This window comes from Lissotriton vulgaris, chromosome 2_1, assembly GCF_964263255.1.
Source record: "Lissotriton vulgaris chromosome 2_1, aLisVul1.2, whole genome shotgun sequence".
Taxonomy (NCBI): Eukaryota; Metazoa; Chordata; class Amphibia; order Caudata; family Salamandridae; genus Lissotriton; species Lissotriton vulgaris.
Genome location: NC_141687.1, coordinates 1,000,400,020 through 1,001,553,452, shown reverse-complemented (window position 1 = coordinate 1,001,553,452; position 1,153,433 = coordinate 1,000,400,020). Strand labels below are relative to the sequence as shown.

The 1,153,433-nt window shown below is 43.8% G+C and overlaps 2 protein-coding genes across 2 annotated transcripts; both read right to left on the bottom strand.

Moving 5' to 3' along the window:
• Positions 1–146,543: 146,543 nt before the first annotated feature.
• Positions 146,544–150,344, bottom strand: LOC147731530 (uncharacterized). The gene is made up of 2 exons (XM_086958762.1): positions 150,101–150,344; positions 146,544–147,514 (listed from the first exon to the last, which is right to left on the bottom strand). The coding sequence occupies exons 1-2, from the start codon at positions 150,342–150,344 to the stop codon at positions 146,544–146,546; spliced, it is 1,215 nt and encodes a 404-aa protein (XP_086814888.1).
• A 106,502-nt stretch (positions 150,345–256,846) lies between these two features.
• LOC147731529 (sodium channel protein type 2 subunit alpha-like) lies at positions 256,847–1,117,282 on the bottom strand. Its single transcript, XM_086956593.1, has 27 exons — positions 1,117,077–1,117,282; positions 959,031–959,348; positions 912,985–913,103; positions 895,928–896,017; positions 865,607–865,735; positions 861,758–861,849; positions 860,312–860,584; positions 835,233–835,296; positions 834,624–834,765; positions 831,107–831,313; positions 827,016–827,294; positions 821,925–822,305; positions 818,575–818,704; positions 788,847–789,085; positions 714,918–715,091; positions 709,005–709,361; positions 650,688–651,173; positions 541,862–541,985; positions 518,779–518,933; positions 517,005–517,178; positions 492,616–492,738; positions 478,825–479,106; positions 381,202–381,255; positions 379,101–379,238; positions 358,795–358,899; positions 260,854–261,124; positions 256,847–260,160 (listed from the first exon to the last, which is right to left on the bottom strand). The coding sequence occupies exons 2-27, from the start codon at positions 959,298–959,300 to the stop codon at positions 258,962–258,964; spliced, it is 6,057 nt and encodes a 2,018-aa protein (XP_086812719.1). The 5' UTR covers positions 959,301–959,348; positions 1,117,077–1,117,282; the 3' UTR covers positions 256,847–258,961.
• Positions 1,117,283–1,153,433: the final 36,151 nt, after the last annotated feature.

Here is a 1,153,433-nt window from a genome sequence, read left to right as displayed (position 1 = left end):
TAAAGGCTCTTTGATATTTGATTGAGTGCTCGGAGGAACACAGTAACTGTTTGGACCATTGGTTTGTCTTGGAGGCTGTGGTAACCAGTCCCCCACCTCTTCCTGAGCACCGCTTTCACATATTGTTGGATTACTTATACCTGGACTCTGTGCTGTGCGCTCTTATAAGCCGTTACCATTTGTTTGCTGCATAATTACAGTAACTTTGAATGTTAAACATGATGGAAGGCACATATGTAACCTTTGCTCAGATATGTGATTAACTTAAATGCTGTACCAATTTAAGACAATTTATTGACTGACCCAAATCTTGCAGGCAACGATGATAAAACTTAATGAAATGTTACATCATTTATTTAGCCACCCATGAAGAATGTCTCCTATTTCATGTAACGTGGGTACAGTGAGCAATAACTGCTTATCTATTGCAAAAATCTGCAGTATCTTAAAAAAATATAATGCCTCACTTAAAAAGACTGTTCTGTATGCCACAGTTCACTCACTTTTAGTTTGCAAGAGCAGTGTCCATTACTGATGACTTTAAATGCCATCTCGTGATCAAATGCACTGATAAAGTCAGCCATGGGAATCCAAACAAGTTACAACCATGGTAAAAAGACAATGTTTTTTTTAGGAAATAAACAAAAATATTTTTGACAACTCAAACACTCAAAAAGTATTACCACCCAATCGTGTTGTCATTTTTCAAATCTGCAAGAAATTCCAATTCTGGAAATAAATTTCACATCTCTAATTAATAACTAAATAAGTGATGGCTAAGAAGAAAATCAAACCATTGTGACTTGTACAGGTCCCTTCTACAACAACTATACCTATTTTCCTCCCGCCTTGTTAGAGCACAAGCCACAGAAATAAAAGTTCAGAAGAAAGACTACTTACAGCATGTCTGTTGCCAGCATCCAAGCGTCGCTCAGTGTCTCTCGACCGTTTTCCAGACCTCTCTAAACTTACTAACTTGAAAAGTGAGTTACTACTAGGAATCCATCTGCCAGCATAAATTTTGGTTATCCTTGACCTAGGATTTAAATTTCTAGGTGCATTCCTCTTCACAAACTTAAGATTAGGTACACAACAGAAGTTGTGAACCTGTCACTTGTGGCATTTTCTGTTACGATTTACTGGAAGAAGGCATCTCAGTCAAATTGCTTTAATGGAAGGACACAGACTTCAACTCCCACAGGGCAGTAGGCCGTGAAATAAAAGGGGTTGGAACATGGTCTCCTTTCAATACAGCCCGAGGTGGTAACTTCAGCCACGTCGATTTCTAATGAGCTTTGAAACATGAATTTGTGCTATTTTTCTTTATTAGAATGACAGTGGGGAGAAGTTCCATCCTTTGATCCTGTCAACAAATGCTCATGAAGAATAGCATTAAATTATTGACGCTTATAATTCTCTCTTTCCTATAACCGCGATGGGAGGAAGGTGGTGGGAAAGACGGGTCAAGCAACCAAGGTATGCTTGTGGGGTGGGAGGCACATCCTTAGGCTTTCCTGTTTTCAGTTTCTATTTTTGGTCAATTCTGGTGGGGGACTTTCAGTGTTGTCAAGTGATTTCAGTACCTCCAAAAAACAGTGGTTATCAGTAGTTACATATTTTTGCGCCATTAAAAACAACAGAAACAGTGTTTTTCCAGTGTTTATGGAACATTTTGCTTTTATTATTGCTTGCTTTCTGCACTGATGGTATGCTTGGTATATAGACAGTGTACAAATAGTGCATATGAGGTCCAAATACATTTTTACAAATCAACCTTATTGTAGAACACCATACAATACTTCTTCAGTGAGTCCTTGGTCATGCGTGCTCACTCATTCCTTCCCATGTAAACTTTTATCTGGGAGAAGGCCCTCTCAAACTTGGCACTTGAGACGGGCAACACCAAAACAGCCAGTACACAATTTGCTTACTCTGGCCACTGACATAGCTTTCCATGCCAATACTGGTGCACCTGAAGATTGTGATTCTCTCGGACAGGTTCTGCAACAAATGCTATGAACTAGGCGCATATGCCCTCAGAGTTATTGAAGCGGTCCGAAATGAAAGAGCACTTTTGAAAGTCTGGAAAATAATTCCCCTTTACAGAAGGGATCTAGAACTTGTGCCGAGTACCACAGTGAGGCTTCATTGACTGCCAATGACATGGTTGGTGAAGGGACAATTCTATGCATCATTGCAAGCCATTTCTCATACATTGCAAAATAAAATTTCCTGAGTTGCTTCTTTGCTTACCAAGTGGCAAGCACTTTAACATGGAACATGTTGCAGTGCCAAAGCCACTAAAAGTGTCTTCAAGCCTACTCTCAAAGAGATGTTTCACATCTACATAAATTATACTGAACACTGGATTGTCCACTACAACAGTCATGTTTTCCTGTAAAAATGAAAGAATGCAGTAGAGTGTACTTTTTTCACATGACTGTCAATATGCGACCGAAGATCTTCACATTTCTTGTCTTTTGCATTATTGCTCAGCAGAAATTCTGTAAATGGTTGCCACATGGATAATATAGCATTCACTGCCTCTAGGTCTGAAAACCACTAGCTAAATGACACAGTTGGGGTTACTCTTTTTTTGATGCCACACAAAGCACAAAATGAGAAATATTAGCATTTTAGTTCCTGCGCATAACAAAACAGTGCACCAGAATGGACTACAAAATCAATAGCATTCTTCATTAACTCTGAAGATTGTAAAGATGCTTTCAGCATACAATCTAGCACGTGGCAAGGATCTCTTACAGGGAAGCATTTCAGCTCAGGTGTGAATTGGGACGTCCTCACACAACTTTTTCATATACCTAACTAAATCACTTCAAATTCAAACAATATCACACCAATCTTTGTTGAACTTGGTAAGAACTTTTTTCAACATCATTCCAAGTGACACTGTGTTTCATGTTTTCCAAAAGTCTGGTGTCATGTTTTCACCACTATCCCAGATGCTTGGTGACAGCACTCTTTTTACATGCACCTGTCACTACACGTTGATTTGAATGTTTAAAGCCTGGGGTGTTTGGTAATTCACCTACTATCAATACTGACTCGCTAGAAAAGGGGGCTGATGTATCAAGGCTTTATTTAGCACTAAAGTCATATCCCACTGCATGAGTATTGATTCTGCCAACTCTTTGCTAATGTCATCCAGAGATGGCAGGACAAACTAGTTATGAAATGGACACTGTGACCTAGAAGGTCCTTGAGAAACATACGGTATTGTGACCAAGCTAATATTTTTTTCTGTTAAGAACACCAAGAGTGTCAATAAGGATAAAAAACATCCTGACCTTACTTGACTGTGTGAACAGTGGAATAGGCAAGGGGAAACATCCACTTTGAAGAAGATGGCCCCGGAATTCAAATTGAGGTCTATCTAACGGGAGTTAGGAAAACATACTTCTATATGTCATAAGGTTTTGGTTTCAAAGACAAATAGCACTATATCAGTGTGTGATCAAGAGTAAATCCACATTCTGCACATCATTAATGATGCACAGAATTACAAAAAGAAAACCCTGATAACTGCAGACTGACATCCTAAACCCCCCTCCCCCCACATCCCCTAGGCCGCACATGCCACTACTCACCATGGCGCCGGTTGTTTCTATGGTTAGTTAGGAGGAGGTCTACACAATTCCAATCAGTGCTGTGAAACAAGGGAAATGGCTAATCAGCATAGAGATGAGGGATAGCAATGCAAACAACAGAGCACCATTCATGAGACCTGCAGAACAACTCCCTCCCTCTAAACTATTATCTATCAACAAAGCTACACTACAGGAAATCAGATTTGATGGGAATTATAGGAAGAGCAAATGCAGATTTGTGTGAGGTAGGATTGTGTGTTGAACCTACAGATCTTCCTGACACTATTGTTCCATAACTGATTCAATGCGTGCAAAAAAATATTACGAAAGCTTAGGATATTCAGTGACGAGCAGTTAGAAAAAATTGTTTTGGAGTGTGATGACAAGTGGTCTGATGTCGAAGCAAAATGGAGCGTTTCGGAACATAGTGCCTGTGTGAGATCTCTTTTCTAAAATACTAGTACATAACGTATGAGAAACTGAGCTTTTGCTAACCTAGGACAACTTTGTTTTTCATCCATCTTACATGTGACGTCGTAGCATATCATGTGATCCTTTCTGCTGTTATTAGTTTGTCATAATGAAAGATTGCACACTTTGCAAAATAAAGGACCAAGGGGCATATTAGCAAGGCGGGCGATATGAAATTATCGCCGCTTTTGAAGCCATTTTCGTCCGAGAAGCGGCGATAATTTAATCGCCCTATTAGCAAGCTGTCGCTGACAGCCGTTAGCGACAGTTTGTAGGCGATAGCAAGCAGTTTGGGGCTCGCTTTGCATATCAGCGATATTTATCACTAATGACATGCAAAGTGGGCGTACCCAACCTGTTAGCGACTGAAAGCAGTCGCTAACATCGCTATCGCCTATTATCAACGCAGGCGTAGCGATTAAAAAAATCGCGCTAAGTGTGAATATTGCTGAAAACTAACGCCTGCTCAGACCACTTCTTAACCTGTATATCCAATGGGAGGTGGATATTCAGGTTAAGACCCTATTGGCGTTAATGCCTGAATATCGCTGGATTTCCAGCGATATTCACGCATTAAGCCGCTATCGCCGGATATTTTATCTCATTTGAGATAAACGTTGCTAATAGCGCGTTATCTCTGCAATAAAATCCGGCAATGCACGGCGATAGAAAAAAATTCGCTAAGCTTGTTTAGCGATAAATATCGCTAGTTGTTGATAATATGTCCCCAAGACTTTCCCAACCAAATTGAACATGGTGTACCTATCCAAGGAAAACCTGGCTGTCTCAGGTGAGTAACGCACTATGTAACAAGTCATGACACGTGTATTGTCTCTGGGACGTCCAAGTCTAATGTGGAATAATGGTGAGAGAATCTACAAATTTATTCTGTAGTGAAATATTTCTTTTTGCTTGTTCCCTATTGGTGAAAATCCTATGAACCATGCACTTGTGTCGTGAATACATGAAATACTTTGTCTAAAGTCTTATGAAAGGATGTGAACTCTTTATGCTGGAGAGACACCTTTTCTTCTTTGTATTCCTTATGATTTGCAACCTTAGTCCTTGTCTTCTATTTTCATCAGAACTGTTTTTACTCTAATATTTAATGTTTAAGATTAAACTAAAAGGAGTGACAGGTCCAGCCGGGAGCACCAAAGTCCTATAGGGACAACACTACTCCCGGTCTAAGAGGTTGGCATTTACTGAATGATCAGGTGTTCCACTCACCTAGAGGAGGGGCGCCCTTAGTCGCGCCAGGAAACCAAGCTTAGTGGAGGGGCTGGTTGAGACCACCGACCTTTTTTCAATGACGTAGGAGCTACGTTTGAAAACCGAAACTTAACATTAATCGGTTATATGAGGCGGGGCCCCAGGGGTCTCCTCCTCTTTGTCTCCTGGGACCACGGGGAAGCCACAAGAACGTTTGAAGCACCGAGGTGTGTGGCAAGGTGGGTCTAGGAGGCCTGGCGTAGCTTCACAAGAAACTTGGAGCGCAGTTCAGCGAGCATTGGACTTTAGTGCTCTGTGGCGATATATGGTGTGGTTCGATCCTCCCATCTTTTTCCCCAAAAAAAGTAATACATATATATATATATGTACTCAACAAGGTAGAATTCTTTAGGGATAAGGGATTAACAGAGTGGTGTTCCACAAGATGGGGGCGTGGCTAGAGCGCGTGCTCCATAGTCACTTCTGTGTATTTTATACCTTATTTTTAATTAAGACTTGTGAATGTGCGCTGATTGTGGCATCGCGGCTAGGTTTGGCACGTCGGTGGTATTAAACAGGGTTCGATCCCTTTTGCTGATCGATGTTATAAAAAAAAATGTTTTAATGAATTAGGGGGAGTTGATGCTGAGGTCTGTGTAGTGTTGGTGTGTTTAGTGCCGTATGAAGGCCTTGCTCCCGCCCAGTCGCGTGCGCAGGGGCAGGACGCGCAGCAACAGCGACTGAGGCTCACACACCATGACTGTCGGAAGTGCCGTGCACGAGCACACGCCCGCCTTTTATTTAGCCCCGCAGGCCACGCCTGGCCTGCGGATGTGGGGGTGCGTGTACGTGCATAGTCTAGAACGTCAACAGCATTACAGTCTGTATCGCAACGTCTTTGAGATTGGATGAGCACGATGTGCTGCATGCCGCTATTCGTTGTGCCGCATGGTGCTGAGGGCCACTGGTTAGTGTGGGGTGACAGGCTCGTGCAGGAGGGACAGGTACCGCGATTTGAGGTGCTTTAAGGCCGCTGTGGGCATTTTGATTGGCCGCATGGCCAGCGTCCTGTGGCGGCCGCAGTGTGGCAAGATGAGCAGGGCTGGCAGCTGGCTTCAGCAGTAAATTATGCTCGTTTTGTACGCCCCTAGTCGAAAGGTGAGACCTCTTGCCTTTGCTATTGTGTGTTTGCAGGACGCGCAGCAACAGCGACTGAGGCTCACACCCCGTGACTGTCGGAAGTGCCGTGCACGAGCGCACGCCCCCCTTTTATTTAGCCCCGCAGGCCACGCCTGGCCTGCGGATGTGGGGGTGCGTGTACGTGCATAGTCTAGAACGTCAACAGCATTACATCCCTATCCAACTATATAAAATTTTCACAGTGTCCAAACATTGGGTACAAAAGATTTAAAAGTTTTTGGACATGGTGCCTTGTACTCGTGTGTCCCTTGGTGGCAATTTCAGGGTCTCAGCTGACAGGCATAGTCCTTTCATTTCTGACTTGGGGGGAGATTGGGTCGCAGGTTGTATCTCGGGATGTTACCTCTGCCTCGTTCTATGATGCAGGGTGTGTCTCTTACTGGGGTTGACGTGGCTGGAGATTCGTACCCTGGCTCAAGCATCGCCTCCCGGGTTCCTGCTGATGTGTTGCCTTCATCCTCGTGGGTCGTGGCTCTAGGTGATCCATTGTTTCCGTCCGTGGTTTCTGGATGTGATCTCGGCCCAGGGGATATCACCTTAAACCAGGAGGTGTTCCTCAATACTTCCTCTCCCTCCTTTCTGGCGGTCACCATGGTACCTTTTGTGGCTGTTAAGGTCCATGGGCCAGGTTCGTAGGGAGTCTGGAATTTTCCTCCGGGGCATCTATTTCGTATGACTACTTGAGCTCCCTGGCACAGTCACCTTGGTGTGGCTCTCCGGCGCCGGCTCGCTCGCTGATTTTTTTGTCGTCTCCGTTCTTGGGTATCTTCCGTGTGGTTCAGGCCCGGCACCGCCCCCGGTGCGACGGGAAGGAGTTCTCTGCGTTGGCCTTGGAACATGAGGGTCCAAGGGCTCTTCTGAGTGGTACAATGAGGGGTTCCCCTATACTCTCGTAAGAAGTCATGCAGTCTCTGTTCGGGGTCGGCTTGCTCTACCACCGCTATCCTGAACATCTTGTTGAGGGTCCGCATAAATCTTTCTGCCTCCCCGTTATCTTGGGGCCACTGAGGTGTGATGCGTTGGTGCGTGATGCCCCGGGTCTTCAGGAATGTGGCGAACTCCGCTCCTTGGAATGGTGGTTCGTTGTCGCTCCGTATTTCCTCAGGGTATCCGAACATGGAGAACATCTTTTCCAGTGCCGGCCCCACGTGCGTGAAGGCCGTGGAGTTGACTCTTTCGACTAACGGGTACTTTGAGTATGAATCGATTGCTACCAAAGTGTGTCCTTCTCCCGGGAGGGTCCCGAAGTCTAGGCTGACCTTAGCCCATGGGGTCGTGCATGCTTCTTCCGTGATTATCGGAGCCGGTCTCTCGGGATCACTTGTCAACTGGCAGGACATGCAGCTCTTCACATAGTCCTTTACCATGGTTTCCAGTTCCGGGAACCACACCGTCTCCCGCATGTGCGCCTTCATTTTCGTGGTGCCCTGGTGGCCACCATGAGCAAGTTGCGTGGCACGGTACCTAAGGCTCTGCGGTATCACCAATCGTGATCCCCTTAATAGCACACCTTCTTCCGTGGCGCTGAGTTCATGTCTAACATGCCAGATCTTCGTGAGGGCCTCTTTATCGGCTGCGGTCCAAGTTTTGGGAGGATGTAAGTAATTGGCCCAGGACCCATCCTGAACGGCTTGTCGTGATCTCATGTAAATGTTGTCCTCAGCGGCTGCTTCCTTGATTTCGGCGATCGTCATGCATTGGGGACACGAGGTGACGGCTATCCATTGGGCATACTCCTCGCAGTCGTCATCTGTAGACACCGCTTCTTGTGGTAACGGGTGGCGCGACAGGTAATCAGCAGGATTTTTGGCCCCTGGTCTATAGACTACCTCCATTCCATACGAGTGAAGCTGAATCACCCATCTTTCAATACGTGGTGGTGGGTGCGGAGCGGTTCCTTTGAAGAGAGGCACTAGAGGCTGGTTGTCTGTGACCATGACAAACGAGTGGCCTTGTAGGTATAGGTGGAAGTGACTGCAGGCCCACTTGATTGCAAGAGCCTCTCGCTCAATTTGGGCATACCTGGTCTCGGTTGGGGTCAAAGCCTTACTGGCAAAGGCTAGTGCTGTCCATTGTCCGGGCTCATGTTCCTGGGTCAGGACTGCTCCCAGGCCCACCGGACTGGTGTCAACAATCACCTTGCTACGTTTGGCAGGATCGAAATAGGATAACGTTGCATTCTCCAGGAGAGCATCCTTAATTCCTTGAAATGCTTCGTTCTCTTTTGGGCCCCACTGCCACGTGGCATTCGTTTTGGTTAGCGCTCGTAGGGGTTCGCTTCGGGTGACTAAGCCCGGTATGAACCGGCCACAGTAAGTGGCCATCCCAAGGAAGCTTCTCACCTCTGTTGGTGATTTTGGCGCGGGGGCATCTTTGATGGACTTGGACTTCCTCGGGTCAATCTGAATTCCTTCCTGGTTAAAGACGTAGCTGAAGAATTCAATCGAGGATTGAAAGAATTGACATTTGTCTTTGTGGAGTGTCGCTCCATACGTGCTCAGCCTCTTCAGGACATCTCGAAGGTGTTTGTAGTGTTCGGACGCGGTAGCAGAGTGGATCAAAATGTCGTCACTGACATTGATTACCCCCGGCAATCCAGATAGGAGTTCTCTGATTGTATTTTGGAACACCTCAGCCGCTGAGGATATACCAAAGTTGAGGCGTTTGTAGCGCCGGAGGCCAAGGTGAGTACTGAATGTTGTGATGAACCAGCTCTCCTCAGCATGGGGTAATTGGTGATATCCGGCATTGAGATCGATTTTCGAGAACCATTTCGATCCGTTTACATCAGCCACTATGTCGTCCATTGTGGGCGTTAGATGTCTTTCCCTCCGGATGGCTGTGTTTGGCAAACGCATGCCGATACACAGGCGAATTTCGCCCGGCTGCTTGGGCTTCTCTGCAATGACCATGGGCGAGACCCACGGGGTGGGTCCCGTTACCTTTTCGATGACGCCAAGGTTCTCAAGTTTTTCAAGTTCTTTCTCCACCAGCGGGCGGAGGTGGAACGGTATCCGGCGGTGGCGCAGTGCTGTTGGGGAGACAGATTTATCAATATGGAGTTTAATGGGTTCGCATTTGATGCAACCTAATCCGCTGAATAGTTCAGGAAAACGTGCCAGCAGTTCATCCACTTGGTGGGCTCAGATGCAGTTGGCAAATGCTATTAATTTTAAGTCCTCTGCAGTGTGGCTGCTTAGCAGGGTGTCTGCTTCCCGGTCAATTATGTGGACTGTGGCCATGATTTCTGACTCATCCGCCCGGATGGGTATTATGATTTTTCCCTTGAGGGGGAGTGGTGTGTCCGCTCCATAGGCAAAAATTCTTGTTTTGGATCGTAGAACCTCGGGCCGTGGGCGTAGTTTGTTGAACTGTTGCAGGCCCATGACATTAACGGTGGCACCCGTGTCAATGATGGCCTTCACCTCGTTTTGTCCCATTTGTACCACGCATGTCGGTTGTGGCCGTCGTCTTTGCTTAATATCCCGGGCGAAAGAGATGACGTAGGCCTCCTCATCCTCCGAGTCTGAGTCATCATATATCGTGGGTAGGTGTTTCTCTGTCTTTTCCCGGGGTGACTCGGTTAGCGACAACTGGCGGACAGCTTTTGTGAGCGTCCATGACTTCTTGGGATTCTTAGACTGGGTTTTCCTTCGGCAGACTGACGCAAAGTGGTTTGGGATTCCACAGTTCGCACATGTTTGTCCCTGGGCCGGGCAGTCTTTGGCTGCATGAGGTTCATGGCCGCAGTATCCACAACAAGCTTAAGGTGAGTTTCTCTGGTATCCTTTCTGTGCCTGCCCGCGTGGTCGGGGTCTCACGGCGTCTGCGCGTTCCACTTTGATGGTTTCTGTCTTGGCGGGAGCTTTGTGTAGGGCCTGTTCCATGGCCGTCGCTCTGACGTCTGAGAGCTCGTGGGATCTAGCCAGGATAAGGATGTCTTCTAGAGAAATCCCAGGTTTGCGTAGGATTTGACCTCTCAGCGTCTTGTCCCGACACCCTTGAATAAGTTGTCTCCTTATGGCCCTTGGTTGATCCTCATCGGTGGAGCTGGCTAGCTCCCTGACGCGAGTGTGGAACTGGTCCATTGACTCTCCGCCTCGTTGGCGTGCTTGCCCCAACTTGAATACCTCAAAGTCCACGTTCAACGGGGGATCAAAATGGCCGTTGAGGGCGGCAACAGCGGCAACGTAGCTGTCGGCTGCGCCCGTGTTAGGGAGGTGTTTGAAAAGTCTAAAGATTTCATCCCCTGCGTAGTGAAGTAACAATGATCTTTTCACAGCTTCATCCGTCTCCCTCGTAACCACGAAGTAGTTTTGTAATCTTTCAAGCCAGATTTTCCATCGTGGTGAGGCCGTGGACGGGTCTATCGCCTCGCTGAATGGTGGCAGTACCCCGGCAGCAGCATGCTGGAAGGGAATGTTGATGACGGGCGCTGGTGCATCGCCGTCCCCCATGGCGGAGAACCCACTATGAGTGTTGAGAGTGTCTCTCTGGTTCGGATTGCCACCTCACCAACTGCGGCCGCGCGTGTATCTTTTGTTGGGCTTCACCCTTCCTTCTCCTCCTTTTGTGGCTCCCTCGTGGCAGCAGCGCGGCGTCCTCCACCTGCACCACGTACCCCGCGGCCAGTAGGGGGCGGGGAAAACCAGTGGCCCCTCCGGGAACTCCCGCCAAGTCACCGGTGCTTCAGCAGCAGCTCAGGGTTCTCCAGGCCTCAGCAGGCCGAAAATGCGTTGCACGCGAGATGCGTGGGAGTTGGCAGGGCGTTTTTCCCGCCGCACCCGCGAGATGCGTGAGGAATGGAGGGGTGCGGCCGAACCGCGGACCACGCGAGATGCGTGGTAAACGGCAACCTGTCGTCGTTATAGATGCAGCGGGTGCTTTGGCGGTCAGCGGCGGTGCGTGCTCCTCCCGCAGGCAGCGGGGAGGAGGATCAGGCTCCAGCAGGTGGGGAGACAAGGAAGAGGAGCGCGCAGGCTCCCAGGATGCCGATGCAGCAGCCAGGGCACACGCGGTAGGCACAGCGGACAGGAGCAGGCAGCTCCGTCGAGGCTCAGGTGTGCGGGCGAGGGTTGGGCCCCCTCCGCTCGTCGCCAATGTAGTGTTGGTGTGTTTAGGGCCGTATGAAGGCCTTCATCCCTCCCAGTCGCGTGCGCAGGGGCAGGACGCGCAGCAACAGCGACTGAGGCTCACACACCGTGACTGTCGGAAGTGCCGTGCACGAGCGCAAGCCCCCCTTTTATTTAGCCCCGCAGGCCACGCCTGGCCTGCGGATGTGGGGGTGCGTGTACGTGCATAGTCTAGAACGTCAACAGCATTACAGTCTCTATCGCAACGTCTTTGAGATTGGATGAGCACGATGTGCTGCATGCCGCTATCCGTTGTGCCGCATGGTGCTGAGGGCCACTGGTTAGTGTGGGGTGACAGGCTCGTGCAGGAGGGACAGGTACCGCGATTTGAGGTGCTTTAAGGCCGCTGTGGGCATTTTGATTGGCCGCATGGCCAGCGTCCTGTAGCAGCCGCAGCGTGGCAAGATGAGCAGGGCTGGCAGCTGGCTTCAGCAGAAAATTATGCTCGTTTTGTACGCCCCTAGTCGAAAGGTGAGACCTCTTGCCTTTGCTATTGTGTGTTTGCCAAATGTAAACATTGTAAGTATGACCAGTGTGCTGAGACGTGGGTTCCGTGCTCACTGTGACATGTTAAGGGTGCTATTTGATGACTTCATATTAGTCAAGACACTTGCGTCATTTTGTTAAAAACTGCCATTGTAATGTTAAACATTGCTTGCTGAGGTAGCAAATACAGTTTGTGTGCTATGCAGGTTATTTATTGTATTTTCATCAGCCATCTTTTAAACAAGTCATTAGAATTTGAGCGCATTTAAGTTTCAGCAAGCACACATTGTTGATGTACACTATCCCGAGGCGGCCACATCGTGGCAAGATGGGCGGGGCTTCAGTTGCGTTTTTGGTTTCCTGGCACCATTATTTCTGCGAGTATATTGCCTCTTTCAATACCTTTCGGGGGCAATTAAAGTTAGCGGTTTGGGCGGTAATCGGTCTAGTAACATGATGTTTGATGGTATGAGGCACTACTAATGTTCTAGGTGCTCCTTGCATAGGTTGCCGAAAACTTCACTATCTTAAACAAGCCTTGGCCTTTACCATCTACTTGGGTTGAAGACCCCCCTATGAAGCACTTCAGGGTATTGCATTTATAACGCGCGGTCCCTACCACATAATAAATAAATGAAGGGCTTTTGAGAAAACAAACATTTAAAAATAAATAAATAAAAAAAATATATATGAATAATAATTGTATATATATCTAGAAGACAAATATTTATCTGCACAGTAGTGGAAAGCACAACGTGTATTTCTTCAACCATTTTTCTGTGATGTAGGATATGTTGTTTCTTTCTTATTAGTAGGTTCAAGCATGGCGCGAAGCGCGCTTGCGCAAATGCAGGAAAACCTGCATCACAGGAGGATTTCCTTGCCCTGAGTGAACTTTGGAAGGCAGCAAAGCGGCACGGCATGGAGGTCGAGCTGGAAAAGTTGGCTGGGGAACCAGACGATCGGTCACAAGAGGGATTACCCAAGCGGCAGAGGAAGGTCCCAGCTCGTTTTAGAGAGGGGCAACAGGCCGATACCGGCACGCGGCCTGCGGCAACAGCCACCGTAAGAGGTGAGTCAATTCCCCAAAGAATGGCTGCTCCCAGTTTGGATCAGGCCGCAGAGGGGCCTGTAATGAACATGAATGTGGGTGCGGTGGGGCACAGTATATTGACTATTTCCACGACAGTAGCGGCGAAGGCATCACTGCTGGAGGGCGGGGCGCCAGTAGTAATGCAAGTGTCAGGGAGCACCCCCATTCATCAGCCTCCGCAGGTGCCAGGCCTATCCGCAGGGTCGCAAGGGGGTTACAAGTGGCAGGAAGTGTGCCGACACTCCAGGCTCCAGGCTCCAGTATTGCCAGGGGGGGTCACCAGTGTCATCACCACCGGGGCAGGTATCACTCCCGGAAGCTCTCGGGATGGTGGCAGCGCAGGTGTGGGCACAGCCCAAGGGGATTCCAGTGACGGGAGTCACGGGCGCGACGCAGCCTCCCTCCACCCTAGCAACATCAGGGGCAGGTGGAGTCCAATCGCCCCCGTAGTGTCCCCTTTGATATTTGGATCATCGTCTCTGGTGTTGTCCCCTTCTTCAGCGATTTCATGGCATGTTCCAGCGGAGACGCCTGAGAAAATGGGTAGAGTGGTCCCTGCGAAACTAGGCGACGGGGTTTGCCATTTATGCAGCCATCCTTACGGAAAAACTCCCTCACTGGCCCCACAATTATTTGGGTACATGTCTCTCATACATGGGGCGGCCTCTGAGTTTACAGGTTCAGCCTGGATGCAGTACGACACTAAGTTTCGTCAGATGAAAGCGGTTAAGCCGGAGATAGCTTGGGACCAGAGAGAGATCAATATTTAGGCAAAACCTTAGGAGACAAAAAACTGGCCTGCTGGCACTACAACAGGAAAGAGTGTAGCAAAGGGGCAGCATGTAGGTTTAAGCACCTTTGCGCCTTCTGTGAAGTGCAAGGACACCCAGAGTTCAAATGTTTCAAAAAGATTGGCAAGCGTGGGGAACAAACAACCCCCAAAGGGCGACTGCCACCCAACTAATGGTGTGACGCTCCCAACGCCAATTCGCCTGCATATTCTCACTCATATCCTCAGCCATTATGCAAACAGCAGGGATGCTCATATGTTGTACTATGGTTTCAGGGATGGCTTTCGCATTCCTTCATACACCCCCCCACATCAGTCCATCCAAAAAATCAGTTGTCAGTTTTACGGCATCAGGAGTTGGTTCTATAAACATCATGAAGGAGGTGCATGCCGGGAGGGTGGCGGGTCCTTTTAGTTCACCGCCATGGGCTTCCCTGGTATGTTCACCAATGGGTTTGGTGCCTAAGAAAGATCCATGCAAGTTCCGATTGATTCACAACCTTATCCTGATGGCTTGTCTGTCAATGATGGTTTGGACCCAGTTCTGTGTGCAGTCCAATACACTGCCTTCGATGACACTGTGGCAAAACTACAGAGATTAGGCAGGGGGGCCTTGATGGCAAAGTCTGACATGCAGTCAGCCTTCCGCCTCTTGCCCGTTCACCCAGAGGACACTCATTTGCTTGGTTTCACTTTTGAGGGTAAATACTTCGTGGATTGATGCATGCCCATGGGGTGTTCCATAGCGTGCTCAGTGTTTGAGACGTTCAGCAGATTTTTAGAGTGGTGCTGTGAGGGACTTGATGTCATCGGATGATGTGGTGCATTACCTTGATGATTTTTTGTTCATGGGTCCCCCTGGTGAACAGGCGTGTGGAAGGGCCTTGCAAGGTTTCCAACAGTTTGCTGGGGCATTGGGGGTCCCCTTAGCTGAAGACAAGACTGAGGGCCCCACCACCTGTTTATGCTTCCTAGGCATTGAGATTGATTCCATGGCTGGCCAGTGCAGGCTGTCGCAGGCAAAGGTGCGGGCATCCAGGGAGGCGATAACTGCCTGTTTAACAGCCAGAAAGGTTAAACTTCATCAACTGCAAGTGTTGGTGGGGCAATTGAATTTTGCTTTAAGAGTGATTCCGATGGGGAGAGTCTTTTAAAAAAACATAGCACGAGCAATGTCAGGACTATGGGCGAAGCACACCATACCAAATTGCCCGAGGAGGTCAGAGAGGATTTGAGAACATGGCTGGACTTTTTGGAAAATTTCAGTGGAACACTATTATGGCAGCGACCAGCTCGAAGCAATAAAGAGATAGCCCTTTACACAGATGTGACAGATGGTATTGGGTTTGGAGCAGTTTTGGGCTCTCGGGTGGTGCATGCAACAATGGCCTGGGGACTGGATTGCGTCTGGGCTCACACACAACATTACCTTTCTAGAATTGTTTCCCATTATTGTTGCCCTGCACATCTGGGGGGCATCAATTGCTAACGCTAGAATTATTTTTTGGTCAGATAGTATGTCTGCGGTGATGGCCATAAATAATCAAAGCGCCAAATGTCGTTGGGTGCTGCGGTTGCTAAAGTATCTCATTCACATATGTCTGTTGCATAATGTGCATTTTTCTGCAAAACATGTACCGGGGTGGATAATGCAGTGGCTGATGCTTTGTCTTAACCTAAGTTAGCAGAGTTCAGGGCACGGTGGCTGCAGGCGGACGAAGTGATGGCGGATTTTCCAGAGGAGTTGCGGAGGCTTGGTGCCCCATTGCAACAGACCTAATTGCAGCATCACTGGCACCCAAGACTAACCGTATGTATGAAAAAGCTTGGGGGTGTACTCCGCATCATTCAGCTCAGACATGGACATAGACAGATTTTCCTCGGAGGGGGTGCTGGGTTTTCTGGTGTGGCAGAAGGAAGCGGGGAAGTCGTTGTCATTAGTGTGCCGGCAATTGTCTGCCATTGCTTTCTTTGCTGGGCTGCGGGGAGTTAGAGATCCCACTAAAGACTTTAGGGTAAGGAAGGCCATCAGTGGTTGGGAGCGTATGGCACAGAGTCCTCCAGACAGTAGGCGTCCCATAAACATGGAGAGGCTGGAAAGGCTTTTAGGGGATTTACACCACGTGCTGGCTTTCTTTGGGGCTCTTCGCATTTCTGAGTTAGTGTCACAGTCAGCAATGAGTGAAGGGGGGCTCAGTGTAACAGATGTCAGCTTTGAAGTAGAGGCGCTCTATATCAGGATTAGTAGGTCTAAAACCAATCAGTTGAGGGAAAGGCATTTGGGTTAAATTGCTTGCAGCGCATAATAATGCGGTATTTCCTGTGGCACTGGCACAAAATTATTTCAAAGGACGGCCAATGGTTGCCTTGGCCAGGTTCCTGGTACACCAGGATGGGACACCAATGACGAGATATCAGTTCACTAAAGTGTGCAGGGGGGTATTAGCCTGCCTGGTGGAGGATGCTTCCCAGTTTTCTTCCCATTCCTTTCAGATAGGGGCGGCCACCACAGTGGCGGCAATCGGTCTAACGTCAGAAGCAATTAAAAGGGTGGGTCGATGGCAATCAGCATGTTTTCAGTGGTACGTGAGGCCGGACCTCGTGTAGTGAGAGCGAGACGTCCAGAGGGCGGAACAATTGGTGGGTAACAGCAATTCTCTCTTTCTTTCAGTTGATGCCAGTAGCCTGGTGCACATATGTAGGTGTTGGCATTCCTTGATTTGCAGAGTGGAGCAGCAATTCCGTGGGTCCAGTCTGGAGGAATCACAAAAGGCTGCAGGGTTTACGCACCATTGGTTGGGGGTGGGGGGTCTAAAATTGCAGGAGGTGTTTGGCCATTTTGATCAGGCATTGCGATCTGGAACATTTCCCCAAACGGACTTAGTAGTCATACACGCGGGCGGGGAGGATATGGTGTCGATAGGAAGGCGCAGGGTGTGCAAGGCCTTGATTTCGGTCATGGCTAAATTTCGACACTGCATACCAAAGGCAACAATATTGTGGCCGTAAGTGATTCCGCGAACAACCTGGGCAGGTGGGGTTTCGGTGAAAGCCAAGAACGAATCGGCGAAGAAGCTGAACCAGTCCATTAATAGCATTTTGGCAAAGTCATCCATGGGCACTATTAGGCATAAATTGCTACATCCTGGGATGAGAGAGTTGTTCCACGAGGATGGGGTGCATCTGTCTGCCAAAGGAATGGCGTTCTTTAGCCAACCTGTACTGGGAGCTATTGCCGATCATAGTCAGCCCCAGGTTGAGGGGGGGAGGGCGAGTGCGCCAGGGACCTTCTCACCCTGTGGCGGAGCGCTGACAGTTAACACAAAGGATGCATGCTTAGCAATGGCGCTTCAGCGACTGGAGGGACCCCAAGAGGGGGTACGATGGAACTGTATATTGGATTGGTGGGGAGGGGACTGACCTGCTGGTGGTCCTAGACTCTACTGCCAAGGATAGGCGCAGGAATAGGACTGACCTGCCGGTAGTCATGATTCTACTGCCTTATCCCGCAACATGTGGACTCTGTGGACTATTTGGGAGGAGGCCTTTGGTCAGGTACCTCGGTGGGCCGGTGAGCTATGCGGTGCCCTGTATTCAAGTAATGCAATGTTGGCTGTAGCGCGTTGTGGCCTGCCGGCACAGGGTGCGCAGCAAGTTCAAGTTCAAGTTCAGGAATTTATATAGCGCACTACTCACCCAGAGGGTCTCAAGGCGCTTGGGGAGGGGGTTCATTATTTATCGAATAGCCAGGTTTTAAGTTCTTTTCTGAAGGAGATGTGGTTCTGTGTAAGGCGGAGGTGAGTGGGGAGTGAGTTCCAGGTCTTGGCCGCCAAGTAGGAGAAGGATCTTCCTCCCATGGTGGATCTTAGGATGCGCGGAACTGCGGCGAGGGCTTGATTGGAGGATCTTAGTTGGCGAGTGGGTGTGTAGAAGGACAGTCGAGTGTTGAGGCATTTGGGTCCTAGTTTGTAGAGGGCCTTGTGTGCGTGGGTGAGGAGACGGAACGTTATTCTCTTGTTGACGGGAAGCCAGTGGAGGTCTTTCAGGTGACCGGTAATGTGATCTTGGCGAGGGATGTCCAAAATGAGTCTCGCTGATGCGTTTTGGATGCGTTGGAGTTTTTTCTGTAATTTGGCTGTGATTCCGGCGTAGAGGGTGTTTCCATAGTCCAGTCGACTCGTGACCAGTGCGTGGGTGACAGTCTTTCTTGTCTTGGAGGGGATCCAACGGAAGATTTTTTTGAGCATACGAAGTACGTTGAAGCAGGAGGATGAGACGGCATTGACTTGTCTGGTCATCGAGAGTGAGGAGTCTAGGATGAAGCCAAGGTTACGTGCGTGGTCTGTGGGTATGGGTGCTGTGCCCAAAGCCGAAGGCCACCATGAGTCGTCCCAGGCAGAGGAGGATGATCCTAGGATGAGGACCTCCGTTTTGTCTGAGTTAAGTTTTAGGCGGCTGTTTTTTATCCATTCGGCTACTTCTTTCATGCCTTCGTGAAGATTGGTTTTGGCGGTGTTAGGGTCTTTGGTGAGGGAAAGGATCAGCTGGGTGTCGTCAGCGTAGGAGATGATGTTAAGGTTGTGTTGACGCGCGATGGATGCGAGTGGACTCATGTAAACGTTGAAGAGGGTGGGACTGAGTGAGGATCCTTGCGGTACTCCGCAGATGACTTTGGTGGCCTCTGATTTGAATGGGGGAAGTCGGACTCTCTGAGTTCTCCCAGCGAGGAACGAGATGATCCAGTCCAAGGCTTTTCCTTGTATGCCGATGTTGCTGAGGCGTTGTATGAGGGTGTTGTGACAGACTGTGTCGAAGGCGGCGGAGAGGTTGAGTAGGATGAGGGCCACTGTTTCTCCGTTGTCCAGTAGTGTTCGGATGTCGTCTGTCGCTGCAATGAGGGCGGATTCGGTGCTGTGTTTGGCTCGAAAGCCGGACTGTGAGGGGTCGAGGGAGTTGTTGGATTCAAGGAAGGCGGCAAGCTGGCTGTTGACCGCTTTCTCAATGACTTTGGCAGGGAATGGGAGGAGGGATATGGGGCGGTAGTTTTTAAGTTCAGAGGGGTCTGCTGTGGGTTTCTTCAGGAGGGCGCTGAGTTCGGAGTGTTTCCAGCTTTCTGGGAAGGTAGCAGAGTTGAAGGAGCAGTTGATGACATCACGGAGATGGGGTGCGATGATGGAGTCTGCTTTGTTGAAGATGTGGTGGGGACAGGGGTCGGTTGGCGAGCCACAATGGATGGAGTTCATTAGGCGGATGGTGTCTTCAGTGGTGATTGGGTTCCAGGCGCTGAGGTTGTTAGAGGGCGGTTTAGGTTCAGAGGTGGGTGGAGAGGGTTGTTCGTTGGAAATGTTCTCGCAGCTGTTATTTATGTCGGCAATTTTGTTGTAGAAGAAGGAGGATAACGAATCGCAGAGGTCTTGGGAGGGGGTAATGTCGTTTGAGGCTGCGTTGGGGTTGGTGAATTCTTTGACGATGTTGAATAGTTCCTTGCTGTTATGGGCGTTGTTGTCGAGTCGATCCTTGAATGTTGATTTCTTGGTGGATCGGATCAGTTGGTGGTGTTTGCGGGTGGCTGCCTTGAAGGTGGTCATGTTGTCGGTGGTTGGGTTTTTTCTCCATGTTTTCTCGAGAGTACGGCATAGCTTCTTGGATTTCTTAAGGTCATCGTTGAACCAGGGGGCCTTTTTGCTGTCCTGTTTGGTATGATGGTTTTTCAAGGGTGCTAATTCGTCAGCGCTGTGAGTGATCCATTGTTTGAGTTTGGTGGCAGCTTGGTTTGGGTCCGATGAGAGGGCGGGAGGGTTTTGGTTGAGCGATGTGAGAAGTTGGTCGGTGGTGATTTTGTTCCAGTTTCTTCGAGGAATAGGTTGTGGGGGGTTGTGGGTCGAGGTAGTTTTGTAGCTGAAGTGAACACAACTGTGGTCCGTCCAATGGAGAGCTGTGGTGCGAACGAAGGAGATGTATTTGCTGGAGGTGAAGATTGGGTCGAGCGTATGTCCGGCTACATGGGTGGGGGTGTCAACAAGTTGTTTGAGTCTGAGATTGGCCAGGTTGTCTAGAAGGGTGGTAGTGTTGCTGTCGTTTTTCTTTTCCAGGTGGAAGTTGAGGTCTCCTAGTAGAATGTAGTTCTCGGAGGCGAGGGCATGTGGGCTGATGAAGTCAGTGATGTCTTCGCTGAATTGATTACGGGTTCCTGGAGGCCTGTAGATGAGGGTGCCTCTAAGTGTGGTCCTGGGGTCGGTGTGTATCTGGAAGTGGAGGTGTTCGGCGGTTGCAAGGTTCTCGTCGAAGCTGGTCGTGATTCTGATGGAGTTCTTATGGACGATGGCGATGCCTCCTCCTGTTTGATTGGCGCGGTCTTTTCGGATGATCTTGTAAGTGTCCGGGATGGCTATGGCGATGTCGGGGGCTGATGATGCGTTCATCCAGGTTTCTGTAAGGAAGGCGACGTCCGGTGAAGCAGTGTCGAATAGGTCCCAGAGTTCAGTGGCGTGTCTGTGGACCGAGCGGGTGTTCAGCAGGATGAACTTCAGGTGGTTAGAGTCGGAGCTGTGTTTGGGGTTAGTGGATATGGTATGGGTCTTGATGCTGGTAAATTTGCAGGAGTGGCAGGCGAAGGGACCGTGGGTACGTCCCGGGGCAGCTTCGTAGCATTGTGGTGTGCGTCCGGGGTTAAGGGCTAGGAGGATCGAGGCGTCGTACGTTAAGCCGGAGGAGTGGGGATTGCGGGGGCCAGGGGGTCTGGCGCTGGGCGCGGACGGGCGTTGACGGGCCTACCTTTGGCGCACCTTCGGCGCGCATGGGGCGCGACAGCTGCGCGTGAACGCTGCGCGCAAAAGCATCTGTCATAAGTGGATAGTGGAGGGGGAGGGGCGAGGGAGGGTCAGCTGGGAGGCGGGGCGGGCTGCAGAGGACGGGCTCCGAGGCACAATAACAACTAAAATGGCAGCGAAAACGAAACTAGAGATAGACTGGGGCACAGAGACTAATTAATGACTCAGACAATGTGTTTTTTAAAGCGCGACAATTATCGAGTGAAAAGTAAAACAGGCAATGCAAATTCCAATTAAGCAACACAAATAGCGCTACGGCTGGGAAAGCGCAAATCAAAGTACAGTGATAAAATCTCTTTAAAGCGCTACAAATGTTTCTATTATTACCCAATGCTAATCGCGTTACAGCACTATGCTCTATGGGCGCCTGCAGATTTGAGAGCAGCAGATAAGTAAAGAGCGTAGCAAACAATACCAGGTGAGAGCTGGGAGCGTGGGGGAGCGACCGCTTCTGAGAGCGTCAGGACGGTCACAGTGCTTACGGGTGTGGGAGCTGGCTATGCAGTCCGTGGGAGGGAGGGTCAGCTGGGAGGCGGGGCGGGCTGCAGAGGACGGGCTCCGAGGCACAACAACAACTAAAATGGCAGCGAAAACGAAACTAGAGATAGGCTGGGGCACAGAGACTAATTAATGACTCAGACAATGTGTTTTTTAAAGCGCGGCAATGATCGAGTGAAAAGTAAAACAGGCAATGCAAATTCCAATTAAGCAACAAAAATAGCGCTACGGCTGGGAAAGCGCGAATCAAAGTACAGTGATAAAATCTCTTTAAAGCGCTACAAATGTTTCTATTATTCCCCAATGCTAATCGCGTTACAGCGCTATGCTCTATGGGCACCTGCAGATTTGAGAGCAGCAGATAAGTAAAGAGCGTAGCAAAAGATACCAGGTGAGAGCTGGGAGCGTGGGGGAGCGACCGCTTCTGAGAGCGTCAGGACAGTCACAGCGCTTACGGGTGTGGGAGCTGGCTATGCAGTCCGTGGGAGGGAGGGTCAGCTGGGAGGCGGGGCGGGCTGCAGAGGACAGACTCTGAGGCACAACAACAACTAAAATGGCAGCGAAAACGAAACTAGAGATAGGCTGGGGCACAGAGACTAATTAATGACTCAGACAATGTGTTTTTTAAAGCGCGACAATGATCGAGTGAAAAGTAAAACAGGCAATGCAAATTCCAATTAAGCAACACAAATAGCGCTACGGCTGGGAAAGCGCGAATCAAAGTACAGTGATAAAATCTCTTTAAAGCTCTACAAATGTTTCTATTATTCCCCAATGTTAATCGCGTTACAGCGCTATGCTCTATGGGCGCCTGCAAATTTGAGAGCAGCAGATAAGTAAAGAGCGTAGCAAACGATACCAGGTGAGAGCTGGGAGCGTGGGGGAGCGACCGCTTCTGATAACGTCAGGACGGTCGCAGAGAGGATCGGCCGAGTCGCCAACAAATTTAAGTACATGTGCATGGCTAAGCTGAAATCAATTACAATGATTGATTTCCTTAATTCATTTGACATATGGAGGTTGAAAAGTATGTTGCTGCAAATTTGATATTTATCCAAATAATGCTTTACTCGTTTTCTTCCGTAGTGGTTGTGTAGATTTATATGGTTGATGTGAATAAAAGTCTACGCCTTTGACAATATAACCGATTCTGGATATTCTTGGGCTCAGCATGCGCTGGGAAGTGTAAGAAGGGTGAGAGAACGAGTGTTTCATAGTGCGCGTACTATGATCAGGCGCTCCCCTCACCTAGAGGAGGGGCGCCCTTAGTCGTGCCAGGAAACCGAGCTTAGTGGAGGGGCTGGTTGAGACTACCGACCTTTTTTCAATGACGTAGGAGCTACGTTTGAAAACCGAAACTTGACATTAACATTAACATTAACTTAAAATTAATCAGTTATATAAGGTGGTCTCCTCCTCTTTGTCTCCTGGGACCTCGGGGAAGCCGCAAGAACGTTTGAAGCCACCGCAGAAGAGCTCAGCGGAGCGCTGACAGTTAACACAAAGGGGGCATGCGCAGCAATGGAAGTTCAGACCCAGGAGGAAAGCCCAAGAGTGGGTACGATGGAACTGTACATTGGATAGGCGGGGAGGGGACTAACCTGCTGGTGGTCCTGGACTCTACTGCCAAGGATAGGCGCAGGAATAGGACTGACCTGCCGGTGGTCCTGCTTCTACTGCCTTATCCCGCAACATATGTACTGTGTTGAATATTTGGGAGGAGGCCTGTGGTCAGGTACCTCGGTGGGCCGGTGAGCTATGTGGTGCCCTGTATTCAAGTAATGCAATGTTGGCTGTAGCACGTTGGGGCCTACCGGCACAAGGCGCGCAGTGGAGTGGATCGGCCGAGTCGGCCAACAAATTTAAGTACATGTGCATGGCTAAGCTGAAATCAATTACAATGATGTGTCTAATTTTCTTACTTCATTTGACATATGGAGATTGCAAAGTCTGTTGCTGCAAATTTTATATTTATCCAAATAATGCTTTACTCATTTTCTCCCGTAGTGGTTGTGTAGATTTATATGGTTGATGTGAATAAAAGTCTACGCCTTTGACAACATAACCGTTTCTGGATAATCTTGGGCTCAGCGTGTGCTGGGAAGTGTAAGAAGGGTGAGAGAACAAGTGTTTCAATGTGCACTTACGAAGCACATAAGATACATGGTAGTGCGCAGGCACTTGAACCAAAATCCCAATCATTGCACCTACGTTTGCAGTGCAGTCCCCTTGGACGTATGTAAATATCAGAGTTAACAGGCTTCTTTTTGCAGGTAGAGGGAATTCGAAATGACTAATTAGAAAAGGCTTCTAGTGTTTACAATTGATAGCCTGTATTCGGTGCTGATTTCTTCTGAACAGTTGACTAGAAGATTATGGCTGAACTCCGCTCACAGTTGGAACAGGTTACTGATGTCTTGTGGTGTCTACTACATTCAAATGAAATATTTTAGGTTATACCAGTAATATTTCGCTTTTGCACGCCCTAACACATATACTCCTTTGGTCGAAAGCGGCACCAGGTCCGTAAGAACTGTAGTCAACGTGTTAGCTTCATGTAACCCCAGCATCCTTGTTTTATTGAAGTCTGAGGTTGGAAAAAAATATTGTTCGCAATGTTTCATGTCATTGAAACATAACATTTCTTTAAGTCAAGGGACATGTAAATATGAGAACGTATAAAATCCCCATGGATTTTTCACAAACACACTTTTAGCTCGAGCTTGATTCTCGTCCCAATGAACGTCAATGGGACCAAAAATACAAAAGCTTTTCGTTGAATTCATTATATGTAAATGCTTCTTATAAATAAACATTGTATAGATCTCGAATACCTGAGTATACTAATTTGCAAGCAGCAAAAGCACATTTTTATTTTTTTATTTTCTTTTTTAAACAAAGATATTGGTTTAATATCTTGAAGAAACACTAGGCCCTACATTCCGAACACCAGGCCATGTTTGAAGAGCGTTTTATAGTAACTGAAAGGCACCCTCTGAATGTATTGATATTTCTTTGTCCTCCTGTTCGAAGTAATCCATCATCATTGATTGACTGGTGATTGATCCACTACAGCTGGCACCTGGGAGAGGGCGGGATGTTAATCAGCCTGGCTTCCTGAAGGGTTATGTCCCCTCGGGGCAATTGGCTGGGAGAAACAGCTGCGTCAGGGCATTCTCGACCCACGTGACTCGGTGTGAAAGTGTTACTTGCCAGTCTGGAGCACGTGCACTCTGCACTGCACAGTCTGCGCTGTGCTGGGGGGCTGCTTCAGAAGAGTGGCCTGCCTTTACGTACCATTTTATCCATCAGACTGCACCGCCATTTTGAGGGAGAATATTCATGAGGTGAGCAAGAAAGCAGTCTCGCCGAGCTGGCAGACAGAAAATAACGTACTGCATAATTGATTGAATAAAACAAACCGTCATGAAAATAATAGTTATGAAGAAATGTGATATTTAATTTGACAGGTGAACGTATATCAAGATCGAGAGCTAAATGGCCACATTTGGAGCTGAAATCTTCACGATGGCGAGATCCACATATCAATTTCAGGATAATTAATCACGACTATGTGGATTATTTTAATTGATTTCATTTTCCATTTATTATGTGGATATACAGAAAATCTGGCCTAAATATGATCTGCCGTTGGATCCCCCTGATGACTAGTAACACTAATAAACAACAGCACACACATGTATGTAAACATATTTGCCCCTATTCGCAGATATCCGGTCATGCACATATTCACATCCAAACAGAGTATTTGCCTAAAATATGCATTTATTCGGGTAGCCACTGACATGAAAGCTTGTATACACATTTATTTTTGTGTCGTGATTTTTTATTGAGGTAAACGTTTACAGCAAGGTAGCAATGCAATAAAGGCTGTATGTAGTAAGCAACACTGTTTGTATACACATTTAAACAAACTCTCCCATAAATCCACGTGATTTTAAACGCTGTTGTACAGACCTTTAACGACAGCTTACGAATTTCTAAAATGATTACTTTGCACATTTGTTATGGCTTGATATGCTATGGGATGTCATCGGGATGCCAGAGTGAAGGCAATGTAATGGAGCATTGTGCAAAGACTGGCAGAAATCCTGAATCACCTATGTCCGGGGAGCGCGTTCCTCTGCACAGCTTTACTAATGGTTGCAAATGCAGAGAAGGGGGACCGCAAAGGTCAGCAGACGTCCCTCTCAGCTTTCACTCTCAGCGTGAAAGGGTCATGATGCCAAACAAGTGCCTAATCATGAAAGGAGCTTTGGGGGGCATGCAGCAGTTAATGGACTGCTGTCTGGTCTCCCTGTTGGCCGCAGCTGTCATTCGAAAAGCAGGAGTCGTCCCCCTGGACAGCTTCCAATTTCTAAATGGCTTCTGATTGACAAAGGCATTCGTGAAGCATGCGATGCTGTAATCGCAGGTGAGGTCAGACGGAAGTGAGTGACAGGCAGCACTGTGAGTTCCAAGGAAGGAGAATGCCTCTTTGCCTCCTCTCTTTAGCCTTGTGACGAGTCACAAGGACTGACTGTGTTTTTTTTACGAGTCGCAATGACAACTGTGACCTGCAGTGCACCACAGAGCATTGCATTTTCATGTTTGGTCTAGTTTTGCAGCAGACTTGTTGTAGGAAATGGGACCCCCGGCCGGCCAGGGCTTGCGCCACAGCCAGTCAGAGACCGCCACTCCTATGTAAAGTCGACCCCTTCTCACCCTCTAGGTAACGCGGCGTGGGCAGTCAGGCCTATCTCGGAGGACATGTGTGAAGCATTTGCGCACGCACCCACCAACAACAACATCCCGGGCCTCCCACAAAAGGACTCCACACCAAGTATATATGAAAATAGTCTTTGTATTAAGAAGGACACATAGGAACACACATTGTACAAGGGGCCCGAGGCACAGGCAGGAGTTACAAGGAAGAAGGTACATGGCAGGGCCAAGGGGCCCCTGCCAGGGGTATGCACGTGATGGATCACATATCCACTGGGAGCTTCCTAGAACTAGCAGTAAAACTCACTCTGACCAGGGATCACATACATGGGACATCGGGTAGTCAGGAGGGAAGGGACAAGGTACATAACACAACAGAGGCCCCCATCAGCAGGGCAACACATAATAATTCTCAGCATCACATTGATATTAGTCAGTAGGACCCATAGGCCAGATGGCCTTCCTGGGGCAAGGGTGCCTTAGAGTCTCGATGTTCAGGGTGGGCTGCAAGGGGCCCGGGGCAAACCTAAACGTGGCAGCGGCCCACGAAGTGCTGGGCCGCTGAGGGGCTTTGATGTAGCCCTGCAGGCTCGGGGGAGGATGACGCCATGAGGGAGCCTCCAGGGCTCCAGACCAAAGATGCTGGGCGGAGCCTCGCCGGCTCGAGGGAACAGGGGGGCAATGGTGGAGCCTCTCAGACTCGGCAGGGCCAGGGACACGTGGTGGAGCCTCTCGGGGCTCAAGGGTACAGGGACGCGTTGGAGCCTTCCCGGCTCGGGAAGCATGAGGCGGACTGGGAGCCTCGCAGGCTCGGTGGGGCAAAGTCCGAAGGTGGAGCCTCTCCGGGCTCAGGAAGAAAGGGTGTGGGCAGGCGGGCCCCCCCTCGGGGGAACCGGCATCACTGGGGGCCCCCAAGGGGCCACGGAGCACAACAGGGGATTCACTGGTGAGAAGGGGCGGGCACCGGCAATGTGCCCCGACGCCCCTCCTCTTTGCTGCACTCACCGGTCGGTGGACGCGCCGGTCTCTCCTCGCTCTCCGGGGCTCCCACTCGCTCCTGGGGGCCCCGGGGGGGAATCGGCAGTTCGCCTGGGCAAGGGAGGAGCGCGGAGTCGGCTCCCGCTGCTCCTCCGTTGTCGCACTCCATCGGCCGGCCTCTGTCCTCCTCTCGGGCCAGCAGCCAATCACGGCGCGGCCTGGAGGATGACGCTACGGTGGGATCCCGGGCCGGCGACCAATACCAGCGCGGCCCGGGGACGGCGTCACGAGGGTCCCGGGCGGCGGCGGTGAACTCGGGGGGAAATGACGAGGAGTGGGCTCCCTCGAAGAACACGGCAATACGGGGGGATAAGCGAGGTAGGCACTCGCTAGGGGTGTAAAACCTCTGTGGAACGGGGCAGACGCCGGGTGGACACCGGCTTGGGGAATACAGCGCTCCCAGCGCTATTACACGAATGAAGCGCCCCAAAGCGCTAGAGGGCAGGGATCAGCGCTTCCAGGCGCTGGGCAGAAGGGACAGCGCTCCCCCAGCGCTAGCTGCAGAAATACAAAGTCCATAGGGAGTCCAGGACCTCAGGTGGGGCCCAGCAGCGCCAAGAAGGGGAAAGGGCCATCCTTAGTCCAGGAGTAGGGCAGGGCCCAGGGAGGCAAGCCAGCCCTGAGCCCAAGCAGCAGCAGCCCCTGGTAGATTCAAGTTAAGAACAAGAACAAGTCCAGAGTGTCACAGCACCCTTTTTATACACACATTCTTGGTCTGAAGGGGCAGGCAGGAAGAGAACCAGCTGGAACTGGTTATGGGGGGATTCTTTACACTGGCCAGGCTAGGAACATCAGCCACACCCCAGGGGGTGGAGCCAGCATTGTCTGGGGAAAACCCAGCCTCATTCATGACACTCAAACCAGACAGTCAATCCACAAGCAGACCCAGGCTCACTCCTCCCCTCACATCAGCATGCTAAACCCTCCATTCACCACCGGGGCAGACCCTCCCAGATTCTGGGAGCCAGGCTCACCAGCCAGCCTCAGCCAATCATACGCCAGGCACACATTCCACAAATATGCCAACTTCTAAAAGGGGGACTTCTACACTCAACACACTCATGCCACATATACCGTTGCGCAGCACTCAATCTCACGAGTTCATACATACCAGACTTGACCCTGCACACCCTACGCATCGGGAACTACCGAGGACTCATCCATTCCCCATGTATTCCTATGGAAGGGTAGATCGCTCTCTCTTCACACGCACTCAGAGGGGGAATCACCATCCCCAGGTTACATATACCATAAAAACTTCAGGGGCGGACCTGCCAGATGGGCCAAGTCCAACACATGCCCCTCCCAGCCCAAACGCAGGGTAGACCAATCACTACCGTGATGGACTTCCCTGCTGCAGGGCGATAAAACATGGACGCGGCCCGCACTGCCGGACATCCTCCAGTTCTACGCCACATGGACCGATAGACATACACAGACTAAAAATAATAAAAATATATATATATTTTTTTTAAATGAAGACATAGGCCCAACCAGGCTACCCACCTGGTACTCCTTAGTTGTCCCTGACTAGGACCAGGCCCTAAGCCATCCAGATACCACTGGTCCCTGCTAATCCAAAGTGGGGGGCGGTAACCCCTGGCCCACAATAGCCATTCTCCACTCCCTTTCTCAGTGTAGCCATGACTACCACTGTTCCTTCCACCTAGGGTCCTTACCTTCAGGCTTGCCAGAGGTCACGGGCAAGAATGCCCCACCCTACCTCTACTTCTGAGGTTCCGCGTTCTCCCAGGAGAAACACCCTCAGAACACACTTTCCTACCAGTCTTGGAACTTCCTCCCTCCACTGGTCTTCTACCTGGGAACTAAGCGTTCAGCTCTCCCCAAGGCAAGCCGCGGCCGAGCCAGCAGGTCTTCCTTGTCCAGGATACAACTTAACATAAATTCAACTAAATGAGCCGCGGCAGCGCCAGCAGGTCTTCCTTGTCCGGGATACAACTTAACAAAATTTCAACAAGATGAGCCGCGGCAGCGCCAGCAGGTCTCAAGGTTCAGCTCTCCCCAAGGCAAGCCGCGGCAGCGCCAGCAGGTCTTCCTTGTCCGGGATAAAACCTAACCTAAATTCAACAAGATGAGCCGCGGCAGCGCCAGCAGGTCTCAGTGTTCAGCTCTCCCCAAGGCAAGCCGCGGCAGCGCCAGCAGGTCTTCCTTGTCCGGGATACAACTTAACATAAATTCAGCCAGGGCGACACCTGACGCCTCAAACACATTCAGCGGTGTACGGAACACATGATGCATCCAACACATTCAGCGGGGTAAGGAAGGACAGGATTATCGTTGATTCAGCAAGCTCCCCATCCCAGAGAACTTACACTCCATTACTCAGCACACCTCAACATTCATCCACACACCGTCCCCTAGACTGATAAGACAGTTTTCCACCGCCCCTGATTCCTCAACCTGACCCTTGTGGCACAGGTACCATTATTCTAGGGAAGGGACAAGGACCATACACATTTGAATACAATTACGCTGCCACCACTGGATCCCACCCTTCTGGTGAATCCAGAAAACACATTGTACTAGGGAGTTGATCTACCCTCCCGGGCTAGGGCCACCTAACCAGAACACATTTTTCACAGAACGGACATTCAAGTAACCTCCTAAAAACAATAATCTCCTTTTTTTGCGACCATTTACAATACATAGTTTTGTAGGGAGGCCAGTTATCGTTGTGGTACTGCGCAAACACAAGTCCGGATCCCACCGCTAGCCACCAGTGTAGGAAATGGGACCCCCGGCCGGCCAGGGCTTGCGCCACAGCCAGTCAGAGACCGCCACTCCTATGTAAAGTCGACCCCTGCTCACCCTCTAGGTAACGCGGCGTGGGCAGTCAGGACTATCTCGGAGGACATGTGTGAAGCATTTGTGCACGCACCCACCAACAACAACATCCCGGGCCTCCCACAAAAGGACTCCACACCAAGTATATATGAAAATAGTCTTTGTATTAAGAAGGACACATAGGAACACACATTGTACAAGGGGCCCGAGGCACAGGCAGGAGTTACAAGGAAAGAAGGTACAGGGCAGGGCCAAGGGGCCCCTGCCAGGGGTATGCACGTGATGGATCACATATCCACTGGGAGCTTCCTAGAACTAGCAGTAGAACTCACTCTGACCAGGGATCACATACATGGGACATCGGGTAGTCAGGAGGGAAGGGACAAGGTACATAACACAACAGAGGCCCCCATCAGCAGTGCAAAACATAATAATTCTCAGCATCACATTGATATTAGTCAGTAGGACCCCATAGGCCAGATGGCCTTCCTGGGGCAAGGGTGCCTTAGAGTCTCGATGTTCAGGGTGGGCTGCAAGGGGCCCGGGGCAAACCTAAACGTGGCAGCGGCCCACGAAGTGCTGGGCCGCTGAGGGGCTTTGATGTAGCCCTGCAGGCTCGGGGGAAGATGACGCCATGAGGGAGCCTCCAGGACTCCAGACCAAAGATGCTGGGCGGAGCCTCACCGGCTCGAGGGAACAGGGGGGCAATGGTGGAGCCTCTCAGACTCGGCAGGGCCAGGGACACGTGGTGGAGCCTCTCGGGGCTCAAGGGTACAGGGACGCGTTGGAGCCTTCCCGGCTCGGGAAGCATGAGGCGGACTGGGAGCCTCGCAGGCTCGGTGGGGCAAAGTCCGAAGGTGGAGCCTCTCCGGGCTCAGGAAGAAAGGGTGTGGGCAGGCGGGGCCCCCCTCGGGGGACCCAGCATCACTGGGGGCCCCCAAGGGGCCACGGAGCACAACAGGGGATTCACTGGTGAGAAGGGGCGGGCACCGGCAATGTGCCCCGACGCCCCTCCTCTTTGCTGCACTCACCGGTCGGTGGACGCGCCTGTCTCTCCTCGCTCTCCAGGGCTCCCACTCGCTCCTTGGGGCCCCGGGGGGAAGCGGCAGTTCTCCTGGGCAAGGGAGGAGCGCGGAGTCGGCTCCCACTGCTCCTCCGTCGTCGCACTCCATCGGCCGGCCTCTCTCCTCCTCTCGGGCCGGCAGCCAATCACGGCGCGGCCTGGAGGATGACGCTACGGTGGGATCCCGGGCCGGTGACCAATACCAGCGCGGCCCGGGGACGGCGTCACGAGGGTCCCGGGCGGCGGCGGCGAACTCGGGGGGAAATGACAAGGAGTGGGCTCCCTCGAAGAACCCGGCAATACGGGGGGATAAGCGAGGTAGGCACTCGCTAGGGGTGTAAAACCTCCGTGGAACGGGGTGGACGCCGGGTGGACACCGGCTTGGGGAATACAGCGCTCTCAGCGCTATTACACGAATGAAGCGCCCCAAAGCGCTAGAGGGCAGGGATCAGCGCTTCCAGGCGCTGGGCAGAAGGGACAGCGCTCCCCCAGCGCTAGCTGCAGAAATACAAAGTCCATAGGGAGTCCAGGACCTCAGGTGGGGCCCAGCAGCGCCAAGAAGGGGAAAGGGCCATCCTTAGTCCAGGAGTAGGGCAGGACCCAGGGAGGCAAGCCAACCCTGAGCCCAAGCAGCAGCAGCCGCTGGTAGATTCAAGTTAAGAACAAGAACAAGTCCAGAGTGTCACAGCACCCTTTTTATACACACATTCTTGGTCTGAAGGGGCAGGCAGGGAGAGAACCAGCTGGAACTGGTTATGGGGGGATTCTTTACACTGGCCAGGCTAGGAACATCAGCCGCACCCCAGGGGGTGGAGCCAGCATTGTCTGGGGAAAACCCAGCCTCATTCATGACACTCAAACCAGACAGTCAATCCACAAGCAGACCCAGGCTCACTCCTCCCCTCACATCAGCATGCTAAACCCTCCATTCACCACTGGGGCAGACCCTCCCAGATTCTGGGAGCCAGACTCACCAGCCAGCCTCAGCCAATCATACGCCAGGCACACATTCCACAAATATGCCAACTTCTAAAAGGGGGACTTCTACACTCGACACACTCATGCCACATATACCGTTGCGCAGCACTCAATCTCACGAGTTCATACATACCAGACTTGACCCTGCACACCCTACGCATCGGGAACTACCGAGGACTCATCCATTCCCCATGTATTCCTATGGAAGGGTAGGTCGCTCTCTCTTCACACGCACTCAGAGGGGGAATCACCATCCCCAGGTTACATATACCATAAAAACTTCAGGGGCGGACCTGCCAGACGGGCCAAGTCCAACACTTGTCAAACCGACCTATTGTTTCAAATTACACAAAGTGGCCTTGGGGTCTTCCTTTATCACCCATTTGTTTTGTAGACCAGCTGCTTTCAGCCACATGCTTGAGTGCTTGCATTAAACTGTATAAGGGCCATTTTTACATCCATAGGTCATTCTTTACATATACAAGCCTCTCTATTGACTCTCTCATACTCTGTTCCTGCCCCCTCTTCTACCCCATCCTGTGTCTGCTCCTGCTGATTCCCTCAAGACCTCTCTCTATCCTGTGTGTCTGACTCAACTGTCTCTTCTGCCCACCACTACCTCTTGCATCTCCCTGCCACCTATCTCTCTTTTCCCTGTGTGCTCCTGTTAGATCCTGTCTGGGGAGGCACAGGACAAGCAAGGTTTTCTGAACTTCATCCCTGGGGGGTTTGCCTCCGAATTCCCGGGCTCCATCCTACTATGGCGCTACATATTGGGCAAGGGACAACCTTTTCAATTCTGACTCTCAGTTGTGGCTATGTTCACGAGTCACAGGGAGGTTGTGTTGGAGTGCGTGAGCTGAGAGCTCAACAACTAATCAACAATTAAATAAGCAAATGTCTAATCCAGTGCTTATTGTTCAGAGAAAGAACAGCACTCTATTACACAACAGTATGCAATACTGTACACTAGTAACAGCAACAAAAATTTAGTGATTCTGGACACTATTGGGCAGTGCTGTGCCTGATCCTCTCCCTCACTGTCTCCCACATGCTCCTAGGCTCTCTTCTCAATTCTTGATGCCCCCCTTCTTTTTGGGGCTACCAGTAGTAGCGTGAATATAGCTCAGGTGCAGATTGAATCACCCCCTAATAGCACGTCCGCTGTGCCACAGTTATTCTGTTACCACTCTCGAGTGGATCAGTCCTCACAGGTCAGCCTCACCTGCACAGGCCTTCAGGCATTCATGCACCCTTCAATTGAGTGGCAGTGCGGCCACGTGCAGTCCCTCGTGTTTCTGTGGTTGTGCACAGTGGAGTATCAACTCCATCAGCAAAAGGCTTGCTGCACTAAATTCACCCTCTACCCAGCTTTCAGAAACATTCAGGGGGAAAAAAAATCCCCACAATTTTCGAAATTTTGGAAGTGGCAGTGAATTTTTTCCGTTTTTGCGGTTTATGCCTGCTTGCAAATAGTGAGAAAAAGAGGCAAGAAACCTGTGGGTAAACCCAGAAAGATATACATTTCTGAAAACAAAACTAGACAGAAAAGTCCAAATTCTACAAGGGTTGATTCATGTAGCTCTGAAGGTTTACCTACAAAATCTAATTATGGAAATAAATATCTCCAGAGGCACACAAGGCCTCCGAAGCAACTCCCCATTCAAAACATCCCAATGCCAACACCAATCATTCTCAGTTGCTGCCACCACATTATAAAAATTTCTTGAAAGGGACATGAGAGTGAACCTAAACTTGCTGTCTCTTCATCAACTATTAAAGATTCATCTGTTTAGGTTTCATCTCAGTACTATGCAAACCACTATAGATTCCATTTATATATGCCTGGGCAGTGAACTCCGCTCCGTTCGTGTTTTTTCAAGTTTTATACAGAAGGCTGTCGATTATTTGGATGTTCCTTGTAACACTTTGCTCAAAAGTACATAGCTCACATGCACCAGAGTAACAGACCCTTCAGATTACTTCCAAATTACTAAATAAATAAGATTTTCAGTTGTAAGTTTCTGCTCTGATGCCGATCATCTATTAATAGACGTTTACGTCCATCAGACTCTTCCAGAGGTATAGATATATAGGGGCTTATTGTGAGCCCGGCAGTCGACCGCCAGACTCACGGGGGCGCAGCGGTGGCCGTCTTGTGACTACCCTATTATGACCAGGGTGGTTGAGCAGCCTTGGGAGGACCGCAACGACCAGGGATCAGAGATCCCCGGCAGGTGTGTGGCAGTCTTGAGGTGGCAATATGTTTGGTGGGGCTGCTGCAGCCCCACCACCAATCATATTACTAGTTTCCTCAGCCCCACCAAGCATATTACTAGTTTCCTCACTGCCACAGAGGGCCATACATGGTGCCTCCGCACCATGGGGTGCATGCAGGGGGGCACATGGTATGCCCCCCTATCTGCATGCACTCCCCTCTTCCTGCACGGAATGAAATGCACAACAGTTTGCATTTCGGTCTGTGCAGGAACATGCTTAGACGTTCCCATTGCTGTGCCTATTTTTAAGGCACCGCTTTGGGAACGCCTAAGAACTGCCTGCCAGCGACTTAAAAAGTTGTAATCTGGCAGGCGGTCTGTTTTGGCTTTGGCAGTGTTGGAGAGGGGCGACAGCGTGGCGGCCCCGCTCCCACACTGCCAAAGTCATAATACGGTCCATTGTTTTTATTGGGTGTCCAAAATACTGCAAGATCCAGAGCCATCATCTGAGCTGCAGATTGTAATGATTTTTAGGTCGAGACCTACTAGACAGCGGACCTGTCTGGTTTGCTAATGACATCGAGGGGGCATTTGGAAAGATTCCCTAGGAATGCATTTCACCCATTGCTTACTATTGGCTTAGTAGTTTGTAACACATATTTGCTCATTTTCTATTTGCTGGAATATTTGATTTAGGCTGTTCAGCATGAGTTCGCCCCTTCCCTTGCCCAAACCTTATTTACTGTATTCTTCCACAAGTTCTGGATTTCTGTAAATACGCCTTTAAATCTTCTTCTTATCTTATCAAATTTGCAGTGCATTCAAAGACTGAGGTCAAATGTTAGGCTCTGTCTTCCACTCCACAAAGCAACACTGCAGTCTATTCAGAGCCAAATGCACTCTACACCACTTTACTCATAACCAATGCACTCTGCACCACTGCACTCTACACCACTCTAATCTGCACCACTGTTCTTTAGGCCACTTCACTCTAGGCCACTCTACTCCTCTGTATGGCACAACACTACACTCTACAATATTCCACTCTATGATGATCTACTCCATTAAAATGTACTCCACTCTGACCTCAGCTTCATTCTATGCCACTCCACTCTACAATACTCTACTCCAATCTATGCCACTTTACAACACTCCACGACACTCTATGCAACTGCCTTTATACCACCCCATGCCACTTTACTCCACTCTATTCTAGAACACACTACTCCACTCCTCGTCACTCCTCACAACTCCGTTTTATGAACCCAATCACAATGGCGGTCAGACGAGCGGCCAACCACCAAGTAGTCGGCTGTCCCACCTGCCAAATTATGATGCCACCGCCGTGTAGGTGGTCAGAATCATAGCTTTTTCCATTGCAGTTTGTGCTGCAGCGCAAAAAAGAGCCGCAGCACGAGCTGCAATGAAAAAAAGGATGTTTTTATACATCCATACACTGTGTGCCAGTCACCATGTGATGCTTGGCACACGGGATATGGATGTTTGTAGGGTGCCACAGGTGCCCCCAGGCCACATCGCAGAGGGCTGCAGGCGAAGGGGGCCCTGATAGGGGCTCCATGGTGGTGACTTAGCAGGATTCGCTCCATTGTAGGTAATACGATCTGGCTGACAGGCTCCTTGAGCCCATCAGAAGTGTTGGTGGTCACTCTGATCAATGCAGTCCGACTTACTGCATCATAATGCAGCGGTCAGACCACTCTACTGGATGTCAGTTGGACCGCCATCGATGGCCTGTCGGTGGCGGCTGGACCGTCATCCTAATGAGACGCTATGACTCTCCACTCTGATAGTCTATACCACTCAACTCTACATCACTCAACAGTACACCACTCTATACCATTCCACAGTCCTATACTACCCCACTCTATGACACTCCACTGTATGGCAATCTACTCCGCTCTACTCCACTTTACTCTACAACACTCTTACTCCACTTTGTGCAACACCCTCTATGCCACTCCACTCTACTCTGATCTACATCACTCCATGACACTCTATGCCACTCTACTCTATGCCATTCAACTCTATTCCATTCTATGTCCTTCCACTCTACGACACTCTACTCCCGCCATAAAACTCCACAACACTCCACGCCACTGCATGACACTCGACTTCCCTCCGCTCCTTGACACGCAACTCTAGTCTACACCACTCTACGCTACTCCATAACACTCCAGTCTACTCCACTTTATGTGACTCCATGCCACTCTCCTTCACCCCACTAACTTCTAGCCATGGTGAACAGCAGCCATGCTGGTGTACAATTAGGCTAAAACATATTGGCAAAGAAGGTAGCTCTTGCATAGGTGAGACCCATTGGCTTTGCCAATGCTTGTTCATCATGCACCTCAAATTTTCACTTTACAAGGACAAAACCTAACACATAAATAAAGAAATGTATGCATTTTTTAAATGTACCCAAGAATTTGAGTTTAGGGATAGCAGTTATGTGTAACAATCTGATATTTGGATTAGCCAAGTGAATGTGAGGGATTTTTTTAAAAAATTGGGTACTTACAAATATGCTATTCAACTGACAATAAGATATGACCTGCCATCATGCAATACCATATTTCTACTGATAAACATAGTTATCCCCCATTCTCCCATATATGTGGGTGGGCCTATCACACAGGACAGGAAAGTCCCCAAAACATAACCATGTGAAAAGAGGAATTGATGTTGGACTTTGGGGGTGAAATTTGCCTGCCATATTTTAGCCTTTTGTCTGCCAGCACCAAAATAACCCTACTAATTCCAGAAATTTCTGAAAACTGTGACGATGTGACTTACCTGCCAGAGCTGCTGACTTTGGAACTGGGGAACAAGGTTCGAGTCCTTGCTTTGGCTCAATATCCTGTGATTCTGGGCAAATCACTTAATCTCACTTTGAGCAATGTATATGTAATCTTGTACTCATTTAAAGTGCTCTAATGCCTTTGTGTCACGTTCACGATATATAAAACTTCAAAAAATGTAACAAAAAACAGCTGGGGGGGACAAGAGAGATGTAGCTTGCATGGATCCCTCTTCGTTCAATTAAATATCAAATTGTATTGTTTTATGTAAACAGTGCACGCACAGAGTGGTTCACAATAAAGTCATCTAAACTTACACCAGCGACATACATTCGAATTTTAATATCCAGTGTCATCTGGCCCAGGCCATAATATTCCCACCATTTCTCCCAGATTTTCAATGCTTCTGGGGACACCCTAAGCCACGAATATAGGCTCCTCTTGCTTCGTGCACCAGTCGATTCCAGAAAGCCATGCATCTACGAGGAAAAGACCCATGGAGTTACAATATTTAGCAGTGTCTCTTTTTGCAATCACAATTCCAATCCTCACTGAGGTGCAATCTCCAAGGGAGTCCACCAGATCATACAGGATTCTTAGCAGGTGAGACATGGTGAAGGCTATATTTGACTGCCAAGAACTCTCGACAGAGTGGCGAAGACTCCTTCCCAGTACATTAATGTAACTGGGAAGCCCACCATCAAATGTAGACTGTGCACATTTACCGAAAGCTATGTGTTGGACTGTGCTTGACCACAAAAATTAGAGTATTTTTGCTGTCAGTTTCTGGAACCGACTCTGTGGGATAAGCAAGGGGACATTTTGAAGCATCTATAGCATACGTGATGGTATCATCATTTTTGAACAGTGTGAGCCTGCCTAGAACGTTAAGTGGCAGTTTGGAGCGTTTGCCTAGATTGTTCAACGTTTTGAGCAGTGTAGGACGTAATTTCAGTTTCTAGGTCAGATGTGACTTAGGGGGCATATCGGCAGACACGACTGCCAAGTTACGTCACTAGTGTCACCTCAAAGGGAACCAGAAGGGATTTGGCTCAGTTGATGGAAGATCAGATGCTGCTCCATAAGCCTCAACTATATGGACCAGTCAAGGATCTGTAATCAATGGATGAGTCAGGAACTAAAGTAAATCATGTGCATAGAGAATATTTGTGTCCTCCATCACCACCCATTAGTTGAAGCCTCAAACCTGGCATTACACTGCACCCATACCACCAATGGTTCGATGGCCAGTGCAATGAAGATAGGTTAAGGGGGACAACCTTGTCTAGTGCCTGCGGATCGGAAACCTAGGGGAGAGGGCCCCATTTACTTGGACCGGAGCTTGAGGCTGTGCATATAATACTCAGACATATGACAGAAACCTGGGCCCAAGCACCAGTTTCTGCAGCAACCCTTCAAGAAATGTCCAATCGAGAGAGTCGAACCCTTTTTCGAAGTAAATATGCTTTAGGGCACTGGGTCACCACAAGGATTGATACAGTGCAGGGGCTTATGAACTCTGCGTATCTTATGTCTCGTACAGTGTGAAATAAAGCTGCATTATTCTGCATGGATCAAATATTTGTAACCCAAAATGCCCTGAAAATATCAAACTTTAGTTTTACTCGCATAATTTTATCGCATTATTTGAGGAAAGTTCTATAATCTGTGGTGAAGGATTTTTTTCTGATTAAAAACAGTATGCCACTTGTACTTACAAACCTATTACCCAAGACAGGAAATGTCATGATTTTTATTTGAATTACATCAATCCTTCGCATATGGGTAGCAGCGGTATTTGCAAGACATTATGCCTATACCACCTTAAGAAATGCCCAGGGTTGGTATGGTTATGTGTGCGCAGTCAGACTACAGGCCTAATTACTCCAGCTCCCCTCTAGGGAAAGTGAGAGGAACATTTAGACATTTTAGACATAGTTTTGACGTTTGCAGGGCATTTTATGTAAGTAAATGTGCAGTGATCCATACACATCACATAGACCTTGATTCCCCAGAGTATCTGGTTTCTAGAGTATCTAGTAATCAGAAATGTCCATAGACGTTAGGTTTATCTTTGGGCCAGCCAACTAAAGGCTTGAATACTGCAGCCAGTTACCATGAAGAGGTTTTGCCAGGCAGTGATGGAATAAAAAAGAACATCAGACTGTGTGCTCTAAATATAGCAGGCAGTGTGATGCACTTATTCCTACAGACCCTTTTCTATCAGGCTGTAAGAGTAAGTTTTCTGGCGGTAGAGCCAGCAGGGCCACTGCCATCAGAAAACTGAGGGTCTGCTTGACTCATAATTGAGTGGGCGAACCCAGAGTCTGACCGGTAAAGTACTCACTATTTGTCCACTTAAATCGGGCCCACAGTTTTGAATAGGTGCTGGGATCCATTCAAGCCAAACGACCATGGACGCCCTGAGGTGTCGGATCTTCTGAAACACAAAGGTTTGAAGCGTTTCCCAGGTGAGGGCTGACACAGAGCCCAAATGCTGGAGGCACCCTCAAGGGACTGAGCGAGGAAAATTGACTTTTCTGGGCATTTCTTTGATGTTTTCATGGCATTCTGAGGAGAAAAATATGCAATGATTCACACAAGCCACATCACCTTTGATTCCCCTGGCTCTCATGACTTCAAAAATGCCCAAGGATCGTAACGTTCACTCGGTGCTGCCTGACATAGGCCCATTCACTGCAGTGGTCACCATGGAAAGTGAGAGGATTGTGGGCTTTTTAGGCATATTTTTGATGTTTTTAGAGCATTCTCCTGATCTGCTGATCTGTGATGGGATGGGAAATGCAGTTCGAATATAGAGAGGGCTACCCGCTACCCTATTCGTTAGTAATAATCTCTGATGTATAGCAAACTTTTCCCCCACACCCCTCCCATAGGTCCAGAGTGAGGGGATACCACCAATCTCGAGCCCAGCAGGGCAGACAGACTATATGACACCTTTTGGCATTGGCGTGGCAGAATGCCAAGACTGGCGACCCCAACAAACCCATTCTAATCAAAATTACTCCTTGGTATCTAGGGGGGATTTCAACCGCTCTAGAGTGAGCAAAGTGGGAGTAAGGCCCCAAAGTGGGAGTAAGGCCCCAATTCCGGCCCATTGGGTGTAGAAAGGCTGTGCTTGTGCCTTGGATAGTAGTTACAGACCAATGCCAGGATGGGCTGATCCTCCATCCAATCAATATAACATAAATAGCATTCCTGGTGTCCAAGTGGACCTTCTGCCTCCGTGGAGTTGGCAGATTTGGGGTGAACATCTCGATCTGTCTTCTGTGACCTCACATGGTGGGGGTACCAGCCTGATGGCATTACAGACTGGCTACTTGACCATAAAAAATTAAACAAATACTCCCTGGCACAAAGAGGGCTTTCTGGCATCCTCGATTTACCAGATTTGGGGGAAATTCCCTAATTCAGCCCTTCTATGGGGCAGAAGAGCTGTATTGCTCATCGGTGGGACCAACAATAGGCCATGTTAAGTCCCTAAATTACCCTGGTGGTCTAATGGTGTTGATCCCTACTCGGGGTTCACTCTCCTTTGGCAGTCCCTGTGCAGCGATCATCTAGGATGATGTATCACCTGAAAAGAGTCTCAGCTTTCCAATGGTACCTCTCTCTTGGTAATTGATGATCAGGACACTAAGTTGTTCCCCTGAGCACTGCACAGAGTGAACGTGGATGGAGCCTACTCTCATTACTTTCACTTACAATAATATTGATGTCCGCACACACTGCATGCTGATCGTCATTCACAAAAAAACTTGAAGCTGCTAGGAATGTTATTCCCAAACATCTCAAGATAGAGGCTTGTAAAAAGAAGCCCTCTGACATCAGCACCAGAGGGTTTCCCTACGTTGGACGTGGCTTCCGCACAGTAAAAGTAGTGGAGAGGACGTTCAGGTCATGTCGTCTCAGAGGGTTAATAAGTATGGTACACAGACTTATGATGACACTGGAGTTGCATTATTTAACCATGGCCACTCATGACGTGAGTTTTCACCTTTATTTTTTTTTCCAATGGAGAGCAGCATTTGCCCTCCTCTCGCCCCTGTTCTCCAAGATGGACCAATTTTGCCTTTTCTAGGCCGCTCGACCAACAAAGGATAACTCCTTGACTAAGTTGTTTTCATATTTGAACCATTCAGGTCTCTATACCACCAGGTGTCAAGCAGGAGACAGGATGGGAAGAATAACAGGCAGCTTTTTGGTCAATTATACAAGGAAAATGTCACCATGCTACATAAATCCCAGTAGTTCATGCTGGGGGGAGGGGGGGTCATGACCGTCTAGCAGTCACCCCGACGTCAGGATTACAATGTTGCAGCCCTGTTGATGGTGGGCCGGATACTGTGTTTCCAGGGTCACGTGATCACTTTTGCAGGTAGAAGTAATGGAAAACGAGTGTGCTTTATGAAGCACAATATTGCCATTTCCGCCATCTGCAAGCGCAATACCATTGGCATTCTTTTCACATACTGTAACACGCTGAGCTAAAGAAATGCTTACGTCGCATAAAAAGAAAGCCGCATCACTCCTTCGAGATGAGAACGGTTTGCCTCAATGTTTCTTCATGCGCCACCAGCACCATTACAGCCGACTGTGCATATGAAGTCCCAGCTCGACATTACAAACGCGTGGCCTCATTCTTACAGAATTTACATTTCAAGACGGTGTAAGTTGAGTTATATACGTCAACTTGAAATTCCTCCTTTGAAATCAATAGCAGATTATCGAAATGCATCGTTTTGTATTTATGTCTGCAATCGAATTAGAACAAACCATGGGGCGAATTGAATACACACATTCGTTTCAGTACTGAGAGCCAGGGTTGTTTAGCTGAACGTTGCTATTTTCAATGCCACCTCATGAATTGTTCAAGAGATGTCTTTTCTCGTTACTTCACAGACTGAATGAATTCTAGCACGTGATTTTCCCTCTCTCTGCCTCTCTACTTTTTTTTTTGCACTTTTTCCTATCTCTCTCCCGTCTACCTGTCCCTTCAATGTCTCCCTTCCCGCCCCCTTCACTCTTCCTCTCTCTCCCTCCCACTCTCTCCTCCCCTCCCCCTTCCCTCTTGAGAGAACCCATAAAATGCCGCAGTTTACTTTGTCTGGGTTACTGCAGTGCAATGTCTTTTCTTTGCCTATCATTTCTCCGGCGCCCCTGCAGTGGTCGATTGCAAACTGATAGATAAAGGCACATCTAAATGTCTGCGGGGGAGGGTTTTCCCTAAAAGAGGATAGAATAAACCCGGAGTGTGCACCATGATTAGTGAAAGCACCGAACGGATCGTTGAGCACTAGCCCAGCCCCCTCTGAAACACACTAGCAGCTCCGAAGCTTGCAAGCCATTATGCATTCCTCCTCTGCAGGCTGCGTGTCAGGAGACTCGCCCTGGCGCGCGCACAAGATAAAAGAAAATAGATTCTAGTTGCATCCACTTTGTGATGCTAGTAAATAATTTTTTAGATCTTCTTGCCAGATAGGCTTGAGCATGACGTTCTTCAAAATCTCAGAAAAGCTAGTGGTGCTCTGGTAAACAGCTTTAAGTTCATATCTTCTATATATATATATATAAAAACAAATGTATGTCTGTCTGTTTATCCTTTATGCAATACTACACCATTCATCCAATCGGCATGAAACTTTGGGAAGTTGTTGAGTACACTCCCGCGAAGGTTTCTGGCACAAAAAAAAAAAAAAATGTTAAAAGTTGTTGAGTACACTCCGCGAAGGTTTCTGGCAAAAAAAAAAAAATTTGAAAAGAAAAATGTGTTAAATATCGGCCGCCCGGCACCCCAGGGCCCTCACAATCTTTCCAATACTAAACATTTACAGTTTCCAGTGCGACTCGCTTTTGCAATGACCATCAACAAAGACCAAAGACAATCGCTACAAGTGTGTGGACTAGATTCGGAGAATCCGTGCTTCTCACATGGACAACTGTATGTGGCCAGCTCACGCGTCGGCAAACCTTCTGATTTATTCGTGTACGCACCAGACGGAAAAAAAAAAATACTGTGTATCCACAAGCACTCGAATAAATACACAGAATTAAAACAACACTTTAAAATGTTTTCCATATTAAAATGAATAAGTTTCAATAAAAATGACACAATGTAAATTGAATGTTATCATAACAAGATTCCTTAAATTTCCTTTCTTCAGAGATCGCAGCAACGCGCAACGGGTAAGCTAGTGGTTTATATAGGAGGGTCTCCTTTGCTTCGTTTCTTGTGTGTGTGTGTTTTTTTGGTGGGGGTTTATTTTGTTTTGCTGATAGTTGCTTTGAGTTAATTGTATTCTACACATAACATGAGAATGTTTCAAATACTTAGTGAAAAAATATATCAAGTGGTGGGGGTAGGGTGTACAGATTTTGAGAAGCAAAAACCGGGACAGGCCAGACATAAAAGTAGGACTAAAGCCATGAGTCTTGCCTCTATATCTAGCTTGACCCGTGTTTGCAGAGTCTTATAAATATGTAAACATATTATATAAACATGTATAATAATTATGTTTTTAAAAATATAGATATTTGTTGCTGGTGCTTAAAAAATGTACATACTACTTATAGATATATTATTCTATGTTCTAACATGTATATACGTGACTGCATAAATAAGTAAATCTTTTACCATAACTATCTACAATTGCTTCACCATTGGATTAGAAAAAAAACCTAAAACATTAATTAAAAGTGCAACAATACTTGAAAGCTAGAGTTTTAGTAAATACAACTTTATTATTCACATATTACCTTCCTTATGCATACATGTTTCTTCCATGTACTTTTGTCTTGATATATTTATTACTTTGCTTCTAATTCATCATATCCAATGCACTACCCTCTATATCTCACCCTATATCTATTGCAATATATCCACTACCTCCACTCTGGCTCATCTCAAACCTCATTCTACTATGCTCTCCAATGCACTTTCCTATTTTTCACCCTATACCACTTTCAATATATTCTCTACCTCAACTCTCTGACTCATCTCAAACATCATTCTACAACTCTTTTCAATGCACTACCCTATTTCTCACTCTATACCTCTTTCAATACACCCTCTACCTTCACTGTCTCATTCATCCCAATACCCATACCACTGCTATGATTCCCCCAAATAACCCTTTCTAGACTCCTCCCTCCTCTACCCCTCCTTGATTCATCTCATACCTCTTTTACTATTCAGATCTCCCAAACAAGCCTTTATAAACCCTTCCATCTGACTCTTTCCACTTCACCTCCCCTTTACTCATCTAAACCCCAACCTACTCCTATGAACTCCACAAAAGAAGAAAAAAGGGTCTTCCCTCCCACTTCTATCCCTCCACTATTCCTATTCAATCCACATAACAGACTAACATGTCCACCACTCAAATTAATTTTTTATTTCCCTATACTAATTCCCTACTATACCTATTTGGGTTCCAGAGTAGCATCCTACTCGCAAAAAAGCACTTCAACACCTCATCATGGGTAGCAAGCGCTGTATAAGTGCAAACCTTTTCCTCATCTATCCCTCCACTATCCTTCTCAAATCAAAATACCTAGGGCCAGATGTAGGTAGCCCAATACCGGTCGGTAACGGCCAGTATTTGGCATCTGATATGTATGGGCCATATTTAAGGATTCGGTAATTTAATGAATCAGTAATTTAAGGAATCGGTAAATTACCGAATTCTTAAAATACCGATTCGGTAAATTACTGAATCCCTAATATAGGGAACACTCAAGTGAGTGCATTTGTCATTTAATGATTTGTTATTTACCACCAACTACAAGTTGGTGGTAAATACCGAATACATTTAAAAAAGCAATTATTTGCTTTTTTTAAAGTGCCATGTGGCAGACATACATGCCCTTAGGGCATGTATGTGTGCCACATGTGCACCCATGCACTATTCAGGGGTGCAACAGGGTGTCAATGTGATACCCTGCCACCCTTGTAAATGGTCCCCCTATTACCGATTCGGTAAATACCGAATCAGTATTTACTGATTCGGTATTTACTGAATCGGTAATTCCCCTTCATTCCTATGGGCCTCCAGGCCCATAGGAATGAATGGGAATTTTATTGAAATACCGAATATTACTGATTCGGTAAAATGTACCGAATCTTTATCTACATCCCATTTACCGATTCTGAAATACCAAATCCGTAAAATTCGGTATTTTAGAATCAGTAAATGGGAAATACCTACATCTGGCCCCTAGTCTTCTTTATCAGAGTTGTCTACTCTCTCTCTGGACATTCAAGAATAGTGGGTGACCGGACTATGTCACTCTTGCTTTCTCTTTTATTGCTCTCTCCCCCTCCGCTGCACTGCATATTTATTTCCCTTGCTGTATTTTTTTTTCCTGTGGTATGCTTCCTTACTGCCGGCCTACTATGTAATTTAATATCCTTCTGCTGTTTACTGTGTGTATGTAAAGCGCTCTGATAATTACCGGTCAAGCTAGCGCTATATAAAACTTTTAAAATACAAATAACAGACTAACGTATCCACCGCACAAATTACTTCCATAGTTCAGTATACTAATTTACCACTAATCCTTTATGGGTTCTGGAGTAGCATGCAACTCGCTAAAAAAAACACTTTGACGCCTCATCAGGGGTAGTAGACAAAAGACACACAATGATGGACGGAACGCAGAACAAATAAAAACATTCTCCCTCAGTCAATAGATCTGCGATAAATCCATCATTCTTTTGCTCACCCTGCCACCCTAGTTTAGACCTGGTCATATGCAAATCAGTCTTGACCATATGCCTCATGGGAACAGTCCAGCCCGAACTGCCAAGCCAGTTCCTCCCTGTACCGGAAACAAGCATCCTAGGACTGGTTTTGTGGTTTCACTTCTCTTCAGGCAGAAGAGCTTGAATCCAGTGGAATAGTGAGCCTGGGACCTACGTCTAGGCATACCCAGCACACTTAGGGCAAGAAAGCAAAAGACACACAATTGATGGACGGAATGCAGAACAAATCAAAACATTCTCCCCCAGTCAAGAGATCTGGGTTAAATCCATCATTATTTTGCTCACCATGCCACCCCAGTTTAGACCTGGCCATATGCAAATCAGTCTTGACCCTGTGCCTCATGGGAAAGGTCCAGCCCAAACTGCCAAGCTATGCAAATCAGTCTTGACCCTGTGCCTCATGGGAACAGTCCAGCCTGAACACCAATTGTTTTTTTTACAATCATCAGGTGTAGTAAGCGCTATGTAAATGCAATTACAATACAATACAATACATACACACACACAATAGGTGTGCAAATATATGTGTGTGCTTGTATGTGTGTAAATATATATATGTGTCATGTGATGAAGACTGTGTGTCTTATGGTCAAAATGCATCATAGCAGTCACTGTTCTTTGCAACACAATGTGATGTGCTGTGAATTCAATAAAGCACTGCTTTTGAATTGAAAACCGGAGCGTAGTGTGGTCCGTACCTTGTATGCACTGCTGGTTTCATGGTGGGCTAAGGATTGCCTCTTTACTAGGCTTGTAACTCTGTGTGTATGTGCGTGTGTATAAATAGCGGTGCTTCTTAAGTTACAAGCTATGAAGTAGTGGGAAGCCAAGGACTGTTTTTATGCTGTTTGATGTGTGTTTTACACTTTTATGCTGCATTTTTAAAAACTATCACTGTACTGAAGGGAGTTGAATTATAGCTCCGGGGGGCTGCTAAGGGACGGGAGACACAGGTTAGCGCTCTAGATCCTGGACGCTGGCGCACACGCTCGGCCTCAAAAGGGGCGATGACGCGTCTGTGCAGCGGACGCGCACATTAGGCGCGCCGCTGGAGCACCAAAGGGGCACCTAAAGCAAGCCAGGCCGTGCCCGATGCCTGACAGTATTATCAGGCACTACCTCTTCTGTCCTTTTAAATTTTGCCCTGCTCTCAAAACCCCTGGAGCTATTCCTATTAGGAAGGATCTCAAAATGTTTTTACTCAATTGCCGATCAATTCCCAAGCACTCAATAGAAATCCACCTATTATTGGAAAAAGAGAGCCCCGATGTGCTATTCCTAACAGAAACGTGGCTAAATAGAGAAGCTGACCCTGCCACTGTTCAAGCTCTACCCCCTGGTTATGCGATTCAAAGGCTTGATCGGGACTCAGGTAAAGGAGGTGGAATAGCTAATATTTCTAAAAAGGAATTTAATTGTCGCACCACCATAAACCCTCTACCGTCTGCAAAAGTATCTACTTTGCCATCAGTATATCACGTCTACTCTTTCTCAGGCATCCTAGTATATCGCCCCCAAGGCCCCCTTGGCCAATTCTGTAAGGATCTTCCTGACATTGCAGCTAATTTTGCTAGTACCCTCCCCCATTTTACCTTACTTGGGGATTTCAACCGTCATTTCGAAGATACCTCACTCTCAACTATGCTGGAACTAGTAGATGGGTTGGGGGTGTTTCAACTCACTCAAAAAGGTGGCGGTCCCACCCACTCCAAAGGTCACCTGCTTCATCCCGTTTTTTGAAACATTCAAAATCTTACGGTCAGGGATCCTATACCAGTGCCCTGGTCAGACCGTTTCCTAATTCTGTTTACGTGGGTATTGCAGGATGATATTATTCCGGCTGCGAAATCTAGCAGACAGGTCCGCACTTGGTCAAAACTCTCAACTGAGTCCTGGGTGACACTTCTTGAGGACATCACCCAACCCCTGACTTAAATCCTGTCATTGCAAATGATAAATTTAATAAATGGCTAGAGTTGTCACTTGACACTGTTCTCCCAAAAAAATTAACTCACAAAAAAGTAGGAGTCAAGTAATATGCTTGGTATTCGCCCAAACTTCGGGAAATCAAACAATCCTGTAAAAAGTTGGAAAGAAGCTGGAGAAAGGATTTCTCAGCAAGTAACAAAGTTAAATACAGAGAGGCAATAAAAATCTTTAAAACTGAAAAAATCTGCTAAAGCTCTCTATGACGAAGAAAGAATTACATCAGCTGCAAACTCCCCACGCGAAATATTTAGGATTGCAAAATCACTTCTTAAAACCTCCCACCCCCCTCACTGCCTCTGACGATGTTACTTTACGCTTTGATCAAATAGCAGACTTTTTCTTTGATAAAATACAAAGTATCTATATGTTCTTTCCTCAGGTTATAGCACCACAAACGACACCATCTATGAACTATATAACCGAAAATAGAGAATGTTTACTGGAGACTATTCCCCCCAAATCTGATCTCCCTTCGAGGGATTCTCAGTCAGTCAAAATCTGGATCACCCACAGATTCTACCCCCCACCATTTTAAATCTAATTACTGAGACTGTATCCCCAGTGATCTTGGATGTGATCAATGCCTCGCTCCCGACGGGACTAGTGACCCTTCTCTGTATACAGACAATGGTCAGAGCACTCCTGAAAAAACCTAATCTAATCCCTGATGTGTTGGCAAATTACCGCTCCATTTCTTTACTATCCAGATTTAGTAAATTAGCTGAGATGCACGTAAATTATGCCCTCTCAACTTTTGTTAATGTATGTTAATATTCACGGAAATTTTTCATGTTCTTCCGTGAAACACGTAAAATATTCTACTAAAGAGTATACGTGTATAAGTGCACCACTTCATGATAAGCAACCCCACTACTACCCTAAACAACCATTTACAATGCAATAGGTCTCGCAGCATTAAAGTTTGAGTTACTGGCATTGTAAATGACAATGCTTTGCATGAATTTTTTTTTTAATTTGCAATTATGCAAGATTAAATATAAGGGCCATGCTCAAAGCGTGGGGTTAAGAGGAGGGTTAGGTTTTTCACGTTATTTCGAAGAAACAATGTTGATTGATAAAACTGAAGTATTTTCGTGGGTATGACCGAATACAAGCTTTCAAAGAAATGTTTCAACCCCACCTTTCACGGAATCGTCCATTTCAATGTAATGTAAAGCAAATCGCACTTCAGGTTGTGTTCAATGCAAACATTTTACTAGCACTGTAGTCGTCATACATGCACCGAGAAGAAACAGATCTAACAATTCACAGTCCTTAAAACACAAAAAATAAATGTGTGGACAATGGCGCGCTTTGTAATGGGACGCTAATCACAAAATACTAGTCAGCGCCTCACTATGCTAAGCACAGACTTTTAGCTCAAGTGTTTTTAAGCCACGCCTTTAATTACATCGGCCACGCCCCTTGCCCCATTCTAATGAGGAAGGCTGCCAGGGCCCGACAGACACACTAATGTGGAAAAATTTTAAACTAACCGTCGAACCTTCTCACTGCCAGCACCAAACCCACTATTGCTCCAAAAGTATTATCCCTTATGTACTTGCCAGGGTCCGTGTGCACACCGAATCGCACCTATCGTCACAGTGCTTGTTCCCTCAGGAACTCAACAATTTGAACCAACAGCACAGGTGCACCACACACCAATAGATCAATAGGAACAATTATAAAGTCCATATCCAATAAACAACGAGAGAAGGATTCCTCAGTTTTTTTCTCTTTATTTCCATGTTAGGTAAAAAAAAAACACAGTGGAACTGGAATAAAGAGAAAAAACTGAGGAATCCTTCTCTCCTTGTCTATTGGATATGGACTTTATAATTGTTACTATTGATCTATTGTTGTTGTGTGGTGCACCTGTGCTTTTGGTTCAAAGAGACACTAATGTGCTGGGCAATTCCTGACATGTGAGTAGCTGCACCAATCCGATGAGCCTTTCAAGGGCCCCCCCATATGCCAGTTATGATATCTCCAACGACTTCAGTAGTGTCAGAGATCTGAAGTTTCCCAGCTCCATAAGCGGGCAGCTAGTCAATGTATGACTTGAATTCCTTAATTTAAAATTACACGAGCAGGACCGCAAGTCCCAGAAAAGAGAATTGGACAGAAGGTGCAACTCGTTCACGAGCCTAGTAAACTACGGAGCTCGCTAACCAAGTCCGCCTCTGACACATAAAATGTATGTGAAATAGGTTCAAAGGTAATCTTTAGTTACAAGTCACCAAGGAATAGACGTGGCCAAACTTCATCGACGTGGTTGCACGCCCGCCTCCTCGTGGCCAGCAGCTGCTCAATATCTTTCGCCGTTGGGGGCGAGCCTTCCTCGGACCTCCTAAGGGGCCACGGCACCCCTTCATCTTCCATGCCACCGAAAGGGTGTGTCCGCGGTCACTCACAGTCACTCACTGACTGCCACGCCTTGGAGCATGTCTCCATGCCAAGGGCCTGCCAGCGTTCCCAAATGCCAGTTGTATTTCTGGAGACACGCGACAGCAGGTGCCCGCGAGAGTCACACCGCACTTTGCAATTTAATCAACGTGAAGTTACGGAAATCAGTTTTACCTCAGCCTGCCCGCTCGTCAGCATATCGCTATTAGCTGGACTTTCACATGGTGATAATGCTGGCCGATGACTGTGCTGTTTACTCTTGAGACAGCTGATGGGCACGGCGCGAAACATTGCAGTGCTGTGCGCAACTTGCAGGTCACCTTTTAGAGATCCCTGATGTGGCGTAATGGCCAGAGCTGGGAAACTGGGTTCCAGTTTTGGCGTCGGCTCAACATCCTGTGATTCTGAGCTATCTCCCTGAGTCTACAAAAAAGTTTAATGTGTCCTTGTTTAATGTGACTAGTGCTCCTGTAAAGCCTTCCAATGCCCTGGGGTCGAGTTCGCGCTATATAAAACTGCCAAACAAACACAGCATTTCAATGTTTCACACGTGATTCAAATGACATATTTCTCTATACTATTGTAAGAAATGATGGCCCTTGATGATGACGTCCTCTATCATACCCCAAACAAACTTGAATATGTTAAAATAGGCAATTATGTCTCAGAAGTCACACTTACACACTAACGCCTTTCAGAGTGGGTCATTGCTCCAAGCCTTGCGCAAATGAAGGTATGGGGTCCTACTCCTAATCAGCCTGGACCTCAATAATCGAAAAACAGAACAAACTGGCTGATCAGGATTGTTTAAAGCAAATTAGTAGACCACACAGCCAGACCGTATTGCGTAGCCAATGGTTGTATATTTCCAAACAAACTTATTATATTTTAGGAATGAATTTGCATTATTTCATCAGAACACATGACATCAAAGAAACATTCTATCAAAACAGTTAGTGAAAAAACATGGAAGAATATGTACAATATATACAAGAATACTAACAATTAAGGAAAACATTCAGAATTACAGAGACACCAACTACTATGCTTCAAACAAATTACATAACACAATAGTTGCAATATATACAGTTTTTCACAATTAATGCGTGAAGAAAGCCAGTCCTTTAACTAGAAAACCAGAAAACAGGCGGATCTGGAATGGATTTGCCTGCCTGTCTCACAACACCTGTGGGTAGAGCTTTATAGAATTGACAGAAAGGGCCCGCATGAGTGGTCTGAATTAGTCCCTGACTGCACCCTTTGTTCTTGACACAGGCTGGGAGTCAACGCGTTTCGAACCTTGATGAGTCTAGGTTCTCCTCAGGACGGGGACTGGGTGTAAGTGTGCCTAAAAGGAAAATTGCGAGTGGTGTCAGAAACTGTGTATATAGTGCTTTTACAGAAATTACTCTCTGTTTCTCTACCCATAAGTGAAAAGATTTACCTTCTCAGCCGACACAGGAATTGCGTGGGGAGAAGTGGATATAGCCTCAGGTAAGTGTTCTGCAAAAGCAAGGGTGAAGGCAATCAGTACTGATGGTGTATAAGGTCGAGGCTGGCACAGGAGGGGGATAGCATGGAGTAAGCCAAATACCTGTATACGGTATCAAAGATACCAGGATCCGAAGCGCCCAGGGCGAAGTGTGTAGTTCATAGAAGACTCACATCGTCGTTTTCTATAATTGAAGAAGGCCGGGAGGCAAAGCAAACAAATGTTGTATACCGCTTTGCACGAAGGGGGCAGTGTGACAAATAAGTATATCAAAAGCAGGACGTCTCCTACCTGCACCGAAACTTTGCTCGTATGGAGAATGCCAGGCCGCGGAGAATTCCGGGCGGTGGAGCGGGAATCAAGCTGCCGCGAACAGCTGTAAATAAGCGGAAACCGACAGGTAATGGTTTAAGGCGCATTTCCCATATTGCGCCGGGGAATTAAAACAGCCTGGGAGCTACTTACTTAAAGCCTTCGGGAAACGGAGTCTGGAGTTGTTCGTGACTGGAAATCAATTCGCTGAGTAAATATCACCCTCGTAAAGAAGGGAGTTACTGCACAGGGGGCGTGGCAATGCACAACGGACTGGGAATCAGTCCCGAGGATCTTGGTATTCGTAGTTCTGGGGGAGGAGGAGCGCAGGAGCGCAACTTTTTCCATATGATTGTGTCACTTCTTAATCGGTACATCAGTGATAAACAGTAGACCACGGCATCACAGTACATTGAACATCTTAGCAAAACTTAACATTTATAGCGTAAACTTCAAGTTACTCGCAAAGCATGAATCGTGGTGGAACTTCTTAATCAGAATGAGTACAACGAAAATCAACTTTTGCCCACAGCATCAAAAAACATAAACATATTTGTAGATCTCGAACAATTATAACATGGAACCCCAATTACTCACAAAGCATGGATGCCAATTAGACGCCTACAACATTGTATGGCATAATGTCCTTATTTTCGATCGCTCATTTCGTAATGGTCCCTGCCAAAGTTGTTAATAAGAGCTGAATTTAGGCCCTTCATAGGTGTCCTGTATTGAACGCTGTATCCCTACTTCACAGAGACTGTGTTGCCAAAAACCGATTATTGGGATTGCTCAAAGCAATGCGCACGTCTGATGCCTTCATTGGTTGCAGAATAGAGATGACAGTTAAGCATGGGCGAATTTTGCGAATCTGGCGTTCGCGAATTTTGCGAATTTGCGAACTCGCAATCCGCAAAATCCACGAATTCTCGCGAATTTGCGGATTTTTTTTTGTGTTCGCAAGGTTTCTGCCAGTTCGCGAGCATTTTGTACCAGTTCGCGATTGCGAACTTACTTGTCGGCATGCAACGGTCGTGACTATGTTGTTTCTACGTCTGGTTCATCATCACAGGTTCACAGCACCCTCTGTTTCAACACTGCCACCCTCTGTTTCACCCATGCCACCCTCTGGTACATCAATGCCACCCTCTGGTTCATCATCATCACTTTAGATTATGGGGGAAAAAAGCAAGCACACCTGCCCTGCTTCAACTGACATGAATTAATTTGGGGTTGATTTATTAATGTGTCACTGTTTTAAAATTCCAGTCTGGCACCTGCTTCCTTATCTGTCATTTGCTTTCTGTTGCAGTGCAATTTTTTTTCCAGGACCTTTGCGGCCTACTTGTAGCTATTCTATGATCCGGCTGTGAGGGTCAGAGCAGGGTCATACAATTGTTGCAACTAGCAACTGAACTCTGGAGGGGCCCCGGTCAGGAAGCACTACAGGGAATGGTTACTAATGATGAATTTGAACTTTTGCACCTGCTGCTGAGTGCTTTTAGTTTAGCAAAACTTGTTTTTCTGCAGAACAGCAAATGTAATTCCCCAAACAAACTTACTTGTGAAAGTTTATTTCTAATCCAAAAGTGATCCAAAGAAAGTCAAAAGGCCTCAAATCCAAAAAAGGGCAGGCAAATGTCAACCTGAGGAGTTATTCTGATAAAAATCATCATTTTCAGAAGGTCTATGCTGCTTGCTAGTGGATTTCTTGTGCAGAATTGCAAATTTTGTAATTTCGCGAGTGCGAGATTGTTGCTGCCCGCCGCACCTACATGTTCGCAATTGCGAACTTATACCGCACGCCGCAAAATTGTATCACCAAGAAAAAAAAATCAGCTGCGTGCGAATTTGCGGATTTTCTGTAAATTTGCGAGCGTTCGCGGATCGCGAATTTACCGAAAATCCGCAAAATCCACGAGCGTAACGGATTTTCCGCCCACCCTTAATGACAGTAATGAAAGCAGGAAAAATATAACAAAGAGTTTGCAGCAGCATAGGAAAGATTAGGATTTGGTGCAAGACAAGATTGCACCAAGGGCAGCAGCAGCAGCAACACGGCTCAAACCAGAAATCACCAGGACATGCTGGAGAAAGAGCTTACAGGGGGGAACTAAAATCCCAAGTTCGAAAGTTCAGACATTTCGTTCAGGCCAGTGTTTGATGTGTCAAATTTTAAGATAAGATACGCTTCCAGCCTGGCAGTTGGCCTCTATACTTTTAATATTTGTTTTGAAACAATATGAAAAATATTACGAGCTGGAAGTATCATTCTACCAATATGGTTATGGTTCTCCACCGTATATTAAAAGCACTGGGGTACAGAAGGGCCTATGCTAGAAAATACCCGCCTTCACTTACCAGCAAAGGTGGAAGGTGTGTCCGCAGTGAATCGCCGCAACCTCACTCACGTTATCGAAGTAATCCGAGCAGATGGTGCACAAGGCACGGATCGGCATTTTAAACATGGAGAGCAGGTCTGAGAGAAAACGAAACCTATCGTGGTACCTCGAAGATCAGAATTATTATGGGATAATAAACAATGCCTATTAAAATGCAATCTATGCAAATAAGGCATAACATGTGGGCCTGCTGCTTTCCGCAATCAAAACCCGCGTGAACTGGTATTCACCGGCACCTTTTCCCTATTAAAGTTCAGCAGGTTTCTATTAATGGGGGTGGGGGGTGTTTGAAAGAGCAGCCTGTATTGCACCTGGTAATTACCTGCTGCGGTAAACTTCGCACAACATGTAACTGGCTCCTTGAACAAACAGGCGAAATCGAAACTTTCCGTGGGGCGGGACTTCCGGCTTCGGAAGCCCGCACACGCGCCCACGGAGAGAAGCCGCGCCCACGGAGAGAAGCAGTGCTGGTGACGTGGGGCTCCCATGCCCTAGAGAGAGCCCCGCGGTGGCGGCTGAAGTCCGGAGTGGCGGTAACTGGGTGGGCGCTCGGTGCACGTGTGTGTGTGTGTGTGTGTGTGTGTGTGCGCGTGTGTGTGTGTGTATGCGACGGCGGGTTCTCTGTATGTGTGGGTGCGTGCGTGCATGGGCGCTCGTGTGTGTGTGTCTCTGTTTCTGCGCATGCGTGTGTGGTGTTGGTGCTTCCCAGGAGACAGCAGCTGAGCGCGTTCGCGAGCGCGTGGCCCGCTGAAATCGCCTCCTTGAAGAGGCAATGCGCGCGGCCAGGTGCTGTCTCCTGGGAAGCACACTCAGTAACAAAAGATCTCCTGGCGGACACAGCGCTCACGCGCTGTTACGCCACGAGACCTAAAAATGAGACAAAATGACAAATGTAAAGCATATATAAGATTGGTAATAACTACATGGCCCCGAATGCATTGCTATGCAAACGTAATGAGAGAGAGTATAAAATGTGGAAATTGAAAAGGGACTAATGTAGAACACTGCCGTGATCAAGAACGTTTGTTCGAAACGCGTAGGAGTTTTGCGATAGACCTGAAATAAACTAAAATAACTGCTGCCAAGAAGTGTGCCGCGTGGTTTCTTGTTTCCGAATTCATTGGAGACACGCTCCCGGTCTCGAACGCGGGCACCAACAGGAAATGTTCCCTCTGCGACAGGAATATTTGTGAGGAATATAAGATATACAGAGGAGAACCCGGCTATTACCTTCAAGATTCCACAAAAAACTCTGGGATCAAGCACGAAGCCTGAGACATCCAAATTGAACACAGGATTTTGCGGGAAGGAGCGATCCTGAAAAGAACAACTCACGGACACCCTGGTCGAGTGTCGACGTGCTCAGTCGGAGGACGCGAACACGTTCGGGAGTCTCCCGGGTAAGTGACTGTGTGTAAACATCGATATACAAGTAAAGCCGTGTGGGGTTGAATGTATGAATAAACGGCTAAGAGAGCCTGACAAAAGAAGTTAATAAAGTAAACGAACTGCTTTACACAACCCTTCTTGGCAAACTATCAGGTCGCGCAAACGGGTGACTGAATATCCGTATCCACAACACTTTAAAGGAACAGTGTTCTTAATATTACATTCCATGAAATAACCAAACAGAGAGAGAAATAAAGTGCTGCAATCGCGCTGTGAGTGCCGCTCCGCCCGAACGGTACACACAAAATAAAAACACCAAAATGGAAGAACGAACGACGCGGAGATTAGCGAAAGCGGAAACAATGTTTCAAAGAAGTAACACTAAACAAACAACAGGCGCAGACGGAGGTGAAAAGACAGCGCCACAAAATATCACTACACTGAAGCAGCTATTCTCAAAATTGGAAAAACTAATGAGAAAAGAAATATCACGAGGATGGGAGATAATCACGTTAGAAAAATATCTGGAATGCAATATGGTACCCAGAGGTCTCCGTATATTTACTCTGCCTAATCAATTCAATTCTTAGCTTTATTCGATTTTAATTTAAAAATCATAAAAGCGTACCGTTGAAAACAATCATAAAAAAAAAAACATACATACATTAAAAACATTTGTCAAACTGTGGGAGTAAGTTCCCTAGTTCCATATGAGAATTCAAAATTTTCCATGTTTGTGGCCAAAGTCCATTGTTACGGGATGACTGAAAACGGAAAGGCCACAGCCACTCAATGCGCCAATGCCTCTACCCCTCATGTAAATTGTCTCTGCCGTTAGTCTTTGTTGAGGGTTGACTGCCATGCTTGGATAAAAATCGTGTAGGTCCCAGATGGATATAGGGCCGTCACCTTCATGGGGATGCAAAGTTTGGAGGTAGGGTACAATTAGTCTGCTTCTAAATCTTATTAGAAGCAGGTCGCCGGCAATGTCTTTTTCTAGGGGACCTAACCAGCCTACCCTTCTAACAGCCATGATTGTACCATCAAGGTCTGGAGGCAAGGGCCTATTTTTAGTTAGCCAATATGTGACTTTATTTAGTAGGTCTTGTTCCCATTCGGTTTTTCCATGTTTAAGTGGTGGGACTCCAGCGAGGACACATACGAAAGAAGCAGCCTCCGGAGGTAACTGAATATGAGTTGTTTTATAAGGCTTTACTCTAGTGGCAGTGTTTTGTGGTAAACCAGGTTTGGAGTAGACTTTGGGGGCAGTTGGGAGTAGTAAGTTAGTGAGTAGAGGATTTGTTTGATCATTACTATTTATTACAAGTGGCGTTGGGACTTCGGTTGTACCAAGTGAGTGGGAACAATTAGGTGTTTCAATTTTTTCAGTGGGGGATAAGTTAGCCTTGATACTTTTCTCAATTACCAGCAGCCTGTCCTCTAGAGTGGTAATTTTCTCCAACAACGGAGAAATGATTGATCTAACCAGTTGTTCGATCTGGGACAGAAAAATCGAGTTGAAAGGAGGTACTGGTTGGTCTAATCTTTCCTCCGAATTTGGGGGGGTTAGCCACGGTCGATGCAGGGCTAGGGCACATTGTTTGTAGTTTGGGTTCGTTCCCTATGGGATTTACCCCATCCCACTTCCTTTTACTGGGTAAGAGCTGGGGATGTACAAAATTTTGCGTATGTGCATTTTTGGGTAATGAAAGGTGTTCCAGTGGGCTGTCGATTGGGGTTGATATAGTGGTACTTTTAGCGGGGCAAGGTAGGGGGCTTTTAAACCCATTTCTATCTTCTACGGTAGCATACCTAGTTTTGCAAAGGGAATTTAGCTCGTCCAGTAGCGAAAGGTTTTGCGCTGTAGTAATCGTTTGTTCGGGAGAATGCTTGGTAATGTAATCTAATGTAAAAAACACTTCTATAGCGCTTCTTTAACTCCAAGGAGTATCTTGGCGCTCACCCAACCTAGATGAAGGGGTTGGAGTTGGTGGGTGTGCTATCTGTGATCTGACAAGATACATTCGTGTTGGCAGTGGACAGAGATAACATTCCATGAACTTGTGACCCAGGGCGTGAGCCTCTTTGGCTAATAGGGTTCTTGGTAGCCCCCTTGCGAATCATGATGGAGTTTGCTAGAGTAGGATTATTACTACAAGACAACAAAACAATCAGGTGGTATTTGGAGATTTTCGGCTAGTGTCCAGTGGGGATATCCCTTAACTAGTGGTTAAAAAGGGGTCAAAAAGTCAATACCTCAGGGATGTGACAAGGTCAAGGGGGGCGGCCCGTACCGTCCTCCTCTGGCCTCTGAGGGCCGTAGAGGGCCTGCCCTTTGCCCGGGCTTCACCTGGCGTACCGTCCTCCTCTGGCCTCTGAGGGCCGTAGAGGGCCTGCCCTTTGCCCGGGCTTCACCTGGCGCGCACCGCGCGCATCCTTGCGGGACCTGTCCAGTCTTTATGCACCTCCTTGCGCACTTCTGCTCACGTCGTCGTCGCGCCCCTAAGGATGCTGGGGGATGTAGTGTGAAGCTATACCAGCAGAGCCAAGCCCGGCCAGTCGTCCGGTGTGCGGGAGGGGCAGAGCCAAGCCCGGCCTTGGAGAAAGGTCCCTGGGAGCACCGGTGGGGGAGAGCAGCCCAAACGAGAAGAAATCAGCCATCAGGACACCAGAGTCAAAGTCAGAAGTGTTGCTGAAAGGGCAACGTGAACAAATGCAGAAATTCCGAAATATTGCTGAAATAACCGTGCCAAATTCGATTTCCTCACCCAGCCAGCAGCCAGCAACCAGCAGTACGCAAGAGAGCCTCGGCACCTGTAGTACAGCCAAGGAGCAAAACACACAGCACACAGCGCACAGCGCGTGCCGCACAGAAGCACCAAACTGCTGTAGCCGCCGTGGCCGCTCTCGTCTGCCTCTCCTCAACTCCACAGGGAGAACTGCCGTCCCGAAGAAGCACCGCACAAATGTTCAAACGACAGAAAAAGCACTGCGAGAAACAGATATGCTCCCCTGCATCAATTCCTGGGTCAGGTTCATCCGCAATGCACGCTGACAACTCAACCACGGAAGGCCAGAGAAGAGAACGCCAGCTTCCCGCACACACCAGGTACAATCGCCATTACTGGGGGACGGGACCACGGTGTCACTCGGTTTCCCTCTGCGAACATCATTCGCCTAATCACCCTGATACCAAGCCTGTAATGTTGGAGGAGTGGGGCAATAATAATATGGACTGCTCAAAACGCATGATGCAAATAATCATAAAATATGCAAGAAAGGAAGTGGAAGAACTACTTCAAAAAATAACTGAAACAGAATCGGAAATAACAGCATTAAAAGAAGATAATGCAACATTAAAGAAACATAGAATGGAGTTGGATTAAAATTTGGACAAACATGATGACGAGGTTAAAAAAAGAAAGGAACGAAAGTTTCATAGAGATGAGGATGATTATAAAATTGGAACAATATTGACCTTTGCACGCAAATTTGATTCAGTGAAAAAACAATGGGATACCACTGCGAAAAGAGGCACAAACCAGCAAACCAGTGGATCAGAGTTTGATTTCAGCGAAGGTGAACAAAAAGCGGCTGGTATACGTAGGTTTTCTTTTTTAGAGGAAATGGAGCTGCTCTATCACGAGCAGCAGACACCACGCTACAATCCAGGAGGACGGGGATATCGGAGACAAAGAGCAAGAGGAAGGGGCTCTCAGTAGTCAGGAAAACAAAACGCAAAACAAGACAAGGGAACCGACAAAGGAGGGTGATAAAATCTGAGATCCAGACCAGGGAAAAGCTAATCACAAAGCAAAAAGGAACACCAAACCTGGTGATAAACTTGTCAAGATATAATCTCTCCAAGGAAGAAATCAAATTACTAAATAAAGGTCTCTCCTTCTGTCCGGAAATCCACCATGAAGAAGTTGATACAAAAATAGACCTCTATAAATATATAAGGAAACTTAAGTTAAAAAAGTTCTTTGCCAAGAAAACTTCAAACTCAGAACTAATTGAAAGTCGAGAAAAATCTCGAGAAAATCAAATGAATTCTGGTGCAGAAGAGATGGAACAACCAATATCACAACCGATCCAAAATCAAGCCACTACATCAGGATGTGATATATACAATATTGAAGACCTACTACACATACGCATCGCCTATGAGCTCGCAAATGAAGTGACAGGGTCCCAATTAACAGACACCCAAATTTTGGACCAAATGGAAATTACAACTGACAAAAATATGAAAAACACTTTTAAGGCAAAGTCGAAATTCTATCCAATCCTCCATCCAGGCAACAGAATCGACCTATTTTATGATTTGGTAATGAGTGACATAGAGGAAATGAAAAACAACACTCACTCAAATGCGAAAGAGAACCTAACAAAAAAAGAACGAGCAGCCATTCAATCGTTAAAAAACAACACCATGATTGAAATTAAACCTGCGGATAAGGGTGGAAACATCATCATAATGGACAAACAGCATTATATTGATGAAGCCCTTCGCCAACTAAATGAAAAAAAGAACTATGAACCACTAACAAAGAATCCCATTCCAGAACTCACAACAGAGCTTGAAATACAACTGAACTATTGGCTACACAAAGGTTTAATCACGGAAAATGAAAAGAAATATCTCATGGTGGAAAATCCAGTCACACTGACCATGTACTTTTTACCAAAAGTGCACAAAACACCTAATAGACCTCCCGGAAGGCCTATAATTTCAAGTTGTGACGGATTATACGAAAACATTGCAAATTATGTAGACCATTTTATTGCTCCCATAGTACCAACATTAACTTCCTACATAAAGGACACAGGGGACTTTTTGAAATTGTTAATGAACACAGATTGGCATCCATCTTATATTTTAGTAACAATAGATGTGGTGTCTCTCTATACCTCCATAAGCCATGAAAAGGGAATCAGTGCCATCAAATTCTTCTTAAAACAAAGGCCAATCACAGAAAGAGAACATTCAAAAATGATAATTGACATGATCAGGATGTGTTTGTACATTAATGTATTTCTTTTCAACCAAAAAATGTACCAGCAAAAGTGTGGAACTGCAATGGGAGTTTCCTTCTCTCCAAGCTATGCGAATCTCATGATGGGGTGGTGGGAGAGGAGCATAGCTTGGAGAGAAGAAAACGACCAACACATGGCCAAAGTAGCGCTATGGGTGCGCTTCATAGACAATTTATTTCTTCTATGGAAAGGAACATCAACAGAATTTGAGACCTTCTTTAACATCCTTAACAACAATGGAGAAGGATTAAAATTTACATACAACATCAGTCCCAAAGAAATCGAGTTTTTGGACATAAAGGTCTTTATACAAAACAACAAAATAGAAACGACCACACATAGAAAACAGACTGCAACAAACAGCATCCTCCATGGATCAAGTTTTCACCCCCAGAAACTGAAAAAGAGCATACCGTACGGAGAATTTCTCCGTATGAGAAGGAATTGCTCGACAAATGAGAAAATGGAAAAGAAATTCAGAGATACGAAAGATCGTTTTATAGAACGTGGATATAAACACATTGACATCATTCAGGGGGAACAAAAAGCAAGATTGAAATCAAGAATAGAAACACTGAATAAAGAAATTCAAGATGACGGAACAACAAGTAATGAAAAGCACATGCAGACTGAACATGGAAAAGAAGAACAACCACGAATGATTGCAACCTACACAAAGAAAGTTACAAAGTTCAGAAAATTCTATCAAAATATTGGCATGTACTTATGAAAGACCCAGACATAGGAACTAAAACTGGAACCGGGCCGCTAATCTCATATCGAAGAGCGCCAAATCTCTCAGACCATTTGGTGCAAAGTCATTTCTCAACAAAAAAATCTGCAGATTGGCTCCAAAAAAGAAGCATTGGATTCATAAAATGCATGACATGCAAAGCATGTAAAATTGGACAAAACACAACAACTCTAAAAGATCCCTCAGGTAAAGATTTTGTTATCAAGACCAAAATAACCTGTGAAACAACATTCGTAGTCTACATGTTGAAATGTTACTGTGGGAAAGAATACATAGGCAGTACAAAGTGTCCATTAAAAAAGAGGATACTAGAACATATCGGGCAATTCAAAATCTTGACAATGCATACGCCATGGCAAAACATATTAGAACTCATGCTGGACAGACGTGGCAAGACATAAGGTATCTAGGCCTGGCAACGATCCCGAAACAAGAACGAGGGGGAGATAGACTACTAAAATTAAGAAGACTAGAATCTAAATTGATAATTAAGTTTAAAACAAAAAATCCTTTGGGACTGAATGCAGATGAGGAGATGCATGTTCATCTGTAGATATGACAATGGAAAAACTTTGATAACAATGTGATATGTACAGTTTGGTTTGGGCGGAAACTCTTGCAAAGATTGCAGCATAATGTAGAATATGATACAATGGCCTATTACAAGTGACAGCTTAAGGGAAACAAGTGGGGTAAAGGGCACTCAGCCCGAGGAACGAAGGCGATATCATTCAGTGAAAGGCACTAGTATGTTAATATTCACGGAAATTCTTCATGTTCTTCCGTGAAACACGTAAAATATTCTACTAAAGAGTATACTTGTATAAGTGCACCACTTCATGATAAGCAACCCCACTACTACCCTGAAAAATGAGACAAAATGACAAATGTAAAGCATATATAAGATTGATAATAACTACATGGCCCAGAATGCATTGCTCTGCAAACGTAATGAGAGAGAGTATAAAATGTGGAAATTGAAAAGGGACTAATTTAGAACACTGCCGTGATCAAGAATGTTTGTTCGAAATGCGTAGGAGTTTTGCGATAGACCTGAAATAAACGAAAATAACTGCTGCCAAGAAGTGTGCCGCGTGGTTTCTTGTTTCCGAATATATATATATATATATATATATATATATATATATATATATATATATATATATATATATATATATATATATATATATATATATATATATCCAACATAATCTTTCTCTTGAACAGAAAAAGCTATTGAACCATGATTCCGTGGAGTTTCCAGTGCTTTATTAAACAAAGTTCATCAGTTGCTTGCAATTGTTTTCGGTCCCAACGCGTTTCAACTCCATTCTTGAGTGTTGTTCACAGGAAAATAATCACATCACTTGCTTTTCTGAAATGACCATGTTTTATAGACCCCCTGATTAGATAATTCACGCAGCCTGAATGTCATTTACTTTCAGCATGCGCAATGAATACAAACCGGCATTTAGTATTTTCATGCAGTGTTTTAGGCATCTTGCACACACACCAGAGTGTCATTTTAAAAGCCAATTCAGTGTGCAAAATAAAACAACAATTCATCAGATTTGCAGGCACACATAGCATGATAATCCATATTGCATCTTACTTCACTTGGAATCCGTGAGTTAGAAGGGTATTTCTCCTCACTGCATGAAAATACTAAGTGCCGGTTTGTATTCATTGCGCATGCTGAAAGTAAATGACATTAAGGCTCCATGAATTATCTAATCAGGGGGTCTATAAAACATGGTCATTTCAGAAAAGCAAGTGATGTGATTATTTTCCCGTGAACAAGACTCAAGAATGGAGTTGAAACGCGTTGGGACAGAAAACAATTGCGAGCAACTGATGATCTTTGTTTAATATAGCACTGGAAACTCCACGGAATCATGGCACAATGGCTTTTTCTGTTCAAGAGAAAGATTGTGTTGGATTTTACGAGCAGGAAGCTCTGTGCCTGCTACATTAAAGCCGCCTTATTAAGTATGTGGCCTCTTTCAGGGAACATTTATATATATATAAATATGTTGACTTTTATCTGCAAGACTTTGTCACGGCCTTACCTACTTATCTTCAAGATTAAAGAGACTTTTTGAACAAACTAAAAAGTGTGCATTGGTCTAATAATTTGGTATTTTTAACACTGGACATAACAGCGTTATATACATGCATCAGGCATGAAGACGGATTAAGAGCAGTTGAGTACTATCTTGATCAGAGAGAGATAGGAATGTATCAACATAACAAAATGATAAATGATGTATTTCTGTTTGACTCTAAAATTTACAGACAGAAGAGAGGTGTCGCTAGGGGGGCATGCTTCTGCCCCAGCTATGCATGTTTACATGTTGGCTGGTGGGAGGAGCATGTCCTCAGAAGGCAGCACAAGGCTGTATTTGATGCGCATATTGCCTATATGTGGAGATATATAGACGATGTCTTTATTATATGGAGAGGTGATATAGATCAGGCAAATGCATTTGTCTTAGATATTAACAAAAATGATCTTAATTTAACCTTTACCAGCAGCATCAGTAGTACAGTCACTAACTTTGTAGACATTGAAGCCTCAATTCATGATGGGGTCATTGAGACTAGCCTGTATCAAAATCCCACGCAGGCAATACGCTGTTGCATGCGTTCAGTTTTCATCCAAGACATACCATAGAAAGTCTCCCATATGGAGAACTTTTGAGAATTAGAAGGGCATGTAGTACAGAGAAGGCCTGGAAAGACTCACAGGAAATAGCTAAAGCCAGATTGCTAGCGCAAGGTTATGGGGCCCATAAGATCAAATTGGCTTTACAAAAGGTAAATTTACAAGATAGGGCGACCCTATTAAAACCGGGGCTTACCTTGCAAAATGGTAATGAGGATTCAATGTCATTTCCCATCGAAGATGCCAGTAGTGACAAAAGCAATTCCCAGTGCAGGTTTATCACAACATACAGCAAGCAATCTCATGCCATCAAAAAGATTATCAATGCTCAATGGCCCATTGTGTTAACAGATGGGGTTCTCAAAGGTATTTTGCCCGTTAAACCCAATATCACTTATCGAAAGGCATATTCAATGAGATCAGATCTGGTCAGAAATAGCCCAGAACTACTAAATAAAGATATATGGTTCTCCACTAAGAAGGGCTTCTTCAAATGTAGCAGTTGCAGAGCATGCAAGTTTGGAGTAAATACTAAATCCTACAAGAATGCATTCTCCGAAGAGCTAATAGAGATCAAGGGCAATTTTAACTGCAAAACTGAGTATGCAGTTTATGTGTTGAATTGTGTTTGTGGTCTTCGTTATGTAGGAAGCACAAAACTTGCAGTACAAGCTTGCATATTACAGCATTTGCGAGCCACTGTCAATTCAGATCAAACATATCCCGTTGCAAGACAGGTAAAGTCTGAACATGGGAATAACCTTAATGTTTTATCTTATTTTGTCATTGACAGTGTCCCCATAAACAGAAGAGGAGGGAACAGGGACAAAGCTCTGCGACAATTGGAAACAAAATACATTTTAGAATTAGATACGAAGAGCCCACAAGGTCTTAATATGTGTGAGGACATGTATCATTATCTATAAATGAATATGAAATCATAATTAAGTGAGTATTTGGATATATGGACATTTTTAGTGGTCTTAATGAATTTTGTATAGCACATTTTGGGTTTTAAGATTGTGTACATAGGATTATATTTATATCTTCAATGGTGTGCCGGTTAATGCATATATTATCATGAATTTAATTATTTATGGTTTTTGTACTTTTTATTGGCGCTCGATTGTATGGATGTAGATTGTACTTTGTATTTTGCATATATCAATACCCAGCTACTATGCACTTGGCCACTTTATTCTCGTATTATCTGCTTTGGTACGTTTTCTTAAATAAGTTGCAGATCTTTCATTACCATCATTGCTGATTTACCTGCTGTGTGGGGTTCCCGGCTGGGATTTCCCATGGATTATATTAATATTTTGCACTTTATTCACTTGTTTGCACTTTTTCCTGCACAATAGCACTTTAATGAATTTAGACAGCATCTTATAGATTCACTATTGTACACATGACCGAATACTTTATTGATCATATACTCAGAATTGAGGACAGATCAATTAGGATGTAATTATACTGTATTAAGCAGATATAAGTAGAAATGATTTCATTGCTAGTTATTGTTATGATTTTAATAATGATTCTAATATTTATTGTTTTAACCCTTTCGATGCTGATGACGAGCTGAGCTCGTCATCACCCACGGGTGTCGTGTGCTGATGACGAGCTCAGCTCGTCATAGTGCCACTAAAATGGCATTTTCCAGCACAGGAGGGGGAAAACGCCCAGCAGCCATGTGGTTAAATATGAATAGTGCAATGAAATCACGATGTGGAATTTGTCGTTATAAAACAGTTTATGTGTACTTTGTATGTATTTATACAGATATCAACTCAATTGCGATAGCTAGTACTTAGAAACAGACGAAAAGTGAGTCTGTCTTCTATTGCTATGCAGTGATGACTAATGGTCATGTGACCTATGATAGAAAGTGCTCTAATTGGTGTTTCACTATTTTAAATACTTTGCAATCACCAACGCTTGTATCTGGTGAGCAAGGCGACAGGTTCGCCAAAAAGCGTCGGATCGCGGCACCTTTGACACTATGCAAAAGAAAAAAGAAAAAAACTCTGCTGCATCTACCACTGAACTCGGTTTCCGTTTTTCTCCTGGGGAGTGCTGACTTGTGCGGTGCGCTATATATACATATATATATATATATATATATATATATATATAGATATATATATAGATATATATATATATATATATATATATATATATATATATATATATATATATATATATATATATATATATATATATATATTTCTGCTCCCAAAGCACCAAGTAGCGAGTCACTCTCCAGGCGGGTGCCGTCACGCGTTGGTGCAAACGCGTAATATTGCAGCTTCAAGGGATTCTCCTCGTTACAAGGAAAAAGACAGCACTCACAGGATATTTTCAGCAAAGCAGTGTTCTTTATTTCACTGACAAAACAGACGCGTTTCGGTAATTCCCTTCTTCTGTGTCTACCCGTGCTATGCATTGGAGCGCCATTTGTAACCTGGGTGATGGTCATAAACAAAGGACTGTCGGCGACCCACACTATTGTGGGCGCCATCTTGGAAATTGTTTTTATCGTTCTTTTACATATTTGTAACTTGCTTCATATGGCTAACAATTTTCATTGAAAAACAAATGCCATTACATTAATTGAAATTATTTCGATGTTGCCTGTTTGGACAGATCTAATCTCGCCGTGGATCGGCTATGGCAACCAACTGGTTGCCTTGATGTCCTATTGTTCTAACCAAATAGTCCAGTTTTATATATTGTTCTATACATTGTAGCTACCCATATTTACATTAAATCATTTAATTCAATTTCTCTCCATTAACTACAACACAGAAAGCACTACAGCGCGCCCGGGAAATCAATACACAAATTAACAAATATCTCAAAATTTCAAAGTTTCAAAGTCTGTACTCCTGAGAAAACATCATATCATTATACATCCTTCTCATGATTTTTACACACCCAAATGTACTGACAGTTCTCCCCCCCCCCATTATATATATATATATATATATATATATATATATATATATATATATATATATATATATATATATATATATATCCTACTGGCGCTTGCCAGTAGGTAGTTATAGTTAGGACCAAGTTTCCATAGGAAGAGCATTTTTTTGTTTTGCTTATAACTTTGGCGTCGTTTGATGATTCTTCATGAAATTCTCAAAAATTCTTTGTTCATATTAGCTCCTATGTTGAAAGTATAGGGGTGATTCGTCAAGGGGGGGCCGAGATAAAAGGGGGATCCCAAAACATGTTTTCTCAATGCAAATTTCCATATGAAACTTTAGGCAAAGCTACACGTCGAACGGGTGAACGGAATTAAGCCAAATTTGGCAGGGAGAAGGGTCTTCATCAAGAAAGCACACTTTTGTTTATTTGGTGTTAATCCATTTAGTAGTTTTTGAGAAATATTGAACTTTACAGATATCGATATTTGGGAATTCTGCCATCTGATTGGCCGAGGCGTTACAAGCACAAGCTTGCTGCTTATTTGCTGCGAGCGGTTGCAACTAGGAAGTGTTGGCCACAATTTTGTGATGCTGTTGAAGCGAGTAAGGGGAAAAGAGGGCGAAAAGAGTAGGCAAGAGGAGGGTAGGATCGCTGTGAGCTCTGTAGGGTGGTTAGGGTGTGCTATAGAGGGACTGTGAAGCAAAGTATTTACCATTACCGGTGTGAAAGTGCTGTTTTGCCCAGAGTGAGATGATGGTGAGGTGCTGATAAACTCGGGGATGAAAGTGTGCGCCTAAACCGTGAGTTGAGTGTTGTAAACTGATGTGCTGCGAGCGCTGTAGCATACTGGCCGAAGTGCAGTATTTACCCCTACCGGTGTGAAATTGCTGTTTTGCCTAGAGTGAGATGGTGCTGAGGTGAGGTATTGGTAAACTCGGGGATGAAACTGTGTGCTTAAACTGTGAGCTGAGTGCTGTAAACTAATGTGCTGTGGGTGCTGTTGCATACTGGCCGAAGCAAAGTATTTACCCCTACCGGTGTGAAAGTGCTGTTTTGCCCACTGTAAGATGGTGCTGATGTGAGGTGCTGGTACACTCGGCGATGAAAGTGTGTGCCTAAACTGTGAGCTGAGTGCTGTAAACTGATGTGCTCTGGGTGCTATAGCATACTGGCCGAAGCAAAGTATTTACCCCTACGGTGTGAAAGTGCTGTTTTGCCCACTGTGAGATGGTGCTGAAGTGAGGTGCCGTTACACTCGGGGATGAAAGTGTGTGCCTAAACTGTGAGCTGAGTGCTGTAAACTGATGTGCTGTGGGTGATGTAGCATACAGGCCGAAGCGAAGTATTTACCCTTACCAGTGTGAAAGTGCTGTTTTGCCTAGAGTGAGATGGTGCTGAGGTGAGGTACCAGTAAACCTAGGGATGAAACCGTGCACCTAAACTGTGAGGTGAGTGCTGTAAACTGATGTGCTGTGGGCGCTGTCGCATGGTGGCCGCTGTAGCATAGCTGTGCAGGTGGTGTTAGCATGCGTTTAGAGTATAGTGGGAGTGGGAAGCAAACTACTCACTGGTACCGGTCTGAAGACTTGGGGATGAAACTGTGCGTCTAAGTCGTGAGCTGATTGCTGTAAAGTGATGTGCTGAGGGCGCTATAGGATACTGGCCGCTGTAGCATACCTGTGTAAGTAGTGTTAGAATGTCTTTATACTATACAGGAAGTGGGAAGCGAACTACTCATCCCTACGGGGTGAAGACTCGAATGCAGTGTTTTAGCAAGCAGGAATAAAGAAATAATCATGAATTGGCAGGCAATCTGCGATGTTGTGAAAGGTCGCACGTTACAGGAGATCTTTCACAGCTGCCCAGAAATCCCATTCCACCACAATACCTTTTTGCATTGCATTCGCCATTCTCCACTGCCAGAACAATCACGTTCATGGTTTTCAAGATACGGCATTACCTGCTGAATATCGGGAGCGATTGTTGGGATGTTGGCAGGGCATAGATACATTCTCCAGTCGAATGGACAAGTTTTGCAATCAAAAGATGGTTGTATGCAGATTGCATATGTGTAAATAAATGTTATGTTGTAGCTGGCTCCCATAATAGATAGAGGCAGGTAGCCGAAAAGTTTTTTCATTTTTTTACAGTATTGATGTAGCTTGGCGTAGAGGCGTATTCTGTCAGACATAGTTGTTACCACAGAGAGCATAGCCATTTTTATCAAGCAGAATTAGTAGTAGGATGGCCGCAAAGAGAGCAAGAACTATGGGCACTGTTCCTGTTATTCCAGAGTGATCGAATGAACGAAGCCTGGTATTAAAAGAAAAACAGCTTGAAAGCGTGTTAGAAAGCCGTAGAAGACCGAGTTAAAAAAGTGTGCCAGACCTTGAGTGTGAGATGTGTAACAATTCACAAAGTGTAATTGGAGGTTCGTATTTAAAAGGGAGTGTATTTTACTTGAAGTTCGTGGTATCTGCATTCCATTAATTTCTTTTGCAGAAGTGAGGGAGACTTTGGTTGTGAACAAAAGCGCTTTCAGTTTGGTTTGTTTAATGAAATCTGTTTTCAAAGTAGGGATTGAAGGCAAAGTTGAAGTTTTGGAGTTAGTTTGTGTGGGTGGGAAAAGACATTGCCACAGAAAGTTACTAGGTTAGAAACAATAAGGACAAGCGATATGCCAGCTCACTTTCTGTAGGAGTGCATGTTATTGAGAAGCAGATAACTGGTGTTAGAAAGCTGTGTGAATGTTGGTCTGATTGCGGGAGTTGGAGTGCTTTTAAAAAAGCACGTAAGTTTGGGGGCTGTAAGCTTAGAAGCGCCTTGTAGTTGGACATTCTTGGATAGTAATGAATGACTGCCATTGTGGTTGCACTTTTCACCTGTGAGAAAAACTTCTGTATGCTCTTTAAGACAGCGATATGTAAATGGGAGAATCCACTGCTCGTGAATAAACGCGCTACCTTATATAATCACATACAACATGACAAACCTCATATACACCTAGCAGACAGAGCGACACTACGTACTGTGGAAACCGTGGCTAGCCATGTACACAAGGCAAACATTGCATGGCACCTCTGCCACACAATGCAGAATGCGGGGAGAGATGGGAGCAAAGTATGTGCGAAGGTGGTAAGTGATTCTCGATTTTAAAAGTATACAATGCAAAGTGTTGAGGGAATGTGCCGGACAGACTTGAGTATTTAGAGCACAGACATGTACATGTCAACATACACTGATGGTCTATTGAGTGAAGTAGACAGTGGACGCAACCATAATAGTACAGTCAGTAGGGAATATTACGGAAAGGTGCCTCCTCCCCCCCCCCGAATGTTTAGCGTAGTGGGCTGGCTCCGCGTATGCAAGGGTAGCGTAGGGGTATGAAGAAGAGGCACATTTTTCTGGGTGTGGTTTTGTTCCAGAATGGCAAACATGTCTGCCAGGTCTGCAAAGCTTACATTGCCACAAGGTTGATGTCGTGAGTGAAGGTGCTGTGTGAATGATGCTTTCAGTGTGCTGGTATCCAGAAACCGTCATGGCCGCTGTGACACATATATGCCCCACAGTTCACCTTTTGACACTGCCGTATGTGAAAAAGGGCCCATCACAGGCCGGCTGAAGCTCCTGTGCTGAGGTCTGCGAGCTCGGAAGGCTCCTGAGATTAACGCTGGCTACCGCGACACATGCACGCATCGCCTAGCCTGAGGCCCAGCAGCGTGGAGTGCTCTGTATACTACTAACACAGTAGTCCAACAGGTACCAACGGTGTTTTGATACCATAGTGGACGATGCTAGAACTGTATCTGAGAGTGGAGATGAAGGTACTCCCTTCGACCAGGTGCAACCAACTCTAGGTCCCAACAGTGGAACATATCCAATGTTACCTGTTGCTTGGTTTTCACGAAACTGCCTCAGCTGAGGTGCATCAGACTCTGTGCTTGTGTAGCTAACTGTTGCACATGATTATTGTGCTTGGTTGACACCAGTTGATGTAGTACACCGCGGTACAGCAGGTCCAAAAAGTGAAACGGGGTCTTGATTCTATATTTGAGGATGTCAGAAGTTAAAGTCTGTGTTGACTTCAGTGTACCCCCTCCGATCAGGTGCAACCAGCTCTAGGTCCCAACAGTGGAACGTGTTTTGATCCCACAATGGACGATGTTCGATTTTATCTGCAGCTTGGTTTTGATAGAACACCCTCCATTGAGGTGGATCATACTCTGTGATTCCATATCTAACTGCTGCACATGGTTATTGGGCTTGATTGAGTGTAGTCTCTGGACTACACCGCGGTACAACAGATCCGAGCAGTGAAACGGGTTCTTGATTCTATGATTGAGGATGTCAGAAGTTAAAGTCTGTGATGATTTCTGTGTACCCCCCCCCCCTGATCAGGTGCAACCAACTCTAGGTCCCAACAGTGGAACGGTGTCTTGATCCCAAAATGGACGATTTTAGAACTGCATCTGAGAGTGGAGATGAAGGTACTCCCTTCGAGCAGGTGCAACCAACTCTAGGTCCCAACAGTGGAAGGGTTTCTTGATCCCACAATGGACAATGTGAGAACTGCATCTGAGAGTGGAGATGAAGGTACTTCCTTCGACCAGGTGCAACCAACTCTAGGTCCGAACAGTGAAACGGTATCTTGATTCCACAATGGACAATGTTAGAACTGCATCTGAGAGTGGATATGAAGGTACTCCCTTCGACCAGGTGCAACCAACTCTAGGTCCCAACAGTGGAAGGGTGTCTTGATCCCACAATGGAAGATGTCTGATATTATCTTCTACTTGGTTTTCACAGAACTCCCTCCATTGAGGTGCATCAGACTCTGTGCTTGCGTAGCTAACTGCTGCACATGATTATTGTGCTTGGTTGACACCAGTCGGTGGAGTACACTGTGGTACAGCAGGTCCAAACAGTGAAACGGGGTCTTGATTCTATGATTGAGGATGTCATAAGTTAAAGTCTGTGTTGATTTCTGAGTACCTCCTCCGATCAGGTGCAACCAACTCCGTGCTTTCGAATCCAACGGTGCGTGGCTGTGAGGCGTTAATGACCACTGCCTCTGGCCTACACTTCAGTTAGCAGGGTTTCCAATTTAGATCGAGTGGTGATTGTTTAATTACAGAATCCAGTTGTCAAATAACTACAACGTCTATTGAAATATACACAATATTGTTTTAGTATACTTGCTTGGAGTACTTTTTTTAGATGAGTTATAGGTTCAGTAAAGTGACCAAATTCATCTTGCAAGTCAACAGTAGCAGTGAATAGTGTAGACTGTGGACAGATAAAATCGCAATTCGAATTGTTTTGATTTATTTATTGCAGAGTTTTCTGTCATTTATGTTGTTGAATTTTGTGAAGAGGCAGTAAGTAAGTATTCATGGTTGTGTGTGTGAGTCCTGCCTTCAATTAACATTGCAGATAGCAGTGTTCACAATTCAGATCGAGTCGCTATTGTAGATGACGTAGTTCTGTAGGAAAAGACATTGCTCTGGTGCGCTCTGTCTGCAAATTCATACGCATCATTGCAGGGTCCGCACACGGTATTTGTGGCTTCGTGGATTGAAAAGTGTGGAGCTCAAGTCAATGCCACGTGGCTGTGTGGCCCTTGCTGAACGTTCTCTCTGGCCAACACTGCAGACAGCAGTGATCACATTTGAGATTGAGTGGGTATTGTAGATGACGCAGTCCTGTAGGAAAAGACATTGCTCCAGTGCGCTCTGTCCCCACCACGCATATGCATCATTGCAGGCTCCGCACATGCTTTGTTTTTGCTTTGTGTATGACAAACTGGGCAGCTCAAGTCAATGCCACGTGGCTGTGGGCCCTTGCTGAACGCTCTCTCTGGCCTACACTGCAGACAGCAGTGTTCACATTTGAGATTGAGTCGGTATTGTAGATGATCCAGTCCTGTAGGAAAAGACATTGCTCCAGTGCGCTCTGTATACACCACTCATATGCATCATTGCAGGCTCTGGACATGCTTTTTTGTTGCTTTGCGTATTGTAAACTATGGGGCTCAAATCAATGCGATGTGGCTGTGGGCGTTTGCTGACCGCTCTGTCTGGCTTACACTGCAGACAGCAGTGTTCACAATTCAGATCGAGTTGCTATTGCAGGAGATGCAGTGTTGAAACAGATATTGCTCCTAGTATGGCCAGCCCGCAGCACGCATCATCGCTGGCTGTGCACATGCTGAATGCTTTTGATGTGGCTATGTGAGAGTACTAGCACTGATGGAGCGTTTAAGATATAATATTTTTGTGTATTATTTCAGACCTATCGATTGTGTCTTAGTATACCACAAGTTGTGGTTCTTTTATGATAGAATTTTTTTCCTTATTATTTCACATCTACTGTCCCTACCTTAGTGCAGCACAAATTATCGATTCTTTTAATTTTGAATCTCTGTGTGCGATCCAATAACTACTGTTATAGTTGATGCTAGCAGCAAACATTCCCTGAGGGCTGCTTTACACTCACCCCACACGCATCCAGCACAGACGTCACTGGATATGTGACCCTGGTAATAAAAAGGTGTCCAGCGCACGTGCCCGTACCCACTTTCACTATCTATCTATGTCATTGTGTTTATTATCTATTCATGATACTGCCCCTGGGCCGAACCACATTACATTATGCTGTGGACAGCGTATGCAACCATGTTACCATGCTAGTGGAGAAAACTTTGGTTATGTAACTTTTAGGTGTATGGCTATCACAGGTGGAAGGCTACTTTACAGAGTATGAATATTGATGAAGATGATGGTTGCATGTTGTGTGTAGTGTAAGATATGTGTACGTAGCAAAATGTTTAGAAAAAAGCTCTCTAAGCAGAAGAGGTGTGTCTCATCAAATGCAGTACAGAGATTGACTAAAATGGGTGGCGTTTTCCATCAGTTACGATGGGAAATGTTATGAACTAATGAAATGCTTTTTTTTATGGTCACATGGCAATCGCACACCCAGTGCGTAAGGAGACCACACCTGACGTGATTTTGAGAAAATATATTTACTATATTATAAGTTTATTACCGTTAGAAATATATAAATGTTTAAAATATTTTTTATTATCGCTTGTTCTCATATACACTTTAAAGTTATTTGGATATAGTTTTGAGACAAAAAAAATGAGGGAATGGCATACGCTGCGCAACACCGTACGTCTATGACGTAACACAGGGTGTGGCAGCATGCACTCGTCGCATACGCAACGCGCAGTGGCGAGACCCTATACGTACATGACGTTACACGTGGCTTGGTACTGCATACCCGCTGTATACCGAAGTAGCAGCTGGCGCGACCTCATATGTATATGTTATGTAGGATACGAAATGCGCATCATTTAAATGTGGTGGGTTGGATTCGTGTGCTGATCAAGCTTTTTACACTACCGGTACGGAACTGTAGTTTTCTAAAAAGGAAAAAAAAATGGTATACATATTTTTGGGGGAAGATATAAAACATTACATACTTTTTAAAGTTAAAAAAAAGATAATAGAGTTGCAAAATATTTTTAAAAAATTAGAAAAAATATAGATTTAATAAATATTAAAATATGAAATTAACAATTAAAAAAACTTTGAAATTCATTGACAAAACCATAGGTTTTACAGACGTTATAGTTAGGAATTAGCATTTAAAAAAACTTTAGAAATTCACTGAAAAAACCATAGGTTTCGGGGACGGTATAGATAGTTGGACATTTGACTCTTATAAAACCAGAGAAATTCGCCAGTTGAGCTAACTATAACTCTTGTGCCCGCAATGCACTGCTGATGACATCACATATTACATCACTCATGACATGGTCAGTGACATCACTGATGACATCACTGATGATATCTCAAATTACATCATAGATGACATCACTGATGACATCATCCACGTGATAATCTGATGCACATACTGATGCTCTAATATAAACTTTGATACACCCACTCTAAAATACAGACTACCATTTTTGAAACCGTACACACAACAAGGCCAGATACTACATATCACTGACTATTTCCTAGGTCTATACACACATCCAGTGTCTTATACATACAGTTACTCATCAATACAGTACTATAATATGTACTGATACACCTATACATATAGTCACACTCTACCACTTATCCATAGAGTTACTCACACACCTAGTCAGTCATGCAAAGAATGAATTTCATACTCATTTACTCATGTATACAGTTATATACACCAACTGAGTTATTTATACACACATCACATCACTTATTTATGCAGATACTAAGACATACTTAGTGTCTTATACAATCACTGATACAAGCAGACAGTGATTTATACACCCACTCTTTAAATAGCTTACTCTCATGTATACTCATTTATATACTTCAACACTGACTCACTTATAGTTAGTCACGCACCTACTAAAAAATCCATTCAGACACTTGTAAATCCACTCATTCTTCAATACACCTTGGCATAGATATATATAAAAAATATTTAAACTTTACAGAAACACACATTCACTGGATGATATCATCAGTCATGCCATCAGTGATATCATTTGAGATGTCATCAGTGATGCCATCAGTGATGTCACTGACTATGTCATCAGTGATGTAATATGTGATGTCATCAGCATTACATTGCGGGCGCACGAGTTATGGTTAGCTCAACTAACTATAAGTGGCGAATTTCTCTGGTTTTATATGAGTCAAATGTCCAACTAAATATAACGTCCCTGAAACCTATGTTTTTTCAGTGCATATTTTTGTATATATATATATATATATATATATATATATATATATATATATATATACATACATACATACATACATACATACATATATATATATATATATATATATATATATATATATATATATATATATATATATATATTCACTGAAAAAACCATAGGTTATAGACCATATATAGTTAGGAATTCGCATTTACAAAACCTTATTTTACTCACACAAAACCATTGAAATTCCATATATAGTTAGTTGCACTAACTATATATCGCGCACCCGCAATCCACTGCTGATGATATCACATATTACATCATTCATGACATGGTCAGTGACATCACTGATGACATCACTGATGACATCACTGATGACATCTCAAATGACATCACTGATGACATCTCAAATGACATCACTGATGACATCACTGATGACATCTCATTTGACATTACTGATCACATCACTGATGATATCATTCATGTGATATTACGATGAACCTCTTCAGACTCTAATATAACCTCAGATACAATCAGTGTAAACAGACACTCACAGACTGTCACTCATCCATGGAGTTACTCACACACCTAGTCAGTCATGCAAAGAATCAATCACACCTCCATTTCCTCAACTATACAGTTATACAAACTTTACTTATTCAAACATATACTAACACATATTTACTCTCTTATACAATCCCTGATACAAGTTCACAATGATCCATACAGCCACTCACACATTCACTGGCTCTTATGCACAGTTATTTATATATGTCAACTCTCACATGTACTGTGTTTTACATTTGTACTTACTTTGACATGTAGCACTGAGATATCCATTCACTCACCAATACACTCATGCACACAGTCAACCGCCCATACAGCTGTTTCCACATGCACTTTTGAAACCATACATCTAGTGAATCAACTGCTCACACATCTATGCACAGAGTCATACACCTCCCAGCCACCCACACACACACTCAGTCTCCCATACAAATACTTGGGCAACCAATCAATAACCCATATAGTTACTCATATAGCTACTTATCAACACATGCAACAGTTTACAGAACAACAGACATAATGATGCACAAATTAAGACAGTTTAGTCACTAACCCATGCACTCAGTGAGACACATTTAATCACTCACTCATACAGTCAGTCATGCACCTACTAAATCCTTCATCCAGACACTTATACATCCACTCATTCTTCAATATGTAAGACATATTTTAACTTTACAGAAACATACAGTCACTGGATGTTGTCATCAGTGATGTCATCAGTGATGTCACTGACCATGTCATGAATGATGTAATATGTGACATCATCAGCAGTGGATTGCGGGTGCGCGATATATAGTTAGTGCAACTAACTATATATGGAATTTCAATGGTTTTGTGTGAGTAAAATAAGGTTTTGTAAATGCGAATTCCTAACTATATATGGTCTATAACCTATGGTTTTTTCAGTGAATTTTCAAGGTTTTGTAAATGCTAATTCCTAACTATATATGGTCTATAACCTATGGTTTTCTCAGTGAATTTTCAAGGTTTTGTAAATGCTAATTCCTAACTATATATGGTCTATAGCCTATGGTTTTTTCAGTGAATATATATATATACATACATATATAAACATATATCATCTGTATATCTATATAAATACAAACATAAATGCATGCATACATATACTTATATGCATACAGATGCATGTTATTTACATGAAAGTTGAAAAAACACTAATAAAAGCAAAGCTAAAAAGCCACCTCATTACAAACAGAATGGCTTTAACTTAAACGAGGGCGAGATCTATTGCATTTTCAATGCTTGTTTACTTTGGTTCCATCAAGAAGGCATTCAGATGTGTAACACATTTGCCATAAATTCTGAATGTTAGCACTCTAGTTGCACATTAGATCACTGTAGTAAAGCTACTGCTCACCAGGGACGTCTGCTGCTGGTATTCAAAGTGCATGTTTCAGTCTGCATGTCAGAATATTTTTAATGAAATAGAAGAGGATTTGAGAAGTCACTCAAAATGATCCCTAATTTTTCTTTCTGAAGCACTAATCATACTTTCTATGGCAAAATTAACCCCCTCATGTTGTTCCTTTTTAAATTGAGTGTTTTCAGACTTACCACTTCATTCCAATCAAGATGGCTTCTGGTGTGCCATACTTTTGTCATAAGTAAGACTGTTAGCGCTCTAGTTGTTCTTTAGAACACTCTGGGGCATTCTGTCATTGGGCTATACTTGGGGTACATCTGGGTGATATTTGGGCTACATTTAGGCTCTTTTGTCTCTGGTGGCCATCTTGGGAGACTGTATGTCAGAATTGTTTAATGAAATTGAAGAGGGTTTGAGAAGTCACTCAAAATGTGCCCTAATTTTTCTTTCTGCAGCACTAATCATAATTCATATGGCAAAATATACCCCCTCATTTTGTTCCTTTTTAAATTAAATGTTTTAAGAGTTACCACTTTATTCCAATCAAGATGGCTTCAGGTGTGCCATACCTTTGTAATAAGTAGGACTGTTAGCGCTCTAGTTGTTCTTTAGAACACTCTGGGACATTCTGTCATTGGGCTATACTTGGGCTACATCTTGGTGATATTTGGGCTACATTTGGGCTCTTTTGTCTCTGGTGGCCATTTTGGGAGACTGCATGTCAGAATTTTTTAATGAAATAGAAGAGGATTTGAAAAGTCACTCAAAATGTGCCCTAATTTTTCTTTCTGCAGCACTAATAATACCTTCTATTGCATAATATACCCCCTCATTTTGTTCCTTTTTAAATTAAATGTTTTAAGAGTTACCACTTTATTCCCATCACGATGGCTCCAGGTGTGCTATACCTTTGTAATAAGTAGGACTGTTAGCGCTCTAGTTGTTCTTTAGAACACCCTGGGACATTCTGTCATTGGGCTATACTTGGGCTACATCTGGGTGATATTTGGGCTACATTTGGTTTTTTTTGTCTCTGGTGGCCATTTTGGGAGACTGCATGTCAGAATGTTTTAATGAAATAGAAAAGGATTTGAGAAGTCACTCAAAATGTGCCCTAATTTTTCATTCTGCAGCACTAATCATACTTTCTATGGCAAAATATACCCCCTCATGTTGTTTCTTTTTAAATTAAATGTTTTAAGAGTTACCACTTTATTCCAATCAAGATGGCTTCAGGTGTGCCTTACCTTTGTAATAAGTAGGACTGTTAGCGCTCTAGTTGTTCTTTAGAACACTCTGGGACATTCTGTCATTGGGCTATACTTGGGCTACATCTGGGTGATATTTGGGCTACATTTGGGCTCTTTTGTCTCTGGTGGCCATTTTGGGAGACTGCATGTCAGAATGTTTTAATGAAATAGAAAAGGATTTGAGAAGTCACTCAAAATGTGCCCTAATTTTTCATTCTGCAGCATTAATCATACTTTCTATGGCAAAATATACCCCCTCATGTTGTTTCTTTTTAAATTAAATGTTTTAAGAGTTACCACTTTATTCCAATCAAGATGGCTTCAGGTGTGCCATACCTTTGTAATAATAGGACTGTTAGCGCTCTAGTTGTTCTTTAGAACACTCTAGGAGGCTGCAGTAGAACACAAAGGAATCAACTGACAGTCTCTGTCCTTGTTGGATGTACATGTTTTACTGAGAATGTCAGACTTCATTTTCACATGACTGAGAAAGATAATGTGAATTTACAGAAAATATGCTTTCAGTTTAGCTTATAGATCCCCTTCCAAACCACTGTGGGAAAATCATGAGATATTAGTTTTCTTTCAAACAATATTCATGATATCACAGCAGAAGGTTTTTTCACATGGTAAAATCACCTTAGAACCCACCACAATTCCTAAAACGAGTATGGTACCATCAACAAATGATTTATAATGTAACTAAAGTCCTAAAACCCTCTATTAACTACAATGCTTTTTAATGAGGTGCTATCATGTATATTGGTCCCAAGATGGCTGCCAACACTTCTTGGATGAAGTGCTGACAGCCAATCAGATCAGATGTGTGGTTAGGCTCCGCCCAGATATATATCTTTTTTTGAACCTAAATTACTCAAAATCCACTGGAGCACATATATTGAGACCTAGCAAAGGCACATCGGTCTAACAGTCCCTACAATTTTGCCAAGTTTCGTGCAAATCCATTCAGCCGTTCGAGCTAAAAGTGAGGCTAACCGCCCTATGGAAATTAACATGGGAAAAACGCGTTTTGGGACCCCCCTTTTTTCTCAGCCCCCCCTTGATGAAACCCCCCCAAATTGTCAGGGGCTGCTCAGTAACAAAATGTTCCATTTTCCTGAAAATTTCAGCCAATTCCGTCCGCAAACGCCAAAGTTATTAGACATAGAATTTTCAAAAATCCCATAGAGAAAAAACCCTAACTATATATACCTACTGGCGACCGCCAGTAGGTAATATATATATATATATATATATTTATATTGCATAAACTGGGATAAGGGGTCCAGTTGGATGTACCCTGACCCCAAGGGTGGGATATAGGGGTGTTTCTGGGATATAGTTTAGCAGAAAAAGTTGAAGAAAATGTTTTCTGCACCAGGCGAGATATTCTTGAATTCACCAGGATGTTCATGGCACTCGGTAACTTTGCAATGAATTTTCAAATAAAGGTGGAGAAATTAAAAAATATATAGATTCCCACACCCATCCTAAGTCTCAGTTAGACATTCACACACCCACTCATACACCTAGTCAGACACTCATGCACCCACTCAGTGACCCACTCAAAGACTAATGTAGCCACCTACAGACCCACTCAGAATCACATGCACCCACTCACAGGTGCACTCAGTCATTTACGCATCCACTGACAGACCCATTGAGACTCTTATGTACCCACCCACAGACCCACTCAGAGACTAATACGCTAACTCACAGACCACCCAGTCACGGACTCACTCAGACACTTATGCACCCATTCACACACCCACTGAGACATTCATGCACACATACATAGATGCACTCAGAGACTAAAGCACACACCCACTCAGCCAGGCATATAGCCACTCACAGACCCACTCAGATACTCATACACCCACTCACACAGCCACACCGAGACTTACATCCACTCACAGACCCACTCAGAGGCTCACATAATCATTCACAGACCCACCAGTCACAGACTCACTCAGACACTCATGTACCCATTCACACACCCACTGAGACATTCATGCACACATGTATAGTTGCACTCAAAGACGTTAGCACCCACTTAAACCCCACTCAGGCACTCATGTACTCACTTACAGACCTACTCAGTCTCATGCACCCACTCCAGACCCACTGAGAGATTCATGAATCTACTACAAGATCCACTCAGAGGCTCATAAACACACTCACAGACCCACTCACACACTCATGCGCCCATTCACACATCCACTGAGACATGCATGCACACACTCATAGATGTACTCAGAGACTCAAGCACCCACTCACACAACCACATGAGATTGATATCCACTTGGAGACCCAGTAGGAGAATCATGCACCCGCTCACACACCCACTCAGAGACTCATGTACCAGCTCACAGACCCACTCAGACACTCACAGACACACTCATAGATCCACTCAAACACACACACCCAGAGACAGAGCTTCCCAGACAGTTATGCACTCGCGATCAGACCCACTTAAACTTTTATAAACACACTCAGAGACACAGTCAGAGACTCATACCACTTGCAGATTCACTCAGAGACACATGTACCCTTTCACAGACCCACTCAAAGACTCATGTACACACTCACAGACCCACTCAGACACTCATGCACCCACCCACAGATTCATTCAGAGACTTATGCACCCACTCATAGACCCACTCAGACACTCTGACACCCACTCACAAACCCACTCCCGACACTCTTAAACCCACTTGCAGACTTTCTTAGACACTCAAAAACTCACAGACTCTCCGACAGACCTACTACAACACGTATGTACCCACTGAAAGACCCACTTAAACATTGATAGACCCACTCACAAATGCCCCTAAGAGACTCATACATGCACTTATAGAGTAATTTAGATACTGATGTACCCAGTGTGATGGGCATATTCGCTTATATAGTTATGAATTTTGAATGTGCTGGTGTCTATTGAATGTCTGCTTTAGTTTTGAGTATTCATGACATGTTCATGAAATTTGGATAAAAAAAAGCTACTTTGTAAGAAAATTGACAATATTTTGGGGAATTGGCGTGGCTCTGATAAGAGCCCTTGTGTTGATTGCGTGTAAATGACAGCTACACATAAGACAGGATGCACAGCTTCAGGTTGCTGAGAAACATCCTGTTGCCTTCGTCTGTGAAGTGCACTCCATCACTGCTCTAGATTTCATGCATGTCAAAATGCTAGTTGTTGTCATAGAAAGAGCTCATGTTATAGTCTCTAAGGAATGCAGAAACAGTTTAATAACACGTTTCCTGGCTTTGTCAATCTGTGGCCAAAATTGATTTGAACTTTTCCATTTCTGCCTTTGGCATATGTTGGAGAATACCACAGCATTGTAAGGGAAAAGTGTCATTAATTGTACAAAGGTATCCTTCATTAGAATCTCCAGTTGTACCACAGTCAGTGTGCCTAAGTCATTGTCATCACAGTGCACAATCATGAGGTCAGGGGGTCAGCAATCCACAATGCTTTCAACCAAAGGCAGCAATTGATGCCACTTTAACTCTCTCTGGCCTCCCCAAGTAATGTCCACATTAGACAAATCCAAGACCCTGTCAATACCTTCTCTTTCTAGCAGACTCTTTAGACCAAACGATATAGCTATGGCCCACACTCCACACTCTAACCATTTTGAAGTGAAGCAGCAGTATTAGAGGGGAGAAGGCTGGAGCTGAATGAGACAGATTTTAAAATGAAAGGCAATTAAAGTGGAGGTGTGCTCCTGGTTTGAAAACAAAAACATACTTGATTGGTTGCTGTGAATATGCAGGTGAAAAAAATTAGGTAGTGCCTTGAAAGGATAAGTAGCTAGATCTCTGATTGGCTGTGGTAAAAATAAAAAATTGTAATGCAGACTTGGCTACGCTTTTAATTCTGTACTGGAAACCACACCTGCTGCAGCTCATTGTGTAACAGGTATGGTCCTTCTAGAATGTGCGGTGAACATGTGACTTACTGATTCTAGTGGGTTGCTGTGGCGATTCTGCTAAAAGAGTGTTTTAGGGGAAGGAGCTTTGTCTGTTTTTTGAAAATTAGAAGTGAGTAGATTCATTTTTGAAGAACAAAAGTTTGTTTCTGACTGAAGGCTTTCTTATAGTGTAGTGTAGTTTTATATTCATAAAGCTATCTTGTATCTACCTCAACGCTAGATCTTTTCCCAAACACTCCCCTGAATTATGGGACCTCCTCAATGAAAGAAATCCCGATCTTGTTTTCATCACTGAAACCAGGATGGATGACAATAATTCCCCAGATATTGCCAACACATTACCAGCTAACTACAAAATTGTCAAACAAGACAGGCATGGCCGCAGGGGTGGAGGGGTAGCAATCATGTTCAAAGATCATCTGACCTGCCAACATGTTCAAGTGGCACCACAGAATAAACACGAAATACTCCCCTTCCAAATACTTAACAAAGGCCATATCATTCTGGCAGGACCAGTGATCTATAACCCCCCATGTCACCAAGCTGACTTAAGTACCAGGTTACTCACCCAACTCCTCCCGGTCTGCCTGAAATACAAGAACTACTTAGTGATAGGGGACTATAACGTACATTACGAAAATAAAGACAGCCCGGTCGTCTCTCAACTGGAGAGTGACATGCAGATACTTCAACTCAAACAGTGGACCGAGGGACCCACCCACATAGCTGACCACACACTTGACCTTCTTTTTTCTAATATCGAAGCCACTTCTATCCATGAGATCAAGCCTCGACTTTGGAAAGACCACTCACTCATAGCCTTTACACTGGGTCTACCAGTCAAAGCAATTAAGCTCTGCAAAACTCATCAGACATCGAATCGTGCCTCGAGGCTTGTTACTGAATCATCATTTCTAGCACACTTCACATGCTCCAATGTACAGACCTTAGGGGATCTACCAACATGTACAGGAGCTGCTAAACTTGAGTCAGAGATCTGTACAACACTGGACAAACTGGCCCCATTACAGAAACATAAGCAACCTCAAAGACCACACACAGAAAAATGGTACACCCCACAACTAAAAAAACTCGAGGAAATGCCAAAACCTCGAACATCTATGGAGATTCTCAAAAAATGAATCAGACAAACTGAGGTACAATTCCGAATTTAAATCCTACACCACGCTATAAAAGTGCAAAAAAATCCTACTGTGCCCTCAGAAATATTGAGAATTGTAACTCCGCTATACAACGGTATAGAATAGTCAGAGAGCTCAGTAAACCAGTCAGCATGTCCCAAACTCTACCTCCTTCAGTCGACGCATGCGAAAGAATAAGTGACTTCTTTTCGGATAAGATAAAGAAAATCTATTCCACCTGTGATACTCCCACAAAAGCTGATATAACGAATAGGGACCTCTTGATTCCCCATCCAGATGCCACATCAAGTATGTGTAATTTCACTCACCTTCAGAAAATGAGGTCCTAAAGGCCATGGGTGAAGTAAATTCTGGATCCCCGTTAGACCTTTGTCCTCACTTAATTTTTGCTCAGATGGCCTCCATTCTGTGTCCATACATCACCCAACTCTTTAACAACTCCCTCAGTACCGCCACCTTTCCCGATAAATGGAAACACGCCTCAGTAATCCCTCTGTTAAAAAAAGCCGGAATCGATGTTCTCAATCCTGAAAACTACCACCCTATATCCCAACTCCCCTACCTCTCCAAAGTCCTGGAAAGATTGGTGAATAGGCAATTATCCAACTTCCTAGAAACTAATAGTCTTCTAGCCCCATCACAGACAGTATTTAGGACAAAAAATAGCACAGAGGCAACACTGTTGGCTGTATCAGACAATATTATATCTTGTACTGACCAAGGAGGGGCAGTCGCGCTGATATTGCTGGACCTGTCGGCGGCGTTCGACACGGTCTCACATAACAGTCCGCTAGAAACCCTCTACGAAAAAGGAATTTATTCCAAAGCATTGAGCTGGATCAGCTCCTTCCTAAGCCACTGAACTCAATCAATTCACCTCGGCCAATATCAATCCAAATCAAGCCTCATCAGCTGTGGTGTCCTGCAGGGAGCATCATTGAGCCTCACCTTATTTAATGCCCATGTCTCCTCACTGGCCAAAATCAGCAGGAAGTGGGGCATTGGTATATGCTCCTATGCTGATGACACACAGCTAATGGTGGCTATGGATGAAAAGCCTGAGGTCACTAAATCAAAGTTACATAACTGCCTCACGGAAATGGCTCATTGGATGCATGAGCACTGCTTAAAGTTGAACGCAGGGAAATCTGAGATCCTACTCTTTGGAGGTGCTAAATTAGTCTGGGATGCCACATGGTGGCCACTATCACTTGGCGCTGCCCCAACTCCAAAAAACTGCGCAAAAAACTTGGGCATCACCATTGATGACACTTTGTCCATGAAGGACCATGTGCGGGCCCTCTGCGGCAAAGGCTTTGCTACCCTGAAACTCCTGGCTAGGCTATTTCCCTGGATACCTCAGGACTGCAGAAGATCTGTCACACAAGCCTTGCTGGTCAGTCAAATGGATTATGGGAATGCACTATTTGTAGGCATGAATGAGCATCTGTTCATAAGACTCCCGGTGCTTCAGAACGCTGCCGCCAAACTTGTCTGCAACAAAGGCAGGCTAAGCTCGGCCTCTATGTGAATGAAGATCTTGCACTGGCTACCCATGTGACAAAGAGCAGCATTCAAGCTGCTCAGTCACGCACATACGGCCCTGTATCGAACTCTCCCATTAATTCTCCAGGAGAAAATAGAGTTCTATGTCCCCACTAGGAGCCTTCGCTCACTACATCTAGCTCTGGCCAGAACCAAACGCCTCAGGAAAGTGAGAACCGGAGGGCGATCATTTTCTTATTTGGCAGCTAAGAAGTGGAACGAGCTACCTCCAGACATACGGCTTACTCCCAACTACATACTGTTTCGGAAAAAACTAAAAACGCATCTGTTCCCCAAGTATTAAGTCCCATTTCCGCCGCTGTACCAGGATATCCGATACCAGCGCCTTGATATCCCTCAGGATGAATGCAGCGCTTAACAAATAAATAAATAAATAAATAAATAAAACCACCAAGCTAAAATGGTTTTGGACTCTTCCATATTGGGCTTCTTTATAAAAGTGCTTGAAAGTGTTAACACACTAACCATTCAGAAACAGACTTACAAAAGTAAAATATTATCAGAGAGCCTTTGAGTACCCCATGGTTCTGCCTATCGCCTCCCAAATATATTCCTGCAATTTTTGTAAGGGACGACCCTTTGGCCATGGATATTAACCACTTGGGCTGCCACACTTTTATTGCAGGAGTAGTTCTTTAAAGCTGGCGGCCTTAACCACCTGGGAAAAGTTCTTTGCTGGATGTTGCAGCAGCATGAGAGCTCGCAGTTACAGGAGGACTCGCAAATACCTCCTGAATCAGTTCATCAACTTATTGCTACAGTGGCATGGGCACTTGCAGTGACAGGAGTACTCGCAAATACTTCCTGGATCAGTTAATCTACCTAGTGCTGCAGTGGAACACTTTTTACTGCACAGAGTTGTTTAGACTAATCAGTCCTTGATGAATGTTCTTACACCCTTTATTTTTATTTAATTTTGTAAATGAGCTATTACCCCTGGTGGTAATGTGTGAAATATTCCCTAGCTGAATTATCTCCTTCTGAAAGTATTCTATCCAAAGAATCTTGTAATTCTATGCTGTTCAACTCTCGCATCATTTGATATTCTAGCAGGTCAAATATTTCCTGAAGTTGAGTAACTGTGTCTTCATTGTTAACCTCACTGGTATTCTCGAAGTCAAGGATGGGTGTCAAAATATCTGTTAGGACAATATCTAGCAGTAATACTCCATCTATTTCCTGCAGGAGATCAGTTACCGGAGTTACTGACATTGCATCTCATTCTTCTTTGTGGACCTGAAGTTGTATCTTTTTTCTTCTTTGATCAGTTCTGATGTTGGCATGAGCTGCTTACTTGGGTCTTTGCTGGATGCCATCTCAGGTGGTGCCCTTTTGATATGGCTGGTGTGAATCCAGGTTTTGTTGTTGGTGCACTTTACCGCTGTCTGTATCGCGAGCAGGACTTTCTCCGGACCCTTCCAGCGAGCTTGAAGACAGTTAGACCTCTGGAATGACTTGATCAGCACCCAATCTCCTGGCTTATAATTGTGCCCCTCGACCTGCAATGGTTCTAGAAGGGTCCCCTTCACCTGCTGGTTGATAAAAGCAAGAGTATGTGTAAGTGACATGCAGTAATCATTCAGTAATTCATTGGTTATCATAGGCAGAACATTTTCGTCTGACACTCCCCATGCAACCATTGGCAGCCCAGTGACTATTTCATGTGCACGAGTTTGGTCTTGGCATCTGGTGTGCTCCTCATGCTCATTAGGGCAATTGGTAAGGCATCCATCAATGTCAATTATGTGTCAGTACACACCTTTGATATTGTATTGTTCAGTATTCCGATTTTCTGTTCCACTGCACCAGCAGCCTCCGGATGATAGGCACACTGCTGTTTCAGCTATATTCCCGGAGCTTTGCATGTCCACTATTTTATTTTGTTGCAGAAGTGGCCATGAGGCACATGGTCAAGGCTGATTTGCATATGGCCATGTCTGAACAGGGGTGGTGTGGAGTGCAAAAAACGATGGATTTAGGCCCAGATCTCTGTACTGGGGTGAATGTATGACATTGTTCTGCATTCTGTCCATCAACTGTTGTTTTCGCATTTGTCACCCCGAATGGGATGGGTATGCTCAGACCTGAGTCCCCTGCTCTCCACACCACTGGAGTCAAGCTATCCTGGCTGAAGACAGCTGATAGACAGAAACCGGTCGTAGGATGCTTGATTCCGGTCCAGGAAAGACATGGCTTGGCAGTTCGGGCTGGACTGTACCCATGAGGCACAGGGTCAAGGCTGATTTGCATATGGCCATGTCTGAACTGGGGTGGTGTGGAGTGCAAAAAAACGATGGATTTAGGCCCAGATCTCTGTACTCGGGTGAATGTATGACATTGTTCTGCATTCTGTCCATCAACTGTTGTTTTCGCATTTGTCACCCCGAGTGGGATGGGTATGCTCAGACCTGAGTCCCCTGCTCTCCACACCACTGGAGCCAAGCTATCCTGGCTGAAGACAGCTGATAGACAGAAACCGGTCCTAGGATGCTTGATTCCGGTCCAGGAAAGACATGGCTTGGCAGTTCGGGCTGGACTGTACCCATGAGGCACAGGGTCAAGGCTGATTTGCATATGGCCATGTCTGAACTGGGGTGGTGTGGAGTGCAAAAAAACGATGGATTTAGGCCCAGATCTCTGTACTGGGGTGAATGTATGACATTGTTCTGCATTCTGTCCATCAACTGTTGTTTTTGCATTTGCAGAAGTGGCTGCCATCGTCTGACCATATTGTTTTTGGGACCCCAAAATGTGGAATCAGCTCTTTTATTAGCCACTTGGCTGTTGAGATGGCATCATTTGTTTTTACTGGATATGCCTATATCCATTTTGAGTAAATACACACCACCACCAGGATATACCCATACTTGTTGGTAGGTGGCATTTCTACATAGCCAATTTGAAGAGTTTCAAATGGATTTGCTGGCTTCCAAAAAATGGCCCTTGGGTGCTGGAGCAGTCTTACTTACCCACATTGTGCTGTGCACATACCATACATGTTTGACATATTTCCTGTGCTATTTTTCTTATGTTCTTATTCACCCAGAATTTGTTCATGCAGATCACTATGGCATCCCTGCATATGTGGGCCAGACACATGGGGTAAACCATTCTATCTGGTAACAGGTATTTCTCTTTTGTTTCATTCATCCAGCAGCCTTGAAAAAATGACCCATTCTTGGACCCGCTCATCTGTTCTTCCAATGTTGCCTCTTGCTGCATTAGCCTCACACCTTCAGTTGTTAGATCTAGTAAATTCCCATGTTTAGGCAGCTCTTGGGCTGTTAATGTTAGTGCTGAATGACTTTGTGCTGTCTGTTTTGCTGCTGCGTCCGCAAATGCATTTAACTGGCCTACTCTGTCTGTCACCTTTTTGTGAGCCCTGCATTTAACTATGGTCAATTTTGTTGGGAGTGCAAAAGAGTTCAGTAATTTGGTGATAAGTACACCATGCTGTATTTTTGTTCCTTTTGAGGTAATAAAACATCTTTCCTTCCAGAGCCTCCCAAAGGAATGTGCCACGTTGAATGCATATTGGCTATCTGTAAATATGTTATCACACTTTCCTACAGATAATACACAAGCTTGTGTCAATGCCACAAGTTCCGCTGCTTGTATAGACAACTCAGGTATTTTACAGGGCTCTACTACAGTTTTATTTGTTACAATTGCATAGGCTGCTGATGTGTAATGATCCTCTTGGTATCAGGCAGGAGCTATCCGCCCACAATTCTCCTTCAGCATAGAGTGTATCAGTCATATCAATTCTACCTTTCGTTTGCTCCTCAAGTTGACAAAATACAATCATGGTCTTCATTCACTAATTCATCAGTGGGAACAGGGAGGCAGGGTTCAAAACAGTATATTTGTGAAGTGTATCATGTGCTGCATACACAAAGATCTCATAATGCGTGCGCCTGGCATTTGTGAGGTGCTGAGTAGGTGTTTTGTTCAATATTAACTCCACAGCATGTGGAACATACATGTCAACTTCATGATTATGCTTTCTGCCCATTGTAGTGATAAAGCAGTTGCTTCAACCGGATGTTAACAGGAAGGTGCAGCCTTGGCTACAGTATCCAAGCAGGAAGAGAAATATGAGCATGGTCTTTTGTGGTCACTGTACTGTTGGCAGAGGACCGCAAGAGCAGACCCGTCAGATTCATGAACTTAGAATAGTTTGGCAGCCCCAAAGCAGGAGCAGAGCAGAGAACTTGCCTAGTGGCTAGAAAGCTATGTTTATGTTCTGGCAACGAACTCCTAAACTAAGAACACTCGCACTCCAATGGTAATCCGTAGGTGAACAAAGTAGGTTGGGGTGCTATTTGGTGGTTCCTCCTGAGTAAGAGGAAAATAAATTCAGTTCTGTAGCGTTATTCCTAAGGTGAACAACGTACCCAAATGCACACATAGCTATAATGTTTTTGAAAACAGTTGGTAGACAGTATTGTTAAAGATTTCTTAAATAAAGTTTTATTTTAATTTCCTTTGATTTTACAATTGTTCTTTGATTTTTGCATGATGTTATTTTCACATCAGTAGTTATCCTTTTACACATATATATCCCTTGCCCAATGCATTTCGGGCATTTAGCCCTTCATCAGCGGATTCATTATCTGTTAGGAAGAATGTACACAACATGATAATAAAAATGGTGATGAACATATCATTTCACATAGAGCAAACTTTTAAACTTATGAGTGTATAACATTAGGATGACCTTATATCCCAACTTTTAATCATCGTCAAATGAAATATGAAACCTAATCCAAATTTTGGGTGCTATGTTCCTGAAAGAAAGGTGTAAAGGTTCTGTGGTGTGCAGGGTGCAAGGAAATGAATCGGTGAAAAAGGAGAAACCATAACTCCATTCAGTTTAACCTGAGTACTTTGGAGATACTGCGGTGAAGTGAAACATGCAAACAACGTAGTGTTTTTTTTTGACGATATGAAGAACAATGCTTCATACCTTAAGTATATCGTGTGGTATGTGTAAGATCTTCTCACGTTGTCTGAACTAAAATAAAGGCATTATATCTGAAAAGATGCAAAAACGAACACATTTTAATGACGAACTGTTTCTGAAAACCGTTGCTGGGTTATATACGTAATAAATCACGCCAAGAGTGACTTGCAATCATTAGTCGTGTTCCGCCGAAGCTCTCAAAGGGGTTTCTTTAGTCTATAAAAAACGTGAAACTTACATCAGAAGATAAATGCACACATAAGTGTGCCCGTTTACTGCTAAAATAAATAACAGATGGATCACACGTCTTACCGCATACACGGCGGAGGTACACCAGTGTCAGTGCTCGCGTCGCTATTCAAGTGGATCCCGGAAGTGAAAACACGTATTGCTGAGATAGTGCGTATGCGTCAATACGCATAAAAAAACGTGAAAAATAGCGAGGGTTCCAAAAGACTCACATGATTAATGACGTTTCATAGCAAAAAATGCTCGAAAAGGCGCGTGAAGGTTTGAGAGCAATGAAAAAAATACTGAAACTGGGTGAAGAAAGATTCCCATTTTATAAGGAACCAGAAATAAAAAAAGGTGCTGAAATTTTTTTATAAGAATGTCAAAAAAAAGTGCAAATGATAAAACAAATGAAGATTGTATTTTGTGTCGAGAAAAAAAATTAAGAGGCCATCCTGTGAATCTAAAATAAATAACACAACCACGATTTATGTCAAGAAAAGAGAGAACACATCTGCATTCCAGAGTAACTTATATTGCAACGATGTGTTCACCAAAATACAATTCCTCGAACACTGTTAAGTGATGACTAATATGGTAATGATTTCATATTGCACAGAGTGTCTGATTCATATTTCAGAGTACAAATTTAATGATTATGATTTACAAGAAGCAATTAAAATTGACACGATCATTAAGTCCTTTCGAGTGAACAGTATTCAGAAAATGTATCCAGAATATTTCACGGCGTAGTAGATGCTGTGTATTGCCTCTTCCGGGAAGAATTTGATGTTGTTCTAGTACTAGAAATCGTAATTGACTGGGAGTATGATTGTTGGTGTCTTGGAATTTCGGTCCAGATGTTACTTTTATGTTCCGTTATTCTCGTTTTGATTTTATCTTCCGTCTTTCCCACGTAGGCCATGCCACAAGATCATTTGATCATGTAAATTAAATTACGGCTGTCACATGTCGCCGTGACTCTTAATTTAATGGTAGTTCATCTGTTAGGGTGCTGAAATTCCTTGCCTTTTATAATGGTGTTACAATTTGCACAGTTGTGACAAGGTAAAGTGCCTTTGTGTGTAAGCTGTTTTTAATCCTCCTTTTGATTCAATAACCCCTTAATGTTCTTAGTGTGTTGATATGCGAACCTGGGTACCATGGAATAGATTCCATTGAAATCATCCTCTAGAGTTAATAAAGGCCAGTGTTTTAAAATTATTCTTTTAATTTGTTGACTCTGTGTGGAATATTTCGAAATGAAGACCATTCTGTGTTCATCCTTAGGCTTAGTTTGAGTTTAATTTCTGTACTTTGGATGCTGCTTCCTCTAGGATGCCTGTTGGATTTCCTCGCTCTTTGAATTTAGTTAAAGTGATTTTTGCATGCTTTCATTAAATGATTTCTCTGTGGAAGATATTCTTTTCAATGGGTATGGGAGGTGTTTCTTAAGCAAATATTGGTGGAAACTTTGAAAATGTAGCAAATTATTTCTGTTGGTGCTTTTGGTGTATACCATTGTCTTCACTTTGCCATTGGTATTTTGTATCATGACATCTAGAAGTGATATTTGATCTTTATGTATGGTGTGTGTGAATCCGATCCTGTCATTTATCAGATTTAGTATGGCTTGGGTTAACTCATGTTCAGATCCCTTCCATAAAATGAATATATCGTCAATGTACCGTTTATATAAAAGAAGATTATCCGACCATTCCTGATTATGCAAGATGTTATCTGATTCAAATTGGTACTTGAAAATATTCGAATACGCAGTTGCCCATCGAATTTTCGGAAGATTGCATTAAGAATTCTCCGTTCCTAGTGAAATAACTGTGGTAAAGCGTAAACTGAAGTAAATTCATCAGAAATGTTTTTAAGCCTGCTTCCATGTCTGTCCTTATTAAGCAAGATGCCACTGCTTCCAATCCAAGATTGTGTGGGATTGAAGTGTATAAAGAATTTACATCAATATGTTCTGGCAACCACAGAAAGGGTTCTGACATGTCCCTGTGATTCAAGGCCAATAAAGGTTGTAAAGCAAAGAGAAGTTAGCTATCCAGTGTCAGCAATAGCTAGCCGTGCCTAGGAAGGCTCGCACCTGTTTTTGGGTGTGTGGCAATGGTATCTGTAGAATCAATTTAATGCACTTATTATCCAATCTTCTCTGCCCTTTTGATGAGCTGTGTCCCAAATAGGACACTTCCTGTTGAACAAAATGTATTTTCTCTGGGGAAACCTTGTAACCAAGTGCAGCTAGGGAATTCAACAAATTTACAGTGTCAGTGGTACACTGTTCCTCAGAGGTGCTGGCAATTCACAAATAATCAATTTATTGAATTAACACAGAATTGGGTGAAAAATTGAATGCATCTAGTTCTCTTTTCAGGGCCTGATTGTCAATACGAGGGCTCTCTGTGAATCCTTGAGGAAAACATGTAAAACAATAAGTCAATTCATTTATGGAGAAGGAGAACAGATACATGCTACCCTCATCTACTGGAATTGAGAAGAAGGCATTCTTCAAATCGACCACTGAAAAGTATGCCATTTCTGGTGACAATGTAGACAATATTGATCGTACATCTGGAACCACCGGGAACTGTGGCACTACAATCTTGTTTTATCAACTATAAATCTATAACTCTTTTCATTAGTATTCTCATCTCCTCTTTTCAAGACTGGTAAAATCGGACTGTTGCAAGGACTGCCTGTTATTTCTTTCACAATCCCTTCCTTTAGTAAGTCTATTACTATGTCCTGCAACCCCTTTAGACCTTCTGGAGCTATCTTGTACTGTGGTATCCTTGGTAGTTTCACATTCTGTCTGACTGTAATTGTTACAGGTGTGATGATCATTCTCCTAGTGTCATTCTCATGTTGTGCCCAAACCCTTGAATCTATTTAGTCCATAGTTTGTTCTGCAATGTTCCCAATTCCTATTGACACAAAAGGTTTCCCATTTCCTTTATGAATTGCCCATCTACTACCTGGAAAACTCCATCTGCACTACACTTAATTGTTGCATTCATCTTCTTTAACAAGTCCACATCCAACAAATTAAATGCACATTTGTCTGACATTAGAAACAAATGGGTGTCCTGTATTGGGCCTACAGTGTATTTCGATGGTGCAGATATTGGGCGTGTTACAGGTATGTTAGTGAATTCCACTGACTTATTTATTTTTCCCAAGAGAGGAACATCTGGAACTTTTTTCTTTGTCAAGGAGGAATTTGTGGCCCCTGTGTCTATTAACAATTCCACAGGGGTACCTTCAACCTCACCCTTTACATATTGTTCAGTGGGATCTACAGGGACTAACATCCACTGTATTAACTCTCTCAGGCCTCCCTATTGGCCATAATAATCCTATTCCCCTTAAGGCCCTTCCCGATATATGAAAAAATAACAGTAGAACCCTACAGCGACTATCACTGGCCCTTATCAAATATTCCATTATAGAGATGGTGCACCTGCATTTTTGGCATTTTCGCATTATCAAAGATGTTTGTCTGGGGGGAATATTGAGTTGGGCCATGGAGTGAGTCACATCCTTGTTGATATCCAGCTCTTCCCATACTTCTTCTACGGCCTCTTGATCTCCCCGATCCCACCCCCTCTTTGTGGCTGTGTTAGAAATGGGATTTCTGATTGGCTAAGTTTGGCAACAAGGCCAGGCAGAAACCACCACTCTAGTCAGGATTTTTTTTTTTTTTAACTCTTTATTCGTGACTGTCACAGGATACCATACATTTCTGTACATTTTCTTATCTCAGCGTACATCAGTCTTTTCCGTTTTCATAACCATTAGTTTGTGGGAGCAGTACATTACAGATATAAGTTGCTTGTCAGAGAGCTCCCCGGATACATCCCATATATACTCTGTAAACTCCAGAATCGTGTCTTGTATAAGTGTCACACCCCAACTGTCCCTCCCTTCCCACCCGTCCACCCACCCGCTGTCTCCTGGTCGTTCTCCCTCGTGCATCCCCTATCCAGGGTCATAATGGCTCTGTCCATTTGTGATGGGTAAAAGCCCTAGGTCTGATCTAGCCCTTGTGAGTCGGAATGGTGCTCGTGGTTCCCGTCCCCCTCCCATTGTCCATGTGAGGTCACTCCGCCGGGCTTCCCGGACTATCTGGTTCTGCCTCTTCCAGCTCCAGCAGCATTACGTCCCACTCCTGAGCTATGGGATATTTGCGCAGGCCCTTGCTTTCCTCTTCTCGCAGCGCCGCGGATTCTGCTTTGCCCCATTTCAGTAAGTCGCTGCGCCATATTGCTATTTGTGGGGCCCTGGGCGACTTCCATCGCATGGTAAGCACCCTGATCGCCAGCACTAGTGCCAGGTCTATAAGTTTCAGCTGTGCCTTACATGTCTTGGGCCGTTTCCTGTTCCCGAGTAGGCATGGTGACGCTCCCTCAGGGATCTGAAGTGTTGTTATGGAGTGTAACGTATGTTTGAATGTTCCCCAATAAGCGTGCAACTTTGGGCATGACCACAGCATGTGGAGAATATGTGCTTCGTCGTGGTAACATCTGGGGCAGCAGTGTGCGGTGGCAGGGAACATCCGGTGCAACCTCTGGGGTGTAAGGTAAGCCCTGTGGAGAACCATGGCCTGTATGAACTGAAACTTAACGTTCCTGGATACCCGTCTATGATGGCCTAGGATAATTTTCCACTCCCCGTCCGTTATGTTTTCGCCCGTGTCTGTAGCCCAGGCCTCCCTGAGTGTAGCAATCGGCGATGGCACATGTTCTCTAATGCCAACATATAGCCATTTCACTAAGTGTCCCCCCGTGCCCATGTAGTATAGGAGATGTACTAATTTGTGTTGCTCCGGTTTTGCACGTTGTGGGGCCCAAGCCCGTCGCACGTAGTATGTCACCGAGGCGTGTAGTAGGTATGAGCGTGCGGGTGCTCCCGTGGCGTGTACAAACGAGGTGTGGTCCAGCATGGTGTCATCGCCGAACAGGTCTCCCACCCTGTCCACCCCAGACTCCGTCCAGGGTCATAATCTGCGCAGTGTCAGGGCCCCCTGTGGTGTCGGGAGTCCCAGTAGTGGTATATTGTCCGCATATGGGGAGGTCCCAGCCGAGTATGATAGTGCTTTCTTCCAACAGGTCAAGGCCACGTGTAGGAGGGGGTGACAGTCCCCAGGGATCCTAGCATTGGGCACGAGGAGGGAGTGCAGGTCTCCACGCGCTAATTTATCCGCCGTGTAAGCTATTTCATGCAGGTCCCTGCCCGCCACCCACCGGGTCAGCCATTGGAGTTGGCTGGCATAGTAGTAACTACGCAGGTCTGGCACACCCAGGCCGCCCTGTCTGGTGTTCAGTTGCAGTTTTTTAAGGCTGATCCGTCTTCTCCCCGAGCCCCATATGAGGTTAACCAGTAATGTATTTAGCGTGGTAAAGATCTGGCGCGGGAGCATAACCGGCAGGTTCATGAAATAATACAGTATGCGGGGAAGCAGGACCATCTTCGAGACCGCCACTCGTCCCATCACCGATAGGGGTAAGGACGTCCAGAAGCCTATGCTACCTCGCAGGCCAGTAATGGCCTTACGGATATTACCGTCAATCTGGGCCTCCGGGTCCCGGTAGACCTGTATTCCGAGATATTTAAACGTGGTCGGCGCCACCTGGATTTCGTAGGCCCCGAACTGTATGAGGGGGGCTGTTGGCCATCCCGAAAGAAGAAGCCCAGGGACTTCCCTGGATTTATAGCCAGCCCAGATATGACCTCAAACCGTCTAAAGATAGTCGCCAGGACCGAGTGGTCCCCCCGCAGGTTCCGGAGGAAAACCAAGATGTCGTCGGCATATATTGAGATCATGTGGTCTGTGCCCTCCACCGGTATGCCATCCTCCGCAGCTCTATTGCGAAGCGCAATAGCCAGGGGTTCCAGCGTCAGCACAAACAGTAGTGGCGACAGTGGGCAACCCTGTCGGGTGCCCCTATGGACTTCATAGCTGTCCGATGTGTGTCTCCCCGTGCGTGCCCTAGCCATCGGGCCCGTGTATAATAGGCGGATCCATTTGATAAGGCCGTCCGGGAAGCCAAAGCGATGCAGGACTTCGAACATGAAGTCCCACGTCAGGGAATCAAACGCCTGACGGAGGTCTAGTGCTATGCAGCCGGCGTGTGGTAGGTTGTGGGGCGTAGTTGTCATAAGGGCATGGAGTCGCCTCGAGTTCTGGGAGGTACTCCTCTCTGGGAGGAAGCCGCATTGGTCAGTATGGATCAGGCCAGGGAGGTGGTGCTGGATCCTCATGGCAATAGCTTTACTGAGGATCTTATACTCCGTGGAGAGCATGGAGAGGGGCCTGTAATTACCTACATCCTGGGTGTCCCTGCCGGGTTTCGGGATCGAGATCACCAGGGCCTGCATGGTGGTAGCCGGGAGATGGCCAGCCTCGTACGCCGTGATATATATTTTCTCCAGGACAGGGGCCAGCACATCAGCATATGTTTGATAAAACTCCCCTGACAGGCCATCCATGCCCGGGGTTTTGCCCCGGTTAAGCGAGTGGATTGCCACCTTTATTTCCTGCAGTGTTATAGGCCCGGCTAGAGCCGCCTGGATTCCAGGGGCCAACACTGGGAGCGTCAGTTCGTCCAGAAAGTCCGTCAGTTCGTCCCCATCCACTACAGGGGGGGGAGCATAGAGGGTCTCCAGGTGAGTCTTAAAGACATTGTTGATCCCCAACTGAGTGTGTATCAAGTCACCCGTCGCGTTCCGGATAGACGTTATTGTAGGGCTCTCAGGGGCATCTCGGACCAGCCGGGCAAGTAGAGCACCGGACCTGTCCGCCTCCGACTGTTGTCGTTTCAAGTAGGCCCCGTAGTCCATCACTCTCAGGGTCTCTAACAGTTCAGCGTGTTCGATATTGCACTGCTGCAGATCAGCCTGCCGGACAGGGTCCAGCCCTACCGCCTGTTCAAGGTCACGCAAGCGCTGCTCTACCTCACACAGCCCATTGTGGATCTCCTGTCTGGCTCCCACTAGGCGGCCTATAGCAGCCCCCCGTATCACAGTTTTCATTGCGTCCCACACCACTAGGTTCGAGGACGCAGAGTCCCAGTTTGTGTCGAAGTAGCCAGTTAAAGCTTCAGCTATGTGTGCCCGAAACGGGCCATCCTCGAGTAACTTAGGGTGAAGCCTCCAGGTAGGGACAGGTGAGGGCACTCTACCCCAGTGTAGGTCCAGCGTTAGCGGCCGGTGGTCTGAGAACGTTTTAGCAAGGTAATCTGACGAGTCGCATCTAGTCGCGACTGTGGTGGAGCATACAAATCTATCTAGTCTGGTATGTAGGTTGTGTACAGGGGAGTAGTATGAGTATTCCTTATGTGTTGGGTGCAGTGTGCGCCATATGTCAGCCAGCCCCCAGCCCCGAAGCCACGTCCCAAACAGTTCAGACAGTTTATGTATTCCCGCCGCCTGAAGGGGGGGGTGCGATCTATCAAGGGCCACATCTAAGATCAAGTTCCAGTCACCTCCCAAGATCCAGGGGACGTCCACCCAGTCCGTCAATGCCCGTCCCACTGCAGCTAGGAACTTATCCTGGTCGAAATTCGGGGCATAGATGCTGCCCAACACTACCACCTCCCCGTCTAGGGTGCCCCTCACCAGTACATAGCGCCCCTGTTCGTCTGTTCGTCTCTCCAGTTCTACAAATGGAGTGCCGTGGCGTATCCATATCGTGGCCCCTCTGGAGAAGGCAGAGTATGTGGTAGAGAAGATAGTACCTCGCCATTTCTTCCGTAGCAGGAGTGCTTCGGAGTGTGTCATGTGCGACTCCTGTAGGAACACTATCTGTGCCTTTTGTCGTAGCAGGAAGGCATGCACCCTGTGTCTCTTCTGCACTGCCCCCAGCCCTCTCACATTCCAGGTGACCAGCCTATACTTGCCTTGTGTTTCAGCCATAACCCCATGTAGGTGTCGCAAGGAGTATTCCCATATGTCTTAGTGAGTGATTCGCCCGTGTCAACCAGGAGACAGTACCCTCCCTATCCCAAACCCCAACTGTGGAGGCGCAGCCTCTGAACTCTGCTGTGCCGAACCATAAACATTGTAACGTGATTAAACAGGTAACGTTGCATACGCTAGTGGGGGGTGGGCCAAGCTCTGGCCGTGTCCATAGTGCCATGCCTGGTCAAGTCGCCGGCTCAACGGCGCCGCCGGGAGAGTTCTTTCGGGATTGTTCATTATATGTGCCCACGCCTCGTGGGAGGGAGGGGGGGAGAGGAAGGGGCAGGGGAGGGGAGAGGAAACAAGGCCAGTCTCACACTGTTACAGTTAGCAGCCAGCGGCCAAATGCCTTAGGACCTCAGGAGATGCAGGAATCTCGTCTCGCAGTCCCCGCATCTAAGTTTCTTTCCCCACCCATGGGTAGGCCACGTAATGGTCGCCAACAAAAAGGGGCCAAACACATTTACGGAGCAAGCCCCCCCATGCCCCCCCCCTTTGTAGTCCACACACACAATACAAAAGGATATCGTAGTGTAGTCAATCTTCAGGTCTGGTCCATAGGAGGTCTTACTCTTGGGCATTGTCTAGGAGTTCGTCCGCGGCTCTAGGTGTCACCGTCAGGAACAGGACTATACTGTTGTCAGAGTCCGAGTGGACGGTGCTTTCCTCAGTGTCAGTGTTGATTGTCTCTCGGTCGTCTCTGAAGGAGCCCACTGTTGCCACTGCCTCCACCTGACCCTGCTTCTGCTGATGGGCAGTCGGTTTACGCTGTCTTGGATGATTGCGTCGGGCGCCGCTCCCGTCCTCCTCCTGAGGCTGGCTGTCCTTGGACCTGCTGTCCTCGGAGGTCTGTGTCGGGTCCAGTCTTTCCTCAATGTCCATCACCTCCATCCATTCTTCCACATCTGTGGGGCTTTCAAAAAAGTGGGTCTTCTTGTCATGGATTACCTTCAGGCGCGCAGGGAACAGTAAGGCATAGCGTAATTTCGCCTTTTGGAGTTTCTGTTTCACCTCATAATACGACGATCGTTGTTTTTGCACTTGAGTGGTGTAATCCGGATACAGCGATATTCTTTTATTCTCCCACGGTATGACCGATTTTATTCTGGCCTGATTTAACAGCATGTCTCTGTCCCGGTAATTTAGGATCCGGACAATGAGGGGCCGTGGCGTCCGTCCCGGCTTGGGCTGGCCAGTTGGGATCCTATGGGCCCTCTCCACACAAAAGAACGGCGATAGACCTTCAGGGGCAACATTATCTCGGAACCACTGTTCCATGAACTCTGCCGGGCGTGATCCCTCGCTTCTTTCCGGTAGGCCAATAACGCGAATGTTATTGCGTCGATTGCGCCCTTCTGCATCCTCCACGCGTTCCATCAGGGTTTTGACTTGACGCTGAATCAGCTGGATGGAGTCCGTGTGTTCCGCCACTGCCGGGCCAACTTCAGCCAGCGAGAGACCTTGGTCCTTAACTTTGTCCGCTAGCTTCTCGTGGTCCGCCTTAAGCAGGGAGAGGTTAGTGGTGAGGGTGCCCATCTGCGCCTCCATTACAGCTCTGGAGTCTCTGATCTCCTTAAGAATAAGGTCCAGCTTATCACCTTGCTGACTCCCCGAGAGAGTGGAAGCTAACGTCAGCGGCGCAGAGCCCCCGGGGTCCGCATCCCGAGTAGGGCCCGTGACTGGTCCTTCCTTGCCCTCCGTGTTCCTCACGCCTTTGCGCCCCATTGTAAGCGCCAGGAGTCCAGGCGGCGGCAGGGGCGCAAACCCCAGCCGTTCAGGGCGGGACTATTGTGCTAGTAGCCCCCTCGTTGGCCTCTCTCAGCACTCACGTCCCGGGGTATCTGTTGCAGGATGCCGTGGCTCCGTTCAGCGTATAAGGGCGTTGGGGCCCTCCGCAGCGCCAATCACCTCGCCTCGAGGCGCGATGTCGTACCCCCTACCCAGCGTTCTGCAGGGGCCAAAAGCGGTAACAGGAGCAAGTGGGTGCCTCCTTGCCTAAGTCTCCAGCACTGTATGGGCGAAACGTAGCCGGGGCCGTGCCGATAATGGAGCAGGTTAGGTGCCCCGGGGGTTCCACCAGCCCCGGTCCAGGCCCCTCCGGCGCTCCGACCTCTAGTATGTCTCGTGGGGCAGGCTCACACCCCTTCAGTCCCACGGTGTCACAGCCGGGCAGGCAGGACGTCCCAGCCGGTCCCGGCTCCTACCCCAGGGGTCTCCGTCCTTCTCAGTCTGCCCCCTGCAGGCAATGGGGCCGTAGTGCTGTCCCAATCCTCGGATCTCCGCTCCGTTCAGGGCTTCCAGGGGTCTCTCCCTTCTCCCACGGACCTCTCACCAGCAACCTTCGCAGGCAGGGGGCAGATCAGGCGGTGGGGCACCGCATCCAATGGCGCCGCCGGCGACGGGAAGATCCGGGCCACAGCGTCCGCGCTCCGGCGCCCCCGTCTGCAGCTCCCGACCCCCACTCAGCTCTCAGGGTCCCAGGGCATCGTCCGTTCCTCTCAACCGCCGCGGGGTCAGGGGTCTGCGGCCCAGGGGTCCACTTCCGGTCTCGGGGCCTCCGGCGCGCCGCCCCCTCTTGGCCCACGTCCACCGGGTGCTGCTATCACCCGAGGTCCCGGTCTGCAGCGCGGCACCAGGTCCCACCGTCAATCACGGCGCAGCTCCGAGGTCCCTGCCGCCAGGGCTTCAGGAGTTTCAGCGGGGCAGGCGGGGGTCAGGAGCTTCGGTATGCAGCCGATTTTTAGTGTGAGCGGCCCCTCGGCGTGGGCTACAGGATCGGACCTCCCCCAGCGGCACCGGAGCACTAGCAAACTCCGTCCGCCATGCTGGCCTGCTAGCCACGCCCCCCCACTCTAGTCAGGATAAGGGAGTTACACTTCTAAAATAACTCACACTAGTTTAGAAAAATATCCAATAGTTTTATATACTTAAAACAAGACCTAATACGCTAAAAGTCCACAATACTGCACTTTAAAAATAGTTAATTCACCAGATGTCTTTAAATGGCAGAAAATACGTTGAAAACACAGTTCGTACGAGTCAGTAGCTCGATCAGAGCCTACCGCGATGCTGTAAACAACAGAGTCTTGCAGTTCCAGCTGACTGTGTCGGTACGGGCCAGCACCAGGGTGAACAGACTCATTAACAGTACCTTTCTTTGTGCGGCTCACACGGAGGTGCGAGTCGGTCTTGGCATCCGTTGCGGTTGCGATGCAAAGTGGAAGCTGTGCACGGTGCGGTGTCCCTCGATGCGGTGCGAGCAGCAGCTCGGTGACGATCATCCAGACGGCATTGGTGAGACCAGGGCTGGTGGTGCAGGGCGAGACGGTGCTCGATGTGGTGCTGGCAGGTTACTGTACACATGATAGAGCAGGTTGTGGCGTCCGTCGCGGTTACGGTGCAAAGTGGAAGCGGTACAGGGCGCGGTGTCCTCTTGATGCGGTGCAGGCAGCGGCTTGGTGACGATCGTGCAGACAGCGTCATTGAGACCAAGGCGTGCGTTGCAGAGCGAGAGGGTGCTCGATGCGGTGCTGGAAGGTTTTGATGCAAGCGACACAGCTGGTTGGCGGGAATTGGTGCTGGCCGAGCCGGACAGCTGTGCGTGACAAGGCGGTCACAGTTGTCGAGCCAACGGCGATTGTGTCAGTGAGACCAGGCCAGTGAAGTGAAGCGAGGCAGTGTGAGTTGCAGTGCCACTCGATGTGGTGCAGGCAGCGGCTCGGTGACGATCATGCAGACGGCATCGGTGAGACCAAGGAGTGCAGTGCAGGGCGAGACGGTGTGGCCTGCAGTGCCTTTAGGACACAAGGCCAGTGACGGATTCGGGTGACAGAGTCGGTGGAGGTTCCCTCTTCTCTGTGGCAACTGAAACAGCGGTTCCAGGAGCGGTACCTAGAGGTTGGTGAAGTCTTTGAAGTCCCTGAGACTTCTTAACAGGAGGCCAGCTTAGTTTCAGGCCCTTGGAGATACTCAGCACAAGTAAAGAAAGTTCAGTCCAGTCCTTTCACTGCCCAAGGCAGAAGCAGCAGCTGCAGGCCAACCCAACAAAGCAACAACACAGCAAAGGGACAGTACTCCTCCTGGAAGCTCTTCCAGCTCTTCTTCTTGACAGGTTCCTTGATTCCAGCGAGTTCTAAAGTCTTGGGGCCTGGGCCCCAATATTTTTACCAGCAATTTCTTTGTCCTCTGAAGGCAGAGGGGCCTGTACCTAGTTCAAACCAGTTCTGGGTGCATTCTGCCAGTGTGCACCTTCTTCCTTTGTCAGTGTAGGCCAGGGGCATCAGACGCACCACAGGAGGTGGAGCCAGCATTGTGGCAGGTAGGCACAGACCTATTCAGACCCAGTTGCGACTCCTCCCACCCATCTATGTGCAGATAGGTCTATTCAGCCCTGTGCTGACTCACCCTGTATTCTGGAGTCTCCCCCAGCCCCTGTCACTCACAAACCAGACAGACAATACACAACCTCGCAGAGGCAGGCTGGATGGTTGGGCAAGAAAATACCTACTTTCTAAAAGTGGTATTTTCAAACATAGAATGTTAAAACCAACTTCGCTAAAATATGTATTTTATCATTCTGAGTTCAGGCATACTAAACTCAAATTGCTACCATGTTCCCTGAGTCAGTTAGGATTAAAGGATGTTGTAATCAAAATGCCCACTCTGGCCTATGGGAAACAGGTAGCCTTGCAATAGTGAAAAACGAAGTAGGCTGTAATTCACTATTAGGACATGCCACACACACCAGGGCATGTCCTACCTTTCACATACAATGCACCCTGCCCATGGGGGTACCTTGGGCCTACCTTAGGGTTGACTCACATGTAGAAAAGGGAAGGTTTAGGTACTGTCAAGTGTCTGCACTGGCCAAGTCAACATGGCAGCCCCAGGCTGCACACAGGCTCTGCAATGGCAGGTCAGAGTTATACTTTTTGGGCTGTTTGGGTGGGTGGCACAAAGCAATGCTGCAGGTATGAATCAAACCGGATTTCGTAAGGGGTTCAGTACAGCAACTAACATACTTGCTTTGTCCATAATTGCAGAAAGGTGCAAACATTTGAATTTAAAATTACACCTCTGCTTTATCGACTTTAAAGCAGCTTTTGATAGCATAGAACGAGGACTATTGTGGTGTAAATTGAAGAAAATGGGTCTCCCGGAGCTCCTGCTGCATGCCATTATTCAATTGTATACAAGAAAATGGATACGAATAAAAATTGCAAATGGTACGAGAATTTCAAGGAAAATCTACACTGAAATAGGGCTAAAGCAAAACTGTGTATTAGCCCCCCATTTATTTAATTTTTTATGGCGGATCTTTCAATAAAATTAAATGAGATAAATGCTTATCCGACCCCCTCGTCTAGGTCCACTGCAGATAACACATCTTTGTTATGCTGATGACATAGTCGTACTCAGCCAGACACGAGTTGGTTTACAAAGAACACTAAACGAGCTAGCGTCATTCGCGAAGGTCAACGCCTTGGAAATCAATATAAAGAAAACAAAGTCGCAAAATGATTATAGCAAAACGGGCAGGACAAAAATTCCCTGTCAGGCTGGGAGAAATAACATTAGGGGTAGTTAATAACTACAAATATTTAGGTCTGGACATTGATGATCGTTTACATTTCAAAAAACATAAACAGTATTTGGAAGCAAAAGGAAATGGCCTAATTTACGCATTTTGTGCCCTTTCAAAAAAGTTACTAGATGTAATGGCCACCTGCAGTTAATTTATGATGCAGCGATGTCTCAATTTTACCATTCTTTGTAATTCCGGGTGAAATGTAAAAAAGTGCAAATATACGAGATAAGCACAAGCGAGTGGCAATTATAAATTATAAACTAGAAGTATATGTGGCTTACAATGTTGCAACGGAGTTTGTCAATAAGAATTATGAACCGGCAATAAACAATGAATTGTGGTACTATTAGTTCCGATTGACAAATCGTCACGGAAAGTTTAGCGATTTAAGGTGTTTAATTTATAATTAACATCGGAATGCGAACGTGTGAATTGAAAAGTATATACTATGATACATCAAATGAATAGTATCGTTTATTATGAAGAAGTGTTGAAACTTTGAGAGTCTGATTTCACTTGTTATTTTAGTCACATGACAATGTTTCTTTTCCTTTCTGTATTTAACTTTATTGTTTAACACCAATCTTCACTCGTGAACAAGCGGCTGCGGCTGTGAAACGCGTTGGGTGTGAGCGCCATATAAATTTCACTTAAAATGCGGTTTGGGCCTCGACTTGTTGTCTTTTAAAACTCATTTGAGACAACTACTTGTTGGATTGCTTGGGGTAAGACGAAACCCCGTCGAGGCCCGCCATCAGAAGAAGGTGCGGGCTTATTTTCGTCAATGTGATGGTATTTATATATATATATATATATATATATATATATCATTCGAAATGCCCTGAGCTTAAGGACGCCACTCCTAGGGAAACAGTTCACAGAACTTTATTTTGCCAAACCTTCTGACACCTCGAGTCAATTTCTTCTTTTCCCTGACGCGTTTCGCGGCTCCTGCCGCTTTTTCATAGGGAGTTTCTGCCACTTCTCGAAATGCGCCACACCTTCTTTTTACCCAGCATGCTGCTTTTATTCCATTTCAGCTCAGTGGGTTCACGCATGCTGGGAAATGTAGTGCCTTTCAATTCTTTCCCTCCAGTGGGATGCGAGTTATGGCTCAATGTCACTGATATTTAAAAGTCTTTTCAACCCTCCAGTGGGTCCCGAGGTGGCAGGCAGTTTAATTAATGCAGTTCCCCATGCTGCAGTCTCCGCTCCGATTATCTGAGCTTCGCAGACCCACACTTCCTTTACGTGGGCGGTGCAATCCTCCACGGTTAAGGCTCCCGTGTAGAATATCATTCGAAATGCCCTGAGCTTAAGGACGCCACTCCTAGGGAAACAGTTCACAGAACTTTATTTTGCCAAACCTTCTGACACCTCGAGTCAATTTCTTCTTTTCCCTGACGCGTTTCGCGGCTCCTGCCGCTTTTTCATAGGGAGTTTCTGCCACTTCTCGAAATGCGCCACACCTTCTTTTTACCCAGCATGCTGCTTTTATTCCATTTCAGCTCAGTGGGTTGACGCATGCTGGGAAATGTAGTGCCTTTCAATTCTTTCCCTCCAGTGGGATGCGAGTTATGGCTCAATGTCACTGATATTTAAAAGTCTTTTCAACCCTCCAGTGGGTCCCGAGGTGGCAGGCAGTTTAATTAATGCAGTTCCCCATGCTGCAGTCTCCGCTCCGATTATCTGAGCTTCGCAGACCCACACTTCCTTTACGTGGGCGGTGCAATCCTCCACGGTTAAGGCTCCCGTGTAGAATATCATTCGAAATGCCCTGAGCTTAAGGACGCCACTCCTAGGGAAACAGTTCACAGAACTTTATTTTGCCAAACCTTCTGACACCTCGAGTCAATTTCTTCTTTTCCCTGACGCGTTTCGCGGCTCCTGCCGCTTTTTCATAGGGAGTTTCTGCCACTTCTCGAAATGCGCCACACCTTCTTTTTACCCAGCATGCTGCTTTTATTCCATTTCAGCTCAGTGGGTTCACGCATGCTGGGAAATGTAGTGCCTTTCAATTCTTTCCCTCCAGTGGGATGCGAGTTATGGCTCAATGTCACTGATATTTAAAAGTCTTTTCAACCCTCCAGTGGGTCCCGAGGTGGCAGGCAGTTTAATTAATGCAGTTCCCCATGCTGCAGTCTCCGCTCCGATTATCTGAGCTTCGCAGACCCACACTTCCTTTACGTGGGCGGTGCAATCCTCCACGGTTAAGGCTTCCGTGTAGAATATCATTCGAAATGCCCTGAGCTTAAGGACGCCACTCCTAGGGAAACAGTTCACAGAACTTTATTTTGCCAAACCTTCTGACACCTCGAGTCAATTTCTTCTTTTCCCTGACGCGTTTCGCGGCTCCTGCCGCTTTTTCATAGGGAGTTTCTGCCACTTCTCGAAATGCGCCACACCTTCTTTTTACCCAGCATGCTGCTTTTATTCCATTTCAGCTCAGTGGGTTTACGCATGCTGGGAAATGTAGTGCCTTTCAATTCTTTCCCTCCAGTGGGATGCGAGTTATGGCTCAATGTCACTGATATTTAAAAGTCTTTTCAACCCTCCAGTGGGTCCCGAGGTGGCAGGCAGTTTAATTAATGCAGTTCCCCATGCTGCAGTCTCCGCTCTGATTATCTGAGCTTCGCAGACCCACACTTCCTTTACGTGGGCGGTGCAATCCTCCACGGTTAAGGCTCCCGTGTAGAATATCATTCGAAATGCCCTGAGCTTAAGGACGCCACTCCTAGGGAAACAGTTCACAGAACTTTATTTTGCCAAACCTTCTGACACCTCGAGTCAATTTCTTCTTTTCCCTGACGCGTTTCGCGGCTCCTGCCGCTTTTTCATAGGGAGTTTCTGCCACTTCTCGAAATGCGCCACACCTTCTTTTTACCCAGCATGCTGCTTTTATTCCATTTCAGCTCAGTGGGTTCACGCATGCTGGGAAATGTAGTGCCTTTCAATTCTTTCCCTCCAGTGGGATGCGAGTTATGGCTCAATGTCACTGATATTTAAAAGTCTTTTCAACCCTCCAGTGGGTCCCAAGGTGGCGGGCAGTTTAATTAATGCAGTTCCCCATGCTGCAGTCTCCGCTCCGATTATCTGAGCTTCGCAGACCCACACTTCCTTTACGTGGGCGGTACAATCCTCCACGGTTAAGGCTCCCGTGTAGAATATCATTCGAAATGCCCTGAGCTTAAGGACGCCACTCCTAGGGAAACAGTTCACAGAACTTTATTTTGCCAAACCTTCTGACACCTCGAGTCAATTTCTTCTTTTCCCTGACACGTTTCGCGGCTCCTGCCGCTTTTTCATAGGGAGTTTCTGCCACTTCTCGAAATGCGGCACACCTTCTTTTTACCCAGCATGCTGCTTTTATTCCATTTCAGCTCAGTGGGTTCACGCATGCTGGGAAATTTAGTGCCTTTCAATTCTTTCCCTCCAGTGGGATGCGAGTTATGGCTCAATGTCACTGATATTTAAAAGTCTTTTCAACCCTCCAGTGGGTCCCGAGGTGGCAGGCAGTTTAATTAATGCAGTTCCCCATGCTGCAGTCTCCGCTCCGATTATCTGAGCTTCGCAGACCCACACTTCCTTTACGTGGGCGGTGCAATCCTCCACGGTTAAGGCTCCCGTGTAGAATATCATTCGAAATGCCCTGAGCTTAAGGACGCCACTCCTAGGGAAACAGTTCACAGAACTTTATTTTGCCAAACCTTCTGACACCTCGAGTCAATTTCTTCTTTTCCCTGACGCGTTTCGCGGCTCCTGCCGCTTTTTCATAGGGAGTTTCTGCCACTTCTCGAAATGCGCCACACCTTCTTTTTACCCAGCATGCTGCTTTTATTCCATTTCAGCTCAGTGGGTTCACGCATGCTGGGAAATGTAGTGCCTTTCAATTCTTTCCCTCCAGTGGGATGCGAGTTATGGCTCAATGTCACTGATATTTAAAAGTCTTTTCAACCCTCCAGTGGGTCCCGAGGTGGCAGGCAGTTTAATTAATGCAGTTCCCCATGCTGCAGTCTCCGCTCCGATTATCTGAGCTTCGCAGACCCACACTTCCTTTACGTGGGCGGTGCAATCCTCCACGGTTAAGGCTCCCGTGTAGAATATCATTCGAAATGCCCTGAGCTTAAGGACGCCACTCCTAGGGAAACAGTTCACAGAACTTTATTTTGCCAAACCTTCTGACACCTCGAGTCAATTTCTTCTTTTCCCTGACGCGTTTCGCGGCTCCTGCCGCTTTTTCATTGGGAGTTTCTGCCACTTCTCGAAATGCGCCACACCTTCTTTTTACCCAGCATGCTGCTTTTATTCCATTTCAGCTCAGTGGGTTCACGCATGCTGGGAAATGTAGTGCCTTTCAATTCTTTCCCTCCAGTGGGATGCGAGTTATGGCTCAATGTCACTGATATTTAAAAGTCTTTTCAACCCTCCAGTGGGTCCCGAGGTGGCAGGCAGTTTAATTAATGCAGTTCCCCATGCTGCAGTCTCCGCTCCGATTATCTGAGCTTCGCAGACCCACACTTCCTTTACGTGGGCGGTGCAATCCTCCACGGTTAAGGCTCCCGTGTAGAATATCATTCGAAATGCCCTGAGCTTAAGGACGCCACTCCTAGGGAAACAGTTCACAGAACTTTATTTTGCCAAACCTTCTGACACCTCGAGTCAATTTCTTCTTTTCCCTGACGCGTTTCGCGGCTCCTGCCGCTTTTTCATAGGGAGTTTCTGCCACTTCTCTAAATGCGCCACACCTTCTTTTTACCCAGCATGCTGCTTTTATTCCATTTCAGCTCAGTGGGTTCACGCATGCTGGGAAATGTAGTGCCTTTCAATTCTTTCCCTCCAGTGGGATGCGAGTTATGGCTCAATGTCACTGATATTTAAAAGTCTTTTCAACCCTCCAGTGGGTCCCGAGGTGGCAGGCAGTTTAATTAATGCAGTTCCCCATGCTGCAGTCTCCGCTCCGATTATCTGAGCTTCGCAGACCCACACTTCCTTTACGTGGGCGGTGCAATCCTCCACGGTTAAGGCTCCCGTGTAGAATATCATTCGAAATGCCCTGAGCTTAAGGACGCCACTCCTAGGGAAACAGTTCACAGAACTTTATTTTGCCAAACCTTCTGACACCTCGAGTCAATTTCTTCTTTTCCCTGACGCGTTTCGCGGCTCCTGCCGCTTTTTCATAGGGAGTTTCTGCCACTTCTCGAAATGCGCCACACCTTCTTTTTACCCAGCATGCTGCTTTTATTCCATTTCAGCTCAGTGGGTTCACGCATGCTGGGAAATGTAGTGCCTTTCAATTCTTTCCCTCCAGTGGGATGCGAGTTATGGCTCAATGCCACTGATATTTAAAAGTCTTTTCAACCCTCCAGTGGGTCCCGAGGTGGCAGGCAGTTTAATTAATGCAGTTCCCCATGCTGCAGTCTCCGCTCCGATTATCTGAGCTTCGCAGACCCACACTTCCTTTACGTGGGCGGTGCAATCCTCCACGGTTAAGGCTCCCGTGTAGAATATCATTCGAAATGCCCTGAGCTTAAGGACGCCACTCCTAGGGAAACAGTTCACAGAACTTTATTTTGCCAAACCTTCTGACACCTCGAGTCAATTTCTTCTTTTCCCTGACGCGTTTCGCGGCTCCTGCCGCTTTTTCATAGGGAGTTTCTGCCACTTCTCGAAATGCGCCACACCTTCTTTTTACCCAGCATGCTGCTTTTATTCCATTTCAGCTCAGTGGGTTCACGCATGCTGGGAAATGTAGTGCCTTTCAATTCTTTCCCTCCAGTGGGATGCGAGTTATGGCTCAATGCCACTGATATTTAAAAGTCTTTTCAACCCTCCAGTGGGTCCCGAGGTGGCAGGCAGTTTAATTAATGCAGTTCCCCATGCTGCAGTCTCCGCTCCGATTATCTGAGCTTCGCAGACCCACACTTCCTTTACGTGGGCGGTGCAATCCTCCACGGTTAAGGCTCCCGTGTAGAATATCATTCGAAATGCCCTGAGCTTAAGGACGCCACTCCTAGGGAAACAGTTCACAGAACTTTATTTTGCCAAACCTTCTGACACCTCGAGTCATTTTCTTCTTTTCCCTGCCGCGTTCCGCGGCTCCTGCCGCTTTTTCATAGGGAGTTTCTGCCACTTCTCGAAATGCGCCACACCTTCTTTTTACCCAGCATGCTGCTTTTATTCCATTTCAGCTCAGTGGGTTCACGCATGCTGGGAAATGTAGTGCCTTTCAATTCTTTCCCTCCAGTGGGATGCGAGTTATGGCTCAATGTCACTGATATTTAAAAGTCTTTTCAACCCTCCAGTGGGTCCCGAGGTGGCAGGCAGTTTAATTAATGCAGTTCCCCATGCTGCAGTCTCCGCTCCGATTATCTGAGCTTCGCAGACCCACACTTCCTTTACGTGGGCGGTGCAATCCTCCACGGTTAAGGCTCCCGTGTAGAATATCATTCGAAATGCCCTGAGCTTAAGGACGCCACTCCTAGGGAAACAGTTCACAGAACTTTATTTTGCCAAACCTTCTGACACCTCGAGTCAATTTCTTCTTTTCCCTGACGCGTTTCGCGGCTCCTGCCGCTTTTTCATTGGGAGTTTCTGCCACTTCTCGAAATGCGCCACACCTTCTTTTTACCCAGCATGCTGCTTTTATTCCATTTCAGCTCAGTGGGTTCACGCATGCTGGGAAATGTAGTGCCTTTCAATTCTTTCCCTCCAGTGGGATGCGAGTTATGGCTCAATGTCACTGATATTTAAAAGTCTTTTCAACCCTCCAGTGGGTCCCGAGGTGGCAGGCAGTTTAATTAATGCAGTTCCCCATGCTGCAGTCTCCGCTCCGATTATCTGAGCTTCGCAGACCCACACTTCCTTTACGTGGGCGGTGCAATCCTCCACGGTTAAGGCTCCCGTGTAGAATATCATTCGAAATGCCCTGAGCTTAAGGACGCCACTCCTAGGGAAACAGTTCACAGAACTTTATTTTGCCAAACCTTCTGACACCTCGAGTCAATTTCTTCTTTTCCCTGACGCGTTTCGCGGCTCCTGCCGCTTTTTCATAGGGAGTTTCTGCCACTTCTCTAAATGCGCCACACCTTCTTTTTACCCAGCATGCTGCTTTTATTCCATTTCAGCTCAGTGGGTTCACGCATGCTGGGAAATGTAGTGCCTTTCAATTCTTTCCCTCCAGTGGGATGCGAGTTATGGCTCAATGTCACTGATATTTAAAAGTCTTTTCAACCCTCCAGTGGGTCCCGAGGTGGCAGGCAGTTTAATTAATGCAGTTCCCCATGCTGCAGTCTCCGCTCTGATTATCTGAGCTTCGCAGACCCACACTTCCTTTACGTGGGCGGTGCAATCCTCCACGGTTAAGGCTCCCGTGTAGAATATCATTCGAAATGCCCTGAGCTTAAGGACGCCACTCCTAGGGAAACAGTTCACAGAACTTTATTTTGCCAAACCTTCTGACACCTCGAGTCAATTTCTTCTTTTCCCTGACGCGTTTCGCGGCTCCTGCCGCTTTTTCATAGGGAGTTTCTGCCACTTCTCGAAATGCGCCACACCTTCTTTTTACCCAGCATGCTGCTTTTATTCCATTTCAGCTCAGTGGGTTCACGCATGCTGGGAAATGTAGTGCCTTTCAATTCTTTCCCTCCAGTGGGATGCGAGTTATGGCTCAATGTCACTGATATTTAAAAGTCTTTTCAACCCTCCAGTGGGTCCCAAGGTGGCGGGCAGTTTAATTAATGCAGTTCCCCATGCTGCAGTCTCCGCTCCGATTATCTGAGCTTCGCAGACCCACACTTCCTTTACGTGGGCGGTACAATCCTCCACGGTTAAGGCTCCCGTGTAGAATATCATTCGAAATGCCCTGAGCTTAAGGACGCCACTCCTAGGGAAACAGTTCACAGAACTTTATTTTGCCAAACCTTCTGACACCTCGAGTCAATTTCTTCTTTTCCCTGACACGTTTCGCGGCTCCTGCCGCTTTTTCATAGGGAGTTTCTGCCACTTCTCGAAATGCGCCACACCTTCTTTTTACCCAGCATGCTGCTTTTATTCCATTTCAGCTCAGTGGGTTCACGCATGCTGGGAAATTTAGTGCCTTTCAATTCTTTCCCTCCAGTGGGATGCGAGTTATGGCTCAATGTCACTGATATTTAAAAGTCTTTTCAACCCTCCAGTGGGTCCCGAGGTGGCAGGCAGTTTAATTAATGCAGTTCCCCATGCTGCAGTCTCCGCTCCGATTATCTGAGCTTCGCAGACCCACACTTCCTTTACGTGGGCGGTGCAATCCTCCACGGTTAAGGCTCCCGTGTAGAATATCATTCGAAATGCCCTGAGCTTAAGGACGCCACTCCTAGGGAAACAGTTCACAGAACTTTATTTTGCCAAACCTTCTGACACCTCGAGTCAATTTCTTCTTTTCCCTGACGCGTTTCGCGGCTCCTGCCGCTTTTTCATAGGGAGTTTCTGCCACTTCTCGAAATGCGCCACACCTTCTTTTTACCCAGCATGCTGCTTTTATTCCATTTCAGCTCAGTGGGTTCACGCATGCTGGGAAATGTAGTGCCTTTCAATTCTTTCCCTCCAGTGGGATGCGAGTTATGGCTCAATGTCACTGATATTTAAAAGTCTTTTCAACCCTCCAGTGGGTCCCGAGGTGGCAGGCAGTTTAATTAATGCAGTTCCCCATGCTGCAGTCTCCGCTCCGATTATCTGAGCTTCGCAGACCCACACTTCCTTTACGTGGGCGGTGCAATCCTCCACGGTTAAGGCTCCCGTGTAGAATATCATTCGAAATGCCCTGAGCTTAAGGACGCCACTCCTAGGGAAACAGTTCACAGAACTTTATTTTGCCAAACCTTCTGACACCTCGAGTCAATTTCTTCTTTTCCCTGACGCGTTTCGCGGCTCCTGCCGCTTTTTCATTGGGAGTTTCTGCCACTTCTCGAAATGCGCCACACCTTCTTTTTACCCAGCATGCTGCTTTTATTCCATTTCAGCTCAGTGGGTTCACGCATGCTGGGAAATGTAGTGCCTTTCAATTCTTTCCCTCCAGTGGGATGCGAGTTATGGCTCAATGTCACTGATATTTAAAAGTCTTTTCAACCCTCCAGTGGGTCCCGAGGTGGCAGGCAGTTTAATTAATGCAGTTCCCCATGCTGCAGTCTCCGCTCCGATTATCTGAGCTTCGCAGACCCACACTTCCTTTACGTGGGCGGTGCAATCCTCCACGGTTAAGGCTCCCGTGTAGAATATCATTCGAAATGCCCTGAGCTTAAGGACGCCACTCCTAGGGAAACAGTTCACAGAACTTTATTTTGCCAAACCTTCTGACACCTCGAGTCAATTTCTTCTTTTCCCTGACGCGTTTCGCGGCTCCTGCCGCTTTTTCATAGGGAGTTTCTGCCACTTCTCTAAATGCGCCACACCTTCTTTTTACCCAGCATGCTGCTTTTATTCCATTTCAGCTCAGTGGGTTCACGCATGCTGGGAAATGTAGTGCCTTTCAATTCTTTCCCTCCAGTGGGATGCGAGTTATGGCTCAATGTCACTGATATTTAAAAGTCTTTTCAACCCTCCAGTGGGTCCCGAGGTGGCAGGCAGTTTAATTAATGCAGTTCCCCATGCTGCAGTCTCCGCTCCGATTATCTGAGCTTCGCAGACCCACACTTCCTTTACGTGGGCGGTGCAATCCTCCACGGTTAAGGCTCCCGTGTAGAATATCATTCGAAATGCCCTGAGCTTAAGGACGCCACTCCTAGGGAAACAGTTCACAGAACTTTATTTTGCCAAACCTTCTGACACCTCGAGTCAATTTCTTCTTTTCCCTGACGCGTTTCGCGGCTCCTGCCGCTTTTTCATAGGGAGTTTCTGCCACTTCTCGAAATGCGCCACACCTTCTTTTTACCCAGCATGCTGCTTTTATTCCATTTCAGCTCAGTGGGTTCACGCATGCTGGGAAATGTAGTGCCTTTCAATTCTTTCCCTCCAGTGGGATGCGAGTTATGGCTCAATGCCACTGATATTTAAAAGTCTTTTCAACCCTCCAGTGGGTCCCGAGGTGGCAGGCAGTTTAACTAATGCAGTTCCCCATGCTGCAGTCTCCGCTCCGATTATCTGAGCTTCGCAGACCCACACTTCCTTTACGTGGGCGGTGCAATCCTCCACGGTTAAGGCTCCCGTGTAGAATATCATTCGAAATGCCCTGAGCTTAAGGACGCCACTCCTAGGGAAACAGTTCACAGAACTTTATTTTGCCAAACCTTCTGACACCTCGAGTCAATTTCTTCTTTTCCCTGACGCGTTCCGCGGCTCCTGCCGCTTTTTCATAGGGAGTTTCTGCCACTTCTCGAAATGCGCCACACCTTCTTTTTACCCAGCATGCTGCTTTTATTCCATTTCAGCTCAGTGGGTTCACGCATGCTGGGAAATGTAGTGCCTTTCAATTCTTTCCCTCCAGTGGGATGCGAGTTATGGCTCAATGTCACTGATATTTAAAAGTCTTTTCAACCCTCCAGTGGGTCCCGAGGTGGCAGGCAGTTTAATTAATGCAGTTCCCCATGCTGCAGTCTCCGCTCCGATTATCTGAGCTTCGCAGACCCACACTTCCTTTACGTGGGCGGTGCAATCCTCCACGGTTAAGGCTCCCGTGTAGAATATCATTCGAAATGCCCTGAGCTTAAGGACGCCACTCCTAGGGAAACAGTTCACAGAACTTTATTTTGCCAAACCTTCTGACACCTCGAGTCAATTTCTTCTTTTCCCTGACGCGTTTCGCGGCTCCTGCCGCTTTCTCATAGGGAGTTTCGGCCACTTCTCGAAATGCGCCACACCTTCTTTTTACCCAGCATGCTGCTTTTATTCCATTTCAGCTCAGTGGGTTCACGCATGCTGGGAAATGTAGTGCCTTTCAATTCTTTCCCTCCAGTGGGATGCGAGTTATGGCTTAATGTCACTGATATTTAAAAGTCTTTTCAACCCTCCAGTGGGTCCCGAGGTGGCAGGCAGTTTAATTAATGCAGTTCCCCATGCTGCAGTCTCCGCTCCGATTATCTGAGCTTCGCAGACCCACACTTCCTTTACGTGGGCGGTGCAATCCTCCACGGTTAAGGCTCCCGTGTAGAATATCATTCGAAATGCCCTGAGCTTAAGGACGCCACTCCCAGGGAAACAGTTCACAGAACTTTATTTTGCCAAACCTTCTGACACCTCGAGTCAATTTCTTCTTTTCCCTGACGCGTTTCGCGGCTCCTGCCGCTTTTTCATAGGGAGTTTCTGCCACTTCTCGAAATGCGCCACACCTTCTTTTTACCCAGCATGCTGCTTTTATTCCATTTCAGCTCAGTGGGTTCACGCATGCTGGGAAATGTAGTGCCTTTCAATTCTTTCCCTCCAGTGGGATGCGAGTTATGGCTCAATGTCACTGATATTTAAAAGTCTTTTCAACCCTCCAGTGGGTCCCGAGGTGGCAGGCAGTTTAATTAATGCAGTTCCCCATGCTGCAGTCTCCGCTCCGATTATCTGAGCTTCGCAGACCCACACTTCCTTTACGTGGGCGGTGCAATCCTCCACGGTTAAGGCTCCCGTGTAGAATATCATTCGAAATGCCCTGAGCTTAAGGACGCCACTCCTAGGGAAACAGTTCACAGAACTTTATTTTGCCAAACCTTCTGACACCTCGAGTCAATTTCTTCTTTTCCCTGACGCGTTTCGCGGCTCCTGCCGCTTTTTCATAGGGAGTTTCTGCCACTTCTCGAAATGCGCCACACCTTCTTTTTACCCAGCATGCTGCTTTTATTCCATTTCAGCTCAGTGGGTTCACGCATGCTGGGAAATGTAGTGCCTTTCAATTCTTTCCCTCCAGTGGGATGCGAGTTATGGCTCAATGTCACCGATATTTAAAAGTCTTTTCAACCCTCCAGTGGGTCCCGAGGTGGCAGGCAGTTTAATTAATGCAGTTCCCCATGCTGCAGTCTCCGCTCCGATTATCTGAGCTTCGCAGACCCACACTTCCTTTACGTGGGAGGTGCAATCCTCCACGGTTAAGGCTCCCGTGTAGAATATCATTCGAAATGCCCTGAGCTTAAGGACGCCACTCCTAGGGAAACAGTTCACAGTACTTTATTTTGCCAAACCTTCTGACACCTCGAGTCAATTTCTTCTTTTCCCTGACGCGTTTCGCGGCTCCTGCCGCTTTTTCATAGGGAGTTTCTGCCACTTCTCGAAATGCGCCACACCTTCTTTTTACCCAGCATGCTGCTTTTATTCCATTTCAGCTCAGTGGGTTCACGCATGCTGGGAAATGTAGTGCCTTTCAATTCTTTCCCTCCAGTGGGATGCAAGTTATGGCTCAATGTCACTGATATTTAAAAGTCTTTTCAACCCTCCAGTGGGTCCCGAGGTGGCAGGCAGTTTAATTAATGCAGTTCCCCATGCTGCAGTCTCCGCTCCGATTATCTGAGCTTCGCAGACCCACACTTCCTTTACGTGGGCGGTGCAATCCTCCACGGTTAAGGCTCCCGTGTAGAATATCATTCGAAATGCCCTGAGCTTAAGGACGCCACTCCTAGGGAAACAGTTCACAGAACTTTATTTTGCCAAACCTTCTGACACCTCGAGTCAATTTCTTCTTTTCCCTGACGCGTTTCGCGGCTCCTGCCGCTTTTTCATAGGGAGTTTCTGCCACTTCTCGAAATGCGCCACACCTTCTTTTTACCCAGCATGCTGCTTTTATTCCATTTCAGCTCAGTGGGTTCACGCATGCTGGGAAATGTAGTGCCTTTCAATTCTTTCCCTCCAGTGGGATGCGAGTTATGGCTCAATGTCACTGATATTTAAAAGTCTTTTCAACCCTCCAGTGGGTCCCGAGGTGGCAGGCAGTTTAATTAATGCAGTTCCCCATGCTGCAGTCTCCGCTCCGATTATCTGAGCTTCGCAGACCCACACTTCCTTTATGTGGGCGGTGCAATCCTCCACGGTTAAGGCTCCCGTGTAGAATATCATTCGAAATGCCCTGAGCTTAAGGACGCTACTCCTAGGGAAACAGTTCACAGAACTTTATTTTGCCAAACCTTCTGACACCTCGAGTCAATTTCTTCTTTTCCCTGACGCGTTTCGCGGCTCCTGGCTCCTGCCGCTTTTTCATAGGGAGTTTCTGCCACTTCTCGAAATGCGCCACACCTTCTTTTTACCCAGCATGCTGCTTTTATTCCATTTCAGCTCAGTGGGTTCACGCATGCTGGGAAATGTAGTGCCTTTCAATTCTTTCCCTCCAGTGGGATGCGAGTTATGGCTCAATGTCACTGATATTTAAAAGTCTTTTCAACCCTCCAGTGGGTCCCGAGGTGGCAGGCAGTTTAATTAATGCAGTTCCCCATGCTGCAGTCTCCGCTCCGATTATCTGAGCTTCGCAGACCCACACTTCCTTTACGTGGGCGGTGCAATCCTCCACGGTTAAGGCTCCCGTGTAGAATATCATTCGAAATGCCCTGAGCTTAAGGACGCCACTCCTAGGGAAACAGTTCACAGAACTTTATTTTGCCAAACCTTCTGACACCTCGAGTCAATTTCTTCTTTTCCCTGACGCGTTTCGCGGCTCCTGCCGCTTTTTCATAGGGAGTTTCTGCCACTTCTCGAAATGCGCCAGACCTTCTTTTTACCCAGCATGCTGCTTTTATTCCATTTCAGCTCAGTGGGTTCACACATGCTGGGAAATGTAGTGCCTTTCAATTCTTTCCCTCCAGTGGGATGCGAGTTATGGCTCAATGTCACTGATATTTAAAAGTCTTTTCAACCCTCTAGTGGGTCCCGAGGTGGCAGGCATTTTAATTAATGCAGTTCCCCATGCTGCAGTCTCCGCTCCGATTATCTGAGCTTCGCAGACCCACACTTCCTTTACGTGGGCTGTGCAATCCTCCACGGTTAAGGCTCCCGTGTAGAATATCATTCGAAATGCCCTGAGCTTAAGGACGCCACTCCTAGGGAAACAGTTCACAGAACTTTATTTTGCCAAACCTTCTGACACCTCGAGTCAATTTCTTCTTTTCCCTGACGCGTTTCGCGGCTCCTGCATTAATTAAACTGCCTGCCACCTCGGGACCCACTGGAGGGTTGAAAAGACTTTTAAATATCAGTGACATTGAGCCATAACTCGCATCCCACTGGAGGGAAAGAATTGAAAGGCACTACATTTCCCAGCATGCGTGAACCCACTGAGCTGAAATGGAATAAAAGCAGCATGCTGGGTAAAAAGAAGGTGTGGCGCATTTCGAGAAGTGGCAGAAACTCCCTATGAAAAAGCGGCAGGAGCCGCGAAACGCGTCAGGGAAAAGAAGAAATTGACTCCAGGTGTCAGAAGGTTTGGCAAAATAAAGTTCTGTGAACTGTTTCCCTAGGAGTGGCGTCCTTAAGCTCAGGGCATTTCGAATGATATTCTACACGGGAGCCTTAACCGTGGAGGATTGCACCGCCCACGTAAAGGAAGTGTGGGTCTGCGAAGCTCAGATAATCGGAGCGGAGACTGCAGCATGGGGAACTGCATTAATTAAACTGCCTGCCACCTCGGGACCCACTGGAGGGTTGATAAGACTTTTAAATATCAGTGACATTGAGCCATAACTCGCATCCCACTGGAGGGAAAGAATTGAAAGGCACTACATTTCCCAGCATGCGTGAACCCACTGAGCTGAAATGGAATAAAAGCAGCATGCTGGGTAAAAAGAAGGTGTGGCGCATTTCGAGAAGTGGCAGAAACTCCCTATGAAAAAGCGGCAGGAGCCGCGAAACGCGTCAGGGAAAAGAAGAAATTGACTCGAGGTGTCAGAAGGTTTGGCAAAATAAAGTTCTGTGAACTGTTTCCCTAGGAGTGGCGTCCTTAAGCTCAGGGCATTTCGAATGATATTCTACACGGGAGCCTTAACCGTGGAGGATTGCACCGCCCACGTAAAGGAAGTGTGGGTCTGCGAAGCTCAGATAATCGGAGCGGAGACTGCAGCATGGGGAACTGCATTAATTAAACTCCCTGCCACCTCGGGACCCACTGGAGGGTTGAAAAGACTTTTAAATATCAGTGACATTGAGCCATAACTCGCATCCCACTGGAGGGAAAGAATTGAAAGGCACTACATTTCCCAGCATGCGTGAACCCACTGAGCTGAAATGGAATAAAAGCAGCATGCTGGGTAAAAAGAAGGTGTGGCGCATTTCGAGAAGTGGCAGAAACTCCCTATGAAAAAGCGGCAGGAGCCGCGAAACGCGTCAGGGAAAAGAAGAAATTGACTCGAGCTGTCAGAAGGTTTGGCAAAATAAAGTTCTGTGAACTGTTTCCCTAGGAGTGGCGTCCTTAAGCTCAGGGCATTTCGAATGATATTCTACACGGGAGCCTTAACCGTGGAGGATTGCACCGCCCACGTAAAGGAAGTGTGGGTCTGCGAAGCTCAGATAATCGGAGCGGAGACTGCAGCATGGGGAACTGCATTAATTAAACTGCCTGCCACCTCGGGACCCACTGGAGGGTTGAAAAGACTTTTAAATATCAGTGACATTGAGCCATAACTCGCATCCCACTGGAGGGAAAGAATTGAAAGGCACTACATTTCCCAGCATGTGTGAACCCACTGAGCTGAAATGGAATAAAAGCAGCATGCTGGGTAAAAAGAAGGTGTGGCGCATTTCGAGAAGTGGCAGAAACTCCCTATGAAAAAGCGGCAGGAGCCGCGAAACGCGTCAGGGAAAAGAAGAAATTGACTCGAGGTGTCAGAAGGTTTGGCAAAATAAAGTTCTGTGAACTGTTTCCCTAGGAGTGGCGTCCTTAAGCTCAGGGCATTTCGAATGATATTCTACACGGGAGCCTTAACCGTGGAGGATTGCACCGCCCACGTAAAGGAAGTGTGGGTCTGCGAAGCTCAGATAATCAGAGCGGAGACTGCAGCATGGGGAACTGCATTAATTAAACTGCCTGCCACCTCGGGACCCACTGGAGGGTTGAAAAGACTTTTAAATATCAGTGACATTGAGCCATAACTCGCATCCCACTGGAGGGAAAGAAATGAAAGGCACTACATTTCCCAGCATGCGTGAACCCACTGAGCTGAAATGGAATAAAAGCAGCATGCTGGGTAAAAAGAAGGTGTGGCGCATTTCGAGAAGTGGCAGAAACTCCTTATGAAAAAGCGGCAGGAGCCGCGAAACGCGTCAGGGAAAAGAAGAAATTGACTCGAGGTGTCAGAAGGTTTGGCAAAATAAAGTTCTGTGAACTGTTTCCCTAGGAGTGGCGTCCTTAAGCTCAGGGCATTTCGAATGATATTCTACACGGGAGCCTTAACCGTGGAGGATTGCACCGCCCACGTAAAGGAAGTGTGGGTCTGCGAAGCTCAGATAATTGGAGCGGAGTCTGCAGCATGGGGAACTGCATTAATTAAACTGCCTGCCACCTCGGGACCCACTGGAGGGTTGAAAAGACTTTTAAATATCAGTGACATTGAGCCATAACTCGCATCCCACTGGAGGGAAAGAATTGAAAGGCACTACATTTCCCAGCATGCGTGAACCCACTGAGCTGAAATGGAATAAAAGCAGCATGCTGGGTAAAAAGAAGGTGTGGCGCATTTCGAGAAGTGGCAGAAACTCCCTATGAAAAAGCGGCAGGAGCCGCGAAACGCGTCAGGGAAAAGAAGAAATTGACTCGAGGTGTCAGAAGGTTTGGCAAAATAAAGTTCTGTGAACTGTTTCCCTAGGAGTGGCGTCCTTAAGCTCAGGGCATTTCGAATGATATTCTACACGGGAGCCTTAACCGTGGAGGATTGCACCGCCCACGTAAAGGAAGTGTGGGTCTGCGAAGCTCAGATCATCGGAGCGGAGACTGCAGCATGGGGAACTGCATTAATTAAACTGCCTGCCACCTCGGGACCCACTGGAGGGTTGAAAAGACTTTTAAATATCAGTGACATTGAGCCATAACTCGCATCCCACTGGAGGGAAAGAATTGAAAGGCACTACATTTCCCAGCATGCGTGAACCCACTGAGCTGAAATGGAATAAAAGCAGCATGCTGGGTAAAAAGAAGGTGTGGCGCATTTCGAGAAGTGGCAGAAACTCCCTATGAAAAAGCGGCAGGAGCCGCGAAACGCGTCAGGGAAAAGAAGAAATTGACTCGAGGTGTCAGAAGGTTTGGCAAAATAAATTTCTGTGAACTGTTTCCCTAGGAGTGGCGTCCTTAAGCTCAGGGCATTTCGAATGATATTCTACACGGGAGCCTTAACCGTGGAGGATTGCACCGCCCACGTAAAGGAAGTGTGGGTCTGCGAAGCTCAGATAATCGGAGCGGAGACTGCAGCATGGGGAACTGCATTAATTAAACTGCCTGCCACCTCGGGACCCACTGGAGGGTTGAAAAGACTTTTAAATATCAGTGACATTGAGCCATAACTCGCATCCCACTGGAGGGAAAGAATTGAAAGGCACTACATTTCCCAGCATGCGTGAACCCACTGAGCTGAAATGGAATAAAAGCAGCATGCTGGGTAAAAAGAAGGTGTGGCGCATTTCGAGAAGTGGCAGAAACTCCCTATGAAAAAGCGACAGGAGCCGCGAAACGCGTCAGGGAAAAGAAGAAATTGACTCGAGGTGTCAGAAGGTTTGGCAAAATAAAGTTCTGTGAACTGTTTCCCTAGGAGTGGCGTCCTTAAGCTCAGGGCATTTCGAATGATATTCTACACGGGAGCCTTAACCGTGGAGGATTGCACCGCCCACGTAAAGGAAGTGTGGGTCTGCGAAGCTCAGATAATCGGAGCGGAGACTGCAGCATAGGGAACTGCATTAATTAAACTGCCTGCCACCTCGGGACCCACTGGAGGGTTGAAAAGACTTTTAAATATCAGTGACATTGAGCCATAACTCGCATCCCACTGGAGGGAAAGAATTGAAAGGCACTACATTTCCCAGCATGCGTGAACCCACTGAGCTGAAATGGAATAAAAGCAGCATGCTGGGTAAAAAGAAGGTGTGGCGCATTTCGAGAAGTGGCAGAAACTCCCTATGAAAAAGCGGCAGGAGCCGCGAAACGCGTCAGGGAAAAGAAGAAATTGACTCGAGGTGTCAGAAGGTTTGGCAAAATAAAGTTCTGTGAACTGTTTCCCTAGGAGTGGCGTCCTTAAGCTCAGGGCATTTCGAATGATATTCTACACGGGAGCCTTAACCGTGGAGGATTGCACCGCCCACGTAAAGGAAGTGTGGGTCTGCGAAGCTCAGATAATCGGAGCGGAGACTGCAGCATGGGAAACTGCATTAATTAAACTGCCTGCCACCTCGGGACCCACTGGAGGGTTGAAAAGACTTTTAAATATCAGTGACATTGAGCCATAACTCGCATCCCACTGGAGGGAAAGAATTGAAAGGCACTACATTTCCCAGCATGCATGAACCCACTGAGCTGAAATGGAATAAAAGCAGCATGCTGGGTAAAAAGAAGGTGTGGCGCATTTCGAGAAGTGGCAGAAACTCCCTATGAAAAAGCGGCAGGAGCCGCGAAACGCGTCAGGGAAAAGAAGAAATTGACTCGAGGTGTCAGAAGGTTTGGCAAAATAAAGTTCTGTGAACTGTTTCCCTAGGAGTGGGGTCCTTAAGCTCAGGGCATTTCGAATGATATTCTACACGGGAGCCTTAACCGTGGAGGATTGCACCGCCCACGTAAAGGAAGTGTGGGTCTGCGAAGCTCAGATAATCGGAGCGGAGACTGCAGCATGGGGAACTGCATTAATTAAACTGCCTGCCACCTCGGGACCCACTGGAGGGTTGAAAAGACTTTTAAATATCAGTGACATTGAGCCATAACTCGCATCCCACTGGAGGGAAAGAATTGAAAGGCACTACATTTCCCAGCATGCGTGAACCCACTGAGCTGAAATGGAATAAAAGCAGCATGCTGGGTAAAAAGAAGGTGTGGCGCATTTCGAGAAGTGGCAGAAACTCCCTATGAAAAAGCGGCAGGAGCCGCGAAACGCGTCAGGGAAAAGAAGAAATTGACTCGAGGTGTCAGAAGGTTTGGCAAAATAAAGTTCTGTGAACTGTTTCCCTAGGAGTGGCGTCCTTAAGCTCAGGGCATTTCGAATGATATTCTACACGGGAGCCTTAACCGTGGAGGATTGCACCGCCCACGTAAAGGAAGTGTGGGTCTGTGAAGCTCAGATAATCGGAGCGGAGACTGCAGCATGGGGAACTGCATTAATTAAACTGCCTGCCACCTCGGGACCCACTGGAGGGTTGAAAAGACTTTTAAATATCAGTGACATTGAGCCATAACTCGCATCCCACTGGAGGGAAAGAATTGAAAGGCACTACATTTCCCAGCATGCGTGAACCCACTGAGCTGAAATGGAATAAAAGCAGCATGCTGGGTAAAAAGAAGGTGTGGCGCATTTCGAGAAGTGGCAGAAACTCCCTATGAAAAAGCGGCAGGAGCCGCGAAACGCGTCAGGGAAAAGAAGAATTTGACTCGAGGTGTCAGAAGGTTTGGCAAAATAAAGTTCTGTGAACTGTTTCCCTAGGAGTGGCGTCCTTAAGCTTAGGGCATTTCGAATGATATATATATATATATATATATATATATATATATATATATATATATATATATATATATATATATATATATATATATATATATATATATATATATATATATATATATATATATATATATATATATATATATGAAGAAAGCAGTCCTTGTTCCGTCTATGAATGGCTGAACTTAATAGGTCTGGACCTTCGAAGCCTCTCACAGTACAGCGAAATACAACCAAGAAGCAATCACTCCTCAAGTGAGTTTGCAGGAAGACGGTTTATTCTCAGATTCTCAGACGGGTGGTGTGAGTCACCGCGGAATGCCGCGTTTGAGGGTCTACCTGGGCCATCATGATTGTGTACCCGTGGTGGAACAAGCTGAACCCTCAAATTTGATTGCAGCATATTGACCCCTATGATTGTGACAATTGAAACTACCTTGCCCAGGATGCATTGCAGCGATGACGCACATTTTCTTTGCATTCTTTCAGATCACCTGTGGGAGTGAGGAGTTCCTGTATTTGTCAATCCTGTGATCAAGACGAACTGTCGAAACGCGTTGGGAAGATGAAGGGAGTGCTGCTGCTGCAATGATTAAAGGATACAGTTTCAGCTTGGGTGTACATTACTGCTTTCCGGGGTCTTCGTGGGAGCAATTGTAAAGACATATTTCGCGGCAAAGCCCAGTGCCGGTAGAAGTGGGTGTCACCTCCAAAATGACATCATATCGCCCGCAGATTCTCAGACGGGTGGTGTGAGTCACCGCAGAATGCCGCGTTTGAGGGTCTACCTAGGCCATCATGATTGTGGGCCCGTGGTGGAACAAGCCGAACCCTCAAATTTGATTGCAGCATATTGACCCCTATGATTGTGACAGTTGAAACTACCTTGCCCAGGATGCATTGCAGCGATGACGCACATTTTCTTTGCATTCTTTCAGATCACCTGTGGGAGTGAGGAGTTCCTGTATTTGTCAATCCAGTGATTAAGACGAACTGTCGAAACGCTTTGGGAAGATGAAGGGAGTGCTGCTGCTGCAATGATTAAAGGATACAGTTATAGCTTGGGTGTGCCACTTACTGCTTTCCGGGGTCTTCGTGGGAGCAATTGTAAAGACACATATATATATATATATATATATATATATATATATATATATATATATATATATATATATATATATATATATATATATATATATATATATATATATATATATATATATATATATATATATATATATATATATATATATATATATATGTATATATATATATATAAATTCACTGAAAAAAACATAGGTTTCACACCAGTTATAGTTAGGAATTAGCATTTAAAAAACCTATTAAATTCACTAAAAAAAACATAGGTTTCACACCAGTTATAGTTACCTGGAAATTTTACTGACATAAGACCATTGAAATTCCCACTTTATAGTTAGTTGGACTCACTATAACTTGCGCGCCTGCAATGCACTGCTGATGATGTCACATATTACATCACTCATGACATGGTCAGTGACATCACTCATGACATCACTGATGACACCATCCAGTGAATGTGTGTCTTTCTGAAAAATAAATATGTTTTATATATGCATTTGTAAAGGTGGATGGAAGAATAAATGTTTAAATAAGTGTCTAAATGGATATTTTTTTTAAACAAATTGATTGATTAACTGGCTTATTAAGTGTATCTTAGTGAATACATATATTAGCGAGTAATGTTTAAATATTTAAATGTTTGTATCAGTGTTTCACTTTGTGTATAAGTGGCTGCATGGGTTGGTGAGTAGCTACATGTGTGTGTATATGGGTTATTAGATGTTTTTTTAGCATCTGTATGAGTGTCTGTATGGTTTGGTGGGGGTATTACTTAGCACATAGATGCATCAATGACTGACTCACTGTATGTGTTTTGAAGACAGCTTATGTGCAGGACTGTATGGGTGGATGAGTGTGTATATGTGTGTTAGTGAGTGAATGACTGTCTCACTAGTGTCTTTATCAGTAACTACATATGTTTTAATCTAGTATATGTGAGTATTGATGTATATAAGTGAGTAAATGTGAGAGTGAGAGATTGTAAGAGTTCCTGATTAAATAAGAATGTGTTTCTATAAGGGATTGTTTAAGAGAGTAAGTATGTGTAAGTTTCCTTAGAAGTAAGGTGGTAGTGTGTGTATAGCTGTGTATGCAAATAAATGGATGTTTAATAGTTTATTTGCATGTGTGAGTATGTGTGTGAGTAACTTTTGGATGACTGTCGGTGTGTAACAGGATGTATAGGTGTATCACTACATATGATGAGTGTGTATATGTGTGAGTGACTATATAGAACTGTTGGTGAATGAGTGGATGTGTATATAGATGGCGGAATTACTGAATTGGTTGTTGTAACTGGTATGGTATCTCCATGTTTTTGAAAATGTTAGTTTCTATTTTTGAATATGTGTTTCAAGGGTTACATTACACCGAAAGGAGGTCTGTCACTCTGTTACAAGGATGGTGTCATCAGTGATGTCATGAGTGATGTCACTGACCATGTCATGAGTGATGTAATATGTGACATCATCAGCAGTGAATTGCAGGCGCGCAAGTTATAGTGAGTCCAACTAACTATAACGTGGGAATTTCAATGGTTTTATGTCAGTAAAATTTCCAGGTAACTATAACTGGTATGAAACTTATGGTTTTTTCAGTGAATTTAATAGGTTTTTTAAATGCTAATTCCTAACTATAACTGGTGGGAAACCTATGGTTTTTTCAGTGAATTTCATAGGTTTTTTAAATGCTAATTCCTTTCTATATCGAGTTTGTAACCTACGATTTTTTTTAATTTGCTGTTTTGGGTGAGTATTAATTAGTATTATTTTTTTATAATAATATATATATATTTTTTTTAATAATTTTTTCTTGGGGCGCTCTGGGTCCGCGCACCCGTAATCTCTCCGGAAAGCGCACCCAGAGCGCTGCTTGCGTTCGTGTAAAAAAATATGAATGAAAAGTAAATAATAACGCAAGACATTTAGTACCATACATATAAAAGCAGTTTTTTTGAATAAGGAAATGAAAATAATTTTGCATTTCCGTGAAACTATCAAAACGTCACTTCGGGGTGCCGCGTAAGCGCCCCCGGAAGCGCCTACGTTCGCGCCGCGTATGCTCCCCCGGAAGAGCCTACGTTCGTGCCGCGTATGCGCCCCCGGAAGCGCTCCGGTGCGCGCAGCGTCAGCGCGTCAAGTCATGTGACCTTAAAATAACACTTTTCATTGGTTGCTAACAGTTTTTTTTACAAAGAATGAAATCCCCACCCATTTCCTTCACTTCTTCTTTCACGTTTGTGACTGAAAGACCTGCCTTTTTGCTCTTGGATCTTTCTTGGATAATCATGGCTGCCAGACCATCCAGCAGTGAAGATGAGCCTGAATTCATTGATGAAGAGCCTCCTCAGCCGAAGGTCAAAGAGCATTTCATCTGGAAATTTTTTTTAATACCAGATGACCAGAAGAAGGTCAATGCTCCAAAAGTGGAGTGCAGGATCTGCCATACAGTCCTGTCACAGGGTGACCCCACTGAGAAATATTCTTTTGGGAACTCCACAATGCTTCGCCATGTGGAGAGGAAGCACCCCCAGAATTTTGCCCGGGAAAGTGTCAGGGCTCTGGCACAAGAGGTTCCCAGTGATTGGGCCTCTACATCCACCGGAGGAGCAACTACTTCAGTGAGGGGGGCGATCGCAAGAGCTAGTTCCAAACCTTCAGCCTGCATTCAACAAAGGCGTCCTGAAATGCAGATACTGCGATCAGCTACTTACCTTTGGGGAGCAAAGTGTTCTGCTCATGGTTCGAGCATTGGAGAACCATAGCTGCCGTTCCCAGCCCTAAATTTTTTTGTTTTTTTTGCTCCTGTTTTGCAGTTTCCATTCCCTGTTTTTGTTTTTGTTCTAAAAAAAGAAAAAAGAAGAAAAAAAAGTTATTTTCAGAACTACCTCCAATTCTCATCAAAGAGCTATATTCTAAAAAAAATTAAAAAGAGTAAGTGAAGTGGAATGCATTGATAATGGAAAGTAAAATGAGTAAGAAAGAACAGAAAGGTATGAGAGGAGAAAGGAAGTGAAGTAGGGGGACTGAAAGAAGGTGAGTGTTGGGAAGGAAAGTAAGGATAAGGAGAGTGAACATGGGGAATGTGGATATTCAAAGAAAATGTTGAAAAGGAACGGGGGTGTGGACGGGTAAGAAAAGATGCATTGCTGGAGTTGCATCATTTTTGTGACACACTCCAGCAATGCATCACTTTTGCGCTTACAGATACGTCTGAAATACTGACGTATCTGTAAGTACTTCCGACATAATACATCATATATTTAATATGACGCATGACTAGAAGACTGAAGGCCTCATTTATGAGGCCATGCGTCACTTTAACGCCACCGGTGCGTCACTTTTTGTGACGCACCGGTGCTGTAAAAAATGCACCTTATTCAGTCATATTTACAAAGTGACGCATTTAGGTAGATGCATCACTTTGTAAGCCCCTGCGCCACATTATACCTACGTCAGGTGTAATGTATGCAAAAGGGGCGTATTGACGCAAAAAAAGGGTCGTAGAGGTGACGCAATGAAATCTATGAGATATCACTGCGTCACTTTTATGACGCTGTTGGGTCCAAATCTTGTGCCTGTATCACAGCAGGCGTCAGACTGATGCAGGCCCTTTCACATGGGGCCTGGCCCCATGTGAAAGGATGCATTGCTGGAGTTGCATCATTTTTGTGACACACTCCAGCAATGCATCACTTTTGCGCTTACAGATACGTCTGAAATACTGACGTATCTGTAAGTACTTGCGACATAATACGTCATATATTTAATATGACGCATGAGTAGAAGACTGAAGGCCTCATTTATAAGGCCATGCGTCACTTTTACGCCACCGGTACGTCACTTTTTGTGACGCATCAGCAGCATAAAACATGCACCTTATTGAGTTATATTTACAAAGTGACATATCTAGGTAGATGCTTCACTTTGTAAACCCCTTCGCCACATTATACCTACGTCAGGTGTAATGTATGCAAAATGGGCGTATTGACGCAAGAAAGGGTCGTAGAGATGACGCAGTGAATAAACTGGGTTTTCCCCATGCTAGGCTTCTCGGTCCGCTCCCCGGTGCGCGTACCGGGCGCTCCCCCCGCGCAAATCGAAAAAAAGTTTTTTTTTTTGCCCCGCGGGGCCCTTTTATAGCCCCCACATCAAACCTAGGGGGTCAGGGGGGGTCTACTCATCCCCCTTATGGTCATTTCCCCCTTTGTTTTTGCCACCTCTTGTGTCTTGATCCTACCGAGACACAAGATGGCGGCCGCTCCGGACTGTTTCGAATGTTTACAGACACCCGAGAGCCAATCAGCTTTCCGTGCGCAAGTCGCGTAGCATGCCCGGTGCGCTCCCCGGTGCGCGTACCGGGGCGCGCCTATAGATATATATATATTTTTAAACTAAATTACTCAAAATCCACTGGAGCACATATCTTGAGACATAGCAAAGGCACATCGGCCTACCAGTCCCTACAATTTTGCCAAGTTTGGTGGAAATCCATCCAGCCGTTCGGGCTAAAAGAGAGTTCGACCGCCCTATGGAAATTAACATGGAGAAAACACGTTTTGGGACCCCCCTTTTATCTTGGCCCCCGCTTGACGAATCCCACCCACATTTTCAGGGAAGGAGCAGAGCGGGCCACTTACTTTGAGAAATTCGCAAAGATTTGTCCACCGGCGCCAAAGTTATTCCCAATAGAATGTTGCGGATTTCCTATGGAAAGTAGATCCTAACTATAACTACCTACTGTCGACCGCCAGTAGGTAATATATGTATATATATATGTATATATACATATTATATAATATATATATATATATATATATATATATATATATATATTCACTGAAAAAAACATAGGTTATAGACCATATATAGTTAGGAATTCGCATTTACAAAACCTTATTTTACTCACACAAAACCATTGAAATTCCATATATAGTTAGTTGCACTAACTATATATCACGCACCCGCAATCCACTGCTGATGATGTCACATATTACATCATTCATGACATGGTCAGTGACATCACTGATGACATCTCAAATGACATCACTGATGACATCTCAAATGACATCACTGATGACATCACTGATGACATCTCATTTGACATTACTGATCACATCACTGATGATATCATTCATGTGATAATACGATGAACCTCTTCAGACTCTAATATAACCTTAGATACAATCAGTGTAAACAGACACTCACAGACTGTCACTCATCCATGGAGTTACTCACACACCTAGTCAGTCATGCAAAGAATCAATCACACCTCCATTTCCTCAACTATACAGTTATACAAACTTTACTTATTCAAACATATGCTAACACATATTTACTCTCTTATACAATCCCTGATACAAGTTCACAATGATCCATACAGCCACTCACACATTCACTGGCTCTTATGCACAGTTATTTATATATGTCAACTCTCACATGTACTGTGTTTTACATATGTACTTACTTTGACATGTAGCACTGAGATATCCATTCACTCACCAATACACTCATGCACACAGTCAACCGCCCATACAGCTGTTTCCACATACACTTTAGAAACCATACATCTAGTGAATCAACTGCTCACACATCTATGCACAGAGTCATACACCTCCAAGCCAGCCACACACACACTCAGTCTCCCATACAAATACTTGGGCAACCAATCAATAACCCTTATAGTTACTCATATAGCTACTTATCAACACATGCAACAGTTTACAGAACAACAGACATAATGATGCACAAATTAAGACAGTTTAGTCACTAACCCATGCACTCAGTGAGACACATTTAATCACTCACTCATACAGTCAGTCATGCACCTACTAAATCCTTCATCCAGACACTTATACATCCACTCATTCTTCAATATGTAAGACATATTTTAACTTTACAGAAACATACAGTCACTGGATGTTGTCATCAGTGATGTCATCAGTGATGTCATTTGAGATGTCATCAGTGATGTCATCAGTGATGTCACTGACCATGTCATGAATGATGTAATATGTGACATCATCAGCAGTGGATTGCGGGTGCGCGATATATAGTTAGTGCAACTAACTATATATGGAATTTCAATGGTTTTGTGTGAGTAAAATAAGGTTTTGTAAATGCGAATTCCTAACTATATATGGTCTATAACCTATGTTTTTTTCAGTGAATTTTCAAGGTTTTGTAAATGCTAATTCCTAACTATATATGGTCTATAACCTATGGTTTTTTCAGTGAATTTTCAAGGTTTTGTAAATGCTAATTCCTAACTATATATGGTCTATAGCCTATGGTTTTTTCAGTGAATATATATATATACATACATATATAAACATATATCATCTGTATATCTATATAAATACAAACATAAATGCATGCATACATATACTTATATGCATACAGATGCATGTTATTTACATGAAAGTTGAAAAAACACTAATAAAAGCAAAGCTAAAAAGCCACCTCATTACAAACAGAATGGCTTTAACTTAAACGAGGGCGAGATCTATTGCATTTTCAATGCTTGTTTACTTTGCTTCCATCAAGAAGGCATTCAGATGTGTCACACATTTGCCATAAATTCTGAATGTTAGCACTCTAGTTGCACATTAGATCACTGTAGTAAAGCTACTGCTCACCAGGGACGTCTGCTGCTGGTATTCAAAGTGCATGTTTCAGTCTGCATGTCAGAATTTTTTTAATGAAATAGAAGAGGATTTGAGAAGTCACTCAAAATGATCCCTAATTTTTCTTTCTGAAGCACTAATCATACTTTCTATGGCAAAATTAACCCCCTCATGTTGTTCCTTTTTAAATTGAGTGTTATCAGACTTACTACTTCATTCCAATCAAGATGGCTTCTGGTGTGCCATACTTTTGTCATAAGTAAGACTGTTAGCGCTCTAGTTGTTCTTTAGAACACTCTGGGACATTCTGTCATTGGGCTATACTTGGGGTACATCTGGGTGATATTTGGGCTACATTTAGGCTCTTTTGTCTCTGGTGGCCATCTTGGGAGACTGTATGTCAGAATTTTTTAATGAAATTGAAGAGGGTTTGAGAAGTCACTCAAAATGTGCCCTAATTTTTCTTTCTGCAGCACTAATCATAATTCATATGGCAAAATATACCCCCTCATTTTGTTCCTTTTTAAATTAAATGTTTTAAGAGTTACCACTTTATTCCAATCAAGATGGCTTCAGGTGTGCCATACCTTTGTAATAAGTAGGACTGTTAGCGCTCTAGTTGTTCTTTAGAACACTCTGGGACATTCTGTCATTGGGCTATACTTGGGCTACATCTGGGTGATATTTGGGCTACATTTGGGCTCTTTTGTCTCTGGTGGCCATTTTGGGAGACTGCATGTCAGAATTTTTTCATGAAATAGAAGAGGATTTTAAGTCACTCAAAATGTGCCCTAATTTTTCTTTCTGCAGCACTAATAATACCTTCTATTGCATAATATACTCCCTCATTTTGTTCCTTTTTAAATTAAATGTTTTAAGAGTTACCACTTTATTCCCATCACGATGGCTCCAGGTGTGCTATACCTTTGTAATAAGTAGGACTGTTAGCGCTCTAGTTGTTCTTTAGAACACTCTGGGACATTCTGTCATTGGGCTATACTTGGGCTACATCTGGGTGATATTTGGGCTACATTTGGGCTCTTTTGTCTCTGGTGGCCATTTTGGGAGACTGCATGTCAGAATGTTTTAATGAAATAGAAAAGGATTTGAGAAGTCACTCAAAATGTGCCCTAATTTTTCATTCTGCAGCACTAATCATACTTTCTATGGCAAAATATACCCCCTCATGTTGTTTCTTTTTAAATTAAATGTTTTAAGAGTTACCACTTTATTCCAATCAAGATGGCTTCAGGTGTGCCATACCTTTGTAATAAGTAGGACTGTTAGCGCTCTAGTTGTTCTTTAGAACACTCTAGGAGGCTGCAGTAGAACACAAAGGAATCAACTGACAGTCTCTGTCCTTGTTGGATGTACATGTTTTACTGAGAATGTCAGACTTCATTTTCACATGACTGAGAAAGATAATGTGAATTTACAGAAAATATGCTTTCAGTTTAGCTTATAGATCCCCTTCCAAACCACTGTGGGAAAATCATGAGATATTAGTTTTCTTTCAAACAATATTCATGATATCACAGCAGAATGTTTTTTCACATGGTAAAATCACCTTAGAACCCACCACAATTCCTAAAACGAGTATGGTACCATCAACAAATGATTTATAATGTAACTAAAGTCCTAAAACCCTCTATTAACTACAATGCTTTTTAATGAGATGCTATCATGTATATTGGTCCCAAGATGGCTGCCAACACTTCTTGGATGAAGTGCTGACAGCCAATCAGATCAGATGTGTGGTTAGGCTCCGCCCAGATATATATCTTTTTTTGAACCTAAATTACTCAAAATCCACTGGAGCACATATATTAGCACCTAGCAAAGGCACATTGGGCTAACAGTCCCTACAATTTTGCCAAGTTTCGTGCAAATCCATTCAGCCGTTCGAGCTAAAAGTGAGGCCAACCGCCCTATAGAAATTAACATGGGAAAAACGTGTTTTGGGACCCCCCTTTTTTCTCGGCCCCCCCTTGATGAAACCCCCCCAAATTGTCAGGGGCTGCTCAGAAACAAAATGTTCCATTTTCCTGAAAATTTCAGCCAATTCCGTCCACAAACGCCAAAGTTATTAGACATAGAATTTTCAAAAATCCCATAGAGAAAAAATCCTAACTATATATACCTACTGGCGACCGCCAGTAGGTAATATATATATATATATATATATATATATATATATATATATATATATATATATATATATATATATATATATATATATATATATATATATATATATATATATATATATATATATATATATATATATATATATATATATATATATATATATATATTCACTGAAAAAACCATAGGTTATAGACCATATATAGTTAGGAATTTGCATTTACAAAACCTTGAAAATTCACTGAAAAAACCATTGGTTATAGACCATATATAGTTAGGGATTAGCATTTTCAAAACCTTAATTTACTCGCACAAAACCATAGAAATTTGCATATATAGTTAGTTGCAATAACTATATATCGCGCACCCGCAATCCACTGCTGATGATGTCACATATTACATCATTCATGACATGGTCAGTGACATCACTGATGACATCTCAAATTACATCACTGATGACATCTCAAATGACATCACTGATGACATCACTGATGACATCACTGATGACATCTCAAATGACATCACTGATAACATCTCATTTGACATTACTGATCACATCACTGATGATATCATTCATGTGATAATACGATGAACCTCTTCAGACTCTAATATAACCTTAGTTACAATCAGTGTAAACAGACACTCACAGACTGTCACTCATCCATGGAGTTACTCACACACCTAGTCAGTCATGCAAAGAATCAATCACACCTCCATTTCCTCAACTATACAGTTATACACACCTTACTTAATCAAACATATACTAACACATATTTACTCTCTTATACAATCACTGATACAAGTTCACAATGATCCATACAGCCACTCACACATTCACTGGTTCTTATGCACAGTTATTTATATATGTCAACTCTTACATGTACTGTGTTTTACATATGTACTTACTTTGACATGTAGCACTGAGAAATCCAATCACTCACCAATACACTCATGCAGACAGTCAACCGCCCATACAGCTGTTTCCACATGCACTTTTGAACCCATACATCTAGTGAATCAACTGCTCACACATCTATGCACAGAGTCACACACCTCCCAGCCACCCCCCCACACACACTCACTCTCCCATACAAATACTTGGGCAACCAATCAATAACCCATATAGTTACTCATGTAGCTACTGATCAACACATGCAGCAGTTTACAGAACAACAGATATAATGATGCACAAATTAAGACAGTTTAGTCACTAACCCATGCACTCAGTGAGACACATTTAATCATTCTCTCATGTAGTCAGTCATGCACCTACTAAATCCTTCATCCAGACACTTATACATCCACTCATTCTTCAATATGTAAGACATATTTTAACTTTACAGAAACATACAGTCACTGGATGTTGTCATCAGTGATGTCATCAGTGATGTCATTTGAGATGTCATCAGTGATGTCATTTGAGATGTCATCAGTGATGTCATCAGTGATGTCACTGACCATGTCATGAATGATGTAATATGTGACATCATCAGCAGTGGATTGCGGGTGCGCGATATATAGTTATTGCAACTAACTATATATGCAAATTTCTATGGTTTTGTGCGAGTAAATTAAGGTTTTAAAAATGCTAATCCCTAACTATATATGGTCTATAACCAGTGGTTTTTTCAGTGAATTTTCAAGGTTTTGTAAATGCAAATTCCTAACTATATATGATCTATAACCTATGGTTTTTTCAGTGAATTTCATTGGTTTTTTAAAAGCTAATATCTATAGCTGTAAAATATATTCTTTATTACGTGACGTATCACGTAGCCACGTGAGACGCCTTATGACGCGTCACATAAACGTGACGTATCGTCTCTGCAGCGCAAACAAAACCCATAACGTAAGCGCGCCAGAGCACGCTTACAGATATATATATATTTTTTTTAACCTTAATTAGACAAAATCCACACGTGCACATATCTTGAGGCCTTGCAAAGGCACATCAAACAAACAGTCCCTACAATTTTGCCAAGTTTGTTGGAAATCTATTCCTTTAAATTTTATTTTAATGTTTCTCTTGGTTTTCCCCTTGTTACACTTACCGGAACGCTACCCGGTACGCAAACCGGACGCTCCAAAAACACAAGATGTCGGACTCCCGTTACGCTACCGTTTAGCTGCCCGGTTGGCGTACCGGGAAGCGCCTCTACCGCGAAAAATCGCAATTTTTTTTTCTTTTTTCCTTTTCCCACTCCAGTGAGTGCAACAGTAGGGAAAGTGTTGGATAGTGAAGGGGGACAAATTACTATTCCTATTCCAATTACTGAAACATTAAGGAATGTGTTGGATAGCGAAGGGGGTACAAATTACTATTCCCGCTCCAGTGAGTGCAACAGTAGAGAAAATGTTGGATAGCGTACGGTAAAAATTACTATTCCCAATCCAGTGAATGCAACAGTAGGGAAAGTGTTGGATAGCTGAGGAGAAAAATTACTATACCCACTCCAGTGAATGCAATAGTAGGGAAAGTGTTGGATAGCGGAGGGGAAACATGTACTATTCCCACTCCAGTGAGTGCAACAGTAGGGAAAATGTTGGATAGCGGAGGGGTACAAATGACTATTCCCACTCCAGTGAGTGCGACAATAGGGAAAGTGTTGGATAGCGGAGGGGTACAAATTACTATTCCCACTCCAGTGAGTGCAACAGTGGGAACATTAATTTAATCACCAAAATTTAACCCTATAAAACCAAAATCCATGCACAAAATAAAAGTTAACAATTACCATAAACATTTCTCAATGAAGGAATGAATAATAATGAGCAACTAATCATTAATTAATTACTATTCCCAATCCAGTGAATGCAACAGTAGGGAAAGTGTTGGATAGCTGAGGAGAAAAATTACTATACCCACTCCAGTGAATGCAATAGTAGGGAAAGTGTTGGATAGCGGAGGGGAAACATGTACTATTCCCACTCCAGTGAGTGCAACAGTAGGGAAAATGTTGGATAGCGTAGGGGTACAAATGACTATTCCCACTCCAGTGAGTGCGACAATAGGGAAAGTGTTGGATAACGGAGGGGTACAAATTACTATTCCCACTCCAGTGAGTGCAACAGTAGGCAAATTGTTGGATAGCGGAGGGGTACAAATTACTATTCCCACTCCAGTGAGTGCAACAGTGGGAACATTAATTTAATCACCAAAATGTAACCCTATAAAACCAAAATCCATGCACAAAATAAAAGTTAACAATTACCATAAACATTTATCAATGAAGGAAAGAATAATAATGAGCAACTAATCATTAATTAATAAAACCTAAAATACTTTCCATCCTCTGCCCCAAGAAATACCACATGCAAAAACCACAGGTGATGGACAGAAAGCAGAACAATGACACACATACACCCCAGTACAGAGATCTGGGCCCAAATCCATCGTTTTTTTTGCACTCCACACCACCCCAGTTCAAACATGGCCATATGCCTCATGGGAACAGTCCAGCCCGAACTGCCAAGCCATGGCTTCCCTGGACCGGAAACAAGCTTCCGAGGACCGGTTTCTGGCATTCCAGCCTTCTTCAGCCCGGCTTGCTTGAATCCAGTGGTGTGGAGTGCATGGGACTCACGTCTAAGCATACCCATCCCACTCGAGGTGACAAATGCAAAAACTACAGGTGATGGACAGAATGCAGAACAATGTCATACATTCACCCCAGTACTGAGATCTTGGCCCAAATCCATCGTTTTTTTGCACTCCACACCACCCCAGTTCAGATATGGCCATATGCAAATCAGTCTGACCCTGTGCCTCATGGGAACAGTCCAGCCCGAACTGCCAAGCCATACCTTCCCTGGACCGGAAACAAGCTTCCGAGAACCGGTTTCTGGCATTCCAGCCTTCTTCAGCCCGGCTTGCTTGAATCCAAGAAATACCACAGCACACACCTAAAAATCATTACACAATTTCCATAACTAATTTTACATTATTAAATTGGGGTTGCCGTGACTTTAAAGGCGGTGAGAGGGTAAAGGCAGCATGGCATGGCTTACGAGATGTATCCTGTTGTATGAGCCTTGCTGGGGAGACTGCAGGGCTGCCCCGGGCCCATGAAGGGTGCCCTCCTAGGAGGGCACCCCCCCTTAGTGCCACAGGATGGCACACAAGTCAGACTCCTAGTGTTGGGGACCGTCAAGGGTCTCCCATTCCCACATCTCTTCTGGGCAAGAGGGGGCAGGGGAGAGGTACTTAAACCTCTCCCGCCTAGGGTGACCAACCGTCCCTAAATTTCACGAACCGTCCGTAATTGGGACCTCAGGTCCGTTGTCCGTGAGGATCCCTTTTACAGACGCCTTTTGTCCGTAATTTGGGCTTCACAGGGAGCAGCACTGCTCCCTGTGAGAGGCCTCACCCCCCTTGATGGGGCGCCTCGCACTCCTCCTGGAGCACAAGAGCAATCCCACCCGCCCATTGTCATTCTGTATACCGGCTGATTGCCACATACAGAATGACAATGTGGCAGTCTGGGGGTGCTAAAGCATGTGGCGGCCTCCTCCTACCTTAGTGTACAGCAGGGCAATCTGTTAAAAATAAGGTAAAATGCCCATGCTGCAACGTGAGAAAACTGTTTATTTAAAGAGGCCTAAAAAACAAGTTAAAAAGAAGGGGTTATCGTTCTTTTACTGTCCCATCATTTTAGAGTGATGTATTTTCAATATTATATTCAACAAAGCCCTGGTTACTGCTTTTTTATTATAAGCAACTAACACCCATTGACAAAGCCAATAGTCCTGGCTACTTGTTGGTGTAATGGTACTTGCTGTATTATACATCTTGATGCAATGACAGAAACAACATAATACCAGTCGGGCGGAAGACCATGCTAAGCACAGATTTTTTGCCTAGGTGTTTTAAACCACGCCCTTAATTACATCGAACATACTCTTTGAAGAGACCCCCATGTTTTTTACACCACTTAAAGCCTTGGAAACAACACCATGTCACAGTCACCTCACATCCTGGCACTGTGCATCATGCATGACTCATGACTTCTACGTTTTCAGATTGCCTATGTGCAGGGGCATAGTAAACCCTCCCCACCCCTTGCTTTAGGAACTACAGCAAGGTGAAGTTCTTGATGGGCCTCTTCTGTCTGCGACTCTGCAGAGAAAGGCTCAGCTCATAATGTGAAAAGGTGGGAAAGTAAATAAGTAAAGGAATGTGCGAATGGCTGGATGGATTACTGAAATGGGTGGAAGGGTAGATGATGGGCAAGTGAATGGGTGTATGGATGAGTAAGTGAATGGATAGCTGGATGGGTGAAATGGTAAATGGCTGGATGGGTGAGTGAATAGACGGATGGGTGGAAGAGTGGATGGATGACTGTATGGATGGATGGGGTGAAAGGGTGGGTAGATGAATGATGGAAGAGTGAAAGGGTGGATGAAGGGTTGGATGAGTGAAATGATGGATGGAAGGATATATATATGGTGGATAGGTTTGAAAATGGTTAAATATGTTGGGTCAGAACTGGTCGCTCCACTCGCAGCTCGCCCCAGCCATCTGTGCCAGCGACCTGCACTCTGCCCTGCTATCTGTGCCAGCGACCTGCTATCTGTGCCAGCGACCTGCATTCTGCCCTGCTATCTGTGCCAGCGACCTGCATTGTGCCTGGTATCGTTGCCTGCATTGATTTCAATTGTGCCAGCTATTTGTACCTGCGACTGCATTCTGTGCCATTGATTATGCCAGTGATTGTTTTTTCGTGCCCATGACCTCCTTTGTGCCAGTGATCTTGCCCAGCATTGTTGTTGTGCCCTTAACCCATCCACGCCGCTGCTCCCCCGCGGCCCCACCCCCGCTCCCTCCAGCTCCTACTGACCCTACCCACTCGCCACCCCGCTCGCCACCTCCCAGCTGCTCCTCCCTCGCTCCGCCCCCTCCACTATCCACTTATGTCAGAGCAACATACGCACAGCGTCCACGCGCAGCGGACGCGCCCTATGCGCGCCGAAGGCGCGCCAAAGGTAAGCCCGTCTACGCCCGTCCGCGCCTGGACTGTGCTCAGCGCCAGACCCCCTGCCCCCCGCACAATCCACTCCACCCGCCTAACGTACGATGCCGCAACCTTCTCTGCACTCAACACCGGCCGTCTCCCCGACTGTCACCAAGCCGCCCCAGGACGCACCCATGTACCCTTCACCTGCCAATCCTGCAAGTTCGATTGCTTCAAGACCCACACTATATCCACAAATGCCAAACAGAGCTCCGACAACAACCACCTGAAGTGCATCCTGCTCAACACCCTTTCGATCCACAGACACGCCATTGAACCATGGAACCTACTAGACAACACCACGCCGGACATCGCCTTTCTTACAGAAACTTGGATGAACGCCTCATCAGCGCCCGACATCGCCATAGCCATCCCGGACGGTTACAAGAGTATCCGAAAGGACCGCATCAACCTGACAGGAGGAGGCATCGCCATCGTCCACCAGAAAACCATCCGCATCACGACCAGCTCCAACGACACCCTCCCAGCCGCCGAACACCTCCACTTCCAGATACACACCGACCCCAAAACCACACTTAGAGGCACCCTCATCTACAGACCACCAGGACCCCACACACAATTCTGCGAAGACATCACTGACTTCATCAGCCCACACGCCCTCCCCTCCGAGGACTACATTCTCCTAGGGGACCTCAACTTCCACCTGGAAAAGAACAACAACAACAATACCATCACCCTTCTGGACAACCTCTCCAATCTCTGACTCAAACAACTGGTGAATACCCCCACCCACTACGCCGGACACACGCTCGACCCGATCTTCTCCTCCAGCAAGCACGTCTCCTTCAATCACGCCGCAGGACTCCACTGGACGGACAACAGCTGCGTACATTTCGACTTCAGAAAGACCACGACCCACCACCACCCACAAGTCCCCCGCAGAAACTGGAACAAACTCACCACCGACCAGCTCACCACATCGCTAAACCAAAACCCTCTCGCCAAATCATCGGACCCAAATCAAGCAGCCATCAATCTCGCACAATGGATCACCCACTGCACCGACGAATTAGCTCCCCTGAAAAAGCAACACAACAAGCCAGGTAGCAAAAAAGCCTCTTGGTTCAATGACGACCTCAAGAACTCCAAAAAGAACTGCCGCACCTTCGAGAAAGCCTGGCGAAGAAACCCAACCACAGACAACATGACCGCCTTCAAGGAGGCCACCCGCAAACACCACCAGCTGATCCGATCTACCAAGAAATCAGCATTCAAGGAGCAACTCGATAACAACGCCCACAACAGCAAGGAACTCTTCAACATCGTCAAAGAGCTTACCAATCCCAGCGCCGACACCAACGACATCACTCCCTCTCAAGGCCTCTGCGAATCTCTAGCCTCATTCTTCCACAGTAAAATCGCTGACATACATAACAGCTTCGGCAACCAGTCCACCCCCCTTACCACCGAACTGAAGCCCCCCACCACCACCCTTGACGCCTGGAATCCGATCAGCACCGAAGACACCATCCGCTTGATGAACTCCATTCACTCCGGATCACCAACCGACCCATGCCCCCACCACATCTTCAACAAGGCCGACTTCATCATCGCACCCCCTTTCCGGAATATCATCAACTGCTCCCTCAACAACGCTACCTTCCCGGAAAGCTGGAAACATGCCGAACTCAGTGCCCTCCTGAAGAAACCTACAGCAGACCCCACTGAACTTAAGAACTACCGCCCCATCTCGCTCCTCCCTTTCCCTGCCAAAGTCATAGAGAAGGCCGTCAACAATCAGCTCGCCGCCTTCCTCGAGTCTAACGGCTCCCTCGACCTCTCACAGTCCGGTTTCCGAGCCAAACACAGCACCGAGACTGCCCTCATCGCAGCCACAGACGACATCCGATCACTACTCGACAACGGGGCAACAGTTGCCCTCATCCTCCTGGACCTCTCCGCACCGTTTGACACGGTCTGTCATAGCACCCTTGTACAACGCCTCAACAACATCGGAATACAAGGAAAAGCATTGGATTGGATCAAAACCCTCTCGCCAAATCATCGGACCCAAATCAAGCAGCCATCAATCTCGCACAATGGATCACCCACTGCACCGACGAATTAGCTCCCCTGAAAAAGCAACACAACAAGCCAGGTAGCAAAAAAGCCTCTTGGTTCAATGACGACCTCAAGAACTCCAAAAAGAAATGCCGCACCTTCGAGAAAGCCTGGCGAAGAAACCCAACCACAGACAACATGACCGCCTTCAAGGAGGCCACCCGCAAACACCACCACTTTCCGTCTTCTCACCCACGCACACAAAGCCCTCTACGACCTAGGACCCAAATACCTCAACATGCGCCTGACCTTTTACACCCCCACCGCCAACTACGATCGTCCAATCAAGCCTCGCCACGATTCCACGTATCCGTAAAACCACCATGGGAGGAAGATCTTTCTCCTACCAGGCGGCCAAAACCTGGAACTCTCTCCCCACCCACCTCCGCCTTACACAGAACTACCTCTCCTTCAGAAAACAACTAAAAACGTGGCTATTTGATAAGTAACAACCCCCCCCCCCTCATGCGCCTTGAGACCCTCCGGGTGAGTAGTGCGCTATACAAATTTTAACTTGACTTGACTTGGGCACACAGATGGAAGGACAGAATGAATGGTGAAAGACTGAATGATGGATGAAAGAATGATTATACCTTGCAGCACCCATTATCTTAAGTAACATATCCTATACAATGACTTTCATGTTAATATGAGTCATTGTCTCTATATAATGTGTGTGTGATGTAACGTACACCGACACCCTGCCCTACATACTTGGGATGAGTAATACTATAAAAGAAATGTAATACACACGAGAGGTGATCTAAGTGAAGATGAGGGGCACGAATGGAGGGTGGAAGCAAGGCTGGACCGGGCATTGGGTGTTTCACTGGGAGGCGGAAAGGGGGGTAGGGCCGTTTTGTTACTGGGGGCTGGCACTGCAAAGCTCCTTGTATATCCAGTAGTTTTCAATCAACAATAAAAGCAGCCTCACTTATATTCAGGTGTTGTTCACCATTGTCTGGGGAATTAAGTACCTGCTGGAGCGAGATGCAAATTTGGAATCGTCTAAGGTAGCAAGCTGCAGCCATACTAAAAAAATGTGACCTGCACGGTTGTCTCAACCTAATGTAAACCTATTTTGATTTGCACTTAGGTGGTTGTCTATTTACTTACTTATATACTATTGCGCTACCACCTCTGACGTGTCTGTAGAATGTAACTTTTGTCCCGAAGTTTTGTCCTGAATTTTGACCCTTTGTCCTGAATTTTTGTCCTGAATTTTGTCCCTTTGTCCTGAATTTTTACACTCACCGTCCTGAATTTGCACCTATGCCAGTTGGTCACCCTACTCCCGCCCACTGTTTGTTTGTCCTCTTTTCATGCTGCATTGATGCCGTTTGGATCCTCCAGTAGTGGCGAGCCCCAATAAGCTGCGTTGCGGTGCGTGCGACCTACCCCCACCCTCTCCCTCCCAGCAGGCACTCATAGGTGTCGAGTACTTGGCACCGCTACATGGTGACAGTCTGCCATGTGGGGGGTGGGGGGGTGGGGTTAGACAGCTCCCAGGGGGATGGGCCCTTGGCTTCCTCTGCATTTTGCATGCCCGGCATTTGGTGGGTAATTGCTGGAGGTGGTTGTGCTCCTTCGCTGTGCCCGATCCTCCCTAGCTGGGGAGGGGGCTTTCAACGCATGCCGGGTGCAGGCGGACGAGCTACTACTCCAGGCTGCACCCGTAGTAAGTGGGTGTGATCCAGTGACTAGCGCTCGCCAGGACAGGTAGCAAGCCCTAAGCCTGCGGGTCATGGGGAGGGGTGGGGGTGGGGGTGGGGGGGTGGAGGGCCTCATGGGTCTCTCCGTTATGGTGGTTTGCACAGGGGATGCGTCCCCTGGCCGCGGGTTGCTGCTGGGGGGGGTCAGCAGTATGGCTGTTGTTCCGGGCAGCGAGAGCGTGACTTCCCCCGTGGCAATGCCGTCGCGATTTACGGCTCCATTCCAGCAATCATAGGGGGTGACCAGCGGTACCACCCGACTACCTCCACCTAATTCCGACTGGTGTATTCGGGCAATCGGGGAGAAGGTGGCGAGCGAGGGGCTCACCCTCACCGTGCGCCGAGCATGGTGCAGTGCCGTCGGGTGGTGGCCTTCGTGGCGCTGCTGTGTCGCAGTGAGCCGGGTAGCCCTCAGTGGCTCGTGCCCCCCTGCTTTAGGGGATGGGGAGCAGTTCCCCCCTGTGGTCTCCAGCTGGGCCTTAGACCCAGGCGTGGGCATGGGGAAGGGGGCAGCGAACAACAAGTGTGGCATGATGATCACGTGAGGAATAGCGAGCATGCAAAGCTCCCCCTCCCCGCGGTGGCCAGGCAGTTTATGTTGGCACCACAGCACAAGGGTTCAGGGATCCACGTGAGCGGGGTGGGCAGCGAGCGTTCTCAGTCCCACCTCCATCACCCCCCTTCAGGTGTTGGGTTCCAGGGTTGCTGGGCAACTGAGAGTCAGAGAAAGGTTCAGGCAGCGAAACCGGGAGCATTATCGGGGCCAGGACCCACTGGGGCGATAATGGAACAATGCAGCCCTGCCCCATGCAGTGCCTAACTGGGCTTCGCATGGTCGTCCGGTCCACCGGTGTGGAGGTGCAAGGCACGGCAGTGGGGGGTGTGGAGCTTCTGGGGTGGGCAGTTTGCGCCGAGGGCCTGCTCCCGCAGGAAGAATAGGGTCTAGTCCTTGTTTGAGCCTACACGCGCTGATGTTCGCAGTGTGCCCACTCAGCCGATTGGCAGGGCTCTACACCACACATTGGGGCCCATCGGGAGACGGGGAGGGGAAGAAACCGACCGGACACAGATGTAGGTGTGATAAAGGCCGCTTTATTGGGAAACAGGTGCATCCTGAAAACATACCCCAACCTTGGCCTTTGCCGTACAAAACTAGGCCTAACTAATTATACATGTACCTGACCAGAAACCCCCACCCCCTCCCCTAAACAGTTCCCCGCCAACAACATAACATCATTATCAATAAACCAAACTTTTATCACTGTTTGAACATCAGCCCTCTGTACACTCCCTCTCCTCAGCCAGTAAAACTCCTTCCTCCTATCCTACCCCCCCCGTTTGACTAGGAAAAGCGCCAACAGAAATAATCATTGCAGCACCTGCCCCCAGCGACAACACAACCCGAAGCCCTAACACAGAAAGCACCTGCTTCACAACATCCCCCGAGCATCCCGCCAAGCCTAAAATCCCAGGACAGACAAACCCCCCACATCCCCAGAAACCTGATCTAAGGGTGGGAGGGTGGGACAACGCTACACTATGCCCACCGGCTGCTGGGTCACTATCTCCGAAATGGTGCCCAGAGGTCCTAAAATGGCCGGTTTTAACACCAATAGCCCAAAAGCAGCCCAATCCTACTAGCTAGCCCAAAACCCCATATCCCTTCCTGTGTCCCTGTCTAAATCTTCCCCCCTCCCCTTCCTCCCGGAGCCCCAAACTTCCCCGGGGGGGAGAGCCTCCCTCCGGTCGGCCACCCCCCGCAAAGCCCATTGGGGCCCATCGGGAGACGGGGAGGGGAAGAAACCGACTGGACACAGATGTAGGTGTGATAAAGGCCGCTTTATTGGGAAACAGGTGCATCCTGAAAACATACCCCAACCTTGGCCTTTGCCGTACAAAACTAGGCCTAACTAATTATACATGTACCTGACCAGAAACCCCCACCCCCTCCCCTAAACAGTTCCCCGCCAACAACATAACATCATTATCAATAAACCAAACTTTTATCACTGTTTGAACATCAGCCCTCTGTACACTCCCTCTCCTCAGCCAGTAAAACTCCTTCCTCCTATCCTACCCCCCCCGTTTGACTAGGAAAAGCGCCACTCGAAAGCCCCCTTAAGGCTTTCGACCCCCCCCTTAGGGCCCCTGCACCTTAGGATACCTGCGCACCCCTATTGCCCGGTCTAACGCCTCCTTCAGTTGCACGACATATAGCTCCATCCCATATCTTGACAAGTGAACCCCATCCTCAAGAAAAAAGTAAACCGCCCCATATTTCAGTTCTGGGTGTTCCATCCTTCCCACCCCTTCCTTGTCACAAAAGGCCCGCATCTCTCTGTTTATCTTCCTCCTAGTCCTATCTATAGCCCCCGGTCTCTCAGCTCCCCTCCAACACCTCCTGGGTATGAACTCGGACCATATGACATAGCACCCTGCCCACTGCCTCTTGATCTCCAGCAAGTCCCTCCTCATTTGTTTTACTAGCGCCAGTCCCTTGCACTGCACCAAGTCGTTCTCCCCCAGGTGAATAACCACTACATCTGGGCAGATACCCCCTCGCACAACATTGTTCAACACCGGCACCAACTCGTGCCAACGCATGCCCCCCGTGCCCCTCCAATGACACCTGAACAAATTCTCATCCAGCTCCAGATTGAGATTCCTGCATTTTTCCCACTCAGCCCTCTCCGCTCCTTTGACAAACGAATGGCCCACCACATATATGGACACTGCTGCCGCCGTAGGCCCCGCCACCGCACCTGTAAAGAGACATATGTAAGCAGCGAGCCCAGCATCCATTCTTAATCCAACGCTACCCCTCGCAACCTAACATACGACTTATAGCAATCTGATTTCCAGCGCCCCAGCCGTTTGATCTCCTCCTTCCCCCAGCCTTTCCTCGCCGCCTCTGTCGCTGCCCCGATGCGAAATGAATGTGTTCCAAACTCCCCCGGGTCCTCACCCATAGACCGTAGGGCGTGCCGCAGGACCCACAACAACTGCGCCGCCGTCACACGACCCCCTTCGCTCCTGCCAAAAACGTCTGCCACATCCTGTCTCCCTTCCTCCACCAGCTGTCTCCCCCACTCCGCCGGGCACACCGACTCGGTCCCCCCGGGACCCAACAAGACCCACGTACCCTTCCCCCGCTGATCAGTCTTGGACCGCCGAAGCCGCACCGCTACCTCCCGTCCTTCGATCTCCACATCCCCCCACTTCAAACCTGCATCGCCCCTCAAACCTACCAACTCCGACACCCGAAAGGCTCCAAAGTACAGCCACGACATCAACGTGGAAAACCGCACCGTCTCCGCCCGATCCCTGCACACCCGCGGTAAATGGCCCAGCAAGCCAGCCAACATGTCCTCCGTAATCGGCCGCCTCTTCCGCGCTCGAGCTCCTCTCTCCCTCTCCCAACCCTCCAGAAGTCTCCCCCCCAATTCTCCCGCCGAGGGTGCATACCCCCACCACAGCTTGCCCATGAAGGCCACACCTGCCAGTTTACCCGCGATAGTCACTCTCGCCAAACCTTTGTCCATCAATCCCAGCATGAATCGCACCACCTGCTCCTCCCGACACCACTTGCCCCGCTGCCTTACCGCTCCAAAGCGCAGAAATTCCGTCCAAGCCTGCTCGTAACTCCTCCATGTTGACAGTGCCAGGGATGACCTCACCAACTGAACGACCCGCGCTCTCCCACCAACCACATCTCCTTCGGCACCTCCGTCTTGACCGCCGCTGCCTCCGTGGCTAGCCCATGGAACCTCCGCCACTGGGAACGAGACAAAGCATCAGCAATGTCATTGTCCACTCTCGGCACATGCCTAGCCTGAAACAAGATATCGTGTTCCAAGCACCTCAAGACAAAAACACGCATCAGCTTCAGCACCTGGGGTTCCCTTGCAGACTGCCGATTAACTACCTGCACCACCGACATATTGTCCACCTTGAACAACACCCGCCTGTGCGCCAACTCCTGTGCCCACACTGTCACAGCCACCACCAGCGGGAACAGCTCCAAGAAAGCAATGCTCCTACCCCCTGCCTGCCAATGCTCCGGCCATTGTTCCGCGCACCATCTGCCTGCCCAGTAGATTCCAAAACCTCCAACTCCCGCCGCATCCGATGACATCGTCACGTCCCACTCCCAATCCTCCGGGGGTGCCATGGGCACGCCATTGAAACGCTCCAAAAAGGCCAACCACATGTTCAGATCCTCCTTCGCGCCTGCCGAGATCCGCACATGATGATGCGGCCGTGTCAGACCGGACAATGCCAAACCCAGCCGCCGACAGAAAGTCCGCCCCGCGCGCACCACGCGACAAGCGAAATTCAAATGCCCCAGCAACACTTGAACTTCACGCACCAACACTTTCGGCCTGGCCAACATGCTCTTCACCAACTCCACCATCACCGCTCGCTTCTCCTCCGGCAGGCGTGCTTCCATGGCCGCTGAATCGAGCTCTATCCCGAGGAACGACAGCACCGTGCTGGGCCCTTGCGTCTTCTCTGGTGCCAAAGGAACCCCCAGGTGACCCATCAGGTCCGTAAAACTGTCCAGACTCTGCCGGCAGTCCGTCGAACCGGGCCGACCCACCAGGAAGAAGTCGTCCAGGTAATGCGTAATCGCCTCAGAGCCTGTGCGCCAGGAAAAAGCCCACTGCAAAAAGGAGCTGAATCGTTCAAACAAGGCGCACGACACGGAACATCCCATAGGAAGCGCTCTGTCCACAAAAATTTGCCCATCAAGCTGAATTCCCAGCAACTGATGGTCCGCCGGGTGAACCGGCAGCAACCGAAAAGCCGATTTCACATCGCATTTCGCCATGAGCGCCCCCGTGCCCGCCGTCGTCACCAAACGCCTTGCGACGTCCACGGACGAGTACGACACGGACGCCAACTCTGCCGAGATAAAGTCGTTCACTGATGCGCCCTCCGGCCATGAGAGATGTTGAATCAGTCGGAATTGGCCCTGTTCTTTTTTCGAGACCACTCCAATGGGAGAGATGATCAAGTCAGGCAACGGTGCCTCTGCAAAAGGCCCCGCCATCCTCCCCTCCCTCACTTCCTTAAAGAGCTTCTCCCGGACGATACCTTTGTGTGCGTTCACGGACTTCAGGTTCTCCGCCCACCGAGCGATCCGCGGACCCTCGTACCCCAACCGGAAACCCTCCCTGAAACCCCGACGCAGCACGGACGCATCATCCGCCCGCGGATACGCCTCCAACAACGGTTCTAGCCGATCCAGCCTAACCGGAGTACGAGCCTTTCCCCATGGTACCTGCCCCCCCTCTACCTCCACCCCTCCCTCTGCTGGGTCCGGGCGCCGGGTATTGAGACTGCGCTGGGCCTCCCCAAGGCCCCCAGCATCGCGCCTCTGGATGTCGTCTTCCACATGCGGAGCACTCGTGCCGAAAACGGCACGCCTGCCGGAGACAGGAACCCCTGTTGAAATCCCAACAGGTTCCGACACCCTGACTACCTCCGGCACCGCCCGACCCCACCCCTCCACGGGTGGGGCGGGCCAAAAAGGGGGGCGGCGCCAGTGGCAAACCACTGGCCGTGAAGATGTTGCGGCCAAACTTAGCCCCACTCATCGTCTGCTGATAGAGGTCGGAGTCCAGCTCCCCCCAATTTGTCTCCGGGTCCGACGCCATGCGCGCCCGAAACTCCTCATCATAATGCGACCAAGCATTACCTCCGTAGGTCACCTGAGCCCGCCGCACTATATCCATATACTTGAACAGTGCGACCGCCCTATCCGGGTACTTCTGACAGTACACGCTGGCATAGATCAGAAAAGCCGCCGACCAATTCTCAATGGTGACAGGCACCTTCGGACGCCTCGCTAATTCGTGTTCCTCCTCTTTCGACCCTTCCTTGGCCATCAACTCCCTGTGGAGCAACCTCAAAATCTCCACGTATTCCCCCTTCCATATCTTTTCTTTAGTTGCCAGCGACAAGTGCGCCCCCAGTGGCTTCGCTACCCCCATGTATGGCAGCTTTTTCACCGGCACGTCACAACTCTCCTTCGCCCCCGCGCTAGACGCCCCCGACCCACCGTCCTTCGCCGCGTCGCCCGACGCCGTGCTCCCTGCCGCCGCACCCCCCACCGATTCCATGCCCGACCCACCGGCCTTCGCCGCGTCCCCCGGCGCCGTACTCCCTGCCGCTGCGCCCCCTACCCCCTCTGTACCCACCCCTGCATCCGCCACGTATCTGCCCTTCACCAATCGAACCTCGTCACCACCGCCAGCATCTGTCCCCACGGACCTCTGGCATCCATCATCCGCACTCCCACCCTCCTGACCTCCATGAGGCCTGCCCAAGCCACACCCCGACCCCGTACTGGTCTTACCTGGCGTCAAGGCTAGCGTCCTCACCGGATCCCGCCGCCTAACCAGGTCTGCTGGGGGGGCCGTCACTCGCGGCACCACTTGCCGGGGGCATATCTGCAAAACACTGCCAACAACATTACCAGTTTCCCCCCCGTCCTCCCGCAGTTCCCCTTCCTCCTCCGACTCCATCTCACGCTCTCCACCTCCCATAACCGCTCCCGTTGACATCCTGCTCAAACCTGCCTTGTCTCTACACGCTGTCATCAACATTCCTAAATCTACACTCTCCCTACTCCTGTCCACATTTTGGTAATCAGTATTTCTTGCCACATTGCTGCTCCATCCCCGTCCCCCGGCGGCCGGAGCGACCCATCGGGAGGGGGGCGTTGGAGACCTATAACCTTGCCATCCGCTGCCCGCACGCACATGGTCCCTCGTTGGAGCGCGACCGCCCGTACTAGGCAGAGCCGGCCCATCCTCTCGGCGGGTTGGAGCCGCATGCTGCTCACCCGAGCCCCTTACCAGCTGCTCCTGCCAAGAGAAAAACGGGGAAGTCCAGCATGCCGGGGCAAAAACACCGTCGCCACCCCACCCCCCTCTCCCCCCTACCGCCGAATGTCCTCCTCGCCGCGCCGGAAGCCCCCCTTCCCAACCCCCTTCCCCCCACCCCCAAGCTCCTGTCTCGCCCCATCCCCCCCATCCGCCCCCCCTCGCACCCCAGTAATCTCCGCCTCCCCTCGGCCCCCCACCTCGACCTCCCATGTCCCCCCCGAAACCGTACTCTCCATCGCCGTACCCCCCCCTCCCCCATCCCCCTCCTCCCTCCTCCCATGACCCCCGAGGCATCCCCCCCGCCCCGCTACCCCCTTCGCCGCTCCCCCTCGCCCGCCCTCTCTGCCCGAAGCCCCACCCCCGACCCCGCGGTGAAACCGGTTTACTGGGAGGCACCACATCCTCATCTGCTGAAGACCCCAATTCTACGTCCACCGCTCCCCCTTCCCCGTCCTCCACCTCCTCCTCAGATTCCTCAATGAGCAATGGTGATCCCCCCCCTGACTCCCCCTGTCCCCCTGCCTCCCCCTCCACCACCATGGGCTCGCCCCCTTGATCCTGCCTCCCACCCTCCCCACCCCCTCGCCCCCCCACCGGCTCTTCCCCCACCCCTTGCACCCCTCCTTCTTGGACTCCCCCCACCCCCCCCCCCAGCCTGGAATTCGTCCTGCGGGCCTGCACGCTCCCTCGGCCCCTGACAGAGCCTGCCCCTCCCCCCGCGCCTCCCAACACCTCCTCACGTATGCTCCCGCTCCCCCCAGCCCCCCCCGGGCCTTCCGCCCCCTTCGTAAACTTCAGCGGCGCCTTCTTCCGACTGCCGCGCCCCCTCGCCGCACCTCCTCCTCTCTTTTGTGCCCCAGCCGCCTTCGGCCCGCCGCCTCGCGCCGCTCCACCCCTTGCTCCCGCCCCCTCCCCTGTTCTCGCGCGCGACCGCGGAGGCTCGCACGCCATCACCGCCGCCACGGCGCCATCAGCAGCGCGCCGTGGTGGCCTTACCCTCACGTCGTCGCGCAGGAGGTCCGTCCTGCCAGCCTCCCCCAGGAGCCTCAACGCTTCCCGCACTCTAGGATCCGCCATGTTCTCCGCCGCCATACCGACAGGTACGCTCTCCTCAGCTCCGCCGCCTCGCGCAAAGCACCCTGCTCTCCCGCCTGGCACACTCCCTTCCTCCCTGTCGCTATCCGCCCTCCGCTGTCACCACCAAGCTAATACCACCACCGTCGACAATGTAAACCTAAGGCCTACCACTACCACAAGACAACGCTACACCTTGCCCACCGGCTGCTGGGTCACTATCTCCGAAATGGTGCCCAGAGTCCTAAAATGGCCGGTTTTAACACCAATAGCCCAAAAGCAGCCCAATCCTACTAGCTAGCCCAAAACCCCATATCCCTTCCTGTGTCCCTGTCTAAATCTTCCCCCCTCCCCTTCCTCCCGGAGCCCCAAACTTCCCCGGGGGGGAGAGCCTCCCTCCGGTCGGCCACCCCCCCGCAAACCCCATTAGGAGGCCAATTCCCTCGCGCATGCCGTGTCCTCTTTCTTCGTGACAGATACGTTAGGGCCCTCTGTCACAATTTCCGACTCAGGAATTGCTCACAATTAGGGATGATCTACGGGGATTTTGAACTTCCAGTATTTGCTAAGGCAGTCATTGCTGCCCCACGACAGTGAGCTGGCAGAGGGGAGGAATTCTATGGAGTCATGGGCATATTTCTCTAGGTCATATAGTGAAGGGGTTGACACTGGAGATCCTTGGGGGCTGTGCCTAGTACTGACTGACGCTGATGTCAGACAGCCTGTTGTTCTTTGGTACGAGTCGGTTCGAGTCCCATTGCTGCCAGTTATTTTCCTGGAGTTTTCGGGTGGGACATATGGTGTACGCCAATTTAGGTTTAGATATGTTGAATGTAAATATATATTTGTCACATCAAATAGGGCAAGTTGTGATAGACTGTTGGTCAACTTGTGGGGTTTCCTAAAATGCAGAGCGTCTCACTCGTGGTCGTGGATGTCCATATAAAGGTGTGTCGTGAAGGAAAACCAGAAGGAGACCCTAACGTCCATAGGAATAGAAAGGTTAAAGCGCAACCCCAAGCAGCTGCCATCTAGCTCTGTTTTACATTAACAGTACACAGCAAGTTTTGCACTTATGTTTTAGTGGTTGGCACGGGTTAGTGAGCACTCGGGGTATTCTGCTGTTGGTAATTTTATATGGCACAACATACTGTTAATGGACGTGCTGTGCTCTCTAGCAGTGATAAATCGGTGATGTTTCATTTGCAATGTGGACCAACCCGTGGGAGGACACCTCAGCAGGTTGCCGAGGATCAAGAACTACCATTACACACATGCTAATTTTACTTGGCTCTGGAGTTCGACTCGTAGAGCAAGGCTTAATTGGCCCACAGGTTGATTTGACTTTTTGCAGGCTTTGCCGGTGTACTCTGTGTTCGCAGGCAGAGCGGTAAATTGGCACTTGCCTCTCCACCTTTGGAGCACTGAAAACAGGCGATATCATGGCTAGCCCATAAGGCGCTACAGGGGGAGCAATTTGAGCAGCAGGGGCCTTATTTATGAAGGCCTTGCGTCAGTTTTGCGCCGCCGGTGCGTCACTTTTTGTGACGCACCAACGGTGTAAAAAATGCGCCTTGTTGCGCCATATTTAAAAAGTGACGCATCGAGGTAGATACGTCACTTTTTAAACCCCTGCGCCACATTATACCTGCGTCAGGTATAATGTATGCAGAGGGGGCGTTCCCCCGCAAAAAGCCTCGTAATAGTGACGCAGTGAAATCTATGAGATTTCACTGCATCACTTTTAGGACGCTGTTGCGTCAAAATCTTGCGCCTGCCTCACAGCAGGCGTAAGACTGATGCAAGCCCTTTCACATGGGGCTTTCCCCATGTGAAAGGACGCATTGCTGGAGTTGCGTCACTTTTGTGACACACTCCAGCAATGCGTCACTTTTGCGCTTACAGATACGTCAGAAATACTGACGTATCTGTAACTCCTTGTGACATGATGCGTCATACATTAAATATGACGCATCAGGAATGTCGCAAGGAGTGCGCAGTGAAAAGTGACGCATCGCTGTTTTCACGCAGCGATGCGTCACTTTTCATAAATGAGGCCCCAGGTTTGCTGGTGTAGGCGTGGTTCTGGGTGCTTGGCACCATCACTTATTTATCGATGCCGGCAATGGTGACAGCTCGCCACTCGTGGCGCGGTCTCTCTAATTTAGAGAGATGACCCCAACAACGGGCAATTATTAATTCAATATGCATTATATTTCCATTGCCTGCTGCCTACGCCTTTCTCATAGCACTGGGGGCATGAGGTAGTCTGAATTGTCACACTTGCACAATCGCTTGGCAAGTAGTTGTGCTTGTTTTGGTACTAGGATTTGCAGCAGGGCAGGAGCAATGTTTGGCGCAAACTGAAGTGGCTTCCGATGCGTGGAGGGCCAACTTGTGTGGTGGGGGTGGTTTTGCAGACATTCAGCCTTGGTGTCGCCTGACTAAGGGGACAACGCAGTAGGAATAGAGTTTGCATTTATTGCATTGGGCGGATCTTCGCGGCTCCGTCAACAAGGTCCTGGGGCCACCGGGAGTGAGGCATATTGCCCTCTCTCGGTATTGAAGGGATGCTGCTACTACTGACAGGTGTAAAATGGGTCGGATGGCTGGGCCCGGTGAGTAGGGGTTCATCTTTCTCACCTCTGGGTTGAGGCCTGTGGTCAGGAAATGTGAATTGGTGGTTGGCACCTATATTTTAAGTGCACGTAACATCATTGTTTGTCCAGGGTGTCATGAGTGCAGTTAGTCTAAGAACCCTTTGCCTCACCCTGTACTACCTCTACAATCTGCCAATACACATATTCTGATTCAGTGACCTGGTGTGTTTGCTGCCAACGTCTTTGGGCTGGCTACGGGCTTAGGAGCAATGCTTAGGGTACAACATTCTTTTCAACTTGACCACTGACAGACTAGTAGACACGGGCGGGAACTGGCTAGCCACTGATACCACTAGGGAACATGACTGACTATTGTGGGCTGCTGTTGAATGTAAGGGACACCCAATTTCACAGTAATGTGAGCTCACCTAGGGAATGATTTGGTTGGTCATTTTATGTCAGCTTCTAGCAAGTTTATAGGCCACAGATTCAATGGGGCGTTGCGCACACCTTTCGTCTTCTAAATAGGTAAACCTTCATTGGCAGGACCCACTGCTCTAATCAGCATGTGAATTATAGGCAGGTTTAGTAAAAATTAAACACTACCTGGACCTGCAACATCAGCCCAACCTCTAGCCTTGCTGTAGGGGAAAGGCTAGTGGTGGATGATATTCATGAAGGCGCTGACAGAAGAGGATGAACTGAGCAGCACCCACTTCACGGGGTGGCTCAACTTTTCATGCTCTCCTGTTTTGGTTACTGACTTTGGGTTAGCAGGAACCTGGGAACCTGTATCTGGCATCTTAGTACACACAGGCCCTATGGGGGGGGCTGCACAGACATGGAGTTTCTCAGGGGAATGGGTTCTCCCCAAGTCAGGAGCTGGAAGCAACGCGGGGGGACATAGCCCACAGGGTGACAGAGAACTTACTTTCAGGTACCTCGGCTAGACTCCCCTCCCCCTCCAACTCGGCCAGCAGCAGTATGTCCGTTTTGGGGCTCGGATATTGACTCTCAGGCAGGCTGCTAAGCTAGCTGGACCAAGTACCCAGATCACGCGCATTAGGCTTAGGTGTCCAGTGGAATCACATAAGGGGGGACCGCACCGGGATATGAACTGCAGGTTAGCTGCCAACATAATATTGCTGCACCTGATATAGTGTACTGCGACGGGCATTTCCCTAAGGCCTCTTGTTTAGACGCACCAGTAGCTGGGCAGGCACACACTTTGGGGAGGATGGTCACAAAGGGATATCAACCTGGGGCGGCCAAGCTAGCAAGATATTTTCACAGTGGGTGGTGCTTGCTGTTTGGTGCAGAGGACAGGCGGTTCAAATTTTTTCCGGTGTCCCCTGGGCTTAGCTAAAAGATTTATGCACAGGAGGATGGAGGGGATTACAATGGCCGCGCTGTTGGCATGATTGAATAACTACAAGGTACTACAGATAGGGAGCATATCAGTTACTCAGCGGATTTGTATCTCAAAAGGATCTGATACACGAGAGTGCAAGGCCTTGGTGACGCTTGGCATAACAGTCCAGTGCACTGCACAGGGGGTGAAGAATAGGCCAAGTCCTGTGTCATTTATGTTTCTTTTTGTTCCTTTTGAAGAAGATGGGTTCCACCTCTAAAAGTGGGCATGCACTTGTTTGCTGGACTGGGGAGAGGCCCTGGTATCAGCTGGATGTAGGTAAAGCTGCCTACCCTTGTCCAGAGTGGGCATGGATGGACCTGGGGGCGGTCCTGAAATCAGCAAGCTGTAGGTAAAGATGCTCACATGCAAACTGAGTAGTGTATAAAAAGGTGTGCAGTGCTCAATAAAGGGTGTTAGCAACCCAGCATTTCTTTATTTTGTCAGGATCAATGGTCTGGGTATATGGCCTTTCGTGCGTCTTGAGGGTGGCACGAGGGGCGAAATGCAGGAAATGGAGGCATGGGTTGTTTCCACCACTGAGTTACTTCGGTTGGGGGTGCCAAGGCTTGTCCTGGAACAGCTTGCTGAAGATAGCTGCGGCACAGAACGAGGGGGTGTCTCCCCTCCGACAGTGGGACATACACTGGGGAGGCTATGAGTGACTTTCCTGGGTAGGAAGGCACTGTTATAAGAATTGAAGGCCTCCATGCCTAAGATGAGCAGCTAATTGGGGGGCATGTGAGTTATAGGGGTTAGGGATAACCCCTTGTTTAGTATGGCAAGGAGTCCGGTCAGGGGAGGCCGGGAATCCTCGCGCAGGAGAGTTAACTGTGCCATGCGTAATTTCACTGAACAGAGGGGGTTTCACTTTATCAGGCATGGGTTTTAGCCAAGTAATGGGTGTTCAGTCTTCAATAAAATGAGCTTGCAAACCTTCACCTCTTTATTTACCAGGAACAAAGGTCTGGGTGATTGGCCGTTCAGGCATCCTGAGGGTGTCACAGTGGGCTGAAATGGAGGCATGGCCTCACTGCCACAAAGATTATTTGGCTGGGATTCCTAGACATGCTTGGAATCTCTTGATGAAGAAACTCCAACAGAGACTAGGGGGGACTCTCCGCTCAATGTGTTGGTGATTCACCTGGGAGGGAATGATCTGGGTTCCCTGGGTAGAAGGGCTCTGCTTTAAGAAATGAGGGCCACAATGTGTGAGTTGAGCAACAAACTGGGGTCCTGTGAATTATGGTGGTCTGAAATAACCCAGCCGGAAGGTGTGGCAGGGGGGCGCGTTCAGGGTAAGAGATGGAGACCTCGCACAGGAGGCTTAACAGCACCATGTGTAAATTCACAGAGCAAAGGGGTTTTACTTTCATCCAGCATGGTTTACTGCATGCCAAGTCCACAGGGTGTTTTGATAAAGATGGGATACACCCGTTCAAAGTGGGAATGGACCTGTTCTTGCTTGATCTGGGGGAGGCCTTATAATCAGCAGAGTGTAGGTAACTAGGCCTATAGTGGTGGGGGGCCCTGGGGTGTCGGTGGCCACACCCAGTGGTGTGGCGGAGTAACATTGCGATCCAGGGGTTGTAAGGTACAGAAGGGTACAGGAGCACAGTAAGGATGCTAAAGCCAAATATACCCAGGGAGGTCCTCGCGTTCGACCCTGGAGGAGTGACAGCGCTCCGTTAGTCCTACTGGCGGTTCTGGACCTGGGCAACCAGGGGTTGCCTGCAATGCTCTGCCCCCCTTAGCAGGGGGGGCATGAGTAAGGGTGTGGACTGGCAGTCCACCGGTGGGAGGGGCTGTCCCCTCCCCCAAATCTAACAAATACCGGTTGGCTAGGGCCACCATGTAATTTGGCTCATCAGGCAGGTAGGCGGTGAGGGGCTGCCTGCCCTGGGATCGCCCGTAAGATAACCCACCATGTTGGCATATTTGTTATGCAAAAAAACCTGCAACAATTTTGTCCACTAATAATGTGTTTTGTCTGATTATTTCTCCAAATTATTGCTGTGGTAGGGATGGGGAGTGTTGCTGATATTGGCACTATGCTGGGCTGCTCCTGGCCCACGAAGGCGGCCCTCCTAAGAGGGCGCCCCCCCATAGTGCCACAGGATGGTACACAAGTCAGCCTCTCAATGTTGGGTACCCTTGAGGGTCCCTCATGCCAGCGTCACTTCCGGGCAGGAGGGGGCGGGCGAAGAGGTACTTAAACCTCTCCCACCCACTGTTTGCACTCTTTTCATGCTGCCTTGACACTGTTTCCCTCCCCACCGCTTACTCACCAAACAGGCATTGGGGTGTATTTATCTAACTTATTATTTTGTGTTGCAGGCGGAGTTACAGGGCGATCCAGAGGCTGCAAGGTACAGAATGGTACCCTCTGCAGGAGCACAGTAAGGGTGATAAATCCAAATATCCCCAAGGAGGTCCACGTGTTGGACGTGGGAGGAGCAACAGTGGCCCATTAGTCCTACGGGCAGTTGTGGCGTGAGTAAGGGGGTGGACTGGCGGTCCACCGATGGGAGGGGCTATCCCCTCCCCCAAATCTAACAAACACTGGTTGCCTTGGGCCACGGTGTAATTTGGCTCATCAGGCGGGCAGGCGGCGAGGGCTGCCTGCCTGCCCTGGGATCTCCCATAAGATAACCCACCACGTTGACATATTTGTTATGCAAATCTGCAGCAATTTTCTCCACTTAGAATGTGTCTTGTCTGATTACTTCTCCAAATAATTGCTGTGGGAGGGATGGGGAGTGTTCCCAATATTGGCACTATGGGATCCTCCCTCCCAGTGTCAGTTCTTTGTTCCACGTCCGCTTCGGGTTTCACTCGCCTGAGTGAATTCTCAATAATGTCGTTGTGACCTAATACTGAAAAGGACACTGTATTGAGGATTGTATTGTTCCTTGCCAGATCCAGTAGAATTATGCCGCAGAGGTGACCCGTATTATGTGGCTGGGTTGGCAAAATTTTGCAGCAAGTAGAGGCAAATTATGTTACACAATCTATAACTGTACTATTTTGTTATCTTTTCTTTTCAATAACTACACTCTGGGCAAAGCTCCACCTCTATGTTAACATATTAACACTTGACCACAGCAATCAGAAATTGAAAGATTATCCATTAGCCCCTGAAAAGAGTCTGCCTCTGTGTGGAGCCATATTTTGCACTATCCCTATAATTATGTATTTTAACAGTTAAATACACCATTACAGCATGGTCAATAAAGCTGAAACTAGCAAAGATGTAAAGAGTTCATATTTATTAATAACACATATAGGGCCCGATGTAGGTAATTCCTATTTACCTACTCTTAAATACCGAATCATACCGATTCGGTATTTAAGAGTAGGTAAATAGGAAGAGGGCAGATGTAGGTAATTCTAATTTTAGAAAAACCGAATCGGTATGATTCGGTATTTACCGATTCAGTAAATACCGAATTGGTATTGGCCATTGATTCCTATGGGCCTTGAAGCCCATAGGAATCAATGGGAAATACCGATTCGGTATTAACCGAATCGGTAAATACCGAATCCTGCAAGGGTGCAGGGCGTGTCACTTTGACACCCTCTAGCACCCCAAGTACAGGCTTGTGTGACATGTGGCACACATACATGCCCTAAGGGCATGTCTGTGTGACACATGGCACAGGTGTACATGCACAGATGTGCATGTACACCTGAATTCGGTATTTTACCACCCAATTGTATTGGGTGGTAAAATACCGAAATCTGAAGGCCTGTAGCACTGTAAACAGTGCTACCCACATCTGGGATTTACCGAATCGGTAAATTTACCGATTCTGTAAAATAAGGGTCCCTACATCTCAAAAACCAATTACCGGTCTGTAAAGGCCGAAATTGGCCGTTACCGACCAGTAATTGGGGACCTACATCTGGCCCCAAATCTCTTAATAAATTCCTCTAACATGCAAAACAGTCAATCTGTGGAGCACAAGTAACTCTGTTAAAACAATATAAAACAATGCCCACCCTGGAACTTTCAATACAGAAGATACAGGTTTTGTGAATTACAGGGGACAATAAACAGCATAATATATTAGTTGTCTGTGTTGTAACAGTGCCTCCATGGTATTCATACTTTTTATACATCTAGTCACAACTTGCAGATGTACTCCTTTTAACCAGAATGAAATTGTTTATCAGCATCTGTGAATATTGAATTGGTTAAAAAGGTCAAACAACCATTTACGAGGCCAGTGTTGGGAATGCTGCCATTGTATAATATGCAAACAAGTGCTTCTGATATATGATCGCAGATTCTACAGTTTATTAGACATGGCCCATTATGGCAGGAGGTCTCATATTCGAAAGATCCCAAATCTCAGATGCATTAGTTTTGTTTGTAATATGCAGGATATGTATCTGTAAGATATATTTGCACATTTCTAAGTAGCTATTGATCTGTTTGATATAGAGAAAGAGTTTTAGAGAATCTGCTAATTATGCCGCACATGGTGGATTTTGTGGGAAATATGGGAAATCTATAATGATGCGTAGAACAGCACAGCTGCACAATTGGATAATTTCAGTGGATTGTCTCCTTGAAGACCTGTATATTACAAAAGTATAGCTGAATCCCACATATATTTGCAGCTGGGAACTGCCAGTAAAAGATTGCAAGCTAAGGTTATGTGTACTAAGAAAGCAGCAATGGAGGGGCGCTAGAGTGCCCGGCTTCAAGGTGGCTGCACCAATGTGAAGCTCCTTGCTTTGGGCTCAACAATTCTGAAATACACATAGGAACAGCAGATCCGGGCTGCAAGGTGGCTCACCGAAGTGGCTGTTGATACCCCCTAGGCCGTCAGAGGGTATTGGGGTCCTTCTGGCTCCCTAGAAAAAAGTTAGTCCTTTACTGCAGTAGTGCCATACTGTGCCACCGTTTGGCACTGAGGAGGGCACAGCGGCCTGAGGGTGAACGGAGGATGAGAAAGGCTGGGGGCAGCTTGTGGGAGTATCTGCAATACTCCCTGGACCAACAAGGGGCCTTGGGGTCTGCAGGGCTCCCTCAGAGGACAGAGGATCCTGCAGACGTGACTTCTGGCCCGCTTGCAGGGTCCCGACTGTCTGCCTGGTGGTGCAATGCACTTGGTCTGTCTGGGACAAGGTGGTGTTGCACAGACTTGTGACTGTGGCTGGAACCTCACAGAAGACGGTGAGCTTCCAGGTACATGGAAGTTGTGGCAGGCTGCAGGAGGACCAGAAAGTGACTGATCCTAAAAAAAAATATGGGTAATCTATAATTATGCATAGAACGGCACAGCTGCACAATTGGATAATTTTAGTGGATCGTCTGCTTGCAGACCTACGTATTACAAAAGTATAGCGGAATCCCACATATAGTTGTAGCTCGGAACTGCCAGTAAAATATTGCTAGCTAAGCTTATGTGGGCTAAGAGAGCAGCAATAGAGGTGAGCCTGGTTACAAGATGGCTGCACCGATGTGAAGCTCCTTGCATTGGGCTCAACAATTCTGAAATACCCATAGGGGGAGCGGAGGCCGGACTGCAGAGGGGCTCAACAAAGTGGCTGTTGATACCCCCGAGGCCGGCAGAGGGTATCAGGATCCTACCGGCTCCCTAGAAAACAGTTAGTCCTATAGTGCGGTGGTGCCATACAGGGCCCCAGTTTGGCACTGACAAGGGCACAGCGGCCTGCGGGTTGAGCGGAGGCCCAGTCGGGCTGCGGATGGCTTTTGGGAGCTGCTGCGATACTTCCTGGATGAGGGAGGGGCCGTGGGCTCCGGAGGGCTCCCTCAGGGGACAGAGGGGCCTGCAGACGTGACTTCTGGCCCGTCTGCTAGGTTCTGACTGTCTGCCCAGTGGTGAGCTGCACTTGGTCTGTCTGGGCCAAGGTGGTGTTGCACAGACTTGTGACTGTGGCTGGAACCCCACAGAAGACTGTGAGCTTCCAGGTACCTGTAAGTTGTGGCGGACTTCAGGGGGACCAGTAAGTGACTGATCCTAGTAGTTGCAGTGTGCCAACTTGGACAATAGACTCACCGGAAGGGTGGGACCACAACTAGAAGCATTATTAGCTATCTGTACAATGCTACATGGATATTGGACCCCTTGGCTGGCATAGCGGTCACCCTACCCCTCTTACTGGTGCATACTGAACAGACATCAAATTGACTTTCCTGATGTTGGCCTTCTGCTGACCCGATTCAGCCTGAAGAAAGTGGCTACTGGCTTAATCTGTGACTTCTGGTGGTGAGGTATGAGGCCTGAGGTACTTGTAGCTGCACAGGGGCTTTGGATTCACTGGAACTGTTGAGAACTTCAATATAAATGACTGACTGTTGCATGGGACTGCTAAGCAATGCTGCTTCATTAATCTCAGTCCCCATTGGGGCCCTTAGGGTGCGTGTCAGCATTAGCGTTGCAGAGTGACCGCCTATCCTGCCTCTGATGGTGGTGTTGATGGCAACTCTATCCATATTGGCAGCCAGTGCTGCACTGACTGTCATCCAATATGGGAATAGCTGAGCATAAGTGCTTTGAAGTCAACAATTAATTGATCAGGCATAGGCGACTCCTGAGATTGACAGGCCAGGCATTAAGTTTCTCCTGCTCCAGATGCAATAGAGCTTAGCCTCCATTAACAATAAAATCTACTCCTTGACGCAGCTGGTCGTGATGATGGCTTCTGCGATTGCCAGGTAGGATAAGTGCATCTCTGTTGCAGAATCTCGCATTTCTGAAGTTGAGACAACGTGAATAGTGCCACAGAACTCTACTCAACATGCAAAAAGTCCTCAAGGTTATCCAAGCGAAAAAAGAGGATCTTGAGGCCTCATCTTGGCATACTAATTTGAGGTTGGTGGGCCTCCCACCGTTCCTGACGATGGCAATATGGCTGACTTCATCGAAAACCTCCTCAAAAAACTATTAGGCCTAGATGTTTTCTCTCCTTTTCTTGCTGTGGAGCAAGATCACCATTCTCAGGGGCTGTGGTGCCTCGTGTATGCCTTGTGTATGCCTCCTAGGCCTGTTATTGTTCACTTACCGGGTTCGTGATACAGTGCTGTGCTTCACTCGGCACTTATATGATATTGCCAACCTTTATGCAGATTTTACTTAGAAAGTGCAAGAGACCAGATGAGTCTACATCCCGATTAAACGAAAACTACAGCAGGAAGGCATTCAATATGTAATGATGTACCCGGCGAACCTCTAGGTTACCTCCAGCAATATACCATATATGTTTTACGATCCGCAATCTGCTTCATGCTTTCTCAGCAAAGTAAACAAGGGGAGACCATTCCTATATGCCAGTTGCATTTTGGGCCACAGAAAATGCCCATGGTTGCAACACACTGGTGTTGCTGCAGGTCCTCCTCCTGCTAATCTTCATATGCCATGGGACCAGCTGTTCAAGTCCACCAAGAGCTACCGTTTACTATCACTGCTGAAAAAACTGATCTGCATGGGAGATTCAGTGGCCTACAGGCTTACGTAGCCACAAAATACATAACAATTGTGAACACATATGGGCCCAATACTGATGATCCCGTATTTGTTTGGCAGGGATGGTAACTCTGTGGCTCACTATCTCCTGCGGGGGGGTTAAATTTATTATTTGGACAGAAACTTAGATAGTTCCCACCCACAAACCCACCCTCACCATACTATTGCTAGGGCACTTTTGGACCTTATAAATACTTAAGATATTGTGTACCTTTGGCGTGAGGCATTCCCGGCAACAGTGTACACATGTCTCAATGGCCCATGGCACCTGGGCTCTGATGACTATTGACTGGGTACTCGTGACATCAGGGGCTGGGTCACACTTGTTGAACATCTCCCACAAACTTATTCTCATCATTCACCTGTTCTACTTACCATCAAGATACCAGACTCCAGGTATGTAACCTTCCTCTTGTGCCTCTCTCCCATAGCACTTACTGACACTGCATTTGGAGAAAAAATCAGAGATGAGGCCCTAGCTTTTTTATGCTTAACAAAGGCTCTGTTGCATCACCCGATCTGTAATGGGAAGCATTAAGTCCTACATTGGGGGATATGTATTGCTAAACAGCACATAGTGCACATGTTAGAGACGGAGTTACATGCCCTAGAACACCAATACAGTCACAACCCTTTGGAAGATGTACTAGTAGATATCCAGGCCAAGCTTGATGAGTTTAAAGAGAAGTTAAACACCTGCATTGTTTGCTATTGCCTGAGCATATGGTGAGGCTGACCTATCAGGTAGAACTCTCGTTAAATTGGTGCAGCAGAAAAGAGGATCTCCTATTATGGGTCAGTTGCAGGGTGATGATGGTGTGGTGAGAAATGAGTCTGAGGATATTTTACAGGTGTTTGTTTATTATTACTCCAATTTATATGCAATACATTACTCTCCCACTGCAGCAGACTACGCTACTTACTTAGATAGAGTGGCACTGGCCTGGTTAGAGGGGACTCACCATATTTTCTTAGAAGAAGCAATTGCCCTTAGCGAAATTTCGGAGGCCATCTCTGGCCTACATAATGGTCGATCACTGGGAAGTGATGGGTTTATAGCTGAGTTTTATAAAATTTGCTAATATTATGGAACCCAGGCTCCAGCTTCTATATGTAGAGGCATAGTAGAATGGCTTTCTCCCCTTCCTATGAGGATGCCATTATCATTGCCTTGCTAAAACCTGGAAAACACCCCCAGTACCCAGATTCTTACCATCCACTGTCATTTATAAATACTGACCCAAAGATTTCCACCAAAATCCTCACCACCAAACTCCTGCTCTTGCTCCTCAACATGGCCCTTGTAGAGCAGGTGGGGGTTGCAGTTGGTAGGTCTACTTCACATATCATTTGTACCTTATTCGCATTACTGCATCAAATTGACCCCCTCCAGTATGCAACAGCAGAACTGTTAGACGCCACCAGAGTGTTTGATTCTGTTGAATAGGGGTATCTCTTTGCTCTACTGAGTCCTATGAGATTGCCTACATATTTCATATGATTAAACCAACTGCTCTATGCCACCCCTAAGGCCAGGGTGCATATGAATTACTTGATCTCGGATCCATTTGCGATTAAGCTGGGCACACGGCAAGGATGCCCCCTGTCTCCTCTGCTCTTCACCTTGGCGACAGAGCAGTTGGCCTATGCTATTAGGTAGCAACATGGAAACAGAGGAATTGCGTTTGCACCACGTAATTTAATTACATTTCCTATACGCAGATGACATTACACTTTGCAATTGCAATCCAGGCCTGAACCGTACCCCTGTAATTCAAGAATTCACTATATTCTGTATATTGTCCGGTATTGCGATGAATTGGACTACATGTGCTATCTTCCCCCTAACCGCAGCACTGAAGAAGGAATGACAGCTCGACTGTCCTATTCCTTGGTGCAGTGCATCTCTCAAGTACCTCGGCATTTGGGGAACTTGAGAAAGTAATCACGTACAATTACAGCACTACTATATAAAAAATGGAGGAGCATGTGACTAGCTGGATTAGACTCCCCCTGTACCTGCATGGTAGAATTGCCCTAATACAAATAGTTTTCCTCCCAAAATGTCGGTACTTACTCAATAACATACTGATTCTTCTAACAAGAAAATTCTTTACTACTCTTCTTAAATCCTTCATGGACAGCTAAACGGCCTTTGATCAAATGGGATATTCTTGCTTTACCATATGAACCGGGCAGTCTGGCAGCATCTGACTTTGGACTGTACTATCTCTGCACCCAATATGCATACTATTGGGAAACCCTCTACCGCACATGGCACGCATAGCTATAACAGGATATCGCAGTCCTGGCCTGCTAATCACACTTATAGGACAGTTGCTGAGGCGTAAATGTGCTGAAATTCACACAGTGGCACACGCAAGGTTGGCTAGGAAGGGGATATGCAACCGGTATGGGAAGGATAGCTTATGAAATACTAAACAGGGGGAGGTAGAGGGAAAGATCAACCAGGTTCGCCCTCCACGACAATACTTATTCAAAAAGATCTGAAAACTTCAGATCAGAGAACCTGGCTAACTTATGGAACATGACATCTTATGGTCTGTTTCAGAAACAGGGAAAGAAAACTTTTTCTTTATAGTCCCCTCACTCACCGGAGTTTCCTCACGGTGACATGCTTCATCATTGGGGCTTCTCAACCCAGCTGCGGGTTGAGGCGTGCTGCGACTATCGCGATTGCGAAGGAGCACTTTTATCTGAAGACTATGTGTCGTGTAGTGTGAGAGAAAGGGGAAAATTAAGTGGAGTGAAAGAATTAAAAATATCCTGCTAGTGGGCTAAACTAACTTTATTCCGGCCCCTAGTGGATATATTAAAAATGGGGTGGTTTACTAGAAAAACTGGCTCTATTATGGAACACAGTGTCTAGTAAGCGTGTCAACTAGTTTCGAGCTGTACCCCACAGCTCTTCTTCAGGACTACTACAGGGTCCAGCCCTGTGAGTGGCACTCCAAAACAAAAACAAAAAGTGAAAGGTATGCCTATATTAATATTAGAATATACATACTCTTATCTTTGCAATTCTTTGGTAAATCTGTGGAGAAAAATACTTCCAATGTTAGTGGTACAATATCCATTTATCCAATGATGTTATCATATCAAGAATAACATTTTTCATTAAATTGGTGTCTCAATAAATTGCTTTGTGATAGTATATGTACACCTTCACCCATTCCACACACATTTTTCAAAACCGAGTGGTCCCCATATCTGAAGGAGCACCCTACGTGCATTATCTGTGGCTATGTTTTAAAATAACCAACACACTTGTGGCATGGTCTGTGGGTCCAACACATAACAAAACGGACAAAACAAAACATATAGAGGAAGAATTCATACTTTTTAAAGGGTTGCACTGAACCTCATGGTCAATCGCGGGAAGAACATATATCCCCGTAATCACCTAGTAGTAGAATAATCAGAAGCTGTTATAGGTTCCAAACTGTATCACTAATAAAGCCACACGCGCTTCGAAAAACGCGTTGTGAATGTCACTTTTCTATTCAAAGTGCTAGGGTAGATCTTACTTGTTACGAGGTATTATCTCGGCGGTAAACCTACTCGGCTCCCCTTCGAGACCGGCGATCGCTTTCTCACGCCGGGAGAAGTGAGTATTATACTTCCCCGGTGTTCGTCCTGCTTCCGGGTTTGAAGCTAGACCGCGCGTGTAATTCGAAGAAGGCCACTCGCATTGGGAACAGACGGTGGCCATCTTTGAATTATCGGGCTGAACATCCGATCGTTTTAGTTATTTGGAGATTAATCTTATATACACATAGGGGTTATGAAACTGATTTATCTACGTAGGTACACTTCCTGAGATAATGACATAATTTAGGTGGCAAAAACAGGTATTATCATGATTGCCAACTTGTCCAGGTCACCATTAACTAAAGTAGGAGCATCACTAACCATAGTGTGTTAAACGGATTTATGTATAGTAATGCTAGACTTATTGTTCTTTTTTATGCAGTAAGACCTACTCATTTCTAGGAGTGAGGTGATGTTAGTTTTTAGGGTTTTGTGTTGATTACTCAACAAGTTGATACTGTGCTACCAGATTCTTTTAAAAAACATAGGGGGTTCAGAGATCAGATTGATACTGTGCTACCAGATTCTTTTAAGAACATAGGGGGTCCAGAGATCAGGGTGAAAAAGATCTAAAAAGACCTATCCCAAAATATTACTTTTTGCAAAGGGGTTAATCATTGTAAATAAAAGAAACTTACGGATTAATCAGAAGCTCTTTGTTGTTAACACATGCAGGTATTGGTCTCTCTTCCATGGGTATTTTACAGGATGGATACTACTAATAGTATTTAAGTTTTTTACCCTTATCTTGCCAGTAGGCCCCATGGGATGCTATCATTTAGGCCTTGGGTGTCTGTTTTGAGCTTGTACACCCAGCGTTGTTCTTTATTTAGGAGGCGCTGTTCCAAATTGTCCTGTCCGTACAGTCTTTCAAGAATTACCCATTTCATATCGTTGGGCGTATGATTACATTCAATGAAGTGGGATATCATTTTTGTTGTGATTCTCTTCCGTCTGATATTGCTTCTGTGTTCAACTATCCTAGTGCTTGCCTTTCTTGTTGTTATTCCTATGTAGTGCAGTTGGCAATTGCAGGTTATCATATATACTACTCCAGAAGTATTACAATTAGTGAAGTCCTTCAGTTCCCAAGTCATATTGTTATTGAATGTTATTCTTTTTGTGGCTTTTGTCAAATGACAGACGCTACAGTCGCCACAAGGGTAATGTCCTGTAGGTACTGTGCTGATAGTTCTTTGTTTAGGGTTTTTGTTTTCTTCTTGTGGACGGGTGTGGACTAGATGGTCTTTCAGATTTTTACTTCTTTTATGGCTGAACATTGGTTTTGGTATGTCCAGACTCCCACAGTTCAGAGTGCGCCAGTGTTTTCTGACAATATTTGTTACCATGTTAGAGGCAATGTTGTAAGTAGTAATACAGATAGGTCTCTTTTCACAGTTCTCTTTGGCGATCTTTGGCTCCAATAGTGCTTCCCTATTGTTATTAGCAGCACGTTTTTTTGCTTTTTTCACCAAATGTGCTGGGTAATGTCTATCCAGTAGTTTTTTCGTCAGGTCACTCGCTTGTTGGTTGAAATCCTCTTTAGCTTATGCTCATGCCATCAGGCCCTTACACACCTTCCCCTATTGCTAAGCACATTCAGCTTGAACATATTGGCCCGATTAGCCTTCTGGGGTGTGAAAACTATGGGGGATTTATTCCCAATTCAGGAGTTTATACCAGCTTCAGATGTGTTGGATGTGGTGGGTGCTACTGCCATGGATTTAGTTCTATATATCCAGATTCTCGCAAAATACAAAGAACACCACCCTGACTTTCCATGTGCACCCCCTGAATGTCAAGGTTTGACAGTCCTGCTAACTATAGGATCATGCTGACACCAGGTTACTCACTTATATACAACAATACAGGCTATGGCAGCGGTTGTCACACTGGAGCTAAAGGAAGCCTGGTAGGGGGGGTTTAGGAGACACAGTGACCCCCAAGGAATGGGCCTTCTGCGGCACACAGTTTGGAGCTCTTGCCCCTAATGGCCGTTTTCGCCTAATCAATTTTATGTTTCCAAGTATACTGCACCCTACTCCAAAAAGTGCCTGGGGACTACTCTCAGAATCAAGATGTGCCCAGTGCGGCATCTCTGAGCCAGATTGTATACATTAGGCTTGGCTATGCCCCCCTATAGCTAAATATTGGGCCCAAATATTTCAAGCTCTATCTGACATGATTGATGTTGTGCTATCACTCTCACCTAAACTGGCTCTGCTGGGATGCACTCTAAATATAGAACAAGAGGGGCGCCGATATGTTTCCATTGCACTAATGTTGACAAAGAGACAGATAGCTTGCCATTAAGGAAGACTTATCCGGCCTTTTGTAGCAGAGTGGTGGCCTGACTTAACACATTGTCAAGAACAGCTGGACGTGTATTATCTTTTGATTCTGCCTATGTTATGTTATGTTATTGGGACTTTGTATAGCGCGTGAATCACCCAGGGGAATCCCAGCGCTTGTACCTGGGGCAGGACCTCTAGAGGGATGGAAAAGTAAGTTCTCTGAAGAAATGTGACATTAGAACAAGAAGGTTTTCAGTAGTTTCCGGAAGGATTGCAGAGAAGTTGATTTCCGTAGCACCTCCGGTAACGAGTTCCAATATTTAGGGGTGACATATGAAAAGGCCCTACCTCCTGTACGGCTCAGGCGAATACGAGGGACCCTAAGGAGGGCCTGGGAGTTTGATCTGAGGTTACATTCAGATGTATACTTATGTAGCTTCTCTTGTAGGTAATGAGGACCATCCCCTTTGAGAGCCTTGAAGGAGAGACAACATGTCTTAAAAAAACTCTCCTTTTCACTGGGAGCTAGTGAAGTTCTCTAAGCAAGGGAAGGGATGGAGATCCTGGGGGGCGATTCAGGACCATCCTGGCTGCAGTATTTTGGATCACCTGCAATTTGGCTAATGCTGTATCTCCTACTTCGGCCAGTAATGCATTCCCGTAGTCAAGTTTGCTCATAACCAAAGCCTGAACTACGGTTCTGCGATGTTCTAATGGTAAATAAGGGAGAGTTTTGCGTTACAGCCAGAGGTTGTAGTAGCATGACCCTGCTATGGATTTGATGTTATCTTTCATGGAGAGTTTGTGATCTAGTTGGATACCCAAGGTTTTGACTGAAAAGGAGGGGGCGGGGGCCTCGCCCAACTCTACTGGCCACCAGTCGACTGATCAGTAGTCGGCGGCTTTATTCAGGAGCACCAGCTCCATTTTTCCAGGGTTAAGCTGGAGACATCTTTCCCTCATCCACTCAGAGATAGCCAGCATTCCTCTTGAGAACCGAGATTTCTCATCCATATGGTTTGAGCCGATCGAGAATAACAATTGAATATCGTCGGCATATGATACAATCTCGAAGCCAAAAGGCTGCACACTTTTTGCCAGGGGGACCATATAAACATCAAAGAGCGTAGGGCTCAGACACAAGCCCTGAGGAACGCCCTTATCTAGCAGGATTTTTTGAGATGAAAAAAGGCCCAAAGAGGTGGTTTGACATCTATCCATAAGGAAGTTCCTTAGCCATTTCAGGGCCATACTTCCGATGCCACAATCCTGTAGTCTCTCTGACGGCAATTGATGAGATATAGTATCAAAAGCCGCAGCGAGATCTAATAGAATCAGAATCATAGAGCCTCCGGCGTCAAGAGTAAGTCGTAATGAATCAGTAACAGCCAAAATGGCTGTTTCTGTATTGTAGCCGGGGCGAAAGCCAAACAGGGACGGATCCAGGAAATTGTTCTGTTCCTGGTACTGGCTAAGTTGTTTATTTATTGATGATTCTAATGTTTTTCCGACTAGTGGCAGCAAGGATATGGGTCTGTAATCCCCTAACACCTGGGGGTCTGCTGATGTTTTCTTCAGTACGGGACGCACAAGTGCTTCCTTCCAGGTGGGAGGGATACAGCCCGTACGGATGGGAGAATTAAACATTTTTGGTATTTAAGGTGGCACATATGAGGGAGAGCAGGGCCATTGTGCTTGGGGGCAGAGATCTGCTGGGGAACCTGATTTCGCAACCCAAAGTAGGTTTTTAGTCTCCTCGATCGAAATGTCAGCAAACTGATAGAAACGGCCCGTGATAGATGTCAGACGGTTGTCTTCAGGACCGAATGAGGTCCGAGATGGTTAGGCTCACAGTCGAGAATTTGGAATAGATTGTGGCTATTTTATAATGAAAAAAGTTTGCTATCGAGTCACACAATATTTGAGATTGAGGTGGTGACTGTTTACATACAGGGGGGGGAGGAAAAATCCTTGACTATATTGAAAAGGGTTTGGCCGAGTTTTCCGCTTGTTCTATTTGATTGCGGAGATTAGAGCATCTAGCTACTTTAATTAATTTGTGATAGTGCGATAGGGAGGATTTGTAGGCTTGTTTATCCAAAATGTTATTTGTCCTCCTCCAGCGTCGTTCTAACACTTCACAGCGAGACTTTTCGGTTTTCAGGTCTCCTGATTACCAAGGGGCAGAGGGCCGCTGAGCGGCCACAATGGTGTTTTTCACTGGTATAATCACATCAAATGTTTTTTCCAAAATGGTGTTAAACGTTTCTAGCAACTCCGTGGGATCCTGCTGGGATTTGCCTGGATCTACCCATAGTTGGTTAAAAGTAGTGTTAAAAGATTCCAAAGTGAGATTTTTCCAGGGCCTAATTTTCCTCTGATTCGATGGATTCTGAGGGGACCGGAGGGCCACTTTGGCCGGGATCTGGAAGGAGAATTGGATCATAGAATGGTCTGTCCAGACCAAAGGGAGCGGGGGAGATACTCTTACTCCTTCAGAGTTAGAAAAGATAAGATCTAATGAGTGGCCCGCATTATGGGTTGGACCGCTTACCCTTTGTAATAGACCGATGTCACTCAAGGTGGAAGTGAGTTGCAGGACATCCGGGTTTGGTGCGTTTTCCCCATGAAAATTTAATTCCCCATATAGAGTGAAATTACTAGAGACCAACGCATGGGTAGCAATATGTTCCATCAAATAGTTGATGAAATTTGTTTTTGGGCCCGGGGGCAGGTATAATAGTGCCCCGTCCCAGGATGTGGAAGGAGAGAGGTTAACTCTAAAGATGCCCAATTCCATAATGGTGTCACTCAGCGTTGACAGCCATTGCACTTTCAAATGACTCTTAAAGGCAATCCCTATGCCACCTCCTGCTTTCCTAGTTCTATTTAGGTAGATACATTTGTAGTCCCCGGGAATGGCTAATGTAATAGCGGGAAGATTCGTAGGAGTTAGCCACATTTCAGTGATGAAACATAAGTCAGGAGAGTGCGTGGAAATGAGGTCCCAGATCTCAAAAGGATGTTTTGCCAACGATCTGACATTACATAGGACGTATTTTAGTATGTTATACTTTTGGGTGTAATCTTTTAGGGGGTTAAGGACCGAGTGGGTAGGCAAAAGGCATTGAAATTTACATTTAATACAGCCACAGGACCCTCTAAAATAACGGGAAATAATAGGCCACAGCAATTCCCCTACTTGTTAGGGGCAGTAGATCTTATTCCTTGTAACGTGCTTGCCGAGTAGATGAGGCAGCTGGAGGATGCGGCGTCAGTAGTGGTTTTAGCAGCATCTCCCGCCTCTCGGCTTGGTCTGGCGCAGACGGGCTATGAGCAGACAGAAAGACACTTGGGATCCACTGCATATCTATCTACTGCGATTGATCCAGGTGGACACCAAGGCTGACAGAAGTGACAAGGCCTTTCTGCCCGCTGACAGCTGCACCTGTGCCAATGATGATAGCTTGTCCCTCTGGGTACGGCCTGGTCATGGGCGGACATTAATATGGGATATGTGACCGACATATCTATCTCTGTATATGGCTTCTTGTTTGAGGTATTAGCCTGCAGAGACATAGCCCTCTTGGATTTTCAACATCCATTTCTACTCAACCTGGTTCATTTTTTTATGTCAAAGCTGTATTCAATATTGTGCTGTAAGGCAAATGCATTTCCCTGGGGAATATTTATGGCAATGCTGTTCCTAATGCTTTGTTATTCTAGGATGTTGCTATTACACAATGAAACGTAATAGACAAAAACATTTCTTTTTAAAAGAGAGTAGCAGTGAACCATCATTTTTTATTGTATCGCTATTTGAATAGCCATCAATCAAACTAATGTCATGAAAGTCGCTTGAGGCTAGCAGCCAGATTCATCAATGTCAAATTCTGCTATTTCTAAATTGCGAGAAACAGCGAATCGCAATTTGGAAATCGCAGAACGGCATTCATGAACATTTGCGATAAAAAAATGCGAATCGCAACCGGCCGCAATCGCCGATTGCGAGCCCCCAGAATTCGGTAAATAAACGCAGAATCCGCCGGAACCCATGTTGAAATTGCTATATCGCAATTACCGAAATCTCAAATAGCGATCTCGCTAAATGCGAGATCGCAAAAACGGGAAGTCGCATCCTGAGCACAGTGATGACATCACAACCAGGAAGTAGGCAGGTTCCACCCTCATTTAGCAGTGAGAGGCTAAAGTACAGGCAGCAGTGTCAGAGCTCCCCTCCAGTGTTCCTACATGAGTACAGCAGGAGACACCACAGTGGCAAGCATGTCACAGGATGCAGCAGGAGGTTCTACCAGTGGGAGAAAGCGCAAAATCAAGTTTTCAGAGCAGGAGCTCGAACACCTCATAGAAGGAGTTTCAAAGGACCACAACCGGCTATTTGGCAAAGACTCCCAAAGGGTGCCAGAGGCCGACAAAAGGCGCATATGGCTGCGCATCCGCGCCAAAGTGAACTCCGTGGGGGTGACCCAGCGCTCGGTGGACGAGCTGAAAAAGTGCTGGTATGACTTAAGAGGGCGGGCAAAGGAAAAGATTGCTGAGAGGCTGGGGGAGCAAGTGGCGACAGGTGGAGGGGAGCCCACTGTCCCACCGAACACACCACTGGAGGACCGAGTGGAGGGGACCATCAATCCACAGGCCTGCGTGGGTGTGACCCAGCTTGACTCCTCCCGACCCACCCATGACACACCAGGTAAGTGCCATGCGACTGCGACCCCCTGTCCCCTAACAATGTCCATGACTCCAGTTCATCCCATATCAAACCCCAATCATGCAGCCAAAGCACACCACTATAGTGCTATTGCATTGTGGGACATGTAGTCTGCCCACAATTACCATCCTGTACCATTAAGCCTGATATGTCCAGTGAGAGTCAATCCTACAGCGAGTCAGGGAATGGTAGTCTGCATGCATGTAGCAAGCCTAACTGTGTACGGAAAATGTCACTAATCAACGTCCACTTTACATCACAGGTGGCGCTGATGTCCCCAGCACAGACAGCGAGGCCCTGGTGATTGAGGACAACACGGAGGACACGGAGGGAGACACACATCATACCTCACAGCCCGGACCATCAGGGAAAGCTGCCGCAACAGCGGTCATCCCACCACCCGCCCCTGTGGCCCATGCCACCCCTGTGACAACAGGCGCTGCTGTACCACCACGCAGCACACAGCCACCAGTGGGGCCTGCAACACCAGCAGCAGGTCGCCAACCAACCCGCCACCCTGCGGCTGTGAGGAGCCAGGCAAGCGGACTGGTCAGGGAGTGGCGCACCAACACATCCCGCGCTGGCAGGGGCGGAAACGTGCGTGCAGGTGGGCTCTCCATTGAGCGCAGGATGCTACGTGTGCACCAGACCCAGTCTCGACATCTAGCCGCCATCCACCTCCAACTGGACAAGACCGCACGTAATGTGGCACATATGTCTGACCGTATGGACAGGATGACAGCAGCTCTGGAGGCCAACACACAGGCAATGTCCAGCCAGCGGGATCTCAATCTCCGCAGACACCGCCAACTGTTGACCCGCCTGTCGGCGTACACGCGGTCCAACCATATAATTGGGAACGCCACCTCCCAGTTCTCGCGACGCTCCCTGGCCATGCAGGTCCAAATGGTCCAGTGCTGCCAGGACGTCGCGAGAGCCCTGGAGAACATTTCAACAGCCATGCAGGGCATGCAGGCTACCGGCCATGGCCAGGCGGGGGGGGGGGCAGACGACACCAGTGAGGCTACATCAAGCCATAGCAGCCAGTCCCTTCCACCGGTCGTAGCACCCCGCCGCAGCAGCAGGCCCTCTGCTGCCTCACGGCAGAATCAGGAGGAGGACGTTGAGAGGAGGTCAGGGGCAACTACCCGGAGGTGCCACTGAACTGTTGTACATTACCATGAGGGTACATGCTGACGCTACAAGCATGCCCTACAGACTAAAAGAGACATATGACGCAATATGTCATTCATTTCCCAGTTATCAGAATGCCCAGTTTATTGTGCAGTAACAATTACTAAAATTTTGAATACCTTAACCTGACTCATGTCATTATTTATGTTGTCATGCATGAGTTGAGTAATGGGTGTGGGGAGTGGGTGCATTAGAAATAGTTCATGCAGATTTGGTTGCGGCGCCTGTGTCCTTCTGCAGGATTCTCGCCGTGTGCGTGGCGCACATGTGTAGGTGGTCGATTGTCCCCTTCTGACTCACTGCCAGAGATGTCTACAGGTATCCTGCGCTTGGTAGCAATGTTGTGGAGGATAGCACACACGGCCACGATGCGGCAGCAGACCTCAGGCTCGTATTTGATGGCCCCACCAGTCTTGTGCAGTATGCGGAATCTGCTCTTAAAAAGGCCAAATGTCCTCTCAATGCAATTTCTTGTGCGTATGTGTGCTGCTTTGTAACGCCGTTGCTGTGGTGTTGCAGGGTTGAGGTATGGGGTGAGGAGGTACTCACGGAGAGCGTAGCCACTGTCACCTGAATGATAGGAGCAGAGGGTGAGTGCCTGTGCCGCGCAGCATCATTATCACATTGTACTGTTGTGTGGCATGTGTGCTTACCCAGTAGGTGTCCTTCACCAAAGTCTCCCCTGGCCAGTCGTGTGTGGATGCCACTGTGCCGGAATATGAAGGAGTCATGTGTGCTCCCCGGGTACTGTGCCACTATGTCCGTGACAATTGTCTTTGCATTGCATACCATCTGAATATTGAGGGAATGGTAGGACTTGCGGTTACGATACATGTATTCCGTTTGTGCTGGTGGGCAGATGTGGATGTGGGTACAGTCAATGCATCCTATGATGTGTGGGAATTGTGCTACATTGTAAAATTGCAGCTTGGTGTCATTCAAGTCCTGTTGGCTGGTGGGGAATGATATGTAGTGGTGTAGGCGGGTCAGCATGGCCTCCAGGAAACTCCTTAGGCAGCGGGACATGGTGGGCTGGGATATTCCCCCTGCAACACCGACTATATCCTGGAAGCTTCCGGAGGCCAGTAGGTGCAGGCTGCACAATACCTGCACATGGGTGGGAACGGCATTGGTCCTCCTTGTTGGGTGCTGCAGGAGGGGGTCTAGGTCCCGGATCAGCTTGATGATCATTGCCCCATTTAGCCGGTACTTGGCATAGATTTGCTCCCTGGTTTGGCCCAGTAGGGTGACCCGCTGACGGAATATCCTCTCCTGTAAGCATGGGCGAATTTTGAGAATCTCGCGTTCGCGAATTTTGCGGATTTGCGAACTCGCAATCCGCAAAATCCCCGAATTCTCGCGAATTTGCGGATTTTTTTTTGTGTTTTCGCGCGGGTTTCTGCCAGTTCGCAAGGGTTTTTGTACAATTTCGCAAACGCGAACTTACCTGTCGGGTCGCAAGTTTTGCGAACTTGTTGTTTCTACGTGTCCAGCCTGTTTGGGACACTCTTCTTCAGCACTGCCACCCTCTGTCACCACTGCCACTCTCTGACTACTCATGCCACCCTCTGGCCCACCCATGCCACCCTCTGTTTCATCACAGCACCCTCTGGTTGTCCAGTGTACATTATTGTGGCAAAGCAAAGCACACCTTCCCTGCCTCAAGTGACCTGAATTAATTTGGGGCTGATTAATGTGTCACAGAATATTTTTTTAGCTGGCACCTGCTTCCTTAGTGCTTCCTGATTAGTGATCTTTTGCACTTGCTAAGTGCTTTCATTGTTGCAAAATTAGTTACAACACCTGCCCAGCCCCAACTGACAATAATGAATTAGGGGCTGATTAATGTGTCACTGGATTTGAACTTCCAGCCTGGATCCTGCTTGTCTCCCTTAGCTGTAATTCAGGACCTTTGTGGCATATGTGTAACTATTCTGAGGGTCAGAGCAGGGTCACATAATAGTTGCAAGTAGGCAACTGAACTCTGGAGGGGCCCCTCAGGAAGCACTACAGGAAATGGCTACTAATGATGAGCTTGAACTTTTGAACCTGGTAAGTAGTTTCAGATTTGCTAAGATCGTATTTCTGCAATTTAGCGCTTATTCGCGGGGCGCGAAGTTGAACTGGGAAGCCGCGAACTCATGCGAACATTGCGAGCAAACCATAAAATCCGCTGCTCGCGGATTTGCGGATTTGCGGTTTTTGCGGGAAATTTGCGAATCTCGCGGATTGCGAATTTACCGAAAATCCGCAAAATCCACGAGCGGAACGGATTTTCCGCCCATACTTACTCTCCTGGATACGTCGTCTGTTCCGTGCTGCTCGCTGTAGCCTTCGCCGCCTGACCACCATGTAGAGTCCTGGCATTGTGTGAGTCCTCAGGCTCCAGCTGCATGTCCTTAAGTTTGTTTGGTCAAGCCTGCATCTGTTGGTAGTTTGCTAGAGTTTATTTCAGAAGTGATTTTTTTTTTTTACTGGTTACCACCTGGTTTGGGTTCTCCTTAATTTGTGCGTCGCAAAATGCGATTTTGTTTTTTTTCGCTATTTGCGAATTTTCATGAATTGCGATTGCGATTTATTTGAGATATCGCAGTTTTATTCGCAGAATCCATGGTTTCTTGCAATTACAGAATCGCTAATGGACTTCTTCCTGGATTCTGTGAATTTAATTGAGATATCGCCCCAAAAAATTGCGATTTCGCTATTTTTGGATTTAAACTTTCTTGAATTCCTTTTCATCAAATTGCGATCACAATTGCTTTTTCGCAGCTATTACGATCGCAATTTGGCTTCATGAATCTAGCTGAGGTCTTTTTTTAGATAATAGCACCAAATAAGTCGGGACCTGCCATTTTATTTCCCCATTATACGTATGTATTTCTAAAGCATAATTCATTGTTCTCAGGATCAGCCACTGCGGGGAATCCCGATAGCAGATTTTTTTGCAAGGTGGCAATGTAAAATATTTAAGATAGTCACAGAATTTAGTAAAATGCATTAAAGAAATCTTCGAAAAGCTGCAGTTGGTTAGACACACTGCAGATGGTTTATAAAGAGGCAAGCATCTTCATTGGACTGCACTGGACCCTCATCGCTGAAAGAGATGGAAGCCAACAATGCAAATGTAAAAACATTTTATGAATAGCTACTTTTCAAAATAATTCACTCCAGGGATTACTGATCTTCCTTCTTAGTTTGTCAAAAAAGAGCCACCCCCTATTACTACTCAGACTCACTCCAGTAGGTGAATGACCTCCCACAACTCCGAATGTACAGTAGAACCTAGCTCAGCCAAGAAAACCCACCTTGACTGCTCACGGCAAGTGATACCTTCAGACCTTGTTTCCTTTCACCCTACAATAGCCACAAAATTCAAAATGTCAAGCCCCGACCCACTTGAGCATTGAGCAAACAGACAATACAACCCCGGACCGGGAGCACTATACTTTTAGGGTCATATTATCAAGAAAGGGCGCTACATTATCACCGTTTTTATCGGCAGGAAACTGCCGCTAAAGCGGCGATAATGGGCTTGATAATATGCCCTTGTGAATTCCCATAGAAGCCCAGGTTAACACCAGAACCTGGGCTTCTATGGGAATTCACAAGGGCATATTATCAAGCCCATTATCGCCGCTTTAGCAGCAGTTTCATGCCGATAAAGCGGCGATAATGAAGCGCCCTTTCTTGATAATATGGCCCTCAATGTTTATTTCTAAAGTGTACTTCCTCAGATTGCTGGCTATTCCAGAAAGTCTTCTTCAGCTACAATCCTACAGCCCTGCATAAAAATCGGCCCTTTACTTACTTCCGATTGAATCCTGTTCTTTCTTTCTTCAGAGTGACCCTCCCATTCCCTTAAATCCTATGCATGCTACCATTTCCCAGTGCAGCCTCCTCTCAGTCTCATTATTGTCTGCCTTAATCCCACTTATTGTAATCCTGAAAATTACTCACACCTCATGTCATGCATCACACTTCTCCTTCTTTAAAACCCTTTCCCTGCAACCTAACAATACCTAAACTCCGCCAGCCTATTAATGAATCTCACCAACCATTTTCTTGAAATCACAAAGCCCGCATTAATAATCACACATAACTGGAAAGTCTTTTTCTTCAGAGCACATGACTAATTCCAATAATGAACACTATCATGGGTTAAGCACTCGCCTTGGGTTTCGGAGTAGCATACTACTCTCCATAAATAGATTCAACACCTCAATAGGGGAGGGAAGCACTAGATAAGTGCTATTACAATTCAGTATAATTGTGTAATGCCAAAAAGCAGAAATAACCATACACATTGAGAAATAGCCTTGTCCTTCCTGCACATACCTGTGATCAAGCAAAAGACCTAATCAGGAGCAGGTAGTAGCGTTTCCCTGCTGTCTGGTTCATTACACTTTTCCAACCAGTCCAGTGCATGTATGTTCCTAGAATCCTCCCCTTTGTTCCAACTCATGTCCACAGTGTGGACAGAAGTAAGTAGGCATCTTCTTTTTGCTACCTGTTCATGCATCAACATGCATGATCTGGCTGCAAAAGCATACTATATAACGAGCTCTCTAAACCAAGCTAACATATGTTGCCCCTCTTCAAGTCTGTTGATGTCCCCAGTGGGACAAAAAATAAGCAACAGTACTTACGTGGCTCCCGCTTCATTGCTGATACCCCCACCACCCAGCATATGCTGCCCCCCTTCACTTCTCCAGGTTACAATGTGAAGTGTTGTGTGAGATAGCAATGAAAGAACCATTTTGGCTCCTGAATGACTCAGTAGAACTGTCGCCTAAGTGTTAGAAGTGAATGAAGGTTTCAAATGTTGAGTTTGAGGTTACCCACAGAACTGTAATTCTAAGCTTTCTGTGTGGCGTAATCTTTGGTAGGTACCAACGGGCGTGGGGATGCTGCAACTGGTGACGAGATAGGGGATAATTAACCCGGTGATCGACAGGGCTCTCCCGGAGAGTTTGCTGTGGTCTAGTAAACTGTTTGTGCGTGCCTTAGTCAAAGTGCAGAATCAACGTTTGCCTTATAGGGAGTTAAAGCACAACTCCAGCCAGTGTGGAGCATTTGAAGAAAAGTAGAACTTCATCGAGAAGTCTACACATCGTTTGCCAAGAACCTGCTTGTAAAGCTGTAAAGAGAGGTGTGAGGGCTACTACGTAACCTAAAGCTAGACATCATAAAGAGTAATAACGTTAAAGGTGAATAGAACCAGGTTTTGAATGAGCATCAATTAGCGACAGCAAATTGTAAGATGACTCTGTGATCACAATCGCTGCGATGCAGAGATCAATCAGGTGTCAAACAGTACAAAGAGACACCTAAAAACAAAGCAATTACAATACAAGAAATAGTCATCTGCTTAGCAGAACTGAGTAAAGAGAGTCATCATATTACAGCGTTGAGTGGTCTCAGAGGAAAAGTCCAGGGTTATTCTTATGAAGCCCTCAGTTAGAAATGGGGGTCTCTGGTTGGCAATGGTTTGCACCTTTGTCCAAATAAATACCCTTCTTCTCAATCAGTGTAAGTGGTATACACTTCCAAAATAAACTCTGCTCACCCCCTTGGTAGCTTGGCGCCATCAGACAGGCTTATCTCAGAAGCAGTGTGTAAAGCACTTGTGTATACATACTACAATATAGTGAAAACCTTACAAATGGACCCTACACCAATTTTGAAAAATAAGTAATCTTTATCTACACCAGACAAGAACAAAACAACAAAAAATCCACAATACAGTAATCAAAATATTACATTAAAAGGTAGAAATAGTTCTGTTCACAGAAAATAGTGGCTGTGACACTTTCAACACAAAGTACCTTGGATGTGTCAAAAACACAAGCAAATAGGGTCCCGGGAAGGTGATTCATCAGTTCCTTACACCAATGGAAGGTGATGGATCGGCTCCTTGCTCCGGGGAAGGTGATGCATCTGTTCTTTACTGCTGCGCAGGGGTGGTGAACCATCTGTTCCTTACCAGAGAGGAAGTGATTTGTCGGTTTCTTACTGCATGGGGAGGTGATGCGTTAGTTTCTTACTGGATCCTGAGCGGGTGCCTCGATGTGATGGGTAATGATCTGGGACGATGTGATGTGTGAAGATCTGGGATGCACTGCGACGATTCCAGCCGCGTCCCCTCAATGCGTTGGTTCTTATACAACAGGGCCTGTGTCAGAGTTGGTGCTGTGATCTTGGACATCGGAGATCAGTGCATAGGACTCGTCGTATGGCAGACACTTCAGCTGCGGGCAGGTGCTGCATCGATGCTGCGACAAATGCAGCAGAAATTCTTCTTGCACTGCTGCGATGAGTCGGAATCAGGCGATGCGTCAATTTTCACAGTTCTTTAGTCTGTTGCAGCTTCCAACCCCAGAAATAACCTCTAGAGGCCCAGAACACTGTCAGACAGTTCTTGGCAGCTCAGAACTCCCAGCAAACGAGTTCAAGGTGGACTGGGAGTGAGGTCTTTGTGTCCCTGAGACTTCAGAACAGGAGGCAAGCTCTATCTCAAGACCTTGTCGATCTTTCTCAAGCAGGGGACACAGCACACAGCAAAGTCCTTGTCCTTTACTTGGCAGAAACAGCCACTGCTGACAGACCCCAGACAGCACACAGCAAAGGGGCACTACTTCTCATGTTCTCTGGCTCAAAGGTTCGTCTTGAATCCCAGAAGTAATCTAAAAGTCTGGACCCCACTTTTTATAGCACAAACTCCTCTGTTCTCTGTACTGGGGTGAATGTATGACATTGTTCTGCATTCTGTCCATCAATTGTTCTTTTTGCAATTGTCACCCCGAGTGGGACTTCTATGCTCAGACTTGAGTCCCGTGCTCTCCATGCCACTGGAATCAAGCTATCCTGGCTGATGATGGCTGAAAACCCGAAACCGGTCCTAGGATGCTTGTTCCCAGTCCAGGGAGGCCCTGGCCTGGTAGTTCGGGCTGGACTGTTCCCATTGGGTGCAGAGTCAAGACTGATTTGCATATGGCTGGGTTCAAACTGGAATGGCATGGTGAGCAAAAAACGATGGATTTAGGCCCAGATCTCTGTACTGGGGTGAATGTATGACATTGTTCTGCATTCTGTCCATCAATTGTTCTTTTTGCATTAGTCAGAGCTGAAGAGCATGCTGATCGACAAACTGTTGACTTGGAGGCCAGAGGTGAACAGAGTGAGTCAAGAACATGAAAAGTAAGCCAAAGCACAAGGCCGAAGATCACAGAGTGATGTCTCCACAGAAAAAGAAGCTGTGCTTAAGGTGTGGCTCACACAGATAAATGTCCCACCATTGGACAGATTTGCAAAGGCTGTGGGAAAAAGAACCCTTTGTAATGGTTTGCAAGTCAGAGGATAAAGTAAGTGTGCAAGGCGTGAAGACAAAATGGTCGCCCGAACATTCCAGAAGTGAAGTTCAAGGCACGGCCACAAGGCTAAGCAACCACACAAGTTGACGCAAGTCGATGCCAAATGAAGCCGATCGTCATCTAAGTCATCATCACACAGTTCTTCAGTATCAATGTCAAGAGAAAGTGAAGAAGATGGCTGTGAAAAACGTGTGCCTGTTGGACTGGCCGCATGTGTAGAAAAATAAAGGTCAAAGAAAAGTCAACATGAAATAGCACCAAGGTCATTCAAACATTGTCTGCAAATTGCACTAAAAGTAAACAGTGCTCAAAAACATTATGCCTGAGAAGAAATACAGTGAACTATCTCCACTGCCACGACTTACACTATCGAAAATCAAAGTGCATACATGGGCTGCATCAATGCTATTCATAAGTCAAGGTTCATCTGTAGCAACAATGAAACCTACGCAAACAAAAGTGCAAGCACCCATTTGTGTACTGCAAGGTATGGCATCAAGTACCTGCTTACTCAGTTGCTGATATAGAACTGATATCAGTGAACTATAATATGAATGCTAATCACAAAATAGTATGTAAGCTCCCTTCTTTGTTTCATAGATTAGGAAAACTCAAAACTATGACAGTACAATTACACATTAAAGAGGATGCCCATCCTATTGCTCAAAGACCCAGGCGAGTTGAATTTCATCTACTAGAGGCTGCTTAAAAAGAACCTGAATCCTTACTCAAGCATGATATCATTGAGCGCTTCACTGGTCCTACACCATGGGTTTCTCCCATAGTAGTGACACCCAAAAAGGAAAGTGAAGGAGCTGTACACATCTGTGTTCAGTTCAGTTCAATTTGCTTTATTAGATTTTGGTTTAAAATCATAAAAGCGTACAGTTAAAAACAGTCATAAAAACATACATGCAATAGCACAAAGTTATCTACAAGTTAAAAACTTAGGCCCAGCCTGTGGGAATAATTTCCTTATTGATTACGTGCTTTTCACAGGATTAGCATTCACAGTTCTATCATTACATCAGATTGTCCCTTACTAGAGGCAAATTAATAGAACTTTTCATGCTTATGGCTAATGTACATTGGTTCGAGTCGATTAGAAGCGGAAAAGCTACTACCACTCAATACACCGATGCTTCTACCCATCGAATAATTATACCGTGCCTTTGGTCTTGATAGAGGGGTGTATGACGCACTGGGGTAAAAGTCATGTAAATCCCAGGTGGATATAGGGCCGTCTCCTTCTTGGTGCTGCCAGGTTTGCAGGTACGGGACAATATGTCTGTTCCTGAATTTAACTAGCACTAGATCTCCGGGAATGTCTTTTGGGAGAGAACCTAACCAGCCCACCCTTCTGACACTCACTATTCTTCCATTAAGGTCGGTTGGCAGGGGTCTATTTTTTGTTAACCAAAACATAACCTTGTTTAGTAGGTCTTCTTGTCTTTCGACTTTTCCATATGTGAGTGCTGGTACTCCCGAAAGGACACACACAAATGGGGCGGCCTCTGGTGGTAGGTGTATATAAGGTGCTTTATTAAGCTCTGCTCTAGGAGCAGTATACTGTGCTAATACAGGTTTAGAAGGGACCTTAGGAGCATTTGGGGCCGATGTATTAGGGGCTAGTGGCTGAATTTGGACATTAATGTTTTGTGTAGTTAACGTAGGCACTTCGGAGGTAGCAGATGGCTGAGAGCGGTTAGATGTTACAAAGTTTTTAGTGGGTGGCAAGTTGGCCTTGATCATTTCTTCTAATCGCGTCAGCCTAACCCCTAGAGTGTTTAATTTTTCCACCAACGGCGATGTGATAGATCTCACCAGTAGTTCAATCTGGGACAGTAAAGGCAACTGGGAGGGAGGTACTAGATGGTCTAATTCTTCTGCAGCCTCTGAGGTTGAGGGGGAATTAGTGGTGGACAATGAGGGGCTTACGCACAGTTTTTGTAGCTTTGGGTGATTCCCATGGTGTTTATCCCCTTCGTGCTTCTTTTTAACGGATGAGACCTGAGGGAGTGCTATGTTTTGGTTGTTAACTTTTTTAGGTAATAGGGGGGGTTCCAGCTATTTTGTTCGATTCTCGGTTCCACTAGAACATACCTAGTTTTACACAGAATATTTAGTTCCTCTTCCAGTGAGAGGCTATGCGCAATACCGGCTGTTAGTGAAGGAGAATCTTGGCTGAGTATGCTATCTACGGACTGGCGAGAATCATTTTCATCTGTTTCTCTAAGAATGAGCAGTATAACCCCATTTGGGTGGTGGACTTGTGTCCCATGGCACGAACCCCTCTGAGGGATGGCTTTTCTGTTATACCCCTTACGAGTCATAATGTGGCTTGGTTATGGCTTAGATGTATATGGGTAATACCAAGTAGCAACACAGTTAGGAAATTTTAGTGTACGAAAGTTAAGTCCATTAATAAAGTCAAATATTAGGTAGACAACAAAATATGGAGTCCAAGTCTCTTTACCTCCTCTTGTGGAAAAGCCATGGGGGTGGTCCGTCCCGTCCTCCTCAGGCCTCAGAGGGCCATAGAGGGCCCGCCCTTTGCCCGGGCTTAGCCTGGCTGGTCCCGTGCGCGTCCCGTGACGCGGAGGAAGCAACTCCAGTTAAGTAGCGCCTCCGGGCGCGATGTGGGCTGGAAACAGGAAGTCCTCGCTGAGCTCGCTGGGAGTTGTAGTCCCCGGCCGCGGTGATCTGGAATGCGGCGGCAGGGTGACCTGCAGCATTAGCCCTCCAGGAGCGTCCAGTCACGTCAGCGGGGCAGAGAGTGAGTGTCCGCACCTTGGGCTGTGTGAAAATGCCCCCCACATCTGTTTTGATTTGCGTCAAGCAACAAGACAATTGAAAGAGAATGACATCCAGGTCTGCACATTGCCGACATGATAACACAACTGAATGAGGCAAAGGTCTCCTCTCTGCTCAATTTGAATAAAGGATGTCATCAGTTGAAGCTCTAGGAGAATTGAAGGTACATTACAACCGTTTATACACATATTGGTGTGTTCCGTTATAAAAGACTATTGGAAAGGGGCGACCAACTCGGTCCCCCCGAACTTATGGCAGAGTGCCTCGATCCCCCCGGGAAGCCATTTTTGGGCGGGGGGCGCGTCTCGGCTGGTATGCCCGAAGCGGCGTAGCTGGGGCGCGCCCGTTCCCGCCCTAGAGTGGGCTGGCCTAGACACTGACGCAGCCAGCCACGCCCTCGGGGCAGGCAGGGGCGGGTATACGCCCGCCCTGAAGACGGATAAAGAGGGACGAAAGACCAGAAGACATCCTCTTGTTCTTGTGCCCTGAAGCTGCACCTCCTCGCTGCACGTGAGCTCGGGACAGAACGAAGAGCCAATTTTGAGCGTTTTAATCCTTCTTTTTGTCTTCTAGATACTTCGTTTGAAAGATGCCCAAGAAAGGCACGAAGAGAATGACGACTGACCAGATGGTTCGGGTCCTCATGAAGGAGATGTCCGAAATAAAGAAGCGGTTGGCGGAGCGAGACGGGGAGGAGGGATCGGGGCGTCCACCGGCTGGAGGGAAGCCAAAGAGGCCGAGAAGGGGGCCAGCCGGGGGAGACGTCCCGGTCCCCAGTTCCCCGCTCGAGGCGCCAGCCCCGGTACCGGCCCCGGTACCGAAGGAAGGGGATCCGATTCCCGTCGTAGTCACCCCGACATCCACTGAGGATATGCCTCCTGAGTTGGCGGCACAGTTAGCAGCGTGGTTGGGGGACAGTAGCGAGGGCGCCACGGCTGCCGAAGCGCAAGCACTGATGAAACAGTTGCGCGAGAAACGTGATACAGCCAAGGTACCCGCGCCGGCTGTGGTGATAGACAAGCCACGAGTGGCGGAAGCAGCGTTCGGTGCAGGTAAGCGGCCATTGCCGATCGCGAGGGATGAGTCAGCACCCTCTCGTAGAGAAAAATTGGGGCAACATGTTCCTTTGGCAATAAAGGAGAAGATTTGGGCGGGGGAATATGTAAACATTTTCTCCTTGCTTGTTGATCATTATGAGGTTGAAACTGTTAAGAGTCAAAAGGATCTGATGCATCCAAGTGTTTGGCGCGCAAAAATGGCCGCCTTTAAAGTAAATGAGAATATTGGCAACTGGGGCAATGCATGGGGAATTTTTACGTCAATTTTGGGGGAACGTAGGCCTGAATTGCTCCCTGAGTTTCCAGTATATCAGTCACGAATTATGGGGTACTCGACATCGCACCAAGGTAACCAATGGTTCTGTTATGACAACCTTTTCAGGAAAGCGATGGAGCATAACAAAAGTTTAACCTGGGACTGTTATGATTCTTTGACATGGGATAAAATGAAAGAGTCAGGGATGTTGAAAATGCCGTTGGTGGGGAGTACTGTTGGTGAATCCTCCCGCCAATATGGGGGGACGCCCTTTCGGTCGGGTACGGGTACCGACGATTATCCGAGACCCGCCGGCAATGCAGGGAAGAAGGGTTTCTGTTTCAATTTCAACAAAGGTAAATGTACTAGGCCCCCGGGATCGTGTAAGTTCAAGCACAAATGTAGTGGTTGCGGGGCACCCCATCCTGAGTCATCGTGCAGAGCCAGAACGGGTGAGAATGGGGGTAGAGGAGGCGCCAAACAGGTCTAATGTAGTCCGAGGGGCGCCTTTACCAACCCCGATTGATACCTTGGCGATGATTCCCTGGCTCAGCGAATACCCAGATCGTACTTCTGCTGGGGTGCTGCGGAACGGTTTTTCATATGGTTTCCGCATCCCGGTGGGGGACTTTCAGGGTGTCGGGACGTGCAAAAATCAACTTTCCGTCTTGCAGCATACGACTGTAGTGCAGGATAAGATCCGGAAAGAGGTTATCCGAGGTCGGGTTGCCGGCCCGTTTAGTGTTCCCCCGGTACAGAATTTTGTCTGTTCTCCTTTAGGGGTGGTCCCCAAGAAGGACCCAGGTGAGTTTAGATTGATCCACAATTTATCAGCTCCTCATGGCCTTTCTGTGAACGATGCAATTGATCCAGAGGTATGTTCGGTGCGGTACGCATCATTCGATGAGGCCGTAGCCATTTTAAATCGCTTGGGGCCCGGGACGCTGATGGCGAAATCAGATATCGAGTCAGCGTTCCGTTTGCTCCCGGTACACCCGGACGACCAACGTCTTCTGGGATTCATGTTTCAAGGTTCGTATTACATGGATAGGTGTATGCCGATGGGGTGCTCTATATCTTGTGCATATTTCGAGAAATTCAGTAGTTTTCTACAATGGGTTTACACGAAGGAAACGGGTTTTCGAAATGTGATGCATTACCTTGATGACTTTCTGTTCCTTGGGGCCGCTGGGGATGACGAATGTGCCCGGGCCTTGACTGAATTTTGTGTATTAATGGATCGATTTGGCGTGCCATTGGCACCAGGTAAAACTGTGGGTCCCTCGACTTGCCTCGAGTTTCTGGGGATCGAGTTGGACTCTAGTGAGGGTTGTTTTCGTTTACCAGCTGCCAAAGTGTCGAAATTCAGGGCAGCCCTGCAAATGTGTATAAATGCATCTAAAGTTACGCTGCATCAATTGCAGCAATTAGTGGGGAAGTTGAATTTTGCCCTGAGGGTGATCCCAATGGCCCGCCCCTTTTCCCGTTCAATTGCCCAGGCGATGGTCGGCCTAAACGAGGGTCATCATCGCACGAGACTATCGGCTGAGGTCCGCCAAGACATGCGTATTTGGTTAGCATTTTTGGCGGATTTCAATGGTCGAGTCGTCTGGAACAAACCAGCCTTGTCCTCTGAAGAGCTTGGTCTATGGACGGATTCAGCGGGAAGCATGGGCTTTGGCGCCATCTTCGGCACAAAATGGTCGGCACAAAGGTGGCCAACATGGTGGCATGAAGAGGGGCTGACGGGTAATATTGCTTTCCTTGAACTGTTTCCCATTTTGGTGGCCCTCAGAACCTGGCCCGATGGATTCAAAAATCACTCTGTCATATTTTGGTCTGACAATATGACCGTTGTAGAATGCATCAATAGTCAGGCAGCACGTTGTAAAATGATTTTAAGGCTGCTTAAAGAAATTGTCTTACTGTGTATGCAACTGAACGTGGTATTCAGAGCGAAGCATGTCCCAGGGGTGATGAATCAGGCAGCTGATGCACTGTCTCGTTTTCAAATGCAGGCTTTCTCGGGTTTCCTTCCCTCAGCGGACCCAGAGCCGGCACCCTTTCCCGAAGCTCTCTGGTCTCTCGGTGCCCCGAACTTCGTTACCTCGTGGGAGAGAGTCTAGCACCAAGGACGAGGAAGGCATACGAAGGGGCGTTTCGGGCCTATTTAGCCTTTTTGGGGACTGAGAGAGGGGGGCTTTGGGGGCATGAGGATTGGGTAGTGCATTTTCTGATGTCCTTGCGTAGGGCTGGGAAGTCGGTGGCTACAGCCCAGAGGCATCGTGCTGCCATTTCCTTTGTGGCCAGGGCTCATAATATCCAGGACCCGACAGCGTCGTTTGTGGTACAGAAAGCGCTGCGTGGGTGGCAACGCCTTGAGGGTCGCAGAGTAGATGAGAGGCGCCCGATAGGTCTGGATAGGTTGTCCCAGTTGCTGGCCACACTCCCCGCCACATGCTCGTCTCAGTTCGAGGCCTGTTTGTTCCGAGCTGCTTTTACGCTTGCATTTCACGGGGCGATGAGGATAAGTGAGCTGGTGGCAAGGAACAAACAGGATGTGGTGGGGGGTTTGTGCCGGGAACACGTTCAGATCTGGGGTGAGACGATGACTGTATCCTTTGTCAAGTCCAAAACCGATCAAGGTGGGGTAGGGGACTGCATAGTCATTCGCAGGATTCCAGGGTCCTCCATGTGTCCGGTAAAGTGTTTAGAAGACTACCTAGCACGAAGGGTGGCATCATGGGGAGGGACATTGTTGAGACACGCGGACGCCACCCCACTGACGAAATTTCAGTTTCAGCGGGTGCTCGCGATGTCAATCACCGCAGCGGGCTTGGACCCGGGCGAGTTTGGGACCCATTCCTTTCGGATAGGGGCTGCCACTGAAGCTACAGCCAGGGGTCTCAATGTGGAACAAGTGAAACGTGTGGGGCGCTGGTCCTCCAATTGTTATAAGAGGTATGTGCGGTTGCACATGTTGTGAAGCTATGATAATGTACTCACGCTTCTTGTCTTTTGTTTGGTTTTCAGTTGCGCAAGCCTTCGAGGCGGGGCGGACTATGCAGTCGACCCAACACCAGGCCAGCGGTCAGACATCACCGGCTGTGAGGAAAGAGGTGTGGGTCGTGGGCCACTCATACGTGAGGCGTGCCGCTGACGTATTCAAAGCAGGTGACATGATTCACGTAGCTGGGGAATACGGGTACAGGGTGTCCTTCTACGGAAGGGGCGGTCTCTGTATTGACCAGTTTCAGGCATTCTTTGAGGGTTTGTTAGGGCGGACGAGGTCACCGCCGTCTATAGTCATAGTACATTTAGGGGGCAATGATTTGGTCACCACCGGTAGACGACTTCTCCTAGAGGCAATGCTTTCCACTGTAAGTTGGTTGGCGAGGAAAGTTCCGGGGTGCATAATTGCGTGGTCTCATATGATCCCACGAAAAGTGTGGCGGGGGGCTGTTTCGATTCCTGCTTTGAACCATTCTGTTAGAAAACTTAATAACAAAGTGAGTAGGTTGTTCCGTTCCAGGACATTGCATTCTATCTCGCATGGTTGTATTAATGATGACAGTATGTATCTGGGGGATGGTGTGCATTTGTCTCGGGTGGGAAATGAGTTACTCATAGGAGACTTCTTAGCATGGTTAAAAAACGTTGAAACATGACCTTTAGGTAGGAGTTTTGTGGGGGTCCGGATAGCCGGTCAACTATCCGGCCTGTGGCGGTAAGGTCATGATCGGTGAGCACTAATTGGTAGATCCCTATGAGTGGGCGTCACCCAACACGGATGGGAGCGCTCGGGAGAGGTGGCCATTGGCCCCTCAATGGGGAGGCGGTCCCTTCTAAGGATGGGTCGCCGGAAGTAGAGGAAAAGGCGGTCAAGGCCCCTTCCTTTGTAGGAGGGGTTACAGCCCCCTCCTGGGGAATTTCCCGGGGCCAGTGACATCTGCGACGGCAGATGCGGTAAGTTGTGTGGGGTTGGGATAAGGTCTACGATACCTTCTAGATACCTCACACGAGTATTCGAACGACCTTTAACTGGCGTCGAGTCTTTAGGTGCCCCCGTCAAGTCAAGGGAAATTGGTAGTAGTTGCACTTGAGGTACGCCTCCGTGCTGTCGCCCCTCCCAAGTGGGAGGGGTAAGTCGGGTTAGGGATCTTGACACCGGTTATGACCTTGCCGTTGGCCCTTAAACGTTAGGATGTACAATTTCAATATGTCAAGAAAATGTTTGTAGGATGCTAGTTCGGCTAGGAGAACCTCTGTATTAGAGAATCTGTTAAGGATAGCCAAACATCGTAATGTGGTAATGAAATTGTACATAACATGAAACGTTTAATGTTTTAATTTTGTTTTAATAAATACGGCCGGGATGGTCACTCCATCCCACTTCCAAAAACTTCAAGAACTGTTTCCGGTTTCCCTCCTTTTGGGGATTGTGTTGAGAGGGGGTGGCGGGTATCTCGGCCATATGGAAAGGGGCGACCAACTCGGTCCCCCCGAACTTATGGCAGAGTGCCTCGATCCCCCCGGGAAGCCATTTTTGGGCGGGGGGCGCGTCTCGGCTGGTATGCCCGAAGCGGCGTAGCTGGGGCGCGCCTGTTCCCGCCCTAGAGTGGGCTGGCCTAGACACTGACGCAGCCAGCCACGCCCTCGGGGCAGGCAGGGGCGGGTATACGCCCGCCCTGAAGACGGATAAAGAGGGACGCAAGACCAGAAGACATCCTCTTGTTCTTGTGCCCTGAAGCTGCACCTCCTCGCTGCACGTGAGCTCGGGACAGAACGAAGAGCCAATTTTGACCCACCCACCAGCCCCTGAAGACAGCCAGTTGTTTGTAATAAAGTTGGTTAATTTTGCTCCCATTTCGTTTAACAGGTTGTGGAGTCATGTTGATGTTGAGTATAATAAAGAATGATCGGTTTGAGTATGTTTTGCCATTAAAGAGATTCAGATATAGTGTTGAATTTTAAGCATGCTCTTTCGGTCATAGTGGCCAATGTATTCTTAGGTTTTGTTAGCATTGTCTTTGTTAGCACTGTCGTATTTATTTTGGTAGGCGGTAAGGTCATGATCGGTGAGCACTAATTGGTAGATCCCTATGAGTGGGCGTCACCCAACACGGATGGGAGCGCTCGGGAGAGGTGGCCATTGGCCCCTCAATGGGGAGGCGGTCCCTTCTAAGGATGGGTCGCCGGAAGTAGAGGAAAAGGCGGTCAAGGCCCCTTCCTTTGTAGGAGGGGTTACAGCCCCCTCCTGGGGAATTTCCCGGGGCCAGTGACATCTGCGACGGCAGATGCGGTAAGTTGTGTGGGGTTGGGATAAGGTCTACGATACCTTCTAGATACCTCACACGAGTATTCGAACGACCTTTAACTGGCGTCGAGTCTTTAGGTGCCCCCGTCAAGTCAAGGGAAATTGGTAGTAGTTGCACTTGAGGTACCCCTCCGTGCTGTCGCCCCTCCCAAGTGGGAGGGGTAAGTCGGGTTAGGGATCTTGACACCGGTTATGACCTTGCCGTTGGCCCTTAAACGTTAGGATGTACAATTTCAATATGTCAAGAAAATGTTTGTAGGATGCTAGTTCGGCTAGGAGAACCTCTGTATTAGAGAATCTGTTAAGGATAGCCAAACATCGTAATGTGGTAATGAAATTGTACATAACATGAAACGTTTAATGTTTTAATTTTGTTTTAATAAATACGGCCGGGATGGTCACTCCATCCCACTTCCAAAAACTTCAAGAACTGTTTCCGGTTTCCCTCCTTTTGGGGATTGTGTTGAGAGGGGGTGGCGGGTATCTCGGCCATAGGGGCATATTACCAACCCTTAGCGATATTTATCGCTAAATAGACTTAGCGGCGATTTTTTTATCGCTGCCTATCGCTGGATAAGTTAGCGGAGAAAACATGCTATTAGCAATGTTTATCTCCATTGTGCTAAAATATCCAGCGATAGAGGCGAAATGCGTGAATATCGCTGAGAATACAGCGATATTCACGCATTAGCGACAAAATGCTCTTAGCCATGTTATCCACCTTCCATTGGATAACATGGCTAAGAACTGGTCTGGGCAGGTGTTAGTATTTGGAGATATTCGCGCTTAGCACAAATATTTCCAACACTACGCCTGCCTTGCTAATAGGCGATAGCGACGTTAGTGACTGCTTTCAGTCGCTAACTGGTTGGGTACGCCCACTTTGCATGTCATTAGCGATAAACATCGCTGATATGCAAAGCGGGCCCCAAACCGCTCGCTATTGCCTAAAAGCTGTCGCTAACATCAGTTAGCGACAGCTTGCTAATAGGGCGATAGAATTATCGCTGCTTAGCGGCCGAAAACGGCCGCTTAATCAGCGATAATTGCCTATCACCCCCCCTTGATAATATGCCCCTATGTTTCAGTGGGTCATAAGCTGCAGAGGATTTTCAAGATGTCATTCGACGTATCAAATAGCCTCAAAAAACAAAGGGTTCCACCCTTATGGGAAAGTATAGAAGTGTCCCTCCAGATTACCTGTGTTTCCTACAGTTTTGGAAAGCACACAGCTTTGTTTAAATGTCCCTCACCCACCAAAAGGACCCTTGGTGGCATGCTTCATAGTTGGGGTCTACCCGCCCCGCTGCATGACTGGCCGTGCTATGACCTACGACTACGTGGGAGCACTGGTTATGAAAAACAATACTATGGGGCCGGTGATACAATTCTCCCCACTTTAGCGTCTGTTTTTCAGGCGCAAAACAGCAATAATTATATAGCATTATTTACAAGGACACGCTAGCGTGTATTTCCTTGACTTAGCTCACGTTTTTCACACGCTTTGCCTCACATCGATAATGAGATGCAAAGTAGGCGTGGCTGTGAAAACAACATGGGAAAATATCACGAAGGCAGCTTCATGATATTAACAACGAGGTGTAGCGATAATTTAAATCGAGCTAACTTTGCCTTAACTCAGGAATTTAACGTCCGTTAAATTCCTGACTAAAGCATACCTAACATGGGAAGTGGATTGTGGGGCTAAGGCCACAGGGCCTATCATCAAGCTTATCGCCGTTTTCCATGGAACATCGCTAGAAAACCAGCGATGTTCCATGGAACCCTGGCTATCGCTGGAATATTTATCGCCATAGCGCTACTTGTTGATGATACAGCGCTAGCTTAGTGATATATTCCAGCGATAGCAGGTGATAATTAAAAGCGCGCTAAGCGCTCTCAACGCGCTCAGCAATAATTATCGCTGGGGCTTGATAATATGCCCCCACGTGTGGTGTAGTGTGAGTGTGAGTAGAAGGGTCTGAAGTGAGTGAATGGTAAAAAATTAAAAAATACCTCGCTCAGTGGAAAAAATAAATGTTAATGTTCTTTTGAGCTGGTATCGTTGGGGAATGAGACGGAGACACTATGCTTTAATGAGCAGTGTCTCCTGTGTCAACATGTTTCAAAGCCCTCCCCTGGCTTCTCATCAGGACCTAGAAGAGATCCCTTCTACACTCAAATCAAAACAACTGTGTATTTATATATAATACTTACTAAGTGCTGCACATAAATGTAACATGCACAGTGTACTAGGTATATTGCTGAATGGGTTCTGGATGAATAAAAACACATCCAAACTTCACCATGTGTGGTGTTGACCTGTAAAGAAAAGTGATATATTATTGTGATATATTTTTCTTATCTTTATCCATTATAATTGGTAATCAGTGCTGTGTTATGCCGCCGAGATGGGACAATACAAAAACATACATTCTATATCTAAGGACCGCGTGATGCGCATATCCATATGTTAAGTATAACTGAGAGTACCTGTTAAATATATCTCTCCTTCAAAAAACAGTTTAGTGACAGCCTCCAAAGTTTAGGCTGTTTATGTACCCTTTTATCGCCCAGATAATGCCACATGAGCCTTCAAAACGGGAGGGAAGGGGTACCTTAAGTCACACACTGTTAAAAGAAATTGAAAAAGAAAAAGAAAAACTGTTGGTTTTGAAATCCTTCCTAATTGAGCAGCATTTCACTGTTGCAAATCGGCTGTGCCGTACTTACAATATCAAGGTTACCTCCTCACCAGGACACTGCCTCGCCGCGGCTCCGTGGAACATTGAGCGAGTGTGGGCAGTGTCCTTAAACACAGAGCATAATTGGTAGTTTTGCCGCCAAAAAACTGCACTAATTGGTACAAAGACTAGACCGTCAGAAGATCCAAGATGGTGACCTAGAATGGCACCTCCAGCTGAATGTGTTTGTTCCTCACTTCCTGTTGCTCAAGGGTGCCTGTTGTATAGCCCTAGGAGCAAAAAAAGACTAGTGTGCAAACTAAAAGGACACTACCTCTTCCTAACTCATTAAACTATCTGAGCATAAAATGTGGACCAGACGGATAATGAAAAAATAATTATAATTAAAAAATTATGTAAACCAGGTCTGGGCAAGTATTTACTAAAGGTGCATGTAATCGCGTTTATGGTAAACATTGTACCAAGCGAGTGTGCAGCCAGACATGCGGATTACTCCGTAATATTTTTTTCATGTTTCATAATATGCACAACAAAAAGTTGCTTCAAAAGAATTTTATGTACAAAACATATAGTGGTAATGACACCTCTCTACAAAAGGGTGAGCAGTAGATGGCAAAAGTGAATAGGAGTGGAAAAATGTGAGGAGGAACATTAAATTCCACAGGGTAATGTACAGGCCACATTATTTAAGTTTTTTTTGCTGGATGCAAGTGTTTCATAGAAGATTGGCTAACATACAGGTTCTGCCTAGCTGTTTCAAGAGCTTCTATGCAGTGTATTTGCAGTAGTTTTCTCTTCCCAGAGATAGTGACAAAAGTCACAGGGAGATACGAATCAGCTACTATGTCCCCAGGGGATGTCATTGTTCAGACCGGTAATGTGCATCCTCAAGCAGAACACCCACCACTGTTCCTTCTCAAGAAGACCTAGTTCACTGTTCAGTTGTTTGATAATGATCCACTGTTGGGCTTCCATTGTGTGTTGGGTTGTTAAGTAGTGGGTAGCCATTTTCATAGTGTTTCTTTTACACCATACGTTGCTCCTGTGCTCTCCTATGCGTGTCTTGACAGGTTTAGTTGTCATTCCGACATATTCCATTCCGCATGGGCAAGTGATGATATAAACCACATTCTTGCTGTTGCAGTTCGTAAATCTCCTCTGCTCCCATTCTGTACCATTCCTGAATTTTATACTTTTGCTTTTCTTCGTCAGGTGGTAAGTGCTGCAATTACCACATGGATCATGGCCCTTCACTGGGGGTAGGAGGGTATTTTCTACCTCAATTGCTAAGGTGTGTGATGTAAACAAAGATAGATGGTAATGGAAACCAAATGAATTATAAAGATGATTTAATGAAAGTAACAGAGTACAAGCTGGTGATCCCATCCAAGGCTGAGGAGCAACTGGCAGACTCAGAATACCAGAGCACCAAGTTGCATCGTGACATCAGCAAAGTTAGAATGTTCTATTTAAAGAGAAAAGCAAGCTATAAAAGAATAAGAGAATACAACATATCCTCAGTCCTTCCAACCTAAAATGGAAGCAAAGCAAAAGTAGAGAGAAACAAAAACAATAAACTACAAAGAACATATGCTCACACTTTCCAAACACAGACTTAATGGCACACAAAATCTTGAAGATAACTAGGTTTCCTTCTGATCCTTTGCGGCAAAACAAGGGCGTCACCACCCAAGGTATCTTCACTTTCCTTTTTTTTTGCTTGAAACCAAATCAGCCTGTAGACCACCACAATTGTCACTTTTTGCTTTTTTGTAGAGAGCAACTCTCCTCAAATTCCAGTGTTCTCCATTATAAAGCGTCACAAATTTGTCATGAACTGATTTGATTTTGAATGGGCCTCTAAACTTGGAGAGACCCAAAACAACATGACCCGGTTTAACCTTTACCCAATCATTCGCTGCCAATCTCTTCACATTCAACCTATCACAAACTTTAGATGCACCATCACCCAAATCCGCCAAACCAATACATTCTTTCATCCATGCTGGAACAAGTTTGGTGCCAGCCAATCGTCCCCTCATCATGTTGAACGGAACTTTACCGGTAACACTGTTCACTGTTGTCCTGTACGCCCAAACTAAGTCATAAACCATGTCTCTTACACACCCACCAGAACTCACAGCCATCTGAATGGCACCTTTCACCATCCTATTAGCCCTTTCAACAATACCATTCCCTTGAGGTTTGTACAATGAAGTCCTGGTGTGAACAATACCACACGCATCCAAAAATTTCACCATATCTTCTGAAACTAATTGTGTTCCATTGTCTGTTATCAGTCTCACGGGGTAACCCTCGTCCCTAAAAATTTCGGTCAACAGGTTAATTGTCGATTTTGTCGTTATCTCTCTCTCGTAAATTTCACCACCAACCACTTTGAAGTTACATCAACCAAGACAAACCCGAATCTCATATCCTGACTCAAAGAGTGAAACGGACCAATAAAATCAATGCAAACAGTGTGCCAGGCCAAATTTGGATCATCAATTTTCCCAACATCACTCTGACACCCAACTTTCAACCTTTTCTCACTCTCAAAGCACTCTGAACACCTCTCAAACCACTCTGAGACTTGCTGGTCCATACGTACATATGTTCTATTTAAAGAGAAAAGCAAGCTATAAAAGAATAAGAGAATACAACAGTGTGTTGTAGTCTTGTTTGGACCAGCATGTCCCTCAGGCTCCTTCTCCTTTTGTGTGCAAACATCGGTTTGGGAAGGTTGAGGTTTCCACATGCCAGGAGTCTCCAATGTTTGTTTCCAATTTTTGTCACTTGATTGGAGTTGGTATTGTAAGTAGTGACACATATTGGTCTCTCTTCTGGGTCCTTAGGTACTCTCGGTTCCAGCAGTGCTTCCCTATTGTTACGTGCCCTCTTCATGGCTCTGTCAATGATTCGTGTAGGGTAGTTGCATTTCTTTAGGTTCTCTTGTAGATCAGTAGCCTCCCTCTTGAAGTCTTTAATCTCCGTACAGTTCCTCCGCATGCAGAGCAACTGTCCATATGGGAGATTGTCCCGAAGGTGGGGGGGATATAAGCTGTTATATAACAGCAGGCAGTTCTTTGCTGTAACTTTAAAGTGAGTGGTAGTCTTTGAAGTGCCCTCATTTCGGTAGATATTCACATCCAGGAAGACCAAGTTGGTCAGTGAGGGTGTGCTGGTGAATTTCAAACAGATGTTTTGTTGGTTAGGCCAGGTTATAAAGTTTTCAGTTGATGTAATGTCTCCTTCCCATATAACCAACACATTGTCTATGTAACATTTCCATATTTTTATGTTGTTGACAAATGGGTTACTGGGGTGTAGGATCTTCTACACTTCTAGTGGGTAGACGTACAGCCCTGCTATACTGGGAGAAAATGTGCTCCCCATGCTGGTCCCGTGCTTCTGTAGGTAGATGGTATCCTCGTAAACAAAGAAGTTTTTTGTAAGTGCCAGGAACACACAATCCAAAACCACATTACGTGGTGTGTGGTATCCCCAATTGGTGGTGAAGAGTACCTCTTCATGATAGTTAGTGTTTCATCATGTGGGAGACTGGTATACAGGCCCTCCACGTCCAGTCCCATCAGGAATTGTCTGTTGGGGTCAACGTCTATTCCTTGGAGTAGCTTTAGGACTTCCTTTGTATCCTTCAGGTATGTATCAGTTTTTTGGACCAGTGGGCGAAGGAAAGCATCCGCAAACTTTGATAGTGGTTCTAGAATGGAATGAATGACCGATACTATGGGGTGGCCAGGAGGTTGCGCAAAGTCTTTGTGGATCTTGGGAATGGTGTAGAAGTAAAGGGTCCTTTTGGTGGGTGATGGGTATTTAAACAAAGCTATGTGCTTTCCACCATTGTAGGAGACACATGTAGTCTCCCATAAGGGTGGATCCCTATGTTTCTTGACAATATAACTTGAGGAGGACGTATCCACCTCGTCTGCTCTTTTGAGAATTACCTCTTCATTCCCTTCTTGTGTTACTTTGGTATCATATAGCCTGTCATGAATGCTTTCAATTATAGTGATGACATATTGGTTTTGGGAGCTACACAGAAGGAGCACGATGAAGCTTTCACGCAAGTGCGTCATTTGCTCCCTGATGTAGTTTTAATTTTGAATGCTAAGAAATGATAGCTGTATAAGACAAAGTTAAAATTCTTTGACCATATTTTTTCTGATGGGGGTATGACACCTGATCCAGCTAAAGTGCAGGAGTTGTCAACCACCAGTCCGCCACAAGATGTTTCCATGTTGTTTTCATTCCCTGGCATTGCCAGCAGCACACTTAAGCCCCAACTTAATTTGCTGCCCAATGAAGATGAACCGCTTGCTCTTATTTTATATCCAGAATACACATCAAGAGGCTGAGTTGACATTCTAAATAAAGAAAATCTGTTACTATTGTTCTCAACACTGCCAGGCCAGGAGAGAATTTCCACAGCAGACATAGAATCAGTGGCAGTTTGACCAGACAAAAACCAAGAAGTGAGCAAACAAAAATTATGTCACATAGAGCTACCTTAGAGGTTTGGTGCATCCGAGTATTTGATCCTCCATCCACTAGATACCCAAAGGTGTTCTCGCAAATGGGTCAAAGAAATCAGGGAAATATCCAGCAATGTAACGTGTGTCTGAGAAACGATCTGTTCTTAAAAACATCAGAGGAGCAAAGCTTATAGGATATCCCTACCAAGAGAATTTGATATCTAGAAGCATCACTAATGAAATCATGCAAGTCTGACCAGAAGTGGGAAGAAGCAATTATAAAGGGATTCCCCAAATGGACAGCAGCCAGCATACCAAATATAAATCTTTCTGGCCAGCCCCGTTTGTCGAAGCTCAAGCAAGCCACAGGCCTTACAGTGTGCCCCTGGAATATCAGAGGGCTTAATAATGTGATCACAAGACCAGAAGTAATGCAGGCCTTGCATCAAAATGACATAGCTCGTCTACAAGAGACCTGGCTAACACCCAGCAGCTGTTGGCAAGATTTCAATGAAACATTTGCTCCCGCCCAGCCTTCACCCGAGGCCATCCCTCGGGTAAAGTGGCTACACACAAACGTAAATGCTTAGGGGCCAATATAGCCCCTCTCCATACAGGCACTAGCAATTTTGTATTAGTCAAACTGGATTTGAAACCATCTGTAACATAAGCCATGTTAAAAGGGATTATTGATAAAGTTTATGTTAATCCACTATTGGCAAAGAAGAAATCACAACTTAAAATCCCAGCTGCAATAGTGAGAGAAGAGTGGATGAACCACCTAGATACTATGTGGATATTGATGGGCAACTTAAACTCAAACTTACTGGACCTGGAAAGAACACCAATTTGGCAACAAATAGATGATGCTGAATGGGGAATCCCACCACTAAAAAAGGATATTGGCACATTTTATAAGGCTGGTGCAATAGCTGCAACTGTTATGCATGACTTAGGCCTTCGTAGTATCAATGGAAGAATCCCATCAGATCAACCAGCCTCAATTACACTTATTTCAAAAAAACACATATTAACCCTGGATTATATTTGGGTATCAGGGCAGAATTTCTAAAAAAAAAAGTCAAAACTTTCACTGTACTCATCATGGGGGACAGTATTCACACAATTTTTAAAGTGCCAGCTTCAATATAGAAGTCGCCACAAAGAGCCATTAAGTCTATTAGGATTCCAGGAGGAAGTAACACCAGATGAAATTTACAGCACCAGAATGAGGAATGCGAAAAAACTTAACAAGTGTCTTCGGATGATCTTGACTCATTTCATTGGCATGGTTTACAACTGGCACATAGCCATCAGGATTATCCAGCACAACCTCTAGTTTTCGAGAGCCAGCCCAAATATAAAATTGTCTTTCCACAATAACCTCCAAATAAGGTAAGAAATCAAACAGCTGAAAAACCTAAACTCTACCACAAGATATTTATTTGACTCCAGATGGCTCTAACGAACAAGCTTGAACCATCCAGTTTCAAAATTGGAAACAGTAAAGGTAAAAGCTTTGGGAATTGAAACATAATTGTCAGGAGAAACAATGGCTAAAATAGTTTCAGGCATCAAATCTTCAAACCTGCGCACATTTTGGTTCCTTGTCCATCGATTACTGAGTCCAAAAAACCCTCCAGCGCATAGCAATATCACAGTAGCATAGTGGCATAGATATATTGCCACTTTATATGCAGTAGACAATGTAGCAGTTCCAGGAGAGCGTCCATGAAAAGAAGTAGAGGGCAGCCGATCCACTGAGCATGAAGTATCTAGCCTGAACTATGATACAGCGCAAACAGAAATCAAGTCAATGCCCACCTCAGGTGCACCAGATCCGAATGGGTTGCAGGGTAATATATTCAAAACAGTTAGTCGTAAATGGGCAGATTTGATGTTCCCACTATTCAAGAACTGCTTGCTCTTCAACATCATTCCAGACAGTTGAAAAGGCTTCATTCTAAAACCCATTCAGAAGAAGGGCCCAGAGACAGACCTGAAAATCAGAAGCGCATAGTCTTGTTGGATGTGGATGGCAAAGCATTCGCGAAAGCACTTTTTAAAGAGCTGGAGTGATTGGCAACGGACAAAAATCTAATTTTAAGCACCCAGATAACTTCTCAAAAAGGGTGTTAGACCAAGGACAACATGATAACAGTGGCGGCACTGTCGGAAGCAGCAATGGAAAAAGCACTCTGTCCCTGTTCACAGAATAAATAGACTTTTCCACTGCCTTTGATTGCGTGAACAGAGGTCTACTCTGGCTAAAGCTCCAAAATTGGGGACTGTCGACTTCATTACTAAATTCTATCATAAGTCTCTACTCACAAACATGAGTGCAAATAAGAATAACGCCCAACTTGGTTATGACAACCAATATTGAAACATCAAGGGGGTAAAGTAAGGTTGTATCCCTGCTTCCCTACTATTTAATCTGTATTTGGCCGACATCAATGACCACGTAGCAAAAGCAAGAGTGTTTCCACTGAGAATGGAAGGCTTGAAAATCTAACTTCTTCAATACGCTAATGATGTCTTCATCTTTGAGCATAGACAGATAGGTCTCCAGCATTCTCTGACTGGTCTGGAAGTTGATAGCAAGTCAGATACCATTCAAATCAACAGCTCCAAAAGTAAGATCCAAATAATAAACCAGAAATTTTATAGCAAAGGGGCATGGTATTTGTCTAATAGGAAACTTGAGAGAGCAAAAACCATCAAGTTCCTGGGTGTTTCCTTCAACGAACGAGGTAGCTATTCGGCCTAACTATTCTCTCAGGAAGGCATCCGATCTGTATCGATTTCACCTTTCTGCAAGATTCTTAAAAAAAAATGGCCCCAACTTGTCTGTGATCTGTAAGGTCATTAATAGCAAGCCAATGCCAACTCTGATGTATGGAGCATTTACGTTCAGAAACCGCCTTGAGACATGGCTTGATCAGGCTAAAAATAAATGTTACCACTCAGTACACAGCAGTGTAGCAACAAAGACAGCCCCTGACAGCAGGCCTCCCCTCAAATGCGGAGTCATGATCCTCCTTCGTAAATCTCTGCCTATTATCGTAACAAAGACATGGTCCGTCCCGATGACAGATATGCATTTGCCAAACTACGCCTCTGAGACATGTAAGTGTGGGGTCTGTTTAAGCACCGACTGGGGTGAAACAGTCGTTCTTCGTTTATTTGAATAGTGTATTAGTGGAGATAGGAGCCTCACAATATATTGTTAGTGGTGACTGTAACGTTGCACAAGACCCAGTCCTGGACAGAATGGGACCTCTAAAGAGAGGCAATGATGCATATAGGGCCCTGATGAGCAACATGATCTCGGCCAATGGACGGGTAGATCACTGGCACCTTAACCACCCAACAGACACAGAGTAAACTTTCACTTCCCCGGTCCACGGCATGCTCACCAGACTAGACTATTTTCTCATCCCTCAGAAAACAGTCTCGCTAGTCCGGGAGTCTCAAATATTAGAGGCGGCACTATCCGATCACTCCTGGAGGTGGAGCTAGACTTCCAAGGATGGCACCACATACCTCAGGACAAATCCAGACTGAAAACCCACCTCTCTACGTATCTCTCAGACAATAGTAACTCAGTAGCTTTCCACAAAGGGCTTTGGGCTGCTACAAAAGCCACCATTAGAGGTCAACGCATGAGAGACACCACAGTGTCCAACAAACAGGTGGCTACTGGATCTGGAGAGGGATATTTCATCTTATAGCCAGCTCTATCCCACCCACCCCACCTTGCATCACCGCAGACTCCTAGAACAAGCCTGGTTGGCCCTTAACAGTCTTTCCACTTCTAAGACCAAGTACCTTCTGCAACAACTGAAGAGGCAACATTATGAACATGGAGAAAAGCCATGGTGTCTACTTGCGGCCCAACTATGTCAACAGGAGGCCGCCATGGCCATCCCTGCCATAAACTCAGCAGGGGGTAAGGTCCTTACCCGCACCCAAGATATTGTGAACAAGTCTGCCTGATTTTACACGAAGCTTTACGCTCTGGGGAAATCAGCTTACGCAGATGGAGTAAAGACCTTCTTGAGTGGGGAGACCTCCCCCGTCTCTCAGACAGGGTAAATCAGCAAGGAAGAGATAGCCTTCAGTATATCCAAATTAGGAGTCCTCCCTGGGTCCCCTATCTAATAAGGCAGTGACTGCTCTCTCACCGAAACCTGGCAGAGACCCTCTACTATGTGGCAGTCACAGGCCAATTTCCCTACTGAACTGCGACATTAAAACCCTGGCCAGTGTTTTACTAGCCCGTCTGAGTGATGTCCTCCCCTCTCTAATCCACCACACGCAGGTAGGCTTCGTACCAGGACACTCCTTCAAAATTCATGTCCATACCTTAAGACATACCCTTTGGACAGCCAAAGACATCCCAACCAATGAGCTGGCTCTCTCCCTTAAGGCAGAAAAAGCGTTTGACCGCTTTGAATGTGACTACCTATTTGCTACAATGGAACACTTTGCCTGAGAGACCAATACCTCACCTATGTGTGGTTGCTGTATTACTGCCCCACTGCTCAGGTTAACTGTGGGGGATTCCTGTCTGATCCTTTTCCGATGCAGAGTGGCACACATCAAGGGTGCCCCCTGTCACCACTCTTCTTCCTCTTGGCCATTGAAGCCCTGGCCTCTACCATCTGCAATTCTGCCAACATAGTGGGCATCCCACTCCCAATAGGACACTCCCAGCTATTTCTCTATGCAGATGATGTCCTACTCAATCTGACTGATGTTCAATGATCCCTCCCGGCCTTGCTGGGTGTCATCGATGACTTTTCAAACCTCTCTGGCTCTAAAGTAAACAAGAGCGACGCCCTCCCAATTTCGGTCAGCACAACTAAATCGGCTATACGTGGCTACCCCTTACACTGGGAGCCCTCCCCCTCAAATACCTGGGGATACTGGTGAACAGGGGCACAGAGGAGTTGGTCTCGGACATCATGGACCCAATAATAACCTGGGATCCTCCATGTGGTGTAGAGAGTAAACAGTATGGATGGTGACATTGCCATACTTCACATATTTGCTTTGGAAGTTCCCCATCTAGGTGCTTCTCTCTATACTAAGCCTGATTGATTCCCAAATTCGGTCTTTCGTATAGGGATCTTCAAATCCCAGACTAGCCACAATCAAACTGATGGCACACAGTTCATGCGGTGACCTAGGTCTCCCGTCATTGGAACATTATGCCCTTGCTCCACAGCTTTCCCAAATGGCATAGATGCTGCCTGGTGTTAATCCTGGCGTAATTCGTGTAGTAGCGCTATGCTTGGTTACGCGAAGTGCACTTCGCACTACGCAAGCTAAGCGTAGCTACGTGAACTGCGTAGTGCACTGTGCAAAATGCTGGTCGCACTGATTGCACAGTGCTGGATGCTTGTCCGCACTGTGCAATCAGTGCAAACCGCATCTTGCAGAGTGCAAGTGGTCGTTTTCTTCCCGTCGAGTAGATTTCTGCTCGAGCGCAGCTTTCTCAACGCGGACTGGTAGTATCTCATCATGAGCGGTCGCGGGCATTGAGAAACCTGACCTCCCCGCGTTGAGAATCTTGCCGGGAGGTTTATTTACCATGCTCGAGATCGGCAACTTGATGTTGTTGATCGGGAACAAGGAAAAAGTCTAACTGGGATGTCATTTTGCTTGCTCGCAGTCGCCAACTTGATGTTGAGGAGCGCGAGCAAGCAAAAAATGACTGCTTCGCTGCGCTACGTGTGTTTGCACTGTGCTACGTGCAATTCGCATAGTGAGAAGTAGCGCAACCTTCGTAAACTAAGCGAGCGTAGCGTAGTACTTTGCCCAGGGTTACCTGGTGTCCCAGATCCACCGCAATGGGTCCACATTGAAAGGGAAAAACTCTCTGCTCGCAAGGCACTTTCTATTCTATACAGGGATAGCACCCGTCAACTCGGCCCTACACACCCTGTGCAGTACGGTATGAATAAGGCCTGGCTGCATGCACACCACCTACTTGTGATAGACCCACGACTACATGATGGACAGACTCTGTCTTGAACTCTAAGGAGGGAAGCGGGCATCCACACCTTAGACCAGCTCCTACTTAATGGAGACCACAAACCATTTGATGAGGAATTTGCCCTATTGGTTGGCAATTCTGTTCCTTCCAGCAGTGCAACCCCCAATGTCATAGGTAACGATGAAGGTAAGAAACTCTTAGAACTAAAAAAGAAACAAATCCGAATGGAGGCTCATGGTGAGTTTATGTTATCATACTTGAAAACTAGCATCATCCCTAATGGGCTTCGAGTTCGGAATGTACCTGGTCTCTTTGTACATCATAGACCATTTTTAGAAAAATGGAGCCACATAGCGAATAGATGTTCACGTGATCTAATGATCTTAATTGTAGGAACATCAAAAGAACTAGCTGCAGCAATTAAGATTGAAATTGATGAACTGGAAGAAAAGTTAAAACAACTAAATGGGTTGGAAGATGCAATGAAAAGAATAGAAGAATATAACAAAGATCTAGAGTCTTTTGCTAGTTATCTTAATAAAAGGAAAACTGATAAACTCCACAAAGATAAAAGATTTTACACTGAGGAAACAGCATACCCTTATTTGAGCAAGGATTTCTACCAACAAAACCATTTTGTAGATGAAACTAGAAATGTCCAGCAAAGAGTTAATAATTTCACTGATAGTTCGGATTCAGAGGGTGAAGGCCCTAACACTAACTACTATGAACCAGAAGGAGGTTTTAATTCTTATGCAGGTTCTAGACCCCAACGTCGTCCTTTTTTATCCAACTGAGGGCCTCGTCGGGGTCGCCCCAGAGTAAGGTTCCAGGGAATAGGACAGACCAGGGGGAATTTTCATGCGAATCAACATCAGCTACAACATCAGCAGCAGCAGCATCAACAGCAGCAGCATCACCCCCAGGAACCTCAATTTATAAGGGAGACCCGCAACAGGCAGTACTGGGGCCTAGGAATGTAATTCCTATTTTCAATTTATCGTCTACTGCATTAGATAAACATAGTGAATTACTGTTGTCGAAAGGTTTGTCTTTCGTACCACATACCTATGTCAATATCTTTGAATTGTATAAGGATATCATTTCTTTCTTCAGAAAGATCAGGCTTAAAACATTTTTTGATAGTATGGAAGATTCCAGAGATGACCTAGAAGAGCATAGAAATCTTATGTTACCCTCTACATTCTGCCCCGGTCTGGACCAAGTAGGCCCAGAGGTAACAGCCTTTGAATTAGTTGTCCTCCAGAAATTAGATAGATCATTGCAGTATGTGCCTAAACCTTTATACAATCTCAGTAAGGAAGAATCTATATCATTGAAAGAACTTTCATCCAATTAAAACCTAACGATCAAAGGATGTGATAAGGGAGGAGGAATTGTAGTTCTTGATTCTGACAAATATGAGGAAAGTGTGAAGATAGTTCTACCTACTTAAAAATCAATTCCAATCCTATAAATACTATCAAAAAGAAAATCCAATATCTTACAAATGAGGCTCTGATTAATGGAGATATCAATACTAAAGAACACGACTTTTTAAATGCCAATAAAAGCAAGACAGCATGTATCTATGGACTCCCAAAGATACATAAAAATGTACAAAATCCTCCCTTCCGGCCCATTGTGTCCACGATTGGTACTCCAACTGAGCCCCTATCTAAGTTTGTAGATCACTGCCTTAGACCTCACATACCTAAGATCAAATCATATGTCAAAGACACGGGACATATGATTAATTTAGTTGAAGGCCTTGAATTTCTACCTACTAGAGACATCCTAGTTACAATGGATATTGTATCCTTGTATAGTAATATTCCCCTCAATGAGGCAATTAGGGCAACAGACTGGTTCATTGATAGACACAATATAGCATGTCCGAAGAAATTTCTAATTGAATGTCTTCTCATTGTGTTAACTGAGAATATATTTGAATTTGGACAGACCCTGTACCGGCAGGTTAGGGGTGTAAGTATGGGTGCCTCTGTTGCCCTGTCCATAGCAAACATCTATATGTCATTCTTCAAAGACAAATTCATTGACAATGAGGTAGCACCTTTTTTCGAATCTATTTCCCATTGGTCCAGATATATAGACGATATCTTTTTTGTCTGGACCAATGGGAAAGATTCCCTTTTGGAATTTCTAGAATGGATCAATTTGGTTGATACCAACCTTAAGTTCACAGCCCAATACAGCACAGATCAAGTAGAATTTTTAGATCTACTTATTAGACAAAATAATAACAAGCTGGAAGTTGACTTATTTGTCAAGCCGACGGCTTGTAATACTCTACTACATTTCAGTAGCTTTCACCCCAAGAGCCAACGCAAGAGTATCCCCTTTTCCCAGTTCCTGCGAGTCCGCAGAAACTGCACTAACCTTACGGACTATGATAAACAGGCGGCCGTTATGAGGCCGAAATTTTTGGATCGAGGCTACCCACATAGACTAGTTAGGAACTCATACAAAAGAGCCCGGTTCTATGATCGTGACTCCCTTTTGAAACCCAAAGAAGCACCTAAAAAAGACCAACTTGTATGTGTTACCACACACTCCACACTTAATGAACGTGTGAGACAGATTATCAATGCCAATTGGCATATATTAAACTGTAATCCTACCTCCAAGAATAAGCTCATGAAACCATTGTTCGCACATAGAAGGAACAAAAATTTGAAAGACAGAATTGTCCACTCTAGATACAATAGGACCGATATAACAACTAATCATACACAGCGATCTATTGTAAACAATCGTCCCGTTCGAGGAACAGTCAAATGTTCCTCTTGCAAATCATGCAACAATATCATTGACGGAGAAGAATTCCTTCACAATGGCTTTCTCTCCAAAGCGAGAGATATGTGGAACTGCAAAACCACCAATGTGGTTTATTTCATTAAATGCGCCTGCGGATTGGGATACGTAGGGGAAACCAGCAGGGCCATTCAGACACGGCTGACAGAACATAGATCAGCTATTAGGACAGGGAAACTAACAGCCCCATTAGTGAAGCATTTTATGGATAAGAATCATGGCCCAGATGATTTTCACTGGCGTATTCTAGAAAAAATACACATCCCAGATAGCAAAGGTGGTTGCGCAACCAGGAAGAAGAAGGAGGTCTTTTGGATTTTCGTATTTAATACCTTTAAACAGGGATTAAATAGCGAAATCCCTTGGGAGAATGCGATAGTATAGATCTGCTATTTATAATAAGCTCAGTCTGGTCACCACCTCTACGGTGGCATGAAAATTGTGAATTGCATCAAAGGCCTACATGATACTGTGTTGCTCTGGTTGAGTACAGGTGGCCTTTTTGAGTAAAATAATCTGGATCCAATTTTCACTTATACCGGGGTGTTTTAATTTAGATGGCATAATTTGTCCAATATGAGCTAACTATAAACTGGTGGTTTGAATATCATGTATATAAAGTCTTTTTCCATCTCTGTCTGTTCACTGATAATAGTAAAATATTAAGTCCTTCTCCATCTCTGACTGTCCATTGATAATAATAAAATAATGTGTCAAATCATTTTACAGTTAACAAGTTAACTGTGTGACAGTATGACGAATATACAGTGATCCTTATAATTGTTGCGAGCATTACTTATGTGAGCTTGATTTCGGTGCTGAATGCTCGCCGGTAACTTAAAATGTGGAAGATTCGGTCAGGGTTTCCGCTGTGTTGCTGCCCATGTGCGTGCAGGAGAAATGTATCGGAGGTTCGTCGCATTCCAGGACCACAGTTTACGGAGACGCCTCCTGTCATTGGATGGTTTGTCCCACGTGGTTTTTTATATTTAAATAGAGAGGAAAGACAATACAGGTGATACATCCTTCCTAAGGGCCCGGAGACGCCAGCAGTGACTGACACCAGCACTCGCCGCATACAAGTAAGATTAGTTGGAATAGCCTTCTTAGAAATATGTCGCTCTTCATTAGACCCTATTACATTTTGGGTTTTCCTTTTAGGCTAAGAACAAGGGGAATATCTTTATGCCACTATCGTTCTGAAATACAGTGATAAAACGGCTCCCCGGTACCGGCTTGTAAACTTATTTAGGTAAGGAGTCATTTTCTTTACGTACACGCCGAATTCGATTTGGTCTAAAAAGAATACATAAATATCTATGTTCATATACCTTTCAGAAAACGTTTCTTGGTGAGGGTGAAAGCGTTCACGTTCATATACCGGTTTTATCGTGAGGCTGTGCCATAGCACAAAAGGAATATACTTTGCTTCTTCCCATGACTCTATGAGCATGTAAGTTCTAAATCTTTTCAGGCACTATATTGATCTTTAACTTTAATAGGACAATGGTTTATTAATTTCCATTTTTCGTGTGAACTTATATATCCATCTGCAGTTTTAACCTGGACAACATTTGATACATCCTTTTCGTATAATGGATTAAGCATCTATTTCTCAGCCAAGCTACCATTGTATCTGTTTTGGTAAGCAACTTTGTTAGAAAGACACAAGTATTATTTATTAACGTAGCGTAAAAATCACGAATAGGGGCAATGATTTTTCATGATATTTCTCAATGAGTGCAACTTCAAACATGCGCGGATCGGTTAATTGAATAAAACTTTATCTATGTAATCGAATAATCCTTTATACTTGTATCTGAACCACCATAACGACTTTTAGCTAAAAGGATGATAAGGATATTTCAGTACTAGACTAAGGTGAAAAATGTAATTAAAAGACCGTTACGATTAGTCTCTCCTAGTTACAATGTATTTTCATCATATGGAGTTAATACGTATTTACTTATTGTGTTAGGTCTGTTTGTGGATGGGTACTTACCATTGATAATCGCCAGTTCTTTACCCATATCTTTTCCTGTTACCCCCTATTTAGAATTATTTTTTAAATCATCCTACAGTCATGCTTGAATCAATGATTGAAGCATCATCAGAAATTGGAAGATCATCTAACACAGTAAGAATCAAAGCGTTTAGCTATTAGTACGTGTTGTTTTGGTATACCATATTCAATCCATCTTATAGTATCACAAGAATCTTTTTATTTCCATGCTAATTTGCAATACTGAATCAGATATATGTGAATACACTTTGTATGTATTTTTTCTCCCTCTATCCTGTTTGCACTATAACTGCTAAATAAATAGGAAGTTTATCGTATTACAACTGCTCATATGGTATTTTAGATTTGTGACTCGTTTAGCAATACAATTATTGCTGATACATGTTAGGAGTGTTTCGTTACATGAGGAATTCTTTGTGTATTTTAAATACAATTACTATAGGGCTTTGTACAGGAGATATAGGTGTTACTATTGCTATGCAATGCACTGAATAAATGCACTATAAATGTATTCTGAAGTCCTGCATTTATGTTTTACAGGTATAGATTGTGGCTCCTGAAGAAGGCGTATGTCAGTATGCCGAAACGCGCGTCGAAACTATTGATTTGCCACGTTTTTTGCTAAATTTTAGATGTCTGTGTTGAACATTAATGCTCATGTTTTTTTAGGTATTGTTTTATTGTAAAATTTTGATGTTGTTTTATATTAATTTCTGATTGAATATTATTGTATTGTCAAATCTGTTTTTATATTTGAATAACTATTAAAATGATATATGAACCTTTTTTAATTTTCTTGTTAAGAATTCCTTTATTGTAACTACACCTATTTTAAATGGTTTAATGTTATGCACATATAGACCACAAACCATTTGATCAGCTGAGAGAGGAATTCAGCCTGCACCTAAGACAAACCTGGTGCTACATACAATTACAGCACTGCCTGAAGATTTGCTTGAGCCCTCATCCCTGGTCCCTAAAGTCCTCACCTGTAGTATCTTATCTAGATGTGTGGGGACGTCACAAAGGAGTGATGCCAGGACTATAGGGCATGCTCGCATCCCACCTCGTCTCGCAGCCCCTTTTCTAGAGCTCTTTGTGTCAAGTGGCATGCCCGCTTGCAGGCCACATATGAAGACGATGAATGGGCAGACATCCTAGAAGCTCTAGATAGGGGCACGTGGGAGGCTCGCCTGAAGTTCTGCATTTCCAAGATGCTACCCAACTGGCATAGGACCCAGGCAAAATTTAACAGAGCAGGTCTTCACCCCATGTGAATTGTTGGAGATTGACAAATACCCACTGTGATATCACACATATCATCTGTGAATGCCCTGCGATCCAACCCTTCTGGTCACACATTGGATCAACCTTGAGTGCCTCCGTGCCTCTACACTTACCTCTTCAGCTACCCTCCTCCACGACGTATGAAATTCACCAGAACTCTCTCGCTCACAACACCGCATTCCCAATAGAGCATTGGCCACAGCCAAGATATATATTCTCTGCCTATGGAGATCGCCCGTACCCCCAAAACAGGAGGCCTGGCTGGTGGCCATGATCCAAACAGCCTCACACAAATGCGTCATTTACAACCTTCAGAGCCAGACTGAATTAGTCCTACAGACATGGGTACCTTTCCTCCACAACAAGACCAATGACAGGCATCCTGCCCCAAACCCTTCACCCCTTGAATCACATTAGACTACACTGACCTGTACAACTGACTACTGATGTAACATGGAATGCCCATTTCCCTCTCCCCACTCCACCCTTGTTACCTGTGTAATGTCGCTCTCTGTACCCTTTCCTCACCTTCTCCACCCCTACCCCACCGAGCCTCCCTCTTAAATTCCCCATACCTCTCCCCCATTCCCACCCCCTCCATCTCCCACTTTATGCCCTTAGGAACCCTACACCACACCCCATTCCTCCTAGTCCCCCTCTCCTGCCCTTCACCCTCCAGCTCCAACACCCTTATCTTCGCCTTTTTATCTCTTCCTTCTATCTCCTCTAAACCCCCCTCATATAATCCCTTCTCTGCACCCAAGGTCCCCCCGGTCACGCACACCAATTAAACCAAAAAAATAAAAAATAAATAAGAGTCTCATTAATGTGAATGTGGGAAGGGACTTTTGGGATAAACTTCAGGTTTGTGAGCAGCATTACCGTTTCATCTCTGAATTGAAGTAATGGCTCTTGAATAGTGATGGCCTGGATTCCTCTGACCTGCCTCGCAGAAGTCAGGGCTACAAGGAGAGCAACTTTCCAGGACCGGTACTTTAAGCTTGCTCTGTGAATGGGCTCAATCGGGTGTTTCATGAGCTGAGAGAGCACTGTGTTCAGATGCCAGGATGGAGGAGGAGGTCTTACAGGAGGGAAAAAATCTAAATAAGCCTTTGAGGTACTGCTTGATTATCTTGGAAGACTATAATAATGAATGCAAATTGGGTGATCATTGGAATCGAGATATAGCCCACCAAGTGAATTCTGATGGACGCTTGAGATAACCCTGAGGAAGCCAAACAGAGTAGGTAATCAAGACTTGTTCAGGTGAAGAATGGTGGGGTTGTATCTGCTCCTGTCGACACCTTAAACAAAATAGCTTCAACTTGTGAGAATAGGTTTTGTTTGTACTTTCTGCCCTGGCTCTGGAAACGATATCCCTACATTCAGGAGGGATATTCAGATGTCCGAATTTATTGCATTCAGGAGCCAGGCTGATAGATGGAGAGTCTGAGGATCTAGGTGTAGGAACTGACCTTCTTTCATTGTCAGAGATAAGGCGAGACTTTGAGTCTGATGTGAAGTTTCTCCGAGAGCAGAAGGAGTTCTGTAAACCAGTGTTTGCAAGGCCACATTGGGACTATCAATATTATCCTGCAACATTATATTTTGATCTTTTTGAGAACCTTTGGAAACAATGGGATGGGTGGAAAGGCATGGGCAAAATATGCCGGACCATGTCACCGAAAATGCATTCCCCCAAGATCCCTGATGGTGATGCCAACTGCGTTGTACCGGCATTTGCGGTTCTGTGGGGTTGCAAATACATTGAGATTTGACTTGTCCCACTGGGACAACATTTAATCAAGGGTTGTCTGGTCGAGTTCCCACTCTTGACAAGATGCCTTTAACCAGCTGAGAGTGTCCGTTATGGCATTTTGTTTTCCTGGGACATGTTCCACTTGACGATGCATTCTGTAATACACAAACTATTCCCAGAAGGCTTGATCCTCTCACGAAAGGGGAAGAGATTTGGTATCCCCTTGCTTCTTTATGCAGTGCATTATTTTTGTATTGTCCATACGAATCAGAACTGTGGAACTCCATTTTTGGAAGAAATGCCAGTTAGGCCAAATTTCCTGCCTTGACCACAAGGAGATTGATGATTTGACGCTGATGAGGTTTTTGCCACTTACTTGTAGGTCTTGAACGTACACTTCCCATCCCTCTAAGGAAGCATCGGTGGAGATCATCAAAGGAGATGGTAGACTGAGGAATGAAATACCTAGTGAAAGGTTTGCTGGTAGTGTCTTCCAGGTTAGACCCTTGATCATGGCTGGAGAGACTTTCATGATGTCATCGAAAGAGCTAGCGGTTTTAACCCACTAAGAGAATGGAACTAAAGGGATTCATGATGATATCATCCTTAATAACAACTTGTAAAGGTGCACTGGAAGAGGCTCTTTTCTTTGTATCAGTTTTGCTAATTATATTACCCGTAGCTGCCTCTCTGCTGTGGATATGCTTTGTTGAGAGTAGTGTCCATCTTAACTCCTAAGAATACTTTTCTTCTTGCTGGCTGAAGGACTAATTTCTTTTATTTCAGGGTGAGTCCTAGTTCACTGAATAGATTGATGCAGGCCATTGTTGATTTGTGCGATGCTTGACTGGACTGAGCTTTGACAAGCCATTCGTTCAAGTATGGGAACACCTGATGTTTTTGTTTCCTTAAAAAGCTGCTACTGGACCTAGACATTTTGTAAATATCTGGGGAGCTGACTTTAGGCCAAAAGGAAGAACTCGAAACTGAAAATAAGTGCCAGCTACTGAGAACCGTAAGTATTTTCTGCGGAGGAATGGATAGAGATGTGCAAATACACATCCTGAAGGTCAAGGGTTGAGAGATAATCACTGTGATTCAAAAGCAAAAGAAACATCCTACAGCGAAGTACTACGCTACGCTCACATAGTTTGCGAAGTTTGCACTACTTCGCACTACGTGAATTGCACATAGCAAACCGGCGAGATTCTCAACGCGGAGAGGTCAGGTTTCTCATTGCGAGTGGTCACGTATTCTCGCGATCGCTCGCTATGAGAAACTAAAAGTCCGCGTTGAGAAAGCTGCCGCTCAAGTAGAAATCTACTCCAGCAGCAGAAATCGACTGTTTGTACTGTGCAAGATGCAGTTTGCACTGATTACACAGTGCGGACAAGCATCCGGCACTGTGCAATCAGTGCGAACAGCATTTTGCATAGTGCACTGCGCAGTTCGCCTAGCTGCACATAGCTCGCGTAGTGCGAAGTGCACTTTGCGTAGGTACGCGTAGCGCTACTACGCGAACTACGCCCAGGGTTAGTTACCATGCAGAGCAATTGCTTTTTGTGATACTTGTTTAGATCTCTGAGATCGAGGATTGGCTGCCACTCCTTCCAGTTCTTACGATCCAAAAAGAAGTGGGAGTAGAATCCTTTTCCTTGTTGGGAAAAAGGTACTCTTTCTATTGCCCCTTTGTTGAGCATTGACTTTATTTCTAATTTGAACAGTCGTCAGTGTTTCAGCATGGAGGGGTAAGGAAGTTTTGACAGTGGTGTTTGTAAAGATTTTAGGGTGTGTCCGAATTGTACAAATTTAAGATTTAAGCATTAGGATTTCTCATGACCTTGAGACATTCCTGCCAGATGTAATTGACAGTGGGCATGGACCTTACACTTTTTTGATATGGCGCCTTAAAAGTATAGAGGAAGCAGTCCATATGTTTAGTAGGCATTGCAAGTGCAAATCTTTTTGCTGCTTCTTGTTCTAGCAGGTTGTGAAAGCACCTGACATCTTCAGGTGCAATCGGTTGGAGTTGGATATGGAGACAATGGCGGAGGTATGAGAAAATCCTCCCATTCAGGATTCTTTCTCAAGCTCCCCCTCCTCTTTGTCATCATCAGAGACTTGCAAGTCCTAAAGAAGACCTGTATAGGAGGTACACTTGCTGATGTAGGGAATGCTATTGGTCTTGGTCGAGGAGTAGAAGGCTGGATAGTTGGTATTGGATGCCCTTTTGAAGGTGCAGAGGTTTCTGGTACTGTAACAGGATTAGGAGGGAAGCGTCTTCTGTAGTCGCCAAGCATGAATTGTAAATCTGACACCAGAGAACTAGGTAAGCAGAGTACTTCTTCCAGGTAGGCTTGTTGGTACTGGTGTTGAGTAGTATAATCGTCCTCTTCAGGATATTCCTCGAATATTCTGCATCTTTTTGGCACTTAACTCATACCTGGGACTGACTGCTAGCCATCCCAAAAGGTCTGTCATCCTCAGAGTCCCCTTTTCCAACAGATGGGCTGGGAACAATGGAGAAACATTAGTGGGAAAGTGCTATCAGGTGTCAAAACCTTGTTTTTATCATATTTCCCAGATGTTTTATTTGTCAGCAGTGTCATTGACGAGAGCGTTGTGGTGGTTTCTGGACTTGACATTGAGATAAACGAGTACGTCGCCGACGTAGAAATCAACGTTGGTCACATCATCGTCGTTGATGAGGGAATGGATGTCGATGGAAGGGTTGTCGTAGACGGCAGTGACATCATAGTCATTTTTATTGCTGAGGGTCCAGAATCAGAAGCCATCGATGGGGATGTCATCATCGATGAGTAGGAAGTACTGGAAAGAACTGAAATAGATCCCGTCACCGAAGTCCTCGACGCTGCACTATATGTTTTTGTTGTCAACTGCGCCACTGACGAGGTTCTCGTTGATGGCAGGACGCTCACCGACGCTCTGTCAGAAGATGTTTTTTTGAGAGAAAGTCCAATCTGAGGAGGTTCTGTAGACTGTACAGATAATGTCTTTTTTTACTTATCTGAGGAGAAAAATGAACCCTTTTTCTTCTTTTGCTTGGAAAAAGTGTTAGACTCCATAGAAGATGTTTAAGGACTATGGCATTTGTAACACCAATGAATGGTCTTTTTTTGGCTTTTTTGGATGCTAGAGAGTAATGAAAACGGAAGACATCTCACTTTTATGTGACCATCTTGTGGATGAAAAGGATTCCTCACTGTCAAGTCAGATATTGTCTCATTATTAGAATCGAATTTCTAGAGCAATATCAGCAGCCTTCCTTCTCTGTCCTTTAAAGTCGTCAAGGAGAAGGTGCAACATACCTTACAATCATTAGTTGAATGGTTCAGATAAAGGCAATAGATGCAGTCTTGATGGGAGCCTTTAGAATAAAGCCGCTTTTTTACCACAGGTAGTGCAAACCCTGAAGAGACTTTTCTACTCATTATCTGACATGGTGTAATCAGATAGGTAGGAATGTGAATTTTCCAAAGAGAAAGCACTGCAAAAATCTGTAGAAGTGTATCAGATTAGATATAGCTGAGCAGAGCTCAGTGTAGACTCCCAAGCACGATGTGCTGTTGAAAATCAGAGGAACTGGAACTCTCTCAGGAGTGTGCCAGCGGGCAGGGAAGCCTGATTGGTTCATGTATAAGTTTGGTATCTTTTTTAAATGTACTAAGATAGGGTGCAAAATAGAAGGGCCTTGGGCCTTTATGCTCTCTCTTTAATATTATATTACCATTAAATAGTACCGGGGCCTACCATCTCGGTGAATGCCACGCTAGCCTAAAATCCATAGAGTACAACTATTTTACATGCATAACTGGATTTATCTGTAGTTTTGTGATGCACTGTCACTTTGTCATTTGTAATTATCGTAATGTAAGTAATCACATGTATTGCAATGGATATCACCTATGCAATCGTGCATCGAACTGTGGAAGTCTTATGCACTGCAATTTTTTTATCTTGAAGGAGGAGGCGGAGCCTGGGAAATAGTGGGTCCTCTGTAGAGTATACCAGTCTAAAAACGAACTCTTCCATACCTTTTGGTTTGTACGCACAGTCATTTTATCCCCTTGTTCTATGGTTATGTAAGCAACTACCTGTGGTGTAATCTATACACCTTAAAGAAGTTTGTTTCATATACTCATGATGTAGGCCAATGTACAAATTGATATTTAACTTATCAAATGTTTTAATTAGGGTAGACATTTTATTTAAATGATTGTTTTCAATTTCTTTTTGTTATGGTTTTTAAAAACTATACAATAGATATACTTTCAAAATCCTTATAGACGTTTTCCTCTTTCCAATTGTGCTGTAGAATGCAGCACAATTGGAAAGAGAAAACAAAGAGGAGTTATAAAGGTATTTATTCTTGTTATGTATCCCCAGGGAAGGCATTTTGATGCATAAACAAGTTTGCCAGTCTGGGAATGCACCAAAATCCATGGGTGGGTACGTGAGAACACTCACGCTCTATCCATGGAATGCCTTCCCAGGTCAGAGTAATGAAATGTAGTGACTTGTGCTGCCTTGCATTACTCCAGATTTACCAAGCAATGCAGGGCCTTGCCAGATGGCCTTGTCTTGCTAGCTAAATCTGACTTAAGTATTGCGTTGCCCTTGCGACACCATGCATGACACAAGGGCAACGCAATTCAATTATAAATCTGCACCCCAGTATTAGAGCTGCAGCCAAATGTACATGTGTCCCTGAGTGCTAGGCCGAACTCCCCACTTTTCAATGCCTCCTTGGTATACAGGCTCTTTTCACAGGCCTGTGGAGCCATGCTGTACTGCACCTCCATCAACCAGATGCCTGGCGCATTCCTGCTTGCAGTTATCAGTTTTTCTCCTCGTCACAGTGAGTGGTCCACTGTGTTTATCTGTTGACTGTTCGCAGACGTACATTCTTTTTTGTACCAATTCTTTCCTGGGCAACAACCTTTGAATCCTTGCACCACTATAGCTACCGAAGAACTGTAAATATCGGGTGACCAACGCCGACCCAGGGCAAACAGAGGAGAAGCGCTACATCGCGGGCGGGACTGCGAGGACCATCCTGCACAGCGCCACCACCATTGCTGCAGCTGGGGCCTCTTCCCGCCCTCCTCCTCCCAGCAGCTGATAATGGCTCGCGGCCCCCACTCCGCAGGAGCCGCACCCAGCTGTCTTCAAAGACGTACCTTCTTTTTTGGACCAATTCTTTCCTGGGCAACAACCTTTGGATCCTTGCACCACTATAGCTACTGAGGAACTGTGAATATCGGGTGACCAACGCCGACCCAGGGCAAACAGAGGAGCAGCGCTACATCGCGGGCGGGACTGCGAGGACCAGCCTGCACAGCGCCACCACCATTGCTGCAGCTGGGGCCTCTTCCCGCCCCCTCCTCCCAGCAGCTGATAACGGCTCGCGGCCCCCGCTCCGCGGGAGCCGCTTGCAGCCGTCTTCAAAGACGTACCTTCTTTTTTGGACCAATTCTTTCCTGGGCAACAACCTTTGGATCCTTGCACCACTATAGCTACTGAGGAACTGTGAATATCAGGTGACCAACGCCGACCCAGGGCAAACAGAGGAGCAGCGCTACATCGCGGGCGGGACTGCGAGGACCAGCCTGCACAGCGCCACCACCATCGCTGAAGCTGGGGCCTCTTCCCGGCCCCCTCCTCCCAGCAGCTGATAACGGCTCGTGCCCCCGCTCTGCGGGAGCCGCTCGCAGCTGTCTTCAAAGACGTACCTTCTTTTTTGGACCAATTCTTTCCTGGGCAACAACCTTTGGATCCTTGCACCACAATAGCTACCGAGGAACTGTGAATATCGAGTGACCAACGCCGACCCTGGGCAAACAGAGGAGCAGTACTACATCGCGGGCGGGACTGCGGGGACCAGCCTGCACAGCGCCACCACCATCGCTGCAGCTGGGGCCTCTTCCCGCCCCCCTCCTCCCAGCAGCTGATAACGGCTCACGGCCCCCGCTCCGCGGGAGCCGCTCGCAGCCGTTTTCAAAGACGTACCTTCTTTTTTGGACCAATTCTTTCCTGGGCAACAACCTTTGGATCCTTGCACCACTATAGCTACTGAGGAACTGTGAATATCGGGTGACCAACGCCGACCCAGGGCAAACAGAGGAGCAGCGCTACATCGCGGGCGGGACTGCGAGGACCAGCCTGCACAGCGCCACCACCATTGCTGCAGCTGGGGCCTCTTCCCACCCCCCTCCTCCCTGTATATAACCTCAGTAACATCTGCGTGTCGCGGGACTAGCCGGGCTAATCCCGGGCAAAGGGCGGGCCGTCTTTGGCCGTCCGTGGACGGACAAGGCAGGGCTGGGCCCACTCTCTTTCTCTTGTATTAACGGACACAATTTATGGTCTACATATTGAGGTCCATTTTTATATTGTTTATATTTAGTATTATGGTCCTCCATTCAGGGAAGGGGAGAAAGGTAACCCTTTCTTCTGCTGGGGGGGTTGTCACTGGGACCATGGACCAATTCTGAAAAGGGCTACGGTAATACTAGAGAAAGAAATAGCTCTGACAGACAAAAGACTGTCCCTAGACCTAGTGACAGGTACGCGTTCATCACTGGGTCCTATCGGGGTAGCTGCTTCCCCTGATCAAGGATTACTAGATTTAACAGCTGCCCAACGTGTTACATCTAATTCTACGAAGGTAGAGTTAGACTCCGTAGAGGCTACCCCAAATTCTACTATTACCAGTTTAGATCTTGACGGACCCATAGAGTCTCCCTCACTACTAAGTACCTCTACTACTTTCCCCCCATCATCTAGCCCATCTGTTAAAACCTTGAGCCGGGTATCAAGGGAAACCAACAAGCCCAATCCTAAAAGGACTAATAATAATCGTAAAAGGAAAAGAGGGGGTGGATCCCAGCAAGGGAGTTTGGCCAAAATCCCAAAAATAATCCACTGAATGCTGAGCCCCCTGCCTTCTAGTCCACCTACTGGGCCTCTTGTTCATAACGATTTAGTCCCCGAACATATGGTAAATGATGAGCTTTTGGGCAAAATAGAAATCTTATTGAAATCATTAATGTTACCTCTACTAGAACGAACACGATTGATCGATAACAAACTTGATCAGTTAGCAAAGATGGTGATTGCCAGCACCTGTACATTGGATAAGTTAGCTAAAACCAGGGAGTCTACAAAGGGAACTGAGACTGCCAGCCAGACTCCAGGACCAAGTAGGGCTACACGGGTAGCTCCGCCTGTCATCACCAATAAGCCTGCAAGTAAAATCCCAGTAATTACCAATTCTGCTCCCCAGCATTGTCATGGTACAACTACCGGGCCCACTGTGGTAGACCAGGTTACATCTAAGAAGCTAGATGTCCAGCTTAAAGATAAGGGAATAGCAGCCAATAGTAGGAAGGGGAGTATATTAACACCTGACCTGCCTCCAGAAGCTAATCCCTTAATAGTCATTTTAGCGGGTGTGCCTACTCTGGGAGAGCATGTGAAGGAAAATTTTGTCTCACTTAAAAATAAGGTAGCCAATTGGCTTAATTTGAACAGGCCGCTGCCACCCCACATTGTGTGTGAGATTGTAATGGTTAGGAGGATCCCATGGATAGGTAGAACAGCTAAAAGTATAGAAGGGGATTGTATAGTGGTCACCTTTAGAGACCCCAGAACTGTCTCTCACATATGTGCATGGCTAAATCAAGGGACGGATGGAACCATCCAGACACTACCACTAACCTTTTTTTATCCTCCATACTGTGCAGAGACAGATAAGGGAAATCCTTACCAATGGACAAGAGTAGCAAGGAGGGGTATGAATAGGGGGATGTGGGGCCTACTGTATCCTATGTATACCCCAGAAATCCTCCCAGTTATAACCATTTTAGCTGCCTAGAGGCAGTAGATTGACCATTCTATTCAACCCAGGAAACAGGGAACCCTCCGGACCAGAAAGGGGGCGCCGGTTTACATTTAGTATTGCTGGACCGGGTGAACAGAGAGCAATCGATCATTTTAGAGGACTGTGATCCCGCTGGTATCAAAGCCATAGGGATGTTAGGCATTGTGGACCAGGGTGATATAAATTGTGCGGGTACCCCGCCTAAATCAGGTAGTGGTACCCTGTTATGGCTGTCTTTTTGCTAGCTCTTTGGAGAAGGAGAATGATGGAGAGTGACTCCAGCCTATTACCCCCATAGCATAGGGATTAGGCCGATAGACAGGGACCCTGTCTTACATATATTAGGGCATTTTCGTACCATTTTCCTTAGAGTAAGGCTTATGAATTTAAGTTAGGGGATAGATATATAAGTATTAGTCATGATTTGCTCATTTGCTAACATGCTAGGCTATTTTTCATGGAGCTATGCATATTATGGGCTCCGTAGGCCTTAAACGAGACAGACTCCATTTTGCTTTCTGCCCAGTAGCTCGAGAAGGCTTTCTAGGTGAAGAGTAATGTTTTAGTTTCAAGCTGTTGTTCGCTTGGAGAGAACCGGTTCAGGCTGACCCTTATCGAAGGAATGTATTTTTCTCCACTCCGAAGACACAACTTCAGGCCGGCCGGCTGGGAAAGTGTCCTTGGTACGGGGAGGTACAAGAATTTGGTGGGCGGCAGGTTACTGGCCGTAACTTTCCATGAAGGAACGGGCTTTGATATTAGCGAAGGTGTTAGTCAGTTTGTCAGTTAGTCCGTAGGCGGCATCTAGCCGTTAGCATCTCTGCCATTATTCATTTTCATGGTGGACAAGTCGCCATCTTTGAAGTCGGAGAAAGATTTAAGACCGAAACTCTCTGAGAAAGACTGAACGAGAAGTAGCGCGGAGCACACTGATACAGAGAGAGAGAGAGACGGTAGCTAATAATCAGCAAGGTTCCGGTGTCCTGAGGGGAAGCAGACGAGGTTGAGCCTAGCGGTGCAGACGTGTACTTGTGACGGCTGAGGGTGACTGCGAGGCGTGCCAGGATACAGAGACGAGAAGGGAACCTAGATGACTGCCGAGTCCAGACTTCCCACTAACAAGGTGACCTCTGCCTAACTCTAATAGAATGTGCACTCTAATCTTTACCTTTTCTCTGCCGAATTTATGTTGCATAGTAATGTGATTTGTGTCTATTGTTAATAAATATCCTAATTCTTATAGAATTACTGTGTATCTGGTGTTCATGTTCAATCTGGGTAAACTGCATTTCTAGTCGCAAGCCATTTAGGTGAACGGATGAGAAATCCCGATCAGGTAAATGGTGATCGAATAAAGAGGGAGTGAGTGGACCTTTGATGCCAAGAGCAGGGAGTACACTATATAATTTGGAACTATATTCAAAGTTATTATTGTAGCTTTATCCCAAGTAGATAACTAAGATATTATCCCGATAACTGTTCATAGGAATGTGGTCGTCGTTGATATGCGGCGTTAATGAGAGCACTGGGGGGGATTACCAGTGTGTATACCCACTGGATTGTGGCTTGAGTAAATGAGAGCACTAGGTGGTTGAACTAGTGTGTAGTTTCGCAGGATCGCGAACGCTTGTGGAAAAGAGAGCATTGGGTTCTGCAGGCCCGTGTGTAGACGCACCGGATTGTGTGTCATATCTGCCCTAGGGTAGAACGGTCTGGGTCAGGGTGGCCGCGAGACCAACTGATGTGAATAAGATATTGTAGAAAATCCATACATGTATATTGTCATTCCCCATCCTTAGGTGCAATCTGTATATATATCTGTATAGCTCTCCATTGTGGATGCGATCTGAGGAGGGAAGGTGAGTACGTTTTGGCTGGGTCATAGGGGCCCCTGGGGGCTGATCCCATCTACTCAGAAAAATCCGGCCATTACATCTGGCGTCACGAACTGTTTACGAAGCCTGTGTGCAGTGTGTTGTTTTAATCTTATTGGTTTGCGCTCGGCTTGTACGTATAAAATGTTGTTTATAATTGTGTATATAATTTTTTTTTTTTGTGTATCATTATGTTTGCGAAAAAATCATCGTCGGTTTTCAAATTACCGATTCAGATTCCCGGCTGGGAGTCTACGCCTTACGAGGCATTGGCCCGTGAGTGGGCTGATTCTTCTGGTTTGAGTGAAAACTGGTCTTCATGCTTGGAGCAGGCGGAGCCTGCCGATGTGGTATCGTGCCTACAGAAAGCGCCAGTAGTGAAGGGTGATGAGCTTCCTATTTTAGGACGCAGAGGGTGGATTGTTCTTAATGCATACAGAATATTACATGAGAGGTTTGTTCAACTACAGAAACAGTTTAAAGATACGGAAGGACAGTGTGTTGAGTTGCAAAATGCGCATACTTTGTTGCGTTGTCAAAACAAACTGCTTGCCGACAAACTTGAAACATATCAGACCATTGCCGAAAGAGCTGCGGTCCGTATTGCACGATATAAATATAAACATCGTCGTGGGCGTGTGTCTTCCCGCAAAGTGCGTATGGTTGTAGCGAAAGCTGGAATGGATTGGAACCCCGATGAGTGGGACGGTAATATCTGGGATTCTCATACTTCTGACTCCTCGGCAGAGGAGGGTGGTAAGCGCGAGTCCTCTCGCTCCGGACGTGATTGTAAATCTGCTTCATGTATCGATTTAAGTCCTGATTGTGACCGTGCTCGTTCTTCCCGTGTGGATGACGTAGCTTGCCCTGATTGTGCTTTTAAATCTAAAATGCGGGCTTCCTCGGAAGCTCTTCCTGCAGTTTCTGCTCACCCGATTTTTCGACGAAAATTACAGCAGGCCCCTGGTAATCCGGGTGGTATTGCTCTTGATTGTATTGAAGACTTTACTCAGCAGGAGATTAGTGACATTCTGCAACGATTTCGACAACGGCCTGGTGAGGCCTTGCTTACCTGGATGGTGCGTCTTTATGAGCTTGGCGCTGCCGGTATTACGCTCGATGCTGTTGATTGCTTACGATTTTGTTCTTTGAGTTCTGATTCTACGATTCAGGATCATTTTCGGAATTATAATGGTGCTGGTCAAATTTCTTTGCTCCAGCTTGCGTCTGACGGCTGTAATCATAAATATCCAACTGAATCTGATTGGCCCACTGATGAGAAACCGTGGTACACTCTGCGCGATGCGTCACAACGTTTAAAAGAGGAAGTCATGAAGACGGCTATCTTCCTTAGTACTGCTGACAAGTTATTGGATGGTCTTTTAACATCTTCTGTGCGTAATCGCATTATCCGTTCTTCTCCTGTTGCTTACAAGCAGGTCATGATGACATTATTGATTAACCAAACTGGCAATCCTTTGTCTGTTGTGCTTGAGTCTGTTCGTCAGCTTGGTGAGCTGGGTGAATGGTTTAAACCTGAAAGACAATCTCGATCTGAGGGTCGCACTGGTGGGGACTATAAGTTCTCTAGACGTGACATGTTTCTTGCTCTCGTTGCTGATGGTGTCAAAAGGGAAGACATTGATGGTGAGCCTAATAATATCCTGTGGGATATGTTTCGTAAGCGTGGTTTGTTTCGGAAGGAGGGTGCCCGTCGTGTGCGAAAGAATGAGTATGACTGTGGTTCGGATGACAGTGGTGATGAGAGGCGACGTGTGAATTTTGATCGCCGTGATGATCGGCGCTATGAACGTGATGGATCCCCTCGTCGTAATGAAGAGAGGGGGAGAGTGGATGATCGTGAGAGGGGAAGAGATGATCGTGTTTCTAACAGACGACGAGATGCAAGGAGTTATTCCCCTGATGTACGACAGAGGGAGGATCGTAATAGACTCTCTGACCGCAATTCACAACTTTTTGAACATGATACTAATCCGTTTCGTACTGGAGACGGATATGAACAAGACATTTTAATACCAAAGAAAACTGAGAGCATTTACCCTGATTTGTCTTGGTTGTCAGACCGCAGGAAAAATGACTAGGAAATAGGTCAAGCTCCGGTACACAAGTGGGCCCACAGAGATTACAGACCCTATGTAGATATTGAGATTTTTTGCAAACATCGTAATATCCAAAGGGCCCGAGCGTTAGTTGATACTGGGGCGGAGGCCACTTTAATTCATGGTAAATCGAGAAAGTATCATGGACAGTCCTTTACGATTACTGGTCTGGGTGGTAAAGAAACACCCGCGGTTCAGACTGCACTCGAAATTAAAATTGGTAGAATCCCTCGTAGAGAATACTCTGTGTTGGTTGTGCCACTTTTGGAATACATTATTGGAATTGACATTTTGAAAGGTATGACTTTACATTTGGATGATGGATACTATCAATTTGGTACACGACAGTACATTTCGACCAGACCTGTACGGGTTGGCCGTTTACGCATGCCACCTATTAAAATACCTTTGGCAACAAAAGTGATTTCTCAAAAGCAATATCGCATCCCAGGTGGTCATGAAGAAATTACCGCTACGATTCAGGATTTGGTTGACGCAGGAGTCATTACTCCGGTCACATCTGCTTGGAATAATCCCGTTTGGCCCGTGCGCAAAAGTGACAACTCTTGGCGCATGACTGTTGATTATCGAGAATTGAATAAAAATACGCCTAAATTGACTGTTGCAGTGCCTGACATCGTCACACTGATTGAGAGGATTCAAAAGCATCCAGGTACGTGGTATGCTTCCATTGATATTGCTAATGCATTCTTTTCAATTCCGATTGCCTCTGAATGTCAGGAACAATTCAGTTTTACATGGAATGGACGTCAAATGACGTTCCGGAGTCTTCCTCAAGGCTATGTACATAGTCCTACGATCTGTCACCGGCTGGTGGCTGAACATTTGTCTGAAGTGCCCACGAATCCACAAGTTCAGGTTTGTCATTATATTGACGACATTTTGATTCAAGGTGAAACACAAGATCAGGTGCAGTCCCATTTAGATCAGATCATTGACTGTTTGCGAGCGAAAGGCTGGGAAATTAATCCTGACAAATTACAAACTCCATCCCAAGCTGTGAAATTTTTAGGAATTAATTGGCATGAGGGTCACAGAGAAGTGATTCCACAGGTTAAACGAAAAATACTTGATTTTGCTGTTCCCAGAAACAGGAAAGAAGCTCAATGCTTTATTGGTTTATTTGGATTTTGGCGTCAGCATATTCCCCATTTGAGTCAAATCTTAGCTCCACTGTATCGAGTCACTCGTAAAAAGAATGCGTTTGAATGGGGTGAACCCCAACAGACTGCTTTTAATTTGGCTAAAGAAGCTATTCAGTATGCTTTGGATTTGTGGCCTGTGAGTGAAGGTGATGTGGATTTAAATGTGTCCGTGGAAGGCCTGTATGCCAATTGGAGTTTGTGGCAAAAGCAGGGCAGACAAAAAGTGCCATTAGGTTTTTGGACCAAAAAGTTACCCGAGGCTGGTGAGCGTTATTCACCTTTTGAGAAACAGTTGCTTGCTTGTTATTGGGCTCTGGTGGATACCGAGCAATTGACCCTAGGCCATGCTGTGATTTTGCGGCCCGAAATTCCCATTATGCAGTGGGTTTTGAGTTCACCTAAATCCCATCGAATTGGACATGCTCAGGAGGCTAGTGTGATTAAATGGAAATGGTACATTCAGGACAGGGCACGTGTGGGTCCGAAAGGTGTGGCGGTTTTACATGAGCGAGTGGCGCAGGCGCCCTCCAATGAGGCGGAAAGTGAATGTTCGGTTCCCGTAGTGCAGGAGTCTCCCGTGCAGTGGGGTAAATCATTTGATGATCTGTCCGCGGAGGATAGAAAACATGTGTGGTTTACGGATGGTTCTGCGAAGTTCATTGGTGACAAAAGACATTGGAAAGCTGTCTCTTTTAACCCGATTACAAAGAAATTGTTATGCACAACTGGAGACGGTAAGAGTAGTCAATATGCTGAACTCTATGCAGTTTACCAAGTTTTGAAACAGGAACTACCAGGCACATGTCATATTTTCACTGATTCTTGGTCCACTGCAAATGGACTAGCGGTGTGGTTACCAACATGGCATTCTCATAATTGGGAATTGCATTCCAAAGAATTATGGGGCAAAGAACTGTGGCAAGAAATTTGGGAATTGCTCCCGCAGAGTACTGTAACAATCTTTCACGTGGATGCTCATACTCCAATTGACTCCCTTGACAAATTTTTTCATAATATTGCAGATGAACAGTCTAAAATTTCTGAGGCAGTGGTTGACATGCAAGATTCTGATTTGGCGGGATTGGCGAAGTGGGCCCATCAGAAAGCAGGACATTTTGGAGAGAGAGCCACTAGCAGGTGGGCTGCCGATAGAGGAATTCATATTCCCTTTTCTTTAATAAAAGATGTCATTCTACATTGTCCCATTTGCCAGCATTCTAGGAAAAAAGAGGTGCCTCAGATTGTTCGAGGTCGCTTACATCGAGGTAAATTGCCCGCCCAAATTTGGCAGATTGATTATATTGGTCCGCTCCCTATGAGCAGAAATTGTCAATATATTTGCACAGTGGTTGATACTTATAGTGGCCTTTTGGTCGCTTTCCCTTGCAAAAACGCTACCCAAGTGAATACAATTAAAACCCTGGAGCTAATTATTCTGTACTATGGTGTCCCATTTCAGATTCAATCAGACAATGCATCCCACTTTCGTGGAAGATTGGTGCAGGAATTCTGTACGGAAAATAATATTGATTGGGTGTTTCATATTCCATATTACCCACAAGCTTCAGGATTGATTGAGAGAATGAATGGCTTGTTGAAAGAACAGTTGCGCAAGTTGACTGATGACCGTTACAGCCAGTGGAGAGATGTTCTACTTCAAGCTTTGTTAATTTTAAATAATCGTCCTTTGTTACATGCTGAATCTCCTTTGATGCGTTTGTTTCCTCCACATGTTGATGCAAAACCTAATTCTATATCACACACTGTAATATATTGGGAAATTACCCCCGGTGCTTTGGCTCCATGTAGAGCAACCCCAGGTTCCGCAGGCCTCGACCTGCATGCTTTAAATGATGCACAATTTCCAGGAAAAGATCGAATCATTGTTGAAACTGGCATTGGTGTCTGTATACCTGCCGGTAGCTTTGGATTAATTGCCCCTAGATCTGGCCTGGCCCTGAAAGGTGTACAAGTGCTCGGAGGAGTAATTGACAGTGATTATCAGGGAGAGATTAAGGTTCTCCTGCTTAATAGCAGTGAGACGGATTTGTTCATCAAAAAGTCTGACCGTGTTGCTCAGTTATTAATTATGCCTGTCTTCAGTGGTGAGATCAAAAAAGGCTCTGCCCCAACGTTGCTAACTGTGCGAGGACAAAAAGGCTTCGGATCGTCTGATCTTCCTGGAGCTAAAATATGGGTGCAATCGCCTAAAAATCCTCCTGAACAGGCTGATATTATTGCGACCGGTCATGACAACACCGTTTTGGTGATGAAGCCAGGGAAAGATGGCTGGGAAGCTGTCCCAGCCGATAAATGTTATTTACGAGAATGATTAAGGCCTGTGTTTGTATTGTTACAGATCATTCTTTGGATTGCTGCTGCAGGATGTGTCGGCGCTGGACTCCTTTTGGCTTGCTACGCCGGGAGAGGGAAGGATCCACCGACGCCGGTTGATGGGATAATTCGAGCCCCGCGATCTGCGTGGGATCAGTCTTCTAATTTCTGGATCACACTCGCAAGGCGGGTGACGAACTCTCCGCATTTTTGCCTTACACCCATGAAGAGCGTTACTGACATTTTAGCGACCTGTTTGGTAGCTGTCCCTGCATCCACTAAGACTCTTCGCCATGTCTTTAATGTATCTAATGCCCGACCTAATGTTATTCTGGGTGATTTCGCGGCCCACGAGTTTTGTCCCTCATGTACTACTATTCCAGACCTCGATGTCCCTATTCATTCCCGAATCACTACTTTTAATATTACTCCTGGTGACCTTTGCTTCATTATGACCTGTGACCCTAAAGCTATTACCGAGTGTTTGCGGTTGAAGCTCCAAGCCGCTACTACTTTTTCATTTCATCAACGTTTGTTATGTTCAAAGAGACTTCCTAATTCATGTCTTTCAGTTAAGAATAATATGACCTGTAAACGTTTAGTAGTAGCCACTAGTCATTATCGTTCAATGCTATTGCCAGCTGGATGGCTCTTTTCTTGTGGGAATTCATCTTGGCCCTATATTCCTGCGAATATTTCTGGTGGTCCATGTGCCATCACTAGATTAAGTTTGCTAATGTTTTCCTCACATCCTTCTTCACATTCCCGTATGGTCCGAGATTCAATGTCATTACATGAAGACTGTGATTCCTCTGTTCATCTTTTTTCCAAATCAGAATATCTGGGTTTAGCTTTTTCTATTATTGGAGTGCCAGCATTGGCCGTTTATAATGCCAAAACAATCGGCAAAATGGCCTGCTGGATGGTCAAGTCCATTAACCAAACATCTACTGTTTTATCTGATTTATTATTAGATTCCCAAGGTGAACGTAGAGCTATTTTACAGAATCGCGCCGCTATCGATTACTTACTGTTGAAACATGGACATGATTGTTCTGATTTTGAAGGTCTATGCTGTTTTAATTTGTCTGACCATTCTACAGCTATCCAATCTCACATTAACAAACTCCACGACTTGACTGCAGAAATTAGAGAACATATAGATCAAGGCTTCTTTGACTGGCTTTTTAACTGGCTCCCCGACATGCATTCCCTACGACAAATCTTAGGGGGGGTTATTGTCGCTATTTGTGTCCTGATAGCCGTTTGTTGCTTTATTCAATGCATCCCTTCCCTGCTCCAATTTTTTAGACTTAGTAAGAGTCGTAGATCTGTTAGTTTTGTTTCATATTATTCGTCTACTGACGTTAGCTCCATTTAATTTGTGGTTAATAGACTGGAGTCAAGGGGTGTAATGTTATGGCTGTCTTTTTGCTAGCTCTTTGGAGAAGGAGAATGATGGAGAGTGACTCCAGCCTATTACCCCCATAGCATAGGGATTAGGCCGATAGACAGGGACCCTGTCTTACATATATTAGGGCATTTTCGTACCATTTTCCTTAGAGTAAGGCTTATGAATTTAAGTTAGGGGATAGATATATAAGTATTAGTCATGATTTGCTCATTTGCTAACATGCTAGGCTATTTTTCATGGAGCTATGCATATTATGGGCTCCGTAGGCCTTAAACGAGACAGACTCCATTTTGCTTTCTGCCCAGTAGCTCGAGAAGGCTTTCTAGGTGAAGAGTAATGTTTTAGTTTCAAGCTGTTGTTCGCTTGGAGAGAACCGGTTCAGGCTGACCCTTATCGAAGGAATGTATTTTTCTCCACTCCGAAGACACAACTTCAGGCCGGCTGGCTGGGAAAGTGTCCTTGGTACGGGGAGGTACAAGAATTTGGTGGGCGGCAGGTTACTGGCCGTAACTTTCCATGAAGGAACGGGCTTTGATATTAGCGAAGGTGTTAGTCAGTTTGTCAGTTAGTCCGTAGGCGGCATCTAGCCGTTAGCATCTCTGCCATTATTCATTTTCATGGTGGACAAGTCGCCATCTTTGAAGTCGGAGAAAGATTTAAGACCGAAACTCTCTGAGAAAGACTGAACGAGAAGTAGCGCGGAGCACACTGATACAGAGAGAGAGAGAGACGGTAGCTAATAATCAGCAAGGTTCCGGTGTCCTGAGGGGAAGCAGACGAGGTTGAGCCTAGCGGTGCAGACGTGTACTTGTGACGGCTGAGGGTGACTGCGAGGCGTGCCAGGATACAGAGACGAGAAGGGAACCTAGATGACTGCCGAGTCCAGACTTCCCACTAACAAGGTGACCTCTGCCTAACTCTAATAGAATGTGCACTCTAATCTTTACCTTTTCTCTGCCGAATTTATGTTGCATAGTAATGTGATTTGTGTCTATTGTTAATAAATATCCTAATTCTTATAGAATTACTGTGTATCTGGTGTTCATGTTCAATCTGGGTAAACTGCATTTCTAGTCGCAAGCCATTTAGGTGAACGGATGAGAAATCCCGATCAGGTAAATGGTGATCGAATAAAGAGGGAGTGAGTGGACCTTTGATGCCAAGAGCAGGGAGTACACTATATAATTTGGAACTATATTCAAAGTTATTATTGTAGCTTTATCCCAAGTAGATAACTGAGATATTATCCCGATAACTGTTCATAGGAATGTGGTCGTCGTTGATATGCGGCGTTAATGAGAGCACTGGGGGGGATTACCAGTGTGTATACCCACTGGATTGTGGCTTGAGTAAATGAGAGCACTAGGTGGTTGAACTAGTGTGTAGTTTCGCAGGATCGCGAACGCTTGTGGAAAAGAGAGCATTGGGTTCTGCAGGCCCGTGTGTAGACGCACCGGATTGTGTGTCATATCTGCCCTAGGGTAGAACGGTCTGGGTCAGGGTGGCCGCGAGACCAACTGATGTGAATAAGATATTGTAGAAAATCCATACATGTATATTGTCATTCCCCATCCTTAGGTGCAATCTGTATATATATCTGTATAGCTCTCCATTGTGGATGCGATCTGAGGAGGGAAGGTGAGTACGTTTTGGCTGGGTCATAGGGGCCCCTGGGGGCTGATCCCATCTACTCAGAAAAATCCGGCCATTACATACCCCCACCCCGAACCTAACACAAACAGGGGCTATAGTTGCTGTACCTAGGGAAACGGCTGGCTCCCCAGAGTCAGGGATAGTAACTGGTGGGAGTGGGTACAATCTAGCTAGTTGGAATATTGCCGGCTGGAGTAGCAAATTGGGTTCCCTGGGATGGAGAGATATTTTGGATAAATATGACACTCTATGTCTTCAAGAGACATGGAGTGTGGAAGACATTAGCTACGAGGGATATGCCTCCTTTAACCTACCACACAGGGTTCGAACATGGGTAGAGCAAAAGGCGGCCTTCTTATCCTGCTTTCTGTCAATCTCCCAGTGCAAGTTATTACACAAGAAAAGGTTGGTTGTCACTTCTAATTGCTATGGCTGCGTCATAAGAACGGCCGTAACGTTTTGTTGATCAACCACTATAATAACTACCCTGATCCCCTACGTTCATCTGTAGTCCATGATTTGGAGATGGCCCTTGATAAAATCTGCCGGGTCAATCGTGTTAATTTTGTCTACATCGGGGGGGGGGGGGGAATTTAATATTCCAATTTGCCCTTTATCATTAACCAAGACATGTGGGTTCAATGACGATAGAGGGGATGGTTGCATCCACTTTATGCATAGCCCTTACGGAGAATCATTGAACTTCGTCCTGGCAAAATACAATCTAGTTATGTTGTAGACAGCAAAGGACCGAGAGGGAAATCCCGTCCCTACTTTTACCGGGAGGAATGCCTCTTCGGTTATTGATCATCTGTTAATTTCGGATGATACCAGTATGTATTGTGATTCCCCGGTCGTACTGGATCTTGCGATCAGCGACCATAACTGTATCACGTTATCACTATTTATTTGGGGTAACAAAGTACAAGTAGCTAAAACTGTTGTCACTGATATTGTCCCTTGTAGACCGAATGGCCATAGGATTAAATGGAGGGGAGACAATTCTGAAAAACTGTTGACTAAAATCGTGGCAGCTTACTTGCCAAACTTCTACTATTGTTTGGATCAGAATACAGATCCCAGGGGATTTTGACAAACTTTAATAAGATTAACGCTCTAATTGTCAATATCATGACCATCTCCAAACATAGCAGCAAAAAACCCAGAATGGGATGGTTTGACTCCGCTTGTGCGGAGTCATTGCAGAAGTTAAATAAGGCACTATCTAGTAGACAGTAAGCTCTTTTGGGATATGGTCAACTGCCCTTTACTTAAGAGTGATAATTCCCCTGTTCTTACTGCCCAAGTAAGCGAGGAACGTTGGGTCTCACATTTTTCGAGTATTTTTGACCCGGATGGGGTGGTTGATTCAGCGACTGGGGAGGTTGATCTATGGCCAGCCATTCCCCTAAGCATTACTGTCCGGGAGGTAGAACACGCTATTAAGCGTAGCAAGGGAGGGAAAGAACCTGGCCCTGATGGGGTGCCTATCGACCTATACAAGGCCGATATGACTTTGTGGTGCCCTGTCTTGACCAAAGTGTTTAATGCGGCAGTTATAGAAAGCACCCAGCATACCTGGGGTGAATCTGTAATTATACCAATACTAGCAGCCCGTCCCGACGTTGTCTGGGAGCAAAAGGCTGCTTCCGGGCCCCCGCCCGCCCCGCAGAAGAGTTGTCTGTGCAAGTCCTGGCCCTGTTAAACTGATTTGGCCCTCTTGTGTTATTTTTTTAAATCGTATGTATTGTTTTCCGCGTTTTTCCAAGATGTGAGGAAAGTGTTGTGTCACCTGTTTAATGTTTTTTTTTCTTTCAAAGGCTCTTTCCGTGTGTTCGTTTTTGTATCGGCAGTGCTCGAGTGATTATGGGCAGTTGTGTTATTTTCGTTATTCGTATGTCTTATTGTAAGCGTTTTATCTTGTCCGCAAGATGTGAGGAAAGTCTTGTGAATACGCAGTCGATTGCGTTTCTCCGTTAAGAAATGTCAGCTTTTTTTGTTCGTGTTTACCCCCCTGTGACGTCGTTGGTCAATGGCCAATGGTTAAAGACTTTTTTTTGGTATGCCGAAGTCGTGTGTGTGTTTTCTTTAGTACATTGTGATTGGTGTAGTATGCGATTAATCCTGCCCCCTGTGTGGCGTCATTTGACACTCCTCGTCAATGGAAGGCCTGCACGGTTTTTAATGCGAAGGCGTTAACGTTGTCTGGGTAACTGCAACGAATGTGTTTATATTTCTTATAGCGCGCACCTCTGCTGTTTTTGTATATTGGTGTTACCGCGCTGTATGTCTGAATTTAAATTCATTGAAAGCGCATTTCCGCTGTATGTGTTGGGATTTGCAAATGTTTGTTAGAAATTCATTGAAAGCGCATTTCCGCTCTATGTCTGCATATTGTGCGTTCTAAATTCCGTGAAAGCGCATTTACGCTCTATGTGTGCATATGTAAGTGTGTTGTGAAATCGCTTGGCCTATGTTTGTTATTTGCACTTGGCACGGCCCTGTAAACGCCCACATTTGTTGTTTGAGATGCCCACGGCCACGACCACGCCCCCAAGGGACTACTTTACTACTTTTGGCGTTTTTGCTTTTTTAATGTATATGGTGTACATATCTATAGCCTATGTCCTTCTGCCACATCTCCCCTTTCAAATGGTGTATTGGGTGTAGTGATTGGTGCATTACTTTTGTAGTTTACCTGGCTCAAAGGTTTGTGTTCTCTCTTTATAATAGTAGTATAGATATAAAAAGGGAGATAGGTCGGATGCGAAAAACTACCGCCCTATCTCCCTTTTAGATTCATCACTAAAAATAATGAGTCGAGTGCTGCTGGCCAGGTTAGAGGAATGGGTGGAGGATAGAGGAATTCTTGCACTGTCCCAATTTGAATTTAGAAAGGGGTTGGGAACCATTGAACAATATGCGGTCCGGAGGGGAACGAGTAGGTAACACAGTGCGGTTTCGCCGATAAGGAACAATGTTTCCATGAGGTGATCCTGCCCCCACCAGAGACCATGAAGTGCTATTAAGCACCAATACATAAACAACGAGAAAGTACAATTGTATGTATAACACGCATGTTTAAAAGTTAACAGCGTTAGAAGTAGTATGGTAATTTTACTCATCCTATTCATTTGAATATAGGAGTGGTATATACGGGGCTGGTCCCTGTATGGTCCTGACGAAAAGCCTGGGGAGGTTGAAACATGTTGACCACACACTGATTTAGCCCTATTAAAGGCTAAATAGCAGTGTCACCCCCATTTTAATATACCAAACTTGGAGCTAAATAAAATTTGTTGAGGCCCACTAGCACGGTATTTTTAATTCACTTACACCCACTCCACCACCACATCACTTTACACCACACATAGTCTTTTCACAACAATAGTGCTCCTGCGTAGTCCGCTAGTCGCAGCACGCCCCTTTTCGTAGAGAACTGGGATGGCCCCAATGATGAAGCATGTCACCATGGGGAAACCCCGGTAAGTGAGGGGACTCTAGAAAGAAACTTCTGGTCTGTACTGACATATTTTGAGCAGTGACCATAACACACAAACTAGGTCTCTGAATCCAGTACTTTGGATTCCTACTTTTTTTGCTAAATCTAGACCTCATCATAGGGAAGTATACGCGTGCAAAGCAGGTTTAACTTTTTCTCTGCTTTGCAGACTTAAGTAGCGCGTTTGATCTAGTCGACCATGCCCTGTTATGGTCAACCCTGTTAGATCAAGGTGCTCCTGCAGGGATTATTTATTTCCTGGCTAGATTATATTCCCAATTGTCTGCTCGTATAAGATATGGCCAAGGGGGTGAATGTACTGATAGACTTAGAGTAAACTTAGGAATTAGACAAGGATGTGTCCTTGCGCCCCTCCTTTTCTCCCTTTTTATTAACGCAATCGAAGCTGAGCTTAAGCAGGTTAAATATGATGCCCCACAAGTAGATGGTCAGGCTATCCCTGTCTTGCTTTATGCTGATGATTCTGTGCTCCTATCGAGATCTCCTCGTGATCGGCAAAGATTAATGGATACATTTTTGGGATTTATAAAGGGAAGGAAGTTAAAAATTAATAGTTCTAAAACCTTTATTATGTCATGTGGAAAGAAATTGAGGAAGTTGCAACCTTTTTATCCACTTCGGCGCTGATGACGAGCTCAGCTCGTCATGAGGTTTACCTGTCGTGCGTTCATGACGAGCTGAGCTCGTCATGAACCGAGGGATTTCAAATTTTTCAGTGCACAGCAGGAAAATACGCCGCAGCGATGCGGTTATATAGAGGACCAAAAAATAGAAATTGTAAAAAAATTCTGCTATTTCGGCATAACGTTTAGCAGTAATGGTATGTGGTCTCAGGAGATAACGAATGTAAAAGCCAAGATGTGTAAAAATGCATACGAAGTATTTACATTTTCGATCAAGCTTGGGGACCGTCGTATACATTATATGCTGCACATATACCGCTGTAGATGTGCTTCAATTGCATTGTACGGATCGGGTGTTTGGGGGTACTGCCGCCATGTGGATTTTCAAGTGGAAGAAAATTGCTTTATAAAAAAATTGCTATGTCTACCTCCACTGAGATAACACATCAGGAATTAGGGTTGGAGTATTTGTCCGACCTAATTAGCCTAAGACCATTGATGGTGTGGAGAGCAATTTGGCGGAAGGATGAAACTAGTTTCAGGTGGAGTATTATTAGGGATTGCATCCGCCTCGATAAATGCACACTGATCCCATGGATTAATTATGTCATGATTACTGCCAGGGAACTATTTAATTTAAATGTCTTGGCTGACCCTGATAGTTTATCTGACATACCAAAAAAAGAGCTTAAGTGCCTCTACCTGAGTAAGAAAGCCCAAGCACGCACACAAGTGGGGAAGTGTGGCTCACTAGTTAGAGCAGGCAGACCCTGAAGCAGAGGTCAGACCCGGGACCAGGGTTCAATTCCCGACGCGGCAGGGTCTTGAGCTCAAAATGTCCACGGACTCGATAATTCTCGCTTCGGTGCCTGACCTAATCATGGGTTCACACTCTGCAACTCTGGGCATTAAGCTTGCTTAATCTCCACAACGGCCCCCGCGGCGGGATGCCTGGCTTTCACCTTGGGGATCCCCTGTAGGGGCTATCTCACAGGGAAAAGCCAGGACGGGTTCCCAAGGCAAGCGCTTAGGGACCCCTGGGTGATAAGCGCTATATAAATCCAATATACAATACAAGCTAGTATGCTGTTAACAATCCCACAGTATTATTACTCCAACAGGACTACATCTGGCTTCCCGAACTATTTGAAGGTAGTCTCGAGACCGTCTCACCGGTTTGTCCTAACCAGATCGAGATTCGGAATTGTTCACCATTTGGTGGCGTTCCCTCTTATGAAAAATCATCCTTCCACGCTGTGCTCCTGTGATGGGGTTACTAAACAGAGTACTATACACTTCCTATTTATCTTTGACCTTTACTTGCACCTTCGGACTGATTATTTAAAACCTTTACCTCCTACGCTGAAGACACCCAGCTGATCCTCTCCCTGACCAACGACCCGCCGCCGCCAGAGCCAACCTTCACGAAGGGATGAAAGACGTAGCCGAGTGGATGACGACCAGCCGCCTGAAACTGAACTCAGACAAGACGGAAGTCCTCATCCTGGGTTCCTCGCCCTCCGCCTGGGACGACTCCTAGTGACCCCCCGCCCTGGGCAGCGCACCCAAACCGACAGACCACTTACGCAACCTGGGCTTCATCTTGGACTCCTCCCTCACCATGACCAGACAAGTCAACGCCGTCTCCTCGTCATGCTTCAACATCCTGCGCATGCTACGGAAGATCTTCCGGTGGATCCCCACCGAGACCAGGAAGACAGTCACCCAGGCCCTCGTCACCAGCTGACTGGACTACGGCAACGCCCTCTACGCCGGAACCACCGCCAAACTCCAGAAGAGACTCCAGCGGATCCAGAACGCCTCAGCCAGACTCATCCTCGACATCCCACGACACAGCCACATCCCTGGACATCTGAGAGACCTGCATTGGATCCCCGTCAACAAAAGAATCACCTTCCGCCTCCTCACCCACGCACACAAAGCCCTACACGATCAAGGCCCGAGCTACCTCAACAACCGCATCAACTTCTACGCTCCGATCAGCCAGCCACGCCCTCGCCGCCGTCCCCCGCATCCGAAGAACGACAACAGGAGGAAGGTCCTTCTCCTACCTGGCCGCCAAGACCTGGAACTCCCTCCCGACTGACCTGCGCCTGACCCAAGACCACCTCTCCTTCAGGAAGAAGCTCAAGACCTGGCTATTCGAGCAGTAGCAGTACTCCCCCCCCCCTCCCCCAGCGCCTTGAGACCCTCCGGGTAAGTAGTGCGCTATATAAATGTCTGTGATTGATTGATTGATTGATTTATTTAAAAAAGAGGGAGTAACGACGGTAAAATCTGCGATGAAGTTACTGTTCTCCCTAGATGACGTAGATATCTGCCTTTTCACAGCTACGTATATTTTTATGTCTGTTAGGAAAAGCATGATTTTCTAATTAACTCTGCTGATTTTTAGATGTTATGAGCGGCACTATCTCAATGTCCATGTTCTGCATTTTTTAACGTTTTTAAATTGTTCTTTCTTTTTTTACAGTTTGTGATATCGGATGTATACTGTATATTTTCTGTACGCTTTTATGATTGTTCTTAAAAATAATCGAATAAAGCTTTTGAATTTAAAAATTTTACTGTTTCTCATTTCGGAACTGAGCTGCCCCATGGTGACGGTGCTCAAAAGATGAAGAGGAAAGAGATAGTGGCCGAACATGGCAGGTATACCTGTAGCCATGTTGTAGTAGTTGCAGCAGATTTCAATGGCAGATTTTGGCCATTTTGGATATTTCAAAGGGGAGTGAGGAGTGAGCTGGTTCAAGGCAAGTGATGGAGTGCGGGCAACTTCATTGTGGCAAGTGAAGCATCACCTTTGTTTTAGTTTTTTTGTTTTTTACCATAAAGCTGGTTGTGATTGTAGTGAATAATGACAAATTGTAAACATCGGTCTGTATTTGGTCTGTGCATGACCTGTGTCGATGACACAATCAATTTTTGTGGACTGCAGATAATTTAGTTTATAGAGGCTGTGAAATAAACTTTAAATAATTGCAAAAAGACCCTGGATGGGAAATACATATTGATCTCATTGATCTCTAAGAAATAGCAGATGATGCTGACCAGAGACTGGTAATCAGTGAACCAGTGGAAATACTTATGATTTCTGGATAATTGTTGGGAAGTAGAATCTTTTGATCTTAAAGACCTGATAAGAGGGTGCATCTTTAAAATGTGTGTAACTTTACACAAGTCATGCATCGCGTTGCTTTAACAGACTTTTACAACTCCTAGGTGTTAACATTGAGAGTCTCAAAAATAAAATTAAAAGTATTGGTAGCAGTGGAGTGATAAGAAAATAAAGTGAATAAAGATTTGTAAGAGTCAGTGGATACATAAGAGGGGTTAAGTGCAACTTTAATAAAAGGTTACCTTTTATGTAGAGTAACTGAAAGCGACATTAGAAGAGTGCACAAATTAAATGTTTGCAGCAGAAATGGTGAAATCCAAGGCACCAAAAGTGTAACTGTAAAGAGATGAAGACAGAGCACTGCAATCACAAATAGAATCATAAATCAATGAGTATGGGATTAGAACTCTAAGGAATGCAACAATAAAAAGAGATGTTTTAAAATTTGATATAAAAAATCCTTATATACAAGGATGGAATCAAAAGAACAAACGTCCAGGATTAAATAAGATTGCTGAAATAGTAAACAGTCAATAGGGCACGAATATTATATAAGAAGGAAAGTCCCACCTATAAGGAAATTATTTAAAATGTAAAAATCAAGGAGAAAAAAATGGTGATACATGCAAAAAAAATCAAATAATTCATAAAGACAGCAATGACCACAAAATGAATTTAGAGACATTGGAAAAGATTAATTCAAAAAGTTTTGGATTATAAAAGCATAAAAGAGAAAAAGTAGGATCCTGGAAATAAAAATAATATTAATACTCTAACACTAACAGTATGAATATGAAATAGACTTTTTCACCAAAATCAAAATCAATGAGAAAACGATTATTAACGATTGTGGGGTCTTTCCAAATCAAAATTCCAAAAATAATACTTAGCGTGGCTTACGCTGCCTTGTGAATAAGGTCCCCTTTCATGCTAAACTTAGCGTGAAAGAGGTGTGCCATTATCCTTGCAGTGGGCATTCTGCTGCAACACCCATTGATTTTGAGGCTATCCCATTTTTAAAATGGTGGAGTAAATATGGGGTGGTACCAAAATTAAGACCAGGGAAAACCTGGTCTGAACATGGTGAAACGAGGAGAAATGCTTTATTTTGCGTTTTTGCTGTTTCTATGTGTGCTGCATTTTGCAGCACACATAGTAGTGACAAAACACCATTACTGATTGTTAATGTGCAGGAAGGGACACCTTCCTGCAAATAAACCATTTTTCCCTCCAACGCAGGCACCCTGACATGACGGTGCAAGAGTGTTTGTGTTGGTGCTAGGTGCCTATATTTACCACCAACGCTAAGGGAAAGGCAGGGGTGCACCGTATTCTTTTAAGTACGGTGCATCCCTGTGTTTGGAAACTGTTGGAGCGCAGCATTAGCCTTCTTGGCTTAACGCCGCACTCCAACAGTTTCCTAGTAAATATTCCCCTATAGTGTTTTCGACCACTGACTCTTTGTGAAATTGCTCTCCCACCCTCTTAGCTCCACCATTGAGCGAGGCCTCCCCCAGCCCCTGCACTCTCTAGTGTAAGTGTCCGAGGCCCTCCTCCACCTGCAGGTTCACCAGCGCCTCATTCCTGGTGGTCCAGTGGACCTCTGTCTCCCGCTTTCCACTCTGTTTTTCCACTTGTTTCACTCGTTTTTTCACCCTCTTTTCTAAAACTATGTTTCTGCTTTTTTTTTGCTTTCTGCACTTTCCTGTCCTCTGCTTGGCTTCTATTTTTTCCCACTCTCCTCCTTTCCCACCCGTTTTTCCCACGCCACTGCTGCCCCTGCTGTCCCTCCTCCCAGAATGACCAGCGCGACCAATCCTGCTCCCCTTCCTGCTCCCGCCTCCCACTGTCCAGCTTGCCCCGACCCCTACCTAATGGCGGCCACTACGCGGATAGGCGAGCAAGACCACTGACTCTTTGTCAGTGAAATTGCCCTCCCACCCTTGCAGCTCCACCACTAAGTGAGGCCTCCTCCAGGCCCTGCACTCTAAAGTGTGAGTGTTCTAATCCCCCCTCCACACACAGGCTCACCTGCGCCTCATCCCTGGTGGTCCAGTGGACCTCTGTCTCCTGCTTTCCGCTCTGTTTTTCCACTCGTTTTCACTCATTTTACACTCCCTTTTCAAAATCTATATTTCTGCTCTTTCTCTGCTTTCTGCACTTTCTTGTGCTCTGCTTGTCTTCTCCTTTCCCCCTTTTCCCCTCTCCTCCTTTCCCATTTTGTTTTTCCCCCTCCCTGCTGCCCCCACTGCCCCTCCCCCCAGCGCGACCAAGTCAACTCCCCTCCCTGCTCCCGCCTCCCAGCTGTCCAGCCCTCCCTGATCCCTACTTAATGGCAGCCACTGCCTGGACATGCCGCTGGCGCACCAAAGGCAAGCTGTCTGCGCCTGTCCGCAACCCGACCAGCACCAGAAACCCTGGACCTCAGCCCCGCCAATGCTACGACCCAGCAGCACTCCACACACTCAACCCAGGCTGGAACAATAACTGCAAGCAAGCATCACCAGCCGACGACCACGGACCCTTCAGCTGTCACTGCTGCAGGTACACCAACAGCACCGCAAGAACACGGATCCAGCACAACCCGCCCACAAGAACACAACCGAACCGAAGACCGTGCAATGCATCCTCCTCAATGTCCGATCACTCCGCAAACATACCACTGAAATCTGGGACCTCCTCAACAGCACCACCCCGGACGCAGCATTCTTCACTGAAACCTGGACCAACACAACCTTTGGACCGGACATCGCCATAGCCATCCCCCTAGGATACAAGATCTCCAGGAAGGACCGCCCCACCCGCCTGGGAGGAGGAATCATCATCATCCACAAATCCACCCTATGCCTGGGCACACTCCCCGACGAGCACACAGACCTGATAGAACACCTTCACTTCAAGATACTGACCAGCTCCACTGCCACCCTCCGGGGAACCCTCATCTACTGACCCCCTGGACCCTGCGGACCCTTTGCCAACTCCATGACAGACATCATCTCCCCGCAGGCCATCGCATCCACCAACTACACCCAGCTGGGAGACCTCAACTTCCACCTTGACAACCAACTGGACCCCAACACTGCATCCCTCCTGGACAACCTCCACAACATTGGACTTCGCCAGATCGTGACTGAGCCTACGCACTCAGCAGGACATACCCTTAGCCCTCTCTTAACTATAGGAAACTCCTTCACCTTCAGCCACACCACACCAAACTCCCATGGACAGACCATCGTTGAGTCCACTTCACCTTCAGAATACCCACCATCCACAGACACCAACACCTGCTCCCACGAAGAAACTGGACAAAAATCACAGACGACCAGCTCACCTCCTCACTCAACAACTCCACCCCAACCATCATGGAAAACGACAACCCCAACACCGCAGCCGGAACCCTCCACAGATGGATCTCAGACAGCGGCAACGCCATAGCACCCTCAAGAACAACAACAATACCCACGCCAAGAAAGACAGATGGTTTACCACCTAGCTTCGAGAGTCCAGACGAACTTGCGGCCGCCTTGGAAAGGCCTGGAGGAACACCAAATCCACAGAAACCCACAACTTCAGAACCACCACCAAGGCTCACCACCAACTCATCAGAGAAACGAGGAAAAAAGCGATTGAAGACAGCAAGGAACTCTTTCACCTCATCAAGAAATTCGCCCAACCCACCAGCGAGTCCACTGACATCCCTCCCTCACAAGACCTTGGTGACAAACTTAGCAACTTTTTCCACCACAAAATCAAGAGCATCTACAACAATTTTGACAAAGACAACCACACACTGAAACCTCCCCACCCACCCCCAACATCCGGGCACCAGCGATTGACAACTGGACAGCCCATACCACCGAAGACACAATGAAGACAATGAAGTAAATCCACTCAGGGGCACCCACAGACCCTTGCATCCACCACACCTTCAACAGAGCCGCCGACACCATCGCACCTCTGCTCCGCCACACCATCAACCACCCCCTGGCGACTGCCTTGTTCCTCGACAACTGGAAAGATGCTGAGGTCAACCCCCTGCTGAAGAAACCCTCAGCGGGCCCCACCGACCTCAAAAACTACAGACCCATCTCCCTGCTCCCGTTCCCAGCCAGAGTCCTCTAGAAAGCCATCAACAGCCAACTCGCCACATTCATCGAAGAGCACAATATTCTCGACTCCTCCGAATCCGGCTTCAGAAAAAAACACGGTACAGAAACTGCCCTCCTCGCCGCAACAGACGACATCCCCACCCTACTGGACAAAGGAGAAACAGTAGCCCTCATCCTCCTCGACCTCTCAGCGGCCTTCGACACAGTCTCTTACTGCACCCTAACACGCAGACTCCACAACGCAGGAATGAGCCGCACCTTCCTCTCCGGCAGAATGCAGCTGGTCAGACTACCCCCTTTCCTCTCTGACCCTTCACCTACCACCTGCGGAGTCCCCCAGGGCTCCTCCCTCAGCCTGACACTCTTAAACCTCTACATGGCTCCGCTCGCACCCATTGTCAGAACCAACGGACTCAACATTGAGTTGTAGGCAGACGACACCCAACTCATCCTCTTCAATGAACCCAACACAGCCAGACACAACTTTAGAGAAGGCATGGAAGCCATTGCCAAATGGACGAAAAAAAGCAACCTACAACTAAACAACAGCATAACAGAAGTACTCATCATGGGCCCAAACCCCGATGCCTGAAGCGACACCTGGTGGCCCCCGCCCTCGGAAACCCGCCAACCCTCACGTACCACATATGCTATGCAACATGGGAATCATCCTGGAATTCGAGCTCAAAATGGACCGCCAGATCAACTCCGTCACATCTTCCTGCTTTCACACCCTCCGCCTCCTTCTTAAGACCTTCAAATGGATCTCCCTCGAACATAGAAAGACCGCCACTCCACTCACGCCCTGGTCACCAGCAGACTCGACTACGGCAATGCACTCTACGCCAGAATAAACTAAAACCTCCCCACAAGCTACAGAACATCCTAAACGCCGCCACAAGACTGATCCTCAACCTGCCAAAGCACTGCGACATCTCCAAGCACCTGCGCACACTCCACTGGCTCCCCGTCGAGGCGAGAATCACCTTTAAGATACTCACCCACACGCACAAGGCCCTCCACAGCACCGGACCATCATACCTGAACAGCTGACTCAAATTCCACGCACCTCAAAGAACCCTATGATCATCCCAGCTCTCCTACGCCATGGTCCCCTGCACCAGAAAGACCAGATCGGGAGGCTGTTCCTTCTCTTTCCTCTCTGCCAAAGCCTGGAACACCCCCTCTGCTCCACCTCAGACAGACAACATTGCTCCCCATCTGCGCTAGAAACCTCAAAACATGGCTCTTCGACAGACCCCCTCCTTGATGGAATGGATCCTGCACCCACCCCTAGCACCTTGAGATCCTTACAGGTGAGTAGTTGCGCTTAACAAACTTCTGAATGATTGATTGACTCAATGATAAAGTAATTGGAAAACTTTGCAAAAGATTCAGATCATAAATTTGATTTGCTCATCATAATCTTGACTGCATTAAGCATAAAGGAACCAGGTAAAGACAATATAATGCTTCAAATTGGCTGTAAGATTTGTGGTATAGAGAAGAACTAGGTGGAAAATTATATTAGTGATGAAATAGATGATCCAAAAAGAAAAAAAAACAAAGAATACTTCTGATGTCAAGTTGAAATAAATGGAATCCCATGAATTCAAGCATGCTGGAATGAAAATGTTAACGGCGAAATAGAGCAGGAAGAAAAAACAAATTAGCACAACGTATTGCCAATGTTTAAGGGAAAGGAGGAGGTTCAATTAAATAACAAAAGAAGAAGAAGAAATAAACATAATATGCAAAAGACCAAGCAGAGGAGAAGAATGACAACTTAAAAACAAACTGTAAAGCCAGGTATCCAATCGGCTCTAAAATTATGTGTGAAAATAAAAAAACGTAACAGTCAAGTATTTAATCCTCTGACAAATTCTTTCTGTTTAATGGAGACATTTCTGGAGATGGAAGGTACGGGAAAAAGTAATGACAACTAAGCAATCAGTTCCACGAGGCAGTTCCATGATGCTGGATACCCCTTTGGCGAAGGACCGTTGAACAGGATTTGCTGCTATGGCGAAGACTGTAGTTGGACAACCCGCAAATTCAATCCGATGCACCTTGAGCTGCTAGGTGAGCTTGTTGGTCCTGGTCTCTTCCTGGTTCTCAGAGCAGTTTTGAGCCAAAACTCCTCCATTTTGGGATTTGCCCATCTGGGCATTTTTAGCACCACAACCAAGGGTCCGGGACTTGTGTGTACACTTGGGAATTCAGAACTCGTTCACACTGGGTCCAGCTGCGAGTACTATATGGTGTGTGCCTTCTGTGTCCCTGTGGCTCTGAACAGGAAGCCAGCAAACTAGCCCTTGGAGTCACTCTGGTAGTCCTGGTGTATGGTGAAGGCCTCAACAGCAGACCTGGCCTATGAGGGTTCAAGGCAGGCCCCAGGCAGCAAAGCAGTCCTTCCAGATACAGCAAAGCAATCTTGCAGAATGCACAGGAAGTCACAGCAGCAGGCCGCCCTCTGTGAGCCCTTCTAGGGGTCCATGAGTGAACTTAATAGTTGGTGGCTGAGGTTCTGTTCTTATTTTCTGGTGTCCTTATTCTAGGAGGTGGGAGAAGCTTCTAGACAGTGTCTTTGATGTGCATGGAATTTTCTGACTCCCCTGCCCTGGCTCCAAGCTGGCTCAAGTAACAAAGTCGCCCAGAAATCATAATACAGCCGAAAATGTACTACATCACACCTATCTTTCTGGAACTGGCCAATCTTTCTTTGTGCATTGCAGTGTCTCCAGTGTCATGGAAACATGGTAAGGTTATTCCCCTCTTACAAAAGTCTTCACTAGATGCTGCCCAGCCAGAAAACTACAGCCCGATCTCCCTATTACATTTTTTAATCTAAGGTTTTGGAGAAACATGTGAGCAATCTCCTGGCTAATGTTTTAGAGCAAAATCAAATACCAGACTACTCACAGAATAGGTTTAGGCCATCACTCAGCACAGAAACTGCTCTATCGATTTTAACTGAGACATTTTGCGGTACTGCAGAAATGGGAAAATCCCAGTAACTGATTCCCTGGTACTTAAGTGCTGCTTTTGATTCAGTCTCCCATGTGGTCCTGTTACGTCGTCTGTGTAAATTGGGGGTGTGGGGCAAAGCCTTGACTTGATTTACCTCCTTTTTAGTGGACTGCCCTTTTAAAGTAATATGTCACCCTTTCACATCATCCCATAGAGCGCTGGTACATACATCTTTCCAGAGCTCAGTGCTTAGCCCTACTCTTTTTAATATCTACATCAAACCTTTGGTCGAAATCCTTTGGAATCTCATTGGTGTCCTGAACTGACGACACTCGGTTATTCATTAACCCGTGTATGGAGTCAGCCGATGACCGTGCCAATTAAAAAAAACTGTCTAACAGCAGTCTCCAGCTGGATGCACAATATTTGCCTAAATCTCAATGCTATTAAAACTGAGATCCTTCTGTTAGGCAGCCACGCCCACCTCTGGGGAGACCAATGGTGGCCAGAAGTGCTAGGGCCTTCTCCCGAACCCACGTCGGTGGTAAAAATCCTCAGTGTATGGATGGGTGGATAACTCTGAATCCCTGGTCAAAAATGTAGCAGGCTACATCTTTGGCATCTTGAGAAGTCTGAAATCGATCATGGGATTCTTTACTCTACCAGTTCGCCAACTGATTGTACAATCCTTTGTTATCACACGCCTGGACTACTGCAACATTCTTTATTTGGGTGCCAAAAGATTGGTCTTGAGCCGACTACAGTTCATCCAAAATGCTGCAGCTCAGCTTCTTTTTGCTCTCCCACAATTCTGCTTGGTCACTCAGCTCTTCGGTAAGCTCCACTGGCTGCCTATTGAGAAGTTTACAAAGTTTAAAGCTGTATTCATTTCTCACAAGATCCTTTATAAGCAAGGAGCACCTATTATTGCTGCCTTGATGCAATCATGTTCTCCTACAGGAGCCCTTACACTCAGCAAATTTGAATCGGCCCTTCACACCCTTCCCCGTACGAGCCAGAATGTGGTAACGTGCACAGAGACCTAAGGCCAACAAAAATAAGTTAATTAAAATGGAGGAGGAGAGGCAAACAGTTTGGGGGAAGACCACTCTAAAGCTGACAGATTTAACACATATGAAATAGAAATAGGAGAGAACATGATTGATATAGAGTTAAGCAACGCTGGCCAAAAATAAATAAAAGAGAAAATAAGAAAGGATTTATTGAAAGCAGATTTAACTCAAATTTATGAAGAGCAAGATAGATTCTTAATAATAAAAGTATTGAATATCGCAAGAGATGTCAAGGAAAAAGGAGGTGAAGAGGAGGATATTCTGATAATTATAAACATTTGTATTCCTCCGGACAAACAGTACGATGAATATCTAAATGATTTTAATGTAAATGAAATCGAACTAAAATACCCAGAGATTACAGTTCTTACAGGAGGCTCTAACACTACAGTTCACGAACACAAAAGAGAAAAGGTTGAAGCAATCGAAGAGTTGATGGCAATACCAAACCAGCATTTATTGACCCCAGACATGAACATCAGCACTATTGCCTGGGAACACATCCCAATACATGCTCCTTTTACAAAGAATTGTACTCACTTACAGACTCAAGAGAACCTCTGTTTAGATATGTTGGTGGTCCAAAAGGCAAACGTCAATCAGTAGAAGGAGCAATCTATAAGAAATGGATTGCTTTGTACCAAAGTTCCAAAACCTATGTCTTAAGACTAGAATTGGATTCAGAAAATATAATCTTTAAAATATATAAGAGAATCCTAAATTACAGGTATGGCCTTAAGACTTCCCCCTCTGGTTCTTTTAGGTCTTGTGTGGACATACAGGGTTCACCAAGGATTTAAATTGGAACAAGCACATATCTAAGATAAATACAAAACTGAACTCATCGGACATAATAAGAATAAAAGGAAAGTAGGAATTTATTGAAATAGGCTTTAAAATGTATAACTAAGCTATCCAAGTAAGTATGCTATAATTTTGACCAAACACTGCGTAAAAAGAATATCTTCATGCTCATGTGACAAGCCCTGTGGGAAAAGGCCTACCTTGAGGTCATTTAAGAAAACCTTCAATCAAAGGAAGTGAAAAAAATGCATACTAAAAATGAGAACTTCAAAGAGACTGAAATGAAAGTAATTGAATCACTTGACGGCTGTGTGAGCAGGATCAAGTATCTCTACAGGACCTTATCTTTTTTTGCACTATTCTGCATCTGAAAACTTAAGCTAATACCTATGATGAAAAGACAGAACGTTCGTCATATATTATCCATGTCTGAATGTGTTACAAAATACAAGAAGATAACATGATGTATTAAACTTGGAGTGTTTTTTCTGTTATATTTATGAAACTAAAAGAAATGTTACGTAGTGTTTAAGAAGTTGAACATTTGTTATAACAAAGCACATCTTTTTTTAGAGGCTTATTATTAAAATGGATGTCAAGATGAGACGTGGGATAAAAGTACTACATAAATATGTTTTAAATATTTACTATATTAGAAATAATTTGAAAATATGTAGAATGGATGTAAAAAGTGTAATTTTAATGGTTTGTTGTTTTTCTATTATTTAATCTGATTTTAATTAAGGACAGGAAACTATTACTTTTTCAATTACTTGATCACTGCATGTTTCATTGAATATGTAGCAACATTGGTGTGTTTGTACCTATAGTACAACTGCATTTAATGGTGCTCGAAGTAATATTCTTAGCTATCTGGCTATGTGTGGCAGCATGCTATTTTTTACTGTCTCTTTCTTGCAGTAACATAGTTTCCAGATATACAATTTTAATTGTAACTAAAGAAAATTACTCATGTCTTACCTAGTATATGGTACAAAAGTATACACAGAGCATGTAAGTTAAATATCACAAGTGGACTGCAATACCCATTGTGCACTCTACTACAGTGACAGTGTAAAGATGACTGCAGGCCTACCATTTGTAGCCTAACTGTGCAGTTTTAATTTGTACATTTTATCTGTCAAAATATCTCACTTTGACGGGCCTAAACCTCCCTTTTATATACTGTTTAAGTCACCCCCTAAGTTAGCTTTGCTGCCCAAAAGGCAGGAAGCACAGTATTTAAAGTAGGACATGTAAACGTTTATTTTTGTATATGTCTTTACAGTGAAAAGTCAACAAAAGCTATTTTTACAGTAGCAGGGTTGGCTGTTTCAAAGGAAAGCATTGGAATAATATACTACATATAATAGTGTTATCTCGAGCTAGGAAGCAGCTACAAAATTTAATTCTTGGACTTTCGGAAATATTTATGGAACCCCCAATTCACTGATGAAGTTGGATTTATAATAAATATTTTGGAAAAAGGTACTTTTAGAAAGTTAACTTTTCCCTCACTAAACCTTTGGAGGCCCATGTGCATGAGTTCCAACTGTCACTGGCAGCAGAATGGTCTCCTTGATCAGGTGTGAAAAACTGCTCCCAAAGCAGGACAAAGGCTTTGTTGTGTGAAGTGATCTATTCCTCTTACAGGATGACCTGTGCACAGGTACTTGATTAAAGAGGCCTACCCTAACACAGGAAAATATTAGCTGACACCTGGGCAGGGCTCTTCATTATTCCCCCATCAGACACCAATCCCAGTGGGTGTAAAGCTGACTCCAGAATTCATTTAGCTTGACCACAGCGGAGGGCTTGGTCATTTCCATGTCTAGAACTCCTGAGTGGGCATGTTTTTTTGCAGTAGTGCACACAGGAAGTTCTGCCAAAGTGGGTAGGGCTGCCCCATGGAACTTTTACACTATTGGTGTTATGGCTTTTATGACCTTGTGAGGCTGAAATAAAGTACCTCTTGGCTTGACCTATTGGTTAGGAATGGGAAAGAGTTTCATCTACAGGCTGATGCAAGTCATAAATGTGGTACCAACAGTGCTCTCCTTGTGACACTTTCTGGATGTCTGGAATTACAGCAAATGACTGGATCTACTGTCTCATGCCTAAGAAGACCCCTGAAGACTGGACCTGGTCTCACTCTTGTACCCAGGATGAATAATTAAACTCCAAGGGTCATAAGGGTGACGTCCTGTTCAGTTACTGGAACACCAAAAACTACAAGAGGCCTATCCTGAAGATTGCAATCTGACCAGTTCCAAATGGACCTGACCTGGACCCTGCAGCTGGCCTCTGTTGGTGTGAGTCTTGACCCTCAAGTGCTGTTACAAGGGTCCTGGACCCTTGCCTATAGTCAAAGTGTACTTCTAACACGTCTTAAAACCTGAGACTTAGAAATGTTTTGCCCTTCAAGGCCACCAGAGGACTGGGACAAACATGCCAAGGACGACATATGAAGGTGTGTTACTCCTGGGCCAAAGATTCAGATTTCTCCCACTTGGAGGTTTTCCGCACCAGCAGTTTCAAATCAGCAGGACCACATGGAGAAAGTATGTTAAGTACGGAGGCCTCTTCGGCTACAGCCTGCAGGTTTGGCGGATGGAAACATTTGAGCTCTGAAAAGTGACTATGTCCAAAGATAGAAATCTTCACTGAGCAACTGCACCAAAGGTATCCAGCCCATAAGGAACTTTTTCTGAGTGCAAAATTCAAATTTCCTCTGCTCTAAGCTTTCTGGACAAATGCGAACAACTTCAGCTAGAGTTTGTCCACAGGTTAAGCAACAGCATGGTGCCCTCTTTGGCCACAGCCTGCTGCCTCACCCCACTGCTAAATTTTGACTTCTATTTCTAAGACTAAATTAAAAGATTACACTTCTGACTGGACGAATCTGGTTTCTGTACTCATTGCGGTCGGTGCTAATTTGTGCGTTAAGTACCGGCCAAGTTCAACCAGATGACTGCGGTTGGCACGTAACCCTTTTTGCCACTTTATTGAACTTTAAAAATGTTTAATTCATATCTATGGTTTCCCTTATTGGATTTGTTGTTTGGTGTTGTTTTTATTTATTAATATGTACTATATTTTTCTAAATTGGTTTGGCATTTTTCTTGTTGTGTTTTGACTTTATTATTGATTTGGTACTGCATATGTACTTTACACATTGCATCGAAGTTAAGCCTGCCTGCTCTGCATCATAGGTCCCAGGGGTTTGAGCTCAGGTTTATTTAATAAAGTTAGTGGCTCACGCTGACAAGTGTTGTAGTCATTACTTGAGGTGGGTATTCATCCCCTTAGCTAATACTCCAATTTCTTAAAGCAGGAGTTAGCTTTAGCCTTAGATTTAAGTATAAGATAAGTAGAAGATTAGTATTTCCACTGGTTTTGGTATGAGATAGGTTTAGCCTTAGTTTTAGTAAGAAGCTTAGAATAAGATGGTAGGTTTGGCTAAGTGTGAACACTACTGTATGGGAAAATGTAACGTTTAAGTTTAGGTTTAAATTTAGGGGTAGATTAAGGTAAAGTTTCAGATTTTAGTGTTACTATTTAGGTTTTTGTTTTACTGTATAAGTTTGGGTTTAAGTTTAGCGCACTTATGTTTGTACTTAGCTTATAAAACACAATGATATTCTTAGGAGTGGTATTCTCAGTAGAGGTATTCTCTGCAGCTGTAATTTCAGCATAGTGGATTCTTAGTGGTGGTTGGTAAAACTGTTGCCATGACGTAGATGAAACTAGATTAAACGGCTACCCTCTACACTTCGCCTCAAATCATTGTGTAAAATTCAGGAAAACTTTTCGCTTTGAAGAAAATTTAATAAAAGGGCACCTTTCGGTTTTGGATGAATTTAGTGGAAAATGTCTGTTGTCTGCTTTATTTGTTTGCTTCTTTATGTGACACAAAAATGTTGCATGCATTTTGCACCGGCAGACGATTTTATAGGCTCCCACATGTTATCACCGTTTGCTTGCTGCTGCCATCTGCTGCTGCTACCTGCTTTCACCTTGTACCACTGTCACCCGCCATCTTCAATTGGTCTGCCATCTTCTAAATTGCTCATATATTGGACATCATAGATTTTTTGGAGGTATAATTAGAAATCTGTCACACTCTAAAATAAGTTGCTTTTATTGGAATTTGCTGAATATAAAACACAGAAATAATTCTCAGCACTAAAAGCCCCATTACTCCTCCCAATCACTGGAGAAAAAAAGGATGTCTTTCTCTAAAGGAAATGCATTATAACAGGTACTCAGGAGATTATTGGCTAAAAGAAGAAAGGCAACACAAAGCCCAAGGGGCAGATTTACAAGAACTTGGGCATCCCTGCTGCACATTAGCAGGAATGCGCCAGTTATAATGCAACACGTAAAAAAACCCTTGTGCCAACATGGATGTGCAGCGTGTACAATGCGGTGCACCGTGGCACAAGGACAGACAGATGCGTGACGCATCTGTTGGCGTAAAGGTGACGCAGTGCTGGAGTCGTGTCACAAGCGTGACGCAACTCCAGCACTGCTCAGGGGTGGCCTAAACTTGCTGTTCTGCGTCACTCTTTACGACTGCTTCAAACAGGCGTAAGTTTTTGTCCCAGAGGTGTTGTAAAAGGGGCTCAGTGAAATTTTGTAGATTTCACTGCATCACTTTTACGAGGCTTCCTTGCGACAGAAAGCCCACCCTGCATACATTATACCTGACACAGGTATAATGTAGCATTGGGCTTTACAACGTGACGCATCTCCCTAAATGCATCACATTGTAAATTTGTTGCAACGCGGCGCATTGTTTGCGACGCCATTGTGTAACAGAAGTGACGCAACGGCAGCTTGTAAATCTGCCTGCAAATTTATATAGAAGTGCATGCCTGCGTATTTAGGAAATCGAAAAATAAATTGCAAAACCACTTACAAAATGCAACTACAAACTGCATTCAAAGAAGGATCCAGGGAGTGGACAGTCAAAGCCACTGTACTACTCTGCTCCAGCCACGGCCGACAGTGGGAGTACCTGCAGGGCGGTGACGTAGGGAGGGGGAGGGGCAGAGAGGGGGGGTAGAAATGTATGGATTACGGAATTTTACATGTAAGTAAACATTTAAATAAATAAAATGAATTTCGTTGCGCGCACTGCATCGCATTTGGGGATGCAGTGCACTCAACGAAGTTCGTTTTTATTATTTAAATGTTTACTTACCTGGGAAGCTCCGTAATCCATACATTACTACCCCCCACCCTGCCCCTTCCCCACGTCACCGCCCTGCAGGTACTCCCACTGCCGGCCGCGGCTGCTCTGCTCCAAACCGAATCTTGTTGCCTTTAACTTGAAAACAAATGAATGGAAGCAATTTTACAAAAACATTCGAATCTAGTACCACATCAAAAAGAATCTCAGAAACACCCATAAAAATATTTCTTTGTAGGCTTCAATTTAGTTTCCCTCAAAAGTCTTGAAATGAATTGCCAAACTTTAACTCGTTTCCTATCAATACACTTAACTATGAAGCCCTTATCCCACAAAAAAGTCAAAGCAAAACTCTTTCTTCCACCCGTATGCAGCTTAAATTCCATCACAACAGAAGCTCAGCACACCAGGAGGCTCAAATACTGCAGGTTAGATAATGGTATCTGCTATTGCTCTTTCTGCTTCCTTTCGCTCTCCCATCCTTCCTCCTCTCTTTCTTTTTCTGACCAATTCCCTTTCTAGAAACTATACCCTACCTGAACTCTAATACCCTCTGCTCCTTCTCGCCATTGCTGAACAGAAAGCTCTTCCTGTGCCCATGCTAATCCATCCACCTGACCGTCGTTTTCCCCTATGTAACAATCATTCTCCTAACTATTATGAAAATGCCCTTGGACTAAATCTGTCATTCTACGTGAAGTCCCTTAAGCAGAATAGCAAATAAAGAGAGGAAACAACCACTAACAGCATCTGAGAAGAAACACAAAACATATGAATCTCCTCCACATTTTCCAGCAAAGAAAAAGACCCAATAGGAAGTACAGTCTATTTATACTCCTGCAAGACATCTAGGCAGTCATGGGTGTTACAGAAACAATCAATGTAAATGTTAAACAATCAAGAAAGACCAGCACGGTATGACAATCAATATTAGTGTTGCGAGACACCTAATCTCAGATCAAGAGTAATAAAAGAAGACACACAACTTTTGATTGCATTGTTCCAGTGAATGGCAGAGCCACTTCTAAACTAGAAAAACACTCTTTATAAAGCAATCTGGGTATTATCGATGTTTCGAAAGGGGCTAACTAAGACGAATGTGATAAATATATATTGAAACTCATCCCTGAAATCCTCCATCTAATATGTGTCCAACCTTTTGAAGTGGATATATCCATTTGACAAGGGAGTAGCCAGAAAATAAAAATCACCCGCACTTTGAGCCATACCTCCAATCACACTGAGCCTGCAAAGCCAGCGAACCCGACCCTCCGTGGAAGAGTTTCATTCAAACTTTCTTTCTTCTTTCAACCATCTTACCTATCCATCCTCTCACCTTTCCATCTATTCATTCATCATCCTGCTCTTCCTTTCATTTTTCTATCCACTCACACGTTCAACTAAACTTACTTCAATCCCTCTATCCTTTCACTGTTTCATGTATAAATTCAATCTTGCACCTATCACTGTATCTCTGTATCTATAAATCTTTCTACCCATCAATCCTATGTCTCTACCTTTCTCATCACACACCTGTTCATTCTACCATTCAATCAGACTGCTACTAAGCCATCCTTTCACTCTTCAGTCCATGCTTTCACCTTTCTGATATTAGTCTTTTACACCTTCTATTTATCATTTTATCCTTGCATTTTGTACATTGTTTCACCCTCCTATCTGTCATTCACCCTGCCTTTCGTTAACCTATTCACCCTACCTTTCACATTTCCTTGGTTCTTCCCTTTCATGTTATCTTCCTTTCGGTCACCCTTCTCTTTCTTTATTTTCCATTTGCATCTACTCCTCTTTCTTCTCCCCTTCTACTTTTACATTTTGTTTTTATCTCTATCACTTACACTTTCCATTTTTCTATATCTGTGGTTCCCTATTTTCATAATTTCCTTTTCTGCTTTCTTCACTGTGCCGGTCAGCCGAATTACGCAGGACCCTGACATAACATTTCCTAAGGGTGATATTTATGACCGTTTACCGGTAAACATGCAGACACAAGTGGCACATAAATAATTAACACCATCGATGCTAGTGTTATTTTCCTCCTGTGCTGGCTCCTCTTCATTCCCATTGTTCATGACGAGCTCAGCTCGTCATGAGTGTATGGAGGTGGAGTTATATTTTAAAGGGAGTGAGTTCAGCAGCCCATGGGGCCCAGTGACACCCCGCTTAAGCTGCTAAAAGCAGTGGTTCGCTGAGCCACTGCCATTTGAAATCTGTCAAAACCACTCACCAGTGCAACAAAGCCTATCTACAATATCTTCAAAATACTAGGATACTAGTAGCAGTCCATAAAAAAACTCGGAAATTAAACTGACCTCAGAAAAATCAGATGTACCTTTGGACATCATGCACTCTAGTGAACTCTCCGCCACCCACCAATACAAGTATGTTCGGCTTTCTGTATGACGTGCCTTCTACATGTAGAGAGAAGCCACAAATCTCACACATATATTGCAAACAACTTCATTATGTACTTATGGTAATTGCTACATTCTACAACAATCTAGCTATTACCTCGCGTTTGAGAACATTTACCTTAAGAAATTATGGGCCTCATTTACAATATTTTGACGCACGTCAGCGCAGCAAGCCTTCCTGCTGCGCTGCTGTGCGTCAAAGTAAAAGGGCAGAAATGCTACAAGATACGGTGCATTCCTGTCCTTCTTCCCTGCGCCCGTGCACAAACAGCAGCCCCGGGCCAGCACAGATACCCATGTGATTGTTTTTGTGGAGAAAGGTACACCTTCCTGCACAAAAACGATTATTAAAGGCATTTTCCTCTTTCTATGAGTGGTGCAGAATGCAGTACACATAGAAGAGGAAAAAATGAGTAGAAATTAAAATATTTCTACTTGTTACACCTCCATACGCCTCCCCTTAGTCGGAGTAGGATTCTAACGCATTCCCAGATTAACAAAATGTTGTAAATCTGGGAATGAGTCACTTTGTATGGATGTTGCGAGCAACACCCATAGGACGCCCCTTTCATGTAGAGTAATGCGTCAAATGAAAAAATATATACAAGGCATTGAAAAGTCACGCAGGGGGACTTTAAATGGCCTTTCTAAATATGGGGAAGCTCATTGTGCTGCCAGTGCGTCAATAAAAGTGACGCACCAGTGGCGCAATGGGCTTGTAACTAAGCCCCTATATTCACATTATACATACTTCTGTGTCTAAAGCACTCACAGTAATCCACCTTCCAGAACATTGCAGCACACTTCCTGCTGGTCTTCTGATATGAATTATAGTAATGTTGCTGAAAGGTCTGAAGAAACCTTACTCACTTTGACTTGTTACCTGATTTACTCCCTGTTAACAAACATTGGGGCATATTAGCAAGAACCTCTTTAAAATGATCATCCTGCCACTAAAATGGCGATAATGTGCTTGCTAATATGCATTATAGAATTCCAATAGAAGCCCAGGTTAGATGTGCAGGACATCTAACCTGGGCTTCTATTGGAATTCTATAACGCATATTAGCAACCCCATTGTCGCTGCTAAAACTGCGATAATTTTAACGAGATTCTTGCTAATATGCCTCATATTTCTTTCAATAGTGCAGTAATATAGAAGAAAGTACTTAAACTACTGACTTTCACTATTTTTTAACTAATTGTACTTGTTTTCCGAGTTTCCCAATTATTTACATTACTGTTTCTCTTGCTCAATATCATGATTTAAGAAAGGAAACTTGTTTTTTAGAGACAATGTCTGCATCTAAAAGTATAACCTCCGTTTTTTTGTTCCTTACTATGACCATTTAGAAAAGAAAGTTTGTGATTTCTTTTATGGCAAGTCTTGTAAAAATAAAGTCATTTGTATTGTTCCTGCCAAGTTGTGAGAATTTCCAACGTTACAGTGAACCAAATGTTTTGTATGGCATATCTTATCTATTCCCTACATTTTGATGCAACCTATTCATGAAAACCCATAGAAAAAAACACTGATGAGATCAAATTAATTCAATAAAAAAATTTATTCTTTATTCTTTTGGTTTGTTTGTAATGTTATTTACTGTTATTTCGGGTAATAGTAGCATTTTCCTGCATGCAATTCACTAACACACTACAAGTCAATAGTTGTCATAAAAGGAGTCTAAGTTTAATGTTCATTGTGTAAGAAACAGAACATGACCCAACATGGTTGTTTATGTGAATTCACGCCTGTTCTCCTGGAAAAACTTTGTAGACCCCACATTCCCTTCGAACAGTTCCGGTGCAGCATGAATCATCAAGAGTAGAAATAACTCAGGCAAACAAACCCTGACAGATTACTGATTTTATAAATAAAAAAAATATTTGAAATGTCTGATGCAGGCATAGCTAAAAAATGAAATAAAATAAAACTTTGCCTTTCTTCGGTAATAAAGAATATTCCAAAATAAGTGTCTTGTGGCCACCATTTTGCATACATCTTTTAGCAACAAATCTGTCCAACTATTTTGTAAAGTCTAAAACCCTCCATTCACTGTGCTCTGTAACCCTTTATCTTCTCATACTCTGTGAAGTTCGTCAATGTAAAGTAACAAAAGTGACAGTGACATCAGCCTGAAGTTAATTTTAATTTCCTATCTTATGTACAAAATGCAGAAAAGTAAAATAAAATGAATATTTACAGTATTTATATTTTCTTAGAAAAATCTAACCATATCTTTTCGAGCAGTGTCAAAAATGTCCATTGAAGCCTGGCAGTACTGCCAAATGATGCAACATATCAAATAAAAATAAAACTTGAAAGTAAAGTAGCAGCAATCTATTGCTTAATGACATGAAGAAATTAGATTGTGTTGACCAATTTGTCTTACTTTACCACTGACGTATGGCTTCCCATATCAAAGATTTCTCAACAGTGGAAGAAACAGAACACAGCAGCACAGGCAATATAAACATGCATTTGTGACAGCGTCCAAACTATTTATATTGTTACAGAATATATAGTATTGTTGAAAGCTTGCAAACTACACTTATTGTGGTACATATTTGATGCAACATGTACTGTGCTCAGGCCATTATCTTTTTATCAAACATCCACCACAGAGTAAAACAACTATTTACACAATGTGAATTAGATTTTCTGAGCGTGGCAGTCAAATATTAGCTTTGCTGACAGCTATTGATGGCTAAACAATACTGCAGGATGATGTAGAACGTTTTTAGAGGGGTTTGTTTTGGTCAATTGATTAAAAGGAAGGTTAATGAAGTATTTTCTTTTCTACAGAAGAGCACTTGAGAAAGTTCCTAATGTTTGCTTCAAGAACCTGGAATGAAGTTTTTCGCTCGTTGGGGGTTTTCCTAAGTGGCTTAAAAATCAGTCTGTTTCCTGCACACGGTCTGTGTGGGCATTGCAGGCACATTGAGAATCATGTGGATGCGACAACATTACAAGTTAAGCACCTCAACAATTTAGTGTCACCCCTGAAACACTGACGAAGTTACAAACCTGTTGTTTTTTGTGATTTTGTGGTTTTTCATGCATGACCTATGAGTCCAGCATGCTTTCATGCAAATCAGCTTTTCTATAAGTCTTTTAGAGAAAGATATCACAGAACACCTGGTCCTCTTACCTTTTATGTAGTAGGCAACCCCGCCCCTTCCCGAACATAAAACCCATTTACAAAAATAGTCACATATAATAAACAACCTATGAATTAAAAAAATGATGGATCCGATCAACATAGATTTTGTAAACGTATGGCAAATATGGCAGTTGAAATGCAAACAGTGGATACATTTGATACAGATATTGTACTAAAGTGTTTCAACACACAAAAAAGTATAGTTTTGTATCCCTTTAACTGGTCCCCACAGTTTGAGTAGTCATTCCGACTCTCCTTTTCAGCAGTGTCAGCTGGAAGGGCAAACAGTACTCTCCAGGCAAGTGTATCACCCTTTTTTTCTTTGAGTAATTCCCCGACGAGAGGTCACTGTCTTATTATAGGCACTGACTATAAGTACATATTTATAATAACTGTCAGTTTGGCATAGCTCTCCTAAAGGAGTCCTGTTGACACACATTTGTCACTCACACAGGCTGTAAACAATTTGTCACACAAACTGATTTTTTGTTTACATGCTATTTTCTGTTATGTCTAACATCTTTGCCTTTGTCTTCCCTTTCTGATTTGTCTTTTTCGTGCTTCTCTTTGTCTGGCTTTGTTACACTGTCATAGGAAGGAGGAGAGGCAGTGGAAGGAGTCATGTCCATTTTCTCTGTTGTAGAGTTTCCATTTAGCCTGTCACTAAGAAGATCCTTTTTTGTAATTGAGCTGTCCCCACCTTTGCTTTTATCCTTGCTGTGCATAAACGAAGCTCGCTTGACTGTTTTCCTCAAAAGGTAGCGTCGGTAACAGCGCTGAATAACAATAGCAGATAGCTCCTCTTGTTTCCGTCGTAGAGTTGATGTAATTGGTTCATAGGAGACTTTTGAAGGATTGGATGCCATAAATCGTTCTTCCATTGGCTGACGTAAAGCATCCATTTCATCGCCTTCACCCAAAACACGCTTTGTAAAAGCAAATAGGATGTCAAGGCAATGAATTCTGTCACCACTTACCATGGGTAAGTCCATTGCTATGAGCTGCACTTTGTTTGGCTTTGCTATGCGGAGAGGAGGATCCAATGCATCTGCAAAATTAGTCAAATTACTAAATTCTATAAACTGGCTTGCGCTTGGATCAAACTTTTCCCAGACCTCGTAGAACATCTCAAAATCATCCTCACCCAAGGGTTCAGCACTTTCTTCGGTAGCAACACTGAAGTTCTCCAATATAACAGCAATGTACATGTTAACAACAACTAAAAATGATATGATGATGTAACTGACAAAGAAGAAAATCCCAACGGAAGGATTTCCACAGTCTCCTTTTACAGTGCTACTTCCGGGGTGAGCCACTGTTGGGTCACAATCTGGTGGCCCACTGTTGAGAATTGGGTTCAACAAGCCATCCCAGCCAGCAGATGTGGTGATCATAAACAGGCAGATCATACTATTGCCAAAAGTTTCAAAGTTATACATGTCATCGATTCCTGATTCTCTCTTTACATAGGCAAAGTTGGACATTCCAAATATCGCATAGATGAACATCACCAGGAAAAGCAATAGGCCAATGTTAAACAATGCAGGAAGTGACATCATCAAAGCAAAGAGAAGTGTGCGTATTCCCTTGGCACCTTTAATGAGTCGCAAAATTCGACCAATCCTGGCAAGTCGTATCACTCTGAACAAGGTTGGTGAAACAAAGTATTTTTCAATAATTTCAGATAGAAACATACCTAGAAAGACAGAAAGAAAGAAAGACTGTGAAAAAGGTTGCATTGGTATAAAGTATTCAATGTGTTTGCAGTACGTTTGCCTCTGTGAGCTTTTAATCTCACAATAATTACAAAACGCTGCATTATTCAAATATCTAGCAATTGTGTATCAATCATGGAAGTAAAAAGTAGAAGGTGATATCTTTCAAGATAGAAATGGTGCTGCCTGCTTGAAATATCTATCTACATGCATGACATGATAACTCTTTTTAAAGTAGTACTTGCCACACTTTTATAATTACTCTGATGTTTTCACCTCTAGAAATGTTTAGAAAATAATCTTTTAATAGATTCAAAGCATTAATCACATTCCTTTTTAAGGAGACATGATATAGTTCACAGCAACAATTTACTTTTTGTGAACAATGACACATATTTGGTATTTCAGAGCATTCCACAGCAACATGCATTCTGAGGGCACTTGAAAATGTGAAATAAAGCATAAAACTAACTATTACAAATATATCGATTGTACTTTTGACAGTGTGATAGTACTCTGAAAAAAGATTGTCTAAGGCAATGGAATATTGAACATGGACGTTATCACATTGTAATTAAATATTTACAATGGATTACTGATGTAAAGTTAAATATGTTTGCCATATAAGATTTGAAAAATGCAATGGATGTCTATTTGAATATTTTTTAACTTACCTACGATGGAAAGAATCACAACCACAAAATCAAAAACATTCCAACCAATGGTGAAGTAATAATGGCGTAGTGAGATCAACTTGAGCACGCATTCTCCAGTGAAAAGGATAATGAAGACCATGTTAATATTGTATAAATTGTTCTCCATATCTTTACTCTGGTCATCCGTTTCAATCATCATCGTTACCATGTTAAGGCAAATAAGAACCATGATGGTGATGTCAAATGCTTGCTGTGTCGCAAAATCAAAGACAGCACCTTGGAATTTATTCTGAAAAATACAACAAAAAGTTATTTATTTTTCTACATGCACATTTTACAGACAATTTATTTTTCTTGTTCTGAAATAGGGGTTGAGTATCTATTGGTCTTTTATTTTGAAAACAAAACTGTATGCAAGGTCAAATGTATTGCAAGTAGACAAAGGGCCTGATTACGATATTGTAGGATTGGTTACTACGTCACATTAGTGAGGGATATCCCGTCTGCTGAAATACAAATCCAATTATATCTTATGGGATTTATATTTTGTCAGACAGGATATCCGCCACTGTTATGATGGAGTAACCCATCCGCCAAGATTGTGATCAGGCCGAAAGTTCTTAAGTCATAAAATATATGTGGTCTCATTTCTAGCTTTAGTCCAAAATAACGTTAGTTAAAAAAAGAGGAAACATTCCAATGCAATAAGCATTCGTTGCACCCTTATTGTAATCATGTCTAACAATTTATCAGAGCAAAGCCTCACAGGTGAACTAAAGGTCTTAGGTCTGCTTAAGCATGGTGGGCCTGTAGTGTTCCTCTGGATCATTCATTTACATTTTAGCATGTTTTCAGCTAGTATTTGCATTTATTCCATGTTGCAAGAAATTGCATTTACTTTCAAAAGAATATTAACATTAAACATATTGTTTTTGCTTTACTTTTTAGAACCTTCATGAATTGTTGCGAAGAAGAAATATATGTTTAGGGAGATTTTTTCTAAATGTGAACGTCCTGTCTAAAAACATTTTTTTTCACTTTTGCACCTTTTCCACATTTTGCCTGTAGTCTTGGTCTGATAAGAATTTAAAATGTCCGGAATGGTGACTTTATGATTTATTTCTAGGTTTTGCTGATATTAGCTTGATACTTTTAGACCATTTCTATTGCAGTCTGCTTTCATTGCAAATATTAATGTTACTGTGTGTTTTTAAACTCATTTAGCACCTGTGGATTTGTTGTGAGCATTTGGAATACAACTGGCTAAATGTTAAATCACTAATACCATTTTAGTGGCCTTCACAAATAGGCGTATTATGAACACTGTTATGCAATGCCATTACGTGCTGTGCCACACTTTTGGAATTGCAGGCGGGGTGTTGCTACTTGTGTAACACTATCTATTTGCAACTAGAATAAATTACATTTAGTACAAATAAATTATATATGTCTGACATGCAAATGCAATTTAGGAAACAACAGTGAAAGGAATTTACTCAGCTATTTGCATTGCTACGTTGGTTTTAGTATTATGGATGATATAGTTAATATCATCCATAATACTAAAAACCAAGGGGCATATTAGCAAGAACCTTGTTAAAATTATCGCAGTTTTAGCGGCAGGAAACTACTGCTAAAACGGCGATTCAAATATCGTCAGTTGTCTTCTTAGTTTGCGGCCAACTCACAGGAGATAGGGGTGTGTGGGACTAGATTTGCAACTAGAATAAATTACATTTAGTACAAATAAATTATATATGTCTGACATGCAAATGCAATTTAGGAAACAACAGTGAAAGGAATTTACTCAGCTATTTGCATTGCTACGTTGGTTTTAGTATTATGGATGATATAGTTAATATCATCCATAATACTAAAAACCAAGGGGCATATTAGCAAGAACCTTGTTAAAATTATCGCAGTTTTAGCGGCAGGAAACTACTGCTAAAACGGCGATAATGGGCTTGCTAATATGCGTTATGGAGTTCCAATAGAAGCCCAGGTTAGATGTCCTGCACATCTAACCTGGGCTTCTATTGGAATTCTATAACACATATTAACAAGCCCAATATCGCCATTTTAGCAGCAGTTTCCTGCCGCTAAAACAGCGATAATTTTAACGAGGTTCTTGCTAATATGCCCTCAAATGAGAGATGGCATGTAAGTCTAGTTTCATGGAAACACTGGATTGTTTTAACAAAACGAAAATATCAAAACAGATTTTAAAAGGGGAGAAGAAAATAATGCTGATTGATGATTAAAACAATTTACAACACATAAATTATACATGCTTGTTTTATTCTGCATGTATTTATAAACATTACAAAATAGGCAAACACTGTCTTTATATATAAATATTTTTAGAGCTGCTTTACTGGCTTAACACAAATACAAGACAAACGCTTGCTGTGTTGTGTATACATCATATGAGATGTGTATGAGGCATTTCCAGCCTTTCTGAGCACCATGGTGTCTACGGTAAATTCAATAGGACTTTCATTGAAAAACATTAAAACCTTTTTACAAAAACTCACTGTCATTAAACAATCAAAAAGAACATTTGGGAAAAGTGCAACACTGCAAACTAATTCATTTTCAAAATATTTGACTCTCAACCGGAATACTCAAATTATTACTAAATAATAAATACATCGGCTCATATCCACCCATTCCTATAGATACCAAGGTGATCATGCACATTAAATTCATGATATGTTGTCTCTCAAGGTATCCATTTAAGTCTCCCAGAATTTCAGATCAACATTCTTTAGGACAAGGGTTAACAATGGTGGGGATACTGTAAATTGACCTGAGTTCATCACATTTGGGGGCATATTTATGAGAGGACCGTGTCATGCTAGCGCTATGCAACATGGTACATACACAACACAAACCTCAACAACAGATTTATGCAGTCATGCAAAGCCACTTTGCGTGGCTCTGATTGGCTTCATAAATCTGGAGTAAAGCAACACAGGGCATTTCTCTTGGATTTTGACATATTTCCATATTTACAAGCACCAGGTGAGGTGTAACAAGGAGTAATATATTTATTTCTCCTTATTTTTCCTCTTTCTATGTGTGCTGCATTTTGCAGCACACATAGCTGCTGTTAAGGGCTAAAGGGCATGTGCTCTCTATGGTAAACTTGGTAAGATTGGTCTACACCTGTTTGACATATTTAATTTACCTATCAGTCCCTTGTACAGTGGTATCTCATATACCCAGGGTCAGTAAATTAAATGCTACTGGTGGGCATGCAGCACTGCTTGCGACACCCACTAAAGTGGCCTTTCAAACCTGTCTCAGGACTCTGCCATTGTAGGGCCTGCGCGCGCAGTTTACTGCTTCTGTGACATGGCACATAAATTTGTTGCCTCATCCGTGACTCTTTTTACTACATATTGTTCACCCCTAAGGTAACCTTCAAATTTACCACCCAGAGCCACGTATTCCATCCACTGAGAGAGATGTAGGTTCGCCTATGACCTATTTAAACACACAAGTAAAACATAACTGTGTTTCAATGAGCAATGCCTGGAACATAAATAGCACTCACTAGTGGTCTCCATAGATGGGACGTAACAATATGTTTATTCATTGGTAAAAAAAAGCCTGCTATGCCATGCAGAAGTGATCAATAGAATGACGATTCACTACACAAAATGTTGCCACATGACGGAGTTGTTCATCTTCTTTCTGTCTAATTACTAGGGACCAAAAGATTAACCCGTAATCTTTGGTAATATGCGGCAATAGGTGGGCTCCGATAAGTTTTGCTATGATGACATATGTTGATTAAAAACAAGGTCCGAGCATACAGGTCGGGCAGAGATTGAATTTTTTCCGAAGACTACATCTCCCATGAGCCCTTTAACCAGGAAATCACTACGTTAACCACCAGAAGCCGCGTAGGCGTCCGTAGAAACACTACCGAGGGAGACGCGGTTGGAACCGGCTGGTTCAAAGAAGCGGTGCGTGTAACAAGATGGAGAGAGAGGACTAGTTAGCTAGTCCGAGTCCCCGAGGGTTTATATGTGACATGTTTCAGCCCGTGCCTTAGAGTATTCTGGCTTTCCTCAGGACCGTTTTTTAAAAAGGTGTGGTGTGATAAAACAGACTTAGTGTTGTGGTACAGACTAAGTGATACACTCACTAAGGCGTTTTTCTATATGTGAGAGGGGGATTCCCTTCTCATGCATACCTGTACAAACAAACATTAAGAACAAGGACAAAACATTTACAGAGAGAGTCAGTAGTCAATTTAGACATATGGTCAACAATGCTTAGGTGGCGGGATCTATAGTGCAAGGTAAGAGGACTATAGTCGGCTAGGTGTGTTGGTACTGGTGGTGCCATCAGAGTGAAAATATGCGACTAATTAGGAGCGTGGTGTGGCTAAAACACGGAAATCACACTGAAAGGAGTTGACTTAGTGTGGCAGAGCGCAAGAAAATTGTTCTTACGCTTTGGGTTATTAGCCAAGGTTTCCTGGAAAGAAGCGGTAAGGGGATGACCCTATGGGAGAAAAAGAGATAGGCTGTAGGGGTTAGGGACCTGTGAGGAAAGAAGCGCTTACCCAGTTTGTTGTTTGGAGGCTTGTCAGGTTTTTCATACTCACAGTCTTTCTGGTCAGTGCCTGCCTTGTACCTGTTGTCCCGCCGTCGTCCTCCGGTAAAATGAGCCTGTCGGCGTGTGGGCTTTTTATACTATGGTTAACGAGGTAATGATGAGCACCTGTGGGAATAGTAAGGGTGGAAAGACTATCCCTTTGTGTTGTTGCTGCTCATGCTCGTGGTTTGCACACTAGTCTCTCGTGCATGCTCAGTATATCAGCGCGATTGCTATGTTGTTGCTCATGCTCATAATTTGCACACTAGTTTCTAGCACATGCTCAGTATGAATGTGTGATTAAAATGCAGGTGATTTGTACTCTAGTCTTTTGCATATGCTCAGTATGATAGTGCGATTGTATTGAGGTACATGTAGCAACAAAAATGTGCCGCCGTTGGCACGGGGGAAAGGGGCAACACCCGTGTTAGGTGTGGCGTGGTCTTATCTGCGCAGGCGCGAAGGGATCAGCGTTGGCTATGTATGCGCTAATATTGGGGAAACATGCCTGTGGGACGTGCCGCCTCCCAGAGTGGTTCGGCCCGTTAATCATTTGCTTAATGCGCATACGCTACTAGGCGCTGCGTGCTAAAGTTGACATGGCAGTATTAGGGAGGGGGTTGAAGTATGTGCCCATGATTATGGCAGCCTAGTGGTACACACAAGGGGGAGCATGATCTATGTCTATGTACAGAGGGACTATGGCACGGGGGACTGACCACTGTACACCGGCAAGGTAATAGTGTAGGTCTAGGGTGTGACTGAATTCCACGGTATGGCGTCGTTGACACCATTGGTTTGGGTGGATAGGCGATATATCCAACGTTGTTCCTTGCTGAGTAATTTCTTCTCATTATCCACTGCCAGTTCCGGTAGCTGTTCGATGATTGTCCAGGTCAGGTCATTGGAAGTGTGCCCCTGGGTGATGAAATGACTGGTCAGTTTACTAATGTTCTTCTTGCACCTGATTGTGCTCCTGTGTTCTGTGACTTTAGTTCTTATTTTGCGGGCGGTCATACCGATGTATCGGAGGCCGCAGCTGCAGGTAAGTAAGTAGATCACGTTACGTGAATTACAGTTTGTGTGGCTGCGTTGGGTCCACACTTTGTCTGGTTCTAGTATCAATGTTTTCGTATGGCTGGTGAGATGGCACACGCTACAGTCATTGCATGGATAATGTCCAGAGATTTTAGGCAGGCCCCACGCATTCAGGATAGTGTTGGGTTCTCTATTGGTCAGGGGTCTGGGGCGGGTGCTCACGAGTTGGTCTTTCAGGTTGTTGCACCTTTTGTAGGCAAACCTAGGGGTTTCCCATTGTCGTTGTCCAGAGTTTAGGATTTTCCAGTTTCTACGTATGAGCTTCGCCACCTCATTGGAGGCTGTGTTGAATGTGGTGACACACGTGATGGGTTGGTCACTCTTGTCCTTGGGTACAGTTTCCAGAAGGGCCTCCCTATTTTGGTTCCTGGCTCTTTTCTTGGTTTTGTTAATGATGGCCCGGGGGTAGCCTCGTTCCTCCAGTTTCTTAGACAGGTCTGCCGACTGATTTTTGTAGTCGGTTACTTGAGTGCAGTTTCTGCGTATACGCAGAAATTGCCCAAAAGGTAGGCCTGGGCCCAGATCGCCTGGCAGTGCACCAGGGACTGGATGATACTAATTATAAAAACTGCCAAACGCCTTTCAGAAGCCATCGTAATTGAAATCCAATTATCAGAAAGCCACTTCAAAACAACCCTGACAGCCTACAAAAAGAAATTAGACGACCAAAATAAAGACATTAACGAATACAAGGAGTACCTGACCCAAGCTAAAATAAAGAAATTTGAGAAAGACCTCAAAAAATTTAGCTATGCCAAAGTCTTTCCATACTCTGAAGAAGACTTTACCCCACCAGCCAATAACTCAAATGCCTCTGACTCCTCAGCAGATGACAGTTCCGCATCCAGTGACTCTAGCAATAGCTCACACAAACGGGGTGGCAGAGGCCGCCGCGGACAACGCTGGCCAAACACCTGGCAGGGAGGACAACCTGGACATTACTTCGGGCCTCCAACGAACTTTGGCCCAATGCCAAACCCCTACTTCGGATACCAGCAAATGTATACACCTGGCCCCATGCCCCTATTCCCAGGAAACCATGGACCCCACATGCCTCCTTTTTTAGGACAGGGCAGAAGAACATGCAGAAGGAGAAGACACAACCCGCAACCACAAGTACACTGGGCTGAAGACGGAAACCCAGTGAGCGCGAACACTCGCCAGAAGGCACCCAGCCAACCGGGAACCAGCAAACCATAAACCAAGCACCCCATGAGTCCATGGTGTTTAACCTTTCTAACATTTCACTGACACCCAAACAGGTCTCAGTACTAAAAAAGGGACTATTCTTCGTGCCAACGACTAGGTTGGACAAATTTAAACTGCACGTGGAACTGGCGGAGTTCATGAGGAAACTAAAACTCAAGGCCTTCTTCGAGAAACCCTCGAGGGACGACTCAACTGCCACTAAAAACCCTAACATCACAGGCCTGAGGACCAAATCCACCTTCACCCCGCCACCCTCCACAGTGCCCCCAGAGATCACCACTTTTGAATTGGCTGTTTAGAATGATGTCGAGAACCTAGAACCAACCAACCACTTCAACAACCTGTCGAAGGAAGACAGAGAAACCATCCAGGAACTCAAAAACAATCCCTCTATCATAATAAAACCTGCCGACAAGGGAGGAGGCATTGTGCTCTTAGATAAACAGGACTATGACACTGAATGTCGCCGACTACTAAGCGACCAAAGAAACTATAAGAAACTGGAACATGATCCAACCAACTCACTACAAAGCACTATTCAGGCACTAGTGAAGACCGCCCTTCAGGCAGAACACATCTCCAAACAAGAAGCAGAGTACCTCTGCCCCCAAAAGATAAAAGTACCATACTTTTACACAGTACCTAAAATACATAAAGGTATTCTCCCCTCCCCCGGGCAGACCTATAGTGTCTGGCATCAACTCCCTTCTGGAACCCCTCTCTCGCTATTGCGATTTCTTTCTTAACCCACTGGTCCAGCAAACACCCAGTTACATCAAGGACACCAAACACTTACTACAAGTCATCAACAACACTGAATTCAACCCAGAAACCCAACTCCTGGTGGGCCTGGATATTGAAAGCCTTTACACCAGTATCCCCCAGGACGCAACCATCCAAGTCCTGAGACAGGTACTCATGGAGTCCCCATGGCCGCACCGCACACCCAGAGACTTCATCCTCCAATGTGCCACAATAGCACTAAAGGAAAACTATTTCGAGTATGAGGGAAGCCTGTACCTCCAAACAAACAGAACTTCAATGGGCAGCGTCTTCGCCCCCAGCATGGCAGGACTCTATGTCCACCTCTTTGAGCAGACCCACATCACCCACAACACCAATCCCTATACCAGGAAAATTCTTATATGACGTCGATATATAGACAACATCCTTATGATCTGGCAGGGATCAGAAATAACTCTACAACTCTTCCTCACTTGGCTCAATGAAAGAGACCCATACCTGAAATTCACAAGCACCTCGAGTGCAAGCCACTTGGCATTCCTTGACCTGAACATATGGGCCAAAGATGGCCAACGGATCACTACCACCTATTACAAGCCTACCTCAAGGAACTCACTCCTCCACTACACAAGTTTCCATCCCCGCCCTTTAAGGGAAAACTTACCTTTTGGGCAATTTCTGCGTATACGCAGAAACTGCACTCAAGTAACCGACTACAAAAATCAGTCGGCAGACCTGTCTAAGAAACTGGAGGAACGAGGCTACCCCCGGGCCATCATTAACAAAACCAAGAAAAGAGCCAGGAACCAAAATAGGGAGGCCCTTCTGGAAACTGTACCCAAGGATAAGAGTGACCAACCCATCACGTGTGTCACCACATTCAACACAGCCTCCAATGAGGTGGCGAAGCTCATACGCAGAAACTGGAAAATCCTAAACTCTGGACAACGACAATGGGAAACCCCTAGGTTTGCCTACAAAAGGTGCAACATCCTGAAAGACCAACTCGTGAGCACCCACCCCAGACCCCTGACCAATAGAGAACCCAACACTATCCTGAACGCGTGGGGCCTGCCTAAAATCTCTGGCCATTATCCATGCAATGACTGAGCGTGTGCCATCTCACCAGCCATACGAAAACATTGATACTAGAACCAGACAAAGTGTGGACGCAACGCAGCCACACAAACTGTAATTCACGTAACGTGATCTACTTACTTACCTGCAGCTGCGGCCTCTGATACATCGGTATGACCGCCCGCAAAATAAGAACTAGAGTCACAGAACACAGGAGCACAATCAGGTGCAAGAAGAACATTAGTAAACTGACCAGTCATTTCATCACCCAGGGGCACACTCCCAATGACCTGACCTGGACCATCATCGAACAGCTACCGGAACTGGCAGTGGATAATGAGAAGAAATTACTCAGCAAGGAACAACGTTAGATATATCGCCTATCCACCCAAACCAATGGCCTCAACGACGCCATACTGTGGAATTCAGTCACACCCTAGACCTACACTATTACCTTGCCAGTATACAGTGGTCAGTCCCCCGTGCCATAGTCCCTCTGTACATAGACATAGATCATGCTCCCCCTTGTGTGTACCACTAGGCTGCCATAATCATGGGCAAATGCTTCAACCCCCCCCCTAATACTGCCATGTCAACTTTAGCGCGCAGCGCCTAGTAGCGCATGCCCATTAAGCAAATGATTAACAGGCCGAACCACTCTGGGAGGCGGCACGTCCCACAGGCATGTTTCCCCAATATTAGCGCATACATAGCTAACGCTGATCCCTTCGCGCCTGCGCAGATAAGACCACGCCACACCTAACACGGGTGTTGCCCCTTTTCCCCGTGCCAACGGCGGCACATTTTTGTTGCTACATGTACCTCAATACAATCGCACTATCATACTGAGCATATGCAAAAGACTAGAGTACAAATCACCTGCATTTTAATCACGCATTCGTACTGAGCATGTGCGAGAAACTAGTGTGCAAATTATGAGCATGAGCAACAACATAGCAATCGTGCTGATATACTACAGGTGCTCATCATTACCTCGTTAACCATAGTATAAAAAGCCCACACGCCGACAGGCTCATTCTACCGGAGGACGACGGCGGGACAACAGGTACAAGGCAGGCACTGACCAGAAAGACTGTGAGTATGAAAAACCTGACAAGCCTCCAAACAACAAACTGGGTAAGCGCTTCTTTCCCCACAGGTCCCTAACCCCTACAGCCTATCTCTTTTTCTCCCATAGGGTCATCCCCTTACCGCTTCCCTCCAGGAAGCCTTGGCTAATAACCCAAAGCGTAAGAACAATTTTCTTGCGCTCTTCCACACTAAGTCAACTCCTTTCAGTGTGATTTCCGTGTTTTAGCCACACCACGCTCCTAATTAGTCGCGTATTTTCACTCTGATGGCACCACCAGTACCATCACACCTAGCCGACTATAGTCCTCTCACCTTGCACTATAGATCCGGCCACCTAAGCATTGTTGACCATATGTCTAAATTGACTACTGACTCTCTCTCTGTAAATGTTTTGTCCTTGTTCTTAATGTTTGTTTGTACAGGTATGCATGAGAAGAGAATCCCCCTCTCACATATAGAAAAACGCCTTAGTGAGTGTATCACATAGTCTGTTCCACAACACTAAGTCTGTTTTATCACACCACACCTTTTTAAAAAACGGTCCTGAGGAAAGCCAGAATACTCTAAGGCACTGGCTGAAACATGTCGACCATCTGAAGGACGCAGGGGGCAGTAACTCGCCACCCTCACGTGTCCTGTAGCCTTACTTTTAACCGCTGGTGACGGCCCAGTTATTAAAATTTAATTTACCCTCGGGTACTGGGACCACCACCAAGCCGTTTTAAATCACAAATCACCCAACCTCACTGCACTCTCAGCAGTATACCAGCTCCGCTGTAATCAGGCGTCGTAGCACACCCGCGACATACTAGGTGTCACTGGGTGGGCCAGATGATGAAGCATGCCACCAACTAGGTTGGAGGGTGAGGGCTTCATGAATACACCAACAAGGTGCCGGTGACAGAACTAATTTGAGTACTGTAACACTTTGGTCAACTTAAGCTAGTCCTCTTAGTTTAATCTCAAAGAAGCGGTGCTCAGAGGTAGGAGAGCGGCGATCCTGCCGGCTCGTAATTACTAAGTAATTGTGGCGGCTCACGCAATATCCTAAAAAGCTGCTATTTGATTTCAGATTTGCCCCGAGTGCCTTCTCATTTATTGCAAAAACGGCATACGGAAAATAGAAACAAGTAAGTCTGTTATTAACTCAAAGCTTGCTCTAAGCCTGGAATGCCACAAATACGGATGGACACCCTAATAAAAGATTGCGTATTTGCTCCCTAGGCTTCCTACATCATTTGGAGAATTTTGAGGAACGTGTATGGGTGTGGTTTGAAGTAAGTGAAGGATTTCTATCAGGTATGATGGTGATGTAACCTGCAATGAGAGGTTTTCAACTAGTGATTTCTCTTCAACCGTTTATTTATTTACAGTGTTCAACGTCGGGTTTATAAAGACAGGTTCTCATTATAAGAGGTAAGAGGCAGTTAAGACAGTTAAAAGTGGAGAGCGTATATAAGTTATGGCAAGGAGCTCCAGGCTAAAAAAGTTTTTTGTTCTCTTCCACAGCCTTTGGGTCCTGATGAGAACTCCACAGCAGGTAGGAGTTCGAAACGCGAAGACTATTTTGTGTTTAACCATAAGAACGTGAAATTCTAAAAATATTGCTCCAAATTATGAAAATTGAGAATATAATTGTTTAAGCAATTGTTATGGTTTTGTAAAAAAATTGTGATAAGTGAAACCATTATTGATTTGTAAATAACTTTTTGATGCTTTGATTGTATGAGTGATGTGGTTGAATGTTTGACTAGGGTGAATGACAGTGTGAATCGATTGATTATGAATATGTAAGTTGATTTTTTTTTTAAATGTGGGAATTTTTTACATTTTTGATGTAGATGTTAAAAATGTAAATGTGGTCAAATTAAATTGAAGTAATGTATTGAGAATTAGAAATAAAACAAAACGATTAACTCAGACTGAACTATAAGTCTTGGACCCATATTGTGTTGAATTCCAATACGCTGGTGTGAATATACAAGTATATGATGTAACAGTATTGGCAGTTGTTTCGTTTTATATCATAGAGGGAGAGGCGGGCCACGAAGGGCGGCCAGTCTCACGGAAGAGACCAACGAAGAGTAAAGGTACGTGTTGGGGGGGGAGGTACCTCTGGTGGGGATTCGAATTTCCCGGATGGCGGCTGCCCTTTGCGTAAGGTGCAGATGCGGGGCACTCCGTGAGGTCTTCCCGCAAACTGAGGCATTTTTATTTTAAGGACGCTTCCCTGAGTGAGGCTGTCGCTACCTACATGGTGGCCTGGTCTAAGCACAGAAGTGCAGTGGCCCAAGCCCCAAGTGTGTTTGGGGTGCTTGCTTAGTGGCACTGCAACTTATGTGCTGGTGATCCGCATAGTTCAGGGCCGCTGGCGACTCAGGGCTCTACCCTACAGTTTTGCCCTGAAGTAAAGATATATGTGGTGTTCTTCCCCAGTGATGATGTTGTGTATGCATATTCTACTGTGTTGCTTACGCCCATGAGGGGCCTGATGTACTTATGGTATTCCAAGATATGTGCACGGCTGCAAGTGTTTCCTATCGTGCACTGCTGATGAGGTGGTGTGCTCAGTGTACTCTTAACAGTAGTTACTGGTGGTTCTGACTAACTATGATATATGTAATGATTATGACAGTGGCCCGACTGGCCTAGTGATTTATGTACTACATGTAAATGGTGGCACATTGTATATATGTGATATGTTCTAATGTGTTTTTATGCATAATACAAAGGCTATTTTTATATAACCTTTTGTGGAGTTTCTTTTGTGGTGTGCCTAGTGTGTCGCTGCAGTGTGAGTGTGTTGCGCAAACGCTTTACACATGCCTCTGGGATAGGCCTGACTACTCTACCAAGCTACCAAGGGTATGAGCAGGGGTTATCTGCAGTGTGTAACTCCTTGACCTGACTAGAGTGGTGGTTTTTGCCTGGCTTAGGCGCATGCCTGAGCCAACCAGAAATCCCATTTCTAACAAACACACATTACAAAGCACATTCTGCTCCATTATTATTTACCTAATTTTGAAATTTTCAGATATATTCTTCTTGAACGGATCCTAATACCACATACTACTACAGGAAGTGCCTAAGAATGAAAAGTATGTATGATTCAAAATGTAGCAACAATGAATGCCTTCTTCTTACAGAGAAGCATGTGGACACACTTTTTTGCAGTCTCTCTTAAAACAACTTAAGGTGTGTCTGTTGCTGACGTCAATGTGTACAGTATTGCTTAGAGTAAGCATTAGATAAGCCCATTGCTCATGACTGGATGGCTTTCCTCTCTGTCTCAGCACCCTGTTCTTTATTGAATGTCTTTCTTCCCTATTCTGTGTCAGGAGCATACCTAGTTTACGCTTGCTTTTTATTGGATAAAGTGGATCCCTCCACTGCTGATGTAATGGATCTACTTTTCCTTTTTCCTTTCCCCATTTCAATTCTTATTTAGCACTGCTTCATTTGCTTTAATGCTTGAGAGTGTGTTCATGTTCACACTCTTTTCCTGCTCCCCAAACTTCTCTCACTCCAGTCTTCTACATCCTCCATGCCCCCCACTAATCTTCTATGGCACACCAGGGGCCATATTACACAAAGTCCCCTAGGTGCTCAATGGGCGTTGGCGCCTGCTTTGCGCACTCCCGGGGCACTTTAGTATTATAGAAGGGCCCGCAGATGCTTGTACAACCCATTCTGTGATACTGAAAGTGCTGATCACATACACCATCAGCGCTTTCTCAAGAGAGCATGCCCTCATTTGCATAAGGACATGGCCCCATGCAAATGAGGGAATCCCTTTGCCTCTGCACACGCTCCGTATTATAGACGCCGGCACAGAGGCAAATAAGCTGTTAGGGAGCGCCCCTGATGGCAGCCCTCTAGAGGGGTGATGAGGGGTCCTATGAACCCCCTAGGCATGCCTTTGCATGCGGGTGCAGTCACACACTGCACCTCCCTGCAAGGGGATCTTTAATCCCCCTTAAAAGTGCAGGCGGATTACCGCCTGCACAGTGAAACACAGAACAGCTGTTTCAAAGGTCCTTCATTTTTCACTTGAATGCGCTGCCCCAGGGCAGAGCAAGTTCATGGCTGCTCTCTGGGCACCACATTCCATGTAATAGAACGCACTTTCCCTGTTTGCGCCTAGTGCACCTGTTTTAAGGTGCGCCGAGCTCAAACAGGGACAGTACGCCCTATCCATAGGGCTCCAGGTGACAGATGGCATGCTTGGTGATGCCCTGGATGTTGTCCCACCACCCTGTCTCTCATTTATTACTGCTTTACTACAGGGCCATGCCTTGGATACCCTGGATGCTTTCCTGCAGCACTTTACTGTGCCCTTTGATGCCCCTATCCCCATCTTCACTCCTTCCTCTTTACACCTCTCCCATTCCCTAGTGGCCTCTGTCAACGCCGAATGCTTTTAAAATGAGTTGCCATTTTCAAAGTCAATAACTATGATACGGGATCTTAAAACTGTATCTGTACATTTAAGATGGTTGACACATTGCAGGATGCAACAAGATGGCACAACTCAAAGGTCACCTTGTAAGTATAGAATAGTCTTTCATAATACCCACTGCATTTCTTGTCCCAGTGCTTCACACAATGTAGTAGCCATCTTGAAAATTTTGAAAACAATGTTTCTAAAACATTTAAGGTGGGTACATTATTATGTCAGCACATTGCGTGTAATACAACATGGTAGCCATCTTAAGAGTATGAAAACATTGCATTACTTTCAAACTTTTAAGATGGCCTTGTCAATGCATCTTCGTTTGATTCATGCAAGGTGGAGACCATCTAGGGAGTAAAAAAATGAATTATTTCTATTGTTTTGAGCTGGCCAGTCACCAATCCTGGCTTTGGCAATACGGTTGCACTTTAAAAGCATCTGGCTTTGTCAAAGCCAATACTGGTGGCCGAGCAAGAGTGCCAAAGTGAGACAGGTTGGTTTTACCAGTGCTTGTTTCCAGTGGCTTCTAACTCCCAAAATAAAGTTATTTCCAAATAACAATAGTTCAGTACATCGACAACAAACTTGTATGTTTACAAATTCTTGCAATGAAAGGCCTCTTGTATCAGTGCATCCCGCATATATTTTAATACTAATTTTGCGTGTTTATTCTGAGTCTTTGAATAGACCTCTTTCCGTCAAGAAACAGGCCCAAAGAACAGTGCTGTACAATACATATTGCACCCTGTATTTGTCTCACTAGGAGGTGCTGCAAAATTCAAGATTTCAGCACTTACAAAGAAAAGCACAGGTTTGGAATGTGTATCCAGGGTGAATTACTGTTGAAAGGACTGCTGCTTGGAACAGACTATAGAGTAGCACAGATTTGCGTGAACAATAAAAGAAAATATTCGTGTGAAACAGAGGCGATCTTTAGTTTCACTCTTTTTGAATTACAATAAATAAAATGAAATGGGTTTTTATATTGCAAACAAGTTCCCTTCGTCAACCCTCCAGTTTGGGCACTCCTACAACCAGGGCAACATTTTCACCCCTGAAGTACCCGTTTACACAAACGGATGATTGTTACTGCCTATCTATCACTAGCATAGTATTAACACTGCGGTGGATCACCTATGCCATGCTAACTTTTGAGCCATTTGTGCTAGAAACAATTCTTTTTTGTGGGAATAAGCAAACTTGGAGCAGTTTCTCAATTATCCCTGCAGAAAATCTATAGCTATGCAAAAGATGTGCAGCTGCAGGGTCGAATAATTCACCCTTGTATAGCTTTTGCCTTTACACTAGCGATCAATTATTTCCTTCTCAGTTTTTGTTCCATGAGATATCTCCATCATATTGCGACATGAAGAAGGGGTGCAACAGAGGCCCCTGCCGGTAAGAGGGGTAGGGAGGTGGGGTTGGGCGGGAGGTAGGGAGGTGGAGCCGGGTGGGAGGGGATTTTCGACCGACGAAGAGGAAGGAAAATTAATTATTTATTTAATTTTTCCCTCATTGTCGTCGGAAGAAATCCCCCCCCCCCCCTAACTCGTCCCACCGCCCGCCACTCTTACCTGCACGGGCCGCTGCTGAAATGTTAGCGGTTACAATATCAAACAGCTACAGAAGCACACTTATCCGATGCACAGAGTCTCATGTTTTAAGGCATCCACAAAAGCGGAGTTCCTTGGGTTCATAACTTATTGAAACATAAAAAAAAGTAGAAATGGCAATGTTACCTAGCAACAGCTCTCACTGCAGTGCAGTCAATGCCAGACATACACTCAATGGCTTATACTGTACAATATAGAAATACAACTGGGCACACAATCAGATTCGCTAGGCAGACTTTCTTATTTCATGGAACAAATGAATGCATTGTAGACCGCAGAGCTCAGTAACACAGATATATTTAAATACCAAATGTTTTAAAGTGGTGGCATAAGAATCATGTCAGTGTCTCAATAAGTGCACACAGCCATCTCTTGGTGGACTGGCACAATTCATGAAAAGACACAAGAGATGTGCCAGGCACGTTCACTGCTTCCTGGTGTATTAGCACCTGAAATGGCAGCTACCCGTTGATAAGGCTGGACAAACAAAAGGAAACCCAATTGATGGGATACCTTGCCTCAAGTTAGACGCCAGTTGGTGTTTCTCCTGGCATGCAGCAGATTAATCAACCTTTTACTAGCCAATGAAGAGAAATATCTAGTCCACTCCGCTCCCCATTCCCCACCTGTTTTTATCTTTTAGTACAATCAGGGAATATTCCATCACCACTCCGTCTCTTGGCACTTACTGCATGCGTCCGCCCTGGCCTCCTTACCCAACGGACAATTACGAAAACAAATTGAAAGCTCCAAACTGTTCACTTATTTGCTGTACCCCAAGTGATTTTAGTTCATCCTCACAAATGTCCCAGTATCTATAACCTCAATATGACACCCAAACACCATTGAAGCTCCACATTGCTCTAAGAATGCATGAGCTCAACCATTGGTGGCCCTCAACATTTTCAACACCAAGATTGGCATTTCACAGCTCCTAGTGGGTGCACATTGAGAACCTCTTCCACGAGGTTGCTACTTGTGTGACTATATACAACATCGTTTTTTTGTTGTTGTTGCATATTTATATAGTGCGAACTCGACTCGAAAGTATTGGAACGCTGTACATGAGCCTCGTATTTAAATTACACATTCAGGCACGGAGATTAAGTGATTTGCCCAGACTCACACGATGTGGACGCGAGCCCGAGGCTCGAACCCTGATTTCCAGCAGCAAAGTCGGCGTCTAGCCGACGGACCACATTCTCTCTTCAGACTTATTGGCCTGCGGCCGAGCTACTCCAAATAACAATGACGTATGATTTAATGGTTAGTTCTCACTATGTGGAAAACCTGGGACTTTCAAGATGTTGACGTGGAATATCACCCAAGTGAGAATGGGGTCAGAAATTGCATGTTACCTCACTCATCAGCAAACCTTCCACTCAATTAAGCACCCCCTCCCCCCCCACCAGAAATCTGTCCATAAACTGCATGTCACTCATGCTATAACTGTGCATGTTTTTGTGATCGATGGAAGGTTGCACTAGTGTGCTGTGCTGGATCTGTTCTGCTGGGAATGAAAGATTGCAGTTGCTGGCGTCTGTGGATGGGACAGCTGCCATCCTATTTACTTTCAGTGAGGAAGCAAATCTTGCTGCTGTCTGATTGGTCTGCATTCTCTGACGGGGAAAGCCTGCACTACAGTGCTCTACCTATATTGGTCCTCTGTAGGAGGGAAGCTTTCGCTATTTCTGCCCAAGGTCAACCTGTTCTACGAAGGGTGCTTCCACTGCTAAATGAAAGTGTTTCCACTACTTATGAAGAAAAAAAGGGATTTACAGTATACACTTGCATTATTATGTTTCTTATTTAGCGCCAGAATCGACCCCCGAAGGGGTATCTCCACGCTTGCCTTGGGAACCCGTCCTGGCTTTTCCCTGTGAGATAGCCCCTACAGGGCATCCCCAAGGTGAAAGCCAGGCATCCCGCCGCAGGGGGCCATTGTGGAGCTTAAGCAAGCTTAATGCCCAGAGTTGCAGAGTGTGAACCCATGATTAGGTCAGGCACCGAAGCGAGAATTATCGAGTCCATGGACAATATTTGAGCTCAAGACCCTGCCGCGTCGGGAATTGAACCCTGGTCCCGGGTCTGACCTCTGCTTCAGGGTCTGCCTGCTCTAACCAGTGAGCCACACTTTTCCACATAGCATGCCCTATGCACAAAAAGTTTCCATAATATTTGATGCGCGATGCCTGCAGTCCAGATGATATTTCTGTCCCCAAAGGGACAATATTCATGTGTCAAAACATGTTGATGGGATAATAAAGCAAGCTCTGTTCTCCCACCCTATTCTTGTAATCTTGTGGCAGGAAGGCAGCAGTAACATTTTTTAGCTCACCCATACACAATTTTAATATAGATCTGTGAGTTTAATAAAGGTAGAACATAAATGTAAACATAAGGGACACACCCTTACCAAAAATAGGAAATGCATAACTAAGAGAGTACAATCTGTGAACTGTGTATTTGTAAATGTTTACAGTGTTAGATGTAGAACGCACTGATGAACCATAGGTAAGTGGGTTCGATGTTCCCTAAATTAATTAATGAATGTATGGTATTACAATTAGAGGTTTGGCTTTTTCTTCCAGGTGTGATGAGCTTCTTGTATGTTTATGTATGTTTGTGGAGAGGGTACAGCAATCCTTTAACATGCCTCACTCCCTCTTTAGTGTGTTAGCTGCCTGTGTTATATCTGTCCTTTATGAGTAACAGAAGCATGTAATGAACCTTTATGATTGACAGAAGCATGTAATGAACCTTTATGATTGACAGAAGCGTGTAATGATCCTCCAGCTACTGTCACCTGCCCTTTAATTAATATTTGAGTTAGGGAAAGCTTTGCTGCTACTATCCATTTTTTACTTTTGCTGTGCTGTGAAGCTTGGTATAAAACTTTCCACTACTATATGACAAAACAATTCGTAGTGGCAATGCATGATGTGAATTAAAAATGGAACCCTCACAAAATATGCGAGCAGAATTTACTTTTTATTTTATGTGTGCAACAACCAAAATCTGAATTGGACACGATGACTTAGTGACATTCTAAAACATGCTTGACAAGTGTCTAACACCTTCGGCCAGTTCTGGCATTTTAGCCAGCATTACTCTCTGTTCAGGGACTTTAAACCCATAAACAAAGTGTAATGGTAAAAAACAAAGCCTGCAATGCAATATGCTGTTATCTGAAAAGTGAGTGGGGGATGAATTATCACAGTGCACTTGACAGACTTGGGATATGAAAAATAACACTGTCAACATTCCTTTTAACCTTATTGCTTAAGGGTAAAGCTGTCCTGCTGGTGAGAGGGCAGGGATAGCCATTCAAATGCAAATAGGAAGATCCCACTGCTTATGGGCTAACACTGACACTCCTTGAGGATAAAAAAGGCATTGTTTGCAAGAACAATGCAAGCAGCAAACACACTGTGAAAGGAAAAACAATGTGGTGGCACCACTACTCCGAGCACATGCTTGTGAATCTGCCCTGAAATAGTAAAGCATGTGCTGCAAGCTCTGCCCTGCGAGGGACGCCAGTGATTTCAAGATTGGTTGTGAGCTATGAACTGCCTTCAAGAACTGTAATATCGTATTGATAAAACCCCTGATTGCATCTGTGGGGATTTTTTTTTTAAACTCTCTTTGGTTCCTCCTAAGTTTTCACATAGCAGGTTGACCCAGTTCAGCGCGGAGTCCTCCTCGATATTATTCTAGGAATAAGCTGTACATGCTGCTTGTTTTTGCTACCCATGTCTGCACATCTGATACAAGGTTAGTTCGTTGTTTGGTGGTGTTCGTTTAGAAGCAAGCTTCTAATACACAGACATGTCATGGCCGCACAGCTGAGTTTTCAGCACAGTGGATTTGTACTACAAAACATGCTTTGTGCCCTTGGAGGTCAGAGAGGAGCACCCCGGCCGTGATGGTTGTCCTGGAAAGAACGCATTGTTTGAATTGCAGCTCTGTGGATGCTAAGCTTACACCCCACAGAGAGTGGCTGCAGATTTCCAGCAGGCCAGCTGCCTGGTCCCAGGGGCGGCTCTAGGCTCATGGGGGCCCTGGGCATGGAGCGTAGGTAGGGGGCCCCGGAAGAGGGGGTCCGGGCGGGGTGGAGCTCGGAGGCCAGTGAAGAGGTGGGGGGGTCAGGGTGTTTGGAAGTGGAACAGAGCCGGAGGCCGCCAAATCCCTGCCAGGGGCCGCCACGCAAATATGTATCTATCCTCAGAGGATTATTATATTAAGGATATATATATTGGCGTGGTGGCCCCTGGGGTTTGGTGGCCCTCTGCAGGTGCATAGCTTGCACATGCCTAAGGCCGCCCCTGAGAGGCCCAGAATCCAGGCATGGGGTCTGAGGGCGAACTCAGAGATCGTCTATAATATTCCCCGAATTGCTATGTTCTCAGTGTAGGGTAGAGATAGACTGAGAACAAATTACCATGGTTAGGATATATATTCTGTTTACGTTATTCATAATGATGTTTATACTGTTCTGCTTCATTTGCCTAATTATCGCAGCCCTTGTGCTCTATATGCAAGATTACTATAGTTTTCAATAAATGCATTGTAAACTTCCCTCATGTTTTTCTTGTCGCAACCATCGTAATGAGTGAGGGTCCGATTCACAGAATTAACTTAAGACAAATCCTAAACTTACTACTTATGGTATTCACAGAATGCACTTACTACTTTTGGTATTCACAGAATGGATTTATGACTACTAACTTTACGTCCGCACTCGGGCCGGAGATTCCGGCATGGAGGCGGAGCTTCCAGCCCGGAGGCGGAGCTTCCGGCCGGTGGTGGAGATTTAGCCATAGCCAGAATCTCCACCTCAGGGATGGAAGCTCCGCCTCTGAGCCAGAAGCTCCGCCTCTGAGCCAGAAGCTCCACCTCCGAGCTGGTAGCTCCGCCTCTGGGCCGGAATCTCCGGCCCGAGTGCAGATGTAAAGTTAGTAGTCATAAATCCATTCTGTGAATACCAAACGTAGTAAGTGCATTCTGTGAATACCAAAAGTAGTAAGTGCATTTTGTGAATACCAAAAGTAGTAAGTTTAGGATTTTGTCTTAAGTTAGTTATGTGAATCGGGCCCTGAGTGAGCAAATGAAAGGGGTAAAATCATTTTTCCATGATTCCCTTGGGGATCTGAATTTCATGGGCCTCATTTATGAGGCTGTGCGTCACTTTCACGCCGCACCAGTGGCGTAAAAAATGGGCCTTGTTGCGCCATATTTACAAAGTGACACATCCAGGTAGATGCGTCACTTTGGAAACCCCTGCGCCACATTATACCTGCGCCAGGTATAATGTATGCAAGGGGGGCGTATTGACGCTAGGAAGGGTCGTAGAAGTGACGCAGTGAAATCTATCAGATTTCACTGCGTCACTTTTAGGACGCCGTTGCGTCAAAATCTTGCGCCTGCCTCACAGCAGGCGTAAGACTAATGCAGGCCCTTTCACATAGGGCTTGCCCCATGTGAAATGACGCATTGCTGGAGTTGCATCACTTTTGTGACACACTCTAGCAATGCGTCACTTTTGCGCTTACAGATACGTCAGAAATACTGCGTCACTTTTGCGCTTACAGATACGTCAGAAATACTGATGTATCTGTAATTCCTTGCGACATGATGCGTTATACATGAAATGTGATGCATCAGGAATGTCGCAAGGAGTGCGCACTGAGAAGTGACGCATCGCTGCTTTCACGCAGCGATGCGTCATTTCTCATAAATGAGGCCCCATGTTTTTTGGTTGCCTGAATCACTTGTTCATCTGGCCAGTTTAGGAGATTAGGTGAGGCACTATGAGCTTGTCAGGAAAAGAAAGAAATGTTCTGACGGGGTAGACGGATTCAGTCCCTACCTTAGGTCGTCCTTTGTTCCAAATACGCATTTCTACATGTCCTAATATGATGCGCATAACACACCCACTGCAAATGAATGCTGCACCTACATACACATACACACACAAATCAATACAAGAATTTGGAAGTCAATTAGAGTTTTGTGGATGCAGAGCATCTGTCAAAAACTGGGGACCCCCCTTTCGCCAATGCAAGGCCTGCATTCCAGGATATGGGTGTCAATTATTGGCTCCATTGCACAGGGAGAAGTTGCCTATGTGTCAGGTCCACTAAGTTTTTTATTTTTCATTATCAAAGTCCAGCTTTAAGATTTTTTTCTCGAGAAACATGAATTATTGAGTGAGAGTAACAAACATGGGGCCCGCTTAGCAAAGTTCTCTGCCTGTAGTGCAGCTGTACACCAGAGGCTGACACGGAGTATTTAGAAATCCCCATCACACAGGTAGAGAGCTCTAATTGGAGTTGGTGGTCCTCTGCAAGTGGAGCAGAGGCCATAGACTCCACTGACATGGGGGACGGTGGTTCAGTTTTTTCCTAAACCATTCTAGTGAGGTCAGTGTTTGTTTTTTCTGTACACCCAGGTTCGCTCATAGAGTGCAGGGCAGACCTTTTTCGTTAGGTTGCTGCTGTCACAAGCTTTTAGTCTTTACTTTACTTTACTTCACATTATTTTAATGGATAAAAAGTACAAATATAGATACCAGTTAAAACGTTACATCCAATGAAAGCATCTAAGCCCATATATCATATAACATCATTTCCATAACTTCACCATTTCTTAATTGTTAAATAGTTACAGTCCATTAAAACATCTGTAAAGATAAAAGTCTAAGTCTAAGTCTAAGTCTAAGTCCACATCTCCTGTCCTAACATGCATTTATGGTAACGTGCGCTCCCTCCCAAAGCACGCCATACAAATCTGGGCAGTGCTCGATCAAGAGGCTCCCGATCTGTTCTTCATGACAGAGACATGGATTCAAGACCACTCCACCCCAGATATAGCTATAGCCTTACCTGAGGGCTATAAGATCATTAGATTGGATAGGAAATCCAAAAGAGGAGGTGGCACTGCCATCATATTTAAAGAGCACATAAAAATCACTATCATAGAGACTCATTTGGCGCCTTGGGGGGAATTTTTATTTTTTTCTCTGCTACTTAATAACGTGGAATCCTGGAAGGGGGCCTTGGTCTATAGACCTCCCACCACGAAAGCGAATTTCGCCACCCAAATGTTAGACATTCTCACACCCCACGTCCTTGCATGTAAAAATTTCCTGTTATTAGGAGACATAAACTACCACTTAGAATGTCAAACGGATCACCACACTGCTGAATTGTGCAACAGTATACATGCATTAGACCTGAGAATACTAGAGACAGGCCCGACGCATATTGCGGGACACTGCCTCGATATTGTCTGCTCCAACTCGCAACAACTATCCATCAATGATCTCATCCCTGTACTATGGACCGATCACTCACTTATAAAATTTTCTATTAAGCTAAATTCACAGAACCTCAGACCCCCTAAACAATCGAGTCTGTCCAGATGATGGTCAAAAATACAGACAGATACTTTCCAGAGGCATTTTATTCCTCCCCCTGCCTCCCAATCGGCGACTCAGATGGCAGTGGACTTAGACAAAGCCATTGTAAAAACCCTCGACATAATAGCCCCTAAACGCCCTACCAAACGCCCCATAAAAAGCAGTCCCTGGTTCACCCCAGAACTGAAGAGATTAAAAGTAGCCACAAGAGCTCTGGAAAGGCGTTGGAGAAAAACCAAAGACACAGACGACAAAGCCAAATATAAAACTTCCCATCATGAATATATGGCGCATATTGCAACAGCAAAAAAAAACTATATTGCCGACAAAATAGATCAAGCAGGGAGCTGCCAAAAAACACTATATAAAATAGTGAAAGACTTTACGAATCCCTTACCTTGCCAAGCAAACGCACTGGAATCCCAGGAATGGGCAAACCAGCTATCAGTATATTTCAAGGATAAAATAAATAACATATACATGACCTTCCCTAATCCCCCCCCCCAACACTGACGTTCCACATTCCCTGCACCCTTCAAATATGGAGAACACGACACACACCATGCAACTATTAGAATTCAGCCCCTTTACCACAGACATGGTAATAAAGAACCTAGGGAAGATTAAATCAGGATCCCCAAACGACTCAGCATCTTCACAAATTCTAGCCAAAATAGGACCAGCTATAGCAACTGAACTTACCAATATTTTTAATACGTCCCTTGCACAAAGCACTTTCCCAAGCAGCTGGAAGGAAGCAACGATCAGGCCTATCATCAAAAAAACAAATGCTGACCACACAACTCCTTCAAATTATCGCCCAATAGCCCTCCTCCCCCTGTTTGGCAAAATGATGGAGGCTACTATAAACTCCCAACTAATGAAACATCTAGAAGATAACAAGATACTAGACGCCACCCAATCAGGATTTAGAGCCCACCACAGTACGGAAACGGCTCTACTCGAAATAGTGGATAATATCCGCCTTGCCATTGATTCAAAGAAATCAGCAATCCTGATTCTGTTGGATCTCTCTGCAGCGTTCGACACCATCTCCCACACAGTTCTAATAGAGAGACTGGTGGGGGTTGGTGTCGGGGGCAAGGCGCAGGGCTGGCTGCAAAGCTACCTGACAGACAGGAAATCTAGAGTCAAAACCGGTCCCTTCCTGTCTGATACTACAGATAACAATATCGGCGTCCCCCAGGGCTCAATTTTAAGCCCAACGTTGTTCAACGTTTATATGTCCCCCCTGGCCAAAATAATCAGAGATCATGGCTTCCAAACAGTCTCATACGCTGACGACACACAGATCCTGGTCACCATGGGTCCTGACCCAGGCGACACCAAAATTAGATTTCAATCCTGCATGGTGGCCATCAAAAAATGGATGACTGAGAACTTTTTGATGCTTAATGCAGAAAAGTCCGAAATAATGCTGTTCGGAAAGGCACATCAAATATGGGAACAGGACTGGTGGCCCATTGAACTTGGTCAATGCCCCCCACCCAAAAATACAGTCCGAAATTTAGGAATTTTAATGGATGACCAACTCACAATGCAACCACACGTTAACAAAGTGGTACATACCTGTATAGGCCTTATGAAAAGCCTTAGAAAAATATTCAAATGGCTTCCTTTAACCAGCAGAAGACCACTAATCCAAAGCTTAATAACCAGCCGGCTGGATTATGGCAATGCATTGTTCGCAGACATAAATGCCTCTAATATAGCCAAACTACAGACCATCCAGAACAGTGCGGCCAGGCTAGCATTGGATCTTCCACCAAGAACCCCGTCTGCCCCCTGTCTGAATCAATTACACTGGCTACCAGTCAACAGACGCATAAAATTCAAGGTCTGCTGTCTAGTCCACAAATCCTTAAACGGACATGGACCAGCATATATCAGAGACAAACTGCACCGATACAGCCCAATGAGAAATCTTCGCTCCTCCAACCAACTACTGCTAAAGACGCCTAGAGTCCGCACAGTGAGGAACGGGGACAGATGCTTCTCAAAAATCGGTCCCTCTTTCTGGAACTCACTTCCCTTAGATCTGAGAGCAGAACCTAACCTGATCATTTTTCGTAAGAACCTAAAAACCCTGCTCTTCAAACCTTAGTCATCCACTTCCCATACATACTGGTTCTGTTTTGTCTTTATCCATCTGTCAGCGCTACGAGACCTAATGGGTGAACTATGCGCGATATAAAAACAAATACAAATACAAAATACAAATACGTCTGGCCACTGCCCATAGATAAGAGGTGAGAGTATAACACACATAAGGGTCTGGGAGCTGTTGAATAAAGTGCAGTGCAGGGATACATTGGACAAGATTATATTTCAGTAACACCAGAACTAAAAAAGCTTTCCTTAGGGGTCCATAAAATGTACAGAAAAATAGAATATGTAATGTTGTTTGAGTTGCTCTCCCATTACAGGGGCACAATGATAAATTGTTCACCGAGTGAGTGTTAGCCAGGAAACCAAACATTACAGGGATATAATTCAGCCTAAATCTAATCAAGATGTATCTATGCTGAAGGTTCAGTACAAATGAAAGGTATGATATGTAATATATCTTTAGGAGGGGGGAGGAAACTGTATGCATTATCATTGTTTTTACTTTATTCCTTTCCCACCTATCATTTGCAGTTTTTTCTAGGATAATCTTTTTTAATTTCGCCTTTGAGATTGAGACACCACGCAATGGTGACTGAAATAAGTCTTGGAGCCCTATCTCAGTCAAGGTTTTCTCTAAATATTTTAACCAGGGGATCCTATGGGCATAGCCCAGTTTTAAGCAGTCCCTCAGGATCACCTGGTTTAGTTGTGCACATCATCTTTTCCAAATGGAAAGCCATAGTAACTGTGAGGCCAATCAAATTACGTCCTTAAGGTATGGTAAATCCAATTCTAATTGTGGTAGATAATTTGCACATGAACGGGGGAGCGAGAGCAATTTCTTACAAAAATCATCCTTCACACGTTGCAATGGAGCAGGGTCTCGTTCCCCAAATTGCTGGCCAGATGTGGCACTAGTCAGTGTTTTTAGTTGTTATATATTTAACATTTCTGGTATAAGTTTTGATAGAATGTCCTCTTATTCTAAAATTTGTAGGGCTGCATCATAATCACAGATAGTCAGCACCTGCATATCTGAAGGAATGTATTAACGTGGGGTCATTAGAAATGTAGTACTAAGGCAGCATATATTAGTGCGAATACAAATGTAACTATGTCATTTATGAAGATCAATGTAGTGTTTAATTGAATATGTATTTTAGATGATGTATAATGAATCCGCTCACGTATAAAGGGATGCATTAGGGTAAAAGTGCACCATATTAAAGCCTGCACGAGTAGTTTTGCTTATTCATGTACGAATAGTAATGAAATCAATGCTGTGCTGTGACTTTGGAAGAGTATGTTTAAACGTATAAAGGCCTAGATGATTTTCTACGTTTTGCTATGAGAGGCCTGTTCATGATTTCTTATGTTAGCTGAATATTGCAGAGCCGGAATGTATTTTTCCTTGGGAAGGTTCTCAGTCGAATGTAGTCAGCAGATTTTGTGTGCGTGCAAGGCTGCTTTGCTCACATGCTTTCCGTTGCAGGTGCAAGGACACACATCTTGATAGGCAGAATAACCCTTTGTTTTAGGAATTAGGATGTTAGGAGAAGCCGCCATGGGAGTGTACAGGAATGCAGATATGATACTTTCAGCGGAGAAGGTGCCTGGGACCCAAGGACACATCAACAGTCTCTGGATGAAGTCAGAGTTTCAATGGAAAAGTACAGAAAAGGAGTCCTGTCTGAAGAGGCGGTTAAAGGGCGTGTTTTACTGTTTTGTGATTTTGTATTAGGGTTAGTGCCCCAGAGGGTGGAGCAGTTGAGGATTAGAGTGGAAGCTAGAAGGAGCATCTTAGAACGAGCTCTGTAGTCTTGGCTACTTACTTATGCAAAGTGAGTGTACTTCTAATGAAGTCTTCACTTCTGACAACCTTTTTCTCTCTTGCCTGGGGATGATGCTAAGTAGGGATGTCACTTCAGCAACAGTGTAGATACAGATTAAATTGCTTTTCTTTTCTAGATTAATGAAGACTAAAATAGAGATTGGAGCAGTCATTGCATGTTTGATGCTTTTAGAATTAACTATTATTCTTATTCTGAATCGGATGAGACTCCTGCGTAGGATTATGTTTGTACTAGTGACCATCTATTTTCCTAACCTCTTGTTGAGGTGTCTGTATGTTCAGTTATTTTTGGCTTTGTAATAAATCCCTTAACATTTGATCTCGTAGTCAGTGGTCCTTTTGAATTTGAACCGTTCTAGTCATTTGAAAAATTACAAATGGAATGGTTTTTCCCCTTTACACTTCTTAGCATATAATAATGATTCAGTCGACCGAGGATACTTAAAATTTGTAAGATAAGATAAAGATAAGATAAGAACCCAGCATTATTAGATGGTAGCAGAGTAGGATGGTTATCTCTAGAGTAAGGTGAAGTGGAGTCATTGAGTCCTCATAGCTCATAGTCTTAGAGCCCAGGTGATGGTTGTCTGGCGGATCGTCAGCAGAGGACGACAGTGTTTGATGGAAACTGACGGAGGGTGACGAAGCAGCAAAAGCAGCAGTTTGTGGGAGAGTAAGTATGAACAAGGTTATGTGTTGTTAGATTGCAGTGTTGATTTGATGGTGTGATGTCTTGCGGAGTTGGAGTGAGTGTTGAGTGATTGTGAGATCAGGCTGTGTGTGTGCGCAGCCCGGGAGATCTTAGGCTTGACGAGTAGCCTGAGAGATTGTGGTGAAGAAGACACCCAGAGAGTAATTGTTGACCATTGTCTGGGAAGTCTTGAGACATCATCAATTACCCCACCCGAGATAGGGAGCGAGAAATTGAGTGTCTGAGTTTCTAACGCAGGTCGTAGGTCACTGTGCATGTATAATCGAGCCATTGAATCCTATCAATGATTAGTGCAGCTGTCCGATTGTTTCGTGGACAGGCAGTTGCGCCACATTGAGGTAGATAATTACATGAGACTGTGGACGGATAGTCAGAGAAGTGACTGTTTGGTCGTTTCGCGGACAAACGGTTATTTCAGAAAATGAAAGGGACGTGTGAGCGAGTGAGAGACAGATTGTAAAGGAGGATAACTGCTGCAAGTGGAGGAAAAGTGATGTCAGAGGATACTGAGCTGCAATAGGCCGGTTGGTGTGAAGCCGTGCTGGTATTGGTGGATTGTCATCAGGAAGTAAAAGTGTGCTGCGAAAGGAGGAAAGTTGATTTCATCGTGAAGTGTTTTACAGTTTTACGAGATATGTGTAGAGGAGATAAAAGGGTCGTTACTAAAGAGGAGAAGAAACTCCGCCCGAGGATACCCCAGCTCATTACATGGCTTCGAATGTGGGATTGCATAACATACTTTGGCTCGAGAATCGGCATAAGATGACTGAAGGAAATGAAGAATTGACTTTCCCCCGTTATGGGACTTTTAGATTGGAAGTGTTGTATCAGTTGCGACCTTTAACTAGACTAACACAGTTTGAAGCACTACATGCATGGATTAGGGCAGCCCCTGACAGAAAGAGAGATCAGAGTCAGGAAAGAGTGAAAAAGTCGATTAGGGCATTTCAAGGTGTGAGATGGGATGCATTAGAGAAAAGGTGAAAAGTAGAAACCATTGAAGGGGATAGGCGGCTCCCGTTGATGGTCAAGGTAGGGAACACCCAAAAGAATAGTGTCAAGGAAGATGATAGTGACACATATGACAGCTTGATAAAAAGGTTGCTATCAGAGAGACCGCCTCCATATAAACTAGACTCAGAAGAGGGAACGTCAGCACTGACAGAGGGAATTGGTGAATCACAGGTTCCATCTAGTACAGGAATAGTTGGGAAACTCTCAACCGGAGGGATGGGAATGCAGACCCCAGTGAGCACGGAAGTTAAGGGAGTTACAGATTTTAGGGGGTTGCCGGACGCTATTACGGTGCGGGTTACCATTGGTCCCATAGTGTCAGTGTACGATCCAGATCAGGCGAGAAATTGGAGTTCATCACAGTAAGTAGTAGAACAGAGAACTAGCTCTGGAGGGAATGGCACAGTGAGCAGAATAGCTGATTTACCGAGGCCCACAGAATTGAGCACGCCATTGCCAGCCACTAAAGACTCGTCAAGGGGACAGATGGAGATAAGAACGACGAGGCCGAGATCCCATGCCGATTTGAGATCAGACCTGCGAATGTGGGAGCCAACTGTGAGGAATCAGATTGACAGAATGACAGGAAGTTGGGACCATGGAAGCGAAGGAAACAGATCAGTCCTTAGGGATACAGCCGAAGGGAATAGATGTAGAGAACAAAGCAGTGGAAGTGAAGAATCGAGTAGTGCGACAGGTCGAGGGACTCTGAAAGTGGACATAAGGGCAAAGATGTTGGCTGTAGTGAGACTGAAAGCAGAAGTAGATGAGATAATCGAAGGAAACCTGCCTCTGGAAAGAGTGGAACGTTACGAACCAGACAAGTTACTATTTGTAGCAAAGGATGTGACTCGTAAGGCAAGGTCCGCACATGAGAAATTGACTGACTTGACAAAAAGATGCGAGGTGGATTTGTCCAAAACATAGATGTTACAGGGGGTCACAGGTTGCAGTTCAGTGATCAGGAACTGGAAGAGAAGAGGGTCATTGGGTTGAAGACTCACATTCGAGAATTGATCGTAGGGATACGCGCATCGAGTATGCTCGATAAGTGGGAAGAAAGATGGTCCAAAAAGAAGAGTACCAAAAAGGGTGTAGGAGACACCGCCTCCAGGAGGGGGGATGCTAGGAGTTGAGAATTACCCTTTGGGAGAGGTAGCTAGTGGAGGGTATGTGCATTTTCCTTGGAGTACAGATGATTTGGCAGCATTCACAAATGACTTCCCTAAGCTGAGGGACAAGCCAGTTGAATGGTACAAACAGGCTTTGTTAAGATCTCAAATGTGTTGTGGATTGATTTGAATACATTGTTTGACATTGTAGTTTCCGAGCGATTTGTGGGCAACTTGTAAAGTTCCAGTTGATTGGCCTATTTCTAAACCAGATAGGGATCCTGTTACGAATGGTCCTTTGCCTATTGTCATGAAGAAGTTTGAACAAGTGATCACATGGCCGAAGTCCAATATAGCGCCACAAGATATTGATTGGGTCAAGCTAGATCGAGCAGTTCAGGAACTGAAAGAGCAAGGACATGAGTACTATGACAGGCTCTTGCAAGTCTTTAAACAGTACAGTGGGCTAGAGACCTTAGACCCCAAAGATATGGGGCAGTTTGTTTCAAAGTTCATCTTGGGTAAACCAGAGATTAGCCTCATGATTCAACAGCATTTGATCTGCTGGCAGAACAAGCCAGTGGACGAAATACTGCAATATGCTAGGTATTGCAGTGATGAGGTGGACTCAAAACATAGGAAGCTTAAAGATAAGCCGATGCTAGTCCAGATGCAAACTGCTGACAAGGGACTCCAGATGCAGCCAAGTGGAGGGATGTTAGGGAGAAGACAGGGACACAATCAGGCAGGAACACAGAATGGTCAGGGTCAGGGAATGGGTAAACCGGTAGACCCCAAAACGGGAATGTGTGTCATGACACTGAAAAAACCACTGCGTGTCATCTTTGTTACCAGATCGGGCATTGGAAACACGAGTGTCCCTTGAACCCAGCAAATCAGCTGCGGCAGGAGGTAGGGACAGTGCAGGTGCCTGAAATAGTTAATACTGTGGCGAGGCCAAGAGCGATGGAAGGGGGACCCTGGTTCCACAAGCACAGGTTCCCCAGCGAGGACATATCAGCAGATGCCTATCTTTGATGGATTTGACAAGTACAGCCCAGATCAATTGGCATGCGGTGCCTGAGGGGGGAGGAAGACTGCACTCTTGAGGCAGTCTTGGAGGTAGACCAGAGGGGATCATTTGTAGAAGCTGATGTTGACGATCATCCTACCACCTTTTTGGTTGACACTGGTGCTACCCGTTATACTGTAAGATCTGCAGTAATTCCTAACATACCCCTCTCGGGACAATTAATCCAAGTAGTAGGAGTAGTGAACAAGAAAATGACAAATCCATTGACTGAGCCGATTCCTTTGAAAATAGGAACTTTCCGAGATAGACATCAGTTCGTGGTGTGCGACTTTGGGCAGAATTTGTCATCTGATTTTGCACCGATTAACATTTCCTACATTTGGCTATGAAGCTGCATTGCACAAAGTGATTGTTCTTCGTCTTGAACTTTTGCAGCATGTTCTAGAGATAATTGGAGCTAATCTTATTTTGGACTAAAAGTGAATTTTGTTGTAACTAGGTTAAAAGAAGATATTCTAGGCCAGAGGGGAAGAAGAAATGTAGGGACTCTCCGTAAAGGAAGGAGGAGGGCTAAGGAAGTCTTTTTCAGACTATGTCATTAAGGAACTGAAATCGTAAGGGGGACTTCCAGCTTTTCAGAGTGTTGTTTGAACTGGTTCGCAAGCAACTGAAGGAGGAGAAAAGAGACTCTTGAGTATTCATTGCTGGAACTGGCTACTTTGAAAACTTTTCAGAGATCATGGAGACTGGAAATCTGGATCATTGGTCCAAATGTATAATAGGTACAGTTGTAGGTAGAGTGATAGTTTTCCTAATCCTAGTAGTTGTAGTTTTATATTTAGTTCCATATGAGCAGGCAGTGGAGGTTCAGGAAACACCTACACCTACCACTTCTAGCTAAAAAGAGGTCATCGTAGGAGCTGAAAGAGCTTTGCTACTCAAAGAGAGTCGTAGATTTCATGTAGATCTTTCTAGAGGCGATTTCAAGCTTAATGCTTTTGCTAAGCTGCTATATGAATGCATACATGTCATGGATGCAAAGGATTGTTAAATGTGTATGCAGTTACCTGCTTCAGTGGACGAGGGTATTTGATATCACCACCTTCTACTGACGAATGGTATTTGATGTAGTTTGTTGCTTAGTATATTTTACGGAAGAGGTCAGTTTGAATATTTCTTTTCCAATTATGATGCAGTGCTTCCTGAAGTACCAGCTTATAAGCATTTGAATAAGTATGAATATTACAAACAAGAGGATAGGCTTAGGAAGTATTTTATACTGTCATTAGAATTTGATACAGCATATGCCCATAGACACAATATGACCTGTTCATTAACAGACGTAGAGAAAAAGTTTGTAGATCAGGTAGAAGATAGATACAGAAAATTAACATAGATACGAGGTACAGGACATAGTCCGGTAGATTGGACTAAGGAAAAGAGATTGCACGAATCAAAAGGGAGTTATGGTCCTATAGCGCTAGATAAGGAGCAGAGAGGGAAGTTGTGTATAAGACGTAAAAAGACTTATTATGAGAATGTTCTAGTGGGACAGACTACATGTGATCATGCTTTCACCTTAGAAAAATGCGCAAAGGACTTTTTGCAAGGTTCTGTGCAAGTGATACCAACTATGTATTATGTGTGTGGAACGAATTCTTTTGTAAGATTGCCTGTGAAATGGTATGGTACGTGTTATTTGGCGATTATTTTCCCAAAGATCTACCATGCAGAGGATTTGGCACTTCTAGAAGGAGGGAAGCATTCGAGAGTGAAAAGAAGTGAAAGTGTGGGAGCAGTGGTTGGTGATATTTTTGGAGCAAAGATACCAGGATTGGGAGTGATCTTGAATGATGTGAAAATCAGGAGATTGGTGACTGTGGTTAATGAGTTGTCGATGAACACAACAAAGTCGCTGTTGCTGGTGGAAGGAGAGATGTTGTCGATAAGGACTATGGTTTTGCAGAATTGTCTTGCTTTAGATGTTCTTTTAGCAAAAGAGGGCGGAGTCTGTAAATTATTGAAAGTTTATGAGTGCTGTACTTATATGCTAGACAATAGCAAAGATCTGGACAAATATATGAGTAACATCACTACGATACATCATAAAATTGAGGATCTGACTGAAGAAGGAGTTTGCGAGAAAGTTGGCAAAGGATTTATTCAAGTGGGAAGTTGGTTTGCAAATTTGGGAAAGGGTTTTCTTGGTTATGTTTTGAAACCTCTCATTATAGTTGTGGTTTGTGTGGTCTGTTTGTGGAGTTTTGTCAGAACTTACAAGTGGTATAAGACCAACAGAATTGAGAGATCACTTAGAGCACAAGAGAGAAGGGTGGAAAGACTGCTGGACAGTCACTATCAGAATCTTAAGAATATGGAGAGCTGAAACGAGAAAGGATGGCAACAAGTTCTGTTTAGGATGATTCTTTCTCTAAGGAAGTTGTGTGAGGGTGATGACACTAGTCATCAAAGGGGGAACTGATAGAGCGTCATGTTATTCTAAAATTTGTAGGGGTGCATCATAATCACAGATAATCAACACCAACATGGCTAAGGAAATGTATTAACGTGTGGTCATTAGAAATGTAGTACTAAGGCAGCATACATTAGTGTGAATAGAAATGTAACTATGTCATTTATGAAGATCAATGTATTGTTTAATCGAAAATGTATTTTAGATGATGTATAATGAATCAGCTCACATATAAAGTGATGCATTAGGGTAAACGTGCACCATATAAAAGTCTGCACGTGTAGTTTTGCTTATTCATGTATGAAGAGTAATAAAATCAATGCTGTAAGGTGTCTTTGGAGGAGTATGTTTAAACGTGTAAAGGCCTAGATGATTTTCTCCGTTTTGCTACGAGAGGCCTGTTCATGATTTCTTATGTTAGCTGAATATTGCTGAATGTATTTTTCCTTGGGAAGGCTCTCCGTCGAATGTACTCAGCAGATTTTGTTTGAGTGCAAGGTTGCTACGCTCACATGCTTTCCATTGCAGGTGCAAGGACACACATCTAGTTAGGCAAAATAACCCTTTGTTTTAGGGGTTAGGATGGTAGGAGAAGCCGCCATGGGAGTGTACAGGAATGCAGATATGATACTTTCAGCAGAGAAGGTGCCTGGGACCCAAAGACACATGAACAGTTTCTGGATGAGGTCAGAGTTTTATTGGTAAAGTACAGAAAAGGAGTCCTGTCCGAAGAGGCCAGTAAAGGACCTGTTTTACTGTTTTGTGATTTAGAGTTAGTGCCCCAGTGGGTGGAGAAGTTGAGGGGAAGAGGCATCTTAGAAAAAGCTCTGTAGCCTTGGCTACTTACTTATGCAAAGTGAGTGTACTTCTAAGGAAGTCTTCACTACTGACACCTTTTTCTCTCTTGCCTGGGGATGATGCTAAGTAGGGATGTCACTTCAGCGACAGTGTAGGGACAGATTAAATTGCTTTTCTTTTCTAGGTTAAGGAAGATTAAAATAGAGATTGGAGCAGTCATTGCATATTTGATACTTTTAGAATTAACTATTCTTCTTATTCTGAATCAGATGAGACTCCTGCGTAGGATTATGTCTGTACTAGTACCCATCTGTTTTCTTAACCTCTTGCTAAGGTGTCTGTATCTTCAGTTATTTTTGGCTTTGTAATAAATCCCTTAACATTTGATTTCGTAGATAGTGGTCCTTTTGAATTCAAACCGTTCTAGTCATTTGAAAAATTATGAATAGAATGGTTTTTCCCCTTCACACTTCTTAGCAGATAATAAAGATCCAGTCGACCGTAGATTCTTAAAATTGGTAAGATAAGATAAAGATAAGAATCCGGCGTTATGAGTTTCGAACCCAATTTTGTAGAAGATTTGCAAGTGCCCTTATCCCATTTTCGAAAAAGGGCCTTTCTACTTAGCACCATATTTTTCCAAGAAAGCTTTTTGTCAAATAATACACCCAGATAGGTAAACAAATCAACCGCTTCTAATTTTCTCTCCTCTACATGGAAATTAAAAGATTTGTTAGAGCATACTCCTGCAATTCAAACAAAGAATTCTAAAACGTTTAGACGCAGCTCTAACCTAGCTGTATAACTAGTGTACTCCAGTACAAGTTTCTGCAGTGCCATAGGAGTTCTGGCCAAGGAGCACCGCATCATCCGCTTAGAGGAGTATACTTGAGGGGGATGACTCCATGTAGGGGACATCTTTTGCCGTTCACCCAAAGATTGCCTCTAGCCGATTGGTGTACAAAGACAATAAAAATGGGGTGAGTACACAACCCTGTCTTACCCCTCTCTCGATATTAAATGGCCATGTACGTTCTGCGTTCCTTCCATACTGAACAGAATCTGTTGCTCCTGTATACAGCTGCCTAATAATAGTGATGATAGGGGGATCCACTCCAATTTCTTACATTATTGCCCCTAACTTGCTATGCGATACGAAATTAAAGGTGGCTGTTACGTCCATAAATGCCATATATAAACCTGGCCTCCTTGGCTAGAGTATATTTCAAGATAATCATAGTCGGGTTTAGGCACTGGTCAATTGTGCCCTTTCCTTTTATAAAGCCATACTTGGTCTCTGCTAAAATGCATTTCTCTTGAGCCCATCCTCTATCCTATTTAAAAGCACACTCCGCATTAATTCAGTTAATGAGATCGGTCTACAGTTTTTCAGTTCTGCCCTATCTCCATTTTTATAGATTGGGACAGTTACCAACTGCTTCCAAGAGCTTGGGGGACCTCTTTTGGATGTAACAATGAAGACATTAGTCAAAGTCGGTGTCCATAGTGCTTTAGTTCCCAAAAATATATCTGCCGGGACCCCTTCCGTAGCAGGTGCCTTCAATAAGTTGGTCTGGGCCAGTGCACAATCGATTTCTTCTACCTCAAATATTAGAAAGGGTGGTCGGTGATCCTCTATGCTAGAGTCCTTATTTATAATTACAGCTGGGATTTTAAATATGTTTTGAAAGTGGAATACCCATCCTTCTTCCTCAGTGTGTGTCTCTAAGTTTGGATCCCCCTCTTCATTTAGGAGGTACGCCTTTAGCACCCTCCGAAGTTCCCAGGAGTCCTTTTTATGGAGTGCCAATCTCAAATCTTCCCATGCTTTGAGTTTTAGCTCCCTTAATATCGCCACTCTTGCTTTTCTATAACTTGCTCGTAGCGCTCGTATACAGCCGCGTTCCCGTGGGCTTGCTCATAAAGCAATATGTCATTTAGAGGCAGTTTTTGTGCAGTTGTGACCAAACAATGAATCTTGGGTCATATCTATATTTTTATTTTTGTTTCATTATTAGGCGACCTGCTTCTCCCTGCTCTTGCTCTCCCGCCCGTCCCCGAATGGCCACCTTTAATCATTTGTCTATGAACGCCCAAGATGACAGGGAATGTACTGAAATAAATTAAGACAGTTGCTTCTGCAGTTCTTTTCATAATTTAGGTGTCCACTTTGGTGATCCATGATTAGTACCTCCTCCAAACCAAGAGAAAACTGAGGGATGCACCTTCTTTTTGAATCTCTTGGTAGACAAATTTCTTTCTACATCTTGAAGCATAACTTGCATTTTTTCTCTGAACTGATCCTCATCACTCTCTCTGCTTGCTGCTTGTTGTCTGTCAGTCTATTCTCTTCTCTACTGCTCTCCATCCTCTTTGGATAGTATAATGCTCACTCTCTCTGACCTTTTAGTAATTTCATCACAACCTTTTTGTACAGCTGCCTAATGTTCTTCTTGGCTCCACTACCTTCCTCTTTCTTCTTTTTATCCTTTTCTCAAATTCCTTCATCTCAATTAAACTTCATCTTATCTGTCCAAAATTTCTTTCTCTCACTGTAACACTTGCCTAGTATGAGGCCTTCTCTGCCCAGCGTATTCCTCCTGCCAGCCGTAGGGCTGTTCATTGCATCAATTAGCAGTGTGAGTAACATTTAAGCGGGGAAGGGAGGTAGGGGGCTCAAAGAAAAGGCAAATTCCATTTGGAAACAAGAAAGTTAGATTTTCTAGTGTGGATCAGGAGGTATGGTATAATTTGAGAAATTAAAAAGAGGGATCTGTGTCTCTTTTAAAGAAATAAAGACATACATGCCACCACTTGAGCACTGCATTGTAGCTGGAAGCATGTTTAAATCTAGTATGGGTGTAAGTGATACAGCCTTATCATTATTGGTCATTGATAGCTTGAGCAGCCAAGCATCCCTGTGACTTGCGTGGGCTTGTGAATACGGCAGCGTCTAGGAAAAACCTAACTCTCTTTTAGTTCCCAATACAGTGCTTACTTTGAGCTGGTGGTTGCAAGTTAGAATAAGGGGTGCACCGTCACTTATTTTGGCAGACCAGCACCTTTTTTTCCCCAACAGATATTTACTGAGCACAAGAGAGGGAGAAATAAGCAAATCAGAAAGACGGAGCAAGACAAAGACGGAAAATACTGTCACAAAAAGAGAAAGCTAGATCCTGCAAGAGGAAGATAAAGGGGCAGGGTATGTCTGGTAGTGGGCTAATGAAGCAAGAAGAGGATTTAAGGGTTTCAGCCGTGGTAGACCCAGCGCTGATGTGTATTTACGTTGAGCCCGATTCACAGAACTAACTTAAAACAAAATCCTAAACTTACTACCATTTTGGTATTCACAGAAGGCACTTACTCATTTTGGTATTCACAGAAGGCACTTACTCATTTTGGTATTCACAGAAGGCACTTACTCATTGATGAGTAAGTGCCTTCTGTGAATACCAAAATGAGTAAATGGTAGTAAGTTTAGGATTTTGTCTTTTGTTAGTTCTGTGAATCAGGCCCATCGGCTGTGGGCTTCTCGGCAGAGCTATGGGCACCAGCACTCTATCTAAACATGTACGCATTGCTATATTTAACAGCATCCTTACAACGACCTTCCTTCATACAATTAAACCATATTTGGAATAACTATGCATCACCTACATCCAGAAAAGGGTTGTTTGAATCCTCAGAAAACCAAGAAGTAGAAAAGGCGATTGATGCTTTAAAAACTATCTAGGCCTTAATGGTGGGTTGTCTTTGGGCCATTGATGGTTTGTGTGATATTGGTCATACCAAAGTCTATACAGCATCTAGTAATCAAGGACTGTATGGGACATAAGAAAAAATGTACGTAGTCACTCCTACATACATCAGAAGTTGACTTTGTGAAAAGTGCAATAGCAAATTATGTAAATTGTAAGGGTAAGCCTGTTTCGGGGGTAGCCATGAGGTCTACTCTGAATCCCAAAATAGTTCCTCAAACCTCCTGAACTATAAGAAAGTGATTATAAGCTTCTCTTTTGGCAGAGGTTTTACATGATTGGTTATCTAATATGCAGATGATTCCAGCCATGTATTTTCGTTTTGGTATTATTTGCCCATTGTTAATAGTGCAGTAACTAAAATGATACATTTCCTATGCATCTTTTTTGTCCTTGCCTACAGCCTATACCATATCCAAGCAACCCATTACAAAGTTAACAAGCATTGAAATGTAATGTCTTGCATTTGCTTGAGTTAGAGCTATTGGCGTTGAAAACGGGAATGTACTTTCCCCATGTGTTATGGAGTGTATGTATGTAGTGTGTAGTGGAATTATGCGGGTTGGATTGGAATTGTTAGTATATGGATTTTCAGACAGTTCTCTCATGCATGTAATTATACGGGTTGGATTGGAAATGTTAGTAGGCGAATTTTTAGAAAATTCTTTCATGCGAGCGATTCAAAAGGCCGCTTTAGGTAAAGAAGCCAGGGAATCTCAACCAATATTGTTAAGCTTAGACAATCAGATATGCATGCACGCACCAAAGAAGCCTTAATATAAACCATACCTTAATCCATAGCAATAAAGGAGAGAGAATTATAGAATCCCTCAACTATGGTATAATATGTTGCCGTACCTTGGGAAACCTGTAACAATCTACTCAAAAAGGAGCTTTCCACTTTTTGTAAAAATTCTACATTGGTATGTCCCCATAGGCTGGAATCCTGCTGAAACCCATTACATTTTATAGAGATGGATTATATCTTTAACATGTTTTTGTTCTAATTTCTGTGTGAAGTTGTTGAGTGGTATGTAGTGGAGTTTAATTATGTGGTGTGCAGTCGAATTTTGTGGCATGATGTAAAATTCTGTGGTGTGGATTGGATGTGTGTATTGTGTTGTGTAATTATGTTGTTGAGTTGAATTATGTGGTTGGGTGACGAATTATGTGGTATGGATTGGAAATGTGTAGAGCTGAATTATGTGGCCTGGAACTCTGTGGATAATGAACACTAACTTGTCAAAGCAGCACTCCACAGAAGCAACCACGTTCAACAATCACGCTAGTTGACCTACGCCAAACAGCAAGTATTGAAGACCACACACAGGAAAGCACACATACAATAGATACAACTACACTACCATAACCCTAGCACACTGATTCTCACATTATTGGTGTGTGCACACCAGAACCATGCAGAAACCCTGGCAGCACAGAGTACTGTTACAAAACACATTGCAGATAGCTCAGAGCCATGCAGCACACACTGTTCAAAAAACAAAAGCACAAAAGGAACAGTAACAAAACATAATCCAATGCATTTCATTCTGAAGATGAATCCTGTCGCTGTTACCGGTGCTTGAACTGGAAATATAGAAGTGCAGATACTCACTATTTAGAGTACCTGTACACCCCTGAGAAGTACCATTAAATGTATTGCAGCAGTACTAAGAAGTGCCAGTACTCTTCCTCTCAAATTAAAGAAGTGCAGGTACTCAGTACCAGACAGTACATGCACACTTAAAACGCTGCCTGTTTCTGACCCAGTTCCTCGTTGCAGTTTCAAATGCTAGTATTTGTATGGAACAACACCCAATGGATCAACCTGGAGCTGGTTTCAGCTGATAACATGACCAAAGTCAAATTGCAACAAAACTTTGGATAAGGTTTTCTAGATGAATTACCCAAAAATACATTTTGAAACTGTAAGCCTGGATTCTGCTTTCTGTTTTGCCAAAGCTAGCCATACTTTAGATAACGTGTCGATAATGTTTTGACTTCTCTTGCGTCCCTTCCTTCAAAGAGCAGCAGAGCCACATTTAAATCTTTCTTCCATTAGCGCTTGGCAGCCATTTCAGAGGACTGAGAATGTGACACTGCAACAAATAGTGAAGCGATAGAAGAGAAAGGCATATAGAAAAGAGAGACAGGTATAGAAGGAGAGGCAGTGGCAAGAGGTGCAAGAGATACATTGAGAGAGAGACCAATAGAGAGAGTGGAAGGCAGGCACACAAAAGAGGAATGACAGGTACAATGACACACAAACAAGAAATGAATGTGTATTTTTATTTAATCATGTGCTAGTAATAAAGCATGTGGCATGATACTGTTAGCAAATGTGTACAGGAAACTGTGCTTAGAAAAAAAGAGTAGGCCATATATTTCTGTTAAAGAGAGAAACTTTTATCACTGCTTCCCTTTATACACTGGTAGTTAACCATAATTCTAAATACACTTATTCAGAAAATCTTTCCCTTTTAAGAGAATGCATTTCCAGTCTTTTACCCATGGCATCTCAAGAATTTAGTCGGATTATATGATACAGAGTGAAATGTAAATGCATTCTGTAGATCTTAACTTTTCTCTTTGAAAAGAAGTGGATCAAATTCAGCTAACTACAGGTTTTCCTTCTCACCAATTATATTTGCTTTATGTGGAATGCCTGCTTTCAGAACAGAATACATTTGAAAAAGGCTCAGCTTTTTAAAGCCTCCCTTTTATGTAGATCAGTGATGCTGTGACCCAGTGTATTGTATTTATACAATGCTTTCTACCCTTGAAAAGGCATTGAAGGTAAAGTGTTGATATCAGTGAAATCTATTTGTGCCACTGTGACCCCTGCTTTGTACCAGAAAAGACTTTGAACCAACTCTTGCTAACTTCAATCACTTGCATTGGGCTGATAAACTGATGTGGCACTAAGAGTAACAGGTTTGTTGTTTATCGTTTGTGCGTGAATTCAACAAAGCATTGTATACGTGTTGGCATCATACTCTTTACAAATTATATTCCTTTTCATCTTTACAAATTCACAGTAGAATTACTTTCCATCCCTCTTCTGTCATAATATACGTGATACCAGTCTTTAGTTCAAGTTATTCAGGGGCACTAAAGTTTGAAAGAAAGTGGCGCTATTTTTCGGAATGGGAACATAAAAATGCCCGTATAAAAGTCCTACTGTTCCAATGGAAGAAAAACTCCAACTGGTAGAACTAGCAGGGGTGTCCTAACGACATGAAGCAAACTAGCAACCGCAGCAGGCAGTCGTAATGACAAACTAAACCTGGGGCGAAAGACATGACTTCATAAAAGACTTAAAATAGAAAGGAAGGCCGGGACAAAGAGCATGCAACTTAATTGATGGGGGTGGGCTGCATGGACAGGCTCAAACCAGTTCACCGAGGCAAGGCAAGGCCTGGCAAGTGGCAGCAACATTAACAAACACACAGAGAAAGCACCTACACACTTTGCGCCCACAAGGACAATATGATACCAGCTATGAAGGAAATATATCAAGGTGTGTTGTACAGAAGGTCCATGGGCTGGCTCTGATGCCCAGCATGTTCCCAACATCCTGTTGTTCTGGGCAAATCACTCAATCTCCCCGTGCCTAAAAATATATAACATGACCTTGGTTACAGTAACTGATCCTCAAGTAATGTGCATCGCTCCAATACCTTGACCCAAATGGCATCTTTATGGAAGGTGGCCTCCTTTGCTTAGTATCGACCCGATCTACCTGGCTGACGTTAAGGAGATGGCTCATGAATTTGCGTTTTATCTCTATGAAAAAAAGGTTAACACAAGCCCAATCCCCCTTAAAAGGAACCCGTAAACCAATATCTAATCAAAAGAAGCCCAACTGGTGGTTGACATTAAAAATTGTTAAAAAAAAAGAAAGCTAAAAAAATACAAGCAACAGAGTGGGAAGCACATGGAAGGAGGCCCCCCACTGTATAGTATTGCCCTGATCTACCTGGCTGCAATTACATTGATGGAGCGTAAATTCAAGTTTTGCCACAGTGAAACATGGCTAACAACACAGCCCAATCCCCCTTGAAAGGAAGCCCAAAACCAAACTAATATGTTACCAAAAACCACCCAACTGCCAGTTGTCATCTAAAACTGCAAAAAGGATAAAAAAAAAATACAAGCAAGAAGTGGGAGGCACGGCATGGGAGGCAGCACTAACACAGCTGTGGCATTAAGAGGAGGTGGAAGGGAGGAGTGCTATATTAAAGATGCTTTGGCGCCGATGCTGAACAGCGGTAAACAGTAACGGAGCAGTAAACCAAGAAAAAAATAGCCCACAAGGAACAGACGAAGAACCATAGCATAATGAGACCGTACTTAGTCCCTGCTCTGTGGGAGGAGCAGAAAGAAAAAGTTGGGACAAAGAGGCAGAACTGACCGCTAGCAAGCAAGGATTTTTAAAGGACACTGACATAGACTAATGAAAAGCAATAGCAAGCAATGGGCGGATTTGAACCCCACAAATCATATACAACAGGTTGCGAAAGGCCGGTCTAGGCTGGACCTAAAAAAGAACTATCCTTATTTGTTAAAAACAAATTTTTTATGTAAGTGCATGATTTTTTTTAAACATCTTAAAAAGCATTTTTCTCATTCACATAGATATCATAACAAGAGTTGTACAAACAGTGTCCTTAAATCAGAGCATACTTTGATAATACACGATACAGCAATCTTGTACCCATGTCATGTTTTCACCCAGTCAGTATTTCATACTTTGAGTACATTACTCAATCTTTGGACTCCTTGTGTTTCCTCTTTTCGTTTGCTATTCCTATGATTTTAATTCATGTCAATGTTATCCCTCAACTCCCCCCACCCCCCTTTGTGGATATCTGTTCCGCATCTCTGTGTCCTCGACATGTCAGCGCTTGTCAGCCAGGGGATAAGCAATGGTCTTTTGCTTTTTCTCATATTCACCTAGTCTTGTTTCTGTTAACCTTTACTTCCCTTCATGAGCGGGGCTTTAAGTCGGTAATCATTGCCGTCCAGGTCCTAATGTCAACTTCTACTTTGATATCTTTGAGGACCTGTTTTATTCGAACTTTCTCTGCAGTTGTCCATTTGCATATGTCCTTTAACCACATTTCACATTTCGGAGGTGTTCGATTTAGCCATGCAATTGCAAGCCATCTTTTTGCTAAAATGAATCCTAGTAATACAAATTTACTACTCAGCTTCTTTTTCTTGGGCTTGGGCAGGAGACCGAATAATATCATCCGTATCTCCCTGGGGATTTCCCATCCTGTGGCCGCCCTGAGTTTCTGTAGAACTTCTGACCAGAATTGGACTACTAGGTGGCACATCCATACCATGTGTAGAAAGTCAGCCTCCACTTCCCCACATCGCGGGCAAACACTAGACCTGTCTGGGTATATTTTACTCAGTACTTTAGGGGTTAGGTAAGCCTGCTGTACGAAGTTATATTGAATTAATTTGAATTGAGTGTTAGCGCTCACTAATTTAACCCCTTCATGTATCATGATCCATTCCTGTGCTGCCATAGGATTTCTCTCCACTTCATCCCATCTCGCCTCTATGGGTAGTACTTTCCTTGACAGATCATCTCGTAGCTCTTGATATATATGAGTAATCAGATGTCAATCCTGAACCATATCTAGCATTACTTGCAGTGTTTTTGTTATGGGGGCTCCTCAGGGAAGGACTGCCAAAGCTCTCTAGCACCTGAGAGATTTTTGCGTATTGCAAAAATTGTCCGCTGCCCAAATTAAAGGACGCATCCGCACCCTCCCTCATAACAAATTGACCATTAATATATAAAAAACGTGGCGTTAGGCATCCCCCGTCCCACCATTTTCATATTGACATGGAATGAGGAATGTTGGGGAACTTCGGTATCACCCATTTAGGCAATCCGGGGTGTACGGTGCATGTCTTACCACTTTTCTCACTGTAGAAGCCCAGATCTCTGCAACATGATGGATAATGTAAGGGCAATCCCCAAGGACACCTTTGCTGCGCATCAATAATTCCGGCAAGGAGGATCCCACGTGCGTCCCGCCCACAGTTGTTTTTCCCCAATCATCCTGATCCTCTAACCAGTGAACAGCAGGTTGTAGTTGTGTAGCCATATAATAACATTCTATACATGGGACTCCTACCTCTGTCCAATGTTTTGAAGTAACGCACCCGAATTTTGTATAATTAATTTTGTAAAGCATAAATGCATCTTGGCAAAATTATTATCTTGGTGATTGCAACCCTGCGCATCAGGGATAAGGGCAAATCCAATCCCCAATCGCTTAGTCGATCTTTAAGTGCCGCAGCCAGTGGCTCCAATGCCATTGCAAATATGAGGGGTGATGGGGGCAACCCCTCTGATTCTCAGCCTCCTACTTGTCCCTGGCAGGGAGATTCGCATATAGTACTTGAGTCCATTTAAGGAATGTCTGTCCTACCCCCAATCATTGTAATAACACCAATATATAATGCCAGGCCACTGAATCAAATGCTTGCTCTATATCCAGGAGGTTTAAAGCGTAGTCCTCCTCCGCTAGACCAGGGGCATGCCAAACATAGGCCAATCGCTTTAGGTTATACATAATGCTGCGTTGTGGTATGAAGCCGGCCTGGTCCTGATTGATCAGATGGGACATATGCGGGAGAAGCCTTATCGCCAGGATGCCACTTAATATGTTCACATCTACATTTAAAAGTGATATGGGCCTATATGAGTTTGGTAGCTTAGGGGCCCTGTCTTGCTTTGGGATCTTTATTACCATAGCTTCTCACATGGAAGCCAGTAAGGTATGTGCATGTAATGCTTCATTAGAAACCTCTAGCAGCTTATTTATTGGTGGAATTAGTGCTTCTAGAGGCTTCCATCTAGTGATTGCGTGTTGGTTTAACAGTGCCTCAGAGGTTGAACTTTGACCATAGCCTCTTGGGGCTGAGCCTTCCCATGGCCTTATGATCAACAACTCCACCGGAATTCAAATCAACAAAAAAATATTTTCTTTTGCATACCACTGCAAGCTTAGAGATTTGCAACACAATGATGCACAACGTCTGAAAAGCACTCTCAGAGCATCAAGCACAATGGGAAAACTCTACATTTAAGTTGACACAGCCATGCAATGCAATATTGGGTCCTAATCTGGTGCCCACCTGTGTGATCACATCATGATCACACAAACCACTTAATATGACCATATGACCAGATATTTTATCTTTCATCAGTTATTACATATCTATTTTTCAAAATTTCCAAAATAGAGCATCAATTTGTCACAAACATTGCACAACTTAGAACCACAACAACATCATTACATTAAATGACATTTTTAAAGACGAAACAAAACATTCGACAATAAATCAATATGTAAAATGTAATACAGAGAGCATAGTAGCAATTATTAAAATGTATTGCAGAACCAGAGCTATTAATATCTCTGTATTAGGTGTTAAACATTGATGTACTGTCAAATGTTTTGTTTTGTTTTTAAAAATTTCATTTAATGTAATAATGTTGTTGTGTCTCCATGTTGTGCAATGTTTGTGACAAATTGATGCTCTAATGGATGAATAATATATTTTGGCCATTTTGAAAAATAGATATGAAATAACAGATGAAAAATAAAGTATATGGTCATATTAAGTGGTTTGTGTGATCATGATGTGTATGGTGTACTGGTATCAGTACAGGCACCTGTGATGTTTGATTTTTAAGTCGGCCTAGACATTCTGATTATGGGCGGAACCCTTTCTAGTTGCACCATTTTATCAGCACATCTTTAATCTGGTCAATGTCTAACAACACACACTTTGTTCAAATTGTGCTGCATACAGTACCAAGACGATTAAGCATCAGACTCTGTCATTCAGTGGTGTTCCGCTCCACTGTGTAACACATGGCCAATGTTTGGACTCTAACCTCCAAGAAGCATGGTCCACAATGAGGTGCAACCTGGGGGCAGCTGCAGGTATGTGTAAGCAGCACATAGGCACACATGAAACTCTGGATGCCTCGCAGGCCAGTGTGAGGGGGTAAATTGCCTGGCTAGCGCTGTCTCCCTTCAGGGGGTGGCTCTGGCTTGCAACTGACTGGTATGACAATTCCTCTCTGTTGGAAATTTTTCCTTTTCTGCAGGATCGCACCAGATTATTGCCTTCACTACCCTATTTTTTGTAGAGCCCCATTTTGTTGGCATTCAGACTCTGTGCACTTTACCCCTACTAACCAGTGGTAAAATGCTTGTGCTCTTCCTTTTAAAACACAGATATATCAGCATATATCTAATTGTCACATTTAATGTACTAATAGATCCCTAGCACGTGGTACCACATGTCCGATAAATTAAATACTACTAGTGTGCTGCAGCACTCATTGAGACACTCACTAAAGTAGCACATTAAATCATGGCTCAGGTCATCTTTTAGCAGGCTGAGATATTTCCAGCAGCATTACATATATTAATGTGGTATTATGCTTTTTAACCTGGAAAGGTAGATGCAAGTACCCTGACAGCAAGTGGTGTGACAACCTTAACCCACAACTATATTTGATATATGGGAGAAGCTGATCTTTTCAAGACACCGCTACAGGTATGCCTTCCTAAGTTAGATATTGCCCCAGATAGGTGGCTAGGAAGAAGGATCCATTAAGTTTTATAAGTTTTATGATTAATAGCTCTACGTCTCTCCTTTCCCCCACTAGGTCATCTGGTCTTTGAATTTTCATAGACACATTTTGAAATATCCACTGGAAGGAATACTGGTTTTAACTTATAAGAGTGCAATTAATACTGGGTTGCAGATTTAAACAGGAAGGCTCCTAGTTTTATAATCTAGATATACGATATGACACAACGTAGAGAGCTACCTTTCTGATTGGCGCACAATTTATATTTGGGAAGCAGAACTAGCCGCTCAGTGATTTACGATTTTGACCAGACCACTGGATCAGTACACATGCAGACTTTGATATCTAGGACCTTTGCTGCCTAGAAATAAGGGTAAGAATTATCCTCTATGAGATCCCCCTAGACCTAGCACTTGGTTATATATGGAATGTGAGGAAACAATTATCTCTCGTGTTTGGTAAATCCAGCTTTGTATTGAGATCATGAATACAGATATCAACTTTTTAAAGTCGGGGCTTATCATTAGAACTCCCCTTCAATGGTTACCACACAGCAACTCCGGTGCACACTTTGATAATTTATTGTCACCGAGCCGGAACAGCTGCCAACAGTATATTTTATTGTTTCTCTCCTTAAATGTATGAAGTTAGTAAACTACATGTATATAATTCAAGCAATGGAGTAGAGGGGAAATGCAACAGTTTGTGATCCCAAGAAACATGACGCTATTGAGAAAATTGTTTTGTCTTTAGAGTTATACTGGCCCTATAATGGGTCTAGCATTATGAGATTGTGTTGACATGGGTCTAACTTAAAGTATCCATAATAGACCACATATATTGTTCTAACTGTGTGTATATATTTATTATAGGGAGATCTTACTGACCCCTGTATGGTGACAGATAAACAACAAGTCTTGATAAAGGTGGTTATTATCATTAGAACCCACCGAAACGCGTCGACGCCTTTTCTGGTACAATTCAAGACTCTGACATCGATGTTGACGTACAGATGTTGCAGTAGCAAAATATCGATTGAAAACATAACGGTGTCCATATGTACAACCTGTATTTAACAATTTTCATGTTTTACTCCTTCTGTCCTTAGCTTCAATTGTGCAGGTCATAATTGATTGTCTTGTTTTGTTTTATGTATTTTAGATTAGGGCATTAGATTAGTTAGCCCAATCATATTGTTTTTATTTACAATGTATTCATAATAAATTATTTTTTATCTGATATATTCTTGGTGGTATATATGATTGTATTGTTTGCATTTGAAGGTATGTTTATGTGCACCTGTTCTTTATTTGACTCAAGGGAATCTTTGAAACTTCAGGTCATCTACCGCCTGTAGTTCGGTTTTAAAATGCCATTTTGACAAATAAACCTTTTAAAAGGCCTACGCCTTATTTTTTCATTCTTATAAGTCCCCCCCTAAAGTATGATCTAAAGGTTCATAGGGGAGGATGCATAGTTGTTAAAAAGCAGGATATGGATATCTAGAGACTGACCCAGATTTCAGCTGATGGGTTACTCTGGCACAATGGTGACGGATGTCCCATCCGCCGAAATATAAATCAAACTCTGTCCTATAGGATTAATATTTCGGCGGTCGGGATATCTGTCTCCGTTATGACGGAGTACTCATCCGCTGACATCTAATTCAGGCCTAATGTGTAACATGCCCTGGCATTGAAACTGCCCCCAAAGTCTGTTTGGCAAGGCTGGCCTCCTAAAGTCTAAATTAGTTTAACTTATTACACTTTATAACAGTTAAATTCAGTTTGAGAACAAATAGGAAATACTTCTTCCACTAATTTTAATAGTAATTTTAAATAATTGTTTGTGGTAAAGTAAGGTTTTGGGTTATTATTTAGTAAGTAACACTTTTATAAAGGTAGTATTTTCTGCCTAAGCCAATTGTGCCTTTCTGCCACTGTCCAGGGCTCCCGACTGCGGATGGTTCCCCCACTGGGAAATTAATTTTGGAGCCATATGATGATCAAAGGGCCTGGGTGTAGAGAAGAGTGGGTCTTCCCAACAGGACGGCTGGGGAGGAGCTGGGCCCCTGCCCTGATTACATTTCAAAGAGTAGTCTTGGGCTGTACCCTTTGTGACTTTAGAAGAAGCCAACCTTGACACTGGGAGATACAGCTCACTGCTGGGCCTCCCTGCTCTTTGTTTAATGAGCTTGGCTGGAGCATAAACCAAGGGAAAATGGAACACTTTGACCAGAACTAGTTTTAACTAGTTAGACAAAGGAGTTGTCCTCCACCCACAGCCGTACACTTGGCAAAAACATGGAATTCCCAGAACCTGAAATCTGAATACTCCTGGACCTGTGAATACTGAGAAGAAGGACTGTCCTGCTGTCTGAAGCCTAAAGGAAGACTAGGCCTGCTTGCCTTAGACCCTGTCCTTCTGTTTACACTAAGATAGTTTTTCTTAAGGAATGGAGATAGTTTTTCCTAAAGAAAAATAAAAAGAAATCTCCAATCAAACTACATTTTATTGCTCTGATAGCAACTGCGGCTGTTCTTATTAATTTACTGTGTGTTGAAGGCACCTGCGGCTGATATATTTCCAGCGGATTATATTAAACTCGTACTTCATTACGATCGAGTCTTATTTACTTTGGAAATATTCAATGTACCCTAACGGCCACTCTTGAATCTTTAGCTGAGGATTTCGGAGTTTGGTGTTGCGTTCTTCTTGCAGATTCATACCACAAAGGACTGTGGGTTTTCGGAAACAGAATGCATTCTGGGATCTGACTTCATACGCACTGCACTGTGCACGTTGTCGGCCATTTTGAATCGGCAGACTTACAACTTGGTCCGTGTATTTTTTTTAAACGCAATTTTCTCCTCAATTATCGTGCGGATTACAGCGATACACATGCCTTCTTTCAAGCAAATTAAATTTTAAACTCTTCAATACAGTAATTTTTTTGTTTTTGTTTGTTTTCAACATTCTTTTGAAAAATGTCAATACTGCTTAGGTAGAGAGTGTATTAGTTCTAGTGGGAATTCTAGTGTTTAATTCCAGTGTGTTACTTGGAGCTAACATACAAATACAGCTACTAACAGTAAAGCCTATGCACACCAGAACAGAAATATTTTTCCTTTGAGGGTCATTGAAGTTTTCAGTAAGGCGATCAGAGTAGAAGGTGGCAAAGTATGGAATCTTAGACAAGTTTCTATGTATAGATCTGATAGGTTGACAAATGATTCACAACTGTTGTTGAAATCTCAGTCAGTTGGTGAAGAGAATGCTCAAAATTGTAAGGATCATTTTTTTAATTTTGAAAGCACACAGGATATTGTGAAAAATACAGAAGTTGTTAGTAATAACACAGAAGTGGTAAATAATCCCATTGTAAATGAATATGTTGTTCCTATAGGATGTACACCTACGTTCAATGAACGAGAAACTGTGTTAAGAGGAAGTTCTGCATCCAATGAACAAGAAATTGTTGTAAGAAGTTCTTGTATCAAATGTGTACCTGTTAAAATGAAAGATTTTGTTAGATTTTAGTTTACTATATTCTGTTGTGTTTCTTTTGTTATCATAGGGGTTCTTATTATGTATTTCTTTTTGTTTTGTTTTCAAAGGGGGGAGGTGTGTGGTATATTGATTATGGTATCACGTCAGTCTTAAGAATGTATTGAGAGTATTCTTAGATTCTCTGTTAGGTATGTTGGTTAAGGGTTCTATGGGGATGAGTTGGAGGCTGACTTGGGAGCAGTACAGACTTGTGGATGTTAAAGCTGTTACTCATTCTATGGAATAAATCTACATCAAGAACCTTCTTCCAAGTATAGTGTGATTCTTCACATCAATCTCTTAACCATAACATTTTCTGTGGGCAAATCAGGGGTTCTTGACTTACCCAGGGGTACAATGAATCACCTTTTATAACCGTAGCTATCTAAGCTACCAAAAGAGTGTTTGGTTTAAGCAGGATTGTAAAAAAGGGCTTCAGAGACAAGCAAGTGCAAGTGGTTGTCTCATAATTGCAGCTTCCTAATCTGGCCCAGCTCTCTCATAGAAAAGAGCTCTCTCAAAGAAGCGAAGACAAAATTATCCATGTTGCAAGCACTCTCAAACTTGTCTTCTCCTTTTTCTCTATTGCCCAACAGTTTTGCTTTTCATGTGCCACTTGCCAAACCCACAATATTGAGAAATGTATTAAAACCAACTCCCATATACATGCATCTCCATTAAGTCATTTTCATAGAAATGGCTCAACGTTGCTTTTATATGTATGTTATACTGTCAGTGTACATGTTCTCTAGAAGGATTGAGGTTTACCCAAGTGCCCCATCTGTTGCTATCTCTGTTGCCAAGCAATTATCAAAAGATGTGGTGCTTGATTTACAGATCAGAGCATGATTTTTTCCTCTGTCAGGGCAACTGAGTAAAGTGCCCTGTCCACCTGATAGGGTACCTGTTCTCCAAATTTAGAGATGTACACTGACCTGACAGATATCTCAATCTCTTTGACAGGAATGGCCGTTACAGTGGTTCCAGTCAAAGAATTTAAAGTTTGACAGCGGTTACCATCAAAATGACAGTTAAGTCTGTAAAACCTTTACCTTGCTTTTGTTTTTTCAAAAACAAAATGCCAACAAAGTATTTTGTTCTTTGAATAGACAAAAACGAATGAACCCACACCATGGAAATGTTTTGAGGATAAAAACTGGCCATTCGCCCATCTACTCTAAAATGGGCAGGCTGTCCAATGACCAAACCTCAGTGGGCCCTCACTCCATTTGACCAGTGAAGAAATATGACAGTGATGGAGACAGAGTAGTCTCTGTTGCTGACATAATTAAGGTCCACCAAGTATAAATCAGGAGAGTGGACCTTCAGTTTGGCAGAGAGGCTAGTCTGTTATCTTTGCTCTGGCGTACTCTCTCCACCAAACTCTAAACAAGTACATTAATTTCCTGGTCAGGATTCCCCTTCAGATAGAGATTGAGAAGGATACTCAATCTGAGTAATTGGTTCTGCAAAAATTGGGTAGATGGTTATGAGTCAAGCAATCCGTTCACTGTACTTACCACCCCAAGTCCTCTTGGAGAATGTGAAGGTTAAACAGTACTTTAAACAGGGCTTAGGTGGCACAATGTTCTTCCTTATAAATACTTCTAATCAAAAAACTAATCTAAGTTTCTTTAAGAATGATGCTTCTATCTGATGTCTCCTGCAGTTGAATGATGATATGAGTCTATAACATCTGAAGCAACTGATTTGTTGTCTCAACAGCTTCCATTCTCAGTCATGCATTGTACTGATGACCTGTCCAATGGTACTCAATATTGTGCTGGTTGCCAAAGTTGGAGTCTTTCCAATTGTAAATTCTGAATGTATACCTAGTTTCTCTTTAGGCACACATGACTAGATTACTCAAATATGTAAAGGCATTAAGGAATTGCATACAACTGATGGCCAGGCTGACTTCAATGGGGGTAGTATATGGATCTGGTTAAAGGATATATATAAAGTCTGTGGAATGAAGATTTTTGAAATTGTACGGTTCATCCTTGTCATTCACAATTCTGTGATTCTCAGATATAGATTTTCCTTTTGTTAATAAACATTTTAGATTTTAAGTATTCCGAGCACAGAGCTTCTTTGACGCAACACACTCCATTACTATATAACCTCAGATTACTGCCGGGTAGCATTGAAAAATGATAAAAGCATTAAAAAAATATATCCTATAAAAAAGCAATGCTTTTTTGTATATCAATTTATCAGATGCTTTTGTAGGGTTTATTCCCCAATGCTCCTGGGAAAACAAACATTGGCAAAGCCAGCATATTTGATATTTGTACAGCTTGGAGATACAATGCCGAAAATATAGTCTTTGCCAGGGCATGGTTTCTCTTTTTTCCCTAGGAAGTTGTTAACTCACAGGATTTAATTAGGGTCTCACTTACCATAAGAGTTTCAACTTTATACTTGCACTGAAAGATTGATTGTTAGCAACGTAATATTGCATATTGCTTGAGTGGAAATTACTGTAGCGGTGAACTGTGCAGTATGCTGTGGTCAGCTTGCAGTGTTTATAGTGTGTGGTGCCCAACAGGTGTCATCACTGAGGTACAGCGGTTGTTGTTGGGGTCTCAGGGTGTTGGGGCATTCAGAACAGTAGCAGAAGATGGCTATTGGCTTCATGGGGAGGTTTTTCTTTCAAGGGACCTTTGCAAGTTATCCTGTGTACCATGGTGAGATAAGCATACATCAATGGAAAGTCCTCTGAATCCATTGTAGCTTACCAATTATCTTCCAGGTACTAACTTCTTTCCATTTACAGGAGCATTTGAACCACTTCAGAGTTCTGGAGAAATATAAACCACTCTTCCCTTGTGCTGCTTTAAGCCAACAAGTTGTACATTCCTGATTTTGGTCCTTATTTGTATCACGCAGCTTAGCTACAGTCCTTGCAACATTAAGGGCCTGATTTAGATGTTGGCAAATGGGTTAGTCCGTAACACCGGTGACAGATATCCCATTGGCCGAAATCTAAATACCATTATGTCCTATGGGGTTAAGATTTCGGTGGACGGGATATCCGTAACCGTTGTGACCGAGTAACCTGTCTGCCAACATCGAAATCAGGCCCTAAGTTTGCCAGTATCGCTTTCTCTACTCTCACTCTAGTAGTAAGACAAAAAGTAAAATTTTGCCTAAGCTTATACTATTTACGTAGTTTATGAATGAAGAGCCTGACCTAGTCTTCATACTCTGGGCCATTCAAGATGCATTTGCAGAAACTAGAAAAATATGTTTTTTCAAACAATTGTATGACTTTTTTTTATATATTTATTGAAAATTCAGGAGTACATAACAATAATGCAGAACAGCACACGGCGAGGCGAATATAACGATTTGATGCAAAACAAAAACCCAAAAAAACAATCATACATCATAAAACAGCACAAAAATACATATGTATACATATGAGGTCAGGGGAATTCACGCATCCACTTCCAAGTGAGACATAACTGCCCCCTAGATTTGCTCCCCTATTTTCCTTTTCCGCCTGCCTTTCAGGGAATATAGACTGTGTTCAATATTAAACATGACAAAGAACCTCGCCCGCCAGGCATCAAATGATGGAGAATCTTTTTGCAGCCAACAGGAGGCTATGCAAAGCCTAAGCACGGCTGTGGCTACAAAAACCAAATATACAATATTGCTGGGCTCAGAGCCCGACCCTGCACCCATTTCTAACCCCAATACAATCTGCATAGGTGACAGTTGGACAGGTATTCCCACAATCACAGATAGAAACTTGCCCACTTGGTAAAACAAGCTCCTCAACTCTGCATATGTGCAAAAAATGTGAACCACATCAGCCGCAGATGCACCACACCGGAAACATTTTCCGTTCTGGGTGCCACCCCATTTTGAAATTTTGTCCTCCGTGTGGTACAGATAAAAATTGTTTTATAGTGTTGAGAGGCTAAGTTAGCAAACATGAATAGTCATCCACTAATTCAATTGAGGTCTCAAGTGAGATCCCTTGACATCCTAGTCTATTCTCCCATTTATTAGTATGGATTTCTAAATCATTGGGCATTGCAACTTTTATAAGATTATAGAGTATACCTATCCGTGCTGCTTTCCTATTGGCTTCGATAAGGGGGTTAAGTTGTATATTCAATCGGGCTTTTAGCAAATGATCGCGGATTTGTAAGTATTTAAAAAAGTGTGAGCGCGGAATCTGGTGCTGCTCCCTAAGCTGCTCAAACAATTTTAGCCCACCTTCTGTGAATAAATCGCCAACCCAATTTATACCTTTAGCTCTCCAGCTATGCACAACCTGATCCCAAAAAGCACTGGGAAAGAAAATCGGAGCTCTCAGTGGTGTATACCAGGATATTTTTTCTACCTTGTATATTTTTTTAATAGCTTTCCAAACTTTATACGCAGCTATTAATACCTTAAATCTTGTGCGCTTATAGTAGCTTCAATCCAAATTCAGAAAAAGGCGATTTTTTTATTGCAGTGCCTAGCAGCATACTGTATATAGAGGGTTGTTCCGCTGGATCTGCCGGTGCTAATCCCAGTCAACAGTATGTTCATGTGTTGGAGCATACAAGCATAGTAATATAACACAAAGTCGGGTACAGCTCACCCTCCTACGGCCTTAGGTAAGACCATGTACTTCTTTGCACGCTGAGCTTTGCCCCGTGCCCATATGAATCTCATGCACATGGATTGGAGTTGCATAAGAATAGCCTGGGATATCTCCAATGGTACGCACCTGAAAAAGTACAGAATTTTTGGTAGAACTATCATTTTTAAAATATTACATCTGCCTATCAGCGATAAGTGCTGGCATTCACATTGATCTAATTGCTTTCGAATCCCAGTCATTAACCTCTCCCAGTTAAATTCTACCAGGGCAGCGGCAGAGGCCCTTATCCGTACCCCCAGATACGTCACCTCTTGTAATACCCTAGGGTCTATGTAGGTTCCAGTATTAACACATACATTTTGAGTTTTGGCGGTGTTTAATTTATAACCAGAAACTGCTCTATATACCGCCGCTAGGTGCGCTATTTGCTGCATTGCTATTGCTGGTTTTGGAGAAACAACAGCCAAGTCATCTGCATATGCGAAGACACGATATTATTGTTGGTGTATTATTACTGGAGGTATCCGAGAGTTGTTCTTGATCATCTTTAAAAACTGATCAATATATAGAGAAAATAAAAGTAGGGAGCAAGGGCAGCCTTGTCTTGTTCCCCTTCGTATAAACACAGCTGCCGATTGTAGCCCCATAGTACAGATCCTGGCTATTGGTTAATGATATAGCGTCTGTAAGGCTGTTATGAACTGTGGCCCAAACCCGCGGCTTCTCATCACAGACCATAAAAAACCCCTGGAAACTTGGTCAAAAGCCTTCTCAGCGTCTAGTAATATGAGACTTAGGGCCTTACCAGTGCCATTAGCGTGGTTTATTAAGGCTATCACCCGATTAACGTGGTCTGTTGTTCCACGTTTAGGAATGAACCTGTGCTGCCGTATTGACACCGTGGAGTAATCACTGCTGCCAACCTTGACGCCAATATTTTTTAATACATTTTGCTATCTGTGTTTAACAATGATATAGGGCGATATGAGGCTGCCCGATCTGCAGGTTTTTCGTTTTTTCTAAAAACCACTATACTGGTCTCATCCCATGACTTAGGATATACACCAGTCTGAGCCCGCCTGAAAATAATTAGCATATCGTCCTTTAGAACTTGCCAACAACTTTTATAAATCTCCAGCGGGAGTTTGTCAGGCCCCGCCGCCTTACCTGCGGGTAACCCCTTGATAGCCTGTACAAGTTCAAGAAGCGTAATAGGGGCCTCTAAGTTCGCTGCTGCCTCTGCACCCAGATCTTGTTTACAGTACTGCTGTACTAATATTGTAGCTTTTTGACTGCCATAATCTTCACTTGAGTATAATGTTTCATAGAACTGCTGGAATACTTCCAGTATTTCAGTCTCGCGTTCTACCAATCGTCCAGTGGAGTCAACAAGGGAGTTAATTCTTTGCACAGCTTCCTTAGATCTCATTTTTTGGGCCAAGCACCTGCAACTTGCCTCCCCATACTCATAGTTCAACTGTCGCTTGACAGTATATGTTTTGGCCGCATCTTGACTCTACTGGAGATTTATTTTTGCCTTGCACGAGCTACTTCCACAATCTTGAATATCGCTACCTGTGTGTATATCTTGCATGAGTTGCTCAGCGGCCGTTCTGAGTCCTTGGTACAGCTCCTGTAGTTTTAACCGCAGTTGTTTCTGCGCATGTAAACCAAAACTAAGAACCTCCCCCCTAAAAGCGGCTTTGAACGCGTCCCAGACATAGCCCATTTTAGTACTCTCTCTATTGTTCTTGAAAAATTCTGTAATCCACCCCATCATATAATCATGGAACTTCATGTCCAACAGCAATTTACGATCAAAGGAAAAGTCCCTGGGCTTACTAGCTACACCTATAGTATTTAGAGTCAAAACCACCGGACCATGGTCAGATGTAACCCTTGGGTAGACCTGGATACACGCATCAGTTAACAGAGATTGTTCAATGAACAATAATCTAACCTCACCAGCTTCTGATGGGGTGAAGAAAAAAAAGTGTATCCCGGATCACTACCCCTAAGATAAGACCATGAATCCACCAACCCATGTGCTGTTAAAAGTGATTGTAGTGACTTAAACACTTTTGATTTCCTGCCGGTATACTTGTAGTTAACATTGCCCAGTAAACGTGGTTGTAAATTTATGTTTAGATCCCCGCATACAATTGCAGGAGTAGGCCAGGCCGCTAGCTCCACATTAAGAAAATCTAAAATGCTGGACTCGTCCAAATTAGAACCGTATATGGAGCATAGCGTGAATTTTAATGATCCAGCAACACATTCAGATATTGTCCATCTACCAAGACCATCCGCTAAAATCCGGCCTGTGCCTACAATATGTTTTTTAGCCAGAATTGCAATGCCTCGGGAAGTGCAAGCTTGCTTAGTGCATACTAATACTTTGTAACCCAATACAGTTAAAAATTTCTGTTTAGCCCATACAACGTGCGTCTCCTGGAGACAAATAATATCGCTACAGAGTACCTGAAGCTTCCTAGCTACCCGCTGTCTTTAATTAACAGAGTTCAAACCCCTGACGTTCAATGTACTCAGTCTGATACCTTCAACTGCCATTAAGTTCTTTCTTGTAGACAACTCCAACATAAAGCCTCTGCCTGGCAAACCTAAATTTCAAGTAGAAAAAAAATGTACTCGAGTATTGATTTTGTATTTAACCCCACCCCTTAGCTCCCTCCAACCCTCAGTCGCCCACCCAACCAACCCTCCCTCCCCCACCACCCACACCAGGGCTTAAGGACCATGTCCTCAGTGATGAGAGTGAATGTGCACTACCCTCCCCCAGGGCCCTCAGCCAGGCCGTCACCCAATATTACTGATATCTCAAATTGATGCTGAAAATGTTTCTGCCATAAATGCAGAAATATATATATATATTGCAATTTACATTTTAATCTCAAAGACCGGCCAGGCTAATTAAATCATTAGCCGCTTGGTCCAATAGGAAAGAGCATATGATGAGTAGAAATTCAGAAGAGAGAAAAAAAAGGAAAAACAAGTAAGAGATAAGAAGAGGAAAAACAGGCCAGAGCAACAGACATCCAGTTTAACTGTTACAGAAAAATAAGCGGATGTACGGTATATTATTAACTGCCCAATGTCTTCAAAAAGTCTTGCGCTAGATTTTCAGATGTAAAATATCGTGTTTGTTCTTAATATATCACCTTTAATTTGGCTGGATATAAAAGAAATGTCTGTCCGCCATTGGCTTGGAACAACGAGGTCAGCTGTCGCAATTGCCATCTTTGTTGGACAGTAGAGGGGAAAAATCAGGGCGTACAAAATATTCACACCCTTTACCAGAGCGACGCCTATCTGGGCGCGCTAAATCATAAATTGCCTCGCGCAATATATAATTGTTGAGACATATTAAAATTGCTCTGGGCTGTACGTTTGCCGATCCCACCCCCCTAGAATCACCATTGCGCCTACGTTGTACGAAAGGGAATCTACGTGCCCTGACAACTTCGATTTCCCATTGCCAGTCTTTTAACTCAGGGAAGGCCTCTGTAAAAACTTGAACGATAAACATGCGCACATCTTTCCCTTCCTTAGCCTCAGGTATGCCCAAAACACGCAGATTATTGCGTCTTGTGCGATTTTCCAGGTCTGTGAGTTTCAACTCAACGTCTGCTTTTGTCTTCTACAATCTCGATAGCCGCTTGTTGCTTGATCAGGGAATCCTCTGTACTGGCAATACGCTCTTCGGTTTCAGCTACTCTCATGGTTAGTTAGGCATAAGATTTCGCCATCCGACGGGTCGTATTTTGGAGCTTCCGCACCACTCCCTGCGTACGGATACTCTCTGCCTTAGTCTCTGAACGGTGAGCCATTATACTCTTGTAAATAATACTCAGCGTAACCACCTCCTCTTCAGAATTACCCAGGCTGAGTACTTGTGCCTGATCACACACATCTGGAGATGTACCGTCCCATCTAGGTTGTACAAGAGGGGACATAAGAGGGGAGCTTTTATCCAGTTCTTGCATTCTTCTTACAGTATCTTGATCGAGAGACTGCCCTACAGACTGGGCGAGAGACTGCCCTAGTTCATCATCTTCCAGCATCTCAGCTTCATCACCTTCATCCCCCAGTCACCAGCTATACTAGTATTATCATCACCAGAGGCAGTTGATAAGTCTGACATTGAGTAGAACTTGGCTTCTGAGGTGGCCGACTCGGAATCGTTACCATCCGTATTTATCTTATTCGCAGCGGAGGGGATCATATCTTTATCCTTGCTGGTAGTTACAGCCACAGCGATAGTGACTGGAGAGCCGTCAAATTATCAGCATGTCTACTGACAGCAGAGTCCATAGCATTGCTTTTATCCACTGCCATACCAACTCTTATATTGCCCCCATCTTGCGGTCTTATAAGTGTGGAGGCTTGTGCACCCACCCCCGCCAACACTCCAGTTTTTACTTTAGCATTAGGCTTTTTAAAGAAGATTGCAGAAACCATAAGGTTTTTGGCAGAGGAATCAGGCTGTGTATCAGCTTGCTCACCTAAAGCCGAAGCTGATGCTGGAATCAGAGCCGAAAAGTTGTGTGCAGGCTCAGCTTGCTGTTGTTTGAACCCGCCATTACTTCTGCCTCGCGGAACTGGCAGTCCATTGCCCGGTTCAGAAACGTCTGCGCCGGATACCGCGTCCACGCTGAGAGCTTTGTTCACCCCTGCCGCATCTGCTCCAGCGGCTGCCACACCATTTGAATTTGAATTTGCCGTGGTGGCGGTGCCTCGAGTTCTGGCTCCTCTCCCTTTCGGAGCCATGGGTCAGTTTCAGTTTCTGCCGCGGCTGCTAGCCAAATTACACTCTGCCTCTAAACACACACGGAGCCAGCTGCACCTGAGGCCGCCGTAAGCCCTAACTCTAAGTGCTGGATCCAACCTCCACACTGACTGCGAACAAGACCGCGGTTGCACACCGAGCCGAAACCGGGCCGCTTCTGTTACCGGCAAAGAGCTACAGCATGCCGCGCCCACTCCGAGGAATATCGGGGAAACAGCGTAATCTCAAGCATTAAGCGGGTGAGTAGCTACAGGCGAGGACTGCTGAGAAGGAGGTAGCGCACTGGTCACTCACACTGCCACTGCTGCGGCCACCATCTTGCCCCCTGTATGACTTATTTTCTATGGTGCGTATTGACAAAATATTCTGGGTATCAAATCTCTATAATCAGTTTTACGACTGGGGCTGATTGTGTAGATTCTGGAAAGAGTAGCCATTTTCTAATTAAGATTGCAATGTTAAAAAGTCAGTGGTCCCTGATCAGTTTGAAGCATTGTGGTCTACAGCAGCACAGCAGAAGATTTATTTTATTGATCTGTTCATGTTAATTTGTGTCTATAAATCACACACAATAGTTTTTCTATGTTTCAAAAAACAGGAGACACAGCTGGAGGGATTATAATCGAATGGAGCATAAGAAGTCCATTGGCAATTGTCAAGGGGGCTGCATTTTGTTTAGCATTGAGGGTCATTTGATGAGCCTCGACTAATGGATTGCTCAGCAAAGGCTTGATGTGCAACCTTACTTTGCATTTCTACATATGGAGGTTTGTCCAGTTGAAACAATAGGTTTTTAGTTTTGTCAATGAGGATAGCAGGGGAAGGGTTCCCTTGCGGTATTCGTACAAGCGCCGGGAAACCCACTGCGGGTAGCTGTGCGCTATACAAGTACAAAAACATTTACATTACATTGTAGACCCAACTGTGCTTAATTTGTATACAACATAGTGCTGGTGCCCAAAGCTCTGTTCTGAAACATTCAGCTGGTGCAATTAAATGTGTGCACATGGAATTCCAAAGTGGCGTCATCCTAAATCCATTTCATTCACCTTTAATTTGCTAGCAGACACCACATTAGCATTTATCTCACATCTGCAGGTTCCTGCTTTCTCCCTTTTTGATGTTTTTTTATGTCTTTATCGCCCTCATCATTCTACTTTTGTTATGTTTTCATATCTTGGTCTCAGTAAAAGTCTAATGCAAATAAATAAGAGCCAGTCCCCAAAGATAAGTGCCAGTGCCACCCCCCCCCCCCACAGTAACCACTGGCTCAAATTAAGCACCGGACCCAACTAGGCTTTTATAGCTGAAACATAGTATTTAGATATTGATTTTAAGGTGGACTGGTAGCCACTGCAGTTATCTGTGGTACAGTGAGACTGATTGGTGTTTTTTGAACCTAAAGATGATGTGTAGAGCTGAGTTTAGAACTTTTTCAGTCGTCATATTTGGTATATGGGTAGGCCTTAAATAGGTTTCAATAACATTCCTTCCGACAGTACAATGGCACCTACAACCATGGTGTGGTGTTCTGTGGGAAGGGGATGAAGTGCAGGTTTTTATCGAGTAGTCTGAGCTGGTGGAAGGTAAATGTTGGATTTGGCCCTCTCTGCAGGGTAACACCCCAAACCTTTTTCCTTTACACTACTTATTTTTAAATTAATTTATGTTGGCTGTAGGATCTGTGCACTTTACCGCTGCTAACTAGTGCTGAGGTGCTTGTGCTCTCTTCTTTAAACATGAAAAGATTGGCTTAAACCAGTTTGGCACATTTAATTTACTTCTAAGTTCCATGTATAGTGGTACACCAAATATCCAGGGCCTGTACATTTAAATGCTATTAGTAGCCATTTGAAACACGCCCCAGGTCTGCAACTGCAGCCCCAATTTGACTTGGCAATATAACCCTATTGCCAAGCCTCAAATGTCCCTTTTATTACATATATGTAACCCCTATGGTAGGTCCTTGGCAGGGTGCATTGTCATTAAATGGCTGCACATGTACTTTTAAGTTTCACATGTCCTGGTAGTAAAAATCCCCTAAATTTGATTTTTACTATTGTGAGGCCTACCTCTCCCATAGGATAATATTAGGTAGAGACTTATTACATTGAATAGGTGCTATCCTATGATTAGGTACAGGTACACATTTCATGTTTGATGTCGGAAAAATTAAAATTAAAAATCATCTTTAAAGGGAGGGTTTTAAGTTACAATTTTGAAAATGCCAATTTTAGAAAGTTGTCATTTTTCTGCCCTAACCATTTGGTGTCTGTAGCCAGTTCCTGGGCACATGACTGGATGCAGTTGGCCGTTGGATTTTTTACTCCTCCTTAGACAGCCACACAATGCCTCGATGGGCTATGAACTGGCAGGATGGAGAGGCAGGGCTGGACACAGCCCCACTTGCAACTGAATAGGTTGTATTCTGCATTTTACACCATAGACTTGTCACCACTACATTGTCAAGCAGCCAGCTTGGAGTTAGGGCAGGGGAAGCAGGAATATTCAGGCATGGAACTTAATAAAAACATCTTCTACTTCAAAGATGGCACCATGTATAAAAATAGGACCATCAAACCCACTCTTCAGTTCAATTTCTGGACCTGTGGAAGGACTCTAAGAGGACAGCTTTGCTGCAACTGGAAGAACTGCTTTGCTGCCTAAAGACTGCCTTGAACCCTCAGAGGGCTGCCTTCCGTATGAGGGCTGCTTTTGCTGTTGAATCCAGGACTGGAAGAGTGACTCCAAGGGCTAGTTGGATGTCCACATGATCAAAGCCTCAGGACAGAAAAGGCTCCAATCATCTTGAACCCTCTCCTAGACCCAGCCTGAGTGAGTTCTAACCCCTAAGTGGTTCCCCTCCAGCCCCGGACAATTGGTGGTGGGATAAATATGCCAAGACCAATACGGTCGACCAAGCCTTTTATCTTCAACTTCTAAGGTGGAAAGAGGTGGACCTAAGTGGGGTTAAACTCTATGCCACGTTTGTAGATCTCAAAGCAGCATTCAACATGGTCCCAAGAGACATATTGTGGTGTAAGTATAGAGTCCTGGGGCTGCCTGATCAGGGCTGGCTTTAGGGCAGTGCAACAGGTGCGGCCACACTGGGTGCTGATTTGGAGGGGTTGTGCTGACCCCAGTTGGTGGTGCTCTGTTTAGCAATAACTTAAGATTTAAAAGCAGCTGATGCAGTGTCCCTTGTGTGTCCAGATTTCAGGCAGCAATAAAAATGTCAAGATAACTCTTGTGATCAATGTCCTGCTGTAGAGAGAGATCTGGGTTTGGTCTGGTAGCAGTTTTGACTCACCATAAAGGAGCGCAGAGGGTTTATATGCCTGCTGCAAAGTACAGACCTGTATTTAAAGTAAATAGCTGAGTGGATTCGTAAAGCCAGCCTTTACCAGAGCTTTAAAACAATTGAAATGTATGCAAGAGAGGGGCTATGGAGAGACGAGGGGCCCTTTTGCCAGGTGGTAGTGAGGTAATGTGAGGCGGAGGTCATGGACAAAAAGATTGTCGCACTGGGCACCACCAGTGCTAAAGCCAGCGCTGTGCCTGACCCCTTCCTTCCATCATTGTTAGGCTACATAATGGAAATTTTGCTCAAGTTTGTTGGGGTCTAAATGGGGAATCTACTGCTTCATTTGGGATAGACAGGGGTGTGCAACAAGGCTGCTTCTTTGCCCCCACACTGTTCCTGTTGTTTCTTAATGGTATATCGATTATCTTATGTCCTGTGATGGAACGGGATTTTTGTAAATAAAATCTTCTTGATTAATTCCACTCAAATGCATGATTTTAATAAATGTGGGTGAATTACTAAAATATAATATAAGAGTGTACAACACGTAAAATGTGCACAAGGCACGAAAGTAGATTTTTTCGTTGGACATGATGAGAATAATGCTAACTGAATGTTATTCTGCCTTCCTAACTGCAGAAAAATAAATAAGAATTTGCTTTTATTCTTCGTGAAAGTAGTTTAGGTTTTAGAAATTATTACCTGTTTTTGCTAAAATAATGTAGGCCTCAGAATTGTTAGAGAATGTGCTTCCATACTCCTGACCTCTAAATGTTATCAACGCTTCCTCAGAGTGTAGATTTTTGGCCAGTTTGTGAAAGTCTTTCTAGGTTTCTTTCCTGTCTAGGCGAGGGATGTAGATGATGAATGTAACTGTTATAATTTACTAGATACATTTGTAACCAGGATTATTTCCTCTTCCTCTCTTGGAAGTTGTACAATATTTAGTCAAAGAGTGTTTAGAAAATAGTAGTAAAGTCACTGTCAGAAGATGGTCGGACTTTTGAGGAAGCAGGACGCAGGTAAATTGATGACATGAAGTATTTATTTCAGTATACAGGAACAGACCCCTGGGACACAGCTGCTCTTTCCTCCAACTGCCTAAGCTCTGTTTTCAAGATCACACATGAGCATCAAAACAGACAGGTTGCTAGGAAGCATAAGTGTTCCAGAGCAGTGCATAAATATACAAAGATAAATGAACCTCAGAGAAGAATGTAACACGTCTTCCTTCTTTAAAAAAACGTATTATCATAAACAATAGCTTTAAGAACATATGTAATCATCATATTTTTTTGGCATTACACGTAAACGTCCAGAACTAAATCTGGTAGGAGATATTGACTTGTTGCTTGTACCTGGAATGATTTTACTCGCACAAACTTCCTGCTGAGATTTAGAAAATGCAGCGAGCTCAGTATTCGAGCATGGTGAAACTTTTCTAGTATTCCACCAATTACCATACTCAAGTTTCACACTGTTACCTCTAACAAAAACAACCTCTTTAGGAGAAGACCATTTCGAGCAAGCCTTCCTGGATTTATCTCCCACAAACACTCTCACAAACATCCCTTGCGAGAACATACGTTTAGGTTTCACAATGTTCTTATTATGGCGATGGCAATAAGCCTTTTGGTACTTTTCCACTCTGTCTTGTACTCCATCCAGGTTCACATCATGCTTCCCAGCTCTGATCATCCATGCTGGTACCGCAACACAGAGCACAGTATTCTCCCCTTGAGTAAAGAAAATTATGTTTCTTTTGTTACCGAATGAGGAGTGGTACGATAAGACCATAACATGTCCTTGACATGCTGCTTCCAGGACTCGCCATTCATACACAGCAATTGGACACACTCAACCAACACCCTGTTAAAGCGTTCAACAAGTCCATTGCCCCTTGGATGATAAACAGGTGTTGTGGTGTGTTTGATGCCCCACTTAACAAGGAAAGTCTTAAACTCTTCAGAGATAAATTGGGGCCCATTATCCGTGACTATCTCCGCTGGACACTCCTCCCTTCTGAAAATATCTTCGCAGAAAAAGATAACACTTCCCGACTTAACTTCTCTAACAAAAGCAACTTCCGGCCATTTAGAGAAATAATCAACCACAACAATGGCAAATTTCTCAGAAACATTCAAAATGTCAAAAGGTCCACAAATGTCTATGGCCAGTTTATCCCAGGGACCCTTAGGCATGGGTGAAGCAACAATGGTGGTCTCCGGGGTAGAATGGTTGTTGTCACTACAAGCACATGCAATGCAATCACGAACAAAACGCTCAATTTGAATGTCCATGCCAGGCCACCAAAAATTCTTTTCATGGCAGACATTCCTCCAAGTCCTTCATGCATGATGTTCAGCACTCTTTCTCTAAGACTCTCGGGCACAACCAACCAGCTCCCTCTTCTGAGAAGATCATCCATAACATTCAATTCAGACCAAATCAATTTGAAAGACATCAGATCCTTAAGAGAACACCACCCATGCTCATCACTCAAACCACCCATCACCTTGTTTAAAGTCTCATTCTCAACAAGAGCTTTTTTCCAATCTTCCTGGCTAATGGGAGAGAGTCTGCTGCTGTTTGCCTCCCTCTGCTGCTGTTTGCCTCCCTCCAGTGTGCCAGCTCATCAATCTCTCCCTCGCTTCAGGTGCCGTCCCCATTAAGTGAAAACAGGCTGTTGTGACACCCATACTCAAAAAGGCTACCATGGACCCCCTTAAACTTGAGAGCTATTGCCCTATTTCTCTCCTTCCCTGGGGCGCTAAAATTGCGGAAGCCCACGTGAATGGGGTGTTGACCGAACATCTTGCGAGGGAATGTATTCTGGATCCTTCTCAGAATGGATTCCGTGCTGGCCACAGCACGGAAACAGCCTTGCTCTCTATGACGGAACATCTTCGTTCTCTGCTCGACTCTGGTCAGACTGCGGCACTAGTACTCCTTGACCTTAGTGCCGCGTTTGACACGGTCTCGCACAGAATCCTACTCCAACGTCTCCGAGAGGCGGGTGTTGAGGGCACTGCACTCGATTAGTACCGTTCCTTCCTTGCTGATCAGACCTTCAAGGTTGCCACCCCACCATTTGAGTCCAAATTCTATCCCCTGGAGCTGGGTGTGCCCCAGGGTTCGTCGTTGAGCCCCACATTATTCAATCTTTATGTGAGGCCGCTGGCTGCTGTCGTCAAGCATTGGGGTTTGACCATGGTCTCCTATGCTGACGACATGCAGCTGGCGGTCGCCTTGAGTGGGGACTCCGACCTTGACGCCCCCAGATTTCGGGATGGACTCTTGGCAGTAGCCAGCTGGATGAATACCAACTGTCTCCAGCTTAATGCTAAAAACAACGGAGGTCATGATAGTGGGCAAGCAAACGGATCTTGGGGTGATACGTGGTGGCCCCCTGAGCTGGGTGTAACCCCTACTCCAGTCACAGAGGTAAAGAATTTGGGGGTCTGGCTAGATCCTGCCCTCAGTTTCTGTGGCCACACGAAAAAAGTAGCGGCTACCTGTTTTGGCATCTTACGAGGGCTGAGACCTATTCTGAGGTTCTTTGATGCCTCAACTAGGCAGCTGGTCATACAAGCATCCATACTATTGTGGCTTGATTACGCCAGTTCTCTATTGTTGGGGGCAAACCAGGCTGAAATCGCCCGGATGCAACGTATCCAGAATGCTGCAGCCAGAGCCCTGGTGGGGTTACCGAGGTTCTGCTCTGCAGAGAGTACCATCCGCTCTCTACACTGGCTGCCTATGGCACAGAGGATCCACTTTAAGACCCTGTGCCTTTCCTTAAAGATCCTCAAGTTGGCCTCCCCCCAGATTCTTGATAATCTTCTGAAACCTTACGTGCCCTCGCGCTCTTTGAGATCCCTGGGCCAAAACTTGGTTGTGGTCCCACGGTTTAGACTGTGTAGGGCGGGAGGTCGCTCCTTCCGGGTTTTGGCATCAAAACTGTGGAATTCTCTTCCGTCCCACATCTGCAAAATAGACGAGCTGCTGAAATTCAGGAGAGCCATCAAAACGCATCTGTTCACTCATTGCTCTTAGGATCTTGATCTGTGTATTTCCGCTCTCGTACTGCTATGTTGTGTCTGGGTACCCTTCCGGAAGCGCCGGGACGCCCCTTGGCTGGGGCAGCTGTGCGCTATAGATGTGCTATTAACATAACATAACATAACACATTAACATAACAATGGCACTGCACACATCCTTGACTTCAGCCACCATCCATTCATCATCCTCATCTTCCTGAATATGATCCAAAGGCAGTCTTGAAACGCCATCAGCATTATCATTCTTAGCACCTGGAATATACTTTATCTCAAAAATATATTCCTGAAGGCGATACAACCACTTAGCAATTCTTGGAGTGGCTTTACTCGCACCCTTCGTTGAAAAAATATCCACCAAAGGTTTATGGTCTGTACGTAATTGGAAAGGGGTTCCCCACACAAATGATCAAAAATATTGCACACCCCACCAGCATGCCAAGGCTTCTTTCTCGATGGTGGAATACGTATGCTCTGCCCCTTTTAGAGTGCGGGAAGCAGAAGCAACCACCCTTTCGACCCCCTTGTGAACTTGGATGAGGACAGCACCCAAACCCTAATTACTGGCATCAGTGGAAATAGCAGTCTGATCAAAAGGATCAAAGGGTTTCAAGGTGACGGCATTGGGATGTATGACGTTACAACACATACTTTTACCACGCATACCATTACAACGCGGTATTTACAACGCATACCGTTACAACGCATAGCGCTTAGAGGTGCTGGATAGTGGTAAGTATAATTTTATATTCCAACTCCAGTCCCCGTGGACACTAGGGAAGGTGTTGGATATAAGATTATACTTATTCCCTATCCTAGAGCGCCCCCAGCGCAATGCGTTGTAATGGTATGCGTGGTAATGCCTGCGTTGTAATGGTAGTGCGTGGTAAAAAATTTGTTGTAACAGTTGTATACCACGGCATTGGCAATGCAACTTCTGATGGAATCAAAATTCTGTTGACAAGATTCAGACCACTCAAACTTGGCACCCTTTTTCATAAGTCTCCTTAACTCATGTACCCTGTCAGAGAAATGGTGCACAAATTTCGAATAATACTCTGCGAGCCAAGAAATTATCTTAATTGGTCTCTATCCCTTGGAGTCGGTGCTTTCTCAATAGCATCCACCAGATTCCATGTAGGTTTAACACCCTCACACGATAACGTGTGACCTAAATATTCGACCTCACTCACACCAAATTTAAATTTCTCCAATGCAATAGTGAGACCCGCTTCAGACATTTTCTTGAGTACATTTTCTAAATTGTCATCATGTTTGGATTTATCACAACTCCAAACTACAACATCGTCCTGAAACACTACCACATTCCCCAGACCAGCCAAAACAGACTGCATCACCCTTTGGAATACAGCCGAAGCTTACGCCAAACCGAAAGGCATACATACAAATTGGAAAGCACCCTCTCGAGTAATGAAAGATGTGATGTGCTTAGAATCCTCATGTAACAAAATTTGGTGGTATGCATTGGCTAAATCCAAAGTGGTAAAATGTGTACCTCCCTTTACAGAAGCTAACATCTCACTGATGTGAGGAAGAGGATGGCGATCTATCCAAATGTCATTAACGTCCCTCAGGTCAATACACATCCTAATATTTCCATTGGATTTTCTGGCCAAAACAATTGGAGTTAACCATTCTGATGGCTCAATAGGCTCTATCACTCCTTGATTTGATTTGATTTGATTTGGTACTTATATAGCGCAAACTGTCACCCTACAGGTATCCTTGCACTTCTTTAAGGCTCTTTCGGAATTCTAACAGGATGTCTTCCTGTCTCAGATTCAGGGGAAGTTAATTCCAGAGGCGGGAGCCCAACCACGTTGGATGCCCTCCCTCCTGCCCTGGCCCGTTTGGACCAGGAGACCGACAGAAGCCCGGCAATAGAGGAGCAGAGGTGCCTCTTGGGTTGGTACCACGTGATCTTTTCCTGCAAGGGGATTGGTCCTAGCTTATGCGCTGCTCTGAAGGTCAGACATAGAGATTTAAACTGGACCCTTTCCTTGATAGGCAACCAATGCAGCTATCTCAGAGCCATGGTAGAGGATGAACTTCGTGGCCTATTGAGTGCTAATTTCGCCGCTGCAAACTGTACTCTATGCAGTCCCTGGATGATGTATTGTGGGGCACCCGAAAACAGAGAATTGCAGTAATCAAGCCTGCTTAGCACAGTGCTTCTTACCACAAGTGAACGTGACTCAGTGGGTATTAGCGGAAGTATTTTTCGTAGCAACCAAATTAAGGAGAGACATACGTTTGCGGTCTTATTTGCATGGGACTCCATCTGGAGGTTGTCATCGATTAGAACCCCCAGGTTGCGTACCTTCTTGACCGGCGCTATTGACTCCTCCTCAGGAGTGAATTTAAGAGCATAGGTTAGAGGTTTAGGTATCCTTGCAGAGGAGCAATACAGCACCTCGGTCTTTCCGCTATTGAATTGAAGGGAGTTTCTCCTGAGCCAGCCAGCCGTGCATTGCATTCACTTTTGGAAAGTATCCAAGGAGATCGCATGTTCACCTTCTAGAGAGAACGCCAGCTGAGTGTCATCAGCATAATTAACTAAGTTGACTCCAAGAGATTTATTAATAGGAAGCAGGGGCTGCAGGAATATATTAAAGAGAATAGGACTAATCGCAGAACTCTGCGGCACTCCGTATATTACCGGTGATTTGCTAGAAGAAAATAGTGCTAAGGACACAACCTGTTGTCTCCCCATCAAATAGGACTGGTGCCATTGCAATGCTCGTCCCTTCACCCTCAGCCTCCTAGGTCTCTCCACTAGGATGGAATGATTTACCGTGTCGAATGCTGCGGACATATCGAGAAGCACCAAAACAGTGGCATTCCTGTTGTCGGCTCGCATGAGCAGGTTGTCCATCATGGTGACAAGTGCCGTCTCAGTCCCATGGCCTGGTCGAAATCCAAATTGGTCTCTATCAAGCAGGTTACTCTCCAGAAAGCACGACAGTGTCCGGGTGACTGCTTTTTCCAGAATTGTGACCGGATAGGGCAGGAGAGAGATAGGCCTGAAGTTGGCTGGGATTGATGGATCAAGGGTAGGTTTTTTGATCAGCGGGGTCACCACCGCCTGTTTCCAGCTGTACGGGACAATTCCTTCCACCAATGATTGATTGCAGATCTCTCTCAACCATTGGAAGGTGTCTTTACCGAAAGTCTTCCAGACTTTAGGAGGGAGGGGATCAAAAGTGGACCCCGACATGACACTGTGCACCAAGCTATTAAAGACGTCATCAGTGAGGACCGGAAAATTATCCAAGACCATTGGCTGAGGAGGGACATCAACCACCGGTTATTATAAATCATTTTGGCATTCATTGTTGGGATTAAATGTTAATGAGAAATGTAATCGCATAGTTTTTGTGATGCTGCTACCTTGTTGTTTAAACATGTAGGAGAAGATAGGCCCTTGATGGTTTTAAAAAGGGCTTTTGCTCCATTCGGCGCTTGTATTATGGAGGTAGCATAAAATTTGGCCTTTGTTTTGAGAATGAGTTCTTTATATTTCAATCGTATTGTTCTCAATTATTTTTTGCCTTCCTCAGTGTATCCCCTTCTCCATTTCCTTTCCGCATTCCTGTGGTGTGTACGCAGCTGTTTCAGGTCTTCATTGTACCAGGGGGCCATGATTTTGTTCCTATTTTTTATCCTCTTTATAGGGATTATCTGATCTAGAGTATCAGTCATATATCTGGTGTACTTTTTGTAGTTCTCTTCAACAGTCACCAATGATGAAAAATAATTAGGAGAGGACCAGACTTATCTAATTTTGCCCAAACCCCACCGCTTCTGTAGGAATTCTGCTGGCTGGTTTTGACCTTTGAGTGGGGCTGCCTAATCTCAAACTGAATAAAATAGTGGTCGGTCCAAGACGGGGGTAATATATTTAGTATCTTGGAGGTATCCTGATTGGAAAACAGTAAATCAAGAGTGTGACCCACTTGATGCGTGGGCTGTTCCACTAACTGAACGAGATTCAGGTTAGCACATGTATGTTTTAGATCTCTCAGGTGGCTGCTGCAGTTCTCATCCTCCCTAAGGTTGAAATCTCCCAATACGATCATTCTAGTATGTGTCAGGGTTAGATTGGTGATAATATCTAGGAGATTTTGATATTGCGTGGTACTACCAGGAGGTCTGTAGCATAGCAGTCCTGTAAATACACTACCCCTGAATGTCTGCAACGTAAAGCCCATAGTTTCTATCCCCTCTACTTCGTCTATCGATAGGGACGTAAAGTTCAACTCCTCCTTAAAAAATAATTCCCACTCCTCCCCCTCTGCCTCTAATTCTTGGCTTGTGAATAATTTTGTAACAGTTAGGGCAAGCGAGCCCTATTTCCACCATCGACTCGGCAGTGATCCATGTCTCTGTCAAAAACAGAGCATCTAAACTCATGTCTTCAATTAAACCTAAGACATCAACATGATGCTTGACAAGTGACCGACTGTTAATCAGTCCACATATAAGAATCTTTCCCACCGTTGGCTCATGGGCTATTATAAGGTGTGTCACCTTGCTATTTATCCTACTGAAATGTATAAGTTTGGCACGTCCTGGGCGCGGACGGGCACATACGGGCTTGCCTCTGGCGCACTTGCATTTCCGGGATTTTATGCTGCCAGAGAGCCCTGCCCAGCACCTAGAGCGCCTCGCAAGATGGCGCCGGCGAAGGCAGCAGGACGGTTTCTCCCTCACCTAAGATGACGCAGCTGTTATGGCCTAGGTCCGACTTCGTAACTGGTTTCTGCCCCGCTCAAGCAGCGGGTGAGTGTATCAATCTTTTATTGTGCAAGTATGTGGCTCAGTAGTGATTTTCAGAATATCCAACTTAAAGTTATTAAAATGAGGAGCTGACGGTTTGTGGCGATTATTTAAAATAGAATCCCAATTACAGCGATTCTCTACCTCCTACTGCAGCGCTATGTCATTCCGACATTCCTTCCTTGCAAAGCCTGTGTAACTCTTCTTTAAGTTTATCCCTCAATATGATAGGAACATTCCTCACCTTATGCACTTTGGGAATGGCACCAACCTTTAAAATTATTCTATGTTTAAATTTTCTAAGGCAACCGAACTTTTTAGAGAACAACTCGGGAAACTTATTGCACTATTTTGAAGAGTTACTAGGCGACGTTAATAATACTTGTTGAGGATGGTTCGGGTTTATTACTAGCTCCTTCCAGCCCAAAAGAGATCTGCCCTTATGCACTACATACAACTTTGCTATAGTTTTTCCAATTCAAGAAAAACATTTCTGTTTCATTAGACCCAATAACAGGTAATTTTCACCGCAATAACCTTCAGTGGGTTGTAACTCCTCCAATCTACCACCCAAACCTTCCCAGATGAATTAATCAATGATGGTAAACGGAGAACAGGAATCTGCCCAAACTTGTACTTCTTTGTCTCTAATCTTGATAGCACATTTGAGAGGGCGATACCCAACTTGTTTATCCTCACCACATTTGAGTACTTGTTTGGATTCAATAACCATAACTTTCACACCATCATATTCACAATAACTATCACCTGACAAATCATCTCTTTGAAAAGAATTGATTTGATCAACTAAGTTCACTGCTCGGGAAAAAACAACTGATCCAGAGCTTTTGCACCATCTTGCAAAATGCCCCAGTTTTTTACATTTGTGACATCTGCTTTTGATAGCTGGACAGAAATTAGCATCAGCAGTATGCTTTGGACTACCACACCTGAAGCAAAACTTGGGTTTTAATTTAAAATGATCTTGTTTGTTATCAGGAAAAGATGTATCTGTTCCTTTTTTTAAACTCTTTTTTAAAATGTGCACTGTTTCATCGTCATGTACAACATTATTTGAAGCAGTATTGAGTTATTTGACATATCTAGAAGTGTTTTCCAATCTTTTAGCAACTGACAACGTTTTATCCAAAGTAGGATCCTTTACACCAAGAAGTTTTTCCTGAATCTTAAGATTAGACATCCTATTAATGAATTAATCTCTAATTAAATTGTCTCTCATATCATTAAATTTGCAAATAACAGCTAACATTCCTAAATTCGCCACATACTGTTCAATGGTTTCCCCCGTTGTTTGTGCACTTGAAAAAAACTTGTGTCCCTACGACACTTACTTTCTTTCCAAAATTTTCTTCCAAGCTTTTAAGGCTATTTTATATAAATCAACATTAGCATCCACGCAGATTTACTGTTTGTGTTGGTCTCAGAACAAATAGTTTCCATAAGAGGTAAAGTCTTTAACACATTCCTTCCTTCCAAACCCAGAAATTGTTTCAAAATGGCCAACTTCCTTTAGAAATATAATCATCACCCCCAATAGCTTCCAGATAAGTTTTGAATGTCTCCTTCCAGTGCTCCCACAACATACATGGCTGACCCGGACTTGGTAGAAAAAATGGTGGTGCAGAAATACTCTGGGATGACACTCCTTATAATACAACTGACAAGGAAATATTGTTTAATATCAAAAAGGATGTCTCTCCTTTATAATAGAAACTGCAACTGGCAGAAGACAAATCAAATGAAAACAAAGGAATGTAAACAAAATTTGCAGTAGAGACTCACTTTTAAGCTTGTATCGGTGTGCGGGTCACCGTTGATGCAGAAAGGTTTGCAAAGACACGCTAAAATAGGTGTGCGTATCACCGTTGAAATGATGCAAGTAGTATTAAAAATGTTGTTCGGAATGACGATGAACACAAACAGAATGGATACGCTATTAATGCAATTCCTTTAAAAAGAAACTAGACCTGTGCAGACGCGCAATGGAGATGTGCGCATCATCGAAACGCTGATGAGCAAAGAGAAAAAAAACAATACCCCCAAAATGGCAGCACACACGCAACGAGCGTGGCGTAAGCGTCGTGACGTTCAAACAACGCGCACTTAACTGCAGTCTGGCTCCAGTCAACAATGTGAGGATTCCTTCGAGCACCGGCCATGGACAGCGTCTTCCAAAGTTGAAGGTAAACAAAGACACGTCGGTTGCAGTTAACGCTAATATTAACTGCCGACAACAAATAATGAGGAAAATGAAAACCCCTATGTCTTGCAGGACATGCCCACTGTTCTCGCAGTCACGAAGACCAAAAAAAAAACAATCAGGGGAGCACAACTGGTGAGGGCAAAATTGCAAATATCACTTCCTTGAATTTCCCAAATATGAACAGCCCACAACTAGCTCCTCAGATGCCATTGCTTACTTGCTGTACATCAGTATGTAGAAATACATTAGGGAAAACCAACATCAATAACGGAACCATGAAATTTTGTTCTTAGTAACAGGAAAAGAGTACTTTGTAACAGTCTGTGAATATAGAAGAAGACTGAAACGGTTGTGTCACTAAAACAGTCCAAAATTTATCCAGGGGTCACTTACTGTCCAAACTTGTTCCAGTGCTTGTCAAAGAGAAAACAAATAATACATAAGTTCAAAACATAGATGACCTTCTTTAAATAGGGCATCCCATCCTCGTCGCCAGTTTTGAAGAAGCAGGATGCAGGTAGATTGATGAAATGAAGTATTTATTTCAGTATACAGGAACAGACCACTGGGACACATCTGCTCTTTCCTCCAACTGCCTTATCTCTGTTCTCAAGATCACACATGAGCATCAGAACAGACAGGTTGCTAGGAAGCATAAGTGTTCCAGAGAATTACATAAATATACATGGATAAATGAACCTCAGAAAACAATGTAACACGGACCATCCTGAATAACCAATGGAAAGGCTTGCTGATGAGAGAGAGTGCAACATTTTATCGAAAGAAAGTAGTGTACTATAAAGATTCATGTGGGAAAGTTTTCCTCAGCTAGTTCACAAGATTGGTGACCTGTCCTGCATTTGTGATTTGCTGAATGCTATGCTGATTCCTGATTCTCATGCTATCAATACCTGCATATCCTGAGAGACTTTCCTAGAGACTTTGCACATCATCGGCTGGTGATGCTGCTCTTGTTATACCCTACCGGCCGCAGGGTTATCTTTTCAGACTAATGGCACACTGTCTCTCTTTCCTCTACACCTGTTGTTTTGATGTTTCATGAGTAAACTGTTATGATTATTGTGATTCTATTCTGTATTTTATGAACCAAACAATGACATTCTAGTTTGTATTTTGTGCTTTACCATTCATTTAATGAAATACCAAGAAAATGAATAGAAAAGAATAGTGTTTGACTTTGGTACAGAGTTACTGAGTTATTTGGATATGGTTTATAATGAGGTTTTTAGCATATTTCTTCATTGCAGGTCCTTGTGGGGAAATAGCATTCAGTCTTTCATTATTTTGTCCCTTTTAGTTCTACCAAAGATTCATCTGAGGACTTTTGATACAGATAACAGAGTAATATTGACTTATAGGCCCATCATTAGAGTTACGCTTCCAATTATTGTATAGTGGTTGGTGTGGATAGATAAGCTGACAAAAAATCCTCCAACGCTTCTGCTGGATCACTGCAACAATGATTCCCCAGTTCTTCGAGAATTTAAAATACCAGCATTGTTGTTTGCAGATGACTCATTGTTAATTTTCAAAACTCCTAAAGGTCTTAAGACACTTTTGCTAAAATGTTGTTTATTTTGTAAGGATCATGGCCTTAAGATTAATGAAAGCAAAACTAAAATTATGGCTATCTACCCTTACAAGGGTTTTAGAGGGACTATATCCCTAGTAGGAGAACAGTTTGAAAGAATCTATGAGTTTGATTATCTTGGTATCCGATTGACTAACACCGATTTCTGGGAAACTCAAGTCACAAAAAGCACCCTAATTTTGAAACAATGAGCAGCAGCTCTGTTAGAATTTGCCAACAAATCATCCCTTTACCCAATTTGCCATCTACATGAGGTTTTGAGGACTCAAGCTGTGACGCTGCTACTCATGGTGCAGAATTGTGGGGCAAGAGCAATTTGGATGACCTGGAAGTGGTAGAAAATTGCTTTCTAAAGGGAATGCTTAGAATTCCCCAAAGACCACCCCTGGTTTTTAAATATGACCTAGGGATTCAGACTATAGCCCAATTGATTAGGCAGAGACCAATATTGTACAGGTTACGAGTCTAGTTAACCCCAGAGACAGCTAGTTACAGAGAGGGATTAAAAGATGTTTTGGCTAGGGTCCAGAGAGGGAACGAAGATACCATGGTTGAACTTTGTGAAGCAGACTTGTTTTTTGTTAGGTCTACAAGAGGTCTGGCAGGACCCACACACTATTTCCCCAATTACCAAGAAAAAGCTAAAGCAATCTTCAGGGAGCAGAAGAAACTCGCACTGTTGCATCTGTAGATTTAGGAAAGCTAACAGAACTCTTTCTTGAATTCAAACGATTCCCTGCCTTTGAGAAATATTTAGATGAAATTGCTCCACCTTTGCCAAAGCACTAGGGGCCATATGTAGGTAATTTCTATTTACCGATTCCTAAATACCAAATTTTACCGATTCAGTATTTAAAAATCGGTAAATAGTATGTAGGTAAAAAAATAGGTAATTTTTACCGATTCGGTAATATTCGCTATTACCGATTCAGTATTTACCGAATCAGTAATAAGGAATAACTTCCCATTAATTCCTATGGGCCTGGAGGCCCATAGGAACGAATGGGAAGCCATTCACTATTACTCATTCGGTAAATACAAAATCGGTAATAGGGGGAGCATATTCAAGGGTGGCAGGGCATCACATTGACACCCTGTTGCACCCCTGAATCGGGCATGTATGTCTGCCACATGGCACTTTTACAAAAGCACAACGTTGCTTTTTGAAAGGTATTCGATATTTACCACCAACTTGTCGTTGGTGGTAAATAACGAATCCTTAAATAAAAAATGCACTCACTTGAGTGCTCCCTACATAGGATTTAAGGATTCTGTAATTTACCGATTCAGTATTTTAAGGATTCGGTAATTTACCGATTCGTTAAAATACCAAATCGGTAATTTACAGTGTCCTTAAATCCAGCCACCTACATTAGAAAAAGCAAAAGCTAAATACCGGTCGGCAAAGGGAAATTTACCGATTTTCGCCCACTACCAACCGGTATTAAGCTACCTACATATGGCCCTATATATTAAATTTAGGCTGGGGATCCTGCCATTAGCCACAATCACAGCAAAATGGAAAGGTAAAGACAGGGTTAACAAATCATGCCCTGCATCCAGAACTGCAGATGAAACAATTGACCATCTGCTATTTTTCTGTTTAAATATGATAAATAGAGTTGTTCTTAGATTCTGTATGTTGCTCTCCAGGCATTCAACACTATAGAGTAGTGCTGGGAATATGTAGTTATGATAAGCATTCTGTTGTAGTGTTTTCAGTTACTAAATACCTTGAGAGCATTAAGCGCATCTAGCGTAAAAGTTTATCTTGTTCCGTTCCAAACTTGAATGCTGGCTTGCTCTCAGACTGTGGTTATTTAATTCCATCTTTGTTAGGAAATAGGATTGTACGTTCTCATTTTTTATTGTATTGTTTTGAAATGTATAAGTTGTTATTGAATATTTATATGAATTGTTTTTGATACTTTTATGGCCTACAACTCAAAAAGAAATTTGAATGGCAAATGGCCTGAGAACTGAGAGAAGACCGGGACCAACCTGCTTATCTTTCCACCCAATGTGCATTGACAGTTGGCCTGACTTTGTGGCAGCACCCCCTACATTCTTCTCCACAGCAGCAAATCATGTTCAGTTGTCCTTCTGCAAAGGGGCATCTGGCTTTCTGGAACTCGTGTTAGCTACAGCCTACAGCTTCATCCCAGTGGAAAATTTCACCTTCCAAAAAAGTGACTATGGGCGAACTAAGAAATCTTCACTGCAACTTTATTCAGAAGCTCCCTTCTCCAACAATCCCTATAGTCTTGCCCGCTGAACTTTATCTTCACAGAACCTTTTCTCCAAATTTCCTCTATGTCCAAAGGTGAGCGTCAACCGGGCCCAATCCATTCCATGTATCCAAACCCGCGCTCCATCATGATCTGCCATATTTTTAAACTTTGTCCATGTCTCACACAACTAGATGTCCGCAGTCAGTGCTTTGATTATTTTATTACTGTTAGTGTACTTTACACATTTCCTCTAAGGTTAGCCTGACTGCTTTTGTGCCAAGTGACCAGAGGGTTAAGCACAGGTTAATTTAGTGACTTTTGTCGTTCACCCTGACGTGTGACTGTGGCTGTTGCTTGAACAGGCTTCACATATCATTCAAACATCAGCCAATTTCTCACAGTGAACTTGAGTGCTATCTTTATTTTGGAATTAAGGCTCCTTTCAGCCACATGTGAGATATTTGGATTTTGGCTTTTTATGGACACCATCTCTCTGAAGAAATGGGGAGTTGAGCTCTGCAGACAGTGGTCAGTTATTTAAAGAAACAAAAGAGGTCGCTGTACTGTTCCTATGGGAAATGGGGGAAGTGTTTAGCTGGCATGACCACAGATGTTAGAGTAACATCCTGGGGCATCCATTTTGTTGGATATAATGGCCTCACACACCCCGAAGGATGTCATGCTTCATCATCGGCAGTTGCTCCTCGTCGGGGAGGCGGTGCAATCCCCGACGGGCTCACCTCGAAGAGGGGCTCTTTGGCGGAGATCTTTTTCCAACTGCCTTATGGTGAGGTGGGGGTGTGTGGACCGGGCTAGGTGTGGTGATGTGTGGGGTATTAAAATGTAGCAAGGGGTACCGGAATTCAATTTATTCTGGGGGTCCCCTGGCTGCAGTTAAAAAGAGGGGTTAGGCTCACTACGAGTCAACAAGTTAGGTCAGGTGACCCTAGATGAGGCTAAAAGTGATGAAGGTCGACATGTTTCACGCTATGGGTCTAGTCACCCGCGATTCATCAGGACCGTGTAAATGTGCAGTGTCAAACATGCTAGTGTCATGTATGTCTTATGTTTACCTCTGTGGGTACTCCTATGCCTGGACATAAGGGAGAGAAAACAGGAAAAACATTAAATGCTGCTATGCATGTCAGTAATTCCAGTCAATGCCAGCGTGTTTATATAGTAAGGCATGCCTATAAAGTTGAGAAAGCATGCCTTGCAACAAAGTCTGTGTGCAAAGTGCCCAGTGAGAAGCACACACAACTGTTGAGCTTGTGAGGAGGTTGGTGATGAAATGTGGTCTAAAAACAAACAATTAAAACCAGTTTTTTAGAAGGAACTTAAAATTGATTAATGAACCGCAGTTTCTGAGGATTTGGCTACTCCTGTTTTGTAAAACACAAGCAAGTATGTTTTTTTGCGACACCACTTATCAGTACATGCATCTAAAACACACCAAACACACACTGTGTCCCAAACGTGTAAATTAATGGGATAATACCTTTGTCCCACTCACCTAAAGGTTGAGGACTACATGCCACATGAGGGGTCGGCGGGATTAGACTTCAGGGAGAGCCCAAGGTTTAAGCTGGGGATATAAAGTAACATAGCGCCAGGGATTGGAGATTGATTTGAGCTTAGAAAATGCGTCACCAAGCAGCGTAGGGCTTCCTCAGTGTCTACCTTTGCAGGAACCCTGTCTAGTGAGACTCACCTCGTTCCTCCTGTGTCCGCGCTGATCGACCTACCCTTCACCGCCGAGCTCGAGTAGATGTCTGAGCTCGGCGGCCGGGGAAATTTAAAGCGCGTTTGACAAGTCGGCGTGTTCCGACGCGTCTCCGCCTTCTTACACCTACTCGAGCTCGGCGGTGAAGGGTAGGTCGATCAGCGCGGACACAGGAGGAACAAGGTGAGTCTCACTAGACAGGGTTCCTGCAAAGGTAGACACTGAGGAAGCCCTACGCTGCTTGGTGACGCATTTTCTAAGCTCAAATCAATCTCCAATCCCTGGCGCTATGTTACTTTATATCCCCAGCTTAAACCTTGGGCTCTCCCTGAAGTCTAATCCCGCCGACCCCTCATGTGGCATGTAGTCCTCAACCTTTAGGTGAGTGGGACAAAGGTATTATCCCATTAATTTACACGTTTGGGACACAGTGTGTGTTTGGTGTGTTTTAGATGCATGTACTGATAAGTGGTGTCGCAAAAAAACATACTTGCTTGTGTTTTACAAAACAGGAGTAGCCAAATCCTCAGAAACTGCGGTTTCAATTTTAAGTTCCTTCTAAAAAACTGGTTTTAATTGTTTGTTTTTAGACCACATTTCATCACCAACCTCCTCACAAGCTCAACAGTTGTGTGTGCTTCTCACTGGGCACTTTGCACACAGACTTTGTTGCAAGGCATGCTTTCTCAACTTTATAGGCATGCCTTACTATATAAACACGCTGGCATTGACTGGAATTACTGACATGCATAGCAGCATTTAATGTTTTTCCTGTTTTCTCTCCCTTATGTCCAGGCATAGGAGTACCCACAGAGGTAAACATAAGACATACATGACACTAGCATGTTTGACACTGCACATTTACACGGTCCTGATGAATCGCGGGTGACTAGACCCATAGCGTGAAACATGTCGACCTTCATCACTTTTAGCCTCATCTAGGGTCACCTGACCTAACTTGTTGACTCGTAGTGAGCCTAACCCCTCTTTTTAACTGCAGCCAGGGGACCCCCAGAATAAATTGAATTCCGGTACCCCTTGCTACATTTTAATACCCCACACATCACCACACCTAGCCCGGTCCACACACCCCCACCTCACCATAAGGCAGTTGGAAAAAGATCTCCGCCAAAGAGCCCCTCTTCGAGGTGAGCCCGTCGGGGATTGCACCGCCTCCCCGACGAGGAGCAACTGCCGATGATGAAGCATGACATCCTTCGGGGTGTGTGAGGCCATTATATCCAACAAAATGGATGCCCCAGGATGTTACTCTAACATCTGTGGTCATGCCAGCTAAACACTTCCCCCATTTCCCATAGGAACAGTACAGCGACCTCTTTTGTTTCCTTAGTGCAAAACACGGACACAAGCTGCAACTGGACCTTCCACCCACCCCCTTGGGTGGTTAACCGTGTCCGTTGATCGATTGATCTCCTTCTCTAATCTCCCTACTTTTGATACAGTTATTTAAAGAGGCAGGGCAATCCTAGCATGAATATTTCAGTTCTGGGCCATGATGTTATAAGTCTATCCAATAATCAATTCCTTTGAGGCATCTAAAAGCTTTGATAAACCATTCATTGTTCCCTGTGTACTACATTTGCGTGTTGTCCGCATTTGAGTATAAGGACAAGAAATGGGAGCTGAGGACATCCTCTCAAGAAGCGTGGATGGAGGCACTGATTACCACTTAATATTGGACAGGAGCAGGTGAGCGATAATTCAAACATCAGCACATCTTATTTCTTACAGGAAAGGGAAGGCTGGCGGTCTAAGCACAGCTGTCTGGACTTAGTTTTTGCATGCACAAAAAACGCACTATACTGCAGCATCCAGACAATGAACTACAATTACCTGCCATCCATTAACTCCTGCTGGATACGCAGATCTCGGCTTTCCTTTTCAAAGACAGATTTGTTTTCCTATGATGTATTAAAGGACAGTAGGAATGCAAGGAAAGTATTTCAGAAGTGTTGTTGATGGAACAAACTTTACCGATTTTTGTAAGTTATTCTGAACTCTTCTAAGACTTGTGTTTAGTAATATTTAGAAAGGTTTATCCCAGGATAGAAAGGAATGATTCTTTGCCTGGACTTTATTGATCATGCTATGTATGAATGTAAAAATACCAGGTATTAGTGTCATATTATGTACATATTAATCGCTAAGAATAAGGACTAGCAGAATATTAACATTGTTGGTTATTTCATAATTGTGCAAGACTCAAGTGAAAACTATAAGTCATCTTTAACAGTGAGTGCATATTCACAAAGTATGATGTAGGTATTCAGCTTCCCTTGTGGGGTGCCCCAGGGCTCGTACCTTAGTACAACTCTTTTTTGTGTGCTGCCCCACTTGCTGAACCAGTTCGTTTTTTTGGTTTTCAAGTTTCATCCTATGCAGATGACAACCCAAATTATTCTGCCTATCTCTGACAATCTAACTTTCGTGGCAGAGAAATTCATCCAGTGCATGTCCAGCGTTAGTAGGTGGATGAGAGATAACTTTCAAAAATGTAATGAAGACAAAACTGAGGAGTTATTTTTCGGGACTCAGGATTCTATCTGGTCCGACATCTGGTGACCGCTGTCCTGTACAAAGATAAACCTCTTAGTGTTATCTTCTATACCACTCTTAGTTTTGATGCACAGGTCAGTCGTACAATCAGTACATATATCTCTATCATTAGGACTCTAAGCAAATTTTCCCTTTCCATCTCCTGGAAATGTGGCAATAAATTATCACTGCTCTTGTCACCTCACGTATGAAGTATTGTAACAAATTATATCGCAACATGAACAGCTCTTCCTTGAATAAACGTCAAGTGGCATAGACTGCGTCTGCCCACCTCATTCTTAACATTGCCAAGCATCTCTCAGTCAGAGGCAGGATTTGTTCCCTTCACTTGCTCACAGTCAGAAAACGGATTATGTTCAAGGTTCTCTGCATGGTCTTTCTACCATTGCACCACAAAGGTCCCAGGCAACTCAACTCTATTTTTCATTGGTACTTTCCATGCAGACCTCTTAGATCTTCCTTCTGTAAGATGCGAATGATTCCCACGTTTTGGAAAGCCAGATTGGTTGCCGCTATCAAACTCTGAGATATGCTTCCAGCTCACATCTTGGAAGTATATTCCTTCACAACATCTAAAAAACATTTTAAAACTTGACTTTTTTCCTTTAGGATTCTATCACTTGCTGCTGCTCTGCTTCAGGTTGGAGAAAGTTCTTTTTGGCCCAGAACTTTTGACACTTTCAGTTTAGTTTTCTCAATAAATTCTATTTTCAATTCATTTTAAATCATAGTGATGAGTGTTACTGAACATATATTTGAGGTACACATTCTCTGCATGTTTAGTTTTCCTGGAATTAGAAGCTCCCTATCAAAATAATAAAAGCTGGTTATACACAGATAATGCTAAGGTACATCTATTCACAAGTGCACACAAGCACTGAACCTTATATGACAAGTTACTTAAAATATCTCTTTCTTGGCATTTAGATATATACTTCATTGTGCAGAGCCACCATTTCTAAGTATGATTTTATTGTGGTGCCAAGCATTATATAAATCGGGAAAATGGTGCATCTGCCATGAAACACAGGATGCACGCTTCCACAAACTCCTAGTTCTCTTATCCCATTCAGACATTAGGAAGACCTCGGTTGCTTCACTGTCAGAAAACATTGAACATTCACCAGAGAACCTCCAATTCACAGTGGCGATCACTCCTATCAATTTATGTTTCTTTACCTGATCGGGAGTGCCATTTTAAACAAAGCATTTGCAGGTATGGTAAATACACAATGGCACTCACAAAAGGGAGAAATCGCCTTGCATGTCTTGTCAATTGCCATTTTCTTCTGCAAGAACAAATTCCTGCTTTGAGTTCTTGCAGAACAAACAATCTGCTGAGCAGGCTTATCAACTATGGGAAATTACTGCTTGGAAGAACATGACTGTAGGAGAGTAGGGTCTGCTATCCTATGGTCACCCCAAATTTTTTGCTTTTTGCTTCACTGGTTTATGACTTGATGTGGCTGTGGGCCTGCTAATCAGACCCACAGCCTGCTGTTCTCTCTCTAAATTACTGCCAATGCACTCTAGGTGCATTACGAATTGGAACTGGTTCACCTTATTAGCCCCTGTAACAGTGTACCCTAGGTACCCAGGGCATAGGTGCATCCAAGGCCTACCAGGGGCTGCAGCATGTATTGTGCCACCCTTGGCCTGGCCTCCATATTTGACACAACTGGCTGATCACTCAGCTGGGGTAAGTTGGTGTAATCACCTCTTACTTAGGTATAGTATCCCTATATCTAACCTTAAACTGGACACATATGTTCCTATCAGCCGCTCCTATGGAAGGCCTCATCAATCCTGGTGGCAGAGTGCTTGGAAATATGTGAGATGGTGCTCTAGCATGAGCTGAGCCTGTCTGCAGCTGCCGGGAACCACTCCCTTAGCTGTTCCAGGATATTGCCATACCATATACTCTTAAGTGCATTATAATCCTCATGGTTATATGCTAACTTTGGTTTGGCTTTATCAAAACATGTCGAGTAAGGTGTCATACGATTTGGAATACTATCCCCTCGACAGTTCTGTCGACGGGGATAGCATTCCACCCTTCTAGAGGGACAAGACATGTGTGTAGCCTTAACCCCGGTTAAAGTTAACCAGAGCCTCAGCATCACAAAATGGATGCTGCCACCACAGACACAAGTCTGACCTCCTGCTGCTGGGAGTCCTTCCAGCGAGGGAGGCTTGGACAAAGGGTTTCCTGCTTTGGGAGGTGCGAGCTCCACCCCAGACAGGATTTTGTGTATTGGGTAGAACAGGGCTGAATAGATTGAGACATGCCCGGGGCACACAAGGTGTCCCCGTGCATAAGCCAGTCCAAACAGGTCCTGGGACATTCCAGACCCAGGCCTGGCGAGGAGCTGGACAAAGGAAATGGGGTGTAACCGCCCCCCTTCCTGGTCCCACCCAGAAGAGGGACTTAGCAGGTGATCCACCTACTTTGCCGCCGCCTCCCACCGGAGCCCAAGCCCAGAGCCTGACAAGACCCAAACTCCCAGATTTCTCACAACCCGATCCACAGTCCCTGCAAAGAAGGGACCCGTGGAGGCACCGAGAGACGTGGGACCGGACATCTTGGAAGACACCCGAAGAGCTGAGTGTGCAGCATCAGAGGCACCCTCAACGTTGTGCTTTGGGGACTGAGAACCCCCACCACCGAGCAGCCCTTGCACCAAAGATCAGCCCCCCAGCATCTCCACGATCCACGTGGGGCCCTTTTGCATTGTGCCACTCGACGCGCCATCCCGGCCACTAGCCACGTGGTCAGCGGCCATCTTGGCGACGAAACCGAAGAACTACACTGCGGGTCTGATTGCTCCAGACTTGTCTCGCTCCTGTAAAAAGGATCACCCGCTCTGACCTTGCTGGTCCGAGTAACAAGCCTTTTTCGACTCCTGCGTGGCTTGAATTAGCCAAGGACTGTTTGCTTTAATCAAGTTGCAGACACCGCCAACAGCGAGAAGCCTGCGTGGGACAGCTCGTGATTGACTCCTGGACGTCCTCAACCCCGGTGTCCACGTGGCTGCAGAGAGAAGCTACACCTCAATGCCTGTTTGCACCCGACATCACCTGGTTCCAATCTGGTTCCACGGTAGTCACTGGCTAGTGACTTTGAACATTGTCCCCTCTGCTTTCAGGTCTTCACATCTTCAGATCCACCCTTGGATCCACCAGAACTCTTCACATCGAGCAGCCTGCAGCATCTTCAGCTCCAAGCACCATCGACCAGCATGACGAAACCCGACACTACTTCAACCCTATGCACTCGCTTCCTGTGGGTGAGGTAACTCAGCAACACCGGTGTTCCCACACTGGTACACACCTCTAGGGCCTGTGTCTCAAGTTTCAGCTTTCTAGGTCACTCGGAAGGTTCCTAACATAACTTTCTAACTTTTACGCACCATAGACTTTGCATTGGTGAGTGCGTGCACTTTAAACACTGCACAGAGCCCCGCGGGCCTTTCCCGACTTAGTCACTGCTAGTCCTGATCAGCTCCAGCGATTCCCAAGGCCCTAGGCCTGTTTCCCTATCGATTGGTATCTCTTATACCACTTTCTTAGTATATGGTTTAGGTGGCCCCTAGGGCTCATCCATATTGTGCAACTTTTGTGTATTTTAACTGTGTTTTGTTTTAACGCTTGTGCTTCTGTGCTCAAAAAGAGTTCAGGGGATATTGGTAGTTAATAAATATATATATATTTTCAATATATATCTGTGTGGTGTCCTTTCATCTGGTATTCAAGGGGGTTGTGTATGGTAATACAGCTGGCTTCACATGCCTTTCAGAGTTTAGCCTAAGACTGCTTTGTCCACGTTACCACTAGGATAGCTGGTCTATAAGGTTGACTTGCAACCGATCATCATATGGGTTGCTTGGCATGGTGCAAAGTGATCACTAGAACTAGTGAGCATAATATACCAGGCCAACTTCTCACAATAACTTCAACAGAGGCTTCCACAGCTGCAACTCCTTTGAAGGCACATAAATCACTGCCAGGCAGATAGGGATTTCGAAATAGGCCAGGTGTCCCTCTCCCAGGCGCACTGAGACCCTGTCAGACATCTCAATTGTAGCCTAGGAAGACTTTTGCAAATTGATGATTTTATTTCATAGAATTGTAACTCTGACATGGTCAACTCCATTTGGATGTGTTTTTTCCTAAGAATATTTGCAAGTGGCCCAGCTTATGATGGCTAGTGGGTCCATGTTTCAACAGAGCCAGCAGAATAGATCACAGATTACAACCAAACTGCTTCTTACATTCAGGTTTCCTTTTACAGTATCATATCATTCTCTGAACAGGAGTGGCAAGATTATTTATATTTCCCATTTTAAAATACCAAATTAAACCATAAATTTCTAATGTGTCTAATAGAAAGATTATGTCATAAGTTGACACTAAATTTTTTTTAATATTGTTTCAATATACCAATGTAGGGTTCTGTTCTGTCTTGCTTGCTTTTTTGACAGCTGCATTTCTATATTTGTAGGCAAGTTTCTATTATATGCATCTCTTTTGCCTCATTTCCCTGTCACCTTATTTGAGCCTCTTCTTTTCCTGTTCCTCTCTTTGATTTTTTCTACCCCCACTTCTTGCATACTTTGAGTCACCTGTTGCTTGTATATGTATAAGTCGTGTGCTGTGTAAAACATGTTTTGCAGAGGATGGGTCCCAATACATGACAGCGTGGGAATCAGTGAACAGAAGTATGACTTGATGATCTTCCTGGACTTTTATCAACCCTACATTATGGTTGTCTGGAATCCATTTTGTAAACATCTTTGACAGGTTAAAATCCAGTCTTAACAGGATGGCAATAGGTGAGGTGATGAGTCAGTAGAGTGTTTTGTGACAAGAATTTGAGGACACCCATGCTCCAGTGGAGTGGCCTATCTATGAGCTCTTATAGATTGTCCCATGTGACTATTTTTGATGAGTTACCTACAGTTATGAATCATGCTGAGTGAGGCTTGCTTTGACAAGCTGATGCAGTTATGTCTTTCTGTGGCTTACAGGAGAAAGGTCTTTGCCAACTTCGTGCATTGTTATTACAGATGATTAAAAAAAGCAAACAAAACAGTACTGATCCCATCAGTGGTTCCCAACCTGTGCGCCCTGGCTCCCTGGGGAGCCATGAAATCTAGCCAGGGGAGACACTCACAAAGCACTTTAGTGCATTTAATGTAGTAGGGTCTGTTGGCTTCAGTTAAACTAATTAGACTTAAATGCACCATGTTGATGAATTGTAAGTGACATGCCTAAAGATGTCAATGTAGTGCTTAATTAATGGCTTGTCGAGGGAGATGACCTCCATATTTCACAAGATCCCCACGCTCCAACACTTCCAAAGTAAGCAGAAGATACCTGATTTATTTTGTTACACTTGTTAATAGTTTAGTTTTTTTCCAAATGCTTTTTACCCCAATGCAAGTTATCAGTAAAGTACAGTTGTCCTGTCTATTAAACCCACTAAGTATTATTAAGTATTTACCTTTTTACTTGAATCACAGGTACTTCCAGTACACATTCCTTTCAGTACACACACATTTCCAGACAAGCCTGCCCTCTCCTTAAGCACATGGAAGTAAAACACCATATATGGCATAATGTCAACATTTGGAAGCAGGAAAGAGGGACGTTAAAAAGAAAATCTGAGGAAATTATTTTGCATGCATTGATTTGAAGGCAATGTTAGGGAAGAGACAGGAAAAAAAGCTGTATTTGTTCAAAAAATCGTGAGTCACCCTGCTGAAACAGGTGTGTTGGCACGTATGACGGGTAGAAATGGAAGTGCATGCAAATATTCTTCAAGCGCACAAACACTTTGCCAATGGGGCCTACATGCATAGGGGTGCTATCTAGCACTGTAAGTGGGATAAAACATTTGAGAGGGTGCTCTAAAAAAGGCATGAGCAAAGAAGTGTAACTAGGAATATTTTATTAGAGGCGCCGCCTTATTAATACAAAACACCCTGCGTATATGATCATAATACCCTCATCAGCTTCATCCCATTTATTTTCAGGTAGAAAAATGAAAGTACTCCCGAGGCTGGGCTTATATCCACCACACCCTTAAAAAAAAAACAACAGTGGGGAGCCAAGGACAATAACCAATACGTCAAGGGAGCCCCAGGTCGAAAAAGTCTGGCCTTTCGAATACCTTTCTTCTCAAAATCTATTTAACATATTTTAATCAACTGCCTCATCATTTTTCCAGAAGGAAACATCCTTCTCAATCTCTTCCAAAAAGATCACCCCTACATGGAAACTACGCAATATGATGTGACTAACTTCCTTACCACTGTCAACTACAGCCACCTCTCTGCAATTCCATTTCACATGAAATCTTTTTACTACTGACAATCACTGAATATTGCTATCATTTCCTATAAGTCAGACTATACATTATCTACAAAATGGGATTCACGACTCTCTCTGCCAAATTCCTCTCCCCTTAGTGACCTTCAATGTTCAGTTTTGGCCGCACGTCTTTTCTTTCATGTACCACCTCGCTTGGTTTCATTGTCTCCTATTTTGAGTTCCACCACCATTTCCAGCTTTCACCCCTAATCTCCTTTCGCAGAGCTCTCAGTGCATCACCAAAATCCTTCACTGGTTGGCTTACTGCTCTCTTGTAGTGAACTCATTTAAAATACCGAATTGCTTGCCATCTCTACTTCTATCCCTATTGACATCTCATTTCCCAAGGAACTTGACACCATTGCCCTCAATCAGAAACACTGGTATACTTTTAACCTCATTGGGTTTGGGAATCACTCATAACTGGGACAAAAGCCAGGAAGAGCGGAGAACTCTGTGCATAAAAAGATCGGACAGGCCTAGACTTCTTTGTGCGGAGTTCTCCGTCCCAAATGTAGAGTTTCTGCACACATAAACTTACTATTAACTTGCTTTTTGTGAATACTGAAAAAGTGTAACCTTACACAAATGTGTAAGTTTACCTTTGTGAATCAAGCTCTGAGTGTTTAAAGCTATGAATGACACCTGTGCCAACTGACTCATTCAAACCTGCATCCATTGCATTCCCTATTGCAACCTGAATGTGGCCAGGCAAAACATCTTTGGGGCATATTATCAAGAACGGCGTTAAAATTATCGCTGCTTTAGTGGCAGGAAACTGCCACAAAAGTGGCGATAATGGGCTTGATAATATGCCTTTGTGAATTCCCATAGAAGCCCAGGTTCACACCATTCAAAATCACACACGTTGCAAAAGGAAACAATACTGCAATGCATAACAATATTCTCTTATACTGTGCAACAGAGAAACAATGCCATACGTAGCGCCACAGTCATGTACTTTGCAATTGAAGGAATAAAGCAATGGGCATCACCACCAGCATGCCCTGTACCAGGAAGAAACAAAGCAATGCATCACGCTACAATCCTGTACGGTGCAATGAAGAAATAATACACTGTGCCACGTTATACACTGATACTGTGCACTGAAGAAATAATGCAATGCGCCACTTTACAATCAGGTAATATGCAAGGGAGAAATAACGCAGTGCGTAGCGCATCAAGCAAAACGTTTGTCGGGCACAAATGAGATCAGGCGTCGTACGACAGTTCGATAGTTCGTTAGCAGCAATAATGCAAAGTGTAATACAACAGTTTTACGTGCTCCATTAACAGTGCCCCCATTATGGATCAAATGATGACACAAAAAGTATGCTTCCCACTTCGGCCCCAGTACTGCCCCGTCTTGGGTCAGCACGGGCCAGGATCTGAGCCGAAGCAACGGCTCGCGTAGCTGACTGAAGCGGGAGGCCGAGAGAGTGTCCCTACAGGCCCGCACCCCACCCCATGTGTTGATCCACGTTACCTGGTGGGCACGATCCCACTCTCCTCCCCGACATCAGCGACTTGGGCCTTGATACAGAACTCTGTCACAGGCTGCGGCGGACTCGGGTCGGCAGCTCAGTTTTTCTGTGGCTGCCGGTCCGGGCTGCTGCTGATTGACTCCGAGGGCCCCACTGACTTGGCTCTCACTCCAGAGGTCTCAGTCTACACTAGACCCACCTTGAGGACTGTGGAGACTTTACTTCAATTTGGTGCGCACCCTAACCCAGCACTCCTCACCAGCACCTCAGGTTGCACTTCGACACGCACACCGCGTGTCCGAGACTCGCCTCTTCTCTGGTGCTCATGACGATCCGGCGCTCTTCACCAATGCTCTGTTTGCACCTCAACACGCGCCCTGTGCATTCGAGCCTCTCCTCTTTTCCCGGTGCACACGATGTCCAGGCGCTCTTCACCAATACCCTGGCTGCACCCCAACACGCACACCTGCGCGTCCGAGTATCACCTCTTCTCCCAGTGCACACGATGTCCAGGCGCACTTCCCTAAAGCCCTGGCTGCACCACGACACGCACTCTTGTGCATCAGAGACTCACTTCTTCTTTTGGTGCACACGAGGCCCAGGTGCTTTTCACCATGTTTTGCTTCTGCAGTTGCTGCCTGAGAGCTGCCTGGACGGGACATAATAAATGGTGTACTTCTTTTCAAAGATTAAGCCACACACAGCTCCCCTAGTATTTACACACAACCTTTGTCTCTCAGATGTATACATCCAACTCCACAGTTACTCCAAGAGTTACACCTGGACCACGTCACAAACGGTAATACACTTACGCCCTCTCATGGCAGACATGTTCATGTATTCCAAACCCTCCCTCTTCCGCACCATTATCACATCAGATGCATGGTTGTGAGGTAAAGAAAAGTTCACAGAACTTCCTGCTGGGCTTCCGGAGATGTCAGCGCTGAAAAATGTTGATTTATAAATCCGTAGGTGCAGAGAGGAAGCTCTTCAATACCGCTAAAGAAAGATGCCCTCGTCCGCCATTAGAATTGCTGCCGGGTGCATACTATTACATCCAGCACACTTGTTGCTCTTACTAATTCATTCTGATATTGTGCTTATTAACATTGATTATTAAGTTGATTTTGCATCGGTAGCACTTTAAAATAGGTATCTGGGAGACTAGTAACATGGTTTTATTTGAGTTCACTGCGTTCTGACCCTTTAAAACTCCCCGGCCAGCATCACCATTGCAATAAACCCTTTAGAAAGTTTGTTTGATTGATGCTGCGATCAGTCAAAAGTTGTTCTTGATTTGATTGTTGTTCCGGATTTTATGAAATAAAGATCATCCAGTTTGCTGAATATAGGAAATTATTAGAAAGGGAAGTGTTGGGCAGTGTATGCCAGCGGCAGCAACCTCAATTTTTGGAGCAGCTTTCATTTGTAGTTATTGTAATGTGTTAGAGAGGCCTGTTCCACTGTATCTGAGTGATTAGTCTATGCTGACGATATTGGGGAAATCTCACAGGGGTGCACCATGACACGAACACTGCATGTCCGAGTCTTGCTTCTTCCTTTAGTGCCCACAAGGCCCAGGTGCTTTTCACCAACACCCGGGCTGCACCACGACACGGACCCAGCGCATCTGAGTTTCACTTGGCACTTACAGTGCCCAAGATCACAGGGCACAACTTGTGAAGGTGTCAGGCTAGACAGAGCACACGCACCCACAGCGTTTCTGAGAGTCTTCTCTGGAAACTTTATGTTCCTGTGTTTCCAAAACAGGGAGCCAACTCACCTCGGGCCCTTGGGGTTTCAAGACACAGCACAAAGCACAGTCTTCTTCAAGCAGGGGGACCCAGCGCCTCCAAGCACAGTCCCAACAGCCTCTTCCTTAGTTAGAACAGCAAACTGCAGACCAGCCCCAGATCACAAAGCAAGGATTGGTCTATCCACAGTAGTCTCTTCAGTTGATCCTTCTTTAGCAGAGGTTCCTCTTGACCACAGAATGGGTCCTAGCCTTTTCAGTCTTAATCCATATCTGTTTCATTCCCACTTTCAAGGGGTTACAGACCTCATAGTTATACCCCTTAATGTCTTTGAAGTTGGTATGTGCTCAGGGGTCCCTGACCCCTTCCTAAATCAGTTCCGGGGGTCTCCCTCCCAGTGTCACCTCTCTCCCTTACTGGAGGTCTAAATCCTTAATCACTCAGCAGGAGAATTGTTTTATAGCACCAGCCCAGGCCATTTCACCTCCCGGCCTTGTCCTCTCCCTACTCTCCAAATGCAGGGCAGCCAGGGGCCATCTCAACCCCTCCCTGGGTCAAGACCTCTCCCAGGCCTTTTCACCTCCAGGCCTTGTCCTCTCCCTACTCTCCAGATGTAGGGCAGCCTGGGGCCATCTCAACCCCTCCCTGGGTCAAGACCTCACCCAGCTCCTCTCACCTTTCAGTTCCAGACAGACAATCCACATTTCACAGACACACAGAAATGGTCATAGCACAAAACTCAGCCACTTTCTAAAAGAGAGGTTTATAGACACACATTGACAAAAACCACCTTTGCAGAAAGATGCCTAATGACACTGTGAGTCCATGCATACTAAACTTCCAGGAGCAGTTTCTATTAAAGGGAATATGGGCTACGCCCCCATATTTCTTGGTGCTTTTATTTTTTTTTATATCATGAATCCTACTACAGTAAGTGTTTTTTGCTCAGTAATCAGCATAGCTCATGATGACCCTCACTCTGCGCGAGGGTCAGGGAGTCAAAGTCCAGACAGGCTCATGCACTTACTGCAGGATTTTCATGCCTAGTCTTATTTAAGCCCTTGTTTCTGCAGCTTGCCAGCACATAAGGCCACTCCTCTTCCTTGATGAACCCCACCCGCTCTGACTGATTGCACTTGGGTGCCTCAGCCTGCAGCCTGGGCTTCCCAAAGGAGAGTGTCACTCAGGGACTGTTAGGATTGGAAGTAGTGCATGTGCAGGCGTCCTCACTGACGCCAGGTCCCCAGGTCACAGGCTGTAAACAGATACAGTGCGCATGTTTCAGTTTTATAGAAACATGCATGTTGTAGATTTCATAAAGTACTGCCTGTGAGATTTCCCCAATATCGCCAGCATAGACTAATCACTCAGATACAGTGGAACAGGCCTCTCTAACACATTACAGTAACTACAAATGAAAGCTGCTCCAAAAATTGAGGTTGCTGCCGCTGGCATACACTGCCCAACACTTCCCTTTCTAATAATTTCCTATATTCAGCAAACTGGATGATCTTTATTTCATAAAACCCGGTACAACAACAATCAAATCAAGAACAACTTTTGACTGATCGCAGCATCAATCAAACAAACTTTATAAAGGGTTTATTGCAATGGTGACGCTGGCCGGGGAGTTTTAAAGGGTCAGAACGCAGTGAACTCAAATAAAACCATGTCTCCCAGATACCTATTTTAAAGTGCTACCGATGCAAAATCAACTTAATAATCAACGGTAACAAGCACAATATCAGAATAAATTATTAAGAGCAACAAGTGTGCTGGATGTAATAGAATGCACCCGGCAGCAATTCTAATGGTGGACGAGGGCATCTTTCTTTAGGGGTATTGAAGAGCTTCCTCTCTGCACCTACGGATTTATAAATCAACATTTTTCAGCACTGACATCTCCGGAAGCCCAGCAGGAAGTACTGTGAACTTTTCTTTACTTCACAACCATGCATCTGATGTGATAATGGTGCGGAAGAGGGAGGGTTTGGAATACATGAACATGTCTGCCATAAGAGGGCGTAAGTGTATTACCGTTTCTGACGTGGTCCAGGTGTAACTCTTGGAGTAACTGTGGAGTTGGATGTGTGCATCTGAGAGACAAAGGTTGCGTGTAAATACTAGGAGAGCTGTGTGTGGCTTAATCTTTGAAAAGAAGTACACCATTTATTATGTCCCGTCCAGGCAGCTCTCGGGCAGAAACTGCAGAAGCAAAACATTCCATGTTCCACGCAGGGAACAGTGCCACAAGAGAATTCTATGAGGGAGAACATGATACAGATCCCAACCCACCTCCTGTATAATTGTGAGGGGGCTGCTGATGTGTTTGCTATGACACAAGGCAGGTATGTTTGTGAGAGTGCTGGCTTAAGTGAGTGGGGACACTTCACCCATAGTGTGATTGTGAAGGACAGCATGTCCCTGTGCTTGTTTCCCATGTGTAGTTGTATGGAGGCATGGCTTTGTTTAATATGTGCATAGGGAGGTGTTATGTTTAATAGATCTATGGTTAGTGTGCTTTTGTGAGTTTTTATGCGGTTCTGTTGATATTTTTTATGTGTCCGTCATCCCCCTCCCCTGCCCTTCAGCTCTACCACTTTGAAACGTCACCAGCCGCCACTGTAAACTTCACCTCTCCATTATAAACTGACAGGAATCTAGGCTAACAAACCCAACACCCAGCCTCCCCCATTCTGTCCTATGGGCAGAATGGCCTTTCAACAGTGAAAATCGAAATGGAGAGTTTTTCACTGTCAGAATATAACACACCTCAGCTTATGTTCTGCCTTTTACCTATACTGCACCCTGCCCTGGGGATACGTGGTACCTACCACAAGAGTGCCCCATGTGTATGTAAAAGGGAAAGTCAGGCCTGACAAGTGGTTGCACTTGTCAGGACTACATGCTAACTTAGCATTCTGTGCGCAGGCCCTACACTGAAGGCCTGATTTCCCTTCTATGTGTGCCCTTGCATTACTAGCCCTTGCACACCCTGTGCACATCACTAGGGGCCTTTACTAGTAAGGCAACATACCAATCATGGCCAACCAATCACTGTTACATTTTACAGAGGGAACTCCTGTACTTTGGCACTGATCAGCAGTGGCAAAGTACCCAAAGCATCTCAATTGGCATCTCTAGTTCAGGAAAGCGGTCTAGGGGGAAAGCAAAATGGGTAGGGAACTTTAACCAAAAAGGCCAAGTCCTACAAATTCCATCTAAAATTTCTCTGGAATTACCATTTTGGGAGCCTCCCCTGTTTTTTCGACCTCGCTTGATGGATTGCCATGAAAACTTTTCAGGAAGGAGCTGAGGTGGATAAACTTTTTGGGAAAGTTTTGTGAAGATTCATCAAATGACGCCAAAGTTATTAGCAATCCAAAAAGTCCAAGTCCATCTCCTATGGTAACCAGGTCCTAACTATAATTACACAGTGGTGACCGGCACTGTGTAGTATATAGATGTATATATTTCTTATGGATTACATAGTACAGCCTTGTGCGCTTCACTTTGAGTATTCATTTTACGTCTACTCATAAGATAACGTGAGTTTGTAAAGCACATGTTCATCTGTGGGCATCTTTGCGTTGAATAACACATGTTTACTGTTAACCAACTCAATGGTACTATTTTTATAGACCTCAGAGGGATGAAAGGCTGAGTGGACCCCTGGGATTTGAACCTGTGACTATGAGGTCGAACACAGGCCCCTAAAGTGGACGGATTGGTCCACTAAGCCATCATACTATTCTTGACTTCTTGTAAGTGTAAAATATTTTTTTTGTATTTTTTCTTTACACTATTCTTCATATATACGCATGGTTGTGTTTTTTCACAGATTACTCCTTTAACAGGATACGTGTTTAGCACTGTAACCTGGGTGAGTGCACACTTCCCTACCTAGCTATCTTTAATCTGTTCAATCATGCCTTTTGGGACTTGGTGGTACTGATTAATTTCACTTGCTGCCTATGTTTCATTAACCCATTTGTATTTCCTTGGGCATGTGGGCTACATTTAGTTCACTCTTTTAATTTTACTTAGCTCTCGATTTTAGATTGACCATATCCCGACTTTGGGTGCTTTTGGAATACACTAGGGCGCATATTTTCTATGGACTTTCAACGTAACTTTTAGTGACGTTCTGGTGGCGTAAAGTCCTTCACCTTATTCACAGGGTGGCTTTTAGCCACTTAATGTGGCTTAACGCCGCCTTGTAAATAATGCCCCTATTCATGCAGCACTTAGCATGGAATAGGTGTTGCAGTGGGTGTTCTGCCACAAAACTCATTGCTTTTTGCAGCTTCCACATATTTACAAGGTATGGGGCATCGCCAAAAATAAAACTGGGAAATACCTAGTTTTAAACAGGTGATACGAGGAGATATGTTTCATTTCTCAGCGGATTTTGCACTTCCCATGTGTGCTACATTCTTTAGCACACATCGAAACAGCAAATCGCCTATTAACATTGTTTATGTGCAGGAAGGTATCCCTTCCTGCACATAAACAATCCCCCCTGCAGTGCAGGCACCTTTGCAACATGGCGTAAGGGTGCTTGCACTGTGCTAGGCTGCTTCTTTAGTGCCGGAGATCCAGCACCAGCGCTAGGGGAAAGGCAGGGGTGCGCCACATTTTTTATGTATGGCACATCCCTGTGTTCTGAAATGGACAGAGCACAGCTTTACTAATTTTGCCAGAACACCGCGGTCATGTCAGTGTCTAGTAAATTTGCCCCTAGGTTTGAACTTTAAATATGACATGTTACATAGTAGAAATGATCATTTTTCACTTTGAATAGTAACTGATTCATTTGTGTTCAATATATAAATACTTCAATTTGTAATGGATCCATAATGTTTTTCCATTTGTTATATTTGGAGACATTGTATTCCATGTCTTTTGGGCTGATCTTTATACTTTATTTTCTACTATTGTGGAATAGTGTTATTTCTTTTGCAAGAGTTAAATGGTGAACATGTTGGGTGCAGCATTCCACTAAAATGTGATGAATATGTCTTTCTAGCCCTGCAGAAGGTGTGTGGTCACACACCCATATGAAAGATTCTGCTGGTTAGAAGCTTTTTTTGGCTGGAAGGTTTACATGAAGAAGAGTATACAGATTGAATCACCAACTCTGATCTACCAGATGGCCAAGGACACATATATTTAATACTTAGGATGGGTGCACAAGCATATATTTGTCTAGGTCTTGGAGTCTTGTGTGCTCAATTCTGGGAACCATTGGAATGGCTCTTCCACCCTTTTTGTTTTGCAACCATATGCTGAATAGGCTCGTACTCACTTTGGAAACCTTGTAACTATTTTAAAGAGGCATGCTGTATGCCATTGTAACTTCTGCTACTCAGCCTTGTACACTGATTCAGAATTAATTTGAGTGAGAATTTAGATATTGTGCAGATAGTCAGAGGGCCAGTAGACTATCCCAGGAAATATCAACTTTAAACCTTAGGAAACTCTCAAAAAAGCTGTTACAAGCAGTAGTGTCTACATACCGTCACAGCAATGTAACAAAAAAACTAAAATCAATGGAGCACTATAAAGTAAAAAAGGTATCTTCTGAACACCACTGGAAAATTACATGCCAACTCATTTTATTTTACAATCATTACATTATTTGAAATACAATCAGATTAAGATAATTTCTCCTGCTACATGTAAACACCTGAGGGAAACCTGATCAAGGCTTTGGGTGTGAGGGGGATAGCACATTCTTTAATACCTGCCTGTCAGTGTCTACCATTTCGATATGGGTAATCTAGAACTTAACAAAACAACTGCCACTGTAACAAAACCTCCTTGAGTAATGTTTGAGCTCCAGAAGAGCAGAAAGAGAAAAGGTCAGGCTCTCTTTGTGCTAAATCTTGGCATGATTATGTGGTGCTCAGAAATGACACAGTCTCCTCTTTGTCTAGACCTTCTGATGTGTCACCAGTCTCCTGATACAATATGCATATCTATCACTGACTGCATCCAAAATAAAACCTGTTTTACCTGTGGCCTTGGGACTGGTTTTTGTGGCTTCTTGGATCCCAATTTTTTCATTGCGTTATAATACTTTTTTTGTTCCTCTGTCATGAAGATGTCTTGACCTCCAAAGTATAGGGAAAAAAACAAAGCATGTTATAAGAATGAGCACAGAAGAAAGTTTGCAGTAGACTTTTTAACCCACAAATAATTTACTTTTTTAGTCGATTGGAGGCCCATCGCCATAAGCAATACCCTTTGTGCCTTTACCGGCATAATTGGATGTTCACAGGTTCAATATATGCATGACATAATATGGCAGAAGTAATTCTCGATATTTATGCTGGAGTATGTATATGTTTTCTGTTTTAGTTTACATGGCGCACACTTCAGAGATATGGTATCCAGGCCATGGTGGTGCAAATAAACAGCAGTTGCTACACAAGAAGAACAATTATTCTGCACAAAGAGAAACAGACCAGGCATTCGTAATTGCAACAATACACAAATTACAGATCCAGCAATAGCCTGTATTCCAAAACAGGAATGTATGGCCAATGGGATTCTGCCACTGGGGGATTGGAAGTATGGCAACGACATACCAACCATCTGTGATTCTGAGTTACTGCTGACCATTTCTGATCCAGCTATGTGGGATCTCAAACGATGACGTTCTCCAGAGTAATTCCATTTCCTGCACTACTGAGCTGCATCTATTACACTGTACAAAATCTTAATGAAACACCATCATGTCGGTCTGTATAAATGTAAATACATCCAGGACATATGGGATGCCTTTTAACCCCAAAGCACCAGCCTGCAACAGGTGCAGCGTTTATGTTTTGGCATTTTACCATTTTGTAGAACCTTTATTGACTTACAGAAGAACAGGTTGAAATATCACCACACCAGAAAGAGTTATTGTTGTAGGTGATAAAAAGATGTGCTGGAACTTTATGTTATGCTGTGTGTTGCACATCATACTGTAATAAAAAATAATGAAGGCAATATGCAAATATAACAAATGTATTTAAAATAGAAATATGTTTGTTCAACGCTTATTCAGCTCATTTCCCAATTTCAGGTGATGGTCAATCGCCTCCCCGGAAAGTGGACAGTGTTTCATAAGAGCCTACCACGAGTCAAATAAAATTGGTTACTGCTCCAAGTCAGTTCTCAACTAAATACTATGGGTCCGATTACGATGCTGGTTGGACGAGCATCCGACAGGCATCGTTGAGGTAAAAGGACTGGCCGACAGGTAGTCAGAGATCCCGGCTGACAAATTTGGATCCGACCGCAAGGAGGTGGTTGGAAACATACCTCTTTGCATTGAGGCTTGTGCTGCGACCCAGAAAAGGCATGTTTTTGAACATACATGCGCCATGTGCCAGGCCATGGAGGGACATGGGCCTTGCTAGTGTCCCCCAAAGTCCCTTTCCGTTTGCCTTTCTATGGTGGTCGGACCGCCATAGAAAGGCAGAAGGAAAGAGCCATCATTATCCCTATGGTGGTGCCATCCGCTGGGCCGACGGGCTCTTTGAGCCCTTCAGAGCCATAGCAGTTGGTCCCTCAACATATGCGGTCGGACCAACCACATCTTAATGTGGCAGTCTGACTGCTGGGACCAGCACCAACGAACAGTCCCACCGACATAATAATGAGGCCCTGACTACCTAACAAAATAATCATAATGCAGTGGAAATTTAGTGTGGTGATTGTTAGGCAATTATATTATGTGGCTTACATTGAAAGGAAAAAAATGTGTTGTAATGGTACGAAGTGGTCCGAAGTAAGTATGCATTAACATTTATTGTCAATATCGTGCTAGAATAATCAAGTACCAGTAATATGTAGTAGTACCAGTAGTATCAGTGATATGGACCATGTCAAAGAAATGTTGGCTTGGCTATGAAAATAGTTTGGAGTGAGGTCTAAGGATGTTTTACAGTTTATGAAGTATGTCTATTTGTTACTTGAATATTATTAGGTATTTGTTTGGTTTTAAATGTCACTGTGTTTTTAAAATGTATGCATGAGATGATATGAATGGGTTGTGTGGTTACAATTGGAAACAAATTTCTCTTGTGCGCATTGAATGTTGTCCTGACATGCACAGGTACAGCAAAGACTGGATGGCCACCCTGATGAAGCCATTTACCAAAATATTATTGGGCCTATTCATAAAAGCATTTATGAGTATGGGATATAGTACTACAGAAATCTCTTTATGTACTGTCACATGCTTTTGTGTATTCGTCCGGAACCATCCAACTACCTTTTAGTAAAAGAACAGAAATGCCAGATTATTTCAATTTATGCTAATTGTATATGAATATTTCAATTATGTCCATGTTAATCACATTTTAGGTTTGATGAGGCTAAATCATAATGGTATTTAGGAGTACATAGAAGAGTACTACAGGAGTATTCGTTTACGCACTCTTTCATGCCTTTGTGAATCAGCCCACAATTTTGTCAGACTAAATGTGCATGCTAAAGACTAGTTAATACATGTACCCCCAAATCGCTACCAAAAGTCACCTGTGTAAGTCCTAAGTTACAAGAGGTTTTTATGTCCTACAATGGAATAGTGTAATTTTTGTAATTTCATGTTATTTTGTGAACATATATTTACACACCATTCTGGGTAAACATTCACACCAAATTTGACTTACACACGGCAACAAAGCAAATGACAGTACACAGGCAGATGTAGTTTGTGGTGCTTATGCTTTTTTGGCATATTTTGTTAAGTGTGAAATGCATTTTCACATCCAAAATGGACATGAAGATGCACTTCACACAAAAATACAACGCCACATGGCAGTTTTGATATGGTATATTTACTCATAATTTTGCATACCTTACTGAAATTTTGCATGATTACACAAAAGATAAATTTGCTAATTTTGCATACCCCTAAGTAAAAATGTCCTCCTGTCTCTCTTTTGTATTGCTAATGACATCAGAATGATGATGTGGGTGAATATCCACTACTTGTTTTAAACCTTAGGAACTTGATATGGTATATTTACGCATAATTTTGCATACCTTACTGCAATTTTGCATGATTACACAAAAGATAAATTTGCTAATTTTGCATACCCCTAAGTAAAAATGTCCTCCTGTCTCTCTTTTGTATTGCTAATGACATCAGAATGATGATGTGGGTGAATCTCCACTACTTGTTTTAAACCTTAGGAACTTAATTTCATCACTGTACCTACCTCTTCCACCACTGCATTAATATGTTGTGCTCTTAAATCATATAGTGGTTGCTTCCTGACGGCATATGATGTGATTCATTACGGTTACATAGTTAGTGATCAGGGGAGAAGTGATGGTAACCAAGTTATCCAGAGAGTGTTTCATATGTCAGCAATTATCACAGCTTTGTCAAAGTTAACCCAGCAGTGTATGGTATGCCAGTATGCTATCACCAATGTGCAATGCTGGCCTTGCTCTAATTTGGCAATACAACATTGAAGTAGGTAAATGTTTGGCCTCTGTTGTCTAGATGAATGATTAGGCAATGGATCAATTTTAATGTTGACTGGTGACTGTATCTGAATGACAGGACACTCTCTGATTGGTTGGTTTGTATTGAGAAAAGAAATTGTGAGCGTGGATGAAAGCGGTTTTTGCAGCAGCTTGACTCCTGCTTTGAAATGATGGTGATGGACATAATGGTGTGTCAATTGTTTCAACTTCTGTATTTTTTCTTCTGTGGCACTTTACTTGGATTTGCGCAAAACTGTGGACCACTGCCCTCCCATTAGTTTTAGGAGTCAGGTACTTTGAAATGGATCAATGTCCTTTATCTTTGATGTACAATTTAATTTCCGAAGTGACATTTCTGCCTTCCTTCCAACCCAGTCCCTATTGGCAAGTGTCACTGCAGAGATGGTGCCAGTTTAAGTTCCCTTGGAAAAGCATCCCTAGCATCTTCTGCATGACAGAGTATGCCAATTTGTCTGTGATTCATTTATTTATTTATTTATTTATTTAGAAGTTTTCTATAGCGCTAACAAGACCCGAAGGTAGCAGAGCGCTTTACAGTAGAGGCATGAAAAGGTGGACAAAAAGACAAGTAACAAATAAAGGTGATCATCAAATGACAGTTAGGGGAGAGGAGAAGTTCGTACAGTAGGACTTCTTGGCAATAGGATACAGAGTTCTCACATAGTTCTGGGGATGGATGTTGATCCTAGTTACCCAGGACCTAGGGAACGGATGAGGAACAAGGATTTGAGTTGGCTCTTGAATTCCGCATAGGACGGTATGGTTCTGATATGCGGGGGGATAGAGTTCCATATTTTGGGGGCATTTCCTGAGAAGGAGCAGTCCGCAGTTTTCTTCTTTCTGGTTTTTGGTAGGATGAGCAGCAGGGAGTTAGAGCTTCTCAAGATTCTACTTTGGCCAGCTTTTGTGAGTTTGTTTGCCAGGTATTCTGGTTTTCCGGTGTGGAGGGCCTTGTGGGTTAGACAGGCCGTTCTGAAGGTGCTACGCATATCCACCGGGAGCCATTCAAGTTCTTTGAGTGCAGGGGAGATGTGGTCGGATTTTTTGCATCCTGTGATCATTCTTGCTGCCGCATGCAATGTTGTTTTTAATGGGGCCAGGTGTGATTTGGGGATGCCTGTTAGGATTGAGTTCCCATAGTCCAGTCTAGATAAAACTAGAGATTGCGTGGCTAGTTTGAGGTCCTTGTTGGGAATGAAAGGTTTGATTTTGTTCAGCAGTCTGAGGTTAAAGAATGCGCTTTTTGCCGAGTTCTTAATGTGGTTTGTCAAGGTTAGTTTGGGGTCTAAGGTGAAGCCCAGAGATTTTACGGAATCAGCTAGCGTGAGAGAACCTTTAAGAGCATCGATCGACTTCAGCCACTCGATGATTTGAGGGTTGTCTTCTTTGTTTGAGATGAGAAGAGTTTCGGTCTTGTCGGGATTGAGTTTCAGGTGATTCTTTGTCAGCCAATCTTGAACATCATTTAAGACGGCATTTACTCGGTGGATGTCGTTAATTGAAGAGGTTTCCAGGTAGATCTGTGTGTCATCCGCGTAGAGGTGGAAGTGGATATTGGCATTCCTGAGTAGTTTGGCGAGCGGTTCCATATAGATGTTGAAGAGCTGAGGAGAAAGTACTGATCCTTGGGGGACACCCCTGTTGACTATTTATGTCAACTTTAGCTCTTCATCATCCTTCTGGATGTTGCTTAGCCCACTGGTCTAGAGCCCAGTATTGTTCCGCAGTGCACTCGTAGTTTGATTTCTGTCTGGACTGGCACCGTGTTGTCTGAAGCATTTCATAGAGTGGTACACCAATCTCACTTAAGGTGTTTGCAGATTTGAGGCATCAGGTGTACAGTCCTTACCTGTGTAGGGTAATTTCTGTTTCGCAACCAAGTTGTGTAATGCCTCTATTTAGGTCGAGCTTGATAGCTCATGTGCTGTCTCTTCCAGACCTGCTGTGATCAGTCTGTGTGTTTCAGGTGCATCCCCTTTGCGTGCTTTTTATTTGTCTATGTAAGTGTCCTTTTAAAATCCTTGCTTGTTAGTGGCTAGTCCTGCCTCTTTGTCCCTCCTTTCACTCTTCTGTTCCTCCCATAGAGCAGGAACTTAGTACTATCACTTTCCGCTATGGTTCTTTACCGGTTCTATGGACGAATATTATTTGTTGGTTTCCTACTCGGTTACTGTTTGTCTGTGTTTAGCTTTGGCTCCCCAGCTGCTTTCATTCAAATATAAATTGTTTTCGCCCAACCCTCTTAATGCCACAGTTGTGTTACTGCTACCTTTTTTTTACTGCTCTCTCCCCCACAGTGGCTCTCCTACCATTGCTTGTATGTTTTAATTAGGCTTTTTCCACTTTTTGATCTCCACTGTCAGTTTGGCTTTTTCTAGTAGCATATTTGCTTAGTTTGGGCTTCCTTTTAACCGCATCGCTGCGGCGGTTATTTTTCCGCTACGCGGCTTTTTTCTAAAAGCCGCGTTAGATGACGAGCTCAGCTCGTCATCTGCACATGACCACCGTGGCTGATGACGAGCTCAGCTCGTCATCAGCATCGAAGGGGTTAAGGGAAATTGGACTTGTTTTAGGTATGGCCTGCAAAGGGTTTACATCACTCCTCCACTCTTTTCTGGCTTTTTATTGGTTCCTGTGTGGCCCACTTACTTTTCCTTCAGTTCCATTGGCTATAGCATATTTTCTTGCATTGGCCAATGGTTTTTTACAGTGGCTTATAACTCTATTCGAGGACTTTCCGTGAGGCCACCTAAACTATTTGGTTACATTTAGCAGTCACCGCTAAAACTGTTAGTATACATCTGGCACAGCAAATCAAGTAATTAGGCCAGATTCGGATGTTGAGTTAACCTGGAGACTCGAACGCTGCTCCTCAGCTCCAAAGCTGGCAGCTCTAGCTGTTACCCAATACGGTCTTCCATTCTTGTGGTGCTGCTTTTAGCATATGTAGGCATTTTAAGTTTGGGATTTGAATGATGGCCTTCAGTAATTGCCTTTTTTAAAACAAGAATCACAGGATGGTAAGCTGCTCCAAGACTCGAACTAGAATTGCCCTTCTCCAGAGTTGGCAGCTCTGGCCATGATGCCACTGGACTGGAGGATGCACCATAAACATTTTCAAAATGGCGGTAATCAAACCACTGTTTCAGGCAGTGGAACAAGTGTTTTGGACATATGCATTGCTAATTTTCCAGGTTGACCTGAGAGACTTCTACTAATGTATTAGGAGTCCAGGGGCACACTATAAGATAAAGCGTCTATTCTTCACAGGTATATCTATGTCTACGAGCTAAGCAAGTTCAAGTAAAAGTCAGTCCTGCTATGCGATAGTCAGACTTACATATGTGTTAAAGTGTTGCCTTCTCAACCTCACACAGAGAAAGGTACAGCAGTTCCACTCCACAACACGCTCATGCCCTGTATTATGACAGGCACTGTGACTGTCACCAAGCGGTCAAGTATAATGGATGCTGCTGTATATAACAACAGACTTAGTGTATTACAGTTGGTGTCAAACAGCCCCACCCCCTCCCCAAGTTTCACTCCCAGAATTGTTGGAGGCTTTTAAAAAGGTGGTGCTCTCACCGACGTCTTCGACTTTACTGCACGTCAGAAGAATCAACATCACATGCAGTCCTAGTACCCAGAGCCACACAAGAGGAGACATCAGAAATTGTAGAGCATTTAGAGTAAGCTTTAGCAAAGGCCCCTTCACTCTCACCACCAAAAGGTCTTCAGCAGGGCTCACGCCCATTTGTTCGCTAGAAGAAAATTGCACCTTCTGACTGAGGATGGCGGAGAATGTGGTGGAGCAGGGTCCTCCGTCCGCCAAGAGGCCCAAGCTCAACTCTCCCACCCTGGCTGGTTCCAATAGCAATGGAACAGGTGAGGGAAAATAAATACCTATTGCTTATCAGTACAGATCAAATTATTAATAATTTGCCATTAAATCTTGCTCTTTTAACTCAGTGGGTGCTAAAATTAGTTGTTAGCTGTGCGACATATATACCAATCAGTAGCTGTCACTTTACTGCCCAAAGCAGGAACCTCGCCGCTCTCTTAGCCGGCCAGCTTCAGCTACAGGGGAGGGGGGCATCAGATGATGTGTTGGTACCCACCTATTTATAATACCAACCACAAGCTTTTAATATACCTCATATGTTCCTTGCCTTAACCAGTAGTTAATCTGAGGAGGTACAATACACATTCATCACCTATACTGACTAATATCTAGTCTGCACTACTATCCACCCAATCAAGCAAAATCTTTCCAGATCCTTTATATTCATTGGTTTGAGTCTGTATCCAACTACTTAGCTCATCCAATCTCACCAAGAGAGCTGCAGAACATGATGTTTGCGGGAAGATTATATGTAATATTTTATAGCACCCAGTCATATGCCCATTCCATTTATAACCATACTCTCCTTTCCTGCTCAAGTGGCAAGGGGGGGTATGTCAACAACCAGTGTTTGATAATAATCAAGTACCCACCTATAACAAATCCACCTATTCTTTATAAAAAGCGATTGGGGGTGGTGGCATGTGTATAAATACCCAGTGCTTACTAATGATCAGTATCCTGTTATTTTGCAGCTTTTATCCGCTGTTGCGATGTGATGGAAGGGCATATTATTACTAAGCCTGGGTGAAATTCGCAGAGTTCTTCTACGCGGAACTCCATGAAGTGCAAAAATACTCTGCAGCGCTACGTGAAGCTCCGCAAGCGGCAGAGTGCACTGGATAAATGCTGCTCACAGTGATTTTCAATGCCAGGTGCTTGCCTGCACTGTGCAATCTTCACAAACTGCATCATGCAGAGCGCAAGCGGGCACTGCTTCCTTTCTGCCGCTCAAGTAGATTTTTACTCGAGCGGCAGCTTTCTCAACACGAACGGACAGTTTCTCAACGTGAGAGGTCGCAAGCATACATGACCACTTGCAATGAGAATTCTGACCGCCTGCGTTGAGTAATCTCACCAGGAGGTTGATTTTCCAGGCTCTCGATCATCAATATCAAGTGACATTGACAAACCCGAGCAAGGAAAAAACTCCGCTCCGCGTTTTCAGAACTACGCGACCTCATAGTAAAGAAGAGTGTGGAAATCTCTGCAAACTCCATGAGCGGAGGAGAGTTCACCACCCAGACTTAATTATTACCCTTTCATTGTGATTGAGCAATATCTGCCAATACCCTGACCCCACCCTTCTGACTGGTGCCAACAGGTGAGAATATGTCAACAGCATCATTTAGTAATGATGCTCCCCACACAACCATATCTGTATGCCAGGTGTTAGCATCAAATTCCCATCACTCTCATTTAACAGTTGTTCAATTTATATTCGTATTGCTGTTGGGATACAGCTTCCTGTTGTCAGATACGAGGTGGCTTTGAAGACACTCATTCAGATCTCTAAAAAGTGCTCACCAGTGTAGGTAAATAACCCAGTCCGCTCACCTGTAATATTAGCATTGATGAATGAGTTCCTTAACTGACTGAAGCCGATTCCAGTGCTCCGGGTTTTGCGAGTTGCCTGGTGTGAGCGCTGGAGCAGAAGAGCAGGAGAGCAGCGGGAGAGCAGCAAGCTGGAGCGTACGCAGCGGAGCCAGCTGAGCTGCGGGTCAAAGAACCAGGAAAATTGTGCTCCTGTGAAACGTTGGTTAAAGAATTGTGCTCCCGTGAACTGGGAGCCAAGATAGAGCAGCAAAACAAGGCACGCTTCTGAAATAAAAACGGAGCTGTGAGGATTGTTGAGCGGCTGCCACGGGGAACGGAGGGCTTGGAAGTAATCGGAGCAGCTGAGCCATGGCACGGATTTAGAGGCTGAGCCAGCTCCCCCCAGTTAGGGCGGGGGCATCACCGAGCCCATGCACCGCGATTGTGACAGCACCTAAACGGTAGGTGCAGGAGTAGGGGTAATGCGGCAGGAGTGTACAACGCAATAGCTCTACAGGTAAAGCCGCTGTTAAAAACCTTAATGACTCCGAAGAATAAAATAGAAGTTGATAAGTCGGTAAAGTGCATTTCCTGTCTCTCATTTAACTTAAGTGGGATTAGCACCGCGGAGGCTCTAGTGGATGTGGCGACAGCTGGTGTAGGGAGTAACTTTGTCAGACACATGTACCCTCACCAACCTTAGCCTGAGTTATTTGTTGTTATAATATATATGAGTGGTCAGATGGAGGGATAAAGATTGAGTGGGGGTTATCCTTCAGAGAGTGATCACGGCGAGTTTCCTGTTACCTTAATACCTCAAGTACCTGGACTTGCACCATTTAGAGCTTGGAATTTCATTGGGCCCTTGTAAACTTGAGAAAATACAAGTGGCACTTGTGGACTCTGAAGGAAGTGGTTGCAGAGCATAGAGGGATAAAGGAAAATGCCCCCCGAAAGGGAAGCAACGCGGATCAAAAAGACCTTGAAAGAGGTGGTACCAAGAAAAGGAAAGAAAAAGTGTCAGCAACAAAAGTCATTGACATTGGAGAGAATCAGCATAGATTCCGTGGAGGAAACAATGTCACCAAATAAACATGACCACCCGCCAACCCCAGTAGAAGAAGTGAGTGGGCAATCTATAAAGAAATTTGTGGGGAAGTACTTTAAAAAGAAGCCGGAAGTATGTGAATACTCCCCGCAATTGAAAGGAACTCTCGATAGGGACAGCATGAGCCGCCGAAGGACTGGAACTGGACTAGGAGTAATAATGGATGTAACAAATTACTCCCTCCAGCCAATATTTTTGGACCAAGGGGGGATAAATGAAGGGGAAATGTCTGAACTGGAGCCCAGATTGTCATCATCACCCCGTCTATCTTGTAATGGAAGGGAAGGGGAGAGCCCTAGTGTACATAAAGTACCACAATGGGAACCTAATTGTCAGGAGAAGTGGGGAACGGCAACTCCCAAGCAGAGCTTTAACTCCCCAGATACCTCAGAATCATCCATGACACTTGACATGATTTCGTACTCAGAATCATCTCTATTTGAGGTGATGTTCTTAATGCAAAAAACCCTCCAAGCAATACTAAATGTAAATGTTGTATACTTGTAAAGCGCACAGCTGCCCACACTGCGGGCATCCCGGCGCTGTATACCGCTGGGGAATCCGTCCTGGCTTTCCCTGTGAGATGGTCCCTTCTGGGCACCCCCAAGGTGAGACCAGGAATCCCCGGCATTGAAGGGGCCATTGTGAAGATTAAGCAAGCTATTGCCCAGAGTTGCAGAGTGGGACCCAAGGTTATAGTAGGCGCCGAGGCGAGAATTATCTGACCCGCGGACATTTTTTGACACAAGACCTTGCCGCGTTGGGAATCAAACCCTGGTCCGGGCCGATCTCAGCTTCCGGGTCTGCCGCCTCTAACCATTGAGCCACACTTCTACTACTAGAAGCTTTAGTTGAGAACAATGGGCAAGGGAAATCCCACAAAACCCAACTACAATTGATTGCAGAGGAGTTAAAACAAATTAATAACTGTATGCCAAATATAGTGCGCCCAGTTGCGGAGAAAAGGGAGCAGGAGGTAAATGTATCCCTATATAACATCGAGAATAAAGCCACACAGGTGAATGAAGTTGTTCAGATTGAAAACCCCCCGACAGTATACATCTCAAAGTGCCCTATGCGGGTAATAAAGAGGAGTGCATATACAAGATCTAAAAGGGATAGGATTATAAGGAAGAGAGGAAGGTTCAGAAATAAGTTAGAGAAGATGTTGGGAAAGACAATGGAGGTATACCAAAGCCAGGATATAAAAAAGGGTGTCGTAATTTCAGGAAGTGAAGGACCACTGACATGACTTTATAAACAAAAAGGACCAAGGGAAGACTCAGAATAGGAAAGTGATAAGTACATCAAAGAAGATGAACACCCTGTGCCCTGTATCACAGGAAAAAACAGAAAGATTGGGGAACAGGGTGGAGCGTGTACCAGCGGGTTCAAGAATGAAGGGTGAGTCCCTCTTAGATAGAACAGGATTGAGAAGAGTGCCCGCTCCTTTAATTAGGAGAAACATGAGGATGTACAATAATATTGAGGACATATCTGTCTTTATGGAACCATGGGGTCAAAGGGTGGAGAAAAAGCGACAAAGGAAAATAAAACCGCTAAATCGTGCAAATTTATTGCAAACCCTGGTTAAATGCCCAACACTGGGAGAGGTTACATCTGAAGATATAAGACAAATAGGTTTTGTAACAAGTTTAGAAGGAAATGAGGTAACTAAGGTGCTTTTTTATTCTGAGTTTGTAAAACATGCGGTGGTAAATGCAGAGAGAGACCTGGAAAAGAAGGGTAAAAGATTTGTGCAGGGTAAGGAAATTTAGAGAGAAGGGAATAAGCCCGGGAACTCTGTGGTGCTCCATCACCATGCAGGACTTCGTCCGGAGCAAGTACAGTATGAACCACTAGGCGTCCACTATAGGATAATCTGTGCAGATAAAGATCAAGGAGGGTTAAAAGTAACAATACCGAATACCACATACGAGCCAATGTTGAGTAACCGATATGACCTCCTAAACGATTATTCAAATAGTTTGGAGGAAAATCTGTCTGGTGTGTTACGTGAAGTGGACTAGGACTCAGGGTACTCACACAGCCTACGGACTCTGTCCTGGGATATTGGGGGCTACAAGAGACAGCTAGCACAAGACACCTTTAGAGAAATGTTAGGTGTCTACGACATATTGTGTCTGCAGGAGTCCTGGTTGTGTGAGGTACCCAATCCAATAGATGTTTTTTTATAGTAACCAAGGAGGCAGTACAAATGAATTTGGGCCGACCCTCGGGGGGGCTTGATTACTCTGGTATCAGTAAAAAAAAGCTAACAAAATAATTAAACAAAAAATTTGTAGGTGGCTACTGGCATGTCAGGTAGAACTCTACAGTGGTACTGGGATAAAAAGACAAATTATTGTGATAAATGTATACATTCAACCGGGAGTAATAACAGATTATGAAATCCAATTGTGCATGCTGGAGAAAGATTTGGAATCTATATGTATGACGAAAGCAGCAAAAATGATAATCATTTTAGGAGATTTTAATCACAAATTAGAACCATCCCTTAGTGATAAATTGTTTAAGGAAATGTTAGCTACCTCACAAATTCCTCATGCTAATTTTGGTGGTGTAGTTGGCACCGTACGAGATAAATATTTGGTTCAATTCCTCGGATCAATAGGACTATTCTGTACTAATGGACAGACGTTTTTGGATTGCCCGGCAAAGAAGACTTTCCGTTCAGGGAATCAGAACTGCCCAATCGACTATGCTTTTATTGATGCATGGCACTTTAGGGATGTGGAACAATTTGAGGTATTGCAGAGTGATGGTAGTGATCACTGGCCTTTAGAATTGATAATTAAGATGGAAAAGGAACCAAAGAGAGAAAGAGTGATCCCCTTGCAGATCGAATACCCCAGACGCATAACCACCCGTATAACTGAGGAAAGCCTGCAATTGGTCAATAATTTGTTTATAGATTATACTGCTGTTGGTAACGTACCACAAAAAGGAAAAACTTTCACATGGTACAAGCGGACCATCGTGCAGTGCAATTGCCTAAAAATAACAGTTAAAAAATAACAGTTAAAAAAGGGCCCGCCCATAATAAAAACGGAAGGATAAAAAACTGGTTTAATAACGAGTGTAGAAACTTGAAACTTAGGGTAAGGAAATCGGAAAGGCAGTTAAAGAAAAAACCAGACAAGGAGATAATGGAGAGCCTTCGAGTGGCAAAATTGGAATATAAAAATAAAATGAGAGAAAGGAAACTAGAATATAAATCCAAATATTGGCAAACAATGTTAGAAGTGATAAATACAAATAATATAAGGTCGTTTTGGCAATTGGTAGAAGAGGGCAAGGTGCAAGGGGAAATGCGATGCTTGGTGGGTAAAGATGTTTAGGTAACTCATCGGAGCAACCTATATAGGGGTAAATATTTGAGGAACACCTTGAAAGTAAAACCTGAGGAGCTAGAACAACTAAAGCATCACTTTTCTTTTCAAAATATAAAAAAAACAATTCAATCTTTAAAGTTAACAGAAGCTGCAGGGCCAGACAATCTTCTGGCTATTATTTTGAAAAATAACACAGATTGGTGGTCCAGCTTCTTAAAAACAACTTTCTAACAAATTCTTGCCTTGGGATCTTTCCCGGAAAGTTGGAAGGGAGCAATCATGAGACCAATCTACAAAAAGGAAGATGCTTTGTTGCCCCAGAACTATCGCCTCATAAGTTTACTGGATGTGGGGGAGAAGGTCTTCTCCAAAATATTGCTAGGGGTACTGAAAGCCTGGGCAGAACAGCATGACCTGATACCCATAGAACAAGGGGCATTTAAAGAAGAGCACTCAACCGTTGACCACTGCTTTAGTTTATGGGCAATAGCAAGAAAGGCAATAGAAGTGTGTTGGAGCTTGTTCTGCTGCTTTGTTGATTTCTGTGCCGCATTTGATTTAGTAGATCGTAAAATATTGTGGAGTATGTTGATAAAGCTCGGAATCAACAAAGCAGATCTTTCATTGTTATTTTCCCTGTTTTTAACTGACCTACCAACCACATTGAGTAAAGCTGGAGATTTAAGCCCTAAAATGGGGTAACCCATATTTCATGCCTGCTATACGCGGATGATTTTGTGATAACAGACATGACTGAGTTAGGCTTACAAAAGAAATTGGATACCTTTTTACAATACTGCAACAAGAAAAGCCTCATGGTTAATCTAGAAAATACCAAAATAATGGTATTTGGTAAAATAAACAGTTCCTTCTACTGGAGACTGGGGGAGGTCATAATTGGAATAGTAGATAAATGTAAATATTTGGGCATGCGGTTTGATAGTAGATTAATTTGGAAAGACCACATACAGTCCTTAAAAGCGAGGTCCCTTACCAAGGTCTGGGGCCTCAAACAATTTAAACAGAAGTATGGAGGCCCTTCGCTGCGACCAATACTCTCAGATTTTACTACATTGGTCCAACCACAATTTTTATATGGGGTTGAGGTTTTATTCATGGGGGGTAAATCAGATTGGAATCAAGAAGAGGGAAAATGTGTGAAGCAACTTCTTGCCCTCCCATCTTCAACTATGTTACAGGCGGTGCGAGTAGAATGTCATCTCACAGCCTGGAACTATCAGGGCATGCAAACGACATTTAATTTTTGGAATAGAATGAAGGGAGAAATCCCCCACAAAATAGCATATCTTTGCAAGAAAGAAATAGAGACCAGTGACTTTACCTGGGCGGCTCAAGCAAGGAATAAACTAGATAAGTTATGTGTTAAACTTACTCTAGAGCAAGACCATTGGAAATCAATGCAGCCGATCTCTAAGCGGGAGTTACGGGCCATAGTTGAAGTGAAATCACGAGAAAAAAGACCCATGCTACTTGAAGAGTAAATCTTCAGTGCGGTTTCTAATAAATGGATGGGTCATTGACAATATTTTACCCTATATAGAAGCTATACCTAATCCAAAGCTTAGAAATGCAATATTGAAATTTAGAGTCGGTCTGAACCCAAGTAACATTAATGGGAAAATAAAAGCACTTATGTCAAACGATCAAGGACTGTGCTCTTGTGGCCTATAAGTAAAATGCAGTAGCAAACATATTTTGCTGGATTGTTTGCGCTTTTTAAAAGAACGGAAAACATTTTTAAAACCTATTTTTATTGTTTATAAAAGTTTTAGTAGAGACCAAGCACCTAGTTTAATGACAAATATGAGATTTTTAGATGTGGCATGTGCATTAGGAAGATTTTTAATTGCTATACAGGAATCAATGAATGAAATGGCATAAGTTGAAAAGAACATATGGTGAAAATTCAATCTTACCTATGATCAGGGGACTATGCAAGATTTTGTACAAATGTATAGCTAAGGTATAACGCAAACCCTTGCTGCTTTGGTTATGATTTAAGAGCCCTCATAAAGGAGCCTTTTACGACATATCTTAGTAGGCCTTCATCGTGTAGTATACTGTTTTATGGGAAAAATGTCAGGTTAAAGCATGTTTTAAATGTTTGTAAAGTGCAAATTTTTATGGTTAAATATGCCAAATAAAAATATTCAAATGGTGGTGGCATTTATGGATTCCATGTGTATGTCAACCGTCTAATTGTATACTTATTTATCAAGCACAAAACTCTGTACAAGAGACGAGGGACATTGATTAACCCCTTCCATGCTCATGACGAGTTCAGCTCGTCATGAGGCACACTGGAGCTGTGCTCATCACAAGGTGAGCTTGTCATGAAATAATGCCTTTCAAGCTTTTCCAGCACAGGACGGGAAAAGCCATAGCAGCCAAGGTGTTAATCAGAAGATGGCAAGTATACTTTGCCCATTGCCCCCTTATGCAGTTTGCATGCCGAGAGAGCCCCTAACCCCCAGTTGTCCATGTCCAACCTCAAAAAATATATTGAGCACATAACCACACTTAACCATAAATAGTTCTTCGCTCTGCTTGTCCAACAAATATAGCTCTGGCTAAACACATATAAAGTTAGATATGTTGGCATTTAAAATTACAATGTTTTTTACTTTTGCTTTTTTATACCAAGTGCAATAAGGCTGTGCAAATATAACTACTCCACTGAAAATAAAAGAACTAAAGTAAAAACAAATTCTCAACAGCTCTAACTTCTACAATTGCAAGTCCTATTGCATTGCAAATGCTTGTTACATCTGTAACTGTCCCTTTGTCATGCTGAGATCTTCAGAACATCACTTTTGTGTGTGTAATCCAACATTAATCGTCCACCAATTGTCATACCTAATTCCTTCTGCTGCTATTTACTTCCTTAGTTAACTCCCTCAGTTTAAGGGGGTGTACTGAAAGCTATCATGTTTCCTAGATGGTATGTAGAAAAAGAAACAATTAATATGGTCTAAAAAAAGTATCAAATGCAGTGACTAAAGGTCTAAAATGTTGATGCCTTAAAACAAAAAACAAAAGAGTATGTACATTTTGGACCCTATTGAGATGTTGGTCGGAGTTGCCCAAACCTACACTGTCTTGGTGTGGGAACCGACCGAACAAAGGTCAGAGGTTCCGAACACCGTATTGCGACGCAATCGCACATGGTGCATTTGCAGACTACCATTTCTCTATGGGAGCTTGTTGTGCAGGCGAAAAACGCAGCACCAGCTCCCATGGAGAGATTGAGTTGGTGTAAATTCATGCACCATGTAGCAGACACCTTACCGTGCCTCCATACAGTGCAGGGAATTTCAGGTGCCCCCCCAGGCGCACAACCATAGGTCGCGGAGGGAAGGGGGCACTGCTAGGGGCCCCCACAGTTGCTTTACAATATACTTTTCATGTCAGAAACTCCAACATGGAAAGCCTGTTGGAAGTCGACATCATAATCCCAATGGTGGAAGCGCCGTCTGTTAGGGATTATGTGAAGCTTCCGACTGGCCGACAAGCTCCTTGGGCCCATTGGAAGCCAGTCAGTTTGACTGACTGGTTTAAACTCCGACCACCAACATTATAATATGGCAGTCAGACTGTAAACCTATGATGTCGGTCGACTGACATCGTGATGGAGCCCTTTATATCTTGTAACAGCTCCATTGAGTTTCTATTAAGGGAAATATTTGGTATGAGTCTATTTTTCTAGCACAAAAAAGAGTTCTTTCCTATTCTTCCACTAATGACAGATGTGCTACGTGTGTTTCTTTTGGTCTGGGCATGGTTACACTGAGTGCCTGGTTACACTGCAACAAATATTCTATCAATATGAGTCATATCTTTCGTCAGCAGAAGTGAATTTGGAAACTCCAGCCACCTTTGGCATTTTAAAGGTGGCATGCCTTATGATAGGTCTAATGATTTTTAAAATAACTCATGTACTGTGCAACATCTTCAGGCTAAGCACTTATGATTGGATTCTGTACAATGGTATTCAAGCCATGCTACACTCTGCATAATGCAGTCTTAGTACCTAATGTGTTTCTTCCAAAGAGGGACAACAACAGTATACTTAGAAAATGCAGGTACATGAATTTGCCCCTGACAATGGGCATTTGTCATTTAAAGAGGGCTTTGACTTTACAAGCAATCAAAGTAATCATCCTTATATTTGTAGTTGCATGAAACTGATGTTCATCCTTCATCCCACTTCAGAACATGCCAGCTTCTAGTTCATACCACTAACATAGGCAAGTACACTCTGTGCAATCCAAAATACTATATGATAAAACCTCAGCAGTGCATTCTGCACACCAATCCTTCAACTTTATAATGTCTTGTTCCTTTTGCACCTTGGGTTTGCAATCTCATAGGTGTGGTCACAAGACTATTTACATTCTAAATTATAACTGAATATAGATTTCTTTGGTATCGCATGTAGTGGTGCATTGAGTTATAAAAGGGTTCTCTGAACTCATTGTTGGCAGAGAGGTTCTACAGTTATGTGTGTGATCCTTGAATGTTGGAGCTGGGATAGTGTCAATTTGATTATAGCTCATTATTATGTGTTTATTTTGCAACCATCCCTGACTGGGTTTGGTTGGTAAATACAGACATGAATCAAGCAGAGGCATTTCCTCCTGAATATTATCCCTGTGGAGAAGGAAATTCTACTGAAGGATTCTCAAGATGTTTGATTACCACTCTAAAACTGGCCTATATCGGTCTTGAGACAAAACTGCTTCTTCAAAAGATCAACATTGTAATCAACACTGTATTCAAATATGTGGAGATATATGCTCAGCCTATAGTACTATACATGAACTCTCAGTGGTCTTTAATCAATAAAGTGAAAGAAGCACACTTAGATGCCTACAACAATACCTAGCCTCAGTCCTAAACACAGACTTTTTTTTCAGAAAATGAGTTATCTAACACAATTCTCAGTTGTCAGTGAATACTTGTCTGCTCGTGCACACATTAAAACAAGCTACATTTCTCCAGTTTTGATTTCAAGATCAGGAAGTGGAAGTATGCTGAATGGATGCTCTCTCCTTCTTCTGTCCAGGGATTTATTGCCCACCCTTTCCTTCCTCCAACAAGTATATTGTCATTGCAGGAATAGGGTAAGGGTTCAGGTTGTGAAGGTGATATCAATTCTCATCCATGATGCAGTGGGTCTCTCACCTTACAGTTTTGCTGCAGTGTTTCCCTTAGTTTGAAAGACAATAGGGTATGGCTGATTTATAATGATTTTCCCAGGATTTTATTGGCAGTGCTGTGCATTCTCCCATCGAAACTCACATATTTGGCTTTGAATTGTTCCTCATTTCAGTGCAGCTTTTTTTGGATATGGGGAGGTTGTGTGTCTATCTTACCTTTATTTGAAGGATGAATTTGAAAATTGATCAAAAACAGGAATCAATTCAAGAAAATGGCATACTTTGGGAGTTGGTATCCCAGATTAATGTGTTGGCGAATCATCTTACAAAGGCATACTATCCAGCCAATTATCTCTGTTTGTCTCCTCTACCTTTAGTTTCCCTGGTGTTAATTTCAGATAAAGTAATTATTTAGTTGCCGCTGTATTAGCAAATAGGGCCCGATTTAGATCTCGGCAGACAGGTTACTCTATCACAAACGTGACGGATATCCTGTTCGCCAAAATATAAATCCAATAGGATATAATGGGATTTAGGCTTCGGCGAGTGGGATATCCATCACCCTTTTGACGGAGTAACCCCTCCGCCAAGATCTAAATCAGGCCTGTAGATTGAGGAATTGACCCTTTGCTGGGCCACTTTAAAATAAATCAGGAAATTATTCTACTCACTGTTTAATTAACTCTATTCTTCCAAATATGAATTTGCTCAATTTCTGTATGTTTGTGAGCAGTCCAGATTCACCATGACTGTGCAGCATCTTTTTATCAATCTGATGAACAGTTTGCGATTCTTAGGTAAACCCACGGATGTTTGTAATCCTCATCTCTGAATTATGACAGATATTTGATAGGTTCTTTGGAAAGATGAAAAACTACAATCAGTTAAGCAGCTGTTTTATCCTCAAAATATTTTGTTTACCCTGATGTTCTCCTGCAGTTTACTGTACCTCTAATGCCAATTGTATCTTGTGCTTCCAATAAATATCTATGCCGTACTCAAACACTGGTGATGCATATTTGTCTCACCCCACTCTATGGAGGGGTGCAGTAGCTGCATCCAGTGGTGAGGCCTTCAAACCTTCCATTCAAAATAAAGTTAAGTGATCTGCAGCACGTCAGAGCTCTTCATTATTATTTGATAAAGTAATGCAGGTCTTATGAAGATTATGTGCTTGGGTTTTGCCAGCAGGACTGCAAACATTATTATGAGTGTAGAGTGAATATTGATCATATTCACCTTTGGTGCACTAGTCATTATTACAGAACAAAAACGTACAACTCTGATTTGACAACATTTTACTTTGTTTGTAGGATACTTTTCGGGAGAAGAAGCATGAGTATTTGATTGAAATGTCACCCTCCTTAGGACCTGCTGGAGTGGTACAGGGTTTCTATACAGGAAAACGCCTTTTGACTCTACTACCGGCATCACTGGAGTGCAACTTTATTTCTGTTATCGTACCTTTGGCTACTCAATATTGAAGAATTGTTTTAAGAAAAACTGGAACTAAATGTAAAGAAGTCTATCACGACCTTGATTCTATCATAAACATTGTTTTATGAATATGTAGTTCAGCCAATCATGTCATAAAAGTGAAATGATACTAAAACAAGGTTGTAATTTGAATTAATTGTACTTAACAATAATGAAATTGAATATCAGAAGATACACAACACAAAATATCTGCAGGTAGTTCACCTAATTGTTGCATATAAAATACTTATCTTCTTTTTCTGCTGGTTGAAGTTATCAATGATGACACCAATGAAGAGATTGAGGGTGAAAAAGGATCCAAAGATGATGAAGATGACAAAGTACAAATACATGTAGAGATTGTCTTCATATTTTGGCTGTTCCTCTACCTGCAAAGAGTAATGAATGTTTAGGTTTAGATTAAAGTATGCATTTCTCAAAATATTCTGATTTTATGTTTGTCTCTTCCTTGCCAACTACTTGGGATTCTGCATTGAAGTGTTAAGTCATACCCAATTCACTAAGGTTCCACAAAGCAAAAACAACAATCAATATTTTTTAATATTAGTAACATTACAGGAAAGACACTAAAAAGCACATTTTCTTCAAACCTATTACAAGCACCATATAAATAATAATACAATATGCTGCTCATCTGACACATAAGTATCACAAGAGCTTAGGATTTTGACTTCAGCAAAATATTGATTCCTGGAAATTGCACAAACTTTGATTCACCAAAATACCAGGGGTGGCAGATTGGACAAAATGTATCCATTGACATCTGCAAAACTTGACATCGGGTGACATCAAAACATTAGCCCTTTTCTGACCCTTAAGCCTTCAACTGTCTGCTATTTGTTGCATAGGGAGTAGGTAAGGAGTCAAAACTACAGAAAGTAAACAGGGCTTAAGGAATTCTGATTACTTTCTATTCCAGCCACTGACTTGGTGACCCTTAAAATCTTTACTATCGAGGCCAGTGACTAGTGTACAGGAGAGCAAGCCAGGAGTAGCAGCTGCTCTCCCTAGCTTCCCATATTTGGTGCCCAAGAAGCCAAAGATTCCTCACAGGGTTACAGTGCGAGTGGGGGAGGCCAAACAATGAACAAAATAAGACTAGCCATTTTTTTACCCCAAATTTGAGCTGTGCTTGTTAGAGTTATAGGGGTCCAAGGGAATGCCACACACTGGCACCTCAACACTGGGAGCTGCAATTCAAACGGTGGACCAGTGCTGATCAAATTGAAAATTTTAGTTCTTATGCAATAATAGTGTATATGTGAAACAAATAACAAGTCAAAAATTCAAATGACAATCAAAATATAATATTTACAGGCATTCACTTTGTCTAAAATATATAGGCTACAGGTAATCATGTGATTCATTGAGTAGAATTTTAAGCAGATGTCTAGAAACTGCTACTGATATGGCCGCTATCTAGAGCCTCTATCATCCAATCCCACCCACACACAATTTCCCAGCGCCAAGATGCTCCTTCCGGAGCGATAGGCTGCGCTCAATAAATACTCACAAATACAAATAGAAACTGAAATGAAATATTTTCAAAGATATGACGTTTACACTTTTGCCGCATGAGCCGACTTTTAAATGTTTTGAAAGTAGCAGAATCATACTCTCACACTAATATAATAGGGAAGCCGGTAGCTCTTCTTAGAGAATAGCCACAATAATTAAATGATGAGGTGCTTCTGATCTAAAAAGTACTTCAAAAAGTTCTGAAGTGTTTTAGTATTGTACTATAGTTTTAGAGGTAATGCCGTTAAAGTATAAGAGGAGAGTGTTCCAGGAATGAGGGCTCATTGTAGCAAGATTATAAGTCCAAATTTTACTCAGAGGTATGGCTGGGGGTGGAGTCTGCAAAATTTCACAATTCCACCCATACTTGCCTCGCTTCACCCAGTGTGTGTTCAAATAGGATTTTTTCATACTTAACGGAGTGGTGGTATTGCAAACTTGCAATCTGGAATCTAATCATTTTACATCTTGAGGCTCATGGATGCCTCTTAATAAACCCACTGCTGTAATGTGCATTCCAAGGGTAGAAAGGGTCCAAAGTGAAAATCAGCACTACTTAGTGTTTTGGGTGAAGGAATAGGCCAAATATGAAGCATGCCAAAAATTGAGGGCGAGGGCTGTTTTTCCTTAATGAGGGATATCTTTAATCCTGGTAGGACTACACCTCATGTATTATTAATTTCCTGTGCTCACTAACCATTGTGTGTATTATATATTGTACCACAGAGGAAGGATTATTGACCTCTATTACCACTCTCCTCTCTTGATATAGATATGTATTATTATTACCATAACATTATGCCAAGCACTTACCTTCCGTGAATCAACTGCTGCATACATAATGTCCATCCATCCTTTAAAAGTGGCCTGCAAACAAGAAATCACATTTTGAAGGAAGACAAAAAAATCCGAGTGATGATAATCAAAAACATGTCGTTTCACCTCTCTTTTCATTAATCAGAGATTGACTGAAATCAAATATCATAAACATTTTGACAGAAGTATCCGAACTCCGTCTTCATGGATGACAATTGTATTAAAACATCCCAGCCTTTACCATTACAAGCAAGCAAGTTGTTTCCTTTCGAGATTGAGCAGTCTTTGTCAGTTACTCCAACGTTCTTCTTTATGATCGCCATGGATCTAATTTTTCTTGCATACCACCTCACGCCTGTCAAACTTTTTCATACACATGGTGAATATTTGTAAGCTTTTCAATCATTTTTTCGACAAGCGATCTCAAGGAGACACTCCCATTGTGTGCATAGGGACTGCACAAATGTGCAAACAACCATGTCCATGTGTCTGTACCCCATAACTGAAAATGGTGCAGAAGCAAACAGGCAATGGGTAGGTGCACTAACTGTGTGCAAACTAAGTGGAACCACTGCCATGTGTTGGTGGAGACGGCAGGTGTCCCACAGACCACCTATAAACCGCTGAAGGCTGGTTTAGTCACATACTGAACCCACCATAATGGGATGCCTGGAAATTATAGCATTTGAAGTCCTGTCTTTCTAGTTTATATGGAAGACATTCATGGGCATATGAGTAAAACCTGTGGACTTATGAGGATATGGTGATGCAGAGATAATGAGTAAAAGGAAGAAGCAATAAGATTGGTTACAATTTTCATTTCAGATTTGTTAGTTTATTGTTGGGCTTAGTCCTTTCTGCATGGTCAGCCCAAAGTGTTTTGCCTTTACCCTCCTATTTTTTCTGAATTCATTTTTTGATAACTTAGGTCACTTTACCGCTGCTAACCAGGGCTAAAGTGTTTGTGCTCACACCCTAAAACATGGCAAGATTGGCTTACACCTAATTGGTATATTTTAATTTACTAAACGTCCCTAATAATTTGTACACCACATACACAGGGCCTATAAATGTAATGCTACTAGTGGGCCTGCAGCACATTTTGCGCCACCTACTTAAGTAGCCTTTTTAAACATGTCCCAGTTCTGCCATTGCAGCCTCAATTCGACTTGGAAAAATAATCCCCTTGCCAAGTCTTAAACTTCTCTTTTATTGCATATAGGGACCTATAAAGCCAATAGAGCAGGCCACATTGTAATTAACATGTTGGCCATGTAATTTAAATGTTAATATGTCCTGGTAGTGAAAAATTCACAAATTCATTTTTATCTATTGTGAGTCTACACCTCTCTCACAGTACAATACTGGATTGTCTTATTATATTTAATAAGTGCTAACGTTTGAATGGGATCAGTTAGGGAATTCAGAGTGGTGTCTGAAAAGTAGCAATTGAAACCCCTCTTTAATGATAAACTGGGATTTTAAGTTACAATGTTGAAAATGCCACTTTAAGAAAATTAGAATGTTCTGCCCTAACCATGTTGTGCCTGTAAATTGTTCACATGACTGGGTGTAGTTGCCATTTGAACTTCGTATGTTCCTCCCAGACAGCCACACAATAGAAGGATTAGGTGTGCCTCGATGGGCCATCAATGGCAGGATGAGAGGCAGAGGCAGGATGAGAGGCAGAGCTGGGTGTAGCCCCACTTCAAAATCAATAGGCTGTGCCAAAGAAATTCACACTAGAACATTGTGCCTGCAGCCAGGCTGGGAGGCAGGAAATTCCAAATACTTCAAGGGAATGTGTCAGAGCCTCATGGATGGAAAAGGTTCCAACCATCTTGAACTGACACCTGAACCTGTCATCAATGAGTCCTGACCATCCAAGTGGTGCCTATCCCTATCCAGTCCTGAACCCTTGAAAGTGGTGCTAAAGGTGCAAAGATAGCCAAAGTCCTAAACCTGAGACTTACCAAATTCTTGACTAAAAACTGCTCTGAGAGCCAAAATGAGACTGATATATATCTGCTTGTCGTCCATCCACGGTGCATCGCCAGTCAGCCTGATTTCGCGGCAGCTCCTGCTACCTTCTTTTCCAAAGCAGCAAATCCTATTCACCAGTCCTTCACAGAAGGGGTATCTGGCCTCATGCAGCCATTGTTGGATATAGCTTGCAGCTTCACCCTGCTAGAGGTTTGGAAAAGACTAAGCCTAAACGTAGAAATCTTCACCGCAACTTCATCCAGCAGCTCTCCAATTAAGGTTAAGCACCGACCGGGCCAAATCCACTCCTTTTGTTTTACCCACACTCCATGACAGTCAGCCAATTTTTTTAATTTTGACTCAGACTTGCATGACTAGATATCTGCGGTTGGCACTTTGATCTTTTAGGAGCTAGTGTTTACCCTAAACTTAAAACAATCATAACTGCAGTTCTACACTGGAATGTTTGTCATTTTGGGGTCAAATAATTGTTCACATTTATTTTGTTGTGTTTTCACTTTATAACTTTTTGTGTGCTTCATAAATACCTTACACATTGCCTCTAATTTAAGACTGACTGCTTTTGTGGTAAGCTTATAGAGGGTTAAGTAATGTGTTAATTTATTGACTTTAGTGGTTCACCCTGGCAGGAATTCTGGTGGTTGCTTGAGCAGGGTATCCACCCCACTCAATCAACAACCCGATTTCTTACAGTTATAATTGCAATAAACGACTCAAATGTCTTACCTTCCCTAAAATACATATATATTTGTAAGTGAGCTAATGTGTGGCATTTATGGGTTAGTCTAGCTTTGTTATGCCTTTCTGCCCCAAAGCTACCTTGGGGCCCAGCACCGAACCTTGATGGCTCTGGATGAGTCAGCATGAAAGGTTCCCAAAATGTTGATATGATTTGGGCTCAGCATGGTAAGTTTCAGGCACTTCTGTCAAGTGGGGACAAAAACAGTGGGGAGTCAAGTGAAATGTTCAATTTCAACTCCCACAGGATTGTTCCCCAATTCAGAAGAAACACTCGAACAGATTTGCCTCAGACTTGGCATGCAAGTAGAACATTACTCAAAAAAGTGTCTTTGCTTGGTTTGGGTTTAATCTGTTCAGGAGTATTCAAGAAACTGGCATTATGAAAGTGGTTTTGTAGGCTTCAAATTGAGTTGGTCTTTTGATATCTCATATACAAAATAGAAACCCAGTAATGTTACACTCAGTGACTCTCCACAAAACAAACACCCTCACCCACCAAGGTTACCCCTTGGTGGCATGCTTCACCATGGGTTCCATCCCCTCCCGCTGCAGATTGAGGCATGCTGCAACCTACGGAATACATGGGAGCACTTATTGACCTTTTAAAATTATAAGGAAGATGTTATGAGGAGGGGACTGGGGGACAGTATAGTGCTAGGGTGTATTTAAAAAATACTTAGCTAGTAAGTATATATAATTTTTTATTTGAATCAAAAATAAAAAATGAACTGAAAAATCAAACATTAAAAATAAGTTTTGATTATATTTGGTTATAACTCATTAACATATGTTTTTACCAACTCAAACATTCACTTAAAATACCAAAGTTAAGTGAAGTTATCGTTATTAATTAAAACTGGCAAAAATGGAATTTGAATTTTTAAATTATGGTAATACCACAATCAAAAAGCCTCACAATAGCCTTGCTAGGCATAACCTGAAAAACAAATTTAATGCTTATAACCTCATAATGTTTATACAAATATAGCACAACAGCTAAAAGCACAATGTAGTTCAATGAAATTCAATAATACCACATACTCAAACCATTAAATAATACTATATTCATAGCCATTGCTTTCATTGTATTAAGGGCAACATGACATGCACTCTTATCATTTGCAAATGCATTTCTTGCATCAAGGATGAGGTCATATGCATTGCATTTGTTGTGTGCATTTTGTTTTGCAGAACTGTTGCGCAAGTTATTGATTAAGGTCTTAAGCACAAATTGTGTCCATTTTAATTTATAACATTACCTACAATTTAAATGTACTTTTGCCAGAATAACCAAAGATAACCATAAATAAATGTTAATCTAGTTTTTTCTTTGAATTTACACTTTTCTAATTATATACCACAAGCCAACCAAAAGTTTCTGTGCACACACTAGCAAACACTGCACTGTACTGCATCGCTCATAACCTGCTCTATGACACTATTAATGACATCACTGATGCCATCTGAAATGACATCATTGTTAACATCACTGATGACATCATCCAATGAGTGTGCTAGTATGTTTTATAGTTTACATAGTGTTGGGTAACTACCTGTTAGAAATGGGCCGTCTTGTTGGCTGAGGTATGCACCTTGACCAGGGGGAACCCACCACACTAGTCAGGGTAAGCTAGATACACGACTGCGATAACCTGTCCTCACCCTCTGGTAGCTTGGCACAGAGCAGGCAGGCTTGTTTAAAAAGGCAATGTGTAAAGTATCTGTGCAACACACACACACACACACACACACACAGTAACACAATAAAAATGCCACAAAAAGTTTCCACACAGGTTTCATAAAAACTGCTTAGTATATTATGACCGATACAAAAGGGGATGATGGACGGAGCGAAGGGGGTGAGTGTTTGAGCAAATCAAACACTCACCCCCAGTCAACTGATCTGGGTTTAATCCATCACCATTCTTTAGCTCACTCAGCCACCCCAGTTCAGACATGGCCAGGTCCCAGGATGCTTGTTTCCGGTCCAGGAAAGACATGGCTTGGCAGTTCGGGCTGGACTGTTCTCATGAGGCACAGGGTCAGACTGGTTTGCATACGGCCATGTCTGAACTGGGGTGGCAGAGTGAGCTACAGAATGGTGATGGATTAAACCCAGATCAGTTGACTGGGAGTGAGTGTTTGATTTGCTCAAACGCTCCGTCCATCATCCCCTTTTGTATTGCTTTGTTCGCCCTAAATTGGCAGGGTATGCTCAGACGTGAGTCCCTTGCTCACTTTGCCACTGGATTCAAGATAGCCTGGCTGATGAGGATTATGATTCCGAAACCGGTCCCAGGATGCTTGTTTCCGGTCCAGGGAAGACATGGCTTGGCAGTTCGGGCTGGACTGTTCTCATGAGGCACAGGGTCAGACTGATTTGCATATGGCCATGTCTGAACTGGGGTGGCAGAGTGAGCTAAAGAATGGTGATGGATTAAACCTAGATCAGTTGACTGGGAGTGAGTGTTTGATTTTCTCAAACGCTCCGTCCATCATCCCCCTTTTGTATCGCTTAGTATATTATGACCAACATAAGACCAAAAACAATAAAGATTTCATAATGCTTTACGAGTTATATACATTGTATTGTGTTGCATTAGAACGCATGCGTGGTTACCATGAAAGCCTTTACCATGCATACCTTTACTACGAGATACGTAGTAAAGGAATGTGTGGCAAAGGCAAAAAATGGGGCTTGGGGGGTCTCCCCCCCAAAAAAGTGTGAGAATAAAAAGAAAATGAAGTGATGAAGCGAAGTAGAGGCAATCAGCGTCGTTAGAGAGGAAACAAAATAAACTTCTGCTTCCTCTTTCCGATGTAGGACGTCATCAAGCAAGATGAAGGAGAAGAGACGACAACATGAAGAGGTAAGGGAAATTTTAATTAAAAAAAAAGAAATTGAGGGTTAAGGGCAGGGGTAATTAGACAAAGGTTTGGGGGCTAGTGGTACACGTAAGGGTACAGGGGAGGGGTATAACCTTTCCCAAGAGTATGCCCTTACCATGGATAAATTTACAATGAAAATCGTTGTAAATCTATGGGTGGTAAAGGAATATTAGTGGAAAAGGTTATGCGTGAAAAAAGCATTCCGTAGTAACGCATGCGTGGGAAAGTCATGGGTTGCAACGGAATGCGTTGTAACGACATACAACCGTGGAAATGCAGAACTGAGTAGATTCAGTTCAATGAACTCTTTATAGTAAATTGAGTGCAGTTGTAAAGATCCCAGTCAGGGATCGACAAATGGAGGTGCTGAATTTTGGAGCGCCCCAAAGAGGGCTCCAAACATTTTTTCAGAGTAACTCTCCAGTCGATAACTCGAGACTGATGTGCTGTATGCAAACACAGCCACCTGCGATAACGCATCCCTTGGAGGCGGAGACATCACGAGTTTTGAGAGGCATAGTACCTTGGTGTATGGTGAGGTGACAGCCACGCTGAGCCATTCTTGGTGCGCCGCTGACGGCAGCGAGCAGCTGCAGTGGCTCCCCTCTGATGGGACTCCTCAGTAGTTTGGCAAATTAAATGCAGTCCTTTAGTGAAACAAGAATGGGGCACTTTATCTGATTGGGATTAAAGTGATGATTCTCGCAACGGAGGTCTTTTCTGGTGCAAAGCGCTGGACATTCACAGCACATGGACCCTTATCTTGTGCACAGCAACGCGTTGATTCTGACAGAACGGCTCTCACAGCAGCGTAGTGACAATAAACTTGAAGTCTTGGATGGCCCTGAGACTTCGAGAACAGGGTGCAAGCCAAAAAGCCCTTGGAGAATGCTCAGAGTTTAACACAGCAAAAGGTAGCAGGCCAGCACAAGCAGGCAGGTAGCATAGAGGCAACACAGCAGAACAGTTAGAGATTTGGCAGTCCCTCCTGGCAGCACAGTAGTCTTTCCGGCAGTGTGCAGATGTAGAGCCAGCAGTATCTGGTTACAGGTCCAAAGAGTGCCTAGTTTGAAGAAGTCCCATTACTTATACCCAAAAGTGCCATTGGTGTGGGAAATAACTTCAAAAGAGCCTTCTGAAGTGCACAGGTCCCTTTTTTCATCACAGTCCTGTATGTCAGCCTAGCTGGGAAGGGAGATGAATCAGCCCTTTGTGTGGGGACAGGACATTACCTATTCAAGTGGAGTGTGAGCCCCTCCCATCCCTCAGGCGCAGAAAGGCTCATCAGTATGCAGATGAATGCCGTTGAGTGTCCTGACTTGTGACTGTCTAGAGGGAATGCACACATGTAGCTGTCACCCAAACCAGGTGTGTATTGGAGACAGGCTGTCAGGTCCACAGAGCAGTAAGTGCAGTGAAATGTCCACTTTCTAAAAGTGGTGTTTCTAGAACATTAAGGTTAAATCCAACTTCACCAGTAAAAAGGATTTATCATTACCAATCCAAAGATATAAAACATGAGAAAGCTACTCCTCTCTGATCAGGAATTGCCACCTAAACAGGTATAAGGGTATTCCTAATGTTAACCTATGAGAGGGTTAGGCCTCACAGTAGTGAAAAACGGTTTTAGCTGCTTGTCACCACTAGGACATTCAAAACAAAACAGTACATGTCCTAGCTTTTACTTACATAGCACCCTGCCCGTAGCGGCACCAAGGGGTGCTTACATTAACCCCTTCGATGCTCATGACAAGCTCAGCTCGTCATGAGGCACGTTTGAGCTGTGCTCATGAACAATGGTAAATCAGGGAATGCAGCACAGGAGTAAAATACCTTTAGCATTGAAGGTTTTAAATAAAAGGGGAGTGTAAGGCTTGGCAAGTACTTTTAAATGCCACATCAAAGTGGCAGTAGAACTGCACACATAGACACTGCAGTGGCAGGCCAGAGAGAGGTTTGAAAGGCTACTTCTGTGGGTGGCTCAATCAGTGCTGCACCCCACTAGTAGCATTTAACACACCAGCCCTGGTTATGTCGTTTACCTCCTTACAAGGGACTTAGAAGTAAAATAAATATGTCAACCTGGCATACCTCAATTACACACATTTAAAGAAGAATCACATCCCCTTAGCACTAATTAGCAGTGGTAAAGTGCTCAGAGCCCTAAGGTCAACAAAACGATACAGCAAAATGTAGAGGTAAAAAGCAAAAAGATTGTGGAAGACCACGCAAAGGATGCCAGTTCTAACATTACCATATTACTTCCCTACCTAATTTAGTACAACCTGTGTTCAGCTAATGGGTGTAAGTGTTTACATGGCACATGTGCTCCTAATGCATCATATATGTGTAGAGATACTGAACACGTTATAAATATTTGTTTTCAGGAGTAACTCTGTGTGAAAGTGTCAGTTAATGACTTCATTCCAGTATGTTTCAGACTTGTTTATTGGTTCTGCAGAAAAAGTTTCCAACAGGGCAATGATTCTACATAGTAGATACTAAGGGGCCTAATATGATCGCAGGCGGATCACCACTGCCCGACTGGCGGTGGCGATCCGCCAGCCAGAAATCCCCAGCCGACGGCCATTTACCCCCGCCACATTAGCATGGCTGGGAATACCACGGCGGACGGAAAGACCGTCCGCCGCTTTTCCGCTGACTGCTGGGCGGAAAAGGCCCACAATATGGTGGCAGTGCCTTGCAGGCATCGCCATCCATATTAGGATGGGGGCGTGGAGCATGTCTTTCCATGGTGAAGACTCTGCCATGGAAAGGCATGCAGAGAATACCTTTTCGGGCCTGTTGTGGGCCCCTTGGGTGGTGGGGGATGGATGCCTGCACTTGGGGGGGTACCCATGGTACTCCTCTTTATTGGCATTCACGATGCACAGTGCCTGTCACATTGTGCATGCCAATGCACAACATGCATACTTTGCATTACAGCGGGTGCTGCTGACAACACCGCCCGCTGCAATGCAAAATGTGCAGGATGAGACCGCCAGGGTGGTGGGCACATCCTAATTGGCATCCTGGGACCGTCGAACCTCTGGCGGTCGGTCCCATTTACCTTTACGGTGGTGGGCGGACATAGTCCGCCAGCCATTATAATAGACCCCTAAGTACTGTAAACATCCTTGAATATTTTAAGGAAAACATATCTGCATGATAATTTTTCTATAGGACAAATGTGTGCAATAGGCACTTATCTGTGTACATGTGCTTGATAGGCTACTGAAACTGATGTATCTAAAATGTTTTCAGTAGAGTATAAAGAGCTGGGAAGTATGTTCTTTAGCACCTTCTTGTCATGGATCTTTATAGTGAGTACTTGGGGAAAGATTTGCATAAAATGAATACTGTTCTTAGTAGATACTATTTAATAATCTGAGCTATATTCCTTATGAGAATTTAGCTGTCTGCAAACAGTATGTTACAGGGTAACCTCTTTGTATAGGGTACTCACTGCTTATAGTACCCACTTTTCTACTTATGTCCACTTAATTTCTCACACAAGGTTCGCTAACTGTGAATGGTTTGATACATTCTAAAGGCTCTCTATAGAAGGGCATTAGCTGTGTAACAGGGCTTAAGAGTTTGCAGGAAGTTGGTTTTCTTCAACCACTTATCACACTTATAAAGCATTAAACACCCTGTGCAGTAGGGGATACCCATGTATATATGGTTGATTGCCACCTTGAGCTCGCTTAGCAATGAAGTGTGTCATATAGTGTCAATGTTGCACATAATGGAAGGTGCATCACCCAAGGGGGCTGTATATGTAATGACATTAATGATGCTTCCTATTATTGTGAGCTATTTTGAACTTACTTTCATACTTCTAATGCCATACTCCTTTATAGAATAATGTGTGCAGAAGTAGCTTGGATGATGTCCTTAGTGATATCATCAGCAATGTCATCAATGATTTCATTTGAGATGTCATCAGTGATGTCATCGAACATGTCATGAGTAATTTAATATGTGAGGTCATAAGCAGTGCATGGCAGGGGCGTAGTTTATAATTATAACTGGTGAATTTCTGTGTTTGTTTTTACTACAAAACGTTATGTTCGCACTGACTAACTTCAATGTCACTTAAACCTTTGTTTTTTCAGTAAATTTGTAAGGATTTATTTAAAAGATATAACATCTAAAACACTTACTAATTTCTCCCTAACTATAACTTTTCTTTAACCTTCAGGTTTTTTCAGTGAATTTCGAAGAAATGTTTTGCAATAAGCTAGCTATACACTACTAAGAATTAATATTATTTTCATTTGAGTGTGGGGTTTCGTGCATATGTGTGTGTGTGATTGTGTACTTGTGTGTGTGAGTGTTTGAGATTGTATAATTGTGTGGAGATATATACAGGTGTGGGGGTATTGGGTGTGTTTGTATGTTTGTCACTGTGCGCATTATATGTGTGGTTGTGTGGCATTGTGTGGATGTATGGGTGACTATGTGTGTGTGAGGCTGTGTACATGTCCCCTTGTATGTGTGAGTAGGTGTGGTTCTGTAGGTGTGTGTGTGACTATGTACACGTGAGATTTAGAGCTTGTGTATATCACTGGCTGTGTGTTTTGTGAGAGTGGTTATGTCTGTGTGTGGGGATGGATGAGTGTATCGGATTATGGCAGTGTCGAGCATATATAGGGTTGTGTGGGGATTTGTCTGTGAATGTGTGGTGGTGTTCAGTTGTGTGCCTGTGTGGCATTGTAGCATTAGGCAGGTGACTATGTGTGTATGAGACACTGTGTACATGTCTCTGTGTATGAGTGAGTTTGTGTGGTTCTGTGGTTGTGTCTATCACTGTGTATGTATGTGTTCTGAGGGTGGGTGTGACTGGGTCTGTGGGGGTGGATATGTGCATGAGTGTTAGGCAGATGTTTTGTGGTTGTATGGGGTTGTTTATATGAGTGTTTGGAAGTGCTTCTGTGGCATTGTGTGAGTGATTATGTGTGTCTGAGGTTGCCTACATGTCTGTATGTCACTGTGACAGTGCGTATTAGTGTGGCATGTGTATGTGATTATAAGTAAGAGATTGAGATAGTGTGTGTGTCTCTGTGTGGGGGGTTTCGACTGTAAGCATGTGTGTGTTTTTGAGTGTTACATTGTTTTGGGGTATGTGAATATATGATTGGTTATGTGGGTTAGTATGTCTGCGTGGGCTTGTGGAAATATATACATATTTGTGTTACTGTGTCTTTATAGGTTTGTGTGGATGTATAAGTGTTTGTGTGTGTGTGTTTTTCTTTTTTAAACAGTTGCACGAATGAATCGCAAAGTTTCATGGTGCACGCTTAGGACTGTAACGGCTCAGGGAATCCTCTGCACAATCAAAAAAGAAAGATTCTTTAACAGCTTCAAGCACAGCTTCAGGTACAAAGGGGGTCCCTGTTCAGCCCACCACAAGCGATCCAGGTGGTCAGCGAACCTCTACCTTGCCCCATCTAAAATCTTCAATAAACTATAATAAGAACATGGGGACTGAGTACCCGAGTTCTAAGATGGCAGCCACAACTTGCTGTTCAAGTTGTGGCCAGCCAATCGCAGGTGTGACCTGCAATTTTGCAGATCCATTGCAAAGGTTACAAGAAGGATCTTCGGTATGAAATATACAATATACAATGTTTTTGAGTATTAAGTGCTCAAAGACTACTGAACAGATTTACACTAATTCACAAAAGCACTCTTTCTGGACCAAGATCTAGCTTTCTGCCAAATTTGGTGTAAATTTGCTCAATGGTTTGGGTGTAGCCGTATCTAGAGTTCCTATGAAATAATTAATGGGTAAAATGTGCTTGACCAGGGCCGGCTCTAGGCATGTGCAAGCTGTGCACCTGCACAGGGCCACCAAACCCCAGGGGCTACCACGCCAATATATATCCTTAATATATTAATCCTCTGAGGATGGATACATATTTGCGTGGTGGCCCCTGGCAGGGATTTGGCGGCCTCTGGCTCTGTTCCACTTTTAAACTCCCTCACCCCCTCCCCTCTTTACTGGCCTGCGCGCTCCGCCCCGCCCGGACCATCTCATCCGGGCCCCCTACCTACGCTCCCTGCCCAGGGCCACCATGAGCCTAGAGTCAGCCCTGGCTTGACAGATCCCTCCAAAGTTTTCTAGGAAGGAGCTGAGGTGAAAATGTTATGGGGAAAACGTTCGTGAAGGTTCATCAAATGGCGCCAAACATCTAAGCAAACCATAAAATTCAGTTAGGATCATAGAAACATGATCCTAACTGTAACTACCCAGTGGCAAGAACCACTGTGTAGTTACACACCACTCTTTACTTTGTAATCTCAGAGATAGGCATTACTCTGCTTTTTTGCTAATAACTTTGACACAGTTTAACAAATCTTCACAAAATTTTGCAGACTTAATACATTTTCTACATTGGCAGACGATGCAAAGTTTTGTGGTGATTCCTTAAGGAGGTGCAAAGAAAAAAGGCGTGTACGAAAACACATTTTTCCCCAATGCATTTTCCATAGACTTTTTAAACAGGTTCTATTTTTTAACATAAAATAGGGTGCATACCATATGTAGGTACCAAGTGCGTGCCCTGAAATGTGCCCTTTCCACAGAGCTAGGCTGATAACAAAAAAAAAGCGCCTGGAAGGCGCCGTCACACTGGGTGCTGTCCATGTATAAAAAAATAGCACTCATGTAATTCAAATATTTAAAGAAAATAAACCAAAATTGAAGACATGAAGAGATACGAAAAATTAAAACGACAATTGCCAGGTATTCTGTGGTCATGTGAGACCATGGTTCCCAACAGTGCTCATATTAGAGCATCGCTTGGGCTTTGAGTTAAAGGGTGACACAGAATCCAGGTGCTTTGGGATAGACAGGGCTGTAAACACATGCATGGTTCAGAAATATCCCTGTATTAGGGAATGTGCTGCTCTGAAATCGGAGCAAACATCGATTTCATATATATATCCTGATAATGTCATGTGCACACTTCGAGTTGTCTGATGCGCAGACATGAATATTCGGTTATTTTTTAGATGTGCAGAATTTTATATAGCGCGAACGTGACCCGCAACCGAATCGGGTATCAGAGCGCTTTATATAGCACCCCCCTGATTCTCTGTATGCCCCCCTATGTTCAAATTTTTAGCGTTTTACCTGTTTTTTGTGTGCTATGACCCTGTATTACTCTATTGTATCTGTAAAGCGCTCTGATACCCTCACGGGTCATGTTCGCGCTCTATAAAACGTTAAAATAAATTAAAAAAATAAGCATGAGGACACACATTCATTTTTGTTAGGCACAGGGAGATTAAGTGATTTGCCCGGAATCACAGGATGCTCAGCATCTTTACTGAGATTCAAACCCAGCTCCCCAGGTCTGAGGTCGAACGCCCTACCTGTTAGGCCAACTGTTGTGTTCCTGTGCTACCACTGCAATATTTACTGATTTCAAACTCACAACAACTGCCCCACGAGGGAACTAAATGTGTACACCTGGAGTGGGGCAAGGAAAACAGTGAGCAGTTTTATTTCTAGATTTGTCACAAATGTAAACCTTGCTACATTTGAAGTCCCCGCTTGGTGAGGGGGAACGAGCGTGCATTTACCGGCCTCTACTGACCCCTGCAGGACATCAGATACCTCCAGGTTTTCCTATAACAGAGCCTGCTAAGAACTGAATTCACCAGCTAGTGTGCGCGATGCAGGAGCAGGTGGTATATTTGTAGAGCAATCAGACCCTGAACAGGTGTTCTGCATATTCAGCGAATTCTGTTCCTCCAAAGGGGTAAAGTCACCCCTGGAGCGCACAGTAAACGGGAGTCGGGGGTTGGATTCCTCAGTGGCTAAACAGATTCGCAGTGTGATCTGCGGCACAAAATAGCATCATTGGCGTTGCGGCTGCTCTTGGCTGGTGCAGTCCGAGCTACCATCTTCACGGCCTGCCAAGCTTACGACACTTACAAGAGCTGGGCAGCGGCAACATTACATTTCGCACTGGCTGGTCACTGCCATTGTTAGCGCAAAGGTCGGTGCAAAACTGTATTAACACACATGCGGTCAGTGCAATTTTTAAATATCTGTCGAACATTCATCTGTGTGATGCACAAGTATACGTGCAAAATTACTCCTGTGCATTCATAGCACCCCCCAAATTGTTGTTCTAAACTTCCCCCATGCACTTTATCTACTCAGGAAACATTGGTTGACTGTTGCACTGGTGCAAAGGATGTAGTACAGAAGTGTCAGTGTGAAAATGCCTTACTGCCAATATAGCCTCAAGAAATGACACGGTAGTGGCGCACACACCTGACTGCCTTTCCTCATCCGGCTGTCAAGGGTAATTTGGGGGGGCAGCCGACCGCAGGAAGGTCTCCCCCCCCCCCAGGGCAGTTTGGGAGGGGCGGGGGGGAAGGGGTTTGCAGCAGGCAAGGCCTGCTTTTTACATTTTGGGCTTGTATTTTATAGCCCAAAAGGAGCCCAAGCATAAATGCTTTGGGCTCCTTCTCCCAGCCACCATTTTAGGTTTGGTGACCTGATTACTGGGAGTAGTTTAGGTTTGTTCTTTTTTGTCAGGTGTTGAGGTGTTTTAGTGCAGGGACTATAATGGCAGCAGAGGATTTTCGTGTGCTGGAAGCCCTTCGGCTTCTCAGCGAAGCTGGAAGAATGGACTTGGTGCTGGGGGGCACGGGGGGCGTCGCGCCCCGCGCGGCAGACCTCCGCCAGTGTGGCAGCCATCGTAGCGTCGTGTATGTCCCTGAAAAGACCTAGGCTGGAGGCGGTAAGTGAAAGGGGCCATCCGCGCGGCAAAAAGGCGGCTCGGTAGAGAATGTGGGAGGTAGGTCAGGGTTGGTGGGCCGTCCCTAGCGGGAGGGCGGGTCGGGCCCCGGAGGGGGGGGGGCATAGGGCCCGCTGACCCACCGGAGCTGCTTGTTGCTCCGGCGGTTAAAGAGAGAGCGCAGTTGGCCCCCGTGCTGGTTGGGAAGCGTGGGGTGGCTGGGGTTCAAAGAGGTGCTTGGCCTCAGTTTCCACGGCCCCGATTATCAAGGGGACAGCGGCTGACGGCTGGGTGAGGGAGCAGGAGGTGTGTGAGGCAGCCAGGGGCCCTGGTAATAATGTGAGGCGGGGGGGGAGCAACAGGTCACGGCGGCGCTTCGCTTGAGTTTAGAGGCACAGGGTGGCAGATCCACACAGTTTGGGAGGGGGGATGGTTTTAGCTCCCCGGCTGGGGAACATGCTGATGCTAGCCCCTCTAGGTTGTCGAGCAGGGGCAGCAATGAGGCCAGCAGGGCAGTGTTGGAGGCAGGGGGTGGCAGGGACATTACCAGCCCCCTCCTTTTCTCACCTCCTTCTTCTTCTAGGATGGAGGCAGCATCAGTGATTGGCAGCTCGTTGGGGGAGAGGGAATGGGCACAGGTGGGAGGGTGGGGTACTTTTAACACTCAGTTGGGCAGTCCGGTTTCCATGACTTTGCCTTCAACTCCCTTGTGGGGTCATATGAGGCCAGTTTACGGGGATGGAGGTAACATGGGGGGACTGGTTGAGGTGGGTGCAGGTGAGAGTTTACAGGCTGGGGGGTGTGTATCCTGGGAGGGTCTGGACATTTTTCCTGCGTGGTAAGAAGGGGCAAGGGCGCGGGGGATGATACTATATCCCTGGTTTCTCCCCAGCACATTTTATCGGGGGATACTTTTGGTAGGCACTGTGGGGGGGGGACTGGTCAGGGATAAGTTCTCAGGTACAGGTGGTAGGGGGAGTGGGTGCCAGGTGCATGGGCCGGCAATGGAAGGATGGTGGGAGAAGCATAGCCTTTTTGGAATTTTTTCCGGTGTTGGTGGCCTTGACATTGTGGGGGCAAGATTCGGCACTTAAGAAGGTTCTGTTTGGGATTGACAATATGGCAGTGGTGGACATTCTCAATAGACAGTCGGCGAGAGATGAACAGATTTTGAAACTGCTGCGAGTTTTTGTGTTAGGTTGCCTCAGGTATGATATCGCTTTCAGGGCACTACACATCCCTGGTGTGGACAATGACATTGCGGATGCTTTGTCTCGTTCACAGTGGGAGAGATTCCATGGGCTGGCCAAGGAGGCGGACAGGACACCGACCCCTATGCCGGATCACTTGTGGTATGTAGGCAACGCAGGGTCATACAATTGGTGGTAGGTTCATGCATCGACCCGGGCAGCATATGCGCTTGATTTGAAAGAATTTTTGGCGTCGGGAGCTTGTAAGCGGGAGGTAGGATGGCGTCAGGCTAAAGATGTGATACAGTTTATCTTTGACTTAATGGACAAAGGCCTGTCTAGGGTTACCTTAGCGGCGAAATTGGCAGGTATTTCATTCTTGGGGAAACTCCGTTGGGGCTACTCTCTGTCTGCAGGGGAGGTTGGAAGGAGAATGTTGGAAGGTTGGGCTAGGGAGCGGGGAGCAGGGCGGTCTGTTCGGAACCCCTTTTCATGGCAGAATTTATCCCGGTTGTTAGAAGTTGTACCGTTTGTTTGTAGGGATGGTTTTGAGCCTTGTCTGTTTTCCACGCTCATGGTGCGGATGTTTTTGGGGGCGTTTAGAGTTTCGGAGCTGTTGGGTTATAAGTGCAAAAGGGGCATAGGGTGGCAGGATATAGGTTGGTCAGAGACAGGAGTCCATATTTGGCTGCCTAACTCAAAAACAGACCAGAGGAGCCGGGGAAAAGGGGTCTGGTTGGAAGCTTCCTCCCCGGTTGTGATATGTTTTTTGCAGTGGGCCCAGTGATTGAGGGATCGATCTTGTGGGAAAGCTGGGGAGGTGGTTTTTCAACATGCTGATGGGAGCCGGGTTTCTGAATACCAGTTGCGCATGGTGCTTCATAAAGCTTTGCGGGCCATCGGGTTGGATAGGACACAATATGGGACTCATTCTTTCAGGATCGGGGCAGCAACAGAGGCTCACAATAGGGGTTGGTCTAGGGAGGACATTATGCGCTTGGGGCGCTGGTGTTTGAACTGCTTTCAGCGCTACGTGAGAAACAATGTGGGGGAGGCGCATGCGTTATCCTCTTTGCCATGAGTCTGATATTGCTTTTCTTGTTACAGGTTCAGTGGCTGGCCCCCGCTCTACGGAATTGACTATCTGGATTGTGGGGCATTCTTTCGTTAAATGGGCTCATGTTCAAGCATGTCGTAGTTACTTTGGGTAATTGTTGGGTTTTAAAGAGCTTTTTTTCAGAGTGGTCTGGAAAGGAAAAGGGGGGATGCTTTGGAGGGAGTTGATTCCTGCGCTGAATTCGTGATTGTTCGGGGGCCAGTGCCCGGAGGTGCTTTTAATTCATTTGGGGGGAAACGATTTGTTTGGGGTCAAGTGAGTGATTTTGCTGAGGGAAATTAAAAGGGATTTAGCACTTCTAAAGGAGCTGTGGACAGGTTGCCATGTCTTATGGACGGAATTGATGCCCCGCAGGATTTGGAGGGGTGCAAACAAGCCTAGGGCGATTGATAGGGTGCGCAAAAAGGTAAACCTGGAGATTTCAAGGTTTTGCAGGAGTTTAGGTTTTGGGAGAGTGACGCACGGAGATATTAATTTTGATATGGTTGAGTTTTTTAGGAGTGACGGAGTATACTTGTCCAGGTTGGGAATGGATCTGTATCTTTTGGAGCTGAGAGAGGTGTTGTCTAGGTGTTTGAAAGTTCAGGAATATGCCAGATAGGCCATACACTTTACAGGATAAGAAATGTTTTTGCTGCTAAGTTGGAGGGCAGAAAGTGGGGGTAGTTTTTCCCCCCCGCCACCGGCTTTCTGGGTGGCGGGGGCTAGTGGTGTTTTGCCAGGATTTGCAGAATTGTGGTTGTTCATTTGAGTAGTTGGGTCATCAACAGGATAAGTTGGGCAGGCTAATTGCTGGGGTGGTTCCACAGGTTGGCGGATCAAAAGTTGTTAAGGGGCAGGCAGGGAAGTTTGTGTATCGGATTGTTTGAATTTTTAGGTTAGACGTTTATGCAGGGATTTGCATTGTTTGTATTTTATAATATTGTAATGTATGGGTGGGGGGCGGGGTCAAAGAAATTTTAGGGGCGGGCGGTGATTTGGGGTTAAGGAAGTTTGATATTTAGTGAGGTCTAGTTTTGTAAGGCGTTGACGGAGATTTTATAGTTAATGTGCACCAGTTTCAATAAAGCAGCCTTTTTCACACAAAAGCTGGTTTGTGGTCGGCTACCCCCCCACCCCTCCTTCCCAAGGAGGGCTTGGAGGGCAGCCGACCGCGGGGAGGTCTCCCCCCCCGGGCAGTTTGGGAGGGGCAGGGGGGAGGGGCTTGCAGCAGGCAAGGCGGGCTTTTTATATTTTGGGCTTGTTTTTTATAGCCCAAAAGGAGCCCAAGCATAAATGCCTAGGGCTCCTTCTCCCAGCCACCATTTTAGGTTCGGTGACCTGGTGGCTGGGAGTAGTTTAGGCGAGTTATTTTTTGTTCCTTCCTCCATCCCACTTTTTTGTAGGTTTTTCTTTAAGTATTTTTCTCATGGTTGGGTCTAGTTTGGTTTCCTTCACGGTTGTTTTTGTTGGAACAGGTTGACAGGGGTTTTTATTTTGTACTGTCGCTTGGAACAGGTGCTGTGTGGGGGTTAGTGATGTTTTGCCAGGATTTGCAGAATTGTGGTTGTTCATTTGAGTAGTTGGGTCATCGACAGGATAAATGGGCAGGCTAAATAAATGGGGTGGGTTCACAGGTTGGGGGATCAAAAGTTGTTAAGGGGCAGGCAGTGGAGTTTGTGTATTGGATTGTTTCAATTGTTAGGTGTAGACGTTTATGCAGGGATTTGCATTGTTTGTATTTTATAACACTGTAATGTATGGGTGGGGGGGTCAAAAACTTTTAGGGGGCGGGGTGGTGATTTGAGGTTAAGGAAGTTTGTTATTTACTGAGGTGTAGTTTTGTAAGGTGTTGGCCGAGGTTTTATAATTGTTAATGTGCACCTGTTTCAATAAAGCGGACTTTTTCACACAAAAGCTGGTTTGTGGTCTACTCCCCCCCACCCCTCCTTCCCAATAGGCAAGCCCTTCCGAGACCAGCGTATTTTTTACAACAAAAATTACCGCCCGTGATGGGATTGGGATTGGGATGCATGCTTTCCGGGGATCGGGGGAGGTGCAGAGTCTTCAACAGCAGGCTTGCTCTGCTACCAGCAGCAAGAGCAGGGAGGGGTCAGAGACTGCCCACACAGCACTGTTATAGCGCAATTAAGTGGAAAATGGACTTCCAGGCTCCTTTGTACTGAGGTGAAGGTACAGCCCTCCCCTCCACAGCGTTAAACAAACTCAATCAACTTATGGACACTGGTCTTTTACCCCAAAACGGAGATGGGGGAGGGGCGGGAGGTCAAAAAGCAGGACTTACCCTCCCCCACCCCCAACACTGGTGCTTTCTCCATCTCATATCAGCCCCATCCGGGTCCCCGCACTGGCCTCTCACACCAGCCCCCTCCGGACCAGCCCCGCAGCACTGGCCTCTCCTGCTAGCCCCTTTGGACCGGGCCCCCAACACTGGCCTTTAACACCAGACCCCCCGGACTGGGCCCCAGCACTGGACTCTCACACCAGCCCCCCCCGACCAGGTCCGCAGCACTGGCCTCTTAAAGCAGCCCCTCTACCCCCAGACTGGGCTCCCAGCTCTGGCCTCAGACACCAGCCCCCTCCGGGCCAGCCCCCCAGCACTGGCCTCTCTCACTTGCCCCTTTGGTCAGGGCCCCCAGCACTGGCCTCTTATAACAAACCCCCCCCCCTTACCGGGCCCCAGCACTGGCCCCTCACTTCATTCCCCTCCGTTCTGATCTCCCAGCACTCACTTCTCACACCAGTCTCTCCGGACCTGGCCCCCAGCAAAGACCTCTTTCACCAGATCCCCCCGGACTGAGCCCCCAGCACTGGTCTCTTATACCAGCCCCCCCACCCCTGGACTGGGCCCCCAGCACTGACCTCTCACACAAGCCCCTTCTGGACCTGGCCCCCAGCACTGATCTCTTACACCAGACCCCCTCCACCGGCCACCAGCACTGACCTCTCACACCAGCCCCCTACAGACCCACAGCACAGGCCTCTTACACAAGCCCCCTCCAGACCCCCAGCACTGGCCTCTCACACCAGCCCCCTCCGGACCCCCAGCATTTCCCTCTTACACGAGCCCCCTCCGGACCACCAGCACTGGCCCCTTATACCAGCCCCCCTGCCTCCACAGGGGGGGGCTCCTCTGATGCGATCCGTGCATCAAGTACCACAAACAGGCTTCTGGGTGGGGCGGCAGCGCCCCAAGGTTGTTTGTTTGTTTTTCATTTTTCTTTCTTTTAGTTTTTTTGCTCTGTGAATAGTCGTCCGGGGCTTACTGGGGAGTTAAGAGGGAAAGCATGACTACAAGTGCTTCCCGGATCGTTTGAAGGAGTTGTGTGACGACAACAAACCACCTCACACCCTGCCCCAGTCCTCGACACTGCATTAAAGGCAGGGCTTCGTTCTGCACTCAGGGCTGTGGCGGGAGGCCTTGTGGGTAACAGCAGGCCCTCCTGGGCCTGTGTGTACCGCAGTATCATAACCGTGGTGGTACATATCAACACACACACACTGTGCCAGCATTCTGCTTCAGACTGATGTGTGTAGCACAAAAGCGTGTTGTTTCTGCACCCCAGTATACAGACCAGGGCTGCCCAGCCCATTGCCTCGACAGTGGTGCATTGAGGATCTGGGGGGAAGCCCCAAAGTTGGAGGAGTGTGGGGGGGCGGTGGGGGCGCACACAACCAGGGCTTCAGAGACACATGAATGCATCATCTAAACACATTCCTGTTCCATATTGTCTCCGCCGTAGGTTTAGCGGACCGCACCTCTAGACAAATTACAAAAAATATTTCATAAAGTAAATCTATTGCCCCAAGACAGTGTCTAATAATAAAAGCCGCGGTGTCTGTAGACACTGCAGTACATTCAGAATAAATGCGTATTATAAAGAAATGGAAGTCTGTCCTTCCTACAAATGAAACATCTCCGTCCCCCACCGCTCTGACCATCCCGTTTGTTTACGTGCTCTAGAAAAAAGAGGCCGAAGACGCTGTGCAGGCAACGATGCACGCCTACATGTCGTCGATGCGTGTATATCACCCCCTGTTAGTAGCACTTTCCGTGTCTAGGCGCTGCACGCATAAATGAGAGCACACGATGAGAGTGGAAGATGCGCATACGTAGGGTGGCTGCGCACAATGGCTGCAGAAGGCTGCCCCGGGAAACGCATATGTCCATGTGGGCAATTAAAATGTGAAAATGTGTGGTGAGCATTAGTAGAAGTGAACGGTGGGCCAGCAATACATGTTTAATCACATGCGAGGGATTCTATACAACAGCAGTTTTTTTTCTTCTGCGGGGGGATGCACGGATCCTAAGCGATTTAAAAAAAATATATATATCTTTTTTTTGGCCTTGGAGGTCCTTGTGGGACCCCCTGAGCAGGCCTAGGGGGTCAGAGTGTGTCTACCCTGCCCCCTTTGCGTGTTTTTCACATTTGTTTTATAGGTTTCTCAAGATGGCTGCCAACACTTCTTGATTTGGAGTGTTGACAGCCAATTAGAATACAGCTCGTGCACGGCAGGGTGCGCTTAGGATGCGCAGATCCTGCGTGGACATAGATATATAATAACTTATAAATGTGACTTTTCAGGAACTACTGAACAGATTTACACCATTTAAGCAAAAGGCATGAGTCTGAACGGAGGACTACCTTTTTGCCAAATTTGGTGAAAATCCGTTCAGCAGTTCGGCTGTAGCTGCGTCAAAAGGTCCTTTGGAAAATTGCATGGGGAAAACATGTTTTGGGACCCCCCCTTTTCTCTCGGGCCCCCGCTACAGGAATTATCCCGAGACTTTCAGGATAGGAGCGGACCAGAGCTGATAATTAGTTAGATAAAATGTTGCGAAGATTCATCAACCGGCGCCAAAGTTATTCCAAATAGAATGGTGCGGAAGTCCTAACTATAACTACCTACTGGTGACCGCCAGTAGGTAATAAATTTATATATATATATATATATATATATATATATATATATATATATATATATATATATATATATATATATATATATATATTACCTACTGGCTATCGCCAGTAGGTATATATAGTTAGGATTTTTTCCCTATGGGATTTTTGAAAATTCTATGTCTAATAACTTTGGCGTTTGTGGACGGAATCGGCTGAAATTTTCAGGAAAATGGCACATTTTGTTTCTGAGCAGCCCTTGAAAATTTGGGGGGGTTTTGTCGAGGGGGGGCCGAGAAAAAAGGGGGGTCCCAAAACGCGTTTTTCCCATGTTAATTTCCATAGGGCGGTTGGACTCACTTTTAGCTCGAACGGCTGAATGGATTTGCACGAAACTTGGCAAAATTGTAGGGACTGTTAGCCCGATGTGCCTTTGCTAGGTCTCAATATATGTGCTCCAGTAGTTTTTGAGAAATTAACGTTCAAAACAAGATATATATCTGTAACAGCGCTCCGGGCTGCGCTCCGGTTCGCTTACTTTTCGCGAAACGGAACTTTGCGCGCAGAAAGCTGATTGGCTCTCCGGTGTCTGTCAACATTCTAAACAGTCCGGAGCGGCCGCCATCTTATCTCTCGGTAGGATCGAGAGAGAAGAAGAGGTGAAAAACGAAGGGGGAATTTAATGAAAGGGGGCAAGGTATACCCCTCTTGACCCCCTAGGAATGTTGTTGGGGTTATTAAAGGGTCCCGTGGGGAAAATAAAAAAAAATGATTTTTCACGGTAGAAGCGCTTCGCGGGCCGCGAACTGGGCCGCAAACTGGTAGCGAAACGGGAATTCGCCATTTTGTGCTTCGTTTTAATTAAATTACTAGGTATAAGGGGGTGCGGGAGACGTATCCTAATCCCCTATGTTTCCTGAGGGTGGCTGAGGAGGCTCATATATGTTGATACATCTCTTCCAGCGGCTGTGCGTGAGCTTTTTTTTTTTTTTGCTGCGTGACGTCTGTTAACGTTCGATTCGATGGAAATCAGGAAGTGTTGACCGCCAATTTGTCAGTGCGATAAAATATTTTGTTATAAATGAATCCTTATTGATAAAAATTGTCTGCGCCATCTTGCCTTTTTTCCAATGCCACAATTTTGTCGTGCACGGCAGCCATTTTAGATGCCAGGCCGGTCCCAGGCTATCACCTAGCCCTGCGGATGTAGTTTATGGCCCCAGCTGTAGAGAATCGAGACATGCCAACCCTCCCGATTCAGGCGTGAGACTACTGATTTCAGTGCTAGTCTACCGCCTCCCGATTTCTGCAAGCAAAAACCCGGGGGCATATTACCAACAACTAGCGATAATTTTTGTCTCTAACTTGTTTAGAGACAAAAATTATCGCCGCACATCGGCGATTTTTATCGCAGATAAACCTTGCTATTAGCAAGGTTTATCGCAAATGCGATAAAAAACGGCCGCAATGCATGAATATCGCTGAAAAGTCAGCAATATTCATGCATTATCGAGCAAATGCTCTTAGCCATGTTATCCACCTCCCATTGGATAACATGGCTAAGAACTGCTCAGGGCAGGTGTTAGCTTTTTGAGATATTCGTGCTTAGCGCGAATATCTTCAAAAGTTGGTAATAGGAGATAGCGATGTTAGGGACTGTTTCCAGTCGCTAACATCTTGGCACGCCCACTTTGCATGTCATTAGTGATAAATATCACTGACATGCAAAGCGGGGCCCAAGATGGTCGCTATCTCCTTTTAGCTGTCACTAACTGGTGTTAGCGACAGCTTGGTAAGCATATTACCAACAACTAGCGATAATTTTTGTCTCTAACTTGTTTAGAGACAAAAATTATCGCCGCACATCGGCGATTTTTATCGCAGATAAACCTTGCTATTAGCAAGGTTTATCGCAAATGCGATAAAAAATGGCCGCAATGCATGAATATCGCTGAAAAGTCAGCGATATTCATGCATTATCGAGCAAATGCTCTTAGCCATGTTATCCACCTCCCATTGGATAACATGGCTAAGAACTGCTCAGGGCAGGTGTTAGCTTTTTGAGATATTCGTGCTTAGCGCAAATATCTTCAAAAGTTGGTAATATGAGATAGCGATGTTAGGGACTGTTTCCAGTCGCTAACATCTTGGCACGCCCACTTTGCATGTCATTAGTGATAAATATCACTGACATGCAAAGCGGGGCCCAAGATGGTCGCTATCTCCTTTTAGCTGTCACTAACTGGTGTTAGCGACAGCTTGGTAATAGGGAGATAATTTTATCTCCGCTTTCTTGGCTTTAAAAGCCAAAAAAGCGGAGATAAACCCCCTTGATAATATGCCCCACGATTCCTCGAGGGTTTCAGCTGAAAAGGCTTGGTATTGTGTTACGTGGTAATTGTTCCAGGAAACGTCAGAGGGTCGATGCAGGGGTTCTAGAAGGGGTGATAAACCATTTAAGCCTCATGAACAAGCGCATGGTCTTTTAAAGATCTGTGAAGTACTCGGGGCGGCGGTGTGTCCTCTTTCAGGAGCGGGCGGGCGGGGGGGGGGGGCACTGCCAGCAACTTGCCAGGCCAGGCAGTGTTCAACACTTGCATCACCCTTTCTCTGCCTGCTATTGCGCTCCATGCTTCGGAAAGGTAAGAAAAAGAACGTGCATTTGAGTTTGAAATGTCCGATCCTGTAGCAGTATACTTGCAAAGCCCACACATGACAATAACCCGATTCAAGGCCCCATTCACCCGATTTTTTAAAAATATATAGCACTCAAACAAAGTGGGATTATAAAACTTTATTAACTTTTAAATATAACAAACGGAACAAAAACTGTAAAAACATTTAAACATTTTTCACAAAAAAAAGCAACAATGGTCAGAAGCTGTCTTTTGTGCGAATAGTCCCAAGGCAGCACAACGTGCTGAGTTCTGGACGGCACCCAGGTGATGTCATCTGGGTGCCGCACTGGTTTTTGGGATCCTACAATGCAGCAAAGAAAAACAGCGTTGGGAGTCCAGGGTGTTGCGGAGGGAGGCCTCGTCAGTAGCGGTCTGTTGTGCGAATAGTCCCAAGGCAGCAGAACGCGCTGAGATGTTGATGGCACCCAGGTGATGTCCAGTAAACTGCCGCACTGGTTTTGGTATTCTACAATGCTGCTTCGAAAATTGGCGTGGGGCGGCCCGGGGGGGGGGGGGCGTGGGGGAGGCGGCGTGAACGGGCCTCCCCAGGTGGCGGCCATCCAGCTGAGTTGCGCCCGCTCTTGCGGCTACAGCGTCTCGCTCACCATGTTGTTGAGTTGCTCCCACTCTTGCAGTGCAGCGATAGGCGGCTGCCACATGACTCTTAAAATGGCGGATGGCTCTTCGGTTTTGGGCCTGGTCCACTAAAATGGCCCTGGGACACCTTGGAACTCGGACGCTTGCCTGCTAGGGCTTGGGCTCCATTCTCGAAAAGCGTCCCCTCAGCCGTGAAGATTCTACAAAAGTCTTGGGGGCCCTCGACTCCTGCAGGCTTCCGGTGGGGAGCGGCTGCCATGATTGCTCGCGGAATGACCACGACGGAGCCACGAGATGGTGGTGCTCTCATGCTGACGCCAGCTTCAGTCTGAATCATCCAGAAACAAGGTGGGGCTTTCATCGTTTGGGAAAAAAAAATGTTCTAAACCAATGAAAAGTGTTATTTTTAGGTCACATGACCAAGCCTTCCATCATTAGGAAACCAAAAGTAAAATGAACCAATGAAAAGTTTTATTAACAAGTCACATGACCTGTTATGCGGCATAGGGCTACAAAAAGCGTAGAAAATCCGTTGGCACGTGAGGCGGCGTCAGTAGCGGACCGATGTGCGAATAGGCCGAAGGCAGCACAACGCGCCGAGATCCGGATGGCACCGAGGTGGTGTCCAGCAAATTGCCGCACTGGTGTGGCCATCCTACAATGCTGCGCCGAAAGACGGTGTGTCCAGCTGAGTTCCGGTCACTCTTGCGGTACAGTGACTCGAACGTGCCGAGATCCGGATGGCACCGAGGTTGTGTCCAGCAAGTTGCCGCACTGGTGTGGCCATCCTACAATGCTGTGCCGAAAGTCGGCGTGGGGTGCCCCGTTGGCTTATGAGGTGATGTCAGTAGTGGACCGATGTGTGAATAGGTCGGAACCAGCACAAGGCGCCAAGATCCGAATGGCAAGTCCTGGATGTTGAGTGCCATAGTTGAGAGTTCTGAGCAGTGCTTGTAAGACTATCTGAAGCTTATTATAAGAATCAGACTAAGTCGAAGACTGTCTGAAGCTTATTTGCACCTTTTGCAGCTTCACTATTGCCCAAGGTGGTGTCCAGCAAATTGCTGCACTGGTGTGGCCATCCTACAATGCTGCGCCGAAAGACGGCGTGTTCAGCTGAGTTCCGGTCACTCTTGCGGTACAGTGACTCGAACGCGCCGAGATCCGGATGGCACCGAGGTGGTGTCCAGCAAGTTGCCGCACTGGTATGGCCATCCTACAATGCTGCGCCGAAAGACGGCGTGACCAGCTGAGTTCCGGTCACTCTTGCGGTACAGTGACTCGAACGCGCCGAGATCCGGATGGCACCGAGGTGGTGTCCAGCAAGTTGCCGCACTGGTGTGGCCATCCTACAATGCTGCGCCGAAAGTCAGTGTGGGGTGCCCCGTTGGCTTATGAGGTGATGTCAGTAGTGGACCGATGTGTGAATAGGTCGGAACCAGCACAAGGCGCCCTGCACTGTTGAGCTTTTTTCAATGCCTGTTTTTTGTTGTTTCCCCTCCATCAAAAACAAAAAAAAAATATAAAACTGTGCAAAAATACAAAAAAATGTTTAGAAAAGCAGTGCTTGTAAGACTGTCTGAAGCTCTTTTGCACCTGCTGCAGCTTCACTATTGCCCTGGTGTGGCCAAAGATCGCCCATGACATAGGCGGCCGGCTCCCAAGGAAACCCGGCGGAACTTTTTTCCTTTTCCTTTCTGCTTGTCCCACAATCCGTTTCACCTGAAGACACGACCAGGTTCCTGAATGTGTGCAGGGGGACGCTATTGATTGAATGAAAATGGCGGCTTGACACAAAGCTGACTCAAGCGTTGCTGTTGATGCTATACAGACAGTTTGTACATTCTTCAGGATTTTTTTTTCCATCCAAGGCTGATTGAGAGTTTGTAGAAAAATGGCTTCAGATTTTCCACATATTACTCTTCAACATTCTTCCTAAATGTAACAATGTGAGACTCACTAGGAGAACGGCTGTTTAACTTTCCTTTCAAAATGCTGCCAACAATATTTTCTGAATGGAAGACACCATCTTGTAGCATAAAGGGCCGAAAGGGGTTCTGGTCGGGCCGATTGTTGGTGGAGACATTTTGACTATATCTTGGACCTGCCCGGCCTCGCCCAAAATGGCGCCGGTATAAATGGGACTCGTAACTCCTTGCCCGCCAATGTATATCTAGAAAATTTTATTGTAAGTGGCCCTGTCTTATTTTAATTACAAAATGTACGTCCACCGATTCCGCAACTGTTAGACACCTTAGTTCTTGCAACCTAATGGCCCGCTCGTTACGTTCCTCTACAGTGTAAATGTCTCCTCATCATATACGATTTCAGTTTGCTCCGTGGCCGGCCCACGTGGTTATAGGCCCGTATTTGTATACTGACATTTTCACAATAAAGGTTTTTAAAACAAAACACGGTAGTAGTATTTACATTGGTAAAGTTTTTACTTTTAGTCACTGTTTTCGAATCAGTAAAAGGCAAGTGAAATAAAGCAGTCCAATTACATGACGGATAAAAGGTATAATATGTAGGAACGCAGTAAAGATAAATGGTCAAGGGCAGTTGTGTTTTCCACTCCTGCAACATAAAGTGATCGATAAGAATCTGATAATCAGGCGTATCGGCGACTAAGACAGCAGGCCGAGTCTCTTTTACTCAACGGCTCCGTCATGGAACGAAGAAACGCCCTTTTTCTCGAAAAAGGAATATATTTTACTTGCAGGACAGTTGTAAATTTTCCGGGAAAGTACATTAGCCTGGAATATTATAACATATATGTTTAAAAAAAAATAATGTTCGAAAACAATAAAAAGCGTAATTTTTAGGTCATATGACCAAGCTTTTCATCATTAAAATAACAAAAGTAAAATGAACCAATGAAAAGTTTTATTAACAAGTCACATGACCTGTTATGCTTACGTTACGCGCTGATCGCCGCGCCCCGGATCACTTCCGGGTGCGCTAACGCGGCGTGTCATATAACGCATTACGCGACAACGTAGGTCAAGAATATAGTCAAAATGTCTCCACCAACCAGCGTTCGGAACACAACCCCTTTCAGCAGTCCAAAAAGTTCTGTTAAATGACAACAGAGGGGACAGGCAACAAGAACCATCAGTCAAAGAGGGGAGGGCAAGTTCTTCTCTTCCGGGTCATGTTGGGGCGCTACCGGAACTGATCGAATTGGTAGTCTACAGTGTTTCTGGATGTTTCAGACTAAAGCTGGCGTCAGCATGAGAGCACTACCATCTCGTAGCTCCGTCGTGGCCATTCCACGAGCAGACATGGCAGCCGCTCCCCACCAGAAGCCTGCGGGAGTCGGGGGCCCCCAAGACTTTTGTAGAATCTTCAAGGCTGAGGGGACGCTTTCGAGAATGGGACCCAAGCCCTATCAGGGAAGCGTCCGAGTTCCAAGGTGTCCCAGGGCCATTTTAGTGGACCAGGCCCAAAACCGAAGAGCCGGCCGCCATTTTGAGAGTCCTGTGGCAGCCGCCTATCGCTGCACCGCAAGAGCGGGAGCAACTTAACTACATGGTGAGCGAGACGCTGTAGTCGCAAGAGCGGGCGGTAAACAGCTGAATGGCGGAAGAGGCACAGTGTAGCAAAAGCGGGCGGAATGGCAACTAAAACGGTAAAGGGGCGCCCCACTACAGCGTGTCTTCAGGTCAAACGGATTGTGGGACAAAGTCCAGAATAGAAGAGTCATCAAAAGGCAAAAAGTTCCGCCGGACCCCGGGAGCCGGCCGCCTATGTCGGGGGCGATCTCAGGCTACACCAGTGCTATAAGACTTGGGGAGGGGGTCGGAGCCAAGCATCTTCTCCGAGTCCGTGCCATCACACTGCCCCTCGGGGGCCTCCGTCAAGCGGTTTAGGGAGGTACCATATAACATTGTTTTCAAATGCAGTCAGGTCCACAAACGACCCTCACTTACTTTGAGAATAGTGAAGCTGCAGTAGGTGGAAATAAGCTTCAGACAGTCTTACAAGCACTGCTTTTGTAAACATTTTTTGATTTTTTTGTATTTTTGCACAGTTTTATATATTTCTTTTGTTTTTGATGGAGGGGAAACAACAAAGCACAGGCATTGAAAAAGGCTCAAACTCAGAACTCTGAACTATGGCACCCAACATCCAGGACTTGCCATCCGGATCTTGGCGCCTTGTGCTACTTCCGACCTATTCACACATCGGTCCACTACTGACATCATCTTATAAACCAACGTTATGTAAATAGTTATTTCATAAAATGTTTTACCCTGTTTCTTTGCTGGTGTGTTGTCTATATTTTTAATATTTGCATAGGGTTTGTCGTTATTTTGGGCGGGATGGGTGACGGAGCCGAGCTGTCTTGCAGCCCTCATGGTGTGGAGCTCAGTTCATCTCACTAGTTTCGTATTTCTCATGAGGGGTTGTGGTTAATGTTTCTATTTTATCGAGGTCAAAAAGAGATCCCATTAGTGGCCTACTGATTTTGCTCGATTCAATTTGTTTTTTTAAACGATTTTTCACTATCTGCAAAGACTAAACAGAGTATTGCGACTCTGTGCTTGTTTGTAAATAGAGAATGAACCAAAGAGAACCAATTCTAAAACAGTAAATGCTTGGATAACAATCAATCAAATGGAGAGAGAAGCAGGCACGACGGATTACAACGGGGCAAAGGCCTGCGTTAACTACCCTTCACTATCTACAAAGAGAGAGTACTCCTAAGAGAAAAGAGAGGGGAAGGGGGGTGCAGCGTTCAAAGCACATCAGCGTGCATAAATACGAAAATGTTTTTATCTATCACGTACTTGACATTTTAAAGCTTTTCATATTTGCTATTAAAAAACCATTGAAATTCACTGAAAAAACCATAGGTTATAGTCGATATATAGTTAGGAATTTGCATTTACAAAACCTTGAAAATTCAATGAAAAAACCATTGGTTTTAGGCCATATATAGTTAGGGATTTGCATTTACAAAACCTTATTTTACTCGCATAAAACCATTGAAATTCCATATATAGTTAGATGCGCTAACTATATATCGCGCACCCGCAATCCACTGCTGATGATGTCACATATTACATCATTCATGACATGGTCAGTGACATCACTGATGACATCACTGATGACAACTCAAATGACATCACTGATGACATCTCAAATGACATCACTGATGACATCACTGATGACAACTCAAATGACATCACTGACAACATCACAGATGACATCATTCATGTGTTAATACGATGAACCTCTACAGACTCTGATATATCCTTAGATACACTCAGTGAAAACAGACACTCACAGATTGTCACTCATCCATGGAGTTACTCATACACCTAGACAGTCATGCAAAGAATCAAACACACCTCCAATTCCTCAACTATACAGTTATACACACCTTACTTATTGAAACATATTCTAACACATATTTACTCTCTTATATAATCCCTAATAAAAGTTCACAATGATCCATACAGCCACTCACACATTCACTGGCTCTAATGCACAGTTATTTATATATGTTAACTCTCACATGTACTGTGTTTTACATATGTACTTACTTTGACATGTAGCACTGAGATATCCATTCACTCACCAATACACTCATGCACACAGTCAACCGCCCATACAGCTGTTTCCACATGCACTTTTTAAACCATACATCTAGTGAATCAACTGCTCACACATCTATGCACAGAGTCACACACCTCCCAGCCACTCACACACATACTCAGTCTCCCATACAAATACTTGAGCAACCAATCAATAACCCATATAGTTATTCATATAGCTACTGATCAACACAAGCAGCAGTTTACAGAACAACAGATATAATGATGCACAAATTAATACAGTTTAATCACTAACCCATGCACTCAGTGAGACACATTTAATCACTCCCTCATACAATCAGTCATGCACCTACTAAATCCTTCATCCAGACATTTATACATCCACTCATTCTGCAATATGTAAGACATATTTTAACTTTACAGAAACATACAGTCACTGGATGTTGTGATCAGTGATGTCATCAGTGATGTCATCAGTGATGTCACTGACCATGTCATGAATGATGTAATATGTGACATCATCAGCAGTGGATTGCGGGTGCGCGATATATAGTTAGCGCATCTAACTATATATGGAATTTCAATGGTTTTATGCGAGTAAAATAAGGTTTTGTAAATGCAAATCCCTAATTATATATGGCCTAAAACCAATGGTTTTTTCATTGAATATATATATATATATATATCAATTTGATTCAATTAAATTACTTTATTCAGAAAAAACGTATCCATAAAAGAGCAAGTCACACAATAATACATAGAAGATACAAATTCATAATGATCATAAAAATGTTATAAAACCAGTGCAGATAGGAATGTCAGTTATACAGTGTGCATCGTTTTGCGTGCACGGACAGCAGTTGACAGAAAGGCACCCACGTGAAATACCAATTCATCATCTTCCAATTTCACGATAATCCTGGGTGCATCTTTGTAATGAGCAAATCGATGCTTTTGAAAAAAAGGTATTAAAAACAATGTAGCATATTGTATGTAAAACTTATAAAAAAGTCAGAAATGTTAAATAGTTTGCCTTGACTGTCCCTCACACAAGCATGGCAGAGTGAAGATTAGTATGATAGCCAAGGGGGAAGCATAATAAAAACTTCATTGTACCAGCTCTTAGACGAAAGAGCAATCCCTGCTCCCAGGGGCTTATGGGTTTAGTGAGATAGGTAGGCAACTGAAGTTGAACATTCTCGATGGTCATAAAAGTGGCTATAGATGGCTTCCTAAATTCGATATCAAGTACAATAATTCTATAATATGTATATAGGGCTGCCCATAGCTCTTTTTTATTTACAGTACCTATCTCATTAGGGCTGTCAAAGATATGTTCATAATTGATCCTGCCTAGGCTGGATCGTACCTCAGCTAACCATGGAATATCCATACCCTTATCACAGTTGAGACAGTCCCTTAGGATTTCTCTTGTGAGGGAAGCCGCTGCACTTTTCCAAAGGGCAAGCCAAAAAAGTACGGTGTGGGCCTTGATATAGTCTTCCATAAAATGCTAATTTATTTCACTGTGGCATATGTATTGGGGCGTGGAGATAGAGGCTCCCAAGAGTTTACGGCAAAACCTATTCTCGTCATAATGAATGGTATTGATCTATGAGAAGCCCCATAACTCAGCGCCAAATTTGAAGATTTTTAAGATAGCTGAGACAGCCCCCGACCTCCTGGGTTGGGGGAGACTAACAACTGAGTTAATTGCTATGGAAAACTTGTTATATATATATATATGCAAATACACACACACGTATATATATATATATATATATATTACCTACTGGCGGTCGCCAGTAGGTATATATAGTTAGGATTTTTTCTCTATGGGATTTTTGAAAATTCTATGTCTAATAACTTTGGCGTTTGTGGACGGAATTGGCTGAAATTTTCAGGAAAATGGAACATTCTGTTTCTGAGCAGCCCCTGACAATATGGGGGGGTTTCATCAAGGGGGGCCGAGAAAAAAGGGGGGTCCCAAAACGCGTTTTTCCCATGTTCATTTCCATAGGGCGGTTGGCCTCACTTTTAGCTCGAACGGCTGAATGGATTTGCACGAAACTTGGCAAAATTGTAGGGACTGTTAGCCCGATGTGCCTTTGCTAGGTCTCAATATATGTGCTCCAGTGGATTTTGAGTAATTTAGGTTCAAAAAAAGATATATATCTGGGCGGAGCCTAACAACACATCTGATCTGATTGGCTGTCAGCACTTCATCCAAGAAGTGTTGGCAGCCATCTTGGGACCAATATACATGATAGCACCTCATTAAAAAGCATTGTAGTTAATAGAGGGTTTTAGGACTTTAGTTACATTATAAATCATTTGTTGATGGTACCATACTCGTTTTAGGAATTGTGGTGGGTTCTAAGGTGATTTTACCATGTGAAAAAACCTTCTGCTGTGATATCATGAATATTGTTTGAAAGAAAACTAATATCTCATGATTTTCCCACAGTGGTTTGGAAGGGGATCTATAAGCTAAACTGAAAGCATATTTTCTGTAAATTCACATTATCTTTCTCAGTCATGTGAAAATGAAGTCTGACATTCTCAGTAAAACATGTACATCCAACAAGGACAGAGACTGTCAGTTGATTCCTTTGTGTTCTACTGCAGCCTCCTAGAGTGTTCTAAAGAACAACTAGAGCGCTAACAGTCCTACTTATTACAAAGGTATGGCACACCTGAAGCCATCTTGATTGGAATAAAGTGGTAACTCTTAAAACATTTAATTTAAAAAGAAACAACATGAGGGGGTATATTTTGCCATAGAAAGTATGATTAGTGCTGCAGAATGAAAAATTAGGGCACATTTTGAGTGACTTCTCAAATCCTTTTCTATTTCATTAAAACATTCTGACATGCAGTCTCCCAAAATGGCCACCAGAGACAAAAGATCCCAAATGTAGCCCAAATATCACCCAGATGTAGCCCAAGTATAGCCCAATGACAGAAAGTCCCAGAGTGTTCTAAAGAACAACTAGAGCGCTAACAGTCCTACTTATTACAAAGGTGTGGCACACCTGAAGCCATCGTGATGGGAATAAAGTGGTAACTCTTAAAACATTTAATTTAAAAAGGAACAAAATGAGGGGGTATATTATGCAATAGAAGGTATTATTAGTGCTGCAGAAAGAAAAATTAGGGCACATTTTGAGTGACTTTTCAAATCCTCTTCTATTTCATTAAAAAATTCTGACATGCAGTCTCCCAAAATGGCCACCAGAGACAAAAGAGCCCAAATGTAGCCCAAATATCACCCAGATGTAGCCCAAGTATAGCCCAATGACAGAATGTCCCAGAGTGTTCTAAAGAACAACTAGAGCGCTAACAGTCCTACTTATTACAAAGGTATGGCACACCTGAAGCCATCTTGATTGGAATAAAGTGGTAACTCTTAAAACGTTTAATTTAAAAAGGAACAAAATGAGGGGGTATATTTTGCCATATAAATTATGATTAGTGCTGCAGAAAGAAAAATTAGGGCACATTTTGAGTGACTTCTCAAACCCTCTTCAATTTCATTAAAAAATTCTGACATACAGTCTCCCAAGATGTCCACCAGAGACAAAAGAGCCTAAATGTAGCCCAAATATCACCCAGATGTACCCCAAGTATAGCCCAATGACAGAATGTCCCAGCATGTTCTAAAGAACAACTAGAGCGCTAACAGTCTTACTTATGACATAAGTATGGCACACCAGAAGCCATCTTGATTGGAATGAAGTGGTAAGTCTGAAAACACTCAATTTAAAAAGGAACAACATGAGGGGGTTAATTTTGCCATAGAAAGTATGATTAGTGCTTCAGAAAGAAAAATTAGGGATAATTTTGAGTGACTTCTCAAATCCTCTTCTATTTCATTAAAAAAATTGTGACATGCAGACTGAAACATGCACTTTGAATACCAGCAGCAGACGTCCCTGGTGAGCAGTAGCTTTACTACAGTGATCTAATGTGCAACTAGAGTGCTAACATTCAGAATTTATGGCAAATGTGTGACACATCTGAATGCCTTCTTGATGGAACCAAAGTAAACAAGCATTGAAAATGCAATAGATCTCGCCCTCGTTTAAGTTAAAGCCATTCTGTTTGTAATGAGGTGGCTTTTTAGCTTTGCTTTTATTAGTGTTTTTTCAACTTTCATGTAAATAACATGCATCTGTATGCATATAAGTATATGTATGCATGCATTTATGTTTGTATTTATATAGATATACAGATGATATATGTTTATATAGGTATGTATATATATATATATTCACTGAAAAAACGATAGGCTATAGACCATATATAGTTAGGAATTAGCATTTACAAAACCTTGAAAATTCACTGAAAAAACCATAGGTTATAGACCATATATAGTTAGGAATTAGCATTTACAAAACCTTGAAAATTCACTGAAAAAACCATAGGTTATAGACCATATATAGTTAGGAATTCGCATTTACAAAACCTTATTTTACTCACACAAAACCATTGAAATTCCATATATAGTTAGTTGCACTAACTATATATCGCGCACCCGCAATCCACTGCTGATGATGTCACATATTACATCATTCATGACATGGTCAGTGACATCACTGATGACATCACTGATGACAACTCAAACGACATCACTGATGACATCACTGATGACAACATCCAGTGACTGCATGTTTCTGTAAAGTTAAAATATGTCTTACATATTGAAGAATGAGTGGATGTATAAGTGTCTGGATGAAGGATTTAGTAGGTGCATGACTGACTGTATGAGTGAGTGATTAAATGTGTCTCACTGAGTGCATGGGTTAGTGACTAAACTGTCTTAATTTGTGCATCATTATGTCTGTTGTTCTGTAAACTGTTGCATGTGTTGATAAGTAGCTATATGAGTAACTATATGGGTTATTGATTGGTTGCCCAAGTATTTGTATGGGAGACTGAGTGTGTGTGTGGGTGGCTGGGAGGTGTATGACTCTGTGCATAGATGTGTGAGCAGTTGATTCACTAGATGTATGGTTTCAAAAGTGCATGTGGAAACAGCTGTATGGGCGGTTGACTGTGTGCATGAGTGTATTGGTGAGTGAATGGATATCTCAGTTCTACATGTCAAAGTAAGTACATATGTAAAACACAGTACATGTGAGAGTTGACATATATAAATAACTGTGCATAAGAGCCAGTGAATGTGTGAGTGGCTGTATGGATCATTGTGAACTTGTATCAGGGATTGTATAAGAGAGTAAATATGTGTTAGTATATGTTTGAATAAGTAAAGTTTGTATAACTGTATAGTTGAGGAAATGGAGGTGTGATTGATTCTTTGCATGACTGACTAGGTGTGTGAGTAACTCCATGGATGAGTGACAGTCTGTGAGTGTCTGTTTACACTGATTGTATCTAAGGTTATATTAGAGTCTGAAGAGGTTCATCGTATTATCACATGAATGATATCATCAGTGATGTGATCAGTAATGTCAAATGAGATGTCATCAGTGATGTCATCAGTGATGTCATTTGAGATGTCATCAGTGATGTCATTTGAGATGTCATCAGTGATGTCATCAGTGATGTCACTGACCATGTCATGAATGATGTAATATGTAACATCATCAGCAGTGGATTGCGGGTGCGCGATATATAGTTAGTGCAACTAACTATATATGGAATTTCAATGGTTTTGTGTGAGTAAAATAAGGTTTTGTAAATGCGATTCAGTTCCACAGATGCCCACAGATGCCCACAAGCAGGATGCACTCACTGTCAGCAAACTTCAATTTAGGGAAGAAACCCATGCTCCCAGTATTACAGCATTAGCATAGCCTGACATGTTTCAGGACAACTCCCTTTCTCAAAGGCTTTTAGCAATTGAATGACTGCCGGCTACTCGAACATCAGCCTTTGTCCCTCCTTTATTTTAATGTCACAATCACACTCAGGTGAGTTAAACATCACTAATGCATTATGGGGCTGGTAGTTCGTAAAAATAAAACCTAGATTGGCTGCAGGCAGTCCCTTCAATCCAATGATTAAAAATCACAGGGGCACATGCAGAGTTCCTCCCGTTCAAATTTTATGCTAATCAGTCCAGCTCCGCTGATGCGTCGCCCAGCAGCGGGACCGCTACCTTCTGCGGTGGTGCAACCTTCGACCAGGTCGGCCGAGTTAAATTCAGTTCCGCAGATGCCCACAGCAGGATGCACTCACTGTCAGCAAACTCCAATTTGTGGGCATCTGTGGAACTGAAAAATATGTAGATATAGCTTTAATGATGCAAAGTAACGGCACTCTCAATATGAATTCTCCCAATGTACAACTACTCCTTATGTACTTACTGAAATGTAACAACTTCCAGTGTAAAGGTATGTAAGTCAACAACCTATAATAAATTAAAGGACCCTTGGGGGCGATTACGATGCCGCCACCGTAGTGGTGATTGGGACCGCCCGTCAGACATGCGGCGGTCCCACCTCTGCGATTAGGATGCGCCCACCAGTATGGCCTTTAACATTGTGGCGGGTGCTGCTGGCTGCAGCACCACCGCATTTGTACCTACGAGCGTAGAAACTAGGCATTATCCGCACACGTTGGCAGCGGGTTAAGTACACTGTACCAGGGGTTGGTTGCCCCTTACAACCACCCTCCCCACCCATCTCGTCCTGAGGAAGACTCGCAGGCAAGGCTTAAACATCCTACATGCCACAAGTCGAGTCGAAACGTCGACAACCTTTTATGTACCCGGACCCTTTTTTGTATCATTGCTACGTGCCATAGATGAATACAAGCTGTGATTGTATCTACCATTGTAAATAGACCATGTAAAATAGCTTTTGGGACAGGACAGTAAGATTGATACATATGATGAATCCGACAAAAACGTCAATCTTGTTTTCTACCCTTTATCTTTGGGAATTATTCCCTCACTCACTTAATTTCCAGCACCACTTTCCTTGCACGTTCTCTTCTTTCCCCCTCCCCATCCTTGGAGCAACCACCGAATGTATAGTATTTATAAACCAATTGTGTAAATAAAATTTGTCACATATGAAGTTTGTATCCTTGCACATCCTTTCGAGAAAAGATTGTTTCTAAGTTTTCTGCCCATTGAGCAGTGCGAATTTGGTTGTTTCGCATAGAACTATGATTTTGTGATTAATTCAGATATTGTGAAATTTTTGGTTTGAGGACCATTGTTCTTCTATATAAGTTGTAAAGCACTGCGCCACATGAAACCTGCGTTATTTTTCATGTGGGCGTTCCGTTGCAGGGTGGGCTTTTCATTGCAGGGTGAGTGTTCCGTCGCAGGAACGCCTCGTAAAACTGACTCAGTGAAATCAACAAGAAGCAGGCGTAAGGAGTGATGCTCCACGTTAAGTCCAGCAATGCACCGCCCAAAAATCACAAGATGTGACACGCATCTGCCTATCCTTGCGCCATGGTGCACCGCACTGTAAATGCAACACATCCGTGGTGGCGCAAGAGGAGAATTGCGTCTCCCATCTATTCTGGCGCATCCCTGCTGATTTGCAGAGATGCGCCAGACATTGTAAATATGCCCCGCAGCTTTTAGAAAGTGGGTATTTCTCTGTGCTTTCAAGCCTGACTCCAATCCACATCTGAGCCTGGTTGACAGCTACACTTTGTGCATACTTTCCAGCATGTCATCCAACAGGTGGGGCTGAGTGTGGAAGAGATACATCTTCCTTTATCTATATACTGGTGGTCTTCCTTGGCTGGAAGAAGGAGAAGGAGTTCACATTTTGCATTTGTATAGTTTGCCCTGCCCTCACACAAAAGGGCTGATTAACTCCCAACTTATAGTCTGGAGTCAGGTCTGGGCTGAAAGGAATTGTTGCACACTTTTAAGGTTCCTTTTGAAGTCACCCCTTGAACAAAGACAATTCTGAGTATAAGTATAGAGGCTCTGACCTCAAGCTTCTGAAGCACTTTTGGATCTGGAACTAAACCTTTGTCAGAAGGACTGCTGCACTGCTTAAAGAACTCATGTGGACTGCTTTTCTGTGTTTTACCTTGCTGCCTGCTAATTGCTGGGCTGCCTAAAGGACTCTACTGGACCGCTTTTCTGTTTGTTGCCCTGCCTCCTGCTGCTCCTGATTCTGGTATCACCAGACACAGCATGGGAACTGTTATCAGACTCTGCTGGCTCTGCACTTTGCTAGGAGGAATGCTGGGCTGCAGATGGAGTGCCACATTCATTGCAAACTTGCATTACGTGCTGGCCTGCTGCCTACCTCCTCGCTTTGGGCCCCCCAGTTGTTCTCTAGGGACTGAGTGGTTTTTCCCCTACCTGTTCTTGCATCTTAAATTCTCAGGTCAGTGCACTTGGGTGCTCCTTTGTTTTTTGCCAGTACGTGGGGAGTGCTGCACTTTTTGGTTGTGATAGTTTCTGGCACTGACCTGTGGGCTACAGCTCTTTGACTGGGAAAGCCTGAAAATCTTTTTTGTGGGAAGCTATTGTGATGTCTCCAGCCCACTGTGCAGTTTAGGTTTAGAGCAGAGGCTCTGCTTAGTGGCCCGCTCTCATGAATGTTGCAGTTTCAGAGCGTGGTGAACGGTCTGTTCATCGTATGCACCACTGAAGAACCCCCCTCCACAGGGCCCGTCAGCCAGACAGGCGTTACAAATGCTTTGCTATACTTCAGGAAGTTCCTCAATGCAGCCCCCTCCCCTCAAGCATGCTGGCTGAGTGACACTGGGGAAAGCCCACCCTGGTTGCCAGCCTCGAGTGGGGAACATCCTTTACCACCCGGATTTAACTCCGCAGTACCCTTTCAACGCGTCTTTTACAACGCAAGTCGTAACGACGACTTGTGCTGGAGGGCCCTACAGGACAAGGAATAATTTAATTTACTATCCAACACCTTTCCTACTGTATGTAGGCTGGTGTTGGAATAGTAAATTAAAAAATTCCTAAGTCTGCACCCCTACAACGCAAGTCGTGGTAACGACTTGCGTTGTAAAAAACGCGTTGTAACGGTACGTGTGGTAAAACCATGCGTCGTACATCCGCCCCGAGTGCACCTCTAAGCCATGTTCCAGCACAACTCCTTCCCCTGCAGCCAGGTATTACTTTGTTGAAGGTGGGCCGCTGGGGGTACACACATGAAGCCATAGGGGAGAGAGAGATGGCTGTCCAGTGCTTTCTTTGTGGGCAGCCCAGTTCTTCCCTAGAAGGCTGCCGCAGCTGCACTGCGCGCTTAAAGGCACCTGCCTTTCACTAAGCAGCACATGGGGGAGCCAGTATGGCCTCCCTGACAGAGTCAGCATTGTGTGGGCCCCCTCTTCCTCAAGTTTGGGCCATACCTTGGGGGCATTAGCATTTCCATTCACTCAAAAACCTCGACAGAGGCCCCAGAGTGCAACTTAGTACCGCCACAAGGAATGCATTTGGAAGTCCAGGGATCCTCTTAATAGGTGTTAGGCATGCAGATACTCTGTGGCCTATGTTTTTATGGTGGAATTTGCTGGTCCCTAAACTTATGGTGGCATTTTTGTGACTAGTGTGTTTCTAGCAGGGCTGCATGCAGACTTCTTATGATTTATGCCTAACATACCAAGTGTGCTACACATTTATGATTCATGTACTGTTGGCCCTAATCAAACTGTTGCATTTCATGCCCTGAGGTTGTAATGTATGTAATTTTCAATCTTGCCTAATCAGGAAAACGAGTACTATCCCAGGATTTGCATAGTATGTTCAGTATGTTTGACTCAGGTCATGTTGGTCTATGATTTATGTAAAATATACTATATATATTTTTAAAACATTTTGTATGGAGTCTCTTTTGTGGTATATTCATTGTGTTGCTGGTGTGAGTGTGTTGTGCAATTGCTTTACACATTGCCACTGATGATAAGCCTGACTGCTCCACGCCAAGCCACCAGAGGGTGGACACAGATTATCTTTGGTGTGTAACTAATTTGCCCTGCCTAGATGGTGGGTTTTGCCTAGCTTAGCTGCATACCAGGCCAACCAGAAACCCCATTTCTAACAAGCAGCGTAATAAGTACATCACTGTAGTCAAATCCTCCATTATTTTAGGTGAGTTTGTCTCTTCCATACCAAACAGCCTTTTTTACTACTTTTTTCACTTTAAACTTTCTCACCACTCTTCAGCAACATAACTGCCAGTCAGGCCTGAACTTTTCTTTTGTCCTCTCTAATGCTTATAGATTTAGGATTGCAAAAAAGCTATGTGCGCAAACATCATGCTGCAGTCAGTTGACCACTCTCTCCTCACAAATGTGGGTTTCTATCGACCTGGGTACAAAAAACATTACTAAAGTGCTGTAAATGTAATTATGTTAGCACTAAATTCAAACATTGGGTACAGATTGCTTTGCAAAGAATGGAACTAGGGTAATCTTCATGTTTCCAATATATTCTGCAAGTAAATGTATGCAAATAATAACTGTGAGAGAATTACCTTGAAGAGCTGATTTATTTCTGTTATGGTTAAAAGTGTGCAATAACCTTATTGTTGAACACTTTTCTGATTCATTGCCTCACCGCTGCTCTCTCAGTGAGGGTAATGGCGTGACCAGCACGTCACAAGTTAGGATCCTGAAAGGCTAATTCAATCTTTCTTCGTACCACGGCTGGTGACCAACCACAATTACACTGAGTAATAGGGATACCCATGATTAACTGTGCTTAAAAGATTCAAAAGCTGATATAATGTGCATTATTAAATAGTTACTGTTCTTATAATCAAACCATACAATAGCAGGTTAGGATATTCACACTGACACACGGATTACAATACTGACATGGGGGCACAAAGAGCCATCCACTAACACTGACACACTGCTATTGGGAAACTAACACTGATACAGGAGCACCCACAATGGTAATGGAATAGAACATTAAGTCACTGGCATAGGGGCACCAACACTGACATTAGGACCGTGATACTAGGACACTGACACAGAAGTATCAGCACTGAGACTAATGCATAGACACATGTTCACTACCACTAGAGCGGAGACATGGGAGCAATGACACTGACACTAGGACACTGAATAGCATATATGGGCACAAACACTGAACACAGGTTCATTGGCAGGGGCAACTCACAATAGAATGGGCACACTAACAGAAATACAGAGAGTAAGGCTCTGACTTAGGACAGTGAAAATTACATGGTAGGGATTGGCCTTCTGCAGGTCCACACCCAGGTTCTGGTGACTATTACGTACAGGTGCAATGACTGCTGACCAGGCAGTAAAAATGTATGTTCTATTAGCTCATACACAATTAGTAAAAAGTAACTTACTTATAAGTTCCCAGTATACTGTACTGTGGGTACCTTGAGCCTGTAAGTAAAAGTGCCCCTCGTGGAGTGCAGCACTTATTGGGCCACCACTAGTGTAACAAAGCAAAAGCAAGGCTCCCAACCGGCCAATGCTGGCTGACAGAGCTGTTTTGAACTGCTAATCTCAACTTTGCCATTTAAACTAATTACAAAGTCCAGGCCTTCCTTTTTAATTTATGCAAGTCACCTCTAAGGCAGGCCTATCGATCCCTAAGGCAGGGTGCTCTACATTAAAGGCATGGAGCTCATAGGTAGCCACACCACTAGGGTGGGCTAATTAGCTCCACACACTGGGAGAGGGTCCTATCATGTTGGAAGTGGCTAGAATACTGCATTCCGGACCCCTGGATGCCACACTTGACAGAAAGTTGTCATCAGGCCAGAGGGGACCTGGTAGCCCATTGGCTGCTAGTGACTGCATTTCCTGAGGGCAAGTCCTGGGCATACAATTGCCACCCCTGGCACTGAGACCAGAGATCACGTCTGCACTGGAGAGAGAACTGAAGAAGGACTGCCCTGATATTCCCTGGACCCAGAAAAGAAAGGTTGCACCAAAGGTCAGACTTTACCTGCTGATCCTTGGTCTTAAAAAGAGAGGGCTGTACCTTTGGAGCCCTACTCCAAGAGTTTGTTGGCTGACTTCCTGTTCCAGCATCAGGGCCACAAAACCTGAAGAAGCTTGCCTTGGCAAGTTCGTAGCCACAATTGCTTGACCAGCGCTTACTGCCAAAATGCAGGCCTAAGAGACTGAGTCCCAACATTCAAAAGTTGTACTCTAGTTCCCTGGACCCGTGATCGAAATGTAGTTTATTCACCCAAGATGGACACTAGTCTTAGTTAAAGTGAACCGCTGGTTTTGTTATGGCCAGAGACCAGTAGACCAGTGGCAGTTGTTTTTTGACTGGACTCCACCCGGACTTTGAGGGAGACATCAACCCCTGTGGCTAAAGTTGCCCCACATTGTTTTTGTGGACCAAGGAGTAGCCTCAGGAAGACCACCATAACCGGCATCACATCCTCAGCATCCTCCAATATCTTCACTGTCTTGCATCCCTTGCATTATGACCAGTCCATTGATGTCTACTACTGTTTACCCACAGAAACTGGACTGCGCTAGAGACTCTTTTGACTGCAAGTTAATGGTCCTGATGAGCCTCACTGGCCCCTGTGACCGGGTCCCTGGACTTGGTCACCAAGAGTGGGCCGATAAAGTGGTTTACAACTTTAAAAAAGCTTATCGCAACCCCTCTCGGTCTCCTTCATTTTGGATTCCCCAGTCTCCAACGTCCTATCTAAGGGTCCTAACATGACAGTATCTCCACCTCAAACTCAGCTTTCCACAGTAAACGTAGTAAATGAAGCAGCAAGTGATGGGGGAAGTATGCATGATACAACTCTCAGGAGTGAAAGAATATCAGGACCCGATTCTAGCCTTCTCAATAAGGAAGCAAGATCTGAAGTGAAATTTCAGCTAGATATTCGCGAGATGCTCAACCTAATTGTCGATGAGATCCGTGAAATTAAAAATAATCAGCGCACGGAGCTTGCTGCCATTCACGCCAGAATAGATAAGCTGGAGGAGTTAACACTGGCGCTCCCCAATAGGGTTCTGGAAGCTGAGTCTAGGATTGCAGTCCTGGAGGATCAGATGAATCTGGTATCAGGAGAGACTAAAGAGGCTACAAAGAAGAGGATTATAATGGAGAATAAACTCGAGGAGTTGGAGAACCATTCTCGGAGATCTAACCTGAGGATAGTAGGAGTTCCAGAAGGAACAGAAGGATCCGACACAGTACAATGGGTTAACTCATTTATACAGAAAGTAGTTCTACCAGACTTTGAAGGAGACTTAACAATAACAAGAGCCCACAGAGTACCGGCTCAGCGTTTTGCGAACTCTCCATTTCCCAGAACTATTCTACTAAATTTTGCCGATTTCAGGATTAAGGAACGGATACTCTCTAAGGCATATCAACAACGCCAGTTTACTGTTTCTGAGACTACAAAATGCAGGATCTTTTCAGATATGACAGCAACTGCAGCTAAAAGAAGGAAAGAGTTTGTAAAATTGCTGCAGTTATTTAAAGCTAATGGTGCCCAGGCCTCGATTGCGCAGCAATCAAAGCTGAAGGTTCTCGTTAAGGGAAAATTCTTCCTATTTACTGATTTAGAAGAGTCTCGGACCCTTCTTAATGAGATATCTACAAGATCCTAGGCTCAGTAGCTTGGTTTAACTGAATGTTAAATATGAAAAATCTAATGTTATATATTTGGTAAAAAAGAGTGTGCAATAAGGGGGGATCCCTTCCCTCCTTTGGTTTTGCCAAAGGGGGAAAAATTCAGGCGGGAGTTACTGGGTCAAGGGTCACACCAGGGTGTAACAAGAAGACACCCAGAAGAAGAAAGAAGGGGTGGGATGTGGTCAGTGTGGACTGGGAGGGGTCTCACACATTTCTGGGGGGGGTACTGGGTGGGGGGGGGGTGAACGCAGAAAAAAAATACAAGTTCAGTAGGTTTTCTATTCTTAATATTGGTTGGTACAGAAGAGGTTTAGAACTTCATAGCTTCATCAATGAGATTTGACCTATGCAATATCCTGTCCATTAATGCGAATGGGCTGCTTAATCAACAGAAATACGGAGCCCTTTTGAAATGGGCAATTGCCTTTAAACCCCATGTGGTCTTCCTCGAGGAGACGCACCTGAAATCGAACTCTCCAAAGTTGTTTCTGCCTAGATATTTCTCCTATGGTTTTTTTTCCTCAGCTGGGGTTGCCCAAAGGGGTGTCGCTATGTATTTCTCAAGGAATTTACCCTGGGAAATTGTGAGAATGCAAAGAGACTCTAAAGGTAGATGGCTTTGGGTTGCAGTAAAATTGTTGGGAAAGGTATTCAACTTTGTAAATTATTATGGCCCAATTTTTGACGACACCTCGGCCCTGACTGAAATTAGTGAAATACTGAGGGGCACTGCTGGGCAAATTATAGTAGGAGGCGATTTCAATAATATACAGGATTTAAAGAGGGATACCTCTAACAAGCATAAGAAACAACTAAAACCAAAGACTAAAGGGGTGTTAGAGGCTTTTATGTCAGAATATCAATTGCGGGACTCCTGGCGCTCCCTAAACCCCAATTTAGAGTCCTACACATGCTATTCTAATAGGTTTCATACAGCCTCTAGAATAGACTTCTTTTTATCCTCTAGATTGCTTCAAAATTCCAACGCATTGATAGGCTGCAATCCCTTTTCAGATCATGGGAGGATTGAGGTTGAACTAATACTGGAGGGTATGACAGGGGAGCGATCTAGGTGGCAGTTGGATCGTACCCTTCTACAGAACATGACATGGGTTGAGGGTTTCAAAGACAGGATAAAATAATTTTTTCTAGCAAATAAGGACTCAGCAGAGCCTTTTGCAGTATGGGGGGCATTCAAAGCAGCAGCCCGGGGACAGATTATAGCATTTTCTTGCAATAAGGCAAATGACCGAAAAAGAAAAATATCTGCCCTTCAGTGTGCTGCTGAGAATGAGTATGCATTGAAATTGAATCAAAAACCTAATAACTGGGAACAAGCCAAAGCATTGCTTAAGGACTTCTTCATCCTGGAAGAGATAAATAGTTCAAAAGCCTTTCAACAAAAGCTATATGAAGATAGTCAACTACTGGGTAAGCTGTTGGCAAATTCGATCAGGAAAAAACAAGAGTCTTCCATCCTTTTAAAGATCCAAGACCCATTAGGTGGAATAGTTACTCGAAGTGAGGGAATTGCGAAAATATTCCTTGATCACTACGAGAGAATATACTCTACTAATATTCAAGTAGAGGAAATATTGATCAGGGAATATTTTGATAATTTGAATATCCCCAAAATTTCCAATTTCAGAATCAATCAAATAGGCTGCGATGTAAGTCATCTGGAAATTCAGAATAGTATAAAAGCTACAGCGGGAGCAAAGGCTTCATTGATAGATGGATTCCCGATCGAATTTTACAAGGTTTTTTTGAAGGAATTGGAAGATCCTTTGAAAAATGTATTTAATTATATTAGAGTGGGTGGTAGGGTTCCCTCAGAGTTTAAAGAATCCACAATTATTAGTTTTGTTAAGAAAGACAAGAATCCGGAGGACGTAAATTCCTATAGACCAATTAGTCTATTAAACTCTGACTATAAGGTTTTTATGAAAATTTGGGCTCAAAGATTCGTGTCGGCAGCCCAAGAGGTAATACATCAAGACCAAACGGGTTTTATAGCCGGTCGTTGTATGGCTGCCAACACAGAATATTTAATACAGGCGCTAGATTATTTTAATATTAATTCAATTTCTGCATGCATTCTTATGTTTGATGCAGAAAAAGCATTTGATTTAGTTAACTGGTCAGCGTTATTTTTTTCCTTGGGTTATTTTGGATTCCCCCCCCCCTATTATTAGCATGCTACAAAATATTTATGAAGGGGCATCAGCCCAGGTGATAATAAATGCCAAGCAAGCAGGGAAGATTAGAATAAACCGGGGCACCAGGCAAGGTTGCCCCTTATCACCCCTGCTTTTCACTTTTTTATCGAACCCTTGGTAATAAAAATAAGAAATAATGATGCTATATCTCCCCCAATTGCTGGAATGTCTAAGTTAAAACTATTTGCCGACGACATTATCCATATATGGCTTCTGATAAAGAAAATATCTTACATCTTATGAAAGAGCTTCAGGAATATGAGAAGATTGGGGGTTATAAAATCAACGAGAAAAAAACGGAAGTTCTTATTTTAAACTCAACTTTAGATTTCCTTCCGTTAGATCTTCAGTTCCAAGAAGAAAAAAGGGACCCAATAAGATATTTAGGAATTTATGTGACCAGAGACTATCAAGAACTTTTCCAACTGAATTATATAAAAACAAAGAATAAAATTAAGAGCCTTTTAGAACAATGGGATATACTGCCCTTATCTTTGATTGGCAGAGTGGCATTGATAAAGATGAACATATTACCTCTACTTTTATTTTTGTTTATTAACATTCCAATCAAAGTTAATATGGCCTTTTTTAACGAACTAGAATCCATGATGAGAAGATTTATCTGGAACAAAAAGGCCAACAGAGTTAAACTCGCGGTGATACAACTTCCTGTTAACCAAGGCGGGCTTGCACTTCCCCATTTTAATACATATTACGAAGCAGCTTTTTTCGATATAATGGCAGGATTATTAAAGGATAGACAGACAAGAGACAACTTTTTTGTAAATAGAATGCTTGAGGAATCAGGTTCTCAAAATTTTTCTTAAAAACTGCAAAGCTCCCAAAGAGAACACTATACAAGACACTGGTGGGGTATTCATCAAGATTACGGCTTCTATTTGAAAAACACAGTTCAGATGGATCTATTTATTTGAAACTGTCAGAATGTGCTAAAATGGGCCTTAGGATTTCTTCAAGTCATATAACAGAATGGGAATTGACCGGATTCTGTAAAATAAGGCACCTTCTCACTCAAAATACGATAATTAGATGGCAAATGGTTAGAGATAGAACAAATCCGAGGCGGCTCATGTTTTTTCAATATTTGCAATTGATCTATTTTATAAGAAAAGAAGTAGGAAATCTAGATACAACACCCAATGCTTTGTTAACAGCGTTATATGGGGAGAAACATAAGGGTATTGGATTCTGGTATAAAAAGTTACTCCCTTCTGGATCTTCTACTATAATAATTAACCACCTGGAGAAAATAAGTCTCACATTACAGTGTGTATTGTCAGATAAAGATTGGGAGACAATATGCTATTTAGGAAACAGAGCACTTCGAGCAGCTAACTATAAGAGAATGTCATTTCTTTCTCGCTGGCTGGCATATTATACCCCGGAGGCCCTACAGAGAATGTTCCCTGAAAGCGAGAATAAATGTTTTAGATGCAAAACCAGGGGACAGGGTGGTTGGTATCATATTTTTTTCTCATGTCCTAAGTTAGAACCCTTCTGGAAAGAGATTTTCGCAGATTTGGAGATAGCAACTGGGAAAATTCTTCTTCCAGAAGCGGAAGTGGCCCTTTTTGGCATCTGTAAAGAAAGGAACAGGTTCAATAAATCAGAAGAAGTGTTTATTTTTATTTCCACTGCCGTGGCTCGGTCCCTGATTTTGCAAAATTGGAAATCTACGGTGAGTCCATGTCATGTTAAGTGGGTTAATAAAATGAGAAGAACATATAGTTTTGAGAGAGCTTATGCAGGTAGAGTTGGTGCGATTGCAAGATTTGAAAGGAATTGGAAACATTTTAACAAGCTTGAACTGCTAAAAGGAAAGTGATTGTTATATTTTAGTTAACTGTAAGATGGTAATTCATTTGCATTTGAGGAAATACAAGTATCCATTTGCCGTGCTATATCAAATTGCTAAGCACTTTTATCATGTATATTAGTAAAAAAAAAACAAAAAACATTTTGTACGTTATTATATTTGCACTTCATGAAATGTTTTTCTATTGGTGCTACTATACATCGGCACTTTATTGCATTAGTCACGTTATATAGGTCAATTTTGCACGTCATAACAATAGCACTTTCAGAACTATATTAATGTTTTTTTTTGGTGGTTTTAAAGTATCGGACTTTCCACTTTTTGCATTAGCACTTTATGAACGGTATAATAATAATAATCTTGATGCTGCTCATTATCAGTTGTTTTTATATTGGGTTATTTAATATGTTTTGGAATTAATATTTTAAGTACGGTAATAATATGTTGTATATTATTATCGTATTAAATCAGTAGGTTTAAATTTTGAAGCATAATATTAGTTGTCTCTCTAATAGTATTTTTATATCGATATGGCTAGTTGTGCATTATTGTAGTTTTTGTAATATCGCTGTGCATTTTATTGTCTAGGGTTGTCTCTTGGATATTGTAAATTCTTGTCTAATGTATGCCTAATTAAATTAATGTACCAATGTATTTTTTCTTCCTACGGCTTGTAACAAAAAAAGTTTTTAAAAAAAAACTTTAAAAAAGCTTTCTGAACTTTTTAAAGTAGCCGCTAACCGCAGTAATTGCCAATACTTATTTGGTATTTGAATGAAAAGCAGTGATGTATTATTTGCTTAATATTTTATTTCTCTGGAACCCTTCGGTTGATTTTTTTCATATTGGTTTCAAATCATTCATTCAAGAGAGAGTTACTATTATAAATTGGTGTCGGATTCTCTTTGTGTTGTGTTTCTTTAATATTCAAGTGTTTTGGAACTCCTAAATGCCTTGCATTTGTTCGACTGCTCGAAACCACAGCTATCCAAAGTTGACCTAAGGTATTACAAACTAGCCTGACTAGACCCAAGATGGGTTTTTGAGTATATTATATGGTGAGGTCGCACAACAACACCATATAATAAATCGCTTTCCATGCCATTGTCAATAGAACACTATAACACGGATTTTGACATGGGGACAGTGAAACACTGACACAGAAAAAAGAATGCTGATACAGGTATATTAACATGGGAATACTGCCCCTGAGGTGCTGGGTCTGATACAGCCTGGCGCATAGGCACACTGACACAAGGGGACTGATGAATGGCCCTCAGCAATGGAATATTGGCAGTGATGCAAGAGCACCAACCACAAACGTTATTTAGGGGTCGACAGCGGTTTCAGATGTGACCTCTGGCTAGTCCTTTGCGACCCATCACACTGCTTTTGCGACCACTGGCCTTAGAGGTGGCAAAATTCATGCCAGAAATACAGTGGCAGCTAATACTTATGGTCGTCCTTGGGGCTCAACTCTTTTTGTTTTCAGTCAACTTTTTTATTACACTAATGGTGAATAATGTTACATTATTCACCATTAGTGTAATATAAAATGTAGTACGATAGTACAATTAGCTGGATTATGATCTTCCCTGTAGCTGAGGTAAGTAAAAAAAGCTTATAGATGTGTATTGCGTGCGTGGGTGTGGGTAAGAGTGCGTTTACGTGAAAGTAAAGGTCGAAGGGTGTATGTTGTTATTTCTGCTACACCTGCCTTTTTGGTGAATTGACGTCCATTGCACTAACTCCCAGACATCTATGCTGACACTGGTAGACATATATAAGGATAACGGACCACTGATGTTGAGGCTCAGATCAGGCCACAGAGACTTAGCCATGGAAACTGGGCGACCACAAGGACCTGGAGACTATGGACTTGAGCACAAGCAATGATGTGCTCTCAAATAAACATCTTAAACCTTTGACAGTCCTATCCCCAAGAAGGTCACACCACTGGCATATAGCATTTACAAATTGCTACCTACTATTTTGTCTCATGGGAGTGAAAACCATGGTGAAAGGGGATGTGGCATGAAGGTCATTTCACCAAATTGTCAGGGTAGTGTCAGTAACTTAAATCCCTGTTTGACCTCTGTTTAGATCAAGGAAGCAGCACCTTTGCACCATTCCCCTCTCAACAGCATCTTTTTTGGGCTTAAAGGTGTAGGTAAAATGACATAAAATGGAAATAACAACAAGTACATATAGGCTTGACAGTCCTTTTTACTTTCTATTTCTGCCATTTGACTCCTTATGTTAGGGATGGCAAGGAAGGTGGTAAAGTTAGAAATGGACAAGCCAATGTCATCACCTGTTACCCCATGGCTAAACCTTATTAATGTCAATAGATTGGGGGTATATATAAGCCCCACTCCCTGGCCCTGCTTGTAAAGGTCAACTCTCCACTTCCATGTTCACACACTTCTTACCCCTCTAAATACAGAGAGGCACATAGAAAAGTAAGAATGCTAACCACATTATTTTGGTAAATCTAGTAGCTTTGTAGCATAGAATTCTGGCTCCAGTCGGGGCATGTGCTATGCTAAGCCAGTAGCCATTCTGTATAGCAAGATGTCATAATGGACTGAGTTTGCACCATTTATCTTATGTATCTACAAGGAAAATGCAACCTCTCTGTTTCACCATTCACCCCCCACTAACTCACCCTTTGTAATGTTATGTTATGTTATGGTATGTAAGTGTAGCTTTTTAAGCGCACAAATACCCGGAGGTGTCTTGGCGCTGGAAACTGAAGTACGCCCAGGTACCGTACGATAGTTCTGGAATAACCAGGGGGCATATTACCAAGCAATAGCGATAATTATCGCTATTGCTTGGTTAGAAACAAAAATTTACCGCTGCGATGTGGCGATTTTTACCGCAAATAAACCTTGGTATTACTAAGGTTTACCGCAAATGCGATAAAAATCGCCGCAATGCATGAATATCGCTGAAAAGTCAGCGATATTCATGCATTACCGAGCTAATGCTCTTAGCTCCACTGGCTTCCCGTCAATAAGAGGATCACTTTCCGGCTCCTAACCCACGCACACAAAGCACTCTACGAAATCGGACCTAAATGCCTCAACACACGACTGTCCTTCTACACCCCCTCCCGCCAGCTACGATCATCCAACCAAGCCCTTGCCACTGTACCTCGCATCAACAAAACCACCATGGGAGGTAGATCCTTCTCCTACCTGGCAGCTAAAACCTGGAACTCACTTCCCACTTACCTTCGCCTTACCCAGAACCACCTAGAATTCAGAAAGCAACTTAAAACGTGGATATTTGACAAGTAATTCCCCTCCCCTCCTCAAGCGCCTTGAGACCCTCTGGGTATGTAGCGCGCTATATAAATTCTCTGACTTGACTTGACTTGACATCCACCTCCCATTGGATAACATGGCTAAGAACTGCTCAGGGCAGGTGTTAGCTTTTGGAGATATTCACGCTTAGCGCAAATAAATCCAAAAGTTGGTAATAGGAGATAACGATGTTAGCGACTGTTTTCAGTCGCTAACATCTTGGCACGCCCACTTTGCATATCATTAGTGATAAATATCACTGACATGCAAAGTGGAGCCCAAGATGGTCGCTATCTCCTACTAGCTGTCGCTAACTGGTGTTAGCGACAGCTAGGTAATAGGGAGATAATTTTATCTCCGCTTTCTTTGCTTTTAAAGCCAAAAAGCGGAGATAAACCCCCTTGATAATATGCCCCCATGTTTTAAGACTTTCTAAATGAGGCTAGTGAGTTTGCAGCCCTAATGTGTATTGGAAACATATTCAATAGTATGGCTGTGCCATAACCAATGGCTCGGCCACCTCAACTGGAGGTGGGAATCCTCTGAACCATGAGAAGCCTGGTACCCGTAGACTGTAGCTGTCTGCCATGATGATACCAACAGAAAATAATTTTTAGGAATGCAGGTCCTATATCATTCAATGCCTTAAAAGGCTAAGTATAGCACCTTAAACTTGACGCGACTTGCTACAGGGAGCCAGTAGAATTGTCAAATTTCCTTAGAGACTGATTTGTATTTAGGCAGGTTTAGTAGGAGTCTTGTGGCTGTGTTTTGTATGAAATGCAGCTTCTTTAGATGTTGATTCTGCATATTCTGATACAGTCCATTGCAATAATCCAGTTTTAATAGCACAAGTGAAGTCACCACTGTCCTTCTGGAATCAATAAGAATTAATGGAAGAACCTTCTTCAGTTTCTTAATCAAATGAAAGGAGGCGGAAATAATAGTGTTGGTTTGCTGTGAGTATGCTAATTTGTTATCGATCAGTATCCCGAGATTCTTTGCTTTTTCTACTGGTTTAGGCAGCTCTCCCATCTTAACAAGCAACCAACGGGCATCCCATCTGGGTTGGAGATTACCAAAGATCACTATCTCTGTTTTCTCTGAATTAAGTTTAAGACAATGTTTGACCATCCAACTATTAATTTCCAACATACAATTTTGAAACAGGGATTCACAGAAGGCTTGATCTTTGTAAACCACTACAATAATCTGTGTGTTGGCAACATAGGAGGTTAAGCTGAAGCTGAATTGCTGGATAAGAGGAGCCAGTTCCGACACATAAATATTAAAAAGGAATGGGCTAAGCGATGAGCCCTGTGGTACCCTACAAGGTAGGATATAAGGCATATAAGGATTTAAAGTGATCAAGGTTCACTGATTGTCTTCTTTTTATAAGACAAGATGATAGCAAGGAAAGTGCCAGCCCTTTAACCGCTAGTATATCGAGGCGCAATAGTAGCAGATAATGAGGTTTTTGGACTTTATTCTTGTTGCAAAACATGCCTTAGGCCTGCCGTTGCAGCCTAGGAGCCGTTCTGAACTACCATTTTGACCTGGCAAAATATTTATTTTTCCAGGACGGTCTAAACCTTCCTTTTTAATACATGTAAGTCACCACTAGGGTAGGCCTTAAACAGCTCTAGGCAGACCCCCCAGGATATAGCGGCATGGATTAGCAAATTTAGCGGCACAAAAATGGAAATTTAGCGGCACAAATATGGAAATTTAGCGGCAATTTTGCGGCATTTTATGTGCCCATTTTTCCTACAACAAACACAGATATCTTAGTTTTTTTAGTTATTTAACAACCTGAAGCTATGTATATTTGGTTTTTTTACAATGTAGTCACTTTGGGGCAGATTTACAAGCCCCTTGCGCTGCTTTTACGCCGCCGTTGCGTCACTTTTGTGACGCAGCAGCGGCGCAAAAGATGCACCATGGTGCGGGGTATTTACAACGTGACGCATCTCCCAGATGCGTCACGTTGCAAAGCCCTGCGCCAGAAGAGGCGTACCATTGCAGGTCAGTTTGTGTCTTGCAATAGCCTTAGAGCTTGGTGCCACTGTACCTGCTGCACTAATGATGGCTATACCTATCGCCCCTTTACAGTGTATTTTGAACAAGACCTGATATCCCACCGGATGCCCGTTCGACAGATCTAAACACTAGAGAAAGAGCAGTCAAAACCGCCAAGTGGTCACTTGTTAAACAGTAGCGAACTGCATATTGGTACTTGTAGTTTCATTGCAAAATGTCAGCCTGCAAATCGTCTCCGATTTAAAAGCGGGGACTGGTTGAAGTTGACACCCATGACATGGGGCCACTTGACGCCCGTGTTAAATTTCTCGCCTCTAGGATTTTTCCCATGGCTCACTCCCAGGGGGAAATGGTCTGCAATAGGTGAGCTCAACCCTCTCACTTCATCCCTTGTCCAGCGTGCCTCTGCAGATACCCCGTCCCGTGTGCGCCTCAGCTCTCTCGGCCGAGTGGTTCTGTCTGTTTATCTTGAGGGACAGACATCTCTGCACGGCGCTCCGTCTCCAAGCCCGCGAATAGGGTGACCAACTGGCATTGGTGCAAATTCAGGACGGTGAGTGTACAAATTCAGGACAAAGGGTCAAAATTCAGGACACACATTCAGGACAGGAGGTCAAAATTCAGGACAAAACTTCAGGACAATAGGTACATTTTAACACATCAGAGGTCGCGCAATAGTATATAAGTAAGCCCAGCCATTTCCAAACATATTCAACCGTTTGCAAACCTATCCATCATGTATCCTTCCATCTATCATTTCACTCATCCATCCCTTCATCCATCCCCTCATCCATCCTTTCACTCATCTCCATTATCCATCCACCCTTTTACCCTATCCATCTGTACACTTATCCATCCACTCCTCATCCCATCCATCCATTCACTCATCCATTCAGCCATTTACCCTTTCACCAATCCAGCCATCCTTTCACTTACTAATCCTTCCACCCATCCACTATTTTAGTCATCCATCCATCCTCCCTTTCTCTCTCCATCGACCCTTTCACTTAGCCATCCTTCCTTCCATCCATCCTTTCACCCACCCATCATCCATCCATCTGTCCTTCCCCTCATCATCCATCCTTCCCCTTATCACCCATCCATCCTTTTCCCTCATCATCCATCCATCCTTTTCCCTCATCATCCATCCATCCTTCTACCCACCCACTCTTCATCCATCCATCCTTCCCCTCATCATCCATCCATCCTTCCCCTCATCATTCATCGATCCATCCATCCTTTCACCCACCCCCTCATCATCCATCCATTCCCTCATCATCCATCCATCCTTTCACCCACCCCCTCATCATCCATCCACCCTTCCCCTCTTCATCCATCCATCCACCCTTCCCCTCATCATCCATCCTTTCACCCACCCCCTCATCAACCATCCATCCATCCCCTCATCATCCATCCATCCATCCTTCCCCTCATCCATCCATCCTTCCCCTCCATCCATCCATCCTTCTCCTCATCCATCATCCTTCCCCTCATCCATCTTTCCCCTCATCCATCATCCAGCTACCTTTCCACCCATACATCCAGCTATTTACATTTTCTCTCCATCCGTCCCCTCTCATCAATCCATCCATCCTCTCTCATTATCCATTTATTCAATCTTTCATTCATCCATTCACCCTTTCACTAATTCATCCAGCCATTCACCCATCCCTTCACTTACTTACTCACCGACCTTTCCATATTAATCTTGAGCTGAGCCCTTTTGAGAAGAGGCCCATCAAGAACTTCACCCTCGCTGCAGGGGCCGTTCCAGGACTGGGACAGAAGCCACTCAGGGCGGAGACAGGATCCACCACAGGGGGGGACAAGAGCCATCACAGGTGTAGGTGGACTGGAGCCACAACATGGGGGGACAGGAGCCATCACAGGCGGGGGATGGACTGGAGCCACCACATGGGGGGACAGGAGCCATCACTGAGGGGAGGGCAGGAGCCATCACAGGAGAGGGAACAGGATCCACCAGGGTGGGCACAGGAGTGGGCATGCAGTATTCTAGTATCATCTTGGGCTCCTCGCCCCCTCCTGCACAAGACAACAAGAAGACAGGCTCTCTGTCCAAAATGCCATCCCCCACTGTGATGTACAGTACTTACAGGAGATACTCTAAGAGAACTGATTGAACTGATTGTCCACCATACTTTGTTAATCAGTGTGGGTGCGATTGTGCCATTTCTTTATTTTCTTACATTATAGACTGCATGTTGAAGAACCGAGGTTTGCTTACAATTTAGTGACAGTAATTACGCTCTGTGAAGAGAACCACGTGCTGCCTCGGTGTAATCAGGGGTGTAATCTGGCCGAGTCTCGGATGTTTGGGGCCCTGGGTAGAAATGGAATGTGCGAGCCCCCTCCAAATAGCAGAGACATGATGCATTCAGGGCTGTTTGTATGTGAATAGATGTCGCTGCTCCTGAGCCTTCAGCCCCTCCCTCTCAGTCACCTTCGCAGCACCTCTTAACAGGTCAGCAAGGGCTGGAGGTGTCAGGGCTGCCCCCCCCTCCTCTCAGTCACCTTCGAAGCACCTCTTAACAGGTCATCAAGGGCTGGAGGTGTGTGGGTTGCCACCCCGCTGTGCCGCTCCAATGCTGCTGAGTATCTTGGCTGCTAGCCCAATTCACAGGCGATAGCCACATAAAGCAGACCCCCCAGGATATAGCGAAAAATGCCGCGATTTCTACAAAAAATGCCGATTTCGCGGGCATTTTTGTAAAAATCGCAGCATTTTTTAAAAAGTGCCGATTTCGCGATATCCTGGAGGGTCTGTCTAGGGTAGGGTACATTGTGTATAAAAAGCTGAACATGTAATTTTAAGTCTTTCAGGTAGTGCTAGTGAAACACTCAAATTCTTATTTCACTACTGTGAGGACTACCTCTGCCATAGGAAAACGTGGGTTACCCTATTACTTTTAATATGTGATATCATTTGCTTTGGAAATGGTAGAAATGTCATGTTTGGTCTTTAAAGAATTGTAATGTATAACCCCCTTGAATGGCAAAGTCAAATCTTAAGTCATAAGTCTGAAAATGCAACTTTTAGACAGTTGGCGTTTTATTGTCCTAATCATTTAGTGCCTGCAGCCTGTGTCCTGGGTCACATGACTGGTTCTAATTGTCAGTTGGCCTTTGTATATTTCTCACAGCCAGTGTCACAAGGGGAGGCTGGGTGTTGGCAGGATGAGCCGTCCTGACAAAATGGGTAGGGGTGGAGCTGTCACCTTCCACACTTATATTTCAAAGAAACCGCTTCAGCACACTCACAAAGGACTTCACATTAGCCTTTTGTTACTCCAGACATTCTGGGACCATTGCAGGGAGGAAGGAAATTCTTGAACCATATGTGAGGGGACGCAGAACTTGCCACTTCAAAGCTGGCACCAGGTATACATATTGTACCCTGATACCCACTCTGCAGTGCCTGGACCTGCAACTGTAATTTTTACCAATGCTGAGTTGCAGGCCAAATATTTAAAGAGAAATGTCAAACATCAAGTTCAAAATTCTAAAATGTTGCTGGCTATGAAAAGCACGGTATACTTTCTAAGATGCATTAGCACTTTTATATTAAATGTATTGCAGCCCTGCATGGACGTTTTTAATACACAATAGATGTATATTTGTTCATACTGTCCACAGAAAATATTGCTGACCTGTGCATAGTTGATCATACTGACCAATACAGGTATAGTCCATACACTATATCCACCAATAGTAATGATCAAAAGTGCATTTAAAATACAACATATGGCATAAATTCCCCATTTTTTCAGGTAAAGAATGACCAAATGTAATCTTGTTTTGGCCAATGTTCTTGACCTAATGCACTTTTAATGCATCATAGTATGGGTAGAATAATAAAAATTATTTTAAAACAATATATATTTTTTAAATGTCTCTTCATTTTATAATTATACAATATTTTTCATGGAATTCATGTGCCTCTATACCCTGAGACTCCTTTGATGAGGTTGCAACATAGGACATGCCCACAAAAGATATACTCATGGATATGTACATGCATTGTGACCTGGCAGTTGCCAATGCCCCAACGTGATATTACCCTATCTCATCATAAAAGGCAGCTTTTAGGTCAAGTTACTAGACAGTGAATGGCATATTGTAGCTCATCAAGAACACAGAGTGTCTTGGAGTCCATCCATTGCGTATCATTAATTGGCTTTCTTTGTCACTTTATTTGCCTGTTTCTTATTTGTGTTCCAACTTATTAGTTCTGTGTTTGTCCTTCCCATGGAGCATTGCCTCTTTACAATCTTTTTGAATGGTTGACACTGTTGCATCAACTGCTTACTTTTCAAGCACTACTTATTTCTTTTGTGTGATGCACTCCATTAGAGTGCATGTGTTTTCGAGCCACCTATCTCATGTAAGTCTCTCCTCTAGGCACTCAGTGTTGCTTTATGTTGCCCAACTGCTTCTCCTGCCCCTTCTCTCTTGTGTGAGGCTGTTCGCTTATCCCACTTGGTTCCCCCACCTGCGCCCTCTGTGCTGTTTTTGCCTCCCATGCAGCCCTCCCCACTGTTGCATCCCCTCCCATGCTGCTTCAGCATTACCCTCACCATCCTATTTGTTGCTTTGCCAATTGCCTTCAAAATGTTGCTTTGCTGCTACCCCACCCTCCCTGTGTTGATTTCACTTCACCCTCCCCCTCCTTTGAAACATTTTTTTTGCATGTTTTATTTTCTTTTTAGTTACTGATCCAACTCATATTGGTAACTAAAAAGAAAAAATGTCCTGTTCCATTTTGTAATTGTGTGTATGTGCGCCCCTACAAAATGGTGCCAGCAGCGGCATCAAAGACTTTTGCTTTTTTATTTTTTTAGAATCAAACATTTTATTAAGCAGCCAAGCATCACAGTACACAGCCCAGCTGCCTACATCAACTCGCCGGCAGGGCGTACTCCTACAAGAATCGTACACAGAGTCTGGGCCTACAACCCGGAGGTCGGCCCCGCGTATCGATGGTTGCAATATCACCCCACCGGATGCATCATTTCCCCAATTTTTAGATGGTGAAAGTCCAAAGAAAACAGAAAAAACATTACCAACTACCCCTTCCCCCATCCTCTCCTCCCTACCACCCCCCCGCCCGCCCCCTCTACCCATCCCAGCCCACCCCACTCTGCATCAGACAAATCCAGGGACAACCATCTCATAGGATCCCCCCTTCCTTGGGGTGTGGCTCCCCAAGTCTTAACTGCACGTCGTGACTCCGACCGGCTCTAGAGGTATAAGCTGAAGAATTTTCAGATATTTTGGGCAAGTCATTTCCCGAAGGTCCTTGGACAGAAGCTGCAAAAAGGGCGCCCATAGTGTAGCATATTCCGATCCCCTTCCATCCATACCCAGGGAAAGACGTTCTATAGCAAGGGTGTGCCACAAACGCTGAAGCAAATCTCTTATGTCAGGCACCACCTGAGAGCCCCACGGCGCCAACAGCACCTGCCTCGCAGCCAGCAATGCCAGCGCCAGTTGCCGGCTAACAATCGAGCGTAGTGGGAAATATTTAGGATGAGGCAGCCCAAGTAGTGTGTGTTCAGGGAGTCGGGGCAATGTTATCTTGAACGCACTGTCCAACTTATCAAGCACCATCATCCAGTAGCGTTCTAATTTTTGGCAGCGCACACAGCAAGTGTGTCAAATTCCCAGACATCCCGCACCCCCTTCAACAGAGGCCTGATTTAGCTTTATCCCACTATGTGACGCGCGCCGGTGTATAGTACCAGTATGTCGCTGTTTTATATGCTGATTCAGTCCCTGCCGTGTTGGATGTCATGTGATGCGCTCGATAGAACACTTGCTCCCATTCTTTAGTCGAGAGGGGCCGTCCTAGCTGTACCTCCCACCGCACCTGCACCTACGTGCACTGTTTCCGCGAGCAACGTAGAATCATAGCATACAGCTTAGAGATAAGGCTCCGGTCATCCTTTTTACGAACGAGCCAGCTACAAAGACTGTAGGAGGCCGTGACATAGGGGACACATTAGCTGGGCTGGTCACCCAGTGCGCCACTTGAGCGTGGAAGAAAGCGTCCTCCGAATCCAGCGGAAAGTATTCCGACCGCAACACAGAGAACTGGATCCGTCCTTGTAAGTCAAAGAGCATTCTCACCCTCTTGCAGCCCTTTTCCCGCCATCGGTGGAAGACCGGCCACGAACGCCCTGGGGGAAAGTCAGGATTGTCCACAATCAGCGTCATAGGTGAGGGGAAGGAAGTCCACCCCTTACGAAGCGCCAGCTGGTCCCAAGCCCGTAGTGTCGGGGAGGTTACCGGGGAGGAGTATAACCCCCATGCTCTATGTCTACGCGGCAACCATAGCTCTCTCCAGATATTGCAGCCTGCCACCGTTTGATCCATGAAAAGCCAATGTTTACTGGACATGGGCCTATTCCATTCTACTACATATCACAGGCAGGATGCCTAAAAGTATGCCGCGAGTTGCGGGAAGCCAAGTCCTCCAGCTGCCTTCGGGGACGTAGCCACTGTGAACATAGCACTTGGGCGTTTATTGTTCCATAAGAACTTATTGTGCAACCCCTGGAGTTTCTGCAACATGACACGAGAGATACCAAAAGTCTGATTACAGGAACCTATATAGTGTTCATTCTGTAAGACAAAACCAAAAGGTTAATGTATGAGGTATAACAATCCTGAGTGATATGGATGTAGAACTAACGGAGAAGAAATGACTACAAAGACAGCCTAAAGAGTGCTCGAAAAAGTACCCATCAGCCCGCTCAATAGCGGAGCATCGTCATCTGGGTTGCATGGTTGAAATTGTGGTATCCAGTGTGCCCTTCCTCAGGACAAACCTAAGGCTAGCAAAACTTGGACCACTTTGTTGACCCTCAACCATTAGAGATGATCAGGTGCAGACTGAAAGGGCTTAAGTTGCAGTGCTCAGAAAGTTGTGAGAAAAAGAAGGAAAAAATTGTAATCCACGTGTTCTAAAAATACCTATCTTGATGTCATTTGAGAAACTTTATTGGGTCTGACCATCAAGGTGGTATGATTAAAAGCAGAGTGAAAAATAGCATGCAAGGAATTGCTATTCACCATGATTGTAAACTGGTCGACATGTTTCAGCCTGGATAGCCTTTCTTCAGGACCTATGATGCACTACTGCAACGTTTTACTTACTGTGAAAAACTACAGACCAGCTCCACTTCCTCAAATGAGAAAAATTGTATTTCTTCTCCTGTGTGTAAAGAAAATAATAATAGATAAAGATAACAAACATTGTTACTATTTGAAGGACTATCACATGTGCCTGGTGCACTGATTAATCCTCTGATCATCAACTCACCCAAATTGTAGGGAGGAAAAACCTCACCTCACCTGGCACTGGCTCAGAGTGAAGGAGGCCACGCACTAAAAAAAGAGACAAAAGCAAAACATACGTTTCAAAAAAACCAAACTTGGACTTGAATTAGTCCAAAATAGTTTATACACTTACAGCGACCAAAAAAGTGGCAGTCAAGGAGGTCAAAGGTTGAAAACAACATAACTCTATTACTGGGTATAATGCACCAATCTCAAGGACCAGACCAGTAACCCAGGGACAGCGTCAGAAATTTCATCTGCCCCAGGAAAAACTAGAAAGGACTCACGGGACCAGCGCCTCCCATAGAGACATCTACAAGCTAACTGTGGAAAGCCAGCGCTTCAAAAGGAAGTCTCTACAATCAATGTTGTAATATTATGAAATGCAGAGAGCTGCATTGTTAAAAGAGAGACTGCCAAGTTCTCAGACTGCTGGCAAAATGCGGAGTTGCTGATCTAATCTCCTACTCTGCTTCATCTCATCTTTGAAGAAATGCCTAAAATCGAAATAGATGACCGCTCTCACCTCTCCGTCGTTGCCTCGCTCTGTGTCATGAGCCGAGGGGGAGGTGAAGGCACCCTGTAGGTGGCCGCGAGATATACGAGCACTCTTTAGGCTGTCTTTGTAGTCATTTCTTCTCCGTTAGTTCTACATCCATATCACTCAGGATTGTTATACCTCATACATTAACCTTTTGGTTTTGTCTTACAGAATGAACACTATATAGGTTCCTGTAATCAGACTTTTGGTATCTCTCGTGTCATTTATTGTTAAGTTGGGGGACAAGGTACCAATAGGTCTTTAAATACGACTCCCCTCAGGCCCTCCTTCACACTTTTGTTTTTTGTTTCTGCAACATGCCCTTCGGTGGCATCAGCGGCAACATCTGAAACATATAAAGTATTCTAGAGAGGATTGTCTTAACAGCAGCTAGTCTACCAAACCAAGCCAGATTCAGGCAGGACCAATCCGATGAGGACTTAGAGACCTGCTCAGCCAGCCCAACATAATTCAGGGAGAGCGTTTTAGGCAGAGTCGGGGCTAGGCGAATACCAAGATACGTTATGTCGGACTGTGTCCATTGAAAATCAAAGTCCCTCTGCAGATCTGCCACATCAACAAGCGGGACCGATACATTTGGAGAAGTTGACCGTAAACCCGGCCGCTTTGTGGAAGGCCTGGATCTCTGCTGACAAGTGCCGCAGGGAGGGATAGGGATCCTGCAGCGCCAAGATAACATCATCTGCATATAAACTTATTTTATGCTCATCCGCCCGGAAGCGGAGGCCGGTGATATCGGGATGGGAACTGATACGCTGGGCAAATGGCTCCATATAAAACGCGAAGAGGAGCGGCGAGAGTGGGCACCCCTGCCGCGTCCCTCTGGCGATGGGGAAGGATGCCGATTTCAAACCATTGACTCGTACCACCGCCTTCGGGGTCGCATAGAGGCATTGGAACCAGCTTAAGAAGTTGTCACCTAAGCCAAACGCTCTCAGCACCTCAAAAAAGAACCCCCAGTCTACCCGGTCGAAGGCTTTCTCCGATCGATGGAAAGCAGAAAAGCCTGCCTTCGACCGATGCACCAAGTCCAGCAGATGGAGCCGCCTCTTAGAATTATCACTACCCTGCCGGGTGGGTATGAAGCCTGCCTGGTCAAGATCAATCACACCGTCCATTAGAGGGCTAAGGCGCGTGGCTAATATTCCCGCGAACAACTTAGCATCTATATTAAGGAGCGAGATCGACCTGTAAGAGCTGCATTCAGCAGGGTCCTTCCCGGGCTTGAGGATGACCGCGATGGCCGCGTCAGACATAGAAGGGGTGACCGCCCCGGTGTCAAGGAAGGAGTTGAAGAGCCGAGTTTAAAATGCCCTGCAAAAAGTTTTATAAAAAATGACAGAGAACCCATCGGGCCCGGGAGACTTGGACATCTTAAGCCGAGAAATGGGCGAAATGACCTCCTCCACGTGAATCTCTGCCTCTAGAGACTCCACTGAGTCAGGGCGTAGGGGCGTGATACCAGCTGTTGCGAGATATTGCTTTACGTCTGCAGGCGCCGCACCCTCGCTTGTGTACATGCACTGGTAAAAGTGGTGAAAGGAGTCAACAATTTCTGCATCGTTAGCGCGGGACGTCGCCCGATGATCCCTGATTTCCGTGATGGCAGAGGCCTGGGCCCTCGCACGTAAGCGGTGTGCCAGCATCCTGTCTCCTTTATCTCCACACAGATAAAATTTGTGGCGCAGGCGTATTCTGCCCTGTCAAGGTCCAGGTGCTTAAGCATGCATCTCTTTGTTTCCAGCTCTCTCCACAGCCTAGGTGCACCTGTCCTCTTATGAATCTCTCTGAGTCCCCACACTTCACCCTCCAACTCCCCCCATTTCCCCTTACGCAACCTAGCATACGTGGCCGCTAGTGCAATGAAATCCCCTCTAACCACTAACTTCATCGCCTCCCAGATTGAAGCAATCGCAGTGTCCCCCACTGTGTTTTCAGCTAAGTAGTGAGTGATTGTGTCTCTAATTTTCATAACAACTGAGTCAGCGTGCAACATGGAGTCTCTAGGCTGCCAGCCAGCAGAAGGGGGTCGTGAGCTATTCAGGGAGACCTTCACCAAAAGGAGCGCATGGTCAGAAAGAGAGCGAGGGGCAATGTCAGCCTCAGAAAGGTGTGGTAAAAGGGCTGATGTGGCTAGGAAGTGGTCCAAACGCTCATATGTCTTGTGCGCCGCGGAATAATATGTATAGTTTCGCTCTTGGGGGCGCTGCAAGCGCCACACATCATGAAGCCCACCCTCCGCAAGCCATTGCTTCCCTTCCTTGGACCAAGCACCGGTGTGAGACACCCTGTTTTCTGATCTGTCTAACCCCCCATCCATCACAAGATTAAGGTCTCCACCAATCAATATGAGCGTGTCGGGGGAAGCAAGAATCTGCGCCAAGGCCGTGCACAGGAAAGCTCCTGTTGGGTATTTGGGGTGTAAAGGGACCCAATGGGGAAAATCGTGTCCCCCCACTGAACCCGCACCGCCAGAAACCTCCCTTTAATATCTACAAGCTGGGCCAAGACTTTGCACCGCACACAAGAGCTAAACAGCAGCGCTACTCCATTCTTCTTAGTGGGCTCGAGGACCAGAGCTTCAAGGGGTAACGCCTGTCCCGCATGCGTCGGACATCTTTATGGAGGATGTGAGTTTCTTGCAGGAGACACACATCACCATCTGCATTCTCAAGTAGGGACAAAACCACAGAACGCTTCACAGGATTGTTGAGCGCACGAACATTAAGGCTCACCACTTTCAGCTCCCTAGACATTACACCACAAGGAAGAACTGGACGCTATCATGTTAGTACCTGCCAGCCACAAACAGAGTGTAACATGCCAACCAAGTACCCTGATCCTGCTCTCAGCATCCCCTTGACAGCACCATCCACGGACCGACCTCTCAGGCATCCTCCCAGGCACCCTCTTATAGCGGACAGGAGACAGCCACACCTCGTACTCTTCCAAAAGCCTCCTGTAGCTGATGCAGAGCCCCCCCGAATGACCCACCCCCACTCCCCCAACCCCCAAACAAAACAGTCCCCAACAGCAAAGAACGAAATAGGACAAAGAGAAAGCAACAAACAACAGTTCGTAAAGCAGGCCCCAAAGGCAGGGGAATGTGGCACCAGTTGTCATTCCTCTAATTCCCGATACGGGACTCTCTCCCGGTTATGGACATAAAGTTCAAGTGGTACCTGTGTGGGGTCGCCTCTCAGGACCTCACGGGACCTTTGCACCATGTCCGTTGCTGCTTCTGTTACTAGGGCCACAGAAGCCACCGCAGGCCCTCTCTCTTGAAGGCTCGCCGACGGGTCGGGCCTCCTTGCCAACACAGGCTTGCCCACTCTCTGCCAGTCCGAGGAGCGTCGCTGTCGCCCAGCAGATGTGCCGCCGCCGTCGGACTCGGAATCAGGATGATCCAAGCCCAGGATTTCCATGGCTGTTGCTAGGGAACGCACCTGGAGCAGTTTATTTTGCCACCGGAAGATGGGCCTAACCGGGTGTCCCCAGGAGTAAGCCACATTATGCTCCCACAAGTGAGCTGTAACAGGCCTAAATTCTCGCAGTTTCAGCAGAGTAGATGCTGCCAAGTCTTGGAATAGCAAGGGACGATGGTCCCGAAACTGTAGAGGGTTGAAGTCGCATGCCTTCCTGAGAATTCGCTCTTTCAGCTGAAAGTCATGTACGCATACCAGTATATCAGGGGGTGGGGCCTTCGGACCCCACGGTAGCCCAACACGGTGCACTCGGTCCATGCGTATCTCTTGTAGATCCTCTTCATTCAGGACGTGCTTAAAAAGGGCCTCCACGTACTCTCTTAAGTCCGACCCCTCTCCCTTCCAGGGAACTGCACGAATCCTTATATTATTGCGGCGGGACCTATTCTCTAAGTCTTCGGCATGGGCTTGACGATCTAGATTCTGTTCCGTCAGCTGAATGGCATCCTGCTGGAGCTGGTGTATGTCCTCCGCTGTCCCCAAGTAATGCTCCTCCAGCGTTGCAACACGTTCCCCCATTCCATCCATGTCCCTCCGTAGTTCCCGTAAGTCCGATGCCAGCTGGGAGCGCAGTTCCAAAATATCTTCCTTAATGGCTGCAAAGAGTTCGATCATAAAGCTTAGGTTGCGGGTTCCTCAATCTCACCCTGACGCAGTGACTTATCAGCCACTGGTGACACTGGCTGCACCGCTCCTTTCGGAAGTCCATCCTTCCCTGTCTTGTCCTTCTTTAACCTAGCTGTCGCCATGTCGCCCTCCTTCAAACCGCGCCGTCAAGTCACGCCGGAGACAAGGGGGTGTCACCACGGCTGATCAGGGGTGCTTCGCCTTCCACACACCTGTGGAAGGACCCCGGCGTCGATCCACCTAGGTCCCTCGCGTCTGTTCCCGAGCTAAACTCCACAGGCCAACAGGGTCGCTACTCCGTAACTCCACGCAGTTTACCCTCCAGGAGCACCCCCCCAAGCAGCAAGCATCCACGGGAGGCAGTACGAGGGGTATCCGCTGCGCTGGACCCACCAGGATAATCGAACAGGTCGCACCACGGGCCGTTCCCTCTGTGGAGTGCCCTCAGAATGTCCACCGGGCACCGGCCACTTCCCTGCAGGCTGTAAGGCACGCTCACCCCAGTTGCCTCTCACCTCCTCAGTCTCACGTCGGATGGGTCGAGCTGGATCTCCATTCCCCAAGGCCAGGCTGCACCAGGCCGCAAACAACTCCAGCGGGGGCCTATCACTGCACAACGGTCGATGGAGACATCAACTCTCTCTAAGGGCTGTGCAAGGCGGCCCGGGGGCTCCCGCCCAGCGATCCCGCCACTGCTACCGGTCACACGCCGCTGATTCCACTAGCCCCAGGCACCCTCTTGCCTTACCAGGGCATGCAGTTGCCGTCAGCAGTATCGGCGCTGCGGGGGCTCCACCCGCTTCACCGTGAAGTGAGGCCCACCTAGGCCCCGAAGCACCGGCCTCGAGTGGGCATCTCCGCCGTATCTCCGCTCTCCGGGCCCGGCTCCCGCTCACTGCTCCTCACACCCATGGGCGCCGGGGATCACCGTCACCTTACTTCCCGGCACTTTCTACCGCAGCCCAAATCAAACCAAGGCTCCGATTCTGCCGGCTACTTCCTGGCAGCTCATCCATTCCGCTGCCTTCAACGTCTCGGGCACTCCTGCTGCCAGGGCTCACTCCGGCGCCCGGTCTCTGCCGCACTCCAGGCCGCTCCCTCAGCCATGGCGATATACTACATCGGCGAGCGAGATAGGACCTCCAGCAGATTCACCGCAGCAACAGGGTGCCAGGCGGCCAAAAATCACTGACGGAAGGGGATCTCAAGAGGGTGCTAAACAAGGCTGAAGAACTCGTGGCGCCGGAGGGACTCAGAGACACGTCCTACTCTGCCGCCATCTTGGCCACGCCCCTCTGCTTTTTTATTTTTTTAAAGAATTTGGCCAGATTATTTTTGCAGCACAGCTAAAAAGTGTCGCCAAACACAATAGATCACAAAGACAAGACATATTGGTTTTGCTAATGCTTGTTATAATCTGCTTTCAGCAGGGTACATGCACAAAAGCCTATGTATGTGCATCTCCTTACGCTTGGGTCAGGGGCACACCCCTCAACCTCCTGGGGTTGGAAGAATTGGAGCATGAAAACTGTTTCAACGTTCCAATGGCGGATTCACAAAAGCTTTTTTTTGGTACAACACATAGAAATGTTTTAGAGTCTGAAAAACATTGTTCACTTTTTCAAAGAGCTGAATTTCATCAAAATGATACAGCTAGTACTCTCCACCCCTCTACATTTCTAAGACACTGAAATCCTGTTTCAAAAAGGTAAACAGAGACAAAAGTCTAGCTTCACAACATTCGATATTCACAATTAAATTGCTCCATTTATTGCAGTCCAAAAGGAATAGTATTTCATACCAATTACGTGGATATTGTATTCAAAATATAAAAAAAAAAGTACAGGAGTTGAGGGGTTAGTTCCATTATTAGCTAGTAATGGTGTACCCCTAGAGTTGAGAGACACGATGTTCCCAGAAGTTTGGGATTTCACAGGCAAATATATTGGGCTGATCAAAGGAGTAGCTCCAATATGAATCACTTTGAAACCAGAATTTCCTTGAACTTCACCCTACAACCCGAGTCCTGGGACTATTGCAGGCATAACCCTTTTGATCAAATCACTAATTGATCAGGGAATTTTGAAAGAGATTTTGGGAAGCCCATGTAACTCACATATTATGGGAATTCAGAAACCAAATGGGAAGTACAAGTTTTTACAGGATTTGGGAACTAACAGTTACATATAGAAAAAATTGAAAATTAGTTGAAAAAAACAGCCTTTTGTGTCAACGTTTTCACCTGTAACTTCTTATAATTATGATAGCTCTTTGACGAACCCAGAGCCAAAAACTGAGCAGCGACTTGCAATGTTTATTTATTATGTACTGGGTATATAGCAATTATTCTGGGAAAATATATACATGGATTTATGAGATGGGAACAAAATATAGAGTTCAGAAACAGTACATATTTGCACATTTCCGAAATTGGGAATACTCATACTAGCATGAGAATTATCAATAATTTTTCAAAATTACTTCTTTTTTACACATTGTCTTTCATTTGGAAGGTAGAAATGCATCAAAAGCAAATAGGTAATAACAGTTGCTTTACAAATCTAAATTACCCTAAGTCTCCCGATAAAAATTGTACCACACTTTTGTGGGTAGGCATAGTGCCCACAGCAGGAAATGGCTCAAAACGCAACGCAGACACACCACAATTTCACAGTGAAAAATTACCCTATTTTTGCAAAGTGACTAGCTGAGGTTTTTTAACCCTAGCTCTGCCGGCACCTAAGGAAACCTAAAAAACCTTACATTTTTTAAAACTAGATACCCAGGGGAATCCAGGATGGGGTGACTTGACTGCCTCTCACCAGATTCGGTTACCCAGAAACCCTTACAAACCTAAAAAAGTGTCCAAAAAAATTATTTGACTCACATTTCTGTGGTGGAAAGTTCTGGAATCTGCGTGGATCCACAAATTTCTTCCCACTCCCGTTCCCCAAAGTCTTCCCAGAAAAATGGTACCTCACTTGTGTGGGTAGGCTTAGTGCCCCCGACAGGAAACGGCGCAAAACGTAACGTGGACAGACCACAATTTCACAGTGAAAAATGACTCTTTTTTGGCAAAGTGCCTAGCTGTAGTTTAATGAACCCTAGCTCTGCCAGCACCAAGGGAAACCTAGAAAACCTATACATTTTTTAAACCTAGACAACTAGGGGAATCCAGGATGGGGTGACTTGACTGGCTCTCACCAGGTTCTGTTACCCAGAATCCCTTGCAAATCAAAACAATTGTCCAAAAAAACAAATGGTCCTCACATTTCTGTGATGGAAAGTTCTGGAATCTGTGTGGATCCGCAAATTTCCACCCACCCTGTGTTCCCCAAAGTTTTCCAATAAAAATGGTACCTCACTTGTGTGGGTAGGCCTAGTGCCCGTGACAGAAAACTGCGCAAAACGCAATGTGGACACACCACAATTTCACAGTGAAAAATGACCCTTTTTTGGCAAAGTGCCTAGCTGTAGTTTTTGAACCCTAGCTCTGCCAGCACCGAGGGAAATCTAGGAAACCTATATATTTTTTAAACCTAGACTCCCAGGGGAATCCAGGATGGGGTGACTTGACTGGCTCTCACCAGGTTCTGTTACCCAGAATCCCTTGCATAGCTAAAAAATAGTCACAAAAAAAATGTCCTCACATTTCTGTGGTGAAAACTTCTGGAATCTGCGTGGATCCACAAATTTCCACCCACCCAGCGTTCCCTAAAATCTTCCAAGAAAAATGGAACCTCACATGTGTGGGTAGGTCTAGTGCCCGCAACAGGAAATAGAGCAAAACGCAAAGTGGACACACCACAATTTCACAGTGAAAAATGACCCTTTTTTGGCAAAGTGCCTAGCTGTAGTTTTTTAACCCTAGCTCTGCCAGCACTGAGGGAAACCTAGAAAACCTATACATTTTTTAAAACTAGTCACCCAAAGCAATCCAGGATGGGGTGACTTCACTTGCTCTCACCAGTTTCTGTTACCCAGAATCTCTTGCAAATCTAAACAATTGTCATAAAAACTCATTTAACTCACATTTCTGTGGTGGAAGGTCAGGAATCGGTGCGGATCAACAAATTTCTACCCACCCCAAATTCCCCAAAGTCTTTCGAGAAAAATGGTACCCTACTTGCATCGGTGGGTCAAGCAAGGGCCCCAAACCTATTGAGGCAACATCAAAATGACCTATCACAAACCAACCTGGTTTTACAAGGGGAGGTCCCATGACTTTTTGGCACAGAGCTCGGCGGCCACCTAGGGAAACCTACCAAACCCATATATTTCTGAAAACTAGACACCCTATGGATTCCAGGGAGGTATAGCTTGCGTGGAACCTGAAATTTTGCTGAAAAAATCTATTTTTTCACACATTATTGTGTAGGAAAGTTGTGGCATCGCTGGGCTGACACAAATTTCCTAACACCCAGTGTTCCTCTAGGTCTTCTGATAAAAATGGTGCTTCACTCGTGTGGGAGGCCCAAGTACCCGAGACAGGGAGGGGCCCAAAACATTTTGAAGCTACATCAAAATTGCCTATCCCAAAACGACCTGGTTTTGCAATGGGGGCCCCATGAATTTTTGGCCCGGGGCTCGGTGGCCGCCTAGGGGAACCTACCAAATCCACACATCTCTAAAAACTAGATACCTGGGGAATTCCAGGGAGGTATGGCTTGCGTGGATCCCTCAATGTTTTTTTACCCAGAATCCCAGCAGACCTGAAATTTTGCTGAAAAAATCACTTTTTTCACACATTTTTGTGTAGGAAAGTTGTGGCATCACCGGGCTGACACAAAGTTCCTACCACCCAGTGTTTCCCCAGGTCTCCTGATAAGAATGGTGCCTCACTCACGTGGGAGGCCCAAGTACCCGTGACAGGCAAGGGCCCAAAACGTATTGAGGCAACATCAAAATTACCTATCGCAAAACGACCTGGTTTTGCAAGGGAGGGTCCCATGACTTTTTGGCCTGGCGCTTGGCGGCCACCTAAGGAAATCTACCACACCCACACATTTCTGAAAACAAGACACCCAGGGGATTCCAGGGAGGTATGGCTTGTGTGGATCCCCCAATGTATACCCCAGGTGTCTAGTTTTCAGAGTGTGAGAGTTTGGTAGGTTCCCTAGATGGACGCCAAGCCCCGGGCCAAAAAGTCATGGGACCCCCTGTGCAAAACCAGGTTGTTCTGTGATAGGCAATTTTTATGTTGCCTCAATACGTTTTGGGCCCTTGCCTGTTGCGGGTACTTGGGCCCCCCACATGAGTGAGGCACCATTTTTATTGGGAGACCTGGGGGAACGCTGGGTGGTAGGAAATTTGTGTCAGCCCATAGATGCAACTACTTTCCCACTCAGAAATGTGTGAAGAAAGTGATTTTTTTCCAGCAAATTTTCAGGTTTGCAGGCGATTCTGGGTAAGAAAACGTTGGGGGATTCACACAAGCCATACCTCCCTTGAATGGCCATAGTATCTACTTTTCAGAAATGTGTGGGTTTCATACGTTTCCCTAGGTGGCGGCCGAGCACGGACCAAAAACCCAGGTGACCCCCCTTGCAAAACCCGGTCGTTTTGTGATAGGCAATTTTGATGTTGCTTCAATACGTTTTTGCTGTTGCGGAGGCTTGTGCCTCCCACACGAGGGAGGCACCATTTTTAACGGGAGACCTGGGGGAATGCTGGGCGGGAGAAAATTTGTGTCAGCCAGGTGATGCCACAACTTTCCCACACATTTTTGTGATTTTTTTTCAGCTAAATTTGAGGTTTGCACGGGATTCTGGGTTAGAAAACGTTGGGGGATCCATGCAAGCCATACCTCCCTGGAATTCCCTGGGTGTCTAATTTTCAGAAAAGTGTGGATATGGTAAGTTTCCCTAACTGGCAGCTGAGCATGGGCCAGAAATCCAGGTGACCCCCCTTGCAAAACCAGGTTGTTTGGTGATAGGTAATTTTGATGTCACCTCACTAGGTTTTGAGCCCATGCCTGTTGCGGGTACTTGATCCACCCACAGAAGTGAGGTACCATTTTATGGGAAGACTTTGGGGAATGCGGGGTGAGTGGAATTTTGTGATTCACACAGATTCCAGAACTTTCCAACACAGAAATGTGAGTAAAATGTGTTTTTTAATACACAATTTCTAGGTTTGCAAGGGATTCTGGGTAACGAAACCTGGTGAGAGCCAGAGAATTCACCCCATACTGGATTCCCCTGGGTGTCTAGTTTTCAAAAATGTATGGGTTTGCTGGGTTTCTCTAGGTGCCGGCAGAGCTAGCGTTCAAAGTCTACAGCTAGGCACTAAAGGGGTCAGTTTTCACTGAGAAAATGTGGTGTGTCCACGTTGCTTTTTGGGCTGTTTCCTGTCACGGGTACTAGGTCTACCCACACAAGTAAGACACCATTTTTCTCGAAAGACTTTGGGAAACATGTAGAGGGTGGAATTTTGTGGATTCACGCAGATTCCAGAACTTTCCAGCACGGAAATGTGGGGAAAGTGTGTTTTTTGGGCACATTTTTAGGTTTGCAAGGGATTCTGGGTAACAGAACCTAGTGAGAGCCAGTCATGTCACCCAATCCTGGATTTCCCTGGGTGTCTAGCTTTCAAAAAAGTACAGGTTTGCTAGGTTTCCCTATGTGCCAGCTGTGCTAGGGCCCAAAATCCACAGGTAGGCATATTGCTAAAAACAAATCTGTGCCTAGTTGGCTTTCTGCCGCCCTGGGGGAGGATATCGGGGGTGGGGCCCAAGGGGGGCAGAAACACTGTGGCTATTTTTTGGGGGGTGGGGTGATTGGTATGTCCATTCTTGGCAGCTCCCTACCCACGCATAAAAAAAACAGAGTACTTGTTGACGTCTAGTGGGCTTTTTGCCCCCTGAGGGGCAGATTGTGGGCTACTGCCCCCATCTTCCCCCCTATGGGGGCAGAAAGGCTGTAATTTTTTGGGGGGAGGGGGGGCATTGGCATGCCCATTTTGGGCAACCCCCACCCTAATTCAAATTTGCCAAAAAAATCCCTGGCGTCTAGTGGGCTTTTTGCCCCCCCACGGGCAGATTGAGGGCTAATGCCCTCATCTGCCGGGGGGTGCAGAAAGTCCACTAGATTTAATTAGGGTGGAGTCAGCCCAAAACAGGCATACCAATGCCCCCACCCTAATTAAAATCGGCCGCAAAAAACCCTGGCGTCTACTTGGCTTTCACCACCGTGAGGCAGATTTCGGGCTACTGACCCCATCTTTTCCCCGGGGGGTAGAAGAAAATCCCTAGCGTGTAGTGGGCTGTAAATTTTATGGAGGCGGGGACATGGACATGCCCTTAATGGGCTGCCCCCACCCTAATAATTTATGCTCCAAAAAGAAGTGCCTGGTGTCTAGTGTGTTTTTGCCCCCCGGGGGGCAGATTGGGGTCTACGGTCCCCATCTGCCCCCCAGGGGGGGGGGCAAAAAGACTAAATCACACTAAATTTATTTTGAGGGAGCAAAAGCCCTTGCCCAAGGGCCGCTCACCCTTCCCTGGTGTCTAGTGGGTGGTTCCCTGCTTGGGGATCGCCCTCCTGGGTCGATCCCCAAGCAAGGATCCACTGGGGAGGGGTACCATTGGAAAGGGGAGATTCTCCCCTATCCAATGATACCTCTCCTGTCTTTCTACGAGCCCGGGGGGGCTGAGATTGCTCCCTGAGCACATAGAAAGTGAAAAGCAAATGAGCCTAAAGACTCATTTCAGTTTCGGTTTCTGTGCAATGACATCAGAGCGACTTGCGCTGATGGTCATTGCACATATATCGGGGGGGGAGGCCTCAGGAGCCAGGGAAGCTGTTTCCCAGCTCCAGAGGCTATGGGGGAGAAAGAGAAATCCCTTTGCTGTCTGCAGCAGAGGGATTTCGTGCCCCTGTCCTCATGAAGGAATGGTTCGGTCATGAGCACAGGACCACCGATGCTCATGACGAAACTATTCCGTCATGAGCATCAAAGGGTTTAAGAAAATGTAAAGTAACGGATTACTTAATTCTTTCGAATTTGTATACTTTTTATTTACTACATCATCTCATCCTACTGAAACTGACCAATGGGACAGAGCGGTCTAATCAAATTGGTGATGTCAAGGGGTGTAAACCAGAAATCAATGTAGTATAATTATCTAAAGTACAGACAGGGGCTATTCCTATTTTGCCCACCATCTCAACCAACCTTGTGATACAGAGACTGATGATTTAAACTTCCAGAAACTGATGCGAGTTGAGACGTAATACTGCATTTGCTGTCGGCTGGTATGCTTGCATAGTGGAATCTTTCTGGATGGAGGGTTTCCGACAACAGCTGTGGCATTGACGCAGTAGTGCGCACAGGGGCAGACAAATTTGTCCATGAACTGGAACTGGTAATTTTGTGAACTTTCATCTACATGGTTTGTAGAGGGTTATTCGTTATAAGGGACTCATTTCCCATGGTATAATCTCCCTCGTTTGAGGAAGATAATTACCTCTAAACTTTGATTCTGACAGCTTTATTTATGCTTATTAAATCCGTATAAGTTGTAAATTAATTTGCAATAAAAATGTCTTCAAATGCAATAAAAATATCAGCTGAGATAACTATTCTGCTGATTCTGTTTCATTTATTTTTTGTGGTCCATTTATATGTTTCCAAATTCACTGACCTAAAGATAGATTCTGCTTAAGCAAATCCATTTAGTAATGAATAAATGCTAACTATTATTTTATTCCAGGTCCTCATGTGATAATAGTTTGTGCCCTAAATATTCTAGCCCTTTTCAGCACAGAACAAGATCCATTGGAGGATCTAATTAGAAAACTTTGGTAGCTGAGTTATTCTGGGAAGAAATATTTTGAAGTAGAGATTTATTGAGGCCCAACACATTTGGGCTACAACACATGTAACGCACCCAAACCAGCTTGGCCACACATGAGAACCTGCCTAATCTCTTGTCAGGACCACCCGGAGACAATGACCAGTTCAGTACAGTCAGGTTCCCCAGGTCCACTCGTATGAATCTACCCTCCTCAGCTTCCATATCAGCGAGCCAGGTCATAGGCCACTGTAACTGAGCTGCAGTGAAGTACAGTTCCAGGTCTGGAACCCCAAGGCCCCCTCAAGCATTGGGTACTGAATCATTGGAAGTGAAACTTGCTTCAGAGCTGGTCCCCAGAGAAGATCAGATTCTAGACTTCGTAAAGCGGCAAAAAAGGATCTCTGGGAACCACCGGCAGAGCAATAAAAATCATAGAAAAAACGTGAAAATATAAGCATTTTTGTTATTGAGGCTCAGCCCAAAGGGGAGAGTGGTAATCTAGTCCAAAAATGAGGAAGTGGTGAATGTAGGTCAGGGTCTTGCCATACTTCCCATTGATCGAGGCCTTGTTCACGCGATATTCATTCATACCCAAGAAGCGAAAGGTCTCAACACTCCAGGGAAGACAGCCCCTGGGAGGTGCCACACAATGCTCAGGGGCTACCCAGCATAGTGGAAAAATACAGGATTTGCCCCAATTCACCCTGAGACCTTTCATGTCACCAAAAAGATCAAGCAGGGTATATAGGTCCAGTAAAGCAAGAACGTAGTAATGAAGAAATACTAAGACATAATCCTCGTATAAAGACATGTTGTGGCAGTCGGCTCCTGCCCTGACACCCCATGGCCAGTGCAACCACTCCATGGCCAGTGCAAAGATCACCAGCGAAAGGGGGCACCCCTGGCAGGTCCTCTCCCTATGGGGAAAGATCAAGAAATCTGACAGACAGTCCAGACCCTTTCCTGGGGAGTGATATGTAGTAGCTTGAGTCATTGTCAAGGGGTCCCACTCATTGCTACCCTTTTGCTTTTAAGTCTAGGAGGGAGTTGGGGGTATTATTAACCAGGGACCTGTATATGGGAGGTATACGTCCTCTAACCATTGGGCCCATATGGAGTTGGGCCTCCAATAGACTGTTTTCAGGTGCAGTCTCCAGGTCTCTGTGGCAAAGGTGGATTGCAAGTCACAATTGTAATTCATGGAAGAATTGTGATTTGTATAGAGAATACTCCTCTGGAAGTTCATGAATGGACTTTAGGTGGAATCCCTGCCAAACATCGCCCACTTTAGAAATATGAATAAGATCCCATTTCTCAAATCCCTTGAGTTGTGCCATGCGTTGTAACCAAATACCTTTCAAGAGGGGGGTTTCAAGGATGTTTTGGTCCCAGCTAGTCCATTTCAAAGCTGAGTACCATGACCCATGACCCATGGCCCACCCTAGTGATTTCAGGGAGGGTCCAGGACTCATGAAATTGGGCCTCCATAAAGGATATTGAGCATATTGTTCTTACCAATTCATGCCACTTGGAGGTGGAATGCCGGATCATGCCAACCTTAACCCAGCCAATCTTTTACTATTAGGAGAAACGTGGCTCAGTAGTACAGATGAACCTCAACCATGCCATTGTATGTGGACTAGACACAGTTGCCATATGCCATTCTGGCTTGCAGATTCATCCAAAGGAAGGAGCAGATTTTGGCAGTAATTGTTTTTGAACCAATCATGGGACATCACTTAGGGGAAGTTCTGAACTGTGTATAGGATGGGTGGGAGCATAATGGTTTTAAATAACATCACCCTACTGAGCGCATTCAGCAAGAGCTTGGACCCTGTGTCAAGGGTCGCTGAAAGTTTGGCCATTAGAGGAGACAGGTTCAAGTTCCAAGCGTGGTTGGGTTCCAAAGAAATATTTACACCTACGTACTGAAAGTCCAGTCCCTTGGTTGGCAGTTGCACCTGCCAGTCCACCATGCTCAATTCGCCCTTTAATGAGACAAAGAGGGATTTAGCCCAATTGACCTGCAGACCAGCATTTGGAGAAGGTGAGAGCTCATGAGTTATGGCTGGGTAAGTAAGAGGTTGTCATCTGCATAAACCAATGTCAACCCCCAATCAAAGCCCCTAGGCATCCTATCTCACCCATGTTGCCAGCGGTTCTATGGCCAGGGCAAATAAAAGGGAGAATAGTGGACACCCTTGGCGGGTTCTACGTCCAATTGGGAGGGGGCACGAAAAGGTAGCATTGACCTAGACTTGCACGCTTGTTTGAGAGTAGAGGACTTTGACATAGGAACACAATCTTGGACTAAATCCCTGCTTCATGAGTACACTCTCCATAAAGGACTAGTCAACTGAGTCAAAGGCCTCCTCAAAACCGATCAGCATTACTGTGGTAGGCCCACAAATGTCCAACAGATGGGTCAGCAAATAAAATGTGTGGTACTTTGGGATGGCATAACGCGAGTCCAGGTGAATCAAATGTGGCAGAAGGGGGAGATTTATGTTGGTGGGCATTGTGGCATAAATCTTGTGCTCTGAGTTAATTAGGGAGATCAGCTGGTATTTGTCACATTTATCCATAGGATGACCTGCTTTGTGTAATACGACCATGGTGATTAAGTCCCATTCTTTAGGAAAATCCCCCGGGAAATTGCTTCCTGGTACATATTACAAAGCAGTGGTATTAAGAGAGGTGCAAATCTTCAATAATACTTCACCAGGAATCCATACTGTTCTGTTTCATACAGGTACCCCAATATAGGCTCAGGTAGTGAATGCCCCTTTCACCTACATTTCCCTGTCCATTACACTACATAACTGTTCTTAGTACTGACCTCTTACCTAGTTAAGGTAAAACCTTAATGACATGGGGTGTTCTCTGAAAACTAGCCTCATTCATTATGCATAAGGCTTCTTGGAATCATAGCAGGACTACTATCTCCTGCATAATAACTATGAATAAGGGTCATTCCTTCCGTCATCCCAGTCTGACATGACACAGCAAGGTATATCCCCTGAGGGTACCATTTTGGGTATATAAACACCATATCTTTGCTGAGACAGGCAGAGGAGAAAAGTACTTCCATGCTGACACACCAGTGTGAGATGCTGAGGTTCCTGCACGCAGACACTCCAGGACGAAGTGGTCTGACATCCTATGTGGGGTGTCCATCTCGAGACCAAGACAAGGTCCCACAGTCTCTCACTTCAGGAAATGGGGTTGACTTTATCCTAGAGGGATTCATGGCTCTACACCTACATACATGCTAGAAACACTTAGGTGCATCTAGTTAGGGTAGCATCGTAGGAGTATGCATTATTTCTGGCATGTATTCTTATACTATTGTTTTAGCACTATGGTAGGAATCTTCCATCCTTTTACTCTGTTGTTGCTTATAATCATGTATATCTGTTTCTGTCTTATGGTTGTTTCAGCACACCTATTTTACACTATAATGACACTGGTTCAATAAATACTTTTTGAAAAACGTCCCCACCGTTTATTCTGTGTATCTCTTTCAGACAAAGTGAGCACAAGTGTCTGAGTGAAAAGTATCGTACTGTTTCAACAATCCCTGATGGAACAGGGTTGCCATGTTCAATAGTTGCCAAGAACTATTGGTAAGAGGGGTTTCTAGTGGCACTGTGAGCTAGCTGGTATACAGGCTGAAAATAATCGGCAGGGTGTCTGGAATCAGTCTGGACACTAGTGGAGTGGTGTGGCTCACTGGTTAGAGGGGGCATACCCGGAAGCAGAGGACGGCCCGGGACCAGGGTTCTATCCCCGACGCGGCAGGGTCGTGAACCAGGGTCAGCGGACTCGATAATTCTCGCCTCGTGCCTACTCTAACCAGGGATCACACTCGGCAACTCTGGGCATTAGCTTGCCTCATCTCCACAACGGCCCCCTACAAACGATGGGGATGCCTGGTTTCACCTTGGAGATACCCAGGAGGGAACATCTCACAGGGAAAGCCAGGACGGGTTCCCCAGCGGTCTATAGCGCCAGGACGCCTCCGGGTAACAGTGCGCTTTATAAGACACACACATTCACATTTACATTTATGTTGTCTAAACGTGCAGATCCTATATAGGTTTATAGGAACTACATGACATGGCGCCACCAACATTGGTTTGGCACTTATTTAACAGTCAAATATGAGTAGTTAAGTTGTGCTGTTCTCAGAGACCCCTACTCACATTTCCCCAGAGACATCTGGAGTGGGAAATGAACTATCCATCACAGTTGAGTAGGCAAAAACCCTATTTATTATCTGTAGGTTTATCAAGCTTGAAGGACAAAAAGTTCCTATTGTGCAGAAAACCTTATCTCAGTTTCCTTGAAACCTTTTCCTTCTTCAAAATAAATGGCTGACGAAGACGCCTCTGCACAAGCACAATGTACAGCCGCAGTAAAGGAGGAAGAAGAGGAAGGTGAAATAAACATTTCAGAAAATGCCAGGACTGCCCTACATTTAGCAGAATATGGAGGTACAGTTAGGATGGGATAGTGACTTTCGTTATTGAGGTACACAAATCATATAGAACAGAGGAATTCTATTCATGGGTTAAATTCCCACCAGAAGATGCACAATCACATACATTTTAATCTGACACGGAAGATGAAACACCACATGAATACTGTCAGTATGAGGACATTGAAGTTCTGCTTACCTACCAGGAGCATATAAACTAGTTTAAAGGCGCCCTCGCCCCACACACAAGATAAAGTAAAACTAGATCTGTTCGGATGAGACGGCCACTCATAGCAGCTTATACGCCGCATCCAGAAATTGACACAATGCCAGTAGCAGACTTACGTTCACTTCATAAAGAAGTAATAAAACTTTACAGAAACTTGACACAATTCGTGATGAGAACACTCACACTTCAGCCAGCAAGGGCTACACAAGCAGGATCAATTCAGGGAAATACAACTGAAACTAAGCCACAAACGCTAAACACAATTATGGGAAGAAAGCCCACTAAATGTGAACAAATGCCATTCTGGATAGCCCCAAAAATAATACAGCTAGAGGCAGTATTTCCACATACAAGCCCTCAAGAAATACACAGAATGCTAACAATCAGCTTGCCAATGGGGATAGCTCCCCAAATAAAGGATTGTACCACATGGGTTACTGTTTTCGCTGCAATATTGTACGGGATCAGGACCAGGAGAGGTGGGAGGGAGCGACTCTGACACGTTGAATAAAGTTTTCAAAGAGGGTTTTATTTTTAAGTATGCTTTTCTCCGTCTACTAGTTTGTCTAATGCGAGAAAACTCGTCGGGTTCCGTCCTGACTCCTTTTGGAAACGATGAGAGTTCCAGGGCGTTTCTTCCACGCAGGTGCCGATAGTTCTCCAGACCGGAAGTGATCAGTGGTCGTCGGGGGCCAAGGTCCTCAACTCCAATCGTGCGTGGGAAGAAAAGGAAACAACAAGGAGTCAGGCTGACGACCTCGCAGGTTGATAGGGGACCAGGGGGTGAGGGACACCGAGTGAAGTAGTGCAACGAAACGTAAGCTCTAGTGCCTATTAGTGCTCGTGAAGGAAAAGGGACAGTGAGGCTACGCTTTTGCTGTTTCACTCATTTACTGTACTATTCCGATTCACCCAGCCCGCCACTTTGCCCCGTACCTTAGCAAGCCACATTCCTCCCACGGGAGTGTGGCGGGCGATTCGCAGGACCGTTGGCCTCCTGGCTTGTTGTCCACTGCTGGGCTCATCAGGGCTTCTTCTTCGCAGGGCTCCGGTTCCGTACTTCGTCTCCAGCCTCGTCTGTCTTCTCCTTGGGAAATGCTGTTCGCCGCTTTCCCGATTCTGCCTACTTTTGAGCGTGTGACGTTGTCAGTGGGTGGAGCCTCGTCTCCAGAGTTAAAGGAGCCGTATTCGTTTCCAGCTTCGTGTCCCCAGGTTGCTTCTGAGCCTGCGCGAGTCCATTTGTCCAGCCAGGCTGAGTCCGGCTTCTTGTCGGAAACAGAAAGGGGAACAGCTGACCACCAGTCTTTTCAGTTATCTGGACTGCATTTTCCAGTGTTGTCGGACACGAGTCCCACCCGTCACAAATATATACTAGAACTCATGGTATCCCTTCACTAGCAGTAATACCAGATGTATTAAGGCAAATACAGAATGAATATGGACCGGAACCTGCTCTGAACTTAGGGATAAAATTGCTAGGCAATTTTGTCCAGGTCGGAGCTATTATATTAGCAAACATAAAAGGGGAGGCAGCAGCAGTAGCAACATGCTAAGCCTGTGGGATTTTTAATCCTTTACAACAGGAACGTGACTTACTTAGAATTATTGAAGACACCTATGCTGAATTAGGTAGAGATAATTTGGGAGCTAGAGACAAAACCCCAACTCATGGTGGTCCTGAAAAGGATAACACTAAGCCAGCACCTGATTCTTCCAAGAAGAAATGGGATAATAATAATAACAATAATTACAATAAAAAACAAAAGAATAGATGGAACACTTCTCAATCATGGAGTTGGTCTCCTCAACAGGAGCCCTCTGAAAGGAGATACAATCTTAGGAATAGAGATAACATTAAAAAACGACAGTTATCACTTCCTCTCATGTCATTCAGGTTTCACCAAGAAACTCAGAGAGAGAAGGATGGTAAGAACACAGACAAGAAGAGTGTACATCAAGAGACACACAACGTGCTGAAGACTATGCTTCCAACAAAAGAAGAAAGGCCAAAATCAAAACCTCAATTAAAAAAAATAGAAAGTAGCAGTTAGACATGCCAAGAATTCTGAGGACTCAACTTCTGAACGGGGAATGGGCTCTGACGATACTAGACAGCACAGCAGAAGTAACTATAGCTCACCAGCACCTGATGGAATTTCTGGTGACAGCGGAGTTGAATGAGGTGGAGACACCTGGTACAATGGTAAGTGTCCCGCATAGGTTACATGAGATAGCACTCCAAATGAAGGGGGATATACCCAGAAAAATAAAAGGTCTCTTTTGGGAGAACCTATCTTATGGCTATGACATCCTTTTAGCCGAAAAAGATCGGCTGCCTGAAATTGTTATGGAAAGCCCAACGGGAGAAACTGTAATTTTACCCGCTTTTTCAGACCATGTTCCACTTGACTTAAAACATACATATGCACAGGAGTGGGCAGCAGCACTCGCTCCAGCATTATATCTCAATCATGTTGGGTAGGATGCTGAGTCACCTAACCATGTAATCCCAGTAAAAACTACTCCAACTCCACAGAGGCAATCACAAAAAAACAAGAAGTGAAACAGCAGGTCAGAGAGATCTTAGAGCAACTTGAAAACCAGGGTGTAATAGAAACTTGAACCTCTTTGATGAATAATCCTTTGTTTCCTAAAATAAAACCCGATAACTCATATTGTCTAGTTTTAGACTACGGACATCTGAACACATGCACAAAAACATTTGCAGTACAGAATGCACAGTGTTGCATTAATGAATAACATTGTGTTCTGCTCATGAAGGAGTTACCGCAACAGTTTCTTTACTGAAACAACGGTATTGGTGGCCAGGTTTCATTTAACAGACAAAAGTGTTTGTGCTCAAATGCAACATCAGTCAACAAATAAAGGGTTCCACCGTAGCACTTCCACCACAAACACCATTACTAACATCAAACAGACCACTCGCTTGTGTTTATTTGGACCACTGTGGCCTCAGAGCTCAGCTGATGCTCAAATTGTTTTAGAAGATTTGCAAGTCTTTATAGGGACATACACAGTTGGCACATTACATTCTGACCATGGTCCCGCATTTAACTCTATGGCTTACAAGGAAGCCATGGGAAGATTGTGTGCTGCATTGCGGTACTCCTCTCCATACCATCCAGAGGGAAAGTCGGTAATGGAGAGGAAAAAACGAAACTTTAAGCAAGTTTTAACAGCAAGAGTATTAGGTTCAGGTGGTATTCAGGTCAATCACTTCTACAAGGTCCAACGAGCCCCTAACAGAATGCCAAGAAGTTCCCTAGGAGGTGTCACACCTTACGAGGTCCTATGTGGGAGGAAAATGTGAGTGCCTGAACTTTATTATGAAAGCACAGTGGTGAAGTAAAAACCATTTGACATCAATAAACGTTTGGCTGTTTTACAGGATCTCAATGAATCCCGGGCACTACTAAGCAACATGCAAGTTAAAACACACTGCCACTGGGGACGTTAAATCAGTCACTATAAGACCTGCCTGGATCCCAAAAGTTGGGGATCTGGTCAGAGAAAAGATTGTGGACAAGAAAGAATTTGGGCCATCATACGTAACTGTCCTGGCTATCAAAGGCACAGGAACAGTACTTCTTCCGCCTCAAAGAGATTTGTCTCCATTGATCTGATCAAAACACACTATGTGGCCGACACTGAATAGTAGACCTCATGGCATCCCGAGTAGCCAATGCTCTCTTCTCGCTTCCATGCGGGAAGTTCAGACGGAAAGACTCATAACTTTCGAAGAGTCACCAATGCAAACTGATAGATTTTCCAACAATGCGATGGAACTCGTTTGTGTTCAAAGTGAACATCAGGACTCAAATGAAACGCAAATATCAATTCGTCCAAATACTGATGTATACATTAATATTCCTTTACAAAAAACGTCTGCCAGTTCAACAAAACCTGCTAAGCTACTAAAGATAGATCGAACTGCATCTGACTACTTCATTGATTGTGATACCTTCTCTCTTGATCCCAGTGAACCTGAGCCAATGCCAGCTCCAGTTTCCCGTAAGCAACAATTTCATGATTTCTACATATCTCTAAAAAAGATTTACCTGGTTTCACCATGGCTCCAGCTCTGGATAATAACTGGAATACAGTTTTATGTGCTCTGTATTGGCCTATTGACAGTCTTTTGCCTGCTCATGCATAGAAACTATCTCCCCGAACGCTCTGCAATTTCAATGTGAGCTTGGTCCTGAAACCTCATACATCATCTCATCGTGAACAAAGAGACCTGTCCTTTGTGAACATTACAGCTGTTCCAATTCCTGATGGTATCGTTTGGGACAAAGTTGATTATGATGATGTACTTGGCCCGACAGACCTTTAGAAAATACCTCATTTGTTTAAAATGTCTTTGAATATTATTACCTCCAGTCAATTTTGTGATGATTGGGATTTTGCAACTGTGAATAACATGTTATCTGATTTAGAACACTATGCTGCATTTCTAATCACTGAAATGTTAGAGAACACATCTGATTTTGACACTGTCTACTGTTATCAATATTATGGTCATCACTTTTTACACAAATCCAGTATCCCACATACTGTTTTCACATACTAACAATGGGAACATTGCCCTACACCACCAAAAGGTAGTTCGAAAACATTTGCACTGAAGTTTGCCAATTTGACACTTCAGACCTGACCTCCTACTGCTAAGAGCTTGCACCTACCACTGCACAGAAAAATATGCTGACTAACACCAAAGAGATTTACTCTGCATCCTTCATTTACCAACTGTCTGAACAGGGTTTTGACTTATGGAAAAAATCAGTCAGGGCTTTAAAGGAATGGCAAGTTCAGGGAACAGATGCACTATTTAGAGCATGTCTCATTCTACAACAAATCATCTTTCTGAATGCAACCGTGCACCAGAAATCTTGTCTTGCAATAGCCAACAACAAAGACTTGAACACACCTCAGATTCCCTCGCCTACACACTCTGAGGGATGGCAAACTTTACACATGGCGGGGATACAGTTGATGGCATCATCTGCCCAGTTTGAAAAATTAATCAGACCCCGAATGGGAGGGATAGTTAGTTTGGACTACAGACACAAATATATGTCAATCAAGATTCAGGGGTAGCACCAAAGGGTTTAGTATACTAAGGTTGTACCAACGCTATGTACAAAGAGAACATCCAGGGGTAGTGACATCATACAGTGTTGGAAAGTTATGACTCGATTGGCTAAAAACCTTAACACTGCCCCAGGTGAGACAGCACTTATCCTTACTCTCAGATGAGGTGGATCTAAGGGATTTTCTATTACGTCCCAGAAAACCACGTCCGGAAAGTTTTTTATATACTGTCTATAATGAAATCTGGAAAGTCTCTCCACAAGAAGCTGCAGAAAGACTTCATGAAATTGACAGCATTAACCTAGAAACAGGTGCAGCAGTTGTCGATAATGGTATAACCAGATTGACATCCTGGATTTTTCCACTAGGCAGCCTTGTATCTTCTGCTGTAGATATACTAGAACAGGATTTGTCCATATTACAGCACGGACAGTCTGAACTATGTTCTATTATGTTGCTAAACTAGACGCTGCAATCTTTGCATGCAGGTTATGTGTCTTTGCGATTTATCAACAGTACGTCTCTGTTCTCTGCGTATAATCTAACTAAGAAGCAGACACAAATGGCACAAAGGGGAGCAAAGTATACAATGCTGTGCATTAAAAAATTGGACCAATTACCTTTACCACGGCAAAGTCACCATCCACAGAATGGTTAATTCATGGCACAATAACCTTACCGGTCACAACTTTCCAGTTTCAGTATTCCCTAGAACAACAACAGGCAGGCAGATATGAAGCGATGGGTAGGGAATTCATCAAGGAATCTTGGGATTTGCCTTATAAATTTAGATGCAGGTGTAGGGACATGGAAGTGTTCTAAAGCGGTACAAACTGAAAACCACTGGTGTGTGAGTAGTGTGCGACCCCACCCCCATTTGTAACAAACTGAAAACTCTTTGAGTGGTTCTCTCATATGACAGGATATCATGCTACACTGGGCCTGTAACGGTTCAGTTGCGAACTTATTCTGTCATTTGGAGGGTTCCCGAGCTGTCGTGATTAATATGGTGTTCAAGCTGCTCTCGCATGGGAGTTACTTGATGCTGACTGATCAAGGTTGCTGTGGCATACTTCTGGGCGTCCCATATCTTGTAACTGTAAGTTCCAAGGTTACTTGCTGTATGCAAGTATTGTTCCCACCGACCCACACAGTCAGGGAGGTACCGTTATGGCCTTCATTAACTGTTTCCTTCATATAGTTTGATACTCTGAGCTGTATGAAAGCCATGCTTCTACAGAGATCTGTGCCCTTAACCTCCGCCCGAGAGACTTTTGATCTTCAGGTCACAAGGTTCTCAGCTGAGATACAGGCACTTGTACAAACAAACTGCCCTTTCCATTTTGCCGAAATGGTACAACATATCTTTAACATGTCTGATACAAAGGGTATTGTACACCTATTTAACAACATAGGTTCTTGTTTGTTAAGCACCTTTGAGACAATCTGCGGAGTTATTCCCAACTTCATACACTCTGTGTTTGGAAGCATGTTTGGAGGATTTCCACTGGTCCTGTTTCTAATTGCAGGAATCCTGGTTGTCCTTTTTCTGCTACACAATAAAAGTCCCAGTCACAAAGGAGATGGAAAAAAAGGCTCTTGGAGCTCCAATACCGTGAACGCATGGTACACCATCTGGGCACATCTCTCCTTCAGGAACTGAGCGAGTCTTGGTTCCTATCATTTTGAACAGTCTGGATTGAGTGTGTTCTGCCTGCTCTGCGATGCCTATTCTGCGGACAAGAATGCGTGTTGGATCTCTGCCTAACACTTCCATTGGTTGCGCCACCGGACATGAATGCTTTACTGAACCTGTTAAAGGCTTGTGTACTGCTGTGTCCTCAGCGTATTCCAAGGTTGATGTCGGCATTCTTAGAATCACCACGGGATGCTTCAGCTCCTGTTTGAATGGAGATCGGCTCTTCTTCAGGCACTCCAGTCATGGATACAATACAGGCTGTTCCAGCTTCGGCTGTGGGCACTAAAGAAGATCATTTGTGCTCAATTGACCTGATCTGTGAGGTGTTGGAGGGATTGTCATCTGCGTTGGCAAGCAGCAGTGATGTTGCATCCCCCATACAGGGCAAGTAAACAATGTAGCTCATCATTTGCTGGGAAAAATGTATCCTTTCTTCTAAACAACCAAAACTTGAAATTTTAAAACAAAAACACTTTTTATCTTTTCTTGCTGAAATGAATGGCTTCCAGGCACTCATATTTGTTTGCACCATATATACGAACATATTTTAATAGACTTCTACTGCGTATGCTAAAATCTTTGCATTTTTTATGAATTTTCCTTTTTTAATTGACTTGTTAGTTGTCTCCATTTTTTTAGAAATCATTTATAGACCATTTTAGTATGTTGTTCAGGCGGATGAGGAGTGGGTGTTATGTTTCATACAAGGACCCCAATATAGGCTCAGGGTGTGAATGTACCTTTCACCTACATTTCCCCGGCCACTACACCACATAACGGTTTTTAGTACTGACCTTTTACCTAGTTACGGTAATGCCTAAATGACATGGGGTTTTCTGTGAAAACTAGCCTCATTCATTATGCATGAGGATACTTAGAATCACAGCGGACTACCATCTCCTGCATATTAACTATGCATAAGGGTCATTCCTTCCATCATCCTAGTCCAACATGACACAGCATGCTACTTCCCCTGAGGGTACCGCGTTGGGTATATAAACACCATATCTTTGCTGAGACAGTCAGAGGAGAAATAAACTTCCATGCTGATACACTGATGCAAGACACTGAGGTTTGAGCACGAAGACACTCCGGCACGCAGTGGTCTGACATCCATTGTGGGGTGTCCATCTTGAGACCAAGACGGGGTTCCACAGTCTCTCACTTCAGGTAATGAAGTTAACTTTATCCTAGAGAGATTCTTGGCTCTATACCTATATACATACTAGGTACACTTAGGTACATCTAGTTAGGGCAGCATTGTTGGAGTACGTATTATTTATGTCATGTATTCTTACACTTGCCTGTACTCATTGTTTTAGCACTATGATAGGAATCTACCATGCTTTTACTCTGTTTGTGTCTATAATCATTCATATCTGTTTCTGTCTTATGGTTGTTTCAGCACACCGATTTTACACTAGAATGATGCTGGTTCAGTAAATACTTATTAACCCCCCCCACACTGTTTATTCTGTGTGTCTCTCTAAGACAAAGTGAGCAGGAGTGACAGAGCCAAAAGTATCACACTATTTCCATGATCCCTGATGGGACAGGGTTGTCATGTTCAATAGTTGCCAAGAGCTATTCTCTCCTTGATAAGAGGGTTTCTAATGGCACTGTGATCTAGTTGGTATGCAGGCTGACATACTCAGTGGGGGTGTCTGGAATCAGTCTGGACACCAATCCTGCTGTGTATGTTGTCTAAACGCACAGATCCTAAATAGGTTTATAGGAACGACACAACAATACGGTCTTGGCATTCAGGAGAGCCTGCTGAATTTCATCAAGATGAAGGAGTTGTTAAAGCGCTCAACAGTCAGTTGGGTGCAAGCGTCGCAAAGGAAGGTCCCCAATAAGTAGATGGGATGCTTCTCTAGGGAGCCGTTCACAAGAGCATACAGTGAGCTGTAATATGCTGCGAAGTACTGTGTTGTATCTTGTTTTTTTACTCATTTTATATTCATTGCACTGTCCCTTTAACTTGTGCATTTATTTTAGATTCTTCATTGTAGATGTGTTCTTTCTCTTTGCTTGGTGGGGCAGTTGCCTGCTAGCCTGGACAGGGACACCAGCTTATCTCTGTGGCTTATCAATAAATACTCTTTATCTCTTTTATAACTTATTGATGAACATTGTATCTTTCCCCTACAACAATTGGTGATTATTGGCTAGCAGAGTGAGAAGAAGGCTGAGAAGAAGGAAGCACAGAGTGAGAAATTATTCTCGGTTGGTGTAGAGAACCACGCGTGATTCTGGAATTTATCCGTTTTGGAAAAGGAAACAGGTGTGAAGACTAAATACTTATACCAAGGTGCTTGTGACATACTGTATGAAGAAAACTGTAAGGTAAAGATGAGCCTTACGTACAAGATTGATTTAAATTGAGGGATCAATTGAGGAGGAAACGCATAGAAAAGAGTAAAAGCAGTTCCGAGTACTATTGACGTGCCTGAGTACAAAGTTATTCGGAAAATATGTACATGCCTCATTGAATGTCGCATTAGTTCAAGAGAGAAGTGCGACTTTTGAATTTGTGCAAAACGCATAGGATACAGTGCGACTTTTAAAAGGGAAAGAAACGCTTACCTCGAGCCTCTGTTGCAGTTAAGAATACAGAGTTGGTCATTGTTCTTCCCTTGAATGCATTCGGAGAGTGTAGAAGGACTATGCGCATCGTGTGGTGACATAACACGTAACATTAAAGCGTAGCAATGTGTTTGACGCATTACAAGGAACGTAATGGCAGCCATTTTGATACAATAAAGGTTGCTAGGAGACGGAAGACGCGGAAGGAGAGACACGCCGGACGCCGAGTGGGAGAGGAAAAAGAAGAAGTGCGGAGGACGTTGCTCGAATTAACTGAGGAGGTGCAGTAAGAAAAACTATAACTTTTAAAAGTTGTAATAAACAAGGGAAGAGAAAGTTTGAATATTAGTGAAGCATTCGTTAATGCGGACACCTAGAGACTGTAAAGACGCACGAGGGAGAGAGGTGTGTGTTTGATTTGGATTTGAACAGGAGAAGAAAGGAACACTTTTAAAGCAAAATGGAAAAAAATAACGTGGTAATGCCACCAGTGTTTTTGCAGCAGAGTGGTGATCCACCCATCGAATGGGAGGAGTGGATCGAGATATTCGAAAACTACATTGAGGCAATTGATGGAAAAGACTTTAGTGCAACAAGGAAGAGAGCATTATTATTGAGCACTTTGGGGAAAGAGGACCAGCATGCTTTTAAATTTTTGTCTCCTGGTACTAATGCAGAAGGAAGGGTCATATCTAATGTGTATTTGGAGGCGAAAGCACGCTTAAAAAGACGATATTCAAAAGAAGTGAATATGGTCATGGCAAGACACATGTTCTACACACAACCACAGCGGCAAGATGAAAGTGTTGATCAGTTTGTTACTCTTCTACGTGAATTATCGTTGAAATGTAACTTTGGCAACATCAGCGACGAGATGATAAGGGACCAACTCATTGTCCAGTGTAGGAATAAGAAGATGCAAGAAAAACTATGGGCAGCGAAGAACCCATCTCTGCAAAATGCAATAGACATTGCAAAAGTTGTGGAAGAGTCCGGTGCATGTATGAAAGAGATGGAATTTAAGGAGAGTATGAAAGAGAATGTGTTGTGTGTTGAAGTAGGTGAAGAAGTATGAGCAGTGGGCAGTAAAAAAACCTATGAGAGGGGCGAGAAGAATGTGGGGAAGAGGTTTAATAATGCTTCCAATAGCAATGATTTGCACAGGAGTAGAGAGAAAATGTGTTCGAGGTGCGGCAGTACGTACCATACAGCAGAGTATAAGAAGTGTTTTGCGATAGACAAAGATTGCATGAAATGTGGGAAGCAGGGACACTTTTCCAGGATGTGCAAGTTTGTGGGCAGAGGAAAGATTGCTGTTGTACAAGAAGAACGAGTGTGTGCCAGTATGAGTGTAGGAGTCGAAGGCGTTATTAAGATTTTGTGTGTGAGTGATGAAGACTCAGAGATGAATCCCAGGAGGAGAGTGAGACCAAAAGCTAGGTTTGTGATTTATGGTGAACAGGTTGAGTAAATGGTGGACTCTGGGTCATTCTGGACCATCATTCCTGTTTGCCTGTTTAATGGAAAATGGCAGAAGGTTTAGTTAGAACCGAAGGATATCAATCCAAGTGTTTTCAAGGCGAGAATATTGATATCATTGGCTATATGTGTTCAAATATCACATTTAAGAGTAGATCAGTAAAAGGAAAGGTGTATGTTGCACAATCTGGCCCACCAATATAAGGATGGGGACATCAGTACGATTTGCACATTGTGTTAAACCCAAGAGCAAAAAATCAGGTGATGGTGGTGGATGAGGTACCTACAGAGTCAATTGTTGATGAGATGTCTGAGTTGTTCAAGGAGGAGATTGGAGAGTTGAAAGGATACGCACACAAGATCATGCTTAAACCGGATGCGGTTCCATTGCAACATAAAGTTAGGAAAGTGCCTATAATAGCTAGGAGTGAAGTCAAGAGGATGTTGGGTGAAATGTTGGAACAGGGGGTTATCGAGCAGATTGAAACCTCAAGCTGGATTTTGCCAGTGGTTATCACGACCAAATCTGATGGCAAGTACAGATTCTGTGTAGACTTGCGTACATTGAATCGCAACATAATTGTGGATAGCTTTCCCCTACCTAATATTAATGAGTTAGTACTGCTATTGAAAGGGGGTAGTTTTTTCACAAAATTAGACTTGCACAGTGCCTATCATCAGATCAAGCTGCATGATGAGTCGAAACCTCTTAAGGCGTTTATCACGTCAGAGGGCGTTTTTCAGTTCACAAGGATGCTGTTTGGGTTGGCGTCTGCAGCAGGAGTGTTTCAGCGGATGATGAGATCAGTTTTGAATGGTGTAAAAAATGTGGTTCATTTTCAAGATGACGTGTTGTTATTTGGCGAGACGAAAGAGGAGCATGATGTTATCTTGAAGGAGGTGTTGGACAAGATGGAGTCTGCAGGATTGACTATGAGGAAGGATAAGTGCAAGTTTGCAGTGGAAGAGGTGGAATATTTAGGGTATACCTTGTCAGCAGAGGGGGTGAGACCAAAGCGTGACTTGTTGGAGTCAATACGGAGAGCGCCTGCGCCGGTTGATAGGGACCAGTTAAGGTCATTTTTAGGCCCTATAGTGTACTACGCTTAATTTGTACGTAATTTTGTGGACAAAACAGAGAAAATAAGAGAGTTGCTTAGGAAGGATTGTAAGTTTAGATGGGGAGAAGAGCAGGAGGGAGCGTTTGCTGGAATTAAAAAGGAGATCTGTGATGCAGGTATTTTAACACCTTTTGACAGAAAACTGGAGTCTGCTTTGACTGTTGATGCGAGTGCTGTTGGTTTGGGCACGGTGCTTGCACAAGTTCATCCTTCAAGGGTAAAGACCGTAGCGTTTGCATTTAGGTCACTTACTGGTTCGGAGAGGAACTACTCTATAATAGAGAGGGAGGCGCTTGCCGCCGCCTGGGGTTGTGAATACTTCAGGATGTATCTGTGGGGTTTTCAATTCAGATTACAAACTGATCACAAGCCATTGGTGAGGATATTGTCCCCGGGAAGAGCAGGAAAAGGTTCGGCTAGATTAGCGAGATTGGCAGCAAGGTTACAAGAGTATTTGTACAGAGTGGATTATAGTCCTGGTTGGAAGAACAATCAAGCTGATGGGTTGTCGAAACTTCCCTTACCATGGGAGGAGGTAGATCGACCTGGTGTGGAGTCATTTTTGAGTGAAGGTTCTGCTGCGCCGATGGGAGATATTGTGGAATTCTGTTCTGGTGCTGTAGGAAAGGAGAAATGGAATGAGAGCATGGCAAGGGATGGCGTGTTGTGTAAGGTGAAGGAGTTGATAGTGAAGGGCATAAGACGTGAGAGTACTCTCAAGTGTGCGGTTAGACCTTTTTTGAAAGTTGTAGATGAATTGTCCATATTAGATAGGGAGGAGAATATAGTAATGAAGGATGATAAGTTTATACCGCCAATGGATTTGAGATTTACATTATTAAAATTGGCGCACAAAGGCCATTTAGGACAGTCCCTTACCAAAAAGCAGTTGAGGGAGTATTTTTGGTGGCCTGCCATGGATCAACATGTGTCTGATTGGGTGGAGAGGTGTTCAGATTGCTTTGAGAGTGAGAAGAGTTTAAAGCTGGGCAGTCAGTCATCTCATGGTACAATTGAGGACCCTCATGCTCCTTGGCACTCGGTGTGCATGGATTTTATTGGTCCCTTATATAGTTTAAATATTGATTTGAGGTTTGCCCTTGTGATGATTGATGTCTATTCTAGGTGGCTAATTGTTAAATTTTGTAAGGAGATAACTACTAAGTCGACTATTCACTTGCTGACAGACATTTTTAGGGAAGAAGTGTTTCCTATGACTGATAATGGGACCCAGTTAACTTCAGATGAGATGGCAACATTCTTGAGCGCTTGTGGCATTGTTCACAGCAGGACATCCTTGTACAACCCACAGGGGAACAGAATGGTTGAGAGGGCGAACCGCATGGTGAAGGGAGCAATCCAAATGGCTCTTACTACAGGTGGTGCAGTAAAATGCATGGTGGATAAATTAGTCTGGGCATATTGCACAACTGAAAATTACTCGTCAGGAATGATTCTGTTTACTGTGATGAGGGGACGTACAGCTGGTACGAAGTTAATTCCAGCTTGGTTGAAGGAGTGCATGGGTTTGGAAAATGATGGTGGTGAGGAAAAGGATGTGGAAGTAGTACATCAAGACAAACAGAAAGTGAGGGCAAACGATTGGGTCAAAGTGAAACCTGGACGGATTAGTGGTGGTTTGACGAAGTTTAGGGGGCCATTTAAAGTTAAATCTGTCCATGATAGATATGTAATTTTGAGTAATGGTGAGTACTGGAATCTCAGGAGGGTGGCCCTTTACAAAAAAAATGTTAATGGAGATGAGAATGATGTGATTGTAAGGGGAAAGGATGTGGTTGATGTCAGCTCGGAAGGAAGAATTTTAGCAAGAAGGTTTAGAAAACCGCCTTCTTACTTACAAGATTAATATTGTGATGATCCATAGTAGTGTTCTTTTTATTTGTTTTTTTTAATAGTTTTCTTTTCACTATAAGTGAAGGAAAGAGGATATGTTGTACCTTTTTTTAAAATTCATTTTATATTCATTCCACTGTCCCTTTAACTGGTGCATTCCTTTTAGATTCTTCATTGTAGATGTGTTCTTTCTCTTTGCTTGGTGGGGCAGTTGCCTGCTAGCCTGGAGAGGGACACTAGCTTATCTCTGTGGCTTATCAATAAATACTCTTTATCTCTTTTATAACTTCTTGATGAACATTGTATCTTTCCCCTACAACATACTGCCACATCAACTGCCTTATCCGATTTCTCCCCATGGGCATTGACTACCAACGTACGTGTATGTGAAGTTGTGTCTCTTGTCACCAGCCAGGACAGCATTTGACGTGATTTGTTACCTCATTCATATACTCTTCTAGATGAAGCCATCCAACACTGGCAGACCCCGGACGAGCGATAGTTGTTGGAGGGATCGCCTTTCTATAACTAGGTGCCCTGTCTATTCAGAGGGGGCACCTCTAGTTCCAGGTTCATGACATCAGTCTCTAAGTCAGTTGTACGTTGGCCTGTTTCTCAATGTTTGCTCCTCAGGTTGCCTCTAGCTATGACCCATAGAGAGGGCTTCCTGGAGACCCAGAGCATGCTGTGGGAAGAGACAGATCTTTATTGATCACTAGGTAGGGTTTGATTTCCTGTGTGAGGGATCATTCTTGAGGTGCCATGCGTTTAGGTACCAGATTAGGCGAATTCCTTTACTCGCGAATCTAATTCGGAGTGTAACAGGTGTATGGTCTAAAATGCCCGGGGTAGGATGTGGGCTCCCGATGTGCAAGTTAAATTAGAATTTAGCCCAAAACTTGAAATAAGGGCCTAAGTACATGTTACATATTGGAAACAATAGCTGAGACTAAGGGGCAGATGTATCATCCGTTTTTTTTGTCGCAAACACTGCCAATCGCAAAAAAAACAGCATTTGCGACAAAAAAATCTGCAAATGCGATGTATCAAAAAATCGCACCGCAAAATTAATGAATCACAAAATTTGCGATTCCTTAATTTTGTGCAAGCATTTAAGGAATCACAAATTGCGATTCCTTAAATGCTATGTATGTAGCATTTAAGCTTTGCGAATTTAGGCTAAGAATTCTTTTCAAAAATCACTTTTTGAAATTTCTAAAGGTGCCAAATGCCCACACATGTAAATTTCAGGGGTGCAGCAGGGTGTCCTTAAAACACCCTTGCATCCTTGAAATTATTCTCAATTTACGATTAGAAAATTGCGATTTGCAAATTGAGAATAACTTTCCATTCATTCCTATGGGCCTCCTGGCCCATAGAAATGAATGGGAAATGATTCCTTAATTGCGATTAGGAATTTGCTAATCGCAATTAAGGAATTCTAAGAAATCGCAAAACAATAGCGAATTTCTAGATACATACCATTTAGCAATTCTCAAATATTGATTCGCAAAAAATCGTTATTTGAGAATCGCTAAAGGATATCTTGATACATCTGGCCCTAGTACCCTAGCCATTTAGAAATGTTTTTAGTAACTTCTGATTATTAACCTACATCTGATTCATAATGAATCATTCAAGTGTGTATCCTTGACTACCTTTTATGATTATGAATCCTTCATTTATAATCAGATCCATTTACAACCCATCCCTTCTGGTGCATCTGTACTGGCATAGAGATACAATTGGATGAGAGGCTGGCAGACAAAGGGTCCAATTTATTTCTAGGCGGACGGGTTACTCCGTCACAACGGTGAAGGATATCCCATCCGCTGAAATTTAAATCTCATGAAATCCTATTGTTACTATTGTGACTGTTGTGATGGTGTAACCATTCCGCCAAGATATAACCAGGCCCAAAGTTTAACTAAAATATATTTGCCATAGTTAACAGGTTTTGGCTCTATTAGTCCGAGCTCTTGGCTTTGCCAATGGTGTTTAAAAATCACTTGCATATTTTTTTACGGCTCACTTTTTCAAGTTGAACATATTTTTGATCAAACTTCAGGGATCTGGCTACCAAGGTTTTCAAGAACAGCATCTAAGCTCTGCTGCTTCACATTAAATGTAAACAGTGTGTTTTTTTCCAGATTTTTTCACCTTTGGTCATGTTCTAAAAATCTAATGATTAGAGGCAGTCTTGAAAGACAAGGCACCATTTATCATTTCCATGACTTGGAGCCCCTCATCAATTATCCCCAAAGAAGCATCTGTGACTATGCCAGTTTGGGGGCGGCTCCAGGAGCTGGTCTCCTATAGTTGCTCCTGAGTAAAGGAGGGAAAGGATCTGTTTTATACCAGTGGGTGCTGATCAGTGTGAATACAGGGAATATAGATTAATTACATTCAGAAACAGGTAATATGGTCACTTACTGGCCAAGAGAACTCTTGAAGAAGGCATCACTGTGGGATACTTTACAGAGTTGCTGGACACATAATTATGGCCAGATGTGGTATTCAGTTTTACCCCATTATGTTCTCTCAAGGTTTTTAGCTAGTTGTAGGCTTGAAGGAGGCACCGTAGAAGGCATCACCTTGGTCCTTCTAAATACATTTATATTCTTCTACAGACCTACATAATTATACTTTACCATTCTAATCCTCAAGAGTCATAATCAGTTATTTTAGTCTGCAGAAGTAAATCTTGCCTTTTACAGAATAGTCAAACCCATTCTTTTTAGTCTCTTTTTCATCACCTACTGAATGTGCCCAGCTTGAGGTCAAGCAGCATGAGGCGCAATACTGACATCATTGGACTTAGCAAATTATATATTTGAATTCACATAAAACAGAAGGCACACTGAATGTTAAATCTTATCCTGGTTTGGACATTTTCAAGTCATGTTTTCTGTCAAATGCTTTCCTATTCACAAAGCCATTTATGAGTATGGGAATAATAGTACATGAGAACTCTTTTATGTAGCCTTTCATGCCTTTGTGATTTGGCGCAGAATGACCAGCTCTTTATTGGTAAACTTCCAAAGAGGACACAGTCCTTTCTAGTTGCACTAATTGTATGTGAATATTTCCTGAATATTCCCATTCTATACTCTTTTTAGGTGTTTGTGGACCAACTCAGAAGGATATTTAGGTGTACAAAAAAGACTACTACAGGAGTACTAATAAAGGAGTATTATTTTACACACCTCAAAATGCCTTTATGAATGGGTTTGACAAAGATTAGTTGGTGCATGCACCTGGCATACCTCTGCATACAAAAATAATTTCCTCTATGAAGACGTAAAAATGTATAACTTTGACAAAACAATGATTTTAGTGTATAAGACAGAACTTGAGATAAGTGATATGCATATGTTATGTTGTTCCATCTTCCTGAAAGTAAAGAAACAACGTAATTGTGTAACATAAATTGAGTAACATTTACATTTTCATTCACACCACTTAAAATGATAGAGCTGCAGTATGAAGCACTATCTAAAAAAATATGAAAATTATTATAAGGATAATGATAATGATAATCATAATAATAATAATTATTATTATTATTACTTATAAGTAATAGTAGTAGTAGCAGTAATGGGAGAAGGAGTAGTATGAGTATTATTATTAGTTAGTATTATGCCAGGCACATATATCACCTCAATTGTTTTTATCAAATTAACATAAATCTAGAGCGCAGTACTTGTTTTGAAGCCTTAGGCTGAGCTTTCCTCTACACTGGTTGATAACAAAATGCAAGCTAACAACATTTTAACTGTGAGTGAGAGCAATCACTCAATGCACATGTACATAACATAAGGTGGCCCAGTGACTCTTTTCGTTAACACTGAGCTGCTTAGAATAGTTTTCAGCTCTTTGTTTATGAGTTGCGTTGTCTGCACTTCATTGAGTTAGACCCTGATTTCAAGCGGGTCATTAAATTGTGATCCCTGTTTGTGTAGGGATCAGAATTGTGATATCTGTGGATATTACTAAGACGGTCAATATTCCAGTGGTGAATTTCAACAGGTAAAATTGAACAAAATTTAGCAGGTAAAACAATGCAGTATGTTTTGTTGCATGCAGAATTTGATGCCCAAAATAACACATTTTGAATGTTATTTCTTTTTTCCATACGCAAAACATTGGTTTAGTACTATTTCATGTACCCCACAAATACCACACTCTGTGTTGTTGGAAGTTACAGAATGCATCAAATACCTCAATCTTAAAATATATGCTGCAGACAGCACAGTTTAAATGAAAACAGGTGCATGGCATTTTAAGCACCTTTAAACAGGTTTAGAATGGTATCTTGGCACCCTACATTAATATTAACTACACATTCTTAGAAATAATATTGCACATCAGAACACCACATCCATTTATAAATGTTAAGCATGTATCATTCCAACTGGAAATCTAAATATTCTTTTTCAAGATGATGAAACATAGAATATTGAACATGTACATACATAGAAATACTTTTAGCACTTAAAACTTGGTTTTTTTTGCAGAAGATTATGAAACAGAGTACTGAAATAGAGTGAAAAAGGCATATTAACCAGTAAAGGGAGGCCCATCGACAGAACATCCTTAAAGGACAAACATTTGTTTTAGAAATCAGAAGACAGTGCTAGTGTACGGCATAACTGTATATTGCTTTAGAGTGCAGTTTCACAAATGAGGAAAACGTTTACCTGGATAAAGACACCTTAATTGTGATCTCTATGAATACATGTTTAATGCAGGACATTTTAATAAATCCATAATGATGTCATGTATATTTGAAATTACTTACCACCTGTAGCAAGGCGAGATATCCAAATCCTACATTATCAAAGTTCACTTTGACATTTTTCCATCGAGCTGATTTATTCTGGTGCATAAGTTCTTCACATTCAGTTTTATTGTTGACTTCATCTAGTAGCATCATTTCACCCGTCGTGGTGTTCACACAGTGATAGTACTTGCCAGAAAACATGTTTACTCCCATGATACTGAAAATTAGCCAAAATATAAGACACACCAGAAGAACGTTCATAATGGATGGGATTGCTCCTACAAGGGCATTCACAACCACCTAAGGCAAAAGATGGCAGAAAAGAAGTATATAAGAAAAGAAACAATGCAAGTTATAACCATTCTTCAACACCAAAACTAGTTACACTAAATGTAGGTGGACAAAGTATCACAATCTACCCACTTAAAGAGTTGAAGCAAAGCACAGATGAAATGAAGGAGCACAAATAATGAGATGACTAAAATATCTAGATGGAAAATAAGATGAAGATGCAAAGGAAAAGAAAAAAGAAAAACCTGGTATATGTAGTCAGACTGTACAATGTGTGGACTATAAAAAAGAGATACCTGTTAATTTATAAATATAAATAAAAGCAATTGAAAAACTGTAGGGCACAATCTGCAAAGAATGGTTCATGACTGAGGATTGACTGATCAAAGATGGCTGCCAAGAAAAGAGAAAATACAGATGAATTCTTATGTTTGAGTTCAGCTATAAGAATTAACACTTTTTTAAAATAACGTAATTAGACGTTACTGTTATGTTCATTGCTATCATCTTGCACATTGGAGCTACACAGAATCACTACAGGAGCTCATTGAGCAAGAAATATTTCTCTATTATTCCCCTTATCTGTGAAGAATATAGCCTATTGTGTTTCATTTAGTGTGCTTCGTAGTCATTTTCAAATCTCAGAATTTAAAATATTGATGCCTAGACATCTCAATTTGATCAACTAGTTCATGCTTTATAAGAAACTAAAAACCACCACAAAAAGTGACAATACTAATAAACATTCATTCATCCTTTCATACAAAGATCAGAAAACCTAATCAATCTGATCTGAAAAATTATTTTTTATTTTATTCGCTTTCAGTTAATTTTGTTAATTTTGGATTGATTTTATGAATAAAATATAAATTTCTTGGGCATAAACTATTTTTTAAAATATTTAAACATACTCAGAGAAAATAAGACAAATAAACAAAAAAATAAATGCCACAATATATTGTCAATATACAAACATATCACATTACATTACAATAACATATACCACATATGTTGCTCAGGTTGTGAGCAGTATATAGCTTAATTGTGTTTTAACTTGTTTTCGAAGTAATAACCAAATGGTGACTCTACTGTTCTCACTTCATTTGTCATATACAAATAAGGAACACAGAGGTTTTGTGAGCATGAGTTGTATTGAATCGACATGAACCTACTTAGATTTCTTGACTGGTTCACCTGAGGACACAGAGCCCTTTGAGAACTGAGAATTAAAAAAATAATCTCCAGTTTAAATACTGAATACTAATCACATTCATTCCATCTCCACCCATAAACCAACCATCATGGAAAACAACAGTAATTGCTCCCACAAGGGAGTTAGGTCAACTCCGAAGAACTATAGACCTATCTCACTGATAGACTCGACTGCTAAGGTAATAGGACGTCTTCTTTTAAATAGGTTGGAAAATGGGCCTTGGATAAGTATATTATAATCCCGTGTCAGTTTGGTTTAGAAGAGGGAAAGGCGTTGTGGATCAGTGTCTGAATCTGAGTCTAATTATAGCAAAGTATGCAGTAGCTAAAAAAAAGGCCACCTCTACCTTGCCTTCATGGATCTGTCCGCAGCAATTGACTGTGTGGCACAGTCTAGGCTGTGGCAGATCATGGGGGCAATGAGGATTGACCTGAATATTATTAACATAATTTGAGACTTATATTCAGGAGCTTCTGCCTGTGTCCGATATGGAAAGGGCGGTGAATGTACCAGACATTTTAAAATCATGAGAGGTGTTAGGCAGGGGTGCGTTCTCACCCCCTTCCTATTCGCACTTTACACCAATAACGTAGATGCTGCTCTGACGGGGTCCAGTCCAGATGTCCCTTATATAAACTGCAAGCCAATACCAATACTACTATATGCGGATGACACAGTGCTTTTAGGACCTACGAGTAATGCACTGCGTCATTTAGTGTTGGATTATAAGCAATACATGAACTCTCTAGATATGAAAGGTAATTATCCCAAGTCCTTTATCCTTGTTTTCGGGCATAAACTGCTGAAACACCCCCAAATTAACACTGAAGGGGGGAAATTGGGAGTCGTTGACTCTTTTAATTATCTAGGGATCATGTTTGATAGACAAATTAATTGGCAAACATGATTGCAAATAGAGTGATCCAAATGGAAAAGAATATTGGGGCTTTAACTAGATTTACAAAAATAAAACAGCTTAAAACCTCTAGATGTAATAATAACAGTGTATGAAGGAAAGACGGTATCTGCTGCTACTTATAGAGCGGCCGTCTGGGGAGTCAGTGAATGTACAAAACTCCAATCTACTGAAGATCAATTTTTTTTTAAGTATTGCGGCAATTTTAAATGCCATATGGAAATGACGTGATATGGTGAAGGTACCTTCAAGGGATTTTAGTAAACACAAGAATTTTAAAATAACTTAGAGAATGAAATTGTGTGGGCTTAGTAATTTCAACCCACTAGTGCTGGTTATGCAACAACAGAAATTCCATGTATTCAAAAACTGTCACATGTTAGTAATCAGTGGAAGTAGAGAGCAAAGAGCGGGTGTATATAGACAAAAAGTATTTAATCTTTTTTGAATCAAGTTAAAATATTGGGTACAAGATGAGCAGCAATAACGTAGAAGGGTAAATACATTAATTTACACAGTCCTTACTACATCAATTGCTAAAGCTTTTCTACCTATCACAAAATTAATTGAGCATTCAATGGTAGATAAAGCCACAGTCGACGTTTCGGTCTCTATTCTTTCATGTAGGAGACCATCCTCAGGACATGGATTTCATATCTTGAGTACCCTTACACATTAGAAGGTATAGCGACGCCTTCTTGCCAATATTTCTCGGTGAGGTAGTCTACTGCTGAAATATACTGCTGAAGCATCCATAACGTACCCAATATTTTAACTTGATTCAAAAAAGATTAAATACTTTTTGTCTATATACACCCGCTCTTTGCTCTCTCCTTCTACTGATTACCAACAGGTGACAGTTTTTGAATACATGGAATTTCTGTTGTTGCATAACCAGAACTAGTGGGTTGAAATTACTAAGCCCACACAATTTCATTCTCTAAGTTATTTTAAAATTCTTTTGTTTACTAAAATCCCTTGAAGGTACCGTCACCATATCATACTATATGCCCAAACCCTCAAGGGTAAACTGGGTTGCCCACTATCAATCCTTATATGGAAATGACAGCCCCTTACATTTCTGATAAAATTTCTCTGGTGCCAATATGATTGTGGCATTCAATATGGCGAAAGGAGACTCTCACACTGATGAGAGATATTATAAATGATGTCTTGAAATTGGAGGGGGTGGGTAATATAAACTGGTTACGGTATGTTGAATCTGATTTAAAAGCTAATGTGTTACCTCACCTGTTTTTAGACCCTATAAGTTGCTGTTCTGTTTCCAAGAATGATCTGAAAGCTCAGCTACTATCTAATATACAGACTGGAAAATGTCAAGCTGCCAACAGTTAAAATATGTCTAACAGTACTGAGTATCTCCCAAATGGAAAAAAAATCAACTTACCTAACTTTTGTTACTAACCTACAGCATAGGAATATCCTGGTGAGATTCGATTTAAATTGTATTCCTTTGATGTTGGGTATTCCTCGCAATGTCTATGTTGCTGCTGACCTCCCATTGTGTACTTGTGACAACCAGTCAATACAGAATGACATGCATTTTTTGCTTTTTTGTAAACATTATCGTAATGAAAGGAAAAGGTTTATTATCCCCAATATGCGTAAAATCAATTTTAAACAATGTCGTGTGGCCTTTTACTATTTGCAGTTATTGTCCGACCCCTTTACCTGTTTATCTGTGGCATCCTTTCTTTTAACTGCTCTAAAAAAGAGACGCTCAGACTGCTGAATCAATCTATTGCAATGTGCCCTTAATCAAATATGAACTTTTACTATATTTTTGTAATTTGTATAACTATTGTATTTTAAAATTTATTGTACTCCTATGATATGGAATGTTTTGATCTCTTATTTTTTCTTTATTATATGTAGCAGACTTTTATGCATTCATTATGTTGGCGAAATAAAGTTATTCTGTCTGACTGACTGACAACCAATCCAATTCACTGACTTCTGTCTCTTTGTGAAAAGCTTCAATCTCCTTGTTTTAATTTATTGTTTACCATCAAGTGACAGTTGCCACACAAGGCAGTACTATAAAGCAATGTCATCTTCAGTAAAAGGAATAAAGTGTATAGATTGTAGTAAAGCTTACTTGTGAATAAAAAATCACAACTTCTGACTCGCCTTTTCTTGTTGTGAACTCGATCATAAATTTTCAATCTGGTGAGGAACCCAAAAGAAGGAGTATTTTACATTTGACATGCCTTTTTCTCCTATATAGACCTTGTGGCTATAAAATTGTCCCTACGTCCGAAGGAAATTTACTAATAGCCTGTTTAGGCACAAACAGGGATCATGAAAATGAGCTACAAGCTGTGAAGCCCAGGAATGATTGTTTGGCCAAGGGCGTTTTCATGGGGGTTGCCTGCAACTGCTGAACCCGTCCAGAAATGCGTGACCATTATAAAAACATTTCGATAAAATTACGTTCTAATGCTCCGTTTTGACAATTGTTTATGATTTGCAATGCATGATGCGTGTTTTTTGGAATTTCGGCAATGAACTTGCTTGTGCGCGCAACTTAAACTTCACATGTTTTTCAAGATAAGTTGTATCACATCTTTCAAGGACCAAATTTTGAATACGATACTTTGTTGCCATATGCTGATATAGTGAATTTTTAATAATACCTCAAGAAGCGGCTTCCAGTATCCTGAATGTAACAGCTAAAGTTCTTCAACAATAATCAATTGTTATACACATGCCATTTAAGTATTGAGCACCTGCCCCCTTTTGACTTAACTTTCATTCACAATGAGATGGTGCATTTTGTGAACACATATTGCTGATTGGGCATCTCTGCCACACAGTGTCAAAAATACATATCAGCAATCCAAATCGATTTCCATCTCCAAGAAATTCTGGAGCTACACGTAAAAATCATAAGCAGAAATTAAATTCCATACTCTTGGAAAGTCTGAGGCATTGTTTCCTTTCAAACCCACTCCTTCCCCACATTCATTGTTCCATCTTCACCATTTATTGCGGATCTAGTCTGTGTGACTCAATTTAGCATAAAATAAACATTCACGTTTAAAAAAAAATTTTTTATTTTTGTTTCTCTAGTCTTCACGATACATATACCAGAAGCATTCTTTGCACTGAAACAAGCGAGAAACAACCTTTACAACGCAACTTTTACACCGCACTACCATTACAACAAAACTTTTACAACGCAACATCCATTACAACGCATGCATTTACAACGCCACCATTACAACGCATGATACTACAACGCACACCACTACAACGCATGCCATTACAACGCAGTCATTACAACGCATACCATTACAACGCATTGCATTACAACACATAGTACCCTTACACTATCCAACACTTACCCTACTGTTGAATAGTAATTTTTACCCCTACACTATCCAACACTTACCCTACTGTTTCACCACCTGGAGTTAGAATAGTAATTTTTACCCCTACACTATCCAACACTTACCCTACTGTTGCACCCCCTGGAGTTAGAATAGTAATTTTAACCCCTACACTATCCAACACTTACCTTACATGCAATGTAATGTTATGCGTTGTAATGGTATGCATTGTAAAGGTAGTATGCGTTGTAGTGGAATGCGTTGTAAAGGTAGTTTTAAAGAATTCGTTGTAATGGCATGCTTTGTAATGGTATGCGTTGTAATGGATGTTGCGGTGTAAAAATTGCGTTGTAAAGGTAGGCGTTGTAAAAGTATGCGTTGTAACGTCATACATCCGAAACAAGCAGGAAAGCGGAATAGATAATGGCTATCAATAAAGCTGCCGTGTCTCAAACTCACTCCTTCCTGACACTCATTGTTCCATCTTTACAGATCCAGTCTTTGTAACCCAATTTTACATAAAATAAACATTCACATTTGTATTGTTAAGATTCTGAAAAAAGTTTTTTCTAGCCTTCGATATACCGGCCAGAAGCATTCTTTGCTATCAATAAAGCTGCTGTTTTTCAAAATACTTTACCCCGGAATTTGTCCTGGATTTAAACAGGCCCCCCAGTACTGGTTCTTACTGGGAATTTGAAATATTTGAAAGCACGACCGTCACGGACCAAGAAAAACTATACAAGTAAGTTTCTTGAAAAGCAGAATTCAAGCCGTTGCCTCTCAGCAATTTTCCGTGCAATAGCTTACGCGTAGCCAAACGTGTTTATCTTGGATTTCCTTTTGGGGCACTAACATCTGAACAACTTTAGCTGTTACATTCGGGATACTGAAAGCCGCTTCTTGCGGATTTATTAAAAATGCATTATACCAGCATAGGGCAACAAAGTATAATTTTCAAAATTTGCTCCATGAACGATGTGATACAACTTATCTTGAAAAATATGTGAACTTTAACTCGCGTGCACAAGCAAGTTCATTGCTGCAATTCCCAAACAGACATATTATGCAATGCGATTCATAGACAATTGTCAAAACAGAGCATTAGAACTTCATGTTTTTGCACAGTTTTATAACGGTCACGTATTGCTGGACACAGGCTCAGAAGTTGCAGGCAACCCCCATGAAAACGCCCTTGGCCAAACAAACATTCCTGGGCTTCACAGCTTGTAGCTCATTTCATGATCCCTGTTTGTGCCTAAACAGGCTGTCAGTAAATTTCCTCCAGACATAGGGACAATTTAATAGGTCTATATAGAAGAAAATGGCATGACAAATGTTAAATACCCCTTCTTTTGGTATCCTCACCAGATTGAAAATTTATGATCAAAGAAAAGGCGAGTCAGAAGTCGTGATTTTCTATACACAAGTAAGCTTTACTAAAATCTATGCACTTTATCCCTTTTACTGAAGATGACATGACGTACCAGCCTAAACAATTCTTTTTTGACATTGCTTTATAGTGTTGCCCTGTGTGGCAACTGTCACTGGATGGTGAAGAATGAATTAAAACAAGGAGATTGAAACTTTTCACAAAGAGTCAGAGGTAAATGTATTGGGTTGGTTGTTGTATGAGTGAGATGGAATGAATGTGATTAGTATTCAGTATTTAAACTGAAGCATTCTTTTCTTTTTACATTTTCAGCTCTCCAAGTGTTCTGTGCCCAGAGGAGAACCCGTCAAGAAATCTAAGTGGGTTCAACAGTTCTTTGTTGAACAAATCGGTGTTCATGTGGATGCAATATCACTCGTGCTCACAAAACATCTGTGTTCCTTTTTTGTATATGACAAATCAAGCGAGCACAATAGGGTCACCATTTAGTTATTACCTCTAAAACGAGTTAAAACACAATTAAGTTATATACTGCTCAGAGGTATTGGTTGTTTATGCAACTGTTGGTAAAGAATTTGTATCGAACCTGAGCTATATATGTGGTATATTATATTGTAATATAATGTGATATGTTTGTATATTGACAATATATTGTGTGATTTAATTTTTTGTTTATTTGTCATGTTGTGGTCTCAGTGTATGTTTAAATATTAAAAAAATGGTTTATGCTCACAAAAAAATCTTTTTTTCCATAAAAAACAATCCAAAATGAACAAAATTGACTAAAAGCAAATAAAATAAAAAAGAGTTTTTCCGATCAGATTGGTTAGGTTTTTTGATCTTTCTATGAAAGGATGAATGAATGATCAGTATTGGCACTTTTTGTGGTGGTTTCTAGCTAAGTGGCCCGGCCTTACTGTTTAAGGGCCAAACCCTTTTGTGATTTGCTTATAGGAAACTAAGACACCATTCTCCTTCAAGTAACCACACACACACTTTGCTATTTTAATAAAGGGATCTGCTTTCAAATGGAGCCGCAATGTCACAATGCCTATCTCCATAACAAATTAGCTTGTTAAAATTATGGTAAAACTTAAGGCTAAGTGATATAGTGTATTGGTTCCACAAAGATCCACTGAAAGTGTGTATGATTCTTCTCAAGGCGCATACATTTTCAGAAGAGTGACCATTGCAAAGGGTATAATCAGGGTACTAATTAGTGCTTCTCTATGCTACAAAGGACTGAGAAACGGCAGTGGAGTTTTCTTTTTGTAGGGTCTTTTTATTTGATCCCTTTGCCTTACACTTAAGTGGCAATATTAAGGCGGGAGGTTGGTGTGACTCACAAGTGAGTGGCTATAAATGAGTGGGATGTTATTGTTTATTGGCCAACATATGCAAATATTTCAGGGTCACCCTGTACTGTGCTAGTGAGGGAGTGCAGAACACCTTTTTGACAGGGCATGAGGTATTTAGGAAGATTCCTTAATATGCTGTTAGGGTAATTTCTGCTTTATGTGTTTGGACAATTAAGAGTCTGCATGGCAGGAATAAGCAATATAGTTATTTGAGCATTAGCACCAGCACCTGCCGTCATTGTTTAAGGGGGGCTTTAAGCTATTTTTCTTGACCTCTATTTCTGCCTCAACTTCAAATAAATCAGAGGATAGGAGGAAACTGCAAGAAAACTCACTTTTAGTTCACTGTCTACATACTGAGTATCTGTCATTGGCAGACATTTGGTCCAATGAAACCTTTTGCCTTTAAGTATGATTTCTTTTACAATGAGCTCCCATCTTATGTGGAAGAAGTGCCAAGACACAACGTACATCTTTGACCCACTGGGCTCAATTGTTCTCTGTTTGAGATACGTTGCTCAAAGGCAACATTCTTGATCAGCACCAGCCCACATCTCTGGCACGCAATGATCAAGTGCTGTTTGATTTTCTTGAGACCTATCTGCCTCTGAAAATCCTTTTTCTGAAGTTTTAACTTTCACATCAAGTGACATTGCCATAACTAACTTATATGTTATGTGTTTGCCCGCTGACATTCATTAAGTTAGCTGGATGATATTTTATATGTTTTATTTTTACTAGACTCTCCTTCAGTTTTGTAATATTCCTCTATTACATTTTTGTTTTCATTGAATTTTGATTTGCAGCTTTATCTTTCTTATGTCTTAAAGTATTCTTGTTATTGCCTATTCTAAAATCCCTCTGAGAAAGACGGTCATTTGTTGGGTCTGCATTACCTGAAGCTGAGAAAATAAAGGCATGTGTTAGGCTTTGTTTTGCTTATATGAGGTCCCCTGATTAGGATGTTGTGGGCATGTTGTCATAGATTTCTTAAATCCTTACCATCCTTCCACATGTTGTTCTATCAAATGCGTAAACTGACAGAAGGGATAGTGATAGTGGAAGGAAATTGCATTGATGGCAGATAATTATTTGTAAGGATGTTTGGAGGTAAAAACATGCAATTACTGTTTTGCTCTCGGAAAGCAGGAAAGGAGTGAGGGCAACTGTACAAAAAACTGTATTTTTCAAATGTTCTCACTTCATTAGTTAACTAAATCAAATGATAAAATGTCCTTCGGGAAGCTGAGTTGTAAAGGATATGTGATTAGAAAAACTATGAAATTTACATGAAGCAATTGCTCCTGTTGAAGATAATTACTATTTATATTTAATTTATATAGCCTGTCCAGTAGATGCTCAGGGCTATTATGTCAACTGCTAAGCACAGCTAATTTTGGGGAATGCGTAGGAGTTAATATCTGATGATGTCTACAACGGACATGTGCTTGGCAAGCTATGAGAAAAGAAAAGAAACCAGCCTGCAACCTCTTCTGAAATAACATTTAAAAGTCCCTCAAAGACAAAGAGACAATAAAATGCTAAGATTATTTTACCAACTGGATTTTCATGGCAGTACATTTGGAACCTGTGTTTCCCTGTCCAGTAATTATAAGTGAGGGATGCATAGGCCAGATCTGATAGGGCCAGCGGGGAACCCCACCACTAACTAGTAATCAACCCCAAAATGTGAGGATGCCAGAGAAAGGTTCTCACATGATTAGTCAGCATTTAGAATATTTCAAACAACTGATAAACACGTTGACAATGTAATTTGTATTTGTCAGTTGCCGTTCTCTATAATCTGCTTGCATTGCTATAGCCAGTGGGACCATATCTTACTATTTGCATCACTCCATGCAGTTTTGTGCTTATCCTTATGACTGGCTATGGCACTGGTCTATAGTTTTTATGCTACCTGCTAAGGTCAGATAATTCATCTTAAGTGATTTTCGTGAATTAATTACACACTAATTTGCAGCTAAATATAGTATTGCTGGAGAATATGAAGTATCTCAGAATTTTATTGATGCTTCTGATATCCACAGTCTGAAATGAATAATGTATATTCACAAAAAGATTTATATTCTTGCTGATAGTTTTTCAATGTGTGCCATTACATTTAATTTTAGTAATGTTTTTATTCATACAGAAATATGTTATATTAAAGTTACATAAATGAAGCAACCATACTTGCAGTAACACATCAGGCAGCATTTTACATGGTAATTGTTGTTGGCAAGCTCTATAAATGTTTGTTTCATCTAGTATGAACTAAACCTATGGATCTACAGAGGTTAAGTGTAATATAAATACAATTTGACTGTATCCTAATGAGTTCAAATATCCCTTCCCCTCCTGGTTTGCGTGTGAATTTCTTCATACACCTTGAAATATATATTGACCACTTAAGGGTAACACTGCTTAAATGAATTCATAAAAGTCTACTACAGGAAGTAGGTTAAATATTGAACTATGTAAGTCATTTGGGCAATGAAAATGAAAAGCACCTAATTATTCACTGCTTCCTATATAGCTATTTGTAGTAAATCCATGCTTCTGAATATTCCACATAAATAGTAAAATGCCAGAAAATATAATCATTAATGTTAACAGAATTAATTTTCTTCCCTTATAAATGCATATATGACTAATTTGACTTAAATACAGTTATTGTTAATTCAAACACTCTAAAGTTTAAAAAGTATAAAACGGTCTAGTCTACAAATATTTTAAATGAGATATTTTGGCTAGGAGCATGGAAATGGATTCATGAATGGATGACAAAGTGAAGTACACCCCGCCCTCCACCACAAACGTAAGTAGGCACATCCCACAAAATAAAATAATAAAATAATTTAGTTGATTGAATAAATAATTAGTAAATATAATGTTTTCAAATCTGGTATCTAATCTGCTCAACCAAGTCTTTAAAAAACACTGTCAGACCCCCACCATTATACAAACAATAATCAAATATATACAAAATAGGTTCCATCTACCAATTTGACATGTAATGTAACATAAAAGATGAACAGCAACAGTGTGTAGTTATTATGAACTGGAAATTTGAAATGCAGGTAAAATTTAAAAGCAGTCAGCCACATATGTGCTCAGAGCATGCAAATTCGAAAATGCAACTTTAAGAGGTGTTTAAAGTTGATGTCTGCTTATTTCCTTGGCTACATAGAAATCAAGCACTATGTGTCATGCTTCAAGTGCTTTTGTACACTAACGCATGCATTAATAATTGGTATTCTCGTTAAATCACTTGCAAAATCAATGCAGACATTTTAGTGCATTCAATTTATCCTGCTGATGAATCACTGATTCTAAAGTGTACCATAAGGAGTACTAAGAAAACTAGACATATCATTTATGCAGTAATTTAAAATTTGGTTTTAATTAAGCAAGCTCCTTATATTTAAAAACATCTTATATTCTTGGAGGTGTTTTAAAAGCCAACAAGACAGATTTCAAAGGCAACCAACCAAAAACTAAATTTGATTGTAGCTTATGCTTGCTCTCTCCTCCAAATTCCTCTAAACATATATTTTCTGAAATATCCGAACCTGTGCATGAAACGCTCACTGAAGTTTAAGGTTTCTTAGCTACAATTGATATGTAGCAGTAATGCTTAATGGCATTGAACAATAGATTGCCAAAACGTAAAATATAGTTATAAAAACATACATGGTTTAAAGGGTGACCTACATCATCTGAGACTGACATACAAGTTACAACACAATGTTTTTCAATTTTTTTATTTTAATGGCCTTATCAAAGGAATTCTATTGTTTCAGAACTGTGACTGATATCAGTCCACTGTACCCTCCAACTGAATATTTCTAAAACACGTGTAAAAAGTACTTCATTTTGTGTTTCTGAGATATTGCAATTATACTTTCTCAAAGCGACAATACACTCCAAAAAATGTTATGTATATATTTCCATTTAATCGAAAGAAAACTAACTGGAATTTGAGGTGTAGTAAACATGTCAAGTGATTAAAGTGTACTAATATGCGACTATGTCTCACAAGCTACAGTTATCCTAGGCAACTGCAGGAGTGTTCATTTTCTAGCAGTGTCATTTCCATGGACCTTGCAAGTACTTTTTCATATGATTGTTTTCTTCCCCCAATTCATTAAACAGGGGGATACATGTGTCAATTCCTCTGTGTGGCTTACAGCATGATTCTAAGCAAATAATTATGTATTCACTTTGCTGTAAAATTGTTGAGTGCCATATGCATGGAGCACACTTTCTGGGAGATAGATTTGTTGCACCAAAATCTGAATGAATATTGTGGTCAATGGAACTGGAAGCAAGCAACTATAAGAATTTTTTGTTGAAGACTCCTGCTGATTGGGATCAGTACAGCAATGGCACCTGCCTAGAGGGTTTTTAAACTGCCAGATGTGACGTGCACATTTTTATTGAATATACCAGTAGAAAAGAGCATAAATAAATTCATGTCTATTGGAAGACAGGAATCTATTGGATTTCAGTTTAGACTGGGCCAACCCTGTGCAAGGGAAGGAAAATATTTGTCCTATGTCATCTTAGTTATCTTACAATGTCATGGAGCTTAAGCAAGTTGCCCCAATTAGAGTGGGTGAAACCTTCCCCTACTCTGCCAGGCAGCTATCTTTCTTGCTGAGCTAGAAATGATTACAATCATGCTATCTAAAGGTGTTTTATGACTGTGATCAAATTCTAGGGTGAAGAGCAAACAACATGAATAATATGAGAGGGGCAAACACATCCTTGAACAATTGCAATAAATCCTTTCTTGTATGTCAGTCACCAGATAAATGAAACAAATTCTATCACATACATCACCGACTTGTAACCTGCAGCCTTCAGGTTATTTTTATGGGCTAAAACAATGTCTTAAAATGGACTATAAATAATTTACTTGTCAATTCGAATATTTATATTTTTAGTAACACACATTACAGTATCTTTATTTGGAATCAGTTCACTTTCACGTTGGTGCTACTAAATGTGTTAGACATTGACAGCATACACATGCATCTAATGACAAAAGGAGATTTCTTCCATGGAAGAAGCTACATTAATCTCAATGAGCAAAGCTGGTATGTGTGATAGCATATGGATATAGGCAATGTGCTGAAGCATCCTACCTCATATCTGTTAATGATAGACAGTAGGTAAGAGGGCATTGCAGCATTTCTGCATGGATTTATCATTCCTTATGCTTACTTCACATGCATGTTTTTAATGCATGCATTATTTCAGGTGCTTTAATTTTGTCTTACCCTCATCCCTTCAAATCGTGACAGGGCTCTTAGAGGTCTCAATGCTCTTAGTGTCCTAAGTGATTTAATGGCACCTAGTTCTGAGTAGCCCATGGCATTAGCTATTAAGCTAACCAAAGAGACCTACACAAAAACAGAAAAGCAATAATTCTAATTTGTCTTCTGAACCTACTATACATACATTTGGATGCATTATTGTATGTGGCAGGGACCTTTGAAGAAACAGAACTGAGGTGCAACCATATCCACTGGCATGAACCACTACACCTAGAAGAAATATGTTAAGAGGGTACAGGTAGAAAAGAAACCATGTAAAAACAACGTGTTGATGAAAACCTGTGGCACAAGCGAGCATAAAAGCCTTACCCTCTCACATATTTTGTCGAAGATCCAGTTGACTTTGAAGGAAAACTAAGCCACACAATTAAAAGGAACCTACAAAAAAGAATATAGGTGAATGTGTACTGTTTGCCAATCTTAGTATTGGCCTTACCCTCATGCCTTCAAATCTTGATAATGCTCGCAGAGGCCTCAGTGCCCTCAAGGTCCTCATGGACTTAATAGCGGCCAGTTGGTCGTACCCGAAGGCCACAGCCAAAAGGGAAATGATAGAAATCTGTTCAGAATTAATGGCAATGTTAATCAACACTTGATGAGCTTAGTCGATCTATAGAAATTGTATGGGCAATCGATTAACTGTTGGAAGTATGCTTTGCAGGCCATGCTCATAAAGTAAGCTTCATGATTAAATGGGGTCTACCTGCTGGAAAGACAGAAAAGACAATCGACTCCGGTAGAAATGACAAATCAACATACAATAGGCAGTAGCTCTCACATATGCTATTCCAGTGGGCAAGATTTGTATAAGTAGTTACAACACAATATTTCATTATATTTTCCCCACAGCATCCCTTTACTAATGGTTCATTCATATAGGTAGTTCACTTTTGTAAACCACACATGAAGAACAGGAAACTGGAGAAGGTGGGTCCTATACCAGCTTTTTTATTTTTGTTGTTCAGACATCTGGAGCTAATGATCGATTTAGTACCTCTGGTTGACATATAAAATATTGACAATAAACAGAATAACTGGACTCTCATTTAATTTTAAAGACAACAAATGTTGGTGAAAGGTCCCGGTGCATGAGATGCATAAGCCCAGCAACCATTACTTTAAAATAAAGATTAGGCAGCAAAGTAAGTGTATTAGCTGTTACAATCACATAAATATTAATCATTCATGACTGGGCTATAGGTTTCAAAGCTATAAATTACTCTTCATCAGACATCTTCTGCCAATACCCACTTGAACATTACACTGGTAAAGTTCCTATCCAAGTTCAGTGAAAAGCTTTTACATCATATATCACATATGATTACTTGAAATCCTTTTAATGGTCAAAATATGTCGATACAACGAATTCGATGGTACATTATTTTACAGCTCTTTATTATATTCATTTGAGTCTAACTGTAATTATACGACAATATACGTTTTAGACTAAGGACCTGGTTACGATCTTGGTGGACGGGTTACTCCGTCACAAAAATGACGGATATCCCGTCTGCCAAAATATAAATACCATTATATCCTATGGGAAATATATGTTGGCGGATAGGATATTCGTCACTGCTGTGACTGAGCAAACCATCTACCAAGATAATAATCAAGTTTTTATGTTGTGTGTATTATTTATGTTTTGCAAAGATTTTACTTAATAGTGCAATTAAAGACCTTTAAGTCATTCAGGCATTAATCATTCATTCATTATTCTTCAAAAGTCATTACTAGTGTGACTGATGGGGAAATTATTTAAAAAACGGACTACCAATATCAAAGTGATTTGTAAAGATGTAACCATGTTACAATGATGTAGCATCATAATCTAAATTGACATAAATAGAATGGATTATGGGTAAAGAGATAGTTCAGTTGTAACATAAAAGGTAAATATCAAGGGAAATATGACTAAGCTGAAAATAATGTTGCATGCATGTGGTTTAAGTATGTTCGTGATTTTTACAGTGCAATAGCTGCAAAGCTCTTGCAATACCTGCAAAGAACATAGATGGTGATGGATTTCTGGAATTGGACAGCTGCTATATAAGAATTGTGACAAAAATAGGTCTGTTTATGGTTGGTTAGTTATGATTGGGAAAGGTTAGTTTGAGTAGGAGATTAGTTGTATTTTTAAATGTGTAAGATATTGAATTGTGCAAAGTATCTAATTGGAAGCCACTGAAGTTGAGGAAGCATGGGCAAAATCTGGTCATGTCACTCAAGTGAGTTAGTAATCTATATATCTTTATATTTGTTTCAGTTATGTCACTGAACATGGAACTATAACATTGTTATTTTGTTGTCTCCAACCAGAGAAAACACTATTAGTCTAGATTCTTGGAATATCACTTGTCTACTGGGTTTGATAGTCCTTGGTTTATTACAATAAACACTTTAAAGAATATTACTAGATATAGGTAGTGTTTGTCCAATTAGTATGTGAACATGTGTTATGCTGCATGAAAATGCACATGTCCTCTTTCCTTAACAGCAGAAGTTTGTTTTCAAATTTCTTTGGGTGTTAGACTAAATATTGCAAAATGATTCACAAGGATCCCACATATATCGAAATATAAATCTAGTAGCAGTATTTTAGTTATTTGTGTGAAGTTAAGCTAAAATAAATTTTAAAACCAAAGACAGTAAGTGGCATAGGCTGATTTATGGGGGGTTTATGAAAATAGTGCAGGAAAAAGGTTTCAGCAGCGCAAAGTGCCACTTACCAGTAACTGCACCACTATGATGGTCGAGTGAGAGCTAGATTTCACTTTCATGCATTTCTGAGGTTTTAGTGACATGTAAGCAGATAGTGCCAAGGAACTTGATTGCTGATAACATTGGTCAATTGAATAAAATATCGTGCCTTTATTTATTAATAGAATTTAGACAAGAGGACTGCACCCGTATGCCCTTTTCTGTGCAGAGAGGTCACTGCGCTCCCTACAGGTTGCATGGCTGAGAGGCTCTTGACCAATATTATATATTTTTCAAGCAAAGCATCGGAACAACCAGATTTGATTTGCTTTGTTGAGCTTGTTGGAAAACACAGAGTAGGAGCCATACTTACTAAAATTGGCCTGCTACTGTGGTCCTTTCTAGTTCGCAAACGCGCTGCCTTGCTTGAAGCGCAACCTCGCAACATGGTGCAGCGGTGATTGTGTTCTGTTAAGCACTAGCTTCCAGTCCAATTTCTAAGAGTAGACAAACAAAGAGGGACCTCACGCTTTGGATGTGTGCTGGGCACTGCAGCACTCCTGCAATGCATCCATTGTCTGAGAAATTAACACACATGGATATCCATTTTTTACTCACGGGCAGGTCTGGCTAGCTTTGCAGATTGGGTTTTGAAGTCAAAACCTATGGTGCTTGTGCTGATCCACCCCAGTTGGGCCTCTGCAATGAGCCAAAGCGATGCAAAGTGCCCCAGAGCAATCCAAAGAGATTTTTGTCTCAGCGCAAAACACCTTTTGCTATGGTGAGTAAACACAACGCCAGACTTTGTGTTGCTTTACACTGCTTTATTCTGGAACAAAGCATTAGGACATATGGACCTCTGTACTTTTGTAGAACCTCTAGCTGGGTAATGAAACGATCAACTAAGTAGGTTAAGTGTGTAAAGAAGACTTTAAACCATCCAGCCTCTTCTGTACTGCAGGACCAAGTACTCACAAAGTGTGAGCAGCCATAAGAAAGGCAAGGGCGATTCCACGAAGGACAAGTGTTTCTATTCCAAGAAAAGCACTTGGTGTGTGATTGAAATGGAACATCCAGAAAAACGAGGACATATCACATAAAGTGGGCACAGCATGAGCTAATTTATGACAGGCCTCAGATTTTGATTGATTGACGCCCTAAATAGAAGAGGAGCTACAGAAGTGCTGTTTTACCACCACAGGCTGTGCAACAAATGGTTGCTACTCACAGGAATTTTCAAGGCGTGTCCTGCTTCTGGATGGAAAGGGAGCCGCATTTGTTGATACATTTAAAGTAACCAACAGAACATAGCACAATGACATGCAAAACATACATATAGCAACACAATTGAAAATAAAGAGAACCAGCATAACAAATACAGTGCAACACAACATCACAGTCCAATAATGCTGCCTAAAACACATTGTATCACCGTCACAATAAAATGAAACACAACAAGTATTCGCAAACCTTCTTGTCAGACATTACAATATCCAGAAACCCGTTTTGATAATAAGGCAGTAAACGTTGTGGGTGTCAAGCACTGCCTTAAATTACCACCAAGCACATATAATACATAAAATAGCATTAATCAAAAATTGATTTGTGAGTAGAGTTGGATTATAGGAGTTAAAATGTGATTGCTCGAAGGTCTGGGGTGAGAGCTTTAATGCTATTGCTCTATTGGTTTGAATGGGTCTGGTAGGAGGTGATTACCCAAAGTGCATCTGCCAGAGAAGAGAGAAAAGCTTCAGGCAGGAAAATGCTAAATGTAGGCGATTTATGTCCAACTATAATGTAAACTTTCGTTACACTGCATGAACATGCACATGTGCTATTTCAATGACAACAGAAGATTGTATTCAGATTTCTTAGGTTTTTAGAATGTATATTGCAATATTGTTCACAAGGATCCCACATATGTTGAAGTGGGATCAATACAGTGCTAATAGTTTTGCACTCAGTGATTGTTTTCTTAGTCTATTGGCTTGTCTTGGCAGGAAAGTTGACAGAACTGGCTATGAGAACTGGCTATGTTTGCACTGCAATAGCAGTTTGATATAGCCTTTTGAATACAAATTTTATTGATTGATTGATTTAGCTTATTAAAGCAGGATTAGTGAAAGTCGAGCTGCTTCAGGATAATCCAAAATAATATTTCTTGTGGCAGAAACAGGAGCACTGGCTGCACATTGGTGATGAAGTGATTGAGGGGTAGTGGAAGGGGTCCAACTGGGAGTGAACACGATATTTCAGAAGTAGTAAGGAAAGATCAATATATAACTTAGAGCTGCATTTTCAACCAAAGTTTACATTGGCGACGTATGCAGAGAACCTTCCTCACAATTTACATCAGTTTAATTCACTGGGTGTTTTTTATTAAACGTTTATTTTAGTTTGTCGTTTTAAGTGTTGTAGAACAGTCGTTGAGTCAGCAGGGGTTGTTGTGCTTACTCCGTTAATAGACCTCAGGAATGATATGGCCGAATCTAGACTAAAATGGCTAAAGCCTATACCTACTTAGACAAATGACGCGGTCCACGCCAATGCACTCCGGTGTTTCTTCAAGACTGAATGGCCATGTAAATGCCAGTACAACATAATACAGAAATAATACGCCCAATGTCAATGTGTACCCGTGGAATGATATCTAGGGGAAGAGCTGGTGACTTCTGCGAAAGAAGACAAAACATGAGGAGCTGACTGTACTTAGTGTGTGAATCAAAAGGTGTGTGTGTGGTGTTGGGTTCCATTACCTGTGGGACTAACAAAATGCAGCTATCCTAAAATAATGTGTTGTTAATTATGTTTTGCACTTTCAAGGAAGTCAGTTGAATGTGATGGGTGTTATCTTTCAGTTTTCTGTAGCAGCAAACATTCATTCTATTTCCATCTACTCCGGCATTACAAACGAGAGCTCGCTTGGGATTTAGACATATCATTTATTTGCCTTGGCAGAGATTTTTGGTGGTGGGTCATGGTATTTAGCAGAAGATTCAGTTTGGGCCAGGAATAAATGACCAATTCGCGCGTAGTGTTCCCAACTCAGCATTTGCTCGCCTTGCCGGAAAACTCCATGAAAATGTGGAATACAGCACGTTCACCAGGTAAACCAGAGAGAAAGTAAAAAGAAAGGTGAACCATGCCCTTCTATTGCTCCTACAATCCTCTATGCCAAGCATGCCCGAATTGTTCGAGTGATGGGTTGGTAAACTGTATCAGGCTGAAAATGTGAGCAGGAAGAGAGCTCATTGGCTACAGGCCCCCGCGCTCTGTGACCAGCATGCTCTAAGAATGGCAAGTCATCCTGCTTGGCCACCACAGAATGAACACGAGGGCCATCAGCCATTTTGTGCTTGCCTAACTGGGGTAAATGTTCTGCAGCTGCCTGACTGTGGTCTACTGCGTTTGCACTCATTGCTAATCTGGGTCGAGCTTTGCAGAGCCCTTAACTCGGGGTCCATAAGCATTTTAAATACTTTTAACATGAGATTACATTTACAAACTGTTCCCTCCCAGACCTTTTTTTCGCTGAGAACTGCTGTTGCATTTTTCTCTTCGGTGCCCACTGTCATCATCAAAAATATTTTTTAGGGGACTGTGAAAAATAAATAGGCATATTCAGTGGAACTGCAACCACTCTTTAGACAGGTCATCACGCGTAACTCAGCGTCAATATTTAAATCTAGCTAGAGGATTTCAGAATTCAAAAGGAGGAATGCCAGCAGACATTGTACCATCATGTCCTGTTCTTTTTAGAACTGTATTTGAATATTGGACCTTCATTTGTGTGTAACATAGAATTTCCTGCTACCACACTAACCCGCTGCCTTTCAGCAACGCGAAGAACTGTAGAGATGCCTGGATGGCTCATAATACAGAATTTTCATAAAGCGTGATTGGATTTGCTGGCAAGACTATTTGCTAATGTAGATTTCAGCTAGCTTCCTTTTAACAATTTATGCTTCTAAAAGTGCTTTGCCGTTCCCTCTCTAATGATACACTCAAGCCTCTTTCCCAATATTGATGTCAGACAAACAGGACACCAGTTTCCTGGCTGTCCTCCTGGGAGTTTTGTCTTTTCAAATGGGTGCTCGCTCAGCCACTCAGCATTCCGCAGGCGCCTTGCCACTTTCTAATGAGTTTGTGATGATTACTGCTCGTGGTAATGGTATAACATAGAAACACAGAGAGACAGCTGGAGGCCTGCTACTTTCCCCCGGCACGACGCACATTCGTGCAGTAAGTAGTCTTGTAGCAGAAAGGAAATGCCAGCTGTGCACACACTTCAATATTTAGGCAGTGCTTAGCTGGTGGCGGTTCTTTCACGTGGTTGGCCACTGCACATATTTTGTGGGCCTGGACTTATTGTCAGACTTTGACCGAGAGCAAAACAGAAAGCAGCGCCCGCTTAGGAAAAATGTTGGCCCACTAGACCTATTTTTTTTTTTACAAACTGGGGGACTTATTTACAAGCCCCTTGCACCACCGGTGCTTCACTTTTTCTTGACGCACCGACGGCTCAGGTTGCTGGCCTACATTCACAAGGCCATGCAATGCCAATCTGCGTGGCTTTCCGTGGCCTTGTAAATATGGCCTCTTTTTATGCATTGCTCTGCATGAAAGGGGTGTGCAATGGGTGTTGCTGTGGGTGTTCCCACACAACACCCATGGATTCTGCCACATTCCCAGATTTACAAAGTTCCGTACACCTGGGAATCCGTCAGAATCCTACACCTCACCATGTAAGGCATAAGAGTGGCACAACAAGGAGAAATAACTTTATTTCTCCTCTTTTTTTTCCTCTTTCTATGTGTGCTGCATTCTACAGGACACATAGGAGTAAAATGCAATCAATTCTTGTTTTTGTGCAGGAAGGTTCTCCTTCCTGCACAAAAACAATCATCTCTGCAAAGCAGGCAACCTTGCACCAATGTGAAAGGGTGCCTGGGATAGCGCAAGGCAGCCAATTGTGTTCAGTACAGAGGAAAGCACTAGGACGCATCGTATTGCTGTAAATACGAGGCATCCCTGTGCTTTCCAAATGGTGTAGCACAGCACTGCGAGATGGCTTACGGTGCCGCATTGCGTAATTTCCTTGTAAATTCCAAGTAGTCACGAAGAAAGTGAAGCTGTCTGGCGCATATATTGTTCGCATTACAGGTACCAAAATTTGGTAGATTCATGCAAAATAGCCTTTCAGGTAGTTTGAATGTACGCACGGGAAGGTAGCTCAAGATACAGTTCTAGTGCACATGAATACGAAAAGCAATATAGTTATTGATGGATAAGAGATTAGTTGAAGAACCGAGTTCCTTATTAAAATTTGTGAAAGCTCGTATTAAAATGTAAAGAAAAAGTGAGTACTTCTGTCTCTTACATTCCATAGTCATCTCACAGTAACCCATTAATTTTAAAGTGAAATCAAGTTCCCATATGCAATATGTATACACAAATTGGAAGCCACTGGTACTTACTTTCTGTTTGTTATTTTGTTTCAGTGCTCTACCTGGCTATTCGGATCTGCATATCCCTGTTCATGGAGTAATAACTGGAAACATTTAGGCCTTAATGACATTTCTTCTGACAGAAACAGTGGCAAATTTGTAAAAGAATAGGTGCCGGGGCTCAATGTTTCTGCTCAGTAGCCCGTAGACAGTGCTATTGAATATCTGGGGTGCTGAATACCAAGGCAGCGTCATCTTTAATTCTTTATCTAACTCTTTCAGGTTATTGTTTAATTCATGTTTTTTCCCTTCATCACTTTTTGTTCTTTGTCTTCTCTTTCTCTTCTTTCTTCTTTCTCCCTTTTTTGTTTCTCTATATTGCTCTGGGTCAAAGTCTGACGAGGAAAAATAGGTGTTGGTGCCCAAGAATGAGTGCCGGCGGGCCGCGCCTGCAGCCACCAGCTTAAGTTAAGCACTGAACGTGCATCATTGGGAAAAGTGAAAAATGGGTAGGCGCTTTTCCAGTGTGCCAGTTTCGTGCGGAAGAAGGCACATGTCAGATTACTGTAATCGTAAACACCTTACGATTGAGTTTTGGGAAAGTTGGGGTTTATAATATGCTCCAATTAAATGGTTCCATATGACCTAATTGGACAGATTGTCCCTCCACTGCTCAACACTTAGTTCTAAATCTGTTTTCCCTATGCATGTTTGTGCAGCCAATGCAGTGTGTGGCCACAAATTCATAAGTATATGTACAAAGAACCCACCAAAGTACTCAGACCACTGAGTCGTCCATACTTTGCTAGTCTCTGACAGTCTGAGGTGAGCAAGCATCCAGAAATGTCGACATGAAATTTCAGGAAATTGACTTGTCCGTATTTAATGCGAATACGGAATGGGACTACCTGCCTTGCATTCAAAAGTTATTCAAAACACCAGCATGAGATTGAGCTAAGGAGGAAGTGTCTCTTAAACATAGTTTTACTGGTACTACAAGAAATGTTCTGCTCAAACCATGCTCTCTCAACAGGACAACACCACCTTACTCTGCCAGAGCCTGTCTAAACAGCAAAGATCTCTTCAACAGATGGTCTGGAGCACTGCAACAAGAATGGTTGCAGGAGAGATGCCCTGTGACTCCATAAACTCGAACCTGAATCAGTGTACAGACTCTCTTGTAACTCCTGAATCACCATCAAGTTCCTCTGGCTCGCTCACAAACACACCAAGGCTACCTTTACGGTTAAACTACAACTCAAATTATATCCTTGCACTTGCTGGGCTCTTCCTAAGCACTTCAGATCAGATTCCCAAGTATGGTGCTGTTAAAAAATGAGGTAGACCTTGCTGCTTGACTGCACTTGTCCTTGGTTGCGAAACTGACTTGATCGGGAAATTCACTCCAAAGCCAATCGCTCTGCTCTCAAGAAAAACCACAAACTCATTTTGTTTTAATTCTCTGTGGAAGTATCCCTCTTAGGAGTAAGTTCCTGGATATGGTTTAGATTGCAGAGCTACATTATGTAATGTCTTTGGTTCATTTGTGCATTTACTTTTATGATGTAGAGCAAATGAAACATATTTTGGTGAATAAGGATTGCAACTATGTGGGCCACAACATTATATGGTTAGTTTGCCTTTGTGAGGGCCATTGCATTTTAATAGTATTTTTATTTTGTTTAAACTTTTTTTGTAATTATTGTGCATTTAAAACAGAAATGCCGTACAGAAATGTTACCGAACAATGCATAGTAACTTAACCAGTGTTTGCTGGCGGGATGGCAGGTGAGGTATTATAAGATGATCATAGTAGCTACATTACCCATCAGAGGTTCAGTGTCTGTGATTTGTTTTGAACTTCACATTGAGAGACAGGGGCGTAGGAGTGAAGGCTATGGTGGAAAACATTATTAGGTTGGGTTCCCAACTCTGGTGTATTATAATAGAGTCCAATGAGGATACCCAGAATGCATGGACCCTAATAGTGGTTCGAGACTGCTGAGGTACTCTTTGAAACGTTAAAAACTAGGCTTTACAGGGTTTTAGATCACACAGCCTTCTTGAAAGGAAGTGGTCATTCAAGCATATAGAGGAGCAGGTGAGTGCTCAATAAATATGGTTTAAACAATGGCCACTGCATGTGTGCCTCCTCTACATAACCTTCAGAAATCAACTGTGACCAGTAATTAGCATCAATAAATTCATCATAAATGTTAAAAGACTACTGGTCAGACATATACAAAAAGATACATTGCAAAAGAGTGACTAATAGTCTGACAAATGCAGAAATCCTGGATTTCCTCCAACTATCCTTTCAAGTGTAGTTATCCATTAGATATCCATATTTAATGGAAGGAAAACATTACATCCCACCTCGTGCCTCACGGGATGATACGCATGGAACCTCTACAGAAGTAGATTATATTTTTTAGATTTCACGTTTTTGCTTTTATTTTAAAAGAGTTCTGTCTACATTTACTTTGCACACACATATAAAGCATAAACATACCACTTCTTTTCAAGACATCCCTGGCTGGATATCACATGCTACCTTCATTGATTTTCACATTTTAAGTTATAAACATTGTATTCATGCTGACATGGACAAGTGAACCATAAACTACTACGACAATTTGGAGTTTTTCTCATTATATTGCATTCTCTCAGTAGCAAAAGGGTGAAGTCGTAGATTCAAATGAAAGCAAAATAAATAAACTCTTTGTTGAGTCAGAACCTGGGTCACCTTTTCAATTACTTAATACCGTCACCTTTTTTTGATCCGCATTACCGTAAAGTTAGAAATTGTTTCAAACTAATAATTGATTAAACACTATACATTGGCAAGGGTTGTTATACTCCTTTTGAGTCTTCGTATTAAGTTAATCCTCTGTTTTGTGCCTCAGATCAGCACCAAACCAAACAATGTGTGGGATTTCTCAGATTTAAAGCACAAAGCAGTCCTGTAGTTAACCAACCAAATGATATGTAATTCTTAATTTTACATCTACAAAAACTGTGCATCCAATAATTTACACTAGGTATTTGTTACTGTATGAATATATATTTGTGACAAGCACCCACATGGATTTTACTGCACGTGATGTGTCTTCTTAAATTCACAGTGCCCATTCTGAGATTTGACGGATTGTTTACAAACATAGCTATGCCTTTTAGTGTGCAACCCCTTAAATCTATAGTAATTATGTTAATGACTTCTGAATTTGGGAATTTCAAATTATTTTCTCTACGTCTTTTGGGTTGCTTTAGGCAAATAAGAGGGCAAGCATTTGTGGCTGAAGGACTTGCAAATGAAGACGTACATGCAAGATAGTTCATGTCTAGTGCGACAAACTAACTGTTGAGTTTTGTTTCCTTTGAAACCTGAATTCCTAAAGCCATATTCCGACAGGAGAGATTGTTATTTATATATTTTCTAAAACAATGGAAAAGGGGCCATATACGGCCTGGGGTACCACCACCTCCCCGGAGCAGGCCCGTGCACAGAATAGGAGGGGGGCCATTTGACCATCCTCCTCTACGGCCTTGGGGACCACCCCTGGACCGGCTCCTGCTATGTCCTGGGGTGCCCAACCCAGAGAAATAGTTGTTTGTTCTGACTTGCCAGGCACTTTGACTGCCCCGTTAAGTCAGAGCAAACACAAACTCTGCTCTCAGCAAGCGGACGCTGTGAAACCACTCCAGCTTAATGAGAGCAGAGTATTTGTCTGTTTCCCTGCCCCGGCAAATTGAAATGATGGCTCTCACAGTCAGGGAGCTGCATGTGTGGAGGCCATTCCAGGTCTTTGCTGCGATGTGGGAGAAGGTGTGTCCTCAAATGTTGCTTTGCCCGATGCAGGGAATATGGGCAAGTGAAAGGGAGGCAGAGCGTAGTCTTCTCAGCAGCTGGAGGATCCAAGCATCTGTTTCTCGCTGGTTCAGGAAGGTTTGGATGTTGTTGGTGACTGCAATAATGGCAGTTTTGGTGCTGTGATTGCTATGAAAGCCAGGGTGGGAGGCGTTAAATAGCTGGTTCTGCTCAAGGTGTTTCAGGTTATGTTATGTTATGTTTGTAAAGCCCAACGGTTACCCAAAGGTGTCCGGGCACTAGCTTCTACCATCTGAACACAGGTTGACATGGGAATCCTACATGCTAAAAGCCAGGTTTTAGTCCTTTCCTAAACGCCATTAAGTCAGTGGTTATTCTGATATGGAAAGGGAGTTCATCCCGGCCATGGTGGCAAAGGTGACAAAGCTTCTCCCTCCCCAGTTGACTTTTTTAATAGGGGGTATTGTCACCATCTTAGCTCCTGAGGAGCAGAGGGCTCTTTTAGGGACATACCATTGAAATCGACGTTTAAGATGTTATGGTCCTATTCCTTGAAGGGCTTTAAAGACCGTCCATAGGGATTTAAAACGCACCTGTTGTCTGACTGGCAGCCAATGAAGCCTTTTAATTTCCTTGGTGATTGATACACATTTTGGCATGCCTGTAAGCAGTCTGGCTGCCGCATTTTGCAAAAGTTGGAGTTTGTATAAGAATCACTCTTGAATGTTTAGGTAGAGGCTGCTGCAATAAACCAACCTTAATAGAATGAGAGATGTTATAACTATGCGTTGACTGTCCTCCATCAGAAAAGCCATTCTTTTGTTAATCATTCCAAGAAAGTGGAGGCTGGCTGATGCAACAACATTTATCTGGTCCTCAAAAGTGAGTTTATCATCAGCTATTACTTCCAGATGTTTGGGGTCCAGAAGTTGGCATTCATTCCAAAGATGATGACCTCAGTCTTGGCTTAATTTAACTTAAAGCAATTCAGCTTCATCCACATCTTGACCGATTTCATGCAGTCATGAAACCTCTTATTCTTCTCTGATTCCTGCCTTGGCAGCAGAGACACCTCAATTTGCGTATCGTCCGCAAATGAAGTGAGGTGAAAGCCGAAGGATCGGATCAGGGCAGGCAGGGGAGACACGTAAACATTGAAAAGAGTGGGACTACGGGATGACCTCTGCAACACTCCACAGGGTAAGGATTGGAAAAGGTTTTGAGCAGAATTCGTCCAGAGCCACAATTTGAGTTCTTTCAGTCAGGAAGGATTTCAGTAACTTACAGGCTTTTCCCTGAATCCTTCAGGCCAACAAACGATCCATCAGGAGACCATGATGGACCATATCGAAGGCCACAGAGAGATCCAGCATAATCAGTGGTGCATTGACTCCCTGATCCAGGGCTTCCCTTATTTCTTATATATTTTTGTAAGGGGAGGCTATGTGCTATGTCCTTTCCTAAACCAATATTGAGTAGGAACTAAAATATGATTTATCTGGAGAAAGGCACTAAGTTGTGTATTCATAGCTTTCTCCACCAATTTAACCGGCAGTAGAAGGTGAGAGATTGGCCAGCAGTTGTTAGGATCCTTGGGGTCTAGATTTTGTTTTTTCTCAGCAGAGGAAGGATCGATGCTATCTTCCATGTTTTGGGAAAAAGCCCTGACTCAAACATGGCATTAAATAAGGAAGTAAGCGAGATGGCAATAGGTTTGAGGGCTAGTTTGATCACAGAGACTGGACAGGGGTCATAAGGAGAGCCTGACCTAATAGCGGTGAGAAGATTTGTAGTGTCCTTAGTTGACAGTGGAGAGGACATATCCAAAGTAGGCAGTAAGTCAGATGCTATTTTGGCTCTGCAGTTGGAAAATCCATCCCTCCCTCCATGGAGAAACTAAAAGTAAAGAAGATAAGCTCCATCTTCTGCAAGAATAAAGTGACAATTTCCTTGCATTACTCTTGACTACTCTGAATTTTAGGTAGACAGAGGGGACCCAATCTTGATACGTCATGAAGAGTTTTTTGGTTGAACATTTGGTCAGTTTAATTTGATTTGCAAAGAATGCTCTTTTTACATTAAATGAGAGCCTTTTGTAGACCATGAGACTTTGTTTGTATAGTTCTTTCTCTACTTCATTATATTCTCTTCTCCAGTTGCGTTCTAGATGCTTACAAGTAAGTGTTTGTTTTCTTAGTTCCTCAGAGTTCCAGGGAGCAGTTGGTTGGGCTCATTTGGGATGCAGAGTTTTCACAGTTTTTTTTTTCAGGCTATCTCCACCCACTTAGTTTGACAAGCAGTAGCCTCCTCAACCTCTGTGGGCAGCGGGCAGGCAGTCGCGGTGAGGTCTTCCAACTCTGTACCCTTATATGTATTCCATGCTCTTAGTGCTATCTGACTCTCCTGGACAGTACAGGGGCCCCAGTGCTATTGTGTCGGTCAGAAAGGACCAACTCAAACTGGATTGCTCTGTGATCTGTCCAAGCAAGTGGCAACAACTCAGTACAGGTTAGCTGTGAATGGTTGGAAAAAATCCTATCCAAGGTATGGCCTGCAACATGAGTGGGACCTTATATATGTTGCCTTAAATCAACGCTGCTCATCACATCAACAAGAGCAGCTGTGTCAGGGTCAGTAGGTGCTTCCAGATGGAAATTAAAGTCCCCAAGAATTGTAAATGAATCAGAGCAGAGCCCATCCTCTAGCAGTGTTCCAACCTAAGTTAGAAATGTGTTCCTAGGTACTGGTGGTCTGTACAATAAAAAAAAACACCTTAAAAGAATGATGATAGGAAAGGCAGAAACTGAAGGAAAGTGCTTGGCAAGCCGAGTTAGGAGGTGCTGTGTGAAAGGTGGCATTTGCTGAGCTATGATATATTACTGCCAGCCCCCCCCCCCCTCCTAATCGGCCTATTCTATGTGTGGCATAGGAACCAGGGGGGAGAAGCTTTGACTAAATCAGGTCCTGAGGCATTGTCTGTCCAGGATTCAGTAACAATCGCAATTTTTTTTATTATGAGTGTCCATAAGTATCGCACACTCAATACTGTGTTTTACCAATAGTCTGGCGTTAAGCAATAAACTTTGTAATGGGTTTACATTAAGCCTCTCTGTGTTTCCCATTTCTGTGGTCTGTTGGGCTTTTCCCAAAATAGAAATAGGGGGAAAGAGTTTTTACAGTTGGTTGGTTTTGAGTTGCTTGTTGATGATCTTTTCCAGAACCTTTGCTGAGAATGGAAGCAGGGAGATTGGCTGGTAGTTTTTTAATGTTATGGGGTTAGCAGGGTTTTTTTCAAGTTCTGGCCTGACTTCAGTCCTTTTCCAGGCATCAGGAAATGTTGCAGTGGTGATGGAGGTGTTGAGCAGGGTGGTGAGTTCCTGGCTTCTCCTTTGGTTCCAGAGGTTGCAGATGTGGTGCGGACATGAGTCTGTGACAGCTTCTGAGTGGCTGAATTTCATGGTGGAGGTGGTGTCCTGGTTCGAGAGGATGTTCCAAGGGGTCAGTGTGTGGTTCATGTCGGTCATGGGGGTGGTGTATCTGTTGAGGAAATCTGTAGGTGTGGGTTGGGGTTTGAAGGTGCTGTATATGGTTGTGACCTTGTCATGGCAGAAGTGGGCACGTTTGTCACATAACTCCTGAGAGGATGTGATGTTGTTTTTTCTGGCAGCTGGGTTGGAGAATTCCTTAACAATGTTGAAAAGTTCCTTGGCGTTGTTGGTGCTGGTGTTGATGCATGTGGCAAGGGCTGTCTTCTTTGTTGCCCTCAGCAGGCAGTGGTAGAGGTTGAGGGAGGTCTTGAAGGCTGCCTTGTCAGTGGTGTACTTGCTTATACACTATTTCCACTCCAGCTGTTTGCTGCCTCGTTTTGCTGTTCTGGGTTCTTGGGTGTACCAGCTGGCCCTTTTGGAGAATATTTCTCTTCATGTTGCCCATGATGGGTGCAATGCTGTTGGTGTAATTGGTGATCCAGGCATTGATATTTTTCACTCTCTTATCGAGTTTGGTGGCAGTAACAGAGTTGGAGGTGTAGAGAGTGTCCACCCAACTGAGCGCTCAGATTTTGGTCCACCTCCTGTTGATGGCGTTGGTCATCTTGGGGGTGGCAATATGGGGGCTGAAGATGCTGAAGTGGACGATGAAGTGATCGGACTATGTGAGTTCAGTGACATGGCTGTATTTGATGTGATTGCTGGAGGTAAAAATGGGATCAAGCATGAGTCCGGCAGTGTGTGTACGCCCGTGAACGATCTAGGTCTATCTGACGCTGCTCATACTGTCAAGGAGGTGTTCGGTGTTGTTGTTGGGGTCATCTAAGTGGAAATCCAGGTCGCTAAGAAAGAGATGCAGTTCTTGGAGTCTAAGGCTAGGGGCTTTGATAGTTACCTTGTCATCCATGTGGAGCTTGAAGTTGAGATGTTCCTTTGGGGTGGTGGTGTGCTGCATGGTCTATTTGTGGATGGTGGCTGTTCCTCCTCCTGGCTAGTTTGTTGCTGTCCAAGTGAGTTATTTTATATCTGTTGTGGATTGCTGTGGCAATGTCTGGGGTGGGTGTAGGGTTGAGCCAGATCTTAGTTAAGAAGACCATGTTGGGTGCGAGGGTGGCGATGAGGTTCCATAATTTGGTGGAATGCTTGCATAGTGACCGTGTGTTGAGAAGGGCACATACAAGCTTGTGTTTTTTGTTCAGGTGGTGTCTGTGACATGATCAGAGTGGAGCTGGTTGGTGGGCTGGTGTGTGTGCAGTGGCAAGTGAAGTGGCAGTAGGTGCAGATGAAAGATCCTACCATGGAGAATGGGTTGGCACGGTTGCAGGGTGTGTTGCAGCGTCTGCGGTCCAGGGTGTAGAGCTTGTGACAGTGTATTGCAAGTGGGAGGGCCAGGGGTCATGGCATTGGGCGCTGTTGTGGTGCTTGGTATGGTCCAGGGATGGACGGCCACAAACATGATTACCTTGGGAACACTATGCGGCGCACCTGTGGCACAGTCCAGCTACGGGCTGTGTTAAATAGGTCCTGGGGTGGGCGGGGCTTCTGTTGACAGAAAGAACTGTGACTGGGAAAACATGGGTGGGAAAACTCAGCAGTTGTGGTGTCACTGGATCAGTCTCTAATAAGCAGTAACTGGAGGCCACAGTCAAGTGACAGGCTTGGTGTCCAGGTGCCTACTGAGTGAAAAAGTATGGCTGATGCTGTTTTGGCTAGTAGGTAATATGCTTCTAAAGATGAATCCATCATATGGACCTCTTATGTTACCAGGACCAGAGCATTCAGTTACATTCTACACTTAATATCAGTTTTATGATTTTTACTAAGTTCATCCTCTGCTCTAGTGCACTGTGTCAAATGTTATTTGTGGCTAATTATGGTCGTTCCTGTAGGTAGAGGTATGAGGATACATTTTGAGCATATTATCTACCATTGCCCTTCATTCACTTCTTCAAGTGTGAAGTGGTTCAGAGTTTAGCTTCTTACTAAAGAGTAGGTGGTCGGGTTCTGCATCTCTGGAGATCAGCTCTAAAAGGCAATTTTGTCCTTGATCATTTCATTTACAAATGGAGAATAACTTGCTCACTTTGGGAGAAGGAATGGCAGAATATCTGAGTGTCTACATTAGGCCCTTGGCTAATGTAATCAAGCATCCCCTAAGGTTCCCTTCCAAATGTTTAATAATGATACATAGATATATAAATCTATCTGCGCAAAACAATCATGAATCCCTTGACAATATCATCTCTGTCAAGTCATCATGTCTGAGAGGTATGTCTTTTTTCAACAGAATAGACTGAAATTCTGACACCTAAATACATCTCATCTCTGCTTCTTTCTTTGGTAGGAAAGTATGCCTCCCCTCTACCAAAAAACAATAAAAAAGGGGTTCCTCTTAATCTCTAAATTTGTGGATGAGAACTAGATCAGTTTGATAATCAAGCAGATTTTTCACAACTTCTATCTTACTACCTGTCTTAACTTCTATTTAATTAACCAAACTCAGTAGTTTCCTATCAAAGCTGCATGCATCCTATTTCGCTCATATTAAAAAATTCTGGGCCACATTTAACACATTTACCTCATAATCCATCATCTACTGTATAATTCGTAGATTTCAAGAAAAATACTTGAACAGTGACAGACCCTTTACAACGGTAAAGTGGTCGTCTTTCATTTCCTGATTCCTGTTTTTTAGGTGTTAACTTGCCATTAATGTGGTAGAACATTTTCCAAGACTATATTAATGTCTATTGAAACAGCAAAACAATCGTGCTACTAGATGTGTCACATTTTTTTTTCTCCCTGCATGATTTAGTCAACTCTACTTCATATTTAGCCTTTCATTGCTGTATTATTCGAGTGGCCCTGCTTATGACTAAAGACGTGATGAGATGGTTCTGTTTAGTGTGATGGCCCTGCAATGTGTACACTTGCTAGAACATACAGCGCCATCTTGCAAGAGGGAATTGCGTGATATATTATAGACGTGGAGAAGTGTGGCTCAGGGGTTAGAGGCGGCAGACCCGGAAGCTGAGATCGGCCCTGGACCAGGGTTCAATTCCCCGCCTCGGCGGGTCTTGGGCTAAAAATTCCACGGACTCGATTATTCTCGCTCCGGTGCCTTCTCGACTCACGGGTTCACACTCTGCGACTCTGGGCAATAGCTTGCTTAATCTCCACAACAGCCCCTCGCAGCGGGATGCCTGGCTTTCACCTTGTGGATACCCTGCCGGGTTTATCTCACAGGGGAATACCAGGACGGGTTCCCTAAGCAAGCGCCGGGAAACCCACTGCGGGTAGCTGTGCGCTATATAAGCTCAAATACATTTACATTTACATAGACCTCAGGAAGTTAGCTAATTGCTTGCCATTATATGCTGAGCACAACACACCAGCTCAAAGTGCGCGTGCTCTTTACTGTTAGCAATATGGGGCATTATTGAACTTTTATTTACCATTAAAAAGAGCAATACAAAGTCAGCGCCATTTAGAAGCTGCTTATTTTATGCTTGAAGGAGCATTGGGCTTTGGTCCAGAGTCCGATGGTTGTCTGATTCCCTTTCATCAATACCATTTAAATGGGCATGTGATATCAGCGCGCATTATTGACCTTGGTACTACAGTCCGTTTGTTGTTTGAGACGAGGGAAATGCCCTGCAACCCAAACTGCGAAATCCTCACCCTTTTCCAAGATATCACAGATGAAACAAGAACTGTACCTTTGTTCTGTTGTACATTAACGAAAACGGATGTGTATGTTATTTGATAAATGAGCATCCAATCCACTAAAGATAACAATACAATTTTATGACCGTTCTTAATGCTCCACGAATGCAATGGAGTTATAAAAATGCAGTTGTGGAGGCTGGGTAGGCATATGTGGGTGTCTGTCAAACGCTCACCCTAATTGAAGGCTGAAGGCTCACTCTCTCTCTCTCTATATATATATATATATATATGCACATACACATATATATATATACATACATATATATATACATATATATACATATATATGTGCATGTTTATATATATGTATATATATATATATATATATATATATATATATATATATATATATATATATATACACACACATATATATGTGTATGTTATAGATATATATATTTACGTCTTGTTCTGGGAATTTGTATCACAAGGCTCAGAATGCCGAAACAGTAGTGTTACATGTTACAATGAAACATTGCAAAAATAAGGCATGCACATCAGCGAACAGAGGTTTTCAAAGTACAAACACATCACGTAAAGATACACTGTTGTTGTTTTTTTACACAACATAAACGGGGAGAGCGACATGAGAAACATGAAAAAACAACACAGTATATTTAGCCCTTCATGTTAGGCCAGTGCTGGCCACAGGTTCTTAATACACACTTAAAGCACTAGCTAAAATAACAGTGATTTGTTCGTAAACAAGTCTCAAAGCTTTCATGGTGATTCAACGGATCAACGGAGAACTTCTAGCAATATAATGAAAGGGTTCCATGGGACTGGATACTCTGACCTCCTATTGCTTTGGCTCTTCAATTATTTGGTCTGTGGGGATTAAGACCAATTAGTAATTTCTAAAAAATCCTAACAAAATTATTATTATTATTATTATTATTAGTAGTAGCAGTAGTAATATTAGTATTATTATTATTTTATCAATTAAAATAATATTAATGACAATAACAATAAAAATAATTAGAAAAGGGAGAAAAGGGGCACTATTATTTTATTATTATTATCGTCATTATCATTATTGTCATTGTTATTATAACTATTCGCCTTATTATTGCCATTAATATCACTATTACAATGGTATGATTAACAGCACGAGCAGCATCAGCCGCATTCACTGAAAACGAAACCAGTACTGATACATTGCTCATCAATTCTAGTTAATGCACAGCGCTGTAATTAGTTTTCACCCACTGATATTTGCATACAATTGTGCAATTTATTATACATCGTTTTATTTTTTAAGTAACGTCACAAATTGTATGCAGTGGAACCAATAAATAAGGTTTGTGCATACAATGTCTAAATCTCAAAAATCATAAAAGTGACCTGACCATTTGGCCTTTGTCCAGTGCACAACTGCCTCAGATCAGGCATGTACCCAGCAGCACATAGGTAAATGTACACACCACCTCACATCTATTTAGTGCTGCCCTGTGTTAATATTCTCCAGCACATTAAAACAATTGTCCTTGTCTGTGTTCCCCTGGGTTCTGACGAAGGCAGCCTGATCGTTTAATGCTACACAATACTTTTGAATTACATGTGACACACATTCACATTTAGAACTAATGTTATAAGTTTTGGGTTTGTACACAATGGCTGACGGCAAGTTGGAAGTCGCCCTCCCAAGAATCAGGGAGCTGTTGTTTACAGCTGGTGGACTAGAGTGACAATACATTATTGCATTACAAACATCCACAATTTAAATATGAGATTAGCAACTAGCTTTTAGTGGCCAGTCTGGTCGCGAAGTTGCCCTGCTGGTCTCACAGAGATCCCGGGTTCGTACTTGCAAACTCAGCGGAGCGGGGAGCACCGTGTGAATGGACTTTGAAATACGGCCCTGCAGGGGGTTTTCATCTCCCTTTCAACCCACAGGGGTTAGAATTTGGATGAAATTGAGTGAAGAAAAAGGTACCCACTGTGTGCATGCATACCCCCACTGAGGCGGGACTGTTTGGGTGCATATCAGCTGTTCCTGATTGATTGCCTGCTACCTCCCTCTGCCATTTGCCCGTGAACAAGAGCATCGTAATGCTTGAAATACGTGGGGCTGCCTACAAACCTGAGAGTGAGACTGTTACCCTGCTGTGCCACAGCCATTCATTAAATGGTATTGAACTCTCTGCTGTGTGGCGTCTTCACTGTTTGGCAGTTTTGGATTGGATTTTAGCGGCCGGTCTGGTCGTGAAGACGCCCTGCTGTTCTCACACAGATCACGGGTTCGTACTTGCAAACTCAGCGGAGCGGGGAGCGCCGTGTGAATGGACTTTGAAATACGGCCCTGCGGGGGTTTTCAGCTCCCTTTCAACCCACAGGGATTAGAATTTGGATGCAAGTGAGTGAAGAAAAAGGCACCCACTGTGGTACAAAAACAACAGGAACTCAAAGTACCAGCATGCCTTGCATGCATACGCCCACTGAGGCGGGACTGTTTGGGTGCATATCAGCTGTTCCTGATTGATTGCCTGCTACCTCCCTCTGCCATTTGCCCATGAACAAGAGCATCGTAATGCTTGAAACGCGTTGGGCTGCCTACAAACCTGAGAGTGAGACTGTTACCCTGCTGTGCCACAACCATTCATTAAATGGTATTGAACTCTCTGCTGTGTGGCGTCTTCACAAAATCACAATTTAAATATGAGATTAGCAACTAGCTGTTGTGTGCTTGTGTCTTGTAGCCTGCTTTAACCGCATGCGCGCTAGCGGTTTTCCCGCTGCGCGCTGAAAATTTAAAAAACCCGCGTTACGTGACAAAGCCAGCTCGTCATGCGCGTAGCGCAGGTAACGCCCATGACGAGCTGGCTTTTGTCATCAGCACTGAAGGGGTTAACAATGCATGGTAAGAAAAAGTGGCAGCTCTTCTGGGAACAAATATGTGATTTGGAACTCTGTAGCATCTTCTCTTCAACTTAAGTGACCTACCACCTCAAACTCCCCGGAGAAGACAATAGACCAAAGGTCAGATTCTCCCTGTATTATCTAACTTTTGTGAACAGAAATGTTCCTTTACAATCTATCTATGTAAACATATTTTCAAATGACTCTCACTTATGGAACCAAATATGAAGTAATTTGATTCAATTAGACAGGATAAAACTTCCTAAAGAATAGTTTGCACTTTAGTGGCAGTTGCGATCAGAACAATATTCTCCTATTGAAAGAACGTGCCACAAATTATTAATGCACAATGTTGTAATAATACATGTTTAAATTATAAGCTTGATTTGAAATTTGTAAGTCTAATATTTGGGATGGCTATATTTGTAAGAGCTTGGCCTATTTGAGGAATCAACTTGTAAACCTGCAACTGTGTAGGGGCATATCACATTTTTAAAGAGTGCTTGCCCACGAGGAGATTAAATCTAATTTTAGATTATACCATGATAGTGTTTCCTAATGTGAGGAATTCTACTTATGAGTTTACATTTAGACAGTGGCGGCTCCTCCGCTGAGGCGGAGGAGAGTCGCCACACTGCTTTATGCAGTGTAAAAAAAGGAAAAATAAAATGACAGTAATTCAAAGTTATTATCATTTTTTTCCCCATACAGCGTCTCAGACCAATCACAATGATACATTGCAGCGGTGTGATTGGCTGCGGGACTGTGGGAGCCCTAGTTCCTTCTTCCTGTTTCCCCCAGGAAGCCAGGAAGAGGAAGTAGGACAGGCGTCGGCCAGCCTGGAGCGAGGTAAGTGATTATTTCCCCATCACCCCACCCTACTGCTGCTTCCAGATAGCAGCCACCACTGCATTTACAGGTTGTAAATCTCAAGCTTCAATATGCTTGTGTACATGACATGTTTTGAAAATCTGCAAGTAGATCAGTGAATGGAGCCCATGATTCTTCAATAGTTTGTGAGCAGTGCACTGTATTTCATTTTCTTTCAGCTGCTTCTTCCTCTGTTCTCGTCATATATTTGTGTGTATACTTCTGACATCTGATTCTTGTACATTTATTAACAGTATTTTATTAAGAATGCTTTTTTTCTTTCAGACTGAGGCACAAGTGCACTACGTGCTACTATCCCATTTTAATATTAATTCATTATTGGTCTCTGAAGGGTGAAGTCATTAGACATTAATATTATAAAGAACGTAATATTGATTGTATGGTCAAGGTTAAACTGGGAAGTGCATGTTTTCATATTAAAAAAACCTCATGTAAAAAAAATCATTTTTGAAAACTGTGTCAGTAGATATTGTTTTTGATATTTCTATGAAGAGTTACTGAGTTAATAAAAAAGAATTATTGCAGATAGAGCAAAAACATATATTCCACCTGGAGTTTGTTCACTTTGGCATTATGAAGGCTTCAATAAATGATTAACAAATTTGCACAAAAAAATGGAAAGCCTTTATTAACCTCCATTTTCTCGTTTGAAAAAAGAGGGTTTCTGGAGGAACAGTTGCAGGTGGAAAGTAAAATCAGTTTTGAGTAGATACAGCTCAATTCTGACCAGGTTACATTTTGATTCAAACTGTAGGGATACTGTTGAAGTGATGACTTCAACTTAAACAGTCTCTTCCAGATTTTGCCCACATTTCCAAGGCTTTGATCCCCTATTTTACTGCATTTGCAGATTATGTAAATATAATTTTTATAAATAAAAATCCTATTCTGGAAATCTTGCTTAAAATAAATAATGGTATTTGATCATGCAACTTATATATATTCTAGCTGCACGCTTGTTGATTTGTAATAACCAAATGATCTATGATTTATCATAATTTATAGAGCAAGTGCTATTATGGTTTAACTAAATTCATATGCAAATGTATAATATCAAAAGAAGGTTATTAAGACAGACAATAAACGTTAGCTGGTCTACAAATATATTTGTATCTTGTTAAATAGGTGTTGAGTTTCAACTAGCTAATGATGGTTGACGTCAATCCTTTAATTTTCTAAATGGGTATTTACTGATACTTTTAATAAAAAGTGGGTTGTTCTGAAGAGTCAGCATGAAAGCAAAGCCAAATATAGCATCATTTTATAACAGTGCATCACTACTAGCACCTTATAGCTGACTATGGACATAAAAATGAAACAATGCCTGTAGTAGTATATTGATTGTACACAAGCATTATTAAACAGCTTTAAAGAAATGGTGATACCTACATCAACAATCAAGAAGTCGAGCCAGCACCAGGCATTTGTGAAATACTTTTGAAATCCATACGCCACCCATTTAAGAAGCATTTCCAGTATGAAGATATAAGTGAAAACTTTGTCTGCATATTCAAGCACAATCTTAATCGTTTTTCGTTGTTCAATATATATGTCCTCAAATGCCTGTGAATGAGAGGATTGTGTATTTGTTTATTCCAAACACTTAATTTATTTCAATAACTTGAGGCACTGTAGAAATTCAAAACAAAGTTACAATTCTAATGATAAAAAGCTGGATGTATTTATTAAATGTGAATACTAAAGGATAACGTTAACAACATCCAATTTTAAAGCATACATCCAAATTAAGTGTTGGGTCAAATTATAGAGTAGACAGACTAATTATAAAGTGTAATTTCAATTATATTGCTTACATAAATATAAAGATATTTAAAATTGTGTGCAACAATTTAACATATGTTTTATTTTCAAATGAAAACCACTCAATGTGCATATACAATAAGAATGTCTTTTAGATTACAAGGTATGATCCAAACTTGCTTTACTAGGAATTTGGGACTGTGGGAGCCAAGATATGTAAAATGCAGTCTGTTTTAGAGTTCCAAGGCCATTTGTCAAAAGTGATTCACCAGTACACAACATACGTCTGATTTAAGAATTGTATGCTTCATCTGTGCTGGTGCATTTTGTATGAGCACTGATTTTTTAACTATGCTCGTGAGCATGTTAGAGCTATATCACATTTCACCTGCTTCGTATTTTGTTAACAGAGGGGTACACTGGATTCAACATGTTTTGTTCCACTAGGGCAGTGCAGAACAGCCACATCTTGCCCAATACATCTCTAAACACTGCCCTGGGCGACATAAGTCAGGAGACGTGTGACATCAGCACGTCCCCATCATTACACCCATATGGCTTATGGGAGCCAATGCATTTGGGATGATCAGAGTAAATAGGAGCTGTGCTCACAGTCTGCCCCTCCTCTCTGTCACATTTGTTAAATGCAAACAGGACCTTAGGCCAAAAGAATTTGCAGTATAAGTAGCAGATAGCATTTTTCTTGGAAGCAATCAAGAGCATGTTGTCACTTGGTTAGAGTTTGAATTGAGTTGGTTTGAATTTGCACCCACTAAAGGTTATATTGAATTGTTGAGAATGGCATCATGGGATGAGTTCCTAATGTTTTAGCAGAAGGTTAGCAGCTTGCTAATGGTTTAATTGGAACTAACTGGATGACATATAATTGCACCGGCCATGGTTGCATACGATGGGATGAAAAGGAATGATTATTCAACTAATTTAATAAAAGTAAAGAAATGTTACACTGGTATAATGCCAACGTCTTTTGAAGCTCATTAGAGCATTTCTTGCCTGCATACTTTGCGACTGCACTTATTTGAGTGCAGCTATTGGGTTGTTGATTTTTGTGTTTTTGGTGGGATGTATACTAAAGGAGGATAACTACATACTAAAAAAGTATGTGAAAGTAAGACTATAATTGTTAAAGGAGTGCAAACAATACGTTACGACCAATTAGATGATTCTCTGGTAGTTCCCAATTTTGTGCTGGAGTTTTATCCAGAGATTTCAGCAGCTTTCACACTCAAAATCTCAGGGTGAAAGAAGAGATCTGCGGTGTTCCAGCAGGCCACTCATACTGAGGTTTCTAGTGTTAGCACATTTACAAAAGCCAACGACAAACATATGAACATAAATCTGTGAAATGGCTTCTAATCTTCTAATGATGCACTTTACTCACCAGTGCACCACTGCTCATGAGGATCATAAAGATTATGAAGGTTTCAAACCAGTTGTGTTCAACTATCTTGAAACAAGTTTTTCTCAGATTCCACCACTGTTTCCATCTTCCACTTTCCACGCTGACTTGACAGCACTTGTACCTTGCGACGCAACCTTGTGGATATAAAAAATAGCATTGGTAGAAGATAAATCTGTTCAATACCAATAGTGAGTGAATTCATCTATTTTAGTGTATTTACAAGTTTGATAGACAATAAATAAAGATAAAATACATTTATAACTTATGCTTCCAAAGAAGATCTACAACAAGAAAGAATGTCTTCTGTGGTGGAGAGGAATTATAATGTGAACAATAACTACAAACTGCAATTGTACTGCTGAAGTGTAATTGGTCTCAACCCTCATGTAATGTGACTCATAATTCCTGGTTTGGCTGGTAACTCATCCAAATCAAGAAGCATAAGATGTGTGTATAATAGCACCACCATTTTATTCCTGAGCACAAATCAGCAGGAATATCCTGTCAAAATAGGGAACAGGAAGAAGGTTCAGAATTAATAAAAAACATGCAAGAATTTGTCCACAAACACTTGAGGTCACTGTTATTCTGCAGTGTATGATCAAGCCTTATAATCTCTTTGGAATTTCTCCCTGAAGAAATACAATACTATGTGGTATTAGTATCTTCTGCAATTCCCATCAAACTTATAATGCGCGCTTGATTGTGGCCATCAATTTGTGCCCCTACAATGATCCACTGAATGAGAAAAATCAACCCAAAATGAAAAACTCTTTAGACATTGCCCGATGGTGGATGCAAACTAAATTCTGAAAGCTATGTTTACTTACCTCTACTAAAAGAGAACCATCGAATGACATAATTTGGCCTACAGGTAATGGCCACATTTAAAACCTTCCTGAAAAGAAGAAAACCTTGGCATTTTCATAATTCCTCTTTTACACTTGATTAACAAACCACCTTGGTATCTAGCAGCAGCTTCTAAAAACAATTATTTCCTTCTTGGAAGTTTATCTTTATGTTCCAGTTGCTAAGAACCTTTTTCAGTTCTGCTTAAAACATGGCAATACGATTTCCCAGCCAAACCTTTTCAATACCTCCAGCTTGCCCAGAATTCAACAGCTCACCTTATTAGAGGTTGCCGTAAGCTTGACTACTCTATACTGCTTTTAAGATCACTGCATTGGTAGGAGTCCTAACTTTACTACTCCTAAACTGAGAAAAATCCTAACTTTAAGACTTTGGGTATTCACAGAAGGCATTTAAGAGTCCTAAAGTTAGGACTCCTAACTTCTGTGAATACCAAAATGAGTAAGTGCCTTCTGTGAATACCTAAATGAGTAAGTGCCTTCTGTGAATACCAAAATGGTTGTAAGTTTAGGATTTTGTCTTAAGTTAGTTCTGTGAATCGGGCCCAGAGTCATTACACAAGGCTTCTTGTGTTCATTTTTTAAAGGTAAACATTTACTTTACTTTTTAAATGCAACTGTACATGCTTAATATTTAAAGACACTATAAAGAAGGCAAATTCTGCATTTTTGGATATATGTATTGCTTTTTACTTATGTTTTAATTTATGAAGTGCGAATCTAACCCAAGCAGGATTTAGAGTGCTCAATACTTTCAATATAACAGAATAAATACAATTTAGGTGCATCATCGAGGCATTATATATTACAGCAAATTGAGTAACCATATAAAAAAAATTGAGTCATTGGAAAGTGCTAAAAAATAGAGATAATTTTATGGTGAAATTAAAAGCAGAATTGCATATATTGTTTTAAGAAACAATGGATATAGGGGAATGTACAGAGTAACTTTTGAGCAATGTTTATGAGTCACTAAAACAAAGAGAAAGGTGAAGGCAGAATCAAAGAAAGGCGTAGAAGAAATGGCAGCGCCAGCTAGTCATTGGATAGTAACAGAAAGCAATGAAACATGTTTGTTCCAAGGTGGGCAAGCAGCGTAAGAGATGTTGTTTCTAGGTCGGAGAGAAGTGTACGTTCTCTTTACTAGGAAAAATAACTAATTATCTCTTCTTGATAATGGAGAAAGAGCGGGTGTTTCTGATGTGAACTGTAAGTGTAAGTGCAGAGACTGAGAATGGCCTCGCCAGATCGTTCTTTTTGTAAGTCATGGGTGTCAAGTAAGAGTTTCATCTTACTTGTGAAGTTTTGTGAGCCATCTGATATTTCTACTATGTGATCAGTTTTGTTAAAAAAAGACGCTGTAGCATTGGAAACCGCTTCTAATGGAGCAAAGCAATTTTCCGAGTGCACTAAGCAAAGCACATTATTAATCAGAGACAATATTTCTAGGACCTTACTAGCTATATTGATATTGTGCTGTTGGCATGTGCCTGATGTTCGTGATTTCCGGTAAATGAAACCTAGTCTATTTGGCTACAGCAAGGATGGACTAGTTACTTACCTTCGATAACACCTTATCAGGTAAAGACAGGATCCAGCCGCAGATTCCTTATTTTAGAATCCTGCTCAAGTGCCAGACCAGATCCGGATTTTTTTTTTCAGCAGTACCTCTGCACATCAGAGGAGGGTTTAGAGCGACTCAATAGCAATGTCATCTCCGAATGTAATGTCAATGGAGTCCATATAAGCCATACCCAACGCTCTGACGTCAGTTTCTTTTGTGAATATTTTGGCGCCAACAAAGCAGAGCCACTTAGCGAAACAGTCTCTGGAAAAAGTGTGCCAAAAAGAGAAAACCATGAAGCAACAAGTACAGGGCCCTCAGATCGCAGAGTGGGGAGGATGGGTGGGTCAAAAAGGGGAAACAGCGTTTACAACGCATGCTTTAGATCGCTTGTCATTACAACACAAACCAATACATTGCAAGTCATTACAACGACTTGCTGTAGGGGGCAGAAGGTGTTGGATTTACAATCCAACACCTTCCCTGCTGTTGCACAAACTGGAGTAGGAATAGTAAATAAAACTATTCCTAAGTCCAGCGCGCCCCCTACAGCAAGTCATTGTAACGACTTGCGATGTAATGGTTTGCGTTGTAACAACGCGGTCGTTGTATGGACCTCGTTGTAAAGGCATGCGATCTAAAGCATGCGTTGTAAAGAGATATATTTGTCAAAAAGGAATCTACAGCTAGGTCCTGTCTCTACCAGTTAAGGTGTTACTGAAAGTAAGTAACTTGTCCATCTCATAGAGACATCTATCCGCAGATTCCTTATCTTAGAATCCGATACCCAAGCAAAACCATACTTGGAGGAGGGACTGCGAACTGACCTCACCAAAGATCCCTAAATAGGAAAGGCAGGTCTAAAAATAGAAAGTGACTTTACCACCCGTAAATGATTGGTGAAGCAGATGCTCACTGAAAGGACGATCTACACGAAAGACTGTGGAAATGAAAAATCAAGCGGCAGAAAGAAGCTGTAAGAACAGACTCCCATGAGACCACAAAGCGAGATGTGTTCCAGATTGATGGAAACAAAATCTGTGACTGACAGTACAATTGAGAAGAAAAGTACAAGAGGTAAACAGAAACATCACATCAGGTGTAACCCTGAAAGGGAGAGAGTACTCTGCCCTATGAAGGTGGACAAGTGTCAAACAAGGGTAAACAAACTGTCCCGACAACCCTAGTACAAAGAAGAGTTAAGACTACCCACCACCATGACTATCTCTGAACTGGCATAAGGCTGAGTCGGCATGCACACCAAAGAGGGAGGCACTATCAAAAGGCTTGTTGATTAAAGTAGTTCGCACAGCCTCCAAAAACCTAGAAGTATGCAACCATGCATTCAGACGAAGAGGTATTGCAGAGACCATAGCCCAACCAACAGACTTGGCGGTATCATACCACAGCAGATGCTAAGAGTGGCAGCTTGTGGCCCATCACATACCAGGAGGACAAGAGCATTCCAGGGTTTCTACGGAAGGAAGGGCAAGGAACATTCCACTGAGTCCCACAAGGTGTGGGAGAAGTGAGCAAGGACACAAGGTGTGCTCAGAGAGATCATGGCAGCGCTCGAAGAAGAGAAAATATGCCTACCACAAGTATCAAATTTCCTGGCCTATCTCTCCGGAGCGACAGGAGCGAGAAAATAAATATTTTGGGTGGCTAAAGGAGTCTAAATAACAAAGCTCCTAATAGAGGGATGTCTAAGGAGACAGGAGAGTTCCACAGGTGCCGGGCGATGCCTGTGAGAAATACAGCAATCCACAGTGAGCCCTATTTCAGGATTAGCCCAAGCACCCAGCAGGATATCGAAAAATCAGTCACTATAAGGAAGTACAGGCTCAACGTTAGACTAGTCAGGATGTAGAAAGCCAAATAAAGAGTCTGTTGACAATTCCACAAAAGGAAGTTGTGGATCCAGTATGACCAAAAATCAATTGAGCATGTTCGCCAGAGAGGAAACTCGCCTCCGTAGTCAAACTAGGAAGAGACAGGAGGCTGGAGAAGATTGCAAGAAACTGGGGTCACCCAAGTCAAGTAATCCGTTAGACTGCATAGGGGTGGCCTATCCAAAATGGGAGGGGGACATACCAGACTGTCTGTAGTACTTCCACAACCATGGTCCTCAGAAGGAAAAACCAGAGGAAGGGAGTCTGAGATGGTCCGCTCCATCGGCGCCGCATCCGATGCTGTAACGAAAACCGGTCGAAATTGAAAAGGAGCCCCTCAACGTCGAAAGGAGCATCAATCGGTGTTGACGGCACCACTATGGGAGCCAGCAGACAACAGCGCAATGCCAACATCGGAGTCCACAGACCAGAAGCAAGAGCCAAAGGTGAGAGCCTTGAAGGGCTGTGTATCGGCGTCACTAAGGTATCAGACACAGGAGGCCGACCTGAAGTCAGGCGAGAAACCACCGGTTGGGTCACAGGCACAACCTCATGTACTTCCGTGGGGCCCGAGAGCTCTCCAGAAGGAGGTGACAATCCAAAATTAGAATGAAGAGTTTGAGAATATTTTCTCATCTGGGTCAAAGACGGCCCGGCCCCAGGATAGGTGAGGAGACTCGGTACAGACCCATACCCGACATTTCAACAGAAGAGTGGAGACCAGTGGCAAGCAACTAAAGCTACGGTAAAGTGACAATGACTGCCGGCACCGAGACTTACCTCCGGATGACGAAGGAGAATGACGCCCACGGGAATGTCTCCTAGCATGGAGGCACAGTCGGTCCGTAGAGAACTTTGGGAATCGAGGACGATGAGAAGACTTTGATGACTGTGACATCCACACTGCAAGGAGCTTTATATGTGTTTCCCTTCATGTTTTTGGTTGGGGTTGGCGACAGGAGTCACACTCTTCGGAGTCATGGTGCTCACTCAGACACCACATGCAAACCGAGTGAGGGTCAGCGTCAGACATTTGTTGTCCAGAGGGCTCACAAGGCTTCAACCCCTAGGACATCGGAGAAGGCAAAAAAAAAGGGCACACTGTTACGTCGATGAAAAGACGTCAAGTAGGCCGAAAAACAGCTGGAGGAACTGCAGTGTGGATTCGCATTTTTAGCCCGGAAATGAAGGAACTGATACCAATTATTGGGGAGGGTTTATATGGACTCTGTTGACGTCACATTCAGAGACAACGTTGTTAAGGAGGCGCTCGTCACCATCTACCCACGCACCTAGGTACTGCTGACAAAATATTTCCAGATCCAGTCTGGCACCTAGGGAGGATTCCACAAAAAGGAAACTATCTCTATAAGATGTGACCTTTTTCTTTTTCATGGGAATTTATCAAATAGTAAAAGGCCTAGGGATTTAGCTATGGTGCTTGGTTTTAAAGTGACATCAGCATCTTTTAGTGCACTGATCCAAGATTGTTTGTTCCAACATTGTGATCAGGAGTGAGAAAGTTGATTTTCACAAATCAATGCTTCATCCATGTTTGTGTGGATTCCAAAAATTATTTTAGATTGGTATTGGATTCAGGAAAGTCAGGTCTTTATCAATACCTGAGTAAGATTCATGCACTGCTGAAATGAAACACCTAGACCTGCAAGTATTTCTCTTAAAGGTTCAGTATTTACAATAAAAATATTTGTGAATTATTGGCCCAGGGAATCTTCCATCACTTGTCTACATTGATTTCGGGCTCTGTACATTCCTCCCATAAGAGGGTGATGACTTGCAGCTGGGTCTGAAGAGGAGGTGCTCTGATTAAGCCTGCTGGGCATAAGCTTTGATGAATATATCTGGCTGGGGAAGTGTCGACCCAATGTTTGCTAAGGCAGGAATTCAAGTTACTGTGGAGGTGGCAGGCTGGAGGGCTTACCTGCAAGCAATGAAACCATAAAGCACCAACCAAGCAAATGGAAATAAGGTAGCATACTCTGCTGGTGTCATCTTGGTATCCACTCTAGGGCTTACTTACAACCAAATACGTGTGCATATCGAGGGAATAAGATGTTCAGTCCTCTAATCCAAAATTTCAGGGTTTCGAAATAGTATCCATATATAAAACACAAGCCATCATAGCTTTAGTAATTACTGTACATCATTGTCTCCTCTTCTTATGCATCACTTACTGGCTTCTGTTTGTTTGGTAGCCTGGAGGCAAGGAGCCCACTGAAATTCAGCGTAATGCATTTCTCGATTAAATCTTGACCCATCTGTTCTCTATTTTTGCAACATTTCTCCTTTCTAGCCTAAGGCTCAATTGGGCCCAAAATGTGTGACAACAGAGCAAGTTGCTTCATCACCATGTGCCTGGTAGGAATTGTAAGCACAAAGAAGAAAGCCCTTGCCACAGGCATCAAAACCAGCACCAACAACACCAAGGAACTTTTCAACATCCTTAAGGAATTCTCCAACCCAGCTGCCAGAGAAGAGAACATCACATCCTCACAGGAGTTGTGTGACAACCTCGCCCACCTCTTCCACGACAAGACTGCAGCCATGTATGGAAATTTCGAACCGCAGCCCACAGCTACTGACTTCCTGGACAGATACACCACCACTGTAACTGACTCGAACCACACACCAACCATATGAAGCATCCTCTCCACCCTGGATACCACCTCCACACTTCCACAGATCAATACCTGCAACACATCTTCAACCTCAGAAACCAAAGGATCAGCCAGCAACTCACCACCCTGCTTAACACCTCTATCACCACCGCAACATTTCCGGATGCTTGGAAATACGCCAAAGTCAGACCACTACACAAAAACCCTCTGCCAACCCCAGCAAACTCAGAAACTACCAGTCAATCTCCCTACTCCCATTCTCAGAAAAGATCCTGGAAAAGATCATCAACAAGCAACTCATGATGACCCACCTGGAGCAGAACCAGATAGTCAATGCCTCGCAAGCAAGCTTCTGCAATCAACCACCCTGATTGGAGCCTCCGATGACATGTGAACCCTCCTTGACTAAGGAGAAACATCAGCTTTGATCCTCCTTGATCTCTTGGCAGCCTTCAACACGGTATCCCACCACATGCAGAACGGAAATCTCCACAACATCTGCCTCAAAGGAAATGCGCTCAGATAGATCACTTCCTTTCTCACTGGAAGAACCCAGAGGATCCACCTCCCACCTTTCACCTCCAAACCCAAGGAGATCACCTGCGGTTTCCTCCAGGACTCATCCCTCAGCCCCATCTCGATCATCAATGCATATATGACCCATAGGTCAACATCATCAGAGTTCACAGGCTCCAGATAACTTCCAATGCAGATGACACACAACACATCCTCTCACTCACCAACGACCCCACCAGAACCAACTTCCACAGATGTATGGCAAGCGTTGCAGACTGGATGGTGAACAACTGCCTGCAGCCAAACACAGACAAGATGGAAGTATTGATCTTTGGCCACAGCAGCAAAATTGAATGACACATGGTGGCCAACAAACGTAGGATCCAAGCCCTCTCCCTCACGGCCACACCAGAAACATCGGAATCGTCACTGGGAACAAGCTCACAATGAAATCACAGATCAATGCAGTCTCCTCCGCCTGCTTCCTCATTCTGCGCATGCTACGTAAGATTTACAAGTAGCAAGTCATACACATGAGACGCACCATTACACAGGCCCTCATCACCAGCCGACTACACTACGGCAATGCCCTCGACTTAGGAAATTCCACACACCCCCTAAAGAGACTTCAGACCTTACAGAACGTAGCAGCCAAACTCGTCCTCTGCCTTCCTCGATAAACCCACATCACACCCCACATCATGCAACGCTACTGGGTCCCCATACAGAAGAGATGCCAATTCAAGCTGCTGATCACACACACACACAAGGCTCTACGCAACCAAAGAGCCTACATTAACCACCGCCTGAACTTCCACCAACCGTCAAGAAGACTTCGTTCCAGCTCCCTTTCACAGACCCATACTCCTTGCATCTACTGAAGCAGAAGTGAAGGATGTTCCTGCTCCCACATTACAGCAAAGACCCTGACAAGCCTCTCCTTGCACCCCCGGACCATCACCTCACTTCCAGAATTTTTAATGACCTGGTTGTTTGAATAAGCCTCCAAGATGTGCAAGCACCCGGATATCCTATCAGATTAACCACGCATAATATAAATCCTGATTGATTCATTGATCTATGATGTTTAGTACCTATGAAATGGTAATGGTAAAGTCTCATTAGTGTCAAAGTGGGATTTATTGTCACTATTTTGGAAATGCCATCTTTGGAAAGTTAGGCATTTTCCTGCTGTCATCCATTTGGTGTCTGCTGCCTGTCACTGATTGCTGGCTTGGCTGGGTGACAGCTGAACTTTGTGTATTGCCTCTAGACAGCAACACACAAAGGGAACTTTGGTGTGACTTTATGGCTCTTCCTCAGATTATGGGAGGGAGGAGTTGGGTACAGCTTCACACTTACAACTGAATGGGCTGTGGCCTGTCCACACACAAAGGGCTGCATACCCCCCCCCCGTAGTGAGTTTGGAGGCAGGACAGGAAGTATTGACCTCTGTGCATGTCTAAAACTCTCCATTGTAAACACCCCCACTTCAATGGCACAACTGACTATAAGTGCTGGACCTCTGGCACTCGGCTGCACCCTGCATCATAGTGGTTGCAATCAGGATCAAGGTACTTATGTTCAGCGGGCCTTGTGAGGTCCCTGTATCACGCCTGTGCTCCATTGCAGTTGGCCTGAACTTTTGACCTTGTCCCAGTCCGGTGCGACAAGATATCTCAAATATATGCTTATTGCACCTAAGTGCTGGTTTCACATTTAATCTCGTTTTGATTGTGTTCTATTAATTACATTAAGAGCTATTGTTCTAACTTGGTGTGGAATCTTTTTGTGTGGTGTTTTAACAATGTTACTGTTTGAAGTGTTTTACAAATACTTTTTAATTTAAGGCATGTTTGTGACTTACGCTGACTAAGAGTGAGGTTATTGTTTGACTGGGTCTTCCACCCCAGTCAACAAGGACCTAAATTTCTAGCAGATGCCCTTCAGCTTGTCAAGAATTTAGGTCTCTGATTCCCACTCTGATGAGAAAGAATAAACCCCTCTCCTGTAACTGTGTTCATTGCTCTGAGCAGTTAATGATACATACTTCACAATTGGCACATATTGGCTAAACAAACATGAATATATAAGAAGAATGTGCTATTTATTCATACATTTAATTTAATGTCAATCAGTACATTCCAGTATGTTAGATTTAATAACAGAATAATCTCTAATTTACTATAAACATCATACACCATTGAATTCACATCTTGAAACAGTCAAACTAAAACCATGTATCATGCTACCAACTATATTCACATAAAACACTGCCCAGCATAACATCAAATGCTAAACTGAACACAATTTCCTATCACATAAATTCATGAAATTATTTATCAACAGATCATCGGTTAAGACAATTAAATTCTAGTAAGATCAAAAAGTTGTGGATAAATTTATTGATTGTTGGTTCTAGGAATTATAAGCAAACTAGTGTTTTTTCCTACCCTTGGAAATGTTATATTTAGCAGCGGGTACTTGTTTCTATATATTTGCTGTGTCCAGAGCCACCATCAATACTAGAGTATGACAAAGGAGGAGTACAAAGTAATTCCAGATTGTGTTTAAGGGTTTATAAAGATCTAACCATCTTTTGCCAGATCAGATGGCAGGAGATTGCAATACTGTTGTGTTCACATACGCACAGTTAATTTCTCTTGTCCCTATCAGTTAAGGGGTTAAATCAGTTTAGAGCCCCCTCTCTGTTCAAGGATCAGTGTTGTAAATGTCCAACCCATCTGGGTGACTTTCTTGGGCATTTGATTGAAAAAAGATCACATGCCCACATTAAAGATCTGTCATTGGTAATAACTAGGGTATTTCATTTGGTCTGATGTTGTAGCATAAAGTGTAATTGATTGAAAAACTGTAAGCAAGCCACATATTGCATGCATATGGACAGTATGAATTTGTGCAAGTAAGAATCATAGATACCCTTGCGCAAATCTGTAAATCTGTAGCAAATCTACCATATAGTATACTTTTGTGTAAGCATCCTGTCTTGATGTCAGGATATATCAGTTGTGCACACTGAAGTTTACTTCGAAGGTATATCTACCCCTCTGACCTACCTACAAAGGTTAAAAAGCAAATTGAGAAAGATTTATGTTATGTAAAGTGATTCACTCTGGAGTATATTCTTATCACAGTAACCAAATGCAACACACTTTAGAATATTCATTGGGGTTGACCAAGAATATAAATTACAAACACTCTGGATAAACATGAATCTTTCCTTTTACAGGTTGACAGCCCTATATGAGAAGCCAGGGTTGTCTTTAATGATTTTAGAGCTGGCATAGGCTTTGAAATATATATAATCATTTGATGAAGTGCACAGAGATGAAGCACAATTTAACTGACCCTGTGAATGCCATTTTTTCTTACTGCTAATCTCTGATACACTGAGTCTTTTCTTACACATTATAGCCCCTAATACGAATGGTTGATCATATGGTCTATGATAGCATAATACTGCATATTAAACTTTATGTTTCTTCTCAACCCTCTCCCCTATAAAGCAAACCCACCTACAACATGGGATAAGTATTGTGTCAGGGCACAGTGCTGCCACGCCAATGCACAAGGATTAAGGGGCTTCTAGATTCATTTTACCAGTTAAAATTGTGGCTACAGGTCAAGGCATGCAAGGTGGCTTGCAACTATGGTGTCATACCCATAATTCCCAAATTTACATAGTAGGTCAATGAATGCACCCCTGCACTGTAAACTGATGCTGACCTGGTATGCGGTAACACGTCTTTGAAATGCAAATACAGTATGCTGGTGATGGCTGAAAACAGGCTTCTTGGTCAAGGGAAAGTTTTGCCTGGTCCTGAGAAATACAGTAATAGTAGGGTTATTAGACTGCTTCCTTTCAGCAGTGTACCATATTTGAGGTACTGGCTTTCCTTATTAATTGGACATTAGTCTTTTTGGGTGAAAAAGGGAACAAGATTAAAAGACTAAACATGTGTTAAATTGAAGCTTTGGACACTCAACACCTTGTCCTACTAATAAGAAACAATCATTCAGATCTCTCTGACCTGAACATCTACCACTGTCATGTGATCTACCGTGCCTTACATGCAGACCAGGGCAGGACATACAATAAATGATTCTCCATTCTAAATAATGGCAGTGCTCTCACCTCACAAAATTCTAAGTGAGAGCCATAGACATTTAAAATCACTTAAAATTGACCAATATTTTGAATGCATCAGAATAATCAAATTCCTCATGTTAAATACGAAGAGTATATTCATTATAAAAGGTTGAAGAAAATTTAACCTAGATTCTCACAATTCCAGAGTATTGCAAACCTCACTAATATAAATATATGTTTAAGAATTTTACCATTTTAGGGTGCATGTTAATAATGCATTAATATGTTTTGCACCTCAACTAAAAATGAGTTACAAAACAAGTAAAAAATGAGAAACAGCCTGCCCATGGCCATTTAGACCAGTGGGATCAGACAGGATGTCTCCATATTTCACAGCTGAAAAGTAATAATTCCCAACAACATAGCAAATCAACTAGGGTGAGAGTAGTAAAAGATGAATAAATGCTGGCAACTCCTAATACGATTATCTGATTTATTTCTTTGTCACCAGGGAAAACATGACTGGTATCTGAAGATAGCCAGCCTTTAGGAAAAGAAAGGTATGATGGACAAGACTGAACCTCTATATTGTCAACAGATGCCTTTCATAAGAGCTTTTAGCCCATGTTAAGTTGATATGAAGGTCTACAGTAGATATACTTTTAGCTTTTCCCTAATTCATCTGGTCCCTTTTCGCATGACATCTTTGTCAAAAAGGCTTTAGAAAAATCATTATTTGCCCCTCTCAACAATTGTTTGGGGTATACTAAAATAATTTCAGGCATCCCAGTTATAGCAGCATTGCACCCGACTGCAGACTATGAAGTGAGGGAGTTGAACTTGTTTTCCAAAACAATTTAGGTCCAACTCTTCTTGTACAGAAAAATATGATTTTCCTAGTCTTTTGCGCTGGCCAATAGGATTTGCCAAAAAAGCAATCTTGTCAGATGCCACAACTACGTGGACGAACTCTCAATGGTTGAACACTGCTCAAGATGACAGGGCAAATCAAAAAGAAACGATCCTGCTAGTACTATATGGAGGGTATAACTCTGCTCTCCTGCAACACAACACATTGTAGAGGATTCACTGACTGAAACCATGTTTGTATCAGGAGAAATTGCTGGGTAAGTCTTCTTCTAAGGATTGAAGTCAAATATACAATTGTGTTGAGCCCCTGAATAAACCCATAGGTGGGCGAAAATCATTGGCTGCCCAGAAATGTTTTCTTCAACTAGATGATTTTTTTTGAATAAATATTTGAAAGAATTGAGAAAATATATCTATCTGTGATCAAATAGCATATTGCTGTTACTTCAGTCATTGTTTGAAGTTGCCTCTTTATTGTGGTTTAAAGAATTGGAAAGAAATACATGTTAGCCTCAGATTGTGTTGAGCTCCTTTCCTTGGAGGAATGGAGCCACCGCACATCCTTATCTCACTGCCCTTCAGGTTTGAATATGCGGTGGAGTATTTAACCGAAGACCAAATATTTTGCAAACCAGAATGCTATAATGCCATAACTGGTTGGTCAAGTATACTATTTTCCCCTATGAACCTTACTTAGTTTGCTTTGTGATTAGGGGATAAAGGTATAAAAGTAAATCTACTGTTGAAAAGCCCAAATAATGCTAGTGTTTCCTATTCAAATGCTCAAGATAAGATGGTAGAATCGATTACAGACTTATGACAAATCAAATCAAATCAAATCAAATCAAATCAAAATTCCTTTATTCGGTTTTTAAAGATACAAAAACAATAAAAGGTCATAGTTAAAAAATACAGATTAAAACGTGACTACAATTTCTTTACTGAATGTAATAAATAAGTTAAAACAATAAAGGTTTATATCAAGGACTATGCATTCCAGCGAAAAGCGTGTAGGTGCGAGCTCGGAATAAAAGAACAGAAGTAATTCATTAATATACAAGAAGATGGAAAACAATTAAGTTCTTACACAGTAGATGCTTCAGTGATCCTGTACTAAATTTGACCTATGTTTTATACAGAATTTCAAAAATCTGGCTATATTCTTTGCAAAGCACTCTACTTCTAAAAGTTGCAACACAAGGAATGCATGGCGACATTGTCGCAAACCCAAAATTTTTAGTATCGGTATCACCCAGTGCTTCCTTGGTTCTTTGTAGAATTTGCAAAACAAGACCACATGCATCGAGGACTGTGTGGACACTTCATCCCAAGGGTAGAATGATAACAGTTTTTACCAATCGTTACCTTTGGGAAAGGTAACCAGACGATGGATTATATTCATCCAAAATCATGTGAGCACAAACCTATTGTAACCACTCAGATTAAAGGTTAGGTAAGGCTGTATGGTCAAGGTGGTTTGCCTAAACTTTTAGATGACTCTGTGGTCAGTCTTAATTCTTCCAAGTGTGACAAACATAGTTTTTAAAGATTTTTCCTAGAGATCTCTAACATCATTAGGGGGTTGTGGTAATATCTTTCCAAACCCAGATCTAACAACACGTGTTTGACAAATAACAGCCATCCTATCTTATCTGAGTTTTCAAGAGAAAGACAGTCGTACAGAAGCCCTTGGCTAAAAACTGATTTGGGGAGGACCAGATTCGGTGTCACAAAAGGATCGGTTGAAGTTTCACTAAATCGGTAACATATGGCAGACCCAATTCCAGATGGCAGTTAAAGGTAGAGGTACCACATGGAACCGGGAGAAGAAACCTCAAGAAGCTATTGTCTACTTTTATGGAGGGTGTCCACTTTTCCATAACCCCACACCCCAGCTCCGTAAATCACCGCGCTAACACATTTAGCTCGATAGATTTGATTCATCTCTGCCGGTAGCCTTTTACATAGCCTGTGTGCAAAATTGACTAAGGCAGTAGTGGCCCTCATAAACAACAATTTCCTGGCCTCTATTGCCTGCCTCCATGAACATGTGTCATCAATTAAAATTCCAAGATAAAGATACGTGGCAGTGTTCTCCAACTTAGTTTTTTCAATAAAAATATTCCCCATTTTCTTGTGACTAGGCATAGAGGATATAACAAAAATATATTTTTTTAATATTAATCCTGAAATCTAAATTGGCCATATAGCCATGGTACCTGTTAAGAGCACGTTGGAGTTCCAGTGGGGTTTGTGCTAAGATCACGGCATTGTCCGTGTAGAGTAGGGCGGGAATTGGACGTTTTTTCGAGCAGGGTAAGTCCTGGCACCCTTCCAACATGGCCTGTTCAAGGCCATTTGTGTAGAGTGTAAAAAGGAAGGCCGCCAGGACACAGCCCTGCCTTACCCCTCTCTCGACTTTAAGGGGGGCCGTGAGTTCCCCTCCTAGTCCAAACCTAACCCTTGTCGTCACATTTGAGTACAGTTCTCACAAGACGTCTACCAAGGGGGGCTCAATTCCCATCTCAGTTAAAATAATTCCAAAGTTTAGAATGACTCACGCAGTCAAAAGCTGTTGATGGGTCTACGTAAGTCATGTATAAGTCCCCCATCTTCACATTTGTATATTTGCCCATCAAGAGAGTCAAATTAAGGGCTTGTTCCGTGGTGCCCAGGCCCTCCCTGAACCCGAATTGAAGGTGGGACAGTATGTAATTGTCCTCTGACCATTGCTGTAAACGATCAAGAATAACACGTCCTGCTACCTTACCCAAAGAGTCTAACAAGGATATGGGACAGTAGTATGATGGGCTCTGACGCTCTCCTTTTTAAAATATCGGGACCAGGATTGAGTCTGACCACGATGCGACAAGCCCCATTGCACAAGAGGCTACCAAGACCCTTGTCAAAATTGGAGTCCATAGATCCATGTTAAATTTAAACAAATCCACTGGGACCCCATCAGGGCCTGGCACCTTACCCCCTTTGCTAGCCATTAGAGCACGCTCGACTTCCAGCAAAGTGACATCAAGGGCTATGGGGAAAACTGTGTGTTTAAAAAGGGAACTTGCCCTCTCTCGTTCTCTTGATGGACTTACTTCCTTGGCACTTAGTCCAAATATCTTTGAGAAGTGTTCTACCCATAGCGTTTCGTCTATGGCTATTTCTATTTTTTGGAGAATCCCTGACTTCTGATAAAAAAGGAGATTTAATAGTTTTCCAAAAGGCCGCACTATCCTTCTCTGTGCAACTCCTATGTAATTGTTCCCATACTTCATTTTTTGCTTCAACTTTTCTAGTTTTTAAAGCCTTATTATACACCTTTCGAAGGAGGGCTTTTTCTCTTTTATCCCTTACTGCTTTATGTAGGGCGAGTTTTAAATCAGAATATGCTTTGGTACAGGCTTTATTAAGCCATCCTTTATATTCTTCCTTCTTTTTTTTGTGAAATGGTCGGGCGTCTTTTACTACTCTTGTTATAGCCCCGAAATTATCTAAAATTTCGTGATGAGACGAAGTATTATCTAGGCATATCTCTATAGATTTGTGGGAAGTCGTTCGGAGTCGAAATAACTTGACGCTATTTGGAAAGTGGTCGCTGGTAGCATTGTCTTGAGTTTTAAAATTTAGAATGCGGGACGCAGCATTTCTAGATTCAAATATAAAATCTATAATTGTGCTAGCTCCTCTGCAATTTAAGGTCTGTGTCACTAGTTCTTTGGCCAAGCCAAGTCCCAGGATAAATAATATGTCGTTCAAACAGTTCCCACTTGTAGAGTGCGGGAAGTGTGTTAAATTGTTCCTATCCTCATCAGTCAGTCAAACCACATGTTAAATCATCATTATGGCCACATAGGGTTAAATTAAAATCCCTGCCCCATATTATGGAAACATTTTTGGTATTCTTGTATTTAAAATCCATTAAGATGGAGCAGATCTCTTTTAAAACTAGGATCAGCTGAGCCTTGTGCATGTTATTGTAGAAATTAACCAACACATAAATGTCATATTTGCTCAAGCCAAGGGTAATTATTTGGAAATGTGATAATAACAACTGGGGTGACCTCTGCTTCACTTTTTAAAAATAGGTAACATATTTGATTTGCAACAGGAATCAGGAATTCCAGTTTGCATGACTGTATTCAGTACAACAGTTATTACTGATGCCCAAAGATCAATATTAATATAATATATGTCAGTAGGATCTCCATTAATCCTGGGTTACTTTTCATGAGGACTGTGCTTTATTTCCTCAGCAATTCACTGAATAAAAAAATGAGGATTGTTATTCACTGCTGCTACCACTAAAATACTAAGGGCCCGATTTCAAGGCTGGCGGTCTGAGGGCGACAAGACTCATGGTGGTGTGGCGATGGCAGTCCAGCCACAGCTGCACCAGCGGTCCAATCACCCCATTACACGTTGGCCCATCAGATCAGCCTGGGACCACCGCAAGGGAACCGCCGTTCTCCGGAGGTGGCGTGGTGGTCAGAGGCCGCAATATGCTCGGCCGGACTGCCGGGTCCCACAAGCATATTACGAGTTTCCTCTCCTCCAGGATTTACATGGCAGTTTCTCCTCCATGTAAACCTTGGAAGAGATGCCCCTGGTGCCTCCTCCCGTTGTGCATGCATACAGGGGGGCATAACATGTGCCCCCTGTGTGTATGCACAAATGTTCCTGCACAGTATGGACTTTTGAGTCCATGCCATGCAGGAACTTTGTGAGGCGTTCCCATTACGGTGGCTGGTTCAAAGGCACCGTGGCCTATAAAAGAAGGTCCGCCCTTAAAACTTCACACTCCCTGCTTACCAGACTACAAATTACTTGAAATCTGGTTGGCGGGTGGCAGTGAGACTCAGCGGAGCGGAGCATGACGATGGAGTACTGTCCACCCCCACACCGCTGAAACTCGTATCAGGCCTTAAAAGTGTTGCTAAGATTACTATGTAATATGAAAAAGTGTTAAACACAATCATTAAGAGTGGTGCAAATACTGAAGGCTGGGTCTGCATTGACAATACCAAAGGTTTAAAGAAGCAGAATTCCTGGCTTTACGACAATCTATCAGTCCTTCCTGCGCTTCAAATCTAGTGGCCTACTTTCTGTTCCTGGTAAATTTCTTGCAATCTATTTGCTACTGTGTAACAACAGTAGCATTTTGGGGGTTGCGTTTAGAGCAGTATGGAAGGCTCTAGTTGCCATGCCAAACACTGGGGCTATAGATAGGCATTTTGCAAAATAATAATAACTGAAGATATAGAGCCCATAATGGTACAAAAGGCCATGATTCTTGTCGAGCCATGGTATATTCATCAAAAGGCTGTTTAATCACGTGTGAGGTGACTATGAGCAGATCTATTTTTCAAACTTTAACCTTCTGACGAACTGATACAAGTATTCATCAATAAGGATTTGTCAATATTGAAAGGTCACTGTAAATTAGTGTAAAATAACAATCAATTTCTAATGTAAAATGTTGCAACCTTTGGAAAACAAAATGTTCTGGCAAGGTAACTGGCACTTACTCACTGAATATTTGCACTTATTGTACATGCTAGGTTTCATTTGAATATAGGGCGAAGCACACACCATGCTGACATAGCTCATCGGCACTGAACCCTTTATGCATTACTCTTGATGAATCTCAGAGAAGAACATCAACCAGTAAATGTTTGCAGAAAGCTATCAAACTAGTTTGAGATGTGCCCAATCCAGGTCAAAGTTTTAGAATAAGCACTTGCTTTGTAAATGACTGCCACTGAAATTCATTGAATGGAAAATATGTGAACATCTTAAAAATGTTCCATGGATACAGCAATTCTTAACCTTTGTGGGGCAACACTGTTCTAGCTGATGGGAGCAGCCTCGACAAAACAACCAATGTGCATGTGACAGATCACAAAGTCTCTGCAGAAACAAGAGGTGGCTCTAGAGTGCTTTATTGTGCAAGTCCCATAGTCTTCAGACTTCCCTGTGAGTCCGAGCCTTCTGTATCTCTACTGTTTAATTGGAGAAGTTCAAGGGGGAGCAGTTTACATATCCTACAATGGCATTTCTGAGCATGTAAGTCCTGAACTGGAGTGAAAGGTGATTTCCCACATCGTACACATGAGGTTTGAAAATTCTTCTCTGATGACTACCTAAAGCATGAAATATGCATAAAATGGATTGCATTAAATGAAGTGGCATTAGACTGTAGAAAGTGTTGAAAATCATCAAACCACGTTGCCAACCACCCCTTTTGCTTTCGCACTTTTGTACTCAAATACTGAGCCAGGAGGACCGCTCAATGAGATAAAAGTTCGCCAATGACAAATTCAATTATCAAACAATTACTACTTCAAATCTCTGCAAGGCACACTCATCTTTCCATCCTCCAGAGGTTGTTAAATTGAGTAACTTCTTATGCGTATAAGTAACGTGTTAGTTTCACATCTGTCATTTACATTAATAAGATATGGCAAAGGAGCTGCAGGAAGCTTTCTAAAAAAATATTATTATCAGGCCAATTGAAACTGTGCAGCAACAAAGGGAAACAGTATGCAGCAGGGGTGACTACATTTTGTAACAAGAAAAGCCAAACTATGCAGCTTAATGCATCAAATTATGTTGCAATATAATGTCACTGTTTTGTCATCTTAGCACACAACAATACTGTCTGGGCAAAGGTTTCACCTCATTAGTACTAGTTAAGCATGTACATTCAACATACAGCAACTGGCAACCTATTACAAAGAGTCTTGTGTCATGTTATTTATTTGTAACTTTTGATCATTTTAGCAAGAAAAACTCTTATGTTGAAATCTGAATTATGTGGCAAATGAAGGAGCTACATAATCAAGTAAAAATGCTACAGAATTTCTCAATCCAGTGGCCCTACCACTACTATTAGTAAAACTACTACTACTACTACTAATAATAATTATTATTATTATTATTATTATTATTATTATTATTATTATGTGTATTGTTATCTCTATTCCTATTGGTATAATTACTATTAGTAATAGTAGTATATAGGTAATAGTATTAGTATTAGTAGTATATAGAGTTATATTATTGTTATATAATGATAACATTAATACTACTACTACTACTACTACTACTACTAACAAATTATTGTTAAATATGATTATTACTAATATTGTCACAAGAAGCAAAAAACAAAGAAGAATATTTATTTGGTCTTAAGAGCATACCCCTCATCCAGTCACTTTGGAATGACCATCAGTGTATGGCTGCCTCCGGGTCTTTTTATGAAGTGCCCCTGCTAGCTCTAGTCCAGCAACAAAGAGCCCCCTATACATGATTTGGTATACCCCTTGTGCCTGGGAGTCACACATGTGATGATGATTATAATATTAGCAACAGCTATCAGTATTAGTAGTAGCAAAAGTACTATACTTGAATATAATCACTTCAGGGGTAGAAGCTGTTTTTTCTCAGTCATAGACACCAAGACTTTGTTTTATAATTTGATTGATAGTGGATGAGTACTTGCTTGCTTTGCGATGGTTCATGTGGCTGCAACAGAAGCAACTATGATGACTACCTTGTGATCTAATCCATCACACGTTAACCATACACAAAGTCACTAAATATTGAATTCTGAGACTGTACGATACTGTATCGCCATGAACTCCTAGTATGACACAAAGGTCCTCCTAACAATCGTACTATTACAATATCTTTTAAAGGTTAAAAATAATAAACTGCATAATGGAAGCCTTGCTCGTCAAAAAGCGACTAGCAGGAAAGTAACCATGACTATTGGATGCCATCACAAATAGTTTATGAATAAAGCCATAAGGTTTTGGCACCACATTAAATTTAGAGTTGTAATAGTTTGATAGGTTCTTTATTTGCACACTTTCTGTACCACTCTCACTGCCAAAAGGAATGATAAGATGGATACTGCAGGGAAGGTGGATGAGATGGGAGTGTATAGTCACATTTGGTTACTACGAATCCATAAAGTCATGTAACTCTTAAATTACGATGACTCTGAATATTTTTATTTGGATTTGGAGTTTGGTGTGTGTAGTGCAGGTGGGCGAGCGTGGTAGAATAGGAAAGAGTTTGGTGCAGGTAGGTGAGCATGGTTGAATAGGAAAGAGTTTGGTGCAAGTGGGTGAGCATGGTAGAATAGGAAAGAGTTTGGTGCAGGTGGGTGAGCGTGGCAGAATAGGAAAGAGTTTGGTGCAGGTGGGCGAGCATGGTAGAATAGGAAAGAGTTTGGTGCAGGTGGGCGAGCATGGTAGAATAGGAAAGAGTTTGGTGCAGGTGGGTGAGCGTGTTAGAATAGGAAAGAGTTTGGTACAGGTGGGCAAATGTGGGAGAATAGGAAAGAGTTTGGTGCTGGTGGGCGAGTGTGCTAGAATTGGAAAGAGTTTGGTGCAGGTGGGAGTGTGCCGTAGAATATGAAAGAGTTTGGTGCAGGTGGGAAAGTGTGGTAGAATAGGAAAGAGTTTGGTGCAGGTGGGCGAGTGTGGTAGAATAGGAAAGAGTTTGGTGCAGGTGGGTAAGCATGGTAGAACAGGAAAGAGTTTAGTGCAGGTGAATGAGCGTGGTAGAATAGGAAAGAGTTTGGTGCAGGTGGGTGAGTGTGGGAGAATAGGAAAGAGTTTGGTGGAGGTCAGCAAGTGTGGGAGAATAGGAAAGAGTTTGGTGCAGGTGGGAGAGTGTGGTAGAATAGGGAAGAGTTTGGTGCAGGTGGGCGAGTGTGCTAGAATAGGAAAAAGTTTTGTGCAGGTGGGAGTGTGTTGTAGAATATGAAAGAGTTTGGTGCAGGTGGGCGAGAGTGGTAGAATAGGAAAGAGTTTGGTGCAGGTGGGAGTGTGTTGTAGAATATGAAAGAGTTTGGTGCAGGTGAATGAGCGTGGTAAAATAGGAAAGAGTTTGGTGCAGGTGAGTGAGCGTGGCAGAATAGTAAAGAGTTTGGTGGAGGTCGGCGAGTGTGGTAGAATAGGAAAGAGTTTGGTGCAGGTGGGCGAGTGTGGTAGAATAGGAAAGAGTTTGGTGCAGGTGGGAGTGTGTTGTAGAATATGAAAGAGTTTGATGCAGGTGGGCGAGTGTGTTAGAATAGGAAAGAGTTTGGTGCAGGAGGGCGAGTGTGGTAGAATAGGAAATAATTTGGTGCAGGTGGGTGAGTGTGGTAGAATAGTAAAGAGTTTGGCGCAGGTGGGTGAGCGTGGTAGAATAGGAAAGAGTTTGGTGCAGGTGGACGAGCGTGGTAAAAAGGAGAGTTTGGTGCAGGTAGGTGAGCTTGGTAGAATAGGAAAGAGTTTGGTGCAGGTGGGTGAGAGTGGTAGAATAGGAAAGAGTTTGGTGCAGGTGGGTGAGCGTGGTAGATAGGAAAGAGTGTGGTGCAGGAGGGCGAGTGTGGTAGAATAGGAAAGAATTTGGTGCAGGTGGGTGAGTGTGGTAGAATAGTAAAGAGTTTGGCGCAGGTGGGTGAGCATGGTAGAATAGGAAAGAGTTTGGTGCAGGTGGGTGAGCGTGGTAGAATAGGAAAGAGTTTGGTGCAGGTGGACAAGCGTGGTAAAAAAGGAAAGAGTTTGGTGCGGGTAGGTGAGCTTGGCAGAATAGGAAAGAGTTTGGTGCAGGTGGGTGAGCGTGGTAGAATATCAAAGAGTTTGGTGCAGGTGGGTGAGTGAGGTAGAATATGAAAGAGCTTGGTGCAGAAGGGTGAGAGTGGTAGAATATGAAAGCGTTTGGTGCAGGTGGGTGAGAGTGGTAGGATATGAAAGAGTTTGGTGCAGGTGGGTGAGGGAGGTAGAATATGAAAGAGCTTGGTGCAGAAGGGTGAGAGTGGTAAAATATGAAAGCGTTTGGTGCAGGTGGGTGAGAGTGGTAAAATATGAAAGAGTCTGGTGGGGTGGTTTGTGTGTCAGAGTATGCTTACGTGAGCAGTGTAGTGGAAGTGATCAGTTGTTTTGAGTTACGAGCTGTGGCTGAGTGAGTTGTGGTCAGTAGAAGATTTGAGGCTCGTGTAGGGTTGTGATGTGGTGTGTGTAGGTGGCCTGGAGGCAAGATATGCGAGGATAGTTACATTAAGGGCTATGCTGCATGGTCCTCTTCATTGGAAGACGTGGCATGTGCCCAGTAGTGTTGGATCTAGAGTTGGCATCCATTCCTCCCGTTTATGACTGCTTTAAAGAATGTACTTTTCTTGGTAAAATAAAGAGTCATTAGCCAAATGAGAATCAACATAGAGAAACACATATCAGGTGCATACACTTATACCCTTTTCCGCCCTGCAGACCTTGTAATTGTCAATTAATTGCTGCAAATATTTCAGCAAGGCAGTAACTACAGTGACCTTTGTTAACAGAGTTTGCACTAAGAGCTGGGAGGCGCCACGAATAATAACAGAAACAATTACAAAGGTACACAATTATGAGCCATGTGTAAAATGCACAGCGGTTTAATTAGAAAGTAGAAATGCGTCCTATTAAAGATAGAATTGCCTATAAAAAGTAGGGAAAGCAAAGGGGATGTCTATCAATTAGACATAGAAATGACTACACTGGCGTGTTTAGGCAAAGAAAAAGCACCTAGGCAGAATTTGTATATAATTAAAATGTTTTACTCTTTACCATCTGTAAAGCAGGCTTCTGGTTCTTCTTCTTGTTCTTGAGTTTCAATCACTTCCGGTACTCCTTCAGCTACTGGTCTTATATCAACAGTGCTCCCTTCTGATGCGCTGGACAAGGCTATATTCTGAAGAAAAACAAGGGAATTGTGTTTTACCAGCCGTACCTTACATTACAATGGAAACTAATAATCCCGGAGACATTAACATGCATACCATAATACTAAAATTGGGGCCATTTTTGCAAGTGTTACTTACTCCTAGCAATCATATTAGGGTCACCACCAACAGTGCAAGTGAACATGTTTCAAAGTTTAGCCCCATGTCGTTCTTGTAAATGTCTTGCACATTTCTCCCTTTTTACAGGTTCACAAAGAAGTCCTCCCTTGTCCACCGGAAATCCACACAGCCGCATGTGGGGGCTGGAAGGACTGGGCAAAAAGATTATTGACCAAGTCTCTGCACTTCAGTCAATTGCACCCCCAGGTTCATCTACAGGACGTGCACTTCAGCCATGCACGGGGGGATGTGAAGTAGGCTGGCACCCCCGCCTCCATGCAGCTGTACCCTGGCAAGGCACCCTCCTGGGTCCTGCTCAGATGATCACACCAGGGGAGCTGAGAGAGAAGGAAGAGGAGGGGGGCCACTGAGGCCAAAACAAAGCACGACTCTCCAAGTCATGGGGGGTTGTGTCGGCAGTAAAATGGGGGCAGCCCCCCTACCTCCACTGCTCTAATGCCAGGAGTGATGCCAGCATCACCAGCTCTAGTGTCCCCTAGGGCCAGGCCCCTCACTACCACTCCTGGGATCTGATGTTTAGGGCAAGACCTGCTCCACCTGGCTGCCAGTGTCAAGCACAACTCCAATGCTGCAGCTCATGCATCTCCCAGGATCGGGCCTCCAGGTGTCTCTGTGCCCTTGTTTACTTGCTCCGCTCTGCAGCCTATGTTAGCCAGCACTGTAGGATTTATTTCCCCTGGGACCCACCTTCAGGCGGCCCCTTCAGCGGCCGCAATACCATGCAGGGCATACTCCGCTCGCCTACTGCAGCCAAGCCTTCAGCCCCCACTGCACATGGCATCCCACCCAGACATTGGTCTTGTGTCTCCACCAGCAGCCGGGAAAGATGTGGGGCACAAACCAGGCACCTGTGTGTCTACCGATGTGGCTCTTGGCTGTGTTGTCTTCAATGCAGCAGGTAGTCATCCTGCTTAACACCAACAAAAGGCAGGTGTAAAATCCCTTGTGCTACCGCGGCTTATCACCAGTTTTTCTTTTGCTTCACAGATCTGGCAGTTCGTTGTGAGAGTTGTGATGTGGGTTTTTCCTGTGTTTGTGCACGGGAACGCCTACTCTGCCTCTCATTAGAGATATTTGGTGGTGTCCACCGTGGAGATAAATTTGGGGGCAGTTATCACGGCAATATTGATGTTGTCTGCAGTTTGCACCAGCTTGTGAATAGGGTGTTAATTCTATCACCACGTTTGATGGGTTAAAGTGGGGTTAATTCGAAGTGAAATCCTTGCGAATATGCCCCGAGGGTTTTGGCAGACAGGGTACACCCTCGCATTTGTGACTGAGTAAACATTTCTGCCAAACTTAACCTATGTGTTTTTTTTGGCAGATGTTTTAGAAGTGGAGGGGAAGTTTCAAGGCTTGGGGGGGGGTAAGGTTGTTAATATGGCAAGAGACCAGGTTTTAGGACACATGGCAGGGAGGTTGGGGTAGTTTTAGGTTTTAGGGATTGGGTCTTTTTAGGTCTCAGGGGGGGTCGGATTTTTTTTAGGGCAGGGGCCGGGGTTTAGGGCTAAGGACGGAGGGGATATAGTGTGAACTTAACCACACATCCCTTTACCACTCATGCCTATAACACAAAATTGCATGATAAAGGAATATGTGGTAAAGGAACGTGTTGCTCAGACACATTGATCGTTCGGCTGCATGGAAAAGGCAGGCGTGGTCTAGATATGCGTTCCTCTGTCATGCAACCGTCAGGGTCTTTATCCCCTGTTTAGAGTGGGATAGCACATGACCAGTTTTCACTGGCCATCACTGCCAGGTTTTACCTCGCAGTAACAGCGAGGGAAAACTGCAAAATCACTCCCATGCTGGAGAAATATCCCATGGTGAAGGGGGTAATTGTTGTTTTTTATTTCCATACAGAAAATCACGCTTTGCCACTTTGTTTTTTAAATTTAGAGTCAGTATGTAGACAGCACAGACTGCTCTAATTCCACCGCCTACATACACTTTAGACAGTCCAACTGAGTAAGGGTTGATGTAGCCTATAGCCCCTAGAGTAGACAAAAGCAAATGTCCAGTTTTCACTGGGTGGTCACTTACATGTAAAACCTAGTGGTAACTGGATCTGCCCACACACCAGAAACTATCTACCATGGTGAAGGGGATCTTTTTTTTTCAAAAACAAAATCCTGCTTTGCGCTTTTTTGGGGAAAATAAATAAAATCAGGTGGAATTTTGTTGTATGGCTCTCGCTCCATCCATCATACTTTCAAAGCATTTATAGGAGCTGAAATGACAGCAGTTCCTGTGTATGCAAGAGATGTTCATTGGGACGGTGAATATCTCTAAATTTGGTGAAGGAAGTACCCTCGTCATGGCGAAAGTAAAGTACTATAACTGTCCGCCAAACTCCAAATCAAGCATATACATTTCTAATTCTAATTCTATACAAGCTAAGAATCTATTGGTGCAAGCCAGACTTTAATTGTCCTGAATACCTGGTCAGAGAAACAGGCTCAAAATGACATTTGTCATATTATCAGCAATTTTTTCCCAAAACATATTAATTCAGTCCACCTTGCACTTGCACATATCCCTGAAAAGGCTTGATCTCCAACACTTGTTTCTGGGTGGTCTCCTGAACTTTGGAATTCCAGACAAGTATGGGTTTTACCATCAAATAAATGGGTGGAGTGCATTTGGGAAATCTGGAAGGCATGCGCAAGCAAAATTCTGTTTTGCCCCAGGTAACTGTACTAGGCTGCATTAAAACATACTATATATTTTTATCATCTACACATATTAGGTTTTTTCACTTGGTGCCAGACCTCCCTCACCCTTATTGGTGTCTAGAGATCATTGTGAAAATTACCTTTTTCAGATGCACAGCATTTCCCCCAAAATATGGCAAAGCCCTGCAGTCTCCCTCATGCAGGTAAATATCTATGTGAAGACTTAAGTCCTGACTTTGCACCTCTGGGGTTCCTGAACATAAGGGTACCAGAAAATCATGGGTTTTTCTATGGTTCAGGATGTCCAAAGTGGACAAACTGGGTACTGGGTACAGTGAATTTTGAGAATTTGGAACGCAATTGGAAGTGAAATAGCGTGATAGGGCACCTGTCTATAGGTCACAGACATTACCCCGATCTCTATCTAATCATGCCACAACCATATATTTTGAAACTTGCCTACATACGTTTGTGCCCCAGAAAGGAGCCAGACGCTTCCTGGATTTTTTTCTTTGCCTGAGAAAAAACCAAAAGGCAATTGGCAACTTGAAGGGGTCAGAAATATGTCTTTGGGCCCTAGAAAAGAGCCAGACACTGTGTAGATTATTTACTAGGCTACACAATTATCTAAAAGTGCCTGGCTCATTACACAGACAAAGATATACCGTGTCTCCTCCTTGCGCCAATAGTAAAAATAGGAGAGAAACAGATCTGGTGGGTCTGGATAAGTAGAAGCTTGGGTGGTAAAAGCATCCGTCAGCCCTTCCTGTAGCCCCAAATGCCACCTCAATCCTTGGATGGACCTGCTAGGGGATAGGTAATCGATTTTGTATGTTATGTCACTAGCAACATCACATGCATATTATTGAGAAGTCCTGGAATTTCACATCTGGGCAGCTCAGTCTAGATAACTTCTGGGCACTGGCAAACTCAAATCAATTCACTTTTTTATTCGGGCCATGCCATAAAAAACCAATACATACATAGATTACAATTATATAAAAGAACACTTCATCACTAGAATTCATACAGTTAGTAAGATAACATTAAGTAAGTAAGTAAAGTAAGTAATAGGTTTATAAAGCGCATGATCACCAATGTATCTTGGCGCTACCGGAAACCCTCTAAAGTGCGCACAGCCCAGCGGAATTTAGGTGAGAGGAGGTAAAGAGCCTTGTTTTCAAAGATTTCCTAAAAAGGGAGTGGCTATCTTGGGATCTTAAAGATAGGGAAGGGGAATTCTAAAGTTTGCCGGCTACGTACGAAAACCTTCTACCTCCCCAAGTAGGCTTTATTTTTTTAGTTGTAACCCTCCTAGCAGTAGTAGATCTTAAGGTTCTCAGTGGGGAGTACCAGGAGAACAGATTTTGGAGGTGTAGAGGGCCAACGCACTGTAAGGCTTTATGGGCCAAGCATAGAGCCCTACATTTCACTCTGTCTACCACTTGCAGCCAGTGTAGCCCATGAATATTATTTGATACAGAGATGAATATAGGCCGCTTTAGGTGTAGTCAAGCTGCTGCATCCTACAGAGATTGAAGTTTCTGCTGAAGGGCTTTATGTATCCCTAGATCTTTTTTAACATCTTGATTAGGTGCTAGCAAGACTACGTAATGTGGTTTATCTGGTCAGAAAAACATAGTTCATCGTCAAATAGGATCACTAGATTGTTTGCCTTCTAAGTTGGGTGGGGGGAGGGGGCCAAGCTCAATCGGCCCTTTTCCCCCCGTCCTGGACCCATGGAAGTGGCCCTAAAGGTGCCCTCACAGCCCAGCTGTGATCCAAGCTAACTAATGCATCAGAATTGCTGATGCGTGACACATCCCTGATGCAGAAACTCCGATATATCGCTGCATGAGGCATGCTCGATGCAGGACCACACATTGCAGCTGCACATCTCCTCAGAGCCGGAGCCCAATAACGTATACTCAACACAGGACATCGCAACGCAGCTTCTCAAAGCCACCACCGTGCAATGCATCCCTGATGCAGAAACTCAGAATCACCACTGCATGAAGTATCCTCGATGCAGTAAGTAAGTAAGTAAGGAATTTATAGAGCGCGTGAATGCCGAGGCATCTTGGCACTAGAAATGTAGTGAGTAACGGGAACTGCTCCAGGGAGGGAAGTATTGCATTTTACTTGGATGGGAATAGCCAAGTCCTGAGCATTCTCATGCACAAGAGTCTATTTGGTTGTAGTCTAGTTACGACGGGCAGCAAATTCCAAAGCTTAACTGCCTGATGGGAGATGCTTCTACCACTCTACCCCCAAATCTAGCCCTTCGAATTTTTTGAGCATGAACTAGTCCTTCATGGGTTGATCTTAGGTCACGCCGCAGGACATTCCATGAAAAAAGTTTCTGAAGATCCTAAGATCCCCCTCGATATAAAGCTTTATGCACGAAGCACAAAGCCTTGAATTCAATGTGTTGTTGGACCGGAATCCAATGGAGCTCACTAATAATTTTACAAATGGGATGGAATTTCAGAATGTTGAGCAGCACCTGCGCTGCAGCGTTCTGCAGAGACTGAAGTTTTAATAGTTGGCGTTTGTCAGGATGCAAGACCTCGCATTGCAGCTGCGCAGCTCCTCAGAGCCATGCTGCACGATTTATCCACAACACAGGCCCTTGTATCTGCCCCTGCACAATGCACCCTAGACTTGGGATGGGCTAGCCTCAGCAACCGGGATTTATGGTACTTTGTTCAGCGGGTTTAATGGGGTTCCTGTATTTGGGCCGCACTCTATTTCGCTCAACCTGAACTTTTAACCTTGTCCTGGTCCAGCGTGACCACATATCCGCAGTTGGCGCTTTGTGCTTTTATGCACCATTTCTATTTAAATCGTTAACATTGCATATATCCAGTTCTACTGATTGGATTTTTGTTGTTTTGGTCTCAAATAATGTATTACATTTTACTCTATTTTTCTAAATTGCAAGAGATTTTTCTTGTGTTGTGTTTTCACTTTATTTCTATTTGAAGTGCTGCATAAATACTTTACACATTGCCTCTAAGAGAAGCCTGATTGCTTTTGTGGCAAACTATGAGAGTGTCAAGCACAGGTTAATTTGGGGTATGCTTGTTTTTCACACTGACAAGAATTGCTCATTGTCCCTATGTAAGAAATGTATAAATTACAATGAAATTCTACTAGTGGACCTGGAGCACTTGTGCCACCCACTTAAGTAGGCTTTTCAAAACATTCTCAGGTCTGCCATTACAGCCTGTGAGTGCAGTTCAAACCTTTTGCCAGATCTAAAGCTTCCTCTTTATTGCATGTAAGTCACCCCTAGGGAAGGCCCTAAACAGCAAATGGCGCAGGGAGCAGTGCATGTAAAAAGATGGGTATGTACATTTAAGTTATACATGTCCTGGTAGTGAAAAGTTCTCTAATTAGTTGTTCACTATTACAAGGCCTACCTCTCCTTTAGGATAGGATTACGTTACCTTATTATATTTAATAAGAAATAACTTTCGATTAGGGGTGAGTAGGAACGTCGACTTTGGTCTCCAAAGAACTGAAATTTAAAACCCTCTTCAATGGTAAAGTTGGATTTTAAGTCACAATTCTAAAAATGGCAATTTTAGAAAGTTGTATTCCAAAAGAGCACTCCTCTCGCGCTCTACACTGTCGCACTGCACAAAGTGGGAATCATTCCTGCTAATATATTCCATTAATCCAGGTATTCCAATGTAAACTCTTATATCCATAGCATTTTTGTTGTCCAAAATTACTTCCATTCACTGTTTATCTTCAATTTTAGAAAGTTGCCATTTTCTTGTCCTAACCATTTGGTCCCTGCTGCCTGTTTCCTGGGTTCACCTGACAAGAGGAAGTTGGCCTTTATTTATTCCTTCCAGACAGTATCACAATAAAGGGTCGGGTGTTGGCAGGAAGGGCCATCTCTAGCAGGATGGGGGACCGGAGAAGTCATCACCATACTTGCACTTCAAAGGTCTGGCCTAACTCACACACAAAATACTTCACATTAGCCTATTGTACCCCCTCCAGACTGGGACCAGGGAGGGAGGCAGGAAATTTCAGACACCTCTGTAGGGGGTCTCCAGACGCTTAATGACTGCCCAGCTTTTCAGCAGCCCTGGTACCCAAGGAAGCTGTGGTTTCCATCAGAACTGATGCAGCATGACACATCCTGACACAGGAACCCGCACTGCTCATCAGAACCGACTCTGCACCACACATCTCAACGAAGGCCCCTGCATTGCTCATTTGAACTCCTGCTGCGCATCTAAAGGACTTAAGACTCTATTCTCAGCAGTTATAACCTGGTCCCTGTGTCCGGCATGTGCTCCATCAAGGTTGGCCTAACGTTGTCCTGGTGCGGAATGGCCAGATAACCACAGTTGGTGCTTTGTGCTTTTAAGCACTATTTTTACCAAAACCTTTTAAATTGCATATTTCTGGTTCTATTAATTGGATTTTTTGTTTTTGGCAAATATGTTATCGAAATTTACTATTTTTTTTCTAAATTAGTGTGGTTTTTTTGTGTGATCTGTTTTCACTTTATTAGTGTTTAAGTGCTGGATAAATACTTTGCACATTACCTCTAAGTTAAGCCCAACTGCTTTTGTGGCAGTCTATCATAAGGTTAAGCACAGGTTAATTTAGTGACTTTTTGTGGTTCACCCTGACACAGATTGTGGCTGTTTCCTGAGTTGGGTTTTACCCCCTCAACCAACAGCCCACTTTCCCACATACCTTTTCTAATTTATATGTCCCATATGTTATTTATCTGATCATTTTTTTAAATCTAAATTACTTCTTTCATCCCCTATTGCATATTGAACTAAGACTTGCTGATAAAAGGAGAGTGTTAGATTTGGGGGTCTCTAGTTGGCAGAGGTAAGTACCTTTGTCTAAATAGGGACCATTCCTTCTAGTTAGGGTAAGGGGGATACGCACTGTTGATAACCCCTGCTCACCCCCTTAGTAGCTTGGCACGAGCAGACAGGCTTATCCCCAAGGCAATGTGTAAAGTATGTGTACCACCACTCACAGTAATATAGTGAAACACCACAAATGGACACTACACAAGGTATTTATAAAAATATAATTCACTGTATCTTGATTAGGCAGAGGCAAAACAACATAAATCCCACATACAAAAATAGATTCTCTTCCAATAATGGTTCTTCAATAAAAGGTTCACTGTGGCAATGTTCTTTAGCAAAAAGTTCATTTTGGCAATGTTTCCTTTGTAAAGAAAAATGTACTCGTAAAGATGGGGCACTTGTAGGCTCAGTATGGTGGTGAACTCTTGTTTCTAGTGTGTGGAAGTCACCCTAAGAATGATGCCCTTAACAACAATTGCCCTTGCTGACTTAAGCACGGAAAGTGCTTTGTTAGCTTGCTCTGTTGTACTGTTTACAATCACCTCCTCTCAATGAGCCAGTGCGCGCCAGTCCCCACGATGTTTAACACACCCTGATGCAGCCGATTACCTTGCAAGCGGAACGGGGAGACTCGTCAGTCCACGCTATTCTACGGCAGCACAGCTCTCTCCTTGGCGGAGCTCCCTGGCTTCCTGTACAGCTCCACCCTCGATGATGAGCGTGAGGAAGCCCCGGTTGCTAGGGGACGTCTCGCGCGGCACTTCCCTTGACGCCTCTCTGCCGGGACGAGCCTCCTCGTTGCTAGGGAAACCCTCAATGCTGGGACCAATCCCAGCGCAGCGCGGCAGTGATGATTTAGGGGCTCCAGGCCTGTGGCGGTGAATCTTGACAGGATGTTTTCTTCTCAGAGGACCCAGCCTCAGGCACACAACTCAAGGGGCGGCAGTGATGATAAAACTCACAAACAGCAACTCTGGCAATCGGGGGCGGTGGTGAAGAGATACCTGCCCTCGGCGTCTGTCCTGATCAAGGGCCGGCGGCAGTGATGCCCGTTGCACTCTCAGTACTTGGGGAGAGCAGACGAGCGTGCCAGCAAGTCGGACTGCACAGTGGCACAAAATGATGTGCTTGAACACTCAGACAGCCCCAGAGGATGTAGGACAAGTTTTAGAGGTCCTTGGCAAACTTTTATATCCCTGAGTTTTAACAAGAGGCCAGCTTTTCTCAGGCCCTTGGAGACAGGTATACTTCAGAGGGGGCTAAACACACAGCACAGCTCCTCTCCAAGTAAGGGGGACACAGCACACATCAGAAAGTCCTTGGTCCTCTTCCTCAGCAATCACAGCAACTGCAAGGTCAGCTCCCACTCAGCAATGGCAGCACTTTTCCTCAGTCTTCCTGGCTGTTCTTCTTTGGCAGGGATTCCTTCTTGATCACAAAGTTTTTCCTATTCTAAAGTATAGGGGTTTCAGCACAGATATTTATACCCCAAAAGTCTTTGTTCTTCGTTCTTCATGTGTGAGGGGTTCTGTACCCAGTCCAAACCAGTTCTGGGTGCACTCTGCCAGTGCACATCTTCTTCCTTTGTGAGTGTCCTTTGTGAGTGTGGGCCAGGGCCATCAGACACACCGCAGGAGGTGGAGCCAGCATTGTGGAAGGCGGGCACAATCCTATTCAGACCCAGGTGCTACTCCTTCCACCACTCTACATGCAGATAGGTCTATTCAGTCTAGTGCTGACTCACCCAGCCTCCTGGAGCCACCCCAGCACCTGTCACTCACAAACCAGACAGTTAATCCTCAAACAGGCAGAGGCACACAGAAAGGTTGAACAAGAAAATAGCCCCTTTCTAAAAGTGCTATTTCCAAACTCTGAATTTAAAAAACATCCTCCCTAAAAGATGTGTTATTAAAGTCTGAGTTCAGGGATTCCAGATTCCAAATTTCTATCTTGCTGCTATGCAAAGATATGCAGGTAAACATATTACACAGCATTCCCCATTCTGTCCTACGGGCAAGATAGCCTTTCAATAGTGAAAAACTAAATGGGCAGTATTTTACTATCAGAACATGTTACCTACACTAGTATGTCCTACCGTTCACATAAACTGCATCCTGCCCAGGGGGGTACCTTGGGCCTACCATAGGGGTGTCCAATGTGTAAGAAAAGGGAAGGGTCATTTCCAACTGAGAGCTAAGAATATTTTTAGGCCCTTTTGGTTACCTGCTGTTATAGATAGCTGAATTTGGTTGTTATACATTATATGTATCTTTCATTAAGCATCCATTTTCATTTCCACGTCTACACTGTTTACACATGGATGCCTTCATAAAATGATTGTGTACATATTTCATCAGCCTTGCAACAAAGCTTCATTTGCCTACTTTTGAGGTCTGGCCTACAGACCTCATATTACCAGCATAGCACAACATACATACTCATACCTACATGCAGCACTAAGAGGGGACTTTTTTTTAACCCCCTTCAACCATTAGCTGTTTTTAGGATGGTATGTCCATAAAGGTATGGCATTTTTTGGAAGGCTACATGAGGGTTAAGGCGCTTCTTGTCATCATCTGTCCACTGTTGCCCATATCAATATGCTCCTTCTCTCGATGTATCTGTGCCCTGGGCTCTGTCTTTGATGTGGCCCCAGCGACTGCCACCCACCTGCCGCCTGCTACATAGCACCGGCACTGCTTGGGCTTTTAACTTTGCCAATGCTTGTAGAACTGTGTCACAAGCATTGACAAAGCCAAGAATAGAATAAATTAAAATAGCTGCTGAACATGCAAGATTACCGCTGTACATGTGCGCATGTGCATAGTGGCCAACTTATAATAATTTTCCAAGAAGGATTTTAAATTCCTTAAAATATGACCACCATGCAAATAAAAGCATGCTAACTGATAGACACCCAGTATCAAAGACGAGGCGGGTTAGCTTTGCTAAGGCTTTTTTGCATCATGCAAAAATTATCTGCGAAGGGTGCGGCCAAAGTTACATTTTGAAGTAGTGAGCCTGAGATCTCTATATAAACAAAGCCACTTCATTTATAGGGTTGGTGTATGCGGTCAGAACAAAGAAACACCCAGCAACTGGTATTAAACATATCACTTTGTCCTGCAGTTAATAAAGCAACAAGACAGTGCGTGTGATATCACACAAGCTTCATGGACATTTAAATTAACCAGAAAGGCAATTTTTCAGATATTTATAATGATACATAAAATATATATGATAGAAAATGTTCAGGAAGTGCTAATCTTGCCATAAATTATTATAGAAAAACAGAAATATGATGACGTGGTGCAATGTGGCAGTCAGGAATATCTCCTGTCATTGAAATGAAAGAAATAATATAGCAGGGTATTCAGACAAAATATCGAGAAAAAAATATTGAGATGCAGAAATATCGAGTTCGAAATATCATGATGCACAAATATTGTGTGCAAAAAAATCGTTGACAAGAATATCGACTTTAAGGCAGGCAAAAACGATTTTAAAGTTATCTAAATTGTTAATATTGATTACAAAAATATCTATGTTGTTAATGTCAATGTTAAAAATATCTATTTGGTTAATATCGTTTACAAAAATATTGTTGCTAATAATATAATTTTTTTATTGTTTTAATGTATTTCAGTATATATTGTAATTGTATGTGTTATAAATTGTTTGCATAGTTATTGTTAATGTTTTTTAATATTGTTTGTAAATTTGTAGTTGTTTTTAAAGGTAAAATTTTATTGTCATTTTTGGTGCCGTAGTGGGTTGTGGGGTTTATAGTGGTACAGGTGGGAACTAAATCATTTAACATTTAACAATAGTTTTTTGATTATTATTAAATATCGAATTGATAATTAATTATGTAGATTGTGTAATTTATTTATTATTTTTTTATATTTTTTGTTTGGGTTGTGGGTTTGTACTGGTAAAGGGTGTGAAGGAAATTATTGCAATAATTTATAATAAATTTTAATTAATAATGAATATTTAATTGATCATTAATTATGTAAATTATTTAATTAAGATATTTTTACATTAAATATTAGGTGCATGTTGTTAGGTTTGTAGGGGTAAAGTGTGAGAAGTTAAATAAATATAATTACTTAATTATTAGTTAATTAGCATTAATTGTTTAATTGATAATTAATTATGTAAAATGTGTAATTATAATTTCTAAAATATATTTAAGTTTGTGTTGTTTAGTTTGTGGCAGTATGGGGTAGGAAGTTATTTAAGTAATAACAAATGTAAAAAGTGTTATTCATTCATAAACAGTTGTGTTTTGTATCATGTTATATGTTTATTGTGTTTTGCTTTTTAATTGTAAATAACATTATATTTGTTGTTTGTTATTATTGTGAGAATATAGTGTGGTATTTTAATATTTGTTTTAATTTATACTATGGATTAAACACTGTAATACATATGTCATTTGTTTACTTATTTTTAATGTATATATATATATATATATATATATATATATATATATATATATATATATATATATATATATATATGTGTGTGAGTATATATATATATATATATATAATTTTTTTATTTAAACATTTACATATTTTTTACATATTTAGTTTGATATCGTTTTTAAAATATTTGATGTTTTGGAAGTGAACTACTCTCTCTACTGTTTCACAGACTGGAGTGGGAATAGTAAGTTTTTACTCCTCCTGAGTCCAAACCTTTCCCTACTGTTGCACAGATTTGTGTGGGAATAGGCATTTTTACCCCTCACGTGTCCAACACTTTCCCTACTGTTGCACAGGTTGGAGTGGGAATAGTAAATATTACCCCTACTGAGTCTAACACTTTCCCTACTGTTGCACAGAGTGGAGTGTGAATAGTAAAGTTTACACCTCTGCAACCCAACACTTTCCATACTGTTGCACTGACTGGAGTGGGAATAGTAGGTTTACCCCCATCTGTGTCCAATGCTTTCCCTACTGTTGCACAGAGTGGAGTGGAAATAGTAAATTTACCCTTCTGCAATCCAACACTCTCCATAGTGTTGCATTGACTGAAGTGAAAAAAGTAATTTTTACCCCTTCTGAAACCTACTGTTGCACAGACTGGAGTATATATTACAATTTGGGCACCTCTGACTATAGTGACACGACTAGGACGAATAAGACCACTAAATCATCCATTCAGACACTCATACATCCACTCATTCTTCAATACAACTTGGCATATATATATGAGGGCATGAGACAACTAAATGACACAATATGTTACCAAATGTGCACCCAGTCGGATATAAAAAATGTGAAGAGTATCTTTGATGACTTGTTACAAGATTACAGGGAGAGAGGATTATTGGAATGGGATGAGTACAAATTTTTGCGATGTGATCATCCGAAAACACCTATTTTGTATCTCCTTCCCAAATTACATAAGGATGCTGTAGATCCACCGGGAAGGCCGATTGTGTCGTCTATAGACTCTCTATTAGAGAATACATCCCAATACATTGATCATTATCTAAGACCGTTTGTAACCTCCCTTCCATCATATCTAAAAGACACTACCCATTTTCTGAAAACTATTGAAGGCATCATCTGGGAACCTTCTTTCACATTGGTCACATTAGACGTGAGCAGTCCATACACCAGCATACGTCATGGGCTAGGTCTAGTGGCCATAGAACATTTTTTTAAATCTAGATCAGTCTCATATTTGGACCATTCTAAAATGCTGCTCAAGCTAATTGAATTCTGCTTGACAAACAATTTTTTTGTGTTTAACGACAAGATGTACCGACAGCTACAGGGCACGGCTATGGGCACCTGCTTCGCCCCCAGTTATGCCAACCTCTTCATGGGTTGGTGGGAGGAGCAGGTGTCCAATCAATTAGCCGAATTTAACACCAATGTTGTCCTGTGGCTTAGGTACATCAATGACATTTTTATGATTTGGGATGCATGTACTGACAGTGCAAGAGCGTTTGTGGGCTCACTAAACAAAAATAATGTTAACCAGACATTCTCTGAACATATACACAAAACTGAAACTGAGTTCCTAGATATCCAGGTAAAAATACAAGGGACTGCCATGACTACGAGCCTGTTTCGCAAAAAAACTTCAGGAAACAGCCTTCTCAATGCAAAGAGGGCACATCCTAGAAGTCTTGTGAACAGTATACCCTATGGGGAGCTGTTAAGAGCTAGAAGGAACTGCAGTACAAATGAGGGGTATGAGGCAGAAAAGACAGTCATGAGTGATCGTTTCAGGGAAAGGGGGTATAAGAACAAAACCATTGCAGAAGCATGTAAAAAGGTAGACACCACATCTAGAAATGAGTTACTCAACCCCAACAAAATAAAAGAAGAGGAGAATAAAGTCAGGTTCATCACAACCTTTTCGGGTCAGTCATATGAGATCAGAAGGATTTTCCAAAAACATTGGCATGTTCTCTTGACCGATAACCATCTGAAATCCCATCTGAACCCTAATCCCCAGATTACCTTCAGAAAGTGTAGATCACTTAAAGATGATCTAAGCCCCAATGCTGTAATGAGCAAAGTAGAACCTAAAGCTATTCCAGGTTTCAAATTCTGTGGCTCATGCAAAGCCTGCCGGCACAGCACAAATTGTAAAGAACTCACTGTTCCAACTACAGGAAGGGTGTTTAAAATCAAAAAATCCCTTTCCTGTCACACGATGTACTGTGTATACATACTGATTTGTCCGTGTGAAATGTGGTACGTTGGAAGCACTACTTTAAAAGCTAAAGAAAGAGTTTTACAGCATCGTAGGGCCATAAAAAACCACAATGAGCAATATCCAGTGGCTCGCCACTTCTTTGACTATCATTTTCAGAACAAAAATCTATTAAGAATGGTTGTCATAGACAAGGTCAATCTGGGTATTCGAGGAGGAAATAAAAAACTAGCACTACGACAGATGGAGTCAAGATATATAATCGATTTCGAATGCATGAACCCGAATGGGTTAAACATTAATGAGGAGCTAGCAATACACTTAGCATAATGAAAAATCTAAGCATAATGTAATTATATTAAGTATCTGCTGTAGGACCCTTAATGGTCTTTCTTTTAAAACGTCTATTTTATCTTATAGGTACTGTGACGAATATCTGTGACCATGAATGTGAAGTCAAACACATGTGAATACTGAAAGAGTATTTGATTGCCAATCCACATATAACCAATTTTTGACATTGTGATCTGTCGACAGAACTCTGGGGTTCGGCCAACTTGAGGAGTATGCCCACTGGGGCTTGGACTGTAACGTGCAATTTTCTTTTGTACTTTGAAATAGTGATAAGAATGGATTGTAACTGATTGAGACTGACATTCATTGCCCACTTGGGCGGAGCTTCAAATGAAAAATATAGGGTTCGAAGTAGCCTATGCCCACGTGGGCTTGAACTCCTGCAGTTGGAACTTTAATATTATATTGAGATTCATACCGAGCCAAAGTTCGTAAGATACAATCAAGTGCCCACTTGGGCTAAATTCCTCATTGTTATTAGATGAATGAATATTCGAACAACAAAAGTCGCAATGTCAATAATGAATTTTTCTATGAATATGAACTGATTGAAAATTGTTTCTAAATAGATATGATATGGAAGGCAATTTGTTATCACTGTAACAAATTACGAGTGTTGGTTATGATATCCATAGTGTTTGACCAGTTCAAAATGTCTGCCAAAACCAGTACCATTGCACTTGGGTGAAAGTCCACTTTTGATGTTTACGTCTTTTGGGAAAGAGTAAAAGGACACATGTTTGGTTGGAATCTGTAAACGTGATCAAGCTACATTGCGAAACGCGTTGTTTGCCTGCTGATTAAAATAACTACGTGCACTGCAACTCGTGAGTGTCGGAGACGTCTGTTCTATTGAATGGAAGCCTGTGATGGAAATAGTGGGTGACCGGGAGCCCTACTCCGACCCACTTGTGAGCGGGACTGGTAATATACCGGAATCTTGAGTTGATATATATATATATATATATATATATATATATATATATATATATATATATATATATATATATATATATATATATATATATATTCACTGAAAAAACCATAGGTTTCACACCAGTTATAGTTAGGAATTAGCATTTAAAAAACCTATTAAATTCACTGAAAAAACCATAGGTTTCACACCAGTTATAGTTAGCTGGAAATTTTACTGATATAAAACCATTGAAATTCCCACGTTATAGTTAGTCGGACTCACTATAACTTGCGCGTGCAATGCACTGCTGATGACGTCACATATTACATCACTCATGACATGGTCAGTGACATCACTCATGACATCACTGATGACACCATCCTTGTGACACAGTGACAGACCTCCTCTCAGTGTAAAGTAACCCTTGAGACACATATTCAAAAATAGAAACTGAAATTTTTAAAAAATGGACATACCTATATCAGTTACAACAAGCAATTCTGTACTTCCACTATCTATATACTCATCCACTCATTCACCAACAGTTCTATATAGTCACTCATACATATACTCACTCATCATATGAAGAGATACACCTATACATTCTGTTACACACCGACATTCATCCAAAAGTTACTCACACACATATTCACACGTGCAAATAAACTATTGAACAACCATTTATTTGAAAATAGAGTTATACACACACTTCCACCTTACTTCTATTGAAAATTACACATATTTATTCTCTTAAACAATCACTTATAGAAACACATACTTATTTAAACAGGAAATCTTACAATCTCTTACTCTCACATATACTCACTTATATACATCAATATTCATATATACTAGATTAAAACATATGTAGTTACTGATAAAGACACTAGTGAGACAGTCATTCACTCACTAACAAACACATATAGACACTCATCCACCCATACAGTCCTGTACATATGCTGTCTTCAAAACACATACAAACAAAGAGTCAGTCACTCATGCATCTATGTGCTAAGTAATACCTCCACCAAACCATATAGACACTCATACTAATACTAATAAAAATATCAAATAACCCATATACATACGCATGTAGCTACTTATCAACACATGTAGCCACTTATACACAAAGTGAAACACTAATATATGTATTTAAATATTTAAACATAACTCACTAATATTTATTTTTCAGAAAGACACATATTCACTGGATGGTGTCATCAGTGATGTCATGAGTGATGTCACTGACCATGTCATGAGTGATGTAATATGTGACGTCATCAGCAGTGCATTGCACGCGCAAGTTATAGTGAGTCCGACTAACTATAACGTGGGAATTTCAATGGTTTTATATCAGTAAAATTTCCAGCTAACTATAACTGGTGTGAAACCTATGGTTTTTTCAGTGAATTTAATAGGTTTTTTAAATGCTAATTCCTAACTATAACTGGTGTGAAACCTATGGTTTTTTCAGTGAATTTCAAAGGTTTTTTAAATGCTAATTCCTAACTATAACTGGTGTGAAACCTATGGTTTTTTCAGTGTATTTCATAGGTTTTTTAAATGCTAATTCCTTTGTATATCGAGTTTCTAACCTTTTTTTTTTTTACAATTTGCTGTTTTTTTTAAGTATTCATTTTTTTTATAATTTTTTTTTTTTGCGCTCTGGGTGCGCGCTCCCGGAAGCTTTCAGCTAAGCTCTCCTGTAAGCTTCTCCGAGAGCTCATCTGAAAGCGCACCCAGAGCGCAACTGTCGTTCGTGAAAAAAAAATATGAATGAAAAGTTAATAATAATGCAAAACATTTCGTACCATACAAATAAAATTTGTTTTTTTTAATATGGAAAATGATTATGCATTTCTATTAAAGATTGATGACGTCACTTCGGCGCGCAACGTACGTGCCCTCGGAAGCGCATACGTGCGCGGCGCCTAAACGCACGCAAAAGCGCCTACGATCGCGCCACGTGTGCGCCCCGGAAGCGCCTACAATCGCGCTGCGTAAACGCACCCGGAAGTGCACCCGAGCGCGCATCGTAAGCGCGTCAGGTCATGTGACCCTAAAATAACACTTTTCATTGGTTGCTAACAGTTTTTTTTTACAATGAATGAAATCCCCACCCATTTCCTTCACTTCTTCTTTCACTTTTGTGACTGAAAGACCTGCCTTTTTTGCTGCTCCATATTCCTGGATTCATCATGGCTGCCAGATCATCCAGCAGTGAAGATGACTTCATTGATGAAGAGCCACCTACCCCAAAGGTGAAGGGACATTTCATCTGGAAATTCTTTAAATTTCCAGCAGACCAGAAGAAGGTGAATGCACCAAAAGTAGAGTGCAGGATCTGCAAAAAGGTCCTGTCACGGGGTAACCCCCAAAAAAAATACTCTTTTGGCAACTTCACCATGATTCGCCATGTGGAGACCAGGCACCCCCAGAATTTTGCCCGAGAAAGTGTCAGGGCTCTGGCACAGGAGGTTCCCAGAGGTGGGGCCTCTACATCAACAGGAGGAGCAACTTCTTCTGGAAGAGAACAATCTCAGGGGCAGGTAGCAAACATCCAACCTGCATTCAACCATGGGGTCGTCAGATGCAGATACTGCAATCAACTCCTCACCTATGGGGAGCAAAGTGTCCTGCTCATGGTTCGGGCATTAGAGAACCATCACTGCCCTTCCCACCCCTAATTTTTTTCTTTTCTTTTTGCTCCTGTTGAGCAGTTTCTATTCCCTGTTTTTGTTCCTCTTCAGTTAAAAGAAGAAAACCAAAAGTTCTTTTCAGAACTACCTCCAATTCTCATCAAAGAGCTATAATCTTAAAAAATGAAGAGTAAGTGAAATATAGTGCATTGATAATTGAAAGGAGAATGAGTAAGAAAGAACAGAAAGGTATGAGAGGTGAAAGGAAGTGAAGTAGGAGGACTGAAAGAAGGTGAGTGTTAGAAAAGAAATTTATGACACAGTGAATAAACTGGAGGCCTCATTTCTGAAAAGTGACGCATCGCTACGTGAAAATAGCGATGCGTCACTTATCTGGACGCACTCCTTATGACATTCCACATATGTCATATTTAATATATGACTAATCAATTCGCAAGGAGTTACAGATATGTCAGTATTTCTGACATATCTCTAAACACAAAAGTAACGCATTGCAGGAGTGCGTCACAAAAGTGACGCAACTCCAGTAATGTGTCCTTTCACATGGAAAAAGCACCATGTGAAAGGTTTGCTGTGAAGCAGGCGCAAGATTTTGGCGCAACTGCATCCTAAAAGTGACGCACTGCGTCATTATTACCAAGCTTTTTGCAAGGAACACCCCCTCTGCATGCATTATACCTGACACTATTTTTTAAAAAGTGACGCATCTAGGTACATGGGTCACTTTTTAAAACTCTGCGCCATATTGTATCTGCATCAGGTATAATGTATGCAGAGGGGGCAATCCCTCGCAAAAAGCTTGGTAATAACAACGTACTGAAATCTATGAGATTTCCCTGCGTCACTTTTAGGATGCTATTGCGTCAAAATTTTGCGCCGGCCTCGCATCACTTTTATGTTTACACATATGTCAGAAATACTGACGTATCTGTAACTCCTTGCAACATGATTCGTCATACATTAAATATGACACATCTGGAATGTCATAAGGACTGTGTACAGAAAAGTGACGCATCACACCAGCAGTGTAATAAAATGTGCCTCGTTGCACTATATTTAAAGGATGCAACAGCATCCTAAAAGTGACGCAGTGAAATCTCAAACATTTCACTGCGTCGCTATTACAAAGCTTTTTGTGGGGGAACACCCCCTCTGCATGCATTATACCTCACGCAGATATAATGTGGCGCTTGATTTTAAAAAGTGACCCATCTACCTAGATACCTCACTTTTTAAATATAACGCAACGCAACACATTTTTTTACACTACTGGTGCAATGCGTCACTTTTCTGTGCGCACTCCTTATGACATTCCAAGTAACGCATTGCTGGAGTGCGTCACAAAAGTGACGCAACTCCAGTAATGTGTCCTTTCAAATGGGGAAAGCAGCATATGAAAGGTCTTGCCTCAGTCTAACACCTGCTGTAAAGCAGGCACAAGATTTTGACGCAACAGCATCCTAAAACTGACGCAGTGAAATCTCAAAGATTTCACTGCGTCGCTATTACAAAGCTTTTTGCGGGAGAACACCCCCTCTGCATACATTATACCTGACGCTATTTTTAAAAAGTGACGCATCTAGGTACATGGGTCACTTTTTAAAACTCTGCGCCATATTGTATCTGCAACATGATTCGTCATACATTAAATATGACACATCTGGAACGTCATAAGGAGTGCGCACAGAAAAGTGACGCATAACACCAGCAGTGTAATAAAATGTACCTCGTTGCACTATATTTAAAAAGTGACGCATCTAGATAGATGCGTCACTTTTTAAATATTGCATAACAATGCGCATTTTTTTACACCGCTGGTGCGTCACAAAAATTGACGCACAGGAAGCGCAAAACTAACAGCGCAAGGCCTTCATAAATATAGTCCTGGATTTAGGGGGTCAGAGGGGGTCTACTCTTCCCCCTTATGATCCAATCAGCTTCCTGCGCGCAAGTCGCGTGTCGCGCCTGGAGCGCACTCCCGTGCGCGCACGGGAGAGCGCATATCCCCGCGCAAAACGAAAAAAATTTTTTAATGCCCTGCAGGACCCTATTTTAGTCCCTACATCAAACCTAGGGGGTCAGAGGGGGTCTACTCTTCCCCCTTATGGTCATTTGCCCCTTTTTTTTTCAAACCCCTTGTGTCTCGATTTTACCGAGACACAAGATGGCGGCCGCTCCGCACTGTTTAGAATGTTTACAGACAACTGAGATCCAATCAGCTTCCTGCGCGCAAGTCGCGTGTCGCGCCTGGAGCGCACTCCCGTGCGCGCACGGGAGCGCGGCTATAGATATATATATTTTTTTGAACCTAAATTACTCAAAATCCACTGGAGCACATATCTTGAGACATAGCAAAGGCACATCGGGCTACCAGTCCCTACAATTTTGCCAAGTTTGGTGGAAATCCATTCAGCCGTTCGGGCTAAAAGTGAAATCGACCGCCCTATGGAAATTAACATGGGGAAAACGCGTTTTGGGACCCCCCTTTTATCTCGGCCCCCGCTTGACGAATCCCCCCCAAACTTTCAGGGAAGGACCGGACCGCCATGAGACCATTTTCCTGAAAATTTCAGGCAGATTCGTCAACCGGCGCCAAAGTTATTCAAAATAGAATGTTGAGATTTAACATTGAAAATTATCCTAACTATAACTACCTACTGGCGACCGCCAGTAGGTAATATATATATTATATATATATATATATATATATATGTATATATATATATATATATATATATATATATATATATATATATATATATATATATATATATATATGAAACAAGAGAGTTGCCATTAGCAAATATATATATCCAAGTTTCGTGGCCCAGGCAAGGGCTACCAAGTGCTCTCCTGGCGGTGCGTTCTGAGTGCAGCAGAGCCTTGCTGCTTGTTAATCAATTCCGTTTTTTTTTGCGCAGGCAATCTTTCTCGCGCACTCCCAGCCACTTGTTTCACCAATAACGACCAAAAATCTAAAGTGGGTTCTGTTATTTAATTCTCATAACAGCTCTTAACCAGCACACTGCTCGACGCGTTTCGCGGCCCACGCCGCTTGTTCAAGAGGCTGTTTTTACAAACTGTGTATTTTACTAAAGTGTATAAATAAAGAGATGTGAAGTGAAAAAAATAAATGAATAAAGTCGGAAGTGACCCGTTGGACTTCACTTCCTTTCAAACACCTCTAAGCATTGTGGTATATGTAGTTTACAAATTGTCAAATTGATGTCATCCCTTTTAAATATGCAGTATATACATATATATGTTTCCTCCAGTGGGTCTGTAAGCTTAAATTACACACTGAGAGTTTAAGAGTGTGTAATCTCGGATTCTCTACATTGTGTGATTCACAATGTCTATGTCTATGTCTATGTCTCTTGTTTATTCCCTCCGGTGTGTCTTTCAAAATGGGTTTTACCACAGGAATTTCCAATATGTGGAAACTTCTACATAATGATCGATTTATGTGTGATTATTTCTTCCCTCCAGTGGGTCTAATTTGAATCCCTAAGCTTAATGTATATTCCCAAAAATAAATTTATATGTAATGTAATTTTTGTCTTTTATTCTTTTTTTCTTTCTCTAGAGGTGCGATTTCGTGTGAATTAAGAACGTGCACATGTGAGTGAAAACATATTAAAATTGATCATTCTTTAGAGGGAAGTGGATACGTTAGAGCTCAAAAATATTGGGACAGTCATGGTCTCGGGAGGGAATCAGAGATGGTAGTGCAATTCCTCGTCCTGGTTCAATCCATGAGGGGGTCATAAAAAACACTAAGTCACTGGATGATGTCATCAGTGATGTCATTTGAGATGTCATCAGTATTGTCATGAGTGATGTTACTGACCATGTCATGAATGATGTAATATGTGACGTCATCAGCAGTGCATTGAGGGAGCGCGAGTTATAGTTGGCTCAGCTAACTATAACGGATGAATTTCTCTGGTTTTGTACGGGTGAAATGTCACCCTATCTATAACGTCCAGTAGTTTTTTTCAGTGAATATCTAAGGTATTTAAATGATAATTATTATTCCATTCCATTTATTTTATTTGCATAGTTCATTAAAACTGTTGCAAAACAAAAGGAATTTCAGTTAAAAGCAGAAGGTTACATACATAAAACAACTTTCATCACATTGCTCTACTTCAGCGAGTAAAGCTACAGGGTATGTGTTCAATTTCCAGCGTGGTAGTTTTCGGCTAAATATGCTGGCCACTCCTTGGGGCAATAACCGCAATGTCTATAATGTCCCACAAGTCAGTTCTAAGTTAGCTAGGAGATAATGCTTATTCTAGTTATTTCTCCCTTTCTCTGATTATACCCTAGTCTAGTTAGAAGAGGTTTGGCTCCGGAAACAGAGTGCAGCTGTGCACGCGGAAGCGATGGGCATAGAGGAGTTCTTCTCACCTCTTCCTCGCGATCTTGCTTGTCTTTAATGCAGCTAGCTTCTTTTTTAGCTGCATTGCTGACATTTTCTGCTTGCATAACCTCAAGTATTTTACTAGACAACAGTTCAATTGTGGATAGGTAGATGTGAAGCTTGCCAGTGCTGCTTGCCTTCTTGTGCGAACCCCTCGTAAATTGAATTGTCGTTTTAGCAGTTGCTTCCGTTATTTAAAAGTTCTTTGCAGGAGCATAGTATATGCAACAGGTTTTCTGTTGCTGATACACATAAGCGGCATGCAGAGCCCACTTTCAACCTTAGCCAAGGTGGTAAGTGCTGTATGCATGGTAGCAAGCCAAGCCTATATTTCATGAAGCTGATCTTTATGTTTTTTGCATAGCACAAGTTGAAATTGTTTTGCGCTGTAGGCTTCGCATAACAGTTCAAACTCATCCATCCATGGGACCTTTTTGATAAAGAAGCCTTGTCCTCCAGACATGAAAGATGTTTCACTGTCTTCCACATCAGTTTTTTAAAGGTTGTGGCTGTTGTAGGTGTTTTCCAAAGCTGGTTTAGTCACATGTTGTGTAAGCTGCTGTTGAGATACTCCACGGCAGGGTTGCCACAGTGTGTAGTTGTATCTCCTTCCATAACAGTATATTTAGAGTACCCTGGGGGGCTTTCCGCACTTTGTCCCAGGTGATGATGTAAGCCCCTTGTCTTGCAATCGATTGTTTCTGTATTCCAAACTCGAGTCTGATTTGTGCAGGCGAGGTGTATTTAGGTAGCCCAAAGATAACCCTGTATTTAGTTACTACTGTTGAATCAAGTATTTTGGCATCTCTTGCTTTTTGTGCTTTGCTGCCGTAAGTATTTGTTAGTAGTAGCTTTGCGCGGACCACCTGTACCAAGGGCAGAATCGATGGTCTGTTTAGTTTGATGTTTAAAGTTTTTAGGGAGGTAGCCAGTGGTATGCCTTTGTGCCTAATGCTGTGCTTCTGAGCCAAAAATCGGCCACCTTTGGCTAGCTTCACTCCCAAGTATTTGTATTCCCCTGTGTCCTCAATTCTGGTCTCTACCTAGAACCAAGCTGGTGGTAGTCTCCTTATTTTCCCGACCATCATGGTTCTTGTTTTATCCAGATTTATCAATAAATCATTTGCTGTGGAGAAATCATGTGTAGCATTTAGAAAGTATTGAAGCCCTACTTTTGTTTGACTGATCAGGGCTATATCGTCGGCGTATAGGGGACAGGGAAGCAGTATGTCTCCTATTTTTAGGGCGTGTGAGTTGCAACTTATTAATTGCTGGACTTGGTCAGCTATAAACAGGTTAAAAAGTGTGGGTGCTAGGACGCATCCTTGTTTCAGCCCTTTTTCTGTTGGTATGCGCCTTGACAGGAAAGACCCATTACCCAGCTTTATCTATACCCATGTGTCGGTGTGCAGATTTATCTGCATATTTAATAGGGACTGTGGCAGCCCCCAGCTTTGCAGTTTGAGTCTGTTGCATTTGAGGTGGTTAAAGGCGGTCTTGTAATCGTTGAAACATAGGAAAAGGGCCATGCCTGGAGCTACTCTAGTAGCGTTCCAGCAAAGCATTTAGCCTTGTTGTCTATTAGGGCCACTAGACGATGGTTTTGTGGTTTTGACTTTTTTCTGGATTTGTGAATTGGTGAAATGATGTATCCTCTCCAAGAAGTTGGCAGGGTGTTCAGCTCCCTTATTTCTCCACATAGAGGTTCCAGTGCTTCTGCCCAAAACTTTGGCTCTTGTTTATAGAGTACTGGAGGTATACCATTTGGGTCGGGGGTGCCTTCTCTCCTTCCCTTTCCTATTTGCCTATTAGTATGGTTTATGTACAGATCCTCTTTTTTTTGTCTCCTAGTTTCCAAGATGCCATGAGGTTGTTTGCAGCCCGCGCCTTGGTGGTAGGTTGAATTCCCAACATGTTTTGTTGTTCTTGACCATTAGCGCTTTGTTACATGTCTTGATGGAAGTGGGACCTCAGGTATTTTACCCAGGCATCCTCTGAGATATTCGAAGAGATTCCATCATGGTTACGGTGGATACATTGATTTATGGTGATCGAGAACCTGGCACTATTATTGTGCTTAATGTTGGCGTGTAATTTTGCCCAAAGGTCATTCTCCATATCTGACAAAAAGGTGTATGTAGTTCTTTCTGCTCATAATACAGGGCACATGGGCATTCAATAGTATATTAGAGAGGCTCTATAACACCATTATACATAATACATATCTGCCTGTGCAACCCAATGACAGAGCAGAACTGAGAAGATGTGACCACCAAGCGGAGAAGCTACCCGCTTTTTAAGCTACCATCTTCAGATGCATAACACATGTGAGAATACATGTACAAGTAGACACATACCTCAGTCAAGAGAGCATGTAGACGTTTAAACTTGACAGCTTCCACTTCCCATTTGAGTATAGAAAGAGGCAATAGAGGTACAGAGAGATGCAAGAGACATGCAGAGAAAAACAAAAGTGGTGCAGAAAGAGTAAGAAATGTGCAGAAAGAATCAAGAGAAGCATAGAAAGAGGCAATAGAAGTGCAGAATGAAGTAAGATGGATGCAGAGAGACAAGAGGGGTGCGGATAGAAGCAAGTGAAGAAAGAAGCAAGAGAAGTGCATAAAGAAGCCAAAGAGGCACAGAAAGAGCCAAGAGGGTTGCAGAAAGAGGAAAGACAACTGCTGAAAGAGGCGATAGAAGTAAAGAAAGAAGCAAGAGACGTGCAGAATAAAACAAAAGAGGTGCAGAAAGAGTAAGAAATGTGCAGAAAGAGGCAAGCAAAGTACAAAAAGAGGCAAGAGAAGTGCAAAAAGAGGTAAGAGAGATGCAGAAAGGGGCAAGACGGCTGCACACAGAAGCTAGGGAAGTGAAGAAGTGTGGCTCACTGGTTAGAGCAGGCAGACCCTGAAGCAGAGGTCAGACCCGGGACCAGGGTTCAATTCCCGACGCGGCAGGGTCTTGAGCTCAAATGTCCATGGACTCGATAATTCTCGCTTCGGTGCCTGACCTAATCATGGGTTCACACTCTGCAACTCTGGGCATTAAGCTTGCTTAATCTCCACAACGGCCCCCCGCGGCGGGATGCCTGGCTTTCACCTTGGGTATGCCCTGTAGGGGCTATCTCACAGGGAAAAGCCAGGACGGGTTCCCAAGGCAAGCGCGGAGATACCCCTTCGGGGGTCGATTCAGGTGCTATATAAGAAACATAATAATAATAATAAAGAAACCAGCACGGGGAGTGTAGAAAGAGACAAGATAGGTGCTGCAGAAACAGGCAAGACTGGAGCAGAAAGAGGGAACAGGGATGCAAAAAGAGGCAAGAGAGGAACAGAAAGAGGGAAGAGTGGTGCAGAAAAAGGCAAGAGCAGTACAGAAAGAGGGAACAGAGGTTCAGAAAGAGGCAGGAGAAGTGCAGAATGAAGGAACAGATATGCAGAAAGAGGCAGGAGAAGTGCAGAAAGAGGCAAGAGAGTTGCAGAAACAAGCAACAGAGGTACAGAAAGAAGCAACAGAGGTGCAGAAAGAAGCAAGAGAAGTGTATAAAGAACAAACATAGGTGCAGAAAGTCAAGAGGCATTCAGAAAGAAGCAAGATTAGTGCTGAAAGAAGCAACAGAGGTGTAGAAAGAAGCAAGACAAATGCAGAAAGAAGAAAGAAATGTGCTGAAAGAAGCAACAGAGGTGCAGAAAGAAGCAGAAGTTATGAAAGAGACAAGAGAGTTGCCAAAAGAAACAAGTGAGTCGCAGAAAAAAGCAAGAGAAGTGCAGAAAGAGGCAAGTGAGGTGCAGAAACAGGCAAGAGGGGCACAGAAAGAGGCAAGAGAAGTGCAGAAAGAAGCAACAGATTTGCAGAAAGAGGCAGGAAAACTACAGAAAGAGGCAAGAGAATTGCAGAAACAGGCAACAGGGGTACATAAAGAGGGAACATGAGTTCAAAAAGAGGGAAGAGGGGTTCAGAGCGAAGCAAGAGAAGTACAGAAAGATGAAACAGAGGTGCAGAAACGGGCAATGGGGTGCAGGAAGAAGCAACAGAAATCTAGAAAGAAGCAAGTAAAGTGCAGAAAGAAGCAACAGAAATGTAGAAAGAGGCAAGAGAAGCACAGAAAGAAGCAACAGATGTGTAGAAAAAAGCAAGAGAAGTGCAGAAAGAGGCAAGAGCAGTGCAGAAACAAGCAAGAGGTGCAGAAAGAGGCAAGAGGGTTGCAGAAATGGGCAAGAAAGGTGCAGAAAGAGGGGGGTGCAGAAAGAGGCAAGAGAGATGCAGAAAGAAGCAAGAGAAGTGCTGAAAGAAGCAACAGAGGTGTGGAAAGAAGTCAGAGAAGTGATGAAAGAGACAAGAGTGTTGCAGAAGGAAACAAGGGAGGTGATAACAAGCAAGGGAAGTGAAGAAAGAGGCAAGAGAAGTGCTGAATGAAGCAACCGAGGTATTGAACGAAGCATGAGAAGTGATGAAAGAGACAAGAGAGTTACAGAAGGAAACAAGAGAGGTGAATAAAAGCTAGAAAAGTGAAGAAAGAGGCAAGTGAGGTGCAGAAAAAAACAAGAGAGTTGAAGATAAAAGCAAGAGAAGTGCAAAAAAAGCAAGTGAGGTACAGAAAGAGGCAAGAAAGCTACAGAAAGAGGCAAGAGAGGTGCAGAAAGAAGCAATAGAGGTGCAGAAGGAGGCAAGAAAACTTCAGAAAGAGGCAAGATAGGTACATAAAGAGGGAAAATGAGTGGAGAAAGAGGTAAGAGAGGAGGAGAAAGGGGGAAGAGGGGTGCTAAAAGAGGCAAGACGCGTACAGAAAGAAGCAAGAGATATGTAGAAAAAAGCAAGAGAAGTACAGAAAGAACAAAAAGAGGTGCAGAAAGAGGCCAGAGGTGTACAGAAGCAGGCAAGAGTAGTACAGAAAGAAGCAACAGAAGTGCACAAGGAGGCAAGAGAACTGCAGAAATGGTAAAAGAGTTGTAGAAACAGGCAGCAGATGTGCAGACAGAGGGGACAGGGATGCAGAAAGATGCATGAAAGATGCAGAAAGAAGGAAGAGGGTGCAAAAAGAGGCAAGGGATATGCAGAAAGAAGCAAGAGAAGTGCAGAAAGAACCAACAAAGGTGCAGAAAGAGGCAAGAGAAGTGCAGAATGAAGCAACAGAGGTGCAGAAAGTGTCAAGAGAACTGCGGAAAGAGGCACGAGAGTTGCCGAAACAGGAAAGAGAGGTGCAGCCAGAAGGGATATGGGTGCAGAAAGAGGCCAGAGGTGTGGAAAGAAGGAAGAGGGGTGCGAAAAGATGCAGGAGAGGTGTAGAAAGATGCAAGAGAAGTGTAAAATGAAGCAGGAGAAATGCAGAGAGTACCAATACACGTACAGTAAAAAGCACAAGAGGTGCAGAAAGAGGCAACAGAGGAGCAGAAAGAAGCAAGAGAGGTACAGAAAGAGGGAAGAGAGGTAAAGAAAGAGGGAAGAAGGGTGCAGAGAAAGGCAAGAGGGATGCAGAAAGAAGCAAAGGAGGCACAGAAAAAAGCAAGAGAAGTGCATAAAGCAGCAACAGAGGTGCAGAAACCGACAAGAGGGTTGCAGAGGCAAGAAAAGTACAGAAAGAAGCAATAGAAATCTAGAAAGAGACAAGAGAAGTATAGAAAGCAGCAACAGAAATGCAGAAAGAGGCAAGAGAAGCATGGAAAAAATCAACAGAGGTGCAGAAAGAGGCAAGAGAAGTGCAAAATGAAGTAAGAGAGTTGCAGAAACAGGAAAGAGATGTGCAGAAGTGTAGAAGAGGGAACAGAGGTGCAAAAAGTAGCAAGAGAGGTGCAGAAAGAGGAAAGGAGTGCAGAAAGAAACAGGAGAGGTACAGAATAAAGGGAGAGAAGTGCATATAGAGATAAGTAACGTGCAGAAAGAGACAAGAGAAGTATAGAAAGAAGCAACAGAAATGCAGAAAGATGCAAGAGAAGCATGAAAAAATCAACAGAGGTGCAGAAAGAGGCAAGAGAAGTGCAAAATGAAGCAAAAGAGGTACAGAAACAGGCAAGAAAAGTACAGAAAGAAGCAACAGAAATCTAGAAAGAGACAAGAGAAGTATAGAAAGAAGCAACAGAAATGCAGAAAGAGGCAAGAGAAGCATGAAAAAATCAACAGAGGTGCAGAAAGAGGCAAGACAAGTGCAACATGAAGCAAGAGAGTTGCAGAAACAGGCAAGAAATGTGCAGAAGTGCAGAAGAGTGAACAGAGGTGCAAAAAGTAGCAAGAGAGGTGCAGAAAGAGGAAAGGGGTGCAGAAAGAAACAAGAAAGGTACAGAATAAAGGGAGAGAAATGCATATAGAGAGAAATAAGGTGCAGAAAGAGACAAGAGAAGTATAGAAAGAAGCAACAGAAATGCAGAAAGAGGCAAGAGAAGCATGAACAAATCAACAGAAGTGCAGAAAGAGGCAAGAGAAGTGCAAAATGAAGCAAGAGAGGTGCAGAAAGAGGCAAGAGATGTGCAGAAAGAAGGAACAGGGATACAAAAAGTGGAAAGAGGCAAGAGGAGTGCAGAAAGAAGCAAGAGAGGTGCGGAAACAAGCAAGAGAAGTGCAGAAAGAATCACCAGAGGAGCAGAAAGAGGCAAGAAGGGTACAGAACGAGGTAACAAAGGTGCAGAAAGAGGGAAGAGTGGTGCAGAAAGAGGCAAGAAGGGTGCAGAAAGATGAAAGTGAGGTGCAGAAAGAGGCAACAGAGGTGCAGAGACAGGCAAGAGAAGTGCAGAAAGATGCTAGAGAAGTGTTGATAGGAGAAACAGGTGTAGAAAGAAACAATGGAAGTGATGAAAGAGACAAGAGAGTTGCAGAAAGAAACAAGAAAGGAGCAGAAAAACAGCAAGAGAATGCAGAAAGAGGCATGTGATGTGCAGAACAATGCAAGAGAAGTGCAGAAAGATGCAAGAGAGATGCATAAAGAGGCAATTGAGGTGCAGAAAGAGGCAAGAGAAGTGCAGAAAGAAGCAACAGAGGTGCAGAAGGAGGCAAGAGAACTGTCGAAAGAGGCAAGAGAGGGTCAGAAAGAGGAAGGTGGGGTGAAGAAAGAGGTGAGAGGGGTACAGAAAGAAGCCAGAGAGGTACTGAAAAAAGCAAGAGAAGTGCAGAAAGAACCAACGAATGTGCAGAAAGAGGCAAAAGGGGTGCAGAAAGAGGCAAGAGAACTGCAGAAAGATGGAAGTGAGTTGCATAAACAGGTAAAAGAGGTACAGCAATAGGGAACAGGGGTACAGAAAGAGTCAAGAGGGGTGCATAAACAAGCCAGTGTTGTGCAGAAAGAGGCAACAGAGGTGCTGAAACAGGCAAGAGAAGTACAGAAAGAGGCAAGAGAAATGCTGAAAGAGGCAAGAGAAGTGTTGAAAGAAGAAACAGAGGTGTAGAAAGAAGCAAGACGTGATGAAAGAGACAAGAGAGTTGCAGAAAGAAACAAGAGAGGAGCGGAAAAAAGCCAGAGAATGCAGAAAGAGGCAAGTAAGGTATGGAACGCGGTAAGAGAAGTGCAGAAAGATGCAAGAGAGGTGCAGAAAGAGGCAAGTGAGGTACAGAAACAGGCAAGAGGGATACAGAAAGAGAGAAGAGAAGTGCAAAAAGAAGCACCAGAGGTGCAGAAGTAGGCAAGAGAACTGTGGAAGGAGGCAAGAGAGGTGCAGAAAGAGGAAGGTGGGGTGCAGAAAGAGGTCAGAGGGGTGCAGAAAGAAACAAGAGAGGTGCTAAAAGCGGGAACAGGGGTGCAGAGAGATGCAATAGGGATGCAAAAAGAAGCAATTGGGATGCAGAAAGAAGAGAGGGAAGTGCAGAAAGATGCAACAGAGCTGCAGAAAAAGGCAAGAGGGGTACAGACAGAGGCAAGAGAAATGCAGAAAGAAGCAACAGAAATCTAGAAAGAGACAAGAGAAGTATAGAAAGAAGCAACAGAAATGCAGAAAGAGGCAAGAGAAGCACGGAAAGAACAACAGAGGTGCAGAAAGACGCAAGAGACGTTAACAAAGAGGCAAGAGAGTTACAGAAACAGGCAAGCAATGTGCAGAAAGAGGGAACAGGGGTGCAAAAAGAGGCAAGAGAGGTGCAGAAAGAGGGAAGAATGGTGCAGAAAGAAAAAAGAAAGGTGCAGAATAAAGAAAGAGATGTGCCAAAAGAGGCAAGTAAGGTGCAGAAAGAGGCAAGAGAAGTGCAGAAAGAGGCAAGAGAGGTGCAGAAAGAGCAAGTGAGGTACAGAAACAGGCAAGAGGGGTGGAGAAAGAGGCAAGAGAATTGTAGAAAGAAGCAAAAGAGGTGCGGAAGGAGGCAAAAGAACTACAGAAAGATGTGTAGAAAGAGGAAAGAGGGGTGCAGAAAGATGCAAAAGGAGTACAGAAAATGGCAAGAGGTGCAGAAACAAGCAAGAGAAGTACAAAAAGAACCTCCCTAGGAGCAGAAAGAGGCAAGAAGGGTACAGAAAGAGGTAACATGGGTGCAGAAATAGGCAATAGGGGTGGAGAAAGAAGCAAGTGAGGGGCAGAAAGAGGCATCAGAGGTTCAGAACTAGGCAAGAGAAATGCAGAAAAGGGCAAGAGAAGTGCTGAAAGAAAAAACCGAGGTGCAGAAAGAAGCAAGAGAAGTGATGAAAGAGACAAGAGAGTTGCAGAAAGAAACAAGAGAGGAGCAGAAAAAAACAAGAGAATGCAAAAGATGCAAGAGAGGTGCAGAAAGAGACAAGTGAGTTGGAGAAACAGGCAAGAGGGGTACAAAAAGAGGCAAGAGAAAGAAGCAACAGAGGTGCAGAAGGAGGCAAGAGAACTGTTGAAAGAGGCAAGAGAGGTGCAGAAAGAGGAATGTGGGGAGCAGGAAAGAGGCTAGAAAGGTACAGAAAAAAACAAGAGAGTTGCTGAAATAAGCAAGAGAAGTCCAGAAAGAACCAACAGATGTGCAGAAGAGGCAAGGGGGGTGAAAAAAGAGGCAAGCGAAGTGTAGAAAGAAGCAACAGAGATGCAGAAAGAGGCAAGAGAACTGCAGAAAGAGGGAAGAGAGTTGCATAAACTTGCAAAAGAGGTGCAGTAATAGGGAACAGGGGTACAGACAGAGCCAAGAGAGGTACAAAAAGAGGGAAGAGGGGTGCAGAAAGAGGTAATAGGTGTGCATAAATTTGCAAGAGAGGTGCCGAAAGAAGCAAGAACAGTGCAGAAGGAACCAATAGAGGTGCAGAAAGAGGCAAGAGGGCTACAGAAATAGGCAACAGAGGTGCAGAAAGAAGCAAACGATGTAATAGAATTGCAGAAAGATACAAGGGTGGTGAAGAAGAGGCAAGAGAGGTGCACAAAGAGACAAGAAGGGTGCAGAAACAGGCAAGAGGGGTGCAGAAAGAAGCAGGAAAGGTGCAGAAAGAAGCAAGACAAGTACAGAAAAAAGCAACAGAGGTACAGAAAGAGGCAAGTGGGCGGTGGAAAGAGGCAAGAGAAGTGCAGAAAGATGCAACAGAGGTGCAGAAAGAGGGAAGAGAATTACAGAGAGAGGCAAAGGAGATGCAGAAACTAGCAGGAGAGGTGCAAAAAGAGGGAACAATGATGCAGAAAGAGGCAAGAGAGGTACAGAAAGAGGGAAGTGGGTTGCAGAAAGAGGCTAGATTGGTGTAGAAAAAAGCAATAGAGGTGCAAAAAGAAGCAATAGAGGTGCAGAAAGCAGCAAGAGAAGTGCAGAAAGAAGCAACAGAGGTGCAGAACGAGGCAAGAGGGGTGCAGAAAGAGGCAAGAAAAGTGCAGAAAGAAGCAACAGAAATGCAGAAAGAGGGAAGAGGAGTGCAGAAAGAGGGAAGAATTGTTCAGAAAGAAGCAAGAGGCGTGCAGAAAGAAGCAAGAGACATGCAGAAAGAAGCAAGAGAGGCCAATAAAGAGGCACAGAGGATGCAGAAAGAAGCAAGTGAGGTGCATAAAAAGACAGAGAAGAGCAGAAAGAGGCAAGAGAGGTGCAGAAAGATGGTAGGGGATGCATAAAGATGTAAGAGAAGTAAGAAGCAACTGAGGTGCAGAAAGAGGCAAGAGAGATGCAGAAAGAAGGGAGGTACAGAAAGCAGAAGAGATGTGCAGAGGGATGCAAGAGAAGTGCAGAAAAAGGAAGAAATGTGCACAAAGAAGCAAGAGAAATGCAGAATGAAGCAAGAATGGTTTGTGCATCTTTAGTAACAATTTAAAGGGTCCTATTGTGAAAAAGGATGTCAACAACATAAGAGCGTTGTCTCTGACCCCCAGCTCAAATAGCCTGGTGGCTAATATTTCGTGGTTGACAGTATCGAAGGCTGCAGATAGATCTGACAAAATCAGGGCGGCCTTATCCCCTGTGTCAAATATTGCTCTTCGTTCTTCTGCAGCCATGATCAGGTTTCTCCCAGTTCATTGCCCTTCCCAGAACCCATATTGTGAGGGATCCAACATGTCCCCAGACAAGATGAATGCAGTGAGCTTAGCATTTAGTATTTTCCCAGGACCTTAACCAGAAAAGGTAATCTGGAGATGGGTTGATAGCTGCTTGGATCAGCAGGGTCGAGATTGTTTTTTTTTTAGAGTGGGAAGATTGGTGCTGTTTTCCAAGCATCCGGAAAAGTGCCTGACCGATTTATCTCATTAAATACTATACCTAAATACTTGCTAAACATTTCGGGGAACTGCTTCGGTACTTTAGGAGGACAAGGGTCTGCAGGGGCCCCCGATTTTACTACCTGGGTGATTTTTTCTAATGTAGGGGTGGAAAGGAGAGAAGCAGAATGGAAGGAGAGGGATGTGTGACTGCGGTAGTGTTCTCAGGGATGATATCAACACAATCCCTAAAGGATTTGTACACACCTTCTACTATAAATCTAGACGACTGTGCCAGTATGTTGCAGAATTCAACACTGCTTTCCATCCTGGGTGGTTCTGGTAGTTTGGCTAGTCTTTTAACCGTTGAAAAGAGCTCCTAGATAGAATAATATCAGTTTCTTGCACCTAACAAGTGATATTTCTATACAGCTGTCCCTATTCAGTGTTAACTACATTCTCTCTTTCTTTTAAGTTCTAATATTTACTCAAGGGAGGAAGAAAATCACTTTTTAAAAATTCCAGCAGGCGCATTCATGAACTGGTGCTTGAAGCATAATCCATCTACAAAATATTGATTTAATAATCCCAAATAATAAATCAATGAATATGCACACAACTATATGTCTCTCAACTTGCAAATGATCAGTCTTGATGTAGAACAACTGACGGTAAAAAGATCTTGAGGAGAAAGAGCAGTTTCGGTTATTTAGTTAAGTAAGCTTAATTCAACTAAAATCCTCCAATAACTTTCATAAATCGTACAATAGTTCACAGCATGTTTCTCTCATTTGCACAGTAAACTAAACCATTTATTCACACTCAAAGAGTATACTTTTTCTTTTTATACCCCATAAATTGGTAAACTGAACATACTCCAGCGTGTCATCTCTAAGATCTGGTCTGCACTTTCAGTGTCCGCTAATAAATAAAATTAGGTAATTTAATAAACAAAGTTCTGAACTTCCCAGAAACATTAATATATGGAAAATGTTTAGGCCATCTTGACATTTTTATATTTCAATTCAATTTAAAAATCTTCATTCGGATAAAAGTATATCCATAGAAGCACAAGTCATGTAGCAGCATAGAAGTACACAAATCGTATTGATCATAATAGCAAATAGAATAAGATCATTTCATATATTCAAGCATCATACTATGAACAAATAAAAACAATTTCCAATTAGGACCCTCTTAATTTATGCCATTCATGATCATTGTGGGTGGGTTAAAAACTTGTCTGCGGAGTGTACATTTAATTCATACTAAGCACGGTGACAATATAAATATTAATTCAGTGAGAACAACCTTCATAAAGTGCACATTGTGTTACAAGTGCGTACTGCAACTTTCAAAAAGGAGCCTACATGGAAAATTAATTAATCATCTTCCAATTTGAGGATTTTCATGTAGGCTCCATCAAGATGGACAGAAAAAAATAGTATCAAATGCCATTTTGGCATGTATGAGGCATCCTCAATAGACATATAGGTTACAATGGTTGTTTTCTGAACCTCCCTTTCGTGTCTTGCTTGGCTATAATATGCATATAGGGCCTAACAAATAACTTTTTTGTTCATACTATCTATTTCTGCAGGATTTGAAAAGACCTGTCCATGGTTGACACTACTCAAACTCTTTCTCACTGTGACAAGCCACGGTATTTCCCTTCCCTTCTCACCCTTGAGTCAATCTCCTATTATCTCTCTGGTGAGGGACGCTGCTGGGTTTTTCCAAATTGCTATCCAAAATAGGACAGGGTGAGTCTTTATATAATCTTCGATGTACTGCAATTTCAGTTCGCTAGGACAGACATATTGTGATGCAGAGATCGGTGCTCCCAAGAGTTTTCAACAAAATATGTTTTCTTCACACTGAATTTTGTTACTCTTTGTGAAGCCCCAGAACTCTGCACCATATGTTGCTGTTGGAATACACTGAGATTTAAAGATTTTCATGATTGCTAAATTTACCCCTTTCCTTTTTGGCTGCGGGAGACCAAGAATTGAATTAATAGCTTTAGAAAACGTATTCCTGCTATACAAGACGTGGTCAGCCCAGGAACCATTAGCAGTGAAGACCAGCCACAGGTAGGGAAAAGTGCAAGTGCGTTGTAAACTTTGATTGTCCACAGTAATGCAATATAAAAGATACTTTCTTGGCCAACTATCCATTATAAAAGATTTTTTAAATTAGTGCATAAATCTAAGCTAGCCATAAAATCCACGAAAGCCCGCACTAAGATACGTAAAGCACTAGGTGTGGGGCCCATTAAGACCGCATTGTTGAGGTACAATAGGGCGGGGAGTATATTACCATTAATTCTAGAGACATCATTATTGAGTACTAGCAATTATTTATGTATGTCATTGATATATAAAATTAAAACAAAATGGGCCAAGACACACCTCTGCCTGACCCCTCTACCAACTCTAATGTTGTTTGAAACCTCCCCACCCTTATTGATCCTGACCAGGGCTGGCAGGTGCTAATGCAGATAAGCTAAAAAATTACATAAAACCTCATCCTAACTATATTCTAAGAGAAACAAAGGCTGATGTAAGGTCCATAAAAGGCAGATATGTTGGAGATCACTGGGCTATAGTATACGTTCCAATAATTAAGCTAAGATTTAGGCACTGTTCAGTCCTAACTGGCATGGTTGTAAAATGTGATCTTCCTCAGTCCATGTTTTGATCTCATTGTATAAGATCCTCCCTAAGATTTTCTGCATATTCTCTATCAGGAAGATCGTTCTAAAACAGCTTGGTTGGCAATGGTCACCCTTTTAAAAAATTGGTACACTAATGCTAGTTGACCTAGCAGGCGTTAGTTAGGTTATTAAAAACATTTAATAAAAGTGACGCCCAGGACTCATGTTTGGACCTAAAAAGATCAATAGGCAACCCGTCAGGTCCAGGAGCTTTATTGCCCAAGTTCTGTTGGATGGTGTCTTCAACTTCGAGTTGGGATATTGAGATCCTAGTGGGGACCTGGTGCTCAACGGGGTCCTGGTTATATGTTGGGACTCAATAGATCATAGAGCAATGCGCTTCCCATGCCTCACTAGTTATGTTGCAACTTATCGAGGTCAATGATTGTCCCATGAATCTCATATCTTTCACCGCAGCGCAAAAACCATTCCCATTCTTCAATGTGTGCAAGGGTGTACCAGCGCTCTTTCACAAGTTCTTCCTTCCTATGTGAAATGGCTACCTTGTACTTTTGCCTTATTAATTTGATAAGAGAAGGATTTCTGGGGTTTGTTGAGACTGTCTTACGAATCTATTAGTTCTTGAACAGTCACTCTTGAACCATCTTGGTCCGTGTTGTGCTCCCGAATTTGGTTTGGAAAATATAGATTTAATACCCTCACAGAGTTTGGAAAAAGAGCCAGTTACCTCAGCATTATGGTTCTGTAATGACAGGCACAAGTCATTAATTCTTGGGTAGTCCCTTACCATCATGGAAAACAGATTAGTGTTATTGACTCCTCGCCAGACCAATATTAAATTGTCAGTAGAGGGAGTCACGTTCCTAGCACCACACTCATTATTATAAGTTGGCTTGGGGGAGATTCTCAATACTATTTTGATAGGGTTGTGGTTGCCATGGGTGGATGGGATAACCTCAGCTTTCACTAGGCATCAAGAGTGGGGGAAATAAAAACATAATCTATAGTGGTAGCACTGCCCATACCTCTGAATATTGGTTAAGGAGGGTTATTAATATTAGTTATTGTAGCAATTTCCATCACATTGATTACATTGTGAATCCGCAAATGGTTCAATAATTCCACGCCCCTATTACACAAATGCACCTTAGTATTGGGTCTTATGATTGGGGTAATTTCCCTAGGAATCTTGGCACTAAAATTTCCCCAAAACAAATGCCAGCTATGTTATCAAATCCGGTATGATATTGTAAGGTAGTAATAAAGTCAAACAGGGTAATAACATTCGGGTGCAGAAAGGAAATCGTTATTAAAAAAAATTGAGTAAATAAATGGATACTCCCCTTTTGTATATTAGTGCTTGAAATGTGTCATTCTTTGTGTCTAAAACCTTGGCGCTTCCTCCTGCAGAGATGTAGTGATCCAGATTCAAAGGCCACCAGATGGACGGCCTGACTTGGGAATTGGGACAACAGTATTAAAACATTCAAACCCTTGAGGGGCGCTAGAGGGCGCACGAGCAGAATGGCTGCCCTGTGGTGAGGCTCCTGCTACCCGGAATAATTATCCGGTATTTATCCTACAGAATCGGGCAAACATCACCCTTCTGAAGTCTAAGTGCTTATGAACATAAGTTCCACACGCGGTGAAACTCTGGAGACAATCCGAGCCTCGGGGGCTGAGGAATGCAGCGCTGGCTTCTTTGCTGAGAGTTGCCTTGGTGACAGAGGAGACGGCGGAGGCGGCTACAGTTGACCGGAAAATCCGGGGATTGCCATGAGGTGAGCAGGCCTCTGTGAACTGAGCTGAGATTGCTGGGGCCTTCGCCCGGGGGCTCGAGGTGCTGTGCCAATACTGCCAAAGTGCTGGGAGAGGAGGGCTATGACATCTGCCCCCACACACGCTTCCCCCATTTAGAGAATTAAGCACCACACGACCTGCTGGCTGAACTGCAGACATAAGTGGCCTAACTGCTGCCATTTACACCGGCAAGACGAAATGGAGAGAGGCTCTAGTTATGCCCCTCGGTGCAGCGCTTGGACTCTGCCCCTAATCCCTCGCTCCACGGAGGGGGAACTTTGTCTCATGAACGTATAGTGCTGCTTTGAGGCGTCGAGGGACAAGAAACTTTAACTGCGAAGGGGGTGGTGTTTACTGGAGCGCATTCCTGGACATGGCACCACACATGTGACACACTTAGAGGATTGAACAGCATTGGGTGCTGAACCCCCCGCTGTGAGATGCAAACTGCTGCTGAAGGTGGCGAGACTGGGCGCTCTGCGCTGAATGATTTAAAGACGGGACAATCTCCCAGAAGGCGGAGTGGCGCTATTTACAAGAACGGCGGCGGAGTTGCAGGGAAGTGAGCACACGAACACCAGCAAGTAAGTGCGTCCCCCACAATGCACAACATTGGATATATTGCTGTACAGGCCTAACAGCGAGGTGTGACCTAGGGGCCACATCGTAACCGGGATCCAGTGCCTTTGCGACGGACACATTCATTATCGCTTCAGCCCAGCAACACAGGGTGCAGACAGTGGGGCATCGACGCGCCACTAACCCCCGTGAGGTGCTGCATAATATCGGGCTGCTGGACGAAGTCGCTGTGATGGGAAAGCCGGACACCCGCCAGCCAAAACTTTACTTTGAGACCGCAAAAAAGGGGGCTAAACAAACTACGCCGACTTAGATAATGCGGACACGTCCGGTGGCAAAGAGACACCTCAAGACTGAGCCATGCGGCAGATACTGCAGGAAATGCGACAAGGTTTTGCCACAATCGTCGATAAAGTGGATCGCATGTCCTCTAGGATGGACGCTATTGTACTATTGTACATAAGGTGGACAAGCACGAAGAGAGAATAAAGGAGACTGAGAGGCGGATCTCGGATAATGACGACACCACCGCTAGTCATGCGACGCAATTAACAAGGATGGATAAACTGCTACGTATCATCGCTGCGAAGAATGAGGATTTGGAAGCCCGCAGTAGACGCAACAACATCCGCGTGACGGGAATTCCGGAATCCACAGATACTGGGCGTATGGAAGATTTCATCAAAAAAATGCTAATAACTGCCTTAGGGGCTGAGGCATTCTCTGCACACCTTATCGTGGAGCGTGCACATCGCTCCCTTGGGCCGTGGCCGAAACCAGGTGCCCCTCCGAGGCCCATCATCGCGCGCCTGCTGAATTACCGCGATTGTGATGTGGCACTGCGTGCAGCAAGAGCCAAACAAAATCTGGTGTATAATGGGGTATCCTTTTCGATATTTCCGGAATTTACTCCGATGGTACAGGAGGAGCGGCGCAAGTTCATTGAGATCAAAAAGAAATTGCGGGCAGCACAGATCGATTATGCCTTATTATATCCAGTGCGACTTCGTGTGACTCATCAGGGGAAACAACGCTTCTTCACGAACTCACAACAGGCTGAGGACTTCTTGCGATCACTGAAACGAATGCAGCGGGCGGAAATGGACGCGACGAAGGCCAACAGGAACACGACCAAGGCACGGACGAAGAGGCCTGAACTGTGTCAAACACCCTTCTTTTTTTTTTTGAACTTCCTGATTCCTGATGGTGGTATTACTAAAGCTTGATGAAAAACTGCAACTACAACCGAAGTGTGGACACATGTCTGAGAAGGATTGCAGATGCTCCGATGGTAATGTATTCCGGGACCCGCCACCCCACCTCACTTGAAGCCTAGAGGTCGCACAGGTCCAGAGGCTCAAGGAGGGAAAGGCGGTGGTGTAACCCTCTAGAATGACCCCCTACGGGTATTCCCCTGAATTGTTTTTTGTATGCTGGGGGGGATTGGCTGTCTGGTTCGGGACAGGGGCAATGGGAGGGTAGACTGGTCTGGCAGGTTGGGGCTGCTTCAGTGTGTGGAGGGGTGGGCTCAGAGGGAGGGGGGAGGGGAGGGAAGGTTTAGTTGTTGCGGGAAAAGAGTTATGGTACAGGATCAGATCCATGAACAGAGATAGTGTTTTGCGACGTGACAAAGGGTGGCTCTCTCACAGGGATGTTGTTATGCAATAATAGTCAGAAATGGCTGAGGATGGGAGAACACATCATTTGACAGTATTGTCCTGGAATATACGAGGCCTCAATGATGCTAGGAAAGGCAAAAATGTGTTAGCTTATCTAGATCGTCAGCAGGTGCATATAGCGCTCCTGCAGGAAACGCACTTACCGCCACGCCCGTGTCACACATTTGCAAGCAGATGGGCAGCTGTTAGGGTATTTTCCTCATACTCATCATATGCCAGAGGCACTGTCGTTTTGATTAAGAGGTCGATTCAATTTAATGTGCTTGGGAATGTGATAGACACAGAGGATAGATATGTTATCGTGTGGGGCAGACTTGGCACTGATACGGTCACTATTGTAAATTGCTATGCACCAAATATCGACACGCCAGAGTTCTTCACAACATTGTGGGGGAAGGTGGTAAACATTGGTTCGATGCACATTATCTGGGGCGGGGATTTCAATGTGTCTATGATGCCTAAACTGGATAGAGCAGACGGCTGTGTGCAATACAACAAGAAGTCAAGGGATGTATTACACGGCATTATAGAAGAAGGCGGTCTAATTGATAACTGGCGTTTTTTACACCCTATGCGAAAAGAAGGAACGCATTTCACCTCATACACTGGCACATGGGCCCGTCTTGATTATTGTCTCCTGTCTAGAGGGTTGAGTACAGATATGGGTAAAGCTATACACCTAGCCAGAACCTACTCGGACCACTGCCCAGTGTTAGTACAAATGCGAATGCCTGGTTATAACAGCTCCCGGCCCCCGTGGAGACTGCAACCGACAGCACTGCTAGATGAAGTGTTTAAAACAGAACTAGGCAAAGCAATTGCAGCGTTCTTCCCTCGCAATAAAGGATCAGTTGAGAGCATAGAGGTGGTATGGGAAGCATTTAAAGTCACGATCAGGAGGTATTGCATCTCCAAGAGATTCGGAGTGCTGCGTGATATAAGAGGCACCATACGCAAATTAGAACGTGAGTTGAAAAAGTTGGAGGCACAGATGACAAGAGGGAACAATGGGAGGCTACATAAAGATTTCAGGGCTAAGTTATCAGAATACGAAGAAGAGGTGGCAAGAGAGGCGAAGTTCAAGGGGAACATTGGGTAGCCCGAAGATACTGTGAAGGGAAGAGGCGGGGACGGGCGCTAGCAGAAATCAATAGAAATCCTCGATTCAGCATCAATATATTGGAGGTTAGCATGCAGGGTGGAGGGCTATGTCAAGACACAGAGGGTATCCTGCAAACGTTTAAGACACATTATGGAGCATTATATACCTCACAGAGGCGGGGAGAAGCGGGGTTCGGAACTTTCCTAGATGATATAGCACTGTGCTGGCTAAGCGACGCACATAGAACGGTCCTTAGTGCTCCTCTGGAGCTAGATGAGATCAGAGAAGCAATAATGTCACTAAAGAATGGTAAGGTGTCAGGGAGTGATGGATTACCTGCTGAATTCTATAAACAATACATCGACATTATGGCCCCGTCCTCAAAGAAGTATTCGAAGAATCATTGGAGATAGGAGTATTACCCGGCACGATGCGGGAGGTAGTTATCACTTCCCTCTTAAAACCTGGGAAGGACCCCACAGATTGTGATTCTTACCGCCCGCTATCCCTCATTAACTGCAACGCTAAAATTTTAGCCAAAGTTCTGGCTACGTGGCTCTCCCTACTTATGACAAAGATAGTATTCCCCGATCAGGCTGGGTTTGTTCCTGGCAGATCCACAAATCATAATCTACGTACCGTCTTTTCACTAATTCAAACCATAGCCCCCGAGTTCTCGGTTGCTGCAATTTTTTTGGATGCTACAAAAGCATTCGACTCGGTTGAATGGCAGTACTTATTCTTCATCCTGCACAGAATGGGGTTTCCCAAATTATTTATATCCTGGATTCAATTGCTCTATACCCGGCCTACTGCCAGAGTCCTTATTAATGGGCATCTGTCTACTCAACTAGCGTTTACGAGGGGTACCCGCCAGGGATGCCCATTGTCACCCCTACTATTCGCCATTGCGATAGAGCCGCTTGCATGTCGCATAAGACAACTTCATAAGGCGAGCGAATTCAAATGCTTTCAACGTCAAATATGGGTTTTACTCTATGCAGATGATTTGACGCTCTACGTTACAGATCCTCAAACAAATCTTAATCCCTGTTACGCGAGTTTTTGGTGTAAGGATGGCTGTCATGCATACAGATAAACTGGGGCAAATCGCAGTTTTTCCCACTCACTGACGCAGTGACAGAGTTTCATCTGAACTACCCTCTGGAGTGGTGTAGCTCGGACCTTTACTATCTGGGTATTCAGGTCTCTAGGAATAAGGAAGAGACGCTCAGGCTAAACTATGGCACATCGATTACTAAGCTTGCCGATAATATTACGCGCTGGTTATCCTTGCCACTCTCTATGGCAGGTAGAGCGCCACTTATCAAGATGGTGGTGCTACCTCGCTTCTTATATCTTTTCCTGAATATTCCCTATTACCCGGTTGCCTTTTTCTTTAAGACACTGCATTTGGAATTGCTGCGGTTGTTCTTGGGTGGTAAACAACCACGCCTGAAAAGGACTACCATAACACAGCCCTATAATAAAGGAGGATTTGATGTGCCTGATTTTGAGGTATATTACATGAGCGCACAGGTGCATTACGCCTATCATTGGATGGCGCCAACACAGTGCATGCCACAGTTGGCAGTGGAAGACTGGGTGGCACGACCACTCCCCCTGGCTGGCCTTATACATTGCCCTGTTGAGGCTCTGGAGACGCCGCTCACCACAGTGTCATGCACGATTGATGCCTGGAGAAGGATAGCGAAAAAACTGCACTTAGAGTTACTATATTCTCCGCGTATGCCATTGAAGTACCATCTCAAGATGTTGTTGCTGCAGGAAACAGGGCTCCAGGTTATGTGCAGGCGCCTTAAGATTGCCACGTGGGGTGACCTTTTCCTTAATGTTTACAACAAGGGGTGGTGAGGGACAGAGTCTCTGAATTAAGCAGAAAGCTCTCACCCAGTCAAGAGATCAGGGCTAGATCCAACACCGTTTTTTAGCTCACTGCACCATCCCAGTTTCAGAACCTGGCTGTATGCAAATTAGTCTGTTCCTGTCCCAGTGCATGATGGGAACAGGGCAAACCAAACTACAAAAGCCAATTCTTACACTGGGAAGGAAACAAGCTCCCGGGGACCGGTTTCTGGCATTACAACCGTCTTCGGCCCGGTTTGCTTGAATCCTGATGGTGCAATGAGCAAGGGTCTCACATCTGAGAATACCCTTCCAAGCTTAGGGTGGACAAAAATATTTACAACAAGGGGTGGTGAGGGACAGAGTCTCTGAATTAAGCAGAAAGCTCTCACCCAGTCACGAGATCAGGGCTAGATCCAACACCGTTTTTTAGCTCACTGCACCATCCCAGTTTCAGAACCTGGCTGTATGCAAATTAGTCTGTTCCTGTCCCAGTGCATGATGGGAACAGGGCAAACCAAACTACAAAAGCCAATTCTTACACTGGGAAGGAAACAAGCTCCCGGGGACCGGTTTCTGGCATTACAGCCGTCTTCGGCCCGGTTTGCTTGAATCCTGATGGTGCAATGAGCAAGGGTCTCACATCTGAGAATACCCTTCCACGCTTAGGGTGGACAAAAATATATACAACAAGGGGTGGTGAGGGACAGAGTCTCTGAATTAAGCAGAATGCTCTCACCCAGTCAAGAGATCAGGGCTAGATCCAACACTGTTTTTTAGCTCACTGCACCATCCCAGTTTCAGAACCTGGCTGTATGCAAATTAGTCTGTTCCTGTCCCAGTGCATGATGGGAACAGGGCAAACCAAACTACAAAAGCCAATTCTTACACTGGGAAGGAAACAAGCTCCCGGGGACCGGTTTCTGGCATTACAGCCGTCTTCGGCCCGGTTTGCTTGAATCCTGATGGTGCAATGAGCAAGGGTCTCACATCTGAGAATACCCTTCCACGCTTAGGGTGGACAAAAATATTTACAACAAGGGGTGGTGAGGGACAGAGTCTCTGAATTAAGCAGAAAGCTCTCACCCAGTCAAGAGATCAGGGCTAGATCCAACACCGTTTTTTAGCTCACTGCACCATCCCAGTTTCAGAACCTGGCTGTATGCAAATTAGTCTGTTCCTGTCCCAGTGCATGATGGGAACAGGGCAAACCAAACTACAAAAGCCAATTCTTACACTGGGAAGGAAACAAGCTCCCGGGGACCGGTTTCTGGCATTACAGCCGTCTTCGGCCCGGTTTGCTTGAATCCTGATGGTGCAATGAGCAAGGGTCTCACATCTGAGAATACCCTTCCACGCTTAGGGTGGACAAAAATATTTACAACAAGGGGTGGTGAGGGACAGAGTCTCTGAATTAAGCAGAAAGCTCTCACCCAGTCAAGAGATCAGGGCTAGATCCAACACCGTTTTTTAGCTCACTGCACCATCCCAGTTTCAGAACCTGGCTGTATGCAAATTAGTCTGTTCCTGTCCCAGTGCATGATGGGAACAGGGCAAACCAAACTACAAAAGCCAATTCTTACACTGGGAAGGAAACAAGCTCCCGGGGACCGGTTTCTGGCATTACAGCCGTCTTCGGCCCGGTTTGCTTGAATCCTGATGGTGCAATGAGCAAGGGTCTCACATCTGAGAATACCCTTCCACGCTTAGGGTGGACAGAAATATTTACAACAAGGGGTGGTGAGGGACAGAGTCTCTGAATTAAGCAGAAAGCTCTCACCCAGTCAAGAGATCAGGGCTAGATCCAACACCGTTTTTTAGCTCACTGCACCATCCCAGTTTCAGAACCTGGCTGTATGCAAATTAGTCTGTTCCTGTCCCAGTGCATGATGGGAACAGGGCAAACCAAACTACAAAAGCCAATTCTTACACTGGGAAGGAAACAAGCTCCCGGGGACCGGTTTCTGGCATTACAGCCGTCTTCGGCCCGGTTTGCTTGAATCCTGATGGTGCAATGAGCAAGGGTCTCACATCTGAGAATACCCTTCCACGCTTAGGGTGGACAAAAAAAATTACAACAAGGGGTGGTGAGGGACAGAGTCTCTGAATTAAGCAGAAAGCTCTCACCCAGTCAAGAGATCAGGGCTAGATCCAACACCGTTTTTTAGCTCACTGCACCATCCTAGTTTCAGAACCTGGCTGTATGCAAATTAGTCTGTTCCTGTCCCAGTGCATGATGGGAACAGGGCAAACCAAACTACAAAAGCCAATTCTTACACTGGGAAGGAAACAAGCTCCCGGGGACCGGTTTCTGGCATTACAGCCGTCTTCGGCCCGGTTTGCTTGAATCCTGATGGTGCAATGAGCAAGGGTCTCACATCTGAGAATACCCTTCCACGCTTAGGGTGGACAAAAATATTTACAACAAGGGGTGGTGAGGGACAGAGTCTCTGAATTAAGCAGAAAGCTCTCACCCAGTCAAGAGATCAGGGCTAGATCCAACACCGTTTTTTAGCTCACTGCACCATCCCAGTTTCAGAACCTGGCTGTATGCAAATTAGTCTGTTCCTGTCCCAGTGCATGATGGGAACATGATGCACTGGGCCAGGGACAGACTGATTTGCATATAGCCAGGTTCTGAGCTGGGATGGGGCAGTGAGATAAATAACGGTGATGGATCAAGCCCTGATCTTTGGACTGGGTAAGAGTGGTCTGTTTTATTCAGACACTCTGTTCATCACCACCCCCTTTTCTGAATCGTTTTTGGCCACTATAGGTGTGGCAGGGTATACTCAGACATGAGTCCCTTTCTCACTGCTCCATCAGGATTCAAGCAAGCCGGGCCGAAGACGGCTGAAATGCCAGAAACCGGTCCCCGGTAGCTTGTTTCCTTTCTGGTGAAGAATTGGCTTGGTAGTTTAGTCTGCCCTGTTCCCATGATGCACTGGGCCAGGGACAGACTGATTTGCATATAGCCAGGTTCTGAGCTGGGATGGGGCAGTGAGATAAATAACGGTGATGGATCAAGCCCTGATCTTTGGACTGGGTAAGAGTGGTCTGTTTTATTCAGACACTCTGTTCATCACCACCCCCTTTTCTGAATCGTTTTTGGCCACTATAGGTGTGGCAGGGTATACTCAGACATGAGTCCCTTTCTCACTGCTCCATCAGGATTCAAGCAAGCCGGGCCGAAGACTGCTGAAATGCCAGAAACCGGTCCCCGGTAGCTTGTTTCCTTTCTGGTGAAGAATTGGCTTGGTAGTTTAGTCTGCCCTGTTCCCATGATGCACTGGGCCAGGGACAGACTGATTTGCATATAGCCAGGTTCTGAGCAGGGATGGGGCAGTGAGATAAATAACGGTGATGGATCAACCTGATCTTTGGACTGGGTAAGAGTGGTCTGTTTTATTCAGACACTCTGTTCATCACCACCCCCTTTTCTGAATCGTTTTTGGCCACTATAGGTGTGGCAGGGTATACTCAGACATGAGTCCCTTTCTCACTGCTCCATCAGGATTCAAGCAAGCCGGGCCGAAGACGGCTGAAATGCCAGAAACCGGTCCCCGGTAGCTTGTTTCCTTTCTGGTGAAGAATTGGCTTGGTAGTTTAGTCTGCCCTGTTCCCATGATGCACTGGGCAAGGGACAGACTGATTTGCATATAGCCAGGTTCTGAGCTGGGATGGGGCAGTGAGATAAATAACGGTGATGGATCAAGCCCTGATCTTTGGACTGGGTAAGAGTGGTCTGTTTTATTCAGACACTCTGTTCATCACCACCCCCTTTTCTGAATCGTTTTTGGCCACTATAGGTGTGGCAGGGTATACTCAGACATGAGTCCCTTTCTCACTACTCCATCAGGATTCAAGCAAGCCGGGCCGAAGACGGCTGAAATGCCAGAAACCGGTCCCCGGTAGCTTGTTTCCTTTCTGGTGAAGAATTGGCTTGGTAGTTTAGTCTGCCCTGTTCCCATGATGCACTGGGCCAGGGACAGACTGATTTGCATATAGCCAGGTTCTGAGCTGGGATGGGGCAGTGAGATAAATAACGGTGATGGATCAAGCCCTGATCTTTGGACTGGGTAAGAGTGGTCTATTTTATTCAGACACTCTGTTCATCACCACCCCCTTTTCTGAATCGTTTTTGGCCACTATAGGTGTGGCAGGGTATACTCAGACATGAGTCCCTTTCTCACTGCTCCATCAGGATTCAAGCAAGCCGGGCCGAAGATGGCTGAAATGCCAGAAACCGGTCCCCGGTAGCTTGTTTCCTTTCTGGTGAAGAATTGGCTTGGTAGTTTAGTCTGCCCTGTTCCCATGATGCACTGGGCCAGGGACAGACTGATTTGCATATAGCCAGGTTCTGAGCAGGGATGGGGCAGTGAGATAAATAACGGTGATGGATCAAGCCCTGATCTTTGGACTGGGTAAGAGTGGTCTGTTTTATTCAGACACTCTGTTCATCACCACCCCCTTTTCTGAATCGTTTTTGGCCACTATAGGTGTGGCAGGGTATACTCAGACATGAGTCCCTTTCTCACTGCTCCATCAGGATTCAAGCAAGCCGGGCCGAAGATGGCTGAAATGCCAGAAACCGGTCCCCGGTAGCTTGTTTCCTTTCTGGTGAAGAATTGGCTTGGTAGTTTAGTCTGCCCTGTTCCCATGATGCACTGGGCCAGGGACAGACTGATTTGCATATAGCCAGGTTCTGAGCTGGGATGGGGCAGTGAGATAAATAACGGTGATGGATCAAGCCCTGATCTTTGGACTGGGTAAGAGTGGTCTGTTTTATTCAGACACTCTGTTCATCACCACCCTCTTTTCTGAATCGTTTTTGGCCACTATAGCTGTGGCAGGGTATACTCAGACATGAGTCCCTTTCTCACTGCTCCATCAGGATTCAAGCAAGCCGGGCCGAAGACGGCTGAAATGCCAGAAACCGGTCCCCGGTAGCTTGTTTCCTTTCTGGTGAAGAATTGGCTTGGTAGTTTAGTCTGCCCTGTTCCCATGATGCACTGGGCCAGGGACAGACTGATTTGCATATAGCCAGGTTCTGAGCTGGGATGGGGCAGTGAGATAAATAACGGTGATGGATCAAGCCCTGATCTTTGGACTGGGTAAGAGTGGTCTGTTTTATTCAGACACTCTGTTCATCACCACCCCCTTTTCTGAATCCTTTTCCTTAATGGGCAGTTTCGAAGTAGGGAACAGTTGTTCCAGGGATCACAACCCACGCCATTAGACATTTTTTATTATGTTCGGCTGGCACAAGGGCTTAAGAGTGTCTTACCAGACTACCCAAAGGAGCCCGAGACCGCCACTCCATTGCATGTGATGCTAAGTTCGACAGATGGGAGACATACGGTCTCTGGCATTTATGGAGGCATTAGGTCTCAAAGCCACGCTGCTTGCAAGCGATGGAGTGAGGACATAGGATGCGAAATAACGGAGGCGCAATGGGGCTATTGCTGTGGACTGACCGCTAACATATCGGCTAGTTGCTGGCTTAAAATAATCCATTATAAGTTTTTGCAGAGGTTCTACTATACACCAGTTATGAAACTCCGATTTCGCTTATCGGATGATGATAGATGTGTCCGATATAAGGCAGAAGGAGCGGGGTTTCTGCACTTAGCGTTGGAATGCCCCCTAATATGGGAATACTGGATGCAAGTACACACGGCCCTACAGTCCATGATAGAACACACGTTTGACAGAGACCCACTCATTATGCTATTGGGATACACCTTGCACATACCTAAACAACATAGGAAATTGCTGGACATTGCTTTACTACTTGCAAAGCGCAGGGTTGCATGTCAGTGGGGGAGAGGCAGAGCGCCAAAGTTTAAGGATTGGCTCACTGATATCACATATTGCCAAGAGCAACAAGCAGTATATGCTGAAACACTGCAAATCGCGAGTAGGCCCAGAGACATATGGGGCCCCTTTCAGGCATACCTTTTGAGCAACACGGGGGCACAAGACAGCGCAGAGACAGATGGGCATGTAGTTGCTGTGGCTTTATCACTGTAAATGCTCTCTATTATTAAGATGATCATATAAAGAGAGGGTATGGATTGTGATGCAGTACAATGATGCTATGTAACTAACGGATTGAGTACATCTGCCAGTTTACTACAACACGACAATGGTGGTAGGAATGGACACTTATTCTGCTTGACCCTCAAACTCAAATTAGACTATGATCTGCAATATGGCTCACTGATATATTATGTTGTGACTCCTCACCATGTCTCAGACCTACGGAGAGGCAATGCCTATTCTGAAATGTCTTGTCGTCTATGTTGATGATCTTTGGTCATACTGAAGTTATGATACTGTATATACTGGAAAGGAGAGAACTGTACCTTTGTTTGTATTTTGGTGAAAAAGTATAAATAAAGTTAAAAAACCCCATAAAAAAAATTCAAACCCTTCGATATATAGGTCTTGCATGGCCAAGGTCTCCTGAAACATAAGGATGTCCCGTTGTTGTGCTATTTCTAGCCAGTCTGGTAGGGTATTTTTTACTCTAAACCAATGACATTATAGTGACATTCCAACCTAATATGTTTAGAGTTGAATCAATTAATTAAGGTATCATGCTCATGTGGCTCTAGTAGGCACATATAGGCATTCGGTATGGAGGTAAGGTTGTTGGTTAACAGTGATGGTGACAGACAATCTTGAATGTCCAAATCAGACAGTGCTAAGAACATATTGTGTGTAATTGGGAAAGGGATTTCTTTTATTGTGTGCCCAGGGATTGGTTTGTAGAAATAGCCCATTGGCAATGACCAAATGTGCATGGGGTTGATGGTAAGTGCCTCCAGTGCCTTCAATAGTAATCTGACCGTCTGCGAAAATTGATCACTATGCAGTCCTCCTCTATATTCTTAGGTGACGCAAATCCCTACCCTAATCTTTGTACTATGATGATATCATTCATGTTTGACACCTTGAACCTTCTATGTTTGGATTGCTAATCCACATATTTATTGCGCATTTGATCCCACGCTTCCCCCTGTTCTTTCTTAAGGGTTGGTACCCCCACCAACACCAGAACATAAGGACATGCTTCTGGTTACAATCCTACGACATCCGAGTTGGGCTCGAAAGTTCTCTTACTCATGGGATCAGGGATGCTGTTGCTTATACTGCCTAGCTTTGGATTCACACCAGCTAAACTGATCACAGGTTCACAATGAGGGATAGGGGACATGTTCAGAACAATCCCGGACGTATTTCGTGCAGACTTAAAAATGGGAGGATTTTCTGGCACAACATTGAGCTTAGGTAAGGAGCACTTCTTACTTTACTACATATTATGCTTGAACATTCAGTTAGGGGGCCACTGGGTGGGGTTAGAGTAGAAATTGGTGAATTAGAACTGGACCCAGCATCAGTTAGCGGAGTCGAATCTTCTCCTGTGATAGCAACAATCTGAGTGGTCTCTTGTTGTTGACTCATCTTGTTCATGAGAATGTCCAGATGATCTAAGCGCTTCCATAGGCAGGTAAAGTTCTTGTCTATCATGTCTTTAACTCGTGCAAAGACAGTGTCTACAACAGTGTTTATGAAGATATCCCCAGAGTCACTATATTCGGATGTGGAAGCTGCAACCTCAGCCTGTGTGCTAATGGGACAACTTGGTTCCCTATCTGGTGCAACCTCTGGGATACAAACTTTTAATGGGGACTGTATCCACGAGTTCAGAATGGTACGAGATGAACTAGAAGGGATAGGTTATTTCCCTTTGGAGCTAATGGGCTTCCAGGCTTCCTTTTGTGCTTAGCCACTGGGACTGCAACTGGCGTTTAAAAGCCTGTGTTTAACCGCTGCTCTGTGGTATCATCTCCCTTGGGGTTCCCACTGCAAAGAGCTGTATTAGAACCGGATCCCAGAGGCAGGGGGGTGCGAGGTGCAATGACAGGCACATGACTGATCAGCTGGGGCTCCTTGTGCTATAGGACCGTTCAGTAGTGCCTCACTTCCCAAGGACAAACGCCGCTCAGTTCGATTTCACTGGACACAGTACTAACAACCCTTTCTAACATGCTATCAATGCTGGTAGTGATAGGCCATGTCCCTGTGCGTTTTCCCCATGGTGGATACTTGGGAGTCTGTTCTTAGCAGTTCCTGGTGGTATAAACGGGCACTCACCTCAGGCCTCTTAATTGCTAGTAGTTGAAAGAGGGGGACCCAGCCCTGTCTCTTCCTGACGGGCGCAGAAGGGCCCACGTGTGTTTGCGCTGCGGGAGTATGAACCCGCCTTTATGCAGCTCCTGGCGCCAAAAATCTGCGTTGGTGCCTCCTGGCTCTAGGGATGCTGGGGGATGAAGTCCCCAAGAGTAAAGTAGCAAGTGCTGTCCTTGAAGGCTCCTGCGCTGCGGGAGCCAGAGGCCGCTTTTATGCGCCTCCTGGTGCCGAAAATCTGCGTTCAGACCTCCTGTTGCTAGGGATGCTGGGGGATGGAGTCCCCAAGAGTAAAGTGGCGAGTGCTGTCTGTAAAGGCTCCCCTTTTTATATTGGCTTTTCTCAGAAACACCTTTTCTAAGGAGGATATTGGAAAAGAAGGATATTTTATAGAGAATACGTAATTCTATATTCATTGACCAATTACAAGGTTGTTCCTAAACGTTGCAATGTTTGTGGATGCACACACAGCAACCTTTAGTGCAGATAAATATGCACAGGTTTATATTTTATTTACCTTTTTTTAATGCATTGCATATTATAGCATGATAGTAGGCTCATGAGACAAAGGAGAATTGCACATAGTACTAGACGACCATGTGCATAAATTGAAGAATTTTTGTACAAAGCAGCGGTTTACTGTTTACATATTAAAAGACTGCAGAGTGCACTATTCTGTTTGGAAAATGATAACACAGGCACAACTCCTAAAGGAAAACCAGTCTACCTTAGGCTATGTATACAAATGTAATCAATTTGTTTAGTACAGGCATAAATGAAACATTGTGCAAGAGTGATGTCCAACATTATTTCACTGCTGTATATGACATTCATAGGAAGCCTCTAGCATGGGCAACCAGATTGGAATCTGGGTATTCACTATATTGACATCACAACAGCAGCTAACCACTGTTCTGGCGTCACTTGTGGAAGCACTCTGTTATAATCTGCTGTTGGTTGTAATGCATTTTCTCCATAGATTCTCTGTTCCCTGCTGCTCAGCCAGTGTGTGTTGTCATGGATTATTGATGAGAGCCTGAAGGAGTGGGCAGTTAGAGAGAGTCGGTTGAGCAGAGATGATGAGACCAAGCACAGTGATCTGTGGTCTCACCCACCTTCTTTCATCTTTTCTAGGACAGGTCTCCAAAGGCCCAAAGGAGATGGATGTGGGCTGTGCTGTTACTCCCGAGCCACGTTCCCCATCAGACCCATGCTAAGAGAAGAAATCAACCAGAGCTGACAAGCAGCTGTCACAGAGCCACTGCCAGTAATGTGAGGGTTCCCCACTATCAGTGTGAGAGCAGATGAGGAGGGAGGGGGTGGGATGGCACAGAGGCACATTGGTGGTGGGTAGCAGGAATCCAGGTACCTATTTTTGAGTATGGGTAAGAGGGGATTAAAGAGGTGGGTGGCAGGTGGTTATCTTTTTCCCAGTTTGGTTAGGGGAAAGGGGCATATATATACAGAGGGTGGTTTAAGTGGCAGGAGACCACATATATTTTTGTATTATTTGTTGATGGACAGGTGAGATCTTTTCAGAGTTTGGATGTGGGAGGGAAGAGGCCAGGAGTGTATGTTTTTAATTTGGGAGAGGGGGATTACATTTGTCAAGGGTGGGAGTTAGTGGCAGGGAAGAGGTTATTTTGTAACTTTGTTACAGGCTTATAGGGCTCCCCCATTACTCCTCTACTCCTGCATACATGTTGGATTCAGAAGTAGATGAAATTAGGAAAATAAACATAATAAAATAGGTAAAATGTAAATAACAGCTACTTTTTTATCTCACAATTCTGAATGACATCATAAGCAACCCAAGCTTTGCACATGTTCTCCATCTGAACAATTCAGTGAAAAGATTTTTTCTATTCAGTACCCATCTATAATGCTATACATTTATGTTAGCAGGTGGTTCATTTGCAGGGGCAGGATCTTACCTATCACTAGTAATAAGGCCACAATCACAATAAGAGGCCTAGTCAAAGTCTCAATAAATTATTCCCTTGTTCAACTCTTGGTAGCTGGCTGCGAGCAAGCAGACTTAAATTAGAAGACAAGTATGTAAAGCGTTTTAAAATACCAGTACATTAATTAAGTAAGGCCCAACACACGGTAAAAATTCAACACCAAGATTAAATACTTTCTTTTGCCTAAAAACAAAAAACAATCAACTTGGAACATCTGGTTCCATCTGACTGTGACAAAGTCAAGGATTGAGGCCTACCATGATGGAGCGCGGGTCAGATACACTGAGCGGTAAGGCACGGTCAAGTGTTTAGCTTCGGACTAATTTTTCCGGAGCTTTTCCTCTCGTCGTCAAGCGAGGCATTTTGTCAGGCTAGAATTCGGGTCGCCAATGGCAGCTTGGTGCAGCCTGAGGCATCAGTGAAATCCTGGAAGTCATACTGTTGCAAATAAAGTCCTTACGTTCTGGGGCTCTCAGCGAGGCAAACCAGAACTCGAGACAGGGTCACAGTTCGACATCAGCGGTTTGACTTTTGACAACTGGTCTGTCAACTTATGAAGCTTTTTGGTCAAAATTCTCCAAATGGTCTCAAACTTCTGTAGATGTTTCCTAAAATTCTTTTTGGGAGCTCAAATTGTCCACAACAACAACTCAAGGTTCCAGAGTCTCTGAGTTGCTCCTCAGAAGTTGGGACTACAGTTCCCACAATGCACCTGGACAAATCCTTTAAATTCTGTCTGAAGATGGCCAGCTTGTCTCTTCTTGATGGAGATCTTTTAACATGTTGCCCTCAGGGACTCCACTCCTCCAACTTTTAGTCAAAACCTTCTTTTGTTGTACTTCCAAAGTGTGCAGCAGGTGCAGTCATTCTGAGGGCAGTCTTCTTGGTGCAGGCCAGGGTTCCAGCAGGGTAGTCCTTAATCTTATTGTTTCTTCAGACAGGGGATCTGAGTGCTATGCAGCTCTTTCATATTTATCCAGTATCCTGGGGTGATAAGCAGGGGGGAACCCCTGATCAATGGGGTACAGGGTGCCACAGCTTCCTCCAAACTGTGGCATATTCATGTCCCAAAAGCACTGTTAGTCAAAATCCAAAATCTATAAACTCCTGAAGGTTAGTATCTGGCTAAGCCACCTGGCGTGGCTAACTTTCCCTAACACTCTCCTTCCAGTCCTTCTGCTTATTCAGTTGCAGCAACCCCTCTCTAGCTGGGGGTAAGAGGAGGTGGGGGTAAGCCTGTGTCCTGTCCCAACTGCCATTCTCGATTTGAAGACAGTCCACCCCCATCCTGCCATTTTGCTCTGCAACAGCTGTTCTCCTCCCACCAGTTTTGCTTTGTCTCTATGCAAGCCACTTCACACCTCATCAGAGCACTTTGGCTCTGCCTTTCAAAGGCTGGCTAATCAGGAGAGGATGCTAGTAGCCTGGATTTAGGCACAACCTAAAGGAAAGTTTTATAACTTCTTTTCTGTAATTGTTATAATAAATACAACAGTGGTATGTTGTTGGATTTATCATAATAATTCTTTTAAGTCTTTGAAATATTATTTTAGCTCACTCCATCTATAGTTATACTTTATTGAAGTATTTCCACTTTAGCCTATGAAGCGAATGTACTGCAATGGGGAAAAACAAAATTGGCAGTTTTTCCTTCCCCAGGGCATACAGAGCACATTTTAAAATGTCCTTGCTTATTTTTACGTGGCACACTATCCTGGGGCACGTAGGGTAGACCTTAGTAGTGACATATAATTAGAAATAAGGTGGTTTAATGCATTGGTAGTACCTTTAATTCAAAAGTCGAATATGCATATAATTTTAATGCAAAAGCAGCTGGCAAAGCAGGGCTCACTTTTAAAATGACAGCAGGCAAGACAGAAGTGAACACTTGGGTGCATTAAATGTGCTAGCCCTCGAGACCTTCATTCCCTACCATATACTAGGGACTTACAGGTAGGCTAACAGTACCAATTGTCATTACACCTAATTACCATAAACCTTTTAAATAGAGCACTGGCCCTGGGCCTGGTTAGCAGAGCCCAGGGCACAATCAGAGTCTGTTACCACCAGTACCAGTCGAATAATCGGGATGATCTGGGCAAAAAGGGTGACTATCTCACAATTTACATCACCATTTTGCAAGAGATCTTAGCCAACACTGTCCCAGAAAGTGCTGACATATCACTTGGTGCTACCAACCTTATGACAGCCTGTGAGCCACTGATAATCAGACAATAAGTGACATTATTTGATAGAATGATGACGGAGTTATGTCATGGACTACTGCTTATACTTGCCAAGGACTGCATATGCTATGAAGCCAATCACAATGTTGGTCGGAAAGCCTGTGACCGACACCGTCTCTGGACCAACTGACCTCCGGTCGGTGGTTCCTATTGCCTGATTATGAGGCGACCAAACACTGTTACAGCCATAAACTGGCCGTAATACAGGCTCCCATGAAGAATTGGGTGTGTGTGTAAAAACTGAACCCTGTGGCAGAAACCCTGTAGTGCCTGCCACGCAGTGCATGGATTTACCGGGGAGCACCCTAGGTACCCCCTCGGCCACCAACCGTAGGCCGTGGAGGCAAGGGGGTCCTGGTAGGGAGCCCCAAAGTCACTTTACAAAAGCCTTTTTTTGTCAGAAATGCTGGCACAGAAAGGCTGTGGGAAACCAACATTGCAATCCCAATGGCAGAAACACATCCATTGGGATTACGGTACAGTTCCGACCGGCAGAAGGCTCCGAGAGCTGGTCAGAACTGTGTCGGAATGACTGACCGGTTCACGCTCCAACCCCCATAAAAAATAGGCTATCCTACTGACATCTTATTTGACCCCTATATGTAAGTGAGTCCCGATGTCTTATATGAAAATTTACGGAGTTTGGTCCTGGGACAGAGGGTTAACTGGACCGTAATATAGTGGAAACGAAAAGCAATGTTGACCCTCAGGATAATTTTATCTCACTAATTATGAGAATACAAACAAGGGAAAACCTATTGTTCGTATGAGTTATTTTATTTAGACCCTTTTGTCAATTTTTAAATCATTTTGAAAAGCATTTTAAGGTTGAGAAAAAACACTAATTACAAACATTTACACTATTTACAACTATCATACATACAAATCTATACATCAAACGATAAACATATATACAGATGAATCCACAGTTATGAACAAGCTTCTTTTACAAAAGAAAAAGACAGTTTTTTCACACAAAAAATCAATCTTTGTGAAACTTCAACTCATTAGAAGGCCCAACCAGGGTCAAAACAACAGGAAAAGGCAACAAGAAAATTAATTAGAACTCGTCGATCAGTTAGAGTTGACAAATAACTGTTAGCTTTGCTAAATTAAAGGTGCCTATTCGCCGTTATGCCGATGTATGATAGTTGTAAATAGTTTTCGTTTCCATTATATGAAAATTTAGTCACTGTAATGTGAACTTTACTGACACTACATATTTTAACTCTCATGCCAGCTTTTGCTGCCTACATTCTCCAAGGAACACTACCAAGGTTGCACTGCACTCTGACAGCATTCTGCAAATAATGGGGCAAGTGTTAGATTTTTTGCCATGGAATACCGCTATTCTTCATAAATGCTAGGGCCACCGTTAATCATGTTTGGGAGCATTCACAACATTTATACCAGGGTTTTGGGCACTATTATATCAGTGAATACAACCATTATTGAACACTGGGTATTATACCATGAAATAAAGCTGAGAGTGTGGCAGCATGTATTTCCTGGAGCTGCTGTTGTTGTTGTACTTTAGAGTGCTTGTAACCTAACATTTTGCCAAATAGTACTATGAACATTATGCCAGGGGATTGTGGCAGCATCTTGCAAGCGAGTGCTGTAAAGATTATGCACTGGTGAACCTTGAATATTATCTGGGAATGCACTCAGGATTATCCTGTGGATAAATGCTGGCAGCAATGTGATTAGATGTGTAGTCACAATGATGCCACAAAGCTCTGAAAACATTAAACCAGGAAATGATTGACCCTGGGCGGAAAACTACGCTACGCTCGCGGAGTGTGCATAGTTTGGGCAACTACACGTTAGGCGAATCGCACGTAGCACAGTGCAAAAATGCATAACATAGCGGGCATTTCTTGCTCACTCGCGGTCCTCAGTGTCAAGTTGGCAACCGCAAGCGGGCAAAATCAACAACCCGGTGAGACTTTTTCCTTTTTCGCAATCGCCAACCTTAAGTTGCCTATTGCGAGCTTAGAAAATAAACCTCCTGGCGAGATTCTCAAAACAGGGAGGTCAGGTTTATCATTGTAAGTGGTTGCGTATGCTCGCGACCGCTCACAATGAGAAACTACCAGACCACGTTGAGAAAGCTGCCGCTCGAGTACAAATCTACTCGAGCGGCAGAAAACGACCGCTTGCACTGTGCATGATGCCGTTTGCAATGATTGCACAGTGGGGACAAGCATCCGGCACTGTGCAATCATTGCAAACAGCATTTCCCTACCACACTACGCAGTTCGCGTAGCTATGCATAGCGTCCATAGTGCGAAGTGCACTTCACGTAGCTACGCGTAGTGCTACTACGTAAACTACGCCCAGGGTTAGAAATAATACCAAAACTTGACTGTGCCTACTGGGATCTTTGGTCAGACCATGTTGCCACCATTTTGTCACAGAAAATGTCATAATGCCCGACTGAATCATCAGCTTTATACCAATGGCTTTTGGCAGTTAAATTTCATGGGTTCCTGAAATGCCTCTGGACTTTACAGCAAACCTAGCTGCATAGCAACAGGCATCATTACACAAGGCATTACAGACTATATTTTGTCAAAGATTGCAACCAAAATTACAGACAAAGCAATTGTTTAAGTTGTGCAAAGTTGTGTGTACTCAATAAATTGAACTCCCGATGTTGATCCAATTTATGCATGCAATAGCTGCCAGCAATAATGGAATAATTGTTGAGAGGGTTTCAGCTAGTATTATTCCGGGTGGCAGATTGTGAGAAGGAATACTGTTCTACTACCACAAATGCACACATAACCTATTGTTTTGATATCTGGAGGAGTACTATTTGAGTGAATACAATAAATACCACTGGATTATAGGAATTGATTCCAATGTGAAATACATATGTATCCATATTTGTAAATGGCTCTTCCACAAGAAAGTACAGCAAACTTATTAGCCTTGATGATGACTCCACCCATTTTTTGCACCACGAATGAAAATGTCTATGACTTCAACAGGAAATGTCAGATTAAGATGTTTATTTATAAACACCACAATTTAAAGGATTTAATTGCTGTTTCCATTTGTTGAGGGCAGACTTGGTTTATGTGATGGTTTCGGTAACAATGGTGTTTATGTACTTTCCTTGTCTTTCCATGTCTGTCTTAAGTTTGTTTATATTTGTATTGTTTGTTTTGGTCAACGAATTTTTGATAGAAATGTGTTAATAAATCTGCTAGTTGACTTTATATTTCGAGTTTCATTTGAATGTGAGTATCCCAACTAAAATTATATATACAATAAGGTGATTGGCTTTGGTAAAATTGGTGGGTCCCAGAATACCTAACATATTGCGCCAAGGTTGCATCAGAAAAGTCAGTAGCCCCAACACAAAATGTATGTTGGGATTTACTATGCCATGCAAAGCACAATTTGTGTGGCTTTACGTGGTCTAGTAGCACAGCCGACAGTGCTGCCTTGCATTGCCTTGAAAGGTGTTCAACTGGTGAAGCATTGGAGTTCCTGTTCAGTAACCCATGGATTTTGATGCAAACCCAGATTTACAATGACTTAAAAACATGGGTTTGCTCCCAAATGGTGCACCTACCCGAAGTCGGCGCAATCAGGAGAAATATCTTTATTTCACCTACTTACTTGCTCTTGGCCAGTGGGCTGCATTCTGCAGAACACATAGTTAGAAGACTAAGGGTCGTATTACGAGTTTAGTGGCCTTGTTACTGCCGGTGAGGCAGCAGCGGGTTCACAGCCCACCAACTAGGCAGTCCGCCAGCTGAATTACGATGTTGGTAGTCCCATAGATGAAAGACGGCCAGAGAACCACTGCCTCTGCCAGGATTATCCTATTGCACTGACATAGGTCAGAGGCTATGGCGGATGACATCTGGAATGCAGCCCCTGTTTCCTTCGTCCAGATTACGATGTGCCATACTGCCAAGCCAACTGTGGCAGGAAGACTTCCACACTCAACCTGGCAGAAATACAAAATATAGGGTGCAAACTCAAATTATATCCTGTTTTCATTCCTCTTCCTGTCACTGAACCCCTTGTCCAGGTCTGACCTGTGCAGCAGATACTTGTTTAAGAAGAAAATCCACACCGTTGCATTGAACTCATAAGGTGAGCCACTCGTACATTTCTGCTCTATCTCTACAGCAAACATATGATGTACATTTGGACAAACATAAATGGTTACCAAAAGTGCAATTTGTTCTCCACAGAGAAGGTACTTTTCCTGGTTTAGGAATGTGTTCCTTTAAATCCGCCACCAATTTGGTGGTATTCCTCTTCCCACTCAGGTTAAGAACTTTATCTTGCTCTTGACAGGAGTAAATATCTATTGTGGCAAAGGGTTTGTCACTACCCATAAACTCACTAGGATGTGGATGTTCAACAACATTTCATTGCATACATATCCAGACTGGATTCCCAGAAATGGCAACAGATTTTTTCCCAGGTAAAAGCAAATAATACTGGTGGAAAGTGAATATGCGAGTAAGTGAAATTACGAGTGCAAATTCACATTTTGTGATTTCCAAATATGCCCTTTTCCCTTCTATTTTGAAGTGAGACGGGTAAATAGTTTTTTTGCAATGGGCCCCCATTGTGGTAACACTGTTTCTACAGGATACGATGTTTTCATATTTTGCCATAACCCTATAGACTGTCACTGGCCCATAGAGATATGGTTGGAAATAGTGGAAATAGTGGTGTTGCCAGTGCTAAGTGGGTGCATTGTAGCAGGATCTCTCAGCACAGCCCCACCTCAACAATGTAGCAACAGAGAAGGTGGAGTAGGGGAGAGTGGAATATTAAATAAAAAAGAGTGACACAGGGAAGTAGGTGGAAAGCAACACATAAACATGGGACAGGGATATGTGTTGGCGGAGCAGCACAAAGGGAGAGAGCAGAAGAACACATGTCCTCCTGGTGAGTGCTGACAGTAAAATAATAAGATAGTTCTCAGAATAAAAGCAATATCAGCAGTGGAAGAATACAAGTCAACGAATCAGAACACTGTAAGTCTGAAATGCTCGTGTGTCGGAGACAAACAAGAATATGGAGGCAACTCATCAAATACGGAGCCAGGAAGTGAGACAGACAACAAAGATTTCCAATCATGAGCAAGGCACTAACTGAAACCAACTCTAAGTTTATGTAAGCAATTGGTCTCCAACAGTCAGCCAAAGCTGACTGTTACTGAGACATACAAAGCAGTTTCCTAATTGTGATAAGACAACAAATTCAACAGAAGCACTGTAAAACTGCTGTGTTTTGGGGAGGGGCAAACGCAAGCAGAGGGTGGTAAGTCATTGAATAAGTAGAAAGAAAATGATATTGACAAGAAAGCCAACCAGTAATAAGCAATTGGCTCACACAAAGCACAATGAGTATTGGTATTGTACACATTAGATTTTTGGATAATAGACACTTTTGATAAGCAAGATCTACAAAAAGAATAAAGAATGGTAAGAAAAAAAACATACCCAAAGTATTGAAACTAGTGGTGATGGAAAGAATTTTGGGAGTGCTGGACAATGGCCTCTATCCACTCAAAACATATGGGATTTACACAGTTCTGTATTACTGATATGTGAGTGGTGCACATAACCAAGGCCCTATAACTTGATTTTGTGCGGGCCTGCCAGAGATATATTTTGATAATAAGAGGTGCAAGTAGTTCAATTTGATACACATACTGATATTCCTAATAATTTATAGTGGCCTTGTTCTCCATCTAATAGTACACTAGAGCCACTGAAGGACTACTTTGTTTCAGTGTCATAATATATGAAGAATGTAATTGCAATTGTTCTTTTGATCTTAAAATGGTCTGATAGAGGCCTTAAGAATTATTCTAATGCTTCACAATTTGCAATTCTACTCTGATGTGGTAGTCTTTTGTAGCTGGAAAAAACAAACCTGGGGTTGCTTAAACTTTGAACCACAGCTTTAATGATTTCATCATAATGCAATGTCCAGAAAAATAATGACCATGAGAAATATAGTACAATGGTTCTGAAACACTATAAGAAACACTGGTATCACAATTGATACGCTGCAAGAAATGAAAAATGCTCTAAAATAGCACTAGGCCAAAGAAAATACCCCATTGAATAATTTTTGTTTTATATTTAAACATTTATATAGCAAAGATGTATATAGCAAGATATCAGAAATGGAACAGGATGATATCCACAATTTACAAATCATTTTTGCAGTTGCAAAAAGCTTGATTCATAACTTGTTACGAGTTGCATTTTGCATTTGCGATTTGGTATTTGGAAGGGGCGTGTTCAGGGCATTCCTTCCTAATACCTAACCTGTATGCTATGTGTTAGAAATGTGGGTCTATAGTTGGCAGAAGTAGGTATCTTTGTCCAAATAGGGACCCTTGCTTGTAGTCAGGGTAAGGGGAGGTACCCACTTCAGATAACCCCTGCTCACTCCCTGGGTAGCTTGGCATGCACAGACAGACTCATCCCTAAGACAATTTGTAAAGTATTTGTACACAAAACACAAAATATAACAGTGATTACACCACAAATGGACACCACACCAGTGTAGATACATAAAGTATATTTATCTAACCTCAACAAGACCAAAAAAACAAAAATCCAACATACATGTATAAGAATATGACTTTAGAAAGGTTTCAAACAACTTAGCCCATAAAAAATAATGGACGCGTGATTTCTCACAAAGTACCTATAGATGTGTGAAAATGCACAAGTTCAAACAGCTGCAGAGATGGGAAGAGTTGAGAAACAAAAAAAGAGATGCATAAGTTCCAGAAACCATGGGGAGGCGAGGTAACAGTTCTGCTACACGCAGGAGAAGTGATGCGTTGAACACGCTCCCTGACTCCAGATTCCGATCGTGCTGCTACTCCTAACGCACACAGCTGAAGCGCATTGTTATTCTCGTTGCTGGGTCTGGTATCGTAGCTTTACTTTATTAGCTGTGACTGGTATCGTTGTGTCTGATATCGTAGCTTTACTTTATTAGCACTTTCACCCGGATTTATCGCCTTGAAACGTAGAGCCGCACTTTCTGCTCTGCCTAACAGCGTGACATTTCTGAGTCTTTGAATTAGCATGCTGGTACATTTGCTGAATACACGGTGTTATTGTACATTTGTTGCCTGTGCCCCTGTTTCGCTTTCCCTTTGACCTCCATTTTGTTGTTGGGCTTTCCCCTGGCCCTCCTCTCCTCCCTGTTACCGCCTCCCAGCTGCCCCTCCCACCCACGAATAGAGGGCTCACCACCTCCTCTGCCAAGCTGTGACCGTCTGGACCTGCTCCAAAGCGGTCGCTCCCCCACGCTCCCTGACTCCAGATTCCGATCGTGCTGCTACTCCTAACGCACACAGCTGAAGCGCATTATTATTTTCATTGCTGGGTCTGGTATCGTAGCTTCACTTTATTAGCTGTGACTGGTATCGTTGTGTCTGATATCGTAGCTTTACTTTATTAGCACTTTCACCCGGATTTAGCGCCTTGAAACGTAGAGCCGCACTTTCTGCTCTGCCTAACAGCGTGACATTTCTGAGTCTTTGAATTAGCGTGCTGGTACATTTGCTGCATACTCTGTGTTATTGTACACTTGTTGCCTGTGCCCCTGTTTCGCTTTCCCTTCAACCTCCATTTTGTTGTTGGGCTTTCCCCTGGCCCGCCTCTCCTCCCCGTTACCGCCTCCCAGCTGCCCCTCCCACGCTCCGCCCCCTCCACTCTCAATATAAGACATATGGACCTACGCGCAGCGTCCACGCCGAAGGTGCGCCAAAGGTAAGCCCGTCTACGCCCGTCCGCGCCTGGACCGCGCCCAGCGCCAGACCCCCTGGCCCCCGCAAACCCATCACCTCCCGCATCACATACGACGCCGCAACCCTCACTGCCCTTAATCCCGGCCGTCCACCAAACTGCCACCAAGCCGCACCGCGACACACCCATCGACCCTTCACATGCCACTCCTGCAAGTTCGACTGCATCAAGACCCACACCAAATCCACAAACACCAAACAGAGATCCGACACTAACCACCTAAAATGCATCCTTCTCAACACCCGCTCGGTTCACAAACACGCCATTCAACTTTGGAATCTACTCGACACCATTCCTCCGGACGTCGCCTTCCTAACAGAAACCTGGATGAATGCCTCATCAGCTCCAGACATCACCATAGCCATCCCGGAAGGCTACAAGATCATCCGAAAAGACCGCACCAACCAAACAGGAGGAGGCATCGCCATCATCCATAAGAACTCAATCCGCATCTCAACCAGCTCAGACGTCAACCTCGCTATCGCCGAACACCTTCACTTCCAGATCCACACCGACCCCAAGACCACACTCAGAGGCACACTCCTCTACAGGCCACCAGGAATACATTCTACTGGGAGACCTCAATTTCCACCTGGAAAAGAGCAACAACATTAACACCACCACCCTTCTGGACAATCTCGCCAATCTCGGGCTCAAACAACTTGTAAACACCCCCACCCACTACGCAGGACACACACTCAACCCTATCTTCACCTCCAGCAAGCACATCTCCTTCAATCACACCACAGCTCTCCATTGGACGGACCACAGCTGCGTCCACTTCAACTACAAAAAGACCACGATCCAAAACCCCCCTTAACCAACTCTGCGAAGAAACTGGAACAAAATCACCATCGACCAGATCTCAACATCGCTTCTTCAAAACCCCCCTGCCTATTTGTCGAACCCTAACCAAGCAGCCATCAACCTCACACAATGGCTAACCCACAGCGCCGACAACCTAGCACCCCTGAAAAAACATCAAATCAAGCTAGGCAGCAAAAACGCCTCATGGTTCAACGATGACCTTAAGAAATCCAAGAAACTCTGTCGTTCCCTTGAGAAAGCCTGGTAAAAAGACCCAAACACTATCACCAGAGACGCCTTCAAAAACGCCACCCGGAAACACCACCAACTTATCCGGACTACCAAGAAATCAGCATTTAAAGACCGACTAGACAACAACGCCCACAACAGCAAGGAACTATTCAACATCGTCAAAGAGTTTACCAACCCCACCGCCAGCACCAACGACATCACTCCTTCTCAAGTCCTTTGCGACTCCCTAGCTTCATTCTTCCACGACAAAATCGCCGACATCCATAACAGCTTCGACAACCAACCCACCCAACCCACCTACGTACCTAAACCCCCATCGAACATCCTCTATGACAGGAACCCAATCACCACTGATGACACCATTCGCCTGATGAACTCCATCCACTCAGGATCCCCAACTGACCCATGTCCCCACCACATCTTCAACAAAGCAGACTCCATCATCGCACCCCACCTCCAAGACGTCATCAACTGCTCCCTCAACTCCGCCACCTTCCCGGAAAGCTGGAAGCACGCCGAACTCAGCGCCCTTCTGAAAAAACCCGCAGCAGACCCCACCGAACTCAAAAACTACCGCCCCATCTCGCTCCTCCCATTCCCGGCCAAAGTCATTGAGAAAGCCGTCAATAATCAGCTCGCCGCCTTCCTCGAAACCAACAAATCCCTCGACTCCTCACAGTCCGGCTTCCGAGCCAAACACAGCACCGAAACCGCCCTCATCGCAGCAACAGACGACATTCGAACACTACTGGACAACGGAGACACAGTCGCCCTCATCCTCCTTGACCTCTCTGCAGCCTTCGACACAGTCTGTCATAGCACCCTTATTCAACGCCTCAACAACATCGGAATTCAAGGAAAAGCACTGGACTGGATCATCTCGTTCCTTGCCGGAAGAACTCAGAGAGTCCGCCTCCCACCTTTTAAGTCAGAGGCCACCGAAGTCATCTGCGGCGTGCCACAAGGATCTTCTCTCAGCCCTACCCTCTTCAACGTATACATGAGCCCCCTCGCAACCATCGCACGTCAACACAACTTCAACACCATCTCCTACGCTGATGACACACAACTGATCCTCTCACTCACCAAAGACCCAAACACCGCCAAAACCAACCTACACGAAGGGATGAAAGAAGTAGCCGAATGGATGAAGCACAGCCATCTTAAACTGAACTCGGACAAAACGGAAGTCCTCTTCTTAGGTACTTCCCCTTCCGCCTGGGACGACTCTTGGTGGCCAGCGGCCCTAGGAAAAGCACCCATCCCGACGGACCACGCACGGAACCTAGGCAACATCCTGGACTCCTCACTTTCGATGACCAGACAAGTCAACGCCGTTTCATCATCATGCTTCAACATCCTACGCATGCTCAAAAAAACATTTCGCTGGATCCCCACCGAAACTAGAAAAATGGTCACCCATGCACTGATCACAAGCCGAATGGACTACGGAAACACCCTGTACGCCGGTACCACCGCAAAACTTCAGAAAAAACTCCAACGCATCCAAAACGCTTCAGCCAGACTCATACTAGACATCCCTCGCAAAAACCACATTTCCGGTCACCTGAAAGACCTCCACTGGCTCCCCGTCAAAAAGAGGATAACGTTCCGTCTCCTCACCCACGCACACAAAGCCCTCTACAAACTTGGACCCGAATGCCTCAACACGCGACTATCCTTCTACACCCCCACCCGCCAGCTGCGTTCGTCAACCAAGCCCTCGCCGCTGGTCCGCGCATCCACAAAACCACTATGGGGGGAAGATCCTTCTCCTACTTAGCGGCAATAACCTGGAACTCCCTTCCCATCCACCTCCGCCTTACTCAAAACCACCTAGCCTTCAGAAAACAGCTTAAAACCTGGATATTCGATAAGTAATTCTCCCCCCTTCCTCAAGCGCCTTGAGACCCTCTGGGTATGTAGCGCGCTATATAAATATCTACTTGACTTGACTACTTGAGTCTGTAGGGGGAACTGATGCGTTGACTCCAAGATGGTTTTGGGTGATGCATCAGGAAAACCTGCCACACAGGTAGGATGCGTGGAGATCTGGGATGCTTTGCGATCGATGTGGCAGCTTCGAGCGGTGCTGTGTTGGTTTCTTCAGCTGCAACTCCTCGATGCATGGGTTCTTGCAGTGGCACCAGGTGCTGCGTCCGTTTTGGCAATGGTACAGCTATGTGTGGAGGTTCTTCACGCACAGCAGGTTTGTGTCAGAAAAACATCTGCAAGAAAAGCGATGCATCAATTTTCTTAGTTCTTCAGGTTTCTGCCAGCTCCTGGTCACAAGCACAACCTCCAGAGGCCCAGAACTGGAACAGGCACCTCTTGGCAGGTCAGAACTCTCAGCAGCAGCGTTCGGGGGAGCTGGGGGTTGAAGATTCCAGAACAGGAAGCCAGCACACACAGGCGCTTGTAGATTTTCTTCACGCAGATTTCAAAGCAGAGTTCCAGTCTTCGTCCTCACCTTGGCAGAAACAGCAAATGCAGGCCACCCCCACACAGCAGCACACAGCACACAGCAAAGGGAGAGTACTCTCCCTTACAGCTCTTCAGCTCTTCTCCTTGGCAAAGGTTCCTCTTGAATCCAGAAGAAATCTAATGTTCTAGGGTTTTGCGTCTAATACTTATACCCCAAAATGTCTTTGTTCTCTGTGTGCAAGGGTCTCTGAGCCCAACCAAACCAGTTCTGTCCTCACTGGTGCAGTATGGCAACAGGGGCTGGAGACAGCAATGTGCAAGGGAGACAGGCCTTATTCAGATGCAAGGAAATCTCCTCCCACTACTCTAAATGCAGCCAATCCCCCTTCAGCTCAGCTCTGAGTCTTCCAGGAAGGGCCAGGCACACCTCAACCCTCCCCAGTGGCTGTCTAAAGTGAATGCACATCCCCAGCCCCTGTCATTCCAAAGCCAGACATTCAATACACAAACAGAAAGAGGCACACAGAAGGGTTAAACAAGAAGATTCCTACTTTCTGAAAGTGGCATTTAAAACATAAAAATTATAAATCATTTTTACTAAAAGATGTGTTAATAAATTCTGAGTTCACAGAGCCTAAGCTTTATTTATCTATCTTGTCCCAATGGGAAGATGTTCTAAGAAGTTACAAATCATTTCCCATTCTATCTTATGGGACAAGAGAGCCTTTCAATAGTGAAAAAAGAAATTGACAGTACTTCACTATCAGGACATATCACACACACCAGTACACACCAGTACATGTCGTACCTTTCACATACACGACACCCTGTGAATGGTGGTACCTTGGGCCTACCATAGGAATGCCATACATGTAAAAAGGAAGGTTAGGGCCTGGCAAGTGGGTGCACTTGCCAAATCGACATGGCAGTTAACAAAAGGCGCACAGACACTGCAGTGACAGGTCTGCGATACCTTTTCAGGGCTTCTCATGTGGGTGGTGTAGCGGTCTAGTTATTGTCCTCTACAGAGGACATCCTGGAAGCACCCACAAACACTGTAGCACTCTCTGGCCAGGCGTGGCCAGAGGGCATAAATAAAGGGGCTGGGGTCGCTTGTGACTTCCGGCCGAGACGAGCATTCCAAGTGTCTGAGTCTTTATTGCACTGCCTTACACACCGCAAGGCCTCCCTGTTTACTTTAGCATTGACCCTGCTGGGTCAAGACAGTGGCGACAAGGATGGGATGCAACCTGCACCCTACATGAATCACACACCCCAAAAACTGCAGTGGGTTGAACAGAGAAAGCGGACTACCTGCAATGCGATAGAAACGGTGCTGGTGTATGCAGAAGCCCGATCAGTGTGAAGAAGCGAGCGGGACACGCAGAGGCCACGGAAGACCCGCCTACGGTGAGCAGCAGCCTGTCCAGCCTAGCATCCGCCAGCGCCCGCAGCCTCTGCCATCCGCACGCATCGCGCTGGAGCTCCCAAACACAACCCCGGGAGCTTGCGCTGAGCCGGTGTGTGCGCGCATGCGCAGAGCCGTCCTGCCACCGCCAGGCCCATATGAAGAGAGCGAGCAGAAGCGCTAAGACACGCCGACACAGGAAAGAATCCCAGAGCGCTGCCGAGTGAAGCGGGAGAATAACGCTGATACAGGCTATCAGTATCCCTGCAGGTGAACACGAGGAAAAAATACATAAATAAAGCTGTGGCAAAGCCAAATCCTCACAAGCACGTAACCCCAGGATAAGACAGAAGCAACATAGCGAGGCCGTGAGGTGACACAAGCAACTTTGACATGATTCAAAGTACTGACAAAAGAAAAAAATATTTACAAAATTTAAGGACATGGCCAGAAAGCATTGGCAAAATCAATGCCAATTCCTGCTGACACAAACAAGGAACAGTGTGCATGAGAGGGGTGGTGTGGTGAGCAAAAAAACGATGGATTTAGGCCCAGATCTCTGTACTGGGGTGAATGTATGTAATTGTTCTGCATTCTGTCCATCAATTGTTGTTTTTGCATTTGTCACCCCGAATGGGACGGGTATGCTCAGACGTGAGTCCTGTGCTCTCCACGCCACTGGAGTCGAACTATCCTGGCTGAAGACGGCTGATAGCCAGAAACCGGTCCTAGGATGCTTGATTCCGGTCCAGGGAAGATACCGCTTTGCAGTTCGGGCTGGACTGTTCCCATGAGGCACAGGGTCAAGGCTGATTTGCATATGGCATGTCTGTACTGGGGTGGTGTGGTGAGCAAAAAAAGATTGATTTAGGCCCAGATCTCTGTACTGGGGTGAATGTATGACATTGTTCTGCATTCTGTCCATCAACTATTGTTTTTGCATTTGTCACCCCGAGTGGAACGGGTATGCTCAGACGTGAAAACGTGCTTTCCACGCCACTAGAGTCAAGCTATCCTGGCTGAAGACGGCTGATAGCTAAAAAAACGGTCCTAGGATGCTTGATTCCGGTCCAGGGAAGACATGGCTTGGCAGTTCGGGCTGGACTGTTCCCATGAGGCATAAGGTCAAAGCTGATTTGCATATGGCCATGTCTGAACTGGGGTGGTGTGGTGAGCAAAAAAACAATGGATTTAGGCCCAGATCTCTGTACTGGGGTGAATGTATGACATTTTTTTGCATTCAGTCCATCAATTGTTGTTTTTGCTCTTTTAGAAAGTTGGCATTTTCTTGCTCTAACCATTTAATGCCTGTAGCCTGTTCCTGGGTCACATGACTAGGTGTAACTGGTAGTTGGTCTGTATGTATTGCCCCCAGAGAGTGAGACAAAGAGAAGATATTTATTGGCTAGATGGGCCACTCAGAGTTAATGAGAAGAAGGAGCTGTGACTGGGAATAAACATTGGACCTCAAACCATACCTCTTCAATACACATCTAGAGATGTGGATACTCTGTCAGGAAGAAGGGCTGCAGTACTGCTGTAAGGACTACCACTTTGCTGGACTACTGCTGTGAGTGACTGCTGCTCAGCTGTCCTGACATGCTGCCTTCTTGCCTGGGTGAGAAGGACTGGACCGACATCTCTTGGTCCTAGAACCCAGGGGGACTCCAAGATCTAGTTTACTGGCCTCCTGATATGAAGCCTTGGCACAACATGCTTCCAAAAACCTTGCACCTGCACCTGGATTCTGCCATCGGTGAGTCTACCTTGCCAAGTGGCGCTACCTCAGTCCTGGACTATTAGAAGGGGGCTTAAGGTGCTCTACCAGCCTCTGTGGATCTAGCAGAACTGGCGTATCATCTCCGCTGCATGGGGAAAACACTAATAGACCTGATACATCACTGCTTCTGCATAGATTGGACCCATTGCAACGACCTGTATTGACTCTGCAGGGTCATCGGAACCATCAATGGGCGATGGATTCTTGGTGCAGGCTCTCACACCCCTTGTTGCCAGACTCTGCATCACAGCCTGGCAGCACCTCAGAACTAACATATTGTCCTGACTGCACTCCATATCCTTAATGGCAAAATTCTCATTGCTAGCCCTTCCAACAGGATCCTCGAAGATGACGACACAGGCCCTTGCCTTCCAGCCTCTCCATACCTTGGAACAGAAGCATCACTTCGGCTCTGTGACTCATCATCAACGTGGGTCCATGCAATGCTCCACAAACTAGGATTTAAGGTACTCCACTCAGTGGGTCTCACTGGGTCCGAGTAGCCACCCAATGCTCTATCACCTTCAGCCAGAACTTGCCCCTTTATTCCAGTCTGGAGCAACCAGATATTCATAGTTGTCACTTTGTTCTTTTTAGGTGCTATTTTCTCTCAAATCTTAAAGATAGCATGTTTGCAGTTTTACGGATTGAGTTTTTGTTGTTTTGATCTTGCTGTATTGATTAAAGAAAGCTCCACTTTATCACTATTTGAAGCGTTGCACAAATACTTTACACATTGTCTTTAGGTTAAGCTTGACTGCCCTTTTTCAAGCTACCAGAGAGTTGCGCACAGGTAATTTACGGTTGGCTTGCGCCTCACCCTGACCTTGCTGTTGCTGCTTGACCAGGTTTCACACCCCAGGCAACTTACAACCTAATTCCTTACACAGGGTCTGAAGGAGGCATGTGATGTTGCTTGAGGGGTCTCAGCATTGCCAGACATGTTATGGGTGAGGCTCCGTGAGGTGGGAAAAGAGTTGATGGAAGCCAGATGAGGGAGGCAGGGAGAGCATGTCTGAAAATGGTGGGAGAATTGTGGGCCATCTGAAGGATAGGGAGGCAGACAAGGATCAGGCTGGAAAAGGAACTCTGAGGGCTGGGCTGGACTAGAGGTAATCACAGCATTGGCAGGATGGTCTTAGGTCCAGAGTAGGAAAATGAAGAACCAGCATGAGGGGATACATGAGTTGGCCAAAAGACTCTAATGGCCTTTGAATTAGGGCTTTAAATTCAGTGCTTAATTTGGTTTGGTGGTTGCGGGGGCACTGGCACTCATTTCTGGGGATTAGCTCTTAATTTTCCTTATCAGACTCTAACACAGAGCAAGAGAGAGAGAAAAACACAAAAGGAAGAAAGGAGGAGGAAGAGAACATGAACCTGTAAATGTGAAATAAAAGGGAAGGCAAAGATGAAATCAAGACTACGCTGTATTAGTCTAGGACTCAAATCCACTGGAGTCTAAATTTGTCCTCGAGCACCAGGGGAAAAATATCATTTTCAGACTGTGTAGGTCATTAATAGTCAATATGCCAGATCAGATGCACACCCTCAGCGAGACCCTTTTGCTAAAGTTTGATTGAAAGATTCTGACTCTTTCTATATTTCTTGTGGGACCTGTCAGTTCACTATTTATTTTGAGGCATATCTCTTTTGTATAGAGAATAACAAGGATATCAGCCCTGTCACTCTTATAGGCAAGAAATTAAGATCTCTGTGTATGTAGATTATAAATTCAAATTGTGGCCAACTCTGAGGTTAGGGATGAAGATTCTAGGGTTACCAAGGCAGTACTATATCTGGGGATTAAATTTCAAGTTGTATACAAGATATAATTTGTCTACGTTATGATAAACTTTTCCATCCAACTGGCACCTTGTTCTGTCTGTAGCATTGACTTCCTATTAGGTTAGCAGGATGCTGCAATATTAACAATATGACAATACTTTCTAATGTTGTTTTATTTATTTTGGGCTATCCCCATGTGTGTTCCCAATTCAGACTCTTAGTTAGTAGTTTTATTTGGTCTTAAAAAAGGGCAAGTATGGCAATTTATCTTATGTAGCTACTTCTTACAAGAGAAGATAGGGCTCTTCACAATTTTCAACTATACTACTGGGCTGCTTTCGGGCAGCAAGTGATAATGTTGTTTCCATTAAAGTGGACAGTGGATACTTGTGTATTTATCAGCTCACTTTAGGGCAAGAGGTGGGGGAGTTTCTCATTATTTTCATCCCAACTATTTTAAAAGAGTTAAGTCAGAGTGATTTTGGATGTCCTGTAAATCTGGCGGGCCTGGTGTAAGATGTACGATCTTGGGATGATTAATTCGTACATGCAATTCTGGAAATATTCCACTTTTCCTGAAATTTTTCATTACTCTATGATTCAGTGTTGGGTTAGCAAAGGGCAGAGGTCCATAACTCAATTATAGAAGAATATGGGGGCATATTATCAAGGACAGGCGATACATTATCGCCGCTTTTATCGGCAGGAAACTGCCGATAAAGCGGCGATAATGGCCTTGATAATATACTCTATGAATTCCAATCGAAGCCCATGTTAGATGTGAACACATCTAACATGTGCTGCGATTGGAATTCATTGAGCATATTATCAAGGCCATTATCGCCGCTTTATCGGCAGTTTCCTGCCGATAAAAGCGGCGATAATGTATCGCCTGTCCTTGATAATATGCCCCTAAGTCCTTTGCATGTTTTCCTATCTATTAGAAGAATTTGATTTGCTGCAATGCTCCTTTTTCAAATACTTGCAGAACTGTGATTACTTTTAAAATAGCATTAAGAGAATAGAGGATAGCATTAATCTCGATCGATCTGATTTTTGAGATCTTCTCTTTTTCAAAACTAAAAAAATCACAATCTGAGAATTGTTTAATGTGCTATCAGCCCAAAAGGTAAATTATATGGATCAGTTAGAAGCTAGATGGACTTCTAAAATCAGGTAGGATGTTCATGTGGGGAAGATGGAGTAATCCTTATTTTTGTCCAATAAGATGTCAATCTGAGCCGGAATTAAGCTGCAACATTTCAAAACAGTTTGTTTGATTTATTATACATCAGATAAAATATATAGATGAAAAAGCAGTGGACCTGCTCCCCCCCCAAGGTGCATGTTAGTTAATGCAAACATTGTGTATAAGTTTGCTGCTTGCCCAAAATTAAATAGTTTCTGGTTGAAATTATTTGTTAAATATCACCTAGGCTGAAGGCTGACCTCGCATTGAGCACAGAGAACATCATGATTTCTACAGAATGGAGTTTTCCTGACTGATTAATATCCATCTTGTTTATACCAATAGTTGCAACTAAACTTTGCATTGCCCAAGAATGGAAATCACCAAGCCTGCATCAATGAACATTTGGTGGTACTTCTCTGTCTGCTATTTGAGATGGAAGCTGTGATAATGAAACCAAGAGGGAAATAAGGGCTAAAGAAACACTTAGCAACAGGTTTATTCTTGTTACTAAGAAGGGAAGGTTCTTTGTCAGGGTCTCTGAGACTATTAAATCTTCTAAAGAGTTCTTTAATATGGTAAACTCCCTGATGACAATTTGTTAGAAGGAACTAAGTCTGACTCGCCAATGGACTCTTGTCCTCTGAAAGTTTTAAAGAGTGCAAAAGACGCCATTTTACTGCATCTCACCACTGTCCTTAATTTGGCTATTTCGGAGGGGCAATACCCCTTGGCCTGGAAGGCGGCAGTAGTTAGGCCTCTCTTAAAAAAGCCATCGTTGGATTCGCTGGAATTGAAGAATTATCAACCTATCTCTCTCCTGCCAGCCCCAGTTAAAATCCTAGAATCCCATCTTAACCATCATTTGAGTGCCGATTTGAGAGACCACCAAATCCTTGATGGGTCTTAACATGGCTTTAGAAATGGCCATAGCATCGAAACTGAGCTCACCACGGTGCTTGATAACATTCGCACTGAGGTGGATGCAGGCCATACTACTCTGCTGATTTTACTGGACCTTACCGTAGCTTTTGATACCCTTTCTCCACTGAGGCTTGTCGAACACCTCAGGGAGATAGGGGTTGGAGGCTCGGCTCTAAGTCTTCTCGCCTCCTTTCTGAGTGATCGGACCCAAACGGTGAAACTGGGCAATTTCTACTCTGACCGAACCCCCTTGCTGTGCGGGGTGCCTCACGGCTCTTCGCTGAGCCCTACATTGTTTAATATCTATGTTGCCCCGCTAGCAAAGGTGGTAAAATCTTTTGGTCTGGAAGTGTTATCATATGTGGATGACACGAAGATCATGGTGTCCATCACTCATAACATCAGTGATGCTGCCTGCAATTTTAAAAACTGTATGCAGGCAGTATCATCATGGATGGTCAAAAACTATATTAAATTGAAACACGAGAAGACAGAGGTTCCTATTTTTGGGGACAAGTCAAACATCTGGTCCGGGAGTGGTCGCCCGAATCTTTGGGTACTTGCCCTGTTCCCCATGTTAAGAACCTGGAAGTCCTGTTGGACAATTCATTGTCCCTCAATCTACAGATCAGTAGGACGGTGGCTGCTTGTTTCGGGCTTATAAGGATCATAAAGAAGGTCGCACAGTGTCTTTCACTCGCTGCCCACAAACAAGTTGTTGTTGCTTTAATACTCTCCAGACTAGATTATTGCAACGCCCTTTATTTAGGTATTAATAAGGGACAGTTGCAGCATCTGCAGTTGGTGCAAAATGCTGCGGTTAGGCTGGTGACTGATGTGCCTAAACATCATTCAATATCATCCTCCCTTCGGTCTCTGCATTGGCTCCCAATTGACCGCAGGGTCACATTTAAAGCTCTTTGCCTTACTTATAATGCCTACTATGGCCGGGCCCGAACGGTATCAAAGCATTATTTCGTCATTACGTCCCTACAAGGAACCTCAGGTCGGGCAGTAAGCATCTTCTTATGGTGCCTAGATTTAAGCGGCTGATATGGGGCGGGAGATCCTTCTCAGCGACTGCTGCTAAGTTGTGAAATTCTCTTCCCGACGAATTTGCTGGACAATGTTCACACACTCTTTTTCGTAAAATGTTAAAAACCTGGCTGTTTCCTCAGACGTTGGTTTAGGGGTGCCTCAGCTGTCTGCATTTATCTTCTGCTGTTAGCGCCTTGACGCCCTTGGGCAAAGTTAGCACTTTACAAGTTTTATGTTCATTCATTCGTTCATTCAGAGTCACAAGTTTGACTTCATCTATTTTAAACTTTTCTGCCATGCACAGGTGCACCTTGAAGATTGTTGACACACAACTGGTGCATTTCGCTGAACCTCCCACATGATACTGAATAATTTCATATAGGACAGACTGCAAACCCACACAGTACCAAACAAACACAATCAATCATAAACATCTCTCGTAAAACACTGCTTTACTTTGTGCTTTAGCACAGCCACAAGTTTGCTCTGTGATTATTGGATCACATTTCTGAGCCTTACACATGATACCCTATACGCCCACATAGGCCACCCAATATCAATCATGCAAGACAAACAGGGTTGATGTTTAGTCGATGATTCAGGAGTGCTTTGGAGACTCAGCAGCATGAACCACAATGCAAATCGTGCAAAAAAAGCAGTGCAATCATGAAGAAGTGCTTCTTCCTTTTGTTGGCAACTTTTCCTGGATTCTGAAGCCAGGAAGCACTGGGCAAACCAGTATGGACTTGTCAATGTTGTTTTGTTGATTCCAGGCCAGATAGCCTTCTCAATATCTTCTCACTGCCTCAGAGACAATTAGCAACATAGGAAGTAGGGGATGAATGGATTTATCTAGAGCAGGAGGAATCCTAATGTGACAAAGGGAATGCATTGTTAGCTTTCTTCACCTCATCCTCCAACTGCATTGGGTTACAGGAAGGTGGGGTTAGGAAGCAGCATGTGCAGACTAGCATATCCACTGGGCACTAAAGCACAAGTTACTACTTGTGTAACGATATATCTGTAAGAGACATTTTAGTTAGTGATAGATTCCTTACCTTAGAATATTTCCCAGGCGTCAGTCTGGATCCGGAAAGTTTTCTGCTTAGCAGTACCCCTGCGCACCAGTAGGTTGCGTTGTGCGGCTCAGTGCCCGTTACTGGCGTCGTAAGCGCCGGGATGACGTCATGCAGGCAACTTAGGCAACACCCATGCACGCTGACGTCAGTTCTGTACACGACTTTCCGCGCCGAAACGCAGAGCCATGCAAGAGACTGACCGTTGGTGCATAAAACTAGGGCCCTAAAAGGGGATGACCTTAACCCTAGTAATCAGTTCGCAGAACAGGGAGGATGGGTGGGGCGGTAAGGAATCTATCACTAACTAATGTCTCTTACAGATATATTGTTACACAAGTTGTAACTTGTGCATCTGAAAGGGACTCGTTAGTGATAGATTCCTTACCTTAGAATAGATACCCCAGCAATACCAACCCCAGTGGTGGGTCAGCAAACAAGATTACACCAAAAAGTCACAGAGCAGAGAACGGCCAAAGAAGCCGTCTCTACGGACCTGACTGTCAAGGCAGTAGTGCTTGGTAAACATGTGCAGCGAGGTCCACGTACCTGCCTGACAAATGTCCTGCAAGGGAACGCCATGTGCCAAGGCAGTGGGGGATGCCGTTGCTCTGGTCGAATGGGCACTCAGCCCCACAGGAGGCTCCTTCTTGGCCAAGGAGTAACATGCTTTGGTGCACAAAACAATACACCGGGAGATTGTCCCATTGTGCACAGCCCGACCTTTTTTGGTGCCCACATAGCCAACAAAAAGCTGATCATTCACCCGGAGCTGCTGTGTACGCTGCAGATAAAATGCTATCGCACGTTTAGGGTCCAGACAGTGGAGCCTCTCCTCATCCCTTGAAGGATGCAGAGGTGGAAAGAAGGTGGACAAAGTGATGGTCTGCCCGATGTTGAAGGGCGTGACAACCTTTGGCAGAAAAGAAGGACGGGTCCTTAAAACCACCTTGTCTGATGAACAGAAAGGAAAGGAGGTTTGGAAGAAAGGACCTGGAGCTCACTCACTCTTCTGGCAGAGGTGATAGCCACCAGGAAAGCCGTCTTTAGAGTAAGAAGACATAAAGGATAGTTATGAAGAGGCTCAAAGGGAGCGCACATCAGAAAAGTCAAGACAAGATTTAAGTCCCTTTGAGGCATTATGAATGGCATGGGAGGAAATGTATGTGTGATGCCCTTGAGAAAGCAGTTAACAACTGGGGACTTAAAAAGAGAAGGCTGATCAGGAAGCCTCAGGAAGGCGGAAATGGCAGAAAGATAGCCTTTGATAGTGCCCAGTGCAGAGCCCTGCTGGGTCAAAGATAGGAGAAACATAAAAACCTCAGAAAGAGGGGCCGAATGGGGATCCACAGCCTTTGCTGTGTGCCACAAATTTGTTCCATCGGCAGGCGTATACCGTTTTAGTGGAGGGACGCCGGGCTGCCAGAATGACATTACAGACTTAGGGAGGAAGGTCAAAAGCCGTCAACTATCGCCGCTCAATCTCCACGCATGGAGGTGGAGAGGCTGGACAGGTTCGGGTGGAGGACTGTCCCCTGCTGTTGCGACAGAAGATCCTACCAAAGAGGCAGACGGATCGGGGTATCGATGCTCATACTGAGTAGCTCAGAATATCATACTCTTCGAGCCCAGTCCAGAGCCACAAGAATAACTGGGATCCGGTTGTGCCTGATCTTCTTCAGCACTCTGGGCAGAGGCGGTATAGGCGGAAAGGCTTACAATAGACCGCAGCTCCACTTGAGACGAAAAGCGTCTCCTAGCGAGTGCTGCCTTGGAAATTTCACTGCGCAGAACTGATGAAAATTGCACGCTCTCTTTGGTGGTGAATAGATCTAACCAAGGCTCTCCCCATCGCAGAAAGAGACCTTGCGCCACATCCGAGTTCAGACGCCACTCGTAAGCCACCATGCACCGGCAGCAGATTTCGTCCACCCTGGCGTTCAGAGAACCTGCCAGGTGTTGAACCACCAAGGTAATGCCTTGATGTTCCAGCCATGTCCAGAGGTTCAGAGCCTCCTGACATAGGGTCCACGACCCCACCCCGCCATGTTTGTTGCAATACCACATGGCGGTGGTGTTGTCTGTGAACACCTACACTACACTTCCCCGGACAGAGGGAAGGAATGTCTTCAGTGCAAGCAGGATCGCCCGCAGCTCCAGAAGATTGATATGGAGCCGGGACTCCGCCCGAGTCAGAGGCCTCTTATCTCCGCCTCTCCCATGTGGCCTCCCAATCCCAGGAGGGACGCATCCGTCACCAATTTGTGCTCCGGTTGGGGAAGGGAGAGGGATCTGCCACTGACCCAATCGCGATTCGTGAGCCACCACAGTCGTGCAGCGCCCTCCAAAATCTGGATATGATCATACAGGTTGCCCTGATGCTGTGCCCACTGGAACTTCAGGTCCCACTCTAGAGCCTGCATATGCCATCTGGCATGTGTCACCAGCAGGATGCAGGAGGCCATCAGGCCCAGAAGCCGGAGGGCCATCCTGACTGAAACCCGGGATAGAGGTTGAAAGAGCGGAATTATATCTTGAATATCTAGGACTCGCTGCTTGGGAGGATAAACCTGAAACAGCGTCGAATCCAGAACCGCTCCGATGAAAGGGAGCTTCTGAGAGGGACTCAGGTGTGACTTTGGCACATTGATCGAGAACCCCAGCAGATGCAGGAGGTCGGTCGTAGTCTGGAGGTGGGCGACAACTACCTGGGATGAGCCCACCTTCAACAGCCAGTCGTCGAGGTAGGGGAAGATTGACACCCCAGACCTGCGCAAATGAGCTGCGACCACTGCCATCACTTTCGTGAATACCCGAGGGGCGCTGGTAAGGCCGAAGGGGAGCACAGCAAACTGAAAATGCTCCTGGCCCACCATGAACCGCAGGTAATGCCGGTGGGCCGGCAGGACGGGGATATGAAAATATGAGTCCTGCAAGTCCAACACTACCAACCAGTCTCCAGGGTCCAGGGCAGTCAGGACCTGAGCCAGAGTCAGCATCTTGAACTTCTCCTTCCAGAGGAAGCAATTGCTGTCCCGGAGGTCCAAGATGGGGTGCAGACCCCTCTTTTCCTTCTTGGGGACCAGAAAGTAGTGGGAATAACAACCACTCCCTGCTTCCTGATCAGGGACGTACTCGATGGCCCCCTAGTCCAGGAATGCCGATACTTCCTGACGGAGAAGAGCCAAATAATACATTCGGAGGTACCGAGGAGGCATGGCTGGAGGGGAGGACAGAAAGGGGAGCATGTAACCTTGGCAGATTATCTGTAGCACCCACTTGTCCAATGTGATTTCGCACCAGTGGTGGAGGTGGTGGCGGACCCTGCCTCCTACTGGCGTGGGGTGCTCCCTGAAGTTCGGATTAGGAAGGCTTAGAGGTGGAAGCAGCGGGGGTGGAAGTGGACTGACCCACCCACTGGTTACCAGGCCCGCCCCTGCGGAAGCCACATCCGCTGTCACGTTGAGGCTGGTTCTGACAGGCTTTGTGGAGGAGCCTGCCTGGGCTCCTCTACCCTGGCCATGAAAGGAACGAAACCCAGGCGTGGCAGGGCTCTTCGCGGAAAGACCCAAAGATGTGGCCCGCGAGTCTTTAAAGCGCATTATCAGCCTTGTCGCCAAAGAGGCGGGAGCCATCCAAGGGCATGTCCATGAGTGAGCTCTGGACTTCAAGTGAGAAACCAGTAGACCGCAACCAGGCATTACGCCGCAACGCCACAGTCGTGGAAATCGCACTGCCCAAGGAATCAGCAGTGTCCAGACCACACCTGATGGCAAACTTTGCCGCATCCTTGCCCTTCGCTATTGCTTGGGAAAGGACAACCTGGACCTCCTCAGAACACTGAGGCAGGACTTCTGCTACTGAATCCCACACTGCGTGGGAGTAACGGCCCAATAAGCAGGCGATATTAACGGACCGCAACCCCAAGCTGGCCGAGGAAAACAACCTCTTCCCAAATTGGTCCAGCCTCTTAGAGTCATTATCTGGCGGAGCTGTGGGAAAGGCACTATGCGAAGTCGAGGCCTGAATGACCAGGCTCTCAGGCGTGGGGTGAGTGGTCAAGAAGGCACGATCACTAGGCGCTGGGAGATGACGCTTAGTGCCGTTCTTATCCACCAGCACTCCAGAGGCCGGCCGCAACCAAGTGCCCAAGAGGACCTCGGTGAGGGCCTCATTGAAAGGGAGCAGCGGCTCCGATGACGTAGACGCCATCTGGAGCACCTCCGTAAGGAGGTTGATCTTGAAAGCCACCGTAGGGAGGTCGAGATGGAGAGCCTCCGCAGCCCGACGCAACACCATAGTGTAGAAAGCGCCCTCCTCCATAGTAGGTGGAGGGGAGGCAAACCCTGGGTCAGAAGACACATCAAGTTCACCCGCATCTTGAAGGTCATCTACCCAATCCTGCTCATAGTCACGTTGCCATGCAAGGGGTCCTCTGAGCCGTCCCAGTCCTCCTCCAGCTCTGGGGTAGAAGGAGCCAGCCGCACCAGCAGGACCAGAGCCGGAGACGGGGTCAGCGGCGCCAGAAGCAACGCCGGCAACGGCACTGGCCGGGGCCGCACTGGAGCCGCATCCCAATGCAGATCCCAGGCCAGAACAAAATGGTCCGGGAACCGGGGCAGTGGCGGGATGAACGGCACCCAGTGCGGCGCCTATCATGGAGCCAGGGGGTGGACAGGGGCCAGAGCCAAGGGAAGCGCTGGGGCCAGAGCCAGCGGCTCTGCACCTTGTTGAGTCATGGCCGGAGCCAAGGGCGCTGGATCTAGTGGCTCCGGGACCTGCGCCAGAGGCAGTGCAGCCGGGCCAACAGGACCTGGACACGGGACAGTGGGGCATGCAGGCGCGCCGGTGGGAGCCCGAAGCCTAAAAAGGTGGTTCATGGCAGCAAGAAATTCTTGCATCTGTTCGGGAGTCACCGACTGACCGGGGTATGGCGGGTAGGCTGTGGGACTCCCAAGCTCTGGAGGAGCCGCAAGTCCAGAGCCCCTGTCTTCCTCATCCGCCTCCGAGGAGCGACGGGGGGATGTCAGAGAGCAAACACGCTTCTTCGACTTCTTCTTATGGCGTCGCTTACAGCAACTTGAAGGTGAAGACTTCGAGCCTGAGGAACAACGGTTCCGGGAACAGACTCTAGTCCCAGAGCGGCAGTGAGAGGAGTGCCTGGCCTCCAGCAACTTCCAGCACCGCTCTCGCAAGGCCTTCGGGCCATGGCTCGACAGACTCGACAATCCTAGGAGTCATGGTTGGTCTCCAGGCAGTAGAGGCAGACATCATGGGGCTATGCCACTGATATATTACGGCAGCATGACCCACAAGAATTAAAGCCGGGCATCCCTACGTGCACCAGGAGACAATTTGAAGAGACAAAAAGTCTCAAAAAGTGGCCCAAAAATGACCGAGGTACGTGCTCAATCCGGATATGCGCTTTCGGCATAGAAAAAGAAAGAACTGACATCAGCACGCATGGGTGGCGCCTAAGTAGCCTCCGTGACGTCATCCCGGCGCTTACTATTCCAGTGACGGAGGCGGAGCCGCACAATGCTACCTACTGGTGTGCTGGGGTACTGCTAAGCAGAAAACTTTCGGGATCCAGACTGACACCTGGGGAATATTCTAAGGTAAGGAATCTATCACTAGCGTGTCTATTTCAGATACAGCAGTCTGTGGGAGAGGCGCCATCTTGACAGCATACACCCGGGCAAAAATGTACCCCCACTGTTCACCCAGTATTGTAAACCACACATACTGAATGTCCATAGATGACGAAGGCAAGAGACTATATTTTGGGGATATGGGGGGCCAATAGCCAATCTCCCCACTGCTATACGAGTAAAACATCTTATGCCCATGCAGTATCAAACTACTGTAACTAGGATCTGTGACTGTATAATCTGGACTGATGGACTAGTAGTCGATTTCACTCAGAATGGGCACAATGTAAATTTCCCACAGCCAGCAGAGCCACACCAAATTGAACAGCAGAAAGATGGAACACATTTAAAGGACTTGCAGGAATTGAGCATGGGCACAATCAGAATACCCAACAGTGTAGGCTAGTAAAGCATTTCCAAGTCATGCACACTACTTCCACACAATAATTTAGTTAAACATTGCTGATGCTGTGAGAGCAATGATATTATTATTCCCCTTTACGCCCTCAATGTCTCATGATGATCATTCTGAGAATATTTCTAGTGTTTTTGTAAGTTTCCCTAATACATTCTTTCTTCATTCCATAACACCGGCACAGAAATGGAAGAATCAATCCATTGTCAGTCTATGAGACACACATTGGCCCACATGCATCAATATCGGCTTTTGCGATTTCTAAATTGCGATAAATAGCGATTCGCAATTTAGAAATCGCAAAAGCCTATGCATGAATATTTTTTTCATTTTTTATGCAATTCGGTAGAAATCGCTATTTTTACCGAATCGCATAAAAAATGCGATTTTCAAATTGCGAATTCGCATCTCCCAATCATTCCTATGGGCCAAAAGGCCCATAGGAATGAATGGGAATTACGAATTCGCAATTTGAAAATCGCAAATCCTGATTGCATTTCAAGGGTGGTGAGGGGGGTTCGAATGAACCCCCCCTGCACCCATGAAATGTTGTTTTCGCATCATGTTGCACACACACATGTCCTAAGGACATGTGTGTCCGTAACATGAATGTTTTAAAAATGCATTTTCGGCGTTATTTACACTTTTTGCAAATTTACCGAGTAGTTCAACTACTCGGTAAATTTATCTCTCTAATTGCGAATTCGTAATTTAAAAAGCAATCATGCATTGCTTTTAAGAAATCGCAAATTTACGATTTCTTAAAAGCAATCGCAATTTTACAAATCGCAAAAATGTTGCGATTTCTAAAATTGCTTGATGCATCCAAAAAAGCATTTTTGGAATCGCAAATGGCCGATTTTAAGGAATCGCACCGTTTGCGACTCCAAAAATGCTTGATGCATGTGGGCCAAAGTGACCTATTGAAAGAGGGCATGCATCATTTTAACTAGTGGGGAAATTAAAGGAGCTGACACTCAACTGCAGCACATCATCATGCCTATTCTTCTTGACTCTGTAGTCTGAGTACTGGCTGTATGAAATCTGTGCTACGTTTTCAATGAGAGAATAATCAATATTCATGAGCCTGGAATATCAACTGTGTCAACAGATCTATAAACATAATGCACAGAGGCAGTCTTTTAAGGCTCACATTTTTGGAAATCAAATTACGCAAGGAAATATCCTTGATCCATTGTCACCGACTTCTTTTTAAAGGAATTAATCTCAATTGATGATGTCATTATCAAATACACAGTCAGTCATATTTAACATTTATTTGAGGAACATAGCTATGGACGGATTTTCACTGACTGACATTTGGCTAGGTACATAGATTCAGCTTTTTCAAAAGATATATAGCTTTCTTCCTTCCGTCATATGATTAGAAAGAAGACTCTCAATTATACTGTGGTAGTGACATGCGTAAGGGTACCCATGCAATTGTTTGCATTGTCAACCAATCTTCCTAAATAGTAGATGTCACTGGGATACAACTTTTGCAGATCTGGCCTTTGCTTTTACAAATCATTGTTTTCGTGTATTTTAGTCAGATCTGTTTAATTGAGCTGAAATACTAATTCCAGAGTTAACTGATTTGCTACATATAAATTCAGTACGCATAAAGAGGTGTTCTGATATTATGGAGCCTTTTGATAATCTTATATTTGCCCCCGATACAGTGCTGTGACCTTACAAGTAAAAGGACATATATAGCAGTAGGAGAGTAAACAGCTTCACCTTGCAAAGAATCTAGTCATCTTTATCATTAGCCTTCAGTTCAGGCAAAATTTAAGGGACAGGAGCATTTGAAGAATACATGGCTGCCCCATAATGAGCCTTCCAAGCTGCAGAGTGTAAGACATTGGATTACTGGTTGAGGGAGTGGTGAAGCCCTTCTCAAACAGCAGCCACAATTCGCCTTAGGGTTAAGTCACAAGAAAATCCTAAATTAACTTGTGCTCAACCCGCTGGTAGCTTGGCAGAGAGCAGTCAAGCTTGCTCAGTGACAATGTGTAAAGTATTTGTGTAACACTTCACACAGTAACAGGGGAAAAGCACACCACAAAAGGAACCCACACCAGTTTTGAAAAACAGGGCAAAATGTAATAAATAAAACAAGTACAAACCAAAAAAATTTTTGTGAAAATAGTGCGAAAAAGCACTGTTAGAAACGGGATCTCTGGCTGGCCAAGGCTTGTGCCAACGTCAGTCAGAGACCACCACTTCCACGTCAGGGCAAGGGAGTCACACACCAAGATAACGCCAGCTCACCCTCTAGGTAACGTGGCGCGAGCAGCAAGGCTAAACTTGGAGGCTATGTAGGTTAAGTGTTTGCGCGCGCACCCCAGCAACAACACCCAAGGCCCACCACAAAGGAAACTCCACACAAGGTTATATATAAAAATAGCCTTTGTATGACAATAAACACATTAGATAAAACACACACTTTACAATGTGCCAGAGGCACGGGCAGAATTTACAGGGGATATTTACAAGACAGGGCCACCTGGACCACTGTCAGGAATCGGCACTTTTAGAAGTAACACTTTTAGAACATAGCACATAGAAAGTAAAATCACTGTAGTACACAACCAGTAACTACTGGTAACCAGGACCTCACTAGCACCACCTGTACTAGGGAGAAAACAACCACCTACATATCACACTACCTGTAGGGGTGTAAGAACATACCACATGATGCAATGCATAACATTCATTCAGAGGTGTAAGGAGGGAAAACACATGATGCATCGCAATACATTCAGAGTTGTAAGCAAAAACACAGTTGCGCAAAACTCAGATAAGTCACCACCTGTGACAGTCCCTGTGTCCCAATGTCAGGGCCTAAATGTGGCAGTTGCCCACAAAGTGCTGGGCAACTGGGTATCAAAGGGTGGGGGCAATGCTAGAGCCTCGCAGGCACTGAGACCAGAATGGGGGCTGTGAGCCTCTCGGGGCTCTGCACAAATAGAATGTCCCCCTGAGCCTCTCTGGGCTCTAACAACAAAATGCGCCCGTTGAGCCTCCTGGGCTCGAAGAGATGTGCCCCCCAAGAGCCCCTCAGGGCTCGAAAAGCAACTTGCCACCTGGTTGGAGCCCTCGGGCTCGGAGAAATGCCGCCTTGGTGGAGTCCCTCACGGGGGACTCGACTTTGCAAATGCCCCCAGGAGCCTCTCAGGCTCTAAGTAACCACTGAGCCTCTCTGGGCTCGAAAACAAGAATGCAGCCCGAGTGGAGCCTCTTGGGGCTCAAGCGACCCTGCAATGCCCCCGGAGGTCACGCTAACGAGAGGGGACGGGGCGGACACCGGCAATGTGTCCCGACGCCCCCCTCTCCTCTTTCACAGCACCAGCACTCACCAGGTCTCCTGCGGCGGGCGGCGGCGGCTTCACGAGAGCTCCCGCTCCTCGGGGCTCTCTGCAGACTTCTCCCCTCTCTCTCCGGGTTCTCCCTCGCTTTGGGAGCCCGGGGGAAGGGGGGGGGGACAAGGAAAGACGCCGGCTTCTGCCCTCACCGGTGGCCTCCCGTCCGCTTCCGGTTGCTTCTCTGTCCTGCCCCCGGCCTGCCTGACTTCCGGGTCGTGGCTGCAGGGGCGGGACTTCCGTCGGCCCGCTCACGGATTGGCCGGCCGACCAGCTACTTCCGGGTCGTCGCGGGCAGCGCGGCGGCCCGTTCCAGGCACTTTAGGTGAAGTCTCAATTATCCGAGGAGTGGGCTCCCTCGTGATAAATCTAAAAATAGCAGCAAGTCACCGGGGCAATGCCGGGTGGGCACCGGCTTTCTTAAATAAATACTACAATCGAGGTGGGCACTCGATCTGGCAACCACGAGCAGGGTGGGCACCTGCACAGCAATTGGCACGCTCTTAAGCGCTATAAGTAAAACAAAGCGCTCCCAGGCGCTAGGCAAAGGAATACAGCACTGCCAAGCGCTAAAGGGGAAATCAAAGCGCTCCCAGGTGCCCTCAGCAGGGCAGAGTTCCAGCAAGTCCAGCAAAAGTCCTCCTAGGCAGGCAGGGGGGGCAAGGCTGGGCCCAGAGCCAGCTCACTGGGTCTCCAGGCAGGGAGACAGTCCAAGTGGTGGTCCTCTGGCCCAGCAGCAGCAGCAGCCCCCTCAGGCAGAATCCTGGAAGAGAACAATTTCTGTGGGGACACAGCCCCATTTTTATACACCTCATTCCTTTGTCTAAGGGTGCAGGGTGGGGGAGAAACCAGTCGCAGCTGGTTTTGGAGCACTCGTAATTGCTCACCCACCCATTTCATTCACTGGCAGGGCTAGGGACATTAGACACACCACAGGGGGGCGGAGCCAGCATTGTGTGGGGAAAACCCAGCCCATCCAGGACACAGGTACACTCCTCCCACACATCACTCATGCTAATCTCACACTCACCACCGGGCAGACCCATCCAGCCTTCCTGGAGCCAGGCTCACCAGCCAGCTCCAGCCAATCACACGGCAGGCATATTTTACTCTAATATGCCAACTCCCAGAAGTGGCACTTCTACATATGACACACTCATGCAACACACACCATTGCGAAGCATTCACTCTCACGAGTTCGCACATACCAAACTCGAGAAGGCATGCTTCACGCATCAGGAACTACCAGGGACACAGACATTCCCCATGCATTCCAATACGAGGGCAGGCCAGCCATACTACACGCACGCACTTTCACTCTGGGACCCAGGGAACAGTGCGCAGAGGCCCAAAAATCACTAACCCAGGGTCACAAACAAGCAAAAAGTCTAGGGGTGAACCTGCCCTAAGGGCCAAGTCCAACAAGCACAAAGTGCCAACTTGGGATATCTGGTCAACCTTGCCTGGGTCAAAGTCACACTTTCAGGGTGACCGGGATGGAGTACAGGTCGAAACAGGTTAGGCCCACTGCAGTTTTTCTTCTCAAGTTCATGCCAAGAGTCCCATTGGCATTGAAAAGGGCAATGGAGAGCAGCGAAGAGCCATCTGGCATTGAGGGTGGCCGTTGCTGGAACTTTGAACTGGCTGGCCTTGCGAGTGGTTAATGTTGGGATGTAAAGAGTCGGGCTGACAGAGCTTTGTCTTTGATCGCGGGGCGAACGAGCCAATTTGCAGGCGCAAAGAGCCCAAAAGCTTGATTTCCGGTCACTGAGCCATACCAAGGGTCCAGACCACTTGGTGCTCAGGATCCTACTGAATCTGGGTGCAGGGGCTAGTGCAAGATGCTGCAGACACTTTAATGTCCCTTGGGTTCAGATCAGGAGTCCAGCAGACTAGCCCTTGGAGTCATTCTGCGAGCCCTAGGTTCAAGGTCTAGTTCTTCTTCCCCTGGCAAGAGGGCAATAGGCAGAAGGCCAGCACTGAAGGACAGCAGTTCCCTCAGAGCAGCAGTCGAGCAGAGTGCAGTCCTTTCAGCAGCACAGCCGTCCTTCTTCCTGGCACAGATCCAAAGGTCCAAAAATGGACTTAGGAGTTGGTGTCTGAGGTCCAGTATTTATACCCAGTCGTGCATTTGAAGTGGGGCACAAGCATCTAAAGGTTTTCCTTTGAAGTCCCCAGGCATCCTGCCTCCCTTGTCCTGGGTTCCGACCAAGTACGGGGGTATGCAGCCCTTTGTGTGGAAGAATGACACAGCCTATTCAGGTGTAAGTGGGGTTGTGCCTAGCTCCTCCCTCTCATCCTGACAGTGAGGGCCTTCCAGGCACACCTAAGCTACTATTGTGTGTGGCTGTCTAGGATGAATACACAAAAATCGACTGTCAGCTACACCCAGTCAAAGACAGGCTACAGGCACTAAATGGCTAAGGCAGGAAAATGCAAAATTTCTAAATATGGCACTTTCAAAATTGTAATTTAAACTTCGACTTTACCATACGTTAGGATTTTTAATCCAGTTTCAGAGACACCAAACATGAACTAGTTGCCTGTTCCCATTTGGAAATTACACTACCAGGACATGTGAAACTTAAAAGTGCATGTCCCACTTTTAACTTTTTAACTTTAAAAATACATTGCACCCTGCCCTCTAGGCTGTCCAGGACCTACCCTTGGGGTGTCTTACATATATTAAAAAGGAAGAGTGGAGCCCAGCAAGGGGTTTATTTAGCATGGCAGTTAAACTGGCAGGCTTAAAACATGTTTAAAGGGCTACTTAAGTGGGTGGCACTATCAGTGCTGCAGGCTCATTTAATTTACACGTCCTGGGCACATGAAGTGCTACTTTTCTAGGGACTTACAAGTAAACAAAATATAACAATTGAGGATAAGACAATATTACCATGTTTTAAGGAGTGAGGAGCACAAGCACTTCAGCACATGTTAGCAGTGGTAAAATGTGCAGAGTCCTAAGGCCACCAAACTTGACATCAGTAAATAAATGGAAGAGGAAAGAAAAGCTTTTTGGGAGAAGATCATCCTAAGGCAGACAGATCAAGCACTGAGCTTTGACCCTTGGTATAATGGAGTGGCATTTGTGACTTGTTTTCCAAATGAGATTGGAAGCATTCAAGCATTATCTTCGATGGCTGTTGGCACCTTCAGACTTATGAATTGGCGCTGTTCAGGTTCTAATTGCAGTAAAGCCAGTTCCGGCAATAACTTGCAGGAAGAGATAGGTGCCAGTTGAGTTCACCGTTTGGGTGAAGTTCTACCTGTTTAAATCTACACCATGCATAACAATACATCATTTCTACTACTTAGACACTACACCCAGGTAAATAGTGAGGTTTCTCACTCTTTTCACAGCTACAGCTCAGATTAGGCGTTCTGTTTGATATTTAACCAGCCTCTGTGATGATGATGCAGTTTTGTTTCTATTCACAGAGCTACTGGCCAAACAGAACATAATTTCTTCTATTTAGCACGCAACCAGGTAAAGAACGAAGTGTCTTTGCTGCCTTCTAAATAGTGCATAATGGCTCCTATATAGCCAGCAGCTGTGAACATTGTGACACTTCTTTGTTATTTGCATGGCTACTGGCCAACAACTACATATTTCTGTTATTTAGCCACCAGAAAGGGAAATTATGAAATTATTTGCTATTTTCAGGGCCAAAGGCCAAATGGTAGATAACGTGTGATATTCTACCAGCAGCCAGCTAAGGAGTAAGCTGTCTTGACAAATTGCAAGGCTGCTTGACAAATAGTGCATAATGTTTGTTATTTAGCCATTGGCCAAGTGAATATTGACGATTCTTTGCCATTTGCATTGTTGCCAGCAAACAGGGCAGAATCTCTGCGGTATAGCCAATGGCTAGATAAATAGTCAAGTTTATCTGCTAATGCAAGGCTACTTATTTGCTAAATAATCCCTAGTGTTTATCGAGCGCACAGGTAAATAGCAGAGAAAACTCACAATTTTCCTGGAAATCGGCTAAATAACTGCTACCGTCCAAAAATGCATGCAGCATAACACTCTGCCGTTGTCGACCATAAGAACTTCTAATGTTAGCATTCAAACAAGTAGCGTAAAGTTTTTTCATTGAAGGTACATATAGGCAGTGGCGCAACAAAACGTCGGGGGGCTGGGGGGGGCACACACAAGACCAAGTCAGCCCAAGGGCCCGCCACCCTTGCACAGTGCCAGAGGGGACCCTTGAAGCTTACGGGCCACCCGTCACTGCGAGGGCTGCAGGTGCTTTTGTTATGCCACTGCATTTAGGAAGTACCTCTGAGTGACATAAAACATGTTCTTATTGTTCAATGCATAGCAAATTACAGATAAATAATGCAGAGTGCTACAGTCTGGAATTGAACAACAAATCAGTCTCCATTTGTTCCTACCGCCTAACTGTAGACAAGTTGAAGGAATGTGCGCATTTAGCTAAAGAGGAACATATATTAATGATGAAAGGAAATACTGCATTCATTGTCTGTTTAGTAAATCCCCAATATATCCCTTTTTTTAAATAAGAAACCCTAGGAACCAAAAACCTGCTCCAATGTCATGTAAGACTATTGAGAGTGGAAGAAATACATGTAATTTAGGTGTCTAGGGCATACTTCTAAAACCAGTCTATGTGTCTTGAGGTTAGCTCAGCATAGTGTAAAAAAGCACGTGGTGGACACAATGTAGCGAGCTTGTTTCCTAATAAAATTGGGCCTCAATATCATGGCGGTGGGCCCGCCAATGTCAGGCTGCCGGTGGTGGTCCCACCGCCATCAAACACCACTTGACCGCCAGCCACATTACAATTGCGGGTGGATGGTAGGCTGTCAGAGAGTCTAATGCCCATGGATCTGTCCGTTGGAGGGATTGTATCCCTACAACAGTGGCATGGCCTGCTCAGGCACCGTGGTAGGGATTACAATGTCCCTTTCCACGTACTATTTCATGGCGGTTAACCCGCCATGAAAAGGCAGGTGTAATGGGACTTTGGGGGCCCCTACCGGGCCCCGCTTGCTCTCGGCCTTCGGTTATAGAGGGAATCTATGGTGCCCCCCTACATATCCCAAAAACAACAGTTGATGGTGCCTGCCACAAAGTGCAGGGATATGTAAAATGTGCATTTTGTTACTGTGTTGTGTGCTTGCAGCCCACAGCACATGCCGCAATACAAAACATACACTTCACTACAGCCTTGAAGGCGTTCGCAATGTACTCCCTATGGCAGGACTGTCAGCAGCTAGCCGGGGCTCCCATCCCTGATAGGACGGCAGACGGACGAAGGTCCGACTGACATCATAATCAGGCCCAATGTTATCATCAGCATTGCTATTTTATTAGGTTTCATCTGTAGCTCTTTATTGGATCGGTCAGTCGAGTGCAGAGTTCCTCATGGATCCTTGCTGTTAACTCGACTCTTCACATTCATTTACTGATATTCACCTAAGTGTGCTGAGACCCTGGCCTTTGTCTATTTCTAAATGCCTGTTCTTTGTATTTTTCCAAAGTGTTTTAGCAGCCAACCAGCTCTGTAACTGCTAGGTAAGCGGATCTTACAGTGTGCAAGGGCAAGCTGTGGCGCTGCTTCTGACATTTTGGAGCCCCAGGTAAGATATATTTTGGGGTCCCTTTTCAGAACAAATTTAAATGTTATTGCTCATTTTCTGCTAATTCAAGCCTGCATAATGCCAAATAATAATGAATGATGTCACACAAAATCAGCTGAACTATATCTTGCCCATGGTTTTGAAAACATCCACACAGTTACACAGTAAAAATAAAGGTTGCAAATGAGAGAGAGTTTGATAGAGAAATATAGGTGAGTGAGAGACGAAAAGCAATTTAGACAGATGTAGAAACCAATATGTGAAATTCAGTGGCAATCACTGGCAGATATTTTTTAGAAAAGTGTATGATAATTCACAAAGAAAATCCACTCCTGAAGATTATTATTCAGATGAATCTTCTGCTATCATAAACATTTAAAACAGCTTATTAGAATCCCATATAAATTCACTTCGGGATCAAAGCTTAAACGTTTTCACTTCCCACGCTAAATCCTTTTGAGGGTTTGTAATATTTTATTATTTTTAAGCTAAATCGAAGAACAGCTGATGAAAACAATGCTTCTTTATAGTGAGGCACGGAAACTAATAAAGCCAATATTTATACAGAACTTATTGTTGGGCTATTGCAAAAAGTAAGTAATTACTGAAATACGATTCTCAAATTGGACAATTGTCTATATTTCTGCAGTATGTTATTATGCCTTAACCCCCCCCCTCAGCAGGAACACATAGGTGTCCGGGCATATGTTAACAAAATAGCGAATGAATGAAAAGTATATCATAACAGAGCAGTAGGCTAGAGTGCAGTTCCAAAGACCTAGGCACTGAAACGAACTATAGGATTCCAGCGTAAGGGATGCCTCACACAGGTATTTCATGTGATTCACATGCATGTATTTGTTTTATTGTCTTATATAGCTTCAGCTCAACCCAGGCGCATAAGAGGAACCACATTATTTGGGCAGAATGGCAGCATAGAGCTTCTGGCTATGTTCAAGTCAATGGTATCTTATGCTTAATTATTCTCTGTATTTCATGCAGTCCCAATTCCTGCATCAACTTTCGCTATTCGGTTGATAAAGGTCTATCAGCTTCCACTTTTTTCATACCAAATTCAGGTTTTTCATGGTCAAACTTCCATCAATGACTTCCATTCAAAGGCCATGATCTATTTAAAAATACCTACTTATCATATAAAGCTCTATAATGTACGACCCCTGCTTATCCCATAGACTTTCTAATATTTATTGTGCTTATTTCGGCTTGTTGACTCATAAAACGTGTGCCATATGTCAATATGACACTCACATATGGCAGCAACCATAACATGTATTATTTATAAATATTAACATTTCTTCTTTTTTGTAAATATTAAAAGTGACCCAAACTAACCATAACATCTAAGGAAACACAATGTGTAAATGTTTCATTGACTTTTTCTAGTTTGAGTCACGAATTGTAGAAAGTATGGACTTCACGGGCCTCATTTATGAAAAGTGACGCATCGCTGCGTGAAAACAGCAATGCGTCACTTTTCACTGCGCACTCCTTGCGACATTCCTGATGCGTCATATTTAATATATGACGCATCATGTCGCAAGGACTTACAGATACGTCAGTATTTCTGACGCATCTGTAAGCGCAAAAGTGACGCATTGCTGGAGTGTGTCACAAAAGTGACGCAACTCCAGCAATGCGTCCTTTCACATGGGGCAAGCCCCATGTGAAAGGGCTTGCGTCAGTCTTACGCCTGATGTGAGGCAGGCGCAAGATTTTGACGCAACAACATCCTAAAAGTGACGCAGTGAAATCTCATAGATGTCACTGCGTCACTATTACGAGGCTTTTTGCGGGGGAACGCCCCCTCTGCTTACATTATACCTGACGCAGGTATAATGTGGCGCAGGGGTTTAAAAAGTGACGCATCTACCTAGATGCATCACTTTTTAAATATGGCGCAACAAGGCGCATTTTGTACGCCGCTGGAGCGTCACAAAAAGTGACGCACGGCGGCGCAAAACTGACGCAAGGCCTCATAAATAAGGGCCCACGTTTTTTTGGACTAGTGAAAATATATGATAAATTAAAAGCAAGGGCTCCAAATAATACTGTACTTCTAAATGATAGATTCAGTTCCCTTGTCGTTTCCTTATTGACTGTTATACCTCCGGCCAATGTATCTGAAGTGCTGTCAAATATGAAGAGGGTCGATTGACTTGTGCATCCTATTAATGATGGTACTTTGGAGCCCCCGAATCACCTGCCTGAGGCAACCACAATGAGGATGGGTTCTACGGCAACACATGTCTACCCCTAACAAGAATTGGGAGTTGGAACATAGCCGAGATCAGTTCAAAACTATTGTTGCTTGATTGGCATACTTTAGTTAAATCATTCCATAATATTGTGTTCCAGGAAATCTGGATTATTCTATCTTCAGCATGAGATGAATATGCCTGAGATTCTATCCCTGCTTGGCCTTCTCGGTTGTGTCATGCAAAAAAGGGATCGTTAAAATTACGCCTTGAAGTTGGGGTTGAAGTTTCAGAAATGGGTGCACAGAAATCCAGTTTATTCATATTAAAGGAAGGCATCATTTTTGTTTTTATCTATTTATTTTTTACACCACAGTGTTCTTCGATAATGTTGAAGCTACTGCAACCTAGGTAACTTCCAGGCTCAGCCCTTGCAAAAAGGAGCGATGGGGAAGGGCAAAGGAGGGCAGTCGACGGACGGAGTCAAGGTAGATTTTTGACCTGGGCGGTGAACTCCACTCCGCACGCAGAGTTTGTGGAGTTTTCTGCACTCTACGCTCCGCAGAGCTCACTGAGTGCAGAAAACTCCACTCTGCGACTGCGTAGAGCAGTAGAGTTTTTTCCCCACTTGCGTTAGCATCTGCCGCTCAGGTACAATTTCTAATTGAGCAGCAGGAATATGAGCACGAACAGCCGTTCGTGCTGCACTCTGCCACGTTCGGAACTCTGCAAAGTTTTTTTGTTAGTTTAAAGACCCTGCTCCGCAAACTCCACCCACGCCTAGTGAACTTTAAAAAAAAAAGAAAAACCATATAACTTGCACTCGCTGCATTTGCCAAGTCAAGTGGCAAGTGGCAAGTGCAAGCTAATTGTATTTTTACACCCCACCTGCCCCACTGCTCTAATCTGCATGGGCAGCGCCTGATACCTTCTTAGCTAACTTGCTTGACATACATTGTGATCTTTTTTAAAACTGTCCCCGTGAGGTTGTAGTAGTAAGTATACTTTCTATTCTTTTGTGGGACTATGTGATTGTATTGAATTTGCTTTATTAAACCTGTTTAAAAAACCTAATGAGAATCCCTACTGGTTCAATAACTCTTCTCTATAGGAAATAGGTGACTCAAGAAAGCCTTAATTGCAAGTCCTAGGGACCCTTTGGAGGTGGAGGATAGATACACCTGTGAAATCTTTAGTTAGAGTTATTTTTAACTGGATGAGCGACTGGATCAGCAGAAATAACATACTTGACCGTGTCAATATGGGTTCTGTGGGCGCTTCGGTACCATGGAGCAGTGTGTGAATCTGAACATAGGAAAGTATACCATCTCCAAGTGCTGCCTACTATACAGCTTTTGCTTGTTTCATTTGCATCAAACTATGGTTAACCCTTCTAGAGTTGGGACTGGACAGGGCACTTGTGCACTTTCTTTATGTACTACATAATGATCTAACTGCTAGGGTTCAGATGGTGTGAATAGGGAATTGTTGGTTACATTTAGTCTTTCCCAAGGTGTTCACCTGGGGTGTGTTCTTGCCTCCTTTCTATTTATTTTATACATTAATTAATTGAATTCCTTTTTAAACTTCTGCTAGAGATGCTCCAGTTATAAACAAAGTCCTGCATTATTTTATGCTGATACTGTCTTGATGGCACTCATACCCAGTCAAATATGTAAGTTAGTTAGCTACTTTTTAGAGTTTATGGCAGGTCTTGATTTAACTGCCAATTTCAGTCACATATGACCTGTGGCCCCAAACGGAGGGGACTTTCAGCATGGTTTTTGAAAGTTATCGGTTAAGAAAGGCTAACAGATTTCCTTACTTAAGGGTCTAATGCGACTCTTCTGGTTCTTTGGGCACAAAGCTTAGACTCAGGGGTATATTCACAAGAACGTGTGATGACTGTCGCAAGAGTAGCATAATGCAACTTTCAACATCACAGCCTATCACCGGAAAACAACTACGTGACAAAGTGGAATTCACAACACGGCGGTAGCATGCGATACAATAACAACACAACGATCAGATGGGGGACCCTAGGGAATATTTAACCCGTTCAGTGCTTCGACCGTCCAACGGTCGTCGCGTGCACTACCTCGCTAGTGCTGCGCACGACCGTTGGACGTCCGGATCCCGTTAGCGCAATCGAACGTCCGCACTGGGGTGAAATTTGCGGCGCGCTTAACGGGTTAAAGACCAAACTTTGGGACATTCCCTAACAATACTAAACAACACAAGAGTCCCAAAGGGTCTAAACACAGTGTACATTTGTGGTGCAAATAAACAGCTGGCACTTCACTCCTAAATGTCTACAGAACAATAGTTATCCAAGAAACCTCAGCAGATGGTCAAGGATACCCATCAGTCACCACTCGGAACCACCCTTCATCATTTGGGATTCCTTTGAGGACCATACACTCAGTCGCCTTATACTCAGACAAAGGAAGACCCAGATGGTAAAAGGTCCCTTAAATTGAGATAGGAAACGGTATGGTCTCACCACTCTATTGCAAGGGTAAGCTGTGGTCGTGGGGTGACTAAATAGTGCAGTGCAAAAAAGGAAAAATAACTAACTCAAAATGAAAAGGTGCATTTAAAATTTGATGAGGGAGTATGGAACAACTTTATTCAGGTAATATCCACTCTACCAATATTAAAAATAGTCAAGACAGTCTACCAAATAACTGTCTAGATATGGTACAAGGTCGACATGTTTCAGCAGTATGGGACGTATTTGTCCTTGTTTTCTTCAGGACCCAAAACGACTATAGATACTGCAAAAATTAAATGAGTGAAATATATACAGTTAATTCTAAAAAAAACAGGTATTAAGACAAGCACAGAGATCACCTGAAGATTCTAGGTGGCACGTCTAGTCTTTTCTTGCAAGTCGTGTGATTCACGAACTTGTAAGAAGTGAAGACCTCACCTCACCTGGCAGCGGCTCAGGGGTAGAGTGAAGCACCGCTCTTTCCGTCAGTACTTCTACGCCGGCAGATGCTGTTGTTTTTTTTTGTTTTTTCTCTCTCTGTGTTTCTGTCGCAACCGACTCATGTGTTTTCGTATAAATAAATACAAAATAAAAAAATTAATTTGTCACATTATATGTAATTTTACTCTCTCCTTGAGGATTACCAATTTGGATTTTGACCTGGACATAGTTTGGAGTCAGCCCTACTTGTCGGCTTGGATGAGATACGGATGCGGATAGATAGTGGGCAGTCTACAGTCCTGATCATGCTCGACTTCTTGGCTGCTTTTGACATGGTTGACCACAAAGTCCTCTTGTCTAGGTTAAACTTAATCAGAATTGGAGGTACAGCATTAAAGTGGATAGAGTCCTACCTATTAGACAGATGTCAGGCTGTATCTGTGTCCCCCTACTGCTCTGAATTTAAAAAGCTGCAATAGAGAGGACCGTAGGACTCAGATCTCAGCCCTGCCCTACTCAACATTTTTATGAGGCCACTTACTACCTTGATAAAGGAGCATGACATTAGTTTGGTCAACTATGCCGATGACACCTAGCTGATTTTGTCCCAAAATATTCAAGAGGAGGCAGTAGCAGCATGTCACAAAGGCATGCTGGATATTGTCAGTTGGATGAATGCAAATTCATTCAGGCAAAATGGGGGAAATCCGTATTTCTGTGGGGCTCAGCAAGCAAGGTTCCCATGACTCTCCCTCTAACTTCTGGCCCCTCTCATCTGGCGATGAGCTTCTGCAATCATACACAGTCTGGAACTCGGGGATCACCTGTGATAACAAGTTATCATTGGAGAACCATGTCACAAAAGTGGCAAGTCCATATTTTGCACTTTTAATAGTTTCAGGAAGGTGCTACCACTGCTGCCTACTCAAGCTAAATTGCTTCTAGTGCATAGCGTCATACTCAGTAGATTGGACTACTGTAATGTCTTTCTACTTGGGGCTCCTGACTGTCTGCTTAACAGATTATATAGAGCCCAAGTGGCAGTCGCCAAACTGGCCTTAAACAAACTTTGCAGATCTCCAGCATTTAATGCCTTGAAGGAACTGCACTGACCCCCTCTAAAGCAGAAGATTGTCTTTAAAGCAATGTGCATTCGGTTCAAGGCATTAAAGGGTACTGGGCAGGGGTCTCTACATCGAAAACTGAATGGGTATGCTCCAGGGGGACTCCTTTGCTCCAGCCCAACAAACTTAGCTTGTATTAATAAGTTTCAAAAGGTAAGACAAGGGGGTCGGGCCTTCTCAGTCAAAGCTGCCCAACTCTGGAACAAGCTGCTGCCATCCCTCAGATCTGCAATTGTTTTGCTGCAATTCAGGAAAGCTTTAAAGACCTGGCTTTTTCCTAAATATTATGAGACCCAAGACGTGTGCTGACCTTCAGAAAACTCCTCAAGACCTGGCTTTTCAAGCAGTAGCAGCATTCCCCTCTTCAGCTCCTTGAGATCCTCCAGGGTGAGTAGTGCGCTTTACAAATGATATGATTGATTTATTGATTGATTGAAATTATCCTGCCCCTGTCTTCCACCCAATGGGTACATTTTGGCAGTTTTGTACATGCTTTAGCGCCAGGATACCAGTTTGTGACAGCTGCGCCCTATAAATGGCATAAATAAATAAATGCTTATTCTTGTTCGCCAGGCTTGCCCTCAGGTCCATCAATTCCAGCTGCCTCCAGGGTCTTATTTGCATGTGTTATGGGACATGGGAGCCAACAGCTTGTGAACGGTCCCTGACAAACTTCTGGCCAACGTATAACAAATCATCGAGAATGGTCAGGATTTAGGAATATATGTAATTAGATCAGGCATAAACACCACTGACTGCTTGGGTAGGGCATTTGGTACCAGCATGGTGCTTTGGTGTCACCCTTGGATTTACTCACACGTTATTTCCAGTGATGGCCAACAATCCTTGATGGATATGCCCTTTGATTGCATGCATCTCTTTGGAGGCAAGCAAGACCCAGCCCTGGAGGCATTCACAGAGAGAAGAGAGATAGTGTGCACCCTTGGGCTAGTACTGCCCACGCGGCTGTTTCCACAACAATTTTGCAATGATAAACTTTGCCTCAGCAACAACAGTTCAGGAATTTTGAGACAGAGCTCAGGGATTCTGCAGCCATGTCAAGGAACATAGAGTCAACTATCTACCCAAAATCCTGCTCCCCTGCCTCCTTCGCCACTCCTGAATAATCACTTTAAGTTGCCCTCAGTGGTGTATGGCTGCTTGGTAAGAGATTGCATCCACTACCCTCCATGGTTGACAGAGCATCATTTCTCATCCTGTACCTCTATCAATATCTTTAATCTATATATACTTACCTCCACTATGCATCTATATACTTTCATGTACTTCTGGATCTATATATTTATAATTTTCTTCTAATTTAGCATTTCAAATGCACTACCCTATTTCTCAGTCTGTACTTCTCTCAAAATATCCTCTGGCCCGACCTTCTGACTCATCTTAAATTTCTTTCTACTACTCTTTGTAATGCACTAGCCTATCTCTCACCCTATACATCTATCAATATAACCTCTACATCCACTCTCTCATTTATCCCAATCCCCATACCAATACTATGATCCCCAAAATAATCATTTCTAGACTCTCTCCAACTCTACCCCTCCTTCAATCACCTGACACCTCTGTTTACTAAACCGATCCCCTAAAACAAACCTTTATAAACTCTTCCCTCTGACTCTTCCCCTCAAAATTACCAGACTAACATGTTCACTTCTCAATTTCTATATTTTTTACTATACTAATTCACCACTAGTCCTTTATGGGTTCCAGAGTAGTGTGCTACTCGCCAGTGAAACTCCTCAAAACCCCATCAAGGGTAGCAAGCGCTATATAAATACAACCCTCTTTCCCTCTTCTATCCCTCAACCTTCTCTGTCCAAATAACTGAAAAACGTATCCACCACTCAAATTACTTCATTCTTCAGTATACTAATTTTCAACACTAATCCTTTAGGGTTCCAGAGTTGTGTCCTGCTCGCCAGAAAAGCGCTTTAACACCCAGCAGGGGTAACAGGTGCTACATGAATGCAAACCTTTCTTCCCTTTTATCCCTCCACTACCCTTCTCACTCCAAATAACTGACTAATATACACCACTCAAATTACTTTCATATTTCACCATCCGAATTCAGCACTAATCCTTTATGGGTAGCATGCTTCAAGATTCTGCTATGTTTCCGAATCCGAATCCAAATAACTGACTAACCTATAACTGACCAACCTATCCACCACTTAAAATTTACTAGCATGTTTCACTATACAAATTCAACACTAATCCTCTATGGGTCCCGGGGTAGCGTGCTACTTGCCGAAAAAGTGCTTTGATGCCTTGTCAGGGGTAGTAAGCGCTATATAAATGCAATTACAATAGTAATACCTACAACCAGGCCCGGTTCTAGAAGGTGGGCCATGCCCACCCAAAGATTGCCCTGGCTCACCCTAGGCCATTGTGAACTGGAAAATGAGCTTTTTTCATCCTAATGTCTCACAGTGGCTTTAAGCCCCATTGTGCCCTGCCGCATTTTATTTAATTATTAACCATTGACATGCTCTAGTTTCAGGCTTGAGGACAGGTGTGAAATCAGCAGGGATAGTAAGTGCTATGATGTGCCAGTGAACCGCACAGGCATACTGAACACTTTCACTCACTCAAACTAAAGAGGCTGCAGGCTTCCATCACAAGGTACCTAGGAGTTGCAAAAAGTGATATGGCAGAAACGCTTTGCAAAGGATTTTCTTTTCCCAAAAAAGTTAGTGAAAATGTGTTTATAATTAGAATACAGATTTACTCAGGTTTTTTTTTTGTATTTCTTCCTACTCTGAGGCCATTACTAATTTGCAGTATTACATAAAAATAAACTAAAGGAAAAAGTAAAACAAAAATATGTTTTATCTTCCCATTAGCTAAATGAAAAAAATATTCTATTCATCATTAATTCACACCACAATAATTTCTATGTCGATTGTTATAAGTGATAGAATGATTCCTTGAGCAGGGACCTATGGGCAGGGCCACTCGAATTATGTGATTGTGCAGGCGTGGCATTTATCACATACCTATGGATTTGCCACATTTGCCACATAATCCATTATCTTCTGCATAATCTGCAGATTTTTAAAGAGGTTGTTTTTAGCTCATATGGTTCAAAAGTTATAAAATTACATTGACACGTGGTGGAGCTGAGTCAAAGGTTCTTTCCAAAGGTTGACTGGTCACCTTCTGATTGCTTATTGCTATATTCTGGAGTTAAACTGGTCCCAATGAAGTGCAATCTATGTCTAGTGTTAGCAAGCGTAAAAATATAAAAATATAAAAATCATGAACTAATACTATCACATAATGTGCCGCATTATGCTGCATAGTTTGCTTTTTCTTGTTGCATAATTTAGTCAACACTGTTACATAATTTGACCCATGCTTCAGCCTGAATTTTCTGACAAGCAAAGTCCTTCCCCTGAGTCATTCCCTGAGAATAATTAATTTGCTGTTTTTGAAAGATAAAGAATCACAGGCTTTGACACTGTTACGTTGGTCTTGGGTCCCCAGAGCACATCACGTTTGTGCAGGTCCACACTGCTTTAATGGGCGGACCATGATGTATGGTTATTTAATGTTAGCTGTAGATGATGGATCCCTGAACAGTGTCATGAATGTGCATATTTGCATTGTGCTGAGGGGATTAGCAGGTAATTGTTCATGCAGCTCGGATGGATGTCACATGCGTTTTTTCTGAGTCCCCAGATAGATCATGCATCTGTGTGTTCTCTCTTGTACTGCCAGTCATCGGTGTATTCAACTGTGTAGCCTTGGACCACGTCATGTATGTTCATGTAACTTGCATGATCGAGGTAACTATTAGCTGCAATACTAAGTGTCTCTCAGACCTCTTTCAAGTGCCCGCCGTCCTTTTTCGCCAACACCCCCCCCCCCCGCGGCGGCAATCCGAGGGATATCCCCAGGTGCCACAAGTTCTAGCGATCTAGCTATGCCTCTGAGCAGGTAGTTGTGTATGATCAGGGGCTCCACATAGTGGTATAGAGTTAGAAGTCAGGAGAGTCTCCTCCTTTCAGAAAAAGACCCTCACGCACCCAGCCAGCTAGGTATCCTTGCTTCATCATCGGGTCTGCTCCTTATAGGGTCAGTCCTTCAATACCCGATCGGCACCAGAGACAGGGCCTTCTTGGGAGAGATCTTTATTCCTTATGCCGTAGGGTGAAGTGCGTGTGAGGGCCCTAGATCAGTGTAGGTGATAGTGATGTGTAGGGATGTGGATTAAAATAGGGAATAGGGGTCCACTCAAAATAATTTTAACGAAATATGCCCACCACCCTAATTAAAAGTAAAGAAGACACGTATCTTCACTCTAAGTATGTGAGGTTATATGCTTGTGATATGGGTCAACACGTTTCTTGCCCTTTTATCAATTAGATGACGATTCTTCAGGACCAAATAGGATCTACCTACACTTTTTAGTGGTGGTCAACAACTAGGTGAAGTGAGGTAATGACCACCCTTACAGCACCCTAAAAAGTGGTACCTGTAGATCTAAAAACAACCCAATTAGGGTCAAGGACGCACAGCATCAGTACTGGCTGGTGTAGAGACTAAAGTGAAGTGTCAGTTCCGTCAGAAGCGGGTCGACGGATGTCCTACCCCTCACTCAGCCGGACAGCAATGTGGCTTCGCTTCTGGGATCACAGAGTTAGTGGCACCTATTGGGCACCCATTGGGCTGAGCGGCTGTGCAGGCTGCGATGTTGCCGGGTGCCCTGGTTCATACCATGCCATGGTGTAATAGAGTCCCAGCACCAGACGTGTAACATGGTTGCCAGAGCAGGGTGGATCCATGGTGTTGAGGGTGCCATGTCTGCGCGACCCGGCCTTGTGGCTTGCAGCGGCACTTGGTGGGACCTGCAGTCTACACACCGGTGGTGGAAGGTGAGCATTGAGGCTGGGGTGTGCGTGGGTGGGAATGCTCTGATGGACGGCGGGAGGTGCTGAGGTGCCTCTGCCTGGGTGTGCATGTGCGGGCGGGTGATATTGTCTTGTGCAAGTGTGTGTATTATGCCAGTCATGTCTCTGGACTCTGTTTCAGATGATAGCGCTGTCTCAGATGTGGGACCTGGTGTGCTGCTATATGTACCGGCAAGTGGTTGGAGACACACCGGTGGCAGCAGGTGAGTAGTGTGGGCTGAGTGCGCAGGACAAGCTATCTCTCTCCCCCTCTCTTCTTCTCTCCCTCTCTCTCTCCCTCTCTTCATCTCTCTCTCTCTCTCCCCTCTCTTCTTCTCTCTCTCTCTCCTTCTCTTCTTCTCTGTCTCACTCCCCCTCTCTTCTTCTATCTCACTCTCCCCTCTCTTCTTCTCTCTCTCTCTCTCTCTCTCTCACTCTCTTCTTCTCTCTCTCACTCTCCCTCGCTCTCTCCCTCTTTTATTCTCTCCTTCACTCTCCCTCTGTCCTTTGATGTGCGCAGGACACTCCTTCTCATCATGTTTATGGTCTTGCAGGCTGTGACCTACGGAATGTGTCGAGGGGAGCCGCCATGTGTCTTAACCCCTTGGCTGCTGGGGTAATTTTCCTGCTGTGCTTGGGGGTGGGTGGGCACGCACAGCGCCCCGTTTCTCATGACGAGCTCAGCTCGTCATGAGCTACAGTGCTCCTGTGCTCATGACGAGCTGAGCTCGTCACAGCCACACCTGTTTCCTTAGAACGCTCAGCACAGCAGGGGAATTATCCCAGCGTGCGAGCGTTCTAGTGGCCATGACGAGCTCAGCTCGTCATCAGCACACGAGCACCGTGGCTGATGACGAGCTGAGCTCGTCATCGGCGTGGGAGGGGTTAATTTGATTTCTGTGTTGTTTCAATAAAGTCTAATTGTTTGCTTCGATAGTGAATGTGTGATGGTCATTTCTGTGCCGACACATGCATATCACTAGTTGTGATTGTGCAACATCAGGCGGAATTTTTTGTTACATGGTTCGGTGTAGCTTTTGTGGCATGTTTTTGCCTGGGGGGGGGGGGCCCGGGGAGGGTCCTGGGTGTGGTTGTGGTGGGTGTTGTGACCCTTGGTCCATGGCATCTGTTAGACGTCCGATGTCACCCTGGACTGGGCTCCCTATTGTGGTGCAGGCTGCCGTCCAACTTTACACCAGGTCAGAGCAGGTGTAAAAATCCTGCTGCTAATGCCTTATCACGTGTTTTGTATTCTTATCGCCAATCTCGGTGACCATTGTGAATGTTGAGGTGTGGTGCTGTTGCTGCTTTTTTCATGGGAACGCCCACTCTGCATCTCATTAGCGATAGTTGCAGGGGTACTCTGTGGCGATGTTTTTTGTGGCTGCTTTTGCGGGAAAACTGGTGCTGTGGGCTGTTAGCACCAGCTTGTGAATCAGGAGGTAAATTTATCCAGGCTTTGGCTGCACTAAAGTGCCATTAATTCCACGAAAGCTCCTTATGAATATACCCCTCAGTTTTCACCAGTGCTGTGTATGAAGCAGGGTCTTTGCGTTTAGGATTATGCCAACTATTATGTACTGCAGGTTGAGGAGAATCTTTTTTGCAGGGGACTCCTTTTAGGGCCTACCTCAGTTTCACATTTTGTCTGTCACAAGGAACTTGGTTTTCCCTATTAAGAAGCCTGAATTGAATTCGGTCCATTGTCTTGGCTATCTCTTTGGCTGAAACCAGGAGCCAGCATGGATCATTCAATTAGAAAAGACAGTCTCGCTTGTGATAAAGGACTCAGCATCCCATGGCTTGTCTATGTTAATAGAAGCTTCTTAGAGTTGGGCTATTCTTTTGTTTGACAACCTGACTTCTATTAATATGTTGGATAAAGTTAGCAAGCTCATTGTTTCTTGAAAGTAGAGGTTTTAACATGAGTAATGTGGAGTCCAGTAAACCTACTGAAAATGTCTATGTCAATTTGAAGACGCAGATTGGCATTGAATGGTATTCACTGTTAGCACCCTGGAATTGGGAAAGGTCATTGCTGTTTTGCTTCAGGGCAGGGACGACTAAATATTTATGGTGCTTCATGTTAGGCCATTTTTATGATTCTTCTATTCATGTTTGTCTTTGTCAGGGTCTCAGACCAGTCACTATTCTATTTTATCTTTTTCTGTAATTATTATGTTATTTATACCAAAAAATATTTAAGTCAACTTTTAAAGAAACAAAAATGTGTAATGTAGAGGAGGGCTCAGACATTTTCAACTGCGAGGGTATGAAGAGGTGTATTGTAGGGTTGGCTCAGCTGTTTTGTTTACCAGAGGTAATCTTTCTATTGATAATTATTTGTGAACTATATAATATTTTTCAAGGTACGTTTCAAGGTAAGATTCTTTTTTAAATAATTTTCTTTTTCTGAAGGTAGGATTCTTATGAAATTGAACCATGGTATTTCTAAATATTTACATACCGGTAATTTGTTATGACTTGTATTAATGTGTGTAGCATTTGTATGTTTTCTTTTTATGTGGGTCTCTGACAGATGAATAAAGAATTATGAATTGAAATAAATTGCATTGAAACTATTATTCCTTAAACAAGATGAGCCCAATCCACAAATAAAAATATGAAAGGGCTATTTAGCTTCTGGTGGACAGGGTACTCTGCTACTAATGTCACAGAGAACAGTATGCCAAACCAAAGGTCTGCCTGTTCTGTTTGGAAATGGGTGAACCATCATGTTTCTGCTAGCAGAGTCCTGTTGGCGCTGGTGAAAGAAACCTTACACCAGAGGTCACATGGACATTGTGCAGTCATTTCTAATACCTCAGACTATCTGCCCTATGTAGGGCAGGTTTTTATGATGTATTTCTTTTCTATTTGGGAGAGCTGGAAAAGTCTTGTAGTCCTTTAAAAATAAATGGATAAAAGTTGCCCTCTCATTACGGTAGAAAACTCCTGTGAGTCATGGTCATTAGATCTTTATTTTTAGATACAAATCGCTGTGTTGGGAGTTTATTTTTTAAAAACAAAATGTTTGCTTAGAAGGTGCATGAAGCATTGCAGCTAATCTGTAAACTTAAAGGATCTTCAGAGGAGCCACAAGGCATCAGATTCTTTCAAGAGACATTGCTTTCCACCACATAGGTGGAGTCTATGTTTTAGCTGCCTTGGCAGAATGGAATACAGTCTGACTACTCTAAATGACCCCTAAGGTTCCTCATTTGGGATATGGCAAATGCTGCACATGATTACGCAGATTCTATCCCCCGATTTGAAAAACCCTAAATTATTTAATCTTCCATATAGGATGCATCTTTTCTACAGGCAAACAAAATTACCTTTTCTTTCTTAAATCCACCAGAATAAGTCAAAACATCACCCTTTAAATCAATATTCATGAGCATCTTCATTACAGATCTTATTTTCATGGTTTACTTCCCATAGATAAACATTTACTATATACTACTTGCCATCGGTAACCAGATATGTTTCCATGTTTGCGTTTACTTAAACGCATACCAAACATCTTCAGGAGCTATAGAGGTCTGACTATACAAAGTATCTTTGGATTCAACATTCCAAAATATAGGACTACATTTAGAATCAAAAGCTTTCAACCAATGCCAAACTCAAACATAACTTCTGTGAGATCTTCTTCTTCACCTTCCTTGGAGCAATAGCTGCCCACCTCCTTTCCTTAGCAAGCCACTTCAATGTCTCCTATTTTCCAGAATTATTGAGACTCTGTCATTCCACATCCACACATGTCCACCATCTTCCTTTCATTTTCGTTAATGGTATACAAGTTCTCAGAATAAAGGTGTATATGCTATCTATCCTCTGCCAGGAAGGGAACCATTTCTGGTAAAGGGGGGCAGCAGAAAGAAACCCCCAAGGAGAAGAGGAAGTGAATGGACAATTATTATTCTTTTTTGCTGTGTCTTTTACCCGTCTGCTCATATCTCACTTATGACTAGGCTTTACTGTTTTCAGTTTCTATTTTTGGTAAATTTTGGTGGGGATTTTTCAGTGTTTTCCAGTGATTTCAATACCTTAAAAAACAGTGTTTATCAGTGGTTACACATTTTCGTGCCATTAAAAAGAAACAAAAACAGTGTTTTTTCCAGTGTTTATGGAAAGTTTTGTTTTTATTATTGCTTGATTTCTGCACTGATAATGCATGGTATATAGTCAGTGTACGTACAGTGTATATGAGGTCCAAATTCAATATTCCAAATCTAACTTATTGTAGTACATCATACAATACTTCTTCAGTGAGTCTTTGGTCATGCGCACTTACTTTTTCCTTCCAATGTAAAATGTTATCGGTGAAAAGGCCACTCAATATTAACACTTGAGACAGGCAACGCCAAAACAGCCAGTACACGATTTGCTAACTCTGGCCAGTGACTGCTTTCCGTGGAAATACTGGTGCACTTGAAGATTGCCATTCTCTGGGCAGGTTCTGCAACATTTGTGTTGAACTGGGCACTTATGCCCATAGAGTTATTGAAGCGGTAAAAACTGAAGCAGCACTTTTGAAAGTATAGGAAAAATTCCCCTTTACAGAAGGGATATAGAACTTGTACAGAGTACCACAGTGAGGTTTCATTGACTTCAAATGCATTGGTTGGTGAAGGGACATTTCTAAGCATCAATGCAAGCCATTTCTCATACATTGGAAAATAAAAGTTCCTGAATTGCTCTTGAACATTGCTTTGCTTACCAAGTGGCAAGCACTATAACATGGAAAATGTTGCAGTTCCAGTCACTAAAGGTGTCGCCCAGCCTACTCTCAAGGAGATGTTTAACATCTACATCAATTTTGCTGAACACTTGTCAGACAAGGTTTTTTTTATTATGTCCACCACAGCAGTTATGTTTTCCTGTAAAAATCTAAGAATGCAGTACAGTGCACTTTGTTTCACATCACTAGCAATATGCGACCAAAGATCCTCACTTTTCTTGCCTTTGGCATCATCACTCAGCATTAATTCTGTAAACGGTTGCCACATGGATAATATAGCATTCACAGCCCCTTGGACTGAGAACCAACAACTAAGGTAAACAGGTGGGATAGCTCTTTCTTTGATGCCACACAAAGCACAAAATGAGAAATATTTTAGTTTTAGTCCTGTGCATAACTAAACATTGCACCAGAATGGACTAATAAGTCAATAGCATTCTTCATTAACTCTGAAGATTGTAAAGATGCTTTCAGCATCCCATCTAACAGGTGGCAAGTATCTCCTAAAGGGAAGCACTTCAGCTCAGATATCGATTTTAACAGGTCATCACACAACTTTGTCATATATGAAGCTGAATCACTCCAAATACAAACAATATCACTCCAATCTTTGTTAAACTTGGAAAGAACCTTTTTGCAGCAGCATTCCAAGTGACAATGTGTTCCATGTTTTCCAAAAGTCTGGTGTCATGTTTTCACTACTATCCAAGATACTTGGTTTCACATATACTTGGTTTCACATATACTTGTCACTATACCTTGCTTTGAATGTTTAAAGCCTGAGGTGTCTTCAATTCACCATCAACACTGACTCACTACAAACTGGGGGCTGATGTATCAAGGGTTTTTACCCACTCTCTATTGGTAAATGTGATGGCACATATTGGGGAAGATTCTTATGAAACCAATGAAAGAATCAAACGCAGGCAAATGCAGGCAAAATATCAAATATGATTTTGATATTTCCTGATTCTCTACAGTTGATAAAATAATTAAACAAGAGCCAAAACATGCTTCCACGCCCTGCATCTTTAGACCAAAGAACACAAAACTGAAAAAAGCAAAAGGAAGAAGAAACAATATTTTTGTGACATCCCTAAACAACAACAACCAAGCAAAATAATGTTAGCCCATTCTTTCTAGCTGCTAGCTTGAATGACACAGTTACATTGTATTGGCCCCTTCAGGAAGACAAAAATGACTCTTTCACTCTCCTTTTCCATTATTTGAATGGCATTTAGTTTGTGGTTGTGCAGGTGTTTTTTCAGTGTTTATATGTTTACACTGGTGAGGGCTATTTCCCTTTCGGTGGGGTTTTATCAGTTATTATAGGTTTAAACCAAAGAACTGGACAGCCTACTTATGACTGACACTCAGTGACATCCAGATCTATAAGTATGGCCTGTCAGCCCTCCTACCTTTGGAGATCACAACCCACCCTATTTAGAGATCCCTATTTAAGGGGAGACCTCTGAACATTCATTGAAAGCAGTGCAGAAGCATTTACTGTGAAGTCTAAAGTGAGCTCCACCAGTAGAGGCCATTCAATTTTCCCACTTCCAAATGAGGCTGGCAAACCACATCTTTAAATTAAGCTAGTTGAAAGTGCATGTACAGACTGTTAACATATTAAAACTAAAATGACCCACTCAACATTTATGATCGCTTGCTCAGTTATGCTCTACATGCATTCTCTCTCATCATTATCATATAGTGTCTGGCTTAAGTAACTAAAATGTCGTTGTTTAGAAAATCAGAGTTGAACATTTATCAGTTTAACCACAATAGATACATCCTAAACTTTTACAATAAAACAATATATTAATGCCTTACCTCCTTGCTTTCTTCAATATCTGATTCACTGCTAAATTCTTCGGTATTTAGGTTTTCAAAATCAGATTCTCCCACAGCGATAGGCACTGTTACAGTGAGGCTTGGGTTATGTATAAAGGACATGTAATCACTCTCATCGATAATATACTTGTCCACACTGCCGCCAATTACACCTGTGCCAATGGTTGGTTTCCCATCTTTGAGATAGTCAAAATCTTTGGTGAGTTCCACTGTGGTGTGGTTGGTTATGCAGCCATCCTTCTGGTTCTGCATATCCTCAAGTGGTTTGAGCTCATCTAAACCTTTTTTCTTCTTAACAAAAGTGTTTTCAAAGAATTCTCTCACGCTCTTTTTCACATAAGCAATTCCAATGTGCATTCTTGCCACTGCAATTTGGAGATTGTTCATTTCATTATCATCTTCTGTCGCGGTAAGGTTGTCTGAGCTAAATGAGCTCAGTAGCAAGGCAAGGAACAGGTTCAACACCTAGAAATTTAATAAAGAGAGGTAAAAATAAGAATCCTTTCTCAGGCATAATAGGTAACTCCATTACTGCATATGTATATTAAAATGCATGCAGTTTGAAATAGATGTGACAACACCAATTTCCTAAAATTTGTTTCATTAAACCATCAATAACACACTTCAAACCTTTGACGGCCTTGATATCACTTTGCAAAGTATGTAGCCATCCAGCACAGGGCATAAAAATAATAGTGACTGCACTTACTGCGTAAGAAAAAAGCGGTGTCATGATATGAATAATGTGAGCCATGACACCAGTAAGTATTTAAGTGCTTTTGTCCATGTGTTGTATTCTGGGATCCCTCCTATGTGTGACAATGAGATGGTTGAGCCCTGATTCACAAAGCCAATTTCACACCCAGTGAGTGTAAATTCAGCTTTTGTGTTCTCAAATCCTAAATTTATACTCTCAATTAGATTTAATATCAGATATGTATGGCATAATGTTATATGTGAGCACATCTGCTCAGGTGGACAAGGCAGTGAGTATTCTAAGCAGTGATGCCTTGGAAATGTAATCAATTCCCGTCCTTTTCAAATGTGTTCATGAAAAGGTTTAAATTGCATGTGCTGTTTCTGTGTCAACAGACTAAGGGCTTCTAAGATTTCATTTTATCTCTACTATTGAATTTAAGATTCTGAAAGTCAGAAACATGAATACCAGAATGGAGTGAATTAAAAATGTACAAGCTTCATAGTTTGATTTCCTGTTATTTTTCTAGACTGTAATTTTCCTGATATTAAGACAATGCTTGTGAGACTGCTTAGTAATGCCACAGTGCATGTACTCTAGCCCTAAGAATGGGAAAGCTAATGGCTCTGGCTTCAACGACAATGGTTTGCCTTTCAGGCCATAGAAGATGGGGAATGTTATTTTGAGTTGAATACACTGTGCATGGAGGTGCATCAGTTATTATAATGTGAATCTGTTGCGTAATTTATAAATTAAAGGCATAAGTGTAATTTAAAGGTGGTGCGTAAATTGCAAATCAAAAATATCCTTATACCTTTAGAAATTCCTAAAATGTATTGTAATATAAGTTTGGTTTGTATAGAAATAATAAATAAGGTTTTCCTAACTATAACAAAGCTTTAATCTTTGTTTTTGTGCTGTGAATTTTAATTTTAAAAAACCAATTGTGTTTCAGACCGTAAAGTCCACTGTCGTTCAGAAGAAGTGGAGTGTCTAATGTCGTAGAGTAGACTGGCAATATCGATCAATGGACTAACCTGTCATACAGTGCAATGACATGTTGTAAAGTACAGTAGCATGAAGTGCACTAGAGTGGACATGTGTTACGAGTAAGCTGTCATAAAATGAAATTTGCATATGTCGCCATAAGTGGGAAGGGTATGCCCAGACATGGCTGGATTCAAGCTAGCCTGGCTGATGAAGGGTGATGCCCTGAAACCGGTCTCATGATATTTTTTTCCAGTACAGGGAGGACCTGGCTTGGCAATTCGAGCTGGACTGTTACTACAAGAAACAGGGTCAAGACTGATTTGCATATGGCTGGGTCAAAACTGGGTGGTGTGGTGAGAAAAATAATGATGGATTAAACCCAGATCCTTGTGACTAGGGGTGAATGTTTGCATTGTCCAGCATTCCATCCATCAACTGTTTCTTTTGCATATGTTGCCCTACCTGGGAAGGGTATGCCCAGACATGGGTCCCGTGTTCACTACACTCTGGATTCAATCTAGCCTGGCTGATGAAGGGTGTTGCCCTGAAACCTGTCCCAGGATGTTTGTTTCCGTTCCAGGGAGGACCTGGCTTGGTAGTTTGGGCTGGACTGTTCCCACAAGGCACAGGGTCAAGACTGATTTGCATATGGCTGGGTCCAAGCTGGGTGGTGTGGTGAGCAAAGGAATGATGGATTAAACTCAGATCCTTGTGACTAGGGGTGAATGTTTGCTTTGTCCAGCATTCCGTCCATCAACTGTTTCTTTTGCATAAAATGGAATGGCATCTTGTACAGTGCAGTGGAGTTGTGTGCAGTTGAGTGTTGGTGTTGGAAAATGACCCTCTCTGAAGGGTCACCCCAAAGTTTTTGACTTCTTTCACGTCTTTTTCTGACCGCGTTTTTGTAGGTTTTTGGACTCTCAGCACTTTACCACTGCTGATCAGTGCAAACGTGCATGTGCTCTCTCCTCTAAACATAGCAACTTTGGCTCATATCCAATTAGCATATCTAATTTACTTATAAGTCCATAGTAAAGTGCACTACATGTGCCCTGTGCCTGTGCCTGTGAATTAAATGCTATCAATGGACCTGAGCAAAAACAACAGTTGATGGACAGAATGCAAAACAATGTCATGCATTCACCCCAGTAAGAGATCTGGGTCTAAACCCATCGTTATTTTGCACTCCACACCACCCCAGTTCAGACATGGCCATATGCAAATCAGCCTTGACCCTGTGCCTCATGGGAACTGTATAGCCTGAACTGCCAAGCCATGTCTTCACTGGACCGTAATCAAGCATCCTAGGACCGGTTTCTGGCTATCAGTAGTCTTCAGCCAGGATAGCTTGACTCCAGTGGTGTGGAGAGCATGGGACTCACGTCTGAGCATACCCATCCCACTCGGGGTGACAAATACAAAAACAACAGTTGATGGACAGAATGCAGAACAATGTCATACATTCACCCCATACAGAGATCTGGGCCTAAATCCATCGTTTTTTTGCACTCCACGCCACCCTAGTTCAGACATGGCCAAATGCAAATCATATGGCCATGTCTGAACTGAGGTGGCAGAGTGGGCTAAAGAACGGTGATGGATTCAACCCAGATCTGTTGACTGGGTGTGAGAGTTTGATCGGTTCAGATGCTCCGTCCATCACCACCCCCTTTTGTACCACTTTGTTCGCCATAAGTTGGCAGGGTATGCTCAGGCGTGAGTCCCTTACTCACTTTGCCAATGGATTCAAGCAAGCCGGGCTGAAGACGGCTGAAATGCTAGAAACCGGTCCTTGGAAGCTTGTTTCCGGTCCAGGGAAGGCATGGCTTGGCAGTTTGGGCTGGATTATTCCCTTGAGGCACAGGGTCAGACTGATTTTCATATGGCCATGTCAGAACTGGGGTGGCAGAGTGGGCTAAAGAACGGTAATGGATTAAACCCAGATTGGTTGACTGGGTGTGAGTCTTTGATTGGTTCAGATGCTCCGTCCATCACCACCCCCTTTTGTACCGCTTTGTTCGCCATAAGTTGGCAGGGTATGCTCAGACGTGAGTCCCTTGCTCACTTTGCCACTGGATTCAAGCAAGCCAGCATGAAGACGGCTGAAATGCCAGAAACCGTCCTTGGAAGCTTGTTTCTGGTCCAGGGAAGGCATGGCTTGGCAGTTTGGGCTGGACTATTCCCATGAGGCACAGGGTCAGACTGATTTTCATATGGCCATGTCTGAACTGGGGTGGCAGAGTGGGCTAAAGAATGGTGATGGATTAAACCCAGATCGGTTGACTGGGTGTGAGTCTTTGATTGGTTCAGATGCTCCGTCCATCACCACCCCCTTTTGTACCGCTTTGTTCGCCATAAGTTGGCAGGGTATGCTCAGACATGAGTCCCTTGCTCACTTTGCCACTGGAATAAAGCAAGCCAGGCTGAAGAAGGCTGAAATGCCAGAAACTGGTCCTCGGAAGCTTGTTTCCGGTCCAGGGAAGGCATGGCTTGGCAGTTCGGGCTGGACTGTTCCCATGAGGCACAGGGTCAGACTGATTTGCATATGGCCTTGTCTGAACTGGGGTGGCAGAGTGGACTAAAGAACAGTGATGGATTAAACCCAGATCTGTTGACTGGGTGTGAGTGTTTGATTGGTTCAGATGCTCCGTCCATCACCACCACCTTTTGTATCGCTCTGTTCACCATAGGTTGGCAGGGTATGCTCAGACATGAGTCTCTTGCTCACTTTGCCACTGGATTCAAGCAAGCTGGGCTGAAGACGGCTGAAATGCCAGAAACCGGTCCTCGGAAGCTTGTTTCCGGCCCAGGGAAGACATGGCTTGGCAGTTCGGGCTGGACTGTTCCCATGAGGCACAGGGTCAGACTGATTTGCATATGGCCATGTCTGAACTGGGGTGGCAGAGTGGGCTGAAGAACGGTGATGGATTAAACCCAGATCTGTTGACTGGGTGTGAGTGTTTGATTGGTTCAGATGCTCCATCCATCACCACCCCCTTTTATATCAATGGACCTGCAGCACTAATTGTACAACCCACAGAAGTAGGCCCTTAACCATGTCTCTAGGCCTGCCACTGCAGAGCCTGTGTGTGCAGTTTTAAACTGTCATGTCAATCTAGCAAGTAAAACCTCTTGCCAGGCCAAAACATTCCATTTTAATACATACAGGTCACCTCTAAGGTATACCCTGGATCCACCAGAGGGCAGGGGGAAATGTATTTAAAATGTAGATCATGATATTTTAAGTTTTACACGTTCTGCTAGAGAAAAACTCTAAATTTCGTTTTTCACTACTGCAAGGCTTATGTGTTCCATATGATAACATTGGGATTACCTTATTACACTTTGTAAGTGTAATTCCCAATTGCGAAGAGATGGAGGTTTCAACTTTAGTGTTGGTGGACTCACAATTTAAAATCACAACTTATGGTGAAGTTAGATTTTAAAGAACAGTTTAGCAAATGCCACTTTTAGAAAGTTGCATTAACTTAGTTTAGCCATTTAGTACATTTTGCCTGTCTCTGTTAAGTCTGGGTTGGGTGACAGCTGGGCTTTGTGTATTCCCTCGAGACAGCCATACACAAAGAACTCATAGGTGTGACTGCCGGATCTTTCTGGGAGATTGAAAGGGAGGAGTTTGACACAGCCTCAGACTTGCATCTCAATAGGATGTACCCTGAACATACACAAAGGGCTGCATGCCCCCTGCAGTGAGTCTAGAGGCAGGGCTTGAAGAGTGGATCTCTGTGGAAGGCAAAGCTTTCTTTGAAATTTCCCCCACTTCAAAGACACATCTGAGTATAAGTAGTGGACTCATAACATCATAACTTCAGCACACTTCTGGAGCTATGAATATTCTACCAGAAAGAAGAGGATGTGCTCTGCTGCACAAGGACTGCCACTCTGCTGGAACTGCTGATTTCTGAACTCTTGCCTTGCCCTGCTGTGTTGCCCTGCTGCCTGCTGGTCTCTCTCTGCCTAGTTGAGAAGGACTGGACCTGCATCACCTGAGCCCGGAGTGAATCCCAGGGTTTGCTGGCTTGTCTCCAGTTGCCTAAGTATCAGGGACACAAAAGACTTAGAACCCTCCTGTTCCAACCTTTGAGCTCATCTGCTTATGAGGTTGTCCTGCCAAGTGGTGCCAATCCAGCCCTGGACCCTTGAACATGGACCTAGGGGCTTCGCTCTAGTGTTGCAGAAATCGAATCCTCACATTGCACTCAGACCCGCCGCATTGCACTTGGAACCACGCATTGCTGCGTGGAGAAGGTTGACGCATCGTCTCTACAGCAAGGAAAAAGTCAGCACATCGTGTTTGGATCTGCTGGACACAGGAACTGGCAATATGCTCACTGACCCGTCACATCGCTGCAGTTGAATGGAGAAATCTAGTGCATCACTTCAACTGTGGATCAATGGTGCATTATTCTGCTGCACCCCGCAACTTTGTTGACGTAAACCTAGAATGGTGTTCTTTTTGATAGCGGGCCAGGTAGGTCTTGTATCCCACCTGAGCTCTATCGCTGTCAGCCTGAACTCCTGACTTTGTCCCAGTCTTGCACGACCAATTGACTCTTCTAGCGCTATTTACTTCTAGGAGCTGTGTATACATTTAATCTTTAGAAGTTCATATCTCGACTTCTAGACATTAGATTTTTGTATTTTTGGTCTTATTATATTTAATAAATGTAGTTATATTTTTCTACACTTGTATGGATACTTTTTGTGAAGTATTGTCACTGTTTTACTGTCTAAGTGTTACACGAATACTTTGCATATTGCCTCTTAAGTTAAACCTGACTGTTCTGTGCTAAGCTTCCAGAGAGGGGGCACATGACAATTTAGGTTGTGTAGTGACTTACCCTGACTGGACAGGATGGATACCTCTGCCAATCAGAAACCCAATTTCTAACAGTTGAAAAGTGTCAGAGAGTGGAGTAGAAAGCAGCTGTACAGTGGCATGTAGAGGCATAGAGTGAAGTAGAGGGTTGTACAGTGAAGTTTAGGGTATCACATGTAGTACAGTGTAGTATAGTGGCACAGAATGTAATACAATCTTGAAGAGCAGTGTTGCAGAGAGTGAAGTAGAGGGATTCAGAGTGGAGTGGAATAGAGTGAAGTGTTTTACAGTGTCAAAGAGTGGGATAAAGTGGAGTAGTGTGTTGTAGAATACAGAGGTGTGGAGTATAGTAAAGAGGGCTGGTGTAGCATTCAATGGAGTAAAATGTTGTAGAGTAGAGTGGTGTGGCGTACAGTGATGTGGATTGGCATGTTGAGTGTCAAAAAGTGTCGTAGGGTGGAGTAGAGTTGAGTGCCAAAGAGTGGCCTACAGTGTTGTACAATGGAGTGGCGTGGCACAGTATGGCAAAATGGAGTGCACAGACTAGAATAGAGTTGAGTGGTATAGAGTAGTATACAGTATAGTGGTGGAGAGTGCAGTAGTGCAGTAGAGAGGAGTAATGTCTTAGAGTAGAGTATGGAGAAGTGTGGTTGAATATAATAGAGAAAGTAGTGTAGCATGTCATTGAGTGGAGTAGAGTGTTGTACATTGGTATAGAGTATAGTGCTGCAGACTCTCAGTGAGTTGTGTAGGGTGTTGAACAGTGGAGTGCTATAGAGTGGAAAATAGTGTGGCAGAGTGAAAGAGCATAGATTCTCGTAGAATTGAGTACAGTGTAGTTGAGCAGAGTACAGGGGAGTGGCATGAAGGGGAGTTGGGGAGAACGGAGTGGTGTACACTGAAACATCATTGAGTGGAGTGGCGTAGAGTGGAGTAGTGTACAGTGGAGTGGCATAGAGTGGGATAGCGTACAGTGGAATACCTTACAGTGGAGTGCGTCGAGCGGAATAATGCAGAATGGAGTGGCATAGAGTGGATTAGTGTACAATGGAGTGGTGTGGAATGGAGTGGCAGAGAGTGGAGTGGTGAGGAGTGAAATATCATAGAGTGGCAGTGTGTAGGATGGAGTGGCATAGTGTAGCATGGAGTGGCATAGAGTGGAGTAGAGTAGAGTAGAATTGAATGGAGTGGTGCAGAGTGAAGTGGCACACAGAGGAATAGTGCATTGTGAAGTGACGCACAGTAGAGTGGCACAGAGTGGAATAGTACAGAGTGGATTGGCATACTGTGGATTTGCAAAAAGTGGAATAGTGTAAAGTGGAGCAGCATAGAGTTGACTGACGTAGACTGGAGTGGCATAGAGTGGAGTGGTGCAGCGTCATAGAGTGTGTTGTAGTAGTTTGGAGTGGTGTACAATGGAATAGCGTACAGTGGAGTGGCATAGAGTGGTGTTGTGCAGAGTGGAATAGCATACAATAGAGTGGTGCGGAGTCGAATAGAATGGTGTACAGTGTAGTGGCACAGAATGGAGTGCCATACAGTGAAAGGGCATATAGTGGAATAGCGTACACTGGAGTTGGGTACAGTGGAGTTATATAGAGTGGAGTGGTATAGAGTTGAGTGGTGTACAGTGGAATAGTGTATAGTAAAGTGGCATAGACCGGATTGAAGTACAGTAGAATCGTGTAGATTGGAGTTGCACAGAGTGGAGTGGCATACAGTGGAGTGGCAGCGAGTGGAATAGCATATAGTAGAGTGACATATTTTGGAGTGGCATAGAGTGAAGTGGAGGAAAGTATAATACTGTAGACTGGAGTGATGTAGAAAGTAATGGGGTAGACTGTACTGGCGTATGGGCTAATACCATACAGTGGGATGGCAGAGAGTGGAGTGCCACAGAGTGTAATAGTGTAGAATATAGTGGCATGGAGTGGAGTGCTGCAGAGTGCAGGGGCATACAGTGGAGCAGCTTACAGTGAAGAGGTGTAGAGTAAAATAACATTCAGTGTAGTGGTGTACAGTAGAGTGAAGTACAGAGGAGTGCCATATAGTGGAGTAGTGTAAAGTGGAATGAAGTAAAGTGGGGTGGAGTGCCCTACAGTGAAATAGCATCAAGTGCAATAGCGTAAAGTGGAATGGCATACATTGGAGTGGCGTAGATTGGAGAGGACTGGTGTTCAGTGGAACAGCGCACAGTGGAATTTTGCAGAGTGGAGTTTCATAAAGTAGAAGTGGCGACAGCAGAGTGATGTAGATTGAAATGGCATACCATGAAATAGCATACAATGAAGTAATGCACACTAGAGTGGCATAGAGTGGAATGGCATAGACTTGACTAGTGTACAGTGTAGTTTCATAGAGTGGAGGTCAGTACAGTAGAATACGGTAAAGTGGAGTGGCATACAGCGGGGGGCATACAGTGGAATAGCGTAGAGTGTAATAGCATACAGTGCAGTGGTGTAGAATAGAGTGGTGTAGGGTGGAGGTAAAATTGAGTAGCGTAGAATTGAGTGGCATACAGTGGATTGGCATAGAGTAAGTGGTGTAGAGTGTTACAGCCTACAGTGGTGTGCAATAGAGTGGAGTGGCATTGAGCATAGTGACACAGAGAGGAGTGTGGTACTTGAAACAGATGTGGTATGAAAGTATATGAATGGATGCAGATGTAATATAACAGGAATATAGATTATGAAGTGTAAATAGTAATTTTGGTAGTAAGTGTAAATAGATTAAGTAATGTATGTTTTAAAATTCTTAAGGGAGATTTACAAGTCGTTAGCAGCAGTTTAGCCCTGCCATTGTGTCACTTTCGTGATGCAGCCGCGGCATAACCAATGTGCCACGTTGTGTCACATTTACAACGTAACGCATCTTGGGAGATGAGTAACATTGTAAAGCCCTGCCCCACATATGGGCGTTCCGACGCAAGAAAGCCTGTGCCACTTCTACGACGCCACTGTGTCAAAACCTTACATAAGGAGGGATGCAGCAAAATAGGAAAATGCATTCCTGAGCATTCCTGGAGTTGCGTCATGCTTGTGACATGACTCCAGCAATGCGTTACCTTTATTCCAACAGATGAGTGATGCATCTGTCAATCCTTTTGCCACTAAATCAGGTTTCAGTGTGTGAGGGATATTTTACAATTTTCAAAGGATTGCCCTTCCAACATAAAAGAGAAGGTGCTTGATTTTTCCACACCATCTTTTATTTATTTAGAACATGACTTACATTAGAACCTTTAAATCACTAATATATATATTTTTTTTCTCTGAAAAAAACACAGATTTCAGGGACGTTATAGTTAGAAATTAGCATTTAAAAAACCTTTAAAATTCACTGAATGATCCACAGGTTTCAGAGACGTTATAGTTAGTTGGACATTTCATTTGTACAAAACCAGAAAATTTGGCTGTCATAGTTAGTTCAGATAACTATAACTCGCGCCCCCACAATACACTGCTGATGATGTCACATAGTACATCATGCATGACATGGTCAGTGACATCATTGATGACATCTCAAATGACTTAATGGGTGCTGGATGTGCACTGCGTGATTCCTTTGGGGTAATTTTGAATATTACGTGCTCCTGGGTATCACTTCCCACTCAGAAGTGTCAAAGTAACATAAATGATTAGCAGATCCGAAAAGTTGGTCTGTCTCCCTGGGCACATTTAAAACCGCAAAAAAAACAGAAGAGCAAAGAATCACGTGTGTAAGCAAATTTTCAACCATGAGTTATTCTTTCAAAAAAATAATAAAAAAATATTGGTCTTTACTAGCAGTGGAACCGGACTTCAAAGAGTTGTTTTCGAAAGAACCATTGTTCGCATACACCAGGTCTAGAAATATTGGACAATTATTAAAACCAACCAATCGGAAAACCACCATCATGAGATACAAAGGTACAAAACCTTGTTTGAACTGTCATAATTGTGTGAACATTTTGAAAGGAGATAGCATCCGGCATCCTATAACAGGCAAGGAAATCAGATTAAAAGTAAACGGAACCTGTGATTCAACGAACATTGTATACCTACTGAATTGTCCATGTGGCAAAAATTACGTGGGACAACCTGATAGAAAACTCAAAGTCAGACTCAACGAGCACAAAAGCAACATACGGACTAAAATGATGAAGTCAACTGTAGTAACCCACTTCATTGAAGCACAACACCAAACTGAACAATTAAAAGCCTGCATCTTAGAAAATGTAGAAAGAATTGCTGGAAGTGACAACAGAAAAGTTTTGCTAAAAAGAGAAAACCACTGGATATATTTTTTTGCAAACCATGAAACCAAAGGGTCTTAAAGAAAGAATTGAATTTATGTGTTATTTATGATCTTTGATGTATAGAACAAGCATTCCTCATGATATCCAACCAGTCATGTATCTAGCCAGATCAGTTAGTGGTCTTGACATATAGGCGGTAAATAAACATGCACAGAACAGTAAGAATATAGAACCAATTAAACCTCCTATTGATCTAATCATACAGCACCAACCCCTTAGCTTTTCCTTCACGTCACATTTTTAAACCACCACGCATATCACCACAGTGATATTAGCATAGGGGTACCTTCACACAAGTATCTTTTTAGAATCATTTACAACCCAACATTGATTCGAACATTTACTTGCAAGCGCGACCAATTAACACCCGCATGCGTCCGCCCACAGCCATTAAACATTTTGGAGACGGTTTCACTTTAAAAGCGAACAAGCTCGTAGTCACGAGTTTGTAGTAAAACGTTTAGACGTTGCGTCCTCTGACGCATTAGCAGAAACCTCAGCGTGCACCACGCAGAGACACTGAGTAACGGACCAAACACGCCACCACGGTAAGCGCAGCTCCTTCTATACTTTTGATAAACGTGGCAGGTTACAAACCCACTCGTAGTTTAGTCAAACAGGCAACAGTTACAGAATAATAAATCCAGGCGGAACTTTAGGCATTAAGCCTAGCGCTGTTTGAGCAACAAAGTCGACATTTCTCAGTTACACGCAGTGAAACTGACTCATCATTTTATTAACAGTTAGGAGGTAACACGTAACACTGTACATTTGAGTGATTGAATTGTTTATTTAGGTGATTGTAACGTTGAATTTAACAACGTAGTAATGTATTTTGGTGCCAATATAATGCACAGCAACTAGTTAAATGTATTGTTATTTTAACAGATTGATCCCTTGACAAAGGCGCGGTGTGCCAAAATGCATCGGGAAAGGTGCTAGATTTGTTAACGTTTGAACATGATATCAACATGGAGCAATGATAATCATATGCAAAGATAGATGTGAATCCAACATCTGAGATTAAGTACATGAAACAATAAAAGAAGAAATTGATGAAAAGAATCAAAGTATCTTCATTCATTTACTATTGAGCTGGAACTCAGCACGGTTTCAGATATCTCAAATGACATCACTGATAACATCACTGATGACATGATACAGTGGCTGTGTGTATTGAAGAATGAATTAGTGTATAAGTGTCTGAATGGATGATTTAGTAGGTACATGACTGACTGTATAAGTGAGTGATTAAACATGTAATACTGAATGCATGGGTTAGTGACGAAACTGTGTGAATATCTTTATCAGTCTTTCAGTTGGTGTGTAAGCAGATGCATAGGTTGGTGAGAAGCTACATTAGTGTCTATATGGGTTATTGATTGGTTGCCTGAGTATCTTTATGGATGCCTGGGTGTCTGTGTGGGTGGGTGGTGGGTTTGTGCCTCTGTGCATAGATGTATGAGTGGGTGATTCACTGGGTGTATGGGTTCAAGTGTGTTTCTGTGAAGGGCTGTATGGGTGGGTAAATGTGTGTATGGGTGTGTTGATGAGTGAATGGATGTCTCAGTGGTACATGTGTGAGTAACTACATATGTGAAAGGCAGTATATGTGAGTGCTGGGGTATATAAATTACTATATGTAAGAGTGAGTGATAGTGAGAGTGGCTGTATAGATCAGTGTGTGCTTGTATCAGTGTTTGTATAGGAGACTAAGTATGTGTTAGTATCTGTATGAATATGTTTGGTGGTGTGTGTATAACTGTATAGGTGAGTAAATGGGAATGTGATTGATTCTTTGCATGACTGACTAGGTGTGTGAGTAACTATGGATGAGTGGTGGTGTGTGAGTGTCTATATAGGTGTATGAGTACATATGATAGTCCTTTATTGATGAGTGACTGCATGTATGAGTGACTGTATGGGTGAATGAGTGGATGTGAGTGTGGACCTAGGAATCAATGAGTGGGTCTGTAGTAACTGGTGTTGGTGTGTCTACGGTTTCGAAAATGGTAGTCTATATTTTAGAGTGGGTGTATCAAAGGTTATATTAGGTTGTGAGGAGGTGCATCAGATTATCACATGGATGATGTCATCAGTGATATCATCAGTGATGTCATTTGAGATGTCATCAGTGATATCATCAGTGATGTCAATGACCATGTCATGAATGATGTAATATTTGATGTTATCAGCAGTGCATTGTGGGGGCGTGAGTTATGGTTACCTCAACTAACTATAACGGCAGAATTTTTCTGGTCTTGTATGACTGAAACATCTAACCAACTATAACGTCCCTGAAACCTGTGTTTCTTTCAGTGAATTTCAAAGGTTTTTTTTAATGCTAATTTCTACCTATAACGTCCATGAAACCTTTGGTTTTTTCAGTGAATTTCTAAGGTTTTTTAAATGAAAATTTCTAACTATAACGTCCCTGAAACCTATGGTTTTTTCCGTGAATTTCAAAAGTTTTTTAAATACTAATTTATACCTATAACTTCCCTGAAACCTGTTGCTTTTTCAGTGAATATATATGGTTTTTTAAATGCTAATTTCTAACTATGCCTACATAGGTAGGACATATGCAGAAATAGGAAGAAAGGCACAGAAAGAAGTAAGAAAGATGCAGAAAGAGGCAGCAGAAGTCCATAAAGATGAAGAAAGGTGTAGAAAGAAGCAAGAGCTATGCAGAAAGAACCAACGGAGGTGCACAAAGAGGACTTGTTGCAAAGTCATCCTGTGCCCCGAACGTTTTGCCGACTGGCACTGGTGGTAACTGACTCTGACTAACCAGGCCTGGAGCCAGTGCTATGCTAAAAGACACTTGGTATACAGTGAAAACACCTACTTACTCTAGGGCACACTATGGGTTGGGGTATCCCTGTGATTGGCATGACCTCCCCTCTAAAGCCCTAGTACATAATATGGGAGGGGGATTAAAACTACCTCTAAGTCAGAGGTGCAGAAAGAAGCCAGAGCGGTGTAGAAAAAGGCGAGAGGTACATGAAGAGGCAAGGGAGGTACACAGAGGCAAAAGGGGTACAGAAAGAGGCAAGGGGGTGCAGAAAGAAGCAACAGAAGTACAAAAAGAAGCAACAGAGGTTCTTAAAGAGGCAAGAGGGGTGCTGAAAGAGTCAAGAGAGGTGCAGAAACAGGCAAGAAAGGTTCAGAAAAAGGGAACATGGTGCAGAAAGAGGTAAAAGGGATACAGAAATTTGCAAGAGAGGTACAGAAACAAGCAGGAGAAGTACAGAAAGCAGCAAGACAGGTGGAGAAATAGGGAAGAGGGTGCAGAAATTTGCAAAAGAGGTGCTGAAAGAAGCAAGAGCAGTGCATAAAGAACTAACAGAGGTGCAAAAAGAGGTGCAAGGGGTGCAGAAAGAGATAGGAGAGATGCACAAATTGGCAAGTGAGGAACAAAAAGAGGCAGGAGGGGTACAGACAGAAGGAAGAGAAGTGCAGAATTAAGCAAGAGAGGTAGAGCAAGACGGAAGAGGGGTGCAGAAAGAGACAAGAGTGGTTCAGGAAGAAGCAAGTAAGGTGCACAAAGAGGCAACTTAGGTGCAGAAAGACGCAAGAGAAGTGCAGGAACAAGCGAAAGAACTTTAGAAAGAGGCAAGCTGATTGCTGAAAGAAACTACAGAGGGTGGCAGAAAAAAGCAAGTAAGGTGCAGAAAGAGGCAACAGAGGTACAGAAAGACGCACAAGAGGTGCAGAAAGAACCAACAGAGGTGCAGAAAGAGGCTAGAGGGGTGCAGACAATGGCAAGAGAATAGCAGAAAGAGGGAAGAGGGAGGCAAAAAAGCGAATAAGGGTGCAGAAAGAAGCCAGAGAAGCAAAATATGTGTAGAAAGGGGCAGGAGTAGTACAGAAACAGGCAGGAAAGGTAAAGAGGGAACAGGGGTACAGGAAGAAGCAAGAGAGGTAGAGAGAGAAGCTAGAGACGTGCAGAAAGAAGCAAGAGATGTGCAGAAAGAGGAAAGAGGAGTACAGAAAGAGACAACAGGGGTACAGAAAGAGTCAACAGGGGTGCAGAAAGAAGCAGGAGGGCTGCAGAAAGAGGCAATAAAAGTCCAGAAAGAGGCACGTGAGGTGCAGAAGGAGGCAAGAGAACAGCAGAAAGAGGCAAGAGAGATGCAGTAGGCAGCAAAAGGGATACAGAAAGAGGGGACAGATTTGCAGACAGAGGCAAGAGAGGTACATAAAGAGGGGTGCAGAAAGAGGCATGAGGGATGCAGAAATGTGTGAAAGAGGTACAGAAAGAAACAAGAGCAGTGCGGAAAGAACCAACAGAGGTGCAAAGAGAAGCAAAAGGGGTACAGAAATAGAAAGAGAGGTGCACAAATAGGCAAGTCAAGTACATAAAGAGGAAGAGGGGGGCAGAAACAAGGAAGAGAAGTGCAGAAAGAAGCAACAGAGGTGATGAAAAAGGCATGAAGGGTGCAGAAAGAGCAAGAGAATTACAGAAAAAAGAAACATAGGTACACCCACACACAAAGAGGCAAGAAAGGTGCAGAAACAGGTAGGAAAGGTACAGAAAGAAGAGAAGAAGGGTACAAAAAGAGACAAGAGTGGTGCAGAAAGAGGAAAGAGGGGTGTAAAAAGAGGCAATAGTGGTGCAGAAAGAAGCAAGTGAGGTGTTGCAAATGGTAAGAAAACAGCAGAAAGAGGCGGGAGAGATGCAAAAAAGGGAAGAAGGGTGCAGAAAGAAGCAAGAGAAGTACAAAACGAAGCAAGCGAGGTACAGAAAGAGGCAAGAGAGGTGCAGAAACAGGTAGGAAATGTTCAAAAAGGGGGAGCAAGGGTGCAAAATGAGGCAGGAGAGGAATGGAAAGAAGCAAGTGAGGTGCAGAAAGAGGCAACAGAGTTGCAGAAAGATGCAAGAAAGGTGTGGAAAGAAACAAAAGAAGTGCAGAAAGAGGCAAGTGAGGTGCAGAAGGAGGCAAGGGAGGTGCAGGAAATGGCAATAAAACAGCAGAAAGAGACAGGAGGGATGCAAAAAGTGGAAGAAGGGTACAAAAAGAAGAGAGGTGCAGAAAGAGGGAAGACAAGTGCAAAAAGAGACAACAGGGGTGCAGTAAGGGACAACGGGGTGCAGAAAGAAGCAAGAGAGATACCGAATTAGGCAAGTGAGGTGCATAAAGAGACACGAGAACTGCAGCAAGAGGCAAGAGAGTTGCAAAAACAGGCAAAATCGGTACAGAAAGAGGGAACAGGTGTGTAGACAGAGGCAAAGGAGGTGTAAAAAGAGGAAAGAGGGGTACAGAAAGAGGCAAGAGGGAAGCAGAAAGAGGCAAAAGTGATGCAGAAAGAAGTAAGTCAGGTGCAAAAAGACACAAGAGGGGTGCAGAAAGAGATAGGAGAGGTGCACAAAGAGGCGCAAAGGGTACAGAAAGAGGCAGGAGGAGTACAAAAATAAGAAACAGAGGTACAGAAAGAGGGAACAAGGGGTACAGAAAAAGCCAGGATTGGTACAGAAAGAGGGAACAAGGGGTACAGAAAGAGGCATGAGGGCTGTAGAAAAAAGCACGTGAGGTGCAGAAAGGGGCAACAAAGGTGCATGAAGACCCAAGAGATGTGCAGAAACAAGCAAGAGAAGTGCAGAAAGAAGCAAGAGAATTGCTGAAAGCCGCATCAGCGGTGTGGAAAGAAGCAAGAGAAGTGCAGAAAGAAGCAACAGAGGTGCAAAAGTGGGAAGACGAGTGCAGAAAGAGACAACAGGGGTGAAGAAAGGGACATCAGGGGTGCAGAAAGAAGCAAGAGAGGTACAGATAGACAGAAGAGGGGTGCAGAAAGAGACAAGAGTGGTGCAGGAAGAAGCAAGTAAGGTGCAAAAAGAGGCAACTTAGGCGCAGAAAGATGCAAGAGAAGTGCAGAAACAAGCGAAAAAAGTTTAGATAGAGGCAAGCTAATTGCTGAAAGAAACTACAGAGGTGTAGAAAGAATCAAGAGCAGTGCATCAAGAACCAAACAGAGGTGCAAAAAGAGGCAAGGAAAGTACAGAAAGAGGCAGGAGGGGTGCCGAAAGAAAGAAGAGAAGAGCCGAAAGAGGCAAGAGAATATATGAAAGAAGCAGGAGAAGCACGGAAAGAAGAAAGAAAGATGGAAAGATAGGGAAGAGGGTGGTGAAAGAAGCAAGAGCAGTGCAGAAATAACTAACAGAGGTGCAAAAAGAGGCACGAGGGGTGCAGAAAGAGATAGGAGAGATACACAAATTGGCAAGAGAGGTATGAAAAGAGGCAGGAGAGGTACAGACAGAAGGAAGAGAAGTGCAGAAAGAAGCAAGAGAGGCACGGAAAGAAGCAAAAGAGGTACAGAAACAGGCAGTAAAGGTATAGAAAGAGGAAACAGGTGCGGAAAGATGCAAGTGGCGCAGAAAGAGAAAGAAGGGGTGCAAAAAGAGGCATGAGGGTGGCAGAAAAAAGCAAGTAAGGTGCAGAAAGAGGCAACAGAGGTACAGAAAGACGCACAAGAGGTGCAGAAAGAACCAACAGAGGTGCAGAAAGAGGCTAGAGGGGTGCAGAAAATGGCAAGCAAATAGCAGAAAGCGGGAAGAGGGATGCAAAAAAGCGAAGAAGGGTGCAGAAAGAAGCCAGAGAGGTACACAGAGAAGCAACAGATGTGTAGAAAGGGGCAAGAGAAGTACAGAAACAGGCAGGAAAGGTACAGAAAGAGGGAACAGGGGTACAGGAAGAAGCAAGAGAGGAAGAGAGAGAAGCTAGAGACGTGCAGAAAGAAGCAAGAGATGTGCAGAAAGAGGAAAGATGAGTACATAAAGCGACAACAGGGGTACAGAAAGAGACAACAGGGGTGCAGAAAGAAGCAGGAGGGCTGCAGAAAGAGGCAATAAAAGTCCAGAAAGAGGCAAGTGAGGTGCAGAAGGAGGCAAAAGAACTGCAGAAAGAGGCAAGAGAGATGCAGTGGGCGGCAAAAGGGGAACAGCAAGAGGGGACAGATTTGCAGACAGAGGCAAGAGAGGTACATAAAGAGGGGTGCAGAAAGAGGCATGAGGGATGCAGAAATGTGTGAAAGAGGTACAGAAAGAAACAAGAGCAGTGCAGAAAGAACCAACAGAGGTGCAAAAAGAAGCTAAAGGGGTACAGAAATAGAAAGAGAGGTGCACAAATAGGCAAGTCAAGTACATAAAGAGGAAGAGGGGGGCAGAAACAAGGAAGAGAAGTGCAGAAAGAAGCAACAGAGGTGATGAAAAAGGCATGAAGGGTGCAGAAAGAGCAAGAGAATTACAGAAAAAAGAAACATAGGTACACCCACACACAAAGAGGCAAGAAAGGTGCAGAAACAGGTAGGAAAGGTACAGAAAGAAGAGAAGAAGGGTACAAAAAGAGACAAGAGTGGTGCAGAAAGAGGAAAGAGGGGTGTAAAAAGAGGCAATAGTGGTGCAGAAAGAAGCAAGTGAGGTGTTGCAAATGGTAAGAAAACAGCAGAAAGAGGCAGGAGAGATGCAAAAAAGGGAAGAAGGGTGCAGAAAGAAGCAAGAGAAGTACAAAACGAAGCAAGCGAGGTACAGAAAGAGGCAAGAGAGGTGCAGAAACAGGTAGGAAATGTTCAAAAAGGGGGAGCAAGGGTGCAAAATGAGGCAGGAGAGGAATGGAAAGAAGCAAGTGAGGTGCAGAAAGAGGCAACAGAGTTGCAGAAAGATGCAAGAAAGGTGTGGAAAGAAGCAAAAGAAGTGCAGAAAGAGGCAAGTGAGGTGCAGAAGTAGGCAAGGGAGGTGCAGGAAATGGCAATAAAACAGCAGAAAGAGACAGGAGGGATGCAAAAAGTGGAAGAAGGGTACAAAAAGAAGAGAGGTGCAGAAAGAGGGAAGACAAGTGCAAAAAGAGACAACAGGGGTGCAGTAAGGGACAACGGGGTGCAGAAAGAAGCAAGAGAGATACCGAATTAGGCAAGTGAGGTGCATAAAGAGACACAAGAACTGCAGAAAGAGGCAAGAGAGTTGCAAAAACAGGCAAAAGGGGTACAGAAAGAGGGAACAGGTGTGTAGACAGAGGCAAAGGAGGTGTAAAAAGAGGAAAGAGGGGTACAGAAAGAGGCAAGAGGGAAGCAGAAAGAGGCAAAAGTGATGCAGAAAGAAGTAAGTCAGGTGCAAAAAGACACAAGAGGGGTGCAGAAAGAGATAGGAGAGGTGCACAAAGAGGCGCAAAGGGTACAGAAAGAGGCAGGAGGAGTACAAAAATAAGAAACAGAGGTACAGAAAGAGGGAACAAGGGGTACAGAAAAAGCCAGGAGTGGTACAGAAAGAGGGAACAAGGGGTACAGAAAGAGGCATGAGGGCTGTAGAAAAAAGCACGTGAGGTGCAGAAAGGGGCAACAAAGGTGCATGAAGACCCAAGAGATGTGCAGAAACAAGCAAGAGAAGTGCAGAAAGAAGCAAGAGAATTGCTGAAAGCCGCATCAGCGGTGTGGAAAGAAGCAAGAGAAGTGCAGAAAGAAGCAACAGAGGTGCAAAAGTGGGAAGACGAGTGCAGAAAGAGACAACAGGGGTGAAGAAAGGGACAACAGGGGTGCAGAAAGAAGCAAGAGAGGTACAGATAGACATAAGAGGGGTGCAGAAAGAGACAAGAGTGGTGCAGGAAGAAGCAAGTAAGGTGCAAAAAGAGGCAACTTAGGCGCAGAAAGATGCAAGAGAAGTTCAAAAACAAGCGAAAAAAGTTTAGAAAGAGGCAAGATAATTGCTGAAAGAAACTACAGAGGTGTAGAAAGAATCAAGGGCAGTGCATCAAGAACCAAACAGAGGTGCAAAAAGAGGCAAGAAAAGTACAGAAAGAGGTAGGTGGGGTGCCGAAAGAAAGAAGAGAAGAGCAGAAAGAGGCAATAGAATAGATGAAAGAAGCAGGAGAAGCACGGAAAGAAGAAAGAAAGATGGAAAGATAGGGAAGAGGGTGGTGAAAGAAGCAAGAGCAGTGCAGAAATAACTAACAGAGGTGCAAAAAGAGGCACGAGGGGTGCAGAAAGAGATAGGAGAGATACACAAATTGGCAAGAGAGGTATGAAAAGAGGCAGGAGAGGTACAGACAGAAGGAAGAGAAGTGCAGAAAGAAGCAAGAGAGGCACGGAAAGAAGCAAAAGAGGTAGAGAAACAGGCAGTAAAGGTATAGAAAGAGGAAACAGGTGCGGAAAGATGCAAGTGGCGCAGAAAGAGAAAGAAGGGGTGCAAAAAGAGGCATGAGGGTGGCAGAAAAAAGCAAGTAAGGTGCAGAAGGAGGCAACAGAGGTACAGAAAGACGCACAAGAGGTGTAGAAAGAACCAACAGAGGTGCAGAAAGAGGCTAGAGGGGGGCAGAAAATGGCAAGAATATAGCAGAAAGAGGGAAAAGGGATGCAAAAAAGCGAAGAAGGGTGCAGAAAGAAGCCAAAGAGGTACACAGAGAAGCAACATATGTGTAGAAAGGGGCAAGAGAAGTACAGAAACAGGCAGGAAAGGTACAGAAAGAGGGAACAGGGGTACAGGAAAAAGCAAGAGAGAGAAGCTAGAGACGTGCAGAAAGAAGCAAGAGATGTGCAGAAAGAGGAAAGATGAGTACATAAAGAGACAACAGGGGTACAGAAAGAGACAACAGGGGTGCAGAAAGAAGCAGGAGGGCTGCAGAAAGAGGCAATAAAAGTCCAGAAAGAGGCAAGTGAGGTGCAGAAGGAGGCAAGAGAGCTGCAGAAAGAGGCAAGAGAGATGCAGTAGGCGGCAAAGGGGTTACAGCAAGAGGGGACAGATTTGCAGACAGAGGCAAGAGAGGTACATAAAGATGAGTGCAGAAAGAGGCATGAGGGATACAGAAATGTGTAATAGAGGTACAGAAAGAAAGAAGAGCAGTGCAGAAAGAACCAACAGAGGTGCACAAAGAGGACTTGTTGCAAAGTCATCCTGTGCCCCCAATGTTTTGCCGACTGGCACTGGTGGCAACTGACTCTGACTAACCAGGCCTGGAGCCAGTGCTATGCTAAAATACACTTGGTATACAGTGAAAACACCTACTTACACTAGGGCACACTATGGGTTGGAGTACCCATGTGATTGGCATGACCTCCCCTCTAAAGCCCTAGTAAATAATATGGCAGGGGGATTAAAACTACCTCTAAGTCAGAGGTGCAGAAAGAAGCAAGAGCAGTGCAGAAAAAGGCGAGAGGTACATGAAGAGGCATGGGAGGTACACAGATGCAAAAGGGGTACAGAAATAGGCAAGAGGGGTGCAGAAAGAAGCAAGAGAGGTGCAGAAACAGGCAAGAAAGGGACAGAAAGAGGGAACATGGTGCAGAAAGAGGTAAAAGGGATAAAGAAATGTGCAAGAGAGGTACAGAAAGAAGCAGGAGAAGTACAGAAAGAAGCAAGACAGGTGGAGAAATAGGGAAGTGGGTGCAGAAATTTGCAAAAGAGGTGCTGAAAGAAGCAAGAGCAGTGCATAAAGAACTAACGGAGTAGCAAAAAGAGGCGCAAGGGGTGCAGAAAGAGATAGGAGAGATGCACAAATTGGCAAGTGAGGTACAAAAAGAGGCAGGAGGGGTACAGAAGGAAGAGAAGTGCCGAAATAAGCAAGAGAGGTAGAAAAATACGGAAGAGGGGTGCAGAAAGAGACAAGAGTGGTGCAGGAAGAAGCAAGTAAGGTGCAAAAAGAGTCAACTTAGGTGCAGAAAGACGCAAGAGAAGTTCAAAAACAAGCGAAAGAAATTTAGAAAGAGGAAAGATAATTGCTGAAAGAAACTACAGAGGTGTGGAAAGAATCAAGAGCAGTGCATCAAGAACCAAACAGAGGTGCAAAAAGAGGCAAGAAAAGTACAGAAAGAGGCAGGTGTGGTGCCGAAAGAAAGAAGAGAAGAGCAGAAAGAGGCAAGAGAATAGCTCAAAGAAGCAGGAGAAGCGCAGAAAGAAGCAAGAAAGATGGAAAGATAGGTACGAAGGTGGTGAAAGAAGCAAAAGCAGTGCAGAAATAACTAAAAGAGGTGCAAAAAGAGGCACGAGGGGTGTAGAAAGAGATAGGAGAGATACACAAATTGACAAGAGAGGTATGAAAAGAGGCAGGAGAGGTACAGACAGAAGGAAGAGAAGTGCAGAAAGAAGCAAGAGAGGTACCGAAAGAAGCAAAAGAGGTACAGAAACAGGCAGTAAAGGTATAGAAAGAGGAAACAGGTGCAGAAAGATGCAAGAGACGCAAAAAGAGAAAAAGGGATGCAAAAAGAGGCATGAGGGTGGCAGAAAGAAGCAAGTAAGGTGCAGAAAGAGGCAACAGAGGTACAGAAAGACGCACAAGAGGTGCAGAAAGAACCAACAGAAGTGCAGAAAGAGGCTAGAGGGGTGCAGAAAATGGCAAGAGAATAGCAGAAAGAGGGAAGAGGGATGCAAAAAAGCGAAGAAGGGTGCAGAAAGAAGCCAGAGAGGTACACAGAGAAGCAACAGATGTGTAGAAAGGGGCCAGAGAAGTACAGAAACAGGCAGGTAAGGTACAGAAAGAGGGAACAGGGGTACAGGAAAAAGCAAGAGAGAGAAGCTAGAGACGTGCAGAAAGAAGCAAGAGATGTGCAGAAAGAGGAAAGATGAGTACATAAAGAGACAACAGGGGTACAGAAAGAGACAACAGGGGTGCAGAAAGAAGCAGGAGGGCTGCAGAAAGAGGCAATAAAAGTCCAGAAAGAGGCAAGTGAGGTGCAGAAGGAGGCAAGAGAGCTGCAGAAAGAGGCAAGAGAGATGCAGTAGGCGGCAAAAGGGTTAGAGCAAGAGGGGACAGATTTGCAGACAGAGGCAAGAGAGGTACATGAAGAGGAGTGCAGAAAGAGGCATGAGGGATACAGAAATGTGTAATAGAGGTACAGAAAGAAAGAAGAGCAGTGCAGAAAGAACCAACAGAGGTGCACAAAGAGGACTTGTTGCAAAGTCATCCTGTGCCCCCAATGTTTTGCCGACTGGCACTGGTGGCAACTGACTCTGACTAACCAGGCCTGGAGCCAGTGCTATGCTAAAATACACTTGGTATACAGTGAAAACACCTACTTACACTAGGGCACACTATGGGTTGGAGTACCCATGTGATTGGCATGACCTCCCCTCTAAAGCCCTAGTAAATAATATGGCAGGGGGATTAAAACTACCTCTAAGTCAGAGGTGCAGAAAGAAGCAAGAGCAGTGCAGAAAAAGGCGAGAGGTACATGAAGAGGCATGGGAGGTACACAGATGCAAAAGGGGTACAGAAATAGGCAAGAGGGGTGCAGAAAGAAGCACGAGAGGTGCATAAACAGGCAAGAAAGGGACAGAAAGAGGGAACATGGTGCAGAAAGAGGTAAAAGGGATAAAGAAATGTGCAAGAGAGGTACAGAAAGAAGCAGGAGAAGTACAGAAAGAAGCAAGACAGGTGGAGAAATAGGGAAGTGGGTGCAGAAATTTGCAAAGGAGGTGCTGAAAGAAGCAAGAGCAGTGCATAAAGAACTAACGGAGTAGCAAAAAGAGGCGCAAGGGGTGCAGAAAGAGATAGAAGAGATGCACAAATTGGCAAGTGAGGTACAAAAAGAGGCAGGAGGGGTACAGACAGAAGGAAGAGAAGTGCAGAAATAAGCAAGAGAGGTAGAAAAAGACGGAAGAGGGGTGCAGAAAGAGACAAGAGTGGTGCAGGAAGAAGCAAGCAAGGTGCAAAAAGAGTCAACTTAGGTGCAGAAAGACGCAAGAGAAGTTCAAAAACAAGCGAAAGAAATTTAGAAAGAGGCAAGATAATTGCTGAAAGAAACTACAGAGGTGAGAAAAGAATCAAGAGCAGTGCATCAAGAACCAAACAGAGGTGCAAAAAGAGGCAAGAAAAGTACAGAAAGAGGCAGGTGTGGTGCCGAAAGAAAGAAGAGAAGAGCAGAAAGAGGCAAGAGAATAGCTGAAAGAAGCAGGAGAAGCGCAGAAAGAAGCAAGAAAGATGGAAAGATAGGTACGAAGGTGGTGAAAGAAGCAAAAGCAGTGCAGAAATAACTAACAGAGGTGCAAAAAGAGGCACGAGGGGTGCAGAAAGAGATAGGAGAGATACACAAATTGACAAGAGAGGTATGAAAAGAGATAGGAGAGGTACAGACAGAAGGAAGAGAAGTGCAGAAAGAAGCAAGAGAGGTACCCAAAGAAGCAAAAGAGGTACAGAAACAGGCAGTAAAGGTATAGAAAGAGGAAACAGGTGCAGAAAGATGCAAGAGGCGCAAAAAGAGAAAAAGGGATGCAAAAAGAGGCATGAGGGTGGCAGAAAGAAGCAAGTAAGGTGCAGAAAGAGGCAACAGAGGTACAGAAAGACGCACAAGAGGTGCAGAAAGAACCAACAGAAGTGCAGAAAGAGGCTAGAGGGGTACAGAAAATGGCAAGAGAATAGCAGAAAGAGGGAAGAGGGATGCAAAAAAGCGAAGAAGGGTGCAGAAAGAAGCCAGAGAGGTACACAGAGAAGCAACAGATGTGTAGAAAGGGGCAAGAGAAGTACAGAAACAGGCAGGAAAGGTACAGAAAGAGGTAACAGGGGTACAGGAAGAAGCAAGAGAGGTAGAGAGAGAAGCTAGAAGTGTGCAGAAAGAAGCAAGAGATGTGCAGAAAGAGGAAAGTTGAGTACATAAAGAGACAACAGGGGTACAGAAAGAGACAACAGGGGTGCAGAAAGAAGCAGGAGGGCTGCAGAAAGAGGCAATAAAAGTCCAGAAAGAGGCAAGTGAGGTGCAGAAGGAGGCAAGAGAACTGCAGAAAGAGGCAAGAGAGATGCAGTGGGCGGCAAAAGGGGAACAGCAAGAGGGGACAGATTTGCAGACAGAGGCAAGAGTGGTACATAAAGAGGGGTGCAGAAAGAGGCATGAGGGATGCAGAAATGTGTAAAAGAGGTACAGAAATAAACAAGAGAAGTGCAGAAAGAACCAACAGAGGTGCAAAAAGAAGCAAAGGGGGTGCAGAAATAGAAAGAGAGGTGCATAAAGAGGCAAGACAAGTACATAAAGATGCAGGAGGGGTTCAGAAACAAGGAACAGAAGTGCCGAAAGAAGCAACAGAGGTGATGAAAAAGGCATAAAGGGTGCGGAAAGAGGAAGAGAATTACAGAAAGAAGAATCATAGGTACAGAAAGAGGCAAGAGAGGTGCAGAAACAGGTAGGAAAGGTACAGAAAGAAGAGAACAATGGTGCAAAAAGAGAGAGGAACGGTGCAGAAAGACAGAAGAGGGGTGTAGAAAGAGGCAATAGTGTTGCAGAAAGAAGCAAGTGAGGTGGAGCAAATGGTAAGAAAACAGCAGAAAGAGGCAGGAGGGATGCAAAAAAGGGAAGAAAGGTGCAGAAAGAAGCAAGAGAAGTACAAAAAGAAGCAACCAAGGTACAGAAAGAGGCAGGAGAGGTCCAGAAACTGGTAGGAAATGTGCAAAAAGGGGGAGCAAGGGTGCAAAATGAGGCAGGTAAGGAACAGAAAGAAGCAAGTGAGGTGCAGAAAGAGGCAACAGAGTTGCAGAAAGATGCAAGAGAGGTGTGTAAAGAAGCTAGAGAAGTGCAGAAAGAGGCAAGTGAGGTGCAGAAAGAGGCAAGGGAGGTGCAGAAAATGGCAAGAAACCAGCAGAAAGAGACAGGAGGGATGCATAAAGTGGAAGAAGGGTACTAAAAGAAGAGAGGTGCAGAAAGAGGGAAGACAAGTGCAGAAAGAGACAACAGGGGTGCAGAAAGAGACAACGGGGTGCAGAAAGACGCAAGAGAGATACCGAAATAGGCAAGTGAGGTGCATAAAGAGACAAGAGAACAACAGAAAGAGGCAAGAGATTTGCAGAAACAGACAAAAGGGGTACAGAAAGAGGGAACAGGTGTGTAGACAGAGGCAAAGAAGTTACAAAAAGAGGAAAGAGGGGTACAGAAAGAGGCAAGAGGGAAGCAGAAAGAGGCAAAAGTGGCGCAGAAAGAAGTCAGGTGCAAAAAGACACAAGAGGGGTGCAGAAAAAGATAGGAGAGGTGGACAAAGAGGCGCAAAGGGTACAGAAAGAGGCAGGAGGAGTGCAAAAAGAAGCAACAGAGGTACAGAAAGAGGCAAGAGAGGTGCAGAAAAAGCCAGGAAAAGTACAGAAATAGGGAACAAGGGATACAAACAGAGGCATGAGGGCTGCAGAAAAAAGCATGTGAGGTGCAAAAAGGGGCAACAAAGATGCATGAAGACGCAAGAGATGTGCAGAAACAAGCAAGAGAAGTACAGAAAGAGGAAAGAGAATTGCTGAAAGCAGCATCAGAGGTGTGGAAAGAAGCAAGAGGAGTGCAGAAAGAAGCAACAGAGGTACAGAAGAGGGAAGACGAGTGCAGAAAGAGACAACAGGGGTGAAGAAAGGGACAACAGGGGTGCAGAAAGAAGCAAGAGAGGTACAGAAATACGGAAGAGGGGTGCAGAAAGAGACAAGAGTGGTGCAGGAAGAAGCAAGTAAGGTGCAAAAAGAGGCAACTTAGGCGCAGAAAGACGCAAGAGAAGTGCAGAAACAAGCAAAAGAAGTTTAGAAGGAGGCAAGCTAATTGCTGAAAGAAACTACAGAGGTGTAGAAAGAATCAAGAGCAGTGCATCAAGAACCAAACAGAGGTGCAAAAAGAGGCAAGAAAAGTATAGAAAGAGGCAGGAGGGGTGCCGAAAGAAAGAAGAGAAGAGCAGAAAGAGGCAAGAGAATAGAACGAAAGAAGCAGGAGAAGCACAGAAAGAAGCAAGAAAGATGGAAAGATAGGGAAGAGGGTGGTGAAAGAAGTAAGAGCAGTGCAGAAATAACTAACAGAGGTGCAAAAAGAGGCATGAGGGGTGCAGAAAGAGATAGGAGAGATACACAAATTGGCAAGAGAGGTATGAAAAGAGGCAGGAGAGGTACAGACAGAAGGAAGAGAAGTGCAGAAAGAAGCAAGAGAGGCACGGAAAGAAGCAAAAGAGGTACAGAAACAGGCAGTAAAGGTATAGAAAGAGGAAACAGGTGCAGAAAGATGCAAGTGGCGCTGAAAGAGAAAGAAGGGGTGCAAAAAGAGGCATGGGGTGGCAGAAAAAAGCAAGTAAGGTGCAGAAGGAGGCAACAGAGGTACAGAAAGACGTACAAGAGGTGTAGAAAGAACCAACAGAGGTGCAGAAAGAGGCTAGAGGGGTGCAGAAAATGGCAAGAAAATAGCAGAAAGAGGGAAGAGGGATGCAAAAAAGCGAAGAAGGGTGCAGAAAGAAGCCAGAGAGGTACACAGAGAAGCAACAGATGTCTAGAAAGGGGCAAGAGAAGTACAGAAACAGGCAGGAAAGGTACAGAAAGAGGGAACATGAGTACAGGAAGAAGCAAGTGAGGAAGAGAGAGAAGCTAGAGACGTGCAGAAAGAAGCAAGAGATGTGCAGAAAGAGGAAAGATGAGTACATAAAGAGACAACAGGGGTACAGAACGAGACAACAGGGGTGCAGAAAGAAGCAGGAGGGCTGCAGAAAGAGGCAATAAAAGTCCAGAAAGACGCAAGTGAGGTGCAGAAGGAGGCAAGAGAACTGCAGAAAGAGGCAAGAGAGATGCAGTAGGCGGCAAAAGGGTTACAGCAAGAGGGGACAGATTTGCAGACAGAGGCAAGAGAGGTACATAAAGAGGGGTGCAGAAAGAGGCATGAGGGATGCAGAAATGTGTAATAGAGGTAAAGAAAGAAACAAGAGCAGTGCAGAAATAACCAACAGAGGTGCAAAAAGAAGCAAAAGAGGTGCAGAAATAGAAAGAGAGGTGCATAAAGAGGCAAGACAAGTACATAAAGAGGCAGGAGGGGTTCAGAAACAAGGAACAGAAGTGCCGAAAGAAGCAACAGAGGTGATGAAAAAGGCATAAAGGGTGCGGAAAGAGGAAGAGAATTACAGAAAGAAGCATCATAGGTACAGAAAGAGGCAAGAGAAGTGCAGAAACAGGTAGGAAAGGTACAGAAAGAAGAGAACAATGGTGCAAAAAAAACAAGAACGGTGCAGAAAGAGGGAAGAGGGGTGAGAAAGAGGCAATAGTGTTGCAGAAAGAAGCAAGTGAGGTGGAGCAAATGGTAAGAAAACAGCAGAAAGAGGCAGGAGGGATGCAAAAAAGGGAAGAAGGGTGCAGAAAGAAGCAAGAGAAGTACAAAAAGAAGCAACAAAGGTACAGAAAGAGGCAGGAGAGGTGCAGAAACTGGTAGGAAATGTGCAAAAAGGGGGAGCAAGGGTGCAAAATGAGGCTGGAAAGAAACAGAAAGAAGCAAGTGAGGTGCAGAAAGAGGCAACAGAGTTGCAGAAAGATGCAAGAGAGGTGTGGAAAGAAGCTAGAGAAGTGCAGAAAGAGTCAAGTGAGGTGCAGAAAGAGGCAAGGGAGGTGCAGAAAATGGCAAGAAACCAGCAGAAAGAGACAGGAGGGATGCAAAAAGTGGAAGAAGGGTACTAAAAGAAGAGAGGTGCAGAAAGAGGGAAGACAAGTGCAGAAAGAGACAACAGGGGTGCAGAAAGAGACAACGGGGTGCAGAAAGAAGCAAGAGAGATAGCGAAATAGGCAAGTGAGGTACAGAAAGAGACAAGAGAAAAGCAGAAAGAGGCAAGAGATTTGCAGAAACAAACAAAAGGGGTACAGAAAGAGGGAACAGATGTGTAGACAGAGGCAAAGGAGGTACAAAAAGAGGAAAGAGGGGTACAGAAAGAGGCAAGAGGGAAGCAGAAAGAGGCAAAAGTGGTGCAGAAAGAAGTCAGGTGCAAAAAGACACAAGAGGGGTGCAGAAAAAGATAGGAGAGGTGGACAAAGAGGCGCAAATGGTACAGAAAGAGGCAGGAGGAGTGCAAAAAGAAGCAACAGGGGTACAGAAAGAGGCAAGAGAGGTGCAGAAAAAGCCAGGAAAGGTACAGAAAGAGGGAACAAGGGGTACAACCAGAGGCATGAGGGCTTCAGAAAAAAGCACGTGAGGTGCAGAAAGGGGCAACAAAGGTGCATGAAGATGCAAGAGATGTGCAGAAACAAGCAAGAGAAGTGCAGAAAGAGGAAAGAGAATTGCTGAAAGCAGCATCAGAGGTGTGGAAAGAAGCAAGAGGAGTGCAGAAAAAAGCAACAGAGGTACAGAAGAGGGAAGACGAGTGCAGAAAGAGACAACAGGGGTGAAGAAAGGGACAACAGGGGTGCAGAAAGAAGCAAGAGAGGTACAGAAATACAGAAGAGGGGTGCAGAAAGAGACAAGAGTGGTGCAGGAAGAAGCAAGTAAGGTGCAAAAAGAGGCATTTTAGGCGCAGAAAGACGCAAGAGAAGTGCAGAAACAAGCGAAAGAAGTTTAGAAAGAGGCAAGCTAATTGCTGAAAGAAACTACAGAGGTGTAGAAAGAATTAAGAGCAGTGCATCAAGAACCAAACAGAGGTGCAAAAAGAGGCAAGGAAAGTACAGAAAGAGGCAGGAGGGGTGCCGAAAGAAAGAAGAGAAGAGCAGAAAGAGGCAAGAGAATAGATGAAAGAAGCAGGAGAAGCGCAGAAAGAAGCAAGAAAGATGGAAAGATAGGGAAGAGGGTGGTGAAAGAAGCAAGAGCAGTTCAGAAATAACTAACAGAGGTGCAAAAAGAAGCACGAGGGGTGCAGAAAGAGATAGGAGAGATACGCAAATTGGCAAGAGAGGTATGAAAAGAGGCAGGAGAGTTACAGACAGAAGGAAGAGAAGTGCAGAAAGAAGCAAGAGAGGTACAGAAAGAAGCAATAGAGGTTCAGAATTAGGCAGTAAAGGTATAGAAAGAGGAAACAGGTGCAGAAAGATACAAGAGGCGCAGAAAGAGAAAGAAGGGGTGCAAAAAGCGGCATGAGGGTGGCAGAAAGAAGCAAGTAAGGTGCAGAAAGAGGCAACAAAGGTACAGAAAGACGCACAAGAGGTGCAAAAAGAACCAACAGAGGTGCAGAAAGAGGCTAGAGGGGTGCAGACAATGGCAAAAGAATAGCAGAAAGAGGGAAGAGGGAGGCAAAAAAGCAAAGAAGGGTGCAGAAAGAAGCCAGAGAGGTACACAGAGAAGCAACAGATGTGTAGAAAGGGGCAAGAGAAGTACAGAAACAAGCAGGAAAGGTACAGAAAGAGGGAACAGGGGTACAGGAAGAAGCAAGAGATGAAGAGAGAGAAGCTAGAGACGTGCAGAAAGAAGCAAGAGATGTGCAGAAAGAGGAAAGTTGAGTACATAAAGAAACAACATGTGTACAAAGAGAGAACAGGGGTGCAGAAAGAGGCAAGTGAGGTGCAGAAGGAGGCAAGAGAGATGCAGTGGGCGGCAAAAGGGGTACAGAAAGAGGGGACAGATTTGCAGACAGAGGCAAGAGAGGTAAATAAAGAGAGGTGCAGAATGAGGCATGAGGGATGCAGAAATGTGTAAAAGAGGTACAGAAAGAAACAAGAGCAGTGCAGAAAAAACCAACAGAGGTGCAGAAAGAGAGTTGTACAAAGAGGCAAGACAAGTACATAAAGTGGCAGGAGGGGTGCAGAAACAAGGAAGAGAAGTACAGAAAGAAGCAACAGAGGTGAATAAAAAGGCGTGAAGGGTGCAGAAAGAGCAAGAGAATTACAGAAAGAAGCAACATAGGTACAGAAAGAGGCAAGAGATTTGCAGAAACAGGTAGGAAAGGTACAGAAAGAAGAGAACAAGGGTGCAAAAAGAGACAAGAACGGTGCAGAAAGAGGGAAGAGGAGTGTAGAAAGAGGCTATAGTGGTGCAGAAAGATGCAAGTGAGGTGGAGCAAATGGTAAGAAAACAGCAGAAAGAGGCAGGAGGGATGCAAAAAAGGGAAGAAGGGTGCAGAAAGAAGCAAGAGAAGTACAAAAAGAAGCAACCGAGGTACAGCAAGAGGCAAGAGAGGTGCAGAAACAGGTAGGAAATATGCAAAAAGGGGGAGCAAGGGTACAAAATGAGGCAGGAGAGGAACAGAATGAAGCAAGTGTGGTGCAGAAAGAGGCAACAGAGTTGCAGAAAGATGCAAGAGAGGTGTGGAAAGAAGCAAGAGAACTGCAGAAAGATGCAAGTGAGGTGCTGAAAGAGGCAAGGGAGGTGCAGAAAATAGCAAAAAAACAGCAGAAAGAGACAGGAGGGATGCAAAAAATGGAAGAATGGTACAAAAAGAAGAGAGGTGCAGAAAGAGGGAAGACAAGTGAAGAAAGAGACAACAGGGGTGCAGAAAGAGATAACAGGGTGCAGAAAGAAGCAAGAGAGATACCGAAATAGGCAAGTTAGGTGCATAAAGAGACAAGAGAACTGCAGAAGGAGGCAAGAGAGTTGCAGAAACAGGCAAAAGGGGTACAGAAAGAGGGAACATGTGTGTAGACAGAGGCAAAGGAGGTGTAAAAAGAGGAAAGAGGGGTACAGAAAGAGGCAAGAAGGAAGCAGAAAGAGGCAAAAGTGGTGCAGAAAGAAGTAAGTCAGGTGCAAAAAGACACAAGAGGGGTGCAGAAAGAGATAGGAGAGGTGCGCAAAGGGTACAAAAAGAGGTAGGAGGAGTTCAAAAAGAAGCAACAGAGGTACAGGAAGAGGCCAGAGAGAGGTGCAGAAAAAGCCAGAAAAGGTGCAGAAAGAAGGAACAAGGGGTACAAAAAGAGGCATGAGGGCTGCAGAAAAAAGCATGTGAGGTGCAGAAAGCGGCAACAAAGGTGCATGAAGACGGAAGATATGTGCAAAAACAAGCAAGAGAAGTGCAGAAAGAGGCAAGAGAATTGCTGAAAGCAGCATCAGAGGTGTGGAAAGAAGCAAGAGAAGTGCAGAAAGAAGCAACAGAGGTACAGAAGAGGGAAGACGAGTGCAGAAAGAGACAACAGGAGTGAAGAAAGGGACGACAGGGGTGCAGAAAGGAGCAAGAGAGGTACATAAAGAGGCAATAAATCTACAGAAAGAGGCAAGTGAGGTGCAGAAAGAGGCACAATAAGTGCAGAAAGAGGCAAGAGAGTTTCAGAAACTACCAAAATGTGGGAAGAGGGGTACAGAAAGATGCAAAAGGGATGCAGTAATTTGCAAAAGAGGTGTGGAAAAAAAGAAGGCAAGCGCAGTAAGAACAAATAGAGGTGCACAAAGAGGCAAGACAAGTACAGAGAGGCAGGAGGGGTGCAGAAATAAGAAAGAGGAGTGCAGAAAGAAGCAAAAGAGGTGCAGAATCAGGTAGTAAAGGTACAGAAAGAGGGAACAAATGTGCATAAAGAGGCAAGAGAGGTGCAGAAAGAGGGAAGAGGGGTTCAGTAAGAGGCAAGAGTGCTGCAGAAAGAATCAAGTGAGATGCAAAAAGACACAAGTGAAGTACATAAACAAGCAAGAGAAGTGCAGAAAGAGGCTAGAGAGTTGCTGAAAGAAGCAACAGAGGTGTGGAAAGAAGCAAGAGAGGTGCACGAAGAGGCAAGTGAGGTGCAGAAAGAGGCAAGAGGGGTGCAGAAAATGGCAAGAAAACAGCAGAAAGAGGTAGGAAGGATGCAAAAAAGGGAAGAAGGCTACAGAAAGAAACAACAGAGGTGCAGAAACAGGTAGGAAAGGTGCAGAAAGAGGGAATAGGTACAAACTGAGGCAAGAGAGGTATAGAAAGAGGAAAAAGGGTGCAAAAAGAGGTAAAAGTGTGAAGAAAGATGCAATAAATGTACAGAAAGAGGCAAGTGATGTGCAGAAGGAGGCACGAGAACTGCAGAAAGAGGCAAGAGAGTTTCAGAAACTACTAAAATGGGTACAGAAAGAGGGAACAGGTGTGCAGGCAGAGGCAAGAGAGGTTCAGAATGAGGGGAGAAGGGTACAGAGAGAGGCAAAAGGGATGCAGAAATTTGCAAAAGAAGCAATAGAGGTACAGAAAGAGGTAAGAGGTGCAGAAACATGTAGGAAAGGTGCAGAAAGAGGGAATAGGTACCAAATGAAGCACAAGAGGTATAGATAGAGGAAAAAGGGTACAGAAAGAGGTACCAGTGTGCAGAAAGAAGAGAGGTGCAGAAAGAGGCAACAGAGGGGCAGAAAGACACAAGAGAGGTGCAGAAACAAGCAAGAGAAGTGCAGAAAGAGGCAAGTGAAGTGCATAAGGAAGCAACATAGGTGCATAAAGACGCAAGAGAGGTGCAGAAACAGGTAGGAAAGGTGCAGAAAGAGGGAACAATGATGCAAAACTAGGCAAGCGAGGTACAAAAAGAGAGAAGGGGGCAAGGGTGGGGCAGAACACAGCAAGTGGGGTGCAGAAAGAGGCAACAGAGGTGCAAAAAGATGTAAGAGAGGTGCAGATTCAAATAAGGGAAGTACAGAACGAGGCAAGAGAGTTGCAGAAAGAAACAACAGAGGTGCGGAAATAAGCAAGAGGAATGCAGAAAGAGGCAAGTGAGGGGCAGAAAGCGGCAAGAGAGGTGCAGAAAATAGCAGGAAAAGAGCAGAAACAGGCAGGAGGGATACAACAAAGGGAGGAAGGGTGCAGAAAGAAGTAAGAGAGGAGCAGAAAGAAGCAACAGAGGTGCTGAAAGAGGTGTGAAGGGTGCAGAAAGAGCATTAGAAATACAGAAAGAAGCAACAGAGGAACAGAAAGAGGTAAGAGAGGTGCAGAAACCGGTAGGAAAAGTGCAGAAAGAGGGAACAATGGTGCAAAAAGATGCAAGAGAGGTACAGGAAGAGGGGTACAGAAAGAGGCAAGAGTAGTGCAGAAAGAAGCAAGTGAGGTGCAAAGAGAGGCAAGAAAAGTGCAGAAACAAGCAAGATAAGTGCATAAATAGGCAAGAGAATTGCTGAAATAAGCTACAGAGGTGTAGAAAGAAACAAGAGAAGTGCAGAAAAGCAAGTGAGGTGCAGAAAGAAGCAAGAGCAGTGCAGAAAGTGCAAAAAGAGAAAAGAGGGTGGCAGAAAGAGGTTGGAGAAGTGCAAAAGAGGCAAGAAAGGTACAGAATGTAGCAGGACATGTACATAAAGAAAGAAGAGAAGTGCAGAAAGAGGCAAGAGAATTGGTGAAAGAAGCAATAGAGGTTTAGAAAGAAGTAAGAGAGGTGCAAAAAGAGAAATGTAAGGTGCAGAAAGAAGCGAGAGTAGTGTAGAAAGAAACAACAGAGGTGCAAAAAAGAGGCAAGAGGGGTGCAGAAAGAGGAAGAGAAGTGCTGAAAGAAGCAACAGGTGCTGAAGGAGGCACAACTGGTGCAGAAAGAGCAAGAGAAGTGCAAAAAGAAGCAACAGAGGTAAAGAAAGAGGCAAGAGAGGTGTGGAAACAGGCAGGAACTATGCAGAGGTACACAAAGAGAAAAAAGGGGTGCAAAAAGAGGCATGAGAGCTACAGAAAGAAGCAAGTGAGGTGCAGAAAAGGCAACAAAGGTGCATAAAGACGCAAGAGAGGTGCAGAAACAAGCAAGAGAAGTGTAGAAAGAGGCAAGGGAACTGCAGATAGTGTCACAGGAGTTTCAGAAACAGGCAAAAGGGGTGCAAAAAGGGAACAGGTGTGTAGACTGAGGCAAGAAGGGTACAGAAAGAGGGAAGAGGAGTACAGAAAGAGGCAAGAGGGATGCAGACATTTGCAAAAGAGGTGCATAAAGATATAGGATTCAGAAAAGGGGGTGGTGATGAACAGAGTGTATGAATTAGGCAGACCACTCCTACACAGTCCAACGATCAGGGCTTGATCCATCACCGTTATTTATCTCACTGCACCATCCCGGCTCAGAACCTGACTATATGCAAATCAGTCTGTCCCTGGCCCAGTGCATCATGGGAACAGGGCAGACTAAACTACCAAGCCAATTCTTCACCAGAAAGGAGACAAGCTACCGGGGACTGGTTTCTGGCATTTCAGCCTTCTTCGGCCCGGCTTGCTTGAATCCTGATGGTGCAGTGAGAAAGGGACTCTTGTCTGAGTATACCCTGCCACACCTAAAGTGGCCAAAAACGATTCAGAAAAGGGGGTGGTGATGAACAGAGGGTCTGAATTAAGCAGACCACTCTTACCCAGTCCAAAGATCAGGGCTTGATCCATCACCGTTATTTATCTCACTGCACCATCCCGGCTCAGAACCTGGCTATATGCAAATCAATCTGTCCCAGGCCCAGTGCATTATGGGAACAGGGCAGACTAAACTACCAAGCCAATTCTTCACCAGAAAGGAGACAAGCTACCGGGGACCGGTTTCTGGCATTTCAGCCTAGTATAAGAATTGGCTTGGTAGTTTGGTCTGCCCTGTTCCCATGATGCACTGGGCCAGGGTCAGACTAATTTGCATATAGCCAATGTCTGAGCTGGGATGGTGCAGTGAGCTAAAAAACGGTGATGGATAAAGCCCTGATCTTTGGACTGGGTTAGAGTGGTCTGCTTAATTCAGACACTCTGTTCATCACCACCCCCTTTTCTGAATCATTTTTGTCCACCATAAGCGTGGAAGGGTATACTCAGATGTGAGTCCCTAGCTCATTGCACCATCAGGATTCAAGCAAGCCGGGCCGAAGACGGCTGAAATGCCAGAAACCGGTCCCCGGTAGCTTGTTTCCTTCCCAGTATAAGAATTGGCTTGGTAGTTTGGTCTGCCCTGTTCCCATGATGCACTGGGCCAGGGTCAGACTAATTTGCCTATAGCCAAGTTCTGAGCTGGGATGGTGCAGTGAGCTAAAAAACGGTGATGGATAAAGCCCTGATCTTTGGACTGGGTAAGAGTGGTCTGCTTAATTCAGATACTCTGTTCATCACCACCCCCTTTTCTGAATCATTTTTGTCCACCATAAGCGTGGAAGGGTATACTCAGATGTGAGTCCCTAGCTCATTGCACCATCAGGATTCAAGCAAGCCGGGCTGAAGACGGCTGAAATGCTAGAAACCGGTCCCCGGTAGCTTGTTTCCTTCCCAGTATAAGAATTGGATTGGTAGTTTGGTCTGCCCTGTTCCCATGATGCACTGGGCCAGGGTCAGACTAATTTGCATATAGCCACGTTCTGAGCTGGGATGGTGCAGTGAGCTAAAAAACGGTGATGGATAAAGCCCTGATCTTTGGACTGGGTAAGAGTGGTCTGCTTAATTCAGACACTCTGTTCATCACCACCCTCTTTTCTGAATCATTTTTGTCCACCATAAGCGTGGAAGGGTATACTCAGATGTGAGTCCCTAGCTCATTGCACCATCAGGATTCAAGCAAGCCGGGCCGAAGACGGCTGAAATGCCAGAAACCGGTCCCCGGTAGCTTGTTTCCTTCCCAGTATAAGAATTGGCTTGGTAGTTTGGTCTGCTCTGTTCCCATGTTGCATGGGCAAGTGTCAGACTAATTTGCATGTAGCCAAGTTCTGAGCTGGGATGGTGCAGTGAGCTAAAAAACGGTGATGGATAAAGCCCTGATCTTTGGACTGGGTAAGAGTGGTCTGCTTAATTCAGAAACTCTGTTCATCACCACCCCCTTTTCTGAATCATTTTTGTCCACCATAAGCGTGGAAGGGTATACTCAGATGTGAGTCCCTAGCTCATTGCACCATCAGGATTCAAGCAAGCCGGGCCGAAGACGGCTGAAATGCCAGAAACCGGTCCCCGGTAGCTTGTTTCCTTCCCAGTATAAGAATTGGCTTGGTAGTTTGGTCTGCCCTTTTCCCATGATGCACTGGGCCAGGGTCAGACTAATTTGCATATAGCCAAGTTCTGAGCTGGGATGGTGCAGTGAGCTAAAAAACGGTGATGGATAAAGCCCTGATCTTTGGACTGGGTAAGAGTGGTCAGCTTAATTCAGACACTCTGTTCATCACCACCCCCTTTTCTGAATCATTTTTGTCCACCATAAGCGTGGAAGGGTATACTCAGATGTGAATCCCTAGCTCATTGCACCATCAGGATTCAAGCAAGCTGGGCCGAAGACGGCTGAAATGCCAGAAACCGGTCCCCGGTAGCTTGTTTCCTTCCCAGTATAAGAATTGGCTTGGTAGTTTGGTCTGCCCTGTTCCCATGATGCACTGGGCCAGGGACAGACTAATTTGCATGTAGCCAAGTTCTGAGCTGGGATGGTGCAGTGAGCTAAAAAACGGTGATGGATAAAGCCCTGATCTTTGGACTGGGTAAGAGGGGTCTGCTTAATTCAGACACTCTGTTCATCACCACCCCCTTTTCTGAATCATTTTTGTCCACCATAAGCGTGGAAGGGTATACTCAGATGTGAGTCCCTAGCTCATTGCACCATCAGGATTCAAGCAAGCTGGGCCGAAGACAGCTGAAATACCAGAAACCGGTCCCCGGTAGCTTGTTTCCTTCCCAGTATAAGAATTGGCTTGGTAGTTTGGTCTGCCCTTTTCCCATGATGCACTGGGCCAGGGTCAGACTAATTTGCATATAGCCAAGTTCTGAGCTGGGATGGTGCAGTGAGCTAAAAAACGGTGATGGATAAAGCCCTGATCTTTGGACTGGGTAAGAGTGGTCTGCTTAATTCAGACACTCTGTTCATCACCACCCCCTTTTCTGAATCATTTTTGTCCACCATAGGCGTGGAAGGGTGTACACAGATGTGAGTCCCTAGCTCATTGCACCATCAGGATTCAAGCAAGCTGGGCCGAAGACGGCTGAAATGCCAGAAACCGGTCCCCGGTAGCTTGTTTCCTTCCCAGTATAAGAATTGGCTTGGTAGTTTGGTCTGCCCTGTTCCCATGATGCACTGGGCCAGGGACAGACTAATTTGCATATAGCCAAGTTCTGAGCTGGGATGGTGCAGTGAGCTAAAAAACGGTGATGGATAAAGCCCTGATCTTTGGACTGGGTAAGAGTGGTCTGCTTAATTCAGACACTCTGTTCATCACCACCCCCTTTTCTGAATCATTTTTGTCCACCATAAGCGTGGAAGGGTACACTCAGATGTGAGTCCCTAGCTCATTGCACCAACAGGATTCAAGCAAGCCGGGCCGAAGACGGCTGAAATGCCAGAAACCGGTCCCCGGTAGCTTGTTTCCTTCCCAGTATAAGAATTGGCTTGGTAGTTTGGTCTGCCCTTTTCCCATGATGCACTGGGCCAGGGTCAGACTAATTTGCATATAGCCAATGTCTGAGCTGGGATGGTGCAGTGAGCTAAAAAACGGTGATGGATAAAGCCCTGATCTTTGGACTGGGTTAGAGTGGTCTGCTTAATTCAGACACTCTGTTCATCACCACCCCCTTTTCTGAATCATTTTTGTCCACCATAAGCGTGGAAGGGTATACTCAGATGTGAGTCCCTAGCTCATTGCACCATCAGGATTCAAGCAAGCCGGGCCGAAGACGGCTGAAATGCCAGAAACCGGTCCCCGGTAGCTTGTTTCCTTCCCAGTATAAGAATTGGCTTGGTAGTTTGGTCTGCCCTGTTCCCATGATGCACTGGGCCAGGGTCAGACTAATTTGCATATAGCCAAGTTCTGAGCTGGGATGGTGCAGTGAGCTAAAAAACGGTGATGGATAAAGCCCTGATCTTTGGACTGGGTAAGAGTGGTCTGCTTAATTCAGACACTCTGTTCATCACCACCCCCTTTTCTGAATCATTTTTGTCCACCATAAGCGTGGAAGGGTATACTCAGATGTGAGTCCCTAGCTCATTGCACCATCAGGATTCAAGCAAGCCGGGCCGCAGACGGCTGAAATACCAGAAACCGGTCCCCGGTAGCTTGTTTCCTTCCCAGTATAAGAATTGGCTTGGTAGTTTGGTCTGCCCTTTTCCCATGATGCACTGGGCCAGGGTCAGACTAATTTGCATATAGCCAAGTTCTGAGCTGGGATGGTGCAGTGAGCTAAAAAACGGTGATGGATAAAGCCCTGATCTTTGGACTGGGTTAGAGTGGTCTGCTTAATTCAGACACTCTGTTCATCACCACCCCCTTTTCTGAATCATTTTTGTCCACCATAAGCGTGGAAGGGTATACTCAGATGTGAGTCCCTAGCTCATTGCACCATCAGGATTCAAGCAAGCCGGGCCGAAGACGGCTGAAATGCCAGAAACCGGTCCCCGGTAGCTTGTTTCCTTCCCAGTATAAGAATTGGCTTGGTAGTTTGGTCTGCCCTGTTCCCATGATGCACTGGGCCAGGGTCAGACTAATTTGCCTATAGCCAAGTTCTGAGCTGGGATGGTGCAGTGAGCTAAAAAACGGTGATGGATAAAGCCCTGATCTTTGGACTGGGTAAGAGTGGTCTGCTTAATTCAGACACTCTGTTCATCACCACCCCCTTTTCTGAATCATTTTTGTCCACCATAAGCGTGGAAGGGTATACTCAGATGTGAGTCCCTAGCTCATTGCACCATCAGGATTCAAGCAAGCCGGGCTGAAGACGGCTGAAATGCTAGAAACCGGTCCCCGGTAGCTTGTTTCCTTCCCAGTATAAGAATTGGATTGGTAGTTTGGTCTGCCCTGTTCCCATGATGCACTGGGCCAGGGTCAGACTAATTTGCATATAGCCACGTTCTGAGCTGGGATGGTGCAGTGAGCTAAAAAACGGTGATGGATAAAGCCCTGATCTTTGGACTGGGTAAGAGTGGTCTGCTTAATTCAGACACTCTGTTCATCACCACCCTCTTTTCTGAATCATTTTTGTCCACCATAAGCGTGGAAGGGTATACTCAGATGTGAGTCCCTAGCTCATTGCACCATCAGGATTCAAGCAAGCCGGGCCGAAGACGGCTGAAATGCCAGAAACCGGTCCCCGGTAGCTTGTTTCCTTCCCAGTATAAGAATTGGCTTGGTAGTTTGGTCTGCTCTGTTCCCATGTTGCATGGGCAAGTGTCAGACTAATTTGCATGTAGCCAAGTTCTGAGCTGGGATGGTGCAGTGAGCTAAAAAACGGTGATGGATAAAGCCCTGATCTTTGGACTGGGTAAGAGTGGTCTGCTTAATTCAGAAACTCTGTTCATCACCACCCCCTTTTCTGAATCATTTTTGTCCACCATAAGCGTGGAAGGGTATACTCAGATGTGAGTCCCTAGCTCATTGCACCATCAGGATTCAAGCAAGCCGGGCCGAAGACGGCTGAAATGCCAGAAACCGGTCCCCGGTAGCTTGTTTCCTTCCCAGTATAAGAATTGGCTTGGTAGTTTGGTCTGCCCTTTTCCCATGATGCACTGGGCCAGGGTCAGACTAATTTGCATATAGCCAAGTTCTGAGCTGGGATGGTGCAGTGAGCTAAAAAACGGTGATGGATAAAGCCCTGATCTTTGGACTGGGTAAGAGTGGTCAGCTTAATTCAGACACTCTGTTCATCACCACCCCCTTTTCTGAATCATTTTTGTCCACCATAAGCGTGGAAGGGTATACTCAGATGTGAATCCCTAGCTCATTGCACCATCAGGATTCAAGCAAGCTGGGCCGAAGACGGCTGAAATGCCAGAAACCGGTCCCCGGTAGCTTGTTTCCTTCCCAGTATAAGAATTGGCTTGGTAGTTTGGTCTGCCCTGTTCCCATGATGCACTGGGCCAGGGACAGACTAATTTGCATGTAGCCAAGTTCTGAGCTGGGATGGTGCAGTGAGCTAAAAAACGGTGATGGATAAAGCCCTGATCTTTGGACTGGGTAAGAGGGGTCTGCTTAATTCAGACACTCTGTTCATCACCACCCCCTTTTCTGAATCATTTTTGTCCACCATAAGCGTGGAAGGGTATACTCAGATGTGAGTCCCTAGCTCATTGCACCATCAGGATTCAAGCAAGCTGGGCCGAAGACAGCTGAAATACCAGAAACCGGTCCCCGGTAGCTTGTTTCCTTCCCAGTATAAGAATTGGCTTGGTAGTTTGGTCTGCCCTTTTCCCATGATGCACTGGGCCAGGGTCAGACTAATTTGCATATAGCCAAGTTCTGAGCTGGGATGGTGCAGTGAGCTAAAAAACGGTGATGGATAAAGCCCTGATCTTTGGACTGGGTAAGAGTGGTCTGCTTAATTCAGACACTCTGTTCATCACCACCCCCTTTTCTGAATCATTTTTGTCCACCATAGGCGTGGAAGGGTGTACACAGATGTGAGTCCCAAGCTCATTGCACCATCAGGATTCAAGCAAGCTGGGCCGAAGACGGCTGAAATGCCAGAAACCGGTCCCCGGTAGCTTGTTTCCTTCCCAGTATAAGAATTGGCTTGGTAGTTTGGTCTGCCCTGTTCCCATGATGCACTGGGCCAGGGACAGACTAATTTGCATATAGCCAAGTTCTGAGCTGGGATGGTGCAGTGAGCTAAAAAACGGTGATGGATAAAGCCCTGATCTTTGGACTGGGTAAGAGTGGTCTGCTTAATTCAGACACTCTGTTCATCACCACCCCCTTTTCTGAATCATTTTTGTCCACCATAAGCGTGGAAGGGTACACTCAGATGTGAGTCCCTAGCTCATTGCACCAACAGGATTCAAGCAAGCCGGGCCGAAGACGGCTGAAATGCCAGAAACCGGTCCCCGGTAGCTTGTTTCCTTCCCAGTATAAGAATTGGCTTGGTAGTTTGGTCTGCCCTTTTCCCATGATGCACTGGGCCAGGGTCAGACTAATTTGCATATAGCCAATGTCTGAGCTGGGATGGTGCAGTGAGCTAAAAAACGGTGATGGATAAAGCCCTGATCTTTGGACTGGGTTAGAGTGGTCTGCTTAATTCAGACACTCTGTTTATCACCACCCCCTTTTCTGAATCATTTTTGTCCACCATAAGCGTGGAAGGGTATACTCAGATGTGAGTCCCTAGCTCATTGCACCATCAGGATTCAAGCAAGCCGGGCCGAAGACGGCTGAAATGCCAGAAACCGGTCCCCGGTAGCTTGTTTCCTTCCCAGTATAAGAATTGGCTTGGTAGTTTGGTCTGCCCTGTTCCCATGATGCACTGGGCCAGGGTCAGACTAATTTGCATATAGCCAAGTTCTGAGCTGGGATGGTGCAGTGAGCTAAAAAACGGTGATGGATAAAGCCCTGATCTTTGGACTGGGTAAGAGTGGTCTGCTTAATTCAGACACTCTGTTCATCACCACCCCCTTTTCTGAATCATTTTTGTCCACCATAAGCGTGGAAGGGTATACTCAGATGTGAGTCCCTAGCTCATTGCACCATCAGGATTCAAGCAAGCCGGGCCGAAGACGGCTGAAATACCAGAAACCGGTCCCCGGTAGCTTGTTTCCTTCCCAGTATAAGAATTGGCTTGGTAGTTTGGTCTGCCCTTTTCCCATGATGCACTGGGCCAGGGTCAGACTAATTTGCATATAGCCAAGTTCTGAGCTGGGATGGTGCAGTGAGCTAAAAAACGGTGATGGATAAAGCCCTGATCTTTGGACTGGGTTAGAGTGGTCTGCTTAATTCAGACACTCTGTTCATCACCACCCCCTTTTCTGAATCATTTTTGTCCACCATAAGCGTGGAAGGGTATACTCAGATGTGAGTCCCTAGCTCATTGCACCATCAGGATTCAAGCAAGCCGGGCCGAAGACGGCTGAAATGCCAGAAACCGGTCCCCGGTAGCTTGTTTCCTTCCCAGTATAAGAATTGGCTTGGTAGTTTGGTCTGCCCTGTTCCCATGATGCACTGGGCCAGGGTCAGACTAATTTGCATATAGCCAAGTTCTGAGCTGGGATGGTGCAGTGAGCTAAAAAACGGTGATGGATAAAGCCCTGATCTTTGGACTGGGTAAGAGTGGTCTGCTTAATTCAGACACTCTGTTCATCACCACCCCCTTTTCTGAATCATTTTTGTCCACCATAAGCGTGGAAGGGTATACTCAGATGTGAGTCCCTAGCTCATTGCACCATCAGGATTCAAGCAAGCCGGGCCGAAGACGGCTGAAATGCCAGAAACCGGTCCCTGGTAGCTTGTTTCCTTCCATGTATAAGAATTGGCTTGGTAGTTTGGTCTGCCCTGTTCCCATGATGCACTGGGCCAGGGTCAGACTAATTTGCATGTAGCCAAGTTCTGCGCTGGGATGGTGCAGTGAGCTAAAAAACGGTGATGGATAAAGCCCTGATCTTTGGACTGGGTAAGAGTGGTCTGCTTAATTCAGACACTCTGTTCATCACCACCCCCTTTTCTGAATCATTTTTGTCCACCATAAGCGTGGAAGGGTATACTCAGATGTGAGTCCCTAGCTCATTGCACCATCAGGATTCAAGCAAGCCAGGCTGAAGACGGCTGAAATGCCAGAAACCGGTCCCCGGTAGCTTGTTTCCTTCCCAGTATAAGAATTGGCTTGGTAGTTTGGTCTGCCCTGTTCCCATGATGCACTGGGCCAGGGTCAGACTAATTTGCATATAGCCAAGTTCTGAGCTGGGATGGTGCAGTGAGCTAAAAAACGGTGATGGATAAAGCCCTGATCTTTGGACTGGGTAAGAGTGGTCTGCTTAATTCAGACACTCTGTTCATCACCACCCCCTTTTCTGAATCATTTTTGTCCATAATAAGCGTGGAAGGGTGTACTCAGATGTGAGTCCCTAGCTCATTGCACCATCAGGATTCAAGCAAGCCGGGCCGAAGACGGCTGAAATGCCAGAAACCAGTCCCCGGTAGCTTGTTTCCTTCCCAGTATAAGAATTGGCTTGGTAGTTTGGTCTGCCCTGTTCCCATGATGCACTGGGCCAGGGTCAGACTAATTTGCATATAGCCAAGTTCTGAGCTGGGATGGTGCAGTGAGCTAAAAAACGGTGATGGATAAAGCCCTAATCTTTGGACTGGGTAAGAGTGGTCTGCTTAATTCAGACACTCTGTTCATCACCACCCCCTTTTCTGAATCATTTTTGTCCACCATAAGCGTGGAAGGGTATACTCAGATGTGAGTCCCTAGCTCATTGCACCATCAGGATTCAAGCAAGCCGGGCCGAAGACGGCTGAAATGCCAGAAACCGGTCCCCGGTAGCTTGTTTCCTTCCATGTATAAGAATTGGCTTGGTAGTTTGGTCTGCCCTGTTCCCATGATGCACTGGGCCAGGGTCAGACTAATTTGCATGTAGCCAAGTTCTGAGCTGGGATGGTGCAGTGAGCTAAAAAACAGTGATGGATAAAGCCCTGATCTTTGGACTGGGTAAGAGTGGTCTGCTTAATTCAGACACTCTATTCATCACCACCCCCTTTTCTGAATAATTTTTGTCCACCATAAGCGTGGAAGGGTATACTCAGATGTAAGTCCCTAGCTCATTGCACCATCAGGATTCAAGCAAGCCGGGCCGAAGACGGCTGAAATGCCAGAAACCGGTACCCGGTAGCTTGTTTCCTTCCCAGTATAAGAATTGGCTTGGTAGTTTGGTCTGCCCTTTTCCCATGATGCACTGGGTCAGGGTCAGACTAATTTGCATATAGCCAAGTTCTGAGCTGGGATGGTGCAGTGAGCTAAAAAACGGTGATGGATAAAGCCCTGATCTTTGGACTGGGTAAGAGTGGTCTGCTTAATTCAGACACTCTGTTCATCACCACCCCCTTTTCTGAATCATTTTTGTCCACCATAAGCGTGGAAGGGTATACTCAGATGTGAGTCCCAAGCTCATTGCACCATCAGGATTCAAGCAAGCCGGGCCGAAGACGGCTGAAATGCCAGAAACCGGTCCCCGGTAGCCTGTTTCCTTCCCAGTATAAGAATTGGCTTGGTAGTTTGGTCAGCCCTGTTCCCATGATGCACTGGGCCAGGGACAGACTAATTTGCATATAGCCAAGTTCTGAGCCTGGATGGTGCAGTGAGCTAAAAAACGGTGATGGATAAAGCCCTGATCTTTGGACTGGGTAAGAGTGGTCTGCTTAATTCAGACACTCTGTTCATCACCACCCCCTTTTCTGAATCATTTTTGTCCACCATAAGCGTGGAAGGGTATACTCAGATGTGAGTCCCTAGCTCATTGCACCATCAGGATTCAAGCAAGCCGGGCCGAAGACGGCTGAAATGCCAGAAACCGGTCCCCGGTAGCTTGTTTCCTTCCCAGTATAAGAATTGGCTTGGTAGTTTGGTCTGCCCTGTTCCCATGATGCACTGGGCCAGGGTCAGACTAATTTGCATATAGCCAAGTTCTGAGCTGGGATGGTGCAGTGAGCTAAAAAACGGTGATGGATAAAGCCCTGATCTTTGGACTGGGTAAGAGTGGTCTGCCTAATTTAGACACTCTGTTCATCACCACCCCCTTTTCTAAAGATATAGGAGCAGTGCAGAAAGAACCAACAGAAGTGCGGAAAGAAGCAAGAGAGGTGAAGAAATAAGTAGGAAAGGTGCACATAGAGGCAAGACAAGTACAGAAAGAGGCAGTAGGGTTGCAGAAAGTAGGATGAAAAATGCAGAAAGAAGCAACAGAGGTGCTGAAAGATATAAGAGATGTGCAGAAACAGGTAGGAAAGGTGCAGAAAGAGGGAATAGGGGTGCAAAAAGAGGCAAGAGAGGTGCAGAAAGAGGGAATAGGGGTACAGAAAGGGGCAAGAGTGGTGCAGAAAGAAGCAAGTGAGGAGCAGAAAGAGGCAACAGAGGTGCCGAAAGACGCTAAAGAAGCTCAGAAAAAAGCTAGAGAAGTACAGAAAGAGTCAAGAGAGCGGCTAAAAGAAGCTAGAGAGGTGTAGAAAGAAGCAAGAGAGGTGCTGAAAGAGGCGTGAAGGGTGCAGAAAGAGCAAGAGAAGTACAGAAAGCAACAGAGGTAGAGAAATAGGTAAGAGAGGTGCAGAAACAGGTAGGAAAGGTGCAGAAAGAGGGAACAACTGTGCAAAAGGAGGAAAGAAAGGTACAGAAAGGGGCAAGAGTGGTGCAGAAAGAGGCAAGAGTGGTGCAGAAAAAAACAAGTGAGGTAAAGAAAGAGGCAACAGAGGTGCAGAAAGATGCAAGAGAGGTGCAGAAACAAGCAAGAGAAGTGCAGAAAGAGGCAAGAGAGTTGTTGAAAGAAGCAACAGAGGTGTGGAAAGAAGCTATAGAAGTGCAGAAAGAGGCAAGTGAGATGCAGAAAGAGGCAAGGGAGGTACATAAAATAGCAGGTAAACGGCAGAAAGAGGCAGGGGAGACACAAAAAAGGGAGTAAGGGTGCAGAAAAAGCAAGGGAGGAGGAGAAAGAAACAAGAAAGTTGTTGAAAGAGGCTTGAAGGGTGCAGAAAGAGGAATAGAAATACAGAAAGAAGCAATAGAGATACAGAAAGAGGCAAGAGAGGGACAGGAACAGGTAGGAAAGGTACAGAAAGCGTGAACAAGGATACAAAAAGGCAAGAGAGGCGCAGAAAAGGGAAGAAGGGGGCAGAAAGAGGCAAGAGTGGTACAGAAAGAAGCAAGTGAGGTGAAGAAAGAGGTAACAGAGGTGCAGTAAGATGAAAGAGAGGTACATAAACAAGCAAGGGAAGTGCAGAAAGAGGCAAGAGAGTTTCTGAAAGATGCAACCGAGGTGTGGAAAGAAGCAAGAGAAGTGCCGAAAGAGGCAAGTGAGATGTTGAAAGAGGCAAGAGAGCTGCAGAAAATGGCAAGAAATCAGAAGAAAGAGACAGGAGGGATGCAAAAAAAGAGGAAATAAGGGTTCAGAAAGAAGCAAGAGAGGTGCAGAAAGAAGCAAGAGAGGTGCAGAAAGAGGGAAGAGGGAGTCATTTGAAGAGTGGTGCCGGGAGGGGACGGGGCCTCTGGCGATATGCCAGCTTTTTCTAAATTTAGCTTGACTTTTTTTTTTTAACTGGAGGGGGCTGCGCAGCCATTGGGAAGGGAGGCTGAGGGGCCCCTCCCAGGGCCCATGTCTGCACGGCCCCAAGGAACCCATTCCCTGGGGCATGGCCAGATATATAACATTTTTTTAATTATTATTTTTAAGGAAGGGGGCTGCACGGCCCCCCTCTTGAGGCCATTATTGGCACTGGAAACTCCATCCCCTTCGACTGTGCCTCAGTATTTTAAAAATATATATATATTTATTGTATTTTTAATTAGGGAGAGGGGCTGCATGGACCGCCTTCCCTTGGCAACTTCTGTCCCCGGGGACACCATACCCTGAACCTGGCCTCTTTGATGGGACCGAAGGGGGAGCCCCAATGCCCCCATGGTCCCTGCTGGCTCCCCGCTTCCTGCTGGAGCTGGAACTGCTTTTAAGAAAGGGGAGCTGCTTAGCACATAAGCATTTCTGCTTTTCTTCATTAAAGCGACAGTTTCCTGCTCTTGCTTCAACAAAGCAAAGCAGTGTTTGCTATGGCAGGGCAGGAGCTGTGCTCCTGTCCTGCTATAGCAAACAGTAATGTCCCGGGGTGGGCACCCCAGCACATTGTGGGAGCTGGCCCTGGGGGTGGCGGTCCCCATGGCCAAGGAGTGCTCCAGGAGGGGGGTCGCGCACCCCTCTCGTAATGTATGCATAGTCCCGGGGAGGTGGTGGTTGCCGGGGCCCGGGGTCTGTAACAACCCCCCGCATTTAAATAATTAGTACCCCGGGGAGATGATGTTCCCCGGGGCAGTGTGGTTGGGGCAAGAGCCCCCCCCCCACACTTAATTTTTGTCATTTAAGCCCTGGGGAGGTGGCGGTCCCCAGGGTTTGGGGGGCCTGCGAGGTCCCCCACATATAATTAACAATGCCCTTGGGAGGTGGCATCCCTAGGGCAGCATGGGGGGTAAGAGCCCCCCATGCTTTTTAAATTACAAGCCCCAGGGAGGTGGCAGTCTCTGGTGCTGCGGTGCCCCCACGGTCCCCCGCTATATTTAGTTATACATTATACATGGCAAAGCAGAATGTGTTGGCAGCCCTCTTTTGACTCGGTAACCAAGTCACAAGAAAAAAGAATAAAAAAGTGCAAAAATAAGAAAAGGAGGCAGGGTAGAAAGACCCTGACCCCCCAGGCCTACTCAAGATTCGTTTTTTTTTAATCATCCGAATTCACGCTCCCAGCGCGAATCAGAAGTCAGCTCGTGATCGGGAGGAGTTACGACTCCGCCTCTGTGCTTAAATATATACTTTTTTTTAATTTCTTTGCAACTACTGAACGGCTTTACACAATTAAAAAAATAAGGTTGCTTTATTGACCAAGAGCTCCATTTTCACCAAATTTGGTGTAATTCCATAAAGCAGTTCGGGCTGTAGCAGTGTCTAAAGTTCCTATAGCATAAGGGACATGCGTTTTGGGAACCCATTTTATCCCCGCCCCGCTTGACGAATCATCCCTAAAACTTTTAAGACAGGAGCCGACCTGAGTGTACCATTAATTTTGAAAATGTTGCGAAGATTCGTTAAATGGCGGCAAAGATATTGGCTAAAGAAAAAATGTTTTTTGAATAGAAACAAGGTACTAACTATAACTACCTACTGGTGACCGCCAGTAGGTAATATATATGTATATATATATATATATATATATATATATATATATATATATATATATATATATATATATATATATATATATATATATATATATATATATATATACATCCGGTAACCCTCAAATCACTTCCTGAGTTCTCCCAGCGGCAGTCAGGCGAGGAAAGAGACGCAGACCTCCGGAGCTGTTATATATATATACACAAGCACTGATTAAGAATGATTTTTCTTTTGTGGTGTTTTAGATGTAACAAAGGGCCAGATGTAGGTAATCCCAGATTACCGATTCTTAAATTCCGAATCATACCGATTCGGTATTTAAGAACTGGCAATCGGGATTTAGGTAAATTTACCGATTTCATTACCAAATCGGTATGATTCGATAATTACCGAATCGGTATTTACCGATTCGGTAATTGCCATACATTCCTATGGTAGGAATGAATTTATTTATTTATTTATTTATTTATGTTATTTCTAAAGCGCGACATTCATCCCAAGGGATATCAAGGCGCTGAAAAAGAAAGAGAAGGCTGCTGAGGTTTATTTCAGGAGGGCTTAATCTTTGGGGAAGAGGTGCGTTTTAAGTTTTTTTCGGAATGAAAGAAGGTTTACGGTATGTCTCAGGTCAGTCGGTAATTCATTCCATCGTTTGGCCGCCAGGTGGGAGAAGGCCCGTCCTCCTGTCCTTGTTTTGTAGATGCGCTTAGGTTTTGCCAGGGCTGAGTTGGCGGAGCGCAGGTTCCTGTTTGGAGCATAAAATTCAATTTTCCCCTGTAGGATTGTCGGGCCTGTTTTGTGAAGGGCTTTGTGTGCATGACAGAGCAGTTTGAACGTGGCCCGCTGACGCATCGGCAGCCAGTGGAGTTGTTTTAGGCATGCCGATGCCGAGTCACGTTTGCCTTTGTTGCATACCAGTTTGGCAGCCTGGTTTTGCAGAACTTGTAGGCGGGAAAATAGCTGCTCGTTCATCCCCTCGAATAGAGCATTGCCATAGTCCAGACGGCTGACTAGGAGGGCCTGGGTGATCGTACGACGACAGTCGAGTGGGATCCAGGTGAAAATCTTGGCGAGGAGTTTCAGGATTGCAAATCCCTTGCCCCACAATATACGCACATGATCTTTCATGGATAGTGCGTCATCCATCATAATGCCTAGATTTCTGGCGTATTGTTTTGGGGTCGGGGCTGTTCCCAGTGACGATGGCCACCATGAAGTGTTCCACGATAGTTTGGCACCTCCGAACAGCAGGATTTCCGATTTTCCGGCGTTGAGTTTGAGGCAGTGGTTACGCATCCAATCCGCCATTTCGGAGAGGCAGCTGTGGAGTTTATTTTTGGTTGTTTCGGATTTTTCAGATCTTTCATCCATGGTCACCATCAACTGCGTATCATCGGCGTATGAGCAGATGCTGATGCCCCACTTTCTTCCGATGTTGGCCAATGATGATACATAGGCATTAAAGAGAGTGGGGCTTAGGGAGGCCCCCTGCGGGACTCCGCAGCCAATGGGACGGGGTTTGGAATGGAATTGGCCCATGTGCACTGCTTGGGTGCGGTTGCTCAAAAAGGATTCAATCCATTGCAACGCAGTGTCCTGTATTCCTTTGCTCCGGAGAATGTTCAGAAGGCATGTCAATTACCGAATCAGTAAATACCGATTCGGTAATTGGGGGAAACATTGAAGGGTGGCAGGGTGTCACTTTGACACCCTGTTGTACCCCTCAATTGTGCATGGGTGCACATGTTGCTGACATACATGCCCTTAGGGCATGTAAGTCTGCAACATGGCACTGTTTAAAAATCAAAAAAAATGTTTTTAAAGGGTTTTCATTATTTACCACCAACTTCTAGTTGGTGGTAAATAACAAATTCTTAAACCCCTGTAGAACTGATTGCAGTGCTACCTACATGTCAAAATACAGAATCAGTAATTTTACCGATTCGGTATTTTACAGAATCGGTAAAATTACCGAATCTGTATTTTAACATGCCCCTACATCTCCATCTTCAAATACCGGTCGGTAACTGCCGAAATCGGCCGTTACCGACCGGTATTTGCCTTCCTACATCTGGCCCTTAGTATTTTAAAATGTCAGGAATGATTTTTCCCACTATAAAAAATGCACTTTAAACATCTATGTAACCGCTTAGTATGTCAAAGAAATGTGCTGCTATGTCTTTGAAATATATGGAAGAAAACATGTTTAAACATGGCAGCCACAAACATGAAGGGTTAGTTCTGTTTCTATGGCATGTAGTGGCCCTTCTCAATGTTACCTGTCTGGTATTTTAATGCAAAAAAATTGTGCTTCAAACATCGTGAACAAGGCAGCAGTGGCTGCTGAAACGCAAACATGTTAACCTCGTTACAATAAAAGCACAAGAGTGTCTGAAATCTTACCTGGAGTGCCGGATGATTCATTTCTGAACTACGGATAATCTTATATATATATATATATATATATATATATATATATATATATTAAAACTGACCATTTACACACCCATAATCTATATTCCTACCAAATTTCATTGAAATCCGTTCAGACATTTTATTGTTACCTGCAATACAGAAGACTATGGAAACGGATTGCTTGAAAAGTGCATTTTGGGATCCCCCTTCTTTCTTTGCACCCACTAGGCCAATTACAGCAACATTCTGCATCTTTCACTAATGTTTCGTGGAGATTTGTCAAACAGTTGCAAAGTTCTTAATGATCGAAAAACAGAGGCATTCCTATTTCTGGAAATCCTAACTATACAGTATGCTTTCTGCCACTCTGTAATATATGCACATATACATATGTATGTATAAAAACAAAAAAAGATAGTTTACATTTTTATATAAGTCTGCAAACCTCAACTTTAGATAACAAATCACATTTTCTTCACATTGCTAAGTGTAATCACCGTGCAGGAAAACATTTCCTACCACCCAGCGTTCCCCTCTTTCTCTCAAGTAAATTGATACCTCACTTGTGTGGGTGGGCCAAGTGCCTGTGACAGTGAAGGGACAAAAATAAGTAGAGATTGAGGGGGTATCACAGCGAGTTCATGAACACCATTTTATTTTATGCATTTTTAGGCAGACTCTGCGTTGGGCACCCACACAAGTTAGGTATCATTTTACTCAAGAGACCAAGGGGAATCCTGGATGGTAGGAAATCTGTGTTGGCTTTGTCATCCCACACAGAAATGTGAGGAAAATGTGATTTTTGTCAGCTAAAGTTGAGATTTGCAGGGGATTTTGGGCAGACAAACATTGGGGGATCCATACAAGCCACACACCTCTGGACTCCTCTAGGTGTCTAGTTTTCAGGAATGTCTGGATTTGGTAGGATTCCGTAGATGGCTTATGAGCTCAGGATTAAAAATGCAGATTCCCCCCTTACAAAATCAGGTCATTTTGTGATAGTTTTAAGATTTCCACAATACCTTTTGGGTCCTTTCCTGTTGCAGGCATAAGACCTAGCCACAGAAGTGAGATACTATTTTAATTGGGAGAACTGGAGGACACTGGGTGGTAGGAAATTTGTGTCAGCCCAGTAATCTCATAACTTACCCACACAGGAATGTAAGGAACATGTGATTTTTTTAATCTAAAATTGAGAATTGCAGGGGGTTCTGGGTAGGAAAACATATGGGATCCATGTACCCCACATCTCCCTGGACTCCCCCGGGGGCCGCTGAGCCCAGGTCCAAAAATGCAAGTGATCCCCATAGATGTCTAGTTTTCAGAAATATGTGGGTTTGGTAGGTGACTCCCTTGCGAAACCAGGATGTTATGTTATGTTATTTTTATAGCGCTAAATCACCGCCAGGTCTCTTAGCGCTTGAACAAGGTAGACAGCTCACTGCATGAGTGGTACGCATAAGCTGGAGGAATTACTCAGTGTTTAAGGCTTCTTTAAAAAGATCAGTAAGTAGTTTCCGGAAATGAAGCAGGTTGGATTCTCTACGCAGGAGAACAGGTAACCTAACCCAAAGTTGCGGGACAAGAACTGAAAAGGCTCTACCACCTTTCGAGGAGAGTTTATATCGAGAGCATGCCAAATATTGTGCTTCTGAGGATCGCAGAGAGCGTCCAGGAGTATACACCTCCAAGCGTTATTTTATATAAACCGGGGCTAGACCATATATGACTTTATGTGCTATGCAGATGCTCTTAAATTCCACTCTTTGTTTTATTGGTAACCAATGCAGCTTGCGTAACAGTGGGGTAGCATGGGTTTTCCTGGGCAGTCTGAAAATCAATCTAGCTGCATCGTTTAGGAATATCTGCAATCTATTTATCAGATATTGGGTAAGGCCCAGGTAGAGAGCTTGACCATAATCTAGCCGTGAGATTATGATGGCTGACACAATCGTACGAAGCGTGGAAGTGGAAAGTAAGGGGACCAGTTTACACAGCTGTCTGATTAAACCTGTAGAGGTGCCAACCACTGTTGAGATCTGGTTAGCCATCGTCACTTTATCGTCGATTTTTATACCCAGACTTTTTACGGTAGAACTAGGCCTGGGAGTAGGGCCCAGGTCTTGGGGTCAGAATCTATCGTTCCAAGGTGATTCGATTGTAGGGATAACCAGGACCTCTGTTTTGTCGGGGTTGATTTTTAATGAGTTTGGCTGTCATCCAACTCATGGTAAAACTGAGGTTGTTTTGTGCTTGAGACTGAGCAGATACGGTGTTATCAATCCTAAGGAGCAGCTGTGTATCATCTGCGTAATTAAACAGTTTACAACCCATATTTACTAGTGCTGTTACCAATGGTTGCAGGTGGACATTGAAAAGGAGTGGGGAAAGGGCTGAACCCTGAGGGACTCTGTAATCAAGCGAGCCTAGCTCCGACACTGCATCACCCAATTGAATCCTTTGGGATCTGTCCAGCAGGAAGGATTTGAGCCATTGGTGAACCTGATCTTGAATGCTGAAGGCAGTTAATCTGTCCAGCAATAGCACATGGCTGACAGTATCAACAGTCGCTGATAGGTCTAATAGTATCAGGGCACAGGGTCTTTTACTGTCAGCCATGGCTCTGAGCTCATCGAGCACTGAGGGCATCACCAACTCAGTGCTATGGTGTGCTCTAAACCCAGCTTGGCAACCCTGGAGGAGATGGTAGTCCTCTCGGAAGGATGACAGCATCTTCAGAACGTGTTGTTCTAAGACTTTGGCCAAGAAGGGTAGCTGGGAGATCAGCCTATAGTTTTTCAAGTTGGTTGCGTCAACTCCTGGTTTCTTTAGTAGAGGTTTAACTCTAGCCTCTTTGAGGCTTGGTGGTAGGTAACCAGTCTCCACAGAGGTGTTTAATATGGAGATGATATGTCCCTCCACGGCTGGAAGCGCCATTCCAAATATTCTAGGCGGGCATGGATCTGATGGAGAACCTGTTTTTATTCTATTCATGATCAGCTTAAGGGAGGCTGCATCTAGTTCTGGAAAACATGAGAGTATGTGATCCTGCGAGAAGGTATTAGGGCAAGATGGTGGGATATATGTGGTAGGGGTATTAGTGATGTCTTGAAGAAGGCACCTGACTTTTTCAAGGAAATGGATTGGAAGGTGTTGCAATCAATTATAGATTTTGCTGAAGCCCTATCGGTCTTTTTACTGAGTTCTAGCAGTATTCTAAAAGTTTCTTTCTGTTTGTTTTCTGCGGTGTTAATTCTGGTTTCATAATATTCTGCCTTGGTCGCTGTAATACCTTTTTTGTAGGAGCTAAGCAATACTTTATCATTTTCTCGCTCTGCTGGAGCATTTGTTTTGCGCCAGTGTCTTTCTACCTGGCGAAGTTTTCTTTTGGATTCTCTTAGCTGAAGGTTAAACCACCTTTCGCCTCATCCTTGATCTTATACTGTTGCTCCGGTGCTAGCTGGTCAATGGCAGCGCATAGATTATTGGTGAGGGCATCATACTCCTGGTCTAAGTTATTTTGTTTACAGGTAGGGGGATTGTGGGCAAAAAGAAGATCTCCCAGGTTTGCAGGAGTGATTTTTTTCCATATTTGTGGTGGTTTAGTTTCAGGAGCCGTCGATTGGGACGCAGAACCTAATTAAGGAGTGATCTGACCACGTACATGGTAGGATGTCTATGAGGCTGGCCCCGCTTGGGTGGTCCAGACCAGGTCCAGAGTGTGACCTTTAGTGTGTGTCGGGGCATCCACTAATTGTTGGAGACCCAATGAGGTCATCAAAGGCTCCAGATGTAAGGCTGCCGAGTCCTTGGGTTCCTTATCCCAATGCAGGTTAATATCGCCCACTACCAATACTCTCTGGTAACGAGTACAGATATCAGAGATTATGGTCGTGAATTACTCATTGAATTGCAGTGTTGTTTTTGGAGGGCGATATACCGTCAAAAGGGCGAGGCAGGAGTTGTTAATGGTGATTTTTACCCCCAGTAGATCAGCTGAGTCAGCATTCTCTGCCATTATTTTGGTGACGGTAAATTGTTTTTTAAAAAAGATTGCCACACCACCCCCTCTGGAATTATCACTGCGATTATGCCACATAACCTCATAAGTGTTTGGAAGTGAAGCGATAATATCTGGTACTGAGGTATCACCGAGCCACGTTTCCGTGAGCGCCAAGATGCCAATGTCCTCATCTTGGAGCAGGGAGAAAATTTCCAAATTATGTTTTTGTAGGGATCGTGTATTTAAAGTAGTGATTTTTAAATCAGCCTGGTTTTTAACCGCCTGGCTGCTATTGCGTGTGGAGGATTTTTGAGAGGGGGAGTGAAGGCAGTTACCTAGCGTGCATTGTTGTATATTTGCTCCATGTTTAATGATCAATAATGTTGATGTCTCCAGAGTATGTTTCAGGCCATTTCCTGCTACAGTCAATGGGCCTACCACAAGTAAGGTACCATTTTTAATGAAAGACTTGGGGGAATGCTGGCTGGATGGAAGATTGTGGCTCCCAACAGATTCCAGAACTTTCCATCAAAGAAATATGATGACAATGTGTTTATTTAGACAACTTTTGAGGTTTGCAAGGGGTTTTGGGTAACAGAACCCAGTGAGAGCTACAAAAGTCACCCCATCCTGGATTTCCCAGGTAGGTCCGAAAATCCAAAAGTAGGCACGTTGCAAAAAAGGGTCCGTTTTCAGTGGAAACATTTGATGTGTCCATGTTGAGTTTTGGGCCGTTTCCGGTCGCGGCACTAGGCCTACCCACATAAGTGAGGTGCCATTTTTATCAGGAGACTTGGGGTAATGCTGGGTGGAAAGAAGTTTGTGGCTCCACACAGACTCCAGAAATTTCCATCACAGAAATGTTAGAGAACAAGTGTTTTTTTAGGCAAAGTTTGAGGTTTGCAAGGGGTTCTGGGTAACAAAACCTTCCAAGAGCCACACAGGAGGCCCCAATAAGGATTTTCCTGCATGTCTAGTTTTCAAAAATGTACAGATCTGCTAGGTTGCCCCAGGTGCCAGTTGAGCTAGGGCCCAAAATCCACAGCTAAGCACATTGCAAGAAAAATCTGATCTGTCCGCATTGCGCCCTGGGCCATTTCCTGACTCTGGCATTTGGCTCACTCACACAAGTGAGGCACCATTTTTATCGGGAGGCTTGGGGGAGTACTAAATAGGTGGAAGTTTGTTGCACCCCACATATTTCACAACTTTCCATCGCAGAAATGTGAGGAAAACGTGTTTTATTGACAACGTTTGAGGTTTGCAAGGGATTCTGGGTAATAAAACCTGGTGAGAGCCACACTAGTGGCCTCATCCAGGATTTCTCTGCATGTCTAGTTTTCAAAAATGTGCAAGTTTGCTAGGTTTCCACAGGTGCTGATTGAGCTAGGGCCAAAAAACCACAGCTAGGCAGATTGCAAAAAGGGTAAATTTTCAGTGAAAATGTGATTCGTCCACATTGCGTTTTGGGCCATTAGCTGTTGTGGGCACTAGGCCTACCCACAAAAGTGAGGAACCATTTTTATTGGGAGACTAGGGGGAATGCTGAGTGCGTGGAAGTTTGTACCTTACTGCAGATTCCAGAACTTTGTATCACAGAAATGTGAGGAAATGTTAGTGTTGTTAACAAAGTTTTAGGTTTTCAGGGGTTATGGGTAACAGAACCTAGTGAGAACCACACAAGTCACTCCACCCTGGATTTGTCTGGATGTCTAGTTTTAAAAGATTTACAGGTTTGAAAAGGTTTCCCTAAGTGCCAGCTCGGAGTTAGGGGCCAAAATTCAGAACTAGGCACATTGCAAAGAAAAAGGTCTGCTTTTAAAAAAAAATGTGACATGTTTGTGTTGTGTTTTGGGCCATTTCATGTTGCGGGCAATAGGCCTACCCACACAAATGAGGTTCAATTTTTATCGGGAGACTTGGTGGAATGCTCAATAGGTGGAAGTTCGTTGCTGTCCATATATTTCAAAACTTTCCTTCACAGAAATGTGAGGAAATGTTTTTTATGTTTACAATATTTGAGGTTTGTAGGGGTTATGGCTAACAGAACCTAGTGAGATCCACACAAGTCACCCCATCCCGGATTTGTCTAGTTGTCAAGTTTTAAAAAATGTACAGGTTTGCTAGGTTTCCCTAGGCGCCAGTTGAGCTAGGGCCCAAAACCCACAGCTTGGCACATTGCAAAGAATGGGTCCGTTTTCATTGGAAAAATTTGATTTGTCCACATTGCATTTTGGACCCTTTCCTGTCACATGCACTAGGCCTACCCACACAAGTGAGGTGCCATTTTTTCCGAGAGACTTTTGGGAATGCTGGCTGTAAGGACATTTGTTGCTCCCCTTCAATTCAAGAGCTTTCCATCAAAGAAATGTGCGAAAAAAAATACTTTAGACAGATTTTGAGGTTTGCAAGGATTCTAGGTGCCAGAACCTGGTGGTAGCCACACAGGTCCCCTCATCCTAGATTTCCCTAGGTGTCTAGGATTAAGAAATTTACAGGTTTGCTAGGTTTCCCTAGGTGCCGGCTGAGCTACATCCCAAAATCCACAGCTAGGCACATTGCAAAAAAAGCGGCAATTTTCAGTGGAAACAGGTAATGTGTCCATGCTGCATTTTGGGCCATAATCTGCCACAGGCAATAGGCCTACCCACATAATTAGGGTACCATTTTCATCAGGAGGCTTAAGGGAATACAGAATAGTAGACAAGTGTTATTGCCAATGATCTTTCTATGCATTTCTGCCTTCCATATGTAATACAGTTTGTAAAAAAGAAGTCATTTTGAAATATGCCCTCTAATTTACCTGCTAATATGGATACCCACAAATTCAGAAATTTGTAAATAATCACTTCTTCTAAACTTCATATCTTGTTCCCATTTCTGAAATGTACAGGTTTCCTTGATCCCTATTTTTCACTTTTTATATTTTACCAAATGAATTGCTGTATACCCATTACACAATGAAAAACCATTGCAAGGTGCAGCTCAGCTATTGGCTCTGGGTACCTTGGGCTTTTGGTGAACCTACAAGCCCCATATATCCCCGCAGCAAAGAAGGGTCCAGCAGACGTAATGGTATATTACTTTAAAAAATCTGCCATTGTTACAAGAAGTTACAGGTGAAAACATAGGCACAAATGTTGTTTTTTTCAACTCATTTTCGATATTTGTTTAATTCAGCTGTTACATTTGATAGGAAAACCTTGAAGGATCTACGCAAATGGCCCTATGCTAAATTCAGAATTTCGTTTCTTTTGAAAAACTTTATAGATTTTCAGGATCATTATTGGTTTCACACCTATTTCTACCACTAACTGGAAGGAGGTTGCACGCATAAAAATATGAGAAATGCCAGTAAAATGCCAAAACTGTATAGAAAATGTTGGTTTTCCAACACAAGATGCCTGTTCCTGAAAGCTTGGAAGATAGTGATTTTAGCACTGCAAACTCTTCATTGATACCACCCACAGGGAAAAAAGCAGATTGCCATTTAAAAAAAGAAAAAACTAAATGTATCTGTATTTTGGCCAATTTATCTGTCCTGTCCAGGGGAATCCACAAACCCTGGGTACCTTTGGAAAACTCAGGATGTTGGAAAAAAGACACAAATTTAGAATGAATACCTTAAGTGGACAAAAAGTTATGGGGCCTAAGCAGGAAGTACCCCAAATAGCCAAATAAAGGCTTGGCATGGTGGGGGGAGGGGAGGCTTGGCAGCGAAGGGTTTCAAAAGCTTAAAACGGAATTTGATTTCATTGCCTCTGCTTGTTTAATAAATAATATCGCTTACAATATTTAATTGTCAGTACATTTATGGGAAAGCATAAGTAAAATGCATAATCAATCAATTATGCCATGTTTTGTTCATTTTGGAAATGTTTTGCGTGATGTGCATAATGTCATCTGGAACTGCTGATATATAATTCATTAATAATGTAATTGCTAGAATGTTATCACAATAGGTCAGTACATTTTGCATTTATTTTTAATACATACCACAAGATTTCCTATCACCATCACCATCATGAAAACAGTGAGGCACATAGCTTGTCCTGCAACCTCCATGCAGTCCCACATGGTCTCTATCCATTCTCCACACAGTACCCGGAACACAATCAAGAAGGAGTGGAAGAAGTCATTCATGTGCCAGCGTGGAAGCTCACAATCTTCAGCAATCTTGCAGACGCATTCCTTGTAGCTTTTACCAAAGAGCTGCATGCCAACCACAGCGAAAATGAAGACAATGATGGCCAGCACCAGTGTTAGATTACCCAAAGCGCCCACAGAGTTACCAATAATCTTGATCAGCATGTTGAGGGTTGGCCAAGATTTTGCCAGCTTAAACACTCGAAGCTAAAAACAAAAACAGAAGTAACAGTGTCATTTGAATACATTTATATGGAGTGGTAATTACCCATTCACGATTCAATGTACAAGAACTATAGTAAACCATAAAACAAAAACTAAATGCACATACATGCCCTAAGGGCATGTCTGTGTGTCACATGGCACAGGTGTACATGCACAGATGTGCATGTACACCTGAATTCGGTATTTTACCACCCAATTGGATTGGGTGGTAAAATACCGAATTCTGAAAGCCTGTAGCACTGTCAACAGTGCTACCTACATCTGGGCTTTACCGAATCGGTAAAATTACCGATTCGGTATTTTACAGAATCAGTAAATTTACCGAATCAGTAAATTTACAGATTCTGTAAAATAATGGCCCCTACATGTCAAAAACCAATTACCGGTCGGTAACGGCCGAAATCGGCCGTTACCGACCGGTAATTGGCGACCTACATCTGGCCCTTTGTGTCTGTTGCAGTTAATGAAATGTGACCGTGAAGTATGTTGTAATGAATGCCTACCAGTACAACCAGGATGTGACTCTTCCAATGATGAAAAGCCATAATGAGTCAAACGGAGGCCTTTCTAAAGAAATCCCATCCTGAACCCAGATTGCAAGGTGAGCGGTAAGGTGATGGTCAGTGTTAGACTGCAGTTGAATGTCCCTGATTGTATACATTAAATTAGCTAGGATCTGTGATATGTCTCACATAGGTAAAAAATGGTAAGGGGCAAGGCTAACGATTGGGTTTCTCCTGAACTGGTCTGACTACTTCCTCTCTGAATTAAGCTGGTGCTATTCCTGTGGAGCTGCATTTGTATACCAACTCTACACCCCGAATCCAATCAACGTAGCATGCGCTAAACCACCCGACTATTCATGGATTAATAGATGAGTTTGTGAGTGGTGTAATCTTCAGCACAATAATACATCCTTAAGATACATTGATAATAATGTGAAAGCAAAGCTCCTAAATACTTGTTCAGAGGTGATGGGAGTATATGAAAAAAATACCTTTTTGGGTTATCCGTGGATTTGTAAGGTTGAACTGCAATTGGCTTTGCATTAATAGATAAAAGGCAGAGATTCTGTATTCGTCACAAAAGCAGCACCTTCAGCGCCATGGAATTCTGCCTTTCCCTTTCCCCTTATGAAGGAAAATGTTAAGCAAGGTGGTGATTGCCCAATTACAAGATTATTTTGGGCAGAATAACGTGCTTGATGGAATTCATGAAGGATTCTTTCACAGACTTAGGGGCTCATTAGGATCGTGGTTTTCCCGCATCCTCCGGGCCGGCAGAAGCCACCGCCGGCCCGGAGGATGCGGGAAAACCGCTGCTGAGCCTCAAAAGACCCACCGCAATATTAGGATGGCGGTGGGTCTTGAAATCTGTCCGCAGCAGGCGACTGCGGCGGAAAAGCTTTAACATGGCTGGCGGTGTCTATCAGACACAGCCAGCCATATTATGATGGTCAAAAATGTATGCTTTTCCGCGGCGGCTTTTCCGACGTTGAAAAGCATCCGGACCTTCACTTCGGGGGCCCGTTGCGGGCCCCCTGGGTGAAGGGGGGGTGGGGGATGCACATGGGGTACCTATGGTACCCCCCTTGCATTTGCGTGAACAAAGCAGCAGGCACCGCGCGGTGCCTGCCGCTCTATGCATGCAAATGCACAACTTACATTTTTAACATTGCGGCGAGTGCTGCTTCAAGCAGCACCCGCCGCAATGTTAAAGATACAGGATGTGACCGCCAGGGTGGCGGTCACATCCTAATTTGGACGGAGGGACCGCCGCTGCCCCTGCAGATGGTCCCTCCTACTCTATGGTGGCGGACGGACTGAGGTCCGTCCGCCATCATAATCGGCCCCTAAGTCTTGAATATGTAGGGACCTATGTCTCTGACAATTTACGCATGCTACTGGATCGATGTGATGCCGGAAAAGAGGGCCCTTTAGACCTGTCTCCACGCCTGGCAGAGTGGACTATGGAATCATGCCCACAGTCAAATTAAAATGTCAGTAGTTGGCTAAGGAATACACCTGGTTTGTCTCTTTTCTCACAAATTGAGTACACGACTCAAGCTTTTAAAGCTCAGCGCAAAGAAGATAAAATGTTGGGTCCCTTTAGGATCAGCTCTCCCACCTTCTTTTTAACCAAAGCCTGATAACTATAGGTATACTACGAGACTTTCATATCTCTCTTTATATGTATGCAAATGACAAACAAATTGTAGTCAGCCTGAAAGCAAATCAACTAGATGATAAATCAGGAATCACAGTGGCACTAGAGATGATGAAAAGGTGAGTCGGAAGAAACTTCCACAAACTTAACTCTTTGGAGTCCGAAATTCCGGTGACTGTATTCAAACTGAATTTCTGGGATAACAGACTTTGACCAACCACCATGGGAAGCATCCCATCTCCTCGACAATGGGTTTGTAAATTTGGGGTGCTGTTTGACGTCAATCTAAAGTTCCTTAAATAGTTAAAAACTGTTTCTTCAGCCTTCCCATACTAAAACACATTTTTCCATTCCATCTTTCCAAAGAGAATCACAATAGCCGATGCCTGTATTCATTCTCAAATTGCTTTCTGTAAGCCAATCTACCTTGGGTTCTGACAGAAAGGTACCCATGCACTTCAACCTATGCAAAATGCCATGGTAAGCCTTAATTATAATTTAAGGAAATTTGAGAGCTATGGTACCTTTGAACTATATTCACTGGTTACCAGTACATAAGCAGATTTGATTAAAAAAGTGTGTATCGCTTAAAGAATATATCAAAATATTGGCCCTTTCTTCTGAGAATTGTTTTGCGCCAAAATGTACCCATAGACAACCTATGGTGGTTCTGTTTCACAACCCGAAAAGTAAATCCAAAATACCTTGTGGGGGGTTTGCAGTGCATCTAGGGAACGAAATTCCACCAAATATCTATCAGGAATCTTCCCTTTGCAATACCAGGGAAACAAATTAAAACATAGCTCATCTCTGTGTATCTCTGTCCTTCAATGTTGCTTAACTTATAGCTGTGCTTGAGGTTAGCACCACGAGACTCTTTGAAGGTAGAAAAAACAAATACAATATCAACTCCAAAATACAGACTACCATTAAATCGCCAAGGTAAGTAATGTAGGTAAGTAGAAAGTTGCTATACTAACTCTATATCCCTTTACCTTGATCATATAGTGCAGGCCGAATTTGTGGAGGCAATATATGTGCAGGTTTTACTACACCCACCGGTTTGCAGGGAAGGGGATTAGAAGGTCCCTATGTATGTATGTATGTATGTATGTATGCATGTACGTATGTATGTTTACCCTTTCTTAATCAAAAATAGGGAGGAGGAATTGGTGTCCAGTCAGTTCCCCAGGTTAGATACGTTTGTCAAAAAAGGACTAGGACACTTGTAACTACGTTACAAAAGGTTCTCTAGATAACCCTCATAAACACTATGTTTCGTATTGTGCCGTTTGTATTGGTTCTCCGCCCCACATAGACGTTGTGGCATTTACCATTGGGTGATCTAGTGTGCTACATGCCAGTCTCAAGCCTGAGGCAACCTCTGGAGTAGCGTAGCAGTGTCCAGAGATATGTGTAGGTACCACCACGGAAGAAGGTTATTCTAAAAAACAAACCTACATCCAAGCAACTACTTTAATTATAAATTGATGTGATTTGTTATTAAAAGAAACAAACGGGTATACTCTTGGACCAAGCACCTGGATCCTCGCATATCACTTTAAACACACAGTCAACATGTTTCTGCTCCTTGTCGCCACGTCGGGTCAGTGGAGCATTCGTCAGGACAAACAGATTAAAATTTATACTCACACCTTTTGTGTAGTATTCAGGGGTCTTAAATTTACCCACCGTAGTTTTATTACAAGGCTCAGTTTACCTTATTGGTAGAAAATGTCTACGTCCTCGGGGGATTTGGACTTTGGAGTCCCAGGCCGCAGTTAAAGGCGAATTCCGCGTCTGGTGCCGGGGCAGAGCCAGCCATAGCTGTATGTTTACCCATCAATGCTTCTGTAATGGAAGCACCCAATGGGAAAAGAGAATTCCCTCATTTTTACAGAGAGCTTTCCTGGCACTGTGAAGCCAAACTTATAGCAGAACGCGCACCCACAACATAAAAATGGCTGAAAATGTTTTAAAGGCATATCTCTTTTTGTTGTACCTTTATTGTAGTGTTAAAACAACGAAACTGGCTCTGCATTGGTTCTACCACCACCAACTACCCATGCTAAAAAATGAAGGGCCTTATTTATAAGGCCGTGCGTCACTTCTGCGCCACCGGTGCGTCACTTTTTGGGATGCACTGACAGCGTAAAAATTTAACCATATTGCGCCCTATTTACAAAGTGACGCTTCTAGGCAGATGCATCATTTTGTAAACCCTTGCGCCATAATATACCTGCGCCAGGTATAATGTATGCAGGGTGGGTGTTCCCCCACGAAAAGCCTCATACAAGTGGCTCATTGAAATCTAATAAATTTCAATGTGTCACTTCTAGAACGCCATTGCGTCAATATCTTACACCTGTCTCACAGCAGTCGTGAGACTGACACATGCCCTTTCACATGGGTCTTGCCCCATGTGAAAAGACACATTGCTGGAGTTGCGTCACTTTTGTGACACACTCCAGCAATGCATCACTTTTGAGCCTACAGATGCATCAGAAATACTGACGTGTCTGTAACTCCTTGCGATATGACGCATCATACAGTAAATATGATGCATCCATCATTTTGCAAGGAGGGCGCACTGAGAAGTGATGCATCGTTGCTTTTACGCAGTGATGCGTCACTTCTCATAAATAAGGCCCAAAATCCAAAAAGTTGCTGCACAAGAAATTCTTTGAATCAGAAAACACTTCCAGGGAGGGGGTGGATTAGTTCTGTTTAAAAAAACTCACCGTAGCTCCTATGCTGAAAGAATGCAAGCAGAATACTATTTCTTTAAAGCATACCCTTTGTGATACAGCTTGGAGCTTATCGATCAGGTTTTACAGTATTTCACAATAGATTTGAGATCACAAAGCAATTTACAATTAACGCACTGTAAAATTGCTGTGTGGTGATGTTTGGTTAGTAGTAACTGTCTTCAACTGGCATGCTGTTCTCCTGCCAAAATTACAACTGAATCCGCGAACCGTTTTGTGAAAAAAGCCACTGTGGTTATGAAGTAAACTAATGTACTTAAGTTTTTAAGGCATAAACGTACCTTATGCATTCAGGAGAATACAAGATATGGCTGTAGAAAGGAAAAAATCAGTAATGCTAAGCACCCCTACAGTGGCGTAACTTGACGGCCCCCGTAAGGAACATGGAGTGGGCCCCCACAGTCCGGACCAATTCAAGTGGTCTCAGGCCCACCTGTGCACAGAGTAGAAGGAGCAAGCCACCCCCCCCCCCCCCCCCGCCACCCCCCGGCCACCGGCCTCCACCGCACATCGGGGGCTGCAGAGGCTACTGCTAGGCCACTCCACCCCTATTTACACCTATGCACAAAAAAACACATTGATAATAGGGTGAAAGTATATTTACCAAGCGGAAAGATCTCAGAACAGAAAGTCCTTCCACATCTTGAAGACCCAACTCCATCAAGCTGAGGCTGACAATGATTCCATCAAAAATATTCCACCCGACTTGGAAATAATAATAAGGGTCGAGGGCGATTAGCTTGAAGACCATTTCTGCTGTAAAGATTCCCGTGAAAACCTAAAAAGCAAGGTGACATATCAATCATCAAATACAATGGAGAGACAATAAATGATTGATAACTTGGCAGCTTCAGTTCATGCACCAATTCAACAGGCCTGTGGGCCATCAAATGGGGCCCAAAAATTTAAAAACGAGGAGCAAATCGGAGTTTTCACCCAAATCGAGATTGTGTGAAAATACAGATTACAACTTTTGTTGGTATACTGCACTTTTACCTGAATAACTTCAACGAAGCAACACCTAGTGGAACTTGTTTAGGAATACATTCCACATCCCAAAGTACGGCAGCTTATAACATGGAAAAACATGCAACCTTACTACAATTCCACAGATTCTGAGACTTGGAAATCACATAATGGAGGGAATACTATGCTAAGTAAATACCACACCAGCTGTTCCACTATCTACTGGGTGCAGCATTACCTCTCAAAATAAAGGGCACCTCAGAATGAGGCCCTTGACACAGGAAAAACATTTTAATAATAACACATGGATTTTCATTTCTAGCTATGAGGTTTAGTAGCGCCGCGGTTCTATCAAAAGCATCACTGATTCTGTTTTTAGAAGAAATCAATTTCTAATCCTGGGACCCAGACTTTGCTTATTTTGAAAATATACGATCTGATTAAAACTGTAGATGTTCATAATAACAGCAGAAGTCGGGAGGCCACAGAAAGTCAATTTCGGTGGAATAAAAGTGCAGTGTATGAAGCGGTTCTGTGCATTAATGACCTTTGACAGAACGTTCCATTCATTATTCCTTGGTGCCTCTGGCATTGAGATATCACAACCATCTCTTTGGTAATGTTATGTTGTTGTTTTTGGGTAAGAGAAGGATTACAGCTAAGGGCATATTTCCTTTTAGCAAACTATATATATTAACAGGAAATAAGGGCCACATATAACTATTTTAAATAGCGATTCTCTGCAAATCGCAATTAGGTATTCGCAATTTGAAAGTATGAAACTCCATTAGTTCCATTTCGCGCTTTCTAATAGGTCAGAAATCGACCTAAATCATTAATATTAATAAGCCAGGTCGCATTTTGCGACCCCCTAGGAACCGATAAAATCACAGGGATGGTGGGCTGCTGGGGCCTGCAGACCACCATGTCTGTGATTGCTTTTAAGTAAAGCAGTCCTTTTTTTTAAATGCAAAGAAAAAAAAGAACGTTTTGTTTTCATTTTTCAATAGCAGGCAGTAGTCTCACTCTTAAAAAACATTATTAGGAACATTCCCAAAGAGGAAGGGGTCCCTTACCCCTTCCTGTTTGCGAATGGGTTACCACCAACTTGAAGTTGGTGCTAAAATGCGAATGTTTTGCAACTGGATTTCGTTCGAAAAAGATTCTTACATACTGCTGCGATGCGGTATTAGGGAGGGATGCCCTAAACACGCCCCCTCCTAACACCGAATCGCAAACCCTATTTGCGGTAATAGGTTACAGAAGCGCAAAGAGCGTTTGGTACTTCGGAAAATGCTTTTTTCTGGTTGCAAACGGGCCGATTCTGTGACTCAGGTCGTTTGCGGGCAGAAAAAAGCTTCATACATCCGGGCCTTAGTTTATAATTTAGAAGGCAGGCCTCTGAATTTAAATAGGAGCACACAAAAATTGAGCCTAACATATGCATCACATTTATAACTGTGAAACATTGTTAGATATTCAAGCTTAATTAGCATTCAAAAATTGGTCACACAAGCTCAGAGTTTCAGTCCTTCTTGAGGTATTCATAGTTTAAACTCCATTATCATTTCAAAATTTGATAAGGCTTTGGAAGTCACGCTGCTTGCTTTGAGGGCTAACAGGTTATTTGCGTAGTGGGAATGCTAACTCATCACACTGAAGGCTAGTCAGATGTGGTAATGTGCATGCATGCCCTGGGGTCGCGTCAGCTCTCTCTTATGTGGAATCTGCTAGGGCACTCACTACCTGCTGCGCATCTGTTCTCTCCACATCAGTGCTTAATTTGTGCTGGTGGTTTCCGGAGCACTGGCACTTAATTGCCAGCACCAACTCTAGTGACAGTCCACTGTTTTAAAATTTTGAGATAAGCACAACAACCGTGATTATTAAGTCAATATACATTGAAAATGAAAAATACCTGCCCCTCATGCAATTATTACAGCTTTTTGTGGTCTGAAATAGTCTGAATTGTCACACTTGTAGGAGAGTGGTGATTGGTTGTTATGTTGGTACTGCCATGGCAGAACTGGCAGGGTATGGGTGGTGCAGGCTGCAGTAGCCTTCCAAGAACAGACCTCACACTTTTCTTTTTTTATTTTTTACAAATTAAGCACTGCTCCACGTGTTAGAGAGGCACTTCAAGAATATTTGAGTAAACTGCATTTAAGAGGGTTTCCACTGCAGCGCTATGTTGCACTTCGATTCATTGCTTTGTCCCCTGGAAAATTGAATATATCTAGTCAATAAATATATCTGTTCTCACCCCTTCCCAGGCCATAAGTCCTAAAAAACTAAGTGGGAGTATGGCTGACCAAGTTAGTCAGTTTGCAAGTGACACCATGTTTGGTAGAACTATCATAAGTCCATTTGAGCACATTCTGAGACTTAACAAATGAGATTTTGGGTTGGGGTTGTGCCAAAAAAGGGATGCAACCCCCACACAAAATGTAGGCCTCAATTTATACATTTGTTTTTTAAAACTCTGCCACAAGACAATGGCAACAAGGAGATACATAGCAGTAAATCTATTCTGCTTAACTGGTTGAAAAGTCTACATTTTAAAATATGTTATGGGGTTAAGGCATCTGCTGCAGAGATCTATGTGTGCCCAGAAAATACCAGGGAACAATAATAAGGGTAAGATAACTTTAGATGGTAAAGCATTTGTTTGCGAGATCTCTGTTTTGTCTAGGCCCAGTTTTGAATCAAAGTAGTATAGAGGGTTACTGTGTCTCCTGTAAAGCACATCATCTAACATGCAGATGACAGATTTTCATTTTATGCAGATAGGTAAGTGGGTTGCTGTTTTTAGGACCAAGAACCTTTTGTTACTTGCAGTTCATAAATTGTAATCCATCTAATACAGCACAGCGAGCTAGGAAGGATATGTGACTCCTGCTCCTTGCAACCCTCACTGTTTTATGTAACACAGCATGTACATTGATTTACACATTTATATGAATCATTGTCATTTCTTTCCCATCCATTGCATTTGCATCTAAGTGTGAGGCTCAGATAGCTCCCAGCCAGGATCGTGGAACAAAAGAAGGCCTGATGGACTCCTAAATTTGGTTTTTGTTATGGGCACAGCTGGAGTCTTAAATAGAAAGGCCCCTGCCGCCTGCACGTTGCTGCTTAGAAGGAAAGTAAACGTGCAGGCGCTGCTGAATATGTCCTGGTGTCTGACAATTAAACCGCGACAAGTTGAGCATATTTCAGTGGGGCCCAGTTCTTACAGATTGGACAGTGTCCACCCTGTGAAAATGGTGGGTGGATGCCATCTACCCGTGTGTACCCCAACATGTACCCTGCCCCTTCCTATTAAAGGAGCAATCATTTCAACATGCTAAAAAGTAAGAACGGTAACATCTTCGTTGGTAAACTGTTTTTTGCATTTAACATTACACTTGTGAAAGAATAAAGCACATTTTAGGTCTGAACCATTAAGTAATGTTTTCGTTATAATATAGATAACTGTGTGTGGCTTGCCATCCCTTAAGGGTCTTTATCACTTGCAGTAAGCAAGGAATTCATAGGATGCACTTGTGTAAATTAAACTGTACCTGGAATCCTGTCAGCCAACTGTACCCCACCCTCGGAATTCCTGAATAATTAAATAAACCATCCAAACGATCTGAGATATATTAGGTGCACATGCTCTTTGTTGCAATGCCTACGTGCAATGCTGTTTGTGGTAATGGTGCTTTGTGTGAGTGTCATACTGATGGCGTGTGGTATGATCAAACAACCTGCTAAAGGCAAGATCTGGGCGAACATCTAGATGGACTGATGAAACCAGCAAACAGTATTTAACAGGCGTTAGAGGGTTTGGAAGGCAGGCACAGTCTAACACATCCAGTTATAGGAACTAGTGAGCCATCGCTGACCTTGGTGCTGAAACTGCTCAGTAATGACTGTCATGGGGTTTCAGAACCAACCCCACAGGGAAGGACACCAGACATCAGGATAGGCAAGTTCTTGGTGGCACGTGTACCTCAGCTGCACAGTGTAAAGAACAAGAGCACACGCCCGCTAATGTGGACTTCCTTTTAGCTTACCTAACTGTTAGTTTGGGGTTAATACTGTGGAACGTCACATTAATAAATACAAAAAAAATAAGTACATTGAGGAAGGATATGTGACAGACCCATCCAAATCTTCGAAACAGTTTTTCGGTGTTTTCTGCATATTTCGTAATTTATTCAAAAGATTCGGAAGACACCACTCAGACCTCCAATATCTTTTTCCCCCCAACTATAAATGGCTGCAACACAGTAGCCACTCTCTGACCACCACCAGCACAATAAAAGCTTATGAAATGTATAAAAAAATGATTGGTGTCCTGCCAATTGTAAATAAATGAAATCCTCACTACACGTCTGCAAGTTAAACACAATAATAATTCATAATAGTGTGCACAAAATAGAAACACAGTATTCGGTAATATTTGTATCTTCTTTATTGGTTTTCTTCTGTTAGTTCACAAAGTCATTTGGTCGCCAACACGTGTTTCGTCGCAAACATTGAAATAACCCTGCAATCTTCATGGTGTCTGGGCTCCCTGCTTACTTATCAGGTATGTTTCTTGAAGACGTGACCTCCCCGTCCCCCCCCAAAAAAGGTATGAATATATTTTTTCTCTTCATATGCCTCCCATATCCGTAAGACCCCATGACAGTAATTTGTATGCATTTGTGCCCATTGACTGATCTCCATATTGTCCCTTACATCATGTCCTCTACCTACCACCCCTTGCCCATTATTTTCTCTTCATGGGACTCCATATATCAACATCAGCTCATTCCAACTTATGAATATGTAATGCCTTGATCTGAATGGCACAAATACTGAGCTCAAAATATTGTTTTATATGAATAGTGTATCAAAAATATTGGTACGACAAACATATTGAGGCAAATAATATAGAAAGGTAAGAATATAATTTTAGTAAGTCTATAATATTGTTTAAAAAAATATTGTTATCTAATCTTGCTTCTACATTAAAGTTGTATTAAATTTCATTTGAATTAATGTAATTTATATAGTTAGTATATGAATTTTTCATCTTAATATTATGAATCTACTTTTTAAAAGTTAGTAAGTCTAGTTCATAATAATAATATTTTTTGCATTTAATTAGTGATTGTGAAATTAGTAGCCGGTTTAAAATGGGCATGGGAAAGTTTTTCATAAATAGATTATTGCTTTTTTCTTTTTTCTTTATTTGTTATCAATGATGTAAATTTATTAATTGATATTTTAACTATTGAAGTTTATTTTGTGATTTTACTGTATATTATTTTTGTACAGTTATTGTAGTAACTTTTAGTTGCAGGCTGCTTGGTTTGTAGGTGGATAGGATGAGAAGTCAACAAAAGTACATGTTTATGTTAAGTAAATATTCAAGTGGCTCATGAGTATTTTATTTGACTATTTGTTGTGTGAACTAGTTATTGTATTTTAATTAAGTATTCATTTATTAATGTGTAGCTAATAACATTTGTAAAAAAAAATCGTATTTCATAGTTTTTTTTAATTACCGTATTAATGTTCCTTTTTTAATTCATAATTCATTTTTATTTGTTTGGTGGTTTGTGGAGTTTTCTAGTAATAGTGAGGAAAGTGTATTTATTTTAAATGTAAATATTTAATTTTTTATTTACTAAATTATTTTTGTATTACTATATTTTTTACGATCAATTTTATTTATTTATTTATACAATATAGATTTTTCTTGATTTTGAATATGTTTAAAGACCTTTATGTAATTAGGTATTTAAATGTTTGTTTAAAAAAGATTAAGATTTGGAAGGGTTTTTCTAACAGTACTTCAGTTCAACAGTTTCAGCATAGCATAGTAAATTTAACCCCTCCAAAGTCCAACACTTTCCCGACTTTTGCTTTGAATGGAATGGGAATAGTAAATCTACACCTCAAAAGTCAAATACTTTCCCAACTATTGTTAGCTTGCAGTGGGACTAGTAAATCTAACCCCTTCAAATACCAAAACTTAAACTACTGCTGCTTATGTTGGAGTTGGAATAGTATATCTAACCCCTCTAAAGTCCTACACTTTGCACAGAGCTGTCGCACTTTCAGGGCTACCATATATATTTTGATTTTCAACAATGTCCTGTATTGCTTTTGGAATGCTATCAGAGCAATCCATTGGGTCCTCCGTTGCCTCTTCCTTATTCAATTGCCCAGCTATCTTATCAGGTTCCACCATTAAAGAAATCGGTGGCTGCACTATTTCCATCAAATTGACAACTTTGGGTCTGATCATCTTCCTAACTGCATGTGGCCCAGGAGTTAGAGGTGGGGGATGCTGGGTGGAAGATAGGAAAATGGAGGTGGGGGTTAAGTGATGCTTTAGCCCCCACATGCTTCCAATTACAGCTTCATTCCTGATTCGTAGAGGCTACACTGGAACCTTCGACCACACAACAGTAAACTTGCTTGTGTGCACCAGGGTTATTGGAAGGAGGAGGTTTCACCAGCCCTCTCTCTGGGGCTTCATTGCATGTGCAGGGCTCTTCTTATGAAGTGACCTTACCAGTCTGCCAATCTCTTGTTTGAGGCCAAAGGGGCTGTTCTAGACTCAGGAGAAAATTCCCTTATCACTAATCCTTCCTAATCTCCCTTGCTTGCCCAATGTAGTTCCTACTTAGAACTTATGCCGGCCAGCATACAAAGGTCCGCATTGTGCTCACCACTGTATTCCTGCACTTCTCTCAACTTCTGCCTTCCACTTGTCGGAAGTTTCTTTGCTGCCAACCCTCCCCTAGCACTGCAGGCCCTAGAATAGGCATCACACCTCTTCTGTGTCTGAACTCAGATCTAGAAAGACTTTGGATTCCACTGGGCTCCTCCTGCCTGTATTGCAGCCTACTTTTTCACCTTGCAGGGGCCATATTGGCTGTATAGCCTACAAATCACAATGCATCACCTCTCTGTGTCCCCCATCTCCAACAAACCCAAAGAATCTCACAATGTACAGTTGTGTATTCTTGGCATCAGTTACTAATTCTGGCTGCAGTGTTGGTAGTTTCAGGCCCCAGATTGTGCCGGAGTCAGTCTGCAGCTCAGTGTGAATTCTAAAATCCCATCATGCCAGACCATGACCCCAGAGGTACAGAGGTGTACATTTTAAGCAATTATGGCAATTCTTATGTTCCTGTTTCTTTTTACATATCTGCAAATACATAAAATGTCAATTTTAAATTGACCAGATATGATTTAGAGTCTCAATGAGTGAACTAAAAAATAACAACATAGATACTCTCTATGGTGTTCTCCAAACTTTTTAGTGGACAAGCCTCAATGCATATTTTAAAAGTATTCAAGTTCCAAAAAACAGTTTTATAAATAAATAATTTAAATTAAATGAATGAGAGGGGTTCACTTGGATATTTTTTGTAATCAGCATGATATGATTCAGAACAAAAGAGAAATGTGACAATTACAAATAATCAATTCCATGCTCAAATTGAGAAATTATATACACCGAGTAAAAATGTTAAATATTAAACATTCTCTGACAAAATAATGAATTAGTTAACTGTAGATAAGAAAAGCAGGCTATTCATTTGATTTTCTAAATAATTTTAAATAATAGAGAAGAGTCAAGAGATTCTGCTGCCTCCTACAGGCTACCAAAGGAATTGGGTATACATTTTCCTTTGATCATCGGAATCTGAGGCTTTGGAAAACATCAGAGAAATTACATTATAGCCTAATAATGCTAAAGTAACAGCAGGCAGTATAAGTATTTTAGAGGGCTGAATCTGGCCAGCTGGCTGCAGTTTAGTGACCCCTCATCTAGACAGCGGACAGTAGAAGAAGCATATTGCTCAAAATACTAATGAATAAGTCAAACAATAGCTATTATAGAAAAACAGTAATCAAAGGCCTGTTGAGACAATTAGTTATGAACACAAGGAGAAAAATTAAGGCATTTCCATACAGTGAGGCGACGAGGAAAATAGTGTAATTATTATGTAAAAAAGCTATTTGACTGCTAACACTTTGGGTGGACACCATAATTATTTGCAGCATTCTGAGTTGATTACTAACCTTATCCTGCTCTGATCCAGAAAATAGCCCTTGTAACTATATTGTGCATATGTGAGTGTGATGTTATCCAATTTGACAAAGAGATATCAATGCTGTCCGGTCTGCGGCATCTGAACCTTAAATGTTCTATGGAGCAGCACTCATCCTTTCTCTCACAAACCTCCTATCCAATTTGCCCAAGGGTGGTCATTCAATTGTAGTCCTATTGTGTTGTCAATCCTTAAGGTGCAACCTATAATAATCACATGTGTTGAATATTGTGCTGCAGTGTAACCCATAAGGCTCAGTTGCAGAAGAGCACTGCTTCTCATTTAGAGATGAGAAAAATGAGAATGAGAAAAATATTGTTTAGGCTGATGATGTTTTATAGAGCCTTTGAAGACTCCATGAATTTGGCTTTAATGGATGTGATGAGCTGACAACATTTTAAAAAGACTGAAAGTGCATATAATAAGGCATGTCCAACAAGAATGAGCTAAATTCACTTTAGGCAAGCAGTGAAGTTAAAGAAGTACATTGCTTAACCGCAATTTTATTTGATTCTTTGCTTTCTTTCTAGGCGCCATTGAAAAAGGCCATCCACATCTGAATGAATCAAGTAAATATATTCAACAGTTTAGTGTTAGTAGATGCACTGATAAAGAAAAGTGCATTCAACAATTATAATTAGGATAACAGAATGTCTGACATAGATACATTGAATAATCTAGTTACTTTGGGACATTTGTCAATAGATGATGGCTCTAAAGGCCGATTCAAACCTTATTAACAAAAACACCCTATAATATTATTCCTGAGTAACTGAATCTCAATTGAGGGAATGCAACACCTGTTCTAGGCTTAATCTTCACTGTGAAACCAGAATGCTGTTAACCCACTCACAACGTTTGGAAAACGCTAGACACTATAGTCAATAAAAACAGCAAGTAAATGACCAGTACTGCTGTGGTCTATTTATTTAAGAATCTGAGAGAAATTAATGCAATCAAGCTGCAAGGACAAATACAAACACATTTTGTTAGACATGGTAAACGAAAATTATACCCAGTCTCCTACATCCTTATACTACAGGACCATCACACAAGTCATAAATGAACTTGCACCCATGAAGGTCAAAGGAAGAAAACATTACACACTGGGAGTCCATATCCCTCGATGCAGAAAAGTGTAGTGTAGGCAAGCATAAAAGGATAATAACCAGCAAACACAATAAAGCCAGGAAATATTCCAAAGAATTAGATTAAATTGTAAACGATCCTTCCATCCCCAACTCTCCCAAAGTGACACAACTGAGAGAGCGCAATTTGAATGAAAAGTATATCTGTACCATATTCACAAGCATATAACGCAAACGTAGAATCTATAACGTGAAGTTAAAACTTGTAGCATAAAGTTAGCCGATGTAACCAAAGTAATAGGAAATGTATCTGTATTCACTTTAGAATATGCATTAGAATTAGGAAAGGCCCGTATACATAGTGGGCTAATATAGAAATGTATAGGAATGCTTACGAACAGCAGAACGTGGAAACAGAATTCATGTACGTGTGTAATTCTAAAATGGAGAAAGCGGAGAAATGTAAATGAAGAAATGTGCAGAGAACATATATAGCACGATGTAACGAACGAGAATATAAGATATATTCTATGTAAAATGTATTCACTTATAATCAACGATTTACTAAATGCGATTATATATAAATGTGTGTTAAAGGTTATACTGTGTAGAAGAGTTTGTAGGAATGTTAGAAGAGTTTGGTCATGTGTGATTTTAACCTGACTGACCAAGGGTTCGCAGGAGTGTAGTCTGCTGCATGTAATTTAGTGGGCTCACAGGAATCGTGGCTAGCCTTGATCTGAACGTGCGAGCCAAGAGTCAAAGGTCTTGTTAGATTTAAGGTGACAATGCTGGACGAAGTTTATGGCCTAAGTGAGATAAGAGACGCTTGGAATTTGAGTCTTGTTTAGAAATGACCGTTCACAGGACCAAAAGAGGTTAAGAACATAATCGTAAAGAGTAGAGTTCTGTTGAGGTGATAGACTTTGCTCTGAAAGTGTCAACTGGAATGTCAATGAAGTCACCAGCAAGAAGACGAAGATGGCGCCTAAGAAGAAAGGTCAACTTAACGGACGACGCGAAGAGATGAAGCTATGGAAAGAGCCAGAAAATGAGATCATGTGAAAGTACGTGGTGGGCGTCAAAGGGGCGTTCCACCCATACTGTGATTGTGTATTTAGGGACAGCACCCTGGGGAGGAGGTGAGGAGCGAAGAGCAGATGACTTGAGCAGATGGCCTGAGAGAAGAGATCAGAGCGCAAGAGAGCAGTAGGCCGAGGACCATTAGAGAGCGGATGGGTAGGCAGAGAGGGTACTGCTTCTCGACATAAGTTACCATTAGAGGCTAAGAGAGTTTGAACTTCTTTGGAAGTCAAACTGCTGACACCTTTTTTAGGTAAGGAACTTGCGAAGTAGGGATGTCACCTAGCATAGAGTAGGGACAGATTTAACTTGTTTATTCTTTCTTTAGATGACGCAACGGAACCACTTTGTGTCTATGCTTTTTAATCTGCTGATTCTTGAATTGATATTAATTGTATTCGTTTGTAGACTGAGGTTCTTTAGGGAATTTATGTTCCTTCTAGTTCCTGTATACTTATTGAATCTTATCCTGAGAGGATTGTATATGCAACTGATCTTGATTTTATATTAAACTTTTTTAAACTTTATCAGTCGTAAGTGGTTCTTCAGAGTTGCGTCACTTTATGGGGTTTATCTAACCTATGCGGGGTTTGTCTTTTACTCAATGACAGAAAATAATCGATCCAAATTTGACGAATGAGATAGGTATCAAAGTGATCAGAAAAGGTATCAAAATCTCATTCCCCGCAGTTGGTAGCAGAGGATGGTTTTCTTCTTGAGGAAGACAACCTAGGTCAGGTCTAGATTCCCCCAAGGTCCCTAGTCATCGATGACCAGAAGAAGAATCCCTGCCGAAGAAGGTGCTGACGGTGCGTCGAGAGAAAAGCAGCAGAGTCGGTCGAGAGTGAGTATAAGGGTCATGCGTTGCCAGATTGCGGTGTTTTATGTTGTACCTGTGTTGTAATGTCAAGCGGAGTTGAATGCCTGTAGTGTGATTGAGGGAAGGTTGTGAGCGCGCGCAACCGGATAAAATCTTAAGATCCAAAGAAGGGCTTAAGTGGTTCGGGTGTATCGAACACCCAGAGTAATTGTCTACCAGTGTAAAGGGGGTCATGAGGTACCATTGATCGCCCGTAGGACCGATGATAGGGGGAGCGTAAGAGTGAGTGTATGAGTAACGGACGCTGGTCGTACGTTTACTGTGTGTAAGTAACCTATCAGTTAAGGCGAGCGTCTGAAGTGAGAGGAAGACGTCTCGCCAGTTGAGGTGACAATTACAGTTAGACTGTGGACGTACAGTCGGTGTGTGAATGAGACGCATGCAAGACCGCGAGACGAGCTGAGAAAGGAGGGGAACTGCTGCAGAGGGGACAAGTGACGTCAGCGTAGAGCCGCGCTGAGATTGGCCGGTTGGTGTAGAACCGCGCTGGGATAGGCCGATTAGCGAGAGTCGCACAGGGATTGGTGGTTTGTCATCGGGACGTAAATAAAGAAGAGAATAAAGGAAAATCGTTGATTATCGAAAATGAAGTGTTTTAAGTGTTTAAGGGCGATCTTTAGGAGAGATAGAAGAAACTTATATGCAGGAGAAGAAGCTCCACCAGAAGGCACACCAGCTTATCATATGGCAGTGAATGTAGGCTTACACTCAATACTATGGATATCCGAGTGGAATAAGCTAACAGAAGGGAATAAGGAACTGACGTTCCCGAGATACGGGACGTTCAAGTTAGAAGTATTGAACCAACTGAAAGCGGTAATGCTCGCAACGAGACCTCTACCGAGGCCAACACAGTTCGAAGCCCTTAGTGCATGGTTTAGAGCAGCACATGAAAAGAGCTCGAATAGACGCAAAGAAAGAGTGAGACGATCGGTAAAAGCAGTGCAGGATGCAAAATGGGACGATGAAGCTAAAAAGTGGAGGGTGCAAAAGATAGAAGCAGACAAATTGTACCCGATGCTAGAAGTTACGGGAGAAAAGAAACCTCTAGAAGAAGATGAGGATAGCGAGCCAGATGAGGATCTGATAGAGAGGCTGTTATTAGATAGACCACCTCCGTACAATAGAGAAGCCGAAAGTCCCGAACTTCAGCAAGGGGACGGAGCTAGGTGGGGGGAATATAAACCGCTCCCAGTAACGGAGCGGGAAGTACCCCAATCTAGTCCCGTACAGAGAGTAGTAGGAAGATTCGTGGTCCAGAAGGTACCAGAAACGCAACATGCAAGGTCGTATCAATTGCCGGATGCTTTACAAGTACCTGTTACCATAGGTCCTATAGTGTCAATCTACAACCCAGAGGGAGTCCAGCAGGAGGAACAGGCACGATGGGACAGGGAAAGGGCAGAGATGGAGAGTAGGAATAATACGATCAATTCCCAAAGGCAGTTGCTAGGACCAATGAGTCGGAGTACCCCATTAGAATCCCCAACGGGTCCCTGGATAGAACAAGGGGGCCAAAGAGGACAGATGGATTTGAGGGGACCGAAACCGAAATCCTATAAGGAATTAAGGGAATATTTGAAAGAATGGGATGCTGCCGAAGAGACTCAGAATAAAAGATTAGAAACAGAAGCAGAATGGAGAGATCAGGATAACAGGATCCTCTCTCATTGCGGAGCTGGCGAAAGCAGCCCGGAGTGGGAGAGAGGGAGTCAAGGAAGCAAAGGAGATACTTGCCATACCACTAGTGGCAGTAGACAAATGTGCGACGACAGGAGTGCAGGGTGTGGGGGAGTGCCTCGCCTCATCCTTAGTGAGGGAGAACGAAAGACGCAGGAGTACCGAGAGAGTTTCAGGTGCACTCACCATGCCCCGGGCGAAAATGTGCGACATTGGAGTCACGAGAATATAGGGAGTCGCGAAACGTCTCGCCATGCATCCGGTGATCACGGACGAGATCGCGGGAACATGGAGGACCGTGAAGGACCTTATCGTTTATTGAGCGACACCAGACCGCAAGGGAGTTGCAGTGATATAGAGCAGAACGGAGGATCCTATCTCGCATCCAAAGAGACCGAGCCGAAAAGACAGAATGTAGTGATGGGGAATAGATCATTGTTCCACCACACCCCAAGGGAAGATGGAAAAGCTTGGGATCTAGAGAGGTGGGAACAAAGAGAAGCAAGAAGAACTCCTCACAACTCACCTGTACCTAGACGTAGGGCGCGTAGTGGGGGAGAGAGGGATGTAAGAGAACCACCTAGGAGTGAGGTACTGAAAGCTGAGATAAAAGCAAAACGGCTTGATGTAATGAGTTTGAAATCAGACTTGGATGAAATAATAGACGGCACAGTGGCAATGGAAAGGATAGAGCTGTACGAACCGGATGAAATACTGTTTATGTCTAAAGATGTTACTCGGAGACCGAGGTCAGCTCATGAAAATTTATCTAATTTGGCAAATAGGTATATGATAGACCTATCACGAACTAAAGCTTTACAGGGTAACCATAGGCTAACTTGCACGGATCAGGATCTGGATGAGCGTAGAACGATCGCGCTGAAAATACACATAAGGGAACTGATTCAGAGTATTAGATTGTGGAGGACTTTGGATAAATGGGAGGAAAAATGGTCCAAGAGGGGAACCGTCAGAAGGAGTACACTTACGAGGGCCCCGGATGGAGAGCTAATGCGAATGGAAGCTTTCCCTTTGCGAGAAATCGCGAACGGAAACTACGTGCATGTGCCCTGGAGTAGGGGGGATTTAGCGGCATTTACTAATTCTTTCCCCAAGTTAAGAGAGAACCCCGTTGAGTGGTATAAACAGGTAGAGAGGTTCGTGAAGATCTCTAAGGTGCTGTGGATCGATTTGAACACCTTGTTCGATATCGTAGTACCCGGAGATTTGTGGACGGCATGTAAACTTAGTATCGAATGGCCCACTTGTGAACCCCCGAGAGATGCCCAGACAAACGGTCCATCAGAGAGAGTCATGGAAAAGTACGAGAGGGTAATTGCATGGTTAAAAGAGAAAGTGCCGGTGCAGGACATAGACTGGGTTAAGATAGATCGAACAACTCAGGAACCTAAAGAGACCGTTCACGAGTTCTATGAGAGATTGCTGAAAGCATTCAAACAGTACAGTGGGTTGGACGTAATGGATCCCAAAGACATAGGACAATTTGTGTCTAAGTTTGTCCTAGGATTGAGACCAGACATAAGCCTGATGATTCAACAGCATTTGATCTGTTGGCAGAACAAACCTTTAGATGAGATTCTGAGGTATGCGAGGTACTGTAGCGATGAAATAGATTCGAAGGCAAAGAAACTTAAGGAAAAGCTGATGTTGGTGCAGATGCAATCAGCTGGAAAGGGTGGACAGCGGCAACAGGGAACAGGAACGCCAGGAAAGAAACAGAATAATCAAAGCAGAGATGAGGAGGAAAGACCGAGACCGAGGGTAGATATCGCGACATTGAAAAAGACAACGAGGTGCCATCAGTGTAACGAGGTAGGACATTGGAGACGCGAGTGTCCTTATAATGTCGAGACGGGGGAATTAGAACAGGAGGAAGATGAGGTTCAGAACAACGTGGTTAAGGGAGCAGCAGTCCCGAAGGGAAAGTTTGTCAAAGGGGGGACTCAGACTCCTCGAGCCCCGTTCCCTCAACCGCCTCGCATTGCAAATGGAGGGAAAACCTATAGACAAATGCCATTGTTCGTAGGAGGAGAAGAATGCTACTACGTTGATCCTCTTACGGGACAACGAGTGAATAGGGAAGAAGACTGTACTCTAGGAGCAGCCCTGGAGGTAGATCAGAGAGGACCATACGTAGAGGCTGAAGTGGCTGGATGTCCTACGACCTTTTTGGTGGATACGGGTGCCACTCGATCCAATTTGAGATCAGCGGTAGTCCCAGGTCTGCCAATGTCGGGAGAGACGATTCAGGTGGTAGGAGTCGCAAACAGGAGAATGACGAATCCTCTGACAGAACCAGTGTCAGTGAAGATAGGGAATTACAGTGATGAACATCAGTTTGTGATCTGTGATTCTAGCCCTGTGTGTTTGCTAGGAAGAGATCTGTTGTGTAAACTAAATTGCACAATATATTGCACCCCTGAAGGAGTAGAAGTGCAGACTAACGATGATGATGCCGATTTTAAGGTTGTAAACTCGCAGGGATGCGTGGAACTGTATCCTACCTTAACGGTGGAGGAGCTTCCACAGGACTTGAGGGAGAAAGTGTCAGCTGAGGTGTGGGATTTCACGGGAGAAGAAATAGGACTGATCAAAGGGGTAGAACCAGTAAAGATCATGGTAAGACCCAATGCCGAGTATCCAAGAACACCACAATATAAGTTGACACCGGAGACGATTGCAGGAATAAAGCCTGTGATCGAATCCATGATTAAACAGGGAATACTGAAGGAAATCGTGGGAAGTCCATGTAACTCCCCGATTATGGGTTTGCAGAAGCCTAGTGGGAAATACAGAATAGTGCAGGATCTTCAAAAGATTAATAATATCGTTGTTTCATGTTGTCCAGTGGTACCGAATCCATCAGTGATATTGTTTCAGATACCGTTCCAAGCTGAATGGTTCACAGTGATAGACTTGTGCCAGGCTTTCTTTTCGATTCCTTTAGATGAGGAGAGCCAGTATTTGTTCGCTTTTAAGCTGGAAAATCGCGTTTTAACATGGTGTCGTATTCCCCAGGGGTATACAGAAAGCCCATCGATTTTTAACCAGCTGCTGAAGAAAAATCTTGAAAGTCTAGTACTGCCCAAGAATTCGGTTCTGGTCCAGTACATAGACGACCTCCTAGTGGCGTCAGAAACTGAGGAAGCTTGCAAGGTAGACACCATCACCTTACTAAATCACTTGGCCGAGAACGGACACAAGGTGTCCCCAAGTAAATTGCAGTATTGTCTGACTGAAGTGCAATACTTGGGCCATAGGATTGAAAAGGGAAAACGGAAGGTGTCTCCAGACAGAATAGAGGCGATCATGAAAATGAACGCGCCTAAAACACAAAGAGAAGTCAGGATGTTTCTAGGTATGGTCGGTTATTGTCGGCAGTGGATAGCCAACTTTTCACTGAAGGCAAAACCGTTACTACAACTGACGCACAAAGGAGTGAGTGATCCGGTACCATGGGACAAAGATTGTTTGATGGCGTTTTTGCAACTGAGGGAGGACTTGTGTCGTGCCCCGGCTTTAGGAATGCCTGATTACGAAAAACCATTCTTGCTTTACTGCTGCGAAAGAGAAGGTTGCGCTTTAGCAGTTTTGGCCCAGATACACGGAAATGCGCGTAGGCCAGTTGCTTATTTTTCGGCTACATTAGACCCAGTAGCCGCAGCGTTGCCCGGATGTCTCAAATCCGTAGCTGCAACGGGTGTCAGCATTGAAAGAAGTGAAAGTGTGGTAATGGGACATCAGTTAGTGGTGTACGTACCGCATTCTGTGGAATTGTTAATGACCAGGACTAAGACTCAGCATCTGACGAATAGCAGGCTCACACGCTACGAGCAAGTCATATTGGCGGCCGAGAATGTGACCCTAAAGAGATGCTCTGTCTTGAATCCTGCTACTTTGATGCCACTTCCAAATGAGATTGATGATGAAATTTGTACAGATCATGACTGCCTTGATGTGACTGAACTATGCACCAAACCGAGACCTGATATCATAGATGAGCCATTGACTGACCCCGATGAAATATTCTTTGTTGATGGTTCATGTGTAAGAGACGATATCGGTCAGCTGAGGGCAGCATATGCAGTTTGTACAATTACCAGAGTTGTGGAAGCCGCTTGCCTGGAAGGAGTACATTCCGCTCAGGTAGCTGAAATTATTGCTTTGACGCGTGCCTGTTTAGCAGGTAACAAAATTCGAGTCACCATATACACCGATAGCCAGTATGGTTTCGGGGTAGTTCACGATTACGGGCAGTTATGGTCTCAAAGAGGTTACATGACCTCCTCGGGTTCTCCCATTAGGAATGGAGAATTCGTGAGATTATTGTTAGAGGCATTGCAAGGTCCGACAGCCATAGCAGTTGTCAAATGTGCCGCGCACACGAAGAATGTAGACTTTGCGTCGCAAGGCAACCGTTACGCAGATGAAGTAGCACGTTACTGCGCAGAACAGGGATATTCTCACACCAATGTAGAAGTGGGGGGAATACAAGAAAGAACTGAGTTAACAATGTTATTAGACACTGTAGATACGTGGGACGAATTGAAATGTGTTCAGGAAAATGCACCAGATGATGAGAAAAAGGGCTGGGAGACAGCTGGATGTACTAAAAGTGAAATGAATTTTTGGATTTCTGCAGATGGGAGAGCAGTTTTACCAAACGAACTTGTTAGTCCAATGGCAAGGAAATTGCATGGATCAGCACACATAGGTAGAGATGCCATGGTGAGAGTATTCAGACAAACGTGGTTTAACCCGAAGTTTAGAGTAGCGGCAGAAGTAGTATGTCAGCGTTGTGCGATCTGTCAGCAACTAAACGTAGGAAAGAGAACACCAGTCACGTTGAGTCACATAGGGAGGTCTGGGGGGCCTTTCAATAGAATGCAGCTGGATTTCATCGAAATGCCCAAATGCAATAGACTCAGATACGTTTTAGTGATTGTCTGTATATTTTCTAGATGGGTTGAAGCTTACCCTACACGTAGGTGCGATACCCTTACAGTAGCAAAACTGTTACTTAGAGAGTTGATACCGAGGTTTGGGGTGCCATCCTCTTTGGAATCAGACAGAGGAACTCATTTTAACAGCGAAATAGTGAAGATGCTGTGTTCAGCTTTGAGTATTGATCAGAAGCTCCATTGCAGCTATCGACCAGAAGCTTCAGGGATTGTAGAGCAAATCAACAGTACAATCAAATCCAGACTTGCCAAAGTTTGTTCATCGACATCCCTGAGTTGGCCTGATGCACTTCCATTGGTTCTTATGAGCATACGTAGCACACCAGATAGAAAAACAGGTCTCTCTCCACACGAGGTGCTAATGGGGAGAGCTATGAGATTGCCATCGGTTCCGACTGCAGCGTTGTTGAACATCACAGACGATTTGATCTTGGACTACTGCAAGGGACTATCTGATGCCATTCATTCTGTGTCCCTCCAGGTCCAGGCTGCAGAGGTTCCATCAGCACAAGACTTGTGCCATGACCTGTGTCCGGGGGACTGGGTCCTGGTGAAGAAGCATGTCAGGAAGAACTGTCTAGACGTGCGCTGGCGAGGACCATTCCAGGTCATACTAGTTACGAACACTGCAGTAAAGTGTGGAGGCTTGCCCAACTGGATACACGCCTCACACACCCGAAGAGTGCCAACACCTCTAGAAGAAACAGCTCCTCTCTTGGATGAGAATCCAGCGGAAAGCGGAGAAGCCACAGAGGGGGAAAGTCAAGCTGTAGAGGTGATCGAAGAGGCTGAGCCTATGTCGGAACAGGTTGACGACGGTCAGGACACCAGTGGGATGAAGTCGCCTCAGAAGAGGAGAGTACCTGGGAGTTCGAATCAGATACCGAACAAGCTGTGAGTGATCAAGAGACAAGTCCAAGGACAAGGAGCAGGAGGACAAGGAGTGACTAAGCCAGTTGGCCGGAGAGAAGGAGAAGGCCAAGCTTAAAAGCAAATCAGGAGAGAACCCTTGTCCCGATCTCTGAAGAGTCGGATCAAGAAGAAGAAACTACGGATTCAGGCTCTGAGAGTCCGAGAAGATCAAGAAGGGTACGTGTGCCCTGCAGAAGATACGCCACCCCAGAGTGGACTTATCTAGCAGATGTCTTGGGGACAGAAATCTGGGAGAGTGAGAGAAGTGAAGGTGATCAATCTCGATCCATTTGTGGCAGTGGAGATATGGATGTTGACGCCTGGAATCGAGACTGAGGGGCTACTGACTTTCACACTTCCCATACCCCCTTACCTGAGTCGGATCAAAGATCTAGTGCTAAATCGATTAGAGTTTCCGACTTTTGGTCATCAAATACCAGAACAAGAAGAAAAAGTCATTCGTTTGGAATTATTGGAACATGTTATTAAAGCTGCAGGTACGAGAATAATTGTAGATGCATAAAGACTTTTGTGTTTAAGCTATAAAGAAGAAGATAACCTAGCGCCGAGTGGAAAGAAGAATAAAATTAGGGATTGCATTTAGAGGACGGAGAAGGGTTAGGGTTGTCTGTTGTTGAAGATAAAAAGACATTGTTGTGAAAAAGAGACTTTTGTTGATAAAGAGCACTTTACAGACTGAGAAAGCAAATAAAGCAAGACAAAGACTGAAAAAGAAAAACTTTTCCTCGAAAAAGAAAGAGCTACGCTGTTTGATAACATGGAGAACGGCAACCCAAACCGAAAAGCTAAATGAATAATAGGTACACTAATAGCAGTAGTAATTTTTCTCATTATTACAGTAGTTACCATATCGTACATTGTAGGATATACAAGTGATAAAGAAACAACAGATGTAAAGCCTGTAACGACTTTGAAACCTGCTCTTGTTGGGAAGAAGGAGGAGAGCAATGTGATCCGTGAAAAGGCGTTACTGGCAGATGAAGCTCGTAGGTTACACGTAGACGAGTCACAGGGAAATTTTAGATCAAACGCATATGCCAAGTTATTGTACGAGTATATTGATGCCATGGAGGCCAAGGATTGCTATGTTTGTATGCAATTGCCGGCTTCTGTAGATGAAGGCATCAGATATCATCATCTCCCATTGACTTATGGGATAACATGTAGTTTACTGCTCAGTATATTTTATGGTAGAGAAGGGTTCGAGTACTACTTTTCAAATTATGATTCGGTACTGCCTGAAGTTCCGAATTATAAACAAATGAATAAGTGGGACTATTATAAAAAGGAGGATAGATTAGCAAAATTCTTTCTTCCTTGGGATACACTAGATACATCTTATGCACGCAGAAATAATCTGACTTGCAAAGTGTCAGAGGTCGAGAAAAAGTTCATAGGACAAGTAGATGACCGGTACAGAAGGCAGAAGATTCTAAAAATGTCAGGACAATGGAAAACAGATTGGACCGAAGAAGAAAAGGCACACAAAAAGAAAGGTAGCAATGGTCCAATAGCTTTGGATAGAACGCAGAAAGGAAAGTTATGTTTAACTCGAAGCAAGACATATTATGAGAGTGTATTTGTAGGTGAAGTAAATTGCGAACATGCTTTTAGGTTAGAATACTATACGAAAGATTTTATGAAAGGGATGCAAGCTATTCCTAATGTATATTTTGTATGTGGAAGAAATGCCTATGTAAAATTGCCTGACAATTGGTATGGTTCGTGTTACTTGGCAATTGTCTTCCCCAAAATATATCATGCAAAGGATTTAGCGATCATAGAAGGAAAGGCTTCGACAAGAGCGAAAAGGGAAGTAGGAGATGCTGAAGTAGTTGGAGACATATTTGGAGCAATGTTTCCTCTTTTAGGTTTGATACTTAACGATGTTAAGATCAGGAGACTAGCTACAGTTGTAGATAGATTATCTGCAAGTACTGCAAGGTCATTGATGCTAGTAGAAGGAGAGATGCAGTCGATTAGAGCAATGGTTCTTCAGAACCGTCTTGCTTTAGATGTTCTGCTAGCAAAAGAGGGCGGAGTTTGCAAGGTTTTGAAGGTCCAGGAATGTTGTACTTATATTCCAGACAATTCAAAACCACTTGAGAAAGTCATACAAAACATTACAGAGATACATCAAGAAATCGAAGATTTAACAAAAATAAATGTTTGGGAAAAAGTAGGTCATGGAGTAGGAAAGGTTGGAAGTTGGTTTGCCAACCTTGGTAAAAGCGTTGTGTGGTACATATTAAAACCTGTATTAATAGTATTGATTTGCATAATCACATTGTTGGGGTTAGTGAAACTGTACAAATGGTATAGGTCGAACCGGTTACAAAGGTCCATGAGAGAGCAAGAAAGGAGATTAGCTGCTTTACAAGACCAACAGTATAAAAGTTTAAGAGCTCTCGAAACGATAAAAAGAGGGAATCTTGTAACTAGTTCTGTGTAAGGTGTCATTCAAATTGCATTTAGTGATGACCCCTAGAGGTCATCAAAGGGGGGAACTGAGAGAGCGCAATTTGAATGAAAAGTATATCTGTACCATATTCACAAGCATATAACGCAAACGTAGAATCTATAACGTGAAGTTAACACTTGTAGCATAAAGTTAGCCGATGTAACCAAAGTAATAGGAAATGTATCTGTATTCACTTTAGAATATGCATTAGAATTAGGAAAGGCCCGTATCCATAGTGGGCTAATATAGAAATGTATAGGAATGCTTACGAACAGCAGAACGTGGAAACAGAATTCATGTACGTGTGTAATTCTAAAATGGAGAAAGCGGAGAAATGTAAATGAAGAAATGTGCAGAGAACATATATAGCACGATGTAACGAACGAGAATATAAGTTATATTCTATGTAAAATGTATTCACTTATAATCAACGATTTACTAAATGCGATTATATATAAATGTGTGTTAAAGGTTATACTGTGTAGAAGAGTTTGTAGGAATGTTAGAAGAGTTTGGTCATGTGTGATTTTAACCTGACTGACCAAGGGTTCGCAGGAGTGTAGTCTGCTGCATGTAATTTAGTGGGCTCACAGGAATCGTGGATAGCCTTGATCTGAACGTGCGAGCCAAGAGTCAAAGGTCTTGTTAGATTTAAGGTGACAATGCTGGACGAAGTTTATGGCCTAAGTGAGATAAGAGACGCTTGGAATTTGAGTCTTGTTTAGAAATGACCGTTCACAGGACCAAAAGAGGTTAAGAACATAATCGTAAAGAGTAGAGTTCTGTTGAGGTGATAGACTTTGCTCTGAAAGTGTCAACTGGAATGTCAATGAAGTCACCAGCAAGAAGACGAAGATGGCGCCTAAGAAGAAAGGTCAACTTAACGGACGACGCGAAGAGATGAAGCTATGGAAAGAGCCAGAAAATGAGATCATGTGAAAGTACGTGGTGGGCGTCAAAGGGGCGTTCCACCCATACTGTGATTGTGTATTTAGGGACAGCACCCTGGGGAGGAGGTGAGGAGCGAAGAGCAGATGACTTGAGCAGATGGCCTGAGAGAAGAGATCAGAGCGCAAGAGAGCAGTAGGCCGAGGACCCTTAGAGAGCGGATGGGTAGGCAGAGAGGGTACTGCTTCTCGACATAAGTTACCATTAGAGGCTAAGAGAGTTTGAACTTCTTTGGAAGTCAAACTGCTGACACCTTTTTTAGGTAAGGAACTTGCGAAGTAGGGATGTCACCCAGCATAGAGTAGGGACAGATTTAACTTGTTTATTCTTTCTTTAGATGACGCAACGGAACCACTTTGTGTCTATGCTTTTTAATCTGCTGATTCTTGAATTGATATTAATTGTATTCGTTTGTAGACTGAGGTTCTTTAGGGAATTTATGTTCCTTCTAGTTCCTGTATACTTATTGAATCTTATCCTGAGAGGATTGTATATGCAACTGATCTTGATTTTATATTAAACTTTTTTAAACTTTATCAGTCGTAAGTGGTTCTTCAGAGTTGCGTCAGTTTATGGGGTTTATCTAACCTATGCGGGGTTTGTCTTTTACTCAATGACAGAAAATAATCGATCCAAATTTGACGAATGAGATAGGTATCAAAGTGATCAGAAAAGGTATCAAAATCTCATTCCCCGCACCACAGTCCCCAGAATCAAATGTAGGTTATGAAACATTCTTCTGGAGTGACATTCTAATCATTATAGGTTAAAAAACTCTCTTAAAACATCTTTGGCTTTACTACACACATCTAGTTGAGGTAGTTGCTTTGTTTGAAGACCTGCATAAACCATCATCTTCTTTAGATCAACTGCATTAATTAGAGCTCCCATTCTAATCTTCTTGTACAAAACTATTTTGAGTGGTATTGGGCCTTTTTGGAAATGGTCCACAATTCTCTCTTTCTGGGACCCAAGCTGTTGTAGCACTTGACTTGAATTGAGGGGAGCAAAGCAGAGCAGTCCAAGGCCTACAGAGGGGAAGTGGCGTTGGGTGGTGTGGACTAGAAATCACCATTTGCTGGCACACAATAATAGTACTCATAAATGATTGTCCACTCAGTGCTTTTTCTTTAGAAAAATAAAAAGTATGTTTATCACACACACACAAACACACACTACAAAATACTATGTGTTCATTTACATATATAAAAAGCAGGCAGATGGAAAATACCATAAATAACATTATGTAATAACATTGGACCCCAAAAGGGACATAGAAACTTATAAGGTAAGTATATTAGCTTGGTCAAAGGTTCAAGATCAACAATCCACATGTTAAAAACAACACTAGTTTGTGCGTAAATGCAATAATCCATAATAACCATATGTAGGTGCACTTATTAATGTAAAAAAAGCATATTAACCTTCATCAATAATCACTATCAACATTATTATGTCGATAAAGCATTTGAAAATTAACTAAACATGTGCCTGTACTTTTTGTATACTTTCAGATCATATTGAATACAACCATAAAAACATACCTTAGAAGGCATCACTTTCGGATCCCAAAAAGCAACTATAGATTCAGCTCCTAGAGAGCTGTGCACAACATGTACCTCCCTTATACACCTCCAGGCCAGATTAAATGTAGCCATAAAACCAGTTCTTAGAGGGCACTGCACCTTAAGCTGTAAAGAGCGTGCTCCAGCCTGGGGAGTGCTTGAACTGAATAGAAAATCCCAGCTTGGTCCTTCTTGTGGAGATACTGCAAAATTAGGGTTAGTACGTTCTGGAAAGGACCCTTGAGCGGCACCAGTGAACACCTGCATCCCCCCACACCTACTTTGTTGGATTGGACGTTCCCCTGCCATCCTGGGGCCAGCCCATTTGTTCAGCTTTGAGCTGACAATGGCTCTGCAAGGCAGTATTGAGTGCTCCCTTGCTGGGAAGCGTGCATATTTGTATTAGCGGCAACAACTCTTCCTTTGTTAAGCTGCTTGGCCTCATACTTCCGGGGAGCACTTTACTTTCTGCTCTTGTTTTGTTTTTGGGGTGCACAGTCCCACTCTGGTACCCCAGCACTGCCAAAACACTAGGGGCAGGTGAGGGAGCACCCCTTGGCTGTCCTGCCAGCCTCCCATACCGTCAACGCTACCGCGTGCGGCTGAAGCAGCCAGTAGTTTCTCCTTCTCTGCCCACAGTGGGCAGGTATCCCTTTGTTCAGGGTGGCTGCCCACTTTCCCCAGATATGGGAAGTGAGTAAGGCCCACCATAGCTTGGTAGAGAGCAGCAGTTTTGCCATCATCCTGGGATCCTTTAGCCCTTCCCGTTCATTTGCAGGACCGTAACGGCACGCCCGCTTTCCGGAAGGTGGTGTGGGGGTCTCGAGTTGGGATACCTGGGCCCACGTTGAGGAAATCCAGCACGGGAGTTGGGATCCCATGGACCTCTTAGCTTTGGAGATACGGCCCCATGCAAACAGCCTCTCCAAGGGTAAAAAATTGCAATTACTCCTTTCGGCCACCTCCTGGTCCTGCCCCATCCCAGGGGTATCTCTTGATGATGCCAGGAGCCCGCCCGCATGCTGGTCCTTGAAAAGGTCAAAGGTCACCGACCTTGAAACTGCCATAACTCAGGCTTTTTGGGTGAATTCAGACAATCTTCAGCTTATTTTATACTTGGTGGCGAGTTCTAGCTTAGTGCCAAAGTGGTGTAATCAACAGGGAGCTGGTAATCCTAGCTCCCTACGCCAACCTTCCCACATGTCTTTGTCCAGCTGTGGATAGGTCATTGGGGCTGAGGGGCCATGCCCCCTCACCTTTGGCCCCTAAGAACAATGTCTGCCAGGCTGAGCAAAGGTCGGCCAGACAGACACTGTTCATTATCAGGTCAGGCAGCCAGGAGCTAGACATTCGCTGAATCCTTTGCTGTGCTGAGGATTTCACAGCTCCCGTGGGCGTGACCTCCTCAGCTCAGCAAAGGACCTCGAGGCCTTCCCCCTCATGACAAGGAGAAGCATCATTCATTCCCTCACACCTGGGCGGTACAGATTTAAGCCCTGAAGCGCCCAGGGTCAAGTTTCAATCAGTGACACTATATCCCAGAATGGGGTGGGGTCGGGTGAGGTCAGCAGTTTTATCAAACCCATCCCACTCTATGATGATGTTGGGATTGCTGCCTTCCCTCATTGGCTTACTCTAGGTCAGCCAATGAGGCAAGGCAGCAGTCCCAAGCCTCTTGGGGCCTCCGATGCAGAGCTGCAGGTAAGTGGGATTTTTTGTTTTTAAGTTAATGTTTGATGCCTGCGTGTATGTATAAATATTTGGTAATGGGCGAATGCTGAATGGATGTGTGTGTGCAGGTGTGAGAATGCATGGCTGTGAGTGTGTATGGGCCTGTGCATGTGTGTCCTGTTCGCCTCCCTCCATCATAAAATTAGCAGCCGCCACTGTCTTTGTCTCTAGGTTCCAAAGTCCAGGGCTTTCGCCCAACTAGACCTCAGGGCTGTAAGGGGGCCAACCTCACTGGCCACTGGAGACTCACTGGTCCTGCGGTCAACTGGGGCAGAGTCCTAAGTCCTTTATGGGCATGAGGGGGTTCCTCCTTCCAGTTGTTCATGCCTGGCGTAATCCCAAAGGCCAGCAGCAATAAGCACCAATCCAGAAGAGTCTCTACCTTGAGGAAGAGTTTTTAAAGGGGATTGGAAGGTTCTAGAAGACAGGCACCACTGGCTAAATCCTAGAGTGTCAGGTCACCTCTCAACCCCTGTTCGAACTCACTCCCACATCATGCTGGGACAGTTCAAGATGGTGTCATCCAGGAGTCACTGTTAACATCCGCTCCTGGGGTCTCAGCTCTACCCCTCACTGACAACACTGCAGGGACCTTCCCACCAAACCTTCGAAGAGGATCACACTCATGTGTTATCTCCATTTGTCAGGGCTTCCTCCTTTGTTCAGTTGGCTCGGGCTGTACCCATCCTTTTGTGTGACAGGTAATTAACTGATGCAGTTTATTCCTGCTGCAGGAGAGAAAAGTAATGAACTTGGCACAGCAGGTTGACTGTGATCCTGAGCTGCGCTAGAGAAATATGACAATTCTGGATGACCCATAGGTTGTATAGATATCCTCTTGGAACTTGCAGATTTGAAATTCTCACACAGTTTCCACCCCAGGTTCCATATGTTACTGGACTTTGTAGGCCAAAAAGGAAGTGAAACTACACTCTAAACCTGTGGGGTTTACAATGTCAATTCAATGCCACTTTGTTTCATACCAAATAACTTTGCCCCCCTGACCTTTAGGTTCCCTGGGAAAGGCATTATCATTAGGATCAACTTAAATCATAAACAAACCCTCTAAAATTGTACAGTTACGATTATTGGTCCAAATGTACGTTTTGCAGGTGATAAGGGCATTTTCAACTCTTAAGCGTACCCGCACTTACCATATGGTTCAAATGTGTTTGGGTTGTTCCTTGAAAGATAACATTATTTTGTGATGGCATCAGAAAACCCCTTTGAAGCTTGCAGCCAATCAGAACCGGGTTGGTTCATAGTCGATGTATACAGAATGTGGACCTTTAATTATGTTTACCAATCAGGTTTGAGAAAAAATAGACATTCCAGGTTGAGAACTTATCGGTCAATTCAAACAATATTGATGTACAGACATTTAATGCCTCCAAATGTAGATTGATGATTTTTGAATAGCTAATAGCTCTAAAAGTAAAGGACATGTTGAACCAATCCCCCAAAGTACATATTCTCCAAAATCATCTGGCTTCGTGGCAAATTTAGTATAAATAGGCACAACAGTTTGGGATGTAGTGGAAAAGGAAGTATTCTGCCTGATTCTAAGTTCCCAGGTCAGAATGGAAAGTAATATGTGGCAAACTGAATACTTTTCTATTTTTTTTTAATTTCCCTTTCCTTGCAGAGCTCTGATTGCTTTGAAAGAGCCTGAACATTTTGGGGTGGAATTCTCAAACTGCACAAAGGAAATTCATGAAACAAGGGAAACTAGGATTGTGAGGCAAGATGGCGGTTTGTCAGTAACCGCAGTGCATACACAGTACAAGAGCTCCTGACCATGATCGGAGGATACCGACCCTGTATCGTCTGAACCCGCGGCTTAACCCTGACCAGCCTTTGACGATAATGCAATGCTGAAGGAGTAACAGAGAACATATAATCTGGACCTCAAACGCTTATCGTCTCTCTATACTGTGATCGGCTGGGCCATCCTCAAATTTTTCTTAAACTCGCCAACCTGCTCTTATAGCAAATCTGATGAGTCCGATGCCCCCACTCACCTTGTAGAATCTACTGAAAGAATCTCGACCGCAGTAATGGCCCTGAAAGTTTCCGCAGCCTCCCTGTCCGCCGCAGCTCGAGCAAGAGCTGCCAGATCGGCGCTGCGGGAGAACGCGGAACGCCATCCCCAGAGTGATGCCGGAGACACACAGACGCTCGCAGCGATGGAGAAAGCACCCCTGAAGACGGCGGTAGCGGCCACCAACTGACCGAGGCAGAGCGCTGCATCGGGCCGAAAGAGGGATGTCAAGAAGGATGTTGCTGGCTCTACCATAATCGACCTGTGGCGAAGGGCTCTGGGAGTGCTTCCGGAGCGAGAGAAGAAGCGCCTGATAGCATCCTCCAGCGATGCTGCTGAGACTGCCGCGGCTCCCGAAGGAATCACATTGGGGGATGCAGGCAAAAGCACCGAGGAGACGAATGCCCAGCGCAACCCTGCCAAAACTCAAACAACTCTCAAAGGGAAGCAGGACTCATCCGCTTCGGCGCAATCAGGGCAATCTGCACAATTAGCGCAATCGGCCGCTAAAAAAGTAAGTACTATGGGGGCTAAATTCAAGAATGGACATGGGAATGTTATTAACACGAGCATAACCCTTGAAGCTACAGAAGATATTGATTTATCAGCAGAAGTTAATGTCTCCAATCTTGCTAATCTAACTTTGAGTGGCGCTCAGGTGCAAGAAGTACAGGAAGCACAGAAACCCGTGTTAGATTCTCAGGCATCTCAAGACAAAACCATAGGTCTAAATGGAGAACAGAAACTGACTAGCGCAGTTAATGAGCAGGCGCAGGACAATATTGATTGTAACTTGAATGGGGAAAAAGATCCGAGCGATTTCTTCTCCTTCTCCGACGAGGCATAGATTAAAGGAGAATGGACAAACAACTCCATGTCATACCTTACGGACGAGAGCGGCAGTAGCGGAGACAAAGTAGAGATCAGCACCATTATGTCTAAGCCAGCTCTGAAACGCAAAAAGTAGCAACATGGTGGAAGGGAGCTAGCATGGGACTACACTCCCACCAATCAACTTACTCTCCCCTCGTGCAGTGCCAAACCAACACAGCAGCTTGCTCACCTTCCTGTCAGGGGGCCCCATCAGCAACATTAGATACCATAGTACAAGCTATAGCGGGCCATTGCGAAAAAACAGCACAAGATGGACGCAAAGCACAAGCAGCATTGCGCAAGGTACAAGGGGTAGTACGCAAGCTAACGAAGACTTGTAGCTCTTTTGGGGTCAGCATGACAAAGATTGAATCCAGGGTACTCTCTAATGAAAACAAACTTGCCACGAACCAGGAACGAATTGAATCCCATGAATCCGATAACTGGCGGACGTTAGGTGGAAATTAGAGGAATTCAAAAACCGCCAACGAAGGAACAATCTTCGTGTGCTGGGGGTTCCTGAGGCCGCAGAAGAGGATGATATCCGCTCTTTTGTGGTTAACTTATTCAAAGACTCTCTGCCTGAACTATCAAATTGGGACTGGGATGCAGAAGTCCAACGAGTACATCGTATGCCCTTTAAATTCCCAGCAAAACCTGGGACCTATCCTCGAGCTATCGTGGTATACCTTGGCAATTTTCTGCTTCGACATGCCATTTTTGAAAAAGCTAGGCCTGAATCCAAGCGTACTAGCAAAGGTGTTTCCTATTTCGTCCGCCCCGACTTTTTTGCCACACCACAGTCGAAAGAAGGTGGAGGCTGCGCATGCTAATCAAGCCGTTTTAAGAAAAATAAGCACAAGCATACTTAAATAACCCTGCACGTCTTAAAGTCATTTATGGAGGCCAAACAAAGTTTTTTCTCTCAGAGATCAAAGCTAAAGAGTTCTTGGGCGAATTAAAATTAGCTAGCCACATTTGACTATACGCTCTTAAATGTTTAAATTGATGCACACCTGATTGTCATTGGTGAACTCAACATATATGCTTGAATTGAAATGATTTGGGTTGAGTTTCTCACCTGCTGTTGGAGGGTTCACCAAGGGGTCTGGACGATATTGGTCTTTAATATATATATATATTTTTTTTCTTTGCAGTGACTAAAGGTCGGTATTCTCCTCAAGTTTACAATGAGAGATTTACTGCTTAAGCTCTGTTGCCGTGTTGCATCTTCATCAACTCAGACTCTCATGGAGTCTGTATGCCTTATTTTGGGTTTGAATTGGGAGGGGGATGGGGCACGGGGGGTTGGGTGGGGGGAAGAAGCATCAGAAAAAGAAAAAAACAGATCCAGGCGTAAAACAGGAGTCACCAGCGCTATAACTATCTTTACACCAACTCTAGGAAGTACATTAACAAAACCTTTGGCATATCAGGGAAAAAATTGAATATTGTTAGTACAGATATTTAGAGAAATAAGGAACAAGCCTTTATGGGGAGACTAACCATATGTACTTGGAATGTTGCTGGGCTTCATGACAGAGATAAGCGTTTGCGACTGAATGAGATAATTTACCAAAACCCTGCAGATATAGTATGTCTCCAAGAGACTCACCTGCCTTTGGACAAAAGGGATCTATTAAAAATAAGCGGGTATAACCTACTTTCTTGCACCTCTCAAACATCTAACACGTGTGGGGTAGAGATACTCGCTAAAACCTTTTTAGGCCAAGCTATCCGTAAGATAGCAGATGCTCAGGGCAAATGGGTCGTCATCGAATTGACTCTGGGCATAACTGTCTGCTCGGTCTATGGATCCAATAAAGATGATCCCTCTGCCTTTGAGAAACTTGAACTTGAGCTCGCCTCGTGGCCAGGCCCACTTGTTTTTTGCGGCGATCTGAACATATCGCTTGGAGCCTCATTTAACAACCAGAGGGCAGCACAAACAACCGCAAACCACGAGTATTCAATGCAATTAGTTGGCTCCGAGATAGCTTTGGCTTGGTCGATATATGGGATGCAAAAAATCAGGCAGATCCGGGGTTCACACACTTCTCATGCCCTCACAATAAATACGTTAGAATTGACTATATGTTCACAACAAGGGATCTTTCCAATCAAGCAACAATCATTAAACATCCCAAAATAATCTCTGACCACAATGCATTAACCCTTACAATTAACGTAACAACCTTTAGTTGACAATGTAGGAGCTGGACCTTTGATAGGAAGCTGCTGGCTAATAAGGAGTACATCAAATACATTACCAACTGGGCTCATGAATTTTTTTATATAAATTGCTTTAGTGCACCAAGGTGTGTGGTCTGGGACTGCTTCAAAGCAGCTCTCAGGGGTGAAACGGTTAGCTATGTAGCTAGAACCAAAAAACAACGCAATAGGGAGTACAACCAAAGTACATACGAGTTAGCCAGGGCAGAGGAAGAGCACACTGCACAATTAGCTCAAGGGGAGGATGGGAAAAACCCTATGTATCGTATACTGGTATTAAAAACAGATTTAAACTCTGGGTTGACCCAGAAAGCCGCAGAAATCTATAAAGCACACCATGGGAACGTATATGAGAATGGGGAAAGAGTAGGCAAACAGCTCGCATTGCGTACTCGTCAGAAAACCTCCTATAATGCAATCTCATCTATACAATCAGGAGGACACACACATACACAAACAACTGACATAATTAACACATTCCAATACTACTATCAGAAGCTTTACCAGAAGGATAGCATAGCCAATAGGGTCGTAACTGACATGTTCCCAAGGGAGTTCCTAAGCAACCCAGAAAAGAGTAGGAGCATAGATGCCACAACCCGAGAGGACCTCGAGAAAGAAATCACTCTTACAGAAGTACAAATAGCCCTCTCCGCTCTCGCCTCAGGGAAGGCCACTGGCCCGGACAAAATCCCCCTTGAGTTATATAAAGCTCTGATCAAATGTCTAGGCCCTCTTTTACTCGATTTATTTCTTGGTATACAATGGGGTGGGATGCCCCCGGAGTCTTGGAAGGAAACACATATAATCATCTTTCCAAAAAATGGAAAAGCCCCTGACCAACTGTCATCATACCGCCCAATTTCATTAATTAACTCAGACTCAAAAGTATACGCTAAAATCATGGCTAATAGGCTCGGGAGGGTTGTCGAACATCTGGTCTCCCCGTGGCATCATGGGTTCATCCCTGGACAAGGTATGACCGACCATACTCGAAGGGCTATCTCCCTTTTTGACATCATGTCCCGGACGGGGGTGCCAGATATCGATGATCCTCCTCGATGCTGAGAAGGCCTTCGACCGTGTGTCGTGAGATTTCCTTTGGGCCATATTGTCGCACAATAACTTCGGCTCCAACTTTGTAAAATCTATAATGGCGATGTATCAGGATCCTAAAGCTAAACTGCAGATAATGGGCTCCGAATCAAGCATAATCCAAATTACAAGAGGTACAAGGCAAGGGTGCCCTTGCTCCCGGATACTATTTGCACTATACATAAACCCCCTGATCTTGAAACTTTTAGAAACCCAAACAATTAAACCTGTGGTGACTGGTCAATATGAAACTAAATTATTGGCCTACTCCTATGACATTACTGTGTTAACACCTAATCCTGCTGAGGCTATCTCTGAAATAGAGGCTGTCACACAAACATATGGGCATTACTCAGGATATTCCCTCAATAAAGATAAAACAATCATACTCTGTACTGACAATATCGAACTTACTGATCCCAGAAAAGCCGAAAAAGCTACGTATCTAGGTGTATGCATAAGCCCGGATGTCAAATCTATCCCCAAATTCAACTTTGAGCCTTTAATGAATACTATAAGAAGAGACACAGAACGAGTCAATAGCTTGCATTTGTCAATTATTGGCAGAGGAAACTTCTTGAAAATGAATATACTCCCTAGGGCATTATATTTATTTCAAGCAATTCCCCTGATCTTTGAAGACAACATTCTAAAGTCTCTAGAATCTCAAATGTATAAGTTTGTGTGGCAGCAGTGTAAAATTAGGAGATCTTTAAATTTCCTCTCTTTGCCACAGCACAGAGGGGGCGGCCTTTCTTCAACAAATGGCTCCAATTCTTAGTGCCACCCCTTCTTCCGGTAATACAGGGGACATAGTAGTACCATCCATTTATGAGTTGTCAATAGGGACAAAAGCTTAAAGGCCTTTTTCTAAGGCAACTAGAACCGAGCTATTTAAAAAAAATTACATTTAAGGTCATCGCTAATGCCTGGAAAATTTGGTCAAGAATGGTTAAATACATGCAGATCTTGAAGATAAATCGATAAACTCCCCTATGGCATTCTACAGTGCTCCCCACACTAGCCAACGACGATATTGCCAGGAAATGGGAAAACATAGGAATTATTACAGTTGGCGATTTCCTTGGCGAGGATATATACCACCTTTATAGACCTACAGAGAACAGAGAAAATTCTGCTTATCTAATGGCGATTGCTTCAAGTCTATTCAGGTCTATACTATCCTAAAGCTTAAAGGACCCAACATCAACTTAGAAAGAATTCAAATTATAGAAACCATTACTAAAAGTGCTACCAGAATCGGTCCAATATACAGGCTTCTCTTAGAAAAATTGCAGGATGATATGGAGCAAACAGAAGCAGCTTGGGCTGGCAAGTTAGCTAATCCAAATGTAGATATCGATAGGAGTCTATCCTCATCATCACGTCTGCTCATATCGTCTAGCCTAAAAGCCCAGACATACAAAACTATCTACAATTTGTATTTTACTCCTGCAAAACGACATGCCTGGGGAAAAAGGATAAATGACGAATGCCCCAGATGCACATCAGGTCCAGCTACGCTTATACACATGTTTTGTGAATGTAATAAATTAACACCGCTCAAACCAATGATGCTTGAATTCTGGGAGGAGGTGTTTGGACACAAAGTAGCTGACTCCCCCACCCTTTACATGCTTGGGTATGATAGCACACTTGAACTTAATGTGGAGGAAGAAGCAATGTCATTTATCCGTACCGCTGTATACAGAATAATACTCGCAGCTCGTTGGAAAGACTCAGACCCGCCAAGCTTCCAAATGTCGCTGGCTCGCTTCCTGGGGTATTCAATCAAGAAAGTGCTATCTATGCCACTAGGGGAAGACAAGCTAGCAGGCGGGGCAATAAGATCTGGTCACCCATAACAACTTGGAGTATACGGTTTAGGCCTCTCGCACCATAGTTGGATGTATCTTTTTATGTATTTAAGTATCGTTATACATTCTAGTTATACAATTCGATGTTTAGTGTAACTTAATTGTTCAGTATGAGTTTATGAATTCCTGAAATCTTTCTTAAAACTACACGTCTTGTATATATATGTACTTCTTTTGGTACTGTACAATCATGTATTTTCTACTTTTGAATTACTTCTGTATATTATGTGGGTTTGATAATAAAAAATAAAAAAAAGGAAATTCATGAAACAAAAGTGCAAATGTTACTGTATACTAGATAAAAAGAATGATTCTTTGCATTAATACACCAATGTTTCTTAAGTAATTTGCTGACATGAAACTGTGTTCTTTAATGCAGTTCAATAGTTTTCGCTGCAATGTTTTTGGCCGAGTTTCTATGGTTTATATTAAGCAAAGTTTGTTTTCATCTAAGTGTTCACGCATAACTGTCAATACCATAGTTTTGCAGTGTTGCTGTGTTTTTGTTGGATTAGTATAAATATTCTCTAGCTCAGGCTTCTCCAACCAGTGTCTTGTGAGCTAGTAGCTCTCTCAGCAAGCTGTAAGTAGCACTCCTGTGTGCAGCCTAGGCTACTAAATTAGAAATGTGTGTTTGGCTGACTTAATATATGTATAATAAAATTGAGAGTGTGTATTCAAGACAAAAATGTGTGTATTTTCAGAACTGATATGCTGAAATGTGGAGAAAAATGACTCAATTTCCACAATATATCTAAAGCTGATATTTGAGTAATAAATCATGCGGCAAACTTAATCTTAACACCATAACCTTGCGGCCAGTGGCATTGGATTAAGTGTTACACATGAAAAGGCATTTGAAATTGGCAAAACCTTTTTTACATTACTGCTGGAAACCCTGCCTGAGGCACTGAAGTGATCACTCCTTGTAATATTTTATATGGTGTCCACTAATTCAATCTTGTCTGGTGTGGTCCCCATTACAGCACTAATAATATAAGGAGCTCAGGATGATATTCATTAAAAATAAGTAGCTATTGTCACAAAAAAAGGTTGTGGACCCTTGCTTTAGCTGCTTATCAAAGCAAAGTACAATTTCCCAGGCTCTTTGACTATGCCTTTTGAATTGTAAATGCAGGCATCCAAATCCAATTTCCACAGTGTCTACTGCACAATGCATGTGGCACTGCATGGTGGGGACTGACTAAAGGGCAAGACCTTGACCACACCCTGCATCGAAAGACAGCACAAATGCTATAAACATCATTCACAAAGCCACGCAAATTGATATTCATGTGGCCTTGTGTAACTTTTCCCCCTCAAAATAATGCAATGCAGCTCCTTGTACTGCCTTGTGTGGAGCATGCCATTTTCACGCCTGCACCCATGTATATTATTGCAAACCTAGATTTACTAAGTCAGTAAACCTGGGTGTGCCTACTCAACCTTGGTGTAACAAGAAGAAATAAGTAAATACTTCTCCACGTTATTTCCTCTTTGAATGTGTGCTGCATTCTGCAGCACAGATACAAATAGAAAAACGTCTCTAAGGATAGTTTATGTGCAGGAAGCTGACCCTTCCTGCGCAAAAACTATCCTGACCAAAACACAGGCACCCGTGTGCCATGATCCAAGGGTGCCTGTGTTGGTGCTAGGCTGCCACAAGTGTACCAGTGCAAAAAGAGAGCAGAAGTGAGCCATTTCTTTGCAAATATGGCACATTCTGCTCTCTGCTTTTCATGCTTCTCATTGGAACAAGTTCCCTTGCTGTGCTGTGTTGTTTGAAAGTTTTTAAATATGTGCCTTGGTGTTCTTGGGAGCCTGTTGTCTGCCTCTTGTGGTAATGCTTGTAACAGGAGTCAAATGAGGAGCTAGCTATTAACCCCTTGCATGCTTGTGACGGAACCATTCCATCACAAGCCTCGGGTGAGCTGTGCTTGTGACGGAACTGTTCCGTCACGGCCCGCTCGCCACACTTGCGCGGCGCGAATTCCGCGCCTGCGCTGACGAAATAATGGGCGGGCGGGTTCGTGATGGAACCGTTCTGTCACAAGCACAGCTCACCCGCGAGCCGTGACGGAGCGGTTCAGTCACAAGCACGGAACCGCCGCGCGGCCGCCCCGCCCCCTTAGCGCTGCGGCAGAATAGCCGCCGCAGCGAAGGGTTTAAGAAGAATAAGTGTGAAACATGACTAACCTTGGACAGATTAGCATTGTTCATGAAGGACTGGATACAGGAGGGAGGGATGATTAAAGCAATAAAGGAATGGTAGATTATATATATATAATAATAAGGCAGATCCGAGAACAAAATTGCTGCTAAGCACCTTCTGTTAGGATGAGTGCATGTAAAGAGTATTCAGAATAGAAGAGCTTTGGTTGAATGTTAATAGGCTTTGTAACATATTGTCATAAGAGTGACCTTATCTTGCATCCTTGGTTTAATACATTCTGCCGATTTGTTAAGGTGATCCAAAGAAAACCATTGCCTGATGACTGCAGCTTGTGCCCAGAGATGTACTGCTGAATTATGTTGGGGATTGTTCTAAATGTATTTGTGTGTGAGGCAGAGTCACCCTGTAGGCGAATCAGGTATAAATGAAAACCTATGTAATAATCTCCGGATTTTTAGGATGAAAAGTGGTTCATATTACCTGTTTCTTATCTTTTCTCTTTTTTTAAAAAGACATAAGAATGTTCTTATGTTCCTAATAATGTTTATAAAGTTAGCCCAGTGGTCTCCAACCTTTTCAGTAGTGAGAGCTACTTCTGATTAGTGAAAGATATTGTGAGCTACTAAAGACTATGCAACTCACACATTGTTGCCAGAAACACCTATCTTCATTGACTTTAAGCCTAATGTCAATAGAACCAGATACTATGGTTTTAACAAAATACTTTGATTAGGGGCACTATGGGCTCGATCACGAGTCTGGTGGTCCAGGGACCGCCAGACTTATGGTGGCGCTGTGGTGGCGGTCCAGCCAACGCTTCACCGGCGAGTTGGGCTATCAGACCACCCTGGGACCGCTGCTGCAGCGAGGGATTCACCAGTCCCTGGCGATGGCGTGGAGGTCAGAGACCGCAATATGCTTGGCTGAACCGCCGTGGTCCCAGCAAGCATATTATGAGTTTCCTCTCTTTCGTGGTTTAAATGGCAGTTCCTCCCCCATGTAAACCTTGGAGTATAGAAAACAAAGGGGGGCCTAAAGGGCCCCCTGTGCCTCCTCCCCCTGTGCATGCACACAGGGGGGCATGACATGTGCCCCCGTGTCCATGGGCAAAAGTTCCTGCACGGCATGGACTTTTGAGGAACCTTGTTAGGTGTTACAATTTCTGTGCCTTTAAAAGAGGCAGTGCCCTGGGAATGCCACACCGCACGCCTGCCAAACTAAATTACTTGTAGTCAGGCAGCGGTTGGCAATGATTCTCGGTTTTGCAGGGGCGCAGCGGTGGAGTACAGCCTATCCCCACGCCGCCGAAACTCGTAATCGGGCCCTATGTGTGTTATTGAGAGCAGAGTCTTTGGGGATGTATGAACATGTGTGTGTATGACACATCACAAAATAAGTCTCTTAAAAGTATTCTCATTCCACCTCATGCTGATCCATTTCCCCTTTTGAGCATCACTGCACAGCAATCTCGTAAAGGCCAAGTTGATCACTCTCTATGGTCCCCCAAAGTCCTGTTGGTATGTTTTTGAATGAACTGGATTCCCTATTTGATAGACTTAATGTCATTAACCCTATCAACATCCTTGGTTACCTAAACCTAAACCCTGCCATCCACACTCAAAAAAACATATTTACGCATTTACGCTCTTATCATTCCTAATCCAGACTCAATTATCACCACATATACTGATGGGAATCCATGTGAACCAGTACTCATCTCCAATACACTAACTCATCTTCTCTCCACAATTGACTGACCCCCTCTCTTCGTGCTATACTGCATACTCTGATCACTATCCCCCTTCCATCACTATTCCGCATGCCATTTAACTCCCACCACTCCGGCGCTGCAGCCCTGAATCTCACCATCCACTCATTTCCCAAAAAAAAAATGTAAACACTTGCACAGAGGAATTGAAACAAATCCTAAGAAAATCTTCACAAGTAAAATCAGGCAGTCACTGAACTATACACAAGTCTGTACAATGTCAAATCCTCATATTATCAAAACCATATGACCTCACTTTGCCCTCATCCAACTAATCTTGTGAGAATACTAAATACTACTCCCTCCATCGCTTGCAAAGAACTCACACCACTCCAATTCAGCTGACAAGTTTGCATTCTTCTTCTCCCATAAAATTACCACAGTTAGAACTACTCTTGCTATTCAACTTACTAAACTACTCTACTTACTAAACTGCCACCCTCCTTCTGCATGCCAAAAACACAATTTACCCAGTTTTTAAATCTCTGTATCACTTCATTTATGGAACATATGCACCTGAGAGAATAGCGCCACACCCGAGGATCCAAGAGATTTAGCCATCTTGTAGTCAGAAGGCCTCAACTCCATATGCTGTGTTTACACCGGACGCACTCGTATCAGAGACGATGGGAGCACTCTCCCGATATTGATAATCTATTTATTTATCTACTATGAAAATTTGACTTATGGAGCCTATTCGAGTACTTTAAATTACCCTAAGAAGAGTGATAATACATTGAAGGATGTTGGGATAACTGTGAGAAAACCGATTTTATTGCCCTGAGGAAGTCATTGGGAGACTGTTCCCGTGACGAAACACGTGTTGGCTTTGGTTTTTTGGCTACGTTCACTATACAATTTACTGTCTATGAATTATGAAATGATGAAATTTTGAAGAAGAAGACAAAACAAGAAAAATAAAATAAAAAAGACTGTTGAATATTTTGAAAAACGAATACTTGGATTTGACTTTCTTCTTTTTCTGTACAATATATTGTGTATTGTGTGATTGTGCTCAGGGACAATACCAATTTTCTTGTATTCTCTGTTTACAGAGAAACCGTGGGGACGCTAGTGGCCGTTTTTCCCCTGTTCCCTAGAGCCACTGATTTGAGGTAGAAAAGATAAAAATAAGCAGTGTTGCGCATTCTCTACCCAGCCACCAACCTATAGCTATTTTTTTGTATTTAAAAAGGAGTGCCAAGGTGGTCTGACTGGGAACCAAAATGAACCCAGGCAAATATGCGGAAAGCCATCCTGCTTTCTTTCTCCGGTAGTACCCCCTTTGCAGCAATCCTTTCTCTGTCTCTTCTCCTTCTTACTTGGATCTTTCGCCATCCTTTCTATCTTTCCTTTTACCTTTTCCCCTCACTTCTTTCTCTCTCTCTTTCTCTTTTTCTTACTGCTTAGGCTCCACTGTGCTAGGTACAATAAAGCTTGGGGAGCTGGACAGTGTGACATATACAGTCTTGGGCATTCAGAAACACACTTCCAATGGCTCCATTCCCCCAAGGGAATGCCCAATGACATAACTGCCCAGTCCAGCCCTGCGTGGCTGAGTTTGCACTAGTCTAAACATCGAGAATAGGACCTTAGAATAATATGCTCTGATGATAGTATGCACAGATGGCAGTAGTTCTCAAGGGATGTAAAGGCCAATGAGATGAACCATGCTAGGGCTGCATGAGTCCAAAGGGCATTAAGACATTTTCTTATGTGCGCTTGGATTATGTTGATGCAATGTTTTGCTGTTGTGATGTCATTGAAAGGTTATCAGGAACTCAGATATGTAAACGTGCTACAGAGGAGCCTGATGTTAAACATGATGTTTTTAGTATAAGCTTCAAGATATTTTAGATGAAGAAAGGTTTAAAAATATTTAGTCAACAGACAACATGAAGTGTTGGTAACATGCTGTGTCTGTATGATGGTGGTCGTGTAAAATGAATGCATTAGCCTTGCTAGGTAAAATCAGGGACTTGTGAACTGCAGTGCTTTGACTGTGCTCTAAACAGGTTTGCAGAAAAAGGTACGCATGGAAGGAAAGACAAAAGGTAGGAAGTTTGCTGTGGAGAACTACTTTAGCATGTTCCAAGATCTTCTACGGTAATTACATGTATGTCTCTGAATGCACAAAACACGTATTACATCTCTGTATTTATGTATGTATTGTATATTTTATTACATGCTCCCATGGTACTCCCCAAAGCCAAATAAATGTGACACCATATTAAGTCCTATGTGACATGTTTATGATATGTTTAAGACCATCCTTGGCCAATTACATGCCACTGATGTACAGTCTGGCTGTCAGAATTGATTGGCTACTAGTTTTAACACTACGTCAAGGAATATTTGAAGCGGAATGTCAGAAGTCTAAAAAGGAAAGGAAAGCTTAATCAGTGTTATTGAGGGGTGTGAGTCTCAAATTGTCTAATAAAAAAAGCACCAGGCTGCTGGATGGAGGGGCGAGATTTCAGTGAGGAACCTGACTGATTTGCATTAGGCAGGTCTCTGTCTAAAGTGGCACAGTGGGTGGAAAATGATGGTTTGCAATGGGACTTTTAGCATTTGCCACAGGATAGATTACTTGCAAGCATTCATTTGATCATTTTCTGGGCAAGAAGTATGCCTTGAAACTTGAGACTGGGGAAGCTTTCCAAGCCTACTTCTGCCAATGTCTGTGAATTCCAAAATGCAGTACATTTGCATCCATTCAGGAAGTCCTTCTATGGGTCAGATTTGAGTTTTTTGGTAAACCTGTCACTATATAGAGGTAAAGTTACAATTTTGTAAATGCACAAGTTAAAACATCTTACTGAAATGAGAATGACAAGAACAACTGACACAGACATGATAGACCCGAATCAGGGCCCCCAAACACAACGACCAAAGAAAGAATGCATTTGAGGGGGTATCTCACCCCAACCACAGTCGCTGAAGCAACACACTTCCCGTTTCCACTTTGGCCTGGTAGTTCTCGCTGGAAACTACTGACTACTGTAATTTATGGCACAAAGGCCTGGAGTCCATGCCCTTGATCACTTATTTTAAATGTATTCTCACTGCTCAAACGGGGCCTCTTTTTTGTGGTTTTGGCATAGGGCAGCGCCGCATGGAATCTAAGGGCAATAATGCAGGAATGCCCCTTGTGCTAATGCCAGCACCATGGTGCCAGGGTGAATGAGTTGTGGGGCTGATTGATTTTGCGCAGGATCAGGTACCTTCATGCAGAAACTCAATCAATTCATGCGAGGTAGAATGCAGCAAACATGAGGAGGAATTAAAACATGTCTCCTCATTGCACCTTCCTTACACCAGCCCTAGGGTGGCGTTAGGTTCCCACGCATTACCAGGTTTACACCCACAGCAACACCCATGGAACGCCCCTTTCACGCAGTTTTCTGAAAGGGGCACAAATTTATAAGGCAATGAAAAGCCGCATAAAGCGCTTTACACGGCCATATAAATAGGCTGTGGCACATTGCACCACCGGAACCTGCGAGGCAGAATGCAGCACACACAGAAAAAGGAAAACATGAGGAGAAATTAAAACATTTCCCCTTGTTGCTCGTTCTGACTCATTCCCAGGTTTACACCCACAGCAACACCTATGGAAACCCCCCTTTCACGCAGTTTTCAGAAAGGGCCACATATTTATAAGGCAATGAAAAGCCACATAAAGCGCTTTACGTGGCCATATAAATAAGCTGCGTAACATTCCGCCACCGGAACATCAAAAAGGTGACGTTCTGTCAGCTCAAAAGTGCCGGTAGGGCCTCTTATATGAGGCCCACTCTTCTTTGTCTCTGCTTCAAGAAGCATAGATGGTAGGGTTGTCAAATTGTTGCATGTGGGCAGAGCTACAGGTTTCTAGTCCTCGCCTTGTACAAATCATTTTATCAAGTGGTTGATGGACCCACGTACTAAACCCAAGTTATAAACAGTGATGGTTGCGCAGGCAAATTAATAGGGTCAGCTGAGCCAGAGCTGAAACTGGGTCTGGTTTTACTCTCAGATTCTGTCCATGAGCCACACCATGAAAGCGTTTGGCATGTGTATCATGCAAAAAACATAATGCAAAAATATCAAAGAATTTCTTCAAAATTCAAATACGTGGATTTCTTTAACATGCAGGCGTATTTCACCTTTGTACATCAGATTATATCACTGCATAGAGATACATTTATCAAAAGTAGTAGTTTTTAGAAACATTCATGACTTGTCCCCCATTAAAAACACCATTAATGAACTAAGAGGCACATCAGTAGTCATATAAACCATAAAGGTGGCCTAGATTCATATTATCGGTGAAGCTAAATTATAGTCTAATAAATCAAATATAAAAGGTGCTTGCGCAATGCGCATCCTGAACTCAAGTATTTAAAAGTGAGCTCATGTGATAAAAAAGGCGGCTCTATGATATAAAATATTTCCACAGGATAACACAATCTGCACAAGCTGGTATTGATTCCATGTTATCTGGTTTCACATTTTGAAATTCAGCCACAAGATGAACATCTCTGTCCTCCATCTCGTTTATATTAAAGGTCACTGTTTTGGCTTTCATTCTGGGCTCAGGACGAGACTAAAGACACAGCGATGGCAGACCCGACTCAATGACCCCAGCCATAACAAACAGGCCAAGAATGCATTTATATTGGAAATACCCCAGCTGAAACTGCGCCCCTGAATTTAAGTGAGTATTAAACCACCTCTTATGCAAAGGTGGAAATTCATAACCGGCCCTTGACATGTCTCCAACAATCTAGCTTTTATACTTGCTCAAATTCTCTTAATGCCAATACTGGAACAGAAAAATAGGATCGTACTTTATATGGACCTGCAATATAAATAAACAATTACATTCAGACATTTGGCCACACAAGTCATACTTACATCTTCACGAATGCAACTTTGAAGTAAGTGGACCAAATATGATATGTTGTTCCAAAATTTTATTAGAAGTAATGGGCTTTCAAATCTTTTTGAGGGCAAGGCTCCTCAGGATTGGACTGATATTCAGAAAGAAACCAGGGGCCTCATTCATGAGGCCCTACCTGCACTTATGTACCGCAGAATGTCACTTTTTTTACGTTCCAGTGGCGCAATGTGCCACTGGCATATTGATAAGGCCACACACATAAAGCCATGTTACGTGGCTTTTCATGGCTTTATAAACATGCGCCCTTTTAACGTAGAAAACTATGTGAAAGGGGCGTTCTAAGGGTGTTGCTGGGGGCATTACTAGCAACATCCATGGCTTTTTGACACTATTCCAGATTTACGCAAAATCGTAAGTCTGAAGTAGCGCCAAAACGTATGCCTCTCCAGGGGAGGTGTAAGGGAGGCAGAACAAGTAGAAATATCTTTATTTCTCCTCTTTTTTCATCTATATATGAGCGCTGCATCTACAGCACACATAGAAAGAGGAAAAAGCCTCTTGTGATTGGTTTTGTGCAGGAAGGTTTCCCTACTGCACAAAAATAATCATCCCACAAAGCAGGCACGCTTGCCCCATGGTGCAAGGGTGCACGCATTGTCACACGGCAGCCCATTGTGCACTGATGCCGGCGCAGGGGAAAAGGACAGGAATGCCATGTATCGATACGGCGCATTCCTGCCTTTTTTCTTTTGCCATAGGGAAACGCAGCAGCAAGGCCTGCTGTGCTGGCCTACGGCAAAAAAAACATGAAAGAGGCCCCAGGCCTTCAGAAATTTTGTGAATTACTGCTTTTTTGCCATTCCAACTTTTTAGGTCTCACTTGAGACAGCACATGCATTGTCACTAGTGACGATCTGACGTTTCTTTAAAAAAACCTCTAAAAGGTGCTTTTAGCAAGCCCAACATTTGCCATTGGTTGGATTAATTATCACTCATAGGGCCCGATGTAGGAGCCCTAATACCGGTCGGAAACGGCCGATTTCGGCCGTTTCCGACCGGTATTAGGGTTTTCTAATGTAGGCGCATGCTTTACAGAATCGGTATTTTACCGAATCTGTATTTACATATTCGGTAATATTACTGAATCGGTAAATACAGACTCGGTAAAAATACCGATTCCGTAAAAGCACATGTAGGTAGCACATCTTTGAGTGCCGCAGGCCTTTCAGATTCGGTATTTTACCACCCAATCCAATTGGGTGGTAAAATACCGAATCCAGGTGTGCATGCACATCTGTGCATGCACACCTGTGCAATGTGACACACAGACATGCCCTTAGGGCATGTCTGTGTGCCACATGGCACACAAGTCCGGAATTGGGGTGCCAGAGGGTGTCAAAGTGACACCCCCTGCACCCTTGCAAAAATCGGAATTTACCGAATCGGTAAATACCGATTCGGTATTCACCATTGATTCCTATGGGCTTCAAGGCAATAGGAATCAATGGGGGATACCGATTCTGTATTTACCGAATCGGTAAATACCGAATCTTACAGATTCGGTATTTACCGATTCTGAAATACCTACATGTGCCCCCTTCTATTTTACCACTTCTTAAATAACGAATCAGTAAAATTCGGTATTTTAGAAGTGGTAAAATAGAATTACCTACATCTAGCCCTAATTTCCTTCCTTTTCATTGGTGAGCAGATTTCTGCACGTCAGTTTCACTTGGGATTCACTTTGTCTAAGTGCTTTGCTTTTGCTTGCAAGACTGCTTGAAACCATCAAAGTTGAAGCTCATACTTGCAGGTATTTCCAAGGGCTGATGCTAACAACTATCAGCAATGAAACGCTGTCACGTGTGACCAACTCTGAAACATACATTTTGGCTGCCGCTCTTATTGATGATGAAGCTGAAAATATACTCCCTTCACTTTAACACTGTTGCCGTACAGTATATGTTTTCTGAATTAACACTTGATGCTGTGACATATTTCATAATTCGATGGTTATCTCTTATATATTGTTGAGGATATTCTATTCATCGTCAAACACACATTGTTTCCAAAACATTTATGTTTCACCTTTACCTCCTGTACCTCTACCCACCCCGGAGACCTAAAATCACCACACCTTCCTTTACCTCTACCAAACCCTGAACCCTAAAATAACCCTTCCTCATTTACCTCTACCCACAGAACCTTAAAGTCACATTTATCTCCATTCACCCCTACCTAACCCAAACACTGAAAACCGTCTCACTTTCCTTTACCTATACCCCACCCAAATCCTAAATTCATACTTACATCCCGTTATCTCTTCCAACCCCTCAACCCTTAAGTCACTTTTAACTCCAGTACCTCTCTCCACCTCTCAACCTAAAATCAAACTTACCTCCCTTTACCTGTACCCACCCCTGAACTCTAACATTATCCTTACCTCCCTTTACCTCTACCAACCACTAAAACATAAAATCGCCTTTACCTCCCTTTACCTCCATGCACACCTGAACCCTAAATTACCTCCCTTTACCTTTACCTCTACCACCCCAATCCCTAAAATCACTCTAACTCCAATTACCTCTACACACCCCGGACCATAAAATCCCCCATACCTCCCTTTACCACTACCTAACCCTGAACCCTAAAATGACCCTTCCCTCCCTTTACCTCTACGCATCCCAAAACCTTAAAATCACTCTTCCCTTCATATACCTTTGCTCACCCCAAACCTTAAAATTATCCTTCCCTCCCTTTACTTCTTTCACCCCTTAAACCCTAAATTCACCCTAACGTCCTTTAACCTCTAACCTCCCCTAAACCCCAAAATCTCCTTTACCACCATTTACCTCTACCCATCTCTAAACCCTAAAATCACTTTTTGTTTAAAAAACAAAAAGTATGTTATTTAAATTACTCACATGTGTAATATAGTTCCTGTGTGGTAAAGGCTGCGTGCTAAATGCTGCTTCCCCCTCAGGTAGGATACATTCCTGTCATCTCTTAAAACATTCTCCTGCCTTCAGTACAGCACCACTTTAGACCTGACCATCCTGGGGTGGTCTTCCCCCAACTTTTTTCCCTGACTCACTCCATTTTCTGTAACCATTTTTGCTGGCTTCAGGACTCTGCACACTTTATCACTGCTAGTCGGTGCTTAGGTACTTGTGCTCTCACCCCTAAAACATGGTAACATGGCTCCTACCCAATTGGCATATTTAATTTACTCATAAGTCCCAAGTAAAGAGCACTACATGGGCCTGTAAATTAAATGCCACTAGTTAGTGGCCTGCAGCATTGATTGTGCAACCCACATAAGTAGCCCCTTAACCATGTCTCAGGTCTTCCATAGTGGGATGTGTGTGTGCAGCTTACTGCCACTTTGACTTGGTCTTTCCAGCTACTGGCCAAGCCCAAAACTCCTCCTATATTACATATAAGTCACCACTAAGGAAGACCCTTGGTTACTCAAAGGGCAGGGGGCTATGTAAGTAAAAGGTAGGAGACGTACTTGCATGTTTTATATGTCCTGATATTGATAAACCTCTGTGAGGCCTGCTCCTCTCATAGACTAGCATTGGGAATCCCCTGATAAACCTTTAGGTGGTAATTCCTGATCCCAGTGTGGTAGCTTTCTCATGTTTGGTGTGGTTGGAATAGTAGCTATTAATCCTCCTTGCAATTCAAGGTGGATTTAACACTACTATGGTAGACATGCCCCTTGTAACGACTGGACATTTCTCCACTCTTAACTTTAGTCTTTGGACCTGAAGCCTGTCACCAATACACATCTGGAAGGGGGACAGATCCCCTTTGTGAATTCCCCCAGACAGCCACAAACACAGGAATGCCAGCAGAGACTGAACACCCATCTGAATTCTGATGGCCCTGCCTGGGCAGATGGAAGGAAGGGGCTCACACTTGTCCATCAAAAAGTAATGGCCTGACCCCACACAAAAGATTCATGATCCCCACAGATAGCCTGGCAGGTGGGATTGGTTTGTAAGGGGTAATATGCACTTCAAAACCACTCATTGAGGATTCCCTCACATCAAATGCACATTTGGGTATTAGTACTGGGTCCCTGACCCCCCAAATCAGAAACCTCTGGATCTTGGATTGTAAATCTGTCAGTTCTGACAGAAGAGCTTCACTGGACTGCTCGTGTTTGTTGCCCTGCTGCCTGCTGCTTCATGACTCTGATGAAGGAGAGCTGAATTCTGCCTTCTCCATCAAAAGTGATCCCTCGAGGGCTTGCTGTCTTGCCTCCTGTTCTCTTCGAGTACTCAGGGACATCAAAAAAGCTTCATCTCAGCCCCTGCATCATACCAGAGTGTCTGAGCCTCAGGAAAAACAGAGAAGTCAGCACACTGCTACATCTGATCCCCACACCACTCTGAACATGCCTGTTGTTTCTGGCAAGTCAGAGAAGTAAGCACGGTGCTGCATCTAATCCCTGCACTGCTCTGAGTGTGCCTGTTGCAGCTGGCAAGTCAGGCAAGTGAGGGCAGCACTGCATCTGATCCCTGCACCGCTCTGAGTATGCTTGTTGCCGCTGGCAAGTCAGTGGCGTATGCGCAGTGCCCCACCTCCCCCTGCACTGCACTGAGCGGATCTGTTGAAGCTGGTATGTTGGAAATGTGAGCACTGTGCTTCACCTCGTCCCTGTACTGTCCTAAGCATGCAATTGCCAATGGAGACCCGACCGTCATGTGCGACTTGTCCCTACCTTTCTGGATGCCCCAGACAACAAGACCCTAACCGTGACAGCACGGGTCCCATGGTGGTGACTCCCAGTGGCTGCCGCACTCGCCCCAAAGGTACTCATGCTGAAAGGATTACTGGAAGGGCCTTAAGAGGAACTCAAATAGGCCAAGTATTGCTTGTGACCATTGCCCTTACAGAAGAATAACTTGTGATGTATTGGCTAGATTTCTGTCATATGGTTTTCATTTTGCACGGATAAAGATTTGTTATTTTTCCAACCTTGTGTTGAGTCTCATTTTGTGGTGTATTCACTCTGTTGTTAAATGAGATACTGCACAAATTCTTCACACATGTAGATATTGCACAAATGCTTCCCACAATGCCTTCAAAGTTAAGTGTGTCTTCTCCATGCCAAGCTACCAGGGGGTGAGCACAGGATAATTTGGGATAGTGTTGTGACTTACCCTAGCTAGGATTGTGGTCCCTAATTGGACAGGGTGCATACCTATGCCAAATAGAGACTTGGTTTCTAACATGCCCTAAATGTTTTGGGGACATTGTCAGTTGTTTTACGCCCATCAGCATGCTTAGCGGTCACTTTCACCTCTATGACATTTTGTTTCATCCTTACCCCATGCCATATACTTTAGGTCTTGCCCGAGCCAGCACATGCGCTGTCGCTTGCAAGACATTTTATTTACTTACAATGAGGCTCAGAGCCTGCTCATTGCTTACCATTTGTTGGCTTCATTGTCACTCTTATTTCTTTGCTTCTCTTGGTCAGCAAGTGCTGAATTTACTTAATCTTTATTTGTTTGTCCCTACACTTGATCATAACCCAAGTACTGCTTACCTTGCCCAGTGTCCTTCCACTCCTCACTGCTTTCAGAGGTACTTGTTTGCCCTTTTGCTTGCACCTCCTTCCTCCCCCCTTCTCATGCATTATTGCTTGTCCAGTCCACCCAACCCCTTGCCCTGTCTGCTCACCTCCCCCCATTTGTTTCTTGCCCCCTCCTATCCTGCCAGAAAGAAAGCACCCAATAGTCACACCAACAGGTTTTAAGATACTACAATAATGTAGATGGCACTGCTCACCGTGCTCAGCTTGGCATTTTTGGCTCTGTCTTCATGCAGGGCCAACGCAGCTAACTTCAGCTCAGAGGCAAGGACATTTTACATGTACATTTTTTTCCTTGAATGCCTTTTCTGTGTTTCAGACATCAAAGCCATGCCATTACACTTCTAGCTTTTGACTTCAGACCGCTTTAAGTAAATCGAACCTTCTCACCAGTTTATGGATGGCAGTTATCATTTATTGTTATTATTGCTTGTTTTGTTTTGCCCAGTACCCTTTTAATGGTGGAATTTCCTTCCCCCATTTAAAAAGATTGATGCATAAATGTGTATTTTTTTTATTTCTTGTTGGTTTAAGTTAACACAGAGCTATTTTTAATTCTTCTTAAAATTGTTATTTTTTGGGTGAAGGTAGAGAATAACCCCACACAATGAAAATTGCCCCTTCATGGTCAATGCTAGCCCCATCATAGGGCTTTTTTCTACCTTCAGCCATGCGGCACAGCAGCCAAATTGCTGTACATGATGGCTAAAAGACACTGACAAAGCCAAAATCTCTTGCATAGGCAAGACATTTAGCTTTGCCAATGCTTTTTTATTTACAGCACCAAGACAATTGCTACAGTGTACATTGCTCTTTATAAAATCCCCAAATAACATAAGAATAAGAATGAAAGATAATCTTGTGACATAATCTGAGTCATACATTCACATCGCCAAGTGACTGCAACAAAATGTGATACCTTCAGCGACTCCCGGCTTTTGAGGAGGCAAGAAGAAGTCAGCAGCATTTGCATCATTAGTGCTCTGGGTGCAGTGCGTTTAAGGGGCCACTGCACTTCAATTATGACAATCTCTTATTAAACAATCATGTGACAGAGGGCCCATTTTCAATTCTTTCTGTAAGATTTGAGGCACCCTTGATGTGCAACTGTACCTAGCATTCTGGGACGTGTAGTTTTAATTTTTTCTTGATATCTATAACGTAGGAAAGAAGTTTCAGCCAAAAGGTCAGTAATGACTTCAGGTCCCACACATTTCTCAGAAGGGCAAAACTACCATTGGCACAGTAAATTCTCCTTTTCTGTGTGGTCACCCCAGGTTTTTCGTCATTTCCTGGTGGACTACCGCACCTTCTCTGGTATTCACTACCCTGGCAGTGCAAATATGGTTACATGCCTATACCATGTAGCCTGACTGCTGCAGAACAAAACCTTCAGTGCGACCTGTCAAAATAAGCCTTTTTGACAAGTACAGACCTCCCTTTTAAATATTAGTAAATCACTCCTATGAAGGCCTTGTTGCCCACAAGGCAGAGTGCATGGTGTTTAACTCTTTGCCTGCCAAGGACGTAATGGTTACATCCTACACTACGGTGCTGCTGTGCCAAGGACAAACATTTTGTCCTCAGCAGAGCAGTCAGAAGTCCCTCTGCTGTAAACAGAAGAGGTTTTTCTTTTTTTCTTTTTCAGCCTCTGGAGCTGGGGAAGAGCTTACCCAGCTGCCTGAGGCATTTTTTTCAGTGTAATGACGATGCTCACCAACGTCATTACACTGAAAATGAAGGTTAAAGGAGCCAATCGGCTCATTTCACATTCACAGCCTACGTGCTCGCTGGGCTATCTCAGCCCCCGAGCATGTAGGCAGGCTGGAGAGATATCATTGGAAAGGGGAGACTCTCCCCTTTCCAATGGTACCTTTCCCTAGTGGATGCCTGCTTGGGGATCACAGCAGGAAGGGCAATCCACAAGCAGGGATTACGCACCAGACATTGGAAAGGGGGGAGGGCACACTTGGGCAAGGGCCTTTGCTCCTTCCCCAATGATTTGGACATTTACAGTGTTTCTGCCCCAAGAGGGGGTTAGACAGCGCACTATGCACAATGGATTATTTTTATTTTAATATGCAGTGGTGAGGGCTGCCAAAAATAGGCATGCCAATGGCCCCACCCTCTAAAAAGGTAAAGGGACAGTCTTTCTGCCCCCTCCCCCCCCCCAGGGGACTGATGGGGGCAATAGCCCAGTTCTGCTCCCCAAGGAGAGAGGCAGAAAGCACACTAGGCACCATGGATTATTCTTATTTCAATATGTAGGGGGCCTGCCTAAAATGGGAATTCCAATTGCCCCACTCTCCAAAAAGCGACAGGGACAGTCTTTGTGAACCCCTTGGTGGACAGAAGGCACACTAGGCACCTGGGATTCTTTTGTTTTTGTTTTGTTACTTATGGGACAGTCTTACTGCCCCTGATCTTCCCACAGGGGGCAGAAAGCCCACTAGGGGCCGGGGATTACATTTTATGTAAATTTAGGGGTCGAAAGAAATAGCCACAGTCTTTCTGCCCTCCTGGGCAGAAAGACCTACCCCCTGTCCCTCCCTCCTTAGATCTTCTCCCTGCCGAACTACCACCGGTGACACTCACCAGACTTGACCCTATCTTCAGCAAGGACTTTAAAACCTTGTATAAAGCTATTAAATTAGGATCCCCGCTGGACCCCATTCCCCCAAAGCAGTGGCTAGTATGGGAATAAGAGCTGACAGGCCCCCTTCGACAACTCTGCAATCACTCTCTGGAAACACAGAAGGTACCTGATTGCTGAAAGAAAGCAATAGGAAAACCGTTGCTGAAAAAAGCTCTTTCTAACCCCGCAGACCTGACTCATTTCAGACCTATTTCTCTTCTTCCTTTCCCTATAAAAATCTTGGAAAGGCACATAAGCTCACTACTGTCACAACATCTAGTGGACTCTGCATGGCTTGAGGAGGAGCAATTCGGATTTCGCCCTGGTCATGAAAAAGAGACCGCCCTTATCTGCGCAGCTGATGAGCTAAGGAGGACCACTGACAACGGACAATCGTCCGTCCTTGTCCACCTAGACCTATCGACTGCGTTCCATACGGTCAAGCATCACATCCTCACATCCAGGCTCTCAGGAGCGGGTGTGGGGGGCCCAATGCTAAATTGGTTAAAGTCATACTTGCACAACCGATATCAAGCCTTATCTCTCCCTCCGTTTTGTTCCAAATTCAGAAAAACAACCTATGGTGTCCCCCAGGGCTCTTCCCTCAGCCCTATTTTGTTTAATGTTTACATTAAACCTTTGATTACCTTCATAAAAACCTATAACATCACACTAATCAATTATGCGGATGACACCCAATTAATTTTGTCATTGAATAATAACCAGGAAGATACTATCAGAGACTTTCAAGTATGCGTTGCTAATATCCTTAATTGGATATACTCTAATTCACTTAAGATGAATGGAAATAAATCAGAATGTCTTTGCTGTCCTCCAACCAAATTCCCCACGTCCCTACCAGTGAATTTCTGGCCGCTGCCCATGGAAAAGCCTTTGAGCTATCCTATGGCAGTAAAAAACTCGGGAGTGACCATCGACCAAGGATTATCATTAGAAAACCAAGTAAATAAAACCACAGGAACATGTTTCGTATTGATCCGCGCTCTCAGGAAGCTATACCCTACGCTCGATATACCTGCTAGGTCATTGATCTCCAGAGGGGTAATACTAAGCAGGCTGGACTACTGCAATGCCTTATTGCTAGGAGCTCCCAGTTTCCTTTAAAAAAAGTTAAGAGCATATTCAGGCCATTACTACCAAGTTGACACTGAATAAACCCAAACACTCATCCACTACAGAATCCTTGAAGGATCTTCATTGGCTACCTGTCAAGCAGAGAATAGCTTTCAAGTCTCTATGCTCATAGGGCATTACACAATAAAGGGCCAATACCCCTTCAAAACAAGATAAAAAAGTATACTCCCGACAGGAACCTCCGTTCTGCTAATGGTAACTATGCCCAGGAGATCAGGTACAAGAAAGTTAGAGAAGGGGGACGCACCTTCATCGTGAACGCGGCCCGGCTATGGAACAGACTTCAGCCTCTTTACGATCACAAACTGACCTACAACAATTCAGGAAGGCACTGAAGACCTGCCTATTTCCCCACTAGTGGCCACTGTTTAATTTTCCATCTGCTACATCTCACAAAATAATTAGTGCCAGGATATCATTTTTGGTCACAGAGCGCTCTATAAATAACCCCTACAATACAATACAATACAATAACCTCCGATATGCTCTACAGAAGGGCAGAAAACCCACTGAGAACCAGGGAGTATTTTCCTTATCTAGAATAGGGGTGGAGGATGCCCAGAATGGGGATGCCAATGCCCTCACCCCACTAAAAAACAAATAGACACTTTTTCTCCCCCTGCTGGGATCATATGGGGACAATAGCCCAATTGGAAGCCAGGGACTTGTTTTGTACTTCAGGGGTGGGGGTTGCCCAGAATGGGGATGCCAATGCACCCACCCCCCTAGAAAAATGCCACTGTTTCTCTGCTCCCTCTGGGGGGGCACATGGGGGCACTATCCCCCAATTGTTCCCGGGGGGGGGGGCAGAAAGCACATAGATCTGGTTATGAGCATGTTAGGGAGCGGCCCCTTTAGCAAGGGTTGCCCCCTTTTTTGTGCACATTTTGGCTGTTTATGCCCACCTCATCCCAAGAGGGGTAGAAAACCATTAGACACTGAAGAAAGTTTGTATGCGTGTGAACTGGAATTCTGCTGACAGCCTGTGTGTACTTGTATTTGGCTGGCTGTTTGTGAACCTGCTTGTTTCTGGCGGTGGGTGTGGACTTGTGCTTAGCTGGCAATATGTGCAGTATAGGCCAGGCAGCAAAAGGGGAAAAGTAAAACAGGTAGAAAATTAATATTACTATGCTGCTTTAGAGACAGGCCTAAAAACTCATTTCACTGTGACAAGCCAATATGTCATATATTTCCAAAGGTGCCAGCTGAGCTAGGGCCCAAAATCCACAGCTAGGCACATTGTAAACAAAGGGTCAGTTTTAAGTGGGAATATGTGGGGTCCATGTTGCATTTTGGGTCATTTCCTGTTGCGGGAACTAAGCCTACCCACATAAGTGAAGTACCACTTTTATCGGCTGACTGGAGGAAAAGCTGGGTGGGCAGAAGCTGCTGGCTCCCCAGAGATTCCAGAACTTTCCATCACAGAAATGTGAGTAAATGTTTTTTTTTCTTGACAAAGTTTGAGGTTTGCAAGGGATTCTGGGTAACAGAACCTGGTGAGAGCCACAAAATTCACCCCATCCTGGAGTCCCTCTGTGTCTTTGAGTCTAGTTTTCAAAAATGTACAGGTTTGTTATGTTTTCCTAGGTGGCGGCTGATCCAGGGACAAAAATCTACAAGTAGACATATTGCAAAAAAAGGCTCTGTTTTTCCTGGAAAAATTTGATGTGTCCTCATTGTGTTTTGAGCCTATTTCTGTCGCGGGCACGAGGCCTACCACCAGAAGTGAGGTACAATTTTTATTGGGTGACTTAGGAGAATACAGAATAGTAGAACAAGTGTTATTACCATTCATCTTTCTATTCATTTCTGCCTTTCAAACTTAAGAAAGTGTGTAAAAAAGTAGTCATTTTGAACAATACCCTTTATTTCACATGCAGATCTGGAACCCACAAATTCAGTGATGCACAAATAACCACTGCTTCTAAACTCCATATCTTGTTCTCATTTCAGAAATACATAGATTTCCTTGATACCTATTTTTCACTCTTTATATTTTACCAAATAAATTGCTGTATACCTGGTACAAAATGAAAAATCATTGCAAGGTGCAACTCATTTATTGGCTCTGGGAACCACAGGTTCTTGGTGAACCTTACAAACCTCATATATACCCGCAACCAGAAGGGTCCCACGGACATAAAGGTATATTGACTTCAAATATCTACCATAGATTAAAGAAGTAACAGGTAAATTGATTTTTTTCAACTACATTTCAATATTTATTTTATTTCAACTGTTATTTTCTATAGGAAAACCTGGAAGGATCTATCTACACAAATGACCCCTTGCTGACTCCAGAATCGTGTCTTATTTTTAGAAATGTATAGCTTTCCGGGATCCATTACTGGTTTCATAGCCATTGCTACCACTAACTAGAAGGAGTTTGAAAGCACAAAAAATTGGAAAAATAGTCTATATCCCAATGAAATGCCAAACCTGTGTAGAAAATATCGGTTTTCTTACAAAAGTCTGTCTGCTCCTGAAAGCTGGGAAGGTGGTTATTTTAGTATCATAAACTCTTTGTTGATACTATTTGCAGGGAAAAGACAGATGCTTTCTTCATCAGCATTTTTTCCCATTTTTCCCAAAAACACACAATTTAGCTGTATTTTGCCTAATTTCTCGGTACCCTCCAGAGGAATCAACAAACTCTGGGTAACTTTAAAATCCACAATATGTTGGAAGAAAAGGACAGTCATTTAGCATGGGTAGCTTATGTGGACAAAATGTCATGGGGGCCTAAGCGAAAACTTCCCCAACTAGCCAAAAAAGGGCATCAAAAAGGTTAAAGTGAGACAGGTAGAAAATTAATGTTACCATGCTGCTTTAGAGACAAGCCCCACACATTTTCACTGTGGATGGCCAATATGTTCTATGTGGAAAATCAAAGTAAAATACTAATGCTGTATCTAGTCAATGGGACCATCTAGAAAAAAAATGAAACAAATAAATATCAAGAAAAAGTAACTTTTAAAACATTGAGTGCAAGCTGATAACCTTTTCCCAGCCTGAAGGTACTGGAGGCTAATTTGCATAGACTCTCCATCAACTCCCAGCCTGTGCTCATCTCAGGAATAGGTGAGAAAGAGTGGTGAAATTCCTCACAGGAGCAAAGAAGAGGCTGACCTCGATGGGCAGAGGTGGTTCATCTGAGCTCAACAGAGTTTGCAGGGTAGGGTCTGTGGGCATTCTGCTGACTCTACAGTATCAAGTCCTGCCTGAAAGGTCTGTTGAGCCACATGTATCACCTTAGCTCACTTTAAAGAGAGAGAACAGGATGACAGTACAATACGTGTGCTTCCCCTGTCTGGTTGATGAAGGACCTTATTTTGTCCCACCAGACCTCTGTTGTGAGTACAGTGCCTGCTTCAAATTGGATGTTAGTGTTATGTGTGGGAGGAAACTAGTGATTACCTTAAAGCACTCCTCTACACCCCCACAACCCTCAGAGCCCAAGTTTAGTGTGTTCAAAGTTTCCACTATCTTACAGTAGGGTAAACAGGAAATACTGAAAAAAATGTTACCTCGTTGGTTAAGGAGCGCCAGGAGTCACTCTCAACCATTTATCTGGTGCCAGGAATAAACGTGGCACTCCAAGGTACCTGGACAGAACACTTTGTGTGCCTGCAGAATTACAGAAAGTGGACTGAACCAGCTGTTCACGACCTGACAGCCGACCTAACCGACTGGAAGAGCCCTAAAGCATGTGGGAATTTCGCATTACATTTGTTACGCAAAATCAGCCATGAAGTCATGTCATTAAGTGCCATTGTGGTAACAATTCACCCCAGTTGTTAATGCAAATTGATGGGAACAGCAGAATGCAAGTGGCTTTTGTTCATGGTACGTTTGATTAACACACTTTTTTGTTGTTGCACAAAACACGTTCTTGAATCAAAATTGATACAAGAAAGCATCTTGCCAAAACATATAGTGCTACCTGTGGATTTGTATTTCACGTAATTTTGCAACATTACATTTTGCAATGTTCCCCATAATTACATGAAAGCAAACTCTGTAATTTTCGCAAACCCCTTATCACAACCCCCTTCAGAGAATGTTTATAAGCAACACAGTCACACCTTTCTATTGAAAAGCTAAACCTGGTCTTTATATAGTCTGAGAATGTTAAATATTTTAAATATCCAAGTTCACCATCTACACATCTTCAAACGTGAACAGAGTTAACTGGCAATCTGTTTAATAATGTAACTGCTGCGAGTAGAAGAAAAAAGAACATAATTGACAACCTCAGCCAAATAGGTAATTATGGGGAACACAAAGTGCACTGCGGGAAATCAATATTTCATGGGTTTGGTATGAAAGCATGTGAGGAAGCTAAGAAAAAAGTACATCATTTAAAAGGGTTTCCATCTGTGCAATAAAAGTCACTGGCTTCCCAAACATAGGCCTTAGGTCACGGATTGGTGCAGGAATGTGATGTGTCCAATGAAGACAGTAGCTTGTATTTGAAACCTGTAACTAAACATATAAAGCTTTTATCTTTACAAGATGACTGAAAATGTATAGCATATTTAATTTGATGCCATGGCAGTGGAAATAAATGTGGCCCAACAACACGTGATATTTAGAACAACTGTACTAATGAAGACACATTTACACATATATTACAGTGCAATGTTAAAATTCCAGTTTATTACCACTGTAGAGTGATATTGACATGAGGAAAACAGTGGAGTGAAATCGACTTGAAAAAATGCTGCTTGTGGATGGGCAAAATGTAAGATATGTTTCTGATGTTTGTGCTGTGGGATTCTTGTTGAAAACATGCTGTATGTTGACTACCCGGGTTTCATGGACAATGTCCTAGTCTCGTTCCATACCCTGACATCGATCTTCCACAATACTGTGGATGGTGTTACGAAAATTCCCAAATTACCATGACTGCAGATGAGACTCTTGGGATCAAAGTTAAGTACAGTAGCTGAATCAAAGCTAGTCTCGTGATAGTGGGGAGCAGGAGTGGATGGCATGCACACTATCATGCCTATGGCAGCTGGGCAGTGAAAAAGGTGTGCACATCCTTATACTTGGGACTGCAAGGCCAGTTTGCTGCTCAGTCCTGTGCCTATGACAATCAAAAACCAAGGAGTAGCTTTTACCCACTAATGCACATCCATGCCACTAATCCTTGGGAGTGAAGAAATCTGTTTATGAGTGATTGAGCCACAGAAGTTGTTAGTGCAGTACTCAACATGGTGTGGGGGAAGGGCAGGAAAAGGTGCGCATGGGAAGGAAGAGGGGGCGGTCGAACGGTAAACTTGTAATATGCGCCTGGATTCTACTGCAGAATGTTTCTGCTCTTCACTTACTATGGTACGAAGATTTCCAGATCAACAACAAGATTCAGAGACCACTCATGCCGTACGAATACATTGTGCCATAACTACTTGTTTTTATGAGTTGTAATGTGGGATAATGCTGAGATGGTACCTGCCTCTGCCCGCCCCCCTTCATATCAAGCACATTCTCATTCACCACATTCCCATATGGGGATATCGCCATATCTTTTTCCATGACACTTGAATGCTGGTGTGCCTCCCCCTCTGCTTGTATGTCATGATGTGCATGATACATTTTCTCAAAGTCAATGCTCAATAATCCTCTGATTTTCGAAAAGCACATATGATAGACTGTGACCCATTCAGACTCCCTCATTTGTCAGTACAGGCAACAGGAAACGGCGCATCATTTGATAGCATCATGGCTGCCTCCAAGCTTGCCCTGTGTAAATCAGGATCTGCAAACTGAGGTAGTAGGGCGGTTTAGTAAGTGGGAATAAGCACTACTCAGGATATCAAGGTCAACAATGAGCTTGTTTTTTGTCAAAATTCTTTTTATTTGTCAGCATCATGAGAAGATGAGCCAGCAAGCATACAGGAGAGTGTGCAGGACCCTGGGCCCAGGCATTTGGCTATTTATAGTCCAGGTTCACGTGTCATAAGGTCTTTTACAACCCCCCTGTAGCCAAAGAAGATGTCTGATTTTAAACATTCAACTTTAAGGGTAACCCCTTAAACAGCGAAAGAAAAAATAAACTAAGGGCCCGATGTAGGTAATCCCAGATTACCGAGTCTTAAATACCGAATCATACCGATTCGGTATTTAAGAACAGGAAAATGGGATGTAGGTATTTTTACCGAAAAAATTACCGAATCGGTAACTTTCGGTAATTACCGAATCGGTAAATACCGATTTGGTAATTGCCATTCATTCCTATGGGCCTGGAGGCCCATAGGAATGAATGCCAATTACCGAAACAGTATTTACCGATTCGGTAAAAGGGGGAAACATTGAAGGGTGGCAGGGTGTCACTTTGACACCCTGTTGCACCCCTCAATTGTGTATGGGTGCACATGTTGCATACATACATGCCCTAAGGGCATGTATGTCTGCAAAATGGCACTGTTGGAAAAGCAAAAAAAATAGCTTTTTCCAAGGTTTTCATTATTTACCACCAACTTTTAGTTGGTGGTAAATAATGAATTCTAAAAGGGGGAAATCACTCATTTGAGTGCTCCCTACATAGCAAAATCGGCAATTTACCGATTCGGTATTTTAAGGAATCAGTAATTTACCGATTCCTTACAATACCGATTCGGTAAATTACCGAATCAGTAAAATGCCCACCCACATCTCATTTTCCAAATACCGGCCGAAATTACCGAATTTCGGCTGTTACCGACCTGTATTTGCCTACCTACATCTGGCCCTAAATCTCTTGTGTGTGGTAATGTGGCCCAATGCTTAAGTTGGAGAGAGAGATAATGCCTGCTGTGTGCCACCTGGAATTCCCTTTTGCAGCTCTCGAATGTCAACATATCAAAGTTGTGGAAAAAGTCAGAAAGTTTTAAGCAAGCTCCCTCCCTCCAACAGTCAAAGGGCCTTTCGCGCAGTGCTGGCGGGAATGCAGGGTTGAAGTCAATTGGAGCGTATGGGGAGGGGGAAGATGTACCACCCTCCCCCTCGTGACCTGGTCCCACAACATGAGTGTGGTATGCAGGGGCGTGCTTAGGTATGCATTTGTCAGCCTGTCTGCCTACGGCTTCCACAGGACGTCCCATATAATTTGCCCCGCGATTACCCTGTCCATGTGGGGCCAGTGCTTATAGGACTCTCAAAAGGTTAATTCCATCACCACCCGTAGTTGTGGAGCCTGGAAATATAACTGAAAATCTGGCGGTGCCATCCCCCTTCTTTCTTTAGGCGTTGCAGAACATGAAAAGGGAGGCGCGCCCTTCCCCCCTGCCAAACGAATCTAGTGACGAGCGAGCGCAGGCATGGTAGAAGACCCTGGTCAGGTCGAGGGAAGAGCCTGAAATAAATAAAGGAGCTTTGGCAAGACTGTCATTTTAACTGCATTGATCCTCCCAAGCCAGGAGATATAGAGAGGTTTCCATCTCTTAAAATCCTGTTGAAGTTGTGTCTCCAGAGGGGGGTAATTAGCCTTGTATAGTTCTTTGAGTTTAGGGGTAAGATGTAGACCCAGATATAAACTGGAGTGTTTAGCCCTTTGAAAGGTCATTTCACCCTGCAATCTTGTTGTCTCTGCATCGGAGAGTATGAGGTTTAGTATGGAGGATTTGGAGAAATTAACTTTAAAACCAACTACTAGTTCAAAGTTCCTCAATTCCTCCTGCACTGCCTGGAGGGAGGAGGCCGGATCCGTGAGAGTGAGCAAGATGTCGTCCGCAAAAAGGGACACTTTATGTTCTGTGCCTCCAAAACGTATACCTTGGATCTCCTCATTGGCTCAGAATTTCACAGGCAAGGGTTCAATACTGAGGGCAAATAAAAGGGGGAGAGCAGGCAGCCCCTAAGAGTGAAGGGGAGCGACGAGAAACCATTGACCAACACTTGGGATTGGGGAAAATGATGGTTGGCCCAGACCATGTTAAGGAACCCATCACCAAAGCTGTATTTCCGCATTGTGAGGAAAAGAAACGACCAATCCACCCTGTCAAAGGACTTCTCGGCATCGAGGTCCACTAAGATTGCAGGGAGTCTGAATTTAGACACTTTCTCATTAAGGTGTATAGTGTCGTGGATGTTATCATGCGCCTGCCTGATTGATCAGGGTGGATCAGTGTAGGTATCAAATCCTCAAGTCTAGCGGCTAGGATCAAGGAGTAAAGCTTCGCATCCAGGTTAAGGAGGGCTATGGGCCTGTAAGAAGCGCGCAACTGGGGATTTTTTGGGGGTTTTGGAATGGCAGATATTACTGCCTCGGCCATGGAATCTGGGACCTTAGCGTCCATTGCTATGGCATTGAAGAGCTTGGTGAGGTGTGGGGTTAGCTCTGATGCAAAGTATTTATAAAATTGTGCCGTAAGGCCATCAGGCCCCGGCGCCTTATGCAATTTAAGTTTAGCAATGGCATGACCTACCTCCTCCACTGTAATGGGAGCATCCAGAGGCTCTGCGAGTGCAGCAGAGATGTGGGGAAGATCCACAGAATCTAGGTAGTGCTGTTGTTGGGGTGTATCAGGGGGAACACCGCAATCGAGGTCCCCATAAAATTTGCCAAAGATGTTTGCTTTAATGTCATCCGCGTGAGTGAGATGACCGCCGCATCTAAGATCCCACCAATATATTCTCGCTACCTCTTCACCCTCAGCTGTCACGCTAAGTGGGGCCCCACTTTGTCCCCCTGAGTGTATGATGTCTGTCGCAATTTCAGCATTGTGTATTCGGCTCTGTTATTGTAGATTGCGCGCAGTTTACTCCTTAACGCAGTAAACTGTCGCTGTAGCACTCGAGTGGGAGTTTCCTTATGTGCTTTATCTACAATCTCGAGTTCCTCTTCGAGTGATAAGCATTCCTTTGCTCTTTGCTTATTCAGGACTGCATTAAGTTGGATGCATTTACCCCTCAGTACCACCTTGAAGGCGTCCCAGTTGTTCTGTGGAGTAGTTGCCTGGGGAGTGTTGAGAGTAAAGTATTCGGTGATAGAGGTCCTCAGTTCATTGCTTAGGGTCTTATCTCAGGTGTTTGACACCGGAAAGTACCACTTAGAAGTGCCCAACTTATTCCCCCCGCCATGCTAGGCTGATGGATATGAGACTATGGTCTGATACTAATATTGGCAAGATCTGGGTTGCCTGCAGGGGGCCCATGAGTGCCTGACTAATGAAAATGTTGTCAATCCTGGAGTAGGAGCGATGGACAGGGGGCAAATATGTGTAATCTTTGGAGGTAGGGTGCAGTGACCGCAAAGCATCGGAGAGTCCCAGGGTGTGCATTTTCTGTTTAATCCCTTTGGGAAAGTAATTGAGGGAAGCCCTGTGGGAGTGGGAGCTATCTAGAGACTTGAGCCGTGTCAAGTTGAAGACTCTCATGAGGATCACTGGGCCCTCAGCGAAGCCTCCAATTAAATCTAGTGTGCTGGAAAGGAACGCCATCTGTCCGCATTGGGTGCGTAAAAATAAATAAATGTGCAAAGAGTACCCTGCAGTCTCCACTTCACCATTATGACTCTCCCTTCCCGGTCGGTCTTTACCTGCTTGGGCTGGAATTTGGATGTGGACCAAAAGAGCAAAGCCACTCCTTTGTGTGTGGTGCTTGCCAACGATTTATACATTAAGGGGTATGATTTTTAGCGTAGCCGCCAACTTTTTAAGGTTGATCTCTTGTAGGCCACCACCTCAAACTTGACGATCATTGAGGAATTTACAGACTTTTTGGCGCTTTTGGGGTGAGTTCAGGCCCTTAACGTTCCAGGTTGCTATAGAAACCATGGGACCGATTGTGCAAGCCTCCCTGATCAATGATACCCCAACCTGAGCCATTCCCGGCAATTTGCATCTATCCCCCCTGTAACCCTGTACCACAAAGGAGAGCCTCACCACAAGGTGCCTGCTTTTAAAAACACTGTAGGCTAAAGAAGCCCCGTCACCACCACAAGGAACCCTCCCCCCCGGAAAACAAACCGCCAACATCCCCTAGAAAGCTATCAGCTGGGTACTTCCCAAAGAAGAATAAGGAAATTCTGGGCAATATGGACAAGGCCCACACCCCAGTTGCCATATGAAAAGGACACAAAAGGCATGCAAGAAAGGAGAAGGCCAGTAACGTCTGAAACCAACGGGTGTTAGTCCCCAGGAGTCAGATGTGGAGCCATTATCAACCGCTGCTTTGGGCCCCAGCAGTTAGTGGAACACCAGTGAGGCCCTGTGAAAGGGGTCATGAGATCCTTAGGGACTGCGTTCAACACCTTCCGGAAAGTGTTCAAATCAGGCAGGGGTGTGCTTGTTTTTTGTGATTGTTTGCCAGGACCTGGTCTCTCTTCGGGGCCGTCATGTATCATTTGAGAGACCCATAGCGGGTTCTGCCTCTGGTGCTGGTAGGCCCAAAATATGCAGACCTTCATTCAGATCTGTAACATGGTGGGATTTATTCTTGTAGTCGAAGGCGAGACCAAAGGGAAATGTCCAGCAGTAACGAAGATTGTCCTCTTGGAGTTTGGTGGTGATAGGCCAGAACGACTGACTCTGTGCCAGAGTGGAAGGTGCCAAGTCCTGGAAGAGCGTGCACTTGTATCCTTGAAAGGAGATCTCCTCCTTCTTCCTTGCAGCTTTTAGGATAGCTTCTTTAACTTTAAATGAGTGCATCTTTAGTAGAACATCCTGAGTCCGTCTCCGCTCCCCACTTTGCGATGTCCCCACTCGATGGACCCAGTCTATCTTGAGTTTCACCTGACGACACGCCAGAAGCTCAGAGAAAAGACCCTCCACATACACCTCCAAGTCTGGCCCCTCAGCGCACTTGTCCAGGTCCTAAATATGTATGTTCTCTCTCCGGGATCTGTTCCCCAAATCCTCTGCCTTCAGGAAGGCCTGTTGCAGTTGAAGCTGGAGACTCTGGTGTGTGTCGTGGAGTTTCGTGAGGCGAGCATCAAGGTCCTGCGTCTGGTCTTCCACCTCCAACACCCTAGTGCAGACTGCATCTACATCTTGCTAGAGTGTTGCCATCTTTTCTGTGAGATCTGCCTTGAGCTGATCCATCTGCACACAGAGGCCATGCTTAATTTCCTTGCATAGTTCAGCTTTAAAGTCCCAAAGAGAGGCTACCAAGTCTTCTCTGGTGAGGGTCATAGTCGTCGCTGGGTCACTCTCAGCGGGGGAAGCGCTTTTATCCTGGAGTGCGAAATAACAAGAGACTTTATTTGCAGTCTTCTTTGGTGGCATAAGGGCAGAGCACAGTATTCAGATCAGCCGTGAGATGCCACCTTCTGTGATGTCGCCTCGGAATTGGTGCTGGCTGAGTGCCTAGTAAAGATGTGGGGGAGGAGAACTGCCAAGGATCAGATCTTGGGGGCCATCTTAAAGTCACGCAGTGCTAGGAGAGGAGCAGCTGCAGCTAAGCGGAAGCCGTGAAGATTCCTTGCTCACCTCCTTCTCCCCCGCTGCCAGCAAAGCAGAGCCAGGGCCGGTCCCGGGAGCTGTCTAATGTGCGGGCGCCATTTTAAGGTCAGGCAAAGCTACTCCATACAGGCCTCTCCGAAGACACTGCTTGCTCTAATTTAAACTAATAATACAGACTAACTCGACCACATCGCTTGTAGTCTGCATACTCTTCTCGGTCGTCCCTCCACAAGTCGTATTCCTCAGCCAACTCTGGGAGACTCAGACATCTTGTGGCACTGCCCAGCCGCCAACGTGCATGGCATTGCTCCCAACAAAGCAGAGTAGCAGACCGCCGAGGTCAGCAAAACACATTGGAGCTCCCCAGTGGTGTCGCTGATGGAGGGGAAACACACCGCAGGTAGGCTTGTGTACTTGCAACGCCAGGGGACAGCGGGCATTCAAGTGTTGAAAGGCGCTCCGCCTTGCGCCGGCCTCCTCGCCATTTTGGGGCCGAGCTTGGCCCACCAATCTGCCTTTTTCCTTGTGCTCACTTGGACCAGGGAGCCAATTTCCAAGTCCAGATCCTTGCTCCTGATTATTACGGGCCGGTAACGGACAAGCCCATGCAAAGTTTAGCACTCTGTGGGCGCTGAGATCATTCGTGGCAACCTAGAGGGCCCGGTGCGGAAACGGATCACAGCCATTCAGCCATCTTGCTTGATCACGCCCCAAATGAGCTTGTTTTTAATAGCATTTTAGTTATTCATTTTTATTTTGAGATTTTATATAGTAATGCTCTAACTAGTCACCATGTTGTATCAATTACCAATCTTGAAAAAGTGGGACGGTAAATAGAAAATTGGAACTGGAGTATTGGAGAGTGTAGAATATCGTGTACAGCTAAAAAAAACAGAGGGAGGTAGAAGGGAGTCCGATAGGGCGAGGAGTGATAAAAGTGAGTGAGGAAATATAGTATATTGCCATGTTAACACTGACGTTTTACACACCAGTGATCAGTAGCTATTGATCAATATTTATTAATTGAGCAATGGTGGGTGAGGGTCATTTTACAGAAGAGGAAAATGTAGGGGGAACCCAGAAGTAATCAGTAAAGATAGAGTTGTAAGGTAGTGAGTGAAAAGGATAGCAATAAGGGGTAAAAGCAGAGGTGGTGGAGAGGCTTGGGATAAATAATACAACAAACTTCCCCTGTTTCTAAATGCTTTTGTGTAAATGAAGCATGGAAAGACCAAGAGGCAACCCCTTATTCACAGGAAAATCAGTATTGCAGGCGATATAAGTAAAACAATAGTTCCTTCAGATTTATTCATATGTGGATTTCGGAATGAAATCGAGTGATTAAATGGACCACACAATATTCTTATTATTTTAAGAATATCAAATAAAACGACCACAGTCAACATATGTAGGTGAACATGCAATTAATAGAGTAAAGATAATTGTGTAATAACCACAGAACTATTTACAAGTGGGGGTTTACAAGTGATAAAACATGTGTATATGAATTGTGAGCTGTGATAGAAAAAGAATACAAGTCAAATCAAATGTTCAAAATATATGTATGAATGTTTTGGCTGTATAAGAGGAGTGTATAAAAGATAAATTATTAGTAATCTTAATTATTCACTGAAAAGTGCAAAGTAAACACAATTCAAAATATGGGTTGATATTTTGACCACTAAAAAAATTACTTTGACGGGGTCTGCTTGAGGACAAAGTTATGGTTGATAGAGAACACATGAACTGGGAAAAGGTAAATAGGTGGCAAATTCATTTTTTATACTTGGTACCATAGTGGAAGCAAGAGGATATCCTTTGCTATGCGAGAACAATCAGGTGGCTATCATGACTAAAAACAGAATGTGTTTGTCTTTTGGACCTTTTGAAAAACCCCATTATTTTATTATCAAGGTTGAATTGCATACATTTGTTTGCAAGGTTGAAGTTATGGTATTTCTTCACCAATAATGAACACACTTGTATATTAGATGTCTGTCAGGACTCCTGGAGTTCATGCTCTCTGATGATCATGTCCACTGTTGCAGGGAAGCAGTCATATTTCTTAGGCTCCACAATACAAAATTGCTGTGGGCAGAGCTTGGAGACTGTGGCAGATGGTAAAGTGGCGGCTGGGGAGGTGACGGTGAGTGGAGTCAAAGGGTAACACGGATCAACACTTCGGGGGAAAGCTGAAAAGAGCCGAAAATTCAGGAAGAGTCAGAACATTATGAAAGAGCCAGAATATTCTGGAAGGAGCCAGAAGGTTCCAGACACTTCCAGACCATTATGAAATGGGAAGGCAGAAGCACTAGTCACAGCACTAGATTTTGATGGGTTGTCTACTCAGGTCGCATAGTTTGCAACATTTGTGTTCCTTCACCTTTTTTGGTTTACTGCCCTACGGTTCCCTTGAGTGGTTAGGACAGCTCAGCTTAACCCTTTCCTCCACAGATACTGAGCTTTGCTTGCTACTATTCCAAAAATCCTGCACCAACTTCTAACAGTTCAAGTCAGCCTTGCCTCTCCACTATTGGAGACCGACCTTCGAATTTGGTTCCAGACTGGGTCCTGGTCAACCAGCAGCTAGTAACGGCCTCTGTGATTCCATCCCTTAGTAAGCCATTCTACCGTCACTAACGAGACATTGTATCCTGTTGTACACCAGTAAATTTATATCAATTGTACCTAGTTTTATAGGATTACAGGGGTTACCAGTCGGTCAATTGCATACCGACAGTCCTTGCTTCACGCCTTCCACCAGCCATCCTACTGAGAACACCGGTTCAAAACGCTTACGAAGTGTTCATTTCTCTCTCCCCTCTTGCACCTTTTACCCTTGTACAGTCACTTCTGATTTTTAAATTCATTACAGATCTTATTTGACTGAAATGGGATGGAGTGGGGTGAGCATCTCAATCCCTGGCCTGATTCCCAGCAAAATCATGATAATGCCACTGGATTGCGTCCTTTTGACTTCAGCCCCATTGCTCAAAACTTGCCCAGAGACATCCTGACCTTTGAAAGGGCAGTGCTCTAGCACATTGAAGCGCTCAGCCAGGAAAGGAAATGTATTAGTTATAATATTTCCAAGGCAGAGTGTGATTCATTAATCTCTGTGCAACAATCCAATATTGTAATTAAATTGATGGATAATTTGATGAGATTATTGTGCACAATATGGCATATATTTATGCTAAAATCCTTTGCCAGTAATCTGTGGTTAATCACTGTACTACATTGAAAGCCGATTCCACATCAGTAATTAGCATATTGATTAGAAATGTAATAGATGAGGCCTTGTCTTTGGGTTTCTTCAGTAAAAACGAGCATGGGCTCCAAAATAAAAACACCCAAGAATACCTACCTTTTACGTCTTACCTAACATTTGTAAACAACCACAGAACGCCCGCCTTGAAGGCCTATTATTTCTGTGTGCAGCTGCAGTTAAGACCACATATGTCAGTTCATTGATTCACGAGGTCAACCATTTGTATTTGACATTAAGGCATATGTGAGGGTCAGTGTGAGTCTGATTAGAATAACTGAATTCCAGTTTATTTGTTCCTCCCAAATCCTTTTAACACTTGGTATACAATCATTGTGTTCTAATATATCCCTTACGGGCACTTACAGTGCTAAAGAATCTTTAGAATAGATGCCCATGTCTTAACACCTAAATATTCAATTGTTTCTCTCACAGAGATAACAAAGAACTGTTTTAAATTTCGAAATTATTATTTTTTGTCACTGTAAGGGAATGGTCATGGGTCATGGATCCAGTGGGTGACTTTGAAAAACAAAACATCTATGGACATACCAATACATTTTCCTCAAGGGTTATTTTAAAAAGTTCAGAAATTATGTTTTTCTTAATTGGAGTGGTAATTCTGCTTAAATTCGTGATAACAAATCATACACTACACTATTCCATCTATCAACTGAATGCAACACATATCAGGATATACAAGCCATCCTCCTCATAGTCTTATGGACAATTTAGTTTTTGGTCATTTTTCCACCTGAGGCACAACTCTAAAATGAAGAAAGCTTTCTTTAAAGAATCCAACATAATGATTAACAAACTATTGGTACAAGGCTATCCTTTAAGACTATTTAAACATTCAATAAAGAGGTACTGTTATCTCATCACACCAAGGCCCAAAACCATGAATAATTGAAAATCACCATAAAGGCAACTCTGCTAGTTACAAAGGCAAAGCATTCATTAAGTGCAAGCACTGTCGTGCTTTGAATGTGTTGAGGAGCTCTAGAGCATGGGCAGCAGTGGCGGCTCCTCCGCTATGGTGGTGGAGCATCACCCCACGGCTTTTAAGCAGTGTCAAGTAGAAGCATAAAATGAGAATAACTTAAAGTTATTATAATTTTATGCTTTGTGTCCTGCTGCTTCATGGGCGCATGGGTGCGCAGGGCTGCTCTGCTCTCGGACGTAGGGGAGGAGTGGTTTGCCCACTCCTAAGTGCGCAATGACTATATGGTCGGCCCTCTAGGGCCACCCAAACCAGTCATGCACACTTTCCCAGTTCGCCATGCAGGCTGCATTACAACCTGCATGGAGTACATGCCCACCCCTCCAGCCCCTTGCTGAGTGGTGTGTCACGGCACTCAGACCAATCACAACGCTGCATTGCAGTGTTATGATTAGCCTTGGGGAGGTAGCCTGGCTGCCTGCTTCCTGGAGTTAGAGGCAGGAGAGCATGAGCAGAAACGCGGGACCCGGAAGCAAGGTATGTTTTTTTATCCCCCCACGTGCAACCCCATGCAAGACCTCCCCGCCATGCCCGCTGCCACTTTTGTGCAAAGTCCTCTGAACACCATAATTTTTACCAAACAAGTTATGAACCAAACAAATACAAGTAATATTTTAAATTGACAATTAATTTTCACCAGTTCACCTCAATCGATTGTTTAATATAGGTGGACAAACTATTAACTTTGACCAGTTCACGTCAATTATTTGTTTAAAATAGGTGGACAAACTATATTTTTAATTTAGCGTGCATATGTTCCTTTCAGTACTGTCATAATTTCCCTTGTCTGCTGCTCCTCCTTCAAACTGCTTCCCCTTGTGCTCTCCTGCCCCCGCTTAATTTCATACAATCACTCTCTGTTACTCCGTGGCACCCCCACACTTAGTCACTTTTATCCACTGTCTTTATGACCTCCCCCACCACTCCAACTGCCATCCTCAATGTGCGTTGCCAATGGCAGATGCTTTTTTGCTTTTTAAAGCACAACTTTCCCTCACTGTTCTATAAAGCAGTTATAAAGCGACATTCCTGAAATAAGCAATAGTTCTGTGATATGACAAGACCGCCCAGTCCTTTCAACAGGTGCTGGAAATTAATCCACCATACTAAATCTTTAGGAATATGATTAAAAAAAGGGGCTAACATTCCGTTGCCTTTAGAAATGTTTAATAAAGTAAATGGTAATCAGGTAACTCAGATAATGCAATTTTACATGGACCATCATGGGTCATGCCATTTTTCTTAATTTCAGTTCTTTTAATTTTGCCATTCAAGTAGATTCAAAATCATATTTTACTCCTGAGAGCGTACCTGGAATTGGCAGTATAGAGGCAGGAGAGCATGAGCAGAAATTAGCGCCATGAAACCGCTGGTGAAAGTGCGCTCTATAAATAATTTTAAAGTAAAGTATAAAAGAACCTCACACAATCCAGGCTCCCCCGGGTTGACACTATTCAGGTAGCTGACAGATTACATCAAAAGGCACAGTGGGCTTCAGACAGTAGTAATGCCTATCACTCAATTATCAACCACAATTACATTTTTGCAAATTTGAGCATATTGTTGCCAGATATAAGCTGTTCAGTTTCTTTTAAATACAAGCTGTATTATTAGCAGAAAATAAACTCACTTTCCTAAAAATGCACTACCTAAAATATCAGCTTTTCTATATTTTGCTTCAAACATTATTCTTTCATTTTAATTAATAACTTATATCCAATTCTGCCACACACAGATAGATTTTGTCCCCATGCCCTGGTGTGAATTTCATTCCTTTTATTGTATTCTTCTGTTTGAAATATTTTATTGACAATAACAGTTTAAGAAACAATCAACATACAAAAATAGTACCTAATAATATAACAAAATATGCATTTCAGTGAGAATAGAATAAATACCTTTATAAGGATAGAAGATAGTACATGCACTAAGTAAACAAAGAAGATCAAAGCTACTTAAAATAAATTCAAAAAGAGAAATTTGCATATAAATAATATTGAATATGATTAATATAAAAGAAAAGGAGAACAGAATAATATAACAAACTTTTTTAGGATACGTAAAAATCAAGAGGTTTCAAAAAGTATTTCATGTTTGTGAAAGGTTTGTGAAGGAAAACCGTAGACTATCTGTCACCCAGTCGCATCAATGTAATCCATGCCCACCTAGTGTGAATAGTTCATAATTTATCATTTTTCAAATTAGATGTTATGAATTAGATTGCTGATCAAATAAAAAAATCAAACAAATTCCAATGTGTAAGGGGGATGATGGAATTTAGACAATGGATTTACATATAAAATAGAATAAGAGATATTTTCAGTAAAAACTTATAATTTTACAAATTATATTCCAAACTTCAGACTATAATTTGAATATTATAGGGCAAACATATAACATATGTTTTAATGAACCAATATTGGCATGACAATGCCAGGACAAAGAACTAGGAATTATTTTGGCTTTAAAAGGTTTAAAAGGTGACCACAGAGCAATTTCGTAGGATAAAAGGATTACATCAATACAATGAGGCAGGTAACCACCCTGGAATATTAAAATATAGAATTTATTATCAATTTTTAGGAGAAAAGGTGACAGGTAATTCCACAATCCAGTAATGTTTCTTTACCAATCCAATTTAAGTGCCACCTGATAGTTTTAAAAATGATCAGATCGACTGAATATATGCAAACACAACTTTATTTCCGGAATCATAGCAACAAGTAAAGCATTAGGGAATGAGTTAAGTATAGCATTGCACAGAATATCATCCTTAATTTATTCACAGAATGGTAAGGTAAAGGTTTTTTGTAAGAGGATTAATGTTATATCAAAGATGGACTACAGCATGGTGAAGACACCTACTATATGCCAAGAATAACCACCCTTATGCCAGGGATAGCATTATTCAATATGTGGGTACCATCATACCATAGCTACCTACAATACATCAATAAATATGATGTATTGTAATATAAAAGCCCACAATATGCCAAGAGTAACCACTATTATGAAAGGACCAGTGTTTTACTACACTGAGAACCAATAATGAAACAAGAGCTACTACTATTATGCCAGGATCTGCATATTAGCTTGAAGTCACATCATGCAATAGATACCAAGAATAACAAACACAGTGCCTGGGCCAGCACTATACCAGTGGTGAGTACCAACGTCATGCATGCACATAATTTTCTTGAATTTGCTAAATATATGACAGTGCTAGCTAAATATTAGTGGTAGGCTAACATAATATTTGTGGTAGGCACCATCATGCCATTAATAATCACAATGCACCCACAATTGCCACCGTTATAGAAGGAATAGCCTTATATCATAGGTGGATGCCTTCATGCAAAGAATGCTTAAAGTATGGCAATTACATCCATTATAGTAGGACCAGCATAATGCCATGGGAGTAAAATCATTCACACAAAGGCAAGTAAGCAGTTGTGCATATACAGAAACACACACACGCACAGGTATTCAACATATTTTTAATACATGCACTGTCTGACATCACTCTTTCACTCTCAAGCGGCATTCCTCACCTCCCATTTCTGTTCCTACTGTATGTCGGACCTAACACTCTCATACACACTAACAGATTTATTGACATCACCAAGCAGCTTGTTGATTTATTTTTGTAACAGGGTAAACACACAAGTTGTATGTGTGATGAGCTGAGAAATGCCCTTCTGGCCAATCAAATATGAACATTTTTCTTTCATTGTCATTCCAGTAGTCTGTGTATGGAGTGACAGGGACATCTGAATATGAGATAAGCCCTGTTATAAAGGTAGACATAACAACACCCTCGTTAGAACTGATAAACCTTAGTCATAAAACAGTATCACCAAATCCTGTTGGATGGCTAATAGTTAAATACAAGCACCCTTTGCATGTTACTATCACACGTATCTAGCTTCAAACACCTCCCAGCCTGCTGCATAGTCACAATGTGTAACCACTTGTACACAGACAAACTCTTAGGTTCTCATTCAGATAAAAAATGCAGAAATCTGGATCTGCAGGTCTACTACTTTGTATGGGTGCAGAATCTCATGTTTACGAAATTTCCTAAAGTGTTCATGGATGTGCTGGTGACAGATTGTTAGCTTTTAGGAATAATGCAGCAACACTTGCTAGAATTTGTTTGCATTCATGAGAAAGACTTTCTGGTTTGACATATGTATGTAAGGTACAATTGATCATGCGAAAATAACTTTTTTTGCACAGCACATAAAATATGTTCACACTTGAAAAACATCCCATACACTGCCACAAGTTCGGGGAGAAAGAAAAGCCCATTACTAGTCTCGAAAGGGATTTAGTCCTGCCCCTGAAAAGAGTAGAATTTCAACTGGGTTTTCATGTTCTCAGAGTGGGATACATTAGAAACAAGTTTGTGAATATCGACAAAGTCCATGTGTTCCTAAACATTCTGAGCTGCCCCCACACAAAAAGGTGCTCTCCATGTTCCTGAAGTAGAAGTAACACATGTTTAATGTTACGCTATCAAGAAGTGAGATTTGACATGTGAGCAATCCTTTTTTGCACTAATAAAACAAATCATTTGCTCCTGTAAGTGGCACATACAGGCACACATGAAGATAAGAACTGGGTCTTCAGAGTGTACTTAATAATTAGCAAATAATCTTCTGAATTGTAACACTACATGCCCAGCAGTTGGCATCAACAATGATATCATGTGTAATACCACACAACTACAATGCAACACTTGCACCATAAGATAACATCTCACCACCCTTTACGCGGGTAGCTCATTAACCCTGTGAACCTGGGCTGTATAACAAAGAAGGAACAGTGGTTCCTTCTAGAAGTACCCTCAAACAATCATGTAACTAAATAATCATGGAACAAAATGAAATCATGTAATAATTTGATATTCAATCAAAATGTATAAATATGTTAAGAAGCATATACATTCAAAGAAACCAATACATGAAATTTATTGTCACAGAATCAATAGTAAATCAAATCTATTCTAAAAGAGACAACAATGATAACTCACCAAGATGCTATAGTGCAAAGTAAAGGTTAACAGAGCAGTGCTTAGCGCTTTCCTAATATGCTAATATATTGGTATCTCTCCTCATGACAAAAATAAATCAAGCCTTCTTACTGACTTTACAAACACCTTTCTCATTTGCCTAACCTTCATAAGATATGCTTTACAAACACCTTTCTCATTTGCCTAACCTTCATAAGATATACTTGGTTACCACTGTTGAACTATAGCTCATTTTTTTTCAGCCATATAACCAAATACAACCAGTATGATGGTCAACAACCATGCAGAAGGTATGGGAATACTGATACTCTTTTAGTGTCGGGGGGCGGGCATTTTTGCTGTGCACGCCCGTGTTGCAATATTGCTTCAGCTTGCAAATTTCAATGTCACTCTTAACTCTTATTCCTTTCCCAATTCAATCTATAGATTTCCTTTTTCAGGAAGAGCTTGACAATCCTCTGTCCTTACTACCGGGAGGAGCTGGCAAGAACATTGTTAATGGCATGCTTGGACCATTGCAAAACGATCTCCTTTGCACCGCCAAAGAAGCACAGAAATAAGTTATGAATATAACAAAACCAGGTATCCAGAATGTGGGCATTTAGAATATGATCACATAAATCTAGACCCTACATTATCTCATTAGTGCCCAGTAGACATGAGGATTAAGTGTAAATTCTAGGCAAATGGACAATATACCTGTATAAATGGAGCCACATGGCAGCTTTATTGCTGCCCACCTGATCAGCCAACAAAGCTTCACACAAATAGGGAAGGGGTACTACGGTGGAACACCCTGATCCCAAATACAAGGACTGAACTAAACAACATCCACTTCAGGAAACATCTGAAAACTGTTAAAAATCGCCTTCTACTGAACTATTCATGAAGTGGTGGTTGTGCCTGACAAACATCAGACCAGGTCCTACATGCACCCGATTGGACTCCCATCATCTCTCATTGAGTCAATTAAAATTCACAGTACTCAAAAGTGACCAACATGTGAAACACAGTCCTGTAATATGACTAACTAAATAAGCACAAATCAAGTGTAATAAATAATGCTTAGAACTTACCAGGTTTCCGACTGTTAGTACATTGTTGAAATGCTCAGTCATTGGATAATGTTCCATGGCCATGAACAATGTATTCAACACAATGCATATAGTAATTCCTAGATCCACAAATGGATCCATCACAATAATATTGACAATTTCTTTTATTCTCAGCCATGGTTCACAGCAGTCCCAAATGAGGTAACTATTGGCAAATTTAACCCAGCATGGAGGGCATTTTTCTCTGGATTCTTCAAGTTCTAAAAGAAAATGGCATCGAAATATGGTTACATTGTGATCCAACTACAAAAATATTTATTCAGTGTTTTTTAACTAAATCATGCAAAACATCCCAGCATTTCATCAATAACAGAAACACAGTTCTGAATAAACCCATCTTAAAACTTTATGATTAAAATACATTTTAAGTACTGCATGCTAACAGACATCACATTTTCTTGATCTATTCACATACTTATGAACATATTTGTTGATCTTTTCTTTTCTGGGTGTTTGATTGGGCAGAAGTCATGCTACACTACCCGAAGTAGATCTATTGCACATTGGTGATAGAATAATAACTCATGCGGACCCTGTGTCAAATAAAGTAGGAAAGGACTTTGCATGGCGTAAACCTTTGATAAATATTTTAGGAAGTGGATTCACATTGTGATCTCTCTGAAAAATGCAGTAAGAAGTAGTTTTACCTTGAGAGATCTATCTGACAAATAACAGATTAACAGGTTTTACAGAGGATTCTGTACAAATGCAATATGAAGATATGTTACATTGCTAACTTTCTTACAAACACCACAGAAAGAGTTTTTACATTTTATCAGTGACGGCAGTTCAGTATCTGAAGCGGTGAGGCAGTGGGTAAGGGTGATCGGTAGGGAGAAGGGGGTAGAGGGAGGAAAACAAAAATAAGCACAGACAATAAAAAATATATATATATAAAATGTATTTGCTGCTGCGGTCACCGCCTCGCTCTTCTCCCGATCCTCGACTCCAGGGCTGGTGCAAACTGTGCAGGCTCCCAGATCCCAATCCTGACACTGCTCTCATGCTGGGAATGCTATTCCCAGCATGAGAGAAGCACTGGGATTGGTCCTAGCAGCCTGGTTTGATGCTCAGAAAGGGCCTGGGAGCTTGTTGCTTTACTCCACTCGGCTGTACAATACATCAAGGTGGAAAAATGCTAAGTGCACAGGGTGGTTTGGCCGACCTAAGACACCCAGCCTAACCCTCAAGCACACTTAGCAGTTCCCATCACCCCTCATCACCACTGCTGTTGCACATAGAGTGCATGGCCCCACCCCGCCCTATGGCTGTTTAAGAAGAACAATAAAATTATGATAAATTGGTTTATTATTATTTTATTTTTCACTTTTAACTCTGCTGCCACCTCGTTGTTCAATGCTCCTCCGCCATAATGGAGGAGCCGCCTCTGCTTTCTATAACACTGAGGGACCTTCAAACAAACATCTTGAGTTCTAAAAAGGCTGGGGACATCTGGTTTTCATAGCGTCGATTTGTAATTTTATGATTAGCATGGTTGATATTTACTTCTGCATCAATTAAATCACTTTTTCTTTCTAAAAATTAAACCATTGGCTGGGCTTTGGACGGAGTAAAGTGCAAAAGGGTTTTATTTGGGGCTCAGTTTGGGTTCAATAGTAAGGTAGGTCCAGCACACCAAAGGTTAAAGAATCCAGTTATCACAAGTGGATGCCGCTAAAGACGGATTGCAATTGGACTCTCAAAATAGTTTCCCATATTTCCATGTGAAGTGCAACAGAGGTACATTTTGTTGGCCACTGCCCTAGAAGAATGAACCCTAATATTATCCTTTTGGATGCTTCTGTGGCACTGAAAGCACCAACAGCTGCAACCTTTTACACTCCAGAAGTAAGAACAATAGCGAGAAAGAGCAACAGAGCATATGCCATGTGTGTCAACAGCATCAGAACCAGTACACTGTGTCATGATGCACAAAGAATTTCCTAGTCTTTGGACGCCCAGTACAACCAAACATAATGATACAGTGACTTGTGATGTGGAGCCTAGGTAGAGTAGTAAATAAACAGTTGAGCCACTCTGGTGTGCTCAATGTCCCTCCTCTAGAGATGATTCCATTACATATTGCTTTGATCTCAGCAGTAAATTGAGTCTATGGTGGTTTTATAAAGTGGCCGAATATGGTTCTCTTTAGTGCATGTGCCACTGCGTACTCTTGAAGAAAACTTAGGAATGACTGCTGCCACTTTGTTTCAAGAGTATGAAATACCCGCTGTTATGAAAAAAAACGTGTTTCCAACTACAGCCTCAATGAAAACAGAAGGGTAACCGTTAAAGCTCTTATGGAGGAAAAGCAGAAATCTCTAAATAACAACAGTACTTTCCTACCACTCACAGACTAGCTGGCACTCACGATCAGAAGCACTCCCACATGCCCTATGGATTAATAGTGACAGTTTACTGACAGCTCTCTCACAGCTGTCACAGGCAACAATCACATACTATGGTAAATATTCTTACACCTCTCACAGACTACCTGTCACACACTACCGGAATGACTCTCATTTTTTTTTATTGATTTTCAGATTTCACAGTAAACAAGGCTATGACTATAAAATGCATGTAAACATTTTGCAAAGAAGAGCACTTTCCACACCATATGGTTAAAACAAGTTCTCAACCAGGAAACATGGGTATTTACCAACTTAGTATGAGCGTGTCATTCAGAACAAGCATGTGCGCTTTCCTCTCTCCAATGGCTGACAATACCCATCTTCCATCTAGAAATGACTACTAACAGGTGCTCGGGTTACCCAAAGTGGAGCTAACTAATGATCACATTTGCTTTAATTTATTTAGTAAATATTTTCATCCATATGCGTTCCCAATTGCCATAAATTAAGTGCACTACCATAATATATTTTTCCATGTTCGTAACCTTTGATAAAAACGTTGAGCAACTATTATCTGTTTCCTAGTACAACCTATGAATTCTGCCTGATGTATGATATAGTCTAAAAGTACCTGAGTACTGATGGCAACTGACTGACATTGGATCAATTTAGTTGCTTGCAGTGCTCCTTTCCAGCATTCATAAGTAATTTTTGCAAATGTCTTAAGATTTTATAATATCTACATGCTGTTCTGGTTGTATACTGTATAATAACTATATATTTTATAAACTTCCTTTTCTTTCTGACATCATTAAAATCTCCTTTTTTTAGGATATGTTGCACCCCATTAATTTGCAAATCATTACAGGATTTAATAATCCCAACATCACATGAGATATACTTTCCCATTTTATGTTGCCTGCACTTAAAAGGATCTGGTAAACTCATTGTATTTTAGGAACTACTCTTGATAAAATGTCCCATAAAAAGATAACAACCCTTAAAGAGGAATGTCTCTGTTGTATTTGGTATACATGCGTGCATATGTGTGTGCTATTCTTATTTGAGGTGTTAATCATGCATAAGTGACAGTGTCTTCATAAGATCTAAGCACCTTCTCTTAATTTCAGGAAGGTCAGTGTTTCAACAATTGTAAAATACCCCTCACACACTGAAACCTGATTCAGTGTCATGCTTCATCATTGGGGTCTTCCGGCCCCTCTACAGGACGGACGTGCTACGACCTAAGTAGACGCGGGAGCACTTTATTTAGGGACTGGTGAATATGTGTAGTGCGTGGGATCATGAAAAAATTGTGTGATGGATAAAAATTCTCTGGCTAGTGGAAAGAATATACTTTATTGCCTTCCCTAGCTGAGAATAGTAAAAATGGGGAGGTGTAAATGATGTACTATGATGAGTCACCTTCTACAAGGTCGACATGTTTCAGAAGCCATCCCCTTGGCTTTCTTCCTCAGGACCAAAACGATCCCTGTTGCACCTCACTGGGTGATATTATACATATGCCTGCCGGTCACAAGTACTGTCCTCTGTACCCTAATAGGGCAGTTAACAAAAATATACCAATAGTATGTCCTTCAAAACAACCTGAAATGAAACACTTTGTGGATAATCCCTAAGTTGAATAACAATATCAAGAGGAGGACGATTCTACCTTTTTCCTCTTCACTCCCCCCATTGATTTTTTGAGTATTTGGGATACCCATTAGCGAAGGAATTGAAAAAATCACCTCAGAAAATCTGGAGAAAGATTTAGTGAAAAAACAATCCTGCCTTTTATAAATGCATTTATCGCGGCCAGTTAAAGAAATATGATTACCTGATTAAATCAGCAAAACAAATACTACATTTTCAGGTAATAACAACAGCTATAAATGTCCCTAAAACATTGTCTGGAACAGGTGAAAAATGTATTTATCCTGCTGCTATGAATGTTGTCCCCACTTACAAACATTAGTGAACCAGCTCTGTGACATCTTCTTTGCAAATTTTAAGAAGGTCAGGGAAGAATTCCCTTAGGAGTCCATTTCCTATTCCCTGGAAGACTACAGTGATTAGCCCTTTCTTGAAAGGAAGATCTCTTGGTGTCAAAGACCTGTTACATTTTCACCCTGCCTCTCTATTCCCCTCCCTACCTATTCAAGATAGGGGGAACAGTTTTTAGCTACCAGTTCCCGATTTTCATAGAGTTGAATAATATTCTCCATGATTTACATAATGGAGAACCGACATTTAGATCTGTAATCATTATAAAGTCAGTTGTATTCTCAGTTGTGGATTATCTAGACTTGATTGAAGATAATGGGGAAGTTGATGCAGCTTTCCTTCTTGATCTACCAGCTACATTCAACATTGTTAACCTTAACATCCTTTGTAGACTTCTCAACTATGGTTTAAAAGGCTTGGATGAAGTCAATCCTTTAAGCTCAGTATTAAATTGTCCAACTGGGCATAACATGTTTTATGGGGTGAATAACAGGCCTCCGCTGACTCACCTTGCTGTTTAACCTTTCTGTTCCCTTGCCTTGGCCGTCTGCTATATGGGTAGAGTATAAATGTGTACTTGTCTGCCGATGAGACTCAGAAACTTCTCAATCTCCAGAATTCTGGTAACAAAGATCATAACATGCTACTGTGGATGCTGGAAGATATCTGATCATAGAAGGAAAACAGTGTTCTTAAATTGAACAACTCTGAGACCAAGATTTTGCTTATTCAGAAACAGCAACCCAATTGTGGTTATAGTTTTGGCCCACATCTATAAGCAACCCTTTGTCTCCTTCTGAGTCAATGAGCAATGTGGGGATTATACCTGTCCAAAAGCGAGGACCCTCGTAGAAACACTAGCAGGTATAAACTTAGACCTGAGAGTGCATTGCCTCACCCATATTGCAGGGCACACCCTAGACTTGATGTTCTCAAGCCTGCCAGCGCTCTCCACTTTGAACCCAAGTCCATTGGCCTGGTCTGACCACTCTCTCATCCCCTTCACCCTCTCTATCCCTACCCCCAGTAATCATGAATAACGTAAAACCTAATCTAGGCAGGAAATGGCACAAAGTCACCCTTGACGCCCAGCATTCTCCAACATGGAGTGGCTCTCAACTAAGACTATAGACGCAGATGTGGAAACATTTAACTCCACTCTGGTCACAGCGATTAATGTGATCGCCCCTCTTCTCCCCCTCGACTCGGCCAGATCGAAACCCTCCGCCCCTTGGTTTTCATTGGAACTCCGTGCGGAGAAAAGCAAATGTAAAAGACTCGAGCGACAATGGCGTCGCACATATGACCCTATAGAAAAAACATATATAGAGCGGCGCTGAAGAGATTTCATAAGCTAAAACAAGTTACAATGAAGGAATACTTTTCCAACAAGATCAACTCGGCTGACAACTCGGCCAAAACCCTCTTTCAAATCGTGAAAGACTTTACTAAGCCTTCAGCACTCACCCGTTCCTCCTCACCTAGCCAAGAACTCTGTGATGACCTATCTCACTTTTTTCATCACAAGATTGTGGATATTTTCACTTTGTTTACACCAGCTAAAGGGCTTGATGAGGCCTTGCCAGCTCCACCCCCTCCTCCGGCCTGCACCACTACATTTGATGCATTCGACCCTATCGTCAGAGACTCAGTCCAACACAGAATGCAAAAATGTAAATCTGGCTCCCCTCTCGACCCCGTCCCAGCTCTAATATTCACGCAGCTGGGTCCACTTATGACCACCCCCTTAGTCTCCATCTGGAATACTTCACTTTCCTCTGGCAAATTCCCATCGGAATGGAAACAGGCAATGCTTATCCCTATACTGAAGAAAGCGGATGCTGACCCGTCGGTACTCGGCAACTACCGACCCATCTCTCTCCTACCCAAGCCTGCTAAGATTTTGGAAAAAGTAGTACAGGAGCAATTGGCCGACTACCTGGAATCCAACGCCCTCTTGCATGACTCTCAATCTGGATTTAGATCCGGATATAGCACAGAGACGGCCCTTTTGGAAGTATCAGAGACCATAAGAGAGAGCGTGGACAGAGACGAGGTGGCCATGTTGGTGCTCCTCGATCTGTCCGCGGCTTTGGACACCGCGACCCACTCCATACTACTGAATAGGTTGTGTGACCTAGGAATACAGGGCACTCCACTGGCGTGGATAAAATCTTTCATATCAGGCAGAACGCAACAGGTCTGGTGCCGCCCCTACCTGTCAAAAAACAAGATGCCCCTGGACTGTGGAGTTCCACAGGGGTCGGCACTCAGCCCTCTTTTTTTTAATGTTTACATGTCACCATTGGCAAAAGGTGTTGAGGACTGCGGTGTCAGAGTGGTCTCTTACGCTGATGATACTCAGCTTATCTTTTCTTTTAGAGACCACTCTGACAAAGGACTCGACAATTTTAAATCCTGCCTCACTAAAATAGTTCATTGGATGACATTGAACACATTAAAACTGAATACAGATAAAACTGAGGTGCTATTTTCTAATCTAAAACCCCCCCTGCTGCCTTCCGTATGGTGGCCGACTGAGCTCAACCCACCCCCCATCCCTGCGTACTCCGCCCGGAACCTTGGGTACCATTTTGATAATGAACTCTTATGCAAAACTCAAATCCAAAAGGTTACATCTGCCTGTTTTGGTAAACTAAAGATGATTAAAAAAATCTCCCCTATCTGTCTTGGGATTCGATCAGGACGGTTGTGCACGCCCTCATCACTTCACACCTGGACTATTCCAACAGTCTGTACGTAGGGGCGCCTGCATACCTATGCCACCGACTGCAGATTGTCCAAAACGCAGCGGCAAGACTGATTTGTCATTTCCCCTATCGGCACTCCATCTCCCCGTACCTGAAGAACTTACATTGGCTTCAGATTTCTCACTGCATACAGTTCAAAGCCCTGTTCCTGGCCTTCAGAGCGCTCAGTGGCTACGGGCCAGGCTATCACAGAGACAGATTGAAGCAGGTCCAATCGGTCTGCTCCCTGAGATCCAACCACCTCCGTCTCCTACTACCTCCCCGCTTTCATCGTTCGAGAAGAGGTGGTAGAGCCTTTGCTGTGGTTACCGCTAAGCTGTGGAACTCCCTACCGCTTGGCCTCAGACTCACCGAATCAGAACCCCTTTTCAGATCCAAATTGAAAACATACCTGTTCTCATGCAACTAGTTGCCTTGATCACTGCAGTTCCTGACCTCAGCGCCGGGACACCCCCGGTGGGGGTAGCCGCGCGGTTTACCAAATTCCATAATAATAATAATAATAATAATAATAATGCTTGAATCAAAACTAACCGATATACAACTCTCAGATGCATCTAAGTCCTGCTTCTAGTATCTCCAGCTGCTGCAAGAGATGTTCCCTTTTTTTCTGACCAATGCTTTTGATCAAGCACAAATTGACTTTATAATCCAGTTAACTTTGCTCTTTCTGCCTCGTCTCCTTTGGCTTCACATGATACTGAGCATGGTGGCCAAAATCTTGCAAAGACATAATAAATGCAAACACTCTGACAACCTTTAACATTAGCATTGATTTCCTATTGCCAAAATAATTACTTTCTAAACCGCAAGCATGATGCACAAAATGTTCTATGTTCAGGACTCAAATTTCTTGACTAAGGAATTCACTAAATATACTCCAACGTGCAACCTCAGATGGGGTCCACTTCTCTTATTTAAAGTTCCTTTATTTAATATATAGCAAATGGGTCTAAGATCCATTCATGTCCAAAAAGACCTCTCCTTTAACAGTCTGTCTCTCTGCATTCCCATCTTAAATACAAGAAACTTCTTAAAACATGGGCATTCACCATCTAGCCTTTTCAGCCCTCTTTACCAGGATTTCTATAGCACATCGAGAGTCCACTGTGAGTGTGTCTTGTGTTTTACAGACAGGATAATGTAGGTCATGAAAGCTAGCATGAGACTCAACAGAAAACAGTCAATAGCACCATCGTACTTAGATATTTTTGTGTTGACTGACCTCAAGAGGGATGTAACAATGGTCCAAGGGATCCCTGCATAGCAATGAGATGCCTTCCCAAATGAGATACTGTAAGAAATTGGGTTGGTGGTTGAGGGGAGGGTACCCTACTCAAGCAGAAACCACAATATTTGTCAGGATGAAGTCACAAGGAAACCCTCAATCAACATATGCTTAGCACCATGGCAGCTTGGCACAGAGGAGTCAAGTTTAACGTAAAGGCAACAAGTAAGGAACTTGTGCAACACTTCAAACAGTAACACAGTAAAAAAAACATAAATGGATCTCACACCAGTTTTGAAAATTTTACTATTTTTTAATTTAAAAAAACAAGATCAAAACAACAAAAATCCAGTCAGTAGAACCAGAGACATGCAAGTTTAAAGATTTAGGTGAACGTTGTGCCAAAAAGCACAAAGTGCCAACTGTGGATCGCTGGTCGCACCAGACTAGACTAGACAAGTTCACACCCACTGTGATGGAGCACAGGCCAGTTGAAGGGATCCAGTTAGGCCAGGTGAACAAGAGTACCATAAATCCATCTAGACATAAACTTACTTCTACTCTTGACAGAGTTAACTTCAGAACATACAGAGAGAGGAAATCTACCTGCCAAAAGATTTTTAATACCCATGATCTCACAGGTTTAGCCAAAAGAATGAAGGCTTCTAGAAAAGTGTTGATGTCAATGGCACACCAAAGCTTTTAAGAGCATAATAACTTAATTACATCTTGAAAGAATAGTGACCAAGCATGCATTGTATATATATAAATAAATAATGGGACAAGTTTAGATACATAAATACTGAATTAAAAATGGGCTGTCTGCGAGTAGCTACAATGAGGCACCATTGGATAGGTTGTAGCCGTAACATAGCTGAGTGCATATGGAAAGATCAATATAATCCACGTTCTATTCTATTGGTAAATTTATGAGTGTCTAAAACCTTCAGACGGAGACCTTATACCTGCTCTGTAATTGTGAAGAAGAACAAATGCATTATGCTATAATGCCAGCCGCAAGAGAACTTTTTCTTGTGTCAATCAAATCTCTCTAGTCTGCAGAACTAGTTTTGGGGCCTCTCTCACAGAATGGATGACAAGAGAAAAGCCTTCCTTGTTCAATTGGATTTGACTATTTGTTATCATTCTGAGGTCATATTACAGTGAGTGCCGTGGGGGGGCGCAATAGGCAATTGTACCTGCTTTGCGCACCCCTGGGGCTCTTTGGTATTACAGAAGGGGTGCAGACGCTTGTGCATCCCATTCAGTAATACCAACAGCTCTATCGCACTTAAAGTGGGAGAGAGGATGTGATCTCACGGCTAGACTGCCGACTTTGGAGCAGGGAAACCAAGGATCGAGCCTCTTGTTTGACTCCACATCCTGTGATTCTGGGGAAATCATTTAATCTCCCCATGCCTACCAAGAAAATAAAAGTGTCCTTGTGTAACGTAACTGGTGCTCATGTAAAGCGTTCCAATACTTTCGGGTCGATTTCGCGCTGTAAAAATCTGCAAACAAAAAGTACCAGTACTACCTTCAGGGGGAGTTCCCTCATCTGCATAGGGGCGTGCCCTATGCAAATGAGGGAATTCCTTTGCCTCTACACCCACGCAGACGCATTTACAGAGGCAAAGAAGCTTTGAGGGACCGCACTCACAGAGCGCCACCTTATAGGTGGCGCATTGAGAGTGCGTCCCCTAATAGCAGACTTATGGAGGAGGGAAAGGGGATCCTTTGACCCCCCCAGACATCCCCTTGCAGCTGGGTGCAGTCACTCACTGCACCCGCCTGCAAGGGAATCTCTAACCCCTTTCAAAAGTTCAGGCGGGTTGCTGCCTGCACTGTGAAAACACAGAGCGGCTGCAAGCAGCTGCTTAGTGTTTTCACATGAATCCGGAGCCCCCCCCCGGGCAGCGCGAGTTCACTGTTGCCATGGGGGCAGCGCATTCATCATAATAGGGTGCATTTTCTCGTTTGCACCTGGCACACCTTTTAAAGGTGTGCTCGGAGCAAACATTGAAAATGTGTAACACGGACCCTTGTGTGCAGAAAATGCCCAAACCTCGCTGTACAGGACCATTTTACAGATTAACAGTTACGGGACTGCATTACAGAAAGTGTCCAATGGGTGCAATGGGCGTTTCAGCATGCTAATTACTCCCCCAGTACAATCTGGTATTACAGAGGCAGACACAGATGCTTGTGCAGGTGTTGTGTCTAACATATTTTGTGCTAGTGAGTTCACAATGGGGTGTTACCTCATTTGTATGGCAGTGTGGCCCCATGCAAATGAAGGAACACTTTACCTTTGCACCTCTGCTGTATTACACACATGGACACAGAGGCAAAGAATCCATGCTTGGGTGTGTCCTAATAGTCCCTTTGCATCACCATACCTCTTCCAATAGAGGACTCCAGTGAAAGACAGAGCGCAGCTTCAACCTTCAGCCCGGTCTGTCGCTAACGCTCTCTCCTCAGAGCAGACACAAAATGTCAGAGTTTGTGCCTGCATAGAGGACAGTGCATTTATTCATGTAAACAGGTGCACTGTTCTGAACTGAGCTAGAGATACTGTGTTAATGATGCACCACGATGAAAACAGGGGCAGTGTACTTGAGATGTAATTTAGGTCCTGATTGACAGCTCAACTCTGATGGAAGCCTAAAAACGCTTTTGGAACACAAATTTATCAGCAACTACTGAATGGATTTACACCAAACTAAGCAAAGGCACTCCCATCAGTAAAATTCCACTGTCTTGCCATGTTTGGTGGAGTTCCATTCAGCCACTGGTTCTGTATCGAAGAGGAAATAATCATACGCCAGATAAACTTGTGGAAATTTGAAAAAGATGGGAACAAGATGTGGGAGAGCTAACAGACGAAGATGCCGCAAGGCTATGCAGGGAACTAGGGAGGTTGCAATTAAAGCAACATTTTGCCTGGTACAATTGAAAATTTTTTGTAAGGTGTACTACACTACAGCACTGGCAAGAATCGGATGAGCAAACTCCGATGAGTGCTTTCTTGGGTGAAGGGTAATGGAAATATTTATACTTACTATATGGGAATGCGCAGAAGTTAGGAGATTCTCAAATAAAGCAAGCGGATGTATCTTTAAAGTGGCAAAAACACAACTGACCCTCAACAAAAAAAACTGTGTCCTGGTAATATGGGGCGAGGAAACGAATATCCAAAACTGTGTGGTAATGAAGGCCTTATTGTGGCCCTTTGAAATATTGCTCAACTATGGGGAGCATCCCATCCACCTTCATTAAACAGTGGAGCAAAGTTTTGGATAGGTGTATGAGCTCAGAAAAATCCAAATAGAAAAGACATAGCTATCTCTACACATTTGCAAAGGTATGGAGTACACTGAGGTGTTATAGGAAGTATGATTAAAACAGTGCTGCCCGGATGTCCCCATATGGTCCACTCTAGTTGTGAACAATGTAGCAGAGAGATAGTGAATTACACAGTTTGTACATGAGATGTAACATGAAAACTGCTTTAAGTGTATTTTGCTATCACATAGTGGGATACAGCACAGTTAAGTGGGAATGTCCGTTTCTTGTGTTACACTATTTAGGGTTTAACATGTAACAATAAAATTAAAAAATAAGGTAAAAAGTGTGTATTTCCATAGTAAAAACACATTAAACAATAGTATTCTAATGTGTTAACATTAAAGTTCATAGTAAGCCTCTACCAGTGCCACTCTTGCATTTTCCCCGTAGATTGCTGGCTAGCAGGCTACTTTCAGAACTGAATGCTCTGTCATAACCAAACCATGTAAGTCCTTGTGGCATTCTAGTCGTGGCCTTCTGCAGGTGTGCTGTTGGCTTGAACATTTTTGCAAGGCCTGGTTTTTGGTTTCCAGTCTGCCCCATTCTCTGAGGGCTTCTTTGTCATCATTTTGTGTAGCCCTGTGTCACACACATTGATGTAGGGGGCACAAAACCTATAATGAGATTTATCAAGCCACGCAAGGCCACCCTGTGTGGCCCTGCATGGCTTGGTAAATCTAGTATAACGCAGGTCAGTGCAAGTCACTGCCTTGTGTTACACTGCATGGTGAGGGTGCTACATGGGTGGAGTGTGGATGTTGCCATGAATTCACATATGTATTCGGGGAACATCCTTTACAATGCGGATTTTACTCCGCAGTGCTTTTACGACGCGTTCGTTACAACGTAAGTCGTAACCACGACTTGCGCTGGAGGGCACTAGAGGATTAAGAATAGTATATTTACTATTCCAACACCTTCCCTAGTGTCCACGGGGACTGGTGTTAGAATAGTAAATTATACTATTCTCAATCCCACCCCCAACGCAAGTCGTGGTAACGACTTGCGCTGCAAGGGACGCGTTGTAAAAGCGCGCGTTGTGACGGTACGCGTCGTACCGTCATACATCCATGCATTCTGATGAATTGCCAGATTTACCAAGAGTGGGAAGACCTGGGAATGCGTCAGATTTGTACACCTCCCCACCAGAGGGGAAATGAGGAGAAATATATGTGTTTCTCCTTGTTATTTCCTTTTTCTACGTGTGCTGCATTCTGTAGCACATATAGAAAGAGGGAAATGCCTCTGAGGACTGTTTTTGTACAGACAGGTGCCCCTTCATGCACAAATCAATCCTGCCTACACTGCAGACACTATTGCACCATAGTGCACCATGGTGCCTCCATTGGCGTTAGGCAGCACATTGTGCACCAGCGCTGGGAAATGACAGGTATGCGGGTTACATTGTTAAGTATGGGGCATGCCTGATCTTCCCCTACCGCGAAGCAAGGGACTGGGTGAATTGTTAATAAATACGCCCCTACATATTTTGCCTTCTACCTTGAAAATGTGAAAAGGGACAAAATTAAGAAAACAGAATAAAATCGGTTAGTGGCGATGTTCTAGAGAAAACAACCAGCCTTTCATAAAAAAAAACCCTAAGAAAGCAATGCCAAACCTGAAGTAAACTCCACACTGAAACACGTTTCCATGTAAAGACGGACACATGCCTGAGGCCAGCATAATCAACAACCGTGCCAGGCAACAGCAGCTATCGACTACTCGGACATGAAAACGAATACAAGAGCTGGCTGGTGGCCCGCATTCTACTGTATGACCAAATGAGTCAAAAAACAAACAACTGTGCCTTATATAAAGTACACTCAGAGAGTGTTGCAGATATATAGCTACTAAGTCCGCTGGCCTCCGAGCCGAGTGCTCAGTGTACTGTGGGCAGACGCCATTAGTCTGGTGTTTGCTTACATTAAGAAACCTGACAGCTATTAGATCGGATCTTTCGATAATGAGATCAGCGACAGAGCAGAGCATCAGCCGCATCACTTAAGAGCTGCCTGCTGCTGACGTGGAAGCTCCCTAGGAATACTTGGACTATCTCACTTTACCATCTCACATCTGGAGAGCTTTAAAATAAGGCAGTCTTCATTTTTTTTAATCCAACATGGTGCATGTGTATTTTGCCACCTCGGTGTTTTTTTAACACATTTTATTATTTTGTCGCAACCCAACATACGGATTTTTACGCTTCACTGTTACTATCGAAATCGAAACAAATACTATGGAAACCCCTTTTGAAAGCCTACACATTGGAATACTGCACCCAGTGCAAAGTAGCAGATGTATGCATATTTTTTAAGGACGGATGCCCAATCGGGGGAGCAAGCAGAAATAAATGCACCCCCTCTTTTGCCCCACATCCAGAATGGCTGTGAGCAAGCAAACCTATATCTATCTATAAGGGATGTCCTTTAATCTCTCCTTTTGTACCTCTTTTCTCTCTCTTCTGCTTCCTCTCTCTGATCTCCCCTTTTCCTCTCTCCTCCCTTTTCATGCGTTTCCCTTCTCTTGTAGTCTCTTTCATCCAAATGTACTCCTTTCCCTCCTTCTCTTGTCTTTCCTTCCCTCTTGCCTCACTTTGGGACTGATTACAATGGCGGACGGACTTGTCCGCCACCATTTTGTATTTGGGACCGCCCGCCTACAAGGTGGTAGTCCCACAGTACGAATTACGATGCGACCGCCACCTTTGTTTTGCATTGCGGCGGATGATGCTGCCTGCAGCATCTGCCGCAATGCAAAAAAGGGACAATTTACATATCCCTGCACTACATAACAGGCACCATGTGGTGCCTGTCACATTGTGCAGGGATATGAGTCATGTGTCTGGGGGCGAGGGGGTAAGAGGGGCCCGCTACGGGCCTCTAAAGTCCCTTTTCTGCCAGGCTGTTCAAGGCGGGTTCCCCGCCATGAGCAGGCAGGTGGAAAGAGACATTATAATCCCTACGATAGTGCTTGTTAGTACCACCACCATTGTAGGGACTACGAGCCCCTCTGCCACAGTCTTTACGACAGCCACACATTCGCCTGCCATCATAATATGGCGGGTAGTAAAGTTGGTTATGATGGCGGGTAGACCACCATGCACAGCCTGTCGCTGGCACTCTCACTGCCATCGTAATTGTACCCTTTGTCTCCTTTCCTTGTCCCCTCCCCCTTCTCGCTTCTCCATTGATCCTTTTGTCTCACCTTCACTTCACCTCCAGCCTTCTCTGTCTCCCTCCTAATCTCTCACCCCTCTCCCAATTCCACTTGTCTCTTCCTCTCTTTTCTCCCCTTTGTCCTGCTGTCCTTTAAATCTCTCTCACCCCTCCTTTTGCTCCTGTCTTTCACACTCACCTCTCATCTCTTTTGAATGGTTGATATAATAATAATAAACTTGCCTTGGCCAGTGTGTCACTAGTTTGAACCGAGACAATCATTAAATCTGATAAACACTACACTTCATTTGTGCCAGTCGTTTTTCCAAAAAAGACTGAAAAAAATGCAGTTAATTAAAAAGATATGATTTAGACCAAAAAACTGTATGATGTTTTTCCTTCGTAATAGCCAGAATACAAATTAAAATGACCTGGCAGGGTTTCTACATTGAGCCATATGCATCTACTCAACAAAAAAAAGTGGTTGACATAGTTTTGCAGTGTAAAAGTCTGACAGATTAGCAGTGTTGCTGCAACCCTTTGAAAAAACAGAAATCTTTCTAACATGCAGGAGTTGCTGGGTTTAAGCATACAGGCCAGTCTTCTCACATGGATAACACACCCCAGGCAAAGCACATGATTAGAGGAGAAGTGAGAGAGAAAGGCAGTTACCGCTATGCTCTCCTATTATACACAGCTTCTATCTAAATAGAATGACGAACGCCACTGCATGTTAAACTTGGATTCAGGGCCGGACTGGCCGTTGCGGGCACCGGGCAATCCCCCGGTGCGCCGCAAGGGTGGGGGCCGGTTTGGGGGCCCGGGGGCCGTTTTTGTTACAGTGCCGTTTTTGCATCATTGCTGCAATATCGGCCCGGTAACAAAATCGGCCGAAGACCGGCCCGGCAAAGAGCTCGGTCGCACCCCCAACCTCCCCCGAGGAGGGGGGGGGGGGCGACCGAGCACTTTGCCAGGGCCGGTTTTGCTTCCCAATACGGCTCTGAAGTGTCCTGCTTAAGCTACTAAGGCGGGGGGGGGGGGGGGGGGGGCTGATGACGCCACTGTGTCCAATACACATAATTCCTAAGCAGGTTTCATCAAGGAATAACACACAGTACTCTAAGTCTGACCAAAGTTTAGGAAAGAGTAGTGCTTTAAATGGGCCTGTACTCATCGGTACTGAGTACCAGCACGTTTGAGATTTATCACTCTAAGTGCAGGCACTTCTCTACTGTCAAGTAGAGTATCGGTACTCATGAAAGGGTACGCTCATTGGCTCTGAGTGCTGGAGAGCATGAGTGGAACCTGTCTCTGACAGTCAAGGTGCCGCTTCTGCAGTCCTGAGCTTAGCCGCAGCTGAGCTATTATTCAGCAGGCTCATTTGCATAATGTTCGGCAGTTCACCCTCATGCTGTGTTAGACAGAGCAGGGTCCATTCAGGCCCTGTGCTGTCAATCACATTCACACTATCATGTGCATTTGTGGATAACAGGAATCAAGGCAGTCCAATGACAGTGCCAATTAAGAAAGCCATGGGAGGTAAAGAGTTTAAAATGGCTTTAATCCCACCTGAGTCTTTTGTGTGTTTGTTTATGTCTGTGTGTTTGTCTACAAGTGCATGCCTGTATTTTGTGAGAGGAAAGCATGTGGAAGAGGGAGATAATCGAGACACCCTCTCTAGGTATTTTTTAAAAAAATGCATGGAACGCATTGTGAGTGCATGTCTGCATGTTTCTTTCTGTGTATGTGCACGTTCAAGAACAAGGGTGTTGTGAACCCCTGCTTTAGGAGCTGCAGCAGGGGGTGGATTTCTTGATAGGCTTCTTCTGTCTGCAACTCAGCGACAAAGGTTCATAAATAATGTGAAAGGGTGGGTTGGTGGGTGAGTGAGTGAACGGATGGATGGCTGTGCGAATGAAAGGCTGGATGGGTGGATGTATAGCAGCTGCGGCCCGTGGAGGGAGTTTGGTGGGGCAGGGAGGCGGTGCGGGGGAGGGGCAGGGTGGGGTTGGTAAACAACGGAATATGGATAATTGGAGGTAAGTAAACAATTTAATAAATAAAACGAATTTCGTAGCGCGCGATGCATCGCATTTTGCTATGCAAGTTTTGCTACGAAAATCGTTTTATTTATTAAATTGTTTACTTACCTCCAATTATCCATATGCCGTTGATTACCACCCCCACCCTGCCCCTCCCCCGCACCACCTCCCTGCCCCACCGAACTCCCTCCACGGGCCGCGGCTGATGGATAGATGGATGGATAAATGCATAAAAGGATGGATGAGCAACAGAATTCATAGATGGGTGAAAGAGAAGGTGGATGGGTGGATAAGTGAAAGAATGGATGGATGAATGAAAGGGAAGGAGGATCGAGGAAAGGGTGAATGAATGGATGGGCGAAACAGTGGGTTGAAAGAAGGTGTGAAAGGATTGATGGATGGAGGAGCAAAAGGATGGATGGATGAGTGAAAGGGTGGATAAAGAGATGGATGAGTGAAAGGATGGATGGATAGGTTTGGAGATGGTTGGCTAGGTTTGGATATGCAAGGGTGGACAGACGGAATGGTGAAAAACTGAATGATGGATGAAAGACTGAATAGATGACAGAATGTAAACGTTACATGGTGGAGATTAGCAGGCGAATGGTAGGATGAAATGATGAATGGATGAATGGATAGATCAATGGAAGAGACAAGAGATCATTTCTGTGGAGGGTCGTGATGAGTTGCTGCATTTGCTTGGTGCGATAATAGCTTTTGTTTGAAGTGGGGTATTTTCATTTTCTGACTACTCCCTTGCTCAAAAATATATATAGTATTGTGCCAAATAACGTCAATTAACAGTATGACAATAAGAAGGTGCATCTATTACAAAACAAAGAAATATTAACATATCATCGTGTTTGGCTTTCATTTTGTGAAATGAGTTTAGCTGTTTTGTTTAAATAAACACATTTCTTATGTGTTTAGGTATGAGCTGCAACTATTATAGAAATAATTAAGTATCATCATGTCTTACCTTAAGCCCAACCCACTCACCACACCTCTAGCTCACTTTAATAGTACCTGCACTTATTTTTTCCCTTTTAAAGCACTGGGAAAGAGGATTGATGTTATATATTTAAGAGGAGTGAAATTGCATATCTACTAGTGCAATTTCACACAAAGTATATGAAATTATATGTGTGGAATGAAATGTGGTTTACTACTGTATTTGACATTTTTAAACAAGGGCATATCTCTTGGAAAACATATTTTGTTCAGACTCTTCTCCCACAGGGAAAAAATGCCATGGAATTTAGAATCTTTTAATTTCAAGAAAATACATATATTTCACTTAAAAGATAAATTTGGAATTGTTATGAGTTTCACAAGTGAAATCCTTATTTCCTCAAGGCCTACTGTATGACAAAGGGATCTGTGATCACAATTATGCCACATATGACAATTACTGACTGTGAAGCTTTACTTCAAATATATAGGTTATCAAATGTTGATATGTAGGTTGACAAAATATGATACTATTTCATGTTGCCTATCAATACCCACCGTGATCTGTTTTCAACTTTACAGAATTGCTATAGGTTTATAGTGTTTGAGTTATCCACTTATTTGAACCTAATTTTTTCGGGGGAGTTAGATTTACTATGTGGGTAGAACTTCCTGAGCATGGTTCGGATATAATGACTTGAATCTTTTATTTTCAAGCACCAAGTTTCATACCCACACATTTGTTAGGTCAATCAAAAAGAAGAAAATGTTAATGTAACACAGGTCTCAAATCCTCTGTGATCTACGCTAGCAATATTAACTCAATATCCAACCCAAGTTTCACCAATTGATATGACCAATGGTTCGTACTTAATGTTAAGGATGCTTGTAAAGCGCACTGTTACCCTAAGGTGTCCTGGTGCTGGAAGCTGCCTACTTGGTTGCTGAGGTGAGCTGAGTGATCAGGAAAAAAGGTAGGTTTTAAGCCCCCTTCTGAATGAAAGGAGCTCAGTTGCGCTACTGAGATGGAAGGGTAGACCGTTCCAGGCTTTTGCGGCACAATCTGCACAAGTTGCCGAAAATGATGACCTCAGTTTTTCCTGCGTTTAGCTTAAGGCAGTTTGCTGACATCCAGCTCGCAATGACTTGCATGCAGTCATTGTAGCCTCGTCCTATCTCTGCCTCTTTGCCCTTCTGTATAGACAGCACAATTTGCATGTCATCAGCATAAGATGTCAGCTGGAACCCAAAAGATCTTGTAAGGGCTCCCAGTGGAGACACGTACACATTATATAGTGTAGGGCTAAGAGCTGACCCTGAGGTACCCCGCATGGAAGGGAATAGGGCCTCGATTGATCTTTGCCCAGGCCCACCGTTTGGTTTCTGTCGGCAAGGAAAGATTTTAGGAGGTCATAGGCCTTGCCTTGAACCCCCTTTCGACTATCCGTTCCATTAACACTTCGTGGTGGACCGTGTCGAAGGCCGCCGAGAGATCTAGCATAATCAGTATTGCTGCTCCTCCCTGATCTAATGCCTCTCTAATCTCTTCTTAATCCGGGCCAACTCGGTGCTGTGTTGAGCCCGGAAGCCAAATTGTGTTGAATCCAGTAAGCAATTAGTCTGAAGAAAAGAACTTAGTTGAGAGTTCATCGCCTTTTCAGTCATCTTAGCCGGCAGGGGAAGACGCAATATGAGTCTGTAGTTGTTCGGCTCGTTGGAGTCTAGGTTAGATTCTTTAGTATTGGGAGAATTGAAGCTCTTTTCCAGCATTTGGGGAACTGACCCGCAATGAAGATAGTAATAAACACCGGGGCAAGCAGGGCCAGACTGACTACCGGGCGTTTTGGAATGCTGCCGAGCTGGGGGCTGAATTCACTGCAGTGGGGGGTGATTTTGTTGATGGAGACCTGCGTGTGCTTTGAAATAAACAAAGCAAAACGAATTTCGTTCATCACACGCAGGTCCCCATCAACGAAATCAGCCCCCAGATCAGTAGCATTCTCAAAACGCCCAGTAGCCAGTCCGGCCCTGGGGCAAGAGCGGACCCAATAGTGTTCGGGACAAGTTTGACCACTGATACTGGACACAAGTCTAAAGGGGAACCCGTTTGAATTGCCAACAAAAGCTTGGTGACATCTTTAGCCTCCAGTGTCGTGAAGCTGTCTAATGTAGTAATTAGTTTGGTGTCCCTTGGCGGCCCCCACGCTCCAATCATGAGGCCCTCTTTTGGCAGATTGCAGAAAAAGGAGAAAATGGTGTCCACTTTTGCAGAAAAAAGGAGGCTAAGGTTTCACAAATTTCAGGATCACTCTGTGTTTTGGGGCTGGCTGGAGTCATAAGTTTGGATATAGTTTTAAAAAGTTCTTTTGTGGAGGCTTTGGCTTTACTAATCTGTACCCTAAAGTACTTCTTTTTTGTATCAAGAAGCACCTTTTTGTAGCAAGAGAGACTTTCTTTATAGGCCTCTTTGGTGATATTAGTATAGCCTCTCCTCCAGGCTTGTTCAACCGTTTGCATTCAAGTTTATGCAATTTTAAACTATCCGAGTACCAAAAGGCTGATGGGAGTGCCCTCTTAGAGGCACACATTTTAACAGGGGCTAGTGTCCTACATGCTGAATCTAACCATTCAGTATATCCCACCGAAGCCTGTTCTGCTGTAGGAGGCAGGGATCAAGCGGTTGCTTTCAAGCGATTATCTAACTTCAAGCTGTTGATGTTTTTCCAGGCCCTGGTTTCCACCTTGGATTTGGGCTCAGGTTTGAGTTCATGATGCCTAGCTTGTAGAATTTTCAAGAAGATGGCGGCATGATCAGACAAGGAAAGTGGCAGTACCCCTAAATAAGGAAGATTAGGGTGATTTGCCATCTAGAGTATGGCCTGCTGTGTCAGTGGGATCTAAAACAAGTTGCTTGAGGTCTCCCCCACTTACAGTTTGCTGTAACTTTATATTGTCGGGGTCAGTAAGGTCCTCAAGATAGAAATTAAAATCTCCTAAAATTTAAGGCACTGTGCATTGCCTATAAAGCCTCTCGAAACTTAGGTCCACGTTTTCTTCTAATCTCTTTAGTCATTCACACCCCCAACAGGCCACTTCACTCTTCCAATGCCTACCTTCTGTCAGTGCCTCGGACCAAAACTGCCTACTGGGGCGATCGACGTTTTGTTGTCTCGACGGCAAAACTATGGAATTCCCTCCCTTTGGAGATCAGTTCTTGCCAAACTCTGTTGGCTTTCAGAAGAAAAATAAAGACCTGGCTGTTTAATCAATAATCTTTGCTTTTCTCTGTCACGTCCGTAGCGCTGAGATGCCTCTGGGAATTTGCGTGCTTTACAAGTTTAAAAAATAACAAAATAAATAAATAAGGTCGGGTCCTGAGGTTTCATCGGACCAAGAATCTGTGATAAATGCCAGCATGATTTTGTGCTCCTCTATCAGCATGGCGCATTCCACTCTGTGTTTTATTAGTGATCTGGTGTTCAAGAGAATAACTTTGAGAGGGGTACGGTCCCATGCGCCCGTGGACTCCTTTCTGAGCACGTTAGGTGAGAGCCTAGGGCAGGATATATTCCTGCTGTTCGGGTCCAACCTCATCAGGGCCTCTCTGGAATATGTCAAGGCATCTGATTTACAAGAGCCAGGGGGACAGGCCCTGAGCCCGGTCCGAGCGCAGACGGTCGCAGACGGGTGCAGACGGGCTTGCCTTAGGCGCGTGGGCGTGTCTATTAACGGGTTGAGGCTGAGGAAAACTAGCCCGCTAACCTGGATCCGTCAGCCCGTTTCCTGCTTCCGATTCCCTGTGGATCGAGCAGTTACCAAGAGTGCCGAGATTCAGCCTCTAAAGTGACCTGTGCCTGTAGTGCAATCAGCTAATACAGGTAAAATACAGTAAAATAGTTTTAAAATCGGTTAAGAATCCTGTGCAACATGTAAACAAACCGCATTCAACACAGCTCTTACCAAGAGGTCTAGTTGACGAAGTAGACCATATGAATGCTGTTAGAAAACAGTAACCACCCTTTACATTGGCCAGTTAGGTACTATATGACATGCTAGATGTAATTGTGCTGCACACACCTCTCTGGTACAGTGTAGTGGAAGGAGGCCACCTTGATGTTTTGAGACTCTTTCTAGGGCTAAGCTTACAAAGCGCCAGGATGAATTCAATAGGGTAAGCAAACTACAGTTCTGATTTTTAGAGTAAGTATGTACAGCAACACTGCCTCTTTTTATTGAAATAGTATGAAACGAGGAAAAACTGCGCAAAATGTATATTGGAAGCCCAGTGCATAAAGCGATAATAACTATTTCTAACTTTGCCAGATTTTAATCAGAGAGGCAGTAAACCGGACCTCAACACCCATACAAGAACTTTGAGACCATGAGTCAGATTTGTTCTCTTTAAATTCTCAAAACTCTATTACGATTCTGACAACTTCCACCACTTGTGTGAAAAGGGAACAGGAGGAGGAGCAACATGCATGGCTCAGGAGACGAGAAGATGGACGGCGCAACTGTGCAAAATTACTCCCTGTCTAGATTTCCATATTCTGAATAAGGGGTTAAAGCACCCTCTTGGATGCAGGCCACAACTATGCGGAGCGAGTCATAAGTGCTTCATTTCTTCTTTCTCAGCTCATTGTGAACTATGAAAACACTTGATACAATTTTTGAGCTGCACCAAGGTCACATCTTTGCTTTATCAAAAGCGTTTTATCATTCCAATTACTTTCTTTTTTTCTGCAAGTTCGGCTGAAGCAATGCAGCTTGAAAATCATTCATTTAATACATTAATAGATTTCAAGAAAACAATTATCTCAGTGCGTCTGTAAATCGCATCAGAGCCAATTCTAGCAAAAACAAATCTAATATTATTTTGAGGAACAATATTAAAAGCCAAACATCCTTGCTTGTACTGGTCATTTGGGATTGCTCACCACAGCGGCCAGATACATTTTTTTAACAAGCTAAGAAAACATTCAAAAACGTTTTTAAAAGGAAATTATGAACCTTCGGTGCTCATGACGGAGTGGTTCCGTCATGAGCGCCGGTTGAGCTGTGCTAATGACGGAACCACTCTGTCATGGCCCCGCCCGCTCAATAGAACCTTCAGCTCAGCGTGAAAATTTGCGCCGCGCTGAAGAGGTTAATAGTTAGCTTTGAATGAAAGCTGAATGTGGCACTAAAAACAGCACATATTAAGCTATTCGCTATCTACTAACTCCAAACACAACCCTTCAGGAAATACCCTCTGCATATCGTTGCACATCTTCACAAACATTGGACATTATTTTTTATTTGAAAAATAAAAGTGTACAGCACAACTCAATTATGAGTTCTGCAAATATCATGTGTACATATGCTATAACCATTGTGTTTACTGTTTTATTTTTTTAATATTTTTATTGAAAAGTAAACAAGTAAAGCATCTCTCTGTCATTCACTTATGCAAATGTATCAACAAAATGGCAGGAAAAATGGCCGCCCCATGGAGATGTGAAAATTAATAATTCTGGAGAAACTTTGAAATTTGAACAATTGCTGGATAAAAAAGGAAAGTGGCTGCAATTTATATATCTATAATACGAATATATCTATACTGTGGAATGGCATCTATGGAGAATTCAAATGATTCTATGAAATACTAAACTTGGTTCCACCTCCTATGAATGCTAAGAAACATCTTCAAGTGGCTTCCACAGAACACCAGATAAACAGCCATGCATGCACTCATTACAAGCTGACTCGAATGCAGCAATGCACTGTACAACAGAAATTCTAATCAGCTCCAGAATCTACTTCAGACCATCCTGAACGGTGGCACAAGACTCAAACTCAACGATCCTCACCGTACACACTTCCCCCTTTACCTTCACTGGCTCCCCATTCACAAACACAGTCACTTAAAACTTCTAACACACACCATCACAAACCTAAACAGTCACATACACCTTCACAATCAATCAAGGCACCTATGCTGGGGTGGCTTGCAGCCGCAAGTAGACGGCTACCTACGTGCTGAGTTACAATGCTGCGAAATGTGAGTGAACCATCCTGGTCTCTCCCGGAGTCATGAGACCTCACCACATAGTGGGTCTGTGATCAAGGACCCACCGTGCCATTGAGAAGACTGTGGAGGCAGCCTGGAAGGCCAACAGCAAACCATAAGAGAGCGTATGGGCTGTGGTAAAAGGAGTAACTGCCAGTTTGAAGGCCTGCGCCGAGCCCAGAAGAGCTGTGTGGACTGCACCGAAGAGGCTCAATGAGGGCATCAGTAGCCTCGCAGGGGAGGGGCTCTGACACATGTTTCTCTTCCTCTCCACTCTACCCCCGATACTTTTGCAGATACTGGCGAGGGGCTACTCACAAGGAAAAGGGCAGCAGCTCAACTGGAGTATGTTGGAGACTCTCCACTTGGAGTGTGGGGAGGTGCTGCAAAGCCCTTCATGCTGATGAACTGGAGACAGGGGCGTGATCGGAATGGAGGGGGGCATGAATCCACAACATCGAGGGGTGCCTGCTGGTGTCCTGCCAACTGCACTCACTGGGAGCAGAGAATCCAGACTCCAGTGGATTTATACTATGGATGAGGGAGGTCCAGTGCAAGTGGGGCACTGTGAGGAGATTCCCCAACAACCCCACAGAAGCCAAGAGAGAGTGGAACCTCCCAGAAGACATGACTGGTGACACCGAAGGGGGTTGTGGAGGGTGCTTGGGATCCGGGTAAAGTGCTGTGAGATGCCTGGGCAGCTGGGTGTAGTGGTCTCCCACCATGATAGTTGGTATTATCCATTGGTGGCAGCTCTCAGCGGGGAACCCCTGTTTCTTCACCCTCTCTTCTCCCAATTCCCAGGGAGATATACAGGATTGTGTGCCAAAGGAGTCAAAATGCCTACTGTGTTCTTCCTGGACCGGCATATATGGAGGGCTCCATGAGACCAGCTAGACCCCCCTTGGTCAAATACTGTCAGATCAGGGGAGAAGGCTCCACGCCCCTCCCCCCCCCACCCAGTCATGGATTGAAACCTAGAGAATCACACTGCCACTATCCTGGCAGCAATAAAGGACACTGAAATGGCCCTAGAAATTAAAATTGTTACAGTGGCTCAGGAACCAAATCTCCTTAGCGCAGTTCATGCAAAACTAGTGGATAGAGTATCAACTGAAGAATACACTCTCATGGAGGTGCAGTCTGCTTTAACAGAGACCACCACCCACATTAGAACATGGGAGAGGAAAGGGCAGAAGATGTGAATGGCTGGTCCAGCTGAAATAATGTCTGGATCGTGGGACTACCGGAGAGGGTAGAGGGCCCCAGTGCGGAGCTGTTTCTTGCAGAGTGACTTTCCTCTGGAAGGAAAACCTTGGAATGGTTTACAGTGGAGCGAACCGAACCCAGAGGGCACCAAGGAGACCACCAGTCCCAGGTGCACTGCTGCTGGCCATAGGGGCTAAGCTGCTTAATGCTTGAGATTGGGATGCCATTTTGCATGCAGCACGTTCACATGGCCCATGGATGGTGCAAGATGTGACCGTCCATATCTTTCCAGATTATACTACACTTGTACAATGTCAATGGAAAGCTTTTTGAGGGGTTAAGCAACACCTAAGATTCCAAGATTTTGTTTTTATGGTGCAATGGAGGTACCATGCATTGAGGTGGCAGTCAGGGGAGTTGGGAGGGTGATTCTTTGCTTCAAATGATATCTGACTGTGCAGATCATGGGGAGGGGTTGTGTTGTACAGCACAGAGGGACCATTATGATGAGCGATGATGCACACAGAGACCGTAAGATATGCTACTTCAAAATTTAAACATGGAACGTTAATAGATTGGGTAACCAAATCAAGGAGGACTGGTGAACAGGGCACTGTTCTGCTATGCCGTAGATGTGGTCTTTTTATAGAAACAAATCTGAGAGGATCTAATTGTGACTTCCTTGGGAGGGAGAGGTACACAATGGTTAGTCATTCTGGGTAGTCCTCTGGATCCATGGGAGTCGCAATCCTGATTTAAAAAAAGGTTGCAATTTAATTGCAACAGACCTCATCCGATGATAGTGGATGCTATACTATGGTACTGAGTAAGTGAGAGGGGAGACAGTTGCTTTGTTTAATATATATATCGTGTCATAATTGCTGACTGAGATTTTGGCACTTTTGAGCACCTTGCTGATTGGTCTCTCTTCTGTGACGGTGCTAGCGGAAGGGGACATTAACATGATAATAGACCCCCACATGGATATAACATCTGCCCCGCTCTTAGTGCCCTGTGAGTGGGGAAATTAGGTACCTTTGTGATGGCCTTGGGCTTGGGAGACGTGTGGAGATCGCTGCACAGGACACATAAAAAATGACTCCTTTTACTCAGGGGGACACAACTCTCACTCCAGGATAGATTACTTTCTTACACCACTAGGAACACAGTACAAATTCACTGAGTCAGACTTTAAGGTGAGAGGTATCTCTGATCACTCGCCTCTGTGGACTACCCTAACCATATCGACTTTCTGAGGGAGAACAAGCTGGAGAATGGCCAAGGGACCACTCATGAATGTAAAGGTACTGGACAGCCCTGATAAAGTGACAGCATTATACTTCAGAGAGAATTCCGTGGAGGCCACTGATGCGATAACTCATTGGGAGGCTTAGAAGGCCACCATAAGGGAAGTGATCACTGTTTGAATGTTACTTTTTAAAAACCAATAAACATACTAATAAAAAAGACACCTATGCTGCTAACTCTCACTCGCACACACCCCTGTATTCACAAACGCCAAGCAGGAAGTTGCTCATTTTCTTACTTTGCACCCAAAATATGTAATGACCTCCCACAACACATCAGAGCATCCTCCTCGCTACTTAAGTTTTACAAGAAACTGAACACCTGGCTCTTTGAATAATTCTGTGGGGACCCCATGCCTACACACCTGCTTAAGCACCTGGATACCCAGGAGGATGATTAGTGCACTCTACAAACTGACATAACATAACATTCTAAAGTTCACTTCTGATATAAGCGGTTCAAGTGTACTGTTTCTTGACATAGATCTAAATACTGGAACACATTCGAGGCAGGCACAATAAAGGAAAAATTGTTGAATTTCTCTATACTTGGAAACTGTACAAATATCAAATCAGGATTTTTGCACAGGAAGTAGAAATTATATGTATGACAGAATGCACATACCCTTGCACTGTGAAACAAGGGTGTGTGTATTGGTGTTTGGCTGTCTAAATTGTGGGGCTCATAGACTGATGCCTACTTTGCCTATTTGGTAATCCATAGCTGACTGGGGGAGATAAAGCCTGTACCTATGACACAATACAGCAAGACAACTTTAGTTGGAATCACAGTTTAGTAAATGTTCCCATGAAAATAAGTTACTGGTAAATATATATCCAAAACAAATTAGTAACAACTTGATAGAAATCATACTGATCAAAATGTATTCCACGGTGTGAGCCCACTGCATAGCAGGGAATTTAAGGTAACATCAAAGAAGAGAAATTGAAAACAAAATATACACCCACCTGTGAGGAAAAAATAGATTAAGTGGAATATTGCCATGCACTTGTACAGAAATAAGTCTTACAGGTGTGAAATATACTATGTGAGTAGCAATGTTTACAAAAATAACTATCCAATCTCAAAATCTCAGTCATCTACAAAAATTAAAGATAGATTGTTGAGTTAATAAAATTATCTATTTCTGTTTCCACAACTTTATGCTGTATTGCAGTCCTGTATTTATGGGGACCTTTTAGAAGTCTTTTTTCAATTTACAGACCCGTTTCACTGAAATCCCAGTACTCTAGTGGCCACCAAAGCCACTATATATGTTTGTGACTACAGGAACTTCATTATCTTTTCTTTGCCAGCATGCCACTGGGAGCGGGCAAATTTGAAAGGTGCTCCATATACTGACCAAAACATCACAATTGTGAATAATCGCTTTTGTTGGGAGCCTTTAAGGGGGTCTTGCCTGAGATCTGTTATATACAGAATAGCCCAAATGCTAAATAAATATATATTCAATGAGAGTTCCTTTAGCTTGGTTAATGGGTTTGATTATTGGGGCTGCTGTCAGCGCCGGACTGACTACCGGGCGTTTTGGAATGCTGCAGAGCGGGGGGCTGATTTCACTGCAGTGGGGGCTGATTTTGTTGATGGAGACCTGCGTGTGCTTCGAAATAATGAATGCAAAACGAATTTTGTACAGAACACGCAGGTCCAGATCAACAAATTCAGCCCCCAACTCAGCAGCATTCCAAAACGCTCGGTAGCCAGTCCGGCCCTGGCTGCTGTATAGATATCTGCCAATCTCAACAAAGTGTAATTTTTCTGTTGTACCCACCTGCTAGTTGGCTTTTACTGATTTTATGGGAAATCTTGCATGCAGTTGCTTATGGCATGGTAAACGCTCACTAAGTCATACGATACCTTAAGAATGTCCTAGATGATCAATTACAATCTGGATCATTTGCTTACGTACCTGCAATTTGATAGTTGTATGATCCATCACTATTTTGTTATTGCATTGTTGCTTAATACAGCCAAAAATATCCTGAATTATTCTGTTATTATCTTACATATAATTAGACTAATGCATACACTCATGCCGCTCACTCAATAAGACCCAACAATGGGAAAAACAACATATTGTCTTTTTATAGTTAAATGTGCAATATCTCATGAAAACCACTTTCAATATTTGTCACTTTCAACTTACTGAGTACGAGAGCTTCTACATTCTCAAATTAATATTGCCTTTCAATTTGATAGCATATATTAAATAACATTTTCCAAACCACTTTAATGAGAAAACTCTTAGCAATCACATCCTTTTCAAAATGAAACTTAACATATACAGTTCTTAATAAATCACTTAAAAATATCCACAAACACAGTTTAAATACCTGACAAAAGCTTTATGCATTCCTTAAATAAAATCAAACAACTACACAAAAGCTAAATAGGATATTTTATTGTTGGAAATATTTCTTTTGACTTATGGATGAATTTGTAGCCTGAAACATGTGCTTAAGCTACATAATGGTATACTCTTGTTCACCTATGAGGGATATATATGAACCTCAGAAACAAACCAGAAAAGTATTGTCCATCCTTAACTCACATGATGTGCACTGGGCTAGGCCATTAATTAATTTGGCAACTTCATTTGACATTTTTTTATAGGTTTTACTTCAACTGCCCCAATGTACAAAAACAATTTGGATATTCAAACGCTGCTCTCAATATCATCAGAATTCCAGCATCTTGCTGAATAAGATGTTGCTGTATAAAGTACACAGTGCACAAAAGGCCTCCTGAATTTTGTTCACAATTTTATGTATGAAAACTGTGCAATCTGCAGTTTGCAGAAGCAAACATATTTACACAATATAGCAATTCATAAACAGTACATTTTGACATATATCTCCACCGGCATTCTATGAATAACATCTATGTTCTTCAGTATACTTATTATTTGAATACTGCTACCATGTTATTGCTTAGTTTGACAGCGGCACTTACAAATTTGACGAGCAATATTTGTCAAAAAGTTGTGTTGTTTGCAGCTGTAGCAACAAAAAAATATTTACAAGTTTATACTCTATTCTGTGAAATACCCTGAAAATGGTTGCTTTAACTAACACTTTTCAGTACCATATTCATACTCGATTTCTTCAAGAATCAGCCTTATTAGCCCGCACACTGCATTCAGAGATGACTCTATGTTTCCGCACACTTAAGGTAATGTGAGATACAGTATGATGTAGCACCAACAATCACAATATAGAAATCAAATCATATTAGAAAGGGGTGAATTACCTTCCATTGTGTTTGATAGGATGCTAGCAGCACTCAGAGCTCGTTGCCGGAGCATAGGATCTTCCAACAAATCCATTGACACATGGTAAGAGCTCAGCCTTCTCTTCTTCATTTCTGTTTCTGTGCCACCCTGCAAATTAAGCAATGGTATATTAAACAGTCACCTGCAGTGACAGATTCAGAATTTGTCATTCACATCCTGCAAAGGTAAGATCTGGGTCAAGGATAGGCATGCTTCATGCAGAATTATATCTCTGTTATTCATGCCAGACATGTTTGTCCTATGGTGGTACGGAATATCGGAAGCAGAAATATTGTGGGACAAACTATTGTGTTAGGAATATTGGCCCACATGCATCAAGGGTTTTTGGAGTCGCAAACGGTGAGATTCCTTAAAATCGGCCGTTTGCGATTCCAAAATCCATTTTTGGAATGCATCATACATTTTCAAAAATCGCAACATTTTTGCGATTTCTAAAAATGCGATTGCTTTCAAGAAATCGCAAATTTGCGATTTCTTGAAAGCAATGCATGATTAGTTTTAAAATTGCGAATTCGCAATTAGGGTGTCAAATTTACCGAGTGGTTGAACCACTCGGTAAATTTGCAAAAAGTGTTAAAAACGCAGCAAATGCATTTTTTAAACATTCATGTTACGGACACACATGTCCTTAGGACATGTGTGTGTGCAACATGATGCGAAAACAACATTTCATGGGTGCAGGGTGGGTTCATTTGAACCCCCCTCACCACCCTTGAAATGCAATCAGGATTTGCGATTTTCAAAGTGCAAATTCGCAATTCCCATTGATCCCTATGGGCCTTTTGGCCCATAGGATCAATGTGAATTGCGAATTCGCACTTTGAAAATCGCATAATATTTGCGATTTGGTAGAAATTGCGATTTCTACCGAATCGCAAATAATTTGCAAAAATATTCATGCATCCCGTTTTGCGAATCCTAAAATGCGAATCGCTATTTTTCGCACTTTAGAACTCGCAAAATCCCGGGATGATGCATGTGGGCCATTGAGGAGAAAAATAGCATGAAGGTAAGTTTCTATAGGTAAGCAAAGTGTTACTATATATAACCCCAAATATATGTACCTTGACGATATATGTATGTCTTCAAGGTACCCAGATGTGGATTTCAGAATAGTAAATCCATGCTTACGTATTTGCCCTTATCTTCTTGGTATTTGGTCCTAGGTATGTTTGACTTCATATTCTGTCCACACATTATTTTTGTTTCCTGTACTCTGTCAGTGAGGCCTGTCCTATAGCTATAGTAGTTTTAACAGCGTTGAAAAAAATTGGTCCTAATCTTGTTGTCTAATGAAAGAATTGCACAGTCCACTGGGATGCTGGAGAATCCTCAATGGAGAAGCTTGCATTTGCAGAAATATGTGTTTATTTAATTGGGTCATCAAATTTCTTTTTGTAGTATCCTAATTTTATGTTTGGCTGATGTTTAATAAATATTAATGGCTTGCTTGTCTATTGCATCCTACATGGGTCGCTATTATTTCATCATTAAACTCTATATTGTGCCTGGGGCCTTGCTGCAAGGTCATTCTGCTGCCCTCCTTTTCCACTCAACAGAAGAGGGCCATCTCTTTTTTTTCCCCATTGCTGCTGAGTCTAAGATACACAGATCTGATCTGTGTATGGGGCAGCAGAAAGGCTGCATTATGTTCGCTGTATCAACAAATAAAGCTGTAGGCACAGCAGGACTAGCTAAACTGTAAAATTATTAGCAAGAGTTTAGCTTTTAAAATTGCAAAATGTTCATTTTTATGAGAAGCCTCACGATATTGCTGCCCCTAACCAAGTGTTTGATATCAGATAAAATGTGGACACAAAAAGGAATCTCCTGGTGCAGTTCAACCTTTCACATTTAGTAAAAATAGCAGCAGACTACTGTGGTCCCCTGTGTCTATCATATAAGTGGAAGTTCTCATCCAAGGGCTACAGTGACCTATATGTGCAAGATGATCTATGGCAGTCAACTCCAACATAGCCACTTGAAATCTGATAGTATATGCCAGTTAACCGAAGTATACATTCTTGAATGCTGATTACACGTGTCAGTCCACTCAGCCATTTTCTCTCGAGTCCTAATTATAACATTGTCTACACAAATAATTGGATTCTTGTGTATTTGTCATGATACAATTGCCATAAATGCAGCCACGGCCGCTGCATGTAAGAGCAGTGGGGCGGCTGGGGGGGATTTCGAAAGACGACCATGAGGGAAAATGAATTATTTATTTAAATATGCCCCAACACCAGAAACACCCCCCCTCCCGCCCCGGCCGGCCTCACCGTTCTTACCTGCAGCGGCCAAGGCTGCCTAAATGTTCCAGTAAATTTGGATCCCATGCACAAAATTGTGATCCCTGTGCTAATCCTTGTATCAACAGGGATCACAGTTATGGCACTTATTGACCGGGTGTGCTGAAATCTGCAGCCCTCGTTGATATTTCGGCAGGTGAAATCGGCTGGAATTTTTTTATGGAAATGATCTTGTAATACCTCCAAAAGTCGGAATAGATGCTCTTTATTTCACCAAATAAATTACCCCGGTGTCAGATTTTATTGGGTGCAAAAACTACTGATTGCCCCTCTAAGACCTCATTAGCAGGCCCCTAAGGTGATATTAGACAAAAAGTGATTAAAAGGAAAATAGATTTAAACATCAACGTGTTGACGCCTACACAAATGCCCCAATTTCAGTATACAAAGGCATACAATAACTGTGTTCATAGATTCATATTTGCAAATATGCATTCCTATGTATAAATGGTACCAGATACTTCAGGTAGACTGTTTTTGATTTTAAACTAATAATACGTATATTTTCAAAACAAATCTTCTTAATAAGGAAAGATTTGCATGTCAAATAGCTAAGTTTCATTCTGGTTTGAGGCTGTTCCATTTACAGTGTAGAATTTGTGTACTTATTTTTCACAGTATGACTAGTACCGTTTTTTAAATAAAATGAATGAAGCATATATGGACAAGAAGAGAAAACCTGTATCCCATTGGCTAAAGTGTAACTTTTAGGATGATTCAAAATGTTGTGTCATTGGCCTGCAAACCAAAATCCAAGAATTTGTCAGCTTGTGTTGTGTGAATGTGTTAACAAATACTGTAAATGCATGGAGCTAGGATCCGTCTATGGGAATATTGATGCGGTGCCAGTTAGTATATTAAAGGCAATGCCAGAAGCAGGTTCATTCAAAGCTAGACCAACCAGGTATCATTCCCAAGGAATTCCATGGTGGGGAAGCACTGGCTGATGCAATCAGAACGGGCCACCATGCCTGAACTATTTCAAACCTCCTTACATTGTCATCAGAAGCTGGTTTATCTATTATCACCTCTGGCAGAAGCAATCCAACGGGCGATGTGGGAACCGATGGACCACCGACCAAGGAAACCACTCCGTTGCAATCCACCGTGCTGTGCATCTTCCCGTTCACTGGGTGCACCGGCAGGATCCTGGACACCTTACTGGCTTGACTAAGGTTACTGTTGCGTCGTTCTCTATATCCATGAGGCACAAAGAGGGATCCCCGTCTGCTTTCATTGTCCTCAAAAGTGCTGTGCTCGTCATCAGCAAAGTCATTTTCTGAGCCAACGTCTTTCCCGCGTCCTCTGTTGCTGAAGAGACTGGCTCTGCTATTGCGCCGAGGGAAAAACAATGAATCACGTATGCTCAGCATGGACTGCAAAAATAGAAGAGATAAAAAGTGTCAGAAAAATTATCAAACGGCATTAATATCCTAGAATTGTGACACTAACTTGAGTCATAGACATAGAGGTACATACATTGGACAATAAATGAGAAATACCATTTTCCTGCCTTTTGTGCAAAGTGGAAGATTGGTAATCTGGTATGTACTTGAAGCCTTACAGGAAGCCTTATTCTTGAAACAGGTGACCCACTCAACAAAATATAGCATAAATGACATCATCTCATATATTTCAAGGTAACTGTTGCTCCAGTGTTCTCTAAGCAATATCTGCACAACACATCCCTCCCTAGATGTCCTAAGGACCCTTAGGAGCATACAGTAACACCGCAGATCCTGCAAGAGTTACGTTTTCAACACAAAATTGGGACTAGATCACAAAATATTTTTGGTCAGGCCATTACATGCCCTAGCCGGAAAATTTCTTCCAACCACCTTTTAGTAGAGTGTCTTAAAAACGGTTTTGTAGCGGGCAATTGAGTGAAAAGCGTGTCTGTGGCATCAGCAGTATAAGAGATCTGCAATACATGAGACATATGTAACACAGCAAAACTGCTCAGCAGTATACCAACACAAAATAATTAATTGCCAGTAGCACAATTCAAGTGTGCTGTTTTGCGTTGTTGTATTAGGTGCAGTTGTCTTATTGTCTTTTCTTATTGTGCGGTGTGCTTTTTTGCGTTGTATTGTGTTGTTTTCATTGTGCGTTGTAGTGTGGTTTTCCTTTGTTATTTCTGTGCTGTATTGTGCTTGATTCGTTGTGCACTATAACTGTGTTTTGTTGTTTTTTGTTATTGTTTTGGTCTGACGTTTTTGTGTCGCTGAGCGGACTCGATATGTCACAGACCTGTTATGTCTCTTTCTCTATTGACTCGTAATTGATCCTGATTCTGTCTAAAAGTACCACGCTGCATTATTGTTTTTACCCAGAACACACAAGGATCACTGCCAAAGACAGAAATACACCAGCGCCATTCTCCGCGACTTCACAGGCAGCAGTCAGCCACAAACACGTCACAGACCAGTTTGCAAAGGCGCTTCGCGAGCTGGGTTTGTGAGATCCGACCCTTCTGAACCAGACAAGTCTGAAGCAGTGCGGTTCTCCTGTTTCATTCCTGTAAACTAGACTACTTATGCAGTGTCTGCCTCCTGCAGTCTGTGCACATCGATCTGCCATTGTTGATGAATAAATAATACCAGGCCAGTTGGACTTAGTGTATACTAAGCTTTCCCTGGAACATATACAATAGCAAGGGCTTCAGAAATGAGTCAAAGAACTTAGGGGCATATTTACAAGGAAACGGCCGAGCCGAAGGCTCCGGCAAATTATGCAGCACGAGCTCCGCCATCATAGTACTAATTTAAACATTGCCACTTATTTCTATCTATCTATCTATCTATCTATCTATCTATCTATCTATCTATCTATCTATCTATCTATCTATCTATCTATCTATCTATCTATCTATCTATCTATCTATCTATCTATCAATCTATCTATCTATCTGTCTGTCTGTCCATCTATCTGTCCACCTGTCCCCAACCATTTGCAACTCTATCTGCCTGACTGTTCGTCTACTTTAGCAACTCTGTATCAGTCCTTCTACCTTTGCAAACCTATCTGTCTTTCCATCTATATTTCCAAACCTATCCATCTATCTATCTTTGTAAGTCTATCTCTCTTTGGAATTCTCTGTACGTCTGTGCAACCTCTCTCAGTCTGTACAAGCCTCTCTCCGTGTGCAAGTCTCTGTCTGTGCAAGCCTCTGTCTTTCTGTGCAAACCTGTCTGTGTGCCTGTGAAACCCTCTGTGTCGCTTCTTATCTGTCTGTGCAAGCCTCTCTGTCTGTACAAACCTGTCTGTGCAAGCCTCCTAGGGCCTTAGACCTACCTCATTAATATGCATGAGGAAGGTCTATTTGCAATCCACTAAGAATTGCTAATAAAACTCAAAAGAGTTTCAAACATTAGGAATACCGATTTCCTAATTTTGATTCTCTCCGAATCGCAATTAGGAAATATGAATACTGATTTCCTAATTGTGATTCTCTCCGAATCACAATTGGGAAATCGGTATTCCTAATGTGTGAAACTCTTTTGAGTTTTTTAGCAATTCTTAGTGGATTGCAAATAGACCTACCTCATGCATATTAATGAGGTTGGTTGCAATTTGCAACCCATTAGGAATCACATCCATCACATGGTGGCCTGCTTCGGTCAGCAGACCACCATGTCTGTGATTGCTTTTTAACAGCCCACATTAAAAAAAAAAACATTTAAACTTTGCAGTTTTATTTTTTAAGATTAGGCAGTGGCCTGTGGAACTATTAGCTGTTCTCAAAAAATATTTGTTTTACATTCTCAAAAGTGAAGGGGTCTCCAGGGGACGCCTTCAGATTTGAGATTGGGTTATCACCTCCTTCAAGGATTCGGTAAAATATGAATGTATTGCAACTGTAATTCGGGTGCAAAACATTCAAACATCCCATTCAGCGTTGGTATTTGGAAGGGATGCCCTAAACACGCCCCTTCCGAATACCGAATCGCAAACACAAATTGCGATTCGGTCTGGCTGTGCAAGCCTCTCTTTCTGTCTGTCTGTGCAAGCCTGTCTGTCTATCTGTCTGGGTACACCTTTATGTCTGCCTGTTTGTAAGGAAGTTTTACAACACTAGTACAAAAAAGCATTTGCAAAGGCAAGAGGCTGGCAGCCAATGGCAAACTTATTGGCTTTTTTTATGTTCGGTGTTTGCCGAGACTTTTAGATTTTTCTACAGTTATGTGAATAACATGGTTACTTATAGGGTTTTCTGACAGTCTTCATTCAATATTCTGTCACTGTGGCATTCACATTTTCCCAGCCACTGCAGCATGCATCTTGGGGCAGTGGGTTAGCACAATTCAGCCACTGGCGTATTACACTTTGAGTTACAGCACGCTTCCCTTTTACAAGGAATCATACAAAAAGTGATGGATAAAGTATTTAGAATTATTCTCAGCCCCTGGTAATTGCTCAGGGCCACATCCCAGTACATCATTATTCTGCACCACTTCCCACCTCAGTTTGGACCTGATGCGGCTGTTTACTGATTATATGTCACAAGGACTTGTGATGAGAATGATTCTGGTGTGAGATGCAGTTGTGTATCTTGTCATGCACCTTGAAGAAAGTAAAACTGATGATCACTTAAAGTCACTGCACCGTAAAGGCGTGCAGAGGGAGTGTTTAGAATAGTTGGAGATTATAGGTCATGCACCTTAACCGTAGAGCTAGATGATTTAATTCCAACAATATTGCAGTAGTAAGCACATAACTAATGTCACTAAAATCAAGACTTCCTTACTGATGGATGAATAATACATTCCTAAAAGTTTATTTGATACTAATGACTTACTTATGGATATAGTTGCAAAATGCATCTCCATAGAAAATTATGTTATTGCCTATCAATATTGATGTTAAGAAGTGTGTGCAATCCAGTCAGTACCCGTGGTATTGAGCTGACACTTTTCTGATGTGTATTGTAACTATATCTGAAAGATAGTTTCACTGAACGACAAGAATATTTTCATGTAAACATATACATTGCATGTAGTGACTTTCACGTGGTTAAGGATCATATTTATTTATGACGTATCTGTGACAGTCATCTAAATTCCCTTTTGCGTTGTAAATACTTGAGCTGAATGTGAATGTATGCCATACTACTGAAATGCGTATATTTGTGAATGTCTTATTGCCTTAAGTGTTTCACTTAGCATTACTTATAGGCCTCAGCATCATCTCAAACGCCAGTGAGACCCAGCTCATTCTCTTCCATGACGATGACACCTCCAACACTCAGAAAAAGTTCATCAAATGCATGTCTGAAGTCTAAACTGGATAGAGACCAACTGCTTGAAGCTCAACTACAACAAGATTAAGGTGGTACTCTTCAAAAAATTGACCTCTCTCTGGTCTTCGACCCAGTGGTTGTAAGAACTAGAACCCACACTCAATCCGTCTTGATCGACAATCAAATCTCAATGACCAGCCAGGTTAATATGGTCGCCTCTTCCTGCTTCCACACCCTCCATATCCTCAGGAAAATCTTCAGATGTCTCCTACTCAATACTAAAGAACCATCACCCAAGCCCTGATCACAAGCAGAAGCTTGACTGCAGAAAATCCTCTACACCAGCAGCAATGCACAGCTTACCAAGATTCTCCAGGACCTTCTAAACGCAGCAGCCAGACTCACGTTCAAACTCACACCCTGCACTCATACAGTCACACATCTCTGGCTTCCCATTCACAAACGTACCCTCTCCAATGCCCTCATTCACACATACAAGGCTCTGCACACTCAAGGTCCTGCATACTTGAACCGCCCCACCAGCTTTTTTATCTTTACAAAGTGGCCTGTCGGATAAAATCACGTATTTGAATCTTCATAAGATCTACTCAGGATTTCATCCTTCTGAGGTTGGTAAACTATGCACCAGTTTATATTGGGAAATAATAAAGCATGTATGTATGTAAAATGTCTTATATAAAACACTTTGGATATCAGAGCTATGTTAAATAACAGATTATTACACTTGTCTTGTGCATGTCAACGACACATTATAGTCAACACTCCAAGCAAATACATAATAACAAAAAAAGCGCGTTGTAGACTGCAGTTCATAATGCACATGTACCTGGTGGGGAGATGTGTACTTCTTTTCGTATGTCAATCTGAAACCTTTTCTTTTGAAACTGCTGTCAGACTCCGATTGGTGGAATTTCTCATTATCCCCTTTCTCATCTCCCTCAGATTCTTTCTGTTTCCGTTTCTTCTTTCTATTTCTTCTTTCCTTAGCACTTTTCGAGCTCAGCATGGATGCTTCTGAGGAACTCTCAGACAGCGTTCCACTGTAGACTCCATTGTACCCTCGCCCATCATCCAGGGCATCTGATGACGCCGCTGCTGCCGCTGCCTGGAATGGTACATGAAATGGGCACTTTGAGCATGTGGTGTAACAACTCACTGAGTAGACCAACTCTTGGCCTAGTTCTTGACATGGATCTTTTGCACATGCAATTGGAGTATACAAGAATATTCATATAGATATTATTCATATACATATAGTGCTTTGGTGAGCCCCCTTCCGCCATGAAGCTCATTCACATTTTGATTGGGCTAACGCGTCATCCCACTTAATCAATTCACCGACTTGCATTGTGAATAATGGCACATGCGCACAGCCGCCTGAAAACAGTGGACTTCAATGCTAAGGCTGGTGGGCCTAGACTGCTGGGCCACATTTATTTTTAAAACTATGATAACATTATTTTTTGTATATCGAAAAAATTACTAAATAAAAAGCTCCTGCTTGAAAAGGCAGGGGCCTTAGGCTTTGCCAATGCTTGTCCCAACCAAGTCAACATCACTTTTCTAAAACATACCTATTAACAGAAAATACATTAGTAATGAAAACCAAATGATCTAGGGGCCGAATTTTCAATGAGGTCGAGAGAGTAATTTACCAAAATAAATGTGAGTAACGAATGTGTAAGTTTCATTGTCTTTACAAAAGTACAAGAAAAGTCGTAAATCTTTGAAATACAAAACCAGTGTGTGTGTGTGTGTGTGTGTGTGTGTGTGTGTGTGTGATTCATGTAAGTTTCACTTATGAGCGCTTGGGGAGGTTATGGAAATGGCATTCTGATACGAGGAGAACACAACCTCAGTTGTAATTTTATGGGTACCTCTGAACATTTTAAAGGGAATTTCCCGTAATTATTCGAACACTTAAGTTACAACTTATAGATGCAGACATTACTTCGGAAGAAAGTGTGAGAATGTGAACAGGACTTGCATGACCTTTATTTCTGTCCCACCAGCTGCCCTCATGACCTCTGAGACAGGGTGTATGAAGGGTGGTGCCAGAGGCAAAGAAGCGCAAACCATGGATATCTGTCCCTCATTTCCACGCTGCCTCATGCTCCTCTTCCATATATTAAAACTGTGGCATTATCAAAAGTTCTCTGCTCAGTAGTCAGGCTTAACTACTTTGTTTTGTTTATGTTACTTTTTTTTTTTTTTTAAGAACGAGTCGTTAAACCTAGTCGACATCAGTAACTGGCCACAATTTAACTGTGACAGGTGTTAGTTTGTATTTCCAATGCCCTCAAAAGTAGGCACACATACAACATTATTGTGGACATCCTCTTTTATATATGACATTTCGATTTAATTTCATCGGTAAAGGGTGGGTAAAATGATTGTTTACACCACGAATGTAGAGTTAAGGATTGCTGTACAATTTTCAGACAAATGTAACCCTATAGAATGATAGCTATTTTACGTTCAAATGAGCGTTCAGCCTTCCCCTCCTTTTCCACATCCATAGTGGAGTTTGATGGAAGGGGGAGAAGGGGGGGCGTTGCCATAGGAAACGTCAAAAACGTCCCCATAACCCCACGCACATTTCAGAAATGGAGCTATGCAGTGCAGCATTTTCAAAGGGTTCACTGTGGTAAGAGATCACCAGCAAGGCTGTGCAAGGGAACCTTTCTTCACTTCCTTTGAATTTATATCTGAGGATCAGAGTGTCAGCGAAACCTTAACAAATCTCTTCGCTTAGGCTTTTTTTTAAATGTAATTTATTGCGATTCCTTCTGTTTGTTCAGTGTTACTGTCTAAAGCAATGGTAAATGTAAGAGAAGGCTTTCAAACACTTCAAGCACTTGGAGAAAAGTTGTCTCTGAGTTAATGCTATAGAAAAAAAAATCCAGTACTTTAATATTCTGCTAGAAAAATAAATTTGTGGTGGGAAGACCTGAAGTGCCAGTAGTGTTGTGTGCACGCTCCAATAAATGGAGCAGCTCTCCACCAAAAGAAAGGGAATTATTCCTTGCTGGTGATTAGCATAATTTATGCAGGCTAGTCAGTTAAAACATCTTGCTTTATAGTAACAAAACCACTGAAATGCACCAGTTATAGTTTACTCAGGTAAGTATAACTCGTTCCCTAAAGTAACTATAACTCCTGGCCTGGCCATGAACAGTGTTATCATCAATGATGTAATTTCAGATGCTGCAGGGATGTTATCAATGATGTCATAGAAAATGCCATAAGCGATGTATTATCTGAAATATTCAGCAGTACATGGCAAGGCTGTGAGTTATATTTACCTTAGGGCACTTGTTATACTTGAGATAACTGGTGAATTTCAATGGTTTTGTTCCCTTAAAACAGCATCTTTTAATTGAAATTTTCACCTAACTTTAACATCCCTTTAACCTTTGTTTTTTTCATTTTATTTTTAAGGGTTTTGTAAATGTAAATTTACATGGTATTATTCCTGACTATAACGTCACTTCAACCTTTTTTTTTCACTGAATTTCTATGTTTTTTTTAGCATAAAGTAAGATGTCCATCGCTGTGCAGGGCTTTCAGTGGGGGGTTGGCCACAGGACATAGCCTGCAGGCGCCCAACCCCAAAATCATGAATGAGTGGCTACGTCATGTAGCAATATAAAAGGTGTCATTTTAAGTAAGGCAGACCAACTGGCTTTGTCAAGTGTTCAAAATAATAAAATATTAGAAGCTGGGCCTATTGGCCCATCAACATATATAAATCAGATGTATAGCTGATAAATTCACACATTGTAATGATTAATATTAGTTGTTGTCGCAGATTATATTTAAAATCACATTTTAAGAAAAAACATTACACATGTATTTGTGTCTTTTTTTAAAAATGTTCAAGCCACAAAGTGCAGCCACACAACAAACCATAAGAGGTCCCTGTGTTGCAGCTGAAGAGCATACTCCTCTAGCTTGAAGTACTTAAAAAAATATGGCAAGCTCTCTTGGGATCATAGAACTCAATGACCCAGTACAATCACTGTGTTTTCTTTCTTACGTTCCTAAGGGGCTGCTGTGCACCCTGCAGAATCATACAGCATTAAAAAAAGGGTTGGTGGTGCCTCTGCCTCTTCTAGGGACACCACCAGGAAGAATAAATGTAATTTTAAAAAGCCCTAGGGATTAAGAGGTGGTCTTTGCTGGAAGAGCGAATAATACATGAGTGGTTCCTGCCACTCATTTCTTATTATTTTTAGACATTTTACTTTAATTGTTTAGGTTCAACGGTGCCAACCCGGCACCCAAACTTAAAAAAGTTATCTTATAACTTGTGGGCCGCAGGGGTATCCCCTAGGCCCCAATAAGCCCTATTGGTTCCCAACCAGCACCTATGCTGGTGCCATTCAGAGATGGCATTTTTTATTAAAAGTGGATGCCCTGGTGCCCACTTAGAGCACCCACATGTCCCAGAAATGTTGGAGGCTGCAACGAGCCCCTAAGTCCCAGTGGCCCCTGTCGGTTCCCCAGCAGTAGCGGTACCTGGCTGGAGCTGGCTCAGTAACATTCTTCTCTGCTCTGGCCTGTGAAGGTGTAAAGTTGTGGTCCCTTCTTTTGTGAGTGTGGAAAGAGTATTAGCAGTGCATGGCGAGGGCACATGTTATATTAACCTATAGGAATCACTCCATAGCATTTGCGTACATGGCTATTTACACATGGGGTTTAAGTACGTAGTGTGCAAATATCATTGGCCAAGCTTGTTACATTCTATTTCTGAACCTAAAAATCAGAACTTTCGCAAGCTGTTATTTCAAATTCATACTTGTGACGAGTGTATCTCAAAAAGGATTTGAGTAGCAATAGCCTGATTGTGTAACACCATAATCATAAATAGCAGAATGAAAAATCTCTCTCTGTCATTATTTGTGATTGTATTACCTGCAAGTTATCTTGATGTTTCTTAAGAGCTTCCATCATTTGTTGAAATTCCGCCTCCTTCTGCTCAGCTTCATCCTGCGTAGCCTGATTCTGTTCATCGTAGGCCATAGCAACCACAGCCAAGATCAAGTTCACCAGGTAAAAGGAACCAAGGAAAATCACCAGGACAAAAAATATCATGTAGGTTTTGCCAGCAGCTCGTAGAGTCTGGAAAAAAATAAACATGTGCTTATAAATGCAAAAATGTACTTTATGATTTAATGAGCTATACAATTAAATTCTGAAATTTAAGTGTACCTCAAACTATATCAATTTGTATTGAATATTTTCTAAAATTCAGTTTTATATTTTAAATATGTGCAAAAAACTTTGAATATATCATGATCCAAGAATAAACCATGTGATCCTATGGTCTGGAAATGAAACAGGTTTTTAGCGTTGGCTTCTCATTGCTATTTGGATCTGACTTTGTAGGATGATACTGGGATATAGCTGTATTCATCACCAACAAGCTCTTTGGTCACTTTTGCATAGACCACGTTGAGGCAGTTTTGCATTTACTTTTCATATTTATACTTCTTGATTTTTTCATAGTGTTTCAAACTGCACATCTGCTACTTCTGAGTCCTATTACCTAATATAATTCTACTACGTTTGCCAGCATTGAAAGAGTGAGACAGCTTTAGCTTTTCTGTCATTGCCTCTTGTGACCTGAAGCTCCTGCATATCTCAACAGTGAACGCTCAACACACTGAGCCATCCCATTGACATGTCCCAGTTAGATATCTTCAACTGGAGCTACTGTAAATTTTCACCAAACATTTGTATTGAGCAGCCTCAGTAATTAAAGAGGCACAGTTGCAGCTCTGTAAAAACAGTTCATGCTTCCGTCCAAAGGAAATCAGTATTTTTATCTCTAATAATTTTGATCACCCTTGCACAATCGTTTAAAGTAAAATGTGTAATAATTGTATTGGGGGATGTTTTGCAGAATGCCAGTGTTGGTGTAATTTGGTCAAACAGTTTAAAAGTTGGAAGGAGCACGGTCCCAAAATCATTTTTCAGTTGATTTTAAAATGGGATCTCCCATAGGGGATTACATTGCCTAGCTTTGAAACTAACAAATGGATGGCCAGAAAAAATTGTATTGTTTATTGTGAATGACAAGTGTCTTTCAGTCATTCAGTATCTTTCTCGGTGTGGTAAAAATCCATTAAAAAGTTTTGGAGATTAAAAACAAACAAAAAAAATGTCCAATGTGCATGTCAAAATATGTATGTTTTTTCAGTTGTCACCAAATTAATTGATGAGGGTGACCGAACAACCCTCTGGGCCTGATTCATAATGGTAAAGTTACAAGTTTGTTTAAGTTTAATCTTTTTAACTGAAACGTAATAGTAAGTTTATGAGTGTGGAGACTCCGCAGTCAGTGCGGAGAATTTCACATATAAAAAGATAGCCCAGCCATGTAAGTCACCTTTGTGAATCAGGCCTTCTGTATGGGCACTGGGCACTAGGAAAAGCTTTCCTCCCAGTGCTCGCAGACACTGGAAGGAAGGAAAAAAGAAAGCAGACCTGAGGAAGAGCCAATGTTGCATGAGTCACAAGTTGGAGGCGTAAGCCCAGCCACTTATAAAAATAAATATCTCTCACACATCACCTGTTGTTTATTTCCTGTATTTTTCATGTATATTTTTGGAACAAATATCATTGCTTAGCCCCCCTCCTTGTGTAGCCAGGATCAGGGAGGCTAATTACAGAACTTCCTTCCTACCTTTCCCAAAGGCGGTGGAGTTACATTACTCCCTCGCAGGCTTTGCATCAGGGCTCGGGAGGGGACTATGTAGCCCCTGCCATCCCTCCTGCCTGAGGGCAGGAACAACATTTTAGATACAACAGAGAAGCAATTGCTTACTTTGTTCTTGCCTTCACCCCTCCTCGATTTATCAAAGAAAAAGGGGATTGATAACAACAATCTTAACAGAATGACAGGGGAACGCCTTTAACCCCTTACCTTGTTCAAATTGAGGGGTACTGTATTGATACACCTTCTTTGTCTTGTTCAAAGGCCAGGATTCTGGCAGATTATTGCTGTACCCCCGCCTTAGTACAGGAGAGGGTCAACAGTTGTTCTGTTACCTACCCTTGAACCCTGCTGTCATTTAGGAACAGGGCCTATGGGTAGGTGACAGGTGTTGACTCACTCCTCCATGAACACAGAAAAGGGCATGACAGAAAGGAGTGGATCAGCTGAACCCAAGTTGTTAACAGAGAACAGTAGCAGTTAACACTTATCAACTCTAGCCTTTTTTATTTTTATTTCCTCGAGTAAGGTGAAGGGGGAGAGGTCATTTGCCCACCACTATTTGGCAGGGCAATGGGGGCATACTGCCTCTGCCCTTGGGCAAATCATGTGTAGAAATGAATAAATAACCGCTTCGGCCATGCGGAGGTGGAGGAGACCCCCAGATGCCGCTGCGAGGGATAACGTTACACCCAGTCCCATGCCACACACTATTATTAAGAAATCTCACCCAATGCTTGCAATCATTGGGACAGTTTACTTCAAAATGAAATCCCCTGATCAAGGGGGTGTTAGATAAACACCCCTCCGACCCCCAAGTTTAATTTGATGTTTAATCTCTCACATGGTTCACAAATATTCTCTCATTGAACCTTTTCAACTACATTTAAACACCATATTTATCAAGTAAAAACACGAGTAGGAGTTAAAGTTGACTATTTAGAGTGGGTGTGGGCCACAAAGTGAATGTCATATGTTAACCTTGGAATTTCCATACAACTATAAATGTATATGTCAACATAACTCCTTTTAAACTTTCGTTTTTTTAGAGAATGTAGCATGTTCACTGGTCAGTTCAGGCAAATGTTGATTTTTCACTTTTTAGTCCCTGCAAGTATTGGTGCAGTGTCAACTATGTTAACCAGGAAGCTTGGTGCACAGCAGAAGTACAGTGTGTAAGCCTTTCAGCCTTTTTTATTATTTGGCAGTGCATGCTGCTGGTTAGGTTAGACTTGTTTATAAGTAGTTTATGAACTTTAAAGTCATGAAAGGCAGACAACAGCAGGCCAAACTGCCTTAGACTACAAACTGTTTTGTTGACATTTTGAAGAACTTCGGTTTCAAGGATAAAATTCTAAGCACAATTCTCAACATCCCAAATCCTTAAACCTATAGTTAAATAATTCAATCAATACCAATGCAACCAGGTTTAAGGGTTGTGCAAACTGAACCAGAGGGAAGTTTTGTAACATCAACTTATTTATATATTGTTTTCTCTGCTGGTAGTTCGGAAAAGAATACATTGGTGGGAACTAAGTCTTGTAGGATCAATGTATTTATATTTTTATTCTCTAATGGTTGCCTCAAACATATCGGTCTTAAAATGCTATCTCCAATTTAATCTTCGTGGCCATAAAGGTTATTCACGTCATCAGTAACTTGCACATACCATAAATGCGCACATTTCCTAAAAGACACCAACATGAATCTTACCAGTTGATAAAGATTTTCCCAAGCGTCCTGAGTCATTAAACGAAACAGTGACAAAAAAGCCCAGCTGAAGGTGTCAAAGCTTGTGTAACCATAGTTGGGATTTCTATTCGCCTTCACACATATATATCCTCCTGGGCACTGGCTGGAAGACACAAAAGAAACAAAATAAAAATGGAATTAGGCAGCATTTACCAGAGGAAAGCTTAACAAAGCTCACGTTTATCCTTTATGTAAAATGCTAATGTTTCTACTTTGCTCTATATTCTGAAGGACATCATAGCCAGTAATTTCTGTAGATACATCACAACACCGTATGATGTGGCTCTAGCACCTCTTAACTGTGTCAGGCTCCCTCAGAAAGGCAACTTCAACAATCTCTTCTTCCGGTGTACATCTAGGTCATATCTTATCCGTTTGCACCAAAAACCACGCATGCAGTGAACATGAATATTTCATCTAGAACGGTCATTAATGTTGTAATAATTTCCCTTTCCGATGCACATGTTTGAAATGCTGCACATGAGGCTGTCAGTGGGGCCCTCCAGCTGCCAATGTTGCTAAATAATATGACACAATTTGGAAAAAAAGAATCGAATATAATTTTATTACCCTGCATCAGTGCTATTACCACACAGCAGCGCGTCTCTCTGACCTTCCAAACGATAGTAATGACCTGCATAAGAAAAAAAAAATAAGACATAATGATTAAAAAAAAAAACAGGGAAACAAGTGGTGCTCTTTTTTTAACTGAACTGGATGCATGAGACAGATGAATCATGACTAACGCTGTGGGGACCATTGGTCAGTCCATCAGCAGTATGAAAAAACAATGTAAGTCGGTATTAGTAAAGTAAACCCATGTAAGATTGAGGATAATCATATCACGGAGTTGCTGCATGTGAAACACGAGTACATTCAACTTGTACAATGTTTCATGTGTAAACGATTTGGGTCGATTTGAAAAAGATCAGTAAGTTAGTACTAAGCATGGGCGGAAAATCCGTTTCGCTCGCGGATTTTGCGGATTTTCGGTAAATTCGCAATCCGCAAGATCCGCGAATCTCCCGCAAAATCCGCAAATCCGCGAGCAGCGGATTTTATGGCTTGCTCGCACTGTTCGCGTGAGTTCGCGGCTTGCCAGTACAACTTCGCACCCCGTGAGTAAGTGCTAAATTGCAGAAATACGATCTTAGCAAAACAAACTACTTACCAGGTTCAAAAGTTCAGGCTCATCATTAGTAGCCATTTCCTGTAGTGCTTCCTGAGGGGCCCCTCCAGAGTTCAGTTGCCAGTTGCAACTATTATGTGACCCTGCTCTGAACCTCAGAATAGTTACACATATGCCACAAAGGTCCTGAATTACAGCTAAGGGAGACAAGCAGGAGCCAGGCTGGAAGTTAAAATCCATTAATCAGCCCCTAATTCATTATTGTCAGTTGGGGCAGGGCAGGTGTTGTAACTAATTTTGCAACAATGAAAGCACTTAGCAAGTGCAAAAGATCACTAATCAGGAAGCACTAAGGAAGCAGGTGCCAGCTAAAAAAATATTCTGTGACACATTAATCAGCCCCAAATTAATTCAGGTCACTTGAGGCAGGGAAGGTGTGCTTTGCTTTGCCGAAAATAATGTACACTGGACAACCAGAGGATGTGGTGATGAAACAGAGGGTGGCATGGGTGGGCCAGAGGGTGGCATGAGTAGTCAGAGAGTGGCAGTGGTGACAAAGAGTGGCAGTGATGAAGAAGAGTGTCCCAAACAGGCTGGACACGTAGAAACAACAAGTTCGCAAAACTTGCGACCCAACAGGTAAGTTCGCAAATTGCGAAATTGTAAAAACCCTCGCGAACTGGCAGAAACACGCGCGAACACAAAAAAAAAATCCGCAAATTCGCGGGAATTCGCGGATTTTGCGGATTGCGAGTTCGCAAATCCGCAAAATTCGCGAACGCGAGATTCGCAAAATTCGCCCATGCTTAGTTAGTACTTGACGTCTGAGCCATTGGCTGAAGTAATAAAGATCAACCAACCCGGTACATGGGCAATAAAAATGTTCAAGATGTAAAGTATCACAACCACTAAAACATTTAATGTATTATATTTTTTTGCACATAACATTTATTGTAAAAACAAACGTCCAAAGTGGCGACTTTAGCCTTGGCTACATGTTTATCCATTAGCCATTTCCCCCCAAAACATTTTAAAGAAGCAAAATGTGCATCAATATGACAAGTCTGATACTGTCTGAGAATCATTTTAACAAGAAGAGGCACACAAATGCGTAATACAATCTCAGCTGCAGGTTTCTGAAAGCAAATATTGCAGTCTACTGTTTTAGTCACCAATCCACACACACACACCCACAGACCCACACACACACAAAACTCAATTTCTATGTCAGCTTAGTGTTATGGATAACTCAAAGGTACTGGAATACAACTTTTCCCGTCCTGTGACTTTCCTTTACACATTTCTACATTTGGGTGTGTCCATCCAATTGGTTCAGGTGACCTTAAGCAAGACTACAACTCCCAAAATACACTGATTTGCCATGGCCCTGGTAACTCAGTTTTCTGATGACACTGAGTCACTAGTTAATCCATTATGAGCTGCCTTTAGTTTTGAATTGTTTGACATTCCATGATCTTCCTTGATGAGACCTTACCTAATCACATGAAAAAGGTACTATATTTTGCATGGAATACTTAAAGGAGAGATTTGTTCTGTAACATAGATGTGTGCATTAAATTACAAGGCCCTATAAAGACCACTCCAAAGTTGTTTGCCTCTTGGCAGTTTCCAACAAACATTGCTGCACCAAATGAAAAAAATTATAATAACATAGGAGGGTTGAGTTAAAAATCAGGAGAAGAGGCTGTTCCCAGAATAATAACTACATTAATCTGATGGTCAAATAAAAGGCCTTTCGTGTCCTATGCGACCTTATGATTTCCATATGGATTGTATTGTCAGGGTATCCACAAACATGGTGCCTGAACCACTTATCTCTGATGACTTCCATATCAGAGTTTAGGCCTAGTGAACTGCACTAGGGGTGGATTCACAAAGAGCAATGAGAAACTGCAGTGCAGATATCCCACCAAGAGTGGGGAGATCCAACCATGAGTGGGGAGATCCTGCCATGAGTCTTTCTTTTTATGACAAATGTCTGGGTGAGAGTTCACAAATCTGCAGTGTTTCATAAATCCGTTGGAATAACTAACTGCTAATCTTGGCCCCCCCCCCGGACTTGATTGCCCATTATTAACCTCATGCGCGCTAGCGGAATTCCGCTCGCACGCTGAGATTTTTTAAATCGCATGTTACGTGACAAGCTGGGCTCGTCATCAGCGTGCGAGGAGGCTACGCCATGACGAGCCCAGCTCGTCATCAGCGTGGAAGGGGTTAAAGAGGTCCTTGGACAGGTGCACTTATTATCAGGAGGCAAGGGGTATGACTTGAAAAAAGGATTGCATCAACCACTGTTCGATAAATGAGGTTTATATTTTGATTACTGTATCAATTCCCAGGCAATAAATTATGTTAGTTTTAAATAAAGTGCACCCCCACGTGGTAAATAAAAAGACTACAAATATATCAAAGGAAAAAACTAAAGGGTGTATAAAGCTATAGATAACACATTAAGGTACAGTACCAGTTAACGTCAGTCAAAGTACATTTTGTCGATATTAAAGAATGCATAGTCATTCATAAATTGTACTGTATTGTATTGTAATTGCATTTATGTAGTGCTTACTACCCCTGACGAGGCGTCAAAGCGCTTCTTAGGCAAATAGCACGCTACTCCGGGACCCATAGAGGATTAGTGTTGAATTAGTATAGTGAAATATGCAAGTACATTTTAAGTGTTGGATAGGTTAGTCAGTTATTTGGATTTGGAATGATAGCAGAAGGATAGAGGAGGACAAAGGTTTGTATTTATATAGCGCATGTTGACGCATGCTATTCCGGAAGCCTATAAAGGATTAGTGGTGAATTAATATGGTGAAATATGAAGTAATTTCAGTGGTGGATATTAGTCAGTTACTTAGAGTGAGAAGAATAGCGGAGGGATAAAAGGGGAAGAAAGATTTGCATTCATATAGCACTTGTTCCGCTGATGGGTGTTGAAGCGCTTTTCTGGCAAGTAGCACGAGGAAACATCCTTTACAGCGCAACTTTTACTCTGCACTACCATTACGACGCAGCTATTACAACGCAAGTCTTTACAACGACTTGCACTGGAGGGCGCTGTAGGATAGGGAATAGTTTAATTTTCTATCCAACACCTTCCCTACTATCCACGGGGACTGGAGTTGGAATAGAAAATGAAACTATTCCACTATCCAGCGCCCCCCAACGCAAGTCGTTGTAACGACTTGCGTTGTAAAAACTGCGTTGTAATGGCATGCGGAGTAAAAGAATGCGTTGTGATGACATACATCCAGTAGCACGCCACTCCGGAACCCATAAAGGATTAGTGTTGAAAATTAGAATAGTGTAAATATTAAGTAATTTGAGTAGTGGATATGTTATTCAGTTATAAATGCCCAACAATGGGTGCAAGAAAAAAATGGAGAACACTTCAGAAATGTGCAATTAAACGAGTCACAAGTAATGTAGCTTCTGAAAATGAAGCAAGCAAAGAAAGAGATAAAGATAACCAGAACCGAACAGAGGGGCATATTATCAAGGACCGCTGTTAAAATTATCGCCAGGAAACTGCAGATAAAACGGCGATAATTTTAACACTGGTCCTTGATAATATGCCCCAATGTGAATAGCCGTGTTCTGGCGTGTTGGCTCTGCAAATAAGATGCATATTAGAAAGAGTGTTAAAAAGGCTGTCGCCATAATCCTGTTGCGTTTTAGCTAAATGTTTCACTTTCTGCAGGCCTACAGTCTTGTTGGTGACACAGCCCAACTTTAATATCCGACAGGCAAGTGTAGAAAGCAAAACTGTGTGAGATCTGTTCCGCGGATTCGAGGGGTCAGAGGTCAGTCCACAAGGAGGGCGCTCCTTCATTGGGTAAGAGAAAGAGATCCAGACATGAACTATGGCAAGAACAGGTCAGTAGAGCAAAATGCCTCCAATGCTGTCAACAAGCTCAGCTGCAGTTGTGCTCCAGTTGTTGTGCTCTGAACGAGATCTGTCAATCCAATCACAGTGGTAGAAAATAAATATTAAACCTAGCAGCAGAGGCGACACGCAGCCAGGTGGGTAGATATCGTCTGTCCTGCAGACCGACCGAGCCTTCAAACTTCAAATCATTGAGGATTCAAACCGACAAGCGAATGCGGCGAATTTAATCCTTTGAAAAAAGGGCATTCAGAAAGAGAGGCAGTAGTTAAATGGGCGCCGCCTGCAGGAATACTCTGACATTCAGGTCCTGGAGGACAACACACGCCTCACCTCTCTGAAGCGGAAGTGATGGATCTGTGGAAAAGCAAACAGAAATGCCGCTGACGTACAGCAGGTGATGAACTGAGAACCCTCCAACTTCCTGCCATATAACCGAAGGCTATTTGTGATAGCTTAAAGCATCGTGCAGACTATCACATCAGCAATGTAGCACTCAGCTGGTGCAGAACAAACATGGCACACCACCAAATAAAATGGCCTCAAAGGTGTCTGCTGCAGAATCCAGCGGAACTAGATCAGATCCGTGCAGCAGTGAGACCACACAGACCATTCCCTTTTATCAGAGCCAGTTGAATCACAGCATAATTGGGGTACCATAAGAATGGGGCACTTAGGAGGGTGTGTTTGGGTTGTTACACCCCCCTAATAATTATATTTCTGATTAATAGTTGGGTAGAGGTGATTTCACTCAGGTATGGTGAGATGTCAGTCAGATTTCACTACGACTTTTTACATACAGACAGAAACACACACACTGTCTCGATTTTCAAAGTCTTCAAAAATGTTGGTTATTTTACAAAAAATGGTTTTCTCTCACCTAGTTCCTCCACCAATCCGCATTCCTCTCCCATTGCACTGCCCCTTAAGCCCTTTTCATGTGCCCTGCTTCTGGTATAATGTTTTTTTAATGATATTTTTGGAAAATCTGGAGCTCACATCCCCGCAAGCTTACTGACCAAGCTCACTAACCAAGCTCTGTCCCTGGGCACCTATGAAAAGGTTAAAGTTAAAATCCGGCTACAGACCACCAGTGGCAACCCTGAACCCTTGGCCGTGCTCAAGGACCATTACTTACACAAAGGGAACCAAGATGCAGCTGGCAGCCTCATTGGAACCAACGTGAAGCCTAGCAAAGCCTCGCCACTCAGCTGCCAGCTCCAACATAACCAAAGATTGTCCTTGAATAGCCTCACCGCCCAGCTTCAGCAGAACCAATGCAAGTCGGTGCAAAGTCATGCGAAGACTTGCCGCACAGCTTGATCGAAACCAACACAGCGTGACACAACTCGACTCAGGACCTTGCTTCAAAGGCCTCTCAGCTCCTTGGAATCAACACTGGATTACGCAAAGCCTTGCACAGCAACAAAGTGCAGACCACGCACCAAAGACATAAGGTACAATACTTAGCTGGCCTAAATTGGTCCTGCGCCTGGCCTGCGTGCCATCGCAGTCTGCCTGAATTTGTGACTTTGTCCCAGTCCACTGACGGGATACACTCAGTTGGCCCTTTGTGCCATTTGGCGTTACTGTTACCTAAATCTTTAGAAATTCATATCTCTTGGTCCCAATATTGGATTTTTGTCATTTTGGTGTCCTTTTAAACACACAAACATTTCAAATTTCTATAAATTAGTGTTGGATTTTTATTGTGCTGTTTCCTTTACTTATTTACTGTTTTAGGTGATATTAAATATTCACACATGCCTGTCTTGTAAGTTAAGTCTGACTGCTCATTTGCCAACCTCCCAAGAGTTGAGCAAGGATGAATGTACTGAGACATGACTTGACCGATTAGTGAATGTGGTATCATTACTAGCTGAGGATCAATGCCCCCACCTACTAATTACCCACTTTCCTACAGCTTCATTCTAGCCATCCTTCTCTATAAAAATGTCAAAATCTGTCAAGAATGAATATAGAGTGAATCAATTCCACTTTCTTCGCATGCAGATGTGGAAATATAGAGCACGCATGTGTATGACTGTACAGGTGATACTTTCAGTTAAAACACAAGCTCTGGGCATCTCTGTCCATCAAAAGTTTCAGCTTATTTGTTGTGACTTTTAATAACTGGAAATATCATGAATAAAAGGTTTCAGGAAGACATCAAAATAGTTCGTCAAAGGTTCTAATATAGCCTTATAGCCCGCCGTAGAGGGCTATACCGGCTATTAAAGGCCCTCTCCAGCGTTAAAGGCCCCGAGACGAAGGCGAGGGCCTTTAACCCCTTAAGTGCTGCTGACGGCCAATGGTCGTCAGCAGCACTACCTCCCAAGTGCTGCGCACGACCATTGAACGTCCATTCAGCACTAGTTCTAATGGACAGCGCAGCACTGGGGAGAAATGTTTACACGCAGCTTAGGTGTTAACAAGGGAGAGGGACTTTAATAGCTGTGAACAAAGAAACATTGGAATGTTGGAGCTCCAGGCTTATACCAGCCATTATAAGCCCGGAGCACTCCATTGTTTTCAATGGAGCTCCCAACATTCCAATGTTCTAATAATAAGGAAGGCCTTTTCTTGCTTTGTCAGTCAGCCTCCATTTTTTTCCAGTTCCTCACTCCATTTAATTTCTTCCATGTTGGAGGGTATTGGGTCACACACATTTTTTCTATAGTGTGATTCCACATGCCAAATTATTTCATTTTCATAGTTAATTCTGTCCATTACTACGATTGGCCCTCCTTTGTCGGCTGGCTTGATAATATTATCTCCAAAGGAAAGGAGAGTCACCCTTCACTGCCAAAAAGTGATAGGGTATTTTACACCTAAACAACAATTCCCTTTTTGTGCTTGAACCCAACCCCTGTAACAACAGTGATCTGTTTTCTTTCTTTTATTTTTTGATTGTTATTATTATATTCTGAAACAATTGATGTAATCCTGATTTTTAATGACATAGAAGAAATTCTTTTAAAGTTTTTTTGTTTTTAACTTTGTGTATGGAATTGGATGAATTTAGTAAATATATGAGGTTTGTAATATGAAAATAAACTAATATTTTCGAATAACTAAGTGAGACAAAGATTATTTAAATATGTCTTTGCCTGATTGATCTAGATTTCAATGTGTTATGAATTGAGCATTTTATGATTTAAAGCACTGTGGTTCAGGGGTGGGGCTCTGATGATCTAGAAGCACAAAAAGGGAATTTTGGGGCCTATGTATAAGACAGTGGCTGAGCCTGGGTTAGCTCCTAAATTGCTATTGTCGTGCTGAGTCACTTTAGAAATGCTCCATATTTACAATAATACTGTGCACCCCTGCCTGTCTCCCTGCGTAGGTGCTAAATTCAGCTGCCTATCGCCAACGCAGGCACCCTTGCCCTGCACCATAGTGCAAGGGTGTCTGAATTGAGGGAATTATTGTTTATGTGCAGGAAGGTGTCCCTTTTAAGCAGCACTTGTCTTTTCATTGGCTGCTTTCCAAGAAATTTTCTGCATTTGGGAATATGAATGCAGGGATAGAACTATACTGTCTCGTGCAAATCTCTTTCCCTACATTCACAACCAATCCCCTAGGGGCTCTGATTAGGATCTGCTTAATTAATGTACCGTAGGCAGGTTGTTTTGTGACCCTCTGTGAGTGGTTTGCAAATATAACATCCCTGGTTTGTGAATGATAATAGTACATCAGTCTCCTAATGGCCATTAATAAGGATGGTGTTTCATCAAATGTCAGGGGAAGAGTAGTGGCATATTGCACCATTTTACACTCATTGGCCTCACAGGGTTGACTCCTTGCACCACTTTTAGATCATCGCTAGCTTCCAACTTCCGGATGAAGGGATGTAAGTGGCCAAGAAATAGGAGCCATGGAAAGTAAACAGGGATCCTAAAGCCCTACTTGCTTTATTTTCCTCATGCTGTCTTTCATATACTTTGAGACCAGAAGTATCAAGGGCAGTGACAGGGTTACCAAAGAGTAAACCAGCCATATGTAATAGCTGTTACCTCTGGCTGTCCCTAACTGACACCTATGTTCAGGTAATTTATGTGAAAAATTACTTAACCCAATGTTACTAAACTATAAGGGTAGGAAACCAACCACATTTAGAGCGCTCACTAATTACATCATTACAATCATACATCAATAAGGACCCACTGAATTTTATGATGGCAGCAATACGTTAAAAAAAATTCACTGTAGCAGAAAAATGATCAAAAGCCAGGCTTGGTAGTAGACTTGGGACATAACCAGAATACAATAAAGACCAGAGCTGAATACGTTAAATACAATTTCCTTTGCATTAATACTCTTTTCTGGGGCTCAGCTCACTTATATGGGAGAAGGTTATAGGCTGTGTGTAGTATAAGTGATTGATGTCCCTAGCCAGATTAATGAATAGGCACCTATGTCAAAAAAGACTTCACGAGGAAACATTGAGGAAGAAGACTCCCTTTAAGGAAACATCTCTTGTAGAAATGTAGAGCAGCTTGGGTCGAAAGCAAACCAAGATGTCATCAGGTCAACGAAAAATCACTCACTGTTGATTTTAAAACAACGTTTTTTCAAGCAGGAGTAGGTCATGCACAGAATCATACGAAGACTGAGAGGTGACAGAATATGAACTTCTCAGATTTGCATGACAGTTTCTCCCAGTTGATTTCTTTGTTGGTGGAAAAATCTTGGAGCAGTTGTTGCTAAAAAGCCTGGCTTTCACCAACTGGACTAAAAGAGTATAGGTTGCCTCAAATACATTTTGCAGTGGTGATACAATGAGTGCCAACAATGTCTCATTCTCTGTTCCTAACACAATGCCTTCAGGTAAACCATCCACGGTTTTCTGGCTCACTTCAGAGGGGTAGTCAAGGAAAGTGCAAGTGGAACATACGTTTTGTAATGGTGTATATCTATTTCTGTTACTGCACCTTTAATGTGCTGGAACTTCCTCTCCTTGTATTCTGATCTCGTGTGAGATTCTAGAATATATAGAAGTTCCTGGCTGTCAGTTGATGATGTTGACCTGTGGCTGAGGTTATTAATAAAACCTACTCTTCAATCAACTTAAGTTCCTGAATATTTATTTCTGACTTGGAACACTACATTATTTGGCGACGATCGGGTGAACCCTACCTCAACACAGGCAGAAAAAGAACGTCTCTCCTGCTCCTCCAGCGGCTGTAGTTAAAAAAAAAAAGGAAGCGGAGTCTTCCCAGCGGCTGTGACACAAAGAAGGAAACATGCGGTGAGGAGTTTGGTGGGCGGAACAAATTTGGATGTGTGCCGAAGAGGAATTAATATAAATAATAAGGGAGATAAAATTTCGGGAACGTTTGTCTCTCGCGCATACTCTCGAGAAGGGAAGAGACTCGAGAACATCTGACGTAGAGCTCATTAGGCTGTCTTGCGTCCTGGAAGCTCTACGTCACTGACGAAGGTGTGCGTTTCAAGGCTCGTACGCGCTGCGCTTCAAGGATAGAATACAGATTTCTGCGCTGCGTTCCATACGTCCAATTGTGCGCTTCAGCTGCGTTCCATACGTCCAATTGTGCGCTTCAAGATTAGAATACAGAGCGCTTCAGGAATGGAATGCAGATTCATACTCTGTGCTCAATATTACATCATAAAGCTAATTGTTTAACTCAGGAACAATAAAAGGAGGCCAAACTTTATAAAATAAAAAACAGGATTGTGATGTCAGAATAAAAGACTTGAGAATAGAAAGACAAGAGACATTGGGAAACAATAGAAATTTTCTGTGTTTAATAAAAGTGTTTTAAAAGGAAAAGTAAACAATCTTTAAAAAAAAATGTAATACTAAATTATTTGTTATTTAAAAGGATCACAAACATATATATAAAAAAATGCAGAATGCAACTCAGCCTGCTTTCTTTTTGACGACTCCAGGAGAACCAAATGTAAAGTGGAAAAAATGGAAGAAAATATTTGCAAATTATGCGAGGGTGTGCGGAACTAATTTGAGTGCAGAAAGGAAACTTGCTCTTCTTCTCCATTGTTTGGGGGGGGAAGGTCAAGACGTTTTAGAACATCTTCCTGATTTATCTGCTGCAGAACAACGAAATTTGAATGAATATGAGATTGCGATTGCACAGCTCGATAAACATTATCTCCCGAGGGTCAGCACCATTATGGAACGCTACAATTTTGGATTAAGAGAACAGAAAAAGGATGAGACTTTGGAAGAATATGTTTCTTCTTTCAGAAAGCTAGCCTCTTCATGTAATTTTGGTCAGACTCTAGATGAACTGATTAGAGATCAATTTGTACTGAGGTGTGCACATGACGACGTCAGAAAAGAACTATGGTTGAAAGATGAACCACCCCTTGAGGAAGTATTGGCGATAGCAAAACAAGTAGAGCATATGACTAAATGCGTTGGTGAATTGAAGAAAGAGAAGGAAAAAGGAACTGTAGATGAAAAAAAAGAAGAAACAAAAATAGAAGAAGTTGTTTGTCAAGTGAAGAAAAATGATACGTCAAGTAGTATTGAGAAGGAAAATACAGGATCTAATCTTACAAGTCAGAATTTATATACAGGACAAAGTAACAAATTTGCCTGTTTTAGATGTGGACAAATAGGTCATTTAGCGAAGAAATTAAAAAGTGATGATTTCACTAAGTGGTAACTCTCGGTTGGAGAAACCCTGGATGTTAGTTTCTGATGAGCTTTCAATGCATTCTGGTTTTTTGACTCGTGGTACGAAATTGGTGCCACCTTTGGGTATTAGAAAGAAATTATTGTCTCATGAACATTCGGGACATCTTGGCATAGTTAAAACAAAGGAGATTTTGCGGATGCAATTTTGGTGGCCTGGAATGGATCTAGAGATTGAGAGATTGGTGAGGGATTGTCCAGAGTGCTGTGCTAGTGATAAGATATTAAAGACGAAACAGATGCCCATGGTGAAGAGAGTTCTACCAAGACATCCTTGGGATGAATTGGCTATAGATATAGTTGGTCCTTTGTCAGGTGTTAGTGATACGCCTTATCTTTTGGTGTTAATGGATTTGTATTCAAGGAGGATTGAAGTGAGTGCTGTTAGGGGAATTACCTCGGAGGAAGTGGTAAAGTTTCTGGATGCACTTTTTAGGAAGGAGAGTTTTCCCAATAGTCTTCTTTCGGATAATGGGCCGCAATTTTGTTCGAGGGTGTTTGAAGATTACATGAAGAAGTGTGGTGTAGTACATAAGAGATGTTCGTTGTATCATCCCGAGTCAAATGGTGTGTTTGAGAGGGTAAAAAAAACCCTGAAAGAGGCAATACAGTTAGCTAGATAATCAGGGTTGAACTGGAAGTCTATTCTTCAAGAAAGAATTAATGCTTATCGCTTTGCACCACATTCAACAACTGGGAGATCTCCGTTTGAATTGTTTAAAGGGAGGGCTCCCAACACTTGGTTGTGTCCTGGGTGGATGGAACTTAGCAAAGGTTTGGTTGATAATGCGATTGGTGAGTGGCGTTGTAAGGAAGAAAGGAAGCTTGATGAAAGAAAGCGATATTTTGATAAAAGAAAATGTGTGAATGTTCAGAAGATTTTTGTGGGTGATCTTGTGAGAATAAAAGCTCCGGTTGGTTGTAGATCATGGTCAAAATATACTGATGTAAGAGCTGTGGTGAAAGTGTTTAGGAATGCCATTAAAACCGAAGATGGGAGAATTTGGAATAGGAGCAGGGTGGTTGTTGTTAGGTCAAGAATTCCTACACAAGATTTGTCGTGTGGAAGAGAAGAATTGCGTTATTCTGCTTTCAATTCTGTCAAGGGTTCTAATTTATATTCATCTTACCTCCGGAGTCAAAGGGTACGTAGACCTCCTGCTTATTTGAGGGATTATTCATTGTAAGTCTTTTTTCCCCTACCTGTCTTTTGTTGATGAAGCTCATTGTTTCTTGCTTTTCTTTAGGAGGGAGATGTGTAATGGTGTATATCTATTTCTGTTACTGCATCTTTAATGTGCTGGAACTTCCTCTCCATGTATTCTGATCTCGTGTGAGATTCTAGAATATATAGAAGTTCCTGGCTGTCAGTTGATGATGTTGACCTGTGGCTGAGGTTATTAATAAAACCTACTCTTCAATCAACTTAAGTTCCTGAATATTTATTTCTGACTTGGAACACTACACGTTTCTCCTTGCATCTCCCCTCTGTACCACAGGGAATGAGGCACAATGAAGCTTGTACAAATGTTTTGAAATGCCCAGAAATTCAATGGTATGGGTATCACTGTCAGGAATCAGCATTGGCATGGAGTGTTGAGGACTGGCTGAAGGAAATTGGTAAATAGTTTTCCCATTCAGCTGTGGCAGACCAGGCTCTAGAGGCTAGGGCACTGTGATCTGCACTGTGATTAGCAGATCAGATAAGGTCAAGGGTTGAAACTTTGGAATCAGCATAGGCAGTGGCTCAATTTAAATACCAAAAGGTGATTGGAAGTTGCCTGGTAACTTTCCGTGGTGCATTGATGTTTCTCTTACTTTTCAGTTTGAGCACAATTTCCTGTCCCTGACCTATTGACTTTGCATTCTGGACCTCCTTTTGGTTTTGTCATATAGCTGCGCTCTTTAATTGTTCTCTTTACTTTGCAGAAGTTTCCTGGCTTGTTGTTTGACTGCTGACTTACCAGATTCCTTCCAGCGTGGCTTAGGGCCACTGTGGGCCAGCACCCTAAACCTGGTGATTAAAATAGCTAGAGCAATCTCATTACTGATAAATTTCTTAATGCTTATCATTTGTACTAAAACCATGGATTGTTTCTTCTCACTTAGTAAATCTATAACCTATTAGGGAACATCCACGCATAAGTATCTCTGCTGTAGTACAACACGAAAACACCTGCACGAGGGATGCTTAAGGGACATGGCATTTTGGATCTCTTTCTCTGTCTCTTGCTCTCATTCCCCCTTCTCTCCAGTATTTATTTTCATTTTGTCAGTCGTGGAGGTTAGGGCCACATTATAGGGCGTGGACAGATTGTCATCAGAACCTGTTGGCTAACACTCACAGATTCTCACATTCACCTGCCTTCTAAGGCATCTCGACCTAGGAAATCCCACCTCTTGGCCATTTGGGTTGGTAATCTAACATTTAAAATTACTCCACACTCAAGTAAATTGCAAAAAAATATATATGTTTGTAAGTTGAAATGGAAATAATACAAAATGAAGATTTTCTCTCACAAAAAAAGCAAATTGGGCCTGCTTTTCATGCTAAAGGAATCAGGGAAAATGATGTTATGATTCCAGAAGAACGTAGTTAGTACTGACCAATTATCTTGAACTTAAAAGCTCTTTTCTTTCAAATTGCATTCTTATTTGGAAATCTGACTGCTTGATTTCTCCTGATTCTAAACCAATAAAATAGCTTATCATCGATATATCTAGCCTAAAACAAACCAACGCTAAGCACTGAATCGCTAGAAGTCGTTCATTGAAAGGCTGCCTTCAACACAAGAACTCACTCTGTAACATACGCTGGTGTGAGAATTCTTGTAATACACTCAGATCGCTATTAGGAAAATAAGCAGTTCATCTTAAAGGGTTACAATCTTGTAACCTCCTAATGTTAGTTGTCTCTAATGTCTGCATAAAAGTTGTGAATAGTGTTACAATCAAAACCCCCCATTTGTATGGCACCCTTATAATAATAATAATAATAATAATAATAATAATAATAATAATAATAATAATAATAATTATTATTATTATTATTGTTATTATTATTATTATTATAATACTGGGGCTTGTGAAGCGCATAGCTACTTCGGAACGCAATGCGGAAAGAGTCCACTGAGGTGCACTCTTCTCACTTTCGGAATACAGACCCTGCTAGCCACAAGGATCTCAGGTTCCTCAAATGAGTATAGGGTTTGATAAATGTACTCAGGGCCACAATTTGTCAAGGTTTCATAGCAGTAGCAAGAAGCCTTGAATGAGATCCTCGGCTTCTAAGGAAGCCAAGATAATTTTGCTAGTGAGGATTCCACAGAGACGTGTTTTGGAAGATTAAGTAGCAGATGAGCCATCGCGTTCTGCAGTCCGTCAAATCACATCTTCTGAGACTGTGATACTCCCAGGTACAGTACATTACAGAAGTTCAGCCTCAAGATAATTAAGGGCTGGCCCAGAGTTTTCATCACATTTTTCGGAGCAACTCCAGGATCTTTTTCAGGGTTTTCAAGATTCCAAAACATTACCCAGCCAAAGCTGTAATTTGGCTGTCAAATGACATCTTCAGATTAAACCAAATGCCAATGGTCTGGGTAAAGGACCAGGAGTTTCAGGCCACAAAGAGGTCGACCAGACATTGGGTTGTTTGCCAATAATCAGGACCTCTGTCTTGCCTGAATTTAACTTTCAACAATTTTGCTCCATCTATCCAGTGACCTTCTCCAGACACAACCTAAGAGAAGTAGCTGGGCATCTTGAGTGATTATCAACTGAGTATCATCAGCATAGGTGATTACTGTGAACCCATGACGTTCAATAATAGTACGGTCTCGAGGGATGGCGAATAGGTTTACCGCAAGGAAGAGCTCCGTAACAAATGTTTACGTGGACTTCGTTTCTTTCCCTTGATTGACCCAGAGGCCCAGTAGAGCCTCAGAGCAACATACGCAACTGAATTGCAGCAAATTCGTATGTATATATTGATTCATGCTCAACAATAGGCATATATATCACTTTTTGGAGTGGTACTCACAGTGCTGGACCCTGTGACGTCCTGAAGAAGAGCTGAGGGGTACAGCTCGAAACTAGTTGGCTTTTCACTAGGGTCCTATTCTCATAATAGAATTAGCTCACCTAGTGAACCACCCCACTTTTATTATATCCGCTAGGAGCACGAATAAAGTTTTTTTCCAGCCCACTAGTAGGATACTTTTAACTCACACCACTCCACTCACTTCCCCCTTTTTTCACATGACACCACACATAGTCTACAAATAAAAAGTGCTCCTACGTAGTACCGTTAGTTGTAGTACTCCTCAACCCGCAGCGGATTGGGAACCCCTATGATGAAGCATGTCATCGTGAGGAAACTCTGGTGAGTGAGGGGACTAAAGAAAAAGGTTTCTCCCCGCCCAGTTTTTCTTTTTTGAGACACATCCAATGTTGAAAGTGACTCATTTTTGTAAGCTAGGTTCTTTTGCTCTGATTTTTCGGATTGTTTTTGTACGTTCAATAATAGTAGCCAGGGGGAGCACGTATATATTAAAAAAGGCTGCACTCAGGGAGGAGTGGTATGGCTTTTGACACACCTTAAAATGTGTGACCCTGTAGAAAGGAAGGCACTCACCGTAAGGCCATGTGGCCAACACTACAATTCCACAAGCTCTCAAAGAGCAGATATGGTGTTGAACGCCGCATCGAGATCTAACATTAAAAGAGCAGCAATGTATCCTGCATGGAAAATTTGATGGATGGATTCTGAGGCTACAACAGAGCCAACTCCGTGCTATAGGATGGCGAAACCCAGACTGTCTCCTATGAAGAAGATCATTAGTCTCGAGAAACTGAGAAAGCTGTTAGTTTAAATGTTTTTCAGTAACTTTAGTCAACAATGGAAGCACTGATACAGGGCTGTAGTTTTACAGATTACTAGGATCAAACAGCAGCCTTTTAAGCAGAGGAACTATCATTGAAGGCTTCCTCTTCTGTGGAACCTGGCCCACAACCAGAGAACTACGAAGTAGCTCATGGGCCAAAGGCAAAACAGCTTCTATCAAGCAGAGTACCCAACTTGATAGACATAAGCAAGGCAGACATCTCCTAAAACTCTATAGGTTTGAAATACTACAGCACAAGTTCAAACCTGGAATAGATCTTTGGCACTTTATCAGAAAAAAACTGAGCGAGGGAATTGCACCCCATGTCTGAAGGTGTGATGGATGCTGAGACACAGGACAAAGAGGTTAGAGACTTTAAAATCGCAAAAACTTCTCCTGAGGACTTCTGCACTGAGAGAATTTTATTAGTATAATAATCATGGTGGAGATACTTAATTCATCCATGATATAGTTCAAGTGCAGCCAAATCGTTTATTTTTGCTGTCTGGATTAAATGCCCTGCACCAGAGACATTCAAGTTGCTTACAATATGAGGGAACAATACCATCTTTGTGTTTTTATAAGCATAATCATTGTTAGTCACTCCATTTCTCAGATGAGAGCTCATTTTAGTGAGCTAGCGAATAATGGTAGTGTATGATTATCAGTTGACAATAATGACTCCATGTAAAGCAAATGTAGACAAAATACATCTTAGAATGATGTCATAAGATTAACACTGGGCATCTACCCAGGTTACTTCTTAAGAAGTCTCCTACAGACTGTACAGAAAAATAGGCATTTAGGTTTATGTTGCTTGAAATTAAATTCACTATATTTCATGTCATTATGAAATATCGTCTCTATTAGAGAGATGGAAAATAATAAATGAATATTTATTAAACATGAGTGTTTAAAATTGACGTCAGCTTTGGATCTTGTAAGATCAATGCAATATAAAAACTTCACCATTGTGAGTGAACAATATTTATTGAGGAAAATTCCGTTCTATTCTATACAACACTTATGGAGCGCAAAGCTACCCATAAGAATCCCAGTGTTGTTTTTGGGGAAGGAGAGTTCCCCAAGCAGCTTGGTCAGCACAGGTCCAAGGCTGAGTTAAAATTGTTGCCTAGGATAGTAAGCTCCATCATATCTCTATTTAGTTTGAGACAAGAGGTATTCATCCACTTGCCCACCTTCTCTAAGCAGGGGCCCAGTGACATACAGGGTAAGTCTTGACTCGGATTTAGGAGAAAACCAGTTGCGTTTCTTCAGTGTAAGACGCTAGTGAGATATTATTGGGCAGGTCAATATTGGCAAGTGGTCTCATGTACAAATTAAAAAGGGTTGGGCACAACGAGGAGACCTGAGGAACTTCACAATTTAGGGGAAGGATTTCTGAAGTACAACTTCCATTGTAGATCTGAAAGGTCCTGTTCTCAAGAAAGGACTTCAACCAAGCTAGGGTGAGTCCAGAGATTCCAGCACTCTGTAATCTGTCAGCAAGAATGCCATGGTTAAAAGTATCAAAAGCAGAGCTTAGAGCCAGGAGAATGAATGCTGCCAATCCTCCCTGATCTAGCAGCCTGTAGGCTTCTTCTACCACAGCCAGAAAGGCTATCTCTGTGCCATCGTAAGGGTGAATTTCTGTTAGGTGGGATGCAAAATATCATGATTTTCCCAAAACTCTGCCAGCATTAAATTCATATGTGTTTTTTAGAGTTTTACTTATTCCCAGAAGCGGAGAGTTCGGGCTATAATTTCCCATGTTGAGAGGGTCCATGCTGGACTTTTTTAAAAGGGCTTTGACCATGGCATATTTCCATGCCTTCGGCACACAGCCCGTAGTTAAGGAGAGATTCACTATTTCAGGCAGAGTCAGGAGAATCTCATTTGCTACTCTGGCTAGGATACAAATCCCTCCACAACATCGGACCCAAATACCTCAACTAAAGGGTCTCCGTACATGTCCCCAAATGGAACCTCTGATCAGCCAACCTCACTCTGGCAGAGACCCCACGCATCCGCACAACCAGAGCAGGTGGAAGATCTTTTTTCTATGTCGCAGCTAAGACCTGGAACAAGCTCCCAGTCAACATCAGATGCTCCCCCACTCTGCACACCTTCAGAAAGAGCCTAAAGACCTGGCTCTTCGACTAATCCGGAGCTACACCCCCCTTCCCAGCGCTTTGAGATCCTCAGGGGTGAGTAGCGTGCTTTATAAATCCCTGATTGATTGATTGATTGATACTTGAGGGGGTTGGGTCTTTAGGAGAGCCAGATTTAATTTTACTCGTGGTATTTGTGAGATTGTCCTGTGTCGTAGAAAGAATCATATTCGGCGAGTAGGGATTTGTATCAGGCAGGAGACCCTTAGATCTGTTAATGCCAGTTTCAGAGAACTGATGGAACGTATTTTAGAAGTTAAAAAAAATTTTCACGAAAAAATGTGCCAAATTGTTACACCGGGAGGATGAGGGTTCTAGAGCAGGGCCCGTTGAAGAAGGTTCAAGGAGGGTTTTTACTATATGAAACATCGCATGTGAAGAATTGGCAGCGCAATTGATTTTCCCCTCAAAGTATACTACTTGTGCTTTTTTAATTTCAGTGTGGTAGACTCTGATAGAATCCCAGTATTTTCATAATCTCTTCTCCAGATTCTTTCTGCTCTTCTGCATGCTTGTTTTAGCTTTCACAATTTGAGAGTATACCACGGTGTATATTTGTCTTTCACTCATCTAGTATAGGTTTTGAGGGGTGTAGGGAAGTAGGATCTGCTTTTATGGTTACCCCCACTTTTTTCCAGGTGCAATGCTGTTTCTGACTAGTCTGACTAGTCTGAATGGGATCCTGCTAACCAGGTTATGGTAAATACTTAGGTACATTCTAGATGTAACCTTATAAGTCCCTAGTATATTGTACTGAGGTACCCAGGGCATAGGTACACCAGGGGTCTCCCATCGGCTGAAGCTTGTAATATGCCACCCATGGGAGATCTCTCAAAATGTAACTACAGGCCTGCCATTGCAGCCTGTGCAAGCTGGTGCTAGCACCACTTACGACAGCTATAGTTTTCCCTATATCTAAGGTCACTGCCCTTAAAACCTATTAGTCACTCCTAAAGCAGGCCTTTCAATCCTGAAGGCAGGGTGCTCGAGTCTAAGTGTGATGGTGCCCCTGCATGAGCAGGACACCCCTACAACCTTCAGAGTCCATTCTCCCGGGTTGTAAGTGCATCAGCCATTATGATACATAGAGTGGCCACGCGTCATTATGCGATGACCATCTCTAAACTGGCTGTAATGAACCCTGCCATGTTTGGTATCAAACATGTTGGAATCATACCCTCACACCATGAATGCACCATGCACTGTAAAGCACCACCGTGGAGGCACTCAGTGCCCCCGGTACCAGTCTTCTAGACCCAAACGGCACAACATGGATGCTGCCTACCAGAGACACAATTCTGCCCTCCTGCTGCTGAGCCAAGCTTGAGCAGGGGAAGGCAGAACAATAGGTATCCTGTCACAGGGAGGTGTTACTACCTCCCAGACAGGGTTTAGTGTATTGGGGGCGGGTGGAAGCGCTTGTCAGCACCACTCAGTCTGCTTGAGGGGCACATTTGGTGTCCTCCTTGCATAGTCCAGTTCAAACCAGCTCAGGGAGCCATTGGCTCCCGCTCTGGCGCGAAACTAGACAAAGAACATAGGAGTATCCTCCCCATTGTCTGATCCCTCCCCTGGGAGAGGACCCTGAATCGTCCCCAACCCTTTTGTTAAGGTACCCAAGGGCTTACCTGTAGGTGGGGACCTAGATTCATTGTGGGACAAGATTCATATCAAGACGCCACTTCTTCTTTGACCGTCTGGGCACTCAGGACTTTGTACTGGGCTAATGAGACAGCAACTGGGCTGACTCTTGCTGCTCCTGGTCTCATCGTCCTGCAAGTCTGCTGAAACGTCTACGCCCGTGCTCCATACAGGAACCTTCCAAGGCATGTGGACATTCAAGACAGCTGAAGGAATCTCCCTTAAAGGAGTGAAGTATTCACTTCCCTGCATCTGCAGGCGCCGCAACAAATCTGACGTCTGCTGATTCTGAGCTCCCACGGACTCCAACCGGCTCAGCAACACAGATAGTGGTTCTTCACTTCCCGTGAGACCCGCCCTGTTCTCTCACCAAGGTTGAGGCCAGTATTCCTCATCTGGCGCCAGGAACCGAACCCCTGTGCACCGCGTCAAATTGCCTTCCTCTAAGACCTTCGGGCTCCAAGTAGCCCTAACCTCAAGCATCTCCTGTGACCAAGATCTTCATCCTCAACACATCACTTGCACCGTGGGCCTGCATCTTTGGCGAGGTTCTCAAGGTCCTCTTACAACACCAGTGCCTCCGGCCTGAGGGTCCTCTTGATGGTCTTCTTTGATTTCAGTGGGCTCCCCTGAGTGGGGCCTGCTCTGACTCCCCTGCTTGTGGTGAGTCACCTGGGCCATGCTGGTCCCGACTCTGCAACCTCTTTGCTTGTCATGTTGTTTGCAGTTGCCAAGGCTTAGGTCACTGTCTACTCTCCTGCAACACCCGACATCGGTGGGCATTCGTCTTCCGTGCCTCCTGGTCACTCCTGAATGACATAGTCTCTGTCCCCTCTGCTTGCAGGTACTTCTCATCTGGAATCCACCTTTGGGTTCCACTGGACACTTTCATCTTATCGAGCAGCAGCATCTTCCTAAAGTCCTCCATTGAGTTTAGCGACGGTTTCCAACGCCACTACACACACCTATGTACCCGGCTTCCCTGGTGTAGGTACCCTGGTTCCTAGGATATCCACGGGTGGGATGGCTCTCCAATCTTTTGTCTTCCACAGGATTTCTTCAGGGTCTTCTAGGTCCTTTTACTTTAAAATTGCAAATGCGACTTACCCGTTGACTTGTATTGAGCCCATGGTCGTGTTCCCACTCTACACAAGGCCTCCGTGGGCTTCCTAGTTACTTAACTCAGGTGGTTCCTTGGGTCCCTGGCACTTCTACGTCTTCTCGGTATTGGCTTGACTTGTGTCGTGGTTTGCAAATCCACTATATTAGTGTATGGTTTTGCCTCCCCCTGGCGACCACCGTGTATTTGTGCTGCTTACCTGTTTTATTTGCAAAGTATTGTGTGCGTTGTGAATATCTCCGGTCAGGAAATGTTTGTATGTGTTTGTGAGTGTCATAATAAATACATATTTTTATAAATACACTGTGTGGTTTCACTTAATCTATACCAATAAGATTATGCTCTGGTGAAGCAAGCTGCTTTACACACCTTCTGAACTAAGCCTGATGGCTGCTCTCCACAGCTATAACTTAGAGAGCATTCTAAGGTTATCTAAGACCACGAAAATCACCATACGGATTGTTTGGATTAGTGCTAGGTGTCCACTTACGTAAGTGCACACCATGTACTAATCCAGCTTCTCACAAGGGGGATAAACTGATCGAGCATAAATTCAAATGACTGTGGGGGATAAAGAAAAACTTCAATAAAGACTATATCGAAAGAAGTTGACACATGGTTTTATTCGATAATTTTTTTTACAATATTATTCTTTTTTTTGTTATGTATAGGTCTTATAATATACTGGATTGCATTTACATAGTTTTACTTTCTGCGTGGAAGGCACATTTGTTGTGAAATGTTGCTGCTTTAATTTAATGCTGTTTATTTTGTTTTGCTTGTGTAATGATTTTGAGCTGACTTGTAAGCATTAAGAATCCCCTAACAGTGGGCCTGATTTAGATATTGGCGGATGAGATACTCAGTCACAATGGTGACAGAAATCCCATCCGCTGAAATAAAAATCCCATTATGTCCTAAGGGATTTATATTTTGGGGGATGGTATATCAGTCACCATTGTGATGAAGTATCCGTTCCACCAAAATCTAAATCAGGCCTATTGTTTCTCTCCCAATAGTAGGGACTAATACAACTCCAGGCCCCAAGGTTTAGAAGAACCAGACAAGGAGGTCCCGCCCTCTCCTATAAAGGCCCAGTTCTTTGGAATTCTCCCCCCCCCCCATGTTGAAGCAAATTACCAATCTAGAATCCTTTAGGAAAAATCTTAAAACCTATCTATTCACCCAGTTTTAAGAATCATTTTGTCATCATCACATGATCATGTTTGAGTCAATCAAATAGGAGATATCCCTCCGGGGATCGAATCAGGCGCTATATAAGAATATAAATAAATAAATAAATAGGGTTAATTTATACGGCAAAAAACATTCAATTTATGCCCTTCTATTGTGTAAAAAATTGCAGGTGAATGCAATTAGAGTTTTTAAAAAACATTACATTCTTGATTATAGAAGAGCTAACATAACTCTCAACTAAAAATAATGTTACACACAGATTAATATTCTGTATCCCTTTATATCCCTTGTATTCTTGCTTCAAATTTGATAGGCATCATAATAAACAATCCCACAATAGTTTCATGGTAAAGGGGTATTTGCTAAACGTTGGGGGAACCCACCATCATTCAAGCTCTCGATTACCCCTCCTCTCTAGTTGTGGAAGAAGTACCTACTTTTTGATGGTAGAGGGCCACAATACCTCATTTAGATGTTGGTACTATAAGGTAATCAGTCAAAAAATAGCAGAAGTCCAATTCACTAACATTTGACCTCCGATGCAATATTTAGAGGTCGGGATGTTGGTTCTACTAACAACCTAACCCGATCACCTCCATCACTGAGAAAAGACTTCAGGAGCAATATTGAGTATTCAGGGTATTTTTCCTGGTTAGCGCTCGACGCACCAGTCTCAAACTTGTGCTGCCCTGGGGGCAGCGCACTCAGGTGAAATACGGAGCAGCTGCTTTGAAGCAGCTCCATGTTTCACAATGCAAGCTGCAACCCACCAGCACTTTGAAGGGGGATTAGAGATCTCCTTGCAGGTGGGTGAAGTGAGTGACTGCACACGCCTGAAAGGGGATGTCTTGGGGGTCCATGGGACCCAATTTCCCCCCTCCAGAAGGCTTCTATCAGGGGGCGCACTGACAGGGAGCCATCTGGTAGACGGCACACTATAAGTGCGCCTCCTGGCAGCTTCTTTGCATCTGAACCTGCATAAGTAATACGGCGCGGGTTCAGAGGCAAAGGGATTCCCTCATGTGGATGGGGTCATGCCCATATGCAAATGAGGGAACGCCCTCTGATGACAGCCCTGGTGCTCTATGTGCACCAGCGCTATTGGTATTACAGAAGGGCCTGCACAAGTGTCTGTGGCCTCCTCTGTATTACCAAAGTTCCCCCCGGGTGTGCGCAAAGTGGGAGCAAATGCCTTTTGTGCCCCTGGGACACTCTGGTAATATGTCCCTGGTGTGCCATTGTTCACCATCTAATGACAGGCATGGGTTTAGACAGCCCACCCTATTCAGTGCCGGCACTTCAATGACAAATGTCTTTTTTTCTATCCAGACTAGTCATGGGCAGAAAAAAACAATCAATGTTTCTCACAGTCTGAGAGAGAATGTTCAGTACATCACGGACATTTGGTATACACCTTCCAAGAACAAACTCTCGATTTGAAAAAATGGCAATAGTTTGATCAGTCCAGCCTACATCATGTGATGAAGTGTTTTTACCCAAACTGCCCCATGTGGTCAGTGATAGCACTTAAAAATCACCTGTAGCAAACTATTAATTTAGTGAGTTGAAACTACAAACACATAAATAAGGTAACTTTTCCTTAGACAGATATAAATGATTGACTGTACCTTAATATATGATGAAACATATCTCACCTGCAGTTTAGTTAACCCAGGCATATCCAAGATAATAAGGGGAAGGGGGTGGAGAAAACTGAAATCATTGGGAATAGTGTAGTATATTGGGCTACATATACATATACATTGACTTCTATAGTTATTGAACCTATGAATTCATTTGTTTTATGTAATTTTTTTTAAGATGCTGCTGGGTTTAAAACCAAAACGTATATTGCTTTTGTGCACTGTGTGCTCATAAATATGTTACACACACATGCCCACATCTATATTTTTGATAGGAGAATTTGTGGATATCCAGAAGGATTACTTGTAGTGAAGTCACTTAAAAGAAACACATCTCACAGTTACTTTGCAATATGAAGCCACTGGATATCTGGAAAGGGAGGATACACCCTGGACTAAATTAGAGCTGTTGCAGGTGATATATAGCTCTAGGGTTTAAGAGTGGCCTCTGTAAGGCATGCTACTTCATTGTGAAGCAGCGTACATGCCACTGTGAACACTGGTGCACAATATTTATTCTTATGTCCTTTAAAAAGAAAGTGTTTCCTGTTACCCACAGTAAACCTTTGTTACAGGGTGTTTTAAGGTTCTTCTTCAGGACTCTTTTTGTGTTCAGGCAACAACAGTTACCTTCTTTTATTGGCAGATCTCCATCTACTTGCGTAATTATTTGCTATTAGGAGTACATCTGGAAATGTATGACTGATATTCAGAAGCAATATTACAGATGTTGGGGTACATCTGGAAATCTATGACTAATATTCATGAATACCTTTGCAGATATTAGTGATTTTAAAAAGTTGGAAATCTATCCTAACATAGGATAAAAACAACTGCAGTAGAATTTTTGACTCTTTCAAGTAGTGCTTTGAGAGTTAAGTTACAAATAGTTAATGCATGATAATATACCATTAAATAATTAATTGAAAGCCAAGGAAGTCTGAACTAACATGTTCGCTGTTTGCAGTACTTGTTTTAGCATGGATTATGCTACATAAAACCAAACTTTTTAAGGTTAGGCTCATTGACCCATCAAACAGCAAAACACAATTGGGTTTTCAAAATGACAAACATAACCAAATTATCTTCATTGGAATTCATTAAATACAAATTTGCTTCAAACTTTTTCTTGCAGTTTACCTAAAAAACGCACTTTGCTATACTCTTCAGTGGATCCAAGTGCCCTTTCTTACAATTTTTTTTACTTCAATTGATGTATTTTATTTTTAGGTTCAAACAATGGAATAATGCTGATTTAAATTATTCTTACTGTAGTCAGCGATGTACTCCGTCCAGTTAAAGATGGTTTCTGTTACATTATAATATGTTCCATTGAGGCCCACTGAGCTATTAAAGAGTGTAGTAATATTTAGCTCAGTAGCAGAATCGTCTGGCGGCCATTGCAGACATTTGTGCCTCAAGTTTCCCATGAATAGCTGCAGCCCTATTAGTGCAAATACACTGAGACAAAACACAGTCAGTATCATGACATCCGAGAGCTTCTTTACTGACTGAATCAAGGCCCCCACGATAGTCTTTAAACCTGAAAAAAACAGAGGCATTCTTGTTTATTTCTATATAACATTCCACACTGGAAAAAAAATATATAATATCATTCAGATAAGGATAAAGATCCCATGCAGAAGCCCAAATAAATTACTTTAACTATTAGCAAAACATTTACATAAAATGAACTGCTGACGTACAATAGTGATGACAGTGACTTGCAAAGATGAGAAAGCAGCTCAATGTGTTCACAAATATTAACTCATGAATGGAAATGAATGAAACACATTCCAAAACAACTTGTTTTATGGAAAAACAAGTAATTTCATTATACATGCAAAAACGTATGTCCACAATAAAGAAAATAGCTATATAAACATACATAATTACATTTCATGTTTTCCCCGCCGTTTCCCAAACGTTGGTTAGTGAATTCTGTTTTTATAACATACGTTATTGGTACTAATACACCATCATATAGATGAAAACTAAACAATACTGTATGTTATAAAACTGTAACTGGTTTAGAGATGCAGAGCATTCTTAAGCCAGTTATCACATGCAACATCCATGCTCTCGGTTTGAGTTTTATTTTCTTGTAAATCAGTAATTAATTAGTAAGTTAATGTTAAAAGTGAATTCTATTTTCAGTCATACTGTATGCAACAAATTCTATATATCTTTACCGGCGTGTGAATAAAATCAGGTTGGTAATTAAATCTTAAATGTAGTTAATTTGTATGGAGGTGTAAAAAATTAAAACTTTATGTCATAAGATGCAAATCACAGCCTTTGCGATGTCCCATGCAAGAATATGTTAAACTCCGAGGCTGATTTTGAAAAGAAAATCTATATAATGCTAAAAGCATGGAATCATGCTGCAGTCCAGCTTTTATCTCTTGATTCCCGCTTTTTTATTGCAATGTGAGCAGCAAGCAACAAGGCTTATGCTAAAAAGAAGCATTCTCAAAATTTGATGAAACAAAAGTCAGCCTGAGTGTTTAACCTAGCTCTCACCTGGAATGACTGATATTGTTTTCAATGCTCGGAGAACCCTGAATGTTCTCAACGCTGAGACATTGCCCAAGTCCACAAACTCTGTCAAATATCTGTAATAGGGGAGTTCACACACAAACACAATGACAGGACACAAAGAAACAGTTGGATGTACACAAGGGCCTAACACTTTACAACAATTACTACTTCTTACCTGGAATTACAGAAATAGTTTTCAAAGCTCTTAACACTCTGAAAGTTCGAAGAGCTGAAACATTGCCTAGGTTTACAAATTCTGTTACATACCTGTAGAATTAAATCACAATTATTCAGAAGTCTAGAAAAATCTACTTTAAGTTGAGTTAATATTGTAATATGACCTTTTTCTGTGATACTTACAAAGGAATTAGTAATTAAAATGAGGTGTATGTGTATACTGTTGCCTTGTAGCATTATCTGTTCATGTTAGCTCCTGGTAAGACCTATTGTAGGCCACTGGTTATTAACCACAGGCGCCCGGATTTGATTAAAAGGCAAACGTGAGAGAAAAAATGTGATGGTACAAATATAGATCACATTATGACTATAAAGGTTTTCTTCTGTAATTTTGCAATACATCCTAAAGCAAGCAAAAAATAAGTAACATTTTGCTTTATTTAAAAAAGACGATGTTGCTGTACCAGACAACCCAAAAAGAGGAAATACCTCACAAAATGTATTTCTATAAAGAGGAAATACCTCACAAAATGTATTTCTATGTTTATGTCGCCCAACTACTTGCCAGTATATATACGTGTTGTATGTATCAATGAAGTTCTAAGTGTATATCATCCATCCACTTGTCTTTTGATCTGTCTATATATACATTGCCTTCAAATAACAGCTAAAGTTAGCATGGCTGTACAGTTCAAAGCACTGATAGTTAGGTATCAGGACAATATGTGTGGATTGGATTTCTACCAAATCAGATAATCTGGAATCCCTGCTCTAGACTGAACATTTCACAACAATATACATTCATGACTTTATTCCATTTAGCTAAATCTATCTTATTACTTTTGTTATTTATTAAACCTCTAATTTATCTAGTTATTTTATGCATGCAAGATTAAGAATACAAAAAATGAAGGCCATGAAATTAGGTTTTTCTGTTGGTAATGGCGCAAAGTACAGTAGGACCCATGTTTTAGATGTAAGTTTGCATTTGCACAGTAGCTGCAAGGAAAATAAGTCTTATGTTGCCTTTTGTTTTACATTTTGATTCTGTGCTACTAATTAACAGTGAGGATGTATTTTCCCATTGATACCGATTTGAAAAAGCATGAGTGATTGCAGTGGCGTAACGAACCTTGAGGGGGCCCCCCTGCAGGGTACGTGAAGGGGCCCCCTCCGGACTCAATCTAGAGCTCCCCAGCAGAAGTGCGGTGCTGACGGGGCCCCCTGGAGAGTGAGGGCTCCCCGCACCGCGGGGGCTGCTGGGGCCTGTGTTACGCCCCTGAGTGATTGACATATTTAACTCTGATAGGTACGTTTTAGTGATGGATAGCCACATGACATTTTAAGTCAGCTTTCATTAGGCCAGATTACACCATTAAAAACTATGAGACAATGGAATGCAAATTAGCACCATTCCACAGTGTTCCCATACTCTAACTCTTGTTAATGATAACACAAAACAAATCAGAAAATGGCCTAAAACTAATTTGAGCCCAATTGTAGTCCCCAAAAGTGACCTAATAGCCTGTAACTTAGCAAACTCTTTATCAAATGGGAAATGCATTTCCACTGTTAATTATTACAGATGCAAAAACCTAATATATTATATCACACATTTTCTTTTCTCTGTATAGGCGAATCACTCTTTTCTATAATGATATCCACCAACAAATGAAATGTTTAATTTAATAATCACAATAATAAATATATCAAACATTCTGAATACTTGACATCATATGAAGGCATGCAATACATATACTGTAAAAATAATATAGTTAATGCAGAAGCCAGAGGGCAAGAACATTTGTATGTTTACTTAAAACAATTGTACCTGAAAACAAAACTACAATTGGAGAAAGGAGCTGATAGTCTCCATTATGTTAAATTTCTCTCACTAAACCTTCTATTTGATCTTTGCATTCTTTTAAAACTGTTGAATTGTTTTACATTGAACTGTTGAGGTTATGCTATGTTCACAGTACACAATTATTCTGCGGCATTTCATTGAATCGTGCTTTTTATGATATATTTATAATGTGCACTATGCATGAGAATACCAACTTGAAGAAAATATCAGAATTTGCGGGCAATTTCAGTTTCCTAATGTTTGCAAATTATTAGAGACTCCTTGAAAAACGATTTAATAGTTGATGGCAAGCTGGGTGTTCTTTGTTTTTAAATTAATCAAGGATTTAACAGGCTATAGCAATTCCTGCTACATGCTACCCACAAGGAAAATAAATGATAATTTTAATGTTTGTAAACTAGCTTTAACTATGGTCAAATGTTCTAAGAAGTTAATCAGAAACGAGTTCTCAAAAGTATCTATTTAGATATTTAGAAAATGCGTGTTGGTTGAGGGCATGCTGTAACGTGGGTAACCTACAAGTCAGAAGTACAGATCCCACTAGAACTACTCAACTATCTCTAGTCAATTTTCAGTATAATTTTTCCCAAACATCATAGTATAATTTCATCAGCTCTTGGACAATTAAAGGCTGAATCACCCCCTCCAATGTTCAACCTGTGACCTGCAAGCAAAACCTTAATCTCAAATTCAGCCTGTGGTAGACTGGCACATAGGCATACAATAATATTTAGGGGAGGGGTGGTGATCATGGTTTAGTCATAGTTCCAATGGATTGTGCCATGTCAACTAACTCTGCCCCAAATTATCTTGCCCTCGGGCCTGTCAAAACATTTTGCAGGGCACAAGTCAAACATGAAATAAGGCCCCACGTTGAATGAGCAAAAATATTCTTCTGGTAAAAATAAAATAAGGCACTAAAGCATCTGGCGCCATCAAATGAAATAGCGTTCTTAACTGCCTCAACACTAGTAAACAGTACAAGCCTTCTTCAAAATATTAAATACGTTTGGTATTGTTAGTGTGGGGCCCTGATAAAGTGAAGGCCCGAGGAATCATGCCTGCTCTCTCCTCAATCTCATGACTTTGCTGATAGTCCTGCGTAACATGCCTGTGCACAAATATTTCAAGTTCATTAATGTTAGTCCCTAAATGTTAAATTGTGTTGTGTCTTATTTGCTCCCTTCAGACGGGTGTATGGTTTAGTACTCTCACAACAGAATCGTACCATTGATTGAGATCAGAGTTCTCCAAAGTTGATCCTGGAGGGCCAGATCAATGCCAGCTTTTAAGCATATTCGCATTTAGATAAATGTCGTTATCTTAAAAATCTGGAAGGGATCTGGCCCTCAAGGACCGATTTTGGAGAACCTTGATTTAGATGTATGCACAGAGCACTGCCTGCAGAAATGTGTTCATCTGCTAAGATATCTTACTATAGATAACAGCGCTATTTGGTTTTGTGAGTCATGTGAACGCTTGCTCACTCCTAGACCACCTATTTTATCCCACCCTCATTCTCACTTTTTCCTGCTATTCATTACATTACTATTGTTTGAACCTGATTCTCACAACTGAATAATCAACTGACCCTTGAGATATGTGGTTTAGAAAATGTATTGTATTGTTACTGAATCACAAAAGGAGACCCCCTCAATCCCAATCACCAGTATGAAAACCCTATAGTCACCCTCTCTTTTGGGGGATATTTGCATCAACATGTTTATTCCAGACTTTTGAACATACTTAAGGATAAATCTATAACATGGGTCACACTGTACGATTTCTTTTTTAGTACACTTTTGTATAATTCAACTAGTTTCACAATTTAAATGAAATGAAAGCCATGTTTAGTAATACTGTCGAGAGTGGCTCTAGAAATAAGCAAGTTTCCAAAATGTTTAAACTCTCAAAACTGTTACTGTATGTTGCTAATTTCATGTCCTTCTCCACATATCAAAACATTATGTGCATACTTACGCCATCGAAATGACACTGAAATCCAGCCAGTTCCATGGATCTCGGAGGAAAGTAAAGTTTTCTAAGCAAAAACCTCTTGCAAGTATTTTTATAAGAGACTCAAACGTATAAATTCCTGTGAATGTGTACCTAATGGGAAGTATTTAAACAAACATTATTTTTAACACTCTTGGTTTGCTGTATGGCAAGACATTTTAAATAAAATAAACACTGAAGAAAAGTTAATAATGTGCTCGGAGAAACAAAATGATAGTCCACAATATGTATTCTATAACTATCAGTAAAACTCTAAATTTACTTTTTTTCACAGACATGTCCATACAGGTATATATAAGTTTTATATGTGCATGCATGTATTTATTATACACAGTTTGCACTACCTTATTTGTGTGTGAGCACACACGCACATACACACATATACATTGAAGCACAGGTCCCGAAGCACAGATCATATATATATATATATATATATATATATATATATATATATATATATATATATATATATATATATATATATATATATATTTTTTTTTTTTATGGTGGGGGGGAGGACAAAACACTACAAACCAATAAAAATATGCTATTTTCACATGACTTTGTCTCTGATATTGTACATTGTTCTGTCATATACATCTGTTACAGTAACATACAATTCTGGGGACCGTTATACATTGTATTTATAAATTACTTCCTACAGTCTACTTCTTTCTCGCTGGAGCGACTTTGTCCTGTGTCGTGTCTCAATATCATGCCCGGTAATCAATTACTTTCCCAGTGATCTTTTAATCACCCATAGGATCCTTGTTGTTGTGTTTTACCCTGCTTATCTTCCCTTACCACTTATGCATCCCCAACATATGCCGGGTGTATTATATCCTCCCGTTCTCCCTCTGCTTCCGTTGCCTCCTTCCCCACCAGGTACTTCTGATTTGGTCCCCAAAAATGTTTAATGTGGCTTTGAGGTGATAATAATTCACTGTACAAATCAGACTGTGTGTTGCAGTACATCATATCTGCATGCCACTACGCTATGGAAGGGGCTGGACCCCCTCACCCAACACATTGCTATCCTGCGCTTGGCCAGTAGTAGTCCAATGGATACTAATTTCCTATTTACTGCATTTACTCCCTTGTCATATCCTAGTAGAGCAAGCATTGGATCTATTGCCGGAGCAGACCAGTGATGCTCTCTAGTTCTCTGAATACTGTGTCCCAGAATGCAGCTATTTCGGGGCAATGCCACACAACATGCATAAATGCAGCTATGTGTTCTCTGCACCTGGGACAATCAGCTGTTTCTCGCAATCCATATCTAAAGAGTCGTATACTCTATTGATATATTTACAATGTATAAATTAGTTTCTCTCATTTAGCTATGCTGCCTTGGTCACAGAGCAGCAGTATCTCCAACACTTGTCATCCATTGTCCTAGGTGCGCCTCTATGACCCCAGATCCGTGTGCCTCCTGTGCTAGTGCATAAAACCGGGCCATTAATCCTGAGGGGGAAATTGCATGGAGTATTTGGGGGATCCTGCTTTTCTTCCCACAGAAGTTCCCGCAGTGTGGTTTGTACTCTGAAGTATTGGAAGCATGCTAGGGGTCCCTGTGGTTTATTGATATCTTGCATAGAGTCCCATTGTCTAACTACCCCACTCTGGAATAGTTCTTCCATTTTGGTGATCCCCAAGATTCAGAGTGTCTGCACCACACCTTTCTCCTGGCTCAGCAGAAACCTAGTGCACCATTCTATCCATATGTATGCGGAGTATAGTATGGAGCCTGCTTGATACTTAAGTAATTGTTGCCAAGAGTGTATCATGGTGTTTAGTGAGTCATGTACTCCATGGTACTATTATGGATTGGGAAACAAAGAGCGAGGAAGTGTTTGTGGTAATGCAGCATATCTTTCTATGTGTAGGTGTGATAAATCTTTGTGGGCCATGGAGCCAAAAATACACTGGGATATTTTGCATTGCCCCATAATAGAGTTCTAGTTCAGGCGCATTTAGCCCACCCCCCATGACATACAGTAGGACCAGTATCTTCCATTTAACACTCAGCTGTTTTCCTGCCCATGGTAGTATGAGTAGCAGTGATCGCAATGTATGGAAGAATGAGCGAGGGAGCAATATTGAAATATTTTCAAATAGGAATAGAAAGCTGGGGAGCACTACCATCTTCATGGTTGCTATGCGTCCCGCTAGAGAAAGCGGCAATTTAACAATTGCTCAATATCCTCTCCTAGTTTGTGTATTGCTTTCCCATAGGTGTAGCCTATGACCTGCTCTGGGTCAGTGTGTATCTATCCCTAAATACCTAACTGGGTCTGCTCTCCGGCGTAGGGCAACATCTTCGTTATTTGTGTTGTATCTGGGGTGAGTGGAAATATAATGGATTTATCCCAGTTTATTTGAAGGCCAGACAGACCTACCAATCTGACCACCTCCCGTAGTGCTGGTGATAAGTTTCTCTTCGGTTCACAAATATATAACAATGTGTCATCGGCATATGCTGATATTATGAAATTATATCCAGGGAAGCATATGCCTCTGTATCCATAATACTCTCACAAGGCACAAGCCAGGGGTTACGCCACTATGGCATATAATAATGGTGATAGGGTGCATCCTTGCTTGGTGCCCCTTGTGGTCTCGATCGGCATTGTCACTGTATTACACACTGTGATTGTAGCTGTTGGACTATTATACAGTACTTCTATGAGCCTCACATATATCTCCACCATTCCAATTCTGCGGTTAACTGCCTTGAGAAAGGTCCATTCAACCAAATCCAACGCCTTTTCTGCATCAAGGAACACCGCAATGGCTCTCACGTCTGGATCTGTATGTTGCATAGCTCATAAGAGTGTATGAAGGTTATATATTGGGCTTCCTCTTGGTACAAAACAGGCTTGTTCAGGGCGTTCCACTCCCGGAGGTCGTGGTGCCAACCTGTTCGTCAATACTCTAGCATATATTTTAATGTCTACGTTTAATAAGGACAGTGGTCTTTACGAAGCGCAATTATCTGGGCTTTTACCCAGTTTTAAGAGCATTACTATTAGGGCTTTATACCTGTCTCTGCCATTTCTTCAAAGAGCATGACTCCATGCGGGATTAGGAGATCCTGATAGGCCTTATAGAAGGCCACTGTTAGGCCATCGATGCCCGGTGCTTTTCTGGCTTGCATGCTGGGTAATGCCATCCGTATCTCAGAGTGGAGAAGTGGCGCCATCAGGTGTTCCCTGTGTTCCGTTGCAAACCATGTCATCTTTATATATTCTAACTAAGCTGTTATAGCAGCTTTATCCGGTTGGACTTTTGTGTGAGATAATATGGCATAGTAGCGCCGGAATCTGTCTGCAATATGTCCTGTATCACAAAGCAGTGCCCCCTCTAGTCTTGTACACCCAAGATGACTGCTTTCTCCCTCTAGGGGCACAATAGAGTTGCAAGTGTGGCTCCCAGGCATTCCTCCTTCCCATATGTCCGTGCCATTGAATATTTACCTAAGTGTTTAATCTCATAATTTGCTGTGTCGTGTGATATTCGTCCAGAATGGTTTTGAGCTCCCCCAGCAGTACAGTATTCCCCATGCACTTGTGCTTCAATTCTAACTCTGCTATCTCTTTCTCTAAATGTGTTAATCTATTTCTTAGTGACTTTTGGACACCTGCATGTTTGATGAGTGTAACACCCCTAATATATGACTTAAAGGTTTCCCAGACAGTGGCAAAGCTAGACACTGGCTCAATACTGGTATGGAAGAAGTCTTCTATAGCCTGTGCCATTTCTGCTTTAAAGACCGGATCTTGTAGTGCATATGGAGGGAATCTCCAAATGAATGGTGCCATGCACCTCCTGTATGTTGCTATATCTAAGACTACTGGCGAGTGATCTGAGTATGTACGGGGGAGTGGTCAGCAGTTGAGTGTGACTATGCTTCTGGACATCATCCAGTAGTCTATACAGGTGTATATATCATGGACCGAGGAGTAATGTGTGTACCCAACAAGATCTGGTTTGTTGTGTCTCCAGATGTGCACAAGACCTGTGCTATCCGCTATTTCTAAAACTGCCTTGGCTGCTAAAGAGGAGCGGCGATCTAGATCTGGGTTTAATATGCAGTTAAAATCACCTCCCCACAATTCAGTCCATATATCCCAACCAATACTGTCTCTAGGTCATCTTTACCACAAATAGCTACTGCAAATCTGCACCCTGGGTCCATGGTGACACCCATTAGTTGTATCCCTGATCTATTGTCCGACCTTATCAGAACTCTGCGCACATGTGAAGAGAACTTCGCTGCATAGCAACATCCCTGCAGACGCTGGTATGACAGTACTGCACTGTTAGGAGATAATTGCATTTCCTGCAAAAAGGCGTTGTCTATTTTGTGGCGCTTGAGGTAGGACACCACTTTGCAGACTTTCCTGTGGTCAATAAGTCCATGCGTTAGGAAACAAATATGTGCCACAGTAGGGTGATTCCTCACTTCTTGATTTATATCCCCGATAATCCGCTCATTCTACACAAAGCTCTGTCATGTTCTGTCATGTAGTGTGTTTTTTTTACCTGAACATTGACAATGGCTTAACATTCCCCAACCCCCCCATGCTATGTATCCCCCAATTACACACAGAATAAACACATAAACATCTCCCACCCCCTCCCTCCCCAGTATCCCCCAACTAGAATTAACTCCAATTTACTACTTTACCTCTAACATGGGGTGGTGCACACATAGCGGTGGATCTTACCAGCTTGGTAAATCTCTGGTTATTCGGCCCTTTGACTGCAGTTTGCGATATCGCATATAATCACACCCTTAACATGTTTTAGCTGACACATAGAATGCCAAATATAAAACAAATAAAATGTATTTCTCTTGCCGCTACCTGATTGCTTCTTAGGTCTTTCCCTTGTCAGAATGTCTATCAAGTAATTAGCTGTTTCATTTCCGCAGTTCGAGGGAAGAGACCCAGTCCCTCCAATTTCATGAATATGTCCAGTGTGTCCCCATACATATTCAGAACAGTCTCACCTTTTGCTATACCAGTTGGTGGGCTGTAGCTTGCCCCTTCACAGGAAGAATTATGAAGGCAATGCAAACCCCATCCAGTAGGGGCTCTGCTGTATTACAGTCTAGGCCTACAGAAGCCCAGACCCTTTTTTATTCTTTCTACCTTAGAGTTTCAGGTGCTTACAGAGTCTGCTACTGTTCTTCTTCATCCAGGTTGTCCTCATTTTCATTAGGGTTGTTCCGCAGGGTACTGCTTCTGCTCCCCACTCCCCCTGTGTGTTTGAGGAAGTGAAGAACTTGCTAAGGATCCTTGAAATACTGCGCCTTTTCATAGCCATGACTTGCAATTTGGCTGTGTATAACAAGTCAAGATGGAGTTCACAGAGCTTTCTTTTGACGGGGACAAACAAAATTTGCGCCTCTTGTACCTGTTGTGTAAAGCCTGGGTATATGGACAATTCCATGCCTTTATATGCTCCCCTATCATAATAGTTAAGGAGGCATGCTATTGTGGGACGGGGTTAGCTCCTGGTACTGGTCTGGGCGCCCGAGAGCGGTGTGCCCGTTCAACCACAAAGATATCAGAGAATGTGTCTCTATACATGATGGTCGTCATGAGTTGCTCCATAAAAATGTCCATATTCTCAATTTGAGTACATTCTGCTATTCCCACTATACGTAGATTGTTCCTTCAGAAGTACGCTTCTAAATCTTCTGTCTTTGCCCGGAGAGTGTGGAGTATGTTGTCGACTTTTTTGTGTTTGGCCAACTCCCCTGCCACCACATCCTCAGCTTCTGACACTCTTCTCTCCACTGTGTCTAGTCTCTCCATGTGTTTATCAAGTCTTTCTGTCATTCTATCAATTCTAAATGTTAAAGCATCTATCTTCCTATTTATTTTTGTGAAGCTACATTGTATTGCTGTCAGAATGTGTTTCCGTTTGGTATCAGCAGTAGGGTCTGTCCTTTCTGTGTCCGATTCTGTATGCTCGGATCTGTCTCTTTTGGCTAGGCAGATTTGGTGCCTCAAACTGTAGTTTAGATTGTGTTTTGACAGTATTTCCCATTGTGTCTCATGATTGCTAGCAGTATGTTATGAACTAGTGAGCGCGCCAGTAGGGGTGGAGTGTGAAGCACTCTTTTAGGCTTACCAGTACTCAGAATGCCGGACTGTGTGGGTCACCTATGCCTCAGAGGGTGGGTGACATTGCAACAATTGCAGTCGGGGAGGGGCCAGTGGTTTACTTTATCTATGCCCTGTAAATTGCCTCATCGTCTATTTAGCAAGAAGAAAGAGAGGGGTATAGTTGTCGATCTGTCTACCAGTTCAAGCCATTGGGGTCACTCCTCGTGGTGTCCAAGGCACAACCGCATCTTCCACAGACTCTCTTTATATGTGTGGAGCCTCCTCTTGGTGGGTGCGAGTCCTCTTATTGCCATACACCTGTGTATCCCTAGTCAGGATGAATTCAGGTACTGTTGCTTGCGTGTTCCTCCTGCCTTGCTACCTGTTGGTTCTGTCTCTGTAGTCCCCTTTTCCCTTTCTCATATGCCACTTGTCCTGTAGCACCCTCCGTGCTTGCCTCCTGAAGTCTGCTCATTCTCTACCTGTTAAACTGGTATCATGCAAGGTAGTAAAGCGTTCAGGTCACGCTGTTCTGCCTTCAGGATTTGTTCTATGGTCCGGCTGAAGCAATGCCTCTGTATCAAGCCTGCTCACATGCACCGTCCTCGTGTCGCACTACCCTGAGGCTGGAAAGTGCCAGCAAGTGCCAGGCTGCCAGACCAGAGCCAGCTCCGCCCACTCCAATCAGTGACTAAATGCGCTAGTTGTCATGTCCCTACTAGGTCATACTAGTCCCAGGGGTTCCTGAGTACTCTCTCACAGTCCGCGTCAGAACCCTCTGGGGTTCCGTAGTTTCTCTTTCCTCTTTGTTTCAGCTGCCTTGCCCTAACTCGGCATGTAGCTGTAGCCCCACCCCCAGGCCGGGTCCCATCTGCAACCACTCTGTGGGCATCTTACGATGCTCTGCTCACTTCTGCAGGTTAGTGGTCGGTTCCACTGTGGGGTGCTGTATTGGCCAATGCTGTAGTACGCTCTGAGTGTCAGGAGTTTTTAGGATGAGCGGTCGGGTCGTCAGAGCACTACTCATTTGCGACCATCTTGGAGCCAGGAAAGCTCCAACCCCGCACAGATCATATATCATGGCCCCTCTATTTTAGAATGGAGAGAGGTAATAGAAAAGAGCAGGCAACTGTCAGAAATTGAGCTAGTAGTGACCCCAACCAACTTAACAAACATAACATGGTTAGGTCAAAACACAGTTCCCAGAGAATTTCTGCACAACCATATCCAGCAATGAACAAAAAGCAACCACTCCCCAGAGAAACGTATGTTAAATTCAAGCAGTGCTAACAATTTAGTACACACAGCATACTCCAATTCCCAAATCAATATAGCAAACAGAGCACTATTTAACGAGAAAAAAGACACCAAATAATTAAAATAGGTCAAATGGGATGGAAGATAATAATTTTTGATGTTTTAAAGTGAAAAGCTTGCAGAAAAAAGTAAAGAACTATTCAAAACAACAGCGTGTGGTTTCTGGGATTAAGGAGCAATTTTAAGCCAACTGCAATAGAGTGGAGTTCAGATATAGAGTCATCTCAGTCAAAGCTTTTACCTTAGGACTTAGGGCTAGATGTATCAACATACCCTTTTGCGATTTCCAAATAGCGATTTTTAAGGAATCGCTATTTGGGAATTGCAAAATGGCATGTATGTAGAAATTCGCTATTTTTTAGCGATTTCTTAAAATTCCTTATTTGCGATTAGCAAATTGCTAATCGCAAATAAGGAATCATTTCCCATTAATTTCTATGGTCCAGGAGGCCCATAGGAATGAATGTGAAATTATTCTCATTTTGCGATTCGCAATTTGTTATTCGCAAATTGAGAATCATTTCAAGGGTGCAGGGGTGTCTCAAGGACACGCTGCTGCACCCCTGAAAATGACATGTGTGCGCATATGGCGCACATACATGCCCTAAGGGCATGTATGAGCGTCACATGGCACCTTTACAAATAGCATAAAGTGCATTTCTAAAAGAATTCTCAATTTACCACCAACTACAAGTTGGTGGTAATTTGCGATTTCTTAGCCAAAATTTGCTAAAATAAAATGATTCATACATAGCATTTAAGAAATTGCAATTTGCAATTTTTTAAATGCTTGCGCAATGTTAAGGAACCGCAAAATTTGCGATTCCTTAATATTGTAAACTTTTAGCATGATACATCTCATTTCCCGTTTTTCTTGTCGCAAACGCTGCTATTTTGCGAAGCGCAGCGTTTGCGACAAGAAAAAAGCTTGATACCTCTACCCCTTAGTCTTTAAAAGTTTCAGCAGACAAGGTCCAGGATTGTGTCCAGAGAGGTTTAATTAAAGAAAATGCGTAATTAATGGGCTTATGTTGTATTGGTTTTGGGACAAAGCTGTGTTTCGTGGCTGCTGAGTGTATTCAGCTGTGTGTACTTTGTTTAGCAAAAAGATTTAACACCTTGCACCGGTCCAAGGTTTTACCTTTGGACTTTTTTAAAAGTCAAAATCCTCTGTTTGGGCATGGCTGGAAGCTGTAGCCATGCAGAACTCAGTGAGGCAGGATACATTCACCACGAACTACCATTTAACCTGTTTTCAGTGTGCCAAAATCCTCTGAGAGGTAAACGTGGTTTTCTTGCCCGTCTATGGTGCGACATTCCTGGGCAAGCCTCACTACCCTGCTCAGGTCTTCGGAAGGTGGAAAGAAGTTGACTCACTGTACTCCAACTGCTGGTCGATCCTGCAACTCCTAGCTTCTCATGGCAGGTTTCTCTGTACCAGGTATCTCTCCAGCAAGGTCTCCTGAAGGGTCCAGCCCCCTATGGTTAGATGGGCCTTCTTGAAGTAAGCAGTCTTTTTGTATCCCTGAAGCAGGCAAACAGGAGGCCCACCATTTGACCTTTTTGGAGCAGTTCCAGTCCCTGGGTGCCAGCATGAATAGGGAGTTCTTTAGTTCTTGAGTTTTGAGTCTTTGAGCCAGCCCTCTTTTACCAGCAGGGGTCAGAAATCAGGAGTAAAGAATCTACTTCCAGCAGGCCCTTCTTATTATAAATCTTCCCAGGTCCAGGAATGTTCTGAGGAAGTGATGGTAGAGGTGGCAGATGTATCCTATGTGCTAGCCAGTGACTGAAGAAAGTCAGCTTCTCAATCTTCACTATTTTCTCCTAGTTTCCGATCTGGTTTCGCAGCAGTCCCTCTTTGCAATTAGTCAGGGCAACTGTTTCAAAATGGCAGAACCATTCAGGCACCATGCAAGGCGGTTTCCAGCATTTGCCACGATCCTATTTAGATCAGCTCTTCTCCCACCTGGAGTTTGGCTACCTTGGAGGGTCCGGGTAGTAATGAATAGGAGACGCTGTCGCTTGTATCTCCAAGACAAAAGATGCAATGCTAAGGCTTTCCTTTGTCCTGGCAACTGTCGTTGTCTACTCCCAGATAGCTTACCCTGTTACGTGGTCAACAATAAACATATGCCTATCATTCCTAGGCCACGAGCAGGCTGTTGTCTTCTTAGCAAGGGCTGTTAACTCTATCATCCAAGGATGTGTATTCCAGCACTGGAGTTGTGATGAGTTACAGATCTGATTTTCAGTCAGTTCATGCACCTTGTAGGAAAGTGGAGTATTATGTAGTGATGCTGGTTAGGCCTCACTATGTAATACTCTTACAATACCTCAAGGATGGTCTTTTTTATTCACAATAATTTACTAGATGACCACATATTAAGCAGTTCAGACTACCAACATGGACGATAAGTAATTGACATGACTCGATGTGTAGCCCAGGACCAAGTCACAACAGTCGATTAAATTTTACCTGGCCCAGGAGGCCCGGGTGCAGAGTTGTCCTAGCTGTCCTTGGTGCTGAAGTGGGAGCTGTGAGAGAGCTAAGTTTACCGCTTAGACGATGCTTGTGAGGAAAATGCTGAAGTTTGAAAATGGGGTCTCTGCTGAGGTCGGTTGAAGGTGCTGCAGTGTTCCCGCAGGTTGATGTGTAGAAGTTGGTGGTGGCTAGACTAGTCATCAACAAGCCTTGGTAGTGGTAAGGCCAGTGGTATGTTATTTCAATGTCCAGGGGAAAACAGTAGCCTCCTGGAACTTGATGGAGGTCAGGACTATATTTCCCACAACGCACTGGACCATCTACTTTTGGAAACTTCCCTCAGGGGGTCTGATGGCCAGTGATTCTTTGGTTCTGGTTGTGCTTTTACCTGCAGGCAGCGGGGAACTAGTGCCACTAGTTCAAGGGAGTCTGAAGTTCATGTTGGCACTCAAAGGTGTCCCTCTGTCTGGGGAGCTGGTCTTTGGTCTGGGACAGATCACAGACATGCACTTGCAGGGTGGTTGACACAGGTGCAGGTTATTGCACCTTTGCTTTTGTGCAGGCCCTGAGTCAGAGACTCAGGTTTATTCTTTGTCCTCTGTTGCAAGTCTCCAGAGATCTGAGATTTCGTTGCCATGGTTACCCCATAAATCCTATATTTAGGGGTCGTAGGGGTGTGGATGCAAGAAGCAATTGGGCTACTAGCCCCAGTGGCTAATTCACCTCTGTGGCTACACCTTTTATATCCAGAACCCTCTATTCTGCCACTTCGTATGATGACAGAAACCTTCTTGGGCTGCACAGACCCGGCAGCTCACCCTAGGAGTGTTGTTATCCTCTGGGGGTGTACTCCTCCTGATGATCTAATGTTCCCACCTGCCCAGGTGTAAATGTGCCTGGGGCAGAGGAAGGCCTGTTCATCCCTTGGGAGTCAGCCTGCATGTATACCTGAGTTGGTGCATGCTTTGAAGCTCACCGCCTTGATATGTCACTTCACTAGCCACCCTTTCAGGAAGGGAGGTATCACCTCCTTCCCATGCACGTCTCTGTTTCTGACTCTTGAGAGCGTTCACACTTTCTGGCAGGGGGTAAGATTTCTGTCTTGGTTGTAGCAGCTGGTGATGCCAGCCAGGGTACAGAAAAAGGCATGGACAACCAGGTGGGCAACCTCTAAGTAAGCCACCTGGGTGCATGCCACATCAACCTGGCTACTGAAATCATGTCAGGGGAGATGTGACAAGTTGTTTGATATCAAACATGACTATATTCGAAAGGTCCATAATGGAGCTGGCAACGTCGGTGGTGCCCGGGTGCCAGCCCATATTATCCTATGACACCCTGTTCACTTATGGTAGGGGCATATGAGCTTGCACTTATATGTCCACATCTTTAACTTAATGCACCCTGCCTCATGAGCTCATGAGTTCTACCTAAGGGCTGACTGACATATCATAAAAATAGTGCTTTGACCTTGCTACTCATGGTGAGGGCAAAGTCGAATTTGAACACTTTATACTGTTACTGAAGTCTGCAATTACAGTTCTTCTGGCATCTGTTTACTTGGGTCACTCAGGGTGGCACACACAGTGCTTCAAGTCCTGGCCCCTCTAACACCCATGCCGTTTAACACCCATGTCCTTGGTATCCTTGGTACTATATACTAGGGACTTATAGTGGGGTTAAAGTCCTTTCCCGTTAGGAGTACCAATTTGCTTACTTTTTTTAGGGAGATAGCACGGGCAGCAGGCTCCAATGCACTTTCAGAGTAATAACCATCAGTATTGTGGCAAGATGTGTGTGGGCAACAATACAAAAGGGCACTTTTCTACACAGCCTAAAGTACATTTTTATAAACGTACTTTACTAATCAATTACGTTGGAAATAACTCTTTCCTAGAATTTGTCTAGTCGGCAAAACAAATTTAAAGAATGTATTCACACTTAGACCAACTCTATGGAAAATGCAGATGGATCTAAACAGTAAGGGGGTGAGCACTCTTTAAATATATGGTGCACCAATTTAAATATATTAGGCACCCTGTCTGGTGGGTTACAAAGTGCACTTGAGGGCTGTCATTAAAAACGCTATACAAGAAGCATTATGCTTTTTGTTGTAATATATATTTTTCACATTTGTGAGTCGGCTAGCTGCGTGATGCTTACCCAGAGATTACATTTAACTCCCATATCAATGGTGAATGTTTTGTGCAATCTACTATAGCTCTACTGGAAGTTCAATGGACCAAAAGGTAGAACTAATTTTCATAATAACAATTTTAGGGCTACAAAGCCCACTCTGGGGCACTGTTTAGCAGTGTCACTGGTCAGGTAGTCATAATACCAACAAAAATAGTGTCCAGCTAAAAGGCAAAAACTCCAGGATGAATTTGCTACAGTTACACAATCTGGAAACAATTTTGTGACAAAAATAGGCAATAATTCCACCGAAGCATTGCACAAGAAAGCATTTTGAACAGGAATCTGTTATAGTTGCACACAGTTACTAGATCATTACTGGGTGTTCATCTAGCAATTACTTAGATAACTTGTGGCAGTTACATAGGTATTTCAGAATAATGGCAGTGGTAAATACATAACTTTAACATAACATGAAATTGCGATGAGAAATAGAATACAAATAGAATAATATTTGACTAAAGTCTTGAGAAATGTTTGATAACAAGTAAAGGACAAAATGCATATTTCCTATTTAGTTTAATATCTGCAGATCGCTCACGGATATCTCAAAACTGAATTGTGCGGGATAGAAAATACATTTTACAAAGTGTCAGCGTTTTGTTAATGCTCTACTAATAATACACTGTGAGTCACTGCTCCGCTAATTAAATTGCATGCTACAGTAGTACCTATGTAGAACAACATTCCTCTCTGGTCCTATGTGATTTACCCATGTTTAAGTTGGGCTCTTGAAACTGAGGGTGCCGATTACTAAGGACCTTAGGTAGTTGTTAAACCATGGTTTTAAAATGTAAGGACCTTTAGCAGTCTTTGTTGTTAATGATGCTTTCAACTCTGCTCTGATCTTTTTTATATCTGTCGGCAGTGAGGATCATCCAAGCCTCAAACCTCAGTAGTGTCACCTTGTCTGTGGAGAGGAGGTTGAGGTCCACTACCATATACTTTTCCTGTTCTCAGGTTAGTTGAGAGTTTGCCAGCTAACAACTTCTTAAAGAGTTGATTCTGCAACTGTTCTGTACGATTTGTATGACTGAAATTGACTGTATATGTTTCAATTCCATTACTTGAAATGAAAGGACGTAAAAATGTAATGACCAATGAATGACTGTTTAATTATTTTTAGATTCAGTTATTTTTGCTTTTTAATTGTATAGCATCAATATGTCACATCACTGCTATTTTGTGCCAATTGGTCTGACATAGAATTTATAAGAAGTGGAGAAGTGTGGCTCAGGGGTTAGAGGCGGCAGACCCGGAAGCTGAGATCTGACCTGGACCAGGGTTCAATTCCCCACCTAGGCGGGTCTTGGGCTCAAAAATTCCACGGACTCGATAATTCTCGCTCCGGTGCCTTCTCAACTCACGGGTTCGCACTCTGTGACTCTGGGCAATAGCTTGATTAATCTCCACAACGGCCCCTCGCGGCGGGATGCCTGGCTTTCACCTTGTGGATACCCTGCCGGGGTTATCTCACAGGGGAATACCAGGACGGGTTCCCTAAGAAGCGCCGGGAAACCCTTTGTGGGTAGCTGTGCTCTATACAAGCTCAAATACATTTACATTTAGAATTTATAATGGAAGGAAATGGCTAGTCTCAAATCACTTATGTAGATCCGTCTATCTCATTGGATATTTGTGTGGTAATCTGTTATCCATAAAGGTGGGGATAGAAGATTACTGGAAGCACATGGTCCGATAACTGTTGAGAAAAGACAATATATCCTAGTGGACTGTCTAGGCGGGCATCACCCATCATGGTAGAAAAAAGCATGGAAAGTGAGATAAGGCAGGTACTGTTTAAAACAGGTCTCAAGCAGAAAGTAAGAATGTGAAAGATAAATATCCTGATTGTTGGAGTGAAATTTGGGCATTCCGCTATGTCCAAAGTCACAAACTTTTTTTATTATTGACCTATTTTGCACAAACTTGTGATGTCCTCTTTTTAATATGCAGAAGTCAATCATGTGGGATTTGGCATTACTTTCTTGATGGACATCATATATCTATTGCACACTTGTGCTTCATACCTTCATTAGAAAGCACTTACCTGCTCTTTCTTTCAATTGATATGAAACTATGATAACCAACACTGTTTACAGTGTCGCTGTATACTCCTACAGATTGCTGTATCTCTTTCATTAGGCACAGTCAGTGAATGATTGAATTGTATAGTCAGGGGTCATGTGGTGCTACACTCAATAGCTGTGCTACAAATTCCAATGTAAAGTACAAAAAAGTCAGCTCAGAAGACCCACATTTTAAACCCATTTTGGGAGGACATTTAGTTCATAGGCACTTTTAATTGAAGTAGGAAAGGGTTCCACAACGTCAGTTATTGTTAGAGACATTAAGAAGACCCAAAATAGCTGATCACATGGCACTGGTAAATAGGTATGTCGTGATCCGGAAATGAAGGATGCTTGGTTCGTTACCATGATAGGCTTAGTAACCAATGCTTTTTACAGAAATCATTCCCGATGCATTCACAATGACGAATTGCCAGAATGTTACTGGTACTGTTTTATGAGCTATAGAGCAACATTACAAAAACTGAGTACAATAAGTTGACATAACCTATGCAAGATGAAATTCTGATGTTAACTAACAATTTCTGTGCGCATGTAGAAAGAAAATGCACAAATAACTTCAATCTACAGATGACATAAATCATCAAAATGAAGCAACTGAGCTAAAGTATGGTACCAGCAGGTGTCTGATCAAACTTAATTCTGAGATTCAGAATGGATTGGGATGAGTTGTTAGATAGCAGACAGACTCAGGCCAAAAAGCACAAGATTGATTAGAAGTGGCGCACCCAAAATCAAACATCACATTTACTGAAGTTTAGTTTTGAAATGTTTTCCCACCTAATTTTCAATCACGGTCAACTACCTCTGGCAATGGCACCCAGATCATTAGTGATGTTGGAAATTATATGGATGCAATTGGCAACAATATAAAATTGGTATGGAATCAGAATATTGTACACAAAATATTGTTTGCCATAAATAGTCTATCCTTTACAAAGACACAGTCACATTAAAGTTAGTAATGGAAAATCAATACCCAAAGTGGTACTCATTTTCTAAGCAATATTTATGACACAATCTTTTTATCAGATGATAGTTTTGCTGATTGTCGAACTGTATTCTGACATACAACAAAAAAATAAAATCTGAAAGATTTAATCAGAGCTGTCGAGGTAGCCATATAAAACTTAAAAAGAACACTGATGAGTAAGGAGGTACTGGATTCACCATAGAATGAAAATAATACATGAAATAAGTGGGAAAAGCAATGGGTTAGTTCTCTGAAAGGGAGAATGAAAATGAACTCAGAGCCATGCTCTGAATGCCCATTGAAACATGACTGGCTGCTAACAAGGAATGGAAAGGGTTACTAGTGTCAAATGCAGCGGATAGGTCTAAATCTATGTGCTGCAAAAGATTATCAAGGCCCAAGAGAGAATTCATGCCTCAAGACTTATTAAGCAGCATCAAGCAAATTGCACTTTCCCAAGGAGGATGCTTGCTTAGTGCTGGGTCTGACAAATAGTTTGGCAGGAGTTCCCAACAGAGCTGGGAAGGAAATTAAAGGCAATTTGAGGGACTAGAACATTTTATTTAAAAGAGTTGGGTCAGTGGTGCATTTAATGACCACTGGAGCAGTCCTGGGATAATATGAAATATTTAGGAGAAACCAAACTTTTGTATTAGCAGTTTCAGTAGTTATTTTCATACGAGTCAAGAGGTGACAAAGGTGCTGAACACCGTTGCAATCCATGTGGCTGTAACTGATCAGAAAATTGCCAACCTGAACAGGTTAATTAAATGAGCCCAACAGGACAAAATGGAACTCACCCCCAGATGCACATGTTCTCCAGTCCTCGAGAAACTAATCTCCCTACCTGAAATTCTGGGAAGATAGTGGAGGGTCTGAAAGCAACAAATAAATCACAAACAAACACGAAACTAACCACAAGTTGGGTATGCATATCCCTTAGCAAAGACACGCCGATTACAAGACATCAAACTCAAGAGCGGATGGACCTCCACAGGCCCACTCAGAAAACTGTCCTGGCATGCGAAGAGAAGGCAAGGCAACAAGGACATTGTCTGATACAAAGAACACAACAAACACAGGGGTAGCAGGCAGCAAGCAACACAGTGGACTCCACACAAAACCAATTATCCAACAACACAGATCATCAACTCATTGTTACAACAGGAAGCAAAACAAAATCAAAAAGAAGCCAAAAACTACAAGGCTACAGAATTATGTCACCCAAGCCCAAACCTGGCCCAAGATCAGGGGAGCTTAGCAGTGATCCGTCGCCATCGACCATGGTGCCCGTAGCACAGGTCACAAACGACAACCTAGAGACAAAGGGTCATATGTATCAAGCTAAATTGCATTCGCAAATGCTGAAATTTGCTTTGTGCTATGTACGTTTAAACCTTTGCTCAAGAATCTAGAGAATGGCAATTTGGAATTCTCTAAATGCTATGCTAGTAGGCATCGCAAATTGCAATATTGCCTTAAGGAATCGCAAATTACCACCAACTTCAAGTTGGTGGTAATTTGCGATTTCCTTTAACAAAGCACTTTGTTGCTTTTTTCAAGGTGCCATGGGGCACACATACATGGCCTTAGGGCATGTATATGCACAACATGTGCATTGCATTGCTAATTTTTATATACATTGTTTTGCGATTCTCAAATAGCGATTCTCTACAAATCGCTATTTGAGAATCGCAAATGTATCCTTTGCTACATATGCCCCAAAGTCACCAAGCCCAAGCACAGAGCCCAAATGGCCAACACAATGGCTACCGCAACACCCTCAGACCATTCACCAAAGACAAATGCAACAAGTCTCCCATGGAAGGCACCCCAAAAATGTCAACAGCAGTTTTTTACCAAAACAGGTACAAGGGGAGTTCAATGGCCACCCGCACCCAGGGCCTAGGAGGCACTCAGGGCCTAGGAGTCGTCACCTCCGCATATAGGTGACACGACATCCATTAAATAAAGATCTGCCCTCCCCAACGTCCAGACCCACCAAGCCTGAAAGAATCACCTCTCTAAAAAAGATGGCCCAAAACAGCAGGGCAAGGACAGACTCCCTACACATGCCCAAGTAACATGAGGCAACATACAACCCATACATCACACAAGAGTACAAAAGAACCGGGAGGGGACCTCCTGGCATGGGATGCAACACTAAATGCCCACCTCTTTTCTATGGCTGTCAAGCCGGTGGAGCGTCATTCAACACAGTGCTAGTGAGGAGGAAAGCCTCAGAAAACTGCCCAAAAGGACCACCAAGCATAACTCTGTTTCACCCTCATTACCGCTCTCGACAAAATGAAGATATCCTAAACCGAGGAGACATACTTAGACTCCTGAGGCAGATCTCTAGTATAGCTGGGGTCCCGCCAGCCAAAATTGAATCAGTCCAGTTCATCAATCCTGTGCCTGGGTAGTACAGTGACCCAACCAAGGTCACTTGGAGATCCACTGAAACAGCCCAAAAAATGTTCATTGAAAGCAAACAATTCATGGACTGGAGGATCATTGTGGAAATCCATACTGAGCCAGGGTACTCGCACCCTTTGATGATGGAAGAGAACACTCTGCCAGCAAAACAGTCACCCCTACCTGCTCTACTCAGTCCTCAGAAATCTGAAAGGTGCCTCACCAATGAAAGCAACTCAAAGCAAAGGCCCGACACAAACAACTGCCCAATGGTCCAACTGGGAGGGGAGCCTACGAGTAGTGAATGGTTGTGGGTTGCTGGATCAACCAACCAACAGTCATCAGCTAACTTAACTGAAGTTACAGAGGCTGGATCAAACAAGATGACACCTAACATAAGACTCTGCTGGTGGAATATCCATGGCCTGAAGGATAAGCTCAACCACCCCAAAACACTGAGATGCCTACACACATTTTAAGTCATAGCGCTACAAGAAACTTGGGTATCGGACCAAATAGCAATCCCAGGTTTCTCTCGTGCTCTGATTCCGGCACCAAGGACGCAAATTTTGACAGATGCAAAGGTGGTTTAGGAATTTATTTGTCAACAGCTCTCAAAGTGGGGTGCCAGATTATAACAACAGAACACAACAAATTCCAGATATTGCATCTAACACTTGCAACCAGGGGTAAGGAACAGGGAATTACGCTAATAAACATCTATGTGTCACAAGTGGGAAAAGTGCGTGGGGAGTTATAAAAAAAAGGTAATAGAATACATTGTCAAACTTGAAGGACAACATCCAAGCTTTACTTTAAAATGTTGCTAACCTGATACCTAACTGGATTTCAAGAAAGCAATTTGGGCCAACAAGAGGCAAAATACAGAGACCTTTTGGGCTAAGCTCATCCCGGACTCAAGCACAATAACTCAAGCAAACACTACGAATGCTTTGAAAAATCCTACTTATGAGAAGCTAGGCTTGGCCATTTCGGAAAGATCTCTAATAAAAGAGAGGGACCCAAAATCCAAATGGGTAGGGTACCAAAAGACGAATTGTCAAACACGTTTCCCCTTTCCCCGTTTTGAACTTGTAGCATAGCAACAGCTATTCCCCACAACATTCCATACATATATAATTGACCAGGAGTAAAGGAATATAGGTGATAAGTTTCTACAAAATGTACTTTTTATTACAATATATTTAAAAACAATATAGAATATAGCATCAGTAAAAACACATACTTATACATATCAAATTATTACAGACAGTGGGAAAGAAATCAAGGAAAATAATTCCAATTAAAAAGAGATGAAAAAACGCTAGTTAAAAAGGTTTTGATCAAGCTCCAATTTGTAATTCTATCATGATTGGAGTAGTTGTATCCAATAACTTAGCGTATCATAACTCAAATTAGCATCGACGCGTTTCGGTTTGGCACTTGTTATTTACAGCCAACACCTTCTTCAGGATTAAAAATTAGTTTCCCACAAATATACAGTGTATCTGAAACAAAAGATATATACAACATAAATATATAGTACATGGATAAATCACATCATCATTGATTTCTTTGTTGTGAATGTTGTGGGGAATAGCTGTTGCTATGCTATAAGTTCACCCAAAGGGGAAACGTGTTTGACATTTCGGAAAGATGCCGGGGCTGTTCTTCTGCCAACCCACTTAAATCCACAAGCTGGTCCAGACACCATCGCCTTCAACCCAGGGACCGACCACCTGGGACCGGACCTTACAGCGGGCCCAAGGCAGAAGTTAGTCATGTGCAGCAACCCAATCAACACTGCCAAAGATGTGCTCCGGCAGAGAGCCAAGGGGTGAAACACCGGGGCCCCAGGCCCAAACAGAATACCTTCAGGCAATCTACAAGACAGACTTGATAAAATGGGCAGAAGCAATGGTGCCACTTTTCAACCACACACTAGCTGGAGCATCGATCCCAGCCTCCTCGTGAGGATCTATAGTTTCACCCATCTTTAAAGGAGGGAACAAACTGGAGCCATGAAACTGCAGGCTGATAGCCCTGATTTACATTGAGGTGAAATTCTATGCTGGGGTTCTACTTGAACACCTAAGAAACTGGGCCAACTTAAAATCTATCATTCCTCTAACAAAATAGGCACCACAACAAAGATGAAGATCCTGTCACTCATCTTCGACTCCTCCAAAATCTCAAAGCTCCAACTTTACATTTGCTATATTGATTACCAAGCTGCTTTTGATACAGTGGACCCTAATAAGCTGTAGGAAAAACTATAGAACTGGTTAATTCCATCACATCTCCTAAAAGCAATTGTAAAGCTATACTCTAACACCTGGGTTAGAATCATACTGGGGAGTAGAGACAACCTCTCAAGGGCCATCCCAACAACATGCAGCCTCAAACAAAGATGTGTGTTGGCATGGATGTTATTCACTTTATTTCTTACAGACCTTTCCTTCACACTATCTTCCACCAACTCGCCCGCCCCTAAACTAGGGTCCATATAGCTGGTAAACCTATTTTATGCAGACAACCTGTTGCTACTGAGCAGAACTGCGTATGGGATGCAGCACCATCTGGGAGCAACTCAAGACTACTCCCTGTCGAACAGGCTTAAAATAAACAGCAAAAAAAACTTACATTATGATCTTTTCCGTGAGGTCGTTAAAGGGGAGTGTCAGCTGGTGCCTTGACAGGAGCAGGATCGAATGAACATCCTGCTACATGTACCTCGCCTCCTATTTAACAACAAAGGCTCATTTAAGTCACCCAAGGAGGAATTCAAAACTCCAGCAGGCCTCTCTGCCATATTTAAGGACTTGAATGGGCTCTAGCTCTGCCAGATACTTGAAATTACCAGAGCAAAAGTGGTCCCTACCGTGGCCTATGGCAGGGAGGTCCTTCGAGTTAGAGACACACTGGTCTTGCACACCACAGAAGTCCACATATATTGGCATATCTTTCAGCTACCCCAACACACCTCACCAGCCCAGATCAGGGCTGGAGTTCGGGCTGACAAAGCAGTCCCATGCCAGACATTCAGCCTTTGTCACCCTCTGTCACAAACTCAAAATCTCCATCAACCATCACATTTGGGAGGAGATTACTGACAAATTACCTTAACAAAATGATTGACCTGCTAGCTTGGTAGAATTATTGACTGCAGCAGTGAGACACGATCAATTTAAAAGAACAGTTTCAAATTCGGCTAAAATAACTGCCTCACTAGAAGACAGGGCATCCCTAGAAAAACACTCTCTCATCTGGGTAATACTGAATAGCTCAGTTGTAGACAAAACATTTAGGAAATTGATTACAATTGTGGACCTAAAGTTTACATAAACAATATATCGCCACCCAGATATTAGGTAACCAAAATATTTTTTATTATTTATTTATATAGACAATTCTATCTTATCATAAATAGTAAAAAGGAGAAAGAAAACAAAATATTTTCCCCTAAGTATAATATCTCAATGTGCACAATAATGATGTATTCAATACATTTTGCTACACTGGATGTCTATGTTTCTTAAGGAATCACTTCAATTCATTGAAGGACAATCATCTTTGGCATGGCTCTTGAAAGTTCAGTATCCTACGCGCGTTTCTGCGATGTGCCTTCATCAGGAAGCCAGGTAAATTTGAATAAAACAACCTTAATGGGTAACGGAGGTGGTCTGACCAGTGGCTGTAATTAGTAGGGACATGGTAATGGCAGAAAAAAGACCTTTAGTTGTGGTAGCCGTTGACACGTATCAGATTGAGAGATCAAATGATCAAGTGCTGCGGTATGTAGCACGATGATGCTCCGATAACGTAAATACAAATAGGTAGGCAAAGTGAAGGGAGATTTGAAACAATGCCTATGTGAGAATAGGGGCAATAGGAACGAAGCAGCTGCCTGTCAATGTCGGACACATTAAGAAACCAGTGTCCTAGCAGTGAGGCGGTCATAAACAGTCTGCCGATAGTCTGCAGGAACCTAGTCTTTAGAAGATGATCGACAAGCCGGGCCCACGACAAAATGTCAGAAAAGTCAAAAGGTCAGCGTAGCACCTCATGCGCAGCATAGAGTCTGCCGAAGGTATCTGCCGTATAACTGAACTGAAGAGCTACAAGACCCAAAGGCCTCAGCAGTAACTGGGCAAAGTTTTAACTCCCAGCATAAAAAGGAAATACTTCACCTTCCACCTGGCAATAATTACAGTCTCAATATTACAACACTCCCTGGCTGAGGACAGAAGGGGACATGACCTGCTGGCTTTGTGGCCTCACTACAGAAAATATGGTCCGCACCAAGTGTACACTAGACATATGGCGAAGGTGACTGCGCTCCCTATGGAACCAACAAGGGGTGCACACCTGCAGGCAAGCTATTCTGGCCTGCCTTAAGTCTTCAGATCAGAGATTAATCTCCTTAACCGTACAGTACATTAATGGTGTAGAAAGGTCCCTGAAAAAGGCAGTTGGCACATGATCACCTCTGGACACAAATCAGCTCATGCCTTGAGCTACTGGATACCCAGCCTTCCCCCTAAAGAAAACAGACTTTTTAAAAATGTGTTTCAATACTGGCAAACATTACTTTCCTACTACAATCTGTTTGATCACACATAGCAAATAGCTTCTCTCACACTAACACCTTTAACTATAAATTTTTAATTCATGTTCTGTGATACTCTTGACTTTTACTTCATATTTATTACACAACGAATAGGTATCATGACAACATAGTTGTTTTTTTCAACTGGATTCTTGCACATTGTAACGATTTTAATTAATCTAACAATAAATATTGATTTGATTTGAAATTCTTCACACAGTTTTTCAGGAGTAAGTGCTTTAGCTTGAGAGTCGGAAGATGGGCATAGTTTCTTAGCAATAGAATGCATCTCTGTAGCTAAATTAGGTGCTATAGCCACACAATTGTGTGACTAAAAGGATGATATTTCGAGAAGGGGTATTTATATTTTTTTGCCTGTGTATAGTTGTTTCTATTTAGTAAATACACATTTAAAGGAATCCTGCTTTCTTTTCATAAAGATTTTGCTATCATCAGCGTATAAAAACCAAGATGCATGATAATCCTGAGTCATTACAGAACATGGTATTATTGCTGCAGTAGTATCTAATGAACATATTGTACAATTAGGGAAAGCCCTTAGGCACACATTTGGATCAACAGTAGAGAGAATGGTACAGCTTGAATAATAGATGAGGCAAAACCCAACCAAAGGTAGTGATCTTGGCAGAGTTGACTATAGCCGGTAAACCAATTATATAAAATGGAAGGGTAATACTGTTAAATCAACTTATGAGAAAGGGAATACCTAAAGTGATCCCATTTGATGAAGTATGAGATCTGAATTATTGTCTACTGAATACGTCACTCATTGAATAAATAATGGATTAACTCCTTGAGCGCGGACGCGATTCTGCGGCACATTCTGATCGCAGGTGCGGTCATGACGGCCGGGAGCCGTCATCAGCACATGAGCATTGTGTGCCATGACGGCTCCCGGCCGTCATCAGCATGGAAGGGGTTAAAAGGATGTTAATCAGATTAGTCTGGTTTTGCAGGTTCCACCAAACTCATCTAGGGCAATTTTTTTATCAGATTTCATCACTTTAGGAAATATACAATCAGTGAATCCTGAGGAAAAGCTCGGGTTATAGAGGCTGTAGACTACAAGGTAAAACACTGAAAAATAAGCAAATTAAATAATTAGTAACTAGAGCCTTAGCATGTTTACGATCGGGAAAAGAGATACGCAATGAATGCTATGCATTATTGATGCTACATACTGTACTGACCTCATTGGTTGAGTCATTATTATAATATAGAATACTGCATTCAGGTGTTGCCAGAGCCATATTTTGAAATCTGGCAATATCTGGCCCTGCTGGCATTATTTAATTATGGGCCCAGTAGATGCCCTTTCTCAAACAAGCATTTTTTGCTATTCTGTTTTTGTTACACAGGACACATTCGCTCTAAGAAAAAGAGAGGAAAGCTCAACATATTTCTATTGATTATTTATTATCCAGGTCAGAAACTATGCATGGGACTGAGAAAAACAGCATCTCCTGTGGCAGATTTATAATTCCACAGAAGGTAAAAGGACACTAATGAGGAATCACAACAGCTATAAATACAGCAATTTAACAGGTACAATTTGTATGGTCTGCAACCAACAAACGGCATCTTGAGATGGGGTTATGAGAATCAAGAAGTTACATTTAACTAAAAAGAAACTGAAATAGAAAAAATTACATTCCTTTCAGAGCATTATGAACATTCACATGCTTTAAACTTGCCCATAACGGGATGCTACAACTATGACTTAAAATTGCTCTCTTTTTGCTCAGTTTTCTTCAGTTTGTCGTTATGTTTAAGGTGAGATGATAATGGCCACTAACAGAGAATCAGAAGAAGAGGAAGCTGGAAGCTTTAACTGGAAATAATGGACACTGTCTTCAAACAGTTATCATCAAAAATGCCAAAATGTGTTTGCATCTCATAGATGTGTATTTGTAAAGACTGTGAATGTACCTAATTGGGCATTACACTAGGAAATGTGTTATAACATCCTGTTGGTGAGTTTTAAGTACCAACCGCATGTGCAATTTGAAATCTGTAGCTTTTTTGTATTGGTCTTATTTTGCATTTGTATCTTTTTGGACAGTCACTTATTTCATTTGAGAAAATCCCCTATATTCACTATTCATAACCTTGAATTCAATTGATCAAATCTTTCACATTATACATAAATTCTTTAAGACGAGACCTTGATGTTTTGAACAGCTTCCTTATTTGATTTTTATTTCTTCCTTTCCGAATTCCCAGTCTCTTGCAATTAGCCTTATCTGTTTTATACTGTTCAAAATTCAATTTCTATCTTATCATCACGTGTTCATTGTACTGTAATTGTAAGCAAGTTCTGTACTATTTAGTTGATTAAATTGTTATCAAAATGATCTATTATATAATTAGTACAGTAATGAAATTTAAAAAGTGATGTAACATTTTTGTAGCTACAGCATGATTGCTTAGTACTGAGCCAGTATTTCTAGACAGTGTTAATCAAATTACTGAATATTAAGTGTAATTGTATGCACAGTTATTCATATGCAGAGTTCCCTTTGAATCTTGGAGTGCACTTTAAAATACCCCAAATGGTCAAAAAAAACAATTCTATGGTTATATCGAGTTTCACTGGTACTTTGAAATTAAATTTAGTTCCTTTTTGGGCAAGCATAAAAGCCACACCTTGAGTAATTAGATACAATTATAACTACCGATAATAGGTTGTGGGAGCCTGAAACATGAAATACAGCACTAATCCTCTATAATTATGTCTGCAAGTTACTCTTTTTGTTCATTGAGTATGAGGCTCCTTTGCTAACCTATTTATTGATTTTGATTGAGTGTTTCTGAAAACTGTCATAATGCAAAAATACAATAACTGTGTTTTCCCTCCTTGTGCTTGCCATTATTCCAGGACTGTCTGACACTTCTCTGGGACGAATTATATCTATAGTCTTCATCCTTAAAGTGAGTTAGTGAGGTTGTTTATTCGATATTCATTAAGACCCAAAAACAAAACAACTTCTTGGGTGAAGGTTCTCAAACAGAAAACACTACATCAAACCCACCAGGGATTTGGGAATCAATGCCCATTGAAAATGGTGGAGTAGTAAAGAAATCCGTACAAACAACAAATGAAACTGTTAAGGACACAATTGAGTGTGGATTGTTTAAAGAGACAATGGGAGGTAAATCAAAAAATCAACAACCTGTGTACATTAATACAGCCAAATTACCTGGAAAGATACAGCGTAAAGGAACAACACACCCTCAACCCGTGTCGGGCACAACACTAATCTCAGCCCACATTAGAAACACATGTAAAACCATTTTTTCAACCACAATACAACTAAGAGGGGAGATACGACACACTAAACAGGTGGAATTTATTAAGGCTCCTTTAACACATACCTTCATTGTCTCACATAAAAAGCGAAGATATAGTTAGTGTTCAATTTGAACCAAAAGACAAAGACATCTTTAAAGAAGATTCTATAGTGACCTGGACAAACCATCACATGTCTGGAGCAGTGCTTAGAGAAAATGATATTTTTAAAAAGGGGGGTATTGCTGTAACCACATCAGAACAAGAAAAGTATTCATTAATCCTGCTGGAGCCGGCAAACACATCAAACCACACAAAGAAAGTTGAAGAGCACTCACAAGGGACATTGGGAGGCACATCAAAAATACATCTACATCAAAACTATAAGAAACTTGCCATATCAATAAGGAGACAGGAGGACATGACCATAAGTAGGACAGTAAAAGAAGATGGACTACAGAAAACTCGAAGGAATGGTCAATTCAGTAGGATAAGCAGAGAGTTACAACGTAGCACTCTTTATTCTTGATGACCAAGTGGTCATTGTCGATATTTCATGGAATCAACAAGTGTTGTCTACCGCAAACCCTGTAGTACCTGAACAGTCAAGTACATCCTGCCTTAACCAAAAATCATTTTCCAATCTTAAAATCATTTCTTGGAACGTGGCAGGCATACACAAAGCTCTTAAACATGTAACAGCAACAAATATATTGCAGGAAGGAGACATCATATGCCTTCAAGAGACCTGGGCCACAGACCATGTACACTTTGAAGGCTATGCCGCCCGGTTTTCATAAACTAGCAACTAAACATAATCGGTATGGCAGACCATCAGGTGGAATCCTGATTTACGTAAAACATCTAAAACAGTTGACAGTAAAGAAGGTAAAAACGGAGTCAGACATGTTACAGGCACTCCTAATCGAGGGACAAGGGGACAGAGATGATAGTTCCTCCATCCTAGTTATAAACGTATATTTAAATGCACATGGTCCGTTAATATTGGAAGCTACAAAAAACATTATAACTTCAATACAGGAAATCTTACACACTCATTTGCTACCAGCTAAAGTGATTGAAGGAGACTTCAATCTGCACCATCTGGGAAATATGAGTGACAGGTCGTGTCCAACTAGCTCTGAAAGAACTTTTAATTCCTTCTTGAAAAATTATGATCTAAAGTTCGCCAATGAAACTTGGAAAAGTTTGGATCCCAAACACTCCGGAATTGCCACATTTAAGAACTGTTCCACAATTGACTACATCTTTCTATACAACTTCCTTACTCAGAAAATTGTTAACTTTGAAGTAAAATCACATGAAACCAGTGACCACACATTGCTGCAGGTTGAACTAAATATTAGTATCACACAGAGGGAACAAGCGGCTATAGTATCCCATTCAGCAGGGATTGAGGAGCACACATTAGTTAGAAGGTTAAAATGGAACAAGCACCAGGCCACCTCATTTAATGCGTGGAAAGAAAAACAAGAGTGTAAAGGTAAGCATCCTGGAAATCAACCTAGTGTGGATAACTGAATGAGGTGGAAAACGACACTTATCAACAACAACTAAGTAAGCCCACACGGAAAGAAGACGTACACCTCATAACTTAGACATAACAACAATAAATTAAGTACAATAATACGTAACCTTAAGAGGGCTAAAGGAGCGCATAGGATTGCAGGAACCCAACAAACAAGGGAAAAGTGTAACGATCTATCCAAAAACCACAGACATCTGCTATGGTCTCTTAAACAAAATAACATAGAGAAAGACTGGACAACAATACACGAGCTCTCAAAACCTCACAAACAACATCAGCATTGGCAATTTATAGCCAGCCTGGAGAAAGTAAAGTAGATAGGCACAACTCCGTACATGCAGATGCATGGCTGAGACACGTTTCTAAAATCTATATTGAAAAGGAAGGCTGTATTGACCTTGAAAGTACCGGATTCGTCCCATGGCGAGCTCAAACACAGACAAGGAGCTCTCAATGGAATTTATGGGCAAAGAACAGGATTGCACCGCCATTTAAAAAAATAAGAAAAAAGATAAGAAAAGACGGGGCATATTGCGGATTACAAGCAAAGGTGCCCGATTTGTCGAGGGTCATTTTTACATCCAATTTTCAAGAGAGGAGATAATACAGAGCCAAAAAATGATAGATTAATTGCCCTTTCGGACATTGAAGGAAAAGCCTACACAAGCACCTAATTGAATGATTTAAATAGATGGATCAAAGAGAACTAAATCCTTCCCCCTATCAAACCGGATTTCGTAAAGGCTGCTCCACAATTGACAACATCGGGACCATGTCGTATCTAAGCCAGCAAGCAAACTGTAAAAACAATAAACCAGTTTTTGCATGCCCGTAGACTACTCAGCTGCCGTTGATGGTGTGCCTCGATACAAGCACTGGGCTAAACTGCGCAACAGGTCTTCTCAACGCCATTATCTCATTGTACAGTAACACCTGGATCAAAGTAAAGCTAGTAGACAACACCACAATGAAGAAGTGCTTGACAAACCGTGGATTAAAACAGGGATGTGTACTTGCCCCTACATTGTTTAACTTATATACCGCTGATCTGGGGAAGAAGCTTCATAATGCCAGTCTTGTAACCCCCAAATTCGGAACTAAAAACCGTCAAATATTACAATACGTAGATGATTTAGTGGTAATGGACCACACGAAAATAGGGCTACAAAGGTGCCTAGATTCCCTCAACTATTACAATGAAAGAAATGAACTAATAATAAATGCTCAAACGACCAAAGTAGTAATTTTTGGTCATTTTCCAAAAAAAGCATTATTGAAATGACATGTGGGCAAAGAGATCATCTCGGTTGTGAAATTCTACAATTGCCTTGGGTGCTGGCTAAGTGAAACGGGTAAAGCAATGCTACATCTGCATAAATGGAAGGCCAAAGCACAGTTAACAACCTATGCCCTGTTCAAACTACATGAGCTAATGCAAAGTCCAACGACAGCTCCCATCAGAAAGTAATACAAGTCAAAATCAGGGCAACAGCAGTGTATGCACAGCAGGCATTCCCGGGTAAAATGGAATTAATCTTAGACAAAGCCCAATGCCAGGCCTATAAACGCATTTTTTAAATTGCCAAAATACATTCGCAACAGCCTAATTCGCTTGGAATTTGGACTGAGGCAACAAAACAAAGAATGTTTGGGAATGCATGCGAAATATTACTATCAAGTATTTACAGCACCAGCCGGAAGCTTAAAGAGCATGCTGAAACCGATATACGGAGGGTCAACTAACCCTTGGCAATGGTATATGGAGGAAGCAATGGAAAAGTTGGGTTTAGCAATTCAAAACTGGGATCAAGGAGTGATAAACTATCTTGCCATTAAAAACTCAATTAATAAACAATGCCACCAACTGTCACATAAAAATGACCTAGCAGACTATGTAAGAGGAGGAGGTCAACCTGGGCTGATAACATCATATGCAGGGCATAAACCCCAGCCTACCTTAGCCAAGCACTGGGAAGGAAAGCACTAAAAAACATTTTATGGGCCAGATTAGTGCCCATCCCAATTAAGGAATTAAAGCCAGGGTGGAAGTCTCTTGAACTCAAAATCAGATGTAGAATTTGCAACTTTAACCCGTTCCGGGGGCCGTCCTACGTCACAGTGGGCATGTGCAGAGGATGGCCGAGGGCCGTCTGAACCACGCCCACCCTTTATTTCGCCCGCACCGCAGCGGAATTTACGCCGTGGTTAAAGCTGAATCTCTCCTACACTTGATTTGTTGTTGTCCTAGCATCCTACAGCCCCGTCAGAATCTTTTAAAACAAATATGGCTGCATAACGGGGTCTGGACAGTGAAAGAAGCAGCTTTGGTTCTTATTTCTGCACCTTACCGTCAGACTTGGCTAGATTTGGGAGATACATGGCCGAGCTGCGTCTTAGGCTTATTGACGAAGAGGGGTCAGGCAATATAAAAGGTCATCTTGCCTTTTAAACAATCAGTCTCCAGCAATTAGTTTGTGATGACGCCTTTATAAATGCCAACCTTAGTAGATATATCAAATTTGCCATAAGGTTGAACTGGTACTCTCTCACCTTTTAATGTAATATAACATATTTTCTTCTATTTGGTTAAGATAATGCCATACATGAACTCATGTGGTATGAATGTTTTTAAACAATTGTGAGCCTAATTTTTTTTAAATGTATGTAAGTCATATTGCAAATGGTTTTAAGTAACTGTGCAATAAAAATAATATCCATTCATTTCTAGTGAGGTTGTTTCTTTGTCTACCTGTCAAATAAGTAGATTACAACCTAGTTCTCTAATGAGGGCCTCATTACACGTGCCCTAGAATTTGCAAAGGGGCCATTAACACTTTTATAAGCATCAAATGTACAAATACATACATGACTAACTATATAACAAAAGTAAATACTTACTTATTTTAAACCCTTGAGTGCTGGTAGGTTTAGATAAAAAAAATGTAAATGCATGCAACAATAACCTTCTTGAGTAAAGAACATATCATCAAAGCATATTCATTGGATTTTGCTGCAGTTGTATCCATATGTTAAAAGGAAACATCAGATAGGATTAGATCTATAGACATTACCATACAGTCTGTTGATAAATAAAACACAAACATCACATAGATACACTTGAATGTTTATATTTTGTATAAATATGTAGACATATGTATTTTTGAAACCACCAAAATGTGTACAGTTTAAATCACAAAAATAAAAGTAATCTTTCATACTTACTCTACATTCTTGGTCCATTCCGGTGGGTTACTCAAGGTCATAAACACACAATTGGTTAAAATAGTGAACATAATGACCAAGCTGAATAATGTAAGGTATTGTTAAGGAATATAGAGAATCATTGGTATAAGCATATAGTGCTCAGACTTGTTCTATAATATGCATTCAGTTTCCTCGCAGTCAACATTGAGGGGATATTAAATGTGCATATATTAGACATTTGCTAGAATAATTCAATCTAATAACAATTCCTAATTGACTGATCCCATATGTATTTAATCAGTTCATATCACATAATGCATACTGATGAAGGGAATGGGATCTGGTGTCTCAACAAAAAGGCTCTAATCCCAGTTTTTTCAATGCATGCAGGCAAGTCTTCAAACCCCGTACCTCATTCGCAAGCAACAAGACGACAGTCAAGCCTGAACATGCGTGTCTCTGCCAGCGTTGCAAGTTACCAGGCACTTAAAGAAAGTCCCTAGAAGACTTTGGAGCAACTGTGACCTGCACTCCATGACCACAGGAAAGCCTCAGAAGTGTTTGAAGCCCCGCCTGGTGCTGCGAGTGAGCTTGTCGCTTTGGGAATTTCCTAAGCCTCTCGGAGTTTCGTGTCTGCGGTGATGCATACTCCTTACATTTTTCAGATTTTCATATTTCCTGCACTTTGAGTCTCATGGTGGTAACACGCTTTCTAATTTGTAAATTGGTAGTGTGCCAGTTGTACTCATACATTGATACGCTCTCCTTCATTATCTATTTCAGTGATGTCATTGAGGGAGATCACAGATCTGAGCACATCCATGTTGATACGCTCACCATACATTTGCTATTTATATTTTCTTTACTTTGTGGCAAATGAGTGTGGCAAGCATGACAACTGACTCAATGTGATGTTCTATTTTCCGGTATAAAAACTTTGTCTTGTAAACCCATATACTGCTGATTACCTCTTCTGTGTTGGTTAGCACTGTATGTTTTATTTTGTTTTGGGGTGAGGACAGCAACATGCAGAATGTTCCTGTGCCTCTAGTTTTTCTATCAACTCCTGGAGCGCTGTCCATTCTGTGGCTAAAGTGGAAGATGGTTTTCAGCCACTCTGCTCGTGTATGAGGGACTTCTCTCAGTACTGAGCGGAAGATGTCACTCTTGTTGCATTGTCTGGGTTCGAAAGGGCAGCGTGTTTTCGAGCATCTTCCTGATCTTTTGAATCAAGATGCTGCAAACTTGAATGAGTATGAGATTGTCTCTAAAAATGTGACTTGCATTATCTTCCCAAGGTGAATACAGTCCTTGATAGGTACCACTTTGGTAGGAGGATACAACATCAACGGGAGACGGGGGAACAGTACATCACAGAGTTACACTAACTGCCATCTACATGTAATTTTGGGGTGTCTTTTGAGGAACAGTTGAGAGACCAACTTATGCTTGGGTGGGCGCTGGACAAGGCCAGGGAAAATGTGGCAGAAGGGCAACCCCTCTCTTCAGGAGGTTTTCATAACTGCCAAGACACATGAACATTCTAAGGTTTGTGTTGATGTAATACACAAGGAAGCTGTTGGTGACAGGAATGAGAAGGATAGCACTGTGAAAGTTGGCCCGGGAAAGTGTCTAAGAGTAAGATTTCCACGAGTGTCAAGTCTATTTCAAAACTGTTTCAAGGGAAGTGCTTTTAGTGTGGTAATACCGGACATATTGCTAATTACAAAGACTGTCCAGGTTCGAAAGTCACATGTAAAAGCTGTTGATGCAAAGGAACTTTGCCAAGTGCTGCAGATCACCAAATGACTCAAAGAAGGTGCGGGAAGTTGAGTTTGATGAGGTTAGTAAAGGGGATGTGGAAGAGATTAACATTCTTCAGGTGAAGGATTCTTCTTGAGATGGCACATTTGAAGTTATCTTGGTCAATGATGAACCAGTAAAAATGCTATTTTACTCTCGGCCAAGATCACATTCATTCCTAAAACCTTTTATGAGCAGCGCCTACTTGGAAAAGTGAAGTCAGATATCAAGCCGAAAGGTTATGCTGGGTAGGCCATTGACTTGTTGGGTTACTTCTGGGGTACAATTGAATTTTGTGAAAGGATAATTCCAGAAAAAGTGTATATTTCTGTGAAAGGAGATTCTCCTATTAGTTGGGTTCATCAACAGGACTTGTATGTGTACTTACACCCTAACAAGAATCCTTCTGTGGGTATCAAGGAAATGCCATCAGTCAGCACTGTGTCAAAGAGGGTTGAGATGTAGAAAAAGGAATTTCCTGAAGTTTTCATCAAAAGGTTGGCCTGCTTAAACGATTATTTTCACCTCATAAAGGTGAAATTGTGTGTACCACCCAAAGTAGCCAAAGTCAGGAGTATGTCGCTACTTGTGAAATAAAGTATGAGGTCTGAATTGAACAAAACTATTGATAGTAGTATTATACAGGAGGTGGAGGCTACTAATTGGTTGTTTCTGATTGTCATAACCTGCATAGCTAATGGGAAGGCGAGGCTCTGTGTGGACTTGAGGGAACTTAACAAAGCGTTGGTAGTTGACCACTATCCACTTTCAAACATATGCCATCCTTTGAGATCCCTTCATGGTGCAAAGCATTTCTCATCTTAAGACATGACCTCTGTCTACCATCAAATAAAGTTGCATGCCCAGTCTAAGGAACTAACTGCATTAGTCAAGCCTTTTGGTACTTTCAAGTTCCCGAGAATGCCCTTTGGTTTCATTTCAGCTGCCTCTGTATTTCAGAGAGCAATGGAGCGTATTCTTCAGGGAATTGAAAGAGACAAAATATATTAGGATGATGTCCTGATATTTGGTGTTGATGGTAAGGAACATGATGGCAGGCTGGGGAGAGTGTTGGCTAAGCTGTGTGATGTGGGCCAGACTTTGATAATAAAAAAGTGTAGGTTTGATGTCCAGGAGATTGAGTAGTTGGGTCATGCTGTTACAATGTCTTGAATCAAACCAAAGTGTGCCCTGGTGAATACCATTTGTTGCCTTCACGCACCACAGAATAAGGAAGAACTTGCGAAATTCCTGGGAATGGCCGAATACTACAGTGCGTTTATGCTTAATTTTGTGGAGAAAAGCAATTATATGATGGAATTTTAGAAGAAGTAATTAATGTGGTGTCAGTATTGTAAGGATACATTTGAAAGCATAAAACAGTGTCTGAATGCAGCCCCTAATCTAGGAAGTTTTGATCCAGGAGATCAGTCATGCACAGTGACAGATGCAAGATCCAAGGGCATGGGGAGGTCCTCATGCACGGGAAGGGTGGGAAAGAAAGGACTGTTTTTTATCTCCAGTGCATTGAGAGGGGCATAACTCAATTATTTAGTGATGGAGAAGAAGGCTCTTGCTGTCTTCGGGGCAATAAGCATGTTGAAAAGGTTCCTCTGGGGAATTAAGTTCAAAGTCATAACAGACCAGAAATCACTCCGGGAAGTCTTCAAGAAAAAAGGTATAAACTTTGTCTCTCGCAGGATATGCAAATGTGTCATAGCTTTCCAAGAATTTGAATTTGTTGTGTCATATTTGCTGGGTGCCAACAATATTTTGGCGGATTGCTTGTCAAGAATGGTTGCTGTGGAGAGTGGCGGTCCTGACGATGGAGATTAGTTTGGTGGTGAGTACTTAGATGAAGAAGTCAATGTGTGTCTGATCACTGAGGGTATTATTTCTAAGGAAGATTGGAGAGATGGTTTAAAGGACAATGGATTTTTGCAAAAGGCCATGACAATTGGTTTGGCTGGGTGGTGTGATAAAAAGGAGTGTGATGCAGAAGTGAAGGAGTTTTGGAATGTCAAAGATGAGTTGGCAGTTGTTGATGGTTTGCTCATGAGAGGCAGTAAAGTGATTCCCCCAGTTAAAGTACGGGAAAGGTTGCTTGATGGAGCTCATGCTAGTCACGTGAGCATCGCCCGGACTAAAGAAAGGGTCAGAGAAGGGTATCGGTGACATGCAATGGGTGCAGGCATTGAGAGGATGGTAAAGAACAGTGTTGCGTGCTCATGTAATGATAAGGTGTTGAAGTGCAGGACGCAACCCATGGTGTTGAAGGAGCAAGCAAGGGGTCCATCTGACATTGCTGTGTATATCATGGGTCCCATGAAGATTAGGTCTTATGATCGGTATGTGTTAGTGTGTGTAGACATGTTTTTGCTCTTGCCTGAGGTCAAGATTGTGGGTTCGGTGGAGTCTGACATTGTTATTGAAATTGTTTGGAAAACTTGTTTGGAAGAGATTGTTTCCCTATGTCGTTGCTCTCTGACAATGGTGTTCAATTCACTTTTGGTGTAGTAGAACAGTCTATGAGAGTAAGAGGGCTAAAACATAAGAAGACTGCACTATATCACCCAGAAAGTAATGGTGTGGTGGAGAGATTTATCAAGGAATTGAAAGAGACCATGCAGCAAGCTGTAGTGTGAGGGTTGAATTGGGAAGAGGCAATAAGAAAAAAGGTGTAGGAGTACCGCTTAACCCTGCATTCCTCTACAGGCGTATCCCCTTTTCACTTGCTCACAAGTAGAGTGGCCAACACAGTGATTGGTTAAAACACAGTATTTGCTTTTGCAAATGTAACCTTTTTATTTACAACATAGTGTGAACCACTTCTGAATAATTATGGGTCCTTGTTTCAAATAGCTAATGGCCTACTTCTCCATAATCCTGGGCCCTTTGCTTAAAACAGTATGACATGTGGGCCTAGTGGGAACACTGCAATAGTTGCAATGAGGTCCATACAACTCTACATCTCATCCTGACCTACATCAATTGCCAGTAGAGTGCTTTTGAAGTGGGTTTCATGTGGTTCCTTTGCTTCTAGTTGAGAGTCAGGCTTCTTGTCTGATTTTGTATTCATTTTAAATTGTCAATGAGTTTTTGAGTAAGCCCGTATATCCCACATTACTTAATCCAACCAGGCAATGGCCTTGTATGCTCTACTAAAATGCATTATTTAGAGTAAAGAGTTCAAATTGGGGAGGGGGGGGGGCGCGTGCCTTGATGCAGATGGAGTGAGCAGCACAGCTCGCAAGCTCCAGTCGGCCAGCCATCATCAAACACCATACTGACGCCTTGAACAGGACAGAAGCCCCTGCAGCACACCCTCGCAGCCATAAAGGGGGAGAGGTGCGTGCCAGAGACGGAGAAATCCCAGCCTAGCGACCTTGTGTGTCTCCCCCCGCCCCAACACAGGATCCGGAACTGAGCCCAGAGACTCCCAGAGGCCGAACCAGAGGAGCAGAGCAGAGGCGGACACGGACCTCCCAGGAACCCAACGTGGCAGGCCCATGTGCTGAGCCGGGTAGCCACAGACGAAAGCGAGTGGAACAGAGAAGGTGGCCCGACAACCACCAGAGAATGTTGTGCTGGCCCCCACGAGGTGAGCGGACTGCAGTGGCGTTATCGAGATTGGCAGGGGCAGCGGGTGTGGCTGGCAGCCAAGATGGAGGCAGAGAAGGCCCCCCCAGGGAAGAGACGAAGTGAGCGCGGACCTGGAGCTTTCGGGGGGCACCTGAAGGAGGGGGCAGCCGCACAGAGCCAGGAGAGGGCAGCAGAGGAGGGAAATCCAGACCAGTGAGTAGAGAGCCCTGAGCATTCTGACGACTAAGAGGTCCTGGGGGCCTCGGGAGAACAGGCCACAGTGGGGACCCAAGTAGCATGCCCAGAACCTCAGTGAAGGAGATTGGCAATGAGTGACCAGAGGCTCAACAGGGCCTCCGCAAGCAAGCGGTGAGCTGCGGCCTGGGCAGCGAGCCTGAAAGGAAAAGAAGAAGGCTAACTGTGCCAGAAGAGATAGGCCCAGTACAGACAAGTGGGCCCAGCAAGATTGCAGCCTGAGAGCCCCGATAACCTGCACAGTGCATAATGGCATACAGGGCCAGAACACAGTGGAATTCAGAGTCCCCTGTAGATATTGAGGTGGGTGGCCTCAGGCCCACAATGAGAATATACGACTCACCAGAGGGGGGGCAGGCGGAAAACAGCCGTAAACCGAGGAAGAGGTAGACGTGTCCAGTCTAAGTGCACGTGGGAGTATGCACCGGATCGAAGAGCGCCTGCCAGAAGGGAAGACCCTTTGAGGAAAGAGGGCAATCAGGAGCGCCCTATGAGCACACGCAGTACTAGAAGCGCTGCAGATCGAGAAGATATCATGGGGAAGATCCCCAAAAAGATGAACAGAGAGAAGGTCTCAACAGACAAATTCATGGAGGAGAGCGGGAGGGCCCAATCGCAGGCGGAACACTCCGGAGACCCCACGCTGCAAGACATTCTACACCTCCTCCAGTGAGCACTTGGAAACCAAAATCGACTCGCTGGGTCTAGATCTGGGCCTACTCAGGGAAGACCACAAAAAGTTGGTGGACCACGTTACGACAAATGAGGGCCAACTCTCTGAGACTCTGCCACACATAGTAATAATGAAACAGCGAGTAGCCGCCCTCGAGATGAAGATACGAACATTGGAATTTCGAGCCTAAGACACCAAAAATAGGTCACAAAGAAGAAACCTCAGAAACATAGGCCTGCCGGAGAAAACAGAAGGCCACAGCGTGATAGACTACCTGGAAAAATGGCTACGGGAGGAGGGAGCACCAGACGGCCTTCCAAACTTCTTTGCCCTAGAGAGTGCGCACCGAGTCCCAGCAAATCCACCTATACCAGGAGTGCCGCCGCAAGTCGTGATAGCGCAGTTCCTCCATTATAAGGACAGCGATCACATACTTGCCCAGGAGCGCCTCAAGGGAGACATAGAGGTGGAAAACAAAAGGTGTGAATCTTCCCAGATTTTTCCCGGGAGGTACAAAGGCGAAGAGGTTCCTATCAGGATGTGAAGCAGAGGCTGCGGCAACTGAAGTACAAATATGTGACGCAATATCCGGTCACACTACAAGTAACCACAGAGAAGGGCACGGAGTTCTTCAGGACCTCGCAGTAGGTATCAGACTGGCTGGAGAAGCACAAAGGGATGGCACCACTATGGGATCCGGAGAAGAGAAGAAGAGGAGAGAACCGCTCTAGGGGTCGGCAGACCTTGAGGGAGACTCTAGCCCCTATGCAAGAAGAGACAAGGCTTGGGGGCCAAAACGCAATGCAAGTAGTGGCGCTGATCAGCAGCAAAGGGAGAGGCCACATACCCCCTGAGGGCAGCGAGACTACAGGGGACTCCGGCTCAGAGAATGGGTCCAGCAACAACGAGGAACAGAGCATGGTAATCTCAGACGTAACTCCGCAGACGGAGGATGACATTGCTTAGACGAAGAGAGCAGAGATCCTCTATGAGCAGTTCTGGAGTAACACTGGAGGCACCTGACCCATAAATGAGGTACAGGGATTGATGGGGGCAGTAGGGGTTCCTTTTGGACCAGGAACTGAAAGGCGGTTGCAGAGATTAGGAGAGCAGCGGACAAGCAGCCTTCCCACCTTGCAATTGACTGATCGAACTGCAATCAGTCACTTGCGAACATATAACCTTAGTTTAGATGGGGTTGTTTTCCTGCTTATATTGGGAAGTTGGAGTTGGGGGAAATGCTTAATGTTGATATGGAGGGACACCTTGAGTTGCAACATGCAGAGAACCACAAGGGATCGAGTGGGGAGAGTAGGTTGGTGACAGCGCATAAGGAGGGAGGCGGGGCGGGAATAGTAACATCTCCATATGGCTGATAAACAAAATTGGAATATTAGAGGTATGCAAACAATGACGAAACACCACAAAGTCCTCTCATACATACAATGGCGGGGAGCCCAGATAGCCCTGTTGCAATAGACGCACTTAACACTGAAAGAGGTACAAACCATGCAGAGAGTGCGGAGGGGCCAGCCCTTTTACACTACCTATTCGGCATATGCACAGGGGTGCTAATATGGATCCAAGCGGGGGTTCCATTCCAACTGACGGACTCAATAGTAGATCCGGAGGGCCGGTACGTGGCCATAAAGGGACGACAAGAGGGCCGGGAGATAAGTATAGTTAGCATTTATGCCCCAAAGCAGAGCAGCCAGCCTTCTTCGCGAGACTGAGTCACTGCTTGACGCAAAACTTGACGGGTACTACCTTGATGGGGGGCAACTTTAATAGTGTGGACAACACGCTCCTAGAGAGATATCACCCTCACTGAGAAATTCCCAAGCAGCGGGCACCTCACATGCATTCACCGACAGAGATAGAGCTGGAGACTGATAGAAGTCTGGGGGACCTTACACTCCCAAGACTACTCCTACTTCTCTGTGGTTCATGAGGTACATGTGCAACTAGACGCCTTCCTATGCTCAGCAGGCATGCAGCGCCATGTCATTGCTGCAGAATATCTTGCGCGAACGATATCGGACCACAACCCACTGGTTCTATCCCTCAGATGGATACACCCTGTGTCAGCGTTCCTCAATTGGAGACTCCACCCGGACACCCTGTAAGACCAGGTCTTCCAGGAAGAGATTAGGGGGGAAATAGCACACTACTTTGAGGCTGATGCGAGGCCAGCTTCGCAGAAAGTAGAGTGAGACGCCGCTAAAGTGGTCCTGCTGGGTCAATGCATTATGCATACCATGGGGTCAGGGGTGTCCTCTTGGGAGAAGTTGAGGGAGCAGAGACAACCCTTAGGGGGCTGGAATGCAGAAGGCCAGAGCACCCAGAGCTTCAGTAGGCACTCTTAAAGGCCAAGGAGGAGGTGGCAAGGCTGACAGAGAGGCTTAGATGCTTTGACTACAAGAAATACCTAGAGCGCACCCTCAGCAAGCAAGACAAATCGGGATCACTCCTGGCATGGCTGACAGTGGCAAACCCGGTGAGCAGGGGCCTGCGGCTGGTGGAAATAGAGGATGAGGAAGGGGTCAGGCACTATAAGCAGGCTGAGATTGATGAAGGGTTCGCCCTCTATTACGCAAAATTATACAGAAGGTCGCGGGAAGGCAAATACGCAAATGCAAGGGATTACCTTACAGGCCTGTGGATGACAAGGCAGAACCCTTAAAGATGAAAGAGCTGGGAGCGGACATTGCACAGCAGGAGGTATGAGCTGCCATCAAGGGTATGGCAAGGAACAAGACTCCGGGCACAGACAGCCTACTGGTCGAGTTCTATGCAACTTATGTGGAAAAGCTATCCCCGACTGGTCACAATCTACCAGGAGAACCAGGGAGCGGGCATATTGCCGGAGAGTTCTAGGGACCCCTTATGGTCCCAGTGCCTAAGCCTGTGAATGAACCGCACAACTATACAGCCTACAGGCTCTTATTCATGCTGAACAATCTAGCAAGATCCTGGTGATGTGCCTTCTCGCCCACATGCCAGAACTGGTCCATGTAGACCAGGCAGGGTTTATCCCTGGGTGGAACACGGCCAAGAATGTTAATCGACTGCTAGCTGTCATGGGCTCCAACGCGTATGACAAGCATGAGGCAGCGGTGTACACAGTGGACGTCGAGAAGGCCTTTGACAGCCTTGAGTGGCCCTATCTCTATGACACTGCGGGTGAACTGAGATAGGCGCGGGGTATGCTGGCCCAGTTCAGGGCAATATCTGGCCTCAAAGTTAATTGGCAGAAATCCAGCCTATACCCTATGATGTCCAACGACCCGCCACTGCCTGATCTAGAGCACCTGAAATAAGAGCCTTACTACCTGCAATATCTTGGAGTCAAAATATACCACAACTCGGCAGAGTTGCTAGAGGGCAAAGTGGGTAGAGCGATAAGATCAGTAAAGACTGCTGTGGAATTCAGTGGAACCCTGCTGCTGTCAGTAGCTGGGTGGGTAGCAATCTTGAAGATGATAGCACTCCCACGCATACTAAATTACTTCCAGTCTCTCCCGGTGTGGATACCGAGAGCAACATATAAAGATCTTGACTCAATGATCACGTCATTTCTCTGGGGAGCGGGGCGAAGGAGGGTAGCGTTGACCTCTTAACAGTGCCCTACTGCAGAGGGTGGCCTAGCAGTCCTTGACTTTGAGGGCTATTATATAGCCGCCCAGTCCATGCCAGATGGCACAACCCTAGTGAATATCCTACTACAGGTTCGACGGAACGTGTCAGAAGACACAATGGAAATCAGGGTGGTGATATGCTGCTGGGCTAGATACCTGCGATGGGTAGTTGCCAAGAACCCCTACTCCGCAGACATACCCATAACAATTCTGCATTGCCTGCCACAGGAAGAACATTGGGCGGGGTTAGAGGACTGGGAATAGGCAGGACTGACAGTGGTGGGGGACTTGAATCAAGATTCTACACTGCCCCTTTCGAAGAACTGCAAGCGGCATATGACTTGCCGGGCGGTCACTTCCTGAAGCATGGGCCCCTCACCGGAAGGATTGAAAAACACTGGGGCGAGGGAGGCATGGACCCGTGGGCGATAGCAGGATGTAGGTATGTGGCGTTATCAGCAGGGCAGATCAAGATAGTCTCTTGCTACTACAAGACAATGAGGCAAGACATGCAAAGGCCACTAGAGCCCCTGTGATTACAGTAGGAAGAAGATCTGGGCAAGCAGATTTCGGAGGTAGAGTGGGGTGGGATCCTGGAGCGAACCCCGAAAGCATCCAGGAATGTGTGATTTAAATTAATTAATTTCTACATATTGCAAAGAGCGTACCTAACCCCGTCTCGCAGTAGGAGATATTTTGGAACAGACACAGCAGCGTACCCAAGATGTGGAGAGAGGGAGGCACATATAATCCATATGTTTTGGAGCTGCCCCATGCTACAATCCTTCTGGGAAGAGATAAGGCAAGTGGTAAGTGATCTCATTGACAAAGAGCCTCCGTATACCCCAGAGCATTCCCTGCTAGGGTGGTTCCCACACACGGCCAAAAACAAGAAGACTGGGAAGTTTCAGGACCTGGCCTATGTTCTGGCCTAAAGAGAGATAGCCAGGAATTGGACGGTACCAGGAGGGCCGCGCATTGTTTCCAGGAAAAAAGAACTCGAGAAATGGGAGGAAGCAGAAGGTAGACTAATGCTCAGGGAAGCCAGCCGAGGGATAGGTAAAATAGATAGGGCCAGAGTGTTGGAAAACCTAGTAAGTGAACTGATGGCAGATAAGCAGGATAATACTGGGACGGGCTCCCCTCAACCAGCTGCGCTAGAATAGGAGAGCGGATGACATGACCACTTGGATCAGGGACAATAGGCACCGCATCAGACTGAAACCAAAGCTTGACTCACGAAACCCAACAACACCTATGTCCACCTAAGTGCAACTCAAGAGGGGACTGTTTCATCAAAGGTGTGTTAAGATAAGCGCACCAGAGAGTAACAACACTGTGTAATATGTACTACATATAACGTGAATAACATCTATGTATGTTGATGATGTCTTTAAAACCGAATAAAATCCGGTTGTAAAAAAAATAAAGAAGGATTTAAATTGGGAATTTGTTACTTTTCCACTTTCCCACACAGTTGACATGCTTGGCAAATGTTAAGTCTCAGTCAAAGATTACTCCTGAGTTCCTCATTTGTTGGTTGTTTTTGGGGAATATCCCTGGGATAGATACTATGCAATGTAATAATGTCTCTGCAATCGTGTAACCAAAAGCGCTTGTAGTCCTTGGAAACTCAGGAACGAGATATTATTGTTAACTCACTGAATGCCGACTTCCCAGGATTTGCATTTTAAGACGGCTGAGTCAAGGCCTACTCTTTAATGGAGTTAAGGAGTCGGACACTGAAGTACAGTTTCTATTGGGACTGTACACAGTTAATAAGTAAATGTCATGTGGATTGTATTTGCATATAAATAGAGATTCATACACATGACTTCGTGCCAAAGTGCATTAGCAGATGAGCAGCATACTAAATTGTGGGGAGGTGCTTGCCTGAAATAGGGTTTGATTGCATTATAGCCTATCTAGGCTTCATTTTGGTGTTGTACCTCAGTAACCAGAGGCTTGCTTTTATCTTGGTATTTGGGCCTAGACGTCAATCAATCAATCAAAACATTTATAGAGCGCGCTACTCACCAGTGAGGGTCTCAAGGCGCTGGGAGAAGGGGGGGAGCGCTACTGCTCGAAAAGCCAGGTCTTGAGGTGCTTCCTGAAGGAGAGATGGTCCTGGGTGAGTCGTAGGTGGGCCGGAGGGTGTTCCATGTCTTGGCCGCCAGGTAGGTGAAGGATCTTCCTCCGGTGGTGGTTCTGTGGATCCGTGAGACAGTGGCGAGGGCGAGGCTGGCGGAGCGGAGCTGGCGGGTTGGCGTGTAGAACGTGAGGCGGTTGTTGAGGTATTCGGGGCCCAAGTCGTGGAGAGCCTTGTGTGCGTGGGTGAGGAGTCTGAACGTGATCCTTTTGCTGACTAGGAGCCAGTGCAGGTCCCTCAGGTGGGCGGAGATGTGGCTGTGTCTGGGGATGTCCAGGACGAGTCGTGCTGATGCGTTCTGGATGCGCTGCAGTCTTTTCTGTAGTTTGGCAGTGGTCCCAGCGTAGAGGGCGTTCACGTAGTCCAGACGGGTGGTGACGAGGGCCTGGGTGACCGTCTTCCTGGTTTCAGTGGGGATCCAGCGGAAGATCTTACAGAGCATGCGGAGGGTGTTGAAGCAGGAGGAAGTAACGGTGTTGACTTGCCTGGTCATCGTGAGGGAGGAGTCAAGAATGAAGCCCAGGTTGCGTGCGTGGTCTGTGGACTTGGGGGGGGTGCCCAGTGTAGGGGGCCACCAGGAGTCGTCCCAGGTGGAGATGGATGGGCCGAGGATGAGGACTTCTGTCTTGTCTGAGTTCAGTTTCAGATGGCTGAGCCTCATCCAGTCCGCGACGTCTTTCATTCTGTCCTGGAAGCTGGCTTCGGTGGTGGCGGGGTCGTTGGTGAGGGAGAAGATCAGCTGGGTATCATCGGCGTAGGAGATGATGTTGAGGTTGTGCCTGCGTGCGATGGCTGCGAGGGGGCTCATGTAGACATTCAAGAGGGTGGGGCTGAGCGAAGAGCCCTGAGACACGCCGCAGATGATCATGGTGGCTTCTGCGAGGGAAGGCGGGAGACAGACTCTTTGGGTTCTGTCGGAGAGGAAGAAGGTGATCCATTCCAGGGCCTTTCCTTGGATCCTGGTGTGGTGGAGGCGGGTTGTCAGGGTGCGGTGGCAGACCGTGTCGAATGCAGCCGAAAGGTCAAGGAGGATGAGGGCGGCGGTTTCTCCATTGTCAAGCAGGGTCCTAATGTCATCGGTGGCTGCAATGAGGGCGGTCTCGGTGCTGTGGTTCGCTCGGAATCCGGACTGCGATGGATCGAGGGAGCCGTTTGTCTCGAGGAAGGCGGTCAGCTGTTTGTTGACAGTTTTCTTGATGACTTTTGCGGGGAAGGGGAGGAGCGAGATGGGGCTCAAGTTCTTGAGGTCTGTGGGGTCTGTGGTGGTTTTTTTCACGAGGGCGCTGATCTCTGCATGCTTCCAGCTCTCCGGGAAGGTGGCGGATACGAAGGAGTTGTTGATGATGTCCTGGAGTTGGGGTGCGATGATGGAGTCGGCTTTGTTGAAGATGTGGTGTGGGCAGGGATCGGCTGGGGAGCCCGAGTGGATGGTGTTCATCGTGTGGGTGGTGTCTTCCGTGCTGACCGGCGTCCAGGCTCTTAGGGTGGTGGTGGGCAGCGTAGGTTCGGTGGTAGGGTCTGCGATCTGAGCGTCGAAGCTGTTGTGTATGTCGGCGATCTTGCGATGGAAAAAAGTGGCAAGAGAGTTGCAGAGGTCTTGCGATGGCGTGATGTCGTTGTTGCTGGCGTTGGGGTTGGAGAGCTCTTTCACGATGTTGAAGAGTTCCTTGCTGTTGTGGGTGTTGTTGTCCAGTCGTTTTCTGAAGGATGATCTTTTGGCAGTGCGGATCAGCTGGTGGTGTGTGCGGATGACGTTCTTGAGGGCTGTCATGTTTTCCGTTGACTGGTTGTGGCGCCAGGCTTTCTCGAGGGCACGGCAGGATTTCTTGGAGTCTTTGAGATCGTGGGTGAACCATGCAACTTTCTTGCTGTTGGGGTTGCTTGGAGGGTTCTTCAGTGGAGCAAGGGCATTGGCGCAGTCTGTGATCCACTGTGTGAGGTTGCGGGCTGCTTCGTTGGGGTCCGTAGTGTGGGTGGGAGGGTTTTGGCTCAAGGAGGTGGTGAGTTGGTCGCTGGTGATCTTGCTCAAGCATCTTCGGGGGTCTGTTGCGGGCGGTGGTGGGTCGTTGTTTTCCTGAAGTTGAAATGTATGCAGCTGTGGTCGGTCCAGTGAAGCTCGGTGGTGTGGCTGAAGGAGACGTGGTTGCTGGCGGAGAAGACGGGGTCGAGCTTGTGGCCGGCATAGTGGGTGGGGGTGTTGACCAGTTGCTTGAGTCCGAGGTTGGCGAGGTTGTCTAGTAGGGAGGTGGTGTTGCTGTCCTTGTTGTTCTCCAGGTGGAAGTTGAGTTCTCCTAGGAGGATGTAGTCAGAGGATGCGAGAGCGAGTGGGCTTATGAAGTCTTCGATGGCTTCGCTGAAGTGTGAGCGTGGTGCCGGGGTCTGTAGATGAGGGTGCCTCTGAGGGTGGTCTTGGGGTTGGTGTGTATCTGGAAGTGAAGGTGCTCTGCGCCGGTGAGGGTGTCGTTGGTGTTGGTCGTGATGTGGATGGTGTTTCTGTGAGCAATGGCGATGCCTCCTCCGGTTTGGTTGACGCGGTCCCTCCGGATGATTTTGTAGCCGTCCGGGAGGGCTATGGCGATGTAGAGGGCTGAGGTGGCGTTCATCCAGGTTTCCGTGAGGAAGGCGATGTCCGGCGCTGTTTTGTCCAGGAGATCCCAGAGTTCGACGGCGTGTTTCTTGACGGAGCGGGTGTTGAGCAAGATGCACTTGAGGTGAATGCTGTTGGTGGCTGTTCTGGCTGGCGCGGTGCAGGACCGAGTGCAGGTGAAATTGCAGGCGTGGCAGGTGAAGGCTCCGTGGGTGTGTTTCGGGGTGGCTTGGTAGCAGGCTGGCTGTCGGCCGGTGTTGAGTGCGTGGAGGGTGGCGGCATTGTATCTCCGTCGGGTGGGCTGGCTCCGGCGAGGTCCAGGGGGTCTGGCGCTGGGGCGGTCCAGGCGTGGACGGGCATAGACGGGCTTGCCTTTGGCGTGCCTTCGGCGCACCATTGGAGCGCCCGCTGCGCGTACGCGCAGACCCCGCTGCGCGTACGCGCGGACCCCGCCATATATGGCGAGGGGAGCGGGATCAGGAGGGAAGAAGAAGGGGCGGGGCCACAGGGGAGCAGCGGTGGGGAGCGGGGGGGTACAAGAGCGGGAAAAAGCAGGAAAAACAGCCTGGGGAGAGCGGCGAGGGGGCAGCATAGAGAGCAGAGGCACAGGGAGAAGTAGCAGGCTGAAAAACCAAGAACAGAGGCCCAGGCAGAGAGGGGCACTGAGCAGAGGGAAGCACAGGGTCCTACGGCAGCAGGAGTGGCGGCGAAAATCGCGGCAGCAGCAGCGGAGAAATCAGGGCACACGGGGGCCGTGCAGTGAGTGGGGTGACCGGGTCAAGGGTCACAGCTCACTGCCGCGTGGACCCCGCCATATATGGCCAAGTGGGAGGGAGGAGCAGCTGGGAGGCGGGAGCGGGGCGGCGAATGGGGAGCGGGATAAGAAGGGAAGAAAAAGGGGGCGGGCCGCAGGGGAGCAGCAGCGGGGACCGCGGGGGGACAAGAGCGGGAAAAAGCAGGAAAAACAGCCTGGGGAGAGCGGCGAGGGGGCAGCCTAGAGAGCAGAGGCACGGGGAGAAGTAGCAGACAGAAAAACCAAGAGCAGAGGCCCAGGCAGAGAGGGGCACTGAGCAGGGGGAGGCACAGGGACCTACGGCAGCAGGAGTGGCGGCGAAAATTGCGGCAGCAGCATCAGAGAAATCAGGGCACATGGGGGCCGTGCGGGGAGTGGGGTGACCGGGTCAAGGGTCACCCCCCGTATGATGACAGTACGGGCAGTGAGAGTTAGAATGTGTGTAGTTTACAATTCATTGTTGTGCCGAAAGGAGCAGGTCTCTCTGGGCTCTATCTATGAATGAAAGCGTTATATGACTTTTTAAACCCGTTAAGACTTTGATTCATAATTAAAGGTTCACTATGTAGTACATATGTCTTTCTTTTTATGTCCAGCATGAGTAACATAGACAATCTAGCTCTCCCAGGCATGCACAGGGGTCCTTGCCTGAATTACCACTATAGAGAATCAGAGCAAGGCATAATTGCAATGTGGCACAGGGTCATGACCGGGTCTGAAGCGCAAAGTCAGCTGGTTCTGTGAGGAAGCTTTGTAATTTTCTTACTGGCTTTCATTGGATTTGCAGTTGGTTCCTACTGGCTGACGAGATTTGTCCCACTCTCCTTCTTCCACAATAGGTTATTTCAGGAGCACTTCTTAAATCAATGCACTCAAGAGGAATGGGTGAGTACTGCCTCTTGGGCGATGTGATCCTTGAGGTGCCATGTGGGCCTAGTGGGAACACTGCAGTAGTTGGCATATGAGCAGGATGATGGCAACAAGGAGAGGAAAATAAACTTTAGCAAGGTTAGCTGCACAGTGGATGATGTCTTACGTGTCTTTAGCTCTTTCTTTGCATTCATGGCGTCAGGTATAGGTGGTCTTACATTCCCTTTGAAAATACCAGTTAGAACTCTTCTCTAAGTGGAGGTTCCTTGTAGAATGGCTGGACAAGTTACAGTCTCCAGCTCGGCAGTACCCTACACATACATCCATGGTCTTCACAGCAGCACTCATCTTTGATTCTTTGAGTTGGTGAAGCATGTTCTCAGAACAAAAGGAGGTCTGCCCCATGACTTTTCCAGTTCATAGCAATGCAAAGGGTTCCTGTGATATCAAGTGTGTGGTGTAAGTGGCAAGCAGCCTAGAGCTTTTAACTAGAATAGCTCAGAAACAATTGATGGGGTGAAAGCTCTATTCACAATACACAACTACCTCTCAAGTCCTGAATCAGAAAGCGTGCACTAGCATACTAGAAATTACCAGTATTTCATGGACTCAAATTGACAACAATGTAATATATAATTCAGTGGCTTCATCAAAATTACAACATAACACATTTTATCAAATCATGATTGTTATGATATAACATTTATGCCATTTGAAAAGGATATGAATGAACCAAAACTTTAATAGCTACTCTTCTGAGAGGATTGAAAGGAGTTAACATATACAAGGCAGAAGTGGCACTGAAGCGGAAGATTGCCTTCCCTCTGTTCAATACTATAAAAGTCTGCAAAAGAAAAAGAAAATGAACATTTGTTAACATTTTAGCATGGCTACCAATGTCAAGTGCACATTCTTTATCTCTTCTGTGGAGGAAAAATAATTACAAATTACGAGGTCATGCCCACATTTTTTGATACTCATCCACAATTTGGCATTTAGCTATTAGATAGAACATTACCAATGCAAAACCCTATCACAAAAGAGTCTTGGCACTGGCAACTTTAAATTAATGGCGCGTTCGGCTTCAGAGTTTCATTAAGACATGGCTACTCTTTGAGCACATTATTGAAAAATGTTCATAAAAATGAATGCTGAGGAAGCATTTGGTAATGTCTGTCCTCTGACAAGTGCATATTCAACTGTGGCATTACAGTCAATTCTGACCAGGATGTCCTCACCAAGGGCAGATGTGTGCTTGTCATCCATAGTGGAGAAGCGTGGCTCAATGGTTAGAGCGGCAGACCCTGATGCAGAGGTCTGGCCTGGGACCAGAATTCAATTCCTGCCTCGGCGGCTCTAGGACTCAATCTCCCCGGACCTGATAATTCTCGCCTTGGTGCCTAGTCTAATCATGGGTCCCACTCTGTGACTCTGGGCAATAGCTTGCTTAATCTCCACAATTGCCCCAGCAGCGCTTGGATGCCTGGCTTCACCTTGGGGGTGCCCAGGACTGGACATCTCACAGGAAAGCCAGGAAGGGTTATACAGCGCTATGAGACCTCAGGGTAGAAGTGCGCTATATAAATACATACACATTCACATATTGCACTACTGCAGCTGACCTGGTGAAGCTATGCCTTGGCCATTAATCATGTCATGGGCCTGATTCACAAAGGTAAATTTACACTTCTGTGTGACTTTATGGTTTTTTTTTTGGTACTCACAAACTACGAGTTAATAGTAAGTTTAAGACTGCGGATCATCTTATTTGTTTTGGTCTGTGAAGGATATGCGAACCCACATGTGATAAACAAGAGTTGCCTTTGAAACACAGTATGACCTCACAATAACTTCAAGTTACTAATGTGACCTTCCTGACTGAGAAAAACAACACTTGCCTAATGTAGCCGTAGTGGCAGGGCCGGCTTTAAGGCAGTGCGACCGGTGCGGCCACAATGGGTGCTGGCCTATGGAAGGAGAGCTGACCTTGGGGGAGGGCGCTGTGTTTAGCAATAACATGATTGGAGAGATAAGGGGCACTTTTGCTAGGTGGTAGTGAGAGAATACGAGGAATTGGTGTGGGGGCACCAAAAATTATAGTCACACTGGGCACCACCAGCGCTAAAGTCGACCCTGCGTAGTGGCACCACTTAAGAGAAAGTGTTCTAAATTCTAATTTAATAACAACATATCCTACCATTAATAGATAACCTTTTTTCAGATTGCACAAACAAATGTAGCTGGTTTACTGCCACAGTAGAATAATCCTTGGTAGGTTGGGATTCAGTGACAGGAAAGTGAGCATGGCTAATGGAATTTTAGTTAAGTATGCTGAAAATGTACATGCAACTGAAATGAGCAAAACACTCAGGCAGTTTAAAGCAAAAGCAGACTGAGGTCTGAGTAGAAAATCCTTGGTAATCCTGGTAGAGCTAGTAACTAGAGTAACCACACAATGCAGCCAAAGCAAAAGATTCTTTGGACCCCGCGAGCACTGCTAAATGACTTTATCACTAATATGAAAACAGGATAAACAAGGTGTGCACGATACACAATTACAGTTTAGTGGAGAAGTGTGGCTCACGGTGTAGAGCAGGCAGACCCGGAAGATGAGGTCAGACCCGGGACCAGGGTTCAATTCCTGACGCGGCAGGGTCTTGAGCTCAAATGTCCACGGACTCGATAATTCTCGCTTCGGTGCCTGCTCTAATCATGGGTTCTCACTCTGCAACTCTGGGCATTAAGCTTGCTTAATCTCCGCAACGGCCCCCCTGCGGCGGGATGCCTGGCTTTCACCTTGGGGATGCCCTGTAGGGGCTATCTCACAGGGAAAGCCAGGACGGGTTCCCAAGGCAAGCGCCGGGAAACCTCCGGGTAGCTGTGCGCTCAATAAATGCAATAATAATAATAATAATAATAATAACTAGAGTAACCAGCCACACAGGGATTACACGTTGTGTGACAACTCTGCAGACCTTTTGCGATTCATATAGACGCTTCGTCTGATGAAAGCAATCAAATTGAAAAACCAGTGAAAAAAGGTGACTGGCCATGAGAATCAGAATAAGAATTACCAATTTTTCTGGTAATTCCTCATTTCTGCATCCTACTTTCAATCCCTTTTACTCCGCCTGCATCTCCCAAAAATAATAATGCCCTGGTATCAGTCACTCCAGGGATTGTAGGAGGGACATATTTATTAGGATTAGTATCAGGGCACTCATAAAGAGGTATTGAATGTTTAACATTCATTTCATTTTTAGGTTCAATGAAAAGCAATTTCTCCATTCCTGTCTTACTTTCAGTACAAGTAACTAATTCACTTTACCACAAATCCATTGTCATTAAGTGCCAGATTTATGACAGTAAAACTTTTCTGCTTTTAATATGCAATTCCGCAAACAACCAATCCCTGAGGATCTCGCCACCTTTGAAACTGCATGTCTACTCATGCATTAAACTATTCATGAAAGGTGAACAGCCTACACATATTTGTTTGGGTAAATTGGACTAGAAACTGTTGCTAACTTGGCCTATTGCGTTCACTAGAAAACAATTAGCATTCACTAGAAACAAAGGTTGAACTGCCCAATTTAATAACTCCTACTCGTTATATTGTATTGCAGCACTGCATAACAGCATTTATATAGAGATTTTACACCGGTGTGGGGCACAGAAATACTTACCTACAGGCGTAGCAAGCTATACCGTGGAGGGTGTTTGGTTGAAAGGGTGTTTTTGTTGTTGTTTTGTTATCATATATGGAAGGTGTTTCATATTGTGAATAAGGACAACCAACGTGCGGTTCTCGTGTTATTGGACAAAGGGCTTAGCAGTGTGGTGGATGATGAGGTGTGAAAGGAAGAAGTGCTGTGTTACGGTTTTGGGTGTGCTTGCAGCTTCGAACAGCTCTGCAGGAACCTTATGGCATTTCCTATGCTTTTAATCTGCTTAGGCGGTTACTGTACTGGGTGGTTCAATGTGAGATTGTATGCCTAGTAGTGGTCCAGATCTGGCATGGTTGGAAAGAGAAAGATGTACTTTAACATTTACACCCACCCATATCTGCATGTATTTCGTTTTGACATTATATTCCTATGTTTACACAATAGCAAGCGGCCCCTAGTATCTGGAAGTAAGTAAAGCCTAATTTAAAAAAAATACGGAATGCTTAAACACTGATATAATTATGCAAACGGTACTCATTTGCCTTAAGTGTCTAAGGTCTAACTTCAAAAGTATACCAGATGCACATGTAAGTAATCTATCCAACTGACAAATGAGTTCCATTCTTGGAGCACCTACTTGAAATCATTTGAGGTGATTTAATTATCTAAATAGTTTTCTACATATAAATAAAGAACACAGAGTTCACATTATTATCAGTTCACCCAATGTCAATTTAAACAAAAAAAGCAAAGACATAAGTTGTTTTCAAAGTTATTTGATCACTCTGTCGACCACGAGCTAATCTAAATGTCATCACTTTCTTTATTATCGCCATGTCAGACTATCACTGACACCAACCCCTTTGCTCCAGCTTCAGAAATCTACAGTCAAAAGACAAAGATGTTACACTTCTATCAATGACTCCATATTGCCAGCACATACATTAGTCATGGGATAAGCACTGTTCATCTCCTCCCACGCCCAGTACCATGGGCTAGCAGAAGCTTGATGGGCTTGCATTTGAAAGGTGATGCACGCACCTTCCAATCAACTGCTTACTGTATCATTTCGGAAAAAAGTCTCATATCGTCGAAAGTAAAAAAAAAAAAAGTGATCTCTGGAGTTTATTAAATAGTTGAGTTCTCCCTGCCAAGGGTATTCAAAACCCAACAGCGTGGGTCAGAAAGCCACTGAAGGATCCTCCAATCGTCATGTTATGTTATGTTATAAAGAATTTTATAACGCGCTCTGTTACTAGCAAGTATCCTGGCGCGAAGGGAAATGTAAACAAAACAGGTGATGGACAGAATGTGGATCAATGTCACACATTCACCCCAGTCCAAGGATCTGGGCCCAAATCCATCGTTTTTTTGCACTCCACACCACCCTGGGTTAGACAATGACGATATGCAAATCAGCTCTGACCCTGTGCCCCATGGGAACAGTCCAGTCCGAACTACAAAAGCCATGTCCTTCCCAGAACGGAATCAAGCATCCGAGGACCGGACCGGTTTCGAGGTAACACCTCTCATCAGACCGGCTAGCTAGACTCCAGTGGTGTGGAGTGCCTGGGACCCACGTCTGAGCATCCCCAGCGCACTTATGGCGGCAATTGCAAACAAAACAGGTGATGGACAGAATGTGGATCAATGTCACACATTCACCCCAGTCCAAGGATCTGGGCCCAAATCCATCGTTTTTTTGCACTCCACACCACCCTGGGTTAGACAATGACGATATGCAAATCAGCTCTGACCCTGTGCCCCATGGGAACAGTCCAGTCCGAACTACAAAAGCCATGTCCTTCCCAGAACGGAATCAAGCATCCGAGGACCGGACCGGTTTCGAGGTAACACCTCTCATCAGCCCGGCTAGCTAGACTCCAGTGGTGTGGAGTGCCTGGGACCCACGTCTGAGCATCCCCAGCGCACTTATGGCGGCAATTGCAAACAAAACAGGTGATGGACAGAATGTGGATCAATGTCACACATTCACCCCAGTCCAAGGATCTGGGCCCAAATCCATCGTTTTTTTGCACTCCACGCGAAGGGAAATGTGGCATGAGCAGCGAGGAGGGGATGGCAATTTACATGTTCACATTAAACAGATAGGTTTTAAGCCCTGTCTTGAAGCTGGAGATGGTCTGGGCTGCCCGAAGGTGGGGGGGAGTGCGTTCCAGGCTCTAGCGGTCCTGACCGAAATAGACTGGCTCCCCAGCCTGGTGTTCTTAAATCCGGGCACAACCATTTTACACTGATTAGCAGAACAAAGGCAGCGGTTGGGGACGTACAAAGAGAACCGTTTCCTCAGGTATACAGGCTCAAGCTGATGGATAGCTCGGAAAGAAAGAACCAGTCCTTTAAACATGATCCGTTGTGCAACCGGAAGCCAGTGGAGGCTGCGCAGGTGAGGGCGGGCGCTCGACCTCCTAGGCAGATTGAACAGGAGTCTCGCAGCCGCGTTTTGAATCACCTGAAGACGTTGGATCAAGTAAGAAGGTAGACCGCTTAACAGGGCATTCGCATAATCAAGCCTGGAGAGAATAAGAGCGCGCGACACAGTCTCTTTGGCCTCTCACAGGAGGAAGGGGAAAAACCTGCGCAAGGCTTTAAGAGTACCGAAACACACGCCCGTAAGCCTTTTAATGTGGTCCTCAAACTTCAGGTCGCTCCCAAACCAGACCCCCAGGTTCTTAGCTGGGCCACCCATAGATTTGGGGCAAGGCATGTCTGGTGGCCATAGAAGGTCTCTAAAGTTATCAGGAAAGGATCCATAAAAAAGGACCTCGGACTTGTCTTCATTGCACTTAAGCTGAGCAAGTGCTAACCAACAAAAGACAGATGAAAGACAATGCTGTACCGCCAAAGTATCCAAGTTGTCCCCTGGCCAAGTGAACAAGAGTTGGGTGTCATCGGCGTAGGACATTATTTTAGCCCCCAACTGTTCAGCCAAATAAATCAAAGGAGTCAAATAAACATTAAAAAGCAAGGGGCTAAGCGTAGACCCCTGTGGGACTCCCGTAGTGAGTTTCCTAGGGAGAGAGGCATGAGGAGGCTACCACCAGACCTGTTGCGTCCTATTGTTCAGAAAAGATGTCAGCCAGTCAAGAGCCCGTCCGGAAATGCCAATAGCAGCTAGTCTGGTGAGGAGAAGCCCATGAGGCACCGTATCGAAGGCGGCAGAGAGGTCTAGTAAAATCAGAACCGCTCTGCCACCTCCGTCCAGACACTCCCGAATTCCCTCAGACACCTCCACCAGCGCCGTTTCAGTGCTATAGGCAGCCCGATAACCCGATTGAACAGGGTGCAGTACAAGAGATGACTCAATAAAGTGATCTAATTGGTGAAATGCAATCTTTTCGCAAACTTTAGCCAGTGCCCGCAGCAAAGATATAGGCCGGTAGCTTGATGGAACGGCAAGATCCAGCCCGGCCTTTTTTAGTAGCGGCAGGAGTTTAGTCTGCTTCCAGCAAGAGGGGACAGTCGCCAAGGAAAAAGAGAGGTTGACAATCTGAGTGACCTCACTACACACTCTATCCGCCACCCCCCAAGCACCCTGGCAGGACACGGGTCAGTGGGAGACCCCGACTTCAGGGCCTTGAGTACTGCAAGGATGTCTGATTCAGTGGAGGGAGAAAAGGCAACAAACTGATTAACAGGCTCCGACACGGGTAAAGTTGGCAATGCAGGTAAGGTCTTATGGCTATCACAGACAACACGCAAATCCTCTTGAATCGTATCCTTTTTAATGTGGTATAACAAAGCGTTTCCATAACTCTGGCAAAATGGCAACTTAGAGCCAACGTAAGATATAAATGAAAGCTCCCCTTAACTTATTTTGGATACTGACTGGCCGACAAAAAAAGTAGTGTCTGTCGTTAAAAAAAATATATATATATATATATCTACCACTAACAAAATAAAGTTAACACACCCCAACCAGCATCTCCCCTTCCATCTTTGGTAATCTCGGGCACATTTCAAGCCCTCAAATGCCCTGTGCCACAGACAGACAAACGTTACACTGTTACTTTATGTGAAGCAGCCCATGACAAAACAACAAAACACACAGATATTGAAACGTCACGCATCTCTTCAGAGCATACTAAAACGATTAATTTATTCTGCCACTGCCGGAGGAGTCTTTACCTTATATAAAAAGTCCTTAGATTTTGATATGTGTTAGAAAGCAAAATAAACAAGCAGGGTATGCCAGTTTCACGTCAGGCCAGCGGGGTTGGGTCAGAGCTAGATCCATATCAAGTAGGGCCTGCTGGGACACTCCCAGCCTCAAGGTAGTGTAGCTTCGGAAAAGCTAGTTGCCCCTCAGTTTGCCAGGGTGGTGACAGAGCCATAGTACCAGGTCAGTGTGCCTGGGTCTAAGCGAGTCACAAGTGGTTCTGGAGCACGAATGTCCGCGGCAGGCTCGCGTTGTGCTGCAGAATCTACAGCAAGTCATGACCGATGAGTGACAGAGTGGTACCACATGCCAGTTCTGTGGACTGTGGGGCTAGAGCAGAGCTAATCATATGGCAGGGTGGCACGCTGGGCGGCTGGAGCATAGCTACTTAAGTGCCATGACAACGGGGCTGGGTCAGAATCACTCACCTGGAAGGTCAGTAGCTCTCTGGCCAAGTCGATAACTAGATGAGCGATTAAGGATAGTGAAGAGATAGTCTCATTCCAGTCAAAGCCCAATGTGATCAATAAACTTCCCTGAACCTTTGGAACCAGTGCGTATTCTCTGCAAGATCCAGCTAAAGTACCTAACTCCTTTTAATTCCAGTGCTAGATTGTGGTATATCAGCTGCAAAGATATTGTTTCAATTAGCTTTGTTATACCCAGTGCCAGGTTCTTCCAAACATGCGCCCACAACAGACGAGGAATAATTAAATAATTTATCATTATTTTGAAATCCCCTTGGAAAAACGCTCAACGGAAGAGAACGAATCCTTGGATATGCACGATATGTGTGAGTCATTTCTTCTGGCATTGTTTAAACTGGGAGGTGTACGCATGAGAATATATAATAAAGAGCAACTGACAGCATGCCTTGAAAAAATTGATACAGTACATCAAGCTCCTCTCCTGCTTATGTTCCAGCAAGTCTCCTTGCCAACTTGTCCTCTGCCCCCTCTCCACATTACATTATTTTACTTCAATGTTTGGTGTAAACTGTGTATCTGACTCATGTAGATTTGGGTTTGAGCAATCGTGTTTTGGCGATTCTTTATGTTGTATTGCATTTCACAGTGCACCACTACTCTTTAGCACTTTATTGTCATTTTAATGCATTTATATAGCGCTTACTACCCCTGACGAGATGGGAAAGCGATTTTCGGTGCATAGCACGCTACGACGGGACCCAAAAAGGATTAGTGGTGATTTAGTATAGGGAGATATGGGATTAGTTTGAGCGGGGGCATGTGTGTCAGATAGTTAAATTGAAAAGGGATAGTGGGGTGGGAAGGAAGAGGGAAGGGTTTGCAATTATATTGCACTTGCTACCCCTGACAAGGCATTGAAGGTCTTTTCAGAGAGTAGCGTGTTACTCCAGAACTCTAAAAGGATTAGTGCTGAATTAGGATAGGGAAATATGAAATTAATTTCTGCGTACGACATGTGAGTCTGTTAGTACGATTGAAAAGAATAGTGGAGGTATAGAAGAGGGAAGAGTCTAGAAAGCGTTTAATTGGCAGATCATAGCAGTAGCAGGAGGTTTGGGATGATTAAAGGGGAGGTGGAGGGGGAAGAGTCAGAGAGAAGGGCTGAGAAAGGCTTTTTGGGGAGCTCTGAATAGTAGGGGGGTTTTAGATGGTGCAAGGAGGGGTAGTTGAGGGAAGAGGTTACTATGGGGATCATACTAGTAGAATGGAGTTTGGGATAAGTCAGAGAGGGTGGGTGAAGGATATATTGAGAAAGGAATAGAATGAGAAATAGGGTAGTGCATTGGAGAAAGTAGTAGAGTGAAGTTTGGGATGAGTCAGAGTGCCGAGGTAGAGGATATATTGAGAGAGGTATAGAATGAGCTATAGGGTAGCACACTGGAGATGCTGAATTAGGAGTACAGTTATAAATATAAAGATACATAAGTACATGGAAGGTGTATATATATAAGGAAGGCAATATATCAAGATTTAATTTGCGTTTAGTAAACTCAGAATTTCAGGTATTGCTGTACTTAAAGCTTATTTATTTGTTCCTATAAAATGTATAAGGTTTTTAAAATGTAATAGTAAAGTAATTGTAGATAAATATGTATGCTAACATTTTTCCTATTCATGCAGTTACCTACATGCAAGTTAAGCATAGAATAATATAACCATAAGCAATATGTACATTTGTTTAGCAGAACTAACAAATATCTCTATATTTATAAACATAATTATGCACATTTATACAAGGGAATACACTAATAATAATAATAATAATAATAATAATAATAATAATTCATTTATAGAGCGCCTAACTACCTCTTCCGGTGCGTCCCCGCGCTTAGAAGCAGTTTCCATTAGAGAGGAAAGGAGAACCGACTAAAGCTGATAGAGCCATGTTTTCAGGCCTCTACAAAAGGTGGGCTCAGATTTCTCAGCGGACAGCAGAGGTGGGAGTGTGTTCCAGTTTTTGTCCGCAAGGAAGCCAAATGAGCGTGCTCCCACTCTTGCCTTTTTTATCTTAGGTATTTTAAGCAGGTGAGCTCCTGTTGATCTGAGTTGTCGACTGGGATTGTAAGGGGTTACAAAATCATGAAAATAACTGGCACCGTTCCTCTGTATGCTCCGGTGACAGAAGCCCATGGCCTTGAAAAGGATTCTCTTTCCAATTGGCAGCCAGTGAAGGGAATCAAGAGCTTTCATAATTGAGGCAAGCCTCTGTAAATTAAGAACAAGGTGTGCCGCCGCATTCTGAATTTGTTGGGGGCAGCATTTTTTGGTGCACCCAGGTATAGGACATTCCTGTAGTCCAGTTGCAAGGTCGCCAAGGTGTGAACTATAGTTTTCCTTGCTGATACAGGAAGAATGTCTACGTTTTTTTTTAGCATCTTGAGGATGCCAAAGCATTTCCCTACTACCTTTCTAGTGTGGGACTCGAAAAAAAGTTTTGGATCGAGCCACACTCCCAAATTCTTTACCTCTGTTTTAGGCGTGGGGACAGACCCCAGCCTCTGGGGCCATCAGGCCGAGCCCCAAATAGAGGGGGATTTCGACATTGATCATGACCGCCGTCTTACCGGGAAGCTACGTTCCTCTAAAAAGGACCACATCCACTTTAGTGCTACCCCGTCCAGTCCGCACACCTTGAGACGCTGAAGTAGTAATTTTTGGGACAACGTATCGAAGGCGGCACTTGGGTCCAGCAGGACCAGGGCCACGGTCTGACCGGCGTCCACCAGTATCCGTATAGACTCTGTTGCAAAGAGGAGTGCTGACTCAGTTGAAAAAGATGCTCTAAAACCTGATTGAGTTGAATGAAAAAGAGTGTGTAAGTTGATGTGTGCCACTAATTGTTTATTCACAACCTTCTCTGCGATTTTAGAGATGTAGGGGAGTAGAGAAATGGGACGGAGATTGTCCAACAGCTCGGGATCCGCTGAGGGTTTTTTTATTTTTTTTTAGAGAAATGACAATCGCTAGCTTCCATGACCTAGGATAGTATCAGTTCTATGCCCTCCCTTATTCTACTTGGTGCCGCTGGATCGGCGGGGGAGACAGATTTAATTTTTAAGGCCACTTCCTTGAGCTCTATCATGGAGAGAGAACGGAATTCCTTCAGGGGCATGAACCCCAGCTCAATAGGTTTCTCTTCTTGTCTGATAGGGCCATTACGGGCATCCTCCGAGAAGAACTTGTATATACTGGATATTTTCTGAAGGAAGAAATCGGCAATCAGAATGCACCGCTCCTAAGGACTTAAAGGAGCAATCAATGTCCTCTCAAGAGATAAGAGCTCTTTAATGGTAGCAAACAGTTTCTTGGATGAGTTTTCTGCCACATCTATTTTCTATAATACACTGAGCGCCTCTTTTTTAGTAGTGAATGCTACTTGTTTTGTGCTATCTTATAAGCTTCCTTCGTTTCTTTCGAGAAGGCTACCCTCCATTTACGTTCTAGGCACTTACAATTCTCAGCTCTTCTTTGTACCAGGGCGCTGATTTAGACCCTGTCTTCTGGGTCTTAGTAATCCGGGGGGCTGACTCATCAAGTGCAACCATGATCAACTTCTCTCTAAGCGTTGCCCAAATTAATGTTATTATTAGTAGAGGTGGATTTTTCTGAAGTGCCGATGGAAAAACTCTCACAGTTAAACCTCAACCATTTTCTACGCGGAAGGGTTGAGTCACTTTTTTCCTTAAGTCGTGGTTTAGGTGGGGGATATGCAAAACTATAAGGTGGTGATTGGACCATGGGATGGGGGTCGTTGGCTCAACCACCAGGTCCGGATGATTCGAGAAAATGGGGTCCAACAAATGGCCCGAACAGTGTGTTGGTGCCATAGATTTAAGTTCTAATTGTAAACTGGCCAATTCTTTGTGTAAGGCTTGCGCCTCAGTCTTCAGGTGATCCTCCATGTGAAGGTTTAGGTCACCCAGAATCAAAAAGTCAGTGTACTGCAGGGCAAGTTGCGTGGTCAATTCCACAAGATTTATTGTGAAAGCAGTAGGCAGACCCGGTGGGCGATAGATTAAGAGACTGTTCATGTTAGAGTCATTTGCTCTCTTCCGGGTGAAATGAGCCGCACCAGCACTTTCTATTTGGATTTTGTCCAAAGTGCAGTTAAGATACAGCCGAAAAATGATAGCTATTCCTCCTCCGCGCCTAAGAGGGCGAGCTTGTCTAAGCATGCAATAGTTATTGGGGAGTGCTTCTAGTATGCCGGGGCGGAGTCATCATTTAGCCAGGTTTCAGTGAGGAGCATAGTGGCAGGCTGATTGTCAGTGAGGAAATCATACATTTCTATTTAATGCTTAGCGAGGGGCCTACAGTTAACAAGGGCCAACTTCATATTGCCTTGCTGAATTTTCAATTTACCTGGGTTAGGGGCAAAGGGGTACCTGGTACAATGTGGGCTCTCCTCACTTACCCACAGTGAGTGGTAGCAAGACCCAGCCAGAGGCCTCTCTTGTACCCTTAATGCATTCCCTTAATATTGTAGGGGCTTGTCGGTCTGCAAACGGGCATGGTGGGTGGCCCCTGGCCCCATCCGGACGTGGACAAGCACAGACGGGCTTGCCTTTGGGGCACCTGCTGCGCGCGTCTGCTGTGCATCCGCTCACACATGCCACCTAAATACTATGGCTGTATCTAGATACACATATATAATCCACATAACTGCACATACACAGGGATATGCTGAACATTTCTGTTTGAGAATGGTTTTTATGTCAGGAAGAGCCAACTCTTGAGTAGTCTTCTGAAGATCAGATAATTATCCATGGACCTTATTTTTAGGGGCAAAGAGTGCCATAGTTTGGCTGCTTGGACAGAGAAAGATGTGCCACCTATGTTTTTTTCTAGTATGGTAGTATTTTGAGGCAAGATGCCAATCTAGAGCAGAGGTTCATTTGTTGAATGCATTTGGTGATTTTATTCCTGATGAAGAGTGGCCCTGTTGCATGTTTTGCTTTATGGGTAATACAAAGCAGCTGCAATGTGAGTCTTCCGGTAACCAATTTAGAGCCTTCAGGTAGCGAAGATGTGGGCTTTTGGCTTTACATGTCAGAGTAGTCTTGCAGCGAAGTTTTAAATCAGTTGCAGTCTTTTAATAGTTGTTAAAGATGATCCATGGTAGAGGCTACGTGAATAATTGAGTTTAGACAGAACAATAGAGATAGTAGCTTTGACCTTGTCTGCAAATCCCAGGTGGGGGAAGATGTATCGCAGAGTATTTATGGTAATGAAGCCTGAACTTGCTAGTTTGTCCACTTGGGCATTCATTGATCACTTGAAGTCCATGGAAATCCTGAGGTTTCTTACCTTCTTAGATACTTTAGACAGTGTTCCCAGACCATCAGTCCAGGCGGCGAGTGGATCATAATTTTTCTAATTGCTACATGTGAGTATTTCCATTTTGGAAGCATTCAATTTGAAATGGCTTCATGTCATCCACTGATCAATGGCTCTGAGGCAGCTAACAAATCTGTGAGTTTCTAATGTCTTTGGGGCATTCCAGTTTTAGGAGTTTTCCTGTGTCACCTGCATACTTACAGCATATGAGGAGAAAGTAATTGATCAGTGTCGGTAATGATCTAATGTAGATGTCATAGTCATAGTCATAGTCATCTAATGTAGATGTTGAAAAGCATAAGTGAGATGATGGAGCCTTGAGGAAACCCTGCTTTACTGAAGTACATTTTGGATGACAGAGGGGAGATACAGATGACATTTGTTCTGTTTCGAACGTAGGATATGCACCAGTCAAGAGCAGTCCCCTCTATGCTTCGTAGAGCCTCGTTATCAGTGTCATGGTCAACTGTGTCAAAGGGAGCTGAGAGTTCCAAGAGAAGTAGTGCAGCAACCTTGTTCTGCTCTACTGTTTTCTTAAGGGCATCCCAGATGGCAATGAGGGCAGATTCTGAGCCTCTTCCTGGACAGAAACCTGTTTGGAAGTCTGAAAGCATGGAATTATCTTCAATGAATTGTGATATCTGGGCGAATGCTGCTCTTTCTACCACTTTGCCCAGGAAAGATCCATTTGTAATTGGTTTGTAGTTGTCGGGATTGAGCGGGTCCAGATTTGTATTCTTTAATAATGGGTGTATGTATGACTTTTTAAGGTCTTCTAGAAATATTCCAGTAGTTCAGGAATTGTTGATGATTCTTCAGACTGGTGTGGCAGCAGAGGTAGTTAGAAGAATTTCCTTGAGTGTTTGTGGTGGTCACAGGTCAGAAGGGCTTCTGGCAGGCCTAATTGCTTTGACCAGATCCATAAAAGAATTGTGTGGTATTTGTTGGAAGGAATGCAAAGGTTGGATTAGCCTACTCTTGGAGTGATTTTCTGGAACAGGGTTGGTGCTGGTGGTCTCCCCTTGTTTTTAAGAGGAGTCCAACATGTCTGCTTTGGTTGTGTAATGAATTGCCAGTTTGTCTGTGAATTTTTGAGTAATTCGATGAGCTCTTTCAAAGCAATTTGGTTTTTGAAATTCAGAGAGACTTTTATAGAATTCTTTATTTGCACATTTAGCCTTTTTGAATTCTGTATGAATAGTATATATATATATATTTTTTTTTATTGCTGCCTTGTATAATCTGTTACGTTTCTGTAGGTGAAGTTTGTTTTGATCCAGGTGCATTGCAGCTTTCTATTTGCTGTGTTATCTCTTTTAGTTCTTTTTCTTCAAGGTGCCTGTTTTCTTTTGTTCTGTTTTATTGTGGTAATAGGATATCAAAAGCTTCCTGTTGCCACTCATACACTTTTTTTCACAATTTATTGTGCCTAGATCTGTATTGGATGTTAGTTGCGTTTCTAAGTATTCAAAATTGAGTTTGTTCCACGGTCGATAGGTGGATGGTAAGGTGGGTTTAGACGTGTTGCTTTATGTTGTTTTATGTTGGAAAACAAGCAAATGGTAGTCTGACCTTGTGACTTGAGTAATTGTTTGAAAGGTAAGTAGTTCTGGATTGAAAAAATCACATCTAGGATGTGTCCAGCGATGAGTGCAGGTTTGTGGACAAACACACCTTTTGTCTGTCCTGTAAAGATTTTGCAGTGCCTGGGTGAGGGATGGTCTTCACTTTAACTCATATGTTTGATCTGAATAACTAGGCAGTCTGTACTCTATTTAGACATGGCTGTTTTCTAAGACTATGGACCTCATTTATACTTTGGTGTGACGCAGTGGCAGCTCCTCCGTTAAGACAGAGGAGCATCGTCTCACTGCTCTTTGAAAAGCAGAAAAATAAAATGATAATAACACAAGGCTTTTATCGTTTTATTTTTCAGTGCGGAGCCAGGGGGTGGTCGGGCTGTGCTATCCTGATGATCAGCAGCAGCCATCTGGTAGGAGGAATTGTGGGCACCATAAGTGCACAGCCGGGTGGAGATTAGCTTAGGGGAGTCTGGGAGGCTGTGTGCTGCCAGGAGTCTGTGGGCAGGAGCTGGATTGAGCTGTCTCTCCCCCCCCTCCCTGCTTCAGCCGCCCCATTCTCTCCTTTCCATTTCATTATTCCTTCTTCCCCTCCTTCTTCACCCCCTCCCCTCCCACCTCACTCCCTCCCCTCCCACTTTTCCTCTTGCTGCCATTGTATCACCAATCCCTTTCAATGTGATTAACCCCAGGTAAGGGGCCAGAATTTCATAGGGGTCATGGACAGCCCAACGAGAAGTATTGCCTCCTGGAGGTAGTTCTGGGCTGCTTCCCGCGTACGGGGTTGCTCTCCATGGACTGGCTTCATACGAATGCACAGGGCTAGCAGGCTGCAGTCCTCCGAGGGCTGCTTCTTCAGAGGTAGGCAGCATGGGTGCAGCACCTGATCACAGGCACCCTGATGTCTGTGCCCATGGTTCATTTGCTAAAAGCTCTGCTGACACCCTTGCTATTGCCAACTCGCGTTGAAATGATACTATTTTATAGATAAACAGCCGTTGAGTCTCCTTTTGAGCAATTTCTACCGTTTGCTCTGATACACACCAAGGACAGGGATGGCAGACAGCACAGTCAATGCACTGTAGTTCCTCATGATATTACCCTATTAGCACTGTTTGCTACTAAAAGACTGCAGCTTCCTATTTGTACACCCAACACTTGTTCAAGCCTGTTTATTTATCATTTCATTGATCATCTGCGCCGTGATGGTGCCCTCAAGATATTCCACAATAGTCTCCTCCTTGGTGTCCTGGATCCGTACCATTTTTTTCACCACTTACTCTGAGATAAATGTAGCTTATTACCTCCTTTGAAGTTTAACCCCTTCGATGCTGATGACAAGCTCAGCTCGTCATCACCCACGGGTGGCGTGTGCTGATGACGAGCTGAGCTCGTCATGTAACACAGGATTTTAAAAATTGCTGCGCAGCCCATGCGGTTAAAGAGCTCAGTTTAACCAGCCCCTTTGTAAACTCAGCTTTCCCAGCTCAGATCCTGGGAAGCGCTCACTTCACAGCTTAAGGTGAGTTTGCTCTTGAAAACTCTCCTCCAACATTTAAGGTGGCTACAAATCCCTGGCATCTTGCTTTGGCATTTAAGGCTGCCAGCTGTAAAGATTTGTGTTCGGGTATTTAAAATGGCCATGCTCCCAGCATTCGTGCTCAGGTAAAAGAGCAGAAGAGGATGGAGGAGAGGAAGATTAGTCATATTTTCTTTTTTTTCACTTCCACCTGCCCCGCCACTACTGTTCCCTAGCGTCCCCTACTGGTGTGAAGTCCGTAACCTGCCAGGTTACTGAAAAACATGGCTATCTCTACTCTGGTGGAGGCCCACCCACCCTATCCAGACACCCCACCTACGTTTGTTACTGTTAATGCCAAGCATGTCAAGATAGGTCATTATTTAGCTTGATTGGTATTTGTTTTCTTTTTTCAGGAACAAATCCCCAAATCAAGGGCTTTTTCTGAAAAACAAAAGCTAAGTGTTTGTAACACTCAGAGAGTTTCACTTCGCTTTTTAGACTCATGCCGGGAAAACAAGTGATGGTCTCCGCAAATCTAAATAAGATGAGGTGCCCATCACTGTGTCCCATGATGATGGGCTCCTTTGGTAAAGCTAGCTGATGCGGGGCTGGATGAAGCTCTGTGGTTGCCCCACTTCCAGATGTAGTGTGGGAACAGAGACTTCAGAGGGGTGAGAGTACCGCCATTTTATGGCAGAGCTCCGATTCCGCCACATTTTAAATGAACCTCTGAGTTTCAACTCTGTCTTGAGAGTTTTACGAGCCATAGGCAAGTGCACATGGACCTTCTTTAATACGAGTATTTGTGTACTTTCACTTACTGGACCATTTATTACATTTTTAGTTAAGAAATCTAAAGCCTACTTAGCTCTATCCATTAGAAGGGTCCATTCTAGATTTCATCGGATTGAACCCATTGCCAGCATTAGAACGTGTATTATACAAGTGACTGTAATGAAAAGTAAACATAACATTCTAGGTCAATATCTTGGGTCCAAAGTAATTTTTTCTTACACTTATTGACACTTTGGGGCATATTACCAACAACTAGCGATAATTATTGCTATGTTGGCTTAGCGGCAATATTATTATCGCTGAGCTCCGCCGATTTTATCGCAGATAAACCTTGCTGTTATCAAGGTTTATCACAAAAGCGATAAAAATCGGCCGAAATGCATGAATATCGCTGAAAAGTCAGAGATATTCAGGCATTACCGAGCTAATGCTCTTAGCCATGTTATCCACCTACCATTGGATAACATGGCTAAGAACTGCTCTGGGCAGGCGTTAGCTTTTGGAGATATTCGCGCTTAGCGCGAATATTTCCAAAAGTAGGTAATAGGAGATAGCGATGTTAGCAACTGTTTCCAGTCGCTAACATCTTGGCACGCCCACTTTGCATGTCATTAGCGATAAATATCGCTGACATGCAAAGTGGGCCCCAAGATGATTGCTATCTCCTACTAGCTGTCGCTAACTGGTGTTAGCAACAGCTAGGTAATAGGGCGATAAAATTATTGCCGCTTTAGCAGGAAAAATTCCCGCTAAAGCGGCGATAAGGCCCTTGGTAATATGCCCCATAATTTGGTAACATGATGCCCCCTTCTCATACTATGGCATTTACTTTAAAGGATCCTGTTAAACCTGGGGTTTTTAGGTCACACCTACTGTAGCTGTCTGTTGGGGGACCTCATGTTACCAAAACACAGCACATACGTAAATACATACAGTTCTGAAGAATGGGTTTTTAGTCAATCACCTTTGGCCATTGGCTGTTACCAATTTCTTGCCGTTGTCATTGGCTGGGTGGACTGTCCTTAAAGCCAAGACATTTTGTGGAAGGTTACCTAGGGCATTGAGTAGTCCCATGTGGCAAACTTTGCACTGTTCCACACTACACCTGTCATTGTCTCTGCACCTCACTCCCATGCACCCACTTCATCCCTCGCTACTGTAGCGCAGGATGTGATACTTTGCACAATAGGGCTTTGCGAATGCTCATTCAATTGCTGTGCAAGCACTGGCAAAACCAACTAATTCCAAAATGACGCTGTGCACAGTGCCCATCTTGTAATGGATTTTCTTAAGATTTTTAAAAATCCCATTACCAGGTGGCTGTCGTACATGTGCACAAAGTGTAAATGACAGGGTAACCAAGGGGTTGGTTGATAGTGACTGCCTTCAATCCTTGTTTAGTTCTGAGATATGTCCACTAAATAGGCCAGGAGAACGATTAGTGCATATGTAAATTTAAATGTTTTGAGCTTATTTAGCGCACAGCTACCCACAGTGGGTTTCCCAGCGCTTGCTTAGGGAACCCGTCCTGGTATTCCCCTGTGAGATAACCCCGGAAGGGTATCCACAAGGTGAAAGCCAGGTATCCCGCCGCGAGGGGCTGTTGTGGAGATTAAGCAAGCTATTGCCCAGAGTCGCAGAGTGTGAACCTGTGAGTCGAGAAGGCACCGGAGCGGGAATTATCAAGTCTGTGGAATTTTTTGCCCAAGACCCGCCGAGGTGGGGAATTGAACCCTGGTCCAGGGCCGATCTCAGTTTCCGGGTCTGCTGCCTCTAACCCCTGAGCCACACTTCTCCACATATCAGTTATATTCATGGGAAGGCTACCCTTCTTGTTTAGTGAATCTAAAAATATGGGAAAAGGTTCCTTCAATATGAGTAGGGATTTTCCGCCAACTACCTAAACCCATATTTCTGGGTACAGATAACGTTTTTCTATTGTATGTATATACCTATGTGTGGATATAGTCCAAACCTAGCCAAAAGGAAGTGTAGGGCTATATAAGGTCAATGGAAAAGACAAACCCCAAGTTTCATCATCAAAATACATAAAACAATCACAAGTAAAAGGATTTAAACAACAGGACTAAAATATACATGGTTGGCACGAACATAAAAACAGTTATGAATACTAAATCTAAAAACACTTACGTACACAAATCCATCAGGTATCATTGAATCACAGCTCCTGTGCCTTGCTTATGGATTTATGCAATAAAAGGCACTTGTTAAACTGCCTATGATGTTTTGATGCTCCCTGCATGGGGCAGCTTTCTCATAAACTAAATGTTTCACTATTTGTGCATCTCCTGGACGAACGGAGCAAGGCTCTTTCCAAAATATTTCCAAGTCCAGGTAGATCCATGTCTTTTTAATGAATCCCTGACATTTTATTTTTACCATCAATTTCGTTCTTAAGATGTCTGCTGGCCCCTTTCTAAAGTGACACAGTTCACTAGTGCTCCAAATGCGTATCCAATATAGGAACAGTTGTAATGCAAGCGACGTGGTGCAGGTCGCCTTCCCCTCCCTAGGCCAGTAAGGGCTCTGAGCAAATTGTTTACGCAACACTCAAGGAATATGTGTTGCTGTGGCCCCATAGTTCCACACCGAAGAGAGCTGCCCCACCCACCTTTGCTTGGGCCTTATAAAAATGTTATGTATACTGAAATATATGTCACGATGTGGAGATATACTGTACGAATGACTATAACATATGCAGTCACCTAACTTGCAAATAAAGACATTTTCAACAACAACAAAAAAATGTCCACAGGTGGTAGGAGTCCAATTAGCCTTTTTAACACATTTGCATATTGCCCCAGCTCCGTGCTTCACCGCAATTGTACTTTTTCAAATCTGTTAAAGACAGAATCAATGTAACTTAAGAGGGGTGGCTAGTTTATGGACTGCAACCTAATCATGATGTAATTCTATATTCTATACTACTATTATAAAGAGAGAACTTGAACCTTTGAGCCAGGTAAACTCGAAAACTACACCACCAATCTGAACACCCAAGACATCTTAGAAAACCTCAGGGCAAGCAGAAGGACATAGGCTACATAAAAATAAAAAAAAACGTTGTTTAAAATATTTAGAAATAAAAATAAAGTAGTCCCTTGCAAGTAGCGCCGGCCGTGACGTATGCGTGAGGGGAGTAGCGTTGTTCACGAGCAACAGGAAGATCGAGGACATGAGCCCCGGGAGGAGCGTCTGCGTGAGGGGAGGAGCGGAGAACATGAGCGCCGGAAGGAGCTGCAGAGCGGCGAGAAGCGGAGGAGCAGAGGCAGCGCGGGGAGGAGCAGCGGATGAGGTAGCTGACAAGCGGTCAAGCAGTGGAGAGGTAAACACTCCAGCGTAGGAAGGAGCGGCGGATGAGGTAAGTCGGGACCTGGGGGGGGGGTTACAAAGCCGGGGCGGGAGGCGGGAGGCGGGAGGCGGGCGGGAGGCTCAAGGCTCAAGGCGCAAGGCGCGAGGCGGGAGGCGCTATGCCCAATGTCGGGGCGGGGGGCGGGAGGCTCAAGGTGGGAGGCGGGAGGCGGTATGGCCAATGTTGGGGCGGGAGGGATGCGGACTGGGCAATGTCGGGGGGGGTGCACAGAGGCTCAAAATGCTGCCCCCAGCCCCCTTCAGCCCTGGGCAAAGCCGGGCGGGCTGCTAGTGTTCTTTAAAGAGGTGAATCTTCACCTCTTTTTTCTTTAATTGGATCAGGGTCAGGGTAGTCCTAATGAATACTGGCATATTGGCATATTGTGCCAGAACCTAGGTGCCTGTATGGAAAATATATATGATGCCTTGTTTTTTTCTTATTTCCACATCTTTGTCTTGAGTATGATAGTGTCCTTTCTGCAGGTGTGTAGACAGCCATCTAAGATGGTTAGCTACTCAGCGAGTTAAGCAGAGGGATGACGCTTCTGGTTTTGAAGGTGGTGTTTGCCAGAAATGGCACTCAGTGAAGCTGGATGTGGATGAGGTGCTTATATTTCTTTAGCCTTTAATGAAGCATGCTTCAGTATGTCAGATGCTATTCTGAGTGGCCAGTGTGAAGTCTGGGCGGTCATGAAGCAGACCTTTGCCATATTCAGATACATGAGCACAAAGCCTTGAAAAGCAGATCTAAAGTGACGTTCTGAGAGGAATATGTTCGCTTTTTTAAGCCATCTTGGTTTTATTGTTAATATATTCCTTGATGGTGAGAATGATGGGCATGGTGAATTCGAGTCACTTTGCAGCGAGTGAAAGCTGGAGGTGTAAACCTCATCAGGTTCATTCCATTGAGCCAGGTTTGGACTAGTTTTTGCATCATGTTCTTGGCCAATAAGAGAAAAGTTGGTTTCGGTGGGATTAAACTTCAGGTAGGTGGTCAACGTCCAGGTCGGAATTAGGTGCTGGCGGTGTTTAAGTCACTGGATGTATAGTGAAAGGTAGGCTTTCAAATATATTTGTGTGCTGTCTTTCAATTGAAATTTCTGTGAATAGAGCCTGAAGGGGCTCAGTGTACCAGTTTAAGATTACAGGGACAAGATGAAACCCTGCTGAACCTTCTAGAATCTTTAGGAGGAACAAACTGGTGATGATTCGATAGGTAAGAAGAGACACAGTGGAGGATGTTTCCGAATATTGTATGGTTCTAATCCTTTAACACATTGATGGGAGCGGTGCCCTTTTCCCAGGGGATACGAATACTAGTAGGGCCAAAATACCCAAGTCCACGAAAGTGAGATTTAACCCCTTCGACGCTCATGACGAGCTCAGCTCGTCATGAGTTACGCCTGTCGTACGCTCATGACGAGTTGAGCTCGTCATGAACCGCGGGTTTTTTAAAAACTCAGCGCACAGCGGGAAAACGCGTAGCGCGCATGGGGTTAAGGAGAATGCATATTATTACCCAATGTCACAACCTAACAGTGGAACCTAGCAGACAGCCCCAGCTTCAGCTCAGCCCTGCAACGAGACAGAACTCTGAAACAGTCGCAAGATACCAAACCGAATGGCTGCAAGTTTTTTATTTGGTGATCCATTGTGAGGCTGAAAAGAAAGGAAAAAATTAAGATATACACACGTGGATTTCAGCCTCACAGTGGATCAGAAAATAAAAAACTTGCTGATATTCGTTATTACTCAGATCAACCAATGAGGCTTTTTACAAAGAAAAGTAGAAATGCTCTAAAAGGCTAGATTTGATACATCTCAGCATTGTGCAAGTTCTCTAGTAGTAGCTTGTATTTGTCAGGATGTGTGTTGATGGTATAACAAATAAACTGCCGGAATTAATTATTTGGTCATGGTCCTTTGAAGAATTCCATGCATGAAAAAGTCTGAACATGTGCAATAGTACCATAATTGTGACCATAAGTGTGAGCAAGAGCAGCATGCTGAGCAAAGCTGAGCATGCCACAACTTAGTTGGAGGACCTCATAAAATGTCCCAATCCAAATGTCTCTGAATCAAACATTAAATAGTTGCAAACCATGACAACTTTAGCATAACAATCTTGCATCCTCCTTTGGCCTTTAGCAGTGCCTGCCTATGCTTGACGTGTGTCTTTATTTTCAAGAGTCTGTAATGGGAGCACGTGCACGGCTGATTTAAGGACATGCAATGTTCTTCAGACACTGGCTGGGATGGGGTGCTTTTTTTATTTCAGCTATTCATCCATGAACCATTAAAATGTAGTTGGCATGAATCCAATCCCCACGTTTCCTTAATCTTCCTACGACAAGATCTACTTACAAGAGATTTTTCCTCAACCCCTGACAGCTTCCCCCACGGATCATTGAGGTGCCAATATAAGAATATGGAACTAAATTTAGTTTTGGCCAGCCACCACAATCAGTTGAGTAAAGTATAGTTTACATTCCAAGGGGAGGTTTTCCTGAGATCAAACCTTCCCTCCTCCACATGCAGGCAATGCTGATAATTTTGATGCCAGCACAGCAAATTGTCGGTAACATAACTAAAACCTTTCTCTAAGAACACATAGCTGACTGCCAAGATATTTTTTTATCGTCCAATAGAGTTTAATGCCCCTTTATGAACTACTAAGATTTGCATTTAATTGTATTCCACTTTTACTTTGCACTTGTGGTAATTGTATTATTTTCATCAACTTTTGTCTAAAGCGTCTTTTCCTGTTGTTTTGTTCCTTTAATTTCCCAGCACATTACCCATGGCTCCAATAGGAGCTCAAAAAAGTCAACCAAAGTGAGTTAGTGGACTTTCAAGAACCCTCCAGAAGGAATTCCATGTATATTCATGCTATTATGTGCCTATTGTCCCATTGTTTGGTCTCCCCTACGCAGCGCGCATGCGCTGCATAGAAAAAAGACCTTTAGCAAACACTTCAGTTTTTGTCCCAAAAACGTGCACGCATTCCATTGCCTTCAATGGCAACGCAAGCACATTTTGCGATTCCCTTGCGGGAGCGAGCTTGGCACCATATGTTTGTAATTAACTTACAAAAGCATGGTGCCCCTGGCTTGCTCCTGCAAGGGAAATGCTTTGTGTGCTGATGCACTCCCCTCAACCCTCCCACTTTTGGCGCACACGCTTGTTTTTTCTTTTCCTCGGTTCAGTAAAGCGAAATGATCTTGCTATGTGGTGAAAATTATCTCGCTGTGTGGAGAAAAACATGAGTGAATATACTTTGGGAAACATTGCTAACTTGTCACGGGCAAACATCTTGAATTTTGTCCAAGATTAAAGAAAAGAAAACTTTACACACCCTCAAGTAGGCGTGAGTGCCTTCAATATGAACAAATAATGATCTAGAATAAACAGACTTTTCGTGGAACTCTTATGACCTTTTGTCCAGACAGCGCTGATTATTGATTCCCAGCCAAGCCCTTGACTCCCTGCTCAGGTGCACATTGAAGGGCACATCTGTATTGTATTAATTTGCACGTAGTGGGTTTCGAAGCACCGCCATGACATACCTACACACCACAAAGCATGCAATAAAACCAGCCTTTAGCTCCGAGGTGTAAAATTAGCTCCTGTCCCTATGGATTTACTGTTTGGTGTACTGTTTATTGACTGCATCATGCCTGGCATCTGAAAGCATTCTAAGAGTCTCCATTGGGCACCAACCTCTGGCCGCTAAGCTTGGGGTGCTATCTAGATGCCCGCTCACCCTTTGAACCTGTGCACTTGGAGGGCCAGGTGACGCACTTCTGTACATTCCAAGTGGCACTTTACAGCCATGCACTTGTTGCGTCATATGCCTTTTTATGGCCACCCTCATGGAAGAATCACAGTTAAGATGCCCTTGGGGTGGGGATTGTTGGCTCAGAGCTCGCCTATTTGGCGTAATGTATTGCATTCCCTTGCTACAGTGAAAATAATTGACTTCAGGGTCACAGATAAACTGAGCCACCTGATCAAGGTGGGCGGAGCCAAGAAGAGTGGAATGTGAAAGAGCTGCTCCCATTGGCTGGTATTATCCTGATATTAGCACGAAAGCCATTTCCAAGATGACTGCTTTGGTTTTGGGAATTGTGAGCCTAGTATGTACCCCAAGAGTTATTCATGTGAGCTCTCTTTGATCTCAGCATGAAGTTACAAAAATACCCAATTAGTGAAGCAAAATATATATGTAATTGACTCTATCATCTACAGCTATAAGAATTGCCTACATTAATCTGCATGGCTCTCCTTAATATCATCATGTTATTATTTTATTGGTATTTTATTGGCATTGCTTTCGATTAGATTCCCACTTTGCAGAAAGAAAGTGCGGCTCTGTGCATGGTTTATGGACATGGAGCGGAAGGCAGACTGCAGATTCTCACAGTGAGCCCGGAGCAGGCAGAGCATGGAAACCTGCCAGTGCTGAATTTGACAGGTGGTTGCCGGTGTGGACCACCAGTACTTATTTTTAGGTACCTGCACTTATTTGATTACTTCAGATATATTCCTAGAGTAAGTAATGGAAAAACACACAATGGCGAGAGAAGCAGGAAGAGAAAGACAGTAAAACCATCACAAATGGAGAAAGCAGGAACCTGTAAGAGTGAGATAAAGTGTCAGGAAGCATCTGACAGGCGCTAGGAAAAGGCCTGGGTGGATTTTAGACTACCAGCCTTGGTATTCAGCGTACTGACGTTTAATTGCAACAACTGCAGGCTTCTGAGCGGAACTTTGGACACCTGCACCAATGCTTTTGCAAATTAAGCACTGCGACATGGCACCGGAAAGGGAGCATAGAAAGACCTGAACAGGCAAGCATCAGACGCTGAGAGTAAAATATAGGCAGTGCTGTGCAAAGGGCGTCTTATTCTTAAGGGCCCAGCCTCACCACATCTAAGAAGAACTCCTTCTAAATCTAATTACAAACTCCTAAGAATAGAGCTTTAGCAGACCTTTGACAAGAAATGCACAACCCAGTAAGACCTCTTAAAAAGACCTATGGACAGAGCGTTGCTAATCCTTTGAGAATTACCTTCTGGCACTGAGAGTGAAGTCTAGAGAGGACCTCTCAACCCAAGTTCAAAGCATCAGCTTATGCAGAATAACATCTTTTGCCCCAAGGAAGAGGCATTACCCATGCTGTAAGGAGAAGATTCTATCCCTTAGTTTGAGCCTTGGAGTCCCATGATTAGGATCGCTTAAACCTAGGGGTGCAGTCTCAGAGGACCTATGAGAAGGCCATTCTATCCGCTGTCAAGGGCTGAACACAGCAAAGGCCTGTTAAGTTTCCTTCTTGATTTCCTAAAGAAAAGATGGCACTTCCCAGTAGCTACAGTGACATTTTGCACTTATTAGTACACATGAAAGGTGCCTCATGTCTTCTTTGGAGACTCTCAAACAGGAGAAAATCACACACTGTCTAAGTGAGCTATATGTACACAATCACCCTCTGCCCAAGGACAGCCTGGGGTGAGCTCTCAGGACAGATGTGACATTATGGCTCCAATTTTGAAGCTCCAACCTTTCTGGATGCCACTGAAAGAAACAACGTTCAATACAAAAGAACATAAGAAGTATCATGCAAGGATGAATTATGCAGGAACTTTTTTCAGGAGTCCCAGGGCAGACTGGGATTATTGTGCACAGACTGTGACAATCAGAGCCCGTAAACAACTTGCGACCAGGTGCTTAACTTTACTGTTGACTCCAAATATGAGCACAAATAGCACATTTAGCACGGTTGACCAGTCCGAGGATTAATCAGGCAGTTGGTGTGGTGCTAGACTTCAAACTCAACAGGCATCAGATAACAAAAATATATTGCCCACTCAGTATTTAGTCTATAATAGAAAGTACTATATTGTTCCTCCACACACACTAAAATTACTTTACATAATCCACAGAGGGAATTCATCAGTGGCACAAATGGGAAACAGAACCCACAGCGATCTGGGGGACAGTCCTTAATGGTAATGTGCACTGCTCCTTGGCCATGCAAGAGGAATCTCAGTGGGAACAGCAGGGGAGCACTTGTGGGTCAGCTTACTCACACATTAGTGTTCCAGTCTCCGACTGAATGAGCACTCTTACCTCACTTGTGTGGTGCAATGTCACAGTATCTTTCCATGAGGGATGAGAAGGTCTTTTCAGTAGCAGCCAGCGCCTGCATTTGTCGCTGATTAGCGTGGGTGGTGCTGCCTCTGGTGGTGTGCGTACTGCATGGTCCAAGAAGCAGGGATGTCGTAGTTCTCACTCCAGCCCAACCAACATGGTTTTGCTTTGCGCAGAGTGTGCCGGTGCCTGCTCTCATATATGGATTGGCAGCATTATTACCCATTGAATGCAGTCTGCACAGGGTTGCCATGCTCACTGTTTCAGAATATTACTGCTTGGGCTCTCGCTTAGGACCAAGACCAAAACCCACCACCCAAGCAAGTCTGAGGCCCACCCCATGTTGCTGTAGTGAATACCTCTCACTAGCGTAGTCTTCTCCACTGGCAACGATCTTATCTCACATTTGTAAGTTGCTTCGCAGTTCGCAGTTCTAAAGTGAAAAGCAGTCGAAATTCCCTAATGGCTGTTAGCTTCTAGTTGCTAGATATTCACAATGGAACTCAACTCACACCTTGTTGAGTCCCCAACACCCTGCAACTCAGGAGACCATGCAGCCTAGGCTGACCAACACTTCAGAAACCTTGGCCTTCAGCCTTAGCACAGGGGTGTGAGCCTCACCCCGTATTATAGCAGTGGCAATAATTCCTCTTGCCCGTGCTCCTTTGCCGACCCTCTCATTCAGAAGAGTGCCCCTCCCTGAGCTGTCAGTCAACTCATGCTTTTGAAGCAGGACCAAGCTAGCCCCTGTCTCAACTTTCTCCAGGTTACTAATCCCGAGGAGGGGAGCTAGCAGTAGGTACTCACACCCAAGAGTTCAAAAGAACCTCCCAGTTGCCAACCCCAGCCTTATAGTAAGGAAATCTTGGCACACTTCCTTGACAGTTGTGCCCCATCTTTATACCAAAGTTGCATACCTCAGTTGTGTATTTCAACTATTACTTCTGAGTCCCATTCTGGACTATTCTCCCTTTTTGCCTCTTCCACTTGGACTGGTCCAGTCAGGGTCTTTTCTAGGTCTCGCCTACGCAGTGAGCGTGCGCTGCATAGGAGGAGAAATTTAGCCATCGGTCCCCTTTTTCACCCACAACGGTGCACGTGTTCCATTGCCTTCAATGGCAACGCGTACACATGTGGAGATTCACTTGTGGGAGCGAGCGCCACCATATGGTAGCAATTATTGCTCCCACAAGTGAATCGCGCAGGCCCCCCTCATTCCCCCTGCTGCCGCACGAGGCACGCGCGCCTCCACCTGCTGCCGCGCGAGCTTGTTTTTAAAATGCTCTGAGGGCAACTAAAATACAAGCGTGTTTTGTGTAGGGCAGATTAGAAGAGCTCTAAACGCAGCACCGCCTTGTTTGCAGTCAGCCAATACCCTGGAACGTCCTTGGTGACACGCCACTTCTCCTGGCAGACTGCCCGTGACGGACCAGTCCCAACGTGGAGGTAAAAATGTCTGAAGGAGAATTTCCCATTGCAGCATGTCTGCCCGTTTCCCCGACTGCCTCTTAATTAGCTCACATCTCATTCCTGGTGCAGCTCAAACCTCTGTCAGCGGCGGCCTTGGCTGCAGGACACTCATTACCCAGTGCGCGCTGCCTTGGTCTCTCACTCCGGCGGCGCGCACATGAACTCCGTCTCTAATGAAACCAGATCCAATTCCTGGATCAAAAAGAGGTGCAATTAAGGATCCCCACTAAACACACACACCCCCAACTGTGATTTAAGTTCTTGCACAACTTCATTAAGCTGCAGGCAATTTTCCTGTTCAAGTATTTGTCTCGAACATCCCAAAACCGATGTTAACATGTATAAAAGTACTAAATATTAAAACCATTATTACAAGTTGATTTGCGAGAGAGTTAAAAGTTCATGCGATGTGTTTGAGGGCAAAGCTACACACCACAGTGTTTCACCCAGTGGGTATGCTAGAAGTTGAATATTCAAATCATCACTTTTCAACTTCAAAGACCCAATCATTTTTTCCAGTAAACTCATATACTTAACAAAGCGGGTGTTGAGAATGGTGTTGTTCGGGTTCAATGCTTCAATGACTGCTTACCTGAAAGTATGCGTTGCAAGTTGGTTGATGGACTTATGCAGTAGCGCTCTCCGCTCCTTTGGAAGTAATGGGCAATGAATGCCTGATAGGCATCCTTCAAACACTGCCATCCAATCTTACTATAGATGACAGTGTTAAACCTTTTTCTGATGTGCAATTCTAGGAGAAAATTTGTGCAAACCAATAATTTTTAGGTTGCCTATGGTAGTAACCAATGATGTCGCACTTGAAATATCGAAATTATATGTTTTAGACGTACTGTTAAAACCTGGTTTAGTTATGCCACATTGTCGCGTGACACCATTTTATTAACAAGCATTTGCAATGCAATAGGTCTCACATTTGCTAGAGTTTGAGCCATTGGCATTGTAAATAACAATGCTTTTTATTTATGTGTGGATTTTGAAAACAAATAAATAAAAGGCATTGTCATTACAATGCCAAAAGCTTAAACTATGGCAAATTTGAGAACTATTGCATTGCAAATGCTTGTCATGAAATGTGAGCAGGAAGGCAGGGTGGAACTGGGAGTCGCGTGAGAGTACCAATACAAATTCGTGAAATAAAATCAGGGAAAGCTGCAATGGACGCTAGATGTGTGAACAGTAAGTTGGAGGGGACTGGCAGACTACTTTACACAAGCATTGGCATAGCCAATAGGTCTCGCCTTTGGGACCTTATAAGTGTTTAACCATGCAACAGTTAATGTTGTTGCAGTAAGGAGATTGTGCTGCATAACTAAATAGTTATAAGGTCCCAAAGGCGAGACCTATTGGCTATGCCAATGCTTGTTTACAGAGTTGATGACATATTTGGCCCTCAGGAATGCAGCTAAACAAAGTCTAGTGCAGGCGCTCTACCCCTACCACATGGCAATTAAATGTCTGCCCTATATTGGCCTATTTACATTTTAGGTAAGGACCAGCCGCGGCCGGTAGTTGGAGTACCGGCCCGGCGGTGACGTGGGGAGGGGGAGGAGCAGGGTGGGGGATAGTAATGCATGGATTACAGAGTTTAACAGGTAAGTAAACATAAAAATAAATAAAACACATTTTGTTGCGCACACTGCATCGCATTTGGTGATGCAGTGCACACAACGAAATTCGTTTAATTTATTTTTATATTTACTTACCTGTTAAACTCCGTAATCCATACATTACTACCCCCCACCCTGCCCCTCCCCCTCCCCACGTCACCGCCCGGCCGGTACTCCCACTACAGGCCGCGGCTGGTAAGGACACTAAACATTTGTGAGAAAGCTACACCAGTGGCATGCAAGTTATCTGTAAAAAGTGTGTCACTGTGTAGCTTTGCACCACCTAAATAAGCCACTTTAAAACTTGACATCAGTGTTGTCAAGCACCCATGATAACTTGCAGGCCCTGCAGTAGTATTCACATGTCATGTCAAATTAAAAGCGTTATGACATAATCAAAGCCTCTTCATCTTTGAGTAAGTCTCAGGTGGAATGTGTATTCAAGCCCACTAGGCTTAGATACATACATTTTAGAAGATTAGAAGTGAGACATGTAGAGTTTGTTAACACATTTGTTTCTGCAGATAGGGTGTGGCAAGGCACCGATGAAATAGGTTGAGTGCTGCAGCCCTCCTGGCCAAACTCCGCCATCCAGTGGCTTCCTCCACGTTAAATGCCCAAATTGACCTGAGAGTGCATGAAACCCAGATCACCCACATAAAGGCCACCTATTGCCTCATTTTTTGGGCGATTTTACCACCTGTACTAACTGTTCTGTAGTGAAAGCCTGCGCGGCTGGCTTTCCAGATGGCGAGGCAGTGGCATTGCTCAACCTACAGAGCGGCACCTTGTTGACCCATCTGCCCATATGCAGGGGAGGTGGGGTTGTTGGGCCAGAGTTGTGGCAGGCAACCGGCTGATGGCGAGCTAGACTGCAGGTAACTGAACAGTGGTCCACATGGCCAACTGCACGCGAACGGCCGAGGAGCGCTGTTGCCTACAGCAGTGAACCGAGTTGCGATGAGGACTGTGAGAGCAACCTGGAATGAAGTCCATGAGTGGAGTTAAGGCAGAGGTGCACTGTTGCCACTGGTGAGGGTCCTGGCTGGTTGCTGCACGGAGCTGCGAGCTGTGCCTGCGGAGCCTCCTGGGGAGAGCCATCTATACAGCTGTCCAGCCACATGACTCTCCCCTATCCAGCATAGACGGGGCAGCGGTCGAGCCCTGCTCTGGTATTACAGCTGTCTGGGCATGCAAGCAAGCCCTGAAAATACCAACCTCCGCCTTAAACGCCCTGGGGTCAATGGCACTACAAGGGCGCAGTATTTTACAACTGACTTTGCAGTGGGCGGGCTCTTTATTACAGATCGCAGGTGAGGCCCATGACTAAAACTGGGCACTAGGGGTAAACTAATGTGCACGAACACAAGATGACCGTACGTCATGAACTGGTGTTACCTGGGGAGCTGGTGAGACCTGTGCCTGCAGGATCCCTGGAGTTGGAGATACCCACCTATAGTAGTATATAACAGAAACTTGCCTGGGTCCCAGGACACAAACGGTGCAGCGGCCGGACTGGGTGGCCACATCGAGGATCCTCACACAGGCTGGAGCAGAAGACGGGCCCTGCTGTTGCACCACATGTAGGGTGAGATGGGATATTGTTGACCTCTGGGGGGCAGAGGCCTGTTGCCCAGTGCATGCTGCTGACACTACTGGACCCTGTGGGCCTCACTGAGCTCCAAACGTGGACGCAGCACAGGCCCCCCTCCACCTCAGCTTCTCCATCACTCCAATAATCTGCCCCTATACTACACCATATATAATAGAATTGGGGGCAGACTGGACTCCCCACCGAACTGGCATCTCGAAGCACTTACTTAACCCTGCAGATCTGCGCGCCACATTGCATGGCAGAGAGTGCTTGGCCTGGCAATGAACGTGCAGATAGACTGATGGGACACACAACTAACTGCAGACTTGCTTGGATCATTGACCCTGGCCCCGTATTATTACACAGACTCTGATACCTTGGTGCTTTCCCACACACTCGTTTATAATCTGTTCACTGCGCCTTCCAGCAACCACCTCAGACTTTACGCTGAGAAACAGGAATGGGGAAATATTCCCCAAATAAAGAACTGAATGAACCTAGTTCATCCCAGGAGCCGAACCAGGCCGAGATGGATGTGATGGCCTCAGGTACTGGACTTCCCCAGGTAGAACAGCAAGACGCAACCTTAGCCATTGTCACGTCCAGAGAGGCACTTTAGCTAAGAATTTACATTGTGGTCACCCACATAGGGCTTCTGAGGGACACCTTCTGAAGATTGACAGAAAGGCACATTTCTGCAGAACATGCACTAGAAACCATCACACCAACGCCACAGCCAGAGAATTTCACTGCTGGGTCTCCCGCTGCACCAACAAGCTCGCACCCCTCCGCCCCCCCACCAAACAACGCTCGTTAAAAGCCGCCTGGTTCACCACAGAACTTCAAGAAGCCAGATGCTCCTGCAGATGCCTAGAGAAGACCTGGCGAAACCTGAAAACCACGGAAGCAGGAAATGACGACAAGAGCGCCCTGATGGAATACCACCAGCTCATAAGACACCAAATGGACCTTCATAAGAGACAAAGTCCAGACCAACGCAACCAACGCCAAGGAACTATTCAACGTCATACAGTAGTTCGCAAAACCCACCTGTGAAGCCATGACGTTACACCTTCCCAGCAACTCTGCAACAAGATCAGCTCCTACTTCCACCTGAAGATCAAGGCCCTCTAAGACAACTTCAACGAACCAACAACAAGCACCACCCCCCTACCCACCGCTGCTGATAAGCCGACCATCACGTCCTGGGGTCCCGCTACCGTCTAACTCATCACAGCAACCATGAAGAAAACCCACTCAGGAGCCCCAACGGACCCCTGCCCACCACACATCTTCCACAGGGCCGCCACCGTCAACGCCTCCCTCAGATCAGGCATCAGCCCAGACGACGGGAAACCGGTGGAGGTTCAACCCCTCCTCAATAAACCATCGTCTGACCCAAAGGAACCAAAAAAACTACTGGCCCATCGCTCTCCTCCTTTTTGCGGCCAAAGTCACTGAGAGACTCCCAGTCAGCGTTCCGCAGCAACCACAGCACAAGACTGCCCTCCTCACAGCCACTGATGACATCTGCATGCTACTCGACCAGGGACACACCGCAGTCCTCATCCTTCTAGACCTTTTCGCAGCCTTCAACACCATTTCACATCGCATCCTCGCAGCCAGACTGTACGACGTGGGAATACAAGGAGCTGCCCTCAACTGGATCCAATCCTTCCTCTCCGGCAGAACCCAGAGGATCCGACTCCCTCCCTTCCTCTCCAAACCCATGGAAATCAACTGCGGAGTACCCAGGGATCATCACTCAGCCCCACGCTCTTCAACATCTACATCACCGCCCTTGCCGCCATCGTCAGACAGAATGGGCTCAGCATCATATCCTATGCCGACGACACCCAGCTCTTCCTCTCGCTCACAAAAAATCCTGAAGACACTAGACTTCCAGGAAGGTATAAAGAATGTGGCACCCAGGATGAAGGACAGCGGCATGAAGCTAAAGTCAGAGAAGACCGAGGTCCACGTCCTCGGGCCCTGCACCTCTGCCTGGGACAACACCTGGTGGCCCTCTGCTCTCGGGAGCCCACCCACCCCCAAAGACCACGCTCAGAACCTCCGAATCATCCTTGACTCCTCCCTCTTCATGAATCGCCAGATCAACGCCGTCGCCTCCACTAATTTCAACTGCCTTTGCATCCTCTGTAAGACTTTCAAATGGATCCCCCGACTGGCGAAGGACCATCACCTATGCACTCATTACCAGCAGACTGGACTACGGCAACGCCCTCTATGCTGGAATCAACAAAACTCTTCTGCACAAACTCCAGACCATCCAGAACGCCGCAGCCAGACTCGTCCTCGGGACCCCACACCATGAGCACATTACCCAACGCCTACGAGGCCTCCACTGGCTCTCCGTCAAGAAGAGGGTCACCTTCAAACTCCCACACCTACAAATCCCTCCACAATATCGGACCCAAATACCTCAAAGAGAGAGTATCCTTCCATGTACCCAAGAGGAACCTCCGCTCCGCCGACTTCGCCCTGGCAGAGGTCTCCTGCATCTGCAGAAACAGACCCAGTGGGAGAGCTTTCTCCTATAACACAGCCAAAGCCTGGAACGAGCACCCTGTGAACATCAGACCCTCCCTGACCCTGCACACGTTCAGGAAGGACGTTCAGGAAGGACCTCAAGACCTGACTCTTCGACTGATCCGAAGCCACCACCCCCCCAATGCCTTGAGACCGTCACAGTGAGTAGCGCGCTATGTAAACCCCCTGATTACTTGATTGATTTACTCCTGAAATGGCATCCATTCACGGTTTAAACCCTGGAGAATAGGACTGAAGGCTCCGAAAATAGGGCCAGAAGGAACAATTTGTAGATTATAAGTCTACCTGAGTGCATAGAGGGCCCAAATGGGAACATAGTTAATTTCCTGGAGAATTGGTTTGCAATGAAGTGGCCCCAGAAGGCCTGTCCCAGTTCTTCGCACTTGAACGTGCCCACCATGTGCCGGATCATCCGCCGTTGCCTGGGGGGCTCCCAGACCACTAATGGCCAAACCCTTACATTACGAAGAGCGCAACCACATCTTGGTCCAGGCCCGGCTGAAAGGTGACATTATAGTGGAAAACCAAAGAGTAAAGATTTTCCAGGACTTTACCAGGGAGGTTAAAAAATAGTGAGCCTACATAACGGATGCTAAAAAGCACCCCAGGTCATTTGGAATTCCATATGCAATGCTATTTCCAGCCAGATTACGAGTAACCCATTGGGACGAGGTGACGTTCTTTACCTCTCCTCCAATGCTCTGGAATTGGATTGATCGCCTCACCCAAGCGTAGGATTGCTCTGCTCCTAACACTCAGGATAAATCAGAGACCTCATAGAAAGAAAGCAAGAAGAAGAACTGGGGCAGGTCCCTCTTGCTCTCAAGCCATGCACAAACAAAGAAGAGTGGTGGAGGGATTTTTTGCCCCTAACTTTGCTCTTCTGTTTGTGGGTGATTTAGAAACAAACATCATTCTCAATTACACTAATCCTCACATCAATAAGATCCGTCTTTGGCGTAGGTACATAGACGATGTCCTTATGATTTAGGGCGGGAACTCAGAAGAACTGAAAGAATTCTGCATGTGGCAGAACATAAGCCAATCTGATCTAAAATTCACATTTAACTATGATGCACACCAGGTTGACTACCTGGACGTAACCATCAAATGAAAGGACGGCCTTCTGTATACTACCATATTCAAAAAGCCCACGAACGAAACACTCTGCTTGAATACCATAGTGCACATACTAGAGCACTCAGAGATGGCCTGCCCTATGTGCATTTTCTTAGGATCAGGCGTAACTGCAAATTAAAGGAAGACATTTTCCATGAGGCTGAGATTCTCTCTAGAAAACTAACATCAAGGGGATACCCCAACAAATTGGTAAAACGGGCAATGAAAAGAGCGTGCTATGCCCACCGAGAACACTTACTCCAAACACATGATAAGAACCCTGTAACTAGCATCACCTGTGTCACAACTTTCAGTACAGTAAGCAATAGACTAACAAAGCTAGTTAAAGAACATTGGTATGTACTGGGCCGCCTTGCACGGAATACAGGAAACCCTCTTTTCTCCTTCAAGAGAGGGTAGAACCTCAAAGACCACTTGGTTTAAGCAGCGAACCCAGTTCAGAAAAATAAAACACTGAGGCCTGTTTCAATTTACCACCAATATTTGGACACTACAAATGTAACCACTGCATGGCATGCGAGTCGACTCATAACACAAAAGTTTTTGAATATGGTAACAGCAAGCATGCACTTAAGTCTTTTTCCAACTGTATTTACAAAATTGTAATTTATTGCATCAAGTGCCCGTGCCAACATCGGCCAGACTACACAGCAGATCAAGACCCGGATCTCACAACATAGAAGCCGAATCCCATGTAAAGTACTCTCGGCTCCCCTGGTGGAACATGTTTTGGAAATGGGACACTCAGAAACAGATTTCACCTGGCAAGTGATAGGCAGTCTGGTACCCAGCACAAGGGGCAGAAATCAACAATCCATACTTAACCGCCTATAGTGTAAATGGATCTACAACTGTAAGACAATTGAAATGGACTGAACACTCTTGATAAGTGGAACACTTGCATTTGAACCAACCCAGAACTGTTTCAAGTATCATGTCTATCAGTTGTATTATTTTTTTACCCTTCTGATGAGCCACTGCTGAGTATATGTGATTAAAGACCACCTTATTAAGTAAGCTTACACTATGAATGTCAATTTACCACTATGTCATCATGAATGTCACCATGTTGTGTCAATAACATGTGATAACTCTACGACCATTAATAGCACACCGTCAAGGCTTAGTCCTCGTGTAAATATTAGACACACATAAGGTATACCTTACATTCGCAGTCCAATATGGCACACAGTTCCAAATTCCCCATCACCAACTGCCCATTGGTAATGCAGAGCTAGAAAACACAGTTGATCAAATTCTACTAAGATACACACTCCAGACAATGTCCCATGCCTGGTTGTGCTCCACTTATATTTTTTATTATGAGCCCCTGTGCGCTAGCTACAACATACAATATTCAAGAAGGAGGCCCTGATCGCTCCTCTTTCACTTTAGCAACGGGACCATGTGCAATATGACTAGAGTCTTGCCTCTCTGAGGCAGCTTTGGACCTTAACACGCATGCACGGGTGACGCGACACGTCTCCAAGCATGAGCGCGCATGCGAGTTTAACTATACATTACAAAACCCCAACGACTGCTGCGCAGCGGAAAACAGAATTTTATTCCCGCTCGTGGAAACTGCGATTTAGTAAGTCTTCCCGCCCTCCGCACATTACTTAGACAACAGTATAGACCCCTAATTCGACCTTAACACAAGCATACCCCTTCTTATAGATCCCGGTCAAAGCGGCACACAACTTAGCTGTTACCAGTAATTATGACTACCCTTTTAAAACGCATTGTGCTTCAAGAATCCCCGCACTTAGCGGTTAGCAATCCCAGCATCTAGCGGTCACCAAGCTAACGTGTTCAGTTCCTTCCCTTGAATCTCAAATAGACATATTTTACTTTTAGGATCCTAACTGAATAGAGCGACCACCTCAAATAATTTACAGGTCTACAACCCAGCCAAATCCAAGTAAGCATGGTTTTTGGTTTAACTTATTAGCAGAATCCTGATGTCATCCATAATTATAATGCATTTTACTTGCTTCTAGAGTCCCGAGTATATCGATCTTCGTTATTAACTATACAGGTCCCCCACCCAGCACCTTGACGTAAGCATGGCTTTGGTTCTCCTGAGCCTAGTATTCTTCTAGACGTCGTTATAATGCTTATCTGGACCTTAAGCCATCAGATTTAGAAAGTTTATTCCATTCTCTTCTAGATATTGCCCTCACACTTACATGGACCGTAAACTATAGGCCTTAATATACTTCCTGATACTAATTGAGATGTAAGTAACTGCACATACCATGCACTATTAGTACCTAACTCCCTCTCTCACTTTGGAAGTGTGGGAGGATTACTGTATATACTCACTTCAGGTCCCATCACAACCAAGTAGCTCCTTGAAGAACCTGATTCAACCAAACCAAAGAGGGCTGTACACCCCTCACTTATTGAGTAAGTGTGACTATGAATATAATACTCAACCTAATATTACTATCCCGTTAACTTATACACACCAATTCTAATCCCTCCCCCGCACAAATGAGATATTTTATGCTAAACTATGTACTACTTAGACATTCAGAGTATAAATATGAGAATTGCTATTACTTTACCACTTGGAGTACTTAAGTACTGTATTTCGTTAATGTCAAGTAGGGCACAGTGCTAACTAAAGCTCAATTTTACTTTAGTTTCAGACTGCTCACCCTGTCCTGATGATGATCTTGACTAGGCAAAGATCGAAACGCCGTTGACCCCCTATTGAAAATCCCTCATTGTATATATTGTTGTGGGGTTTTCATTGTTTTTGTGATATTCCATGTATTTTTACCTTCACTCAGTCACGTTACACACCTCTGTCACTCATGTGAGCACCTGAACATGTATGAAAAAACTTACATTGCAACTTTTTGTGATCAATAAATTGCACATGTTGCCCTATATACTGTGCTCCCCAAAGTTATTTAGTAACTGCAAAATAACCCCTTGTTTTTCCTCGGACCTAGCTAGGCCACCCCTGAACCATTGAACCTTTTATATACAAATGATATAAGGCCCACACATGCTTAAAGAGGAGCTTACATAGACTTCCTACAGGGGACCTACCTCACCACCACCGAAAGAGGTCAGTATGCAAGAGATGACGTGGACAGCTTTATGCCACTTTACACTTGGCCTTTGCTAGAGCGATCCTGCTGTAGATTCACCCTGGAGTGCCATTCCAAAAAATGAGCTAAGTGATCTACCCCAACGGGTGATATGAACTGGAGTTAGGTTACCTGGAAGGCCATGACTTGACCATTGTGTGGATCTACACTCCTAACACAAACCCAGAAGGGTTCCTAGCTGAACTGTCTAGATTCTTGACATTGTACATATCACAGAACGTAATACTGGGGGATGACTACAACTTTGACACAGATCCGGCTCGTGACAGATCGCTCCAGACCACTGACTAGCTTGGTTATTATCGAACTGGCAGCAGGGATGGGGGTTACTGGTCTCCTAGAGACGCATACACCCCCAGGTCCAGGGATTATTTCTTTTATTCGGGGATGCATGAACTACGTGTGTATCTTGACGCTTTTCTATGTTCCCCGGGAGTACATGAAGCAGTCCAGAATGTAGAATACTTGTGTCAGACTATATCAGATCACAACCCGGTGTTGCTCTCCCTGGATTGGCACAGAGAAAGCCCCCCAGATACCAGACTGCCACCTAAGGCTTGAGACCCTAGAGGACCCAGTGTGTCTACATACTATTGGCAAAGCCATACAGAACAATTTTTAGACAATGAGTCTGAAACCACTTCCCCCGTGACTGAGTCGAATGTGTTTAAGACAGTCATTAGGGGGCGCTGTACAGTGGATATTGAAGGGGAATGTCGTGCCTTGGTGGGAGAAGGTGAGCCACATGAGAGGGTGTTAAGACACCTGGAAATTGCTAGGCCCGGGAACTCGGGACTGAAATAACAACTTTTGGAAGCTAGGGAGCAGGTAATAATACAGAGAAGTTTAGATGCTTTGACCATCGTAAGCTGATGATCAGTGTTTATGCTGAGCGTGAGAAAGCAGGGAGCCTACTGGCTTGGCTAACCAACCCAACGTCCAGAGGTTCCTAAATTACAGGACTAGACTCAGAGCTGGGTGAGCATAGATTTGGGAATACTATGCAGCACTGTGTGCCCTCCCACCGATATTAACCTCTCAACTCAAAAGTGACTTCCTATACCCGACGGGGTTTCCGACGGTTACACAGATAGAATGAGAGGCACTGGGAGGTGCTATTACACTTCAGGAGGTGCGGGTTGCAATCAAAGCCCTGGTGAGAGGTAAGGTCCCTAGGATGGATGGTCTGCCAGTGGAATTTTAGGTAGCTTAAGATGCAGAACTTGCACCAAAGTTGGTGGTGCACCGTCTGCAGCCCGAGAAATAGGGCAATTACCCAACTACACTAGTACGGCTCTGGTGATTCCACTGCTGAAACTTGGCCTCCCCCCTCATGATGTCAGGGCATATTGACCCTTGTCCAAGCTTAATATGGACTATCGAATTCTCAGTAGGATACTAGCCCCTCAACTCCTTCCACTAATGCCCAAACTGATTTACTCTGGGTTCATCCTGGGGCTTAGGAAGGAACACAATATCTGTAGGCTCCTCTCAAACCTCGAGGCACGGATACTAGGTACGCATAGAGCTCTGATTGTGGCACTAGACATAGAAAAAGCCTTTGATAGTTTTCACTGGCACTTCCTTTACCAAGTACTGCCAAAGATGGGTCTAGGCCCTGAGTTTGTTCAGTGGACTAGGCTCCTATATTCTGCGCCTCCTGCCCAAGTCCAGATGCATTTCTGGCACCTATGTAGCAGGAAAAGGAACTAGGCAAGGCCAGCCACTTACCCCTTTACTATTTACCATTGCTGTCAAGCCATAAGCAAGTAGCACACACTCTGGCATGGCATATCGGGGGCTGGTACTTACTCAACATTTCACGCTACTGTGCCCTGTAAGTGAATGACATGCTTCTGTTCCTGCCGGACACAGATGAGGATTTGCTGGGCACAATTGCTTTTCTAGAGTGCTTTGGAAGCGTCTCTGGCTTGTGTATAAATTGGCAGAAATCCCACCTATTCCCACTCTGTGGGTGTGTGCCCCTACTTTGAAACCTGCGGAGACTCACTTAGGAAGGGACATGCCTGAATATTTGGAAGTCAGGATCTACCATGATCCCCTTGACCTTCCGGAGGGTAATATCGGTGCAGCCATTAGGGGACTCTGCATCGATGTAGACTTCTGGATGACCTCATTGCTATCTGTAGCGGGGAGATTTGCAGTGGCAAAGATGCCCTGACTGTTGTACTTCTTCTCCACACTGCCCATCATTATTCCCCGAAAGGTTTCCCAGGAATCAGACTCACTGCTGATCGAGTTTATATGGGAAACAGGCAGACATAGGGTAGCACTGGCTAAACTGCAATACTAGACGGCAGAGCGGGGACTGGCGGCCCCAGATATTGAGGACTACTACCTGGTGGAGCAGCTTCAGTGGTTTAACAAGTGGATTTGTTCATGAATGCACCCTGCGGAGAATACCATTGGGACAATACCAAGTATCTGTGTCCTGTACCAGGTCTTCTTGAACCCAAGACTACCCCTTCTAGAGGGTACCAGAGACTTGCAGTTTATTTGACACTGCTGGTGATGCTCACTCTAGTGCACCCATGTGGGCATGCAGTACTCGCTGGATCATTCACTATGGGGACCGGAGCAAATAGCTTAGAGAGATACATAGAGGGGCCTAGCTGTATGCCACTTCAAACTCGGCCTTTGCTTTAGGGGTCCTGCTGTTGATCTGCCTTGGGGTGCCATTCCAAAAAACAAGCAAAGTGATCGACCCAACAGGAGAAAGGTAGTGGTGTTAGGTCCCCGACTTGACCATAGTAGGGATCTAAGCTTCTAATACAGACCAGGGATGGTTTCTTGCTGAACTGTCTAGAATCCTAGCACCTGGGGGGTGAATCAAGATAGGAACCTCTACAGAGATGATAAAGTTTTAGCATTTGATGACTTCTCCACCACCTTTGAAATGCCAAGAGGTCAGTTTTTAGTACATCGGGTGGTAGTTGCTACCCTGCATGACCACTGGAGTACAAACATGGAAGAGCCCCCACATTGTAAGTGTTGCCTATTCCTGTGCACCACAATGGCAAGTCTCAAGGTGGTAACATGCTTATACCAAGCCTTGCGGCTCAACATTGCTACACCTTTGGTGAAGCTGGATCAAAAATTGGAAGAAGACATTGCACTCTCAATCACGGAAGTGGAGTAGACTAAGACACACTGCAAACACCTTTATGGAGTCTAGGAATGTCATATGTAAATTGATTCGCTTTTACTTTTTGCCCAGGGCATATCTCACCCCTGGTAAGATCATCTGTCTCTTATGAGCGGCTGAAGTGGCCTGTCCAAGATGTGGTGAACAGGGTTCTGAGATGTTTCACATGGTGTGGTCCTGACCCCTGCTGGCTGATTATTGGAGAGAGGTGGTGGACTGCATTAATGAGGTAACTCAAGGATCGATCCCACACACCCCCTTGTCCAGCTTACTGAGGGATTCCCCAGACCTGCCAGCTGTAACATTACCACAAGGTTTGTAGATTTGGGTTTGGTCTTAGCAAATTGTGAGATTACTGTGCTCTGGAAAGCTACTAGCGGCCCTAAATTGGTGAAATGGAGCAAATACCTCATTCTGTGTGTGGAATACGAAAGTGCAATATTACTTTAGGAGTTGAGAAGGGGCCACGGATCAATGGACCCCTTTCTATTTGCGAATGGGCTAACACCTACTTAAAGTAGGTGGTAACATGTGAATGTTTAGCTTCCTCATTTAGGTCGCTAAACATTCTTACATACCACTGGGATTCAGTATTAGGTAAGGATGCTCTAAACATGACCCTTTCTAATACCGAATCGGTATGTATTTGCAATTTCAAACTATGATTTGGTAACATGTTACTGAATCACAATTTGGGAATGATACATATCAAAATACATTTTTCCAGTCGCAAACGGCCCAATTCTGCAAATTGGCTCATTTGCGACCTGACAAATGTTTGATACATCTGGCCCGTGGACAGTTCAATGAGCAAAAATTGACTTTTTAAAATGTGAAACATTAAATTTATGGGGCAGTTCTACACCTACTACTGTACACCTATGTATCACGCTTTTCTTAAGCAAGCCTACATGATTGTTATTTCTATATTATGTATGGAGTATCTATTATGCTGATTTCACAAGAGATCCCGTAGGACCACTAGCTTTGGCACGGTGATCCACAGACCTTCAATGGCATTTAAAACATTTTGATCTTGATTCATACATGGAAACTAGTAATTAATTATGCTTGTTCCACACAATTTTCAGTAATGCAAATGTTTTCAGTATCATACGCTAAGCATGGTTGATAACGTGTTTCGCCCATCCAGTGGGCTTGATTACATGACGAGACCCTAGTCCCAAATTGCTCTTCAACATTATTGTCACACATCGCATCATGTGATTAGTGACACTGAAAAAATACTTATGGATATTCTCAGTGTACTATAATAATTTAAAATCAGGAACATTTAGCAGCATGGACTTATTAGGTTATGCATAATTTCTGGGATCAATCCGAAGCAATATATAACGTGCAAAGTGCTTATTTGCATTTTTATGTAGGCAGTTGCTACCTTTGCTTGTATGCATACACATTTTGACATTGCTATTGAAAAATAGAATTTGACCTTGGTTCTGTGCAAATGGCAATATGGATAGTAAACATACACACTTTACACATATCACCAGTCCGATGTATAATATAAAGTGCTAAGTGCCTGATTACAACATTTCTTGAAAAAATTGCTGTCATCTTGTTCAAATGCATATATAAAAAATATATATTTTTTTTTAGCAATCATTCAACGAAGGGGGCACTGTGGTACTGAACCTATCAATAAGCGTGGTTATTCATTGTCTCTCTCATGTCAAAGTGACACTGTGTCCTCGTATTTAGTATATTTTGGATTCTACTACTAATGGAGACCAGTTGATCTGACATCTTAACGAACAAAATATTTATAGACTGGATATATACCACATCAATCATATCAGTACCATTCTGAATTTTCAGCTAACTGACCCTTAGTAATCCCCTCTTCTATTCATTTGAACCAAGAAAAAGCGAACAAGTAAATCCTCCATGTTCTGTGCTGCGAGCCCCATATGAATTTGCATTCATAGCCATTCATAGCCATTGCTTATATTATGATTGCATCACAAGAGAATATAAAAAGCGCTGCAGAGGGTGTTTAAAGTGTGCCGTGCAAAAAACAACAAAAAAATCACAATCAAATATTTTAGAATGTAAAAAATTAAAATTAGAATTAAAATAAAAATTTAGGTGCAAGTGGGGGCATTGACATAACACACCGCAACGTCACTGCCATATGTTTCTCAATTGTTGTAATATGCATTGTAATATCATCACTTCACTACTTAGGATAAGTTGGATTAAACCTAAGGCTAGAGGAGTCACCCTGTCATAATAATATATTCTAATGTTGCAGCACCCACAACGGTATGATCGAATCCTGAGAGACCCCTATTAATTTTAGTGGGATATGTATAAATAGGGGATACGTATAAATAGGGGGTCATATAAAAGTTGATGTTAATATGAATCTGTGTAAAGTATGGTGTTTTCAAATTTTATGTTAAATACTCACTATATTAATTGAATAAATAACCATAAATATTTAATAAAACTCTTTAAAATCTCTCATAAAAAATTATACAATTCTTCTTCATTACTGAGTCCATTTGGAGCACAATTATCTAACTCATGTATAAATTTAGCCTCCAGTTGTCTTAGGACTCTCTCCCAGTTCCCTCCCCTTCTCATTGGTGAAACTGTATCTATGACAAAATATTTTAAGTCTTCCAATTTATTATGATGCACTGCCTTAACATGTCTGGCCACTGGATAAGTCATGTCCAAGTTGACAATGGCTTTAAGGTGCTGTAAGTTTTGTGCAGTTTTGTGCTGCCCACGTATTGAAGTCCGCAAGTGCAGCTCAATACGTAGACAGCATATTCCGTACGACAGGTGTATCTGGCTTTAAGTTTGTTTGTAGTGGCGCGATACACTGTAGTATATTGTGAAGTGTTGGCTCCAAACTTACATGCTCTGCACTTAGAGCACTAGCTAAACCCGTTATGGGGTGTTAGCCACATATAACTTGGTTGATTCACATTAGTAATCAACTTTGGACTAGGCCTGACTAGGGCATTGTGCATAGACTTGGACTTTCTGAAAGTCAAGGCTGTGGGGGTTGGGAATAGTTGGTTCAGCATCATGTCAGTTTGCACTAAGGCCAATGTTTATTTAAGATGGTCCTGATTTTCTTGTGCTGGCTGTTGTAAGTTGTTATAAATCTAATTTTGGTGTTTTCTTCCTCTTTATTTGAAACACAGATTTTTCTCTTGTTACAAGGGATATTGGCGTTGGTCAATAGGTCTTCCCGGGATATCATTCTGACCAAGGATAAAGCTGAATCAATGATCTTGTTGGTGTAACCCCTGGCTAAGAATCTGAGCTTGCTCTCATTTATACAATTTTCAAATGTCAGGTCTGTGCTGCAGATTCTACGTAGCCTTAAGAATTTCCCATATGGGATGCTTCTTATCAAATGAGTAGGGTGAAAACTCGACGCATGAAGCTTTGAGTTACCAGCCGTACTCTTCCTGTGCAGAGTTGTTTCCATTGTATTGTCTTCTATAAACACATGCACATCCAAGAAATCGACTACTGCAGTAAATTGGAGGTTAAGATCATTGATATTTAAGGTCTTAACAAAAGCTTCAGCCAATTCTTCAGTGGCCTTCCATACAAAAATGATATTGTCAATGAAACGCATCCATCCTATGATGCGTTCGTCCCATATGTCTTTGTGTTTAACCTTGAGAACCTGCTCCTCCCACCAGCCAACGTGTAAGCACGCATAGCTGGGGGAGAAGCAAGCTCCCATGGTGACTCCTCTTATTTGATGATATGTCTTTGTCAAATAAGGAATGGTTGTCATGGAGGCACAGAGTTATCATGTCAAAAAATCTTTTTACAATGTTAGTACAATTCCATGGGTCTATTTCCTAAAAAGAATTTCACCACATTCATACCATCAATATGATTAATGCTTGTGTAAAGGGCACTTATATCCAGAGATACCAACATATACTCTTCTGACCAGGGAATGTCATTTAGTTTCTCCAGGAAATATATATATACTGACATTACAGTGTCTAGCTGCTGGATCAGAATACCTGTCCACACAACTGATACCTATGCCGCCATCAGGGGGCCCCAGGACAGACATGTCTTTTGGATACTCTAAGGTTTCTGGAATTTACGTTTTCAATTACTGGTATTGAGTATTGTCTTTATCAGTGACCCTCTGAGCTATTTTGAATGTCATTCGATGTGCTTTAACACGCATGGCTTAATTTAATTGTGCTTTGATAAAATTGCAAATTCTACTTTATATGTTTCATATATTCTAAGATGGCCGCCGCATTTTGCAGGGTTTGGCATGATCAGTATTGATAGTCCGTTATTTGTGTGTGATCAGGATATGTTTCACTTCTCAATCTGTGTGTGAACAAGACAGTCAATAGCTGTTGCACTCCAATTTTATCTTTCTATACAATTCATTATGTTTGTTCTTTAAAAACAGACGATTGCCAGTAAGTGTTTTGAGGTAAAAGCCTCTTTACAAGGCATTCTAGTATACAGTAATTTTCATCAGATAGTTTGGCATGTCTGACTAGTTTGTGATTTAAAAGATCAAAACTCCCTCTTGTCTGACATCAGGAGTACTAAACATATAGCGACAGCCAGTAAGGGCTCTATGTAAGTGGGAGTTTTGATCTTTTAAATCACAAAATAATCAGACGGGTTGATGAAGATCACAATATGCTGATGAAGATTTCTATATACTAGAATGCCTTGAAAAATAGGTTTTTACCTCAAAACAAGTGTTGGTGAAGAACCATAAAGAAGTATAATAAATAGGATCAAAGAATAAAATGGGAGTGGAACATCTCTTGATTTTGTTTGAGATCTGTATACATTGGAGTATGATTCATGGAGTACAAAACATATTATTGGGGTTTGGTGCAGGAGGTTTGTAGCACAGGACTGAACAATTCCTAAACCACAAAGCACAAGATATGGTTATTTGAATAGCATCATCAACATTATGTTGGCTATTGTGGACTCACTTTTTGATTGCTATAGTATGGGTCCAGGTCCTCCATCGGTGTGGAAACCATTTCTGAAGGAAGGTCCCCATAAATAAATGGCAGTGATTTCCCTGCTTCCAGGTCTCTATTTGGCTTTGGGCCATTTTCATCGTCGTCATCTCTACGATCTGGTTTTGGGGGCTTCTTGGCCTTTTCTTCGGCAATGCGCTTTTCGATAGCTTGAAGGGATTCCCTGGTGAAGAGTCGTAGGCTGTCAGGTCCTGGTGGTATATGCAGTGGCGGCTCCATCTTTTCATCCTGCAATAGTTACCAGAGACCCTCTTCCATAAGAACGTGCTGAAAAAATAATGAAAGAACATGTATTAGGAACACATATGAAAAGGTGTATACAGATTAATAGTGCATTATGCATGGCTTAAAAACCTAAAAATACAAGAAAGATATAAGAAGCAATATTTTCATACATTTGTCAATTTTAAAGATTTCAAAAAAGTTTGCATTTACCAAACAGTCGCAACATTTCAACAGATCATCACCATTTACCCTATGTCATCACCTATATTCCACTCTAGCTACACAAGTTTCATAAAGTTTGCTCGTTCTTGTCAAAAAAAGCAAGCGATTATTACTTGTAAGTTGTTTTCCCTAGTAGATTTCTGCGATATGTCTCTACAAACAATACAACTGCATGAAGATCAGAAACAAATATACCACATATTTTATGGGGGAAAAAACACAATTTTGTTTTGTATATTTTGTTTGAACATCGGCAAACCACAAATGTTCAAATAACTATAACTGTAATACATCATACATTAACGACTGAGTGACACTTTTTCGTGAGAAAAATGTAATAATGAGGACAAGCGAAACATATATAAAATATAACTTATGACACCAATTTGAGCAACAAGATACTTTAAGAAGATCTTGACTCTTGCAAGGCACCAGAAATGGAAAGGCATTAACCTAGTGCCCTTAAGTAGGCGTGTTGACTGGAAGCTGTCCATCACTACAGCTTTCAGGGTTTTTGAGGGAAGGTGGAGGTGTGAGAAGGCTACATAAATGGAGGAGCTGCCTCGAGGCTGTGTGTCGCTGCAGCCAAGCCTCAGATTCAGGAGTTTTGAGGGAAGGAGGGGTTTGAGAAAACTTCATACGTCCAAAGTAGCACTGAACATGGTTGGACAGCAGGCAGTATTACCTCTGCTCTAATCTCCTCCTCCATGAATTACAGACAAAGCAATAGCATGCGATATCAGAAATAGATACCCTCTTAGTGATCAAATTGTTCAGAGTGAAACTGGAAAAGCTGGGGAAAATCCCAGCTTCTCTGCATCACCAAATTGTGTGATCCTAAATAAACTGTTTATTTCACAGAGCCTTCTTTATGTTCATTATCACATATGAGAGTGCCTTCAAATATGTGTCATACAAAAACATGTTTGTATAAATTGTGATGGTTCCAGCTAATCGTACAATAAAGTTCCTTCATAACTTTTGAGTTTAAGTGTACTCTGCACATGTATAACACGTCACAGATATTGTACAAATGAATCAGAGGAAGGACAAGCATTCCGTGGTTAATAAATATTTTCTAAATAACTCCATGGCTAAAATGTTGCAAGTAAATGACCTCTGCACAAAATACATGACATCAATTGGTTTGTGAAGTGCAAATTGAAATCCTGTTCATTGCTTTTTGTTTTAATTTTAAGGAGCACTTTACATGAGCACCAGTTAGAGAAGGTCAGATTTTGTTTTAGGAATGGGAAGATTAAGTCATTCGCACATCTACACAGGACGTTAATTGAGCCAATGCCCAGAATTGAACCTGGTTCCCGGGTTCCAAAGTCTGCAGCTCTTGCGGTAAGACCACGTCCTCTCGCATGTCCCGTGTTTGATTTAATGTCCTATAATGTTACTCCAGCTGTAACAGGAATCTAGTTTGCATATCGGGTACACATGAGAACTGACTTCCCTCTCAGCTAACTGCCAGTAGAAAACACTTCAAGCTGAATAAAAACAGAGCTCCCTTGAAGTGAATGTCTTTTCCTGGAGATCCTTCTTTTATTGACTGCCCCCATTTGTGTCTTCAGCTCCTGTCTCTTTAGCCATAAGCTGGATGTGTGCCCCCTACTGGTTCCACTTGAGAACCACCTTCCTTACTGCTGTTGGGACGAGAGAGTCATGTGATTGCTATCCCTGTGACGCGCTGCAAAATCATCCGGCTACATGTTGCCCGTTCACCCACCTCCACACAGTACACAGTACAAGGTATTGCACCGTCTCATATCAGGCACTGCAGGATAAGGTGTTTAGGAAGGTATGGAGAACTGAGTTTATTAAGGATCTTGGCACACGGTTTATTGTTTTATTCGGCCATCAACAGCGAAACCGGAGCACCAGATCAAACAGGCCTACAAACAGCCTACCCAAAATAAATCAGTCAGGACAATGACCTGCACAGCTTAAACCTCAGTACTCGACTGTAAGGCACAGGCGGCAGGCCAGAAATGAAAACATTAAGCTGCCACCTGCCATAGAATACGCTCTATTGATGTTTTGCAAGGTATGGGAGATGTGGGTTGTATAGCAGAGTAGGCAGTACGTAAAACACAATGCACAAGATCCAGGTTGCCCCCAAACAGCCACCGCTTTGGTGTAATATCGGGTAAAACACCATGCGGTGGTACACAAGACCCAACAAGGCCTACAGGCAGCCAAAATAAAATGAATTAGCCTACACTGACCCGCACAGCCACCGGCTCCTCTTAACTATGCGGCACAGGAGGCGGCGCAGCAGTAAAAAAGGAAGCTGCTGCCCACAGCCTCAATGTCAGGGACCAATCAACACACTGCATTGTCGCAGTTAAGTTTGTTTACCACGCACAGAGCTGACATGCCACGTGGTATGCTTAAGGGGAGGCCGCAAAGGACTTCAATAAATGCAAGGGTCGGTGCTCAATGCCAATAACCATACAGTCGATGCATACTGGTCGAATCACGAAAAAAGGCGTAGTGTGTTTCAGACAGCAGTTCCAGACAGCACAGAGTTGAGCGCACTCATTATCACAGTACTTGGCGCTTAAATAAAGGTCCTAGTAGAACGTGCCTGGCATGCTCTGGGGTGTTGGTCAGGGCGCTATAAATGCGCGACTTTAGTGCGGTGATGCGTGGTGTATGGCAGGGTTGCTGTTACATTCCCGTCTCATGAGGGATCAATGTGTTTGGCAGACTCAGCACTTCCAAAGCCTCCTCTCAACAATTAAATGTAAAAGGTTGACTATAACTTATGTGGTCTGTTTTTTGTGCCTATCTAAGGATGGCTGTTGCTCTCAGTAAATGTTATGCTTCCCTGCAGTATCAATATGTTCTGGGTCAGGTATTACCAGGGCTATTGTAATGAGGTCCATAGTAGGATACATTTTATTCTTCAAGCAATCAGGGACTTCCATCTTAGGCCCATACTAAATAAAATCCAGGTATACTACTGAAAATACCTTACGACAAGACAAGCTCCTTTTTACCTTGGGCATAATTCTACATAGCGTAGGGTATGGAGACTGCTGGTCACATGCAGTTTTTTTTTTCTTCAAGGGGCTAACATTCTTCAACCCAGAGAGAGCTCTTCGCTTTACCCTGCCACATCTGAGACGTATCCATTCACTTTCCCATTCTGGAAGGCGAGTTACTTGCAACCGGAGTAAAACTCCAACCATTTCCAGGCTGGTAAAGGGTTTCACAGGAGTTTGGAGATACCCACAAAAGCACAGCTAAAAATGTTATGCTCTTCTACCCGCAGACCACTTTCTTAGAATTTTCTAATGAGAATTTCTCCAGTCATACAACCGGGAATGTCATGCAACATGTTGCCCATGCTCCTATTTTCCCTGTGCATAATTGTACATTGGGTAGAATTACTTACAGAGTAAGTAACTCGTGGGCAGAATACACAATAGGAAAACCATTTACGCCTTCCAGGATTTCCTTTGTGAATGCTTGTCAGGCATGGATGTCCTATCTTCAGTCATAAGTACATGTTTAGGGCTGAAAATACCTTTGTGAATTGGCCCACAATTTATTAGGTTGAATTCATTTGTGGATGCATGTCATATGCATATTAACATAATCAACCCTGGTCATGAATGTATTGTGTCAGCATCTTGGCAAGTACTTTATGAGGATGTTTCAGTTAGTAAGCAACATAATGTGTATTCGGAACAACTTTATTGACTATTGACCATGACTTGTACTGTTGCATGAACTTTAATGTTATAGTTTTACTGATCCCAAATAGTTGATTAGGGATAGAAGGAAAGTCCAGAACTACCAAATATCCAATTGTTAGATCTCAGTCATATCTCGGAAAAAGAAATGCAAAACACGCACGGGATGCGTTTACGCTTATGTGCGGACAGAATTCAATAACTCTAAAATACAATTGTGTTTAAGGGCGTAATATCAGTAATAATTAGTACAATTCTATTTTAATTGGCTTTTGTACTAGAAGACATTTCATTTTGCTGTTCAATATTACTGACACACGAAATGTTCAGCTTCTCAGAAGAGGAGAGAACCGTCAAATCCTGGTGGATTTTAACCTCTATCCTCTAATCCCTTCTTCACAACAGCATAATCTCAAAATCCAATTGCCAAATTTAGCCAATACAGCTGTGCAGGAAGTCGTACAACAAAAGGCCTTGTAATCGCTTCCAGCTGAAAATATATTATAATAGGAATTTTCACTCAGCCAAGAGACTTTCTGCACTTTTTTTCCATGATGCTGGCAGAAATTAGTTGATTTTTCTGCATTGTGGTCTATAAGTAAAACATCATAGAAAATAAATATTGGCCCATTTTGTTCTATAAGTAAAACATCTCCGAAAATAAATATTGGCCCAGTCTACCTGTGATCAGCAGGATCACGACCAGAAGAGAGGTAATAAGTGGGGCATTTTCCTTTTGGTGCAATCAGACTCGGGATATGTCAGGTCTTGTTAACAGGTTCTAACACCTTTCAAGGGACATGCAGAAATGTATAGTTTCTGTATTGCTTCACACTATTCTGCACAAACTTGTTCTTTAATATCTACCTGTTTCTCTTGTTCCTTCACAGGAAGATGAGAGACCCACTAGTCACTCTCTGAAACAAAGGTCCTTTCAGGGTTTAACTTAAGCTTTCAGAGTTCTAGTAAAAGTCCTTTCCTTGTTCCTTCATGGAGGAGTCTAAAAATTGTCTCTTACCCCCTTTTCTGTAAGGGTTCCAGCTGGATGAAGAGTAGTTAGTGGAAAGTGAGACAGTACCCAGACAGTACCCAGCCATTTTATTCCCTTGTTGTGGTCCTTGTTGTGGTCCTCGGTTTTGCAGTAAGGCTCCCACAGGGGTCACGATGGGGAAAGAGCAGAGGTCAAGGTAATGTCCAGTTCCCATGCCACTCTACCTAAGTGCCCAATAGGTCCATCCACGAGACTCCCACTGGTGTAACTAAAAGTACGGGGGCCTCCCTGCACGGTACTTAGGGGGGCCCCCTCCGGGCTCAATCAGCAGCTCTCCCAGCCAGAGTTCAGTGCCGAGGGGGCCCCTTGGAGCTAGGGGCCCCCCGCACCGCGTGGGCTGCGAGACCCTGTGTTACGCCCCTGGAGACTCCCACCACCTCCAATACTCCACTTGTCTTCAAAGAGAAAGAGACGATGTCAAGTGTCTGTCCAGTTCTGCTTTACATTGAGCCGTCCTCCATTTATGCGGTGGAGCGTCACCCCACTGAGATGCCCCAGAGATAATAAATAAAATGAAACATCAGGATTAGGACGGGTCTGCTGCTGACTAGCAGCAGAGAGAGCAGGGCACTTTCATTTTAAAGTGAGAATGTCTTTTTGGCTGGCCTCTTGCAACGGCCAGCCACACATGCGCACTTTAAACCTCCCTAGCCCAGCTGTCTAAAGACAAAAGCCGTAATTGCATTCATGCACACAAAGCATCAAATGTAGAAAAACAAATCGAAGAATAATGTTTTAGAAAAATATATATATATTTGTCAAGTTATTCACAAAAGGTACATTATCAAACATAATTATAACAAATCATTAAAAAACATACATATTGCATGTTATTACATTTATTAAAAAAACATTTTTAAAAATATGGAACAACTCATAAGCATTCAGGTTAAAAAGTTCAAAAGAACAGGGGTCGACGCGGCGTTTCGGTTACAGTGAGATAGACAACCTTCTTCAGGACCAAGTTCTAGAAGGAAACATATAATTACTAATCATATCAAACCCAAATTTTTACAGAATCATTTTCTAAAACAATACATTTTCTTCCGCTATAACATTTGACAACAGGTGCTGCTGGATTTTGTGCATAAAGAAAAAAAGGTGGTTTTTAGTAAGGTATTGCTAAAGTGCATAGCGCATTTGTGCTGTTACCATTTCGTGGGTCACTATGTTGATTATCATAGTGATATAAAAAGTCCCTTATGTGGGTCGGTGGAACTCATATAGCCCACTCTAAAATATCTATGCATAGGTGGTGTTAATGGGAGTGCCTAAGTACTAATAAAGGGCACTTACTGGTGGGTTGCCGTTATACAAAGCGAAAGATTCTAAAATTGTTACACCCACTTCAGAAATTACCTTAATGGTTTTAGTAGCCTCCAAATAAATCCAGGAGGGCACTTTGGCGGTTGTATAATCCGGTATAGGAACTGAAAGTAATTCCTCTTATAGTTCTATAGTTCCTCACGGTATCTGTAAATAGCAGTAAGGTTGTATTTTAAATTTGAGCTATAGGTGTTTAAGAAATTCAAGTTGAAAGGTTATAATTAAAAATAGAAGAAAACTACCTTAAGATTTTATGGGGATAAATCTTGTGCAGGTAGTAGGAGCCACCGATAAATATTTCCTGTGTTGCTGAAAATAAAAGCTCCTATTAGTTTATTGCAAGATAGGGAGTGATAGCCAACGGTCCACTGGTCTACTTAAATAAATTCACCCCATGTTTATACTTACCCAGGTTTAAATTACTGGCAGTAGTGTGTGATGCACTTGCTTTTCACTATGCTGGTGTAGCAGCTATTTAGCATTCAATTCGTGATGGGCATTGTCCTGCCACTGGTTCTTTGGGAAAAGGATAAGATAAATTGTCTATTTTGGGGTTCCAAACTGGGTTCATCTTTAAAAAGCAGCCTTATCAAATAGATTTCAATAGTCAGACTTCCGGTGTCTAGTATTATCAGTAATGCGTTTTTAATAGTCTGATCTCACTATATCTCAGTAATTTATAATTGTATTATTTCTTTTGCGCATAGAGCATTTACTACAAGCATCTATCTGGAGAATGTGGTCTTCCATTATTTAAGAATCTTGCCACTGTGTGTTTTAAGGCAAACAGAACAAACCCCCTGTGATATTAGATGTCTTGCAACATTATACAACATATATTATAAATTGTATAATGAATAAAGAATTTATCGAGTTCCAACAGTAATGGAACCAAGTACTGGGTAAATAGTCCACCCCTTGGCTACGCTGAGACACACTGCTTATAAAAAGTGATTCAGAGTTGGATTAGCGCAGTTTTACCATAAAGGTCTTACTATCACAAGCGTTTCAAAAAGAGAGTTTCAGCATAAACGAAAAGCGGGTAGCAAGCGTTCGGGCTAGATTATCTTACCTAGAGCTTTCTGTTCGGCCTCCCTGCTCCTACTCCCGTCGCCGTTGATCTTCTCTTTATCGTGTAAGCGAAAGTATCTTTGCTGGCAAAGGAAGTCCCTATTTATGTTAAGGGCAATCTTATTGGGCGGTAAGAGTTAATCGTCCTGATTGGTCGACGCACTGTCACGTGGCGTCACGTCATGCGGTTGCGTCGTTTGTTTACCTTTTAGGACGCTGCATGTGACGGTGCTATAAAGTTGGACTAAGCTCTCGATTGCATTTAAATGTTGACATAGTGTGTACAGAATGTAGTTAACAAAAATAAGTTATTGCAGCGAAAAAAATAGAATATTATCGCGCCATGATTTAAATGGAATAGTGAAGAATTGGCTCAGTACAATTCGGGTGTCCAATGGTTTACGCATTATTGCGCGATTTGAGAATATCGGATATTTATTATTAACAATATTAAGCATTGTGAGATATGCTCAGATATCATGACCTCGAGTTACTCAAATGGAACAGGGGTTTTACATTACCAGCATATCCCCCTTAGAGAATATAATTCGTTGTATTGTTCGATATTAGATTCAAGGCAAACCTAGTCGTTAATGAAACGAATTGACAAGGAATAAACTGAATCGAACACAAATGTATTTTTTTAAAAAAATTTTATCAAAATAATTTGGCGATAAATAGAGGTGATACAGAAAAATGGCAAAAATTGGTATTACCTTGTTAACTTATTAACTACGTCTAAGGACATATTTGAAAGTGAGAGTAAAAGTGCAAGGTTGGGCCTCATTAGGAGAAGAGTATTTCTCCATTATCCACAGGCTGAAATAGCAGGTCTAAAAAGGTACAGCGAACATTATAGAAAGGAGGATCGGTTCAGAAATCCAAAAAGATCTATTGATATTGTTGGATTATTGAATTCCTATATTATTTTCTCCCAATCCTCTCTACTGTTGAGCCCGGCACGAACGCTATTGCACCTCGACATAAAGAATTGCTCTCGTCTTTTCCTCTTTTGTGTGAGGTTACCACCTCTGGTGCCAAGGGTAACATGTTCCAGGCAGCACCATCGCAGATCTTTTATTTCATGTTTTGCTGATTTCCAGTGTTCTGTTAGGGGGGCACCTGTCTTGTTCGTGCGCAAGGCAGATCTATGCTCATTTAGCCTGGTACGAATTTCTCTTGAGGTTTCTCCGATATAAATTAAATCGCAGGGACAACTTATTAGGTAAATAACGCTGGTCGTTCTGCAATTCATAAAGCTCGTTGGTCTAAGAACAGTATTTTTTATTGTAATTATATTACCGCGGATTATGTTTTTACAATTGATACAGCCCGAGCAGGGAAAAGTACCCGTTGGCATCGGGGCACTATCAATACATGGTTGTTTGATTGCATTGGGTTCCCTATAGGTGTGAACCAGGCTGTTTTTAATGGTTCTGTTCCTTCTATAGGAAAACATTGGTTTAGGGAGTTTATTGTTATGTTTATCTGTCACGAGGTGCCAATTCCTGTTAATTATGTTCTTAAGTTTATTACTAATTGGGTTGTAATTTGTTACAAAAATGATGGGTTGATTTGTTTGCTCATTCTTTTCTTTTGGTTGAAAGAAATTGTCCCTGTTATAATATTTGGCGCGTTTATATGAGTGTCTGATTAGGCGTTTTGGGTAACCTCGTTCTAAAAATTTTGTTTTAAGGATGTTGGCATGTTTTTCGAAATCTTGAGATGTTGTGCAATTTCTCTTGAGTCTCAAGAATTGTCCAAACGGTATATTATTAACCTGACTAGGGGGGTGATTACTTTTGTGGCCGCATTACAAGAAGCTAAACAAAAACTAGAAGAAATTGAGAAAGATGTGTCCAGCTATAATGACTACCTATCTAATAAAAAGAGTAATAAACTCCGGAAAGACATCGCTAACTACAACCCTGAACATGTCTATCCGTATTTACAAAAAGACTTTTATGACAGAAGTAGGGAAAACCAACCACAACGGAGACCATGGCAGAATCAATCGCACAATTCCCACAAGAGAGTAAGGTTTTTTGATACCTCATATACAAGCTCAGACTCTGAAAATGAACAACAGAATGAGAATAGTAACACCAAAGAGAGGGAAACGACGAATACAGCTACCCCTAGTAGCCTTCCTTTTTTGGATCAGCGCCAACAGAACTTCGGCCAACCAAAAGGGAGGGGCCGAGGTCGTGGGAATTACAGTGCGAAACCCCAATTCCAACGACGTCCCAACACGCGGAGTCAGAAGCATTGGGATTAACAACTTCTAACAAGGCCCCAATAATAAATCTCTCTAAATATACATTAACCACCCACCAAATTAGCCTTTTAGAAAAAGGACTAGGATTTGCATCTTCTGCAAATATAGATAGGTATTCACTAGAGAGAGACCTTCAGAGTTTCTTCAGGAAAGTTAGACTGGCAATATACTTTGGAGATAAAGAGAAGCATCCCAGCAACAATAAATCAGGTCTTAGAAACAAATCAGTATGGACCCCTAATATCACCATGATTCCGAAAGATATTGAAGCGTTCGAGCGTAGCATAGACAAAAGTGTTGATGATTTATTGAAAAAGAAACATTGGATCAATCATAACCTTAGTAAGGATGAGAACCTAGCACTGCATGAATTAGAGAAAAATACTGAACTGACCATCAAGTCGGCAGATAAAGGGGGCGGAATTGTCGTAATGGACACTACTGATTATAACACCAGAATGCTGACTTTGTTAGCCAATAGAGAGCATTATAAACTGGCGCATATGGACGAATGGACATCCCTAAAATTATCCATTTCAGCCTTATTAAAACATGCAAGGGACGACAATGTCATTTGCGATGAAGAATATTCATTCCTTCTAAATCAAGATCCTATCATCCCAGCTCTCTATGGACTCCCGAAAGTCCACAAGGACATCCAGAACCCCCCCATGAGACCTATCGTCTCCAGTATTGGGTCCTTGACTGAGCCCCTCAGTAAGTATGCCGATGTTTTTCTTCAATCATTAGTTACATCCCAAAAAGAATATACAAAGGATACTACTGATATTATTCAAAAAATAGAAGGCATCGCCTTTGATCCCCATTCTCAATTTCTAGTGACACTAGATATTGAATCGTTATATACGAACATCCCCCAAAATGCCACAATAGAAGTCATCACTACCATGCTCAACCAAGAAGATAGGGACCTTAATACCCACGAACAATTTATTATTGACTGTATCTCCATTGTGTTAAAAAATAACCTTTTTTTGTTCAATAAACAACTATATAGACAGATCAAGGGGACGAGCATGGGGGCCACATGTGCCCCCAGCTTGGCATGTTTGTATGTCTCCAATTTTGAAGATCATCACATTTTCAATACGGTATCCCCATTTTACGAAAACGTCTCAATGTGGTCCCGTTATATAGATGATGTTTTCTTCATTTGGACGGGGCCCATTGAGACACTTAGAGAATTTATCACATGGCTGAACCTAGGAGATAACAACTTGAGGTTCACTTCCCATATAGACAATGACAGGTGCGAATTTCTCGACCTAATCATAAAGAACACAAATGGACTATTGAGCGTAGAACTATTTACCAAACCAACCGACAAAAACACTATGCTCCACCACAAAAGTAATCACCCCCCTAGTCAGGTTAATAATATACCGTTTGGACAATTCTTGAGACTCAAGAGAAATTGCACAACATCTCAAGATTTCGAAAAACATGCCAACATCCTTAAAACAAAATTTTTAGATCGAGGTTACCCAAAACGCCTAATCAGACACTCATATAAACGCGCCAAATATTATAACAGGGACAATTTCTTTCAACCAAAAGAAAAGAATGAGCAAACAAATCAACCCATCATTTTTGTAACAAATTACAACCCAATTAGTAATAAACTTAAGAACATAATTAACAGGAATTGGCACCTCGTGACAGATAAACATAACAATAAACTCCCTAAACCAATGTTTTCCTATAGAAGGAACAGAACCATTAAAAACAGCCTGGTTCACACCTATAGGGAACCCAATGCAATCAAACAACCATGTATTGATAGTGCCCCGATGCCAACGGGTACTTTTCCCTGCTCGGGCTGTATCAATTGTAAAAACATAATCCGCGGTAATATAATTACAATAAAAAATACTGTTCTTAGACCAACGAGCTTTATGAATTGCAGAACGACCAGCGTTATTTACCTAATAAGTTGTCCCTGCGATTTAATTTATATCGGAGAAACCTCAAGAGAAATTCGTACCAGGCTAAATGAGCATAGATCTGCCTTGCGCACGAACAAGACAGGTGCCCCCCCTAACAGAACACTGGAAATCAGCAAAACATGAAATAAAAGATCTGCGATGGTGCTGCCTGGAACATGTTACCCTTGGCACCAGAGGTGGTAACCTCACACAAAAGAGGAAAAGACGAGAGCAATTCTTTATGTCGAGGTGCAATAGCGTTCGTGCCGGGCTCAACAGTAGAGAGGATTGGGAGAAAATAATATAGGAATTCAATAATCCAAAAATATCAATAGATCTTTTTGGATTTCTGAACCGATCCTCCTTTCTATAATGTTCGCTGTACCTTTTTAGACCTGCTATTTCAGCCTGTGGATAATGGAGAAATACTCTTCTCCTAATGAGGCCCAACCTTGCACTTTTACTCTCACTTTCAAATATGTCCTTAGACGTAGTTAATAAGTTAACAAGGTAATACCAATTTTTGCCATTTTTCTGTATCACCTCTATTTATCGCCAAATTATTTTGATAAAATTTTTTTAAAAAAATACATTTGTGTTCGATTCAGTTTATTCCTTGTCAATTCGTTTCATTAACGACTAGGTTTGCCTTGAATCTAATATCGAACAATACAACGAATTATATTCTCTAAGGGGGATATGCTGGTAATGTAAAACCCCTGTTCCATTTGAGTAACTCGAGGTCATGATATCTGAGCATATCTCACAATGCTTAATATTGTTAATAATAAATATCCGATATTCTCAAATCGCGCAATAATGCGTAAACCATTGGACACCCGAATTGTACTGAGCCAATTCTTCACTATTCCATTTAAATCATGGCGCGATAATATTCTATTTTTTTCGCTGCAATAACTTATTTTTGTTAACTACATTCTGTACACACTATGTCAACATTTAAATGCAATCGAGAGCTTAGTCCAACTTTATAGCACCGTCACATGCAGCGTCCTAAAAGGTAAACAAACGACGCAACCGCATGACGTGACGCCACGTGACAGTGCGTCGACCAATCAGGACGATTAACTCTTACCGCCCAATAAGATTGCCCTTAACATAAATAGGGACTTCCTTTGCCAGCAAAGATACTTTCGCTTACACGATAAAGAGAAGATCAACGGCGACGGGAGTAGGAGCAGGGAGGCCGAACAGAAAGCTCTAGGTAAGATAATCTAGCCCGAACGCTTGCTACCCGCTTTTGGTTTATGCTGAAACTCTCTTTTTGAAACGCTTGTGATAGTAAGACCTTTATGGTAAAACTGCGCTAATCCAACTCTGAATCACTTTTTATAAGCAGTGTGTCTCAGCGTAGCCAAGGGGTGGACTATTTACCCAGTACTTGGTTCCATTACTGTTGGAACTCGATAAATTCTTTATTCATTATACAATTTATAATATATGTTGTATAATGTTGCAAGACATCTAATATCACAGGGGGTTTGTTCTGTTTGCCTTAAAACACACAGTGGCAAGATTCTTAAATAATGGAAGACCACATTCTCCAGATAGATGCTTGTAGTAAATGCTCTATGCGCAAAAGAAATAATACAATTATAAATTACTGAGATATAGTGAGATCAGACTATTAAAAACGCATTACTGATAATACTAGACACCGGAAGTCTGACTATTGAAATCTATTTGATAAGGCTGCTTTTTAAAGATGAACCCAGTTTGGAACCCCAAAATAGACAATTTATCTTATCCTTTTCCCAAAGAACCAGTGGCAGGACAATGCCCATCACGAATTGAATGCTAAATAGCTGCTACACCAGCATAGTGAAAAGCAAGTGCATCACACACTACTGCCAGTAATTTAAACCTGGGTAAGTATAAACATGGGGTGAATTTATTTAAGTAGACCAGTGGACCGTTGGCTATCACTCCCTATCTTGCAATAAACTAATAGGAGCTTTTATTTTCAGCAACACAGGAAATATTTATCGGTGGCTCCTACTACCTGCACAAGATTTATCCCCATAAAATCTTAAGGTAGTTTTCTTCTATTTTTAATTATAACCTTTCAACTTGAATTTCTTAAACACCTATAGCTCAAATTTAAAATACAACCTTACTGCTATTTACAGATACCGTGAGGAACTATAGAACTATAAGAGGAATTACTTTCAGTTCCTATACCGGATTATACAACCGCCAAAGTGCCCTCCTGGATTTATTTGGAGGCTACTAAAACCATTAAGGTAATTTCTGAAGTGGGTGTAACAATTTTAAAATCTTTCGCTTTGTATAACGGCAACCCACCAGTAAGTGCCCTTTATTAGTACTTAGGCACTCCCATTAACACCACCTATGCATAGATATTTTAGAGTGGGCTATATGAGTTCCACCGACCCACATAAGGGACTTTTTATATCACTATGATAATCAACATAGTGACCCACGAAATGGTAACAGCACAAATGCGCTATGCACTTTAGCAATACCTTACTAAAAACCACCTTTTTTTCTTTATGCACAAAATCCAGCAGCACCTGTTGTCAAATGTTATAGCGGAAGAAAATGTATTGTTTTAGAAAATGATTCTGTAAAAATTTGGGTTTGATATGATTAGTAATTATATGTTTCCTTCTAGAACTTGGTCCTGAAGAAGGTTGTCTATCTCACTGTAACCGAAACGCCGCGTCGACCCCTGTTCTTTTGAACTTTTTAACCTGAATGCTTATGAGTTGTTCCATATTTTTAAAAAAATTTTTTTAATAAATGTAATAACATGCAATATGTATGTTTTTTAATGATTTGTTATAATTATGTTTGATAATGTACCTTTTGTGAATAACTTGACAAATATATATATATTTTTCTAAAACATTATTCTTCGATTTGTTTTTCTACATTTGATGCTTTGTGTGCATGAATGCAATTACATTTACAGTTTCTGGTGGTATAATAAGTATAAGTTTGAACGTATATTTTGTATTCTATGTCCTGACAACCAATAGAAGTATACTACAGGTATTGCTAGGTATTGCAAAATGCATTGCAGTTTACTACTCCATTTCCTACCCATTTTGTGGTAAACCTGTGGGACGTTCTCAAGTTTCCTACGCTATCTCCCCTGTCCCAAAGTTGACAGTTAAGGGGGCCTCCTTTACTTTATTTAAAGACAAAAGCCTCCAGTGCTCTTGTGTGCGCTGATAGAGGCCATTCCCACCAATCCTGAAGCTTTTCTCATGCTGGTGAGGGCAGCACCAGGATTGACTTGAGAGTTTGGAGCCTGCCAGCTTGCCTATCTCGAGGAGAGAAGACCATTGAAGAGGGCATCGCGCTTGCAGGTAAGTGCTTTTAATTTATTTAAACTTGTTTTATTTATTCCCAACCCACCTTACCACTGTCGGGACTTGTCAGCCGCCACTGGCAACACACAGCAAGATAGCGAGCAGAGGCATGTATCATTGGTATCAAAGTGTAGGTGCCCCTTTGCATTCCTACTCCTTTACTGGGGGTAGCAGCAGGACGAGGGAGTCCCCATCTGCACATTTGCTCAGTGGTAAGGGCCATCTGTTTACATGGGCTTTCCCTTATTTTCCACAATAACTAAAGGTTGAAATTACATTTCTTTTTGTAGCAGGTTTATCTACATGTTTCGCTTTCATTATTGCAGTATATCTCATTTAAAAAGGGACATTTTTATTGCATTTCTCAATATCTTGAGCACCCACCAAAAGGATTAGTGCAAGAGTCCTCGGATTCTCCAAGGAGACACACAAAGCAGTTAGACCTCTCAGAAATAGTGCAAACGCTGTCCACTTTTCCTCCCCTAACACTTTCCAGTATAGGCTTCTCACATCCTACTAGAAACTCTTATTTTTAAGCAGACATTGCATTTATAAATATAATGGCTCCAGGAACATGTATTTGACTCTGTATGTATTGCATTGTATTGTAATTAGAATTGCATTTATATAGAGCTTACTACCCCTGACGAGGCGTCAAAGCGCTTTTTTGGCGAGTAGTACGCTACTTAGGAACCCAAAAAGGATTAATGGTGAATTGGTATAGTGAAATGTAAAATTAATTTGAGTGGTGGACATTTTAGTCTGTTATTTGGATTGAAAAGGATAGTAGAGGGAAAACATAGGGAAGAGTTTGCATTTATATAGCACTTGCTACCCTCCATGAGGTGTTGAAGTGTTTTTCGGTGAGGGGAATGTGAAATGAATTTGAGTGGTGTACATATGTGCAGTTTTAAGTGATTTTTATTTACACGTGTAACACTGCTACCATTGGAATGCTGCGAGTATTTTTGCATTCATCAGCTCTATTCCCCTATTTTCTTCTATTTTGTGCATGTGTCACAATTTAGGTCACACCATTTAGAGGTGTTACTTTTGGAACAATCTGCTACAACTACACCATTCATTTTGGATCTGTGGTTACAGCGTTGTATTGCAGTCGAGGCATGACCAGGAATCCTCTGGAAATTAAAGCTTTCACACAGCTTTAAACAGACCCGGGGGTTGTATTCCAGAAACACAGTAATAATTATGGGCTAGTCCTATAAAAAAAATCAAACACCATAGTAATTCCAGTCTTACTCCAGGCAGTTCCAAAACTCCCAGCCATCTTGCAGTGAAGAGAAAATAAAACCAAGGGAGGCACATAGGTTTATTTTAAAGGCCCATTGCTAAGAAAAGTACCAACAAAATAAGTTACAGTCAACACACTGAATTTCTCAAGATCTTGTTAGTGAACAGCATAACTGTAGTGCAAAAATGGTCTCAATTTACAACTGCAATAACTTAGTGCAGTTGAGTTCTGGCATCAGAGTGCCTGCTGCTAGCACTGTGCGAAGAGAGCTCTTAATACAGCACCAAGCGCTACTTAAAGGATTAGAGAGATGACTATCCCTTCATATAATCTGCTTATACACATTATTTGCTTTAAATCTCTTATCGTTGGTTGATAGGGAACCTTTTATTGTATCAGGTTTGTTTAAGAGCAGCAGAACACAGATTTGGCTTCTTCATAATACAAAGGTTAGCGGAAGCGACATGATTCACCTTTTAACACTACGTGACATCACACAATTGACCCCTTATCCTACCCTTGGCCTCCTATTTGCTGCTTCCTATGAAGAGCAAAGAATGAAAACTAGACAAAGCCCTGCTTAATTTGCGGCCCTGTTGGCATCTTCATGACCATTGAGGACAGAGGCAGCAAGGATGCTGCCAGGGGTAGCAACAGCCAATGTAGGCGGAGCAGCCTGTGTACCACTAATTGACCCGATGCAGGGGAGAAACCTAGCGCATGTTACCAAACACTTTAAACCACTAGCGGGGCTAGGACAGCCATTGTCATTACCCAGCCTCAAATATTTGTTCTAAATATGTTAGACTCTGAACATTGATTTCTACAATACAGATTCCATGCTCAATATATTGTGACTAGCTAAAGATGGTGTACCCTGTTAAGATTCTATTGGTTTTAACATTGAGACATTTCCAGCATCATCTACTCCTCACTAAGTCCTGACAGCACAATAAGTTTAAACTCATGTGACTAACAGCCAGACCGTGTGCTTTGTCATAGTTTACTAAACAAGAAAATCATCAAAGTTCAGTAGACTTGTGTGAAAAAGAAAATGACCCATATGTTTGAGTAATATCTGCAAGCCCCATTGGCAGCAATAACCTGAAGTAAACAATTGCAGGAAGATTTTGTCAGTCTCTCACATCACCAGGGTGGACTTTTGCCCACTTCTTAGAAAACAGCTTCAGCACGGTGATGTTTGATGGTATTTGTTTATGCACTCATTAGGTCTCCCCCAGCATTTCAATGAGGCGAAGGCCAGGCTTTGACTTAGCCATTTCAGAATGCTGATTGGTTTCAGCCAATCAGTTGTGGACTTACTTGTGGGGTTTAGATCACTGTTCTGTTGCACGATCAACTTTTGGTATACTTTTTGCATATGAAGCAGGTACTTTATCATTTTATGAGTACATAGTCGCATAATCATCTTTTCTTTTGGTCTTGCTTTCCCTCTATGTAGGCAGATGTTCTGGTTAAAAATATGTGCAGTGATGAAGCAACCAAAGTACGTACTATTAAGATTCTATGATGTTACACATTAATGTATATATCTCACATCTAGTCCTCGCCAAGCTGTAACAATAAATAAACCTAACCTTATGCAACAAATGACCAACAAATGTTGCTTTGTCATCATTTATTAACAATGCGGTCAGCATTCAGTAGCCTTATTTGAAAAGTGTGATGTTTCAGGAAAGTCATTATGGGCTAGATGTAGGAAATTTCATGTTACCACTTCTTAAATACCGAATTTTACCGATTCGGTATTTAAGGAGTGGTAAAATAGAGGGGGGGGATGTAGGTATTACAGAATCGGTAAATACCGAATCGTTAAGATTCGGTATTTACCGATTCTGTAAATACCGATTCGGTAATGCCCATTGATTCCTATGGGCATTGAAGGAATCAATGGGCATTACCGAATCGGTATTTACCTATTTGGTAAATACCGATTCCAGCAAGGGTGCAAGGGTGTCACTTTGACACCCTCTAGCACCCCAAATACAGGCATGTGTGCCATGTGGCACACAGACATGCCCTAAGGGCATGTCTGTCTGTCACATGGCATAGGTGTGCATGCACACATGTGCACGCACACCTGGATTCGGTATTTTACCACCCAATTGGATTGGGTGGTAAAATACCGAATCTGAAAGGCCTTTGGGACTCAGAAGAGTCCCACCTACATCTAGAAGTTACCGAATCGGTAAAAATACTGATTCGGTATTTTACTGATTCGGTAAATTTACCAATTTGGTAAAATTGTCCGCCTACATCCCAAAAACCCATTTACCGGTCGGTAACGGCCGAAATTGGCCGTTACCGGCCGGTAAATGGCCACCTACATCGGGCCCTATAATTGCAATTTTTCACAAACTGAAATATTCAAGACTTTCGGCTATTTTTAGTCACATATGATGGTGATTTTGTAGACTAATGAGACTGAAGTCGGCTCACTAGTTAAGGAGTCAAACTAAGTGGGAATTTTCTGAGAGTTACTAGGGACTCCCATGACTAGGATTTCCATTTTAACTTTATTGAAGGCTACCCATTCCTTTTCGGAGCCATCCAAATAAGCACTGCTACTGGCATTCCAAAGGTGGAGACTCACTCAACATCAGTCATGGCCAGACTGGCCTTTTATTCCACCAGGCATTTCCCCAGTGGGCTAGTTCCCCTGGAGGCCTATTTGCATAGGCCCTGGCCACCTCTGGTGCATCTGTCCCTTCCCCAGCTCCCCAAGGTTAAATGCATAAGGCACAAGGAGAGAGAGAGGGGGAGAGAGAGAAAGTGATCAGAAAGGGAAGAAGAGAGAGATGGATGGATGTAAAGAGGGAGACTGTGCGAGGGGACAAAGGGAGCGAGCTGGTTTGAGCATTTTTGTCCGGGCTGCTTTTGATTCCCCACTTCACCTACATCAACATATAAAATGTCCTCCATCCGGTAAAAAGTCTGAATATCTTCAGCATGCTTCTGGCCCTTAGGATTGAACAGTTGAGTTACAGAGGAGACCTGGCTGGTGCATGGGGACCTCATACTGTTTGTTGTCCAGAGAGATAGAGAGTGAGAATCCTTTTCTTTTTATATCTCAGTCTAGAGGAATGGCCTGAGTCATGCTGTTTCTCTCCTACAGAATCCCATCAACTTTTATAGTCAATCAAAGTGCACAGCAGCGCCCGACATATCAAAGTGTGCTGACAGGGACAGAAAGATTTATACTAATGGTCGGCTCCGATATATGTTTCCACACACTGTTACTGGACAGAGAGTAAATCTTAAATGACAGCCTGAATTGATTTTCAAGTCTCCTTTTAAATAGATCCACTAAGCGGGAAGGTATTAAGTAGCTTTAATGTTTGCTGGACTGTCCGAGCTCAGTAAGCACTCTTCATACACAGAAGGATAACAAGCAGTGCTAGGGTATTTTTTTTCGGGGGGGGGGGGGGTTAAGGCATTTTTTATTCTACAATTGCATCATTTTTGTGTTCTGAAAATGTAAATAAGAAAAGCAATCATAAATAAAACACAGAGGCGTTGAGATTAAAATTACAAATCTTTGCTATTTCATACCTAAAATCAGTCGAAGTTCAGCAAGCAAATAACACATTTGACGCAGATGTAGCAGTCGTTTTTTTGATAAATGACAAATAATTAATGCATTACAAAATTTGCAGCACCAAGTAGCACAGGCAATTAGTAAAAAGATGTTGCAGTACTCAAACCATAGATAATTAACCCCCCCAAAAGGCATTTGCCTATCCAACTCCTGATATCTCACTGAAGGATTAAGTCACCGCCATTTTAGACTCACGCTCCATCATTGCACTGTCTAGCTAGTTACTGAATTTTCATTGTGATATAACTGTAACTGCTACATCTGACCTAGTTTTTAGGATCTGGTCACTGCATCACTGTGGTCTATTTGTGGAATAACTAAAAACAAGCTCGCCTGAAGAATAATACAATGATGATTCTGGTGGGATTAAGTCCTGAAGCAGATGAAGACAGAACATAGTATATGGCCAATAATGGATCAATGTAATCTAACTACAACTACAAGGAAGTATAGACCTCAGAAGCTGATACAGCATGGATAGTCCCTTCACATACTTATCTGAAAATCAAAGAATCAAGAATCTTAAGCAAATGAAATGATACTGCTAGTCTCACTAGCCATCTGACTGGAGCTGTGGACACTGATTGACTCTTGACTGTTGCCACATTGCTGCAGGACTAAGTTCAATCTTCTGAGACAGGGATTAGTTGGGTGTTTGACTCCCTCCAATTATGTACGTAGTCTTATTTTACTGTTTGTTGTCAGTATGTCTCCTTGGTCTTTTGATATTTTCCTTTGTCACTGATAGGAAAGGCACACATTACCACCCAGTGTACTTTTATGAATCAGCCATAGTGCTTTTAATGGGCTGGTACTCACCAGCGCTGAGTACCAGCACTTCTGAACTCTCCGCCTTTGAGTACCAGACTTCAACTTGGTCAGAGAGTACAACAGGCAGGGACAGCAGGCAGAGCAGACTCACGTTTGGTATGCCACGGCAGCTCCTTTTGATTACTTCAGAGATTCTGGGCAATGGGGCTGAGGACACTGTGATTGACATGGCAAGGTCCAATCAGGTCGTCTGTATGTATGTATGTATGTATAGGCATTTATATAGCGCACTACTTACCCGTAGGGTCCCAAGGCGCTTCGACCGCTGCAAAACCCTTCCTGGCTTCCCTGAGAGATGGTCCCTTAATGGGTATCTCCAGGGTGAGACCAGGCATCCCCGGCGGTCTGGTGGGGCCGTTAGTGAAGATGAGGCAAGCTAATGCCCAGAGTTGCCGAGTGTGATCGCTGATCAGAGTGGGCACCGAGGCGAGAGAATTATCGAGTCCGCTGACCCTGGTCCAGAAACCTGCCGCGCCGGGAATCGAACCCTGGTCCCGGGCCGTCCTCTGCTCTCGGGTCTGCCGCCTCTAACCAGTGAGCCACACTACTTCGTCGTCTGTAGTCAATCGCACTGTGGGTTGGTGTAATGCAGTAAGGTCTGCCAATTCTCAAGACAAACAGGATATCCATACAATGGCTTGATGGGTGTGCCTGTCTGTAGTCAGCTCGAGCCAAATGGTGGTGTCTAGTTACCACGACACAGAGAGAACAGATAAATGTATTCAAAGCATTGCCAGAATGGTGAAAGGGTTGTGGGAGGAGATGTGGCATAATGGCCAGAGATGTCGACTTTGGAACTGGAGAATCAGGCTCCAATCCTGGTGGTGCTCAACACCCTATTATTCTTGGCAAATCATTTATTCACTGTCATGCCTATTAAACTTATATATATTTACGGCACAGGGTGGGAGAGACAGGGTCATGAAAATATGAGGGACAAAATTGGTTATAGAGCCAGCAAGAAGAGAGAAAGAGGATGCATGTGAATGAGAGAGAGTGTGGAAGAGAAAAAGGAACCAGGTAGAGAAGACAAGAGCAACACGGGCGAGAAGACCACAGACATCCTCTGGCAAAAATGTACACTCCGATACAATACATAGGACATAAATGTATATGTTTGCCACATCCAAAGGCACATTGAGGGAATCTTGACCCCATTAAATGCCTGCATGTTAGCCCCAACCAAAGATCCGGCCCACACTCCTCCCCAGTCTAAAGCTCAGTTTGATAAGTACATACACTTATTTTTTCCCATTTAAAGAATTAATCACTCCGTAACACAAATGTGAATGATGTCATAACAATTGATGCGTAATAGCCATTATGTTGCTTGCACACCCCATGCATTCAACAAATTTATAAATAACCTAGAAAATGCAATGGCATCATGAAGAATTACTGCAAGAAAATATGATGACTAGGGGGCATTCTCAACAGTGCCGCAAATATCAGCTACAAATTGTGCACTGATCATTTGAAGCAATGCAGGGCATGCAAATTACCAGGTATCCAATTTGCACCCAAACATGAGTTGGGCACCTTTTTAGAGGAAGACACACTATAAAAGCACATGCTAGTTCAACATTAATTCTGGGTGGTAGCCTGCCATAAAAAAACGAAAAACGTGGACAGCCAAAACGGACACAACCATATATGGTTGCATGTTCTCCCCAGTAAAACCATCAGTTTTGTAGGTGACCAAAGAAAGAGCACTTCTAAATCAGCCACACAAGCATGGAAATGAATACTGTGCATGCAATGGCATCTCAACCCTGTGCAAGTAGCTCCTACAGAAATTGTCACTTATCATCTCAAACCTGATCCAAACGCCAGTGCTTTCAAGAGTTGATCACTGCAACTCTCTCCTAATTTGTCTTCCCAAAATTCGTCATTTTCCTCCACTGAAGTCAGTTTACAATCAGTAGCCCTTTTCATCTCTGGAGTCAAAAAGAATGAATGAAACTCACTGATATTTTTAACCCTTACTGTTTTCCCATTAAAGTGAGAGCTGATCAGAAAATGTCCTGCATCACTCACAAGCCCCTTCACACCTCAACTCCTGGATACTTAGCATCCAAGCTCTAAAAATCTGGAAGAAGCTGAACATTAAAGAATGGTGAAGCTCCCTCAACCTTTAAAAAGAACCATTTAATGCACAATCCTTTTCAGGGATTGCTATTAGAATCTGAAACTCCTACCCCTCCCCCCAGCTTACACACCACTACCGCAACAACAGTCTTCAAACCTGATCTGAAAGGCCTCCGATTTGAAAGACAGAGTAGCTAATCGATATTCTTCTTATAACCCTCTCAGACCTGACATTCCTTTATGGATCACCCATCTACCTAAATTCTGTATGATACTTTATCTAGTTCATATCCTCTATACTTGTTCATATCCTCTATTGAAAATTTAAAAAATATATATATATATTTTTTAAAGTTGACAGGTAAGTAAATCTAGATCATCTATGCCTAACTCCATCTATATGTACCTACCTGGTACATATATTTTCAAGGTAGGTAGAAGTAGTGTAGGAGAGGTACATCTATACTTCCCCATGTGCACCTACCTTTCAATATTGTGTTCCACGATATTCTGTCCTCAATATTCTTTTACTACGATATACTGTGGAGGGGTAGCAATATTCAGTCTCATTTCTGATAATAAACCTGCCTATATAATTAAATAAATACATAAATAAACAAGGAAGGAATGAAGGGAAGGGAAAGGAAGAAACAGCTGCAAATTGCCCCCCTGCTGTTCTCCACAGGCACATTATTAATGGAGGTCATGCAAAATCGTTTGTATATAAGAGAAACATACTTGGCACACGTATTCCTTTATAATACAAAATGCCACTATTGTGCAGTAGCGAATTGTACAAAACATCACGAGGTAACCAATTGTACAAATGTGATTTGTGGCACAATGAATGGGTTTTGCCGTATTCAGGCACATCCATAAGAAAGCAGTTAAAATAGGGCAATCATGAAATAACAAACAATTGAATCATACATTAGGGATGCGAGGAGGTGAAAGAATCCGTCCATCAGATGAAAATCACCAGGGCAAAATTTGCCACAGAAGCAGCCCACATTAGACCTGTAACTAACTGAAATCCAGGATACATGCGACTAATGTGACACACTTGTTACAGAAAATGCAAATATTGACGCAAAGTAAACAACCGTACATCACCTGATGAGCCTCTGTTCTCTTCTGAACCACGCCACTTCCCTTTGAAGTTTAGTAAAGGGCGTTATGTTCACAATTAGTCATATGCACTCCAGTCACACCTGCACACAAATATACCCGCTCAGCCTCTACAGCCACCAAGGGCTAAAGCAGGTTTTTCTACAGGCTGCCCATATTAAGACTCCTTTCTCCATCTTTATACTAAGGCTTTATAATCGTAGGCGTCAAAAGACTCACTTTTTTTTGTTCTCCGCACTCCAACGCAGCTTGACACAAACGTGATACTAGCCCAACCTACGTCATCATGCACAACATCGAAACACTACCCACACAGTCCACTCCACAAACTATAAAGCCACATTCTTTCATGCAAGCACACCCACGGAATGGGTGCTAGTCACCCACGAATACATTTTGATGCCTCATCAGGGACATGAAGCACTGCATGATTACAACTACAATACAAACGTGGTGTCTCTGCCATTACCAATGTAATTGTGTCACTATGTAGCTCTGTATGCTGTCCCTCCAGAATAAAATGATTTCCTTCGATTATATGACATTCACCACCTGTAAATATCTGTGCCACTCACAGTTATATGACCTATTTTTTTGTTTAAAAGATTTTATTAACTTAGTAAATAATGCACATTGTCCATTTTGAAGCAACAGGTATTATACATAGGATGAAACAGTAATTATACTATTACACTGCTCATAAAAATCTGAACTGACAAAAATATCACTAATATTAATAAGTCAGATTTTGTTTATCAAAAAGAGATAGAAAAGGGAAAATAAAGATAGGAAAATGGGGGGCATGGTGCTATAATACACAACAAGTACTAAAACATGGACATGTTTTCAGAGAGATACAATTCACAAGCAATACAATTTAATAGTTAATAAATAATTCAAATATCACCTTTGTTCAACAGACATAAATATATCATAAGTATCCATCATTTGAGGGCTATGACAACTTCCTGCCCTTTTATCAATTACTGCTTAATATATGATAGGGAGAGGGATAAAGAAGTTGTTAAAGCAAACCATAACATATATGCTTATATTGCTAGTTATAAGGATAGCTTATCCAATCCTGTCTATTGTATGATTAAAGCAAACGCCTTTCCACCATGCAATATTTGACAGTTTTGCATTATATTACAGTGTAGTGTTATTCATACAAAAGAAAAAAACAATAAATATATCAACTAGTTTTCATTCCGATGCAAAGGTATACCAGTCTTTAATTAGACTCCCCTTAATTAGAGATGAACATTAGATTTTAGAATAGTATTGCTTTCCAAAATGAAATCCAAAATAGATTAACTAAAGATATATGAACTATTAATACCGAGAGTATACCTTTTTCATTTCATTATGTTTCGAAAATATTGCCCTGTTCATTATTTTTTTAATGTATTATAATAAATAGAAGCATGGATGCATCTATCTCTGTTTGAAAAGTAATGCACAACATGAGATGAGATAAGCTAACACATATTCAATCAAAATTGGGAGAGAGAAGAGTGTGGGGCGACAGGCACACTGCTAGTTGGGGATGGGCGGAAGCCACGTGCAGGGGTGCAGGGAGGGGGGAGGGGTTTGGGGTCAGTGGGGCTCCCATTTTTGCGGGTCACACGGTTTGTGGGATTATTTGTAGTGTATGTTATTTTTATCACATCAGGAGACAACGGGGTAATAGTGTCGCATCTATGCCAGTTTAATGTCAACGTCTAGACGGGTATCGGGGGTGAGTGTGCTTAGCTAGAATGTGAATGGATTAGGTGACAAAATAAAGAGGGGAATGGTCAGCCAGTTTATTAGAAGACATTCTCCAGACAAAGTGCTCTTGCAGGAGACACATCTCATAGGAAACAGGTGCATGGCCCTACATAAAGGGGGATACAAAGTAGTGGCGCATGCGGGATTCATTACCAGGTCGAGGAGGGTCGGCATATTGGTAAAAAATTCATTTCCCCATATAATTCAAGCTACGTGGTCTGACCAGAGGGGTAGGTATGTAGGCATATCGTGCCAGTGGGAGGGGAAGTCAGCTACCTTTGTTTCCATATATGTCGCACCTGGCTTACACTCAGATACCTTTCATGACTTGGGCTCCATTTTTTTAACTTTGCCCTTGGGCCTCCTGGTGTTGGAAGGTGACTTCAACGCAGTTATGGACGGTGAATCGGACAGGCCTACCGCCCGAACGCTTAGACCGGCGCAGAGGTGGCTCCCCAACTATTTGGACACAATGGGTCTAGTAGATGGCTGGCGAACGCACAACCCAGGATGTGTGCAATATACACGCATGTGTGCTGCGCGCACCATAGTCTGTCCAGGATAGATACATTCTGGTCCTGGCCGCCCAGGCACACACCCTAAGGGATGTGAGACATTAGGTAGGAGCATTTCGGACCACTCTCCAGTTTGGCTCCAGATGGATGTTGACCAGGTCACTGCGGGCAGGATAGCCCCCATCAATTTATGGCACTTAAGGGCCCTACCACGAAGAAAGGTATAGTTCGGGCGACAGACAGGTACTTCCTAGAAAATCAGGGTTTGGTAGATTTGGTGCAGACCTTGTGGGAGGCGTATAAAACTGTCATTCAGGGAGAGGCTGTATCTCTAATTGCGGGGAAAAAAGAAAGAACAGAAGGCTGACTTGGAAAAAGCAGAAGAGGAAGTGATAAAATTAGAAAGGGAAGTATCGTAAGCGGTAACCCTGGAGGGTCTTCACCGACTAAGACTACGACAAGATGAGTTTGGTGGTCTTGAGACAGGGCTAGGGCACGGAACGGAGAGACTCAGAGCAGAATATATGAGCATGGAGACAAAGCGGGAAAGCGGATTGCGTGGCTAGAAAGGAGGGAGTAGGCGTGACGACTGGTGCCAGAGCTGCAGGGGGAAAACTCCAGTACTATTGCAGACCCGCCGGCCATTGCCGACGCATTTGCAGACTACTATGGTGAGGTGTATAGTTCAACGGGTGTATATACGGAAGCGGAAAACAGGGAGGTGGTCAGGGATATTCAATTGCCCATGGTGTCGGGCAAAAACCGGGACTATTTGGAATCCCCACTTACAGATGACAAAGTGGCACAAGCCATCAGAGGAGTGCATTCCGGGTAGGCCACGGTACCGAACGGCATTCCCATAGAACTTTACAAATTGAGATCCAATCGAATTGCTCCATTTAGTCGCTCTATGTGTGAAGAAAGCAAGGACAAGGGACAACTTCCATATGATCAGCGAGTGGCTAATATAGTGGCCATATACAAGGAAGGTAAGCCTCGGACATGCTGCTCGTCCTATAGGCCTATCTCTTTGCTCAACATGGAGCCTAAGGTCCTTGATACATCCGGATCAGTCGGGCTTTATGCCACACAGTAATACGGCCCTCAATCTACGCCGACTACACAGGGTTCTGGGCAGGACCGCAACGATTCAGGAACCGCCGGCGCTAGTGTCCTTGGATGCCACTATGGCTTTTGACAGAGTAGAGTGGCCCTACCTTTTCGCAGTGCTAGACAAACTTGGTTTCGCCTCAGCATTCATGGGTTGGGTACGCCTTCTATACTCTGCTCCGATGGCCCGAGTAGTAGTGAAAAACCGCAAGTCCCCTGATTTCCAGCTGGGCAGGGGCACCAGACAGGGATGTCCCCTGTCCCCGCTCCTTTTTGCCATGGCCTTGTAGCCAGTGGCGGCATGGGTCCAACAGGACTGTTCGATACGTGGAATGCGATGGACAATGGAGTGGAAAGACAAAATCTCACTCTATGCAGATGATATTTTGCTTTATCTTACCAACCCAAGGGGATCCCTAATTTGCTTTTTGGACGTATTGGCTATCTTTGGGAGATACTCAGGCTTCGCGATAAATTGGTACAAATCGGTGCTCTATGTCCTTTGGGGTGACCCGCCGGTCATTCCAGACACTTGCCCGATACAAATTGCTCCCGTAGGATTCAGATACCCTGGTATCTATATCACGCTAGACTCGAAGCTCCGATATGCCAACAACACAAGCCCCCTCTGACGCGCTTTAGATAGGATGTGGTGTGCTGGAAGGCTCTCCGGCTCTCCCACTCTCCCTGTTAGGCAGAGCGGTGCTTTTTAAGATGATGGCTCTGCCCTTGTTTTTGTACGTGCTTCAGAATGCTATGGATCCAGTTCCCGCGTCTTATTTTAGGGAAATGAGTCCCTGCAGCTACTCTGGGAAGGTAAACCCCGTATAGAATTCTCCAAGCTCACCCTTCCCTGGTATGACGGGGGTATAGGATTGCCAGACCTAAAGAAATATTATTGGGACTCTCAATTGGTGGCTGTGAATCACGGCATGTATGGACCCCCAAATGACCCCTGGCACACTATGGATTGTTGGCAACTGCCGGGGGTGACTATACTAGAGCGCTGTATGCCAGGCCCCGCAGATTCCCACTTACAGAACCCACAGCACATGCCGTCCAGGTGTGGCATGCGGCCAACAGACACCTCAAGTGGGAGGGGAAGCTCACACTTGCCACCCGCTTTGGAATTCGGAGAGGTTGTGAAGTCTATGGAAGTCCAAGGGGTTTGATAAATGGGACATGATAGGGATCACATACATAAAAGGCGTATGGGGGGAGGGAACATTAGTCACATTCGATTCCTTTAAGCAGCAGTACCAACTGGATAATCGTGAATACTTCCGGTACCTCCTGGTCCGACATGTGCTGCTCACACATATTCCATGGGGCACGACGCTCCCAGACGCTTCTCCCCTTGAAGATAGAGTGTTGGATGGGCACCTTCCTGAGAAAACCATCTCTCTGATATATAAGAAACTTGTAAATAACATGGAGGATCCATTAGTCATCATAAGACAGCACTGGAATGTGGATGGCTTGGAGCTAGATGATGAGGACTGGCGGGAGGTGGTCTCCTCCCTGCAGGTGGAGACTGGTACAACTCAAGATACTGCCCAGGTCATATCTCACGGGCCCTGTTTGGTCCGTATGGACCGCTTGGAGAGCAGAGAGTGCAGGAGGGGTTGTGGGGAACTGGGAACGTTCACGCATATACTGTGGGATTGTCAAAGTGTACAAGCGTATTGGGGAGAGGTCCACTGCATATTGCGGGCGGTCCTGGAGATAGAACTGCAGCCAGAGATACACAGATGCATGTTTAATGTTTGGGAACCTACAGACCGAAGCGCAGACAAAAAGCAATGGGCAACGTTGACGCTTATGATAGCAAAGCGTAATATCGCCCAACAGTGGGGAGCCAGCCAGCCGCCCGGAATTGAAAAATGGGTGGAGGATTTAGACTGGTGTATGTTTAGAGAGAGGACAGTCTATTCTGCCAGGGGGTGCCCAAGGAAATGGGGTAAGGTCTGGGGAGCTTGCAATCACTACAAGGGCGATGTCTGTGCCGCACCGGCGGGTCAAGAGGCGGTGGAGGCGCACAAGTCCCCTTGATCCAATAACTGTCATCACTGTGTAACATTTTGGATGTATGGAAAGTCATTGAGAAACTTGGAAGATCTATGTGTGTCACCTGATGTGTTTCTTTGTTGATTTATTGTTTAATAAAAAGAATTTAAAAAAAATTGGTAGAGTCAAAGAAGTGGTCTCGGGGATAAACATATAGGTTCTTTAAAAAATACGATTCAATAAAGACTATTTGTAAATTTCCCTAAATAGGGATTTCAACAGCTTCAGATGAATGTAACAAATTCCAAGTTTACCTAAGACACAAAGCTTTATGATATAATGAAAAGTTGACAAACCGAATTGCACTTTCTTCTGTAGCAATCCTTCACATATATAAAGAAATGTGTGCCTTTTTTTATTTAAAAGAAATATAGGCAATATTCTAGCTGTACATTTTTAAAGGATTTTGGTAAATTAATTGTTAACGTAGAAACAAAATACAGGATTATCGGCGCATGGAGTATCTTTATAGATCCAAGCAACTCCACCATGCCAGATTATAAGGAGACTAATTCTTGACTAACGACTCAAACCTTTTGTTTAATACATTCAACAGCAAATTAATGGTGTCTTTTATGGTGCTGGAAATACTCCTAAATATTTAGTGGGCTTATTTCGAGTTTGGCAGTCCTCCTATGAGACTGCCACTGCTGTACTCACAGGAGACTGCCAAGCCCATGGTGCACCTGCCTGCGGGACTTCAAATTGAATCCAGGGAAGGCAGCAGTGTGGTGGCGGTGTCATGGCAGCAGTCTGATACGATAATAGGAGAGCCTAATATGAAGACCACTGCTTGCACCTACAACACGCTCCTGCACGGTGTGGCATGCACCATGTTGTGCATGCCACAAAGTGCAGGAGCATAGGTGCAAGTATATGGGGGGGGGCACAACCTGTGCCGCCCACACTTTCCCCACATGGGCAAATAGACCTAGGGGTCCTTTTCGAGCCCCCTTACTTGCATCTCCACCAACCTTTTCATGGAGGGCTCACAATCATTAAATGGGCGGTGAAAATGCAACTTGGAATATGCTCGCCGTGCCAGCATCAGCATCACCAGCATATTCCTGCCTCTTCGCACACCACCACCGCAGCGGAATCCTGGATCCAGGCGATGGCTGCAATCTGACCGCCACACTCTGAAAATGGTGGGTGGCCCCGCCGGGGCCGCGGTGGTCGGAGAGCCACCATGAGTACAGCAGTCCTAGGACCGCAGTACTCGTATTTAGCCCCTTAATATTTTTACTATTCCACTTTAAGTTAAAAAATGTAAACATATCATAAAGATTAAATTTCCTTACGGGAAGTCATTCAACTTAATATTCAATTTATTAACAGATACTCAGGAGTATCCAATAGCTTCTCTAAAGAGCACAGGTTATGACATTGCAACGTTAATAATACATTAGAGAATGTTGTACGTGTCTGCTTGTACAAAACATTTTATTTCATAAAACACAATTTGAAATCCTTTAATATTTAGGCATTACTGACTTTTTGCCAATACATTTTCTAAGGAAGTAGGAATACAACATTGCAAAAAGGGGAGCCTTGTTTAGCACTTCTTTAATGCATAATTGTTTAAGTCAAATGCTTCATCTGGCAGAGGCCATTCTTTCTTTTCTATTGTGGTATCCAGGCACATTTTCTGTCTCGAGCATGTAATCTCAAACTACAGCACATGCATAGGAATTACTCCAAGATTATGTGTGCTGAATCAAAGTTAAGCATGCAACTTGCTTGCCTTTGTCTGTAAATAGGTTATGTGCTAGTCTCAAAGAAACACACCAAAAAAATCAAACTTAAGGAATCAAATGTGCCAGATATCCTTGATCTGTAAATCAGTCGAACTGTGCAGCAATCCAACTCAAGAAATGAACAGTATGTTTGTTTTTGTAGTCACACATCGAATTCTGTAACTACTCATTTCATTGTGTACATTTGTATTCATTTTTAGAAGGCAGGGTAGCTAAAAACACGTTTCATAAGTATCATAAACATTACTGAGAAAAGCAAACACAAATTCTGCAAGATTAAATACATATTATCTTATCATACTTTCTAATTCACAACAAATCATAACAATAATGACTAACAAGCTCACAGACGGGCAAGAGGAGGGAAACAAAGAACCAGATGAAAGTAGATATATATTTTTTTTCTATTAACAGATTGTCCTTGAGTTCCATCGAATGGACCGTAACCTTATACTCAGCAGACTCCATTACATTAATCAATCGAATATGTTGACAAAGGGCCCCAGGAGATGTATTACAATACAGCAGTTCATATACCCGGTCTATGCTGGGTACACCCTTAGTGTGCATGCCTAGTGCAACCCTGCACTGTGAAAATCCAAGAGTGGCTGTTTCAACCCACTTCTCTGTTTTCCAATGCCAGCAAACGGGCCTGCTTTGAAGAGGGAGTCAGGGATCCCTTTGCCAACAAATTAAGAGTGCGAATTCACTCACTGGAAGTGTGATACCAGGGGGGGTTGCTGGGATTCCTGTGGCTCCTCCCTAAAGTCACCCATTGTTGGACTTTAACTGTGCCCCACTTCATAGGTGTTTCACAATTACTACATCATCAGGAGTGCCCGTGGGTGCAAAAAGAAGGCTTAAATGACCTTTCCACCCCCAGAACAATTCCTGTAAAACAGTACCTGGCATCACTATATCAATTTCCAAAGCAATGATGTTGAAAGTAACTTTTTCTATCAGTGCTTCTTTAGTAAAATATTACTTTTTTTTTCTTGATAATCCCTCTGAGGATAGTTTTGTTACACATGCAAACTGGCTGCAATATTTATTCCACAATTTCTTCAAAATTTCATTTTGTATCTCTCTACATAGGCATTTTGTCATAGATTAGAAAGGAACAGCTTTTATCATAATATCTTATGATGTGGAACATTCTTCCAAATGTTGATGAAGTAATGTTATCATATATATTTGTTGTTGTACCAATCAACATACATGTGACATTGGTGGATCTGGCCCATTCTGCTGGTTTCTCCCCAAACATTTTGCCTTTTGCCTTCTATTTTTCTGACCCTGTTCTTGTTGGCTTTAGGACTCTGGGTACTTCACCACTGCTAATCGGTGCTAAAGTGCATATGCCCTCTGTGTAAAATGTGATTATTATTGGTTATCCATGATTGGCATATTTGATTTACTAGTCCCTAGTAAAGTGCACCATGTCTGCCCAGGGCCTGTAAATCCTACTGGTGGGCCTGCCGCACTGGTTGCTCCACCCACATAAGTAGCCTTTCAAATGTGTCCCGCACCTGCCACTGCAGTGTCTACGCGCACACTTTTTAAATGTCATGTCAACCTGGCAAGTGCGCCCACTTGCCAGGCCCTAAGCTTCCCATTCCCTACATGTAAGGCACCCCTAAGAAAAGCCTAAGATAGTCCCATGACCAGGGTGCAATGTAGGGTAAAGGAAGGACATGTACTGGTGTGATTTACATGTACTATAGACTATCATTGGAGCTGCCTTGTAACATTTATAAGTGAAACTTTCAATTGGGAAGAGCAAGAAATTTGGCGTTTGGGCTCTCTGAGCTCAAAATTTAATATCACACCTTTTAGTAAAGGGGGTTTTTAAATTGTGTGTTTGAAAATGCCACTTTTAGAAAGTGGCCATTTTCTTGTTTAACCATCCCGGGTGCCTCTGCTGGCTTGTGGATTCACCATCTAGTTTTATACTGACAGGGGCTGTTGGTGCATTCACATCAGACGCTCACACAAAGGGAGCTGAGGTGTGCCCTGAATGTGCTGATGGGCCATCCTGGGCTAGAGTGGTGGGAGGAGTCATTACGGACACCTGAATAGGTTCAGGCTGCCCTGCACAATGCTGTCTCCACCTACTGTAGTGAAACTGGACCAGGGAGGACAGAATTGGTTTTACTGAGCAAGTGAGACTTTCTGAGCAAAGACTTTAAAGGGAAAAAGGGGTATAAGTATAAGACTTACAAACCCAGAGCTTTAGATTACTTCTGGAATCAAGAGGAACCTCTGCCACGGAGAAGAGCTGAAGAGCTGTCAGGAGGAGACTGCCCTTTTGCTGTGTGTTGCTTTGCCGTGTTGGCCTGCAGATGCTGCTTCTGCCAAGGAGAGGACAAAGACTATACTTTTCTGTGAAACCTGCCGGAGAAGAGTCTCCAAGGGCTTGTGTGTGCTTGCCTTCTGTTCTGCTGAAGTCTCAGGACAGGACACAAAAACTTCACCTACAGCCTTCTTGAACTCCAATGCTGGGACTTCCGACCTGCCTGGGGTGCCTATTCCAGTTCTGGGTCCCTGGAGCTTGTCCATGCTACAGAAAGCTGTGAAGAACTGAGGAAATCTACCAAATCAACGCTTCGATCTTTTTGAGTTTCTATCACAGGACCGCTGTCCGGGAGAAATTTCCAATGAACAGCTCCGTGCAGCTGAAGAAATCGACGGAGCGTCTGCCCATGGTCAGAGAAACCGCCTAACACGGACTCCAAAGCAGGGCCTGCTGTGAGGCAAAAAGAATCGACGCATCATGGTCAGTAGCTATGGAAATCCACTTAGCGGCCGTAGCGCCTGAATTATTTCACGCATCGCACCAGTGCTGCAAGATTTTCCGATGGAACACCCGCAGACCAGAATCACCTGGGGAATCGACATATCACTTCACTCTACAGTCTGTATTCAACGCAACACTTCTCCTGTGTGCAGCAGTGTAGTGTAGTTCCTAGTTTCCCACTAGGCCCTGCGCATTGGAATAACATAAATAGTAGTATCGACGTGGAACTGCGGATATTCCAGGCCTCCACTGACTATGCTAAACTTAATTGGGTTGTGTTACCAACTAGCTCAGAGGTCACTGGAAACTTTCTTCTCTGCATAGGAAGTGATCAGCTTCCTTGGCACAGACAAGAAGGGATTCAGCTTTCCAACAACCGTGCAACATGACAACTTTGCTCCTCAGATCAAGAGTCAATCTCTAGGGTCGTGTGAAACAATAGACATGTATTTCACTCAGTCAGTCTAGTGCAGTTTACTTTCACGAGATGTAGAGAATAGAGGGACGGGCGTTTGTCAATAAAGGGTTAACATTTATTGAACAGTCTTTCTTCTCGTACAAGAGAAATGTATTGCCACAATTGCAATAATTGTTATTATAAAAAGTACGTACAGTAAGATAAGTATTGCAAAATAGAACTGTAAAAGCATTGATATGGTTTCTTAGCCATACAATGGTTTAAAAGTAATAAAACATATATACAGTCATATATACATTAGGCTAACATACTCAACTGGTGCTTCTAACTAAGCCTACCCCAGTGTGCCTGACCTAAGCCTAACACGTGAAAGGGGAGCAAGTAAGTAGCTTTAAGTTAAGTTGGTTTTGCCAAGGTTTGTTTCAAGAATTCTCGTCTAAGGGTTTAGTCAACACCATACCTCTGAATAGAATGATGGAGGATTGGTATCTCCTTCAGGGGTCTCTCTCGATATCCCAGTCACCCGCGAGGGTAAACCGGAAACGCCGTGGCTGGATTTCTCTGCACGAGAAAGGCAGCGGGTCTCTTCAGCGCGTCGAGGAAGGAGGGGGGACAGCGTCCGCGGGCAGCTGGAATCTGCTGGATGTCTTCGCCGAGGGACGGCTGTTCAGCTCCTTAAGCGTACTGCACCATAGTTCGCGCTTTAGCGGCGATAATGGTATCAGCAGCTTCACCACCACAGGATAGCAGGCTGCAGCGACAGATTGCTAGATTTACCAACACGGGGTCTTGCAAGCAGCCAGCAACAGTAGCTTGCAGCTCACATTGCTTAAGGCAACGTTGGTAATATTTATACCTGACAGGTGCCGGGTTTAACGCAAGTTTGCTGGACATAAGACGTCAATTAAAGATGTCACTAGGAAGTGATAGTTATCAGTTGCTCATTAGAGTTCCATTACTAATCAAAACATAGCAAGCGGGGATTTCCAGGTTTGCTGAGTTTTTATCTTGTTGAAGAACTCGGAGTGTTATCTAGGAATATCAGATAGTGACTACTGCTCTGTCATTGCACTAATTGGTCGCAAAGGAAGTGGCAGAGAGAACTATGCTGGAATGTGGCTCTGTTCGTGTGAGGCCAGAGATGACTTTTCAGAAAATCGCACTTGAACGGTTATGCCAATATAGGGAATAAATGGATTTATAGCCGAATAGGAGCATAAGGTCACAGTATCGATCAGGAACCTAGATAAACACGCAACACCCACTCCACGGGTTAATGTCCATCAAAATTACTAAAACTAAAGTAATTAGATGCATGTGTAACATTGCCCACCCCAAAATACATAAATGCATTCGAAATAGGCGTACTTGTAATACATGAATTTAGGTACTGTACGTTTTTTAAAGCATAGTAATCATTCAAAAAATTATTGCATATGAAATCAATGAAAGATTATGCAAAAGGAATTACGCATGAAGTATCTCTGACAGAAGAAAGGCGAGATAAATCATCACATAAAAATGCATCGTAATAACATGTGTGCTAGAGGCTGGTGTAATGTTGTTATGTCTCTAGATGTGTTTAGAAATAGAAGTGTGAAGCTTCTGTTCTCTAAGAATAGTTTTTACGTTAAGCAAAGAATTGTTCGTGCCAAAAAAGGTCAATATTAGAAAAAATTGTCCAATTCAAAGAAAATAGATTTCCAAAGCTCTTGGCAGTTTTTGTTGATCAAAACTGAAGGCCGAATTCAGAGTTCATGGGAACGCTGTGTGTCGGAAAGCTTCTCAAAAGTTATTGTTTCTGTACGGGTGAGAACATCGTATCAGACAGGCTCTCAAAGAATTGGTCTACAAATTCAGGTGATAGTTCAACCAAATTAGATAGCGCATTAACTTGGCAGGTGTGAGAATGATTGCTGTCATCATAGTCGGGACCAGCAATGCTCACAGAACGTTGTACCTGGATGATGTTGCTTTTGTCACTCGCTCCACTGTTACCACTTGGTTGTAGCACAGGAGTCTCCACGAATGCCGTCATCAGGATTGGTAGCCGCTGGGGACAACACAATGCGTGAGCCGTTATTGGACTGAGCAAAGTATCGATGTCCATTGGTACTGCTGATGGAAGTGAAAGACAGATGTCCAACACGCATTCATCGCCGCAAAGCATACACCGTAGCACAGGTAAAACTCAATTTTGCCATATCGGTCTGAATGAAAGGAACCAGGTCATGTTTAGATCTCTCAGCCTGGCCAATCCAAGGACGTTAGTTATCCTGTCCCGGTAGCGCATTGCTAGGATTGTCTCTTCCATTCCCATGGGAGCTATGTCTGAGCCGAGGCTTGCCATAACGAAGCAGGAGGGTCAAAAATAAAATCCCTGCGACGAGTCCCAAAAATAATGGTATGCCGCCAAAAATGGAGTGCACAAAATTAGGAAAGATTCCCAAAATTGCCTGGAAGGGTGTTAGCAGTCCCGTAAAGACTGTCTTAAATATGCCTGGGATGCTTGTTGCACTAGACATGTTAAGGAGTTGGCTGAACATTTCTACGAAATGCACGGGGCAATTTGTTGATAAAAGGTCATGAACTTCAGTAGCTGTCCTTGCAACTAGAAGATCATACGTCTCTTTAGATGGCGTTATAGGCACTGTTGTCTGTAAAAGTACAGATTTCATTTTGCTTAATGTATCAATTCGTATAGAATAGAGATTCAGACAAGGCCATATGGGAGTCACTATGTCTGCAGGCCCACTCGGAAACAATGCTTGCATACAGCATTTGACCATGGATGTTACTTCTACTAGATAACTTTTCCCTGGCACGAGGCCACAACATCTGTGATCCGTTCTAAGAATGTAACTCCCGTTCGAAAGTTGCATAAAGAAGGGCTCTATCTGAGTTGCAGGTGTGACTAGCTGGTGGCATGAAAGGTTGTTTGAATTTCCATCACGTGCTCCGTGTAAATTAATACCCTGACACAAAAGTATACTGCTTAGTGAATGTTTACAATTTTCACCACTAAGAAATACATTTTTGTCACTGTCACTATAGCAAGAATGAGTGTATGGTAATTTCCATTCGGATTTTACATATCCTTTACCCAATTGTTCATACTGGCCAGCAGGTATGTACTCAAGGCACTTTTTAAATCGGAAAGTTGTTATCGGAATTGTGATAATTCCGTGTATTATCCATTCAATGACAGGACTCTCTGACATTGTCAATGGTAATCTCTCGAGTTTTTCGATGCTCAGGATTGTATAGTCTGCTCCTTTTTGTGCCAAACTGATCTGTTTATCAGTAAGGTTAAAACTGGAAAATAATGACGTTGTGTTGATTAAACGCCAAGGCACATAGCCTGAACGAAGATTTTGCAGCGTCCAGCCTAATTCTATAATAGAGCGTAATTGAGACTGGCCATGTTGTAACATTAGCAAATCTCTGTCTATCACATCAAAGGCAGAGGATACAATATTGTCCAACGAATATATTCTGGAAGACAGAGTCATTAACCCATTGTCTACCACAGAAAGTGATTTCTCCAAATTAATACGATCAATTTCTCGTATTTTTTCAGCAGTTTCAATTTGCTTTACTTTCCAAGCCTCGTTGTAAGCAGCATAGATACTGGTCGCTATGAAACGCTTTTGACGCTGTTTGCGTGGTCCAAGAATGAAATCGCGCAAATCAGCACCATCTTTTAGTAAAGACAAGTGTTGCTTAATTTCAGCCAGTGTGGACGAGGTTAGCCATTCAAGGCAGAGTTTCCCTACACTGTATGTTGTTATAATCCCTGGATGCTGTCTCTGGGAATATCTCAAGTCTAATCTGGTCATTTTTAACCCCTGTGTTTTATTCAGGAATCTATCTTGACAGCTATTAGTGTCTGTAGGCCAGATTAACCACTTTTTCCAATCAGCATTTGTTCTGTTGAAATGTAAAATTTGTGACACGTCTAACTCAATATCTGTGGTTGTATTCTCAGGTATTGGCTTCGGAATAGACGGTGTTTTAAGGTCTTTGATCTTAGCTAGGCCAAGACAAGATGTTTGGTGTATTGTGTCATTTAAAAATAACATTTGTTCTGGTATCATGCAGGTTCTAAATAGTGCTTCTATGCCTTGCACCTGCCAATCTTTTGTACCCCAAATTGTTTTCGTTTCAATATTATTTTTCCAATAATCAAAACCAAATGTCATCATTTTGTCATAAAATGCTTCTGAATATATCAATTTAGAATTTGTCAGCATTGTTTTCATTCCTGTTTTATCTAACAGTTTATAATAAAACGTTTCTGCATCACTGGTGTTTAACCCTGAGAAGTATTTGAATTTCTCAAAAAATGCTTTAGAACTGCTTTTAGGTGGTGTAGAACAATGTTCCCATTGATTATACATAAAAACATTTCTAGGCTGTGCAGATTTATGCAAGTAATGATCCCCATAGTGGGTGTAACAGAATAACTGCTCATAACTAGATGAACCTTGTAAATAATCATGATCTGTGAATCTAGCTGACATTACTAAATCAGACATCATGTCATTAATACTGTTAAAGTCCCAATCATCAGAGAATGTACTAGGTGTCACAAAGTCACTTAAGGAAACCTTTAGTTGATGAGGATACTTCAGGATTTCGACCGGACCATATATCTCATAGTCTGTTTTCTCCCATACTACCCCACCAGGTATCGGAATTGCTGTGACATTTACTGTTGACAGTTCTCTTTTCTTCACGTGGGATGATCTGTGTGGTTTCAGGACTAGGTTGATGTTCTGACTTGCTGTGTCCATTGTAATATATTTTCCTTCAATGAATTTTCCCAAACACAGTACCATGATGAGCCAAAGCAGGAGGAAAAATACACCTAGACCGAACCAGAACTCTAGCCAAGGGGAAATAAGGTAGATTTCCTTTAGTTGATGAAAGAGTTCCGTTGCTTTTTCTTTAAAAGTCTTTTTTGTTTCTGGCATCACTTCGGGGTCGTTTAAATCTTCAGAGAAGTTGTCGAAGTTGATGAAATAACCAGAGGCAGTTCTGTCAATTGATGGGATTGTTCTTTCAATCTGTCTCTCGGTAGCACTTTCTGATGCCACATCATTGTAGACTGGTGTTGTTTCTTGACGAACTGTTTCAATCTGTGTCTCAAGAGGCACGAGTTCCATGGCATTATTGCATAGTCCTTCATTGTGCACTGCAGGCTGATCGAATGTGATTAGTCTTTCAGTTTGAACCTCTTGGATTGTTGCAAGTTTGGGTATTCTGTTGTTTCTTGGGAGTCCCCTGGGCCTACTGTTGATTATAGGCCACATGCTTGTGGTTTTACCAGATCGATAGACACGACTCTGTTCTCCTTTTTACCAGCAAGGGGCGGTAGCACAACTGATCTTGTTCCGGTGACTGCCAAGACAGGTACTGCTTTTCTGTAAGAAGGCCCAAATTCCTTCTTAACCGCGATCTTTTCTCTGACTAGATCCCCAATCTTTGGAATCCAGACAGGCCTTGCTGGGGCTGTTGCGGGTGGTGCCTCGTCAGTGGTACTTGGCTGTTGCTTTAACTTTATGTTGCTTAAGGACTTTCTTGTTTCATTCAGTTTCTGTAAAACAGCCAAACGATCTTTGATGTCAAAGTCTGTTGTTTTTTCTTGTACCACTGACATCTGACTATCGAGGTCCTGAACTCGCATTCTAATTCCGAACAATAGTTCGTGTGGGCTGAAACCTTTTAGAGAATTTCTTGGCATGTTGTTAAGACTAGTCTGGACACTTATTAAATGTTTGACCCACCCAGCACCTGAACCTAATACCTTCGCTGTTATAGATTGCTTTATGTCACGTTTTTTTCTTTCTACCACACTATTCCCTTCGGGGTGCGATGGACAAGAATACCGCAACCCAATTCCCATGCTGGCCATGGCCTCCTTATAAGCTCGAGAGCTGAAAGCAGGACCCTGGTCAGAATGGAACGTGGTAATTGCGTATGTGCCGATAAAGACTCGCAATCTTTTATAACCGTTCTAGCGTCAGCCGAGCGCTGGGGCCACATCCATATGAACCTCGTACAGGAATCCACTGCACCATGATATATCTATAGTTGCCGTCCCTTTGTAGGGGACCACAGTGGTCCAGGTAAACGCATGCAAATGGTTTATCCGAGATGAGAAGGGGTGTCTGCGCTGGTCGTTTTACTGATGATACTTTTATCCTTTGGCATATGTCGCATTCTAATACATACTTTTTAGTTTGTATTCTCAAGCGAGGCCACCAATATCTCTGTTTTAATAGTGATATTGTTGCGGAAACGCCAGCGTGTGCAGAGGCAAGCCCTTCGTGTGCCGCTTTGATTAGTCCTAGTCTGTGTTCCCTGTTTGGAATTACTCTATCCCCCACTCCAGGGATTCGAGCAAAAGGAACATTATTTGTATCAGTTAAGTATAAGTACTTTTCAGGAAAGCCTTTTGGGAGTGTTTTCTTATCATTTTTTACTGACGCACTGACAGCTTGTAGAATATCGCTGTCTATTTTTGTTTGTGACCGAGTTATCGCAGCTACGGAAGCCGTTTGCACAGCTGCCTTCGCGGCTTCATCAGCCAATGAATTCCCTGCAACGTGAACGCCATCACGTTGATGACTCAGTGTATGTATCACGTGAGTCTTTTGTAGTTCTTTCTGTAAAAGAACTGCCTGTTCCCAAAGCATTTTATGCTTTATTGTGCCACCTTTTGCATCTTTGAAACCATTTTCCACCCAATTCTGCAAGTATTCATTATAAGATTGTACGCAGTAAAAAGAATCGCACACTATTAGTGTGGGGAATTCGCGATCGCTATTTTCTAGCGCCATCTTAAATGCTACTAATTCAGCTCGTTGAGCCGAGCAATCTCCTAGAGATTGTGTTTTACTGACCAGTGGTCTGAATTTTCCTTTGTGCCAGCGACCTTTAACAATCGCGCACGCAGCACAGTAAGCTTGCTTACCCCCAACTGCGGGTTGTGCTGATCCGTCAGTATATATAATACTTCCGTATTCTTCGAGAGGCAGGATTTCAATTGGCAGAGGACATTCATATTCATATTGTAAAAATTCCTGTGTTTTTAAGTTAGGATCAAATTCGTAAACTACGTCTGTTGCAGCAAGAGAATTAACCCACTGAATCCATCTCGGATGCAAAGCTTTAGCATTAGGAATGCTTGCTTTAGTTACCGCTTCTAAAGCCGGTATGGGTGTTACGATTATTATTCGTTTACCTTGTGCTAGGTGCCTTTCTTTCGCTACAGCAGTCTGAACCGCAGTTAGAATTTTCTCCGTTGAACTGAATTTTATTTCAGCCTTAGTGTACAAATGTGATTTGTAAGCTATTGGTACCTTTTCTCCCTCATTAGAGGTTAGGTACGTGAATCCGCATCTTCCTGGGATGACTCGGATTACAAGATCACGTGTGTTGTCACGTGTATCTAATTTTGTTTTTGCTAACATGTCTGTTTGCAGTGATCTCAAAATTTCTGTGTGTTTTTGAGTCCAATTGATTTGTTTAAAATCAGGTTTAATTAGTTCGTAGAGAGGTTTAACCCTCTCTGCGTAATTTAGAATGTAAGTTCTTCCGAAATTCAGGAAACCTAGAATGGATTGTAAATTCTTCAGCGTTTTTGGAGCTTGGAGTACAGCGCACTTCTCTAAGAAGTTGTCCGCTAGGCTTTTCCCTTCACTTGATAATTCGTACCCTAAAAACAGTACTGTCAGATGGGCAATTCGAGACTTTTTAAAGTTGAATTTGTAACCATCTGCTGCGAACCCAAGTATAATGGTGTTCACTCTTTTCAAGTATCCAAGTCGTCGTCTGTGAGATAAATATCATCTACGTAAGACAATGCTTCATCATCATAGATTTGTAGTAACTCTGTTACCCTAGCTGAGAATAGTCCTGGGCTGTTCTTGAACCCCTGTGGGAGTCGACAGAATTTTTCTGTGACCCAAATGCAGAGAAAGCGGTCAAATATCTGCTTTCTGGTGCAATGTTTTGACATAAGAAACTATTAGAAATGTCTAATGTCGTTTCATATTTTTTCCTAACTATGTTATTCATTAGGGCTGCACTATGCGAGTTTTGTACTGCAAAAGTTTTGCAACATGTATTAAGGTGTCTGTAGTCGAAAACTAGACGATATGAATTGTCTGGCTTGGAGACAGGAAACAAAGGATTGTTCATTTGAGAGGTGCATGTTTCAATCCCCCCCTGGTATTCAAGTTGATCTAAGATCTCCCTGACTTGTTTTTTAGCTTCTTGCTTTATGGGATACTGCCGTTGGGCAGTTGGTTCACTTTTCAATTGGATTTTGTGAGGAGGTGAATCCTCATCCCATCCTACATGATTTTTATATAATGCAGGTGCCTGGGCCACTGCCCATTTCCTTGCATATGTATATTTTTTGTGAATCGGAATGTGATTCGAGAAGGCAGGCATAATCACTTCTTCGCCACGAGGGCACTCCCTGACAAACTCTGGGGGCCAATCTTTTTCAGCTAACAGAATATCATAGCCTTTTGAGAGCTTATCCCAAAATAGACCCTTAATTTTCCTAGTCTTATCACCCTCTATACGCAATGTTATTTCGTATATTTTATGGGGCTCGCTAAGTCTGGCGTCGGCAGTTTCAACCTGAATGAATTCATTTGTGTCCACTGTCTCCAGATGACTCATCAAGATGTTGCGCGCTATACTGATTTCTGCTGCACTGTCCAACATTGTCAATACCCACTCCCCGTTTTTCAACTGTGTCCTCAGTATTCTCGGCATGGTTGATTACTTTAATACTGGCTACCTTCTTTTTCTGAAATTGAGATTTCTTATTTTGAGCAGGTTCCTTGTCTTTGGACTTGGTGTGCTCTCCTGGGTCTGACCGTCCTCTTCTTTCCGAATTCTGTGGAAAAGATCGAGAGGGACGTGTATCAATACTTTGATATCTATCAGGTTTTTTCAGATTATCCCTATTTCTAAGGTTATATCTTTTCTCAGAGGGCTCCCTCTGGGGAGACTGGCGTTCTCGAGTCGGAGTTCTTTCCCTCCGTCGAGGAGACCTTCCTCTGGATTGGAAAACTTTTTCCTTGGGCGTGGATTGTTTATTTCCATCCCAGCTCTTTTTAGGAGTATTTAAATTATTTTTAATAAATAATTTCACTAACTCTCTATAAGCTTTTGTTAATTCTCCTATGTTAACTAAGAGATCTTCCTTCGACATTTTTGCAATGTCAGGATGTGGTGTGTAGCTGGCTAGAACCGGCCACGTGGCTCCTGGTCTACCTAGTGGACCGAACCTGGTAATGTGATCAGTGTGTTTTAGGGCGCCATTAAACCAGAGCAGGTGCTCTTGAAATTTAAGTGGAATTTCAATCTCCTCGAAAGGAGCGCACTCTTCCGGAGGTTCCTCTATTTTGTAATAGTGAAACTCTTTTGTTATAGCGTTTACCGCTGGAAAGTTTATCCATGAATAGAATACCTCTGTCTGCCGATACTCGTGAGCCTCTATCACGAAAATTACTGTACCACCTTGAGGTGTCAGTCCGTTCTCTATAAGTTTTAACGTTATAGATCTTCTTAAGTGGACCGGGATGATTATAGCATCCGGGTCTGTGTATTCGGGACCTTGCTGAGTCGCATCTGCTGCGGCCCCAGGGGTTCCGTTATTTTCTGGCATTGTAAAAATGCAAGGTTTGCAGAGTAGGTCTCCAAGGAGACAAAGATTAGGAGCACAATATTTTGGAACACTGTATCCTTCAACGTTGAATAAACCAGAGCTTTACATAGGAATCTCTTCCTACTAAGGTCGGGCGGATTTTAACCTTTCACCCACTCCAGACGTCTATTGGAGTATTTACGGGAGAAAGGGGTCTGTGTGAAATATGCACGACTGAGTTACTCTAAAAGTCTTGCGTTAGTTTATCGCCTTACCAAACGTTGGGCGCCATGTAGTGTAGTTCCTAGTTTCCCACTAGGCCCTGCGCATTGGAATAACATAAACAGTAGTATCGACGTGGAACTGCAGATATTCCAGGCCTCCACTGACTATGCTAAACTTAATTGGGTTGTGTTACCAACTAGCTCAGAGGTCACTGGAAACTTTCTTCTCTGCATAGGAAGTGATCAGCTTCCTTGGCACAGACAAGAAGGGATTCAGCTTTCCAACAACCGTGCAACATGACAACTTTGCTCCTCAGATCAAGAGTCAATCTCTAGGGTCGTGTGAAACAATAGACATGTATTTCACTCAGTCAGTCTAGTGCAGTGTACTTTCACGAGATGTAGAGAATAGAGAGACGGGCGTTTGTCAATAAAGGGTTAACATTTATTGAACAGTCTTTCTTCTCGTACAAGAGAAATGTATTGCCACAATTGCAATAATTGTTATTATAAAAAGTACGTACAGTAAGATAAGTATTGCGAAATAGAACTGTAAAAGCATTGATATGGTTTCTTAGCCATACAATGGTTTAAAAGTAATAAAACATATATACAGTCATATATACATTAGGCTAACATACTCAACCGGTGCTTCTAACTAAGCCTACCCCAGTGTGCCTGACCGAAGCCTAACACGTGAAAGGGGAGCAAGTAAGTAGCTTTAAGTTAAGTTGGTTTTGCCAAGGTTTGTTTCAAGAATTCTCGTCTAAGGGTTTAGTCAACACCATACCTCTGAATAGAATGATGGAGGATTGGTATCTCCTTCAGGGGTCTCTCTCGATATCCCAGTCACCCGCGAGGGTAAACCGAAAACGCCGTGGCTGGATTTCTCTGCACGAGAAAGGCAGCGGGTCTCTTCAGCGCGTCGAGGAAGGAGGGGGGACAGCGTCCGCGGGCAGCTGGAATCTGCTGGATGTCTTCGCAGAGGGACGGCTGTTCAGCTCCTTAAGCGTACTGCACCATAGTTCGCGCTTTAGCTGCGATAATGGTATCAGCAGCTTCACCACCACAGGATAGCAGGCTGCAGCGACAGAGTGCTAGATTTACCAACACGGGGTCTTGCAGGCAGCCAGCATCAGCAACAGTAGCTTGCAGCTCACATTGCTTAAGGCAACGTTGGTAATATTTATACCTGACAGGTGCCGGGTTTGACGCAAGTTTGCTGGACATAAGACGTCAATTAAAGATGTCACTAGGAAGTGATAGTTATCAGTTGCTCATTAGAGTTCCATTACTAATCAAAACATAGCAAGTGGGGATTTCCAGGTTTGCTGAGTTTTTATCTTGTTGAAGAACTCGGAGTGTTATCTAGGAATATCAGATAGTGACTACTGCTCTGTCATTGCACTAATTGGTCGCAAAGGAAGTGGCAGAGAGAACTATGCTGGAATGTGGCTCTGTTCGTGTGAGGCCAGAGATGACTTTTCAGAAAATCGCACTTGAACGGTTATGCCAATATAGGGAATAAATGGATTTATAGCCGAATAGGGGCATAAGGTCACAGTATCGATCAGGAACCTAGATAAACACGCAACAGCAGAACTGTTGCATCATATCCTCAATGACTCAGTAACTGAAACATGAATGAATGAATGAAGGGAAACTTGTACCGCACAACTTAGCCCAAGGGCATCCAGGCGCCAATGTGGTCATACAGTCTAAAATTCTCCTAGTGCACAATTACTGGTAAGCCTCTACAAAAGACCAAGTTTTTAATGCTTTACGGAAAAGCGCAAGGGAGGGTTGTCCTGCCAGTTCAGGGGGAAGAGAATTCCAGAGCCCAGCCACCAGGGTAGAGAAGGCTCTACCACCCCACCTTGCTTTTTCAAATCTAGGCACTGAAAGAAGGTTTTTGTTAGAGGAGCGAAGAGCTCTGCTGGGGGAGTAGGAGTGTAGGAGGGACCTGATACCCTCAGGGCCAGAGCCATTCACAGCCCCATGGGCAAGACAGAGTATCTTGAAGGAGATCCTAGACTGGATAGGCAGCCAATGCAGGTTCTTCCTGGCCAAAGAAGCTGAAGAAAGTCTAGGAAGATTTGGACCATCTTAGCCGCCGCATTTTGCACTATCTGCAAGCGCTGGATGAGGCTCTTATTAATACCCAAATAGAGCGCATTGCAGTAATCCAGTCTCGAAGAAACGAGTGCCAAGGTGACTTGCTTCCGGGCATCAGGGGAGAGGTAGTGGGCGATCTTTCTGAGGATCCTTATGATACCACAGCAGGTGGAGACAGTCCTGCTAACCTGATGGTCAAAGGAGAGTAAGGTATCTATCAGAACCCCCAGATTCCTGGCGGATTGAGAGGGAAGGGGACGGTCCCCAAGGGACACAGGCCACCAGTCGCTTGACCAGACGTCCTGGTTGCCCCTAAAGATCAGGACCTCTGTCTTCTCTCCGTTTAACTTCAGAAAGTTCTATATAATCCATTGGGATACTGCCTCCATGCAGTTCCTGAAGTTCCGGGCAGAGTCACTCACAGACTGGGTGAGGGAGACCATAATTTGGGTGTCGTCGGCGTATGACAGTACCTCAAACCCAAAAGATCTCACTACCATGGCACATCACTGTGTTTTTTTACGCTTCCCTCCTCTATGGCTGTTTTGCCTGGTGTATTTTGACACATTTGAGGTACTTTGTGTAAAAATCATGCATCCATAGATTTCTATGTACAGAATTGCTTGAAACCTTTTAAAAAGTCATATTTTGAGTTGTGTACGTTAAATATTTGTCCTTTTGGTCTTATTTGGTTTAGCTGAAGATACTTTATTAATCTAAACTGATGTGGTGTACATTTGTAGTTTTTTCACAGTGTTAATGTGTGTGTTATGTACAAATGCTTTCCACATTTCCTCTGGTATAAGCCTGTCTGCTCGAGCAAGGCAACCAAGCGGGTGAGCAGGGGTTATCTATGTGTGTAATTCCCTTACCCTGAATAGAAGGAAGGGTCCGTATTTGGGCAGGGTGCATACCACTGCCAACTAGAGATCCATATCTAACAGAGATCAAAATAAACAGGTGACAAGGGATCATTATTCCACAGAATAAAGAAATGAAACAAAATCAAAGAGAAGGATGACATATATCCACTACACTTGCACAGATGTATCACCTGGCTCTACAGACATCAATTGACAATGAGACTTGTAAGCGTAGCTCCTGTGCTCACGTCTCTGTCCATCCCCCGATAGATATCACAGAAACTTGAAGAAATGTATGTCTATGTTCGAGCGACTGGACGGGGACACAGAAGAAGCGGGACCTGGCCTGGAGGTAGGTTTTTTGTTTTTTTATTTCTAAACCCCGCTCCCCCGTGCGACACCCATCAACCCTCAGGCAGGGTTCAAATATGAGAGACTAATTGGTGCAGAACAGGGTTGAAATATGAGAGATTAACTGGTGCATAAGAGACCAATGACAACCTCTCAGCATTAGGTAAAACCAATAGTTTTGAATTTATCAACTGTCAAAGACACTGTCTGTATGGAATATGTAGCACATGTGCATCGACCAGCATGACTTAAGAAATTGATTGCCATTTACAATATAACCTGTACCTCTGGCATTGTAGAATCTCCATTTCCATGACTGCTTTATTTATCACACATACTCTCTTACCTAGCTATGATCATGAGGTAACTGTTGCCATTGAGCACAGCCTAAATTTCCTGAGATTTCCCAAAAAGTCCAGCCAGCCATTACTTTATGCTTCCAGCCATTGAGCTGATCAGATGTTCTTGCTGAAGCAGTGGTGTAACACTAGCTTTTCAGGGGAGAGAATGTTTGCCTGATTCTACTTCTTCAGAAATGTACCTAATGTAGCCATGTCTCACATGCACATACTATTGTTTAGTTTTACAGTTTTTTGCATTCTCTGACTGCATGCATTACCAGAAGAACCTTCTCCCTAATAACAGGAAAAATGTTCTTGCCTTAAAACTTTGAAATACTGCATGTCCTTTTCATTCATATAACCCTCTACTTATTTTTCATCATATGCATGCATCATCTCTCTGAGCACAGCTTACTCTAAATCACATGCGTTTTGCCTTAATCCCTATTATTGTATTTCTGCAAATCCTCCACACCTCATTTCAATGATCAAGACCTTTCCTTTAAAATGTTTTACCCCTGCAACCTAACAGAAACGAATCCTCTGTCGCTCACCGCCAGCCATGTGCATGAATTAACACACCCGATTGCACACTGAAGATCACGCCTAACCCTTAATAATTTAATCTACCAAATAGAAACTTGAGTAAATTCATGGAATAGTCTCCTTAAGAGAACAAGACTAATCCCAATAGCCAACAATACCCACTTGAGAAAAAAAGCTAACCTAGCTCTCTGAATATTGGACATCCAGTAGCTAGGTTGAAGTATTTATTGCGATTGTTCTAACCATGTGGGCTTGTACCCTGGAAATTCCACCCATCTATGCACAGCGCCATGAGATTGCCTACACCCCTTCCATTCAGCACTTACACATTAGGGGAGTGTAATGCAACATACTCCCACAGGGATAAGGTTAGAGATCATTTTTGATTTAGACTTTTCATTCCCTACCTAAATAAACAGTGTGAGCAAATGATCCCATTTCCAACTATCATTACTCTGCAAGGTTCTACCACTTCATCAGGGCACACAATGGAACCACCCAGACTAATCCCCGCTCCCCCGTGCAACACCCATCAACCCTCAGGCAGGGTTCAAATATGAGAGACTAATTGGTGCAGAACAGGGTTCAAATATGAGAGATTAACTTGTGCATAAGAGACCAATGACAACCTCTCAGCATTAGGTAAAACCTATAGTTTTGAATTTATCAACTGTCAAAGACACTGTCTGTATGGAATATGTAGCACATGTGCATCGACCAGCATGACTTAAGAAATGGATTTTTAAAGAAATTGATTGCCATTTACAATATAACCTGTACCTCTGGCATTGCAGAATCTCCATTTCCATGACTGCATTATTTATCATGCATACTCTCTTACCTAGCTATGATCATGAGGTTACTGTTGCCATTGAGCACAGCCTAAATTTCCCGAGATTTCCCAAAAAGTCCAGCCAGCCATTACTTTATACTTCCAGCCATTGAGCTGATCAGATGTTCTTGCTGAAGCAGTGGTGTAACACTAGCTTTTCAGGGGAGAGAATGTTTGCCTGATTCTACTTCTTGAGAAATGTACCTAATGTAGCCATGTCTCACATGCACATACTATTGTTTAGTTTTACAGTTTTTGCATTCTCTGACTGCATGCATTACCAGAAGAACCTTCTCTGTAATAACAGGAAAAATGTTCTTGCCTTAAAACTTTGAAATACTCCATGTCTTTCATTCATATAACCCTCTACTTATTTTTCATCATATGCATGCATCATCTCTCTGAGCACAGCTTACTCTAAATCACATGCGTTTTTGCCTTAATCCCTATTATTGTATTTCTTCAAATCCTCCACACCTCATTTCAATGATCAAGACCTTTCCTTTCAAATGTTTTACCCCTGCAACCTAACAGAAACGAATCCTCTGTCGCTCACCGCCAACCATGTGCATGAATTAACACACCCGATCGCACACTGAAGATCACGCCTAACCCCTAATAATTTAATCTACCAAATAAATTCATGGAATAGTCTCCTTAAGAGCACAAGACTAATACCAATAGCCAACAATACCCACTTGAGAAAAAAGCTAACCTAGCACTCTGAATATTGGACTTCCAGTAGCTAGGTTGATGTATTTATTGCGATTATTCTAACCATGTGGTCTGGTACCCTGGAAATTTCACCCACCTATGCACAGCGCCATGAGATTGCCTACACCCCTTACACATTAGGGGAGTGTAATGCAACATACTCCCACAGGGATAAGGTTAGAGATCATTTTTGATTTCGACTTTTCATTCCCTACCTAAATAAACAGTGTGAGCAAATGATCCCATTTCCAACTATCATTACTCTGCAAGGTTCTACCACTTCCTCAGGGCACACAATGGAACTACCCAGACTAGTGAATCTGCCCTCACTCATATTATCATTCACTGCTTTTAAGCTCAGCATCTGCTATGGCCTTACTGATCTTGCGTGTAGAATAACATTACAATCATTATTTTACTTCACTGAATAAATGGTGGCCTGAAGCTGTCAAGAAGCAGCATCAGAGCACATTATATATTATTTAATACTTACAAAAAATATAACAAAATGAATAAATAATGCAATGGTGTGTGCTTTAAAAATCATAACACATGTTTATGCTATATGATTATGGTGACCTTACAAAAACACAAAATGGATATAATAGATAAAGAGCTATAGAGTTACTGATGATAAATATGTCACTAAGTGGGATTAACAAAGCCAATGAAGAGCTTTATTTTGTTTGTCATCTTTGTGATTTCCAACCCTTACCCTAAATGCTAATTTTATTGGTATCCAGACTTTTATGCATTGCAATCTACACACAAACTTCTATCTTCCGAGTTCGACAACATAGATGAGCAAATGTTTTCATCTTGATGTTTTAAAAAGGGAAGTTACATGGTAAGTGAAACTTAAGAAAATGCCCTTTCATTAGGAAAATTGAGATTTATTTTAAAGTTATAATTTGTGTACAGCACCAATATTTCTCTCCCCAACAAGTCATTCAAAACATATAAACATTGATAAAAGTGCCATTCATTGACCACTCCACCCTCATGTGCCCCCTGGAGTCTCAAATAGGATTCTCTGTCAATGTCCTTCATTGGCTCTCCTCATACTTTTCCAACCGACAACAGTTTGTTCAAATGGATACATCCAGGGCCATATTATCAAGAAAGGGCGATACATTATTGCCGCTTTTATCGGCAGAAAACTGCTGCTAAAGCGGCGATAATGGTCTTGATAATATGCCCTTGTAAATTCCCATAGAAGCCCAGGTTAACACCAGAACCTGGGCTTCTATGGGAATTTACAAGGGCATATTATCAAGCCCATTATCGCCGCTTTAGCAGCAGTTTTCTGCCGATAAAAGCGGCAATAATGTATCGCCCTTTCTTGATAATATGGCAACCAGTTCTCAAAAGATCCCTATCACCTGTGGAGTCCCCTATTGTTCCACCCTGTTTCCAGTCATCTTCAGCTTCTACATGGAACCACTTGGCCCTGTACTCACAGATAACAGCATCAAAATTCACCAATATGCTGATGATACACAACTCTACTTGAAAGTCTCCTCAGCTTCAGACATCCAATGCCTAAAACACTGCTTCCACATCATTCAGACCTTGATGTCCAGCCCCCGACCGAAGCTCACCCCAACCAAGGCAGACACAGTACAAACCTTCTTTATAAATGAAGTGTGAAGACGTTAAAACCCTAACTTTCACTGAATGCCAAGTCATTTTGGACACCAACCTCAAGCTCACGGAACGCAGTACCAACTCATTCTTTTAAAGTGAAATGTTTTCTTCCAGAAAGTGACTTCAGAACTGCTGTGCAATGTTTCATATTCTTGCATCTTGATGGTTGTATCGCTGTGCTCTATGGCCTAGCAGACCTCACACTGACACCCCTTACGGTTATCCTACACGCTGTAACACCTCTCATCCAAGACCTTAAGAACTATGATCACTTCTTCCCTACCATGATGGAACTCTCCTTGCCACCCGCACAATCTTCAAAACCAGCTACCTCATTGACAGATCCATCCCAATCACACCCCTGCTTATCTTGCAGACACACTCACCATCTCACACCTATAGAAAGGACACTATTAGATTGTAGATCAAGAAATGCAAAAAAGAAGCAGAAGGTCTTTCTCAGGATGTGGAATAACATCCCGATATTCATCAGGACCACCCCAATGCTGCTTTAGTATAGAAAAGAGTTCAAGACTCACCTCTTTAAACAACATTAAATCACAATGCTGTCTCTTGGCTAGAACCACACTGTAGAAATATCAAATACATAGACACAAACATACACACATACATACATAAATACATACATACAAATATACATACATACACGGGTCAAATGGGCACAGGCCCTGGAAGTGGCACTAACGGTTATCAAAGGTAACTGGTATGCTTTAACATCTTCAAGTTCTAGTTATGACCAAGAGGGAATAATAGGGAAGGGGTTGGCTGGGACCCAATGGAGGGCACATTAACATGTCAGTTGGGAGAGTTGACTATTCAAGCAAATGGGCAATATTCAATGTCCTAACTTGTTAAGGGGATGAACTCACTGGTCCCAAGGACAAAAGTACACAAACTCTTGAAAAAAGAAAATGCAGAGATAATGGCATTACAACGATGCACTTGAAAGGAGATGATACTCATAGGCTGACATTGAGATAATATATCACATAAAACCAGGCGGCGGCCCTAACCAAAATCCAGAGACTATTTTGATATACAAATCTTTTGAGTTTCTGGCACAGCAGATAAATAAGGGAGGTATATGATAGTATTGAATGAAACAGAAAAAAAGAAAGCTATTAATAGGCTTAGCCTTTGCTCCTAATCAGGGGCAAGCAAACTTTATCCAAACATTATGAAGTAGACCGTCTGAATTTTGTGGATGTTCTAATATTGACACAAAAATATTGTGACTATGATATTGTGGTCAAAATATTGTGACTACAGAACTATTGAAGGAAAGTATATCTTGTTTTTAAATGTTCTAATAATATCGAAGATTAATATTATTGTTTCTGATAACATTGTTTTTATTGTGTAGTTTTATTTTATCATTCTATGGTTTTGTTTGTATGTGTTAAATTAAAACTTGTATTTATTAACTTTTAAATATTTTCACAGTAATGTCTTTTTTTTAGGTTGGTGGGTTTGTGGGTGGATTGAATGGGTAGTTTTAATATATAGTTTAATTGATTTATTTATGCTTTTTTTAATTTTCTTGCCTGGTCAATTATGTTCCTAATAATTTACGAGGTTTTAATTTTGGGATTTGGTATCTATTGGAAGATTGGGTGGGTTTTATTTAAATAAAATATAAATTAACATTGAAAGAGAGCTTATTAATTATTCAGATATATTTATTTTAAAATGACTGCTTTTAGTTCAAATATTTTAATTTATAACAATGTTTTGTATCTGTATTATAAACAATTATTCCTTATAAACAATTATTCCTGTGAACTATATTGGGGCATGGGCAACTATTATTCATTATTATTATTTGTTTAATATGTTAAATTTTAAATTTAACAATGACATTAACATACAAGCTTTAATATTTCAAAATGATTTACACGTTTTTGAGGCTGTGGGGCTGGTGGTAGCGCTTTTTATCGTTTTATTATCATTTATTAAACATAATTTTTCATCATAACAGTTTACATTACTTTTCTTATATAGTGGGCTGGGCAAATTGTGTTTAATTTAAATATGAATCATTTATTGCATTTAAAAAATGCAATTTTTATATATTTATTATTTTTTATAATTTATTTTATATATTTAGGATTTCTAAGTTTGTATGTACACTTCTGAAGGCATTTTTACTTGTGTGTTTATATTATTTTGGTGCAGTGTTTCAGAACTCCCAATGTATGCACTATCCTCAATGTTTGGTGGACTGGAGTTGCAATAATACATTTCCAATCCCTATACATGCACTTCCTCCAATGCTTGTTAGGCTGGAGCTAGAATAGTAAATCTGACTCCCCACTGTATGCGCTTTCCCTAAAGTTTGCTTAGGGAATTAGAATAGTAAATTTGCCCCTCCTCCTATGTATGCTCTTTCCCCTATATTTGTTAGACCTTCATTAAAATAATAAATCTAACCCTCCAGTGCATGGCGAATTTAAGTTGGAAAATAAAATGTGCCTACCCCATATACATTTACCCTACTGTATTTCCTAGATTGAAGTTAGACAAGCAAATCTGACCACCTCAATATATAAGCATCTTTTCCAAAATGTGTTATGCTGGAGATAGCATAGTAAATCTGATCATGCCCAGCAAATGCATTTTCAGCAATGTTTGTCACACTGGAGTTGGATGAGTACATTTGACCAAGGACCACAATGCATATCTTTTCCCTCAATGTCTATAGAATTGTGATTAGAATAGCATATTCAAGTGTCTTTTTATTTCTGTATTTCTTATGATTTTTAATTGGAGTTAGGTTACTATCTGTTATTTTATCTTGGAAGTTTTTTAGGGTATTATAAAGGTTTTTTTTAGGATATTATGATATTATTCAATTAAAGTTCTATAGAGTCATCATATCATAATATCTAGAGCAATATGTCAGTGTGCATGCCTTGACAAGTGTTTTAGGATGTCTTGAAGTGTGTCCTCTTGGAAAATTAATTTGATGATGATGGGGCCAAGAGATAGAGGGCTTTAATTCATACCCAGTACAAGATGTGGAGGCATCTAAGAAATCATATAATTCCAAAAAGGATCTCAGAGAAACAATGAAGTTCAGGGTCTCAAAATATTACGTAAGCAAAAGGAGCTGGAAAGGCTTACTGACAATAGCATGCATGGTTTATAAAGCTCACAGACACCTGGCAAACAGACGGAAAGCAAACAATTAAGAGAATGATTTAAAGCATGAAAAAAGAGGGCCGGGGAGAGATCGAAGCCTTCCGTCTATCAAGACTTTTATTAAACACTAATTGAAAGGGGATGAGAACGAGATGTTGAAAAGGAGGTTTAGACTCCTCCGCCCCACTCAAGAATAGATAGAAACAAAGAATGCTCCAAAAGATACCACTGATATTTTGAAAGCAATTAAAAATCTGAAATCGGGAAAAGCACCAGGTCCTTATGAATATATTGGGGGATGTTATACAATATTCTTGTCTATGCAGGGACATGCAATGCTGCTCCACATGTAGGCCAAAAGCATGGCTAAATGTGGATGCAAAAAATTACAAGTCAAGTCAAAAAGTGCTTTATTCGAGTTGTTACTCATAAAAGCATATTATACACAAGAATTTAAAAACAAATTAAATTTACAATCCAGCACATTGACGCAACACTATAGGTTACATATAAAAATTCATTCGGTTAAAAGAAGAATTAAAACATTTGATAAAAATACTTTTCAAGATGAGAAACGCTGGAGTCTAAAAGCAATTATACAAATGCAAAAAAACAATTATCAAGACAGAGAATAGTTGATTAACTAGCAGTATCTATCTTGATACATGGTCCTTAATAGATAAAAAGCAGTAATGTCAAATTCATGAGGGCCAATTTGTCACACAGAGAATAGTTATTTAACTAGCAGTCTCTGTCTAAATTGTCGGGCAGAGAATAGTTATCTAACTAGCAGTCTCTGCCTGAGCATCCACGCCCAACCCAGATATTTTGCTGTAGCTATCAGGATCCAAGAAACTTGAGTTGTACAAATAATTCGCATAGCTACTGAACTACTTGATGTCCCAAGGTTCCTGCACATAGGAGCTAACCATACTCGTCTTGGAATAGCATATGATCCGCATGAAAACAGAAAGTGACCTAGAGACTCATCCCCCAACCCACAAGCTGGGCAGGTGCTACTTCCACCTGAACCCCATTTAGCTGTCAATATTTTTATAGGAAGTGCACCAGCTCTCAGTTGGAATAGGAGCTTCCTGTCACCTGGTTTGGAGATGATATCCCAATATGATTCCAAGACTGGATACATTTTGGCCTCAAGAAAATGCGAAGACATGGACCCAGAGCTTGAAGCATTTAAAGTTTTAGTAACAATCCATTCCCAAAAAATATCTTTTAAGACACGCTTAGAAGGGAAAGATGTCCCAGCAGAAAAAAAATTACATGAGGATACTAACAGATAGATTGGCACCAGTAGTACTTATTCTCATACACAAGGACCAATGGGATTTGTGGAGGGGATGAGCACTTTAAACAATATATGCAGGCTGGCTCACCTTGTAAAGAACTCACCCAAAACAAATCAAGGCAGCATTGATAGTACTAGACAGGATGAGTGATCTTTCCTCAGGGCAGTCTTGCCAAATTTGGACTGGGAACAAAATGTATTGAAATGATAATACCATTAACCTTCACCGCAGGCCAAAGTGGCCTTTTACCTTTGAGAGGGGAACAGGTCAAGGCCATTACTGTTCATCCTATTCATAGAGAATCATTGGTAATCAAGGTCAGAATGAATCCCCTGTATAAAAGGATAAAATGTGGAGGACTAGAACCCAAAATATTGTTATTCACAGATGATGACGATGTTACTGGCAGTGTCAGCTGGTGGATTATGGAAGTGGTAGGGCCCCTAGAAACCCAAAAGCACTATGCATCATTCAGCCTTGGACCTTGGCAACCCCTGGACTAGGCTTTCAGATCCCATACACGCATACACTTACACACGCATTGAGGCATACAGGCAGACATACACGCACAGTTGCTGGCATGCATACAAAGGTAGTCACAAAGGCATATACGTGCACTCCCCAACACAAAGAAAAACACACACTCAGGCTTTTAAGCACACCACACAAACTTACCTGGGGCAGACCCATAATTTCTGACTCCTCTGCTTGTCTGCAGCACACCAGACATAAACCCCAGAGCGTCCACACAATCAGAAGCTGGAATAGGGTTGAAGGTACTGAGGTAGTCCTGTGTTCTCTACTCCAGCTTGTGATAGGGCAAGAGGGTGTGTGATTGACTAGCCCTATTTTCTGACTTGCTACACTGAGTCATACTAGTGCAGCATGTCAGATATATATTGAGTATGTGTGAGGCCAGGCTGTAACACATGCGCAATACAGCTAGTGGAGACCTGAAGCGATTATTACAGCTTTCACATGCAAACAAATGATCCATGAGATAATTTGTTTTCATGTAAAAACTGTAACATGCCGAGCAGTAGGTGGTAAAGGGAGGCAGGGTGTCAACACCCTGGCGCCCCTTATGGGGAGCTGCTACTTGTTAATGGAAGACAAAGAGTAGAGTAGCAGAGATGGTTTAGATACTTAGGAAACTTCCAGGATACAAATTTAGCACAGAAAAATCAAAGTTTGCACCTATTAATGCATTGAGCTCCGTCGTTGAGAATATTTCAAAGACCCTGCCCCTCTAGATGGTAGGCAAACAATAAAATACACTTTATATATTTGACTCCCAGACGTACAGAACTCTATAATGCCAACATGCCCAGCTTTTTGTAAGAGACTATGAAAGATATAAGCTGCGGAAAACCTATCATGTCTGGGAAGAATTGGTGCTATTAAAATGAATATTATCTCTTGACTACAGATTTGTAAGGGAATAAAGAGAGGCCTGGTAGTGTTGTATGCCAGAAAATCATCTACAGAAATGACATCTGCCACACCATGAATTTTTGTGTCCTAAATATTGTTTAAAAAGATATCTCTTCATTGGGCATAGATTTTCTAGGATTAACTTAAATGGTGCTATGTTTCTGTACATTATATTTAGACAACAATATTCATACCAGATGATATACTGACAACAATGTTCAGGTACTTTACCCCTGTGAAAGCTTGTTTGGCGGCAAGAAAACCCCCATGTTTGTATGGCAAAGTATTGAAGGTCCCGAGTAAAGCATAAGGGCTTGGTTTCCGTGGATTAAACATTATCATAGTGCAGAACATCTAAGGATCATAAAGGAAGTGTGTTAACAAGGATCAGGTAAGCACTTGTAAATATAGATCATGGACAGGAAGCTCACTGTAGGATCTCACAGGGCACCCAAGGAGAATTAGACTCCAAAATCTATGATACAGTAAATTGACAAAGACTTAACTGGCACATGGGACTCATGGGCAAAGGCTTGCAACTTTATGATTTAGCCCTTTCCATTTAAGTCACTACATTATAATCCAGAGTTCCCGTGGCTCTGGATGAAGTAACATCTCAGGAATGGAGAGAGGAAGGTTGTTGCATGATAGAGATATGTGCCAAAAATTGATGAAGTTAGTCGCAAGGCACCCTATCGAAGGAGGCAAGGTTGCAACTGGGAATGGTGTGCAGGGATAGAATAAATCAAAGGCAGCCAGAGAAATGCTCTCTGAAGGTGTTCTGGCGTGGAGGAAGACTGGTCCAAGAGGAATCCATTGTGGGATATAGACCACCATAATATTGAATCACATCTGACCAAGCAGCAGTGCTTGAAGTGATACATGAGCAGAGAAAACAATTCTAAGATTGGAACTGCGCTTGCCACAGCGTGGTATAGGGAAAGGTTTTTGGTGGTAAGACTGACCACATTAAAGAAAGGAAACTGAATTTGTGATTGGGGTCACTTTGTAAATATATGACTAACTCCATATAGAAGGAATACAGGTGAGCAGGAATGTTTGGATAAAGCCAAGTTTAAGGGAGGTTGTAGAGTCTGGAAGGTGGGCTTAGCCACAACTCTGCAGAAACAACTCCAAGACTGCTGAAATCACAAAACTGTTCAAAGCATTGTGCAGCCTCCACGAGTAAACCAATGCAGTTTAATAAATCTATGAATAAAAAAGGAGGGAGTACGCTCAGGAACCTGAGGGGTGCAACTGGACGCTAGGCCTTCTTCTAAATCTAACATTATCCTTAGCAAGCATTTTTTGATAAAGCAACATGACCAGACATAATATGGATCTTTAAAACATCAATTAAAAACAAAAAACAGTCACTTGTGGAGGGGCAGAACACCACAATGCAGATGTGATCTGTTTCAGTCAATATGAGACAGAAAAGAACATCAAATGTACATATAGCATTCCTGAAATAGTTGATAAACTATATCATAATCCTGTGGCTCAGATATTTGATAAAATATTGAAACCACCCAAAACTGAGAATAGCAATATACCTGATGAAAATAAGAAGAGGGAAACAAGGAGAAAAGAAAATAGCCTCAGGAGATACAGAAGATATGGGAACTCCATCTACGGTTGATCAATAGCTAATTGCCTCACACAGAATGGAACTTGAAGTCGACCAAACACTCAACAACCCACTACATGGTTAGACAAAACAAGGTCATGACTTGAGGGGAACCAAGCTAGGTCCAAACAAGAATGTGAGATAGAAGGAGAGGAACATTGCAGGTAATTTCTGAGACCCTAAATTTACATGGAGCAGTATATTTAAGAGACATTCTAGAAAGCAAAAGACAATGGTTTGAACTACTCAAAGGAATGAAAAAATACAAAGTGACACTGACTCCAAAGTTACCGTAATTAAACTCAAATTCAAACATTCTAAATTAAGGTGACATGCAGTTATATGGAAGGTTTTAAGATGCCATATAAAAAACATTAAACAAAAACTCTGAAGAGTTTGAATCAATAAAAATGAAAAATCAAACTCTTGAAAAGAATATTGAGCATTTAGAGACTTTTTCTCACATGAGTACCTAGCAAATTTTCCCCACATGACTACCTAGTAAATTATTGCTGTCTTTGACACAGCTGACAAAAATCTCTCATTAAAGCCATATATAACACAGGCCCTTAAAGACAATGTCAAAGTATTAGATTAATCTATTGATTTGAGTACCGAAATACAACAAATACATCAAGAGGGCCCATTTAAGCTCCGAAAAATGTTAATTCATATTCAAACAATCTCTGTAGTTGACACAATACTGCAAAGTGCAATAGGAGGCAGTGCAGTTCCTGTGTGGATCAAATGTGCAAACATGTAAGGAAATAATAATGAAACAAATGAGATATCAATAAGAACTCTTTAAGTTCTTAGGTCCTTTTTTGACTTTGGGAGTTTCGGAGCGGGCCCCTACGATGCCGCCTGCTCCGAGACCTCCTAAGCCATTAAAGATCGCCCACCAGAGTACAACTTACTTTTACTCTGGCGGGCGATTATTTGGCGGTGCCTTTGAAAAAGGCACTGCAATGGGACCGTCAAAGGCAGTTCCTGCTGGGCCTGGACTGTTAAGTTCATGCCCTGAAAGAACTATGGGTGCATGCACACAGGGGTGCACAGAATGTGCCCCCCCTGCATGCACCACATGGCCCAAAGATAACAGTAGGGCCCCATTTGTTTCCTCCTTGCCACACTTTTATTGGCAGTTGCACCGCCATGAAAAGTGTGGCAGTAAGGAAACTCCTATTATGCTTGCCAGCCAGCATATTAGGGGTGTCATATCGCTGCGTCGTCGCAAGGGAACCTTAATCTCCGACAGAAGTCTTGTGGTGTTCCAACTGCCACAGTCCTAATGTGATGGGCAGACTGCTAGTCTGGCAGTCTGCAGACCACGGGTGTGGCGGTCTATTGGACTGCTGAAATTATAATATGGGCCTAGGACTCCTGTTCTGATTGATGAAGCGTGGGTCTGATTCTTCTTTTTGGAGTCACAACATTGCCATATTGATAACCCTGCACTGCTTTCCTTCCGTTGACCAAGAAAACAGAGGGTTCTATTCTCACAGAAACTGTGCTAGTAATTGATAGAAAACTGTTGTTGATTTGCCACATGCTTCATTGTTAATTCTGGGCACCTTTGCATATTTGAACAACATGAGTACTACATCAACTCACAAAACATATTTATATCACCCTCTGTTTCAATGTTTAACATTTAGGGCCAGATCACGAGTCTAGCGGTCCATGGACCGCCAGACTCATGGCGGGGGGTTGATGGAGGTCTCCCGACTGCACTATTACGATTCAGGCTGCCAGACCCCCATAGACCCATCGCAGCCACCATGGCGGTATTGCAGCAGACGGGACGCCGCAATATACTTGACAGGACCGCCGCGGTCCCACTTAGCATGTTACAAGCTTCCTCTCCCCCAGCAGTGTCTTAGAGGTTCCTCCTCCATGAATACGATGGCAGAGAGAAAACAAAGGAGGCCCTACAGGGGCCCCTGTGCCTCCTCCGCACTGGGATGCATGCAGGAGGGCACAACATGTGACCTCTGTTTGCATACACCCCAGTTCCTGCATGAAATTGACTTTTTAGTCCATGCCGTGCAGGAACTGTTCTTCACATTCCCTTTGCAGTGCCCATTTTCTGAGGCACAGCCGTAGAAACACCATAAATCAGTCAGCTAGATCAGAGTAATCTCCTAATCTGGCGGGTGGTCTGACCACGGCTCGACGCCGCGCCTCCGAAGTAGTAATCAGACCCTTAGTTTATATGTCTGAATGTAATATAAATGATCTACTGCTTTATTCTTTGTTTGTGTCCAATGCGTTTTACCATGGTTCACACATTATAGTCTTTTTAGGTACAATTAATTTACACCCCCAAAGTAATTTATCACATTTCAATTGACCCAAAGGAACCACTGTCTCAATATGTGCTAGGGAGGGAAAGATCAAGGTTATGTGGCGCTTGAGGGAAAGGGAAATAACTCATACTGTAAGTACTGAACAAGGAAAGGTATCAAAGTAATAAATATTATATTTACGTAATCAGGATATTCCTGAAGCATGCACCTTGTCCTTTATTATGTCCCCTCTAGTTCTCAACTCACTTCACAGCCCTTCTCTTTCTTTATTTGACCAATAATCAAGTGCTATTGCTTTACCTTTCCTCTCTTCTATTTTCAATTTCACTGTTTACTCATGTTTCTCAATTGGTATGTCGCTATCCTTTCTAATTGTTTAATCGTTTACAGGACAACACACACAATTATTTAGCAAGTGTTCAGAGTCAAAGAGTAAAATTGACCCATGCCTCTTTAAGTGTACAGCAAAGTAAAAATAAGTTTCCACAGCACAAATAACTGAATAAATTGCAGAAGTTTATATTCATAATGCATTTCAACATGTGATTTACAAAAAGAAAAAGAAGGCAACCACTCATGGAGTTCTCAGAATAATAATGAAGGAAACTGAACATGGTATCCCAAGAAATTGTATTCTCAGCCCAATTATCCGAGTCTTTCAATTTGACTAGATCTCACAGAGAGAACTCCAGACCAACGTAAACCTCTAATTTCTGCCAAATACCCACCTGTCCACATAATGTTATCTTTACAGTAATCTGAAACAAGAATTTCCAGTTCCATTTAAAAACCTGAAATAAGAATTTCCAGGAGTCTAAAGTCCTAGAAAAAGGATTCCTCTGGTATCTAGAGATTTGAAATTACCCACGTCACAGGCAGGGTCAGAGTGGAACAGAAAATAGGCAAGGGCACTAAAATAGAAGTGGATACCATTAATGAATCAGAAAGTTTAAAAACTTCCCACAGTTCAAATCAGGGCAGCTTTGAACTTGAAATTGTGTACTAATTTGCAAGCTGTTGAGCCTGAATACATTTGTTCTTGCTTCAGGAAATGTTGGTGGTAATATCAGAGGAATCAATACTACAAATCCGGCCCACAAGTCCATAAAACGACAATCAACAGAAAAAATGACCCACACACTGACCTGTCAGATGAACCCTTCTGGCACTTCCAGATTGCCCTGGAAGCCAGTTCAACCCTAGCTATAGGCAAAGGAACCCTAGACTGAAACATTTTAAAATGTATTTCTCTCACTTCACATTCCAGGCATCCAAGACAATTCCCCTTCGGCCCTCTACCTTTACTGAATCACCCTTCTCAGGCAATATTAGTGTGACAGAACACTCATCAGATCCGCTGTTTAGATCTAGCCTAGAGACAGCTTAGCTCTCATGTTTTCCCAACAAGCAATAATAAAATAACATACATAAATGTTCATACAGAGGCTTTTGGTCCACTCTCTTCATCCACTAGTATGTTCACGTTAATTCACATTTTAATTCCGCCCACCCAATCATACTGAAAGGGTGCAATGGGTCAATCCTCTTTAGTCATCGGTGCTCTTTACTGGGAGTGATTGCATTTTGCTTGTGCACATGCAATATCTTCCTAAAAAGCATGCTTCTAAGTGCCAAGGCTGGTAGACCCATTACTATTTTTATTTCTGCTTGCATTTCATTTATTTTTTATTTTTGCTGTTAATCTTTTTTATTTATTTGTTTTTGCAAATTTTGCGTATTTAGATGGCAGAATTTCAACTTTTTATTTTGTTGTATGTACTTTATTCGATAAAAAATTATCATAAAAGCATGTACATTCTTAGTTCATAATTTAAAAAAAAACATTATTCCATACAATTGGTGTAAAAAATCATCTAAACACTTTCATTATAAATATGTATGCTATAAAAACAGTAAAAATAACTTATATACAAAAAGTAAAATGAGTATGTCAAGAGTGGACCCGCAAACTGCCTAACTCCTGCTTTTTTTGTTAAAAGCTTGGAGCGCGTTAACCAAGCGCAACCTAAGTATTTTGCTACCCCACAAACCAAAGGTAAGGGAGGTGGTGTCGGATTTTAAAATGTGTAGCGCCACCCTGTAATTCTTGGAGCCCAGCTTTTTACAAATGGGTTTGAGCCATTTTCTTCTTGCAAACCTATATGCTGGGTAAGCAAAGAGGAAGTAGGCAATGGACTCGATGGGGGCCACGCAGCCAGGACAATCAGCAGATGTTGAATTGCGCTGCTTCTAGCCTGCTGTTAGTTCGTTTAGCAGGAGGGTTCCAATTCTCAATTTCAAATAGAGCATCCTGTCTCTTGGAGTTTGGATGAAATCGAGAAAGGGTTCAAGTTTCCGGACAGGCTTGTGTTCCAGGAACTGCTCAGTGAGAATCCCCCGATTGGAACTAACCGCCTCCTCCGCCTGTAACCATTCCCAGTATGCTTTCTTTATATCTTGTTTAGGTGGCAAAATCTGGCTGGCCCATGCCTCCCCAAACCCTATGTCTGATACAAGCTGCCTAAGGTTGGAAATCCATTTGACCTTATTGCCTTTATCTGCCTTAATAAGTTCACAAAGAGCAGCAGCATAGTTAGCCAGTTCAGGGGTCCTTCTTAAACGTGCCCAAAATAATAAAGGGCGGAGACGTGCAATATCCTTAATGGAGCGTTTTCCCAGATCCTGGTAAAGGGGCTTCAATGGAGTAGAGGATGGGAGAGAAACCACACCTCTAAAGAACTTATTTTCTGATCTTACAAGATCGGTGATGTTCTCGAAGCCCCATAATTCAGACCCATAGAGTGCCGAGGGTAACGCTTTGCCCTCATAGACAACAAGGGCCGGGGCTACTGGTCTACTTACAGACAGTTGTCGTTCTCGTAAGATTGCCCCGGACACCCGCTTGTGGTTTAGAAGCATCCCGTCTTCTCGCATTGCTAACCACAATAATTTGCCCTATCTAGGGGTAGCACCCAACAAGACAAGTAGGCATGAGAGAAAAACCTAAGAAAAAAAACTATTAAACCCAGACGGTCTACTGAGAGGGAGAAAACACTCTGGTTCGGACACCAAGCGGCGTTTTAAAACATAAAGGACATTTTTATTGGACAATACCTCAGGGACACGAATTATGAATGAAATATTATTGCTGATTGAAGTTTATGTGTTGTTTAATAATTGATCATTGGATATATGCAGATGAATTGCATTGTGGTTTATGTAGTGTGCACATGGAGGTAAAGATGTTCAGCTGGAGCGCGGCACGAAAATCAGGATTTGAGCTCCAATCATAAAGCAGGAGGCCAGTTCAGCTAGATTTAAAAGCATGCTGTATAACATAGCGTTAAGACTCTCGTCGCGAGCTGTTAGAATGGAGCCTTTGTAATCACAGCAGCAGGTACGTGAGTAACTGCAGGATTAATTAATGTCTAAGAATGGGGGAAACAGGAGGCGAAGTATCGAATGTCACACACGGGGATCGTAGACATTATTAATCATTCTGAAGTGCGAGTTGCACGCAGATAAAAAGTTATAGGTTTGTGGGAGGTGTGGAGCAATCACACGGCGGAGTGTAGGTAATCACGGGCTAGATGGTTAAAAGGCGAGTAGGTCTGAATGAAGAAACACAGTGGGAGACACTTGTCTGTAGTAAGGGTTTAGCACAAGGATTCCATAAAACACAGGTTTTCAGGCAAAGGCAATTGCACGTGAGGTGATACAGAGGTTTTGTTTATGCACATGAAAGGAATAAACAGCACGAATAACGATGCATATTAAGAAGAAGGAATCATGATTCACAGTAAATATTTTGTTTCATCGTGTAGACACTTACTATAGGAACAGTTAATTGAAATGTATTAGTACATGTTATGTTTTTTATAAATACAAGAACATCAATCAGTTTTATAACATAGTTTTGTTTCTATTGTTACATTACAGTCACCCCTGACGAAGGGCGTATCCCGCCCGAAATGCATTGGGATAGAAATAAACACTACTTGCATCGAACCCTGGCATTTGTCTTGTTTAAGTTAGAGGCATGGATGGGCACAGTTTATACATAAGAAGCATGGAAAATTGCCATAAGAAACCCCACTTGTAGAGCCTTGATCTAGAAAGTGGATAAAGATGTTTGAAAAACGGAGTATATTTGAAGTATGGAATAATTTGCAAAGATGGAATAAATGATGGATTACTCGTAGAAAATTGGAGCCGAGTAGGCACTTTCCTGCAGTGCACTTGGTTTGGGGCGCAAACTCGCCTCATCACCACACATTTGTAAGAAGCATTTTGGCCATGTGTGAACTAAACTTCATCGAATTGGTAACCCGAATTCCCATGTAGTCAAAAAACTCGAATATATCTAGTGGGGTGCCATTGAGGGTGATACCGTTTCTAAAACATTTTGACGGGGATAGTGTCATTAACTTAGTTTTGGCGGTGTTAATGGATATCCCCCGTTTATCACAAAACAGGCTAAACCTATCTAGCAGTTTTTGCAGACCGCTTGGACTTTTGGATATCAGGCCAGGGTGGGGGCATCGGCTGGATCCTCTCTTAAATGGTCTACCACCCCATTAATAAAGAGAGAAAACAAAGTCGGAGCCAATATGCAACCCTGGCATACCCTCCTGTTCAACGCGACCCTCTCTGTCAACTGTCCCTGATTACCCCACCTAATTCTGGCATAATTTTCCCCATGAAGGCATTTGATGAAATCAAGAATCAGAGGGGGAATGCCCAGATCGTACAACACCTGCCAGAGCTTGGCGCATGGTACCAGGTCGAAAGCGATCTTCAGGTCGATGAAGGCCAGGTATAGACTGCCTTTCCCAATGACCACAGTTTTCCAATGGATCATAAAAAAATCTAAACACCTGGTCCATCGTACCCACCTTCTGCCTAAAGCCTGCTTGGAAGTGTGAGAGGATGTTCCAATCCTCCATCCAGGACCTTATCCTCATAAGGAGCACCCTGCCAATCACCTTCTGTATTACGTTAATTAAACTGATCGGCCTGTAGTTGGCAGGGTCCTCCCTATTCCCCTTTTTGTATATTGTTACCACCTCGGCTCCCTTCCAAGTTATTACATTTACAATTTAAATGCATATTTAATCTTTGCCAGAATTAGAGTTTGTATGCAAAGGAGCTTGTGATACAAACATCTACTTAAACTGAAAAATAACAAATTAAAAAAGCCTGCCATTTCACGTTCCATGGGGTTAACATGAAGATTTGCTATTATTGACTGGTAAAAAATGTTTGGCCCTTTTTAGGTCTAGCATTAGCCTACATTGTTATGTACCCTATATAAGCACAGGTAACACTGCAACCTTTCACTTATATCCTTCTCTACATTACATACATAACAGTTCATAGGGACTGACCTTTTAACTAGATAAGACACTGCATTCAGAATGCGGGTTTTTCCCTAGTTCAAAACTCATACATTATGCATAAGGATTTTTGGAAGCACAGCAGGACAGACAGGAGGACGAACATCTCCTGTCTAATATCTCTGTATAAAGTTCAGGTCCGATGTCATCCTTTAGGAAGACACAGTAACACAGCAAGGTAGGACCCCTGGGGAGACCTGTGGATATATATACATCATGTCTTGCTTAGAAAGACAAAGGAGACCATCACTTCCTGGCCGACACACTGACCAGAGACGCTGAGGTTCCGGCATGCAGACACTCCAGCTAGCAGTGGTCTAAAATCTCTTGCGGATTGATTGATTGATTGAGTGTCCAACTCGAGACCAGGATGGGGTCCCATATTCTCTCATTCTCAGGTAATGGGGTTGACTAAGTCTTAGAGGTATTCTTGGCATAACACCTACATAGATGCTAGGTACGTTTAGGTACATCTGGTTAGGGAGACATTGTAGGAGTATGCTCTTTTATCATGTGTTTTATATACTTGTATGCATTCATGATTATTGCAAAATGGTACAAATGTACCATCCCTTTACTTTCGTAGTACTGCTAACCATATATCTCTGCTACTGTGGGTTGTTACAGCACAACTATTTTACACTAGAATAACAACTGTTCAAAAAGTTCTTATTGAAACGCCCAGACTGTTTATTCTGTGCATCTCTGAGACAAACTAAGTGAGCACGAGTGACTGAGCGAAAGGTAGTATATTGTTTCCAAGATCTTCCAAGATCCCGGGGATCAGGGTTGTCATGTTCTGAGGTTGCCAGAAACTATTCTCTCCCCGATAAGAGGAGATTCTAGTGGCACTGTGAGATAGCTGGTACAAACAGGCTAAAATATCCGATGGGGGTACTCGCAACCAGTCTGCCACCAATCCCACAGTTTATGCTATCCAAACATGCAGATCCTGTATAGGGTATATAGGAACTACACAACAACATCTTTTGATTTGTATATATTTATATCTTATAAATTCAATATTTTTGTATGTTTTTGGGCGATATAACTGTCCACTGTATTCTTTCTTCTGATATTTTTGTTCTTACCCTTATATGTATAGGGCCATGATATTGTGTTAAACTATATTTTCGACACAATATTTATATCAACAATATTGTTTACCACAATATTGTGTAACTCAACCAATGATGTGGCTGCTCAACTGTAATAAGATATTAAAGTTGCATTCTGTGGCCAGAGCCATTGAGCAAGGCAGATAACAGAGCATAAGCAGCTTGAGCAAGGAAAACAAGATGTGGCTTTCCTTCTACTGGCACCTTTTTCTAAAAATAAGTGTTCAGCAGAAAGGAAGTATTTGTGCAACATGTTTATTTTTTCCACACATCAGATTCGTTTAGGAAAGATGTACATTTTGTATGTTTCTATACAATCTGCACAAGACCTTATTTGCATTTAACTGTTTCTAATATATTTTTTTGTTTTAAATACTGACTGCTTTTTGTTGTGTTTCATTTCATAGTACAGGTTCAGCTTTGATTTATCTTGTCTGCAATGAACATGAAAGAACAAAACACTAAGATCCTGATTACAGGTTTCATGGTGCAGGGGTGAGACCGCCATGCCGCCACCCTGCTCCAGCATTGCCAAACTTGTGTGCGCACCGCCTGCCAGATAATTAATTTTTTAGTGACTGGGGGGCGGTTCTTTGGTGTTTCCACAGCGGTGTCCATGAATTAGGCCCCACAATGGAATATCAACTGCATTACCAGCATGGCATGGACTGGTGCAGTCCATGCCGTGCAGATACTGGGGTGCATACACACAGTGGGGCAAAACATGTGTCCCCTGCATGCATCCCATGGCCCTGAGGCAACAGGGGGGCCTTCCTCTCTGCCACGGTTTTCATAGAGGAGGAACCACCATGAAAACCATTGCAGAGAGGAAACTTGTAATATGCTGAGCTGGACCGCGGTAGTCCTGCCAAGCATATTGTGGCCTCAAGACAACCGTGCCACCGCCTGGGATCTCTGATCCCTGGCGGTGGCTGTGCTGCAATGGCTGTTCGATGACCCAACTTGTAATACCGCGGTCGGACCGCTGTTTCTGCGGTGGTTGCACTGCCACCACCGCGCCACCATAAGTCTGGTTGTCCGTGGACCGCCAGACTCATAATCAGGCCCTAAGAATTTGAGCAGCTGATGGGAAGAGTGAGGGTATGACCATGTATTATAAGGAATAAATTACGGCCTTCTTCCTCTGTAAGGTCATGGAGCGCCTTGGTGGCTTGCAGTATTCTTGGAATGTATGGCAGGGGGGACTTTATCCCATTTATACTATACTTACCTATAAGGGCTTTTAGCCAAAACTCTTCATCCATTGGTCTGTTGTTGTGTCATTTCCATTTTTCTTGTGCCCACTCTAGCGTACAGTTGGGTCAGCCCACTGGCAACTTTATTGTGAGTGATGTCATTCTGCTCTTTTGCAAGAAACCCTTCCACTCACAAAGCAGAGACCAAAAGATATTCTTGCTTTTAGCTGCTTTTTTGTATATTGGAGAGGGCCCAACAGCTCCCTCAACAATAAAGTTATGAAAACTCGGTTTCAAAACAAAATAAGCATTAACATTGAAAACGGTCTTACAGCCAGCGCTAGACCTTGGCCTTGCCTAAACTCTTCAACATTTTTTCCACACAGAAACTCCTCAAGGTAATCCCTTTTGGTATCTGCACAGGGAAGAACACCTGACCCATTCATTAGTTTAATCTGATTCAGAATATCAAATATGGTGTATGTGCCATTTGCAAACGATCTGATTTTTATGGCAGGACAGAGAAGGAGCCCATAGATAGAGTATTTGCATTGCTTCATGTATGGGATGTATGGGCAAATTCAGATTAAAGCCTTACTATGTCTTTATCTATTTTAATACTTTTTTAATAGCCCATAGCAATACTTTGAGAGCAAAGACACTTCCTACGATTAAGGGCCTCGTTATGGGTTTGGGTGATAGTAACACATCCTGTAAATAGCAATATCTCTCTTATGTTTACAGTTTGCAGGATTTCTTCTTCACTGGCAGTGCTACACGTTAAGGAGCAACAACACAATAATACTCAATATTTTAATCCATTGTGAACCAATAAACTATGTGCAGCATGTAATATACATATGTATGTTGTTGAATTTACAAAGTACAAAGCCAACAGAAAGCGATGTACAATGGCCAGGCCCCATTGTAAAGTCACAAGGAGAGATGGGACAAATGGACGTGGTACAGGGAGTGAAAGGGGTGAGAGTCAGCCTTTTTTGAGATAGCATCCCTTGAATAGCTACATTTTCAGTTTCTTTCAGAATTGCAGTAGGGTTGGTGCTGTGCTGATACAGACGGGATGTTGATCCAGAATCTGGGGGCAGAGGCTACGAAGCCTTGCTTTCCTGTTTTCTCCTTCCTGCAATGTTTAGTGGCTGGTAATGTCAGATCTCCATGTATGGTGTTGATCTCAGGTTTTGTTGGTATGTTGGCTAGGTAAGAAGGGGTCTTGGTGTAGGCCTTGTAGTGAATCAAATAATGTTGAAGATGATCCAGTCTTGAAGTGGGAACCAGTGCAGCCACTGTATTGCAGGGGTGATGTGGTCAGATTTCCTCAGTCCCCTGAGGAACCATATGAAGGCTGCTTTTCAGGGGAGTTAGGGTGATCCCTGGGTTGTTGTTGAGCAGGGGATTGACTTCATCTAGGTGGGTGAGGACTAGTGTTTGAAATATAATGCTCCCAAGTCTTCTCCTAGGAAAAAAAATTACACTTTTTTGAGGATAGAGTTGGTACTGGGCAGTTTTGATATTCTTAACACTGCTCTTTGAGTGAGATGTTGAAGTGGAGGGAGAATCTGAGGGATGGCGCTTGTTCTGCCAGTTGGGTTGTGAAGCCTACTAGGTTTAAGTTGGAGACCCATAACTGAATCAAAGAATGCTTGGCATTATTGGCAAACAGGACTAATCTATCTCTGTGGGGGTTGGCATCAGATAGTTTGTTGGCATCCAGATTTGCAAGGCAGGTTTAGAAGTTGTGTGTGACATTGGTTGAAGAAATTTAGAGACAGAGTTGGGTGCTGTCATCATACTGATGGATATAGATGCTGCTGTCTGCAAGGATGTCTGTAAAGAGAATCCAAGTAAAGAGTAAAAATCATGGGGAACAGGAAGCCATCGAGGAAATTGCAGGTAACTGTGAGAGTCCGGGATCTGGTCATTCTGATCTTAATGAGCTGCTGTTTGTTGGTGAGGTAGGTATGAATCTTTGTAGGAATGTGTGAGTGAAGCCCACATATGTTTGCTGGGTGTGGATACATGCTGGACTGTCAACAATGTTGAAAGCAATTGAGAAGTTGTGCAGAACCAGGAGAAAAGAGGTGCTTTTGTCACAATAAAGAGGGCATTGTTAGACTACTTGAGCCGTGGCTATTTTTCTACTGCATGGAGGTCTGAACCCCAATTTATATTCTTGAAGTAAGCTATTCATGCTGATGTGGTCCTGTAGTTGAGCGGTGATTGCCTTTTGTTGATTTCTCCAACATATGGGAGGTAAGATTACAGGACAGACAGTGGCAGGCTCATATAATGTAGGCTTTTCTATAAAGGGTATCTGTCATTCTTTAGGTAGGTGCTCTCGGGGATCAAGGTCTTGTCAATCTGGAGAAACGATGTGAGGGCTTCTTCTTGCAGAAACTTGATGATTGAGGAAAGAAGCATGTCCTCTTTGTAGGAGGTGGCTTTGATTGAGCTCAGAATGTTGGGGAGGTCTGATTGGGATCTAGTGTTGAAGACGGACCAGTTAGTAGTGTGGCTGCTGTGTACAGGATATTGTGTGAAGATGATGACGTTGATGCATTTGCAACCCATTTCCACATGCAAAATACTATTGGGCTATGTACAAACCCTATTTAGCGAATAGCAATTTATTTGCAATTCGCTAAATAGGATTTGGGACTCGCTATTAGGAAGGGGCGTTCCAAGGACGTCCCTTCCTAATAGCGACTTGCTACCTTATGTAAGAATGTTTTGCGGCCACAATTGTGGTGACAAAATGCTGACAATGTACTGCCCTCTTCAAGAGGGTGGTAAAGCACTTGCAAAAGGGAAGTCTTTCCCTTTGTGAATGCAGGAGAAAGTATTTTTTAGGAGCTGATAGTGGTCCCAGAGACCACTACCTGCCCTTAAAAAATGAAACGAAAACGTTTCATTATTCTTTTTTTAAATACATCCCATTTCCTTTAAGGGAAACGGGCTGCATTAAAAAAAAGAAAACTGCATTATTTAAAAGCAGTTCCAGACAATGAGGTCTGCTCAGCCCAGCAGGCCACCTGGAAGGGCCAGCCATTCCTAATGGGGTCGCAAATTGCGAGTGCTTCATGAATATTGATGATGAACCAATTTGCGACCCCGTTGAGAAGCGCAAACAGTGTCTCAGACACTGTTGTATATGGCATTTTGCGACTCGCAAATTGCGACTCGCAATTGAGCGTAAATTGCAAGTCCCAAAATGCCATGGTCGTACATCTGGCCCTATGTTACATTATAAAATAATATCAAAACAGTAGGAACGGTCTATGGTTTTTCCTAAATTGTAACTCCTGGTTCATTGTCCTCTAATAATCCTACAAGCTACAAAAGATTTCTAGACATTTATCTAATATGATAGTGGGGCTGCCATAAAAAATGTGTGATTATCAGAAACTGAAATATGCATGTGTATGTGGAGTAAATTGAGTATGATTTGGCTCAAAATCAATATGAAAAGTGAAAGGTATTGTTATTCAGAATAGTAAGTTTTTCAGCGATAGAAATATTTAGATTAATGCACAATACTTTAGGGCGAAAGTAAAAATGCATGAAATTGGCCACGCATGATTGAAATGCTCATTATTAAGAGACAGCAGTCAGAAGTTCTGAATTTAGCAAGCCTGTACTTTTTCATTTTTGTTTTGTACACATGTGCAATAGGCATTAAAAGGTAAAAGTAATAAAAAGTGAAAATGCTACACTCTACTGGTGGTGTTCATAGGTTTGCAGGATAGAAAGATACATAAATCTGGTATTTGGCTCCCGGTTCTATTAGTCACTGCTGCCATACTGTGGAAGATCATGGTGAGGACAGCAGCGGTGGGACATCAGAGGGTGGATGATAGTACAGGTGGATGGTAGTGCTATCAGGCAGTAGTGAGATCCGGGTGTGCTCCAGACAAAGCATACAACTGCAGAGTTCACCATTGTGCCAGGCGGCGGTGATGCAGGAACTAGGTTAAGGCTGTGCTAAGCAGTCTCGTTTCGCATTTCAGCAGGACATAGTACCAGAGGTGGACCTCACACTGCTTTCAGGGCTGATTGCACCTTTGGGCAATAACAGAAGGCAGGTATTGGCCCCACCAAACTCCACAATGGGCCCTGGAAATATGGCTGCCATGGAGTCGTACTGCTCCAAGTTAAATAGGCACAAACTAATTTGCTCAGAGTGTGCACAAACTCATTTGCTCAGGGTGTGCCATCCGTAATTGGAGCCAATGACACGAGGCTTGGCAAAGCTCACAATGTTTCTAGTGGGCTGGCCCTGTAAAGAATTGAAAACCAATAGACAGAGGAAGCCTTACTTTGTTTTTAAACTGATACTTGCCCCATCTTTTGTAGTGAAGCAGGTTAATAATGTTGTGGTCATTTTGGAGTTATATAAATGAACCCAAACATTTTTATGTGGCATTTACTGCAGGTGCTTTTGAGGTACATAATGTTTTCTGGCCTATGTAGCAAGACACCGCATGATGGTTGGCATTCATTTTGCCAACCATAAATGAAATCAGTGATGTGTGAAGATGTGTTTTGTGATAATATGAGGTGTTACCAGACGGCTATCTAGCCTGACCTACAAAGGTCCATAGTTGAGTTTCCGGACAATCATTTTATGTTTTTTTGACAACAGATTTGATAGGAATGGCTAATTAAAGCATAATCTAGAAATAGTCAAAAATAACCATGCTTAGGCAGAATTAATCTCTGTGGCTTTAGTCAAAACGTTATGTTCAGCAGTTTCTTTACTATTTACTTCTTTCTTCAATGCAAAATTATTATTTGTATGTCGGGAAGCAAATATAAAGAGAAGGAAGTTGCTTCGCCGGCTATTCCAACAATAGAATCTGGCTTTGAATCAACGTTAATAATGACTCACTGTGATTCTAATGCATTACATTTCTTTTGGAACGCTTGAGTGGTCAGATAAATCAATATTAACCACTCATTCCAAGCATGACTTTTGCAATAGTGACTCTGCATAGCAAGTACACAATTCAAAATTTAGAGTATGATGTCACTTGTGGAATAAAGTAATAATGTAAAAACAATAAGAACATGTGAGGTTTCTGCTAAGAAATCTATGATAAAAAAAATCTTCAATGAATTAGTTATTGGTATCGGTAAAAAGTGGGTTATTCGTTTTCAATGATTCCCCAAAAATTATTCCGTAATTTTCTGTTAACTGGAATCTAAATATTGCACTTAAGCACTTGACTCTCTCGGCACAGCGAAGCAGATCACTTCAAGGCTCACGCAACAAAGGTGGTGTGGGCTAGTACCCAATTGACCTCAGTTCACTAGTATGCAACAACAACACTCAATAAATCATTGTTCATTCAGTGTTTTTTCTTATGAATGTAAAAGTACTTTATTATGCGCACATTACTGAATACTATGCACTAATTTCCAAATATCTCCAATTCGGCAGATGGAAATGTTTATGGCAACACCCTCCTAATAGTTCAAACCCCTAGCTCTGACCTTAAGTCTACAGTATCTTCCACATATACTATACTCAATATAATTGGGTGGCATTATTAAAAATCAGGCCTACTGGCTTTGTCAAGGTGTAACCACATTAATTAAAATCAGAAACAGATCACCCAAAACGAATGCAATATCATTGAAACCCAAAGGACAATCCTACAATAGCCTCAATGAAACCATATAACAGTTCATTGTGAATGAATGTGTGCAAGAATCTTTGCCACTGTATCTGTAGGAACAACCAACAGGGGCACATGCACTCCCAAGCATTTGTTTGAAATCACAAGCTCCAGAAGTGCTTGAAAACCAAAGCAAAGTTCTCCCGGGAGCATCAATCCCTCCCTGGGAAATGTAGGGCCACCTTTAGGGCAGAACTTTTGGGGGGCTGCCGAATCTCTGGCAGCTCCCTAAACACTTACTAAAAATGTTTGTGGTGTCCCTGCTAAGGCATCACAAGGATCAATATGCACATTTATAAACCCTGGGGGCTTATGGGGTCAGTTCCCAGGAACGTGGCAGCACTTCACTCACTGCTCTGTCCTGGGAAAGTGGGGTTGTGGGACGGCTCCAATCTGGTCAGCCGCTGGGGCTAGGCTCCACGGGGGAAGGATTTTGCTGACTTTTCAGGGCTTGGCCCTCTCACAGGGGATTTATTTTAAAAGTAGCACCGCGCATCTTGCTCTGTTTTCCTGCGTGGTTCCCCATGGAACAGCTTCTTGCACTATTTTCTCTGGGCTCATTGGACCGATTTACACGATTCTGGTGTCATGTTACTTCTGCTGGTGAGCTCTAGCTGCCAGGAGAGAATTCTCCTACGTGCTAAATTCATTTGTAGAGCTTGAATTTACTGCTCATTATGTTTAACCTGTTCTCATCTGGGTTCCTGGTACCAGTAGCCCACCAGCAGAGGACCTATCCTTCTGCACTCCGCAGGCCACATGGCTTCTGCCATCTTGCAGTGCACCAGCGGTCTCCTCATGATGCAGGTCACCCATCCACAGCACAAGATCCCAGAAGACCCAGGGGAACACTCAAGGCTTCCCCATCAGGAGCTTCCCTCTACGGTCCGTCAGAAGGTATAAGGGGCAGGCTGCCAGGCACCACTGACACAGAAAAAAACGAGTGTCTAAAACCAGCAGTCTAATTTCTATACTTCTGTTTGCACTGCTTTTTATCCCTACCAGAGAGAGCAAGTGAATAAAGTTAGATTAATTTGCTGTCACTAGGTAGTTTTAAATCACATCCTTTTCTCTGTTTTGCGCTGCGATTTATGCATCTAACCTCATTCACCACGGGACTTTAGGATCCCAGAGAGTGTAGCAGTTTCTACATAAAAACATCCCTGAACTCCTCCCTCACAGTGAGGGAGTTGTAGCCCTCAGTGGAACTTGGTTTTTCCACTGAGAGCAGATACCCAAATGATGAAGCATGTCACCTATGGTGAGTGAGGGTAATCGTCCTAAAGGGATCTCTCCCCTATGGAGAGTTGATATTTAAACGTAGTCTGTCACTTCAAGCACACATCATTATTATAGACCCAAGGATCTTTTGTGTTATATATCTTTGTAAATAGGGGACTCTCTCCTTGCAGTTCTCTAAAATGTAGTCCCTTGGACCCTCCACTCTTTGTCTTTGTTGTTACTACTGACAAAAAACTTCCTAGTCCCTGAGAGCCAGCAGGAGTCCAAAAGTTCTGAAGTCCATCCTTACATCAGGTAGCTTCTCTTACCAGCTGAGCATTCCTCAGGCGTCATCACTCATAGGTTCAGTAAGTTCTCAAAACGGTATATCACCGCTGCAGTAGTTTTTAGGAGGGGTAAAAAAGCTCTAGAAGGTAAGCTCCTCTACCCAATCATAGGGTGAAACATCATTCTGCCCCAACCCTCCTGTACAGCATTCTGGAACATTCCTACATGTCAACTTGAAGTGGTCTGTAGAAAGACCTTCTCTGAGAGCCTCAGCCCTGCCTCCAACTATCACTGCTGACTGATAACTTTATTCCAAAACGTCAAAGGGGAGCCCCTCCTGTGACTGTCTAGAGAGGTTTGGGTGTTCTCCTTTGTTTCTGTGGGAGTAAGCCTTCTCAGGCCAGGTGCAGTTTGGAAGGTAATTAGCACATGCAGATTTCGTACCAACCATTTCCTGTCCCAGGAACAGGACCAAGCACTGGTAAATGGCCTTACTCTGTGGGGAATCTAGCAGAGTTGTTTCTTGGAGCTCAAGGACTGAAACTTAGCCTGCAACCACAACTGAAAGAGTTTAGAGCTTTTGCAGCACTCAAAACAGGAGTGATCAGTATAAGATTTTAATTATAGTTTCATATCCTCAAGTCTGCAGGAACCCACATACCTTAGTAAAAAGGTCAAAGTCAGAAACTATTAGCCAGGATGTCACTTCTGACCTCAGGTCAATCACTATACACCAGGGACCAGATTTACTAAACTCTGAGGCTTTGCAACGCAACAAGGGGATTTGCTTCTCTGTGTTGCGTCAATAGGAGAGAGTAGAAATGCACCCTATCTTCTAAGATATGGCACAGCTCAACTCTGTCATAACGCTGGGGCACTTTGACTGCCTAGAGCCAACGCAGGCACCCTTGTGCCACATCCAACCGTGCCTGTGTTGTTCTCAGAATATTTTTGTGTAGGGAGTAAATACCTTCCTACACAAAAACTTTATTAGAGGCTTATTCCTCTTTATATATGTGCTGGCAGAATGCACCACACAGGTAAGGGGAAGTACAAGGAGAAATAAAGCTCATGTAGGCGCACCATTTTGGTGCAAAACTATTTTTACTGAATCTATGGGTGGGTGCATGGAAGAGCCCATGTTCCATCCATGTAATGCCTCTCCAACACAAGGTAATGCAAAGCAGCACTAAGCGCTACCTTGCATTACTATTAGGCTCAAATCCCACGCAAAGCCATGCAAATGGATTTTATGTCATGTGCCCATTAAGAGTGCCGCACCATTAGATAACACCATCAGTCACACTTATAGGGCCATATTCCAACTACCCACCTACACCTCGCCTGCTCAAATTCATTTGGTATTTGGGCTCCGGAAACAAGCAGTAGAGAGGAGAGGGGCATTCATTAAAAAATGACGAAAAATCAGAGATGCAGACCATGGATCCCTAAATGCCCATCTCTGGAGAGAACTATCCGCCAGAGGCAACTCACCCGCAAGGAAATATCTCCAAGACTCATTGGAGATCCTGGACTTAACAAACCTCTGGGAGGTTCAAAAAAGTTGTAACGAAAGTAACCAAGTTAATCTCATCATTAGAGGATAAAGCCACCCTGTCTAAGAGGGCCCACGGATGGGCCGTGTTGAAAGACTACAGTGCCCTGAAACCCCAAGAATATTTAAAAATGGGCCTCACACAGTCAACTAAAAACAAGTTCCTAAATATGCGCCTTGGCATTATTCTGATTTTACTGCACCTGGCACCTTGGAAAAGGGGAAGCTCAGCAAGTTGCTGCCGACTTTGCTCATCAGGAAAAGAGGACTTAATCCACATAATCTGCATTTGCCCAAAATGTATGGACATAAGACGATCCCTACTTCGTGCCATATGGAACCAAAAGGGCATAACGAGTTGCAGGCAGGCTGTGATGTTGTGCTTTAACTCTGAGGAGACTCAGTTAAACTGTAGACTAACGAAATTCTTTGACATGGTGACCAAAAGGATTATGATCCATACAACTGACTCACACTAAGCACAAGTCTACTCAATGCTGAGCTAAGTCCATTGGAGCACCTTGCTTGCTTAAATCTCTACGGCCTTGAACAATATAATTATTACTTTTTATGATCTCAATAAGCAAGCCCACCGCACTTTATATTTTTAACTGTAACCATGATTACTTTTTATACACATTTGTATGTTTTTATATTGTGTGTTTTTATTAACTGTACAATAAATCTATCGAACAATTCTGGCATGTACAGCAGCAGAAAGGATTTTTGAAATTCAAAGGTGAGCTTGTATGGACTACCAAGATCTTTGATTGTGTTGGTCAAAGCTGCTAACTTTCAAACCCCTTTGGCCTGGAGACAGGTTTCTTTGCCAACCACAGTATGATGAGTTACAATATTCATCTGAAATAAATGTCTGGTAACTTGGTCAATTATGTATCTGTTGAGGAGATCTGTCTATGACATACCTGTTTACAGCGCAATTATCCATCATGGCAACCCAATTATTTATTTTTGTAGATGACAGGTGTTCTTAACGAGTGCCATCCCCCATGTGTATTTTTTCTATCAAGTTGATTGAACAGTATATTAAAACGCATTCCAGACCTCAGTGGCTGTCTGAGCCTCAACAAAGCATTAATAAAATTCAGCCAAAAAATTACTATATGTATTGGAGAACACATACTACCGGATCTCCCCAGATATAGTTGCTAGAAACGAAGGAGACATACTGTCCCTGCTAGGGGATGGACAACACCCTAGGATAGCCCTAAAAATTCGACAGCACAATCAATATAATGGTGGCTTTGCTCTGTCTGGCCTGGAGGCAAACTATTGTGTGGCCCACCTTAATAATGTCAATGACTGGCTCTTCTCTCCATGGGCCCACTTCATCTTTAGACTTGAGCCGGCACAATGGGGGACACAGTGCTGCTTACATTCCCTATATGGAGCTGTGGGGTCACAAACATTTCTCCCAGCCACCCAGGTCACGCTTGCTGCTTGTAATAAGGCCATGAAAACGATAGGTTGTCACCAAAGGCCCACATGGGAAACCCCCCTCTGGGTAGGGCATTGTCTCCATGTATGCAGAGGTTGGAGGGAATTAGAGACCTGGGATTTGATTGTGACATCTAAAGTGGGAGACCTAAAGTGGGAGACCTAAAGGAGGGAGGCAACATTATGCCATTCTCCTTGCTCCAATGCGACTATGGCCTGAATACTAACCAATTCCTAAAAAATGCACATGTGAAGCATGCGTAGAGAGCGGAGAGAATCCCAGGTGACAGCCTCCCAGAATTTACCTCTTTAGAAGGCCGCCTGCTAACAGAAGAGCTAGTGAAAGGTGAAATCTCCCTAACTTATAAAACAATCAATAACAGTATGCTGGGTACTCTGTTTAAGCTCTGTGGGAAATGGTGTGAAGATGTTGGAGATATGGAGGACATAGATTGGGAGGAGGCTTTGATGCACCCGCGGGTGGTGGCAATTAAGGCATACTCCAATTAGTACATTTTCAATTTACTCCACAGAGTGTATTACAACAGGAATAGGCTACATGCCACTGGGAGAGAACAATCTATGAATTGTGTGAGATGTCACGGGTGGATAGGTCCTCCTTTCATACACTCGTGGATTGCCCCATGATACAAGGTTACTGAATGAAAATATTTGAAGAGCTCAAAGCGATACTTTCAATATCGAATCCGCTTGACCCTAAATTCATCTTTTTGGGGATTCCCAATGACATTGACTTACCATGAATCCAGCTCTTGTTCTGCAGCCTTCGCCTCGCAGTGGCCAAAAATGACATTGCTAAACATTGGGGAGCACAGGAATTGCCCAAATTTGCTGGAGTGGAAAAGGGGCAAGCATCTGAGTTGTGCATTAACTGTTACTATGCTGGGAAAGATCTTCAGCCTTCCTTTCAAACTGTTGATGTGTGGGCTACAGAGTGTCTGGGGAAGAGGGAGGGAGTGAGGGGCAGGTTTATTGCTTCAGATAGTTGGTCTTGTTTAAATTGATCTTTTGAACTCCTGTATGGCATGTAGATATGTCATTCTCAAAAACAAAATACAAATATATTAAAACAAATAATAAAAATTGCGCAAGGTAAGCACAAGATTTAGCAGACCAAAGGGCTCTAAGATTTCACCAATGGAAGAGTCATATTTGTTCAGGTGGCATAGATATCAGTAAAAACTTTGCAAGGGATCTTCATCAGTACTTGCACAAATACAGCAATCAATTACGTCCTAAATATCATGTATTTGAAATTTACAAATGTTCTAAATTCAAAGAAAATACTGTATTTTAAATCCTTGAATTGTATCAAGAGATTATGATGTCAAAAGCCTGATTTTGGCTTCTTAATGTTAAAGATAGAAAGAGAGAGAGAGAGAGATCGAAATAGAGGATAGAGAGAAGCTCAGGGCCCAAGTCCAGTAACAGCTTTATGACAAACTATGATGCAATAACCAGGCATCCAAGTGTCCATTTGTTTAATAATCAGAAAAATCGGAAGCAAGGTGTACCAAAATCTTTATGAAATGCAAGCATTGGAAAAGCCAATAAGCTTGCATTTAATGTAGTAGTGCATGCATTGTAAGCACAATAAAGCCGGACAGGGAGCAAAGGCCAACTACATTGAAGGCTCCCTTCCCTTTGATACAGAATTGTTTTTGTTGAAATTTCAAATAAAGAGGGTCATAGTTGTAAAGAAGCCCTTAATGCTGCATCATAAGAACTCAAGTGGTTGGGGGAGGATACACACAACTACCCAATAGTATATTAGGTGAAAGATACATACTCATCTGGCTGAGCCAAGACATGACAGCAAAGTCTGAATCCAATGGCTGAAAGAGGCTGGTAAATGAAAGTCAATGACTGTAATGGGTGAAGTCAAAGGTCACTCTAAGTATATTGTATTGTGTTTGACTGTTGCGCTGTCAAAGCCCAAACTTAATAACCGGTTACAAGAAAAAGCCATCTGTTAGATTCCCACCTAGCCTTTACCTGAGGTCCAATCTAACTTTAAAACAGGTTACCTGTGAGTTATTGCATTCTATAGGCCTGTTATAGAGGATACTTTGTGCAGAGACTTCATATCACATTTGATGATTTTAGAAAATTGGGTTAATAGTTTGGGGCTGGGGACTTCTCAAAAAACAACCACAATCCTTGTCAGGGTGAACCAGAACCACAAAAGTCACTAATTTAACCTGTGCTTAACCCACTAGTAGCATCACACAAAAGCTATCAGGCTTAATTTAAAGGCACTGTGTTAAGAATTTTAGCTGCACACAGACAGTGATACATTTAAAACAAAGCACAATAGAAACCCTACACCAATTTAGAAACATTAAGGCAAATTATGTTATGACTTCTAAACATTTTAAGTGGAAAATAGCGACTGAAAGATCAAAGTGCCAACCTCGGGTATCTGCTTGCCCTAGACCGGAGCAGTGTCAAAAGTTAATGCCGACTGAAATGGAGAGTGGTTCTGCTACACAAGGTGGATTGGGTTTAGAAGAAATTTTCAAAAGTTCCTGGGAAGGTAAATTTCAGCGGGGCAAGGCAGCTGAAAGGTGTTGGAGGAGGAGGCATCATCATCTTGGAGGCTCTAGATGAAGTTGTATCGAAAATTTCTGTCAGGATGTTTTTGGAAGTCCTAAATTTCCAGTGGGGTGGAGTTGCAGGCTGTTGCCAACGAGCCCTCCAGAAGGCTGGATACGCCTTCACCGAGATCCTGCTGAACCGGATTTGCTGTTGTACAGAAGTACATATCAATCAATTAATCAATCAGAGTACTTGTGGGTGCTGCTACTGCTCGAAGAGCCAGGTCTTGAAGAGTCTTCTGAAGGCGAGTAGGTCTTGGGTCTGCCGTATATGGGTAGGGAGGGTGTTCCAGGTTTTGGCGGCGAGGTAGGAGAAGGATCTGCCGCCAGAGGTCGGTTGTTGGATGCGGGGCACAGCGGCGAGGGGGAGGCTGGCGGAGTGGAGCTGGCGGGTGGGGGGGTGGAAGCTGAGTCTGCTGTTCAGGTAGGCTGGTCCGGAGTTGTGGAGTGCTTTGTGTGCGTGGGTGAGGAGCTTGAAGGTGATCCTCTTGGCGACGGGGAGCCAGTGTAGGTCTCTCAGGTGGGGGGTGATGTGGCTGCGGTAGGGGACGTTGACGATCAGTCAGGCGGAGGTGTTTTGGATGCGTTGTAGTCATCGTAGGTGTTTGGCTGGGATTCCTGTGTAAAGTGCATTGCCGTAGTCCAGTCTGCTGCTGACGAGGGCCTGTGTCACCGTTCTTCTTGTTTCGGTCGGGATCCACTTGTAGATCCTGCGGAGCATGCGAAGGGTGTTGTAGCAGGAGGAGGAGACTGCGTTGACCTACTTAGACATGGAGAGGGAGGAGTCGAGGATGAATCCTAGATTGCGTGCATGGTCAGTGGGTGTTGGTGCTGTTCCCAGTGTAGTGGGCCACCAGGAGTCATCCCAGGCTGAGGGGGTGGGTCCGAGGATGAGGACCTCCGTCTTGTCCGAGTTCAGCTTCAGACCGCTGCTCCTCATCCAATCAGCAACAGCCTTCATTCCCTCGTGGAGGTTGGTTTGGGCAGTGTGTGGGTCCTTGGTGAGGCAGAGGATTAGCTGGGTGTTGTCAGTGTAGGAGATGATGTTGAGGTCGTGTTGGTGGGCTACTGGTGTGAGGGGGGCCATGTAGACGTTGAACAGCGTTGGGCTGAGGGATGAGCCCTGGGGGATGCCGCGGATGATGTCGGTGGCTTTGGATCAGAAGGGTGGGAGGCGGACGCTCTGGGTTCTGCCGGAGAGGAAGGAGGTGGTCCAGTCAAGAGCCTTCTCTTGGATTCCGGCTTCTAGGGAGCGTGTCTTTAGAATGCGATGGCAGACCGTGTCGAAGGAGGCTGACAGGTCCAGGAGGATGAGGGCTGATGTTTTGCCGTTGTCTAGTTGGCGCCTGATGTCATCTGTGGCAGCGATGAGGGCTGGTACATACCGGGAGCTACCAAGAAATCAGCCCAACTGGCAATGAACCTTGGATGGAACGGGGAGCAGATAGGTCCTCGTCTACTGTCAATTCCCAGGGTACTTATTCGTGAAAACAAAAGAATCCCAAGTTTCAGGTTTTGGCTGGAGAAGCACATTTAGCACCACTTAGAAGGGTCCAGGACTGGTTGGGCACCACTTGGGGGCGGTGTAAGGACTGACTATATGCAGAGCCCAGGTGCAGGGTTCAAAGTGTGGTGCAGCGGCCAGGGCAACTGACTTTGGAGCACAGGGTTCACGGTTCGATCCCCGGCGGCAGCTCAGCTCAGCACCATGTGACTCTGGGCAATAGCACATTTAATTTCCAAAATGGTCCCCAGCACCTTGAGACCCGTAAGGGTGAGTAGTTTGCGCTTTGCAAATACTGATTTAAGGTATCTAGAGTTTGTTATGTCCCTGAAGTCAGTCTTCAAGCAGCAGGGTAGTCTTTGGTAGCAGCAAGGTAGTCCTCTGTGGCCCAAGACAGGCCTCAAGCATCACAACATGGCAGTCCTTTGAAGTACAAGGCAGTCCTTCTGGGGGTCCATCGCAGGTCCAGAAGTGTACTAAAGAACTAGTCTGACAGTCCAATATTTTGCCTGGAGTCATCCTTCGAAGGGGAGAAATTCTAGGCTATCCACCACATCTGGTTCTGGAAATGTTCTTCCTTAGCCTGCCCAGCCTCCAAGTGGTCTAGGGTGGCAATTGGATGGTGACAAGTTACTTTGTAAGTGTGCTGGAGGCAAGGCCTTTAAAATGTAAGTGGAGCAGGGAACAGCAGGAAACATCTCCGCCCTATCCATTCAGGCAGAATACCTCATTCTGCCAACACCTATTGCCCCTTTCTCTCACTGTCTGGGAGGAATACACAAAGGCCAACTGCTAACAGTTCACAGTAATGTGACGAGGACACAGGTTGCAGGCATCAAATGGTAAGCACAAGAGAAAGGCGTATTTCTAAAAGTGGCATTTTCAATCCACTTACAAGATGGCCATGGATTCAGGCATTTCCCGCAGCCAGAACTGAATATATTAACAATATACCACAACAATCTTAAGGTGGCATGCCACTAAGAAGCCTGAGGGGAAGAGGCACCCCCCTAGGCACTAGAAAATGTTAATTTCCAGCCCCGCACTGACTTTGGGGGCCGCAATTAGCTGGAGGAAGCCCGCCAGGGGCCACAGCCACTCGCCACTCTGCTGACTGCAGTGGCGGTCAACAGAGCAGAGTGACGAGTGAAGGCAGAGCCGGACAGCCACAGAGGAGACGCTCTAGAGTTCGGCGGCCCTGGAGATGGCAGGTGTTGGCAGCTCTTGCAAGGTAAGTGGCACGTGGCGAGTGAAAAGACCCCAGTGTGCTAGAACACGAACATGGGCTTCTTAGCGATTGTTGACGCTTGCTGCTGAAGAAGCAGCAGCAGCTTCAGACTGAAATGAAGGATGGTTGCTGGGTGGTTGCGACAAAAACTAGTAAGCAACAAGCTGGGTGTGAGTGACCCACCAATTCCACATTTCACAGCAATGTGGGGGTGACATGCTGCTGCAGGGTGACCTTATGGGGCAACACATGTGATGGGGAGACCCATTAGCCAGACAAGCATGAAAACTGCTAGCCTGCACAGCAGACCCACCCACCCAGAGATGGGGAAACATGATCATAAGCAGTCACGACTGACATTTGAAATGAAGGAATCACCAGGCCACTGGACAGAGGTGGGGAATTCACTGAGACCAGGATACCACAGGGATCACTGAGGGTGACATGGACATTAAAACACTCCTCCTGGAGGTGCGGAACAGTCTGGCATGCATAGATGGTTAAGGGCATGACCTCACGAAACACCTAGATGGAGTGCATTAGAGCAGCTAAGCAGTGCATATTGGGGTTTGAAGATGGAACACTCTAACAGACTAAACTACAGAAAGAAAAGCCTAAAGACAGTGATAGATCTGAGCTGCATACGTAGAATTTGGAGGTATGCTTGAGCTGGAGCCATTTGCACATTCTGCACATCACTGAGATGACAGAAATGGGGAAAATTGAAGACTATATTGACAAAAAGCTGGCCTCACTACTGAGATTTGACCACCTAGCCCAGAGGGCATATTAGGCCCATAAACTGCTAGCACCGAGGTGTGCTCCTAGAGCCCCAACACGTCCAGTTATAGCCAAACTTCTCTGTTATAGCAATTGAGATGCCACACCCCAGTTGGCTTGAGAAAAAGGAGACCTGGAAACTCTGAATTCAAAGTCTCAATCTACCCAGAATTATTGACAGCGGTGCAGGCAGCAAGGCGAAAATTCCTCCAGGTAAAAAGGAAACTATGAGATGCCAACATCAAATACTCTACACTATACCCTGTGCGATTGAAATTCAACCAGGCTGAAAAGGTGTACTTCTTCATGGAACCTCAGGCAGCAGCAGAATTCTTGAACAAACTAACATCAAAGAAGAGCCACAAAAGTGGGCCCAGAAGCCATCCATGAACCAGGCAATAAGTGACGTGGAATGAGAGCTACAAGAACTGTTATCAATGGAGTATGGACTCAACTGTTTGCTCACTATTAACCAGAACATGCTCCGAGGAAGAAGCCCCCAATGCTAAAGGGGGGAATCTCGCTGAGCTTTCTGCATGAACCATGGACAGGACCATAGTGGCGTACATAAAAATGAGTGGGAACGATAGAGACCACGATAGAGAATAGTGTGCTTGGCAGCACCCAGACAATCAATTAGAACACTACATCTCACCTAGACTGGAATATAGAGGAAGAGACTGAGCCACAGGACACCTTTCTGTTGCCTGAGACACTGAGCTGATGGGTGTCCCACATCCCTTATGACCTTTCGGACAATTGGCAGTTACTATATTGGACACTCTCACAAGCTTCTGCCTATTATGATGTTGTTTATGACCTTGGTTAGTGAGCTATTTGAATTTTCCTTTTACGAGTTGCTGAGGGGTGGAAGGGGTGTCACTGGAGAGTTAGGGTTCAGTGTGAGACGTGAGAGGGATAGAGATTGTAGAATCAAAACATATAGTACCACAATAGGGGGTTGCTGTCAAAATAATTTGTGGTGGAAGACAGCTTCTCCATGGGTTCCAGCTTAACCAATGGACTATACAGAGAGCTGACAGGAAGACCCTCAAATTCTTGGCATGGATTGTCCAGGGCTTCAATAACCACAAAAGGCCTGGCCCATACTGGTGTATGTCACATGCAACACAGTGGATATACAGTGTTTACAGGAACGTACTTGGTCCAAGAACAGGAGCTGAAAGTTGCACATCAATGGACCTTCCATAGAATTTTCACCTAATTTTCAATGTGTGAGGAGGAATGGCAATATTTATCTGTAAGAGTGGAAATTGCATTTTATTTTGTTGGGATGCATTATAATTATGTTTAAACCACACCTGCATATTATCTTTTGTTGGATTAATCTAAGGTGCTACAATTGGGAAATGTATTACCATGGAAGCATGATGTATTTTATCTCATAGAAAGTGGCATTGGGAATAAACATAAAAAAATAATGTTACTAGAAGTAAACATTATCATGAAGAACTCGTGTTGTACAATTGACTACTGTTTATATACTCAATGTATTTATTATTCATGTTATTTCGCATGTATGAAAATGCATTACTTGAAAGTGCCGTAATAATATGCAAAATTTGTAAAGCTCATATGATGCTTTCTTATGTTAGCCAAATCTTATAGGCCTCAAATGCAGTTCCCTGAAAACTCTTGCTTTAGAATTAACAGTTTGAATTTCATGTATGCTATGAAATCTGTTCTTTCTCACAGTTTGTGTTGCAGGTGAAAGAAGCACTTTTGTTAGATAGAATAATGTCTTTGTTTTATTAGTCAGGGAAGGAGAGAACATGTTACAATTGTGTGGCTTGAGTCAATAAATGAAGGTCTTTCGGATTCACATAGGAGAAGGCCTGGGAACCAAGGACAAACTGTAATGAAGAAAAAACACTGTTGTCCTGTGGAAAAACACCTTCAGAGCCGTACCCAGCACAGATGCTGTGATTCGCACTGAATTCTGGGAATGCTACCTACCAAATAACTTATTGTTGGGAGTAGGGAAAGAGCCCCACTTCTTCCTTGCTGTCAGAGAGAGAGCATCTTGGAATAAGCTGTGTCTTGGTATTTTTATGCTACATGACCCATTGATCGTGAAAAGACTTCGTAGGAAGATTCCACATGATGGCATCTTCTATTCTTCTATCTGAAAGCAGGGATGTAACCTTGGTGTTAGAGTAGGGATAGATTTAATGTTTAGTACTCACCAACCCTCGCAGAGGGAAACTTGGACTCATGCTTTCAGATCTTTTCCATTTTACTTCTTGAACTAATTGTGCTCATTTTAATTGGATACAAAGATTTTGCTTCATGTGGATTCTGATGTATTTCTACACCCTCGTATTGAGGTGTCTCTGTGTTCAGTTATTTTTGGCTTTGTAATAAATTAAACTAACCTTAAGTAGCTGTCTGGGGTTATTATGTGTCCAATACATTTTTTGACTAATAGAGTGGCCTCTTAACAACTTTTCTCCTCTTTACACTTTCATGCAGTGAAAAAGAACCATCGAGTTGTGATTCTAGGACAGGTCCAGAACTCCTGGGCCTGGTCCCTTTTAAGGACTACCATACACACACAAGCAGGAGATCGCTGATCCAAAGAGTTGGTATGTATTGATACAGGGTCAACTTCACACAAAGTACTCCTACGACCCACACTTTTCATCCTTTTCAAATATCATAGCCACTGTACAGCAGCTTGACCCCATTACACTTATGAAGTGGCAATAACAATGTAACACAACATCTATCACTAGATAGTACCGGAAACAGGGGGGGGTGCACCCCACAGCCTGCATAACAATTCATGGGGTATTACAGCAGTATGATTTCATAGACATATGCAGTCTGTGACACTTAATGGAGAGGGAATACACATGTTCCATCTCTGCATCTGATTCGGCCTCCAGGCTGGATTACTTGATGGGTACGAGAGACGCGGCCAACTGTGTGGGAGATATGCGACACCTGTTGTGCACATATTCAGATCATTCACATGTAGCACTGGCACTTTGCCTTTAGTACCGGATAAAGACAGACAAACGGTGGCGTCTCCACCCTGCCATATTACTTGACACTGCTTTAAAAGACAGTATCAAACTTGATATCTTACATTACTTTGAAAGAAACACTGGTATAGTGAAATCCACTGGGACAATCAGGGAGGCCATTAAGGCTGTGATCCAAAGAGAGTGTATAACAAAAGGTCATGGGTTACTGATGGTAATAAGGTACATGTTAGCAAAACTAGAGACAGAGCTCCAAAATCTCCAGGTCTCATACCATACCCAGGGTGCAGCTGATACATTACAAAGCATGCATTCCAAGCTCAGAGAATATAGAGAGGAGGCAGATAGAGACATAACATTTCCCTGCAGCTACGCAGTGGGGTGCACATATGGGGAGTGAGAAAGGCTGGGACACACGCTGGTGTGACTCCCCAGACAGAATCATAAGGTCACAACGGTGTTCTTGATTAAAGCCTAGGATAGCCAAACTGTGTAAGCCCCTGATTAAATAATTCAGGAATTTACTAAGTGTTACACCACCTGGAATACATCCAAGACCACCCCTACTGTCATGGAAATCAACCTATATGTGGACCTTGGCATGGGTAGAGGGAGTTGAGCGTGAGACCTTGTGCTCACCGATTACTATGTCTGAGGTCTGAATGCCGTAGATGCAGAGCCCTGAAATTGGGTACACAGCATGGTGCTCAGTGAGTGTTGTTGGCCCACTAGCAGCATTTAATTTATTTAAAGGCCCTAGGTGGCTGTTGTACCATATAATAAGTGACTTACAAGTGAATTAAATGTACCACTCAGGTGTAGGTCAATTGTACTATGTTTAACAGAGAAAACACAAGCACTATAGCACTGGTTAGCAGTGGTAAAGTGCACAGAGTCATAAAACCAACGAAAACAAAATTCAGAAAACAGGAGGGGTGAGGGCAAAATGTTTTAGTGGTGACCTTGCAGAGATGGCTAAGTCCAACAATGATCCCACAAAATTGCAATTTGGACAGCATTGGCTCAATTGGCTAAAATATTAACTTCAATGAAATCCAATAACATGGGACACAACAAGGATGAAGACCGATGGCAAAAAAGCAGCATCCAGAACTAAAGAAAATCAGAAATGAGTCAATACATTGGCCGGAGTATGAGGCCTCCCGAGACCAGCCACACATACTTCAATGTTCAAAGTAACTTCATAACTTCAGTGGTGTTAGGATCCCACCTACAACTGTAAATTCACTGGCCAAATTCCAACCACACGTTATCCTCTGGGATGGTATGCCAGTAATTCACCGTAGGTATGTGTTTACAAGTCTCTGTGACTCTTACACCAATCCCTAACCTTATACACAATGACAGCCTTTACATCCAATTTGGTCATTCCATTTAAACACTGGAAAAGGGATGCAATTGTTGGGCCACCAGCAATAATGGCACTTTCTAAATGGAGGTATTTGCAAAGACTCATCCATCTATAGGTTTTTTAAGTAAGGAGGCTCCTAAGCGGATTTCCAGCACACCATTGTGCATTAGCATCTTATGAACTACAATGCCATAGATGTCTACTAAAACTTAGAACTGCCTCTCACTTGAGGTTTTAGGCTTTGTGGTTTGCAGTGTCTATCCCACCTCACATCAGAAACCCACTGAATATACACATAATTTGTGAGAAAAGTACTGACGGACGACAGAACACTGGGATTTTTTTATCTGAAATTTATACCCATGAAGTGGCAGCCTACTAGGCAATTGTTTATGGTTTCTGTGGAAAAAACACACAGCTTGAGGTGGTCCCTAAGAAACAAAAAGGCTCTTCATTTGCAGGGATTTTATTTGTATGCCCTTAGGAGCCCTTGTTGATTTTCTATTCCCACATAATGATGGCCTGAGGCGGGAGAAATCGGTATTGGAAGGTAGTGCCCAATTCATCAAAAATGCTGGACAAGGTTGGATTAAACCCAGATCTTTGACTGGGGGTGAGTTGTAGAAATGTTTCAGCATTCCGTCCATCATCTTGTGTTTGCTATGCTCACCCTAAGTGGACAAAGGCATGCCCAGACGTGGGTCCCTTGCTCGCAATGTCACTGGATTAAAGCTAGCCTGGTTGAAGAGGGGTGAAACCCAAAACTGGTCCCAGGATTCTTGTTTCTGGTCCAGAGAGGACCTGGCCTGGCAGTTCGGGCTGGACTGTTTCCATGAGGCACAGGGTCAAGACTGATTTGCATATGGCTGTGTCCAAACGAGGGTTGCATAGTGAGGAAAAGAACAAAGGATTAAAACCTGATCTGTGTCTAGGGGTGAGTGGTTGAAAAGTTTCAGCACTACATCCATCATCTTGTTGTGTTTGCAACTCATCAGACATGGCAGCTCTACTGTGATGTGCTGCCACCAGTGACTTACGTTTAGGGAGGCTTTACTGGTTTGCTAACTCTTAATTAGGTAGGGCAGGTAAACAGCAAGTTTGGTGGAGTAGAGTCCAACTAAACATGGCTGCCTACATCATCACGTTAAGGTATTGCTCCAGCTGAATTGTAGGCTTAGCAGTTTCCAGGCCATGTTTATGAGACTAACAAAATGACAGAGCCACTGGAATTATCTGCTCATTTTTACTGAATACATCAGACAGAGGAAGGAAGATTTTTTTGCGGAAGTTGTCCCTGAACAAAGGTCTTTAATGAAACTGTAAAAAAGTTAATGTTCTTTGACTCCTGGCACACCTCTCTAAATGTATGATTTTCACAGGCCTTCACATGTACTCTTTGGGATTTCCTAAAGTAGGTATTTGATCGCTGATAATGTAATGCAAGTCATCTTTTCGAGACTGATGGCATGTTGAATCACAGATCTGCAAAATAATGTGGAATAGAAGAGAAGTGTCATATATTGAGCTATGAATGAAGAAGGGCCTAACTTTGAAAGGTTCAGAGAATCTTAGACCAGAAATGGAATGACCAAGTTGGCGTGTGGTCATTTCGCAGTACATTATACAATGACAGATATTGTTTGCCGACACATAACATTGTGAATGCCATTTATCCAGGGGGTTTGTCATATTAAACTGAACTTTAGATGCTGTCAAATGCGGGGTTCTAAACATAAGTAAATCGAATCTGATTAAAGCAAACTGAGCCTTCCATCCCTAAGAGGTGGGTAAACTAAGAATCATCAATTGGGTAATACCAACCTTAGTTGTACACTATGCTTGCAAGTAACAGAAGTGTAATAAAGACTCTTACTTATTATTATTATTATTATTATTACTATTATTATTATAATACATGGGATTCTGCAATTCCGGTATAAAAATCAATCTCTAATTGCTTCAAAATAGGCACACCCAGTCGCCTATAATAATATAAAAACATATTGCAGTTGAGTTGTAATGTCACAGTGCCTTCTGCCAGAGCACACAGCTGAGGGAAACGGCAGGTCACAGAGCCTAATTATAGCAGCTGTTTAAAGAACGAAAACGAAACAAATGCTTGCAAAAATGCTCTCTCTTTCATGTGAAAGAGCTACGCACCGTGGGTTTAATTGGTTTGTGGAAAATGTTCAGCCTCATTGCTCTATATGGTCTTTTAACTCCTCAGTGACTTGCAATATCCTTATAATGTACACCAAGGGTACTTTATCCCATAGATTATGAGTATTAATATTATAAATGTTAATAGTAGCAGTAGAGGTCAAATATTATATTCTTTATCGACACCTTTTCGATAGTCATAGGACAAAGGAAGGCAAAGGGGTGTATTAAATACCATGAGCACATTTTTCCTAGAGTTCTGTGGGTACTTAGCACTTCTCCACTGTCAAAAGACTGGGCAATCATTCAGTCAAGTGCGACTTTGAAAGTGAAAAGGATACCGGGCTCAGTTTACATGAGATGCATTCACATATTCATGTTGCCTTAATAAGTTTATTGTGTCTAATACGAAAAACAAATATGTAAGAGTCCACTCTGAGACAATTAAGTACATAAAATGTGCTCTTCTGACCTACATCTTTCACAACCCGAAGAAATCCACAAAAAAACGGAAACTGCTTATCTGTCATGTTATGTCATGTTGATTGTTGTAGCTACTAATTGCCCGAGAGAGTATCCAGGCACTTGGGTAATGTGTGTAGGTGTGTGGTTCCAAGGTGCTTATATGAAGAGCCAGGCTTCAGCCTTTTGTGGAACTCAAGAAGTGAAGAGAAAGTTCTGATGTATTAAGGCAGGTTGTTCCATGTGTTGGGTACAATGTAGGAGAATGAGCAACCTTCACTTTTGCTTTTGCTTATGCAGGGAGTGTGTATGTGTGTGTGAGAGAGTGAGGCAGAGCCTAGGTGTCTGTTGTGTTGGTGAAAGTGTATGCGGCTGTTCAGGTATTCTGGTCCTGTGCTGTGTAGGGCTTTGTATGTATGTGTTAGAAATTTGAATTGACTCTGTTTGTGAATGGGGAATCAGTGAAGCTTCTTATGGTGTTGTGTGCAGTGGGTGCAGTGTAGGAGGTTGAGTATGGGTCTTGCGGCTGCATTCTGTATGGTCTGGAGTCTGTGTAGGAGCTGTTTGGAAATTCCGGCATAGAGAGTGTTTCCGTAGTCCAGCCTGCTGGTGATGAGTGCTTGTGTGAAGGTACATCTGGTGTTCTGAGGCAACAATTTGAAGTCCTTTTGTAGCATATGTAGGATGTGGAAACAGGAGGTGCACACTGTATTGACTTAAGCCATCATGATGAGCTTATCATCTAGGATGATCCACAGATTTCTTGCCTTGTTTGTGGGTGTTGATTCTATCTCCAACGGCCACTAGGTGGAATCCCATGGAGAGATTGTGTTGCCGAAGACCAGAAGATCTGTCTCGCCGGAGTTGAACTTTAGACAGTTGGTTCACGTCCAGTCTGCTACCATGGTTATACAGCTGGTGAGGTTAGTTCTGCTGCTGTTTGTCTTGTCCGTCAGGGACAGGATGAATTGAGTGTTATCGGCGTAGTAGCTGACGTGATGTTTTGTGATTGGAGGATGTTGGCAAGAGGTGTCATGTAAATGTTAAAAAGAGGGTCCGAGGGATGATCCCTGTGAGACATCACATATCAGTTTCTTGGTCTCCGATGTGAAGGGTGGCTGTCTGACCCTTTGGGTCCTTCCCGTGAGGAAGAAAGAGATCCATTTGAGAGCGTATACTTGTATGCCAATCTTGTGGAGCCTTCTGATGAAGGTGTTGTGGGAATCAGTGTCGAGAGCTGCAGAGAGGTTTAGCAAGTTGAGGGCTGCTGTTTCGGAGCAATTTTAGATAATTCACTGCACAGAAAATGACAAGTATGAAACTGATGCTACTAATGCAAACCTTGATATCTTCTATTAGAGATTATCAGCCTTTGAAATGGTGCACTCCCATTGAGCACTGGGAAAGCCTACTTTCAATAAAAGGTTTGTAATATTTCTGAACGGCCATGTCATAATGAATACTGGTTTACTTGTTATCTTCAAAAAAGAGTACCTCTTATATTTTAGACAAATGAAATTAACCTGCAATTGCCAATTATTATACATTATTTCACACTCTAAAATTGCTTTTTAACCAAATTGAACATTATGATTTTATGTCTGGCACTTACAATGTTGTTGATTACACTTTAGGCCAATTCACAAAGGTGTTGCACTCCTTTGTAAAATGTAGATGTGCAAAAAGTTTCATAATCACCATATTTTATTTCGGCTGAAATGCCACAAACGTTTTGCCCATATACAGTTATGCTCCAATATCCAATATTTAAAAATACAAAAGTGAACCATTAGTGTATAACAACAAATCTCTTTAGAAAACTAATGTGCAGATGGCAAAGATACAGATAACCACCAGTGTTGCAATAAAATGGTCAACATGTGAAGGCATGCATGACCAAACAGCCAGAGATATCCTGGTTAAGATACTTCCACCTGGTACTCATTGGAGTCTCTTAAAATTACATAACTCTATGGTCCATTGCTTAATAAAGATATAGTGGGAGAAGTGTCCAGGTACAGATTACACTGTGCTGTCAAGGATACCCCTTGCCTCAAAACATATAAAGTGCAAATGCATACAGTGCATTAAGGTTAACTCCTTGGACGCTCATGACGAGCTCAGCTCGTCATGATGTACACCTCCATACACTCATGACGAGCTGAGCTCGTCATGAACAATGGGATTTTAAAAATGTCAGCATTGACGATGAATGTCATAAGCATTGATGTGGTTAAGGTGCTTATAGTATCAGTTAAAAACTGATACTGATACTGATACTGATTGTTAGGCATGATGTGGGCTATTCGAAGAGCATATCTGAAAACCACCATGTGAGTATTTTAGGCAGAGGCTCTTAGAGTCTATGGGTTGTAATTTTTTTATTTGCTGGGTTTATCTTATTTAGACCTTTTATTCTGGTTTCCGGTCTAGGGAAGACGTGGCTTGGCAGTTCGGGCTGGACTGTTCCTATGAGGCACAGGGTCAGACTGATTTGCATATGGCCATATCTGAAGTGGGGTGGCGGAGTGAGCTAAATAATGATGATGGATTAAACCCAGATCAGTTGACTGGGGGTGAGTGCTTGCAATGTTCAACACTCCGTCCATCATCCCCTTTGCTTTTGCTTTGTTCGCCCTAAATTGGCAGGGTATGCTCAGTCGTGGGTCCCTTGCTCACTTTGCCACTAGATTCAAGATAGCCCGGCTGATGATGGCAGTGAGCCCGAAACCGGTCCCAGGAAGCTTGTTTCCGGTTCAGGGAAGACATGGCTTGGCAGTTCGAGCTGGACTGTTCCCATGAGGCACGAGGTCAGACTGATTTGCATATAGCCATGTCTGAACTTGGGTGGCGGAGTGAGCTAAAGAAATGTGATGGATTAAACCCAGATCAGTTGACTGGGGGTGAGTGCTTGCAATGTTCAACACTCCGTCCATCATCTCCTTTGGTTTTGCTTTTCAGTTTATGATGCCAACTACTTTTCTTGAAACAATCAGGACAATTACCTCAGATAGGGCAACAGCATATGGAAGCAATTCAGGATTACTCCTAAGGCACAGCCAGAACAAGAGAGGGCTGAGCATAGCCTTCTCAGCAAAAGTGATTCTGCCCATATCTAGCCCGATGCAAAGGAGTACTCTTTCCAGAGGTGTTCCACCCAGTATTATCTTGCCGTTAAATGATTTGTGGGGATTAGTCATTAGTAACTTGGTTTTCGCAGTATTAATGTCCAACCACACATGATACAAAAACCCTCAAAGCGAGCCTGAAGGGTCTGTAGATCACTCGGGGTTTTAGACACCAACAGTGGGTCATTGGTAAATAAGACTGTGACTACATTTTGAGCCCCCCAAAGTAGGAGCATCTGTAGGAATTTCAAAGAGATAGTGACCACACCATTAATAAAAAGAGAAAAAAAGTGTGGGGGCATGCAAAAAGTTTCAACAAGTGACACAAACTTATTTTTTGGAAACTGCAATAAATAAATATTTAAAATGGTAAATAAATACACAAATAAATCTTCCATTTTAGCATGTTTGGTATTGCTATATTGATTTAATCAGTGATAAATAAATAAAAAGGATTAGTAATTAAATGCATAATTAAATTCTCTATGCAAGGATCTTTGATTTGGTCATATTGATTAAGTCCGACTGAAATGGCACACCGTTCTCTTCTACAAAGAGTTGACGCCTATTAAAACTGAAATCCTTGTGCTTCTTTCGTAGGCATATCTACTGGCAAATCGCCCCCTTACAAATTTCCCATATACACCTATATGATACAAAATCAGCAGCATAAATGGGAGAAAATTGCAAGACTGCAAACGCCCTTCTTATTCAGAGTAATGGCCTACAAAATGGTTTTCAGGCGATGAGCTGCTGGAGTATCATTTCCAGAAACTGCTGATCTTGTCATTGTTTTTTTAGCACTGAAATTGAGCTGGAGCCTGAACGAGCGAGAGCAGCTGTTTTGAAGGTAATTGCTTTTATTAATGAAAGACTATTTATTCTGAGCGGTGACGGCCAGCCAGCCATATGACCTAGTAGACGCAATTCAGAACGTATAGACTCACCATTAACCTGAGAGCAAACGCAAGGAATAAACACAAAACAGTTGTGTTTGTTAATGAAAAGTAATCCAGCTGCTGAAGTTAGTCGATCACTGTACAACAGAAAAAATTCGATCATGAAACATTGGCTGGGGAAATTGTTCTATATAACTTTAAAATCTATTCTTGCCCATTATCTTTCATTCATTTGCCTGTCAAAATGTATTTCTACATACAAAGGGAATTATCATTAAATGTTGCAAACTGGGCAAATTAGATAAAATTATGGTAAATTAGATTACCAACAAATGTGTCGGTGGGCCTGATTAAAGGTTGCTAAAATAAAGTTATATGTTGATTGTGTGTTGTCAAGGAAATCAGTCTTTTGTCAGGTTATTGGAATGCAAAATACATGTTTGTTGCTTATTTTACGGAACTGGATTGTTGGGGTGCTTGGATAGGGAGAAGAGTTTCCACAAGGTTAAGTAGACTAGTGTTTAGGAGGCAAAAACAGGTATGGCGAGGAATCATGGGTTTACCCAAGATGGTTGTAACTAAAGTAAAAGGATCCTCGCAAAGAAAAGTGTGCAAAGTATGTTAACAGGCGCAAAACAGCTTTAAAACTAGGATATAAAATATTTAAAAATCTGACACTGATTTAGTAAAAAAGAAAAAGCAGACAACGATCTTTTAAGGTGATCATAAGTTATGAATTTTTAAAGCGAAACACCTCCAAAAGAAACAACAGGTTGGGTGGCTCTAGAGAGCCGTCAGCTAAAATGGCAGCACTGTAGTACAGCTCCACTCCACCAGCCAACAAATTCTCACAAACTATTTGCCCACAGGAGTCGTTATGTGTGAAAACCACTCTGGAATATACCTGCTCATGATGGCCCAGTTAAAGTATTTGAGCAGATTGCCCCGGTCCTGTTGCTAATCTTTATGTGAGAAATGACTTCTTTAGTTAGAGAGATTATACAGTTTAGACTGTTTTCAGGCTTCAGAACAACTGGCATAAGACGCAGCACATCCTACCTACACCAAATACAAACAAGTCGCAACTTAGATTTCTACTGGAACGGGGTGCTTAACTAGTGCACTATTTAAGAATTAAAATACATTGGAATCCGGAGACAGTTATACATGAAAAGTATCGGCCATTCATAGACAAGATCGAGGAGAAAATTGTTGATCTCTCCCTCTCTGTTCATAGGAGGTAGAGTTGTAATTAACTTTCTGCCCAAGTTATTATATACTTTCATCAATATACCCGCCTGGTACTCTGATCTTTTTTTGTACACTTCTGTATATCCCTTATTGGGTTTCCACGGGCAAGCAAGCAACCGCAACTGAGTTGGAAGGTGTTGACCCTTCCAATTGTGATGGGTGGGTTTGCAGTGCGATAACTCAAGTATTATTTTAAGGCAGCACAAGTGAAATACGTGTTTCATTGGTCTATCTTTGTTATAAATCTTCACACGTCAAAATAGAAGATGACATGGTGGCCCCCATCCCACTAACCAATATCCAGACTAAATCCTGCCTTGCTTGCCATAAGGTCACTGAGACTCTGGCATGGAGGACTATATTCACCTGAACTCCCTTTCTGCAATATTCCTTGGCTGGAATATGTGTAAGAACTTAAGGTGCAACTGACACATTTGTGATTGAATACAACTTCAATTATAGAATTAGAAGATCTCAACACAGTAGGAAAATGTATATCCCTAGACAGAGTTAAAGACATGGGGGCATCTTCACCCCTAGAAAGGCAGTAAAAACCTGACTCTATCCCTGCGAAGGGGCCTATTACGATTGCGGATTTCCCGCATCCTCCGGGCCGATGGAAGCCACCGCCGGCCCGGAGGATGCGGGAAAATCGCTGCGGATGCTTGAAAGACCCACCGCCAAATTAGGATGGCTGGTGGGTCTTGGAATCTGTCCGCCGCTTTTCCGCCGCGATCGCCTTAGGACCGCGGCGGAAAAGCATTAAAATGGCTGGCGGCGTCTATCAGACACCGCCAGCCATATTATGATGGAGTAGAAAGTATGCTTTTCCACTGCGGCTTTTCCACCATGGAAAGGCATACGGACCTTCACTTTGGGGGCCCATTGCGGGCCCCTTGGGTGAAGGGGGTGTGGGGGGTGCACATGGGGGGTACCTATGGTACCCCCCTGCATTTGCATGAACAAAGCGGCAGGCACCGCGCGGTGCCTGCCGCTTTGTGCACGCAAATGCCCTGCATGCATTTTTAACATTGCGGCGGGTGCAGCTTGAAGCTGCACCCGCCGCAATGTTAAGAATAGAGGATGTGACCGCCACCCTGGCGGTCACATCCTAATCTGCGCGGAGGGACCGCCGCTGCCCCTGCGGACGGTCCCTCCTACTCTATGGTGGCGGACGGACTCAGGTCCGCCGCCATCATAATCGGCCCCTAAGTCAGAATCTTACCTCTGCAATAACCTGAAGTGCATCGAACTCAAATCAAAATCAAATCTAGATACTGTCTTATACTTTAGTTTTTCCCAATCTGTAAGGGCAAGACGTTCTACTTTTCCTTTTGACCCACATGTGCCTGTAGCTCTGGCACAGCTTATTACCAATCAGAAGCATAGGTTTACCATGGCTAAACTATACAAGGCAATTGAGGATGGTAGTTAGTTTGCCCCTTGCCATTAGAGACAGCGCAAAATGTGAGTCTCATAGGGAAGAAGCACTCTCTGATGATATGGGGCTTTACTGGTGTGGCCATTTAGAGAACATATCTATGAACAATGGGCAGAAAATGATACACTTTAAATTAATACATATATTACACTCTGGCCAGATTTGAGGAAATTGACTTGTAGGTAAACCCAGGTTGCCCACTGTGTCACACAGAAAATTGGGACTACATATATGGGGCCTGGCTATGCCTCTCTCTTCCACAGTACAAGGTCCAAGTTTTTAAAACTCTTTAAAAAAGACACCTCTAAAAATAGCACCATTGTCTTTTATCAGTTCAGTTCATTAACCTTTATTTCGGTCGCTAAGACCATAAAAGTATACAGACATAAAAAGCATACCATTATAGATTTAAAACATACCCAACAGTAAAAAAATAAATAAATAAGACACCTATTCCATCAGAGGAAAATTGACTGCACAGGACAACATGACATTTCCATTGGTGGCAATAGCATTGCTATAGTGGCGTACAAGACAAAAAGAGCAATACGTGGGCAAAAATACCAACTCAGTTCATTTAGTGTGAAATGATCAGCCCACTTTTCTGCTGGAATATTCGGTTCAATTGCTGGGTTACGGCCCAAAATTCTTTCATGTTCCGGTTCAGTAGGGCAGTTTTTATGTCCTCCCATTTATTCTCTTCCCAGGATTGCTTTGCTTGACAAACAGCTTCTTTATATAGAACCCACCTAGTTTTGGTTAAAGGCTTGTTTTTTGCTTTGATGGCCGCTATCAACGTTCGTTTAGCCTTGCAGCAGTTATCGTTAAACCACTCTACTGGGTTAAGTGAAGAGGATCCCTAACGGACTGGGAAAATACACAGTCAATATGTGTCTTTTAGCAAAAAGGAAGTGCAGCACTGAAATTGTGCAAGGGACCAACACATAAAACTAAGGAGTGAATAACGGATCTCATTAATTGTAAGAAAATAGCAGATTCATATACTACCACTCTACCCATTATTGTATGCCCTAAGAATGATTGGGGATGCCTCTAAGAGTATGTAGAAACCTGGAACACAAGACAATAGTGTTGGACTTTGGCCTCTCTGCAAGGTCGCCCCAAACGTTTTGCCTTCACCCCTCCAGTATTTTAAATTTTATTTTGATCACTGTTAAGTAGTGCTAAAGTGGTTGTGGTCTCTCCCTAAAACATGGTACAACTGGCTTAGACTTAATTGGCATAATACATTTACTAATAAATCCATAGTGTAAGGTACTACATGTACCCAGGCCTGTAAATTGGGACCATGTAGTGAGAGTACAAGCACGTTAGCATTTGGTTAGCAGGGGTAAAATGCACAAAGTCCTGATGTCAGCAAAAAACGAAATTCAGAAAACAGGGGTGAAGGCAACCCATTTGGGAGTGCCCCTGCTGAGTAGGCCAATTCCAATATGACCCCCCTCTCCAACCCAAAACCAGGGTAGACTAATAACGGTCATGATCGGCTGACCTGCTCAGGGGATAGAACGTGGGCCAGGGATCTTTTCTGCAGTAACACTTTTGAAACCCATCAGACAGTGACTTCCCAGACTTCTACATGTTCGGTTAAACCTCAAGATCATTGGAAGGATCTTGCCACAAACTAATATCTCATCGCCATTTTATGTGGAAGGAATCACAATGTCCCCTTGGTCAAACAAGGACGGATAGCTTTCTATTCTTGGTGCCCTAAAGAAGTCCACATGTAAGCGGACAAAACCAAAGTTGGCTGACCTTTTTGATACACAGTGATAACACAATAAAAAAGAAGAGTTATTACTACCTCCAGAACTACTGGGACTGTGGAAGTGGTGTGCTGTTATTTGCTTTGTTTATTAGTACTAACATGGCCAACAATGTGATGTGGCCCCTTTGGCACATTGGATCAGACTTCTGTCCTCAACCCAAGGAAAACTCTGCCCATATGGACAGCAACCAACAGAGGACATTGACAGCTGTTAAGAGTGAAAAACCAGGCCTCATTCCGCTCACTGCCAAGTGGAGGCCCCAAGCGTGGGCCTTTGGCAGGCCTCACTTCTAGCTTTGGGGCTGACAAGTAGTTCCCTAACTGCTCTTGAGAGTTCTTTGCCCTCTTAGGTTTCTTTGAGTGGGGGTGAATGCCCTGGATGTTAAACACCTTAATTTCACTCTCCTCTCCACCAATCTAGGAGTGGTAGCTATAGACTGGCCTCTCATCTCAAGGTCTCTACCCTGAAACTGAACAGGGGTGAGCCTTTCCTCTCCTGCCCACCGATCTGGGTCCCCGTGCACTCGGTTTGGGAGTAGTACCCCCAAAACTCTTGAGCGGTCAGGGTACCCTGGGCAACTGCCCCTTCCAGCTCTTTCAAAACTCGTGAAAAATCAATTCACAGGATTCAGTCAATGGTCATCTGGGGGCTGACTATGGACTTCTGGGTCACCTTTCTACCCCATTTCACAAACACCAGAGCCAGAGGGCGGAAGAAACCATGCCCTTGACCCTGAGTCACACTACTCACCTCTCCAGTGTATTGCTCTTGGGAAAACAGCCTTTTGATTACCATGGTCTGGCTGGCACCCCTATCTCTCAGAGCAGTGACTGAGATCCCATTTACTGTGACCTCGTTGAAGTGACAAGGTCTCCCTCTGAGTCTATCTTCCAACTTAGGGAGACTAGGGCATGTTCTACCTCCTACCCCGGGCTACTACTTCACTCATAAGGTCACATTGGCAACCCCATTACAGTTCCCATCCATGGGTGGATTGTTGGGTCAGATAGAATCCCCTTGCTTGTGTCCTAATTGGGAACACCCAAAGCAACAGAGTTGGAAATAGGGTAACCTGTAAATGTAAATGTAAATGTATTTGAGCTTGTATAGCGCACAGCTACCCGCAGTGGGTTTCCCGGCGCTTGCTTAGGGAACCCGTCCTGGTATTCCCCTGTGAGAGATAACCCGGCAGGGTATCCACAAGGTGAAAGCCAGGCATCCCGCCGCGAGGGGCCGTTGTGGAGATTAAGCAAGCTATTGCCCAGAGTCGCAGAGTGTGAACCCGTGAGTCGAGAAGGCACCGGAGCGAGAATTATCGAGTCCGTGGAATTTTTGAGCCCAAGACCCGCCGAGGCGGGGAATTGAACCCTGGTCCAGGGCCGATCTCAGCTTCCAGGTCTGCCGCCTCTAACCCCTGAGCCACACTTCTCCACAACCTGGGCCACCGTCCACCAGAACCTTCTCCCTGTTTCTCAGAGGCATAGGAAACCTTTACCTCCCCCATATTCTGTGACTTGTCTAAGTCTCCCTGAACTTCCCCCTTATTGTACTGAGAGGGACCTGAACCACCCTTCTTGCGGTCATTACCAGGTACCTTCTTATAGACCCTGGTGCTTAGAATCCATGGCAAGGTCCCTGGGGTCAGGGAGCTTGCTATCCACTAGTTGTTTGCATTGTTCTATAAAACAACTATTGAAATGTGCTCTCTGGCAAAGAGATTGTACAGCATCTAGTAATTACTCACATCACTGCCCTTCACTCACAAGTGATTCCATATAATTCACCTAGGACTGGTGGAACAGCTTCCCTAGGGTCAATAATGCATCCCTCCCTTCATTGGGAATGTGCCTCCAGAGACTGGCTCCCCAATTCTCTTCAGGGACCCTATGCATCTCCAAAGCAACTTCATAGGCGTTAAACCACTTGTCAATATCATCTCCTACAACAAAGTTAGGCATCAGATCTTTGGCAACGTGGACCGTCCTGTTTCCTCTGGGCACTGGAGTATGGATGCCAGAATTGCTTACTGGACTCGAGACTTGTCTTGCTTTTATGTCTAGCTCTTTAAGACTCACTTCATGAGCCAATGCCAACTTCCTTTCATCCAATGATTACTCCTTCTCCAGGGTCAACTTTTTCTCCTTTAAGACCCTCTGTGCAGCAGCCGCCACCATTTTGAGCTTTGTCAGCCATATCTGAAACTCCCACTCAGCTTTCCTGTCTGCCAGCTCCTCAAGGAACAAACTGTGGGAGGACAAACTGCTCCCTGCTCTGGCAGGGGGTCTCATTCCTGTGGGCAAGTGGTATTTTACGATTCTGTTGCTGAAGACCAATATGTTAACATTTAGCTTGGTCTCACTTCTAGGCATTATGCACCTAGACCTTTCAAGCTTCATTTGATATTTGACTTTATTTTAATTTGGACGCAGGTTTTAATCAGGTAAAAATTGGTGTATTCTGACTTGTGAAGGCTACGGCATGGCCTACTGCCACTCTGGGCTACTTCAGAACCCCATGCCATGTTTTAATGTCTCTTATTTCAGTGAAGCAAGGCCTCACTGTCACCCACATGGAGCACCTGACTTTTATTTCACGGATGAAATTTTTCACAACCATAGGTTCAAATTGCCTGAAAGAAAAGTATGGCTTTTGGAGGTGGAGCACATTCTCAGCAGAGGTGAAAATGTGTCATCAATCTATGTTGTGGAAACATTTTCTGCATTTATCATTACTGGGGACTTGGACATGCAGACGAAAGAACAAACCTCCTACCCACCACAGTCCTTTAGCTAAATTCAGAGAGAAGTCTAAATCTTGTTAGAAGAAACTGAGTTTGAAAAGCACTAAACTGTTGGATGGCCACTTCAGATCTCCGGCCCTGTTCAAATGAAAATACTGGCAAAAGCTTTGTGGTCAGATGGAAACTAAGGCAGTGACTTGCTCAAGTATTTCCGAGTCACTATGTGTCCATAAACTTGACCACAGCCTTCATTTTATCGAATATTATTTTATATACATTAAGGGCTTGCTCTTAAACTATCTGAGGGATGGAGAAAACTCCCTTTAAGTGGACCATAGCTTCCAGCAGGAGGATTTGATTTGTATGTTGACTTTTGTTTGGGTTTTTTCCATGTCTTCAGCCAAGTCACCAATATGGAAATCATTCTACTGAGCAGAAAATATGTGTGCCATTGGTCATCATTTGCCAATGTCACCTGATAATAATGGTGAACTTCCTACACTTGAAGCAAGATATCCTTGTTTCTTTTTAGATTGCATCCTCTCTAAACTAGTATCACATATTCTTTATGGTATACCTTTTACAAAGAACTTTACTTTTCCAGTGATAACATTGAAAGTGCATGTGATCCTAAGGATATTTTCATCAGGCGTGCATCCACTAAGGCCCTTAGGTCCTAGCTACTGCCTTCTGCGACCAGTTCCCTGCAGGGCCAGTAAACTGCGTGCAAGAAGCCACCATGGCTTATTTGAGTCTGAACAGGATTGTCACAGGTAAATCAGTCAGACTGCACTAGCTAGAGGGGTTACTTTCTTGAAGTGGCTGCCATGTATCAAAAAGTGATTGAATGCAATCCGAATTCATTTCAACCTGCAGGTCTGAGATAGTGAAAGCTTGTCAAATACGGCTTTCCCATGCTCAAAACATGTTGCCACCCACATTGCCATAGCAATGTTGCCAGGTTCAAACCAACAACAATCTAAGCAATATCTTCATTATTCACAGATAGAAAACTACAATCTTGACCTAAGGCTGCTAAAGTATGTGTGGCACGTTTATCAATTTTTCACGCAATGCAGCAAGCCAACTTGCTGCGCTGGTGGAAGGGTAGGAATGCGCCGTATTTAACATAGCCATAGCGTAGCGTCAATGCAGGCACCCTTGCACTAAAGCCCAAGGGTGCCTGTGTTGTAAGCAGGCAAGCAGGATTGTTTTTGTGCAGGAAGGGACACCTTCCGACACATAAACATTCCTCTGCGGCATTTTCCTCTGTCTATGTGTGTTGCAGTTTGCAGCGCACATAGAAAGAGGAAAGACAAGGAGAAATAAAGATATGTTTCCTCGTTACGCCTCACCTGGGAAGGCGTAGCATTTTAACGCATTCACAGGTCTACCACTAATGGTAAATCTGGGAATGCAACAAAATCCGTGGGTGGATGCGGGGAAACACACATTCTCCACCCATTGAACGTCTCCCTGGGGCAGAGTAACGCAACACAGTGATTTGCGCGTTACGCTAGATTCATAAAGCCGTGCAGGGTCACTCTAGGTGGCCTTGCGTGGCTTCATAAATCTTACTTTAGTGTTGCATTGCTCTTGTGCCTCCCCCTTGCGTGAAGGCACAACACAGTGGTAAATATGCCCCTGTGTGTTCAGACTGCAGTAGTACATCATTATCTAATTTTTAGCTTGAGCCCAAATTGCAGGTTTTGGAGACAACAGTCAGTAATGTAGCCTTTCTGTTAACAGTAACAGCGAGCGTTGCTTTTCTGGATGCAATTTGCATGTATGTTGTAAACACAACAATGTGGAAACCTTTTCATATAAGTAGGTTTAATAATTATTTATTAAATGGTGGGTTTATCACATAATAATTTCAGAAAAAAGAGAACGCACCCTGCCTTAAATGCACTCAGCATGCCTAATCGGCATAATACCACCTCCTGGAGGTTCTTCCAAAATAAGTCAGACTAATGGGCTAAATCAAGCAAGAGCAGTTGCCGCCTACTCAAGAGATTAAGTATTCAGAAAAGCGAGTTGCCTCCAAATTGTCTACAGCACATAATGCAATCAAATAAAAGGCATCCATGGCACTAAATGACACTGTGTGTGCACGGAGCAACACCTTAATAATTACACAAGGCTTCTAAGGCTGATTGCTAATGTCTAGCTGTTTGGTTAATTTTTATGGCCGCACTTGCTGCAAGCACCTGCAAGTAGTAGTAAAGGCATAATGGGATATTATCAAGGGGGTTTATCTCCGCTTTTTTGGCTTTAAAAGCCAAGAAAGCGGAGATAAAATGATCTCCCTATTACCTAGCTGTCGCTAACACCAGTTAACGACAGCTAGTAGGAGATAACGATCATCCTGGTCCCCACTTTGCATGTCAGTGATATTTATCACTAATGACATGCAAAGTGGGCGTGCCAAGATGTTAGCGACTGGAAACAGTCGCTAACATCGCTATCTCCTATTACCAATTTATGGAGATATTCGCGCTAAGTGCGAATATCTCCAAAAGATAACACCTGCTCTGAGCAGTTCTTAGCCATGTTATCCAATGGGAGGTGGATAACAAGGCTAAGACCATTAGCTCAGTAATGCATATATTTTGCTGACTTTTCAGCGATATTCATGCATTGCGGCCGATTTTTATCGCATTTGCGATAAACCTTGGTAATACCTGCGATAAAAGCTCAGCGGTAAATTTCTGTCTCTAACCAAGCAATAGCGATAATTATCGCTATTGCTTGGTAATATGCCCCATAGTTTTTAAAAAATCTTTTTTATTTTAACTATTGAATTGAAAGTTATAACTTGTTAATTCCTTTAAACACTTCTTCCACAATCGCTGTATGATCGCATCCTTATCTGCACAGTACTTACAGGCCAGACTATGGACCAGACTAGGTTTGTAATTATGAAACGACTCGTGACAAAAAATGCAATAACGTGGCCACATTTTATAAAACTGGAACAGATAAACTGAAATAAGAAAACATTTTTAAAAATGCAATTGGATGCCCAAACATTGTGAAATAAAGAAAAATATCTGAAAAGGAAATGAAGAAAAGCATGATCAGATACGAATCCGATTTTAACAAAACCTCATGGTCGGGTAGATGACCAGTTACCATCCTGAATCTGAACAGACATTCGTCGAGGGGATGAAGATAATCTCAGTACCACAGTACTACTGGTGTTTCCAATACTTCAATATTAAAGATACTCAGTTAGACGGCAGTTCGCAATGAATCCTCTAACAGACAATCATCTGGAGTACCTACAGACGAGGGAGTTCTAATCTACAATTGTGGTGCACTTCAGATCAATAAACAATGTCTATCACATTCTAGCTTAAGCAAAAGAGTTACGGGTGGTCCGGAGTCCTCCTTAGCTTTGATCCTGATTATCTCGCCGAATTATCATGGCATCCCATGATGTGAGTCACGCATGCCTCCCCCAGCACGCCTCGCATCATTCAAAACATCACTCTCTGCCCACTTGAGCAACTCGTGAGGCCATACAATCAGTCTGGGACCCTGTGCAGACTTCTATGTCTTTGCAATCTGTCGCTTGGCCAGTATCCATGCTAGTTCTTCTAATTTGTCATCAAATTTAGAAGTCGTGGTTCTGTTCTACAGCCCAAAAACCATTTGTCTCCAGTGAATGGAGATCCTCTATCCCTGTCATCTTCCAGACCCAAGTATGAACTGTTTCCGAATAACAGGGTCACTCAGGGCAGGACCAAACATATGTGTCTCCTCTGCATCAGGCAACTGACAGTGGAGGCAAATATCAGGTGGACCGGGGTACATTTTATGTTAGCACATAAGTGTGTAGGGCGCTCTATGCAATATTCTAAATTGAATTTGCTGAAAATGGGCATTGCAGGGCACCTTGGTTGGAGACTCCAGCAACTGCACCTTTTGCTAGATGTTAGTAGCCTGCTGCCAAAATATAGTCCTCACCTTTCCAACAGGAGATCTACGGGCACTCTAGATTGCTGCACCAAACTGCAATAAATGATCATCAGAGCCCTCCTGATTATGGCATGTACACGTTCACACTGTAACATATCATGAGTGGGTGGTTCCCTTTTCGCTGTTTCCAGGCTGCCTTGATCCTCTGGGCCAGTGCCCCATATATAAGGAATTGCCCCCTTGGAGGCACATTCTTTGACACAAGTAGTTGAAAGCAACCAAAAGCTTGTTCTTAAACAGGTCTTCCAGCATCAAAACTTCAGCATGAAACCAGCACTCTATACATGCCCCTATTCCTACTCCTTCAGAGCGCGGGCATGTCCTTATTAAGCCTGGGTGGAGTTTGCGGAGTTCCACGTAGCGGAACTCCACAAAGTGGAAAAAAACTCAAGCAGCAGAGTTTCTTTAGACAAATGCTGTTTGCAGTGCTTTTCAGTGCAAGGTGCTTGTACGCACTGTGCAATCATCGCAAATGCCACCGTGCACAGCACAAGCAGGTGCTGCTTCCTTTCTGCCACTCGAGTAGATTTTTACTCGAGCGGTAGCTTTCTTAATGTGAACAGACAGTTAAGATCATACGCGACCACTCGCACTGAGAAATCTGACCACTCCTATATAGAGAAATCTCTCCAGGAGGGTGATTTTCGGCGATTGCCAACTTGGTGACAACAATCACAAATGAAGAAAAATCTCGCCGGGAGGTGGATTTACGTCGCTCGCCAACTTGATGTTGATGAACGCGAGCGAGGGAAAAAACTCTGCTCCGCTATGCGAAGCAGAGTTTTTCGGACCTCCTTGCGGAGTGCGGAGTTTTCCGCACTCCGCAAGGAGGTCCGAAAAACTCTGCAAGTGGAGCGGAATTCACTGCCCAGACTTAGTCCATATGGGCAACTTCAGAGCTTAACAGGGAGACAGCTGTACGGACCCAGCATCTTTGCCAACAGTAAGAGGCCACCTCGAACAATCTATACCAGTCCAGATGCGTGCTTATGGCTAGAAAGGCAATGTGTACCAGATAGACTCAGCTTTCTTGCTCTCCAATATATTCTGTCATGACTACATCACTTGACCTGGCTGCCACTCACTGCATCAGAGCTGTGAGTTAGTAAGGATCATAATCTGGAGCAGATGATTCCTCTTTCGGCACTGGCTGCAGCAATTTATGTAAGTCAATTCTACTGGAGTTTCCACCCCCTATCAATTCTAATAGCTATCTGTGAATATCCCAGAAGACCCTGTCAGCTACCACCAGTGGAGCGTTAGTGAAGAAAGGAGGGTGTCCAGGTAACAATATCATTTTGGAGAGTACCTTTCTGCCCAGCGCAGATAAGGGTCGTTAATTCCAAAATTCCACTGACTCTTTTGTAGCTCTGAGCACCTTCCCGAGGTCCCTCTCTTCTATTTATTTATTTTGTTTACATGAACCACTTAAACCACCAGATAACGAAGTGACTTACCTCTGCATACAGCATCTAAGTGGAAAACACAGGAATTTCGTATGTTGACTGCATATCGGATCTAAGTGAAAAACACAGGACTTTCCCATGTTGACTTAAAGTCCAGAGTAAGAGCCAAAGATCTTTAGATGATCCAAAATAGGTCTGTTATCCGGTCTCACAAATATATGAATACGCCATCCGTGTATAAGGACAGTACATGTGTGTGCCCCTGCACCATGCCCCGTCTATCCCAGTGAGATTTGTACTTTCAAAGAGTGGCTACCATTGGCTCCATAGCCAGATTAAATAGCAACGGAGAAGAGGGACAACCCTGATGCATAGCGACGCCTCCGAAACTACCCTGCTTCTCTTCACCCTCACCATGGGGTTCGCATATACCAATTGTACACATCATGTGAACTCGGCGCCAAAACCCAGCTCCTTCAACACTGTTTGGAGAAAGTCACAATGTAGAGTATTGAAGGCCTTTATCATGTCCATTGCCGCCATTCTTTGGGTTACTGGCCTAGCAAGGGGTTTTGTAGCAAATTAAAAGGTTTGCGGACACTAGGGGCAGTGTTCCTGCCCAGAATAAAACCTGACTGATAAAGTTGTATCATGTTGACCAATATAGGACAAAGTTTATTTGCCAGACGTTTTTCGAGGATCCTATAGTCTAGGTTTAACATGAACAGGTGATGAAATGAACCCACCTTCAAAGGCTCCCTCCCTGGTTTCAGTAGGGTTATAATGATCACTTCATGTAGAGATGGGGGTGTGCATCCAACTTTCAGACCTGCGTATACATCATTAATACCCACAGGGCAAGTTCAGTCACATAAGGAGCAAAATGTTCTTGGGGTAAACCATCTCAGCTCAGAGATTTCCCGGCATCCAGCCCGCAGATGGCAACATTCACCTCGTCTATTGTAATGGATAAGTCCAGGGCACAAGATGCCTCAGTTGGGAATGGTTTCAGGCAGGCTTTCCGCACATACTCACACTGCCCTTCAATGTCATACACCCCAGTATTGTTATACAGGATTGAGTAATATTGGGCCAATTCCTTATGGATGTCTGCCTGCGTCGTAGCAGTGCTGCCATTTGCCCTATTTATGGCAGACATGGAGCCATATCCAGTGATTGGTTTTATCAGTCTAGCCTGGAGCCGTTTAGCTTTGTCTCCATGGCATGCCTACAGGCAAGGTATGTCCTATAATTTTGAGAACTCAACCTACTCATGGCTTCTTTGTTTTTCAACCTGGTTTGCACCAAGAATGGCGTAACCGCAGGGTCCACCACTGCAGCCGATTCCAATAGTTTTGAGGCATTTCCTAACTTTCCAGTGTGTTGTTCCAAATCTCTGCATACAACTTACAATATTACCATGCATGCCTTTCTTATCATTATCTTAAATCCCTCCAATTAAACCAGTGCCTTCCCAGCTGTGCTGCTAATTCCATTAAATGAATGCCTCCCTGTGGTACGGAGAGACACACTGTATGGGGTATCAAGCAGTGCGCCGGCTGAAGGCACCACAATGAAATCCTACAGATGTATATACCCCAGCATAGTGTCAATCCCAACGGTGAATGATCTGATATGGTCCTGCTGAGGAATTTAATTTGCACAATTTCATAATGCCGAAGAATTGAGCATAAAAATAAGTCAATCATAATATGCAAGGTATGCAGCACTGAGAAAAATCGTGTTCCCTGTGCTGCATGATGCGCCAAACATCAGCACCACCACCCCCAGCCATTGGGCCAGTTAGTAAATTGGATGGCCAACCTCATAGGTTGGGTGCCAGGTAATGCAAACAGTGACCTGTCCAAGGCCGCAGAAGGGTCACAATTGAAATCCCCACAAAGTGTGAGCATTGAGTCAGACCCGCAAGGAACCTACCCATTGATAAGGATATCCATCAGTGCAGAATTTGAAACATATGCATCAAGCAGTCATCAGTAACATCAATAGACTTGATCACCTGGATGGATACACATATGAAAGATCCTCTTGCAAAGGTATCATGCAATGGGCCCCTCCATCTATGACTTAATTTCCCCAGCTCAATCCCCTTTAATCTGTGTCCCTTGGAAAAAGGCCACATCAATGTCTGTACGTTTTATGGAAGTGTGTATTTCCTGGCATGTCACCTGGTTGCCCTGTTCTCCTTCATTCCATGTCAAACAATTATATTTCTGATTCCCTATCATTGATACAGTCAAAGGGTCTGATAGCTGTGGCGCTCCAAACCCCACCACCCAGTTTCATTCAGGTTGACGAGAACTACCAACATTCCACTTTCCAACAAAGGAAAATATTTCACAATTCTAGGAAATTGCCTCATTGTGGGTGAAATTATGATGCTTAAACAAACATTTAATGTCAAGAACTACCCCATCTTTTTCTCACCCAGGACCCAGTAAGAACTCACTGCCATTCATTAAAACCAGATATATGCTGTCAATCCGCTTGTGAGAGAAACACAACTACTGTTCAAGAGGGAATGTGGCATGCCAGCAAACACAATCATCCTTGCTGCAGTCACCAGAAAATTATATTTAATAACAATTGCTTATAACTGGAGGGAATGTCACCAACTCCTCCATACAATTTGCTTCAAAGAGTGATCAGTTGAATGGCTCTGTTCTGAAGCAACTGATACTAAGCAAAGTAAAGCAACCGGTAAGAAGCACCACTAAGTGACAATATCTTCATCAGTCATCGGTGTCACATGTGAGAGTGCCTGTTTACCGGAACCCTCTTCCGCCTCCACTTCCTTGTCCAACATCAATTGCTCAGAGTCGGAGGAAGTGTTGCCAGATCCAGATGTCAAGCTCCTTCTATCTCATTGATTTATGGAGGTCAGAGCATCTTGTTGCAGCACCATAATTTGTTCTGCAGTTCTCTCAGTGGACGTCATGCCTCGATAGCCAAGATGCTTCCTTGTATTGCAAGTTTGCTAAGCTGGTCGATACAGACATGGCACCATTCTGCTAGCATGATCTTCAAGGTTGGTGGAAATATCAGATTATATTTCACCTCAAGTTGTCGCAGACACCTTTTAACCTCCAGAAACGATCAGCGTTTGGATTGAAAAGCAAAAGTGTAATCTGGAAAAATGAGCATTTTATGATTGTCAATTGACAACTTGACAAGCTTCCTGACTAGTGCAGAGTTACATCCCTGCCTCTGTAGTTGAGAAGGTGAGCCACTATGGGGCGCAGAGGAGCTTTGGTCGGAGACTTCACCGCTGGCACCCTGTGCATCCCTTCTAGCATGTAGTGTGGTCAGCGCCCCTCTGTTACCACAGAGTTTAGCCACCGTTGTTCCAAGAATCTGCTCAAGTCACAGCCCTCTGATCCATCAGGGATCCCAACACTCCTTACATTATTACATAGTGGCCTTCTTTCAACATCTTGGGCTCTGGCTCCCAAGACTTGCAAGTGACTGTGAACATCCAACATTTTCTGTCTAAGTTGCTTAACTTCAGGATGGATGCTCTCTAGTGATCATTCAATGTTGTTGACCCTTTCTTCTTTTTTCTTCTGATCTGCTGTCAGCAACATTAGGTCTATGGATCTAGTGTGAATTTTTTGTTCAAGACCTTCCAGTGATTCTTTGATTGCACCTATTATGTAGTCCAGTTTAGTCTGCCAAACAGTGGTTCAGCAAGCAAAAGAGTAGTTGTCTCGGAACCCTGGTGACTACGTTCTGCCCTTGTGCACGTGTGAGTCATCTGCCGAGCAGCTCGGTGCACTCTTAGCAGCTTGTATAGTTCATAAAGCTGTGTACTTGTCTCGGCAGTTCTGAGATGATGTAGGCCCCCAAGCACCAGCAGAAGCTCTCATCAAGCGAGGGATGCAACCTTGGGTCAACCAGCTAGAGGCATAGCCCTGCAATGAGCACTCACACGGTGCCATATCGTTGCGGCCCTCCACACAGATACACTCAGCTCAGCTCAACATCAGGAGACCCAGTCCATATAGGTGCATACCATTCAGCATAACCTATTATGTTGGGGGCTCACAATGGTCTTAGCAGTTGCATTTCACTGTAAATTTCTGCTCCTAATAAAATAACCAGTGTCCACAAGCAACTTGCCTGTGCCTCACAGTAGCACTGTGGGGCCCTCCAAACCAGCTACGGCAGACATGTCCCGCCTGCATTCTGCTGCCTCAGAGAATGGCCTCAATGTACAGCTGCTACTCTTCAAGGACCGGAAGCCTTTGAGTACAGTTCCATTCGCTCCCATCTGGTGCCCCTCAGGCCCCTTCCACCTCCACCCCTATATTGAGAGTCGAGCACTGCCATTAGTGATTACATTAGAGTGCAGACATCATCGTCCCTCATGGCCTGCACCTCCTAAGCGGCACAGAACTCTGCCTTCCCTGAGCCATCTCAGTCCGTTTGCATCCCGATTCTTAGTCCTCATCTCCAGTGGACTGGGGTGGGGAGTTTAGCCCTCTGGCTGGCTGTTGGATGTGTGCCAGATTACCATGCTTTTTAGTGGGTCGAACCGGAGCTCTTTTAGAATGTATACAGCTCCATTGGCTGCATTCCACGGCCCTCATTTCAATCGCATAGGTGAATGACATAAATTGCCAAGTACAGTATACAATCCGAGCATGGGGGAAATGATGTCTGCACTAAATGTGCAGTATTCATTATTGGGCTTTTGACGTTTTCTTAAAGCACCCAGTTGTTGACAGGCTCTGATCAATATGTAGTTCATAAACTTTTAAATTGGAAAAGATTGACTACACTAATACTAATTTAACTTACTGCAGTTGTCAGGTCTCAGGCTTGGGGTAAGAGTTGCAATGGGAAATAACAGACCAGAACAAAACTCCTCAGTAATAGACCTTGTGAGGTCTATTACTTTCACTACGCAATCACCTCATTCCAACATTTTATCCACATAGCTGCTAAGATCAACAGGGCAGAAGCACTAAGACCAAGAGAATAGACCTGTGGTGGCCAGCCCATTAGAGACTTTAGGGAAGGACCTTGGTTGGGAGTCAGTATGCTGCACTTCCTGGGCAAACTAGCCAGAGTCAGCATATTTGGAATTTCTACACTGCACCTTAGCCTGATAATGCTTCCTGATTTGCACTCAGAATTTCACTTCCACCCCCCCATTTATGTTAATTATTGCACAGTTTGGGTGACAGGCACTCTGCGTGTTTGGGAGGTGGGAGGTTTGTTACTCACCTAGCAGGGTAGCAGGGAGGGGGGAGTTGGGTAAAGTCTTTAGATTTATTATGTATGATTACATGTGCGCTGAAGACCAACACAGCCAGACAATACAGCAGGCTAAAGCAAGACCATCACTAGGGAGGATTACCAAGAAAGAATTTCGCAACCGGAAGTTGTGGGTGATCTAGCTAATATACAGGTGTGGACCTGGAACTTTAATGAACTAGGGAACAAGATCAAGCGCACATTGGTCCTCCAACACATTAAAAGGCACTCCCCGGATGTGGTACTAATACAGGAGTCCCATTTGAGGGGGAGCAAATTCAAGGCTCTAGATTGCTTTGGCTATAGATTAGTGGCCCACTCTGGATATTCGACCGGGGCGCTGGGAGTGGGAGACTTGGTTCGCAACATGTTGTCACTGGCACCTGCATAGATGATGCAGGTTGTTGTGCTACAGTAGCGGGTAAATGGGAGGGACGGACTATTATACTATGTTCGATTTATATACCCCTGGTGACGTCACAGCATTATCTTTCCGAAAGTTAGTTCATTCCTGATTAAACTGCCTCTAGGCAATCTTCTAGTGGGAGGGGACACAAATGCATTCATGAACCCGGAACTAGATCGGTCGGGCTCTCAAGTGGGCCAGAAGGGAGAGCGTGACCTGCCGGGCTCCCTGGCGGCCATGGGCCTAGTAGGTCTGTGGCGGGTGTACAATCCGCTTGCACGACAATATACATACTAGTCCGCGCAACATGGTTCCTTTTCTAGGCTAGACTACCTCTTCACACGGAATGATATGGTAAGAAAATTTACAAACCCAAGACATATGGCAAGGGGCATCTCCGATCACTCCCCGGTGGGTGTAACCATTAGGGGCCCACTCCTTAACAAGGCAGCATTCCGAGGATTGACCCTTGGCACTTGCGAGACCCAACACTCAAAGACAAAATCCGAGAGAGCTCGGAACTATACTTTCAGGAGAATGGGGGGACAGTAGATTCACAAATAACTTTATGGGAGGCCTACAAAGTGGTGTTTAGGGGGCAGATAAAGGCTTTAATTGGAGCCAAAAAGAATGAAGATACTTTACAAATCCGGTCATTAGAGCAGGAGGTATCTCAGATGGAGGTAGAGGTGACAGGGGACACGACTAGCGACCTGCATCACAGACTAGCACTGCATCAGCGTGATCTGCACCCCATGGCTGATAAGGAAGCGAGGGCATATGCCCTGGCAAACTTAGCATCATTTATATGATGCAGGCGGCAAAGCATCAAGACTCCTAGCGTGGTTGGAACAGCATGATAGGGAACGATCATGGGTAACTGCGGTGCGAGACAAAGAAGGGGTACGGAAAACGACGAGTACAGATATAACGGAAGCCTTTGCTATGCATTTTTGAGGGGGTTTATGCACCCGTCTGTACCAGATCCAAAAGCGACTGTGAGGAACTACTCACAAACTTCTCCCTACCCACACTAACAGACAAAGTGCATGAGAATCTGGAGGCTGACCTTACGGAAGATGAACTGGGGGGCACTGGGACTCCTTAACTCAGGGAAGGCAGAGGGTCCAAATGGACTCCCTGTTGAGATTTACAAATGTCAGGCTTCCATAATAATACCACCATTAAGCCACATACATCTGGAGGCACGAGAACAGGGGCAACTCCCGCCGAATCAGCAGGCGGCCATACACAAGGCTGGGAAACCACCGCACCAGTGTGCCTTGTATCGCCCAATCAATGTAGAAGCAAAAGTGCTAGCCAAGGCTTTAGCAAACAGGCTGGTGCCGGTCATCTCAGAGGTGATATATGCAGATCAATCGGGCTTTATGCCAAATAGAAGCACTCAGCACAATCTACGGAGGCTCTAGGGGGGTTCCATATGACGCATGACCCTGCCGCTCAGCAGATGGCATTGATGGCGTTGGAAGCATCGATGTTGTTCGATAGTATAGAATGGCCCTATTTGTTTATGGTAGTGCGTAAATTGGGCTTTGGCCCAAACTTCTGTAGCTGGGTGAGACTGCTGTACAGGAAACCTCCGGCCCAAGTATGAGTTATGGAGCATTGTCCAGATCTTTTCAGCTGCGAAGAGGCATTAGACAGGGTTGCCTTCTGTCCCCTTTGCTGTTTGCCCTTGCACTGGAACCGCTGGCGCATTGGATTTTGAGGGACCTGGTGATCTGGGCATAGAGGCACCGGGGGGCGAGGGTCTGGGAAGAGCGAATCTCGCTTTATGCGGATGCGATACTCTTGTACCTAGCAAGGCCATACCACGCTATGACCAGAGTCCTCCATATTTTTGAGTTGTTTGGGAGCTACTCAGGATATACTGTCAATTGGTCCAAATCAGTAGTCTTCCCGCTACAGGGCCCTCCGCCTAGGATACCGACACGGTGTGGGGCTCCAGTGGTGAAAGAGGGACTTAGGTACCTAGGCATATATTTTGTGAGAGATCTCGATATGTTCTTGAAGAAGAACCTCAAGCCCCAGATTGATTGGCTTGGTGGTGATTTATGTCATTGGCGTACTTTCCTATTGTCTCTTATGGACAGAGCTGTCCTTTTTAAAATGCTGGCTCGGCCAGACCTTTTGTACGTTCTCCAGAATACCGCCTGTCCAGTCCCCCTGGCAGGTTTTAAAAGAATAGCTCAGGAAGTTCGAACGCTTCTGTGTCAGGGTGGCTCTCCCAGAACAGCACTCCATAAACTACAAACAGGAGTGTATGATGGTGGCTTTGCGGTCCCAGATGTTAAACCTTACCACCGGACTTTGCAATTGCTGGTTATAAACGACTGGATTTACGCAGACGTGCACAAGCCAACCTATAGAGTAGACAGAGCCAGCATGCAGGGAGGAAATTGCGAATACCTCTTGTACTCCCGGAATGCACGTCCAAAATGGCCGACACACAAGGGGGTAGTTGTGGGGTGTTGGAGAGAGGCTAACAGATTCCTTGGCTGGGCAGATAAATTAACTAGTCGGACTCCACTGTAGGGCAGGGGACACATTAAAAGAAGTGGCCGCCTTAGCGGGCTTTAAAGGGTGGAAGTTAATACGAATCGAATACCTGGGAGACATGTGAAGGGGGGAGGCTCCTCTTGCCTTTGAGGATCAGCAGCAGGAACATAATTTAAACCAGACACAGAGCTGCCATTATCTAGGACTGATGCATGCCCTGTGGCAATATAGCCAATGTGGTACCCCCATTCCAGATCACTCCCCCGGGAGGATAGATTGTTTTTGGACCCCATCCCCAAAAAATCGGTATCCGGGGTATATCGTAAATTAATAAACAATGTGACAGACCCCCTAATGACCTTGCATGGGACATGGACTGATGACCTTGGGAACAAAGATGATGACGAATGGCAAGAGGCAATACAAAGCCCAAGGTAATTTGCAATCTGCACACGATTTAGACTGGTGCAACTCAAGATATTGCACCGTATCTACTATCCACGCACACACTTATATAAATGGGGTAAGCCACATACAGCGCTTTGCATCAGAGGTTGTCAATGTGAGGGGATTTTCTTTCACATTCTATGGGAATGCCAGGAGATTGCACGATTTTGGCAGAAGGTCACAGATGTAATGTGTAGGGTGTCGGGAGTGGCGGTCCCTATGGATGCCAAATGGCCCCTTTTGGTGATTCGAGGAGACCTTGACTGGCCCAGACACATGGGAATATGGTTGGCACTAGCAGCTAGGATTGCCAAAAGAAACATCGCAAGGAGGTGGGGATCACCTTCACCCCTGTCGTTGAGAGAGTGGGAAAGAGACCTTGACTGGTGCAAACCAGCCGAGGAAACAGTTTACCAAAGTTGGGGCTGTGTCAAAAAGTGGGAACCATGGCGTCAATATAGAGCAACATTGGGGGTAGAGTGATACGCGTCAGCCACGTCTTGCTAGAGGGTAGGACGGGAGTGTTGGATGAGGTTCCATGTCTCCTGTCAGTGGATGACGTCGGGGCTAACCACTGCTTTTAAAGCCACCAAAGGTATATTACCTCCTACCTCTATCTCATATAATTGTTGAATTGATGAAGCTAGCCCATGTTCGAATGTGTTTATTGTAATGCATGGTCATTTGCATGGTCATTTGAGCAAAGTTCATAAAAAAGATTTCCAAAAAAGAATTTCACTTCAGCATAGTCCGTCATTTAGCTATGCATTTCTACGACTGTGTTGCTCTCTTCCCTCTCTTCCCTCTCTGTCCCCTCCCATTCTAGCTCCCCATTTAGTCTCTGTCTCTGTGCTGTTTTACCTCTGCTTCCTTCTTTATAGATACTTCTGTCTCTGGGCTTTTTAATTGACTTCCTGGCAGGCATCTTGGTGCTATAAGTGATTTCCAATATCTACATACATATCTACATACAGTGTCCATTAAAGATGTAAAATAATGTATAATGAAAATTGATTTAAGTACATCATGCAATTGTGGATGCTTCTGAACATACTCTTACATCTTAATCATGCCATACATAACTATTTATTATGTACCATGTCTCCCATGGAATTCCATGGTTGATAAGAGTCCTCTATGTCACAAACTTAGGGTCTGAGTATGAGTTCTATGGTCCAGTAGACTGCTGAACAGGTGGTGGGGGTGCGGTGGTGGTCGGGACCACCACACCAGTGGTCCAACCACCGTATTACGACAATGGTGGCCGGACCGTTTTGGTAATGTCGCAACCACCATGGATCCACGATCCCTGGCATTGACACAGCAGTCCTGAGGCCGCAAAATGGTTGGTGGGGCTGCTGCGGCACCAGCAAGCACATTCCAAGTTTCCTCAATGCCACAGTTTTCATGGTGGTGAGCCAGCCATGGAAACAGTGACCCCATGAAAACTGGGATGTCAGGAACCAAAGGGTGACCTACAGGGCCTCCTGTTGCCTCAAGGTCAAGGGGTGCCTGCAGGGGGGAACATGTTAATCCCCCGTGTGCAGTCACCACCTTTACTTCATGGCATGGACTTTACTGTCCATGCCGTGCAGGAACGGGCTTTGGCGTTCCTATTGCAGCGCTTTTTTATTAGGCACTGCCTTGGAAATGCCAAAGGATCCGCCCGCCAGAGCACGAAATTATTCGTAATCTGGCCGGCAGTCAGCAGTTGAGTTTGGCAGTCCCGGAGCATGGCATTTGTGTGTGGGCCAACTCCAGGACCGCCAGACTCATAATCAGGCCCTTAGTATACCATGTTTTGTGCAAACTGCGTTTTGGCTACTTTACTTCAGAAACGTAATTTGTAACTGATGTTTTTGTGCATTCCTTGCTTCCCCAATCAAAATTCTGTGCCATGGTAGGTAGATTTGACTGCAATATATTAACATTTGTTGTAATCACCAATCACGGCTGCTCATGGCATTTTGATGAATCCTAGGTAATTAGCATGGGTGGGCATTTCCAGAGGTGAGTGGGAGAAATGGGCAAAGAAAATATACAGGAAATGAGATGTACATACACTCATCATGACAGATCTTCGTGGTGATTCACAAACATTTGTAAATGAATGTTACACCATTGTAAGCGTGTATAAGTTGTATCTAATCTATGCCAAGTGTGAGGAAATAATCCAAATGTTGTTTAAAAGACACATGGGTTTCGGAAAATAAGTCATACTAAGAAAATGTAGAAGAAAGAAGTACAATTACTGACATTTCTTATCTCTAGACATCCACATAGTACATTATAATACACATAATACAGTTATGTGAAATCTTACAAAGCTTTTCAGTAAAATTTCAAACATCACTCGCTTTCTTTTTTATTTTTCTTGCTATAGTCTCACGTTTCAGTAAGCATTCTATCTTAATCACTTGTGCAAACTGATATCAGCTGCTCTCAACAAATATGCCTGAATGTTAACAACCATGCCCTATCCTATTCCCAATATCACAAGGAATATCCTAGTCTGAAAACTGGAATTGGAGAAGTATCTATATCACATCTAACTGTAATATAGAACTGGAAGAAAGTCCCTTGAGCAATGAGCTGTGACAAAATACTAAACCCACAGTCATTACTATGTTGGAAATGTAACCTAAACATTACTGGGAAAGATTTTAAATGGAAATCTTTGATTAACAAGATTGTTGTAAAGTTCTACAGTGGGAGCAAATGTACACCCTTTTTAACTTTATCGTACATATTGATTACAAATACGTTTTCTAATTTTCAATCTGCATGTGCAAGTCAACTTGAGACAGGGTAGAGGTCCCCTGTGTTTTTTTTGTTGGTAACTCAATCGCTTTATTTAAAAATGTGGTAATACAGGTTTTGGACTGTAACAGACTATTGAGACCTAGCAAACCACCAATAAAAATAATATCCTAATAAACTATTGTTCAGGAAAACATTTCTTCCTTAACGAATTAAAAGAACTCCTGTTCAAATGTTTCACACCGTTTTAGACCCATAACTAGCTTAAGCCAGCAGAAAATAATCTTTAGATAATTCTGTACCTCTCCTTTGATGACTTTCAGAATACGATCTATACTGGACCTTTACTGGAGAGGTAGAAAGGGCCCTGGGACCCAGTCAACATGTTATGATCTTGTGAAAAAATATTGTCTTTCTGGGATGAAGATTTTATTACATGGACATCAAGAACAATTCTGCGTTTAATCTTCTCTTTCGGATGGCAACTCCTAGAACTCGCAAAACTTTCATTGTAACTTTCTGATTCGATACCTAACTGTTGCTAAAAAAAACACTAGGTTTGAAACCTGCCCCAATTGCATACTTCTTTAGGCATCAACTTGAAAAGGCAATACATTAATGCAAGAATACTTTGCAAACATGAAAGGCAGTGCAGTTGTTTTCATAAATGTAATGTTTAACTGGCTAAATTTCCCTTGAAACATGTCTTGCAGTTAAAACTTGCTTATACGCTTCCACAATATTCTCAAAGTCATATATTAACTTTAATTGACAATCGGTGGGCTCTTTTTTACTACATTTATAGGATCATGGGTCTTTTGTGGGGAATAACATCTAAAACTTCATTTAATGCAATAAAAGCTCTCTGTGCATTTTCTACTACTGTTCTCCCTTGAATTCAATTTTGGACTATACTGATTTTCTACATCGCAATATAACATTGGCTATAAAACTGATATCCATAAGAGCTCATTAACCCCTCCCATGCTCGTGACGGAACCGTTCCGTCACGAGCCTCGGGTGGGCTGTGCTGGTGACGGAACGGTTCCGTCACGGCCCGCTCGCCGCGCCTGTGTGGCGCGAATTCCGCGCCTGCGCGGCACGTTCTATTGAGCGGTTGGGGCCGTGACGGAACCGTTCGGTCACAAGCACAGCTCACCCGCGTGCCATGACTGAGCGGTTCCATCACGAGCAAGGGACCGCCGCGCGGCCCCCCACCCTCTTAGCACTGCGGCGGAATAGCCGCTGCAGTGAAGGGGTTAATAGTCTGCCCCATGCTTACTTTCTTTTGCAGGTTCATAGTACATGTAGTACTCTGCACAATACCTATAGTACTCCATAATGAGGATGTAGATGTTTAAAACGGTATAGTAGACAGAGGATGGTGAGCCAGAGACAGTACAATTCCTGGAGCAAGAGAATTAGAATAATGGAAACAAAGAAATGCCATCCCTATGGATATCCCACCTTGAGGCATCATCTTCATCATCATCAGTGTTGGATGTATTACCCCTGATGCAGAGGACCTTACATAGACTTTTGAAGTCATTAGTGTTGAATAATGATTAAATGAAAAGCAAGTCAAGTCTTTTGAAGACAATAGTGATGGAATTAAAAATAAAAAACTCCTTTATGCCTTCCTTGGTTAAACCGGTAGAGGTACAGCCTCTGGAGACTGATTTAACAATGTGACCTCAAATTTTCTCTCACATAGATCTATGTTGAAAAACAAAAAGAACTGATTGTCTATTTTATAATAGAGGATTCTCCTTTAGATATGCTAGAGAATGGAATGGCATAAAATGAAGGAAAGATTCTTCAAAAGTTATTAGATCAAAAAGAATACGTAAAAAAACTGTTGAATGGTTGGAAAAGTAAAGCATCAACACTTTTATTGTACCATAATGAAAATCTGGATTGGGATATAAATACTAACCCAAAAGAGGAAAATTACATTGAAAAATAAAGTCAAGGGAAATTTAGGAAAGCTACGGGGGCTCCATTCAAAAACTGATGAAATTTAATTTCAAAATCAGAGTCTGCACTGTAAAAAAAGGTGTAAGAATTATGGACCAAAATAAGCAGGAAACAATGGGTGCAGAAAATAATTTGTGAATCACATATCATTAGAACAGGGGAAAAACAAATTGAGAGCGACTCCACAATAGTGAAAAACATCGATTTAAGTCAAGTGGGTTTTACATCAGATAATATAAAAAAGAAATAACAAAGATCTTATTCCACTCACAATTAATAAAGGAAGTGATAATAAGTGAAGAAAAATATTGTAATATTAATGCAGTTAAGATAATTCCAAACAGTGAATTGTAGCGGCAGCAATCACAAACCTTCATGCTGTATCATGTAAAATTGACGTTAGATCAAATTAGTGAATTACAGAAAGGGGAAAAAGAAAACATGTCAAGATGACATATAGATATGGACAAGGAAAGGTTGAGAAAAAGGGTGTATGATAAAAATACTGAACAAAGAGAGCCACCAGTACAAATAAAGAATTACTAAGGATGCTTAAGCTATGAAGAAAGAGAAGAGAATTCATTTAGCGACATAGATCAAGAACATGCCCCCCTTACATCCTGAAAGTTATCAGTTGGAACACACATGGCTTGAAGATGTTAACAATTTAAGGAACATTTATAGAATCTTTCCAGAGAGCAAAGTGATATGTTCTCAAGAAACCTGGTTGTGCGGCGAAACCTTGACCAAATGAAAAGTAATGTAAAAGAAAATTCTCATGGTCGACCATCAGGAGGATTATTAACCCTAGTTTCAGCTAAAATAGGACAAGATGTAAAACAATTAAGAGCAAAATGTGACTGGGTGCAAATAACCAAAATTATCCTTTATCAAAACATTGCAAATATTATGCATCCTGTATAGGTACATGTGTATGCAAATATGGGTGAACGGCTGTATAATGTAGATCAATTAAACCTGTTTAGGGATTTGTAATGCGGCTACTGAGAGATTTTAGAACAAGAATCGATCCATATGAAAAAGACGATACCGAGAATGAGTTACTATCCACATATGAGATTCCAAATGCATTATTTCCTGATTGTACAACAACTTTGAAGATGGATCGCAATTGGTGAGATGTAATGAGAAATAGTGGGATGATATGTCTGAATGGTTATTTTTCAATACAATCCCCATCAGCACAAAGTTTTCTATAGTTTCACAGCAATGCCAATAGCCTTTTTTTTATTCCAGTGTGGTATTTCTTCTAATCATTGATTTCCCTGTTGGCCACTTGGTCCAACATAGGAGAGGACAAGATATTTATTACAAAGGTAGAATGCACAAGACAGATAACATCAAGGCTATAGGAGAGAGCGGCGGCAAGGTAAGTCAATATTCAAATAAAGTGGAGAGTAGAAGATTTAGAGCTGGAGTTTGTAGATATAATCACTTTGAAAGATACCTATTCTAATGGATATGCCATGCCCTTCTGTGAAGATTATGTGGTAGATAAAGATTTTCTAGAAAATGTCACCAAGTTAAAGCCATAAAAGAAGTTATTGAAGAATTTTCACTGTTAAATGCAGTAGGCGCTGATAATCTACCATCTATATTAATAAAGACAAATGTTTACTGCTGGGCAGGGTTTTTATAGCTCTATTTAAAGCTATAACCTTAATAAGATTGAGTCCAGAAAGCTGGAAGGCTCAATTATAGGACCAATATATAAAACATTTACTCCTCAAACACTAAGAGTTAGAGATTAATACGTTTAATAGACATACAGGTCAAAGTTTATGTGAAGTTCATTCTTCAGAGGCTGAAGGAATGGACCTAGAAAAAGGGTCTAATTCCAGTTGAGCAAGGTGGATTTAAGGAAGGCCACTCAACAATAGACCATTGGGTTTACACTACTTTCTCTACTTCAATACAAGTAGGTATGTTGTGGCCCTACAATTTCTGATACATGTGCCAACTACTGTATTCATGCTCATCTTTACAGCCTTGAGGAAGTCCCGGTGGTGAAGGAACGTGCGTTGGCTGTTTCCGTTCTACTTGACAAAGAACTGGAATTTTAAACACATCACAGAACCTCTCCTTTGTGAATGTTAATATATTGGCTATAGTGCTATTGTACATATTCTTTGATATTTATTAGCAAATATATCTTTGTAATTAATGACCAAATTTTGTTCTCTCACATGATTCCTGTGATAGAAGGTTTCTCCTCTCATTATGGTGTTTCCTTGTTCTGGAGACTCATAGATAAAATTGTACATATGAATGATTAGAGTGCCGGGGTTCCCGTTTTTTGTAACCATTGTTGGTGGAGGCTGGCAGTCAAACAAGATGCCGCCTGACTCGGAGGCACTGCTTAGCTGGAAGACTGTGGGGATCTAGCAACTGTGTACAGCACACCACAGCTGATAACTGGGCAGAGAGGGCCCTCAGAACAGCTGGTGCTTTGACTGGAGGCCTTCCTGTGTCCTCTCCTTGCTACTGGGTCCTAAAGTGAGCACCCGAAGAGCACAGTCGGCCTACGTAGGGAGAGGAAACATGGGGCCAGGGGGATAACCACGGTTGGACCGTGATGGACAGGAGCAACCTATGCTTGTGGGCCGGCTGGCCTGGAAGCACTACTTCGCCCAGAGTGGGCCTTGTGCACCGATATGGGCCTTGCTGTTTGATCAGGCAGGGTGCGCGGGGATGACTGCGCCGCCCACTGAACCCTTGCATTTGGAAAACTGTGTATGCTCTGGGCTGGACTATATGGTCACTCTGCCTCCTCTCTCTACCTGTGCAGAAGACCTGCCTCAAGCCATTGCCAGCCTCCAGCAGACTACTGGGAGAAACCATTTCAATATTGTCTGGACGACCAGGCCACATGAAAGGGAAGCTTCCTTCCACAGGGCCCGAAAAACTACCTAGTGCTCATTGCCTGTACCTCTACCCTGAGAAAGGACCACCCTGCCCCCATTCTCTGCTATCCTCCTCACCTCCTCCCCTGCAACCCCTCCTCAGATAACAGCCCTCTGGGGACCAGAAGGGCAGTTAGAGGGAACTCCCCAACACAGATACAGACTGATGCATTGAGGGGCACTGCTGAGAGAGCAGTGGAGTTTACCGGGCCTCCACTTCTTCTTGTACTCTCTTGCACTTCCTTGCTCACCCTCTAGGCAACAGCCCTGCACCGACACTCAAGGTCCTGTTCACTCTCCCAGAGAGGCCTCACAACCACCAACCCACCGCACAGAGTGCAATGGCCTCCGGGAAGCAGTCACAGCAGTTACTTTTAATGGTGGTTGTCTCCCAGACCAAAACCATTTTTGCCCCACCAAGTGTCCTTCCGAACCTATGAACTGATCCTTGAAGCAATAATGGCAGCTGGGCACAGACTGGAGGTCATGGACACAAAAATCTCAGACGTTGAGGTGGAAACGAAGTCCATCTGTGTGGGCATTGCCAGCTTCCACAACAAGGTGGAGGGGTTGGAGCAATGCCTGACAGTGGTGGAAACAAGGCTTGACCATATTATGGACAAAAACTCTGAAATCTGGCACCTGATCTTCATTGACCTTGAAGATAGGAGCCACATGGATAATGTCTGCTTCTTTGGCATCCCGAAGAAGGTAGAAGGTACTGAAATCTGCAGCAAACGAGAACTCCTTCCGAACCTACTGGAGATTCCCTTCACCCTCCACTAGAGATCCAGATGACCCACAGAATCTGACCGCACAGACCGATGGTGCAAGACAGGGTGATGTCCATCATAGTATTTTCTGCTATACCACAAGCAAGCACAACAAATAGTCACTGTGGCTCAGACCCATGGGATGTATGACTATGCTGGACACACAATGCACATCTCTGTGGGATTTTCTATGGAGAGAAATGAGATTAGGAAGGTCTTCTTGTGCAAAAGGGACAATAAATATGGTCTCTTTGAACCAGTGTGTACGTACAATGGATGGCAAATTTAAAGACTTTCAAGATCTGGAGGACCTGCAGTCTTTCCTAGAAGACCTACGGGACCAGAACATGGACATGACGCACGTCTCAAACATAGGTGCACGGGTCACGAATATGCCCACCCCTGGGACTGAGGGCCCAATCCATCGGAGGGCAGACATCAGGAGAAATCAACCCAATTTTAAACTAGAAAAGATAAAGCAATCAGAGCAGTGGTGGAATTAACACAAGATAGAGGCCGCACCAATTCCTGCTCACCGTTGAAGATCAGACCGGCAACAGACTGATGCACACATGGAGAATTGTTTCTTTGTATCTCGACTGCTAGCATATGAGTATCATCTGTCTGTACACAAAAAAATATCTGAAACATTCAGATCCAGAGAACCTAGCTAGCTACTGAGACATTACACTATTGGGTCTGTCTTAGGAAAAACAAAATAGGGCAGGGAAAGAATTTTTTTTTCTTTTAGTCCCCTCACTCACCGGAGTTTCCTCACGGTGGCATGCTTCATCATAGGGGCTTCCCAACCCGCTGCGGGTTGAGGCGTGCTACAACTAACGATATTGCGTAGGAGCACTTTTTTGTGATGGATATACATACTATTTTTCTGCAAATCAATGGCATATTTTTTCTTTTTTTCAGAGTCGCAAGGGAAGCCGAGTAGGTTTTCCGCAACAACAGAGCCTCGTAATAAGTGTTTACGGGGACAAATAACCTTCCCGCGATTGACCATGAGGCTCAGTTAAGCCTCTGAAAAAATATGCCATTGATTTGCAGAAAAATAGTATGTATATCCATATATTAACATAGGCATACTTTTCACGTTCTTTTTGGAGTGGTACTCACAGGGCGGGACCCTGTGTAGTCCTGAAGAAGAGCTGGGGGGTACAGCTCGAAACTAGTTGACTTTTTACTAGGGTACTGTGTTTCATAATAGAACCGGCTCACCTAGTAAACCACCCCATTTTTAATGTATCCGCTAGGCGTCTGAATAAAGTTAGTTTAGCTCCCTAGTAGGATATTTTTAACCCTTATCACTCCACTTCACTTTCCCCTTTTCACATTACTCGACACATAGTCCTCACAAAAAAGTGCTCCTACGCAATATCGTTAGTTGTAGCACGCCTCAACCCGCAGCGGGTTGGGAAGCCCAGATGATGAAGCATGTCACCGTGAGGAAACTCCGGTGAGTGAGGGGACTAAAAGAAAAAAAAAATCTTTCCCTGCCCTATTTTGTTTTTCCTAAGACAGACCCAATGGTGTAATGTCTCAGTAGCTAGCTAGGTTCTCTGGATCTGAATGTTTCAGATCTTTTTTTGTGTACTTAATGCTGTGGAGGGCGAACCTGGCCATTTTTTCCTCTACCTCCCCCCCTTTTTTGAATTTTATCATCTGTCTGTCTCATGTTTTACTGTTTGCTGCTTAATGTTCAATGATTGATGTTGTTCTCAATGTTGCCCACTCAGGGCATAACACACCATCCAGCTTGACTATTTTCATGTTGCGCCCTTCCGCACTCACACTACAACCGCAGGCTGCTGAGCTTCCTCTGTGGGCAGGCGAGTATTGTCTGACCGCTACGGACTTCTTGCTCAGGGACTCATTGCCCACAGGTCTCTGTGCTGCAGGAACCTAACCCCCAGAACAGGGTCAGTGATGGCTGCCACCTGGCATGGAGTCCACCATCCTCTCTTCTTGTGCTTCCTGGGACCACGCAGCAGCCTGTCAGGCAATTGATTTTGCCAGCCCCAACAATGGCTGCAACCAATACACTTTCCTTGCCCCCAGCTCACTGCCTACACTCAACACCCTTCTCCCTTGTCTGTGGGTGGACCACGGCCCCCTCATCTGGTGACAGTGGATGGTTGCTATAGATATCCATAGCAGTTGTCTACCGTAACTAGATGAGGGGTCCAGGAAATGTGGAGTAGCTATTTTACAATGCAAATCTCTCCTATTCACGGTGTTTAAGACATGAAGGGACACAGAGGGTCGCAATGCATTTATCAAGATGCTAATGTGTGACAGAAAGCTGTGTGTGGGTACAATATATGCACTAACTGGGCCAAAATGACCTTTCCTCTACAGCTTAATAGTCTATTACGGGAGATGGACGCTACTCACTTGCTCATAGGGGTGACGGTAATCTAGCATGGAACGCAGTACTAGATCACACTGGCTCATTGTATTTGGTCAACAATGTCCTCCTGGGTGACGTTACCACATGCCACATCCTTCTAGACACTTGGTAACTCCTCCACCACCCAGATAGAGAGTTCACTTACATCTCGCCGTTTCATGGCACCCAATCGAGATTAGATTATTTATTCGCCTCCCAGCCAATGGTCACTATGATGAGTGATACTCTCATACTCAAGGGCGCACTCTCGGATCACTCACAAATCCACTTTTGCTAGTGGGTTTTAAAGCGTGGTTCTGGAAAATGTGGGAGAAATATCATAATGAGAAGGGAAAGTTTTCCAATGTTTACTGCGTTTAGAGAAAGGTGTTTGTCATCGAGGTTAGGAGGGAAGCTGTTGAACTTGATAAACCTTTGGGAGACTGGCAGGATTCAGAGACAGACAAGTTTTGCAAGCCAGAAGAAAGAGAGTATCCTAAGCAGGAGGGAATGAATGTTTTTGATAGTGATGTGTTTTAGCGCAAGGGATATTTTTAATGTTGTCCTGAAAAAGAATACGTTGATAGTAATTGTTTTTTTAAACAGAAAACATAGTTTGAAAAAACGTACTGAACTGGTTTAGCATTTATTATAAATACTTATGTAATGTAAGTCACCATATTCACTGTTGATTGCTCTTTATTGATTGTAGTGACCCCTGAAGAAGTGCTGCCAAGCACGAAATGCATTGGGTTTTTTTAATGAATAAAACACTGCCTTGAAGGAAGTATGCCTCATTCGTGTTCTTTCAAGGAGGTCCGGATGGTCACGGAGGGAACACTAGAAATCTAGAAAATTGCAGTTTCACTCCGTGTGTGGAATTACAACTGAGTAGTGAGAAATTACGACAAGAATGAACTGATATAAAATTGGAATTAAAGGCAAATACATAAAGGAATATGTTCGTGACGAAGTCGCCCATGTGGGCAATATCCAGCAGTGCAATTGGTTGGGGCGAAATGCCGCCCCATTGTTATGGTATTAAAACTAATGTTACCACATACCTGGAGCACAACAAAGGGTTGGTGGCTTCATCACAAATGCTTTAGGCGGATGCCGCCATAACTAATAAACAGAAGGCAGAACAGTAGAATGCCTTAAAGAGGGCCATAGTGAACCTAACACTTCTATACATGGCCCTCCCCTCCATTACCACCCAGCATCGTTTGGAGAACATATATGTGGATCTCAGTACTCGTTTCACTTCTAAGAAAGAACATACACTACAAAAAGTCACCACAATGATGAGAGGGAGAAGCCAGGTAGACTGCTGGCAACGCAATCGGGGCAGAGGGAAGCAGGGAAGGCTATACTGACCATTAAAACTTATTCCAGCTGCATCATCGATTGACCACAGGAAATTGCAAACACATTTTCTAATTACTACAGGGACCTCTACACTTCTAAAGTGGTTAGGAACCCTATACAGCTCAACACCTTATTTGCCAAAATACACCTACCAGTCTGAAAGTGACAGGCAGGGAACTGATCCAGGGAGAAATTGGCAAGGAGAATATAGCACAGGCAATCTTCAGCCTTCCGTATCGCAAGGCCCCTAGGGAGGACAGCTTTGTGACTGACTCCTACAAATGGGCAAAGGTGCATGTGATTGATTCTCTATAAGAGTGGGGAACAAGTGGGGACTCTTGGCTCTCCCTCCAATAGGGTCCTCATCACGATCCTCCCCAAGAACCAAGAAGGACCCCCTCCTCTGTAGCAGTTAAGGCCTATTTCCTCAATGGGGGATATTAAGATTCTAGCAGCGATTCTGGCAGCCTGCCTAAAAGGAGTCATGCCCTCCCTGCTCCATCACACTCAAGTGGGGTTTGTCTCATGGCATTGGTCCTGCAACCGCCTAAGTAAATTGGCCCACATTCTGTGGCTGGCCAAAGATCTACCAGAGGAGGTCCTGGCCCTCTCATTCAGCACCAGGAAGGCATTTAAAATGGGGCTATCTTTTTGTGACACTCCACAAAATTGGCCTTTGGGGAAGATTTCATTACCAAGGTCCATTGGCTTTAGGATCCCCCCTCGGCACACGTCAATTGTGGAGGCCTTCTTTCTGACCCCTTTCGGGTCCGTAGTGGGACGTGATATGGATACCCATTGTCACCCTTACTTTTCCTCCTGGCTATGGAAACTCTGGCAGTTGTTCTGCACCACTCAAAACAGATAGTGGGACTTCCCACTATGGGAGGCCTGTCGACACTCTATGCGGACGATATTCTGACCACACTATCTACACTTACATCCTCTATTCCTGCACTCCTGGACATCATTTCTGCCTTCAAACTGCTCTCCGTACAAGATAAAATTCAGAAAGTGTGAGGCCATACTGCTCTCGTAGATGACAAGGAAGGCAGCCTTAGATGGCTACCCCCTTCAGGGGAAGTCCTCGTGCCTTAAGTACCTGGGACCCTACATCAACCAAGGATTAGATTGCATGTCGGAGGACAACTTAGAGCCGCTCTTGGAGAGAACAAGGCTTGATTAGGGTAAGTTGTCACAGCTCAGCCTCTCGCTATGGGGAAAGAGACAGGTTGTAAAAATGGTGACACTCCTGGGGTTTACCTAGGTGCTGGGAATGCTCCCACTGCTAATACCACTTAAGACACTGTGGCTCGTGAAACAAAGGAATTAAGACTTTCATCTGGGGTAAGTTGAAACCTCGCCTGGCCATAGGTAACCTCATAGCTCGCAGGGCTTGAAGTGGCCTAGAACTCCCTTAGTTGAACACACTATTGCACACTATTGCATGGCCCTGCATCTGGTACAGTTGCCTCTATGCAACCTCACATCCAAGACCCCCCCCTTCTGGGCAGCAATCGAGAACAATATAACAGGAAGCCCACCAATGCAGGCCATGATCAAAACATGGGCAAGAGTACACAAGATCATATCGGTTGACGCCAATCCTCATGATAAGGCACTGATATGGTGCAATTCCAGCATCCTCACTGGAGGGAAAATGCTCAATTGGGGTCTCTGGTGCGAGGCAGGGATTCTCTCCCTGGTCCACATAATAGCCCAAGAGACATTCAAGTCCTTCATGATATTCTGTGAGGCTTTCCAGCTACCTCTCCCAACAACAGTGGAGATATATCCAACTATATCACTGTCTCACACGGCGACTGTGGCATTACAGGCTGGTTCATTCTGTCCTTCCTGGTGCTCTCATTACTCAGCACCTGGGGGCGATTCAAGGGAGTGATGTTGGGCCTTTATAATCTCCTGATTATCATCTGTACCCTAAATCACGGGCGAGGAGACCGCAAGCTAGATGGCAGGATCAACTCCAGGTGGAATATGCAGTGGCGGCTGCCTCTGAACGGGGGTGGTGGATGGGGGGAGGGATGAAAAGATGAAAGAAAAAAAAATTACCTGCTTTGCCACCGCCTTCACCGCATGCCTCTCCTCCGTCTTCATGTCTTCTTCCCAGCTGCTGCCTGTAGCCTGCACCGGAAGCACCCAGGCTTCCAGACTCTGCCAGCCAATCGTAATGCTGCAGGAGCAGCGTTGTGATTGGTCTGAGCGGCCTGTTTTGCCACTAAGGCAGTGCCTGGGGAGGCTGGACATGTTCTCCATGGGTACAAATGGGGGTGGGGTCGCACACTACTCACACACCGGCGGTGTCGCCCCTAAGGACTCTGGCTGACGAGCCTGGGATCCCGCACCTACGTGCCTGAGTGGTACTATACCTGGCAGATGTTGGCAGCCATCGGCAAACCCCAGTACACGGCCTATCCCTGCTGATGAGAGGTAATACCCCGAAACACGTGTCCAGGGATGGCGAAGACAGCGAAGATAGCAGAAGATCGAAAGATGATGCATCGCGAACACTTTACTACATTGACCAGAGTCCTTAGGGGCGACACCGCCGGTGTGTGAGTAGTGTGCGACCCCACCCCCATTTGTAACTTTAAAGCTCCCGTGAGCAGTGGGCTGACGAGCCTGGGATCCCGCACCTACGCACCTGAGTGGTACTATAACTGGCAGATATTGGCAGCCATCGGCAACCCCAGTACACGGCCTATCCCTGCTGATGAGGGGTAATACCCCGAAACACGTGTCCAGGGATGGTGAAGACAGCGAAGATAGCAGAAGATCGAAAGATGATGCATCGCGAACACTTTACTACATTGACCAGAGTCCTTAGGGGCGACACCGCAGGTGTGTGAGTACTGTGCGACCCCACCCCCATTTGTAACTTTAAAGCTCCCGTGAGCAGTGGGCTGACGAGCCTGGGATCCCGCACCTACGCGCCTGAGTGGTACTATACCTGGCATATATTGGCAGCCATCAGCAACCCCAGTACACGGCCTATCCCTGCTGATGAGAGGTAATACCACGAAACACGTGTCCATGGATGGCGAAGACAGCGAAGATAGCAGAAGATCGAAAGATGATGCATTGCAAACACTTTACTACATTGACCAGAGTCCTTATGGGCGACACCGCCGGTGTGTGAGTAGTGTGCGACCCCACCCCCATTTGTAACTTTAAAGCTCCCGTGAGCAGTGGGCTGACGAGCCTGGGATCCCGCACCTACGCGCCTGAGTGGTACTATACCTGGCAGATATTGGCAGCCATCGGCAACTCCAGTACACAGCCTATCCCTGCTGATGAGGGGTAATACCCCGAAACACGTGTCCAGGGATGGCAAAGACAGCGAAGATAGCAGAAGATCGAAAGATGATGCATCGCAAACACTTTACTACATTGACCAGAGTCCTTAGGGGCGACACCGCCGGTGTGTGAGTAGTGTGCGACCCCACTCCCATTTGTATGTTCTCCATGGGGCTGTGCAACACACCCCAATGGAGAGCATAGCAATTATGCATGACTGTTTGGCCGGCACTATCAAAGCGCCATGCGCATGTAGGGAGGGAGTGCAAATCACTCCCGCTCCCTTTGTGGCAAGCCAGCCCCGCCCCGCCCGTAGTCGCAAAGGCAAATAAAATGATAATAGCTCCTTGTTATATCATTTTTTTTTCACTGCTCAAAGAACAGTGGGGCTACTCTTCTCCGCCTTAGTGGAGGAGCCGCCATTGTGAATATAAGGCCGAGGACTGGGCCAACTCCTGGACTATTTGAACCGAGGAGTGAGAGAGGCTAGGATGAAATTCTGCCTCTTTAAAAGGCTACAGAAATGTACTGAATGCCAACAAAACGTAAAGTGGCAGGAATGCTGAATCACTACAACTGGTGGCGTTGCAGCCACACATGCTGTGAAATCATGCATACACTGCATCACTGCTCTGACATCCACACCCTCTGGGAGGAAGTTGGTTCAATATTAAGTGGGACGATAGCGATCCCCACCCACTTCCGTGCCCACTGATGAAGCTTCGTGACATGGTGGAGAAGCCCTCCCTATCTCACCATGAATACAGACTGCTCCATACGGCACTGATGGCGGCAAAGCTCTTATTACTCAGTCATTGGAGTTACCCACCTGTGATGAATGGCTCACAGAAATGTATAAGAGACTCCTACAAGAAACTTATCTATAACCTACTGTATAATGCTGAAGCAATCCTCATCATATAGTCGCCTTTTTTAGGTGACCCTAGCTACACTACCTCTTTCCCCCGCCTTGTGTCACAAGTGTTCTCCGCTGCTGCCCAACTGACAAATGGGAGGTTGATACTGGGCATCTCCACCCTCTTTAGTGCCCACCACATGAAACTTTCCCCACCCTTGCCTCCTCCCTTCCTTCTTTTTTTCCCTTCCTTCCCCTGCCCTTGGCAATGTCTCTTCAATGCACAGCCCTTCTTTGTCCTTATCTCTGGTCACCTGGAAACCAGGCAACTGGTCAAGCGAACATGTGTGAATTATTTGTACTCATTTGTATTTCCAGGATATTCTTGTATGGTGACACCTGTATTCTTGTATCCCTTTTCAAAATGAATAAAAAAATGCTAAATAAACAAACCATAATAACCAAGCAGCCATTGCTTTAGCCTCTGGTCAATAGCTAAGAAGTCGATAGAGATTAAGGGGAATCTTTTTTGTTCTTATGTCAACTTCAGATCAGTTTTTCACCTGATGAATAGAGAGATTCTATATGAGTTGAAGTAGCGTGCAGCTACCCAGAGGCATCCAGCGCTGTTGGCGCACCAGAGAATGAAGAATCGGGTTACAGTTAGGCATTTTGAAAAAGCCAAGTCTTTAGTGCTTTTCGAAAAGGGAATTCCTGTCAGAGAGATCGAAGAGAGGGGGGAGGCTATTCCTCAGTTTAGCTGTGTTGTATGAGGAATGAACATCTACCATATTTCACTCTCTTAATGACACGTGTCTTTGCAAGGAAGACATTAGAAGAGCGCAATGCTCTCCCCCGAGTGTAAAAGGATAGCGGGAACGAGGGATCATAGGCCCTTTGCCACGCAAATCCCTATGGGCAATAAATAGTGATTTAAATGTGATCCTTTCTGCTATAGGAAGACAATGGAGAAGACCTAAAGCCTGCCTGGCAGATTGATATCTCGGTATACAATATACAGGCTGTATATGGGCCGCAGCGTTTTGGATTACTTGTAGTTTATTTACGGTGCCTTTGGTTTCTCCTAGATACCATGTATTGCCGTAGTCCAGGCATGGAAGAATAAGCGCCTGGACCACCAGCCTTTTAGAAGTGAGGGAAGGAGGGGAGGATTTTGGGTAGCCTCCTCAACATCCCATAGCAAGTGGAAGCTATTTATACAGCCTGGGATTCAAATGTTAGAGCTGTGTCCAGCCACATTCCCAGACTTTTTATGGCTGGTTTAGAAGCCAGGGGAGAGCCCAAACAGCCTGGTGAGGCCAAATCAAGGGATGATTCAGGTTATTTGCCAAAATCATCAGTTCTGTTTTGTTTGCATTCAGTTTAATACAAGCGCTTTCAATCCACTTGGCAACTGATTCAAGGCAGGTGCATAATTTGCGGGTTACCGACTCAGGGCTGAGTTAATGAAAAAAACAATGAGATCCCAAAGGGAGGGACAATATCAGCCAATGGTTACAATACAAGTTAAAAGGAGTAGGGCTCAATGAGGAGCTCTGGGTACTCCACAGTTGGGGGGGATGGGGGTTAGCAGATGTACAATCCCCATCATAAACATGAAATTTACTATCTTCCAGGAAGAATTTTACCCAAACTAGGGCGAACAGTCTTGTCATGGATGGCCTCTTTTACTCCTAAAATGGGAAGTTGCCATGTATTTTCTAAGCAGATGATCCTGCAATAATGAACACAACACATATAGGTCTCCAGAGAAAATAGGATGACTTTCATATGTATTGTGAATTGAAAAAACTAATAATTAATCTTGAAAAAGCTAAAATAACGTTATTTGAACATTTGAATAATGAGTTGAACTGATATCTAGGCAAGACAAAGATTGATGAGGTCAAATCCTAACAATATTTATATATGTAATTTACAGCAAAGTTAAGCTGGAAATCCTATCTCGGTACGGTGAGGTCAAAGTGCTTTGCCAACAATAACAGGGCTTATAGTAGCAACAATGGTTCAAGCACAAAATTACACACAAAACAAAATAACACTGATAATGAAAACAACATATGACAAATAACATTAACGATCAATCAAAAATCGAGAAAATTATACCCATAAACAATCAAACAATGTATATTGCAAAAAACATATTTTACTGAGACAATGAAAAAAAAAGATAATAAAGCATAAACAAAGAGGTGCTCATACAGTTACACAACAAACATTATCAAAAAACAATTAACAGTGTAAATAATAAAACAATAGCAGAGGCAGATAAATAGACAGAGAAACTGGTCCAACAAATAGCAAGAACAGTAGTGGCAATAAATGCTTCCTCTTCAATGTATGCCAATGATCAGTATTGAGCGACAGAATCAAATTCAGCCATACAACAGAACTCACCCGACTGAACACACTATTGTACACTTCACAATCTCCGACGCCAAGCACGCCATCACGAGGCATCAGATCTCTTTCCACTGCCGCCTGGATCACTGACAACTCTGACAGTCGCCCCACTGAAACCAACAAAATTCAAAATGATCCACAGACATGCCCGCTTGTGCACCCCAGAACTCAGGATTACCAAGCGCAAGTGACACCAACTGAAGAAACGATGGTGCCACACCAAGAACCCTGCTGACAGATGACACTCAACTGATCCTCTCACTCACTGATGATCCCTCCAACGCCAAAACCAATTTCTGCAACACCATGACCAACGTAGGTGAATGGAAGAGTGACAACTGCCTCCAACTCAACTCCAAAAAAACAGAAGTACTGATTTTCAGGTAGAAAACCTCCACATGGGACCACAGCTGGCGGCCTGCAGAAGTCATACCCATGCACACAACCTCAGCATCATCCTCGACAGCCAACTAACCATGAAACAACAAGTTAACGCAGTCGCCTCTTCCTGCTTTCACACACTTTGCCTGCTTCTTGTCAGAATCTTCAGATAGATACCAGCCAACACCAGAAAGACCGTCACTCAGGCTTCTAATCACCAGCCGACTCGACTACGGCTATACCGTCTACACCGGCATCCCCACCTAGCTTCTCAGAAGACTACAGACCATAAAGAATGCTGCAGCCAGACTCATCCTGAACCTCCCCAAATGAATCCACAACGCCCCCCTCCTCAGAGACCTCCACTGGCTCCCCTTCCGGGAAAGATGCCAGTTCAAGTTCATCACACACACCTACAAAGCCCTCTACAACCTAGGACCTGGCTACCTCAACCATTGACTGAACTTCCAGTAACCCGCTAGACACCTGCTCTCCTCAACACTTGCCCTTGCACACACTCCCCGCATACGTATCAGCCGCAACAGTGGCTGCTTCTTCTCCTATATCGCTGCCAAGACCTGGAACAACCTTCCCTTCCAGCTCCATACAGCCCCCTTGCTGGCAGACTTCAGAAAGAGACTCAAGACCTAGCTCTTCGTTGTTGTTGTTCTGGTCATCCCGAGCCCGCCCCGCCTCCCAGCTGAGACGCCCTCCCACTGACCATATCAGCGCTCCACCACAGTAAAGCGCCGTGACTCGCTCGTTTCCCCTGGACTGAGTGGTCGCTCCCCAGTGTCCTGCTGCGTCACTGGTATCGTTGCTGCCTCGCTTTTTGCCATTCATTGCTGCCTGCTGTGTGCCCGATAGACGCTACATTTAAACTGCATTTTAGCATTTATTTAAAGCGCCGCTTTGCCATTCATTGCTGCCTTCTGTGCGCGTGAGAGACGCTGCATTTAAACTACGCTTTATCATTTATTTAAAGCGCTGCCTTGCTTTTTGCCACTCATTGCTGCCTTCTGTGTGCCTGATAGACGCTGCATTCAAACTGCATTTTAGCATTTATTTAAAGCGCCGCTTTTCCTGTTTGCGCGCATTTCCCCCCTCCGCCTCCATTTTGTCGGATTGTTGTTGTTGTTGTTCTGGTCATCCCGAGCCCGCCCCGCCTCCCAGCTGAGACGCCCTCGCCCCTCCCCCTCCACCATCCATATATGACAGTTATTCCCGCGCGCAGCGATCACGCGCAGCGACCGCGCCCAACCGGCGCCGAAGGTGCGCCAAAGGTAAGCCCGTCTACGCCCGTCCGCGCCTGGACCGCGCCCAGCGCCAGACCCCCTGCCCCTCCCGCTGCCCAGCCCCCCGCGTTACCTACGATGCAGCCACCCTCCTAGCCCTCACCCCCGGTCGCGCCCCCACCTGCGTCCAAGCCGCTCCTGGACGCACCCATGGACCGTTCTCCTGCTTCTCCTGCAAATTTAGCGGCACCGACAACTTCTCCGCTACGACCACAACACTGATTCCCGACCCCAACCACCTAGAATGCATCCTTCTCAACACCTGCTCGGTCCACAGGCACGCCATTGACCTTTGGAACCTACTAGACACCATCTCTCCTGACGTCGCCTTCCTAACGGAAACATGGATGAACGCTTCCTCCGCCCCTGACATCGCCATCGCTATCCCTGATGACTATAAGATCACACGCAAGGACCGCACTGACCATACAGGAGGTGGAATCGCTATCGTCCATAAGAAAACTATCCGCATCTCAACCAGCTCTGATGCCAACCTCGCCAACTCCGAACACCTTCACTTCCAGATCCACATCGACCCCAAGACCACACTCAGAGGCACCCTCCTCTACAGACCACCAGGACCACGCGCAAAATTCAGTGAAGACATCACGGACTTCATCACCCCACACGCACTCCCCTCCAAAGACTACATCCTTCTGGGAGACTTCAACTTCCACCTTGAAAAGATCAACGACCGCAACACCGCCACCCTCTTGGACAACCTCGCCAACCTCGGACTTAAACAACTGGTCACTTCCCCCACCCACATCGCAGGTCACACTCTCGACCCCATCTTCACCTCCAGCAACCATGTCTCCTTCAGCCACACCACGGATCTCCTCTGGACTGACCACAGCTGCGTTCACTTCACCTACAACAAGCCGAAACCCATCATCCACCTCCAACCAACTCTACAAAGAAACTGGAACAAAATCACCACAGAACAGATCTCCACATCGCTCCTTCAAACCTCCCCAGCCCTCTCCTCTAACGCCAACGAAGCCGCCTCCAACCTCACCCTTTGGTTATCCAACACCGCCGACAACTTAGCACCACTGAAAAAACGTCAACACAAACTTAGCATCAAGAAGGCCTCATGGTTCAACGACGACCTCAAGAAGTCCAAGAAACTGTGCCGCTCCCTTGAAAAGGCCTGGAAAAAAGACCCATCCACCAGCAACAAGGACGCCTTCAAAAGCGCCATCCGTACTCACCACCAACTGATCCGAAAAGCCAAGAAAACAGCATTCAAAGATCGACTTGACAACAACGCCCACAACAGCAAGGAACTTTTCAACATCGTCAAGGAATTCTCCAACCCCTCGGCCAACTCCAACGACATCACCCCCTCTCAAACCCTCTGCGATTCCCTAGCCTCTTTTTTCCACAACAAGATTGCTGACATCCACAACAGCTTTGACAACCAACCCGGAAGCCAACCCACCCTACCATCAGCTGACCATCTTCCCCCCGTTAACACCCTTAACGCCTGGAACCCAATCTCCACTGAGGACACCATCCGCCTGATGAATTCCATCCACTCTGGATCCCCCACAGACCCATGCCCTCACCACATCTTCAACAAAGCAGACTCTGTCATAGCTCCGCACCTCCGAGACGTCATCAACTGCTCCTTCAACTCCGCTACCTTCCCAGAAGACTGGAAACACGCTGAACTCACCGCCCTTCTGAAAAAACCAACAGCAGACCCCACCGAACTCAAAAACTACCGCCCCATCTCGCTTCTTCCATTCCCGGCCAAAGTCATCGAGAAAGCTGTCAACAACCAGCTCGCCGCCTTCCTTGAAGCCAACAAATCACTCGACCCCTCACAATCTGGCTTCCGAGCCAAACACAGCACTGAGACCGCCCTCATCGCAGCAACAGACGACATTCGAACTCTACTGGACAATGGAGACACAGTCGCCCTCATCCTCCTCGACCTCTCTGCAGCCTTCGACACAGTCTGCCACAGCACCCTTTTACAACGCCTCAGAAACATCGGAATCCAAGGAAAGGCACTGGAATGGATCACCTCGTTCCTCACCGGAAGAACGCAGAGAGTCCGCCTCCCACCATTCAAGTCCGAGGCCTCAGAAATCATCTGCGGCGTACCACAAGGATCCTCACTCAGTCCCACCCTCTTCAACGTATACATGAGCCCCCTCGCGGCCATCGCCCGCCAACACAACCTCAACATCATCTCTTACGCGGATGACACTCAACTGATCCTATCTCTCACCAAGGACCCCAGCACCGCCAAAACTAACCTACACGAGGGAATGAAAGAAGTCGCCGAATGGATGAAACAAAGCCGTCTGAAACTGAACTCAGACAAAACAGAAGTCCTCATCCTAGGTAAATCCCCCTCTGCATGGGACGACTCTTGGTGGCCGGAAGCCCTCGGAAAAGCACCCATCCCGACAGACCACGCACGGAACCTAGGCATCATCCTGGATTCTTCACTCTCAATGAACAGACAAGTCAGCGCCGTATCCTCTTCCTGCTTTAACATTCTTCGCATGCTCAGAAAAACATTTCGCTGGATCCCCTCCGAAACAAGGAAAACAGTCACCCACGCTCTGGTCACGAGCCGACTGGACTACGGAAACACCCTCTACGCAGGTACTACCGCAAAACTCCAGAAGAAACTACAACGAATCCAAAACGCCTCAGCCAGGCTCATATTAGACATCCCACGCAACAAACACATCTCTGGTCACCTTAAAGACCTCCACTGGCTACCCGTCAATAAGAGGATTACTTTCCGACTGCTTACCCACGCACACAAATCACTCTACGACATCGGACCAGAGTGCCTCAACTCTCGACTGTCCTTTTACACCCCCTACCGCCAACTTCGCTCTTCCAGCCAAGCCAAGCCACTGTACCTCGCATCAACAAGACCACCATGGGAGGCAGATCCTTCTCTTACCTGGCTGCCAAAACATGGAACTCACTCCCCGCTTACCTTCGCCTCACCCAGAATCACCTAGCGTTCAGAAAGCAGCTTAAAACGTGGATATTTGACAAATAATCCTACTCCCCTTCCTAAGCGCCTTGAAACCCTCTGGGTATGTAGTGCGCTATATAAATGTTATGACTTGACTTGACTTGACTTAATGAAAATTAGACACTTTGAATAGTTGAAAGCGGCAGCACAGTAGTAAATAGGCAAATATTTCAGTATTCATTCTCCCATTTCAAGGCTTCAAGTTAAGCAAATGCTAATAAGGTAGAATGTTCAACAAGAAATGTGTGATTCATTTAAAACACTGTGGAATAAATAGCATTTTTATAAAATGAATCATCGTATCAAAAAAAATTGTCTCAAATTAATATCATAAAAATGTATGTTGTCCTCAGAGATTTTAATCCCCAACATCACTTTTAAACAATATATATTTTTATTGAAGAAAAAAGTACATGACAGACTACACATCCAATAATCAGATAATACACTTGCAAGTTACATTTAGCACCATACTTGGGGCCAAGGCTGGAATAGCATACAACTTAATCAATGTTCTCTCCGTCCCTTCGTCTCCGTATTTCCAATTCCACCACAAGCAAAACACATATCTCCCCTCTTTATGAATTCCGTCGGGACCATTTACTATCCTACTTCTTCGGGCACCCCCTGGCTATAAACACTTCCTTCTCAGCAACCATACATTTGTCCAGCTCTTTCTGCCATATTGCCACTACCGGCGCTAACACTCCACCCCAGCCTCTCGCTATTTCTCTCTTAATGAGGGTGAAACCTAGCGTCACAAACTGCTTCTCTGTCTCAGTAAGGTCTGTGTCTTCCCATATATTAAGTAGACCCAGTCGGGGCGTTAGGGTGAGTGTTTTCCCTAGTGCAGAATGCATATGCCCTGTGGCTCTGTCCCATATTCTCTTCACCAGCGGGCAGTCCCACACAATATGATAAAATGTTGCCTGCCGTCGGCAGCCCTTCAGACACAGGTCATCTGGTCGAGACCCGATCTTTGCTAACGTTATCCCCATCAGATATGAACGATGTAGGACACAAAGCTGAATTAGTCTAAATCGTACTGTATTGGCAGCCTCTCTGGATGACATTAGCGCCTGTCTCCAATCCTCCTCATCAATCGGCCCAAGATCCCCCTCCCAATGCTCTTTAAGCTTCCTGAAGCAATCCGGCATGTTATTACTGAGTTTCCTATAGGTAAAAGAGAAAGCCTTGGACTGCAGCTGCCCATCCAGCAGGCGATCTTCCAAAGGGGACGATTCAGGTAACTCCTCACAATTGGGGATAGCCGCTGATAATGTATGTCGAATTTTCAAATATCGGAAGACTTCACCCGGAGCCAATTGGTAGGTCTTTTTCAGTTCCTCAAATCGATTAATCTTCCCATTTTTAACTAGGTCTTGGATGGTTGAAATGCCAATCATGTCCCATCTATCGAAACCTGGGTGATGGCACAACATGCCCAGCTGTTAGAAAACCACAATGGTGTCGCTTTAGTAAGCACTCCAGCCCAGCCCATTCAAGAATTGCCTAACTGCCAGATCTGCAACGTATGTTGAGTGGGTGCTACATAGTTCTGTTTCCTACTATTTGAATAGAGAGCCCCAAGATATCCGGAACGATCCATCTGATACCTGTCCAGAGCACATGCCGGATCCTCCGGTGGGGCATATCTCCACCTGTTGACCGTCGCCAATTGCGAGGCCCAATAATACAGTCGTATGTAAGGCAGCGCAATTACCCCATCATACCAGCCTTTCATTAATTTCTGGAGCGCAATCCTCGGGCCTTGCCATCCCATAGCAGCGTGCGTACTTCTCCTTCTATCGCGACAAAATAAGTATCCGAGATTCTATGCGGGCAATTTTGAAGAATGTACAAGAATCGAGGAAGGGCCAGCATCTTAAAGAGAGCTGCGCGGCCTACCATCGACAAAGGCAGCGACCTCCCGTGCTTAACATCAGCCCTCAACCTCGCCAGCGGGGCGCAAAGTTGCGACTGTGAAGAAGATTATCAAGAATTTAAAACCTTCCTCCGAAACCACTATCGCGCATTCCTTTGGGAAGCAGGGGGTCTGCCCATGGAACACATACAACACAGACTTATCCCAGTTAACTGCATATCCAGAATACTTCCCGAAGTTTGAAAAATGTTAAGGACCATGTGGATGGACCGGTACGGATATGTGAGATATAACACTATATCGTCCGCATCGAGAGATATTCTGTCTCCACACTCTTGCGACCATCGCATACCCCTCACCATTACATCACACCGAATCCAGGCTGCCAAGGGCTCCAGCATTAGGGAGAACATCAACAGCGACAGAGGGCACCCCTGTCTGGTACCTCTCCTGAGAGTAAACCGCTGGGGCGTATAATTGTTCACTATAACTTGCCCCATGCTTTCAGTATAAAGCAGCCGCACCCACCATATAAATTTAGGGCCTAGCCCTGCTCTTGCCAGAACTTCAAAAAGATACGGCCATTCGATGGAATCGAACGCCATGGAGGCATCAAGTAACAGTATGACTGCATCCTCTTCCAAATATTGCTGACGCGCCAACACATTATGGAGTCGGCGGATATTGAGGGCCGTGTTTCTCCCAGGAATGAAACCGGATTGATCCGGATGCACAAGGGAAGATATCACTGAGCCTAACCTTGTGGCAAAGACCTTCGCCAAAACCTTTGCCTCAACATTAATCAAAGAGATCGGCCGATATGAACGAAAGTCATCTACCGGCTTACCGGCCTTGTGGATGACTACGATACTGGCTAGCCTCTGGTCGGGCGGTAGAGCCCCCTTCTCCCAACTTTCTTGATACATTGCCCGCAGGCGCGGGACCACCTGGGAGGCCACAGCCTTAATTGCAACTTAGGAATTTGCATCTATCACATTTGAGGTGGTCTTGTATTAGGAGGGTATATAAGATTTTTGGACAGTTCAGGTCGGGTGGCTGTATCTTTTAGCAATTTATCATCTGTCCTGGTCAATTTCATTCGTATTTCCACTGGTGATGTCCTTTCACTCACTAGCGGTGGGTGGTAAACTTGGTTCCGCCAGTGGAGTTCGCAGAGTTTGTCACTCCGCGCTCTGCTTGGGGAAAGGAGTTTGGCAAACTTTCCTGCCCACCACCACATAACTGAGTTTACCGGCACACACCCAGCCATAACCAAGTGATGATTTAAGAACAATGATGGCTTCTGTGCTCGAATTAGTTCAAGTAACTTCTACATTAATGAGAATGTAGGTGAGTGTGCTGTCTCTCTGAGTCAGCTGTCGGTGGCTGCAGTTGTGAGATGGGGAGGGGCTCACTCCTACTAAACCATGAAATCAAATCACAAGGATCAGCATGAAGTGAGCTATGTGCTACCTCCTCTGAAGATCTGCCAGCACAAGTTTAAAGGGACTATGGGACAACGTCCTGTGATCTGCACTGCTCGAGTGTAGGAGGTATGGGAGGCCCAGAGCTCTCATTACGTTAGACGCCCTAAGTGAAGCAGGGTGTCTGAGGCAGAAAAGAAGGTGTGAGAGCACAAAGGAGCATTTATTAAGGTTAGAACTGGATGTACGATCAGTGCGCAGCCTCGTCATAGCATCCGGCTCTGTACAGGGCCTTACTGATGTGCTGGTTTTGCCTTCCCCTGGTCGGTGTTTTTAATTTACGGCATGGATAAAATTGAATGCTAAAAACGGAACATTAGACTTGAACAGGCTCAGCACCCTGCCAGTCCTCAGACAGATGGTTACACACAATCCCTGAGGTCGTCTGATTTACGCCAAGCACACACTGTTCAAGTGCAGGTAAATGGGGGCAGGCAAGGTATGCGAACTCTGGCCACAGAAACTCTTAGATTAGAATGAACAGTGGACTCTATAGAACATCTACAAAGTATCATCAACAAATGGCAAACCCAGTCTTATCGATACAATAGTAAGCAAACGAAGATGGAAGGATAGTTACTGGATGTGGTAAGATATAGAATAAATACACACAAAAACAATTGGCATGTCACTATTTGTTTGCTTCCAGAGTCTCTGTACAAAGAAACTTTCTGTTACTGGCAGTTCTTGTCCTGCTATTGCTACGTTTATGCACTGGGGCGATGCAGCACTTTACATGCATGTGCTAGAATGAGTTCAGATAACTTCTACTTTCATTTTTTTTTTTTTTTTTTTGTAGTTCAACCGTCTTTATTTAGGTATACACAAGTGACACAGCCTTACACCTACAACCCTGGGGCCGGTGGCATGTCCGTCAGATAACTTCTACTTTCATGAGAATGTTGGTGAGTGTTCTGACTTTCGGAGTCAGCTGTCGGAACTGCACTTGTGTGATGGGGAGGGGCCGACCCCTACTAAACCATGAAATCAAAAGGATCGCGTGAAGCAGTTCATGCACTTCTTGCTCTGTAGATCTGCCTGCAGGAGTATAAAGGGATTAGGGCAGTGCCGATTCCAGGATCTGCACTGCTCAAGTGTAGGGAGTATGGCAGGCCCAGAGCTCTAATTACTTTAGAAGCCCTAATGGAAGCAGGGTGTCTGAGGCAGAGAAGAAGGTGTGAACGCACAAAGGAGCATTTCCCACTTGCCTGCTTGCCTACTACGTCAGCTCGCTTAACTATGCGGAATTTGGCTGAGTTTTTGGGCAACTCTGCGGAATTCCATGGAGTGAAACTCTGCGAGCTCCCCCCAGGCCTGCCCCTTACATGTTTTATCCAGACTTTTCCCCTTTGTGCTTTAACCTCATGCGCGCTAGCGTTATTCTGCTCGCACGCTGAAATTTGCGAAAACGCACTTTACGTGACGAGCTGGGCTCGTCATCAGCGTGCGAGGAGGCTACGCCATGACGAGCCCAGCTCGTCATCAGCCTGGAAGGGGTTAAAAACGATCTAGTGTTCTGCCTTGTGTCTTCTGTCAAGTGGGAATGTGCATGACTTATGTGCTTGCTTGACAATCTTTCCTACATATAATCACTGGCAATCATATTACAATAATCTTATTTATTTAAAGCACCTTTAAGCTTTCAACCATAGTAGATGTATAGTGTTCTATCAACTCTCTGTAGTGTATTTTGATGCAGGAATTGCCCTTGTTCTGACTATCTAAATGTTTCTCCTTTTCCTCTGGAATGCTATGGTTTATTGTTTTCAATCTGCACACTGAATTACTTCTAAGCTAAAAACACACATTTTCTAAGCCAAGATCCTGCTTATCTTTATTTTCGCAAAGATGAACATAAGGGTTGAGAACTCGAACTTATCACTATACTATAGCAGGTGATCTTTCTTAGCTTTGTCTTACCTAGGACCTCAATTTGGTCAGTAAATAAATCACCCAGTTCAATTTCTTCAACTATGATTAAGTAAATTATATTACCAGTTTTGATTAACGTGTCAGTGACATTATCGTAATACTTATTTTCTTAAAAATGCATATCACTTTATTAGTAATACTTGCAGTGTTGAATTTCCAATTTAATATGATTTGTGAAGTCACAGTTAGTAAAATACACTCATTCTAATTGTCTGCTCTACATAAAAACTGTAATGTTCTATCTGTCAGGATGAAATTCCAGAATCCCTTAGTTGACTATTGATTACTTATAGCCCTATTTGGAGTTTGCCCGAGGTGAAACTCCATCCATAAAGCGGGTAATGGCAATTCTGCCATATTACAGGTGCATTATAGCCCACAGCACTTGCAATATGGCAGACGGGATACCTGCCACGTTTTGATAGAGTATCCCATCTCCCTAACTCTAAATATGGTCCGAGCTGATATTTGGAATTAACAATAGGAGCTGCCACTTCATGCAATACCTTCAGATATTTGTAGTCACTGCCTTTTGCAGTTCCCTGTGTATATGATCTCATAGCAAAGCCTACAGTATCTACTAAGATATTTCATTGTTTACTGTTGCACTAATATCGCTCCATCCGCTCTGCAGCCTACTCCCTTTGTCACTTTCAAAATAGCCATGAATTATACTTAGTTCAATTAAAACTCTATTTGCTGATCCTTGGAGGTTGTCCATGATCTTTCCGCCGTTTTGGGCTTGCTTAAAGACAACAATAGCAACATGCCAGACCGCTCAACCCCTCTGAGCGAGACTTGGATTTTAAAAAACAACAGAATGCATTTTAAATCAAAAATAGGGTGACATGGTACATTTTACAACCTAAAGTCACAAAAACATGTCTAAACAGCAATAAGTATCTTAAAGTATGACTGTAAATCTACTTAAAAAGCTCAGGAGGGAAAAACGAAGTTAGAAAGCTCTCTAAGTATCAAAACCCTACAATGCAGAGGCAGGAAGATTTAAATTCTCACTCAGTATAGCACAGCTACACCAATTGTATCCTTCCATCGGTAATTCCCAATACTTGCATTACATCTCCTATTTTCCATATTGTTTACCAAAGGTAATTCTTTAGAATAAAAAACGCAATATGGCTTTTACCAATACAATTCAACATCCATGTTGTCATTATTCCCATGTTTCATCTTACTATCCAACTACCTGCAATCTTCTTTAATAGGGCATGGACTTTCTTTCCAATAATAAAGACCACATTGTTAAATCGGTGGAAATTAGCAATTTGAGAGTCAATGTTTTCTTTTAAATGTTCATCCATACAGATGTAGTGCTTTGCTAAGCGGAGTGTGTCAATCGACCCTAGAACTGTCCTTTAATAGTCACAGTAACAGGAATATTTACAGAAGATTTGTGAATGTGTGGGGGGGGATAGACTACTCTGATGAGGGGAAATCAATAAGGCATACTAGATTGCCCCAATAATAAGGCTTGTTGAAAAATGTTTGTGTATATAGATTTTGGTGTGGAAAGGGTTTTTTCCTTACAATTATTAATAATTATGACATTACCTGTTGGCAAAGGATAGAAGACACATTATTTGGGAACCAATTATAGCAAGTCTCTGAAGGTCTCGAGTTTTTATTTAGAATGTACAGTTCACTTCTACAAACTTCTTAAGTGATAATCATTTATGGGATAAAGTACCCCCGACGTACATTATAAGGATATTGCAAGTCACCAAATAGTTCGATGACCATCTAAAGGCGTGAACCAGAAGGTCGAGTGACCTTATAAAGTTATGGAACTCCAAAGAGACTTGCAATAACCTTATCATATATGTCAGGGGGTACTTTAGCCCTTTTAATACATGGTTGTGATTACATTCCCCACATACCACTTTTATCCTTGGTAGGTAGCTCTTTCATATAAAAGAAAAAGCATGTTCGCAAACATCAAGACTAAAAATAGAATTTCTAGGGTGTCCTGCTGGCTGATTTCTTCACGTTTGGGCTGCTCTCCCCTACCGGGGTTCCCAGGGACATTTCTCCGAGGCCGGGCTTGGCTCCGCCCCTCCCGTACATTGGACGACCGGCCGGGCTTGGCTCCGCCGGTCTAGCTCCATACTACATCCCCCAGCATCCTTAGGGGCGCGACGACGACGTGAGCAGGAGCGCGCCAGGAGGCGCATAAAGACTGGACAGGGGCCGAGTCCCCTGGTGTCCTGCTGGCTGATTTCTTCACGTTTGGGCTGCTCTCCCCTACTGGGGTTCCCAGGGACATTTCTCCGAGGCCGGGCTTGGCTCCACCCCTCCCGTACATTGGACGACCGGCCGGGCTTGGCTCCGCCGGTCTTGCTCCATACTACATCCCCCATCCCCGCGAGGACGCGCACGGGACGAGCCGGGCGAAGCCCGGGCAAAGGGCGGACCCTCTGTGGCCCTCCGTGGACTGAAGGGACCGGGACGGGCCCCCTCCCTTGATCCTACTGTGAGAGTAGGTAGAGTCATTCTAATTACTAAATTAGCTATTTTTGTGGATCAATTAATCCTACTCTAATAATGTCACGCAAGGGGGGAACAAACATTGCTTCTGAGAGGGGCCAGTGCCAAGGGCTACAAGAGCTTCACATGAATAGCACCAGCACACTGCCTGCTGTTCATGAGATAGACTATAACTCTCCTTGCCACTCCTTAACCAGTATGCAATCTCCCTTACAAACTCCAGTAAGAGGGCAAAACCTGTCTTTGTGGGACGAATTAAACATCCTATGCAATACCAAGTACGCCGTGGTGGAATCACCTTCTCCTGTTAAAGGCACCAGCTCCTCAAGTACTAACAGCAGTTTACGGGATCCTCCCTTTTCACCTAAGAAAGACAATATCCAAGATCTAGCCCTCCCTCGGCCTGTACCCACTAAAAGGAAGCATTATGAGGACAATCCCGAAGGGAATTATTCCCAATTACAAAAACTATCCGTAAGCCCTACACTACTTGTCAACAACCTCCCTACTACCACGGAGTCTGCAGACAAATCAGACGATACAATACTCTACCCTCAGTTGACTCTATTGTCCCAGATCGAGCATCTTGTCAAAGCCATCATTTCTCCACTAGTTGAAAAAATCAATTCCATAGGGGAAAGGCTCTCAGGACTAGAGAATACAATCACGACCATTCTGACACCTATCAATAATATGGTAACATCTAACCGTTCCCAACCACTTACAATTTTGGAAACATCTAAGCCAACTCCTAAACGTGTAAACGCCCAAATCACAACACAACCACTCAAAATTCCAGGCCCAATTGCACCCAAAGCCCCCTTCAAACCTGCTCCATCAAGGTTCACAGGGGTTAGAATAGAATCAAACAAACTACCTCTTATACACCTTCCTCCAGAAGCCGCACCATATGTGTCCGTTCTTTCAGGAGTACTAGCACTTGCTCGTGGGAAAGCCGAAAGACAGCAGGACCTATTAAATAAGGTCATATTTTGGTTGGGGAAAAATAGACCCCTACCACCGGATCAAGATGGTGGAATCCTGAGCGTTAGAAGGGTGGGCTGGCTGGGCTCATTACCAAAAAACATTCCCGGGGACTTGGTACTGGTTAAATTCAGGAACAGGAACATCGACCCATACCTAAGATCTTGCCCGCCCCAAGAAGGAGATGACCCTATATGCACTTGGGATCTACTTGATTTTTATCCATGCATGCCAAACATCCCCCTGCTTAGACCAACAGTAGAGCATCACCATCCGCTGGGAAGGGGAGTTCGTGTATCCAGTGGTATTAGTTTCTCCGCTCCCAATAGATTCGAACCATTATATAACTGTCATAACTTTTGAGTGCTCTATGTATTACCACAGTCGATAGTGATAAACTGTATGAATAACATGTCTTATTATGGAACCCAGAGGTTGGGCATATGTCCTTTTAACTTGTAGTCATATTGTCATTGTATGTATGTATTAATTTTAAGACTGTTTTTATATGTACGCTTTTATGATTTTAAAACAAAATCGAATAAAGCATTATCGAATCGAATCGAATCGAATCGAATCACTGAATTTCTAGTGCAACATTAAACACATCAAAAAAGCTTTGAAATATTTGCTGCAAGAAGATAATAGAATCAGATTAACATGCAGAAACATTCTAACTTTTCTATAATTACATATAGAGTTCAGAAAATAAACATGGTGCCATAAATATCTCCTTTATGGTTGTCACTGTACAGCTAGAAAAACAGAGCAGATGGAAAAAAAAGCCATGTTTCGTTTTCGTTCTATAAACAGCCGCTTTAGATATGCTCTGTGACCTGACCAGCCTTTCTCCTTGGCTGCTGGTTCTGGCACCAGATGTTGTGACGTCAGAACTCTACTTTAATAAGGTATTACAGTTGAGTTCTAACATCATTTCCTTATAATCGATGACTGCATACAATAGAAGTTTCCGATTATAAAGAAATAATAAACAGGGTTTCATTTAGAGATTCAGACCTGTTAACTTGTAAATATATTTCACAGTGTGAGGAGGGGGCGGCTCCTTGGAGGGGGTGGGCCTTATGCTTTGAGCTGGATGTATGACGTTACAACGCATACTTTTACCACGCATGCCTTTACAACGTGGTTTTTACATTGCAAACCTTTACAACGCATAGCGCGTTGGGGTGCTGGATAGTGAAAAGTTTAATTTACTATTCCAACTCCAGTTCCCGTGGACACTAGGGAAGGTGTTGGATAGTAAATTAAACTTATTCCCTATCCTAGAGCGCCCCCCAGCGCAATGCGTTGTAATGGTTTGCGTTGTAATGGTCGCGTTGTAATGGTAGTGCGTTGTAAAAGTTTCGTTGTAAAGGTTGTTCACCTTTGAGCTACCTAAGAGGCACTGTACCCTCCAACAACCCATCACCCCCTCCCCCACTAAAAGAAACAACGGGTCGCTGAGTCTGCTGCCGATGTCCTGGGGTATTTTCACACACCTTAATAGATATCAGCTGATTACTGCCACCCAAGACAATCTGGAAAGCCTCTTTGTGCGGTGGTTTCCAGCTCACCTTTTCTGCCACCATGTGATTTCAGCTCCTCATTGGGCGACCGTGTGAAGGGAGGTGAAAGCATGTGACACGCAGTGGCACCATGTGAGTTGGTAGGTCTAGTAGAAGAGTATTATGAAATGGGTTGCTGTGCACTTATATTAGGGATTGTTTACTGACTGTTCTTGCAATCGTTTTTTAATAAATAAATCAATAAACAAAGTAATAGCGGTGGTTTAGACCATATATTACATAATCCCACTGTATATCGACAGATGACAGGAAGACAGAAGGATGACGGGAATTTACGTAGTAGAATTCTTTGCAAAAACAGTGTATTGCTGCTTTTGAAAGTTGTCTTGTTACTCTTGAGTATCAAAGAAAAATATTGTTTTCGACAACACGATTGAAAAGAGTTTTCCCAGAACACAAAAGTGATTTTCAGTAAAAGGTTATGCATCACCAGAGCCTTGATAACAGAGGACATTATGTTCTATAGTTAAAATGACATCATTGCTTATCTACCTGCCTGGTACTGATGTCACAGACCCTTCGTCCAACTGGCATCATCGCCACGCCCTTCTGCAGACTCATAAGCAGGCACGTCACGTGGACTTTTTAAATAAGTAATGAATGATAGACTGTACGAAGGGGTGTGGAGAAAGGAACGGTGTACTTTGAACGCAATCACCATGCGGGGGTGCATTGAAAATGACGTTGTGCCTTAGAAGACGTTGTGCCCATTCGCTCGTACTTTGACACACTTTCACATGGCTAAGCAAAATAAACTACACAACAGTCTTTAATTGGATTTAATCTAAAAAAACACGATGTAAAATGGCACGTGAAGAACTGCTTTGGCCATGATTGTTTCAAATGTTCACAACGTGAGTGGAACTAATAACAACACATGAAGATCTGCACAAGAGAAAAGCCCCAGTCCTTTGTCGCTTTCCATTCTATTGACAGTATGTGCCAGTGGCTGGCATGTTCTGAACACGTGTCTGCTACCCGCATAAAGCATTAAATGCAACCACATTGCTAATGTCTGCTTGATTAATTTCTTAATCAAATTATGTTTCAAAATATCAAACGCAATGTGTGTCTGATTACTTGCCGGCACATAATAAAGATTGCAAATCCCATTTGTGGATTTGCTCCAATGCTTCAAGGACGAATAAAAAGATATCCATTGAATTCGGACTTTGACAGAAGCTCACATGTAATTGTGTGAAAAAACTGCCAAAGCATGCAAGTAGCATGTCTATGCAATTATAGCTGAGACTGGCACTGCCTCTTTTTCACCCCTCCCAATCACCCTCAATATACTTTACTGAGGTCAGCAAACTTGTTTGAATATTCAAATATTCTAGCATCAGAAAAAGTCTTAAATTAAATGTGTTTCTTACAAAGCATAGGTTGAGGTCCTTAAACAACGCACAACACGTTTTAGAGAACTTAGAGAATTTAGCTGCAGGCGCATTATGAACCAATCTCTTTTCACAATAGTGTCTTCCCACCAAAACCATTTTATAAGAGTAGGAGACAGGGTGAATATATAATATTATTTATTTGGCTTCCTATGTGTTTGGCTGATGGACATATTAGAGAAAATGAGTCTGAGATCGAGGGATATGTTGTGAAATTCAGTCCAGACCAATAAAGTCAATTTCCAATTAGTGTCAGATGTTGGAGTTTGTGTCTTCTGTCTAATTTTCTAAGAGATTTAATTTTATATTGAAGAATTACTTTGATTCATTTTTGGAAGGAGATTCAATGAAGTGTCCATACTGCAAGTATTTAGAACCTAGAGACATGGGAGTTCATCCAGGTCTCCCCCACTTAACCAAACTGTGTGATCCTAAGCAAATTAGTGTCTCTCTGTACCTCTGTACTTTTCACTCCCAAAATTGGGGCCATCTACAGGAAGGGTCTCCAACTCTTTTCTTTAATGAGAGATAATTATGATCAATGAAAGTCATCCTGAGCTAATAATATTATTAGTATTGTAGTGTTGTAATAGAGACCACGTCAAACAATATTACATTAGTGACCAGCCTATGCGTGCTACTCGTTAGAGACGCCTGATCTTGAAGCTGTTGTGTGCATTATACAATGCAACACATTAACGCATTCAAGACAAAGGAAGTGTTGCTCTATAGACTATGATATAGTTAGGGCAGCTGTTCCTTTCAATGTTTAAACATTAATTTCTAGGACTAATACTATTCGTTTTGTTTAATCACTTGTGCACCTCTTGAAGTTCAGAAACTGTGTACACATTGTTTAATACACTGAGAACTCATCTGTATAATTAAGGATTTTTTTATATAAGGTACAAATGGAAAGTGAATAAAATTGAATTGGTGCTCTTCTTTAGAAGTCCTTGAAATTGTTGATCAATTTCATCTGTACATCACAGGCCCCAAGAGGTTTGGGCTAGGGCACACTGGGGTAAAATAGATGCAATATCTGCAAGTAAAACCCTTTGACTGCATTCCTTTCTTTTCAGATGAATTATTGATGGATATTGCTTGTAGTGAGTTCCCCAAGTCATCCATTAGCAGAGCCCCAGCTCAGGCCAGGGAGCATGCAGAGCGGCAGCAACACTTAAAGAATTCAGGAAGGGCGGCAGGCAGTATTTAATGCAGACATCAGGCCCTCCCTCGCCCAGTGTACATTCCAAGGCTTGCAATGATTGCTAATGTTCTTTAAAGAACTGGTGAATCCAAAATGTATCCTGCATCAGCTCAGCATCTACAGAGACCACTTTAGCTGGCGGTCACGTGACTCCTGTTCCAGTAAAGGCACACTCCGCATTTGTGAAATGAGTCTATAAACCATTGTTGTTGGCCAGTCCTTGCTATTGCAAGTCTAACTCTTACACAGAGGTGCTGGTTTAATGGCTGGCAAATTGTTGCATCTACTCGGATCACTAAAGTACAGACACATGTGTGTCAGCTGAAAACGGTGTATGTAAGTGATGTATATGTATGTATAGAAGGATTCATGCGAAGGCACTATTTATTACTAAGGTGATACATTTAACTGGAGCTACAAGGGGCATAGCGAACAATGGTGCAGTCGTGCAGCTGCACAGGGGTTTGGGGGGGGGAGGGGGGCACTTGACCCCAGCTGGTGAATTTGTAGTGCCAACCTAGAGGCTGAAGGGACAGGACCCCAGCTGGTGACTTTGTAGTACCAACCTAGAGGCTGAAGGGACAGATTCCTTGCTTGGATCAGTCCCCGTCTCGTGTGATTGCTACAACCTGAAAATCTACCCTCTGCTTAAGTGACACAGTCGAGTCTGCCTAAAAATAGACTTGAGTGCATAAACCAGGCGTACAAGATGTACCCATTAATCTGATGCCGGTTGGCCTGATGTTCCAGATTTTGATAAGGATGTCTACAGAGTCAGTGGGTTAAAATGAAACGCGATAAAGGGCATCCGGCAGCTGCAAGTGAATTACAGGATCAGGATTCAGGGTGGTGGCTTCCTGGGGAGCAGGAACCACCACCTACTGCCACAAAATGGAATCCTTGCGCCGGCTTGACCGGACTGCATAGGTGAAATCGCACCACGTGACCAACACCTCCCACACCCTCCATCTCCTTTTACTGGTGGCCCCGTCCAGCAACCGACGCAGTCAGCAGAGTCCATGTGCGCCTCAATTACAAAGCACTGCAGAGCTCCCGGGGGACGGCCCGGGCCTCCGTGATGCACTCTCTGGCCGTCAGCACGTCCTGCTGCACAGCGAGGCAGGAAATGGAAAACCGCCGGAGAGCTACTCTGAGAGGGCTGGGCGGTAAATGATGCGCCCTGTACGCTTTCACCTCCAGGCCCTGCACTTTCTCTTCCAGATAGAGCGAAGATAATCCCCCTTAACGCGTCAGGACTAATGCGGGGCCTTTCAATTATTAAAAACAACAATTGAGTGCAGCAGTGTATGTTGAACGAAGCCCCAACCCCGGGGAGGCCACATTTCGACCATTTCTGAGATGCAATGTGTGTGTGTGTGTGGGGGGGGGGGGGGGGGGGGGGGGGGGGGAGCATCCGAAAAAGGCCGCGTTAGCCACACCTAGAAGGAGCTGTCAGGCGGGCTCAGGGAGTTGTTACTAGAGGCCACACACCACGTGTGTGTGTGTGTGCGCAAATCGATCTTTCTGAGAGGGGTCCCGGCTGACAGTAAATTACATCGTCCAGAACTGCACTCTCTGCATCTTCGAAATCCACTCACATCTTTAATCCTCGGGTGAACACTCAAAACAAATTACATTTCGCTTTCATGCTGAAGAGCCCATGCTCTGAAAGGCGAGGGCCTAACCAAAAATCCCTCTGGTGTCCGCTTTTTTAAGGCTCACGTATAACCGTAGGAGCCCCTTCTAATTATCATAATATTACAATACTTCAGGGCTGCGCACACTTGAATTGTTGTGGTGCGAATTTAAAGCACTACGTGTAACCACAAGTTTAAGAAATGCAACAAATTACGTTTACAGCACCTAGAAACGGCAGAAGCGTGGAATGAATCAGTGCATTATTAGGATCATTGATTAACTATTTATCATTGCTATTATTAATATCACTATGTGCTATATATATATTTATATAGATAGCCAGCCATTGAACACAATTCCTATTCAACTCATCCTTATGCTCACATGAGTTTCTCTGCTTATTGCCAGAGGTCGAGCGGCCGTCTTGCCTCCACGGTCGGAAACGCCTATCTTTGTGCAGTCTGCGGCGCTCGGCCGAGGGCCAGCCCCGCGCCCCTCAGCCAGCAGCAGCAGCGCTGCCGCATCAGCCCGAGCGCGGCGATTAAACACCGCCACCTATAGGAGGACCTGCCCGCGTCGACGGCAGCTGCGGACAATACGGTCTTTTTCTGGGCAGGGACATAAAGGCGGACACTCGCTGCACGCAGCTGCCTTTCTGTTTGTGTACCTTCTTGTGTTTGCACGGCACACCCTCCCGTTTCCACAAATCAAAGATGTCACGGGGCAGCATCCAGTCTGCAGCGTCGTGCGCTGAATGAGGCGAGCCCGCGGCTTTGCCGTAGAAATAAATGGCTGTTTGAGTCAGTGGCGCGACGCAGAATGAGGGGACACCCCTGTAGAACGGGAAGGGGGCCCCGCAAGTCTCACATATCCCAGTTTGGCCTTGAGCCGAATGGGGGTCCCCTGAGTGGGTGGAGGGCTGCCCCCCTTGCACCGCCGGGAGCTGCAGGGGCCTGCGTTACGCCCTGTTTGAGTCATATGCGGCGTTAGACTTTCAATTCACAGAGATGGCCATTCGCAGGCTGCTGCCCGTGAAACGGGACGCTCATTCACGGACTGGCATTCAGAGCGGCCGAGCTGATATAACAGATCCGCAGACGCCCCTTGTAAACTGAAAATATAAGCAAATGGGTTAAATCACGAAGGATCCCCTCTTACCACTAAAATCCACTGTGCATTTAACAGCACACCGTCAATATAGCCAAAAGGCGTGCGCACATTCGAGTTTCCCAAGACGTGGACCGTCAGTGTAGCAGACCTCACTGCAAAGGCATTGATTTTTTCAAACAACAAAAGACTGGGTCCGAAGACGGACAGGCATCCATTTAAATGGCCCTCGTGTCCGGGGGTAGCGGGCGCTGGTCACCGCAAGGAAAAGAGGGGCACTGGCAACCCCAAGCATGGACGTGCGGTGTTTTCCACAGTGGTTCCAATTTGCGCAGTGTACAGTAACAAGCAGCCACCAATATGACCTCCGGTGGGGAGGTGTGAAAAACTCAGACCCTACTGCCGAGCAAATGATCGCACTGACAATCATTCCACACAGAAGGGATAAAACGGAAAACAAACACCTGCCCGACACCCGAATGCGGGAACAATGACACCCAACTGCAGTAAAATGCAGTCACACCAATCAAACACCCAATGTCATTTTGTCACACCAAGGGAGAAAAAAAATCCTGCCAATTGTAATGCGATTAAAGGTTTCCTCGGACTGCAATGCACCTGATATTCACAGCAAGCCCCAATGTCCCGTCTGGGCTGACGCCCGAACATCGGCACGAAATACAAGCCCAGGATACCCGATGTCCAGTCCCTGGTGAAATATTCCGCAGGCTTACCTGATGAAGAAACCCCTGTAGGCAGATCATAGCAGCAGAGAGGCTGGCACCCAAAAATCACCGGCTCGAAGCTGCCTCTTTCTGAAGACGTGTCCGTTTCTAGCCTCTAGAGCAGATACGCATCACCAGCGAATCCATTATTACTGATAAAAACAAAGAACCCTCTCCAGAATCTTCACCATTTCAGCCTCTGCTTCCTGTTCTGAGCATCACTCTATGGTAGGTATTAGCTCATATAAATCAGGGGAACAGTTTACACGGAGCAGACTGCACCTTACATGGTAGCGCCATCTACCGGCAGCAGGGCGGAAATTACTCGCTACGAGCATGGTTGGAGCATCCTCGTTCCGTCTTTTTTTCTGCAGGTGTCTTATAGTCCAGTTCTAGCCATAACACTCCTCTGTAGTCACGCAGACCGGCATTGAATTTAAAGAGTTTTATGGTGTAGATGAATAACAGTATTTTTTCTTTTCATACTGCTATACCTTTCATGTCGTCTCGAGGTTGCTGGTGGGTGCTCAGAAGGGGTAGGTGCTGTGGGAAGCCTATTGGAAACGCTGCAGTGGACCCCGACGTACGTTCTGTGTATGGGAAGCCATACATAAGCAAATGAACTACAGCATGTCCCATTCAATGAGTGACGCAGAAGGCATTCTTTAATGATCTCATTACAGTCACCATTAAATGGGAAGACAAGGACGTGTGTCTATCTCTACCGATGCGCGCTGACACAGCCCATTCACCTAGACTCGATGTTACGTAACAGAAGCACATCCTTCGGCCTCGGGCGGAGGCCGTGCATTTGCTGACAAAGATTTTGGGAGTGTCACAGCCGTAAAGGTAATTTAGGGACAAGGGCCTGACCATCACGTTCTGGCTACAATCAATGTCCATTTCATTAGCCGCCTGGCTAACACAAGATCATTGGCCCGTGAGAGGATAAAACATTCCAAGTATTACGTATAGGGCAAGGGGCAAAACCTCTTGGCATGTAAAGCATTTCTTGCCGAGGCCTGGCGTTGGTGCTTGGTTTATTTATCTCGAGAATGTGTTCTGATCGAGCTAGTCACTGGTACTGGGCGGCCCTACTCAGTGCTAATGGAAGCGCCCTGCGGCTGCTTCGTTGAAACAAAGACCCTCGCAGGCCCTCTCTGACGGTGGGTGCGTGAACACGGTACCAGTCCACCGGGGAATGGCAGTAGGCGGCTGAATGCCCAGGCTCACAGCGCGGCGGGACACTTCCAGTGCCAGCAGGGAGTGAGGTAGCTGAAATATAACCCCTGCTAACAGAGAGTGGGTTCCAAGACTGAATGGCTGGTTTGAACGGCAGGGAGCACGAGGAAGAGCATGACTGGACCATTTCGCCACATTGCCTTGGTTTGTGGGTGTTGTCAGTAGTGTGTAACTTCTACGTCTCAAAGTGTTTCCTAAATAAAGGAAAAAAGGGGGAGGGGCCGGGAGATGGCTTGGGAGGCCCACGCCCGTGCTCCTTAGTATAAATCACAAATGTACCAAATTAGGGCTACTGTTCCTAGAGAAGGAGAAAAAGGATCTAAGCAGGTTGTGCGAGACTAGAGTAAGCGCACGGGGGCAGTCAATAAGACTGTCTCATGTCGCCCTCACACATCCCCAAAGGGATGTCATGCTTCATCATAGGGCGTTTCTCCTATTTGGGCTGGCGCTGCAATGCCCAACGGGTCCCCCAAAGGGTCACTATAGCAGAGATCTTTGTTTGAAAAAAACTGTATGATGAGTGCAAGAAAGTTTGTAGGTGGGGTGGTGTAATGAGTATGAAAATGTGGATTAAAACTGATAGGGGAGGTCATAAACTATTCTTTAATAACTGGGGCCGTGGAGGACGAGGGTAGGTGCGACTATGTGTCTGCACTCTTCTAATCTCTAGCAAGGATGCTCGCGGTACCTCTGCTTCACCCGAGGAGGCAATTAGAAATCTTTACTTAGGTTGGATAGTGAACCACATGTACAGTATGTGCACTTGGGGGCACCACTTTGATAAATTTGTGGGGTAGATCACTTTTTCTGTCCTGACGAAGCGCCACGGATCCTTATGACCACTAAAAGGCACGAAACATGTTGACTTTCTACTCAGAGTGAGACCTGAGGGAGGCTACTCACGTACAACTATGGGGTATGTAGTGTACGGACTACCAGGTTTCCTTATGACCCTATTGGTAGTATTCACCTGTAAAAAGGCTTTAAGTCAGACAGGGCGGTCCAGTTATTAAAGAATAGTTTGTGACCTCCCTTATCAGTTTTAATCCACATTTTCATACTCATTACATCACCCCACTTACAATATTTCTTGCAATCATCATACTTTTTTTTCAAAATAGATCTCCGCTATAGTGACCCTTCGGGGGACCCATTGGGCATTGCAGCGCGGCCCAACGAGGAGTAATGCCCTATGATGAAGGATGGCATCCCCTTGGGGATGTGTGAAGGCAACATGAGACAGTCTTATTGACTGCCCTATGCCCTTACTCTAGTCTCACACAACCTGCCCAGATTAATTTTCTCCCTCTCTAGAAACAGTAGCCCTAATTTTGTAAATGTGTGTAACTTCTAGTCTGTGAAGTGCCTGAAAATGCCTTTGACTGTTAATGACTGCTATCTTGTTAATGGTATGAGATCATTACAGAAAGCATACTCTGAAGAGCATATGCCTGTGCATGTAGCAATAAGAAACATAATTCCATAACACAAAAAACCAAACAGCGGAGAATAGACTCCCATTGCCTTTTTGGAAGGAGGCCTGGCAGTAGGGAATGTGGGAACTGGTTTAGGGTAAAGAGGGTCCTACGCCAAACAGTGGTTATAGGGCTCCAATTGTGATATGCGGTGTCTTTTGAGATGTGAGCTATATGGACACCTTACAATTGGCCCTAAATTGAGCACCAAGTATATGCCCTTAGCATTTGACCCTTAAGGTAGGATACATATCGGGATATTCACAAGAGCGTGTGATAACCATCAGCAAATTAACTTAACGCAACTCTTCACATCACAGTCTATCGCAACAAAATAACACTGTGTTAACGTTGTATTCCCAACCCGGCAGCACCATACGATAGCAGCAGGATAACGCGCCAAATGACCACCTAAAAATTAACTTGACACCTAAAAAATGCAAAACATGAACGCAAAAAAAGATGCGATGCCCCAAATCGCAATACAAAAATCAGCGACAACCAGCGACAGGCCTGCAATTTCCACTTCTCATGCGGGAAAAAGCACTATAAAAGCAACAAAAAACATCAAAACCAAAGCAAAGTGCGTAGCACCATGGATGCACCCGGACCGAGTGCAGATGACAACCCAAACCCCACAAGCCCCACGGAGGACCAGCCAGGAACCCTGTGTAGGGGAAGGGCAAGGAGAAGAGGAAGAGGAAGATGGGGTTCAGTCCGCAGGAAGACCGGATCATCGTCACGGAGGTGATAGAACACTACCAACAACTGTTCATCATCTCCACTGCTTTATTTGCAACACAAACCGAAATATGGCAGCCAATCATCAAACACGTGAATGCAGTTGGAGTGTCTAGGAGGTCAATGGAGGAGGCCAAGAGGCGCTGGCATGATGTACAAAGCCAAACCAAACAGAAACTCGCCACCAAAAGGAAGGCAGCAAAGGCGACTGGAGGTGGGAGTCCTGCGCCAGAGGAAGAGCTGGATGAGCTGAAGGAAATGATGGCCACAGTCATCAGTGTGGAGACAGTGCAAAGAGTTGGGGGTCTGGACACAGCTCAATATGACCTGACCCAACAGCAACAGGGTGAGTAACCACCAGGAACTGGTTAGACGATGGAGATGGGCACAATGGCACACATGCACAATCATGTGCAGCACACTGCACATGCACAATGATAGTAGAACATGTCCTTGATACCCTTGGCACACTACAGCACATATAACAAGTATGCTCCTGTCTACAATGTGCACAAATGGGCCCCCCTCCATATCACCAATGCCACAACCTACCCATGCACATGTGCAGAATCCAGAAAAGCAGCGGCTCTGTCAGCCACACTGGCAATGCAAGTGACACTGCATGACGATAGCATGGCTGCAGTCAAAACACATGAGATGGCGCACAAGACGACTTTGAGGTGGCCCAGTGTGGATCGCACCTGGAAAGGAGCAGGTCACACTCTGACACATCCCGTGCACCTACAACCCATGACGTCAATAACACATCTGCAGACAAACAATGCACAAGAGCACAAAATCAGTCCAAGAGCACAAATGACCCAAGTCTCAAACATCCCAGCACCCGAAAAGCACACAAGTCAAAGGCACACCGCCTCAAAGGGATAAGGGGCCGCTAAATCAGAGCTGCAGGGGCGACTCTCCCACAATGCAGCACACATACATAGCAATCACAGCACATCAATATTGACGACTATGTGGTACAAAGTGCAACACTTACACCACAGGACAGAGGACACAATTGGTGATTCTTGTGCGTAGATACTAGCCAGTCACATCTGGCATTGCATGACACTGTGAGATGATAATGTACGAGTACAAACACACATCCATCATGTAGGTGAAATGTCCACTGTCTCCCATCAAATAGCCAGTGTCAAGACTGAGCCTCTCTATTCCAAGATTAATGGTTTTCTCACCCGTTCCAGTTTTAGATACAGGTCACAAGGCAGGAGATTGCAGTTAATTTGGACCCAATCGGTAGCCAGATGTTCCAGTGCAGAAAAGTGTCAGAAGAATAGTTAAGGTGATCGCAGAGTTTTCAAGACGCGGCCGCGATTGAAATAAGCTTAGTGCTCTAGTGTTGCCAAATCTTTCTTCCGCATCAACTATATTGTGTGCTTGCACCTGAGGTGCAACACACTTCAACGGTCAAATTTTCGGTGAGAGGAGCGTTTGTTAAGCACTCCTCATTTTGAGAAGAAGATTGTTCCCAGCAAGGAATTTTCTGGCTTGCCAGCCAGTCGGTATTACAGCCTTATTTCTAGGAGCCTTCAGGTCAGTAATAATCCACCTATTTTGTTTGGGACTTCCGAGTTCAGTTCTAGAAGGTACTTTTTGGGTAAAAAAGTGTTTACTAGTTCTGTCATTATCCTTAGACTATCCTATAGCAGTCTGGCAATAAGGATAGAAAGCATTTATGAAAATGTTGTCTCAGCACTTTTTCTTTCTCAAGAAAAAATAAATTTTTTACTAGTTAATTTTTTCTTTATGAACAAACTGTTACCTGCTACTCCTGCTTTCTACTTCAAATAAAAAAACAGAATATTATCTCCTATTTGACAATGTTCAATGGCGCCACTCTTTCCGCTGAGCTAATTCACTCGTCTATGTAGCTATACATATATATATATATATACATATATATATATATATGTATCTATATATATATGTAATATATATATATATATATATATATATATATATATATATATATATATATATATATATATATATATATATATATATATATATATATATACACTTGTACTTACCACCTTTAATCATCGCTCCAGTTTTCCTTCCCTCATTTGAGAAGACAAAAAAGACTAAATTGAGAGAGTGCGCTTGCTAGGAGACATGCAAATATATTACAGACCTAAAAGTCAAGAGAGAAGCTATTCCACTGTGTAATTCAGGTACAGATAACTAGAGAGAGGAATTTAGTGAAAACATGATGGTGGGATTGCGGGGTTAAGCAATTGTGTTGTTTTCTGGTTACAGGTGCTGAAGCTCCGGACTCTGGGAATAGATTAGAAGCACAGCAGTGGCAGTCTCTCTTTTCCCCCATTCCCCTTTCCCCCTCAGTACTGTGGGCAGAGTAAAGTCTAGTCCGCAGTTGTGTTTGGGAATTGAGAACTATACATCAGCTGCAGAGTAGTTCAACATTCGTCTCCCGTGGAAGACCAAGTTCTGGTACGTGCTTCTGACAGCCAGCACCACCAAAACAGTCAAATTGTACATTGTCATACAGTCTGTATGTAAACATCTACAATGTGTCAACATACATGGGACACACTGTTAACCTGCATCTCCCCTTTACATTGCAGAGGGACAATCAACACCTCCTGCAGAGCAGACCATACATCTCTTCAGTGATGATGAAGAGGACCCCCTGCACATTTGCTCAGACACCCTCCAACGGCTAATGGACAGCTTCCGCACCCCACCCCCAGGAGCAGGGCAGCCCAGCAGCATCAAGGGGACCCCACCGCCTGCACAGACCACACAGCAGGAAGCACACACAGCCATGGCTGTCTCCCAGGACCCCCACGACCCACACATGGAATTCCAACGCTGTGTGTTGGGGTGCCAGGAGGAGTTGGCTAATCAGCTGCAGTTGGGCTTCGACCTTGCGGCAGACAAACTAGATGTCATAGTCTCATCAGAGACTACTTACAGTCCCTGACGCACACCCACTGTCCAATCCATACCCTCGAACAATCCTTGGCTGACATCTCTGGGGCGACTATTCAGATACAAGAACTGTCTAGTCCGACAGGCTCCAGCGATGACAGTACATAGTTGGTACAGATGCGTAGGACAATAAAGACCATTGAGCCGATGCAGGCTGGAAGTATGACTGCCACGGCTAAACACCAGCAAGCTGTAGCTGGGATCTTCCATGACTTGCAGTTCCTCATCTTGTCATTGCTGCCACTGGGCCAGTCCCATATGACTGCTGCGGGAACCTCGACGCACACATCTCTGACCCCTGATGTGTCAGTGGCACACATTGATGCAGACATAACACCCCCACACACACCTGGCACACCGGACACAGAAGACGTCTCAGAGGAGTAAGATGTGGAGGTTAATGACTGTGTGAAGAAGGAGGAATTAGCCCTATGCATCATGCCCTGGAACAACACCTCCCACTGTCCCCCGAAACACTCTGTGACATTCACCTGGACCCCGACATGGACTGCCATATCTGCTTTGGTTACCAATGACACAGCAATCCGGCTGTGGACTGAACTCTTGCTCTTCAGATTACCTTTTCAATCCTCCAAGGACTCTGGTTGGCCAACCACCGGGCAACCATGTAATGTGGGCTTGGCATGGCCATGTACTGCTCCAGCTCCAACATTCCCCAGATTGTGAATAAAACATTCCAAATCACACAGATGTGTCATGTCTATGTTCACTCAAGTATAAAAGTATGTATGAATGTAGGGACATTGATTGCACTAACAGGTACACCCAGGGAAATAATATCAATGTGCATGTTTGACCCATATCCACATGGCCAATTAGATGGCTGTGAAGGTGTGAACTAGCTGGGTCCTCATTGCACATGAATAACAATTTCGCAACCCCCCAACATAGGCCCATGTCGATGTATTAAATAGGGCTGTCTGTAGAATTGATAAATTCGGTAGCAGGCCTGAAGTGGTGTCCCCCATCACATGTCGCAACAGAGCATCTCTTCGCATGACCTACTCACACACATCTGTGTGGACATAGTCTGTTTTGATGGATAACATTGCTCTACATGGTAAGAAGTTGGACCTCATACTCACATTGCTGAAGACACGTAAGTGCACATGTCTACCAGCAACTATCCCAAACACGATGTCTGGCTCACAGAGGTGGAGCTGTCAAAAGGGACACACCCCCATTGTACAGGCGTCAGTCAGTCCCTCTCTGTGTACGGACAATGCTCATTGAGGCACACGGTTTGTCATTCTAATCACACTCATCACAGTTGAACTCTAGTGAAGTTGCATAGACTTTATTAGCATGTGCTTGTCAGTATGGGCAGGGCACGGGCCACAACGTGCAGACCAATGATTAAGCCACTTACAGGCAGCATAGGAAAATGTCAAGATGCAAGAAATGGGGAGGCAAACATAAACACAAATCATTAAGGATGGCAACGGTCTCAGCCCACCTTGCCTTGTTAGACGAGTCATGTGATGTTTGGTGTCTGCTCATTGCCCCGTGTCAGGGGACACGACTCACAGCCCATGGAATCAGCATAGTGCTGTACCAACGGACTGCGTTGACTGTATGTTCTGCTGACAGTGAGCAGGTGAAAGCGTCCTACAAGGTCACATGTCGTACTACATTGTCATGTGTGTACTCTCACCCCAGTAGTATGTCCGAATTGGGAACGTTGCCAAATGACGCTGTGCAGTTCCACCCATGGGACCTCATCATCTTGCACAGGAGTGTGTACACACGCATAGTTCCACACACATGCATTCTGAGTCCATGCAAAGGCAGAAATGTCCACTGTTGTGGTGGGATATGTGACCATTCCCCAAGAGGAAACAAGGTGTGGGGACCTGTGCTGTGGGTATGTTCCTGGCTGCAGGGACGTAGTTACTCATCCATGAATGCGAGTGCAGCTTCATGGGCAATCTGTTCCAGAAGTACGTTGTTGTCCAGTTCAAGGAACACAAGGGAGAGCCAATCCATTAACTGGTCCCGGCAGCTGTGCTTCATCCATGCTGCTTCACCAATCTGCAACACAGACCAATAGGAGAGTGCCTCAATGTGGTCACTGCACACAAGGAGTTGTGCAATCTCCCATGCACAACTCCCAGCACATTCGCCAAAGATCAAGGCATCCCATGCACGGGTATCCCTGTTATACTCCTGTTCGTGGGCCAACAGGGGGTGCACAAACAAGTCATAATCCAGTTCAGCTACCGTTGTGTTGGATAGGCAGGCCTCCATGGGCCACTCGAATGTGCATGATCGACAGTGGAACCAGGGCTGGACACATGTGATGTATGCAAGACGAAAACTGAGACAGTAACTGATTTGATCCCAACAGATGCAGCATTCGTGCACGGTACAGTTCCACGTGACAGGGTTGTGCAAGTGCCCTGGATTGCCTGCCATTGTGTTTGTTGTTCTCATAGCACCGGCAATCCTCAGACCGGCGGCAGTTGTGTGGACGATATGCCACAGCTCTGGGCAATGAATCGTATGTGTGCGCAACATTTGGACGTATGGGTTGTTTTTTTTACCAATGTGTCAAGGACATCCCTTGCAGGTGTACCTCGAGCAGGGACAAGTGTGTGTGGGATGTGGACACATTGGTCTTTCATTATCGCAGTTCATGGTGTGGAAGGCGTCGGAGTCTGGTATGGTATCTCATTCAGGGTGTGCAAGCCGCATTCAATACCAAGGTCGGAGGTTTGGTTGTCCCTCCACCTTGTGTATTGAGACTTTAGGAGCTTTCATACTTAATTTTAGTCTGACTACTGCTTGCATTTCTTAAATGTGATGTGGTCTTCACGCTGACATTGTTGCCAGGTCTTAGATTTTGGGTGCACCAATTGCAAAACACACGCAGCAGTTGGCATGCATGAATGAGCCAAGGGCCCGATTGGCTTTGCGCTCCTTGTTCAGTCTCTCTCTTTTTCTCTCTTTCTTTCTCTCCCCCTCTCTCTCCCTCTCCCCCTCTCTCGCCTTCTCTCTCTTTCTCTCGCTCTCTGTCCTTTGATGAGTGCCTGACACACCTTCTTATCTTGGATGTTGTCTTGCAGACTGTGACTTACAGATTGTCCAGGGATGCTCTGCCATGACTCTTCCAAATAGTTATTTGGAGACAAATTTGATTGTGAAATTTTGTTTGGACTGTCAATGTGGAATGAATGATTCAGATTTTCTGTACTCACATGAATGTTCATTGTTGTAAAAGTGTGATGTTAGATTTGGGGGTCTCTAGTTGGCAGAGGTAGGTACCGTTAACCAAATAGGGACCCTTGCGTCTAGTCAGGGTAAGGGGGTACACGCCTAAAATAACTCCTGCTCACCCCCTTGGTAGCTTGGCACAAGCAGGCAGGCTTATCTCAGAGGCAGTGTGTAAAACATTTTTGAACACAGAACACATATAGTAATACAGTGACAACACTACAGATGGACACCACACAAGTTGTTTTATAAAAATAAGTATTTTTATATAGACTTAACACAAGACCAAACAGCAAAAATCCACAATGCTGTACTCAAAAATAGACTTTCAAATGTTATAAAATAGCTCAGTTCTCTCAAGTTGTAAATGCAACACTTTACTCTTAATGTACCTTGAATGCGTAACGCAAAGAAAACAAAAGGATCGCAGGGAAGGTGATGCGTCGAATCCTTACACGCAGGGGAGTGGATGCGTCTGTTCCTTACTGCTGCGCAGGGGAGTTGATGCTCGCTTCCTTACTGTGTGGGGAGGTGATGTGTCGGTTTATTACTGCTTTAAGGTATGATGCGACAAGATGGAACCTCGATGCGATACTCTTCTCTGGTGCAATATGACAAAATGGCGTCTTGGTTGCGATGCGACAGCGTTGGTGTGATGCGTGCATGCCCAACGGCCGTGCGGCGACTCGATGATCTGTTGAGCCGGGACAGGCCCTGTGATGTGCTTCTCCGGTGATGGGAAGGCAACCTCTGCGACGGCACGCTTCTCCGGGGTTGAGCCGTGCTTCGGCGATGCGATGATGACAGCGGCAGCGGGGCGTCGCTTCCTCATCGATGGGACTACAGCTTTTGTGGCGGTGACACGTTTCTCATCGTTGCATTGTGCTTCCAGATTTCAGTGACACGCAGTCTCTCAGAAGGACCAGCACAACAGCAGGCACTTCAATTCCCAGCAAGGGAATTCAGGGGGGAGCTGGTTGGTGAAGTCTTGTATCCCTGAGACATCAGGCAGGAGGCAAGCTCTAGTTCAAGCCCTTGGATATTCTTCTTCAAGTTGATAGAAAGCACACTCAGTCCTTTTCTCCTTTCTTTGGCAATGAAGCAACCACTGCAGGCAAACCCCCAAACACACAGCACAAGGTAGCCTTCTCCTTCAGCTTCCTGATTCTTCTTCTCAGCAAAGGTTCGTCTTCTTTCCCAGAAGAGAGCTAAAGTTCTTGGGTCTGGGTCCCAATATTTATACACCTTTTCCCTTTGTTCTCTGTAGACAGAGAGGTCTTTGCCTAGTCCAAACCCGTTCTGGTCAGTCGGGGAGAACTTTGTTGACAAGACACCTTCTTTCTTTTCACAGTGTAGGCCCGGGACATCAGACACACCACAGGAGGTGGAGCCAGCATTGTGGAGGGAAGGCACAACCCTATTCAGGTCCCAGGTGCAACTCCTCCCTCCCATCTGCATGCAGATCTCTCTATTCAACCCTGTGCTGACTCACCCTGTCTCCTGTAATTCCCCAGCCCCTGTCACTCAAACTCCAGAAAAGGAATACACAACCTAACAGAGGCAGGCTTGGATAGTTAGGCAAGAAAATACCTACTTTTTAAAAGTGGTATTTTCAAACACAGAATGTTAAAACCAACTTCACTAAAACATGCATTTTATCATTCTGGGTTCAGGCATACTAAACTCGAATTTCCACCTAGTTCCCTGAGTCAGTTAGGATTATAAAATGTTATAATCTAACTGCCCATTCTGGCCTATAAGGAACAGGTAGCCTTGCAATAGTGAAAAACGAAAATGGCTGTAATTCACTATTAGGACATGCCACCCACATCAGGGCATGTCCTACCTTTTACCTACAATGCACCCTGCCCATGGGCCAACCTTAGGGGTGGCTAATATGTATAAAAGGGAAGGTTCAGGGACTGGCAATTGGGTGCACTTGCCCAGTCAACAGTGCAGTACCAGACTGCACACAGGCTCTCCAATGGCAGACCTGAGACACACTTTAAAAGCTGCTCCGGTGGGTGGCAAGCCCACCAGCAGCATTGCATTTACAAGCCCTGGGCACACGCAGTGACAAGGGTCTGACGAGTAAACCAATCAAGCCATTCATGGAGTCACTAATCCATACATCAATTTACCATAGGGAGCAATTGTACTGTGGCACTGAACAGCAGTGGCACAGTGCTCAAAAGCTTCTAAAACCAGCAAAAACATAAGAGGCACCAGCAGAAAATGGAAGGGAGACCCACGCCAATGGTGCCAAGTCTAACATGCGACATCAGGTGAATGCTTTTGTTCATGATTTTGTGATGTTGATGTGCAATATCTTGGTCCAGGAGAGTTTGGGGGTGCCTGGGGTGGGGTCCAGGGGGGGGGGATAGGGGTCTTGGGGGTGGTGGCAGTGGGTGTTTTTGCCCTCTTGGGGCTCCGGGCTGCATGATCAGTAGCTCCATGGCATCTGTTGGTCATGAGGTGTGGCTCTGGCCTGGGCTTTCTTGTGCAGGTTGTGGTCCGCCTATACACCAGGTCAGAGCAGGTGTTAAATTCCTGCTGCTAATGCGCCTTATCACCTGTTTTGTGATCTTATCGCTGATCTGGCTGGTCATTGAGAATGTTGTGACGTGGTGTTGTCACAGCTTTTTGCACGGGAATGTCTACTCTGCATCTCATTTACTTCACACAGAACTAAGCTGTGAACTTACAATTAAAAATGTAATCAATGACAATTAAACCCCTCTAGCTCCTCTGCAAAAGTCAAAGTCCTGGGGCCATTTAACGCTTGTTATGTTAATGGGAACGTGATAGAGTGCAACGACTCAGCACCGAAGGGACATTTCTGCACTGTGTCAGGACGATAGGTGAAGAGGCAGTTGATCGGAACAACCATGTTTTGAGATGCTTTTTAAAATCAGAGAACCTGGTGCATTTACAGATAAAGAGGGTAAGCCTATTCCATTAGTAAGAGTCCATATAGGAGAAAGCCTGGCCGCAAAATGTTGACATTCAAATACGGCAAGAACATAGAGGAAGTTGATTTTTAGTTCTTACGATTCTGGCAGGGTAGTAGAGAATGAGTCTGTCCTGTAGGTATTTTGGGCCAATGCCTGACAAAGATTTGTAGGTCAGGCAGAGCAGTTTGAACTGTGCTCTCTTTCTAATAGGGAGCCAATGAAGGGCGTTGAGTGTGGGAGCTCACAGTCACTTTGTTGACCATGAGCATCACTATTTTGAACAAGCATTTTGAATAAAAAGGGATTCATTTGTTGCAAGAATTAGGGAATTGCCATAATCCAGGCAGCTGATGATTAATGCTTGGGGGAGTGTCTTCAGGGAGCTCAAAGGAAGCCACTGACAGATACTCCTGAGACTGCGCAATATGCCAAAGCAAGTGCCGCAGGTTGAGGTGATCTAGTCGCTCACAGATAGCTTGTCATCTTAGAGTATTCCCAGGTTCCTGGCTGTTATACTGGGTGATGGGGCGGAGGGAAGCTCAGTCAGACATCAGTAGTCTGTCCAGTGGAGCATGGCTTTGCCAAACAGGAGAATCTCCAGTTAGCCTCCAATCAATTGACGACAGTTGAGGTATATCCAGGTGTCAATTTTTCTCATGCAGACAATGAATCACTGTTTAACCTTCTCAATGTCCAACCTGATTGAGATGACTAGTTGGGTGTCGTCTGTATGAGAAAGTATTTCAAACCAGCAGAACTTGACCAACTGGGCAAGGGGGGCTCAGGCACGGCCCGTGCCGGGCGTTATACTGGGGCGGTGACGTCAGGCAGGGGAGGGTCAGGGTGGGGGGTTGTAAAATGCGGGATATGGACCATTAGAGGTAAGTACCGAAAAAAAAAAAAAAACGAATTTTGTTGCCCACGCTGCATCGCCAAATGTGATGCAGCGTGGGCAACAATTTTTTTTTTCGGTACTTACCTCTAATGGTCCATATCCCGCATTTTACAACCCCCCACTCTGACCCTCCCCTGCCTGACATCACCGCCCCAGTATAACGCCCGGCATGGGCCATGCCTGGGGGAGCTACATAAATGTTAAAAAGCGTAGGGTTCATGGAGGTGCCCTGAGGGACCCCCTTGTCCAGGGGAATGGTTTTGGAATGGTAAGTGGCCATGGAGAAGTTTTCAACCCTATCTTTATGGAAATCTTTAAACCATTCAAGGGTGGTGTCCTGGATACCAATCAGGTAGAGACACTGTATCCAGATGGAGTGCGAGATGGTATCAAACACTGCCGACAGGCCAAGCAAAACCTGCATAGTGGAATTTCCAGCATCCAGTTTTAACATGATTGTCCCTACTACTGCTAATAGGGCGGTTTTGGTGTTGTGGGACGGTCTGACGCCCGATTGAGAGCAGTAGCGGCTGCTACTGAGCATGAATAGTGTGGGGGGAGGAGCAGAGGGGGAATAAAAATAATGAACTTACCTAGGTGCCGTTGGGTGCCGCCGCCTCTCCTCCATCATCTTCTGGCAACAACAGGAACACAGAGCTTCCCAAAATCCCCTGTCCAATCACAACGCTGCCTTACAGCAGCGGTGTGATTGGTCAGAGAGCTGTGGTTCAGGGCTCAGACAGGGACTTGGAGGCTGGGCATGTTTCCCACCAGGCTGTGTAATGCAGCCTGGTGGGGAAGATGCAAAGTGCGCAGGATTGTTTGGTCGGCTCAAGCGGGCCGGTCAAGCAGTCATGCGCACTTAGGGTGAATGCTTAACACTTATTCCTTTGCCCTCTGCACTGGGTAGCCCAGATCCACTCACCCCGCCCCTCACCTAAGCAGGAAGGAAAATGAAAATTATAATAACGTCAGTCATTATCATTTTCGTTTTCCATTTTACACTGCTCACAGAGCAGTGGGGCGATGCTCCTCTGCCTAAGCGGATCAGCCGCCGATGATTGAAAGGCATCGAGCAAGCTGTGATTCTCCAAGTAAGAGGAGAGCTGTTTGTTGACATAGGACTCCAGAACTTTACCCATCAGAGAGAGGAGAGACATGGGGCGATAGTTAGCTGGTTCCTTTGGCTCAGCATTGTGTGTTTTTTTTTTAATTTGTGTGACGTGCTGCTTTCCATAACTGTGGATTGGTGGCTTTGGTCAGGGACTGGTTACACAGTGATGTATTGGCCACGCTAAAGAGTGGATAGAGTGGCAATGATATAAGGAGGACAAAGATCAGAAGGAGAGCCAGTTTTGACTTTAGCTTGCAAGTTGAGCATCTGAGATTGGGAGATAGGCTCGAACCTTTCAAATACTACCAAAGTGATATTTCGGGACAGATCAGTGGTGCAGGAAAGAGTAGATGGTCTAGCCGTGGATTTGAAGCTATGGTAGATGTTGTTAATTTTAGTTGGGAAGTGGCTAGCTAAGGTGTTACAAAGTGTCTGGGAGGCAGGAGTAGCTGAAGAGCATGCATGGGGTTTGGTAAAGTCGTGTAGGACTTCGAATAATTCCTTTATATTGGAATGATAGGCACTTAGTGCTAATTTGTAAGTTAATTTATCAGTGCTAGATTTTGAAGCCCTCCATTTGCCTCCCAGTCTTTTACAGCATGATTTGTCAGTTTTCGGTTTGGCAGTGTACCATGGAGCATTGGGTCTGCATAATATAGCTGGAAGCTGTTTATGGGGAGCAATGATATCAAGAGCATTGGAAAAGGAGTCGTGGAACAGGACTAAAGCTGAATTAATGTCCTCCGAGATGTCTAGGGTAGGGGAGTAATCTGGTCAATTGGATAAAAAATGATCTCCAAGTACATTTATTTAGAAAAAGCCCCTGGGGGTAGCAAGGCAGCGTGGTCTGAGGCTTACTAAGGGAGATGGTGCCAGTTAGAAACTCGGAACTTCTGCGAACACTGTGAAGCCACATAAACTCGAATAATCAGCCTTTGTAAACCCTCATTGCTAATTTTCTGTCCCAACTTCCTTTTTAATAAACATGCACCCCACCTCATTAGCAGATTCTGTACACCTGGATTTTTCTTAGAATTAGCTTCTAATCATCAACCATTTTGCATACTCATCTTAGAGTTGCCAGTCAGTACTACCGGAGATGGAATTCACAACACCCGCACGCCAACCTAAAGTAAATAATGTGGTGCACCTAAATGTCAATGATCCGCTGCCACTGGGCATGCATCTATTTTTCTGTCGACATTTGAATCCAGTTACCAGTCTTCTCCGTGCATCCCACCTCTCATAGGACCAACTTCTATGTATCTCCACCTACCCAACTAAGGATCACTCATTGTCAGTCTGCACCACTCAAATCCTGCAATACCACCAACCATTGATCCCTCAATTTTTGTGGAACCAGTTCTCCATTATCCTTCTCAATGTAGCACATTCTAAGCTTCTCCTCTTCTTATTTCTCAATCTTAAACAAACACTGGCAAAGGAAATAGGTTTGGCTGATAACTGAACATGCATTTATGCTTAGATTCATCCAGTCACTCATACTTCTGTTCATGCACTCTGTGGTGTTTACCACAGAGTTTGAAATGTAAACCAGGTACGGATTTATATGTCACAACGTTCCATTTTAACAATACATTGCAAATGTATTTGTCAGAAAGTTCACAGTGCAAAACCACCTCCCACTCATTTGTCAGAGATTTTATAATATAAAACCCCATTCTACACTATTTGTCAGAGAGTTCACAATGTAAAACCAGTTCTTACTGCATTTGTCATGGGGTTATACTCTAAACAAAACTCCTACGTATTTTACATGTGTCTCTATCAGTTATGAGTGGCGCATCTACGTCATTGGCGAGCTAAGACGACTATCTACGTCATTGGCGAGCTAAGACGACTACTGCTGCACAGTCAAATTCCCATACAGAAGATCAGCAAGGGTCGAAGCCAAAGGTCCTCCCTCTTTACTGCTAAGGCTGTCTCTAGCTAGGTCTAAACGCCGGAGAAAGTCGCATTTAAGGTTAGAAAAAGGAAGAAACTTCTACTCTTCATTAAATGCATTGAGCATAATGAAGTTCTATGACAGACAAAGAATATCACATTGTAGAAATCAGTCCTTCTTATTAGGAGTGACCAGGGGAGTGGGTCAGTATTAGCACACTTTCAGATGTACTAAGTACAGGGGTACTAGTACATATGGAGGTGTAGAAAAAACTGCTGATTACCAATTGAACTGTGAAGGGTCGAACAACAAAATAAGGAATGATGAGGGAACAATTCATTTTTTAGTCCAATTCTACTAGTAAGTTATTAGTTTGCCCTATACTTTCACCTTGATATTTTGCTAACTTTCAGCAGCAGAAATCGCTGGATGCATGTAAACAGTTCTAGGTGTTACTTCACAATTTATAATTCTGTCGGAGCAGTACCTGCCCTTACTGGCCCTACTGGAATTAATTAGCCAGTCGTAATCAGGGAACAAATCTCCTAATTTTGACGTAGTCATCTAAAGATGTTAGGGAACCAGGTTCAAGTCCTGGCCACGGCTCACTGTCCAGGTTCTCATGTAAAGCACTCTAATGTCCTTGGGCCAAGTTGAGCTATATAAAAGTAAACAAAATACATTTGCGACACATGTCATTCATCATCTCAAATGGTGATGTCCCTCCTTTTCTACACCTATTTCAAAAATCGTGTCATGCCACCAATCATTGTTGCCTTTCAGATTCGACAATACCATTTTATCGTTCCAACCTATGGGGCATATTACCAAGGGCCTTATCGATGCTTTAGCGGGAATTTTTCCCGCTAAAGCGGCGATAATTTTATCGCCCTATTGCCTAGCTGTCGCTAACACCAGTTAGCGACAGCTAGTAGGAGATAGTGATCATCTTGGGGCCCACTTTGCATGTCAGCGATAATTATCGCTAATGACATGCAAAGTGGGCGTGCCAAAATGATAGCGACTGGAAACAGTGGTTAACATCGCTATCTCCTATTACCTAGTTTTGGAAATATTCGCGCTAAGCGCGAATATCTACAAAAGCTAACGCCTGCCCTGAGCAGTTCTTAGCCATGTTATCCAATGGTAGGTGGATAACATGGCTAAGAGCATTAGCTCGGTAATGCATGAATATCGCTGACTTTTCAGCGATATTTATGCATTTCGGCCGATTTTTATCGCTTAGGAGATAAACCTTGATAATAGCAAGGTTTCTAAGCGATAAAAATAGGCGAAGCACGGGGATAAAATTTTAGCCGCTAACCAAGCTTAGCGATAATTATCGCTTATTCTTGGTAATATGCTCCTATTTCTCTATACAGAAGGACAGTCCATATTTAGCTATGAGATCACTTCGGATTATTTTTTGCTTATTACATCTATTTGAATATCATTTCCATTCAACCCATTTCAGCAGGGATTGAGAAAATGCCCCCCTCTTCTCCCTCAAATTATCTTTTATGTGGCAGTGCGTTCTTTTTCAGTGAATTTTTAAAGGTTTTTAACTTGAGATTTTTAAATAAAACTTTTAGGGTTTGCATTTACCAATCATTAATGCGAGATACAGGTTTGAAGCCAAAATGCTGTTTCATCACATATGGGGAGATGCCTTTGTGGAGAAACAAGTCACACCACTCGGTTTTTTTTCAGCTATCTTTCGTTTTGCTGGACCCTTTTACATAATATCCCCGGAAGCAAACCTGTGTTCCATCACCAGACCCAAATTAATATAATGCCTGTAGGGTACAAACATCAAACATACACCAGAAGCGTCTGACATCTAATCTACAAACAATTAACCCTTTACATCCCCTGGGAAAGACAGTTCCACCCAGTTTCATGAGTACTTGAAGCCGAGACGAATTCACGATTGGCTCATTTAGAATTAAGATCTGCTGTCTATGGAAATAACACGATAAAAAATTCGACTTGCCGATACATTTTCACCAGAGTGGGGTTACGGGTTTTCAGATGGACCGTATCAGCTTTCCGTTAAATTGTAACTGCTAAGAGCTCAGAGTGAACCCACCCCACTGCACACTGCAAATCACTGCGAAAATAAGCAGATCACATATCCAAATATTTTAATAACATTCGGTATTTTACTGATTTTAATAGCACCTGCGGGTTAGGCAATCATATTCATCCCTTTGCCCTCTCTGGGAAGGCAGCTCCAAAGCCCCCATCAGAATATGCAGCCAATGGACCTTTGACACAGTTTTTTCGCGGACAATTCTCTTTTGAAGGGCTGTCCGAATCCAAGTTACCTACGGGAAGCTGCAGGTTGTGTCCAAGGGTGTAAGTCCTGGATTTATTTAGCCTGGTGGGAGATGTCAGTGAAGAGTTCTCAAAGTGGCGAAAATTGTGTGAGCAGTGGAAGGTGCTGATGGAAGCCAACGTCGGATGTAGTATTCTTGGATTGACATGCCTGTCTTTTCCAGCTGGACTTTTGGTCAGTGCTCGGAGAACTCTTGAGTTCAATGGTAATAGAGGTTATTGTAAGGAAATGTCTCTTTTTACATGATCACTCCCAAAGTTTTGTACTAATGCTGCCATTTTTTCGATGCTAATATTGCCCTGAGGCCTGCTAGGTAGTGCTCTGACCCTTGAAACGCGAATGACAGGTTAGTTCGTGCACAATTGGCATATGTTAACTAGTTAATTAGTCCCTAGCAAATGGTACCAGGGGCACCCAGGGCCTGTAAGTTAAAGTGTTCTTTATTCACTGCAGCACTTATTGTGCCACCGCAAGTGTGGCAAAGCAAAGCTAGATTCTCAGCCTGCCAATCCTGGCTGGCAGATCTGTTTTCGAACTGCTAACTCGACATTGCCATTTAAACTAGTGACAAAGTCCAGACCTTCCTTTTTATTATATATGTCACTCCTAATGTAGGTGTATCAAGCCCTAAGGCAGGGTGCTGTATATTAAAGAGTAGGACGTGTTTTTATGTCCCCTAACATAAAACCACCAAATAGTTGCTTTTGCTGTAGAAAGGCTTGTACCTCCATTGGCAAGTACAAGGTTACACGCTGACTACTTAGCTGTGCTAATTTCTAAATGGGACTCCTTACATTTGGACTTCAACCTATAAAAATAATTTTTACTTTAAGCCCAACTTGATGCCTAAGTCAAATTTATAATCAAAAAGAAGTGCCAATACTGTATGTGAATTAAGAATCAATTTTCTTAACACATTTGAGTAAAACAAAATGTCATGGTCTCACATCTATGAGAAGATTTCATCTTTTGTCTTTAATTAATGATTTTTTTGTTCATGAGTTTGGTTTGTAATTTCACCAAATTTTACATTTTATAAGACCTTATATACACCACATTTACATCAATTACAATAAAAAACAACTATTATATACATTTTCAATAAAAAAAATCCACTCACAACTCAGTCATCCTATCTGACATACAACCACAGACAACATATAATGATACATTTACACTGGAATTACACTATTCACAGTAAGCTATCTAATCATTTTTCTTTTTATGCAGATCAATTTTATATGATATTTTGGCTATAATGGTCGACACGTTTCGAACTCAGGTTGTTGTAGAGTTCTCATCAGGACCAAAAATCTGTGAAGAAAGGGAAACAAACAACCTTTCTTTAGAATCATCATATCATTATGAACCTCTCTTGCTTAGCCTCCATCACTACAAAACCTTTATCTCTTCCCTCTGCAGTTCAGAGTTCGTGTGGGTGAAATAGGCAATCCCGACGCTCAATCCAATCTTTGAAGAAAATGACAGTTTTAGGAAGTTAACACTCTGGGGCATATTTACAAGAAGGACTTTCCTGCTGTTCCCTCGGCCCGACAGAGAGGCTGCAGCAAATTCTGAACTGTACCTGCTGATCCTTGGGCTAGCAAAGAAAACACTGGCATTTGGCACCCTGCATGACGTAAAGTCGACCCCCACAGAGGAGAAGTGACAGTTGGCTGACTTCCTGTTACTGCTACATGGCCACAAAATCTGAAGAAGCCTGCCCTCCCCCTTCCCATATATGTCTGGAATTGGGTATATGCAAATAATCAACTATGCTGAAAGCTAAGCTTTTGGGATGTTATGCTAAGCTCTTGGAGGCTCCTACAGGATCTATCAAAGTTCTGAAAAGGTTAGGTATTCAGGATAAAAAGCTCCATTGGATGTCTTATGTGAAGAACTCAATTGAATTTTTGGGTGCACAGAGTATGTTTGTAGAAAACCTCCAGACAAAATTAAGCGTCAAAATTCTTGCAAAAAATACAAAAATAAAAGAGGCCCAGGAAGATAGCCAAGAGTTAGGTCAAAAAGCACATGCGGACCTGTGCGTTGGCATCTACCAAGATCTAGGAAAAGCTGTGAACCTATCCAGTCCTCTGAGTTTGGCTTATAAACAATAACTCATGCAACTGAGATTTGGACAAATCCCTTTAAAGGCATCTTAATTTGGGCACTTAAAAGACTCTTTTCATCGCAACTGCAAACTGTGCAATTACAAGCAAGAATAACTAAAGCACGCTGAATGTCTGTGCCCTTATCTAAGAGCGTAAGCCAGGGTTTACTGACTTAAACCTTGATGTTGTCAATTGGGCATAAATCAATGAAACATAGAAATACCCAAATGCCTCAGTGGCGTAAATACTCCGCTCTCGGTCGCTCAAGTTTTTGAAATTTCTCAGGGAAGCTTACAAGTTAATGAATATAGGTTCCGGGGGCGACTAAATTTGCAGATTGCTTGTGCCTTCCCAAAATGTAAATCAAGTTCCGTCTGTAACTGGTGCCACACCTCATGTCATCGCAAAATGCTTTTAATGAATCATTCGGTACAAAAGGGGGTGGTGATGGACGGAGCATCTGAATCAATCAAACACTCACACCCAGTCAAAAGATCTGGGTTTAATCCATCACCGTTCTTTAGCCCACTCTGCCACCGCGTGGCAGGGTATGCTCAGACGTGAGTCCCTTGCTCACTTTGCCTTTGCCACTGGATTCAAGCAAGCCGGGCTGAAGACAAACCGGTCCTCGGAAGCTTGTTTCCGGTCCAGGGAAGACATGGCTTGGCAGTTCGGCCTGGACTGTTCCCATGAGGCACAGGGTCAGACTGATTTGCATATAGCCATGTCTGAACTGGGGTGGCAGAGTGGGCTAAAGAACGGTGATGGATTAAACCCAGATCTTTTGACTGGGTGTGAGTGTTTGATTGATTCAGATGCTCCGTCCCTCACCACCCCCTTTTGTACCGCTTTTGGCCGCCATAAGTGTGGCAGGGTATGCTCAGACGTGAGTCCCTTGCTCACTTTGCCACTGGATTCAAGCTAGCCGAACTGAAGACGGCTGGAATGCCAGAAACCGGTCCTCAGAAGCTTGTTTCCGGTCCAGGGAAGACATGGCTTGGCAGTTCGGGCTGGACTGTTCCCATGAGGCACAGGGTCAGACTGGTTTGCATATAGCCATGTCTGAACTGGGGTGGCAGAGTGGGCTAAAGAACGGTGATGGATTAAACCCAGATCTTTTGACTGGGTGTGAGTGTTTGATTGATTCAGATGCTCCGTCCATCACCACCCCCTTTTGTACCGCTTTAATGAATCATTCAGCCTGTGTCTTTGCTACTTCCTGTGTTTTACTGTTTTTTAGGCTTCTTGATATCGTAGTATACACTATATGAGTCATTCACATCCAGGTGGGGGAAAAGGATATACGAGTCATTCACATCCAGGTGGGGGAAAAGGATTGACGAGGTAGAAGATTGTATTTGCACAGAGTGTTCCCTGGGAAGAGATGAGGATATTGCTCATGTTTTATTCTTCTGTCGATTATATGAAATTCCCAGGAAAAAATTGATTAATCCTATGGGTAGGAATCTCGGTATCAGAAAATACATTGAGATGTTGCGTATTCTTAAAACAGATACCTCCAGATTGGTTGTATTTGGAATGAGCATATTTTTATTGGCTGCCAATTTTATTAGAACAAAGCGAGGCTTACGGTTCTGATAAGCAATGCATTTGATAAATTAAGATGCTTTGACCTTCTTAAATGAATGTAATTTCATATATTTAAAATAAATATAAAGGTAGTAAAAAAAATGTTTTCTTTCCATTTTGCTTGATTGTTAAACTTTATAATTTATCGAATAATTTTATCAGGCACTTGCACTTTATGTACCTAAGATTCTGTAGATGAATTCTTAACTATTACTATTATTGATATGGAAATTTTCTTGGAAATTCCAAACAGTGGGTACAATAACTGTAATTAAAATCTGACTGCTGGTTCCTTGCATTGTTAACATCATCTTATGCTACTAAAACTATAAGGTTGTATCTTAGGTACTTTTTAGCAAGATAATGTGTATTTTAATGTTTATTTTCTATTTGCTGCTAAAAATTCAGAGTTTTTAAAAATTGTCTCGTAAGAAGATATTTGGTTTTTTTATATAAATGTTTTTTTTACTTTGATGATTCTGTGAATCGAATAAAGTTGCTTAAACAAAGTATATAAGTTTGATAGGGAAAAGAATTCTAACCAAATATTTGTGCATGTTGCTTAGTGCACAGTGCACTTTTAGTACTTTGTCTCATGGCCTTCTAATCGACGTCCTTAAGCTTGAGATTGTGCAATGTACTTTATTAGTTTTTTTGGGGATAACACTATCCAACCACTTGTCTATGCTGCTGAATACACAGTGCACGTTATCACTTGCTCCTATGGCTTTCTTTTCTGTTGTATAACCTTTGGTAACAATAAGAATCATAAATGGTGATCATCTATGAAATGCCAAAATGAATGTTCCGCCAGTAGCAAGGTGTCACTTGACACATTTCCCCTTTCTTGTAGATTTAGTACAGTTAATAACTTGTGCAAGTGTTAATGTGCAACACCCTTTGTCCTATTGGACTAAAGTGTGGATGTTAAATGACCATGTTGGCAGGATATCACTTCACTGATTACTAGTTATACATATTGTAATTTTAACATTGTTGGGTAAAACCACAAAGACAATGTTCTTTATCTTGCATATGTGGCGGCATATGTAATTCGATGAATGTTCAAGAAGTTAACTGAGGGCCAGAGTCAATGATGTATAGAATGCCCAATTGTGCTTTGAAGTTGTTATTAAAAATGTTGCTCTTTTATCTGCTTTTAAACATTTTCCTTGATACATTGTAATGGTTTTAAATAACTGAAACAATCCATTTTATTTTCTTACTAAGAGAGCCACTGACACAGTGACATAGTTACTTGCACATCCAGTGGCATAGCTACAGAGGGATTGATACACTCACTCAGATATGTACGTAATTAATGACAGAACCAAGTCATCCATCCAGACAAGTAGCACTTTAAACATGTCTCATGCCTGTTACTGCAGAACCTGCATGTGCACTTTTACCTCCAGGTCCACTGTTATGCAAAATCATTTTTCAAACCTTAACCTTCCTTTCTACAGCATATGTCACCCCTAAGGTAGACTGTAGCTAGGCCATAGGACATGCGCCTAAAAGCTAAGACATGTTATTTTAAGTTTCAATGAGTTACATATACACTTACAGACTCATATGCCCAGTTACACATCCAGTCTCTCACCTATACTGTAAATTACATGCATATTTAAAAAACATACATGGGGCGTGGCCAAGCTGCCAATGGAGTGAGATGTGCCTCACTGTACCCCGCATTGTGATCCCTCTGGGGCCGCCCATCTGGGGCTGGGATACGTCTTGCTGAGGCCCATAGCCGGTGAAGAAACGGCAAAAAGACTGACAACTTTAACACGGGATGGCGGCTCAGTTAGGGGAGACCGAAGTTCCCGGGTCGCCTGCCTCCAGGACCTGAGGCCTGCGAGGGCCCCTAAGGAACACTCTAACTACTGCTGGTAAGATGCAAGGCGACCTGCCTCCCCTGGACAAAGCTTCAAAGGAGCAGATATGGTCGGGAGGGATCAATACCAAAGTCCTATACGAGTCAGGGATAATCAATTCCCAAACTAAGAGAGCACAATTCTTCAAATTATTTTCAAACTATTGTATAATGATCACATAACTGGTCATCATCGTGATTACTAATTTTATTTGTAGTAATCTGTACTTCACAATTGATCGTACTATTTTTTAACACAAAATGTTATTTATCATATCAAATGCGCATATATACATACATCTCTATTTCAGCAAAACACATATATACACATATTTAAATTCGAATACAACAAGGAATCTATCACAAAAAAGAAATTCTGTTTTCACCCAAAGAAGTACTATTAAATCAAAAAGAGTGCCCCCTATTCAATCAGGGGGTCCACTAAGAGGTAGTCGTGTACAAACATAATCGGTTCTACAAAGTTCTGAACCAAAATTCCAGGTTGTATTCAACCAAACAATTTAATCAGGTACACAATATCAACAGACTCCTCTTGTCGAGAATGGCATGTCGACGCGGACGCTTTTCGGCCTCCAGGAATCTTGGCCTCCTCAGGACAAGGGTGAATAGAGAACTACTATTCCAACCAAGGCGTAGTCTCCAAAAAATCATCCAGAACAATGTCAATTTCTCTCTGGAAAACACAGGGTTAAGTCTTCACAATACATTCCTCGTGGCCCCTTACAAAACGGATCACCCTCCTCTTCAGTAATTCTTGTAGTGTCCGCCAACTCTTAAAATTACGGAAGACTTAAACGAGGGAATACACAGCTGCTTCCATCCCTGCAAACGCCTAACTCGAGGGGGAGCGCCCATGTCCCCTGGACAAGGCGCCACCTATCCACAACCTGCTACAATCCGCCAGTGGATTCCGGAGGTGTAACGTCTGCTGAATCTGGCCGTCTTGCAGCCTGTGCTGCCATCATGGACTGCAACTAGTGGGAGCCACGTGGCCCGCCCACCACTATAACACTTTCTGGTGGCCCCCAATATCTGCATGGGGTACTGGGGCTTGCAACCCTTCACTAGGGTACGACGCTTGAGGCCTGGCTTGAAGCCGACTACTGCTGCGGTGCCAGTCCCAACATGGCTGTACGACCTGCCTGACACCACTGGACATTAAGTCTCCACACTAGAGGTAATGGACGATTGGCTGCGGTGCCGAGCAGCGGGTTCCTGTCCTGCCCTCTCTTCTGGGTCACTGCGCTGGGCCAATCTGAGAGACCCTGCTACACCCCTAGAGCCCTGGCTGCTAAACACTCTGGAATTCCACCTACATCATTGCACAGGCCCTCTATCATCATTACAAAGACAAAAACGGGGGTTGGAGGGTCTAAGGGAGTTTAAAGACCAGCCCAGGTAATATCCCCTACTACAATATCAAAATACAAGAAACCTGGGGGTCTATCATCAAGACAAAGGTGTGTCTAAGACCATGCCTAGTGTTAAACAACAGAGTATATGTGCGGTAATTAAATGGTCTAGTTATATAGAGTATATTAAACCAACGCATGGAACCACCAGCAACTTTAGGTGAAATCCAATATCCAGAGATGGATTCCCATCAAAATCTTGTTGGTGATGTAGTTTTCTCATGTGGTCATCCACAGGACTAGTCTGGTGTGTCTCTAGATCAATTGAGACTACAACCAAGACAGCCTGTCAGGACTGGGGTCACGCCCGCAGTCACTAGCCGACCATGCGTGGGATCACCAATTGGAAAAAGGTGCAGTACAAAGGGTGAAGGTGTGAAGAGAAAGTGACATTAAAAAGGAATAGAGGACTCACAGTAACTTTAATGAGTGAAGAACCTCTTTCAATTTAAAAACCAGAACAGCGCAAAAACAGCAGTATAAACAAATGACTGCTTTAGGGCCGACATGTTTCTACCAGTGGGGGATATCCTCCCTTGGCTTTCCTCAGGGCCTCTGTTCTTACAAACTTTTGCTACTGCAAGTGTTCAAACCAAATCAAACCAATACATAAATCATATACAGTGACTTATTTCAAAGGATATGTTCCTATTCCTCCATGTCAGCTGGTGTGTAAATCACCTATAACACAAAATGCAAAGTGGTATAAATGCGCTGGTTATATAACACTATAATACCGATAACAGAAAGGAACATCAAGTTCCTTACTCACCCTTCTTGACAGGGGAAATTGCCTCACCTCACCTGGACCAAGCTCAGAGTAAGGGAGGCCACGCTCTAAGGATAAGAAAAGGTAATCCAAATCAGGGAGAAGTAAAGCAAGTTTACAGCCTAACTTCTTGTTTAGAATTACTGAGAATTACTCATCCTTAGCTTAAAAAAACTCACAATCAATCTCTAAAAAAGGCTCACCCCCAGATACTAGCACTACAGGTATAGTGAACAAAAGTATAAAGAGGTATCAAATGATATCAAGTCACCACAAGTGAGGGGGGTCTTGACCTGGTCACAGCACTCACCTATCCGTCGTTGCCCCAAGCTGTGTCTGAGGCTGGGGGAGGCAACGCTAGGTGGATGGAGTCCGTCTTTTATAGGTGTGTTCTCCAGTTCAGAACCCCTATCAGCGCGAAGATTGTAACCGCGCTGTTTATCAAGAATATGAATTGCACCTGAACTATGTTTTTCTAGCAGTGGCACGCCGTAGTATTTAGCTTAGAAAATGCATGAGGACTGTCAATTTGTTACGAACTAGTCGATCGCCAAATCAGTTAGTGTGAGCCGAGTGAGACGCGTGATATCGCGAGATCTCGGCATAACTAACAATGTGGGGATTGTAGTTCGAGCTACAATCGATATCGGAACTACTGGGCAAGGGAAATGTAGTTCTATGTAGTATTCCCAATGTAAGACCATAAAATTAATCCAACTCGCCGTGGATTACATATCTGATATCTGCCACGTTAGGGATAGTTACCATTATGCTAATTCAGCGCACCAAGTCCAAACAACTTACAAAGTCGGGTTTAACCCCGCTCAGGGAATATATACTATTATTGGATCTAAGCCCCATAAAGATCGCTCCCCCAGTGCCAATTTTATGTGCTAAGATCTTCCATTTGAGTACATCAATTTGTGTTATAATAATCGGTATCTGAGTGTGGTTACTGGTTGCCGATTTAAGCGCGAGTTCTCGCGAGAGCTCGCCATGACTACAATGATAGAAATTGTAGTTCATAAACGTCAGACTGGGATCGACAGACGGATTTAAGGCCAGGGGGGAGTTGTTATTGCGCACGATACCGGAGCTTATTATTAGTGTATCAGTGCGGAACAAATAAAGGTAAAATATAACTGACCCTGAGCTATAAACCCTGCTGCTATTAAACATTATGCAAGCGGTCTGGCCAGACCCTGTCCCAATAGTAGTGTAACCATATCATGTAGATCAGGATGTCTGGAAAAGGTACTCCAGGCAGGCAAAAAATAGCTATATACATATTACAATGACAGGAAGTTCATATATGTTTAGCAAGATTACTGGACAAGTGTGTAATGACCATGTAGTACAGGTGGCCAATCAAAGCGTAGTCCATGGGATTTCATCATTAAGGCCCCTGGAGTCCGTGGATAATCTGAATATCCATTGTTGTTCCTTTACAAACAGAAATCTGGCTATGTCTACAGTGTGGGAGGGTATAAATGGCTTTTCTAGAGCTGTCCAAATGAAGTCAGTTTCTTTATGATTTAGATCAATGAAATGTTTCGTGAGTTTCGAAACACTTTTTTTGCAGCGAAAAGCACTTTTGTGCTCCAACATCCTTGTTCGCACCTTTCTGGTGGTCATACCCACATATTTCTCTTGGCAGGGACATGTCAGTAAATAGATCAGTTGGGAACTGTTACAATTGGTGAAGTTTTTTAGAATCCACGGGCGGTCTGTGCCTATATCAATTTGATTGATTTTTTTAGTTTGAGGGCACACCGTGCAGTTCCCGCATGGATGGTGTCCGGTAACTGCTGGAGTGTTCCACAGGGTCCCTACTGTCCTCATCGGAGGGTCTCTAGGACGAGTATGTATCAGTCGATCCCTTAAGTTAGTGGACCTTTTAAAAGCAAGGAGAGGGGATTCAATTTTTTCATTACCAAAATTAAGGATCTTCCAATTGTTCCTTACAATACGTTGAAACTGGTTTGACTTCCTGTTGTATGTAGTCACCAGAGTTAGACGGTCTAGAGGTGGTTTTTCAGCTTGGACCTCCAGCAGTGCGTCCCGATGGTTATTGGCTGCTCGTTTCCATGAGCGAGTGATCAACTTTTTAGGATAGTGTCGTGCTTTTAGTTGTAAGGACAAGCCTTCCGCGTGTTTCTGGAAGGTAGTGGATGTGGAACAGTTGCGTCGAACCCGTAAAATTTGCCCATAGGGCAGATTATCCCTCAGGGATTTGGGATGTTGGCTCTCATAAAGGAGCAACAAGTTCCTGGCTAAAGGTTTTTTATAGAGTGCTGTTTCCAGACCAGTGGGGGTTGAAAAAATAGACAGATCAAGGAAGGAAATCCTGTCCTTGCTTTTCTCCACAGTGAATCTCAGAAAACGATTCTGAGTATTCAGCCACTGATGGAACGATATGATTGACTCCTCATCTCCTCGCCAAATGAGGAGTCAATCATATCGTTCCATCAGTCCTGTTGCTTCAGTTGGAGGTCTACGATTACGACACTATCCTAAAAAGTTGATCACTCGCTCATGGAAACGAGCAGCCAATAACCATCGGGACGCACTGCTGGAGGTCCAAGCTGAAAAACCACCTCTAGACCGTCTAACTCTGGTGACTACATACAACACGAAGTCAAACCAGTTTCAACGTATTGTAAGGAACAATTGGAAGATCCTTAATTTTGGTAATGAAAAAATTGAATCCCCTCTCTTTGCTTTTAAAAGGTCCACTAACTTAAGGGATCGACTGATACATACTCGTCCTAGAGACCCTCCGATGAGGACAGTAGGGACCCTGTGGAACACTCCAGCAGTTACCGGACACCATCCATGCGGGAACTGCACGGTGTGCCCTCAAACTAAAAAAATCAATCAAATTGATATAGGCACAGACCGCCCGTGGATTCTAAAAAACTTCACCAATTGTAACAGTTCCCAACTGATCTATTTACTGACATGTCCCTGCCAAGAGAAATATGTGGGTATGACCACCAGAAAGGTGCGAACAAGGATGTTGGAGCACAAAAGTGCTTTTCGCTGCAAAAAAAGTGTTTCGAAACTCACGAAACATTTCATTGATCTAAATCATAAAGAAACTGACTTCATTTGGACAGCTCTAGAAAAGCCATTTATACCCTCCCACACTGTAGACATAGCCAGATTTCTGTTTGTAAAGGAACAACAATGGATATTCAGATTATCCACGGACTCCAGGGGCCTTAATGATGAAATCCCATGGACTACGCTATGATTGGCCACCTGTACTACATGGTCATTACACACTTGTCCAGTAATCTTGCTAAACATATATGAACTTCCTCAGTCATTGTAATATGTATATAGCTATTTTTTGCCTGCCTGGAGTACCTTTTCCAGACATCCTGATCTACATGATATGGTTACACTACTATTGGGACAGGGTCTGGCCAGACCGCTTGCATAATGTTTAATAGCAGCAGGGTTTATAGCTCAGGGTCAGTTATATTTTACCTTTATTTGTTCCGCACTGATACACTAATAATAAGCTCCGGTATCGTGCGCAATAACAACTCCCCCCTGGCCTTAAATCCGTCTGTCGATCCCAGTCTGACGTTTATGAACTACAATTTCTATCATTGTAGTCATGGCGAGCTCTCGCGAGAACTCGCGCTTAAATCGGCAACCAGTAACCACACTCAGATACCGATTATTATAACACAAATTGATGTACTCAAATGGAAGATCTTAGCACAAAAAATTGGCACTGGGGGAGCGATCTTTATGGGGCTTAGATCCAATAATAGTATATATTCCCTGAGCGGGGTTAAACCCGACTTTGTAAGTTGTTTGGACTTGGTGCGCTGAATTAGCATAATGGTAACTATCCCTAACGTGGCAGGTATCAGATATGTAATCCACGGCGAGTTGGATTAATTTTATGGTCTTACATTGGGAATACTACATAGAACTACATTTCCCTTGCCCAGTAGTTCCGATATCGATCGTAGCTCGAACTACAATCCCCACATTGTTAGTTATGCCGAGATCTCGCGATATCACGCGTCTCACTCGGCTCACACTAACTGATTTGGCGATCGACTAGTTCGTAACAAATTGACAGTCCTCATGCATTTTCTAAGCTAAATACTACGGCGTGCCACTGCTAGAAAAACATAGTTCAGGTGCAATTCATATTCTTGATAAACAGCGCGGTTACAATCTTCGCGCTGATAGGGGTTCTGAACTGGAGAACACACCTATAAAAGACGGACTCCATCCACCTAGCGTTGCCTCCCCCAGCCTCAGACACAGCTTGGGGCAACGACGGATAGGTGAGTGCTGTGACCAGGTCAAGACCCCCCTCACTTGTGGTGACTTGATATCATTTGATACCTCTTTATACTTTTGTTCACTATACCTGTAGTGCTAGTATCTGGGGGTGAGCCTTTTTTAGAGATTGATTGTGAGTTTTTTTAAGCTAAGGATGAGTAATTCTCAGTAATTCTAAACAAGAAGTTAGGCTGTAAACTTGCTTTACTTCTCCCTGATTTGGATTACCTTTTCTTATCCTTAGAGCGTGGCCTCCCTTACTCTGAGCTTGGTCCAGGTGAGGTGAGGCAATTTCCCCTGTCAAGAAGGGTGAGTAAGGAACTTGATGTTCCTTTCTGTTATCGGTATTATAGTGTTATATAACCAGCGCATTTATACCACTTTGCATTTTGTGTTATAGGTGATTTACACACCAGCTGACATGGAGGAATAGGAACATATCCTTTGAAATAAGTCACTGTATATGATTTATGTATTGGTTTGATTTGGTTTGAACACTTGCAGTAGCAAAAGTTTGTAAGAACAGAGGCCCTGAGGAAAGCCAAGGGAGGATATCCCCCACTGGTAGAAACATGTCGGCCCTAAAGCAGTCATTTGTTTATACTGCTGTTTTTGCGCTGTTCTGGTTTTTAAATTGAAAGAGGTTCTTCACTCATTAAAGTTACTGTGAGTCCTCTATTCCTTTTTAATGTCACTTTCTCTTCACACCTTCACCCTTTGCACTGCACCTTTTTCCAATTGGTGATCCCACGCATGGTCGGCTAGTGACTGCGGGCGTGACCCCAGTCCTGACAGGCTGTCTTGGTTGTAGTCTCAATTGATCTAGAGACACACCAGACTAGTCCTGTGGATGACCACATGAGAAAACTACATCACCAACAAGATTTTGATGGGAATCCATCTCTGGATATTGGATTTCACCTAAAGTTGCTGGTGGTTCCATGCGTTGGTTTAATACACTCTATATAACTAGACCATTTAATTACCGCACATATACTCTGTTGTTTAACACTAGGCATGGTCTTAGACACACCTTTGTCTTGATGATAGACCCCCAGGTTTCTTGTATTCCTCTATCATCATTGCCAACCGGAGGCGTCCTGGGGCTCCACCGACCCCATGCCCTCAATTCACTCTAGTACTGCAAGAGGATGCCCCCTCACTGCTGAACCACTTCCTTATCTCTATGAGGCGATTACAGCTTGCTGCGGGTGGCCACCCTGAGCTTTATATGCCTGCAGCTCCCTTGGGGTGGTTGATGTGACTGAGCAATTCCCCAGCCAGACTCTGGCTCAAGGAAATCCTGTGCTCCTGGGACCCTCTTTGGTACCTTTAACCACACAGCTGCCTGAGCTCCAAAAGCCCTGAGGAGTTTTGAAGCGCTTGCTGAGGGGGTTCTACAAAACTGGAAAAGGCGGGGGAACTGTGCTATACCACCTCCTTGACTCTCCAAGCAACCTACCTGCTCAAGACAGCGTGTGCCTGGGTCAAGTGGATCCCTAGCTTACACAGGGCCTCTACTACGAGGACCTCAGGCTAAGGCTGCACTCCTCCTGGCCCGGCCACCGGCCTCACTGCAGCGCTCCCCCACAGCCTTCATAAGTCTCACACAGCTGGAGATACCACCCTCTGACCATGCCATGCACTAAAACTGGATAAGGATGCTCCAGCTACCCTCCTGAGGAACAACCCAGTTACCTCCATGTGGCTCAAATCAGGCCTGCAGGCCCAGCATCCACGGATCCCTTTCAAGTAAGAGCTCTTGGCGGATCTACAGACAACCCCCTCATACAGGCCTACATGAACAATTTCCTCCAGGAAATAAAAACTGAAATTAGCTCCCTCAAGACCGAATGCAAGGCCTGCCTTTATAACCTCAGACGTGATATTACTGAGATCGGGAAAAGGTCGATGACCTAGAACGCGCAATGGACATACGCTCAGAGGATCAGGAGAACCTGTGGCACAGAATGGCCACTCTCGAGGAGCAGCACATAGACCTCCAACTGAAGCAACAGGACTTGGAAAACAAACCCAGGAGAAACAACTGCTGCATCAGAGGTATACCCAAAGTGGCGGAAGGCTCAGACACCATGACGTTCATGGCAGGGCCAAACTGGTTGTAGAGGGCACCGGGCGTTTCCCCGGTGGTCACAAGGGTGGGGGCCGGTTTGGGCCCCTGGGGGCAATTCTTGGTACTGGGGGCCAGCAATACTGACCCCCAGTAAAAAAGTTTGACAAAACTGGCCCTAGCAAACAGTTCAGCCACACCACACCTACCCCACAGGGGGGCCGGTGAGCTGTTTGCCAAGGCCGGTTTTGGTTCCCAGTCCGGCCCTGGTTGATGGTGGACCTACTCCAGACGATCAGAGGTGATAAAGACGCCTCCCCAATGACCTTAGACAGAGCTCACCGCGTTGCCACGGACCGGGGCCATTAGGACTTTGTACCCGACATACTCACAAGAGTACACTTCTTCACTGAAAAGGAAGCTATCCTACAGGCCGCATGACGCAAGGCAGAATTTGTCTATGACAGGCACATTATCCAAGTATTCCAAGACATAGCTCCAGTGATGTTACGGCGTCGTAGAGACTCAAACCTCTGCCAGGTGCTCTGCTCATTGCAGGATGCGAAACACCTTCCACATCTTCCGATGGACTCCCGAGACACTGTCCCATCTCCTCCTCATATCTCGTCCTGTGAAGGTATATGCCCTGAATGGTCCACAGGGCCCCCTTCTAAACACAGATCCCCGATAAGGAACAATCCTCCTCCCAAGCTAAACAAGACTTCATCCAACATCTTCGCTCCATGGACGATGCACGCACCCCAGCCCAATCTCATGCAGCCTCTGAGTGAATGCTTGGTTGCTCCTTCTTGGGCTAGGCTCAGACTTGCCTACTGGTTTTACCATGCTCCAATCACTGGCAAAACGCTCCTCTGAACCCTACGCGCATGACAGTGTCTGCCTGATGAAACATACACCTTGGGACTGCTGTCTGTATGCTGGGATACCTTCCCCCATCGGTCCCTTTATAGCCTGTCACTTCAATCCCTGCAGTGGACCACTGCCGGGACCCCCTCACCATGGACTCTGGCTTCATAGCAAGAGGATCCGTCACCCTACGACTGCCAGCTGCGGAGGCCAGAAACTAGAAGATTCATGGAACTTTCTTCTGTGTCCCCTCTGCTCAATTCATCTCCTTGGAGAGTGACTTCTCTTGAATGGCCCATGCCCAGACTCATGGCCATTCCAGGACTTGAATAGAGTTTTCTGGCCTGGTTGGCCTTCTATTGTCTATGTTACCTCCTTCCTACCCTCCCTTCTTTGTATCATATACTTGGGGGATCTGGTCTGGAGACGTGGGCTTTCTTGGCTCCTTTCTATAGAAGCTCAAAATAAGGGGAGGATTGCCTGTTACCAAAAACTCTGACAGTATTCTGACACCTCCGTTCCCCACTCTTCCTTCCCTCTTCTGAGACTGGGTGCACACTTTCGGCCCACCACTCATGCCTATCAAAACTTCGGGGCCTGGGTCCTTTCACACCCAGGATGGCCATCCCTCCACACTTGCTCCACCATAGTTGCTGGCCCTCTTGCTTTGAACAATGGTTGATGTACCGTGCATCAAATTTCTCTACCTCAATGTAAGGGGACTTAATGCCCCTAAGAAGCGATGCCAGATCTGGCACTACCTACCTCTACATGACCTCAACGTAATTTTCTTGCAAGAAACCCGCCTATTACAATCTGACATACATCGCATGGCCTACCCAAAATACCCGACTCAGTATTGGGCACCCTTTCCAACCAAGACGGCTGGGTTTGCAATCCTGTGTAAAGCAAAATTCTGCTCAAAGGGATCGCAGATAGTACGGGACTCAGAAGGTCACTTCATTAAAATTAGGATCCAACACGATGCACAGCCTCTGACTTTGCTCAAATTATATGCGGCCAACCAATCACAGAATGCATACCTTAGACCCCTACTGAAAGAGCAGGTATCACAGGAAGGGGATTGCTTGATCAATGGAGGGGATTTTAATCTGTTCTGGGACCCCAAACTGGACCCCAGCGCTACTTCTTTCCAGGGCCGGGAGCGATGTCCGTGCCGTTGAAGAGGGAGTTAACTGACCTGAGCCTCACAGATGCCTGGCAATACAAATTCCCAGATACTCAGGATTACTCTTTATTTTCGCACGTCCACCGTTCATATTCACATATTGATTACTTCTTTCTCTCACACTCGTTAACTCGGGCTTTGGAATGGGCCCATATTTCTGATATCTCCATCTCTGACCATACTCATCTGAAGATGGTGCTGCAATGCCAAACCGCGGCACCATGCTTCCCTCTCCGCTGGCAGCCCTGCACATCTTACATGACCCAGTTAATGTTGATAAGATAAGGCGGGAGATGTCAACATATTTTGAATCAAATGTTCTGCCCACGACTCCAAACTTTATTCTGTGGGATGCCTTTAAGGCAACAACCCGGAGCGTTATTACCTCAATTTTAATCGCCCGTACTCGGGAGGCTCTCCTGGTGGAAACCGGTCTGACTAGGGACATCAAGGCCCTGGAGATGATCGACCTCCCAACACCTTCTAGATAGCATAAGAAGCAGCTGGCTCTGTGTGGTGGTCAACTGAGGGTCAACCTGGCGAATAAATCAGAGCAGTCAAGCAGAGATAATATGAAGAGGGAGAAAAAGTGGAATCCACCCTGGCACGCCCATTCTGCCATCAGGTGGCACAGGCCCACATTTCAGATTAAACATGCAGACGGTACCTACTTGACCTCCATGCGTGACAAGCAATGCGCCCTTTTTACACTACTCTCTATAGGAAGGAAACTCCCCCCCAGGATGACATTAACTCTTTTCTAACCTCCTGTTCGATGACACCCCTTGACGTTTACCATACACAACAGCTGGAAGCTCAGATTACCATGGACAAACTGCAGTGTGCACTCAAAGACCTGCCAGTGGGCAAAACCCCTGGCACAGACGGCTTTTCGGTCTCATTTTAGTGCATGTTACTGCCACAGCTTCAGGTACACGAATTACGTCTTTTGAATTCATTCTCTGAAGCTCCGGGTCTCACCCCCACCATGTCCATGGCGGAAATAGCTCATATCCCTAAATCAGGAAAGTGCCCCTTCCTTGTGGGCATCACAGAGCCCTATTGCCCTGCTAAACACTGATGCCAAGATTTATATGAAAATCTTGGCAAACTGCCTGGAACCATATTTGCCCTGCCTGATCGATCCAGACCAGGTTGGGTTCATACGCCAGGGCCAGGGCGAAGATAACATACATCGGGTAGCCCATCTAGTCGAGGAGGTCCACCGCCAGAACATCCCAGCATGCTTACTCTCCCTAGACGCGGAA

What these genes read in the sequence shown, in the direction of transcription:
- LOC147731530 (XM_086958762.1), bottom strand. Translation starts at nt 150,344, where the DNA reads ATGACAGCGTGTAGAGACAAGGCAGGTTTGAGCAGGATGTCAACGGGA. An exon ending in GACGCTAGCCTTGACGCCAG is followed by an intron (nt 147,515 to 150,100) that starts GTAAGACCAGTA and finishes TCTCGTTCCCAG; the next exon opens with TGGCGGAGGTTCCATGGGCT.
- LOC147731529 (XM_086956593.1), bottom strand. Translation starts at nt 959,300, where the DNA reads ATGGAGCCGCCACTGCATATACCACCAGGACCTGACAGCCTACGACTC. An exon ending in GGGAAAATCTTTATCAACTG is followed by an intron (nt 831,314 to 834,623) that starts GTAAGATTCATG and finishes ATTTTTTTCCAG; the next exon opens with ACTCTACGAGCTGCTGGCAA. An exon ending in ATCTCGCCTTGCTACAGGTG is followed by an intron (nt 381,256 to 478,824) that starts GTAAGTAATTTC and finishes TCTTGTTTGCAG; the next exon opens with GCCACTTTTAAAGGATGGAT.